The 1,153,433-nt window shown below is 44.2% G+C and overlaps 6 protein-coding genes across 20 annotated transcripts in view; 2 read left to right on the top strand and 4 right to left on the bottom strand.

Annotated features, from left to right (window-relative positions):
- tp73 (tumor protein p73) overlaps positions 1–202,773 on the bottom strand; it is a 248,278-nt gene extending 45,505 nt beyond the window's left edge. For 2 of the 4 annotated variants that reach the window (XM_078557907.1, XM_078557908.1), the window contains exons 1-4: positions 202,595–202,773; positions 101,694–101,789; positions 96,058–96,187; positions 32,372–32,617 (exon numbers count right to left, since the gene is read on the bottom strand). In XM_078557907.1, the coding sequence (XP_078414033.1) occupies positions 32,372–32,617; positions 96,058–96,187; positions 101,694–101,752 (435 nt within the window). In that variant the 5' untranslated portion in view covers positions 101,753–101,789; positions 202,595–202,773. Of the gene's footprint in view, positions 1–32,371; positions 32,618–96,057; positions 96,188–101,693; positions 101,790–106,497; positions 106,538–202,594 lie in introns of those variants that run through there. The other 2 variants (XM_078557905.1, XM_078557906.1) reach the window with 2 other exon arrangements.
- Positions 202,774–204,826: 2,053 nt separating this feature from the next.
- Positions 204,827–241,008, top strand: wrap73 (WD repeat containing, antisense to TP73). Its single transcript, XM_078557909.1, has 12 exons — positions 204,827–205,119; positions 207,339–207,491; positions 213,602–213,718; positions 228,124–228,196; positions 231,041–231,144; positions 232,855–232,941; positions 233,847–233,981; positions 236,277–236,354; positions 237,134–237,239; positions 238,217–238,342; positions 239,405–239,596; positions 239,747–241,008. Exons 1-12 carry the CDS (start codon positions 205,051–205,053, stop codon positions 239,854–239,856), a joined length of 1,350 nt encoding a protein of 449 aa, XP_078414035.1. The 5' UTR covers positions 204,827–205,050; the 3' UTR covers positions 239,857–241,008.
- Positions 241,009–244,435: 3,427 nt separating this feature from the next.
- Positions 244,436–256,463, bottom strand: tprg1l (tumor protein p63 regulated 1-like). Its single transcript, XM_078557910.1, has 5 exons — positions 256,156–256,463; positions 252,684–252,775; positions 250,487–250,663; positions 248,758–248,911; positions 244,436–248,088 (listed from the first exon to the last, which is right to left on the bottom strand). Exons 1-5 carry the CDS (start codon positions 256,408–256,410, stop codon positions 247,894–247,896), a joined length of 873 nt encoding a protein of 290 aa, XP_078414036.1. The 5' UTR covers positions 256,411–256,463; the 3' UTR covers positions 244,436–247,893.
- A 10,517-nt stretch (positions 256,464–266,980) lies between these two features.
- On the top strand, positions 266,981–804,144 carry LOC144690414 (uncharacterized). Of its 2 annotated transcripts, XM_078557903.1 has the most exons (38): positions 266,981–267,597; positions 274,764–274,898; positions 278,543–278,652; positions 315,287–315,391; positions 455,344–455,466; positions 557,475–557,597; positions 661,393–661,518; positions 671,664–671,786; positions 673,843–673,965; positions 683,217–683,354; positions 686,471–686,593; positions 696,440–696,562; positions 703,257–703,424; positions 706,150–706,281; positions 714,812–714,940; positions 715,737–715,865; positions 723,565–723,699; positions 724,883–725,017; positions 752,735–752,860; positions 754,087–754,218; positions 759,899–760,027; positions 770,576–770,707; positions 773,997–774,125; positions 774,392–774,520; positions 775,901–776,029; positions 776,862–776,990; positions 777,431–777,559; positions 779,140–779,268; positions 781,012–781,140; positions 783,843–783,974; positions 784,937–785,065; positions 785,473–785,601; positions 786,269–786,397; positions 787,810–787,938; positions 790,527–790,652; positions 791,270–791,398; positions 793,930–794,058; positions 798,779–804,144. In XM_078557903.1, the coding sequence occupies exons 1-38, from the start codon at positions 267,515–267,517 to the stop codon at positions 798,808–798,810; spliced, it is 4,749 nt and encodes a 1,582-aa protein (XP_078414029.1). In that variant the 5' UTR covers positions 266,981–267,514; the 3' UTR covers positions 798,811–804,144. The 2 variants fall into 2 exon arrangements, with proteins under 2 accessions (XP_078414029.1, XP_078414030.1); XM_078557904.1 differs by lacking the exons at positions 266,981–267,597; positions 274,764–274,898; positions 278,543–278,652; positions 315,287–315,391; positions 455,344–455,466 and adding an exon at positions 520,268–520,681.
- Positions 804,145–807,269: 3,125 nt separating this feature from the next.
- arhgef16 (Rho guanine nucleotide exchange factor (GEF) 16) lies at positions 807,270–851,233 on the bottom strand. 2 transcript variants are annotated; one of them, XM_078557939.1, is made up of 15 exons: positions 851,031–851,233; positions 834,548–835,244; positions 833,932–833,983; positions 832,034–832,200; positions 831,588–831,644; positions 830,506–830,666; positions 819,153–819,305; positions 818,862–818,991; positions 816,961–817,035; positions 814,448–814,540; positions 813,969–814,123; positions 813,001–813,213; positions 811,331–811,395; positions 809,641–809,742; positions 807,270–807,804 (listed from the first exon to the last, which is right to left on the bottom strand). In XM_078557939.1, exons 2-15 carry the CDS (start codon positions 835,112–835,114, stop codon positions 807,665–807,667), a joined length of 2,130 nt encoding a protein of 709 aa, XP_078414065.1. In that variant the 5' UTR covers positions 835,115–835,244; positions 851,031–851,233; the 3' UTR covers positions 807,270–807,664. The 2 variants fall into 2 exon arrangements, with proteins under 2 accessions (XP_078414065.1, XP_078414067.1); XM_078557941.1 differs by lacking the exon at positions 851,031–851,233 and adding an exon at positions 850,686–850,793.
- Positions 851,234–869,456: 18,223 nt separating this feature from the next.
- The window catches only part of prdm16 (PR domain containing 16), a 798,908-nt gene continuing 514,931 nt past the window's right edge, over positions 869,457–1,153,433 (bottom strand). Inside the window, exons 3-18 of one of the 10 annotated variants that reach the window (XM_078557892.1) lie at positions 997,945–998,079; positions 954,498–954,600; positions 952,286–952,484; positions 950,315–950,474; positions 946,206–946,359; positions 940,043–940,078; positions 937,531–938,911; positions 933,673–933,696; positions 933,468–933,552; positions 915,147–915,316; positions 913,289–913,366; positions 907,632–907,801; positions 906,868–907,042; positions 882,555–882,797; positions 879,770–879,950; positions 869,457–875,412 (exon numbers count right to left, since the gene is read on the bottom strand). In XM_078557892.1, the coding sequence (XP_078414018.1) occupies positions 875,278–875,412; positions 879,770–879,950; positions 882,555–882,797; positions 906,868–907,042; positions 907,632–907,801; positions 913,289–913,366; positions 915,147–915,316; positions 933,468–933,552; positions 933,673–933,696; positions 937,531–938,911; positions 940,043–940,078; positions 946,206–946,359; positions 950,315–950,474; positions 952,286–952,484; positions 954,498–954,600; positions 997,945–998,079 (3,429 nt within the window). In that variant the 3' untranslated portion in view covers positions 869,457–875,277. Of the gene's footprint in view, positions 875,413–879,769; positions 879,951–882,554; positions 882,798–906,867; positions 907,043–907,631; positions 907,802–913,288; positions 913,367–915,146; positions 915,317–933,467; positions 933,556–933,672; positions 933,697–937,530; positions 938,912–940,042; positions 940,079–946,205; positions 946,360–950,314; positions 950,475–952,285; positions 952,485–954,497; positions 954,601–997,944; positions 998,080–1,153,433 lie in introns of all 10 variants that reach the window. The other 9 variants (XM_078557894.1, XM_078557902.1, XM_078557895.1 and 6 more) reach the window with 9 other exon arrangements.

The raw sequence follows: 1,153,433 nt of genomic DNA, 5'->3' as shown, positions 1-1,153,433 counted from the left end.
AAACAGGAAACTATAGGCCAGTTAGCTTGATGTCCGTCGCGGGGAAGGTGTTAGAATCGATCATTAAGGAGGTTATAGCTGGGCACTTAGAGAAACTTAAAGTAATTGGGAAGAGTCAGCATGGTTTTGTGAAAGGGAAATCATGTTTAGCCAATTTATTGGAGTTATTTGAAGGAGTAACATGCACTCTGGATAAAGGAGAGCCTGTAGATGTACTTGTACTTGAATTTCCAGAAGGCATTTGACATGGTGCCACATCTAAGGTTATTGGGGGAAATAAAAACTCATGGTGTAGGGGATAACATATTAGCATGGAAAGAAGATTGGTTGGCTGGCAGAAAACAGAGATAATGCATAAATGGGTCTTTTTCTGATTGGCAGGATGTGACAAGTGGAATCCCTCAGAGGTCTGTGTTGGGGCCTCAACTTTTACAATTTATATCAGTGACTTAGATGAGGGGAGTGAAGGCATGTTAGCTAAATTTGCAGATAACATAAAGATTAGGTAGGAAAGTATGTTGTGAAGAGGACATAAGGAGGTTGTAGATGGATATAGATAGGTTGAGTGAGTGGGCAAAAAATCTGGAAGATGGAGCGTAATCTAGGAAAACGTGAAGTTGGCAGGAAGAATAAAAAAGCAGAGTATTTTTTAAATGGAGAATGGCTGCAGAATTCCGAGGTACAGAGGATCTAGGTGTGCTAGTGCATGAGTCACAAAAAGTTAGTATGCAGAAACGGCAAATAATTAAGAAGGCTAATGGAATGCTCTCCTTTATAATATGTAATATAATGGGAATAGAGGGATACGGACCCTGGAAGTGCAAAATGTTATAGTTGACAGGCAATATGATCGGCGCAGGCTTGGAGAGCCGAAGGACCTGTTCCTGTGCTGTACTTTTCTTTGTTCTTTGTTCTATAACAAGAGGAATTGAACATAAATGTAAGGATGTTGTACTTCAGTTATACAGGACATTGGTGAGACCGCATCTCGAATATTGTGTGCAGCTTTGGCCTCCTTATTTCAAGATGTAAATGTGTTGGAGGCGGCTCACAGGAGGTTTACTAGATTGATACCTAGAATGAGCAGGTCGTCTTATGAGGAAATGTTAGACAGATTGGGCTTGTTTCCACTCAAGTTTAGAAGAGTTAGGAGTGACTTGATTGAAGTATATAAGATACTGCATGGTATTGACAAGGTGGATGTGGAAAGGATGTTTCCTATTGTGGGTGAGTCCAGAACTAGGGGACACTGTTATAAAATTAGGGGTCACCCTTTTAGGGCAGAGATGAGGAGAAATTTATTTTCTCAGAGGGTTGTGCGACATTGGAACTCTCTGCCTCAGAAGGCGGTGGAGGCGGGATCATTGAATATTTTTAAGCCAGGGGTGAATAAGTTCTTGTTAAGCAAGGGAATCAAAGGTTATCAGAGGTAGAAGGGAATGTGGAATTCGAAACTCAAACTGATCAGCCATGATCTTATTGAATGGCAGAGCAGGCTCAAAGGGCCAAATGGCCTACTTCTGCTCCTTTTTCATATGTGCATACATTGTTTTAAATTCCAAACCCCGAGATTTTAGGTAATATCTACTGGACCCAGGTTGAGGGACCGTTCGGGATGGCTGGCTCCCCGATATGGTCCCGAAGCCAGCCAAGTTTCCCAGTGGTGGGAACAGCAGAAATTAGAAGTCCAATTAAGGTTGATTTTTCTGGCTCAACGGCATTACTCTGATGGGGAAGAGGCCAACGGCTGCAAAAGAGTTTGCTACCCTTCGACTTCCCAGTTACAGGGAGGGTCATTAGAGCCAGACACTCCACGGTCCAAGGAGGGACTCGCCAGCAGCAAATGCTGCGCTCCCAGCCCTAATTCCCCTAATGGAGAGGTTCCCCATCTAATTGCTGGTTCTGTCTGTCTGCCTTATTCCGGCAAGAAAACCAAATCTTTGCCTCAACAGCAGCCACCTCTCTCAATGGTGCTGCAGAGCTGCCAGCCTGCAGTGTGGAAGATCATCCACCTCCCCAGCCTGTGGGTTCTTGCATTGCCTTGTCCTGGCAATATCACAGGTGAAGTACAGCCTTCCACCTGAGTGCGCTGGCCACCCGATAAAGTCCCCGCCATTGGAACACCCCTCACTTTTCCATGATGATCCTGCACTTTGTGTGTACAAGTGCTGCAGAAATGCAGTCTTTTAACCCTTCTAGACCTTCAACAGGCTCATGGCAACACTGATGGTACACTGCACAGAAAAAATGAAAAAGCAGATCTCTACTTGAGCACCAGTCTCCTGATAGCAGCAAAATGGCATCTAGTTGGTTCCTATAGACTGGGCTAATGCTTACAATGCTAGCCTGTGATTTGGGCTATCACCTTTTGTCAAATCCAAGGCTGGATGAGGGAAGAGCTAGTATAAGGGGTAACAGGAGGGAATGTGGAAGGGTGGACTTAGACAACTGCTTGTCTCCTGATGAGAACCCTTTGAAAAGCTTCAATAAATAAATCAGTGAGGGAGTTGGGGTGGGGGTACGGGAGCAGTAGAAAACTAGTTGTGTGATGATAGTAACAAGTACATTTGTTAGTTGAAGCTCCTCTGCCTTATTTTAAGGAGTCCCCATGTTTGTTTTCATAGCATAATTTCAACCCCAAAAAGTGGAAAAATGGAGTTTGTTTCTAAATTACATTGAATTTACAGCACAGAAAAACACTATTAGGTCCATTGGATTATGCCAATGTTAATGCTCCACACAAGTCTTCTCCCACCTTACTTCATCTCACCCTATCAACATATCCTTTTATTCTTTGCTTCTTCATCTGCTTATCTAGCTTCCCTTTAATTGCATCTATCCTATGTGCCTCAACTACTCCCTGTGGTGACAAGTTCAGACAAAGCATCAGACTTCTATGTGAAAATTTTACAAGATTTCACTCATGTTCAATAAATCGGGAATTTTGTGTATTGAATCTGTTGACCTCTGTGAAAATGGATTCTCTTGTATCAGGTTTGCATATTTGAAATCTGTGCACTGTCAGATTAAAATGCCAGAGTGCCCTTGCTCAGAGTCAGACCAATTGTGCCTCAGACTGTCAGGAAGCCAGCTGTCCACTCAACTTCAGACAAGCTCTTCACATTGTCTGCCTGCTTCCTGAACGGTTCTCAACATGTCTTTCTAACCTTCAGTGGGGGAGTAGAGGGTGGCAGAATTACACATAGCTTGCGGGCATAAATTTTGCAGTGAATCCATGCTATAACATGGATAAACTCAAGATAAAAGGAAACTGAATCCCTGTGAGGTACATATTATATTATACAGTTACAAGTCACAACAAGGTAAAATTTTTAAATACAGACTCTTTAAACTTTTAATAAGCTGTATAGGGATAATGTAACACTGAAATTACTTTTTTTTTCTCCACTACTTAATTAAACAAATATCCTATGGGATCCAGAGTTAGTTAAATGTTTTAAGCTCCTTTGTCACGACTTTTCTGACTTGCCTGTTTGAATTGTACAGTGGAAAGTAGATCCATGGTTATTTTTAAAGATATTAAGATTCCACCCAAATGTCAGTCTAGCTTACATGCTAAAGTTTTGAAGTGGCATTTCCCACAACCTTTTGGCTCAGATTTGAGAATGCAACCGACTGAGCCAATTTGACGAACTATAAGCAGTGCATGCTGAGGACACCAAAACTGGATTGAAAATTGACCAGTTCATTTCATTTGGGACCCTTACAGCAAAGAAAGAAAATGTTCGTCTCACCGGTATAAGCTAGAATTGATCCAAGGTTGCCAGATAATGTAGTAATCTACTTGACCATCCAGGACATCTACTGCAAGACAGGTGATTCTAAAGTAACATCTTAGGGCAACATGTGTGCCATGCACTTAGTTTGGATCATGTGGGGAGACTGCCAGTGGAGGAACGCAGGCAATTCCACAGAGAGGGAAAGAAAATCCGAAAATGAGGCACTCCATGCTGCCGTTACATTATGTTGGCAGAGCTCTAGAATTGGTGTGTTACATTGGAACAGCTTAAAGATGGGCTGCGGGTCCATTGCCGAATAAAAGAATAAAGAATTATTAGTTTGTTTTAAACAGGAAGTTATTCACATTCTCCTTTTCTGCTTTTCTGGTCAATTATCAAATGGACAGGTGAATTATTAAGAAAATGTGCTGCAAATTCCTTCAGCAATAATATATCAAATACTATCTCCATTTACTCAACAGGGACAACAGAGCCTGGATTATGGAGACCAAATGGAATGGTTGCCTGCATTATTGAAAAATGTTAAAGAAAAAAGTGCTTTTGCTCATTCCCAGCTAACACTGACCAGGAACTGAAAATTAACCAAGTAGTGCATTCCTTATGGAAATTAATTCTGGGACTTGTAGTTAATTCAATAATAGAGTTTAAATGAAGTGATTCACTTGCATGTTGTCCTGTTTTATAAAATTGAAAAGTTGTTCTTATAAAATTCCAGTGGATTATACCCTTCCCACTCAGTCCACTGAAATCCAATGGACCAAAACCTTTCCATTACCTACTACTCTACAGAAATTCCAACTAGACCAAATCCCTCTCCACTCATTCCCACTGTACAGAATTACAATGAGCCAACCCATTTTCCATTCATTCCCATTAAAAAGCATTCCAATGAATCAATTCCCTTTCCATTAATTCCCACTGTACATTTTTATGTAGTGCAGACAGTTATGCTGTTATTTCACTTCTGGAGCCTCTGTTGGAATCTATCTTCGGGAGTCTCCTCCCTCTTATGGCAATAAGTGGCATGGAAGAAGTTTAATACAGTCCCAGTACACTTCTTATTGAGTCTGCAGCAGAACCTAACCTATACTTCATTACTAATTTAACACAAGCTTATTAGTTTCACTTGGATCACAAGAACACCAAATATGGTAATGTTACATTGATACTATAATGGGTGTTCTTCTAAGGTTGGTATTAAGGTACTTTGGAGCAGAGAGTGCAATGAGGTCTCAGTAATTCAGGGGAGGAAGACAATAAGTCAAACTGGGTACATGAGCTGCTTTGATCTGGCCTGTGAAATTCTTGTCTTTTTTGCCTTTTCACACTATCAACATACTCGAGGTTACCATTGACCAGAAGCTGAACTGGACCAGCCATATAAATACTGTGGCTACAAGAGCAGGTCAGAGGCTGGGAATTCTGCAGACAGTATCTCACCTCTTGACATCTCAAAGTCTGTCCACCATCTACAAGGCACATATTAGGAGTGTGATGGAATACTCTCCACTTGCCTGGAAGAGTGCACCGCCAACAATAATCAAGAAGCTCAACACCATCCAGGACAAAGCAGCCTGCTTGATCAGTACCCCATCCAAAATATTAAACATTCATTCCCTCCACCACAGTGGCAGCAGTGTGTACCATCGACACAGAATGCAGCAATGCAGCGACTCACCAAGGCTCCTTCGACAGCACCTTCCAAACCCACATCCTCTACCACTAGATAGACAAAGGCAGTGGATGCATGGGAAGACCATCACCTGCGAGGATCCTCCAAATCACATACCATCCTGACTTGGAACTATATCGCTATTCCTCCACCGTCATTGGATCAAAATCCTGGAGCTCCCTTCCTAACAACACTGTGGGTGTTCCTACAACACATGGATTGCAGAGGTTCAAGAAGGCAGCTCACCACCACCTCCTCAGGGGCAATTAGGGATGGGCAATAAATGTAGGACTGGCCAGCAACACCCACATCCCACGAACTAATATAAAAAAAAGCACAAATTCAACTGCAGCATGTGTGGACTTCAGCTTTTCAAAACAGCAGCCCCCCCACCCTCAAAAATCCACCAATTGGAAAGCAGCACACTGGTTCACCAGGTCTGGAAACTTTTAAGTGCTGAAGTTTCCATGTTTTCAGACTTTAAGGGCAGAATTTTATGGCCTCATTTCGGCAGGGGCGGGGCCATAAAATGCAGCGAGTCGTTCAAAAGTTCATTGACTTCGGCGGGACCATAAAATCCCACTGGCATAAAATTCCGCTCTAAGAGGAGGAGGAGGATAGAATGAAAATTGGAAATTGGAGAGCCATACTATTTTTGTCTATGTGGGAGTGTCACTTTGTGTATGCCACTGGGGGTCAGAAGATAGACAGAAGTATAATATTACAATGCATTATTCTGCTGCCAGAAGGTCCAGTATTCAATCAGCTTTGTCTTGTTAAGACCACAAAGATTAACTTTGAGGTAAATTAGAGGCTTTTTGCTTACATAACTACAATCTTGCTTTGCACAAATTTGCTGTTTGCCTGCATAACAACGATTATATTGCTAAAGCAATTAATTTGTTGTAAAACTCTTTGGGATGTTTTGAGGAAATGATAAGGAACTAAATAAATACCTTTAGCTTTAATAGCTATTATCGAGGGATATTTGTTGCTAGATTAGAGTGCTTGTAAATCTTAGCTCCTTCTCTTTGGGAGAGGCCAATGGATCCAATGAGATCTTGCAGATACAATATAATCTACAGGGCTTCTTTCAAGTCTCCTGACTGCAAACAGTGAATCTTGCTAAGTATGAACCTGGGTTGGGCTAGATTATGATAGTCCTAATTGCCAAGGTCAGAAGAAACCAGTGGGAAATTATTTTCTTTCTTTTTGGTCTTTCTTTCTAATTTTGTTTTAAGATTCTTAGTTACTCGTTGATTTGTTAGTTGTTTTTTTTATGAATATAACATTTTTGCAAGTCAATACTCCACATGTGACAATTTCAAACATGATAGTCACGTAAATTGTAACACATTTGTATCTATCTATAAGGGGTCATTTCAGGATGCTCCACAAAATCTTGCAATCAATAACTATAGGCAGAAGAATTGGGGCTAGTGGTGTACCCCGATCTCCAAACTGTGTTTGCATCTATTGAGGCTCTGTGTCTGCAGCTCAATCTCAAAAAATTATCCTTACAGATGTTATTTCAATTTGTCAGGTTTCACTGCAGTTGATTGTAAATATTACATAATTAGGTTGTATTTAACGTGACATTAGATCTATATCCATTGAGTACTATACTGCAGGTTTGATTGTCACTTTAAATACTATTCTGGAGATATAGGCCTGAATTTTTGTTGCCGAGAATCGGGACAATTCCCAGTTCCACAAACCCGACCTTGGAGAAAGTGCTCCCGAACGTTGGAATTTTGGTCTGGGAAGGTGAATGTAAATTGGAGTCACGGCGGGCAACTCCAGAAACAGCGTAGCGGCTACCTGGTGTGGAGGCATGCTGGCAGAAGGCCTGCCTCGGTGCATCAGCACTTTGTCCAAGATTTTTAAAAAAGCAATAAAACAAAAAACAGCCCTCCAGCCCTCACCCTTCACACTCTCGCACACTCCTCATGCTTCATCCATGCCAACCAATGCCACCTCATGCCCTCTACTCACCCCATGCATCCTCATACCCTCAATGCCAACCTATGCCCCTCTACCCACCCCCATGGCCCTTGTAACCCATATGCCAAGTGCCAACTCATGCCAACCCATGCCCCCACCTACAACCCTTTGTCCTTACACTCTCCATGCCAACTCATCCAGTATCCACAGACCTCAGGACCCATGCTGAGATTAAATAAAATAACTTTCTAAGTGTCTATTGTAGATTATACTTTTTAAAAAACACTCTCATTCATAAAAACTCATTCACTACATTTACATTCGTTCAACCACATAATCCATTATAAAAACAAACATTTCATTCAAGTGCTTAATTCCTTATAGAATCAAACATTGGAATTCATATTCCCACTTCAAAGAATCTATAACCATTTGTAGCTCTCAATCAAACTGTGAAATGGCAGGCACCCCACTGTGATAATGGAAGGTTATGAAATCAATCATGCAGCACTAATCCAGTAAGGATACCCTCAGGATTGTCAACAGACAGAGTGAAATAGGAAGCAATAATTTTTTAAAAAACACTCCATACAGCGGGCGGAATTTTCCATTCTGGAGATTAAGTCCAGTGGCGGGCGGGAAAGTCAGTGTGATGTCTGCTGAGCGGTGGGTTGGCTGAACATATGCGATCTTCCACTGGTCAGTTCAATAACTATGCACCCACAAGGAGCTCGGTGAATCTCATGACAAGGCAGGCAGGAAGTCACCCGCCCCATCATTACATCATGGGGTAAAAGGTCCTGGCACCACGGCACCCGGACAGACATTAAGTCAATGCAGGCCAGATGCTCCGCATTATTCCTCCAGAGTCCTTGTGGCCACAGCTCATATCGGAGAAGCTGGCAGATGTGAGCAACCACATCCCGGGACATACAAGGGTACCTGCAGCATTGGCTTTCACTCATCTCTAGATAAGAGTGCTGCTGGCGATGCACCCATGGTCGGGCCAATGGTCGCTGTTGCAGTGGTTCATGTTGGCCAGCACCTTGACTTTATAGAGGCCCTGCTGCCTTTTGCTGCTCAGGCCCTTGATCCTCCCGGCCCTGTGCCAACCGGTGCCAGGCCGTCCTTCTCCTCATCTGGATGAGAGTCATTACCAAGGCAGGGTTTTCTGAAGCCTGCATCCCTGATGCCTTAGTGGATGTCTGAATGAATTGAAGTGATACACTTAGTGAGCATGTCTTTTACAGGTTTCCCTCCACCTCAAAGCCAGCAGGCCAGTTTTAAGCCCTTTGCCTGTTCTCCGTCTAAACATGGCATCCCATCTCACCCCTTCCAAGTAAAGGACATCCTGGAGGACCAGAAATGGATGCTCCTCCCTTTCATACATGACTGAGCATGGAGACATTGCTCTTTGGCCAGGGTGATGAGAGCCATGTGCAAGAAGCCTCCCTATTCCACTTGTCTCAACTACCTTTGAGACTCTATAGAGAGACCATTGCCATGGCAGCATAGAAAGACTAACCTTATGAGCCCTTGTTAGCCAAGACCATTCACTCGAGAGGATGGAGGTTTGGAGTCTTGATTTGGCTGCCATTCCACCACCCGTGCCCCTTGGAGGCATCCACCGCCCTCCTTCCCTCCCTTCCTCCCTGCCTCTGACTGCACAGAATGAATGGCAGCTCCAGTCTTTCCTAGGATCTCAATGTTATGAGACTCATGAATCAGGAACAAACCTGCTGTAATGCAAGCTTCACCATTTAGAGAACACAACTGAGCATGGTTGACATCCAGTTGCCTCAAAATTATGAGTTTCCCTTTAGTCGGCCACTTGTGCTGACATTGATCTCCACCTGCCTGAAAAGACCCTCCTCCCACTTCGAGGGATCTCACTGACTGACTAACTGCATAGTCAAGGTCAGATTGGAGAAATGGTGCATGTCACCTTTCAAACTCGCTCAACCACATTCTACCCTCCCCAGTCCCACCAACTTCCCCCCATCACCCTTGACCCACCCAATATCCACCATTCCTCTCCCTTCTGTCACCCTTAAACCTCCCGTTACCCTGAACCCTATCATGATCCACTTCCAAATGCCTTCCCTCAAACTCACCCTGATCCTGCCCCTTCCGAATATCTAAGCCACCTGTCTAGTCCCCCTCCATGACCCAATCCCGCCCCCCCCCCCCCCCCCCCCGGTGAGACCTTCACCTGCGAGACTCTCACCCTGATCCTGCCACCCTACCACATTCCACTCCCCACCTTTTGACTGTGACTGTTCCCTCCTATCACCGGTACCCTGAACTCAAACCCTAGGACATCACCATTGAATCTGCCTGCTAAGACACTCTCCCTGCCTCCCTGGCCAGCCTTCACTCCTCCCTTCCATGCTACCCCACCCCCCTTTCCAGCCTTCACCTGCCTCTCATGTCCAGCCTTGGCGCAGTGTTTGCTACCAGCACTCAAGTAAAGTTATGAGAGGCTCCCATAAAGGTGAAAGCAACATCACCAGGTGCACATCATTTGGATAATCGTAAAACTGAACATTCTAAATTCTCATTGGTGGGGAACTTAATTTGGAGGACGAACTTAATTCTGGCGAGGTGGCCTTTTAATTAGCATACATGAGATGCTAATGAATGCAAATGGGGTTCCCAACATTGTTTGTCAGGAAACATGACCTGCCTTTAATCTGCATTGAAAGTGGGGAGAACAAAATTTGTATAGTTTAGCACACTGTGGAGAAACAGATTTTTTTGCCTCCTGCCACGATTCCCACCGCTGGCGGGAGTGGAAAATTCCACTCAATTTTTGTCAAAGATTTAAAGGGAAGGAATTTTTAATGCCTTGACAGCTTCTTTTGACAGCTCTCCTGACAATTCCAATGAGTTTATGCACTTTTAACGCATATTCATGTCCACTTTTAACAATCCCAAAGGGCACCTTACCTCTCCCAAAGGGCGCCTGAGCACCACTCCCACAAAAGGTGTCCTGTGACCATCCAAAGGGGTATCCTACCTCTCCAATGGATTTTGCAAAGTTTACACCTGCTCCTACTAAGTCCAATCCACACTCATTGTGTTTCCCACTCCTGGCTAATGAAATCAGACATGGCTGGAGGCAGCTGTTGTTTCGCAAGGGCAGCTGCCTCCGTGAAATGCGCGTGTGCAAATCATGACCCGGCCCCATTCCCCCCCTGCCCCCAAAAATGGTAGGTGCCGTGTTCAGGGGAGGGAATTCTGGATTTCAGCCTCCTTCGCCATTTTTGCAACAGTCGAGAGGCTCTTCGACATTGTGAAAATCTTGGCCATAATGTTTTACTTTCTTATCTCACTATTTAGAAGACTCAAAATTATGATTCATTTGTTCTTAATCCTGGTAGCTCACCTATGGAATTAAACCATTTGCGTTCTGAACTTTTGTATCTATGTTTCTCTTGTAAAGTCCATTCCTTAAGCAGATCCTTAAATAAGATCATTTTGTGAAACTCCAATGTTTCACTGTGGAATTTCAACTGGGGAGGTTGGAATGCCTGGGGTGCTCGCCTGCTCCCTGCTGATGCAAATGGAAGTTGTATAGTGAGTAAAGGATTTGTCAAAGTACAATGGAAATCTGGACCGAAGTCAAAACCCAAAGGAGGACTTCACTTAGGTCAGTGCGAGGTCTAGCAGTATGGGACATTTAGAGAAGTAGAGATCATGGGAGCTATTTGGTCCACCTTGGCTTATCCATTCAAAAAAACTGTACAGTGCTCGGATTAATTCATCTGTGTCTTGAAAAAATATAAAATTTTCACCTCATCAAAGACCAATTGTTGACTACTCTTTACATGTCTTGATGACATTTGTCCTAAATTGGCCTTCACCAGTTTTAGACTCTGCCTCCTTGCTCCATTGTCTTGCCTTCAAGTATTGCTCTGGATTAACCTTGTATACTTCTATAACATGCCCTTTGAGTTGCCTCCTTTAAAGGATGAAGGATCCTTGTTTCCCCAGCCTTTTTCATGCTGCTGCAGTGGCAGAGTCTATGTGTGCTATCCCTACAATGCTGGTGAACATACGAACAAGGAGTAGGCCATTCAGCCCTTTGAGCCTGCTATGCCATTTAATAAGATCATGGCTGATCTGATAGTAACCTGAAATTTGCATCCCACCTACCACCGGTGGTGGGCGAGGAAGGTGCTCGCATTCAATATGTAGAGGCATATTCGTCACATAAGTAAGTTATGCATTTTCTCAGCTCAAATCTATGGTGGTCAGGATGAACTGGGTTCATGTACTCCCCACAAAACACAAATATTCTGAAATTCTGAATCCTGAATCTCTAAAGCCAAGCGCCAGCGAAAGTCATTTTTTGTTTATTTTTTCCATAATTTCTTCATCCTTTTTCTCATCTCTATTCACACTTGTGATTGCCTAAGTGTGAAGGGGAAATGTCGGAATTATAACTTTTGAATAAATTTTACTACTTACATTCCTGATGCAATACTGCGTGCAATAAGAATGCATATTGGGAATTTGGGTGTAGAGGTCCAAAGCAGATGGCAAATTATACAGGCCATAAAACAGACATGAAATGACGCAATCATGTGGCCACCATAACTGCATGAAAATGTTGTACAGAAGGAAACCATTTAGGTCATCAAATGTGTGCAGACTCTGTGATTCACTTAGTCTAATTCCACTTTCCAGCTCACGCCCATACCCTTTATTATTTGTACCGACATCATTCATTGGATTAACACACAGGAGTTGCTGAGTCTGATGTCTCTAATGAGTTTTAGAAACAGGAAAGGTCATAAAAACAATCTAATCTCTTTTTCACTGCATCAGATTCAATCATACCCCCCCTCCCATTCTACAACATTGTTCCTTAAACCCATTTGTATTGTCTGCTTCAATGGACCCTTCCCTGGGAATTTATGCCAGAACGCTAATACCCTTTTGGTGAAAAAGATCCCCTTCACCTCTTTTCTTACAATAAATAGGCTTATTTTCAATTCATATTCCCTAATATTCAAACACTTCAAAGAAGGAAGAAAGTCATGCCTTTATATGTGCTTTTCATAATCCCAGCACATCCCAAAGTGCTTCACAACCAATGAAGTACTTTTGAAGTATAGTCATTGTTGTAATATAGAAAATACATTTGCACACAGAAAGGTCCCATAAGCAGCAACGTGACAATGCCCAGATAATCTGATTATTTTTAACTGATGGTTGTTGAGGAATAAATATCGGCCAAGACAGTGAACAATTTGTCTGGATCACTTTTGTTAGTTCAGCTTTGGGCAAATGCCTCAGCCTCTCTCCATTGTCTGTGGCTGCAGGTATGGTTTTTGTCACTGTTGAATCTTATATTTGATATGTAGCAGGAAGAGTAAACAAACAACTGAACTAAGACCAACTGCCAACAGACTACCTCCTCTCTCACAAAGGAACTATATTCAGACTGCAGATAAGACCATAAGACATAGGAGCAGAAATTAGGCCATTCGGCCCATCAAGTCTGCTCCGCCATTCAATCATGGCTGATAAGTTTCTCAACCCCATTCTCCCGCCTTCTCCCCATAACCTTTGATCCCCTTACCAATTAAGAACCTATCTATCTCGGTCTTAAGTACACTCAATGACCTGGCCTCCACAGCCTTCTGTGGCAATGAATTCCATAGATTCACCACTCTCTGGCTAAAGAAGTTTCTCCTCATCTCTGTTCGAAAAGGTCTTCCCTTTATTCTGAGGCTGTGCCCTCGGGTCCTAGTCTCTCCTACTAATGGAAACATCTTCCCCACGTCCACGTTCCTTTCAGTATTCTGTAAGTTTCAATCAGATACCCCCTCATCCTTCTAAACTCCATCGAATATAGACCCAGAGTCCTCAAACATTCCTCATATGTCAAGCCTTTCATTCCTGGGATCGTTCTCGTGAACCTCCTCTGGACCCTCTCCAGGGCCAGCACATCCTTCCTGAGATACGGGGCCCAAAATTGCTCACAATATTCTAAATGTGGTCTGACCAGAGCCTTATAAAGCCTCAGCAGCACATCCCTGCTTTTATATTCTAGTCCTCTCGAAATAAATGCCAACATTGCATTTGCCTTCCTAACTACCGACTCAACCTGCAAGTTAACCTTAAGAGAATCCTGGACTAGGACTCCCAAGTCCCTTTGCACTCCAGATTTCTGAATTCTTTCCCCATTTAGAAAATAGTCTGTGCCTCTATTCTTCCTACCAAAGTGCATGACCTCACACTTCCCCACGTTGTATTCCATCTACCACTTCTTTGCCCATTCTCCTAACCTGTCCAAATCCTTCTGCAGCCTCCCTGCCTCCTCAATACTACCTGTCCCTCCACCTATATTTGTATCATCTGCAAACTTAGCCAGGATGCCCTCAGTTCCTTCATCTAGATCATTAATGTATAAAGTGAAAAGTTGTGGTCCCAACACTGACCCCTGCGGAACTCCACTAGTCACCTAGATGCTGTCATTTCCAGGCTTAAAGTTCCTAAGGTAGAATTTCCATATTATTTTTAAACTGATCAGTTCAATTCTTCAATGCACTCTTTCAATGAAATTAGTAATTTACTTAAAATTGGTACATAGGAGCAAGAGGAAGTCTTTTGGTCCATTGATCTGGTTCCAACTTTTGATAGCTGAGGCAGCTCTTTTTAAATTGTGCCTTCTGCCCTTTGTCCAGATCTCTTAAAATTCTTACAGCTTAAGTAGTACCGAAACCTTGATTGATTCTGCATCCACAAGTTCTTGGGCTCTCCACATTCATAGGGCTTTTGTATGAACAGAAAATAAATTTTTTCTGGATTTACTACTAGCTGGCCTTGTTTGAATTTTCAGATTATGTTGATTTGTCCTGGATTCCCCTGGTGGAGAGGTAGTGTCGTTCCCCAAATATCTCTAGCAGGTCACTCTATAACCTCAAGGAAATATAACACAAGTTTACTAAGTCTCTCAACATGTATCAGTTCCTTTGTTATTGCCATCATCCTAGTGAATCTTTGTACTTTTCCAAAGCCAATATAATTCCCAAAGTGGTAATCCCCAAAACAAAACAATAAGAATGACTGGATTAAGAATGGCCAACTTTAATGGGGCTGTATGCCGGTGAGAACTTTGAAGCTTTTCATGTACAAGGAGAATAAATACAATTTAAGTAGATACTGTCCCTATTTAGAAGTGCTTTGGAGTCTTTTTCTGAACATTGTGAAAGGAAGACTTGATATATGTCAAAATATATTATTGCATAATTAATGCCATCACATTGTTTGCAGGCAACTTGATTGGGGTCAGTCAGCAACTGCAGAAAGTTGTACCATTGACTCCAAACACTCGAGTTGCTGTTATCAGACATTTGTCACTTTCCAGTATGTGTTTTCTGTGAATCTCCAAAAGGTAACTTGATTCTAAGAGGAGTAGTTGGTTGAAGAATACTTTTACTTAGCACAATTTATCCAAAACTTGCTTGAGGAGTGGTGTAGTGGATGTCCTGCATTTGTGCTGTAAAGTCATCACTTAGATGTGAAAAGTAAATTTTTTCCCATACCATTAATAATTTTGTTTGAACACTAGTCTCCAATGAAACTTAAGTGCAGCTGTCTCTTCGGAAGAGTTCAGACTTGTCCTTTGGGGATTATATCCATCAACTTCTTTGTTTTTAGATAAAGTAAAGGATCTATCCAATGAATGCTTTGTGCCTCCTGTCTCCTGCATTCCTTACTGCGCTCAAGAGCATGCATGAGACGTGCCCGGGACAGACACTCAACGGTTCCTAATAAACCGCTAGTTCTACTGGCCAAGAGGAGATGGCAGCCGCAGGCAGGTCTGAGCCAAACAGCTGCCGACTCACATCTCAACGGCATGTTGGGACAGGCTCTCGTAGTGAGAGTGGTAATGATCTATATCCCCTGTCACTAGGCAAGTACCATCTTGCAAACCATAGATACCGTTAACTGCCTTGCCCCTCCGCTGCTTCAATTTTCAAAGATGTGCCTTTGTGGGGAATATAAAATAAAGCAATAAAATATATATTAACCGTTTCAACTCTTCAGCAGCTCTTTTAAATATTTCAGATAACTAGTAGGGGTAGACTTTCCCTTACTTGCACCTGAGGAGTTGGCCACAGTACATACAGAAAAACTGGACTGAGAAAATTGTGCGTAGGTGAAGGATCCTATCCAATGCTTTGTCCAATTAGGACATGCAATCCTCCCCCCCACCACTTCCCTCTATGTGCTTCGTTCAGGCATAGACGCAAGAACAGGAAGATCTGTCCTATAAGGGTCAAAGCTCATAGCTTGTATCACTGAAGTTGTGAAGTCAGGCAGGTTAAATTGAGAAGCAGTACATACGAACATATGTATTGGGAGCAGGAATAGGCCATTCAGCTCCTCGATACTGCTCCGCTATTTGATAACATTGCCTACATTATACCAGTGACTACAATTCAAAAGTACTTAATTGGCTATAAAGTGATCTGGGACATCATGAAAGGCACTGTATAAATGTAGGTTTTGTCTTTCTTTCATTACGCCTGCATGCAGTAAGCAGAGTGACCAAAGCAATGGTGAAATTGGAGGCCCAAAACTGAGTGTCGAAGGACAATTAACCACAGAGCAATCAACTGATGCTAAGAAGGTTGTTACAAAGAAATCATTACATTTACAAAACAATTCAACTCTGCAGCTAACACAACCTTACCATTCAGATTTCTCTAGCATCAACCCACTAACATACAATTGTGTTGCACACTCTGAATTTACAGCCTATCTACAGGTTCCATACAATGCATTACATTTGCACTAAATAAACGTGAAAATAGTATTTTTTAAAAAATAATATTTGTTGTTTGAGGTATGAGAGAAACAGGCAAATTAAGTGGAAAAATGTAATTAATAAATAAGAAACTCCAACAGCATAAAAGAACGTGACAGTAAAATCCTGACAGAAATCATTTCTAGAAGCACTTAAGTCATAAGATTGGGTTTCTATAATGACACTTTATGGTAAAAGCCCTTTGTGCTGTTTCTCTGGGACTTCAATGGATTTTTTTTTTGCCAAAGTCACAATGGATAATCAGAAATCCTCATCCCCACAGAAATCTTAGTCCCACAGTGTGATCACTTTCTGTTAGATTTTAAACAGGTTGGTGCAAGGTGAGGTGAACCTAGGATGGAGCAGAGATTTTTAAAACCTTTCTTTAACCAATCTCTTAGTGACAAATAGGGATTTCATTCCCAGACTTTGCAAGAGTAATAAAACAGGCAAAAGTGAGTCAACACTCTATTTTGCATCACTCCTGGATTTTACCTTCATACATTTATTTTGCTGAGGCCCAAGATTCTCAGGTCATCAATACAGCATGTAATCAGAATTGTGTCTACTTTAGGACATAATAAGAATTTAGACTGCTATTTATATGCTGGTTTAAATTCAAAAGAGAATTTTGAGAAGTGTACAGTATTTAATTTTGCGGTGCTAAACTTTAAAAGTGACCCCCCCCACCCTCAACCGCCCAACCTCCCCCACAACCATCCCCCACCCCCCTCTCCAACCTCATCCCCAACCACACTCCCCATTCCCAATCCTCCCAACCACACCCACCAGTAATTACATAATAGCGTAAAACCACAAGAACAAGAACACAAGAAATAGGAGCAGGAGACCACATGGCCCATTGAACCTGCTCTGCCATTCAATATGATCATGGCTGATCTTGGGTTTCAACTTCATTTTCCTGCTTGCTCCCCACAACCCGTAATTCCCTGAGAACACCAAAAATCTGTCTATCCCAGCCTTAAATGTATTCAACAATGAGGCATACCCCTCTGGGTTAGAGAATTGCAAAGATTTGCAACACTTTGAGTGAAATACTTTCTCTTCACCTCAGTCCTAAATGGTTGGCCCCTTATCCTGAGACTGTGCCCCCATTTTTTAGACTCCCTGACCAGTGTAAACAATCCATTGGCATCCACCCTATCAAGTTCCTTCAAAGTTTTATAGGTTTCAATGAGATTGCCTCTCATTCTTCTAAACTTCAGAAAACAAAAGCACAATTTACTCAGCCTCTCATCATAGGACAACCCCCTCATCCCAGGGACCAATTTAGTGAACCTTCACAGTACCACCTCTGATACAAATGTATCCTTTCTTAAATGTGGAGACCAAAACTGCACACAGTAAGTACTCCAGATGTGGTCTCACCAAAACCTTGCACAACTGTAGCAAGACTTCTTTATTCTTATACTCTAATTCGCTTGCAATAAAGGCCATCATGCCACTTGCCTTCCCAACTGCTTGCTGCACCTGCATGCTAACTTTCTGCATGTTGTGGTTGTTGGAGGTCAATCATCTCAGTTCCAGGACATCATTGCAGGAGTTCCTCAGGGTAGTGTCCTCTGCCCAACCATCTTCAGCTGCTTCACCAATGACCTTCCTCCCATCGCAAGGTCAGAAGTGGGGATGTTCGCTGATGATTGCACAATAATCAGCACCATTTGCGACTCCTCAGATACTAAGGATGTCCAAATGCAGCAATACCTATATGATATCCAGGCTTGGGCTGACAAGTGACAAGTAACATTCGTGCCACACATGTGCCAGGCAATGACCATCTCAAACAAGAGAGAATCTAATTATCACCCCTTGACATTCAATGGCATTACCATCATTGAATTCCCCACTAGCAACATCCTGGGAGTTACCATTGATCAGAAACTGAACTGGACTAGCTATATAAATACTGTGGCTACAAGAGTAAGTCAGGGGCTAGGAATTCTGCGGTGAGTAACTCATTTCCTGACTCCCCAAAGCTTGTTCACCATCTACAAGTCACAAGTCAGGAGTGTGATGAAATACTCTCCACTTGCCTGGATGAGTGCAGCTCCAACAACACTTAAGATGCTGAACACTATCCAGAACAAAGCAGCCTGCTTGATTGGCACCCCATCCACAAACATTCACTCCCACCACCACCGACGCACAGTGGCAGCAGTGTGCATCATCTACAAGATACACTGCAGGAACTCACCAAGACATTTCAGGCAGCACCTTCCAAACCCATGACCATCTAGAAGAACAAGGGCAGCAGGTGCATGAGAAACACCACCACCTGGAAGTTCCCCTCCAAGCCACATACCACCCTGACTTGGAAGTATATCGCCGTTCCTTCACTGTTGCTGGGTCAAAATCCTTGAACTCCCTCCTTAACAGCATTGTTGGTGTACCTACACCACATGGACTGCAGTAGTCCAAGAAGGCAGCTCACCACCACTTTCTCAAGGGCAATTAGGGAGGGCAATAAATGCTGGCCTTGCCAGCGATGCCCACATCCCATGAATAAATAAAAAAAACATGCACACCCAAGTCTCTTTGTACTTGGACAGTTAAAAGTTTCTCACCTTTTAAAAAATATTCTACTTTATTATTTTTACGATCAAAGTGAATAACTTCACACTTCCCTATATTATACTCCATCTGCCATCTTGTTACCCACTCATGTAGCCTATCTATATCTCTTTGCAGCCTGTCAGAAAGGTGAGACGGGGAGAGGTAATGACTGCCACAGGTTTGAGGTCCAGTGAAAGAATGAGTTGGAGCACAACGTTATCAGGTGAGTCTATTATAAAATTGCACTGGGGTGAAAACCAAATGAGTACACAGGATGTGCCCCCAACAAATTGTTGCCCTAACAGTGTCTCTGATGCCAGTACTGTACATACATTATTTAGTACAACATTGGACAGCTATAAATTTCTAAAAGCTGATCTTACATGGTATTGCTTATAGATGGTCTGGGGTCAGGAACAATGGTTTGGGTGGGGCGGGTGGCGTCTAGCTGCTAAAATGGAGTTCATTTAATTCTAAAGGGCACCCGCTTGGGTTTTTCTCTTTGTAGAAGTGGCCAAATTAGACACAATTTCCATCAATAGAAGGGTAATTGCCAGGGGCCATGTTATCAAGATCAGACAAAACAACAGGAAATAATTAGTTTCCTTCTCTTTTATGCATCTGTCACTTTGAACTGTAACATTCTATACATACACACAGACATAGGTATATATGCATACACACATGAACATATACACACACATCCCAAGCTCCCTGGGAATGTGTTGCTGAAAAGGATCTATTCCTAATACTGTACTATAGTACTGACTGCATGATGTTTATGCTATTTTCAAGAGCTCCATACTGGTCAGTTTTTTTTTAAACAACTCAATTTTTCCAAGAGGATGTTTTTTCTAGGTAGGTTTTCCACATTTCTTTGCAATTTTAATTTTTTTTTTCTCTCTCTCTTTATCTCTCTGGCCTGATAATTTGCAGATAAGAACTAGAGCGCACAGCCACTGCCAACAATGCCCTATAATCGGCCTGGGTGTGGATGCAATTTGATTCCCTTCCTCCCTGGTCAATACAGGGCAAAACAGGGAGTGAGTGGAGGTTGTAACCTGCAATCTTCCCTGCTCAGCAGCACTGAGCATTAGCAAGTTAGAAAACAGTGGCAATATTGCTTCCTATCTGTTTCATTAACCTTTCATCTCTGTTACACAATGGCTTCTGCTTTTAACAGTCTACTATAAAACAGGGAGAAAGGTAGAAATTAAACTCAAAGGGGCACTAATCTTGTCACTAGTTAGAGAATTGCTGCATGGTGACACATTGGGGAGGATCTTACGGGGGTATGGATTCCCCACCCCCCAACCAAAAATTCCATTGGCAACATGCTGACCAGAAGCCTGGCTGCCTCGCAGCAATAATATGCTGGGGTAGCCTTAATTGGATTAGATTGGGGCTTCTGCCCCCATCTGGGAGGAAGTCTTGTCTTGAAGAGCTGCTGCCCAATCATCCCAGCAGAGCCAGAATCGAGCAGTGGCCACAGGTGGGACTACAGGCAGCCCACGAAGATGAAGAAGTGGTGGACCCCAGATTTCAGGTAAATCAGGAATTTTGATCGGCCCTGCCTGGGGGAAAGGGGGTGGGGAAAGAGAGTTTTATAAGCTGGTGGGAGGCAGAGATAAAGGGGAGTACAATCTTGGGGGGAAGTGGCGCACAAGGGGCCCACTCAACTGCCATTAATTGGCCACCTACGGGCCTCAATAGGCCCAAGGGCAAGTGGGCTGCCTTACATGTTGTCTACCCACCGTAATGTGGGAGACAGGCCAGTGGTAGGCAGGAAGGCAGTGGGCAAGTCACCGGTTTTATTTTACGTGCCACCTCTCGTCTTCAAATATGCTGGTGGGGGAACTATAAAATTCACCCTATTATGTTTATCCTGACAGCCAACGTCTCAAAATTGATTTTAGTTATATAACAAAATATTATAATGTGCATTGCAAGAACTTATTTAAAAGATTTCCTTCTGAGACAAAAGCTGAGGCATATATATTCTGTACAACAATAGTGAGATTCTATATAATTTATATAAATTGTCATTCAACATGACACAGCAAGTAATTCCAACAGAAATATTTGACTCAACTATAATTTTGGAGCCTTGAAGGTTCCAACTTGATCCCACTTTTTCCACCTTTTAGCTCCTCTCTGCTAAGGCACTGAAATGCCAGCACATGATTGCACTAGCAACCCTCAATTATATCCAAGTGTCATTCTTCATGTTTGTTCCTGTTCAGCAAGTGTCCACTGGCTGCCCAACTCAGTGAGGCATCACCACTTAGATGAACAATATCTTCAGCAGACTGTATTTTTCCCAGCAAGGAATTATTGATAGTAATTGGGAGTGAGAGGGCTGACTGAATTTCCCCTTCCCTAACCCAAGTGTGCTAAGGTCACTTGTATTGACCTGAATGCCATCCCAGTTGAGATTAACAAATTCAGAAAAGACCAGGGTCTTCCTGTTAAGACCTTCCTGTTATGTATGACTTGGCACCTCATCAGGCAGTGCTTGTCTAATGAGCTGTTTAGGCAAAGTTCAATTGCTTTCAACCTTTACATGATATTGACACAGGAAAACCTTCTGCGGAACAACAACTGGAGCTGACTTTGCTCCTATCTAGCTGATAGATCACTAATACTGGGCAAACCCTATAACTATAGAGGAAAAATCCCCTACAGTGCTGTAAATTACAGCTGTGGATCACTAAATGACCTTTTTGTGACAAACATATTGAACAGGGCACTACTGAATTGCTGCAGTGACCTCAGCACCAAGGACAGAGGCAAGAGTCTGACTGATGGTCAACTCTGCTGAGTTAACTCTGTAGGGTCAAGTCATTCAGGTTAACTCTCTCTCAGGTCACTCTCTGTGGGGGAGGGGGGGCGGAGTTAACTTTTTATATGGTCAACTTGCCATAGGATTATCTCTCTGTAGGGTCAACGATCAGTAGAGTCAATTCTTTAGGGTTAACTATCTGTCAGATCAATTGCATTTATACTGACTCCAGCAACTGCAATATTGGTTACACTGGTAATACTGTATTCATGTAGCCTGCATCCAATTGTGCATTTTCCCAGCCAACGTACAAAGATATGCTGCGTTCCTGCCCCAAACATTAAATATAAATGTTTTTAGAGCGCAGATTGGCATTGCAGGACTCTCTAAGGATTTAAATTAACTCTAGATAAATTTAGAAGGGCTCAGGAAGTCCAGTCCAGTTTGATGCCTATATTGGAAGGCAACTGTTTGGAAACCGTTTTGCTGTGATATTAGTATAAATTTACCATCAGATTTAACACAACTAAAGATCCACTGCACACACCTGGGTGTACCTAACACAAAATAGCAGAAACCAAAACAAATGCATAGCACAAGCTACATCTAGAAAGGCTCCTTCAGTACCTCTGTTGCATGTTTCACAGGATGCAAGAGAAAGGTTTCTGCTTTGTAAGCAACCCCTATTTCGTCTTTAGTCTTCAGCCTCTTTGTTTTACTAACATAATCACCGCTTTGCTTTTTAAATTTTTTCCTCACTGTTTTCTTATCCCCACTCCCTTGTGCCCTGATATATGGTTTCATTGGCACTGGGTACCAGTCTTTATGGATGAACCAAGGTGGTGGTTGTTCTCAACAGCTGAAGTCCCAAGGTTTGTGCCAGGATCACTAATTTGCAAATTACACCACCATACCCCACCTACTTCATCAATTTTCAAATCCCTCAGATTTCGGAAATAATTCTGTGTTGGATGCCAAGTTTCAGGTTAAATTGGAAATTTTGTTCAGCAAATATCCATACCTTAGAAAGTCTCAGGGTGAAATATTGCCCAACCACTGGAAACAAAGGAATGTTGGATTTTGTAGATTGAAGTAGTACATTTTAGTCCTTTTTGCAATTATCAGTTGTAGAACATTAATTAAAATGCCTATTTGTCTCAATTATATCTAGTCTACATAAAGATATTTTGATTAATGAGAGTAGGGGGGGCAGATCTGTTAATCACAGATTTGGTTAAATTAACAGGACTACTCCCTGTGCCCTGTGCTGACAACGCAGTCTTGTTTTTATAAAATCCCTTCAGGCAGCTAAGCAAGAATCAAAGCACTACAAAAGTGGAGAATGCTGCCGAATCATTAGCACAACAATGTTGAACAACACGGAAATATTTGCCAAGTGATGATTTATTTTATTTTCTTGAGGAACCCATGTGAAGGCCCAAGGCCTTACTGCAGTTTGAGAAGAGAAAGAGAGGATAAGAGGTTCATCAAGAGTATTATTGAGTGGGTGACACAAAGCTTGACCCTAAATTTATGTTACAAATATTGCATTTGCATGCACTCCTGTTAACTTTTGCCATTATAAATTCCTTATATACATTCACTGGCAGGAGGTTGTAATTACAGGATGGAAAGTTTACATTAGCAGTTTCCATTATAAATGAGTGCAGAAGAATTTATATTGACAATACAAACATAAGGCAAAATATACAACTTGAAATTGAAGACTGAATTATGTTTGTGTGCCCTGGTCCAATCAGCCTCCAGCCTAATTCAACTTTACTTGATGACTATAAACAGTGATTAATTTGAACCCTGTTTAATAGCATATTAGCAATGATTCAGCTGATGAAGTATATTTCCTAGCACAAAGGAAGATGGTTGTGGTTGTTGGAGGTCAATCATCTCAGTGTCAGGATATCTGCAGGAGTTCTTCAGGGTAGTGCCCTAGGCCCAAACATCTTCAGCTGTTTCAACAATGACCTTCCTTACATCATAAGGTCAGAAGGGGGGATGTTCGCTGATGATTGCATAATGTTCAGCACCATTCGCAACTCCTCAGATACTGAAGCAGTCCACATCCAAATGCAGCAAGATCTGGACAATATCCAGACTTGGGCTAACAAGTGGCAAGTACCATTTGCGCCATACAAGTGCCAGGCAATGCCCATCTCCAAAAAAGAGAGAATCTAACCATCACCCCTCGACATTCAAAGGTATCCCCATCGCTGAATCCCCCACTATCAACTTCCTGGGGGTTACCATCGACCAGAAACTGAACAGGACTAGCCATACAAATACTGTGGCTACAAGATCAGGTCAGAAGCTAGGAATCATGCAATGAGTAACTCACTTCCTGACTACCTAAAGCTTGTCCACCATCTACAAGGCACAAGTCAGGAATGTGATGGAACACTCTCCACTTGCCTGGATGAGTGCAGCTTCAACACTATTCTAGGAGCTTGACACAATCTAGGACAAAGCAGTCCACTGGATTGGCATCCCATCCACAAACATTCACTCCCTCCACCACCGATGCACAGTGGCAACAGTGTACACTCTCTACAAGATGCACTGAAGGGACCCACCAAGGCTCCTTAGACAGCACCTTCCAAACCCACAACCACAACCATCTAGAATTCTGGACAAGGGCAGCAGACACATGGGACACCACCACCTGGAAGTTCCTCTCCAAGTCACTCACCATCCTGACATGGAAATATATCACCGTTTCTTCACTGTCGCTGGGTCAAAATCCTGGAACTCCCTTCCTAACAACACTGTGGATGTACCTACACCACTTGGACTGCAGTGGTTCAAGAAGGCAGCTCACCACCACCTTCTCAAAGACAATTAGGGATAGGCAATAAATGCTGGCCTAGCCTGTGACGCCCACATCCCATCAATGAATAAAAAAAAATGTCTGTCTCTCACAGGGTAGAGGATAGTATATTTAATAAGTGCTAGGATGGCCTTATCAATGTTTATCTTCAATAATATTATTCAAACTCTAGAAATATGCATGTTAGACTGCATAGATTGAGGTAACACAAAGCAACCATGATATTAAACAAAGGAGTACCAAGGATATAGCAGAAAAATGATGGCTGATATTAGTAGTTGGGGGCTAAGTGTACTGGAGGGGAAGGTCATTTTGATGCATTATCCTGAGGTGTTGCTTTCCTTCACTAAAACAAGCCACATCAGCAAAAATAAATAGTCAATTTGCATTTTCATCCAAACTGTTGTCCACAATGCTCATTGAAGGGTTGAAGCCTGTCTCTGCACTTAATTGTACAGGTTAATGAATTTTCGGAAGGCCACACTCTGAAATTCTTTGGCACTTTTCCCCTCCTCTCCTGAAGGTGTTGACTCTTGCTGGGGTACAGTTCTAAGGTGCCAGCAGCCTTAAACAAGCAGACAATCTGCATGTGGCCATCTGGGCAGAGAGTGTCCGCAGGCAATTTTACCATGGGAATGTCAAAGCTGAATTTTATCCTGTTCTCACCAAACAATCACTTGTATGTGCCCTTTGTAAACAGCTGGCATCACTGGGTAGCAATCAGGAGCATTGGCCCCAGTTGATTTCCCTCTCCATTGTAGCTTAGTGGAGTGGAGACCAATTGAAGTATCCTCCCAGTGCCATGCATGAGACCAGCTAACCCAGGACAGACTGGAAACCAATCAAAACCTGCCTTGGTTGTATGGTTCAGTGTCACATCTGATGACACATTCATCCTCTGTGCAATTTGGAGGAAGCTCCATTTCTTAAATTAAAAGAAGTGTCTTGCTGGAACACACAAAATAAGCGGTGATAGTATTTTAAACCTTGAGGTGCTGAATAAACAGGAACACAATGGCATCACATATTAGTGTCTTAAAGGTCAAAAATGTGCAAACTCTGGAATTAATTTATCTTATTAAGTGTATGTCCAAGCTACTGTACGTGTAAAACAGCACAGAAAAGCTATCTTTTTGGTTGTTTTCTTCTGCCAAACCCCCTGCCACCACATCCATTCTACACTACAGTAGGCATTTTTTTTAAAGTGCAAGTGTTGGAAATCTGAAATAAGCCTGGAAATACACAGCAGGTCTGTCAGCATCTGTAAAGAGTAAAGTAGGTCAATGCTTTAAATTGGTCTCCTTTGTCAGAGCAGTTTATAGAATTACACACCAAAGGAGGTCGCCATTTGGCCCAGCACGCTTGGGCCAGCTCTTTGAAAGAACTCTCCAATTAATCCCACTCTCCTGCCTTTTCCCATAGCTCTTCAAATTTTGCCTCTTCAAGTATATAGCTAATTCCCCTTTAAAAGTTACCATTGCATTCCAGATTATAACAAACTGTGTAATAAAAAATTATTTTCATCTCCTCAGTGGTTCTTTTACCAATGATCTTTAATCTGTGTCCTCTGGTTACTTATCCCCCTGCCAGTGAAAACAGTTTCTTCTATTTATTCTATCAAAATCCTTCATAATTTCAAACACTTTTATTAGATCTCCACTTTCTCTGCTGTTAGGAGAACAATCCCAGCTTCTCTAGTCTCTTCATACAACTGAAGTCCCTCATCACTGGTATCATTCTAGCAAATATCCTCTGCACCCTCTCCAATACCTCCAGTTCAATGGGTGGTCGCCATATGAAATACCCTTTTTTTCTCCCATAATCTTTCATGGGATGTTGGTGTTGCTGGCAAGGCCAGCATTTGTCAACCACATTGCTATGGGTCTGGAGTCACACACAAGCCAGACCACTTAAGGTCAGCAGATTTCCTTCCCTAAAGGGCAATATAAAGCAGATGCACTTTTACAACAAATAATGATAGCTGTCATTGCCACCATTACTGAGGCTAGCTTCATATTCCAGATTTATTAACTGAATTCAAATTCCACCAGCAGCCATGGTAGGATTTGAACCCATATCCCCAGAGCATTAGCCTGGGCCTCCGGATTACTAATCGAGAAAAAATACCATTACGCCACTGACTCCCCTTTCTCTTTACAAATGCAGACAGACCCACTGCCTATTTCCAAACATTGTGTTTTGAAAGCTGCTCCATCTTCTCTGGATGGACACAGCCATCTAATGGTTGCTGTTATTAATTTGCTCAGAGCCAGGGGTAAGCAGTGTACGAGAACCTTGTCTTTTTATTCTTCATTCTCTCCAAGATGTCATGAGATTGATGAAGGTGTCTATGTGTGTGTCTGTGTGCGTGTCTGTGTGCGTGTCTGTGTGCGTGTCCTTTTTTTTAAGGAATATTGCCTCTCTTCCTTTGTATTTTTAAATCCCTTCTTCCTTGTCCTCCAGGATTGACAACTCTGCAACCAAACAAGATGGTGAACCTTTGTAGCTAAATGCCATTTACAGCCAGCAACTTCCCAGGTATGATTCACTCTTCAAATTTTCTTACTATGCTGGTGGTGTTTCTATCTCTGCTTGGCATTGCCCACAGGGCAGCCTGAGCACTAAGCAGAGCAGGATTTGAACCTGCCTTTGTTCTTGGGCTGAGACCAGGGTGGGGTAGGTGGAGAAAACAAAGTAGTTGGTGGAGGCTGAGGAGGGTAAATTGGATAGCCCTAAAAACGGCTGTGGGGATTATGATGTGCAAACTTGTGCCCATTGATTGCAAAGCAGGTAGCATGCCAACTTCATGCTGCCTGCTCACTTGAATGATTTTTGCTTGAAGCGAACATTAACCATGCTGATGACCGGCTGGATGCAAAATTGTAACTTCTAGCGCCAGTTGATGCTAATCTTCACTGCTTTAAGCTAGGTTACAACTATTAAAAGGGAGGAGCACTGTAGACGGGACAAGTGTTGGCAGTCGTGCAGGAAATAAGTCTGAATTGGGAAACAGTGATGAATGACACAATATGTGATCATCTAGAATTTTCTGATGCTGCACTGGAGGAGGTGGAAAGTAGTGTCCTGTACATGCAGGGGAAGGAGGCCTTCCAGAGACAGGCTCAAAAAGCAGTGGGAGCAGATAGCCATGGAGGGCTTGGATAGTCAAGCTCCCAAGGTAGATCAAGCTGAATGCAATGATGTAAGAGGTTCAATGGCCTCACAAGAGCAGTCAAGATAGTGAGTGCATCTTCAAATGCCATATCTCACCCATTGAACCACTAGCTTCAGAAACTGCTCAGTTCACTACACCCGCATCGCTCACTGACCAACAATCTCTATCAATCAGGGCTCATTCATACCTTTCACCTTATTCTCATAAACTCAGCACTGCTGCAAGCCTCACACCTACATGTCTCAGCTTGCACACACCAACAGCTACCCAATTATGACTACCACATCACCCAGATTAGACAAAACTCAGTTTAGACAGACTTCTCTCTTAAAAGACAAGATGCCGCATAACCTGAGGCAGCAAGAGCTACCCCTAAGAAAGGCGTGTCCATGGAGAAGATGGTTCTGACCATTATTGGAACATTTGTTGTTGAGGACATGGTCAGAGGCGGGGCTGAAATTATTGAAGATGACAGCTTCTCATGCCTAACCCTCTTCTCATACCCCACTTCCTCATCGTCCCACAATATCTATGGATTTACAATCTGCAGATGGTGTAAGTATGCACCTCTTACCTTCCACTTATTCCCTCACTTCAAACTTACCCTTGTGCCTTTTGTCTTCCTTAGACTCAATCCGGCCAGGCAGTAAAGATGAAAGTGAAGATGAAGATGAAGATGCACTGTAACTCAATTTCATTTACAGGCACCAGTTCAGATACTGACAGTGTGCATAATTTGGACGATAGCATTGAGGTGGGAGGCACACCTAAGAAGACACCGGGCACAGATAGCCTGCAGCCGGGGCAGGGGCAAAGGGAAGTGTGGATGGCCAACACCCCAGAGAGTGAGGACACATGCTTCTTCCATTACAAATGACTCAGATGGGAACTTCAATGGGAATATAGAAGAAGGCTGATGTGTATGCACAATAAAATGTTTGGTGCATCGGCAGGACGAAAGCCTGCATTGAATGTCAAGGTGCATGGAGGAGTTCAGCACCAACTTGGCACAGAGCTTGGAGCCCATCTTTTCCAGCCAAGTGGTGGAATGGTGGCCAACTCTGTTCACACACTTGATGCAGCCTCTGATGGTCAATGCCACAGCTTCCATTACAGGACAAGTAGCAGCCACTCAATGTCTGAGTACTGCACTGGAACTTCTGACTCTGTCGCACAAGGTCAGCTTGCTGCCATGGAAGCTCAGAATGCTGCCATCATGGCAGTGGATTATTATATGATAAGGGGTTTGAAAAGTGTTACAGCAATCCAAAAATCTGCCCTCCATAGGATTGTTGAGGCTTTGCCCTGGGTGAGTGGCAATGTTTCATGGAACATAAACTTGCTATCTCCTCTCAGGAAGACAACTCTTGTGCTTCCACACTGTCACTGTACCCTTGTTGTTGCCTGTCAGCCAGTCAGCCTAGACCGCAGCTGCGCATACCAAGGTGGTGCAGGCCACAGCTGGGCCTCCTGGACTTAGAGCTGCTCGAGGTCATTCTCCAAAGTTACATGCAGTATCCTTCACTGAAATTCAGCAGCTTTCTGCTACCCATTTTGCAACCTCTTTGGTAGCAACTGCATTGGAGCGCTAAGATAGGCTAAGGCACACAGGAGACAGACATGTACAAGGTGAATTGTTAGATTTTTCATGCAACAAGGCATGATTTAATTTATAAATTTGGTTTGGAATGTTTATTTTGAGGTGTTTTTTATTTTGTATTGTGGCTAAGTTTTCACTGTGATGGTCAGTGACAGTGGTAAGAGGTGTGGAAGTGTTGGTGAGTCAGGAATTGGGGTTGCATTTACTGGTCTCACACATGAATGAGGCCTTCACAGACAGCCCAGGCAGAAAGGGACTGCCTAGGTTGCCCCCACCTTTCTCTTCCACCTTTTCCTCCTCCTGTATAGCTGGTGGCTGTGCCCTCATGATGGCAAGGTTGTGCAGTATGCAGCAGACCATCACAAATCTTGACAGCCACTCTGCAGAGTACTGCAGGGCTCTACCAGAGTGGTCCAGGCAGTAGAAGCATTGTTTCAGCATGCTGTGGTCTGCCTATCACATTTCATCTGACAGCATGGCTTTCACTATGTGCATGTTATGCATGTGTGTGGGTTGTGCACTGGAGTTATGAGCCATGTCTTCAGTAGATAGCCCTTGTCAACCAATAGCTACCCTTTGGTGTCTCATGCTGGCTCAAATGCGCTTGGCACAGCAGATTGCCTCAGAATGAAGGCAGCATTATTGCTGCCAGGATGCCAGGCACTGACCTGTATGATTCATTGTCTATGGTCGGACACCGTCTTGACATTGAGGGAATGGAATCCCTTTCAGTTCCAGCATAGGACAAAGTTAACATGTGGAACCCACAAAGCAATGTACATGCAAATTAAATGTAGTGTCTCTCTTTGAATCCTCATTGACTTCCTTACACAAGCAGATGACAAACTGCAAGGTGTTGCAAATAACTCTAGCTCCAGCCTGGATGGAGCCAGACAAATAAATATTGATTGCCATGCTCACCTTGACAGTCACTGGCAATGTGGTCCTTGTCCCACAATGAGGCTGCCAGCTGTGGCTGCAGCAGGTGACAAATTTCAGCGAGGATATCCTTATTGAAGTAGAGACGTATCACCCATCGTTCCTCGCTGAGGAACCATTCTGACTTAGAAATATATCTTCCTTCACTGTCGCTGGGACTGGAACTCCCTTCCTAACAGCACTGGGGGTGCACCTACGCCACATGGACTGTAGTGGTTCAAGAAGGCAGCTCACCACCACCTTCTCAAGGGCAACTAGGGATGGGCAATAAATGCTGGCACATCCCGTGAATGAATAAAAAAGAGATAGGAGAATTGCTCCCTGAACACTGTGCGAATGTGGCTTCCTGTCGAGAGCCCTTCACCCCCTCCTCCTTCTTCCTCTTCCAGTAGCTTGCCCTACCCAGTATGCCCTCTGCTCATTTTTCTAACCATGCTGTATTTCCAAGGGGAATATCTACTAATGCATCCATGCCTGGAAGAAAGTGAGATCAAAATTGTACTGCTAGCGCAAAATCAGTGTTGTGCATGACGACATTATCCGTCTGCTCCGCATATTTCTGGTAGACGTTCACTGCATGTGTGTTAAAGCTTGCACCAATATCATATCCGGTACAAGTTGCCCCACAAATGTGCACTCACAACACAGACATCATTTACAGACATAATTTTGAAGCTCAATGGGCACTCATAGCACCCAAAAAAAAAATCATTTTTTAATCACATGTGTAAATGCTACGTAATGATTTCATCAGTCAGTATTAAAGATCTGGTATGAAGTTGGATGTGGTGGTGTAAAGTCGATGTGATTCACCTCTAGGGTTCATGAAAATGGTCACTTAGATCCGACTCTCTTAGGAGTCTTGTACCCTTGTTGGACTGGTCCCTAGAGTAGTTCTTTTTTCCAGGGTAACAGCAACTTTGTAAAGTGTCGGTGTTGCCTTTGGAGGTGCCAGATAAGGTCTAAAGAAGTGGGTATCAGCAACTAATAGAGACACTGCATTTGACAGCACCAAACAACTATTTTTCTGGAGCCAGTTGATGGCAGGGGAGGCTGAGTTCTCAGTTCACCAGAATGGATCTTCCCTACCGATATCCTGTGTGGAACCTTCCCTGACCAGGAAGTAAGGTCCAATAGCCAGAAATTGTTCAAGCAACATCTTGCATCCTGTTCTTTTCACGTTGTGCTGTTGCTGTGAGAGTCACAGTACATAACAGGGAAAAGCTGTATAGCAACCAGAGCCCCAGTATGGTACAGAACCGACCCTTGACACTACGCTACCACAGAGGACGTTACTGCAATTGTAGCCTCAATTTGTGCATGAATCCAGGGCAAATGCAATAGGCCAGAACTGAAACAGTTAAACTATGGATGTCATTCTAAATTTAATGAAAAGTCAGCGTCGCTAATTTCAGCCAGAGTTAACCGCTGCCAATCGCAGCAGCCCAATCAACAACCTGACTGTACGCCCTTCACATCGTGGCGAGTCTTTGCACAGACAAGGATGAGCAGCACATTTGAAATTGCACTTGAGAAAAACACTAATTATCCCATCAGTTACCAGCAGACAGGGAGCCGCGCTTCTTCTACTGTTGGACAGGATGCTTGCTTGTCTGCAGCAAGTCTGAACATCTCCCTCCAGGAGATAGCACAAGCAGCATCCAACATGTGCTTGGATTGCGAGCATGTTCAGTCATGTCTTGCTGCAAGACATAATCTTTAAGATGTATAAGAGACAGGATAAAAAAAACACGTTTTCAGCAGACTACTGACTTGTGTTAAAACCAATTTTCACAATTAAAAATATTTTGGCTTCTCTCATTGGAGAAAGTGCAGATGTTACAGCTGGAGAAGTTTGAGCATCTTGCATTCTGGTTCATTTTCTGGCCAGACCGCAGTTAAAATTATATTTCTGTTGCAAAGGCAGGTATTTACTGTCTGGCATGCAGTGGGATGCACAGGGTACACATTGAAATCAATACAGTCATTTCAACAAAACACCAAGTTTCAAAGTTGCCTTAAGTTAATCTCCAATAAAACTTTAACATAAGTTGCACATCACATTTAGATAATACAATCTCCGTGTGGAGAAGAGAAAGTAAAGAGAAGAAGAACAAAGAAAATATTACAAGGGACCGAGGCTGAAAACACCCCTTTTTTGCTGATGAATTAAGAAGGATCACATTATTTTCATATAAATAATTTACTTTCTTTACAATAATATCTCAATCAAAAATACGAAAGAGCAGACTCACGGTCCAGGTAGCTGACTTAGCAGTACTTGATTGCTGAAAAGTGACTTCGAATAAATGTGGTCCTGGATAGTCTGTGTTGGAAGGGATTGCTGGAGCAGGCGACATAGTATCAAACGTGGAGCTTGGCTGTGAGTAGGGAGACGGTGTTGGGACATTCGAGGCGTGCTCCGAGTTGTAAGGGCTGGCGGAGGATGCACGGTTGGTGATACTCTGATCCATGCTGCTGTTTAGCAAATTAAACTGGGACTAGAAAGGCAAAGGGGTGGGGATAAGAAGTGAAACAGCCAGGTAAGGACTTGCAACATCCACTTATTTCAGACTATTAAGAAAACACACACATCAGACAGCTGTCACTACATTTCAGCTCCTGGAATCCTTTTTATTCCTGTTGCCCCATGTAAGGACTTGTCAAATAATTAATCGTAAATATATCATTCAGGCAAATATGAAGGAAAAAAAATGTCAGTTTGAAGCTTGTTGCTTCCTCTTGCTCTTTTCTCTGACCACTGATCCTTGAAGGTTTCTTTTATATATTGAATACTGTTTAGGGCCATCAGTTTACTTATAACTTTAATGATTGTGGCAGAAATCCGGGCTGAATTGTTCAAGCTGTATTTTGTGTTTCATTCATATAATTCCAAGGAAGGAAGGAGCCCTGTACAAATGAATGAACAAAAAATCATTCAAAAAGCATTTTCCTTTTGGAGCTAGGTATCAGTCTGGGATCACGTCGGAGCTAAAATCTACTCGACTGAAAAGTCCAGAGGAGCAGTTAATTGAAAAATAATCCAAGTCATCAAATAAATTTATTAAGAGATTGTTGAGAAAGGAAAATCACCTAAAGGGTTAAATTATAAAGGGAAGCAAGAACAGAAAAAGAAGAAGAACAAGCCTTGACACGTGAAATGACCTGGGATCAAAGGTTAGGCAAAGAGTAGATAAAAAGGATATAGGACATGATAAACACAAACAGATGCTGTAACATGGAATGAATAGTACATTGTTAAAAGAGATAAGGGGTGATCAAGAAACTGTGTGGGTAAGCAAAATCAAATAGCTAACCTAGATATAATTATAAGAGAATAAAGAAGGGCAAGTTAATAAGATCACTGTGTAAATATGCTGGAGTCATGTAATTGTACTGTATAAATACTGCTTGTTGAACACTGTAACGTCGAGCAGATCTAGGTGATCTCTCCCAATGGCCATTGCACGGTTTAGCGCTTGAATAAAAGTACTCTTTCTCGATGTAACCTGTGGTTGTTGGTATTTTTCCTTGACACTGGCTATGAAGAAGCCCCTGCCATTTTGATGCCCCAATCTCATTTAAATTGAGCAGGCAGGGTGCAGGGTTCTAAATTGGCATTCTGATTCAGCCTGCTGAATTTTGGCTTCAAGATTAGGCAGTGGAGTCTTTAAGGAGCGCTAGTGCAGCTGCTCAGTGCTAGCCACCTATTTCGACGGCTGCTAATTTCACATCAGAGGGGCCTCATGCAAGAAGACATCAGTAATCATCTTGCTACTACTCCATTGACTCTGAAAGATAGGATTGTTATGAGACAAATATTGTTCCCACCCACTATGATACCAATCTTGACCAATTAACATAAACAGGCAAGGATCATGGGCCTCGGTATCCACCCACACGTGGAAGAAAGGCTAGCATATTTAATGTCGATAGGGACCAGGTAGCAGATGCCTAACCTTCTGTCCCTGTCAGGTGGGGATAATGAACCAGAAGACCTGAGATAGGATAGAAAATACTAAAGTCAAGAACAAAGAGTCAGGTGCAGTGCCTTTGTGGTATGGTGTACCAGACAACATTTCACCAGGGCATAGTAACCCAACGTCAATGTATTTCCATTCATGACAACTTTTTATGTTTTGATTTTTAAAAAGCTATATTATGGCTAAAAGACTGCATTGTAAAAGGTCTGTTCCAACACAGTGTCTTCAGCCCTGACAACTAACATGGTGATCTCTCAGGGTGGGGTGTTACCAGCTGATCCAGGAGGCAGGTCAAAGTCCCCTTCAGAGAATTTGATATATACTTAAAGAAAAAAGATTCTTTCAGCGAAAGAGCATGGGAGTGGAGCTAATTGGATACTCTTTCAAAGAATCAGCAGAGGCATAATGAGCCAAATGGTCCCCATTTGAACTGCATTATTCTATTACTGAATTCAGCAAGTGTGCATGCTCTCTTGGATTCCACATCACATGGTACCTACACAATTTGTACAAGTAGCGTATTTTAAGATCAAAAGTTTTTTGCAATATTTGTGTTGAGCTAGCCCTGCAGAAAAAGTCTTAGTGTGAAACTGATTAAGTTGTTTTCTAAGTTTGAGAAGCCTCAGCGGTTGGCTACACATATTGGGGAAATGGCAGGCAGCAGGACCCTAAAGCTGATGCTTGTAACTTTACGTGTGTCTTAACTGCAAGTTCAGTTCCCGCAATCCCTGGTATATCACTTAATCCTTTTAAACGATATGTTCTTTCACCGGCCACCTGTGCATGTTTAAATTACACAGAGTTTGCAGCATAGAAACAGGCCATATGAACCAACCATAAGCTAGTGTTCATGCTTCTCATGAGCCTTCTTCCACTATTTACTTAATCTCACCCGATCCTCCTCATCTAACTATCCACAAACATTCACTCCCTCCACCACCAACGCACAGTGGCAGCAGTGTGTACCATTTACAAGATGCACTGCAGGGACTCACCAAGGCTCCTTAGACAGTACCTTTTAAACCCACGACCATGACCATCTAGAAGAACAATGGCAGCAGACACATGGGAATATCACTACCTGAAAGTTTCCTTCCACGCCACTCCCCATCCTGACTTGGAAATATATCGCTGTTCCTTCACTGTTGCTGGGTCACCATATGGGTTGCAGCAGTTCAAGAAGGCAGCTCACCACCACCTTCTCAAGGGCAATTAAGGATGGACAATAAAGGCTGGCCTAGCCAGTTTGAAAGAATAAAAAAAAGCATAACCCTCTATTCCCTTCTCCCTCATGCTTTTCCAGCTCCCTTCAATGTATCCATGCATTTGCCACAACCACTTCTATGTGGCAGAGAGTTTTACGTTCTCACCATTCTCTGAGTTAAAGATCTTTCTCCTGAATTCTTTATTGGATTTATTAGTGACTATATTACACCTACGATTCCTAATTTTGGTCTCCCTCACAAGTGGAAATATCTTCCCTACATCCTCTCCTTCTTCATTATAAAGACCTCAACAGGTCTTAATCTTCTCTATTCCAGCGACAACAGCCCCAGCCTGTTCAGTCTTGCATCATAGTTGTACTCTCAGGTTTGGCTTTATTCTTGTAAACCTCCTTTGCACTTTCTTTAATGTTTCTATATCCCTTTTTGTGATATGGAGACCAGAACCGTGCAAAGTACTCTAGTAGTGAAGCTACTCAAATGATATGTTCAGCTGATGTTACAGTCAACTCACTCTCAGTTCTACACAACGTCATGATTTAAAATTAGAGTTGAATGAAAGCGCTGATGAGTGTTGATGGTAAAATGTAAGGTAGTCATTTCCTGGTGAAAGCTCAGCTAACTGAAGTTGAATGAAAGGCAATGACGACGCTTGCTTTCATCCTATTGAATACACTCTGGGGTAGGGGTTTGATTTTAGTTCTCCCATTGCATGCCAGGATTGAAAATCAGGAATTGGGAACGCAGCCAATCAGGACACAAGTGATCTTCCACCCATTAAAATTCCAGCTCGGCATTGAAACGGAGGTAAAATTGAAAAAAGCATTGGCTGTAACAGGAGTGCAGGTTTGAAGCAAAATTCTATGTTTTCAGGAGGTTTAAATGATTAGCTGTAGTAGAAGTGGAAAAATAAAGTTGCATAATTAGTGCAAAATATAAGTTGTATGAATATCATAGTTTTACATCAGCTCGACTAAGTTGGCAACGCTTATTTCTGAGTCAGAAGATCAAGGGTTTAAGCACCACTCCAGATGTGAACACATCATCTAGATTGATCCTCTAAGGGAGTGCCACCTTGTCAGAGGTGACATCTTTTCAATGAGACATTAAACTGGGTCCCATCTGTCCTCTCAGATGGCCATCAGGGGTGTTCTCCCTGGTGTCCTGACCATATTTATCCCTCAAACATAAAAATGATTATCTAGACATCGTCTCATTGCTATTTGGGGGTCCTTGCTGTGCACAAATTCGCTGCTGGGTTTGCCTAACAAATGATTACACTTCAAAAGTACTTCACTGGCTCAGAAGTGCTTTGGATGCCCTAAGGTTGTAAAAGACACTATCTGAATTCAAGTTTTATCTTCTTTCTTACATCACATTAACTGTTTGAAAATGTACAAAGATCTCTTCTTTCCCTCCCTGCTCCACCATAAAAAAACATTTACAATGGGAAAGTGTGTGTGCTAATATCTTCTTTTTAATATAATACACTGTTCGGACTTGTCCATCTGAATCCAAAAGTCAGTCAACAGAGATAACGCTTGTTTTTCCAATAGTAGACAAATAATAGTGGGGATGGGTGGTGTTTGTGGTGGGTGCCTGAGTTCTTACTCAGATGGGACAATTTTTTTCTTTTTTATTTATCCCTTCATGGCTTCTTCTTGGCTGGGCTGGCATTGAGCTGATGTTATTAAAGGACTAGTCCAGGTTAAAACAACAGACAAAAAAAAAGCCAGGACTAATTAGCTGCATAACTTCCCCTCAGACAACAACACAGGCGCAGGTATGTACATGCAGAAGAAACAGCCGGGGAGGTGATGAGCGTTCATACACAATGGCTGGTTGTCCCATTACATGCTATAAAATTCAGGAGTTAGCAATGATCCATGCTCACTGCTTTTTGAGTGTGGGATGAAGTGATCCCATGTATGGGTAGTACTCCAACCCCTGCCCTTTGTATTGAATACACATGGGGAGATGGTCATGTAATGGATGGTGATGTAGTGGCAATATCTCTGGACTTGTAGTTCTGAGGCCCAAGCTAATGCTCTGGGGACATGGGTTCAAGTCCCACCACAACAGCTGGAGGAGTGTAAATCCAATGAATAAACCTGGGATATAAAACTACACCCAGTAATGGTGACCATGATAACTATCATCTTTACATGTGACTCCAGACCAATAGCATTGTCCTAGCAAGTCACTCAGTTAAGGGCAATTATGGATGGGAACAAATGCTGGCCTTGCCAGTGACTCCCACAAAAGAATACAGAAGAAAATATACTACAATTGTCCTCTCTCATTCATTGGAACAGGGTTTAAGAACAGAATTCACCAGCTATTTGGTGTAGTACTGGATGAAAAGTTCTCACTTCATCAAATCAAGAACCAGGGGCAAGAGCAAGGGACAAATGTCGAACTTGAAGATTTTTTACCCTGCTGCTGGCTTCCTTCTGATCTCTGAACGTGAATGAAGTTATGATTGAAATTTTTACATGATTATATGACTGCAGGGAACATCTAAATGAGTTAGAATCAATAGTGGTCAAGGAGGAAAGCAACCTGACAAGAAAGCTTCTGGACTCTTCTCAAAAAGAGTCATATTTAACTCGAAGCATTAACTCTACTTCTGCCTCCACAGATGCTGCTAGGCTGGCTGAGTATTTTTATTTTTTAAAAAAATACTTAATTTGCTATAAAGCGCTTTGGGTCATTGTGAGGTCATGAAAGGTCTGTATGAATGCAAGTCTCTTTTCTTGCTTTGAGGCACATTCCTCTTTTCCACCCCCCCCTTTGTTTTAAACCTTACACAATGATCTTTGCCCTCAGTGGTTAGGTGGTTCGGCCCACCTTCCATGGTATTTATTATCTGATTACCAATGAATTCACCCTCAATGCCCTGCTTTCTTGCCGTTGTGATTGCAAATTGCATGACATGTCTTTTCTGTCAATTGTAGCAAAGTGCTGTCATTGACTAATCTGGTAAGAATAGAAGTGATGTTCAAAAATTTGCACGTCACAAAAAGAGTCAGGTTTAGGGGTTGAAGTTGGTGTGCTTGCACCAGCTTTATGAGTGTAAAACAGTTGCAGCGCTAACAAATTTAACGATGGTTGGATACCCTACATGTGCTAAATTAACTTAGCCCATATTTTAGACCTCTTGGTGGCTACCTTAGGTCCCTTAGATAGTTAAATTATAATGCCTGAAGGCTCCCTCAGGAAAACTTGTTCCTGATGAGGACAAAGTGGCAGGTCTGCCCCACACAGTTCTTCAGCAGCTATCAACGAAAGCTAAGTTTTCCTCAAACAACAGTTAAAAAAAGGCTTTCTTGTGGAGTTTGGAGGAGCAGGAGTTCTCTTCTGAATGTAGAATTGGCATGATTTTTTTAATTCACTCATGGGATGTGGGCATTGCTGGCTGGGCCAGCATTTATTGCCCACCCCAAATTGCCCTCGAGAAGGTGGTGGTGAGCTGCCTTCTTGAACCACTGCAGTCCATGTGGTGTAGGTACACCCACAGTGCTGTTAGGAAGGAAGTTCCAGGATTTTGATCCAGCAACAGTGAAGGAACAATGATATAGTTTCAAGTCAGGTTGGTGAGTGGCTTGGGGGGGAACTTCCAGGTGGAGGTGTTCCCATCTGTCTGCTGCCCTTGTCCTTCTAGCAGTCATGGATTTGGAATGTGAATGGGAGCCTTGGTGAATTCCTGCAGTGCACCTTGTAGATGGTACACACTGCTCTTATGGTGCATTGGTGGTGGAGGAGTGAATGTTCGTGGATGGGATGCCAATCAAATGGGCTGCTTTGTCTTGGATGGTGTCAAGCTTCTTCCCTCCTATCCCTTACCAACTCTCTGCTTGGAGATACCTCTGGGCTCCTGGCGGCAAGGTAAGCCAGCCAACCTTTGTAATCTGCCACTTGCGAACTGCCTCTGGAAGCACAACAGTGCAGAAAATGGTCTTTTTTTAATTTGTTCATGGGATGTGGGTGTTGAAGGATAGGCCAGCATTTTTTGTTCATTCCTAATTGCCCTTGAGAAAATGGTGGTGAGCTGCCTTCTTGAACCGCTGTCCACGTGGTGTAGCAACACCTACAGTGCTGTTAGGAAGGGAGTTCCAGGATTTTGATCTAGCAACAGTGAAGGAACGGCGATATAATGCCAAGTCAGGATGGTGAGTGGTTTGGAGGGAACTTGCAGGTGCTGGTATTCCCGTGCGTCTGCTGCCTTTGTCCTTCAAGGTGGTTGAGGTCGCAAGTTTGGAAGATGCTGTTGAAGAAGCCTTGTAAGTTGCTGCCACTGTGCATCAGTGGTGGAGAGAATAAATGTTTAAGGTGGTGGATGGGGTGGCATCAAGCAGGCTGCTTTGTCCTGGATGGTGTCAAGCTTTTTGAGTGTTGTAGTAGCTGCGCCCATCCAGGCAAGTGGAGAGTATTCCTTCACACGCCTGACTTGTGCCTTGTAGATGGTCGACATGTATTGGGGAGTCAGGAGGTGAGTTACTTGCCACAGAATTCCTAGCCTCTGATCTGCTCTTGTAGCCACAGCATTTATATGGCTGATCCAGTTAAGTTTCTGGTCCATGGTAACCTCCAGGATGTTGATAGTGAGTGATTCAGCAATGGTAATGCCATTACATGTCAAGGAGAGGTGGTCATTGCCTGATACTTGGGTGGCATGAATATTACTTGTCCCTTATCAGCCCAAGCTTGGATATTGTCCAGATCTTGCTGCACGGACTGCTTCAGTATCTCAGGAGTCATGAATGGTGCTGAACATTGCACAGTCATTAGCCACGTCTGACCTTATGATGGAGGGAAGGTCAATGATGAAGCAGCTGAAGATGGTGGGATGCCTAGGACACTACCCTAAGGAACTCCTACAGTAACGTCCTGGGACTGAGATGATTGACCTCCAATCACAATCATTTTCCTTTGTGCTAGATATGATTCCAATCAGTGGACTCCCCCTGACTCCAGTTTTGCTAGAGCTCCTTTATCTCCCACTCGGTCAAATGCTGCATTGATGTCAAGGCCAGACACTCTCACCTCTGGAGTTCAGCTCTTTTGTCCATTTTAGATCAAAGCTATAATGAGTTTGTGAGCCGAATGGCCCTGGCAGAACCCAAACTAAGTGTCATGGAGCTGGTTATTGCTGAGCAAGTGCCGGTTGATAGCACTGTTGATGACCTCTTCCAGTACTTTGTTGATGATCGAGAGTAGACTGCTGGGGGATAATTGGCTGAGTGGGTTTGACCTGCTTTTTGTGGACAGGCCATACCTGGGCAATTTTCCACATTGCCAGTAGATGCCAATGTTGTAGCTGTACTGGAAAAGCTTGGCTCAGGACACAGCTAGCTCTGGAGCACAAGTTTTCAGTACTATTGCCAGAATGTTGTCAGGGCCCATAGCCTTTCCAGTATCCAGTGCCTTCAGCCTTTTCTTGATATCACTTGGAGTGAATCAAATTGGCTGTAGACTGCTGGGGAACTCAGAAGGAGGCCAGGATGGATCATCCACTCGGCACTTCTGGCTGAAGATGGTTGCAAATGCTTCAGCTTGTCTTTTGCACTGATGTGCTATGCACCCCCATCATTGAGAATGGGGATTCATATTCATGCCACACAAGTACCAGGCAATGACCACCTCCCCTTGACACACAATGGCATTACCATTGCTGAAACCCCCACTACCAACATCCTGGGGGTTACCATGGGCAAGAAACTGAACTGGACCAGCCCAATGGGGATACTTGTGAAGCCTCCTCATCCCATTAGTTGCTTAATTGTCCACCACCATTCACGACTAGATATAACAGGGCTGCAGAGTTAGATCTGATTCACTGGTTGTGGAATTGCTTAGCTCTGCCTATTGCTTACTGCTTCCACCATTTGGCATGCAAGTAATCCTGTGTTGTAGTTTCAGATTGACACCTGATTTTTAAGTATGCCTGGTGCTCCTCCTGGCATGCCCTTCTGCACTCTTCATTGAACCACAGTTGATCCCCCAGCTTGATGGTAATGGTAGTGTGGGGGATATGCCAGGCCATGAGGTTACAGATTATGGTTGAATTCAGTTCTGCTGCTGATGATGGAGCACAGCAACTCATGGATGCCCAGTTTAAAGTTGCTAGATCTGATTGAAATCATTTAGCACTGTGATAGTGCCATATAACACAATATTTTCAATGTGAAGATGGGGCTTAGTCTCTCCAAGGGCAGTGCAGTGGTCACTCTCCTACTCTCATACTATCATGGACAGAAGCAACTGTGACAGGTAGATTGGTGAGGACAAGGTGAAGTAGGTTTTTCCCTCTTGTTGGTTTCCTCACCACCTGCTGAAGACACAGTCTAGTTGTTATGTCTTTTTAGGACTCAGCCAGCTCAGTCAGTAGTGGTGCCACCGAGCCACTCTCGGTGATGGGCATTGAGGTCCCTCATCCAGAGTACATTCTGTGCTCTTGCCACCCTCAGTGCTTCTTCCAAGTGGTGTTCAAAATAGAGGAGTACTCATTGGAGGTGGGGGTGTGGAGTGCAGTAGTTGGTATTTAGCAGGAAGCTTCCTTGCCCATGTTTGACTTGATGCCGTGTGACCTCATTGGGTCCGAAGTCGATGTTGAGGACTCCCAGGGCAAAGCCCTCCCGACTGTATACCACTGTTCCACCACCTATGGTGAGTCTGCTCTGCCAGTGGGACAGAACAAACCCAGGGATGTTGATGGTGGTGTCGGGGAAATTGTCTGCAAGGCATGATCCTGTGAGTGTGACCACAGGCTATTGCTTGACTAGTCTCCCAGTTTTGGCACAAGCTCCCAGATGTTAGTAAGGAGGACTTTGCGAGATTGGCAGGGCTGGGTTTGCCGTTATTGTTTCCAGTACTTAGGTCAATGCTGGTTGGTCCACTGGTTTCATTCCTTTTTGTAGGCTTTGAAACAACTGAGTGGTTTGCTAGGCCATTTCAGAGAGGATTTAAGAGTCAACCACATTGCTGTGGACCTGGAGTCACATGTCGGCCAGACAGATAAGGATGAAGGATTTCCTTCCCTAACGGGCATTAGTGAGCCAGATGGGTTCTTACAGATGTATTCCAGGTGTATTAATGGAATTTAAATTCAACCAGCTGTTGTAGATTTGATGTCATGTCCCCAGAGCATTAGCCTGGGCCTCGTGGATTACTAGTCCAGTGACATTACCGCTACACTACCACCTCCCCTTAAATGAGGGTCAATCCCCAATTCTGAGCTGATCTCAGGCCTCCAGGCTGGGAGCATGCACAATGTATTTTTCAAGCTGCTGATATTTGCATAGTAAAAGTGGAATAGAGGCTCACCTTTTACAGGCTGTATCCTGTTAACATTTTCTAATCTAATTTTGATAAGGTAAATAAGGAGAAACTACCTGAAAAGGTTGGTGGATGCAGATTCAATATTAACTTTTAAAAGGGAACTGGATTTATATGTGAACAGGAAAGAATTGCAGGGCTTATAGGGAAAGATCGTGGGAGTTGAACTAATGAGATAGCTCTTTCAAAGAGCTGTCATAGGCATGATGGGCTGAATAGCTTTCTTCTGTGCTGTATGATTCTATGATCATTGCAGGGTCATCTTTGGTGTGCATGCATGTTTCAAAAACTTAAATACAATTGTTTTATATATTTTAAATAAAAACACAGCACACCTGCCATTACTTGAAAATTGAAAAGACAGATTAGTGTTTTGATTTAGCCCTTTCATCAGAGCTCTTTAAGATTCATACCTGAAGAATGAACACTTCTTTTCCCCTCACGGACACAGTGGGATCTGTTATGTAATTGCAGCATTTTACGATTTTTAGTTGAGAATTCCAATGACTAGGGCTTTATGTTTTTTATCTTAGGTTATATCAATTCAGCTATAATAGAGATTTAGCAAAAAGCTAGAAATAGATAAACGATACATTGCAACCAGGATTGAATATAATGCACATATATTTTGGCAATTCTCCCCCTTTCCCCACCATCAACCTACCCCACCTCGTTAATTGCCCCATCCCCTGTTTCACCTCCCCAAAAAATATTCAGTCACTGGTGCATATAGTTTCCAGCCAGCCTTCACGGGCTATATGCCTGGAAATCTGGTTGGAAAAGATCAAAGAGCGCACTCTGCTGGTCAGCAGTGAAAATGACAGTTTGTGCATCTATTCCAAGGGTGAATTCATCAATGGGGCTGCTTGTGTCAGAAGCCAAAGGTGTTTCATGAGGTTGACCGCTGGGGAAATAGAAACAAAGGAATAGGAGTAGGCACTCAGACCATGCATCATCTGTGCCTCACCTTCCAAACTCACGACCACTATCATCTAGAAGGACAAACGCAGCAGACACATGGGAATAGCGCCACCTGGTCCTCTCCAAGCCACTCACCATCCTGACTTGGAAATGTATCTCCGTTCCTTCATTGGCGCGAGGTCAAAATCCTGGAATTCCCTCCCTAACAACACATTGGTGTACCTACACCACATGGACTGCAACGGTTCAAGAAGGCAGCTCACCACCACCTGGTTAAGGGAAATTTGGGATGGGCAATAAATGCTGGGCAAGCCGGCGATGCCCACATCTCATGAACGAATAAAAAAAAAATCCATTTACTTGTCGTTGTTCCATAACCCTTGATAACCTTATCCAAAAATAATCTATCAATCTCAGTCTTGAAAATTTCAATTGACACACAGGGTGGGATTTTCCAGCCTCGCCCGCCACCGGGATCGTCCGGTCCCGCTGAAAGTCAATGGACTTTTGGCTGGGCTGTCAAATTTCCCATGGAAAATCCTGGCCACAACGTTTTGGAGGAGTGCGTTCCAAATTTCCACCATGTTTATGTGGAAAGGTGTTTCCCAACTTCTCTCCTAAAGGAGGAATTTTAAGGTTAGAACACTTCTGGATTTTACCACCAGAGGAAATAGTTTTTCTATACCTATCCAACTGAATCACTTATTAATTTTAGCTATCTCAAGCAGGTTACTTTTTAATCTTTCAAAATCAAGAGAATATAAGCTATGTGATCAATTTAAAACTAGTTAAGATGGCAAATTAAACAATATTGTTAAATTGTTGATTACAAAATAGCGAATGTAACTCCTCTATTCAAGATGGTAGGGAGACAGAAAACAGGGAACTACAGACCAGTTAGTTTAACATCTGTCACAGGGAAAAAGCTGGAATCTTTATTAAGGTGGTTACAGAAGGGCACTCTTAGTTCAATCAGGCAGAGTCAACGTGGCTTTGTGAAAGGGAACAAAAACAGAAAATACTGGGAACATCTGTGGAGATAGAAACAGAGTCGATGTTTCAAGTTCATTTGACTCTTCTCTGTTTCTCTCTCCACAGATGCTGTCGGACCTGCTGAGTTTTTCCAGCATTTTCTGTTTTTGTTTCAGATTTCCAGCATCTATAGTATTTTGCTTTTATCTTCGTGAAAGGGAAATTGTGTTTGTCTAATTCATTAGAGTTCTTTGAGGAAGTAACAAGCAACACGGATAAAGAGGGCTCTGTGAATGTGGTGTACTTAGATTTCCAGAAGGTATTTGACAAGGGTGCCACATCAAAAGTTGCTATACAAAGTACGAGCTCATAGTGTAGTGGGTAACATATTAGGATTGATAGAGGATTGTTTAGCTAACAGGAAACAGGGTAGGCATAAATGGGTCATTTTTGGGTTGGCAAGTTGCACCAAGTGAAGTGCCACAGGGATCAGTGCTGGGGCCTCAATTATTTACAACCTATATTAATGATTTGGATGCTGGGATTGAATGTATAGTTGCTAAATTTGCTGATGACACAAAGATAAGTAGGAAAGTATGTTGTGAAGAGGACATGAGGAGTCTGAAAAGGGATATAGAAAGGTTAAATGAGTAGGCAAAAATTTACCAGATGAAGTATAATGTAGGAAAATGTGAACTTGTCCATTTTGGCAGCAGGAATAAAAAAAGTCAGTATAGTATTTAAATGAGGAGACATTGCAGAACTCTGAGGTACAGTGGGATGTGTGTGTCTTGGTACATGAATCACAAAAATGTTAGTATGCAGGTAAAGCAAGTGATTAGGAAGGCAAATGGAATGTTGTCGTTTATTGCAAGGCAAATGGAATATAAAAGTAGGTATTTTTTGCTACATTTGTATAGAGTATTGGTGAGACCACATCTAGAGTACTGTGTACAGTTTGGTCTCCTTAATTAAGAAAGGACATAGTTGCATTAGAAGCAATTCAGAGAAGGTTCACTTGACTGATTCCTGGAATGAGAGGTTTATCCAGTGAGGAAAGGTTGGGCAGGTTGGGCCTGTATCCATTGGAGTTTAGAAGATTGAGAGGCTATCTTATTGAAACGTATAATATCTTGAGGGGACTTGACAGGATGGATGCTGAAAGAAAAACAAAAAATGCTGGAAAAACTCAGCAGGTCTGACAGCGTCTTTGGATGCTGAGTTTTTCCATCATTTTTTGTTTTTCTTTCAGATTTCCAGCATCTGTAGCATTTTGTCTATATCTGGATGCTGAAAGGATGTTTCCCATTGTGAGAGAGGTTAGAACTAGGGGACATAGTTTAAAACTAAGGAGTCTCCCATTTAAGATGGAGATGACAAGAAATGTTTCTCTCAGAGAATCATAAGTCTGTGGAACTCTCTTTTCAGAGACTGGAGGAGGCAGGGTCATTGAATATTTTTAAGGCTGAATTAGATAGAATCTTGATTGACAAGGGATTCAAGTCAATTACTAATGTGCCGCTTATAACATGTTAAGCATGCCAAAGGACCAGTAGCAGTGTATCTAATGGTGGAGGTCATGCCTGACAAATCTGTTAGAATTCTTTGAGGAGGTAATGAGTAGGTTAGACAAAGGAGAGCCAATGGATGTTATCTACATGGACTTCCAGAAGGCCTTTGACAAGGTGCCGCACAGGAGGCTGCTCAGTAAGATAAGAGCCCATGGTGTTAGAGGCAAGGTACTAGCATGGATAGAAGATTGGCTGTCTGGCAGGAGGCAGAGAGTGGGGATAAGGGGGTCCTTCTCAGGATGGCGGCCGGTGACAAGTGGAGTTCTGCAGGGGTCAGTGTTGGGACCACAACTTTTCACTTTATACATTAATGATCTAGATGAAGGAACTGAGGGCATCCTGGCTAAGTTTGCAGATGATACAAAGATAGGTGGAGGGACAGGTAGTATTGAGGAGGCGGGGAGGCTGCAGAAGGATTTGGACAGGTTAGGAGAATGGGCAAAGAAGTGGCAGATGGAATATAACGTGGGGAAGTGTGAGGTCATGCACTTTGGTAGGAAGAATAGAGGCATAGACTATTTTCTAAATGGGGAGAGAATTCAGAAATCTGGAGTGCAAAGGGACTTGGGAGTCCTCGTCCAGGGTTCTCTTAAGGTTAACTTGCAGGTTGAGTCAGTAGTTAGGAAGGCAAATGCGGCCCGCTTCTACCTCCTACCCAAAATCCACAAACAGAACTGTCATGGCAGACCGATCGTGTCAGCCTGTTCCTGCCCCGCGGAACTCATTTCTCGCTATCTTGACTCCCTTCTCTCTCCCCTTGTCCAGTCTCTTCCCACCTACATCCGTGATTCCTCTGACACCTTACGTCACATCAACAATTTCCAGTTCCCTGGCCCCAACCGCTTCCTCTTCACCATGGATGTCCAATCCCTCTACACCTCCATCACCCACCAGGATGGTCTGAGGGCCCTTAGCTTCTTCCTTGAACAGAGGCCCGAACAATCCCCATCCACCACTACTCTCCTCCGTCTGGCTGAACTTGTTCTCACACTGAACAATTTCTCCTTTAACTCCTCTCACTTCCTCCAAATAAAAGGTGTGGCTATGGGTACCCGCATGGGCCCCAGCTATGCCTGTCTCTTTATGGGGTATGTGGAACATTCCTTGTTCCAGTCCTACTCTGGCCCCCTCCCACAACTCTCTCTCCGGTTCATCGATGATTACTTCGGTGCTGCTTCATGCTCTCGTCTGGACCTGGAAAAATTTATTAATTTTGCTTCCAATCTCCACCCCTCCATCATTTTCACATGGTCCATCTCTGACACTTCTCTTCCCTTCCTTGACCTCTCTGTCTCAATTTCTGATGATAGACTGTCCACCAATATCCATTACAAGCCTACCGACTCCTACAGCTACCTCGACTACAGCTCCTCACACCCCACTTCCTGTAAGGACTCCATCCCATTCTCTCAGTTCCTTTGCCTCCGTCGCATCTGTTCTGATGACGCTACCTTCAAAAACAGCTCCTCTGACATGTCCTCCTTCTTCCTTAACCGAGGTTTTCCACCCACGGTCGTTGACAGGGCCCTCAACCGTGTCCGGCCCAAATCCCGCGCATCCGCCCTCACGCCTTCTCCTCCTTCCCAGAAACATGATAGGGTCCCCCTTGTCCTCACTTATCACCCCACCACCCTCCGCATTCAAAGGATCATCCTCCGCCATTTCCGCCAACTCCAGCTTGATGCCACCACCAAACACATCTTCCCTTCACCCCACCTGACGGCATTCCATAGGGATCGTTCCCTCCGGGACACCCTGCTCCACTCCTCCATCACCCCCTACTCCTCAACCCCCACCTATGGCACCTCCCCATGCCCACGCAGAAGATGCAACACCTGCCCCTTCACTTCCTCTCTCCTCACCGTCCAAGGGCCCAAACACTCCTTTCAAGTGAAGTAGCATTTCACTTGCATTTCCCCTAACTTAGTCTACTGCATTCGTTGCTCCCAATGCAGTCTCCTCTACATTGGAGAGACCAAACGCAAACTGGGCGACCGCTTTGCAGAACACCTGCGGTCTGTCCGCAAGAAAGACCCAAACCTCCCTGTCGCTTGCCATTTTAACACTCCACCCTGTTCTCTTGCCCACATGTCTGTCCTTGGCTTGCTGCATTGTTCCAGTGAAGCCCAACGCAAACTGGAGGAACAGCACCTCATCTTCCGACTAGGCACTTTACAGCCTTCCGGGCTGAATATTGAATTCAACAACTTTAGATCTTAAACTCCCCCTCCCCCCATCCCCACCCCGTTTCTCCCCCCTCCCTTTTTTTCAATAATTTATATAGATTCTTCTTTTCCCACCTATTTCCATTATTTTTAAATCTAAAACTAAAACTTTGTTAGTCTTTCTACCCCACCCCCACTAGAGCTGTACCTTGAGTATCCTGCCTTCCATTCTTAATTAGCACTTTTCTTAGACAATATCACCACCTTCAACACCTCTTTGATCCTTTTGTCTGTGACATCTTTTGATTATCTGCTCCTATCACTGCTTGCTTATCTCCACAATCATCCCACCCTCAACTTCTCTCTCCCCCCGCCCCCCACCTTAGACCAGCTTATATTTCACCTTTCTCCTAACTATACTCAGTTCTGCCGAAGGGTCATGAAGACTCGAAACGTTAACTGATTTCTTCTCCACCGATGCTGCCAGACCTGCTGAGTTTTTCCAGGTAATTCTGTTTTTGTTGAGGCAAATGCAATGTTGGCATTTATTTCGAGAGGACTAGAGTATAAAAGCAGGGATGTGCTGCTGAGGCTTTATAAGGCTCTGGTCAGACCACATTTAGAATATTGTGAGCAATTTTGGGCCCCGTATCTCAGGAAGGATGTGCTGACCCTGGAGAGGGTCCAGAGGAGGTTCACGAGAACGATCCCAGGAATGAAAGGCTTAACATATGAGGAATGTTTGAGGACTCTGGGTCTATACTCGATGGAGTTTAGAAGGATGAGGGGGGATCTGATTGAAACTTACAGAATACTGAAAGGCCTGGATAGAATGGACGTGGAGAAGATGTTTCCATTAGTAGGAGAGACTAGGACCCGAGGGCACAGCCTCAGAGTAAAGGGAAGACCTTTTAGAACAGAGATGAGGAGAAACTTCTTTAGCCAGAGAGTGGTGAATCTATGGAATTCATTGCCACAGAAGGCTGTGGAGGCCAGGTCATTGAGCGTATTTAAGACTGAGATAGATAGGTTCTTGATTGGTAAGGGGATCAAAGGTTATGGGGAGAAGGCGGGAGAATGGGGTTGAAAAACTTATCAGCCATGATTGAATGGCGGAGCAGACTCGATGGGCCGAATGGCCTAATTTCTGCTCCTATGTCTTATGGTCTTATGGTCTAAAAACTGTTGATATTTGACTTCATGGTCAGTCAAGATATGGGAGATAGAAACAAAATACTGCAGATGCTGGAAATCTGAAATAAAAACAGAAAATGCAAGAAAAACTCAGCAGGTTTTACCACCATTAGATACACTGCTGCTGGTCCTTTGGCATGCTTAACATGTTATAAGCGGCACATTAGTAATTGACTTCAATGCTTATGGCAAAAGTTTGCATCATTTGCCGATTTCAACAGTTGCCCCTGATAAGCATGGATACTGTAAATGGTAGGGCCTGTGCATCATAATGTCACTGAAACATCAGAGCACTTCTTACAATGATTTAATTTTTGAAGTGTAATGACTGTTAGGTTGCTAAACATGACAGCCAACCTGCACTCAGCAAGGTTCCACAAATAGCAATGTGATGAATAACCAGTTAATCCAATTTTGGTGGCTGAGGGTGGAATGTTGGCCAAAACACAGATCTTTGTGCTTCTCTTCTAGTGGTGTCAAAGGATCTTTAGCCTTCACCTGAACAGGCAGACAGGACCTTAGTTTAATCCCTCATCCAAAGAACAGCAACTTCTTAACATTACACTGGGTTATGAGATCAAATCTTAGTGTAAGGATTGAATAAAGTAGTACAGCCCAGAGTCAAAAGTGCTATCCACTAAACCAAATGGAAAACAACTGGCCTTGAGTGGCAACATGATTTAATGAAGAACAAATGAAGGTGCATCACTTGAAGTGTGGCAGCAATAATCATTGTTTTTAGAGGAACCTATTTAAAAATACAAAAAAACACTCAAATTTGGAGGAATAACTGGTACTTTGGCATTCCCATATACAAGCTGCATGTAACAGATTCTTATAATTGAGAAGTCCAGGTGAGAACAAGGGCCTCCAGTGCACAGCATGCTAGGTTGAAAAGCATAGGAAAGAAGGTGAAGCAAATAAGAAATAATGGCTGCCTGACACCAAACTGTAGTATATAGGAAGAAGGGAGGTAGGAAGTAGAAGTAAGGAATTCCTTAGTTTCCTCCCTGGCAAACTATATTTTAATGTCAGTTTACACTTGATTTGAGGACAGTCACTTAAGTGTTTACCTTATTTCTGTATACCAAAGCCTCAGCTCCCAAGAGTATGTTGCAATGAGAGTGGAATGTCAGGGCGAAGGTTCCAAATTATAATGAAGTGATTTAACTTGCCTGTGATGTAATGCTGCAATGTAGCTCTGACGGCTCAGTTGGCCAAGACTGAATCTCAAAAGCCAGAGGGTCCTAAGCCCAATAGTTGGTGTGCATTGAATTAGTTAATGTGAGCATCAGGGGTTGGGGGTGTGGGGGCGGTGGTGGAGATCAATCTGGGTTTTTGCTTCTTTTTACTATCCAGCGATTCCTATTGTAAAACTGTGTACGTGCTTGTCAGGTGAGCACAGGGTTAGGCTGTAATAAAATAGCCGATGCCCACTGTGCCCATGGATTCATGCTGCTACCCCTTCCAGAGAGGAGGGAAGAAAACTGAAGGAGAAAATGAGAAGCAAGAAAAGGCTGATACCTGTAATTTGTGAAATCCCATATGCAAAACAAATTGAATTTTTCCAGGAATTTGTCAAAAATTACACTACACATTAACCTTGAGCCATGTAGAACTGCCTAATTTTGAAGGACACAATCTGAAGCTTTGGGTATGTGAGAGTACAGGTTGTTCAAACTTGTCGGTGATCTACTTGGAAAGTAGAGATGAAGCTGATCAGCCATACTAATTTACTGCCTCTTGAGGTGTCAGATTAACTCATCATTTCACACTGGCTTTAGTGCTTTTAGAGTTACAATGGCCACCTCTCATAACTTTGGTAGCAGCATGATAAAATAAGGTTCGTATTGCTGCAGCACATCACTGTTGATGTATCAGCCGTGGCTCAACGGGTAGCACTCCCAGCTTCTGAATCAGAAGGTTGTAGGTTCAAGTCCCATTCCAGGACTTGAGTGCAAAAATCAAAGCTGTGCAGTACTGAGGAAATGCAGCACTGCTAGTGGTACTGTCTTTTGGATGATTATATTAAACCATGACTGTTTGTGGGAGATCACTGTGCACAAACTGTCTGCTGTGTTTCCTACATTACAACAGTGACTACACTTCAAAAGTAGTTCATTGGCTGTAAAAACATTTTGAGACATCCTATGGTCATGGAAGGTGCTATATAAATACAATTAGTTCTTTCTTTAAATGATGTATCAATCTTATGTTATTCTTGCTAATCCAGTATCAAATCTTGAAGGAGAAGCAACACAATTTATTATATTTCAAAACAACTTCAGTCACGTTAGCTTACAAATGCCATCTTACAAACTGATCCAGTCTGGATCTAACTTGCAGATTAATTGCAACACTGATAAGAGCTAATGATGTCCTTTAATCAAACTATAGGGAAATGTAACATGAATACTTTGGCTCCATGGAGTTTCATCTCAATGCCATGATTTAAGATGTGGAGGCAAGAGAACTAAAGAGATTGAAAGGCTGTAGTAAATGCACCTTATTCTGCCTGGAATTTCCTGGCAGGACATTGGTGTAACCCTCCCACATCCCCTTCCCCTGAATAACAGCATAAATGCCCAAACATGGCTGTTGATATCTTTTCTCAGGGTTCCTCTTGATCATCCATTGAAGATAGAGGAAGATTGGAAGGATTCCCCTAAAAATTCAGGGCCATCAGTTCAAAAGCATGCCTTTCTCAATGAGCAAATGTCTTACGGGAAATCACAAATCCTTTCTCAACAGATCAACTATTTCTATCATCCAGGTAAATGGCAACCAGAAAAACAAAGGCAATTGGAAATGCCCGGAGCATGCACCTGAGTCACATATATGTGTTTTTGGATTGGCATATATTGTTGAATTCTGAAATAAAAAGCAGAAAGTGTTAGAAATGAACAATGGGTTTTTGGGCAATGAAAGACCTAGGGCTAGGTTTCAGGGAGATTTCAAGACTATTTCTCTGCCTTCCCTCCACATGCCAATAGTTCTGCTGTTTGTTTCCAGCATTTCTCATTTTTAATTTCCAATTTCCAGAATTTGCTCTTTTGACCCTATGTAATTTGGAAACAGAAGCTGTGATTGTTTGACGGGATCTAAAACAGGCTTTCATGGGCCCAGTTGCTGGGAGTAGAGAGCGATGGGTATCCGCAGAGAGTGAGACTGCACATGGAGTATTTTGGTAGGCCTGGTTTTGGATTGGAGCTAAGTTTAGCTCAGCAAATGATAGGTTGCTGTAACTGGTGGCTTTGGGCTGAAAGCAATTAGTTTTCATCCTGTCCTCATTTTCATGGGTATCAATCAGAGTTTGCATCTCATCCCATTGCAGGAGATGTTTGTGGGGCTCACTGGTGCTATACTTTTGATTAATATAAATCATTAGTGCCTATTTAAAACATTGAGAAGTTCTAAACATGTGTCAGGCACCAAAAATCCAGACTATTTTATTCCCCACATCAAATTTCCATGTTTTGTGGTTTGGTGTTAGTCAATACTGAATAGTAATACTGAAGTTAATTACTAGTTAACTTCATCATTAAGGTTTTTCAACAGATTTTTTATCACAACCACAAGCGACGATGAGGGCAAGTGAACTTGGGAAAAAATTAATAATACCAGCAACATCTATAATATGATGGTATGTTTCAAAATTAAATCTTTTCTTGCTGCTCGTGCTGTGAGCTGAAACCAGGCCAAGGAACATCAGGTTTCTGATCCTGATTCCAGTGAGCCTTGCTGGAAAGTACACCTGTGCATAATTTGGGTACAGACAGGACACGCTGGTGGCAAATAGCTTAGGCTCACACATTAACAATGGCCATGTAAAGAGCTGCTGACACTTAGAAAACTATAACTCAGAACCAAAACCTTTTAAGGAAGAGAGGGAAAAACAATGAAATTCAATTATTTCTTGCTAATTTTTTTTTTTTGTTCATATAATTCAGTATTCCAACTGCCTTTGACCTACCTTTAGATGTTTGCTTTTGTACAAAGATTCAATTCATATCATGTAGGGCAGGCAAGGGAATTGGGAGTTTGGGGAATATGAATTGGACCTGGATGATCTATATAAACAAAGAACCAGGTTCAAAATCAGCAAATTAGGAACCAGGGAGCAGAGTGGCAAGAATAATATAGGTGGCTTGGCACTCCGAGCTGATCCTGCAGGGATACAGGTTGGAGAATCAACAGTGCCATCAAAATATTTCTGACTTGCAACCCCAAAACAGTAGCTTCACTGTTGTCTGTGTGGGATCAATGAATCGTCCTTAATGCCTAGTGACAGTAACATATATCAGGAACCAACAGTAAGGTTTGAAACAGTCAAAATAAAAAAATACAGTTTTTTAAACATTATTAGAAAGCAATCAGGAACTTTCCGCAAGTATTTATTGAGAATGTAATGCAATTTATGACATAACATGTCTGCAAAATGTTACTGTGACATAAACTTGGAGCATCTCCCCAGTCCATTTTATCTTTTTACTTTTCTCTCATTCTTCCAAAGTTTCTTGAAAACATTTAACCAAGTTTTCAGCTCCTCCCTTCCCTTAATTTTCCTCTCCTCCACAGGTCCAGTTGTTAGTCTGCTCAACATTGTCCTTGTAAAACAGTTGGAAATAGTGCACATGAGAGTCACTATATAAATGCAATTTGTTTTTAATCATGTCCAAGAGTAATTAGAACATGGGAGTCTTCAGTACATAAGCTATTGGGTGAAGAGACTATAAACATAATGTAAAAATAAATTTGATAAGTACTTGGAAAGGAAGAATATAAAAGGATATGTGGAAAAGGCAAGAAAATGGAGGTAGAGAGGGTAGCTCCAGCTGAAGAGTTAGCACTGACAAGCATTGTAGGTTAATCAGCCTCCTCTGTGATTTCTATGATTCCATGCAATTGTGCCATCAATTCAGAGTGGCTCCTATTGTGTTACTTGCATGTGATGTAGAATAAAGCTCTTCCGTTAAATGGGAATGACACCCCTTTGATGACCATTATGGAGCCAGTAAGCAATGCAATGAGCTTTATCAAGCCAAACCTAGCAAAATATACATGTTGTCCAATACACCGGGACCTCAAGTTATGATGTAATAAAACTGGAAAAAACTTTGTGAAGTTCATTATAGTTAAAGGAGCCTCTCAGGCATGACCTCTGACCTTGTCTTATAGACGTATTGTTTTGATTCATATTGGGTGATTCGAGACAGATTAGAAAAATAAAGGAACTAGCTAAAATGACCAAAATAATGATCTGTCTTTTCTCTTTTCAGGACTAGCTAGCTATTTTCAGCATTTTCTATCTTTATATAAATTTACAGCATTTGTACTTTTAGGTCCAGTGCCAAATAAACATACTGACCCAAAACTTCCCAATCTGAGCACAAATCTAGAAATTGGCTCCTTATTATTCATCTGAACACTTCATGCACCACTAGGTATGAAACCTGTTTGTAGAGAATTCACTTGAATAAGGATAACTAACAGATCTGAAGATGCACAATCCACTTTGTAGAAGCTGATACCACATTCATTGCACAATCATTTCAAATATTGAAGTGTGTTCTTGAGCATCAACACCCTGTCCAGAAGAGATGATAGTAGGCCCTATCCACCCCAATCACTGGATTTTGTAGGATAACTTGGAACCTGTGGGTGCTAGAAAGAAGGGAAGGTGAGGAGTGCCACAGTTTTGGGGGTCAAGCAAAAGGGTGAATTAAGTTTGGAGGCGATGTCATGGGTCCTGATTTCAATGCAGTCTGATGCAAGGAGGAATGCAGTGTTCGAGTGGAATTGGCAGCTTGGGGGGAACAAGAGAGAAAATTCAGAGCAGTGATGATCAACAGCAACAGTGATAAAACAGAGAGGGAGAAGAAAGGTTGGAACAGAGAGAAATTAAATGACAGAAGAACTACCCAGCACTGATATTTCTCAATTAAAAGGAACTTGTATCAATTATAGGGTTTCTATTACAGACACATCAGAGTTATCCAGCATTATACAAGATGAATTGGAATGTGCTAAATATTCCATGTACCTAAAATCCTCATGAGCCAATGGACTCTTATGGGAATCCAATAGGATTCTTTAGTAAGGGGCACAGCAGCACTTAAAGGTAACACTGACCTGGAACAGCACCACTACAAACCCCTTCCTGTGATCAGAGTGGTATTAGGTCAGCACAGCAGTAAATAATATTAATCTTAGTCATGGTGTTGTCTAATTACCTAGCAACAAGCTGAAGGAAATGAGAGCAGCATCAAACTTATTCCCCCACAAATCAGCAACAGGTACAGTTCTTGACAAAAATATAAAATTCAAATTTTTAATGTATATATAAGAGGTAAATTTGTAGCCACCTACCGTGGTGCAGTGCTGGGCTGCGTCACTTATGTAAAGCATTTTAGTATTCCCGAAATGTGGGTGCAGCTGGGATTATTCCCACCTCAGGTGTCATCGGAGAGAGGAGGGATGTTTTTCTCCCCGTCTTAAACAAACATGGTTCAGGGCATACGACAGATCTTACTAGCATCCAGTGGCCAAGACTTGGGGGCTATGAAACAGGTAAACACGGTGGGACAGCCTTTGTCGCTTTTCCATCTCTTCTATCTCTCTTTCTCTCTCCCTCTCTTTCTCTCAATCCTCTCTCCAGACTGCATCTAACAACAAAACTTGGACCTCCCCTCTATTCCTCATGACTATTCAATTAACCATAAGGCAGGTTCAGACTTGCCCAATGATGTTTGGGACTCTACCATTTCAGATCTGTGGTGACAGAGGGACTTCATTAATTAAAAAGGCATTATTTTACCTCGTGCAGGGCTTATTAACCTTTTTCTTTATAACATGCGATATTATCCAATGCCAGATTCCCAAACTTGTTAATAGAGTTTAAAATTTAAGTTGTGTTTTAGTTCCAAAGAACAATGGAAGACCAAAATCATTGTCTTTTGCCCCTGTTACAACCTCCATTCTCTAGACATCAATTTTATCCCCCTCCCTGGTCACTGAATAAGACTGAACCAAATTGTTCGCAACCTCGCCGTCCTATTTGACCCCAAGCTAAGCTTCCAACTACATATCCTTTCCATTACCAATACCTCCTATTTCCATCTCAGTAATATCGTCCATCTCCATCCCTGCCTCAGCCCATCTGCTGCTCAAAACCTTATGTTTCTAGATGCGACTATTCCAACACTCTCCTGGCCAGCTTTCCCTCTTCCACCCTCCATAAGCTTAAGCTCATCCAAACCCTGCTGCCCATATCCTAACTCATCACCTCTGTGCTTACTGACCTACACTGGCTTCCAATCCGCCAGCACCTCAATTTTAAAATTCACATCCTCATTTTCATATCTTTCCATGGCCTCATCCCTCGCTATCTTTGTAAGCTTCTCCAGCCCTGGAACTCTCTGAAATCTCTGCATTTCTTCAATACTGGCCTCCTGTCCATCACCCACCATTAACGCAATGCCTTTAGGCAGCTAAGCCCCAAGTTCTGAACTCCCTCTGTAAATCTCTGCCTCTGATTCCTACTTTAAGATGCTCTTTAACACTTACCTCTTTGACCAAGCTTTTGGGTCACCTGTTCTAATGTCTCCTTCTTTGGCTCAGTTTAAATCTTTGTATAATCACACTCTTGTGAAGCTTCCCGAGACATTTTAATATGTTAAAGTTGCTATATAAATGCAAGACATTGTTGTTGCTGAGATGAAAACTTCAGTTCTCCACAGCAACTAATTAAGGTTGATGTGGGTATATGTACCTCATCATTTCTTTTACACAAATGTTTACCTGACAGACCACATTAATCTTACAGTACAGTTAATTTAGTTAACCAAAGATAAGAAAAGTAAATACTTCTCATATGGGACTTCCAACTGTAAACCCCTATTGCTGTTTTTGCTCTGATGTTTTTTGTAAACTGTTTTAATCTATTACCCACAATACATTACCCACACATAGGGTACAGATTCTGCATGCATTACACTTACTTCCTGTCATTCTTAAGGCATCACACTTCAGATTTTGGCACATCATTTAACTCATTGGCACATGTCCGTCACAGACCAGATCTCACACTTCAAACTGTTAAACTTTGGGAGAGATGTAAAACAATCTTTAAGAGAAGGAAAAATAAAGCTGAGCAGTTCAGGGGGGTTCTTCTGAAACAGAAAATGCTGTAAGTACTCAACAGGTCTGGCAGCATCTGTGGAGCAAGAAACAGAGTTAACGATACAGGTCAATGATCCTTGTGCAGTTCTGACAAAAGGTCATCGGCCTGAAATGTTGGGTTGTATTTTCATCCTACAGGCGGGTAGCAGAAGTCGGAAAAATTACCAGCTCAGCCTGCCCTCTCAGGAGAAAGAGCCTGTGAGGTCAGGAATGTCATTGTGGGGGTGGGGCGGGAGAAGGTGCGGGGTGCAAACTGCAGGTGGGTCAGCTGATTCAGGAAAAGTTCGGAGGCAGCCACAGGTGATGCTGGGTGCAGAGGCGGCCTGTCTAAAGCGCCCGCCTCGGTGCTATGGGTTTTCGTCCCAGTTATAATAAAAGCAGGAAGGCCCTCCAGCCCTCACACCCCAAACCCCTCCCTCTTCCTTTTGGCCCCTCATCCCCCATGCCAAGATATGACCCCCATCCACCCCTTCTGGCCCCTCATGCCCTCCATGCCAAGGTATGCCCTCCAAACAACCCCTATGGCCCCTCATGTCCCTTGCCAAGGTATGCCCTCAGACAACTCAGGTGTTTTAGTACTCTAATGGATTTCTGAGCTTTCAGCCAAGAATACATAATGAGGCTTGGCTGAGAGCCCAGAAATCTATTAGCCAGTTGAAACGCCCAAGCCCCAGGGAAAACATTGCTTGATTGATAGCTCTGGCTTTCTGATGTATGCTGCCAATTTCACAATGTCTACGTACAGAAGATAAAGATATTTCAGGTGCTTCCAGTTTCAGGTATTGATACTTTAAAGGGTCTGGATGATTGACACCTTTAGTGGCCCGTAGTAAAAAGGATTTTTTTTTAAAGTGGAAAGTTATCAATGAATGACAGTTTTTTATATTATATTTTTATTACACACCCTACTGTCACTTTAGGGTTCGTTGGTTCTATATAGTGTAATGGAGGACATGAAGGGCCATAGGAAGTGGGTAGGGTGCATATCTTGGCATAGGGGCATGGGGGGCCATAGAGGCTAGGTGGGGCTACAGCTTGGCATGGGGTCATGATGAGTCATAGGGGGAGGCAGGGACATACCTTGGTATGGGGACATGAGGAGAACCATTTGAACTTACTTTTGAAAAAGGTTCACTTATGCAGACTATGGTTCACAACACCTCTGAGGTACCGTGAACCACAACTTTTTGAAAAGCTGGCCTGACTCCATGAAAATTGCAGAAGATGAGAACATGCCAACCTGCAATGGAGCCCACCAGGTCAGAGGGTATGGTCTCACAGCCGAACCAGATTGCACCCTTAAAAGACGCTTCTGAAAATCAGAAACCTCATTGGAGTGGGGTTGGGAATCCTGGAATGAGGACCTGCCTGGCATTTTTAAAGGGCTCCTGAGTCTTCCTGACTCAGTGAATATCCAGCCTGTTAACTTTGTTTCTCTCTTCACAGATGCTGCCAGACCTAGTGAGTATTTCCAGCATTTTCTGTTCCTTTATCAGATTTCTATCATCCGCTGTGTTTTCTCTTGGGTTTTTCTGACTTGGAACCAGAACTTTGAACATTTATAATTCCCATGATTGAGCGCAGGAGTTCCTAGGCTGCAACAATTACCTTGATTTATTTACTTAAGCAACTTTTCCACACTGAGTACGTTAGTACTGCCCATAAAAGGACAAGGTGGATTAGCAAACTGAACCAAGGTAAAGACTTCAGATTACTTGTGAGCCAGTGTTAAAAATAAAACAAAAACTGCGAACAAAGGAAATTTGAATTTGAAACAGAGAAATGACAGAAAGAAAGAACTGGCCTTTATATTGCACCTTATAAACTCTCATGGAGTCCCAAAGCGTATTCAACCAATGAATTACTTTGAAGCGTAGTCATAGTTTTAAATAGGCAAATGCAACAGTCAGTTTAGACAAAGCAAGGTGTCAGAAACAGCAACTGAACAAAACTCAGCAGGTCTGACAGCATCTGTGGGGAGAGAAACAGAGTTGACGTTAAGTCAACAAACAAACAGTTAACCTGTTTTTGGTGACATTGGTTAAGGAAAGAATTTTGGCAAGGAAATTGGGAGAAATACCTGCTCTTCTTTGAAAATGTGAGAGGATCTTTAGTGTAGATTTCAGTAGACAGATGGGCCCACATTTTAATATCTTATCCGAACACTCGTACCTCTTACAATGCAGCATTCTCTGAGCATTGCACTGACATGTCAGTTTAAATTATATGCTCAAGTCAGCGGAGGGGTTCAGTCCCACAAACATGTGACTCAGAGGAGCACCAGTGTTGCCAGCTAGGTAAAGATGAAATTCATAACAGGTTCCATAGAGGTTCCACCACCACAATAGTCACTACTCCAGTTACAGTCACAGCCACAACTATTCTACAAAAGCAAAATATATTCAAGCTATCCAAATCAAAGAGTCCTATCCAGTGTGGAAGTATACAGCCAAGCCCTGAGTTGAATTCCCAATCTTTGCTGAGGTAACTGATTTCTGCAAGTGCAGGTCTAAGAGAAGGCCTTAGTGCCCTGACCTGGCAAGGAGCAAAAAGAAATCTCAAAATTCCTGTTTGAGTGTTTTCTTGGGAACAAGTGTGGACATTAGAGAATGAATTCATTCAACCTGCACTCCAAACAACCAGCTGTGCTTGAAGGAAGTGAATGGTAGAGAAATAGCACTGAAGCATAGTAGCTCTATTTCCAACCCATGTTCTGTTCAAGCCCAACTTCCCTCCATAAATGCAATATCATGAATTTACCCTCAGGATCAAGTTCAACGGTACTGGCTCTCCAAGGTCAAATAATCTGCTGACATTCATCTTCTTGGCCCACATACTGAAAAGGTTACTTGGATATGTACAACCCTGGAACTCTACCCAGCAGGAGTTATGGTCTTCAGGAGAGGAGATTACAAAAATGACGCAAACAAAACTCTTTCACATTCTGGCCAGTACTGATTACAGTGAAACTGCAGAATATACCCATGTAGGATTTCATACCAACAAACTATCTACAAATACTCTTGGGGAGAATTTTCTCCCTGCTGGGGGTGGGCGCTGAGCGGGAGCGGGTGTCGGAGCTGCCTCAGGGAGATTACTTTGATTATGAAGAGTTGAAATAAAGAAAAAAAAAATTCAGACATGTCCCCTCATGTGACAGTGTCACATGAGCTGGGACATGTCAATGAATTTAAATAAAATTTTTTATTTAATTTATAAAGCCTTCATGAAACCTCATCCAGCCCGCGGATGAGGTTTCATGATAAATGTGAAGGCTGCCTGGGCTCTTTGCCTGCCCGGCAACCTTAAGGTTGGATGGGCAGCCCTGTTAATTGTTTCAATTGGTTATTCAATTGGCCTTAATAGGTCTTTGACAGTTCAGCAGGCGCGCAGCAGACTCTGGTGCGTGTCCGCCGAAATGAAGATCGGAATGATGCGCGGTGACGTCGGGATGCAGCGAGCGGGGCCTGCCCCTGCACGCCAACCAGAAGATTCAGGCCCTTGTAAAGTCTGTATCTGTTGTTATCATCCCAGCTGATGTTACAACTGGACAAGCCCGATCCCAGGGTGGAACCTGACTTGATAGATCCTAGCTTTTGTTTGTTTGTTTAGATATATGGAGAGTGGCTACTGAACAGAATCACCAGAGTCAGCTAATGAACTTTTAACAAAAGAATAAAACATTTATTTAACAAGAAAAGATGAACTATATTACAATACTCCTTCACCCAAACCATACCTTTACAGATATATCCAGATTTGTAAGGATAACACAAGTTACAAAAGCAATCTTATACTCTAATGTTCACAGTAAGTACAGTCCACGTAAACCAATTGGCAACCTGTGGTCAGACACACCACACTCTGAAACCAAGTGACAGATGCCACCCAACACAGATGCTATGGATCTCTCCTCAACTCCCCCCAGACGCTTGCCAACTGGTTTCAATCTGCTCCGTCTTTCACATGAGGGTTTCCGATCTCTAATCTCCAAGAACTTGCCTTCGAACCTTCTCCAAGCTGACGCTTTCTCTCAGGTGCCCTCGCGAGGGTTCACCTCCAGGGTTTCTAACTCTCCTTCTGATGTTCCTCTCCCCTGGGTTAGCACATGCGTTCAAGCTTTCTTTCATGCACTCTCTCATTGATTCAGCTGTCAACAGCACACCACTACTTCATATGCCCATAGCAAAGAGTTACAGATCTTCAGTTGTCTCCTTGGACCTTCTGGCTTCTCACAAGCCTTTATCTCTTTAAGCTTGAAGCTGGAAGCCTTTCTCTGCTCCTCACTCTTAACTCCCTGTAACAGGACCTTTTCCAGCTTCCTGTCCTTCCTTTGACTAGGAGGGTTTTTTGTGATTTTCTCCTGTTCCACTCCACTGAATTTGGGTACTTTCTTCTTTAACTTGGGGCTTGTTATCTGTTCCTTTGCTCCAGTCTCTCACTGGCAGCTACATTCAACCAACTTTAGCTTGGGACTGGCTATCTGCCCCTTCTAGGTTGCTCTGCCTGGCAGCTGCTCCCAACTGAACTCCAGTGTTTCTTTAGTTTGTGTGTGAGTGTGTGCATGGGGCCTGCCTCTCTGGACCCCTGTTGCTAGACAACAGCACAGTTTCTTTCCACTCTTGTATTTGCTTTCTTCTCTTAGAGTCGTAAAACTCATTCGAAATGCAGGGAGGTTATAAAGTGAAACTAAAACTCAACTTGACCTTTTCTTAACAATACAGAAATACAAATCAAACTTAAACTTTAAAACTAAAACTCATTCCGAACACCCACATTTACAAATTACTTAAACTATCTCTACTTCCTACCACCTTTCCCTTTGGCGGAAAGAAAACTTCACAACAGTGAAGGTTTCTTTACAATGGCCTTACATCCGCCTCACACAAACTTATCATAAACCTCTAACAATAACTTACTACATACAATGCAAATAAATTTTCTATTTTGTTTCACAACTACACATCATATTGTACAATTACAAAGATTTAAGCAAAACAAAGTCAATAAATGTAACAAGGTTAGCAGAATTTGCACTTCATAGCTTTATCATAACTCAACCCTTATGTTTCTTTTTCTTCTCATTCCCAGTCTTTAACTCAGAAAAAAATGTTTCATTTAAGTCTACAGCCCAATTGTCCTTTTTGTTTGCTGTAGGCGTAATTCCATCCTCAAGCTCATTTTCCGAACTCAAATGTGGTAAATTCTCATTTTGACTTAGCAAACTTTAAACTTTATATGATATCATTTCTCCCGATCCCATTTTGAACAGGTCTTTTCCATTCCTATTTGAGCAATGTCAATTATTCTCTCCCTGTGGATTTTCATAGTTCGTTCCAACCCTTCAACTCTTTTACATTACCCACGAACTATATCATTCTGCTCCTTTATAGGTTTTGGATGGTCTTTTGCAACCTGTCCACTTGCCCGCATTCTAACTGCTGTGTTTTGTATATTAGCACCGGCAATCACTTGTAAATCAGTGTCTCTGGTCATTGACCTTGAAGGGTCATTTTGCGACTTCAGTCCTTTTTGCTGACAATTCTTGATTTCCAATTCTGAAGGCACTTTAGTTGTTTTCATATTGTCCATTACTGAGGTTCATACCAAGTAATTTCACTTGGATCAGTTCTTTGCTCTCTTGCACCACAATTGGCAAGAAGTTTTTATTCACAGGAACAACTTTGGAACTGTGACACTTTATACCATACATCTTCCCCTCATCTTCTCCAGTTTGCATTGAAGTTCGAGGATCTCATTTCTCTTTTCATGACAAAGTTCCAACAGTTTATTAGTCTTGGTTTTTAATTCTGCATTCAACCAATTATTCCAATTTACCAACAATTCCATTTCCTTTTCAAGGCATTTTCTCTGATATTTCACAGAGGCTACTGATACTTGAACTTCATCAAGTTTTAACTGAAGATTGACCTTTGTTAAGTTTGCTTCTACAAGTTTATCATTTAGACATTTCAAGTCCTCAGTCAAGTGTTCTACTTTCTGTGACTGATTCTCAATTGTTCTTACCAATTCTCTTCTTTCATTAGCAAACTCCTTTTTCTTACCTGAAAGTTGATTTTCTACGTTAATCAGTTTTCCTTCAATTGCTCATTATCAGCAATAAGTGTTTCATTTTTGACACAGTAGTTTGCTGAGGTTTGTTAAGATCAGCATGATCAACTACCTGCTGCAATATAGTTGTTGCCACATAACTGTCTCCATTAGCCAAATCCTTACCCAGGATAAAATCCACTCTTTCAATAGGTGATTTAGGAATAATTCCCAACGCAACAATTCCATTTACAAGTTGATTTTACATAAAGAAACAGGTTCATAAATTCCATTAATACTTCTTATTAATGCTTTTTCATTCATAAAACTATCTGGAACACAAATTGTATCATCTGCCACCATCAATGATTGAGCTACCGCTGTATCTCTCAAAATTTTAATCTGTTTACTTATTTTGTTGGAGGATAAGGGAACACTTCTCCCTTTGAGACAAAACATCTAGAACCTCTGTTAGCCTGATATCCTTCACCGGTAATCAATGAACAATTCTCTGGATGACCTTCAATCATATCCCCCTTTCCTGTATGTTCTGAGGGAACACCTTTCATCTGTACTACTGCTACAGTTTTAACAACCATTTCCTTTTCTGATGCGAACTTTCTTGAGGATTCGTTAGGCATTCCTCCTATTGCAATAGGACTACCATTTAATTTCCAGCAATTTGCCCTAACATGTCCTACCTTGATACAATGGAAACACTTAAGGCTTCCAACTGTCACTTCTATCCTCAGCACTTTCTTTTCTGGTCTCAGGAGAGATTTCCCAACCATCTCTTCTATTCCCTGGCTACTTGTTTTGTTTTCATCTTCCCATCTTCTGTCCTTCTTGAGTTTATGGGATGACGGAAAAAGGGTTTAGATTTATGGACCAGTTCATAACCGTCTGCCATCTCTGCTGCCTCTCTGGCTGTTTTAACGTCTGATCTTCAACATGGGTTCTTACTACAGGAGGAAGTGAATCTTTAAATTCTTCCAAGAGAATTACTTCCCTAAGAGCTTCATACATCATCTCTACCTTTAATGTCCATATCCAATGGTCAAAATGACTTTGCTTTACCCTCTCAAACTCAATATAGGTCTGCCCAGGCTATTTCCTTATGTTACGAAATTTCTGCCTGTATGCCTCAGGGACCAACTCATATGCACTCAGAATAGCCTTTTTCACTGCACTTTAATCCACTGATATCTCTTCTGAAAGTGAAGCATAAACCTCATGAGCTCTACCTACCAACCTACTCTGTAAAAGTAATGTCCAGATTTCCTTTGGCCACTTCAGTTACATAGCCACCTTTTCAAACTAAATAAAGAATGCCTCTACATTCCTTTCCTCAAACTTTGGAAGAGCTTGCACAAACTTAGACATCTCCCCACTTGGTTTTAGGTTGAAGGTTTCTTCGTCATCAGAACTTTCCTCAGCATCTGAGATCTCTTTTTTAACTGCCAGCCTTCTAAGCTGGTATTCCCTTTCTCGTTCCTCCTCCCTTGCCTGAAATTCCAGTCCCAGCTTCCTTTCTCTCTCCTGTCTTTCCGTTTGCTCCCTTTGAAGTGCCCTCTCTTTCTATTTTTCTGCCCTTTCTTTTTCTTCTCTTTCTTTTTCCTTTTCCTCACTTTCTCTTTCCTTTTCCTTTTCTTTTGCCTCTAATTCAAGTTTTTAAAATTCTCTTTCATGTTCAAGTTGCTTCATTCACAACTTGACCTTAGCTAACTCAATTGACTCACTACCTGGAGAACGTGGTCTCTCTGTTATCCCTTCCAGTTTCAAATGCTGTGCGATCATCTCAATTATATCTACCTTCCTCGCCCTTTCGAATAATTCTATTTCCAGCTTATCCGCCAATACCGTTAGTTTACTCTTGGTTAATTTCTGTAAACCAGTCAGGGTTACATTTTCCATCCGGAAAAAAGTCTTAGCAGCCTCCGAAGCTATTTCGAGTTCCAACCTGTACAATATACCTCACAGCAACTCCAACTCCTATGTCCAGTACCTCGTACCTCCACGTATTCTTTAAAAAGGATTTACAGATCCCACCAATGTCAAGGATTTCCCACCTTATAAACAATAATCCTGGACCAACTAATATTCTGCATTCAATCACCCGCTACTGAACAGAATCACCGGAGTCAGCTAATGAACTTATAACAAAAGAATAAAACATTTATTTAACAAGAAAAGATGAACTATATTACAATACACCTTAACCCACAACTATACCTTTACAGATATATCCAGATTTGTAAGGATAACACAAGTTACAAAAGCAATCTTATACTCTAATGTTCACAGTAAGTACACAGTCCACGTAAACCAATAGGCAACCTGTGGTCAGACACACCACACTCTGAAACCAAGTGACAGATGCCACTCAACACTGATGCAATGGATCTCTCCTCAACACCCCCCGCCCACCACCAGGCGCTTGTCACATTGTGAACCAAATGGTCTCAATCACTCCATATTTCACATGAGGGTTTCCGATCTCTTCTCTCCAAGAACTTGCCTTGGAACCTTCTCCCAAGCTGATGCTTTTTCTCAGACGCTTCTGCGAGGGTTCATCTCCAGGGTTTCTAACTCTCCTTCTGATGTTCCTCTCCCCTGGGTTACCACATACGTTCAAGCTTTCCTCCATGCGCCTCTCTCACTGACTCAGCTGTCAACAGTACACCACTACTTCATATGCCCATAGCAAAGAGTTACAGACCTTCAGTTGTCTCCCTTGGACCTTCTGGCTTCTCACAAACCTTTAACTCTTTAAGCTGGAAGCCTTTCTCTGCTCCTCACTCTTAACTTCCTCTAACAGGACCTTTATCAGGTTCCTGTCCTTCCTTTGACTAGAAGGTCTTCTTGGGACTTTCTTTGTTCCTCTCCCCTGGATTTGGGGACTTTCTTCTTTAGCTTGGGACTGGCTATCTGCCACTTTTAGGTTGCTTCTGCCTGGCAGCTGCTCCCAATGAACTCAAAACTGCTGTTTCTTTAGTTTTTCTGTGTCTGTGTGTGGGGGGAGGGTGGTCCGCCTCGCCGGACCCCTGTTGCTAGGCAACAACACAATTTTTTTTTTTACTCATGTTTGCTTTCTTCTCTTAGAGTTGTAAAACTCATTAGAAATGCAGGCAGCTTTTAAAGTGAAACTAAAACTCAACTTGATCTTTTAACACGCAATTACAGAAATACAAATCAAACTTAAGCTTTGAAGCTAAAACTCATTCCTAACACCCACAAATACAAATATAACTTACTCCAATTATCTCTATTTCCTAACACTGTTGAGATTGATAATCACATCTTCTGTGTTGTACAGGTAAAAGATATTAGATATCTTGCACACCCCTTTCCAATCTCCCTTCCACCAGCCTCGCACTAATTGCTGAAATACAAACCATATGATTTCAGCTCTGAGGCTATCCCCTGCTGGCAGTATGGTCACACAGGCCTGGAAGGGGTTGCATCTGAAAGTCAAGGCAGTTTACGGAGTTAGATTTTGCTGCACTGCCAGTTAGCCAGTTTAAACTTTAAATTAATATTTTAGACCCTGAAGAACAGTTGGCCAATCTCTTCAACATAGAGTTATAGGGGGGGAAAAGTAATGATTTTATCCATACCGTGAGACCATTATTTCCATAAAATAAACTCTCCGCCTCTTAAAATAATTCTGAGTTGATGTTATAGATAGCTTGCGGATTGTTTGCGGTAATTTGACCTCAAAGTAAACTGCACTAAGATCTAACGATATCTACGGCTTGGTTTTCTCCTTTCCTGATGACAGTTTGATTCTAGCACCCAGTCAAAAGGATGACTTGGTTTGCAGCAGCAGTGATGTCCACAAAAAAGGTGAAGAGCCCATCACATGGACGGGATCTTATGGTCCCACCAAAGTCATTGGACTTTTGAACGGCTTGTCACATTTTACACCCCCGCCCCCATCGCGACGGGGCCTTAAAATTCTGCCCTGATATATTCACATACAGCAAACTGAGAATTTAAAAGCACTGAATATTGGTAATTTAAATTTTCGGATAGAGAAATAAATGATTATGATTGGAAGTTAAAATAAAGGTTAGACAAAAGAAACAAAATTAAAAAGTGTGTTACTTTTTATCAGTATGGAGAAATCTGACACTCTACAATTATAAAATTAGCTTTCCGGGCCAATAAGGGTGTTTAGAAATAATTATGTACGCCATCAAAAACTAGTTACACCTCATTCAACAAAGTGTAACTTTGTCAAGGAGTTTTACAGTGAGGCTTAAGCTTGAGGTTTTTTGTCAATTCAATTCAATCGATTTCCATTGATTACAGTCTGGGGTGTAGTGGGGGGGGTGTAGTGGGGAGGGAGGGGGCGGTGTCTCAACAGCGCATCCTCTGGAGAAGCACTGGATTACTGACAGGATCTTCTGGCTTTTCCCGTTATTCTGCATTTATGTGGACTCCAGAACTTGCTGTTGCTTTTAGTGGAGCAAAGATAGTGAACGCTGACAGTTTCACCACCATTTCCATTGCAAGTCAAATACTTTGCATCACAAAAAGAAAAAGAAAATTACTGTCAAAAAAAGAAGGAACTTGCATTTATTTAGACTCATAGAATGGTTACAGGACATTCAGCCCATCTAGCTTGTCCAGGCTCTCTGCAAGAGCAATTTAGCTAGTCCCAACTCCTCTTAGCCCTGCAACTTTCTCCCTTCGGGTGCTTATCGAATTCCTTTTTGAAAGCCACAATGAATGTGCTCCCGCCATACTCTCAGGCAGTGCATGACATTAGTTTTTCATACCTCCAACACATGCTGCTTAAGTAGACTTGCCCCCACAGGAGACTAAATTTATTTGGTATGTTTGATGGCCATCATAAGAGAACATATCAGGCTGACCATAGCTGTGCATTCCATATAAGCATGAATTAGGCAGGGCTAGATAGCAGAGAGTTGTGGTGGTGAGATTAGACAGTGGTGGGATTGGGCACTGGAGAGCAAAGGTTTGGGGAACTGGAATATTAAGAGTCTGGGGAGGCTGGAACTTGACATGCATGGGCAAAGTGTATAGGAAGACATAGGGTGTCCAACCTGGATGCACCAAAGAAACATTTAGACAAATTAACATCCTTTGTTTGGGATGAGGTGGATTGACCCAATAGTCTGGACAAAGTGCGCCCCTTACAAGTGGAGGTCACTGTACAATATGGGGCTGTGCTGCCTAACCCTGTAGTATGTTAAACTGCAGTACAGCAATTTCCCTTTAATAGTGGGTGTCTATAGAATTTGATAACTAAAAACTAACAAAGGTCTGCTTTTCAATTTTATGTATGTGCCAGCAAGCCAGGTTCACATCCATGCTGTGAGAGTGGCCCTGATTTGTGCATTTACACATTGTTGTTTTAATACAGAAAGCTCCCTGTGTAAACTCTGCTCCTTGTACAGCCCATGTCTGACTTTGAACTTAGGGTGGCTCTGACTTTGGACTCAGTAGTCCTGCGAGCTCTGCTCTGCAGTGACAATTGATATATGGCCCAGCCCAGTCTGTCTTCATCAGATGCTATGCATTCCTTTCCAGGGCAGTTACCCAACAGGACAACCAAATATACCAATTGTTCTTCAGTTTTCCCTACATCTAAAAAGATGTTAGGAGAACCTGAACATCCTTGAAATAAGAGAAATAACGGACTGCAATAAATAATGATGGATCAAGATGCGGATGTCTGGTTTATAATGATGATTAAGTCCACTTCTGTTTTTCTTACCGAGATTTTCATGGCATCTGATGATCATCACATAATTCATAATGTTTTACTGCATTAATCTGTACGATTAGTTCTGAAGTTTGAGGCAGTTTGTTGGGAAGTGACTGATGTGAAATTACACTCAATGGAGCCCTCTAGTGATATCATAGGAAAATATAATAGGAGCAACCAATTAGGCCAAAGGGGGAGCTTACATTGATTCCACTTGTAAGATTAACATTGTCAAGAGAAATGTTTACTTTTTTTTCCCTGAAAACCTCCAATCTACTATGCCCTGGCCAAGTGAGTACCATTGTTTTCTGATTTCCCCTCCCTATGAGATAGAACAGATTTTTGCACTGTGCCTGTTTCTGACAGCGTAGGCGGGACTGGGACCTTGATACATGATTGGGAACCCGTGCCCTGCCTTTGTGCATATTCATGTAGCATCCTGTAATTTTCCAAAACACAGGGGAAGCAATGCATTAATATGGTGAAGCCTCTGCAGAAAAGCACCTATTTATAGGGCTGACTGCCCATAGGGACTTCAACAACTTACATTTATACAATGCCTTTAATGAAGAAAATGTCCTAGCCATTTCACAGAGGAGAAATGAACACTGAATAGTAGTGGAAGAGTTAGGGGAGGTGACCAAAAGTACAGTCAAATAGAAGGTGCTTTTAAAAGGTGGGGCAGAGATATCCAGATGAAAGAATTCTGGCAGGAAATGTCAGAAATTAGGGCTAAGACAGCTGAAGGCTTTGCAACTGAAGGTGGAACAGAAAGATGAGGGGATACACAGGAGGCAAGATTTGGAGGACATACGAGCATACAATTTAGAAGCAGGTGTAGGCTTTTTGGCCCCTCAAGCCTGCTCCGCCATTCAATAAGATCATGGCTGATCTGATTGTGGCCTCAACCCTACATCCCAGCTACCCTGGATAACCTTTGTCTCCCTTGTTAGTCAGAAATCTATCTACCTCTGCCTTAAAAATATTCAACCTCCATCACTCTCCGGGGAAGAGAATTCCAAAGACTCATGACCCTCAGAGAAAAGTTTCTTCTCATCTCCGTCTTAAATAGGAGACCCCTTATTTTTAAACTATGTCCCCAAGTTCTCATCAGTCTTCCATAAGGGGAAACATCCTTTCAGCATCCACCCTGTCAAGTCCCCTCAAGATCTTATATGTTTCAATAAGATCACCTCTTAATCTTCTAAACACTAATGGATACAGGCCAAGCCCGTCCTCAAATGATAAAACCCCCATCCAAGGTATCAGTCGAATGAACCTTCTCTGAACTGCTTCTAACACATTTGTATCCTTTCTTAAATAAGGAAATCAAAACTGTACACAGTACTCTAGATGCGGTCTCACCAACACCCTGTACAACTGTAGCACCTTCGGTCTGTCCGCAAGCATGACCCAGACCTCCCTGTCGCTTGCCATTTCAACACACCACCCTGCTCTCATGCCTACATGTCCATCATTGGCCTGCTGCAATGTTCCAGTGAAGCTCAACGCAAACTGGAGGAACAGCATCTCACCTTCCAACTAGGTATTTTACAGCCTGCCGGGCTTAATAATGAGTTCAACAACTTCAGATCATGAACTCTCTCCTCCATCCCCACCCCCTTTCCGATCCCCCCTTTTCTAATTATTTATATTTTTTAAATATATTTTTCTTTTCCCATCTATTTCCATTATTTTTAAATGTATTCCCATCCATTGTTTCATCTCCACCTTTTAGCCTATTTTGATCCCTTCCCCCCACCCCACCCCCACTAGGGCTATCTGTCACTTGCTCATCCTGCTTTCTACCCTTGATGTCACCATTAGCACATTTCTTAGCTAATATCACCACCATCAACACCCCTTTGTCCTTTTGTCTATGACATCTTTGGCAATCTCTTCTTTGCCTCCATCTGACCTTCTATCCAGCTCTACCTGTCCCACCCCCCTCAACCAGCTTATATTTCACCTCATTTCTATTTTTCCTCAGTTTTGAAGAAGAGTCATACGGACTTGAAACGTTAACTGTATTCCTCTCCGCGGATGCTGTCAGACCTGCTGAGTTTTTCCAGCTCTTTTTATTTTTGTAGCAAAACATCCCTACTTTTATATTCCATTCCCTTTGCAATAAATGACAACATTCCATTTGCCTTTCCAATCACTTGCTATACCTGCATACTAACTTTTTGTCTTAAATGTACCAGACCACCCAAATCCCTCTGTACCACAGAGTTCTGCAATCTCTCTCCATTTAAATAATATTTTGCTTTTATATTCTTTCTACCAAAGTAGACAAGTTCACATTTTCCCACATATTACTCCATCTGCCAAATTTTTGCCCACTCACTTAACCTATGTCCCTCTGCAGACTTCTTATATCCTTATAATGATACTCCTTGTATCAGCAGCAAATTTAGCAACCATACATTTGATGCCTTCATCCAACTCATTGATATAAATTGTAAATAGTTGAGGCCCCAGCACTGATCCCTGTGGCACTCCACTCATCACATCTTGCCAACCCGAAAATATGCCTACTCTCTGTGATCTGTTAGCTAACCAACCTTCAATCTATGCTAATATGTTACCTTCTACACCATGAGCTATTATTTTGCATTGTAATCTATGATATGACACCTTGTCAAATGCCTTCTGGAAATCTAAATATAGCATGTCCACAGGTTCCCCTTTATCCAGCTTGTTATTTCCTCAAAGAATTCCAATAAATTAGTCAAACAGGATTCTCCTTTCATAAAACCAGATTGACTCTGCCTGCTTGCATTGCGATTCTCTAACTGCCCTGCTATAAACTCTTTACTACTAGATTCCAGAAATTTCCCCATTACAGATGTTAAGCTAACTGGCCTGTAGTTTCCTGCTTTCTGTCTCCCTCTTTTCTTGAATAGAGGAGTCACAGTCACTATTTTCCAATCTGATGGGACCTTTCCAAAAATCAGGGAATTTTGGAAATTTGAAACCAATGCATCTATTATCTTAGCAGCCACTTCTTTTAAGACCCTAGGATGAAGTCCATCTGGACCTGGATATTTGTCAACTTTTAGTTCTAATAATTCTCTCAGCACCCTTTCCCTGGTGATTGTAATTGTTTTAAGTTTCTCCCTCCTTTTCACCTCCATTCAGAATTATTTCTGGGATGTTATTTGTATCCTCTACAGTGAAGCCAGATGCAAAACATCTGTTCAATTCATCTGCCATTCCCTTATTTTCCATTATGAATTCCCCATTCTCAATTCATCTGCCATTCCCTTATTTTCCATTATGAATTCCCCATTCTCACTCTCCAATGCTCACTTTACTTACTCCTTTCCTTTTTAAATAACTGTAGAAACTCTTAGGGCAGAATTTTGCGACAGCGGGATTTTACTTTCCTGCTGTCATCAATGGGATTTATAATGGCCCGCCACATTTTACGGCCCCGTCCCCACAGAAAAGGGGCCATAAAATTCGGCCCTTATATCTGTTTTTATATTTCTAGCTAGCTTTTTCTTGTACTCTCATTTCTCCCTCCTTATTAATCTTTTAGTCATTCTTTGCTGTTCTTTGTATTCTATCCAATCTTCTGACCTGTCACTCATCTTTCTGGAATTACATGGTTTTTCTTTCAATTTGATACCATCTTTAACTTCCTTAGTTAGCCATGGATGGTGGTTCCTTCCCTTTAAGAGTCTTTCTTTTCTCACTGGAATGTATATTTTCTGAGTATTCTGAAATATCTCCTTCAATATCTGCCACTGCATCTCTACTGGCTGATCCTTTAACCTAATTTCCCAATTCACTTTAACCAGCTTTGTCTTCATGCCCTCATAATTGCCCTTATTTAAGTTTAAAACACTAGTCTTAGATCCACTCCTCTCTCCCTCAAACTGAATGTGAAATTCAATAATATTATGATCACTGCTACCTAGGGATACCTTCACTATGAGGTAATTAATTAATCCTCACTCATTGCACATTACTAGATCTAGTATCGCCTGCACTCTGGGTGGTGCTAGAATGTGCTGCTCTCAGAAACTGTTCTGAAAACACTCTTATGAACTCATCATCCAGGCTACCTTTGTCAATCTGATTCGTCCAATCTATATGTAGATTAAAATCACCGATGATTATCGTCATACCTTTCTCACAAGCCCCCATTATATCTTCCCGTATACCCCGTTCTACAATGTGGTTACTGTTAGGGGGCCTATAAACTACTCCCACAAGTAGCTACTTACCTTTACTATTTTTCATCTCTACCCAAACTGATTTTGCGTCTTGATCTCCAGAACTAATGTCATCTCTCTCTATTGTACCAATGTCATCCTTAATTAACAGAGCTGCCTTTCCACCTTTTCCTAACTTCCTGTCCTTTCTAAATGTCATGTACCCTTGAATATTCAGCTCCCAGTCTTTATCATCCTGCAACCATGGCCCCTCAATCTTCAGCTTGGTGAGCAGGGGCGGGCCCGCATGCCGAGGCGTAAAATGATGCAGGGTAACGTCAGGCGTGCGTCCCAACGTCACCGCGCGTCATTTAGATTTTCAGTTCGGCGGGCGCACAGTCAACTCAGCTCGGCTGTGCGCCCGCCGAACTGTCAAAGGCCTATTAAAGCCATTTAAAAAGGCAATTAAGCAATTACCTGAGCTGCCCGTCCAACCTTAAGGTTGGCGGGCAGGTGAAGAGCCCAGGCAGCCTTCACATTTTTCATGGAACCTCATCCATGGGCAGAGGTTTTTCACACAAACTTTTATTAAAATTAATGCACATGTCCCAGCTCATGTGGCAGTTTCACATGAGGGGACATATCATAAAAATTATTTCTCCACTTTATTAACCTTTTAAAACTTATCTCCCTGAGGCACCTCTGTGCCTCAGGAAGATTTCTGCACTCTGTCATGCACATGCATTCCCAACTCAGGGGACCCTCCCACCCCACCGGCCCGCACAGCACTTCCTTAATTGGCCCACCCCCGCACAACCTCCCCCAGACAGGGGCAAAATTCTACCCCATGTCTCTGCAATGGCTATCAGATCATATTTATTTCTATTTGTGTTGTCAATTCATCTGTTTTGTTAAGAATGCTACATACATTCAGATGCACAGGGCGGAATCATCCCAGGTTCGCACTAAGTGTGGTAGCAGGTGGGTAAAACGATGTTTTACCCGCTGGCCACAATGGCGGGTTTTCATGCTGTATCTCCCAAACCCGCCACATTATTTACATATTCCCAGGAAACACGCCCTTTCCATGGTGGGCTGGCTCTCATTTGCCCACTGCACCATCACCCCGCCACTTCATCATGCCAGACCCCACATTTAAAGTACAGTCGCGCTCAGTGCTTCCAGCCCAGGACTGCAGCAAAGAAGACAAGGCCCCAAAAGGCAAGAAGACTGCAGCCCTCAAGTGCCTTTCTGATGCCATGGAGGCCCGCTGTGATGTCCTCTACTCCCACTCTGGCCACAGGAGAGGTAGCTACATTACCACTCTGGAATGGCAGCAGTGTTTAGTGCCAATGCTGCACAGAAGAGGTTGGCCATCCAATGTAGCTAGAGGATGAATGATCTCATCCATGCAGCCAGGGTGTGGCAACTATCTCATCACTCCAACTCACACATTCAAGCCTATCACATATTCACTGGCATCTCACTCACTGCCAGCTCAAGGGACATCACCACCCATTCTCACACGCATACCCAGATATGTCCATCTGGCCTCACCTCCTCTGGAGACTGCATCTTTAGCCCTTACTGTTTTGAGGCCACTTGCACAGATCAACAAGTGCCCCCTCCCCATGCACCCTGGGATACCCTCCTTCCCCAGTACAGCTCTTGTCCTGCATCCTCTTCCCTTGCCTGAGGCCACTTCTCCCCCTTCCCCAAGCAAGACCTTGCCCTGCAGCCATTGAAAAGCTAACCACATACGGCCGGGCCGATCTGGTAGGCAAGAGAGCTAGGTGATCCCCCCTAAAAGTGATGTGGTGCTGTCTGTGAAGCCTGGCGCTGATGATTGAGAGTGCTGACCGAAGCAAGGTAAGCAAACAAACCTTGAAGTCCCAAACGAAGTGCAGCCCGCCAGGTGCACCTTGCTTATGTGCTTTTGTAAAACACGCCTGCTGGATGATCCAGTGTGTGGAGATGAGTCCGGCAGGCTGGCCTTATAATATGCTGATGTATTATAATGAGGTTCCCGAACGTCTGATGGTGGGAAATGCGGCCCGCCATCGGCGGGCTGAGTGGATGATCGCAAACTGGTTTCACACCGTCATTAAACCGATTGCGCCATATTGTCCACTCACGCCACCTTACACACCCGACACCTGCGGGCACAGAAAATCCCGGCTACAGACTTTAGTTCTGTCTTTTTACTATTTATGTAACCTCTATCCTCATCGGCTGGTGCACTCTTAGATTTGTACACTCTGTCACTTCCTGCCACGCTCTAATCATCACCTTCCTTATTCTCATCTTGCTCTTTTGCCTTGTATTCTCTACTTAATTAATCACATCTTCCCAAATTTGATCCCTCGACTCCACTATTTAGTTTAAAGCCCTCTCTACTGCCCTATTTATACGACTCACCAGAACACTTGTCCCAGTACATTTTAGGTGAAGACTATCCCAATGGTACAGCTCCCACTTTCCCCAGTACCGCTGCCAGTGCCCCATGAATCGAAACACATTTCTCCCACATCAATCTTTGAGCAATGCATTTAACTCTCTAATATGATTTACCCTATGGCAATGCTACCTGTATCACCTGCCCTGCCACCTGTATTGCGTTAATTAATTTATTTTTCTTAATTAATTTATAATTAATGAAAATGGCTACTCCCAATAACATTTACTACTGCGAGCATATTACTAGAGGAGCAAAGTGTAAACAATGGGATGTTAGGCAAGAAAATATTGCAAAGGTAGGGCAGAACGAGAATTTAGAATTTAATGTACAGTTCGCCAATAGAGGTTGGTGAAGACTAGGATGAAAGGCTAGAAGAGCTTAGTGCAACAGGATGCAGGCAGCAGAGCTTTGGAAAGTTTGTGAAGAGTGCAGCTCAGGAGACCAGGAAAGAGGGTGGTGATGAAGTTGAATCTGGAGATAATGAAAGCAGAGATAAGGATTTCAGCAATAGTGTAGAAAAGAGGCAGGTTGGGGATAAGGGTAGTCAATGCAATGGATTGGATATGGGTTTGAAGTTCAAATTTGGTTCAAACAGGTTAAACATTGGTTATGGGCCATCCACCTACACGGACCACCTATTGGAATAAATATACTAATTAATACATGCCACCCAACTTTGGAAGCCATGGGATATATTTTCAACTTGCTGCCCATTATAAAAATAACAGTCATATGATCCGCAACACCAGTTGTATGCCTGTTTGTAGATTGCTGGTGTTTTCTTCCCTGGACCAGGGTTATGTTCCTCCCAACTGTAGAGCTCTTACTGCTGCATCAGGGAAAAATGGTTCCTTGTTTATGGCCCTCAGATTGTATACACCCCAACTAACTAAAAGCAAAGGGACAAATTCAGTCTCAGAAGTGAAAAAGTGATTTTTATAGTGCACTTTTTTATTATTTTTAAAGGATGACAAAGTCTGTGGCCATGAGTAGCTGAGAGCAGTTTAACCCCCTGCTTAATAATAATAGAGCCTATTCAATGCTTGGCTGCTTGGGCTGGTGCTGCAGATGGTGTAACAGAGCTTCTAGCTGACAGGCTTGGCTTGGTATATAATTAATGTGTCAAAGGGTGCTTTGACTGTGCCTCATTCCATTGATCCCAGGCCGAGGCTATTAGACACAAACAGCTTCCCTCCATTAAGAGAGGTTTTGGTGGGAATAAGACATTTGAGGAGGGAAAAGTTCACATTTAGGCGAGAATCACAGTTCAGTTGAAAGGGATTAAATGCTTATGTTGTGTGCAACACTGTATATTGTATTCCTGTTCAGTAACTTGTCTTGCAAAAAATAAAAGACCATCATCAATGAAAAGATGATTGGCCAGCAGCACTTTTGTCTATCGGAAAAAGCCTGGGGGAAAGATTCAGCACATGACTTAATAAACTAAAGCTATTCTTTTGTGAAAATTTATGTGGCAGAGGAGCCCTTATAAGGGTAAACAAAATAATTAACAGGATAGAAAGTAAAAATCTAGAACAACAGTTTCACATATACACTAACCTAAAAATCTCAGACACAATTGCAAGTAACAGTCAACAATTCAAATATTGTATAGCCCTGAATATAGCATATCAATGCCACTGCTTTAAAGGTGACTAAATAAGTTGTTTTATTGCCTGCAGAACTGTAGGATTTTACCATCAGTTTTTTGGGGGTGTTACATGTCACAATTCAGCACATTTTCTTTGAAAGCCAAAAGCCAGAGTGCTGCATATGATAATGAAAACATGTAAACCTAGAAATTCGAGCACACCAATTTTTGAGGGACTGAGCATGCCCCTGAATAGTGAGACCTGCGATATCCCCTGTATTAGGCCTCATTTCCATGGAGTTGGAAAGCTGTGCAAAGCTTCCAGCCGAGTATAATTGAAGATTGGGCCACTACTGGTGGCACAGAGACCCTCAGGTGATAAAGAGTGGGTATTTTGGCTTCGGACCAAGAAGGGTGGGCGTTCGGTGCTCAGGCCAGAAAGGATGGTCAGTGGGGGATGGGGTGGTGGAGGGGAAGAGTGGTCCATATTCTTGTAATAAAAACAAAAATAGCTGGAAAAACTCAGCAGGTCTGACAGCTTCTGCGGCGAGGAACACAGTTAATGTTTCGAGTCCGTATGACTCTTCATCAGAACTCATACGGGCTCGAAACATTAACTGTATTCCTCTCCACAGATGCTGTCAGACCTGCTGAGTTTTTCCAGCTATTTTTGTTTTTGTTTCAGATTTCCGGCATCCATAGTATTTTGGGTATATTCATGTAATGTTGAATTAGGACCAGCAGTCCTGTCCCTTTCAGCTCCACATTCAGTTAAGTATAGGTGCCTTTCTACCAGTTAGTGTCACAATGTCTTGTGCAAATTCAGCACGTGGTGATTGAAGTACTGGGACATTCTGAAATCAAAGACTATTTGGCGTGCAGGCCTGGGATACTGTGAGATCCTGCTCGTGGATGAGGTTTCCTAAAAAACGGAAAGGCCACTTGGCCTTTTCGCCTGTCCGCGCCAACTGTTAGGTTGGACAGGCAGTGTAAATTTCAAGTTAATTAGGTCCTTAATGGCCTTAATAGGCCTTTCAATTATTGGCAGATGTGCAGCCAACTCCGGCACGCACCCATCAAACGAAATATCGCGCGAGTGCGCGATGACGTAGGGACGCACGCCTGATGTCATCGTGCGTCATATTATGTTCCAGCATGTCGGGTGTGCGCCCGCACACCGAAGGTAAAATTCAGACCTTGGAGTCGGAGGGGGAGGATCCACTTGTCATGGTCCACGTGGCAACCAATGACATGGATAAAACCAGGAATATTGTTCTGCTAAGAGAATTTAAGGAGTTCGGCTCCAAATGTCCTGCTAAGAGAATTTAAGGAGTTAGGGTCCAAATTAAATGCAGAACATCAAAGTTAATCATCTCTGGATTGTTATTTGAGCCATGTGCCAACAGATTTGGGTCAATCAGATTAGGGAATTAAATGCATGGCTCAAAGAGTGGTGTGGGATGAAGGGGTTTCAATTTATGAGGCACTGGTATCAGTACTCAGGGAAGATTAAGCTATCCTGCTGGGATGGACTCTATTTGAACCAGGCTGGGACCAGTGCCCTGGCCAATCATATGACTAACATAGACAAGGCTTTAAGCTGACAGAATTGTAGGGGGGAGCAGGGGGTGAGGGAAGGGGAGAGTGAAGGGAGATTTAGAAATCCAAAGAGAAGGGTCGAGGCATTGGAACAGTATAGCAATTTGGGTAAAGCCAAGCAGAGGGGAGATGGTGGTGTAGTGGTAATGTTGCTGGACTAATTATCCAGAGGTCAAAGCTAATTAATGCTCAGGAGATACTGGTTCAAATCCCACTATGGTAGCTCGTGGGATTTAAATTCAATTAATAAATATGGAATTGAAAACTAGTCTCAGTAACCCTGACCATGAAACTATCATCAATTGTCATAAAAATCCATTTGGTTCACCAATGTTCTTGAGGGAAGCAAATCTGCCAATCTTACCTGGTCTAGCCTACATGTGACTCCAGACCTACAGCAATGTGGTTGACTCTTAAATGCCTTCAGAAATGGCCTAGCAAGCCACTCCACTCAAGGGCAATTAGGGATGGGTAACAAATGCAGGCCTTGCCAATGGCACCCACATCCAATGAAAGAATAAATTTTAAAAAGCAGAGTGAGACAGGAAGGGACAGAAAGTTTAACAAAAATTGTACATTGGCAAATAAGGTCATTGCAGAGAATAGAAGTAAAAAAATTAAATTAAAGTTTCTTTATCTGAATGGTCAAAGCATCTGCAATAAGATAGATGATCTAATGATACAAATAGAGGTAAATGATTTAGATCTAATCGCCATTACAGAAACATGGGCCGGGACTTTCCGCTCCTGTTTGTGGCGGGCATCATGGCGGGCGGGAGCAGAAAATATCAGGAGATCACAAAAATCAGTTTCGCGTCATTGTAAAACCAGTTTGCGATCGTCCACTCCACCCGTCAATGGCGGGTCGTGTTTCCCGCTGCTGCACGTCAGGAACCTAATTTCAATACTTTAGCATTTCATTATAAGCCTTGCTTGCCAGAATCATTTCCCCATGCAGGATCATGAGCAATGGTACATAAGCAACGTGCACCTGGAAACCTGCACTTCACTTGGGACTTCGAGGTTCTTTTCTCACCTTGCTTTGGGCAGCACTCTCAGTCGTCAGTGCCAGGCTTCCCAGGCAGCACCATATCCCTCTTAGTGGGGCTCACGGGCAGGTCTCTACCTAACAGAACAGCAGTAGGTCTGGGTTGGCTTTTCAATGGCTGCAGGGCTCGGGCTTGCTTGGGGAAGGGGGGTATCCCAGGGTGTCTGTGGGGACACATGTTGATCTGTGCAAGTGGCCTCAAGATGGTGAGGGCTGAGGAGGCAGTCTCCAGAAGAGATGAGGCCAGATGCAGATGTGAAGGTGTCATAGAGTCATAGAGGTCTACAGCACAGAAAAAGGCCCTTCAGCCCATCGAGTCTGCACCGGTCAAACAAATACCTAACTATTCTAAATCCCATTTTCCAGCACCAGGCTCGCAATGCCATGGTATACAAGGCTACAAGTGCACATCCAAATACTTCATAAATGTTATGAGGGTTTCCGCCTCTACCACCCTTTCAGGCAGTGAGTTCCACTGTGTGTGAGAGATTGAGTGGTGATGTCCTTTGAGCTGGCAGTGAGTGAGATGCCAGTGAATGTGTGATGGCCTTGTGAGCATTTTTTTATTCATTCATGGGATATGGGCATTACTGGCTAGACCAGCATTTATTACCCAACCTTAATTGCCCTCGAGAAGGTGGTGGTGAGCTGCGCTCTTGAACCGCTGCAGGCCATGTAGAGTAAGTACACTGTCATTGCTGTAGGGAGGGAGTTCCAGGAGTTTGACTGAGCGACAGTGAAAGAACAGCGATATATTTCCAAGTCAGGATGGGTATGTGGCTTGCGGGGGAACTTCCAGGAGGTGGTGTTCCATCTATCTGCTGCTCTGGTCCTTTTAGATGATAGTGGTCGTGGGTTTGGAAGGTGCTGCATAGGGAGACTTGGTGAGTTTCTGCAGTGCATCTTGTCGATGGTACACACTGCTCCTACTGTGTGTTGGTGGTAGAACAAGTGAATGTTTGTGGATGGGGTGCCAATCAAACAGGCTTTGCCCTGGATGGTGTCAAGCTTCTTGAGTGTTGTTGTAGCTGCACTCATGCAGGCAAGGGGAGAGTATTCCATCACACTCCTGACTTGTGCCTTGTAGATTGTGGACAGGCTTTGGGGAGTCAGGAGGCGAGTTACTCATTTCAGGATTCCTAGCTTCTGACATGTTCTTGTAGCCACAGTACTTATATGGCTAGTCCAGTTCAGCTTCTGGTCAATAGCAGCCCCCTGGAAATTGATAGTGCGGTATTCACTTATGATAATGTAATTGAATGTCATGGGGCAATGGTTAGATTCACCCTTGTTGGAGATGGTCATTGCCTAGCACTTGTGTGGCACAAATGTTACTTGCCACTTGTCAGTCCAAGCCTGAATGTTGTCCAGGTCATGCGGCATTTAGAAAAGGACTGCTTCAGTATCTGAGGAGTCACGAGTGGTGCTGAACATTGTGCAATCATCAGCGAACATCCCACTTCTGACCTTATGATGGAGGGAAAGTCATTGATGAAGCAGCTGAAGATGGTTGGGCCTAGGACACTACTCTGAGGAACTCCTGCAGTGATGTCCTGGAGCTGAGATGATTGGCCCCCAACAACCACAGCCATGTTCCTTTGTGCTAGGTATGCCTCCAACCTGCAGAGAGCTTTCCCCCCGATTCCCATTGACTCCAGTTTTCCAGGGCTCCTTGATGCCACACTCGGTCAAATGCTGCCTTGATGTCAAGGGCAGTCACTCTCATCTCACCTCTGAAGCTCAGCTGTTTTACCCATGTTTGAACCAAGGCTTTAATGAGGTGAGGAGCTGAGTGACCCTGGTGGAACCCAAACTGAGTGTCAGTGAGCAGGCTATTGCTAAGCAAATGCCACTTGATAGCATTGTTGATCGCCCCTTCCATCACTTTCCCAAGTGTGTGAGTTTAGAGTGATGAGATGGTTGCCTTACCCTGGTGGCATGGACGAGATCATTCATCCTCTTTCAGCACTTGATGGGCAACCTCTTCTGTGCAGCATTGGCATAGGCCACCGCTGCCACCGCCTCCCAAGCCAGTGTGGTGAGATAGCTGGACCTCCTGAGACCAGGGTGGGGGTAGAGGACATCACGGCAAGCCTCCAAAAGGCATTTCAGGATGGGTCACTGAACTCTTGGCTTTCGGGGCCATGTCTTCAGTCCTGTGCTGCAAGAATTGAGAACTGTGTGCGCTGTTGCAGTTTAGATATGGCAGCTGGAGTGTGGAAACGGTGAGGGTAATGGCATGGTGGACGATTCAGAGGCCGCCTCCCAGCGAAATGGCATGTTTCCTGTGGCTGCATAATTAACGAGGTGGGAAGCGGATGATATGGTGCAAAAATCTGTCCTTGCGGTCGGTGGGAAAAATGTCTTTTTTCACTCCCACCACCACACTTAGTGCAATTCAGGGAAATTTCCACCTATGGTTACAAGGTAATCAAGGTTGGGAAATAAATATTCCCTGGTACACAATATTTCAGAAAGACAGACAGAATGGCAAAGGAGGAGGGGTAGCCCTTATAGTAAAGGATGACATAAGGACATTAGTGAGAAAGGATCTGGCCTCAGAAGATCATGAAGTAGAATCAGTATATGTGGAAATCAGGAATAGCAAGAAACAGGAAACGCCAGTGGGAGTAGTTTATAGGCCCTCTAACAGCAGTTATACCACTGGGTAGACCATAAAACAAGAAATTATTGTGGCCAGTAACAAGGGGAATGTCATAATTGTGAGGGACTTTAATCTTCATATAGACTGGGACAATGAAATCGACAAGATGAGATTGTAGAATGTTTTTGTGACAGTTTCTTGGAGCAATACATTGTGGAACTGACTAGGGATAAAGCTATCTTGGACCTTGTATTGTGTAATGAAGCAGGGTTAATTAGTAATGTCGTAGTAAAAGATCCACTAGGATTTTGTGATCATACTGCCATTGAATTTCATATTAAGCTTAAACTTCAACTAAGCCAATTACATAGGTATGAGGGGAGAACTGGCTAAGGTTAATTCGGTAAATAGACTAAAAGATATGGAGGTAAATGAACAATGGGAAACATTTAAAAGGAACAATTCAAAATATTCCACAAAAATACACTCCAAAAACAAAAGCTTTGGAAGAAAGACCCATCCATGACTCACTCAGGAAGTTAAGGATAGTATTAGATTAAAATAAATGACTTACAATGTTGGATAAAACAGTAGCAAGTCTGAAGATTGGGAGTGTTTTAGGAACCAGCAGTGGGCCACCAAAAAGTTGATAAAAAGGGAAAAAATAGAACACGAGAGTGAATCAGCCAAAATATAAAAACAGGTCGTAAGACATACTTGTCCAACCTTTTTGCGTGAGGGGCCACATTTCAAATTTTTCTCACTCAAGGGGCCAACGAGCAAATTTCAGAATGGTAAGGTTTGGCACAACATTAAACATGAATTTAAAAAAAAAAGGTTTCTATTATTCATTCAAGGGATGTGGGCTTCGCTGGCTGGGCCAGCATTTATTGCCCATCCCTAATTGCCCTTGAGAAGGTGGTGGTGAGCTGCCTTCTTGAACCGCTGCAGGCCATGTGGTGTAGGTACATGGTCAATGCTGTTAGGGAGGGAGTTCCAGGATTTTGTCCCAGTAACAGTGAAGGAACAGCGATATATTTCCAAGTCAGGATGGTATGTGGCTTGATGGGGAACTTCCAGTTTCGGTATTCCCATATGTCTGCTGCCCTTGTCTTTCTAGGTGGTAGTGGTCACGGGTTTGGAAGGTGCTGCCTAGGGAGAAACTTAGTGAGTTTCTGCAGTGTATCTTGTAGATGGTACACACTACTGCTACTGTGCATTGGTGGTGGAGCGAGTGAGTGTTTGTGGATGGGGTGCCAATCAAGCAGGCTGCTTTGTCCTGGATGGTGTCAAGCTTTTTGAATGTTGTTGGGGCTGCACTCATCCAGGCAAGGGGAGAGTATTCCACCACACTCCTAATTTGTGCCTTGTAGATTGTGGATAGGCTTTGGGGAGTCAGGAGGTGAATTACTCGCCACAAGATTCCTAGCCTCTGACCTGCTCTTGTAGCTACAGTATTTAATTGGCTAGTTCAGTTCAGTTTCTGGTCCATGGCAACCCCCAGGATATTGATAGTGGAGGATTCACTGATGGTAAAACCATTGAATGTCAAGGGGCAATGTTAAATTCTCCCTTGTTGGAGATGGTCATTGCCTGGCACTTGTGTGACGCAAATGTTACTTGCCACTTGTCAGCCCAAGCCTGGGTGTTGTCCAGGTCTTGCTGCATTTGGACATGGACTGCTTCAGTATCTGGGGAGTCGCAAGTGGTGCTGAACATTGTGCAATCATCAGCGAACATCCTCACCTTTGACCTTATGATGGAGGAAAGGTCATTGATGAAGCAGCTGAAGATGGTTGGGCCTAGGGCGCTACCTTGAGGAACTCCTGCAGTGATGTCTTGGAGCCAAGATGATTGGCCTCCAACAATCACAACCATCTTCCTTTGTGCTAGGTATGACTCCAGCCAGTGGAGAGCTTTCCCCCTGATTCCCACTGACTCCAGTTTTGCTAAGGCTCCCTGATGCCAACATCAGTCAAATGCTTGTCAAGGGCAGTCACTCTCACCTATAGTATGAATTATGAGGTACGAAGAAAAGAAACAACTTGCTGAGCAAAAATCAAAACAATGTCAAAGCAATAAGTTGATAATTTTTAAAAATGAATAATTAATAAAGATGGCCATTACAGGGTGAGTGTGCGTGTGTCCGGCTTACTCTCAGTCTCAGGTGCTCACACACTCTCGCCGATTGTGTCTGTAGGTGTGAGTATGAGTGAGAATTAGGAGACTGGGAGTGAGCCAGATACACAAACTTTCTCTCTCTCTCTCTCTCTCTCTCCACACTCTCTCACACTCACAGGAGATGGTGGCATATTGGTAATGTCGCTGGACTAGTAACCCAGAGACCCAGGGTAATGCTGGTGGAATTTGAACTCAGTTAATAAATATGGAATATAAAGCTAGTCTCAGTAATGGTGACCATGAAACTATCATTGATTGTTGTAAAAACTGATTTGGGAAGGAAATTTGCCACATTTACCTGGTCTGGCCTACATGTGACTCCAGACCCACAGCAATGTGGTTGGCTCCGAGATGACCTAACAAGGTCAGTTCAAAGGCAATTAGGGGTGGGTAACAAATGCTGGCCCACATCCCATGATAGAATGAAGAAAGAAAACACACAGGGCGGAATTTTCCGTGCTTGCTGGCGCAGGGCGTGCTTGGCTGTTTGAGCAGACAATATGGCAAGGAGGCCAGAAATCAGTTTCACGACATTGTGAAACTAGTTTGTGATTGTCCGCGCAGCCCATCAATGGCGGGCTGCGTTTCCCACCATCAGGCATTGGGAACCTCATTGTAAAACAACTGCATATCATTATAAGGCCAGCCCGCTGGAATCATCATCCGCAGAACATGTAAGGCGTACAAAACAAAAACAGAATTACCTGGAAAAACTCAGCAGGTCTGGCAGCATCGGCGGAGAAGAAAAGAGTTGACGTTTCGAGTCCTCATGACCCTTCAACAGAAGTTCTGTTGAAGGGCCATGAGGACTCGAAACGTCAACTCTTTTCTTCTCCGCCGATGCTGCCAGACCTGCTGAGTTTTTCCAGGTAATTCTGTTTTTGTTTTGGATTTCCAGCATCCGCAGTTTTTTGTTTTTATCTCTATGTAAGGCGTGCACTTCGCGGGCTGCACTTTGAGGGCTACTCGGAGGTGAGTGCACAGTAACGTTGCACAGCGCTCGCCCGGGTTGCCTGTTGGACTTCAAGGTTGAGGCACATTGGGAGTGGGGGCAAGGGCTGCCCTGCGGTTGAAGACAATGTGGTGTGTAGAGGGGAAGCAAGCGGCCACACATTAGGGAAACCTTGTATAAATTGATCACTCCTCCACAGCTGAGACAGTTTAGACACAGTCACATTGACATGGATGGTCGGGCCTCCAGCTTATCTGCCCACTTAAGCAACGCAGGGGCATGAAAGTGCCACCAAGTGCTCCAGAGCTTTTCACCCCTCGGGCACAGACTGCAGGCTAATGAGCATTTTGGTAGGCTGCAGAACAGTTGGGAAGACTGGGCAGGTTGTACAATCTTCTTGTTAAAGCTGGCCGTGGAGCAGTCACTGGTGGAGGCGCTCACAGCCCCTTACAGCCCCTTACAAGGTCACCATCCCAGTTTGGACCAGTCTCCCCCATGGTTCAAACTAACAGTGCAACCTCGCAGTGAGAGTCATGAGAACGCCTGCGCCTGAGCTGACAGCACAGCATGCAGTCCAGTGGGCAAGGCTGCTGTGGAGTGGAGTGGATGTGGGTGGGGTTTTGGGCAGCCATGCAGCGCACTAAACCCTGGCCATCCGTGTGGTGGCCAGCACTCTCTGGGATGCATGAAAACTTAACAAAGAGAGGTTCTTAGTATACCCAAGCTAACCCACGTGTCTCTCTCTTTCGTCTTGCAAGAGGAGTGCATCAGGAGTATGGAGCCTAGTGAACTAGCTGTATGCTTCGTGGTGTACAGAGAGCAGAGACGACGGAGAAGAGAGCGACGGAGGTGCCTGGCTGTGCAGAGGGAGGAACAGCACCCTCAGGAAGAAGGGGGCGGCTGGGGCTCCCGCACACATTACTGAAGAGCCACAGCGAGCCGTCAGCACCTAGCTAGACCCAGGGTCCACAGACTTTTATTCCTACAGATGACTGACAACCAGTGTCGCCGAAGACTGCACATGTCTAGGGGGAACTGGTTGGTCACATCTGCCAGCTACTGCAGGATTTGGCTGCACGGGAACATGGAGGGCATCCACTGCCAGTGGCCGTGAAAGTGACTGCAGCACTCAATTTTTATGCCAGTGGCTCCTTTCAGGGCTCCACAGGTGACCTGTGTGGGATATAAGAAGCCTCCACCCATAAATGCATCCACGAGGTCATGGATGCCATCTTTGGGAGAGCATACAACTTTGTGCATTTCGCCTTGGACCAAGAGAGCCAGGATGCAAGAGCGATTGGATTTGCCCAGATCTTGGGTTTCCCACAGGTGCAGGGTGCGATTGACTGCACTCACCTGGCACTCCATTGCAACAAGGGGTCAACTATGTCAACCACAAGGGCTTCCACTCACTGTTAGTGCAGCTGGGGTGCGACCACCACAAACACATCCTGCAGGTCTGTGCACGGTTTCCAGGGAGTGTCCACAACTCCTACATTCTCAGTCGGTCACAGACCCTTGACGTCTTCCAGGTACACAGAAGCTGGAGGGTTGGCTCCTAGGGGGCAAGGGCTACTCACAGAGGACGTGGCTGATGATACCCATGTGGCAGCCTCAGGCTGCAGCACAGTGAAGGTATAACGAGGTTCATGCTGCAACTCACAACTTGGTGGAGCAAACCATCAGGATGCTGAAAATGAGGTTCTGGTGCCTGGACCAGTCTGGTGAAGCCTTGCAATATAGCCTACAGAGGGTGTCATGCATCACTGTCACCTATTGCACCCTTTACAAGCTTGAGCTGCAACAGGGAGAGAAGCTGGCTGAGGAGGAGATGCAGGAGCTGGAAATCTCCTCTGATGAGGAGAATGTCAATGATGATGAGGGTGAGGAGTTCCTTAAAGGTGTCGATGATGCCAATGAGGTCCTCGCAGGCACACTTGGGAGTCCCTCCCAGCTGCTTGATTTGTGGAGGATGATGATGACATGCAGCGAGGAGACACCATGGATCCTCACATTGCAGCTGTGAGCATTTTGGCTTATGGCAGCACACATACCCTCTGTAAAAATGCTCCTGTCATTGAAAGGCAGTGGGGGCCCCGATGGTTGCTCAACTGCAGGAGGATGATGAGGGCATGCAGTGAGGACACTCCATAGATCTTCACATAGCCTCTGTGAATGTCTGACTCCTGTCTGGCCGAGGGCAGCTCGCTTGCTCTCTTTGATCAGGGTCATATCACAGACATACAACCATGAAATTTTAAAAGCGCCTGATCCTTTGTCCACCTTCAGCACCTGATCCCTTCAGGAACACAGTATCACTGATCACAGATGCTGAAGAGATCGGGGCCAGCCCCACTTTAAAGTTGCTGAGAGAGCACAGAACTCTGACGCCTGCCCACGACATTCTGGCAGCAATGACAAGCACCGTTGAGGTGCAGGCATCACTAATATGTCCAAGGAATGAGAGTTCGGACTGTCACTTTGGTCTGAAGGCTGCACAATGCACAGGGAAGAGGCCCTGGACTGAGACACGTGCCTTTATCTTGGTCTGCATGTCCACTGGTCCCTTAAGGTAGCAGGACAGGTAGATAAGGTGGTTAAGAAGGCATATGGGAGACTTGCCTTTATTAGCTGAGGCATAGAATATAAGAGCAGGGAGGTTGTGCTGGATAACCAGCTGTATAAAGCACTGGTTAGGCCACAGCTAGAGTATTGCGTGCAGTTCTGGAATCTGCATTACAGAAAAGATGTGATTGCACTGGAGAGAGTGCAGAGGAGATTTACCAGGATGTTGCTTGGGCTGGAGAGTTTTAGTTATGAGGAGAGATTGGATAGACTGGGGTTATTTTCCATGGAGCAGAGGAGATTGAGGGGGGACATGATTGAGGTGTATAAAATTATGAGGGACATAGATAGGGTAGACAGGAAGGAACTTTTCCCCTTGGTGGAGGGATCAATAACCAGGGGGCATAGATTTAAGGTAAGGGGCAGGAGGTTTAGAGGGGATGTGAGGAAGAATTTTTTCACCCAGAGGGAATCTGAAATTCATTGCCTGAAAGAGTGGTATAGAGGCAGAAACCCTCATAACATTTAAGAAGTATTTGGGTGTGCACTTCCAAGCCATGGCATACAAGGTCTAGTGCTGGAAAATGGGATTAGAATAATTAGGTACTTGTTTGATCGGCGTAGACTTGATGGGCTGAAGGGCCTCTTACTGTACTGTAGACCTGTATGACTCTATGACTCTTATGCAGAAAGGTTTCACATCTGAGTGACATGCACACTGCTCATCTGAACAAGAAGCCATTCTTGGGAGTTTATTTACAATAGTGAACATTATGTACAAGTGATTAATGCCCGTGCCCAGGCTGTGCAACTACATCTTCTCAACTTGCTCATTTAGTTTATTGTTTTGACTCAAAAGAGTTACATCTTCTCAACTTTCCTATCCCTGCTGCTTGGTGCTCCCCCAACATCCACAGTGGAAGTGGAGGCAGCCTACTGACTGCTGCGCTGTGATGACCTTGGCTAGAGGGCCCTGGCCTGCTTTCAGGGTCTTGCTGTGTGGCATTGGCACCCTCCTCAGCCTGTGGAGCTGGAGCTGCTGAGGTCACAGGAAGAAGGTATTTGGATGGGCCGGACACTCGCAGAGTCACCTGGCTGGATGGGCCTGGGGATACACCTGCTGATCCTCCTCACTATGGGTTCCTGATAGCCCCTGGCTGACTCCTTGAGGAGGAGGGGAAGCTGGAATGAGATCGGGCTGCCCTGCACCCCTCTCAGGTACACATTGTTAGAAGCCAACTATGGCGTTAGCGATGGAATTCAGCCCACACAGCAGTGCAGGAGCAACATCCTGGACCAAGGTCTCCATGGCGGCCGCCATCCTACCAGTGTTGACCTTGGCACATTAGCATGCTGCCACTATCACCTCAGCCTGAAGGCAAACAGATTCCTCCACTGTGCCTTGCAATCTGAGGAATGCAGCAGACATCCCTTCCTGATGTTCCTGAGCTTGCTTTGCAGCACCAGCAAATGTGATATGACCGAGTCCAGAGGCTCGTCATCCGACTCGGACTCAGAAGATTTCTGGCCTCCAGCAGTCCTCCGAGTGCCGAGAATCTGCAATTGTTTCACGCTCACTGAGCCTCTTCTCTTTGATGACATAATGTTGTAGATTGATGAGATCTGCAGTTTTGCCACTAAAGTCTTGGGCACAGAGGCAGTCCAGAACTAAACAGATCCTTTTCTTCATCCTCCGTACAAGCTTGCTGGATTCAGAAAGTGTGATGTGCTCACCAGATTGTGATCCTGAGGCTACTCTAAAGCTAGGTGCCACTGAGGTGTGTGTCTCTGTGCTGGTGGAGGGTTTGGGTGAGCACTGTGATGGGACTTCATGAAGGGTGCCTTCAGATTCTTCTTCAGAGGTTTCTTCGGGGCTTGACTGGAGGCCCTGGGTCATGGAGTCCGTTGGCTGTTTGGCAAATGTGCCTGCGAAAGCAAGGAAGGATAATTAGTGCATGGCTGTGGCCTGTGAAACAGGACCCATCATTCACAACATTGTTGTCTGATGGATGTTGCACTGCTGAATCCTCACTTGTTAGAGCACCATTGACCTCACCGTCACCACAGGATCATCCAGATCCTCGCTGGCCAGCTGGATGGCTCTGTTTTAAAAGTCCATGAGGACCTTGATTATAGGCATTCCTCCACCGGCCTGGAACCTCTCCCTCTTGTTGTGTGCCAGCTTGTCCTGCATGAATAGAGATGGAGAGAGTGTAAGCTGGACACCTGCCAGGGCAGATGATAAATATGCCTGGCATGTGTGGGTGGTGAGTGCTCCCAAGGATGGGACGAGGACAATGAAAGTGTGAGTGACAGAGTGAATGGTGATGTCCCTTGAACTGGCAGTGAGTGAGGACCCTGGGGATGTGTGATGGGTTTGTGAATGTCTGAGATGAGAGTGATGAGAAGAGTGACTCACCCTGGCGGAATGAAGGAGATCATTCATCCTCTTGCGGCACTGGGTGGCTGTCCTCTTTTCCAGGGCGTTGGCGCTGACCACCGCTGCCACCGCCTCCCAAGCCGGATTGGTGATGTTGCTGCCCATCCGGAGGTCAGAGTGGGGGTAGACGACATCAAGGTGGGCTTCCATGTCGTCCAAAAGGCGCTCGAGGGTGCATCATTGAACCTGGGGGCTGCAGTGTTTTTTTGCCTTTTGGGGCCATATCTTCCATGCAGCAGTCCTAGGCTGGAAACACAGAGGTGTGCTTGTGGCTGCACTTTAAATATGGTGTCTGGCATGATGAAGCGGCGAAGTGATGGCGTGCCAGGTGAATGAGAGCCCACCCGCCATGGAAACGGTGTATTTCCCAGAAATGCATAATTAATGCAGCAGGTTTGGGACAATACAGCTTGAGAAACTGCCATTGCGGCCGGCGGGTAAACATCGTTTTACCTGCCCGCTACCGCACTTAGTGCAAATCTGGAACAATTCTGTCCAGCCCCTCTCACACTCACAGCCCCTCTCACACTCACAGCCCCTCTCACACTCACAGCCCCTCTCACACTCACAGCCCCTCTCACACTCACAGCCCCTCTCACACTCACAGCCCCTCTCACACTCACAGCCCCTCTCACACTCACAGCCCCTCTCACACTCACAGCCCCTCTCACACTCACAGCCCCTCTCACACTCACAGCCCCTCTCACACTCACAGCCCCTCTCACACTCACAGCCCCTCTCACACCTGCCTGCTGGGTGGTTTGGAGGCTGAAACAGTGAAGTGAGGTTCAGCACGGACCTCTTATTACCCTTCATGGTGTAACGCTCCAGCTGTCCCGGGTCCCACTGTTGCTGCAACAGCCCACTATTCCTCCATCCTGACTCAAGTAGGGGGCCTCATCTGTCACATTCAACCCCCGGCAGCCAGTTTCTCTCTCCCCCACTTCCCCACGGTAGCCAGTTTCCCCCTCTTTCCCCACCACCATCCCAGTCAGCCAGTTTCTCTCTCTCTGCCACCACCCTTGGTAGCCAGTTTCTTCTCTCTCCTCCACCACCCCCCACCCCCCAGCAGCCAGTTTCTCTCTCTCTCTCTCTCTTTCCATCCCCCCACTCATCGCAGATAAGTTATATTTTTGAAAATTTTTCTATTGAACAATGTCTGAAACTATCTGAAAGCAGAGAGAGTCAGTCCAGAGACCCGCTATCAGCACCAGTGGCAGTGAATCCGGGTGGAGACTGGGTGGCGACTATGCACAATGACCACGGAGTTAATGCTGGGGCAAAGAAGCACTGGAAGCAGGAACGTTGCCAGTTCTCGGTGGGAACTGCGCACAGCAACTGAGGAGTTAAAGGGTGGACATAGCAACGTCTGTGATTGTCCTCAAATGTAAATATCAGTCACCTCTCTTTCAGTAACATAATTTGAATCTTCGCTTTGATCCTTAAATACCACCCAGCTTTTATAGTTAGGTAGACTCCAGCACAGATCACATCAGCCCTCTCATTTACCCTAAGTTTAAAAATATAACCACAAACTATAACCCTCTTACAAAACAAAAGGTATAGTCCTAAAACATCATAATCATACAAACTTCACCATTTTAATAATTGAGGAATGAGCTTGGCATCAAGTGTACCGAATGCATTTTCCAGCATTTTATAGTTACTGTAATTCTAACTTTGAAAGAAAGAACTTGCATTTAGGTGGCACCTTATCGTATTCTCGGGATGTCCCTATGGATTAATTTTTGAAGTGAAGGGACGAATGTTGGTCAGGACATGAGGAAAACTCCTTGCTGGTTTTTAGATTATGCCAAATGGGATCTTTTATGCCCACCTGAGCAGATAAACGTCCCATCTGAATGATGACGCCTTCAATAATGTTGTGCTTCATCAGTACTGCACTGAAATCTCAGCCTAGATTATGCATTCATGTCCTTAGAGGAGTTTGAATCCACGACCTGATTCAGAGTCAAAAATACTAACAACCAGCCAAGAAACCAGAAATTATTTGTGTATCACGAGTCTAGCCTGCAACGTGACTTTAATGCCATTGAACAAAGATGGAATAATCCGAAGTTCCCTTTGCTATTTCCGAGTGAGTCCTGAAGAGCTGTTTTCAGGCTCAAGTTGGCAGCTATCTCGACCTCTCGTTACTGATGTGAAGGGTCAATGCGGGTAGATAATTCCTGTACCTTCCAATCTATACCTTTCAGATTCCCTTCTTGAGCTGTGCAATGCCTCAGAAGGCAGGCAGTTGGTACCTGATGATATACTCCAAAACAAAGTCCATGTCCAAATGCAGCAAGACCTGGACAACATCCAGGCTTGGGCTGGCAAGTGGCAAGTAACATTTGCAGCACACAAGTGCCAGGCAATGACCATCTCCAACAAGACAGAATCTAACCATTGCCCCTTGACATTCAATGGCATTACCATTACTGAATCCCCCCACTATCAACACCCTGGGGGTTACCATGGACCAGAAACTGAACTGGATTAGCCATATAAATAATGTGGCTACAAGAGCAGGTCAGAGGCTAGGAATCCTGTGACAAGTAACTCACCTCCTGACTCCCAAAAGCCTGACAACCATCTACAGGCACAAGTCAGGAGTGGGATGGAATACTCCCCACTTGCCTGAATGAATGCAGCTCCCACAACACTCAAGAAGCTTGACACCATCCAGGACAAAGCAGCCCGCTTGATTTGCACCACATCCACAAACATTCATTTCCGCCACCACCAACACACAGTAGCAGCAGCTGCGTACCACGTGTACTATCTAGCACTTTCCAAACCCATGACCAATACCATCTAGAAGGACAAGGGTAGCAGATAGGTGGGAACACCACCACCTGGAAGTTCCCCTCCTAGTCACTCACCGTCCTGACTTTGAAATATATCACCGTTCCTTCACTGTCGCTGGGTCAAAATCCTGGAACTTCTGTCCTAACAGCACTGTGGGTGTACGTACACCACGTGGACTGCAGCGGTTCAAGAAGGCAGCTCACCACCACCTTCTCAAAGGCAATTAGGGATGGGCAATAAATGCTGGCCCAGCCAGCGAATCCCACATCCCATGAATGAATTTTTTAAAAATGGATCTGAAGGCTGTTTGCCTGCAGCAAATCATGGCTAGTTGATGTGTGGGTGTCACTTCTGATGTTATATATTTTACATCACTCTTTTCTCTATATTTTTGTAGAAAGAAATATCTTGCATTTATATATCATCTTTCACATCCTCAGAATGTCTTAGTGCTTTATAGTCACTTATGTTTTGTAGGCAAATACAGCAGCCAATTTGTCACACAGCAAAATCCCATGAACAGCAAGTGAATGGGTGATCAAATAGTTTGTTTTTGGTTGATTTAAGCTGTTCAGAAACTTTGAGATGTAAAAGATGTAGGTCTGAATTTTCACCAGGGAAGCAGGAGACAGGAGCTGGCTTTGTTTTCAGGTCAGAAACACACCTCTGTGGAGAAACTGATTGAAGTTAAGATTTTCACATGGGTAAGTCCTTAATTGGCATGGAGATGGGTTCCATGTTGAATTAAGGGTGGTGTACAGGCTCTCAAAGTTTGAGGGCTAATTTAAGGCCTTCCAGCTTCAGGGAAGCACCTAGTTGCAGTACAAGGTAACTAGAGGGCACTTCAACAAGGAAGTGCCCTCTCAGCCACCAAGAACACAAAAGAAGCAGCCAGGTCACTGTTGTGTGAGTATGGGGGGTGTAGGGGGTCTCCTCTACAGGGTATTTGTTGGCTATCCCCCCCACCCAGGCAGGCAGGGAGGACCTTTAGGCCTACCTGGACTGATAGCATCCCACTCTGTTATATGTCCCAGTAGACCTCCTAACCTTAACTTTAACAAGGCTCTTAATGAGCCTAATTGCTTGCTCACCTTGAGAGGGCATACAGCCTTCCTGCGCCCCGAACTTTCCTCCCCCCAGAGTGACCAGTGTCAGAAATGGCATCCTGATATTGACACGTCGGCCAGCACTGGAACTTTTGTCACCCGCCCCTCTCCCTGCCTCTATTCCTGACTTCGGTGGGTTGGGAGGTGGGGTGTCAAAATTTTGCTTCTAGTATCTGCAGCAGCACAAACATTTAACATCTCATGGTAAATATGGTTGCGTCCAACAAAATTGACAGAGCATCCTAAGTGTTGAACTTGGAAATAAATTACCCAATATGATAACCCTGCTCTTTTGGGAAATGTATATGCTATCATATGTGTGCTTCTGGTTCAGTTTGTCTGTTGGTGCATGTACATGCATCTGTATGTTTGAGCAAAATATGCATGATATGTGAGTGTTAAGGGCAAAGAACCTTTTAGATCTTCGGGTTTCCAATGCCTCAGTTAGTAAACTTGATACCTATGAAGGAGCTGAGCCATAAAGGCTAGAAAGATTCCAGATTTAACTGGAATTTGTGCTGAGTTAGATCATCTCAAGTCAGGATTGCAGTTGAAAGTCTACAAATGTCACTCCTCATTACTTTCATTGACTCTTAGTACAAAGCATGTGGGTATCAAGCAAAGACAAGATTGCATGCACCCACTCCCACTGCACAATGTTACAGTGACTACTTGGGTGAAGTATTGGAGGGTATCAGTCTATGTGTGATCATTTTCAGCAAGAGCCAGTGCCTTTGGAGAGGTGGTGAAAATTGGAGCAGGAGAAAGGAAAAAAAAATCTTTGAGCAATGTCTCAATTTTGGTGCCTGCATCACTTATCCAAACCTAAAATTGTTTATTCTTCCTGGGATCCATCACAACATTTTCTGACAAATAACACTTAGTAATTAACTATGACAGATCTAAAAAAAAGTTATTCTTGTGCTTTAAAAATGGTCAAAACATAGAAAAATTAGAATTTAGAATTGTCATGTCCCACACTTTCAATTATCAGACTGTCACTCCATAATCTAACATTTTTAAATCATATTTCCATTACTATTCCAAACAACATGAACCAAAGGAAGAAGGTTTGACCACACTCACCATCACAGATTCGTTCATATCCCTCATATGAAACACGTCCATGCAAACCTCGGTTCGATTCTGTGGCACAGCCTCATTGCTGCCGGAAAGGTTGGTTTGTGGGATATCAAAGTAAGTACTGTCTGGTTCTCTGAAAAAACAAATGCCATAGTTCACCAAATACGATTGGATGAAACTCATCCCAGGCTCAGACTTGCCAACCTTATTCATTATTACTTGGTGGATGCAACTGGAGAATTATTTAATTGACTTAGGATGGAAGATATTTAACAAAAAACTTTTATGATGTATTTTTTGCTCATCAAATAGAGGCACATGATTACTGGGAAATGCAACCCCTTCAATTTCAGGCACCCAGTGTAAGGATTGTTGTAAAGTGTTGGGTACAGTTTGGTAGTTCTGAAAAAGTCTTTGCAGTCATGTGTAAATTAACTGTAAGTCTTTATTGACTCTTAGAACTATTTACAAATATACAGTAAAAAGTACAAGCTAGGAGCTGTGTCCATGATTGCTGGTACACATTGTTGTGGCCAACTAGGCTGACCCTGGGTACAGGTCATGCGCCTCTTACATCACTGTGTGGGCAGTACTGTACTCAGTCCCACATTAACCCTATATGTGCCAGACCCTTGTACTACACCTCCACCCAAGTCTTTATTCAATGTATTTTAAGTGATTACACTTTACCTTGTGTCTTACATTGTTAATACTATCATACATTTACTACATTAGCACTACTCCATCTTGCCCCTTCAAGTCCTTGAATTCAAAGGTTCAGGCAGTCTGGAGGCCTTACAACCCTTTCATATCTCATTCGCACTACTGTCGGAGGAGTGGTAGGCTCTGTTTCTGTTGGTTCTTCCTGTAGGTTTGGAGGTTGAGCTGGCATCTGCGTATGTTTTCATCCTTTTCTTCCATTGTTTTGAATTGAACCACTTTTGGTCGGTCCAGCTATTGCGTTGATCAGTGGTTGCTTGCAGGGTGGGCGAACATTGTGGTCATCTCCTTGTTGCTTTTTTTGCTTCTTCCGTCATCATGTGGTTGTTGCGACGTATGTAGACGTTAACCCTAACCCTAAAATGGAACACACGTTCCCACTTGTTTCACAATTTTACCCAAATTTTTGAGTACTTTATTTTTTTCCAGTTGTTTTTCAGGCTTATGAATCTTTTCATTCAGCTCATCAACTACTCTTGTAAGTTGAGTTGTCTTTGTTTCAGAGTTATCTGCGGAACTCTTATATAAGTTTGACAACTTCACCTTGGCATTCAGCTCTGTTCAGAATCTTTCTTCCATAGTCACTGACTGCTTCTTGGATTCTTTCAATTCACTAGTTTGATTGACAATTTATTTTGTAAAATTTCTCTTATTTGCTTTCAAAGTCTGGATTTGCTCTTCCACATTGCATATCTCAACCTTCATGTTGTTCAGTTTGGACTGAAGTTCATCAGTTGTGGTTGTTACTTCTGCTTTCAAGCAACTGTTCTGATGCAACAGCAATTCTTTCTCCTGTTCCAGGCATTTTGCACAATGCTTACTAGAGACGACTGATACTTGAAGTTCATCAAGTTTTAATTGGAGATCTTTGTTGAATTTGTTTCTACAAGCTCATCATTTAAGTGTTTCACGTCTTCCTTTGTATGTGAAAGTTGGTTCTCTACACAGATCAGTTTTTCCTTGGTAGAGCATAATTCCTCTGCACAATCTTTAAAGCTCACATTCTGTAACTGCACTTCTGCCAATTGTTTCTAGAATTCTTCATGCTTACTTTGAATTTGATCTTGAAGGACAATTAACTGTTCTTTCAATTGTTTACTTTCTTGTTCAGTCCTTGCATTCTCACTCTGTACTTCAGTGCATTGCTTTGTCACTACTGATAGTTCCCACATCGCTTTTTCTGAAGTAGCATTTAACATCTTTTTAAACAGCTCATGTTTTTCCTGGGGCACAGATTGGTTCCTCAAAAGAGTCCTTCAAGACTGCAACTTCCTTGAGTGCCTTTTCTGCCTGTTGTTGTGCCTAGCTGTACTTCTAGTTAAGTTTTCCCAACTCCTGCTTTAATTTGCCAACAATGGGAATTCAGTTTTGTTACTTCCTCCTCATGCTTTTGACACTCTTCAGAAATTTGTTCAGATCACAAACAGTTTGGTTCATTAAAGACTTAAGTTTATCATGCGTTCTCAAAGGTATGTACTTAGTTTGAATTTGTGTTTCAAATCTTCTAAATCAACTTTGATATGAACATTTTCCAACCTTATTTAATTTCCCTTCAGCAGGGTTTGTGCATTTGGACTTCATCAGATAGCTTTCCTTCATTCACAGTTAGCTGCACCGCCATCTGCTGTTGTAGTTTGGGTAACATGTCGGGGTTTCCAAAAATATATATTTTTGGGACTTGCAGGAAGTTCTTTGCCTCTCTGGCACCCTTGTGTAGTTTGCTCAAGTAATGTCTTTCTCTTTCGCAGCTTTACTGGGGATTTTATCAATTCTTTTTAAGCTCTGTGCGTTCCACAACTCGGAGGTTAAAGAATTGGTCAAAGGCTCTTAATATTTCATCAAAGCTTGTTGAAGACTCATCAATGCACTGCATCAGGATTACTTCATCAGCAAGTTCATCAAATCAGTATAAAGATATTAATCTGAACTTTTTCTGACTTACTACTTAGACCTGAAGAACTCCAATAGTTTAGAAATTCTCTTCCCCAGGACACCCAATTTTTAATTACCGTTAGCCCTTGCATAAGTTCAAACTGTTCTGGAAGAATGAGCCATGGTTAAAAAATTAAAAATGTAGGTTCTGCATTAAGAGCTTTCTGAATTTCAGGATGATGTCATGGTTCACTTGGAGACAAAGGGATTTCCTGCGCTTGTCAATTTTGGCAGGCTCTGCTACAAGGGCGATCGCGCTCGGCTTGAAAAAGGTTTTTCTTTGTATCCATGGGACGCGGGCATCGCTGACTAAGCCAGCATTTATTGCCCATCCTCAATTACCCTTGATAAGGTGGTGATGAGCTATCTTCTTGAACCACTGCAGTCCATGTGGTGTACGCCCACATTGCTGTTAAGGAGGGAGTTCCAGGAGTTTGACCCAGCAACAGTGAAAGAACAATGATACATTTCCAAGTCAGGATGGTGAGTGGCTTGGTGGAAAATGTCCAGGTGGTGGTGTTCCCAGGCACCTGCAGCCCTTGTCCTTCTAGATGATAGCGGTCGTGGGTTTGGAGGGTGCTGTCTGAGGAGCCCGGATGAGTGGCTGCAGTGCATCTTGTAGATGGTACACACTGCTGCCATTGTGTGTGGTGGAGGGAGTGAATGTTTGTGGATGGGGTGCTAATCAAGTGGGCTGCTTTGTCCTGGAGGATGTCGAGCTTATTAAATGATGTTGGACTGCAATCATCCAGGCAAGTGGAGAGTATTCCATCACACTCCTGACTTTTGCCTTGCAGATTGTGGACAGGCTTTGGGGAGTCAGGAGGTGAGTTGCTCACCACAGGGTTCCTAGCCACTGACCTGCTCTTGTAGCCACAGTATTTATATGGCTAGTCCAGTTCAGTTTCTGGCCAATGGTAATGCCCAGGATGTTGATAGTGGGGAACGTAGTAATGGTAAAGCCATTGAATGTCACGGGGCAATGGTTAGATCATTGAACCAAGGTAATGAGGTCAGGAGCTGAGTGGCCCTGGCAGAGCCCAAACTGAGCATCAGTGAGCAGGATATTTCCCACCAAATGCCACATGATAACATTGTTGATGACTCCTTCCATCACCTTACTGATGATTGAGAGTAGACTGATGGGGTGGTAATTGGCCTGGTTGGATTTGTCCTGCTTTTTGTGTACAGGACATAACTTGGCAATTTTCCACATTGCCAGGTAAATACCAGTGCTGTAGCTGTACTAGAACAACTTGGTTAAGGGTGCGGCAAGTTCTGGAGCACAAGTCTTCAGTACTATTTCAACGATGGCTGCCTGGATCAGCTGTCTGTAGAGTTCTCTTGCTCAGCATTTTACTTCAAACTCACGAGTTTGTCGAATCCTAGTTTTTGCTTGCTCTCAACCGAGTTTAGAAGTTGTGATTCTCCCAGATAAGTTAACTAATTATTTTTTCTGTTTCAGAGCGAGCTCAGTTTTAGTGATGGTTTTTTTTCAAACTGCATCTGACTCTGAGTCATTTAAAGATTTCTCAGGACTTGCTATAGTCTGGAGTTTTAAAAGATTTAGCACACCCCTGCTAGGTGTCTGGGGTTAGATGCTGGGATTCCAAAACAGATTCAATGGAGTATTCTGCCTCCAGCTTCCAAGCCATTCTTTGGAGCTTTTTCCTGGTGAATTTTCATCTGCACCTCTGCTTTTGGGGCTTCTTTTCAGGTCAGACTGCTTTGCTAAATTTTTTCTCAATCTTCCAGCATTTTAATTTTTTCTGCAAGGTTTTGGGTTTCCACAAGCTACCACCATGTTTCAAGGTGTTGGTTACAGTTCAGTAGGTCTGAAGAAGTCTTCATAATCATATGTCTTTATTGACCCTGGGAACTATTTACAAATATACAGTAAAGAGTACAAGCTAGGAGTTGTCTCCATGCTTGCTTGTACATACAGCTCTGTCCAACAATAGACCCTGGGTGCAGGTCATGTGCTCTCTTACACTGTGTGGATGGTACTGTATTCAGTCCCACATTAACCCTGTATGTGACAGACCCTTACACTACAAGGATCAAGCACTCCCAGGTCAAGGATAGGATGAGTCATGCTGGTCTTCTTATGTGGCAGCTCTGCTGAAGGCTCAGCTGGTTAAAATAGTAAACAGCTGAACAATTCAACGAAGCTCACAGGGCAATGAAGAGGACTGGGAACTGCGGCTGATTTTTGAAGTTTATTATATCGGCACTACCAGTGGATCAAATTATCACCTTTCTGATCTTTATCGTACAAAAATTCATAATCTTAATCAGCTGAGCCATCGGAGAGCTAGAACTCACGCTGGAATATTTTCTAGTGTGTTGTCCCTCAGAAGTAGAGCATCATCCCTCAAAGAAATGCCCAATTTTAAGTGCTTGCTTCTCATCAAAAGCATCTTCAATGGCTAGAGATTATTTGCAGCAAATAGGTACTAATATTCTGCAGGAGGAAAATTGGGAACTGCAATGGAGCTAGGGGGAAGTTTTAAAAGAGGGATATTTTAACTTACCTGATGCTTTCTGGGGCGGGGAAGAGTGTCACCTCAGGGGGTATTAGAGGCCAGGGCTAGGGTTGTGGGGGGGAGGTGGTGTTGAGGGAGAGAACATAAGTATAGTTGCTTTGGAGAGGCAGGCATGCTGGATCCAGAAAGTAAATAGAAAGGCAATTATATCTGGATCCAGCACTCCTTGCCTGGGTTTAACAGGCGGAAATGTCCATCTTTAAATTTCAAATGGGGAACAACAATTATTATATTCAAATAGCCAACCTGCTTCCTTTAGTGCCCATCCCCCAAGCCGCCTCTGTTAAAACAGGGAGGGGGTGAGTTGGGTTTGGGATTCAAAATTTTAACACTTTAACCCTCCCGACCTGATCTAAACCTTCCTGATTTTTGGGGTTAGCTGAACACCCACCACCACAAAAAAGTCTTATTTAGGAGAAAAAAACACAATTGCAGACTTACAAACTACTCCAGAGGTGTTCAAACGTAGGGCCTTCATCTGCTGGCGAGGATTGGGCCATCTTGGCTCTGGGGTGGTCCAGTGATGGGTAAAGTACTCTATGATCAAAGTAAACAAACAATTATAAACACACGTTGAATTATGGAGTGATAGATATACTTCTGATTATTTTGATACTTCTTATATTCAGCTACTCAAACTAAACTTAACAGTTGTTATAATCCAGTTGGTGTGCCTGCTCATGGCACTTCAATTTTAAGGGCAGAATTTTTGGATCAGTTGGCGGCCACGATTGGCGGGCCCAGGAGTGGCCGGGGATCGGACCGCCGACCACTATTTCATGCTGGCTGGCCAATTAGCAGCCAGCCAGCGTGAAAGGCGCGCTGAAAGGCTCAGCGCTGCCAGGGTGGGGGCGGGAGGAGGGTATGCGCTGAAGTCAGTGCGGACGCGGGAGAGCGCTGAAGAAAAGCTCCCTGAAGGCAGAGAGCTGCCTTAGGGAGCTGACAAATTTAAAATCAATAAAAATAGAATTTAAAATCGGGAGAAAATGTCCACGCGTCAGAATGAGACACTTCAACATATGGATGATGAAAACTTTTTCAAAACATTTAAATCTTTTTTAAAATTAATCACAGAAACCTCATCCCACCCTTGGATGAGGTTTCCTCAAAAATACAAAGGCCACCTGCCTGATTCGCCCACCCGCCAACAGTAACATTGGCTGGGCAGCAAAAAATCGTCATCAATTGTTACTTTAATGGCCTTAATAGGCCTCTTAATTGTCAGCGGGCGCGCTGCCAACTCTCATGCGCACCCACCAACCGAAATATTGTGCAAGCATGCGATGACATCGGGACACTTGCCCGACGTCATTGCGAGCTATTTCATGCTCAAGTGTGTCGGGCACGTGCCCGCACGCTGAGTAGAAAATTCTACCCTAAGATTCTCATTCCGGTCCCCTCCATGATCCTGTTCAATTTTACCTAAGCAATTTTCTCCAGCCATATGTTAGAGTCCCTTAAGGCAATCTAGAAGAAGTGGCTGACCAAATTGGCGATTATACATATAGAGATTACAATTAATTACAAGAAATTAGATATATATTTTTAGCCAGTACAGTGTTATAAAAGATCCTTAGTATCAATGCAAAAAAAATGTCTTGGCATTTCAACCTATTTGAAAGATGCCCTTTTTGAATAGAAAGATTGACCATTGGCCCTGTTTGCAGTGAAAATATTTTAAACATATTAGTAAAATGAAGACATCACTTTCCAAACCCATCAATATCCACTGGGTGAACAATTTTTAAAACAATAATCATTAAGGTTTAACACTAATTGGTATGTCAAATCTACCTGATGTCTGATTATGATTCTTTGAAAAAGGCAGATGGTAGCAGGAGAACTGATCTTTGCTACAGAGGTGCAATGAAAATTTCCTATGTTTTGGTTTAATTATTTGAGGGCTGAGCTTAGTAATGATTGTTTTGTTCCCGCCACACCGAAGTTTGTGTTGTAATTAATATTGCTATTGCTCTTGTTAGTATGTTGTTCATTTGTTTTAATGTTGACTTCTTTCATTTGATAAAAATTGTTCAAATGATAAAATAATCTAGATTGTTCAATTCGTAATTGCAAATGCATGATGTGAAATTGAGTCTTAAGATCAGGAGATGTCCTGGTCTCTGCTGAGTTAGCTGATCTCAGCTGCATTGACATTGCAATTGGTCTTGACACTCCTTGGTTAGTTGGAGAAAGTTGGCCAATTTTTCTGCTCCTGATTGCTGACCAGAGTGTTGATACTTTCATGTCAGGTATGAACAGAATCAGACTTGGCTGTGATGCCTCAAATAGTCTAATAACCTGTTAACACTCATTGTCTAGACTCATGAACAATAAATGTCCATTTGGACAGGGTGTCAGATAGCAGGTAGCACCTCTGTGATTCCACGGGCCTGGTTGGAAGATGAATTTATATGATACATGAGTTGAACAATCAGATCTATAGTGTTATAACTCTTCCCCAACATGCAGTTCCTGCAAAGGCACTTTCCTTGCTGGAAGCACAGGATTGTGGAATCAGCCCTCATATCTCGTCATGAGTCAAAGCTTTCAGGATGTGAAGGAAGAAAATTGGATGTGTTGCATTATATATAAAAATAGCTTCAGTTCTCCCATTATAAAAATAGAGGAAATTTCTTGCTCGTCCAGTACTGGATGTTGGATAAGCAGTTGGATAATTTAGCAACAGCAGAGTTATCGTGAGAGGTCGTGGCAAGGTAGCACTGGGTGTGCTTTCCAGGAGAAGTCCAAGGATAGATCCCTGGGGGACACCAGATGCGGGAGCAGAAGAGAAGTCATTACAAATGATACTCTGGCTATGATTACACAGATAAGAATGGAAGCAGATGAGAGTAGTCCCATTCAGCTGGATGACAGTGGAGATACATTAGAGGAAGATGCTGTGGTCAACCATGTCAAAGGCTGCAGATAGGTCAAGAGGGACAAGGAAGGGTACTTCACCTTTGTCACAGTCACAAAGGATGGGTTTTGTGATTTTGATGAAAGATGTTTCTGTGCTTTGGGCAGAAACCTAACTGGAGGGACTCAAACATGAAGTTCTGGGAAAGGTGGGCACGGATTTGGAGGGAACAACACATTCAAAGACTTTGGAAGGAAAGGGAGATTGGAGATGGGGCAAAGTTTGCAAGGATGGTGGGGTCAAGCTTTTTTTTGAGAGGGGAGATAACAGCAGATTTAAATGAGATAGGGTCAACACTTGAAGAGAGAGGATTGCTAACAATGTAGGAACCTGGGGACCAGGAGGGGAACAAAAACAAAAGTAGCTGGAAAAGCTCAGCAGGTCTGACAGCATCTGCGGAGAGGAACACAGTTAACGTTTCGAGTCCGTATGACTCTTCATCAGAACAAGGAGGGGAAGTTGGGTGGTCAACATTTAGTGGGAATAGGAAATCCCTGATATGGCTCAATTCTATAGGATCTTGGTTGTGGAGCTCTTTCTGTTACAATTCCTTTTTGTTGATCCCATAGCTGCACACTCTCCTCGGGCTGTAGCACTTTCAAGTCCCGTGCCCTGTGTCTTGAGTTTAAATTACGAGCTTGGCTATCTCTCAGTTGCGCCTCATGCTTCCTAAATCTCTCATGATCATCTGAGGCATTGTTAGGGTTGTAGTTTTTGTTGCAAAGCTGAATGTTGTGTTTGCAGCCATCTTCCCATCAATAGTTCTAATGGCGAGAACCTGTTTTTTAATGGTGAGGTTCTGTGGTTAAGAAGAGCTAAGTTAATATAACCGTTCTTTCTCATTGATGCAATCGTACTTTATTCACCACGCTTTGTGCTTTTACATAGATGCACTGAAAACCCAATTTAGGCCTTATTGCATTCCCTGTTACTCTGACCACATCTAATACTTTACTATTTCTTACTCTAGTGTTATCTGTCTCTCCCAATTCTTCGTGCATCTTGTTTTTCCTCTCTCATTATACAGCCTGATTCCTAGCCCCCCCCCCTCCAAGTTAGTTTAAATCCTCCCCAATGGCACTAGCAAAGCATCCCACAAGGATATTGGTCCTGGCCCAGTTGCGGTACAACGCATCCAACATGTATATGTCCAACCTCCCCCAAAAACAGTCCCAATGTGCCAGGAATGTAAAGTCTTCCCTCCTGCACCATCTCTCCAGCCATGCATTCACCTGCTCTCTCCTCCTATTTCTATACTTACTTGCATAATGAGGAGCTTCCTAAAGAGTTGGCTGCTCGGGGCCATCTTGCATCCCAAATGTCAAATGTGAAATGTGAACATTGTTTTTTAAAGTGCAGTGACTGTTATTACGTAGGCAAATGTAGCTTACAGCCAGATTCTACAAATAACAATGCAATGAATGACCCGTTAAACAACATTGCTAAAAAATATTAACAGAGGAATGCCTGCTAGGGAAATGGGAGATGGTCATTGCCTGACCATCCACCTGTTCCCTTTTGAATAGTAGCATGGAATCTTTAGCATCCACCTGATCAAGCAAATGAGGTTCAATGCCTTATCCAAAGAAAGGTTACTCTGACAATGCAGCATTCTGTTAACAGTGCGCTGGGGAAGTCAGCCCAGTATGTGCTAAAGCCCAGAAGTGGATCTTGAACCTACAACCTTCAGAGTAAAAATGCTACCAGCTGTATCAAACTGACATTACATTGTTGCACTACTGCAGGCAGTAGTTCTCAATTTCATAATCTGCCCCGAGAAGTCCACTATCACTTGCTTATGATTTGATGTGAACCTACATGTGTCTATGACAACTTGTGGGCAGTCTGTGCAAACCACATGCATTTGTCTTCGCCATGCTATTTCATTGAATATTTGTATTTCCATTGGACCTCTAGAGGGCCTCAGTCTGCGACTATCAGGTTGTTCAGGGAGTACTGGGGAAATTAATCTTTGCCAAAATGGACATGCCCAAACCTGCCCAGAAGGTTCGTATCACCCTTGATCTGTTACCTTATCCATCTGTTCATGTCAGCCTCCAGGGACCAAGATGAATGAAACATTACTACACACCTGAGCCCAAACCAACCTCGATTGGAAACATATGAGTAAAACTAGTCAGCCTGTCCAAAATTCTCTTTACAAACTCCTATCACAATGATCTAATTGTTCTTTACATCTCTGACCCATTCCAAGCTATGGAGCCAATGCTATTTAACCCTTTAAAGGTTAACCTTTAACCCTTAGATTGCAAAAGTATCAAATGTATCACCAACTCTCCTACTTTCATTGTAAAAGAGGCTTACCCAAACTCTGCATTTTCTCAAGGCTGAAGAGTGTCACAAGATGTTGCTCACTGTTGATCAGTGTAATGCACATAGTGATATTGTATCACCTCTTAATTTTAAGAAACTGTAAAAAAGCTGATTGTACTTGTTACAACCTATCCTGATGCAGCAAGTTCCCTATAGGTTCAAAATCTCCAATCGCTGTGCTACCACAACTGGTAGCACTCTTGTACTGAGTCATAAGATCGTGGTTTCAATCCCCATTTCAGACTCTGAGCAAATAACCTAGGTTGACACTTCAGTACAGTATTGAGGGGGTTCTGTATTGTTAGAGGTACATTCCTTCAGACATGTCTGCCTTTTAAACAGAAAATAGCACTTTCAAAGAAGAGCACATCCTGTCCAATATTTCACCGCAATAAAATACAGGTTAACTTGTAATTCATCTCATTTGCTGTTTCTGAGGTCTTGCTGTGAAAATTGGAGTAACTGAGCCAACTCATAAAAACAATCTGATCTAATGACAAACTTTTAAAATAAATCAGCAATTATTTTTAAGTTGTAGCCAGTTCCACCTATCTCCGATGTGGTCATCCTAAGTCTCCCATATCACGCACAGGTGGACTCAAACCTGACCTGTGTGGTGCCTATTTTTATTTTGTAGAAACCTACTTAAAAGAGGCAACACTGTAAGCAGTTTTGATGGAAACATAACAATACAAAGAGATATTGATAGATTAATGAATGGGCAAAACTGTGGCAAATGGATTTCAATGTAGACAAATGTGGGGTCATCCACTTGGACCTAAAAAGGATAGAACTGGGTATTTTCTAATTAGAGAAAAGCTAGAAACAGTGGAGGTCCAATGAGACTTGGGGTCCAAGTACATAAATCATTAAAATGTCATTAACTGGTACAGAAAATAATCAAAAAGGCCATTGGTTGCTGGCCTTTACATCTAGGAGGGCTAGAATACAAGGGGGTAGAAGTTATGCTTCAGCTACATAAAGCCCTGGATACACCTACACCTGAGAGAAGTTCAGGAACAATATATTGGCCTTGGAGAGAGTGCAGCGTAGGTTTACCAGAATAATACCTGGACTTAAATGGTCACATTACAAGGAGAAATTATACAAACTAGAGTTGTTATCCCTGGAATTTAGATGGTTTAAGGGGTGATTTGACTGAAGCTTTCAAGATATATGGGGGAACAAATATGGTAGAAAGAAAGAAACTATTTCTGCTAGTTGGGGAGTCTAGGACTATGGGGCATAGTCCAAAGATGAGAATCAAACCTTTCAGGAGTAAATTTAGAAATGCCTTTCTACATAGAAAGGGTGGTAGAGTTTGGAACCCTCTTCTGCAAATAGCAACTGATGATCGATTAATTGTTGATATTAATTCTGAGATTGATAGACTTTTGCTAACCAAGGGATATAGGGATAATAATTAAGGGACATGGGGCAAAGGCAGGTATACAGAGTTATGCCTTAGCCACGGTCTCATTGAATGGGGGAAATATGCTCCAGGGGATGAAATGACCCTGTTCCTACGTTCATAAACTTTGCTAAAGAAATGATAGCCAGCACCTTCTCCTTGCACCACTGGGGAGGCCATGCCTGCTGCCAGAAGGACATGATCATGAAGAGACCGGGGGGGGGGGGGGGGGGGTTCGTGGGATCAGCAACAAGGACAGGGTGATGGTTCTCAGCGGGCCCTCCTCTCCTCCTGATGTATAGCCCCTCAATCAAGCAGAGTGCCTTTGATCAAGGGACACCCCACCCTCAGAGGTGACAATCAGCCTGCACAGGTTTACCTGTTCTACACACTGAATGGCAACAGGCCTGCCTGAAGCCAAGTTAACACCAGTGGTGGTGGGATGAGGCCCTAAAGTGGTCATTAATTCGCCATTTAATGGCATCAATTGGCGGTGAGTGGGAAGGTCTCCAAATGTTAACTCTATTTCTCACTCCACCTATCCTGCCCAACTTGAGATTTTCCAGCACTTTGTGTTTTGATTTCAGATCTCCAGCACCTGCAGTATTTTGCTTTTATATAAATAAAAACTGTTGCTGATCAGCGATTCTTCCCTCACTTTTGGCCTCCAATCTCTTCTCTTTTATAAGTTTTCTTGATTCTTTCTATTTTGCCTCTACTATTAGGTTCGGTCCTCCTCTGAACTTTCCCATCATGCTCCTAAACTCTAAAAATGCCACCCTAAACTGTGTCCTTCTCTCTACATACTCACTGTATTGAAATTGCTTCATCACATCAAGTCCTACTCTACCCCATTTTTTGTGATGAAGTATACAACTCCTTACCTCCCTTCCTCTGACAATTTATAGATGTTGAAACCTAAGCTTGAAGCCACCTTAACACTACTTCCTGATTCAGCTCATCTTCTCTTGTATGCTTCTTGACTTTGGTGCAGTCCCGCAGTAAACGCTTTCAATAAGTCAAGTTAGACTCTAAAGGGAGAATTTTAATTATTTTTGCTTAATTTTTTTTTTAAACATAGGATATACAGCACAGAACCAACATTTGGCCCCACTGGTCCATGCTGGCATTTATGTTCCAATCGAGCCTTCTCCCACCTTTCCTCATCTAAATCTAAAAGCAAACTCTCTATTCCTTTCTCCCTCATATGCTTGCCTACCTTCCTCTTAAATGCATCTATATCATAATCACTTCAAACAACTCCCTGTGGTAGCAATTTCCACATTCTCACCACTCTTTAGGTAAAGAAGTTTCTTCTGAATTCTCTAATGGATTTCTTGGTGACTATCTTATATTGATGGCCTCTAGTTATGCTCCACTCCACAAGTGGAAACATTCTCTCTGTATCCACTCTATCAAAATCTTTCATAATTTTAAAACCTGTTAGGTCACCCCTCAACCTTTTAATAGATTTAAAAGCACAATGTGTACAGGCTGGAAAAAAAAACACAATTGGTGCAACAGCACAGCAAAAAAAAAAATTAAGGTGCCAAACTTTCAATCCCCTTGAAAGAGGGGTCCTCCTCAGTAACCTCCAAGATCTCTGCACCCCTTAAACTCTGGCTTCTTGCATGCTTCTGATTTTAATCACTCTACCATTGGCAGCTGTACCTTCAGCTGCTGAGGCTCTAAGCTCCAGAATTCCCTCCCTAAATGGAGCAAATACATCTCTACGGCTATATGTCTCTCTATTTCTGTCTCCTCCTTTAAGATGCTCCTTAAAATCTACCTCTCTAACAAAGCTTTTGGTCATCTGACCCAATATCTCATGTGGCTGGTTTCAATTTTTGTGAAGTGCCTTGGGATGCTTTGCTACATTAAAAGGGCTATATAAATGCCAGTTGTTGTCCTGAGAGCTCAATCTTCTACTATGGACAAGATAGTTCTTTGGGCAAAATGACAGAAGTCCCATTTTCCTGTCCATTAAGGATAATATCATTATTTGAGGAAGAGCATAAGAACATAAGAAATAGGAACAGGAGTAGACCATTTGGCCCCTCGAGCCTGCTCTGCTATTCAATAAGATCCTAGCTGATCCTCTTGTGTTTCAATTTCCAAATTGCCATCTAACCCCGATAACCTTTGATTCCCTTACCTAAGAAGAATCTATCTACCTTTGCCTTAAAAATATTCAATGACCCCTCCTCCGCCACCTTCTGAGGCAGAGAATTCCAAAGTCGCACAACCCTCCAAGAGAAAAAAATTTCTCCTCATCTCTGTCCTAGAAGGGCGACCTCTAATTTTCAAACAGTGCCCCCTAGTTCTGGGCTCACCCACAAGAGGAAACATCCTTTCAACAGCCACCTTATCAAGGCTGTTCAGGATCTAGTATACTTCAATTAAATCACCCCTCATTCTTCTAAACTCCAGTGGAAACAAGCCCAGTCTGTCCAACCTTTCCTCATAAGACAACCCATTCATTCCAGGTATCGATCTAGTAAACCTGCTTTGAAACCCCTCCAATGCATTTACATCCTTCCTTAAATAAGGAGACCAAAACTGCACACAGTATTCAAGGTGCGGTCTCACCAATGCCCTGTGTAACAAGAAGCATAACATCCTTACTTTTATGTTCAATCCCTCTTGTAATAAAGGATAGCATTCCATTAGCCTTCTTAATTACTTGCTGTACCTACATACTAACTTTTAGTGACTTATGCACTAGAACAACTAGATCCCTCTTCACATTTTCCCACATTAAACTCCATTTACCAGATCTTCTTCCACTCACTCAACCTGTCTATATTGGTCTGCAATCTCATGTCCTCTTCACAACATACTTTCCTACCTAGTTTTGTGTCATCTGCAAATTTAGCTATCACGTCTTCACTCTCTTCATCTAAGTCATTGATGTAAATCGTAAAAAGTTGAGGACCCAGTACAGACTCCTGTGGGACGCCACTCGTTACATCCTGCCAATCAGAAAAAGACCCATTTATGCATACTCTCTGCTTTATGCCAGCCAATCTTCTGTCCATGCTAATATGATACCCACTACACCATGTGCTTTTATTTTCCATAATAATCTTTGATGTGGGACTTTATCAAATGCCTTCTGGAAATCCAAGTACAGTACGTCTACAGGTTCCCCTTTATCCACTGTGCATATTACTCCTTCAAAAAACTCCAGTAAATTGGTTGAACATGATTTTCCTTTCACAAAACTATGCTGACTCTTCCCAATTGCCTTGAGTTCTTCTAAGTGCCCAGCTATAACCTCCTTAATGATCGATTCTAATAACTTCCCACGACGGACTTCAAGCTAACTGGCCTACAGTTTCCTATTTTCTGCCTCCCTCCCTTCTTGAACAGAGAGGTTATATTTGCTACTTTCCAATCTGAAGGAGCCTTTCCAGAATCTAGTGAATTTTAGAAAATTAACACCAACGCATTGACTACCTCATTAGCCACCTCTTTTAAGGCCCTAGGATGTAGTCCATCGGGATCTGAAGACTTGCCAGCCTGCAACTCCACAATTTGCTCAGTACCATTTCCCTAGTGATTTCAATTTAACCAAGTTCCTTTCTCCCGTTCATCTCCTGATTTGCAGCTATTACCGGAATGTTTTTTGTATGCTCTGTAGTGAACACAGAAGCAAAATATTTGTCCATTTCTTCCACCGTTTCCTTATTATCTACTATTAACTCCCCATTGTCACTCTCTAGAGGGCTAACACTTACTTTACTTATTCTTTTCCTTTTTAAGTACCTGTAGAAACTCTTGCTATCCATTTTTACATTTCTAGCTAGCTTCCTCTCATACTTTAACTTCTTTCTCCTGATTAACCTTTTAGTCATTCTCTGCCATTCTTTATATTCTGTCCTGTCACTCATCTTTGCAGAGTTGTAGCTTTTTCCTTAAGTTTGATGCTTTCCTTAACATCTATAGTTAAGCATGGATGGTGGGTCCTCCCCTTAGAATTTTTCTTTATAGTAGGAATGTCCTTATTCTGAATACTCTGAAATATCCTCTTAAATGTCTGCCACTGCTTCTCTATTGATCTATTCTTTAGCCTAGTTTCCCAGCTCACTTCAGCTAGCTCAGCTTTCATCCCCACATAGTTGCCCTTATTTAAGTTTAAGATACTAGTCTTAGATCAACTCTTCTCCCTTTCAAACTGGATGTAAAATTCAATCATATTGCGGTCGCTGCTACCTAAGGTGCCTTTACTCGAGGTCATTAATTAATCCTGTAACATTACACAATATCAAGTCTAAAATAACGTGCTCCCTAGTTGGTTCCAGAACATGCTGCTCTAAGAAACTACCTCGAAAGCATTCCAAGAACTCCTCATCCAGGCTACTACTGCCAATCTGATTTTTCCAGTTTGTGTGTAGATTAAAATCACCCATGATTATTGTCGTCCCTTTATCACAAGCACACAATATTTTCTCTTGAATACTTTGTCCTACACTGTGGCTACAGTTAGGGGGCCTGTAGACCACTCCCACTAATGACTCCCCCCACCCCCCTCACTATTCCTCATCTCCACCCAAACTGATCCTACATCCTGATCTCCTGAAGCAAGTTCATCTCTAACTATTGCACCAATGCCCTCTTTGATTAACAGTGCTACCCCTCCACCTTTACCTAGCTTTTGAATATCACGTGCCCTTCAATATTAAGGACCCAATCTTTGTTATCCTGCAGCCACTTCTCCGTAATTGCTATCAGATCATATTTATTTACTTCAATGTGGGCCATCAATTCATTTACTCTGTTATGAATGCTACATTCATTCAGATAGAGAGCCTTCACTTCTGTCTTTTTGTTACCTTCATAACATCTAGTCTTGACTGTTGATGTATTCTCAGGTTTTTTTCTCTCTGTCCCTTCCTGCCATTCTCTGACCCTCATTTCTCACATTATTATTTTGCTCTTGACTCTACACCTTGAATTGCTACCTCTACACAAGCTCGATCCCTCACCCCTCTTGTTTAGCTTAAAGCCCTCTTTACTTCCCTAGTTATGCAATTTGCAGGTGTCCTCCTGGTGTCAACATTGATCCCATAAGCAATATCTCCAAACAAGATTGGCAGATCATTTATGTGAATGTATGTGATACATTTGTGAAAATTGCCTGCATAACAGTCAGCAGGATTCAAAAGTATTTTAATACTTTGAGGTTCCATAGCCGATTAAGTACTTTAGAAATGTAATCATTGTGTAATATAGGGAAATGCTGCAGCTAAACTGTACCCAAGATTATGCAGACTGCAATAAGATAAGAACCAGGTACCTGTTTTGGTGATGCTATTTGAGGGATAAATATTGACCAGGATACCCTCAGTATGAATGAGGGATCAAATCTCAGATCTTCTTAGAACTAACTCAACCTAACTGATGCATATTTTGCATTCTGCCAGGGCCACTGAGCTCCTGACCTCATTCCAGCCTTGGTCCAAGCATGGACAAAACAGCCGACGTCAAAAGGTATGATGAGAGTGACTGCCCTTGACATAAGGCAGTATTCAACCAAGTGTGGCATCAAGGAGCAAAACTGAAGTCAAAGAGAATCAGGGGGAAAACTCTCCAATGGTTTGAGCACAAAGGAACATGGTTGTGGTTGTTGGAGGTCAATCACATCAGTCCCAGGACATCGCTTCAGGAGTTCCTCAGCGTAGTGTCTTAGGCCCAGTTATTTTCAGCTGTTTCATCAATGACCCTCCTACCACAAGGTCAGAAATGGGGATGTTCACTGATGACTGCAGCACAATGTTCAATACTATCTGCAACTCCTCAAATACAGAAGAAGTCCATGTCCATATGCAGAAAGACCTGTGCGACATTCAGGCTTGGGCTGATAAGTGACAAGTAACATTTGCACCACACAATGGCCAGGCAATGACCATCTCCAACAAGAAAGAATCTAACCATCTCCCCTGACATTCAATGGCAGTACTGTTGCTAAATCCCCCACTATCAACATCCAGGAGTTACCATTGACCAGAAACTGAACTGAGTCGACCATATAAATACTGTGGCTACAAGAGCAGGTCAGAGACTAGGAATTCTGAGGCGAGTAACTGACCTCCTGACTCCCCAAAGTGTGTCCACCATCTACAAGGCACAAGTCAGGAGTCTGATGGAATACTCTCCACTTGCCTGGATATATGCAGTTCCAACAATGCTCAAGAAGCTCAACACCATGTGGGATAAAACAGTCCGCTTGATCGGCACCCTTTCCACCAACTTTAACATTCACTTCCTCCACCACCGATGCACAGTGGCAGAACATGTATTGTATAAAAGAAGCGTTGCAGCAATTCACCAAGGCACCTTCGATAGCACCTTCCAAATCTGTAACCTCTACCATCGAGAAGGACAAGGGCAGCTGGCACATGGGAACACTGCCACCTGCAAGTTCTGCTCCAAGTTACACACCATCTCTACTTGGAACAATGTCACCATTTCTTCAATGTCACTGGATCAAAATCCTGGAACTCCCTTCCGAACAGCATAGTGGGTGTACCCGCACCAGATGGACTGCAGCGGTTCAAGAAGGCAGCACACCACCAAGTTCTCAATGGCAATTAGGGCAACAAATGCTGGCCTTGCCTGCAATGCTTTCATCCCATGAAAGAATAAAAAATAAGCACTGACTAGGAAACAAGCCTTGGATCCTTCTTGTTTGCGATGTTTATCAGTTTGCATGACCTCAAATGTCACACAGAAGAAATCCGTGTCCATAAGCAGAAAGATCTGTGCAACATTCAGGCTTGGGCTGATAAGTGACAAGTAACATCTGTGCCACACAAGTGCCAGGCAATGACCATCTTTCTTGTTGGAGAATCTAACCATCTCTCCTGACATTCAATGGCGTTACCATTGCTGAATCCACCACTGTCAACATCTGGGAGTTACCATGTGACCAGAAACTGAACTGGACCAGCCATATAAATGCTATGGCTACAAGAGCAGGTCAGAGACTAGGAATTCTGAGGTATGCATGACATTTATCTATATTAAGTTGAAGTTGAAAATTACCTGCCTCATTCATTGCAAGATCTCTCTGCATGACATTTTTCTCCTTTCCTTCCTGCATAACTTGAGTATTATTTGCAAACTAATGAACAATGGAAAGGTTTTTACATCATTCCAATGCCTTCTGCTCTTTCATTTGCCCCCCACCCCCAAATAAGCTGCCATGCTCAGTACAGGCTTGTGATATTTTGAACGTTCACTCAATACTTTTAAAAATTGGACTCAAGCAAGCTGTTAAGATGGCTGCTGCAAATCATGTGACTTTTGCAACAGTATCAAGTCTCCGGCGAATATCTAATTAAATATAGACAGGTGAGGGTACATCACAGCCATTTGTGGAATTCACACATCTCATTATTTAAGGATTGACCAACACCTATGATGTCATGATGTCTGTCTCCATGTTTCATGCTGGACAAAAGGGAAGATTGAAACACAATGGTCATTATCAACTTTCCATGTGTCACGATGGCCTTCCCCATCCAAACTAGTCTGGGTAAGCCTCAGAAGTGTTAATCCAACGGTCATGTGATCCCCAGGTTGGTTTCAGAGACTGCATCCTTATCACCCCAGGATCCAGCAGATTCATTAGAGCCATTAGTCGTCAGCCAGCCTGAGAACAAGATTCTGAAACTAGCTGCAAGCAGCCAAATTTCTTAACCAATTCGAGTTTCAAAGTTCACCTGAGAACCAGCCTCCTAGATATTCAACTACAAGCAACCTCGCAACCTGCTGTGAACCCTTTGCTTTACAAGACTCTCACTTAACTTTAAATCACCAAATCCATTCAAGAAACTACAGGCCTGCCATGTGGGAAACCAAAATCATAAATCAGAGACTGAATGAACTGTAATCTATAAAAGTGCATATCTGTATCCAATCTTTGTGTATGTGTATATATGTATATATGTGTGTGTGAGTGCATGTGAGAGAGAAACCAAGTGTGTGGCCTTGCATTAATTCGGAGTAAGTGTGTGAGAATAAATGACCTTCTTTATTTTAAATTCACGGAAGAATTATTCAATTGGAATATACATTCCAAAGTTAAGAAAAGACAGACCTCTTTCCATATACTGATTACAGGCAGCAAGACAGCACATATTCTGTCCATGACAATGTGGAATAACAATGCTGGGTATGCTGGAAACATGCTTTCCCTCCTAAAATCGTACCCATTTCAATCCTATTTGCTATAGTTTCAACAGGATACATGGATCTGGGTTGAGTCTCAAGCCATCTTTGAACCCACCATTTTTTCAAAAAATATTTGGTCCAAACGTGAGTTGGGAAGACCAAAAAGTATTGATGAGGGAAAGCTCATCAGAGAGATCTAGATTTCACGTCACTGCATTTAACTTCTTGAATGTCTCCAGAGGTTTTGCCTCCAGGGCTCTACTCAGATGATCAGGGTATTGCCCACTCTTTCTCAGAAAGCATTTCTTCATACATTGGATCTCAACTTGCCTGATGATAATCAGTTTGTACCCAGGGAATATAATCACAGAATTGTTATGGTGCAGAAGGAGGCCATTCAGCCCATCATGTCTGCAGCGGCTCTGAGCATTTTAACTTAGTGCCTTTTTCCTGTAACCCTGCACGTTGTTTCTATTTAAATAATCATCCAATGCCCTCTTGAATGCTTCAATCGAATCTGCCTCCACCACACTTCCTGTGCATTCCAAGCCCTAACTACTCGCTGTGTGAAAAAGTTTTTTCTCACCTCGCATTTGCTTCTTTTGCAAAACACTTTAAAACTGTGCCTTCTGGTTCTCGATCCGTTTAGGAGGGGGAACAGTTTCTCCCTATCTACTCTGTCCAGACCCCTCATGATTTTGAGAACTTCTATCAAGTCTCGTCTTAGCCTTCTCCTCTCCAAGGAAAACAGATCTATCTTTCCGATGTTCTTTCCCATCCTTGCAGAAGACATAAACATTTGCTTGGGTATGGTTCCATAAGTATTCCTGAGATCGCCTTGTAAAGGTAACCATTTTTCATGTGTAAACCCAGAACGTATTTATTTGGCATTGAAGCGGGTTCACAACCAAACTTAATCCTGATGCACATAATACAAAGGAATCATCAAGTGAACATCCTGGATGCTTTTTGCTGAGCTAATGGCGTTGAGAACTATAGTAGTCTGATAGCTAACTCTGTTCCGGAGAGTGAACCCGGGACCTTCCAGTCTCTAGGGCTCAATCTTGCATTCTGTGGTGGCTTTACTCCTTGAGCCATTAGCAAGTTCTGGGAATGCACTCATTGCTTTAATACTGGGCACTCAGGAAACCAACATACTCTCAGAAGTGTGCTAGCCCTACTGCATGACTCAGCACTTCTAAAAGCAATACTATGACACTGCTGAATTCATTGCTCCAAACTCAAAAATCTCCAATTTCCCATTCATCAAATTCCCCCCAATCTTCCAGGTCAAGCCATAGTCTAGCACTTGCATGAATGAAAAACAATTCCAGATATGATTGAACTTGTCCTGGCTCAGGTCAGGTCACATTTACAGCAGCACAATAGATAAGGTCAAAAAGCACATTAATGCAAAAAGCATAACAACGCTAAGTTTACAAAACAGTTTGTTCACAGCAATAAATCTACTAATTACTGGTTAATATTTATTTGAAAAATATGAATAATGCAAGTAACTCTGCGGGATTATTCTTCGTTTTAAAACTCAATGCATCACATGCAAGACCACTGTGCTCTTACCACCAAGAACTGAATGGAACAGTCCATGGGGGCTGGTTTCTTTGAGAACTAATTGGTTTTAACATTGGGGTTCACAGTGAAAGTGGCTCCAGAGGGGAATCCAAAGAAGTCGAAGAGGTCATCCAATTTCTAACTGGGTCCAGAAATGCCATGTGCTATATTATCTTAAGAATTTTGTATTCTATCTTTCTTTCTGTATTTGTTGACATACTAACATTAAATTCTGATGCCAAAATTCTGCAATGAGAAGCACTGTTTTCTTTTGTTCAGCTGATTCTTGCCCAATCTCTTAGAAAGTAAGTCTGTTAATGTATGCAGAGGTCAGTGTACAAGGCCCTTACTCTGGCAGGTGAGAACCTCATGGAAATACAAAGGTAGGGGTCTGATTGTGTAACTTAGAGTGAATTGAAGTTTTAAATCACAATTGTGTGTGTTTGATCTCAAGTGCCATCTTTGATGGAGAAACCTGCCACCAGTGAAGAGGAGGCCCTGTACTAGACCCAGAAGAGGATCGAGAAGGTAAGAAAAAAAAAATCTGCCTGTGGGCCAACAGAATCAGGATTACTCCTCCTAGCCCCACAAGGAAGACTTGTGCCTCTCCTGCCCTGAGCTTCCCCCACCCCCAGCCGTGAGCACACCCCCGCCACCATCCTGTTGTAGAAATGAAAGCTATTGTAATTGTTCCTTGCTTTTCCTCTTTCTCGCTGAGTAAACTTGGAATATAAGACTAAAGTATCTCCTGCAGAGAAAACTGTAACTCAAGGATACACCACAAAGACCAGAGTACAATCTCCATTCAATCTTCGTATTAGCTCTTTCGTAATTACCAACCAAATTATGTAGCCCAAGGTTTATGACTATTTTATCAATAGCAAAATGATTTAGACAGAGTGATGTTCTGCTGTATGATGGAAGGGGGCAGCAGTAAGAATTTTAAAAAAGAGACCAGACATCTCTGCTTGGGAATTAGCAACTGTATGCTTGGTGATTTAGCTGCAGGCACCTTTAGCAGCATGGGAACAAGCAAATGGGATAACTAAATGGGAGTCTTCACCTCCCCTTTCGCATGTCACCAGTTATTGATCATATGTGGCGTTGGCAGCTTGGGGAAAGTTATCTGCACAGCCTCTCAACCACTGCAAAATGCATGGCTGGAAGGACCTTTGAGGAAAAGACTTGTCCTTATGAGGACGAGTATCATAAACAAACAATCTAGAACTTTCTAATGGCTGGTTATCACTGTTGTAGGGCTTGGTTGCAGTTTGGTAGGTCTGGAGAATTCTTCGTAATTATACGTAAGTTAATTGTGAGTCTTTATTGACTCAGAGCTATTTACAAATATACAGTAAAGGGTACAAGCTAGGAGCTGTCTACTTGCTGGTACACACAGCTCTGCCCAACACTCAACTGACTTTGGGTGTGGATCATGTGCTCTCTTATATCACAGTGTGGACAGTACTGCACCCAGTCCCACATTCACCCTATATGTGCAGACCCCTATACTACACCTCCCCCAAGACTTAATCCAATGTATTTTAAGTGACTATGGTTTAACTTATGTCTTACAATGTTATTACTTTCATTGTCTTTACTACATTATCACTACCCCATTTCACCCCTTCAAATCCTTGAATTCATAGGTTCAGGCGGTCTGGAGGCATTATTACCCTTCCATGTCTCATTCACACTACTGTCAGAGGAGTTGTAGGCTCTGTCGCTGCTGGTTTTCTGTAGGTTTGGACACTGTTCTGGCATCTGGACATGTTTTCATCTTTTTCTTCCATTCCTTCGTGTTGAACTGTGCTTGCTCGGTTCAGCTGTTGTGTTAGTCGGTGGTTACTACCCTAACTTGTTTCTTGCGGGGTGGACAAACATTGTATCTGTTTCCTTGTTGTTTCTTTCACTTCTTCAGTTGGCGTGTGGGTCATTACAATGTCTGCAGAGGCGGCGGATGAGCATTCCTGTGACGAGAATGAGGTTTAGTGGTACGCTCACCTCTGCATTTCACTGTTGGCAATGGATGGCTGCTCTGTATTTGCAACCTTCTGCCATCCTGTACAGATCATTGATGAATGAATCAACGGTTTCTCCTGGCTGCTGGACTTGCTTGTTAAAGTTAGCTCTTTCAAGTATCTTATTGCTTCTCAGATTGAAATAAACATTGAAAGATTTTAGTATTTCTTCAAATGTAGCAGATGATTCATTGATTCCCTATCTTGCAATAATGTCTGTCCGCAATTGGACTACTGAGTAAAACAGTGTCTTAACCTGTTCTACTTCTGACTTTTTGTCTAAACCTGAAGCAATCCTGTACCTTAGCAATCTTTTCCTCCAAAGTCCCCAATTATGTGATTGATTTGGGCCTTGGATTAGTCCAAATTAATTTGGAAGTGTGGAATTCTAATCCTTGATTAAATTTTTAAAAGCTTAGGTTTTGCTTTAAGAGCTTTGAGTTTCAAGATGGTGTCGCCATTCATTTAGCGACAAAGGGATTTCCGACGCTTGCTGGTTTTGGTGGGCTGCGCTACAATGGCGATTGCCCTCAGCTTGAAAATAAAATTCTCAACAATGGCTGGAACTTGCCTGTAGAGTTCTCTTGCTCAGAGTTTATGTTTAAAGTCACAAATTTGTCAAATTCTGGCTTTTGCTTCCCTTTAGCTGGATTTAAAAAGTCGCGATTCTCCCGGAATATTCAATTAGTTATTTACAAAAATTTTTTGGAGGGAGCACGGACACCATGTGGTAAGGCACCAACTTGGGGAATTGAGTTTTTAGCGACAACTTTATTCGAACTACACTCTTGACTCTGAAGTTTTTAAAGATTTCTCAAGTCTTGCAGTAGCCTGGAATTTTAAAAGATTTAGCTCACCCTTGCTAGTTCTGTTGACTCTGTGCTCTGGGATGTGCAGCTGGACTTCCAAAGAAGATTCAATGGAGTCTTCTGCTGCAGTAAGGAATTTTGAATTTCTGCCTTCAGCTTCCAAGCCTTTCTTTGGAGCTTTTTCCCGGCGATTTTCCCTCTGCGCCTCTGCTTCTGGAGCTTCTTTTCAGGTCAGAATACTTTGTTAATTTTTTTCTCAGCCTTCCGGTGTTTTAGCTTTTTTCTGCATTTTCTGAGAGGTTTTGCACAAGCTGCCACCACATTGCAGGGTGTTGGTTACAGTTCGGTGGATCTGAAGAAGTCTTCATAGTCATACGTAGGTTAACTGTTAAGTCTTTATTGACTGTTAGAACTATTTACAAATATGCAATAAAGGGTACAAGCTAGGAGCTGTCTCCATGCTTACTGGTACACACGGTTCTACCCAACACTCAAATAACCCTGGGTGCAGGTCATGTGCTCTCTTACACTGTGTGAGTGGTATTGTACACAGTCCCACATTAACCCTATATGTGCTAGACCCTTATATTACAATCGCCAAACTATAACACTGTCTCGCATGCATTCTCTTCTACAACACTTATTATTTAACAACAACTTGCATTTATATAGCATGCTTTATGGAATAAATTATCTCAAAATGCATCACTGGAGCTTTATCAAACAAAATTTGACATGGTGCTGCACAAGGAGATATAAACGGAAATAGGAGAAAACTAGAGAAAGATAGTTCAGGGCATTTGGAGTCCAGGGAAAGCTTTGAAGAAAGGTTGAAATGGTGAGCTAAAGCAAAGCAGCTAAATGGATAGCCCCAAGTTTAGTGACAAAGAATTCCATGAGTTCTTTGTAATTGTTGGAGGCGAGGTTGGAAGGGGCAGAGAAAAGGAGGGCAAGAAGATGGTCTGCACTGGAATTTTAAAAACATAAAACTTTCTGAAGGTAATTTATTAAATGGAAATAAAAATTGACAGAGATGTATAATGGGCTGCTGAATCAATATTGCCCATTTTACACTATCATCCAAAGTCAAAATTACTCCTTCTCTCCACAGCTGTCAATATAAGACAAGAGTCTGATCTGACGCTGCAGTATACTTCTTATATAGAGCTGAAGCTAGTATTATAGAGAGGGCTCCTATTATATGCTGATCCTTGGCTAAAATTCTGCTGAGGTTAGGTGCTGACTGCAACAAGATGGAGTGGCTGCCTCTGTAATAACATACTGTTCATTGAATAAGCTGAAAGAAGTACAGGCTTCATAAGTGTACTTAACTTCTGCGTTACACTGTACAATAATCTCATCCCACCCCAGAGGCCAGCTGGCTATTAACTTAGTCTCTCCTCACTGCATAGCAGAATGGATTAACACACAGATGTGACTATGTAATACAAAGTCCTGGAGCTAGTTTTCAGACTATAAGCCTCACATTCCTTCTCCATTTACAACTTGTATTGGGAGCCTCTGCTGAACACAAAATTAATACTTTCAATACTTCTCAAAAAGGTCTTAAACTGTCACACTCATGCAGTAGGCCCAGCCTCTGACAGTCCCTGCAACAAAAATGAATGCACAAAGAGACAAGTGCAGAATACTCAAGGCTCTGTTTACAATGTGGTATCAGAGACTTGTGTTTTTGATTCTTAACATCTAGTGACATGTTTATACAATGGAAATAATTCTGTTGTTATAGTGACTAAGAATACTTATACATTAAAATGTCTCTTAGCATAATGAGTAACTTTTGAAATGCATGAATGTTGTTATGATGATATGTTTAATTCACACTGTTTGCATTACAGAAAGACAGATTTGTGTAAGGACACATGTTCAAGCAATGCATTACATATTGAGATGTCTGAACCCGATCTTTCCTGGCTGTTGGTGTGTAAGATCTGTGCAGTCCACCAATCAAAAAAAAAATAACAATGCTGGCCTGTGCTGTCAAGCGGAGAACTCAATCCACCCATGGCAAAAAATATATGGTGATTGTGGTATCCAAGGAAACAGCCATATTCCATCAAATCCACTCCATCCAGTTGCCCAATTCCAACCTGCACAGATGTGTATTCACTCCAATTTATCTCCTGAGGTTGTCAACACTTAGGATTGTTGAAGTGAGTTCTGATTCAGCCTTCAAGCAGGGGTCCGGTAGTGGTGTCTAACAGAAATCAAGGACAACTCCTAAAAGTGTACCAAGAGAAATTATGTTTGTGAATCCTGATTACAACATTCCCTGGTGTAACATTTGGTGTCAACTGCAGAGGAAGGGGGAAAAGTATACAGGAGGCCTTGAACTTTCTCACAGGAAGGAAAGGGGAAATTGGAAAGCGGCAGAGCGTTCTACTTGTGTTCAATACCAAGGTCAGCTTCCATAAGCAAGCTTGATTCTCTATGGTGAAAAAATAGAATTTGGCCGGGATCTATAATGAAAGAGAATATGGGTGTTGGGGTCTACTGCTGGCTTTCAAAATAACCAGGATTTGCCTCCTCATGTTTCCCGCTGGACTGCCACTGGATGTTCCTTTACTGCAAAGGACAGGCTCCTGCTTGATTTCCCTTTTATCCATCAGTTATTGCCACTTATGGTCCATGGGAAATGTGATTGTAGGCCTTGGGAAGTAGAAGTTTGATGCCAAGTACCTTAGGGAGGCCTCAGCTCTCCCCAATCATTTACCTTCTGTGTTGGCTTCGGTCATTGTCTACCAGTATACTGATCTCAAGATCTTTGGGCTTCTCTGTCCCTTAACTGTCCATCTACCCCGCTGGGGGTCCCACTCCAGAACTGGTGGGATTTTGAAGTCGGGTAATGTTAAGAACTTTTCTGGGAGCCTGCGATGCACAAAAGATGAGCCCAAATTATGTAGCTACTGTAGGTATTGAGGTCAGGCGATGTTGCCCATTTGGCTGGCAACCTTCAAAATTTTAGGGCTTGATTTTAACTTTGTGGAGGCAGTTAAGTTTGAAATGGGTTAGAAATGGGCCCTTAAAGTTCAGATTTTAAAATATACGGTTGAAGCATTTGCAGCAATCTTTAGCCAGAAGTGCCAAGTGGATGATCCATCTCGGCCTCCTCCGGAGGTCCCCCGCATCACAGATGCCAGTCTTCAGCCAATTCAATTCACTCCACATGATATCAAGAAACAGTTGAAGGCACTGGATAGTGCAAAGGCTATGGGCCCTGACAATATTCCGGCAATAGTGCTGAAGAATTGGGCTCCACAACTTGCCGTGCCCCTAGCCAAACTGTTAGAACAATGGCATCTACCCGGCAATGTGGAAAATTGCCCAGGTATGCCCTGTACACCAAAAGCAGGACAAATCCAGCTCAGCCAATAACTGCCTCATCTATCTACTCTCAATCATCAGTAAAGTGATGGGACCGGTCATCAAGAGTGTCACAAAGCGGCACTTGCTTAGCAATAACCTGCACACTGAGGCTCAGTTTGGGTTCCGCCAGGGCCAATTAGCTCCTGACCTCATTTCAGCCTTGGTTCAAGCATGGACAAAAGAGCTGAACTCCAGAGGTGAGGTGAGAGTGACTGCCCTTGCCATCAAGGCTGCATTTGGCCAAGTGTATCATCAAAGAGCCTGAGCAAAACTGGAGTCAATGGGAATCAGGGGGGAAATTCTCTGCTGGTTGGAGTCATGCCTAGCACAAAGGAAGATGGTTGTGGTTGTTGGAGGTCAATCATTTCAGTTCCAGGACATCACTGCAGGTCCATCTTCAGCAGCTTCATCTTCCTTCCGTCATAAGGTCAGAAATGGGGATGTTCACTCATGATTGTACAATGTTCAGCACCATTCACGACTCCTCAGATACTGAACAATCCATGTCCAAATGCATCAAGGCCTGGACAATATCTCAGGCTTGTGCTGACAAGAGGCAAGTAACATTCATGTCACACAAGTACCAGGCAATGACCATCTCCAACAAGAGAGAATCTAACCATCACCCCTGACAATCAATGGCATTACCATAGCTGAATCCCCCAATATCAACATCCTGGGCGTTACCATATAAAAACTGTGGCTACAAGAGTAGGTCAGAGGCTCAGAATCCTGTGGCAAGTAACTCGCCTCTTGATTCCCCAAAGCCTTTCCGCCATCTACAAGGCACAAGTCAGGATGATGCAATACTTTCCACTTGCCTGGATGAGTGCAGCTCCAACAACACTCAAGAAGCTTGACACAATCCAGGACAAAGCAACCTGCTTGACTGACACCCCATCCACAAACATTCACTACCTCCAACACTGGCGAACAGTGGCAGCAGTGTGTACCATTAACAAGATGCAGTGCAGGAACTCACCAAGCCTCCTTAGACAGCATCTCCCAAACCCACAATCCTACCATCTAGAAGGACAAGGGCAGCAGACACATGGGACACCACTACCTGCAAGTTCCCCTCCAAGCCACTCACCATCCTAACTTGAAAATATATCACTGTTCCTTCACTGTTGCCGGGTCAACATCCTGGAACTCCCTTCGTAACAGCACCGTAGGTGTACTTACATCACATGGACTGCAGCAGTCCAAGGGCAATTAGGAATAGACAACAAATGCTGGCCTAGCCAGCGATGCCCACATCCCATAAATTAACAAAACTTGGTGTCACTACTCATTGCTTGACTGATTTACCTTGCCCTCCTTCCGGGAGTTATTAAAACCGTATTAAATAACAGGCGTGGTCCTTTAACAAGGAAAAGTTTGTTGAATACTGTCCAGTAAAGTTGGTGCCCATTTAAGAGAGTGTTTTACACACACTGAGTGACAGCTTGGCAAAATTATTCAAATTCCTTCCTTTACCTGCCTGGCATTCTGTGAGTAAGTGTTTGTAAAACGATGAGATTGCAATACAGCAAATCTTCAGTTTTGTTTTTAAACACAAACTTCGAAGCAATTTTAAAACACTCAGAACGTGTGTCAATGTATTCCACGATCTTACAATGATCTAAAATAAGTACTGGAAACAATTTTTTCTCTTGCATTTGGACAGTTTGTTTGTAATTTGAGTGGTATGTCAACTATCAGTCGGCTTTTCAATTCTCAGTGTTTATTTTTGCCAATTGTCAATGTTTGGTTTAGCCATATTTTGTTTTTCAGTTTTCCTTCCATCAAAAAAAGTAAAAATTGGATTAAAATTGTTCAACTCTCACTTCATTTGACCAGCTGTGGTCAGTCCAAATACACATCAATTAGGAACCATTAAGTCTATCAGAAACAATACCATCCAATAATATGTTCTTTCTGTCATTTTAGTACAGACTCTTAACCTTGAGGCCCCAGACCCTAGAAGGCCCACAAAGGAAATCAGATATCTTTCCATCTATCATTATTTGTAGTCATCCCTAGGACAGCTGCAATATTTTAAGGTGGTTTGTCGCAAGGCAAAGTTTGAGAATCAGTGCTTTGGAGGAAGTTCTGAATTCTGATCAGACACGAGTAAAATATTTTCAGACAAATTATAATGAAATAATTACATTTAAAGAAGATATTTTGGGTTATTATTTAGTGTTAAATAAATAAATGCTGATTATGTAAGTTAGCAATTGACAAATAGTGTGGGAAGGATTTTTAGTTGAACCTTGAGGATTTTGGCTTAAACTTTGTGCATTCAGAAATATCTTGGATCAGTCAAGTTTCAATCATTATGATGTAGTAAGCACCATTTCAGAAATAAGATAATATTGTAAAATTGAGAAATCAGGTGCGGGGAATGGAACACAGCAGAGACAACAACACAATAAACAGGCTTTTTGTCTGTTCCTGAACTTTTCTCCTTTCTTTTCTGGAAGGCGCTCACTCTCACTGACATACGGTTCTAAAAGCCTCCAGTACCTGAACGAGTGCCCATCCTTCATACATTAGACTAAAAAGCCAGGAGGGCTATTCCTTCATGTGGGGCATCATAGTCTATTCTCAGCTGCCTGTCTACACTTTCAACCACGAGTCACTGGAGTAGGATCCTGGATAAGTTTTCTATCCTTAGCCCAGGAGTGCTGAGACCAACTGCATTATCCATACTGCTGCACAAACTGTGATTAACTAACGCAACATAGACTAGATATTGCATCCAAGATGACCATCTTGGTACGCATGACTCAATTCCACATTAGGGAGCACACTTAACAACTGTGCCATCTGGAAAGCACAAGAAGAATTGCAAATAGCATTGCTTCAGACGTATCTGATATGTACAGTGCCTGTTCACAAAGGGTTAAGCTTCCTTTCAGAATTCTATACACTGAACACAAAGCCTTGAGTGAAGTACAACAACATATCAACCCAGCTCCAAAATTACTGAAAAACCTTCTCCGTGAAAGCTCTCTCTTTTCTCCTCAGATCATGAAAAAGAAACACCAACTCCTCAACATTTAAAAAGAGCGTCACTTGCTTATTACTGTACCTGAAGTGTTTTTTTTAACTCCACAGGGATCTGGTGAGCAGGAGTGGCCTGCTATTGTGAAACCACATTATTTACTGCAGCTCAGCATGTAGCGTCCCTGTCTCCATGGCGACGGCATCTGGTGCCGGGGAGAAGATTAGGTGGAAGTGTGGCAGAGGCTTTTCCGGGCATGGAGGCTGGACTTTGGGTGGAGACTCAGCAAACTTGAAATGCATTCACACACAAATCAGTTCAGCCAGTAGCAGACAAAGTCTGATTAAAAGGGAATGGGTCAATGACAAAGTGCTTGGTAGATCCGCCAACCGTGGTATGGGCAGACGGTGGGGCATCAGTATCATCTGCAACTCACTGATGTCACTCATGACCACACAGAAAAATAATTGAAAGCTGCACCACAGCTTCCACCCAATCTGAGTTATTTGAGGGATTGAGTATTTGAGCTATACAGGTTAGGAGTGTCCCAGTTTGATTTCTTGTACTAAGTTAGCTGGTCCCAGCCAGAGTGTTACAGTCAGCCTTAGTTCCCTTGAGTAATTAAAGGGGGCGAAATTTATAAAGATTCCAATCTGTATGATTTCTATCCAGCTGGACACACTAGAAATACAAACGTATGGACATTAGGTGAGGGCAAGCCCTGGTTCAGGAATTCCTACATATAAAAAAAATCAAAGTCCTCCTAGTTCATCTCTTACCATCCTGTTGTCGCAACAATAATGAGTCATTGACTAATCATAGCAATCAATCTCTATTAATTGCTCTATAACAGTGCGACACATTGGCAAGGAAAATTTTTTAAGCCATCTTTTCCTCTCAAACATGCTATATCTACTCAAATTACTAGTATATAGTGTCCCAAAATATAATTTTTCTGAAGAAAATCTATCTAATTTGCATTTGAATCACTCAATACTATCTGCTTCCACTGTATCCTTGGAGAGCTTGTTCCACAGATTTATCTCAGCTGTGACATCGTATGTGATTGAATGACCTGGCAACACTCATTCTCAGACTCGTACCTGAATGTTCATTGTTCATGAAACTGCACCACACAAATGAATCAATGCCATAAGGAATGTAGAAATGGAGGGAACATAAATGAGAAAAAAGGGAAAATCTGCACAACAAATATTAAGTGCAATATCCAGGACAGATAACTAACTCACTTCAATATAGCAGCTGTTTCAGAAGTGGAACTTGCAAGAACATTTTCCATATCGATGACAGTGCATCCAAGGCTGGGGTAGGGAGTAGAATAAGAATTAATATAGAGTAGGCATGGTTCTGGTTGGGGAAGAGAGGCGATTAGACTTGACTCTGCCCAGAGGAACAAGCAAAACAGTTGGTTCAGGGGTTCAAGGCTAGAGGAGTGACAGTTATAATAAAGTCCTTGGGCTTCTTGCTTCCTCTTCATCTCTGGCTCTTAGCAAACCTGCTGCTCCATGCATTTCTGGATCTCCGCCTATGGCTTGCCTGGCTGTGGTATGTTTCCAGAGCTGGAATTTAGGTTGTTTCCACTCACTGGCCAGCAGAAGGAGACAAAGCCGATAAATTCCAATAGAGCATAGAAATATCAGTAACAGGAATAGGCCAATCAGACCATCAGACTTGCTCTGCCATTCAATTAGATCATGGCTAACCTGTACCTTAACTCCTTTGATCATATCCCTTGATATCCTTACCTAACAAAAATCTACCAACATCAATTTTCAAAGCTCAATTCCCACAGCATACTGGGAGAGGGAATCCCAAATTTTTGCTACCCTTTTCTGCAGCTTGACTTTGCTCCTGAAGGATCTAGCTCTGATTTTAAGATTATGACCTCTTGTTCTCGATTCTTCCACCAGGGGAAATTGTTTCTACATGTTTAGCCTATCAAATAATTTTAATATCTTAAGCACTTTGATCATATCATCCTCAACCTTCTATACTCAAGAGGATACAAACAAAGTTTCTGAGATTTGCCTTCATAAGTTAGCCAGCGGGGCCATAGTACAACAGCAACTTGAGTGAAACAAAGGTTAAGAAGTTCCCACAGCTGACTGTCCCACCAACTTATATCACAAAAATAACTAACTTTTGGAAACCAGTGTGCAGAAATTTCCAAATGCATTTCTTGGCCAAATTACAATGCAATAACTGCAGCATAACTCAAGGATGCTGCTCCACATTCCCCCATGCAAGTACTGCTCTCAAACTATCTAAAATTACACAGCATAGAAACAGAGCATTTGACCCAATAGGCCAATGTTTATGCTCCACACAAGCCTCCTCCCATCCAACTTCAACTCACCACCAACATATCCTTCTATATTTTTGCCCCTCGTACTTACTTAACATCCCCTTAAATACATCAGTGCCAATCGCCTTAACCACTCCTTGTACAATGTTCCACATTCTCCTGAACTCTTTATTGGACTAATTATTGACTATCTCACATTAGCTTCTAATTTGGTATTTGTGGTGCAATCATACCCTTAACTAATAGACAATGAAGTGGCACAATACCTGATGATGTTGCAGCTTGTTATTGTGGAATGAGATATGGATTCAAGCAGCCTATATGCCTTTCACATTTATCAGCATCCTGGGCCACTCGCATTGTGTTACATAAAAAATTAAAAACTACACACTAATGAAGCCCCCATGAAGTGTTTGTTAGAGTAATTAATTACCTTATTTAAATTAACATGACCTTTGCATGTAATCCCACAAGTTGCATTATAGTGCAGTCCCTTGGCCCTGAGCTGAGCTTCAATTGTCAAGTCTCTGCAAGGTGTCACCCCTGCAACATGACACTCAAGAAAAAATATTTTGCAGTGGAAGATTTGTTAATTCTCAGCTTTGATAAGCTGTTGAGAGGCTGCTCATTGATTTTAACTCCTAATGCAGGCACATGTTATGCCAGCCCTTCAAAATGAACACCTGACAGTCATAGTCTATTGGTCTGGGATACTCCATGTGACCAACTTTTCTTTTCCCTTCCTCAATTTCCTCCTATTCTCTCTTGAAATGCTGGCTCTTGCTGGTCTACAGTTCCACAAACAACAGGGACCCTCTGTTGTCTGACTCGGGTAAACATCATTTCAGGAATGATGTCCTAATTCAATACCTACCCTCTTTTACCTGGGCCAAGTGACCATCATTTCAGGAATAACCCAACGTCCGCACATACATTTTACAGCATGGGTTAATAAGAGTGGGAACCCTAGCTGATATTGCCCTAGCCTACACACAGTGAAGTCATTGTAACTCCCCTACCATTTTCTGGATAAGATTAGCTAACCAAGCACAGATGTTCACCCAACAGGATAAATAAACTCGAATCTGACCAATAGCAGAGAGCATTGTTGGTTGCCAGTAGTTATCTGGGAGGTATTTGAGACTGAACATTATTGCAGGGCACAACACTAAGCATCTAAATTCAGCAAATTAATCAGGTAATTAACCATTCAACTATTAACTAGCTAACAGCATAAGATAACCAGTAACTGGTTCTCTTGATTTCTGCAGCTACCTGGTACATCAAGGGCTCTTCCAAGAAAAACAAGTGCAGGACTACGAAGTACATGCTAAAACTGCCAGTATTCCCATTGACATGAACAGGATGGCTCAGCTTAACATTTTCAGGTTTTACCAGCCAAGGATGGTCTAGTGATCAAGAAGATTAATTTAACATTTTCCCCATTTCTGTTTAGGAGCCATTAAAGCAGTGGGAATGGGCCACCTTCCACTCTCAGCATCCAGTGACAGTGTCAAATACTCCCATAGCATAGTTACAGCTGGAGAAAATCTCTCACTCTGCTCCAATATTCCTAGCTCCTATCCACAAGAGTTTGACATTTTCCATTTCCCACACATTTCCATTCCTATGGTGATCCTGAGCGTAGCTGCCGAACAAGGGCCATTTTGTGCTATGGACAGACATTCACCAAGAAACTGGGTTAAAATTGCCCATTTTTTTTGAAACAGGACCCTTATAACCAATAAATAAGGAGATACCCTCTTAATAGGCAGAGTCTTCTGCTCTCACTGGTGGTGAGCTTGGAGGTGGGAAGGGTATATAATTAGGTGGGGTGACAGCATACCAGAACCCTGCCACCTTCCTGTATCTGCGAGAATTAAGTTCTGGATGAGAAAGCCCATGGTCAACCTTCCCACCCCGCCACATATTGAGCTCCTTAAGTGACCAATTAATGACCACTTAAGGGCCTCAGCCCGCCACTGCTGGTATTAACCCAGCTGCAAATGGGCCTGCCATCATGTGGCATGCACCGCAGTGGTCAGCTTGTCAACTCTAGGAGGAGGGGTGGAGGGGTTTCCCTCAAACAAAGGCACTCAATGCCTGATCGAGGGACTCGACATCCAGAAGTGGGGGGGCGCTGCTGAGACCCACCCCATGCCCTTACTGCCCTACACCCCATCTTCCTACAACCCGCACCCAGTGAAGTGCCACACCCTCCCCCCAACATTACTTACTTGCGGCCTGGATTGATCCGCGATCCTGGGACTTCAGTAGGTGTTTTTCCTGCTGCAGCCACTGTCTTCTCAATAGCGCTGCTAAGCACAAGAGCTGCTGGTCTTGGAATTGCACCACACAAGCACCAGGCAATGGCCATTTCCATTAAAAAATCTAATGAACTATCTCCCCTTAATATTTAACGGCATTACCATCATTGAATCCCCTACCATCAACATCCTGGTGGTTACTAGGAACCAGAAACTTAACTGGACCAACCATGTAAATACTGTGGCTACAAGAGCAGGTCAGAGGTTAGGAATTCTGCAGAGTAACTCACCTCCTGACTCCCCAAAGCTTGTCCACCATCTACAAAGCTCAAGTCAGGAGTGTGCTGAAATACTCTTCACTTGTCTGAATGAGTGTGCCTCCGACACTCAAACTTGAAAATATCCCACTTGATTAGCGCCCCATCCAACCCTTTCAACATTCACTTCCTCCACCACTGACGTACAGTAACAGCAATGTGTACCATCTACAAGGTACACTGCAGCAACTCAACAAGGGCAGGATTTTGAGGTCGTTGGGCAGGTGCGATGGGCAGGGCCGGGAGCGGCTGGGAAACAAAGACGAAGGTAAGAGTGTAGTGCACAGAGGTGAGTGTTTCGGATTGTGCAATCATTCTAATGTAGTCTCTTCACTGATTTGAGCCTCAAACCTGGAGTCCCCATTGATCATTGAAAGATGATGACACCGTGATGCAGATCTCCATTGCATGCCAGGTACCCTGGTAAGACAGTGATAGTGTGATGATTTTAACTAATGACATGTCCTTGTTCTCTCTTTTAGGTTCGCCTGCAGATGTTTGCTCTGCGGGCCCCATAGGGCCACCCCTGATACCAGGAGGATCGTTGAGCCTCTATTGCACCTGCGTCACACTCCCTCCGAAGCGGGCACCAGCCCAGATACCAGCACCTCGGTGGGCATTAGTTTGGCGGCTAGTATCTCGGTGCACATTGGTGAGGGCACTTCACACACGCTTGAGGTGCAGACAGGGGCAGAGAGTGCCCAGTCGGAGGACTGATGGGGACCAGGATGATGATGAGCCTCTAGTTTCGTCCATTAGGTGGCAAATGTGCGAGAGGATCTGGCGGAGATACATGAGAGTATGCATGCCATAATCTCCATTATGGAGGAGTCCATGCTGAGCATCAGCACTGCTTTGACCCTCATGGCTGAACGCACTGCCTCTTCCTTTGACAGAGTGGCAACTCTCATGGAGAGGCAGCTCCAGGGACAGAATGAGGGGTTCCTTGGGTTGCGCTCGGACCTGCAAACAGGTGGTCAGTGCCAGTGTGGGAAATGGATGAGACAACCAGTATCCCAGCTAGGTGCCCGTCCATCAATGGTGAGCAGGGAGGTTCAGAGCGACCTCACGTTGGCGCATAAGCTGCTTGTCTTCTCTGTGGGCTCCTCTCAGGGCACTCTGGATGATGACAGCAGCTCCTCCGCCCCTTTGCCAGTGATCGTGGCATCTGATGATGCTGCGATGACTGGCAAGATGCCAGCCATGGCACTGGCCACACCCTCCCAGGCGGGGCCAGCACAGGTTCCAATGACCAGAGGACAACTGCCAAGGTCATCAAGGCCAACAGGACACCAGAGTCCGCAGGCTGTCTCCAATGCCGCTGCCAACAAGGGGGCAGCACCAAGACGCAGCATTCGCAAGCATAAGTTAAAGGCACCATGAGCACAAGAGGGGCAGGTCATGGGTGATTTTACGTTCATTTATGTTTACTTTATCTATGCTGGTCTGAGAGTGAAGGCCAGAGAAGTTTATGTAAATAGTTTGGCATTGTCAAAATGAGATAAATTTTGTTTTTGTCGTCATTGGCTGAGTATGTTTCAGCTTTTTATTTTATTGGTGCAGGGTACACCAGTATGTAATGCTGGATGTAAGCGGTTCTGAACTTTATTGCACAGACACTGAGTGTTTTTTGCGTTCAAATGAAAGGGTCCTTTCAGACATTCCGGATGGAGGTGGCAGCCCTGGCATGCGGTTGAAGCTGATCTTTGGCAGCCTAGCTGAAGGAGCGTTGGATCAATGCATCCCTGGTGTCCCTGCCTCTCTGGGAGGTTACCGAGGTCTGGCCCCATGCCCTCAGTGTTCTCCTCACCATGCTCCTCTTCTAACTTACTACTGGATTCATCATCTGTGGCCTGTGGAGCTACATCAAGATGCTCTTCCTCCAGTGGGTCCCCCCATTGCCAGTGCCAGGTTGTGGAGAGCTCAGCGTGCAACCACTATCAGTGACACCCACTCTGGGGGTTATTGTGGTGCTCCCCCTGAACGGTCCGGGCATCGGAAGCGCATCTTGAGAAGATCTATGGTCCTCTCTACCACCGCCCTTGTGGAGGCATGACTCATATTGTAACACTTCTCTGCCTCTGTTCTTGGGTGGCGGAGAGGTGTCATGAGCCACCACTTCAATGGATAGCCCTTGTCACCCAGCAGCCATCCATCCAGTCAGGCTGGAGCACTGAAGAGCCTCAGCACCTGGGAGTGTCTGAGGATGTATGCGTCATGGGAGCTGCCAGGGATACCTTGCACACACTTACAGAATCTGCATCCTGTGATTACACACTATCATGGAGTGGAATCCCTTCCTGTTGGCAAAGGCACCCGGCTGACCCGCTCGCATCTTGATAGCCATATGTGTGCAGCTGATGGCACCCTGGACACAGGGGAACCCAGCAATCGCTGCAAAACCTCTGGCTCGCTCAACCTTGCTGGCCCCGTCCATGCGGTAAAGAATAAAGGTCAGTACCTGCCTGAACAGAGCTTCTGTCACCAGCATGATGCAACTATTGGACAGCTGATTCGGAGATCCCACACAAATACCCCACTGAGCCCTGGAAAGAGCTGGAGGCTTGGAGATGAGGGCCTCTGTGACCTTCAGAGCCACTAGCATGGGGTGCCCACCCACACAGTTGGAGCTGATCTCAGGCCCAATCATCTGACAAATGGAGGTCATGGTCTCTCTTGAGAGATGGAGCCTCCTTTAGCATTGCACCTTGGACATATTGAGGTAATTACATCGGCGCCTGTAAACCCTGGCAGCAGGATAGTGGCCTCCTCTGCAGCCCCTTCTACCTTGGACTTCCTGCTGGCCCTGCGCCCCTTGTGTCTGCGCCTCTCCTCCCACAGGTCCCTCTCCTGGAAGCTGCATTGGGACACCTGGCCTCCCCTCCCTTCTCAGAATCACACATTCGTCTTCACCCAAGAGAATGAGGATGAAGGTATGGAACTCGGGGAGAGGGACTGCGAAGTTCTTGAGCAAATTGATATCGGGAGTGACAAGGTATTGGAGGTGTTGGCAGGCTTAAAAGTGGACAAATCTCCAGGTCCGGATGATTTGTGTCCCAGACTGCTGAGGGAGGCAAGGGAGGAGATTGCAGGGGCTCTGACCCAAATTTTTAATTCCTCTCTGGCCACGGGGGAGGTGCCAGAGGACTGGAGAACAGCTAATGTGGTTCCGCTATTTAAGAAGGGTTGTAGAGATAAGCCAGGGAACTACAGGCCAGTGAGTCTTACGTCAGTGGTAGGGGAACTATTGGAGAAAATTCTGAAGGAAAGAATCTATCTCCATTTGGAGAGGCAAGGTTTGATCAGGGATAGTCAGCATGGCTTTGTCAGAGGGAGGTCATACTTAACAAATTTGATTGAATATTTTGAGGAGGTGACCAGGTGTGTAAAAGAGGGTAGTGCAGTTGAAGGAATTTAATATGGATTTCAGCAAAGCCTTTGACAAGGTCCCAATTGGGAGACTTATAAATAAGGCAAATGCACGTGGGATACAGGATAATTTGATAAAAGTGGATTCAAAATTGGCTTAGTTGTAGGAGACAGAGGGTGATGACAGAAGGATGCTTTAGTGACTGGAAGTCAGTGTCCAGTGGCGTACCACAGGGATCTGTGCTTGGTCCCCTATTATTTGTCATTTATATAAACGACATAGATGACTATGTGGGGTGTAGGATTAGTAAGTTTGTGGATGACACAAAGATTGACCAGGTGAGATTAACAGTGAGATTGAGTGTCTTGGGCTACAGGAAGATATAGACGGGATGGTCAAATGGGCAGATAAGTGACAGATGGAATTTAGCCTGAAAAGTGTGAGGTGATACACTTTGGAAGGAGTAATTTGACAAGGAAGTATTCAATGAACAGCATGACACTAGGAAGTTCTGAGGAACAAAGGGACCTTGGCGTGTGTGTCCATAGATCTCTGAAGGTGGAGGGGCATGTTAGTGGGGTGGTAAAAAAGGCATATGGGACACTTGCCTTTATCAATCGAGGCATAGATTACGAAAGTAGGGAGGTCATGTTGGAGTTGTATAGAACCTTGGTGAGGCCACAGCTGGAGTACTGTGCGCAGTTCTGGTCGCCACATTATAGGAAGGATGTGATTGCACTGGAGGGGGTGCAGGGAAATTCACCAGAATGTTGCCTGGGATGAAACATTTAAGTTATGCAGAGAGGTTGGATAGACTTGGGTTGTTTTCGTTGGAGCAGAGAAGATTGAGGGGCGACCTGATCGGCGACCTGATCGAGGTGTACAAGATTATGAGGGGGCATGGACAGGGTGGACAGGGAGCAGCTGTTCCCCTTAGTTAAAGGGTCAGTCACGAGGGGACACAAGTTCAAGGTGAGGGGTAGGAGGTTTAGGGGGGATGTGAGGAACCCAGAGGGTGGTGACGGTCTGGAATGCGCTGCCTGGAGGGTGGTGGAGGCGGGTTGCCTCACATCCTTTAAAAAGTACCTGGATGAGCACTCTCTTCTTCCTCAGAGGTGCTACTAGTGGACACCATAATCCCCATTACCACCGTAAGGGAAGGTTGTTTGATACACACAGTCTGAATCCTCCAGGGGCCTTGAAGGCATCAAGGAGTCCTGAATTGAAGCCTGGAAATGCTAAGAATGAAGCCCCAAACAGAGATGAAGCTGTCAAGTACCAATAAGTCACCAGCAGCGAACTATTTACCAAACTCCTCATTACTCGCACTGGCAATGCTGCTGACCCTTTTTATCCTGCCCTTGGATGAGGCTTTTAAAAATGTCAGCTGGCCGCCTGTCCATCTTACCCATGCGATGAGCGCGAAATCACACGGGTAACGAAAAGTCACTGTCAATTGGTCCGTTAATGGCCTTAAATAGTCTGTTAATTAATGGTAGACATGGCTCCGACACCTGCTCGTGCTCGCCGTGCTAAATATCACGCGAGTGCGCGATGACCTCGGGATGCTCACACGCTATGTTACGCCTGATTGGGTCAGGTGTGTGCCCGCCCACGGGATGTAAAATTCTGCCCCAAGACTCCTTTGACAGCACCTTCCAAACCCATGACTTCTGTTACCTTGAAGGATATGTGCAGCAGGTGCATGGGAACACCACCACCTGCTAGTTCCCCTCCCAAGCCACACACCATCCTGACTTGGAACTATATCGCCGTTCCTTCCCTGATACTGGGTCAAAATCCTGGAACTTCCTTCCTAACCGCACTGTGGGTATACCTGCATCACATGGACTGCAGTGGTTCAAGAAGGTGGCTCACCACCACCTTCTCAAGGGCAATTAGAGATTGGCAATAAATGCTGGTCTAGCTACTGATGCCACATCCCTTGAATGAATAAACTTTAAAGTAATCAGCTGATTACTTTCTTTTGCCACAAGACTGAGACCCAGAGGAGATTCTCCCACTATCTTCAAACTGGGCAATCTTCAAGTTTCTGTTCCCTCACAAAATTCAAACTGAGATTAAGCCTCACCCACTTCCAAGCGGTGAATGGTGAAGTTAGTTTTTTGCTCTGCTTACAATGCAGGCCATCTAACTATCGTTTACTTCGGCTATCTCTTGGTGAGCTGCAAACTGCACACAGCAGTTCCAAGCTGAAACCAACTTTTCCAGCAAACACCCAGCTAAACTGAAACCAAAGAACCTCCCTAAGCTCCACTCACCTCCAAAATGACACCTGTTCTGGGATGTCCTCAAACTGGCCTTTAGATTAATTACCCCTCATTTACAATTTCTTCTTTGATCTGATGAAGTAAATGGGTTTTGCAAACTTTTAGGGTACATTGAATACTTTTGAACTAATTTAGCTCCATCTCCCAAAACAAAAAAATTGTCCAAAATGCTCTTGTTCTTGCAAGCATTGCAAACATCACATCTCCAGTTGCTTAACTAAGTAAGACCACCTGCTGTTTTATGGTTTTTCTCTCTCTTCTATTGACTTTATTAAACAAACATGACACAACAACCTTTTGAACTGCCATTTCTTGAGATGTTCTTGCAATCTCCAAAGCCCAGCATTTTAATTACCTTCCTTTTACAAATAATATTAACATGACACATGAACTAGATATTTGCAAAAGCACAACCTTGGTGTAAAAATGGCCTTAGATTACCCACCGCACACCTGCTGCTGTTGGTGTGTGCAACATGGTGAAATTGGTGGACTTTGCTTTATTTTTATTAGCAACACCTTGCACAAAATTAACAACTTCAATCTCAGCTGTTTGCTATGTTTATCCTGAGGCATTTTGCAATTGTTGGAATACTCTGATTACTAGCTAGCACAAGTTGCATAGTTGCCTCGGACACAGTCAACAGCAAGTACAATTAAGGGGGCAGCTGAACTTTTACTTCTGCATTGGACTGAATCCAGTTCAGGGTTGAACCTCCTCCCTCTGATGAATGGAGGGACCCTGGTGAAATCAGTTTGAGCAGTATTAAAACAGTTCATAGTAGACATCCACGATCGAGTTGCTCGACAGAGAGCAGGCATTGAGCCAAGGGCCGAATGGCCTCCCTCTGTTTCATAATTACGATATGACATAAAAGTATGCATAATTTGATAATATTTGGGAATAAACAGATAAATCAAACTATAAAAGCAATGTAAACAAAATACTGGAGAAAATGCAAAAGAAAATCACACTGGCATAGCAAAGGTCCTCATCTGAGATAGAGTTTAAGGCGCATACACTGAGTAGGAACTGAAGAGGGACAGGTAACAAGCCAACACTGAGCAACCACTCCTCAAGCACTCAATAGATAGTGAGTAGCTGTTGAGCAGATGATGAGTAGACAATGAGCAAATGCCGACAGTGACCAGGGGCCGAGCAGACAGTGACCAGGCAGGCATTGAACAGAAAGTGAGCTGAAAGAGTTTTTTTTGTTAAATTCTTTCATGGGTGTGCGCACCGTTGGCTAGGTCAGCATTTATTGCTCATCCCTAATTGCCCTTGAGAAGGTGGTGATGAGACACCTTCTTGAACTGCTGCAGTCCATTTGGTGCAGGTACATATACAGTGCTGTTAGAGTGGGAGGTCCCGGATTTTGATCCAGCTACATTGAAGGAAGAGTAATATAGTTCCAAGTCAGGATGGTGTGTGGCTTGGAGGGGATCTTGCAGGTTGTGGTGTTCCCATGCGTCTGCTGCCCTTTTCCTTCCAGGTGGTAGACTTCGTGGGTTTGGAAGGTGCTGTCAAAGGAGGCTTGGCGAGCTGCTACAATGCATCTTGTACAGGGTACACACAGCTGCCACTGAAAGTCAGTGGTGAAGGAAGTGAATATTTAAGGTGGAGGATGGGGTTCCGATCAAGCGGGCTGCTTTGTCCTGGTTGGTGTAGAGCTTCTTGAGCTCTTAAGTATTGTTGGGAGTGCACTCATCCAGACAACTGGAGCGTATTCCATCACATTCCTTACAGATGGTGGACAGACTTTGGGAGCCAGGAGGTGAGTTATTTGCCGCAGAATTCCCAGCCTCTGATGTAATCTTATAGCCATAGTATTAGTATGGCTGGTATAGCTCAGTTTCTAGCCAATGGTAACCCCAGGATGTTGATAATGGGCGATTCAGTGATGATAATGCCATTGAATGTCAATGGGAGATGGTGAGATTCACTCCTGTTGGAGACAATCATTGCCTGGCTCTAATGTTACTTGCCACTTATCTGCCCAAGCCTGAATATTGTCTCCGTCTTACTGCATATGGACACAGACTGCTTCAGTATCTGAGGAGTTGTGAATGGCATTGAACATTGTCCAATCATCAGAGAACATCCCCACTTTTAACCTTATGATGAAGAGGAGGTCATTGATGAAGCAGCTGAAGATGGTTGGGCAAAGGACATTATCTTGAGGAACTCCTGCAGTGATGCCCTGAGAATGGGATGATTGGACTCCAACAACCACAGCCATCTTTCTTTGTGCTAGATATGACTTCAACCAGAGGAGAGTTGCACCGCCCCCAATTCCCACCGACTTCAAGATAAAAACAAAATACTGCAGATGCTGGAAATCTGAAACAAAAACAGAAAATGCTGTAAAAACTCAGCAGGTCTAACAACATCAGTGGAGAGAAAGACAGAGTTAACGTTCCGAGCCCGTATGACTCTTAAGTCATACGGACTTGAAACATTAACTCTGTCTTTCTCTCCACAGATGCTGTTAGACCTGCTGAATTTTTACAGCATTTTCTGTTTTTGTCCCACTGACTTCGGTTTTGCTAGGGCTCCTTGGTGCCACACTTGGTTAAATGCTGCCTTGATGTCAAAGGCATCAAGAGCTTGCTCTTACCTCGCCCAAGCTGGCCTGAGCAGGTTTTGAGAAGACAGTGAATAGATACTCAATGGACATCGAGCACACTGAACAGAAAATCAGAAACTATGTAGCAGACAATGACTAATCATTGGGTATGTAGTGAGCAGACACTGAGTAGGTGCTGAGCAGGCATTTTAAGCAGAACATTTATCATTTACATGGCTATCTCTGATACACTGCCAAGGTGGTCACTCTTCAATGTGTGAGCCTGGACAGCAGTTGTTATTCATCCATGAATGACATCACAACCGAGCTCAATCTATTCTCAATTGATGCTTGTCTACATGCGTGGTTCAAACTATCTGACAAAAATATTCTCAAAATTGGCTGGAATGCATGCCTGAGCCTTTAATGGAGTATGAGTGCACTTTGTAACATGGGCCTGGACAGCAGTTTATCTCCAGACTTGTTTCACAATTACAAAAATACCCCCACTCAATAGTTCCAGAGACCAGGATGTCAACAATGTATGAGAGTCCCGTACAACACAGAGTCAGCTCTGATACAGAGCTTCACAAACCCATGAAAATCCTTCAGCATCACAAGTACACGTGTACCAAAAACTGCCTAAAGTAACAAGAGGCAACGTCACTAAAGGATACCGTTGCAGCACTAGGAGTTACTGAAAAAGTATTATTAAAGATTGTAAAAATTAGTTGTCTGGGGGTGGAGGTGCAGAGAGCGGGAATATTCAACAAAAATGTATTCATCCCAGTATTGTAAATTTCCATTCACACAGTACCACTGCCTTTTTGGGAACGAGTGTGAGATTTCTATTATGCTTTGCGTGAAAGGCTGTTTTTGGTGGTGCTTGTTGAGAGACCAATGTTAGCTAGGACAACTTCTTGTCATTCCTCAAATAATACCCTGGGATCTTTAACGTTCACCTGAACCGCTTATCCATGGTTGCACTGTACTGACAGGCTACATCATTTGTTCAAGTCCTGGAGCGGAACTTGAATCCAAAGCCTTCTGGCTTAGAGACTGGAACACCTTCAACTGAACCAAGCTGATACAGCTGACCTTGTGTACTGTTAGGGCAAGTGATCTGTTGCAGAGCAGCATCCTCCAACTGTGGGCAGTTTCACATGGAAAAAAGTCCTAGAGGCAGTGAGAATGATAGTTTCTGAGCAATAACAGTTTACTTGCCCGACTTACTGTTAAAGACAGAGCAAACTCCTACTTCATACAAAAAACATTTTTACTGTTGAGCACAATGGACAAAGAAATAAAGAAGTCCTTTCCAACATTCCTCTGTCAACCAACACCATTAAAAACATGGAATGATTTTGTCATTCATTCATTTACTGTTTGTTAGACATTTCTATGTGCAACCAGGCTGCTGTACTTGTCTGTAAAAGTAGCACATTGATTGTGGTGCTTTGAGATGGCCTGCTGATGCTATACAAATGCAAGCTGAGGGTTTAAAATCTTTCCCCATTGTTATAATAGCCCATCCAAGGAAGTTGCAGGTAGCTGCTATATATGTCCAAATTGTTTCACATAAGGGTATTGTTAAACCAAATGTAGTGAGTAAATTTCTGAGAGTAAAGCATAGAAGTCATAACGATATCTTAAAACTATTACAACAGACTAGGCCTGCTTACTAGCAGCTGCAAGGGATTGTTTACCTACTCTTATTTATAGATTGGCCTGACTATACAAAAGTAGCACTCTGTCAAGGTAATTTGACTTTTCATTCAATTAGGCTTTGTAATAACATACATTGTGGTGTAGTTTTTGCTTTTTTCCACAGAAGTCCATGACAAGTAATGCATATGGTCCCCATCTTTTCAGCTGCTTCGACTGGTAGAAAATGTAGCAAACTCCTTCCCTGCTACGAGTGCGTTCAATAGTCTTAGAAGTTGTACAGGATCTGGGAAAGTGATGATTATTAAGGCAACAGCACTCCTGGCTTATGCCCTACTGTGTGCGAATCACAGCATGTGGTATCAATGCATTCAAGCCACAAGCCCAGGAAGAACAAGCTGGCACAGTTGAATCATATCCACCATAGCCCTCTGTGCCATCCAGGCAGGTACTAATCCAGGTGCACACCCTTTGCAGGCACTTGTGAGTTTGAGGAGCTAACACAGTGACTTATTACAGTATAAGGAAGGGGCAGTCGTAGTGTGTGAAAAGGGGTTCGCTGTTACTGTGCAGAGCACAAACACAGACCCTGTTGTGTTGCTCTGTGATCCTAACATAAAAGGTTGGGCATTTGACTTGTCTCATTCCACAAGAAGATATAAAGTGGTTTGGTTAGAGCAGGGGAATTCTATCCTCCAAAAGGTCAAAGTTGTGTAGCAAGAGCTGTGTCTCTGAATTGTAATGAAGCAACGCACATCAGTAGCAGCTACAGGAGAACTTAAAGACATGCAGGTGGTGAGCATACGTGGAGCATCTCTCAAGGATGCTACTGTTGATGATGTTAGATTATTGAGGTCCAGAGTGCAAAACATGTCCTAGATCAGTTTTTTCTTGAGTTTAGAAATAGCCCAGGGCCATGGTTGAACTGTCACTGTTCAATATAAGAATTGAAACAAAACATTCAGGATCAATGGAACCCAGAAGAACAGAGCAACAATGCAATGGATCGTCTCTTCCTCATTATGCTTCAAATATAGATCACACAAACTGGTAAAGACAAGTATTAAAATAAAGCAGTACGAGTTTAAGTACATTAGTAATTAGGAAAAACGTTTTTCCTGAAAAGATTACCAGAACCTTCTTTGTACACAGAATGAGTCTTCATCGGATGTTGTTTACTTATAATTCAGTTTTAATTTGCATGCTGCACAAATTGGTGAAAACTTTCACAAGTCGTCTGGCATTTCCTCTTCCCAATTTAAGTATAATTAGTTGAGAACTATCAATAACCTGGAATTTTAGAGAAAGAGAGGATGCCTGTTGAGGCTTGCCTAGGTCTGAAAGTGATAGGTGAAAGCTCTAATTACCAGGGACTGTGCGCAGTCAGGGGACAATATGGATATGAAGAAGTGAAAATGAAAAGCAGTAAGTGACACTGGTTCTAATACTTTTACGCTATCACTATCTATAGTGCCAATAGCCTGTCAGTATTACTGAATGTTGCTCATTCCTTTTACAAATTTAATTAGTATCTGGAGCTAACAACTGAGACTCAAATTGCTTCCAAATTTCTGCTTGTGTTTCCTAAATGCAATCTTGCTGGGTGTTATTCGTAAAATTTCTTATAACCAAAAGTGACCACCCACAGATCTCTGTAATACAGGCCTGAGTGCAAAATCCCTGGAAATTAGAGGAAATTGGAGCACTACAATCAGTGTAGGGCTCCCAAGACCAACAGGTTCACTGTACGAAGGAAAGAAAGATTTATGTTAATCTAGCGTCTTTCATGACCTCAGGACGTCCTGAAATTCTTTACAGCCAATGAAGTACTTTTGAAGGTAGTCACTGTTGTTAGTCAACCTAACCAAAAATCAATCCAGTAGTCTGTAATGGAAAGTGTATCTGCATGGATGTTGGGCGAGAAAGGAACAGGTATTGCTGTGAGGTTCTCTGGTTGAATCATCTGCCTACACAGTGTCTGCACAAGCGCACAAAAAGGTGATTTGGGAAGATTATTTTGTGTTTACAGCTCAACAAATACGTCTGTCTATTTCAAAACCAACAACAATGCCTCAAGGTTCTCATTTAATTAACTACTCAATGTTCCCTTATGAGAAACGTGTACATTAGACTAGTTCATTGATCAATCTACCAGACCTGCAAGTATGTCTGCTGAACCTCAGAAATGTCAGTTTGCTGACTCAGTGGCTTTAGTCTAATGGAAATGTACAGTTTCATCTATTAAGCCTATGACGTTTTAGCCTACTCGGTTTGAACTGGTGGAGCTTGATTCTATTTGGATCTGAGATTTTAATCCACTAGGCCCATGGGATTTCAGTCTTCAGGGCTTGTGGGGTTTCAATGAATAGGGCCAGTTGGGTTTCAGTCTATTGGGCCTTTGGGATTTCAGTCTTCTTTGCCAGTGTATACTCCAAATTCCTTTGCATTGCAGGTCAAGTATCCTCTAAATGTAAATATGGAAATCAAATACATCCAAAAACTGCACTTTTTTTGAACCTCATCAACCTTTAGCGCAGGAAATGTCTGACCCGAACCGACACGACCCTCACTGACCACACCCAACTTTTACCGTGGGAAGTCTGGTTGTTTGTCTGCACTGTTTACCTTGGGAACCCTCTCCAACAAGCAGAATCACTAGCGCCATGGGTAGGAATTTTTTTTTAAACAGGTATTTATTTATGATTTATGTGTTTATTATTCAGTGGTGCATCTTACTTTTCCAGCCATTTTATTTACTTTAGACTATAGCTAGCCTAGACTTCAGCATTGTAATGTAATTAGGCCTAGGCCTCTATGTCGTATCTGAAAACCGAAAATATCTGAAATCCGAAACGCAATTGGCCCCAAGGGTTCCGGATAAAGGATACCCAACCGATATTTTTTTAAAAATCTTAATATTTTCCTATACATCCCAAATGTTACTTCCATTGACAGGCTCCCTCCTTCAGCTGGGACAATGAGGCTATCTGAGAGAACCTCTTTCATGATAATTATAAATGCAGATTGATGACCAACAAACAGGCAAGCAAGTCATTCTTTTGTGGGACAGAGCACTCTGCTGCATGTCCAAATGATATGTCCTACATACAACTGGAAACCATGATCCTGATATAAACTCAGAGACACACTGGGAGCAGGGAGGTCCCTTTTCACATGGGAAATCCAGAAGTAGTGTCCTCGCATCTGCCTGTGGCTTTTTAATGCAGTAATCTCATTATCATATTACTTCCAGATTTGATTGTATGTCGGCAGGTGTGCTGAGAACATGCATGATGTGATCTTAACTCCAACACCGGCCAACCCAAAGATGAAAGCTGCAGGAGCTGGGTGTTGAAAACAACAGAGGCCGGAATTTTCTGTTCCTATTTGTGGCGGGGGTCATGGTGGGTGGGAGGGGAAAATATCACATGAAGGCCAAAAATTGGCTTTACATTGTCGTAAAACCAGTTCACAATTGTGTGTCCAACTGTCAATGGCGGGCCACGTTTCCCGCCACAGCACATCAGGAATGTCATTTCAATATATTTGCATCTCATTATAAGGGCTCCTCGCCCCCACACCAGATCATCAGGGCACATCGGTGTGCCATTAGAATGACATGTTTCACAAAGGTATATAAGCAACATGCACTTGGTGACTTGCACTCTGCACGTGATTTCAAGGTTCATTTGCCTACCTTGCATTATGTAGCGCTCGCAGGCAGCACTACGTCACTTTCAGAGGCAAAGTCTCTATCTACCAGGCCAGCGGCAAGGTGGGGGTGACTTTTAATAGGCTGCAGGGTTAGGGCTACGCTGGGGAAGTGGGGAAACTGACCTCAGGCATGGGAAGGGGCTGCAAGGCTAAGGCTGTACTAGGGGGTACAAGTGGGGAATGTTGCACTCAGACACATGACTGGGGGAGGGGGGTGGAGGGGGGGGTCGTCAGTGGTTAGCATCCTCAGTGCCAGGATGGGGAGCAGTATAGTACAGAATGACATAAGCCACTTAGGGCCAGAATGGGAGGAGCACTGAGTGAAGAAGCGCTTCAGTTTACATTGTTGAGCGTGCAAAGACTGTCCTTGTCCTAGGCCAGAGAGGGGGAGGGCATGTCAGTCCAGTCTCAGTCATGCCCAGAATGTTGTGCACAGGGCGTGGTCGTAACATCATGCACCTCGGTCTGTGGGGCTTCTGGCATTATACTGGGCTGCAGATGGCAAACAGTCAGGAGAGGCATCTGCAGCCTACAGATGAGGAAAATGCATTGTGGGGGGGGGGTTATGTTTAACTGTGCAAGTGGCCTTAAGATGGGGAGGGGTGAGGTCCAGAACAAGCATTGGCACATCCACCACAAAATGTTCAGGGGCTGACAAACACGATCGGATCAAGGAACACAGGGGGAAGATTGAGGGTCTGTGAGGATCTGACCATTAAGCTTCTTCGAGATGATGGGAGGGTCCAAGCTGGTCTGGCAGTGAGAGCTCAGCACCACCATCTTCCAACCTGCAGCGATGACACAGTACAAAATTAAAATGAGGAGAAGCTCTGCTGGTGAGGACTCTGTGGACGGATTGGAGGGCAGGTGCATGCACTGAGGCGGAGGCTGATTAAAAGGGGCGCCTAGCTGAATTGTGCATTCTCAAATGAGGAGAGAGGCACAGCTGAGACATATTAGGAGCCTTCCAATGACAATACAGGGAATCAGGAAAGTGAAGCAATGATGCGCATTAATGTGAGACTAATCCCGCAAAGTGGCATTGATTAATGAACCATTGTTCATAGCATGGAAATCTCCCAGAGTGATAATGAACTCCAGAGCAATTGGGCGACTGGACAAGCTTCTGAAGTGTGTTAGAATCATGACGCTGGCTGGGTAACAGAAGAGAGGGTCTCATGAATCATCGTGGCTTGTTGTGCACTGCACAACCTGGTGCTGCAAAGGTGGGGGCGGACTTGCCAGATGGTGACATAAAGGAACTGCACATCTCCTCTGATGAGGACGACATTGAAGGGGATGAGGGCGTTGAGTTGGAGGAAGCCGAGGCTGCAGGCGAAGAGGCCGTAGCATGGGCCAGACGAAGCAGGAGTGTTTGTCAGGCCCTCATTGCCACCAGATTCCAAGAGGAGGATGACAAGTTGCGGTGAGTACCCTCTTGGACAAGTGCCTTTCATCATGGGCCAACATGAATACTAGTGTTGCTATTACTTTCATTTCAGCTATGCACTTCAATATGAGAGTGAATAGTTACACATCAGGCTTGCATTGTCCTGATTCTTTGAAAGATGATGGAGCCTCGTGAGCATGTGTCCTTGCTGAGATGAGGTGCTAACTGGAGGTGGGAGTCCCAGCAACAGACGCCAGAAGGTGCTGCTCTTCAAGCATATCTCTGTATCCCAGTTGCAACAGCAGCCAAGAGCCAGGAGCTGTTCCACTATCCTCAGTAGGCTCATAGCTATGTCTTCAATGTGGCAAAGCTCCTCAAGGAGATCCATCTCTTGCAATGGGACAATGCATTCTGTGTAACGTCGATGGTGAAACTGATAGGTAACACTTGGGCTAAGGCAGCCGAGGACATTCCACAGGTGTGCATCTATTCTGAGATGACTCAATCCTCTGTCACCTTTTTAATCGATCACATTAACATCTGGCACTCTCAGTTAGGGATGCTGGCCTGCTTTTATCATCACCTTTCTATGCATGTGGATCACCTGAGGTTGACAATGTCCAACCGCTTGTGTACCAGACATTAAAATGCCTCCTCTTTAAGACACGTATTGTGCCCTCATGGCCAGCCCTGGCCCTTGCGAACTCAAAAATTCTCAGGCATCATGAAGCCTTCAAGGTCACGTGTCCTTGCTAATAAAGAGTAGACTCAGCTTCGGTACAGCCTCACTCCTATCCCATTGCTCTCCTCAACATTGTCTAAAGCTACAATGTGCACTTCCTGAGCATGCTCAAAGGCTCTATTGACCGTCAAATATGAGCATTTGCAATTAGCATCACTCGTCTCAGCGAGTGTTTAGGTGATGGGATGCACAGCATCCCAACATTGCGATGAGAGCCTTGTGGCCGCAATCCAGATAATAACAGGTTGAGAAATACTCAAGGTTGTAGGTTCAAATGCCAGGGCAATGATGTGGCTGAGATGGGCAGAGCTTTGGCAAGGTCCTCTCACTAATTGGTCACCTTAGCAGATGTCCCTCTGGTCCCTCTCCCCACTTATCACAGATGTAGCTATCATGGGCCTCTCATCTATGTGGTGTGCTTTTGTACCAGCACGGTGTGTGGCCCTTTTCCAGATCGTTCTCAACATCAGTGATGCCTCGGCCTTAATGTTAAGTGTGTTTGTGGAACGACACTCATTTGCATGCTTTGCAGGGTCATGTCATGTTTATTCTTGGCTGTGTAAGATTGAGGCATAGATGTTCTCCTATCTCTTCTGCCCACCTCACCGTCAGAACAGGCATGGTCCATATCTTCTCCAGCCAGCGCGACAGCTCAATTCTCGTAGGGAGTGAGGACCTTGATTTCGGCCACTCCACCATTGGCCTGAGACCTCTCCCTTCGATTGTGTGCAAGCTTGTCCTACATAAAGACAGATGGGTATTGTGAGCAGGATGCATACCAGAGCAGATGATAAGGACGCCTGCCTCATGTGGGTGGTGAGCACAGCCATGGATAGGAGGAGGACGCGAACTGCAGAGGATATGAGGCCAGATGGATATGTGAAGCTGTGTGTGAGTGTGAGTGGTGATGTCCCTTGAGCTGGCACCGTGTGAGATGCCAGTGAATGTGAGTTGAGAGTGATGAGATGGTTGATTTACTCTGGGATTATTCATGAGCTTATTCATCCTCTTTCTGTACTGGGTGGCTCACTTCTTCTGTGCTGCGTTGGCACTGACCACTGCTGCCACTGCCAGCTAAGCGAGAGTGGTGAGGTTGGTGGACCCCTTCCAGCCATCATGGAGGTAGAGGACATTGCGCAGGCCTCAACTGCGTCCAGCAGGAGTTCCAGTAAGGCACCACCGAATTTTGGAGCAGCATGCTTTTCCCTCTGGGAGCCATATCTTCTGTGCAGCATTCCTGGGCTGCAGGCAATAAAAAATCTGTCCACTGGTGCTGTTTAAATATAGCGCCCAGAGTGAAGAAGTGATGAGCTCACAGCGGGACAGGCAAATCAGAGGTCACCCATCTGCAATCCAGCGTGTTTCCCGTGCATGCATAATTAATGTGGCGGGAAGTAGACAATACGGAGTGGAAACCCGCTATTGCGGCTGGCAGGTAGAACGCTGTTTTTCACGCTTGCAGCCATACTTAGTGCAATGAGCGAAAAATCCTGGCCAGAGTACTCACACTATGGAATCAGAATGCTTAAAAGCTGGAAACCATCATAATGATGTCCTGCTTGAAGTGATGAGACGGAGAGACAGATAAATTTCCTCAGCAATGAGAGAAAGAAATCTACTGCTGTCACAAAGATGATGTGGTTGGATGTGATCCAGGAAGTCAGCAGAATAGCTGTACCACCCTCCTGAATTCAGTGCAGGAAGTGCTTTAATACCCTAATCAGGTCAGGAAAGGTGAGTACAGTCATGCATTCAACTGCACCTTGTTGTCCAGATCACCCTCTACTCTTGTCTTGTCAAGCCTATTCCATCACTTCACTGTTGTGATAACACTTTAAGAGAATATGCAAATAATGTATGTGTCATTGAGGAATCAGGTGTAAAGCAGCATGTGACCAGCAGTCAGGAATGAGTTGTAGCTTTTGCTGTGAGTAATAGTGTCTGCTGAATCCCTAGACCTGTTTTTTGAGCTATCTTATTTATATATGTTTGTGTGTATAATATGCATATATATTAGTTGTAGTCTTTAAATAAATTGAACCTACATAGTTTACCAATCCTGAATGTGTGATAGGTGAATTTGCGTAAAGATGCCAGAAACGCAACATGGTGGCAGCATTATGAGTTTGAAAACCAAGGGAGTGGCCAGACAAGATTTGCTGAAATACAGAGGGTGCATGCGCACTGATGGGAGGCAGAGTCCCTCTAGAGATAATACTTTACAGAACAGGGAATACCTGATTTGTGGGACTGCTGGATTGGTGGTGAATGGGAGCAACAAGTTGTTTCAGACGCACCGTGCAATAGGTTTCGAATTGAATTGCAGTTTTGAACTGCATTCTTGCACAAAATGGGAAAACAATGGTCACTGGGATGTATGTGGCAAAACCTGAACTACAGCCAGAAAAAGAGGAAAGAGGATAAAAAAAACAGCATTGTTAAATCTCTCCAAAGAGTAGAGAGGTTAAAAATCCCCTATAAGTCAAGAGCATCTGTAAAAGACAGGGAAGATGACGACCAAATTCCCCTTTGAAAAAAAGAATAGAATTATGCTTTTTAGATTTATGTGTCACAGAACCAGATAAACAAATGGTGAAAATAAAGACAGCCATTGGAAAGGAGTGGTTGCATACTGTTAACACTTTGGGCCTGTCTGAAGAGGATTAGAAGGACCCTGTTATTCTTTGAAACATGCTGGAGGATCAGCTTTTGTATAAAGGTAAATTTCAGAATACATCGATTGGAGCTGATGACTTACAAACAACAGCCACCAGAATCAATTGATTAGTTTGACAGCAGGTGCCGTGAAAAGGACAAGGGCTATGATTTTTCAGAAGCTGAGCAGTCTGAATGCATAATGGAGCTAGTTATAGCTTCAATGCCAATCAAAGCCTTCCAAAAAGACACTTGGAGAAAAAGAAAAGGTCTGCTAAAAGATGGTAGAAAATGTGAAGCCATTGTGGTTGGTCAACAACACCTGCAAGTATTGGGTACAGCTATCAGTAAAGGCATGATAGCCAGGAATCAAAAAGCAATTTAGTCATGTGGGAAGTACGGTCTCCTGCACCTACTGCAAAGCAGTCCTGCGTTCCAGGACCTTTGCAAGGTATTCAGTGCAAGAAGACACTGTGCTCCCCAATGTAGGAAATTTGAGAGTTGCCACTAGGGGTTACAATAAGATTGAACCAAATGCTACGGACAGGAAGGGATTTAATTTAAACAGCCATAATTTCTCCTCTCACCACCCATCCGTAAACTGAAAAGCGTTTTGGTTTGCTTCCCCCTTTATAAGCAGTGACATATTTCCCAACCCCTCAGTTTTGGTGTGATCCAATTTCCATTAATAACCCACAGCAAACTTGGGATAGGATGAACTCAATAGGTTAATTTATTTGCGGACACTCAAAAGCAGGAGGAGGGTCACAGCTTGGCCTGCTGTGCACTCATACATTAAAAGAGGGATAGAGAAAAAGGAAGATTTACAGGGAAAAGACAGAGTAAAGAATTATTGTTTCATGTGGGTCCAGAGTCCAGAATCAAAATCAAATGAGGTATTCCTTCATGGAGGTAGACAAGCTGACAACCGATGCTATACAATTTACTTTTCCAGTGGAGTTGACTTCGCCCTATAACATAGGCACTCAAGAGATGAATCAGTCTTTTTGGCAATGGTACCGAAGTTCCAGTAGAAACTGTGTAGATGGGGCCAGGTATTCAAATCTGGGCAATGCCCCTTCTCTGTGCTGCTGCTAGTTAGATGGTAAAATGACAGACTGAGCTTTGCAGTTCCACAAGGCAATATTACTGGTTCCGCAAGCTTGGTCTGTTTCACATGACTCCCGCCTCTCCACATTGTCTTTGACAAGGGTCGTGTATCTCTTGTCTGGGATCCCCCGAGGTAGTTAATTGTCTCATCCATTAAGGATTGAAAGGAAGGTTGCGGGGTCCTTTGTCCTAGCAGACCAGCCCTAGGTTCTGAAATGCAGATGGCCTTTGTATAGTTCCCCTTGAATTTGGTCTCTGCAGCCCGCAGGAGATAACAAGGTGTAAGTGTCTTCAAAACTGCCAGATAGGTCCTTTTGTTCAGGGGTCACCAACAGACAAAGATTCAGCCATTTTAAAAGGTCTTTGTCCAGTTTTAAAAATTTTAGAAATAGCTATGAGGGCATCTATATCAATTTTATTTTTAAAAAAATTATACAGAATGAAGACTTAGCCCCCTCACACAAACAAAAAGTATGTTAAGTATACCGGCAGCAACACTAGAGTGCACTAGAGACCAACATAAATGTAAGCACATATGCAAGATTCATGGTAAGACAGGCCATGGTGAAGATTCACAGAGTGGAGAAATCTTCAACCAGAAAGTGAACAGGCATTACCGCATCATGAATGTGACATGGTCTGTGGATGAAGTAAAATAGTTAGAGGCTTTTGCTACTATCAGTATCATATGCCCAAAGAAAAGCGGCAAACACACACTCACTGCCAAAGTCAACACAGGGTGAGCGCGAATATCTTACCAGTCAGAATCCTGAAGGATATATATCTGGACCCTTGGGAGTCAATGATGCAACCTACGACAGTCTAACTAATTGCATACAACAGGTCACCCATTCATTGCATTGGTACATTTGACATTGAAATGTAGCATTGACAAGTCTGCATTCAAACCACAAGTATCCTGGTGGACATGAGCGGACCAGCAGTAGCAGGGTTACTGGTGTGTATGGAACTCAACGTTGTGACCATACACAAGATCACCAATCATGGCAGATGAGGCCAAAAATAATCGCACTGAGTCAATCCATGACCTACAACAGATATACCCAGCCAGATTCGACGCTATTGGAAATTTCAGAGGGTGATGCTGTACTACACCTCAAAAAAGATGCAATCCTATTGAACAACCCTGCTAGAACATGTAGTGTGCACATACAGGAGAAGCTTAAGAGTAAGTTGGACAATATGGAATGTAACGGCATTACCCAATGTGTGGATCAGCACACCAACTGGTGCAGGTGCTTGTACCTGAAGCTCTCTTCACCAGAACATATTGTTACAGTTACACCAGGGGCATATGGGCATAGAGTGAATGAGGTGTGGTGGCCTCGACAAATAGGGAACCCACTTAATACTAAAAGGGTTAATGGAGAAATTGAATTAAATGCACAGGCCTAAGAGAAAAATACTGCAACCTTGAAGAACAATACCATCTTATCTGACCACTGTGTAGGATGAGCCCTGAGACATTCCATGTCTCTCTCTCTCGGGCTGAATGTAATCAAAGTTGTGATAAGCAAGTGCGTAGGCACTGCACCTGTTGTGTAGGAATGGAAATGAACTAAAACATGGATTGGTCAGTTAACGTATGCAAATAAGTGGATTGAGATGTGCAAAATTTACTGATTGGTTGTAAAATGCTTTTAAGTAAGTGTTTGTGTATTCTGCTTTGAGACGGTACAATAACTCTCGCTGTATCGTTCTCCCTCGTGCACAAGTAATAAATGGGGTTTCTGTGATGCCTTGGTGTGATTAATCTCCGACAGATTCTGGAGGTTCCACCGAGATGACTAACCCCTGGGGTTGAGTCACGGAGCGCCAGCGTTAGGACCTCACGGTTCAAGGACTCCTCAGTCCGTGGCAGCACCATTTGGGCTTCTGGGGTTCATTGACCTGCGATCTGCCTTCGCCTGCCTTTGGCTGACTCTCAGGGTAAGTCATCTATTTAAATATTTAGGAGATTCATTTGGCCAGTAATTTAGTGAAAAGTAGTAGTAGTATTCTCAGGGGTTCGAGTCCCCTGGAGGTGAAAAAGTAGTAGTAGTATTCCCAGGGTTACAAGTCCCCTAGAGGTAAAAAAAGTAGTAGTATTCCCAGGGGTTCGAGTCCCCTGGAGGTAAAAAAAATAGTAGTAGTATTCCAGGGTTACAAGTCCCCTGGAGGTAAAAAAAGTAGTAGTAGTATTACAAGGGGTTCAAGTCCCCTGGAGGTGAAAAAGTAGTAGTAGTATTACAAGGGGTTCGAGTCCCCTGGAGGTGAAAAAGTAGTAGTAGTATTCCCAGGGGTTCGAGTCCCCTGGAGATGAAAAAGTAGTAGTAGTATTCCCAGGGGTTCAAGTCCCCTGGAGGTGAAAAAGTAGTAGTAGTATTCCCAGGGGTTTGAGTCCCCTGGAGGTGAGAAAGTAGTATTCCCAGGGGTTCGAGTCCCCTGGAGATGAAAAGTAAGTAATTTCTGTGTTTTTTCTGTATATTATTAAGTAAAAATGGGAAATATGGCATCAAAGAAACCCCAGGTTCCCACATGAAGGGAATCCCAAATGCTTATATGTATGTCCATTACAGTCCTGAAATTGTCCAATATGTTTCTGATTGGGTTAAATGGACTCAAGGTAAAGGAGAGAGCTTCCCGCCAGCTGGAACTTTTAAACGGGGCAGAATTGAGCGCATATAATATGTTTTAAGGGAAGTAGATAGTCCACTACTGAATTTTCTGTAACTTAAAAAAATTGAATTGATCTAAGTTACAAAAGCTGCTTGTGCTGAAGAGAGAGAGAGAGAGAGAGGGTACCCCTAGGGAGTTAATGAGCAATTGACAAGCAGCAGCAGAGAAAATCTGAGCTTTCGTCAGTTTGAAGGTCCCTATAGGTGCAGCCTTCAAGATCCCTTTATTCCCTCACTGCTACTTGAAGCTTCGTTTAGAGTTAAGTTCAATATTATAGGAGCATACCTTTATCTATATGTTTGTTTGTGTGCAATGAAGCATTTGTATGTGAGCTTTAATGTGTTTTCTTCCCTGAATTGTCTTTTGTGTGTGTAGTTAAGCACTTTAGAGTCAAAAGCCCCATATTAGATTAAAGGAAAAGTTTATTCAAATATTCCAAAGTTTTGAGTATAAGGTTTGAGTTGAGATTTCTGGCAAAAATCATAATTTGAAGCTAGTGTAAAGATAAAACAGGGCTTGCCTTTGTTTGAGATGAACCAACCCTTGTACCACCCCCTTGCAGACTAGTAGGAAATAATCCTCATCATCAGTTTCCAAACTGATTGGGATTAATACATACGAGCTCTTTTTCTAAAATTCTGAAAATACTTGAAATTCAGAAAGATTCTAGGAAAACCAAAAGACATAAACACAAGGTCTAGATGGTTCCAATGGATAAAAAGGGGTTTCTTATGAAGAGATGAATTAACTATTAAAGGAAATCTGCTTTCCAAAAGCACTGGAATTTGAATTTGGGACAATCTTGAGATGTAAAGTGCAGTGTAATTTAACAGGTTACTTTTGAATCACTAGGATGCTATCTAAGATAAAGAATGTGTCGATAAACATACGGAAATTATAACTTGGATACAAATTGTTACACATGAAAAAGAGGTTGTTTAATTTTGATAGTGTAAATTACAGTCCTTAGAAAATTTAAAAATTTGAGGTTTGGTTCTTGATAAAGTTCTCAAAAGGGAATTTTCATTTTAAAAAGGTTTGACAACAATTGGCACTAATTCAAATGCTGCAAGCTTTTGTATTTGTAAGTCTGTTCCCAAAATATGAAGCTAAGCTCAAGGCCTTGACAAAGTTTGGCAGAAATCCAATTTTTGGCCGAGTTAATGAATCTGGGATAATTCTAAAAGAAAAGGGTCAGACAAAATTTAGTGGATTGCTTTTGAGAAGAAGTTAACGAAGCAAAACATGTCAATACCTGATTTCTGTTTTTAAAATTGTTGTGAGAATATTTTATTTATTTTGAAGTCTCTCCAGGCAACCTGAACAAGATTAACTGGTAGCTGTTGCATGTGTAAAATGGTATGAGGCAAGTAGGAGAATGAGTTAGGGAAAGAGGACATAATGTACAAACTGTTTTAAGGGAAATGAACTTGATAATCTGGCCATCAACTGAGGCATTGGAACTGCACAGGAGGAGATAAGCAAAGATCTAGAGACAGAGATCCCCGTTGAAATGGAATAGTTAATATGGCCTAAAGAGTAAGGAAACATTTTAAACAATCAAGACAATAGAGAAACTGAACTCAAGAGAATCTTAGGATGATCATGGTCAGGGAAAAAACTTAGAGGTAAAACTATGTGGAATCTGTAGTTCAGGAATTGAAATATAAGGAGAAATAATACTTAACAACAATTTACCACAAGATGGATACAGGTAAAGGGAAAGCTGGAAAAAGGCTAAATAGGTGTATTACTGACTATATTAATGTGCCTGCAAGCTACAAAGAGTAAAACCACAGGATTAACACCTTGATGACAGGCAGAGTTAAGCGGTTTCCAGAGAGAACCATCACTGGAAGTGAAGATACTGAGCCATTGAAAGATAGGATAAGAAGGTGCATTGTAGAGTTGTTTAAGGAATTGAGGTCTGACATGAGACAGCAGCAGGAGAGAGTAAACTGGAAGGAGTGGGGGGGTGCCTACCCAGATGGATTCAGAACAGGGAACTCATTTCACAGGGAGAGTCATTAAAGAAGTGTGTAATCTTATGGAGATTAAACAGAAATTCCATATTCCTTACCACCCCCAGAGTCCAGGGCTGGTGGAAAGGATGAACTGAACTTTAAAAAAACATCAATCAAGAGACAGGGAACAGCCCAATATTCTAATACGCCGTGGGCTACCACAAGCAGGACCGCTGGGTTCACCCCATTTCAAATGATGACAGGAAGGGCCATGCAATTACCTGAACGCATTATAGTAGGAGGTCTAGGGCCACTGAAAGGAAAAATACAGGACAATGTAAGGGAATTAAGTAGGCAATTACATGAGTTGAGAGAGGAAGTTAGAGACTGACAGATAATTAAGGATATGGAAACAGGCAAATCCAAAGAGCAACAACAGTCCCCCCAAGTGGGGAATAAGGTGATGGTCAGGGTGAGCTCGGAGCGAACAGGCATGGACCATACCAGGTAATTATGACAGGTGATACATGCGCACTTGTAGATATGAGAACGAGAGCCGATGTTAACGTCTCCACAGATCTACGATCCTGGTCATGGCTGTATCAGTACTGGCAACAAGGTCGGGAATCATCGCTGCTCATCCTGCACCGCAGGAGGAACTTTGGTACAGCACGGACAGTGCCGAATGCAACACGCAACGGGGAATGATAAATGTAACAGTAGGAGAACAAGTGCTTTCAAATTGTAGTAAGGGTTTGCTTCAGATCGGGCATGGGAGGTCCGCTACTACCCAGCCACCTCCCACCTCTACTTTCACAGTCCGAGTAGAGATAATTGAAACCCCAAACCACACCGACTGACCCATCTTGTCCGACTATGCATCCAGGACCGACAAATGGTTTGGTACTGGTTAATCAGAAGTTTTGTATGATAATGTACACCATGAGCTGGTACCAGTAGTCTTGAACATATCCGGTGTCGTCCTGCCCCAGTGGTGCTCAACCTATACCCAAGCACTCTATACAGCTCTGACGTGCCAATTGATGACTGAAGCAGTTCAGTTCAATGGCGAGATGCGATCAGGCTTGGGAGGGAACCGCGTTAAGCGCAGCCTGATAAATGATGCCACTACGATATTCAATATAGGGACATCATTGGTTAATCCAAAGCCTGGCTACTGTGCTCGAAAGTCATGTGGGGGCTATCAATAAATTAATGGAAATAGGGAAAAATATTTCAGACGAATTGAGCAGAAATGATGTATGCAGCACCTATGGAACTTGGGCACTGGAACAAGCCCGAGAAAATTTAAGACAGATTAAAGAAGGGGTAGTACCTTTATGGGTAACTAATGAGCATTTATTGAATCTCTCATGACACAAGAATCATGACTTGACCGGTTGCCAGCTCAGAGGTTTAACACGTGTATATAGAATGAATGTTGAATGTACACTGAATAGTAATATGCTAATAGGCATTGTATTAGTAATACCTGTCATACCTATGTCAATGACATAACCCAGGCAAGACGCCCACAGTGACTGCTGGTACGGGACCCCAGCCATGGGGCCCGTTTGTACACCTACAAATAGACTTTATACAAATGCCTAAATGTAAGGGATATAATTATGTTTTAGTTATAGTATGTTTGTTCTCGTGATGGGTGGAGGCGTATCCCACCCGACGGAATGATGCTATTATTGTTGTAAAATTGTTGTTGCGTGAATACATACCCAGATTTGGATACCAGAGATTTGGGATACCAGAGATTTTATCCATTGATAATGGACCTCATTTTACCGCTAAAGTGATAAAGGAACCTTTGAGGGCCTTACAATGCAACCATCACCTTTCCTGCCCATACCACCCCCTACTGGGGCGTTGGAAAGACAAAATGGTATTCTGAAAAACAAACTAGCTAAATTATGTGAAGAAACCGGTTTGAAATGGCCTGAAGTTCTACCCTTTGGCGCTCATGACTATGCGCTCTCACCCTAACCGTACCACCTCTCTTTCCCCTCATGAAGTTGTAATGGGACATCCTATGCGCCTCCCAGTGGCCCCACCTTTGTCTGCTAGGGAAATGGACATCCATGCTATGGATGTGGGAATGATTACATACTGTATAGCGCTCACTAATTCTCTCAAGAGCTTGCATATACAGGTAGTAGAACCATTGAAGATTGCCATCAATACCAGCCCAGGGACCTAGTCCTGGTAAAGACCTTCAGGAGAAAAGAACTGTTTGGAACCTCGATGGGAGGGGCCTTTCCAAGTCCTGCTCTCTACACATACGGCCATGAAGGTTGAAGGACGACCCTTGTGGATCCACGCATTGCACGTCAAGCGGACGCTGACCTCGGATGGAAGTGTTTGTGCAGGAACTTTAACTGAGCCATCAGAATGCTGACTCTGATTTGGATTCTGTCCTGCGTGGTCCTTGCGGGGGCATGGATAACCAATTCTGCGGTTCAACGAATGCAGGCCATAGCCTCGCAAGTTAATCGGACTAAATGTTGGATTTGTACTCATTTTCCTGTTAACCCCTCCTCCTCTGAGATGCGTTTTCTGGCTTTCCCCTCAGATTCCGCATGATCCCTAGGTAATACAGGGGCCCTCATTCAGCAAACGCCCATTTGGAGACGGGAGCTCACCTTTATGGTTGTTAAGGGGGAGGCCTGGCTATGCGTCAGGAGAAATTATACCAAGGGTAGCACTCGGGTGGGTGAGTTGCCATTGGGTTCCTGTGCCTACCTTGCTGGTGGCAAGCCAGTTATCTATTCCCTCCCTCTCCACAGGAATCAGGAGTCCACTGAGGATGAAGCCTGGCAGCTAGGATACATAGAACTTGGCTAAGGGTGGTGGATTGTCCTTGTAGGACAAAAGGGGGGCGGGGAAGTGTGGTGGCCTAGACAAATAGGGAACCCACTTGGTACTAACAGGGCTAATGGAGAAATTGAATTAGATGCCCAGGCCTAAGAGAAAAATACTGCAACCTTGAAGAACAATACCATCTTGTCTGACCACTATGTAGGATGAGCCCTGAGACATTCCATATCTCTCTCTCTTGGGCCGAATGTAATCAAAGTTGTGATAACCAAGTGCGTAGGCACTGCACCTGTTGTGTAGAAGTGGAAATTAACTAAAACATGGATTGGTCAGTTAACGTATGCAAATAAGTGGATTGAGATGTGCTGATTAGTTGTAAAATGCTTTTAAGTAAGTGTTTGTGTATTCTGCTCTGAGACGGTACAAATAACTCTCGCTGTATTGTTCTCCCTTGTGCACAAGTAATAAATGGGGTTTCTGTGACGCCTTGGTGTGGTTAATCTCCGACAGAGGCACCTGGCAAGGGAAAGTGTGTATTGGCCAGGGATCAACAAGGATAGTGAGAAGGTAGTGAGGGTGTGCGAAGCATGTCAGAGAGAGCAACCACAACAACACAAAGAACCACTGTACCCTCACAAGGTTCCATCTCACCCTTGGTCCAAAATTGCAACAGATTTATTCACTATCCATGGTGACGATTTTCTCCTAGTTACTTTTCCATGTTACTAATCATCTGACGATTGAAGGATACCTCGAGAGTCTCTGTGGCAGACACAATGAGTGCAATATTTTGTTTGTTTGGTACACCTGAAGAGATTATATCAAATGGGCCACAATATACTGGGAGACCTGTTAGGGTCTTGTGTGCTAAATGGGGCATAAACCACATGACAGCTTTGTCACACTATCCCAAATTCAACAGTCTTGCCGAGTGAATAATCTGCACTGTTAAGCCATTAATTGTGAAGGGCAGGGGAATGAAACAAGGTCTCTGTATTGCCATGTTATACTTGAGGGCAGCACCTTTAGACGTAGGCTTCCATCACCAGCGGAAATCATGCATGGGAGATAGGTTAGGACAACCTTCCCAAGCCATCACCTGTCCAAATTCTCAGGAATACAGGAGAAATTTCGTGAAAAACAAGGGCAAATGAAAATGACACACAGCCGACATGGAGGTGTAGAGCTGCCTAGTCTGCGTGTAGGACAAAAGGTTCTGGTCATACACCCACCCAGGGAATCTAGTTACCCATGCAAGTATCTAAAGTGTGCAGTGAGCCTGGATTCTGAGGTCACAACACTGAATTGGACAACACTAAGGAGAAACAGAAACCAGCTAAGGGAATTGTCCAACTTTATAACACTCAGCACTCCAGCTGCATTCAGAACACATCCCAAGATAAAATCAAAGATGAAATTGTGGAAAATCACCATGAGAATAATTAGTACTCCAATAATACACAGGATGACAATACACCTACAAGTCAAGAACACCAAAGTGATAAGTCTAGATCTCAGGAGGGTTATACCTTCACAAGATTCAGGAAGGATTAGTAAGCCACCTATACGCTATACTCTTGATTGATGAACAGAGATCTTTTGTGTAAATAGTTTTCACAACCACCCCGAGTATGTATATTCACTCCCAATGTATGTAATGTTATGATGGTAAAAAAAAAGGAGGATGTTGCGAAAGAATAGGTGAATGATGGACACATGTCATCAAGGAACCAGGATGTAAAGCAGCATGTGACCAGCAGTTAGTAGTGTGAGTTGCAGCTGTTGTTATGAGTAATAGTGGTTGCCAAACCCCTAGAGTAGACCTGTCTGTTGAGCTATCTTGTAAGGCGTATGCATATTAGTTGTAGTCTTCAAATCAATCAAACCTTCTTATAGTTTAGCAATTCTGTGTGTGATTGGTGAGTTTATGTAAAGAAGTCAAATCATTCACTCCTCACACCCACTTACCTTGAATGTGCACCTACCTTTTTCTTTCAGTGCACTTCTTCACAACCTCATTTATTCATTCATTACTGGCACTCATCCTCATCCTTACACAACTTCATACCTTTCCCTTATAGTCAGCTCAAATCACCAAATGCACTGCATCCATCAAGTGATCACATACCATTACATCACTCAAAGGTCTGTTCTTACCCTATTACAGGAGAAGAGAGTATTGAACACATGGAAGAGGTAGAGAAGTAAGCCTCCTTGGATCTTGCAGCTCAGAATAGAGCAGGAAGGACCGCAGATCAGTGACATTTTGGCACTCTGGCATTTGGAGATGGGGAGACAGTGATCTCTCATCTACCTGGTGACAATTAAATATCAGTGACACATACATATCATACAGCACTGAGTCATGTTGACTTGATGTCAGCAGTGAGTGAAATATAGCCATCTTCATGATAAGACACAGCATTCATACCTTGCCAGTACTAATTCCTATCTTATATCTCCATCAGGGCTTTCATGCAGCAGCAGTCAGTGGACCTCGTGGATGACGAATCCTCAGAGGAACTGATTCCTTCTGAAGCTGCATCATCACAGAAATCATGCATCAACTCAGGCATTTGCACTAGTGGGACCATAATAGAGACAGCAGTGTTTTCACCCGCTGACTCATTTTACAAGTGAGCATGGTGGCAGAGAAAGCAGCAGGGGGTCTTGCAGAGGGTGTAGCCCCCTCCATGCTGTGTTCTGCTGGACACAGATGATGTACTCTGGAGAGCATTGAGCAGCAGCAGCAGAAAGTGTGCTTCCAAGCACACTGACCACAACTGCAGAGAGAATGGAGGGGGTCTGCCTCAAGCATGAGTGTGTTGATATTGTAGTACATTGCAATGATACCTTCTTACCAGGATTGAGAAGCCAACTTTGTGGAATATCAAATGCAGCAATCAAATGAGTCCATGCATGCCTTGACTGTGGCCATGCAGACTGCTGTCTTAACATTAGCCTTACAGTGGCCGCACTGATCTGCACCCAAGTGCTCTCCAGTAGAATGATCATGAAGAAGTGCAACTGGGCCACAAGAGAGATAATGGTGAAAGGGGATTTGGAAGTGGGAACTCCACTCAAAGCACTTCCACTTCTCACCCATTATCACAAACCCCACCCCACTTTGGTCAGTATCCAACATGCTACCTTGTATCCCAATGGCTGAGTCTATCCCTACAAAGGTGCAGAATGATGTCAGTGCAAGGATGCAGGGATCTCCTCTACATCTGCTGAAGCTACAGGGTTTGTATCACGTAGGAATGGTTGGTAAAAGGAGTGTAAAGGTGTGTAATTGTACAAGGGTATACACATCAGTGTATGAGAAAAATATTATGTTGTGAAGTTTCTGTTCTTTAGTTCAATCACAAATTTTATTCTTTTGCACCACTTTCTCATCTTGTCTATTCTTGTTTTTTGGGTGGCAATTTGCCTTTTAACTTTTGTGTTGAATGGAAAGACATGAATTGACAGGAAGCTTTGTGAGCAATGCCTAGCAGGTGCTTGGTTGTTTGCAGAAATTATTGTATCAGTAGCATTGAGGCAGAAGGGGAAAGAATGGCTATTGCATGTGGTTCTGACATCAGGCCACTGTTGCAACCTTGGCCTTAATAAGAATATCCCTGGCAAAGGTGTGAGCATTTGGTGTTGCATTGCCCTGATCACCTTCCCGCTTTTCCATGGAATCATCAGAAGATTTACACTCCACCTTTTTCATTCTGCAGGGCTGAACATTGCTGCTGTGCAATATTATGCAGAGCACACCAAACCACGACCATTCTGGTCACCCTGGCTAGTACTAAGTGAAGGGCATCTTCAGAGATGTCTGCACACCCAAATAATATCTTCAGCATGCCAATGGCTTTTCAAACATGCATCTGGTGGTCATATGGCATTCGCTGTAGGGCTATATTGGTCAGGTTTTTGGTGGGTGTCATTAGCCATATAAGATTATTAGGCTACGAACTGGAATACTAATTGTTAAAATCTAACCCTATTATTAGGAACATATAACTTTATTAGATATCTTTCTTTGTAGAATAGTAGACTGGGAAAACTTAGAAATATGGCACAATATAGAAAAGATGCCAAGGTAGTGGCACCATGGGAGAATTATGTCAAGTTTTAAAAAGCTTATTTGCAGCAAAAGCTGAGACCTTGAAGCTGATAACTGTTTGTGTAAGATTAAGCCAAGAATGTAACATCAATCTCTCTCTCCATGAGACCACAGGATGTAAAAGCCTCGAGGTATGGTAAATTGGGCAAGGACCTGGATAAAAGAGGGCTTCCCCATCAGATTTGTGCAGTAGAGAAAACTAGAAACAAGAAAACAAGACAAGAGATAAAAAGAGAGAGAGAAACAGAGAAAAAAAAGAGCCCGAAGACCAAAAGCTGCAAGATGAGATGTTATTGTGCACTCCCCCCATCTAGTCAGCAGACAGGAAGTATATAGCCCATGTTAGACTGTAAATCACTGCCTGAGTTTATTGCTTTTGTTTACCTGAAAACTTAATAAACATGTTCTGACTTTTATTTCATTCAGTCTCATGACTGAACTGTTTGTTAGTCCATTCCCATAAAAATTAGGGGTTCAAAACTCCTAAAAACCAACAGCCAAATTTGAAGTAGTTATCTCTTGTCTCCAATCAGTCACCTCTTAAGTGTGCTTCCAGGTCCAAATATGTCAGGGACCTTAAACTATCGAAAGACGGAAGGATCATGGCAGTGCCCTGGGGATTTTATGCACACCTGCAGAAATATCGTTTTGTAGTTGCACAAACCAGCTGCACATTGATGGAGTGAAAGGCCTTGTAGTCTATTTGATCTGCTGGATGCCTGGATTACCAGCTATGTGCAGTCAGCAACACCCTGACGGTGTGGGAAACTAGCCAGAGATGCAAACCTGAGTGCTTACTTATTTTGATTGGCATCATAAGAAAGCAAAATTCATATAATTGCCGGCCTTGGCAAACAACCCATTAGTCATCTGCCTTCTGCATTAATGGGTTGCCAACTAGGAGATCCTGTGTATGTCTCCAGCAGAACCAAAGGATCCTGTGGCAAAAAAGTTGAGGGCGGTGGCGACTTTGACAGCCACTGGTAACATGTGGCACAGGTCCAACAGGCAGTAGGTGGTCTGTCCGGCACCACCTCAGTTAACCCGAGCCTTCTGAAACACTGCTGTTTCGACATGTCACAGAAACTCAGCGTCTACCTGTAGACCATGTGTCGAGGGTGGTGCCTCCTACAAGCTGCAACCCTCTGCTGCTCACCTCTTGTTATCTGGCTGTAGGACTCAAAACAGCAATTTGTTACTGCTGCTGGTCCCCTCTCTGATGTCCAGCTACTGCTCTTTTACTAGCAGTCTGCTGTTGATGCTGCTGCTGGTGAACACAAGAACAAGGCGCAAGAGTAGACCATATGGCCCGTCAAACATGCTCCACCATTCAATACGATCATGGCTTATCTTGGGCTTCAACCTCATTTCCCTGCCTGTTCCTCATATCCCTTGATTCCCTGAGAGATAAAATATCTTAAATGTATTCAATGATGGAGCACCCACAACCCTCTGGGGCAGAGAATTCCAGAGAATCACAACCCTTTGAGTGAAGTAATTTCCCCTCATCTCAGTCCTAAATGATCGGTCCCTTATCGTGAGGCTGTGCCCCCGCATTTCTGTTTCCATTGGTTGGAGAATCTCTCTCTCATCGTTTACCCTATCAAGTCCCTTCAGAATCTTGTATGTTTCAATGAGATCACCTTTCATTCTTCTAAACTCCAGAAAAAATAGAGCTAATTTATAGGCCTCTCAATATAGGATAAACCCCTCATCCCAGGGGCCAATTTAATTAACCTTCACTCTACCGCCTCCAATGCAAGTATATCTCTTCTCAAATGTGGAGTCCAAAATCACACACACTGCTCCAGATGTGGTCTCAACAAAACCCTGTATAACTCTAGCAAGACTTCTTTATTCCTATACTCCAATCCCCTTGCAATAAAGGCCAACATGCCATTTGCCTTCCTAAGTGCTTGCTGTACCTGTATGTTAACTTTTTGTATTCCTTGTGTGAACACATCCAAGTCTCTTTGAACATCAATACCTGCAAGTTTCTCACCTTTTAAAAAATATTCTGCTCTTCTATTCTTTCGACCAAAGTGAATAACTTCACATTTCTCTACATTATAATCCATCTGCCATCTTGTTACCCACTCACTTAACCTGTCTATATCCCTTTGCAGCCTCTGTCTCCATGCCCCCCCCAAACAGTTTACCTTTCAACCTAGCTTTGTATCATCCACAAACTTAGATACATTACTCTCTGAATCTTCATTTAAGTCATTAATCTAGGCGCTAGTCATCTTGCTCTTTGTCCGAAGTCCAAGGCAGCCAAAGTGTCATCTATCCTGATGTGATCCAGAAAACTTCCAATGTGTTGAAAGTAAACTCTCAGCAAATGTACTGTGAGCAAATCCTTTTATACTAGTAAGTAATAATGCAGCTGTGAGTACTGAGCATTTATTGTAGTATTTCATTGAGGTTGAATCAGTCCCTTCAATTGTCATTGTCACAGGAGTGTATCTGGAAGCCCAGGAAACTTGTGGATGTACCATTACATGTGAAAGTCAGCTGAAATATCACTCAAATGAGTGATTAGCTTTTAAGGCATTTAAAACATTTAAAGGCAACCTGGCTCCCTTGAGGAGGTTGCACACAGGGGGTCTAACACAGTCCAGTTAAATACAGAAGTCAGCAGGTCAGAATTGGCTTCCCAGCACACTTGCATTTTCCCCAGTTGTCATTCCTCACCTGCAACCAAACCTCAGGTGTTTCTTGAGGGTAAAATTACCCCTCCTCTCACCATGTCGAATTGCCATCAGTCACTTTAAAGGTCAGGAGAGAATTACTTTTGGATATCATAAGACAGAAGTGTTAACTTGGCTAAGCTAGTAACACTCTAGAATTTCAACATATAATTCAGGCTGATGCATCAGTGCAGTTTTGAGGGAGTGCTGCATTGTCAGAGGTGCTGTCCTTCAAATGGAATATCAAATGGTGATCCTAACTATTCAGGTAAATGTTAAAAGATCCCCTGGTGCTATTCAAAGAATGTATCCTCTCCAACTTATGCATTTAGCTGCAAGAAACACACTTCACCCTGTACTACCCTCCAGCCTGTACATTATTGCATATGTAACTCTTCAACTCATTCCTTATCCCATGTGTAACTCTCTCCAGCCTGAACACTGCCCATATGTAACTCTTTCCAGCCTGTTCACTGTCTTAAGGAAAGAAAAGTTCAGAGAGCTACTTGATGCCAATCATCTATATATCTTACTATCAGATATGAAGTGGGTTAACAGGACTAGGGAAGGAGATGACAGCTTGACTCTTTGATAGAAGTGGGAGAACAATACAGGGGCTGGGAAGGGGAACGTTATCTGTGGAAGAAAATTCTAGGAAACATCAGTGGGCTTGGCAAATAATAAATAATGCTCTTGAAATACTGAATTATAGTATAATGTGACAATTTTTGATGTATAGAGGAAGGCAAAGAAGAGGCTTATTATAATGGCCTTAATAGCCTATATTGATGTTCAGTAATAAAAACAGAAAATGCTGGAAATACTCAGCAGGTCAGAGAGCAACTGTGATGAGAAACAGAGTTAGCATTTCAGGTCATGAAAGGTCATTAACATCCTGGGGGTTACCATTGACCAGAAATGGAACTGGACTAGCCGTATAAATGCTGTGGCTACAAGAGCAGGTCAGAGGCTAGGAATCATGCAACGGGTAAGTCACTTCCTGACTCCCCAAAGCCTCCATCTACAAGACACAAGTCAGGAGTGTGATGGAATACTCCCCACTTGCCTGGATGAGTGCAACTCCCACAACACTCAAGAAGCTCAACACCGTCCAGGACAAAGCACTGGCACCACAACCACAAACATTCACTCCCACCATCTACAAACGCACAGTAGCAGCAGTGTGTATCATCTACAAAATGCACTGCAAGAATTCACTAAGGCTCCTTCAACAGTACCTTCCAAACTTAGGACCACTACCATTTAGAAGGGCAAGGACAGCAGATGGATGAGAACACCACCACCTGGAAGTTCCCCTCCAAGTTGCTCACTATCCTCACTTGGAAATATATGGCTGTTCCTTCACTGTCGCTGGATCAAAATCCTGGAACTCTCTTCCTAACAGTACTGTAGTTGTACCTACACCACATGGACTGCAGCGTTTCAAGAAGGCAACTCACCACCACCTTTATGGGCAACTGGGGATGGGCAATAAATGCTGGCCCAGCCAGCAAAGCCCACATCCCGTGAATGAATTAAAAAAAAAACCTGCAGAGTACTTCTAGCAGTTTGTTTTTAATTCAGATTTCCAGCATCTGCAGTATATTGCTTTTGTGTTGCTACTTGGTACACTGACTCACACACGCACACACATCATGGACGTAAAAGCAACCACTTCCAACATTAATTTGCAGCTAGCTGTGATTACGTTCCACACACCTGCCCAATTACACCATCACATTCCCCAAGTAATTGCCCTCCGGAGAGACACAGGCTAGGCACAGCAACATGACAATTAAATAACAGCGATTCCTGTAGGTGATGAGAGCAATTGAATTTCCATTTGGACCTAAACTGAGAAACATGTTGTTCCAGAATTCAGCGTGTGTTGTGACCTCACATGCTGGCTGTTGATTCATTTAACTCTTTGCATGCAGCAATACACTGGAATTCTCATTCTGGTAATTTTAGTCAAATTTTCAAAAATATTTTTTTTTATTCAAATGAATTTTCCTTCCCCACTCCCCTGAAGCAAGTATGGATGACAAAGACCATTCAATCCATGTTAACTGTCATCCACCCCATTACAGGATCTCTCAAAAGCTCTATAAATGTTGGCCTCCTCTACCCTTCTGCAACTTTGGTGATGGGCCAGTTCAAAGATTGCATTAAGTCCTCTGATGGCTCAGGCAAGGGGTTATTCTTTGTATGCAAGTCTATAGAGTAAATGGGTGTTGGTTATTTTACTATAAAAAGTGGCATAGTTGAGCCCTATCTTGGCCTCACTCAAAATTCACAGATAAGGAGACAATTTGGATGGGAACCATGATGAATTTTTAAATCGCTTCTTAACCTAGTGGCACTGAGTCAAATGTAGCGTCCCAACTCCTATTTCAATTGAGGCCAGTTAACTCAGCTCAATCAAGATTTAACTTGTGACCTTCTGCTCTATGTTGTTGGCTTTCACCCACCTTTGATCAGTAGGTAATTAGAAAGGTCTTTTGGTAAGAATTTATATCCCTAAGTGGGCAGTCTGATCATTCATGAGTGCTAAAGTTACATGTTAGTTATGGTTAGCAACTTGAATGAAACTTAGGTTGTAGCACACTGGTCTGTTTTTTTGTAATTAGAAAGTTAGATGAAAGACCAAGATCCATGGTGCAGGACACACTAAAATTGAAAAGCCATAAGATGAGATAAATCAAAATTAGTGGTTTGGTGATGACAAGTTTGGTATTTAAAAATTTGTAGGTTGTAGGACGGAGAGAAGACATTCCAGTTTTGAAATCCTATGAAAGAGGGTATTACCTCTGACTTTCACACAGAGAGGATACATAGGGCAGGAAGAGCTTGTAGATTCTATACTATATTTTTGCTACCTGTTAGGCAATTAAATTGATGAATTAGGTATAACTATTAAATTCAAATCCAAATGGAACTGGTGCAGGTAATGCAAGTCAGTGCCACAGATTTTGTTTTTTCTCGTCCACGTGTCTGATTCACAACTGTGATGCCAAGTCCAAGTTCTGGTCCTTTATCAGTGCTGTTTCATTACCTGACTTTAGGGAGTGAGCAGCAGCAACCCAATTCTCACTGCATGTATTGAACATCCATGGTTAGGGGACAATGGAGACATGTATGCTAAAAGGGAGGAAGTAATGAGAACATTGAAAACCAGAATAATATATGTATTTAAAATAAATTCTACATGTAAATAATCATAGAACAGTTACAGCACAGAAGAAGGAGGGCCATCATGTCCATTCCTGCTCTCTGCAACAGCAACTCAGCAAGTCCTTTCCCTGGAGCCCTGCAAATTTTTTCCAGGTCCTTATTGAATTCCTTTAAAGATCATGATTGAATCTTCCAACTCAGTCTCAAGGTACACATTCCAGATCTTAACCATGTATTGATGATGTTGAGGACAGATCTTTCTTCTAATCCATCAGAACAAGCAGTTGAAATGTGCTGTATGTAAGCAACACGAGGAAGTAGCGACCATAGGATTTTCTACTCATGCCTCTGACTTGGGACTTGAGCCCACAACGCATAATGGGGTGTTGCACTTTTCCTATTTATTTGTTTGCTGACTGCACAAATCAGACTTAGGAGTACATTACCAATCAGGAAACCCAGTTATAACAGACATCAGACTTTTCAGTTCTGCATATTGTGTATTATGTAGTACAACCCCCCCCAACCCTCACCAGATAGAAACTAAGTCCATATCCCCATTAATTTGCATATATATCAAGTTGCTTTGTGAACAGATCTTGTTTTTATATTCATGGGCCAGCATTTATTGCCCTTCCCTAATTACCATTGAGAGAAAGCAATGGCAAGTCACCTGCATGAAATGCTGCAGTTTATCTGGTGTAGGTACACATGGTGCTGTTAAGCAGGCAGTTCCAGGATTTTGACCCAGCAACAGTGAAAGAGTGGCGATATAGTCCCAAGTCAGGATGGTGTATGTCTTGGAGGAGAACTTACAGTGGTAGTATTCCCATGTGTCTGCTGCTCTTGTTCTTCTAGGTGATAGAGGTTGCGGGGTTGGAATGTGCTGTCGAAGCAGTCTTGTTGAGTTGCTGCAGTGCATCACATAGATGGCACACATTGCTGCCACTGTATGCCAGTGGTGAAGAAAGTGACTGCTTTATACTGGATAGTGTTGAACTTCTGGAGTGTTTTTGGAACTTCACTTATTCAGGCAAGTGGAGAATATTGCATTACACTCCTGACTTGTGCCAGCTAGACGGTGGAAAGACTTTGGGGAGTCAGGAGGTGAGTTACTTGCCATAGAAAACCCAGCCTCTAACTTGCTTTTTACAGCCACAGTATTTACATGGCTTGTCCAGTTCAGTTTTTAGTCAATGATAACTCCCAGGATGTTGATAGTGGGGGATTCAGCAATGGCAATGCCATTGACCATCATGGGGAGATGGTTAGATTCTCCCTTATTGGAGATGGTCATTCCCTGGCGCTTGTGTGGCGCGAATGTTACTTGCTACTTATCAGCCCACACCTGAATATTATCCAGCTCTTGCTGCACTTGTTATGGACTGCTTCTATATGTGAGGCATTGCGAAGCATACTGAACACTGCAACAACAGCCATCCCACTTCTGACCTTATGCTGGAGGGAAGGTCACTGATGAAGCATCTGGAGATTGTTGGGCCTAGGATGCCATCCTTGGGAACTCCAAATGTTGGGGGTCTGAGATGATTGGTCTTCAACAACCACAACCATCTTCCTTTGTGCTAGGTATGATTCAAACCAGGAAGGTTATCTCGTCAATTCCTATCGACTTCAATTCTGCAAGGGCTCCATCATGTCACACTTGCCTTGATGTCAAGAGCAGTCACCCTCACCCCACCTCAGATTCAGCTTTTGTCCATGTTTGCATCAAGGCTGTAATGACATCTTCCTGGTGGAACCCAAAGTGAGCATCGATGAACAGGTTATTGCCAAATAAGTATCAACATCCTTCCATCACTTTGCTGGTGATTGCGAGTAGACTGATGGGGTAGTGATTGGCCAGATTGGAATTGTTCTGCTTTTTCTGGACAGGACATACTCGGACAATTTTCCACATTGTTGGAGTAGATAGCTGGGTCGGGGGCATGGTTAGTTTTGAAGTACAAGTCTTCATCACTACAGCCAGAATGTTGTCAGGGCCCATAGCCTTTGCTGTAACCAGTGTGTTCAGCCCTTTTTTAAATATCACGTGGAGCGAATCAAACCTGTAATGCCAGGGACATCAGGAGGAGACCAAGATGGATCATCCACCTAGCACTTTTGATGACTGCAAACGCTTAAGCCTCATCTTTTGTACTGATGTGCTGCGGTCTGCCATCATTGAAGAGGGGGATGTTATTGTAGTCTCCTCCTCCAGTTAGTTGTTTAACTGTCTAGTGTAGAGTATAGGGTAAATGGTTATGTTAATTAGATAATTATGTTAATGAGGAGGTAAACAAGACATCAGGGTCAGATGACCGAGACGCTCAAAGGGAGCAAGACACAGAGCACTCTGGTGTCCAGTGTATAATGTACTTACTATTAGGTCTTAGATGCAAATAGTTCTAAAAGAAACTTGATACTGACTATCTCCAAGTCACTCACCGAGTAAGTGAAATGTCATCGAACCAGAAGACAACACAAGTGAAGGACAACAAACCAAACCATGATGGCAATGCTGGAGGCCACAGATTGGTAATTCAGGGATGAAGACCCAGGAACAGCTCGACTTCACAAAGAAGAACAACAAAAATAAGTTGTATTTTGGTGGGGCCAATGAGCAAGCCACTCATGATGTTTACAGCCATTGAACAGCCACTATTCCTTCCAACACATCAAGAGTCCGCAGCAAGGACAACGATGGGAGCTCCGACACTGACAGTTTGAAAGGTACCCAACAGCTTCAGGCTTACGAGAGAGGGCACAAAAACACCATGTCAGTACTCTTTTATATGCGGTTGGACCATAGCGAATGATATCCTGGCAAGACAAGGAGTCAAGAGACCTTGGCATCCTACATACCTGAGGGTCTTTGATAATTTCTTCAGCCCTAAAAAGAATCTGGTCACTGAAAGGGCAAGATTCAACCAAAGGCTGGGTGAATTCATAGGCTCATTTCTTAATGCCTTGTATAGACTGGCCAGTAGTTCGGCTACAGAGCTTTAAAATATGAATTAATCCATGACCACATTCTAGTCAACGTGCTTGATGAGGCACTGTCAGACTTCTTGCAAACCAAGGAGGATTTAATGCTAGAGAAGGCCAAACAGTTTGCAAAGCAGAGGGAGCTGCGTAAACAGAATCAGGGTGCACTTCAGGGAGACGTCGAGGCTGGGGATGGGTTAATCCAGTGTGTAGGCCTAAGTCAGGAGACCCACCCATGAACAGGTCTGCCAAAACTGCTGAAGGGGTGGCAAGAACCCTTCCAACTATTTTGAAATGATCCAGATACAATGCCAAAAAGAAGCATCACCACAAAGAATGCCCAGCAGGGGAACTGAATGCTTTCTCTGTGGCAAGACCAGACATTTTAAACAATTTTGCAGGTCTAAAGTACAATTTAAAGGAAGAAAGCTGGAACACGCTTCCAACCATTTTGAAGTCCTGGAAATTAGAAATACAGCCTTTCAATCTGATGATTTCCTAGGAGAATTCAAAAATCCCAATAAGCAGCTCTGGTCTGTACAGCTGGAAGTCCAAGGATACAAAACAGAATTTAAACTGGACATCTGGGCTGAGGTCACAGTCTTATCAGACAAATTGGACTGGCTTCATGAAGTAGACATCCAGCAATCTAAAATAAAGCTACAGGAGGCCAGGGGCCACAGGCCAAAGTGAAGGGTCAGTTCACTCCAACTCTTAGACACAAAGATAAAGAAATTAACAAAACTCTTTATATATTACAGAACCAGCAAATTTCTCTACTCAGCAGGGCAGTGTGTTCAGGACTTGGTCTTCTACAAAAGTCAATGAGTAATAATAGATGACAGCAGAGCAATATACAGGAATGAATTTCCAAAGCTGTTCCAAGGACCGGAAAAGCTGAAAACTGCAGTAGAAATTGAAGTCAACTCATTATGCAGTGAGCCATTCTTTATTGAATAACGATCACCAGGGCCAGGGAGAGAAATCATAGGCCCTGGTGCTTCTCGTGTTTCTGGGGCCCCCTATTTCCCCCTCCCCACTTTAACCCTACACCCCAATCGTGCATGATATTTTTCCCCTTTCAAGATTCACCAAACAAACAAACACAAAGGTCCTTTGAGTCCATTATGCACTCCTGTTCTAGCAATTTCACCTCACAAAGCCTGCTCACAGTAAACTTTCATTAGCAACAAAATAAAACAGAATTCCAGCCATGATTCCACCCACTGTTCGCAAGATAATTATGGATGGCAAAGGCCATGTAGCCTAGCTCGTCTCATCCATCCAGAATGGCATACAAACATTCATATTAGGAGCAGGAGTAGGCCATTCATTCAGCCCCTCAAGCCTGCTCTGCCATTTGATAACATTGCCTACATTATATACGAGTGACTACAACTCAAAATTACTTAATTGGCTGTAAAGCGATTTGGAACATCATGAAAGGTACTGTATAAACGTAGGTTTCATCTTTCTTTCATTACACCCACATGTAGTAGGCAGAGTGACTGTAGCAATGGTGAAATTGGAGGCTTAATGCGGAGTCTAAGGATAGTTAACCACAAAGCAATCAACTGATGCTAAGAAAGTGGCTACAAAGAAATCACTACATTTACAAAACAATTCAACTCTGTAGCTAACACAACTTCACCATCATGATTTCTGGCAACTACCCACTAACATACAATTGTGCTGTACACTGTATTTACAGCCTTTCCACAGGTTCCACATGATATTGCATTACATTTGTACTAAGGAAATGTGAATATAGTATTTTTTTAAAATTGTGTGGGGAACTGTCCCAGATTTGCACCAAGTGCAGTAGCGGGCAGGAAAAATGATGTTTTACTCGCCAGCTGCAATGGCAGTTTTTCATGCCTTTTTATCCCAATCCCACCTCATTAATCATGCATTCTCAGGAAACACAGTGTTTCAATGGTAGGTGGGCTCTCAATTGCACGCCACGCCATCACTTTGCTGCTTCATCACACCGTGTGCCATAATAAAGTGCAGCCATGCAAACACCTCTCAGTGCTTCCAGCCCAGGACTGCTGCAAACAAAACATGGCCCCAGAAGGCAAGAAGACTGCAGTCCCCCAGTTTAATGATGCATCCCTCGAGTGCCTTTTGTACGTATTGGAAGCCCGCCGTGATATCCTCTATCACCACTTTGGCCATAGGAGGGGCAGCAACATCACCAATCCAGCATGGGAGGCACTGGCAGCAGTGGTCAGCACCAATGCCCTGCAAAAGAGGACAGCCACCCAATGCCAAGAAAGGATGAATGATCTCCTTTGTTCCACTAGGATAAGTCACCCTTCTCATCACACTCAGCTCACACAATCAAAAACCCATCACACATTTAGTGATCTCTCACTGCCAGTTCAAGGGACATCACCATTCACTCTCACACACACCTTCATTGCCCTCAGCCTGTCCATGGCACCCCTCACCACCCACACATGCCAGACATACTTATCATCTGGCCTGGCAGGCGTCTGGTTTACACTCTCCATCTGTATACATGCAGGAGAAGCTGGCACACAGTAAAAGGAAGAGGTCACAGACTGGTGGAGGAATGCCTAAAATCAAAGTCCCCTCTGACTTTGAAAATAGATCCATCCAGCTGGCCAGCGAGGATCTGGACCGTTCCTGTGCTGACGGTGAGGTCAGCAGTGCTCTACCAAGTGAGGATCCAGCAGTGAACCATCTATCAGACAACAATGCTGTGAGCGATGGGTCCTGTTCCACAGTCCCCTGCCATGCACTAATTATCTCTCCTTGCTTTTGCAGGCACATCTGGGAAGTAGCCAACGGAGTCCACAACCCAGGGCCTCCAATCAAGCCCTGAAGAAACCTCTGAAGGGGAATCTGAAGGCACCTTCATTGAAGACCCGTCAAAGCACTCACCCACACCAGTGCAGAGGCACACACCTCGGCAGGACCTAGCTTTAGAGTCACAATCTGGTGACCACATTGCATTGTCTGATCTACAGCAGGTGGCAACAGGGACTGCCCAGGTCTCCGGCACTCAGAGGACTGCTGGAGGCCAGAAATCTGAGTCCGAGTCAGGTGACGAGTTTCTGGACTCGGTCATGTCACAGTTGCTGGGGCTGCAAAGGCAAGCTCAGGAACATCAGTAAGGGATGCCCGCTGCACTCCTCAGATTGCAAGGTACGATGGAGGAGTCCATGGGCCTTCAGGCTGAGGTGATAGTGCCAGCATGCCAACACACTGAGGTCAACACTAGCAGGATGGCGGCCGCCATGGAAACCTTGGTCCAGGACATCGATCCTGCACTGCTGCATTCATTGCTGATGCCCTAGTTGGCCTCCAACAGTGTTTATGAGAGAGGGGTGCAGGGCAGTGGGATCTCACTTCAGCTACCCCTTCTCCTCAAGGCATCAGCCAGGGGCCCTCAGGCACCCATAGGGAGGAGAATCAGCAGGTACACAACCCAAGGCCATCCATCCAAGGTATTCCAGGAGTGTCTGGCCCATCCGAATCCCCTCTTCCTGTGGCCCCAGCAGCTCCAGCTCCACAGGCCGAGAAGGGTGCCACTGCTACACAGCAGACATGGCCCTCCAGGTCTCGGCCCTCCAGAGGACACCCACCAAGGTCATCGCAGACAGGGCGTAGCAGTCAGCAGGCCGTCTCCACCTCTGCTGTGGATGTCGGGGAGCACCAAGATGTAGCAGCAGGATTAGGAAGGTCAGGAAGATGTAACTCTTCTGTTACAAACAAATAAACTAAATTAACAAAATCCAGGGACAAAGTAAAAAGGCAGCCCCTTAAAAGGGAAACTGCAAAAACAAAAAAGAAAAAGAAAAAAATCAAAAGGAAGCTTACAAACATTAAATCAAAATGAGACTGAAGATGTCTATAAAGCACCCCAGTCCCCGCGCTGCCCACTGAGCATGGAAGGCCTCGGAAGTGCTGATGGACACCACATGCTCCCTCTCCAGCGACACCTGGCTGCGAAAGTAGCCATAGAAGAGGGGCAGACAGCTGGGCCAGACGACCCCCCCAGATCGTCCGCTGCCTGGGCCTGTTGATGGCAAACTTGGCCAGGCCCAGGAGCAGGTGCACAAGGAGGTCCTCCTCCATCCCTGCCCCCCTCTGCACTGGGTGCCCCTAGATCAGGGGCGTGGGGCTGAAGTGCGAACAAAACAACAGTCAAAGGTTTTCAAATAACTGAAAAGGGGAGTGCAGCCTATAATTGCTTAGCCTGGGCACGGGTGTTAATCACTTGTACATAATGTTCACTATAAATAAACTCCCAAGAATGTCTCCCTGCCTATGGCTCCTAGTTCTGATGAGCAGTGTTTGTGTCACTGATGTGAAATCTTGGTTCCTGCAGGTTTCTCAATCCAGGGCCTATTCCCTGTGCTTTGTGCAACCTTCAGACCAAAGTGATGGTCTGACCTCACTGGACACATTAATGGTGCCTGCACCTTGATGGTGCTTGTCATTGTTGCCAGAATGTCGTGGGCAGGTGTCAGAGTTTCGTCATTCTCTTGGTGTGCTCTCAGCACCTTGAAAGGTGGGGCTGGCCCCCCATCCAGTCAGCATCTGCGACCGATGATGCTGTGTTCTTGAAGGGGTCACGTGGTGAAGGCTGACAAAGGATCAGGTGCATTTGAAGTTCCAAGACTACGTCTCCATGATATGACCCTGATCGTAGAGCACGAATGAGCTGCGCTCAGCCAGACAGGAGTCAGACATTCACAGAGGCTATGTGAAGATCTATGGTGTCACCTCACTGCATGTCATCATCTTACTCCACAAATCTAGCACCTGAGAGCCTCCCAAGCACACCTACCTCGTCTGGACAGTTCAATGGACTCACCGCCAGCATAAGTTCGCGACCTTCTCACCGTCATCCCCGTTGACGTCCTCCTCATCAGAGGAGATGTCCAGCTCCTCCATCTCCTCCTCAGCCAGCTCCTCTCCCCATTGCAGCGCCAGGTTGTAAAGGGCACACCACCTGACAACGATGCGTGACACCCTCTGTGGACTATATTGCAGTGCTCTACCAGACTGGTCCAGGCACCGAAACTCATTTTCAGCATCCTGATGGTTTGCTCCACCAAGGTGCGTGTAGCAGCACGACATTCATTATACCTTTGCTCTGCTGCAGTCTGAGGCTGCTGCACGGGTATCATCAGCCACGTCCTCTGCAGGTAGCCCTTGCCCCAAGGGGCCATCCCTGATGCCTCTGTGGACCCTGGATGATGTCAGGGAGCTGAGACTGGGATTTCAATGTTTTTTTTTTGCCAAAGTCACAATGGATAATCAGAAATCCTCACCACCAGAGAAATTTTAGTCCCACAATATGACCACCTTCTGCTAGAGTGTAAACAGGGTGGTACAGGGTGAGGTGACCCTAGGATGAAGTAGAGATTTGTAAAACCTTTATTTAACCAATCTCTTAGGGACAAATATGGATTTCATTCCCAGACTTTTCAAGGGTAATAAAATGGTAATAGGTGAGTCAACACCCTGTTTTGCATTACTGCTGGTTTTTAGTTTCTTACATTTATTTTGATGAGGCACAAGATTCACAAGTCATCAGCAGGTCATCAGAATTGTGTCTACTTTAGGATATAATAGAAATTTAGACTACCATGTATATGCTGGTTTAAACTCAAAAGAGAATTTTGAGGGTACAGTACTTCATGTGGTACTAAACCTTAAAAAATGACCCCCCCAACATCAGCACCCCCTCCACAATCTCCCTCCACCATCCAATCCCCCATAACCACAAACCCCCACCCCACACAGTCCCCCACCACCCCCCCCAACACATCCCCCAGCCCCAAAGGCTCCCACGACCCCCAACCCACAAGCTCCAGAACCAGATGCCCCTCAACCAGATGCAACCACCCACCAACCACACACCCTACATGCCCCCACACCCAACCACAACCCCACCCCCATCCCCACAGACCCCAGGTTCCCCACCCCCAAACCGCACACCCCCACCACATCCACCCACCCCGACAACCCCAAAACACACCCCACACAACCCCAGCCCCCCAACCACACACCTTCCCCCATGCCATACGCCAGCCATCTCCACCTCCCCCATGCTCCACACCCCCCAAACCCAGGCTCACCCCAACCACACAGCCGCTACCCCCCCCCCCACTCCCCACCCACTCCCCCAACCGCACACCCACCCCATCCCCAGCTTATTGCTGCGTAGTAAGAGGTGCATGAGGAGACAGGAGACTACGGCTGAGCGAAATGGAGACCAACTGAGTAGCAAATTATGTTCACGTGGGAATTTTGTGCATGGGGGAAAAGAGGTGCTTTACGTAAGGTTTATTGCAACTCAAAATGTGTGAACTATTAGATTTAATCAGTACTAATAAGGTTTATCAATGGTTGTAAGCTTTATTAAGTTAAGGCCAAGTAAAATTAAGTTAATATAAATTAACCAAAGTAAAATAAAGTTAACATTAGTGAAGTAAAGTTAAGACATAGAAGGGCAGCTCAGTCATGTGGAATGCGTGCCCTGTAATATGTGGGAAGTCATGGACGTTGCCAAGTGACCTAGATGACCACATGCACAGGAAGTGTCACCAGCTGCAGAAACTTGAACTCTGGATTTCGGAGCTGGAGCTACTGTGGCACATTGGCAAGGCTGAGAGCTATGTGGATAGTATGTTCAGAAAAGTGGTCACAGCACAGGCTCGGAGAATAGATGGCAGAGAGGAAATGGATGACCGCCAGGCAGTTGGAGAACCATGCAAGTGGTGTAGGAGTCCTGAGGTCCCGCTCACTAATTGGTTTTTCGTTTTGGATGCTGGTGAGGGCGTTGGATCCTCAGAAGAATGCAGTCAGAGCCAGGTTTGTGGCACCATGGGCAGCTCAGCTGTACAGAGGGGGATGAAGAAGGGAAGAGCAGTAGTGACAGGGGATTTGTTAGTTAGAGGAACAGACAGGTGTTTCTGTGGCCGGAGACATGACTACAGGATGGTGTGTTGCCTCCTTGGTGCCAGGGTCAAGGATGTCACAGAGCGGCCGTAGAACATTCTTCTGGGGGAGCCAGAAGTCATGGCCCATGTCAGTACCAATGATTTAGGTAGGAAGGGGTCCTGAAAGCAGATTTTCATGAAGCTAGGAAGAAGATTAAAAAACAATACCTCTAAAGCAGTAAATTCAAGATTACTTCCAGTCCCACGTGCTAGTGAGGATAGAAAAAGGAAAATTGAGTGATTGAACATGTGGCTGGAGAACTAGTGTAGGAGGGAGGGCATCAGGTTTCTGAGGCATTGGGGCCAGTTCTGGGGCAGGTGGGACTTGTACAAGATAGATGGGCTGCATCATAGCATCACCAGGACTAACATCCTCACAGGGAGATTTCACTAGTGCTGTTGGGTAGGGTTTAAACTAGATCAGTAGGGGGGGGGGAACCTGAGACAGATGAAGCATAGGCAAGCATCAAATAGGATCAGAATAGAGATTAAAGTTAAAAAAGCAGTATTAAAGGCACTATCTGAATGCACAAATTGAGGTAAATGGGTATGATTTAATTGCCTACATGTAGATGTAGCCACAGGGTGACCAAGATTGGAAACTAAATATTCAAGGATATTCAGCATTCAGGAGGGATAGAAAAGGAGGTGGGTAGTACTATTAATAAGGAATGATCTTAGATCAAAGGATCAAGATGTAGAATCAATTTGGGTGGTGCTAAGGAACAGCAAGTTTCAGCAAACATTGGTGGGAGTGGTTTATAGGCCACCATACAGAAGTGGTAATGTTGGGCACAGTATAAATCAGGAAATTAGAGGTGCATATAATGTGGGTAATACAGTAATAATAATGGGCGACTTCAATTTACACAGACCGGGTTAACCAAAATCAGCACTAATGCTCTGGAGGAGGAATTCCTGGAGTGTGTATGAGATGTGTTTCTGGAACAATACGTTGAGGAGCCAACAAGGGATTGGGCTATATTGAATTTAGTGTTGTTGTGTAATGAGAAAGGGCTAATGAATAATCTTGCTGTAAAGGAACCTTTAGGAAATAGTGATCATCGCATTTTTGCATTAAGTTTGAATGCAATATAGTTCATTCTGAAACTCGGGTCTTAAATCTGAAGAAAGAAAATTATGAAGCCATGAGGGGCAAGTTGGCTATGGTGGATTGGGAAAATACACTAAAAGATTTGACAGTAGACAGGCAATGGCTAGTATTTAAAGAAATATTACACAGTCTACAACAGTTATATTTTCCTCTAAGGCACAAACACCCAGAGGGAAAGGTAAATCAACCACGAATAACAAAAGTTAAAGATTGCATTACTTAAAGGAAATAGCTTCTCAGGATGCCAGGAAAAGTGGTAACACTGAGGATTGGGAGCAATTTAGAACCCAGCAGAGGCCAAGAAACTGATAAAGGAAAATAGGATATGAGTGCAAATTAGCAAGGAACATAAAGCGGACTATAAAAACTTCTTTAGGTACAAGAAAAAGATTAGCTAGGCAAATGTGGGCCCATTACAGGTGGGCACAGAAATATTTATAGTGGAGAACAGGGAAATGGCAAAGAAACTAAGCAATTACTTTGCGTCTGTCTTCACAGGAGAAGATACAGAAAATCTCCTAAAAATGCTAGGCAACCAAGGGAATTGTGAAGTTGAGGAGCTAAAGAAATTAGTATTAGTAAAGAGGTAGTACTTAAAAAGTTAACTGCATTGAAGGTTGATAAATCCCCTGGACAAGATGAGCTTCATCCCAGTGTTGAAGGAGGTGGCTACAGAGATAGTGAATGCATTGGTGATCATCTTTCAAAATTTAGATTCTGGAAAGGAGTAAATGTAACCCCACTATTTAAGAGGAAGAAGAAGAGGGAGAATGGAAGGCCTGTTAGTTTGATGTCAGTAGTAGGGAAAATGTTAGAATCTATTATTAAGGATGTGATAACTGGACATTTAGAAAGGAATGGTAAAATTGGGCAGAGTCAACATGCATTTATGAAAGGGAAATCATGCCTGACAAACTTGGGAGATTTTTGTGGATATTACTTGTAGCATTGATAAAGGAGAACCAGTAGATGTGGTGCATTTGGATTTTCAGATTGCTTTTGATAAGGTCCAACACAGGAGGTTAGTAAATAAAATTAGAGCACATGGGATTGGGGGAAAACATGCTAATATGCATTGAGAATTGGTTATCAGACAGAAAACCAAGATTAGGAATAAACAGGTTAATCTCAGGTTAACAGGCTGGAGCTAGTGAGGTACCACAAGGATCCATGCTAGATCCATAGCTGTTCACAATCTAAATGATTTGTATGTGGGGACTAAGTGTAATATTTCCAGATTTGCTGATTACACCAAACTGGCTGAGGACATGAGTTGTGAGGAGGATGCAAGGAGGCTTCCAAGAGGACTTGGACAGGCTAAGTGAATGGGCTAGAACATGGCAGATGGAATATATTGTGAATAAGTGTAAATTCAATTAACTTTGGTAGAAAAAAACAAAAGGGCAGAGTTTCAAGAGAATGAAGCCCCCACAGAGGCAGAAGATCTGTTGGAAGAAGAGGTCCTAGGCCTTACTACATTCTTTGATTGCACTGCCAATGATCATGAAGTCTTTGTTGTCTCTTTTGAGCAGAATCACCCTCTTGTTGAAGGAGGTAATAAAGAGGTGAACTTGTCTACTTATTCACAGAAAATCAGTGAAGAGGCCCTTCGGCCCATCGAGTCTGAATCGACATGTGAGAAACACCTGACCTACCTACCTAATCCCATTTACCAGCACTTGGCCCACAGCCTTGAATGTTATGACGTGCCAAGTGCTCATCCAGGTACTTTTTAAAGGATGTGAGGCAACCCGCCTCCACCACCCTCCCAGGCAGTGCATTCCAGACCGTCACCACCCTCTGGGTAAAAAAGCTTTTCCTCACATTCCCCCTAAACTTCCTGCCCCTCACCTTGAACTTATGTCCCCTTGTGACTGACCCTTCAACTAAGGGGAACAACTGCTCTCTATCCACCCTGAACATGCCCCTCATAATCTTGTACACCTCGAAAAGGTCACCCCTCAGTCTTCTCTGCTCCAATGAAAACAACCCAACTCTATCCAACCTCTCTTCATAACTTAAATGTTTCATCCCAGGCAACATCCTGGCGAATCTCCTCTGCACCCCCTCCAGTGCAATCACATCCTTCCGATGAAATCCATATAAACTATATCAACTGCACTACCCTCATCTACACACCTGGTCACCTCCTCAAAAAATTCAATCAAATTTGTTAGGCATGACCTCCCTCTGACAAAGCCACGCTGACTATCCCTGATCAAACCTTGCCTCTTCAAATGGAGATAGATTCTCTCCTTCAGAATTTTTTCCAATAGTTTCCCTACTACTGATGTGAGGCTCACTGGCCTGTAGTTCCCTGGCTTATCTCTACAAGCCTTCTTAAATAGCGGAACCACACTAGCTGTTCTCCAGTCCTCTGGCACCTCCCCTGTGGCCAGAGAGGAATTAAAAATTTGGGTCAGAGCCCCTGCGATCTCCTCCCTTGCCTCCCTCAGCAATCTGGGATACAAATCATTCGGACCTAGAGATTTGTCCACTTTTAAGCCTGCCAACACCTCCAATACCTTGTCACTCCCTATATAAATTTGCTTAATATGATAAACCCTGTTGTGCTAGAGTGCCCATCTGGAAGATTGGCATGTGAAGCATCGCTAAAAATGACCAACCTCATCTTCTGGATCACCCAAGGCTGGAAACTTGAGCACACATCTCTCAAAATTTAATTTATTTTTTTTTAAAGCATTTTATTTGCTCTCAGAACTTGCTCAACTATAGCATGTTTCATCATAGCACTCAGCTCCAACACATCATAACTAGCGTCAGGCCTAGTCTGAGTGCACAACCATATTAACTGCCCAATCAAGCTTCTCAACTATCCTGTTTCTTCCTTGGTAGCAGTGAGGATCTACCATGAGTTATTGGGATATGATTAACGTTTTCTAGGTAAGATTGTTGATTCAATGTCACTCCTAACTTGCTCTGCTTAATGTCTAAACCTATGTATTTAAAGGCCCCGGAAGCCTGACTTCCGACCTGGAATTCCTTCTTTATCTTCGATTACCCATTGTTCAAATTCTACAGAGCCTCCCCACAGGAAATCATCAACATGCATGATAAAGATTCCAGCTAGTTTCTCCTTATTGTACCAGGAGAAAATTACAGGGTCTGCCTTTAACTGACTGCAACCTGCTTTTAACAGGTCAGACCTCACGGAAAAATACCACTCTTGATGCAGAATTCAACCCATTGAACACTTGTTCAATTTCCATAGATTTCCTTCTACATCCCCAGCTTCTTTAGGTGGCCTAAAAAAAACTTCCCTTGAAACTTCTCCCCCTGTAAAAACGCAGCCTTCATATCAATTGATTTGCACTCCTAGGAATAGGATGCTAAAATAGCTAAAAAAAATCTTCAAACTCACTTTCTCTGCAGTAGGTAAGTCCACTCTGACATCTGATCTCCTAGTCTCTCTTCAAAGCTTCGGGCTGCTAATCTCACTTTGGCCTTATATGTGACATCTGGGAGTACCTTTTCTGTACAGATCCATCTGAGAGATAAAGCTGGCTGTCCTGTGTCAGATATTTCAGAATATAACCCAAATTCCTTCCAACTCTAACTCTTTCCATTTGGCTTGCTTCATCAGCTTACTTTCCAATTTATTAGCAGCTACTAGAATATCTCAGACATAAGGACTTCTACTTCTATTGAGATTGCTAGCTTGCTCTCTAGACCTCCTTGCTAAGCTATGGCCTCTACTCACATTCCTCTCCCTTTCTGGGCTGCTACTATATAAGATCATTCTCCCATGCAAACAGAACTGATATTTTTCTAGGGTCACTACCACTTTCTGGTCCACTGTCAAAACTCATACTGCGCTTTCTGGGTTTCCACATCTTTACCTCGGTTTGCCAATTGATAGGTCTTGTCTCCTGTCCTTAATCCTACACATTTAGCCAATGTTTGTATTTACCAGTGGCCTTTCCTGCTCTCCCTATGATAGTGGCATCCCTCCATACACTGGAGGGATGCCACTATCATCCTGTGGCATGTTTGTTACCTTTGTTCCTACTTTGAGTAGTTGCCCTTTTGGACAAATAGCATTGTCCTGTACCTCTGTATTACTTTATTCAGTCAGTCAACCCTGTATCTGCTGTCGTCTGCTCCTCATAACTACAGTGTGTATGTGTGGGGTGCATGGTGCCTCCTCGCGTTCTATGTCCTGTTCAGAACCCATAAAAGTATAGTCAGTACCAATTAACCATGAAGAATGTACCCTAAGAGTTTGATTGCCGTGTTGCACAATTACTATTTTCCCATCACTCCCTATTAACTTGCCAGGTCCTTTCCACTCTTTCTGGCCTTCCCTTTCATAATATACCATGTCTCCTTGTCTAAACTGCATTCCCGGTGGTCTTTTGCGGTGCCATAGGGCCCGCCGAATTTTCTCCGAAGCCTTGGCTTTAATGAAAGCTTTTCTGCCTGCATGCAAAGCATTCAGATGAGCAGAAAAGGTGGAGCTAATGTGAGTCCCTTCTAGGGCAGGAGGAGGATCTGACAATACCGAAGGCAACTTAGGATTTCTTCTGTACACCAAATGGTACAGACTGTACCCCAACTGGTACAGACTGTACCCCCTAACCATTTGCAGCGAGTCCTTTGCATGCACCGCCCATGCTAGCACCGTTCGCAATTTACATTGCCCATGCTAGCGCCGTTTGCAATTTACAATCTGGTTGATCAGCTAATATTTTATGTAACATGTCATCTATTACCACATGGTTTCTTTCCCAAAGACCATTACTAAACAGGCTCTCAGCTGCAGTGTGCTTAACTATGATGTTTAAATTTTCGCACATATCTCCAAATTCCTCATTGGCAAATTCCCCACCATTATCTATGAGGAACTTCATTGGTGTTCCTAATCCTGTTCCTATCCATTTCTCCATGACCTTATCGACAATGGTCCTTTTGTCTTTACTATGTATCACAATGCATAGGCTAAATCTGGTTGCCACATCTATAAAGTGCAGTAAAAACCCCTCTCCTTGTCCCAAACTTTCAAGTCCATTGCCACTGCATCGTTAAACTCCCTGGCTAGTGGCAAGCTCACAACAGGACGCGGCGGTGTCTTGCGATATTTAAGGCAAATTTCACACTGAGCAGTGATTCATTCAATAAGGTCATCATATCCTTTATCGACCATTCCCGCATCTCCAAGTAGAGTCTTCTGTTTCTGCAGCACCAGATGTGCAAACTGTCTACGTAATTTCTAAATTATCATCTTTTTGTCCACCAAATTCTTATTCTCAGCAGTTAACAAAACTTCATGAACTTTTTGATGAGAAATCTCTGGCATCATTAGTGGCAAGCAGTAATGGTCTGACTGAGTAAAATGTAGATCCACATTTTTTCCAAACATGACTGCTCGATCATTCTTCATAGCTAGCATCATCTGAGCCTTCTTCATCGTAGATCGACTCAACAATAGTGGTATCTCACTAGAAACCACATCAGTACTGATAAACAGATTGATCCCTGCTATCTTACAAAGGAGGGCCACTCATTTGGAGGATGTTAATATATTGAAGCAGGTAGAGCTTTCATATTCCTCAACCTTCCGCCAGTCTGCCTCATCGAGAGGCTCCAGATAGCAGTCAAGCAGTCCATGCTGCACACTGTAGAAGTGCGACCACTGTCCAGAACTGCACAGTTGAAGGAATCTACCATCAAGTTACTCACCACCAGGTTCAAACTTTCAGTGATCAATACAATTCCATCAAGGCAGTCACCATCATCATTTTCAGTTTCAGATGAATCCATCTCATGGGTTACTTCAAAAACACAATTCCTTCGCTGTGGGCAGTTCATCATGTAATGATACTAGGAATCACATTGAAAACGCAGATTAACCATTCCCCATGCATTTTTTTGGGTTTAAACACCTATGGTCACCATCCCAGACACGCTTTTTGTCCCGACTCTCAAAATGGCTAGGGGTACAACCATTTTCAGACTGCTTGTCATTAACCCCAACTTTGTATTGGAATCTTCATCTAATATTTGGTTGGCCTCAAAATACAGCCACCATTGAATTCTCTATCCTTTGTTTTACAGCATTGCTGTTCGCGTTTGCTAAAAAAGTAGCAGTGAACGACTGTTTCTCTAGAAATTTTTTTAGGGCAGCAGCCATTTGATCCAAGAGAGATTCTCTCCCCTGGAACTGAACCCCTGTTAGCATTAAAAGACTATCCACATGGGAAATGCGAGCACAGCCCAGTAATTTAAGTGACAATACCAATTCTGGAATTTCAAGTTCAAATCTCTGTAATCTCCTATACCATTCATCAAAATCAATGATATATTCTTCCATGGACTGATCATCTGATTTCCTAAACCTATCAAATCTCATGCAAGCTTCATACGCTTCCAATAACTCATCCTTTTTGTAAAACTTATCCAAAAATTGAAACAGGAGTTTTAATCCCTTTTATGATCCAAATCATCCACTTTCCACTCTGAAAATACCTTACACCTTATCTTACTTTTGGCTGGTAATGAAAACACCAAAACCATACCTTGCTTCTTCCAGGGCATAGAAATAACCTGGGTCCACGCTTCAACTTCAGCCTTCCATTGCTGATAAGGTTCAGAGTCAGAAAAAAATTGGTGGATAGTCAAAGCTTGCAATTTTGCACCATCCTTCCACCATTCCATAACTTAAATTGTCAGCAACAGTGCACTTCTTTTCCCTCAGAGGATTGAGACAGAAATCTTCATATACAGCAATCAATCAGCAAAGCTCAAAGTTCATCCTCTGCTACCATGTTAATCACAATAAGAGGTTGTGGTGGAAGAATTAATCCTGGCTGGTCTTTTGGTTCAAGCTGGTTTATTTTCAAGACAACTCCTCAGTACTACTGACTTACAAGTAGTTTTCCACAAAGCGTTCTAGCTGTATGTTTTTATTCTATTTAGATGGATAATCAATGCCTATCACCAGTTTAACTAGCAATTGTCTTTAACAAGGTGATTGCCATATTAACACAGATCAACAATCTGAAATAGTATTAACACTAGCTGCCTTTCCTATTACTATGGAGACTCTTGTAGTAACAAACCCCAACGCTGATGTTGAACATTCAAGCAAGTCTGCAGACCAAGATACTGTGCAGGAACTTCCCAAAGATCCCAATCTCTGTTGATGATGGTGCAATCCTACTTTCTCCTGTTAACACTGAGATCCTATTGACTGCAGTGGAGCAGCCTCATGCTGAAGCAAGTGTGGTAATGATACCACTGTCTACAGAAAATGAAATCCCTACCCTCGGAGTGGTAGGGAAGATCTCCTTTCCTGGTATCCAGCAGTGTCTTCGGGATATTCTTCGTTCTTCTTTTCGTCTACTAGATTCATTCATGACTCAGTATACAATGCAGAAGTTAACAGAGAGAATTTCAACTTGTTGTCTTCCTTTTCCAGAGATTGTGATCGTTCGAGTCATGCAGGGTTCTCTCTTGAATCAGGTTTTCCTTGATTGGTTTTCAGCGCCTTAACATTCAGGTCATTGTAAGAGTCACAGCACAGAAGCCAGCTGTTATGAGAAACTGCTATCCCACTCTAATTTGTATGCCTCCCAAGGGGAATATAAGGGAACACGTACGTCCTACACATTCTCCAGAGAGCCGAGAACACTGAGCGATTGATGCCTTTGGCGAAACTGATTAAAGGAGGTGGGGTGGATGGCCGGGGGGGGGGGGGGGTGGAGGAGAGGTAGGAGTTGGATGTAAACATGGGGGTTAAAAGACAGTGGAATGTAATATAAGTAGTTTAACAAAATAATTTAAGAGTTTTGAGTTTAAACTTGGGGGATGCGTAAAGAGTTAATGGTTACATTAATTAGACAATGATGTTAATGATGATGAAAGCATGACATCAGCGTCAGGTCAGATGATCAAAAGACTCCAACGGAACAAGACACAGAACACTTACCATGTGGTCTTGGATTTAAATAATTCTAAATAAATAGTTTCAAGAAAAACTTAATACATTCTATCTTCAAGTCACTCAGAGTAAGTGAAGCCTCATTGAGCCATAAGACAACACAAATAGAGGGCAACAAGGCAAACCAACCAACATTCACGACTTGATGTGGCAGGACTGCAGAGCTTTGACATGATCTGTTTGTCATGGGATTGCTTAGCTCTGTCTAAAACATGCTGTTCTTGCTATTTAGCCAACATGGAGCCCTGTGTTGTAGTTTCACCAGGGTGGTACCTCTCATTTTTAGGTATCCCTGCTGGTGCTCCTGGCATGCTTTCCTACACTCCTCACTGAACCAGGTTTGACCCCTGTGTTGATGGTAATAGTAAGGTGAGGGATATGCCAGTCCATGAGGTTACACATTGTGGCTGAATATAATTCTGCTCTGCTGCTGCTGATGGCACTCAGCACCTCCTGGATGCCTAGTTTTGAGCTGCTAGATCTGTTCTGATTCAATCCCATTTGGCACAGTATAAGTGGTGCCTCACAACATGATGAAGGGTGCCCTTAGTGTGAAGAAGGGACTTTGACTCCACAAAGACTATGCAGTGGTGATTCCCACCAGTACTGTCATGGACTGATGCATCTGCAACAGGTAGATTGGCAAGGGCAAGATCAAATAGGCTTTTCCCTCTTTTAGTTCTCTAATCACCTACTGCAGGCCCAGTCTGGCAGATATGTCTTTCAGAACTTGGCCAGTTCGGTCAGTTGCGATGTTACCAAGCCACTGTTTGTGATGGACTTTGAAGTTCCCCACCCAGAGTACATGAATACCTTGCTACCCTCAGGATTTATCCACCAGTGAGGTATCTGTCCATTCCAAACATCCAGACCCACAAGATTCATTTAGGACTGACTGTTGAACCCAGTGAATAACTGAGCTGTCTGAGCTTCGAGTTCCAGATTGCCAGGGCTGGGGGCAGCAGATTGGACACCTCTGACTTATAGAACACTAAAATGTTTATGACTTCCTAGTTTTCTTAGAATAAAATGGTGCAGGATTACCACCCTTTCTTGGCTATGACACAATCTGCACATATTTCTTATAGGAAACAATCTTTGCATAAAATGAGCTGTAGCTAGTTTCTCAGCTAATTTTTAATTGCAAAATAATGCAGATTATAAATGAAAATGAATTCATAGAATGTTTTTGTACAATTTTCACTTAAAACATTCCGTTCAGAACACATGGGTTTCAGAGATTTACAGTGTAAAATACTATGCATTATATGCAAAAATAATGCTAAGTCCCAGTGCAAGAAATGTTACTGTTGCTGTCAAAAAGTTTAATTACTTTCAGTATTGTTAATGCATTTTTTTTTAAAAAGGCATTTTTTTCTAAAAAGGCTGCATGGTAACATCCTCACTGTGTCCCAATTTTCTGCCACTTGGCACTTTACAATCAGTAAGACTAAAGGAGCAGAAGTTATATTTTAGCTAACCTCTCTAACCAGGGCTGTTACGCTTTTAGCTTGGGTTCACCTGCTCCCCTCCTAGTTAGTTACACATATCTCCTTGGTAACATCCATAGTAACATAACACAACTCTGTCTAGTTGGGTCACCTACACAATCTCAGAAGATCAACGTTGAAATTTCAAGATCATTTATGCAAAGGAAAAACACTGAAATAATCTGCACGTATCGCCACTCAACCAAAGTTCCTGTAACATTGTGATTCCTCTTGACCTCGTTTCCTTTTCACAACACTGCATGCCAACAACATTACATTTGAAGGGCATGTGTCTTAGTAGCAAATATGTAAAGAGAGTAAATTACTGATTTCTGCACTTCTGGTGGAGCATCTCGCCAACTGAGAGCCCGTAAGTGAAAAGAGGCACATGCCGAAACATGATTTTCTTTTGACTTGGACATCAATCCCAGGCCTCTGCTGAGTCAGCTCTGGGAGCACACGCAGGGAGATGCTTAAATTCAATGGATGTGCCATTCTGATTTTGCCTCCGAAAAGGCTGGGTTTGGGTTTCAGGGAGCATGAAGTCACATCCCACCACTCTGCAATGCATCCTATTATTGTCCCAGTGCCATGCTCTTCCATTTTAAATGAATGTTTTAAACCAGACAGAAAAGAAACATTGACTGCAGTTGGTGGGGTACAGTATGCTATTGACCCTTGATGTGCAGAAGCGATTCAAATTGGTGGAAAGGCTGAAAGAATTGGACTTGTTCATCTTTGGGCTGTTCAAAAGATTAACTGGGGGTATGACCCATGTCAATAAAGCTGTATTTATAGTGCAAGCACTGCATCAGTGCAGGGCAGTTTTACTTTCTACCAATCCTAAATTAAGGGGTTATTTTGTAACATTCTTCTCCTACTATGGATCCAAGGTAGTGTGTGAATCAAAGATAAAGTTATAATTCCAAAAAGGAAGATTCTGCGACATGAGCTCCAGTCTAGCAGGTGAGCCTCACAAAATTATCTCTATGATGTAAATCCAGAGTCAGGGGCTGACCTAACTCCAGAGGGAAGCGGTGTGACACTGGTGAGACACTCCCAGGTCAGGTGATAAAGGGTTAATTTTGCAAATCTCTTCTCCCAACATATAGCCTAATTAGATGGGGTGTCAGGTTGTAGAATCTGCTATATAAAGTTATAGTTTCATCTCCAATCTGTGGCTCCTTTTAGCAAAACTCCACACAGGCCGCAGCCTCACAATAATCCCCTCTTTAGAACTTCTTAGCATTGGTGCAAAGTGAAACTGCCTGGCACCAATGCTATCATCGTATTGCAAATGCAACCCTAAAGATCGAAGGAGCTGTATGTTAGCAGAATAGTTAACACAAACAGCAATCATTAAATTAGCAAGCCTCAGGTGAGAGAATTTTGTTTCCCTCAGGATTGTACATATATGGAACAGTTCTCATTGAAAATAATTAAAGAGGAATGTGTAGGGGAGTTCTTTTCTAAATATTACACTGAATTTTGGTGAAAAGAAGGTTAAAATACTAATAGCTTCTGGTGCTGTTTTCATGCCCACATGAACTTGTCACATCAGGTCATGTTGCTTGGCTGGTCAACTGTGGGAGCATTAACAATCATGGGAAATCTGATGGATGAAAATTCTTTCAGTCCTCAATCCTGATCAGAAGGCATTTGAGACAGGAAAATCTAGACTATAGAGCTTTTTCAGAGAGGCAACACAGACATGATGGACCAAATGGCCTTCTTCCTGACAATTAAATGCTACAATTCTAAAGAAGGCATTCTCCTTCGCATTTTCCTTCCAAGAGAGGTCATTTGGATCCTTGAAAAATGAGTTGGAGTAATATCTAATTGTCAACAAAAATAATGGTCACAAGGGAGACATTAGATAAAGAGCATCAAACATCCTGGGGTCAATTGGGTTCTGGATCTGCTAGAACTTCAGGAATGCTACTGGTAGATTATATTTGGTCAGGGTTGAATAATGTGCCTGTAAAGTTCAACTGACATCCAGGCTTTTTTGCTCAGTTATCAGTTTTATCTTCTTGACAGATTCCCATAAAGCAGAATTTCTCCAGGAGTTTCAAGTTGGGAACAGCCTATAAAAATACAAATTGCACTGGATAGAGGAAAGAGCCGGTTTTGACTGGCCGAATGTAGGTTTCTTGTTGCATGATTTCTCATGTTTTACTGTTTTCAGGTTTCAAAACACACCCTACTACTGAAGTAGCCTTTACCATGTCCTCGGTGCAGCCTACAACTACTTCTTAAATGCTTCCAGGATTTTGGCCTCCATTGTTTTAACAAGAAGCCAATTTCCTTCTTCAGAAATTTTTGAATTACTGGTGAGGAGCTGTCTTAAATCAAGCCTAGATAAATGAGATGATGCAAGTGTGACCAATCCTAGCATATGGGGTTTAACACATGCGTATAGAATCATGATTGGATGATGCTTATAAGCCACCTCTCTCAATTGTCATAGAGCAATGGGGTTGCCTAAACAGTGAGTAAGAGACAGACAGTAATGGAGATAAACGTGCTAGGAAGTACATCAGTGTGTTAATTAACGCTCACTTATTTTTGTTCTATATGCCCAAACCTGATTACAGAAGCCCAAAACACCACACCTTTGATTGAAATGGCCTTTGATCCCTAGGGAAGGTCTAGGCTCAAGATACGACATTAGTGCTAAACATGACCTTATACTCTTTTGACCAGAGAAACCAAATGAGTAGATTTGACATTCTGTAAAAAAAAACAATTTCCAGTATAGTATTTCAATAACAACAACAACTTGCACTTATATTGTGCCTTTAATGTAAAAAAACAAACATTCTCAGGCACTTCAGACAGGTGTAAATAGGCAAAAAATGGATCAAAGGAGGAGATATTAACAGAGATGAACAAAGTTTGGTAGAGGTGGATTTTAAAGAGAGTCTTAACGGGAAAGAGGATGGTAGAATGGCAGAGGAAATTAGGGAGGAAATTTCAGAGCATAGGGCCTAGAAGGCTGAAGGTGCTAGTGAATGGACAAAAGCACAAAATGCCAGAGTCAGAGGAATAGAGAGTTTATAAGAGTGGGGGTTGTAGGGCTGGAGGAGGTAAAGGGATAGGAAGGCAAGCCCATGATGAGACTTAAACAATGATGAGAATTTTAAATTGCGGGCCATAGAGAACCGAGAGCCAATGTAGGTCATTGGATGATAGCGAGAAGGACCTGATGTGGGTTAGTATATGAGATTGGATGAACTTATGTTTGCAGAAAGCGGAGAACAGACGAGCATTGGAATAGTGATGTCTGGGGGTGACAAAGGAATGGATAAGGGTTTCAAGGGGTTCAGACAGGAGTAAAGGCAGTGGATATTAAGGAGAATGAAGTTGGTAGGTTTTTTGATGGAGAGTAAATGGGGTTAGAAGATTAGATCAAGGTCAAACAAGATGCCAAGATTGCAAACAGGCTGGTTCAGACAGAGACATTGGCTCAAGGGGGGTGTTGAATTACCGCAAGGGTACAGAGTTTGTGACAGGTGGCTTCAGTCTTACCAATGTTTGACTGGAAGAAATTATAGTTATCTACAGCTGGATATCAGGCAAGCAGTCTGACAATAAGAGGCAATGGAAGGGTCGAGAGAAGTGGCGAGGACATAAATCTGCTGTCATCAGCCTAAATGGGGAAGCTGACTCCATGCCTCTGGATGATTTCACCAGATGTAGATGCAGATGAGGAAGAATTAGGGAGCGAGGAGAGGTCCTTGGGAGGTAATTATGTTGGGGTAAAAAGAGAAACCATTGCTGTAGATACTCAGGCTACAATCAGATAGGCAAGTGTGAAACTGATCAAGGGTAATCCCAGTGAGCTGGACAATGGAGGAAAGGCTTTGAAGGATGGTGGTGTGTCAAAGAGTGCAGAGAAGATGAGAAACCACAGAAATAGTCTTAAGGAGCACAATTTCTGACTTTGGCTAGACAGGTTTTGGTGTAATGGTAGGAAAGGACACCGATTGGAGCGTTTCAAAGACAATACACTTTGTGGCAAAAAGACAAAGCCAATGGTAATGACAAAAGGGGATGGACTCCCAAAAACTCCCCTTACAGTGAGTAATATGGAAATAGAGCAATAGATAAAATTGTTATTGGGGTGGTGTAGTAATGTCTGCATGCTGAAGCAACAAAGAAACTAGTGATTACAAAAAGAGATATTTAACATGAAGCAGCTTCTGTTCAACTGCAAAGCCACACTGGTGATAAGTAAGAATAAGTCGTACATGTGGGCAACAGGACTGTGCAAAGGAAAATACTGAAGCTTAACACCAACGTTTATATGAATGGAAATGTGTAGGAAGATTTTTTTTTCTTGGCACAGTCCGTGCACCTCATGGGGCCTTGGGGGGCACATAACAGGAAATTGGGTATCCTAGTCAATGATCTTCCATTTGTTTCAATTAATACAGCAGGAAATCTTTCCTATGACTTAATTTCTCCTAACTCTTCCAGTGCAACAGACCTGCTTTTACATCAAAAATATCTGGTGCCTATTTTTATTTAGTTAGATAACTGGTTTAACACACCTTCCCTGATCCTAGCACCAACAACCAGTAAGCTGATCTCAACTTTCTTGCCTGATTAACAGGCCAAGTCTGCCATTACCCATAGATCACTTAAATGACAAATTTCAATTACAATTAATGTTTGTGGAGCATTTAATTTTTTTGCAATTACATAATAAAGTTATCTGCAACATTTCAAAAGTGCTGCACCTTTCCTAGTACAAGGAAGTTATGTACTATTATGTGAGGCCTGTCCCTGTACAGGTACTGCATGTGCTCTACCTTTCCTTATTCAGGTCAAACAATGTATACAATGTGTTAGACCTGTCTAATACAGGTACAGTGTATACTGTATGATTATTACCTGTGCTTTGTCCTATCTTCTCACTGCGGTTTCTGATGACACTAATAGGTGAAGGGATGGAAAATCAGATTTGATCTAGTAAAGTTATGTTAGTTCATAAACCATTGCATTTATTTGCAATTCCAAACAAAAATGTGATTCTATCTCTCCTGCAATAAAATTAGTTTTTCTAAGGAGGCCAGAATTTCAATATATGTCTTCAATGGGATTTGTGCTTGAATTTTCCTTAGGCAACAAATCTTCCCTTAGTTCTGATAAAAGGTCACAACCTGAACCATTAATTCTGTTTTCTCTCCACAGATACTGCCAAACCTGCTCAGCGTTTCCAGCATTTTTTGTTTTTAAAACTTCTCCTGGCGTTTCTTGAAGAGTTAGGTGGGGACAGAGAACATGTGAAGTTTCCATCATTGTTGAGGTCTGCCTCCTGATTCGTTGACTATGGAGAGGATTTATAGCATCTGGGGAAATGTCTATAGGCTTCAACCATTCAATAGTGTGATTGTAAAGGATTAACTTTGGAATCATCATATCTCCTTAGGAGCTTAAAAGTCCGGAAATTTATAATTCATCAGAGGAACAAGCTATTCTTCTTTGGTATTCTTCTTAAGAAACAGATTGAACGAATCAAAAAATCAGGCAGAAAAGATCAACCTAACCCTTTCAAAGTGTGATGGCACATAACATGTGATGAGTTACCTGTTTGATTTTCATTCTGAATTAGGAACTGTTTCATTTAAGCCTTTACTTTAAAGATACTTTTCACATAGAACAATTATTGGCTTCTAGAGATCTCTTTTCCCCCAAATGGTGTTCGATTTTATCCTCCCGTTACCCTCCTGATGGTCTAGCCAAGCCACATATCATCCACAATCAAGATCATAGGACCTGGAATTATAGAATTTTACAGCACAAGAGGGGCAATTGTGGAGGTTGGTTACCTCAGTTGGCTAGATGACTAGAGTGTGATGCAGAATAATGCCAACAGCATGGGTTCAATCTCTGTACCAGCTGTGGTAGTCCATGGAGATCTGCTTCCTCACCTTGCTTTGCACTTGTGAAGTGCTGCCCCTCAAGCTATGCATAACCAATTGTTTCTCTCTAATGGAGAGAGATGCCTTTGCTCCTTTGTGGACTATGGCTAATTACCAAAATTACAGGAGGCAATTCCACCCCTTGCAATGAGAAACAGCTTGTCACTCAAGCCCTTTTGCCATACGGTTTTAAATTTTCTTTTTCAAATATTTAACCACTGTCCTTTAAAAGCTTTTATGGGTTTTGCTTCTACAACCAAATCTACCTGTCCAAATCTGTGACTTAATAATTGATTTGCATAGGTTTAGCATTACCTCTGCTTTTACCCCTGTACTTATGCCTCTGCTTATGCCTGGAGTTTCCTGATTATAACCTGCAGCCCATATGTGACCCATGAACAATGGCAATCCTGCCTATTTACCCAGGCAATCCAATTCTATTACCCCGACTCACTGTTTTGTCCTGCAAATGTCATGGGTCTGGAGGTTTGGAAATGGCTTGTTGGTGGATTAATCTTAAAACAGAACATCCAGATTTGCCAATAACTAGACCTTGAGATCAAAATTATTGGGAATGAGTGTAAATTTTACAGCCCTGATTTTCTGAAAATGGCAAAATAAAGACTGACTCTTCAAATTCGGTGCATGTATGCTGGCAGCTGCGAGGCCACACTGGACCAAAGTTTCTAATGGGAGTCCCTCCTCTCAAGGCTATTGGCGTTTGAAAAGCTTTCCCACAGAACTTGCTTTTAGCACACATGGTTTAGGAGTGCAAAATCCATCAAGGCAGCAGCTCTCAAAGGGATGCAGCTATCTAATAAAGGGATGTCACGGCAGCAAAAGTAGACTAGTTATTTCCAATGGCACATGAGAGCAACACTGCTTCTTTTGATGCTGAAGAGTTGGATGTCTTGCTGCAGGAGGTGCATCAAAGAAAGGTGGCGTTATCTGGGGCTGAAGACAAACTTCCAGCTGAATATAACCACCTTTGTACTGTAGGCAAATACAGCAGGAAAAATACATACAGCAAGGTCCCACAAACACCAGTGAGATAAATGAGCAGTTAACCTATTTGATATAGCCGGCTGGGGGGCAGGGTGGCTAAATTTTGGCCAGGTCACCAGGAATTCCCTGCTCTTCTTTGAGTAGTGCAATGGGACCTCTTTCCTCCGTCCATGAGGACAGATGTGACCTCGGTTTAATGTCTAATTTAAAACATAACACTCTGGCTGTGAAGCACTCCCTTAGTACTGCAGTGGAGTGGCAGCACTGTGGGTATACCTACACCACATAGACTGCAGTAGTTCAAGAAACTGGCTCACCAGAACCTTCTCAAGGGCAATTAGGGATGGGCAATAAATGCTGGCCTAGCTAACGATGTCCACATCCCGTGCAAGAATTTTTTAAAAGCCTAGGATATGTCTTCAACTCTTTGGACTCAGAGTGGGAGAGCGCTACCACAAGCTATGGCTTACCTTATAAGAATAGCCATCTGGCCTATGTACTGAAAGACTCCTGGCTCCATTGAAAGCCTTCATATTTTTTTCTTTCTTTACTTGCCCCATTACCATCTCCTTTTGCCTTGCACCATCATCCCTCTTGTCATTTAATCTCTTCTGCCTTCCATTTCATCACAGACCTTTGCTTTCGTCCTTTCACCCTCTCCCTCTGTATTTGCCTGTTAAACTTCTAACTTTTTCTAGCTCTGATGGTCATCAACCTGAAATGTCAACTGTTTCTCTATCCACAGATGCTGCCTGCCGTGCTGTGTATTTCCAACAGTTTCTATTTTTTAGTTCTGATTTCCAGCATCTGCAGTATTTTGCTTTAGCATTTAATTCATTGACACATTTCTTCCAGGAATGCCCACCTTAATGAAGTTCTGCTCTTCTCGCTGACCGAAGTTTTGTTTGTCTCTTACCTTATTCATCTTCATTGCTTTCCGTTTCTGTTCTTGTGTTTGGTCAGGGATTTACCAAAACCCACTTTCATATCCATAACTCTTTCCTCAGCAATCTCAGACTTATTCCACATGGATTAGAACTGAAATTCCCCCTTCATGTTTCAGATCCAACAATGATTACAGGTATCTCTAAAACGCTCATCATTCCTTGAACTACTGCTCTCATCACATCCTGAGATCCATGCTCAATGCCTTGCGCCACTATATCCATGCTCTCAACTTCTCTCTTCAGCAGCACTGACTCAAAGCTCTCCTGGTCCACAGTTCCAATTCATCCTTCACCTCATCTGAACTTTAACAAAATCTTTCTTTCTTTGTTCCTTTAAAGTATCAAGGATCACAAACTCCAAAAACTCTTGGATACCAATGAACCTCCAGATCCTCCTTGCCCTTCATTTTCCTGGAGCCCTATCCTTTCTTCCAATTTCACACCTTGCTGTATTTTCATTATCCCCTCTGACCTTCTCCTCTGTTCTCAGCAGTTCTCAGCAAAGGCTTCAGCTTCATTCCCTTACTTCAATGAATTTTGAGCTCACGGCATGACACTGAAAGTTGTTCCATCACCTTCACCTCTATGCCCACTTCTTTAGCCAGGAGTCTTGCACCTGCACTTTAGACTCTTTCTCATGGCTTCAGAATTCTTGTTTCACCTGGATACCTCTCTTTGGCCTTAAGCCCACTATGGATCTTTTGATTGAGAACTGCTGGTGTGTCAATGGCTGTATCAATTTTTCCACCCATTCATTCACTCATACTAAACTATCTCCCTCAGAACTTTCAGTATTCCATTCTCTCAGGTCCAACCCAGACAATGCCATTAAACCCACTGACAAGGGTGGTGCTGTTGTTGTTTTGTGAACCAACCTCTACCTAGTGGAGATGAAAAGCCAACTCTCTAGCACCTCTTCCTGCCTCCCCTGGGATCATGACCCCAGCACTGAACATCAGGCCATTGTTTTCAGGAATGTTACTGATCTCATCTCCTCTGCAGATCTTCCCTCCACAGTTGTCAGCCTTGGACCCCCAATCCTGCACAGTCCGCTCCTACTTCCTTCTCAAGATTCACAGACAGGATTGCTTTGGCAGACCGATGGTTTCAACCTACTCTTGCCCCAAGGAACTGATTTCATCTTAGCACGATTCTATTTTTTTCTCCTCTTGTCCAGTCTCTACCCACCTACATTCAAGACTCTTCTGAAGGCCCCTGCCATTTTAGTGGTTTCCAGTTTCATAGCCATAACTGTCTGCTTTTCTCCACTGATGTACAATCCCATTAAAACTCCATTACCCTCCACGTCAACCTGAGGGATCTCCATTTCTTCCTTGGACAGGGCCTGAACCTGTTCCCATCGCCACCATCGTCTTTCCCTAGGCTGAACTATTTCCACATCGAACAACTTTTGTTTTGAGTCCACTCACTTCCTCCAAGTAAACGTTGTTGCTCTGGGAACCCATACGGATCCTAGTTATACCTGCCTCTTTGTGGGATAAGCAGAACATTATTTGTCCAAGTCCTATTCATATCCCCACCTTCACTTCTTTTTCAGTACATTGTTCCCATTTCTGGCTCTCACTCCAAACTGGAAAATTTCATCAACTTTGCTTCCAATTTCCACTCTTTGCTTGCTTTTACATGGTCCATCTCTAACTCATCCCTTCAAGTCCTTGACTTCTTTCTCTTAATTTCTGGGGATAGGCTATTGATCACTATCTAATGTAAGCTCATTGGCTCCCAGCTACCTTGACTACACTTCTTCCCACCCCACTTCCTGTAAAGACCCTATTCCATTCTCCAAGTTTCTCTGTTTCATCTGTTCTATTGATGCCACCTTCCACACCAGTGCTTCCAATATGCCTCCCATTTTCCTCAACTGAGAAATCCCCATTGCAATAGTTGATAGGGCCCTTCACCATATCAGTTCCAAATCCCACAGTTTAGCTCCCATCACTTCCCCTCCCTCCAAGAACCACAATAGGGGTCCTCAAGTCCTCACCTTCCAACCCACCAGCCTCCACAGTCAATGGTTCATCCTCTGCCATTTCTGCCACCTCCAACGTGATGCCACCATTAAACACATCTTTCCCTCCCCTCCCCACTGAGCATTTCAAAAAGAGTGCTCCCTCTGTGACATTCTCAGCCATTCCTCAATCACCCATCCCCTTCCAACACAAGTGCAGGAGATGCAAAACTTGCCCTTTTACCTCCTCCTTTACTACCGTCCAATGCCCTGAACATTCCTTTGGAGGTAAAACAGTAACTCACTTGTACTCCTTTCAATTTAGTATACTGCATTCACTGCTCATGATGCAGACTTCTCTACACTGAGAAGAACAAATGCAGAATAAGTGACCACTTTGTGTAACACCTCCATTGATCCACAAGCATGACCACTAGCTTCCAGTTGCCTGTCATTTTAATTTTCCATCCCACTTCCACTCTGACCTCTCTGTCTTTGACTTCCTACACTATTCAATGAAGCTTAATGTAAGCCCAAGGAACGATGCCTCATAGCCTTCTGGACTCAACACTGAGTTCAATAATTTGAGATCTTAACTCCTGCCTCCCTTTTTTTACAGCAGCTATTAGTGATGATTCTACTTTTTCCATTTACACCTTCTCTAGACTCATCTTTTGTTTCTTTACTATTCCCATTACTATCTCCTTTTGCCTTGAACCATCATCCCTTTAGTCATTTAACATTTCCTCCCTTTCACCCTATCAAAGACCTTCCCTTTTGTTCTTCCCCTCTCCCCCTTTCCCTATCTCTGTACTTGCTTAAGACCTATTACATCTCTAACCTTTTCCACTTCTGAAAAATGGTCACTGACCTGAAATGTTAATTCTGTTTCTCCCACTACAGATGCTCCCTGACCTGCTAAATATTTCCAGCATTTTCTGTTTTTTAGTTTTGTATTTCCAGCATCCACAGTATTTTGTTTCTGATGTTGGAATTAAATGTATAGTGGGGTAAGAGGCCACCAAAGGCAAATTTAGGATTAGTATTAGGAAACGCTTCCTCTCAGAGAAAGTGATTAACAGATATAATGGAATCCCAGATACAGCAGTGGAAGAGAAAACCATGGAATTATCTAAAGACCAATTGGGTTTGCAATGGAGAGCCTTTTGAATCGTAATAGAAAGACAAAATAGAATAGGCCAAATGGTCTTCATCATTAATAATTATCTTGTAAATAGCTGATCTACCTGAGTCCATTTCATCTATTGATAAAACTTTACTTTCACTTTAAGGTGTCAGCCTTGGCTCATTTAGTAGCATGCTCACCTCTGAGTCAGGAGGTTGTGGGTTCAAATACTCTCCAGAGACTTTGAGTAAATGATCCAAGCTGACAGTGTAGTACTGAGATTGTATTGTATTGTATTTTGAAGGAGACATTAAACTGATGCTCTATCTGCTGTCCTCTCGGGTGGACATAAAATATAACATGATACTATTTGAAGAAGAGCGGAGCTCCCCAGGGTCCTTGCCAGTATTTACTCCTTAATCAACATCAAAACAGATTATTTGATCTTTTATTGCATTGCTTTTTGTGGGCACTGCTGTGTGCAATTTGGCTGCTGCCTTGCCCTACATTAAACCAAGGAAGTGCTGTTCCTATTGTAAAGTGCTATGGGACCTCCCAAGGTAGTGATAGATGCTACATTGTAAGTTAATTCTTTCTTCCTCACTCACAAACAAACTTTCCTGCTCACAGACTCGCCTCCTTCTCAAACACTACCGACTGCCTGAAACACAAAAAAAATCCTAGCTCTGGCAATCTTACAAGTGCAAATTGAAAACGATAAAGAGGAAGTTTACAGCAGCATTAGTAGAAAGTGAAATTGTTTATTGCCTGTGACAGTTGAAGCCTCCTGCAGACAGCCCTTTTAGTGACTGCACCTTTAAAGGGAAACCATCTTCATGGAAAAAAGCATTTGCAAACCTATTTTCCATTGTTGGGAAGCTGAGGCAAAGTCTGCCATTGTGCCATTTTTACTATGTTGATGTCATGTTGAAGTGAGGAGGTGTTTTGGCACAGTTTATGTCATCGTGCTAAAGTGTTTGCAAACAAATTTTGAAAAAGGGCTTCTCAGATACTTTTTCATGAAAACAGTGCATCTTTAAAAAGATTGAAGGCACAGTCTGCAATAACTGGAGGAAGTTATTCATTGGCTAGAAGGAATAGCCATTGCAATTCAGATGCCATTCTCATTTTTTAGCAGTAATATACATTTCATGCTACCACTGACACTGTCTCAGTACTCTCATACAATGTATTAATTGTCCGTTAGCCCCCATTACATAAAGTAAGGAATCCCATTCTCATGGAAAAGGAACAGGGAAACCAATATAAAAACAGAAAATGCTGGATCTCTGAAGAGTCCTACAGACTCGAACGTTAACTCTGTTTCTCTCTCCACAGATGCTGCCAGACCTGCTGAGTTTTTCCAGCATTTTCTGCTTTTATTTCAGATTTCCAGCATCTGCAGTATTTTGCTTTTAGCACAGAGAAACTAATGTTCTATGATGTACAATACTGGCATCCAATAACTGGAATAACATTCCAATAGGATTCATCTTCTCTTGACTTAAGAAAAGGAATAAATTGTTCTCCAGTATCCTGTTTAAATTAAGTCATTTTTGCAACAATGATAGATCTTACAGTATTTCTGACATACATCTATGCAAAATGCATAATATCCATGACGGCATTGTATGGTTGGTTATATAAGCTAGATATGAAAGACTCTATTTTAAATTCGCAGGGCACACCTTCAATTAACTGAGATTCTTGAGGGGAAATTTAGCGTTCAACGCACTCAAGATTTTAAACCATAATTTGTAAACGAAAGATTAAATATATTAAAGAATTATCAACTGAAGTTCGTACTTAGACATTACGGCTTATTTAGAATGCTAGTAAATATTCAGCAATTAATAACCAATGTGCAACGATTATTTAATTAGATAAATATCCTTTGCGGTTAAAGCAAAGTAAGCGAAAGACACCGCGTTATTCTGCAATCGAATAAAAGCTAAAATTATGCCTAAACTCTCGTATGGGTTGAAATTGAGCACAATACGTAGCCGACAAGGAAATAAAACACTTTTTTCCAGGCGCCATATAGCATTATGAATATACACACAAGCCATTCCATATCGGAGGAAATAATTTAAATATAGAGTAACTCTGTATCAAAATACCGAATGTTATTAAGTAGCCTGAACAGTTACAGAGAATCGCAAGGGAAAATACAATATTAATAATAACATTTTAATAAAGACCAAGCCGACTTTCAAAGTTTAAAAATACCACAGGCAGCTTCAATGCTACGCATGAAAAACAGTAAAAGAAAAGTGGATCATTTCACCCCGTATCTACCGATATCTAGTGCAGAAACCGGGTGCCAAAATCCCCTTTCCTCACCTGGAGTGAGACGACTTGCTGCGGTCGCCTTGCGAATGAAAATTCAAGACACTGTCTGACTCCCTGCTGGTCACAGACGGACTGTATGTTGCCGGGAGTTCAATTCATCAACATTGTCCGATTGCAAACGTTTCGGGGAACTCAGAGCAGACTTCTCTGTCGCTTCAGCAACCGGAGAGTGCATTTGAGATGGGTTAGTGTTACCTGGGCTGGAGAAGGAGACGATAGAGACTGACAGCTCCGCCTGGCTGGGGGCCAGAGGGAGAGTCTCTGGCTGTTTATATATATACTGTATATAAAGGCTGATTCATTCAGAGACAAGAGAGAGAGAGTGGGTGAGTCCCGTCTGCCAAAGGAACAGCCGCCACTCGGGCTTATACAGGCGGGAAGAAAATACAATCAACAGGAGGAGCGAAAAGGCGCAGTAAAGAACAAAGAAACGACAAAAAACACTTTCAATAGTGATTCTAGAAAAAAAGATTAAATCTAAAGACAAAATAATGTGGAAAAGAAACAAAGCAGACCCAAAAAGTGATTTGCAGAACCAAATATGATGTGAAATATTAATCTTTCGGAACTCTTGGCTGGTCTTTGAAAGCCTCAAGGGAAGTTTGCAAAATAGAAGCAAACAAGCAATATTTGCATTTACAAAGCACCTTATTACATCATCTAAAATGTCTGCATGTGTTTCACAAAGTGAATCTCTTTTCAAGTTCAGTGATTGTCCTAATATAGACAAATGGTGGTGGAGGGATGGGGTGGCAATCATGATGTGTCAGCAACACTGAAAGCGGAAATCAGATAAATAACCAATTAATCTATTTAATTTCAGTTCTGATGGTTGAGGGAATGAATGCTGGCCAGGGCAATCCTTCCTCTTCCAATAATGCAAAAAGATCTTTAGTTTCCATAAAACAGGCAAACATAACCTCAGTTTAACAATGGTTTATCTGAAGGATTGGTACCTCGACAGTTTAGCATTCTCTCATATTGCAACAGTCGGCGTCGGTTATAGACAAATCCTGGATAGCAACTGAGCAAAGCAAAAACAATTTTACAGACCTGAAGTACCAAGAGAGCAACACAAAACTGTGCAGAATAATGTAGAGAAAACATAAGATAAGAATCAGGAAAATAAATAACTGCATTTAAGACCTGCGCAAAGTGCATATGATCAACATAAATGTCAACGTTTAGGTTGGATAATATATTTTACTTTGCTGGAGCTGTCTTTATAATGTCACAAAGTATTTTTTTGTCAAATTTCTATACTTTTTGGTTGCTATCTTTACCTGGTCTCCTATCTTAGCACACGCAGGGAATTCCTAGGGGATGACAGTTCTTTTCTGTTAAGAAAGGCCTGCTGTCTCCTACACTTTCTCTTGTGTGGGCAACGCTTCGTTTATTGCCCAACCGCAGATGTCCTGAGAAAATGGTGGTGTGCCATCTCTTTGAACAACTGCAGTTCTTGTTGTAATGGAATTATGGAATTCCCCAAGATTTTGGTCGTGATGACAAATGATATTCATCCAAGTCAGGATGGTGGATGACTTGAAAGGAAACTCGAGAGGGATGACGTTTCTATGATATTAATGCTCTTGTCCCGTCAGTGAGAGAACTCCAAGGGCTGTCGAACTAAGCTCGGCGACTTACTGCAATGCATCCTGTGGATACAATTTGCAGCGTCAAGTCATTCCTACAAATGTTTAAATAATAATATAATTTCTTTAAAATATTGGGCATTGTACCTTAAGATGTACTGCATTTCATACTCTGGGGATTTAGAATTTTCTTTAAAGAAGTGACATTTTCATCTTGTATGGTAACATTATTATAGTTTGCATGAATCTGGTTAAAAACAACATACTGAACAAATGTTAAGGACATATGCTTTTGCAAATATTGAGGATAATTTGTTGTAAAGCGATAGTTGTGTATAAAGCCATGGCATTAGTTAAATCTGATCATATAAAATAACGCATTTGGGCAAGTTACTAGGAAAAAAGTAACGTGCTGTCAGATGATCTTCTATTCGATCAATTTGCTATGACTGATTCCCCTCATACTTTACTTTGCTGGAGGAATCTCATTTCCAAATGCGAAATCCCGCTTGGAAAACCATTGGTTCCTCACCGCCCACCGATCGTTAGAAACTACAACTCCCAGAATGCAGCGACAGCAGCTTCCGCTATCTCCCTAATTTCATTGGCGGATATCGTTGTCAATCAGAGCAGAAAGTCTGACTCTTCCGGCAGACTCGCCGTGTTCAAATGGCGGTTTAAAACGGTTTTCGGAAACTTGAATCGCGATAGAATCAGACCGTGTTGTTGGGGATTCAGTTCAGTCAAAGTGCGGACAGTGGGAGAGACCCGGTGCTGATAGACCGGAGCGAAGCTGATACCGAAAGGCCGGGGAAAGGGTGAGGGGCCCGGCGTGAACAGGCCGGGCCAGTCGCAATGAATTTCTCTGAAGTGTTCAAACAGTCGAATCAGCTTTGCAGACTGTCTCCTGACGGGAGGTATTCGGTAAGTATTTGGATCGCCGCACGGTCAGAGACTGGCTGTGGACAGTCGGCCACTTTGCATCCCCTTTAAATATCATTAACAAACTCGCCTCCCTCATTCACAGGTGGGCTTGTTCAGTACTGTGTGGTTGGTGCCCCAGTGTAGTGCTTCGTGTATGAAATTCTCACATTGTCCACTAAAAAAACATCCGATTGCAGAATTTTGGTCCTTCCAAACGCTGCCAAAAACAGACACTTGATTATTCATCTCAGTTTGAGAGACCTTGCTATGATGGCACCTTTGCCTACAGAACGTTGAGTGTACTTTGATACTGAGAAGCATAGAGAAGTGCATGTCCACAAGATCACTGGCTGGACAGTTAGATAAGGTCAAAAACAAAAATACCTGGAAAAACTCAGTAGGTCTGACAGCATCTGCAGAGAGGAATACAGTTAACGTTTCGAGTCCGAATGACTCTTCATCAGAATTTTTTTTTGCTTTTATTTCAGTTGGATAAGGTGGTCAGGAAGGTATATGGAATATTTGCCTTTATTAGCCAAGTTTATAGAATATAAGAGCAGAGAGATTATGCTTGAACTGTATAAAATGCTAAGGCACAGCTTGAGTATTGTGCGCAGTTCTGGTCACCACATTGTAAGAAAGAAGTGATTGCACTAGAGAGGGTACAGAAGAGATTTATGAGGATGTTGCTTGAACTGGAGAATTTTAGTTATGAGGAAAAATTGGAATGGCTAGGGTTGTTTTCTTTAGAACAGTGGAGGCTGGATGGGGACCTAACTGAAATGTATAACATTGAGAGGTCTAGATAGATAGGAAGGCCCTATTCCCTTTAGTTGAGAGGTCAATAACCTGGGAGGCATAGGTTTAAGGTAGGAGATTTAGAGGGGTTTTTTTCTCCCCCAGAGGGTGGTGGAGATCTGGAACTCAGTGCCTGAATGGGTGGTAGAAGCAGAAACCCTCATAACATTTAAGAAGTATTTATATATGCATTTGAAGTTCTGTAACCTACAAGGCTGGGACTGAGAGCTAGAAAGTGGGATTAGGCTGGATGGCTATTTGTTGGCCTGTGGGAACACGGTGGACTGAATGGCCTTCTGTGCTGTAAATTTCTGCGATTCTTTGAAAGAAATTAATTAGCTATGAAGTGTTGTGGAATTCAAGGGTGGTTAATGTGCTGCTATTCAAGAAAGGGGAGAGGGTTGACCCAGGAAACTACAGGCCAGTCAACCTAACATTGGTGGAGGGGAGTTTTTTGGAAACCATTATAAGAAACAAAAACTTCTATTTGGAATGGTATGGATTAATCAATAAGAACCAGCATGGATTTGTTAAGTCGAATTGTGACTGACGAACTTGATTACATTCTTAGAATTAACTGAAGATTGATCAAGATTGATACATCTGCTGTACTATGGACCTTTGGTAGGCATTTGACAAAGGGCCACATAGGTTTATTAAGAGGTTGGAAGCTGGCTTTTGTAGGAACTCTGTGCTGTGATATGCTATGAGCACTTGATTTTACATAACGAGGCTTATGTTATTCAGGAAATTGAGTAGGTATTCCTTCATTCAGTTCCCCTTTTTGTTGTTCGTTTGCTGTTTGCCAAATTAAATTGATAGTTGCAGACTCACTGCTAGATGCCACCACCACCCCCCACTTCCCCACAATACCCCCAGCTAATCTAGAGAGACTGCCAGGTTTAAAGCATGAGGATGTCTGCAGGGGCCACAGATTTAATAGATTTCTGCATTTGCTGACGCAGTAGCATATTGTTATATATCAATAAAATCTTTTTACAATGGGAGTACTGTTTTCCATTTGAGATGCTGACAAACTTCTGAACATCAGGACAACTGGCTGGAATCGTCAATATCTGCAGATAGTTGCCTGGAGGCAAGTTTGAAACTTTGCAGGTTTGTAAACCTTAAGGATCATAACTGAAGCATTCTGGCCCTTTTTAACTTGGAGAAGGTAGGAATTTGCGCCACTGCCTCTAGGCAAGACTTATGTATAGGTCAGTTATGTGAAAGTACGATGTACTCCCACAGGATCTCATCTTGAGAGTGGAGGTAATACCCGCTATTCTGGAGGCAACAAGACTGAATAACCACTCAGTAATGTGTGAAATTTTTGTGAGGGAGAATAAAAATCTAACTATAAATTATTTTCATCTCTGCTAAACATAATTATTTTTAATGTATTTGATCTTTTTGTGCAGGCTGTTTGTGTCCAATACCGATTGATAATCCGTGATGCACACACCTTGCAGGTCCTGCACCTGTACACATGTCTAGACCAGATTCAATATGTCGAATGGTCTGCAGACTCTCTTTTCATCTTGTGTGCCATGTACAAGCGTGGACTCGTACAGGTAAAATGGCTCTATGTGTGATTATTTTTCTTTGTTTAGAACCCCTTTCGCTTTCATGCATTCATCCTTCAACAGAAAACTTAGTATTGTTTGCTATATAGTTTTGTAAGATGTCTGCTCCAGTATATGCCTTTAGTTAACTAAAGGTAGGTCTGCTACTGAAAATGATGAAATCAGAAAAGACCATTTAGCCCGTCCTGGCTCCTGTGCATGACCCAGTCTGAATATTTTTTCATTTGTTTCTGACTCTGTGGTGTTTCGTGAACTAGTAGAATGTGACTATTTTAGGCATTGCATAGTGGATTAGTTTAAACCAAGATTTGAGCAGTAGATTTAAATGACTTGGAAACATTTTATTGTTAACATATATAAAAGCAAGTTTTGGTTGAGTATTGCCCATTTTTTTTGTGATCAGCTTTTCAGTCTGAAAAAGGATTAGCCAGGGCAATTGGTTAATCTGATGTAAATTAGTAAGGATTGTTGTCAGTAGAATATTTGTAGCACGGGCTTAAATCTGTTGGAGTTTTTTCTTGATGCTAAGAACCATTGAAATCAGTTTAGGATCTAATGAGGAATTATTGAGGAGCCCATTTTAATTTCTGCCCATCGTTTTATGGTGTCAGCCTTGATTTAGTGGCAGCACTCTAGCCTTGAGGCAGAAGGTTGTGTTGTTCAAGTTGCCCTCCAGATAAATCCATAATCTATGCTGACTTTAAGCAGCTGCTGCACTGTTGGATGTATCATCTTTTTAATAAGATGTTAGACTGACTAATAACACTATCAGATGGATGTAAAAGATCCCATTGAAGAAGAGTAGGGAAGTTGTCCGTGGTGTCCTGGCCCATATTTATCCCTCAACCAACATCATAAAAACAAATGATCTAGTTATCACCTCATTGCTGTTTGTGGGACCTTGCTGTTTGAAAATTGGTTGCCACATTTCCTACATTACAATGACGACGACACTTCAAAAAGTACTTCATTTGCTGCAAGCACTTTGAGACTTTCTGAGGTTGTGAAGGATACTGTATAAATTGATTTATCCATTTTATTCATCCGATAATCCAACTCACGAGTCATTTATTGCTTCAACCAGGTAATGCTCACCTTGCACAACCAGGATATTCAGCCTTCTCTAAAATATCTCTAGCCATTTTGCATGTCAGCATGTGCATTTCTTCTATGTGTCTGTATATATCTTCAAAGTGTCCTTTGAAGGACACTTCTGCCTGATGTCTTTGGTGAGCATTGCTTCGCGTATGCACATTAAAGCTACATTGGAGCTCGCTGTTTAGCTCTTCAGGAGTTTGGATCAATGCCATTATAGATGGGTACAATGCGACTTGTGATGTACATTCGATTCTGCAGAATTGTTGTGTTGCAATCTCCTTGGAGGATATGAGGGTATTCAGAGTTAGAATTATACCATGGGCATATCATGGATATGTGGGCTAGATGGACTGATGCTCTTCTACATGTGAATTAATATGCAATGGGCATCATCTTTGCTCTCTTGCGTTCAAGGGACACAAACTTGAATATCAGTGGCAGACAACTAGCTTAGCCTTCGATGGGGGATCTGGCTGGACCACATATCGGGTCCTGCCCTCCTCTAACAAACTACTTTACATTGCAGGATTATCCTGGAATAGAAAGGTAACCCCCTAGCTTTTTTCTCTATTGCAAGCGTTTTTTTAAAAAAACCCTTCTCCCATGCCTCCTCCCTAATTTCAAATGATGTTTGAGGATCTCATGGGCTTCTTTGTCATGAAAATCGTGACCATCTATTCATCTGCCTCTGTGACTTCCTGTCCTTTCCCCTGCCCAACGGGACAAATTTGCTCTAAGGTTCCCTGCCCTACCCCAGCCTTCAACTTGAACCTTTTTCTAGCTTCTCTCCTATCTCCCCTCCATGCCCTCTTTAGCTCCTGTTGTCAATGAGACTTACCTTCTGCTCTCTCAGCCTTATTCCCAGTAAACTGATCACCGAACTTCCCCTCCTGTGCCCCCCCCTCCCCCCCAATTAACTGATATTGTTAATGGTCCTTCAAATCTGCTGTCATTGCTTCTCTTCTCAGAAACAATAATATTTGGTCCCTCAATCATAGCAAACCATTCCCACCAGTTCCAATCTCCCTTCGGTCTCAAGTCCTTGCATGCGCTGTCACCTCTTAAATCAGTGCTCACCTTTGCCTGTACTCCATGTTTAAATCCTTCCAATCAGGTTTCTGCCCCTGCCATAAATGGCTCTTAACAGCCAAAAATGACACCCTATATGACTGTGGCAGAGATAAACTAGCCCTCCTTGTTCTTAAGCTGTCTGCCACCTTTGACACTATTGTTGACACTGTTGATCACACCATCCTCCTTCAATACCTCCCCACTCTTGTACAGCTGGGTGGAACTGTGCTCACCTGGTTCCATTCTTACCTGTTAGATTGTAGCCAGAGAATCGCCAGGAATGGCTTTGCTCCCACTTCTTTACCATTACCTCTAGAATTCCCCAAGGATTTATCCTTGGCCCCCTCCTATTTTCATCCACCTGCTGTGCTTCAATGCAATCATCCAAAAACACAGCGTCAGTTTTCACACAACGCTGAAAACACCCTGCTCTACCTCTCTTAACACCTTCACCCTCTAAAGTATCAGACTACTTGTCTGCCATCCAGTACTGGCTAAGTTGAAATTTCTTCTAACTAAATACTGGGAGCACTGAAGCCATTTCTTCAGCGCCTACTGCAAATTCTGTTTCCAAGCATCTGAGCCCATCCCCACACATCTATGCCCTCATAAAGATCACCTATTTTCACCTCTGTAACATTGCCTTACTTTGCTTTTGCCTTAGCTCATGCATGTACACTTATGTCTTTGTTCTTTCTCGGCTTGACTATTGCAACACACTCCTGGCTGACCTCCTATCTACCCATCCTCCATAAACCTAAAAGCTGAAATCATCCAAAATTCTGCTGCCTGTTTCCTAACTTGCACAAGTTTCATTCGTTCATCACCACTCTGCTCACTGGCTTATTGGCTCCCGGTTACGTAATGCTTTTAAAAAAAAAAATCCCATTTTTGTTTTCAGATTCCTCCATTGCCTTGTCCTGCCCTGTCTTTGTAACCTACTCTAGCCCTACAGCCCTCCAAGATACGTGTTTCTCAAATTCTAGACTCTTGAACAGCCCCAATTTTAATTGCTGCCATGTCTTGAACTGTTGAGGCCCTAAACTCTGGAATTCCCTCCCTCAACTCTGTCTCTTTCCCAGAGCAAAATACTGTGGATGCTGGAAATTTGAAATAAAAATGGAAAATGCTGCAAACACTCAGCAGGTCTGGCAGTATCTTTGGAGAGAGAAACAGAATTAATGTTTCAGGTCTTGACTGGATCACTTGAAAGGTCACAACCTGAAACATTAACTTTTGTACACCTTGAGGGAGTTAATAACTTTGGGTGGGAAGAGTAGAAAACTGGTAGGGAGTTGCTTTAAAACCAAGGTTAAAATCAGCAGCATGTTCATACTCCTGATGTATAGACCCAGAAAGTAATAGGACATAAATTTTCACCAATTATGCCAAGTTCCTAAACACTTGACTGTGCTATCAAGGAGAGGTTTTTTAAAACCATGGAATGGAATGGAAAATGTCTAGGTGGGCCTGCTAAATGCATCTCGAATGCCAAAAATGGACTGGAACAAATTTGCGCTCCCGTATCTCCGGAATTTACTAACAAAATGTTTATATTGCAGTAAGATGAGGAAGGGACCACCTGCTTTTGAGTTCGCCAGACTCCCATTTTGTGTCTCCCTGATGTCCATCCACATTAATGACATAATGGATAGAGCTTAATCTTCAGTCCACTGACTACAAATGAGCTGAAAACTAGTGCTGTAGTGTCATATGGGAAAAATCAAGGTTGCATTCTTGATAATATTTTGATGTGATATTAATATGCTTTGCTACTGCTTCACTTAAAATCCGATCTGAAGATACACATCCAAGAAGGCAATGGTAGTTTTAAGATGTTGCAGTTATTTGATACTCATAATAAAACCTATGTGTCATGTCAATATTTTAATATACAACAATGTGTTAGATTGATCTGTTTACACACCTTGTGACAAACATGTAATCAATTTGGCAATGTTCAGATATGAGCACCTCTGCAGTTGTGCAGAATTAAAAGTATTTCAGAACAGAGATGATATGAGAAATTTTTAAATATAAATGTACATTGGCCCATACTTCCAAGCTCACCAGCGTCGGATTTAGGGGGGTACCCAAAGATGTGCTGGGGAATCCCTCTGGGAAGTTCCCAAGTAAGGGTTTGCACAACAGTTGCCCAGAAGTGCACTCTTCCTCTGGACAATTGCACTGCACTGGGAACCATCTGAAAATGTGGTTTAAATTGCAGACTTTGATGGTTCCACCAGGATTATACCAGTGGTTACTCAGAAAGAAGTAGAAGAATTAAAACCTCTTCTAACTTCTGAGTAACTATTGTAAAGGCTCAGTCCAACCCCACGGTCGCCCCCCAACCTCTGATACCCCCTCCCCACAGACTTTCAACCGCCACCCCCGATCTTCGCCTGACCTCTGCCCCAATCTTGGACACAACCCCCCCCACTCCCCACGGATCTCCGACCCACCCCCCCACCAGACCACTCTCGGACACCCTCGCCCCCCAAAACCTACCCACTTAACTTAGACACTTATTTTCCCCCTGGCCCTTTAAACTTACCTATTTCACGGTAGCAAGTGTTATTTTTTTTTTAAAAAGGGGATCGTGGCTTCCTTGAATCCACCGGAGCTAGATTTCGCTGGGGCCTGTGAGGAGCCTTTCAATGCAGGCCCCAAGCAGCTCCGGCGGACGGAAGTGACAATGCAATTTTTAAGACCAGGTAAGTGTGCATTTATTTCTTCTAACTCCTGTGGGTCAGCACTTTCCAAGACTAGCCGGAAGTTACGGCCCCATTGTATTAAAGTGCAAATTTAAGGGAAAATTGCAGCTTCAAGCAAATCCAAAAAATAGTACATAATTTGTACATAATTTCATGGAAAATTGTAGAATGACCCTTCTAATGGGAGTGTAACTTTAAAAAATGTTTTTTGTTGTGTGTCATTTGCCTTTTTCAAAGTGTTAGTCAATCATTTAAGACCGTGACCTGTATTCCACAATTCCCCGGGTACTCAATACCCTCTACTGCCTCACCTCATGTGTGAGGTTTGACAGTAGTTGTCAACAGAATATCCAACTAACTCAGTAAAGATAAGTGACCTAACCTGGGGCCTTTGTAGTCATTATGCCACAGTTCTATATCAGATGGTATATTTTTATACACTTGGCAGCTCAGTTGCTTTCACTTGTTATCGTTTTCTTGAAATGGTTGCTGTGATACTTAATATTGAATATTATAAGATACAGTAAGAGAGATGCAAACATTGCAGGATTTTAATGTTTTTAATAAGTTGCAAATGTATGATTTTGTTAGACTTGACTTTTGGAACAGAAATGCTATCACCAGACTGTCCTTGGCAGGTTACTAATGTTCTTTGGAACAGCTGCCCTAATGTGGGTTTTACACTTTATATTGCTAATGCACTCCAGGAGTTGCAGCTTCTGCCTAAAAAATATTTGCTACACAATGGGCAAAAAACAAATTGACTGCTCATGCTGATTGGCTTTGTATTCTGCAGCTATCTTGTACATGCAAAATGTGCATTTCAAGCTACATTGTGGATATTAATTAAGTTTTTAAAAAGTTTAGACAATTGATACATCATCTACACATGATTCACCATTGAATGCAGACTCCTCTCAAGTCTGTCATCTGCTAGCCAAAGTGAACAAAACTCAGAATTAATGTACCAACATTCTATTGCAAATCATGATATGATGAAAGGCATTGCAGGTAAGGACACCATTACCTTTGCAGTAGCATCCAGCGCCAATCTTTCATGATCCAGCTTATTGTCTTCTAAAATTCTCTATGGTTTGCAATGTTGGTTGAGTAGCTGTTCTCGTTCTCTCTCGCTCGCTCTCACACACACACACACATTCTCATTGTTTATGTAGTCTGTGATCATATTTAGATTATGGCTTTTTTAAAAAACAGGTCTGGTCTTTGGAGCAGCCTGATTGGCACTGCAAGATTGACGAGGGATCAGCTGGATTAGTGGCTTCTCGCTGGAGTCCAGATGGACGTCACGTTCTCAACACTACAGAGTTCCATGTAAGTGAGGTTAACGCCCCCACAGTACAGAATCAACTGTTGCTGTCTGTAGTTTTATGCTGAAATAGTAACTAGACAGCTGCTTGCCACTTGTTCTGCTTACGTTATGCAATATTCTATGGTTATGAGGGAGTTAAAAGACTTCTGTATGGTGATGGAATTCAGATACCACAATAAACTAATAATACAGCTTGAACTGTCTATGTGTCCTGGATCTTAATCATAGAGTTATACAGCACAGAAAAAGGCTCTTTGGCCCATCGTGTCTGTGCTGGCCATCAAGCACCTATCTATTCAAATCCCATTTTCCAGCACTTGGCCCATTACCCTGTATGTTATGTCATTTCAAGTGTTCATCTAAATACTTCTTAAATGTTGAGGATTCCTGCCTCTATCACCATCTCCCCACCCAGGCAGTGTGTTCCAGATTCCAACCACCTCCTGGGTGAAAATTTTTTTTCCTCAAATCCCCTCTAAACCTCCTGCCCCTTAGCTTAAATCGATGCCCTCTGGTTATTGACACCTCTGCCAAGGGGAAAAGTTTCTTCCTTTCTATGCCCCTCATAATTTTGTATACCTCTATCAGGTTCCCCCTCAGCCTTCTCTATTCTAAGGAAAACAACCCTAGCCTATCCAGCCTCTCTTCATAGCTGAAACGCTCCAGCCCAGGCAACATCCTGGTGAATCTCCTCTGCACCCTCTCCAGTGCAATCACACCCTTCCTATGGTGTGGCGACCATAACTTAAAATGTGACTTTTTAAAGTAAGTTGCATTCTCAATGATACCATAAGCTTTAGAAAAGTACATAAAGTATAACGACAGGTGTCTTTTGCAACATGTATAGTTTTAAAATATTCTGGTTTTTTTCTAATTTTGTTGAAATTTGGTCCCTTACTGAAGTGCAAGGAATGTGGTGTAATACCACAATTTGTTTGAAGCCTGGTACAGATGAGGGTATCTGCTGTTGGGGAGCTTCAGTGTTATTTTCATTACCACATCAAGTGTTACTTCTATATATAATAAGGAATAATAAAATAAGCATTTCCAATGCTGTCCTGGTGAACCTTCCATTCTCCAGCATTGGTAAATGTCAGCCTATCCAGAACTCTGCTGCCTGTATCCTATCCTGAACCATGTTCCATTAACTCAAAATACCTGTCCTCCCTGATCTACATTGTCTCCTAATCCCCAAATGTCTCAGATTTAAAATTCTCAAACTTATAAAAAGATACAAAGGGCTTTAAAACAAAACTTCCTCCAGCCTATAAACACAGCCTCCCTCAAACTCCATTCCTGTGTCTCACTTCTTATTTTGGATGCTCCCTGGAATTCCTTTCCTAAACACATCCTCATCTTTTTTCTCCTTTTTTTTAAGACTGTTGATAAAATCCACTTCTTTGACTGAGTTTTTGATCATCCACCCAATATCCTCTTCTTTGGTTTGACTCCCAAATTTCTCTTGTGACTTTGACGTGCCTTGGGATGTTTTTTCCTATGTCAAATGTGCAAAATAAGTGTGGAAAACTGTTGTAGTTTGGGTAAACTAAACATCGAGAAATTCAGACATTTTAAACAAGAGCAAAGGTAGATTGGAGGTACAGTTCTAACTGAATGTACACACATATGTAAACTTTTCAAGTTCGTTTACTGGGTACCCAAGTGGATCGAGGACCCTGTTGATTATTCAATCCCATAGTCCAGCCTCATTGAAGCTAATAGCACTTGCATCTTGACTGAAGTCAGTTAATTTGGCACAGATCAGATTCTGCACCATCCTGGATGGTGCAATTGTCTATGTGCAATTGGAGCCTGCAGTTGCAGTATTTATGGAGATCGACACCATTTCATTCTCTTTGATTTACTGTGGAAAGGAAAATTGAAAAGTGCATTTCCCTGTGATGGCTACATTATATCCAGTTCCTGTGGTTTTGAAAACATGCAGTACACAGTGTGGGGTTGGATTTGTCAGTTACGTAGGTCTATTCCTTCAATCTATGTACTGTGTCTAGGTTGAAAAGGACCAAGTGCACAGTACTTTGCCAGTTAAGTTCCACTAATCTATCTTTGTTCCCTTCTACTTTGTTAAATGAAAGAAGAGGGTTGTGGGTTGAAGTATTAATTTTTATGTTTTGATTTTAAAAATGCTAGGGAACTCGCAACTTTTGTTTACGGGTGTTCTGCTTCAAATGACAATAGCCCACTTGAACATTTCAACTCATCTGCTATTCATAACTTAAAATAAGCACAGGTTTTCAGATTGTTTCTGCTTGATATTGTAGCTATCCCTCATTTAACACTCGTAATGTGTTGCTAAAAATGACGTGCTAAATGAAAATCACCTTTCCGATAAGAAAACACGTAATAAGGATGGGTTACGTTCCTGACCTAAATCTTCACATTAAAATCCTGTTGGCTTCCTTCAACCTAACTGGCCCAAAAGTCCTTGCTAACTCTTAATAACTTGCTAACTCTTTTGATTCACCTCATGCTCGCTGCTTCCCACCTGCAGCTTGCCACTTTCCTACCTGACCCTCCTGCTTGTCACCCCTCTAGCTCACTGCTGTACTCCCCAACCTTACCACTTGCTATCTCTTTGCCTCCTTCTACCACTCTTGCTTGCTGCCACCTCCTGCCAAACCCTTGCTGTGCACAAAGGCCCAGGAGAAGGATGGCAAGAGGGAGGAAGTGAGTGAGAGGAGCTGTGAGTGGTGGGTGGGGGGTGGTTGGAGGTGGCAAACAGGAGGGCCTGGGAGGGAGTCGGCGAAGCAGCAGATTGTTTTTGAAAAAGACTGACCTTGCTCAGTAATTGCACTAAAACAAAAATAGTGGCAGCACTGTTCAGGGCAGATTCCTAATTTCCCGAAAGTGCTATTAGAACGCACTTTAAATGGGGGTACCTGTACATTATTTGTTTTCTCTTTCAGGCAGTTGAGCAGGTAGACGGCTTGGTGCCTTTTCAGGCAAACAAAGTTTTGTATGATAAATTGGGGCAAGGAAGTGGGTCTTAACTTTTCGGATTACCATCCACTTGTGAAAGAAGAATGTGGCTATCAGTCTGTGCAAGTTTCCCATGCAAGTAATCTTCCCTGTAAAAGCAGAGGCTACGTAAGATTAAAATGTTCCCAGAGCATCAGCTTTGGAAAGATAATATACAATGTTTGATGTCATATTTGCCTAATAAATGATTTTGTTCTGCCACTGACCTCTTATCTGGCTGGGTACTACTGATTCCTGACTCCAGCATTGGGGCATGGGCACACAAACCTAAAGTGCATTGATTATTACTAGAGAAACATCATTTCATGATGGTGCATTTGGTCTAGTGCTTTCAGGGCATCTGATTCATGATGTCTTTGTAGAGTATTCAATTGTCGGTGCAGACTCTTTGGGCCAAAGGGCCTCTTCTGCACTGTGATTCTGTGAATTGGAGATTTAATCAGACCCCTGAATAGGTATGTAATGCATGTTACTCTTTAAATTGTATTGACTTCAGTCATGCGATGCTTAGAATCCCATGAACAAGCTGATAAACTGCCCAAAGATTGAGATTATCATAGTTCACAAATGTTGACAACTGAGAGGAACTGCTGATCCTAATTGGTTCGAAATGCTTTGAATGAAGTGTGTAGGAAACTTTTCTATCCTCATAATTTGTTGGTGATGCAGCGTATCTTTGGGCGCATACTAGCAAATTTTGAACAATGTTTTATTATGTGTAGTTCTTTTGTTACTATGTAAGGAATCAGATTCTGTCCATCCCTGAAGCGTAACACAGATCTTTGCTCCAGTGAGACTATTCAATGGATTTGGGCAGGGTGCCAGGGAAGTTGTATATCTTATGACCTAGAGTAGGCTGAACTACAAACAGGTGCTCTTAGAAAGTTTTTAATGTAGCTGTTTTTTGAAAACGTGGGCCACAGCATCCTGACACATGTGCTGTGAAACTCTTATAGCTGGTAGGGTTTGGAGGCAGTGTGTCTGCTGCAGTCTGAACTTGCCTTGACCTCTCAAATCTAGACACACCAAAGTGGCATTGGCATCTGTCAGAAAGTCATCATGTGCTTATTTTACTAGCCTTTTGCTCTGTTTGGTTTACAGACAGTACTGGGACCCTAGTGTTAATTCAAACAGCCCCAGCTTTATTTTCTCCCCACCTCCTCCCCATTTCAGTGTTACTGGAAACTTTCCTGCTAAACCTGTGCTCAGGTTTGTGTAAGGTCCCTAATGTGCCTTGCAGAATTTAGTACAAAAGTATTACCTGAGCACTATGATTGGCTTCAATAAGCAATTAAACTGGACTTTCTTCAAAATATAAATTGACCTGAAAATTATGGCTAATGGTGTGCCCTTTGAATTCACACGTGTATTCCTGTTATGTGGGCAAGGGGGTAACTAAGCTCTAAAACTTTCGGTGGTTTCAAACAGATCTGTTTTTTTATGCTCATTTTTTCACACCTTTATTTTGCAGGGTAAAAGAAAGAACAGTAGTTAGGAACTTTCATTTCAGATCTTTTTAAAAATGCATTAATTGAATAATCTGCATAATGCTAGATTAACTAGGAAATGCTCTGGTATTCAGGGGAGTAGGGTGGGAAGTGGTGGAAATGGAGCTGTTAATGAGTAAACTGTTGGTCCTACAGTGCTCACTTACGATGGTGTCAAGGTAACAGTCATTACCTGGTCATTCCTGCGCTATTCACAAATGCAATTTCAGATAGCATTGAAAATGAGATGAGCGCTTTGAGGAGAAAGGAGCTGGAAAAGGTGGGGACAAGTGGAAGAAGTCTCAACTGCAGTGCAGAGACTTTGCTTTCTCTGGCCTCACTCTCATCTACGCTCTTGCAAGTACAATAAACTTTGTGTGGGTACAGGCTGACTTTGGAATGTATTCACTGTCCTTTTGGATTGGTCACCCACACTGTTGCTGGTCCTTTGGAGGTCTCTGTCTCTCTTTCTCTCACCTTGTATTCTGATCTGTTTCAAAAATTCCAAATGAAGTTCTGTTATATTGTGTGTTAGAGAATCTCAAAGACAAACCAATGATTTACCTTTTTTTCAAAAGAAAAGAATGATTGAATAGAATGGAGTTATTTTCTTTCGGACAGAGGAGGGTGAGGGGAATTTTAATTGAGATGTATGAAAACGAGGGATCTAGTTGGAATTGCTCAAAGAATTATTTCCCTTAGCAGAGAGGTCAATGACTGGATTGCGTAGAATAAGAGGGGAGTTGAAAAATTATTTCACCCAGAGGGTGGTAGGGTCTGAAACTCACTATCTGAGGCAGAAACCCTTGTCATTTTTAAAAAGTACTTTGGTATGCACTTGAAGCGCCATAGCCTAGAAGGCTAAGAACCAAGAGCTAGAAAGTGGTTTAGGCTGGATAGCTCCACTCTCAGCTGGCAAAGACACAATGAGCTGAATGATCTCCTATGCCATAGGTTTCTGAGTTAATTCTTTAATCCTCAGATTGCATAATTCTGGGTGTATTACATTTGCAGCTTGTATTTTAGTTGTAGTAGAGAGGTATCCTGTTTAGAATGATGCAACTAAAAATGGCGATTCATGTCTGAAAATCTGCAGACTGTCCCCACTCTGCACTGTATCCTAAAACAAGCATCACACAGATGGTATTCCAAAAACCTAGTTAGAGCTGACTGGTCTTTGAGTATTGGTTTATTTTAGTCAACTGCCTAATAATTATGTGAACTGCTTTGTAGTACGTATGTGATTTGTCTGATGGAGAAATATGCATTGCCTTACTAAACCCCTTCAAGATTTCATGGGCAGAATTTTACGCTCGACGTGCCTGACACGCCAGAGCGTAAAATGACGCGCAATGACATCGGGCGTGCATCCCAAAGTCATTGTGCACTCACGTGATATTACATTCGGTGGCCGCGTGCTGGAGTTGGCTGCGTGCCCGCCGATAATTAAAAGGCATATTAAGGCCATTAACAACCCCATTAACTTGAAATTTACACTGCCCATCCAACCTAATGGTTGGCGGGCAGGTGAAAAGGCCAAGTGGCCTTTACGTTTTTTAGGAAACCTCATCCATGAGCAGGATGAGGTTTCCTAAAGCTAATACACATTAAATAAAAATATTATCTTGGAATTAAAAACATGTCCCATCTCATGTGACAGAGTCACGTGGGGATATGTTTTATTAAGTTTTTACTGTCTTTATTGTTTTAAAAAACACTTCAATCTCCCTGACGCAGCTCTGTGCCTCAGGGAGATTGAAACGATCTTTCGCACGCATGCATGAACTGCATGCCAGGCCTGCTCTCCCTCCTCCCCCCTGCCTGCACAGGCAGCGTTGCTGCTCGCGGTCCACGCAGGACGGGCCTTAATCGGCCTGCCACCGTAAAATTGCGTTGCAGAGCCAATTGCGGGCGGCGGTTGGCTTCCCGACGGCCCCGTCGAGCACCCCCGCCAAGGGCAAAATCCTGCCCCATCAATACATTACAGTAAGAACTGTGTGTATAAATCACTGTTCTGAGTTCTCTATTGTCTATCTGCTCCCCTGTATTTGAAAAGCATGCATGAGGAGTTGAAATGCAGTGATATTGTAAACCTGGGCAGTGAAGCCAGAATTGTTTTCATTTGATGATATTTCACTCAATAGAGGTTTTGACATCCTCAGATGATTCTTGAACAGTGTACAAATAATTGCAAAATGTGAAATGCAGCTCTTGAGTGGATATAAAACATCCTGCGCCAGTACTTGAAGAAGAGCAGAGGAATTCTTCTGCTGTCCTGGCCAACATGCTACCCCTCAATCAATATCTAAAACAGACCTAGTCAGTTATTTAATTTGTTGGTTGGACCTTGATGTGTGCAAGTTGGCTGCCACTTTTTCTACATTACAACACTGACTACAATCCAAAAAGTGTTTCATTTTCAGAACCAGTAATTTTGTCTCACTGATGTAGTCAGTAATGTACCCTCAAATTTCGTTCAGAATTAATGTATTGGGATCTCTCTCCCTGCAGTCAAACTGTATAGCTTCAGCAGCTGTTGGAGATGGTTAGTGCCTGGCACTTGTGTGGCACGAATGTTACTTGCCACTTGTCAGCCCAAGCCTGGATATTGTCCAGGTCTTGCTGCATATGGACTGCATCAGTATCTTGATGAGTCGCAAATGGTGCTGAACATTGTGCAATCATCAGTGAGGAGGGTGAAAGAAGTTAACAATGAGTTGACTTGATAGAATTTTAAAAATTTGTTAATTCAGCTGATATCATTTTACCCAGAGGCTCATTAAACAGTTAGCGAGAGAAGACCGTTGGGTTTTAATACCCACTGGATGCTGGTGAAAGAGGATTAATAGCCACTGAAAAGATGGGGTTCAACTCAGACAAAGAGGCACCATAACTACTACTAATTTAAAATATAGGAAATTTTGGGGTTATTGCCAAACTTGGATGTTTATTGATTTACTCCCCCAGCATAGGGACACTGATATCAGCTAACATGGTACAAATCTGGGATGGAGTTATGTATAGCTGGGTGCCAAAATATGCAGTGCATTGTACCCAGTGAGCCTTTATTCTTTTTTGGAAGAGGAGAAAATCAGTTGGCTATATCCTGCTATCTCTCAGTATTTTAGTTATCATAACTCTTAGCTCTCATTGCCCAGGTAATTAGTGAAGAGATTACAGAAGAGTTTGAGGGTAAATTTATTGTGATGAAGGAGGGAGAACTGAAAAGCTAGTCACCCTCGGCTGTCTTGACTTCTCTCCCAGGAACTGGCTTCAGATGTGCAAGGGTGTGGGAAAATATTTCTTGCTGCCTATTTGGCCAATTTCCAGTGGCAAAAGAAAGGCTACAAAGCAATTTTTTAATGTTCTCCTTATTTGGATGGCTGTGCTCTATATGAAGTGAGAGATTAAAGTGGTCAATATTAAATATCTTTTGAAATATAGGCCCTCACCATTTTATTAACTTGTGTTTGTACTATTCCTGTTGGAATGCCCACATTTCCATTGAGGTATGACTCCAGTGGTGCCCAGCACACTAGTATTTTACGCCAATTGATAATGTTCATCTTTGGACCTTGGCAGGGGCACAACCATGAGCTTTGGCTAGCACAGCCAGGCTTGATCCTGTCCTCATCTTGCATGTGTACTTTTTTCATGTTCCAGCAAGTGCCTCTACTGTCATCTTGGCTGAGATCTAATTCAGCAAAGGCTAAGGATTGAACCTTCCAACTTTTATGAACGTACAAAGTTGAGAAGCAGGAAAAAACCAGCTGATTCATCAAACCTGCTCCAAACACAAGAACACAATAATTCAGAACGGGACTAGGCCATTTGGCCCCTTGAACCTGCTCTGCCATTCAGTAAGATCATGGCTGACCTGATTGCGACCTCAACTCCACTTTCTGTCTGCCTCCCATAATCCTTGACTCCATTGATCAAAATTCTAACTCACTCAGCCCTTGACCCAGCCTCCATTACTCTCTGGGGAAGAGCATTCCACAGACTAACAACTCACTAAATCTCAGTCTTCAATGGGAGACCCCTGATTTTTAAACTGTCTCCGGTTCTACGCTCCCCCATAAGGGGAGACATCCTCTCGGCTTCCACACTGTCAATTTCCCTCAGTACCTTGTGTTTCAATAAGATCGCCTCTCATTTTTCTAAAAAGCTCTAATGGGTATAGTCCCAACCTGTTCAACCTTTCCTCATAAAATAACCCTTCATCTTAGGATTCAATCAAGGGAGCCTTCTCCGAACACCAAAATAGCTGGAGAATCATGACAAACATCTTCTTCCTGCCGCAGCCATGCAATAATCTCTATACAATCTGTGTTGGCCTAGTTACATACTGAGTTACATACCGACTGAGCCATCAGAGAAGTCTAACATTTAGTATTGCACAATTAGAAAATTACTTTGTGTATTGCAGCAGAACAAAATTAACTTACAGAATACTTTTATCATGCTCTTAGGATCTTTCAAAATTAAAACAAAATTGGAGTTGAAATGATGTTGGCTGTGGATATGATTCTATCTTTGTTAAAATGCTTTGTACTGTGGAATGTGTAATCAATAATCCTGCAAAATCCCTTGCTGACAGACATGGCTATGCAAAGAGCCCCTCTGACCGAGCTGAGTATGGTTTACAAAATGAAGGCTATTTGAGCTGCCATTTTTTTTTATTGTTTTGTATAGTGATGGTTATCAACATTGCACCTGTTGGAATATTTCAGCAACAGTGGTTGGTGCCAACCAGCCCTGGAGTATGACTAGCCATCTGATGTTATTTACATATGGTACAAAACCAGACTTCTGTGTAAAGAGTTTTTAAAAGATACAAACTCAAAATGGTCCAGATTTTGTGGTAGTAATGATGGCAAAATTATCAACATCCACTGTCATTACTCCATTGAAACTGAAAGCAGCTTCTGGAATCCACACATGCGCAGAGTTACGTGGAAATCCAGAAGCTTTTTTTTTCTTTCTACAGGATATGGGTGTCCTTGGCTAGGTTACCATTTGTAGTCCATTCCTAATTGGCCTTGAGAAAGCGGTGGTGAGCCCCATCTTGAACCGCTACAGTCCATGTGGTGCACGTACACCCATAGTGCTGTTCGGAAGGAAATTCCAGGAGGTGATGGTGATCCCATGCATCTGCTGCCCTTGGCCTTCAAGGTGGTAGAGGTCGCGGGTTTGGAAGGTGCTGTTGAAGGAGCCTTTGTGAGTTGCTGCAGTGTATCTTGTGTGGCATATACTGCAGAGTGGTGGAGGGAGTGAATGTTTAAGGTGGTTGATGTGGCACCATTCAAGTGGGCTGCTTTGTTCTGGGTGGTGTCAAGCATCTTGAATAGTGTTGGAATTGCATTCATCCAGGCAAGTGGAGTATTCCATCACACTCCTGATTTGTTCCTCTAGACAGTGGACAGGCTTTGGGGAGTCAGGAAGTGAGTTACTTATTGCAGAATTCTCAGCCTCTGACCTGCTCTTCTAGCCACAGTATTTATTTGGCTGATCCAGATCAGTTTCTGTTCAATGGAAACCCCCCAAGATTTGATATTGGGGGGTTCAGTGATGGTAATGACATTGGCAAGGTGAGATAGTTAGATTCTCTTGTTGGAGATGTCCAATGCCTGGCACTTGTGTGGCACATATATCACTTGCCACTTGTCAGCCCAAGCCTGAATGTTTTCCAGGTCTTGTTGCATATGGACATGGACTGCTTCAGTATCTGAGGAGTCATGAATGATACTGCACAGTGTGCAAACATTCCTACTTTTGACCTGATGGAGGTAGGGAAGATCATTGAAGCAGCAGAAGATAACCGGGCCTAGGACACTACCCTGAGTGATGTCCTGTGACTGCGACAATTGACCTCTAACAACCACAACTTTCATCCTCTGTGCTAGGTATGATTACAGCCAGTGGAAAGTTTTCCGCCTGATTCCCATTGACTCCAGTTTTGCTAGGGCACGTTGATGCTGCACTTGGTCAAATTCTGCCCTGATGGCAAGGGCAGTCACTTTTGCCTCATCTCTGGAATTCAGCTTTTTTTGGCCATGTTTGGACCAAGACTGCAATGAGGTAAAGAGCTGAGTGGTACTGGTGGAACCCAATCTGAGCATCAGTGAGCAGGTTATTGCTTTGCAAGTGCCGCTTGGTAGCACATCAACAACTTCCATAATTTTGATGATGAAGAGTAGGCTGACAGTGTGGTAATTGGCTGGGTTGGATTTATCCTGCTTTTTGTGGACAGGAATACCTGGGCAATTTTCCATGTTGTCGGGTAGATGCCAGTGCTGTAGCTGTACTTGGAACAGCTTTGCTAGGGGCGCGACTAGTTCTGGAGCACAAGTCTTCAGTACTGTTGCCAGAATGTTGTCAGGGTTTGTAGCCTTTGCAGTGCCAGGTGCCTTCAGCCATTTTTTGATATCACATGGAGCAAATTGAAACCTGGTGAGTCATGGAACAAGGTTTTTAAACCTTCTGCAAAGATTAGTGGTTGCATATACTGTACTTGAAAGGTCTTTATTGATTTAATTTTTAGAGTAGTGTTTCTGTTTATTGGAACTTGTATACAAAGATGACCAGACCAGACCATACAATAGGCATATGCACACAATAATGATGCAGTGATTGCAATAGTGACTTGGCATGTTTCAGTACCAGGGCAGTGCAAGCAACACAAAGGAGCAGGGATTTAAAAATAAGCATCTAAATGGTGCCTCCCCAGGTGCCTCCCCATATGATGTCGCCCCTCACCAACAACCTTCCCTTTCCTCCCCAGCAGGTAAATACAACCTACAAGTGGCAGTGAATCAAAACAGACCACATATCCCAGAGTTGATTGTCAACAAGTGTCAAGCTGGCCAAACTCCACTAGATTTGCAACAAATGGTCTTGGCACATTGTGTTAGGGGGACACACCAAGAACACAGTTCCTGGTCCAGCATTCTCCTGCTGCAAATAAATGTGAAATGTATTAGATGAAGATGAAGCCATGACTAGCCCTCGTGCTCAGTGCCCATGATCACCTTTGACGAATGGCAATTTAGCCAAGATTTCATTCTTTGACTTCTGTCCATGGACCCGCATGAGAGATGGGCAAAAGGGGAAAAAATTGGAGATAATAATGGAGTTTGCTAGCAAAGCATCTCAAATGAGGAAAAAAAATTAAAACCATACCTAACATATAAAAGCTAATTTTTAAGATCTCAAGACACCCTGACCCCAGAGATATTTGTGTTTTCTTTTTAATGTAAAAACCTGAGCACTTTAATTCCAGCTGGAGAAGAGGCATCTCAGCTGTTGTTTTCCAAAAGAAAATGATCCTGAAATCTGCCACTATATGGCTGCTTCTAAAATAGAATACAAAGTTGCTGAGACTCTCCAAGCAGGGTAACTTGATAAGGGAAGACTGGCACAGTTTGAGGGATACTAAACCCAGACTGTTACAACTAAGGAGATATTAAGCCTCAATTTTGATTGAATTCAGTGATTAAAGTCATTGGTTTCCTATTTTCATAGATAAATAAAGGGAATCAGAGAATGCAATCCCAAAATCACCAGTAGAAGTCTGGAATCCCAACTGTTTGAATGAAATTGAACTTATTCAGTCATCATAAACCAGTGACCCTATTAAAAATAAAATGACCATGAAAAAAAAAAGATTTTTCATGTTAAAGGGATGCTGTCCTTTCTGGCCTGCCACTGTTGCTGCAGATTGGGAAACCCACATAAAATCCACTGCAGTTGTTGCTCATATCCCCAAACACAGCTGATATTGCTCCATATGCCAAATTGAGTGGTTTCGCCTGCACCAAGAAGCAAAAGTAACAATGCAGCCATTTTTTTAAAAAAAAGGAATGAGTCTCTCAGAGGCAGTACAAATTGTAACTTCTGATCTCAAGCTGGCTTTCCCACCACTTGCAATGAAATGGACACGGCCTGTAAATGTCATTTATGTGAGATATCTTGGAAGTTGACTGTCTCAGATTTACCAGTCCTAATGTGTCCCAACAATAAAGATTCTCTTTAGTTAATGTCTTCATGACACTTGTCCCTGTATAGCTCCATTAAGTTCAATAAGGGCCGTATGCAGATTGCCAATGTGATATACACAGTGCAACATACTTTGCCCTGGATCAACAAGATCAATGCTGGCACAGACAGAACACAAATCTAAATTCTCCCTATTTTGCCAAATCAAAAACTCTTAAGTCTGACTTGCTCCAAAACATCATGAGAGAGATTTTGCAATAGAGCTTGCGGCTGACCTTGAAAGAAAGATGCCCACAAAGATCTCTGTGGCACAGACTTACCCTTTTCCCAACAAGTTTAAACCTGACATCAAGTCAAGAGGATCTCCAGGCATGTAGCAGCAGTGATATCAACAAGCAAGGTAAGCAGCTAACCACAGTATTCTCAGACAGCAAACCAGGAAGTTAAAAGCATTTTTTGTTAAATTTAAATTTTGAGAGCAAAATAAATGATCTGATTTAGATAGAAGCTAAACTATCAATATAAACAAACTATAAAAATACTTTTCTTAAAAAACATGAAATTTATCATAATGTAGAGGTTTGACATTCCTCAAATATAAAATTAACTTCTCAGGACCAATGAGGGTGCAAAGCAGCCAACTTGATTGGCACCCCATCCACCACCTGAAATATTCAGTCCTCCCACCAGCAATGCAGAATGGCAGCAGTGTGTACCATCTACAAGATACACTGCAGCAATTCATCAAAGTTCCTTTGACAGCATTTTCCAAACTTAGAAGGTCAAGGGCAGCAGATGCACGGGAGCATCACGACTGAAAGTTCCCCTGCAAGCTACATACCCACCTGACTTGGAACTATATCATTGTTCTTTCACTGTCACTGGCTCAAAATCCAGTAACTCCCTTCCTAACTGCAACATGGGTGCACCTAAACCAGATGGACTGCAGTGGTTCAAGAAGGCAGCTCACCCTCACCTTCTCAATGGCAATTGGGATAGGAAATAAATGCTGGCCTAGCCAGTGGCGCCCACATCCTGTGAAAGAATTTTAAAAAAATTACAGGATCTAGCATTGTTTGGTAGAAGTTTTTACACCTTCATCTAGCATTATTTGTGTTCTGCTCCTTTATATCTGAATTCACTGATGTGCAGTATTTGGACACTCCACTGGCATTTCATTTGAGTGGCCATTTTTCAGGGATGTGTGTCAACTGTGGAAGGGCATCACAAGTCTGATGCTGTGTCCATCTGACGCCCACTGATATACATTTTTCAATCGGGCCATTGGGTAATTATTGAGCAGAAGCCCCAGCCACTTCCTCTGCTTTTCTTTCCATTTCCCTATTCCCTTACTTGGTCAATTATAGCACCCTTTCTGCTGCTCCAGCTAACTTGTCATGAGGTGTACCTGGTATTCTTTGTTTGGCTCAGAACTATACCTTTATCCACTGAATATGGGGGAAGCTTCCTTCCAATATAAACTTATTAGTTTACCGCAATCCATCCAATTTCAAATCCAGTATGATTTTGTCATCAAACTTATTACAATGATGAGTTTCTATGACCTGTAACTAACTTCAGAAAGGGACTTAAAGTTGGACTGTTCAGAGAAATGGTGGTCATTATAAAAAGCCCTGACTGAGATAGACATGACTGGTATTTGTCTTTTCTTTAAAAATATGTTGAATTTTTGATCAAATTGTACATTTAAGGCTAATAGTTTAATGGGCTGGGTGCTGTAAATTACATTCTTGCATACAGTTCTTGTAATTTCAGCTGCTGAGAAGAGATTTGTTCAGTGTGAAAGTGTAGCCTGCAGGCTTGCACAGATTAATATCTGAGGTCAGGTTTGGGTCGGAGTTCCGGCGTTCTATGCTTGCTGCCGCGACAAAATAAATAAACATTTATCTCTCTCTCAACAGCTGAGAATCACCATCTGGTCGTTGTGCACCAAATCAGTATCTTATATAAAGTATCCCAAGTCCTGTCAGCATGGTAAGTGGATGAGCAATCTTGTTTTGAAGGATAATATAAGAATGAATTAAGTGAAATTGAGAAGGATTTGTTGTAAACTGTTTAGTGATTCTGATTATATCCACAGTCCTTGGTGCCTTCATTAGATAGTTAGTTTTGCTACCATTTGCAAAATAGTTTCTCAACCCATTTTATTTTGTGGGGGTTACCAAAGATCATTGTTCAATGAGATCTGTAGAAAAAGAATAAAATTTGAAAGGAACCATCCCAGAAGGATACCCTGAATCCTGATGGTGAGATCATAAAACAACAGGATACTTTTGTCTGCCTGCACTTTTTTTTTCTTGTGACTTTGCTGATCTTAATCAGGCTGCTTTTTGAGAAGAAGGGTTTCCCATAAGAAAGAGAGATTGAGTGCATGTCTGTTCAGGCTGTTCTGTGCTTCTCCCAGAGATTGGCTACATAGTAGAATTGGCAGGGATGAGGGAGAGAGTGAGAAGTGTTGGTTTTGGAAGATACGATGAGCAGAACTTGGTCGTGAACAACTATATGCAATGTCTACATCACTGAAACAAACCATTTGGCCCAGCTGGTGTTTGCCAGTACAAAAACAGAAATACCTGGAAAAACTCAGCAGGTCTGGCAACATTGGCGGAGAAGAACAAAGTTGACGTTTCGAGTCCTCATGACCCTTCAACAGAACTTCAACTCCACCGATGCTGCTAGACCTGCTGAGTTTTTCCAGGTATTTCTGTTTTTGTTTTGGATTTCCAGCATCCGCAGTTTTTTGTTTTTATATTTTGGTCTTTGCCAGTGTTTATGCTCCGTACATGTCTTCTCTTGCTCCCTCTTCATCTAACAGTATCAGCATATTCTTCTATTCCCCCTTCCTTCAATTGCTTAGCTAGCTTCCCCTTAAATACTATTTGCCTCAAAAACATTATAGAATTGGCTTTACCACTTTATAGGTAAAGAAGTTTCTTCTGAATTCCATAGTGACTATCTTACAATTAATGTCCTGTAGTTTTGGACTGCCCACAAGTGGATACATGGTATCAACCTCTACCCTATCAAAATCTTTCATTGTCTTAAAGATCTCCATCAGATCACCTCAGGGCTTTCTCTACTCTGGCGAAGAGAGCTGCAACCTGTTTAGCCTTTCCTGATAAGTATTATAGTCTCAGTTCGGTATCACCCTTGTGAATTGGCTTTGCACCTTTGCTATCCTGCTAACCATTTTGTAGTAAGGAGAGCAGAACTATGCACATCATTCTGTGTATGGTCTAACCAAAGTTCTACAGAAGTTTAATATAACATCTCTGCTTTACCATTCCAGACCTATTAAAAATGAACCTTAGTGCTTGGTTTGCTTTTTTTCTAATGTTTATCCTAGTTATCTGGTACAACAGAGTGGCTTGCTAGACCACCTCAGAGGGCATTAGTTTGCGACTGGAATCCCAGATTGGATAAAATGGGATTTGAACCCACGGTCTCTGGATTAGTAGTTCAGCAGTATATATATTTGAGGAGCACTGCAACATTTTGTTTTGACGTGCTATCTTTTATTCTTAATTCATTCACGGGATGTGGGCTTTGCTGGCTGGGCCAGCATTTATTGCCCATCCCTAGTTGCCTTTGAGAAGGTGGTGGTGAGCTATCATTGAAACAAAATGTTGCAGTTTCTAAGAAATGATAATATTTCTGCAGATTGTCTGGTTCTCAGCAGCACTCATGAATCACCTCACCTAGGTCTACCTTAGATTTCCAGAAATTTAGGTTAAGATTCCTGAGCAAGCACCACCAGTTGCAGAGTTGATTGTGTTGAACTGAGTTATTCTAAATATAAATGTTCACAAACAGGGTTCCAGACTGAGATTGGGTCACTTTGAAGAATTGATCAGCTCTTCAGGAAAGCAAATTGATGTGCTGGTTCTGAACAAAGCATTTTTATCACCACCTCAAGAGAATAAATAGTATCAGTGTTAACATCCAGTGATTCTGCCAATTGTATCTTAAACAGTACTTTTTTTTTTGTTTGAGTCTTGATTTGAGCAGGCTACATAGGGCATAGTTTTTTTTTCTAAATGTTTTTGGATGCTATACTTTGAAACTCCAGCAGACAAAGTGGTAATTAAATCAACACATTTTTTGAATACATTCTGAAAAGAAAAATGAAATCCTCATGTTTGAGCGGCTCTGGGTTGGGGGGGTGGTGGGGGGTGTGTGTGTGCTATTAGCTCATTTGAGCCAGAGTTGCTGTTGAGACAGGGTTACAGTTGGCATACCGTAATTGGCTTCAGTGCCTCTGAGTGAAGGAAAGGGGTAATCAGGCAGGATCCTTGGTGATCTCTGGCTAAAAAATGAGGGAGGACATAAGTGGGCTTGGTTGTGATGTCCTCCATTGTTCAATAGATTGCTGACACTTTGTAATTTTAACCTAATCTGCCTGACACAATCCTGTTAGTTGACTATCAGCCACCTGCTTTATACTTACATTGTAAAACGAGCAGCCAATCCATCAGTTCCTTTGCTGTGGATAAGGCTAAAATTACCCCCTCAATGCCGAGACTTATACATTCAGAGAAATCAATTGAGTGAGATTTCAGGGCTGTCGATGTCCGTGGAAGCGTACCTCAGTGCCGCCAGGAATGGAATAAGATTGGGGAAGATACAAATAATTATTTGAAAGTTTCTTTTCTATATGGTTTTATTAGAAATTTTACCCCTCAAATAGCTTTAGTTTAACCATTTCAACTGTAGATGATTGTGTGGAGGATGGATTTCCCTGTGTGACTTCTTTAAAATCCTGTAGGCTTTGACAATCTAATAAAATAGCACCAACTAAATATTTCGTTGTGGCCTTAGGGATGGATTTCACCAAGGATGGGCACTACATGGCGCTGGCAGAGAGACGGGATTGCAAGGATCACATCAGTATCTTTGTCTGCAGTGAGTGGCAGCTACTGCGGGTAATTAACTTTACGTTAAAAAAAACAGCTCTTCATTGAGAGCGGTGTGACCCAGTATTGACTCTTATGGTGTGTGGTGTTCCAGAAACTTACCATTGAAATCATGCTTTATTTCAGGAACTTCAAAAAGTGCACAATGCCCATGGAATACTATTATTACACGCACTACATTGCTGGTCTACCAGGAATGAGATTATTTAATATACTCAAGAGGTGAAGGGTTTCCAGTGTTAGGGAATGTAAGTTTTCAACACCTCCAAACCAGGTGCTTGTGTCAAGTAGTTTGAATCACATACAGAATGGGTTAGGTGGAGGGTAAAGCTGCTTTTCATATTGCTCCAAATTAATCAACTTCCTATTGCACCAATGGGAAATCTATAATTCCTTCCCCAGCCATCTGAGCAGGACTGTGAATTAATGTCGGCTGTGGATCTGTACATTCCAGGAACTTAGCTTAGATTGTAGCCAGTATAGAGATTTCTATAAAAAAACTACTGCGGATGCTGGAAATCCAAAACAAAAACAGAATTACCTGGAAAAACTCAGCAGGTCTGGCAGCATCGGCGGAGAAGAAAAGAGTTGACGTTTCGAGTCCTCATGACCCTTCGGCAGAACTGAGTAAAGTTAGGAGAGGGGTGAAATATAAGCTGGTTTAAGGTTGTGGGTGGTGGGGTGGGGGGAGAGAAGTTGGGGGGCGGGGGTGGTTGTAGGGACAAGCAAGCAGTGATAGGCAAACACCAGGAGAGAAATGGAAAGCAATGAAGGTGAACAAGGCAGAAGAGACAGGCGGAAATCCTGTCGGAGAACAGAGCAATACTTCTTCAAGCCAGACCTGCTGAGTTTTTCCAGGTAATTCTGTTTTTGTTTTGGATTTCCAGCATCCGCAGTAGTTTTTTGTTTTTATCTCTGTGTTTAATTGACCGCCACTCCTCTTCAAGAAATGCCTACCTTGAAGAAGTATTGCTCTGTTCTCCGACAGGATTTCCGCCTGTCTCTTCTGCCTTGTTCACCTTCATTGCTTTCCATTTCTCTCCTGGTGTTTGCCTATCACTGCTTGCTTGTCCCTACAACCACACCCCCCACCCCCCATCTAACCCCCCAACCTTAAACCAGCTGATATTTCACCCCTCCCCTAACTTTACTCAGTTCTGCCGAAGGGTCATGAGGACTCAAAACGTCAACTCTTTTCTTCTCCGCCAATGCTGCCAGACCTGCTGAGTTTTTCCAGGTAATTCTGTTTTTGTGTTAGAGATTTCTATGCTATTCATTTGAACTGGATTTGAACCTGTCCCAGAAGAGTGAGATTACTGTAAGCCATCATGCAGCCTGCACATTGTGCCTCCCAGTTCTAGTCTCTCCCACAAGTTGAAACATCCTCCTGTATCTACCCTGTCAAGTCCCCTCAGGATCTTATATGTTTCAATAATATCACCTCTGATTCTTCTAAACTCCAATGGGTGTGGGCCCAACCTGTTCTTTTGTACAATGCAGCATTTTATTTGCATTCCTACAATGCACCTCCCAGCATCTGTGCTGCAATGCCCAAAATCCTTGGGTCTGTAATGTAGCGAATATTTATCGTCATCTATTACATTATAGTATTCCTTTTAGTGGTCTGAAATAAGTTGTTTACAGTCAAATGTCAGGCTTTTCTAAATTGATTTGGTAGCTGTCTTTTATTCATGATCCTCTTGTATACAATTTGTTCAGCATTTTGAGACCGAGACCCAGGATCTGGCTGGTATCGAGTGGTCACCCAACAGCTGTGTGCTGGCAGTCTGGGATTCTTGTTTGGAGGTGAGTGGCAGCTCTAAGAAGGGATATTGCAACTTGAAAGTTTGTCTTTAAAATGTTAATTTTTTTAAAGCAACTTTGGAGTCCAAGGTCTACTGATTGACAAGATGCAGGGTTTTGATTGTAGTACTGTATGGTGAGTTCTTGGCCTTTTGTTACAGCTGAGAATTTTAAGAAGTTAGAATGAAGTCTGTTTGTGAGCAGTTGATATGTGGAAGTGTGCCTAAAAGTACACTTCGGTCTCTTCAAATGTTAGCATTCATTCAGTGCAGTGCCACTTGATGAAAGGGTTGTGAATTCAGGCTCTCAATCCAGAAATTGAACCATGGCTGACAAATCAGTGCAGTACTGAGGGAGTACAGCTCTTTCAAAAGTGCCATCTTTCATGAAACATTTGAACTGAGCTCCACCTGGCCTCATTAATGGATGTTACAATGCAACCGCATGATTTGAACAGGGTGGGGGGTGGGCTTCTCTTGGCTGACATTTATCCCTCCACCAACATCATTTAATTACCAAAATTTGTGTTATGTTGCTGCTGCTTGTAGGACCCCACTGTGTGCAAATTCGCTGCCATGTTTCCTAAATTACATCAGTAACTATCTTGGCTGTGAAATGCTTTGGATGTCCTGAAGATGTGAATGATGCTACATAAATGCAAGATTTATTTTTCTTTCAGCATTAACTGTGGGTGAGGGGCAAGGATTAGCAGCACAAGCATACAGATTTCCCAAAAGCAATCTCTCTAGAGGAAAGTTAGAGCTGATCTTGTACAGCTCTCAGTTCTACATGGAATGCCTCTTATTTCTGCACCTTCTTTAAAAATAAAAGTATGAATTTGTTTTCTGGAATTGTCTTTTTCCCTTTCTCTTCCTTGGTACTGAGTAAGCTTTTTTTGTTCCTTCTAGTATAAAGTCCTCATGTATTCATTGGATGGGCGCCTGTTATCCACGTACAGCGCGTACGAGTGGTCTCTTGGTGTGAAGTCTGTTGCATGGAGTCCAAGCAGCCAGTTTCTAGCCATTGGGAGTTACGATGAAAAGGTAAGAGATGAAACGCAGGTCTCTGAATAAAATAATCGACCGGCAGACTTAGGCTGGAATCGGTTAAAACTGATGAAAGCAAAGTTTAGGACATCTTTCACTACACGTAACTATTGATATTTGTATAGCAATACTGATGTAGAAAAATGTTCCAAGGTGCTTCACATTAGCAGACAAAAGTTATCATTGAGTCAAAAAAGGGGATACTAAGAGAGGTGACAAAAAGGTGGGTTTTAACCAGTGTGTGAAGGAGGGAGGTGGAGAGGCAAAAAGGTTTGGGGATGGAATTCTAGAGCTTGGGCCCGAGATAGCTCATGGTGGAGAGGCATAAAATTATTCAAATCATCTATCCACCAAGATTGCTTAGAATCTGATTGAGCTAAGTAGGTTTCTTCACATTACAATACTGGCACTTGCAGGATCTTCTAAAGCCCTAATACTTTGATTTTGGCTTATATCTGAAATTCTGCTGGCTAAAATTTGTTCTAAAACAACATTTTGCACCTATATGTAGCTTTTATGGCATATTTTTAAAAAGTCCCTAGATCAATCTGTAAACTGGATTTCAGTCAGGCAGTATATAAAGATAAACTTAACGGAATTTTAGAAACCATATCCAGAAGACTTTATATTTAAAAACAAAGGTCGTTCCGATTGGCACTGGCCCTTCTGGGTCAATCATTGCACTATTTTGGTAACATAAGAATGGGAGTAGGCCATTTAGTCCCTTAAGCGTGTTTTCACTCTTCGGTGAGCTATGGATTTCTATATGGTTACATTGTGACAGCCATTATGTAATGATGGGGACAAACGTTTATTTTGTCCCTAGTGAAGTCATGATGCAGTGTTATGCTAGTGCTTTGAACCTGCTACACGTACTTACATCATGCATGCACAGACTGGCCATGTATTAGGTCAGATTAGAGGAAGCCTGATTGCATCACCCTACATGAGAGAGAGGCACAGTCTCAAGACCCAGATTGCACTATAAAACTGGTATGATTTTAATCTGTAGTTTTCTAGTGTCCTTAGCTTCAAACTAAAGATACAGACTGCTTTGCCAATTATCAATGCACAGTAATGGTTAATAGTTTGATTTCTTCCTCTCCCACATTACTGCTTACTTGTATGAGTTCTGGATAAGTCATTGCAAAAAAAAAATGTTTTATTCCTTTACACATTTATACTAATTAAATGGACACCTGATTTAATGCTCTCCCCTGTATTAGCTTTCATCAAAATTTTTCTTTACAAGACTTTCGTCTATCTAAGCACAAGACTGTTCCTATGTTTTGGTTGCACCAAAGTCTTTAAGATGAGAAAGCCAATTCTTCCCATCTATCCCAAATTATACTAAAGTCCTCCTTCTGGCCATTACAACATTCAGTTGGCTCTTCATTTATTCCATGACTCTGTATCTATGTCAGGATGAATATTCTTCAGTCCTAAAGTTATCTTTAACCAGTTTGACAGTGGCAGTTTTGACTCACTTGATGGCACCCTTGGTCGCACTTTCAGAAGATTGTTGGTTCAAGTCCCACTCCATGACCTGAGCACAAAAATCAATGCCGATACTTCAGTGCAGTACTGAGAGAGTGCTGCACTCTGAGGTGCCATCTTTAGGTTGAGATGTTAAACTAATGTCTAACCCCTCAGGAGACATAAAAGACCCCAGTGCACCATTTCAAAGAAGAGCAGGTAAGTTATCCCCAGTGCCCACCTGTATTTGACTGGTTGGGAAAATTCACTGTAGAATGCAAACATGATTATTAAGTTATAAGTACAAGTGGAACAAAACTACTAGCAAGGATTCAGGCAAGTGCGTATTTGCATGAACAAATTGGCACTATGTGGGAACCATTGCTGCTGGAACAGCCGGTGGGTTTTTAAGTAATGCATCCTTTTAATGTTTAAAATGCAAGCAGATTTGATCAGTATCTAAACAGGAAAGATAAATTAACTGCAGTTCTGAGTGGTCACACTGAAACCATCGCATTTCTCTTTCAGGTACTCGCTGACTTTTTCTGTTTTTAATTCAAGTTTACTGTTCTCTTCTAAGTAAAGAGCCCTAAAGTCTATCATGCACTGTTTAACAAGTTGTCTCCTAACTATCTATAGCACCTGGGATGCTGCTCTGGCAGCTTGACTTGCATTATTGTTAAATTTTGCTCTGGATCCACCTTTTTTCCAAAGAGATGAGCTCCTCTTTTGAGAAGTTTTGACACTAATTATTTTAGGTGAAGGTTTCTTTTTGTTGGAGTAAATTTTAATTGAAATGATCTAACCACCAACTAGGTAAGAATCATAAACCATGTGACCTGGAGGAAGCTTGTGGAATTGGAACATCTCCCAACCATCAGAAACCTGAAAAGTGTAAGTTGGAGTAATTCTTTTGAGAGAGAGAGAGAGCGAATTGTTTGAAATGAGAGGGTAACATACCTCCCTTTGGGTTCAAAAGTTTGAGCTCCAGATGAAGGTTTGAGTACGCATTCTATTGTCTTCTACAATAGATGGGATTTATTTTGTGGTCCATACATTTGTGAAATATCCGTGGCACAATCCAAAGAGCAGAAATGTCTCCTGTTATTTTGACTAAGATTCATTCCATAACCAATACCACCAAGAAATTACATTTAACCTTGTTGCTGTTCATAATGTTGATAGTGTAAAATGGTAACATTTTGGCTACACAAGTTGGTGAACTAAAAATAATTATTTATATGGAGTAATTGCACTTGTGAGCTAGAGTTATATTTCTGTTGTGTTGTAAGGTTTATCCTCTAGAACTAGAATCCATTTTCTCTAATATAGTCCAGGATGAGTGGATGAGGCAAAGTTGGTAATTAAATCACAATGGCTGCAAAGTAGAACATGCTGTGTGCTGCAGGACAATTTGCTCCCTAAGTCTAAGAACAGACCAGTTAGAATCTTGGGAAGTAACTGTCTCAGCACCCAAAATCCCACATGCCTAAACAAATAGGTATGAACAGCCTTTGCTGTTCATGGCCTCCCCAGTTGCTGTGATAGCCTCCACGTGCGCTTATATTTTATCTTGCTTATATTTAGCTTCATGCAGTGGCTGGCTAAAGAAAGCCATCATAAGAAATGTACAAATGTGACAGAACCACTAACCGTTCCCTTTCTGCCTACAGGTTATCTATAAGGAGGTAGAAAGCTGCCCACGGCTGGGTGGTGATGGCCTGTCCTTTCTTCCAATTCCAACTGAAAAATGTTCCTTATTCAGCTCAGAGAGTAAATGTAAGTAATGTGGGGAAGGGATGTAGTAATCTGTTTATGCTCTTCATTGGCCTAGCTTAGAGGAAGAACGAGCCTGCGATATCCATTAAACATTTGTTGGCTTCTTTTTCGCAACATTTGAGATAGTGTAGTTTACGTTGACTTTTTAGAGCATTTTGAGGTTTTCTTCCCCACATCCAAAAAAAGCTGCACTCCCACAGCTACCAGCTGCCCTAGGATATCTGAAAAAAGTGATTGTTCGTATAAGCTTAGACAGCAAAGGTTGTTGACATATTTCACCATTGCAGTTGAGCTTAATCAGTTTTCACCCAGAATTCACACTTTGTTCGCAGCGGATTGTCATCAGCAACAGAAATCCACTCTGACCTTTCTATTCCCCAACACCTACTTCAGGGTGCTGAGCAAAAGGATTGCGCTCATAGAAGTGCAGCTGAATTAGACTATGAGCCACTTGCATGCCATTACTCTGCACTGTTGCCTGGTCACATCATTAAGCAGAAACCCCATGAATTAGCACCCTTTGAGAGCCCGCTTCCTGTTTTAGTATCTGAGCTTGTAGCTGAAGAAAATGAACACTTAAAAGCTTCCTGCTTTATCATCCTAAATAATCTCCTTCTGCTCTGCGATTTCAGCTGAATGGTCACACATTCATTTCCAGGTAAAACCAAAGTGCAAGTGACTTAAAGGGCTACGGGCTGAATGACTGGTTACTATATCGTACATTCTAAACTTCATTGTTTTTGGTGGGGTTGCTGTTGAGTTCTGACTTAATTTCTTCTTGGCTGAAGAACAATAATAATTTAAATTTTAAATGTGCACATTCAGCAATCTCTTTTTAATGACTGAAGTACTAAAGGAATTTTACCATTTCTTTTAAAGATCAGAGCATAAATCATGGGATTTCAAGTACAGTCTTTGCAGGGGCCACTGTAATTAGTGTTCTGTCTTTACTTTACTGAGTTTTCTTTCTGTTTCAGATGAGATTTGCCAGCCTCCAGTTGAGGTACCTGTAGTGAAGCCCGATCCAGATCGAGCAAATCCCAAATTGGGCGTCGGGATGTTGGCTTTCAGTCCAGATAACCGTTTCTTAGCAACCAGAAATGGTATGTTAATAAAACCCATGCGGTGGATTAAAGGTGGGCTGGTAGCTCATTGATTATGGACCTCAATCCACAATTCAAGCTGTCAAGTTTGAGCAGGTGTGTTAGACCCTTTCACAGATGGGGTTTGGAACTACTGCTGATCTTGCACACCACCAGTACATGGAATGGCAGTGTGGTGGAAAAAGTTTAAGATTCAGCAGCGTCACTGTGAAGAATCCAGGTAGAGACATGACACCACCTACATGGAAGGAGGGGAAGATTGAAGCAGAATCATTCTTGGGCTGTTCTATGCCTTATCATTTCAGTTTGTTTCTGTACTGGAGCTTCATGTATAGAGTTTTTGCAGTCTGCAACTTTTTTTATAAGATCAAAGTAGTTAATTTTCAGTATATTTTTGGACCAATGACTTGTCTCCCTGCTGCTGTCCTCCTCGTCTGGTAGTTATAAACTTGGAGCACTTCTTGTGAACAAAAAACATCATACTAAACATTGCAATTCACACTATCTCTTCTCTTCACCCTTTATCTTCACACCATATCTACAATGCTTTCGTCTGCACTAAAATAACTTCATTTGGTTTCTCAACATTTTATGAACTGCTGATACCCTCAGTTCTATTAAATGCAGTAATTTTCAACATTTTGCTGCTCCTTTTCATGTTGACCTCAACTACATCAATGCAATGTCTTACTGATGTAAAAAATTGTTCTTTTAGGTCACAGAACTTTAGTAGAACATCCATTTACAAAATTTAGGCTATTCCTATTTTTATTTAAGGGGAAAGTAATTAAATAAATGCAAGTAACCATTACCATGGTGCTTATCATGAGCCCCTCCCACTACTGTCATTTATGAACATTTAATAGTTTCACCTTGTGCACAACCATTTGGTGATTTGTATATTGGATATTTTTGGTGCTTACTTTGTTACAGGGCTCTGTGCTAATTAAATCCTAAGAATGGGAATGATTTCAATGATCCTGTTCCACAGAATTGCCTTCCTCATTTATCTTAGTAAATAAAACGCATATTCATTTATAATTTTTTTTTCTCCTCTTCCAGATAACATGCCAAACACTCTCTGGATATGGGATGCCCAGAAGCTGAAGCAGTATGTGGTTTTAGAGCAATTGTCTGCTGTCAAATGCTTCCAGTGGGACCCATGCAGAGCCCGCCTGGCCATCTGTACTGGCAGCAACAAGGTGTATCTTTGGTCTCCTGCAGGGTGCCTGTCAGTGCAAGTTCCAGCTGAAGGTAAAGGGAGGGAAACTGAGGGCTGAAGACTTGGGGACTGCATTTCAAATTTTCTTAACTAATGGCAGAAATGATACAGACCTCTGAAGAACATGTATTGCAATTCTATTCTTGTCTTCTAACATCTGAATTCTGTTGTCCTTTCTGCAGGTAGTTTCCAGGTTTTATCATTGCACTGGCATCCCAGTGGAGATTCTATAATGCTGCTGAGTAAAGATCAAATGTGTGTGTGCTACTTAGAAACCACAGATGAAAGTTAAACATTTTAACGTTGGAGCTAGAGGATGCAAGTGAACCATAGTGTCTGGCTGCAGTTGTTTGCCATATTGCAGTGTGTTCCTGTTGAGAGCAAATGAGCATTGTAGGCTGACTGCAACATTGCCGAATACTAATGCTATTATAATGGAAATTTGTTGTTCAAAACAAATGTGAAAAATTTGCTTTTACAACCATTAGGTGGAGAGATTGAATAGCAAAGTAATTTTTAAAAATGCATTTGGAGTTTGTATTCTATAGGATCTCATTTCTTTATTGAGGTCCTTTTTCTTGTTGGGAATTGCATTTTTTTTTATCCTTGTTCTGTCTGCTCAATCCCTTGTATTGCATCACTTCCTACAACTGAGACAGAGCTGCTAGGTTATCCTTGGAAGGATGTCCATGTAATCATTGACGAGCTGGAGGGATAGAACCAGAGGCTGTTGACCAAAACATCATCTCAAGTTGTAATTTTGTCTATGGACTTGGCATCAACCTGAACACTCAACAAAATGAAGATTTGGGATCATTGCCTTTAAAAGTCAATGAACATAACTTCAAAAGTACTTAATTGGCTGCAGAGTACTTTACTTTAGGAACATCTCAAGGATCTGAAAGGTACTATATAAAATGCAACTTTGTTTTTTAAGATGACGTATCACACACAGTTTCTCAAAGATTCACACTTCCTTGTTTGAAGTTCTGGGAGACTCCATCTAATGCAAACGACAGGTCATTTGTTGATGTTTGTGGTACCTACTCGTAATTGTACAGCACTAGCTTTAACGCTGTGATGGGGCATTCTAATAATGAAACAACATTGGACCCAGACATTGCAAGAGATTTATTGATGTTACAAGTCTTTTATTCCATAATGTATGTTGCACAATTAACATTGTATATTACTGCACAAAATACTGTGTGTGGATCATGCATTTCTTAACTGATTCATAGGTAATATTTAAGATTAAGCCCTTAATGCATACTTTTGTAATAATAAAAACCTTTGCACCAAGCACAGAAAATATTTTCTTCTTTTACATGGGCAGAACAGTATATTGCTGAAACATGACATCACTGAATATTAGTTGAAATATTTGTAGCACTGGCTTTATAATTATTTATGGTATGTTTTTCTAATAAAATTTGCACCAAAATCTGTTTGTATATTCACTTTGTATGCTGTATGTAAATTATATTGTAGTGTTAAGAGATCCAAACTTACCTTGTCGTCAGGCGGAGGTTGGGTACTCCAAGTCCTGACAGGGCTTGAGTTTCCATGCATGCACAGAATGGGAGGACAAGAGCCCAGTGTGGATGTGTGAAAGAAGAAAATGGTGTGAAAACCCTGGATCATATGACACAGCAGATGAGTCCCGGGCAGGGACAAGTCCCAGAGAGGGAACGGGGAGAAGTGTTCCAAAGTAAGAGAACCAGGGAAGGAACCACTGTGGAGAGGAGCAAAGACAGAGGCACCAAACAGTATAAGTGCTGTAGTTGGAAGGCTTTAAGTTAGTAAGGGCTCAGGCAAAGCCTTGGAAATCTGAGAAGACAGCAGAAGTTTGGTGATTCCGTAATGCAGGCCGAATGTGGTTGGAAGAGCTGAAGTTGTGCTTAAGTTGGTGCTGGTATGCAGACTCAGGAATCCCAGGGGAACAGAATTTTGGGGTATGAGATTGAAACCCTGCGAGCTGTTGAGGCAGTCAGAGTCGGAGTGACTTTGAGTGATTTCCAAGGCTAGATTTTTGTAGGTGAAGACTGGAATCCTTTGTGAAAGAGACATTACTGACGTCTCTGTGGGTTGCTGAGAAATCCATGGGATCTGTCTTGATTGCATTTGCCATTTATTGGGCAGTGTAGTGTATTTGACCAGTTTGCCAGTTAATTCACATGTATCTCATATTAACCATGAATGTTAGAGTATAAGATAAAGATAGATTTTGTAAATTGTTTTCTGACCTTCCAAAGTAAAGTTTATTCAATTAAAAACTCTAGAATCTTCTGGCTTTATTGTCTTAGCAAATGTCTTGAATTTCAAACTTTGTCTAACTGGATTGTACCAAGAACTTTGGAGTCTGGTCCAGGATCATAACAGTTGTATAAGCTGAGATGTTAGCTGAGGTTTGGAATTAAGGGCTATTTTGTTGTCTAGTGTGTAAACAAAAGGGAGAAGAGGTTAAAAAGTAAGCTTTATGTAGCAAGGTGAATTGTGTGTCAAAATAAATCCAAAAAGCATTCCATCTGCATAGAGGAGTTGATGGTGCTCATTCTATGCAGGATGTAGAATGAAGCTGCTTTCCTTCCCTAGGCTTGATCATCCTGGAGGGAAGCAACTTCCAAGCACCTTCACATAGCAAGGACAACTGAAGTAATTTTTCACAACACTGTGTGTGCTCTGTCTTTGCAACAGTTGTATGCCAGCTTGTTTCTGTTGAATGTTGACTTGGCTCCCACTCATCACCCAATTCATTTAAGATTGCCATACCTTTTCACTTGGTTGTTTGAATCCACATTTCCTCCGAGGAGCTTAAATATGAAAGAAAAAAGGCCCTTCTGGCTACCAATAAGGTTGAAAAGAGTAGAATAGAAAATTAGGTATGCTGAATTTGGGATTTATAAGCTGAGTAGAAAGGACCATATTGCAATACAAAGTTGAGTACAAGTTTGACAGGAAGTTTTTCAACCTCAAGGCTGAAAGCAAAGACCAGAGTCTCATGCATGACCATAACAGACCTCCAGTATACAGATGACATATCCTGGCGCGTGCATGCACACATGACCTATGCACTACCCTCAACCTGTTCAAAGAAACTTATCAAGCCCTAGGGCTACATCTGAATGCCAGTAAGACAAAGGTTGTCCTCCAGCCAAAACCTGGGCTCACAACAAATTCCCCACATCACAGCTGTAGGTCGCCTCCTGGAGACAGCAGAAAGTCAACTGTCTAGGTATCCACATGTTCCAGTTAACAACCATTGACATGGCCATTCTGCACAGGATCCAGTGTGCCAGTTCCTCCTTTGGGAAGCTGCTCAGACAAATCATCTTTAATCATCACCTGCAGATGGACACAGAAGTTGCAGTATACAATGCAATTGTCCTCTTGACTCAAAGCTGGATGATGTATCACTGACACCTGAGAGAGCTCAAGACATACCATCGTATGGAAGATCCTACATGTTATCCGGATGGATCACTATGAAAATGGCATCCTCTAGTAAGATGTCCTGAGTATAGAAATGACCATTCTTACTCGGCAACTGTACTGGACGGGCCACTGCAGAACGCTGAACACACCTTCCAAAGTGTGTGCTCCCTACTCCCAGCTGGTGATTGATCAAAGATCACAGGGTGGCCAACAGAAACATTTCAAAGATGCCATGAAAGCTTACTTGAAGAATATTGGCTTTGACCTCAATAGCTGGGAAGAGCATGCACTACACCACCCACAATGGCAAGCATTGCTTCAAAGCGTAGCTGATTTTGAAGCAGGGCTGATGACGTAGTACAAAGACACAAGGGCAAGAAGAAAGCTCAAGAAGGTGCATATCTCCTCATCACCCACAGACTGACTGCTGATGTGAGATGTGAATTTTTAAAAACTGTTTCTCCCTTAGCCTTTTACTTCCCCACCTTTACATTGCACTGACCTCACCTATCTCTTACAGCCTTTCTCACCTCTCTCTCACTTTATTCTAGGACTCTGTGGCAAGCGTCCTCCTCACTCTGGTGGACTGCCATGAGGTTAGTTGTGTTGAGCACAAAATGTTATAAACTCAAGGGTTTGCATCAAATATTAATTGTTTCCTGTTTAATTTTCCATCTTTGATTAGAAATTATAATTGAGCTTATTAAATAGGAAAGTCATATTGGGTGAATAGCTGGAAGCAAGATGAAGAAAAACTGTCTGCAGTAGACTGGGTCACCTGTCCCCATCAATGACAGCTGACCTATAACCCTCAGCTCAATCGGAAATCATTGAAAGAACCTGATCTGAATGCACCGTCGTAATTATGGATTTGTTTTGGGTGTTGGATTACAAGTCTGAACAAGTTTCACGAACATTTGTACAGGTTAATGGCCAATTCCAAAGTATGGTTTTAATCACCCAACCTTAAAGACATGGATGGATTAGAAAAGGTTCAAAGAGTGGATTAGAATGTTCTGTACCTCAAGGCTACATTATGAAAAGATGAAATAGTTCTTCAAAACAATGAAAGGTATAGATAAAGTTGAATTAAATAATCCTGGGCAATGAGAATAGGAGAGAACACAAGTAGAAAATTCATGAGCTTTGAATAGGGTTGGAGCTAAAATTTCTCCATAGACCAGTGGACTGGGGTGGGGGAGAAGGAAGAAAGAGTTCTAGAAAAGGGAATTGAGTTGAGATCAATTAGTACTTAAAAAAGGATCAACAGCTGTCAAAGAATGGAAGGTTATAGAGATATTTAATCTCCACCCATGGGCCATTGGAAATGAAATGTGATCCTGACCACAAGGGGATTAGTAAACTTTGGGTTTCCTGGCTTCTTAAATTTGATTCTCACATGCCACTAAGTCTTGGAAAATGACTACACACAATAATTTTGCATATTTAATGATCAGTTTTATTAGCAATTGTGATGGCTTTAAATAAAACACAAAAATGCTTACAAAAGACTGGATTATAGTTATCACTATACTTTAACACAGTCTAAGCATCTTTTGCCAATTATTCCCAGTTTCTGGATTTAATGAGCACGCTTCATTAATCTCTCATTTTTAAATTGACTGATGTCATTGTACATAGCTGAGTATTCAACTATTGACACCAGAGCTACCTGTGAACGTGTTTGCAAGTATGTCAAGACTCTCTAAAATGTGTTGAATTCTTATTGTGATGTAGCCTGCCCGCACGTGTCTCCACCCCCTCCCCTCACAGCAGTGGACTTTACTCCCTTGCTGCTTACTTAAATTATTACTGAGGGAGCAGAGTTTCAGTAAAGGTAAGGTTAAGAAAAAGCACAAATTTTCATTTCTGACTCACTCCTTAGTCTTTAAATGAGTTACTTTTTACAGAACATACGGAGGAAGAGGGGAATTATTTAGAGAATAAAACACTGTTAGGAGCTACTAGGAACATAGGAGCAGGAGTAGGCCATTCGGCCCCTGAAGCCTGCTCTGCCATTTAATCATGGCTGATCTTCTACCTCAGTGCCATCTTCCTGTACTATTCCCGTATCCCTTGATGTCACTGGTCACAAATCTATCGATCTCTGCTTTGAACATACTAATGACTGAGCCTCCACAGCCCTCTTGGGTAGAGAATTCCAAAGATTCACCACCCTCTGAAGAAATTCCTCCTCATCTTGGTCCTAAAGCAGATACATTTAATTGCTTAATTGAACTTGTGAAGGTTGGATTGATTTGGTCAGATAGGGCCAATGAGTGACTGTGGCAGATACAAAGGGGCACTGAATACTTGCACCAGTGTGACACTATTTGCTGTTTTAAATGTTTGAAAGATTTTGTTGCTTTGCTAGTCAGTCTGAAGGGGTGTAAGTTTGTTTAATAGTGATTGCCTGCAACTGCATGGCTTGCTGGACCACTTTAGAGTAAATTAAACATCAACCATATAGTCTAGGACAGGGCTTCTCCAACTGTGGGTCCTGAGATTTTGGGGTCGTGAGCTCCAAGGCAGCAATGGCTGCTACGGAACTTGGACTGAGTGCTAACAGCTGCAAGGCCTCTTCAAATCCCAGCATTTCTTTTTCCACTGGAGGGCATGGCCTAGCTGACTTTTCTTTGAGGCCTGTTTACTGCTCCTAGAAGCTAGTGAAAAGGTAGGTGATTTAACACACTCTGCAGTCATAGCAATTTTGAAGCCTCAAAACGGGGTCACAGTGGGAAAAGGTTTGGGAAACACTGGGAGCAGAGGCCAGATTGGGTAAGGCGGTCAGGCTTCCCTGAAGGGTGGTAGTGAACCTCATGGGTTTTTTTAAACAGCAGCTTTTGTGGTCACATTATTACTGTGCCACTCAACCACTTAATTTCATAACTTCTTGTGGTCGAATTGGATCTTCTGGTGTCATAAGTTGCTAGTCCAGTACCATAATCACTACACCACTGTACCCCTATTTATCACTATTGCTCAGTATTTAGAATGAGAGAAAACTCTAGCCCTTGTATGATAATCAGGGTACTACTAACAACTGTAACACCCTGTTATGTAATGGAAATAGCTTCTTTATAATGAATTACACATTATTTCTGGATTACAACCGAGATACTGACACATCAACCATGTTTTGTTGTGGTTATTTTATCTTAGTGAGGCACCATTATAAATTAAAATTGCTCACAAATAACAATAAGTGACTCCAGTACTGTTATACCTTGTGTTCAGCAGGTGATTATAACTGTCTGAATTATATTTCAAATCTCAAAAGGATGGAATATTCAGAACCCAAGATTTCTGAAAATTTGTAACAAGATACTCACACTTGAAAGGGTTTTCAGTATTTGCACAAGACTTATTAAAATAGTACTTCAATCTGCCAATTTGAATATACATAACAGATCAAAGCAGAGGTTTTCAATTATAGAAACAAATATGACTACTTAAAGGCACACCTGAGCTAATCAATACTGGGGCCTGTTAAACTAGGCTAGACATTTAAATTGAGCTTTCAGCCATTTACAATGGCAGCCATATTTGGTTACAGTTTTAACTGCTTGTTTTTTTCACAATTAATTTTCTGCTGTTCCCAATTCAGAGAAAAAAAAACTGTTTTAAGAATGGAAAACTGTGTAAAACAATGTATTCTTTTAAAATGTCAAAGCCTAATTGCTGCTAAATAAACACAGAGGTCAATAAAGAGGCTGCAATCATTCTGCCTCTGGTGTTTTGTATTCCATCGTTTGCTTTTTTGATGTGACACTTGAGGAAATGCATTTCAGTAAGATATATAGAGATGGAAAGTATTCAGTCATCTGTGTTTGATTTTATGTCTAATAAAAGTGCTGCCTCAGAACCAATCTGGAAACTCTTATTCAACAGAAGGCACTGGGAAAATGATCGAGAGGTCAAACCACTGTAGATTGGGGGTGTGCTGGTTGTATTGCAACATTCTAGCTTAGAGATACATGGCTGTTGTTTTTAGGCTGACAATGCTGCTTACAACCTATGCTGGTTTTCTTTATAGCATCGCAACAATTCTCATTCAACAAGTGTGAAATCATCTGCAACTCTGAACATTACTGATCTTAACCGCCCCATCCACAAACGTGCTGTCGTAGCACAGCACCTGGCCATCATTTCAGACCCATGACAAAACTGGAGTAGTGCAGCTTCAGTAATTGCATTCCCTTGGAAACACTGACAATCAGTTCTTTATCTGTTTTATAGCTGCTGCATAGTGAACTGTGACTGTTCAAACTTCCCTCATTATGACAACTATCAGAAAAGATATTCCCACGATCTAGATTGTATCTGAATCCTGACATCCACCTTCTCTCAGAGAGAGAATCTATTATTGGTCTATATTTGAAGGTGAAAGGGTAATGTAACTCACTACATTATGCACTTTCTCTTCATAAAAGCACAGACTTTCATTTCCCTCAGGCTCCTAGTGGACATAATAGCATTCCACCCCTCCAACATGTCCTGTTTCCATTAGGTTTCAAAAGCACAAATGCTTAAGTACAGTAAGCAGATCATCAAAAACGATAACAGACCCACAATACAAGCAGGGCACACTGCTCATCATTTTCCAGATTGCAATGCTATATTTTCCTGTGAATAATATGCAATAATTCTGAAGCAATTTGTTTTTAAAAATGACACTGTACCACATGCTGCAGTATATATAATGTGCTCTCAGGATAGAATACAAACTGGCCTGATGTATCCAACTCCTTTACAATATGCATCCAAAACTGCCCAGTTCCTGACTGAAGGTTGGATTAATAGAAATTGAAAAGGTGCAGAAGAGGCAATGTAAAATACCATATAGGTGGAAGATCCTACCAACTGGGCACAGCAAAGCTTAAAACCCTTTGGTTTAAAATCCAATTGTCCCCCTTGACATCGAATAGCCCAGTTTGGCTTCATTGTTAATGAAGGACATTAGACCAATATAGGTCTGGATGAGAAGGGGTCGCTCCAGGATCAGCACTCCATTAGCCCGGCCTGGCAGTGGTGCCTCTTTGTGAGCCTTCTTCACAGCTTGGATTAATTGGGTCTTAAAATTCTCGAGCTGGAATTTAATAAAGAGAGTGTCACAGTATTGGAAAACCAACAAAAGTCAACTTGTTTCAAAACTGGTCACTGACTAGATAGTGTGCATTGGAAATTAAAAGCAATTTGGCAACTTATTAAAATTCAACAACTGGAGCTTGTGAACTAAAGATTTATCTTGTGCTAGAAGAGGAAGTACCCCTATGATTACTCTTACAATTACATAATGACACACTATACACTAATTAAGCCAAAGACAACTCTACAGTGCACATACAGGTGTTCTATGATCAATGTACAATTTTGTTCAATCTGATCCCACTTGGATTCGTTTGGTTGTGAAGCAGATAGCATTGGCAAGAGGAAGCCAATGCATTTAAGGGAAAGCCAGATAAGCACAAGAGGGTGAAAGGACCAGAAGGATATACTGATAGGGTTAGGTGAAGAGGGGTGGAGGAGCCTCATGTGAAGTATATTTACCAACATGGACCAGTTGGGCCAAAAGACTTATTGTAATGCTTCTCTATGAAATTCTATTAAGCTCTGATTAGTTAGTCAGCTAAGCTTAGAAACTAGCTTGTAGGACCTTAATGCCAATTTACAATCCATACTGTGTGCCAAGTGTAGAAAGTAACACTGTGCGGCAGAAGAAGCCATGAAACATCAAATCACTTGGCTTATTTATTACCTGACAGAGGGATGCAATCTTCTCATCTGCATTTGCCATGGGGTGTTCAGTGAAGGTGGCATATGGCATGTCAGTGGACCATGGATTCCAGCGGTTAATAAAGGAAGGTCTATCCCGCTTGTCCCATTGAACGCGAATCCCATGTCCCTCTCTCCTGTGGAAACAAACAAGGCAAATGACGCCACCACTTAAAGCAGTACAATACGCCTCTTGGAAGCAATGTTTATGGCTTAATACAAAAGAGTAAAAATAGGCTTATATTCAACAACAAAAGGGGTTGAATGGTTCAGACACTGCTAAACATGCCAGTGGGTACAGGCAGAAAAATACCAGAAATAAACAGTGTGAGAAAGACACAGCAAGTCAGCGGGCATCTACAAATAGGAAAGAGGTTAACTTTCCAAATTCTGTCCTTTCCTCGGAATTAGCTAATTTCACATTTGAAAAGTAAATCAGTCTTTTATTACAGGCAGTAATGGACTATATCATATTTGATCTCAAGAAGTGGGTACAGTTGGCAAGGCTGCATATTTATTGCCCATATCAGAGGTGGAGTTTGGGGACTTGGATCAGGCAATCAAATATAACCCAGTTGCCATTAAGGGTCAACCACATGGTGTGGAACTGGAGTCATATGTTAAAGAAAGACTTGCATTTATACAGACCATCAAATATGTCTCAGTGCTTTACAGCCAATGACGTACTTTTGAAATGCAGTCACTGTTGTAGGAAACGTAGCCCATTAGTACACAGCAAGCTTCTACAATCAGCAATATGTGATAATAACCAGATAATCTGTTTTTAACAATGGTGGTTGAGGAATAAATATTGGCTAGGGCACCAGGGATAACTCCCCTGCTCTTCTACAAAATAATATCTTGGGATCTTTTAGATCCATCTGAGGGGACAGATGGAGCCTTGGTTTAATGTCCCATCAAAAAGACGGTGCAGCACTCCCTCAGTACTGCACCAGAGCATCAGCCTTGATTTTGTGCTCAAGTCCCAGAGTGGGACTTGAACCCAGGTTGTGATTCAAAGTTGTATCAATGAGCCATGGCTGTTGTTGATAGGTGGCAAACTCTAGTTGATTTTATAACTATCTGGTAGCTTTTATGGTTAATTTGCCAATTGACAAATTACCAGACTTATTGAGTGAGGCATTGTGGAATTTGAACTCATCTCTCTAGGTTGCTGATCCAGTTCCATCATCAATAAACTACCGCGCACATTCTTTGGACTTCTTGTGCACTTCAAGCATTTTTTGATTTTATTAAAGATATACAGGTTTTTTTTGCGTTGATGATGGGGTCCTGATGCTCCAGGACTCTGAAATACGTAGCAAATTTATGTACAAACTTTTGTGTACAATTTACAGCATTGAAACAGGCCATTCTGCCCAATAAGCCTCCTCCCACCCTATTTCATCTCAACCTATCAGCGTATCCTTCTATTCCTTTCTTCCTCATCTACTTACCAAGGTTCTGCTTAAATTCACCTATGCTATTTGCCTTAACCACTCCACATGGTAGCTAGTTCCACATGCTCACCACTCTCCAGAAAAAGATGCTTCTCCTGCATTCCTTATTGGATTTTTTAGTGACTATTTTTTAATTATGGCCTCCAGCTTTATTAGAGCTTTCACTATATTAGTCCAGAATCTGGTGTGGGACTCACCACAGGATTCATTCAAAAACACTGGATAAGACAAAGATTTCACTACAGTACTCACTTATTCAGAGACTTTGGAGGAAACAGAAACTCTCCAATTGAAATGGTATCCACTGCGTTGAGTGAAATTCGAATAACCTGTCGGCAGATGAGGTTGATGAAGTCATATTTACAGAGGAGCAGGGATCGCTCAGTGATCAGTACCAGACGTTCCTTCTCATTGTTCCAATGGTCAATTCTGCAACACAATGGAAAAAATTCATGTTTAAAAAAATGTACAAATAAATGATCCAAAATATTTTTCACACCATAGAAATCAGTTCGTTCTTTCCTCTTTTGAAGACACCAAGTCCTGTTGGAACATAGCTTCCCCCTAGCACCTCACCAATACTAAGTATAAGTGTAGAAACTGAGCATTGGCAGGATTTGTGACTGTGGAGGGCATCGCAATGGAACCAGACCCCGTCTGTGCCTGATGTGTACACATCATTATATGCAGCCATGTGTATGCACACTTATCCAAGCTATGCTACCATGCCAGTGGATTAGGCTGGCTAATATCTTATGACTATAAACTAGTGAGAAGCCACACAACAAAATGATGGAGGTGGTATTTTATCTGTTTCAGCACAGTATTGTTTCTTGTTCATTCATAATTAACAAACAAAACTTTATTAAGTGCAACACCACCAACATCTTATACACCTTTAATGTAATATAACATCCCAAGGATCTTTACAGGAGCCTTATCAAACAAAATATGACATCAAGCTACATTAGGGGATATTAGTGCAGATGACCAAGAGCTTCGTCAAAGGAGCATCTTAAAAGGGGAAAGAAAGGTAGAGAGGTTGCAAACAGTCTGATTCAGCTTCAGACAGTTGCCAAAGAGAGGGATGGAGGGGATGGCTAGGGAACAGAGTTTGTGGCAAGGATTTAAGGCAACCACCATGTGCTGATTCACAAACACGCTGAAACTGACAAGTGTGGGGTAATAAATGCTGACCTTGCCAGCAATGCCTACACATTAATAATGTTTTTTTAAAATCAGCAACGTCCCACAAATAGCAATAAGGTGAACCAGTTAACCTGGGTTTTCCTGGGAGTTCCAGCTGAAATCTGAACCTTAGGAAAAACCCTCTGATCAAATATTATCAGGGATTTTACATCATCCTGAAACACTGGAACAGACAGGCAGGGCCTTGGGTCATCGTTTATATAAAGTTATAGTTAGGCCTCATCTGGAGTACTGTGTCCAGTTCTGGGTGCCATGCTTGAGGAAGGATGCAAAGGCATTGGAGTGAGTACAGAGGAGATTCACAAGAATGATTCCAGGGATAAAGAACTGTAGCTATGAGGATAGATTGGAGAGGTTGGGACTGTTTTCCTTGGAGAAAGAAGCCGGAGAGGAGACTTGATAGAGATATTCAAGATCCTGAGGGGTATGGACCAGGTAAATAGTGGGAAACAGTTCCCACTCAAGAGAGCATCAAGAACTATAGGGCATAGATTCAAAATAATTGGCAAAAGGAGTAATAGTGATGTGAGGAAAAATTTTTTCACCCAGAGTGTGGGTGGAGTCTGGAACGAACTTCCTGAGAGGGTGGTGGAGGCAGGCTGAAAAGAATGAATGTGCAAGGTTATGGGGATAAGGCAGGGGAGTGGGACTAGGTAGAATGCTCTTTCAGAGAGCCAGTGCAGACTTGATGGGCCAAATGGCCTCCTTCTACACTGTAAAGATTCTGTGATTCATCTTAACTGAGGAATGGCAATAATGTGGAGCTCACAACAGAGCTTTGCTTACTTGACAAGGCGTTCCTTCATCCACTGAACATGCTGACACCTGGCATTAAGTCACTGCGTTGCAACTCCTTGTGAAATCCACCAAAGCAACATTAGGTCTAACTGAATGAGCAAATATACAATGGTCATTGGATATCCCATTTTAATACTATGGAAATAAATCAAATTAGACAGTGTGTGTATATATTTGAAAATAGTGCTGATGTTTTTCCACTAGATGGTGCCACTTCACTTGCTGGATCCTGGGTCTCACTCTAAAACTCTGCAAGATACATCACGTAATAGCTTTTTCAACACTTTGACTCTTCAAATCTAATGTTAAGTTCCTGACAAACTAGAAGTGGAAGTTGGAATGAACTGTTTAATGTTACAATACTGGTAACAGTACTACCTAGCAACCATATACAGCAGTATACAATACCACTTGTGAAAAGGCCACAAGTCTCATCACTTACTCAGTTAGCAGCCACACACTCTGCACACCTCCATCCTCTGTTGGCATGGCGATGGATCGAATATCAGAAACAGCCCGTTCAATGGTCCCTGGCTAGGAGGAAGAATGATTATAGTGAAAAACTGTGCCAAGAAGAAATTTTAACAAGAGGTTAAATGTTGGTTTATAACACCACAATGTCAAGATCAGCCTACAACTATTCACTCAAAAACTTTTATCAAGGTCTTTACAACCTGTCCACCAGCAACTTCTGCTGGGCATGAAAAGGACAGCATCGAATCCCAGCCCAGTAGCCTGTGAATGAAGCCAATGAGACACAAGGAGCAAGCATATCAGCCAAGGGCCTGAGAAGAAGAGGTGACCATCAGTCTGTGTAATACACGAGTGCGGTTTGTGGGGCTGGTCTTATTCCACTTGCTTCAATTAGACTTCACCCAAACCTAACTGGTGATTTTGCTTTCTGCCTCCTTGTTAACTCATTGCTATGGTTCCATGGGTAACCACCCACAGATGCCATTCAATTTGTCTAAAATGAGTGCCAGCAAGCTAGCTGACTGGATGGGAAAGTTGTTGGATATCAAAGCCAAGGCCAATCCAGTCCCCAGTTAATGAAGTTGAAGTTTGCCATTTTTTTGCCCATTCCACCATTTTATCAATATAACTTTGCAGCTTTCTTTGATCCTCAGAATATTTACTATGTTTCCAATTTGAGCATCATCTGCAAATTTAGACACTCATCTCTCTGGCCCGACATGTAAATCATTGAAATCATCTGAACAGGAATATTCTGACATCTGAATCCTGCATGACATCATTACCCACTTCCAATCACTCTAAGGAACCACTTCTTAACTCCTGCTCATTTCCTCTCAGAGTAGTTTTTAAACCAATTTGCTACCATTCCACTAATTCAATACCCCTCAATCCGCTCTGATAGTCATTTCTGAGGTACCTTGACATAGGCTTTCTCAAAGCCGATCGGCATCATATTCACTACATTTCCCCCCATCCACTAGAACAGTCATTTCCTCAAGGAACTATCAGTTTATCAATGTATGTAGTTTGGTTCCATTCCTTTGCTTAACTTACATTCTGTGCAATTGAATGACAAATTCTCAGAGGCTTTTTATCTTAACGTCAGTGAAAACATCCAAAACTTAGGCCTCTTTCCAGCTTGGCAGTGAGGTGATCAAAGTCACCAAGACTTCTTCTATCAAGCCTGTGACATCCACCATCTAGTAGGACAAGGGCAGCAGCTGCGTGGGAACATTACTGCCTACAAGTTCCCCTCCAAGGCACACATCATTCTGACTTGGATATTTATTGACGTTCCTTCATCGGCACTGGATCAAAATTCTGGAGCTCCCTATCTAACAGCACCGTGGGAACACCTTCACCACACGAATTGCAGCAGTTCAAGGCACCACCACCTCCTCAAGGACAACGAAGGATGAGCAATAAATGCTGGTCTTACCAACAACAGCCATATCCAGTGAATGAATAAATTAAAAAATAACACTGATTTACGATTAAAATCAAATTTAAACTCATCTTTTATTGTAATATAGCATTTTCACCACTGCTTTCATGACTGCAGTTTTCTTGCAGGGTTGAATTATGAGAACAGGTTACATAAACTTGGCTTGCATTCCCTTGAGTGCAGAAGAGCAAGGGATGATCATGCTGTTTAAAAATATCTAACAGATCCAACACGGTAGAAACAGAGAAACTATCTCCTCTGGTGTTATAATCAAAAATATGGGGATACATGCATAGAGCTAGGCCATTCAGAACACATTTTTTCACGAAAAAGATTAGTAGAAATCCAGAACTCTCTCCCCTAAAAGACTGAGACAACTGGAACTTTCATGAGTGAGACTGATAGATTTTTGATAGATAAGTCTATCAAGGGATATGGAGCAAAGGCAGGTAAATGGGAGTTGAGGTTCAGATCAACCACGATTTAACTAAATGACAGAGTAGGCCCAAGGGGTTCTTTAGAAAAGACAGGCTGGGTTTGCAGCCAACCGTCACAAACATGTTAGAGACCCCAAATTACCCATGGGTAGCTGGTGTGTATATTTTCTTAAAAGCCAGTATTCACATCCCCTAATCTTTTTGTTAGGCTGTGACTAAGAGTCACTATCTGAAATTAAATACTGTGGTTAGGAGAAAAGTGAGAAGGTGATCACACTGTGACAATCTCTTAAACACATCAATTAATAATTCAAAGAGCATTTAGCATCATCTTTCCTTTGAGTTATCACAACACTTTGCTCAATCCAACATCGATTCCTTGTCAGAAGCCTGGGCTACAATCTCTTTGTTTAAAAATTCTTCAGAGTAGCTGCCAGAACAGGAATAAAAAGACATAAAATAATAGGCCATCTTATTTCAAATCCACGGCTGGCAAACATTGAACAGGGCATCATAGATACTAGATGATAAAGAGTCTCTCCTGGACAATAAAGTGAGCAGCCCTTTCTCTGCCCAGAATTTGGGGTCTGGTTTACATTTTAGAAATTGTGTGTATTATCAGTGATAGATATAGATCAAGTAAAATTCTAGAAATATAAATTAGATAGATAAATTAAGATAGATTTGAATAAATATAATCAGATGTTTACAGATAAAGAAACACAGGTTTTGATGCTGACAGTAATTAGTTATTTAAATAGATTTAGAAGACTGCATGGTTATTAAGATGGTTGCAATGGGCTATGTTACTGGACTAGTAATCCAGAGTCCTGGGTTAATAATTCAGCGCAACTCCAAGTCCCATCAGTTTGAGAAATCAGTTTAAAAAGAATCTGGAAATAAAAAAACAGTAAAAGTGACCATGAAGTTGTCAGGTTGGCAAAACCCAAAAGGAAGAAAACTTTCCTTTACCCAATCTGACACTCCAGGCCCACACAAAAAAATGGTTGATCTCTGAAAGTAGCCAAACAAGCCCCTCGAGTTCTATTATGCCATGTGGAGACCCCCCACCATAACTTCCTTAGGAGCAACAACAATAGACAATAAATGCCAATTTTGCAGTGAGTAAAATAAAGATATAAACAAACATGTACCTTATGCGTACGTGTATAGATATAAATAGAATTAGACGTACGTAATGTTTCACAAGTATAAATATAGGTAAATCGATGTAGGCATGGAGATGTTGGTATTAAATAACGATGTAGGTATATATAATATACAAACAGTTAAAGCAAACACGTTTATGTAGTTTATTTATAACGCGATATATAATTTAAATCAAGGACTCGGACAGATCCAAATACAGATATAGATGAACAGGGGGAAACAAAGATTTAGATATGGAGCCATAAAAATGTTAATATGACTACGGCTGATCTATATAAATTTAGATGCAGCTATATATAAATATGCAAATACACAGCAACGTATACAAATGATTAGTTAGATATAAATACAGGCGGATCGGGATAGCGGCCGGCTCCACCCCTTACCCTGAACACGAAGTAATCCTTGATCTTGGCCTGCAGAGTGGGATCCTTCACACTGAACGGTGTCAGGGTCTCGGCCCCATGGGCTGCGGGAACTGCGCTCTCCGAACTGCTGACGGCGGCCGCCGCAGGCTGAGAGAGAGGCAGCTCAGTTCGTGCGGCGGCGGCGGCGGCTCCCCCCGGGAAGCCCGGGCCCGCGATGCCCTCGGTGGGGAGCACAGCCGCCTCCGGCTCCACCGAATCATCCATCTGCAGCATGGCCGTCTTAGCAGAGCGGGGACCCGGGAGAAGGAGGGAAGGAGGAGGAGCCTGGGAGACAACAGCTGGCCAGGGCCAGGCCTGGGGAGAGGGGGAGGGGCCTGACAACAGCGGCGGGGACGAGGCGGAGGCGGAGCCAGAGCCAGGGGGGGCGGGGCAGGGTGTCTGACAGGGGCGGGGGTAGGGGGTGGGGGCGGGGCAAGGTCAGGGGCGGGGCCTGTGGCGAGATCAGGACAATGAGGGCGGGGCCAGGAGTGGAGAGACTATACCGGGCAAAGCAAAGAGGGTTTGGGGGTGGGTTGCTAAGGGGATTGCGGCCTAGAGCTGGGGTTTGGGAAAGAGATGAGATGAGATCAGATCAGATTGATCGGTTTGGGACTGAGACAGAGCCTGGATATTAAGTTAGTGCCTGCACTATGGGACAGGGCAAGCTTGGGATTGTACTGAGATTGGAGAGGGCCTGGAGTGAGGGCAGGGATTGTAGAAGGTTTGGAGTGGGCACAGTGATTGAGAGAGATCAGGGTGAGGATTGATGGTAGGCCTGCGACCAAGACAGGGCTTGGGTACCAAGGGAGTGAGTGCTTGTACTGTGGGAGGGACTGGTGATTGGTGGTGGAACTTGGAAAAGAACAAGGTGGGGTGGGGTGCTAAATTAAAGTCAGAACAGTGCCATTGGATATGCTAAGGCAGGAGCTTGGGGATGGGATGGGATGGGGTGGGATTCATTTTCAGGATTCCAAAAAGCAAATCTGGGACAGAAAATGTCTATTTCTTTACACCACAGCTGAAAAAGATTGGGAGGAATTGAGATTGAGTCCACATTTGGACAGAATGGAATTGGTCTCCTGGGAGAATGAGATCAAATTGATCAAGGGTTTTTCCTTCATTCAAACCTATCTTCACAGGTTTAGTGCCAGCAACACAGCTGAGGCCAATCCTGTCCTTTACATGATGCCCACACAAATTTCACTTGAGCCACTCAGGAGTGGGAACCTATGACAATTTTACTTTCTAGACTGAAGGTGCTGAGGCTAACTGACATCCCCTGCTGCTGCTTCAGGTGAAATCAGGTAATTTGACACAGATGAGGATTGAATTTGGGATCTTGTAGATTTGAATGGCTGAGTGTTGTGCTGGGCAATGCAGTTATTCACTGAAGCCTCAAGGGTGCACTATTCTGACATTTTATGGGGAAGATATTCTGGCAGTGAAATCCTGGTGTAAATAATGTATTACTATCACCTCTACTCATTGATGCACATTGACTTCTGGTCCAGAAACATTTTGATTCTAAAATTCTCCTCATTGGTTTTAAATATCTCCATGGCCTCACTCCTCCATATTTCTGTAATCTTCCTTAACCTAACAACCCTCCGAGATCTCTGCAGTTCTGGCATCTTGCACACCCCTGATTTTCATCGCTGTACCATTAGTGGGACCTGGGCCTTCAGTTGCCAAAGCCCTAAACTCTGGAATTCCCTCCCTAAGCAATTGCACTTTTCTACCTCTGCTCTTATAGGATGCTCCTTAGAAACTACCTTTTTGACTAGGCTTTTTATTGCCTGCGCACATTTCCTTGTGTGGCTCAATGACAAATTTTGTATGATAACGCTCCCCTGAAACTTATTGAGATGCTTTACAATGTTAAAATGTTATGAAAATATAATAATTTTCATAATGTTATTGGGAATTACTGTAAAGTAGGAACAGTGGGGCCTGGATAGTGTGTGTGTGGGGGAGGGTTGAGGGGGGACTTAATTGAATTAAAAACAGTTGGTCTGAAGACTTTGATGTATCAGAAGAGAAGCTAGGTTTGAAATGCTAACTAAGTAAACATGGCTGAAGTTTTAGAATGTGAGGTGGAAAGGAAAATTTGCATTTTTAGATAAACCAGAGTAGATTGAATTTCAAAAGAGAGGATGAAATGTTACACTTAGCCAGAAGAAGCCAAACAGTGTGTTTATTTTTCCCAGGGCTTACTGATAAAATTGATACTATGAAAGATTTTTATTATTAGAAAGGTAAAGTCCAAAGAATATTGAAACAATAGAATTTGCATTCAAAGGGGAAAATATGTATAAAGGAGAGAAGGCTATGTGTAAGAAGAAGACATTCTAAGATCTAATAAGTGTGAAAAGCCTCCAGCCTCTATGTACCAAGCTGCTGCCTATTGGAACCTAAACTAAGATAATTCATTGTAAATATCCCTGTCCAGGGTATCGTGTGCTTTGCCTGGGTCTGTTAAAATCTATTTTGTTCTTACTGTTGCTTTAACAGGGGTGTAACTGGGAGTTAGATTAATTAGGGGACCTAGGAGTTATCAAAGTAATAATTTGTAGACCTATGTATGTGCTTAAAATTATTTCTTTTTTATTAATAAATGTTTAATTTAGTTTTGTAAAAAAGCTTCTAAGATTCAATGGACTTATTACTACTGAATTCAAGGCATGTATCTCAAAATTAAAATACAAATTGCAGAACAGCTGAGAGTTGTTTCAAGTTTCCCTCTGGGATTTGAGCAGCTTTGCATTTACCATCCGCTATGCCATAACATAAAGGTTCTGCATCGAGGCAATTGTAATTTATTGTAGCTAATGATCTCTGAATAACTAAGTGAGAACTTCCTTCGTTGCTGTCCCTCTGATGAATTGGCATCATGTGTATTCTTAGTGATTTGTATGTAATCTTGTGCTAGCTCACATGGTGTGCAACAGTGCTGAGGTAAGCAATCATTTTCTTAATTTTGCAACCTATCTTCACATCAAGTAAGGTACAGATGGTGCTCACAGTTCCACATATTAACCCACGGACCTCGCTCAGGTCAGGGTAACCAAAGGTCAGGCAGACCAAAAAGCTCCCTTGACCTGACTCAGCCAGCATTCTGAAGACACAGCTATCACTGATCAGTCAGAAAGCAGAGGTCCCCATGTATTATACAGAAAATGCTAGAAAAGCTCAGCAGGTCTGGCAGCATCTGTGGAGAGAGAAACAGAATTAATGCTTTGAATCCATATAACTCCTCTTCAGAGCTCTGGGCAGGGTCCTTGGGCAAGGTCAGTTGGAACATGATCTCCACAGGTATTAACCCCAGTAAGATAGCTCAGATCAAGATGACAGAGTTTCCTTTATTAATCTATTTAACAAACTTGGGTCAAGCAGAATTGACTGTAATTCTCTTAAATTATTGAATTATTACAAACTCACCCTTCTCTCTTGATGGTGTAGCCTCCTTGCAAGCATACAGTTTCATTCACACCAGTTATTTGTATTTCATCAAATTGCATTTCCTCCTATATCACCCTAGATCTAATTACCTGGGTCAGTGGCTGGTATCACAGCCAAATCCACTAATGTTCTCACCTTATGCCCACCTATGCCCATTTTCCACAAGATTCAAAGACAGCAGTCAGTAGGAGATGTAAGTGAGGTTTGTCCGCCCACAATTCTGGGCGGACAAAACGAATTGCAGGACCCCTACTGTTGCCCTTGGTAAGGACAGCAAACTCAGTGCAGAATCAACTATCGAGTTTGGTACCTTGCTGACCTCATATAGCTCAGTTTTGTTCTGGACAATTTGTTTTATTCTTTCATTTCTCTACAATTGATGCGGTCAAACATGGTCAGATAAATGTACTGTGTGTTCACCACACAATGAACATGCACATGCCACACACCTGGAGAATAGCCACCATTCCACTGCGTGCCTCGAGATTGAACACCATGATGTATATATACTTTCTATGCTAACGTTAGTATTGTTGGTAACATCAGTCACAGCTGTTTGTATGTGAATTAATCAGCAGTAGCTCAGTTGATAGCCCTCTTGCTCTAAGTCAGAAGGTTATGGGTTCAAGTCCCCACTCTACAGGCATCAGCACAAAACCTAACCTGACCATCTTTCACAATCATAGGATGCCCCAAAGCACTTTGCAGCAAATGAAGTATATTTTTTCTGAAGTGTAACCTCTGTAATATTGGAAAATCTGCAGCCAATTTACACACAGCAGGATCCCACAAGCAGCGATGTGATAATGACCTAGATTTAGTGATGTTGGTTGAGGGACAAATATTGACCAAGACACCAGGGAAATTTCACTTTTCTTCAAAGTAGTGGCACAGGATCTTTTCTTGAGAGGGCCGACGTCTCATCAGAAAGATTGCCTCTGACAGTGGAGAACCCCAGATCAAGAATTCAATATATGGTCAAGTCAAGGACAGTAACTCCTACCCCATTCCACCAAAAAGAATAACTTAAACAATAAGAAGTTAAGAATAAGAAGGGAAGTTCAGTGCAATGTTTTTCACTTAAAAATTACTAGGGAAGGATATTGAAACAGAAGGATATTCAAACAGACATTCAAAGGAAGGATATTCAAACAGACATTGGATATATTTTTGGACAGAGAACAAATTGCAGAGTATGGTGAGAAAGTGGTCAGTGAGGTTGAAAAGCACTTAATTTTTTTTATTCATTCATGGGATGTGGGTGTTGCTGGCTAGGCTAGCACTTACTGCCCATCCCTAATTGCCCTTGTTGAGAGGGCATTTAAGAGTCAACCACATTATTGAGGGTCTGGAGTCACATATAGGCCAGACCAGGTAAAGACAGATTAGTGAACCAGATGGGTTGGTGACAATCAGCAATGGTTTTGTGATCATCATCAGATTTTTATTGAATTCAAATTTCACTGTCTCCCGTGGTGGGATTCAAACCCAGGTCCCCAGAGCATTACCCTAGGTCTCTGGAATACTGGTCCAGTGACAATACCACTATGACACCACCACCCTTTCATATTCTAAACATTAATCTTCTTGAGTTAAAGGCCCTGGTATACCCTAATACAGTGAAAAGTTTTTCAACAGTTAGTGGCACCAGCCTGTGCTGACACTAGGGGGCAGTAAATCCTGAGCAAAAATAAATCTACTTGAACAACAAAGAACTTTGAAAGAACAGAAGACTCACAATAATCTGCTTCCTTCATTACACAGACTCTTGCTGGTGGTACAGTTCTTGCTGGATAAGGAAAATAGGTGTATATTGAGGTAAGCGAGGGAAGTTGTCAAATTCACACGTGCTTGTAAATTCCTGGTCTAGATCAGAAGAAACCAGCATGAAATAACCGCCCTTCTTATTTTTTAAAAAACATATTTTGAAACTTAAAGTGTAATGTCTGAAGTATGAGTTTTACTAGATGCAAGTTTTTTATATTTGAAACAAGGAATGTATATATTTATGAAGAATGATATGCGCTAATAGTACCTTACCATTATTTCTTAGTCCTGCAATGTCAAATTGGAGCAAGTTCACATGCAAGTTGTGTCAATATTTCCTAGTACTGCATTTCTTAGCCAGTTGAGCCAGGCCTGGTTCCAATTCCAGGTTTTATTTCGGAAACTGGATTTCAATGTTTTTAATGTAAATCTTTCTTGTTGAAAACTGCGATAGTAAGCATGGTGTTAAACCAGATCATTTTTTGGAGGCAGTTTCTTTTATTAACATTTCTGTCAATTCAGATTAAAGTGAACACATTCCTTGGTGATGGTGTGCATTTGCCATAAATATTTCATTGTATGAGAAGACATTTTGGATCAGAAGGAATGGAAAGAGAAAGAAAGACAGTTGCATTTATACTGTGCTTTATTCTGTCTCTTATGCTTCTCACACAATAGGATGGATTTTAACCAACTATGTCCAACAGTAATGTGGCAAGTGGAAGGTTAAATTCAAGTTGGAGTACTTGCTGCCATGTCCCTGATGTACTCCCTCTCACCGATATCTTAACTGTACAGTTTCCTGAGTCAGTCAAGGTAACAGTCAGAGGGGCTTCATGTGTATAAGTGAATTTGGGTCCTATAATGCAATTTGGACCCCTAATTAGGACTGTTGTAATATGGGAAATGAGGCAGCCAATATTCTGCCAGCAAGCTCCCACGATTTCCCATGTGTCCCGGGCATAATTAACTGTACACACATTACCATCAGGGCACCACTCCTTTAATGCCCAGCTAGATCACAGAAACAGCATTACACAAGTTTATGTACAGTGCCCAGGCAATAGCCATGACACATTTATCCTACAACAGTTGGCTATCCCTCCCAATATTTGACCCTTACAGAAATGTGGCAGTGTGGCTGCTGGGGCACAAGTGCTATCCCACACACACATGGCTTCTTGCACTCCTGAGCAACTCAGGTATGATCAAAGCTAGGGGACCATCAGGAACATTATTGAGCACACCATGGGTGTGCTGAAGCAGAGGCTTAACTATCTTGAAAATTTGGGAGCTCCTTTTGATATGCGCCACAAAGGCTCTTCCTCATCAGGGTAGGGTGGTGGACTGTATCCTGCACAACCCCACCACAGGCCTGCATTTGAAGGAGACAGAACAGCAGATGCAGCAGCCCTCATTGGACAGTGAGACCAGAGGGAAGGCAAGGAACCACCAGGAGGAAGAGGAGAGCCATCTTAATGCGGGGTAGCAAGAGAAATGAGGGAAGAGTTAATTGTCAATTGATTCCAGTGACCTGCTCATTCCCCTGTCCTGAAAACACATGCAAACCCTCTCTACATTACCAGTCTTTGTTACATCCCTTATCACTCCAATAATCCAACATTAAAGAACATTGAAACCATTCACCCAGCTTCTGTATCAATGACATTCTGACACCGCAGACTCAGAGGCTGCGATTAAACCACACTGCTGACCAAATGTGCTAACGGTGATGAATATAATTCTCAAAACAACAATTGCTTTCTATTCATTTCTCACCCAAATGTCAACACACACTGCCTTTCTTATGGGAAGGTTTCATAACACTCTACCCTATGAGATGTTTCCTAAGTGCCATCAGGAGTATAATCATGAACATGTTAAAATGCATGTCCTTGTGTCTTCATTAGAAGCACTGACCAAAAGAAATCATCAGAAAGGCACTTGCAGCATCACTGCACACAAGGACTGGGCATTGTTGTCAGTGATTTCCAGAAAAAAGTTCATGATGTCAAGTAGGGGGAGACCGCTCAATTCTTCAAGTCTCTTGTATGCTGTTATTGCTCATTGCAGCACAGTGCTATTACCCAGGCTTAAAAGGAACCTTGAACTTACGTGATCAACCTCGATATTCTTCCCCTCAATATTCTGTGTGGACATACAGTTCAGTGCCAACTATCTTTCTGTTTTATATATTTAAAAAGAAAATAACCCCCCCCCCCCCCCCCCCCCCACCATACCACCTCCCACTTCTTAATTTGCTCTCCTGCTGTCCTGTGAGATACTGACTCTTGCTGGGTGACAGGTGCAAGGGTGCTGGACAGCCATTTGGCTATTTTTCATGTGTGTGATTTGTTATAGAGTATTGGCAGTTTATTCACCACTGAACCCATCTCCTGTTCACAACAGGCATATTGGCTGATCATTCTACCTCTACCTTGCTCTCTCTTGCACCCCGAGCTTCCTAACCAGTTATAATTCCAGACTGCTATCCCAGCTGAGCTCAGTTAACTTGGCTCAGAAAGGGAATGAACCATGGGACTTTCCTGGCCTGGTTAGCCGGTTTCATGGGCAGTGCATTTACCAATTGAGGGAAGGGAAAGCTTAAATGAATTATGGTGGTATTGAAACTAATACTAACAAAGTTAATTGATGAGCAACTGTTCCTTTTAAATATTCAATTTCACTGATCTTTTATGGGGTTGGCAGTTAACCTTCATAACATCGCCCAACTTCGCCGCTGTCTCAGCTCCACTGCTGCAGAAACCCTCATTCATACATTTGTTATCTCTGGACTCAACTATTTCAACGCACTCCTGGTTGGTTTTCTACATCCAATGTCCGCAAACTTGAGCTTATTCAAAACTCTGCTGTCTGTGTCCTAACTTTCACCAAGTCCCATTCCCCTATCACCCCTGTGCTCACTGATCTACATTGGCTCCCGGTCAAGCAATATTAAAGTTTTAAAACTTTTATCCTAGTTTTCAAATCCCTCCAGGGCCTTATCTCTTCCTACGTTTGTAATCTCTTTTAGCCCCAGAACCCTTTGAAATATTTATGCTTCTCTAATTCTGGCCTCTTGTGCATCCCTAATTTTAATCATTCCAACATTGATAGCTGTGCCTTCAGTTGCCTTGGTCCAAAGCCCTAAAATTCCCTCACTACACCTCTCCACTTCTCTACTTCGCTTTTCTCCTTTAAGGCACTCCTTAAAACTTCCTCTTTGACCAAGCTTTAAGGTATCTGACCTAATATCTCCTTATGTGGCTGTCATATTTTGTTTTACAACACATGTGAAGCACCTTGGGATATTTTATTATCTTAAAGGTGCTATATAAATAGAAGTAGTTGTTGTAGGTGTTGACTCTGACTGAGTTACGCTTCCACAGGGCATGGAAGCCTTTGTTATCTCACCCTAATGGTAAGCCGAGATGGTGAGTGTTAACAGGTATTCACCTCTGGAGAGCATCATAGCAAAACCTAATTCTACAATGCAACTGTGACTACACTTCAAATTAAATATAATTAATTGGCTACAAAACACTTTGGGATACAGTGTCCTGAGGTAATAAAAGTCACTATGTGAATGCTAGTCTGACTGTTTTTAATTGTTGTACTATATCCAAGAAGGTTTGCTTACTGATCTGTGCAATAAATGCATGTAGATACTAGGTGAAGACAGGATCAAACTTGCAATGTTGCTCCTCCTGCGGTTGAAAAGCTCCCTATTTTCCTTGCAAATGAGGAATGGCCACTTAGGTGGAGCACCAGAGTGTGGCTGTCTCCTTGTGGAACCAGGCCTCAGAATGAACCAGTGTCTGCAGGAGTCTAGAGGTGGCTGGGATCTCCCATTGTTCTGTCCAGAGCAGAAAGTTTGGTGATGTGACCCAGGCATTCTGCTAGAGTTTTGGAAGAGAAGACACTTTCCATATTTTGGACCTTTCTTCATACCGCCTTCCCTGTTGACAACAGCAGTGAACCTCCTCTTGCAGTACCAAGAGGCAAAGTCTGAATTAGTTGCAGATTAATGATATATCTGTGTACACGTATACCCTAGCAGATAGCCTGTTCCTCTATTGGTCATTGGTTAGTTACCGATTTTTCTTTTTAACCTACAAGCTAAAAAATGCCCAACCACAATGAAACAAGTGCAAAATACTGCAGATGATGGATAAAAGCAGAAAGTGAGGGACTTCAATTACAAGGATTCATTGGAGAAGCTGGGGTTGTTTTCCTTAGAGAAGGAAAGGTTGAAAGAAGATTTGCTAGAGGTGCTTGAAATCATGAGGGGTCTAGATAGAATGGATAGGGAGAAACTGTTCCAAATGGCAGAAGGGTTGAGAACCAGAGGAAACTAAGGTGATTGGCAAAAGAACAAACTGCGACATGAGGAAAATGTTTAATGCAGCAAGTGGTTAGGTTCTGGAATGCACTGTCTGAGAGAGTGGTTGAGGCAGCAACTCACCAAGGCTCCTTCGACAGTACCTTCCAAACCTGCAACCTCTACTATCTAGAAGGACAAGGTCAGCAGATGCATGGGAACACCACCACCTGCAAGTTTCCCTCCAAGCCACACTTGGAACTATATCACTGTTCCTTTACCGTTGCTGGGTCAAAATCCTGGAACTTCCTAACGCCACTGTGGATGTACCTACACCACATGGACTGCAGCGGTTCAAGGAGGCAGCTCACCACCACCTTCTCATGGGCAACTAGGGATGGGCAATAAATGCTGGCCTAGCCAGCTATGCCCACATCCCATTTAAAAAAAAAAGATTCAGTCTTGCCTTTCAAAAGGGAATTGAATAATCCAGTGAAGGGAAAAACATTACAGGGATACGGGGAAAGGATAGGGGAATGGGAAAAGCTGAATTGTTCTTGCAGGGAGCCGGCATGGGCTCAAGGGGCCAGATGGCCTCCTTCTGTCCTGTAGCCATTCTATAAAAATGCTGTAAACACTCAGCAGGTCAGGCCGCACTTCTGGAGGGAGAACAGGGCTAACGTTTCAGGTTGATCTTTCATCAGAACTGAAAGATGTTAAAGGTGAACCATTTTTAAGCAAGTACACAGACAGGGGAAAGGGGGTGGGGGGAGGGTTGGAGGGCACAGGGAAAGAACAAAAAGAGAGGATCTTGTGATTAAATGACAAAGATAATAATGCAAGGCAAAAGGTTGTGATAACGGGACAAATATAGACAAAATATGTTTTCAGAGGATACCTACCACAATTATATTTTCCCGCTGATTTTACTTGTGTTATGTTTTAACTTCCAGTCCCCTCCCCATCCATGATCCCTGACCACACAAGCCAGTCAGTCTTGATAAAAACAAAAAACTGAGAATGCTGGAAATCCAAAACAAAAACAGGATGAACCTGGATTTCATTCTAACGCTGTGTAGGTACACAAACCGATTTAAAGGCACCTGTATTGGGCTGAATCGTCCCTCCCCCCTCTCTGTTCCAGTGAAGCATGATTGGGTTCAGGTCTGGAGGGAGGGTGGAATTCGCCGTGTGGATGAGGGGGTGTGTCTGATACGAAACTCCTCCTCCAGGGTGGATGCTAGTCGGATGGGCTTTAGGACTGGGTGCACTTTAGCAGTGAAGTGACTGCTCGTGCAGCCCCGCACTATTAGGCACAACTGTGTGTGTGTGTGTGTGTGTGTGAGAGAATATTGCTGTCCTTAACACCTTTTCCATATGAGCTGTTGCGAAGTCATAGGAACGATCGAAGCTGAGTCCTCCTTAATCATCACAAGGCATTTCTAGATTAAATGTCCATCCTACCAATAACTTGAGAGGGAACCTGTGAAATTGTCAACTTAGGCTATTCATTCATTTTGTTGTAACTGGGAGAGATTTTTAATGAAAGGAAAACAAGAAGAGAGACACTGAATGTTAGCATTCCAGAGAGTCTGAGAAATATTTGAATTCCCCTGAAAAGATGCCTGTGCGATCTGGCGGGGACTTCACACTGAACAGCAACTGAACCTGTTTTTTTCCGTCTTTTGGGAAAGTTTTGCAATTTTGAAAGTTCACAAGCGGAAGAAATCAGGATTTTTAAACACTCTTTTAAGAATTAAGATACAAGTACCACAAACTCTACGCCATAAAATGGACCAAGTGTCAGCAAGTGTCTGTATGTTGCTCCTCGGTGTGACCTCTGCTGTTAACTCGGGAATACTCCAGAGTCACATGTAAGTATTGATTTTTAAATATGACAATAGTTAAAAATTCCTAGTGAATTTAAACGCTGTTAGGATTCCTGAATTTTTTAATTTTTTTTTGATTTAATTTGGATATTGAAATGTTCTTTCCAACTGTGCAACTCGTACAGTTTTTTTAAACAGTAGCGCTGGTTTGCTTGCCCATTGGATCAGAAAACATTTCGGAGTCTGTCAGACATGATCGGAACATGACGTAGAGCCGAGGGGGGAGGCGATGGGTTCGATGCTGGTGAATTTCACTTATAACTCCTTAGCTTTTTAGGCAACGGTTTGATAACTTTATACAATGATACCGCACAGAAGGGAGACCATTCGACCCTTTGTGCATGTTGCCGGATCTTTGAAAGAACTATCCAATTAGTCCCACCACCCCTACCCCACTTTCTCCATTACCCTGCTGATGTTACTTTAAAGTTACTAAACTTCTAGAGAAGTTTCTTAGTAGCTGCTAATTTGTTACATTTTCCCCATATGTTGTGGCGTTTCCTATGAGAGTAATACAGATGTTTTAAAAGGCATATCACTAATTCCTTGTTGCTTTTTTAAAAAATAAATCTACCTTGACTCCAATTTTCTGCCCTGTTCCTCAGAATGTGCTGCTCCTCACTCGAACCTTCAGAATGCTCCCTTGTACTTTGCCCAAATGACCATTCTCGATATGTCAATCGTGAGTGAGGGTAGGATGTTTTGAGTGTGGAGGGTTCATCAGAGCCAAACCGCAAACATCTGCATCTACAGGACAGCGATCAGGAGCAGTAAACCTGGCAGTAAACAGGATTGTACAAACTTCTGTGATGTCCGGGCACCAAGCAGATCAAGCGAAAGGATCACTTACTCAGTGACAATAGATGATACCTAATCATTCGGTCAACTTTTTAAATATATTACATGTTGCAAACATGTCCTTTTAACAATCTGATTTGATACCAGATTTGGTCGGTAGTATCATTGTTTAGTAAAATATAGCGTCCTCAAAACGAACCTTTTCACAAGAGCAAACGCGCGTTTGCCGGTAGCGTTTGGGGACTGCAGAGAGCACCTGGCGATTGAGCTAAAGGGACGATAATGTTAACTGAAATCTTCCCAGGTCGTTTAAAAGATTTCATGGTTATTTCGAAGAAGAACAGGAGAGATGTTCCCCATTGTCTTGGCCAATATATAACCCTCAACCAGTACCTGAAAACAGACGATCTGGTCATTTATTATCACATGACGATTGTGGAACCTTGCTGTGCGCAATTTGGCAGAAATATGTAACTGGACTGCGATATAAGGGATCAGCAGCAGGCTGGTTTACCTACCTGAGCTCCCATGTAAGGGATTTGAAATAGCCTGGATCTCAGGAGTTCAAACTAATGTTCTGCTATTTTGTGCAGCGAAAAAAAAATTGCATCCATCAGGCACGTAGCTTAATACAACACACGCATCATGTATATATGGAGACTTGGCAACCAACATATTCAATTGTCACAGTCAACTGGGACTGTAATATAAATCTCGTGAGAATCATTGCTACTTGATTACCAAATGAATCCAAAGATTTTCCTCCTAACAATTGTCTGGTGCAAAGTATTTTAAAAATATTTTCTTGCCCCAGCTCAATGTACATGCATGCACCTTCACATCATCCTTCATGAAACAAAATCCGTGTAAAACTCCATGTGCAGATAGAGTCGGTTGAGGGAGAGAATTATGCCAAATGGGGTTCCTCCCATGATGGAATATCTTGCCACATTGAATGACAGAATGGCCGCTTGTTGAGGCTAGAACCTGGGGAATAATTAAGAGTCAGCACCTGCAGGAGTGGAGGGGATTAAATTGCTAAGAGAGAGATGAGGAATCATGATAGTTCAAGAGGGGAGGGGGTGAGTCTGACATTACATTTTTAATCCGAAACAGGAAAATTTTCTCTGACCCACTAGCAAAATTGCTTTGTTAGTTGGGAATTAACTGAAATGTTATTGTCCCCATTGTTTTTGTTAAAAGAGGAATGTTATGCCCTTGCTGCTCCATGGAATGCACCTGCAGCAGGATTACACTGTGCAACATCAGCATGTAAACATGTTTGAGTGAAATTCCTCTGTCTGTTATTTCAATGGTAAAGTTAATCAGTCTATTTTGCATTTATTTGGTACCTTTAACATAGAAAACATACCAAGGTAAAGGGTTGAAAGAGGTAATGGAGAGTTAGAGCTTGTTGTGTGATTGGCACACATTTGGAAACTGATCCCATATCTATGGATGATGTTACCAAGGGGCAACGTGTTGAATAGGATGAAGAGGGGCCAAAGGAATATCCCTGGGTTACTCCTGAGATGACAGCGTTTGAGATAGAGAGAGTAGCCATTGCTGAAGATGCCCTTCCCTTTTCTATTTTCATTGGTGGTGGTGTGTCGCAGATCACTTGGAGTCTGAGTTGCTGTGGCAATATACAGTTTTACGTGCTTTTTGTAACCTGGAGCCATGGATATTGATGGTAGAGGCTCCAGCTTTACTTTGATCACATGGCTGACCAGGAATCTCTCCTGCTCTTACTGCCTGCCATTGGCATGCATTGAAAGGATTTGCAGGTTGATAATCAACCTTTTTGGCTACATTATGAACATACCTTCCTTAGCCATCAAGTCCAAGGGTGGGACTCAAGCCCAGCGCTTCTGGCTCAGAGCCAGGGAAGCTACCCACTGTGCCACAAGACCTCTTATTTTTGCTAGGCACGACCTTTAAGGGATATGGAACCAAGGCGAGTAGATAGAGTTAAAATATTGATTAATAATGATCCAATTGAATGGCAGATTAGGCCTGAGGGGCTGAATAGCCCACTCATGTTCCTACATTTGATAAGATAGGCAAGTGTGCAGCCAAACAAAAGCTGGGCTACAGAGGAGAGGCATTGGAGGAGCATGGTGTGGTCAGCTAGGCCGAAGGCTGCAGGGAAGTCAAGAAGGATGAGAAGGGGCAATACACAATAATCACAGTCATTAATAATGACAATGTCATTGTGGGAAGGGGGTGGTGATTGGAAGGATTATAACAGGGAGTTGTTGGGCAGTTAGACATGTATCTGAGTGACAACATGTTCAGACGCTTTGGAGAGGAATAGTGGTGGGAGATGGGATAGGAGCTCATGAGAACAGAAGGATTGAGTGCAGATTTTTTGGAGGGGGGTGACAATAGTGGTTTTGAAATGGAGGGGGTCAGTGCTTGAGGAGAGGAAGCCATTTACAATTACAAATAGTAAAACCTAGTTAGATTTGTGAGTGAGAAGCAATTTGGTATATTCTGTGTTTCAAATCACTCAAAGGCACACTTTGTGTAGTACCTGTGAAAATCGTTTAATCACGTGAACAATGAGTGAGAAATTTAATGGCCCAATAACCTCTACCCAAGAATAATTCTTTGGGTTTTTGTATTTCACTTTTGTAACTCTTTAGAAAATATATAATGTTCAGTGTCACAAACTTAGATGATGGAAAGGTGGCATTGCATGCCCTTAATGTCTCACACAATGAGTTGCCGACCCAACTGTGCTGTGAGGCCAAGTGCTTCCCTGCCATGCCAGGGAAGAGAAAAACTTGCTCCCACCAGCTCTCACTCACTCAGATTGTAGAGGGCCAATGGTAGAGGTCTCAGAGGAACTTAGTCTTTTAGCCTAGGTTGGTTTTGGAGGTGAGAGATGAATGGAAAATAGAAGAAATAAGTGTGTAGGCCATTAAAGATGCTCAATAATCAAAAGGGTTAATCAACCCTCCCAGGGGGTTCCTATTGCAAATCTGTTGACCAGGTGCATATTAGTGTAACATGTTACACTGCTACATTTCTCCTGGTTCTGCCCCCGATCCTCCCATCTATGATATCTTGTTCAGTTCAGACTTGAAGCTTGAAGGTGGGGAGCCACCAGGAAGCTTTCCTTAGTCATTCAGAGTAGCTGAAGCAGCCTGTCAAAACTGGAAACAAAGCCTGAAGATGAAAGTGTTGAGACTGGGATGTGACGTCAGGCTTCCTACTCACGACTCTGATGCTCTAGGCCCTTATCGGATTGTCTGAGATTCCTGTTATTTTTGAGAGGGAGGGTTGGAGAGAATGTTGGTGTTAGTGGTTAACACTTTTTACTTAGAAAGTGCAGCACAGGCCCAATTGCCCCATGCCAGTTTATGCTGCAAACAAGTTTCCTCCCAACCCTCTTATCTGACCTTATCAGCATATTCAAAAACCTCAATTCCTTATCTAGTTGCCTCTTAACTCTATCATTGCTTTTCGCTTCAAAAACTTTGTGTGGTAGGAAGTTCCACGCTCTAACTTCTCATTAGGTAAAGAAATTTCTCCTGAATTCCCTATTGGATTTATGTGTAACTATCTTAAATTGATGGTTCTAGTTTTAATGACCGATGCTACACATCACAGAGATATTTACTTCTGAATGAAACACAAAGGATGTGATCCTGATGCAGGTTTGCTCCTAAGTCAGTTAAATCCTGACCAAAGTAAACATTGTTCTAACTTTCTCAGCGTAGAGATAGACAAATTCCAGATGCTCCGTCTACTTTCTAATCAATGTTGGGAAGGCCCATAGCCTGCAGGTAAGGATCTGCATTTCAGGAATTCCTTCTTGAACTCTAATTATATAGACTGGCGTCTTGAGGTGAACCTACTGTAGAACTGCCTGGCATGAGATCACAAGGCTCTGAAAGTGAGCTGAGCTTGATACAGTGATTTTTAAAAATTTGTTCCTCTAATTTTCTCCCTTGCTCATTTGAAGGGACTGAGTTTACCGATTCCATGTCCAATGCTCATACTTTCAGTTCCTCAGCCAAGTGGGTATTTTTCATTTGTGAGTGTCACCGGGCTATTTGACTGTGAAGAGGCATGCCGCCTGTTGTCCAAAATTCACATGTGAACCTTTCAGCAGGAATTTCTGGATAATGGAGGCAATGTCACTAGTCTTGTAATCCAGAGGCCCGGGCTATGCTCTGGGGACATGTGTTAAAATCCTCAATTCCTCATCTAGTCACTGGTGGAATTTAAATTTAATTAATAAATCTGGAATTGAAAACTAGTCTTAGTAATGGTGACCATGAAACTATCGTCAATTATTGTAAAAACCCAGCTGGTTCACTAATGTCCTTTAGGGAAGAAAATCTGCCGTCCTTGCCTCATTTGGCCTACATGTGACTCCAGACCCACAGAAATGTGCTTGACTCTTGACTGCCTTCTGAAATGGCCTAACAAGCCACTCGGTTCAAGGGCAATTCAGGATGGGCAACAAATGCTGGCCTTGCCTGTGACGCCCACATCCCATGACAGAATAAAGGGAAAAAAAGTAATGACAACAAGACAACAGTCTTGACTTTGTGCAGTCGTGTAAAATGGGTGATAGCTAGTCATCAACCTGTTTTAAATCATACCCCACTCAAGTCAACAGGGATAAAAATCAGGAGTGATGTAAAACTGATTCATCATCGTTTACTTTACATTATCACACAGTCAAGATCTATCTCCAGGAGAAGAGAGTTTGGGCTGAATTCCTCTCCGTTCCCATAGCTCAGAAGAAATGAGGCTGTTTTGAGAGCCCATTTTTAATTGCAACTGAGTTTGACTACCTTGGCTTTAGCAAAGCCAGTAACCCATACTTTGAATTGCCAGCATTGTTCCTGAATATCTGCTACATCTATGATCAATCTGGTTTAATACTTGGTTGATACAAGATATAAGTTGAAGGACCACCACCTTTGACCAAGGCAATGACAAATGTGATGATGGATGGTCCGGGGACCAGACTTGCTAACAGAAGTTCTTACACAAATTGCAGGGAGGTATATTATTATACCTATGCTGATAAGGGGCAGGAGTTATTCATCTGCTAGCCCTCTGCTTCTTGATGACCTGAATATAATTTTAAGGTCACGGTAGTTTATAACCTCAGGAGCCATTCAAATCTGTGAATATATTAGTGCAAGACAGCACGTGAAAAATGACTAACCATTCTCTGACTTACAGTAAAATCAGACAAACTGCTCAAAAAACAGATGGGTGGCAAAAATGTGAGACCCAAGTTTTAGTTTATACATCCCTTTGGTTACCAAGGAGATGAAACCTCTAGCTTAGGATGCCATCAAGCTTGAAAAGGGTAGGAGAAGAGGTGAGGTTAAATCAAACAGTAGTTGTTAGGTGACACAAAACCTGTGTTTTAAGTCCTGTAGAGTGCAGGGAGAAGGAAAGACCAAGGGAGGTGAGCATGGACAGTTTTGACAGACTCAGAGAAGGAGACAGTATGAAATGTGTTGATTTTGACGCGATAAAGGATAGAAAGTGGAGGAAAAGTGTATAGAATGGCCTTTTTGGACCTAGGAGGGAACCTTTCTCACTGACCTTGATGGAAGATAATTCATGTACCCATCTGAGGACTTACCTGAATTATTGCCTGCAAAAGGAAAGGATAACTCTGGTGCATGTTGCTAGTGTGGAAAAATTGGGATTGGTGTTATTCTCCAGGTGGGAAAATCCCTGAGAGATGTGGCTTGTTCGTTTGCAGAGATCAGAGTGGCCTGCTCCACCTGCAGTAGTGAAATTGCTTTTTCCTAAATTGACTGCCCATCCTGTGGGGTGAAACTTGCTTCATTGTTTGAGAGGGAAATATTTGGATCCAGCTAGTCTGTAACCAAGAAGGATTTAGGTCTGCTGTGAGGACCACTGGGAAAGGAGCTGAAACAACCTGAGAGTGGTGAGCCTCTGGAATGCGTTGCTGGTTGGTGTGCTGGATGCTGAGCCTCTGCATTGTCTTCAAGAGGCAGTTGGACTGGCTTTTAGGGCAGAGATCGCACCATGTTGAAGGTAAGTATCCTTGAAGATTATACTTAATCCATGTATTCTCCTGGACTAGTTTTAATTGCTTGAGGGAGTCAGAGAGGAGTTTTCCAACCTTCCCCACCCCCATTATTGGCCCTGGGTTTTTCTGTGTTTTAGCCTCTATATACAAAGGTTAAGATGTGCCTCATCACAATTCACTTGACCATCATGTGCTATGCAGCGGGCTTGATGGGCCAGCTGATGTATTCCTACCCGTCATTGTCGTATATTTGTTTGATAGTATGTACGAGGAATTGCCTATAATTAATCCTTATTTAATCCTTATTGTTTAGGCCCAATGTTTGTGCAGAGAGGGAGGTGATGATGATTGGCCACAGGCAACCGTGTGTCCAGGCCTTCACTCGGATGGCTAAAGTGTGGAAGCAAGGGTGTGGAGGACAGAAGTGGTGCATGGGACATGAGAGGAGGTATGTTACCGCAGCAACATCATTCAAATCACAAGAACGCAAGAATTAGGAACAGGAGTAGGCCATTCAGCCTCCAGCGTCTGCTTCACAGATCATAGCTGATCTGATTGTGGCCTCAACTCCACTTCCCTGTCAGCTTCCCCCCACCTCCCCACCCCACATAAGCTTTGACTTGCTTGTCGATCAAAAACCTGTCTAACTCAGCCTTGAGTAGATTCAATGACCCAGCTGCCACAGACTGACAACCCTCTTAAGAGAAAAAAATTCTCCTCATCTCAATCTTAAATGGGAGACCACTGATTTTTAAACAATGTCTTCTAGTTCTAGACTCCACACAAGGAGAAACATCCTGTCAGCAGAATCTTATATGTTTCAATAAGTTCATCTCTTATTCTTTTAAATTCCAATGGGTATAGAAACAACTTGCTCAACCTTTCCTCATAAGATTACACCTTCAACCCAGGAACCAGTTGAGCAAACCTTCTCTGAACTCTGAAATCAACAGCCAGACGTGAATAGTTTACTGAAATGAACAGAAATTAAAAATCCAATTCCATTTTCTGCCCATACCTGTTGACTGAGTCACATTGGTTGTAAATCCTTGGATAGTTATGGAAGTTTCTTTTCATAATTTTTCCTGAATGTAGTGACTCGTGCTGAGGTACAGATCCTCATCCCCATGTAGATATAGACTACCACTCCCTCTCTCCCCCCACTGAACTGTTTCTCACCTAAATGGGCTTTGCTTGCATGGGACCTGTAACAGTTAGGTGCTAGCAAAATTTTCAACTGTGTAGAGCATTATAATCAAGATGCTGATTCTGCCAGCATCACACATACTTCCAGCAGGGGTCACTGGCAATGTTCCCTCTAAGCTGCGGAGCGAGTCAGCAACTCAAGAGTCCCTGTGCAGGCTGCATGTAAATTGACCACTTTAAATTACTGGGTGTGCACAACTGCACAAAAAAAAAATTGAAGGACCATACATTTAAACGAATAAGCTGTACAGTGCAAAAAATGTGAAGGGATGCTGAAGGTGAAAATATTACACCTAGCTGAGACCTGCTCACTCCATTAAGGGTGCTCACTCACTCTAGAGCATGGTAGCATAGTGGTCCTCGACTCGGCTGGCAATCTAGAGGCCCTTCGATAACAATTGAGAGACATTAGTTCAAATGTCACCATAACAGCTGGGGAACTTAAGTTCAATTAATTGAATAAATTTAGAATAAAAAGGCCAGTATCAGAGTTTGTGACCATGAAAATACATTGGGCAGGGGAAGCTGGAAAGTTCCCTTTGATGTTGAGTGCTACAATTGTTCTTTGCTTCTGTTTGAGTCGTGTGCCCATTGACTCCGATCAAATTCATTGTTAAAGAGAGGAACCAATGTTTTCACTGCCTCCAGCAATTTTAATGGATGGCAATCCAATGTGCATCCAAATGTAGAAATTCATAGATTTATTAGATGATGCCATATTGCACCAAATCACTTACCGTACTCATAACTCACTCAGTGGTTCTCCCTGGTACCCCAATTTAGAGCATTTTAAAAGTCATTTAGCTTAACTGGTCTATGCCGATGTTTATGCTCCACATGAGCCTCTACCCATCCCTCTTCATCCCACTCTCACTGCTTTTGCAGAGAGCCAGCATGGACACAGCAAGCTGAATGGCCTCCTTCTGTGCTATAACCATTCTATGATCCTGTAACCTTCTAGAAAGGCATTATTCTCCACTACAGTCCAGATTTAATAAATATTAGTTCCATGACCTTCCTTTGGAGTAAACATGCGGTTTGTAAATGTTTAGATTTTTTCAGTTCTTCATTATCTGCTCTTGTTTATTCAGCAGGATAAGGGTTAACAATCAGCCCTGTATCCACTTATGGCAGTTCATTGGGCAATATGATGTACATCTGTTCCTGTTGCTATGTGTGTCGTGTGTACAGAAACAGTCCCTGTTTCTGTACACATTGTCACAACAAAGCAGTAAGAAATCTTTATATAAAGGGTGGGACAGTGAAAGTACACAGGTCTGGTTAGAGAATTCGGGGGGCAGAGACACTCATTAACCTTTATTGTGCCTCTTTTAGGGAGGAGAAAATTGGTTTTGGTTTCTGCCGCCACTGCAATCCACTGACCACTGTAGATCCGTATGGATGCCGGATGAAAACAGGGTTCAGCTCCATGCAAAAGATACTTGCTGAATCAGCTCGGCTCAGTTAGTAGCACTCTCACCTCTGCAGGCAGAAGTTGTGGTTTCAAACCCCACTTTAGGAGCACAGAATCTAGAGCCGCTCTGAGGCAGTGGGAAATGAGACTTTAAAGTGCTCGCCTACTCCTGTACTTCAGGTAGATGATACTGATTTAGTGGCACTACTCAAAGCAGAGCAGAATGTTCTCCTGGCCAACATTCCTGCCTCAGCAAAAACCATCTAAAAATATGCAGTCATTATCATTGATGCTGTGGAACCTAAGTGTGTACAAAATAGCTGCTATTGTGCTGCTGTGTTTGCCTACAATTTATTTTATTCATTTTGAGAGTGTGGGCCTCACTGGCATCTATTGCCATCCCTAATTGCCCATAAAAGGTGACAAATCTTGAATCTGCAGTGTTGTGGTTTGATACATATTAATGACCTACTAGACCACTTTAGAGGACAGGTAAGAATCGACTGGAGACACATGTGGGCCAGACTAGGTAGGGACAGTAGTTTTTCTTCCCTAAAGAACATTAGTGAACCAGTTGGTCACTGTACTTTCAGTAATTGTTTATTTAGAATCATAGAATCAAACTGCACAGAAGATGGCCATCTGGCTCATTGTTCCTATGTCAGCTCTCTGTAAGAGCTACCAATTAGTCTGACTCCCCTGCTCTTTCCACACAGCCCTGTAAACTTTTCATTTTTATTCAATTCTCTTTTGTGTATGCTAAGAATTACGTTGACAACCAATATAAGATTGTCAGTCGGGCTCACAGCGTGATGTATTTCTGTGTAGCAGAAGCTACACATATTAATACACAGGGCCCTGTTCTTTCCAGACAGAAAGAACATGTACACGCATTGTGCCTGTTTCAGCTAAACAAAATAAGTAACAGCCATTCGCTGACTCATTCTTCAGGGCAATGCCGTGACCAATTAGTGTCAGGCTGCCTGGTTTAAATTTCAAACAATGCTTGGCAGTTAACTGTCAGTCACCATCACTGGTGCATTCGCTGTAGCAACACCTCTACCAATCAGAGTCCACTAACCAATCAAGCAGCACTCTGTTCTCATACAGTATAAATCATTGTTTTCCCCTTGTATTGGTATTCTTGCACAGTGTTCTGATGAGGGCAAGACGAAAGGTTTTGACATGTCTCTTTTTTTCAGCAATACTCAAGTTGTACTACCAAACAACAATTCCCATTTGAAAATTAGGATTGAATCTGTTTCCACCACCTTTCTGGCAATGCTTTCCAGCTCACAACTTGCCGAGCAAAAAAAATGTGAAGCACTTTGAGATAATTGAGAGATACAATAAGGTGCTATATAAATGCACATCTTTCTAATCCAAACCTTTCTTTCTATAGCAGCATGGTTATGGGGTAAGGAGACAGGGTATCTGAGTATGACTATAAATGACTTTGGTTTTCTTTACAGAACTGCATACTACACAGCGTACAGACAGGTTTACAGTATGGACTTTCAGGTTGTCTACAAGTGTTGTCCTGGGTGGATACAGCTTAACAATGAATCTGGATGCCTGTACCGTAAGTTGTCTTTTGGGAATTAAATAGCAGCACTGGACCGTTCCTGCCAAAAGGCCGTTCAGTGCTTTGTCTTGAGCTTCATTAACAAGATCCTTAGCATTGTTCCACTGGCACAATGATGGCCTTTAGCATGGCAGCTGGGAGCCTAAAGATTGTCATGGTTGTAGACGGGTATCGTTATGTCTCCATGGCAACAAACGTTGACATTTAACTAGGGGGTTAATTCCTGTGGTATGGATTGGTTAATGCCTTTGCATAAAATTACTTTGTGTTGTGTTAAAATAAGTGCAGAGAGGAAATCGCTGTGAATGTTCCACAGGTATTTCACCCGAGGAAATGAAATGCCTCACATACTATACCAGCAATGGGTTGATGTTCCAATTGGACAGCCTAGCTAACTCAGACAATTAGGGGAAAAAACAATTGCTGCAGTTTGGTACTGTAACGCTAGGTGTCATTAGCACTATTCGTAGAAACCCTGCTACATATTTCCAAAGAACATTTAACCCATCTAGAGGCAAAATGTCCATACTGAACCCTCTTAGCTGTAAGCTGTGGCTCAGTCAGTAGCACTCTTGCCTCTGAGCAGATGGTTGTGGGTTCAAGTTCCACTCTAGAGACCTGAGCACCAAATCCAGGCTGATGGTTCAGTGTAACTCTGAGGAAGTGCTGCATTGGTGGAGGTGTCACCATTTGTTAAACTGAGGCCCCATCAGCCCCTTTAGATTGAGTAGTGCAATGGAATTTTTTACTCTAAGAAGACCAGAAGTCCTGACCAATATTTATCCTCCAACCAACACCTAAAATCAGACTATCTGGTCATTAACACAGTACTATTTGTAGGAGCACAAATTGGTTCCTTGGAAGGGTGAAAGTGGCAACTGGGACTCAATTCCTGGATTCCCGACCCTGTTCCTGGGGTTTCTGATTTTTAGGAGTGCCTTTTAAGGGTGTGGGTTGGTTTGGGTCGTGAGCCCGCACCCTGCACGCTTGACCTGGCTGGCTCCATTGCAGGGATAGCCATATCCTAGTGCTCTGCAACTTACATGGAGTTGGGCCAGCTTTTCCAGGAGTCATGGTTCACGATACCTCACAGGTGTCGGGAATCAATCATAGTCTGCATGAGGGAACCTTTTGAAAGTAAGTCCAAAAAGTCCTCCTCATGTACCCCCATGCCAAGGTATGCTCCCCACCCACCTTCTATGACCCCTCATGCGGCCTATTCCAAGGTATGTCCATTCGCCCACTATACACTGTCTAGAACCAATGAACCCTATAGTGACAACAAGGTTCGTATAAAAAAAGTTTTTTAAAAAATCATTCGCTGATAACTCCCCACTTTCTTAAAAAAAAACTCCTTTTTACTACAGCCCACTATAAGTGTCAATCATCCAGACCATTTATAGTATCAATAGCTGAAACTGCAGCTCTTGAAACCTCTTTATCCTGTCTAAATAAACATTGTGCAATTGACAGAAGTGATCAGAGAACCAGAGCTGTCAATCAAGCAATGTTTTCCCTGTGGCTCAGGTGTTTCAGTACTCTTGTGGTTGTCTGAGCTCTCAGCCAAGAGCACGTAATGAGGCGTGGCATGAGATGCCACAGGGGTGGTTGGGGGGGTGTCATGAAGTGACATGGGTGGTGCATGGGAGATGTGAGGGTTGAGGGCTAGAGGGCCTTAACCTTTTTCATTATAACTGGGATGAAATCCCGCAGCACTGGGGCGGGCCTTTTAAATAGCCCGCCTCCACACCTGGCAGCCCCTGTGGCTGCTTCCAAACTCTTTCCTGGTTCAGCTAGCCCAACTGCAGCCTGCACCAATTCTGTTGATGACGTATGTAATGCTGTATCTGGGGCTATGATCAAGTTCATAGTTACTAGCCTGTATTTATTACAATTTTGACCTTTCTTTCCCACAAAGTTACACAATGGTATTTTTCCAAAGTCAGATAAAATATACTAAAATCACAGCAAATAAGATTCTTTTTACATAGGAAATGACTTTCCTGTCTGTAATGCAGAAAATTCAGAACATTTTGCCCTTGGCAGCCTCTGTGTCTGTGTTACTGAACAGAGAGGTTTATTTGCAATGTCAGAGTGCATAGCAGTACTGGCCCGTGCACCATGCACTGATATGTAAACTAATAAGTTAATTGTGCAACTTTAGGAGCATTTTAGGATGGATAGGGTGGATGCGAAAGGAAAGTTATATAGAACCTGTCATGATTTCAGGACATCTTAAACCTTTCAAGCTAATGAAATTCTTTTTTAATGAGGTCACTGTTATAATGTGGGGAAATATGGCAACTAAATATGTGCACAGCAAGGTGCCACTTACAGTACTGAGATAAATGATCACATTGGCTGTTCTTATTGGTTCTGGTTGAGTGATAAAATTTGGTCAGGACAACTGGAGAACTCCCTGCTTGTCTTTGAATAGTAACGTGAGATCTTATACGTCAGCCTGAACTGGCAGATGGGCTAAACATCTCATCTGAAAGACAGCACCTCCAACAGTGTAACATTATCTCAGTATTGCACTTGAATGTCAGTCTAGATTAATTTCTTAAATGTCTGGAGTGGATCTTGAATCCACAACCTTCTGACTCAGAGGTGAGGATGCAACCCACTGAGGAACAAGGCTGGAGGGTGGGTCGGTCAGTCAACCTGTCCTTGTTTCATTTAGCAAGACCTGATATATGAGGTCTATTGCAAGTAATGAGACACAACTTGTACTTCTTGTTTCTATTCCATATATTTGCTTCACTTGACATTGATGGAATATGCTGGGTGAAATGGAGGGTGGATAGGTCTATTACCCACTCTGTAAGGGGGAGAACCAATAAGGAAAGAGGAATGGGAAGAAAACTCTTCAAGCGTACAGGACAATTAGATATGACAGTTCCACTGTACAAATTTGGAAGAAGTCCTGTGGTTTTTGCTCTGGCCAATGTAAAGGTCTTTCGCATCCCGAAGCTCTTCTCTCCTCGTTGCTGAGAGTTGCATCAGAGACAGTGATGGAAATGAGACCCAAACATTATGGAGCTCGAGCAAGACCAATGTGTCAGCCGTGGCTCAGTAATGGCACTTTTACCTCTGAGTCAGGATGTTATGGTTTCATGTTCCACTCCAGGGACTTGAAAGCATAATCTAGGCTGACACTCCAGTGTAGTACAGAGGGAGCACTGTACTGTTGAAGATGTCGTCTTTCATTAAACTAGGCCCCATGTGCCCTTTCAGTGGAGCTAAAAGATACTATGGCACTACTTTGAATAAGAGCAGGGAGTCTTGGCCAATATATGTTCTTAAACTAACATCACTAAAACAAAACCGATTATTTGGTCACTATTGCTGTTTGTAGGAGCTTGCTATGTGCAGATAGGCTACTGTGTTTACTAAATTACAACAGTGATTACTCTTCAAAAAGTACTTCACTTGTTGTAAAATGCTTTTGGAGATCCTGAAAGGTGCTATATAAGTGCTCCTAATGGAGAGAGGTTGCATATTGTAAGCTACAACAAGCAGAGTGGTGCTTGTATTTTGTGGGCTTCTGCTTGTGCAGTGCTCGTCTGGTGCCCGAATCAACAGCGTAAAACTAGTTTACCCCTTGCGCTGGCTCTGGAGGAAGTGGCCCAGACACCCTGTGTAAACTCAACCCGATCCTCATACTTCTGCTTAACACCAGGGATACAGTCAGGGAGGCAGCCGACCAAATATTTTAACTGGAACTGTTACTGTGACCGGCTGCAATCGACCTCACTATAATTAGATTACTTTAATCGCCTTGGCTGTACTTTTTTGTGGAGTGTGCTTTTCTTCATTCAGACCGCTGTAATTAACTGTCTTTCATTTTCCCAGGCTTAACTTTCCTCACAGATGCCATTAAGAAAATGAATCACTGGCAAAAAAAAAAATCAGAGGAAAAGAATTTAAATTTGTGTTGATGTTTTGACTGTTTTATTTGCTGATTTTTCTTTTTGTGGTTACATTTTGTGGTTTGATTGAGGTCTCATGTCTGGAGATAGGGCTTGTAATTGTCATCAGGCTTCCTCATTGGCACTTAATTGAACTTTGGGAGGGCCATATCCATGCACCAGCTCTCTCTGTGACTAAAATTGGTTCCCTTTTCCTAATGGCCCAGTCGGCGTTGTGAAGACCAGGCCTTGAATAGGTGCTGTTCCCTTGCAGTAGAAACAAAATGCGCATCAGCATGAGAATGACAGCATTATCTACTTATGTTATGTTAAAACTCTTATTTCTGTATGCACTTTCTATATAAATTTGTATGCCCATATTTATATGGAAATAATCTGTGTAAAGCTCATCACATTGTAATTATGCCTTTGACCCCCACAAGTGGAGGAACTTCAGTGCTACCACCTGGTGGGAGGATGTAACCAAAGTATGATGAGTTTATGTAGTCAGGGAATATTGGCCACACCCCACACCATTGAAATCAACGGGTCACCCTGTCATGCCCCACTCCATTGAAATCAGTGTGTCGCTCTGTAACTATAGCACTTGCTCCAGGTGATTGTTTCATTGTTTGCATTGCATTGTGATTGCATTGTTTCAATGACTTCAATAGAAAATAAAATCCAGTGTAGGGTAGTAGCCACAAAATCCAGTGGCCAACCAGAGCCTGCCTGTTTCCCGTCCAGTGGGTTAGGTTAATATGATCTCCATGGTCTTTCAGTGACAGTTTCCAATGGCTGAAGACTTCCATGAACAGGTTACATCTTGTGCCATGTTTCTGCAGTGAGCTACATGGCTATTGTGACGTGCAGGATGTGCTGTGTATTTCACAATGAAAAAGCTCAGAGAACCGATATTCCTCTTATAAATCTACTGTCCAGGGGCCAGGATGGAATCTGGGCTCTGCTGAGTTAGCTGATCTCTGTTGATGCAGGTGGCATAATTGAATTCTGTGCCCTTGGGCTGAGAAAGGGAAAATTCGACAGAGGTTCCTTGCTGATTGCTATCCAGCAACATCCTGCTGAGAGGTTTATACGTTTGGATGGTGGGTGGGTGAGGATGTGTATAGATGCTATGTGGGCAAGAGTGTATATTTGTGCATTCATTGAATACAAGTTCAGATTTCACTCAAGTAGCTTCCTGATTATCACTGGGTCAAACATGAAGAATGACTGAGGTACCAGAGGCATACAGTATGTATGCCTTGGAAGGATTAGTGCATCCTAGAGTGGAAGGGTGATTGTTTCCAAAAGTTCTATTTTTTTTCTTTAAATCCAGAGACTACTTCATCCCTTTCAGGTCATGGCTTATTCTTGATGCGATTCTGTGTCCGAATGGTGAAATACACCATCAAAGAGCTTATCACTGGGGACACAGACTGTGATTGCTTTTATCAGAACAAGAAAAGGCCCCATTTCACATAGCAGACATATTTCTGTCCCGTGCACAGGAACCTCTTAAGGTTTTTCAAAGAACCTGTGCAAAAACGTCAATTTGGTGGATTCCCATCTTCCGCTGTGCTGTGAATGAGCTGTTTTATCTACTTTGAGCTGCGGGTTATTAGCGAATGATGTTACACTGTGCAAGAAAGATTAAATCCTCAGATAGGATGGAGGGTTTCAAAATTCTGTATTTCAACAAGGTCTCATTAGGAGAGGCATTCAAGATTGAATGCTGCTATTGTGTAGTTGACTTCCGTGGCCAAGTTGGGCCCCGGCCTTTCAAAGACTTGCTAGCCTTTTTTGCATTCAGTAGGGGAGACTCCTGAAATCCTGTCTGCGGTCCTAGTCCCTCAAGTGTGAAGTGATACCCCTTAAGGGTCAGTCCAACACTTTTTGCTTCAGTTACTGTAACAGTACTGCATGTATGATGAATCTGTCAGTGTACCTGTTTCTCTTGTCTGTTATTTTCCCCTTTTGAAGCTGCGGCTTCTCTATAGTCATTTGGGTGGGAATTGCAGGGCAGTGGTGGGAGGGGGGACATCAACACATTAATTTTTGTTTTATTCCTTCATCCAATTGTCTCAGTTCATCTCCTGAGCTCACTGACTCTTGGGATACAGGTTCCTGCCCTTTTATATCTTACATGAGTCTAGAGAGAGTGTCAGTGTTGAGAACATCACAATGAATCCCGACTCTTGTCCTCATCCAGTGTTCACACATACAAAGCACGCCATCCAACATTGAATAGTGATTGTGCCTGGGAGCCCTGGTGGACTGTAGCAAATTTGGTGCTGCCATTGCTCACTTTGCTATTGAGGCCTGTCAGAACGAGCATGAAAGTGCAGTTAGACTTGATTAAGAAAGGAACACGGTGAGGAGAATGGCTTGTTCCTGTTCTGGAACATTCTATGATTCTATTGCTGAACTTCTCTTTGAGGACTGAAAGACTCTTGAATGCCTTGTTCATCCCTGCCTGTAACTGATGCTGACACTGGTTAAAGCATATTCTCTATATAAATCCATGCTGTAATTGTGGTAGTAACAGCAGTGCCTACACTCAAATGCAGTTCAGTAGCTATGAAATGTTCTGGGATGTGCTGAGGATGTGATATGGTGCTATATAAATGCAAGTCCTATCTAACTGGGTGCAAAGTATCCACTACTTTAGATTAAACTTGTATCTCATTTAAAGTATGAACAGGACATCATAACCATAGGTAAATGCAAAAAAAATCGACTCTCCCATTGCCCTCTGATAGATAATTCAGCAGAATTGACCTGAATCTAATCTTCCTGAGGTTTGAGACTTAACCCAATTCATCATAATAACAACAACAACAACAACAAAAATAGCTGGAAAAACTCAGCAGGTTTGACAGCATCTGTGGAGAGGAACACAGTTAACGTTTCCAGTCCGTATGACTCTTCATCAGAACTGAGGGAATATAGCAATGAGGTGAAATATAAGCTGGTTGAGGGGGGTGGGACAGGCAGAGCTGGATAGAGGGCCTGTGATAGGTGGAGGCAAAGAAGAGATTGCCAAAGATGTCATAGACAAAAGGACAAAGGGGTGTTGACAGTGGTGATATTAGCTAAGGAATGTGCTAATGGTGACATTAAGGGCAGAAAGCAGGACGAGCAAGTGACAGATAGCCCTAGTGGGGGTGGGGTGGGGGGAAGGGATCAGAATGCTAAAAGGTAGAGATAAAACAATGGATAGAAATACATTTAAAAATAATAGAAATGGATGGGAAAATAAAAATATATTTTTAAAAATTATAAATTATTGGAAAAAGGGGGATTGGAAAGGGGGTGGGGATGGAGGAGAGAGTTCATGATCTGAAGTTGTTGAACTCAATGTTAAGTCTGGAAGGCTGTAAAGTACCTAGTCGGAAGATGAGGTGGTGTTCCTCCAGTTTGCGCTGAGCTTCACTGGAACATTGCAGCAGGCCAAGGACGGACATGTGGGCATGAGAGCAGGGTGGTGTGTTGAAATGGCAAGTGATGGGGAGGTCTGGATCATGCTTGCGGACAGATCAAAGGTGTTCCGCAAAGCGGTCACCCAGTCTGTGTTTGGTCTCTCCAATGCAGAGGAGACTGCATTGGGAACAGTGAATGCAGTAGACTAAATTGAGGGAAGTGCAAGTGAAATGCTGCTTCACTTGAAAGGAATGTTTGAGCCCTTGGACGGTGAGGAGGGGGGAAGTAAAGGGGCAGGTGTTGCACCTTCTGCGGTTGCATGGGAAGGTGCCGTGGGAGGGGGTTGAGGTGTAGGGGGTGATGGAAGAGTGGACCAGGGTGTCCTGGAAGGAACAGTCCCTACGGAATGCCGACAGGGGGATGTGTTTGGTGGTGGCATCATGCTGGAGTTGGCAGAAATGGCGGAGGATGATCCTTTGAATGCGGAGGCTGGTGGGGTGATAAGTGAGGACAAGGGGTACCCTATCACGATTCTGGGAGGGAGAGGAAGGTGTGAGGGCGGATGCGCGGGAGATGGGCTGGACACGGTTGAGGGCCCTGTCAACCACCGTGGGCGGAAAACCTCAGTTAAGGAAGAAGGAAGACGTACTAATTCATAATAACATGTAATATACACTTTAATACAGTATTGAGCACTTCAATAGTGTACTAACACTTTAATACTGTAATGAATACTGTGAAACAATGCTGGGTACTATATACTTTACTCAACACTAATGATCTACCAAACAAGATAATGGCGCCAAGCATTTTAAGAAAACTTTGAACTTTTCAACTGTGTGCTGAATGATATAATAATCCATTGAATATTTTATGATCTCACCAAACATCATAATACCATAGAGAGCACCAACACTGTCCTGAACGCTTTCTTGCTGTATTAAAACTATATTACTGTATTGTATTGAACTCTATTATATGGTTAAAAAACACAATGGGCGGAATTTTCTGTGCCCGCTGGCAGCGGGCGTGATAGGTGGCGGGCGCAGGCAATGTGGCGCGATCTGGTTCACGACGACGGGAAGGCAGTTCCGCTCAGACTGCCAATGGTGGGCCGTGTTTCCTGCCAATGTTCGGCGGGGAGCTCACTGCAATACATCAGCATCTCATTAAAAGGCCATCCCACCAGGCTCTGGGCCCCCGCCGGATGGTCCATCCACGTCAGCAGGAAAGTATGTCGATGTGCTTCACAACGTCGCACAGGTGATGTGCACTTGGTGGCCTTCACTTTTGGGGAACTGTGGTGAGTGAACAGCATCGTTTTCCACAACTCGCCAGGGTCACCTGTTGCTCTGCAAGCTTCAGGGGCCCTGGGGGGCTGGGATGAAGTGCTGCCCAGGCCCGGAGGTGATTGTACTCGGGGTGGGGGGAGTGGTGTTCAAGGGCAACTGCTGCCTGGCCCCGGAGGCGACTGTACTCGGGTTGGGGTGTCCGGGGGCAACTGCAGCCCTGGCGTTGGATCCTGCGCACAAGCAATTGAGGTGGGGGGGGCGCAGGGTATGTGGCCACGCATGTATAAACTGACCATCCCTCTGCAACTGAGACAGTTCAGTGATATGATTGGGGTCAGGCTCCTAGCCTGCCCACCCACGCAAGCAATGCAGAGGCACCAATGTGCCACCAAGCACTCCAGACCTTAGCCCCCACCACCCCGGCACAGACTGCGAGTCTACGACCACTTTACTGGACTGCGCAGCCGTTGGACTGCATACATTGTACAATCTCCTCACCAACGCTGGCCATGTAGCAGTCAATGCTGGAGGTGCTCACAGCCCCTTGCAATCTCAGCATCCTGGTTTGGACCAGTGTCCCCATGTCACAGGCTGACAGGGGTGGCCAGCACTTCCTGGGAAGCGTTAAGGGGTGGTCACACAGGTCCAGGAAAGGATGCTAAGTACACCCATGCTAATCACATCTCTCTCTCTCTTTCATGCTGCAGGAGGACCACGTCAGGATCATGGATCCTGGTGACCTAGCTGTATGCCTGATGATCTACAGAGAGCGAAGAAGATGGAGGAGAGAGCGACTGAGGCTCCTGGCCATGCAAAGGCAGGAGCAGCAACCTCAGGAAGAAGGGGTTGCTGGGGCTCCTGCACACACTGCCCAGGAGAGACAGTGAGCTGTGGCTGATCGGCACTTAGCGACACCCAGGGTCTATAGACACCTCCTTTCACTCCTGCAGATGACTGAGAACCAGTGTCGTTGACGACTGTGCATGTCTAGGGACCTGGTTGCTCATACCTGCCACTTACTGCAGGACTTGGTGCCAAGGGGACACGGAGGGCATCCACTACCAGTAGCTGTGAAAGTGACTGCAGCGCTCAATTTCTATGCTAGTGGCTTCTTTCAGGGCTCCACAGGTGACCTCTGTAGGATCGTACAAGCCGCCACCCACAAATGCATCCATGAGGTGACGGATGCCATCTTCTTGAGGGCACACAACTTTGTGCACTTCACCCTGGACCGGGACAGCCAGGATGCAAGGGCCATTGGATTCCCCCTGATCTCGGGATTCCCACAGGTGCAGGGTGCGATCGATTGCACCCATGTGGCGCTCAGGTCTCCGTCGCTACACAAGGCAAACTACATTAACCGCAATGTCTTCCACTCACTGAACGTGCAGCTGGTATGTGACCACCAGAAATACATCCTGCAGGTGTGCACACAGTTTCCAGGGAGTGTGCACGAAGCCTACATCCTCAATCACTCGCAGATCCCTGACGTATTCCAGGGTTCACAGAAGCAGCAGGATGGCTCCTTAGGGACAAGGGCTGCCTGCCGAGGCCGTGGTTGATGCCACCCATGCGGCGGCCTCAGACTGCAGCAGAGCAACGGTATAATGAAGCTCATGCTGCAGCTCACAACTTGGTGGAGCAGACCATCGAGATACTGAAGATGCGGTTCCGGTGCCTGGACTGGTTTGGCGGTGCCCTGCAATATAGTCCACAGAGGGTGTCTCATATCATCGTCGAAGTCTGCTGCACTCTTTACAACCTGGCACTCCAACAGGGAGACGAGCTGGCTGAGGAGTAGATGGAGGAGCTGGAGATCCCCTTGGATGAGGAGGACGGCAGCGGGGGTGAGGGTGAGGAGGTCCTTGGTAGTGATGATGATGGGGATGAGGCTCTCGCACTGGCTAGACGAGGCAGACACTCTTGGGAGGCCCTCATAGCTGCCAGAATTGTGGATGATGATGATGACATGCAGTGACGTGTCCCCATAGATCCTCGCATCGCAGTTGTGAATGTTTGACTCCAGTCTGGGGTTATGGCAGCGCCAAAAGCCTCTGAGAATGCTCCTGTCATGGAGACGCAGTGGGGGCCTTAATAGTCGCTCAGTCACAAGAGGATGATGACAACATGCAGTGAGGATACTCTATGAATCTTCAAATGGCCTCTGTGAATGTCTGACTCCTGTCTGGCTGAGGGCAGCTCGCTTGTGCTCCATGATCAGGACCATCTCATAGAGAAGCAGCCATGAAACGTTAGACGCATCCGATGCTGGGTCCGCCTTTACCACCTGAGCCCTTCAGGAGCTGGTGCACAGCATCAATGGTCGCAGACGCTGGTGCAGTGGGGACCAGCCCCACCTTAAATTTCCTGACAGCACACAGAGAGAATGTGAGAACTATGTGGCACGTGCCCACTACATTCTAGCAGCAATGACCAGCACCGCCGAGAAGCAGGCATCAGTAATGTTTCCAGGGAGTGTGAGGCCGGATCATCACTGTGGCCTGAAGGCTGCACAGAATACAGGGAAGAGGCCCTGGACTGAGACACCTGCCTTTTATCTTGTGCAGAAAGGTTTCACATCCAAGTGACAAGAACACTGCTCATCAGAACAAGGAGCCACAGGCAGGGAGACATTCTTAGGAGTTCATTGACAATAGTGAACAATATGTACAAGTGACCAACACCCGTGCCCAGGCTGTGCAACTACTTTTCCTTAACTGCCCTAACCCTGCCGCTACGTCTTGGTGCTCCCCGGACATCCACAGTGGAGGTGGAGGCAGCCTACTGACTGTGAAGCCCTGTCTGTGATGACTTTGGTGGGCGTCCTCTGGAGGGCCGAGTCTTGGAGAGTCCCGGCCCGTTTTCGGGCTCGTCCTGTGTGACAGTGGCACCCTCTTCGGCCTGTGAAGCTGGAGCTGCAGAGGTCACAGAAGGAGGGGATATGGATGGGCCGGACACTTCTGAAGTCACCTGGGTGGATGACCCTGGGGTGTGCGCATGCTGATCTTCCTCCCTATGGGTGCCCAAGGGCCCCTGGCTGACTCCATGAGAGGAAGGGGTAGCTGGAGTGAGATCGAGCTGCCCGGCACCCCTCTTGCGTACACACTGTTGGAGGCCAACTATGGCATCAGCAATGGAGTTAAGCCCGCGCAGCAGTGCAGGAGTGACATCCTGGACCAATTCTGCCAGTGTTGAGCTCGGTGCATTGCAATGCCGGCGCTATCACTTCAGCCTGAAGATGGACGGACTCCTCCATCGTGCCTTACAATCTGAGGAGTGCAGCGGACATCCCTTCCTGATGTTCCCCAGCTTGCAGCTCTAGCAAGTGTGACACAACCGAGTCCAGAGCTTGTCATCTGACTCGGACTCAACAGGTTCCTGGCCTCCAGCAGCCCTCCGAATGCTGGGGACCTGGGAAGTCCCTGCCTGCCGCCTGCTGTGGATCAGACTGTGCACTGTGCTCACCAGTATGTGATCATGTGCCTTTTCTAGAGCTAGGTCCCATCAAGGCACGTGTCCCTGCATTGGTGGAGGCTGCGGGTGAGCACTGTGACGGAACTTGTAGGGTGGTGCATTCCAGTTCCCCTTTGGATGTCCCTTCCGAACTGGCTTGGAGGCCTTGGTCATGGCCCCCATCGGCTTTTGCAGTGATGGGCCTGCGGAAGTAAGGGGAGATAATTAGTGCATGGCAGTGGCCCGTGGCACGGAACACGTTACTCACAGCATGGTTGTCTGATGCATGTTGCACTGCTGGATCCTCACATGGTAGAGCAGTGCCGACCTCACCGGCAGCACAGGACCGGTCCCAATCACTGCCGGCCAGTTGGATGGCTCCGTTCTCAAACTCTGTAAGGACCTTGAATTCTGGCATTCCTCCACTGCTCTGCAACATTTCCCTCCTGTTGTGTGCCAGTTTGTCCTGCATGAAAGAGCTATCCAATTAATCCCACTCCCTACTCTTTCTCTCAAACCCAACAAATGATTCTTTTCAGGTGGTTATCCAATTTTCTTTAAAAAATCTTCTTGAATCTACTTCCTGCACTCTTTATGGTAGTGTATTCTAGATCATAACTCTTAGGGTGAACTTATTTTGGTTGGAGAAAAGATTGAGAGGCACGTGGTCAATGATCCCCCCCTAATTTTTGTCCGTTGTGCACAGCCTGTTTGTTGTGCAGTCCTTTTAATATGCTGCATGGCTATACTTGTGCACGTTAAAAAGAATGATAGTTGTGCACAGCCCATTTGTTTCACAGCATAGTACATTGTGGATTTCAGCACTATTAGGTGAGTTAGAGGGAACATTCTACATGATCCAGATTTTTAAAATGCAGCTGATGTAGGCTAAAACAGGCTGGTTGAATTGGATTCAAAACACAAAATGTGGGCAAAGGTTTAGCATTAAAAAGGCTGGTGTATAGATTATTTTTCTTTCCTTAAAACAGTAAACATGCTAAGTAAAAAAAAGAAATTACATTTATGTAGCACCTTTCACAACCTCAGATTCCAAAGTGCTTTACAGCCATTGAGGCTTGGTCACTGTTGTCATTTGGGAAACATGGCAGCCCATTTGCCCACAGCAAGCTCCCACAAACTGCAGTGAATTGTCCTTATCGGACACCTTCAAATCCACAACAACGTATCAATGTCCTTTTGCTCTCAAACACAGAAGAATCCACCTCATTGCCTGTGGCTTTCTGAAGTGAGATAGATGACCAGATACCCTGTCTTTTGGTAGTGTTTGTTGAGGGAGAAATATTGGAAACAAAATTACAAAAGCAGTAAACCCCCACCCCTTATTTAATGGTTTAAATTTTTAGCTCTGTAATTTTGAGGGGTCTTAACCAGTCCCCCATGTAAATCCTGCAATGGGTAGAACGCATTGGGTAACAGCACCAACAGGCATTTTCAACCCATTTCTCCAGGAGTTCTTCCAGGAGAATGGTAGTCTCATGGTGAAATATCAGGAGCTTGAATGTTAATCTATCCACAATGTTATGAGCAAGTATAATTTTGATGGAAAAGTGGAGGGAATTGTGGTATGATTCTCAAAAGATTGGTTTAAAAACACCTTCTCATGTAATAAACCATTGTTCAATTACTGTAACCAGTGGCCGCAGCCATCGGCCATCCAATCTGCTTGATCAACACTTGTGCTTTGATTACTAATGACCATTCAGATTAGTTTTGCTATTTCGATAAACAAATAAGAACTAGTAGATTACTTAATTGCAAAAATCTGATTGGCATCCAGGCAGGGATTAATTGCTGTTAAATTCTACATTCCCATTGCATTGTTCGAGTTTTAAAGGAAGTGCAGTAGGCTGTTAAAGTGACTGGTGGGAGTAGGAGGACTGGATGGCACTGTGGATTAGTGCACAATCTCTTTCTAATCAATCTAACCCAAATTGATGGAGTCAAGGGAACGATTGCACTCTCTTGGCGAGCACCAGAGGTTGTAGGGAGCATATTTGGGAAGTCAACAGATGCAGGACTTTGATACCTTTTTGGGTGTACGCTCATGATTCAGAGCAGGGGAGTGGGGCTAATTGGATAACACTTTCAAAGAGCCGGTACTTGATGGGCTGAATTTCTCCCTCTGTACTGTGTTATTCCATGATTCATTCTCAGCCCTAATCATTCTACCACCTTAAGCTTCATCATAACTGTGCTTTGGTTGTCAGTTCTGGAAATCAAATGTATGGGCAGAATTTCACCCATGTCGGCGGGGGCAGGCAGGGGCGGTCAGGCAGCTGACCACCTCCCGTGATCGGCACTGGATAGCGATTTCACACGCATGAAATGCAAGTGGCAGCACTGAGCACTGCCTGTGCGGGTGGGGGTGGGGGTGGGGGTGCGAGCTGGGCGAGTGCCATTTGCAAATCTCCCTGAGGCAGCTCTGAGATGAAATGTGATATATAAAAAAAATAAAGGAAATAAAAATGTAATGAATCAGGTCCCCTCATGTGATTCTGTCACATGAGCAGGGACATGTTATCAATGAAAAATTAAAGTTTTCATTTTATTTTTATTTGCTTTTGGAAACCTCATCCCGCCCATGGATAAGGTTTCCAAAAAAGTGCAAAGGCCGCTTGGACTTTTCACCTGCCTGCCAACCGTAAGGTTGGATGGGTAGGGAACAATTTCTTTTAATTAACTTTTTAATAGCCTTAATAGGCCTTCTAATTGTCGGTGGGTGTGCTGCCGACTCTGGCACGCGTCCACCGACCGAAACAATGCAGGAGTGCGCGATGACATTGGGACGCTCGCCTGATGTCATTGCCTGTCATTTTACGCTCAGGCGGGTCAGGCGCGCACCTGTTCGCTAAATATTTTACCCCACGTGTGTTTCTAATTCATTCTTGGGATGTCAGTGTTGCTGGCGAGGCTGGCATTTATTGCCCATCCCTAATTGCCCCTGAAGGTTATAGTGGGCCACATGTTTATTAATTGCTAGTAGCTTTGATGCTACATCAATTGTCTCTTTACTTAGTAATCTTCAGTTAATCTGAACTCAGTCGTCCAGATTTAATTGTGGATACTGCAATATAGAAGAACAAAGAGGGCCCTTTACTCCAAATTTTATTATTTAAGAAGGGGTTCTGTGAAGACACGAGTGTCCTGGGCAATATTTATCCCTCAATTAATACCTAAAAATGGATTTTCTGGCCATTATTCCTTTGCTGTTTTGTGACCTTTGAATGCAAATTGGCTGTCATGTCTTTTGCATTACAACAGTGACCACACTTCAAAATGTACTTAATTACCTGTAAAGTGTTTTCTTTCTGAGGTCCTGAATGGTGCTATAGAAATGCAAGTTATTTCCTTCTTTCTTTGATTGGGAACAAACAGAAATAAGGGGCCTGTAATGAGATCACAATGGTGTACTGGAAATACCATGGGTTTAGGTTTCCCATTATTGTGCATTAGCAGCTATTAAAGAATTGCTGGCTATTTTTCAAGTGCCACCAGTTTTTCTGAAGCCTTGCCCTGGACCCTACCAGGGAAGGACCACCAAGGAGTAAAGTTTTTAGTGACATCCCCTCAAGTGTCAAATGGAAACTGGGGTCCTGTGCCTTGAGCTTTCCCATATTTGAAGCAAAATAAGCAGTTTGGCGAGCCCTTCAGGCAGTTTGCAGATTCTTAGCATGTTGGACACTTCCCAACCGCATTTCCTTATGCTTATCTGATCAGGCACGGAATAGGCCTCACGCTTCCACACTCGTTTGTGTGGGTTCCTGTTGTCCGATGCTTTGATTGCAGCATATCTTGCTTCTTTCACCTCCTTTCAAAAGCCTGGATGATTGGTAGAACAACAGCTTGCATTTATATGGTGCCTACAATGTAGCAAAATATCCCAAGGCTCCTCCCAGGTGCAGTCACCAAACAAAATTTGAAACCGAGGACATGAAGATATACTAGGACAGGTCAACAAACGCTTGGTCAAAGAGAAAGGTTTTAAAGGAAAAGAGAAGCAGAACTTTTGAGAGGAAATTCCAGAATTTAGGATATAAGAAGGCATGTCTGCCAGTGGTGAAACAATGAAAATTCTTAATGCGCAAGAAGCCAGATTCTGAGAAATTAGAAAGATATTAGAACAGCAAGGATTAAATAAACAAACCAAACCACACCAGGGACTGTCTCATTCTATTGATTTAGTGGATTGACAGATTGCCGTCAAAGCATCATGGTTTGCATGCATTTGTGTTGATTGATGCATTGGCATTCTTGGGAGCTAGGGATTGGTCTGTGCTCCTGCACACCCTCAACTGTAGATAAATTTGGGGAGGGGAATGGAGAGGGATTTCTGCCTGTGTTGTTTGTTCAAGCTGGACAGAGTCATTACAGGGTTAATCCAACACTGGTTTATAGCAAATTAACACAGGTCACTCCAGGCACTTGTAATGGGCGTCTGCTTTCGAGGGAGCTCAGTCCAATGTATCACATTGTTTGAGTGTTTGTCAGCTCAGGGCTTGGCTTCCAGTCAAAACTCTGTCCAAAGGATCAGAACCTGTCACTTGCTGCTGTCCTTTGCTTCCGGCCACTGAGGTTCCTCATTGTGAAAAAAAGTTAGAAGGAAGTGGCCTTGGAAGGATGTCAGTTTGTGAACATGGTTCAGCTTGAATATTATATAACCCTGTCATACAACATAGAACTGTGCCAGTAATATCTTTACCAGATGGCCTACTGTTAAACCTTGAGACTAACTGCTGTCATTTAGAGCAGATCTGTCTATTAAAGACTTGAGTCTTGTCATGAGGATGGGAAACAAAACAACCGCAATGAACTATGAGTAGCTTTAACATTTCTTATGATTTTTTTTCCCTTTCTTGGGGATGAATCCCTCCGAGGCCTCACTTATATCCATCTCTGTAACCTCCTCCTTTCCAACAATCCTTCGATTCTAGCATCCTGAGTATTCCCGATTTTAATTGCTCCACATTTTTTGGCCATGCCTTCAACTGTGTAGGCCCTAAGCTCTGAAATCTTAAATCTCCTCACCACTCTACCTCACTCCCCTCCTTTAAATTGCTACTTAAAACCTACCTCTTTGATAAAGTTTTGGCCATCTGCCCTAATGGGTTAGATTTTATGGTCAGCAACGAAGCAAATGGCCTTCACGGCTGAATGCAAAAAAAGGTGTCCACAGCAGTTTTAACGATTCCTGAGATGCAGATTTCCCCTTTCCCAGCAGCTATTTAAATCTGATGCCAAATCAAGGAGATCTCCAGGCAAGCAACAGCAGTTATCAGGAAGCAGAGTAAGCAGCCAATCACATTGAAGCATTCTCACAGACAACAAGCCAGTTTGTTAAAAGCAATTTATCCATCACGTTTAATTTAAAATTTCAGATAGTGAAATAAATTATTATAATTGGATTAAGATAGAAGCTAAAATAAAGAAGTCGTTTATGTCCAGTTGTGAAACATGTTGGCACGTGCTCGGATGATCCAGCATGGGGGGGATGATTCCGGCGAGCTGGGGTAATAATGATATGCAGATGTATTACAATGAAGTTCCTGACATCCGACAGCAGGAAATGCGGCCTGCCATTGACAGGCTGTGTGGACAATTGCAAACTGGGTTCACAATGTCTTGGCCTTCTCGCCATATTATCCGCTCATGCCACCAAACATGCCTACCGCCAACAGACACGGAAAGTTCCGCCCAAAGTATAACTGATAGAGTATGTTAAGCATTTCTCTGTAGAAAATTTACTCCTGTATAGCGACATTGTGTGCGCATCAATAGAATCACAATGTTGCTACATGCAGTAATTAGTCCTTTTTGTCTAATCCTGTTTACGTAGCTGTTATGAGTGTAGAATACTGATTATATCACTGGGGTAAACTGAGTGCTGAGAAACAAGTCAGTATTTTTAACTATTTTTTCCCAATTTAAATTTCTTTCCTAGTGACAGGTTTTGGGTTCCATGGAGAATGGCTTCCTCCACTATTTCGATCCAGAGATCTTCACGTGTGAACCTGGAGTTGCAAATATGAGCAGGCTTTGTGGCCAGGATGGGCATCACAATCAGAACTAGTGCTGTCCTCACTTGGTGTCCAAACATCAATGTGTTTTCCCACAGAGTCTCACTGGATAGAGATCAAGAGAAGAGGGGCACTGGACAGGGACCGGGAAGGGAGGGGCACTGGACAGGGACCGGGAAGGGAGGGGCACTGGACAGGGACCGGGAAGGGAGGGGCACTGGACAGGGACCGGGAAGGGAGGGGCACTGGACAGGGACCGGGAAGGGAGGGGCACTGGACAGGGACCGGGAAGGGAGGGGCACTGGACAGGGACCGGGAAGGGAGGGGCACTGGACAGGGACCGGGAAGGGAGGGGCACTGGACAGGGACCGGGAAGGGAGGGGCACTGGACAGGGACCGGGAAGGGAGGGGCACTGGACAGGGACCGGGAAGGGAGGGGCACTGGACAGGGACCGGGAAGGGAGGGGCACTGGACAGGGACCGGGAAGGGAGGTGCACTGGACAGGGACCGGTAAGGGAGGGGCACTGGACAGGGACCGGTAAGGGAGGGGCACTGGACAGGGACCGGTAAGGGAGGGGCACTGGACAGGGACCGGTAAGGGAGGGGCACTGGACAGGGACCGGTAAGGGAGGGGCACTGGACAGGGACCGGGAAGGGAGGGGCACTGGACAGGGACCGGGAAGGGAGGGGCACTGGACAGGGACCGGTAAGGGAGGGGCACTGGACAGGGACCGGTAAGGGAGGGGCACTGGACAGGGACCGGTAAGGGAGGGGCACTGGACAGGGACCGGGACGGGAGGGGCACTGGACAGGGACCGGGACGGGAGGGGCACTGGACAGGGACCGGGACGGGAGGGGCACTGGACAGGGACCGGGACGGGAGGGGCACTGGACAGGGACCGGGACGGGAGGGGCACTGGACAGGGACCGGGACGGGAGGGGCACTGGACAGGGACCGGGACGGGAGGGGCACTGGACAGGGACCGGGACGGGAGGGGCACTGGACAGGGACCGGGACGGGAGGGGCACTGGACAGGGACCGGGACGGGAGGGGCACTGGACAGGGACCGGGACGCGAGGGGCACTGGACAGGGACCGGGACGCGAGGGGCACTGGACAGGGACCGGGACGCGAGGGGCACTGGACAGGGACCGGGACGCGAGGGGCACTGGACAGGGACCGGGACGCGAGGGGCACTGGACAGGGACCGGGACGCGAGGGGCACTGGACAGGGACCGGGACGCGAGGGGCACTGGACAGGGACCGGGACGCGAGGGGCACTGGACAGGGACCGGGACGCGAGGGGCACTGGACAGGGACCGGGACGCGAGGGGCACTGGACAGGGTCCGGGAAGGGAGGGGCACTGGACAGGGACCGGGAAGGGAGGGGCACTGGACAGGGACCGGGAAGGGAGGGGCACTGGACAGGGTCCGGGAAGGGAGGGGCACTGGACAGGGTCCAGGAAGAGAGGGGCACTGGACAGGGTCCAGGAAGAGAGGGGCACTGGACAGGGTCCAGGAAGAGAGGGGCACTGGACAGGGTCCAGGAAGAGAGGGGCACTGGACAGGGTCCAGGAAGAGAGGGGCACTGGACAGGGTCCAGGAAGAGAGGGGCACTGGACTGGGTCCAGGAAGAGAGGGGCACTGGACAGGGTCCAGGAAGAGAGGGGCACTGGACAGGGTCCTGGAAGAGAGGGGCACTGGACAGGGTCCTGGAAGAGAGGGGCACTGGACAGGGTCCAGGAAGAGAGGGGCACTGGACAGGGTCCAGGAAGAGAGGGGCACTGGACAGGGTCCAGGAAGAGAGGGACACTGGACAGGGTCCAGGAAGAGAGGGACACTGGACAGACCAGGATATGAGACCTGCTGGACAGGAAGCAGGAGCAAGGGCAGTTGATTTTTCTTCTCTTTGCTCTGTGGTGCTGAAGCACTTTAATAATTGCTATCTGAGACTACCCAACTAACCTGACACTTCCCTGGGCTGTATGACTCAGTTTCATATTGAGCAGTACCTTACCAAATGAATCATCAAAGGAGTCGAGGGTTGTGGGGACAGGCAGGAAAGTGGAGTTAAGGCCACAATCAGATCAGCCATGATCTTATTGGATGATGGAGCAGGCTCAATCGGCCGAATGTCCTACTTCTGATCCTATTTCTTATGATCCTGTGATCAAAGAGCCCTGGAGAGATCTCATTTAGAGGCAAAGTTACATATTCTATGTGACTTATTTTAAGCAGAGATAAAGCCAAAACTTTACATGGGTGTGGTAATGAAGGCATTAAAGTTGAGTAATTTATTTTTCTTAATGTCAACAGTTGAAGTGTCACTGTGGCTGAGCACCTCCGGTTAGTGATTGCGTCCCAAATGAAATTAATTCCAAACCTTTGCACTGTGTTTATATGAGATGTTAAACTAAGGCCTGCCTGCCTGTTGAGGTGAATGTAAAAGGTCGAGAAAGCATGGGAATTCTCTCAGTGTCTTAGCCAATATTCCTATATCAAGCAACATCGCAAAATTCATTTAAAAATGTTAGAACTTGAAATTATATAGCTCCTCTCATGACCTCAGAATGTTCTAGAGTGCTTTACAGTTAATGAAGTACTTTTTGAAATGTAACTATTTTAATGTAGAAAACATGACTCTAATTTGTACACAGCAATGCCCCACAAACAGCAATTGACCAGATAATCTGTTTCAGTGATATTAGTTGAGGGGTAAATATGAGCTGGCACACTGGAAAAACACCTTTGTTCTTCTCTGAAATAGTGGTACAGGATCTTTTATATCCATTTGAGTGGGCAGCTGAGGCCTCAGTTTAGTCTCTCATCCAAAATATGGCACATCTGACAGCGTGGCACTCTTTCTGTACTGAACTGGAGTATCAACTTAGATATGTATTCAAGTCTCTAGAGTGAAATTTGAACCCACAACCTTCTGACTCAGAGGCAAGAGTGTTACATAATGGACCACAGAGCAGATAAACCTCACCGCAAAGGTTAATGATTCTCATTCACCCCAATGAGTTAACTCTGTGTTAAATACTGAGAACTGTAAATTATTCATATTATTGACCCCTAAACAAGTAATCTGAGCTTCTGGAAACTGAGGTTGGGTGGTTGGGCGCATTGCACCACAATTCCACTTCTGCACTCTTGTGTCTGAATTCAATGTTTGCTGGGGAAAGTCTTCATTCTCTGACAGCTGTTGAGCTCCTCAGCCCTTTGTGCAAGTTCACAGTGCTGAACTGAGATCTGATACACTTTGGCATAGGTCTGGGAGGGGGAGATTGCTGAGGATGCAGTGATGTAGAATTTAATGCCAGCCATGATATTGTATGAAGGCTTGTGTTGAAGTTTTCTCTATTTTAATTCTGCTATTTTAATGAAGGCGTCAGTTCATTTGGAATGTCTGGAGGGGGTGTGGTGGTGTAGTGAAAGCATAAATGTGTTCAAAAAGAATGGAAATACAGAGCAGAAGATGTTGTTATGAATACATAGCAACACGCAGCAACTGGAGCACATCTTCCCTCCCAAATTTGGCAAACCAACAGGAATGCCAGGTGTGGGAAATGGGAATTGTTTAATTGATGCAGTAAAATAGGGTGGGGTGCTCTACTGAGATTGAAAGGGGTCAATTTTGAGAAAGAATGCATTTAAACCTATGTGGTGCTGCTCATGGTAGTGCCTTAACTGATCTCAGTCTCTGCCATTCTTCACATTGAACATGAAAATTCATTTTTTAGGGAAAAAATAAATGCAAACTCATTCAGGGTCAGTTATCATGCTGTTTAATCTGATTATTAAGTGAGTACTCCACACAGATATCAATGCAGCAATGTACAGCATGTCACTAGGGTGTCGTTATCCTGACAGAGAAGCCAACATCCTTAATTCCATAACCACAGCTCCTGAGTATATTCAATTCATATGTTAACAAACTCATTGTGATGATTTCAACATCTGTCATGTTCCAAGAAGCATCTGCTTCACTTTGTGATATTTCTAAATTGGAGGTTTTTGACAGCAATCTGACAAGGAATGGAGCATTTTTTTAAATTAAGCATTTATCAATGTTCTAGGCAAAAAGAAAGAATGGCACTTATGTGCCTTTATTGGTGGCAGTTGCTTTTTAGGCTGCATCCAAGACAGGGAAACTTGAGCGGTGCAGGTCTTGTGCTTGCTCTGCAACCCAATTTGCCAGAGGGGCCCTAAAACAGGTGTCGAGTGCCTTATCAACATGTGCAAAGGACCAAATGCCCGTTTTAAGTGGGGACCAGGGATGTAATCATTTCTGATAAATTTCTTTCTCACTGAGGCTCTACCTGGTGAAGTCTGAGTGGATTTGAGTTATGGGAGATGAGTGGAATATATACTTTCAGGGCATGGGGTTGGATGGTTTCCTAATTCTTCAACATAATTAACTAATCCTTCCATTAAGCACTCCAAAAAGGGACAACTTTTGGGTTCACGTTGAAGTATTTGGGCAGCGTGCTGTTTAACTTTCAAGAACAGAAGCTGCTGGAAATACACAGCAGGTCTGTCAGTATCTGTAATGAGAAAAGACACATTCATGTTTTGGGTGTAGCCCCTTCATCAGATTCACTATATTTGGAATGAAGAATAACACAGTGCATATTATAGCATACGACACAGTATATCTTGTATGGAAACTAACACGTGGAACAAGAATACATTGTAAAAATAGTTCAGCCCATGCTTTAATACCTCAGAAATTACTGGTGTGATTTTAGTGGGTGAGTGCTTCATGAGACCAATCCTTAGCTCAGTTAGCAGCTCTTACTTCCGAGTCAGAAGATCATAGGTTCAAGCTCCTCTCCAGGACTTCAGCCCATTAAATAGGTTGACACCTTGGTGCAGTGCTGCAAGAGTGCTACATTGTCAGAAGTGCCACCTTTCAGATGAGATGCTATGATCCAAGCTCACTTCAACATATATAAATTCAGTGCAGTGCTGCATTGTTGGAGGCGCTGTCTTTCGGATGAGACACTAAACCAAAGCTTCAATCCGGCTATTCACATTTTTTAAAAAAATCCCTTAGCATTGGTGCCCTGATCAATATTCATCCCTGAACCAAAACTAGATTATCTGTCTCATTGCTGTTTGAGGGATCTTATTGTGTGCAGCTGGGCTGACACCTTTACCTTTACAACAACAATGAAAAGTAATTGATTGGCAGGTGAAGCACCTTGGACCATCCTGAGGCTGTGAAAGCGGCTGAACAAACATGCTCCTTTGTCTCTCTTTCTCAGATTAGCTACAATAACTGTAGAGAAAAACAGGAGAACACAGTGTGTGAAAAAATATCTCAATGGTAGTGGGAAAATCAGCTGAGGAATACAATGAACATTGACTTGTACTCAGCAGTCCTTTTGCTAAAATGAATGAATGCGGGACTTTTATCCATGTTTATTACAGATAGAACAGAAATAATGTTTGTTTCAACGAGAATAGCAACATGATGATACATTTTCCATCAATTTTGTTAGGGTTTTAAAGCTTAGCACATTTGTACCAAACTCCTGCCCCTGCTATTTTTATGCTATTTTTATGTAAGTTCTGTACAAGCCTTGTATATATGTGATGTATTTTAGTAGGATCAGTATATATATTACATGCACAAACAGGCTGAGAAAATTCCCCTGGTTGGGGAATCTAGAACAAGGGGTCAGAGTCTCAGAATAAGGAGTCGGCCATTTAGGACTGCAATGAGGAGAAATTTATTCACTCAAAAGATTGTGAACCTTTGGAATTCTCAACCCTAGAGAGCTGTGGATGCTTAGTTGTTGACTATATTCAAGTAGCAGTTCCCCACAAGAGAGATCATGGCCAGCATCTGCCAAATAGGACCGTGAGCTCCCAACAGCTGTGAGTTTGTTCTGTCACATCACACCAAGCAAGTGAGCCTTACACTGCACTGAGATCACAGCTTGTAAAACCAGAACAGAAAAAGTTACCTTCATGCTTTACATTACCCTTCTTATCTTGTGTGGTATTGAATTTACCTTCTCACAAATTGACGTGGCAATATTAGTAGTGAAAAATTATGAAGTTCCTCTGAAGTTCTAATAAGACCTGAACTACAGACTGAGCTGGTGCATTGGTGCAGACTGAACTACAGTATGAGCTGGTGCATTGAGTCTCAGCTTCAACAATGAGTTTCATCCCTTGTTAAAATATCCAAAAAAAGAATTTCACATGAATGCATTTTAACAACAAGTCTGTTTTGACATTTGCATGGTAATTTTTAATCCTTTTAGACTGTTGGTGCAATCTTGCCTGTAGCAAAGTACCGTGTCCACTGGAGGCACAGGTTAGAAAATTATAAGCTGCATGCCTGTAATATGTCAATCTGCACATCCAGCAGGCCGGGTATCACACTGTGGGCCTCTGTACCTCAATGAGCTAGGTGTATCTCTCTGCAGGCCAAGTATCTTTTAATGGCCCAGGCACCTCTTACTACAGGCCAGGTAACGGTCACTGTAGACCAAGTACCTATCACTCTGGTAATAAAACCAGAAAGTTCTAGAAATACTCAGCAAGTGTGGCACCATTTGTGGAGAGAGAAAAAAAGAGTTAATGTTTCGAGTCAAATATGACTTCTTCAGAAGTGCAAAAACTACCTTCACTTTGTGCCAGGTACCTCTCATTCTGGGCCGGGTACCTCTCACCGTGGGCCGAGTACCTCTCACCGTGGGCCGGGTGCCTCTCACCGTGGGCCGGGTGCCTCTCACCGTGGGCCGGGTGCCTCTCACCGTGGGCCGGGTGCCTCTCACCGTGGGCCGGGTGCCTCTCACCGTGGGCCGGGTGCCTCTCACCGTGGGCCGGGTGCCTCTCACCGTGGGCCGGGTGCCTCTCATTCTGGGCCCGGTACCTCTCACTGCGGGCCCGGTACCTCTCGCTGCAGACCAGGTATCTGTCACTGCAGACCAAGTACATTTCACAGTGGACCACGTATTTCGCAATGGGTGGGCACGCAAAAAATCTGCCCCTTTATTTTAAAATTACATTTATCTGTACTAAACACAGTGATACTTCACCTTTCCCACCACCCCTAGCCCACCTCCCACCTGGCTTCCCGCATTCTATCCTCAAGTCAGTGACCTATGTTGGGAAAAAGTTCTCTGAGGGCGGGCAGACCTTCAGTATGCACTGCAGTGGTGCAAACTGCTGTTCAACCTCTGAAAACCCGGAGCTCAAGCTCCTCCAGCTGATAATTGCCTCACCTGTCATAGCCCAGGACACAGGAAGAATCCTGTTGTTTCCACATGACACAGGATGTGCATTCAATGGGACTGATATGCCCTGTTGTGCCTCTATTAGACTACTAACTAAACTTACCAGAAATAAATTTAAGACTTAATCACTTGTTCTGATTAAATATTTACCTGTAATATACCCCTGCCATCCCTCCTTGTGATGTGACACCCTCCACCTCTGCGTTTACTCTGTCATTTTCTCAAATTTCCTCGGTATTTACTTACTCCGGTCTGCTGATTCAGTTGCCATCGTTCTGAACTGAGGTCCCTCCTGTGCTGCTCTGAGGTCTTGCCACAACTCACCACTTGGTCCACATTTGGATTATTTGTAGGGAATGTTTGGCACTCATGTTTCACAATTGATTGGTCTATCAGCAAAGGTTCAGGAAAGGACAGTGAGGATGACCATCAACGTTTCAGTGATGAGGAGAAGGTTGTTTTTGAACATGAGCTGGTGTGGGGATCCAACCCATAACTGCGAGTTTATTGCATTGTGGATTTTTTTTCCGGGTCTAGTCCATTCCATCCCTCACCCAGCAGAGCTATATTTCAGTCCTAACCCATTACATTGCTGACCCAGCAGAGCTCTACTCCTGTTCTAACCCATTCCATCACTGATTCAGCAATCCTTGATGTTGAAACTGACTATTAAAAGCGAATAGGGAAGTGTTCTATTTCCCAGCACTGACACACGCCACCTTGGAGAACATAATGTTCATCCAAAAACCACTTTACAAACGCAGAAAAAATACCACTGTAGGACACAAGGCCCCCTCACATTCCAGGCTTTGTGCCTTACCGATTAGCATTCACTACAGCACCAGGGCTCATCACAGCACTGCAGTAATAACAATGGAAAATGTCACTTTATTAGTGAGCAAAGCAACCTATAGACAGTCTGTAATTCATTAACATTGTAGCAGAAAGAGTTTGTAGGAACATGCCTCAGAGAGGTCTCAGGGCACAAAATGTGGAGGTGTAGAATTTTAAGCATCCCCGTGACTCCTTTTGTGTATTTCAGTGTCCTTAGCAGATTTCCAAGCACATATGTTTCCTGTCACTCTACATCTGGGAAACTGATTTCCCAAACATTTCTATCATTAAAATTGCAGAATGGATTTGAACAAATGCAAAGAAACCAAAGCAAATTCCTTAATTCGCAGCTGTCGTTGCATGAACTTTTAAAAGCATATATTTTAAATGTTTTATTTGGTGCTGAAAAGTTAATGTGGGACTCAAATGCCAAAAGAAAAATGAATCCACGATGGAGAAAGAGCAAATTCCTTTCATCCCTCTCAAACTGTAACCCCGAAAGGGATGGGTTAATCTAGCTGCTACATGTGCTGAGGTGCGGACACATGCGCAGCGTGTAATTACACAGATGTCACCGTGGAGGCCAAGAGCAAATTGCTGGGTTTCCCCCTTCCCACTGCCACCTTCTGTAAGGCCTTCTGTAACTCAGGGCAGAATTTTGCCCTTGATGGGTGGGCGGGCCCCACTGGCTCGGCGGCGGGCGGGCAGCCGATCGCCGCCGCCACCGAAACAGGCCCTGCCGCCATTTTAAGTGGGCGGGCCAATTAAGGTTATGCACTTCCTGTGCGGGGCGGGGGGGGGTGGTTGAGGGATTCCCCAACTATCAGAGTGCGCTCTTTCGCACATGCGCACGAAAAAGCGCACTGCTCTCTGAGACTAAGTTCTGCCTCAGGGAGAGTGCTGACAGTGTTTGAAACTTTAAAAATAGAAAAATAAAAAAATTATTAACATGTCCCCCCTCATGTGACAATGTCACAGGAGATGGGATATGTTAATAAATATCAGAAAAACTTTATTAAACATTTTTAAAACATACATGAAATCTCATCCCGCTGGTGGATGAGGTTTCATGTTTTTTCAGAAGCCCGCCGGGGCTCCTGGCCTGCCCGCCAGCCTTAAGGTTGGACGGGCAGGGCCTTTAATTGGTTTAACTACCCTGCCAATGGCCTCAACTGGCCATTGACAGGTCGGCAGGCGTTCAGCTGATCTCGCTGTTCCCCCACCCCCCCTACCTTCCTGAATATTTAAATGGGGCGGGATGACGTCGGGGGTTTCCCCCGATGTCATCCCGTGTCAGCGATCAGGCCCCGCCCCCAGCTCGCCGACGGAAAAATTCTGCCCTCAGTGTATAAATGCACTCATGAACCACACAGACCAAAACTATGCCAGACCTCAGCCTGTGCTGATCTATTCGAGGCCAAGACAGAATTGGCTGTTACAGTGCCCTTAGGCTAGGGTAACCACATAAACCTGCAGAGTTCCTGCCCCAGACCGCCATGTAATGGCCACTGCTGGAAAGTGCATGTTGACAAGTGAGGGCAGCAGTGTTGTTGTACTCATCATAGCAACAGAAGCCTAGTGGTTGTCGAACTGGAAGAGTGCCCTAGAGTGAGTATAAATATCATCATGGCAAGTTATGAAATTGGTGATTTGCAGACTATAAGTAGGACTGGGTGCATGAGGTTCAGGTGCTGGATGATATTGCTGCACTAGTCAGGACCTTGTGGAGAAGGTAGGGTGGGATGCAGAAGAAAAACAGAATAAAGATAGTGTGAAAAGGAAACCAATTAAATGAATTGAAAGACAGCTCTTGTCAAATTTCTCTGTTAAATAAGCAACAAAAAAGTGGTAATAATCAAATGCTGGTATAGTCCAGAACTCTTCACTGCTTTGAGCCTAAGCTGCACTCGATGCCACATTGCATTAAACCCACTGCAGTAAATCTGTCCAGCTGTATTGAACCCAAGGGTACAATTCATTAAACTAGCCATAAATCCAATTGACTACAGTCACATACCTCAGCACGCACATGCCCCATGGCCCTGCTGAGTGACATCCTCTGACAATAAAGGTACCCCTGTTCCTGCATAGTTTGCACTCCGGACAAACACTCCTGACATTCTGTGCTGCAGCCAAGCAAGTGGGAAAATAAATTTTAAATGGCGGATTAATCCTAATCATGTATAAGGGGAGATCGGGGCAGATCTCTTAGACCGTTGTCTCTAGCCTAGACCTTGCCCTCCCTCTATCTGTTATCACTTTTCTCTGGAGGTAAGGGCCTCACTAATCCATCTTTATCCTGTCTCCTCAGGTAAGTCTAGCTCTGTCATTGGAGGCATGTGCTGCCGATGATTTCCTGATAACACCACTGAAACCAGTGTGAGGTCAACTCTCAACATTCCCAAATCATTCACCCTGGGGTATGTTTAAGGGGCAAACTGCCCTTCACAGAAATTTTGCCTCTGTCAGCTGTGGCTCCGTTGGTAGCACTATCACATTTCTGAGTCAGAAGATCAAGGGTCCAAGAACTGCTCCAGAATCTTAAGCATGTAATCCAGCTCACTCAGTGCAGTACTGAGGGAGTGCTGCATTATTGGAGGAATCGTCTTTTGGATGAAATGTTAAATCGAGGCCCATCTGCCCACTCAGGTAAATGTAAAAGATTCTATGGAACTATTTTGAGGAAGAGCAGGGGTGTCTTCCTCACTGTTCTGGCAGTTATTTATCCCTCAACCAACATTACAGATTATTTGGTCATTTGGACTTTTGAGGTGTAGTCCCTGTTATAGTGTAAGAAATGTGAGAATCATTTTGCACACAATAAGCTCCCACAATCAGCAACAAGATGACGACTGGATAATCTGTTTATAGTTAGTTGATTTTAGAGATAAGTATTGACCAGGACTTGGGGAGGACTCCCCTGCCCTTCCTTGAGTAGTGCTGCAGATGTTTTATGGGACCTGTGAGGGCAGACAAAATATCAGATTAAGATCTCACCTGAAAGATGGCACCTTCAACAATCCCTCAATACCAGATCCACTTGTGTGCTCAAGCCTGTGGAGTGGGACTTCAACCCACAACCTTCTAACTCGAAGAGAGTGCTCCCATGGAGCTGAAATGTGGAGAGTTTACTGTGTTCCTTTAGATTGCTAAAGTTTTGGTTGTTATCCTTAAGGACTTCAATGGTAGGTTATATGCATGGACCTCAGATGCTAATGGTGTTGTTTCCTAAACCAGGTTGCAGTGACCTTTAACCCACAGCCAGTGTTTGATACAAACAATAGTTAGCTCCAGTGTTGAAGATGCTGAGTGGATATCTGTTTGTTGTGTGATTGATGAGATTTCCCCTGTTTGTTTAATGTTAGATAAGCAAACACCAAAAGGAGGAAATTTAAATTTGTATATTAAATAATGTACCATTCCTTCATGTTTCTCTTGTTTGGTGCAGGAAGTGTTTCAGTTTGGATTTTGCTAACATGTCTTTCATTTTCATTTTGCCAGGTGGGCAGCAGGTCCTCTGTGGCAGGGGAAGGGCAGTGAAAAGGGCAGGCAGGGTTAGAGATAGTGGGAGAAAGGTTCTATCACTATTCTGTATATTCAGACATAGCACGAGAGACATTGTCGCTTGTTTAGAATAGACACTGATCTGCGAGCTTTCTATTTTACAATTGGGTAGAGCAGCACAAGCAGTAACATTGGGTTTTAACAGCTGTGTGGGTAGCAGAGCCCTGTTGGTGCTTTCAGAGGTCTTGAAGAGCAGGAAAAAAAATCAAAAAAGAATGCTGGAAATGTTTAGCGGGTCAGTCAGCAGTGGAGAAAGAAAAACAGAGGAGTTAACAGCCAGAGTTTTCGGCTCGGTGAGCGGGGGCGGGGCCTGCTTGCCAAAGGCGTAAAATGATGTGGGGTGATGTCAGGCGTGGGTCCTGACGTCACCGCACGTCATTTAGATTTTAGTTCGGCGGGTGCGCAGCCGAGTTGGCTGCGCCCCCCACCCCGAACTGTCAAAGGCCTATTAAGGCCATTTAAAAACTAATTAAACCGATAAACTGAGTTGCCTGTCCAACGTTAAGGTTGGCGGGGGGCAGGCGAAGACCCCAGGCAGCCTTCGCATTTTTCATAGAACCCCACCCACGGGCAGGATGAGGTTTCATGAAGTGTTTATAAATTGAACTAAAATTTTTATAAAAATTCATTGATATGTCCCAGCTCATGTGACAGTCACATGAGGGGTCATGTCTTAAATTTTTTTCATTTCTTTATTTAGCTTTTTAAAACTTAAACTAATGCCTCAGGGAGATTTCTGCGTTCTTTTGTGTGCATGCGCGAAAGAGCGCAGGCCCCGACTCAGGGAAACCCCCCCCCCCCCCCCCCGCCCGCACAGGGAGCGCCCAGCGCTTCCGGGCGCACGTCACGCTGGGCCCACCCACATAAAATGGCAGCGCGGACCTGATTGGGGGTGCCAATCGGCCCCCCACTGACGGGGGAAAAATTCTCCTCAGCATTTCAGGTCTGGACACTTTGTTACAATAAGATAAAAGCAAAATACTGCAGATGCCAGAAACCTGAAACAAAAACAAAAATAGCTGGAAAAACTCAGCAGGTCTGACGGCATCTGTGGAGAGGAAGACAAAGTTAACGTTTCGAGTCCGTATGACTCTTCATCAGAACTTTGGTTGAAGTGCTAACTTATCTGTTTTTTCCATAGAATCTATCTGACCAGTTGAGCATCTCCAAAATTTTCTGTTTTCGTTTCAGGCATCTGCCATATTTTGCTTCTTGAAGAGCAGGGATGGGGAACACTAACCCATGTCAAAACGCTTTTGGTTAGACACATTCCCTCCCTTGTGTTGCGCCAATGATGAGGCCCAATTTAATTTTCCAAAATGTTTTATTCAGATCTGTGGCCCAGTCAGCTTGAGCTTGGCTGGGGTCCTTTATGTCAGGGCCCCTTTGGGACTGTGGGATTCACAGCTATAAGAAACATAGGAACATTAGAAACAGGAGGAGCCTATTCAGCCCCTCAAACCTGAACCACCATTCAATTAGATTGTGGCTAATCTGCATCTCAGCTCCATTTACACCTTTTTGCTCCATATCCCTGGATGCCTCGACCAACAAAATGCTTTCCATCCCAGTCTTGAAAACTCTGATTTTTCCAGCATTCACACCCTTTTGAGTGAAAGAATGCCAGACTTTCACTACCCTTTGAATGAAAATAGTGTTTCCTGACTTTGCTCCTGAATGGCATAGCTCTGATTTTGAGATTGCATTCCCTTGTTCTTGAAGCACTTCTGAGAAGAAATAGTTTTTTTCTACTTCCCAATGGAATTCTTTCAACATTTTAAACCCCTCAATACTCTATACTCAAAGGAATACAAGTCAAATTTATGCAATTTACTTTTAAATTTAAAACAGTTTAAGCACTGTTTGGCTGTGCATGTCTGAGCAAGACTATATTTGTGCATGTGCATGCATGCACATATATATATATATACAGGTCTACATTTGTGTGTGTGCACGTATTTGTATGATTGTGTGTCTATTTATGTGTATGGTTATATCCCACCATCGTACAAGGCTTATGGTGACCCTATGGAATATACCTATCCAGTTGAAATGTGCAGGGCAAATGAGCAACCTTAATGTGTAGTAGAAAAATGGATTTATTTCTATTTGGAGGCTCAGTTGCCACATGAAGATGGTATCTGACTGATTACCATCTGCTTCAGATTCAACACTTAACAGCGTGACTGCCATCTCATGCAGGAATGTGTCTTGTGCATTGAGATGCCTTTGAAATTTGGGCCAAATCTGTACAGCAGGACAATGATTGATTACGAGCTGCATGCTCCCTGTCTTGATGGGAAGATTGAGCATCTCACTAGTTATACCAACATTTTAACATGATTTGGGATAACTTTCCGACTCTGTGCTGCCAGAAGGGGCCTCACCTGCCTAGAGCTCAAAGTCATAAAATTATCCCTTGCCTTTGTTGGAGGGCAGGTTAAAAATACCAATGAAAATGCAACAGGTTGCTGTGAAGTTTAGAAGCCTTATTGATCTAGTACCGGTACAGACCGGGAACACCTTGGCTTTGATCCCTGGTCTGAGTTAGATGATCTCAGTTAGGGCAGGAGTAGGGATACTACAGTTGGGACCAGAATGGGATCGTGCAAAGGGAGCTTTACTCTGTACCTGACTCATACTCTATTTGAACTGGGCTATTTCATGGGACAGTGTAGTGGGAGCTTTATTCTGTTCAACACATGCTGGAACTCTGTAGGAAGTGTTTTATGGGACAATATAGAGCAAACTTAAGTCTGTATCTAACCTGTGCTATACACCTGCACTGGGAGAGTTTGATGGGACAATGTGGTGGAAGCTTTGTTCTGTATGTAACCTGCGCTGTAGTTGTCCTGAAAGTGATTGTTGGGACAGTGATGTTCCTTTGGTCCAGAGGTACAGTCATCACCCTCAAGTAAAATCAACTGTCATTTCAAAGTGGAGTTAATTTTCTGTTCTGTTTGTAGAAATACTGTCTTGGTCGTAATGTTTTCTAAGCCAGAGATTTGGAGTAGCCTTTGACAGTGTACAATTTCAGTCTGCCTTGCTATGTGCTGCTATTTCAATGGAAATTGTATGTTTTATTGGAAAGCAAGTCTCCTCCAGAAACTGAACCAAACACAGTCAAAGGATTGATATTGTAATATGGAGACAGAGAAGGTCAGCAGTTAAAAAAAGCAAAAGTTCCATCAAATGATTTACTGACAGTGATTCAATCAGGTGAATACAGTGAGGGCACAAGAATTCTGAAGTGAGAAAAATATGAGCAGTCTTTGATATGGGGAGAGATGTTTCGGCCAGAACAGATTGGATTGTAATTGGAAACATACTGTTTCAAAATGATTTATTTTTCCCGAAAATGGCAGGTAGGCAGAAGGCTGGTGGTGCTGTTCCTGAGGAATATTTTCTGAAGCTACTCTTGTACTTCTGGGTAAATGTAAGACTAAGGTTATTGTCTGATAGGTGATCCCTCTCTTGCACCTTCAGCCTCCAACATTATGGTAGCCAACCTAACTTTCCCTCTTGTTCATCCCAGGTTGTAACTCCACCTGTTCTACCCATAGATATAGACAGCACAGGAGGACGCCATTTAGCCCATTGTGCCAGTGCCAGCAATTTAAAAGAGCTCTCAAGTTAGTCCCATTCCATTGCTCTTTCCCCATAGCCCTGCAATAATTTTCCTTTTCCAGTTATATATCCAGTTACCATTTGAAAGTTACTATCGATTCTCCTTCCACCAACCTTTCGGGCAGTGCATTCCAGATCCTACCAACTTGGTACATAAAAAAACATTCGCATTTTCTTCCCCGCTGGTCTCTGGTCATTGATGCCCCTACCAGTGTAAACTGTTTCTCCTCCTCACTACATCCTTGCTGTGTTAAAATCAAGACTCACCCCCACTCAAACAAATTCTTTCCCAGGGACTCGAGATTTCTGAGCTCCTCATCCATGTCGTTCTTCCTTTTTGCATCTACAGTCTGTTAGCTTTTGAAAGCCAAGCTTGGTGCAGCCAACTGGTACATGAGAACATGAAGAACATTGCCAACTCCTTTCATGTTTGCGCTATGTCTAAGACTGTTAGAGAATGGATGTTGTTTTTTATGAGTTTATGTTATTCCACAAGATAATAAGATTCAAAGGCATTTATTGACTTTCATAGGAATTAGCCTGATAACTGTTGTTACCAATAGCTACACATATACAATGACAACAAATAATAATTGCTCATATACTTGAGATACAGTAAAACAAATTAGCAGAGCATTCACTGCAGTACACGTTTCAAGCTCAATGGGGTTAGCTGGCCCAAGTCTTGTCGTATCCTGAAGAACCTATTATAACACAATTCCCTTTATGCTTTTACTTTACTCTGGCAATGTAAGAATCCACCATATGTTTCAAAGTATTCCCTCATTCAATTAGCTGGACTTCATTTTAACAAGAATAACTCCCATTAATTATGCTTTTTCAAGGCTGAGTTTGGTGGCCTGTTCTTATCAGAGTTGTTGTTTTGGAAAACCTAAAGTTAAGATAAAGGGTTAACCATTTCCTTACAAGATGTTATTACCTCCTGCACTGTCGTCCCCAACTGCTAGCAATGCAGATTTCTGGGGGAGACAAAAAAGGAGATAAAAAACCGTGTGACCAATTTCAGGAAAAACTCTAGGAAACTCCTCCCCAATTCACTATAGTAATCAAGCAAATCCCAGAAGATTCATAGTTAGCCATGATGATTCACTGGGAAAATATAACCAACTGATAAACACCTCTAATCCCCTCTTTCCTCAGGAACTTCTCAACTTTTCATAAAAACCTGCTTTGTAATTTAGTTTATCGCTTCTATTATTTCCAACCTTGGTGATGTCCTAAAATGTGGGTCTTGATCCTTCACCCTGGTGTTGGACTGTGGGTTTTAAGCCATTAGCCCTGGTGGTGCATTGCAGGCCTTGACCTTTCTCACTTGAGACACACTAGATTTAGACCCATTACACTTGAGGGGTATTGTGTATTTTTGCTCCCTCACCCAAGTTACTCAGTAAGTAAAAGTCTATTGAAGAAAAGACTGAAGTAAAAACTGTAATTTGTCTGGTTTTGCAGTGTTTTATTTTGTTAGGAAATAGAGATAGTTTAAGTTATATTTGTATTTGTGGGTGTTAGGAATACATTTTAGCCTTAATGTTTAAGTTTGAATTTGTATTTCTGTATCTGTGTGTTAAGAAGAGGTCAAGTTAAATTTTAGTTTCACTTTAAAAGGTGCCTGCATTTCTAATGAGAGTTTTACGGCTGTTACAGCTAAGGTAAAAAAACAAGATCCGGGAAACTGAGCTGTTGCCTAGTAACAGGGCTCCTCCAGAGAGGCAGGCCCCCCCACAGACACACACACAGAAGAAACTAGAAACAGCAGTTTGATTTGGAAGCTATTTGAAATTCAGTTGGTTTTGAAGACAGCTGCCAGGCCAAAGCAGCCTAGAAGGCTCAGATAGCCAGTTCCAAGCTAAAATTGGTTGAAAGTAGCTGCCAGAGAAAGACTGGAGCAAAGTGGACAGATAGCAAATCCCAAGCTAAAGAAGAAAGTCCCCAATTCCAGGGGAGTGGAATAGGAGAAAGTCCCAAGCAGACCTTCTAATCAAAGGAAGGACAGAAACCTGGAAACGGTCTTGTTAAGTGAAGTTAAGAGTGAGGGGCAGAGAAAGGCTTCAAGCTTAAAGAGATAAAGGCTTGTGAGAGGCCAGAAGGTCCAAAGAGACAACTGAAGGTCGTAACTCTTTGCTTTGGGCATATGAGGCAGTGGTGTACTGTTGACAGCTGAGTCAGTGAGAGAGAGTGCATGGAGGAAAGCTTGAATGTATTTGGTGACCCAGGGGAGAGGAACATCAGGAGGAGAGTTCAAAAACCTGGAGCTAAACCCTTGTGGGAGGCGTCTAAGAGAAAGTGTCAGTTTGGGAGAAGATTCTAAGGCGAGTTCTTGGAAAGTGGAGATTGGAAACCCTCATGTGAAAGGCAGAGTTCAGTAAGACGGGTTGGCTCACAGTGTGATAAGCATCTAGGGGAAGTTGAGGAGAGATCCATAGCATCTGTCTGGGTGACATCTGTCACTTGGTTTCAGAGTGTGGTGTGTCTGACCAGGTCGCCTATTGGTTTACGTGGACGGTATACTTACTGTTAAAATTAGAATATAATTTTTGTAACTTGTGCTATCCTTACAAATCTGTAAAGGTATAGTTGTGGGTGAAGGAGTATTGTAATATAGTTCATCTTTTCTTGTTGAATAAATGTTTTATGCTTTTGTTAAAAGTTCATTAGTTGACTCTGTTCAGTAGCTACTCTACACTTATCTAAATAAACAAATAAAAGTTAGGATCTGTCAAGCCGGGTTCCACCCTGGGATCAGGCTTGTCCAGTTGTAACATCAGCTGGAATCATAACAATTTACAAGGAGTTATATGTAGCAATAGTCATTTACTGGCAAATGTTTGTTAACTGCATATCTGGTGTAGGATTGAAAGGGGGAAAACTGGGCAGCGTGTTAATAGGAATGGGACAAGAAAGGAAATTAACAGAAGTCACGACAAGAGGTAAGAGGAAATGAGAGTTCTGTCAGGTGGGAAGACAGACACACCAGGGACAATTAGGAACACAGCTGGGAAGGAGCAAAAGGGGAGATGAAGCAGGGTGACAATTGAGTGTGATACAGCACTGCGGAGTGAAACTGATCGTGAATTTGTGATCCAAGTGTGGAAATTGTAACTGAAATGTACAAGTAATTGACAGAAACCAAGTTGCTTTGGTCAAGTCTATGCGAAGTGGGTGTTGTTCACATTTGCTGTTTTTGTCTAATTGGAGGTCCCTCTGTGTTTTACAGCTGTTTGCAGTTATGCAGTATGCTTTAATGGCGGCAAGTGCATTGAGGGAATGTCGCAGCTGTGTCACTGCCCACAGGGATTCCAAGGACCTCGTTGCCAATACGGTCAGTAGTGCCTGTTCCATTTCACATGTACTTCTGTTGTAACAGTTTTATATTGCCAGGCCTCAGGGAGTAAGAGGAAGGGGGAGAATTTACAGAAGACTGCAACTCAGAATTTTGAACTAAGGTGAAAACTTTGAACCAGTCCCGGCCCACTGTAAGAGATGGATAATATTCCACACAATTACTTGATTGTTTCAATCAACTCAATAATCTTCATCCCTAGGCTGTGAGCTATTAGTCATTGGAATATAAAATTGGGAACATAACTCAGCCATTTAGCCTCTCTAGCCTGTTCCATTGTTAAATTAGATCATAGCTGACCTGTATCTTAACTCCATTTACCTGCCTTGGTTTTGTAAAGCAAAAATCTTTAAATTTTAGTTAGTTTGAAAAATTTCAGTTGACCCCCAGCCTCAACAGCTCTTTGAAGGAGAGAGTTCCAAATTTCCAGTTCAGTTTGGTGGCAGCGGGGGCGGGTGGGGAACTGTGAAGAAGTGTTTCCTGACATCACCCGGAACGGCAGAGCTCTGATTTTAAGGTAATGCCCCCATGTTTTAGATGCCCCTGTTCATCCATGGATTGCTTCTGAATAGCTTATAATTTTGTCTCATGTATAGCTTATAATTTTCTTGCCGGGGAAGGGAGAGGTAATATTCATTCTCCCTCCGTTTTCTCATGGACAGGGCTATTTGAACAAAGCACTTATGATTCCTTTGCAGTTGGTCTTTCCAGAATGCTGTATGCAGATTCAGTTTGAGGGCCTTTCAGCCTCTATGCAGGCATTTGCCCTCTATTTTAGATACTCTAGGACTGAAGTAGGCTGAAAGCCCAGTGGCATGAGAATCGGAAGCGATAGGGGGTCAGAATTGCCTGGATGTGCTGTGAGTGGAACATCACCTGCGATGAGGGAGGGAATGAAATTTTGGAGGTGCAGTATGACCTTTGATAATTCATACTTCATGGCTTCCATTAACTCAAGGTTGATGTTACCTGGCTGGCTTTTCAAAGGGCCACGGAGGTGGGACCCTGTGCAGGTGGGAATTCAGAATCGCGGTCCCAGAGATCATCTCGGGATCTCAACATCTCTGGAACAGTTTTGAATTTTTAAAGGGCTGGCAGGGGGATGAAGTGGGAAACACAATTGCTGCCAATTAATGGCCCCTTAAGCTCCTTAAAGAGCTTGCTAAGGGGCCTATCCGTTCAGCACTGCAACTATCTATGTTTTTCAGGCGAGCTGGAACAGCTGTCAGATTCCCTGGGGGGCCCAAGTAAGTTTCTTTGTAGTTGATATTTATTGAAATGGGGCCAACTGGTGCCGGCAAGGGCGCATCTCCTAACCATGTCCTCCTTGGCCATTTTCTGCCACGTTCGACTTTCTGGCGACCTGATGAACTACCTACTCTCATCAGCAAGGCAGAGGCAGCTCCCAACATGGCTGTCACCTGCCCTTGTCACTGGTGCCAGGTAGGCAGCTCCCGCTTCCTGGAGGCGCATTGCACCACTAATTGAGTGCTGAGCGCGCCTACTGGTCAATTAGAATATTTGCATTTAAAAATTGCATCACCCTTGCCAGGCAGCTGAAGCGCAGAGTTGGGATCCGGAATTCATCCAGGTGTCAGGTTCCTGATCCTGCTTTGAAAATCCAGCCAGAGCAGAGAGGGTAAAAGTTCGATCCATGGCCTCTGCTGAGCCTGAACATCAATGGGACACAAAATTATCTGCAGTGCCCCTGAGCTAATCTGTCTATTCTTTGCCAATAGACTTTCTAGTCATGACCACTGCCCTATCATCCATATTCATTTCAAAGAGCCTATCTAACTGGCCTGTATTCAGTCCCTCCATCAGTTAAAAACTTTACCTATGTCCCTGCCAAGTGCAGCATCATCTGAGCTAGTCCAGCCCAGCCCCGGAGATGGTATGTCCGCCTACAGTGAGTCACCCACTCTGTTGCCATGGCAGTGCCTGTCCTGGGAAATGAAGTAGCCCCAGTATAACATTAACATCACTGCCCCCTAAGCAGAAACAATTTCCTATAGACAGTGAAACAAAAGAGGAGTGATTAGCACTGCCTCCTTCTCCTGAGGACTGCAGCCATTTCCTGAGAATTAAACCCTAACCGTGCAGCAGAAATCAAAAAGAACTCAGATCAGTCTTTCCTGGAGAATTAACAAAGGATTTGGTGCAACAGTAAAGCTAATGTCAGTACAAGGTACACTAAATCAACCAGTAACATAAGACATACTATAACTAAACTGACTGGTAATATAAGGCACTATATCTAAATTGGCCAGTAACATAAGGCACACTATAACTAAGCGGATCAGTAATGTAAAGCACATTATAACTTACATATCTGGAGTGTGCTGTCAGATGACTGACTTGACTCCACGACTGCAACTATAATTGGCCCCCTATTAAATCAATAACATTATCTCCATATTATCCTAAAAGGTCTTCCTCGTGTGACTTACCCTGGAATTTGCAGCTTAGTAACCTGGTTGAAACCTGTTATTTTTAGGAGCGGTAATAACGCATAGAGGAGTGATCTCCTTGACTAATTGTGTAATGGTTTTGAGTGCTGACTGCTGTTTGGAGAGCATTTGGCAAGGCTCCTGCATTAACAGTCAAAATATGCCCCTCTTAGTCTCTTTTCTGACCCTGCTAAATATGAGCAGCACAAGGGATGTGATCTTCCCCAGAAGTGGGAGCTGTTTATTGCTTTTTATTCGTTCTTGGAATGTGGATGTTGCTGGCAAAGCTGGCACTTATTGCCCATTCCTCGTTGCCCTGAAGTGGTGAAACCAAATGAGAGTTTGATACAACTGATTGGCTTGCTAGACCACTTCAGAGGGCAGTTAAAAGTTACCGAGTTGGTGTCTGGGACTGGGGCCATATATAAACCAGATATGTAGGTTTCCTTCCCTAAAGGACATTGGTGAACCAGTTGGGATTATTATGGCAACCTGATAGCTTCATGGTCACATTTACTGATTTTTATTCCAGATTTATTTTGTAAACTTACATAGAATTACATAGAATATACAGCAAAGAAACAGGCCATACCACCCAACCAGTCCATGCTGGTGTTTATGCTCCATTTGAGTCTCCTCTCTTGATTCTCTTCTCCATTAAATGCTTGTCTAGCCTCAGTTTAAATGCATCTCCACTATTTGTCTCAGCCACTCCCTATGGTAGCCAGTTCCCCATTCTCACCATGTGTAAAGAAGTTTCTTCTGCATTCCCTATTTGATTTCTAGGTGACTGTCTTACATTTGTGTTCTCTAACTTTGCTTATCCCCACAGTGGAAAAACTTGTTCTGTGTCTACGCTGTTAAAAGCTTTCATCATTTTAAAGACCTTTATGAGGTCATCCCCCTGTCTTCTTTTTCCAGCAGAAAGGTGAACCAGCTATTCATCCTCTCCTGATAGTTATAATCTCATATTCCTGGTATTATCCTTGTAAATCTTTCTTCCATTCTCTCCAGTGCTTCTGTATCCTTTTTATAATATGGCAGCTAGAATTGTACCACAGTACCAAGTGTGGCCGACCCAAGGTTTGATACAAGTTTAATATAACTTCTCTACTGTATTGAACTGAATTCAAATTCTCAAATCATCCTGGTGAGATTTGAACTCCGCTGTCTTGATTATTATTTCCATTAACATAACCCCTACACTACTGTGTGAGTACACCAGCAAAGTAGTAAACCTGAACTTCATACTCGGGATTTGTCATTTCTTTATTTCTAATTCAGACATCAATCCCTAGCCAAGGGATCAAGCATTTGCTCCAGTTAGAGGCATCTCACAAGAAAAGAAGGAGTGAGATTTCCTTCTCCTAAAAATGCAAAGTGAATTTACCCCTTAATATCAAAATTATTGACCAATCTGAAAATCCCACGGTCCTACTCTTTGAACTTGTTGCCTTTTGCTTCAGGCTATTGTGCATGTTGAAGCACATGTTTAGGGGGGACAATCATGCTGCAAATGATCAGGTTAGTGCTCAAGAGGCTAAGTAAGAGTTTGCTTCAATAGTTCCAAATGAAAGGGCTTGACTATGGATTTGTAAACCTTTATATTGTGTTCCTCACAAGAGGAGTGCCCCAAAGCCCAGTGTGATGTGATTAAACTTTGATTTCTCCAGTGTAAATACTCAAGTTCAAAGGCTAATAGTCCTCCCTGTCTTTCTCTGGGTTCTCTTCTTCCCTCCTCCATTGCTCACTTTTCTCAGATAGGAGAGTCAATGATGGATGCCTGCTCCCAAAGTAACAAATACTTTTCCAATGTTTGTCTAGCTGGCCTCCCACATTCCACCCTACATAACCTTGACTCATCCGAAACTATCATCCATGGGTTCAAATCCCCCCAAGGTAAGGTGGGTAAGGGAAGATTGAGGAAGGTTAGGAGTTCCACAGCTTAAAGACCATTGACAAAGAATGAGTCAAAGTAGGAAATTAATCTTTGGGGGTAATTTTAACCTAACCAACCTGGCAGGAAATGGATGGAATGGGGTCAGACACTAGTTTTATACCCCATTCGATTTTACTCTTGCCCCATTTCATTCTGTCACTTCAGTAGAAAATAAAATCGGGAGCTGTGTAAAACCAGCATTTGACCCAATCCCATGCAAAGCAAAACACTGCGGATGCTGGAAATCTGAAATAAAACCAGAAAATGCTGGAAAAACTCAGCAGGCTTGGCAGCATCTGTGGAGAGAGAAACAGAGTTAACATTTCGAGTCTGTATGACTCTTCTTCTGAGCTAAAGAGAAGAAGAAATGTGATGGATTTTATACTGTTAAAGGGGGGTAGAGCAGGTGGGACAACATAGAAGGTCAGGGAGAGGGGACAGCTAAGGAGAGATTGACAAAGATGTCATGGACACAAGATGAGGGGAGTGTTAATGGTATCGGTAAAGAGTAAAGAAGGTGCTGATAGTGGCATAAAGGTAAGATAGCAGAAGGTGTTAATAGCAGAACAAGGGTCAGCACTCTGTGAAAACAAAACATAAAAACAAGTGACAGATGCCCTGTTGAGTGGTTGAGGGGTGGGGGGGGGGTGTGGTTTGGGTAAAAAGGATTTTAAAAAATGAACAATTTATTTACCGCATCTCACCATAAAATCCATCACATTTCTCCTTCTATTTAGCTCTGAAGAAGTCATATGGACTCGATATGTTAACTCTCCACAGATGCTGCCAGAACTGCTGAGCTTTTCCCATGCATCTCCCACTGGGATGGTTAGGTTAAAATTACCCCCTTAATTTTACCACATCAAGGATACAGGAAGGTGAATGTATTTTGCTATTTTTGACTTTTGGAAACGGATTCTTTACAGGCCACTGCACCAGTAATCAGACATTATTTCAACATTTTCCATGAAAAGAAACGATAGGGTGAAATAAATCTTGTTTAAGATAATTGCCAAAGGAACTGCAGGGGGGATTCTTATAGGCAGGATTTTCCCTTCGTTGGGCAGGCGCAGCAGGCGGGCTAGGGAGCAGCCGCAAAACAAATCGCCGCCTGTGATCGGGCCTGACTGCAATTTCACACTGGCGGGCCACTTAAGGCCCGCCCAGCATGAAAAGTGGCTCCAAACTGGCCGGGAAGGGCCGTGTGGGGCTGGGGGCTTGTGGGCCGCCGGGTCCAATGGCGACCTGGCGGCTGGTTTAAAATCAGACCAGGCAGCCCTTAAGGACGTTCCCTGAGCCGGCACGATTGACCCAAGTGCAGCTACACAGCGGGAGGGAAGGTCGGGTGGGCACTCGGCCCCCTGCTTCTCTGATGAGTGCCTTGTCGTCCTCCTGGAGGAGGTGGCTGCCAGGAGGGACACTCTTGTCCCAGGGATGGGTGGAGGAGGCCACCGCACCTCACCAAGAGGGTATGGGAGGAGGCGGCAGTGCTGGTCAGCAGCCGTGACGTGGTGCGGCACTCCTGGGTGCAGTGCTGGAAGCGCTTCAGTGACCTGTTGCGCTCAGAAAGGGTAGGTACCATGTTGGCATGGGTCAGTGTGCAGATGTGTTAAGGTCTGGCCGTCTCTCCGTGGACCTCAGGGGTGCTAGAGTCTGAGTGCAAACTGTCAATCACACCAGAGATGGCCAAGGGAGTGAGCCCTGGCTGCTTGGAATGAATGCCTTGTGGCTCAAGGGCCGTGACTCAGAAGTGTCCTGCCAGGTGCTCATCAGCTGGAGTTGGCCAGGCTGCAATGGCACTGCAGGTACAGGGTGGACTAATCAATGTTCCTCTGTTGTTTCAGGAGAATAATGCCCACAACAATATAGAAAGGTCGTGGACCGATGAAGAGTGGTGACTCTCATGGAGCGGGAGCTCCAGGGACAGAATGAGGGGTTCCTGGGGTTGCTCTTGGACTTGTAAACCCTCACACAGGCAAGACCTCAGGTGGTCAGTGTCCTGTGGGAGATGGATGAGGCACCTAGTATCCCAGCAAGGTGCCTGTCCAACAATGGTGCGCAGGGAGGCCCACGGCGACCTCACGTTGGCACACGAGCTGCCTGTTGTCGCTGTGGGCTCCTCTTGGGGTGCTCTGGATGACTGCAGCAGCTCCTCCACCCCTCTGTCAGAAACCGTTTCATCTGATGAGGCTGCTGCGACTGGGGAGATGCCAGCTGTGGTACTGGCCGCTCCCTCCCAGGCGGGGCCAGCACAGGCTCCACTGGCCAGAGGACGACCGCCAAGGTCATCAAGGCCAACAAGACTGCAGAGTCAGCAGGCTGTCTCCAATGCTGGTGCCTGCGAGGGGGGAACACCTAGACGTAGCACTTGCAAACTTAAGTTAAAGGCACCATGAGCACAAGAGGGACAGGTGACGGGTTATTTTATGTTTGTTTTTATTAACTTTATGTATGCTGGTCCGATGTTGAATACCAGAAACATTTCTGTTAAGATTATTGAATTGTCAGAATGACATAAATTGTGTTTTTGTCTTCATGGCCTGAGTATGGAACTCCAGTATGTAATGCTGGATGTAGGTGGCTCTGAACTTTATTGCACAGGCACTGAGTGTTCTTTGGGTTCAAATGAAAGGCTCCTTTCAGACATCCGGGATGGAGGTGGCAGCCCTGGCATGCGTTTGAAGCTGATCTTTGGTAGCCTAGCTGAAGGAGCATTGGATCAAGGCATCCCTGGTGTCCTTGCCTCCCTGCAGGATACCGACGTCTGACTCCACGCCCTCAGCATTCTCCTCATCGTGCTCATCTTCGGACTCACTACTGGACTCATCATCTGTGTCCTGTGCAGCTGTCTCAAGGTCCTGTTCCTCCAGTGGGGACCCCCTTGCCAGTGCCAGATTGTGGAGAGCGCAGCATGCAACCACGATCAGTGACACCCACTCTACGGGGTATTGTAGTGCTCCTCCTGAACGGTCCAGGCATCGGAAGTGCATCTTGAGAAGATCTATGGTCCTTTCTATCACCACCCTTGTGGACGCATGACTCATATTGTAATGCTTCTCTGCCTCTATTCTCGGGTGGCGGAGAGGCATCATAAGCCACCTCTTCAAGGATAACTCTTGTCACCCAGCAGCCATCCATCCAGTCGGGCTGGAGCACTGAAGAGTCTCTGCACCTGGAAGTGTCTGAGGATGTATGCGTCATGGGAGCTGCCAGGGTACCTTGCACAGACTTACAGAATCTGCATCCTGTGGTCAAACACTATCTGCACGTTCATGGAGTGGGATCCCTTCCTGTAGACGAAGGCACTCGGCTGACCTGCTGGTGCCTTGGTGGCCACATGTGTGCAGTCAATGGCACCCTTGACACTGGGGAACCTAGCAATTGCTGCAAACCCTCTGGCTCTCTCAGCCTGGCTGGCCTTGTCCGTACGGTAAAGAATAAATGTCAGTACCCGCCTAAACAGAGCTTCTGTCATCAGCTTGATGCAGCTGTGGACAGCTGATTGGGAGACTCCACACAGATCCCCCACTGAGCCCTGGAAAGAACTGGAGGCACAGGAGTTGAGGGCCACTGTGACCTTTGGAGTCACTGACATGGGGTAACCACCCACACAGTTGGAGCTGATCTCAGGCCCAATCATCTGGCAAATGGAGATCACGCTCTCGCTTGAGAGGCGGAGCCTCCTTCGGCATTGCACCTTGGACATATTGAGGTAGCTGCATTGCCGCCTGTAAACTTGGCAGCAGGATAGTGGCGTCTTCTGTGGCTCCTTCCACCTTGGACTACCTACTGGCCCTGAGCCCCTTGTGCCTGTGCCTCTCCTCCCACAGGTCCCTCCCCTGGAAGCTGCACAGGGACACATGACCTCTCCCTTCTGCCCCTCTCTTCCTCCTCAGAGGAGGTGCCTCAGAGGCGGAGACCACAATCCCCATTATCAGGTTAAGAGAAGGTTGCCTGATGCCTGGAAGGGTCCACATGGTCTGAATCCTCAGGGGGCCTGGCAGACAGCAATGAGTCCTGAAATGAAGCCTGGAAATGCTAAGAATGAAGCCACGAACAGAGATGAAGCTGCCAATAAGCAACCAGCTGCAACCTATCTCCAGAATTCCTCACTACTCACACTGGCAAAGCTGTTGACCCTTTTTATCCCGCTCTTGGATGAGGTTTGTGAAAATGTTGGCTGTCCGCCTGCCCGTTTTGCCCGTGCGACGAGCAGAAAATTGCACTGGCAAGGAAAAATCACAGTCAATTGGATTGTTGAGGGCCTTAAGTGGCCGCTTAATTAATGGCGGGCACCGCTCTGGCACCCACACGCGCCTGCTGAGCGAAATATTGCAGACTATTTTACTCCCGTTTGGGTCGGGCTTGCACCCGCCTGCGGGACAAAAAATCCTGCCCTATATCTGTCTGCGATGGGCAATCTGAACCAACATTAATCAATTCACACTAAATTTATGGAACCTTTAATTAGCCTCAAACCATGAACTCAATCACTTGTGCTCACATGCACGGATTGGTGAGACCGCAGCAATGACCTCTGTGCAGTGACATCATTGCAGTCCGTCAACAATTAAACAGAATTGGGAAACAACAAGGGAAAAAATTCTGAATTGGGTTCTCAGAATTCAGGAACACTTAGCATTTGTACACATGCAGTTTACTCTATTCAGCCATGGTTTTGCATCTTCACTTACATCTGGAATGTGTGAGAAATTTGAACCGCTCTGTTTTCTGATTGCTGGTGTGACTACGGCATTATATCAAGAAAGCTCAGACCCGTGCTTTGGAGTCCCCTTTCTTAAAGCTCTGCTTGAAGCCCCCTGCTCCCTGTGGCTATATAATTAACTTACAGGCAGGCCTCAACAGCTATGTCCTGAACTCTGGTATATCCAGCTGTCTTTCATTATCTCCATCAACAGACGTTGGAGAGCCCCAGCACCCTCCATTGTATAGAATCACTGACTTAAACTCAAAGCCAAGGGTCTGTCATCCCTTCAGGCCATTTCTCATGAGGCATCTGTTCAAGAATGATACAGCACAGAAGGAGACCATTCGGCCCTTTTTGCCCGTGTCGGTTCTTTGAAAGGGCTATCCAATTAGTCCTACTCCCTGCTCTTTCCTGCAAACGCCTATAATTTTTTTCTTTTCAAGTATATATTCAAAACCCTTTTGAAAGTTATTATTTAATCTGCTTCCATTGCCCTTTTAGGTAGTGCATTCCAGATCATACCAACTCACAGCATAAAAAAAAAATCTCCTCATCTCCTCCAGGTTCTTTTGTCAAATATCTTAAATCTGGGTATTCTTGTTACCGGCTCTCCGGCTAATGGAAACAGTTTCTCTTCCTCACTACATTCTCGCAATGTTGAAATCCAATCTCATCCTACAATCCCCCACTCAAACACGTTCTTTTCTGGAGACTCTAAACTTTGAAGCTCTTCACTTGTGTCATTCTTCCTTTTTAATTGATTCTACACTCTTCTGGCTTTTGAAAGCCAAGCTTGGTGCTACCCACTGATATATGAGAACAGACACATGAGGGCACACTGCCAGCTTCCTTCATGTTTATACTAGCTCTGAAGTGTTGCCATCTCCTGCATTGCCTTCAACAGTAACAACAACTTGCACTTATATAGTTTCTTTAAAGTAGAAACCTTCCAAAGCACCTCGCAGTAGCATTATCAAATGGAATTTGACATTGAGCCGCATAAGAAGACATTAGAGGAGATAAACAAAAGCTTGGTCAAAGAGGCAGGTTTTAAGAAGCATCTTAAAGGAGGAAACAGAGGTAGCGAGGCAGAGAGGTGGAATTCCAGAACTTAGGTACAGCTGCCATTGGTGGGGCATTGAAAATCAAGGATATGCAAAAGGATGGAATTCGAGGAGCACAGACATCTCAGAAGATTGTGGGGCTGGAGGAGATTACAGAGATAGAGAGGGGCGAGGCCATGTAGAGATTTAAAAACAAGGATGAGAATTTTAAAATCAAGGCATTGTTTAACTGGGAGCCAATGTAGGTCAGCAAGCGCAGGGGTGATCGGTGAACAGTGGTTTGAGTTAGGATATAACTATAGTATCATTTTATGGACAAAAACGTGTGTGAGCCATGTCTCAGGCAGGCTGACCCTCGTCCCGTGCATTCTTGTCCTGTGAAGCTCTCTTGCCAAGAGCAGTAACCCATAAATTTAGCTCCTAGTTCAACATATCTGTTGTCTAACATTCTGGGACTAAAATGAATTCCTACAGAGCGATCAGGAGTGTGGTTTCTGGCTGGTTTTTCCACCTCCCTAACTCAGTGGTGCTGAGGCCAAATGTAACATGTTCTGCAATTGGCTAATTCGGCACAGATTGGAGATTGAACCTGTGCATTCTGCTCTGTATTTCTCTGTAGAACATCAACTACCCACTAAGAAGAACTAACAAGACATGCCTTGAAAGTTTGCTGGCATTAGGGCAAAGCAGAGTACCATGTGGCAATACACCCAGTCTCCAGGTGTAATTGTGCCACATAGTGAGTGAAGAACAATCAAGGAAAGTCCTTGGTTTGATTCCTGGCCTTTGCCGAATTAGCAATTTAAACTGGTCAATATTGTCAGTGCAGCTTGGCAATGCCGACCCACCTGGTGCTGCTCAAAGGAGAATTCCCAATTCGGCTGGGTGTAGGTTGCTAGAAGGGAAGATGCAAAACAGCTAATCGCTGCTCCATTGTAACTTCCTGATCTTCTCAGATTCTTTAAATGGTCTGACTAGCCCTTATTGTGTAACTGAACATCCTGCATGACTTTATCATTATACTCTGAAGTATAATTCCTCACAAGCCACAGCCTTTCCATTTAAAACCGATAGATCTTTTTCGGGAAATACTTTGTTTCTTTTCCTCATGGTTGAGTTCATTGTACAGCGTCCTTTCATTCATCACAAGAAATAGGGCAGGCTTGGCATACTGGCTAAACGCCAGATACTGCACAGACGTACAGACACACGTACATACATACAGGCATAGGCATGAATACACACACTCTTTACAGACACAGACTCCAATGCGCGTGCACAAATACACGCACAAACAAACAAACACCAAGGGCAGAATTTTAGGTTCCCCTGCCGGCGGGTTTGTAGGCGGGGTGAGACTGTAAAATTTCTGGGCTGGCCTTCCCACCAGGCTCCCATTTGTCCCAACCTCTCCGCAATTTTACGCTTGGACTGGTTGGCCAGCCCACCCAACCTTGCCCCAATTGAGGCTCTTAAGTGGCCGATTATTGACCACTTAAGGGCCGTTTCCCACCCAGCCTCAATTGCAAGGCTGGTGGGTGGAGTTCAGGGGCAAAAGGGAAGCCAGAAAATGAACCATGTTCAAGCCCCAGGTGGGAAGGAGGGGTGCCACCCTCAGCAGCCTCCTTTTAACATCAGGCATTCCCCGACCCCCAGAAGGCCTAGCCCCTGCAAGTCCTCCCTCCCCCACTTTCCTCTCCACCAATCCCCTCACCTCCCCTGCCTGCCCTGAGACCTCCACACTTACCTGGTCCTGGACTCCTGGGACTTAGGCTCCAGGAATTGCTTCCAGTCCCAATCCTGCACACTGCAGCTTCTGGCACAGCAGCCACTAGGGTGCTGCCACTAATCAGATTGGCCAGCAGCTCTCTGCGGTGGGAATTCTTCCTGAGTGAGAGGTGGAAGTCTCACCTGAAGCCAATTAACACTTGTTGGGAGGTTAAATGGCTGCGGGCAGGCAGTATCAGTGGGGATGTGTTCGCCACCGACTCTTTGGATGGCAGGGAGGGAAACCCCACCGTCCTAAAAATCCTGGCCCAATATATAAACATGCAGACAGATACCAATACACACATATGCACACTTACATACAAATACCAATACACGCGCACACACTTAGACACCCAGACTCAGAGACCAATACACACACACGGGGGGAATTTTATGAAGCCCGCAAAAGTGGGAAACGTGGCGTGTGGGATGACTTAATTAGGTGGGCTGTGAAATCTTGATTTCCTGCCTTCGACAAGGTCCCACATAGGAGGTTAGTTCAGAAGGTTCAGACACTTGGTATCCATGGAGAGGTTGTAAACTGGATTCGAAATTGGCTGTGTGGGAGAAGACAGAGAGTGGTAGTGGATGATTGCTTCTCAGACTGGAGGTCTGTGACTAGTGGTGTGCCTCAGGGATCTGTGCTGGGACCATTGTTGTTTGTTGTCTATATCAATGATTTGGATGATAATGTGGTGAATTGGATCAGCAAGTTTGCTGATGACACTAAAATTGGAGGCTTTGTGGACAGCGAGGAAGGCTTTCAAAGCTTGCAGAGAGATCTGGACCAACTGGGAAAATGGGCCAGAAAGTGGCAGATGGAATTTAATGCGGAAAAGTGTGAGGTGTTACATTTTGGAAGGTCAAACCAAGGTAGGACATACACAGTAAAATGGTAGGGCACTGAGGAGTGTGGAGGAACAAAGGGATCTGGGAGTTCAGATACATAATTCCCTGAAAGTGGCGTCACAGGTAGACAAGGTCGTAAAGAAAGCTTTTGGCATACTGGCCTTCATAAATCAAAGTATTGAGTATAGGAGTTGGGATGTTATGGTGAGGTTGTATAAGACATTAGTGAGGCCAACTTTGGAGTATTGTGTGCAGTTCTGGTCGCCTAACTACAGGAAGGATATCAGTAAGATTGAGAGAATGCAGAGAAGATTTACTAGGATGTTGCCGGGTCTTAAGGAGTTAAGTTACAGGGAAAGATTAAACAGGTTAGGACTTTATTCCTTGGAGTGTAGAAGAATGAGGGGAGATATGATAGAAGTTTACAAAATTATGAGGGGTATAGACAGAGTAAATGCGAGTAGGCTCTTTCCACTTAGATTAAGAGAAATAAACACGAGAGGACATGGCTTTAGGGTGAAAGGGGAAAGGTTTAGGGGGAACATTAGGGGGAACTTCTTCACTCAGAGAGTGGTAAGCGTGTGGAACGAGCTACCATCTGACGTGGTAAATGCGGGCTCACTCTTAAGTTTTAAGAATAAATTAAATAGATACATGGATGGGAGAGGTCCAGAGGGTTATGGACTAGGTGCAGGTCAATGGGATTAGCGGAATAATATTTCGGCACAGACTAGAAGGGCCGAATGGCCTGTTTTCTGTGCTGTAGTGTTCTATGGTTCTATGATGGCGGGTTGAGATGCAGAGATAAAGTAGTGTTTGCGACATGTCGAGCCTCATGCCATCCTGTGGCAAGTTCGTACTTGTAATACATTTGCATGCCATAAATACTCATTAGCGTAAAACTTTTTCTAATCATGCCTTACCTTCAAGATAAAGTCAAGACTGCAGAAGAATCTCATTGCAGCCAACACAGAGATCTGGAGGGAAGCATAAGTACAACTTTGTATAGAGTTACTGAGATGTACATAGATTTATAAATAAATAAATAAGAATGGCTTTAATGAATAATAGTCTACGGTAGCATTCTTAGGGTAACAGGTAAACCCTAAAGAAGTCCCATCTGGACCCTGAACACAAGACAAAACATGGTGGCAGCGGTTCACATTTGTTTAAAGGTGGTATGCACCAGTCGGCTTTGTGCAGTTGCGTGTAAGGTCACTGATTTCCTTGTTTAACTCTATGGCACATGGGAGGGGAGTAGGAGAATGGCAGCTTGCGTGGAGGCTCGGGACCAGCAAGGGTGAGTCATTAGTGAGGGGGCATGTGGAGTGGGGTCGGGGACATGGAAGAACAGAAGAAGGATCCATGGAGGACAGAGGATGGGGTCAGGGGATTGGAGGAGTGAAGTGGGAAGGGCTGGTGACCTGGGTGTGGTGGGGGGGTGGGGTGGTGGCAGAAACAGTCAGTCAAGGTAAGGAAATGAGGGGTCTAAAGGACAGTACTGTCCAAATGTGTGCCCATCTCAGGGTGTTGGCTGGCAGAATCTTTACAGGGTTTTGAGTTCACGTACAACTTTTTAATTATCCCCGCTGAGAGTGATCTTGGACAGTGTCCTTTACAATGCATAGAAGAGAGGGCTAGCTGAGCCTGCAAGTTCAGCCATATCCCATATAGATTGGCGAGTACAACACTGGACACTAACATGAACATTCAATAAAGAGTGAATTTTTATTAAATTTTGCACATTCGATCATTACATTTTTTGAACACTGAAGTACATATCGAATGGCTGGAAGACTTCATCGTACGAGCTTGAAGTGTCATCAACTCCCTGTCTCGCTATTATGTCATCTGCAATAGCCCCTTCTGCATAGCATAATCTACTGCTTCAGTAGATAGGCTTGCTGATTGTGATCTATGCCCACTGCTGTCTGGACCCCAGGTCTGTGTGTCAGCTTACATTTGCAGCACTCACAATGCTCTGTTCTCAGATGAGTCTTCAATCTTTTTCCTTTTTGCCCTTTTTCCAAGGATTTGTAGGTCTTTCAAGTCTACAGTTTTCACTTGGAGTTTTTCAGGGCCTTTTACGCTCTGTCCGCTGCCACCATGTTTCACCTTGAGTTCAGGGTCTAGGTGGGGTTTCTTTAGGGTTTGCCTGTTACTGTAAGAATGCTACTGTAGACTGTTATTTGTAAAAACCATTCTTGTTTGTTTACCAATCTACGTACAAATCAGCAACTCTACACGAGGTTGTACTTCTGCTTCCCTCCAGATCTTAGTTACTTAACCATGTGACATTCCATCATAGTTATATCAGTATCAGGTGCTCCTGATGTTAACCCTTCACTCTACACTGTGCTATCTATGTGCTCTCAAGTCTTATGTTAACAGGAATAGAGTTGGGCAGAAAAGTTTTGGCTTTTATGGAGAGCCTCCCTGTTTGACCAGGAGGCTCTTTTATAGCCCACACCTAACTGCAGCATTGTCAGCTGATGATGGGTTTTCATCACCGAAAACCTTTCCCTGCCACTGAATCACATCTGTCTCTTGCACTTGCCACCAGCACTTTAAATTTTAATTGTAATATGTGTGAAACAGGGAAAAACCAAGAGAACAGAAGTGACGCACACTTCCGGTTACACCATCGGGAACAACACACTGTTGACAAAATTCCCCCCTCAGTTCATAAATATACCAATACACATATGTACTGACATCAATACACATGCACAGCTAGACAAAAAGACCACAGTCAATATGCACTGACATACATACAAAGACCAAATGACACAACATACAGATAGACACAAATACACACACACACATTTAGATATAAAGATACAGACAGAGTCCAATACACACATAAATTCTTCAGTTCTCTGCATAAAGGCAGGCCTGACCCACAGCGCCATGATCTCCACCACGGGTAGGGCAAGACGGTAGGTCCCAAATCCACCCCAACAGGAACGGGGATTGAACCCTGCACTGTTGGCACCAATCTGATCCACACCAGCCACCCAGCCAGCTGCCCCCACAAGGAGTCTGAGTTGCTGTGGCAACGTGCACATTTACATGCATGTTGTAGCCTGGAGCTATGAATAGTGATGGTAGAGGCTCCAATTTTCTTTCCATCACATGATTGACCAGGAATCTCTCATGCTCTTACCGCCTGCCATTGTGTATGTTGGAAGGATTTGCAGATTGATACTCAACCTGTTTGGCTGTGTTATCAACATAGCTTCCTTGGCCATCAAGTCCTCAAGTGGGACTTGAATCTGGACCTTCTGGCACAGAGATAGAGACGCTACCCATTGACCTCCTTTAACAAGCACTAAAACACACATATACAGACACAGACAGACACCAATGCGCACGCGTGCACAGAAACACATGCACACACACAAGTACAGTCACAGACATAGTCCAATAGTCACAAATACAGACCCACACTTGCAGTATTTAATGAAGGTGACAACCTGGCACATTTGCTGGAGGCACTTAACAGAGCAGCTAAATGTGCAGCAGTGGGCCTTGACACTGGGGACAGAAATCCCTCCTCCTGAGAGCTGCTGGTCAATTAGAAGCTGGCAGCTGTGCATTGCCTGGCAGTGCCACTGCTGGACTGGTGGCTGCTGATGGTAAGGCCCAGGATCACTAAGAGACCCAGGCCACAGGTGAGTAATCGCAGAATGGAGATCGCAGGGGGAAGGGGTCAGCACCAGGGGCACAGGGATGTCTCTCAGTGGGATCCCCCTTCCAGATGCTGCGTCCCTCGATCAGGCACTGAGTGCCTTTGAATGAGGGACCCTCCCCCCTGAAGGCCGCAAGAAGCCCCAACAGAATTTGTTTTTTGGACTTACAGATGGCAAGCCCCCTGCCCGCCACTGGCTCGATACTGGTGGTGGGATGAAGCCCTTAAGTGGGCATTAATTGCCCACTTAAAGGCCCCAGTTAGCAGCGGCATGGGAAGGCTGCCCATGTGGTCTCCTGCCCCGGAATTAACCAAGGCAGAGTCAGGAAGGCAGCAGGATCCCATCCTCTTCCCCTGCCACCAAGCGCGCCTCGGGGAGAGCATTAAATTCGATCCCACATACTGACACAAATAGACACTAACGCACACACATATTGACAGACACCAATATACACTTATTCTAACATGCACAGACACCATTACATACGCAGAGACAAACACATGTACAGATGGAGTAAAAGAAGAAAATGCTGGAAACACTCAGCAGGTCAGGCAGCATCTATAGAGAGATAACCAGAGCTAATATTTCAGGTCCATGACCTTTCATCAGAATGTGCACAGATGGATGTTTACACATATACCCGCAAAAGCAGATTATAAAGTCACAGCGCAGAAGGAGACCATTTAACCAATCGTACCTGTGATGGCTCTTTAAAAGAGATTTACAGGCAAGAACTACCATAACTATGTACAGTCAGGCAGACGCTAAAAGTGAGGAACAGTAATACAAAGACTAATGCAGACATTAACACTCATACAGCGCGATGGGGAGAAAATAATATGAACAAAAAATGATCATCACACATGCCCAAGAGAAATTAATGAGTACTTACTGGCAGACAGACACAGCTGAACAAATTTATTTTTGAAAATACTGTCTGACCCATGGAAGTGTGCAATTGCTTACAAACATGTACGCACTCATGTATACTAATACCACGCATAGATGAAGTTTTGCATTTAAAAACTGCTTATCTGTTACTTAAGAGCACTGTGGGTATACCTACACCACATGGACTGCAACAGTTCAAGGAAGTGGCTCACCACCACCTTCTTGAGGTCAACCTGGGATGGGCAGTAAATGTTGGCTTGCCCATGATGCTCACATCCCATGAATTTAAAAAAAAGCGCAGAATGAGCCTTTAGCTTAACAGTAGCATTCCCATTTTTGTCAGAAGGTGACGGATTTGAGTTCCACTTCAGACAACCTGGGCCAGCAGAGATCAGAGCGACAGACCTGCACACTAAAATAGCATCCATAAGGCGTTCTTGTATTCAATGGGTGTGAGTGCCCTCCTTCCCCCCTCCCACCACCATTGTAAGGGGTAGCTGGGGTTTTTTAGCCTTGGCTGCGATCCACCTAAGAGAAGGTACTCTGAGATTAAAATCTGTGTATCAATGGGAAACCATCTCAGCAACGCTCCATAGTTGGTGGCTCAAGGATCATGTATGCGTGTGTGTGTGTGTGTGTGTGTGTCTTGACTTAGGACACAACACCTTTCCAAGACAAATGGACAAATTTTTCATGACTTCCTCATTCTTCCACCATTGAATGTTAAATTGGTGTCATTGGCCTTGGGGAGACCCTGAATTGCAGATGGCTGTAGCACAGATCTTTTAAATGATGTAGCCAGCCTCCAGGCCATGGGTTGCCTACACAACACTTGAAAGGTGGAGCAACAGGTTCCTTTACTTCTGCACCTCCTTTGGGTGATTTTCCACCTTTGGCCAAGGAAACCTTTGGTCTTTACATGACTTTTACGCAACTTTTGCTGTTCAGAAGGTGCAGGCAACCACTTTATAGAAAGGACAGACCCGCCTGAAAGATAACATTCCATCAAAGATGATGACAGCAAAGACTCCAAGAATCTAAGGCGATTAATGTTAGACTTCTAATGATGACAGGAATGTATTAGTAATCGCAGAAGGGAAATATTTTCATGGGGTTATTTGTGTCTTGGTTGGAGGAGGATGGGGGTGAGCTGTAATTCATGTAATCTAAAGGGACACAGCTGTCGTATAGGGATTGAAATGTTGAATTGACTGAAACAAGAATGTGTGGAACGTAAAGCGTTCTCACTGTTTCCCACTGCCTCAGTGTCCTTATTTTCATACTTGAGTGTGAGAACTAAACTCCCAAACTTAACCCTTCAAAGTAAACACAGAACAATATTTTCAGCTGTGCCATGGTAGAAAATTATGAGTGGACAGGATCAGGGATGTAAAGAATGAAGATAGGAAGTGTTTCTTTTACACAGTGGTAGTCATTAGTCATTTAGGTGAGGTCACTTTAGTGAACCTGGCATTGTCAGGGCGAGTTGCTGTGAGTGGTGTTTATAACACACATTGCATTGAACACATTCAAGGTTGGATGTTATTAAACAGACCAATGTACAAGGACTTCACAAATAAAACACCACAAAATGATGTTTAATATAAAAAGAACAGATTCAATAAATCTTGTCACTAGATTTATTGGAATGTCAGCATGAGTATCACGTACAGCTGATACCAGTGATACCAGCTGCCAGGAAGGGCGGATAAACTCATTTAAAAAGCAGTGAGATGTTGTAATAGGAAAGGATGTGGTGCTGGAAGAGCTTTATCATTCCAACCCATCTGTGACGTGTGGGCGAATCTTACGGATCGTCCCACTGGTGTATTTGAAGATAGGCACGTAAAATAAAGTGGGTGGCCAGCCCAACGCCTTCTCACCCAGCCTCGACCTGTCCCCCATATTATGGTGGGCGGGTCAGGTGTCAGGCAGCCCACTTGCCTTTAGGCCTATTGAGGCCTTAAGTGTCCAATTAAGGCCATTTAAGGACCTCATCCCGCCTCCACCACAATAACGCATATGGCTGGGGAAGGAGGAAGGAAAGCAGCCAGCCCGGCAGGTTTCACTGCACGGGTAAAGGCAGGAAGGAAGGGGAGCAGGTGCCGCCTTTGAGGGATCCCTGTGTTCATCAGGGGCACCCATCCCCAAGTTGGGACCCTCCCTTTATACCTCAGCCGGCCTCCAAAACTCAAACCCCGCCCCCGATCACACCCCAACCAAAACCTGAGTCCTGGAGACTTCTTCCTCCTTCTCAGCAGTGGCTGCTACTTGTTTCTGAAGCTGCTGTTACTAAAGAGTTGATGACCAATCATATTGGCTGGCAGCTCTCGGGCGCTAGACTTCCTGTCGCTGAGGGGCAGAAGTCCCACTCTCAGGTAGTTAAGGTTGCCCCCAGCTGAGGGACAGCCAGATTTAAAGTTGGCAAGGTGCCAACTGACTTTTTGACTGGGGGTAGGGGTGGGGTGGGGTCAAGGCATACACCCCCTGACCCCTGTAAAATTCAGCCCATGGTGTCAACATAGGTGAAATAGCAGCATGGGCGTTTTATGGTCTAATGGACCAAAACCAATCACAATCTTATTTCAAGTTAGGTAGCCGTGTTTCTTTTGGGAGTCAATCATAAATAAATTACATTTTAAATTAAAATTAGTGGGTCTCCCTCCAAATGAGGGTTTTTTTTATCTACACCGGTTGCCACCTCTCTGTGATTGCCCTGGAGTCTCTAGATCATTGCTCCAAGCAAACGTAAAAGAAAAATCATAGAGTAATTTAAAAAAATACACATATTTCAATTTATTTTAATGATTTTATTAAATAGTTATTTAAAAAATGGAGATGGGGGTAAAAGGCTGTTTTACAGTCAAAAATCATTGAATAGGTCAACAGGGAGCCTGCTCTCTTTCCAAATCGCGTGGAAACAGGGGCTTCGCAAGGATGCATGTGTCAAGCGATCAATGGCCGGAGCCTTGAGGGCAGGATGATAGAAGATCATGTAATAAAATTTCCTGGAATATGGCCAATCGTTGACAACCCTACTTCACAGGGACCATTGGTGGCCCCACAGGACTAAGCTGAAGTCACCATACACCAAAGAGTTTCAATAGCTGCAATTACTAACAAGAAACCAGCAGAGCTCCCCTCAGTGTCCCAGTGATGCAAACATTTGGTATCTTACTGGGCCATCCAGGCCTGGAAGGTCCCAGAGTTGATTCCCAACCTGGTAACCATGTTAATGGATCTCAGTCAGCGGGGTCTGATGATCATCTCTATTGTGTAGCCAATTGCCTGGACGTTGGAATAGGATTTACTTGACTGTGATTCCCTCAGTAAAAACCTGCCACCACTTCCTTTCTTCCATTAAGACCCTAATTCAATCCCAATTCTTAACAGCCAAACTTTTGGTCACCCTTCCAAGATCTCTTCATTTGGCTCAGGAATCTTTTTTTCCCTTTACGTCATATGAAATATCAGTTAGGCTGAATGGCGGTTTCACTGTAAATTTTGTCCTGTTTTCAAAGAAATACATCCAAACATTTACTTGAGCTTAGATTATACACCATTCCTCAATTTGGCACAGACTTTGAAATGTGGAGAGGTTTGACAGGAGTGGGGGTTGGGGGAAAGGTTACAGCCTGTTATGTGCACAATGCAGACCTCTTCCCAGGCATTATTGGAGAGTGACCCAAGTGCCCTTTCACACTTTCTATTTTGAGATAAATGCCATTCATTTTGTTCACGTTGAATATTCAAATAGTTTAAAAGCCAGTTTAAAATCTATCACATCAAACAATTTTTACAACACATTTCACAGCATCTTTGCTACCTAATCACCTCATTCAGCTCCTTGGAAGGTTAAAAGGGCTAGCCTTTGACCTCTGACCCCCATGGGAAGGGGGCCAGTCTAATAAAATGAGACTGAGAAAGGCCTAGAGAGGATTGATGTCAATGTGGAGCTCTTTCACTGGCCTGCCTGTCAAATCTAATAACTAAAAGTCAGCAGAGCCCTGGAAAGGTGGAATTGATCAGGTCAGATGGCCGAAAACAAAGACCAAGCAAGCAAGATACTTGAAGCCAGAGAAGCGAGGCTGTTCCAGTACTGACATAGACCTAACCAGATGAGATTTAATGACAGCGTGGTAATGTGTAAAACCACCTCAGGTTGCCAACAATCCAGGATTACCTATGGATTCTTCAGGAATTGAAGCTTAATCTCCAGGACACTAGTGGGTGTAAAAACCCAGGACAAAATGCATAGGGGCATTAAAAAATAGTTTTTTCAAAATTTTATCTGTTAGTTTTAAGAAAAAATCATTAAAACAGATAACAAAGAATCTATTCCCTTTCCAATGGCTGGGTAGGCAATGTGTTGTGAAGATAGATAAGTTGGGCAACCAGTAGTGTGGGGGTGGGGAAGTTGAAGGGAGAGGTCATGTGATGAAACTTCTAGGAATGCATTCAGCCAGAGTTGGCAACCCCAAACACCCCTGAAGAGTGTGCTCCCTCAGGACACAGTATTGCTGCACAGTCATGATGGATCTCGGCCTCCAGTCTCTAAAGATGGAGTTGCCGATTCACAGCTTCAAAACTATAGCCTAGAAACCACTGTTGCTGATATTGTGCAAAGGCTTGATGAGTTTGTGAACCACCTCATTTTAAAACTCTGACTCTCATCACCACCTTCTCAGGATAATTAGGCGGTGGCCAATAAAGGGTCTTGGCAGCGATGGCCATATCCCAAGAACAAATATATTAAAAATTCCTCTGACTCTTTTGATAAATGTGTCAGGATGTTTAAACTAAACGGCTCAGCTTGTTAACTGGTTGACATGGAAGTCCCTCACAGACCTGGGAGATGTTGGCAGGATAATGTCATCAGTGGTAATTTCGAAACTAGTGTCAACAAACACTCAATTGTAGATCAAAGTATTGTAAGCACCGTCAATGGTTTCTGTGCCAGTGAAGATATCACCCCTAAAGTGAAGCAGAAATATCCTGGGGCTTTACAAAACAACGAAGAACAACACTAAAAGACTTTCACTAGGTTTAATAGGTTTCTCAAACACTTGGTTAATGTGAACTAAGTAAGCCTTCTTTATTATTAAGGATGAGGTCAATTTTTTCCCTTTATTGATGATGCACTGAACCTCAGGAGAACAACATTTAGGTTTTTGTTTCATCTATGCCTAGGGTAAGAGTTCATTCTACAGAGTGGAAAGGAAGAGCTTCTTCCATACTACTTTTCCCAGAATGGCATCTTACAATTCAATTTCTCCACTGGGATAGGAGCCTGTGGGATATGAGTGTGCTGTGGTGTCATTGCCTAAACCATAGCTGTTGGAAGATAATTTGTTAAAGCCCAGTTGCCTGGAGGTTGACACCATGCGAATTCAAATTGCAGCCTTGACTGGTGTTATGGATCAGCACTCGCCCCTCTGAGTCAAAAGGTCAGAGCACTGTCAAAGGTGTCATCTGTTGGATGAAACATTAAACCAAAGTCCTGTCTGCCCTCTTAGTGAACGTTAAAGATCCCACAGCACGATTGGAGACAAGCAGGTGAGTTCTCCCCAGTACCTAGCCGATATTTATCCTTTAATCAACATCACTATAAACTAGAAAAACTAAAAACTAAAATTATTCATATATCATTGCTGTTTGGGGGACCTTGCTATGCGTAAATTGGCTGCCGAGTTTCCCAACATTACAACAGTGACTACACTTCAAAAGTACTTCATTAGATGTAAAGCACTTTGGGACGTTCTGAGGTTGTGAAAGTTGCTATAGAAATTGCATGTCTTTCTATCTTAAAGCCTCACAGCTTTTAGGCAACATTCAAAATTTATTTAGCCCCTTTCACTCTATAGTCACAGGAGAGTCTGTCAGAATTTCCTAGAGCAGAGCAACAGAAGAGAGATGAGAGCAAGTCAACCACTTGTTTTTTTAATGGAAGCAAATAATGAATTCATCAGAATCGGTTAAGTTTTTAAATAGGGAGTCAGGTGGCTGGGCACTTGGGTTAGAGTGAACAGTTGAATCAGATTGAAGAGAGGGGATATCCCTCCTCGTCCTCGTTGACCTGTCTGTAGTCTTTGTTATGGTTGGCTACACCATTCTCCTCCAATGCCTCTTACTGGTTCCAAGTTATTGTTGTTGTTGACTGCAATTGGGTTCAAGCAAAACATTACGCAGAGCACTTGTATTTGAAGTGAATTCAGTCAGAAGGTGTGACTGTGCTACAGTAGCCTGATGAATGTAATATGATGTGCCGCGAGTTATTGGACTTCCACCTAACTGTTGCACTTTCTAAACTGGTTTAATTCCTCGGGGAGAAAAATAAAAATTCCCTTTTTTGATTATGTGAGACTAAAGTTGACTGGTATCTTCTCTTAAACTGATTGGATTTTCTTCTTTAATTTGCTTCCAACAAAATAGGAAAGTAATTAAACAAAAAGCAGGAGAATCTTACCTGTCAGCCTACTCCAGTGCAATTCCACTTTGTGAGCGTAGGGATCAAAACAGACTCCGAAATCTGAACTGAGGACCTTCAGCAGCAGACCCATATACCTTACAGAATCATCTGTGCAGCTAACAAGGAAAATAGACAAGAAAAAGAATATTGAAGATGTACAAACAGTTTCAGATGCGTTATCTAATTGGATAGCTCTTTTAAAGAGCTGGCATAGACACGATGGGACTAATGACCTCCTTCCGTGCTGTAAGATTTTATTCTACAAGGTGAAATTGGGTGATGTAAATATCAGTCTATCATTCATTGAGCTAACATTCAGTGAACCCAACTTCAATTCAATCCTTTGTCCATTTGTGAGCCTCACTCAGTGGGAATGCAGTTAGGTCTCCTGACATTCTGCGACACATCTTGCAAGCACTCTCATTAAAGAGCTTTGTGAACTGAGGTTTGTAAATTCAACAATAGCACATACTTGCCTTTATATAGTGCTTTCAATGCAGTAAAAAGCCACCGAGCTAAAGTAGGAGACATTTGGACGGATGGAAGGTAAGTTTTATGTAGCACCTTAAAGGAGGAGAGAGAGATGGGGAGGATTTGGGAGGAAATTCTAGAGCTAGGATCTAGATAACTGAAGACAAGGCCAGTAATGGTGGGGCAAGGGAAGTCAGAAATGCTCAACAGGCTAGAGTTAGAAGAATGCTGAGGCCTCAGAGAGTTGTAGGGCTGGAGGAGATTACAGAGATAAAGACAGAGCTTTGGCTTCATAGTAAGGGTGGTTTCTGCATCCTATATCCTTGGGAGAATTCAACAGTTCAACATACTAACCCTGATTGTTGTTAGTTATATCTACTCTGAACAGAACATTTGTCCACCAGTCAACATGAGGTGTCGCAGCATCCTTGAACTCCCACTTTCCTTCTGACTCATAAAGCTATCCAGATTCCAACAATAAAATTCACAGGATGAAGTTAGGGTATGCTGACTTTTTTCCACACGGAATATGAGTTTGAAGAGATTGATGTATTTCAGCAGAGTCTGATACTTGCTGGAAATTTCAGAGAGGTTGGATCGCTGTTGGACTTCTGACCAATGGCAAAATGTATGTCACAGAGCAAAAACAATTCTTAGAGATTGAGGCTAATGCTGAATTAAGACATAAGTACATCAACAACTGTCACAGCTGCGTCCAATAGGAATAGTCATGAAGGAAGTAAATCGCAGCCTATTTGCTGGTAGCATAGTGGTAATATCAGTGGAACAATATCCAGAGGCCTGGACCAATGCTCTGGAGACATGAGTTCAAATTCCACCACAGCAGCTGGAGGAATTTAAATTCAATTAATTAGCATATCTGGAATGAAAAGGATAGTCTCATTATCATACATAATGTCCTTCAGGGGAGGAAATCTGCCATTCTTACTAGGCCTGACTTACATCTGACTCCAGACCCAATGTGGTTGACTCTTAGCTACCCCCTGAAATGGGCTAGCTGACCACTCAGCTGTAGTGGCTCAAGGGCAATAAAGGATGGGCTATAAATGCTGATATTGCCAATGACACTCACATCCCAAGAATGAATTTTTAAAAAACATTGGACGTTGTTCTTCATGTACAGAAAGCTGTTGCAATGGGAGGAGGAGAAAAACTAGTGGAATCCAAATAGGTGGGAACTAACAAATTGAATTGGGACAAGTTGAAGGTATAACTGAAGAGGAAGGTTTGAAGAGCTCTTTAAGACAAAGGTGATGAAATGGTGGATCTGGGAAGGCAGTATTAGATGCTTGACACAAGAGTGACTGAAAGAGCTACCAGTAATGTAATAGCAGAGGATGTGAGTTGAAATGTGATGGGGAGCTTCCTCTTAAAATATGGGTTTTATATCCAGTGGTGTAATGGGAAATTTTGAGGTGCAGGAGCTCTAAGAAAATGTGTTGCCATATAATTTCTAAATCTACTATTACGTTGTTTTCCTATGTATTAATCATTTGAGTCCCCAAAAATCAGTAAAGTGTAGTTTTTAAGTGAAAAATGTTAATGCCGGTAGGTGGTAGGCATTTTATTTTGAACTGTGTGGTATTTTGAATCATTAGTCTTTAGAGTAGCTAGAATTTCATTATGCAATATTTTACAGGTCAAGTATCTGTTATCCAAAATCCTTGGGGCCGATCGCGTTTTGGATTTCAGATCATTTCGGTTTTCGGATACGGCATATAGGACTAGGCCTACTTATATTGCAATTGCCTAAGCCTAGGCTAGCTATAATCTAAAGTCAATAAAATAGCTAGAAAAGTAAGATGTATTGCTGAATAATAAATGCATTGTGCCTGTAATAAGTTGCAACCTGTGGCACTATCTGTGATTCTGCATGTAGGAGAGGGTTCAGACTTCAGCATATTGATATACTCTGCTAAGAGGCATTCTTGAATAGTTCTTTCAGGGGGCGAGTAAACAGTGAAAACATTTTTATTCACCAAGAACTTGGCAGGGGGATGTGCTTAACAATTGTCCAGAAGCAGCATGATTTTACAGCTTTCTTCAAGTCCAGCTACCCGACAATGCACATGTGCCTCTGGTACAAAGTGGTTGTGAAACCAATCAGAAAGCATGTCCCTGGTTACCCAGGCTCTCTTATTAGTATAATAGTGAACAGGTAATGTCCGAATCCCTTGAAGCTCTTAGGGCATTTGCTCTTCTCAACTACAACCAATTTATATTTGTGTGTGCTAGCCGCATTAGCACAACCAAGGACAGTCAACCTATCCTTAGCATCCTTAACACCTGTTGGGGCACTCTCCTCAGCATTTTCCTAGCGGCGTATTGCCAGAACAGACTCGTTTCATCAGCATAGTAAATTTTTTCAGGCAAAAGGTAGAAACTAGCATACCAAACTCATCAATGGATTTTCCAGTGCGTCATGGTTTGCAGGGGCTTTATCACCACAAACTTTCAAAAGCTTGATACCATGACGCTTCTTGATTTTCTGCAGCCAACGCTCCACAATAATTTCCACAATAGGTCCGGTTCCACACTTGTACTAGAGGGAGAGGCTGGTCTTGTCCTTGAGTCCTCTTCTGATCAGTGACACAGCAGCCAGGTTGTGACGTATGGGACGGAATCATCCCAGAATTGCACTAAGTGCGGTAGCAGGCAGGTAGAACAACATTTTACCTGCCGGCTGCAATGGTGACTTTTCACTTTGTATTGTCCCAAACCTGCCGCATTAATTATGCATTCCAGGGAAACACGCCATTTCCATGGTGGGTGGGCTCTCATTTGTCCGCCGCGCCATCAACTCGCCGCTTCGTCACGCTGGGCGCCATATCTAAAGTCCAGCCGTGTGCACACCTCTCAGTGCTTCCAGCTCACGACTGCGGCACAGGAGACAGGATGGCCCCGAAAGGCAAAATACTGCAGCCTCTAGGTTTAGTGACGTGTCCCTTGAGTGCCTTTTGGACACCGTGGAGGCCTGCCATGATGTCCTTTAACCCCACTCTGGCCACAGGAGGGGCAGCAGCATCACCAATCCAGCATGGGAGATGGTGGCAGCGGTGGTCAGTGCCAGTACCCTGCAAAAGAGGGCAGCCACCCAGTGCCGCTACAGGATGAATGATCTCATCCGTTTCGCCAAGGTAACTCACTCTTCTCATCACTCTCAACTCACACACTCACAAACCCATCACACATCCACAGGGATCTCACACCTCAAGGGACAACATCACTAACTCTCACACGCACCCTCACATCTCTATCAGGGTCATTTCCTCTCGAGCTCATCACCTTATTCCGTCCATGACTCCGCTCACCACACAAACATTCCATGCAGTGCCATGCATCCTGCTCACACTCTCTCCATCTGTTTTCATGCAGGAGAAGCCTGCTCACATCAGCAGGGAGAGGTCCCTAACCGGGGGTGGAGTGGCCCACATTAGGCCCCTCATTCACTTTGAGGAGCGTGCTATTGTGCTGACTGGTGAGGACCTGGACCGTGCCTGCGGTGACGGTGAGTTCGGTAGCGAACACCCACCTGAGAATCCTGCACAGCCTCATCCCTCTCTAAATGCAAGTGTGAGTGCTCTCTCTCCTGCTTTTGACTCTGCTGCCATGCACTAGTTATCTCTTCTTCAGTTCACTGGTTGCCCTGCCAACCAACTGACACCCTCAGCCAGCCAATGCCTCAGCTCCACTCACATTCTCATCTTTAGCCAAGAGGACTCCTCCTCCATTGAAGAGCTGGAAATAAGCAGCCTGGAAGACCCGTCACAACGCTTACCCACACCTTGCACCAGCGCAGAGATACACACCTCGGTGGGACCTGGATCTAGAGCAGGCTTGGGTTCACAATCTGGTGGTCACCGCACGGACACATGACCGCAGCAGGAGGAGGAAGGTTTGGCCAAGCTCCCCAGCACTAGGAGGATTGATGGGGATCAGGCATCTGTGAGGTCCGAGTCAGATAACAAGCCTCTGGATTTGGCCTTCCAGCTCATCCTGCAGACTCAGCAGAAGGTGTGGGAACATCATACAGAGCTGTTGGAAGCCCTCAGCAGAGTGGCACGCGAGTCAGAGGAGTGTGTACGCCTGCTCCCTGGTGAAGTGGTGCCCACATGTGCGCGTATGGAGGTTTCCATGGGGAGGATGGCAGACACCATGAAGACCCTGTCCAGCAGAGCACGGAGATGTGTGCAGACCTGCAACTCATTGCGGGAGCCATGAGTGAGTTTCTGCAGTGGCAACGTAAGAGGGAAACGGGGCACCTCAACATCCCTCCAGGTGCTCCTTCCACTCAAGGAGTCAGGCCGGGGCCCCCAGTCATCCGATGGAAGGAAGAGCAGCAGCTAGATGCCTCTGGGTCACCCACTCAGGAATCTCAGAGGCTCTCCTCTCCCTCTGAGTCCCCTTTGCCTGTGAGCCCCTCAACCTTGTCCTCTCTCAGCGCAGAGGGAGCAGCCGACCAACGAGTGATTCTAGAGGGAGAAGTGTGTGTGTGGCAGGGTTTATCGGAGCCTCGTGCAAGCATTCTCCCACGCATGCGGATCCTTTACGTATCACGCTCACCTCAATGTCCTGAGCATTTCGAATGCTGCCTGTTGGGGTTCGCTTTCAGTTGTCCATCTGAGCTGACCTGCAGCACCTGATCTCGCCCACCACTACTGTCTTTTCACTTTTGATTTAGACAGCATGATCTGGATTCGCTTGTTCGGAAGCTACCCCGCCTTTTCCCCTCCCCCAGTCATTCATTTCCTTTCCCCCATCATGACCTCCCCTGGCATCACCTTCCACCTCCCCTTCATGACCTACCAGCCACAACCTTTTCGTTCGGGGATGTTCAGGTGAATATGCATGTTCCCTTCCTTCCTGAAAATCCTATCTCCATCCACATTCATCTCCCCGACCTCCTCCTTCCCATCCCTAGAGTCCATGTCTACCCACCAATCACCCTCTCTGTCCCTTCTACTGCTACCATCGAATCCTCACCCTCCCACCATACTGCCTCATTCTGCTCTCAGTCATTCTCACCATTCCCTCGTACCACGCCCACCCTCAGTTCGCTCTCCAGGAGACAGTCATGGATCCATCAGACCCCTCCCTTGCACGTTCACCCTTCCTTCGCCCCCTGGAATCCCTTCCCCCCCTTGGAACCCCTTCCCCTCGGAGTACCTTCCCCCCACTGGAAACCCTTACCCCCAGAATCCCTCCCCCCCTTAGTCCTCCCACCTCCCCCGGACACCCACACTCCTTAGTCCCTCCTCCTTCCTGACTCCCTCAGACATCCTTACTTCTTCTGCCACCCTTAGTCCTTCCCCCTCCTGACTCCTTCCTCCAGCCTTACCTCTTCCTCCAGCCTCTTCTTCCTCCAGCCTTACTCCTTTAGCCTTAGTGACTCCCTCAGACACCCTCACTTCTTTCTCCAGCTTTACTCCTTCCCACTTCCTGACTCCTTCCTCCACCCTTACTTCTTCCTCCGCCCTTACTCCCTTCCCTCCCCTCTCCCCATTCCTTCCTCCGCTACCCGGATTCCCTCCCCTCTCTGCACTCTTTTTCCCGCTGGATTCCTTGCGCTCTCTGCACTCCTTCCTCCTCCAAGCTCCTTTCCTTACACCTTCCATTCCCTCTTACATCTACTGCCCAGTTGCCATCTACCCCCCCATTACTCCCTCCTCCCCCAGTACTCCCTTCCCACAACCTCATCCCCCCCTCCCAACCTGACGCCCTCGATACCTTCATTCCCCCCTTCCCAACCTCACCCCCCAAAAACTCTTCCTCTCCCAGTCGATCCTAGACCTTCCTCCCACACCCCCTCGACCATCATCCACTGTGAGCATCAACGGTGACTTTCCAACTTCTGTGAGCTGCTTCGCAGCAGAGCCACATCCATGAGAATCCACCCAGCATGCCATGGAGATTCCTCCAATGTGCCGTTGCTGTCGGGCTCCAGCATCTTCTGCTCCTGGGAGGTCTCCGATGTGAGCAAGGCCCTGATGGTAAGTCCTGATTTCTGCACGTTACAGCTGTCAAGATGTGTTCTGCACTGGTGTGTTCTCCAGCGAGGGCCAGCAGTCTGGCCTTATAATAATATGCAGCTGTATTACAATGAGGTTCCTGATGTCCAATGGCAGGGAACGTGGCCCATCATTGATGGGCTGAGCAGACAATCACAAACTGGTTTCATGACGTTGTGAAACCGATTTTCAGCCTTCTCGCCATATTGTCCGCTCACGCTAGCAACCACGCCCAACGCCAGTGGGCGTGGACAATTCTACCCATGGTGTTGGATCTCAATGTGTCAGGAGGGGTGGTCTGTGCGGTCTGACAAATATGAGTGCTGATACCCAGCTTATGAGAATTCTTGAGCATGTTGGAGTTATATTCTGTCGTGCTACTTGGAATTACTCGTGTACAATTTATTAATGGTTGTAAATCCTGGGGAATGTGTTGTCCAGCTTCCTTTGCATGATCTCTGAATGCATTGATTACAGAAGTAGATGGCAACTTAAACCGCTTGCAGGGAGAAGCTATTTTCAATTCTCCATAACCTGGCGGCATTTCAGCTGGCCAATAGTCTTTGTCAAGAACGCATAACTGGTCAATCAGAGATGCATAACTTGGTTGGAAATTGCAGATAGTTGATGCTGGTAGTCTTACTGTTGCTCCCTAACGAGACCGTTCAAAATTTTCCTTGTCTGACTGCACCTTTGGCCTCAAGAGTTTTTGTGCCAGCTCACTCTTTCGGTCCACGCAAAAAGCATATGCTGCAATGGATCAGTTTGTCTGCATACACAAACGTTGTAGTGCATTTCTGCAAACACTCTGAGAGTGTGCTGAGTTCTTGCAATGTGTCATATGTCAGAGCTAAGTCTAAGAGAAACTGTTTTGAGGAAATTCCCTTTAACAGATCTTCATAGGTTTTCCTTCAGATGTAGACCTTGTTTCATCTTCCATTGCCAGTTCAAAATGAGTACAAAATGCTTCATAATTGCACCACACAGCTGAAACTGTTCGAAATGAACTTGCTACCCATCTGCTGCTTAAAATGCAGCCTATTTTGGAAATTTGTTGCTCTAATTCAGCAGCGCCTTCTGCCATTGCCTCTGATTGAGAGGTGATCTGTTATACACAGGTATAATTTGCTCATAAAGAAATGGAAATAATTCACTACACTAACTTCTATCACCGAATCACCAACTGCAAGTTCTAACCTATGGTTCAGGCGATGACAAATAATATCTGGGTATTGCTCCAAATGTCTGTGAGCTACACCTAATTTGGTGCCCAGCATAACACTCACTGCATCACTAGCAAATGCGACAAGATGCTGCTTCAGGTAGGAGTCATCAAAACCATGTTTCTCAAGATATTCAAGAAGACACTTAACTATTGTATCAGCTTTTTGATCTGGAAGTTCAATCAGATCTAAAAACATGAAGTGTGGATCATCCTTCTTATCACTTTCACGTTTCAAGTAAATGACTAGAGCAGTTTTGTTACTTAGGCTTGTAGATTCATCGCTAAGAATCGAAATTTTACCCTTGATTACTTTGATATGCTGGCAAATTTTCTTCCTCATCTGGGTAGCTACGTGGTCAATAATTTCTGCAGCACTCTAGCAGGAATACAACCCAATTCCTCTGTCAGCACCATTTTCACAATGAAGCTCCAGCAAGCCAAAGTGGTCAGAATAAGGTTTGTTGTTTTGAGCCAGGTTGTATGCAGAGTAGAAAACTGCACAAATCACCTTTAGATGAGATACTTTGAGGTTGTCACAAATTTTCCAAGAGTGTCTTCGTCTGCTTTCTCAGCAACTTGCTGCTCCGTGATGTGAGCTTTCGACAGTTTGTGTTTTACAGTTTTTTTTTCTGAGAGATTTTAAACGTGCACTCCAGCTGGATCTATTGTATGTCACTTGGTATAAACACCATCCATTTGAAAGTCTCAATTGCTTGGACATGAACAGTGGTAAGCCACCAATATTTGCACACACTTTGCACCCAAGTTTTTCATCCTAATAGTCTAACCAAGGATATATCTCTTTTTTCCTCTTCCGTATTTCCTCTGTCCACACATCCAGTTCCTAGCCAGCTTCAACAAGAGAGTATCCAACCATCGCCCCTTGATGTTCAATGGCATTACCATCACTGAAACCCCACTATCAACATCCTGGGGGTCATCATTGATCAGAAACTGAACTGGACTAGCCATATAAATACTGTGGCTACAAGAGCAGGTCGAGGCTAGGAATCGTGTGACAAGTGACTCACCTCCTGACTCCCCAGAGCCTGTCCACCATCTACAAGGCACAAGTCAGGAGTATGATCGAATACTGCCCGCTTGCCTCGATGAGTGCAGCTCCCACAACACTCAAGAAGCTTGACGCCATCCAGGACAAAGCAGCCTGCTTGATTGGCACCACATCCAAAAACATTCACTCCCTCCACCACTGACGCACAGTAGCAGCAGTGTGTACCATCTACAAGATGTACTGAAGGAATTCACCAAGGCTCCTTTGACAGCACCTTCTAAACCCACGACTGCTACCATCTAGAAGGACAAGGGCAGCAGATAGATGGGAACACCACCACCTGCAAATTCCCCTCCAAGACGCTCACCATCCTGACTTGGAAATATATTGCTGTTCCTTCACTGTCGGCTGGTCAAAATCCTGGAACTCCCTCCCTAACAGCACTGTGGGTGTACCTACACCACATGGACTGCAGCAGTTCAAGAAGGCAGCTCATCACCACCTTCTTAAGGGTGACTAGGGATGGGCAATAAATGCTGGCCTAGCCAGCGAAGCCCACATCCCTAGACTGTACATTAAGGATATGCGAAAACGACGTCAGAAAGGCTGCAGCCTGCTAGGAACTGCAGCGACAGCGGTGACAAATTGCACCGGCTCGTTGGGAGTCGGGGTTGCGTGGGGGGGAGTCGAGGGACCTGGGGCTGTTTGTTTCATTGCAATATTACCACTATGCCAATGCCTCCCCTCCTAATTATTGGCAAAAGATCCAGAGCCAAGATGGAATTTTTTTTACAACGAGTTACAATGCTCTGGAGTGGACTGGGAGGCGGGAACAGATTCAACAGTCATTTTCAAAAGGAGATTGGGGATATACTTGAAAAGGAAAACATTTACAGGGCTATGGGGAAGAGGAAAGGAGTGGGGCTAATCGGATAGCTCTTTTCAAAGAGCCAGCAGAGGCTGGAAGGGCTGAATGGCCTCCTGTGCTCTATGATTCTAAGATGCTGGAAACACTCTGCAAGGGCGGGGTGGTGGTTGGGGGGCACTGGTGGAGGCGATCTGGGAAGTTCGGGGCAGGGACTGGGAGCCAAACTTCGGGAGGACTCAGACGCGGGGCTGTTTCAGTGGGGAATCGCGTCTCACGGGGCTCTGCTGGGGGAGTTGCGGACACCCGGGGCTGCCAAGAGAAGGTGCCGGAGTGCCTCTCCGGTGCGCCCCGATAGCACTACACCACTGTTTATATCTCTAGTTGTACTACAGAGCCTCCATTGAAGCAAAGCAGGTTTGTCATTGTTTCAGTGCAAACCGTACAGTGTAATATGGGTATGAAGTCAGCCAAGCACATTGAAGGACAGCCCATTGAGACTAGTTCAATCTGTCGGTAGCTGGAATCCACTACCACTCAGTTTAGAAACACAATTATTCATAGACTTTTCAAATGAAAAAGGAAATAAGTAACAGCAAATTGTTCTCCTTTAAGCAAAGAGGATTAAGGGAAGATTTGATAGAGATGTTCAAAATTACAAGGGGTTTTGATAGAGTAAATATAGAGAAACTGTATCCACTGATAGAAGTGTCAGTAACCAGAGGACTTAATTTTTAAAAAATTTATTCTTTCATGGAATGTGAGCATCGCTGACAAGGCCAGCATTTGCTGCCCATCCCTATTTCCCTTGAACTAAGTAGCCTGCTAGGCCATTCCAGTGGGCAGTTAAGAATGTGGGTTGTGTGGATCAGAGTCATATGTAGGCCAGACCAGGTAAGGATGGCAGATTTCCTTCCCTAAAGGACATTAGTGAACCTGATGGGTTTTTACAACAATCGACAATGGTTTCATGGTCCGTATTACTGAGACTAGCTTTTAATTCCAGGTTTTACTAATTAAATTTAAACTCCACCAGCTGCTATGGTGGGATTTGAACCTATGTCCCCAGAGCATTAGGCTAGGCCTCTGGATTACCAGTTCAGTGACATTACCACTACGTCAATGTCTCCCCCTAATTATTGGCAAAAGATCCAGAGCTGAAATGGAATTTTTTTTTGCCCTGAGTTATAATGATCTGGAGTGGACTGGGAGGCGGGAACAGATTCAATAGTAACTTTCAAAAGGGGGTTGGGTATATACTTGAAAAGGAAAATATTTACAGGGCTATGGGGAAGAGGAGGGGAGTGGGACTAATTGAATAGCTCTTTTCAAAGTGCCAGCAGAGGCTGGAAGGGCTGAATGGTCTCCTGTGCTCTATGATTCTAAGATGCTGGAAATACTCTGCAGGTTGGCCACCATCTGTGGAGAGAACAGACAAATTAATGTTTTGACATTAATCCTTGCTTAGAACCTTCAGGGCTTCAATTTTGTTGTTTATGTTTAAATATTTGCCAGCTAATAAATGAGTTTTCCAACATTCAGTGTTTGATGCTGGAGATGAGAGCTCTAAGTACGAGGGGTGGGAGCTGCAAATTTGCAGAGTTCAGTCAGCCTGTGAGGACAACAGGGACTGCATGCCCCGTGTCACTCCCTGCAGGCGCCAGCCTTAGACCAACAGTGGAAAGGCATCATACAATGCAAAGTATGTTACTTTCATAGACAGGCAAAGCAAATCTGTCAGTGCAAGAGGACTGAGCTAGTCTTAATCAGGGGGCTAAAAATAGAAAAGAGTTTAGTTCCAGAGAGAACTTGAAACATGGAGACAAATTGCAGACCCTGCGCTTCTCACTGTATCTTACACTGTGGAATGTACCAGCACAATTAATGAGGCTCACTTGATCTTCAAAGCTTGCAGCATCTACAGGAACCATGGTTCAAGTTTAATTTATTTTTAATTCAGATTCCATTCTAACTCTAGAAAATGAGTGTAACATGTATAGAAAACATGTCAATGCAGCCCAGACAGAATATAAACACTAAGTGAAGTCTTGGCATGATTTTGTGGGGTTGGGTACAACTAATTGGAGTTCGGTGCACACAACAACAACATTTAAGTTACGTCTTTAGCATAGTAAAAAATACATTCCAAGGCACTTCACAGGAGCATCATCAAACCAAATTTGACACTGAACTACATAAGGAGATACTCCCAATTTTCATAACTGCCTTCAGCTGCCTAGGCACCAGCACTGGAATTCCTTCCCTTAAAACTTTCCATTTCTCTGCCACTCTCTTCTCCCTTAAAACATTGCTTCAAACCTACCCCTTTCACCAAGATTTTGGTCGCTTGTCCTAATACCTGCTTCTTGTTCAGCAGTTAAGGCTTCCAGCTAAAGAAAGACAGAAAGAATTGCATTTATATAGTGCTTTTCATGATTACCTGATGTCTCAAAGTGCTTCACAGCCAATGAAATACTGTTTGAAGCGTAGTGGTAATTGTAAAGTAGGAAATTCAGCAGCCAATATGTGCACAACAAACTCCCACAAACAGCAATGTGCTAATAGTCATAATCTGGTTTTTTTGTGATGTCTTGATTGAGGGATAAATATTCATCAGGACACCGGGAAACCTCCCCTCCTCTTCTTCGCAGTAGTGCCATAGGATCTTTTATGTCCACCTAAGCAGGCAGATGGGGCCTTGGTTTAACGTCTCATCCGAAAGATGGCACCTCCGACAGTGCAGTGCTGCTTTGGTACCACACTGGAGTGCCAGCTTTGATTTTTGTACTCAAGCCCTGGAGTGGGACTTGACCCCCTACTAGATAATGGATATGCCTTGGAACATTTTACTAAGTCCAAAGGCACTATATAAATGCAAGTTGTTGCTCAAAAATCTACTTACTCTATCGCTCATGATGTTGATATGAAGGCCATAGTTACACTACAGGGTTACTGACTGGATAGATTTATAAGTTACAGACTCTAACTTACATGTGGTTGTGTTCTTTCATTTCACATTACAGCTGTTCACGCAAACCTTCAAGGCATAAGGGAATAGTCATTAGAGGGACTGAATGCTCTTGAGAGAAAGTAGAGGTTAACAGAAAAATATGAGGGTCATGAAAAGATTTAATGAAAAAAAAACTGTGACGAATCTGAATAGATTAACTGAGTACATTACATGGAAAGGCTCCATTGAATGAAAGGATTTAAGGCTCTCGTCTTTGGCATCTGACTCGGTTGACATGGGGGAGTCCAAATGTTTTGTGTTATTTTTGATCCAAAGACCAGCTTTGGACACCAGAAACAATCAAGAAAACCTAAACTGAAACTGGAATTTGGCTCTGGACCATCCAAATTCTCTGGAAGCCAATACCAGTATTCAGGCCAGATTCAACGCTCATCCATTCCATGGAATTCTTTCTATTTCCCTGAATTTTCCTCACCTTTTCACCCTTCCTCTCCCAAAGGCCCTAATTCAGGAATATTAAAGGTGATAAGAAAAGACTATAAGGCCTGTGAAGCCACCCCACCCCGCTTCCCCGCCAACCCCCAACCCATCCAATGTACATCATGGCCTCACACAGTGGTTTTCATGGGACCGTTATACATTTGTGATCCCAGACAAGAGGGTCAGTAGGTTACTCAAGTATGAGAGGTCATGACGTTTGAACTCAATCTTGTCTTCGCCTAATGCCAACACAAGCATATGTTCCAGCGGAGGAGTCAATAGACAGCAGTCAGGAGCAGGAACCCTCCCAAGGGGTTACCTTCGCTCTCCCTGCCCAAGTCCCTGTGAAGCAATCAGCCAATGCAGCACAGATCATCGATTGAATATGTGACTATCCCGTTCTCCACTCTACGCTACATTTAAACACTTTGGAAATACTATGGACAGGAGAAAAGATCCACTTTCTGAATCCTCATTTATTGTAGCAGCAAGCATATGATCTCACGCAGCAGTGATAGGACTTATTTAATTCAGTGAAAGTAGCTGTTTAGCTCCTAAAAGCTAAAATAATTGTTGAGATAAGAAAGAAGGGCTTGTATTTATTTAGGCTCAATTGTACAAGTTAGTGTTGCCATGAAGAGGTTTCTGCAACAGAAACATGTCATAGGAATGTGGGTGAAAGGGATCAACATGTCTGATTTGTAGTCTGTGCAATTTTCAATCTCTTGAAAAATGGATGTCAATTGTAAGAGTTGTAACTTGGGTTGCATTGACCTTCATGCCCAATTTGAAGAGATGCCGCTGCCAGTGCAGTGCTTCCTGCAATGGGAGTGTCTCATAAATTCTTCCGATTTGGTTTTGGGGCTGCTAAGTCTTTAACTTAGAGCCTTATTGCAACTCTCAGCAGCCTCTCTAAGCACTTACATTGTACAATGAATTTCTTCAAAATGTAGCTGTTTGATGAAGGAGCAGCCAGGCTGATTTTCCGAATGCATGTTCTCATTGGGGAGCTTTGCCTGCTGGGATTGCGCATCAGGAAGTTGTGCAATTTTCCATCCATCATCAGCTCATTAAAGTTTTCAATCTTACTTTTCTTTCCATACTGACTTACCCCTGGGGCTTGACTGATTTACAGAAAGAGAGAGAGGGCTTCTAAGTGAAAGGTGTTTCCTGCAAATGTGAGAAAAAGCTTCCCATGTGAAAGGCAGCCCTGAGATACGCTGGCTGGGCTGATGGGATTAAGCGCTTTGATGTTAGCAGAGGTGTGGGGTCACTAAAATGTTCACAAAAGCTCTGCCCCATGATTCTAGTTTGAGATGCAGGGTTATTTATTGGGTTGCAGGTGGCTTGGCATATGCCACTGCCTTTCATTTTGTGCTGTCTCTCTTGTTGAAACCTTGGTGTTCTTTCTAGTGCTGGCTAGAAGCTACCACGTGAAAAGGAATTATCAGGGCAAAGAAACACTCGAGGAAAAGTTATCAGGATAGGCAAAGGACATTAAGGCTTGCTGAGCAGACAGAGCATGTGAATGGCTGTTGGGAGTGTGAAGAATTTCAGAAAAGAGAGGTCTTACATTTACATAACATCTTTTATCTCCTCAGGATGTCCCAAAATGCTTTACAGCCATTAAAGTACTTTTGAAGTGTAGCCACTGTTGTAATGTAGGAAATGCGGCAGCTAATTTGCACACATCTAGGATCCACAAATAGCAATTAAATAAATGACTGGATCAGGCATTATAGGTGGTGGTAGTTAAATGTTGGCTAGGAGACTGGGAAGAACTCTCCTACACTTTTTCAAATAGTATCAAGGGATCTTTTACCTCCACCAAAAATGGAGTGGTTTAGTGTCTCATCCAAAAGACAGTACCTTGGGAGTTATAACTTCAGGGGCTGAATTTTCCCCCCGTCGGGGGAGGGGGGGAGTTGTGCAGGGGCGGGCGGGAGCGGACGCGAATCCAATCAGTGCCCCTGATCGGGTCCACGCCGCCATTTTACATGGGTGGGCCAATTAAGGCCCGCCCAGCGTGACGCTCGCCCAGAAGCGCTGAGCGCTCCCTGTGCAGGCGGGGGGCATTCCCTGAGTTGGGGCCTGCACTCTTTCGCACAAAAGAGCACAGAAATCTCCCTGAGGCACAGAGTTGCCCCAGGGAGATCAGTTTAAGGTTTTAAAATTTAAGTAAAGGAAGAAAAAAGTTTTAAAACATGTCGCCTCATGTGACAGTGTCAAATAAGCAGGGACATGTCAATGAATCTTTTTAATAACTTTTATTGAATTTTAAAACACTTCATGAAACCTCTTCCCGCCTGTGAATGAGGTTTCATGAAAAATGCAAAGGCCACCTGGCCTATTCACCTGCCCGCCAACCTTAATGTTGGACGGGTAGCTCATTTAACTGTTTTAATTAGTTTTTAACAGGCCTTAATAGACCTTTGACAGTTCGGCGGGTGCACAGCTAACTTGGCTGCACACCTGCTGAACTGAAAATCTAAATGACGTGCGGTGACGTCGAGTCACCCGTCCGACGTCACCACACATCATTTTACACGTCGGTGTGTGGGCCCCGCCGCTACTCGCCGACTGGAAAATTCTTCCCAGGTGAATGAGAGTATGTTTCAGGACTTGGATGCAGAACCATTTAATGGAAAAAATACGTGTGGGCCATATTTCAAGCAGAATGACCTTTGCATCTGAATTCTCAACCACGTGAAGTCCTGTTGCTGAGGGCAGTAACTTCTAAATCTAGTCCTGAAAGACACCACCTCCAACAGTGCGGCACTCACTCAGCACTGCACTGGTAGTGCCAGCCAAGATTTAACACTCAAGTCCAGAATGGGGTTTGAAAACACAACCGTCTGAGTCAGAGGTGAGAGTGTTACCCACTGAACTACACTTGACATCTGGGTGAGAAACCTCTGGACAGTGGAGTGCCTCTCCTTCTTGCAGATGTCTGTCACCTTGTAGCAGATGGTAAAAATCATTAGGCAAGCATTCCAGTTTTTCCAGCATCAGAGAAGGAAACGAATCTCAGAAAACCTTGAAGAATCAAAGTTACTTTACATTCTCTGAAAGGGAAGTCACTTCAAAAAGAAAAGAAGGCTCGTTAGGTATTGGAGAGCTGCATGTGCACGACAACTCAAAAATGTAACATCTCTGCACTGATGAATTAGGGATACCTAATTTTCCGCTTCCCAAAAAGCTATTGAGCTTCAAGGCTGAGAGTGATAGTTATTTTGTTGGAATAGCTATCAGGGATATGGAATTAAGGCAAGTAAATGAATTTGAAGCATAGATCAGCTATGTTCTAATTGAACGTTGGAAAACGCTTGAGAGGCTGAATGGCCTGTTCCTATATCCATACGAATGCTGGTAAAAGAAGCAGGTTTGGATTTAGGGGCCACTTGAGCAGCATTAAGCCCAGTGATCACTGAACAGTTCATGTTTAATTAAGGAAGGACATAAGAAGTAAAAGCTAAAAGCAAAACACTGCGGATGCTGGAAATCCAAAACAGCAAAAATACCTGGAAAAATTCAGCAGGTCTGGCAGCATCTGCGGAGAGGAACACAGTTAACGTTTCGAGTCCGAATGACCCTTCAACAGAATTAAGTAAAAAAAGAAGGGAGGTGAAATATAAGCTAGTTTAAGTGGGGGTGGGACAAGTAGAGCTGGATAGAGGGCCAGTGATAGGTGGAGATAATCAAAAGATGTCACAGACAAAAGGACAAAGAGGTGTTGAAGGTGGTGATATTATCTGAGGAATGTGCTAATTAAGGGTAGAAAGCAGGACAAGCAAGGTACAGATAGCCCTAGTGGGGGTGGGGTGGGGTGAAGGAATCAAAAAAGGCTAAAAGGTAGAGATAAAACAATGGATGGAAATACATTTAAAAATAATGGAAGTAGGTGGGAAAAGAAAAATCTATATAAATTATTGGGAAAAAAAAGTGTGGGGAATCGGAACAGCGGTGGGGATGGAGCAGAGAATTCATGATCTAAAATTGTTGAACTCAATATTCAGTCCGGAAGGCTGTAAAGTGCCTTGTCGGAAGATGAGGTGCTATTCCTCCAGTTTGCGTTGAGCTTCACTGGAACAATGCAGCAAGCCAAGGACGGACATGTGGGCATGAGAGCAGGCTGGAGTGTTGAAATGGCAAGTGACAGGGAGGTCTGGGTAATGCTTGCAGACAGACCGAAGGTGTTCTGCAAAACGGTCACCCAGTCTGCTTTTGGTCTCTCCAATGTAGAGGAAACCGCATTGGGAGCAACGAATGCAGTAGACTAAATTGAGGGGAGTGCAAGTGAAATGCTGCTTCACTTGAAAGGAGTGTTTGGGCCCTTGGACGGTGAGGAGAGGGGAAGTAAAGGGGCAGGTGTTGCACCTTCTGCGGTTGCATGGGAAGGTGCCGTGGGAGGGGTTTGAGGTGTAGGGAGTGATGGAGGAGTGAACCAGGGTGTCCCGAAGAGAACGATCCCTGCGGAATGCCACCAGGGGGGTGAAGGGAAGATGTATTTGGTGGTGGCATCATGCTGGAGTAGGCAGAAATGGCGGAGGATGATCCTTTGAATGCAGAGGCTGGTGGGGTGATAAGTGAGGACAAGGGGGACCCTATCATGTTTCTGGGAGGGAGAAGAAGATGTGAGGGCGGATGCGCGGGAGATGGGCCGGACACGGTTAAGGGCCCTGTCAACCACCGTGGGTGGAAAACCTCAGTTAAGGAAGAAGGAGGACATGTCAGAGGAACTGTTTTTGAAAGTGGCATCATCAGAACAGATGCGACGGAGGCGAAGGAACTGAGAGAATGGGATGGAGTCCTTACAGGAAGCGGGGTGTGAGGAGCTGTAGTCGAGGTAGCTGTGGGAGTCGGTAGGCTTGTAATGGATATTGGTGGACAGTCTATCACCAGAAATTGAGACAGAGAGGTCAAGGAAGGGAAGGGAAGTGTCAGAGATGGACCATGTGAAAATGATGGAGGGGTGGAAATTGGAAGCAAAATTAATAAATTTTTCCAGGTCCAGACGAGAGCATGAAGCAGCACCAAAGTAATCATCGATGTACCGGAGAAAGAGTTGTGGGAGGGAGCCGGAGTAGGACTGGAACAAGGAATGTTCCACATACCCCATAAAGAGACGGGCATAGCTGGGGCCCATGCGGGTACCCATAGCCACACCTTTTATTTGGAGGAAGTGAGAGGAGTTTAAGGAGAAATTGTTCAATGTGAGAACAAGTTCAGACAGACGGAGGAGAGTAGTGGTGGATGGGGATTGTTCGGGCCTCTGTTCAAGGAAGAAGCGGAGAGCCATCAGACCATCCCGGTGGGGGATGGAGGTGTAGAGGGATTGGACGTCCATGGTGAAGAGGAGGTGGTTGGGGCCAGGGAACTGGAAATTGTTGATATGATGTAGGGTGTCAGAGGAATCACGGATGTAGGTGGGAAGGGTCTGGACAAGGGGAGAGAAAATGGAGTCAAGATGGCAAGAAATGAGTTCCGTGGGGCAGGAACAGGCTGACAGTCCTGTTTGTGGATTTTGGGTAGGAGGTAGAAGCGGGCCGTCCGAGGTTGGGAGACTATCAATTGGAAGTAAAAGCTGTTTCACTCAATACCTCCTCCCCCAGACAATGACAGTGGGTGAGAATGGAAACATGATACCAACTGCAGCACAATTGGAATAGGAGAAATAAACGAGGGAATAAATATTTTTAAAGGCTGAGACAAGTGGCTCGGAATGTTATTGCTTCACTCTGAGTAAAGCTTTGAAATTGAGAGTGTGTGTAGGTTGGAGTAGGAAGATTCAATCTTCCTAATGGAGCCATCAACACTCAGGAACTGTTTGTTGTGGTTTGCAAAGGAACTGAAGAATTTGTTACATCCAGCTGCAGTTTAACGTTGTTCGCAAAAATCCTGGAATTCCATGACAACTCCCCACCTCCTTAAAGAATTGTCCCACCTTTTAAAACAAGCATTGGATTGTAATCTTCATGCTTCAAATATTGTAACTTAAGGAAATGAACAAATGTCTCTGCCATTTTCACTGTTAAAAATCTCCAAAATTACCAACATCAAAGGGAAATTGTGATCAGAAATTCTGTGGTTTTCAAAACAGAAACTTTCAAAATAGACCAGCTGCCAACTTAGTGGCATTTGGCAGTAGATGTGTGTGTTTCGATCAGAGTGAGATTCAGACGGTTTGGTGCTCTGTACAAAAGCTATGCTTACTGGAAGGATTACTGCAGATTTGCTCCCTCCTAGTTGGGTTCGCCTGTCATCAAAGAATTAATCGGAAGGTTTAGGGATAAAGTTCCAGAGTTTAGGGCCAAGACAACTGAAGGCACAGCCATCAGAGATGGGGTGATGGAAATCAGGAATACACAAGGCACTTAGCCCTAATTGATGGATCTCAAATCCACCTACCTCTCTGCTCAACATAACCCATCTGTATCTCTCCAGAACTGCATTCAAGTCTCTTAAATCCACAAAAGTGTATAATTTATTAATAATTGTAAGGTTTTATTGGCAGTATTAATGTCTGCTAACAGCAATAAAGGTTATTGGGAGTGGTGGTTTATTAATTATAAACTAATTAAGGAAATTAATTAATTAATTAACCAACACATTGTAAAAATGGTAGGGCAAGTGATGTGTTGAGATCGTGGAATGTGGGTGCTCCTGGACACCAGTGTGATCCAGAGCAAACACATCTGCAGTAAGTGTCTGCTGCTTGAGGAGTTTCAGCTCAGAGTTATTGAGCTGGAGGCAGAGCTGCGGACACTGCGATGCATCAGAGAGGGGGAAAGTTACCTGAACATTTTATTCCAGGTAGCAGTCACACCCCTTCGGGTAAGCAGAATTTTAGAGTTTGTCAATGGCCAGGGATAGGAAGGTGTGACTGAAGATCAGGCGGATATGGGAGCGTGTAGTGATGGAGGAGCCTCAGACCCTGACTTTGTCCAACAGGTACGAGGTGCTTACTACCTGTGTGGATGAGAAGGACAGCAAGGTGAATAAGTGGAGCACCATGGTGAAGGATGCCATTCAGGTGGGTGGAGCAAAGAGGAATGTGGTAGTGATAGGAGACAGTATAGTCAGGGAGATAGATACTGTTTTCTACAACCACGACAGGAAGCTCTGAAGGTTGTGTTGCTTGCCTGGTGCCAGGGCATCTCCTTGTGGCTGGAGAGAAACTTAGAGTGGGACGGGAAGGATTCAGTTGTCGTGGTCTACATGGGAACCAAAGACATAGGTAGAACCAGGAACAATGTTCTGCTAAGAGAATTTGAGGTGTTAGGGTCCAATTTAAAATGCAGAACATCAAAGGCTATTCCGGGATTGTTGCCTGAGTCACGTGCCAATTGGTTTAGGGTTAAACAGATTAGTGAATTAAATGTGTGGTTCAAAGAGTGGTGTGGGAAGAAGTTGTTTTGATTCATGGGGCACTAGTATCAGCAATCAGGGAAGAGTGAGCTATTCCATTGGGATGGGCTGGGTTGCGACCAGTGTCCTCGCCAATCGTATAACTAGGGCTGTGGACATGATTTTAAACTAAAGGAGGAGGTGAGAGTTTGAGTGAAGGGAGATTTTGAAATCCAAAGAGAAAAGTACAGTGACGTGGGTAAAGACAAGCAGAGTGGGACAGGAAGGGACAGAGAGTTTAACAAAAAATGTACATTGGCGAATAAGGTCATTGCAGGGAATAGAAGTAAAAAATGAAACTAAAGATTCTTTATCTGAATGAACGAATCGTCTGCAACTAGATAAATTAATGGCACAAATACAGGTAAATGATTTAGATCTAATAGCCATGACAGAAATATGGGCCTGAATCTTCTGGTCGACCTGTGGGGGCGGGCCCCGCTTGCCGACATGTAAAATGACATGTGGTGACGTCAGGCGTGTGTCCCAACGTCACTGCGTGTTATTCCGATCTTCAGTTCGGCAAGCTCACAGCCAATTCCGGTGTGTGCCTGCCGAACTGTCAAAGGCCCATTAAGCCCATTAATCCCCTCATTAAAGTTATTGACAGGGCTGCCTGTCCAACCTTAAGGTTGGTGGGCAGGCGAAGAGCCCAGGCGGCCTTTGCATTTTTCATGTAACCTCATCCGCGGGCGGGATAAGGTTTTATGGAGGGTTTATAAGTTTAACAAAAATTTTTATTACTGTCACATGAGGGGACATGTCTGAATAATTTTTTTTTCTTTATTTCAATTTTTCATAATCATGCATGCGCGTAAGAGTGCAGGCCCCAACTCACCCTCCTCCCCCTGCCCGCACAGGGAGCGCTGAGCGCTTCCAGGTGCGCGTCACGCTGGGTGGGACTTAATTGGCCCGTCCATGTCCACGCCTGCTCCCGCCCAGCCCGCATGATGGGGAGAAAATTCTCTCCATGGTTACAAGATGATAAAGGTTGGGAAATAAATATTCCAGGGTACACAAAATTTCAGAAAGACAGAATGGAAAAGGAGGTGGGGTAGCCCTTATAGTAAAAGATGACATCAGGCCATTAGTGAGAAAGGATCTGGCCTCTGAAGATCATGAACTAGAATCAGTATGGGTGGAAGTTAGGAATAGCAAGAGTCAGAAAACACTGGTGGGAGTAGTTTATAGGCCCCTTAACAGTAGTTATACTGTTGGGCAGAGAATTAAACAAGAAATTATTAGAGCCTGTAACAAAGGAAATGTAATAGTTATGGGGGACTTTAACCTTGATATAGACTGGGACCATCAAATTGGCAAAAATGGTCTAGAAGATGAGTTCGTAGAATGTTTTTATGACAGTTTATTAGAGCAGTACATAGTGGAACTGACTGGACATAAAATTATCTTAGATCTAGTATTGTGCAATGAAGCAGGGTTAGTTAGTAATATCATAGTAAAAGATCCACTGGGAAATAGTGACCATAATACCATTCAATTCCATGTTAAGTTTGAAAGTGACATAGTCCAATTGCAAAGAAAAAGCTTAAACTTAAACAAAGCCATTTACATAGGTATGAGAGCAGAACTGGCTGAGGTTAATTGGATAAACAGACTAAAAGTTATGGAGGTAAATGAATAGTGGGAAACATTTAAAGAAGCAACCCAAAATGTTCTACAAAATACATTCCATTGAAGAACAAAAACTCAACAAGAAAGACCCATCTTAAAGATAGTATTAGATTAAAAGAGGAGGCTTACAATGTTGCAAAAAAACAGTAGCAAGTCTGAGGTTTGGGAGTGTTTTAGAAACCAGCAAAGGGCTTCTAAAAAGTTGATTCAAAGGGAAAAAATAGAATACGAGAGTAATCTAGCCGAAAGTATAGAAACAGATTGTAAGATCTTTTATAAGTATATCAAAAGGTAGAGAGTAGCTGAAGTAAATGTTGGTCCCTTAGAAGCAGGGCAGGAGAAATTATCATGGGGAACGAGGAAATGATGAAGGCATTGAACAAATATTTTGTGTCTGTCTTTGCAGTAGAAGAATTAAATTCCATACCAGAAATAAACGATTAAGCAGGGGTTAAAAAGTGAGGAAATTAAGGAAATTAATATCGGCAGAGAAACAGTATTGGAGAAACTTAAGGGACTAAAATCCAACAAATTCCCAGGACCTGATGGCCTACACCCTAGGGTTCTAAAAGAGATAGCTGCAGAGATAGTGGATGTGCTAGCTATGATTTTCCAAGATTCCTTAGATTCAGGAATGGCCCCACTAGATTGGAAGTTGGCAAATGTTACAACACTTTTCAAGAAAGGAGAGAGAGAGGGAAAGCAATGGACTGCAGGCCAGTTAACCTAACATCAGTTCTGGAATCTATTATTAAGGAAGTCTTAGCAAAGCATAGTATGATTAGAAAAAATCAAAATGGTTTTACTATAGGGAAATCCTGTTTGACAGATTTATTAGAATTTTTTGAGGATGTAACTAGAAGGGTAGTTAAAGAGGAACCAGTGGATGTTGTTACGACCGGGATGGGAGGAGTGTACGAATTATCAAGCTCCACTACTCCACAGGCCTTACCATTAATTTAAATGTTTATTTTTCTCATCAAAATGGCCAGTTGTGTACCTATACCTCTAGTACCCAGAAGAAAAGAGACTTTGACCAGGCTTCTTTCAAAAACTCAGAATGATTACTTTATTTTAAAACAAAACTTCTTTTAACAAGTTGCAAGTACTGGTAAACATAACTATATATCTCTTCCTAAAGAATTCCCCCAGCACACACCCACAAACAAAGGATGAACAGATAGAGTCTGTTTGATGGGCTTTGGAGGATGGACGTTATAAAATAAAGGATAAAGTCCACAGGGTCTTGAAGCTGTTGACCTGGAGTCCTCTTGTGTCTCAGCGTCTCGCTGGTCCCGATGGATCTCACCAATTCTCAGCTTTGCAAGTCCAAATGCAGACTAGTTGCACTCAGAAGAGGGTTTTCTGGCAACAGGTTGATAGCCACACACAATTTTAGACAAGGTAGAGAGAGGGGGAGCCAGTTAAGATAGCCTTCTTTCTTCAGCTAATTCCCCAACAAAGACTGCCTTCCAAACAAGCAGGTTCACAACTTAAGATTTTTCCTCTGCCATGTGTTTGCCTTTTTGTCTCCCAGCTTTTCATCAATTAAAGTTCTTCACAGTCCAACACAAACAAACAACTCCTTCTCAAGTACCATATAGATCAGGTGATTTCTTGGAAGAGGCCTGCTTGTTGACAGTTCCAAGGGGAACTTATGACCTTTTTAAAAAAATCCCAGGTTAGCATCCACATGTCCAGATCATGCGGAATCCTTCCATTTTGTGAAAGAAAACTTCAGCCTTGAGAGATATTATTCTAACAATGTAGTATACCTGGAATTCTAAAAGGCATTGATAAGGTTCTGCACAAAGGTTAATAGGCAAAATGAGGGTTCATGGGGTTGGGGGAATAGATAGAGGATTGGTTAACAGATAGAAAACAGAGAGTGGATAAACGGGGCTTTTTCAAGTTGGCAGCCAGTGAATAGTGGAGTGAGTGCTGGGGCCTCAGCTATTTACAACCTATATTAATGACTTAGATGAAGAGACAGAAAGTTTACTGATGATACCAAACTGGGCGGAAAGGTAAGCTGTGAGAAGGACACAGAGGGACTGTAAAGTGATATAGACAGGTTAGGTGAATGGGCAACAAGATAGCAAATAGAATATTATACAATGGAGTATAATGTGTCGTTATTCACTTTGGTCATAGGAATAAAAAAAGCAGAATATTTTTAAAAGGTGAGAAACTTGTAAGTATTGTTGTTCAAAGAGACTTGGGTGTGCTGTTACAAGGAACTCAGAAAGTTAGCATGCAGGTGCAGCAAGCAATTAGGAAGACAAATGGCATGTTGGTCTTTATTACAAGGGGATTGGACTACAAGAATAAAAAGTCTTGCTACAGTTGTATAGGGTTTTGGTGAGACTGCATCTGGAGTACTGTATGCAGTTTTGGTCTCCACATTTAAGGAAGGATATACTTGCAGGCAGTACAGCGAAGGTTCACTAAATTGGTCTCTGGGATGAAGGGGTTGTCCTATGATGAAAGGCTGAGTAAATTGGGCTTATATTCTCTGGAGTTTAGAAGAATGAGAAGCAATCTCATTGAAACCTACAAAATTCTGAAGGGGCTTAACAGATTGGATGTTGAGAGATTGTTTCCATTGATCAGGGAATCTTAAACACAGGGACATAGTCTCAGGATAAGGGGCTGATCATTTAGGACTGAGATGAGGAGAAACTTCTTCACTCAAAGGGTTGTGAGTGTTTGGAATTCTCTACCCCAGAGGGTTGTGAATGCTCCATCGTTGAATACGTTTAAGACTGGCTTTGCCAAATTTTTGGTCTCTCAGGGAATTATGGAATATGGGGAGCTGGGGAGAAAATGGAGTTGTAGCCCAAGATCAGCCATGATTGTATTGAATGGCAGAATAGGCGCGATGGGGCGTGTGGTCTACTCCTGCACCTATTTCTTATGTCCGTATGTTCTAATTACCTTATCTGTGTCAGTGTTCTTCCATAGTGACCGATTCCACAATCTGTTGGGTGAAAAGGTTCCTCCTGACAAGGCAGTTATACTAAACCTTCAAATGTAATGATATTTATCATATGAGGGTAAAGGGAATCTTTTATTGTGATCTCTGAACTCCTTCCCTTAGAGCAACATTCCATTTCAAGCTGGAACAGGAATCCATCCAGCTTGTTTTAAAGCTTTGACTGAAAAAAATCCTTTAAGAATATATTTTTATAAAGAAAGAGTTTCTGGATTTTGAACACCAGCGATGAACAAAACGTTATTGTCCCTGCTGCATCTGTAAAAATAGGTTTGCAAGCCAAAAATACTCTCTGGATGGTCTGTTCGATACTGTTGAAGGAGTCAGTGCCACGTGGCCTGAATGTAGAGTTCAACCTGGAAACCTTTCTTTGGTAATAAATCTGTAGGCAAAGCTCCAGAGGCCTGTGCCAATAGGCCAGCTTAGCGAACTGGAACCGGTTAATGGCAGAATCAAATCTGATCTATGGCCATTAATATTTCAACCTAAATATGTAACGAGCCATACAAAGTATGAAAGAATTTGCATTTGTACAGTATCTTTCAGAACCTCAGGGTGCCCCAAAGATCTTTACAGCACTTAACTTCTGAAGTGTAGTCACTGTTGTAGCTTCCCCAAACAACAGAGATAAATGTTTTAATGATGTTGGTTGAGGGATAAATATATTTGGCAGGGCACTGGGGAGAACGTTCTTCTCTTCTTCAAATATAGTGCCATGGGATCTTTTAAGTCCACTTGAGAGGGCAGATGGGGCCTCGGTTTAACGTATCATCTAAAAGTCAGCACCCCTAACAGTGCAGCACCCCCTCAGCGCAGCAATAGGATGTTGGTCTAGATTATGCACCCAAATGTTTGGCATGAGTTTGACTCCATACCCTTCTGAGAGACAAGACTGCTAGCCACTGAGCCAATGTACCAGCAGGATGCATTGCAAGTCCATGAAGGGAAGAACTGGTATAAAAAAGGAGAACTGTTAGGGAGAGTATTCCTCAGAGTTAATAACATCTTCAGAGGTCATTGAGATTACAAGAAAAATAGCATCATAAAATGAAGGAAAGCCAGACTTTCCCCAGGTGGGGGTGGGTTGGGGGTGGTGATGGGGAGTGGGGGCTGTTGTGGTTTATGTGCAGGAGAAAGGAGTTAGATCTGATCATTGATGTTCTCATACAGTTTATACCCTGTGATGTGAACCTTGTACTGGGGTCTATTCAGATGTTGAGCAACTTATGAGCCTTCACAGTCAGGGAAATATGCTTTTTCTAATATATGGCTTGTGCCATATCTGTGTGGGTCTCAGCCCTTTATGTGTCTTTGAGCTGTTTTATTAATGGTACACTAACAGTTCATTAACCTGTATGCCAGCTTGGTTTAGTTGGTGCCATTTCGTCTCTTGAGTCAGTAGATTGTGGGTTCAAGCCCAACTGACTTGATTGTCCAGTGGAATACTGAGGAGTGCTGCATTGCTGAAGGTGCCTTTCCCTGGCTGTAGACGATGGTTTAATTTGCAGAAAAGTAGGCATCCTGTTCAATATTTCTCCCTCAGCGAAAAGCAGGTGAAAGGGTCTTTCATCTAATTATTGATGGGGGCTCTTTGCTGTGAGGAAAATAGCTGTCGCGTTTGCCTGGTTAACAACAGCCACTGCGCCTCAAAGTGGTTCATTGTATATGAGAGGCTTTGAGACGTCACTGAGAAACGTGATAAAGCATTTTATAAATGTAAATACAAACATACAAACAATGACGGAACCACTGGTCCATCCAGCCTGTCACACACAACTGTGATGGTTTATGGATCACAACGTATACACTCTAAACTCGCCCCCCAAAAGCCAATTGTTCTGGGAGAGGAGAAAAACCAGATGAAAACACAGGCCGCTTAGAGTTAAGAATCAGGAAAAATTCCTCTCTGGCCTCCTTAGAAAGGAAGAAAGAATTTCCATTTATATAAAGCTTTTCACTGCCACAGGATGCCCCAAGGCGCTTTACTTCCAATGAAATATGTACGCAATCAAAATTAGCCCAGGAGAGAAACCTTCCTTAACATGCATTTCTAGTGACAAAAGAGGGATTTGGAGAAATGTTACAGTGCAGGAAATATTTCCTAATCCCCATTATGTTTTTCAAGTAATGTAAAACTCCATAATCCTGTTACATTTTCATTATGCTTGTGATACTTTATACACCGTACATCAGCAGTAAATTGAGTAAAATCCCTGGTTGATGGGCCTTTTCAGTAAGCCTTGGATCAAGACCCTTCTTGCTCTGGTCTCTGTCTGCGAGTCTATATTGTGACTGGAAATCTGTGACTGTTTGATATGGATCCAAGGTTACCCACTTCAGGTGCCTGAAGCAACAAAATAGTGACAGAAGGAATGGTTTAACAGGCTTGTGCTTCTTTTTATAACATCTATTTAGAATTTAATTAGTGTAGAATAATGCTGGAAGAGCACAAAGTGCCTTTCAAAGAGTTGGCAAGAGCAATGCTCCTTTCTATGCTTTGAGTAAACTTTCAAGAAGTCAAACCGGTTCTGTCTTAAAAATCAAAAAAAATACTGAATGATTTTTGTTTTGTCACCTGCCAGATGGGACTACATTGAACTCTCCAGCTTTCTTCTCTCCCCTGTTCTCCAGTTGGTGCCCTTTGCCAGGATATAGTTTCTCAGGCACCATCTGCCCTCTGGTAACTCGCCCAAATGGCCATTCTTGATATGCACGGAGAGATGGTGAATATCGGCAGGATATTTGACTCTCACAGTTCATCGCAGCCAAGCCCTGTCCAGTCCAATGCCATCGGCTGCATATGGCACATGCAAGAGTTAAAAGAAAGTTCAACGCAAGAGATTTGAGCACATAATCCAGGATAACACTCCTACTGACGCAGTGCTACACTCTTGAAGGGGGTCATCTTTCATATGAGATATTAAAGAGCCTGTCCTTTCAGGTGGGCATAAAAAATCCCATGTGACTATTTCAGAGCAGAGCAACAGAGATCTCCCTGGTGCATTGGCCAATAAGCAAACACAAATAGTGAGAAATAATGATAATCAGTGTGGACTGGGTAGATTTTTCTACATTACAATAATGACCACTGTTTCCTTTAAAATTTAGTTGCTGTGCAGTCCATTTTTTTTAATATGCGCCTGCGCAGTTTCTTTAAACCTTTTTGGTTGATCATGCACACACATTGCTTATCCCAGAACAAGGCCCAGTTGGTATCTTTTAGGCTGCTGCATGGCTGCGCACCCATGCAGCTTAGCGGAAACATTGGCGTTTATTATGACACAGCTGGTGGTAAAGGCGGAGTTGTTCAAATCCCAGAGGGAACTTGAAACAACTGTCATTACCCATTTTTGCAATTTGTATGTTTCGAGATGCAGGCTTTGAATTCAGCAGTAATAAGACCACCAAGTCTCAAGAGGTTTTTTATAGAACTAAATTAAACATTTATTAATACAAGAAAGATTGTAAACACAGACATATGTCTACAAAATTACTACTATAATAACTACAAAAATCCCCTAATTAATCTGATTCTCAATTACACCCCCGGTAAGGCAACGGTGAAACTTATAGATTTAATAGACCTCTGGCAAAGCACACCCTGGACAGTCACATTCAAAATGAGTTTCTTTCAACTCTGGGTCCTTGCAGACAGACTTGAGCTTACAGGCTGGAGACTTCTCACACTTGTTGGATCTTAAAATGCCTCTACCTTACACATAATCTCCTTTCTCCTTTATACATATCCTTCTCTTTGAATGTAAATTTTACATTGTATTACTAAGCTTCTAACTTTACCTCTCCTAACAATAACATCCTTTCATCCCACCAATTTTATTAGTAAGCTGAAAAAATAAGCACATTGCTTGGCATCTTCTAGCTAGGTGTAAGATTTTGCCTGCAGTCTTGAATGGTTTCTTTTAACAAATGCAAATTTACACTTTACCTTCTACCCTCCTTACGTTTATCTAATTAACATCTCAAAACTACTATACAAAGCATTAGCCTTAATCCAATTAAGACACACACATTTAGACACAGACCCCACTAGAACTCTATTTTAAAAAATCATTTCCAATAACATTATAGACATTAATATCCCTTCATGACACGCTACAAAAGTACTTCATTGGCTGTAAAGTGCTTTGCGGCATTCTGAGGTCATGAACCGCACTATATAAATGGAACTTCTTTCTGTAGCTTCTCATTTGCTGCCCCAGTTCAACTCTGCTAATGTGATATAGCTGGAGATTAAAGCTGAGGAGATTCCCATTCTGTGTGCATTTCACTAATTGTCACTATTTCCCATTACTTGAGCTTGAGTTTTGGACCCAGTCCAGACCCTTTGGGCAGAATTTTGCCCTCATCGGGCGGGCTCGGCAGGGGTGGGTGGGTGTGGCCGGAAAGCTGACTGCCACCCATGATTGGGGTAGGACCATGATTCCATGCTGGCGGGCCAATTAAGGCCTGCACAGCGTGAATCGCATGTTTCAGTGCTCAGCGCTGCCTGTGGCGTGGAGTGGGGGGGTGGGAGGGCAAGTGCACAAAAGCTCCCTGAGGCACAGAACTTCCTCAGGGAGATGAAGATATGAACAATCAAAAATAAGGACTTTTAAATTGTTATTAGTCCCCTCATGTGACTCTGTCACATGAGCAGGGAATGTTAGAAATTAGTATGAAAATTTTAAAATTTGTTTTTAATGACGGATTGAAACCTCATCCTGCCCATGTATGAGGTTTCGCAAAAAATGCAAAGGCCGCTTGGCCTTTTTGCCTACCTGCCAAATGTATGGTTGAACGGGCAGCGAAAAATTTTAATCAATTAGGTTGTTAATGACCTTAATAGGCCTTTTGATTGTCAGTGGGCACGCTGCCAACTCCCGCATGTGCCCACTGACCGAAATATTGCGCGAGTGCGCGATGACATCGGGACGCTCGCCCGACATCATCGCGTGTCTTTTTACGCTCATTCAGGTCGGGCGCTCACCTGCCCGACAAGCGAAAAATTCTGCCCTTTGTCTCATCTCGAACTTGATTTGAGCTGAAGAGCTTTTCATCTCCCCTACCTCTAATAAATATAACCTCCCTACGCAATGTCTCATTTCTATAACATTGCAGAGTTTTGAAATGAGGCAAAGTAGAAGCCTAGCGCATGGCAAGTGGTTATAAGACAAAACAAAAATCTAATAGTGGGAAACTCTTTATGGCACCAAGGGGACAGTGTAATGGAATCTGTGCCCTTTCCGAGTGGGGAAGGATTGAGCAGCAAGCTCTTTCATCTTGACATTTCCTCTGAGTTTTTTGTTTGAAATTCTGACATTCAGCCAAGTTTAAAGTCCATGTGAATCCCGTTCACCTTTCACTTCTTTTTCCTGTATGACGACAATCAAACATTTGCAGTCCTCACTTATCTGGCCAAAAGCTGCAATGCAAAACTTCCATAAAAGGCTCTAATAATACAGGAAATAATTTCGTACAGGATTACGTATCTCTATCTATATCTATCTATCTATCTACCTATCTGCCTCTATTTCTATCTATCCATCTATTATTTATTTGTCTGAATTTCTGTCTCCCTACTTGTCCACTTACTTACCTTCCTGCCCCTCTCTGTCCCTCTGAATATATCTCCTGATCTTGTTCCCATCACTCAATTTCTCTATCCCCTTCTTTCTCTCCCTTTTGTGTTCTGTCACCCCTTCTCTTCATCTCCCTGTCTTCCTGTCTAGCTATCTCCCTGTCTGCTTCATGCAAAGACCTTTTGCTCTTTGCACAACATACAGCCCTTTGAACCTATTTCCCACACTTTAATATTTAATTCCAAATTGTTAAACCCATTAGCTACTTCTTTGTGAAGTCAGTGAACACATTTGAACTGGGACTCCAGCACTAGTCCCTTTCTCTTGTTTCTCTCAGTTGTTTGAAAAATGCCTTCTCCAGCCTGACTGTACTTCCTGAGGGACACTTCCTGCACATAACATCATGCATGTCATGATGATGAGAGGTGAAAGTGCCTTGTCCATTTCAAGGAAGTATCTCCGAAGACTAGCGGAAGCTCTTCTAGCAGGCAGAGTGAATCAAGAGAATGGTTTAAGTAAAGAAGACGCATGAGTGTTTAGAGAGGTTGCCCTTTGCCGAAGTGAATCTTTGGTGCCCAAGCAGTGTGAGAGAAAAACTGGGACAGCTAAGGGAATGTGAAACTGTATGAGTGATAGAGCATTGACTTAGTTTGGTCATCCTTGTGAGGTCATTGAACAAATGCTGACCTTGACAGCGACACCCACATTCCATGAAAGAATTAAGAAACACCGTGTTGCAGTATTTGGATTGGAGGGGGTTGCACTGACTGCATTTGCCACTTCACACAGCCCGCACGCTCTCGTAGGTCATCCTGCCCTCAGTACCCATCAGATGGTCCCTCTCGGCCCTCAAGCCTGTCAGCAACACCGCATACTCATTAAAAAATGTAGGGGGCTCTTCCCACTCCTGACACCCTTGACCATACATGTTCGTTCTACATTTTGCCGAGAAGAGATGTTGCCCTCCGGCTATAGCCTTTTAATTTCTACACCAGAATTATATTTCCCTCCCTTCCAGTGGAGGTAAACTAATGAAGGGTGATTTTCCAGCTTACAGACGGCCCTGCAAAGCTAAAGAAGGTTCTGGGAGGAAATTCCACTATAAACCCACCAACGGGAGGAGAATTCTGACTAAGGGGTCCAACTTGGATAGATTTTCATTCTAAGAAAAATCAATATCGACTGCAGTATTTTGCCACTTGGAAGTCCCGTTGGCCTGCACCCAGGAGTAATTACACATCACCTATAATGTAGGAAAACGTCCCAAGCACTTAACAGGAACCTAATCAGACAAAAATTGATACTAAGCCAAAGAAGGAAATATATAAGCAAGGTAATGTCAAGCTTTTTTAAAGAGGTTGATTTAACAGAAGTGTTTAAAGGAGGTGGAGAGGTTTAGAGAGAGAATGTCTCAAGCTTAGGGCCCTGGATGGCTGAAGGCACAGCTGGTCAAATGGTGGAGCAAAGGAAGAGGGGAATGTATGTGAGGTCAGAGTTGGAGGAACAGAGGCAGCGAGCTTATCCAGCCCACAAAGTGTAATAATGATGGGAAACAGTCTAGAGAGATATGTAGTTGTTTCATCATGACTTTAATCTTTTGGCAAGATCATGTCCCCATTGACCATTTGACTGCTCAGATAAGGAGTTTTCTTTTATTGCTTCCAATACGAGTGATTTTTCTGTTTTTTAAAAAAGTAACTCCTTTTATTTCAGCTAAGAGCTCTAAATCAAAGCAATATAAAAGGCAGAGGAGAGAAATTCACCTCCCACAGTTACTCATCAGCTCCTTGTAATTAGCTGAATGCAACATCTAACAACCTGTTCTCCCTGCATGTGGCAAATTCATCATCTTATGGGGGGGTTGGTGGGTAAGAATAAGAGGTTGGCAAGTGTGTCAGAGGGAAATGTGGGGGGAGGGAATGGAAACAAGGCAATGGAGACCGAGGGGAGGTGGGACAGAGAGGGGATGAAGTCAAACTGGGGGCAGGAGCAGTAGGGAGAACGGGGTGAGGGTAGAGGCAGAGGAACAATGGGAGCCGATGGCGATGGGATTGAGGTGATGGGGACAAAGGGAAACAGGGACAACTGTAGACAGAAGGGGATGGGGTGGAAGCTGATGGGACAGGCAGGAGGCAGAGGGAGTACTATTTTGGGATGAGACAGAAGGGCAGTGGGATAGCTGCAGGAGGAAGATGGGGATAGAATGTAGAGACAATGGGGTTTGGATGGATCAGAAAGACAACGGGGCAGAGGAGGGGTTTGAGCAAAAAGCAATAGGGCAGAGTAGCAAATGGTGGCAGGGGAATTAATTGAAGGGACTGAATTGGATAAGAAGGAGTTCAATAACAGTAAAGAAAAGGTGAATAAGCAGAAGACAAAAGGGAAATTATGAAGTCACAAGATCGACACAAGGTTGAAAGAGTTTAAAAACTGAATGAAGTAAAGAGAGAAATATCTAATGAATGGAAACTGCAAGGCACAGGGGAACAACTAGATGAAATAAGTAAGAAATATGAGAAGATAAGCCAGAAAAATTGAACGAGAGGAAGAAAATGAATAGCTTCATATCACTGGGCCTGGCTGCGAGCAAATGCGTAGAATTTAATTGGGGTTTTGGATACAAAAGGGATTGAAAAAAAGAAAATTAATGGAGAAAGGCTTTTGGATTTTGCTAAATTAGAGACTATGTATCATTACAGGCTAGTCCAGTAGCCAACAAAATACAGTTTACAAATCAAGCAGTTTGTTAAAAGGAGGAAGGGGTGCGTGTGCCTGCCCCACATGGAATAACAGTTATTTTATAGGTAATGGTTTTTGCAACCAGTGCTAACTGAGGGTCTGGATTGTGAGATGGCAGGAAATGGGATCATGCCTGTGATCCACTGTGCCATGAGTTGCGCATCCTGTCACTGGTGAGAGGCATGAAGAGGACATCAGAGCTGAAGGACTTCTGCCATTTGGCAGAAGCTCTCAGGGAGGCTCAATGGTGCCCCATCTCCTGCCCTAGCTGAGACCCACTCTGCACAGAGCCGGATCAAACCTGGGATCCTCCTGCTCCATATAGTTGAGGATCGCACTGGGTGGTGTGTTTGCCAACTGAAATTTATTTGGTGAGAGACATGCACTGTGTTCATTAAAGGCTGTAGTTGCAGGAATATACATTCCCTAGTTTAATGTTGGCTTGTTTAAGTACGTTTGGTTCGTACTGTGATTTTCATGGTCAGAATTTTTCTCTTGTCGGGCGGGTGTGCGCCCGACCCAAACGAGCGTAAAATGACACGCGATATTTCGGTCGGCAGGCGCGTGCCAGAGTCGGCAGAGCGCCCGCCGACAATTAACAGGCCTATTAAGGTCATAAAAGTCCCAATTGAATTAAATTTTTTGCTGCCCATCCAACCTTACAGTTGGCGGGCTGGCGAAAAGGCCAAGTGGCCTATGGATTTTTTAGGAAACCTCATTTACGGGTGGGATGAGGTTTCCAACAGCTATTAAAAATTAATTAAAAATTTTAACATTTCATTAATAACATGTCCCTGCTTATGTGGCAGAGTCACATGAGGGGACTTGCTTTTTAACATTTTAAAATTCTTTATTTTTATTTTTTTTTTAATTCTTCAGCTCCCTGAGGCAGCTCTGTGCCTAAGGGAGCTTGTCCTGCGTGAACGCATGAAGTGTGCACTCGGCCTCCTCCCCACCCCCCACACAGGCAGCACCGAACAATGCAGCACGCGTTTTATGCTGGGCGGGTCTTAATTGGCCTGGCAACATGAAATCATGGTCGGGCCCCGATCGCGGGCGGCGGTCAGCTTCCCAACCGCTCCTGCTCGCCTTCACTGACCCCGCCCGACGAGGGCAAAATCCTGGCCCATAAGTGCGAGATCTCTGCAGCAGATTGTCCTGAATCTCTGCTGACTTTCTCTGATATTTTACAAGGTGTGGCCTCGAGCCCAAGTGAGGGCTCATGACTACATCTCTGTCATGCTGCTGTTCGGGCCCTATCTGTTCTCTAGTTCTCCATATGGCCCTAAATTTAGCTTGTCCAAGCTTTTTGCAATGGTGGGGGGGGGTCACATTTCAATTTTTTTCTCACTCAAGGGGCCAATGAGAAAATTTCAGAAAGATGAGGTTTGGCACAACATTAAACATGAATTTCAGAAACAAAAGCTGACATATGAAAAGAAACAAAAATAAAAACAAAAAACTACTGCAGATGCTGGAAATCCAAAACAAAAACAGAATTACCTGGAAAAACTCAGCAGGTCTGGCAGCATCGGTGGAGAAGAAAAGAGTTGACGTTTCGAGTCCACATGACCCTTCAACAGAACTGAGTGTAGTTAGGAGAGGGGTGAAATATAAGCTGGTTTAAGGTGGGGGGGCGGGGGGAGAGAAGTTGAGGGTGGAGTGGTTGTAGGGATAAGCAAGCAGTGATAGGAGCAGATAATCAAAAGATGTCACAGACAAAAGGATCAAAGAGGTGTTGAAGATGGTGATATTATCTAAGAAAAGTGCTAATTAAGAATGGAAGGCAGGATACTCAAGGTACAGCTCTAGTGGGGGTGGGGTGGAAAGACTGACAAGCTATTAGTTGTAGATTTAAAAATAATAGAAATAGGTGGGAAAAGAAAAATCTATATAAATTATTGAAAAAAACAAAAGGGAGGGGGAAGAAACGGGGTGGGGATGGGGGGAGGGAGTTTAAGATCTAAAGTTGTTGAATTCAATATTCAGCCCGGAAGGCTGTAAAGTGCCTAGTCGGAAGATGAGGTGCTGTTCCTCCAGTTTGCGTTGGGCTTCACTGGAACAATGCAGCAAGCCAAGGACAGACATGTGGACAAGAGAGCAGGGTGGAGTGTTAAAATGGCAAGCGACAGGGAGGTTTGGGTCTTTCTTGCGGACAGACTGCAGGTGTTCTGCAAAGCGGTCGCCCAGTTTGCGTTTCCAATCCACAAATAGAACTGTCCTGGCAGACCGATCGTGTCAGCCTGTTCCTGCCCCACGGAACTCATTTCTCGTTATCTTGACTCCCTTCTCTCTCCCCTTGTCCAGTCCCTTCCCACCTACATCCGTGATTCCTCTGACACCTTACGTCACATCAACAATTTCCAGTTCCCTGGCCCCAACCGCCTCCTCTTCACCATGGATGTCCAATCCCTCTACACCTTCATCCCCCACCAGGATGGTCTGAGGGCCCTTAGCTTCTTCCTTGAACAGAGGCCCGAACAATCCCCACCCACTACTACTCTCCTCCGTCTGGCTGAACTTGTTCTCACACTGAACAATTTCTCCTTTAACTCCTCTCACTTCCTCCAAATAAAAGGTGTGGCTATGGGTACCCGCATGGGCCCCAGCTATGCCTGTCTCTTTATGGGGTATGTGGAACATTCCTTGTTCCAGTCCTACTCCGGCCCCCTCCCACAACTCTTTCTCCGGTACATCGATGATTACTTTGGTGCTGCTTCATGCTCTCGTCGGGACCTGGAAAAATTTATTAATTTTGCTTCCAATCTCCACCTCTCCATCATTTTCACATGGTCCATCTCTGACACTTCCCTTCCCTTCCTTGACCTCTCAGTCTCAATTTCTGGTGATAGACTGTCCACCAATATCCATTACAAGCCTACCGACTCCCACAGCTACCTCGACTACAGCTCCTCACACCCCGCTTCCTGTAAGGACTCCATCCCATTCTCTCAGTTCCTTCGCCTCAGTCGCATCTGTTCTGATGACGCTACCTTCAAAAACAGTTCCTCTGACATGTCCTCCTTCTTCTTTAACCGAGGTTTTCCACCCACAGTCGTTGACAGGGCCCTCAACCGTGTCCGGCCCATCTCCCGCGCATCCGCCCTCACGCCTTCTCCTCCCTCCCAGAAATATGATAGGGTCCCCCTTGTCTTCACTTATCACCCCACCAGCCTCCGCATTCAAAGGATCATCCTCCACCATTTCCGCCAACTCCAGCATGATGCCACCACCAAACACATCTTCCCTTCACCGCCCCGGCGGCATTCCGTAGGGATCGTTCCCTCCGGGACACCCTGGTCCACTCCTCCATCACCCCCTACTCCTCAACCCCCACCTATGGCACCTCCCCATGTCCACGCAGAAGATGCAACACCTGCCCCTTCACTTCCCCTCTCCTCACCGTCCAAGGGCCCAAACACTCCTTTCAAGTGAAGCAGCATTTCACTTGCATTTCCCCTAACTTAGTCTACTGCATTCGTTGCTCCCAATGCGGTCTCCTCTACATTGGAGAGACCAAACGCAAACTGGGCGACCGCTTTGCAGAACACCTGCGGTCTGTCCGCAAGAAAGACCCAAACCTCCCTGTCGGTTGCCATTTTAACACTCCACCCTGCTCTCTTGCCCACATGAAAAGAAACAACTTGCTGAGCAAAAAAATGTCAAGACTATAAATTGATAATTTTTTAAAAATGAGTAATAAATAAAGATGAACTTTAGCGTGTGAAATGGTGAGAAAATGTGTGTGTCCAGCTCACTCCCAGTATCGGGTGTTCACTCATTCACCTTCACCCACTGTGAGAGTGGGTGAGAGTGCATGATGGTGTGTAGACGTGAGGGTGAATGAAAACCCTGAAACTGAGAGTGATGTGGATACACTCTCTCCTCTCTCTCTCACCCCTCACACACACACACACACACACACACACACACCCACCTCCTTTACTCACCACCCACCCACCGTTACTCACTCACTTACCCTCACTCAATAAATCAGTGCGGGACGGGGTGCGATGAAAGGAGAAGAGAGACCTGGAGGAAGATCTGAGGCCTACTGGTATCTGAACACAGGCACCCTGAAGGCTTTGGGAAAGCAATGGGAACTGGGGGAATGTGGTGAGAGCTGGGGGAAAGTGGTGAGAGCCCAGGGGAACCAGAGCGAGAGCTGGGGGCGGAGGTGACGAGAGCCAGGGTGAGTCTTGAGAACCTGAGGGAAGCGTGGAGAGAGCTGGGTGGAAGCGGGGTGAGAACCAGAGCTGGGGGAAGTGACAAGAGCTAAGGAAAAGTGGCAGGATCCCGGGGGGAAGTGGGGAGAGAGCTAGGGGAAACAACAGCCCTGAGAACCCCATAGTCTCCCTCTCCCCCTCTCTCTCTCTCCCTCCACATATTCGCAGCTGCTGATGTTCGCTGCTCCTCCAATCACAGCCTGCTTCTCTTCCATGTTTGTTGCTGATATGCTCAGTGAGGATGTGATTGGAGGAACAGCCCAATGCAGAAATCTTCCATTTCACTGACTGGGTCTTAACAACACTTTGGTCTGTGGCTCTGGGGGCCACAATGCAGCCTGCGAGCCACTGGTTGGGCAAGAGTCCCCTAAATCAAGGGCATAGAGACCTGGAAGAGACAGGAGTGAGAGGGGCTGAGAAAGGAAAAAGGAGAACAGTGACAGGTAAAGGATGGGACAGAAGGGCAGAAAGATGGGAGAAATGGAGAGAGGGCAGGGAGTAGGGGGAGATGAAAAGTGATGGGAGAGGGACCGAGATACTAGATGGGGAAGAGAGAGAAAGATAGAAGAAAGGGGCAGGGATGGTAGAGGGAACAGGGCGAAGGGAATGACGTGAGAGTGAGGAACAGGCAAGGTAGCAGAGGGACAGGAGAGGGAACAGAGGGAGATGCAGTTGGATTGGCAGTTTATACTGCTGTGTTTGATTTGTCACAAGTAGTTTGGTTTGCTTTGCTTGTTTTCTGATCCATTTTCAGTTATCACATCTGCTTTTTGCAAAAGTGAACAAACTGTGAAATGCAGACCATACATCTGAAATCTTGATGCTCAGAAAAACCATTGTAGTCAATAATAATCCCTTCTAAGTACTGACAGTGCAGACTAATCCTGAATTACTATCTGATGGAGATCTCTGATGGGACCAGTGCCAATGTTTACATTTGTCTGGACATCAGGCAGGACCTTAGACAAACTCTCGGAGTGGGATTAAAGTCACAGACAATATACCTGCGGTATCAACCCACCCTGTAACTATTAGCACAGCTAAAAGTGTTAAGTTTTACTAAGCATTACTGCATTGCTTCTTCTCTTATGTTTTCTTTCTTCCTTGCTCTCTTTATTCTCCCTTTCTTTCAGTTTTCCCTGCTGTAATCTTTCTCCTTTTGCACCTTTCTCTCTCCTCAATGAGTGAAATAAACTCATTGGTAGTGGGACTGTTCTAGCATTCACAAAGGTAGTGACATAAATATGCAGAAATATTTGAAAAGTCAAAGCTGTCTTTATTACAACCGAGGAGATTTAATAGAGATATTTAAAATTATGGAAGAATGAGACAGTTTAGATAAAAGTAGACTGCTTCCATTGAATGGGGGGCGGTGGGGACATAAACATAGCATGAGACCCATTTTTATACAGAGGGTTGTGAGTCTGGATTGCATGACCAGAGTTAGAGAGTGAAGCAGAGGCCAGGTCAACATTGAAGATGATTATATAGGTATTTCCATTTGGCCCCTTGAGGGGCCAAATGGTCTCCTGTTCCTATTTCTTATGTTCTTTGTTCTTATGTTTGAAGGAAAGGAAGATATAGAAAAGAGAGTGGGCACATAGGATTAGGACTACAGCATGTGTGAAGGATAAACAATAATATAGACTTGTTGGGTTGAATGGCCTCTCTCCATGTTGTAATTTCACTAACTCTGTAGCCCTAATAGAGGGCTTTCATAATCGCTATGGATGCTAGGTAATCCCACTTCCATTGTACTCTTTTGCTTTCTCTAAATTTTCAATGAGGGAAAGTAGGAGAAATGCAGCAGCGACAGGTTTGTGGCATTTGTAGAAATTAGCCCCTGCAGCATCTTTTTCTATATGCTGAAAATGAGTAATTCTGCCCCGACAACAACAATTTGCTTTTATATAGTGCCATTTGATGTAGTAAAACGTCCGAAGGCACTTCACAGAAGGATTATATGTACAGCATCAAGGAGCCAAATTAAGTAACTGTGTCACCCAGTAGAGAAGATGATCTCTTCTTGGTCACGTGGAGTCCCTTATCACATCTCTCAAACATCTCAAAGTGCTTCACATGAATTCTTTACCATTGCTATTGATAGATAGGCAGCCATTTTGCAAACAACAAGACCTAACCAGGCACTATTGATGAGAGAGAGCAAGCGGGGGTTAAGGCTATCAGTGAAAGATTTCCCATCTGACAGATATATCTTGTATTCTCTAATGGATCATTTTTAAAATGTTCATCACTGCTCTTTACTGTTCTGACGTGCAAATGCCTGTCTTTCACCAGTGCTTTGAATCGGCCTCATTATGGCTCCTTATTGTACCTGGTTTTCCTGGTGCCCAGCTCGTTTTCACCTTAGCCGGCTGAGAACTTCTTTAATCACATGCTGTTTCTTTTGACCCACAACTCCTGACCCCCCACTCATGCCACCTCCTCACCTATTACTTGTTCCTTCCTCTCTGATTGTGGGGACTTTTTTTGTTTCCTTTCATTCTTGACTTTGTTTCATGTTAAGAGCTGATTCCTCCCATTCCCCCCGCCACCTCTCCACTATATAGTACCCCCACCATACTTGCTTGTGGCTCCATTCAGCTGAGATCTAATAATTATAGTACATTGACCCAGAAACACCTGGTTTAATAGTTGAAGGAATATTCTCCAACTCTGTCCCAAGAAGAAACAGACATCAGTACAGGACCTACATAGCCAACCACAGTTAGAGAACCTCTTATACTATCCAGTTGCAATATTCCAAATAGCCTACTAGTGTGAAGGTCCAAATCCCATTCATAATGATAAGCCCCCTTCTCAGTGTTATTAAAAAACTCACTAACCTTATGCTGTGGGGTAGATTCATAACTCCTCTGGTAAGATTTATTCAAGATCTCCGAATGTGACTGCCTTGGCTCCTGATCAGGCTTGGACTCAGTAGTTCAAATGAGAGCCTTCACTGACACCAATGGGCAAGGTTCACTTGTCGACGTCATTTGAAACTCAACTCCCCATCAGTAGAATAAATGAGGTGCCATCTTTCGGATGAGGTATTAAACTGAGGTCCTGTCTGCCTTTTCAAGTGAACGTAAATGATCCATGCCACTATTTCAAAGAAAAGCATGGGAGTTCTCCTGGTGTCCTATTATCCCTCAACCAACATCATTAAAAACAGATGATCTGGTCATTATCTGTTGGTGGGACCTTGTGCTGTGTGAATTGGGTGTATCGTTTTCCTTCATTACAACAGTAACTATAATTCCACAAGTACTTCATTGGCTGTAAACTGTTTCTCGACATCCTGAGTTCACGAAAAGCTCTATATATAAATGCAGTTCTTTCTTTCCAATTTGGCAACTTTTCTAACCATGTTTCTGCATTGTAGCCCACCAATTATCGGCTTTATTGAATTCATTTTTACAATTTGTGCAAAATGATGAGTGAACTCATACAATGTGGATTATTCGCCCAATGCCATTGTGCCTGATACTGGGGCAGAGACAAGGACATTGAGTTTGACCATGATGCTCACTGCAGCCTGCTAGCTCACTGATTAAATGAAAGTCAGTAGCCTGGGGTTGCTGGCACATCAGTGTAAACTAAACCCAGCCAAGAGCTTCTGGAGGGCAGACGAAGAGATTGTGAAAGAACTTTACCTTAGAGGTTGCCATCTTCCCCTGTTGCCGCCCCTGTAGTTTTCCATCACAGGACCAGATATATAGGACTTGACAGTAATAGATTGGGGAAGTGTAGCTGAAAATAAGTGTTTGATTTCCTAACAACTGACTGAAAAATAATCATTTTACTTTCTCCAAGAAATAACATTATGTGTATTTTTATAATGACAGCCTCTCTGATAATCAGGGTGGATTTTACTCATTAGTTAAGGTTTCATTCATCACAAAGTGGAACTTGAGTAAAATCACTGTTATACTTTTAGCGATGGGCAGCACATTTCACTTCAAGCCCACTGTATTTGCACACATCTATAATTAACTCCTTGCGGTCCCAACTCTAAATGAGTCCCTACTGTTTGCTTGTAAGTGTTGAGATCCACTTTACCTTGTAATGGGTAATAATTTAACAAGCCCAGGATAAATGTTTAATCACACCATTTTACTTTCCTAACAATGAGCCTTAGATTTATGTTAAACATTTGTTTCATATCTGAGATACCTGTGCTCCTTCAATTCCAGCCTCTTGTGCGCCCCCAATTTTAAATGCTCCACTATTAGCTGCAGTGCTTTCTGCTGAAGGCCCTACGCTCTAGAATTTACTCCCCAAACTTCCTCACCTCTCTACCTCCCTTTCCTCTAAAACAGTTTTAAAACCTAGCTCTGGGATCAAGCTTTTGGTCATCTGCCCTAATATTTGATTATGTGATTCGGTGCCAACTTTTGTTTGATAATGCTCTTGTGAAGCATCTTGGAACTTTTTACTATGCGAAAGATGCTGTATAAAAGGTGTTGAATTTCACTAACTTTTTTTTTTAGCTCCTTTGCTTTGGATTTGGAAATGAGTGACGTTATACACAATGTCAGATGCAACCTTTAGAATGCACCAGAATCAGGGCTATGCATTCTCACATACAGTCCCTTAAGATTCCTTGCCTCTGTTTCGAAGAAGAACAGGGAAGTTTTTCCCAGTGTCTTAGGCTAGGATTCATCCCTCAACCAACATCACAAAAACAGGTTATCTGGTCATTAACCAAATTGCTGTTTGTGGAACCTGTTGAATGTTCAGTAGGTCTCACAAAGAACTTCTAAGTCTTGCGTGGTTGAACATTAACTGTTTATTGATAACACAAAACTATGTACATATGTACAGGTTTTAGCCCAAGCTATGAACTAACTCCATGCTTGTTTCTACACAGGTCTCTGTCCAGTCCACAACTGATTCTAGTCTCAGGTTATGTGTCTCTTTACATCATAATGTGGACAGTACTGTTTCCTAGTCCCACATTAACCCTTGCTATGCCAGACACCCTTATACTACAGAACCTTGCTGTGTACAAATTGACTGCTGTGTTTCCAATACTTTAGAAGTACTCCATTGGCTGTAAAGCATTTAGAGACATCCAAAATTTCTGAAAGGTGCCAAATGAATGAAAGTTCTCCCTTTCACAATTGGTGCCGTGCCTTCAGAACCCAACAGCCTCCAAGGACAAGAATATGCAGGGAGATGCTCCACCAGTCAGAATTTCAGCTAACACAGGGCTAATGGGCTGGATGATTGGGTGCCTTATATCCCTTCAAACACACAGTAAGGATTATTACTGTGGTCCACTCTACAATGGACCATTTATTTTAACAACAGATACTGAAAATAACAGATTCCTTTTCGGAATACAGACACGAGAGCACTAGGATGAATCAGTGTTGCTAAACAGGCGACACAGGGGCTTTGAGATGGGATCAGTGTTGTTGTAGACACTGACAGCTGAATGAAAGGAACCATGTGGCGGCTGCAACCAGACAGCCCGGATCAACCGCACTTGCTGAGGTGGCTACTTTCCAATTCATTGCGACAGGTCATCTGAGCACACGTCGTGACCCCTTACTCTTTGACTGCCCCCTATTTCCTCCTGTTAAAGATTTAATTGGTGTTCCTGTTGTAGACCCCAATTAAAGTATAGAAAATGTAATTTAAATTCCCTGTCCCACTATCTCGATATCACCCAGCCTGATATTGAGCCACATTGGGCCGTTGGGGGCTAGGGAAGGGTTGGAGGGAGATCTTTCCGGCATTGCACACATCCTAACAAATAAGGGAAAGGATCAGGCTAAGATCAGAGCCCATCCTCACTCTGTGCAGACCAGGCACTAGTGCAATATAGGATGCTGCTGTTGTTCTGTGCCCCTGAGCTGCCTGAGATTCATTGTTGGGACAGCATGAGAGGGACCTTTATACAGCATCTAACTATGCAATGCCTGAGCTGGGTGCATGGATACAATGGAGTCACTATGTAAATATAGGGGAGTGGGTCTGTTTTTGTGTCAAAAAACTACTTCAGGCTGAATAAAACAGGGAGGCGGATGACTTGCCCACCCAGAAGTAAAGTTGCCATGGAGCCAACACACTCCACAGCCATAAACACACTGCACATTAGTACCAATAATTGTATATTATGGAAGAACAAGCCCAAAGCTAGTCTTTTACCACATGGAGGTTTATTATCATCAAGGAAACTCAACAGTATGACTGACTCTCCCAATTCCTTCCACACCCCAGTGTTACAGCTATACCCATTTATACTCTGAGCATAATTAATCAACCAATTAAAAAGGGACAAATTAACAAAAGAGCAGATGAACAAATAAAAGGGCAGCCCCTTAAAGAGAAACTGCGACAAAAGAGAAAACTATAAAGGAAACTTGCAACCATCAAAATAAAATGCAATTATCAGGGTCAATGAAGCACCCCAGCCCCTGCACTGTCCAATAGGTACAGAAGGCCTCAATTGTACCAGCAGACACCATGAGCTCCCTTTCCAATAACAGCCAGCCATAAGCACAGCCACAGAAGAGAGGCAGACAGTCAGACCGGAAGACCCCCTCAATCATCCATGCCTGGACCTGTTAATGGCCAATTTGGCCAAGCCCAGGAGTAGGCCCACAAGGAGTCCCTCCTCCCTCCGCCCTCCTCCCCACGCCCTCCTCCCTCCGCCCTCCTCCCCACACTCGCTGCCCAAAGATTAGAAGCAAGGGGCTAAAGTGCAACCAAAACTTAAGTAATAAACTTTTAAGAAAACTAAAAAGGAAGTGCAAACAACTACAACCTATATACACATGGTCCACAGACTCCACAAAACTGCAAAAAAAACACAGGCATCTTGGGAGACTGTGAACCAACACATCCTACAGTTAAATGAGACTGCTACATGCAGCATCCTCCTCCCCAGGGTCCACAATGGTAAGGGGAATGTATTCATTTATCTTTTGAACAAACTGTTAAACTAAACTAACAAATCAAGGGACAAATTAAAAGGCAGCCCCTTAAAGGGATACTGCAAAAAGAAAGACAGAGGGTAGAATTTTCTGCCTGTCGGGCGGGCGGGCCCGACCCAATCTCCGGCGGGCGGGGAGCCAATCCCCGCTGGAGAACCGGGCCCCACCGTCATTTTACGTGGGCGGGCCAATTAAGGCCTGCCCAGCGTGACGCCCGGCGGGAAGTGCTATGCACTTCCTGTCCGGGCGGGGGGGTTTCCTCAAATGCGAGAGTGTGCTCTTTCGCGCATGTACACGAAAGAGCGCACATCTCCCTGAGGCTAGGTGCTGCCTCAGGTAGATCGCTGAAAGTTGCACAAACATTAAAAATAGAAAAGTAAAAAAATCCTTAACATGTCCCCCTCATGTGACAATGTCACATGAGATGGGACATGTTAATAAATTTCACTAAAACTTTATTAAAGTTTTTTTAAACCCTACTTGAAACCTCATCCCGCCGATGGATGAGGTTTCATGTTTTTTCTATTCCCCACCGGGGCTCCTGGCCTGCCCGCCAACCTTAAGGTTGGACGGGCAGGTCCTTTAATTGTTTTAATCATCCTGTCAATGGCCTCAATTGGCCATTGACAGGTCAGCAGGCGCACAGCTGATTTCGCTGTGCCCCAGCCTTCCTGAAGATTTAAATGGGGCAGGATGATGTCGAGGGATCCCCCCAATGTCATCCCACATTATTTTGCGCGTCGGTGAGTGGGCCCCGCCCCCTGCTCACCTACAGCAAAATTCAGCCCAGAACCTTAAAGGAGACTTGCAAAACTCAAATCAAGACATGATTAAAGGGATCAATGAAACACCCCAGCATCCACAGAGCCTACCGGACACAGGAGGCCTCAATCATGCCAGCAGACTCCACGTACTCCCTTTCCAGGGACACCCAGGAGCAAATTCACAAGGAGGCCCTTCTTCTTCCTCACCCTCTCTGCACCGGGTACCGAAAGATCAGGAGTGTGGGACTGAAGTGCAAACCAAACTGAAGCAGAATGTTTTTTAAAAAACTAAAAAGGGGGTGCAGCCTACAACGGCTATATATGCATTGTTCACAGCCTCCACAAAGCCATAAAACACACAGGCATCTTGGGAACCCATGAACCAACACATTCTACAACTGTATGAGACTGCTGCATGCAACACCCTTCACCCTAGGTCCTCAGCAGTAAGGGGTTGTGCCCATTTATTTTGATGAAACCAAATAAACTAAATTAACAAATCAAGGGACAAATTAAAAGGCAGCCCCTTAAAGGGATACTGCAAAAAGAAAGACAAAATCTTAAAGGAGACTTACAAAACTCAAATAAAACATGATTAAAGGGGTCAATAAAGCACCTCAGTCCCTGCAATGCCCATCAGGCATGGAAGGCCTTGACTGTGCTGGCAGACACTGCATGCCCCTTCTCCAGGGACATCAGACCGTGAACGTAGCCGCAGAAGAGGGGAAGACAGTCAGGCCAGACGACCCCTCGATCATCAACTGCCTAGACCGCTTGATGGCTAACTTGGCCAGGCCCAGGAGCAGGTTCACAAGGAGGTCCTCCTCCTTTCCCGCCCTCTCTGCACCAGGTGTGCAAAGATCATGAGCATGGGGCTAAAGTTCAAACAAAACTCACATAAGCGTGGTCCACAGACTCCACAAGTCTGCAAAACGCACAGGCATCTTGGGAGCCCATGAACCAACACATCCCACAATTGTATGGGACTGCTGCATGCAACACCCTTCACCCCAGTTCCCTAATGGTAAGGGTGATGTACCCATTTGTACTATTTTGATGACACTTTTTGTTAAACCAAATAAACTAAATTAACAAAATGAGGGACAAATTAAAAGACAGCTCCTTGAAGGGATACTACAAAAAGAGAAGCAAAATCTTAAAGCAAACTTATAAACATCAAATTAAAACGTGATTTAAGGAGTTGATAAAACACCCAAGTCCCTGCGGTGCCCACTGGGCACGAGCACCTCCTTATTCAGCATCATCTCCATCTGCCTCCAGTTCCTTATCCTATCGTATTTCCTGCTCCTTCTCCCCTGATGAGCTGTCCCCTTCCAGGGCCTCACTGTCCTCAAGGGCCACACCTCTCTGGAGAGTTGTTAAAAGTCCATCTCTAGAAACCCTGGGAGTGACTGACGTTCAGCAGCTGTCTGCCTCAGCCCAGCTGAAGGCAGGCGACGACCATGCCATGTGCGAGGAGAGTACAGCAGACCACCACAATGACCGAAACCCTTGCAGGAGGGTATTGCTTGTCACCACCCAACTGGTCCAGGCATCAGATCCAATACCTGCGGTACCCAATCAGTTGTGAATTTGATGTGTTGTCCAGCCTACATGAAGAGATCATCTGTCACATGGGTGACACAGTGGTGTGCAGCCGTGTGTGAGATACTGCAGAGTCTGCACTGATGAGGGCATAGATGTCTACTTTGGCACTGGTTCTCAGGCATGACTAGATATCATCACCTCTGCTGTAGATTCTGTCTCATCTTTGTGTCTCCTTCTACTTCTTCTTCATGTCCCTTTTCGCTCTCCCTTTGCCTCCTGATGCCAGGTGCTCTGCCCTTCCTGAACAGGCTGCTGCTCCTCATCTCTAATGGCCTTGATTTCTGAGGGTGTAGCACCCATTTCCAGATGCACCCTTCCTGGTGCTCAGGTGGAGTCCAAACAACCTTGTCCAGTCCTCCAGTGCCCATGTGATGCCTGGGGAGGATGACGATCCTCTGAAATGGCCAAGTTCTTAATGCTGGCTCCTCCCTTGACCTGTGATGGGCTGCTACAACTTTAACTTCAAAGGTTTTATCCATGATAAGCATGAATCCTTACCTTCTGAAACTTTTCCGGCCTCCATGACTCGCACGTGACATGGTCGTCACCTGCCTTCAGCTGGGCTGAGGCAGACAGCTGCTGAATGTCAGTCACCCCAGGATGATCCAAAACCTTTCTATAAATGAGCTTTTAACAAACTATTAACTACTTTAATGGCCTGTTTAGGAGCACAGGAGAGTTCCCCCACCCACCCCATGATTATCACTGACACCAGAAACGGAGGCAGGATGTCCAGCTGCACAATGTCACCGCCAGCTAGTTGACTATCCACCTCTCTTCCAGCCTGAACTGGGCCACAAAAATTCACAGAAGGTATTTCAATAGATACAGGAATAAATGAAGAAAATGCCGGAGAAACTCAGCAGGTCTGGCAGCATCTGTGGAGAGAGAAACAGAGTTAATGTTTTGACTCTTCTTGAAGAGTCATACGGACTCAAAATGATAATTCTATTTCTTTCTCCACAGATGCTGCCAGTCCTGCTGAGTTCTTCCAGCATTTTCTGATTTTTATTTCAGATTTCTAGCATTTGCAGTATTTTGCTTTTATAACAATAGATACATGGATTGGGTCAGTTGATACAGGGGCTGGTTCAATAGGGGAGATGGTGGTATAGTGGTAATGTTACTAGACTAATAGTCCAGAGGCCCAGACTAATGCTCTGGGGATATGGGTTTGAATTCCATGGTGGCTGGTGGGATTTGAATTCAGTTAATAAAACCTGGAATCTAGTCTTGGTAATAGTGACCATGAAACCATTGTTGATTGTCATAAAAACCCAGGTTCACTCGTGCGTTTTAGGGAAGGAAATCTTTCATCCTTACCTGGTCTGGCCTACATGTGACTCTAAATCCACAGTTGACTCTTAACTGCCCTCTGAAAAGGCCTGGCAAACCACTCAGGTCAAGGGCATTTATGGATTGCCTTGCCAGCAACACCCACATGCTATGACAGAATAAATAGAAATTGAGATGGAGTTCAGTGGAGACAGGAGGTTATTTAAATAGGTATAGGCCTAATGCATACTGTAATATGCCATGGGCAATCCACATCGGTTGGAGCCAGGTGAGATTTTATGTGGTAGGTGGTGATGTGTGTATTCCTGTATATGTGCTGTGTATGAAGATCTCCCTAATATATTTTATAAATTAATGCAATAATTCCAAGGTCACTCAGAGTGCTGGATTTCATTGTGAGCTTTTTGTGGAAAAACTCATTCTGAACTGTACAAAGTGTCCCCTCGAGAATTAATATCGCAGGCTGAATGCAGCCCATAAAGAGGTTATTGCTTCACCCAGTCACAAATATTCAGTCCCTTTCGTGAAAACAATTATACATTTAACATCTGTCCAATCAGCAACCACCTTTTAGCAGGTGTGTTTATTATAAACACTTTTAAAATTCAATTATATTTTATCAGAAGCAGATTGTTCTGTAAGTGTGAGACTACTTGTGAATATGCGCTCTTGTTAGAAGTGTTTGACACTGGTCTTGAGCATGGGAGTGTAGCCTATAGAAAGTATCATGTCACTGGTGCATGGAAATAATGTTAGTGGGGTGACTTCAAAGGTTGGAATGGAGGTGAGCTGTGAATGATTGAACATTTCTGTACTTCATCGGATTCCGTTGATTGTAACAAAGGTACCACAAGAGAATCCCCTGCCCCACAAAGCTTCAGTTGGTAAAGTCATCAATGAATGTTTGAATGGCCCAGGAAAGTTGTGTGGTGGATTTCTATGTTGAGTTAGCCAATTTCAGTCAGGGTGGCAGTAAGGGGAAAGGTGACTCTCCACTCTGCTTCTGGACAGGGGAAAGAAAACATTGGTCAGGTACCCAATAGCAGGTACGTTTGACCATGGGTACATTTGGATACAAATGATCATGCTAAAACAGTGTGGCCATTTATAGCGAGAGAGTGTGTGAGAAACAGCGTGGTCATTTACAGCGAGAGAGTGCGAGAGAAACAGCATGGCCATTTACAGCGAGAGGGTGTGAGAGAAACAGCATGGTCATTTACAGCGAGAGAGTGCGAGAAAAACAGCATTGTCATTTACAGTGAGAGGGTGTGGGAGAAACAGCATGGTCATTTACAGCGAGAGAGTGTGGGAGAAACAGCATGGTCATTTACAGTGAGAGAGTGCGAGAGAAACAGTGTGGTCATTTACAGTGAGAGGGTGTGGGAGAAACAGCATCGTCATTTACAGCGAGAGAGTGCGAGAGAAACAGTGTGGTCATTTACAGCGAGAGGGTGTCAGAGAAACAGCGTGGTCATTTACAGCAAGAGAGTGTGAGAGAAACAGTGTGGTCATTTACAGCGAGAGGGTGTCAGAGAAACAGTGTGGTCATTTACAGGGAGTGAGTGCTAGAGGAGCGGGGCCTTTAACAGTGAGAGAGTGAGAGAAGAGTCTGAGACCATTAAAGAGCGTGAGAGGGAAAAGAGCGCGGAGAGCAGCTGATTGGTGAGTAGGATTGGTGAGTATTTCTAGTCTTTAAAGTAAAGTAAGGTCTTTAGTTTGTATTTAGATCTCTAGTCTTTTTTTTCTCTTTTTCTTAAAGATAGCTTGTTAAATATAAGAGTAATACTGGTATGTATAAAAAATAATTATAATAAAGTCTAAAGTGTGGGGATACTAGTGTAGTTACTTAATAAATCAAATAAATTATGATAGCGATGGCAGGGAGGGTGATATGTTGCTGCTGCAGCATATGGGGGCTGCTGGACACCAAGGTGATCCAGAGCGAACACGTCTGTACCAAGTGTTTGCAGCTCGAGGAACTTCGGATCCGAGTTAAGGAGCTGGAGTCCAAGCTGAAGACATTGCGCTACATCAGGGAGAGGAAAAGTTACCTGGACACTTTGCTCCAGGAGCCGCTCAGATTAGGTAATTCAAATTTGGTCAGTGATCAGGGACAGGATGGTGTGACTGCAGGTGAAGCAGGTTTGGGAACCCAGGGGGTAGCATTCGAGGAGCCTCAGCCCCTGCAACTGTCCAACAGTTACAAGGTTCTTGCAAGCTGTGTGGATGAGAGCAGGGAGTGCAGGAAGGATGAGCGAACAAGCCACGGAACCGTGGTACAGTGACCCATTCAAGTGGGGGGAGGAAATGGGAACATAGTAGTGGTAGGGGACAGTATAATTAGGGGGGAATAGATACTGTTCTCTGCAACCATGAGTGTGAGTCCTGAAGGCTGTGTTGCCTGCCTGGTGCCAGGGTTAAAGACAACTCCTCAGGGCTGGAGAGGAACTTGGAGTGGGAGGGGAGGGATCCAGTTGTCATCATCCATGTTGGTACCAATGACATTGATAGGACTAGAAAGGGGGTTCTGCTGAAAGAATTTGAACAGTTAGGAGCTAAATTAAAAAGCAGAACCTCCAAGGTAATAATCTTGGGATTGCTACCTGAGCCATGGGCAAACTGGCATAGGGTAAATAAAGTCAAGGAGTTAAGTGCGTGACTTGGAGATTGGTGTGAGAGGAATGGGCTTCAGTTCATGAGGCACTGGCACAAGTATTGGGGTAGAAGGGAGCTATTCCAGCGGGACGGGCTTCACTTGAACCGTGCTGGGACCAGTGTCCTGGCGAACCGAAAAATTAGGGCTGTAGAGAGGGCTTTAAACTAAATTGAGGGGGTTAGGGTTCTGGAACGGTGATATGTAGGCTTACAAAGCAAAAGGACCTGGCAGCCTTGCAGGGCAGCTATTTAGGTAATGATACCCAGAGTGTGACAGGAAGGGAGAGAGTGTACAAACATAAAAAAACAGCAACAAATAGGGTCAAAAGGGAAAAAAATGGTAAAAAGGCAAAATTAATGGCTCTTTACTTAAATGCATGTAGTATTCGGAACAAATTAAATGAATTGACGGCACAAATAGAGGTTAATGGGTATGATCTATTACGGAGATGTGGTTACAAGGAGATCAAAGCTGGGAACTAAATTTTCAGGGGTATGTGACTTTTCGAAAGTTCAGGCAGGAAGGAAAGAGTGGTGGGTTAGCTTTGTTAGTATAAGATGGAATAAGTACAATAGCAAGAAAGGATCTTGGATTGGAAGATGTAGAATCCATATAGGTGGAGGTAAGAAATAACAAGGGGAAGAAGACACTGGTGGGAGTACTCTATAGGCCCCCTGACAGTAGCCATACTGTAGGACAGAGAATAAATTAGGAGATAATGAGGGCATGTAAAAAAGGCAGTACATTAACCTTGGGTGACTTTAATCTTCATGATTAAATTGGTAGAGCTAGACATGAACAAGAATTCATACAGTGTATTCAGGACAGTTTCTTAGAACAATATGTTGTGAATCCAACCAGGGACCAGGCTATTTTGGATCTGGTAATGTGTAATGAGGCAGATTTAATAAATGATCTCAGAGTAAAGGATCCCCTAGGAAACAGTGACCATATTACGGTAGAATTTAGCATTCAGTTTGAGAGTGAGAAACTTGGGTCAGAAACAACTGTGCTAAACTTAAATAAGGGTAATTATAATGGAATGAGGGCAGAGTTGGCTGGAGTGGACTGGAAAAGCAGTTTAGCAGAAAAGATGGTTGATGAACAATGGCAGATGTTTAAGAAAATAGTTCATGACTCTCAACAAAGATATATCCCAGTGAGGAAGAAGAATTCAAGGGGATAAACCAACCATGGTTAACCAAGGAAGTTAAGGACAGTGTCAAATTGAAAGAAAATACATACAATGTAGCAAAGATTAGTGGTAAGCCAGAGGATTGGGAAAGTTTTAAAAATCAATGATAGATGACCAAAAAAAGATAAAGAGGGAGAAAATAAACATTGAGGATGAACAAGCAAGTAATATAAAAATTGACAGTAAGAGCTTCTTTAAATATATAAAAGGGAAGAGGGAGGCCAAAGTGAACATAGAGCATTAAGAGAATGAAGCTGGGGAAATAATAATGGGGAATCAGGAAATGACACAGGAGTTGAATAAATACTTTGCTTCTGTCTTCATGTTAGAAGATGCTAATAGCATTCCAAAATACTAAATAATCAAGGGACAAAAGAGGGGGAGGAAATAAATACAATAACTACCACTAGAGAAAAAGTACTAGGGAAACTAATGGGGCTAAAAGCCGATAAGTCCCCTGGACCTGATGGGTTGTGTCCTAGGATATTAAAGGAAGTAGCTGTAGAGATAGTGGATGCACTGGTAGTAACCTTTCAAGAAACCTTAGATTCTGGAAAAGTCCCAAAGGATTGGAGAACGGCCAATGTAACACCCTTATTCAAAAAGGGAGGGAGATAAAAACTATAACTATAGACCATTTAGCTTAACATCTGTCATTGGGAAAATGTTGGAATCTATTATAAAGGATATAATAGCAGAGCATTTAGAAATACATAATCTAATCAAGCAGAGTCAGCATGGCTTCATGAAGGGGAAATCATGCCTAACAAATTTATTAGAATTCTTTGAGGAGGTAACAAGCAGGTTAGATAAAGGGGAGCCAGTAGACGTAATATATTTGGATTTCCAAAAGACATAAGGCTACTTAATAAGATAAGAGCCCGTGGTGTTGGCAGTAGTATATTAGCATGGATAGAGAATTGGCTAACTAATAGAAGGCAGAGAGTTGGGATAAGGGGGGCATTTTCAGGATGGCAACCTGTAACTAATGGAGTGCCACAGGGATCAGTGCTGGGGCCTCAACAATTTACAAATATATTAATGACTAAGTGAGGGAAGTGAATGTACTATTGCCAAGTTTGTGGATGACACAAAAGTAGGTGGGAAGGCAAGTGGTGTGGATGACACAAGGAGTCTACAGAGGGGTATAGACAGGTTAAGTGAGTGGGCAAAAACTTGGCAGATGGAATATAATGTGGGAAAATATGAGGTTATGCACTTTGGCAGGAAGAATAGAGGAGCTGAAGATTATTTAATTGGAGAAAGACTGCAGAAAGATGCAGCACAGAGAGACTTGGGAGCCTTTGTGCATGAACCCCAAAACGTTAATATACAAGTTCAACAGTTAATAGGGAAGGCAAATGGAATATTGGCCTTTATTTCAAAGAGAATGGAGTATAAAAATAGGGAAGTCTTTCTAAAACTATACAAGGCACTAGTTAGACCACACCTAGAATACTATGAACAATTTTGGTCCCCTTATCTAAGGAAAGATATACTGGCATTGGATGCAGTCCAGAGAAGGTTCACTAGGTTGATCCCGGGTATGGAGGGATTTTCTTGTGAGGAGAGGTTGAGTAGGTTGGGCCTGTACTCATTGGAATTTAGAAGAATGGGAGGCAAGCTTATTAAGACATATAAGATTCCTAGGGGGCTTGACAGGGTAGGTGCTGAGAGGTTGCTTCCGCTTGTAGGAGAGTCTAGGACCAGAGGGCATAATCTCAGAGTAAGGGAGCGCCCATTTCAAACAGAGATGAGGAGGAATTTCTTCTCTCGAGGGTAGTCAATCTGTGGAATTCTTTACCGCAGAGGTCTGTAGAGGCTGGGTCGTTAAGTATGTGTGTGTGTGTATTGGAGTCAGAGGAATGGGGTGTTTGGGGGATGTATATCTGGTTGTGGAGATGGGTTGAGGCGGAGACATACAGGGATTTAAAGACGAGTTTAAAATTTAAATGTCTGGTTTGCGAGATGGGCAACCGGAATTAGGTCAGTGAGGACAAGTAGTTTATTTGTATAAAAAGATAAATATATTAAGACACCAAGTTTAATGGTGACTCTCATCGGATAAAGCAGTGATCAGCTTTTTGGGCACGTTTATCATGCAGTGATCAGGAGCTCCCAGCTTTAATACTGTCTGAAGTGGCCAAAGTACCTATTTACAAAATACCAACTTGTCAAGGATGATTGCTTTACATTCCTGGATTTACACAGAGTTCAGCGAGGTGGCTGATTGTTTAATTTATTTTCTTCATTTCCCCCAGTTCCTGTTGCCAAACCCAAACCCAGATAGGGAAATGGACAGAGACTGGGATTATGGCCCTTAATTGGTGCCAATAACTGATCCTTTGAAAAATCTTAATAAATAACTTAATTAGTAACTGACTTAATTTGTAACTGACTTAACTACTAACTGTCTTAATTAATAATTGATACCACAGCATCACAAAGCACAGGAGTTTGTGGAGAGGAGGAAGGAGGGCAGATTTCAGTCAATTAAACCGGTCTTCTGCTGTTCTGAGTACATTTTAAGAATCCCCAGATAGCCAATTAGAAATCAGAATTGCCTGGTCCATGGACATTTTGGCTGGCAGTGATTCACCAAGTCATTTCTGTTCTACTTGAACGATCTGAACCCAAAGGCCAGAGCCAGGCCTCGTAGTAGTTCAAGGAATGATCTCACGGGGCTGACAGATGTGCATAAAAATTCTGACATCATTATACAGAAATATAGACACAGCTGTTTCTCAACCACTTGGGGCCTTCAAACTACCAGGAACCTTTCGTTTGTAAAACTGAAAATTGGTTGTAAGACCGTTGAGGGATGCTGCTGTCAAATGCGTGTTGGATTTTGGTTGTGGTTCCACAGAGGTGGATGGGCCCAATTAGAATTAACTTGGTTTTTTGACTCTGTTCTTTCCAATACACCTCCTGGGCCTATAATACCATACATAACATAACATTGTAAGAGATAATAAACATTGTATGATTCCCTTTATTCCTGGATATTTATGTCCACACACATAAAGAATGGAACAATTTACCATTTAAGTCATTGAGCACTCTCTGCTCTGTTTTAACATCACTAAATTCTGAATATTACTTTGAGTTAAGTTGTGAGAGAAGGAGAGGACATACTACCAAATGCAAGTCAGTAAAAGGGAAATTTTTGATCAGTATCAGGAAGCTCTTCACACAATAAATGATTGACACATGGAATGGATGCCTGGATGGAGTAGTGGAAGTGGTCTATTTTTTCTGTCAGTTCTTTGTAAGAGCTATCCAATTAGCCCACACTCCTGCTCTTTCCCCATAGCCCACAAATGTTTCCTTTTCAAGTATTTATTGAATTCCCTTTTGAAAGTATATTAATTCAGCTTCCACCTCCCTTTCAGACAGTGCAATCAAGATCATTACAATTTGCTGCATAAAACATTTTCCTCATTTCCCCCCCTCCGATTTTCTGTTGCCGATTATCTTAAATCCTTTGGTTACTGACTCTCTTGCTAGTGGGAACAGATTTTTTCTTATTTACTCTGTCACAACCCTTCGTAATTTTGAACTCCTCTATCAAATTTTCCCTTGATCTTCTCTGCTCTAATGAGAACAACACCACCATCCCTAGTCTCTCTACATAAGTGAAGTTCCTCAACCTTGATACCATTCTAGTAAATTTCCTCAGCATCCTCTCCAAGGCCGTGACATCCTTCTTAAAGTGTGGTGCCCAGGATTAAATGCAATGCTAAATCGGACAGTTCCATTCTATATCCTGTTAGATACTGAAGCTTAGATTTTCCAATCTCCAGTGGTTTAATACCGATGGTAAGATAGCATTGATCAGAAAATCTAGCCTTTGGGAACTGAACTGTGGGAAAGTGGAATCTGGACTGTGAATTGACGCAAATTGGCTGGGATACTCTTTGAACTGAACCTGGATACCAAGATAGTGAAAAAACTTGGAGACACACATATGTAAAAGAAAATATTATTCAAATAAACTTACAGTAATCAGCTAATGTCTGGTTATTTTTACTGCTTCCCACAGGGCGTCTTAATTTTTTATATATTAGAATCTGACACTTGATCCAAAAATAGCATGAAGCTAATGAACAAATTAACTGGCCCTAGGATGCAGTTGTGTGAACTGAGACCAAATGACCACTACCTACCTCTGAGTTTCTGTACCCTGAGAAATTTCTCTTTAATGACGAACACTGTAGTTACAGCTCAGCTTTTGGAAATACCTCCTTGCTAAGCGTGCTTCTGGAAGATGCATGCTATCAGGTTCTTTGATACAGAGAACAAGAGGCAATCTTTCACCTATTGTCAGAGGGGAATTTCAAACCCCCCTCCCTCCCATTGTTTCTCAACAGAGTGGTTGGACGTTATAGTTCCACATTTGACAGTTTTCTTTCTGGCAAATGTGTGATCCTCGTGCAGTCAGGAACGTACACCACTCAACTTTACCTTGGCTTTGTAATGGGTCCTGTGAGGTGTCACCAAACCCAGGAGGGAGTTGCTGTCTTTCTCAGTAAAGATTCCATGCCACTATTTCGAAGAAGAGCAGGGGAGTTATCCCCAGTGACCTATTTAATATTTGTCCCTCAATCAACATCATTGAAACAGATTCTTGATCATTATCTCATTTGCTGTTTGTGGGATCTTGCTGTGTGCATTTCCTACACTACAAGAGTGACTACACTTCATAAGTACCTATTGGCCGTAAAGCGCTTTGGGATGTCCTGAGCTTGTGTGGGTGTTATATAAATACATGTTCTTTGTTTAATGTTGGATTGAGAATTAAGTTTGTGGGAATGTTAAACAGGGAAGAGCATGGATGGAAGAGGAGGGTGCAGTATAGCACCAGTCTTCCTAATAGCTAAGTTAGTAGGTGTGTCGTGGGGTATGTTATTAAGCTATAAAACCCTTGAGGTTCCATAGACCCTGAGTTAGCTGAGTTCAGCCAGTGACAATAACAGTGCTACAATTGGCTTTAATTCAGGCCTAAGGCATGTGGGGCACAGGATCATCTAGTGAAAATGTTAACACTTCCCATAGCATCCATCTTTGAGGTTGGCAGCCTTATGTTGAGAGCTTGCACCCATTAGAAACTGGGTTAAGACTTGTTTCGTACAAACTCTCACAGCCAGCAATCAAGAAAGTTGGCTTGGTCAGAATTTGAGGTAAAATACCAATTGTCAAATCCACTGCACTACGTTGTTCACTGAAGGACACGCTCACACTAGCAACTAATATTTATATAGCATTTTAATGTAGTAAAATATCCCCAGGTGCTTTATAGAAGAGTAATCAAACAAAAATTGACACTGAGCCACATAAGGAGATACTAGGAAAGATGGCCAAATGTTTGCTCAAAGACATAAGTTTTAAGGAGTATTTTAAAGGAGGAGAAAGGAGAAGAGATTTAAGGAGAGAATTCCAAAGCTTAGGGCCTAGGCAACTGAAGAAAGGACAGCCACCAGTGGCAGAGTGATGAAAATCAGGGATGCTCAAGAGGCCTGAATTGGAGGAAGGCAGATATCTCGAAGGGTTGTGGGGCTCAAGGAGGCGTGAAGCCATGGAGGAATTTGAAAACAAAGATAAACATTTTAAAATTATTGTTTGAGTTTTCCTCCTTTGTGTTTCCATTGGACTCTACCTCCCTCTCTGTAATGTGCAAGCTGGGTGTGTTCCAAGGAGCTGGCCATAGAGGCATAGAGGTCTACAGCACAGAGAAAGGGCCTTTGGCCCATCGAATCTGCGCAGGTCAAACAAGTACCTAACTATTCTAATCCCATTTTCCAGCACTAGGCCCATAGCCTTGTATGCCATGGCATCGCAAGTGCACACCCAAATACTTCTTAAATGTTATCGGGGTTTCTGCCTCTACCACCCTTTCAGGCAGTGAGTTCCAGATTCCCACCACCCTCTCGGTGAAAAAATTCTTCCTCACATCCCCTCTAAACCTCCTGCCCCTTACCTTAAATCTATGACCTCTGGTTATTGATCTCTCCACCAAGGGGAAAAGTTCCTTCCTGTCTACCCTATCTATGCCCCTCATAATTTTATACATCTCAATCATGTCCCCCCCTCAATCTCCTCTGCTCCAGGGAAAATTATCCCAATTATCCAATCTCTCCTCATAACTAAAACTCTCCAGCCCAGGCAACATCCTGGTAAATCTCCCCTGTACTCTCTCTAGTGCAATCACATCCTTCCTATAATGCGGATTCCAGAACTGCATGCAATACTCTAGCTGTGGCCTAATCAGCGTTTTATAGAGTTCCAGCATAACCTCCCTGCTCTTATATTCTATGCCTTGGCTAATAAAGGCAAGCATCCCATATGCCTTCTTAACCACCTTATCTACCCGTCCCACTATCTTAAGGGACCGGTGGACATGCACACCAAGGTCCCGCTGATCATCAGTACTTCCCAGGGTCCTACCATTCATCCTGTATTCCCGTGCCTTGTTTGTCCTGCCCAACTGACCAGCCCATCTGTATCCTCCTGTAATCTAAGGCTATCCTCCTCACTGTTTACCACCCCACTAATTTTCATGTCACCTGCGAACTTACTGATCAACCCTTCTACATTCAAGTCTAAATCATTTATTTAAACCGCAAACAGCAAGGGACCCAACACTGATCCCTGTGGAACCCCACTGGACACAGGCATCCAGTCACAAAAACACCCCTTGACCATCACCTTCTGCTTCCTGCCACTCAGCCAATTCTGGATCCATTTTGCCAAATTGCCTTGGATCCCATGGGCTCTTACCTTCGTTATCAGTCTCCCATGCGGGACCTTATCAAAAGCCTTGCTGAAGTCCAAGTAGACTACGTCAAATGCATTGCCCTCATCTACACACCTGGTCACCTCTTCGAAAAATTCAATCAAATAGGTCAGACATGACCTCCCCTTAACAAAACCATGCTGACTGTCCTTGATTAATCCCTGCCTCTCCAAGTGTAGATTAATTCTGTCTCTCAGAATTGCTTCCAATAGTTTTCCCACCACTGAGGTTAGACTGACTGGCCTGTAGTTCCCTGGTTTATCCCTTCCTCCCTTCTTGAATAACGGTATCACATTGGCCGTCCTCCAGTCCTCTGGCACCTCTCCTGTGGCCAGAGAGGTGTTGAAAATTATTGCCAGCGCCCCTGCTATTTCGTCCCTTGCATCATTCAACAGCCTGGGGTGCATTTCATGCGGGCCTGGAGATTTATGTACTTTTCAGCTTGCCAGACCACTTAGAACCTGTTACCTTTCTATGCTAATTTCTTTAATTATATCACAGTCCTTCTGCCTGATTTCCATACCCACGTCGTCCCTCTCACTTGTGAACACCGACACAAAGTATTCATTTAGAACCCTACCTATGTCTTCTGGCTCCACACACAAATTACCACTATGGTCCTTAATGGTAATTAATGCTGTCTCTTTGGCCTCTGGGAGGGGCAGGTCCTAAATATTTACACTGAAAAGGACAATATTCAGCAAACTCCCACTGAGAAAGGAAATGGCCAAGTCTGTGGTTGGGGGTGGGGAGATGGGTGATGTCAGAGCAGCATCAGTGAACCAAAGATCCGAGACAAATAAAAGGAAAACATCAAAGCTCCTAGGGTCACTTGTTTGGCTGGTAGGCTGTCTAGAAAGAAAGAAAGAACTTGCATTTACATAGCAACTTTTATGACCTCAGGACATCCCAAAATGCTTTATACCCAATTAATGTGGTATTGTAAGGAACACAACAAGATCCCACAAACAGAAGTGTGCTGTTAACTAGATAATCTCTTTTTTGGCGATGTTGGTCAAGGGATAAATATTGACCCCGGACACTAGGGAGAACTCCTCTGCCCTTCTTTGAAATGGTGCCTTGCTGTAATGTTTCATCAGAAAGATTGCACTTCCGACATTGCAGCACTCTCCTCATTAGCACACAAGCTTGACTCACTAATGTCCTTTAGGGAAGGAAATCTTCCGTCCTTACCTGGTCTGGCCTACATGTGATTCCAGACCCACAGCAATGCGGTTGACTTTTAAATGCCCTCTGAAATGGCCTAGCAAGCCACTCAGTTCTCAAGGGCAATAAGGAATGGGCAATAAATGCTGGCCCAGTCAGCGACGCCCACATACCATGAACGAATGAAAAAAAAAGCATGTCAACTTAGAATTTGTGCTCAAATCCCCAGAGTGAGACTTGAACCCATTATCTGCTGATGAGTCTCTGCCTGAGTCATGCCTGACACACTGCTGAATGGACCTAGGTCTAATCCTGAAATAAAAACAGAAAGTACTGGAAGTACTCAGCAAATCCAGCAGCATTTGTGAGGAGAGAAACAGAGTTAACATTTCAAGGGGAAAATGACACTTCTTCAGGATGAGTATTTCCAGCACTTTCTGTTTTTATTTTAGATTTCCAACATCCGCAGTATTTTGCTTTTATTTTAGGCCTAATCCTCAGTTCGTGTTGAATTAATTGGGCCCATCGTGGATGCTAAGTTTTGGCCTCAGCCTTCCTGAGATTTGAAGAGAAGAACTCAGCCGGAGTTACCACTTTTGAGTACTCTCCAATTTCTCTTGTTGGAAAGTGCTTGGACATCAGATGATGGACCTGGACTGTGAGGTCTCCTGAGATAAAATAATCTGCTAAAACCCAGTGCCTAGGCTTACAAGTAAAGAGAGATAATTCTGGTGAACTAGTGAGGCCCATAGAATATGAAGCTTCCTAGCATAGAGTCAAATCTTCACAACAGGAGGGGAAGGCATTAGAAAAGAAGAGAGTATAACTGATAGGAAAACTCATTCCTGTTGCAGGGCAGGAACAGATTGACCACAATCAATGCTGCCGGTTTGGGGTGCTGTACTCAATCACAGTATTCATACAGCGTAGGGGTGTACCAGTGATGCCAGTTTGGGAGTGCCCAGCTCAGTACCAATTCTTATCATATTTACTGGGCCTATTGATTCTTGCAGAAATAATGCTGAGATAAATTCCCACGGAACAACAAAACCAAAGCGCTGGGAAGTAGCCAGTAGCACAATCCTATCCCTTTCCTACAGTGTAGTTGGCATAAGGGCCCACTGTTTACTCTCAAGCCATCATTCAGTGATTTAGTCAGAGGAGGCCTCTTCTGGCTCAGTATGGCCAATGAGTGGAACAATGCGTTAAAATGGATTTGTAGCCTGACTGGCATCCAGCTCTCTGTTACTTGGCACTGTTTTAATTTGCTACTGTAAATTGGATATTTGCACTGATCTTTTATGTTGGAAGCTTTGCTTGGTGATCTGACTTAATCCTATTTTAGGATCAGTAAGAAATTCTGGAATGTTGTAGCCCCTGAAGCAATTAGACAAACTTTTTGAAACTTCAGATTGGAGCCAAACATTTATATCAATAACAAGAGTTACTGTCCTGAACCTGATTGGTGAAATGTACTTAATTGGAGTAATAATTCATCATTACATTACAACAATGACACACTTTGTCCATGAAGTGCTTTGCTAGGTCCTGAGGTTGTGGAAGGCTTTCTGCCTGTTTGTCTTTCTTGTGTTCTCTCTTTATCTGTCTCTTTTTATTGAAGTGGATCTGGATAGATAGTGTTTGGCCAGAGTGGTACTCTGTGTTCCCTCTCTAAACTTCTCCATCGTTCTACCTTTCTCTTCTCCCTTAAGACACTCTTTCTTTCAAACCTATCTGTTTGACTAACCTTTTTGGTCATCTGTCCTAATATCTCCTTATCTGGTTTGATGCCAAATTTTATTTGATAATGCTGCTGTGAAGTATCTTCAGACATTACTACAATTAAAGGCACTATTTAAATGCTGCTGGATGAACAATATTTAGCCAGAGTGATACAGGATGACCAGTGTTTGGCCAGAGTGGTACTGATTGGTCAGCATTTGGGCAGAGGTACTGGGTGAATAAGGTTGGTTGGAGGTACGTTGATTGGATATGTGCCTCTCTGGTTATGCGTTTGATTGGAGAATGTGACCTGAGAATATGAAGTGAGAAAATCTGATACTTTCCTAAAAAATATTTTAATTCTATTGCAAAACAAAGATACCTCACATATTCTAGCTAAGTGCTTGATTTCCTGACCATGAATCAACAAGGGAAGGACTTTGTAGGTTGAGCCTTCTGACAGCTTTCAGAACTTTAAGAAGCTGGAATTTAGCCTGAGACAAATGTCTGTGTTTCAATCTAATCTAATGGAGAAGAAGGACAGAGACTGAGGTCTCTCCTTTTCATGAAGGCGTCTGATGGCCTTCCAGAAAATCTGCTTTGAGTTCCCGTTAGACATAGGTTCACATTGGACTGATTCCTGGAATTTAGCACTTACTGCTCATGTTGATTGGATTGGTCCTAAGGGAGAGACAACAGGAATTTATAATGTCAAGCCTATGGGTCAGATGGGTGGGAAGGGTATTGTGCAGAGGCCGGGGTTGAAGAGTGTTGTTGGCAACATCAAAAAGCCTGGCAGATCATTGGCTGTGGCTGCTGCTATGTGGGAAGTGGATATTGTGTCCCTTGACCCTTCAAAAAAACAAAAAAATTATGGAAAATGCAGCTGAATAACAAATATTTATACACATTTATTTTTTTAACTCATGCTCTCCCTCCAGTCTTTTCCTCTTTCTGGTTAGAAGGCATACACTAACACCTGGGTACTGTCCACACAAATGGCAGCTTACCTCCAGTATCTGACCCTCGTGGCCATTCTTCATCTGTGAGCCCAGGCAGTGGTTGGGATTACAGTCAAAACCAATCCTGTTCTCACCCAACCTTCATGCAGGTGCACTTCTTAGAAGGGATCACTGAACAGAGTGGGAACTCTGGCTGATAGTTTCTCTTCACTAGGCCAGGGATACTGCAGCCATATATAGCACCCCTATTGCCATGCCAGCTAACTCACCTCAGACCAGGCTTTGAGGAACCTCAGATTTTCCTGGTGCTGAGGGCAGTGCTTTTTATCCCCAGTAGACTATCGGAGGAACAGCAACCAGAACCATTTCAGGAGAATCTGAGGCTGAGACAGGGAGATTCTTCTGATGCAAAGATGGAGGATTGATGGATTTTTTTTAACATAAAATTTACATTTCGTTAACAGGCCATTTGGTTAAGGTCCATGAACCTCCTCCAACGCTACATCATCTCACCCTATCAATATATCATTCTATTCCTTTCTTCCTTATGTACTTATCTAACTTCCCTTCAAATGCACCTATGCTATCCTCCTCAATCACTCTTTCTGATAGTGAGTTCCACATTCCTACTACTCGCTGGGTAAAGAAGTTTCTCCAGAATTACTTAATGAATTTGTTGGTGATTATTTTATGACCTTTATTTATGGCCTCTTCTACAGGTGGTAATATCTGCTGTACATCTACCCTATCAAACTAATTTATAATTTTACAGATCTTTATTTGATCATTTTATTGCTCAGGTATGCTGTTTAGCTGGTTGGGGTTACATATGAGCATACGAATTAGAAGCAAGGGGAGAATTTTCTCCCCGTCAAGGGGGTTGGGTGGGAACGCGTGAAAGAGCACAGAAGTCTTCCTGAGGCACAGGGAGTTGAAGTTCTGAAAATTTTAATAAAGAAAAAAACATTTAAGACATGGCCCCTCATATGAAAGTGTCACATGAACTGGGACATGTCTATGAATGTTATTAAAAATGTTTATAAAACTTTAAATATCTTCATGAAACCTCATCTCACCCATGGGTGAGGTTCCATGATAAATGCGAAGGTTGCCTGGGCACTTCGCCTGCCCGCCAACTTTAAGGTTGCATGGGCAGCTCAGTTTATTGTTTTAATTGATATTTAAATGGTCTTAAAAGGCCTTTGACAGTTCGGCAAGTGCACAGCTGACTTGGGTATGCGCCCGCCAAACTGAAAATCTGAATGACGCGCGGTGACGTTGGGACACACACCCGACATCACCGCGCGACATTTTACGCGTTGGCGAGAGGCCCAGACCCTGCTCGCTGACCCAAAAGTTCTGTCCCAGGAGTAGGCCACTCGGTCCTTCAAGCCTGCTCTGCCATTCCATAAGATCATAGCTGATCTGATTTTAGCCTCAACTCCACATTTCTGCTTACCCTCGATAATCTTTCACCCCCTTGCTTAACAAGAATTTATCTACTACTGCCTTAAAGACCTTTTGAGGAAGAGAATTCTAAAGTCTCTCAACCCTCAGAGAGAAAAAAAAAATTCCTCATCTCTGTCTTTTTTTTAAACAGTGACCCCTAGTTCTAGATTCTCCCACAAGAGGAAACATTCTTTCCACATCCACCCTGTCAAGTTCCCTCAGGTTCTTATATGTTTCAATTAAGTCACTTTTTACTCTCCTAAACTCCAGTGGATACAAGCCTAGCCTGTCCAACCTTTCCTCATATGACAACCCACATAGGTGCATTTAAAGGGGTTAGATAAGTACATGAGGAAGAAGGGAATAGGATGATAAGGAGACCAATACTATACACAGTGCTCCAGATGTGGCTTCACCAATGCCCTGTATAACTGAAGCATAACTTCCCTACTCATTATTCAATTCCCTTGCAATAAACGATAACATTCTACTAGCTTTGCTAATTACTTGCTGTACCTGCATACTAACCTTTTGTGATTCATGCACAAGGACACCCAGATCCCTCTGCATCTCAGAGTTCTGCAATCTCTCACCATTTAGATAATGTTTCTTTTTTTATTCGTCCTTCCAAAAGGGACAACCTCACGTTTTCCCACATTATGCTCCATTTGCCAGATCTTTGCCCACTCACTTAACCTATCTATATCCTTTTGTAGTCTCCTTACGTCCTCTTCACAACTTACTTTCCTACATATCCAGCAAATTTAGCAACATACCATCGGTCCCTTCATCCAAATTATTTATATAAATTGTAAAGAGCTGAGACCCCAGCACTGATCCCTGTGGCACACCAGTTGTCGCATCCTGCCAACCAGAAAATGACCCATTTATGGCTACTTTCTGTTTCTTGTTAGCTAGCCAATCTTCTATCCATGCCAATGTTACACCCTACGCCATGAGCTTTTATTTTCTGCAATAACCTTTGATGTGGCACCCGATGCCTTCTAAAAATCAAAGTACAGTACACCCACCAGTTTCCCTTTATCCATAGCACATGTTACTTCTTCAAAGAAGTCCAATAAATTGGTTAAACATGATTTCTCTTTCACAAAATCATGTTAACTCTGCCTGATTACCTTGAATTTATCTGAGTGCCCTACTATAATGTCTTTAATAATAGCTTCTAACATTTTCTCTATGGCAGCTGTTAAGCTAACTGACCTATAGTTTCCTGTTTTCTGTCTCCCTTCCTTTTTGAATAAAGGAGTTACATTAGCTACTTTCCAATCTAACCTTCCCTGAATCCAGTGAATTTTAGAAAATTGAAACCAATGCATCAACTACCTCACTAGCCACTTCTTTTAAGTGCCTTGCATAAAATCCATCAGGACCCGGGGACTTGTCAACCTGCAGTTCCAACAATTTGCTAAGTACCACTTCCCTGGTGGTTGTAATTTTCTTGAGTTCCTCCCTCCCTTCCAATTCCTGATTACAGCTATTTCTGGGATGTTACTTGTACCCTCTATAGTGAAGACCAATGCAAAATACTGGTTCAGTTCATCTGCCATCTCCTTATTTTCCATTATTAATTCCCCAGACTCACTTTCTATAGGACCAATGCTCACTTTGTTAACTCTTTTCTTTTTTAAATATAGAAACTCTTACTATTTGTCTTTATAACTCTAGCTAGCTTTCTCTCATACTTACTTTTTCCCTCCTTATTGATCTTTTAGTCATTCTTTGCTGTTTTCTATATTCTGTCCAATTTTCTGACCTGCCATGCATCTTTGTGCAATTATATGCTTTTTCTTTTAAGTTTGATACTGTCCTTAACTTTTTTAGTTAACCACGGATGGTGGGTCCTCCCTTGGAATTTTTCTTTCTTGTTGGAATGTATCTATTCTGTGTATTCTGAAATATCCCCTTAAATGTCTGCCATTGCATCTCTATTGACCTATCCCTTAACCTAAATTGCCAGTCCACTTTCGCTAGCTCTGCTTTCATGCTCTCATAATTGCCCTATTTAAGTTTAAAATACTAGTCTTAGACCCACTTCTCTTTCCCTCAAACTGAATGTAAAATTCAATCATATTATGATCATTGCTACATAGGCGCACCTTCACTCAGAGGTCATTAATTAATCCTATCTCATTACACAATACCAGGTCTAGTATAGCCTGCTCCCTGGTTGGCTCCAGAACATGCTGTTCTAAGAAATTATCCTGAAAACATTCTATGAATTTGTCATCTAAGCTACCTTTGCTCATCTGATTTTTCCAGTCTCTATGTAGATTAAAATCCCCCATGATAATCGCCGTACCTTTCTTACAAGCTCTCACTATTTCTTCTTGGATACCCTGTCCTACCATGAGATTACTGTTAGGGGGCCTGTACACCACTCCCACAAGTAAATTCTTGCCTTTTTCATTCCTCACCCTTACCCAAACCACTTCTATATTCTGATTCCCTGAACTTAGCTCACGCCTCTCTATTGTGCTAATGTTGTCTTTAGTTAACAGAGCCACCCCTCCACTTTTTCCTAACTTCTCATTCTTCCTAAATGTCACATACCCTCCAATATTCGGGTCCCAATCTATGCCATCCTGCAACCATGCCTCTATAATGGCTATCAGATTGTACTTATTTATTTCTATTTGCACTATCTGTTCATCTGTTTTGTTTTGAATGCTATGTGCATTCAGATACAGAGCTTTAAGTTTTGTCCTTTTATTATTTTTGTAACCTCTAGCCTTCTGTTGATTTGGTCTTAGATTTGTACTCTCTGTCCCTTCCTGTCACAGTCTGCTTATCATTTCCCATATTAATGCCTTCCTCTCTTACCTTGTGTCTACTCTTTGATATACCACATCTTCCTACATTTGAACCTTTCCCCCCACTATTTAGTTTAAAACCCACTGTACTTGCCAAGTTACGTGGTTCGTAAGAACACTGGTCCCAGCATGGTTCAGGTGTCGACTGTCTCAACGGTATAGTCCCCACTTTATCCAGTACAGGTGCCAGTGCCCCTTGAACTGGAACCCACTTCTGCCATAGCAGTTTTTGAACCACAAATTCTTTCTAATCTTATTTGCCCTATGCCAATTTACACGCAGCTCAGGTAATAATCCAGAGATTATTACTTTTGAGATTCTACTTCTTAATTTGATACCTAGTTCCTCATACTGACTATGCAGAACCTCTTTCCTTGTCCTGCCTATGTCGTTAGTACCTACATGGACCATGACTACTGGATCCTCCCCCTCCCACTGTTAGTTCCTCTCCTGCCCTGAGCAGATATCCCGAACCCTGACACCAGGAAGACAACACAGTCTTCTAGACTCTTGCTGTTTGCTGCAGAGAACAGTGTCAATGCCCTTCACAATACTGTCCCCAACTACCACTGCATTCACTTTTTCTCCCCTTGTTTCCCTATACCATAGTGCCATGGCCAGCCTGCTCAACCACCCTGCAGACCTTGCTTTCATCCACACAGGCTGCAAGCACCTCAAACCTGTTTGACAATTGCAAAGTCTGAGTCTCCTCCACTCCTGTCTGCTCGATCCCTTTACTTGTGTCACTCCAGATCGATAATCCTGACCCAGAATTCATTTAGCTGCTTACACTTTCTGAAGAAGTGTTTATCCTGGATCACCTTGGTGTCCAAAAGTACCCACATTCCACAGCTGCAACGTAACACCTGTCCTGCCATTATCACTTGTGTTATTTAGTTCATTTAATTAGTTTCTGAATTAGCTTGGAATAATTCCTATGTATATTACAATTTACTGTGCTTATTAAATGTTAGTACCAATTACTACTAAAAGTTATACCATAGAACCATAGAACCATAGAAAAGTTACAGCACAGAAGGAGGCCATTCGGCCCATCTTGTCCATGCCAGCCCGAGGACACCCTGATGCCCTTTCTAATCCCACCTTCCTGCACCCAGCCCATAGCCCTGCAGCGTACAGCACTTAAAGTGCAGATCCAGGTACTTTTTAAAAGAGTTCAGAGTTTCTGCCTCTACCACCAACTTGGGCAGCGAATTCCAGACAGCCACTACCCTCTGCGTAAAAAAGTTCTTTCTCATGTCCCCCCTACACCTTCTGCCACTTATCTTGAATCTATGTCCCCTGGTTCTAGAATTCTACACCAAGGGAAACAATTTTATCCTGTCCACTCTATCTATTCCCCTCATAATTTTGTATACCTCAATCAAGTCACCTCTCAGCCTTCTTTGTTCTAAGGAAAATAACCCCAACCTATCCAATCTCTCCTCATAGCTACACTTTTCTAACCCTGGCAACATTCTTGTAAACCTCCTCTGCACTCTCTCCAGAGCTATTACGTCCTTCCTGTAATGTGATGACCAGAACTGCACACAATACTCCAGTTGTGGCCTCACTAGTGTTTTATACGTTTCTTAATTACACAGGCATGTGTTTTAAGTATTTATTTTAATTATATTTTTTATATATTATATTTTTATGGTATAATATTTTAAAGTTTTAGTTCTTTTTATATATATATATCTACCTTAACTCTGCTGTCCTAAGCTGGCTATTAATACATTGTCCTTTACCACAAGCATTTAGCGGTCAGTCAATTGATTAGTTTCCTATGATGTCACAGCTGTTTTTCACTTAAGTTTCTTCAGCAGCTGAAATGACCACACTCCCGGCTCCCTCTTCGCTGATTTTAAACAGTGAAACTCCCGGCTCCCTCTTCACTGATTTTAAACAGTGAAACTCCCGGCTCCCTCTTTGCTGATTTTAAACAGTGAAGCTGTTGGAGCAGCGTCAGTGAAGACTTGGAGTAGGTTACTATACTATTGCTGCCAATGTAGAACTTCACCCACCGACACCAGATTTTGAGGTTACTCATGTCCACTCTGCAATTTTCCAACCAGTAATCCTACTGGATGGAAAATCAGAAGCTGTGAGGGTGCAGTTTCCTGATCTATACTGCCCCCAGTGTGAGGCCTCATATTTGAGAGTATGCGAGAGGTAAATTGACTCTTGCATTTTTTTCATCAGAGCTGGGTGCATAGAAAGGGGTGCAAGAGTATTGCGAACAGGTACAAAAATACTCTCAATTTCTACCTACTACATTCAATGAAAATGCGCTCACTCTAAACTGCAAGTCACTGCCAATCAAAGGGATCTAGCCATGCTCTAACTGTTTTTATTGACATCCTATATAAATTGAAAGCCGTCAGCAGTTTAGGAAGGAAGTGACCATGTTGCCAGGAGAGCATTTAAGTGGAATTTGAATTGCTTGCCCTTGCACTGCGGATGCCAGCCACAATTAACATATCTAGCCAGTACGAGGTGCTAAAGAATAGGACAAAGCCCCTTGTGTTCTGTTGAAGGGTCGTGAGGACTCGAAACGTCGACTCTTTTCTTCTCCACCGATGCTGCCAGACCTGCTGAGTTTTTCCAGGTAGTTCTGTTTTTGTTTTGGATTTCCAGCATCCGCAGTAGTTTTTTGTTTTTAACCCTTGTGTTGTGACCTGGCTACATTTCTATCACTGCTGCCACCAATGCACGTGTTTCACTCCAAACTTGATGAATTTACCAGAGATTGCCACTGGCTGTGTGAAAATCATAGCTCAGTTTCAGGTTATGGGTTCAAGACCCGTCCATGACCTGGGCACCTAATTCAAATGTGACTTTTCAGTGCAGCACTGCTGGAGTTGACACCATTTGAATGTGACATTAACCCGAGGTTTGGTTGAACAGTTAAGAATACCATGGAGCTATCTGAAGAAGAATCAGGGATTTCAGCTGGTGGCCTGGTCAGCTTTCCTCCTTCAAGCAGAACCATGCAAAAAATACCAGCTTGACTTGCAATTCAGCATGTAGCTCTTTTTGGATCTTGCTGTTTGCAAAATGGTAGCTATGTTGCTCACATAAATACAGCCACTGCTCTTTAAACATTGCACTTGAAGTTCTTTAAGATATTTCTGAGAGATGATGTAAATAAGAGCCCTTTTGTGTACAGATATTACATCAGAAGTCTGCACTCTTGACTCAGGGGCAACTCAGTAGTCACATAACAGGGTCCTGGTCTGGAATTTCTTGGAAGTCTTCCCGCTTCATAATGGTAACCTTGCCAGAGGAGCAGCAGAATTCCCAACATTTCCTATGACGTTACAATGGCAGAGCAGGACCAGACTCTTGGAAATTCATTTCCCTCCCCACCCCCATGGTAGAGGGTTGCCAACTCTGCTTGGGTATATTGCTGGAGATTTCATCACATGACCTCCCTTCAATGGCCCCGCTTGGTCAAACAGCCTTCTTTTCCCCACCTCCAACATTTTTGAAACTAATGAACGAAAGTGGTCAAGGAAGTTTAAAAAAAACTTTTTGTTAATCATTTCTGTCCTGGATTCCTCGCAGCAGTGCCCTGGAGATTGATTGTAAATTCCTGGTGACCCCAGGACAATCCTGGAGAGTTAGACAGCTGCAACCTTACATGGATTGAGGAGAGGGTTGAACAGTCAGTTTAAAAAATGCATTACTTTTTGACAGGGTTTGATTAAAATCCTGTCCTGGAGTTGTTTGGGATGTGTTTGTCAGTTCTAGCTAGCATATTGTTCTTAGATTCCTTGGCTGGTGTTACGTGGCGTAGATACACAATCACGCTGCTGCACTGAGCAATAGCATAAGCCAGCTATTCAGTCCTAGGATGGACCATGAATTAAATAACAAAACCAAAGGGCATTTAATACAGATGAGGGGGATCTCGCCCGTCGGCTGGAGAGCCATCAAGAGCCGCGCATCACCTCCTCTGGGGAAGGCCTGCCATTATTAATTGCCTCTCAGGCACATAAGTGACCGGTGCTGGGTCTTCCCCAGGATCAAGAATACCAGGGCCAGAAATCCTGCCCCCTGAGAGTTGCCAGCCAATCAGTGGCCACCAGCTGTCCACTGCAGGCAGTGCCAGCAGGAGCAGTGGCAGCTGCTGGCAGTATAACCAGGGAGAGGCCAAGGATTGCTGAGGGGTCCCAGGCCACAGGTGAGTGAGAGCCGGATTGGAGTCGCGGAATAGGGGTCACAGGAGGCAGGAGGAGAAGAGGGGCTCACCTGCAAGGACAGGGTGTTGGCTCTCAGTGGGCTTCCCCTTCCCGATGCTGGGTCCCTTGATCAGGCACTGAGCACCTTTGAACGAGGGACCTCTCCCCTGGAGCCCACAAGCAATCACAACAAGGTTTGCAGCCTTCCCACGTGCCAACTGCCCCGCCTGCCACTGGTTGAATACCAATGGTGGTAGGATGAGACCTTTATGTGGGCATTAATTGTCCACCTAGGGGCTTCAATTGGCAGCAGGGCAGGAAGGCTATCCACAAGCCTTCCTGTCCCGGGCAGTGAGAAGGCAATGGGATCTCACCCGGTACCCTTCCAATGAAGTAAATGCTCTCCTGCCTGCAAACCTGCCTCAGGGGAGCGCATTAAATTCCTTCCAAAGTATCAAGCGATTCTCTTAAGGCCGCCGGAGTTTTGATGAGTTCCAGTGGTGTTCTACCTAAGACTTCAGGTGAGTGGGGACACAAATTCCATTACATTTCCCTCTGATATAATATTGAACCTTTACCATTGATATTTGCTCATGTTCTATGGGGCATTTGTGTCAGAGAGGTGTGAATCCCTGTCCTAACCCCTTCTCCATTAAATCAGGGGCCTGCTCGGCAGCATTATTCAATGTGGACTTCTGTAGTTAAAACCTAAGGTGCATTTACAGCTTCCATTCTCTTCAGTTCTATGCAGTATAAAATCAATTGTTTTACAGGCTTCCACAAGGGGCAAAGCTTACTAGTTGTGAGCTACATTTACAACCTGTAACTTATAGATGGAAGTATTGCCCACTAGCCAAGTTAATACACTTGTCACTGTGGCTGTGGTGGTGGAGGGGGTGGGGTGGGTGTTAGTGGAAGGGAAATATTTATGGTAATATAATGGATGATCTTGGATAAAACCAGTCTGGACAGCTGAAGGCTAACAGCAATACTAACTAAATGTTGGGTCTATTATAATTACATAGGAGCGATGAAATGGTCCCCATCTCTAACCACACGCACAGATAACCGGTTAATCTGATAAATCCTGTTATGCCCACTTGGAGCACACATGGGTATGTTGCATGCCCCCAGCCTATGAAACTCTGCCCGTTACCATGAATGATGTAAACTCAGGGACTGAAAATGTATATTGCGATAAACTCCTGGCCTCCAATGAGAGAATGCAAGGCAGAAATTTTACTCTTTCAAATACAAATTGTTACTGCGCTTAGCTGTGTTTGCAGATGGCTGCCAGTAACTGTGGGAACTGTAACTAAGCATTATTCAGCACATCCAGGAACTGGGAAGTGAAATTAGAGGAAATTTGGCATATGGGAAGGGAAGGAAAGGAATTGGGTGGTGTGGTAAATTAGAAGACTGACCTTTTGGCCTGCATTTCAGCCTGGAGACACCTTCTTGGGGGGGTTGGACAGTTTTGAGGTTGGAAACCCTGGAAGAATGTGTTTCCCAAAAGTCTTGCAGTTTTTGTGTTGGTTTCTCACTGGCAGACAACCTGATTGACAGACTCGAGGCCTGTCAGGTGGGGAAGCCTGCAAGGCCACAGTCGAGGAGAGCTGGTGAGTGTAGTTGAGGTGGGAGTAGTCCTGTTCCTGGAGGCGATGTAGACTGTTGGTCGGGGTCTGATGGTGGGGTGTGAAGCTGATGGTGGTTGCGGGGAAGAAGGTTTGATGCTGTTTAGGATGTCTGATGGTGGTCATTGGGTACGATAGTGAGGGGCGGAGCTGATGTAGTCGGGTAGTGAGTGTCTGATGGTGGTCGGGTTCAATGCACCCTTTAAGCAATCCAGAAGTTCCCGCGCTGGCTGCACACAAGTCTGTCCTTTTTGGTCACTGTGAATATGCAGATCTGGGCAAAAAATATCAAAAGGCTTGCGCACTTAAATGAATACGCTGTACACAACTAAAAATAATGAGAGAGTATGTTGATCAGGACGTCTAATGGTGATAATCTGTTTTCTACAGATGTTTGTGAGAGATAAATATTGTCCAGGACACCGAGGAGAACTCCCCTGTTCTCCTTCAAGATAGTGCCATGGGATCTTTTGCTTGCCACTGAGAGAGAGTAGAAGAGACCTTTATTTAACATTGCATCCGAAAGATGGCACCTCAAACCATGCAGCACTCCCTCAGTACTAACACTGGAGTGTTAGTTTGGATTTTGTGCTCAAGTCTCGAGTGGGACCTGGACCCAGGGGCTGGATTTTCGTCATTGGTTTGGGAATTTCGAGTCGGACCTTTTTCCAACGTTGTGTTCCCAACTTCTAAAAGGTAACCATTTCCACAGAATTTTGGTCTCTGTGAGTCAGGTGTGGGCTGGAGTCGGGCTGCCATCTCCCGAGGCATGACCAAGGAAGTAACAGAAGAGGATGGATGGCAGATGGTGTGTGGCTTGGAGGGGAACTTGCAGGTGGTGGCGTTGTTCCCATGAATCTGCTGCCCTTGTCCTTCTAGATGGTAGCGGTTGTGGGTTTGGAAGGTGCTGTCTGAGATGTCTTGGTGAGTTCCTGCAGTGCATCTTGTAGATGGTACACACTGTTGCCACTGTGTGTCGGTGGCGGAGGGAATGAATGTTTGTGGATAGGGTGCCAATCAAGTGGGCTGCTTTGTCCTGGATGGTATCAAGCTTCTTGAGTGTTGTTGGAGCTGTACTTATCCAGGCAAGGGAAGAGTATTCCATCATACTCCTGACTTGTGACTTGTAGATGGTGGACAGGCTTTGGGGGGGTGAGTTACTCACTGCAGGATTCCTAGCCTCTGACCTGCTCTTGTAGCCACTGTATTTACATGGCTAGTCCAGATCAGTTTCTAGTCAATGGTAACCCCCGGGATGTTGATAGCGGGGGATTCAGCGATGGAAATGCCATTGAATGTCAAGGGGCAATGGATAGATTCTCTCTTGTTGGAGATGGTCATTGCCTGGCACTTGTATGGCATGAATGTTACTTGCCGCTTGTCAGTCCAAGGCTGGATATTGTCCAGGCTTTGCTGCATTTGGACATGGGTTGCTTCAGTATCTGAGGAGTTGCAAATGGTGCTGAACATTGTGCAATCACCAGTGAACATCCCTACTTCATACATCATGACGAAAGGAAGCTCACTGATGAAGCAGCTGAAAATGGTTGGGCCTAGGACATGGTTGTTCTATTCATGGCTGTTAGGTTCTCTAGCCCTCTAACTCTCATGCCTCACCTCCCATCCACCCCCATGCCCCCCATATCTGGCCTTCTGCTAACCCTGCTTTTGTTGATACAGTTGTCAGATGGCCTCATTATGCGTGCTTTCCTGAGCTCCACAAGTCACTAATGGATTCAGCCCTGTAGGAAATTGTTTACAAAGCGGCAGAGGGGACTGCTGGCATTGTTTGATTGACAGTTTTAGGAGCTTATAATATCTTTAATTTTTTTAAGTGTTTTTTCAATGCCTGTTTTTTTATTTGGCTGATATTAGGAGATGTTAAAAGGATTAAAGGATTTTTTTTTTCCAGTGGGGCTTTCACGGGCTGTGTTTTTGTCTGACAGTTTTATGAGGTTATAAGGGGATCAGTTTTTTTAAGGGGTATTTTGAATAGCTGATTTTTAAATATTTCATGAACATTTCAAAGACTTGGCAGTGTTATTATATGGATCATTGGTTCTGTACCTAGTGGATACTGGAAGAGTGCTTCAAAGGCTCAGCAGATGTCAGGACATTAAATCAATGCGGAAATCAAACAATAGGGTCCCCTACATGCATTCATATCTGAATCCCCATATTGTAGAATGCAGATGAGGACTTTATCCATAGGAGAAAATACTCTAATGCATCTGAACCTTTACACAGTGCTGGCCAAATTAATGTGTCTTATCTTTTAAAGACAGAGTCCTATGATGAATCACTGCAGTGATAACATATCTAACTTTTCAAACAGCATTTACTTATGACTGTTGAAGTTGAAAAAAGCATTTAAACTTATATATCAAAAGATTACTGACTCCTCAGTAGGCTTCCCCAAGGTTCATGAACTGACTTACCTGGTGCAATTTCCACTGCCTTCAGAAACCCACCCACCTCCACGAAAATAGCAACCTTGGAGAAAATTGAATTTGGAGCAGGCATTTAAATAGCGAATCCGACATCACTTTAACTGAGTGTCAGGTCGCGACCTGATAAGTTTCCTGACCTAGGAAAAATGGAGGGTGGCGGGTATCAGAGGATAAGTGTGAAATTGGGGCCTCACTCACCTCCCGTTTGATCCTCCTGACAAAGGTTTGTTCAGCGTCAGGAAACGTAAATTCAGCTGATGATCTTTCTGACTGAGAGATGACAGCGCTGACACTGAGCCACAGCAGAGACTGAATTAAGTTAATTGAATAAGGATTACACACTGGGCTAAATAATTGAGCTACAAAAACTGTTTTTGAAAATTTTAAGTAGGCACCTTATGTTATTGAGTTTTATCTGCAGTGGCAATGCTATTTTATTCCCTGCATACTAGGTCTTCTGCCTTTCTAAACAAGCCAAGTTAGCCCTACTTTCGAGTGAGATTTATGCCACCCTCTGGTGCAATGGATATAGACATGAAACCATGTAAGTGATTCATTTGCTTTGCTGCACAAAAAGAATTCTGGCTGGGCAACAAGAAACTTGTGGACTTGACAGTGTACTGAGAAGATGATGAACTGCTGGCTGAGGAGGCTGATGGGTAGCTGATAAACGCACCACTCCTACAGACAACAGCCAATCTGGTGACAGGTTTAAAATGATTGAGGTAACCAGAGAAACAGCACCAAGTTAAATTATTTTTAGCTGGAGACTATCACAGTGAGGGAGGAAGATATTTTTGAATTATTTCAAGGAGGAAAAGAGAATTGCATGGCATTTGCAGCACAGAAACCAGCCATTTGGCTCAACTGGTCAATGCGGTTGTGTTTACACTTCCCATGAGCTCCCTCCTACTCCTCTTCTTCTAATCTTATCAGCATATCCTTCTATTCCTTTCTCCCTCAGTCGGGTCCTGATGATATCATCAGAACGAAGATCTACAGATATAAAAAAGGTCCCCACCGGCTTCCACTGGGCCTCTCTCTCATGCCTGCTCAGAACAGGTTAAGATCTGAACATGGGGGAAGACTGTGGGAAATTAATGGGGAAGCCCCACAGGTGATTCTAAACAGTTAATGAGGCTTAAAATTGCCCCTTTTGTGTGAGGAGCAGGTGGAGGTGAATAATTCTTGACACCATAGTGATGCGATGACAGCAAAGCACACCCTAAGTCATAATATGACATAAATTAGATGCTGCCTCTGGTTGTTCATGTGCTGGGGTTATTGAGTGATCCTGCGAGGGGCAGATGTGCTAAAGTGCTAAGTTGCTTACCTCAGCACTTTTCAAGGAAACAAAAAATGTGATAAACAATCAAGTAGGAGACAACGGTTTGGTGAAACACAAGAAAAGCTTGAAAAGAGATGGTTTGAACATTTATGGGTATGCTGGATCATACCTTTTTGTTATGATGGGCCTTATATTTGTTATTTATTGTGGAACTCTGTCTTGCAATTTGTAATGAAATCATCCCCAACCTTCAATTCTTAAAATACAAACACTTACTTACCTGACTTGGGATCCATTCACACTACAAATTCATTGATTGGGCTTTCAAGAAATAAGATTCAACAACAGCAAGCCTGTATTCATATAGCATCTTCATCTTGGAAGAACAAAATAGATGGGTAAAAATGGACATTCAACATAAGTGGCTGACTTAGGCATTCTGGAATCAATAGGTTTTGAGAATTTATTTAAAAACAGGGAGAAAGAAAGTGAGACAGTGGGAATTGGGAGGGAGTTCCAGAGTCTGGGACTGAGACAACTGAAAGCTTTGCCATTGATAGTAGAGTTGGGGGATCAGGTCATTCACAGGAGGCCAACCCCCTTAACAGTGGTGGTGCGAAGGTGAGCAGGGATGTGCAAGAGGCCAGAATTGGAGGAATGCAGAGATCTCAGAGGGTTGAAGGACTGGAGGAAGTTACAGAGATATGGGCAGAATAACACACAGCGTTATGGACCTGTACCGCACCCGTGCCGAAATATTGTTAGGCACAAAGACGTTGGGTCGTGTTCCCAATGTCATCATGCCTGAACATGATGATACGGTAAGCAGGCAGGCCTAGAAATCGGGAGCCCGCCCACCTTATTTAAATTTAATTTAATTGTTCAGTTAAGCTTGTTAATGTACCAATTAATGGAATAAAACATGCTAGGAGAAACAAAACGTTTAGAGAGTGTGAATCACACTAGCTGGGAATCCTGTATTTTTCATTAAAATATTGTAAGGGCAGGTTAAAAGTCACCAGCTGGATCCTTAGTTTGTCCTCAGCAGTTCAGGCTGCTGTGAGTGCTGCCATTAGTTGCTGTTGAAAGCTGTGTTTCCATGGGATACATTTGCTGCTTTGAGGTGTCATTTATCTTGCAGAAGGTGCATTTAAACCCTCAACTGTACCTCATCCTGTTTGGTAGTAGAAACATGGGGATAGTGGTCTCTGTGGGAGAAACAACCTCCAGTGAGGAGGAGGAGGTTGAGAGGGAGAGGAAGAAGCCCAGATGGTGAGGTTCAGGATGCACTGGTGGTTCATGAGGATGGCAGACCTGCGCTGGAGCAAGTAACTGATGGAAGTATAGTGCTGTAGCAATGGAGGCATAGAAGGACTAGTGCTGCCAATCCCGTATACAGGGAGAGAATTAGCTACCTTCAAATGTCAGAGCCACGGTCCTGGAGGAGAGTCAGACTCCCTAGTACCACAGTGACCTCTCTCTGTGAAATGCTGGCAGGGGTGATAGCTTCCAACTGTGTTGGTGGTCACTCAATGCCAGTGGCCGTAAAGGTGACCGTAGCAGTGCATTTCTTTTGCTGCTGGATCCTCTCAAGCTGCCTGTGGCGACCTCAGTGGCATTACACAACCTGCTGCACACCACTGCATTAAGGCCTTTACAGATGCAGTGTTCCAAAGGGCTGGTCAGCACACTGCATTTTCAATGGACCGCCAGAGTCATCTTGAATGATCCAGAAGCTTTTTGGCAATCACAAGTTTCTCTGGGGTCCAGGGATCAATAGACTTACACCTGCGTCCCCATAAAGGCTCCAGCAAGCCAGCCGTGTGCATTCGTTAACAGGAAAGGCTATCACTCCTCAAATGTCCAGTTGGTCTATGACTACAATCAAATAATTATGCAGGTCTTTTTGCAAGGTACCTTGGCAGCAGCCACAACTCATATATTCTCTGGATCTCCCAGCTACCAGACATATTCAATGGACCTGATGCCCTGGGTGGTTGGCTTCTTGGTGACAAAGGTTACTCTTAAAAGACATGGCACATGACGCCAGTGAGGGCCCCTAGAATAGACAAAGAGAGCAGCATTAACGACAACCACAGAGTCACCAGGGCCATCGATGAGCAGACAATTGGACTGCTAAAGGTGAGGTTCCGATGCCTGGAAAGAACATGAGGAGCATTGCAGTACATGCCATCCAGAGTGTCACTCATGGTTGTAGTGCGCTGTGCTCTGCAAAACCTTGCTATTCAAAGGGGGAATGCCCTGGAGAAAGAGGAGATACAAGATAGCGGGCATTCCTTTGATGATGAGGGTGAAGAGGAGGTGAGGAAAGGAGAGGTGCCAGGCCCTGCATGGGAATGCATGGATGGCTGTGACACAAGGGTGACCTTGATAAGACAGAGGTTCCAGTAGGTAAGGAATTCTTGGCCTCAGAGATACGTGTCCTGTCTGTGTCTCAATGTCATTCCATCTAGACTGTGAGCTCACTGATAAAGTCCTGTCAGCACACCTACAACCCTGAATCCTTAGGCATTGTTGCATCTTGTCAAACATTCACTACTGACAATTAAAAAATCTTTTCCCAATAAAATTCTGAGAGCGCTTACCGATAAACTGAACCTCTGTATAAGGGATCTTTTTTTTAATTCATTCATGGGATGTGGGCTTCGCTGGCTGGGCCAGCATTTATTGTCCACCCCACGTTGCCATTGAGAGAGTAGTGGAGAGCTGCCTTCTTGAACCTCTGCAGTCCATGTGGTGTAGGTACACCCACAGTGCTGTTAGGAAGGGCGTTCCAGGATTTTGACCCAGCGATAGTGAAGGAACGGCAATATGTTTCCAAGTCAGGATGATAAGTTAGTTGGAGGGGAGCCTCCAGGTGGTGGTGTTCCCATCTATCTGCTGCCCTTGTCCTTCTAGATAGTAGTGGTCGTGGGTTTGGAAGGTGCTGTCTAAGGAGCCTTGGTGAATTCCTGCAATGCATCTTGTAGATGGTACACACTGCTGCTACTGTGCATCAGTGGTGGAGGGAGTGAATGTTTGTGGGTGTGGTGCTAATCAAGCAGGCTGCTTTGTCCTGGATGGTGTCAGGCTTCTTGAGTGTTGTGGGAGCTGCATTCTTCCAGGCAAGTGGGGAGTATTCCATCACACACCTGACTTGTGCCTTGTAGATGGTGGACAGGCTTTGGGGAGTCAGGAGGTGAGTTACTCGTCACATGATTCCTAGCCTCTGACCTGCTCTTGTAGCCACAGCATTTATATGGCTAGTCCAGTTCAAGTTCTGGTCAATGGTAACCCCCAGGATGTTGATAGTGATGGTAATGCCATTGAACATAAAGGGGCGATGGTTGGATTCTCTTGTTGGAGATGGGCATAGCCTGACCCTTGTGTGGTGTGAATGTTACTTGCCACTTGTCAGCCCAAGCCTGGATATTGTCCAGGTCTTGCTGCATTTGGACATGGACTGCTTCAATATCTGAGGAGTCGCGAATGGTGCTGAGCATTGTGCAATCACCACTTCTGACCTTATGATGGAAGGAAGGTCATTGATGAAGCAGCTGAAGGTGGTTGGGCCGAGGACACTACCCTGAGGTGAATTGAAGGTTTAACATATTGACTGTGACACATCTGATGATCACATCTACAAAGCGAACCCATGTGACCCACTTTGTGATGAATGTGGAGTATTCTTAATTATTTTCTGTGTGCTCCGGCGCTGTTCTCCCCCCTCGCTTGCTACTGTGGTGAAGAGAGCTTACTGATCTGCTTGTCCCCTTACCCTGGATGACTTTGTCGGCCGTCCTCTGTGCAGCTGAGGCTTTGAGGGCCCCGCCATGTTGGAAGACCTCTACTGAGTTGCAGCAATAGCTTCTGTTGCTGTGGCAATTGAGGAGGGCTATGTCAATGGTGGAGGGGTGAAGGAGAGGCTGCCCCATCATAAGTGCCCTGAGAAGCTCCCCCAGATAGCAGCAGCTGCTGCTCATCCTCTGCCACAAGGATTGAGAGGTCCTCCCTACCTTTCCGTGAGGTCCCAGGAGCTGGCTCAGTGTCTAGTCTCCCAGTCCCCCTGTCACCCTGACTCTGGGCCCTTGAGCTCAGAGCCAGGGTGATGGTGTGTAGGTTAGAGCGCATATCCACAATTGCATCAGCAATATGGTGGGTTTGCCCTTTCAGGACAGTCACTAGTCTGTCCTTGGAGGAAGCTTGGTGCTCTGAATAGTGGGTGATTGGAGCGCACATGGCCTGGATGGACACTTCCACAGCCCGGGCCAGAGCACGCAACCCCTATGGAATATATGCCAAATCTCCAAGCACCTCACGCTGGACATGCAGCATCTGCCGCCCTCATGGACGACCCCAGTGGCTCATCATCTGACTCAGACTCAGTCTCTGGATCACCTTGAACACTCCTCTGACTGTACAAGACCAGCTCCACCACATTCTCTGGCAGCTGCATGTGCGAATGCGAAGTTCCCTCACCAGATTGTGCTTGTCCTCGTCCCAACACGCTAATCCCTGCTGAAGTGGCAGTATCTGAGCTGGTGCTTGGTGCAGGACGAGGATGTGACCCTACACCCTCCGAGATTGCTTCTTCCTCTGTGGAAGCTAGTGTCGGTCCTTCAGGGCTGGCGGGCTCGGCACAAGGAGGTTCACCTGTGCAGGACACACAGAAAAAAGAGGGTTAATTGGCCTTTCAAACCTTCATGGGTTGTGCAAGGTCACAGTGTTCAACGCCATTAGCAACATGTGGATTATGAGATATGACACCTTGTAACCATTACACTACACTTGTAGCAAACTCACAATGTTTCTACCAGGAAGCTTCCCTGCCTTTGAACACATAAGCCATACATGTACAATTCATGTAAGCATGCCAGACCTCAGTCACCCTCCCCATAGCCCTCTCCCCCTATGTGTCCCAGATCTGCTTAAAGCCCTTTGCAATCTAACCAGCCTTCCTCCAATGTTGCCTCTGTCAATGGAGCGGGTCCGTTCCATGGAGGGCAGCAGCAGGACCTCCTCCTCCAGCTGCGTAAGGATTGGCAGATCAGACTCTCCACCTCCAGTCCTGATTCTTTCACAGGAATTATGGGCCTACTTATCCTGAAATGAGGTGTCACACTGCAATGATGATTATTCTCAGGTAACTTAGTTTCAGCACGTGCCCATGCTCAGAGAGGAATGCATAATCTGCACAATGGTTGGCAGCCAATATGCTGTGTACGTTCCTCAAGACCAAGGCCTCCCCCCTGCCAATTCCCCCCACCCAACCACAAAGACACCTTCACAGAGGCATTGGGGCCATGAACAGTGACAGTAGTGCATAGTGCTGCCTTGGATCTCAGAGGTACTTACAAGGCTCCAGCATTTTTGAGCCTTCCCTATACCTTCCTTGCACATTAATACACGTAGTGAGGGCTTACTCACCCTTGTGGATCTCAAGAGGTCATTTAGGCTCTTCCTGCATTGTCTCTGGTTTCGAGGCACGACCCCAACGCTTGGTGTCACAGCCAACAATTATGGTCACTGGACAACCCGCACTCCAGCTCAGATTGGGTGAGTGAATGAGAATCCACCGACATCACGGGCTTAAAAACCGCGCTGCAGCCATTAATTGGCTTATTGTCAATTTATGCAGTGTTTAGCGACGGCGGGGGTGGGAGTCAGCATCCACCCATTCCTGGGTGCGAGTCCCACCCACTGAAATGCACTGTAGTATTCACCCCATGAAGTGTAATAGTGCTGTGGAGCAACCGGCACACTCTGTTAAACAACCAGTTTTGTTCAGGAGTGAATTGAATCAGGCATCACCAAGGATCTGGAACAAAAATAAAAATGCCTGGAAAAACTCAGCAGGTCTGGCAGCATCTGCAGAGAGGAACACAGTTAACGTTTCGAGTCCGTATGACTCTCTTCAACAGAACTAAGTAAAAATAGAAGAGGGATGAAGTATAAACTGGTTTAAGGGGGGGTGGGACAAGTAGAGCTGGATAGAGGGCCAGTGATAGGTGGAGATAGGCAAAAGATGTCATAGACAAAAGGACAAAGAGGTGTCGAAGGTGGTGATATTATCTAAGGAATGTGCTAATTAAGGGTAGAAAGCAGGACAAGCAAGGTACAGATAGCCCTAGTGGGGGTGGGGTGGGGTGAAGGAATCGAAATAGGCTAAAAGGTAGAGATAAAACAATGGATGGAAATACATTTAAAAATAATGGAAATAGGTGGGAAAAGAAAAATTTGCTTCCAATTTCCACCCCTCCATTATTTTCACATGGTCCATCTCTGACACTTCCCTTCCCTTCCTTGACCTCTCTGTCTCAATTTCTGGTGATAGACTGTCCACCAATATCCATTACAAGCCTACCGACTCCTACAGCTACCTCGACTACAGCTCCTCACACCCTGCTTCCTGTAAGGACTCCATCCCATTCTCTCAGATCCTTCGCCTCCGTCGCATCTGTTCTGATGATGCCACTTTCAAAAACAGTTCCTCTGACATGTCTTCCTTCTTCCTTAACCGAGGTTTTCCACCCATGGTGGTTGACAGGGCCCTCAACCGTGTCCGGCCCATCTCCCGCGCATCCGCCCTCACACCTTCCTCTCCCTCCCAGAACCATGATAGGGCCCCCCTTGTCCTTACTTATCACCCCACCAGCCTCCACATTCAAAGGATCATCCTCCGCCATTTCCGCCAACTCCAGCATAATGCCACCACCAAACACATCTTCCCTTCACCTCCCCTGGCGGCATTCCACAGGGATCGTTCCCTCCTGGACACCCTGGTCCACTCCTCCATCACTCCCTACACGTCAACTCCCTCCCATGGCACCTTCCCATGCAACTGCAGAAGGTGCAACACCTGCCCCTTTCCTTCCCCTCTCCTCACCGTCCAAGGGCCCAAACACTCCTTTCAAGTGAAGCAGTGCTTCACTTGCACTTCCCTCAATTTAGTCTACTGCATTGGTTGCTCCCAATGCGGTTTCCTCTACATTGGAGAGACCAAACGCAGACTGGGTGACTGCTTTGCAGAACACCTTCGGTCTGTCTGCAAGCATTACCCAGACCTCCTTGTCGCTTGCCATGTCAACACTCCACCCTGCTCTCATGCCCACATGTCCGTCCTTGGCCAGCTGCATTGTTCCAGTGAAGCTCAACGCAAACTGGAGGAACAGCACCTCATCTTCCGACTACGCACTTTACAGCCTTCCAGACTGAATATTGAGTTCAATAATTTCAGATCATGAACTCTCTCCTCCATCCCCACCCCCTTTCTGATCCCCCCCCTTTTTATCCCAATAATTTATATAGATTTTTCTTTTCCCACCTATTTCCATTATTTTTAAATGTATTTCCATCCATTGTTTTATCTTTACCTTTTAGCCTATTTCGATTCCTTCACCCCACCCCATCCCCACTAGGGCTATCTGTACCCTGCTTGTCCTGCTTTCTACCCTTAATTAGCACATTCCTTAGATAATATCACCACCTTCAACACCTCTTTGTCCTTTTGTCTATGACAGCTTTTGGCTATCTCCACCTATCACTGGCCCTCTATCCAGCTCTACCTGTCTCACCCCCCCTCCCCCCCAAACCAGCTTATATTTCACCTCTTTTCTATTTTTACTTAGTTCTGTTGAAGGGTCATTCGGACTCGAAATGTTAACTGTGTTCCTCTCCGCAGATGCTGCCAGACCTGCTGAGTTTTTCCAAGTATTTTTATTTTTGTTTTGGATTTCCAGCATCCGCAGTCTTTTGTTTATACCAAGGATCTGGAACTTGATTTAAGAGACAGGAATTGGGCTTGCTGGAATTTCATTAATACATCTGCCATGTTTTCATAGGCCTCTGTTTGTTTATAAGCCTTGTCTGACGGGTGAACCAAGAAGCACCTATTGTGTCTCACACAGAGCCTCTGGCACTGGTAGAACCCTGACATACACAGTTTCAGAGCCAGACAATCATGCACAGCAGGTATACAAATTAAGGATTCCCCCAAACAATGGAGAGATATTTTGGCATTCAGGCCAGTTCTTTGAATATAAAAACAAAAAGCTAAAAGCTACTGCGGATGCAGGATATTCAAAGAACTGAATAAAAACAGAATTACCTGGAAAAACTCAGCAAGTCTGGCAGCATCGGCGGAGAAGAAATCAGTCAACGTTTCGAGCCCTCATGGCCCTTCAGCAGAACTGAAGCATAGTTTCAACAAGGGAGAAATATAAATTGGTTTAAGGTGGGTGGGGGGGAAGAGACACATTGAGGGTGTGGTGTGAGCAGATAATCAAAAGATGTCAGAGACAAAAGGGTCAAAGAGGTGTTGAAGGTGGTGGTCTTTGTCTGAGAAAAGTGCTAATTAAGAATGCAAGACAGGATATTCAAAGTACAGCTCTAGTGGGGGTGGGGTGGAAAGACTAAAGGTTTTAGTTTTAGATTTAAAAATAATGGAAATAGGTGGGGAAAGAAGAATCTATATAAATTATTGAAAAAAAAGGCGGGTGGGGGGGGGAAAAGAAACGGGGTGGGGATGGGGGGAGGGGGGTTTAAGATCTAAAGTTGTTGAATTCAATATTCAGCCCAGAAGGCTGTAAAGTGCCTAGTCGGAAGATGAGGTGCTGTTCCTCCAGTTTGCGTTGGGCTTCACTGGAACAATGCAGCAAGCCAAGGACAGACATGTGGGCAAGAGAACAGGGTGGAGTGTTAAAATGGCAAGCGACAGGGAGGTTTGGGTCTTTCTTGCGGACAGACCGCAGGTGTTCCGCAAAACGGTCGCCCAGTTTGCGTTTGGTCTCTCCAATGTAGAGGAGACCGCATTGGGAGCAACGAATGCAGTAGACTAAGTTAGGGGAAATGCAAGTGAAATGCTGCTTCACTTGAAAGGAGTGTTTGGGCCCTTGGACGGTGAGGAGAGAGGAAGTGAAGGGGCAGGTGTTGCATCTTCTGCGTGGGCATGGGGAGGTGCCATAAGTGGGGGTTGAGGAGTAGGGGGTGATGGAGGAGTGGACCAGGGTGTCCCGGAGGGAACGATCCCTACGGAATGCCGTCAAGGGGGGTGAAGGGAAGATGTGTTTGGTGGTGGCATCATGCTGGAGTTGGCGGAAATGGCGGAGGATGATCCTTTGAATGCGGAGGCTGGTGGGGTGATAAGTGAGGACAAGGGGGACCCTATCATGTTTCTGGGAAGGAGGAGAAGGCGTGAGGGAGGATGCGCGGGATATGGGCCGGACACGGTTGAGGGCCCTGTCAACGACCGTGGATGGAAAACCTCGGTTAAGGAAGAAGGAGGACATGTCAGAGGAGCTGTTTTTGAAGGTAGCGTCATCAGAACAGATGCGACGGAGGCGAAGGAACTGAGAGAATGGGATGGAGTCTTTACAGGAAGCGGGGTGTGAGGAGCTGTAGTCGAGGTAGCTGTGGGAGTCGGTAGGCTTGTAATGGATATTGGTGGACAGTCTATCATCAGAAATTGAGACAGAGAGGTCAAGGAAGGGAAGAGAAGTGTCAGAGATGGACCATGTGAAGATGATGGAGGGGTGGAGATTGGAAGCAAAATTAATAAATTTTTCCAGGTCCCGACGAGAGCATGAAGCAGCACCGAAGTAATCATCGATGTACCGGAGAAAGAGTTGTGGGAGGGGGCCGGAGTAGGACTGGAACAAGGAATGTTCCACATACCCCATAAAGAGACAGGCATAGCTGGGGCCCATGCGGGTACCCATAGCCACACCTTTTATTTGGAGGAAGTGAGAGGAGTTAAAGGAGAAATTGTTCAGTGTGAGAACAAGTTCAGCCAAACGGAGGAGAGTAGTGGTGGATGGGGATTGTTGGGGCCTCTGTTCAAGGAAGAAGCTAAGGGCCCTCAGACCATCCTGGTGGGGGATGGAGGTGTAGAGGGATTGGACATCCATGGTGAAGAGGAAGCGGTTGGGGCCAGGGAACTGGAAATTGTTGATGTGACGTAAGGTGTCAGAGGAATCACGGATGTAGGTGGGAAGGGACTGGACAAGGGGAGAGAGAAGGGAGTCAAGATAACGAGAAATGAGTTCCGTGGGGCAGGAACAGGCTGACACGATCGGTCTGCCAGGACAGTTCTGTTTGTGGATTTTGGGTAGGAGGTAGAAGCGGGCCGTCCGAGGTTGGGCGACTATCAAGTTGGAAGCTGTGGGAGGAAGATCTCCAGAGGAGATGAGGTCAGTGACAGTCCTGGAAACAATGGCTTGATGTTCTGTGGTGGGGTCATGGTCCAGGGAGAGGTAGGAGGAAACGTCTGCGAGTTGACGCTCAGCCTCCGCGAGGTAGAGGTCAATGCGCCAGACAACAACAGTACCACCCTTGTCAGCGGGTTTGATGACAATGTTGGGGTTGGACCTGAGAGAACGGAGTGCAGTGAGTTCAGAGAGAGACAGATTAGAATGGGTGAGAGGAGCAGAGAAATTGAGACGGCTAATGTCACGCCGACAGTTCTCAATGAAAAGATCAAGAGAAGGTAAGAATCCAGAGGGAGGGGTCCAAGTGGAGGGAGAATATTGGAGGTGGGTAAAAGGATCCGTTGAACGGGGAGAGGACTCCTGCCCAAAGAAGTGAGCACGGAGACGAAGACGGCGGAAGAAGAGTTCAGCATCATGCCGAGCCCGAAATTCATTGAGATGAGGGCGTAAGGGTATGAAACTAAGTCCTTTGCTGAGCACTGAACGTTCAGCATCGGAGAGGGGAAGGTCAGGGGGTATAGTGAATACGCGGCTGGGGCTGGGATTGGAAGATGGGGTGAGGACGGAGGGACAAGCAGGGGTGGAGAGTCCCCGATGGGTGTTGGAGTCGATGAGTTGTTGGAGCTTGCGTTCCTTAGCACTTGAGAGAAAGAGAAAAAGTTTCTTGTTGAGGCGACGGATGAGGCGAAGAATAAAATGAAACTGGGGGCACGCGCAGCTTTGAAAAAGGGTGCGGCGGTGCTGCTGGAGGGAGAGGTCGAGTGTGTTCATATGGCGGCGCATGGCACTGAGTGAATTTCGGGCTCGGCATGATGCTGAACTCTTCTTCCGCCGTCTTCGTCTCCGTGCTCACTTCTTTGGGCAGGAGTCCTCTCCCCGTTCAACGGATCCTTTTACCCACCTCCAATATTCTCCCTCCACTTGGACCCCTCCCTCTGGATTCTTACCTTCTCTTGATCTTTTCATTGAGAACTGTCGGCGTGACATTAGCCGTCTCAATTTCTCTGCTCCTCTCACCCATTCTAATCTGTCTCTCTCTGAACTCACTGCACTCCGTTCTCTCAGGTCCAACTCCAACATTGTCATCAAACCCGCTGACAAGGGTGGTACTGTTGTTGTCTGGCGCATTGACCTCTACCTCGCGGAGGCTGAGCGTCAACTCGCAGACGTTTCCTCCTACCTCTCCCTGGACCATGACCCCACCACAGAACATCAAGCCATTGTTTCCAGGACTGTCACTGACCTCATCTCCTCTGGAGATCTTCCTCCCACAGCTTCCAACTTGATAGTCGCCCAACCTCGGACGGCCCGCTTCTACCTCCTACCCAAAATCCACAAACAGAACTGTCCTGGCAGACCGATCGTGTCAGCCTGTTCCTGCCCCACGGAACTCATTTCTCGTTATCTTGACTCCCTTCTCTCTCCCCTTGTCCAGTCCCTTCCCACCTACATCCGTGATTCCTCTGACACCTTACGTCACATCAACAATTTCCAGTTCCCTGGCCCCAACTGCTTCCTCTTCACCATGGATGTCCAATCCCTCTACACCTCCATCCCCCACCAGGATGGTCTGAGGGCCCTTAGCTTCTTCCTTGAACAGAGGCCCCAACAATCCCCATCCACCACTACTCTCCTCCGTTTGGCTGAACTTGTTCTCACACTGAACAATTTCTCCTTTAACTCCTCTCACTTCCTCCAAATAAAAGGTGTGGCTATGGGTACCCGCATGGGCCCCAGCTATGCCTGTCTCTTTATGGGGTATGTGGAACATTCCTTGTTCCAGTCCTACTCCGGCCCCCTCCCACAACTCTTTCTCCGGTACATCGATGATTACTTCGGTGCTGCTTCATGCTCTCGTCGGGACCTGGAAAAATTTATTAATTTTGCTTCCAATCTCCACCCCTCCATCATCTTCACATGGTCCATCTCTGACACTTCTCTTCCCTTCCTTGACCTCTCTGTCTCAATTTCTGATGATAGACTGTCCACCAATATCCATTACAAGCCTACCGACTCCCACAGCTACCTCGACTACAGCTCCTCACACCCCGCTTCCTGTAAAGACTCCATCCCATTCTCTCAGTTCCTTCGCCTCCGTCGCATCTGTTCTGATGACGCTACCTTCAAAAACAGCTCCTCTGACATGTCCTCCTTCTTCCTTAACCGAGGTTTTCCATCCACGGTCGTTGACAGGGCCCTCAACCGTGTCCGGCCCATATCCCGCGCATCCTCCCTCACGCCTTCTCCTCCTTCCCAGAAACATGATAGGGTCCCCCTTGTCCTCACTTATCACCCCACCAGCCTCCGCATTCAAAGGATCATCCTCCGCCATTTCCGCCAACTCCAGCATGATGCCACCACCAAACACATCTTCCCTTCACCCCCCTTGACGGCATTCCGTAGGGATCGTTCCCTCCGGGACACCCTGGTCCACTCCTCCATCACCCCCTACTCCTCAACCCCCACTTATGGCACCTCCCCATGCCCACGCAGAAGATGCAACACCTGCCCCTTCACTTCCTCTCTCCTCACCGTCCAAGGGCCCAAACACTCCTTTCAAGTGAAGCAGCATTTCACTTGCATTTCCCCTAACTTAGTCTACTGCATTCGTTGCTCCCAATGCGGTCTCCTCTACATTGGAGAGACCAAACGCAAACTGGGCGACCGTTTTGCGGAACACCTGCGGTCTGTCCGCAAGAAAGACCCAAACCTCCCTGTCGCTTGCCATTTTAACACTCCACCCTGTTCTCTTGCCCACATGTCTGTCCTTGGCTTGCTGCATTGTTCCAGTGAAGCCCAACGCAAACTGGAGGAACAGCACCTCATCTTCCGATTAGGCACTTTACAGCCTTCTGGGCTGAATATTGAATTCAACAACTTTAGATCTTAAACCCCCCCTCCCCCCATCCCCACCCCGTTTCTTTTCCCCCCCCACCCGCCTTTTTTTTCAATAATTTATATAGATTCTTCTTTCCCCACCTATTTCCATTATTTTTAAATCTAAAACTAAAACCTTTAGTCTTTCCACCCCACCCCCACTAGAGCTGTACTTTGAATATCCTGTCTTGCATTCTTAATTAGCACTTTTCTCAGACAAATATCACCACCTTCAACACCTCTTTGACCCTTTTGTCTCTGACATCTTTTGATTATCTGCTCACACCACACCCTCAATGTGTCTCTTCCCCCCCACCCACCTTAAACCAATTTATATTTCTCCCTTGTTGAAACTATGCTTCAGTTCTGCTGAAGGGCCATGAGGGCTCGAAACGTTGACTGATTTCTTCTCCGCCGATGCTGCCAGACTTGCTGAGTTTTTCCAGGTAATTCTGTTTTTATTCAGTTCTTTGAATATCCTGCATCTGTTTTCACAGTAAGGAGGGTCCTCGTATGTGTGTGTGGGAAATGTTTTCCAGTTTTCTCTTCCTTGCCTGGAAAGCACTGACTGTCGCTGAGTTATGGCCACTGATTTTAACTTGTGGCAGGTGGGCAACCCTCCATCCTCTGAGGCTGCCAGTGTGAATCCTGGGCAATTTTAACTTTCAGACCTTATTTGCATGTCAGTACCTCTGCCCCTCTCCCCCCCCCCCCCCCCCCCCCCCCCCCCCTGCCAAATTAGGGAGTACAGGATAATGAATGTCAGCCCAGAATTCAAAGCTAGAACTCCAGGTCTCCACTTGCTGGGACTTAAGGTTGGACATATTCCTGGAGGTTCTATCATATGACTTCAGCCTTCTCCACCTCTGTTCTCTGCCATTGGTTGCCAAGTATGACCAACATTGTGGCGCCCCGCCTTCCTTTGGCCAATCAGAGTGTGAGTAGACTCTAGATTATCCGATTGATTGATCCTTCATTGTCAATTAAAAGCCTTTTTCCACATATCTTTATATATTATAAACAAAAGTATTCAAAGAAATTATTGCGAATGCCCCCTATGATTTTTGTCCTGGGTTGCTCACAGCAGTATCCAGGAGATTAACCTTCAATTCCTGGAGATTTGGCAACCTAACTGGGACTGTTAGGAGCAGAGCTTAGAAAGCTGCACCTTCTGATGTAGAGGCAGGAATGCTACCACTGGACAAAAGGCTTACTCACTGCCTGCCTGTATCGGCTAACTTCCCAAATACTGGGGTAAAGGCCCGTGTGTGGCTCAGTACAATAATAACCTTCTTATCAAATAGCAGATCATTTTTAGACATAAAATGACACAGTGTTACATGGCCAAATATCTGGAAGTGTAAAAGTGTTGTGGGGTTTACAGAGTTTAACTTGATCATAGATAATGCTTAGCCACAAAGCTTTCTCTTTTCACATACTTCCGTTGCTGTTGGGGATTTACTTTAGCTAAGTGAATCCAGATGTTTTGTTGGACGGGAGGGAATCGTGACTTTGTTACTGCCAGCAAGCAGCTGGTTTTACCCGCAATGATTTGGTAAATTTCTGACATACTTGAAGATATTCTTCTTCTGAAATCATGTGATCATTTTTAATAGCACAACATTTTGGTTGAGATTTGAGATGATGTATTTATTGGAAAAGTAAATTTGTTAAGAAGCCATCAAGGGTCAAAATAAAGGCCTTGGGGATATCTGACCATTGTTGAAGGAGCTATACAAATGCAGTAGTAGCAATAATGTTTCAAAGGGGGTTTATTTATTCATTGATCTCTGGTGGCTTTCACAGGTGAGTTATGGTCAAGTGCACCCCTCTGGAGAAGTGGGGTTAGCGGGCAGGAGATAACAGAATCAGGGCACATGGGTGTAAGTAGGTCCACCCAGACCACTCCTGAACCCCAGTCACCTCTTTATCTTCCTGTGGGCCACTGCAGTCTTCAAACGAGCTTTGCTGGTTGATCTGCCTCTTGCTCTCCACAGGTCCATCGTAATGAGGCCCGAAGCCAAGTATTAGGAGAACTTCAGGTCTCATCATTCCGGCACAGAGATTGTACCCTGCATTGCCCCGTGCATCCAGAAATGACGTGCTCAAGTTTCTAGGCTATATATGGTGCCCTTAAATCTTTATTCTTGTTATAAATTCCAATGTCTACATTTATAGTTGAAGCTACCTCTGTAAATTTAAATGACACTAATTTGTAAATTCTGTCCCTCAGTCTGGAATTTACAGATACAATGTGCAATTAATGTGAAACAGGCTCCCTGAGCATGACTGTAAAAAAGAATTGGAGTCATTTTGACTACATGCATTAGCTTTAGACTGGTAGTAGCAAATTGGGAGCCCATTTTACATCCCTCATTAACTCCAACAGAAATAAAAGTCAGGTGAGGCGTAAAAGAGGCAGCAGATTCACTATTGCCCATTTTTCACTATCTGCACCAAGTTAAAATTACCTCCATTACTGGCAGAAGGTTGAAACTGACCTTGTGTTGAGTTCACAGCCTAATTGGATAGGTGAGTTTTGGTGACGCAACTATATTTCAGCAATATTATCATTTTAACAGGCATTTGTCAGGATAAGTATTTTTAGTGGATTTTTCAGAGTATGAAATTCCTTATTTCATGAAAATGGGAGAATGCTTCATTTACTCCATAATTAGTGAGTTGTTAATGGAAAGAGCCTTGTTTTTTTTTAAATGTGACATTCTAAATATATGACTTCACTAAAGAGCATGGCCCTACATAATTACAGCTTAGGAGAAACATAAGGATGTTTGAAGAAGCAATGGCTGTGTAATATCAAGGAAATCGCGGAATGCTTGCTGATCAGTCACAATCTTATTGAAACCAGAATAGGCTTAAGGAGTTGAATGTCTTACTCCTGTTCCTATGATTGTAGAGAGATAAATGGAGACTAAAGACATCAGGGGGATAAGAAATGTCTTTTCAGATCCCTTCCAATGTGAGAACTAAACTGACCTGGCTCACCGTGCACCTTGGGGATATGTCACCTATTAGTGAGGCTCGTGCGATGTAGCTTTGACATTCCCCATCGGGGGGTTTGCTGATGGGTTTTGTGCAGCAGAGCTTAAAGGGTGAAGCTCTTGATTAAGATCAAGTATTTAGTTTATTGAACCAGACAAGGAACGGTCTTAAGAATGCTTCATATTAACAGCTGCCAAGGTCCAGAAGTGAGATCATAGAACAAAGCAGACCATGTTTCTTGGCTTCCTCCCAAAGTCCACTTTAGACCTGTGCCACCCCCCTCCCACCACCACATTCGCAACCCAGTTCTTCGAAATTTTAATCAAAATTTAGTTGCTTTCCTCCACTACGAGTGGTTCATTGCAAACATGAGAAGTCCAGTTAAAGAGCGACTGCAGACTGTGATTGAATGTGAAATCCTCAGAATGTCAGTTTGAAAAGGATACTGCACCTTGAGAGTTAACCTTTTCCAAAGCTTCTGATCCATTATTTAAGCAACAAACACCATGTGATTTATATGGTTTGTCAAAGGGGACAGAGAGGAAATTGCAAACTCATCAAATTGAGAGATGTTAATGTTGTAAAATTGAATTTTTTTGCACCTTTAAAGGCCTAATGGCATCAATGCATTACTTACTGACGGAGTGTTCCGTTCAGAGGTGCTGTCTTCAGATGAGACGTCAAACTGAGGCTCCATCTGGCTTCTCATGTAAATGCAACAAATCTCTTTAATTTGAAGAAGAGCTGGTCAATTTTTATCCCTCAACCAATATCACTAAAACAATTATGTGGTCATTACCTCATTGCTATTTGTGGGGCCTTGTGTGTAAATTGGCCACCACATTTCCTACATTAAAGCAGTAACTAATCTTCTAAAATACTTCATTGGTTGTACAGGGTTTCAGGATGATTTGAGGTGCTTTATAAAGGCAAGTTCTTTCTTTAATTATCATAAATAAGTCATTTCTGAGATTGAGTTGTTTCATATAAGGGTGGTGCGGTAGATTCAATGAAGATATCTTCCTCAGCAACAGTTGAGATCTTCACTGTCACTGGATCCCTGACATCAAAGCTGGGCGGACCCTGTAATTGTGTTGCTGGGCAACCCATACTTGTTTTCTGTGGTCCTTAATTAAAATGCAGACCAGTGAGATCTCAACTTTTTCAATGGAAGACAGAGAAGATTGAATAGAGTTCTTTCAAAATAAAACACGATTATCTCTCTTGAGTGAGAAGCTACTTCTTTTTTCCCTTTCCTGTGATGATGTTTTAAATCAAGAGATGCAGGCAGATGGGCTAAAGCCTGAATGTGCAGAACTCTGCCAAGGTGAAATAGGTAAGAAGGTGAGGCAAATTAAAAATCATGGTTTGAGAATCATTAGGTTTGGGTTTTTAAAGCCTGAAGATTGTGAACAGAGGAGGGAAGATTAGGGGAAGTAAGAGTGAGTTGGAGCAGGAGGTGGTGGGCCTCGATTTCAATCAGTGTCTTGATGCAATCCCAGCAGATTCTAGCACATAGGACATTGTTCATTGTATTCACTTCTTTTTTTATTGATCACTGTGTCTATGTATGGCACTTACATGAGCGGGGTTTATCAGGGCTTGAAGAGTTAAGATTATGAGGAGAGACTATATAAAAGAGGATTGCATTCTCTCATACATGGAATGTTAATGAATGATTGGATTGAAGTTTTTAGGACTCTGAAAGGAATTGATAGGGTAGATAGGGAGAAACTTATCTGTTGGTGAGGAGTCTAGGACAAGGGGATGGGAAACATGTAAAATCAAAGCCAGGCCATTCAGAACAGAAATTAGGAAACACTTCCTCATGCGAGGGATGGTGGCAGTGTGGAACTTTCTCCCACAAAAAGCAGTAGATGCTAACTGTATTGATAATCTTAAATTTGAGATTGATAGATTTTTGCTGGCCAAGCATTTAAAAGGATATGGAGCCAAAGCATAGTTGGAAGTATCGACATGGCATTATCAGTGTGGATTCAATACAGAGAGTCAATGTTTAAGTGACTTGCACCCATGAATAGATCGATGAATGTGTGACAGCAACTGAAGGGCCAATTCCTACCAGACATGGACCTAAAATACAAACTGCCTCAAATTTGGCACAGGTTGGTAAAGTTTAGGAATGGCTCATGTGGGAATTGGAAAATGCAAGGCTTTTGCAGTAAGGGATTTTAAAAATATTCATTCATGTGATGATTGGTGTCGCTGGCTAGGCCAGCTTTTATTGTCCATCGCTATTTGCCCTTGAGAAGGATGCGGTGCACTGCTGCCTTGAACCTCTGCAGTCCATGTGGTGTAGGGTACACCCACAGTGCAAGTGCAGTTGAGGAGGGAGTTCCAGAATTTTGACCCAGCGACAGTGAAGGAACGATGATATATTTCCAAGTCAGGATGCTGAGTGGCCTGGAGGGGAACTTCCAGGTGGTGGTGTTCCCATGTGTCTGTTGCCCTTGTCCTTCTACATGGTAGTAGTCCTGGGTTTGGAAGGTGACTTGGTGAATTCCTGCAGTGCATCTTGTAGTTGGTACACACTGCTGCTACTGTGTGTTGGTAGTGGCGGGAGTGAATGTTTGTGGAAGGGGTGCCAATCAAATGGGCTGCTTTGTCCTGGATGGTGTCAAGCTCCTTGAGTGTTGTTGGAGCTGCACTCTTCCAGGAAAGTGGGGAGTATTCCATCACACGCCTTCAGGGGGAAGCAGTATCGTAGTGGTATTGTCACTGGACTGGTAATCCAGGGACCCACGGTAATGTTTCGGGGTCCTGGGTTTGAATCTCACCATGGCAGATGGTGGAATTTGAACTCAATAAATATCTGGAATTAAAAGTTTAATGATGACCATGAAACCATTGTCGATTGTCATAAAAACCCCTCTGGTTCACTGTCTGGCCTACATGCGACTCCAGACCCACAGCAATGTAATAAAAACAAAAAACTACTGCGGATGCTGGAAATCCAAAACAAAAACAGAATTACCTGGAAAAACTCAGCAGGTCTGGCAGCATCGGCGGAGAAGAAAAGAGTTGACGTTTCGAGTTCTCATGACCCTTCAGCAGAACTGAGTGAAGTTAGGAGAGGGGTGAAATATAAGCTGGTTTAAGGGGTGGGGGGGGGGGGCGGGGGGGGAGAAGTTGGGGCAATGTAGTTGACGACTCTTAAAAATGCCCTCTGAACAAGGGCAGTTAGGGATGGGCAATAAATGCTGGCCTAGCCAGTGATGCCCACATCCCATGAATGAATAAAAAAAACTCCTGACTTGTGCCTTGTAGATGGTGGACAGGCTTTGGGGAGTCGGGAGGTGAGTTACTCGTCACAGGATTCCTAGCCTCCACCTGCTCTTGTAGCCACAGTATTTATATGGCTGGTTCAGTTCAGTTTCTGGTCAATAGTAACCCACCGGATGTTGATAGTGGGGGATTCAGTGCTGGTAATGCCATTGAATGTCAACGGGTGATGGTTTGATACTATCTGGTTGGAGATGGTCATTGCCTGATACTTGTGTGGCGCACATGTTACTTGCCACTTGTCAGCCCAAGCCTGGATATTGTCCTGGTCTTGCTGTATTTGGACATGGACTGCTGCAGTATCTGAGGAGTCGCAAATAGTGCTGAACATCCGAGGTTGAGAAAAGTATAGTTGTTTTATCTTACATCCAGCTAGCTGAATGGGTTGAACCAAGTGATTTTGAGGCTAAGATTCCTTAATTTGATGAGCAGAAAAAGAATAGAAAAATAAAGCTCTAAGTTGTTTAATGTGACATTGCTCATGATAAATCACATAATATGCCCTTTTATAAAAATTGGAGCATTACATCATGTAAAACACATCATTCTGCTGCTGAGGTGGCGCTGTGTTTAATGTGGCTGTGTCTTCAATTAGAACTTAATTGTTGGAGAGTGAGGTCTGCAGCTTCCCAGGTGTTAGTAAATTCCTGGCTCTGGGTCAGTTTGTAAATTTCCCTCAGGAAAAACAATTAAGCTCTAACTGACCTCAGCATGAAATAACTGGCCTTCTGTTGGCATGTTGAAATGTGATGCTTCATATTTGATGGACACACTAGACATTGTTGTTTTCCATTTGCTTACTGACATTAAACAGAAACTAAAAAGTAGCTCATTATTTCTTCAGCAACTACTACCAGCAGAAACTCTTTCAGATGGACATGAAAAGTGGATTCAGTTTGAATTAAAGAATAAATATGTTGGTCCTGCTGGAGCTTGGCCAAGATGTATATACAGTAACACTCAATTTCTTTATAATTGGAAACAGTTCCTCACTACACTGGGTGTTGCCATTGTTTCTCTCAATGAATGTCCTATAAATTGATTTTGATCCAGAAGGGACTTGGGGATGTTGATTACAGGCCAGTTTCACGCTATTAATATACTTGTACTTTCATTCTATCACTGTGTCTCTTGCAGAAGGTTCCTCATTTGGACCTGGGTTGGTGTGTACTAACACTGTTTCGGTATGGGCTCACACTTTATTGAACGTACACCATCCATTGTGAACATACATCAATACAGTGTGAGAGCACACCGACCAATGTGAATGCAGCAACACAGTATGTGAACTAATAAGTGTGAAAACATACCAGCAGAACCTAGTAATTCAGTGGGAGCATACACACTATCCAACTACATATAGTTTGAGGACGCACCAACTGGCGTGAACACACACTAACCAGTGTGAAAACACACCAACATAGTGTCAGAATGCAGTAATCCAGTGTGGGCACACACTGATCAATGTGAAAACACCAACAGAGCACGAGAACATACCAATCAGAGTGAACACATACGAACCAGTGTAAAGACACACCAACACACTGTCAAGACACAATAATATAGTGTGAATGGACACAAAAACAACGTGAGTGTACATTGGGGTTCAGTACCACAGATCTCTATAGCGTTTCAGTACCTTATCCAATGGACGGTTGCTTTGTGTGAGTACAGGCAGCGACTATCAGCCATTTGAGCTCAATCTTGTATATCAGATACATGAACTCACACATCTAAAAGCCTTCCCAAAACCCAACTCTTAAGTCAATCTATCACTCATCCCTCTTAATCGCTCCTTCCTGGCTTGTCAACTATTTTCTTTGAGCCTATTTGGGAAACACAGTGGGATATTTCTTTACATTAATTGCACAGTAATTGTTGCTGTTGTCCGTATTTTGGGCAGGGTAAGTGAAGAAAGCAAGCCCCTTGCCTGTCCCAATGATTATTATTCCTTGCATTTGCATTTCCTTTAGTACATTAATAAAGTAATACCATTTACATTGTTCCATGTAATTTATATCTCTCTTCCTGTGATCAAAGCTTGAGATTCTTCACATTGTTTCCAGTTACAATAAACAGGACCTTTAATCCCATAAGAAAGGAGATTCAACTTGATGCTTTGACCACAAAACTAACCCTTCAGACATGCAGAGATAATCTTTAATATTTAATCACTCATTAGCCAGATTCTTTGCATCCTTATCATATTAAGATTTTGTACCTCATTAATACAGGCACCCCTGACTTGTGGCACAACAACAAGAGTTCAGGGGAGGTGGGGGTGGAGTGTGGGGTTGTGGTTGCTGGGATGTGTGGAGGGCACTTTGAGCTCATTCTGTCTCCTACTCTCACACTCCTCTAGACTCAACTCTTCTGCATTAGAATTTATAGACAGCTGCCCCTCCCTATCAGTGTCACTCCCTACCAGCGTCACTGTCTAGATGCGCCACTCCCTACCCATATCCCTCCCACCCCACGTAGCCCCTGGACCTGCACTCCTCCCTAATATGCAGCTCTCCCTATTGCCCAATTCTCCCTACCCACACCCCTTTCTAAATCACAACCTTTTTCACCCTCCCTTCCCAACATCCTTCCATATCTCACACCCCTCCCTACCCACGTACACTATTTCAAAAGTGCAAATAGTTGTTTGGTCTTATGGAACTTGAGTTTTGCTGAAAAAAGACACATGCTGTCGAAGCTTTTCATTTTGCACTCATCAGGACAATTCGCAAGAATATCAAATGTAAAGAGAACAACAATTTATACTGCATGAGAAGAGAGTGCTGATTGGTTGGCAAGTGAACTCTGACTGGTAGAAGTGTTGCCTTGGAGAATGCACCAGTTAACTGTCAAGCTTTGTTTAAATTCAAACCAAGCAGGTTGACTCTGATTGGTCAATGAATTGCCCTGGAGAATGAACCAGCGAATGGCTGTCGCCTATTTTGTTTAGTTGAAAAAGGCACAACGTGTGTGCATGTTCTTTCTGTCTGCAAAGGACAGAGGCCTGTGTATTAATATATGTAGCTTATAGCACACGTAAGTGAGCCACGCTGCAAGCCCAACTGATAATCTTAAAATGGTTGTCAGTGTAATTTTCAACACACTCAGGATTGTTTAGCAATTGTTGTCCAATCGCAGAATCACACATGGTGTTGGACACTATGATTTGAATGTTACAAGCACGGGCTGGTTGGGTACGGTCAATACTTTGCCTGTTGAGAACAGCCGAACGGACATGCTGTTTGGTGCGATCTGCCAGCCTTTAGGACATATGGCCTACTAGCATCACACCAGCACTGAAATCCATATAACACATTACTCATTTGTGTGATAGGCAGAACGTCTTTATGGCTTGACGGCAGCATCCTGGTAGCAGCAAACACCACTCATGTTGCTAATGCATAATAGCAGTGTGAAACGGCTAGCTTCACCTGTTGCTCAAATTTTTGAGATACCTTACCTTTCCAGGGTATTCTGAGGTACAATGGGCATTTTTTGGGACCAAAAGTGGCAGCCTTAGGGCAGAATTTCACCCTTTTCGGGTGGGCTCAGTGGGGGTGGGCAGGGGCGGTTGGGAAGCTGACTGCCACACTTAATCGGGGATGGACTGCGATTTCACGCTGGTGGGCAAATTAAGGCCTGCCCAGCGTGAAACGCGACCTTCAGCGCTCAGCGCTGCCTGTGCTGGGGGGCGGGGGAAGTGCGAGCAGGGCGAGTACGAACTTCGCCCGTGTATGTGAGTGCATGCGTATAAATCTCCCTGAGCCACAGAGCTGCCTCAGGGAGATGAACAGATTTTTTAAAAAATAATATAGATTTTGTAAATGTTATAAAACATGTCCCCTCATGTGACTCTGTCACATGAGCAGGGACAAATTATTAATTACATTTTAAAAACTTATTTTATTTGTATTTGCTTTTAGAAACCTCATCCCACCCGTGGATGAGGTTTCCAAAAGTGTGCAAAGGCTGCTTGGCCTTTTCGCCTGCCTGCCAACCGTAAGGTTGGATGGGCAGCGAAAAATTTCTTTTAATTAACTTTTTAATGGCCTTAATACGCCTTTTGATTATCAGCGGGCACGCTGCTGACTCTGGCACACGCCCGCCGACCGAAATATCGTGCCAGTGCGTGATGACGTCAGGACACTCGCCCGACGTCATCGTGCATCATTTTACGCTCAGTCGGGTTGGGTGCACGCCCGCCTGCCAAGCTAAAAATTTTGGCCTTAGGCCTATTCATGAGTTTGCGCGATATACAGCGAGCAATGATCTGATTAGGGTAGCCATTATGTCACAGAATGGCTTTGATATGCCCTATTTCAGCATTCAGTATTCCCTTTATTCTTGTGAATTGTCCTGATGAGTGCAGGATGAAAAACTTTGACGACATTGTAATTTTTTTTTCAACAATACACAATTTCAAAAGCAGTTCATTTGTTGTAAAGTGCTTGTGACCGATTCAGATACCAATGCTCCCAGCTACTTTCCTAGGATTTGAATAAGCGTATTCAGTTCCTATCGTTGTTTAGGACGCCCACAGGTGATAGGGTAGAACAGGTGAGAACTGGCTGTGGCACACAGCAGTACTGCCTGAAGTTTAAATATGATTTTAAGTTAATTTTTTTTCAGCCAATGTGTTACCTGGTACAACTGATCACACACGGTAATGCTGCCCTGCTAATTTGTAAATTCCTCATGGCAGTTTAACAGCCTCGGATGCAAAGAACACAGAGCATTGTGCCCAAGGTGGAAATGACACAAGAACTTATTCCCATTATCTGTGCTATTTTGGGTGGATGAATCTTGTGCCCAGTATTACACTCAGAGGGAAATTGTGGTAGCAGAACCAGAAGAATAGGTCCCCAAATGGTATCTTTGTTGCCCAACTCATGTTTACCTAGAGTTGGTCAAAATAAATGTTTCTGCCCTCTTGTTCCAATTTCAAGCCTGTGCTGACCTCTCGTGGCCGCTGGATGCAAGTGTTAGAATCAGAACTGAAAAGCTATCATTTCTCACATGGGTTAGTATCACAACCAAGATAAACAGGATTTGGGAAGTTGTAGTATGGGTTGTAGTATTGCAGTATTGATTTTCTCCCTGGCCTGGCCAACAGGCTCGAATTCCTGGCTTTGTTATGCTTGCTTCGTGTCAGTGAATATATTCATTGGAAGAGTTGGGAAAACGAGTTCCACTAAACCATAGTCAGTCAATCTCCTGTCCTCCTCAAATGATTGCTCATTCAGAATAACATAATACTTAACTCAGGATGCATGAAGTGATGTCACGGGACCCCCAGATGATACTTGTCCCAGGGTCATGGGCCCTTGGGTGGTGATTGTCCTAGCACCCTCGAGTGATGATGGTTCTAAGATGATGGTGTACCTGGGTCATGGAAGCCCTCTCCCACCAGCCCCGGGTGAGAAGCGTGTTGGGTCATAGACCCCTGGGTGATGAATGTATCTGGGTTGTGGGCACCCCCCTCCCCAGCCAGTGACTGACACGCTCAGGACTCTCAGTTTTTGTCTGGCTTATTATCAGTGAAACGTGAATCTGTGGATTCACCACTTCAAAGTTTCGGCTGACTTCACACAATTATAAATGTTTATATGAATATGAAACCATTAATGACAAAGCATCGAAGCTGAAATACTCCTGAAATGATCTGATAAGTAGTAAAGCATTTTATCTAAAGAATACCCAATAGCTACACATGTTAATCTGTCATTTTTACAGATTTTAAGGATTTTTGATTTATAGGCTATTTAAGGATATTTGATTTATATCCTAGGTCTGGAATGTAAGCTGGGAGCTGACTGAAAAGAACAGTGATATGTTTGAAATGATTTGCTGTTATGTTTTATGCCTCCCTGTGGTTCTTTTCAAGTAGATTTATGTGTGGGGAGGGATGGTAGGGATTTTGTGTTCTGCCCACCCTGTATCCTCAGGGTGCATTTGGTTCATTCACCCAAAACACATTCAAAGCCGCATTCTACTACCCAGCAGTAGGCTCCTCTGGAAGAGTTGATGGATCTACCAGTTGCTGACCCACAAAGGTTTCTGAGGAATTATCCAAGAAGATGTTGTCTGCAGGGGGAGGTGGTGGCGTAGTGGTATTGCCATTGCATTGGTAATCCAGAAACCAAGGGTGATGCTCTGGGGACCGGGGTTTGAATCCCACCATGGTGGAATTTGAATTCAATAAAATATCTGGAATTAAAAGTCTAATGATGACCATGAAACCCTTGTTGATTGTCGTAAAAACCCACCTGGTCCACTAATGCCCTTCAGGGAAGGAAATCTGCCTTCTTACCTGGCCTGGCCTACATGTGACTCCAGACCCACAGCAATGTGGTTGACTCTTAAATGCCCTCTGAAATGGCCTAGCAAGCCACTCAGTTCTCAAGGACAATCAGGGACAGGCAATAAATGCTGGCCTAGCCAGCGACACCCACATCCTACGAACGAATAAAAAAAATTGGCTCCCAGTATAATTTGCTGAGCAAAAGGGTGGAACAAAGGCAATAGTAAGCAATTGGAAAGCATTCTGCACAGTACAAGTAAAATGGGACATAATACACAGTATGGTGCAGGTCATTTACACGTGTACCTCACATGCTTGCTGAATATAGCAGATGTATTCCAATGTGTTTCTGGCTGACCTTTCTAAACTTCAGCCCATCTAAAACTCTGCTGCCTGTATCCTAGCTTGCAAAAAGTCCCATTCAACGATCATCCCCGTGTTCACTGATCTACATTGGATCCTGATCAGGCAATGGCTCGAATTTAAAATTCTCATCCTTATGTTCAGTTTCCTCCGTGGCATTGCCTCTCCCTATCTTTTTAACCTCCTCCAACTCCACAAGGCTCAGGTTTCTGGACTTCCCCAATTCTGGGCTCTTACACATCCTGATTTTCTTCATTCCACCATTGGCGGCTGCGCTTTCAGCTGCATAAGCCCTAAGCCCTGGAATTCCCTCCCTGAAACTCTCCGCTTTTATATCTCTCTCCTCCTCTAATGCCCATTAAAACCTACCTCTTTGACCCAACTTTTGGTTACCTGCCTTAATATCTCTTTATGTAACTTTGTGTCAAAGTTTGTTTGATAACACTTCCATGAATCGCTGAATTGTTACAGTGCACAAGGAGGCCAATTGGCCCACTGTGTCCGCATGGGCTCTCCGCATGAGTAATTCACCAGGTGCCATTCCCCGTAACCCTGCAAATTCTTCCTTTTCAGGTAACAGTCTAATTCGCTCTTGAACGCCTCAATTGAACCTGCCTCCACCACATTCTCAGGCAGCGTGTTCCAGACCTTAACCACTCGCTGTGTGAAAAAGTTTTTCCTCAAGTCACTATTGCTTTTTTGGCCAATTACCTTAAACCTGTGCCCTCTTGTTTTGAATACCACTATCAAATCTCCTCTTCTCTAAGGAAAACAGTTCCAACTTCTCCAATTTATCTTCATAACTGAAGTTCCTCATCCATGGAACCATTCTTTTAAATCTTTTCTGCACTGTCTCAAATGCCATCACATCCTTCTTAAAGTGTGGTGCCCAGAACTGGATGAAGTACTCCAGCTGAGGCCAAACTAGTGTCTTATACAAGTCCAACATAACCTTGGGGTGTTTCACCGGTTGGAGAACCGTGAAACCCCTCTTTGAGTCCCTGACACACTGGTGGGAAGTGATCAAGGGAAGCATCAAGAGGTTTTTCATCCTCAAAGGCACCCAGAAAGCTAGAAAGGAACAGAGGGAAATGTCCCGACTCCAGAAAAAGATGCAGAACCTGCTCCGGCTGCAGTCGATGGGGGTCGATGTCAAGGAGGAGCTCCAAGAGGTGAAGGGCCAGCAAGCCTCGCACTTTGCCTCGGAGGCCTCCAAGATCATCTTCCGTTCCAGAGTCCGCTCCGTGGAGCAGGATGAGACGTGCTCACGTTTCTTCTTCCAAAAGGTACACAGAGAGCGCTCTGTGATCAGCAGCCTGAAGGAAGAAGACGGCTCAGTAAAGTCATCACGGTCCGACATTCTGAGGATCAGCAAATCCTTTTATGCCGGATTGTATGACGTGAAGCCCACGGACAGCACGGCCTCCCAGTCCTTCCTGTCCTCTATCACGGAGGTCTTAGACGACAGTACGCGGGAGAGCCTGGACAAACCGCTAACTCCTGATGAACTGACTAAGGCCCTTGAGTCCTTCGAGAAGAGTAAAACTCCCGGAAGCGACGGCTTGCCGGCGGAGTTGTATTCGGCTCTGTGGGACTTGATCGGCCCAGACCTGCTAGGAGTGTACGAGAGTATGCTCCTGGCCAGTAGTATGTCAGAATCCATGAGGAAAGGCATCATCACCCTCATCTACAAGCACAAGGGGGAAAGGGAGGAAATTAGAAATTGGCGACCCATTTCACTGTTGAATGTGGACTATAAGATTCTGTCCAAGGTCATCGCCAATCGGGTCAAATCCGCTCTGGAATTGGTGATTCACCCTGACCAGACCTGCTCTGTGCCAGGCAGGAAGATCTCTGACAGCCTCGCGCTGCTCAGGGATACGATTGCCTATGTACAGGACAGGGGTGTGGATACCTGCCTCATCAGCTTGGATCAGGAGAAGGCCTTTGACAGAATATCACACACCTACATGGGGGATGTGCTCTCCAAAATGGGGTTTGGGGAGGGAATTCGAAATTGGATCCAACTGCTCTACACTAACATCAGTAGCGCAGTCTCAATCAATGGGTGGGAAACAGATAGCTTTCCGATTAAATCTGGAGTCAGGCAGGGCTGTCCTCTCTCGCCTGTCCTTTTTGTGTGTTGCATAGAACCCTTTGCCGAGTCCATCAGGAAGGATCCGGGCATAAGAGGAGTGACGATCCCAGGCAGTGGAGGCACTCAGGTAAAAGCCTCCCTGTACATGGACGACGTCGCCGTCTTCTGCTCGGATCCGCTGTCGGTGCGCAGACTGATGCACATCTGCGACCAGTTCGAACTGGCCTCGGGAGCCAAGGTAAATCGTGGGAAGAGCGAGGCCATGTTCTTTGGGAACTGGGCTGACCGATCCTTTGTCCCCTTCACTGTCAGGGCTGACGGCCTGAAGGTGCTGGGGATATGGTTCGGAGGGACCGGGGCATGCGTTAGAAACTGGAAGGAGCGAGTGGCTATGGTGAAAAGGAAACTGGGCATGTGGGAGCGACGCTCCCTCTCCATTGCGGGTAAGAACCTGGTCATGAGGTGTGAGGCACTCTCCCTGTTGCTGTACGTGGCGCAGGTCTGGCCCATTCCAGACTCCTGCGCGATGGCGATCACTCGAGCCATCTTCCGCTTTATCTGGAGGTCGAAAATGGATCGTGTCCGCAGGGACGCGATGTACAAGCCTCTAGATAAAGGGGGAAAAAACGTGCCCAACATCGCCCTCATACTGATGGCCACCTTTGTGTGTGGCTGCATCAAGCGGTGCGTAGACCCTCAGTACGCAAACACCAAGTGTCACTACGTGCTGAGGTTCTACCTGTCCCCGGTGTTGCGAAGGATGGGTCTGGCCACGCTGCCGCGGAACGCTCCAAGTAGTTGGACCGTGCCGTACCACCTGTCCCTGGTGGAAAAATTTATGCAGAAAAACACCTTTGACCACAAGTCCATCAGGCAGTGGTCAGCACGTAACGTCCTAGAGGCCCTGAGGGAAAAGGAGAGGGTGGACCCTGTGGGATGGTTCCCCGAGCAGACTGTCAAAGTCATTTGGCAGAATGCCTCATCGCCAGAACTTTCCAACAAGCACCAAGACGTAGCTTGGCTGGTGGTGAGAAAGGCCCTCCCCGTCAGATCCTTCCTACACGCCAGGAGTCTCACCCCCTCTGCACGTTGCCCTCGAGGTGGCTGTGGTGGGGAAGAGACCGTTGTTCACCTCCTTGTGGATTGTGCCTTTGCAAAGAAAGTCTGGAGAGAGATGCAGTGGTTGCTGTCGAGGTTCATCCCGAGCAGTTCTGTGACACAGGACTCTGTGCTCTACGGGCTGTTCCCAGGGACACACACCGAGACAAACATCAACTGCAGCTGGAGGATCATCAACTCGGTGAAAGACGCGCTTTGGTCTGCCCGAAACTTGTTGGTCTTCCAGCACAAAGAGTTGTCCCCGACCGATTGTTGCGGACTGGCACAATCCAAAGTCCAGAACTACGTGCTGAGGGACGCACTAAAGCTTGGGGCAGCTGCCGCAAAGGCGCAATGGGGAAGGGTCGCTGTCTAAGACCTTTCTGCCACAGCGCACCGAGAGACTGGGAACTGTTTAGAGCCCCTCGGGCTGTACAGCTCAAAATGAAAGGCTGTAAATGATTGTAATATTGTTTGTACTGATGCACCTGGTGATACATTTTGTAAAAGTTTAACCTGGATTGTACCCTTGTAATGGTGTTTTTGAAATGGTTTGGAATGTGATTGAAGATATTTTATGAATAAAGTATATTTTTGCAAAAAAAAAAAAAAAAAGTTTTACTCATTAAAGGGTCGAGTTGTTCAGCCGCCGAATCCATAGAGAGTGCGGCCCTGGCGTTTCAGACTGTACACCACATCCATGGCAGTGACCGTCTTGCGCTTAGCGTGTTCAGTGTAGGTGACTGCATCCCTGATCACATTCTCCAGGAAAACCTTCAGCACCCCGCGAGTCTCCTCATAGATCAAACCCGAGATCTGCTTGACACCGCCACGGTGAACCAGGCGGTGGATTGCTGGTTTGGTGATGCCCTGGATATTATCACGAAGCACTTTGCGGTGCCGCTTTGCTCCACCTTTACCCAGTCCTTTGCCTCCTTTCCCTCTGCCAGACATGATGATTCTTCACCCTCTGCTGAATATTGGGTGTTATATAAATGCAAGTTACTGTGTTGATTTGCAGACCTTTTTAATACCTGTGAAATTGTATGTGCACATTAGATCTCGCAAGCCTTAGGTCCTGCTCTATGTCAAGCATTCCCACCTTATAATTGAGCAAAACCTTTTAATCTGCCTCTCCAATCCCACAGTTGTCTTGCAATGGCACTGTGGAACAATTCAGCTTTTGTTTGCTGCAAGCCCACTTGCAACCCTCCCTTTGCTAATTTAATGAAGTGTGTTAATCCATTTATTTTAAACTAGCTTACATGTCCCTTAAATAGCAAAGAGTGGTGTTTTATATTAATAGCAAGCTTTTGTACATTCCTGTCCCACAGTGTTAGTTGAAAGACTGTGAGTTTCTGGTGTTTTTAAACTGTAATGGTTGACATCTCCCACCAGGGGCCAGCAAGCCATGTGAATTTCATGCCATGTTTATATTCACCAAAAACAATGGGAACTAAATCTATTCAGGAGATGTTGGATTTAGTTGTTGTTCCTTTGCCCCATGTCCTTCAGTGCTGAAGGGTGATGTGCCAACACTGCGCTGCCGTTTTTGTTTGAACCTGTCTGGTTTTGATGTTCTCAGTTGTATCGGGTGAGGATTTGTCTGTCTTTGTTCTTCTGCCTTCTCCATATCCCTCTTACTGTCTTTATCTCTGTCTTCTTCTCTCCCTAGTGATTTTATGTTGTACGCTGTCTCCCCGCCTGTCTCCTTCTCACTGTCTTTTTGTCAATTTATCTTCCATACACTTTCTTTACTTACTCTCTTTTTGTCCTCTGTATTTCTGTGGTGTGCTCTCTTGCTCCTGGTAATTTTTATTTCTCTCTATCTCTCTCAGTGTACCCACTCTCACTTGTTCTCTCACTTTCATTTCACTTTTTATTTTTGCCTCTTTTTCTCTATGTCACTCACATTTACCCTCTGTCCCTTGTGATTCTCTTTTTTCTCTTCTGTCTCATTGCATCTTTTTCTATAGCATTCTCTCTTAAAAAAAAAATCCCTGATCCTGGTCCAGAATTGGGAGTGAAATTAACTGGAAATGACCCCGACCTGCTTCACTCCTGGTCTGTGGGGTAGGAAATGGACTTTGTATAACTTATAGTAAATAAGTTCAACTGAGTTCAACTGGGGCCACCTTCATTGCTCATTAGTTCATTTGCAGACAGAGGGAGTAGGCCTGGGCATTGGCACTCTCCCACCCATGTTTTAACAGAGCATCATTTTCAAGAATAAGTGAAACATGCAATGCAGTGGTGTAACTCCCAGGGCTGCACTGTTTCACCACATGCACCCCCTACTTCTCCACCTGCACAAAAATACTTTGTAGGATGGCTTTCTCTTGAAACACAATCACTCAGCTCATTGCTGGACTCTGATTATTCCGCATACTGTGACATAAAAATTCGATTACATTCCCCCATCCTCCTCCTCACTCTCCTTCCTCTTTCGCTTTTACCCTCTTTCTTCTTCCTATTGTCTTTCTACTTCACACTCTTTGTCCTCTTTATCCTTTCCCGTTTTTCTTTTCTTTTTTCCGTCCGGTCTTTCTCCTTCCCTCTTTCCCTCCTCTCTCCTTCCCTCTCTTTCCCCCCCACTCTCCCCTCTCTCCTTCCTCCTCTTTCTTGTTCCTCCTCTCTCACTTTCCCTCTTTCTACTTCTCCCTTTCCTTCCCTCATTTTCTCCTTCCTCTCTCTCCTTCACTATTTTTCTCCTTTCCACCTCTCTCTTCTTTCCCCATCTCTCAAATCCCCCCCCACCTCTTTCCCATCTCAACCATCACAGCATCACAGGGACTGAAACCTTAGTCCATCACAAGTAAATGCAGCTGAGGCCTGTCTTGTCCCAGGAAATGTAACAGATGACATCCACCTCACTGTGCAATTGAGAAATAGAGCAGTGGAGTCAGGCATATTCTGGTTACAACCCTCACCTGCCCTATTATAATCGGGACGTCCCATAATGAAACAGAAGAATTGAGGAAAACTGCAATGTTTAGTCAGCCTCCAGAAACCTTGAGCTCCTGCCCTGGGCACAGGCCTGAATTGCAGCCTTTCAACATAGGGCAGACTGACAGGTCTGGGTTCACAATGACGCTATTTAGATATCAGCACTTCCATTAGAAACCCTTTCAAGAGCATTTGCAAGAATAATACAACATTTTTTTAGTAGGAGCGTTAAGAAGAAATCTGAACCATTTCTTCTTCTGATAAGAACTTCAGATCCCGGTATGATGCCAGCACTCACAGCGCGAGTAAAGCCTAGACTCAATTCCATGCTCCAATCTGACTTAATTGGTCTTTGCAGGCATGGAATTACAGTTGGTCTCCCCTGTTTGGGCTGAAGGGAGGTGGGTGGGGGGGTGGGGGGAGTGGGAGATGATAAGAAAACCAGCCATTTATGCAGTCATTGCTGCTATTCATTCTCGGGATGTGGGTGTCTCTGGCAAGGCCGGCATTTATTGTCCATCCCAGATTGGCCTGACAACTAGGTGGCTTCCTTGGCCATTTCAAAGAGCAGTTCAAAGTCATCCATGTTTGTGTAGGGGCTGGAATCACAGATAGGCCAGAGCGAGTAAGGACAGCAGGTTTCCTTCTCCAAAGGGACTTCAGTGAATCAGCTGGATTTTTACGACAGTCGAATAGCTTCATGGTCACTTTTACTGACACCAGCTTTTTTTATTTCCAGATAACTTTTAAAAACTGAATTTGTCAAGGCAGGATTTGGACTCATGTTCCATGGATTAATTAGTTCAGTAACATAACCCTTGCACTACAGTGCTCATATATTGGTTGAGGATGATGTCAGGCTCAGCTGTGATGCCTTCCATGCTTGAACAGCCTGGTGTCTGAGCTCAGAGCCGATGCTACTACGTGCTGGGCAGCACCCTTTCCCTGGAGTCACCTTCAAGGCAGAGGGTAGATCAAAGGAAAGAAAGAAGATGTGCATTTATATATCACCGCTCACCACCTACAGATCTCCCAAAGCGCTTCACAGCCAATAAAATACTTTGAATTGTTTTGTCACTACTGTAGGAAATGTGGCAGTACAGTAAGATCACACAAACAGCAGTGAGATAATTTACCAGATAAGCTGTATTTTTTAGTGATGGTTGAGGGATAAATATTAGGCAGAACTTCAGGGAGAACTCCCCTGCCTTCTTCAGCAAAGAATCCCTTATGACCATCATTTTTAAAAATTTATATTTTCATGGGATGTAGTGTAAATGGCGCGGCCAGCATTTGTTGCCCATCACTAATTGGCCCTTGAAATGAGTGGCTTGCTAGGCCATTTCAGGGGGCATTTAAGAGTCAACCACATTACTGTAGATCTGGAGTCACATGTAGGCCAGACCAGGTAAGGATAGCAGATTTCCTTTCCTAAAGGACATTAGTGGACCAGATGGGCTTTTACAACAATCGGTGATAGTTTCATGGTCACCATTACTGAGTCTAGCTTTCAATTACAGATTTTTTTATTTATTAATAGAAATTAAATTCCACCAGCATCTCCCCAAACAGGAAGCCAGACCTCTATTTAACATCTCATCCTAAAGAAATCACCTTGGACAGTGCAGCACTCCCTCAGTCCTGCAATGGAAATGTCAGCTAGAGCAGGTCTTGATGTTACAACCTTCTGACTCAGAAGCATGAGCACTACCCACTGAGCCAGGGCTGTCAGGATTTGTGTAGAAGGTAGCTTGGCAAGCAGCAGCTTCAAATTATCCACTGCTCCCAATTCTCCACAAACAATCTTTGATACAGCCTGCCAGCTATCAGCTTATTAATATCATTTTTCACGTAGTAATTATGGGCCATGTTACACATTCCAAACCCTCGCACCAGTGATCTATAACAGAGCTTTTTCAGTGACAAGCAGGAAGCAGGCAGGCTGTCTTAATAACTGACAGATGTGCTGCCTTGCTTTGCATCTAATCCAGCAAGTTTCCTCCTCCTGCCCTTTTCTAGTCCCTGGGTTCATTCATCCTCTGCGGATAGCAGTTTGACACTCTCAGCTGCCCCACTGTAATTAGACCCCCTGCAGCAATCATCCATCTTATGCCAAGCTCTGTGTGGGGAGGTCTCCCCCTCCAGCCCCTAACCCCTTCCCATTGACCATGGAGTTTCTATTCTCCAGGATATTGTCTCCTTGTGTGATTATTGAGACGAGGAGACACTATCCCTTTTGTTTCTGCTAGAGAAATAGAATATAAATGAGTCTTGTGTGAGGCACTGGAGTCGGACTCCAGACTATTCTGTTTGGTTTGATCATTTCTGGCGCCATCGAGGTCCTTGCCATATGAAAAACATTTCCCCACTTGGGAAAAGTGTTGCTGCCATGTAGTACTCACAGATGTTTGAAATTCCTCCTCCTTCCTTCCCAGAATTATCTCCCCATTTCCTGAAGTTGCTGGGTGCAGTTCCCTGCAACCCCACCCCACCCTCCCCAGTATCTCATTCATGTGCCCAATTTTCACATGTGAGCCTAGGTAGTCGATATTGCCAGGCTGTTCCTCCGTGGGGGTCATCATAGCACCCCATCCCAATCAATGTTGTCTTCACCCTGAATTCAATGATGCCGTTTTACAACTTTCTGCTCCCAACTACTTACTACGTCTTCTAACTTAATGTCACAAAAAAAATGTGGATCTATGGCTCTCTATTCCTTCATTCAAGTCATTGATAAATCTAGTGCAAAGCTGAGGCTCCAGTACAGATCCCTGGTGAACAGCTTTTAGCTTTTTGTTTTTACCACTAGTCACATCCTGCCAATTGGAGTATATATTCATTATCCCTGCTCTCTGTCTCCTATCTCCTAACCAATTCCCGATCTATGCCAATAGTTTGCAGTCAGTTCCACGGGCTTTCATTTTTGCCAACCGTCTCCTGCATGGAAATATATTAAAGATCGACTGGAAATCCATGTAAACAATGTCCTTAGACAATTGTAGAACTCATATTGCTACTCCAGTTGGCACCTGATATCTTAGTAGCGGCAAAGGACGGGGCCTAGGTCCAGCTGCATGTTGAACATCATCTCCTTTTAGCCTATTTTAATCCCTTCCCCCAACCCCACCCCCATTTGGGCCATCTGTCACTTGCTCGTCCTGCTTTCTACTCTTAATGTCACCATTAGCACATTCCTTAGCTAATATCACCACTGTCAACACCCCTTTGTCCTTTTGTCTATGACATCTTTGGCAATCTCTTCTTTGCCTCCACCTATCACTGGCCCTCTATCCAGTTCTACCTGTCCCACTCCCCTTCTACCAGCTTATATTCACCTCATTTTTATATTTCCTTAGCTCTGATGAAAAGTCATACGGACTCGAAACGCTAACTATATTTCTCTCCGCAGATGCCGTCAGACCTGCTTAGTTTTTCCAGCTATTTTTGTTTTTGTTATCATCTTCTCTCATCTGTTTCGGGCGTCTGTGTGTGCAGGCCTTACTGCCTATGAAGGTCATTGCTACAAATAAAACACTATACACACTAAGCCACCTATGTAGGAACTATTAGATGAAAATCAACCAAATTCCTTTGTCCTCTGCCATCCTGGTAGTCGCAGGATACAACAATAATGGAGTTGTTGACTAATCACTCCAGTCAAGCTCTATCAGTCAGTCTACAGCAGATCCAGGTGTGAGGTTAATAAAGCCCCAGTGGTGGAAAACTTTGGGAATCCGTAGGTTCAAGGTCACCTGTTTATCCCAAGTATGTTACACTTACCACTGCCATGTCTCAAATTATTCATATATTGTATCTTAAATTTGTCTAATTTTAATTTGAACAAATCAATACTAATTGTTTCTGCCATCTCTATAGGTAGCCTGTACGAGCAGTGCTGGACATTTAATTCTTCTATAACAACATGTATCAAACATTAAAAGCATTTATAATATTGAAAACTTCTACAGCAAACTGCTTGAGGAATGAAGCCAGTGGCAGTTTTCAGCACTAACCTCTATCTTGTGTGCAGTATGTTATAGAGTACACTTTGTACTTGTTTAAGTTTACTTTCTCAGTAATGCTCTGAAGTGTCAGGTAGGAATCTGAGATTAAGTCCTAGAGTGGCATTAGGTCATTAGACCCAACCCCTGTACAAAAGCAAAATACTGCGGGTGCTAGAAATCTGAAATAAAAACAGAAAATGCTGGAACTATTCTGCAGGCCATGCAGCATCTGTGGAGAGAGAAACAGAGTTAATCTTTCAGGTCGATAATCTTTCAGTCCCAATGAAAAGCTTGGTTTTTTATTTAGAATGTGCCTCCCCATCCACTTGCTCACCATATCGCCCAATCCTTTCCCTCTCTAGAAAAACATCCAGTGGCTTCTTGATCTTGAACTCAATTGTATTGGCATCTCCTTTCCTTCTTCATTTTCTGATTTCATAGCTCGATCACCCTTTGGGATGAAAAGGTTCTGTCTAACTTCCCTTCTTCCTCCTATTTCTGCCAGTCTTGAAGCTACTACCTTTGAGCGTGTTTTTCTGATATCCTTTCTTGGGTGACTTTATAAAAGGTTTGATCTGCTTACTTTGAATCAGTTAATGTCATTTCTTAAGTAGTGGAGAGAAGAATTATATTAAGCACCAACATCCCACTACATAGCCAGGCCTCGGCTGTTTCTCCTTGTATTTCACCCTCCAACACAGTGAATGATTTGACAGGATTGTTTTTGTCTCTTGCAACCTCTGTGTCTGTAACCTCTCTTCCTTTAAGACACTTCTTAAAACTCACTTCTTTGACCATGATTTTATAGTCTGTTCTAATTCTCCTTATATGGCTCCATGTCAAATTTTGTTTGATAATCACTGCTGTGAAGCACCTAGGAACATTTTACTATGTTAAAGACACAATATAAATGTACGGTGTTGTTCCCTTTACAATGGCTTATGAATATACGATTGATCCAACAGTTGAGGTGCAGGCCTACAGGTGAAGGCTTGGTTTGATCTTCCTTTTCTAGCTGATTATTCAAGCTTATATAAAACTCTTGAAAAAGTTTGGGACAGTCTGGGTTGCAATAGTGTCATGTTTGATCAGAAGGTCCGGTCACTTCACTCTGAATCTATATAGGATCAGGTCTGTGTTAGCACCCTGTCCCTTTAGGTGGGACAGTCTGCTGCTGTGCTTGTACCACATAGCTGGAAGAGATATCCTAAGTCTGAAAGAAAGGAAGAGCTCCTTTCTATAAAGCTCCTTTCAGGAAATCCCACAGCACTTTACAGCCAATAAAATAATTTTGAAAGAATAGTTATTATTGTAATATAAGAAGCCCATCAGCCAATTCGCACACAGCGAGGTCCCACAAACAACAAAGACTAATGACCAGATAATGTTTTGAGTATTGCCAAAAAAGAGACATGTCAAAGCTTGTACCGCTTAAGGAAACTACAGATATTTGCGCTGCAGCTCTGTATCATGGCAATCTAGACCTGCCACCATTGCGTGAATCAGTATTCATTGAACTTATGAACTCGGCAACTCGCGCAGTTGAGTTCAGTTTCAATGACACCATGTTATGCCCAAGTGGATGGTGTTTGCCATGGGATCCCCTCTTGGCCCAGCTTTCGCTGTTCTTTGTTGGGTTCCATGAGAAATGTGTCTTTGATGGGATGACACCTAACCTCCTACCCCTTGCATATTTCTGATATTTGGATGATACATTCACTATATTTAAATCCGCAGCTGCATGTAATAATTTCCTTACATGTTTTAATGGGCTCATTCCTGCGCTCAAATTCACCTTTGAAATGAAGCAGTCAAATGAATTCCCCTTCCTTGATGTATTAGTTGAGAAATCTGCCAGGGGTTCCCTACCATGGTAGCAAGCCTACCTTCACTGGTCAATATATGCTATGGGATTCTTACAGCTCCACGCACTATAAGATTGTCTTATCAGCAACCTTGCATCCTGCAGGATAATGGCTACCCTGATCAGATCATCCTGCGCTGTATATCACGCAAACTGATGAACAGGCTTAAGGCCGTCACTTTCGGTGAAAAGTGCCCAGTCTACCTCAGATTACCCTGAAAGAACAAGGTATCTCAAAAATTTCAGCAACAGGTCACGCTGCTACTATGCAGCAGCAACACGAGTGGTATTTGCCACTAACAGGATGCTGTTGTCAAGCCAATGAGTAATGTGGCATATGAATTTTAGCGCCAGTGTGATGCTAGGTATGTAGACCGTACATCCCAAAGACTGGCAGATCGTATCAAACAGCGTGTCCTAGCCACTGTTTGCAATGGGCAAGGAACAGACTGTACCCAATCAGCTCGTGCTTGCAAACTCAAAACTCAGTGTTCAACATTAGACATGATTCCACAGTTGGAGAACATTTGCTAAATAATCCTCAGTGTGCAAAGAATTACGCCGACAACCAATTTGTGATCGTCAGTTGGGCTTGCAGTGTGACACATTTACGTGTACTGGCAGCTACATATATTAATACACGGGGCACTGTTCTTTGCAAACAGAAAGAACATGTACATGCTTTGCACTTGTTTCAACTAAACAAAATAAGTGATAGCCATTCGCTAACTCATTTCTCAGGGCAATGCCTTGACCAATTAGGGTCAAGCTGCCTGGTTTAAATTTCAAACAATGCTTGGCAGTTAACTGTCAGTCACCATCACTGGTTCATTATCCATGGCAACACTTCTACCAATCAGAGCCTACTTGCCAACTAATCAGCAACACCTTCTCATACAATATAAAATTATATTGGTTTCTTGTGGTGTCCTGATGAGTGCAAGATGAAAAGCTTCGACATGTCTCTTTTATCTGCAATACTCGAGTTCTGTACTACCAAACGACTATTTATAGACAATGTTTTATGCTGATGTTGGTAGTGGGATAAGTATTGAGCAAAACAGTGGGGAAGATTCTCCTGCCCTGCTGTGTGCTCTTTTACGTCCACCTGAGAAGACAGATGGGGCCTTGATTTAATGTCTGAAAGAAGGCACCTTCGACACTGCAGCACACCCACAACTTTCTGAGAGGACTACCATTGAGTTAAGGTTAACACCTCTTCGTCTTTAACCATGTGAGTCAGGTTTTCAGGGACCTGTTTTCATTCATCACCACCTAGCCCCTTTGCCCAATAAAATGGATTAGATATTTGATTCAAGGGCAGTGAGATTAACTCAGCTCTAGCAAAGAGTCTGGGAAGGACACAATGCACTGAATGGCCTCATTCTAAGTCCTACTTAAGACACTAAATGGGCAAAAAACTTACACTGTGTGCCTGCTTTGTTTTACAGATGTGAATGAATGTGAAAAGGACAATGGCGGATGTGAAGGTCAATGCTGTAACACTATTGGCAACTTCTACTGCAAATGCCATGAGGGCTTGAGGCTGAAGGCTGATGGGAAAACCTGCGAAGGTAGGGGTGTGGAACATTGGTCATCCGAGCGTTTGCGTAATGTGATGTGAACTGTCTGAAACTTGTTATGAGAATCAAATTTGGAATTGAACTATTGTGGTCTGAAATAGATTTACTGGATAGTCAGAATCACATCCTTCCCTGGACTAATCCAATTTCATGACTGGGATTGTTTTGAGCTCCTGTTGATCACAATTTGTATGGCAAATGTCATCAATCTGTGTTGTGGGGCAGAATTTGCAAGAACCTGCTTCCAGGGTTGATGGTTGCATCAACTGAAAATGGCATTGGAGGTCAATGCACTTAAAACACACAACCATTAGTTGTTACATATGAGAGAGAGAGAAAGAGAGAAATGGGAGCCGGAGATTAGAACATGGAGAAAGAAGGGTTTTGGAGGTTAGAATATGAAGGGGAATGGGTGCTGGAGATTAGAACATGGGTGGGAGTTGGATGCTAAAGATTAGAATGTGGGAGTGAGATGGGTGCTGGATTTATGACAATAGAAGTCTTGCATTCACCTGTCGTGCCGGTCTGTACTGTTTGACTGTAGTATTGGTGTGTAGTAATCGACTGTGGCATTGGTGTGTAATGACTGAGTGTAATACCGGTATGTAATGTTTGACTGTAGTATCGGTGTGTAATCTTTGACTGTAGTATCGGTGTGTAATCTTTGACTATAGTGCTGGTGTGTAATGTTTGACAGTAGTGCTGGTGTGTAATGTTTGACTGTAGTGCTGGTGTGTAATGTTTGACTGTAGTGTTGGTGTGTAATGTTTGACAGTAGTGCTGGTGTGTAATGTTTGACAGTAGTGCTGGTGTGTAATGTTTGACAGTAGTGCTGGTGTGTAATGTTTGACTGTGGTGTCGGTGTGTAATGTTTGACTGTGATGTCGGTGTGTAATGATCAGTGTAGCATCAGAGTGTAATGTTTGATTATGGTGTGCAGTTTAACAGCTCTCACTTAATTTGTAACTGTTCATGGGTGCCTCCCAGGACAAGTATGTCATTGGATCTGATTCAGGGAATGCCAGTGGAGAATTCCAGAAAGTCTGGACCAGGTTATTAATGTTTATGGAATTTATGAATAATACTTTATGACATTTCAATTGCAGTCTCTGATAGGGTGCTCCACAGCTGCTTGTTTCAGCTATTTATATTTTCTCTGTAAATACTGGCAGTGATTTATTTTTGTTTCTAGCACTTATCATGCTGGAGGGATTGCTATTTTCCTTTGCATTTATCTATCACTATTTGCGATCAATAAGTTTCCACACAGGTTTGGTCAGAAGTTCATGCCAAACAACTTTCTGGAGGAATAGATTTTATACATTCTATTCTTGTGCCCTATTACTTGTAACATGCATTGTATTCACAAATAGTTGTCATTCTTGATATTTCAGCCCTGTGATTGTTATCATGTTTTCTGTGGATTTTCAAGGTATATTTGTTTTCCATATCTGATCTAAAACATTGTAAGGTTTCCTCTGTTTCTTCTTTTTACTTTTCTTTTATCATTTTGTTGATGAGAGGCTTCTGGTTTCTGTTTTGGTTCTTGTCTGTCTAGCTCTTTACACTTTGTTGTAATTAATTTTTTTACACCAGTATTGATCTTATACTTAACAAGCTATTTTTAAGAAAAAGAGAGCAAGAAAAGACTAGAGACCTAAACACAAACTAAAGACCTTACTTTTACTTTAATGACTAGAAATATTCACCAATCCTACTCACCAATCAGCTGCTTTCCCTGCACTCGCATCATGTTTTGGTTCGTGACGTCACTCTGCTGCTGGTCTCACTGCAGGTAGGCCTCTCAATCTGCACCTTTTATCCTCTCTCACTCACCTCTCACTCAAATTATACTATTTTGAGCCTTGGGAATAGAATAAACCTTAATCACTTACCAGATACTCACCAATTAACCAGCTTCTTCTCCTGTAGCAGAGCAAGAATCGATTCCTGGAGGCTGAAAATGTTTAGACAAAAGTAACCAAACACCTCTTTCCCTTCCTCCTCTTAACTCCCTGAAGCACTGAACTCCTGCACTCTATTGTAAGTCGCACTCAACAACTCCAGCAAACTTAGATTGTCTGACCATTCATTCATCTCCTGTTTGTAGGATCTTTCTGTGTGTAAATTTCCTGCACAGCATGGTTTATCGAGCAGCAGTGATCCCTGTGATCCTGTATGCTTTGGAAACTTGGACAACCTACAGCAAGCACCTCAAATCACTAGTAGAAGTACCATCAGCAGTGCCTTGGCAAGACCTTCCAAATCCGGTGGCATGAAAGGTGATCCATCAGCAACATCCTCTCCCTAGCCAACATGCCCAGCAGCAGAGGTGGTAATCACTCAAAACCACCCCCACTGGCGGAACATGTTGTTCGTATGCCTGACACCAGACTCCCAAAGCAACAGCTCTGCTCGGAACTTGGTTGCGGTAGGAGACTCCCAGCAGGATGGTAGAAACACTTCAGCGATGTCCTCAAAGCATACCTGGAGAGATCAAACAACCTGCCAACCCATGAGAGTCCCTGGCCTGTGACCAACTGAAATAGAGGGGTTTATTCAGGAAGGCACTGAACACATTGAGAGACTTCTTTGGGAACTGGCAGAGGCAAAGTCGAGGAGTTGGAGAGAGTACATAAACTTCCAAACAACTCATCTACCCATCCCTCCAAGTGCCACCAATCTCGCATGTGGCAGAGACTGCAGATCATCCATTGGACTTATCTGCCATCTCAGAACCAATAAAAATGGAGTGGAAATAAGTCATCCTCAATCTTGAGGGACTGCCTAAGTAGAAGGAGGAATATTGCCCTTCAACAGCAGCCCATTGGCCATAAAGCACTTTGGGATGTTTTATTAAGGCACTATATAAATGGAGGTTGTTGTTGTCCTGAAGACATGATAAGATAATATGCAAATACAAGTTTTCTGTTTCTTTCTTGGAGATATCAAGGCATCAACATTAACAACCCCATGATGGCAGGAGTAGGGGTTAAGAATTAAATATTGTGAAACATGACCCCAAACTGCTACATACGCATCTGCCATTTTTATGACAGTGGATTGCATGTTGTGTCTGCATCCTGCTCTTGAAAAGCAGCAAACTCCATTATAACATTTAAATCAGGCTCCCACAGTGAAGTCAGGAGCCTGATTTAAATTAATGCTGGCTGGCCAAATTTCCCAGGGCTTGGGAAACCTGGCAGTTATATGGAAACGGGAGCAAGTGGGGGTAGGTGGTTTTTATAGCACTGCTTATGAAACAGGAGGCACAGGAGCTCTCCTTCTGGCCCTTAGTATTGATAAAACAGAGATAAGTCACAGTGGAGAGAGTCGGTGGGGGGCAGTGGTGCAGGACCCCTTCCACTAAAGCTTATTCTTGAGTCCTGTGCAGAAGAGAGGGGTTAAAAGAGTTTCATCAGATATGTGGGTCTGAATTCAGGTCTTGCACGGACATGGATTCCCAAAAGTTAAGAAATGTCAAACAGAACAGAAATGTTTGGCACAAAAGGTAGAACTGAACTTATTGGAGGCAGATTTAGCTCTGGAAAGATGTGGGAGTTCCACTCTGAAGACAGAGGATATAGTGAGGCCAAGAATGTTAATAGATGAAGCTAGATTTGGAAGATAATTCAATAAGAATGACATGTATTTGGGTAACTTGCTTCTTATAATAATGATTGTTTATTGCGTATGACATTCATTACTAAAAGACAAATAAAAATCCATCTAATTGTAGCATACTGTATTGATATAAAAGGTTATAGATAAAATAAAATGTAATTAAGTTGACAGTTATCTAGTGGGTAATTATTACTTGCAGTTTCTCATATTTATTTCAACACAGAGGCTCCCGTTTAAAGATTGAAAATGTTGTGTGTGTCTTTCCCTCTGAGGGACCTGTGCAGATTAACAGCCATGATCTGTCAGGGAATTTAAAATGGTGGCTGTGTTCCCATGACAACCAATTCCAGGGGCCTACAAATTGCAATCCTAAGGCCACATGCAGGCCTTGAACTCTGGTATTCAGGCCTTGAACTCTGGTATTCCTGCTCTCCAAGCACAGGCAGACTCAGTTTGGTTGTGTTTATGTTTCTCACTTTGCTTTGTCTGATTTCAATCCTGTGGCCCTGGAGGTTTTTGGTGCTTCTTTGATGTTTAAATCCTAAATGAGAACACCAGGATTTGTCAACAATTTAAGGTATATGCAGATTACTTGAATACAAAATTTAGGCTGATACTGCTAGCGCAGTACTGCTAGAGTGCTAGTGTGGTAGAAGATTGGCTGGCTGGCAGAAAACAGAGAGTATGCATAACTGGGTCTTTTTCTGATTTGTAGGATGTGACAAGTGGAGTCCTGCAGGGGTCTGTGCTGGCACCTCAGCTTTTTACAATTTATATCAATGGTTTAGATGAGGGGTGCGAAGGTATGGTAGCTAAACTTGCAGATGACACAAAGATAGGTAAATATGTTGTGAAGAGGACATAAGGAGGTTGCAGACAGCTATAGATAGGTTGAACTGATGGGCAAAAATCTGGCAGATGGAGTATAACATGGGAAAATGTGAAGTTGTTCACTTTGGCAAGAGGAATAAAAAAGCAGGGTATCACTTAAATAGAGAATGGCTACAGAATTCCAAGGTGCAGAGGGATCTGGATTTTCTAGTGCATGAGTCACAAAAAGTTACTATGCAGGTACAGCAAGTAATTAAGAAGGCTAGTGGAACGCTATCCTTTATTACGAGAGAAATTGAACATAAAAGTATGGATGTTATGCTTCAGTTATACAGAGCATTGGTGAGACCACATCCAAGGTTGGACAGACTGCTTGGGCTTGTTTCCACTGGAGTTTAGAAGAGTGAGGAGTGACTTGATTGAAGTATATAAGATTCTGAACAGTCTTGGCAAAGATGTTCCCTGTTCTGGTGAGTCCAGAACTGGAGGCACTGTTTTAAAATTAGGGTTCACCCTTTTAGGACAGAGATGAGGAGAATTTTTCTCTCTCAGAGGATCGTGCGACTTTGGAACTCTCTACCTCAGAAGGAAGTAGAGGCGGGGTCATTGAATATTTTTAAGGCGGAGGTAGATAGATTCTTGTTGGACAAGGGAATCAAAGGTTATCAGGGTAGATGGAATGTGGAATTCAAAACACAAACAAATCCAACCATGATCTTGTTGAATGGCGGAGCAGGCTCGAAGGGCCGAACAACCTACTTCTGCTCCTATTTCGTATTTTTCATATGTTCGTATGCACTGTCAGAGGTGCAGTCTTTCTGATAACAGGTTAGCCAAAGCCTGCCTGCCCTCTCTTGTGGATGTGAAAGATCCAATGGCATTACTTAAAAAATAAGTAGGGGAGTTCTTCCGGGTGTCCTGGCCAATATTTACCCCTCAACAAAAATCACTAAAAACAGATTATCTAGTCATTCGCTCCATTGCTGTTTGTGCTGTGTGCATATTGCCTGCCATGTTTCTTATATTACAACATGATACTTTGCCAGCGTGGGCATTATGTTGGCTGTAATTCATGTGTCTTTGTCAGCGAGATTTCTGACTACTGGAGATTTTCATGAGAAGCCCTTTTCCTGCTTAAAGCTCCCCTTTCCAGGGGCTAGGCCTGTAGTTTTTGATGTGGAACATGTGTACCTCTGCCACAGGGACTGCAGCAATTCAAGAAGGTGGCTTACCACTACTTCTCAAGGGTAATTAGGGATGGGAAATAGATGTTGGCCTTGCCAGCAAAACCCACATCCCATGAGCATAGCAAAAAGGTTAAGGGATATGGGCAAAAAACCACATATCAACCATGATCTAGTTGAATGGCAGAACAGGCTAGAGGAGCTAATAGCCTATTCCTATGTTGGGGAGATCACATTCTTCAGCCTACCCAGTGGCAGATACTATTTTTCCGTTTTTGTTAGGGGTGACATTTGAATGCATGTTACAGGAATCTGTCCTACATGCCATACCCACCCCCACCCCCTTACACCATTCCCCTATGTGTTTGGGATGGGGAAGGAGGACAGAAGGCCATCCCTTGTCCACTTTGACCGCCGGTAAAATATCCTGGACAAATGGGGTGGAACTGTGTCAAAGCCAAGATCTGACCCATGTTCTGTGCACCATCTCCTTTATACATGTGACTTACACTCTCTCCAATTCTAGGGCTTTTGTTAGGCAAGGTATCAAAGGAGATGAAGCCAAGGCAAATAAATGGATTGAAGTACAAATCCACAATCGTTGAATTAAATGGCAGAACAGGTTCGAGGGGCTTAGTGCCCAGGACTTAGAACATGCCTTATGAGAGCAAGTTGCATAGACCTGGCTGTAATCCCTTGAGTTTAGAATATTAAGGGATGATCTAATTTAGGTGTTTAAAATGTTAAAAGGATTTGATAGGGTAAGAAGAGAAAAGCTGTTTCTTCTTATGGGGGAATCAAGAATGAGGGGCACATAATCTTAAAATTAGATCCAAGCTATTTAGGAGGGAAATCAGGAAGCACCTTTTCACATGAAGGATAGTAGAAATCTGGAATTCTCTTCCCCAGAACTCTGTGGATGTTGGAAAACAATTGGAGCTTTCAAAGCCGAGATAGATAGAATCTTGTTACGTAAGAGTATCAAAGGATATGGAGCAAAGACTGGTAAATGGAGTAGGCAGATCTCTAATTGAATGGCAGAGCAGGCTCAAGGAATTAAATGGCCTCCTCCTGTCCCTCTGGCAATCCTAGGGATTTTGAGGCCACTGCATGCAATGACCTTGGAATGAAGGCATCTTTAGCTAAGCAGGATGCCCAACAGGACCTGAACAAAGTAACCTACTCCCCTGATCGTCTTCATCTGCCTCTCCCAATGCAATGCTTCAACCTGAAATATAGCTCGTTGTGAAACATTAATGATTTTGCAACAAAGTGAACATGAGGGAAATGTAAAGAGATTTTTATCTCTTGAATTCCTCTGAAATATGTAAGGAAACAAAACACAAATGTCTGTGCCCTGGACAATCAGAGCCTGAAGAAAGTAGTCCCTATAGTACAGAGATCAAGGGTTGCTCTGGGATTTAATGGATAATCTGCGCTGATGTATGGGAGCCGGGAGACTCGGATTAATTTCATGCTGGTTTGATTAACAAGGTAAAATAAGTCGCTGGCAAGGAGCCAGGAAATGAAAGACAATGAAATGTGGGCTTTTTCCACCTCAGACTGCATTTGCGTTTTATGAACTGAGCGGGTGTCAGTCTGGTGTTAGCTATTAATTTTGCTTCACTGGACCAAAGATTAAAAACACAATGTTCCTGTTGTATGAGTGGGCTTGCTAACTGCTCCAGCCAAGAGATCGCCCTGAAGAAGTATCAGTCTGCACTCTCGTCAAAATAACTTTGTGCACGTGTTGACTGTCAGGTTTGTGCCCTGTTTGTACCACACAGGTTGGGCTATTATTTCCAGCAGACTATTTGTCAAATTAAGACTCATTTGTGACCCTTGAGATTGTATAATGCATGATATAGCCCGCATATGACACAATAAAAATACTGTTTTAATACTTCACCCCCAGTAGAATCAATGTAATGAAGGGATATGCTCCTATCCCCTTCCGTCCTTGGTCTCTGTCTGTTTCTTTGTATCTCTCCCTCTGCCTGAGTTAATTGTTCTGTTTGCCTGTCTGCTTTCTGTTTCTTTCTCTTGGTTGAACCTTTTCCTTTCTCTATCTCTGATGCCTCAATCTGTCTCTCAATCTCAGTTTCTCTGAGGTGTTAGTCTCGTCTCAGTGGGTAGGGAAGGCAGAGGCATAGTGGTAATGTCACTGGACTAGTAAACCAGAGGCCCAAGCTAATGCCCTGGGTGCATGGGTTCAAATCCTACCGTGGCAGCTGGTGCAATTTAAATTCAATTAATAAAATAATGCCATAAAACGATTGTCATTAAAAAAATATCTGGTTCACTGATACCCTTTGGGGAGGGAAATCTGCAGCCCTTACCTGCTCTGACCTAAATGTGACTGCCCTCTGAAATTGCCTAGCAAGCCACTCAGTTATACCCAAACGTGACAGAAAAGTCAAAAAGGAATAAAACGGGGCAGACCAACTGGCACTGACTTAGGCGTGGGAAACAACAATGGCACACCCCTCCCTGCGGATCCTGCAAAGTCCTCCTTACTAACATCAGGGAACTCATGTCAAAATTGGGGAGCTGTCCCACAGTCTTGTCAAGCAACAGCCTGACTACTCACCAAATCATACCCTATAGTCAATGTCCCAGACACCACCATCACCATCCCTGGGTATGTTCTGTCCCACTGGCAGGACAGACCCAGCAGAGGTGGCAACACAGTGGTATACAGTCAGGAGGGAGCTGCCTGGGGGAGTCCTCAAGTTTCATGGCATCAAGTCAAACATGGGCAAGGAAACCTCCTGCTGATTACCATGTCCTGCCCCTACCGCCCATCAGCATATGAATCAGTGCTCCTCCATGTTGAACACCACTTGTAGAAAGCACTGAGGGTGGCCAGGGCACAGAATGTACACTGGATGGGGGACTTCAATGTCCATCACCAAGAGCGGCTTGGTAGCACCACTACAGACCGAGCTGGCCGAGTCCTAAATGACATAGCTGCTAGACTGGGTTTGTGGCAGGTGGTGAGGGAACTAACAAGAGGGAAAAACATATTTGACCGTATCTTCACCAACCTGCCTGCTGCAGATGTATCTGTCTATGACTGCATTGGTAGGAGTGGTAGGCATAGTCTTTGTGGAGACGATGTCCCGTCTTCACATTGATAATACCCTCGATCATGTTTTGTGGCACTACCACCGTGCTAAATGGGATAGATTTTGAACAGATCTATCAGCTCAAGACAGGGCATCCATGAGGCATTGTGGGCCTCAGCAGTGGCAGAATAGTACAATCTGTAATCTCATTGCCCAGCATATCCCCCACTCTACCATTACCACCAAGCTAGGGGATCAACCTTGGTTCAATGAAGAGTGCAGGAGGGCATGCCAGGAGCAGCACCAGGCATACCTAAAAATGAGGCGTCAATCTGTGAAGTTACAACACAGGACAGCTTGCATGCCAAACAGCATAAGCAGCAAGCGGTAGACAGAGCTAAGTGATTCCACAACCAAAGGATCAGGTCTGCCTCTGCAGTCCTGTCACATCCAGTCGTGAATGGTGGTGGACAATAAAACAATTCACTGGAGGAGGAGGCTCCCAAAAATATCCCCATCCTCAATGATGGAGGAGTCCAGCACATCGGTGCAAAAGAAAAAGCTGAAGCATTTGCTACAATCTTCAGCTAGAAGTGCCGAATGGATGATCCATCTCGGCCTCCTCTAGAAGTCCCCAGCATCACAGATACCAGCCTCCAGCCAATTCAATTCATTCCACGTGATATCAAGAAACAGCTGAAGGCACTGAACACTGCAAAAGATAAGGGGCCTGACAATGTTCCGACAATAGTACTGAAGACTTGTGCTCCAGAACTTGCCAGGCCCTTAGGCAAGCTGTTCCAGTACAGTTAAAGCACTTGCTTCTACCAAGCAATATGGAAAATTGCCCAGGTATGCCCTGTCCACAAAAAGCAGGCCAAATCCAACCTGGCCAATTACCGCCCCCACATCAGTCTACTCTTGATGATTGGTAAAGTGATGGAAGGGGTCATCAACAGTGCTATCAGGTGGCACTTGCTTAGCAATAACCTGCTCATTGATGCTCAGTTTGGGTTCCACCAGGATCACTCAGCTCCTGACTTCGTTACAGGGGGAAATCAGGGGGAAAACTCTCCCCTGGTTAGAGTCATACCTAGCACAAAGGAAGGTGGTTGTGGTTATTGGATGTCAATCATCTCAGTTCCAGGACATCACTGTAGGAGTCTTCAGGGTAGTGTCCTAGACTGAACCATCTTCAGCTGCTTCATCAATGACCTTCCTTCCATCATAAGTCGACCTGGCGTATAAGATGACCCCATTTTCCTGGCCCCAAAAATTGTGTTTTTGCATATACTTGGCTATAAGTTGACCCTGCCTATTCAGCCATGGCATGCTATACCCACATTAGTAGTCAGCCTCAGTTTTCCACCCCATAAATGCATGCTTTACTTACATTATAACTGGGCGCAAGGAATTGAGCAGGCAGTATGGGCTGTGTTGTGAAGATGCATGGGAGTTTAAGATACGTCCACAGAGCAGACTCCATGGGCAGAATTTTCCCCCCCGTTTGGGGGGAGATTTAGGAGCAGGTGTGTGGAGGTGCACCTCCGATCGGCGCCCCTGATTGGGGGCGCGCCGCCATTTTATGTGGGTGGGCCAATTAAGGCCCGTCAGCGTGACGTCCGTCAGGAAGCGCTATGCACTCCCTGTGCGGGCACGGGGGGAATTCCCTAAGCCAACAGTGCGCTGTTTCGCACATGCGCACGAAAGAGTGCACTCATCTCCCTGAGGCTAAGTGCTGCCTCAGGGAGATCGGCTTCACACTAAAAAATCTTAAAAATAAAAAAAAAAAATTCCCTGACGTCCCCTCATGTGACACTGGGGGGACAACGGGGGGGAAAATTCTGCCCATGGAGTCTGCTCTGTGGACGTATCTTAAACTCCCATGCATCTTCACAACACAGCCCATACTGCCTGCTCAATTCCTTGCGCCCAGTTATAATGTAAATAAAGCATGCATTTATGGGGTGGAAAACTGAGGCTGACTACTAATGTGGGTATAGCATGCCATGGCTGAATAGGCAGGGTCAACTTATAGCCAAGTATATGCAAAAACACAATTTTTGGGGCCAGGAAAATGGGGTCATCTTATACGCCAGGTTGACTTATGATGGAAGGAAGGTCATTGATGGAAGCAGCTGACATGTCCATCACTTTCAAAGACACTTTTATTACATTTTTAAAAACCTACATGAAACCTCATCCCGCCCGTGGATGAGGTTTCATGCTTTTTCTAATGCCTGCCAGGGCTCCTGGCCTGCCCGCCAACCTTAAGGCTTGACGGGCAGGTCCACTAATTACTTTAATGAGTTTGCCAATGGCCTCAATTGGCCATTGACAGGTTGGCGGGCGCACAGCTGATTCCGCTGAGCCCCCACCTACCTGAAAATTGAAATGGGGCGGGGTGATGTTGGGAGTTCTGCCCGATGTTATCTCGTGTCATTTTACGCGTCGGCGAGCGGGCCCCGCCCCCCGCTTGCCGACCGGGAAATCCTGGCCCACGTAGTGAACGACAAAGAGAAAAAAATCTTCCATGAAGTATGAAGCTGGTTTCAAGCTAAAAGTCATAACATTTGCTAACTAATCAAATAACTGTACTGCAGTGAGGGAATTTGATGTTATTGAAAAACTGGTGTGAGAATGGAAGAAGAGGGAATCCGCTCTGAAGGAGAAGCCAAAGACCAAATGTGCCATGAGAACAGGAGCCAGTCACTGGCCTGATCTTGAGAAGCATGTAGCAAAAATCATCAGAATCATTTCATCATCACCAGAAATGTAATGCATATAAACGCACTTAAGTGGGCCAAATCAAACCCAAAGTCCAGCAAAGATTTGAGATCGACAGCTAGTTGACATAGCTGCTTTGTGGAATGAAAATGTCAAATGCTGTGGCTGAAGACCAAGGCCCCTCAGAGACCATCAAAAGACCTCAATGCCAAAATTACCAGTTTCCATTGATTCATCATCAGACAGCGGCAAAAATACGATTGCCCATTATGCCACATTGGCAACTTGGATGAAATGCCCATGAATTTCTATCCGCCCAGCAACCGAACTGTGGATTAGAAAGTTCTAGTGAAAGTTGCAGGACATGCTAAGAGATGATTCAAGGTAGTACTAGCCTCCATGGCTAATGGAACAAAATTAAAGCCTATGGTAATTTTCAAACATAGAACTATGCCAAAAATTAAGTTCTCTGCAGGTGGTTTTGTGCATGTCAATGACAGTGATTGGATGGATGAGGATGGAGTGAAGTTATGGATCAATAATGTGTGGAATAGGTGTTTCATTGACCGATGTAAAGAATATAGTTTATTAGTGTGGAACACGTTCAGATCCCATATAACTGGTGATCGAGAGGTTTCTGCAAAGAAGTAACACCCAAACTGCAGTTATACCAGGTGGTCTAACATCTGTGGTTCAACCTTTGGATGTGTGCCTCAACAAACCATTGAAGGATCATGTTAGCACCGAATGGAATAGGTGGATGGTTGACGAAAAAAAAACCTTCGGGGAGGAAATATATGCACTGCCCTGCTCGATGTTTTGTGTGGTTTTGTCATCAAATCGTGGGATGCTGTTAGTGCACAAACTGTCAACAGATCATTCAAAAAATGCTGAATATCCAATTCAATGGAAGAAAAGGAAGATGATTTGTTTAGGGATAATTCTGAAACTGAAAGCACCACACTTAATCCAAAGGGAGATCTTTATGATAATGTCATAACCAAAGCGACTCAGAATGAATTTGATTAGTTCTTTCTGCTGGACGCTGAAGACAATGAATTTGACAGATTTTAAAACCCTTTTATTGTGGTTAAAGGCATCTTTGTACAATTAATTTATTCAATAAACTGTGCCACATTATGTTGCTTTTCTATATTTCAAAATGGTGACCACCCATACCGGTGGTTCATATTTTATACTTGGCTTTTAAGTTGACCCCTTATTTTGGAACAATATTTGGAGGCTTCAGAGGTCGACTTATACGTTGACATCTACAGCATGTGCACAACTCATTGAAGGTGGCAGCTAGGCAGGTTCAGAAAGCGGTTGATAAGGCATACGGGATCCTGAGTTTTATAAATGGAGGCAGAGAGTCCAAAAGCAAGGAAGTTACAACGAACAGACAAGCAGAATTTCATTACGGCTCAGTACCGCCAAACTGGATTGTCAGATCAAATCCTAGAGCCTGTGGGAGATTGTGGGGGGGTGCATCTAATAACTGTTAATCCAGAGAGTGTCAGCAACTGAGCCTTAATTGGATTATTGCATCCAATTCTGAACATCACACTTTACAAAGCATGTGAAGGCATTAGAGGTGGTGCAGAAAAGATTTACGAGAATGGTTCCAGGATTTCCGTAATGTGGGGAGATTGGAAAAGATGCACTTGTTTTCCTTGGAGAAGAGAAAGTTGAGAGGAGATTTGGTAGAGTTGTTTAAAATCATGAGGGGCCTGGAGAGAAACTGTTCCCACTGGTGGAACGATCGAGAATCAGAGGACATCAATTTAAGGTGAATGGCAGAAGGACCAAAGGTGGCATAAGGAAGAACCTTTTTACGCAGCGGGTGTTTGGGATCTGGAATGCACTGCCTGAGAGTGTGGTGGATTGGGCAGATTCATTTGTCTTTCAAAAGAGAGTTGGATATTATTTGGAGAGAAAAACTTGCTGGGCTGCAGGAAAAAAGTGGGGAGTGGGACTAGCTAAAACACTCTTGTAGAGAGCTGGCACCGATACAATGGACCGAATGGCCTCTGTCTGTTCTATAATCATTCTATGATTCTATGATTTTAATACACAGATATTGACTGCTAATTATGACTTTCAGTGCCATAAAGGTCAGTTAGGAATTTTGATATGGAAAACTAGAGAATTCAACCATCAAAAGAGAAAAGATAGACTCATGTTAATATAGAAACTCATCATGTTTCTCCGACATCTCAAAGTGTGTCTATGTAAAATAAATTATAAAAAATGCACTGACTGTCACTATGCAAACCAACATGGCAGCCATTATTTCATAGTAATTTAACAGTTTTTAATTATGTTGTTAGAGGGAGGAATGTTGGCCAGGACACCAGTGGAACTCTATGCTCCTTTTTGAGCGAGCAGGGTCTTTAATATTCACCTGAACAGACACACATGACCTTATTATTGCTCAGGACTGTCAACTGGATTATCAACTCAAATCCTAAAGCATGGTGGGGGGATTGCTGGGGGAGGTGGGCGGTGGGGGGAAACTTAACAACCACTAACCCAGCGACTATCACCAACTGAGCCAAATGTATGGAATGCAAGTGGAGTTGATGAGCAGGCTGTGAACAAAAATGTAGAACAAACCATGAATTAGGCACTTACTACAGACAGTTCTTCCCAGTGCATCGTCAAGAGTTAATTACAAGGCAGTGTTGCCCATAGGCAGCCTACTAAAAGCATTGCAACAGGCTTTAGCCACATCAAAGCAGCCTGTAAACTGAGAGAATGGGCTGGAGCCAGACTAAGTAGTGTAAGTTCTACTGCTGCTGCATTCACGCATCTCTAACTGGCTGCTGCTTTTACCTCTCTGCACTTCTCCCATTTCCCTCATCATAGTGTCTTGTCATCATGCAACGTTGTGTCATCGGGTAATGACATCAGGGACAGGGAACTTTGAACACAGTTCATGTTATCCTTACCCACAGCCCCCGCCACCACCACCCCCTCCCTCAACTGCCACTTCCACCCCAGCCTTCAACATATGTCCGTACGTCCGTGTTCACACTTAAGGTAACCTCAGCTTAATGTACAAATCAATGTAAATTATTTGCAACCTCCATTCCACACTTGGGTATGGTTCTACAGGACATTGGCTGCCCTCCAAGTGGCCATTATCCATGTATGTGTCTAGACAATTCCTGTCTAGATTGGTTGCTTGATCTTAATGCAGCCAAGCAGTTCCAGCCTTCACCTGAAACTCAGGAGTCACAAGGCATGCCCAGTACATTCTGGCATGGAATTTGGGACCTGCTCGGCTGTTTTGTGCAGTACAGCACCAAAAGGTGCTAACCCACTTCATCAGGGGTTGTTGGTCACAATGACACACACACGCACATACACATGCACGCACACATAGACACACCCACACACACACATGTAGAAAGGAGGGGTGAGTTAATATATGTCTTTAAAGATAATGAAAGGATGGACAGGTTAGATGTAGAGAAGATGGTTCCATTTGTGGGGAGACCAAAACTAAGGGTCACAAATGTAAGATTGTCACTAATAAACCTGATAATTCAGGAGAAGTGGCTTCACCCAGAGAGTGGTTAAAATGTGGAACTTGCTACCACATTGAATGATTGAAGTGAATTACAATTAAGGGGAAGTTAAATTAACAAATGAGGAGGAAAGGAATAGGATATGCTGAAAGATTTAGATGAAATAGAATGTTTGGCTGTACAGGAACAGCTTGGCTGGGAGCACAGCTGGTTCTGGAGCACATGTCTTCAGCTGTATAGCTGGGATGTTATCAGTGGCCCAAAGCCTTTGATTTATCCAGTGTGCTCAGCCATTTCTTAATACCACATGGAATGAATTGAATTGGCTGAAGACAGGCACCTGTGATTCTGGGGACCTCAAGAGGAGGCTCAAGTGGATCAGCACTTTTGGCTGAAGGTGTTTGCAAACGCTTCAGTCTAGTCTTTTACAGTGAGATGCTGGGATTCACCATCTTTCAGGATAGGGACTTTCATGGAGCTTCCTCCTCTTGTTAATTCTTTAATTGTCTATCTGCATTCATGACTGGCTGTGACAGTACTTCAGAGCGTTCTTCTGATCTGCTGGTTGTGTGATTGCTTAACTCTGCATGGCCACTTCCATGTGGGTATGTGGAACATTCCTTGTTCCAGTCCTACTCCGGCCCCCTCCCACAACTCTTTCTCCGGTACATCGATGATTACTTTGGTGCTGCTTCATGCTCTCGTCGGGACCTGGAAAAATTTATTAATTTTGCTTCCAATCTCCATCCCTCCATCATTTTCACATGGTCCATCTCTGACACTTCTCTTCCCTTCCTTGACCTCTCTGTCTCAATTTCTGGTGATAGACTGTCCATCAATATCCATTACAAGCCTACCGACTCCCACAGCTACCTCGACTACAGCTCCTCACACCCCGCTTCCTGTAAGGACTCCATCCCATTCTCTCAGTTCCTTCGCCTCCGTCGCATCTGTTCTGGTGATGCTACCTTCAAAAACAGTTCCTCTGACATGTCCTCCTTCTTCCTTAACCGAGGTTTTCCACCCACGGTGGTTGACAGTGCTCTCAACCGTGTCCGGCCCATCTCCCGCGCATCCGCCCTCACGCCTTCTCCTCCCTCCCAGAAACATGATAGGGTCCCCCTTGTCCTCACTTATCACCCCACCAGCCTCTGCATTCAAAGGATCATCCTCCGCCATTTCCGCCAACTCCAGCATGATGCCACCACCAAACACATCTTCCCTTCACCCCCCCGGCGGCATTCCATAGGGATCGTTCCCTCCGGGACACCCTGGTCCACTCCTCCATCACCCCCTACTCCTCAACCCCCACCTACGGCACCTCCCCATGCATACGCAAAAGATGCAACACCTGCCCCTTCACTTCCTCTCTCCTCACCGCCCAAGGGCCCAAACACTCTTTTCAAGTGAAGCAGCATTTCACTTGCATTTCCCCCAACTTAGTCTATTGCATTCGTTGCTCCCAATGCGGTCTCCTCTACATTGGAGAGACCAAATGCAAACTGGGTGACCGCTTTGCAGAACACCTGCGGTCTGTCCGCAAGAATGACCCAAACCTCCCTGTCGCTTGCCATTTTAACACTCCACCCTGCTCTCTTGCCCACATGTCTGTCCTTGGCTTGCTGCATTGTTCCAGTGAAGCTCAACGCAAACTGGAGGAACAGCACCTCATCTTCCGACTAGGCACTTTACAGCCTTCTGGACTGAATATTGAATTCAACAACTTTAGATCTTAAACTCCCTCCCCCATCCCCTCCCCTCCCCCCCCTTTCCGTTTCTTCACCCTCCCTTTTGTTTTTTCCAATAATTTATATAGATTTTTCTTTTCCCACCTATTTCCATTATTTTTAAATTTATACCTTTTATGCCCTGTTAGTCTTATTTCACCCCACCCCCACTACAGCTGTACCTTGTGTGTCCTGCCATCCATTCTTAATTAGCACATTCTCTTAGATAATATCACCACCTTCAATACCTCTTTGTTCTTTTGTCTGTGACATCTTTTGATTATCTGCTCCTATCACTGCTTGCTTGTCCCTACAACCACACCTCCCCCACCAACCACTTCTCTCCCCCCCACCCCCTCACCTTAAACCAGCTTATATTTCACCCCTCTCCTAATTTTACTCAGTTCTGTTGAAGGGTCATGAGGACTCGAAACATCAACTTTATTCTTCTCCGCCGATGCTGCCAGACCTGCTAAGTTTTTCCAGGTAATTCTGTTTTTGTTTTGGCCACTTCCATTGTTTAGTATGTTTGTAGTCCTGTGTTGCAGCTTCACCAGGTTGATATCTCATTTTTAAGTATGCCTTTTGCTACTCTTGGCATGCTTTCCTACACTCCTTATTGAATAATGGTTGATCCCCTAGCTTGATGCTGGACCATGAAGTTACAGTTTGTGGTCAAGTAACAATTCTGCTACTGCTGATGGCCATGGTGCCTCATGGATGCCTAGTTTTGAATTGCTAGATCTGATCTGATTCTATCATTTTAAACACCTCAGAACGCCCCTCAACTATCTAAACTCAAATGAGTAGAAGCTTAAAGGTTTGGGAGGGAATGTTGTGTGTACAGTAATTATAAAGCCAATAACTCAAAGATCAGACAAAATATCCCCTTCTATTTACTTTATTCTAAGGTTTAGCAGGTCAGCTGTAGGCTAAGATAGCAGAATGAGCTGGAGACAAGTTAGCTTCAGTAATAATTATTTCAGAGGCAATTATTTTGATAGCTCAGCTCTGTAACAAAATTAAGCATCTTCATAAATTGTTTTGGCTCAATTTGGAATGAAGTATACTCCATACATTTCTCAATAGTTCTTTGATGTGTTTGCTTTGAATAATTGGTATGCAGTAAAAACTAACATGCCATAATGCGTAGGGGTCACCAGGCTTCTAGAGTTGCACTGAGCTTTTTAAAGACTGAATTTTTGAAAGGAGATTTCTCAAGAGCAGAAGGAAAAATAAGTTTAATAGCTGTAATAGCCTCTGGAGGGATGCAGTATAGAACAGAATATTACTAACAAGACAGCAGCAAGAATAAGAACATCACTAATTCATTCATGGCTTCAGCGTGCCACTTAGTTTATTCATATATAACTGAAACAGAGTCATTTATGACTTTGTCAGCATATATTTCCACCCTTTCCATTGAAGACTGGTGGACTTGTCAGCCTTATGTTTATTGCTTTGAGTGTGGGAATTGATGGCTCCAGAGCGCTGGCATTGGCTCCACTTTGTGTTTGGATGATTTTCATTGGGCTCATTCAACTGATGGATTGAAGACACTTCTTTTGTCATTTTTCCTGCTTTCAGTGATTGGGAAATGTAAAGCTGGAATTATTTGAAGTGAACCACAATTACAGTAATCTGATTTTCTCCTGTTAATGCCGCTATAATGTGCTTCACAAATTTGCTGGAAGGAAGATGGCTGCGATACTTCCAATATTAACCATTGTGGTTTACAACATAGGGAAAGGCCAGGTCTTTGCTAAAACAATCCAAATCTAATCCCACTGGTCTGCTTTCATCCTCCATAACCTTGTATCTCCCTCTGTTTCAAAAGTGTTTTACTCCTCCTTTCAACTTGCTGCCCCTCTGTAGCAAAGCAGTCCAACATTTATGCATCAAGTGATTTCTCCTACCCTTTTTCTTCACTCTCTTAGTGAAAGTTTTCAACTCTTTATCACTGATCCCAACCAGAAGAGGTGGGGGAAATGTTAACCCTGCCTGGTGGAAACTGGGTGGGTGAACAGTTAAAATGCCCCCAGTTACTTACTTGCCCTGGAGCTGCCAGGATTCCACTGATCATTTTAACCTGCTCTCTGAAGTCAGGGACACCTGCCCAAAGCCAATTGGGATTCTTCTTTACATATGCATTTTAAGTCCTGATGACACTTTGCCAGAACCCTTCATAATTTTTAAAGCCTCTATTACATTTCCCCTGCCCCAGTATAAATAATTCCACTTTCACAACTCGTTCTCCAGATAACTGCAGCTTCTCATCCCCAGCATCAGATAAATTAAATTATGTGTTAAACATTTCTTTCACAAAAAGGAAAATGTACCCAGAGGAAAATATATTCCAGAGTAAAGTTAGTGACCGCTAAGGTTTAACTTGTTATTAGCATTAAAGATTGCCTTAAATTGATTACGGTTTATGCAGAGGAGTGCGTTTTTCATGGGGGAGATGTGAGGATTCATTTGGTCCATCCAAGTTTCAATGGGCTGAATCCATGGAGTTGGGTGCATATACAGCACGAGAGAGCATGAATTTAGGTGGATAAACTTTGCTAAGGCTGTAGGATATCAATTGCTTCACTGCTACCGGATCATGCAGGTATACAGGCTACTGCAGAAAATGCACAAATGTCTTCTTAAATCACCAGACAAAAGGAAGATCTATTCCTTGAACCATCATTCAAAATATACATATGACAAGAAGATTAGAATAGATAAAGGTCACATAGTTAAAGACTGCTTCAGAATATTGCCAATAATTTTTAGATCGCTTCAGAAAATAGGCAATAAACAGTAGGCACACATCAAAAATGGACTGTAAGTGCTAGGCCAATGTCTCTCAAACTGATGATCACAGAACAGAACGCGGCCAGCACATGTACAGCGCAGAGTGGGCTAGCTGTCTTACCTCAGAGGGAAGAGCACATAGAGGAATGCTGAGAGCAACAGGAAGGCCGCCAGGTAGACCCACAGTTACCAAGGCTTGTGGTGAATGCCAGGTGAGTTTGGCCTAGTTTAAGAGAGGGGAGTTTTAAAAAATATTTAAGTGCTTCTTACTCAAACTCAATGAAAGGGCACCGAAATACAAGGTATGGTGAGTGTCTGAAATTATTAATCCATTTGAAAGGGGTCCTTCAGCCAAAATGTTTGAGAACCACTGCACTAGACAACCATAGAAATGGGCTGTAACCACTAGATCAGCTCATAAAATGGGCAGTAACCACTGGAACACCTTGGAAATGGGCAAAAACCACTTGACAACTGCAGTAAATGAGACAAAACCACTAGTCTACCTCAAAAATGGACGTTTAGCCAAAAATACATCAAATGTGAACATTGTGGTTAGGGACCAAATGGAAAGTAATCTATTGAAGTTGTGGAATTTCTTTAAAACTAAATAAAATGTCACTTCAGCTGCCTGTCATCCTCTACAAGGCTTATCAGAGGACATACTTTGTTAAATGCATGCTCGGAAGTGTGCAACTGAAAATAATTAACTGTAAGGAATAGAATGATGAATTGGAAGCAGATAAAGGCAGATTCCTGGTGTCAGTTGCAATATTTATGGTTGAAGGAATCTCAGCTGACATTAGTCTGGATGAATGCCAATGCCTCATTAGGCCATCCAGCTCCTAGAGCATCACTAAAACTCTATGTGATGGCTTAATGTACAGGTTGAAAATGAAGGCAGAAAACACTTGCGTTTCTACAGCGTTTTTTACACCTCAGTGCTTCATGATCAAGGAAGTACTTTTTGAAACGTGGTCACAGTTGTAGTGTAGGAAATGCAGCAACAAATTTGCACATAGTAAGATCCCACAAACAGGAATATAGTAATGACTTGATGATCTGTTTTAGTGATGTTGCTTAAGGGATAAATATTGCCCAGGACACAGAGGAGAAACCCCTGCACTTCCTTGCAGTATTACAATGGGATCTTTTACATCCAGCTCAGAGCATATACAGAGCCTTATTTTAGTGTCTCATTCAAAAGGCAGCTGGATTCCTAGGAATTTAGAAGAATGAGAGGTGATCTAATTGAAACATATAAAATTCTTAAGGGGCTTGAAGGATAAATGTCAGGAGGATGTTTCCCCTGGCTGGGGAGTCTAGAACTAGGGGTATCTCAATCAGAAAAAAACATGCGCAGAACCAATCCATAACAACTTAAGAAATAGGAGCAGGAATAGTTATTTGGCCCTTCAAGCCTGCACTGTCATTCAATAAGATTATGGATGATCATGTACCTCAACTTCACCTTCTCTGAATAAGGGGCTGCTACTTAAGAGTAAGATGAGAAAAATTCCTTCAATCAAATTGTTGTGAACCTTTGGAATTCTCTACCTCAGAGAGCTGTGGATTTATTCAAGAGAAGAAGTGATAATATTTTGTGTACTAAGGGAATTAGGGGATATGGGATAGTGTGGGAAGGTGGAGTTGAGGCACATGATCATCCATAATCTTATTGAATGACAGTGCAGGCTCGAAGGTCCAAACAACTATTCCTGCTTCTATTTCTTATGTTCTTATGGATTGGTTCTATGCATGTTTATTCTGATTGAGATACACACAAAGCTCATTAATGAGATGAACCATTCTATTGGTTGGTTCTCCCTGTAATACTGCATCTCTAGGCTTCCTATTTATACCAGGCGTTAAAGTGAGAACAAACAGTTTGCTACACTGCACATTTCTGAACTAGTACTTAAAGCTGGAAAAAAAAAATGCTGAGAATCTAATAAACTAGAGCGTTATGTAAAATAAAAACAAAATACTGCAGATGCTGGAAATCTGAAATAAAAACAGAAAAGGCTGGAAAAACCCAGCAGGTCTGGCAGCATCTGTGGAGGGAGAAATGGAGTTAACATTTCGAGTTCATATGACTTCTTCAGAGCTAAAGAGAAGAAGAAATGTGATGGATTTTATACAGTTTAAGAGGGGGTGGAGCAGGTGGAGCAAAATAGAAGGTTAGGTATAGATGGGAGCTCAGGAGGATTGACAAGGATGTCATGGACTCATGACAGAGGGAGTGTTAATGGTAGTGTTAAAGACTAAAGAAGGTACTGATAGTTGCATAAAGGTAAGATAGAAGAATGTGTTAATAGCAGAACAAGGGTCAATACTCTGTGAAAGCACAACATAGACAGAAGTGACAGATGGCTCTATTTGGGGCTGGGTGGTGGTTGGGGAAAAAGGATTAAAAAATTAAAAAATAACATTAAAAAAATAAATAAATAAAAACAAAAAATAAATAAATAAAGACAAACAAATAAAAATTTAAAAATGGATTTAAAAAGGGGTAAAGAGAGTGGAGAAAGTTTATGGCGTGGAGTTGTTGAACTTAATGTTAAATCCGGAAGGTTGTAAAGTGCCTAATCGGAAGATGAGGTGCTGTTCCTTCGGTTTGCGCTGGGTTTCACTGGAGCATTACAGTGGGCCAAGGACGGACATGTGGGCAAGAGAGCAAGATGGCGAGTTGAAATGGCAAGCAACAGGAAGGTCTGGGTCATACTTGTGGACTGAGTGAAGGTGTTCTGCAAAGTAGTCAACCAGTCTGCGTTTAGTCTCCCCAAAGTAGAGGAGACTGCATTGGGAGCAGTGGTAGAGTGTTATGTACTTTCAGTGAGTCAGAGATTGCAGGTTCAAGCTTCCCTCCAGAATGTGAGCACACAGTCTGAGCCGATTATTCAGTGCAACACCAAGGGAGTGGTGCATTGCCAGAGGTGCCATCATCTAGGTGAAACATTAGATCGAGACTCTATCTGCCTCTTTTCATTTAGACACAGGAGATCCTGTGGCATTATTTGAAGAAGAGGGTGTTGCTCCAGTGTCTTTGCCAACATTCTTGCCTCAACCATCACCCCAACACAGATTATACCTGGCTATTCATTCAATTTGCTGCCAATGGGATCTTGCTGTGCACAAACTGGCTACTGTCCAGCAACAGTGACTGCACTTCAAAAGCAACTTTTGGCAGTGAGGTACTTGAAGATTCCCAGAGGTATGGAATGTATATAAGCACAAATTCTTTCTTTCTTGCAAGATCTTGGTGTACACAAATTGACTGCTGTGTTTGCCTATGTAACAATAATGCCTGCGTTTTGAGTATTGTGTTGGATTGCAGAAGTTCTTTGTTTTGGGCTGGATGCTGCTTTGAGCTTATTTGACTAAAGAAGCATGATTCTTGAACAAATGTACTCAGCACTTGACCAGTGATGCTAGTCAAGCCTGTGCCTGCCCACCTTTCAAACTTAACACGTAGTTAGTCAATGAAAATACATTCCCACCATCCTTAACAAAAACAGAAATACCTGGAAAAACTCAGCAGGTCTGGCCATTGGCGGAGAAGAACAAAGTTGACGTTTCGAGTCCTCATGACCCTTTATTCCCACCATCCTTATTGTGTCAAAATCCAGAATCATTGGGGTCACTTTCAACCTGGTGGAGGCGATTATGTGTCTGTTGATGAAGAAGAAAGAAAGAACTAACATCATTTATATAGCGCTTTTCTTGACCACATCCCAGGAGCTTTACCACCAATTAAGCATTTTACATAAAAAATGTAGTTACCGTTGTGCACAGGAAGTTCCCACATATTTTCTACTTGAGTTCTCTGCCTGAAGGCAGGTCTGACCCACAGCGCCATGACCTCCACCACAGGTAGGGCAAGGAGGCAGGTCCCAAATCTACCCCGATATGAACAGGGATTGAACCCTGTGCTGTTGGCACAAATCTGATCCACACTGGACTAACTGAGCCAACCAGCCCCCCTGGGGACTCTGTTTTACTGTGGCAACATACACTTTTACATGCATGTTGTAGTCTGGAGTTATGGATAGTGATGATAGAGGCTCCAGTTGTATGGCTGACCAGGAATCCATCTGACTCTTACCACCTGCCATTGGCATATGTTGGAAGGATTTACAAGTTGATATCTGTTTGCTGTGTTACAAATGCACCTTCCTTGGTCATCAAGTCCTGAAGCAGGAAGAACCTGGAGCTTCTGGCTCAGAGGCAGGGACACTACCACTGTGCCACAAGGCCTCCTTTCCACATATAGGACAGCATATTACAGGGGTGGGGCATATGACAGCTCGCCCTCCTGGAAGCAAATTTGGCACGGAGCCAACTTGCTCCACACCAGCCTACCCAGCAGTCATAATGCGGTGCAGGTGGGCTAAATTGGTGCAGTGTGGGACTTGAGCCTCTCACTGGGGAGGATGTCTTGCCCTCAGGAGCTGTCAGCCAGTCCAATTGGCCAGCAGCTCCAGCAATCCCAGCATCTCCAAGAGTGCATTAGTAGGCACTGTTGGGACTGCAAGCAAGCCCAAGAAGGAGGCCTATGGATCCTGGAGCAAGTCCAGGGTATTGGGTGGGGAGGGCACTTTAGGGAGGGAGGGGCAGATGGGGGGGCGGGGGCGGTGTGTTTTACAGAGCAGGCAGGTAGGAAGAAAGGAGACGTTCTATCTAAGGGGGGGCTACCTCCCACACCAAACCCCCCCCCCACCCCGATGTGTGCAAAGGGTATCCCCCGACGATAATACACTCCTTCCCCTGCCCTTTTAAAAATTCTTTCAAAAAATGCCTGCCCACGTTCACCCTTTTGCCCATGCCAACCGTATTATGGTGTGGGCAGCATATTATCGGGGTCATTTGGCTTGTTAAGAAGCTCAATTGACCCTTGATTATTTATTTAAATATGGCAGACGGGCGCTGATTTCGGTACCCCACCCAGCCCCCCATATTATGGGGCTGAGCATGGGGGTGGCCTAGAAGAAAAAAACAGTTCGGACCAGTATTCTTATTTCCCAGTTTTTACTGTTTTTTGCTTTGGGGGGTGCAGGGGGGGTGGTGGGAAGGTGGTGTGGTTGGCACCTTCCCTATTTTACATGCCTACCCCAATGAAAATAGGCCCAGCTGGGGCATGTAAAATCCAGCCCATATTAATGTCATAATAAGCAGGGGTGGGGGTTTGAGGGGGTGGGGGGGGTGGGGGGAAGGAAATCAGCATGGTGAAAATTGTTTGAACTGTGGTTTTTTAAAAAAAAACACCCATCTTTTCACAGCAACAACAATCAGGCCTCAAAGATCTGTTCATTAGGCCATCAGTAGAAAAAAGGGTAAGGATTTAAAGAGGCCTGGTAGCTGTTAGTGCTCAGTCCAAGCTCCACAGCAGCTATTGCTGCCCCGCAGCTCACTACCCCAAAGTCTCGTTTCACAACCCCACTGTGGGATGCATCCCACAGTTTGGAAGCCCTGCTCTAGGCTTCTTATTCAGACCAGCATTAAAGATGAGAACAAAGAATTTGCTGCACCGCACATTCCTAAACAAATATTAAACCCAAAAGCAAAATGTTGAGAGTTCAGAAACAAGTTTACTTTGATTGAGTCAGAGTGCTCCATTTCAGAATGTGAGCACAGTCTGGGCTGATTATTTAGTGTAACACCAAGGGAGTGGCACATTGCCAAAGGTAGCATCTTCTAGATGAAATATTAGATCAAGACCCTGTCATCCCTTGTTCATTTAGACATACAAGATCCTGTGATATTATACAAAGAAGAGGGCGTTGTTCCAATATCCTGTCCAACATTTCTTCCTCAACCAGTACTCCAAAACAGAACTTCCCGCTCTTCTTTGAAATAGCATCATGGAATTGTGAGAGATTAGATGGGTCTTTGGTTTAACATCTCATCAAAGAGATAGCACCTGCAACAGTGCATCACTCCCTCAACCCTGGCACTGGAGTGCCAGTCTAGCTTTTTGCACTCAATTCTGTGGAGCGGGATTTGAACCCACACCTGCTGATTCAGAAGTGAGTTACACTGAACACAGCTAGAACAGCTGATGGAACACAGAAATTGGGTGGGTCCTATGAAGGATGGGCAACCTGAACCCTCAAATTGCTGTCCAGATGGCAAAGTTGAAAATGACTCCATTATAACATCTCTCACTTTAACCTATTCTCTCCAAGAACCTCAAATCTTGGAACTCGTCACCTTATTCAGTCTGGCTTTTCTCCATTGGGCTTTAAATAACTAGGCTTGATGTTACCATCCACAGCTCCTCACTTTACCTCATCTTCGAACCTGCCCTTGTAAGCATTGGTGTTGTTCAGCTCTGTGAGACTCATCTCTTCACCTTGTTTTCTCAGGTGTGATGATGGTCTTAAGATTCTTTGTAATCTGAGGTTTGAATAAAAAGGATTGACCTTCCATTAATGATTAAATTAACACTATCCAACAGTTCTTAACATTGATCCTCAACAGCAACAACTTGTATTTATATAGAGTTTTTAATATAATAAAATGTCCCACGGTGTTTTATAGTGGAGTTATAAAACAAAACTTGATAATGAGTTACACAGGGAGATATTCTGGCAGATGACTAAAGGCTTGGCCAAAGAGATAGCTTTTAAGGAGCGTCTTAAATGAGGAAATCGAGGTAGAGAGATGGAAATGTGTGGGTAGGGATTTTCTGAGCTTAGAACCCAGGCAGCTGGCCATCGTGGTAGAGGGGGTTAAAGTGGGGATGCTCAGGAGGCCAGTTTGACAGAGGCCGGAATTTTTAGCTCGGCAGGCGGGGCGCGATCGGTGGACCCGGGATCGGCCAGGAAATGGACCGCGGACCACGATCAGCCCCCGACTGTGATTTCACGCTGACTGGCCAATTAACAGCCAGCCAGCATGAAGCGCGCGCTGAAAAGCTCAGCGCTGCTGGGGTGGGAGTGGGAGGAGGGTGGGCGATGACGTCAACGCGGGCACGGGCGACGCTGCCAGGAAGCTCCCTGAAGGCAGAGAGCTGCCTCAGGGAGCTGCCGACCCGAAAATGTTCCAATAAAGTTTTAAAAAGCAGAAAAAAAAAGTCCGAGCATCACAATCAGGCACCTGAAAATATAGATGATAGAAATGCTGCCCACAGATTTTTATTTTTACTTTATTCCATAACGGAAACCTCATCCCGTCTGGACGATCCGCCCATCCGCCAACCGTAAGGTTGGATGAGCAACAAAAAAATAGCAGACAATTACTCCGGTAATGGGCTTGGTTGCCTTCTTAATTGTCGGTGGGCGCGCTTCCGACTTTCACGCGTGTCCGCCGAGCAAAATATCATGCGAGTGCTCGATGATGTTGGCACGCGCACCCGACATCATTTCGCGTGATTTCACACCCGATCGGTTCGGGCGTGCGTCCACCCGATCAATGTCAAATTCAGCCCATAGACTGACAAGCCAGGTTAATATTTCAAGTTTACACCTGTGCTTTTGCAGGCACTGAACCACCTAGTGTGTATTTCCAGCATTGTCCCTGTGGTTATATTTCAACTTCCCAGAATTTGCCGTTTTTTTTCATCGATACATGCCAGATACTGATTCTCAAGGGAATATCCCTAAATCAGCTCCATAACCCTGGTTGCTTCCTTGGGCTGAATAATACCTGGAAATTGTCAACCATTATGGCGCAGCTGATGGTAAATGTGACAGGTCTGCTTTTGAACTGCGATGGCCTATCATGCCATGATCTGCGTGATTCTCCCTCTCATCACCTCCTTCATGAATATGGGGCCTAATCTTCCTTCAAATAAGGGCAAGGGTGACCTGTCTTTTTCTTACAATTCTCTCCAATTTGCCTGTGGAGCAGCTACCTCCTACAACAGCCTTATAAATGTTATAGATACAGTAGTGTAGTGGCCTTGTTACTGAACTAATAAAACACAGACACTACCTGACCTGCTGAGGGTTTTGAACATTTTCTGTTTTTATAATATATTAGTAATCCAGAGGCCAGAAAAATAATCTAGAGAATGTGAGTTCAAATCCCACCAGGACAGTTTGACAATCTGAATTCAGTTTTGAAAAAAAAATGATCAGGAATTAAAAAGCTGGAATCAGTAAAAGTGACTGTGAAGCTGTGGGATTGTGGTAAAAACCCAACCAGTTCACTTATGCCTTTATGGGATGTCCTTACCCAGTCTGGCCTATATGTGACTCCAGACCCACCGTAAGATTTGGTCTGGGAGTCACAGATTACCCAAAAGAGGGGGGTCAAGCTCATAAGCGATTTTAAAACAATTCATTAATGCCGGGATTTCCTGGCCCCACTGTAGCGGGACCGCCGCAGGGGGATGCTGCAGCCCAGCCAAAAGCCTATTGACTTTCGGTGGGACCAGATGATTCTGGCAGCAGGTGGGGCTGCAAAACCGCACCCTAAGAAGTAACATGTAAATATGACGCATAAACTAAATATACGGAAAAGATATACGATCCATGACAGCTGAGAACAGTTTATCGGCCCTGGAGGATGAATGGATGGATGACACCAAGTGAGTGCTGATCTCCTTAGCTGTCCTCTTCTGCTCAGTCTTCTAAAGTGTTCTGCAGCTCTCCTCTGGTCTTCTTCGCTCTGAAGAAGACTGAAAACTCTCCTCCCCGCCCCACCGCCCCCAAGCCTCTGTTTCTATACCTTAGGTGGATGATCCCATATCAATCACTTGTCCGGTCTCATTTATCCAATCACCAAAGGACAGAAGCTCGAGGCAAACCCCTCCACTGCCCTCCACTCTGACTTGTGTGGCTTATTGCTTGCTAGACATCTGTTTAATCTTTACTGAGACAGTTAGTTTACATATGGGTCATGAGATCTACATCTTGTCAGGCTTTAGGAATGTCTTGTTTCAGAGCCTGTGTGGGAGAGACGTGTCCTTGGTAGAAACAACAGGCCTATGGTGTCCTGTGTTTGCCAGCCCAGCAGGCTGCTAAAGGAGCTGTCTTTATAAGAGAATGGGAACTAACCTTATAATATTCAATAAACCCCTTTAGATTTTGTAATGTATTTACAAGGTGGTCTCTTACGCCACACTGACATGTTTGACTCTTAACTGCCCTCTGAACAAGAGTTGTCAACTCTGGTTGGACATATTTCTAGGGTTTTTATCACTTAACATCACACCTCCAACCACCCTGCCAAATCAAACAGTTTTCTTTTTCCAACTTCAATATTTTAGAACTCATAAACGAAAGTGTGCAAAAAAGGAGAAAAACTTTCAAATTTATACAACATCCCTATGATTTTATCCCATGTTTTCTTGTAGCAGTGTCCGGGACAATCCCCAAGGGATGGCAAACTTTTCTCTAAAGTGTTTTAGTCACCTACTCAGTCGCATTAAACAGTGGGTTAAGAGGCCCATGACCACTCTCTGAGGGTAACTATGAAGGGGCGATAAATGCTGACCTAATATCATTGATAAATTTAAAATAAAACATAGAACTTGTCCTGGTATCAGCAGGCTTGTGCAATGACTCGGGCAGAGTTTTGAGCATGCTATGACCTGGGACCAGGCACACCGTCGAATTACCTGGCCTTGCTGCCGTGGTGCTAGGCTACAGGCCCACTTCCAGATCGACACAGGGAATAAAACAATGCAACTATACAAATATAGGTGACCAGTGCACAGAGGCAATCTCCTGAAAACGTGACCAAAACAAAAACAAGGCAGAGGAAAATTGCCTATAGCATGTATGTGTGAGGTATGAGTTGCTTGGTTCCTGCCCTCCCCCTGCACAACTTCCCATAGAGAGAGAAAAGGACGAGATATTGGACAATCCAGCCTGGACCAGGCCATCAGATACTGGGTCGCTCGAGGACAGTCTCTGCTTATCCTCATCAGATGGGGCAGAATTTTCTGGCTGGCGGGCGCGGGAGGGCACGGATCAAATAGCCGCCCGCAATCGGGTCCGCACCGCCATTTTACGCAGGCGGGCCAATTAAGACCCGCCCAGCATGAATCGCGACTCACAAGGATAGTGGGAGCAGGCGGGTGGCAGCGGGACTGCAATGACTGCCGGGTCCAATAGCGACCCGGCGGCCTGTTTTAAAAAGCTGCTGCTGCCTTTCAAAGGCTGACAAACATGGCTACTGGAAGGGCTCTCCAGAGCACTGCTGGTGAGCAGGCCAGGCAGGAGGGTAAGGCAGGGGGCCACTGTGCACCTCGTTTTTCAGACGATTGCTTTGCTGCCCTCCTCGAGGAGGTGGCAGCACAACGGGAGGTGCTCGTGCCCCAGGACGGGAGGAGGAGACCCCCCCCACATGACCAAACGTGCCTGGGAGGAGGTGGCAGAGCTGGTGAGCTCCCGCGACATGGTCGGGTGCACCTGGATCCAGTGCCACAAGCGCTTCAACGACCTCTTGCGCTCAGGAAGGGTGAGTATCATGTTGGCATTGGTCACATTACCCAGCAGGTAGGTTTTCCCCGCTGGCACCCACCCCTCCTCCCAAGTCTGAGTGTAGTGACTGCATTGAATCAATGACAGCATGAGTCCTTCACTGGGTGACTGCCCTGGCAGATATTGCCCGTGCCGAGGTCACCCTGAGAGGGTGGTGATGAGGTGGGTTCTGCACCCGCAGCATGTGGTACACTGAGACCCACATTACTGTTTTGCGGGCAACCTGGAGGAGCTGCATCTAGGCGCAGTGCTGGAACTTCAGGACATGTAAAAGGGTGATGACATGCTGGGAGGGGAGCTTCAAGGTGACGTGGCACCAATCGATCTGCTGCCCTTTGCGCTCAACATGCTTGCGCCTCCTTGCTATGGAAGGTTAGACCGTGTGGTGCCAAATGTGATGTAGGCAGCATTTGGCCAAGGGAGGACAGGCCTGGCATCTTTTTGTGAGTGGCCAGCAGCAGCGGGGTGAGGAGGCACTGGAGCCCTGCAATGTACCACTCTGGTTGGGGTGGGCCGGCCGCAAAGAGAATCCAGGTAAAATTAGCACTAATCAATGCTCCTCTCTCCTTTTCAGGAAAACAATGCACATAATGCTGCTGAGCGGGTGAGGACTGACGGAGGGCCGGCCCAGGTGGCGATGCTTAGCTGGTTTGAGCAGGAGGCTTTAGATCTGGAGAGACGCCATGCGCCCAGGTCCACCAGTGTCGGTGAGGCTGGGGTGCCACGGTCAGGTATGTTTGCCCAGCACTGAGGTCACCATTAGTGTCCCAGCAGCCATGGCAGTGCTGAATGTTCAGTGATTGAAGTTTGCAACACGGCTTGACCATTGCTTATGGAAGGATGAGCGCATAATGATCCGGGGGACAGGGATGCACTTTGACATTGTCTCCATGTAACTAATCAAATGCCCTTGTTCTTCCTTTCAGCATCAGTGGAGCAGGGATGGGAGAAGGAGCAGCAGGGACCCCCTGTCACACCTGAGGGCTCTGAAGCCTCGGACTCACCAGCGTCACACCATCCCTGCCAGTGCAGATACTAGCACCTTGGTGGGAATTAGATCATCGGCTAGTGTCCCGGGGCACAGCGGTGAGGGCACTTCACAGTCACTGGAAGAACTGGTGGAGACAGAGAATGCCCATGGTGCCAGCAGTTGGAGGGCTGCAAGGGACCAGGGACACGCTCAGTCGGTGGCTGATGATGTGCCTTTGGAGTCGTCCGAGAAGCAGCAAACACAGGAAATGTGGCAGGGTATGCGGGAGCATCTGGTGGAGATACATAAGGCTATGCTTGGCTTGGTCTCCGTGGTGGAGGAGTCCACGCGGACCATTGCCGATGCAATGACCTCATGGCCGAGCGCCATGCGTCCTCCATGGAGAAAGTGGTGACTCTCGTGGAGAGGCTCCTCCAGGAGACCAATCAGGGCTTCCTGGGGATGTGCTCTGACCAGCAAGCCCTCACATTGGCATTCACCTCAGCAGGTCAGTGCCAGTGTGGGAGATGGTCTGGGCACCAAGTATCCCAGCTCAGTGTCCATCCATCCACGGTGAGCAGGGAGATCCAAACCGACCTCAGATTGGCGCAGCAGCTGCCTGTCGTCTCTGCGGGCTCCTCTCAGTGCGCTTCGGATGAGGACGACAGCTCCTCCGCCCCTCTGCCAGTGACCGTTGCATCCAATGAGGCTGCGATGTCTGGGAAGATGCCAGCTGTGGAACTGGCAGCTCGCTCCCAGGTGGGGCCATGGGCCAGAGGACGGCCGCCAAGGCCATCGAGGACAATGGGACATCAGAGTCAGCAGACTGTCTCAGATGCCACTCCCAGCGATAGGGCAACACCAAGACGTAGCACCCGAAAATGTAAACATAAGGCACCTTAGGCATACCACGGGTTTATCACTGGTGCTTTTGTGTTGGCCTGAGATGAGGTCTTTGAGTTGGTGTGATGTTGAACACCTTTGTCATTTTGTTCTCTTAAATTCCTTTTGTTATACCATTAAATTCAGACATGTCACCATGGCTGATGGATGGTTACCAATACTGTTTTAAGTGATTTGTGGGACATTCAGCTTTATTGATAAGGCCCTTAGTTAATGTTCCTTTCCAAGCAGATTTTGCACTCTGGTATCGAATATGGAGCCTGCTGCCCAGGCTTGTCCTGGAGGTTCATATGTGGTGTGCTAGCTGAAGGTTCGTTGGATAAAGGCTCCTGGGTGTCCCTGCTTCCCTGGAGTATGCCTGGGTCAGCATCGACCCCCTCAGCATTTCCCTGTGTGTGCTCAATCTAGGACTCACTGCTGGACTCATCGTGTGCAGCCGCGGCCACTCCGTCTACATCTTCTTCGTCCACAGCATCCCCCCTTTCCAGCGCAAGATAGTGCAGAGTGCAGCATGCAACCACTATCAGCGACATACGATCTGGGGGGCTACTGGAGTGCGGCCCCTGAATGGTCCAGGCACTGGAAGTGCATTTTGAGAAGACCGATGGCTCTCTCCGCCACAGCCCTTGAGGAGGCGTGGCTCCTATTGTACCGTTGCTCAACTTCTGTTCTTAGATGACGGAGAGGCGTCACGAACCACCATCTGAGCGGATAGCCCTTGTCACCCAGCAGCCATCCATCCAGTCGGGCTGGAACTCTGAAGAGCCCTGGCTCCTGAGAGTGTCTGAGGATGTAATCGTCATGGGAGCTGCCTGGGTACCTTGCACAGACTTGTAAAATCAGCAGCTTGTGATCACACACTATCTGCACGTTCATGGAATGGAATCCCTTCCTGTTGACGAAGGCACCAGGCTCACCTACTGGCGCCTTGATGGCCACATGTGTGCAGTCGATTGCACCCTGGATGTGGGGGAAGCCAGCAATGGCCGCGAAGCCTCTGGCTCGCTGTGTCTGGCTTGCCTGGTCCTAATGGTAGTGGATGAAGGTCAATGCACACCTGAACACAAGTGTGGACAGCTGATTGGGAGACACCGCAAAGATCACCCACCAAGTCCTGGAAGGAGCCAGAGGCATAGAAGTTGAGGGCAGCTGTGATCTTTCGAGCCACTGGTGTTGGGTGTCCACCCACACAGTTAAGGGAGATCTCAGGCCCAATCATCTGACAGATATAGTTGACTGTCTCCCTTGAGAGACAGAGCCTCCTTCGGCACTGCACCTCAGACATATTGAGGTAGCTGCTTCGCCGCCTGTATACCCTGGCCGCAGGATAGTGGTGTCTTCTGTGGCCCCTTCCGCCTTGGACAACCTCTTGGCCCTGCGCCCCTTGTGGCTGCCGCCTCTCCTCCCAAAGATGGCTTCCCTGGAGGCTGAATGTGCACTCCTGGCCTCCTCCCTCTTCTATCTCTTCCTTCCTCCTCAGATGAGGTGTCTCCAGTGGAGAGTTCAACCCTCATTCCCAGGCTAATGGAAGGCTTCCTGAAACCTGCAGGCCCCAAAACGATTCTTCACTGCAGAGTGCTGACCTGAAGGTTGTGAGTCCAGCCCAAGTAGCTGGTATGCGTTTTGAAATATTGCAGTTCACACAGGCAAGTATCAGTAACTTTGCAAATTAAATATTTGACAGAACACACTTGCGACCCCACTGAGCCCTCTTATCCCACCCGTGGATGAGGTTTATACAAATATCTCCTACCTGCCTGCCCGTTGCACCCGTGCTCCGACCCGAAGATCGCATGGGCGCCTCAAGGGCCTTAAGCGGCCCGTTAATTAATGGCGGACGCGCATCGGATATCATCGCGCGCCCGCCCAAAGAAATATCGTGATGGCGCGCGGTGATGTCAGGCTGCTCGCCCAACGTCACTGCGTCATTTTATGCGTCGGCATGCGGGTCCCGCCCCCTGCACGCCAACGGGAAAATTCTGCCCATGGGGCAGAATTTTTTTGTACTGCGGGTGGGCGTGCACTCGACCTGAACGAGAGTGAAATAGTGCGCGATGATATTGGACGAGTGTCCCAGCATCATCGTGCACTCTCGCAATCTTTCAGCTGGCGGGCACGTGCGAGAGGCACACACGCCCACTGACAACTAAGAGACCTATTAAGGCTTTTAAGCGATTAATTAATTTGTATCTTTCGCTGCCCGCTCAATCGTTCGTTTGGCGGGCAGGCAAATAGGCCAGGCAGTCTTTGCATTTTTTACGAAACTTCATCCACGGGCGGGTGAGGTTTCCAATGGTTGCTAAAACAAAATAAAAATTTTTTAACATCAGTTTTTAACATGTCCCTCTTCATGTCACTGAGGCAGATGTGGGGACATGTTTATATCATTTGTAAAACTTTTGTCTTTGTATTTAAAATTCTTCAGCTCCCTGAGGCAGCTCTCAATGTGCGCTCTCCCGCGCCTGCGCAGACTTCAGCACTTGCGTTCCTCCCGCCCACACCCCGGCAGCGCTGAACATTTCAGCGAGCCTTTCACGTCGGCTGGCCATTAATTAACCAGTCACCATGAAACCGCGGTCAGGGCCCGATCGCGGACGGCGGTCTGTTTCACGTCCGCTCCCGGGCCTGCCCGCCGCATGGCCCAATGAGGGGAAAATCCTGCCCATGTTGTTGCCCAAAGTCAAACTTCTCTTCCTGATATTTTTTTAAGTGATACATTCTCAGTTGATTTCTCACACATCTGCTTGGAATACGCTGCTAAGGCTGCGTGTGCTTGGGTGGTCAGCTCACTGATCTTAGTAAGAAGTGTGGGTTTCAAATTTTTAATGTGAAAATAATATAAGTATGTTTAGCACTGTTGGAGCCTCTCATCACCGCAAAAAATTCAGACACTCCTGGGGGCCACCTGTAAATAGTGACACACACCCAGGGGTTCCTAAAAATATTGGCATACTCCTGGCACCCAGCTGTCAACAATAATACTCCTGAGGACCTCCTGTAAATACTGAAACTCTCAGGGACCCACTGCAAATACTCATACTCCTGGGATCCCCTGTAAAAACTGACACTCCTGAGATCCTCTGTAAAGAATGTCCCTTCTGCGGACCCCTGTAATTACCGTCACTCCTGGAGACCCCTGTAAATACTGACACTCCCAGGGACCCCCTTTGTATACTGACACACCTCCATAGAGGCCACCTGTAAATATTAACAAACTCCCAGGGAACCCCAGGAAATACAGGCACCTGCAGGGACAGAAGCAGCACTAAGATATCATGCCCTCATCTCATATATGGAGGATTCTTCCAAACCATTGATCCATCAGTCTGGATTTCAAAATAGGCTCAGAGATGAAAGGGTGGTGACTACAGCTGGTGACTAATTGATGAGGATGTTTTTCTGAAACACAACTTGCGGGTATAGCACGACAACAGTGGCAGTGATTCAGCGAGGGTGGGAACAGGATTTAGCCAGTGTAGGAACTATGCAATTGTAATCTGCTTATGTCCGAGGAAGGAAATGAACATTGAGATCCTCACGTAATCTGCAGACCCTTCCTGTTTTGATGATGCAGATTTGAACATTCTTGCTGTCACAGGCCAATAGGGCATTGGATCTCAATGCAGCAGCAGGCCTCACCTTTAGTGGAACCCTGTGAACAAGTCATTTTTGGAAAGGCCATTGACCAGGGGCAGTACCTAGTCAGGAATCGGGTCAACTGTCATGTCAGAGGAATGGATACAATTAAGACTTGGGGTGGAATTATCAGTCTGAAAAGCTTCCTTCTCTGGACAGACAGAATGGGACTTGGGGCCCAGAGGAGGGAGTTGGTGGAGGGAGTGGATTTGTGCCCCGAGATAAGGTCCTTGTGACAATATAAATTTAAATAGAATTCCTATCCTTTCAAAATAGCTTCTGCAGAGCACATGCCACCTACTCATCTACTCCCTGTGTCCCAGTTTTGGGTCATGCTTTTCTGTCAGCACTGATACTTCAGTGAATGATTTCTCTGTTGCTCTACCACTTTCTTGCAGAGAAAGCAGAGGAAGTTTCCCTTAACCCATTTTAAAGTTTCAACACACGTAACAATCACAGGAATTCTGCCTTGTCAGTATACTGTCCCCCCAAACAGTTCCTGTTGCAAATAATTTTGTACATAGAAACAGAAAATGATTTTTTAGGACTCTGGGGCAGGGTAGACATGGAGCAATAAGCAGGATCACAGTGATTCAAGACATGTAAGAATGCCACAACTGATTGCAGGCATGTGCCTTCAGCCATGTTCAGACACAGCAGTTGGTAAAGGTTGAGTTGTTTAAATCCCAGAGGGAAACTTTAAACATCTGTCATAACCTATATTTTCAATTGATATGTTTGAGATGCAGCTCTGAATTCAGGAATAAGACCACCGAGCCTCAAGAGGTTTTTTTTATCTAAAACTGAATTAAACATTTATTAATTTACAACAAATTAAACACATACATATGTCTACAAATTACTACCATAATAGCTTTTAAACAAATCTCCAAATGAATCACTCCCAGGTAAATCTCCACCAAGACAACAGTAACCCATAGGCCAGGATTTTTCAGTCAGCTTCGGGGTACTGGCCCAACAGGCCAGCGCGTAAAATGACGCGCGATGATATCGGGCATACGTCCTGATGTCACCGCACTGTCTCGCGATGTTTCATTCAGCAGGCGCACGCTGGAGCCGGCTGCGCGCCTGCCGATATTTGATAGGCCTATTAAGGAATTAACAAAATAATTCATGTCAAGTTTACGCTGCCTGTCCAACCTTATGGTTGGCGGGCAAGCGAAAAGGCCAAGCGGCCTTTACCTTTTTTAGGAAACCTTATCCATGAGCGGGATGAGGTTTCCTAAAACTTTTATAAATTAAATAAAAACTTTTAATGAAAAATAAAAACATGTCCCAACTCATGTGACACAGTCACAGTCACATGAGGGGACATGTTTCATTAAATTTTTATTGATTTTATTTATTGCTTTCAAAAGCGCTTCAATCTCCCTGAGGCAGCTCTGTGCCTCAGGGAGATTGAAGTGCTATTGCACGCACATGCGCAAAAGAGCGCTGGCCCCAACTCTCCCTTCTCCCCCCCTGCCTGCACAGGTAGCGCTGAATGCTACCGCTCACGTATTACGCTGGGCGGGCCTTAATTGGCCCGCCCAGCGTAAAATGGCGGTGTGGAGCCGATCACAGGCGGCGGTCAGCTCCGCGACCACTCCCGCTGAGCCCGCCTGACACGGGAAAAATTCAGGCCATAGACTTTAAACAGACACCAGGCAAAGCACATTTGACCTTATGAATTCAAAATGAGGTTCCTTGCAATTTGGTTCCTTTGCATACACAGTTGTAGGCTTACAGGCTGGTTAGATCTTAAATGCCTCTGCCTTGGACACACAAACTCCTTTCTGTTTATACCTAGCTTTTCCTTTGAATGTAAATTTTCTATTGTATCACCAGGCTTTTAATGTTACATCTCCTAACAACAATATCCTTTCATTCCACCAATTTTATTAGTAATATAAACACATTGCTTGGCGTCTCCCAGCTAGGTGCAAGATTTTACTCCCACTCTTGAATGCTTTATTCAACAAATGCAAATTTACAGTTTACTTTCTATACTCCTTACATTTATCTAATTAACATCTCAAAACTACTATACGTGAAAGCACCCAAACATTACAAGTATTAATATCTCTTCATGACAAACCACCTAGACCTGAAGCTCTAGAATTCCCCTCCTAAACCTCACTTCCTCACTAGCTCTCTTTCCCTCTTTAAAATACTCCTCAAAAACTACCTCTTTGACCAAGCTTTTGGTTATTAGTCCAGTATTTTCTTGTATGACTCATTGTCAAATTTATGCAAAGGGAATTCTAGAGCTTCAGGCCTAGATAGCTGAAGGCATAGCCACCAATGGTGGATCAATTAAAATTGGGGATGCGCAAGAGGTCAGGATTGGAGGAGTGCAGAGTTCAGAGTGTTGTGAGGCTGGGGCAGATTACAGAGATAGGGAAGGATGAGGCTATGTAGCGATTAGAAAACAAAGAAGTGAATTTTTAAAATGGGACATTGCCAGAAGGTGAGGAAAGAAGAATTTGTTTAAGAAGAAGCTTCTTTGTCCTTCCATAATGTCAGAGATTTAATGCTACTGCCAGGTATTCATGCATATTCTAGCTGCATGAATTAAGCTTGGGGCATTTCTTTGAGCAGCTGTTGGTGGATTTAGAATTTTTCGAGCAACAGCAGCACAGAGTATGGCTGCAAACTATAGAGGCCAATTAGAAAGTACTCCCCTCCTGTTCTGTGAGCAGAAAACACTGGAAAGATCAGCCCTCAATTCTGGGTGGCCAATCTGAGAGGGATAACAACCCTAATTTCTGTTGTGTCCTCCACATGTGATTTCCCTTCACTCCCTAACCAACCCTTCTCACCGCCCCCATGCCCACTATCTTAGTTCTAACTACCAGGTTGGACAAAATTCGGAAATCTTGTTGGAGATACTCAACTTCAGAATGATATCAATGGTTTGGTTGAGTGGGCGGGGAAGTGGCAAATGGAATTCAATCTGGAAAAATGTGAGGTAATGCATTTGGGGAGAGCAAACAAAGAAAGGGAATACTCAATAAATGGGAAGTTATTGAGAGGGATTAAGGAAGTGAGAGACCTTGAAGTACATGTCCACAGGTCCTTGAAGGTGGCAGGACAGGTGGTCAAGAAAGCATATCGAATGCTTTCCTTTATAGGGTGAGATATTGAATACAAAAGAAGGGATGTAATGATGGAACTGCATGAAACATTGGTTAGGCCACAGCAGGAATTTTGTGTACAGTTCTGATCACCACATTACAGGATGCACATAATTGATCTGGAGAGAGTGCAGAGGAGATTTACAAGAAAGTTGCCAGGGTTTGAAAATTGCAGCTATGAGGAGAGATTGGATAGGCTAGGGTTGGTTTCCTTAGAACAGAGGAGGCTAAGGGATGACCTAATTAAGGTGTTCAAAATTGAGGGGCCTAGATAAGGTAGACAGGAAAGACTTGTTTCCCCTGGCTAACTGGTCAATTACCAGGGGGCATAGATTTAAGGTGATTGGTAGAAGGATTAGAGGGGACATGAGGAAACACTTTTTCACCCAGAGGGTGGTGGGTGTCTGGAATTCACTGCCTAAGTTGGTGGTTGAGGCTGAAACGCTCAACTCATTTAAAAGGTACCTGGATCTACATCTGAAGTGCTGTAACCTGCAAGGCTACGCACCAGGTGCTAGACAGTGGGTTTAATTGAGCGGCTAGCTTTTTTCTCTTTTTGGCTGGCGCAGACATGATGGACTGAATGGCCTCTTTCTGCACTGTAACTTTTCTATGGTTCTATGGTTTTATACAATTGTAAAGGATGTTGAAAAAGACATAAGTACAATGTTTATTTTGCCTCGGGGTTTATAATAGATAGTCTGGTATTCATTATGTAGGCACAGGCGCCATCTCTACTCCTCCCTCAGGAACTCTTTACCTCCCTCATTCTTTACCTTTCATTGGTAACCTGAAGCTTACTGTCACCGAACCTTCTTAGATTTATCTTGTCTTTTTTAATCTTTGCGGTGACTTTTGCAATTTTTATTTAAAGCACAGCCAAAAGACATGAAAATGGAGTTCTGAACCGGTAAAAGGCAAAGTCAAGACCGACACAGGAAGTACCTCTTCACACAAAGAGTGGTCAGTACCTGGAATGGTCCCTATTAGAGGGTGACATCAAAACTACTGGAGCTGTCCAGGAGATAGTTACATGTTGTGATGTTAGTGATTGGAGTTTTATGGAAGGATGAGTTAGATGGGCTGAATGATCATCTTAAACTCCTCTATCTTTCTCATCTTTATGCTGGGTCTTGAGCTTTCATCCAGCTATCCCAATAACAATAAAGCACTATTGGCCCCTGATTTTTCTCAGAAGGATTCTTCTGCTTGTCATATTGAAGGATGTCAGTGTTGAGGAAGGTAAAACCCTTCCACTGTCAGTACTGGATAAGGTCTAGCAGTTGGTGTGATGTGGAGTAAAGCTGTTCCAAAAGTGAACCTTAAGCCACTTTAAGTCTAAGTTCAGTCTGCTATGCCCACCCCAACTGCCTGTGTAACCACTGAGTAAGGTTGCCAACTAAAAGCTAGTTTATGCAGCTTTTCACAGTAAACTCATACCAACTCAGAACTGGGTTCTGACTGACCAAACCCACTTCGGAACTTTCACCCACCAGCAAGATTTTTACCCCATTCAATCTTGGCTGCATTCAGAGTCCTTGCATTTAAATGAGGCATAACCTCAACTCTACTCCTGGAGCACCACAACTCGACTCCTGGAAAGCGTGAACTCCACATATGAACAACCTCAACCTCATTCATGGAATACCTCGAGGGATAGCTCACTCTGCTCACGGAAGGAGAAGTCTTCAGTGGGACTTACTGAGAAGATCAGTTCAACTACACTCTCATGGTGGGATTGGAGGACAGATCACCAGCGATAGGTGAAACACCACAAGTTCAATGATGTTCTACCACTGATGACCTGGCTGGGACCAGGAATCTGGCCCAGAAAGGGTCAATGTGACACTGGTGGCATGAGTAGGCCACATCATTGTGTCCCACACACGCATACAGGCACATGCCCAAACATCAGCCAGCTGTCTGACTGAAGCCTAAGCTGAGTTCTAAATCCATGGGCCTTCAATGGGGCACCATTTATTTTCTTGTTTACAGGCCTCATTCACACATGATTAGAAATAAAGAATAGTGTTTGGGTTGGGTGGTGGAGGTGGGGAGAGGGTGTGTGGTTGTGCAATAATTGAGTAACTATAAAAGAGGTAATGTGGAAATTTGACAGACACGGTGCTCCTAAGAGGGTTGAAGGGAATGAGAAGACCTGACTTGTGGCTGAGGGGCCCACTGCTCCATTTGATGTTCCATGCCTGGAAAGCTACCTGCCGGGACCAGGGCTCTTCATGGGAGAAAGGCTGAACAACTAAACATGTTAATGCTGCGTGGATGAGCTGTCTTCATGGTGTAGTTGGTGACTGGTTTTACACTCAGCAGCTGCCAGGGCTGCGGGCCCTCACCATGCTCTGTGCGTTATTTAAAGATAAGAACACTGACAGTTTATTCGAGGTTGGTATTCAGTTTAAAGTTGCCAACCTTCCAGGATTATCTCCAGGAATTAAAGATTAATCTCTGGGACACTTCTACTATGAGCAAAGCCCGGGAGGAAAATCAGATGTCCCAGATTTGCACAAAGTGCGGTAGCGGGCGGGTAAAATGACGTTTTACCTGTCGGCCGCAATGGTGGCTTTTAACGCCATGTCATCCCAAACCCGCTGCATTAATTATGCATTCCCAGGAAACACGCCGTTTCCATGGCGGGCAGGCTCTCATTCGCCCACCACACAATCACCTTGCTGCTTCATCGCACCAGGCGCCATATTTAAAGTCTAGCCGCGCGTACATATCTCAGTGCTTTCAGCCCATGACTGCTGTGAGGAAGACATGGCCCTGAAAGGCAAAAAGACTCCAGACCCAAGGTTCAATGACATGTCCCTCGAGTGCCTTTTGGACGCAGTGGAGTCTCGCCGTGATGTCCTCTACCCCCGCTCTGGCTGCAGGTCGGGCAGCAACCTCACTAATCTGGCTTGGGAGACAGTGGCAGCCATGGTCAGCGCCAATCCCCACATGGACTGCAGAGGTCCAAGAAGGCAGCTCACCACCAACTTCTCAATGCCAACTAGGGATGGGCAATAAATGGCCAAGCTAGCGAAGCTCACATCCCCTGAATGAATTTAAAAGAAGAGGACAACCACCCAGTGCCGCTACAGGATGAATGGTCTCATCCGTTTCGCCAAGGTAATTCATTCTTCTCATCACTCTCAACTCACACACTCTCAAACCCATCACACATCCACAGGGATCTCACACCTCGAGGGACAACACCACTAACTCTCATCCATGCCCTTACATCTCCATCAGGCTCATGTCCTCTTGAGCTCGCGTCCACAACCTGTCCATGGCTCCGCTCACCACACAAACATTCCACACAGTGCCATGTGTCCTGCCCACACTCTCTCCATCTGTTTTCATGCAGGAGAAGCCTGTTCACACCAGCAGGAAGAGGTCCCAGACCTGGGGGGGTGGAGTGGCCCACATTAGGCTGCTCACTCACTTTGAGGAGTGTGCCATTGCACTGATCAGTGAGGACATGGACCGTGCCTGCGGTGACAGTGAGGTCAGCGGTGAACAACATCGTAAGGATCCTGCACCACATCATCCCTTTCCCAATGGAAATGTGATGCTCTCTCTCCTGCTTTTGACTTTGCTGCCATACACTACTTATCTCTGCTTTGGTTCGCAGGCAGCTCTGCCAAGTAACCAACACCCTCAGCTAGCTCCACCTACATGCTCGCCTCCTCCATTGAAGGAAATAAGCAGCCTGGACGACCCGTCACAGCACTTACCCACACCTTGGTGGGACCTGGATCTAGAGCAGGCTCGGGTTCACAATCTGGTGGTCACCTTATGGACACAAATCCACAGTGGGAAGAGGCAGGTTTGTGCGAGCTCCTGGCACTCGGAGGACTGCTGGGATCAGGCATCTTTGAGGTCTGAGTCAGATGATGAGCCTCTAGATTTGGCCTTCCAATTCATCCTGGACAGCCAGTAGAAGGCGTGGGAACATCACGCAGAGCTGTTGGAAGCCCTCAGCAGAGTGGCACACGAGTCGGAGGAGTGTGTACGCCTGCTCTGTGGTGAAGTGGTGCCCACATGTGCGCGTATGGAGGTCTCCATGGGGAGGATGGCGGATGCTATGGAGACCCTGGTCCAGCAGAATGTGGAGGTGTGTGCAGACCTGCACCCCATCGCGGGAGCCATGGGTGAGTTCCTGCAGTGGCAATGCGGGAGGGAAACGGGGCACCTCAACGTCCCTCCAGGTGCTCCTTCCACTCAAGGAATCTGGCCAGGGCCCCCGGGCACCTGAACAGAGGAGAAGCAGAAGCTGGACACCCCTGGGTCACCCACTCAGGAATCTCCCTCTGAGTCCCCTTTGCCTGTGAGTCCCTCAACCTTGTCCTCTGTCAGCACAGAGGGAGCAGCTGGCCAACCGGTGATTCTGGAGGGAGGAGTGTGAGTGTGGCAGGGCCTTTCGGAGCTTGTGCAAGTCTCTCCCACGCAAGCGGATCCTTCACGTATCACACTCACCTCAATGTCCTGAGCGTTTTCAATGCTGTTTGCTGAGGTTCGCTTTCAGTTGTCCATCTGAGCTGACCTGCATCTCCATCCACCCACTGATCACACTCCCAAGGCAGCACCTGATCTCGCCCACTATGGCTGTCGTTTCACTTTCCATTTGGACAGCATGGTCTGGATTCAGTTTTTCATGCGCTCCTCCATCTTTTCCCCTCTCCCAGTCACCCATTTCCTTTCTTCCATCACAGTTAACCCCCCCGGCATCGCCTTCCACCTCCCCTCCATGACCTATCAGCTACAACCCTTTCCTTCAGCAATGTCCAACAGAACGTGCACGTTCCCTTCCTCCTCCAAAACTCCACCCCCATCCACATTCACCTCCCTGACCTCCTCCTTTGCACCCCCAAGGTCCGTGCCTGCCTCTGAGTCCCCGCCAACCACACTCACTGTCCCTTCTACCGCTGCCATCGAATCCTCACCCTCCCACTCTACCGCCTCACTGTGCCCTCGGTCATTCTTACCATTCCCTCATACTGCGCCCACCCTCAGTTTGCTCCCCAAGAGGCAGTCATGGACCCCTCAGACCCTCCCTTGCAAGTTCACCTGGACATCCCCCCTCCGGACCCCTTTCCCCCACCCCCCGCACAACCCCTTCCCCTCCTGGAATCTCTTGCCCCCTGGAATCTCTTGCCCCCCCGGAACCCCTTCCCCCAGGAACCCTACCCCCCAGGAATCCCTTCCCCCCGCTGGACCCCTTTCCCCTGGAACCTCTTCCCCCCCTCTGGACCCTTCTCCCCGCCCCGGAACCTCTCCCTGTCTCCAGACTCCTTCCCTCCTGGAATCCCTTCTCCCCTCCGGACCCCTTCCCCCGGCAGAACCCTTCCCCTCTTAGTCCTTCCCACCTGCCAGCCCCACGCCACCCCACCTCCCCTGACTCCCCCTCCCGACCTAGCCCCTTCCCTGTCCTGACTCCCTCAGACACCCTTACTTCTTCCGCCACCCTTAATCCTTCCCCCCCTCTGACTCCTTCCTCCAGCCTTACTCCTTCCCCTTCCTGATCCCCTTAGCCACCCTCACTTCTTCCTCCACCCTTACTCCCTCCTTCTCCACACACCTTTCTCCATCCGGACTCCCTCCCCTCTCCTCACTCCTTCCTCCCCCTAGACTCCTTCCCCTCTCTGAACTCCACCCTCCTTGTACCTAGCTCCCCAGTTACCATCTTCTTCCCCATTATCCCCTTCTCTCCGTACTCCCTCCCCCTCCCAACCTCACCCCCCCAACACCGTTCTCCTCCCTCCCACCCTCACACCCAGACACCGTCATTCCCCTCCCACCCACCCTCACACCCCAACACCTTCATTCCCCCGCTCCCAACCTCAACCCTCCACCGACACCTCTTCCTCTCCCAGTCAATCCTAGACCTTTCTCTCCCACCCCTTCAACCATCATCTGTTGAGAGCTGCTTTGCAGCAGAGCCATGTCCATGAGAATCCACCCAGGATGCCATGGACGCTCCTCCAGGATCCTGTTGCTGTTGGGCTCCAGCATCTTCTGCTCCTGGGATGTCTGCGATGCGAGCAAATCCCTGGAGGGTAAGTCCCGACTTATGCACGTCACAATTGTCAAGACGTATTCTGCACCAGCATATTTTCCTGCCAACGTGGGCGGGCAATCCAGCAGTGAGGGGGTTGAGTCTGGCGGTCTGGCCTTATAACAATGTGCTGATGTATTACAATGAGGTTCCCGACATCCAATGGTGGAGAATGCGGCCCACCATCGACGGGCTGATTGGACGATTGCAAACTGGTTTCACGACATCGTGAAACCGATTTTTGGCCTTCTCGCCATATTGTCCACTTACGCCACCGATGTCAGCGGGCATGGAAAATCCCGGCAGTTGGGTCTGTGTTTAAAACAAAAACATTTTTTTCATTTGGCGTCAGCATTTAAAATGGTCCTGATATTATTTATACAGTTTAAAATGATCGTAGTGTTCCATTTTATGGATTAACCTATCAATGAGGCAACAGCATTACAAACACAAACAGCCCTTTCCAAGTTTCTTAATCCACAGGCTTCAAATAAGGCAACAGCCAATAAGAAATATGGGAGCAAATAGGTTTGACTTTCCTGGGTTTCAAGGACCAGATTGCCAAATCTCACACCCAAACCTGGTGACTGTTAGGAGCATCAGGAGCAAGGGGAGAATAGTCAACTTCTTGGGCCTGCTTTGCCATTCAATTAGATCATGATTGATCTGCGTCTCAGCACCATTTATCTAGCTTTGTTCCATATCCCTTGATATCCTTACCTAACAAACGTCTATTGAACTAAGTCTTGAAAGCTCTATTTGTTTCTCAGCGTTTTGGGAGAGAGAATTCAATAATTCCACCACTCTCGTGTGAGAAAGTGAGAAAGCTTCTTACACTCCAGATCCCATGACCTCAGGGGACGTCCTGCGTATGTGACCAAAGATCTGCAGGTCGAAAATTGGCCAACTTAGTCACATGAAGACCCAAAGCAGAAACTTGCGACCCTGAGCAGACGTCATTATCAAATTGAGGGACAGCCAACGGCTTCTTGATTTTGTCCCTGAATGGCCTAACTCTATATGTTCTTGATTCCCTCATCAGAGGAAATAGTTTCTCCATCTCTACTGATCCCTTTTAACATTTTAAACACCTTGATCAGATCACCCCTCAATCTTCTACATTCAAGGGAATACAGGTTAATATAACCTCTCCTCATAAATTAACCCCTAAGCCCCTTTAAGTTTCTTCTCCTGGACTTGGTTTAAGAATTCATTGTCGTTCAGCATTAAATTGAATTGAAAATAACTGTTATCATTTGAAACCACTTTATATACAGAAGCTTAACCACTACTTACAAATTCCTTCTAGCAGACTCCTGGCTAATGCAGTCTGAGTCTAACTGATTGTCTAATTGATACATTGTCAGACACGGATTCTTTGGAGAATGACTCTAAATTACATGCTCAAACTGATTATGAAATGTTAACACTTAAGCCAGGAAACGCCTTTAAATGTTCTTACTGTATTATTACAGCAAACACACTGCACAAAGGTCTTCCACATTTCCTATCAGACATCCCCTTCTATGACTCAGGTTCACACTAAGCACACAACAACTTGCATTTATACTGTGGCTTTAACGTAGTACAATGTCCACGGGCATTTGACAGAAGCATTATCAAACAAGCCTTGATACCGAGCCCCAGAAGGACATCTTGGAGATAAAATCAGAAAATGCCGGAAACACTGACCAGGTCATTTTTAAAATTTGTTCATGGGATGTAGGTGTCACTGGTTAGGTCAGCATTTATTACCCACTTCTAATTGCCCTAGTTCAGAGGGTATTTAAGAGTCAACCACATTGATGTGGGTCTGGAGTCATATGTGGGCCAAACCAGGTAAGTACAACAGATTTCCTTCCCTAAAGGGCATTAGCGAACCAGATGGGTTTTTATGACAATCAGCAATGGTTTCATGTTTATTCACCGTTGTGTTGCAATTTCATCATTAGACTTTTATTTCCAGATTTTTGTTGAATTCAAATATCTGTCATGGTGAGATTTGAATCTGGGTCCCCAGAGCATTACCCTGGGCCTCTAGATTACCAGTCCAGTGACAATACCACTATGCCATCACCTCCCCTCAAGCAGCAACTCCTTCACTGCGAAAATGGTGAAAGAGGCTGAAAATCAGAAGTCCCACACCCGAACACGACACCTACCATTTTCACAGTCAAGCTCATTGGAGCTCTCAAAATGAACTGTCAAAGGCAACTGTCAAAAGTGTCAGAATGAATTGCCAAAGGTAACGTTTGAAAGTGTCCAGAAGAGCTGTCAAAGACAACTGTCAAGGCATTAAAAACTCTGGCCCCTTAAATCTTTTAATTAAAATGTCTGCAGTGTTAAAAAAAAATCATTGCTTGCTGCTTCACTCTGTTCAAATAAGTCTCAGGTCTACCAATACTGGATTAGTGTTGCATCACTGATTTCCCAACCTTCCATTATCACAGTAGGGTGCCTGCCATTTCGCAATTTGATTGACAACTCCAAGTGATTATAGACTCTTTGAATTGGGAGTATGAATTCCAATGCTTGTTTTTAGGCACTTGAATTAAACGTTTGTTCTTATAAGAGATTATGTAGTTGAAGGAATGTAAATATAGTTAATGGGGAGAATTTTTAGCTCATCGGGCAGGTGCACGCCCAACCTGACCAAGCGTAAAATTACGCGCGATGACTTCGGACGAGCGGTCTGCCGACAATTAAAAGGTCTATTAAGGCCATAAAAAAAGTAATTGAAAGAAATTGTTCACTGCCTGCCCAACCTTATGGTTGGTGGGTAGGCAAAAAGGCCAAGCGGCCTTTGTATTTTTTAGGAAACCTAATCCACATGATGTTTCAAACAGCAAATAAAAATGAAATATAATTTTTTAAATTTCATTTATAACATATCCCTGCTCATGTGTCAGAGTCACAAAATAAAAAAATAAAGATTCCTACAATGTTATAAAACAGAGTCACATGAGGGGACATGTTTTATAACATTTTAGAAATCTCTATTTTTTATTTTGAAAAATGTTCATCTCCCTGAGGCAGCTCTGTGCCTCAAGGACCTTTCCCAGTGTGCAAAGTTCACACTCGTCCTGCTCCCCCCGCTGCCACTTGCGTTTCACGCTGGGCAGGCCTGAATTGGCCCACCAGCGTGAAATCGCGGACCGGCCCTGATCGCGGGAGGCGGCCGGCTTCCCGACCACGCCCGCCGAGCCTGCCCAACGAGGGAAAAATCCTCCCCAGTGTTTTTTTTTATGAACGAGATTTTGTTAAAAATAAAGTCTGCAATAGCCACTTAGGCCAGAATTTTTCCGTCGGTGAGTTGGGGACGGGACCCGCTCGCCGAGGTGAAAATGACACGGGATGACGTCGGGAGGAATCCCCAACGTCATCCCGCCCCATTTAAATATTCAGGAAGGCGGGTGGACAGCGAAATCAGCTGTCCACCCGCTGACCTGTCAATGGCCAATTGAGGCCATTGACAGGATAATTAACCCAATTAAAGGCCCTGCCTGTCCAACCTTAAGGCTGGGGGGCAGGCCAGGAGCCCCGGTGGGCAGTAGAAAAAACATGAAACCTCATCCACTGGCAGGATGAGGTTTCATGTCCGTTTTAAAAATCTTTAATAAACTTTATGTCATATTTATTAACATGTCCCATCTCGTGTGACATTGTCACATGAGGGGGACATGTTAATAATTTTTTTATTGTTCTATTTTTGATGTTTTTTAAACTGTCACCAATCTCCCTGAGACAGCGCTTAGTCTCAGGGAGCTGTGCACTCATTCGCGCGCATGTGTGAAAAAGCGCACTCTGACAGTTGGGGAATCCCTCCCCCCCTGCACAGGAAACACATAGCGCTTCCCGTCGGGCAGCCCGCTGGGCGGACCTTAATTGGCCCGCCTACTCAAAATGGTGGCGGGGCCTGTTTCGGCAGCGGAGTTCGGCTGCCTGCCCGCCCATTGAGGGCTAAATTCTACCCTATATGTTTTCATCTCAGCATGGCTCCTGAGGTCTGCTCGTGGTGGATACTGTGTGAGTTGGCTTGGTAGGTGTAAGGGGAAGGCATGGTGGGTAGGGAACATGGGGTTGGTATGAGTTGACACAAGGTTAGCATAGGGACTGTAAAGGGTCATGGGTGGGCAGAGGGGCATGAGGTGGCATGAAGGTTATGAGGTGCCATGGGGGTGGGTGGGAGCATGAGGTGGCATGAAGCGTATGAGGGGCCATGGGGGTGTGTGAGGGACATGGGTTGGCATGGATGGGGCATGTGGAGTATGTAGGGAAGTGAGGGGCAGTGAGGACTGGAGGGATGTTTTATTGTTTTTTTTTAAACTTCAACACAGTAGTGGTGCACCGAGGCAGGCCTTTTACCCAGCCTACCTTTACCCAGCCTACCTTTCATCTGAACTGGTGAAAGGTCATCATGTGAAACGTTAACTCTGTTTCTCTCTCTACATATGCCACCTGACCTGCTGAGTGTTATCAGCATTTTTTGCTTTTATTTCAGATTTCTGCTGTATTTTGCTTTGTGAGGAAAAGAGGAAAGAGAGGTGGAAAGACTTATGGAGCGCTTTCTGGAGCTTAGGCCCTGGGCTTTTGAAGGCACAGCTGCAAGTGGTGGAGGGCTGAAAAATGAGGATGCACTAGAGACCAGAATTTGAGGAGCACAGATATCTTGGAGGGTTATAGGGCTGAGTAATTCACTTGGGCCCAATACTGTATTTTGTTTCACAGAATCACAGAATTGTTATGGCACAGGAGGCCATTTGGCCCATCGTGTCTGCAGCAGCTTTCAGAATGATCAACTCGCCTAGTGCCATTCCCCCGTCTTCTCCCTGTAACCCTGCACATCCTTCCTTTTCAGATAAAAGTCTAATTCCTTCCTGAATGCCTCGATTGAACTTGCCTGCACCGTACTCTCAGGCAGTGTATTCCACATCTTAACCACTCGCTGCGTGAAAAAGTTTTTCCTCATGTCGCTATTGCTTCTTTTGCCAATTACCTTAAATCTGTGACCTCTCGTTCTTGATCCTTTCACACATGGGAGCAGTTTCTCCCTGTTTACTCTGTCCAAACCCCTCATGATTTTGAATACCTCTGTCAAATCTCCTCTCAACCTTCTTTTCTCTAAGGAACACAGTCCTAACTTCTCCATTCTATCTTCATAGCTGAAGTTCCTCATCCCTGGAACCATTCTCATGAATCTTTTCTGCCCCTTCTCTGGTGCATTCACATCCTTCCTAAAGTGCAGTGCCCAGAACTAGATGCAATACTCTAGCTGAGACCAAACTAGTGATTTATACAAATTCAACATAACCTCCTTGCTCTTGTACTCTATGTCCCTATTAATAAAGCCCAGGATACTGTATGCTTTATTAACTGCTCTCTCAACCTGTCCTGCCACCTTTAATGATTTATGCACATATAAATCCAGATGTCTCTGCTCCTGCACCCCTTCCCTTCCTACAAAAATGTATCACTTCACATTTTTCTGCATTAAACCTCATCTGCCACCTGTCCACCCATTTCACCAACTTGTCTATGTTCCTTTGAAGTTCTACAGTGCCCTCCTCAAAGTTCACAATACTTCCAAGTTTTGTATCATCTACAAAGTTTGCAATTGTGCCCTGTACACCAGATCTAGGCCACTAATACATATCAGGAAAAGCAAGGGTCCCAACACTGACCCCCTCGGGAACTGCACTACAAATCTTCCTCCAGCATGAAAAACATTCATTAACCATTAGTCTCTGTTTCCTGTTGCTCAGCCAATTTCATATCCATGTTGCTACTGTACCTTTTATTCCATGAATTATAACTTTGCTAACAAGTCTGTTGTGCAGCACTGTAAACCATGTACACCACATCAACAGCATTCCCCTCATCAATCCACTCTGTTACGTCTTCAAAAAACTCAAGCAAGTTAGGTAAACATGATTTTCCCTTAAGAAATCCATGCTGGCTTTCCTTAAATGACCCGCATGTGTCCATGTGACTATTAATTTTGTCCTGAATTATTGCTTCTACAAGTTTCCCCTTGTTCAGCTTCATTTACAATGTGAGAATAATCAGGTGTGATACTTGCCAGCAAAGAAGGGAAGGTTCCCCACCACCGAAGTTAAATTGACTGGCCTGTTAGTTGCTGGCCTTATCTTTGCACCCTTTTTTGAACAAGGGTGTAATGTTTGCAATGTTGTTACCATTTATATATGTACAGTATACTTGGTTGGCAGTGATTCACTCCTTTGCTGGCAAGTATCACAACTTATTATTCTTGCATTGTAAGTGAAGCCAAACGAGCCTTGGCCCTATCTCTCCTCTACCACATGCCCTCTATCTGTCCCATATCAGTTCCATTGATCCAAACGCCTGAAGTAAAATTTTTAGCTCTGTGGGCAGGCACGTGCCTGACCCGACTGAGTGTAAACTGATGCGCGATGACGTCAGGCGAGCGTCCCTACGTCATCGCGCACTCACGTGATATTTCGGTCGGCGGGCGCGCACCGGAGTTGGCAGCGCGCCCGCCTACAATTAAAAGGCCATTAAAAAGTTAATTAAAAGAAATTTTTCGCTGCCCATCCAACCTTACAGTTGGCAGGCAGGCGAAAAGGCCAAGCGGCCTTTGCACTTTTTTGGAAACCTCATCCACAGGCGGGATGCGGTTTCCAAAAGCAAATAAAAATAAAATAAAAACTTTATTTTTTCATTAATAACATGTCCCTGCTCATGTGACAGAGTCACATGAGGAGACATGTTTTATAACATTTATAAAATCTTGAATCTTTTTTTGAAATCTGTTCATCTCCCTGAGGCAGCTCTGTGCTCCCCAACCCCAACTGCCCCCACCCACCCACGCCGTGTCCACCCGACATGGGTGAAATTCTGCCCCTAGAATCACAGTGTTGCCAAGTTCTATGGAAATTTACAGCACAGAAGAAGGCCATTCAGCCCATCAAACCTGTGTCAACTCTCTGACAGAGCTATCCACTTAGTCCCACTCCCCTTTCCATGCTTTTCAAGTCCACTTCTTTTTCAAAAGCTGTTATGGATTCTGCTTCTACCACTGCATCTGGTGGGACATTCCGTGCCTCAGCTGTGGCTCAGTGGGTAATACTTTCCCTCCAATCAGAAGGTTGTGGGTTCAAGAGACTCAACCACAGCATCTCGGATGACACTCAAGTGCAGAACTGGGGGAGCTCTGACTGTCGGCAGTGTGATGTCATTGGGATGCCCTGAGGTTGTGAAAAGCATTGCACAAGCTTCTTTCTTCGTAAAAAAAAATTCTCCTAATCCTTCTTTTGGCATCAGTGGAAATAACTTTTAATGATTTACCTGATCAAAAGCCATTGTTATTTTCAACACCTTCATCGGATCTTTTAGCCTTATTTGTTCTAATGAAAAGAGCCCACGTTTCTCTTTGACGCTCCATTTAACTAAAGCCTCTTGTTCCTGGCACCATTTTAGTGAACCTCTTCTGTACCCCCTGTGGCCATGCCAGCCATCCTAAAGTGTGACCCCAGAAACTGAACACAATAGCCTAACTACAGCCTTTTAGAACCATGCTTTGTAAGTGAGATCCACTTTACACAATGCTTTTATTTCTGTACATGGTCTGGGTCTGGTGCTAAATGGAAAGTAAGTTCAGCTTAACCCTGCTGATGCTATTACAACCCTGGTTTACTGTGAACTAATCCTTAACATATCCAGCAATGAGCTACATGGATGGAGTTATCTAATGTTACGACCAGTCCTTGGGCAAGGTCCCCTAATTTGTTTTGATCCCAGACGAGATACCCCTAATTGTTAACTTCCCGAATGGGACCCCAATTTTGTTATGCTCCTGGATGAGGAGGATTGAGTTGGCTCCCCTTCTTTATTCAAACCCCTCGGTTGCTTGCAACAAGGTTAATTTAAAAGGGATCCCTTCTCTCGTGGATACCTTTTCCCAGTGGCTTGCTGTGGCTACGAGAGCAGGTCAGAGGCGAGGGATCCTGCAGCGAGTAACTCACCTCCTGACTCACCAGAGCCTGTCCACCATCTACAGGGCACAAGTCAGGAGTGTGATGGAATACTCCCCACAACAGCTCCCACAACACTCAACAAGCTTGACACCATCTAGGACAAAGCAGCCTACTTGATTGGTACCATACCCACAAACATTCACTCCTTCCGCCACCGACGCACAGTAGCAGTAGTGTGTACCATCTACAAGATGCACTGCAGGAATTCACCAAGGCTCCTTATACAGCACCTTCCAAACCCACGACCACTACCATCTAGAAGGATAAGGGCAGCAGATAGATGGGAATACCACCACCTAGAAGCTCCCCTCCAAGTTACTCACCATCCTGACTTGGTAATATATCGCCGCTCCTTCACTGTCACTGGGTCAAAATCCTAGAATTCCCTTCCTAACAACACTGTGGGTGTACCTACACCTAATGGGCTGCAGCGGTTTAAGGCAGCAGCTCACTACCACCTTCTCAAGGGCAATAAAAAAAAGTACAAATGTATTTATGTTTTAGAAGGAGTCAATTTAACCAGGTTTTCTTGAGTCAAAGAAAGAGTAAGTTTATTAGTCACTAAACGCCCGAGAAAAAAATAAAAAATCGCAACACACATACACACAGATCAGAAATGAGAAGTTGAGCCCAAAAATACAAGTTAAAAAATATATACGAATCAGTCTTTGGCTTATCTGTGAGGCTTAGATGGTGAAATGCTGCAGAGATTAGGTTAGGTGATTCTGGTAGAGCTGACTTTGACAGTTTAGCAGTTGGTTTGGAGGCACTTGGTTCTGCAGGTTAGCTGAATAAGCTGTCCTATTTCCTTTTTTTGATTGTGGCTTTGCTATCTAGCCCACAGCAACAAAAGAGAGGATAGAGAGTCTTTGCCTACAAGCTGCAAAGGGGTGCCTAGTCAACCTTCTCCTGCTGTGACTCTCACTAGCACACACTAGGACACCAGAACTAGAACACAGATCAGGTCTGTAGCAGCCTTTTAACCCATTTCATTGTGTATTCCTGAAAAGGAAAAAAAACAAACATGTCTTTTACCTAGAGTCTGTTTTCTTTCAACTCAGATCATTTCCACATTCTGAGTTTTAACTCAAGAGGAGATGGTTTCTGCTGAGATGTGGTAATCAGTCTCCATTGCCTTCACAGCCACAGGAGATTAAAGTTCAGTCTTTTGCATTTCATCTCTTCCTTTCAAGTGTCTTTGTCTGAAGTAGGCTTTGACACCTTTTTAGGTGCGACATTCTGTGGTCTCTCTAGACTAGTTAGTGAAGTATAATCCACAGAGGAATTTTCCAGAAAGTGGTTACTTTACATTCTCAGCCAGCTTTTGCTTGTATGTCTTTTTTAAAAAACACATGTCTTCCTTAAAAATGTGATATGCCCATAAGTAATTTGGGGCTGTAATCCACTGTCGTGACACTGGCTTCTTGTTCAATCTTTCCTCCCTTCATTAGCAGGGTTATTGGTCTGAAATATTAGATTAGCCAGTTCCTTCTGAGCCCAGCCTAAAAATAGGGCAGATACCAGCACACAGCTTTTGAAGATTGCATCCTTAAGGCTTTGGGTAAACCCTTTTTGGCAGGGTAGGGTTGGAGTTCACAGCCATTACAGAACTTCCTTTTGTTCAGAGCCATTACCTCTCATTCCTACTGCGCAAATAATTGACCACTAACCTGTATTTATTTAGAGTTCATTTTGAGAAACAGTGTCCTGCTTTTCTCAGCGTCTGTTCACTCCTCCGATTACAGTCACACAATGATTGTGTGAATCTGTTCAGTTTCAGGCACTGCACCTCAGGAATGTTAGATGTGATGTGTAGCTTGACTAAACTCATACCAGGGCTTAAAGGGTTAAATTAAATGGGAAGGTTGCATAAATTTGGCTTGTGTCCTTTCACTTTAGAAGGTTGAGGGGTGATCCAGTTGAGGTGTTTAAATTAATAACAAGTTTCAATAGTATAGATGGAGATTTCATCAACAACACACCTTTAACATCATAAGACCTCCCAAGGTGCCTCAGAGGAGTACTGTCAAACAAAATTTGACACTGAACTACACAGGTGATATTAGGTCAGATGACCAAAACCTAGGAGAAAGAGGTAGGATTTACGGAGCATTTTAAAGAAGGAGAGAGAGGCACAGACGAGGAGAGGTTTAGATGGAGCCAGATATAACACCAAGGACAGAATTTTTCGCTTGGCATGCGGGCATGTGCCCGACCTGCTCAAGCGTGAAATAGCGTGTGATGACGCAGGGTGAGGCTGCCAACATCATCATGCACTCACGTGATATTTTGGTCGGCAGGCGCATGCGAGAGTTGGAAGCACGCCGACTGACAATTAAGAGGCCTATTAAGGCCATTGAAGTTGTAATTAACGGAGATTTTTCGTTGCCGTCCAACATTACAGTTGGCAGGCGGGCAAAGAGGCCAGGCGGCCTTTACATTTTTCAAGAAACCTCATCCACAGGCAGGGTTAGGTTTTCGTTATTTGATTAAAAAAATAAAACGTATGGACAGAATTTTCATCATGTATATGTTCAGGTGACTGATTCTGATGTGTGGCCATTTTTTCCAGATTTCATATTCTGCTTTTATTGCATTTAAATTCTTCAGCTCCCTGAGGCAGCTCTCTGCCTTCAGGGAGCTTTCATTCTGCACTCCCCTGCGACGTGCTGACTTCAGCACCGCCCTCCTCCTGCCCCCACCCCGGCAGCCCTGAGCCTTTCAGGCGCGTTTCACGCTGGCTGGCTGTTAACTGGCCAGCCAGCGTGAAATCGCGGTCGGGGGCCCATTGCGGCCGGGGGCCTGTTCCCTGGCTACTCCCGGGCCCGCAGATCGTGTGCACCCGCCGAACTAAAAATCCTGCCCCAAGGCTGTGAGTGGCCCAATCCAGCCTCAGAGAGTTGCCAGGAAGAGAGATAGAATTGGTGACTAGGGAACGAAGTTTGTGACAGAGAGCAAAAACAGTTGGAGGAAATTTCTGCTCAGCCAGTACTGGATGTTAGACAAGCAATGTGACAAATCAGACACTGGAGTTGTCGAGAGAGGTGGTAAGCTTGAGCTGGGTGTTGGGGACATTTTACGACATTAAACTATGTTAACTACATTTTATATAAATTCAAGTTGTCATTGTTGGGGCATTTAATATTTAAATTAGAGCTAAGCTGTTCAGGAGTGAAATCAGGAAGCACTTGTTCACCTATCTGGAACATTTCCCCCCAAATGTCTGTGCATTCTGGGGATCAGTTGAAATTTTCTAGGTCAAGACTTATTAAGTAACGGTATAAAGGGATATGGATAAAAGAGGGGTAAATGGAGTTAAGGTACAGATCAACCATGAACGAATTAAATGGCAGAACAAGCTCGAGGGTTGACTGGCCTGCTCTGTTCCTATGATCATGTACTTTATTTTAATGCCTTACTTATGAATTGGAAAGCCATGCTGTGAATGAATGCAGTGTGATGGGCACAGTGTGAATTGCTCCCAGTTTCTTGGATCCCCGTTGTATATTGTAGTCACTGAGATGAACACTGCTGCCTCAAAGGTTCTCTGTGTAACTCCATGTGGCGTGGTACTGAGCTACACACACTGGAGGGGCCCCAAGTTCAATCCCCAAGACTGCACTGAGTTAGTGCAGCAGCAGGAGTGCTGAACCTGCCTTAGCACCTGGGCAAGGGAATGGAAAATCCATCCCTACAGTGGCACCTCAAGTGGTACACTGAGTGGCACCCCGAGTGGCACCCAGGCTGAGAGAAGCTAATTCAGCACAAAGACAGGACTTTTTTGGTCTGCAACATTTCAGTGAGGTTATCAGGCAGAGGAAAGATTGTGAGTTGGAATTTCTAGCTTTGCAAGCAATAGATCCCAGTGTGCAAAGGGAGAATTGAAGGGGATGTCGCAGGGAAACTGGCTGCAGCTGGACATCTCCTCTGTAATTTGACAACAATTACGTTTCAAAAGTCAAAGCAACCACATCAAAGGGCTGATCCTACAAATGGACTAAAGTCAACCTGGTCCTTAATCCTTGTCTGTTTGACACTTTGAAGCTAGTAATTGTTTCCCTGATGAGGCCTGTGTGATGCAACAAACCTGTTACCCCACCCGGTCATTGCATCCAGGCTTAACAAAACAACAATGGCCCACTAGTGTTTTTCCACTTTGGGAAGGTGGGAGGAGAGGGGCGAAGGTGTGGGAGACTCTTTTGGGTGACACAGAACCATGTGAACCCTCAATGGCAGATCAGTAACTCTATGTTTGAGCTAGGCAAGTGGCAGTGCTCATGGGTAAAGCCAATGCCCCAGTGGGTAGGGTAAATCCTGTGAAACCGTGAATAAATATAGCTACAAACATCAGTTTGGCTGGATGGGTAGCTGTCTCACCAAGTTGTGTATTTGTTGTTACATTTAAGCAATAATCTAGGCTGACAATTCAGTGTAATGCTGAGCAACTGCGTAAGATGCCTACCATGGTGGATATGGTAGCCTAGTGGTTATGGTACAGCTAGGAGTTCAAATTCCACCGTGGCAAATTCTGCATTTGAACTCATAAAAAAGTGTTAATTTGTGGCTTAGCTGCAGAAAATAACCATGAAAAATGCCAGATTGTCGTGCAAACCACCATGGCTCAACAAGCAGTGGGAATCTACCAGTTGATTAAACTCCAGCAGTACCCCTGTATGTATTCGGTAGGGTCCAATTCCTTGGCTCAACTGACCAACGCCTCAGCTCTCTGGCCTTAGGCAAGTGCAGTGTGTCTGTCAGGGAAGAGCGTGTGCGCTCCATACAGGATACGCAAGCTCTCGCCCACTGTGGATTTCCCAGTAGTTTGGTTGGAAGATACCGTATAGCAAAGGGATCCCACTTGTGTCGGGCACCTACCTGACAACTCCTCCATTCCTCCACCCGAAAATAATTATTATGAACAGAGGCAATCTCTTCCAATTGGGAAGTACACCATCCAGGGTGTTTCTGAGTCATGCAGTGCAGGGGGTCCACGGTTAAATCAGCTTTTTGCTTCTTTGAAAACCTGGAACACAACCATTTTAACATGAATAAACCTAACTAATTTGATTCAGTCAAAGCTGCACCTTCCAACCAACGAAAGAGTACAGTTGGTAATATTTTCAGGTTGATCAAATTAAGTGAACACTTATCTTCTGCTGGACTGACTCAATGGTGCAAACACCTGGGTGTAATTAAGCCCAATATTTATCCATTACTACATAGCAGGAGGGAAATCAGAGCCAACTGCAGGTGTGGAATGCACTTTCCTTGTCTGTAACAAACTTCTGCGTGAATGAAACTCTCCTCTCCATAGACATTCATGTGACAGCTGACTTCTGGGTCCCACACAGCAGCTCTGAGCTGGTGTAACATTGAGCCCACCCGCGCTGATTTAATTGTTGAATGACAGAATGTGTTGCTTGATCCGCAGTCTGCCCCACAGACAAGGGTCACCACTTTGTCCTGGACAGGGGGATTAATTGAGCAACACACGGACAAATAAAATGCTCAGCTTTAAGAATTCCGTTGTAAGGCTGTAACATTTTCAGTTTAACAGGTCCCTTTAAGGCTGTAAAATATTCATAGATTGAGAAGTCCCTTTAAGGCTGATTTTTGCTTTCCTGGTTACGGTTCCTGAGTGTTTTGGAATGTGTAATAGCACTGCAGTGTTTACGGTGGGATTTTATCACAGACAGTTATGGTATTAATTCATGTTAAATGAATATAACTGCACGTGTATGGGTATATTTGCTTTTTTCAGAAAAAAAGAATAGAATGTTCCTCTAATTTTTTTGTTATTCATTTTAGTACAAGGGCTCCTTGAATTCTTTTGCACAGCCATGCACACACAGTAACTTAAAGGAACTGACATGTGCTGAGCCTGCTACCAGGTTACTGTGCAGCCATGTGGCTGAAAGGGGCATTGATAGAGAGTGACAGAGGCAGAGAAAATACTGCTAGAAACAACCAGACAGAGATTGGAGAGACAGTAAAAGAAAAGAATGAGAGAGGGGGAGAGAGACTGAGAACTACCAGATTCACAGAGAGGGTGAGATTGCAAGAGACAATTGGGGCAGGGGGTATGGAATTAAGGAAGCCATCTTAGAGAGAAAAACAATAGAGACTGAGAGAAACTGTGAGATACAAGCAAAGAAAGTGATTCAAAAGCAAATTGTAAATTAGTTGAACGAGGCAACCAGAGAGAGGTGGGGTGACAGAGCTGGGGTGGGGGGAGAAGAGAGAGAGGGGGCAATAAGTGAGGGAGAGAAAAAGAAAGAGAGGGACAGCCTAACAACAAGAGAGCATAAAATACACAGAGAACAACTGATAGCAAGACATAGAGATAAAAACAAAAAGCTGAATTCAAGAACTTTAGATCTTAAACTTCCCTCCCCCCATCCCCACCCCATTTCTCCCCCCTCCCCCTTTTTATTTCCAATAATTTATATAGATTCTTCTTTTCCCACCTATTTCCATTATTTTTAAATCTAAAACTAAAACTTTGTTAGTCTTTCCACCCCACCCCCACTAGAGCTGTACCCTGAGTGTCCTGCCTTCCATTCTTAATTAGCACTTTTCTTAGATAATATCACCACCTTCAACACCTCTTTGATCCTTTTGTCTGTGACATATTTTGATTATCTGCTCCTATCACTGCTTGCTTATCCCCACAATCACCCCACCCTCAACTTCTCTCTCCCCCCGCCCCCCACCTTAGACCAGCTTATATTTCACCTCTCTCCTAACTATACTCAGTTCTGCCGAAGGGTCGTGAGGACTCGAAACGTTAACTGATTTCTTCTCCACCGGTGCTGCCAGACCAGCTGAGTTTTTCCAGGTAATTCTGTTTTTGTTGATAGCAAGACATTGTCATTAACAAGTTGTATGATCTCCACATGAGTAGAAGCAGGTATCACCAAACTTTGACACATGGGGCTCACAGCCTGTGGGTTAATGAGGTACAAAAGATGGGATTCCTTTGCATTTTAGCAAAATATTCAATCTATGTTATTGTTTCTAGACTTTTATTTTGACTCTGGTGCACATAGGGGAAATAATATTTGGCAGATATTATGCTGGAGTTCTTAGACACATTACGAAGATGGAGCTCTTACAGCATGAGTTAGGTGCAGAGTTCCCTCTAAACAAGACAAAATTCCACATTCCCCCAATCCTGGCAGGGAGTCCAGCTAGCGGCTGCAGTGATGTAACCTGATCTCAAGCACAGCTTCTCTTTGCTATGAGAACATGATATTTACCTCACTATTGCCAATGAGGGACAATCTGAGAGCAATAGAGCACAAGATACACAGAGAACAAGTGAACATTGACAACAGCGTCTTCTACTTGCTAACAGGTTGTATGATCTCCAGCCAGAGAGAGAGATCGTGTGATAGAGACAGAGAGTAAGGCTGTGAGAGACAACCAGAGACAGAGATACTGCAAGAAATAACCAGAGAGAAACAGAGGCAAAGGGCAGATTCGTCTCAGATTGCGTCCCAGTTGCAATGGTGGCTTTTCGTGCAGTATCATCCCTTTCCCACCTCATTAATTATGCAGCCACAGGAAACATGCTGTCTCACTGGCAGGCAGCCTCCGAATTGCCTGTCACGTCGTTACCTCGCCACTTCCTCATGCAGGACACCATATTTAAACTACAGCCGCGCGCACTTCTCAGAGCCTGCAGCCCAGGACTGCTCCGGTGAAAACATGGCCTCAAAAGCCAAGAAGAGTGCAGCCACCCCGATTCAGTGACGCATCCCTGGATGCTGTGGAGGCCCGCTGCAATGTCCTCTACCCCTTCTCTGACCACAGGAGGCCCATCAGTCTCACCATTCTGGCTTGGGAGGCAGTGGCAGAGTTGGTCAGTGCCAATGCTGCACACAAGAGGTCAGCCATCCAGTGCAGAAAACGAATGAATAATCTCATCCGTGCCACCTGGGTAAGGCAACCATCTCACCATTCTAAACTCTCACACTCACAAGGCCATCACATATTCACTGGCATCTCACTCAGTGCCAGTTCAAGGGACACCACCACTTACTCTCTCATACATACCCTCACATCTCCATCTGGCCTCATCTCCTCTGGAGTCTGCCTCCTCAGCCCTCACCATCTTGAGGCCACTTGCACAGATCAACATGTGCCCCCACACACACCCTGGGATACCCCCCTTCCCCAGTACAGCCTTCGCCCTGAGGCCACTTCCCCCCATTTCCCAAGCAAGCCCTAGCCCTGCCTACGGCTGGCCTGGTAAGTAACAACCAGCCTGTGAGCCCATCTAAAAGTGATGTGGTGCTACCTGCGAAGCCTGGCGCTGATGACCACAAGTTCTGCCTGAAGCAAGGTAGGAAAACAAACCTCGAAATTCTGAGTGAAGTGCAGCTCGCCAGGCGTATGTCGCTTATGTACAGTTGTGAAACATGTGCAATCACGACAACGTGTCTGGATGATCCAGCGTGGGGAATGAATAGGGCTTATAATGAGATCCTAAGTATTGAAATTAGGTCCCCGATGTGTGGTGGCACCATTGATATGTGGAGCTTACAGTCACAAACTGGTTTCATAATGGCGTGAATCTGATTTTTGGCCTTCTCACCATATTGTCCCCGCCGCCCGCCATGATGCCCGATGCCAACGGGGCGGGAAAATTCCAGCCATAGAGAATGTCAGAACAAAATTCTGTGAGAGACAACCATTCAAAGATAGAAAGAGAAAAACTGCATCTTTGAGATCAGCTATGGCTCAGTTTGCCTCTTAACCAGGAGGTTGTGCGTTCAAGCCCCATTCTAGAAATCTAGGCTGACTCTCCAGAGGGACTGCTGCTGTGTCAGGTACCATCTTTCAGAGGAGATCTTAAACTGAGGCCCCTCTGTACTCTCAGATGGGCATAAAAGATCCCATGGCTCTGATTTGAAGAAGATCAGGGGAGTTCTACTGGGTGGCTTGGCCAATATTGATCCAATAAATGAGTAGAAAGAAAGAAATTACACTTGCATACTGCCTTTCATGATCTCAGGGTGTCCCCAAGCACTTTTGAAGTGTAGCCACTGTTATAATATATAAACATATCCAAAAACAAGAGAATATTGAAAAATGGATGGTGCAATGTGATTGAAACTGACCTTTGATCTCTGAGATTGGGGGGTCACATGAAGGAGGGGGTGTGGGAGGATTTTTCTGCAGCCTCTACAGATGCTATGTCAAATTATTTGGTCCGTCTCCACAAAGAAAGCACTAAACACCATGATATGAGGAGGCCTTGTGGTTCATTAGGTAGCGCCCCACCTCTGAGCCAGAAACCCCAGGTTCAAGTCCCACTTCAGGATTTGCTGGCCAGGGAAGGAGCACTCATGATGCTGTTCAACAGACTGACAATCAGCCTGCAACCCTTTCGACACTTCACCCACTATACCCCAAAGGGCAAAAAAGTGTGCATGAAGATACAAAACAAACAAACACCATGATGTTCACTTATAGTTGGTGCTCAGCCTTGGAAATGGAATGTGCCAGCATGGGCCACTGTTTTGAGGTTGGGGCAGGTTTTGCACGTGCCTGTGACCTGGACGTTGTTGCTGAAAGTTGCAGGGAGTGGGCTGGGGGTGGGTGATTCTTTTCTTTGGCTTGGAGTTTCGGTTGGGCAGGATTCCTATGTGCTCCCCTGGATCCACTTTAGGTCCTCCCTGACCCATTTACCTGGGTTGAGGCTCATTCAATGCACACAGAGGGTTTCCAACACTTGAGAGGGAGCCCATTGGCACCACTGCAGAAATACTGGCAGAAATAGCTTGACAAGGGAGGTTAAAGGGGCAGGAGCCCCAACAAGGCTGGATTCTGGGCATTCCCCGAGGGCCTCAGCTAATACTGGAACATTCGTTGCTTGAGTCGCTGTTAACTGGTGGAAAGAGGAGGCCTCACCCTTCACCGAGGGAACTTAGAGGTGCTTTCATTGTCACCAGCCCCAAGGAGTGGGGGTAAGTTGGGGATCGGGAGGAAAATCTACTTTGGCTTGGCCCTGCCCTGCCATGTGCCATGCGGTCCCTGGGGAAGGGGTGATTAGCAGTGGTCTAACTGGGGGAGTTGGGGGAGGGGAATTCCAGCAAGTGATTGGTCTCACTGCACACATTTTTCAAGTGTGTAAAGTGTGATGCAGGTGTTCCATTCCCCAGCACTGATGTTCTTCATTTTACTAAGTTATTACCAGAGAATTTGTGGGCTGCCCCATTCGATTCTAATTTTTTTTAAGGTCTTTAGAATGTTCTCCCTTTTGTTTCCCGAAGGTGGTGACTACCTAGGGTATAATTCCATAGGTGCCAGCAGCACTCATCACCTCACCCAAGTGGTAGTCTCCATGTGCGAGACAGTGAGTGGCAGTGGGCTTGCCAACTGTGGTAGGCATCACATGCATACCCAATCTTATTCTCACCTGTCTGTTTTTCAACTCAGCCGTGGTAATCACTGGATTATGAAACTCTGGCTGCTTTATTTCTTGTGCCCCCCCTCCCAACCCACTCTCTAGTCTTGGGATTCATGTTGTTGCCCTGAGTGAGTGAACTCAGCACAGATTGGTGATGTGTTCCTCATGATGTGTTAGGCTTTGTACAGCATCTGATTAAGCCATTCAGGAGAGAGACTTAATAACTTTTTTGCTAAATACCTTATACAAATATCTGTCCAAGAATCTCACACCCCCTCTGGTTCTGTGATTCCTGAAGGAGATTGAGGTGCACCGAGTGATTCCTGTTACTGATTGTCCCTTGTGTTCTCTGCCACGGTATTTGTGTAAAGCCCTGTGTAAATCTCACCATTGAAATTCCTATTTATTTTTGCCCAGCTTTCAAAACTGATTAATTTTCTTTTCCTCTTTATTGAGCCTGTCTGTAACTTTAACAGATTTACAGAAAATAAAACAACATATATATAGAAACAAAACACAGTTGCGTAAGTGAGTTCTCGTTGACTCCGACCTGTCGACCCCAACAGTCAGTGTTGAATACTGTCCTGAGACCTCAGTAAACACAGCATGCTGGCACAGATTTAGCTGAGTGAAATGCCTTTTGGCCTGTTGCCAGTCACTAAAGGAACTCTGAGGATGTTTGATGAGGCCAGTGGTGTTAATGGAGACAGTGCATGCACTTCTATTGCCAGGCTTGTCTCTCTCTCTCTCTCTCTTTCTCTCTTTTCCTCAATCTCTCTCTCCCTGTCTCTGCTTCCCTTTCTGTCTATCTGTCTCTCACTCTGTCTCTGCCTCTCTCTCTCTATGTCCCTACCTCTCTCGTTCTCTTCTCTCTGCCTGTCTTTCTTTCTGGTTCTGTTTCTTTCTAACTCTTTTTTCTCTCTTTCCATCTCTCTCTCTCTTTCTCTCTCTCTATCCCTCACTCTCTTTTGTCTCTTGGACTCTGTCTCTCCATCTTCATCTCTCCAGTACTGTCTTTTTCTCTCTGCCATTCTGTCTCTCTCTCTCTTTCGCTGTTTCTCACTCGTTGTCTTAACCCTCTTTCTCTCTGCCTTAACCTTCTCTCTCTGTTTCTCACTCTTTGCTTTAACCTCTCTCTCTCTCTCACTCTCTGCCTTAATCCCCCCTCTCTCTGTCCCTCTTTCTCTCTCCCTTTATCCAGAGACCATCCCGCTTAGTTGAATGATTCGTGGATTCGGTAACCAAAAAAAAAATAGCTGAGCATCTGTTTTCTATTTAACGGTTTTGAATGTAAAAAAAGTGCTGGGTCCTTTTAACACGAAAACCAGCGACAACCATTGCTGTGGGTTATTGTGGAACATGCCAACATTGCACAGAGCAGCAGAAAAAAAAATTTAGAAATTAAAAAAAGAAATCCTTGGGGCAGGCTTGAGTGGGAATCCTCTCTGGGTTGCGGAGTTAGTGAGCTGTATGGTTTGGGATTTTTTTTTGCATAACAGCCCAGGCTGAGATCCCAGATCAGCTTCGACCAAATGGCCTGTGGCTTGAGAGGCATCAGACAGGAATTTTCCTTTATTGTTTTAATGTTTAAGGAATGTGATTTGTTTTTCTGCGAGTGGTTTTATTTTTGTTCAGCTGTGGACTGCTAACAGAAATAGGGGGCGGATCCTTACCTGGGGAGGCCTGCCCGAAGCTGAGACACTGTTAAAGCAGGAGGAGGATCTTCCAACAGTTCACTTAGGTTCTACTGAGGACAGCAGCAGGAAAAGACAGAAAGTCGTTTTGCCGGCTTGAGTACTACAGGCACCAGCTGCTTCTCAGCTGCTCCTTGTGCTGCTCTTGACCTTCTGTTCCCCTCTTGACATCTCTCTCTCTCTGCAGTCTCTGCAGAAAGTGGGGAGGGGGGTGCATTGGAGTGGATCAAGCTGCTTAGTGTCAGAGAAACTCACCGCTTGTTTCAGCTCTCTCTGTCTGGAAGGTGGACATGAGGCTTGCCCAGAGGCTGTGGGTCACACTGTGCTTGTTGCTTTGCGCCTTGGCCATAGTATCTGGGTCAGGATCTGGCATCCGTTACCGCTACCACAGGAAGAACTGCTACTCGTGTTTTGTATCCTACAGCAACCACCGCGTGCAGCAGGCTCCAGGTAAGTAGGCATCGAAACCTGCTTCCCATTCCTTCATATAAAGAAACAACTTGCACTTATGTGTGTCTTTCAGCATCTGGGGACGCCCCAAAGTGCTTTAGCCCACAATGTACTTTTTGAAGCTCTTGTAATGTAGGTAAATGTAGCAGCCAGTTTGTGCACAGCAAGATCTCACAAGCAGCAGTGTGATCATTTTTTTTTTAGCAATGTTGGTTGAGGGATAAATATTGGCCCCAGGACACCTGTGGAGAACTCCCCTGCTTTTCTTTGAATTAGTGCCGCAGGACCCTGGTTTAACATCTCATTGGAAAGATGATACCTCTGACAGTGCAGCACTCCTTGAGTACAGCACTGGGAATGTTGGCCTAGATTTAGTACACAAGTCTCCATAGTGGGTCTTGTGCTCACAACCTTCTGACTCAGAGGTGAGAATGCTACCCACTGAACCACAGTTGACACCTAATCAGTCCATGCAATGCTGATCAATGTTGGTACGTGTGGTTTCCTGGACTGGTTTTGAATGTTTGAGGGGTCGGAGAAGAAATTTCCAGTATTTTATTTTCCCTTACTTGCCTTGGCCTGTTCTTTCCTGTTTTGCTTCTCAAAGGCTACGAAGGTGATGGAGTGAAGTGTTTAGTCACGATGCTCCAACTAATGTGGAGTGTGAGGCAAGCTTAATAGCCTTTTCCCTATATTCATATAATACCTACAGGAAAACTCTTTGAATGGTGCAGGGGCAACATCACTGTCATTGTTTAAAGGTCTGAGCATTTCCCTTCAAGGGGAAGGAAATTATTAGGAGGAATATTTTCAACATAACTATATCCACCTGGTTAAGAATTCAGAACACTTGTGTAAAAAGGTTCCAATATTTATAATTTAATCTCATTCTCCTGAGTCCAAGCACTTCAGTAGTTCAATATGTAAATGCATCACTGGCGTGGTACTGATCAATACAAGACTGGTGGGCCTTGGGTTCAACCCTGGTCTCTGATTGGTTAGCTGAGCTTAACTACAGGGCACTGGAATTGGCCTCAGTGCCCATAGAGCTAGGGAGAGATTTGCCCACTCCACCATCCAATAATTCCTGATGGAAAATGTGTTTGTGCAGTATTCAAAGAGGTTACTGCACAGGAGGGGCTACCCATCATGCCACTGCTCAAAACCACTCTTTCTACCCACTTGCCTCCATTCTTTTCCTGTAGCACATTAAAGAGCAGGATCAGACATCACTGGGGTGCAGTCAATTCTGTGAAATGGCCCAGGTTCATGCATAACTAATGTGAAGGGAGCCAATGCCTCTGAGACTCTACTCCAGGGAGGAGTAGGCCTCTTCGTGGGAGAAGGGCATCCAACTCGAGGAGAAAAGTTGGGGCGAGACAATGTAAATTTCCCTGAGACCCTGCTATCCAGGTTTCCAGATGCATCACAAACCAATTCACCAAGAATCAGCCATTACGCCATCAGCCAACGTGATCTTTCCTGGTTTAAGACTAGGGTTATCAGTTAGTACATCTGACCCCCATACACTGCTGTCACTGGGAGACTCAAAGTACAGCAGTTATGGCAATGGAGTAGCACTCCTAAGGTCGTGAGTTCAAATCCCATTGTGACAATCTGGAAAATTGAATTAATTAATTCTGCTGATTTGTGGGCTGGCACCAGATAAAATAGCTGCATTCTCGTAAAAACCCACTGGCTCACTAATGTCTTTCAGGAACCCTGTCAGCCTTCCATGTCTGGCCTACATATGACTCCAGTTCCATACGATGTGGTCAACTATTAATACCCTTAAAGTAACAAAAGATGGACAATGAATGTGGCCTTGCCAGCGTTGCCCACATCACAAGAATAAAAATATGTTAAAAAAGAGACTTCTTGTATTTGCAAGCTGCGATTGTTAAAGATGCTGAAGGAAAGTTGGATTCATTTGAATGGCTCACAAGCTGACTCTGGGTGGGGAAGAGGGACTTCTTGGTTTGTGGAATCCTGCTGTGCTCAAATTAGCTGGGTGCTTCCTACATAACAACAGTGACCGCACTCTTAAAAAGCACGTCATTGGCTATAAAATGCTTTGGGGCCTCTGAGGCCTTGCAAGACGCTGTATAAATTGAAGTCTTTCTTTTTTAAGGTAGCACTTGTCTTTAATTGGTGGGAATCTCATAGTGATGTTGCAGTGATGCCGGAGTGATGTCATTATGTCTCCTGCTCTTTTAACTAGACGGTGTCCCATTTTCTAATCAGCTCCATTTATGATGGGTATCTGGTATTGCTACGCACACTAGAAATTCATTTAAAGGGCAAAACAAGAAGGTTAGAGGAGAGATAATGCACTTTGGAAATTCAAACTCCCTACCCATGATAGCCAATCCATCAGTTTTAGGCTTTCATGAGATTTTTGGAGCAATTTGCTTCACTGTTTATTGGTGCCAATGTGGTTCCCAACCCCCTCACAACTTTCAGTTTTAATCAAACAGTCAGACCAGGTTCCCTGTTCTGCTGTACTTTTTGGCTTTGGTTTGTATTTTAAAAATTCTGTGACATGAATGCTTCTCACACATGACGAAACACCAAAGGCCCTTGTCAGCCAGGGAATTGTATGTTGCCCTTCTATCGTGTATGTAGTGTTTATAGTGCATACCAGACACCGCCCCCTGCCCCCTGCCCCTTGCCCCCTGCAATCAGTACAGTTATTGGCAGCTGTGTTCCTAAGGACACATACCACATGTGCCAGTAGCAAACCCCTCTGATCTTCAACATGGTCATATTCACTTTTTTGTTTTAACCTCTCAGGGTGATTCAGCACTCCTAGGGGTCACCAACCCTCCATCCTGGATTTTCTAGGAAATTAAAGGTTAATCTCCAGGACACTGCTATAAGCGACCCAGGTGAAAAATCATTGGCACTTTAAGATAAATTGTGTAATTTATTTGGACACTTCCGCTTATTGGTTATAGAAAATTTCAGTGGCAAAAATAGGATATTTGACTGACTGTAGGAATCATCCATTCGGAAAACTTGAGGAGAGTTGGCAACCCTAGCTCTGCTGCTCCCATCTCCTGCTTCCCCACCTCCCGCTCTATACCTTTCTGGATGTTGCGGAGACACTGTCAGTATGAGTTCTGACTGAGCTGAGGTTTTACACGGTCTCATTCTGCTTGTGGCTGTATCTTGTAAATGTTCTGTGCGTAAAGAATGCCAGTACATAGACAGTGAATTTTAATTCAGAAGTAGGGGGTGGGGGTTGGTTGGAGAGGAATAGCAACAAAATACACGTTGTCGGCAGTGTTACTTTGTGTTCCTCTTGACATGTAGATCTCCTAACTCCGGAGCAGGTTTGGCAAGTGGAACTAAACATTTGAAAGCTTGTTTTTCTTCTGTGTTCTAAATGGCTGTTGGCAGTTGACACTTTTTTTTAAAAACAACAATTTCTGTGTTGCTCAAAGAACACAACAAGAACAGCAGAGAAAAGGCTAACCCAAGGGAGGGAAATCTTGGAAGTCCTTTTCACTATTTAAATGAGGAATGTGGAGAGAAAGGTCTGGATGGGAAGTCCTGAGTATAGATGTGATATTGATAGGTTAGGATGCAAATTAAGTTAATATTTTCTTAAGTCTTGAGCTGTTTATTTCTCACAATAAAAACCTGCTCTCGAGCCTGTTGATTTGGCAGTCGTCATGTGACAGATTTGGTGGAGTTGTTTTTAACCACTCTGATATTTAGAGAAAGTGAGAAAGAGAGGGAGAGAATGAGAGATCAAGAGAGCTTGAGAGAGAAAGTCAATAAGAGAGAGAAGCAGAGAGAGAGAGAGAAAGACAGAGGGAAAGAGAGAGGGATAGAGACACAGTCCAGGAGGGAAAGGTAAGACTATTAATGCAGAGCACTTAAGAACCAGCCGGACCTGTGAAGAAAATCAAGTTTTCCCACCCAAGATGTGACACAAAACCTTTTGTTACCAAATTCAGGTGGAAGGATTAACATTGTTGGGGTACAAGAGCTGCAGGTGAGGAAAGGACAGGAGTTCATTTGGGATTTGCTCTCACCTCTACAGTCAGTTAGTCAGCTGACACTCAATGCCCAGGTTCACACATGGAGGACGGGCAGTCGTGTTAGAAAGGAAGGTGAGTGCCAGCCTTGGCATTGCATCCCAAAAAAGTCAGCACTGCAGGAAAGAGGAAAGGGCGGAGAGGAATGTTGGAAATGGGTTCATTAAAACACATCAATAGACAGTTAATTATCACTAAGGCCAAGCTACGTGCTCAACAGGAGATCAGTGTGATTGCTGCACTATGGTGGAAGCTGTTCCAACAGGACACACCATCTAGTCTATTTCAGCAGGCTCTACTCTATACAATAATGTGAAGCAACTTGAATCAAGTAAACATGTCCACTGACAGGCATTATCTTTTGTTATAGAAGCAACACTTTGTTAAACCATGGCAATAACATTCACCCTCCTGCCTTGAAATAGTACACACCCTCCAGAGATCGAGAGCAAGAGCAGGAGAAAGTACCTTTCTACTGCCTGTCCACTGTAACTATCTTCCCTAAAAAGATGGTCCTGGAAGTTGCCAATTAGACGTTCCTCTCCAAAGGTGATTTTCTTCCATGAGTGGTCTTCTAAAGTCCATCACCATGTTAACAATGAGGAAGTAAAAGTAGGAGATTCCAAATATTCCTTCAACATATTGCTACCAATATTGTTATGACCGATCCCCAGGAAAGGTCCCCCAATTTGTTATGATCCCAGGTGGGGTATCCCAAATGGTTATGCTTACGGGTGAGGAGGGATGAACTGGCTCCCTTTCTTGATTCAATCCCCTCGGTTGGTCGCAACAAGGTTAATTTGAAAAGGGTCCCTTCCCTTGTGGATACTTTTTCCCAGCCCAAATGCATTTATGTTTTAAAAAGAGCCAATTTAACCAGGCTGCCTTGAGTCAAAGAAAGAGTGAGTTTATTAGATACTAAACACGAGAAAATAATAATTAAAACGCAACACACATACACACCAATTAGAAATGAGAAATTGACTCCAAAAATAAAAGTTAAAAAGATGTACGAATCAATCCTTTGGCATGTCTGTGAAGAGTAGATGGTGAAGCTTTACGGTAGTTAAGTTGGGGTGATTCCGGTAAGTGCTGATTTTGGCAGTTGAGCAGTTGGTTTGGCAATTCTTGGTTCTGCAGGTTAGCTGAAAGGAGTTGTCCTGTTTCCTTTTTGAATGTGGATTTGCTGACTTGTGACTTGCTTCCAACAGTCAGAGAGAAAGAGTTTTTTTACCTGCAAGCACAGGGATGCACAATTGGTGTTCTTCAGCTGTGACCTTCACAGCACACACACACCAGAACAGAACACCAAATTATCACAAAGAACCAGGGTCGTAGTTGGCTTTTTAAAACCCCTTTCCTTGTGTATTCCTGGAAGGGAAAAAACAAACATGTCTTTCACCCAGATCTGTTTTCTTTTCAATTCAGCTCATGTTCACAGTCTGGGATATAACTCAACAGGAGGTGGTTTTGGCTACGATGGTAATCATTTTCCATTATCTCCACAGCCACAGGAGATTACAGTTTAGTTTGCATTGTCTCTTTTCGTTTTGAGTGCCTCTGTCTGAAGTAGGCCATGCCACACTTTTTAGGTGTAACATTCCGTTCTCTCTGAACTAGTTGGTCAAGTAATCCACATAGGAATTTTCCAGCAAGTGGTTACCTTACAGTCTTAGCCAGCTTTTGCTTATATGTCCTTTTTTCAGGGCTCCTTGATGCCACGCTTGGTCAAATGCGGCCTTGATGTCAAGGGCAGGCACTCTCACCTCACCTCTGGAGTTCAGCTCATTTGTCCATGTTTGAACCAAGGCTGTGATGAAGTCTGGTGCTGAGTGGCCCTGGCAGAACCTAAACTGAGCTTCAGTACCAGGTTATTGCTGAGCAAGTGCTGTTTGATAGCAGTGAGACATGAGACTTTATGTGGTCCAGAGTTGATGTTGAGGGTTCCCAGTGCAACCCCCTCCCACCAGTATACCACAGCTACTTCTTCTGGGTCTGTCCTGCTGGTGGGGCAAGAAATACCCACGGATGGTGATGGTGGTGTCTGGGATATTACCTATCAGGCATGATTCCATGACTATGACCATGTCAGGCTGTTGCTTCACTAGTTAGTGAGACATTCTCCCAATTTTGGCATAATCTCCCATATGTTAGTAAGGAGGACTTTGCAGGGTCGACAAGGCTGAGTTTGCCATTTTCATTTCTGGTGCCTAGTTGGATACCGGGTGGTCCGTCCGGTTTCATTCATTTTTATTGGCTTTTTAGCAGTTTGATACAACTGAGAGGGCAGCATTTCAGAGGGCAGCATTTCAGAGGGCAGCATTTAGGAGTCAATCACATTCGTGAATCAGATGGGCTTTTACAACAATTGACAATGGTTTAATGGTCATCATTAGATTTTTTATTCCTGATTTTCATTGAATTCAAATTCCACCATCTGCCGTGGTGGGGTTCAAACCCAGGTACATGGAGCATTACCCTGGTTCTCTGGATTATCAGGGCTGTCCAGTCCAGTGGCAATACCACTATACCTCTGTCTCCCCCCAAATACAAGCTAAGTTTATGCAGTCTGTCCTCAATTAACCCTTTTAGCCCCAGTATCGTTCTGGCGAATGTGCACGACACTCTCTCCAAGACAAGTATATCCTCCTTGAGGTGCAGAGCTCAAAATTGAACAAATATTCCAGATAAGGTCTAATCAAGGGTCTGCACAACTGAAACAGAACTTCCTATACTTTGTAATCTAGTACCCTTGAGCTCAATGCTAACTTTACATTAGCTGTTTTGATTACTTTTTGTGACTTTGCACTAGTTTCTAGTGAGTTGTATACCTGGGCACCCAAATTCCTTTGCTCACCCACAATTTCTAATCTCTTGCTCTTCAGAAAATGTTCCTATTTGTCTTTCTTGGATCCAAAATGGATGATCTCACACTTCATCCATTGAACTCCATCTGCCATAGTTTTGCCCACTTGCTTAATCCTTCTGTCTTTTTGTAACTTCCTGTTCCCATCTACAGAAATGGGCACAATGTTGACAAATTAGCCTTCCAGATGTTTCTCCGTGTGAGCAAATCTGTTTAGTTGTGCTATTGTGTATAATTTTCTGCCACATCCGAAAGCTTTCCCTAATTCCCGTGTTCATAAAAGGGGATTTTGAGGGAATTAATCCCAATCCTAACAACTGTTTTGAAGAGATTCCAAGATCTGAAAAGGATAATTGTTCAGATTTAATTCTCTCATTCTCTTCATTTCCTCTAGCTTTAGTTGGAGTTGTGTATACTTGGGGCCATCGAGGTGCAGTTGGCTGCACTTATATCGAATGCATATATAATGGCCAACCCACTACACAACTGATGCTGACAATGAATGTTAGTGCCTGCTTAATGGGGCAGTGAGCCTCAGATGTAGGTGATTGATTTGGTTTGAGCATTACGTGGGATCCACTGCAGAAAAGGTAGTATCTTGATAGATTCAGGTGTGATATCTTTTGGAAAAACATGCTCCCATTGACCAGACTGCTTGTTAAATTGTACCTTTTAACAAATGGAAATGTAACCTGCAGAGCTGCACCAGTTGGGTATCAGATGCAGCATGCAGTCAAAGGGGCTGAAGCATCATGCTTCAGTTTCTTCTAGGTTTGTTTCAGTACCCAGCAGTACCTGCTTTAGAGGTGAATGCATTCAAACAAATGTGCATACACACATACTCTCACTCATATTCAAGCGTATAAACAAACACACATAAAACAACAGACAGAAAATTACACTACTGGAAGCTGTGCCTTCAGCTGTGCTGGAATTCCTTCCCTAACCCTCTCCACCTCTCAACCTCTTTTTCCTCCTTTAAGACACTCCTTAAAATCCATCTTTTTGGCCAAGCTTTTGGTCATCTGTCTAAATAACTGATCCCAGCCACTTGGAGGATCTAATAATGCTGTTTTGGTGTTAACCTCGGCTGTGGGGAATGGTCATAGGAATATAGGAACAGAGGTGGGCCATTTAGCCCCTTGAGCCTGTTCCACCTTCCGGTTAGTCATCGCTGATCTATTTCGAAACTCCACCAACCTGTTTTGGTTCCTTAGCCTTTAACACCCTTGCCAAACAAAAATCAAGTGATGTCAGTTTTTAAATCTTCAATTGACTTCCAGCCTCAACAGCGCTTTTGGGGAGTGTCCTGGATTTCCATTACCCTTTCTGTAAAGAAGTACTTCCTGACATCAACCTCTGAATGGCCTAGCTCTGACTTTAAGGTTGCACCGGCTTGTTCTGGACTTCCTCACCAGAGGAAATAGTTTCTCTCTATCCACCTGATCAAATCCTTTATTAATCTTAAACACCTCAATTATTCTTACCATCTTATTCTTCTATATGCAAGGTATACAAGCCCCCTCTATGCAACCTGTCCTCGTTAATTTAACACTTCTAGCTCCAGGATAATTCTGGTGAACCTGCATTAGACCCCCTCCAACAACAATATATCCTTCCTAGGATCCAATGCCCAGAATTGGACACAGCACATTAGCTGGGTTCTAGCCAGAGTTTTATACAACTATAACATAACTTTCTATTAACCTTTGACAATAACTCTATACATCTCAGCTCCAGCAACTTCGGTGTTGGCAATGGCTTTACCAGAACAGCATAAAGTACAAGTTTATTTTCTTTCAATCTCTCCTCTATGCACATCTTGCTTTGGTTACAGTCTGTTCAGCCGTTCAGCCTGTTAGCAACGAGTGTTGTTATTCCAGGAGTTTAGTTCATGGTGAGCCTGTTAACCTTTGGTGAGCCTGCAGTTTGCTTGCGGCTTATCCCGCTGTTGCTTTTGCCGAAACCGTCCTTGCAGACAGATAAACAGGACCCACAGGTAGGGTTGACAAGTCACTTTTGCACCTTAACCTTGTGTTTAAGGGACTCAGCCTTTTTGCCGAACATTTCTGTCTTTATTCTCCAGGAAGGAAGGCAAAGGGATGAAATGCTCTTTTAATGATGCTGCACAAAAATGCAGTTCAACACAATCTTGTGCGCAGCTTGTCTTCAAACAGACCTTGAATAAAAGTTTGCCAACTTTTGCTTGATTGGTTGGGGCTGTATTTTCCTCCCAACAAGTTTTTCAATAGCTCTATCTTTCAGAGGCCTCAATCATGTCCTCAATGTGCCTACCCCATAGAATTGGTGCCTTGTAATTCCCTTTCTTTTACTGCCATCCCCTTGACTAATATTAACCTCTGACCCTAACTCCACATAGCCCAGCTCCTGAATTACTCTTTCAGCCTGGTCCATAGAATTTGCGATTACGAACCAAATACTTAGGGATAAGTGATTAAGTTTAAGGCATTGCCTTGGTTTGTGAGTCTAATGAGCAGTGAACAGTGGCATTCTGACTGACAGTACAAGTAATCAACTCTGATTATTGCAGTCAAAGGAGTGTTCAATCCCCAAAGAACCAACAGAAAATGTACTGAAGGCTGTGTGAGTTTGTTCAGCAAGGTTGGCTGATGCTTGCTCAGGTCAGCCACAGTCTGTGCATCCTTTGTGACCTGTAAGCTTTCCTGGATTGACCACCAGGCCTGTACACATCTAGGTGAACAAAGTGGTTGTATTGGTCAGCTGTGACTCATTGGGTAGCACCCTTGGCTCTAGTTCAAAAGGTTGTGGGTTCAAATGCGACTGTAGAGACTTGAGCACATACCCTATGATGACACTCTGTTACAGTACTTTCCAATGCTGACGGTGTGTTTTTTTGAATGACACATTTAACCAAGGCCTCTCTGCCTTTTCAAAAGGATGTAAAAGATCCAATGGCACTATTTTCAATAAAAGCAGGGGAGTTTTCCACAGTCTCTGGCTAATATTTATCCCTCACCCAATATCAGTAATCAACAAATTATAAATCCACATCTGGTGATTTATCTCATTGTTGTTCCTGGAATGTTGCTGTGTGTAAATTGGTTGCCGCATTCTCTAGACTTCAGAAGTACTTGGTTGACTGTAAAATGCTTTGGGATATCCTGAGGTTGTGAATGGCACCTTATGAGCAATGAGATAATAACCAGATGATTTGTTTCAGCAATGTTGGGTTAGGCATAACTATTGGCCAGGACAAATATCATTGGGCTGGATTTTACAGGGAGTCATATTCCCTGCCTCCCTGACTAAAAAATCAGTAGGGTGCTTGTTCCCCTCCCACCTCCCCCCAAAGCCTAAAAGCTGGCTGCTCTGTAGCCAATTTACACTGGAATCAGAGTTAATTGTCTAAAGTCAAGACTACCACCCTCATCTGGAAGGAGGTCCTACCTTAGAGAGCTGCCAGCCAAACTGATTGGCCGGCAGCTCTGTAGTCCCAGCAACGTCAGGTTCAAGCAGCGGCTGAACAAGTGGAGATTATGGAGCTGGACTTCAAGGTAAGTCTGGGTGTCGGCGGGCCCTGGCTAACAGACCCCAGTGAGTGGGGTGAGGAGGGCTGGGGGAAGATTAAAAGCAGCGTATGACCTTGTGGGAAGGGTGCCCACGATTGGCCCCACCTTGCCCGGCACCAGCCCGCAACTGCCTGACACCTGCCATGCCAAGCATAAAATGGGAGACAGATCGGAGGTGATGGGAAGGCCATTACCTTATACCTCTGTCCTCTGGTTATTGACCCTTCAACCTTTGGAAACAATTTATCTTTATTCACTATCTGAACCATTCATGATTTTAAACACTTCTATCAAACCTCCTCTCCTCTGTTCTCTGGAGAAACAACCCCAGTTTCTCCAGTCTAATCATGTAATTGTGATCCCTCTCTCTGGTGTGTTCTAATAAATCTCTTCTGTATCCTCTCCAAAGTTTCATGTTCTTCCAAATGTGTGATGTCCAGAATGGGGCACAGTACTCCATAATGGAGAACTCACCTGCTCTTCTTCAGAATAGTGCCTTAGAGATGTTTAATACCCACCTGAAACAGCTGACAGAACCTCAGGTTAATGGCACATCTGAACAACAGCAGCTTGAACAGTGCAGCACTTGGGATGTCAGTCTGCATTATGTGTTTAAGTCTCTGGAAGGGGGGCTTGAACGCATGACTTAGCTTCAGATAGCTTCAGCTCTCTAATCAGAGAGCTATCCATTGAGCGGCAGGGGAGTCCTCAACTTCTGCTCTTAATCATCTTGTGGTGACTGGCTCTAGAGCAGCAGTGGCAAGAGGCTCTTGAGCTGTTCTCCAAGTTGGGATAGATGTGAGGAGGTGGGGGCAAAATGAATAATCTGCTGACCCCACACAGTAAAATGAAGAGGTTCAGAGTTGAGAAGTATTGTTTTCTACTATTTTAGTTAGAATTGTCGGTTGACTCAGTGAGGACATCTAAGGTCAGTGAGGACTCATGGCACCAGCTAGGATGAGAGATGTGGCAATATATTGGGAACATTGACACTAGCTGGAATCCAATGGTCTCCCTACCCAACAAACTAATCCTAAAATTGTGGTTTCCTTGGCCTGATCACAATGAAGTAATCTCCTTCCTTGAAATCACAACTGCTGTGTGACACATGTGTGGGCTCCCGCTGATGGTCTTGAAGTTTTTCCATTGGTGATTGGCCTGTTGGCCAGGTGGTGGGCTGATTAATGTCGACATAAATGACAACTGAAAGAGTTGATGATGGCTTTCTTGGTGAAACCATCGTGCAATTTACTTGGGTAGATTACTGAAATCTCTATTCGTTATCCTCTGTGTTGGAGGAGGTGGTGGAGGGGTAGGTCCTAGCAACCAAGCTCTTGCACAAACCTTGTACTTACATGGTTCAGACTGTGTTACACAGAATTTGATTACCCCAGGAGCCAATTTGCCTTAAAACTATTAAAGTAATTACAGAGTAAATAAGGAACAGATTTCCCTCTCCCTCTTCTTTAATTCAGATGCAGCTGGTCTTCATTCTTTGTTTCCTTGTGAATTATTACTGTTGAGCAAAGCAAATTCTTGTGATATTGTAGGGTATGTACATTAACTGTTCAGGCTCTGAGCTATTTCCTTGTTCATCCAATTGCTTCCCTCTTTACCCCTGACTCATGCTGGGGTCAGTTTCACAGGTTTTGGATCCCCAGAATACTTTGTCTAAGTGACCGTTCTTCACTTATAGGAACAGGAGGAGGCCATTCAGCCCATTCTGTAGAAAAGAGAAGGTTCAGGGGTGACCGAACAGATGCCTTTAAAATTATGAAGGGTTTGATAGGATAGATGTAAAGAAGATACTTCTACTTGGAGGGGAGACCAGAACTAGGAGCCATAAATATAAGACGGTTGCTAATAAATTCCAATAAAGCGGTGAGAATGTGTAAGTTGTTATCACAATGAGTGGTTGAGGCAATAGCATAGATGGATCTAAGGGGAAGTTACATTAACACCTGAGCAAGAAAGGAATTGGAGGATATGTTGATCGTGTGAGCATAAGCTCTGACATAGGCCTGCTGGGTTGAATGGCCTGTTTCTGTGTTGTACATTCTATGTAATCCCATGTTACGGCACTGTTAACCACAATTCCAGCAAGTTAAAATTGATCCTTCTATAACATGCACTGGAACTTTGCTACTAGAAACTGGAGGATCAGGACTGGTTTGATCCCAGGACTGCTTCCCGAGGTTTACTCTGCTGTCTGTAACAGAGCTTCCACTGGGTTTGGGGGCGGAATTGAGCTTGAGGTGATAAGACATTTGGAATAAAAGTCTGTCCCTATTGGTAACGGCATTGTGTTTCAGGGACAGCCTGATGCACCTGAATGCTACACTGTCCTTCCTGGCCAAGCCTTGGATTGAGATCAATGTATTCTACCTGCTGTCACCTGTCTGATATTTATTGAGTTGAGTTAGAGCCTGTTGAATGACACATTTCCCAAGGGTTATTTGCTCTCACAGTACATAACCCTGTTCCGGAGTTATCCAACATTTGATTCTACATTGCTAAAGCCAGTGAAGATTGTGCTGTTAATTAACCAGGCATGCTCAGTTACCATTCAGACAGCTTCCTGTAGTTGCACAGAAAGAACTGAACAGGCCTGAGGTCATGTTCCGAAATATACAAAGGCTTTTTTGTTTTGGTTCAAATTTTCTTTGTTCCTTTAAGACAGTGGTTAGATGAAGTGAAGTGGGAGGAAACTTGTGTGGAGCATAAAGGCTGGCATTGACAGTTGGGCTGAATGGCCTGTTCCTGTGCTATAGCTTTTCTAAAATTCATTTTACAGGATGTGGGCTTCACTGGCTGGGCCAGCATTTATTGCCTATCCCTAGTTGCTCTTGAGAAGGTGGTGGTGGGCTGCTTTCTTGAACCATTGCAGTCCAGATGATGTAGGTACACCCATAGTGCTGTTAGGAAGGGAGTTCCAGGATTTTGACCCAGCGACAGTGAAGGACCGGCGATATATTTCCAAGTTAGGATGGTAAGTGACTTGGAGGGGAATTTCCAGGTGGTGGTGTTCCCATCTATCTGCTGCCCTTGTCCTTCTGGATGGTAGAGGTCATGGGTTTGAAAGGTGCTGTCAAAGGAGCCTTGGTGAATTCCTGCAGTGCATCTTGTAGATGGTGCATACAGTTGCAACTGTGCGGTTGGTGGTGGAGGGCGTGAATGTTTATGGACGTGGTGCCAATCAAGCGGACTGTTTTGTCCTGGACAGAGTCAAGCTCCTTGAGTGTTGTGGGAGCTGCACTCATCCAGGCAAGTGGGGAGTATTCCATCACACTCCTGACTTGTACCTTGTAGATGGTGGACAGGCTTTGGAGAGACAGGAGGTGAGTTACTTGTCACATGATTCCTAGGTTCTGACCTGCTCTTGTAGCCACAGTATTTACATGGCTAGACCAGTTCAGTTTCTGGTCAATGGTAACCCCCAGGATGTTGATCCAGGGGATTCAGTCATGGTAAGGCTATTGGACATCAAGGGGCGATGGTTGGATTCTCTCTTGTTGGAGATGGCCATTGCCTGACACTTGTGTGGCACGAATGTTACTTGCCACTTTTCAGCCCAAACCTGGATATTGTCCAAGCCTTGATGCATTTGGACATCAACTGCTTCAGTATCTGAGAAGTTGCGAATTGTGCTAAACATTGTGCAATCATCAGCAAACATCCCCGCTTCTGACCTTATGATGGAAGGAAGGTCATTGATGAAGCAGCCGAAGATGGTTGGGCTGAGGGAAATACCTTGAGGAACTCCTGCAGTGATGTCCTGGAGCTGAGATGATTGAATCACAGAATCACAGAGTGCAGAAGAGGCCCTTCAGCTCATCAAGTCTGCACCAACACTTGAGAAACACCTGACCTCATCCCAATTACCAGCACTTGTCCCATAGCCTTGAATGTTATGATGTGCCAAGTGCTCATCCAGGTACTTTTTAAAGGATGTGCAGCCTGCCTCCACCACCCTCCCAGGCAGTGCATTCCAGACCGCCACCACCCTCTGGGTAAAAAAGTTTTTCCTCACATCCCCCCTAAACCTCCTGCCCCTCACTTTGAACTTATGTCCCCTTGTGACTGACCCTTCAACTAAGGGGAACAGCTGCTCCCTATCCACCCTGTCCATGCCCATCATAATCTTGTACACCTCGATCAGGTCACCCCTCAGTCTTCTCTGCTCCAACGAAAACAACCCAAGTCTATCCAACCTCTCTTCATAACTTAAATGTTTCATCCCAGGCAACATCTTGGTGAATCTCCTCTGCATCCCCTCCAGCGCAATCACATCCTTCCTATAATGTGGCGACCAGAACTGCACACAGTACTCCATCTGTGGCCTCACCAAGGTTCTATACAACTACAACATGACCTCCCTACTTTTGTAATCTGTGCCTTGATTGATAAAGGCAAGTGTCGCATATGCCTTTTTCATCACCCCACTAACATGCCCCTCCGCCTTCAGAGATCTATGGACACACACGCCAAGGTCCCTTTGTTCCTCAGAACTTCCTAGTGTCATGCTGTTCATTGAATACTTCCTTGTCAAATTACTCCTTCCAAAGTGTATCACCTCACACTTTTCAGGGTTAAATTCCATCTGCCACTTATCTGCCCATTTGACCATCCCGTCTATATCTTCCTGTAGCCCAAGACACTCAACCTCACTGTTAACCACCTGGCCAATCTTTGTGTCATCCGCAAACTTACTAATCCTACCCCCCACATAGTCATCTATGTCGTTTATATAAATGACAAATAATAGGGGACCCAGCACAGATCTCTGTGGTACGCCACTGGACACTGGCTTCCAGTCACTAAAGCATCTTCTGTCATCACCCCCTGTCTCCTACAACTAAGCCAATTTTGAATCCACCTTATCAAATTATCCTGTATCCCATGTGCATTTGCCTTCTTTTTAAGTCTCCCAATTGGGACCTTGTCAAAGGCTTTGCTGAAACCCATATAAACTACATCAACTGCACTACCCTCATCTACACACCTGGTCACCTCCTCAAAAAATTCAATCAAATTTGTGAGGCATGACCTCCCTCTGACAAAGCCATGCTGACTATCCCTGATCAAACCTTGCCTCTCCAAATGGAGATAGATTCTTTCCTTCAGAATTTTCTCCAATAGTTTCCCTACCACTGACATGAGACTCACTGGCCTGTAGTTCCCTGGCTTATCTCTACAACCCTCTTAAATAGCGGAACCACATTAGCCGTTCTCCAGTCCTCTGGCACCTCCTCCGTGGCCAGAGAGGAATTAAAAATTTGGCTCAGAGCCCCTGTGATCTCCTCCTTTGCCTCCCTCAGCAATCTGGGACACAAATCATCCGGACTTGGAGATTAGTCCACTTTTAAGCCTGCCAACACCTCCAATACCTTGTCACTCCCTATATCAATTTGCTTAAGAACCTCATAGTCTCTCTCATCCTCATTCTCTTGGTTGAAGATGAATATGAAGTGTTCATTCAACACTTTAGCAATGTCATCTGGCTTCACCTATAGATTGCCCCCTTGGTCCCTTATGGGCCCTACTCTTTCCCTGGTTATCCTCTTGCCATTGATATACTTATAGAATACCTTGGTATTTTCCCTACTTTTACCAGCCAGAGCTTTCTCATATCCCCTCTTTGCTCTCCTAATTGCTTTCTTAAGCTCCACCCTGCACTTTCTGTACTCCACTGACGCCTCCGCTGATTTGCTTCCCATGTACCTGCTAAAAGCCTCTCTTTTCCTTCTCATCGTAACCTGAATATATCTGGTCATCCATGATTCTCTGGGCTTGTAACTCCTTCCTATCACCCTAGAGGGAACACGTTGAGCCCGTACCCTCCCCATTTCCTTTTTGAACGCCCTCCACTGCTCCTCTGTAGATTTCCCCACAAGTCGCTGCTCCCAGTCTTCCTTGGCCAGATCCTGCCTTATTTTACTAAAATCCACTCTCTCCCAATCCAAAACAATTTTTTACAACTTGTCTATTTCTTTGTCCATCAAGACTGACCTCCAACAACCACAACAATCTTCCTTTGTGCTAGGCATGACTCTAACCAGCGGCCTTCAGCCATTTCTTGATATCACATGAAGTGATTTGAATTGGCTGAAGGCTGGCATCTGTGATGCTGGGGTCCTCCGGAGGAGGTCGAGATGGATCATCCATCGGCACTTCTGGCTGAAGATTGTAGCAAATGCTTATCTTTTGCACTAATGTGCTGGGCTCCTTCATCATTGAGGATGTGGATATTTGTGGAACCTTCTCCTCCCAGAGACTAATGAGCCTGTGGAATTCGTTACCACAGAAAGTAGTTGAGTCCAAAACATTGTATGTTTTCAAGAAGGAGTATAGCTCTTGGGGTGAAAGTGATCAAAGGGTATGGAGAGAAAGCATGAGCAGGCTATTGAGTTGGATGATCAGCCATGATCATAATGAATGGCGGAGCTGGCTCGAAGGGCCGAATGGCCTACCCCTGCTCCTAGTTTCTATGTTTCTCCAGTGAATTGTTTAGTTATCCACCACCATTCACGACTGGATGTGGCAGGACTGCAGAGCTTAGATCTGATCCGTTGGTTGTGGAATCGCTTAGCCCTGTCTATTATGTGCTGCTGATGCTGTTTGGCACTCAAGTAGTCATTTTTAGGTATGCCTGGTGCTGCTCCTGGCATGCCCTCCAGCACTCTTCATTGAACCAAGGTTGATCCCCTGGCTAGATGGTATTGTGTTCGAGTACAGTTCTGCTGCTGCTGTTGACCCACAGCGCCTCACAGATAACCGGTCTTGATTTGCTAGATCTGTTTGAAATCTATCCCATTTGGCACGGTGGTAGTGCCACACAACACGATGGAGGGTATCCTCAATGTGAAGTAATCACTCTTACCGATACTGTCATGGACAAATACATTTGTGGCAGGCAGGTTGGTGAGGATGAGGTCAAGTATGTTTTTTCCTCTTGTTGGTTCCCTCACCACCTGCCACAGACCCAGTCTAGCAGCTATGTCCTTTAGGGCTCAGCCAGCTTGGTCAGTTGTGGTGCTACCGAGTCACTCGTGGTGATGGACATTGAAGTCCCCCACCCAGAGTACATTCTGCACCCTTGCCACTCTCAGTGCTTCCTCCAAGTGGTGTTCAACATGGAGGAGCACTGATTCATCAGCTGAGGGAGAGTGGTACGAGGCAATCGACAGGAGGTTTCCTTGCCAATATTTGACCTGATGCTATGAGACTTCATGGGGTCAGGAGTCAATGTTGAGGACTCCCAGGGCAAATCCCTCCCGACTGTAAACTACTGTGCCGCCACCTATGCTGGGTCTGTCCTGGCGATGGGATAGGACATACCCAGGGATGGTGATGGTGGTGTCTGGAACATTATCTGTAAGGTTTGATTCCATGAGGATGACTATTTCAGGCGGTTGCTTGACTAGCCTTTGAGACAGTTCTCCCAATTTTGGCACTCGTCCCCAGATGTTAGTAAGGAGGACTTTGCAGGGTCGACAGGGCTGAGATTGCCATTGTCGTTTCTGGTGCCTAGTTCGATGCCGGGTGGTCCATCCAGTTTCATTCCCTTTTTGTGACCTTGTAGCAGTTTGCTATAACTGAGTGGCTTACCAGGCCATTTCAGAGGGCACAGCAACAATAATACTATGCCATTGCCTCCCTGCGTCTTTACATAACTCTCAGTAACTGTGGCTGGGGTTTTCCATTTCTGTTCCCTTCAGCTTGTCATAAACAGAATGTATATTGCTTGTTATCAGTATGTTTTGTATGGAAAGAGGTGTATCTTTTCTCCCCCTTGGAGAGTGTATTCCAATTAAGCAATTAAGCAACAAGCTTTCATGAGTTTACAATAAAGAAGGTTATTTATTCTCACACACTTACCCCAAATTAAAGCACAGTCAGTCACACTCACACACACACACACACATTACACACACACGCTACACACACACACACACAAATTGGATACAGATAAAAATGGTGCACTTTTATACATTACAATTAATTCAGTCTGATTTATGATTTCTGGTCTCCCATTTGGCGGGCTTGTGGTTTCTTGAACAGGTTTGATGATTTAAAGTTCAAGTGAGGATCTTGTAAAGCAAAGGTTTCACAGCAGATTGTGAGGTTTCTTGTAATTTAATGTCTCAGGTGTACTTTGAAACTGTAACAGGAAACTTACTTTGGCTGCTTGATCACTTGCAGCTAGTTTCAGGGTCTGATTTTCAGACTGGCTGATGACTGATGGTTCTAATGGATCTGCTGGGTCCTAGGGTAGGGTGCAGTCCATGAAACTAGCTTTGATCACATGACTGCTGGGTTAACATTTCTGAGGCGCACACAGTCAAGTTTGGATGACGGAGGCCATTGTGTTATAATGAGAAGTTGATAGTAGCCATTGACTTCCCTTTTGTCCGGTATGAAACATGGAGACAAGCATTCTGGAAACTCTGTAGTCTTTAGGTGTTGGTCCATCCTTAAACAATGAGATGTGTGAATTTCACAAATGGCAATGAGGTACCCTCACCTGTGTCCATATTTAATTAGGTATTCACCAGAGACTTGATACGGTCTGCAGTCCAAGTGCCAAAAGTCACATGATTTTTAGCAGCCATCTTAACAGCTTGTTTGTGTCCAAATTTTAAAATTGATGACTGAAGGTTCATAATATGGACATGCCTGTACTGGGCATGACAAGCTCATGACTTTCTTGTCCATTAAAATGAATGGGGAGGTGGGGGTGGAGGGAGAATTATGGGAGTGGTGCTTGAGTGCACAAGTCAAAAAACCCAACCTGTCTCTGGTGCTGAGGTACAGTTCCCCACGAATCAACCCAAGAGATCCATGGAGAAATCTGGATGAGTGTTGACTGCGCTGCATTTGAACCTGAGTCAGTACTTATCTGATAATTAGACATACACACCTTCCAGCAGATGGCAACAAATAGCAATCCAGACCTGGAGCCGCTGCTAAAGGACACTGAGGCTAATTGTGGGCCTCCGCCACAGTCCCTATCTACTTGGGCCAGTTCAGATGTTATCTAGTGGAATGGCAGAACCGGCTGGAGGGGCTGACTGCTGTTGCTATGTATGCCAAGGAATCGATTGAACTTGGCAATCTTCTTGATCGGTATGGCTGAACATAGCACTGTTATTGTGCCTTTACCCATTAAGCCATGGGCTGAGCCAATGCTTTGCAATATGTCAAATGTTGAGTGAAGAAACCAAAGCCCGGTGGCCTTTGTTTTACTAGTACATAGTCTTGTCCTGCTGGAGTGGAGGACTCCAACTGCTCGCCAATCCTTCAGTGTGTCCTTGGGCAGAATCTACTGAAGTTCCTGGGAGCAGGGAGTGAGGTGGGTGGGGGCTCTTAGTTGTGCAGGAGGCAAAATGTCAGCTTCATGATGACGGGATGAAAGTTGGGAAGTAAGTTGGCAGTGGATTAAAGACAGATTGTGATTCCCCATGGCAAGAGGCAGGAACCTATTTTAATGCATTATTAGCATGTCATGCATACTCATTAAAACACATGGTCATCAGATTAAACAGCACCTTTGCAATTAAATTGGGATTAGAAACTAAGCAGAGCATTCTGATCCGAAGTTCTGTAGACATAGAATAAATTGCAGGGAATCCAGTACTGATACAGCGGGCTAAATGACCTTCTTCCGTTCCATAATCTCCTATGGTTCAATGCAACAGGAACAATTTAACATGTTTTTGGAGAAGATCGAAAAAGGTACGTAGGTGGGTGGATGGTGTGCAATTTATTAAAAACAGTGGGGTTTGTTGGACTTAATAGTATTTTCCTTCTTAAAGAGTCTTCCACATTTCCTCTTCAAATGTGTAATTTATTTCAATTAATGGTGAATGTTTCAAGATTTGAGTACTTGTGGCCACAGGCTGTCGTGATATGCGTTCTATTGTGGTGTCCACATTATTAAGACATGCCAGCACACCTCAGTACAATAGATGAGGTACACAAATACTTACCTGAAAGATGTGAAGCTATTGTTCGAACAAATTCAGGGAAAATCAGCTGGCAGCATGCCCAGAGCAGGGCCTCACCTGATGTGGAGGATCAGATGTAAAGGACAACAAGCAACTGATTTCCCACTAATCAAAATCCAGCTATCGAAAACCTTTAGGCCAAGAATGATGCACGCTGATCTCCAGTTCCATGTCTCTGACCCATTCTCCTACTGTATGTAATGGAGAGTATGCTGCAGTATGGAGTTTGGAATAATAGATTTTTTTTACAGTGACAACACTTAGTGATACAATCTTGTGATGAATGTCCACGATGAGCTATGTAACTAATAGCTTTGCAGTAATGCTGGATACAATTGCAAACTTAGAATAAACCAAATAAACCATTATGGCCATTTCCCACTAGCGGGTCTGACCTCAACGCAATTGCTGAATTTAGCATGTCTTTCTCAATAGTTTATTTTGTTTCCTGAACCACTTGGGGAGGACAAGTGGTTTCTTCACAGATTCCAACAGTGGTGTGAATCAGCATGTTAACCTGCTCTTCATCGAGTCATGATAAGGTGAATTGCTATGTCCCTTGACTGCAAACTATGCATAGTTGTTGGCAATCCTCAACACTAATTGGCTGCTGTGGTTTTCATTCACATTTTTAAATGTTATTACCCAGTTTTCTCCTCTTGTGAATGCCCTCTCTGAGCTGGGGCTTTCTCCTCCAGGCCCTGACTCCTACTGAGGTGCAGTTCCTTGGGTACTGGAAGCCTCCTGGCACCTCACTGTCTTCTCACACATGAAAAATGGCCACTTGGATGAGGAATCAAGGAACAGCACTTTCAGAATAAAATCTTTATGATGTTACACAAATCCTCAATGCCAAATGCTGTGAGCAATGTATAACAAGGGTGTTTTGTTTGCACTCAGTTACTGGGTTAGTGACTAATTTTATGTAGCACTATCTGTGCGTACACTCTTGTGCCAGCTTCCCTGTGGGGAGTGGGAATGTACAGATGTCTCAGGGAAATACATAAGAAATTGGTTGTGTCTAATTTATGTGTTGTTGAATGTTTGTTTAAATGGTATGTTAGCTCAGGGGCTCTTTCAATTTCTTGAACGGCACTGATTTAAAGAGATGGCTCCATGGCAATGATGGTGTTGCTGTTCCTTTAAGATTTATAGTTGGATGTAGATTCAGAAGCATCTCAGGTGATTGGAAGCACTTTGAGCAACAGCACTCTGTGGACTTCCATTAACATGCAGTAGTGGGGAGGCGGTGACATAGTGGTATTGTCACTGGACTAGTAATCCAGAGACACAGGGTAATGCTCTGGCGGGGGTCACTTGTTTGAATCCGTCCACGGCAGATGGTGGAATTTGAATTCAATAAACATCTGGAATTAAAAATCTAATGATGACCATGAAACCATTGTTGATTGTCATAAAAACCCATCTGGTTCACTAATGCCCTTTAAGGAAGGAAATCTACCATCCTTACCTGGGCTGGCCCACATGTGACTCCAGGTCCATAGCAATGTGGTTGACTCTTAAATGCTCTCTGAAATGGCCTAGCAAGCCACTCAGTTTGATCAAACTACTGCAGAAAATTGAATAAGGAATGAAACCAGGCAGACCACTCGGCATCAGTCTAGGCACCAGAAATGGCAATGGCAAACTCAGCCCTGTGGATCCTGCAAAGCCCTCAATAACATCTGGGGGCTTGTGCCAAAACCGAGATAGCTGTCTGACAGAGTAGTCAAGCACAGGGAGACATAGTCATCCTCATGGAATCATACCCGACAGATAATGTCCCAGACACCACCATCACCACCCCTTGGTTATGTCCTGTCCCACCGGCAGGACAGACCCAGCTGAGTTGGCGGCACAGTGGTAAACAGTCGGGAGAGAGTTGTGGCAAGGGTGCAGAATGTACTCTAGGTGGGGGACTTCAATGTCCATCACCAAGAGTGGCACAATAGCACCACTATAGATTGAGTCTTAAGGACATAGCTGCTAGACTGGGCCTGCAGCAGCTGGTGAGGGAACCAACAAAAACAAAACACATACTTGACCTCATCCTCACCAATACCTGCCGCTGCAGATGCATCTGCCCGTGACAGTATCAGTAGGAGTGACCAGCACACGGTCCTCATGGAGATGATGTCCCATCCATCGTGTCATGTGGCACTACCACCCTGCTAATATAGATTTTGAACAGATCTAGCAACTCAAGACTGGGAATCCATGAGATTCTGTGGACCATCAGCAGCAACAGAATTATACCCAACCGCAATCTGTAACCTCATGGCACAGCATAGCCCCACCCTACCATTACCACCAAGCTGTGGAATCAACTCTGGTTCAATGAAGAGTGGAAACAGGCATGTCTAAAAATGAGATGTCAACCTGGTGAGGCTACAACACAGGGCTACTTGCATGCCAAACAGCATAAGCAGCAAGAGATAGACAGAGCTAAGCAATTCCACAACCAATGGATCAGGTCTAAGGACTGCAGTCCTGCCACATCCAGTCATGAATGATGGTGGACAAAAAGACAACTCAACAGAGGAGGAGGCTCCACAAATACCCCCATCCTCAATGATGGGAGAGCCCAGCATATCAGTGCAAAAGATAAGGCTGAAACATTTGCAACAATCTTCAGCCAGAAGTGCCGAGTGGATGATCCATTTCGGCCTCCTCCAGAGGTCCCCAGCAGCACAAAAGCCAGTCTTCAGCCAAATCTAAATCACATGGATTCACTCCACGTGATACAAGAAACGGCTGAAGGCACTGGATACTGCAAAGGCTATGGGCCCTGACAATATTTCGGCAATAGTACTGAAGACTTGTGGTCCAGAATTTGCTGCGTCCCTAGCCAAGCTGTTCCAGTACAGCTCCAACACTGGCAATGTGGAAAATTGCCCAGGTATGTCCTGTCCACAAAAAGCAGGACAAGTCCAACCCGGCCAATTACCACTCCTTCGGTCTATTCGCAATCATCAGCAAAGTAATGGAAGGGGTCATCAACAGTGGTATCAAACAGCACTTGCTTAGCAATAACCTGCTCACTGATGCCCAGTTTGGGTTCCCCCAGGGTCACTTAGCTTCTTACCTCATTATAGCCTTAGTTCAAACATGGACAAAGGAGCTGAATTCCAGAGGTGAGGTGAGAGTGAATGCCCTTAACATCAAGGCAGCATTTGACCAAGTGTGGCATTAAGGAGCCCGAGCAAAACTGAAGTAAATGGGAATTAGGGGAAAACTCTCCACTGGTTGGATTCATACCTAACACAAAGAGAGATGGTTGGGGTTGTTGGAGGTGACTCATCTCAGTTCCAGGACATCACCACAGGAGTTCCTTAGGGTAGTGTCCTAGGCCCAACCATCTTCAGCTGTTTCATCAATGACTTTCCTTCCATCATAAGGTCAGAAGTGGGGATATTCGCTGATGATTGCACAATTTCAGCACCTTTCTCGATTCTTCAGATACAGAGCAGGGAATACTTGAGATGTCCTGGCCAACATTACTCCCTCAAACAAAATTGATTCACTGGTGATTGTCTCATTTGCTGTTTGTGCAACATTGCTGTGGCATGTTTGTCTACAAAACAACACTGAACACATTTCTAGAGTAATTCAGCAGCTGTGAAGTGATTTGAATGCATTGAGAAAATAAAATTTCTTATTTTTTTCTATAACCTGCTGAAGGTGCGAGGTAATTGACTCAGTCCTCCTGAATACAATGACCTAACTGTATGCATTCTGCTATGAACCTCTGTTCAAAAAATTGCTTATTATTTATTGTTCTGAAATGTGGGTTGCTGGTAAGGTTGGTGTTTATTGTCCATCCCTAGTTACTTTTGAGAAGGTGATGGTTGGCAATCCACAAGTTCCCACCCAAGTTGAGCATAGGTCAGCCCCTTTAAGTTACCGTGTATGTGGGGCTGTGCAAAACATGTAAAGGTCCTGCACAATTAAATGAATAGGTCGTGCTCAACAAAAGGAAATTAGAGGGTCATTGGTTGTGGGGCTGGAGGAGATTACAGAAATAGAGAGGAGCGAGCTCATAGGAGGGTTTTATTTACTATTGCAAGGGATATGAGTATTACTGATTGGCTTGCTAGGCAACCAAATGCTTTGGGTCTGGAGCCACATTTGGTCAGACCAGAGACTAGCTTTCAATTCCCAAATTTTATTAATTGAATTTAAATTCCACTAGCTGCTGTAGTGGGACTTGAACCCATTTCCCCCAAAGCATTAGCCTGAGCTTCTGGAATACTAGCCCAGTGACATTACCACTATGCCACTGTCTTCCCCCGAGACCATCTTACTTTGTATTGCAAGCAAACTCGGATTCATCCTCTGTCCCCTCATCTAAGTAATTGATATACATTGTAAATAACTGAGGTCCAAGCACAGACCCTTGTGGTACCTCACCAGTCACTGCCTGTCAATTTGAAAATGGTCCATTTATTCCCACTCTGCCTTCTCACCATTAACCAATCCTCAATCAATGTTAACATAATATTCTCAATCCCATGAGCTCTAATTTTGTGTAATATCCTCTTGTGTGTTTGATTGAATGATTTTTGAAAATGCGAATGCCCTACATCCACTAGTTTCCCATTATCTGCCCTGCCAGTTGCAATCTCGAAAACTAACAGATTGATTAAACATGATCTCTCTTTTATAATTTGACGTTGACTCTGCTCAGTCATGATTTTCTAAGTGCCCTGTTACCACTTCATTAATAACATGCTCCAACATAGGTGAGAATCCAATGAGGCTCCCCACGCCCCCATCCCAGGAAACTTACCCTGAGGGAGAGGGTTTAAAAAAAATGAAGAAAAATACATTTTGGATAATATATACATGTAACAGTTGTATAGTTGTATAATGTGCCAAATGCTTTTGGAACGTTATGACCTACAGCTTATCCATCAAATATATAATTCACTGCTTTGGATCAGTTCTGTCAGAGTCAGGGTCAAAATTTAATTGGTGGTTCCACTGATTTTCTGCTGTAAGTCCGATGGGGGAACCCATTGGCAAAAGGCAGAACAGCTGGTTGCGCCGCCATGTCAGATTCCATATTTACACTGACAATATCCATTTCTACCTCACCATCACCTTTCTCAAACTTTCCATTGCTCCTTATTTGTTATGTTTGCTTGTCTGACATCCAGTATTAGATCGACAGAAATTTCCTCCAACTAAACACTGGGAAGATCCGGTGGTCCCTGGCACAAACTTCATTTCCTTGCTAACAATTCCATCCCTCTCCCTGGTCACTGTCTCAGGCTGAACCAGAGGATTCACACCCTCGGCATCCTATTTGATCCTGAGCTGAGCCCAACACCCCATCACCATGACTGCTTATTTCCTTCTTCATAACATTGCCCTCTACCCTGCCTTATCCCATCTGCCGCTGTAAATCTCATCCATGTACTTGTCACCTCCAGACTCAATTATTCCAAAGCTCCCCTGGCTACTCTCTCCCAGAAGGAAAAACCAGCTCAAAATTTTCAAATCCCAGTAAAAATCAGTAATACTGGCACGATTAGTATTGAGTTCCATTTTAAGGTATACAAGACCAGTTCGGACATGTTTTACTGGTACCAGGGCCAAGGAGAGAAATCATGGGCCCTGGTGCTTCACCTGTTTTCGGGCCCCTTGTTCCCCCCACTCCCCCTTTAATCCTCCACCCCAATCATGTATGATATTTTTTCCCCTTTTAAGATTCACCAATCAATTTACCAAACAATCACAGAAAGATTCTAGTAAAATGATAGTGCCCACTGTTGGCATCTGGTTACAAATATCATCCGATTATATATGCAGCATGGGTCATTCATGTTAAGAGCAGCAATGGTATAATACAGTGTTAGCTTATGTGTGCCCTATAGGTGATCCCACTGTGACTATTAAACAAACCAGAGAGTACAAATTTTACTTTACCAGCATCGTGCAATATTGTTAATTTGGTAGGAAAATATCCCATTAGTTATTTATAACACTGAGCAGATGATAACACATGATAACCATGACTGCCTCAACCCTCATTAACATGTTCTGCCTATTGCATCACATGGACACGGTGACAGTAAATTCATATTTGGGGGAAAAGTTCAATACTTGCAACCCAGATAAACCGCACAAGATCTTTTCCATTCTGTAGAAGTAGGAGACTTTGCGCTGCCTGGTTGTGTAATATTATTCAATATAATTATTCCATACAAGGGGTGTAATTGGATTCATTTTTATCAGTAATCTCACAGGGTAGAAAGATCAAATGACTCCTGAGCAACAAAGTGGAATGATTGAACAACATAGATCTTCACTGTCAGTCAGAAGCATTGGAGCCCGCTGTGTCTCTGCGTGACACAACTTTTAAGAGACCAGAGGACAAAGACTGAATGGTTCACAATTGTATCTGTGTTTTCCTGATCAGCAAGTCTGAAGACTCTGCTGATTGCTGCTTCTCACTACAATATATTTTCAGTATCTACTTTGTAACACAATTTTATCACAATATTTCAATACCTCAAAAAAACTTATAAAAAGCACCAAGATAGAGTGGGATAATAGGTAAGTAGACAAAAGGGAAAGATTGAAGTCAATGGAAAAGACTCTCGAGAATCATGTGCAGTTTAAAACAGGTTACAGATTCACTATGAGCCCATTACGCACTCCTGTCCTGGTAATTTCACCCCACAAAGCCTGTTCAAAGTAAACTTTCATTAGCAACAAAATAAACAGAACTCCAGCCATGATTCCATGGTTCGCAAGATAATTATAGATGGCAAAGGCCATCTAGCCCAGCTCGTCTCATCCATCCAGAATGACATTGAACATTTGTATTAGGAGCAGGAAAGTATCTCGAGCCTGCTCCGCCTTTTGATAACATCGCCTACATTATACCAGCGACTACAACTCAAAAGTACTTGATTGGCTGTAAATTGATTGGGGCATTTTGGAAGGTGCTATATAAATGTAGGATTTATCTTTTTTTCATTACACCTGCATGTAATAAGCAGAGTGACTGTAGCAATGGTGAAATTGGAGGCTCAATGATGATTCTCTAAGGACAATTAATCACAGAGCAATCAACTGATGTTAGAAAAGTGGCTACAAGGCATTCACTACATTTACAAAACAATGCAACTCTGTAGCTAATACAGCCTTACCATTTTGACTTCTCTGGCGCCAACCCACGATATACCATAAATGGCATCTGCTCCATTTATGCTAATGACACTATCCCGTGGATTTGTCAACCAGCAGCTCAGGAAAAGTGTAGATTGAATTGTTGTTCTGAATTTTTCAGAGAGGAATGATACATGGTACATAAGTTTAGTATGGCCTTAACTCAAGAACTGGATTGCTTCCCCTTCCCTCAGAAACTGTCATAAAAATTGTGTTGTACACTTTGAATTTACAGACTATCTTGGGTGAACCTAGGATGGAGAAGAGATTTGTAAAATCTTTCTTTAAGCAATCTCCTAGTGAAAAATAGGGATTCCATTCCCCAACTTTGCAAGAGTAATAAATTGGGTGAAAGTGAGTCAACACCCTGTTTTGCATCACTCTCGGTTTTTATTTTCTGACATTTATTTTGATGAGGCCAAAGATTCTCAAGCCCTTGGTACATCAACACAGCATGTCAGCAGAATTGGCCTACTTTAGGGCATAATGAAAATTTATACTGCTATTTATATGCTGGTTTAAATTCAGAAGAGAATTTTGAGAAGTGTATAGTATTTAATTTTGTGGTAGTAAACCTTAAAAGTGATCCTCCCAACCCCCCACTTCATCCTAATCCCCCCAACGACCATCCACCACACCCCCACACCACCCCCCACCTTACCGCCCTCACCTCATCCACCAACCCCAGCTCCCCATTTGTCACCCACCTCCTGCCCCTTCCACCTGCCCACCCCTAACCCTTCCTCCCAACCCACCAACCAACCCCCCCATCCCACCCACCACAGCCCCACCCACCATGCCTCCCCACACCCTAACCCTATCCCACAACCCCCACACCCCAAACCTCCCATCGCAGCACCCTGCCCCAATTCCAACCCCCTCCCCAACCCCCACCCTACAAACCATCCAACTAGCTCTAAAGTGATTACAGGGACATACCATTTTTCCAGCAGATATTCAACTGAGAGCACACCCCTGATGTAGCTGTGAATAGGAGCTGCTGCTGACCTTGAGGTAGATTTTTATATTTTTTGGCAGGCCTTTCAAAAATATTGGAACCCCAAAGGTCTTAAGCAGCAGCAGTTCCTATTTGCAGCTACAGTCAGTGAAACTGACCTGAAAGACTGGCTTAAAAAAAGTCAGAACTGTCAGGCTGACTGTTCCGATTCCTTTTAAAGGCTGGTCTTTCAGGTCTGCAGCTCAGTGTCTGGCTGCTATTTTTAAACACCGAGCCCGGGCCCTGGAGTTTGGCACCGTCTGTACCCTCCCTCTCCCAGGCCCTGACTGGTACCCTTCATTTTCAAGTTTTACTGGTTTTCCCCTTCACCTTCCATCTTTTGTAAACTTAAGCTCGTCCAAAGCTCAGTTACTCATATCGTACCTATGTCCTATTTCACCATCATCCCTGTGCTCGCTGACCTACTTTGGCCCCCGGTCCGGCAATGTCTTGATCTTAAATTTCAGACACGGGCTAGCTTTACCAAACAGGGGAGCTGAGTCAGAATGTGTAGGCATGATCAACCTAAATACACTGAGAAGGAACAAGAGAAACAAAATGTTGTCAAGAGAAAGTGGCTGAAAAATATAATAGTCAGGTATGTTTACATTACATGGTAGAATACTTTTGCACTGTTGTATGATAGAATAAAGCACTGGATTATTAAGCCTGTCACAATCACATACAATATTTTGAAAAACTATTAAACCTATCCGTTATCTGTACTGACCATTGGTCTCTCAAACAAAACCAAAAACTGCAATAAACTTTGAACGTGGGGCCCATGTTTGTCATGCACAATATCAGTTTGATAGACACAGGTACACCTTGGGGTTGCAAGGAGAAATCAAAAAGCATTGTTCCCCTATTAAATGCTGAAACTGTTTTAAAAGTTTTTTTTTTAATGGTTTACAAATTCAATAGCTCTGAGAATTGTTAATTTGTGTAAAATGCTGACTGTTGCAAAATTCCACGCACGCACGCCTACTTCACCTCCCAGAGAAACAGTTTAAGAGGAAGTAATGCAGAATTACCCTCACACATTGGCAGCAGCCAACACTTAAGGATTAAAAGGAAGAAATGAGTGAAAGCCAGCACTGCATTGTAGACAGCCCATTCGGGAGCATTAGGAAAACTGGCTATGAATCCATTGCGGAGCTGGGCTGGAAATCTCGGAGTCAGTGTGGGCCAGGCTGGGGATTAACAAACGTTGATTTAACTTGTGGCCTTTAAGGTCTTTCAAAGAGAAAGCTGGTGTGTAAGTGTTGTTTTTATATTGTCAGCATGGCAGCACCTGGGAAATGCATTCAGTTAGTGAAACCATTTTACAACACAGGCTACACTTTCCAAACAGACAAAATATGTTCTGACAATTGATGAAACCAGATGTCAGAGTTTGAAGAACATAAATTGTGAGATGTATTCCTCATAAATTCAGTAAATTGGATTATTCCATTATTGCTTTTGTAATTTGCATTAAGATGATGCCATTGCTGGAGCATAGAACCATTTCTATTTTAGAAAAGGGGAAGTGCTGGCATAGTGGCATTGTAATGGGACTAGTAATTCAAGAAACCCAGGGTAATGCTCTGGGGACCCAGGTTTGAATCTCACCATAGCAGACAGTGGAATTTTAATTCAATTAAAAAGAATTGGAATTAAAAGCCTAATGATGACCATGAAACTATTGTTGATTGTTGTAAAAACCCACCTGGTTCACTAATGTCCTTTAGGGAAGGATATCTGCTGTCCTTACCCCTGTCTGGCCTACCACTGCAATGTGGTTGACTCTTAACTGCCCTCTGAGCAAGGGCAATTAGGGATGGGCAATAAATGCTGGCCTAGCCAGCAGCACCCACTTCCCATGAACAAAATTTTAAAAACAGTGAAAGAATAGCACAAGCTTTAGAGTAAAGTTTCCTTTATACTGTCCCATTAACCATTCCCTAGCAGATACAGTACAGGCTAGATACAAAGTAAAACTCCACTTTTCACTGTTCCATTAACCACTCCCAGGGCAGGCACAGCACAGGTTAGATACAGAGTAAAGCTCCCTCCACACCAACCTATCAAACACTTCGAAGACAGGTACAGTCCAAATCAGGATAGTATATTAATAGTGAGTGACTTGAAACTAATGGAGTTCCTATAACATTGCTGCTTCTTGGTGGCAGAAGTTGCAGGGGAGGAGGGAAGAGGATTGGGTTGCTAGCCGTCAAATTGCTAGCTGAAGTTGGGCATTAGAAATTCACAAGAGCAGCTGAAGGGTGATGCTCTCTTTGCTCCCTATAACCCTCTGGGCTTCCACTCAGCACCCCTGTAAACCATCATGGCTGAGTTTGCCTACTCTTCATAAAGTGGGAGGGGTGGGTATCAAAAATGAACAAAAACTTATCCTCTTCTAATGTTCAGTCAATCTGTCTGGGTCTTAGCATATGTTTTGACAGGGTCTTGGGGACAAACAACAGAGAAAAGTAACTAAAAACCCACTCTTCAGACAAACTCACCATCGCCTGAATTTCACACTCCCCCATCGGTGGATTTTTAGGCAGGGCAGAGCGTGAAATAGGACGAATGGGCTCCCTGCTGGGTTCCCGCATTGTCCGATCTCTCAATGATTTTATGCTGGGGCGGACAAGGCCTCGGACAGGCCACCCATCCTTGCCCCAATTGAGGCCCTTAAGTGGCCAACTGTTGGCCACTTAAAGGCCGTTTCCTGCCCAGCCTCAATTTTTTGGCTGACAGGAGGATTTCCCGGGTGTGGGGGAGGCCTGAAAATGATTTGGCTTAGGCCTTGGGCAGGAAGGGGGTGGTGTGGGAGGCCTCCATCAGAAGCCGCCTTCTAACTTTAGGCGCCCCCCACCCCTTAAGGTCCAGTGGTTGCTGGGTCCCCTCGGCCTCTTTCCCCCACCACCCCCAACCTCTCCCCCGACACCCAATCATCCACTATCCCCCCCGCTCCGCCCAGGCCTTCCTTACCCTCCCCACCCTGAGACCCCAAAAACTTATCTTTCCATTCAGTCCCAGCACTTAGGCTCCAACATCTTCATGTTCTTCTGTCCACTGCAGCTTCTGTCACTGCAGGGACTAGAGAGCTACTGGCCAATCAGATTGACCGACAGGTCCCTAAGGCAGGACTTCCTCCTGAGTCAGGGGCAAAAGTCCTGCCTGTAGCCAGTTGATGTTCATTCGAGTGTAATCCAAAATATTCTGGCCCATGTTCCCTGATTTTGCAAGTGCCCTCCTGGCAAATGTAAAGCAAATCAGTTATCAAATAAATACCCTAGTTGCCATGTGCTTGGTTATTTTTGAGATGTTAGCACATCTTGTATCTCGAGGATCCTCGAAGGAAGACTGTCACTTTAATTCTTCCCCCTCTGGAGCACTTATTTTGGAATGAACACATTGGAACACTTTGAGCTAATTGCTGCTGAATTTGCAGTTTACAATCCGATACCTTAGCTTGCATCTGCCCAAGGCAAGTAAGTTGAAGCCTCTGGAGACAGCTGGCACATCACTTCAAGAATATTAAACAGGGATTCAGCTATGAAGAGTGAGAGCATAAAGGGTTCGTTGGATAAAGGGGAAGTGTAAACTTAACACTGGTGCTGGGTCACCCAGGGATGAAATCAGAAAGCAGTTTTTCACATGAAAACTAGTGCAATCTGTAAATTTTTCCCCAAAAAGATGTGAAATCTCAGGGTCAGTTAAAACTTTAATGACTGAGATCAATAGATTTTCGTTGGGTGAGGGTTTCAGAAGATATGGTTCAAAAGCAGGCAAATGGAGTTGAAGTACAGATTAAATTGAGTGACGGAGCAGACCTGAAGAGCTGAATGGCCTCTTTCCATTCCCTCACAAGGAGAAGTAGTTCTCTGAATCTAGCCGATTAAATCCTTTAAATATTTTAAGCTCGAATTGATCACTCTTCAATCTTCTATATGCAAGAGAATACCAGCCAAGTTTATGCATCATCATAATTTAACCATTTAATTCCAGTACTGTACCATTCTAACCCTAAAAATAAGTTTCTTATGCACTAACCATTAACTCCTTGCTAGAGTAGACTGGTGGTGTGGGGGTGGAGAGCATGAATGACAGATGATGGCTGGATCCAACTCAGCTATGGTGCCCACTCCCCTCCCCACCACAATTGCTAGATTTATGAGTGAAGATTGGGCAACTGGGCAAGTTGTCGGACAGTAATAAGTTCTTGGGAGCCTTAACTCTTTTAATGCCATCAAGACAGGAAAAAAGGAGACTGAAGGGGAGTGGGTCAAAAGTCAAGAGCCAATCTTACAATTTGGCACTCTCTATGAGGAACTTGGCACAAGAGGAGAGTTTATCCGGCACTGAGAATGCCTTGCCCAATCTGTGGCCCTCATGAGTTTTCCAGCTCAGAAAATTGGCACCTTACAATTTCGCATTTCTGCCACTGTCCTCGCAGGTGGGCATAGAAGATCCAAGAACACTATTTCGAAGTGTAGGGCTGTTCTCCCCTTAGCCAATATTGATCCCTTGAGCAACATCACTGAAAATAGATTATCTGGTGATTAACACATTGCTGTTTGTGGGATCTTGCTGTGTGCCAATTGGCTGTCACATTTCCTACTTTACAACAGTGACTACACTTCAAATGTACTTGAATGGTTGTAAAGCAATTGCGATGTCTTGAGCTCGTCCTAATCGCCATAGAAAAGTAGGTCTTTCGTTATTTGCTTCTTTCCTTTTTTCCCTCCTAAGACAAATGCTTTGGTTTGATTTAAATGAGCGGAAAAATTGGGAAAACATTTCACCACGACAAAGTGTAAACCACAACATGTCTGGAGCTTATGGTTCCTGTTCATAAACCCTCCTGTGGAGGTGATGGAAGTTGTTGCCTTTTATAATTGAGAATTTTTTTTTGTATGCAGCATGAAAGGATAGTGGAAGCAGAATTAATAATAATTTCCAAAAGAGAATTAGCTAAATACTTGAAGGAGGAGAATTTGTGGGGTTATGTGGAAAGAGCAGTGGAGTGGAACTAATCAGATAGCTCTTTTAAAATGCTGGCACAGGTACAGTGGACCGCAGAGCCTCCTGTTGTGCTGTATCATTTTATAATGTTTGAATTGTCACCCGTGACTGTTAGTGATGACTGAATTGAAAATGAATCTTTTAGGTAATTACAGGAAGTTAATTTTCTTATTGAACTGTTTAAAAGTTGCTGCTAAACCCTAGTAATAGCTCTAATGCTGGGTGGAATCGTCCTGCAGCCTCTGTGGACCCTGGAAGATGTCAGGGATCTGAGACCTACTGAGGGTGTAGGAGTCATGGACGCTCCCCTGGAACTGTGCACAGACCTGTAGGATGCATTTGTGGTGGTCACAGACCTTGTGGTTGACATACTGGACTGCTTATTGCCATGGAGATCTAAGTGCCAAGTGAGTGTAGTCGATGGCACCTTGCATCTGTGGAAAACCAGAGATCACCCAAATCCCAGCACTCTTGCTTCCTGGCTTGCCTGATCCTGGTCGAAATGCACAAAGTTCTGTGCCTTCGCGAAGATGACGTCCGTGACCTCCTGGATGCACTTGTGGGTGGAGGCTTACAAAATCCCGCACAGATCACCTGTGGAGCCTGGAAGGATCCACTGGCATAAAAATTGAGCACCGCGGTCACTTTCATGGCCAATGGCAGTGGATGCCCTTCAAGACCCTGGGTCTAGCAAGGTGCCTATGAGTGACGGCTTGCTGTGGACCTTCAGCTGAGTGTGCAGGAGGCCCTGCTGCACCTTCGTCTTGAGGGTAATGCTCCTCCCATTGATGAACCAGGCACCTCCATTGTATTTTTCTCCTTCTCTGCTCCCTGTAAGCCATGAGGTGTACCACTAGATCACCAGTATTCATGATCCTGATGTTCTCCTCCCACAAGATCACTGAGAGAGACACATGGGTTAGCATTTGTGTCCTAACGAACTCTCTTGGTTAAGTCTCTGGCTCCAGCTGCCTCTCAAGGCCCCTTCACGCATGCTGGAGAATGCTGCCCTTGGATTGCCATGTGTAGTGCGCTTCATGGCTGTCTGAAACACCATCCACTTCCACCCCACTCCACTTGACCAATTGGTGGCAGCTTCGGCCACTGGACTGCATGCTGTGCCCTCAGCTTAGGCACAGGCGTTCTCCTAACCTGCACTGTAAGGCTGCGCTGTTAGCTCTCCTAACCTGCACTGTAAGGCTGCGCTGTTAGCTCTCCTAACCTGCACTGTAAGGCTGCACTGTTAGCTCTCCTAACCTGCACTGTAAGGCTGCACTGTTAGCTCTCCTAACCTGCACTGTAAGGCTGCGCTGTTAGCTCTCCTAACCTGCACTGTAAGGCTGCGCTGTTAGCTCTCCTAACCTGCACTGTAAGGCTGCGCTGTTAGCTCTCCTAACCTGCACTGTAAGGCTGCGCTGTTAGCTCTCCTAACCTGCACTGTAAGGCTGCGCTGTTAGCTCTCCTAACCTGCACTATAAGGCTGCGCTGTTAGCTCTCCTAACCTGCACTATAAGGCTGCGCTGTTAGCTCTGCTAACCTGCACTGTAAGGCTGCGCTGTTAGCTCTCCTAACCTGCACTATAAGGCTGCGCTGATAGCTTGAATCACGAGGGTTACTGGCCCAAACCTGAATTAAGACATTGCAAGGGGCCTCCACCAGTGACTGTGCCATGGCCACCTTTTGCAAGGAGATTGTACAACTTGCTCAGTCATCCAATTGCTCTGCAGCCCCCTAAAATGCATATTAACTTGCTGTCCACACCTGAGGGGTGAAATGTTTTGGAGCATTTGGTGGCACATTCATGCTTTTGTGTTGTTTGAGTGAGCAGAATTGCTTCAGAGGCCCGACTCCAAGCATGTCAATGGGAGCTACTGCTGAATGGTCTCAGCTGCAGAAGAATACTCACTTTTGACAAGCTTTCCCAAGTGCGCGGCCATTTCCTTCACCCTCCCCGCCAACAACCCACCTCCACTCCCGGCATGTGCTGGTGTAAATCCGTCAGTCTGTGCTGCTCTGTCCCCCCACAACCCCCGGCCCCACCAGCACTGGAGCCCTGCTCCGGCACCGCACTAAAAGCCAGATGGGAGAAAGCGACTTGCTTGTGCCCCCTGCATCGAATGCACGCCGCCTCTTCCTTGATGTCCTATGGGCAATCCTCATGCGTAAGGTTGTGTGCACTCGCCTTTGATTTCCCCTCAAAGCTCAGCTCGCCAGTCGTAAACCACACCGTTCTGAAGTCACACCGACGTGGGAGGTAAATTTGACGTGGGGGGATGATTACGGCGTGTGGGCACAATAATGAGATGCAAATGCATTAAAATTAAATTCCTGACGTTGGATGGCGGGAAACGCAGCCTGCCATTGACGGGAAGGGCAGACGATTGCAAACTGGTTTCACAACAGCATAAAACTGATTTTTGGCCTTCTCGCCATATTGTCTGCCAGCACAGTCAAACACCCCCCTGCCAATGGGAGCAGAAAATTCCAGTTTAACCTGAGGGTCACCACACCTCAGGTGAGGGGCAAAGTTGAGAAAGTGGGGCCTTCACAGATGACCTCAGCTGGTATGGGAATTGAACCCTCACTGTTGATGTTACTTTGCATCACAAACCAGCTGTCCAGCCAACCCCCAAGTTTTGGTACTGGGAAAGGTCTGACACATGTACTGGCCAGCACTTACACAAGCCTAGGACTGATACAGGTCTATCATTTGTACAGGTTTGGCACTGGGTGTAAGTTTGTCACTGGTACAGCTCAGGCACTGGTACTGGACAGCCACTGGTACTTGTCCGGTATTCATACAGATCTAGGACTGGACTGGAACTGATTTAGCACTGGTACACATTTGTCATTGGTACAGGTTTGTCACTGTTATTGGTCCAGCACTGATACAAGTTTTCTATTGGTACAGATCTGGTATTGTTGCAGGTTTGCTACTGGTATAGGTGCAGATCTGTGACTAGTACAGATGTAAGACTGGGACTGACTTAGCACTGTACACGTCTGGCAATGGTACATGCTCCTAGCAATGTGGCTCTGTCCAGTTTTAAAGGCATTCTATATTGCACACAATGACTAGCCCTTGTTCTAATAACTTATGATTAATTTTCTCCTCCTTCTAATCTCTGCAGATGTGGATGAATGCCAAGTCCATAATGGAGGTTGTCAGCACAAGTGCATAAATACCCAGGAATCGCATTACTGCGAGTGTAAATCAGGCTTCCGACTTCACACTGATGGGCGTACCTGTATTGGTAAGTATTGCAGATCTGCAGATTCTCGCAATCTGTCAGGGTTAGTGCTGCCCACTCCTGTCCACAAGCAGACCTTTCAGTGCCAGCATCCCTACACACCTCAGGAATCCCTCCATTCCTTTGCACTCCATTATCAAGATCACCTTTGAAATATTACCATCTCCGTCCCACCCTTCCTCTACTGACGTCACGATGTTACTCTGTTCCTCATGCTGTCCTAACAGGTTTCCCCTACTTCCATTCTCCATACTCTATAAATTTCCCCCTATCTGCATTCTTACCCACTCACCACCCCCATTGTCTTGGTTCTCACTGGTCTGCTGACTGTCCTTATCAATCTCTAAATGCCTGTCCTTACCATGGAATGCTTACAACATCTATTTCCACAGTACCCCTTCAGTCCACTGTTGACCTTCACTCAGGTGCTGATCTCCTCTTGTCTCCTGTTCTCAGTCCTCCACCATTAGTGTCTGCTCTGCCAGCCACATTGATGCTGCCCTGGGCAGGTCCCTCTGTCTCACGTCCTCCATTTCTGTTTTTGAAAGCTTTCTGAAAGACCTTTTAAAGTTATTTTGGCCCCACCCTCTGTTTCTGTCTCTCCTTTTCTCCCTTCCATCCTGCTTAATGTCTGTTTTCTTTTTCTCACAAGGTAAGTTATTCTGACATGAGGAACCCTATAATAACTGGTTGTAAAGATTGTCCAGTTCCCTCATCCTACAGCCTAACTCTGTTCCCGTATTGTAGGTCTCATAATTTCCAAAACGTAGGTGCCTCGCTGTTTCGTCCTTCTGTAGACCAGTGTTCTTGTGGTGTAGGCCTCTCATGATCCAGTGCTGTAGGCCTCCCACTGGCCTTCCTGTTGTATGCTTTAGTACACTTTTCAAGGCCCCCTTACTTTCAGTGACCTGTACCATTTTTAATGAATATTTACAGGGTTTGATCTACACCCGCATCAGGTAGTGGGAGTCATAAGTAGGTAGGTAAGGTGTAGCCCTGATTTCTCCAACTCACAATCCCTATGAGTGTGGCTCCCATTTGGGAAAATGGGATTGTGGAATTTGCTCATAAAGGAGTAAAAGGATCTGCTGATAGGGTGAAATGAAATAAAGTCAGTGGCTGCTCTTATGGAACATAAACCTGTTGGGCTGAATGGCCTGTTTCTGTGCTGTAAAATTTTATGTATTTCTTTTTGTCTGCTCACATTTGTAATGACTGGCCATGTTTAAATTATTTTGTTATTTTTAGTTCAGTAGTTAAAATTGTGACATTGATTCCGAACATGTAGTTTGAATTATTACAGAGTAAACACAATCCTTACATACCCTTTGCAAGAGTGATTGAGCGAGGGTGATGGTTGTTAAGTTACCCCCATGTATCACTGCTCACTATGAGAGGAGCTGTGCTGAATACAATTGTACCCACTAGAAAGAAAGATTTTCCCAAACCTGATCACATTCTCCTGTCACTTAGAGAGCCAACTCCTGGTGGGTTGGCAGACATAATATTGACCTCTTGCCTCTGGTATTGAGTGCAATTATGTAAGTGATAGAAATGGCTGTGATTGAGGAGGAATGTTTGGAAGATACAATGGAGACTGAATAAAAACACAAGGTTTTAATATAGCAACAATATAACTGGAATGAGCCCAGCGAGCTTTGAATGTGGGCCAAAGCTAACTTTGGATTCTAATCATGCTTCTGCCCAGTTTCAGACGATGCTGTCATTAGTGATGACTGAATTACACTCGGCTTAGATTTTTATGATTACTTGCTTTCCAAAATGCTGAGCTAAAATCTAATTGCAAATGCACAGGTACAGTGTGGGTCAGCTCCACCTAAAATTCTACCAAGATCCAAAACCAGTCACAAGGTTGAGCCAAACTCTATTGTTGAGTTGATCTCAGCTCTATTGTCCATTTGTAATCCTGGCTCCTAAGTTTTTTGAAAAATTAGAAATTGGAACCAAACCCATTGGGATGGCTTGTCTCAGTCACATATTTGTCAAGTCTCCTTGGCCTAACTTTGAGTTTGATATTGTCCTCACTCATATTTGAAACCACAAATTTAAACAAAAAAGCTTGTATCTTAATTGGAAATAAAGACTTGTAGAACATGAAGTTCCTTTGCATTGCCCTGGGATTACTGAAAAACATTTTGACTAAGGTGTCAGCTGTGACTTAGCAGGGAGAACTCTCATCCTCGGGGTTAGGTTTTGGGTTCAAGCCCCATTCTAGAGAGCACAAAGTCTAGACAGGCACTCAGTGCTGCATTTTCAGATGTACCATCTTTTACATGAGACATTTATATGAGGTCTATCCTCTCAGGTGGACATAAAAGATCCCATGACATATTTTCAAAGAAGAGCAGGGGAATTCTCACCAGTGTCCTGGTCAATACTTATCCCAACATCACCCTGACAGATTATCTGGTCGTTGTCACATTGTAGTCTGTAGGACTTTACATTACAATTGGGGCTACATCTCACATAGTTCTCCATTGGTTACATAATGTTCTGAGACATCCTGAGATCAAGAAGGAGCTATAGAAATTCTTTCTTTTAAATTGATTGATCTCAATGAAAGTAATTGAAAGTGATATAAAAGAGGCAGCTGACTCTCTGTCACACGTTTAATACAATCACACCAACGTAACATCTACTTTATTGAATGAAGAATTTAAGACATTTTAACATAGAGTAGACTTATGGCTTCACCCGTGGGTGAATCTGGTGCAGCAGATTGCAACATCTAATAGAACCCACCTGACACACTGAAACCAAAAAAAAATAGGTAACTTCTGTACAGAGTCGACATTCCATTCCCTCAACCCAGGTACTGAGGATCAAAATCTACTGCATGATATGATGCCAGTGATGATAGGTTTAGAAATATTACACCCTAATAGGGGAGTGCACTATTTTTCTGACTGATTAAGGCTGGAAAGTGCAATCACTGCTAAGTAAACACTGGTTGATATCATTCAGATCTCATGTAAGAGACTGTGGACAGTCTGGCCCCTTTGATGTTTCTGGAGTGTTTCTTTACTTCCTTTGAAACATGATGCGGAATGTTCGGTGACACTTGTCCGATGTACCATATTTATAATATGAAAGGTTTAAATAAATGATTCTGATCTGTATTTCGTGGATTTGACAAGTTTTAACTGAGACCAATAGCACTGCTTTCCATGCTTTATTTCCTACAGGGGGTAATATTAATCTGTCTCCCCACCCCCCGGGAAACTGACAGAATCAGGTTGGCTGCCCCTTTTACACCCCACCTGATTTTCATTGAAGTCAGCAGTAAGTAAAATCAGGCAGGGTATAATATAGCTGCCTGTCTTAATCCTGGCTGTTTCCTGCTGGGCATCTTAGATTAAAATTAGCCCCAGTGTGGCAGAGTGCCATTGGAACTTTTACATCCATCTGAGAGGGCAAGTGAGGCCTTGGTTTGGCACCTCACCCAGAAGATGGCACCTCTGACTGTTGGGCCTCTAGAAGACTGATAGGATGGAGAGGGACCTGGATGGGGGATGGGTGGCGGGATGGAGAGAGATCTTGGGTGGTGGAGGGGTAGGGGTGAAGTGGGGTGATAGAATGAAGGGTGACTTGGAGGTGGCAGAATGGAGAGAGATTGGGGACTGGCGGAATGGAGAGAGACTTTGGGGGGAGTGTGGCAGCATGGACGGAGACCTTCGGTGGGGGTGGTGATGGAATGGAGAGAGAGCTGAGATGTGACGGAGTATAGAGAGAGCTGGGGGGTGGCAGAATGGTAGTTCTTTGGACTATCTCCGATAGATCTTTTTTGAAGCTTTATGAAATGTTCTGAGATGCCTCTTGGGTGCATGGATTTAGTCTCCTTTACCTGCAGAATTGCCACCCATGAATTTGGCAGTTTATAAAAATAAAATGCCAGCACACCAAGGTGGGAGTGTTCATTTCTATGCTCACTAACCATCAACACAAAAAGCTCTGAGACCAAAAATTCTTATTTTCCCCTTCCCGTAACCCCTGGAACAATGGTTACCTTTTAAAAATGTGTTAACATTCATTGCTACTAACACACTTACAGGCTACAGGGAGAGGTGACTGACAATGCTCCCTGTGTGTATAGATCCCAGTGCGAAGCTGGTCTGTGTGCTGATCCGGGTATGAAGCTTGTGTGTGTGTATTGATCCAGGTATGAAGCTTGTGTGTGTGTATTGATCCGGGTGTGAAGCTTGTGTGTGTGTATTGATCCAGGTATGAAGTTTGTGTGTGTGTATTGATCCAGGTATGAAGCTTGTGTGTGTGTATTGATCCAGGTATGAAGCTTGTGTGCGTGTATTGATCCAGGTATGAAGCTTGTGTGTGTGTATTGATCCGGGTATGAAGCTTGTGTGTGCGTATTGATCCAGGTATGAAGCTTGTGTGTGTGTATTGATTCAGGTATGAAGTTTGTGTGTGTGTATTGATCCAGGTATGAAGCTTGTGTGTGTGTATTGATCCAGGTATGAAGCTTGTGTGTGTGTGTTGATCCAGGTATGAAGCTTGTGTGTGTGTATTGATCCAGGTATGAAGCTTGTGAGTGTGTGTTGATCTGGGTAAGAAGCTTGTGTGTGTGTGTATTGATCCAGGTATGAAGCTTGTGTGTGTGTATTGATCCAGGTATGAAGCTTGTGTGTGTGTGTATTGATCCGGGTATGAAGCTTGTGTGTGTGCATTGATCCAGGTATGAAGCTTGTGTGTGTGTATTGATCCAGGTATGAAGCTTGTGTGTGTGTATTGATCCAGGTATGAAGCTTGTGAGTGTGTGTTGATCTGGGTAAGAAGCTTGTGTGTGTGTGTATTGATCCAGGTATGAAGCTTGTGTGTGTGTATTGATCCAGGTATGAAGCTTATGTGTGTGTGTATTGATCCGGGTATGAAGCTTGTGTGTGAGCATTGATCCAGGTATGAAGCTTGTGTGTGTGTATTGATCCAGGTATGAAGCTTGTGTGTGTGTATTGATCCAGGTATGAAGCTTGTGTGTGTGTATTGATCCAGGTATGAAGCTTGTGAGTGTGTGTTGATCTGGGTAAGAAGCTTGTGTGTGTGTATTGATCCGGGTGTGAAGCTTGTGAGTGTGTATTGATCCAGGTATGAAGCTTGTGTGTGTGTATTGATCCGGGTGCGAAGCTTGTGTGTGTATTGATCCAGGTATGAAGCTTGTGTGTGTGTATTGATCCAGGTATGAAGCTTGTGTGTGTGTATTGATCCAGGTATGAAGCTTGTGTGTGTGTATTGATCCGGGTAAGAAGCTTGTGTGTGTGTATTGATCCGGGTATGAAGCTTGTGTGTGTGTATTGATCCGGGTATGAAGCTTGTGTGTGTGTATTGATCCAGGTATGAAGCTTGTGTGTGTGTATTGATCCAGGTATGAAGCTTGTGTGTGTGTATTGATCCGGGTATGAAGCTTGTGTGTGTGTATTGATTCAGGTATGAAGTTTGTGTGTGTGTATTGATCCAGGTATGAAGCTTGTGTGTGTGTATTGATTCAGGTATGAAGCTTGTGTGTGTGTATTCATCCAGGTATGAAGCTTGTGTGTGTGTATTGATCCGGGTGTGAAGCTTGTGAGTGTGTATTGATCCGGGTGTGAAGCTTGTGAGTGAGTATTGATCCGGGTGTGAAGCTTGTGAGTGTGTATTGATCCGGGTGTGAAGCTTGTGAGTGAGTATTGATCCGGGTGTGAAGCTTGTGAGTGTGTATTGATCCAGGTATGAAGCTTGTGTGTGTGTATTGATCCGGGTGTGAAGCTTGTGTGTGTGTATTGATCCGGGTGTGAAGCTTGTGAGTGTGTATTGATCCAGGTATGAAGCTTGTGTGTGTGTATTGATCCGGGTGCGAAGCTTGTGTGTGTATTGATCCAGGTATGAAGCTTGTGTGTGTGTATTGATCCAGGTATGAAGCTTGTGTGTGTGTATTGATCCAGGTATGAAGCTTGTGTGTGTGTATTGATCCGGGTAAGAAGCTTGTGTGTGTGTATTGATCCGGGTATGAAGCTTGTGTGTGTGTATTGATCCGGGTATGAAGCTTGTGTGTGTGTATTGATCCAGGTATGAAGCTTGTGTGTGTGTATTGATCCAGGTATGAAGCTTGTGTGTGTGTATTGATCCGGGTATGAAGCTTGTGTGTGTGTATTGATTCAGGTATGAAGTTTGTGTGTGTGTATTGATCCAGGTATGAAGCTTGTGTGTGTGTATTGATTCAGGTATGAAGCTTGTGTGTGTGTATTGATCCAGGTATGAAGCTTGTGTGTGTGTATTGATCCGGGTGTGAAGCTTGTGAGTGTGTATTGATCCGGGTGTGAAGCTTGTGAGTGAGTATTGATCCGGGTGTGAAGCTTGTGAGTGTGTATTGATCCGGGTGTGAAGCTTGTGAGTGAGTATTGATCCGGGTGTGAAGCTTGTGAGTGTGTATTGATCCAGGTATGAAGCTTGTGTGTGTGTATTGATCCGGGTGTGAAGCTTGTGTGTGTGTATTGATCCAGGTATGAAGCTTGTGTGTGTGTATTGATCCTGGTACGAAGCTTGTGTGTGTGTATTGATCCGCGTATGAAGCTTGTGTGTGTGTATTGATCCAGGTATGAAGCTTGTGTGTGTGTATTGATCCGGGTATGTAGCTTGTGAGTGCGTATTGATCCAGGTATGAAGCTTGTGTGTGTGTGTATTGATCCAGGTATGAAGCTTGTGTGTGTGTATTGATCCAGGTATGAAGCTTATGTGTGTGTGTATTGATCCGGGTATGAAGCTTGTGTGTGTGTATTGATCCAGGTATGAAGCTTGTGTGTGTGTATTGATCCGGGTATGAAGCTTGTGTGTGTGTATTGATCCAGGTATGAAGCTTGTGTGTGTGTATTGATCCGGTATGAAGCTTGTGAGTGTGTATTGATCTGGGTAAGAAGCTTGTGTGTGTGTATTGATCCAGGTATGAAGCTTATGTGTGTGTGTTGATCTGGGTAAGAAGCTTGTGTGTGTGTATTGATCCGGGTATGAAGCTTGCGTGTGTGTATTGATTCAGGTATGAAGCTTGTGTGTGTGTATTGATCCGGGTGTGAAGCTTGTGAGTGTGTATTGATCCAGGTATGAAGCTTGTGTGTGTGTATTGATCCGGGTGTGAAGCTTGTGTGTGTGTATTGATCCAGGTATGAAGCTTGTGTGTGTGTATTGATTCGGGTATGAAGCTTGTGTGTGTGTATTGATCCAGGTATGAAGTTTGTGTGTGCGTATTGATCCAGCTATGAAGCTTGTGTGTGTGTATTGATCCGGGTATGAAGCTTGTGTGTGTGTATTGATCCGGGTATGAAGCTTGTGTGTGTGTATTGATCCAGGTATGAAGCTTGTGTGTGTGTATTGATCCAGGTATGAAACTTGTGTGTGTGTATTGATCCAGGTATGAAGCTTGTGTGTGTGTATTGATCCGGGTATGAAGCTTGTGTGTGTGTATTGATCCAGGTATGAAGCTTGTGTGTGTGTATTGATCCGGGTGTGAAGCTTGTGTGTGTGTATTGATCCAGGTATGAAGCTTGTGTGTGTGTATTGATCCGGGTATGAAGCTTGTGTGTGTGTATTGATCCAGGTATGAAGCTTATGTGTGTGTGTATTGACCCGGGTATGAAGCTTGTGTGTGTGTATTGATCCAGGTATGAAGCTTGTGTGTGTGTATTGATCCAGGTATGAACCTTGTGTGTGTATTCATCCAGGTATGAAGCTTGTGTGTGTGTATTGATCCGGTATGAAGCTTGTGAGTGTGTGTTGATCTGGGTAAGAAGCTTGTGTGTGTGTATTGATCCGGGTATGAAGCTTGTGTGTGTGTATTGATTCAGGTATGAAGATTGTGTGTGTGTATTGATCCGGGTGCGAAGCTTGTGTCTGTGTATTGATCCGGGTATGAAGCTTGTGTGTGTGTATTGATCCGGGTATGAAGCTTGTGTGTGTGTATTGATCCGGGTATGAAGCTTGTGTGTGTGTATTGATCCGGGTATGAAGCTTGTGTGTGTGTATTGATCCGGGTATGAAGCTTGTGTGTGTGTATTGATCCAGGTATGAAGCTTGTGTGTGTGTATTGATCCAGGTATGAAGCTTGTGTGTGTGTATTGATCCGGGTATGAAGCTTGTGTGTGTGTATTGATTCAGGTATGAAGCTTGTGTGTGTGTATTGATCCGGGTGTGAAGCTTGTGAGTGTGTATTGATCCAGGTATGAAGCTTGTGTGTGTGTATTGATCCGGGTGTGAAGCTTGTGTGTGTGTATTGATCCGGTATGAATCTTGTGAGTGTGTATTGATCCAGGTATGAAGCTTGTGTGTGTGTATTGATCCGGGTATGAAGCTTGTGTGTGTGTATTGATCCAGGTATGAAGTTTGTGTGTGCGTATTGATCCAGCTATGAAGCTTGTGTGTGTGTATTGATCCGGGTATGAAGCTTGTGTGTGTGTATTGATCCGGGTATGAAGCTTGTGTGTGTGTATTGATCCAGGTATGAAGCTTGTGTGTGTGTATTGATCCAGGTATGAAACTTGTGTGTGTGTATTGATCCAGGTATGAAGCTTGTGTGTGTGTATTGATCCGGGTATGAAGCTTGTGTGTGTGTATTGATCCAGGTATGAAGCTTGTGTGTGTGTATTGATCCGGGTGTGAAGCTTGTGTGTGTGTATTGATCCAGGTATGAAGCTTGTGTGTGTGTATTGATCCGGGTATGAAGCTTGTGTGTGTGTATTGATCCAGGTATGAAGCTTATGTGTGTGTGTATTGACCCGGGTATGAAGCTTGTGTGTGTGTATTGATCCAGGTATGAAGCTTGTGTGTGTGTATTGATCCAGGTATGAACCTTGTGTGTGTATTCATCCAGGTATGAAGCTTGTGTGTGTGTATTGATCCGGTATGAAGCTTGTGAGTGTGTGTTGATCTGGGTAAGAAGCTTGTGTGTGTGTATTGATCCGGGTATGAAGCTTGTGTGTGTGTATTGATTCAGGTATGAAGATTGTGTGTGTGTATTGATCCGGGTGCGAAGCTTGTGTCTGTGTATTGATCCGGGTATGAAGCTTGTGTGTGTGTATTGATCCGGGTATGAAGCTTGTGTGTGTGTATTGATCCGGGTATGAAGCTTGTGTGTGTGTATTGATCCGGGTATGAAGCTTGTGTGTGTGTATTGATCCGGGTATGAAGCTTGTGTGTGTGTATTGATCCCGGTATGAAGCTTGTGTGTGTGTATTGATCCAGGTATGAAGCTTGTGTGTGTGTATTGATCCGGGTATGAAGCTTGTGTGTGTGTATTGATTCAGGTATGAAGCTTGTGTGTGTGTATTGATCCGGGTGTGAAGCTTGTGAGTGTGTATTGATCCAGGTATGAAGCTTGTGTGTGTGTATTGATCCGGGTGTGAAGCTTGTGTGTGTGTATTGATCCGGTATGAATCTTGTGAGTGTGTATTGATCCAGGTATGAAGCTTGTGTGTGTGTATTGATCCGGGTATGAAGCTTGTGTGTGTGTATTGATCCAGGTATGAAGTTTGTGTGTGCGTATTGATCCAGCTATGAAGCTTGTGTGTGTGTATTGATCCGGGTATGAAGCTTGTGTGTGTGTATTGATCCGGGTATGAAGCTTGTGTGTGTGTATTGATCCAGGTATGAAGCTTGTGTGTGTGTATTGATCCAGGTATGAAACTTGTGTGTGTGTATTGATCCAGGTATGAAGCTTGTGTGTGTGTATTGATCCGGGTATGAAGCTTGTGTGTGTGTATTGATCCAGGTATGAAGCTTGTGTGTGTGTATTGATCCGGGTGTGAAGCTTGTGTGTGTGTATTGATCCAGGTATGAAGCTTGTGTGTGTGTATTGATCCGGGTATGAAGCTTGTGTGTGTGTATTGATCCAGGTATGAAGCTTATGTGTGTGTGTATTGACCCGGGTATGAAGCTTGTGTGTGTGTATTGATCCGGGTATGAAGCTTGTGTGTGTGTATTGATCCAGGTATGAAGTTTGTGTGTGCGTATTGATCCAGCTATGAAGCTTGTGTGTGTGTATTGATCCAGGTATGAAACTTGTGTGTGTGTATTGATCCGGGTATGAAGCTTGTGTGTGTGTATTGATCCGGGTATGAAGCTTGTGTGTGTGTATTGATCCAGGTATGAAGTTTGTGTGTGCGTATTGATCCAGCTATGAAGCTTGTGTGTGTGTATTGATCCGGGTATGAAGCTTGTGTGTGTGTATTGATCCGGGTATGAAGCTTGTGTGTGTGTATTGATCCAGGTATGAAGCTTGTGTGTGTGTATTGATCCAGGTATGAAACTTGTGTGTGTGTATTGATCCAGGTATGAAGCTTGTGTGTGTGTATTGATCCGGGTATGAAGCTTGTGTGTGTGTATTGATCCAGGTATGAAGCTTGTGTGTGTGTATTGATCCGGGTGTGAAGCTTGTGAGTGTGTATTGATCCAGGTATGAAGCTTGTGTGTGTGTATTGATCCGGGTATGAAGCTTGTGTGTGTGTATTGATCCGGGTATGAAGCTTGTGTGTGTGTATTGATCCAGGTATGAAGCTTGTGTGTGTGTATTGATCCAGGTATGAAGCTTGTGTGTGTGTATTGATCCGGGTATGAAGCTTGTGTGTGTATATTGATTCAGGTATGAAGTTTGTGTGTGTGTATTGATCCAGGTATGAAGCTTGTGTGTGTGTATTGATTCAGGTATGAAGCTTGTGTGTGTGTATTGATCCAGGTATGAAGCTTGTGTGTGTGTATTGATCCGGGTGTGAAGCTTGTGAGTGTGTATTGATCCGGGTGTGAAGCTTGTGAGTGAGTATTGATCCGGGTGTGAAGCTTGTGAGTGTGTATTGATCCGGGTGTGAAGCTTGTGAGTGAGTATTGATCCGGGTGTGAAGCTTGTGAGTGTGTATTGATCCAGGTATGAAGCTTGTGTGTGTGTATTGATCCGGGTGTGAAGCTTGTGTGTGTGTATTGATCCAGGTATGAAGCTTGTGTGTGTGTATTGATCCTGGTACGAAGCTTGTGTGTGTGTATTGATCCGGGTATGAAGCTTGTGTGTGTGTATTGATCCAGGTATGAAGCATGTGTGTGTGTATTGATCCGGGTATGTAGCTTGTGAGTGCGTATTGATCCAGGTATGAAGCTTGTGTGTGTGTGTATTGATCCAGGTATGAAGCTTGTGTGTGTGTATTGATCCAGGTATGAAGCTTATGTGTGTGTGTATTGATCCGGGTATGAAGCTTGTGTGTGTGTATTGATCCAGGTATGAAGCTTGTGTGTGTGTATTGATCCGGGTATGAAGCTTGTGTGTGTGTATTGATCCAGGTATGAAGCTTGTGTGTGTGTATTGATCCGGTATGAAGCTTGTGAGTGTGTATTGATCTGGGTAAGAAGCTTGTGTGTGTGTATTGATCCAGGTATGAAGCTTATGTGTGTGTGTATTGACCCGGGTATGAAGCTTGTGTGTGTGTATTGATCCAGGTATGAAGCTTGTGTGTGTGTATTGATCCAGGTATGAACCTTGTGTGTGTATTCATCCAGGTATGAAGCTTGTGTGTGTGTATTGATCCGGTATGAAGCTTGTGAGTGTGTGTTGATCTGGGTAAGAAGCTTGTGTGTGTGTATTGATCCGGGTATGAAGCTTGTGTGTGTGTATTGATTCAGGTATGAAGCTTGTGTGTGTGTATTGATCCGGGTGTGAAGCTTGTGTCTGTGTGTTGATCCGGGTATGAAGCTTGTGTGTGTGTATTGATCCGGGTATGAAGCTTGTGTGTGTGTATTGATCCAGGTATGAAGCTTGTGTGTGTGTATTGATCCAGGTATGAAGCTTGTGTGTGTGTATTGATCCAGGTATGAAGCTTGTGTGTGTGTATTGATCCAGGTATGAAGCTTGTGTGTGTGTATTGATCCAGGTATGAAGCTTGTGTGTGTGTATTGATCCAGGTATGAAGCTTGTGTGTGTGTATTGATCCGGGTATGAAGCTTGTGAGTGTGTATTGATCCGGGTGTGAAGCTTGTGAGTGAGTATTGATCCGGGTGTGAAGCTTGTGAGTGTGTATTGATCCAGGTATGAAGCTTGTGTGTGTGTATTGATCCGGGTGTGAAGCTTGTGTGTGTGTATTGATCCGGGTATGAAGCTTGTGTGTGTGTATTGATCCAGGTATGAAGCTTGTGTGTGTGTATTGATCCGGGTATGAAGCTTGTGTGTGTGTATTGATCCAGGTATGAAGTTTGTGTGTGTGTATTGATCCAGGTATGTAGCTTGTGTGTGTGTATTGATCCGGGTATGAAGCTTGTGTGTGTGTATTGATCCGGGTATGAAGCTTGTGTGTGTGTATTGATCCAGGTATGAAGCTTGTGTGTGTGTATTGATCCAGGTATGAAACTTGTGTGTGTGTATTGATCCAGGTATGAAGCTTGTGTGTGTGTATTGATCCGGGTATGAAGCTTGTGTGTGTGTATTGATCCAGGTATGAAGCTTGTGTGTGTGTATTGATCCGGGTGTGAAGCTTGTGAGTGTGTATTGATCCAGGTATGAAGCTTGTGTGTGTGTATTGATCCGGGTATGAAGCTTGTGTGTGTGTATTGATCCGGGTATGAAGCTTGTGTGTGTGTATTGATCCAGGTATGAAGCTTGTGTGTGTGTATTGATCCAGGTATGAAGCTTGTGTGTGTGTATTGATCCGGGTATGAAGCTTGTGTGTGTATATTGATTCAGGTATGAAGTTTGTGTGTGTGTATTGATCCAGGTATGAAGCTTGTGTGTGTGTATTGATTCAGGTATGAAGCTTGTGTGTGTGTATTGATCCAGGTATGAAGCTTGTGTGTGTGTATTGATCCGGGTGTGAAGCTTGTGAGTGTGTATTGATCCGGGTGTGAAGCTTGTGAGTGAGTATTGATCCGGGTGTGAAGCTTGTGAGTGTGTATTGATCCGGGTGTGAAGCTTGTGAGTGAGTATTGATCCGGGTGTGAAGCTTGTGAGTGTGTATTGATCCAGGTATGAAGCTTGTGTGTGTGTATTGATCCGGGTGTGAAGCTTGTGTGTGTGTATTGATCCAGGTATGAAGCTTGTGTGTGTGTATTGATCCTGGTACGAAGCTTGTGTGTGTGTATTGATCCGGGTATGAAGCTTGTGTGTGTGTATTGATCCAGGTATGAAGCATGTGTGTGTGTATTGATCCGGGTATGTAGCTTGTGAGTGCGTATTGATCCAGGTATGAAGCTTGTGTGTGTGTGTATTGATCCAGGTATGAAGCTTGTGTGTGTGTATTGATCCAGGTATGAAGCTTATGTGTGTGTGTATTGATCCGGGTATGAAGCTTGTGTGTGTGTATTGATCCAGGTATGAAGCTTGTGTGTGTGTATTGATCCGGGTATGAAGCTTGTGTGTGTGTATTGATCCAGGTATGAAGCTTGTGTGTGTGTATTGATCCGGTATGAAGCTTGTGAGTGTGTATTGATCTGGGTAAGAAGCTTGTGTGTGTGTATTGATCCAGGTATGAAGCTTATGTGTGTGTGTATTGACCCGGGTATGAAGCTTGTGTGTGTGTATTGATCCAGGTATGAAGCTTGTGTGTGTGTATTGATCCAGGTATGAACCTTGTGTGTGTATTCATCCAGGTATGAAGCTTGTGTGTGTGTATTGATCCGGTATGAAGCTTGTGAGTGTGTGTTGATCTGGGTAAGAAGCTTGTGTGTGTGTATTGATCCGGGTATGAAGCTTGTGTGTGTGTATTGATTCAGGTATGAAGCTTGTGTGTGTGTATTGATTCAGGTATGAAGCTTGTGTGTGTGTATTGATCCGGGTGTGAAGCTTGTGTCTGTGTGTTGATCCGGGTATGAAGCTTGTGTGTGTGTATTGATCCGGGTATGAAGCTTGTGTGTGTGTATTGATCCAGGTATGAAGCTTGTGTGTGTGTATTGATCCAGGTATGAAGCTTGTGTGTGTGTATTGATCCAGGTATGAAGCTTGTGTGTGTGTATTGATCCAGGTATGAAGCTTGTGTGTGTGTATTGATCCAGGTATGAAGCTTGTGTGTGTGTATTGATCCAGGTATGAAGCTTGTGTGTGTGTATTGATCCGGGTATGAAGCTTGTGAGTGTGTATTGATCCGGGTGTGAAGCTTGTGAGTGAGTATTGATCCGGGTGTGAAGCTTGTGAGTGTGTATTGATCCAGGTATGAAGCTTGTGTGTGTGTATTGATCCGGGTGTGAAGCTTGTGTGTGTGTATTGATCCGGGTATGAAGCTTGTGTGTGTGTATTGATCCAGGTATGAAGCTTGTGTGTGTGTATTGATCCGGGTATGAAGCTTGTGTGTGTGTATTGATCCGGGTATGAAGCTTGTGTGTGTGTATTGATCCTGGTACGAAGCTTGTGTGTGTGTATTGATCCGGGTATGAAGCTTGTGTGTGTGTATTGATCCAGGTACGAAGCTTGTGTGTGTGTATTGATCCAGGTATGTAGCTTGTGAGTGTGTATTGATCCAGGTATGAAGCTTGTGTGTGTGTGTGTATTGATCCAGGTATGAAGCTTATGTGTGTGTGTATTGATCCGGGTATGAAGCTTGTGTGTGTGTATTGATCCAGGTATGAAGCTTGTGTGTGTGTATTGATCCGGGTATGAAGCTTGTGTGTCTGTATTGATCCAGGTATGAAGCTTGTGTGTGTGTATTGATCCGGTATGAAGCTTGTGAGTGTGTGTTGATCTGGGTAAGAAGCTTGTGTGTGTGTATTGATCCAGGTATGAAGCTTGTGTGTGTGTATTGATTCAGGTATGAAGCTTGTGTTTGTGTATTGATCCGGGTGTGAAACTTGTGAGTGTGTATTGATCCAGGTATGAAGCTTGTGTGTGTGTATTGATCCGGGTATGAAGCTTGTGTGTGTGTATTGATCCGGGTATGAAGCTTGTGTGTGTGTATTGATCCGGGTATGAAGCTTGTGTGTGTGTATTGATCCAGGTATGAAGCTTGTGTGTGTGTATTGATCCGGGTATGAAGCTTGTGTGTGTGTATTGATCCAGGTATGAAGCTTGTGTGTGTGTATTGATCCGGTATGAAGCTTGTGAGTGTGTGTTGATCTGGGTAAGAAGCTTGTGTGTGTATTGATCCGGGTATGAAGCTTGTGTGTGTGTATTGATTCAGGTATGAAGCTTGTGTGTGTGTATTGATCCGGGTGTGAAGCTTGTGAGTGTGTATTGATCCAGGTATGAAGCTTGTGTGTGTGTATTGATCCAGGTATGAAGCTTGTGTGTGTGTATTGATCCGGGTATGAAGCTTGTGTGTGTGTATTGATCCAGGTATGAAGTTTGTGTGTGTGTATTGATCCAGGTATGAAGCTTGTGTGTGTGTATTGATCCGGGTATGAAGCTTGTGTGTGTGTATTGATCCGGGTATGAAGCTTGTGTGTGTGTATTGATCCAGGTATGAAGCTTGTGTGTGTGTATTGATCCAGGTATGAAGCTTGTGTGTGTGTATTGATCCGGGTATGAAGCTTGTGTGTGTGTATTGATCCAGGTATGAAGCTTGTGTGTGTTTATTGATCCAGCTATGAAGCTTGTGTGTGTGTGTTGATCCGGGTATGAAGCTTGTGTGTGTGTATTGATTCAGGTATGAAGCTTGTGTGTGTGTATTGATCCGGGTGTGAAGCTTGTGAGTGTGTATTGATCCAGGTATGAAGCTTGTGTGTGTGTATTGATCCGGGTGTGAAGCTTGTGTGTGTGTATTGATCCGGTATGAAGCTTGTGAGTGTGTGTTGATCTGGGTAAGAAGCTTGTGTGTGTGTATTGATCCGGGTATGAAGCTTGCGTGCGTGTATTGATTCAGGTATGAAGCTTGTGTGTGTGTATTGATCCGGGTGTGAAGCTTGTGAGTGTGTATTGATCCAGGTATGAAGCTTGTGTGTGTGTATTGATCCGGGTGTGAAGCTTGTGTGTGTGTATTGATCCAGGTATGAAGCTTGTGTGTGTGTATTGATCCGGGTATGAAGCTTGTGTGTGTGTATTGATCCAGGTATGAAGTTTGTGTGTGCGTATTGATCCAGCTATGAAGCTTGTGTGTGTGTATTGATCCGGGTATGAAGCTTGTGTGTGTGTATTGATCCGGGTATGAAGCTTGTGTGTGTGTATTGATCCAGGTATGAAGCTTGTGTGTGTGTATTGATCCAGGTATGAAACTTGTGTGTGTGTATTGATCCAGGTATGAAGCTTGTGTGTGTGTATTGATCCGGGTATGAAGCTTGTGTGTGTGTATTGATCCAGGTATGAAGCTTGTGTGTGTGTATTGATCCGGGTGTGAAGCTTGTGTGTGTGTATTGATCCAGGTATGAAGCTTGTGTGTGTGTATTGATCCGGGTATGAAGCTTGTGTGTGTGTATTGATCCAGGTATGAAGCTTATGTGTGTGTGTATTGACCCGGGTATGAAGCTTGTGTGTGTGTATTGATCCAGGTATGAAGCTTGTGTGTGTGTATTGATCCAGGTATGAACCTTGTGTGTGTATTCATCCAGGTATGAAGCTTGTGTGTGTGTATTGATCCGGTATGAAGCTTGTGAGTGTGTGTTGATCTGGGTAAGAAGCTTGTGTGTGTGTATTGATCCGGGTATGAAGCTTGTGTGTGTGTATTGATTCAGGTATGAAGATTGTGTGTGTGTATTGATCCGGGTGCGAAGCTTGTGTCTGTGTATTGATCCGGGTATGAAGCTTGTGTGTGTGTATTGATCCGGGTATGAAGCTTGTGTGTGTGTATTGATCCGGGTATGAAGCTTGTGTGTGTGTATTGATCCGGGTATGAAGCTTGTGTGTGTGTATTGATCCGGGTATGAAGCTTGTGTGCGTGTATTGATCCAGGTATGAAGCTTGTGTGTGTGTATTGATCCAGGTATGAAGCTTGTGTGTGTGTATTGATCCAGCTATGAAGCTTGTGTGTGTGTATTGATCCGGGTATGAAGCTTGTGTGTGTGTATTGATTCAGGTATGAAGCTTGTGTGTGTGTATTGATCCGGGTGTGAAGCTTGTGAGTGTGTATTGATCCAGGTATGAAGCTTGTGTGTGTGTATTGATCCGGGTGTGAAGCTTGTGTGTGTGTATTGATCCGGTATGAATCTTGTGAGTGTGTGTTGATCTGGGTAAGAAGCTTGTGTGAGTGTATTGATCCGGGTATGAAGCTTGTGTGTGTGTATTGATTCAGGTATGAAGCTTGTGTGTGTGTATTGATCCGGGTGTGAAGCTTGTGAGTGTGTATTGATCCAGGTATGAAGCTTGTGTGTGTGTATTGATCCGGGTGTGAAGCTTGTGTGTGTGTATTGATCCGGGTATGAAGCTTGTGTGTGTGTATTGATCCGGGTATGAAGCTTGTGTGTGTGTATTGATCCGGGTATGAAGCTTGTGTGTGTGTATTGATCCGGGTATGAAGCTTGTGTGTGTGTATTGATCCGGGTATGAAGCTTGTGTGTGTGTATTGATCCGGGTATGAAGCTTGTGTGTGTGTATTGATCCGGGTATGAAGCTTGTGTGTGTGTATTGATTTTGGTACGAAGCTTGTGTGTGTGTATTGATCCGGGTATGAAGCTTGTGTGTGTGTATTGATCCAGGTACGAAGCTTGTGTGTGTGTATTGATCCAGGTATGTAGCTTGTGAGTGTGTATTGATCCAGGTATGAAGCTTGTGTGTGTGTGTGTATTGATCCAGGTATGAAGCTTATGTGTGTGTGTATTGATCCGGGTATGAAGCTTGTGTGTGTGTATTGATCCAGGTATGAAGCTTGTGTGTGTGTATTGATCCGGGTATGAAGCTTGTGTGTCTGTATTGATCCAGGCATGAAGCTTGTGTGTGTGTATTGATCCGGTATGAAGCTTGTGAGTGTGTGTTGATCTGGGTAAGAAGCTTGTGTGTGTGTATTGATCCAGGTATGAAGCTTGTGTGTGTGTATTGATTCAGGTATGAAGCTTGTGTGTGTGTATTGATCCGGGTGTGAAGCTTGTGAGTGTGTATTGATCCAGGTATGAAGCTTGTGTGTGTGTATTGATCCGGGTATGAAGCTTGTGTGTGTGTATTGATCCGGGTATGAAGCTTGTGTGTGTGTATTGATCCGGGTATGAAGCTTGTGTGTGTGTATTGATCCAGGCATGAAGCTTGTGTGTGTGTATTGATCCGGGTATGAAGCTTGTGTGTGTGTATTGATCCAGGTATGAAGCTTGTGTGTGTGTATTGATTCCGTATGAAGCTTGTGAGTGTGTGTTGATCTGGGTAAGAAGCTTGTGTGTGTATTGATCCGGGTATGAAGCTTGTGTGTGTGTATTGATTCAGGTATGAAGCTTGTGTGTGCGTATTGATCCGGGTGTGAAGCTTGTGAGTGTGTATTGATCCAGGTATGAAGCTTGTGTGTGTGTATTGATCCAGGTATGAAGCTTGTGTGTGTGTATTGATCCGGGTATGAAGCTTGTGTGTGTGTATTGATCCAGGTATGAAGTTTGTGTGTGTGTATTGATCCAGGTATGAAGCTTGTGTGTGTGTATTGATCCGGGTATGAAGCTTGTGTGTGTGTATTGATCCGGGTATGAAGCTTGTGAGTGTGTATTGATCCAGGTATGAAGCTTGTGTGTGTGTATTGATCCAGGTATGAAGCTTGTGTGTGTGTATTGATCCGGGTATGAAGCTTGTGTGTGTGTATTGATCCAGGTATGAAGCTTGTGTGTGTGTATTGATCCAGCTATGAAGCTTGTGTGTGTGTATTGATCCGGGTATGAAGCTTGTGTGTGTGTATTGATTCAGGTATGAAGCTTGTGTGTGTGTATTGATCCGGGTATGAAGCTTGTGAGTGTGTATTGATCCAGGTATGAAGCTTGTGTGTGTGTATTGATCCGGGTGTGAAGCTTGTGTGTGTGTATTGATCCGGTATGAAGCTTGTGAGTGTGTGTTGATCTGGGTAAGAAGCTTGTGTGTGTGTATTGATCCGGGTATGAAGCTTGCGTGCGTGTATTGATTCAGGTATGAAGCTTGTGTGTGTGTATTGATCCGGGTGTGAAGCTTGTGAGGGTGTATTGATCCAGGTATGAAGCTTGTGTGTGTGTATTGATCCGGGTGTGAAGCTTGTGTGTGTGTATTGATCCAGGTATGAAGCTTGTGTGTGTGTATTGATCCGGGTATGAAGCTTGTGTGTGTGTATTGATCCAGGTATGAAGTTTGTGTGTGCGTATTGATCCAGCTATGAAGCTTGTGTGTGTGTATTGATCCGGGTATGAAGCTTGTGTGTGTGTATTGATCCGGGTATGAAGCTTGTGTGTGTGTATTGATCCAGGTATGAAGCTTGTGTGTGTGTATTGATCCAGGTATGAAACTTGTGTGTGTGTATTGATCCAGGTATGAAGCTTGTGTGTGTGTATTGATCCGGGTATGAAGCTTGTGTGTGTGTATTGATCCAGGTATGAAGCTTGTGTGTGTGTATTGATCCGGGTGTGAAGCTTGTGAGTGTGTATTGATCCAGGTATGAAGCTTGTGTGTGTGTATTGATCCGGGTATGAAGCTTGTGTGTGTGTATTGATCCGGGTATGAAGCTTGTGTGTGTGTATTGATCCAGGTATGAAGCTTGTGTGTGTGTATTGATCCAGGTATGAAGCTTGTGTGTGTGTATTGATCCGGGTATGAAGCTTGTGTGTGTGTATTGATTCAGGTATGAAGTTTGTGTGTGTGTATTGATCCAGGTATGAAGCTTGTGTGTGTGTATTGATTCAGGTATGAAGCTTGTGTGTGTGTATTGATCCAGGTATGAAGCTTGTGTGTGTGTATTGATCCGGGTGTGAAGCTTGTGAGTGTGTATTGATCCGGGTGTGAAGCTTGTGAGTGAGTATTGATCCGGGTGTGAAGCTTGTGAGTGTGTATTGATCCGGGTGTGAAGCTTGTGAGTGAGTATTGATCCGGGTGTGAAGCTTGTGAGTGTGTATTGATCCAGGTATGAAGCTTGTGTGTGTGTATTGATCCGGGTGTGAAGCTTGTGTGTGTGTATTGATCCAGGTATGAAGCTTGTGTGTGTGTATTGATCCTGGTACGAAGCTTGTGTGTGTGTATTGATCCGGGTATGAAGCTTGTGTGTGTGTATTGATCCAGGTATGAAGCATGTGTGTGTGTATTGATCCGGGTATGTAGCTTGTGAGTGCGTATTGATCCAGGTATGAAGCTTGTGTGTGTGTGTATTGATCCAGGTATGAAGCTTGTGTGTGTGTATTGATCCAGGTATGAAGCTTATGTGTGTGTGTATTGATCCGGGTATGAAGCTTGTGTGTGTGTATTGATCCAGGTATGAAGCTTGTGTGTGTGTATTGATCCGGGTATGAAGCTTGTGTGTGTGTATTGATCCAGGTATGAAGCTTGTGTGTGTGTATTGATCCGGTATGAAGCTTGTGAGTGTGTATTGATCTGGGTAAGAAGCTTGTGTGTGTGTATTGACCCGGGTATGAAGCTTGTGTGTGTGTATTGATCCAGGTATGAAGCTTGTGTGTGTGTATTGATCCAGGTATGAACCTTGTGTGTGTATTCATCCAGGTATGAAGCTTGTGTGTGTGTATTGATCCGGTATGAAGCTTGTGAGTGTGTGTTGATCTGGGTAAGAAGCTTGTGTGTGTGTATTGATCCTGGTATGAAGCTTGTGTGTGTGTATTGATTCAGGTATGAAGCTTGTGTGTGTGTATTGATCCGGGTATGAAGCTTGTGTGTGTGTATTGATCCAGGTATGAAGCTTGTGTGTGTGTATTGATCCAGCTATGAAGCTTGTGTGTGTGTATTGATCCGGGTATGAAGCTTGTGTGTGTGTATTGATTCAGGTATGAAGCTTGTGTGTGTGTATTGATCCGGGTATGAAGCTTGTGAGTGTGTATTGATCCAGGTATGAAGCTTGTGTGTGTGTATTGATCCGGGTGTGAAGCTTGTGTGTGTGTATTGATCCGGTATGAAGCTTGTGAGTGTGTGTTGATCTGGGTAAGAAGCTTGTGTGTGTGTATTGATCCGGGTATGAAGCTTGCGTGCGTGTATTGATTCAGGTATGAAGCTTGTGTGTGTGTATTGATCCGGGTGTGAAGCTTGTGAGGGTGTATTGATCCAGGTATGAAGCTTGTGTGTGTGTATTGATCCGGGTGTGAAGCTTGTGTGTGTGTATTGATCCAGGTATGAAGCTTGTGTGTGTGTATTGATCCGGGTATGAAGCTTGTGTGTGTGTATTGATCCAGGTATGAAGTTTGTGTGTGCGTATTGATCCAGCTATGAAGCTTGTGTGTGTGTATTGATCCGGGTGTGAAGCTTGTGAGTGTGTATTGATCCGGGTGTGAAGCTTGTGAGTGAGTATTGATCCGGGTGTGAAGCTTGTGAGTGTGTATTGATCCAGGTATGAAGCTTGTGTGTGTGTATTGATCCGGGTGTGAAGCTTGTGTGTGTGTATTGATCCAGGTATGAAGCTTGTGTGTGTGTATTGATCTTGGTACGAAGCTTGTGTGTGTGTATTGATCCGGGTATGAAGCTTGTGTGTGTGTATTGATCCAGGTATGAAGCTTGTGTGTGTGTATTGATCCGGGTATGTAGCTTGTGAGTGCGTATTGATCCAGGTATGAAGCTTGTGTGTGTGTGTATTGATCCAGGTATGAAGCTTGTGTGTGTGTATTGATCCAGGTATGAAGCTTATGTGTATGTGTATTGATCCGGGTATGAAGCTTGTGTGTGTGTATTGATCCAGGTATGAAGCTTGTGTGTGTGTATTGATCCGGGTATGAAGCTTGTGTGTGTGTATTGATCCAGGTATGAAGCTTGTGTGTGTGTATTGATCCAGTATGAAGCTTGTGAGTGTGTGTTGATCTGGGTAAGAAGCTTGTGTGTGTGTATTGATCCAGGTATGAAGCTTATGTGTGTGTGTATTGACCCGGGTATGAAGCTTGTGTGTGTGTATTGATCCAGGTATGAAGCTTGTGTGCGTGTATTGATCCAGGTATGAACCTTGTGTGTGTATTCATCCAGGTATGAAGCTTGTGTGTGTGTATTGATCCGGTATGAAGCTTGTGAGTGTGTGTTGATCTGGGTAAGAAGCTTGTGTGTGTGTATTGATCCGGGTATGAAGCTTGTGTGTGTGTATTGATTCAGGTATGAAGATTGTGTGTGTGTATTGATCCGGGTGCGAAGCTTGTGTCTGTGTATTGATCCGGGTATGAAGCTTGTGTGTGTGTATTGATCCGGGTATGAAGCTTGTGTGTGTGTATTGATCCGGGTATGAAGCTTGTGTGTGTGTATTGATCCGGGTATGAAGCTTGTGTGTGTGTATTGATCCGGGTATGAAGCTTGTGTGTGTGTATTGATCCAGGTATGAAGCTTGTGTGTGTGTATTGATCCAGGTATGATGCTTGTGTGTGTGTATTGATCCAGCTATGAAGCTTGTGTGTGTGTATTGATCCGGGTATGAAGCTTGTGTGTGTGTATTTATTCAGGTATGAAGCTTGTGTGTGTGTATTGATCCGTGTGTGAAGCTTGTGAGTGTGTATTGATCCAGGTATGAAGCTTGTGTGTGTGTATTGATCCGGGTGTGAAGCTTGTGTGTGTGTATTGATCCGGTATGAATCTTGTGAGTGTGTGTTGATCTGGGTAAGAAGCTTGTGTGTGTGTTTTGATCCGGGTATGAAGCTTGTGTGTGTGTATTGATTCAGGTATGAAGCTTGTGTGTGTGTATTGATCCGGGTGTGAAGCTTGTGAGTGTGTATTGATCCAGGTATGAAGCTTGTGTGTGTGTATTGATCCGGGTGTGAAGCTTGTGTGTGTGTATTGATCCAGGTATGAAGCTTGTGTGTGTGTATTGATCCGGGTATCAAACTTGTGTGTGTGTATTGATCCGGGTATGAAGCTTGTGTGTGTGTATTGATCCGGGTATGAAGCTTGTGTGTGTATATTGATCCGGGTATGAAGCTTGTGTGTGTGTATTGATCCGGGTATGAAGCTTGTGTGTGTGTATTGATCCGGGTATGAAGCTTGTGTGTGTGTATTGATCCTGGTACGAAGCTTGTGTGTGTGTATTGATCCGGGTATGAAGCTTGTGTGTGTGTATTGATCCAGGTACGAAGCTTGTGTGTGTGTATTGATCCAGGTATGTAGCTTGTGAGTGTGTATTGATCCAGGTATGAAGCTTGTGTGTGTGTGTGTATTGATCCAGGTATGAAGCTTATGTGTTTGTGTATTGATCCGGGTATGAAGCTTGTGTGTGTGTATTGATCCAGGTATGAAGCTTGTGTGTGTGTATTGATCCGGGTATGAAGCTTGTGTGTCTGTGTTGATCCAGGTATGAAGCTTGTGTGTGTGTATTGATCCGGTATGAAGCTTGTGAGTGTGTGTTGATCTGGGTAAGAAGCTTGTGTGTGTGTATTGATCCAGGTATGAAGCTTGTGTGTGTGTATTGATTCAGGTATGAAGCTTGTGTGTGTGTATTGATCCGGGTGTGAAGCTTGTGAGTGTGTATTGATCCAGGTATGAAGCTTGTGTGTCTGTATTGATCCGGGTATGAAGCTTGTGTGTGTGTATTGATCCGGGTATGAAGCTTGTGTGTGTGTATTGATCCGGGTATGAAGCTTGTGTGTGTGTATTGATCCAGGTATGAAGCTTGTGTGTGTGTATTGATCCGGGTATGAAGCTTGTGTGTGTGTATTGATCCAGGTATGAAGCTTGTGTGTGTGTATTGATCCGGTATGAAGCTTGTGAGTGTGTGTTGATCTGGGTAAGAAGCTTGTGTGTGTATTTATCCGGGTATCAAGCTTGTGTGTGTGTATTGATTCAGGTATGAAGCTTGTATGTGTGTATTGATCCGGGTGTGAAGCTTGTGAGTGTGTATTGATCCAGGTATGAAGCTTGTGTGTGTGTATTGATCCAGGTATGAAGCTTGTGTGTGTGTATTGATCCGGGTATGAAGCTTGTGTGTGTGTATTGATCCAGGTATGAAGTTTGTGTGTGTGTATTGATCCAGGTATGAAGCTTGTGTGTGTGTATTGATCCGGGTATGAAGCTTGTGTGTGTGTATTGATCCGGGTATGAAGCTTGTGAGTGTGTATTGATCCAGGTATGAAGCTTGTGTGTGTGTATTGATCCAGGTATGAAGCTTGTGTGTGTGTATTGATCCGGGTATGAAGCTTGTGTGTGTGTATTGATCCAGGTATGAAGCTTGTGTGTGTGTATTGATCCAGCTATGAAGCTTGTGTGTGTGTATTGATCCGGGTATGAAGCTTGTGTGTGTGTATTGATTCAGGTATGAAGCTTGTGTGTGTGTATTGATCCGGGTGTGAAGCTTGTGAGTGTGTATTGATCCAGGTATGAAGCTTGTGTGTGTGTATTGATCCGGGTGTGAAGCTTGTGTGTGTGTATTGATCCGGTATGAAGCTTGTGAGTGTATGTTGATCTGGGTAAGAAGCTTGTGTGTGTGTATTGATCCGGGTATGAAGCTTGCGTGTGTGTATTGATTCAGGTATGAAGCTTGTGTGTGTGTATTGATCCGGGTGTGAAGCTTGTGAGTGTGTATTGATCCAGGTATGAAGCTTGTGTGTGTGTATTGATCCGGGTGTGAAGCTTGTGTGTGTGTATTGATCCAGGTATGAAGCTTGTGTGTGTGTATTGATCCGGGTATGAAGCTTGTGTGTGTGTATTGATCCAGGTATGAAGTTTGTGTGTGCGTATTGATCGAGCTATGAAGCTTGTGTGTGTGTATTGATCCGGGTATGAAGCTTGTGTGTGTGTATTGATCCGGGTATGAAGCTTGTGTGTGTGTATTGATCCAGGTATGAAGCTTGTGTGTGTGTATTGATCCAGGTATGAAACTTGTGTGTGTGTATTGATCCAGGTATGAAGCTTGTGTGTGTGTATTGATCCGGGTATGAAGCTTGTGTGTGTGTATTGATCCAGGTATGAAGCTTGTGTGTGTGTATTGATCCGGGTGTGAAGCTTGTGTGTGTGTATTGATCCAGGTATGAAGCTTGTGTGTGTGTATTGATCCGGGTATGAAGCTTGTGTGTGTGTATTGATCCAGATATGAAGCTTATGTGTGTGTGTATTGACCCGGGTATGAAGCTTGTGTGTGTGTATTGATCCAGGTATGAAGCTTGTGTGTGTGTATTGATCCAGGTATGAACCTTGTGTGTGTATTCATCCAGGTATGAAGCTTGTGTGTGTGTATTGATCCGGTATGAAGCTTGTGAGTGTGTGTTGATCTGGGTAAGAAGCTTGTGTGTGTGTATTGATCCGGGTATGAAGCTTGTGTGTGTGTATTGATTCAGGTATGAAGATTGTGTGTGTGTATTGATCCGGGTGCGAAGCTTGTGTCTGTGTATTGATCCGGGTATGAAGCTTGTGTGTGTGTATTGATCCGGGTATGAAGCTTGTGTGTGTTTATTGATCCGGGTATGAAGCTTGTGTGTGTGTATTGATCCGGGTATGAAGCTTGTGTGTGTGTATTGATCCGGGTATGAAGCTTGTGTGTGTGTATTGATCCGGGTATGAAGCTTGTGTGTGTGTATTGATCCAGGTATGAAGCTTGTGTGTGTGTATTGATCCAGCTATGAAGCTTGTGTGTGTGTATTGATCCGGGTATGAAGCTTGTGTGTGTGTATTGATTCAGGTATGAAGCTTGTGTGTGTGTATTGATCCGGGTGTGAAGCTTGTGAGTGTGTATTGATCCAGGTATGAAGCTTGTGTGTGTGTATTGATCCGGGTGTGAAGCTTGTGTGTGTGTATTGATCCGGTATGAATCTTGTGAGTGTGTGTTGATCTGGGTAAGAAGCTTGTGTGTGTGTATTGATCCGGGTATGAAGCTTGTGTGTGTGTATTGATTCAGGTATGAAGCTTGTGTGTGTGTATTGATCCGGGTGTGAAGCTTGTGAGTGTGTATTGATCCAGGTATGAAGCTTGTGTGTGTGTATTGATCCGGGTGTGAAGCTTGTGTGTGTGTATTGATCCAGGTATGAAGCTTGTGTGTGTGTATTGATCCGGGTATGAAGCTTGTGTGTGTGTATTGATCCGGGTATGAAGCTTGTGTGTGTGTATTGATCCGGGTATGAAGCTTGTGTGTGTGTATTGATCCGGGTATGAAGCTTGTGTGTGTGTATTGATCCGGGTATGAAGCTTGTGTGTGTGTATTGATCCGGGTATGAAGCTTGTGTGTGTGTATTGATCCTGGTACGAAGCTTGTGTGTGTGTATTGATCCGGGTATGAAGCTTGTGTGTGTGTATTGATCCAGGTACGAAGCTTGTGTGTGTGTATTGATCCAGGTATGTAGCTTGTGAGTGTGTATTGATCCAGGTATGAAGCTTGTGTGTGTGTGTGTATTGATCCAGGTATGAAGCTTATGTGTGTGTGTATTGATCCGGGTATGAAGCTTGTGTGTGTGTATTGATCCAGGTATGAAGCTTGTGTGTGTGTATTGATCCGGGTATGAAGCTTGTGTGTCTGTATTGATCCAGGCATGAAGCTTGTGTGTGTGTATTGATCCGGTATGAAGCTTGTGAGTGTGTGTTGATCTGGGTAAGAAGCTTGTGTGTGTGTATTGATCCAGGCCTGAAGCTTGTGTGTGTGTATTGATTCAGGTATGAAGCTTGTGTGTGTGTATTGATCCGGGTGTGAAGCTTGTGAGTGTGTATTGATCCAGGTATGAAGCTTGTGTGTGTGTATTGATCCGGGTATGAAGCTTGTGTGTGTGTATTGATCCGGGTATGAAGCTTGTGTGTGTGTATTGATCCGGGTATGAAGCTTGTGTGTGTGTATTGATCCAGGTATGAAGCTTGTGTGTGTGTATTGATCCGGGTATGAAGCTTGTGTGTGTGTATTGATCCAGGTATGAAGCTTGTGTGTGTGTATTGATCCGGTATGAAGCTTGTGAGTGTGTGTTGATCTGGGTAAGAAGCTTGTGTGTGTATTGATCCGGGTATGAAGCTTGTGTGTGTGTATTGATTCAGGTATGAAGCTTGTGTGTGTGTATTGATCCGGGTGTGAAGCTTGTGAGTGTGTATTGATCCAGGTATGAAGCTTGTGTGTGTGTATTGATCCAGGTATGAAGCTTGTGTGTGTGTATTGATCCGGGTATGAAGCTTGTGTGTGTGTATTGATCCAGGTATGAAGTTTGTGTGTGTGTATTGATCCAGGTATGAAGCTTGTGTGTGTGTATTGATCCGGGTATGAAGCTTGTGTGTGTGTATTGATCCGGGTATGAAGCTTGTGAGTGTGTATTGATCCAGGTATGAAGCTTGTGTGTGTGTATTGATCCAGGTATGAAGCTTGTGTGTGTGTATTGATCCGGGTATGAAGCTTGTGTGTGTGTATTGATCCAGGTATGAAGCTTGTGTGTGTGTATTGATCCAGCTATGAAGCTTGTGTGTGTGTATTGATCCGGGTATGAAGCTTGTGTGTGTGTATTGATTCAGGTATGAAGCTTGTGTGTGTGTATTGATCCGGGTGTGAAGCTTGTGAGTGTGTATTGATCCAGGTATGAAGCTTGTGTGTGTGTATTGATCCGGGTGTGAAGCTTGTGTGTGTGTATTGATCCGGTATGAAGCTTGTGAGTGTGTGTTGATCTGGGTAAGAAGCTTGTGTGTGTGTATTGATCCGGGTATGAAGCTTGCGTGCGTGTATTGATTCAGGTATGAAGCTTGTGTGTGTGTATTGATCCGGGTGTGAAGCTTGTGAGTGTGTATTGATCCAGGTATGAAGCTTGTGTGTGTGTATTGATCCGGGTGTGAAGCTTGTGTGTGTGTATTGATCCAGGTATGAAGCTTGTGTGTGTGTATTGATCCGGGTATGAAGCTTGTGTGTGTGTATTGATCCAGGTATGAAGTTTGTGTGTGCGTATTGATCCAGCTATGAAGCTTGTGTGTGTGTATTGATCCGGGTATGAAGCTTGTGTGTGTGTATTGATCCGGGTATGAAGCTTGTGTGTGTGTATTGATCCAGGTATGAAGCTTGTGTGTGTGTATTGATCCTGGTATGAAACTTGTGTGTGTGTATTGATCCAGGTATGAAGCTTGTGTGTGTGTATTGATCCGGGTATGAAGCTTGTGTGTGTGTATTGATCCAGGTATGAAGCTTGTGTGTGTGTATTGATCCAGGTATGAAGCTTGTGTGTGTGTATTGATCCGGGTATGAAGCTTGTGTGTGTGTATTGATCCAGGTATGAAGTTTGTGTGTGCGTATTGATCCAGCTATGAAGCTTGTGTGTGTGTATTGATCCAGGTATGAAGCTTGTGTGTGTGTATTGATCCGGGTGTGAAGCTTGTGTGTGTGTATTGATCCGGTATGAATCTTGTGAGTGTGTGTTGATCTGGGTAAGAAGCTTGTGTGAGTGTATTGATCCGGGTATGAAGCTTGTGTGTGTGTATTGATTCAGGTATGAAGCTTGTGTGTGTGTATTGATCCGGGTGTGAAGCTTGTGAGTGTGTATTGATCCAGGTATGAAGCTTGTGTGTGTGTATTGATCCGGGTGTGAAGCTTGTGTGTGTGTATTGATCCGGGTATGAAGCTTGTGTGTGTGTATTGATCCGGGTATGAAGCTTGTGTGTGTGTATTGATCCGGGTATGAAGCTTGTGTGTGTGTATTGATCCGGGTATGAAGCTTGTGTGTGTGTATTGATCCGGGTATGAAGCTTGTGTGTGTGTATTGATCCGGGTATGAAGCTTGTGTGTGTGTATTGATCCGGGTATGAAGCTTGTGTGTGTGTATTGATTTTGGTACGAAGCTTGTGTGTGTGTATTGATCCGGGTATGAAGCTTGTGTGTGTGTATTGATCCAGGTACGAAGCTTGTGTGTGTGTATTGATCCAGGTATGTAGCTTGTGAGTGTGTATTGATCCAGGTATGAAGCTTGTGTGTGTGTGTGTATTGATCCAGGTATGAAGCTTATGTGTGTGTGTATTGATCCGGGTATGAAGCTTGTGTGTGTGTATTGATCCAGGTATGAAGCTTGTGTGTGTGTATTGATCCGGGTATGAAGCTTGTGTGTCTGTATTGATCCAGGCATGAAGCTTGTGTGTGTGTATTGATCCGGTATGAAGCTTGTGAGTGTGTGTTGATCTGGGTAAGAAGCTTGTGTGTGTGTATTGATCCAGGTATGAAGCTTGTGTGTGTGTATTGATTCAGGTATGAAGCTTGTGTGTGTGTATTGATCCGGGTGTGAAGCTTGTGAGTGTGTATTGATCCAGGTATGAAGCTTGTGTGTGTGTATTGATCCGGGTATGAAGCTTGTGTGTGTGTATTGATCCGGGTATGAAGCTTGTGTGTGTGTATTGATCCGGGTATGAAGCTTGTGTGTGTGTATTGATCCAGGCATGAAGCTTGTGTGTGTGTATTGATCCGGGTATGAAGCTTGTGTGTGTGTATTGATCCAGGTATGAAGCTTGTGTGTGTGTATTGATTCCGTATGAAGCTTGTGAGTGTGTGTTGATCTGGGTAAGAAGCTTGTGTGTGTATTGATCCGGGTATGAAGCTTGTGTGTGTGTATTGATTCAGGTATGAAGCTTGTGTGTGCGTATTGATCCGGGTGTGAAGCTTGTGAGTGTGTATTGATCCAGGTATGAAGCTTGTGTGTGTGTATTGATCCAGGTATGAAGCTTGTGTGTGTGTATTGATCCGGGTATGAAGCTTGTGTGTGTGTATTGATCCAGGTATGAAGTTTGTGTGTGTGTATTGATCCAGGTATGAAGCTTGTGTGTGTGTATTGATCCGGGTATGAAGCTTGTGTGTGTGTATTGATCCGGGTATGAAGCTTGTGAGTGTGTATTGATCCAGGTATGAAGCTTGTGTGTGTGTATTGATCCAGGTATGAAGCTTGTGTGTGTGTATTGATCCGGGTATGAAGCTTGTGTGTGTGTATTGATCCAGGTATGAAGCTTGTGTGTGTGTATTGATCCAGCTATGAAGCTTGTGTGTGTGTATTGATCCGGGTATGAAGCTTGTGTGTGTGTATTGATTCAGGTATGAAGCTTGTGTGTGTGTATTGATCCGGGTATGAAGCTTGTGAGTGTGTATTGATCCAGGTATGAAGCTTGTGTGTGTGTATTGATCCGGGTGTGAAGCTTGTGTGTGTGTATTGATCCGGTATGAAGCTTGTGAGTGTGTGTTGATCTGGGTAAGAAGCTTGTGTGTGTGTATTGATCCGGGTATGAAGCTTGCGTGCGTGTATTGATTCAGGTATGAAGCTTGTGTGTGTGTATTGATCCGGGTGTGAAGCTTGTGAGGGTGTATTGATCCAGGTATGAAGCTTGTGTGTGTGTATTGATCCGGGTGTGAAGCTTGTGTGTGTGTATTGATCCAGGTATGAAGCTTGTGTGTGTGTATTGATCCGGGTATGAAGCTTGTGTGTGTGTATTGATCCAGGTATGAAGTTTGTGTGTGCGTATTGATCCAGCTATGAAGCTTGTGTGTGTGTATTGATCCGGGTATGAAGCTTGTGTGTGTGTATTGATCCGGGTATGAAGCTTGTGTGTGTGTATTGATCCAGGTATGAAGCTTGTGTGTGTGTATTGATCCAGGTATGAAACTTGTGTGTGTGTATTGATCCAGGTATGAAGCTTGTGTGTGTGTATTGATCCGGGTATGAAGCTTGTGTGTGTGTATTGATCCAGGTATGAAGCTTGTGTGTGTGTATTGATCCGGGTGTGAAGCTTGTGAGTGTGTATTGATCCAGGTATGAAGCTTGTGTGTGTGTATTGATCCGGGTATGAAGCTTGTGTGTGTGTATTGATCCGGGTATGAAGCTTGTGTGTGTGTATTGATCCAGGTATGAAGCTTGTGTGTGTGTATTGATCCAGGTATGAAGCTTGTGTGTGTGTATTGATCCGGGTATGAAGCTTGTGTGTGTGTATTGATTCAGGTATGAAGTTTGTGTGTGTGTATTGATCCAGGTATGAAGCTTGTGTGTGTGTATTGATTCAGGTATGAAGCTTGTGTGTGTGTATTGATCCAGGTATGAAGCTTGTGTGTGTGTATTGATCCGGGTGTGAAGCTTGTGAGTGTGTATTGATCCGGGTGTGAAGCTTGTGAGTGAGTATTGATCCGGGTGTGAAGCTTGTGAGTGTGTATTGATCCGGGTGTGAAGCTTGTGAGTGAGTATTGATCCGGGTGTGAAGCTTGTGAGTGTGTATTGATCCAGGTATGAAGCTTGTGTGTGTGTATTGATCCGGGTGTGAAGCTTGTGTGTGTGTATTGATCCAGGTATGAAGCTTGTGTGTGTGTATTGATCCTGGTACGAAGCTTGTGTGTGTGTATTGATCCGGGTATGAAGCTTGTGTGTGTGTATTGATCCAGGTATGAAGCATGTGTGTGTGTATTGATCCGGGTATGTAGCTTGTGAGTGCGTATTGATCCAGGTATGAAGCTTGTGTGTGTGTGTATTGATCCAGGTATGAAGCTTGTGTGTGTGTATTGATCCAGGTATGAAGCTTATGTGTGTGTGTATTGATCCGGGTATGAAGCTTGTGTGTGTGTATTGATCCAGGTATGAAGCTTGTGTGTGTGTATTGATCCGGGTATGAAGCTTGTGTGTGTGTATTGATCGAGGTATGAAGCTTGTGTGTGTGTATTGATCCGGTATGAAGCTTGTGAGTGTGTATTGATCTGGGTAAGAAGCTTGTGTGTGTGTATTGACCCGGGTATGAAGCTTGTGTGTGTGTATTGATCCAGGTATGAAGCTTGTGTGTGTGTATTGATCCAGGTATGAACCTTGTGTGTGTATTCATCCAGGTATGAAGCTTGTGTGTGTGTATTGATCCGGTATGAAGCTTGTGAGTGTGTGTTGATCTGGGTAAGAAGCTTGTGTGTGTGTATTGATCCTGGTATGAAGCTTGTGTGTGTGTATTGATTCAGGTATGAAGCTTGTGTGTGTGTATTGATCCGGGTATGAAGCTTGTGTGTGTGTATTGATCCAGGTATGAAGCTTGTGTGTGTGTATTGATCCAGCTATGAAGCTTGTGTGTGTGTATTGATCCGGGTATGAAGCTTGTGTGTGTGTATTGATTCAGGTATGAAGCTTGTGTGTGTGTATTGATCCGGGTATGAAGCTTGTGAGTGTGTATTGATCCAGGTATGAAGCTTGTGTGTGTGTATTGATCCGGGTGTGAAGCTTGTGTGTGTGTATTGATCCGGTATGAAGCTTGTGAGTGTGTGTTGATCTGGGTAAGAAGCTTGTGTGTGTGTATTGATCCGGGTATGAAGCTTGCGTGCGTGTATTGATTCAGGTATGAAGCTTGTGTGTGTGTATTGATCCGGGTGTGAAGCTTGTGAGGGTGTATTGATCCAGGTATGAAGCTTGTGTGTGTGTATTGATCCGGGTGTGAAGCTTGTGTGTGTGTATTGATCCAGGTATGAAGCTTGTGTGTGTGTATTGATCCGGGTATGAAGCTTGTGTGTGTGTATTGATCCAGGTATGAAGTTTGTGTGTGCGTATTGATCCAGCTATGAAGCTTGTGTGTGTGTATTGATCCGGGTGTGAAGCTTGTGAGTGTGTATTGATCCGGGTGTGAAGCTTGTGAGTGAGTATTGATCCGGGTGTGAAGCTTGTGAGTGTGTATTGATCCAGGTATGAAGCTTGTGTGTGTGTATTGATCCGGGTGTGAAGCTTGTGTGTGTGTATTGATCCAGGTATGAAGCTTGTGTGTGTGTATTGATCTTGGTACGAAGCTTGTGTGTGTGTATTGATCCGGGTATGAAGCTTGTGTGTGTGTATTGATCCAGGTATGAAGCTTGTGTGTGTGTATTGATCCGGGTATGTAGCTTGTGAGTGCGTATTGATCCAGGTATGAAGCTTGTGTGTGTGTGTATTGATCCAGGTATGAAGCTTGTGTGTGTGTATTGATCCAGGTATGAAGCTTATGTGTATGTGTATTGATCCGGGTATGAAGCTTGTGTGTGTGTATTGATCCAGGTATGAAGCTTGTGTGTGTGTATTGATCCGGGTATGAAGCTTGTGTGTGTGTATTGATCCAGGTATGAAGCTTGTGTGTGTGTATTGATCCAGTATGAAGCTTGTGAGTGTGTGTTGATCTGGGTAAGAAGCTTGTGTGTGTGTATTGATCCAGGTATGAAGCTTATGTGTGTGTGTATTGACCCGGGTATGAAGCTTGTGTGTGTGTATTGATCCAGGTATGAAGCTTGTGTGCGTGTATTGATCCAGGTATGAACCTTGTGTGTGTATTCATCCAGGTATGAAGCTTGTGTGTGTGTATTGATCCGGTATGAAGCTTGTGAGTGTGTGTTGATCTGGGTAAGAAGCTTGTGTGTGTGTATTGATCCGGGTATGAAGCTTGTGTGTGTGTATTGATTCAGGTATGAAGATTGTGTGTGTGTATTGATCCGGGTGCGAAGCTTGTGTCTGTGTATTGATCCGGGTATGAAGCTTGTGTGTGTGTATTGATCCGGGTATGAAGCTTGTGTGTGTGTATTGATCCGGGTATGAAGCTTGTGTGTGTGTATTGATCCGGGTATGAAGCTTGTGTGTGTGTATTGATCCGGGTATGAAGCTTGTGTGTGTGTATTGATCCAGGTATGAAGCTTGTGTGTGTGTATTGATCCAGGTATGATGCTTGTGTGTGTGTATTGATCCAGCTATGAAGCTTGTGTGTGTGTATTGATCCGGGTATGAAGCTTGTGTGTGTGTATTTATTCAGGTATGAAGCTTGTGTGTGTGTATTGATCCGTGTGTGAAGCTTGTGAGTGTGTATTGATCCAGGTATGAAGCTTGTGTGTGTGTATTGATCCGGGTGTGAAGCTTGTGTGTGTGTATTGATCCGGTATGAATCTTGTGAGTGTGTGTTGATCTGGGTAAGAAGCTTGTGTGTGTGTTTTGATCCGGGTATGAAGCTTGTGTGTGTGTATTGATTCAGGTATGAAGCTTGTGTGTGTGTATTGATCCGGGTGTGAAGCTTGTGAGTGTGTATTGATCCAGGTATGAAGCTTGTGTGTGTGTATTGATCCGGGTGTGAAGCTTGTGTGTGTGTATTGATCCAGGTATGAAGCTTGTGTGTGTGTATTGATCCGGGTATCAAACTTGTGTGTGTGTATTGATCCGGGTATGAAGCTTGTGTGTGTGTATTGATCCGGGTATGAAGCTTGTGTGTGTATATTGATCCGGGTATGAAGCTTGTGTGTGTGTATTGATCCGGGTATGAAGCTTGTGTGTGTGTATTGATCCGGGTATGAAGCTTGTGTGTGTGTATTGATCCTGGTACGAAGCTTGTGTGTGTGTATTGATCCGGGTATGAAGCTTGTGTGTGTGTATTGATCCAGGTACGAAGCTTGTGTGTGTGTATTGATCCAGGTATGTAGCTTGTGAGTGTGTATTGATCCAGGTATGAAGCTTGTGTGTGTGTGTGTATTGATCCAGGTATGAAGCTTATGTGTTTGTGTATTGATCCGGGTATGAAGCTTGTGTGTGTGTATTGATCCAGGTATGAAGCTTGTGTGTGTGTATTGATCCGGGTATGAAGCTTGTGTGTCTGTGTTGATCCAGGTATGAAGCTTGTGTGTGTGTATTGATCCGGTATGAAGCTTGTGAGTGTGTGTTGATCTGGGTAAGAAGCTTGTGTGTGTGTATTGATCCAGGTATGAAGCTTGTGTGTGTGTATTGATTCAGGTATGAAGCTTGTGTGTGTGTATTGATCCGGGTGTGAAGCTTGTGAGTGTGTATTGATCCAGGTATGAAGCTTGTGTGTCTGTATTGATCCGGGTATGAAGCTTGTGTGTGTGTATTGATCCGGGTATGAAGCTTGTGTGTGTGTATTGATCCGGGTATGAAGCTTGTGTGTGTGTATTGATCCAGGTATGAAGCTTGTGTGTGTGTATTGATCCGGGTATGAAGCTTGTGTGTGTGTATTGATCCAGGTATGAAGCTTGTGTGTGTGTATTGATCCGGTATGAAGCTTGTGAGTGTGTGTTGATCTGGGTAAGAAGCTTGTGTGTGTATTTATCCGGGTATCAAGCTTGTGTGTGTGTATTGATTCAGGTATGAAGCTTGTATGTGTGTATTGATCCGGGTGTGAAGCTTGTGAGTGTGTATTGATCCAGGTATGAAGCTTGTGTGTGTGTATTGATCCAGGTATGAAGCTTGTGTGTGTGTATTGATCCGGGTATGAAGCTTGTGTGTGTGTATTGATCCAGGTATGAAGTTTGTGTGTGTGTATTGATCCAGGTATGAAGCTTGTGTGTGTGTATTGATCCGGGTATGAAGCTTGTGTGTGTGTATTGATCCGGGTATGAAGCTTGTGAGTGTGTATTGATCCAGGTATGAAGCTTGTGTGTGTGTATTGATCCAGGTATGAAGCTTGTGTGTGTGTATTGATCCGGGTATGAAGCTTGTGTGTGTGTATTGATCCAGGTATGAAGCTTGTGTGTGTGTATTGATCCAGCTATGAAGCTTGTGTGTGTGTATTGATCCGGGTATGAAGCTTGTGTGTGTGTATTGATTCAGGTATGAAGCTTGTGTGTGTGTATTGATCCGGGTGTGAAGCTTGTGAGTGTGTATTGATCCAGGTATGAAGCTTGTGTGTGTGTATTGATCCGGGTGTGAAGCTTGTGTGTGTGTATTGATCCGGTATGAAGCTTGTGAGTGTATGTTGATCTGGGTAAGAAGCTTGTGTGTGTGTATTGATCCGGGTATGAAGCTTGCGTGTGTGTATTGATTCAGGTATGAAGCTTGTGTGTGTGTATTGATCCGGGTGTGAAGCTTGTGAGTGTGTATTGATCCAGGTATGAAGCTTGTGTGTGTGTATTGATCCGGGTGTGAAGCTTGTGTGTGTGTATTGATCCAGGTATGAAGCTTGTGTGTGTGTATTGATCCGGGTATGAAGCTTGTGTGTGTGTATTGATCCAGGTATGAAGTTTGTGTGTGCGTATTGATCGAGCTATGAAGCTTGTGTGTGTGTATTGATCCGGGTATGAAGCTTGTGTGTGTGTATTGATCCGGGTATGAAGCTTGTGTGTGTGTATTGATCCAGGTATGAAGCTTGTGTGTGTGTATTGATCCAGGTATGAAACTTGTGTGTGTGTATTGATCCAGGTATGAAGCTTGTGTGTGTGTATTGATCCGGGTATGAAGCTTGTGTGTGTGTATTGATCCAGGTATGAAGCTTGTGTGTGTGTATTGATCCGGGTGTGAAGCTTGTGTGTGTGTATTGATCCAGGTATGAAGCTTGTGTGTGTGTATTGATCCGGGTATGAAGCTTGTGTGTGTGTATTGATCCAGATATGAAGCTTATGTGTGTGTGTATTGACCCGGGTATGAAGCTTGTGTGTGTGTATTGATCCAGGTATGAAGCTTGTGTGTGTGTATTGATCCAGGTATGAACCTTGTGTGTGTATTCATCCAGGTATGAAGCTTGTGTGTGTGTATTGATCCGGTATGAAGCTTGTGAGTGTGTGTTGATCTGGGTAAGAAGCTTGTGTGTGTGTATTGATCCGGGTATGAAGCTTGTGTGTGTGTATTGATTCAGGTATGAAGATTGTGTGTGTGTATTGATCCGGGTGCGAAGCTTGTGTCTGTGTATTGATCCGGGTATGAAGCTTGTGTGTGTGTATTGATCCGGGTATGAAGCTTGTGTGTGTTTATTGATCCGGGTATGAAGCTTGTGTGTGTGTATTGATCCGGGTATGAAGCTTGTGTGTGTGTATTGATCCGGGTATGAAGCTTGTGTGTGTGTATTGATCCGGGTATGAAGCTTGTGTGTGTGTATTGATCCAGGTATGAAGCTTGTGTGTGTGTATTGATCCAGCTATGAAGCTTGTGTGTGTGTATTGATCCGGGTATGAAGCTTGTGTGTGTGTATTGATTCAGGTATGAAGCTTGTGTGTGTGTATTGATCCGGGTGTGAAGCTTGTGAGTGTGTATTGATCCAGGTATGAAGCTTGTGTGTGTGTATTGATCCGGGTGTGAAGCTTGTGTGTGTGTATTGATCCGGTATGAATCTTGTGAGTGTGTGTTGATCTGGGTAAGAAGCTTGTGTGTGTGTATTGATCCGGGTATGAAGCTTGTGTGTGTGTATTGATTCAGGTATGAAGCTTGTGTGTGTGTATTGATCCGGGTGTGAAGCTTGTGAGTGTGTATTGATCCAGGTATGAAGCTTGTGTGTGTGTATTGATCCGGGTGTGAAGCTTGTGTGTGTGTATTGATCCAGGTATGAAGCTTGTGTGTGTGTATTGATCCGGGTATGAAGCTTGTGTGTGTGTATTGATCCGGGTATGAAGCTTGTGTGTGTGTATTGATCCGGGTATGAAGCTTGTGTGTGTGTATTGATCCGGGTATGAAGCTTGTGTGTGTGTATTGATCCGGGTATGAAGCTTGTGTGTGTGTATTGATCCGGGTATGAAGCTTGTGTGTGTGTATTGATCCTGGTACGAAGCTTGTGTGTGTGTATTGATCCGGGTATGAAGCTTGTGTGTGTGTATTGATCCAGGTACGAAGCTTGTGTGTGTGTATTGATCCAGGTATGTAGCTTGTGAGTGTGTATTGATCCAGGTATGAAGCTTGTGTGTGTGTGTGTATTGATCCAGGTATGAAGCTTATGTGTGTGTGTATTGATCCGGGTATGAAGCTTGTGTGTGTGTATTGATCCAGGTATGAAGCTTGTGTGTGTGTATTGATCCGGGTATGAAGCTTGTGTGTCTGTATTGATCCAGGCATGAAGCTTGTGTGTGTGTATTGATCCGGTATGAAGCTTGTGAGTGTGTGTTGATCTGGGTAAGAAGCTTGTGTGTGTGTATTGATCCAGGCCTGAAGCTTGTGTGTGTGTATTGATTCAGGTATGAAGCTTGTGTGTGTGTATTGATCCGGGTGTGAAGCTTGTGAGTGTGTATTGATCCAGGTATGAAGCTTGTGTGTGTGTATTGATCCGGGTATGAAGCTTGTGTGTGTGTATTGATCCGGGTATGAAGCTTGTGTGTGTGTATTGATCCGGGTATGAAGCTTGTGTGTGTGTATTGATCCAGGTATGAAGCTTGTGTGTGTGTATTGATCCGGGTATGAAGCTTGTGTGTGTGTATTGATCCAGGTATGAAGCTTGTGTGTGTGTATTGATCCGGTATGAAGCTTGTGAGTGTGTGTTGATCTGGGTAAGAAGCTTGTGTGTGTATTGATCCGGGTATGAAGCTTGTGTGTGTGTATTGATTCAGGTATGAAGCTTGTGTGTGTGTATTGATCCGGGTGTGAAGCTTGTGAGTGTGTATTGATCCAGGTATGAAGCTTGTGTGTGTGTATTGATCCAGGTATGAAGCTTGTGTGTGTGTATTGATCCGGGTATGAAGCTTGTGTGTGTGTATTGATCCAGGTATGAAGTTTGTGTGTGTGTATTGATCCAGGTATGAAGCTTGTGTGTGTGTATTGATCCGGGTATGAAGCTTGTGTGTGTGTATTGATCCGGGTATGAAGCTTGTGAGTGTGTATTGATCCAGGTATGAAGCTTGTGTGTGTGTATTGATCCAGGTATGAAGCTTGTGTGTGTGTATTGATCCGGGTATGAAGCTTGTGTGTGTGTATTGATCCAGGTATGAAGCTTGTGTGTGTGTATTGATCCAGCTATGAAGCTTGTGTGTGTGTATTGATCCGGGTATGAAGCTTGTGTGTGTGTATTGATTCAGGTATGAAGCTTGTGTGTGTGTATTGATCCGGGTGTGAAGCTTGTGAGTGTGTATTGATCCAGGTATGAAGCTTGTGTGTGTGTATTGATCCGGGTGTGAAGCTTGTGTGTGTGTATTGATCCGGTATGAAGCTTGTGAGTGTGTGTTGATCTGGGTAAGAAGCTTGTGTGTGTGTATTGATCCGGGTATGAAGCTTGCGTGCGTGTATTGATTCAGGTATGAAGCTTGTGTGTGTGTATTGATCCGGGTGTGAAGCTTGTGAGTGTGTATTGATCCAGGTATGAAGCTTGTGTGTGTGTATTGATCCGGGTGTGAAGCTTGTGTGTGTGTATTGATCCAGGTATGAAGCTTGTGTGTGTGTATTGATCCGGGTATGAAGCTTGTGTGTGTGTATTGATCCAGGTATGAAGTTTGTGTGTGCGTATTGATCCAGCTATGAAGCTTGTGTGTGTGTATTGATCCGGGTATGAAGCTTGTGTGTGTGTATTGATCCGGGTATGAAGCTTGTGTGTGTGTATTGATCCAGGTATGAAGCTTGTGTGTGTGTATTGATCCTGGTATGAAACTTGTGTGTGTGTATTGATCCAGGTATGAAGCTTGTGTGTGTGTATTGATCCGGGTATGAAGCTTGTGTGTGTGTATTGATCCAGGTATGAAGCTTGTGTGTGTGTATTGATCCGGGTGTGAAGCTTGTGTGTGTGTATTGATCCAGGTATGAAGCTTGTGTGTGTGTATTGATCCGGGTATGAAGCTTGTGTGTGTGTATTGATTCAGGTATGAAGTTTGTGTGTGTGTATTGATCCAGGTATGAAGCTTGTGTGTGTGTATTGATCCTGGTATGAAGCTTGTGTGTGTGTATTGATCCGGGTATGAAGCTTGTGTGTGTGTGTATTGATCCGGGTATGAAGCTTGTGTGTGTGTATTGATCCCGGTATGAAGCTTGTGTGTGTGTATTGATCCAGCTATGAAGCTTGTGTGTGTGTATTCATCCGGGTATGAAGCTTGTGTGTGTGTATTGATTCAGGTATGAAGCTTGTGTGTGTGTATTGATCCGGGTGTGAAGCTTGTGAGTGTGTATTGATCCAGGTATGAAGCTTGTGTGTGTGTATTGATCCGGGTGTGAAGCTTGTGTTTGTGTATTGATCCGGTATGAAGCTTGTGAGTGTGTGTTGATCTGGGTAAGAAGCTTGAGTGTGTGTATTGATCCGGGTATGAAGCTTGTGTGTGTGTATTGATTCAGGTATGAAGCTTGTATGTGTGTATTGATCCCGGTGTGAAGCTTGTGAGTGTGTATTGATCCAGGTATGAAGCTTGTGTGTGTGTATTGATCCGGGTGTGAAGCTCGTGTGTGTGTATTGATCCAGGTATGAAGCTTGTGTGTGTGTATTGATCCGGGTATGAAGCTTGTGTGTGTGTATTGATCCAGGTATGAAGTTTGTGTGTGTGTATTGATCCAGGTATGAAGCTTGTGTGTGTGTATTGATCCGTGTTTGAAGCTTGTGTGTGTGTATTGATCCGGGTATGAAGCTTGTGTGTGTGTATTGATTCTGGTATGAAGCTTGTGAGTGTGTGTTGATCTGGGTAAGAAGCTTGTGTGTGTGTATTGATCCGGGTATGAAGCTTGCGTGCGTGTATTGATTCAGGTATGAAGCTTGTGTGTGTGTATTGATCCGGGTGTGAAGCTTGTGAGTGTGTATTGATCCAGGTATGAAGCTTGTGTGTGTGTATTGATCCGGGTGTGAAGCTTGTGTGTGTGTATTGATCCAGGTATGAAGCTTGTGTGTGTGTATTGATCCGGGTGTGAAGCTCGTGTGTGTGTATTGATCCAGGTATGAAGCTTGTGTGTGTGTATTGATCCGGGTATGAAGCTTGTGTGTGTGTATTGATCCAGGTATGAAGTTTGTGTGTGTGTATTGATCCAGGTATGAAGCTTGTGTGTGTGTATTGATCCGTGTATGAAGCTTGTGTGTGTGTATTGATCCGGGTATGAAGCTTGTGTGTGTGTATTGATCCTGGTATGAAGCTTGTGTGTGTGTATTGATCCTGGTATGAAGCTTGTGTGTGTGTATTGATCCGGGTATGAAGCTTATGTGTGTGTATTGATTCAGGTATGAAACTTGTGTGTGTGTATTGATCCGGGTATGAAGCTTGTGTGTGTGTATTGATCCGGGTATGAAGCTTGTGTGTGTGTATTGATCCAGGTATGAAGCTTGTGTGTGTGTATTGATCCGGGTATGAAGCTTGTGTGTGTGTGTATTGATCCGGGTATGAAGCTTGTGTGTGTGTATTGATCCCGGTATGAAGCTTGTGTGTGTGTATTGATCCAGCTATGAAGCTTGTGTGTGTGTATTGATCCGGGTATGAAGCTTGTGTGTGTGTATTGATTCAGGTATGAAGCTTGTGTGTGTGTATTGATCCGGGTGTGAAGCTTGTGAGTGTGTATTGATCCAGGTATGAAGCTTGTGTGTGTGTATTGATCCGGGTGTGAAGCTTGTGTGTGTGTATTGATCCGGTATGAAGCTTGTGAGTGTGTGTTGATCTGGGTAAGAAGCTTGTGTGTGTGTATTGATCCGGGTATGAAGCTTGTGTGTGTGTATTGATTCAGGTATGAAGCTTGTATGTGTGTATTGATCCCGGTGTGAAGCTTGTGAGTGTGTATTGATCCAGGTATGAAGCTTGTGTGTGTGTATTGATCCGGGTGTGAAGCTCGTGTGTGTGTATTGATCCAGGTATGAAGCTTGTGTGTGTGTATTGATCCGGGTATGAAGCTTGTGTGTGTGTATTGATCCAGGTATGAAGTTTGTGTGTGTGTATTGATCCAGGTATGAAGCTTGTGTGTGTGTATTGATCCGGGTATGAAGCTTGTGTGTGTGTATTGATCCTGGTATGAAGCTTGTGTGTGTGTATTGATCCAGGTATGAAGCTTGTGTGTGTGTATTGATCTGGGTATGAAGCTTATGTGTGTGTATTGATTCAGGTATGAAACTTGTGTGTGTGTATTGATCCGGGTATGAAGCTTGTGTGTGTGTATTGATCCGGGTATGAAGCTTGTGTGTGTGTATTGATCCAGGTATGAAGCTTGTGTGTGTGTATTGATCCGGGTATGAAGCTTGTGTATGTGTATTGATCCAGGTATGAAGCTTGTGTGTGTGTATTGATCCAGGTATGAAGCTTGTGTGTGTGTATTGATCCAGGTATGAAGCTTGTGCGTGTGTATTGATCCAGGTATGAAGCTTGTGTGTGTGCATTGATCCAGGTATGAAGCTTGTGTGTGTGTATTGATCCAGGTATGAAGCTTGTGTGTGTGTATTGATCCTGGTATGAAGCTTGTGTGTGTGTATTGATCCGGGTATGAAGCTTGTGTGTGTGTATTGATCCAGGTATGAAGCTTGTGTGTGTGTATTGATCCAGCTATGAAGCTTGTGTGTGTGTATTGATCCGGGTATGAAGCTTGTGTGTGTGTATTGATTCAGGTATGAAGCTTGTGTGTGTGTATTGATCCGGGTGTGAAGCTTGTGAGTGTGTATTGATCCAGGTATGAAGCTTGTGTGTGTGTATTGATCCGGGTGTGAAGCTTGTGTGTGTGTATTGATCCGGTATGAAGCTTGTGAGTGTGTGTTGATCTGGGTAAGAAGCTTGTGTGTGTGTATTGATCCGGGTATGAAGCTTGTGTGTGTGTATTGATTCAGGTATGAAGCTTGTATGTGTGTATTGATCCCGGTGTGAAGCTTGTGAGTGTGTATTGATCCAGGTATGAAGCTTGTGTGTGTGTATTGATCCGGGTGTGAAGCTCGTGTGTGTGTATTGATCCAGGTATGAAGCTTGTGTGTGTGTATTGATCCGGGTATGAAGCTTGTGTGTGTGTATTGATCCAGGTATGAAGTTTGTGTGTGTGTATTGATCCAGGTATGAAGCTTGTGTGTGTGTATTGATCCGGGTATGAAGCTTGTGTGTGTGTATTGATCCTGGTATGAAGCTTGTGTGTGTGTATTGATCCAGGTATGAAGCTTGTGTGTGTGTATTGATCTGGGTATGAAGCTTATGTGTGTGTATTGATTCAGGTATGAAACTTGTGTGTGTGTATTGATCCGGGTATGAAGCTTGTGTGTGTGTATTGATCCGGGTATGAAGCTTGTGTGTGTGTATTGATCCAGGTATGAAGCTTGTGTGTGTGTATTGATCCGGGTATGAAGCTTGTGTATGTGTATTGATCCAGGTATGAAGCTTGTGTGTGTGTATTGATCCAGGTATGAAGCTTGTGTGTGTGTATTGATCCAGGTATGAAGCTTGTGCGTGTGTATTGATCCAGGTATGAAGCTTGTGTGTGTGCATTGATCCAGGTATGAAGCTTGTGTGTGTGTATTGATCCAGGTATGAAGCTTGTGTGTGTGTATTGATCCTGGTATGAAGCTTGTGTGTGTGTATTGATCCGGGTATGAAGCTTGTGTGTGTGTATTGATCCAGGTATGAAGCTTGTGTGTGTGTATTGATCCAGCTATGAAGCTTGTGTGTGTGCATTGATCCAGGTATGAAGCTTGTGTGTGTGTATTGATTCAGGTATGAAGCTTGTGTGTGTGTATTGATCCGGGTGTGAAGCTTGTGAGTGTGTATTGATCCAGGTATGAAGCTTGTGTGTGTGTATTGATCCGGGTGTGAAGCTTGTGTGTGTGTATTGATCCGGTATGAATCTTGTGAGTGTGTGTTGATCTGGGTAAGAAGCTTGTGTGTGTGTATTGATCCGGGTATGAAGCTTGTGTGTGTGTATTGATCCGGGTATGAAGCTTGTGTGTGTGTATTGATCCAGGTATGAAGCTTGTGTGTGTGTATGGATCCGGGTATGAAGCTTGTATGTCTGTATTGATTCAGGTATGAAGCTTGTGTCTGTGTATTGATCCGGGTGTGAAGCTTGTGAGTGTGTATTGATCCAGGTATGAAGCTTGTGTGTGTGTATTGATCCAGGTATGAAGCTTGTGTGTGTGTATTGATCCGGGTATGAAGCTTGTGTGTGTGTATTGATCCGGGTATGAAGCTTGTGTGTGTGTATTGATCCAGTTATAAAGTTTGTGTGTGTGTATTGATCCAGGTATGAAGCTTGTGTGTGTGTATTGATCCGGGTATGAAGCTTGTGTGTGTGTATTGATCCAGTTATATAGTTTGTGTGTGTGTATTGATCCAGGTATGAAGCTTGTGAGTGTGTATTGATCCAGGTATGAAACTTGTGTGTGTGTATTGATCCGCGTGTGAAGCTTGTGTGTGTGTATTGATCCGGTATAAAGCTTGTGAGTGTGTGTTGATCTGGGTAAGAAGCTTGTGTGTGTGTATTGATCCAGGTATGAAGCTTGCGTGTGTGTATTTATTCAGGTATGAAGCTTGTGTGTGTGTATTGATCCGGGTGTGAAGCTTGTGAGTGTGTATTGATCCAGGTATGAAGCTTGTGTGTGTGTATTGATCCGGGTGTGAAGCTTGTGTGTGTGTATTGATCCAGGTATGAAGCTTGTGTGTGTGTATTGATCCGGGTATGAAGCTTGTGTGTGTGTATTGATCCAGGTATGAAGTTTGTGTGTGCGTATTGATCCAGCTATGAAGCTTGTGTGTGTGTATTGATCCGGGTATGAAGCTTGTGTGTGTGTATTGATCCGGGTATGAAGCTTGTGTGTGTGTATTGATCCAGGTATGAAGCTTGTGTGTGTGTATTGATCCAGGTATGAAACTTGTGTGTGTGTATTGATCCAGGTATGAAGCTTGTGTGTGTGTATTGATCCTGGTATGAAGCTTGTGTGTGTGTATTGATCCAGCTATGAAGCTTGTGTGTGTGTATTTATCCAGGTATGAAGCTTGTGTGTGTGTATTGATCCAGGTATGAAGCTTGTGTGTGTGTATTGATCCGGGTATGAAGCTTGTGTGTGTGTATTGATTCAGGTATGAAGTTTGTGTGTGTGTATTGATCCAGGTATGAAGCTTGTGTGTGTGTATTGATCCTGGTATGAAGCTTGTGTGTGTCTATTGATCCGGGTATGAAGCTTGTGTGTGTGTGTATTGATCCGGGTATGAAGCTTGTGTGTGTGTATTGATCCCGGTATGAAGCTTGTGTGTGTGTATTGATCCAGGTATGAAGCTTGTGTGCGTGTATTGATCCTGGTACGAAGCTTGTGTGTGTGTATTGATCCGGGTATGAAGCTTGTGTGTGTGTATTGATCCAGGTATGAAGCTTGTGTGTGTGTATTGATCCAGGTATGTAGCTTGTGAGTGTGTATTGATCCAGGTATGAAGCTTGTGTGTGTGTGTGTATTGATCCAGGTATGAAGCTTTTGTGTGTGTATTGATCCAGGTATGAAGCTTATGTGTGTGTGTATTGATCCGGGTATGAAGCTTGTGTGTGTGTATTGATCCAGGTATGAAGCTTGTGTGTGTGTATTGATCCAGGTATGAAGCTTGTGTGTGTGTATTGATCCGGTATGAAACTTGTGAGTGTGTGTTGATCTGGGTAAGAAGCTTGTGTGTGTGTATTGATCCAGGTATGAAGCTTGTGTGTGTGTATTGATTCAGGTATGAAGCTTGTGTGTGTGTATTGATCCGGGTGTGAAGCTTGTGAGTGTGTATTGATCCAGGTATGAAGCTTGTGTGTGTGTATTGATCCAGGTATGAAGCTTGTGTGTGTGTAATGATCAGGGTATGAAGCTTGTGTGTGTGTATTGATCCAGGTATGAAGTTTGTGCGTGTGTATTGATCCAGGTATGAAGCTTGTGTGTGTGTATTGATCCGGGTATGAAGCTTGTGTGTGTGTATTGATCCAGCTATGAAGCTTGTGTGTGTGTATTGATCCGGGTATGAAGCTTGTGTGTGTGTATTGATTCAGGTATGAAGCTTGTGTGTGTGTATTGATCCGCGTGTGAAGCTTGTGTGTGTGTATTGATCCGGTATGAAGCTTGTGAGTGTGTGTTGATCTGGGTAAGCAGCTTGTGTGTGTGTATTGATCCAGGTATGAAGCTTGTGTGTGTGTATTGATCCAGGTATGAAGCTTGTGTGTGTGTATTGATCCGGGTATGAAGCTTGTGTGTGTGTATTGATTCAGGTATGAAACTTGTGTGTGTGTATTGATCCCGGTATGAAGCTTGTGTGTGTGTATTGATCCAGGTATGAAGCTTGTGTGTGTGTATTGATCCAGGTATGAAGCTTGTGTGTGTGTATTGATCCAGGTATGAAGCTTGTGCGTGTGTATTGATCCAGGTATGAAGCTTGTGTGTGTGCATTGATCCAGGTATGAAGCTTGTGTGTGTGTATTGATCCAGGTATGAAGCTTGTGTGTGTGTATTGATCCGGGTATGAAGCTTGTGTGTGTGTATTGATCCGGGTATCAAGCTTGTGTGTGTGTATTGATCCAGGTATGATGTTTGTGTGTGTGTATTGATCCAGGTATGAAGCTTGTGTGTGTGTATTGATCCGGGTATGAAGCTTGTGTGTGTGTATTGATCCGGGTATGAAGCTTGTGAGTGTGTATTGATCCAGGTATGAAGCTTGTGTGTGTGTATTGATCCAGGTATGAAGCTTGTGTGTGTGTATTGATCCAGGTATGAAGCTTGTGTGTGTGTATTGATCCAGGTATGAAACTTGTGTGTGTGTATTGATCCAGCTATGAAGCTTGTGTGTGTGTATTGATCCGGGTATGAAGCTTGTGTGTGTGTATTGATTCAGGTATGAAGCTTGTGTGTGTGTATTGATCCGGGTGTGAAGCTTGTGAGTGTGTATTGATCCAGGTATGAAGCTTGTGTGTGTGTATTGATCCGGGTGTGAAGCTTGTGTGTGTGTATTGATCCGGTATAAAGCTTGTGAGTGTGTGTTGATCTGGGTAAGAAGCTTGTGTGTGTGTATTGATCCAGGTATGAAGCTTGCGTGTGTGTATTGATTCAGGTATGAAGCTTGTGTGTGTGTATTGATCCGGGTGTGACGCTTGTGAGTGTGTATTGATCCAGGTATGAAGCTTGTGTGTGTGTATTGATCCGGGTGTGAAGCTTGTGTGTGTGTATTGATCCATGTATGAAGCTTGTGTGTGTGTATTGATCCAGGTATGAAGCTTGTGTGTGTGTATTGATCCAGCTTGAAGCTTGTGTGTGTGTATTTATCCAGGTATGAAGCTTGTGTGTGTGTATTGATCCAGGTATGAAGCTTGTGTGTGTGTATTGATCCGGGTATGAAGCTTGTGTGTGTCTATTGATCCGGGTATGAAGCTTGTGTGTGTGTGTATTGATCCGGGTATGAAGCTTGTGTGTGTGTATTGATCCCGGTATGAAGCTTGTGTGTGTGTATTGATCCAGGTATGAAGCTTGTGTGCGTGTATTGATCCTGGTACGAAGCTTGTGTGTGTGTATTGATCCGGGTATGAAGCTTGTGTGTGTGTATTGATCCAGGTATGAAGCTTGTGTGTGTGTATTGATCCAGGTATGTAGCTTGTGAGTGTGTATTGATCCAGGTATGAAGCTTGTGTGTGTGTGTGTATTGATCCAGGTATGAAGCTTTTGTGTGTGTATTGATCCAGGTATGAAGCTTATGTGTGTGTGTATTGATTCAGGTATGAAGCTTGTGTGTGTGTATTGATCCGGGTGTGAAGCTTGTGAGTGTGTATTGATCCAGATATGAAGCTTGTGTGTGTGTATTGATCCAGGTATGAAGCTTGTGTGTGTGTAATGATCAGGGTATGAAGCTTGTGTGTGTGTATTGATCCAGGTATGAAGTTTGTGTGTGTGTATTGATCCAGGTATGAAGCTTGTGTGTGTGTATTGATCCGGGTATGAAGCTTGTGTGTGTGTATTGATCCGGGTATGAAGCTTGTGTGTCTGTATTGATCCAGGTATGAAGCTTGTGTGTGTGTATTGATCCAGGTATGAAGCTTGTGTGTGTGTATTGATCCAGGTATGAAGCTTGTGTGTCTGTATTGATCCAGGTATGAAGCTTGTGTGTGTGTATTGATCCAGCTATGAAGCTTGTGTGTGTGTATTGATCCGGGTATGAAGCTTGTGTGTGTGTATTGATTCAGGTATGAAGCTTGTGTGTGTGTATTGATCCGGGTGTGAAGCTTGTGTGTGTGTATTGATCCGGTATGAAGCTTGTGAGTGTGTGTTGATCTGGGTAAGCAGCTTGTGTGTGTGTATTGATCCAGGTATGAAGCTTGTGTTTGTGTATTGATCCAGGTATGAAGCTTGTGTGTGTGTATTGATCCGGGTATGAAGCTTGTGTGTGTGTATTGATTCAGGTATGAAACTTGTGTGCGTGTATTGATCCGGGTATGAAGCTTGTGTGCGTGTATTGATCCGGGTGTGAAGCTCGTGTGTGTGTATTGATCCAGGTATGAAGCTTGTGTGTGTGTATTGATCCGGGTATGAAGCTTGTGTGTGTGTATTGATCCAGGTATGAAGTTTGTGTGTGTGTATTGATCCAGGTATGAAGCTTATGTGTGTGTGTATTGATCCGGGTATGAAGCTTGTGTGTGTGTATTGATCCAGGTATGAAGCTTGTGTGTGTGTATTGATCCAGGTATGAAGCTTGTGTGTGTGTATTGATCCGGTATGAAACTTGTGTTTGTGTGTTGATCTGGGTAAGAAGCTTGTGTGTGTGTATTGATCCGGGTATGAAGCTTGTGTGTGTGTATTGATTCAGGTATGAAGCTTGTGTGTGTGTATTGATCCGGGTGTGAAGCTTGTGAGTGTGTATTGATCCAGGTATGAAGCTTGTGTGTGTGTATTGATCCAGGTATGAAGCTTGTGTGTGTGTAATGATCAGGGTATGAAGCTTGTGTGTGTGTATTGATCCAGGTATGAAGTTTGTGCGTGTGTATTGATCCAGGTATGAAGCTTGTGTGTGTGTATTGATCCGGGTATGAAGCTTGTGTGTGTGTATTGATCCGGGTATGAAGCTTGTGTGTCTGTATTGATCCAGGTATGAAGCTTGTGTGTGTGTATTGATCCAGGTATGAAGCTTGTGTGTGTGTATTGATCCAGGTATGAAGCTTGTGTGTGTGTATTGATCCAGGTATGAAGCTTGTGTGTGTGTATTGATCCAGCTATGAAGCTTGTGTGTGTGTATTGATCCGGGTATGAAGCTTGTGTGTGTGTATTGATTCAGGTATGAAGCTTGTGTGTGTGTATTGATCCGCGTGTGAAGCTTGTGTGTGTGTATTGATCCGGTATGAAGCTTGTGAGTGTGTGTTGATCTGGGTAAGCAGCTTGTGTGTGTGTATTGATCCAGGTATGAAGCTTGTGTGTGTGTATTGATCCAGGTATGAAGCTTGTGTGTGTGTATTGATCCGGGTATGAAGCTTGTGTGTGTGTATTGATTCAGGTATGAAACTTGTGTGTGTGTATTGATCCCGGTATGAAGCTTGTGTGTGTGTATTGATCCAGGTATGAAGCTTGTGTGTGTGTATTGATCCAGGTATGAAGCTTGTGTGTGTGTATTGATCCAGGTATGAAGCTTGTGCGTGTGTATTGATCCAGGTATGAAGCTTGTGTGTGTGCATTGATCCAGGTATGAAGCTTGTGTGTGTGTATTGATCCAGGTATGAAGCTTGTGTGTGTGTATTGATCCGGGTATGAAGCTTGTGTGTGTGTATTGATCCGGGTATCAAGCTTGTGTGTGTGTATTGATCCAGTTATGATGTTTGTGTGTGTGTATTGATCCAGGTATGAAGCTTGTGTGTGTGTATTGATCCGGGTATGAAGCTTGTGTGTGTGTATTGATCCGGGTATGAAGCTTGTGAGTGTGTATTGATCCAGGTATGAAGCTTGTGTGTGTGTATTGATCCAGGTATGAAGCTTGTGTGTGTGTATTGATCCAGGTATGAAGCTTGTGTGTGTGTATTGATCCAGGTATGAAACTTGTGTGTGTGTATTGATCCAGCTATGAAGCTTGTGTGTGTGTATTGATCCGGGTATGAAGCTTGTGTGTGTGTATTGATTCAGGTATGAAGCTTGTGTGTGTGTATTGATCCGGGTGTGAAGCTTGTGAGTGTGTATTGATCCAGGTATGAAGCTTGTGTTTGTGTATTGATCCGGGTGTGAAGCTTGTGTGTGTGTATTGATCCGGTATAAAGCTTGTGAGTGTGTGTTGATCTGGGTAAGAAGCTTGTGTGTGTGTATTGATCCAGGTATGAAGCTTGCGTGTGTGTATTGATTCAGGTATGAAGCTTGTGTGTGTGTATTGATCCGGGTGTGACGCTTGTGAGTGTGTATTGATCCAGGTATGAAGCTTGTGTGTGTGTATTGATCCGGGTGTGAAGCTTGTGTGTGTGTATTGATCCATGTATGAAGCTTGTGTGTGTGTATTGATCCAGGTATGAAGCTTGTGTGTGTGTATTGATCCAGCTATGAAGCTTGTGTGTGTGTATTTATCCAGGTATGAAGCTTGTGTGTGTGTATTGATCCGGGTATGAAGCTTGTGTGTGTGTATTGATCCGGGTATGAAGCTTGTGTGTGTGTATTGATTCAGGTATGAAGTTTGTGTGTGTGTATTGATCCAGGTATGAAGCTTGTGTGTGTGTATTGATCCTGGTATGAAGCTTGTGTGTGTCTATTGATCCGGGTATGAAGCTTGTGTGTGTGTGTATTGATCCGGGTATGAAGCTTGTGTGTGTGTATTGATCCCGGTATGAAGCTTGTGTGTGTGTATTGATCCAGGTATGAAGCTTGTGTGCGTGTATTGATCCTGGTACGAAGCTTGTGTGTGTGTATTGATCCGGGTATGAAGCTTGTGTGTGTGTATTGATCCAGGTATGAAGCTTGTGTGTGTGTATTGATCCAGGTATGTAGCTTGTGAGTGTGTATTGATCCAGGTATGAAGCTTGTGTGTGTGTGTGTATTGATCCAGGTATGAAGCTTTTGTGTGTGTATTGATCCAGGTATGAAGCTTATGTGTGTGTGTATTGATTCAGGTATGAAGCTTGTGTGTGTGTATTGATCCGGGTGTGAAGCTTGTGAGTGTGTATTGATCCAGATATGAAGCTTGTGTGTGTGTATTGATCCAGGTATGAAGCTTGTGTGTGTGTAATGATCAGGGTATGAAGCTTGTGTGTGTGTATTGATCCAGGTATGAAGTTTGTGTGTGTGTATTGATCCAGGTATGAAGCTTGTGTGTGTGTATTGATCCGGGTATGAAGCTTGTGTGTGTGTATTGATCCGGGTATGAAGCTTGTGTGTCTGTATTGATCCAGGTATGAAGCTTGTGTGTGTGTATTGATCCAGGTATGAAGCTTGTGTGTGTGTATTGATCCAGGTATGAAGCTTGTGTGTCTGTATTGATCCAGGTATGAAGCTTGTGTGTGTGTATTGATCCAGCTATGAAGCTTGTGTGTGTGTATTGATCCGGGTATGAAGCTTGTGTGTGTGTATTGATTCAGGTATGAAGCTTGTGTGTGTGTATTGATCCGGGTGTGAAGATTGTGTGTGTGTATTGATCCGGTATGAAGCTTGTGAGTGTGTGTTGATCTGGGTAAGCAGCTTGTGTGTGTGTATTGATCCAGGTATGAAGCTTGTGTGTGTGTATTGATCCAGGTATGAAGCTTGTGTGTGTGTATTGATCCGGGTATGAAGCTTGTGTGTGTGTATTGATTCAGGTATGAAACTTGTGTGCGTGTATTGATCCGGGTATGAAGCTTGTGTGCGTGTATTGATCCGGGTATGAAGCTTGTGTGCGTGTATTGATCCAGGTATGAAGCTTGTGTGTGTGTATTGATCCGGGTATGAAGCTTGTGTGTGTGTATTGATCCAGGTATGAAGCTTGTGTGTGTGTATTGATCCAGGTATGAAGCTTGTGTGTGTGTATTGATCCAGGTATGATGCTTGTGCGTGTGTATTGATCCAGGTATGAAGCTTGTGTGTGTGCATTGATCCAGGTATGAAGCTTGTGTGTGTGTATTGATCCAGGTATGAAGCTTGTGTGTGTGTATTGATCCAGGTATGAAGCTTGTGTGTGTGTATTGATCCTGGTATGAACCTTGTGTGTGTGTATTGATCCAGGTATGAAGCTTGTGTGTGTGTATTGATCCGGGAATGAAGCTTGTGTGTGCGTATTGATCCAGGTATGAAGCTTGTGTGTGTGTATTGATCCATTTATGAAGCTTGTGTGTGTGTATTGATCCAGGTATGAAGCTTGTGTGTGTGTTTTGATCCAGGTATGAAGCTTGTGTGTGTGTATTGATCCGGGTATGAAGCTTGTGTGTGTGTATTGATCCGGGTATGAAGCTTGTGTGTGCGTATTGATCCAGGTATGAAGCTTGTGTGTGTGTATTGATCCAGGTATGAAGCTTGTGTGTGTGTATTGATCCAGGTATGAAGCTTGTGTGTGTGTATTGATCCAGTTATGAAGCTTGTGTGTGTGTATTGATCCGGGTATGAAGCTTGTGTGTGTATATTGATCCGGGTATGAAGCTTGTGTGTGTGTATTGATCCTGGTATGAAGCTTGTGTGTGTGTATTAATTCAGGTATGAAGCTTGTGTGTGTGTATTGATCCAGGTATGAAGCTTGTGTGTGTGTATTGATCCGGGTATGAACCTTGTGTGTGTGTATTGATCCAGGTATGAAGCTTGTGTGTGTGTATTGATCCGGGAATGAAGCTTGTGTGTGTGTATTGATCCTGGTATGAAGCTTGTGAGTGTGTGTTGATCTGGGTCTGAAGCTAGTGTGGGTGTATTGATCCAGGTATGAAGCTTGTGTGTGTGTATTGATCCGGGTATGAACCTTGTGTGTGTGTATTGATCCAGGTATGAAGCTTGTGTGTGTGTATTGATCCGGGAATGAAGCTTGTGTGTGTGTATTGATCCGGGTATGAAGCTTGTGAGTGTGTGTTGATCTGTGTCTGAAGCTAGTGTGGGTGTAGCTGGTGTTTGTATTGATCTTGGTCTGAAGCTGATGTGTGTATTGACCCTGGTATGAAGCCGTAGTAATCCAGGTGTGTAGCTGGTGTGTGTACTGATCCTGGTGTGTGTGTGTGTGTGTGTGTGTACTGATCCTGGTCTGATGCTGGTGTGTGTGTGTGTATAGATCCTGCTCTGAAGCTGGGTGTGTGTGCATTGATCCTGTTTTGAATCTGGTGTGTGTTTGTATTGATCCTGGTCTGAAGCTGGTGTGTGTGTATAGATCCTGCTCTGAAAGTGGGTGTGTGTGTATTGATCCTAGTCTGAAGCTGGTGTGTGTATTGATCCTGGTCTGAACCTGGTGTGTGTATTGATCCTGGTCTAAAGCTGGGTGTGTGTGTATTGATCCTGGTCTGAAGCTGGTGTGTGTGTATTGATCCTGGTCTGAAGCTGTGTGTGTGTGTATTGATCCTGGTCTGAAGCTGGTGTGTGTGTATTGATCCTGGTCTGAAGCTGATTTGTGCATTGATCCTGGTCTGAAGCTGGTATATGTATATTGATCCTGGTCTGAAGCTGGTATATGTATATTAATCCTGGTCTGAAGCTGGTATAAGTATGTTGATCCTAGTCTGAAGCTGGTGTGTGTATATTGATTCTGGTCTGAAGCTGGTGTGTGTATATTGATTCTGGTCTGAAGCTGGTGTGTGTATTGATCCTGGTCTGAAGCTGATGTGTGTATTGATCCTGGTCTGAAGCTGGTGTGTGTGTATTGATTCTGGTCTGAAGCTGGTGTGTGTATTGATCCTGGTCTGAAGCTGATGTGTGTATTGATCCTGGTCTGAAGCTGGGTGTGTGTATTGATCCTGGTCTGAAGCTGGAATGTGTGTATTGATCCTGGTCTGAAGCTGGTGTGTATATTGATCCTGGTCTGAAGCTGGTGTGTATTAATCCTGTTCTGAAGCTGGTATGTGTATTGATCCTGGTCTGAAGCTGATGTGTGTATTAATCCTGGCCTGAAGCTGGTATGTGTATTGATCCTGGCCTGAAGCTGGTATGTGTATTGATCCTGGCCTGAAGCTGGTGTGTGTGTATTGATCCTGGTCTGAAGCTGGTGTGTGTGTATTGATCCTGGTCTGAAGCTGGTATGTGTGTATTAATCCTGGCCTGAAGCTGGTATGTGTATTGATCCTGGCCTGAAGCTGGTGTGTGTATTGATCCTGGTCTGAAGCTGAAGTGAGTATTGATCCTGCTCTGAAGCTGGTATGTGTATTGATCCTGGCCTGAAGCTGGTGTGTGTATATTGATCAGGTCTGAAGCTGGTATATGTATATTGATCCTGGTCTGAAGTTGGTGTGTGTATATTGATCAGGTCTGAAGCTGGTATATGTATATTGATAAAAACAAAAAGCTAAAAGCTACTGCGGATGCCGGAAATCCAAAACAAAAACAGAATTACCTGGAAAAACTCAGCAGGTCTGGCAGCATCGGCGGAGAAGAAATCAGTTTCGAGCCTTCATGGCCCTTTGGCAGAACTGAAGCATAGTTAGAAGAAGGGAGAAATATAAACTGGTTTAAGGTGGGGTGGGGGGGTCAGGGGAGAGACATTGAGGGTGTGGTGATTGTGGAGATGAGCAGATAATCAAAAGATGTCACAGACAAAAGGGTCAAAGAGGTGTTGAAGGTGGTGATATTTGTCTAAGAAAAGTGCTAATTAAGAATGGAAGACAGGATATTCAAAGTACAGCTCTAGTGGGGGTGGGGTGGAAAGACTAACAAAGTTTTAGTTTTAGATTTAAAAATAATGGAAATAGGTGGGGAAAGAAGAATCTATATAAATTATTGAAAAAAAAGCGGGGAGGGGAGAAACGGGGTGGGGATGGGGGGAGGGGGAGTTTAAGATCTAAAGTTGTTGAATTCAATATTCAGCCCGGAAGGCTGTAAAGTGCCTAGTCGGAAGATGAGGTGCTGTTCCTCCAGTTTGCGTTGGGCTTCACTGGAACAATGCAGCAAGCCAAGGACAGACATGTGGGCAAGAGAACAGGGTGGAGTGTTAAAATGGCAAGCGACAGGGAGGTTTGGGTCTTTCTTGCGGACAGACCGCAGGTGTTCCGCAAAACGGTCGCCCAGTTTGCGTTTGGTCTCTCCAATGTAGAGGAGACCGCATTGGGAGCAACGAATGCAGTAGACTAAGTTAGGGGAAATGCAAGTGAAATGCTGCTTCACTTGAAAGGAGTGTTTGGGCCCTTGGATGGTGAGGAGAGGGGAAGTGAAGGGGCAGGTGTTGCATCTTCTGCGTGGGCATGGGGAGGTGCCATAAGTGGGGGTTGAGGAGTAGGGGGTGATGGAGGAGTGGACCAGGGTGTCCCGGAGGGAACGATCCCTACGGAATGCCGTCAGGGGGGGTGAAGGGAAGATGTGTTTGGTGGTGGCATCATGCTGGAGTTGGCGGAAATGGCGGAGGATGATCCTTTGAATGCGGAGGCTGGTGGGGTGATAAGTGAGGACAAGGGGGACCCTATCATGTTTCTGGGAAGGAGGAGAAGGCGTGAGGGAGGATGTGCGGGATATGGGCCGGACACGGTTGAGGGCCCTGTCAACGACCGTGGATGGAAAACCTGTATATTGATCCTGGTCTGAAGCTGGTATGTGTATATTGATCCTGGTCTGAAGCTGGTATATGTATTGATCCTGGCCGAAGCTGGTATATGTGTATTGATCCTGGTCTGAAGCTGGTATATGTATATTGATCAGTTTTGAAGCTGGTGTGTGTATATTGATCCTGGTCTGAAGCTGGTATGTGTATTGATCCTGCTCTGAAGCAGGTGTGTGTGTATTGATCAGGTCTGAAGCTGGTGTTTGTGTACAGATCCTGATCTGAAGCTGGTGTGTGTATATTGATCCTGGTCTGAAGCTGGTGTGTGTATATTGATCCTGGTCTGAAGCTGGTGTGTGTGTGTATAGATCCTGGTCTGAAGCTGGTGTGCGTGTGATGGCTCTGGTCATCCCCTCACACAGCCAACCCAGCTGAAAAGTATTTGTATCGCAGTATTGAGGGAATTAGTTATTGAAGCAGGCATGCAGTTTGCCAAGTTGGCCCAGAGCTTGCGCTGTGGTTAGCTTCAGTTACTCTTAATAGTCCATTTGGATGCGATGCAATCTCACCAATGGGGGTTAGTGCGTGGGGGGAGTCTGTCTGCATCTAATGATATTTCTCAAGAAAGAAAAATAATCACGGTGTAATGAAACTTAAAGACTTCATTTGTAGATGCTTATTTAAGCAGAAACAGGGGCCGAAGGGTTTAGGCACTGAAATAATAAACCTGCCTCAAGACTAATTGTATCTTTTCAAGGAAGGACCACTGTGATTCCTGTGAGCTTTCAAATGTCATTTGCTGATGGGCCACAGCAATGCAGCATAGCCTTTCTGCCTTTGCTTAGATTTAAAGGTATAGCTTATTCTCCATGTCTAGTCCTCATCACCTTTGATTTTATAATTTGTTTCCTCCTCCATGTTTCAGTCCTTCCTGACTCTGTAACCTTCTTCAGCCCTAAAACTCCCCAATATATCTGTGCTCCACTGATTCCGGTCTTATGTACCATTGCCAGTTTCCTTCACTTCTCCACTGCTGGCCATACTTTTAGCTGTCAACGCTCTAAGCTCTGGAATTCCCTCCCCAAACCTCTCCACCTCTCTTTCGTCCTTTCAGAAGTTCCGTAAAACCTATTTCATTGACCAAACTTTTGACCACCTGTCCTGATATCACCTTATGTAACTCAATGTCAAATTTTGTCTGATAATTGCCCCTTTAGAGTGTTGAAAGTGCTATATAAGTACAAGTTGTTGTTGTAGCTAACAGATGGCTCAGTTGCTGGCACTCTCGCCTCTGAGTCAGAAGGTCGCGTGTTAAAGTTTCTGCTCCAGAGACTTGAGCACAAATTCCAGACTGACATTCATAGTGCAGCTACCGAGAGTGTGCTGCTGGTTTCAATTCAGAGGACACTGGTTCTCGGTTAGGAGAATGGCCTAACCTCAGAAAGTGATGGGTTGCACCCCGCTTGGCAAGAGGCCTTTTGTGCAAGGTTGATGCCAGGATGGAGAGATGGGACTGGATTTTACGCGCCCCCAGGCATGTTTTTGGTGGAGGGGCCACGTAAAATAGGGCGGGTGCCAACCTCACCACCTTCCGACCCACCCACGAGCTGGCCCCCATAATACGGGGGATGGGCAGGTGCTGAAATCGGCAGCCCACCCATCATATTTAAATAAGTAATCAAGGATCAATTGAGCTTGTTAACAAGCCAATTGGCCCCAATAATATTCTGCTCAAGCCATTACATGGTTGACATTGGTAGTCGGTTGGGAGTGGGCAGGCAGGAAACAAAGCGGGGGTACTACCTTCAGGATGTGCGCTTTGCACATCAGGGGGCAGCCCGCCTAACATAGTTCCTCACACTTTCTTTCTACCTGCCTGCTCTATAAAACACACCACCCTAACCTCCTTTGACCCTGTCCCCCGCTCCCTAAACTGTCCAAATCCTCCTCGACAAGACCCTGGACTTACTCGACTCTGAGATCGATTGGCCTTCTTCTTGGTTCTGCTTGCAGTTCCAGCAGTGCCCACGAAGTGTTCTTTGTGCGGATTGACTGGCAGCTCCCAAGGGAGGGTGGAAGTCCCACTGGCTGCCTATTTAGCCCGCTCACAGTAAGTTATGGCAGTGGGGCGGGCTGGCATAGTCGGCTCCACGCCAACTTTGGCTCTGGGGTGGGTGGGGTGAGCCGTAATATGCTGCCCCATGCCCGAGGAGCACTGGCTGGCTGAACGGATAATTGACAGACAGTTACAGCAGGAGCCAGAGGGGCAAAGTCTTGTGGAATCTTCCAATCAGCCTCATAACTGAGTGGTTGACTGACTGCTCCTGACTATTGAGTATACTCGCCTACTCTCAGTGCAGGAGTAATTGGTGGACAAATCCGCTTGCTCCTGCCACCCCCGGCATCTGGTCTCAGTAAATATTTGGATTGGGAAGAGGTGAAGCATGAAATTAGCTGATCCCTGTAATTGAGGAGCTTCAGGAGATGAACATTCTGGATGCGTTTGACTGATGAAAAGATGCCTTCAATGCTACAGATGGGCACCAGACCACAGCCTGCAGCAGATCAGCACATTCTTGGCCTCACACTCAAACCCTCGGGCGCCTTAAAATTGTAAAGAAATTCATGGTCCATAGGACCTGCATTTGGAATGGGAGTTGAATAGCTGCTGACAGGCTGCCTGCGAGAGTGCAAGAGTAGTGGCAAAAAACAGAGACCTGCAGTTTAGCAAACTCATTACATCTTCCCTCTTCTAAAGGTGTTAACTGCTCCTGGGTTATGGTGTGGGGCGCTGGTGGTCAATGTTATTGTTTTGTACAAAGGTCTGTGCACCAAGCATATTGTTGGGGTTTCTGGCACAGGGGTCCTCACACCTGATTCACGGCATGCAGTGTCCCATATAGAGAGTGTGAGTGTTGGCTGGCTGTTTGGCCATGAAGGCCATCACTGCCAGGGTCAGTCCCATTCTCGCCTGAGATGCAGAAGTGCCCGGTTTCCAACAGGAATCATAGGATGACTGTCAGGAGTAGGAACTTTACATTCTTTTCCTCTCCTGAACCTGAGACCATTGTTACATTTCAAATTGGTGCACTCTGTGAGGTAAACTAACTTAGTACAGGCCAGGGACCAGATCTGAGACCTCCCATCATACTTAATACCAGACTATTTACTCACTACGCCACTGGCAAAAAATTTGACAAAATTATTAGTAAGGAAAATCTACCCTATTGGCCCCCTTCTGTTCCTGTAATTTTCTGTTGTTTCACTTTTATTCAGCATTGCAGACTAACATTAGGCTGCAGAGAACTGGATACAGAGGGTGTATATACTCTATAGGATCGATTTGCTGCAGTGCGGCAGTGATTTCCTGATCTGCTCTCACAGTGCGCCAAGTGGCATGCCATGGGCAAGGACAATGAAATCAAACTCCTGTCATGGCCCAGAGTGAATCATTATTAAATTCTTTTCCTGGTACCTCAGGGTTCTGGCTTTTGCCTTTTTTTGTCTGTGGATCCCTGTGGTTTAAATAGTTGACAGTACAGATTATTACACTCTCCCAGGTTTCTGTTCCATTCTATGGCCCCGGCTCCGCTGTGACAGGGCTGTAAAATTCCGCCCGAGGTAGCAACTCTGCCTTTCAATCACACAAACAGGCAGTTCCACTCAGACACTGGTGGTGAGAAGCGTCATCGGTCATTACTGTGCTGTACAGCTTCATAAGTGTAAGAGACTTCCATTGAATTGTTTCCAATCTGATATGACTAGATGTTAACCAAGGTTGGCCTCCAATTTGGAGCAGTTCCATGTGCCTTCCAATTTTCAGTGCCCTGTTTATAGAAACTCTGTCCCTGAAGCAGGTGACGTGGCCAAAGGGAGCCCTGGCGGTGTCAATTAGCGACGACTTCAATCTTCCCAAGTCCGACTCTCATTGTCACATTTGTGTGGAATAGTCCAATTCCCAGCACTCGCCTCTGACAGTGCGTAAGAAATGCTTCCGGTTTCTTGATGCCTTACTTGGTGCCTCTCAATCCCAGAGAGTTATTTTTGACTCTCCCTTTGTCCTTTTCTTCCCTCATGCCACCGTGCATCCTTTAGCTGACCAACAGCTCCAAGGTGCCATGGCTAGTGGTGTGACTGCAGATACTTTCGATTCACACAGTGTGAATGCAGCCACCTCCATACGATTCCACCTTCCTGACTCCCCATGGCCATCCTCATACTGAGCATTTGCTATTTGACCATGGTGACCGTCATTATCAAACCACAATCTGTATCCATATGGTACACGTGTGCTTCCACCAAGGCTTACTCAATGGTGACCAGAAGCAGGCCCTTCATCCTCGTCTCTCCACCTTGACTGACATCAACCAAATTGGCACTAGTTGTCAATGGAACCTGAAACTTCTCTGATTTAAAGGACCAAACAACACCTTGCCATTCTCTGTGATGATAATGATGATGTTTTGTCCATCTTCGATGATGACTGCCTGTAATTCATCATCAATTTAATACAGTATGTCCTTATGATCTTAAAGTCTGATTTCCACGAGGAATGTTTTTCCATACATAGGACATCAGATGTCAGGTTGATCCAAGGGCTGATATTTCATTGATTTCCTTTGGGTTCTTTTTGTTCAGCTAACGCAAAAGGACTTGCTTCAAGCTTTCTTGCACAGTTGTGAATCATCTTTTGCCACATTTTCCTGTTGCAAACATTGTGCTCCCATATGTCAGTTGAGATGCCATATTTTATCTTTTAGATTAGTCTTTAGGCAAACCTTATATTCTCAGTTTGTCATCAGCAAAAACAATTTCAGAAAATTATTTTCAGCTTTAAGACTGATTTCTTTGCTCCATTGTTTGAAGATGTTGTGTCGCTGAATGAGCTATGTTCAGTTGCCATTGTGCTGGATTCCAGACACACTGCAATGATTGACTTACATATTTTACAAGTGGTTTCTGGCTGAGTTCCCATGAATACTAATTGTACCGGATCGGAATGTCCTGCGGTTATTGGAGCTTGTGAAGTCTTAGTATTCTGAGTTTGTGCATCCCAGTGACACCCCTCAGAGAGGTTATTGCTCCCTTTGCAAGGGTCCAGGGGAGGAGGTGTGGAGTTGGCCATGTTGAAATGCTGGCCGTGAATATCTGAAAGGGCTGGGATGGGGTCTCTACTGCACATCTGCCGTTTTGTGCCTCTGCCAAAGTTGTCATGGATGAATGCGTGGAGGGCCTGTAGGAATTCATCCCAATCAACCTTTTCCCTCAGGGTTTGAATCCAGCAGAAACCAAGTGAGTGGGGCAATGCTTTTGTTGTTACTGTCATTGCCAATTTTGGCAAGTCCCCCTTGAGACCTGAGCATATAATCTAGGCTGACACATCCAGTATAGAACGGAGGGAGTGTTGTACTGTCAGAGGTGCCGTCCTTCAGGTGAGGCATTAAACCAAGGCCCCATTTGCCCTCTCCGGTGGACATAAAAGACTGACATTACTGGAAGAAGAGCATGGAGCATCCTGGCCAATAGTTAACTCTTGATCAACATCACTAAAAATCAGATTATCTGTCAGTATCATATTGCTGTTTGTGAGATCTTATTGTGCTCATATTGGCTGTCTCATTTTCTACATTACAAAGTCAGCCTACTTCAAAGGTACTTTATTATCTGTAAAGCATTTTGGGATGTCCCGTGGTTGTGAAAGAGGCAATATAAATGCAAGATAAAAGCAAAATACTGCCGATGCTGGAAATCTGAAATAAAAACAGAAAATGCTGGAACAACTCAGCAGGTCTGACAGCATCTGTGGAGAAAGAAACAGAGTTAATGTTTCGAGTCCATAAGACTCTTCCTCAGAGCTCTGAAGAAGATTCATATGGACTGAAAATGTTAACTCTGTTTCTCTCTCCACAGACGCTGTCAGACCTGCTGAGTTTTTCCAGCATTTTCTGTTTTTATTTAATATAAATGCAAGTCTTTCTTTCAGTATGCGTCCTTTCTCATCTGCCTCGAATCTTTTTAGCAAGGATTATGTCCTCTCTTCTCTCCAATCCCGATCACTCCAAATCCAGGAATTACCCCGATACCCCTCACCCGAGCTTTTTCTAACCTGGGACCTCGCATAATTTACCCTGATCTAGTTCTGTTGGGGATTATGTGTTTGAGCACTGCTCCTTTGTAGTGATGGATCTCAGTTCAGGCATAGCCCAGATGCCAGAGGGGAGTGCAGTCCTCCTCTGCTGAGGATTTCTAGATTGAAATTATGCTGTGTTATTATCAACAAACGAGTTGGTGGTTTTGTATAACATTCCTCTACCTGTTAGTTTATTGAAGGTGCCAATCTTCTGGTTTAACCCTTCCATTAAAATAATGCTCAGAGGTACAGTGGTGCATTTATTATGGTTCTAGATCTGCAACATAGAGGTCGTGAGTTCAAATCTCCCCATTCCAGGCCTGTAACGAGTGAAATTTTAATTAAAATCTTCTCATTTGTGGGCTGGCAACAGTTAACTTCCCAAGAAAAGTTCTTGATTGTTGTAAAAACCAATGATGTCCTTCAGGGAAAGGAACCCTGTCCTGTCTGACCTACTTACGCCTCATTAAATGCCTTCGGAAGAGGCCTGGCAAATAATTGCTAGAAAAATTATCAACAGCTTCCCAAGGCAACTCAGGATGGGCAATAAATGTGGTCCTCAGAGCCTCAACCATATCCTGAGAACAAATTTAAAATTTCAATTTCAAACAAGTGTATTAACACATTTATTACTGATAGCGGACAACATGATTTAGGAACATAGAAACAGGAGCCTGCTCTGCCAATCAATCAGAACATGGCTGATCTGCACCTCAACTCTACATACCTGTCTTTGCTCCATACTCCTTGATACCCTTTACCTTAATTTGTTGCTCTCAGCCTTGAAAGCTCCAATAATTTTTCAGCATCTACAGCCATTTGCAAGAGAGAATTTCAGATTTCTGTTTCTCTTTGTATAAAAAAATGCTTCCTGATTTCGTTCCTGAATGATCTAGTTCTAATTTAAAGTTTATGTTCCTTCATTCTTGTTTTGCCCACTAGAGGAAATAGTTTCTCTCTATCTACCTTGTTAAGTCATGTTAACATTTTAAGCACTTTGATCTTCTATACTCAAGGAAATACAAACCGCGTTTATGCAACCTGTTCTCTTAACTTAACCCCTTTTAGCCTCAGTATCATTCTGTTGAATCTGTGCGACACCCTCTTCAAGAGCAGTATATACATCCTGAGGTCGGGACCCAGAACAGAACAAAGTACTCCAGATGGGGTCTGACTGGGACTCTGTACATTGGAAGCATAACTTTGAAACAAAAACAGAAAATGCTGGAAAAACTCAGCGGCCAGAATTTTGACGTCGGTGTGTGGGGGCGGGCCCGACAAGCTGATACATAAAATGACGCACGATGACGTTGGGGGTGTGTCCCGATGTCACCGCGCGCCATCACGATATTAAGGTGGCGGGTGCGCTATGAGCTCCAATGCGCACCCGTCATTAATTAACGGGCCACTTAAGGTCCTTGAGCCATTAATACACCGAGATTTTTCAGTGCCTGTGCAATTTTCAGCGCGTCGCACGGGCACAACAGGCAGGCAGGTAGGCCATATTTTTAAAAACCCCATCCACGGGCGGGATGAGAGGGGTGAGTGGGCTTGCGAATGCTATTTGTTAGTCACTCACTTTTTAAACTTACTGCTACTTGCTTGTGTGAACAGGAGAACTTCAAATATATTCAGAGCTGCTTGTACAGGAATAACAGGTTTCAAGTCAGGACTCTGGAGTAAACATCATTCTTGGGGCCTTGCCGGTTTCAGGCAGCCTTCCCTTACCCTGGGAATGGGGGCACCGCCTCTGAGGAGGAAGAGAGGGCCAGAAGGAGGAGAATGCCAGGAGTCCATATTCAGCCTCAAAGGGAGCCACCTTTGGGAGGACAGGTGCAGGCACAAGGGGCGCAGGGCCAAAAGTCAGAAGGGGCCGCAGAAGATGCCACCATCCTGTTGCCAGGGTTTACAGGCGGTGAAGGAGCTACCACAATATGTCTGAGGTTTTGTGGTTTATAGTTTGTATATTCTATGTAACAAAGATCAGGAAAGAAGGGCCCTAGAGTAATTGATTTAAAAGGTTTAATTTAAAGGGATAAGTTATGGCAGGAGAGCTCAAAGCCGTGGTGTGCTACTTGTGCTCCATGTGGGAAGCTGGGGACATTTTTAGTGCCCGGGACTGGCATGTGTGCAGGAAGTGTGTCCAGCTGCAGCTCCTGGAAGATTGGGTTTCAGAGCTGGAACGGCGGCTGGGGACACTGTGGAGCATCCGCGAGTCTGAGAGCATCGTGGATAGCACATTTAGAGAGGTAGTCACACCACAGCTGAAGAGACTTGAGGAAGGAAGGCAATGGGTGACCACCAAGCAGTCCAAGAGAAACAGGCAGGTAGTTCAGGAGTCCCCTGGGGTCCCACTCGCAAATCGGTATTCCATTTTGGAGGCTGATGAGGGCACTGGTTCCTCCAGGGAGTGCAGACAGAGCCAAGCTTCTGGCACCAAAAACTGCCTGTCTGTACAGGAGGGAAGGAAGAGCAATAGTAATAGGGGATTCTATAGTCAGGGGAACAAATGGGCGCTACTGTGGCCGTCAACGTGACGGGATGTCACTGAATGGCTGCAGGGCATCCTGAAGGGGGAGGGTGACGAGGCAGAGGTCATGGTACATGTTGGTACCAATGACATAGGTAGAAAGAGGGATGAGGTCTTGCATCAAGAATTCAGTGAGTTAGGCAGTAGTCTAAAAAGCAAGACCCCTTGGGTTGTAATCTCTGGATTACTCCCGGTGCCACGTGCTAGCGAGCTCAGGAATAGGAGAATAGCGCAGATGAATATGTGGTTTAAGGGTTGGTGCAGGAGGGAGGGTTTTAGATTCCTGGATCACTGGGACCGTTTCTGGGGAAGGTGGGACCTGGATAAGCGGGATGGTCTACATCTGAACCAGAGCGGGACTAACATCCTTGCGGGCGGGTTTGCTAGTGCTGTTGGGAGGAGTTTAAACTAATTCGGCAGGGGGAGGGGACACAGAATGTTAGCAGAATAGGGACACATCATAATACAGTAAAACAATCAAGTCAGAGGCAGTACAGCTGCATCAACTTTCAAGGGAGTAAGGCAAGGCTGGATGGCCTCTACTTTAATGCCAGGACTTTTACAGGTAAAATGGATGAGTTAAGGGTGAGGATTGACATGTGGAATTGTGATATAGTAGCCATCACTGAGACATGGTTGAGGGAGGGGCAGGATTGGCAGCTCAACATTCCGGGATATAGAATCTTCAGGTGAGACAGGGGAGGGGGTAAAAGAGGAGGAGGCATTGCATTATTAGTTAAGGAGTCAGTTACTGCAGTAAGGAGAGATGATATCTTGGAGGGGGCATCGAATGAAGCTTTGTGGATAGAGCTTAGGAATAAAAAAGGGGCAGCCACATTGTTAGGTGTTTATTATAGAGCCCCAGATAGTCAGCGGGAAATTGAGGAGCAAATATGTGCACAATTTGCGGAGGTGTGTAAAAACAATAACAATAGGGTAATTATATTAGGTGATTTCAACTTTCCCAACATTAATTGGGATAGACATAGTGTTAAGGGCTTGGATGGAGGATTTCTTGAAATGTGTACAGGACAACTTTTTAGGTCAATAAGTAGAGGGTCCAACAAGGGATGGCGCAGTGCTGGACCTAATTCTGGGGAATGAAGCCAGACAGGTAGCTGAGGTAGTGGTGGGGGAGCATTTTAGTGATAGCGACCACAACAAGGTACAGCTTAAGTTTGTTATGGACAAAGAAATAGACAAGTTACAAAAAAATGTTTTGGATTGGGGGAGAGTGGATTTTAGGAAAATAAGGCAGGATCTGGCCAAGGTAGACTGGGAACAGCTACTTGTGGGGAAATCTACAGAAGAGCAATGAGGGGCGTTCAAAAAGGAAATGGGGAGGGTACAAGCTCAACATGTTCCCTCTAGGGTGATAAGAAGGAGTAACAAGCCCAGAGAACCATGGATGACCAGAGACATTCAGGTTACGATGAGAAGGAAAAGAGAGGCTTTTAGCAGGTACAAGGGAAGCAAATCAGTGGAGGTATTAGTGGAGTACAGAAAGTGCAGGGTGGAGCTTAAGAAAGCAACTAGGAGAGCAAAGGGGGGATATAAGAAAGCTCTGGCTGGTAAAAGTAGGGAAAATCCCAAGATATTCTATAAGTATATCAATGGCAAGAGGATAACCAGGGAAAGAGCAGGGCCCATAAGGGACCAAGGGGCCAATCTATGGGTGGAGCCAGATGACATCGCTAGAGTGTTGACCGAATACTTCATATCCATCTTCACCCAAGAGAATGAGGATGAAGGTATCGAACTCGGGGAGAGAGACTGCGAGGTTCTTAAGCAACTTGATATAGGGAATGACAAGGTATTGGAAGTGTTGGCAAGCTTAAAAGTGGACAAATCTCCAGGTCCGGATGATTTGTGTCCCAGACTGCTGAGGGAAGCAAGGGAGGAGATCGCAGGGGCTCTGACCCAAATTTTTAATTCCTCTCTGGCCACAGGGGAGGTGCCAGAGGACTGGAGAACAGCTAATGTGGTTCCACTCTTTAAGAAGGGTTGTAGAGATAAGCCAGGGAACTACAGGCCAGTGAGTCTCATGTCAGTGGTGGGGAAACTATTGAAGAAAATTCTGAAGGAGAGAATCTATCTCCACTTGGAGAGGCAAGGTTTGATCAGGGATAGTCAGCATGGCTTTGTCAGAGGGAGGTCATGCTTAACAAATTTGATTGAATTTTTTGAGGAGGTGACCAGGTGTGTAGATGAGGGTAGTGTAGTTGATGTAGTTTATATGGGTTTCAGCAAGCCTTTGACACAGTCCCACATGGGAGACTTATAAAGAAGGCAAATGCACATGGGATACAGGGTAATTTGATAAGGTGGATTCAAAATTGGCTTAGTTGTAGGAGACAGAGGGTGATGGCAGAAGGATGCTTTAGTGACTGGAAGCCAGTGTCCAGTGGCGTACCACAGGGATCTGTGCTGGGTCCCTTATTATTCGTCATTTATATAAACGGCATAGATGACTATGTGGGGTGTAGGATTAGTAAGTTTGCGGATGACACAAAGATTGGCCAGGTGCTTAATAGTGAGGTTGAGTGTCTTGGGCTACAGGAAGATATGGATGGGATGGTCAAATGGGCAGATAAGTGGCAGATGGAATTTAACCCTGAAAAGTGTGAGGTGATATACTTTGGAAGGAATAATTTGACAAGTAAGTATTCAATGAACGGCATGACACTAGGAAGTTCTGAGGAACAAAGGGACCTTGGCATGTATGTCCATAGACCTCTGAAGGCAGAGGGGCATGTTAGTGGGGTGATGAAAAAGGCATATGCGACACTTGCCTTTATCAATCGAAGCATAGGTTACAAATGTAGGGAGGTCATGTTGGAGTTGTATAGAACCTTGGTGAGGTCACAGTTGGAGTACTGTGTGCAGTTCTGGTCGCCCCATTACAGGAAGGATGTGATTGCACTGGAGGAGGTGCAGAGGAGATTCACCAGGATGTTGCCTGGGATGAAACATTTAAGTTATGAAGAGAGGTTGAATAGACTTGGGTTGTTTCCATTGGAGCAGAGAAGACTGAGGGGCGACCTGATCGAGGTGTACAAGATTATGAGGGGCATGGACAGGGTGGATAGGGAGCAGCTGTTCCCCTTAGTTGAAGGGTCAGTCACAAGGGGACATAAGTTCAAGGTGAGGGGCAGGATGTGAGGAAAAACTTTTTTACCCAGAGGGTGGTGATGGTCTGGAATGCACTGCCTGGGAGGGTGGTGGAGGCAGGCTGCCTCACATCCTTTAAAAAGTACCTGGATGAGCACTTGGCACATCATAACATTCAAGGCTATGGGCCAAGTGCTGGTAATTGGGATTAGGTAGGTAGGTCAGGTGTTTCTCATGTGTTGGTGCAGACTCGATGGGCCGAAAAGCCTCTTCTGCACTGTTTGATTCTGTGAGGTGCAGTACCGAAGGAGGCTCCATCTCTCAAGGGAGACATTGACCTCCATATGTCAGATGATAGGCCCTGAGATCAGCTCCAACTGTGTTGTTGGACACCCCATGCCAGTGGCGTTGTAGGTCATGGCTGCCCTCAACTTCTATGCCGGCTCTTTTCAGGGGTCAATGGGTGATCTTTGCGGAGTCTCCCAGTCAGGTGTCCACAGTTGTGTCAAGTTGGTGACAGACACTTTGTTCAGCCGTGCATTGACTTTCATTCACTACCGCTTGGACAAGGCCAGCCAGGCGGAGTGAGCCAGACGTTTCGCGGCCATTGCTGGCTTCCCCCGTGTCCAGGGTGCAATTGACTGTACACATGTGGCCATTAAGGCGCCAGCAGGTGAGCCCGGTGCCTTCATCAACAGGAAGGGCTTCCACTCCATGAACGTGCAGATAGCGTGTGATCACAGGATGCTGATTCTACAAGTCTGTGCAAGGTACCAGGCAGCTCCCATGATGCATACATCCTCACACGCTCCCAGGTGCTAGGGCTCTTCAGTGCTCCAGCTCGACTGGATGGATGGCTGCTGGGTGACAAGGGTAATCCCCTGAAAAGATGGCTCATGACGCTTCCCCACCATCCAAGAACAGAGGCTGAGCAGCGGTACAATAGGAGCCATGCTTCCACAAGGACTGTGGAAAAGAGAACCATCGGTCTCCTCAAGATGCACTTTCCGATGCCTGGACCGTTCAGGGGGCGCACTGCAATAACCCCCAGATCGTGTGTCGCTGATAATGGTTGCATGCTGCGCTCTCTACAATCTGGCACTGGAAAGGGGGGACGCAGTGGAAGAAAAAGTTGTAGAAGCAGATGCTCTGGCTGCACACTATGGGTCCAGTAGTGAGTCCGAAGATGAGCACGCTCAGGAGAATGCTGAGGGGATAGACGCTGACCCGGGCAACCTCCAGGGAGGCAGGGACACCTGGGAGGCTTTGATCCAATGATCCTTCAGCTAGCCTACCACAGATGGACCTCCAACACATGCCAGGGCTGCAGGCTCCATACTCCATTCCTGAGAGCAACATCTGCCTGCTTAGGAACATTAACTATGTGCCTTGTCAATAAAGCTCAATGACAAACAAGTCATTCATAACACCTTGGGTTCCCATACACCTGCAGAAGTAATGAAGCACCCTGAGCCTTGTTCAGAACTAAAACATTTAATGACTTCATAAAACAAAACAGAAATGGAAGTTAATTCAGAGATGTTGAGCTGCACATCGACTAATAAGCAACTAATACGGGGGCAACAGAAAACCACCAGTGAAAGCCTGTGGTGTGCCTAAGGTGCCTTACGTTTTCGGGTGCTACGTCTGGGTGCTCCCCCCTCACTGGTACTGGCATTGGAGACAGCCTGCTCACTCTGCTGTCCTATTGGCCTTGATGACCTTGGTGGGCGCCCTGTGGCTCGTGGAGCCTGTGATGACCCCGCCTGGGAGGGAGCAGCCAGTGGCACGGCTGGCACCTCCCCAGTTGCCGCAGCCTCATCAGATGCCACAGTCACTGGCAGAAGGGCGGAGGAGCTGCTGCCTTCATCTGGAGCGCCCTGAGAGTAGCCCGCAGAGGCGACAGGCAGCTCGTGTGCCAATGCGAGGTCACTTCGGACCTCCCTGCTCACCATTGATGGATGGGCACCTAGCTGGGATACTGGGTGCCCAATCCATCTTCCACACTGACACTGACCAGCTGAGGTCAATGCCACTGTGAGGGCTTGCAGGTCTGGACGCATCCCCAGGAAGCCCTGATTGTTCTCCTGGAAGAGCCTCTCCATGAGAATCGGCACTCTCCATGGAGGACGCATTATGCCCGGCCCTAAGGGTTAATGCATTGCTGATGCTTCGCATGGACTCCTCCATCATGGATACCATGGGGTGCATTGCCTCATGTGTCTCCACCAGGTCCTCCTGCAGACCCTGCTGGCCTTCTGCTGCCTCAGGGACAACTCCAGGGGCACATCATTAGCCACTGACTCAGCATGTTTCTGGTTCCCTGCATTCCTGTGACTGCCAGCGCCATGGGCACTCTCTGTCTCCGCCTGTACCTCAAGTGAGTGTGAGGTGCCCTCATCACTGTGCCCTGGGACACTAGTCGACGGTCTTATCCCCACCGAGTGCTGGTATCTGTGCTGGTGCCTGCCTGGCTGAGATGGTGTGACGCTGGTGCATGTATCTCTTCAGGGCGCTCAGGTGTCAGTGGTGTGCCCTCTGCCTCCTGAGTCCAGGCATGCTTCGGTGAGGCTGAGAGGAAGAACAAGGACATTTGATTAGTTGATATTGTAACACTGTTAATGTGCGTGCCTGGCCCCCTGATCAGGATGCCCTCCTCCTTCCATAATCAATGGAAAACCCATGTTGGATGCTGAATTCAATAAACAGTCAACAGTGGAATGGTTGCAAGGACAGACATTGTGACCTCAGTGCACGGCACTCTTACCTCCCACTGGCACCCCAACTTCATCTCTACCGGTTGACCTGGGCGCATTGTGGCACTCCAGCCCGAGTGCCTCCTGCTCGTATCTGGTGAGTATGAGTAGTTGGGCCTGCCCTTCGCCAGTCTACATCCGTTCAGCATTATTGTGTGCGGTCTTCTCCTGAAAGGACAGAGGAGCATTGATTAGTCCACCCTGTACCTGGATTGCCATTGCAGCCCTGCCACCCCCACCTGAGTGAAACATTGCAGGGCTCATGTGATTTGTGACCCTGGAGTCGCCGTACACTCACACCAAGCAGCCAGGGTTGACCCCTTGCCCAAATGCTGCCTCCATCACATTTGCCACTCACGCTGTAAGACCTTCCAAAGCAAGGAAGCACTGCCACGTAGAACGCCAAGGGCAGCAGAAGGATGGGTGCCCCACCACCTGGAAGTTCCCCTCCTAGTCAGTCAGCATCCTGACTTTGAAATGTTTCGGCGTTCCAGCACTGTGCCTAGGTACAGATCCTTGAGGTCACCTCCAAAACAGTACTGTGGGTGTAAGTATACCACATGCAGTGGATACAGAAGACAGCTCAGCACCACCCTCTCAGGGGCAACTAGGCATGGGCAATAAATGCTGGCCCACCCATTGAAGGCCACATGCCATGAATGATTCAATGCAGTAACTACATTCATAGTTGGGAGAGAGGAGGGCCAGGGGGACCAACCTAACTGCTGTGCTAAGTGACCCATGCTAACATGGTACTCACCCTTCCCGATCGTTGAAGCGCTTGCGGCACTGAACCCAGGTGTGTCGCACCACAGCGTGTGCGCTGACCCTTTCAGCCACCTCCTCCCAGGCACATTTCGTCATGTGAGGAGGGGCCTCCTCCTCCTGTCCCTCGGCACGATGATTTCACGCCGTGCTGCCACCTCCTCGAGGAGGGCAGTGAGGCACTCATCTGAGAATCTCAGGGCACAGTGCCCTGCCGACCTGCCCTCCTACCTGGCCTGCTCTCTGAGAGCGCTCTCGGGAACCCTTCTGTGGCACCATCGTTGGCAGCCTTTGGTAGGCTGCCTGCGTGGTTTTTAAACAGGCCGCCGGGTCACCATTGGACCCGGTGGTCATTGGGGTCTCGCCGCTGCCCACCCCCTCCCACTGTCCTTGGGAGCCACGATTCACGCTGGGCGGCCCTTATTTGGCCCGCTCATGTAAAATGGCAGCACGGAGCTGATCGTGGGTGGCGATTGGCTCTGCGCCCGCCCACACCTGCTCCCGCACAGCCCGCCCGACATGCTGAAAATTCTCCCCAGCAGGTCTAACAGCATCTGTGGAGAGAAAAAAAAGGGTTAACGTTTCAAGTCCTTATGACTCTTCTTCAGCATAACTTTGTCTCCTTTGTAATGCAGTTAAATTGAGATAAAGAACTCAGCACATCAGAGCTGTGTCAACCTCTCGCTTCTTATGGTTTAAATCCACACCAAGCAGAGAGGAAGCTTCCCTGTCATGTTTGTCGTTTAGTATCTCAAATAAAATAAGCTTGGATATTGTTGATCCAATTTGTCTCAGCTACACTTTGCCAACGTAATGCTAACCTCACATTTAACACTATTTGGCACTTTTTGAGGTAAAGTTTAACAAATGACAGTTCTACTTATAAAAAAAACAAAACAGGTAAATTCAGCATTCAACAAGGCTACAGATTTCCTATCGTCTTTAAGATTTGGCAGCATCCAGAATGCTCTTTCCAGGACAAATAAATTCCTGTGGCTGTGCTGAAATTGGACCAAATAATCCCGGAAACCACAGGAATGAGTTCAGATAGGGATTATATTTCCATAGGCATGAGGTCACTTAATGAGTGCACAGTGCAATGGGGAAAAAAAAACCCAGTCTGCACAGTATGGCCAGTTGTTCTTGTTTTAAAGTTTGTGTAACTGGAGCAGCTTAAATCAGTGCGGTGATCCCACCCACCTAAGTTATTGCTGACCACAACCAAAGACAGCAGCTGATCACCCTGCTGATCACAACCGGAGACACCAGCTGATCTCCCCGCTGACCACAACTGGAGACACCAGTTGATCTCCCGCTGACCACAACTGGAAGCTAAAATCCTGCTAATGCCTAATGCCCCACTGACCATGATTCTGTCATCAGTGCTGCCTGACACTCAGATGCACCACAACCTGGTTTGTCTGGCATTTCTAAGTGGGTTAATAGGGGTAAGCTAAAGGGTAACCATGGTAACTTGCCACCTAGATCAAAAAAAAGGAGTCACTTGGACCAAGGATTCTGCCATCAGTGGAACTGTCCCAGCATGACTCCAGACCTTTGGAAGAAGAAGCGAGGATCTCAACTATTGTCTCAAGAGAGATGGTCAATGGAGGGCAATAGCATTCTCACAGAGAGAATTGGCACCTTGGCAGCAGCAGCATTCCTGGGGATACGCTCACCAGTTCCAGTAGCGGTGAAGGGCATTTGGGAGAAGATTATTGACCAACCACTTAGCAACCAAAATGGGAGCATGATAATCATGCAAGGAGAAGGAATTATCTTGTGAAGGCAAAAGAGAGTGGAATTTAACATTCCTGGTGTGGATCCTGCCAAACCAGTTGGAGAACCAATGGGAAACCTGCATGGCTTACCTGGGGGAGGCCCAACCAAATTAACAGTCTCTCAGACATTTAACTGGGCAGCTCTCCATTGCTGACAGCACCGCCAGGAGCAGTGGCTGCTGCTGGTAGTGCTCCAGGGACTTCACTGGGGATTATTGCTGAATCCTTGGACTTATGTGAATGAGGGTGGGAAGGGAATCATGGGGAGGGGGTCATGGGAGAGGGGGTCAGGGGAGATAGAGACAAGGTCATGGGGTGGCTTTCAGCATACTCCTCTCCTTCCCAATGCCAGGTCACTCGATCAGGCACTGTGTGCCTGCCAGTGAGGAACCCCTAGTAAGCTGTTGGCAAACCTGACAAGGTTTGCTGGGTGGCCTTCTGGAGGCGTGGAAAATCCATGAGACTCCCATGTAATCGCTGAGCCACTACTAAACTTCATTGGGCTCAGGGATAATTAATGTCATTTGGCTCATTAATGAGCCTAATTGATAACCCATTGCCAGCGGGCGAATTTCCCGTATGGGCCTCTTCCCGCCTCTGACTTAATCACGGGAGGTTTTTTCACTTTCAACAGACTGACGAGCAGCCTCTCCCACAACTAAGTGGGCCCGGCTACCATTTTTCTCACCGTGACGGGCTGGATTAAATTCCGCCCTTTGTTTCGTTCAAAAAAGAAGATTCATAGATATGAGTCAGGATTGAAAATGAGGTGGGGGAGCATTGCCTGTGGACATGTTGCACGCAAGATGTGGCTGAAACTTGATCAGAAAGGGTCTCTTTGTTACATCAGCTCATTTCAAGCCCTTATTTTGTTTTAAAGACACACTAATGATGTACATCTGGGATTTGTAGCCTAGTGGTCAGTGACTCATGGCAACAATGAGTGACTGTGATGTCTACAATCCATTGACTAAGTTGGGAATGGGCAGGCAACTCTTCCCACACCAGTCTGGCTTCATGGAATATTGGAGGTTCTCCAGGATCTCCAGATGCTTGTTCTTTGTGCAAGGTACTGGAATTTCATCTGACTGCCAAGGTGGGATCTGAATAAACTCTGTGGGGTGCAATTGTAACCCAAAGCTTCAGCAACATGAATGGACAATCTATTCTCTCACAGTCGTAGACATGTCCAATTTCCAGAAGAGGATCTGACTATTTCCTGGAAGAGATTTTTTTTGTATTACTGAGTATTGAATTGTTTTGGTTCTTTGCCAACCACATTCCTGTTTGCTTTTGCTTCATCTCAACAAAAATGATGTTGCTTTCCTTTTTACCGTATACTTTAAACAACAACAAAAATAATGACTTGTATTTATATTGTACCTTTAATGTAGTAAAACATCCCAAGATGCTTCACTGGAGCGTTATCAGACAAAATTTGACACATAAGGAGATGTTAGACTAGTCAAAAAGGTTGGGTCTAAAAGAAGTAAAGAGAGGTTGTGCTGGAGAGGTTTAGGGAGAAAATTTCAGAGTTTAATAGCTTGACAGCTGAAGGTGTGGCCACCAACTGTGAAGTGATTAAAATCGGGGCTGCTCAACTGGTTGGATTTGGAGGTGTGCAGATATCTCGGAGGGTTGTATGGCTGAGATTACAGAACGAGGGTGAGTTGAGGGCATGAGAGATTGAAGACAAGAATGACAAGAATAAAATTAAGGCATTGCCTAACTAGGAGCCAGTGTAGTTCAGTGAGCACAGGGGTGATGAGTAAATGGGGCTTGATGCAAATTAGGACACAAGCAGCAGACTTTTGGATGACCTGAAATTTACGGACGATAGAATGTGTGAGGCCAGCTAGAAGTGCGTTGAACTAGTCAAGACTAGAGGTAACAAAGTATGGATGAATATTTCAGCAGCAGATGTACTGAAATGGGGCTGAGTCAGGTGATGTTATGGAGGTGGAAATCGGTAATCTTAGTGCTGGTGCGGGTGTATAGTTTGAAGCTCATCTCGGGGTCAGATGTGACACCAAGGTTGTGAGCAGTCTGGTTCAGTCTCAGACAGTTGCCAGGAAGGAGGAAGGAGTCGATTGCAAGAGATCAGAGCTTGTGGTGGGGATTGAAGACATTGATCAGAATCTTGTGCTTTTGCTGGTGGTGAGTTTGGAGGCAAGAAGGGAATGTAATTTGGTGGGATGGTGGCATACCAGAACCCCGCCATCTTCCTGCCTCCACCAGAATTAAGTTCTGGGCAGAAGGACCATGGTCAACTTTCTCACCCCGCTGTCATTAAGGCCCTTATGTGGCCACATAATGACCACTTAAGGTGGGGGGGCCTTATCCCACCACCCCTGTGGTGTATTAGCCCCTGTGGCGAAGGGGCATCTGTCACCATGTGGCGTGCACGGCAGCTAAAACCATGTGGCCAGCTTGTCACCTTGGGGTGGGGTGGAGGGGAGGGTGGGGGGAGCAGGGTCCATCAATAAAATGTAATCAGTGCCTGATTGAGGGACTGGGAAGTGGGGGGCCTGCTGAGAGCCATGTGCCTGCCCTTGCTGCTGACCCCCCCGCACCCCTCGCCTCCGACCCCCACCTGGCGAAACCCCCAATCCCCCACATTACTTACCTGTGGCCTGGGTTTCTCCGCGAACCTGGGATTTGGGTAGGTGTTTATCCTGCAGCAGCCATGGCCTCTCCAGTGGCACTGCTGAGCAAAAGAGCTGCCGGCCTCTGATTGCCTAGCTCTAGCTAGGCGAGACTTCTGCCCCCCAAGGGGTCTTGATTCCAGGGGAAGGCCTGCCGGCGGCCTTGCCACTACCTATGGTTTGGTGGGCCTTCCCGCAAAGAGGCAGCGTGGTTCACTCACCAGCTCTCCAGCAAGACCCCCAATGCCTCAGCAAGATTCTGCTCAGGGCTTTGGTCTTCCCACTATTTAGTTGAAGGAAATTTCTGCTCATCCAGGATGGGATGTCAGACAAGCAGGACATGCTTCTGCACTTAAACCTGAGCGTCTGGTTGCCCCTCATTTTAATTTTCCATCTTGTTCTTATGCTGACTCTCTGTCCGCGACTTCCTGCAGTGTTCCAATGAAGCTCAATGTAAGTTCAGGGAACAGCATCTCGTGTTATGATTAGGCACTTTACAGCCTTCTGGATTGAACATTGCGTTCAGCAATTTCAGACCTTAATCTCTGCCCATTTTGTTTCCTTTTTCTTTGCAGGTTTCAGTTTTAGTCTCGTTTTCCCCTTGTATTTGCTTTCACATGGAAGCTGTTCATCATTCTGCCAATCACACCTCCTCTAGACACATCTTTTATTTCTCTATTTGTCCCATTCTCTTTATGTCCAGCTCTCTTTGGACCTGCATCACCAATTCTTCTGTCATTTAATCCCTCTTGTCTTTCACCCAGTCACAGACCTGTCCTTTGTTTCTATTTCACCCCCGTCTCCCTTTTCACTTGCTTAAAACCTAACTTTTCCCAATTCTGATGAAAGATCACAGACCTGGAATATTAGCTCTGTTTCTCTCTCCACATATGCTGCATGAGCTGCTGAGTATTTCCAGAAATTTCTGATTTTATTTCAGATTTTCAGTATTTTCAGTATTTTGCTTTCTCTGTTTGCACAGGATTTGAACCCAGGTCCTTATGGTGACAGGACAATGTCCTAAGTCATTGTACCACCTAAGAAAAGAGGATCATTTACTTTCTCTGGATGAATCATCTTACTGGTCCTTGATGTAGTATGTGGTATACAAAGTTATTGAGCTTGTGTCAATTTGAATGAGTGACCATACCAATTGCTTATACACTTCATCCTTTCAGACCTGGTCAGGTTTGAATACAGGCCTTAGAGGTGATTGCACGGTGTTCTAAAACAAGACTAGCCTGATATTTTTAAATAAAAAAGACAAATAAAATAAAAAGCAAAATACTGCAGATGGTGGAAAATGAATCAAATCCTTTGTTATTAGTATTTTTTTTCCCCAAGTGTGTACACAGACACTCTAAACTTACATCAAATATCCTCTAGTGATGCTAATGGTGAGCTGGTCACTCTGTTCAGCAACAATGCAGGTGTTACCAATCAAGTGTGACAGGGATAGTATGACAGGATTTAAATGTAATATATGTAGGAAGTGTGCACGATATGCAAAACTTCTAATGGCTAATAGATTAGAGCAAAAGGTTATACAAATGGCAGTTACTTTGTTTGCCAATTTACCCCAGGTGTTGAGCAAAGATTCGAATGAATAAATCTCAGCAGTTTGAGTCTGACAGCTGAACAAGGATTGTGAGGGAAATTTACTGAACAACTCTTACATTATTGATTGGCCGGTTTGATTCCCCCTCCAGCAACAGTCCAAGGAATGATGAACGTAGGAACACCAATAGACCATCCAGTCCCTCGAGCCCGTTCTATAGGCCCCCGAAGAGTTCCCTCAGTGTGGGACAAAGTATAAATCAAGAAATTATAGATGGGTTAGAAGAACGCCACAATTGTCATGGGTGATTTTAATCTGCATATTGACTGGACAAATCAGGTTGGCAGGGGTAACATGGAAGACGAGTTTGTAGAGTGCATCAGGGATTGTTTCTTAGAGCAATACATTGCAGAACCTACCCGGGAACAGGCTATTTTAGATCTGGTAATGTGTTATGAGGTAGGATTAATAAGAGATCTCGCTGTTAAAGATCCTCTAGAGGGTAGTGATCACAACATGGTAGAATTTCAAATTCAGTTTGAGGGTGAGCAACTCGGGTCTCAAACCTGTGTCTTCAACTTAAATAAGGGCAATTACAGAGGTATGAAGAAAGTGTCGTCTAAAGCGGGCTGAGAAAATAGACTAAGAGGAAGGTCAGTGGGTGAGCAGTGGCAAATATTTAAGCAGATATTTCATAATGCTCAGCAAAAATTCATCCTGGTCAAAAAAAAGGACACGACGAGAAGGATGAACCATCTGTGGTTAACAAAGGCAGTCAAGGAGAGTATCCAATCAAAAACTAAGACATATAAAGTGGCAAAAACTAATGGTAGGCCAGAGGAATGGGGAAAAAAGATAATAACTAAAAAACTAATAAAGAGGGAGAAAATTGATTATGAAAGTAAATTGGCAAGAAATATAAAAACAAACAGCAAGAGCTTCTACAGGTATGTAAAAAGAAAGAGAGTGGCCAAAGTGAGCATGGGACCCTTGGAGGATGAAACTGGAGAATTGATAATGAGCAACAGGGAAATGGCAGATAACTTAAACTAATATTTTGCATGGTCTTCACAGTGGAGAACACTATAAACATCCCAAAGATATCAGATAAGCAAGGAGCTAATGGGAGGAAAGATCTTGTAACAGCCTCAGTCACAAGGGACAAAGTATTTGAGAAACTAATGGGACTAAAGGTAAACAAGTTGCCAGGACCTGATAGCCTGCATCCAAGGGTTTTAAAGGAAGTGGCTGCAGAGATAGTGGAGGCATTGGTTGAAATATTCCAGAACTCTCTGGATTTTGGGAAGCTCCTAGCAGATTGGAAAACCGCTAATGTTCAAGAAGGGACGGAGACAAAAAGCAGGAAACTTTGGCCAGTCAGCCTAACATCTGTCATTGGGAAAATGCTAGAGTCCATTATTAAGGAAGACATAGCACGACATTTAGAAAAGCTGAATGCAATCAAACAGAGTCACCATGGTTTTGTGAAAGGAAAATCATGTTTGACAAATTTGCTTGAGTTCTTTGAGGATATAACAGGCAGAGTTGATAAAGGTGAACCGGTAGATGTAGTGTATTTGGATTTCCAGAAGGCATTCGATAAGGAGCCACATAAAAGGTTATTGCGCAAGATAGAAGCTCATGGTATTGGGGGTAATGTAATAGCATGGATTGAGGCTTGGTTAACACACACAAGACAGAGGGCTAAATTTTCTGGCTGGCGGGGGTGGGGGGAGCAGAGCAAGAGCGGGCATGGGCGGGTGCGGACCCGATTGCAGCCCGAAATCGGATCCGTGCTGTCATTTTATGTGGATGGGCCAATTAAGGCCTGCCCAGCATGAATCGCGGCTCCCGAGGTGGCGGCGGGTCTCCTATGATCACCGGGTCCAGTGGCAACCCGGCGGCCTGTTTTAAAAAGTTGCTGCAGCCTTTCCAAGGCTGCAAATTATGGCCAATGGAAGGGCTTCCCAGAGTGCTATTGGTGAGCAGGGCCGGCAGGAGGGTAGGGCAAGGGGGCCAATGTGCCCCTCGTTTTTTCGACGATTGCCTTGCTGCCCTCCTCGAGGAGGTGGCAGCACAGCAGGAGGTCCTGGTTCCCCAGGACAGGAGGAGGAGGCCCCCCCCAACATGACCAAACGTGCCTGGGAGGAGGTAGCAGAGCTGGTGAGCTCCCGCAACGTGGTACGGTGCACCTGGATCCAGTGTCGCAAGCACTTCAATGACCTGTTGCGCTCAGGAAGGGTGAGTACCATGTTAGCATTGGTCACTTAACCCAGCAGGTAGGCTTTCCCCCCTGGTGCCCCCCACACAAAGTCTGAGTGTAGTGACTGTATTGAATCATTGACGGCATGTGTCCTTTGCTGGGTGGGCCAATAGATATTGTCCATGCCAAAACAAAACAGAAACAGAATTACCTGGAAAAACTTGCCATGCCAAGGTCACCCTGAGAGGGTGGTGAAGAGACAGGTTCTGCACCCGCATGTGGTACACTGAGACCCACATTACTGTTTTGGGGGCAACCTGGAGGAGCTGCATCTAGGCGCAGTGCTGGACCTCCAGGACATGTAAAAGTCAAGGTGATGACATTCTGGGAGGGGAGCTTCAAGGTGACGTGGCACCAATTGATCTGCTGTCCTCTGAACTCCACGTGCTTGCGCCTCCTTGTTATGGAAGGTTAGACCGTGTGGTGCCTGATGTGATATAGGCAGCATTTGGCCAAGGGGGTGGGAGGTGGGGATAGGCCTAGCATCTTTGTGTGAGTGTTCAACAGCAGCGGGGTGAGTAGACACTGGAGCCCTGCAATGTCCCACTCTGGTTGGGGTGGGCCATTCGTGAAGAGAGTCCAGGTACAATTAGCACTAATCAACGCTCTTCTCACCTTTTCAGGAGAAGAATGCACATAATGCCACCGAGCGGGTGAGGACTGGCAGCGGGCCGGCACAGTTAGCGATTCTCAGCTGTTTCAAGCAGGAGGCCCTAGATTTGGAGAAGTGCCATGCACCCAGGCCCACCGGTTTCCGTGAGGCTGGGGTGCCATGGGCAGGTATGTTTGCCCAGCAGTGAGCTCACCGTTGTTCTCCCAGCAGCCATGGCAGTGCTGAATGTTCAGTGATTGAAGTTTGCAACATGGCTTGACCATTGCTTATGGAAGGATGAGCACATAATGATCCGGGGGACAGGGATACACATTGACATTGTGTCCACGTTAACTGATCCAATGTCCTTGTTCTTCCTTTCAACATTAGCGGAGCATGGCCAGGAGGAGGAGCAGCAGAGGCCCCCTCTCACACCTGAGGGCCCTGAAGTCTCACCAGCGTCACACCATCTCTGCCAGGCAGGCACCAGCGCAGATACTAACATTTCGGTGGGAATTAGAACATTGGCTTGTGTCCCGGGGCAGAGCAGTGAGGGCATTTCACAGTTGCTGGAGGAGCTGGCAGAGACAGAGAGTGCCCATGGTGCCAGCAGTCGGAGGACTGAGGTTGATGATGTGCCTCTGGAGTCATCCGCGATGCAGCAAGCACAGGAAATGCGGCCAGGTGTGTGGGAGCATCTAGAGGAGATACACGAGGCTATGCTTGGATTGGTGTCCATGATGGAGGAGTCTACGTGGACAATCGCCGAAGCAATGAGCCTCATGTCCGAGCACCATGCGTCCTCCATGGAAAGAGTGGTGACTCTCGTGGAGAGGCTCCTCCAGGAGACCCATCAGGGCTTCCTGGGGATGTGCTCGGACCAGCAAGCCCTCACATCAGCATTGACCTCAGCTGGTCAGTGTCAGTGTGGGAGATGGTCTGAGCACCAAGTTTCCCAACTCAGTGCCCATCCATCCACGGTGAGCAGGGAGGTCCAAAGCGACCTTATGTCTGTGCAGCAGCTGTCTGTCATCTCTGCAGGCTCCTCTCAGGGCACTCTGGATGAGGCCGGCAGCTCCTCCGCCCCTTTGCCAGTGACTGTTGCATCTGGCCAGGCTGCAACAACTGGGGAGATGCCAGCTGTGGAACTGGCAGCTCCTTCCCAGGCGGGGCCAGCACAGGCCAGAGGACGACCACCAAGGTCATCGAGGCCAGCAGGTCAGCAGACTGTCTCAGATGCCACACCCAGCGAGGGAGCATCTGACATAGCACCCGAAAACGTAAACATAAGGCACCTTAGGCACACCATGGGTTTATTACTGGTGCTTTTGAGTTGGCCTGTAATGAGGTTTTTATGAGTTGGCGTAATTTTTAACACCTTTTTCATTTTGTTTCATTAAGTTTCTTTGATTGCAATAATAAATTCAGACATGTCACCATTGCTGAGGTTGCCTCTTTTGTTCTGCAGGTGGATGGTTTCCAATAATGTAATGAGTGTTTTGTGGGACATTGAACTTTATTCACAAGGACCTTAGTTAATGTTCCTAACCAGGCAGATTTTGCATTTAGGTCTCGAATATGGAGCCTGCAGCCCAGGCTTGTCCTGGAGATTCATATGTGGTGTGCTAGCTGAAGGTTCATTGGATTAAAGCCTCCCGGGTGTCCCTGCCTCCCTGCAGTATGCCCGGGTCAGCATCGACCCCCTCAGCATTTCCCTGTGCGTGCTCATCCTCGGACTCACTGCAGGACTCATCATGTGCACCCACAGCCAATGCGTCTACAACCTCATCGTCCAAAGCGTCGCCCCTTTCCAGTGCAAGATTGTGGAGAGCGCAGCATGCAACCACTATCGGTGACACACGATCTGGGGGGTACTGGATTGCACCCCTTGAGCGGTCCAAGTATCGGAAGCGCATCTTGAGAAGACCGATGGTTCTCTCCACCACAGCCCTTGTGGAGCCCTGGCTCCTATTGTACCGCTGCTCAGCTTCTATTCTTAGATGGCGGAGAGGCGTCATGAGCCATCTTCTGAGGGGATAGCCCTTGTCACCCAGCAGCCATCCATCCAGCCGGGCTGGAGCACTGAAGAGCCCCAGCACCTGGGAGTGTCTGAGGATGTAGGCGTCGTGAGAACTACCTGGGTACCTTGCACAGACTTGCAGAATCAGCATCCTGTGATCACATGTTCATGGAGTGGAAGCCCTTCTCCTGTTGACGAAGGCACCGGGCTCACCTACTGGCGCCTTGATGGCCGCGTGTACAGTCGATTGTACCCTGGACGCGGGGGAAGCCAGCAATGGCCGGGAGGGCCTCTGGCTCGCTGTTTCTGGCTTGCCGGGTCCCAACAGAAGTGGATGAAGGTCAATGCACGCCTGTACAGAGCGTCTGTAACCTGCTTGACACAAGCATGGACAGCTGATTGGGAGACACCGCAAAGATCACCCACCGAGCCCTGGAAGGAGCCAGAGGCATAGACGTTGAGGGCAGCTGTGACCTTTAGAGCCACTGGCATGGGGTGTTCACCTACACAGTTCGTGGAGATCTCAGGCCCAATCATCTGACAGATATAGTTGACTGCCTCCCTTGGGAGATGGAGCCTCTTTCGGAAATACACCTCAGACATATTGAGGTAGCTGCTTCGCCGCCCGTATTACCCTGGCAGTAGGATAGTGGCGTCTTCAGCGGCCCCTTCCGCATAGACTACCTCTTGGCCCTGCGCCCCTTGTGCCTGTGCCTGGCCTCCCAAAGGTGGCTCCCCTGGAGGCTGAATGTGCACTCTGGCCTCCTCTCCCTTCTAGCCCTCCCTTCCTCCTCAGAGGAGGTGCCTCCAGTGGAGAGTTCAGCTCCCATTCCCAGGCTAAGGGAAGGCTTCCTGAAACATGTAGGCCCAAGAAATATTCCTCACTGCAGAGTGCTGACCTGAAGATTGTGAGTCCTGACCAAGCAGCTGGTGTGCGTTTTGAAGTATTGCAGATCTCACAGGCAAGTATCAGTAACTTTGAAACATCGATATTTGACAGAGCGCACTCGTGACCCCACTGAACCCTCATCCTGCCCGGGTTGAGGTTTATATAAATGTGTCCTACCTGCCAGTCCTAGGGCCTCAATTATTTACTATGTATATTAATGACTTGGAGGATGGAGCAGAATGTAATGTATCCAAATTTGCTGATGATACAAATATAGTTGGGAGGGCATGTTGTGATGAGGACATTAGGAATCTGTAAGGGGAAATAGACAGGTTGAGTGAGTGGGCAAAAACTTGGCAGATGGAGTTTAATGTAAGAAAGTGTGAGGTCATGCATTTTGGTAGGAAGAATCAAAAGGCAGACTATTATTTAAATGGAGAGAGACTCCAAAAAGTGTAGCACAGAAGGATCTGTGTGTGCTTGTGCATGAAACACAAAAAGTTAGCATGCAGGTGCAGCAAGTAGTTAAGAAGGCAAATGGAATTTTGGCCTGTATTATTAGGGGGTTGGAGTTTAAAAATAGGGAAGTCTTGTTACAACTGTACAGGGTGTTGATGAGGCCGCACCTCGAGTGCTGTGTACAGTTTTGGTCTCTGTGTTTAAGGAAGGATATAATGGCATTGGAGGCAGTTCAAAGAGATTCAGTAGGCTAATTCCTGGGATGAAGAAGTTGACTTATCAAGAACAGCTAAACAGGTTAGGCCTTTATTCATTAGAGTTTAGAAGAATGAGGGGTGACCTTATTGAAATGTACAAGATTCTGAGGGAGCTTGACAGGGTAGATGTTGAAAAGATGTTTCCACTATTGAGGAATCTAGAACTAGGGGACATAGTTACAGAATAAGGGGGCACTCATTTAAAACTGAGATGCAAAGGAATTTCGTCTCTCAGAGGTTAGTGAATGTCTGGAATTCTCTACCCCAGAAAGTTGTGGAGGCTAGATCATTGAAAGTATTTAAAGAGGAGGTAGATAGATTTTTGAAATATCAGGGAGTTGAGGACTATGAGGAGCTGGCACAAAAGAGGAGTTCAGACCTGGGGCAGCTCAGCCATGAACTTATTGAATGGCGGGGCAGGTTTGAGGGGCTGAATGGCCTACTCCTGCTCCTATTTCTTATGTTCTTATGTTCCAACATTCAGTCTGATCATGGCTGATCTGTATCCCAACTCCATCCACCCACCGTGGTTCCACATCTTTTACATCCATAGCCAATAAAAATCTATCATTTTCAGATTTAAAATTATTAATTGCCCTAGAATCTTTAACATGCTTTTTGAGGGAGAGAGTCCCACACTCCTACCACCCTTTACATGAAGAAGTGTTCCCTAAAATCTTCCTGAATGGCCTGGTTCTGATTTTATGGTTATGGCCACTTGACTCCTCCACCAGTTGAAGAAGTTTCTTTCTATCTGCTCTATTAATTTCTTTCGAAATCCTAAAACCCTAAAACAAACCGCCCCTAACCTTCAACATTGCAGGGAATATAAATCTACTTGATGGAATCTCTCCTTATAATCTATGTCTTGAAGCCCTGGTAACCTTTTGAATCTGTGCTGTCTTCCTTCCACGGCTAGTATAGCCTTCCTAAGATGTGGGGCCAGAACTAAAGACAGAACTCCATCATATGAGAGTAATAATAATGATGCAGCTGAAATGTTGGCCATGTTTGTTGCATTCTGATCTGTATCTCATTTTCTTCAGTTGAAATATTATGGCCTTCATTGTGTTCGGGACATCAAACCAGATTGTTCTCAAATTAAATTTCATATTCCTATTAAATACACGCATTGGATGCAAGATGTTAAACATAGGCTTTGCAACATTCACTGGTTGAGAAGTTGGGTAAGAACAGGTTCTCTGCAGATGCTGATTTTGAGCTGACTGATCTGAGTTACTCTATCTCGGGGATCTCCAATTCGCTTTTGCCAGCTCATACCCCTCCTTTACTGCAGAGGATACTGATCATACATCCCAGGAACCACTCTTGGTCCACCTCTCCTCCACTTCCTGCCCTCTGAAAATTTGTATTTTGGTCAGTTGGGTGGTTATACAGACAAGACCTTCCCCCCATGTGTAAGGGTGGAATTATCTCAGATTTGCACCGAGTGCGGTGGCGGGTGGAAAAGAGAACATTTTACCTGCCGTCTGCAATGGCGGCTCCTCACGCTGTTTTGTCCCAATCCCGCCTCATTAATCATGCATTCCTGGGAAACATTCCATTTCGCTGGCAGGCAGCCTCCAATTCACCCACCACGCTGTCACCTCGCTTGCTTCCTCACATCGGGCACCGTATTTAAAGTGTAGCCGCACACACACTTCTCAGTGCTTCCAGCCCAGGACTGCTGCACAGAAGACTTGGCCCTGAAAGGCAAGTAGACTGCAGCCCCCTGATTCAGTAACGCGTCCCTGGAATGCCTTTGGATGCAGTGGAGGCCCGCCGTAATGTCCTCTATCCCCGCTCTGGCCTCAGGAGGGGCAGCAACATCACTAATTCAGCTTGGGAGGCAATGGCAGCGGTGGTCAGCGCCAACACCCTGCAAAAGAGGACAGCCACCCAGTGCCGAAAAAGGATGAATGATCTCCTCTGTTCCACCAGGGTAAGTCGCCCTTCTCATCACTCGCAACTCACACACTCACAACCCCATCACACATCCACAGGGATCTCACTCACTGCCAGTTCAAGGGACATCACCATTTACTCTCTCACACACATCTTCATCGTCTTCATTCCATCCGTGGCACCACTCACCACCCACACATGCCAGGCATGCTTATCATCTGGCCTGGCAGGCATCCTGCTTACACTGTCTCCATCTGTATTCATGTAGGACAAGCTGGCACATAACAAAAGAGAGAGGTCACAGCCTGGTGGAAGAATGCCCGAGATCAAGGTCGTACCTGTCTTTGAAAATAGAGTCATCCAGCTGGCTGTCGAAGATCTGGAACATTCCTGTGCTGATGGTGAGGTTGGTGATGCTCAACCAAGTGAAGATCCAGCAGTGCAACATCCAGCAGGTAGCCATGCTTTTAGTGATGTGTTCTGTTTCATAGGCCACTATCATGCACTAATTATCCCCCTTTGCTTTTGCAGGCACATCTGAGAAACAGCCAAAGGATCCAGGTCCTCGACTCAAACTCCAAAGACACCTCAGAAGAGGAATCTGCTGATGCCATCATTGAAGACTCATTACAGCGCTCACCCACACCCTCCACCAGTGCAGAGACACACACCTTGGTGGTACCTAGCTCAAGAGTAACCTTGGGGTCACAATCTGGTGAGCACATCGCACTGTTTGAACTACAGCAGGTGGCAGCAGGGACTTCCCAGGTTTCCGGCACTCAGAGTACTGTTCGAGACCAGAAATCTGCTGTGTCTGAGTCAGATGATGAGTCTCTGGACTCAGTCACACCTCAGTTGCTGGAGCTGCAAAGGCAAGCTCAGGAACATCAGGAAGGGATGTCCACTGCACTCCTCAGATTGCAAGGTACGATGGAGAAGTCCACCTGCCTTCAGCCTGAATGATAGCGCCAGCATGCCAACGCATCAAGGTCAACACTGGTAGGATGGTGGCTGCCATGGAGACCTTGGTTCAGGACATTGGACCTGCACAATTGTGTGGCTGAACTCCACCGCTGACGCCATAGTTCGCTTCCAATAGTATCAACATGAGCGGGCTGCCGGGCAGTTCGATCTCACTCCAGCTTCCCCTTCTTCTCAAGAAGTCAGCCACGGGCCCTCGGGCACCCATAGGCAGGAGGATCAGCATGAGGCCATCCACCCAGGGGTTACTCCGGGAATGTCCGACCCATCCAATTCCTCTCTTCCTGTGACCCCAGCAAATCCAGCTCCACAGGTTGAGGAGAGTGCCGCTGCCACATAGCAAGACCCTGAAAGCAGGCCAGGGCCCTCCAGGTATCGGCCCTCCAGAGGACGCCTGTCAACGTCATCACAGACAGGGCTTGGCAGTCAGCAGGCTGCCTTCACCCCCCCCTGCTGTGGATGTCGGGGGAGCAACAAAACGTAGCACAGGGTTAGGAAGGTTAAGAAGATATAGTTGCACAGCCTGGGCATGGGTGTTAATCACTTGTACATAATGTTCACTTTGTTAATAAACTCCCAAGAATGTCTCCTTGCCTATGGCTCCTTGTTCTGATGACAGTGTTCATGTCACTCAGATGTGAAACTTTGGTCCTTGCACAAGATAAAGGCAGGTGTCTCAGTGCAGGGTCTCTTCCCTGTGCTCTGTGCAACCTTCCCAGTACACTGATGGTGTGCCTTCACTGTCCACTGGTCACATCAGTCATGCCTGCACCTCGATGGGGTTTATCATTGCTGCCAGGATGTCCTGGGCTGGCGGCACAGAGTCCCTCATTCTCTCTGTGTGTTCCCAGCACCTTTGAGGTGTGGCTGGCCCTCCCCCCATCTCATCAGCTTCTGTGTCCAGTGACAGTCTGGTCCTGAAGGGTGCAGCTCACGAAGGATGTCTTGGATCATGAGAAGTTAAAGTTTCCCCACTGCATCTCCATGTTATGACCCTGTTCACAGGGCACAAGCGAGATGCCATCAACCAGACAGGAGTTAGATATTCACATAAGCTATGTGAGGATCGATGGAGTGTCCCCACTCCATGTCACCATCATCCTCCACGAAACTAGCAGTTATGAGGACCTCCCAAGCATGCCTGTCTGGTCTAGCCAATGCAATGGCTTCATCACCATCATCCTCGCCTTTAAGAACCTTCTCACCCTCATCCCCGTTGACGCTGTCCTCAACAGAGGAGATGCCCAGCTCCTCCATCTCCTCCTCAGCCAGCTGCTCTTCTCATTGCAGTGCCAGGTTGTGAAGGGCGTAGCAGGCGACGACGATGCATTACATCCTCTGTGGACTGTATTGCAGGGCTCCATCAGACTGGTCCAGGTACCGGAACATCATTTTCAACATTCCAATAGTTTGCTCCACAAGGTGCAAATTGCAGCATGAGCATCATTGTACCTTCTCTCTGCTGCACTCTGAGGAGGCCATACAGGTGTCATCAGTCACGTCCTCTGCGAGTAGCCCTCGTCCCTAAGGAGCCAACCCTGCAGCCTCTGGACCCTGGAAGACGTCAGGGATCTGAGACCTACTGAGAATGGACACTCCCTGGGAACCATGTGCAGACTTGCAGGATGCATTTGTGGTGGTTGCACACCAGCTGAACATTCAACGAGTGGAAGCCCTTGTTGTTGACATAGTTGACCCCTTGTTGCCACTGAGATCTGAGTGCCATGTGACTGCAGTCGATGGTACCCTGCACCTATGGGAAACCTGAGATCTGGGCAAATCCCAACGCTCTTACATCCTGGCTTTCCTGATCCTGGGCGAAATGCACAAAGTTGTGTGTCTTTGTAAAGATGGCTTCTGTGACCTCGTTGATGCATTTGTGCATGGAGGCTTGTGATATCCCACAGATGTCACCTGTGGAGTCCTGAAAGGAGCCACTGATGTAAAAATTGAGCGCCATGGTCACTTTCAAAGTCACTGGCAATGGTTGCCCTCCATGATCCCATGGCACTAAATCCTGCAGCAGCTGGCAGATGTGACCGACAAGTTCCCTGGACATGCGCAATCTTTGACGACCCTGGTTCTCGATCATTTGCGGGAATGAGAAGTACCATCTATAGACCCTGGGTCTAGCTAGGCGCTGACCACCAGTGGCTCGTTGTGGCTCTTCAGCGGCGTGCGTGGGAGTCCCAGCCGGCCCTTCTTCCTGAGGGTGCTGCTCCTCCCTCTGCCCAGCCAGGTGCCTCCATCGCTCTCTTCTCCTTCGTCTCCGCTCTCTGTAAGCCAAGAGGCTAGGTCACCAGGCTCCAGGCTCCTGATGTACTCCACCTGAAAGAGACAGATGTGTGGGTTAGCTTGGATGTATTAAGAACTCTGTTGGTTAAGCCTGAAGGTTCAATAACGCATCCCAGAGAGGCTGGCCTCCAGTCGGATGGCCAGAGTTTAGAGTGCTGCATGGCTGCCCGAAACCCCACCCGCCTCTGCCCCACTCCACCTGATCAATTGGCGGCAGCTTTGCCGACTGGACTGCATGCTGTGCTCTCAGCTCAGGTGCAGGTATTCTCCTAACCTGCATTGCAAGGCTGCACTGTTAGCTTGAACCATGGGGGAGATTGGTCCAGACCTGAATGATGACATTGCAAGGGGCTGTGAGCACCTCCACCAGTGACTGCTCCATGGCCAGCTTTCGCACGGAGATTGTACAACATACCCAGCTGTCCAATTGTTCTGCAGTTCACTAAAACGCTCATAAGTTTGCAGTCTTTGCCCGAGGGGTGAAAAGCTCTGGAGCATTTGGTGGCTTCTGCATTGCCTGAGTGGGCAGATAAACTAGACTCCTGAACTGTCTCAGCTGCAGAGGAATGGTCACTTTATACAAGGTGTCCCTAAAGCGTGGCCGTTTCCCTCCCCACATCCACCCCCCCCAACCCTGCACATGCTTGTGCACTACCATCAACCGCAGTGCAGCCCTTGCCACTCCATCCCCCAAAATGCCTCAACCACAGTGCAGCTCTTAAACGACCCCCCAAACTTGCCTCTACTGATGTGCAGCCCTTGCCCCGGCACCATACTGTCAGCCAGCCGGGAAAATGCGAATTGCCTGTGCCCTTGCCTGAATGCACGGCGCCTCAGCCTTGAAGTCCAACAGGCAACCCTCGTGAGTGCTGCGCAACATTACTGTGCACTCACCTCTGAGTTCCCCTCAAAGTGCAGCCCACCAGGTGCACGCCTTATAAATGCTGTTGTGAAACATGTCCCATGCTTGTGGGGTTGATTCCAGCGAGCTTGGCTTATAATGATATGCAGATGTATTACAATGAAGTTCCCAATGTGTGGCGGCGGGACACGCGGCCCGCCATTAATGGCTGGAGCGGATGATTCCAAATCGTGAAACCATATTTTGACCTTCCCGCCACATTGTCTGCTCATGCCCGCCATGACACCCGACACCAGCGGGCATGGAAAATTCTGCCCTAAGAGTCTTCAATCTACGAGGAAGTCTATGCTTGAAGACTTGATGTGTAGACTTGTTTCTGGACCACTATGTTGACTGAATGACAATACATCCTCTTTCCTCTCCTTTCCTTACTCTCCAGTGAAAAATGACCTCAATGATCTCAGTTGAGAGGCTAGGTTATCCCAACTTCCATTTGATGAGTGTAAGGACCCTATAAGTACAGGATTGTTAAATAGATTTAATGGTCTCATGATTATATTTGCACTTCCTGTGGGGAGAGGCCAAAAAATTGTCCACTGGGCAGGAAACATGAGGCACAAACCTATTATTAATTACATCTCGGAGAGTCTTCCCCAGCGACTTACGTTTCTATCATGTACCAAGAATGTGCTTTACAGAGATATGAGGTGCACTGAGCAGGGGACAGGGAAGTTTGAGGGCGGGAGAACTGAAAATACGGCGAACCTTGGCGGGATTTTAATTGGCTTTTGAAAGAAGGGAATGAGATAGTGAAAGAAAGTAGTTTTGGGAGAGGGGCCCCAAAAGAGTGAAAGATCCTCTCTTGAACAAGAAGGGAAAAAATTACCAGGCTATGGGGAAAGAGCAGGGGATTAATTGGAAAGCCACTACCACAGACACAATGGACTGAATGGTCTTCTGTACTGTATCATTTTATGATTTTAAGGTATTGGTTGAGATTGAGAAAATGTGCTTTGAAGCAGAAACAAGAATGTGAAGGTGGTTTGTAAGGATGAATCACAGAATGATACCCATGGCCTTACCAGATTATGTAACACAGTTAAACATGTATTTTGGGAAAGATTGAAAAAAGACTCATCTGTCTGATTCTGAAAAAAATTAACATGAATTCCTTGGTTGTGGATGAGGTGTAGGCCATTTTTACACTTAACAAAGGGCACTGGATACATTTAGTTTGCTCTGTTAGTACTTGCAGGAAGACTTCCCACGGAATTTCTGTCAGCCTTATTTAGGTCCTCCTACACACTGACTTGGATTCAGTCTCAGTCAATGTATACAGATTCAAAGGGAGCCAAGTCTAACTTCAGGGTGTGATCTTTGGCAGTGAACCTGTGTGGTAGAATCTTACAACACAGAAGGACGCTATTCAACCCATCATGCTTATATTATCTTCTTGAAGGAGCGTTCAATTAGTCCCACGCCACTCTGGTCTTTGCCAATAGAATCACAGAATTGTAACAGCACAGAAGAAGGCCGATTGGTCTGTCATGTCTGCACCGGCTCTCTGAATGAACAATTCACCAAGTGTCTTTCCTCTGTCTTTTCCCCATAACCCTGCACATTCTTCATTTTCAGATAGTCTAATTCTCTTTTGAATGCTTCAACTGAACCTGCCTCCATCGCACTCTCAGGCAGTACATTCCGGACCTTAACCACTCACTGCATGAAAATATTTTTCCTCATTGCTTTTGCTTCTTTTGCCCATTATTTTAAATATGTGTCCTCTCCTTCTAGTGTGAGAACCGTTTCTCCTTATCTACTTTGTCCAGACCCTTCATGATTGTGAATACCTTTATCAAATCTCCTCTCTGTCTTCTCCAAGGTAAACAATCCCAGCTTTTCCAATCTATCTTCAAAACTGAAGTTCCTCATCCCTGAAACCACTCTTGTGAATCTTTTCTGCACTCTTTCCAATGCCTTCACATCTTTCCTAAAGTGCAGTGCCCAGAGCTGGTGCCCAGAACCTGTCCTGCCACCTTCAGTGACTTATGCATATATACACCCAAGTTGTGTTGTAGTTTTTTTTCCCCTTTTCAAGTAGAAATCTAATTCCCTTTAAGTACCTGAGTAAAAACTCCAAAATGTTCACAACGCGTTCTCAGTCTTGGCCACAGAACAGAGAATAACTGTTTCTCACTTGGAGAAAGGGCAGGTCTAATGGACATTGGCAGAGAACTAATTACCAGTTGAATTGCCCCCTCTGCCCCCAGCACTTTCCACAAGGAGATGGGAAATGAATGGTGCGAGGTAACTTGCAGAAAGAAAGTAGGGAGAAATATATAGAATAAGTGACTGCTTCCCCACAACAGGGGTAGAAATTACTGTCACCAATGTCTGAACTTGCTAGTAATGAATTCTCTTTGTGCTTTTAGCAGAGGTGTTAACACATTTAAAATGAGTGGATTAAAATAGCAGAGCGAGGGGGGTGGGGTTTGAATTTAAGAAATAAATGTTTGTACAGTAACGTCACCAAAAGTAACCTCCACCCTAAATTGTTGATAGCAAATTGTAGCCCCAGACAGATATTCTAGGGGGGTTATGGTAAACCTTCTTGATGTTGTATTTCCAGTGGAGAGACTCAGAGAGCACAGATGAGAGAGATTAGATTGCGTTGTGGTCCTAACTCTGATTTGGGCTTCATTGAATTACAATTCCCCACCTGGTGCCTAAAATCGGAGAGTTTACTATGATCTTTCTGCAGCTGCTTGGAGACACACATAAACTGTCCAGGGTTGTGACAAAACTGTAAAGCCCAGGGTGGTCATTGATTTTTAATTCCTGTGCCCCAGCAAGAATCAGTGCCTTTAGGAGAGGAGAGAAAACTGGGAACAGATTGAAAAGAAAAATGATTCCCATCTGTCTTTATTCAATGGGAGGCAGTTTCGTTTGTAACTGACACGGATTTCTAACACAAATGGCAGATGCTTGGCAAGATTTGAAACAGATCTGGTTAACATCCAATCAAAACTGCGGCAGCTGAGCTGGTCAATAATTGCTTAATGAATTACAGTTTCTGTCTTGAATCCCATCCACACTTCTGGGTTTTGCCTCCACTTATTCCCATTGCAGCATTGCAGTGCTGAGATAGTAATGCTTCTGAGTTGCTGTGTTCTACTGGAATCATCTGCAGTAAATGATCACAAAGAGTAATCCTAGGACAGGATCATTGTACAGCACATGATGCTAGTTCCTGCCTTATAATTCTGTTATTGTGGGTTTATCTCGGGGTTCATTGGCTTCTTACCCCAGAAGGAAAAAACAGTGCAGACCAGTACTCTCATTTCCCAGTTTTTAATGGTGTTCCATTTCAAGGTATGCAAGACAGTTCAGACTAGTATTCTTATTTCCTAGTTTTTACTGTTTTTCATTCTGGGACTCTAGAAGGGATCCTGTTGGAGGCCATAGTCTTTTGTTCAAAAACACTAATTTACATACTAACTATTTACAAAGGTTAAATAAGACAAAGACATAGCTGGAACAACTCCCTGAGAGACTTCATACTCATCTCCTCTCAGTGAGTAATGTCACTGTGACACAACTCCTTATGCACATGCTCAATAGCTATCATTAGAGTTAACCTTTTACTCTCCATCTCCCCCTGAGTCTTTATCTCCATACTATTGCAAGCACATTCTCCTAAACCTCAGTCTCTTGCACCAGTGGTGTCAATCCCCAGCTGTGTTCTCGGCTCTCTTTGAGAACGTTTAGGATATCGACTCTCCAAAATCTTCTCCTTGGGAGGCACCGAATTCGTCAGACAGAGATTTCTGCTTCTGGACTACAGTAAAAAGGTGATGAACAGAGATTTTCCTTTTCTTCTCCTTTATCTTTCCCTTCTTCTTGGTATTTTGTGGAAAGGTTGGGCTGCTGGCTGCTCTTGCTTGAAAGAATGAAGCTTGTCCAGCTCCTGTGAAGATTTGTACAACTGCAAACTTCAACTGCAACAGCGAATAAAGTATTATATAATGCCTCATCCATGAACAAATCAGATAGACGAAGAGAAGGACAAAGAATATTCCAAAGAAAAAATAATGATTGTCCTGCTAATACTGTAGGAGTTTCTTTTTCTGTAGGCGATGGTTCAGCTTGCCCACTCTCTTCGGTGTGAGTTTACTTCTCAGCAGGCCTGAACATCTCTGGAACTTTATCAGAATGTATTTCAAGTGAAGCAGCATTTCACTTGCACTTCCCTCAACTTAGTCTACTGCATTCGTTGCTCCCAATGGGGTTTCCTCTACATTGGAGAGACCAAACGCAGACTGGGTGACCGCTTTACAGAACACCTTCAGTCTGTCCGCAAGCATTACCCAGAACTCCCTGTCGCTTGCCATTTCAACACTCCACCCTGCTCTCTTGCCCACATGTCCGTCCTTGGCTTGCTGCATTGTTCCAGTGGAGCTCAACGCAAACTGGAGGAACAGCACCTCATCTTCCGACTAGGCACTTTACAGCCTTCCAGACTGAATATTGAGTTCAACAATTTTAGATCATGAACTCTCTCCTCCATCCCCACCCCTTTTCCGATTTTCCCCCTCCTTTTTGTTTTATCCAATAATTTATATAGATTTTTCTTTTCCCACCTATTTCCATTATTTTTAAATGTATTTCCATCCATTGTTTTATCTCTACCTTTTAGCCTTTTTCGATCCCTTCCCTTCACCCCACCCCACCCCAACTAGGGTTATCTGTACCTTGCTCGTCCTGCTTTCTACCCTTAATTAGCACATTCCTTTAGATAATATCACCACCTTCAACACCTCTTTGTCCTTCTGTCTATGACATCTTTTGGTTATCTCCACCTATCACTGGCCCTCTATCCAGCTCTTCTTGTCCCAACCCCCCCCTTTAAACCAGCTTATATTTCACCCCTTTTCTATTTTTCCTTAGTTCTGTTGAAGAGTCATTTGGACTCGAAACGTTAACTGTGTTCCTCTCCGCAGATGCTGCCAGACCCGCTGAGTTTTCCAGGTATTTTTGTTTGTGTTGGGAAGGTGTTGGTTACAGAATAATGTCTCTTAAAGAAGTTTTCGTAGTCTTCAGTAGGTTAACAGCAAGTTTTTATTAACTACTGCAACTATATACATGTATACAGCAAAGGGTACAGGCAAGGAGCTAACACCATGTCTGGGTCTTTACATGTCTCTGTTCAACACCACACTGACCCTATGTCTGGGTCAATGTGCCTTCTGACATGACTGTGTGGGTGGCACTATACTTAGTACCACATTAATCCTGTATGTGCCAGACTCTTATACCACAGTATGCTGTCTTCAAAAAGTAAAGCAAGGTTCAGGATCTCCCCCTGCAACAAGTCATTGATATCAGTGGCATCTTGGTTATCATCCTCTTCCATTCTTTCCTGAAAGAGGAAATTAAGGTCTAAAATGTCATCTTGCGGCTGGTTACCTCCATCCTTGTTGCACCTGTCTCCAACTGCATTTAGTCTCAAAAAGAAATAATAAATCTACAATGTCCTGTGGTTGTAGGGATGGAGTTTTGTCTATGCAGGTTGATTCGTGGCGTTCTGAGTCAAACTGAGTTTCATGAATGGAGGTTCTTTTAACAGATTTTCCTTTCTGCCCTGAAAGAGCAGACCACTTTAAAATGGCCTAACTTGCCACACCCATGGCACTGTACAATTCAGATGGGACATTTTTCCCACGTGTGGACCTTCCTCCCACCACAGTGGGGACATTGGAAAATGGCGGTTCACGCCTTTTCAGGGTGTTTTCCTGGTTGCTATACTTTTGATTTTACAACCCACAATTTGAATGACCTCATTGGGCTGTTCTTGGGAAATTTCCCTTGCATCTCTGACAAAAGCCTTATTCTGCCTCCGCTCTTCGGGCTGACTAGCCAGTTGTACTACAGCTTTGCTTAAATTTAAATCTTCCCAAGATTGAGAGAAGTCAGAGAGATTCTCATCCAAAACACCAAAACATTTTATCTCTGATCATGTCATCTTTTAGTGTTACCTTCTCACAATTTTCAGCTAGGTTGTACAATTCGTTGATGATGACTCAATCTCTTCACCCTGTTTTTGACAGCATTGATTAAATTTTGCCCTCTCTATGTTTATGAAGTCTGAAGTATGAGTCAAAGGTTCCAATAATGCCCTCGTAGGAGGCTGTCTCTTTGTTCACCTCATCTGGCCAACATGTCGTCTACTATGCCCCCAGCAGCGTATATCAAAGTGCTAACTTGACCTTTGTTCTCTTTACTTGCAAGACCAGGGCCTGGATTTTTCCTATGGCGGGAGCGGGCGTGGAGCCGATCGCCGCCTGCGAATTGCTGCGCACTGCCATTTTACATGGCTGCATCAGGGAGATTGAATGGATATGAAAATAATTAAAGAATCGATTTAAAAATTTATTCAAACATGTCCCCTCATTTGACTGTGTCACATGAGTTGGGACATGTTTGTAAAGGTGGGAAAATGTATTTATTTATTTTATAAAAGCTTCAGGAAACCTCATCCCGCCCGTGGATGAGGTTTCCTGAAAAACGTGAAGGCCGCTTGGGCTTTTCGCCTGCCTGTCCACCTTAAGGTTGGACAGGCAGCGTTCTTAAGTACTTTAATTAATTTCTTAATGACCTTAATAGGCCCTTAACATTTCGGCGGCGTGTAGCCGACTCCGGTGCATGCCCTCCGAATGAAATATCGCGATGGCGCACGATGACATTGAGACGCACGCATTGGCGTGTCGGGCCCGCCTCCGCATGCCGATTGGAAGATTCTGCCCCTGAGGCGTTGTGGTACCAGGTAAAATGTCTATGCCAATTTTGCCATTGCTCAGCCTGGCTGGGGCCCTCTGTATTTTGAACCCTGGTTCAAGGTTGTCTTTTCCCGTGCTGCTTTTCTTTTCAGTCACTGGGCTGCCCTTGTTATTTGGTCGTCTCAATTGTGGTTGCTGGGTTGGCCTCAAAGTCCTTCAGCCGCTGAACTGTACTGTTGCTGGATTTCACTTGAGGCTTTTCCTGCTATTTTCTACTGTTCCTCTGCGGGTGTAGTCACTGCTGCCACCATTTGTTATTGTGGGTTTTTCTCAGGATTCGTTGGTTTCTTATTCTCAAAGAGCTCTTGCTGGAAGCAATGGTCTTTTATTCAAAAATATTTATTTACATGCTAACTATTTACAAAAGTTAAATAAAACCAAAACATAGCTGGAGCTACTCTCTGAAATGCATCACACTTATCTCCTCTCAGTGAATGACATCACTGTGTCACAGCTCCTTAAACACATGCTCAGTAGCTATCATTAGAGTTAACCCTTTACACTATAACAATGGCCTTGATTTGTCCTCAACTCCATCCTGTGTTTGTTGTAAGACAGTTAATATTCTTACTCCTTGTCCCTGGGATACTGCAATTTCTCTGCATTCAAATGTCAGATAAAAGGGGCCAGGCACTTGTTTCACTGAGGCTGTACCCCTTTGATGATGCCCTTGGGTTTCTGAGATCTTATATCAGGGTGGGCACTGTGTGGTGCTCAATATCATTGGTTAGAAAGAAGAAATAATTTACATTTATACATATAGCACCTTTTATGACCTCAGGACTTCCCAAAAGCACTTTATAGCCAGTCAAGTACTTTTGAAGTGAAATTACTGCTGTAATCCAGGAAATGCAGCAGCCAATTGCGCACAGTATGGTCCCACAAACAGCAATGAAATAAGCGACCTGATCATCTGTTTTTTAGCGATGCTAGTTGAGGATTAATTTTGCCTGGGACACCTGGGAGAATTCCCCTCGTCTTCTTCAAAATAGTGTTGTGCTATTTTAAATGTCCACCTGAGAGGGCAGGCGGGGCCTCGAAGGTTGTTGGTTCAGGCCAAACTTGAGCGTATAATCTAGGTTAACACATCAGTGCAGTGCTGAGCCAGCTGCTGCCTCTGAAATGAGCAGTGAGACAGACATAACAGTGAGGCTCCGTCTGACTATTGAGGGAGATGGAAACAATCACATGGCATTATCCATAGAGGAATAGGGAGTTCTCCCTGGTGTCCTGGCCAAACAACAGCAGCAAAAATCTGGGATGGCTGCTTTGTACAATAACAGAACAGGCAGGATTTTTACCTTGTCAGGCTGGTCGCGAAGCCGACTGTTGCCCACAATCAGGCCCCGACATCGATTTCACGCTGGTGGGCCAATTAACGGCCAAGTAACGGGGTGGGGGGCGGGAGGAGGGCAAGCGCGGAAATTTGTGCATGTGCGCAGGTGTGCGCCAAGAAAGCTCCCTGAGGCACAAAGCTGCATCAGGGAGCTGAAGATTTTAAACCTCAAAAATAAAAAAAGTTGCCACTGTTAAAAACATGTCCCCTCATATAACTCTGTCACCTGAGGGACATGTTATGAATGAAATTTAGAAATTTTAATTTCATTTTTAATTGCTGGTGGAAACCTTATCCCACCCGTGGATGAGGTTTCCTAAAAAAGCCAAAGGCCGCTTGGCCTTTACACCTGTCCGGCAACCGTAAGGATGGACGGGCAGTGAAAATTTTCATTCAATTGTTACTTTCATGGCCTTAATAGGCCGGTTAACTGTCGGCAGGAGTGCTGCCGACTCCCGCGCGTGCCTGCCGACCGAAATATCGCGCGAGTGCGCGTTGATGTCAGAACGCTCGCCCGACGTCATCACCCATCATTTTACGCTCAAGCGGGTCGGGCACGCGCCCGACTGCTCTGCGAAAAATCCTGCCTAACGTAAAACAGGTGTCAGCTGAATTGGCGGCCAGTTTAATTTCTCTCCTAATTTTTATTTCCACTGAAGTTGGGAAAGATGCAAAACGGGCTGCCGATTCACTGTCAGTTTTATACTTTTGTGCAAAGGTCAACCCCCTGTATGTGAAATACTTTGAGATGTCTCATTTCAATGCCATCCTGCACAAATGCAATCACTGATCTAATCTTAGTCATTGCAGTACTGTATAGTTTTGAAATCACTTGGAGATGTGAAGAATGCTAAGAGGCTGACAGGCACCATGAGGCGAGGGGGCTCTTTTATCAAATGAGATTCCACTTGAGACTGTGTTTATTTTCTTCGGGTATTTTGTTTCTAGGGAAGGAGAAAGCATGTTTTCTGTAGAAAGTATTTGTGGAAATCCCCATGCCTTTTTGTGGAACAGAAGCTGAACAATGAGATGAATGCTGAATCTGTGGTTACACAACTAATTTAGACATCCAGCATTTCGAGACTATGAGCTAGTGGAGGGAGAGCAATTTTCCATGCCCCGTGGAAAATCCCAAATTACACAGGGATGTGATATTGGAAACTTAGAAATGAAAGGTGGCTATTATTAGTTTGAGACAAAGGCCAGGGGAGTTCAGGAATGAATTACTTACATTCATTTAGCACTTTTCACAATATGAGGATGCCCCCAAGCACTTTACAGCCAATGAAGTACTTTTGTAATGTAGTTGCTGCTTATGTAGGAAAGGCAGCAGCCAGTTTGCATACAACATGCTGCCACAAACAAAAATTTGATAATGACTAGATAACCTGTTTATATTAATGCTGGTTGAGAGATAGATATTGCTCTTATTCAAACTTGGTTTGATGTCTCATCTGAAAGATGGCACCTCTGACAGTGCAGTACTCCCTCAATACTGCATTGCAGTGTTGAGGATGAATTTTATGCTCAAGTCCCTGGGGCTTGTGTGATGTACAATTTAAGCATGACGATTATATAATAGGAGTTCTTTATTCCACCGGCACCAAATCTTCATAAGCATCAATAGAAAAGCTTAGGTTAGAGGAACAAACAATTTACAATTGATATTCACAGCCGCTGCTCCAGATCCACCAGGAGACCATTGAAAGTTTGACTCCTGATCTTCAATCAGCAGAGTTCAGTTGTTGGAGATTCTATTGCTAATTTCCCATGATCCCGTGACCCAGATTACCTAGTCTCCCAGAGACAAAAGGAATCTTCCTCTTGGGGCTTCTCAGACTCAGGGGTGCTGCCCATTCAGTCCAATTAGGTCTCCATAGCTGTATGCCTGCTCTAATTCCCTTTTCCATGTCTCTAGCCACCGTCAGAAGTTTCGAGCTGCTCTGTTCTTGGCCTTGGCTCTTACCATGCTGCAACTCACAAGTCCTGGATTTCTGCTCCTTGCTGCTCTCTCCCTTACCTCATGGCATCTAGCTCTGCCCAACCCTCACCCTAGCCTGCCAAAGAAACTGCTCCCTGCAGAGAGGAACCCACAGGGGCTGATCAGTTCCCCTGCTCAGTGCTCTCTTCCACCATCGCCACTCCTGCCAGATGCCCCACTACATTTGTACCCACAAGCTTCTGACACAGAGGTGAGAATGCTACATTCTGAGCTACGACTTACCACTAAGTGATACCACCAAATCTGGCAAGCAAAAAGCAACATATAGATTGCTAAAACTCTGCCCACCTATATCCAAATAGTAAAAGTTTCTACAAGTATTTGAATAGGAAAAAAGTAACCAAAGCTAGTGTTGGTCCTCTAGAGAGTGCATCTGGGTAATTGATAATGGAAAACAAAGAAATGGCGGAGGCGTTGAACAGGTATTTTGTGTCTGTCTTTATGGTAGAGGACTTAGAAAACTTCCCAAAGGTTCTTGAAAATCAAGAGGTGATAAGGAGGGATGAACTCAATACAATCATTGTCACCGGGAAAGGATGCTAGGAAAACTATTAGACCTAAAGGCTGACGAGTCGCCAGGATTGGATGGCCTTCATCCTAGGGTCTTAAAAGAAATGGCGGCACAAATAGCAGGTGCATTGGTTATAATCTTCCAAAATTCCTTAGATTCTGGAATGGTTCCAGCAGATTGAAAAATAGCTAATGCAACATCTTTATTCAAGAAAGGAGGGAGGCAGAATCCTGGAAACTACAGGCCAGTTACCCTAACATCTGTCAAAGGAAAAGTGCTAGAATCCATTATTAAGAAGGTTATAGTAGGATACTTAGATAATCATGATTTGATCAGGCAGAGCCAACATGGCTTTGTGAAAGGGAAATCACCTTTAATCTGTTAGAGTTTTTTGATGCAGTAACATTCAAGGTGGATAAAGGAGAACCAGTAGGTGTGGTGTACTTGGATCTCCAAAAGGCATTTGATAAGGTACCACATCAAAGGTTACTACAGAAGATAAGGGCACATGGTGCAGAGGGTAACATATTAGCATGGATAAATGATTGGTTAGCTAAGAGGAAGCAGAGAGTAGGGATAAATGAGTCTTTTTCGGATTGGCAAGCTGTAACTAGAGGAGTGCCACAGGGATCAGTGCTGGATCCTCAGCTATTTACAATCCATATCAATGACTTGGATGAAGGTAGTGAAAGTATGGTAGCTAAATTTACTGATGACACTAAGATAGATAGAAAAATAAGTTATCAAGAGGAGGTAGAGAGTCTGCAAAGGGATATAGACAGATTAAGTGCAAAAATTTGGCAGATGGAGTATAAGGTGGGTAAATGTGAACTTGTTCACTTTGGCAGGAAGAATAGAAAAGCGGTATACTATTTAAATGGAGAAAGATTGCTGAACTGCTCACGGATGCCTAGTTTGGGTTCTGCCAGGGCCACTCAGCTCCTGATCTCATTACAGCCTTGGTTCAGAAATGGACAAAAGAGCTGAACTCCCAAGGTGAGGTGAGAGTTACTGCCCTTGACATCAAGGCTGTATTTGACCGAGTGTGGCATCAAGGAGCCCTAGCAAAATTGGAGTCAATGGGAATCAGGGGGAAAACTCTCCGCTGGTTGGAGTCATACCTAGCACAAAGGAAGATGGTTGTGGTTGTTGGAGGTCAGTCATCTCAGCTCCAGGACATCACTGCAGGAGTTCCTCAGGGTAGTGTCCTCAGCCCAACCATCTTCAGCTGCTTCACCAACGATCTTCCTTCCATCATAAGGTCAGAAGTGGGGATGTTCGCTGATGATTGCATAATGTTCAGCACCATTCGCGACTCCTCAGATACTGAAGCAGTCCAAATGCATCAAGTCCTGGACAATATCCAGGCTTGGGCTGACAAGTGGCAAGTAACATTCGCACCACACAAGTGTCAGGTAATGTCCATTTCCAACAAGAGAGAATCCAACCATCACTTCTTGATGTTCAATGGCATTACCATCACTGAATCCCCCACTATCAACATCCTGGGGGTTACCATTGACCAGAAACTGAACAGGACTAGCCATATAAACACTGTGCCTACAAGAGTAGGTCAGAGGCTAGGAATCATGCGATGAGTAACTCACCTCCTGACTCCCCAAAGCCTGTCCACCATCTACAAGGCACAGGTCAGGAGTGTGATGGAATACTCCCCAATTGCCTGGATGCATACAGCTCCTACAACACTTAAGAAGATGGATACCATCCAGGATAAAGCAGTCTGCTTGATTGGCACTGCATTAACAAACATTCATTCCCTCCACCACCGACACACAGTAGCAGCAGTATGTACCATCTACAAGATGCACTGCAGGAATTCATCAAGGCTCCTTAGACAGCACCTTCCAAACCCACAACCACTACCACCTATAAGGACAAGGGCAGCAGATAAATGGGAACACCACCACCTGGAAGTTCCCCTCCAAGTCACTCACCGTCCTGACTTTGAAATATATTGCCGATCCTTCACTGTCGCTGGGTCAAAATCCTGGAACTCCCTTCCTAGCAGCACTGTGGGTGTACCTAATGCATGGACTGCAGCGGTTCAAGAAGGCAGCTCACCACCACTTTCTCAAGGGCAACTAGGGATGGGCAATAAATGCTGGCCTAGCCAGTGAAGCCCACATCACGTGGATGAATTTTTAAAAAACCCGGAGGTACAGAAGGATCTGGGTGCCCTGGTACATGAATCACAAAGTTAGTATGCAGGTACAGCAAGTGATTAGGAAGGCAAATGGAATCTTGGCATTTATTGCAAGAGGAATAGAATATAAAAGTAGGGAAGTTTTACTACAGCTGCAGGTCCTTGACGAGGCCACAAGTGGAGCACTGTGTTCAGTATTGGTCTCCTTATTTAAAAAAAGATATGGGACTGAATTTTACACCAGCGGAATTTTATATTCCCGCCAAAGTCAATGGAGTTTAGAATGATTCATCACATTTACGGCCCAGTCCCCACTGCAGTGGGGCCATAAAATTCCAGCCATAATTGCTTTAGAAGCAGTATAGAGAAGATTCACCAGATTCATTCCTGGGATGAAGAGGTTGTTTTATGAAGAAAGGTTGAACAGGTTAGGCCTAAACCCATTGAAGTTTAGAAGGATGAGAGGTGATCTTATTGAAACATATAAGATCCTGAGGGGACTTGATAGGATGGATACCCAGAGGATGTTCCTCTTGTGGGGAGACTAAAATTAGGGGACATAGTTTAAAAATAAGAGGTCTCTCTTTTAAGACAGCGAGAGGAGAAACTTTTTTCTCCCAAAGGGTCATTGGTGTGTGGAATTCTATTCCCCAGAAACTAGTGGAGGCTGGGTCTCTGAATTTATTTAAGGCAGAGTTAGACAGATCGTTGTTAGGCTGGGGAATCAAGGGTTATGGGGGGGCAGACAGGAAAGTGGAGCTGGGACCACAACCAGATCAGCCAGGATCTTATTGAATGGTGGAGCAGGCTTGAAGGCCCAACTGGCCTATTCCTGCTCCTATGTTCCAAATGCCATTTAGACATAATTTTACATAAAAATTACAGCACAGTAACTAGCCCTTTGACCCAATTGATCTGTGCAGATGTTTACACACCACAGGATCACCCACCCTACTTCATGTAACACTATCAGGTTCACTAATGTCGTTCAGGGAAGAAAATCTGCTGTTCTTATTCGATTTGGCCTATATCCAGACCCACGACCGTGTAGGGTGGTATTTAGTGGGGGTCTCACCCACTGACTGGAGAGCTCTCCAAAGCCCTTCTCAATAACATCTGGAGACTTGTGCCAAAATTGGTAGAGCTGTCCCACAGACTTGTCAAATAACATCTTGACATAATCATACTCACCGAATCATACCTTACAGTCAATGTCCCAGACTCCACCATCACCATCGCTGGGTATATCCTGTCCTACTGGCAGGACAGACCCACCAGAGGTGGTGGCACAGTGGTTTACAGATGGGACGGAGTGGCTATGGGAGTTCTTAACATTGACTCCAGATCCCATGAAGTCTCATGGCATCAGATCAAACAAGGGCAAGGAAACCTCCTGCTGATTACCACCCACTGCCCTCCCTCAACTGATGTTGTTATCCTCCATATTGAACACCATTTGGAAGAAGCACACAGGGTGGCAAGGGCACAGGATGACTTCAATGACTATCACCAAGCGTGGATTGGTAGCATCATTACTGACTGAGTAGGCTGAGTCTTGAAGGGCATAACTGCCAGATTAGGCCTGTGGCAGATAGTGAGAGAACCAACTAGAGGGAAAAACCAACTTGACCTCATTCTCACCAATCTACTTGTCGCAAATGGATCTGCCCATAACAGTATTGGTAAGGGTGACCACCGCACATCCCTGTAGAGATGAAATCCCGTCCTCACACTGGGGATAGTGTCCATCACATTGTATGACACTATCGCTGCACTAAATGGGATAGATTCAGAACAGATCTAGAAGATTAAAACTGGGCATCCTTGAGGTGCTGTGGGCCATCAGCTGCAGCAAAATTGTATTCAACCACCTGCTTTCTGATAGGAATCAAGAAATGAAGACAGACAAGTAGACAATGGGAAGAGAAGACCCAAAGGAAGAAAAGGAGAAACAAGAAAGTGGCAGACAAAAAAAGATAGAGCAACACTTAGATAGCGGAGCTGGGTAACTAGGGATCATAGCTGCCGATGTATCGTGTACAACATTAATGTTCCATTGGTGTTCCACGTATTTCTTCAGATAAGTGTATCTGACTGTACCCTTTTCATTTCCTAGGTATCAACTCATGCTCAATTGGTAATGGAGGCTGTGAGCATGATTGTGTTCAACTGTCGATAGCTCACTACCAGTGTAGGTGTCGAAACAACTACCAGCTGAAGGATGATGGAAAGCATTGTGAATGTGAGTACCAGGGCTATGGATAGGAAGGGTGTGGTGAGAGGGAGATGACCATCTGCAATATCCCTCTGTACATGGGCTTGTACCAGAACCTCATGTGATGTGAGGAGGTCTCAATAAGATTGGCACCTACTCCTTGGCCAAGCAGACAGCCATCAGTCTATGATTGGGCAGTCCAGAAATTCCTAAAATGTAAACCAAACACCAGATGTCTGGTTTTCCTTTAATTGCTTCTATTTTGTCATGTGGTGGTATTATTAAGTTACCTATCAGTAGCATAGTTACTGAGGTTTTTAATGAATTTTCATCAGTAGCCAAGCAAACATCAAATTTCAGCCACTGATCCCATCCCATTTTCCTGCTGCTCTCTTGCCCCCTCTGCAGGTTGTTCTTAATCCCAACCTAAAAAGAGGCAGAAAAATGAAAGGAGAATTCAAATTAGAGTCTTGACAAAAAGTAACAGTGCCATTAATCCATTTAAAACATTGTTTGAATGAAGTAGTTGCCAATATGCCAACACTAAATTCTGTTCTTATAGGGCTGGATTTAATGGTGGCGATGGGGTCCTTGGCCGCAGGCTGGAGAGCAGGCAGGAGCCCCGCATTGCTTCTTTTTGAGAAGGCCATCCGAATTAAGTGCCACTCAAGCGCTTGACAGGTCAGTGGCAGGCAGTCCCCAGAATCAAGGACCCCAGGGTTGTTGAGTGGGGGAGGGGGGGGGGGGGGGGTGCGTTATGCAGGGAAGTCCTGCCCACCTAGAGCTGCAGGCCAATTAGAGACTGGCAGCTCTTATGTACTCAGTAATACCATGGATGACGGTGGCTGCTACCAGTACTACACCCAACCAAGGCCTCAGATCGAGGAGAGACCCGGGCACAGGTGAGTGATGATGGGAAGGGGGTTGTGTGATGGGGGTCACAGGGATGGGGGCTGCCAAAGGTGGGGGTGCGGGATAGGGGTTGCCAGAGGCCCCACTTCTTCTGACACAGAGCTGAGAATGCTACATACTGAGCTATGACTTATCACAAAGGTATATTGCCAAATCTGGCAGGCAAAAAGCAACCCATAGATTGCTAAGCAAAGGCAGGGGGCTGGCCCCCACTATCCTGATGCGAGGTCCCTGGATCAGGCACTGAATGCCTTTGAACGAGGGACCCCACCCCACCTCCGGGAGCCCACAATCAAACACATTGCCCCTTGTCCTCTGCTGGGTTAATACAAGTGGCGGTGGGATGAGGGTCTTAAGTGGACTTAATTGGCGTGGAGATGGGAAGGTGGCGGTGTCCCCACCCAACACCTTCCCGCCTCATTAAATGACCCACCGCCACCAAACTCGCCAAGGGGAAGGGCATTAAATTCTGCCCATAGTTTTAATAGAGGGTTTTCTGTGTCACTAGGGATGCTGAGAGAGTTACACCCCCATGGTGTTGTTTGCATTCACTCTGCAGTCAGCAACAGAGAGATTGCACTTGCAAATTCTGCAGCCAAGTAAGGTGTGAAAAAAGAAGGAAGAATTAGAAAGAGAAGGAGAATATACCGTGTGTCACTTTATCATCTGACTGGTAGAACATAGGAACAGGAGCAGGCCATTCAGCCCCTCAAACCTGTCCCACCATTCAATGAGATCATGGCTGATCTGTGTCTTAACTGCATAGAACCATAGAAAAGTTACGACACAGAGGCCATTCAGCCCACCGTGTCTGTACCAGCTGAAAAATCTAGCCACCCATTCTAATCTCACCTTCCAACAATCGGTTTGTAGCCTTGCAGTTTACAGAGCTTCAGGTGCAGATCCAGCTCCTCTAAAATGAGTTCAATTTGCGGTACTGGCGGCTGAGGGGTAACTGCAGTGAATTCCAGGCGCCTACCACTTTCTGGGTGAAAAGGTTTTTTCCTAATATCCCCTCTAATCCTTCTACCAATCACCTTAAATCTGTGCACCCTGGTAATTGACCTTTCTGCTGGGAGAAACAACTCTTTCCTTTATACTCTGTCTAGGCCCCTCATAATTTTATACGCCTCAATCAAGTTACCCCTCAGCCTCCTCTGTTCTAAGGAAAACAACCACAGCTTACCCAATCTTTCCTTATAGCTGCAATTTTTGAGCTCTGGCAACATTCTTGTAAATCTCGTCTGTACTCTCTCCAGAGCAATTATGTCCTTCCTGTAATGTGGTGACTAGAACTGGATACAAAACTCCAGCTGTGGCCTAACCAGCGTTTTACACAGTTTCAGCATTACATCCCTGCTTTTGTATTCTATATCTCACCCAATAAAAGAAAGCATTCCATATGCCATCTTTGGCACCTTATTTACCTGTCCTGCCAGGGACCTGTGGACATGCACTCCAAGGTCTCTCACTTCCTCTGTCCCTCCCAATGTCCTCCCATTTATTGTGTATTCTCTTGCCCTCCCAAAATGCATTACCTCACACTTCCCCGGAATTAATTCCATTTGCCACCTTTCCGCCCATTCAACCAAACCATTAATACAATTCTGGAGTCCACAGCTATCCTCTTTACTATCAACTACATGGCCGATTTATTTATCATCTGCAAATTTCCCAATCATGCCTCCCACATTTAAGTCCAAGTCATTAATATTTACCATAAACAGCAAGGTTCCCAACACAGCCCTGTGGAATGCCACTGGAAACCGCTTTCCATTTGCAAAGACACCGGTCGATCATTACCCTTTGTTTCCTGTCACTGAGCCAATTTTGGATCTAATTCACCACATTCCCCTGTATCCCTTGAGCTTTAACTTTTCTGACCAGTCCGCCATGTGGGACATTGTCAAATACCTTACTAAAATCCATGTAGATCACATCCACTGCCCAATCCTCATCAATCCTCCCTGTTATGTCCTCAAAAAATTCAATTAAGTTAGTAAGACATGACCTTCCCTTAACAAAACCATGCTGATTATCTCTGATTAATCTTTGCCTTTCTGAGTAACGGTTTATCCTGGCTTGCAAAATTGACTAATAATTTGCCCACCACTGAAATCAGACTAACCGGCCTAATATTATGTGTCTATCCCTCGCACCCTTTTTAAACAATGGTCCAATGATCGCAGACCTCCAATCCTCTGGTACCTCGCCTGTATCTAGTGAGGATTGGTAAATGATTCTCAGGGCATCGCTTTTTCCTCCCTGCCTCCCTTTAACAGCTAGGGATACAGTCCATCCGGCCCTGGTGATTTATCCACCTTCAATGACGTCAGTCCCTCCAGTACTTCCTCTCCCATTGGGCAGAATTTTTCCATTGACGCGCGAGACGTCAGGCGAGCATCCCAATGTCACTGCGCGCCATCGCGATATTTCGTTGGGCGGGTGTGCATTGATCTCCGATGCACACCCACCATTAATTAACAGGCCACTTAAGGCCCTTGAGGCGCCAATGGACGGTGATTTTTCAGCGCCCGTGCAATCTTCGGGTCGGCGCACGGGCGCAACAGGCAGGCGGGTAGGACACATTTATATAAATCTCATCCACGGGCGGGATAAGATGGCTCAGTGGGGTCGCAAGTGTGCTCTGTTAAATATCGATATTTCAAATTTACCCATACTTGCCTGTATGATCTGCAATACTTCAAAACACACACCAGCTGCTTGGTCAGGACTCACTACCTTCAGGTCAGCACTCTGCAGTGAGGAATCATTTTTGGGCCTTCATGTTTCAGGAAACCTTCCCTTAGCCTGGGAATGGGAGCTGAACTCTCCACTGGAGGCACCTCCTCTGAGGAGGAAGGGAGGGCTAGAAGGGGGAGGAGGTCAGAGTGCACATTCAGCCTCCAAAGGAGCCACCTTTGGGAGGTCAGGCACAACGGGTGCAGGGCCAAGAAGTAAACCAAGGGGGAAGGGGCCGCTGGATATGCCACTATCCTGCTGCCAGGCTAAACAGGCGACGAAGCAGCTACCTCAATGTGTCTGAGGTTCAGTGCCAAAGGAGGCTCCGTCTCTCAAGGGAGACAGTCAGCAATATCTGTCAGATGATTGGGCCTGAGATCTCCGTGAACTGTGTGGGTGGACACCCCATGCCAATGGTTTTAAAGGTCACAGCTGCCCTCAACTTCTATGCCTCTGGCTCCTTCCAGGGCTCGGTGGGTGATCTTTGCGGTGTCTCCCAATCAGCTGTCCACACTTGTGTCACGCAGGTTACAGACGCTCTGTACAGGCGTGCATTGACCTTCATCCACTTCCGTTGGGACCAGGCAAGCCAGACACAGCGAGCTAAAGGCTTTGCGGCCATTACTGGCTTCCCCCGCATCCAGGGCGCAATAGACTGCACACATGTGGCCATCAAGGTGCCAGCAGGTGAGCCCAATGCCTTTTTCAACAGGAAGGGCTTCCACTCCATGAACGTGCAGATAGTGTGTGATCACAGGATGCTGATTCTACAAGTCTGTGCAAGGTACCCAGGCAGCTCCCACGACGCCTACATCCTCAGACACTCCCAGTAACCGGAGCTCTTCAGTGCTCCAGCCCAGCTGGATGGATGGCTGCTGGGTGACAAGGGCTATCCCCTCAGAAGGTGGCTCATGATGCCTCTCCGCCACCCAAGAACAGAAGCTGAGCAGCGGTACAATAGGAGCAATGCCTCCTCAAGGGCTGTGGTGGAGAGAACCATCGGTCTTCTCAAGATGCGCTTCCATTGCCTGGACTGCTCAGGGGGCGCACTCCAGTACCCCCCAGATCGTGTGTCGCTGATAGTGGTTGCATGCTGCGCTCTCCACAATCTTGCGCTGGAAAGGGGCGACACAGTAGACGATGGAGACGTGGACTCATTGGCTCCGGATGCACATGATGAGTCCAGCAGTGAGTCAGAGGATCAGCACGCACAGGGAAATGCTGAGGGGGTAGACGCTGACCCAGGCATACTCCAGGGAGGCAGGGACTCTAGGGAGGCTTTAACCCAACAAACCTTCAGCTAGCACACCACATATGGAACTGCAGGACAAGCCTGGGCTGTTGGCTCCATATTCAAGACCTAAGTGCAAAATCTGCCTGGTTAGGAACAATAACTAAGGTCCTTGTTAATAAAGCTGAATGTCCCACAAAACACTCATTACATTATTGGAAGCCATCCACCTGCAGAAGGAAAGAGGCACCCTCAGCCATGGTGTCATGTCTGAATTTAATATTGCAACCAAAGAAACTTAATGAAACAAAATGACAAAGGTGTTAAAAATCACACCAACTCATAAAGACGTTATTACAGGCCAACACAAAAGCACCAGTGATAAACCCGTGGTGTGCCTGAGGTGCCTTATGTTTACGTTTCCGGGTGCTACGTCTTGGTGCTGACCCCTCGCTGGGAGTGGCATTTGAGACAGCCTGCTGACTCTGTTGTCCTGTTGGCCTCAATGACCTTGGTGGTCATCCTCTGGCCTCTGGAGCCTGTGCTGGCCCCACCTGGGAGGGAGCTGCCAGTTCCACAGCTGGCATCTCCCCAGTCGTCGCAGCCTCACCAGATGCAACGGTCACTGGCAGAGGGGCGGAGGAGTTGCCATCCTCATCCGGAGCACCCTGAGAGGAGCCCGCAGAGAAGACAGGCAGCTGCTGCGCCGACGTGAGGTCGCTTTGGATCTCCCTGCTCACCGTGGATGGATGGGCACCGAGCTGGGAAACTTGGTGGCCAGACCATCTCCCAAACTGGCACTGACCTGCTGAGGTGAATGCCGATGTGAAGGCTTGCTGGTCCAAGCGCATCCCCAGGAAGTCCTGATGGGTCTCCTGGAGGAGCCTCTCCACTAGAGTGGCCGTTCTCTCCATGGAAGATGTATGGCGCTCGGACATGAGGCTCATTGCTTCGGCGATAGTCCACATAGACTCCTCCACCACAGACACCAAGCCAAGCGTAGCCTCATGTATCTCCCCCAGATGCTCCCACACACCCAGCCGCATTTCATGTGTTTGATGTGTCGCGGACGACTCCAGAGGCACATCATCAGACACCGACTGAGCATGTGCCTGGTCCCCTGCAGTCCTCCGACTGTAGGCGCCATGGGCACCCTCTGTCTCTGCCAGCTCCTCCAGTGGCTGTGAAATGCCCTCACAACTGTACTCCGGGACATTAACCAATGTTCTAATTCCCATCGAGGTGCCCGTATCTGCGCTGGTGCCTGCCTGGCAGAGATGGTGTGACGCTGGTGAGACTTCAGGGCCCTCAGGTGTGAGAGGGGGCCTCTGCTGCTCCTCCTCCTGACCCTGCTCCGCTGATGCTGAAAGGAAGAACAAGGACATTGGATCAGTTAACATGGAGACAATGTCAATGTGTATCCCTGTCCACCGGATCATTATGTGCTCATCCTTCCATAAGCGATGGTCAAGCCATGTTGCAAACTTCAATCACTGAACATTCAGCAGTGCCATGGCTGTTCGGAGAACAATGGTGACCTTGCTGCTGGGCAAATGGTATGTTTGTCTGTGGCCTGTCGCCTGTGGCACTCCAGCCTCACCGACACTAGTGGACCTGGGTGCATGGTGTCTCTCCAAATCTAGGGCCTCCTGCTCGAAGCGGCCGAGAATCGCTGACTGTGCCGGCCCACTGCCAGTCCTCACCCGCTTGGCGGCATTATGCGCATTCTTCTCTTGAAAAGGAGAGAAGAGCATTGATTAGTGCTAATTTTACCTGGATTCTCTTCACGGACAGCCCACCCCAGCCAGAGTGGGACATTGCAGGGCTCCAGTGTCTTCTCACCCCGCTGCTGTCAAACACTCACACAAAGATGCTAGGCCTATCCCCACCACCCCCCTGCCCCCACACCCTTCGCCAAATGCTGCCTACATCACATTTGGCACCACACGGTCTAACCTCCCATAGCAAGGAGGCGCAAGCACGTGGAGCGTAGAGGACAGCAGATCGATTGGTGCCACGCCACCTTGAAGCTCCCCTCCCATGTCATCACCCTGACTTTGACATGTCCTAGAGTTCCAGCACTGTGCTTAGGTGCAGCTCCTCCAGGTTGCCCCCAAAACTGTAATGTGGGTCTCAGTGTACCATATGCTGCGGGTGCAGAACCTGTCTCTTCACCACCCTCTCAGGGTGACCTCGGCATGGACAATATCTATTGGCTTACCCAGCAAAAGACACATGCCGTCAATGATTCAATATAGTCACTACACTCAGACTTGGTGGGGGGGGGGGGGGTGGCAGCACCAGGGTGGAAAGCCTACCTACTGGGTTAAGTGACCAATGCCAACATTGTCCTCACCCTTCCTGAGCGCAACAGGTTGTTGAAGTGCTTGTGACACTGGATCCAGGTGCACCGTACCACGTCGCGGGAGCTCACCAGCTCTGCCACCTCCTCCCAGGCACGTTTGATCATGTGGGGGGGCCTCCTCCTCCCATCCCGGGGAACCAGGACCTCCCACTGTGCTGCCACCTCCTCGAGGAGGGCAGCAAGGCAATCATTGGAAAAACGAGGGGCACAGTGCCCCCCTGCCCTACCCTCCTGCCTGGTCTGCTCATCAGCAGTGCTCTGGGGAGCCCTTCCACTGGCCATAATTTGCAGCCTTTGAAAGGGCTTTTTTAAAACAGGCCGGCAGGTCGCTATTGGACCCGGTGGTCATTGCAGTCCTGCCGCCGCCCGCCCACTCCCACTGTTCTCGGGAGCTGCGATTCACACTGGGCAGGCCTTAATTGGCCCACCCGTATAAAATGGCGGCATGGACCCGATTGCGGGCAGCGATCATGTCCGTGCCTGCTCCCACTCTGCCCCCCCGCCAGCCAGAAAATTCTGCCCATTATGTTTATTGCGTCTAGTTTTTCACACTCCTCGTTAACTAGAATGTCTGCATCATCCCTCTCTTTTGCGAAGACAGGGACAAAGTACTCATTAAGAGCATTGCCCACATTTTCTGCATCAACACATAAGTTACCGTGTACACCCCTGATCGGCCCTACCTGCCTTGGCTGTGTAATCCTTAATATGGCCATAAATCCAAGATAATTGCTAACAAAACCAATAGGGAAATAAGGAAAATAATCTTTAGTAAGAGAGTGGTTAGAACGTGGAACTTGTGACTACAGGAAATGGTTGAGGCAAATAGCTTCGTTGGTTTCAAAAGAAAAATAGACAAATATAGAGAGAAAAAGGGATAGAAAGATATGCTGAAAGGCTGAGATGAGGTAGATGGAATGGGAGGAGATTTGTATGGAATATAAACACCTGCACAGATTCGTTGAGTTGAATTACCTGTTTCTTTGCTGTATATTCTATGTAATACCCTCACCTAACAAAAGTCCAGGAATCAAATTTGTGGCTTTTAACTGGATTGGTGGCTTTGGCGACACTTCAGGTGCAAGAATACGGCTGTCCACAGAACTACAGTGCAGGAGGGAATGGCATTGCCCAGCAATCAGACACTATAGGCTGGAACCCAAATACCCTAGAACATGGGGATTTCTGTTCCCACGCCCTGGTTCCTAAGAAGCTCTCAGTAGCTCACTTCTGGTGCTTGGCCCAGTGTTACAGAGAGGGAAAAAAATGAAAACACTAAAAGGATTTGGGAATTTTAATGGACCTGAGTTTTAGTAAGACAGTGAGTTGTTAACTGGAGGTTAAAGTGGATAAACATTTGAAGCAGAGGAAGATGCAGGGCTACGCTGAGGGAGCTGGGCTGCAAAATTACTTTCGGATTTTTCTAGGAAAAAAAGGCATCTTTCTGTGCTGTAAATTCCATACATTCTATTATTGATACATTGAGTCACCAGAACAAATATAAACTATTCTACATATTAATTGTAATTTCTTAAATTAATAAATACCTGTAGTTGGGTGGGAAAGGGCAAGTGTTTTGATTGGGTAAAGTCATTCAAATCTTATACAATAAACAAATTGAACCATAGTCATAAAAATTACTTTTAAAATTAAAAATATAACGGGGATTTGAACTGAGAAGGGGACAGGTTTTCCCTATAATGCTAGAATTGCCCAGTTTCCAGTAGAATACACTTGGCTCTAGCTCAGTGTGCCTGTGAGGAAATTTTGTATCACCACCAAAAAACAAACTAGGAGGTTAGGAGAAATGTTTTTACACAGGGGTTATGACGTGAAATGCTCACCCAGAAGTATCAGGGGAAGCAGAATTGAAAAAGGAAATAGAGAAATATTTGCATATTTAGAAGAATATGAGAAAAAGTCCCACTCCCCTGCCCTAGGTGGAAGGCTGTTTCAGAGAGCCAGTACAGGCACAGTGGGATGAATGGCCTCCTTCTGTGGTGTAAATGTCTACAGGATAGAACTTGATATGTGTTCCACCCTTTTTCTGGCTGCAAAGCAGACCACTTAGCAGTGGGATGGCCTTCGCCCAATCTGCACAGACATTGGTTCCACTGCTATACTCACAGGGATCCTATTTCAGGCATCCCAGGACCATCCCTCTGAGAATATTTCAGCTGTTCCCATCCCTGCCAACAAAAAGTAAGTTAATTGTTTTTGTTTCCTTAAGAAAAACCCCATCCTGTGCAGCCAGGAGGAGCGCAGATGCTCTCCCATAGTCTGCTTCAATGCCCCTCCCTCCCATGACTTACCTGGGGGGCCACTGGTGGTGAATCAGACAGCCATTACTGATCCCTTGGCTCGGGTATGCTGCCCGTGAAGCCTGAAGACTAATTTACATGGATCCTTCAACCGCTTGGTTCAGTTAAATGCTGATCACTCAGTGTCAAGCCTGAGCCCGAAAAAATCTACCTCTTTGATTCTATGAACTATATTCACTACCACTGAGAGAATACTGTGTTAATAAGGACCCTGGTAATTCAAACTTGCTATTCATTCTCAAATTAAGACATGCTGATCAGGCCAGCACAATGATGGGATTCTACAATTGGCCTCCATTGCTCTGTATTAGCAAGAGGAAAAAATGTCAAATGTTCTCTGTCTCGACAGCTCTCTAGGGACACCTGCTGGAAGAGTTTGGGTGTGGCTGGTTGCTGGGCGAGGAAAAGCTGGGTTTTGGCCTTCAGACAATTTCAGCACAGGGTAATGCATGAAGACTGGCCACTGAGGCAAGGTTACCATGGTGACAACAAAGTTGTAACCTGGCAGAAATAAGCACCTTGCAACCTGGAGGTGCAGAAGGAGCACTATGGATAATATAAAACCTTGGGCCTACTTATGTGTACTCTCTTGCTTCTGCAGTGAAAGATCCGTGTACAAATAAGAATGGCGGCTGTACGCACAAGTGCCACAACCACCGTGGAGTCGCCAAGTGTGAGTGTCACCCAGGATACGGATTGGCTAATGACACCAAAGGTTGCGAAGGTAAAAGTCCTTGTTATCACTTCCACTTACGTCATACAGCATGCTCAATTGGGCTTTCCATGGCAAAGACAGATTTTTGGTCTCTCAGGGAATTAAGGCACATGGGGAGTGGCGGGAAAATGGAATTGAAGCCCAAGATCAGCCATGATCGTATTGAGTGGTGGGGCAAACTTGATGGGCCATTTGGTGTACTTTTGCTTCTATTTTTTGTGTTCTTGTTCTTGCAACCCACACTACAGATAAACATCAAGATCACAATAGGATAAGAGATGGAGGTAACAATCTATACTAGGTCACTCATGTACAGTGCAACCTAGACACTTATCCTGTCCCAACAAACCCAATGCAGACATGTAATTTGGCAACTGGTTCCTCTCCACACCAACCTGATTTGGACATATATCACCATGCCTTCATCATTACTGGGTCCAAATCCTGGAACTCCTTACTTAACAGCAGTGTGAGAGTACCTTCACCACACAGCTGTTCAAGAACAGACATTGGTTCCACTGCTATACTCACAGGGATCCTATTTCAGGCATCCCAGGCCCATCCCTCTGAGAATATTTCAGCTGTTCCCATCCCTGCCAACAAAAAGTAAGTTAATTGTTTTTGTTTCCTTAAGAAAAACCCCATCCTGTGCAGCCAGGAGGAGCACGGATGCTCTCCCATAGTCTGCTTCAATGCCCCTCCCTCCCATGACTTACCTGGGGGGGCCACTGGTGGTGAATCAGACAGCCATTACCGATCCCTTGGCTCGGGGATACACACAGTTGCACACACAGTTCAAGAAGGTGGCTCACCACCACGTTCTCAAGGGCAACTAGGATGGGCAACTGATACCGGCCTTGGAATGAAATTGGGGGAAATCCATGCAGTTTAAAGGTTGCATTTCCCAAAAAAAATCAAAACAATGAATTGATTAGGAAAAAGTGAATTTATTGGTGTCCCCAAGCTTTTGAACCCTTCCTAACAAACAACTAGCCTGGATCAACCTTCTTGAAAATGACCAGTAACTTGGATGTGTGGGTCCGTTAGCAGCTGGGAGTCCTGCCTGCTTCCTGCCCCGATTGGGAAATCATGAATATACTGGAACAACACACTCTTGATTTTCAGATGTGCGGTAGAGTGCACTCATTTCATCAACCCCTCATGATGCCCCATGATGCACTCACTGAACAACAGGAATGTCCTTCCAGTGCTACATTGATCAGTACTACAACTACTTGCATTCATATAGGAGCTTTTGAACATATCCCAAGGGAATTCACAGCTAACAAAGCAAACATGACACCAAGTCAGACAAGGACAAGTTTTTTTCCCTTTATTCTTTCATGGGATATGGGCACTGCTGACAAGTCCAGCATTTGTTACCATCCCTAATTGTCCTTGAACTGAATGGCTTGCTAGGGCAGTTAAGAGCAACATGCAGGCAGATTTCCTTCCCTAAAGGGCATTAGTGACATGGGTTTTTACAACAGTCAACAATAGTTTCATGGCCATCATTATTGAGACTATCTTTTAATTCCAGATTATTAATTGAATCCCATCAGCTGCCACGGTGGGATTTGAACCTATGTTCTCCAGAGTATAGCCTGGGCCTTTGGATCACTAGTTTAATGACATTACCGCTACACCACCATCTCCCCCAAATGACCCCAAATGGTCCGTGGCCGAATGCTTCGTCAAAAAGGCAGGTTTTAAGGAATGTCTTAAAGGGGAACAATGTGGTAGAGAACTGGAGAGGCTTCAGTAAATAGTTCCAGACTTAGGGTATAGATTCTTGAAGGCACAGAAACAAGGGATATGCGAGAGGGCAGAATTGGAGAAGCACAGACAAGGGCTAGATGAGGTTACATAAATGGGTAGGGGTGAGACCATGATATATTTGAACACAAGGATGAGAATATTAAAATCGAGGCATTGCTGGAATGGGAACTAATGTAGGCCAGTGAGCAAAGGGTTGATGGGTGAACTACTGCCATTACTGTACGTTACTGGATCAGTGATTGGTCTCTCTCTCTCTCTCTCTCTCTCTATATCCCCCCCACCCCAGATATTGATGAGTGCATGATTGGATTAGCTGAATGTTCACATGGATGTCTCAACACACGTGGATCCTTTTCCTGTGTCTGTAACGCGGGCTATGAGCTGGGTGCGGATGGGAAGCAGTGCTACCGTAAGTTAACCTGCTGAGTTCTTCATTCTGGTACAGGGTGGGTAGCAGTGAGGAAAATATCTGGATATTTTCAGGATTATCACACCAAGCTCAGTAACAGGCTCCTAACATGGACTTTGGAATTGACTGTAAGACAATAAATATCATCCTGCAAAGCCCCTGTGATATCTCACAGAAGGACAGTCTGTACAGAAGGACAGAAATGGTGAAATATTAGCAGTAACAAGCTCCTTGTATACACAAGGAAGCATTGTAAGTTGGTATTCTATAAATGGAGGGTAGAACCTCATTGCTGTATTTAGGAGTCACTAAGGATTGATACAGTGCACAGTTAAAGCAGCTGTGAGAACCTCAAAAGGCACAATAAATATATTTTATTGAGAACTGGGTAGTCCAGCTTGTGCCATTTTATCTGAAGATGCTGGGATTGAAATCCAGCTCAGGCCAAGGAGTTTAATGTCTCCTTTATTTGTTGGTTGTAATCAGCCTGTGTGAAATAAGTCTGAAAACAGCATAGAGGAAACTTTACCCTGAGTCTAACCCGTACCGTGCCTGACCTGGGAGTCTATTGTGTGGCAGTGTAGTGGGAGTTTACTCTGTGTCTAATCCGTGCTGTACCTGCTTTGGGAGTGTTTGATGGGACAGCGTAGAGCAGGCTTGTCGAACCTTTTTGTGTGGAGGGCCATATTTCAAAAATTTTCTTACTCAATGGTCCAATGAGCAAATTTCAGAAAGGTAAAGTTTGGCCACAACATTAAAAATGAATTTCAAAAAAGAACTGACATATGAAGAGAAACAACTTGCTGAGCAAAAAAAAAATCAAAGCAATAAATTGATTTTAAAAAAGTCATAAATAGAGTATTAGAGTGTGATAGGGAGAGAATGTGTGTGTCCAGTTCACTCCCAGTCTCAGGGTGCTCACACACTCACTCACCCGCACCCTATAAGACATAGGAGCAGAAATTAGGCCATTCGGCCCATCGAGTCTGCTCCGCCATTCAATCATGGCTGATAAGTTTCTCAACCCCATTCTCCTGCGTTCTCCCCGTAACCTTTGATCCCCTTACCAATTAAGAACCTATCTATCTTGGTCTTAAATACAATCAATGACCTGGCCTCCACAGCCTTCTGTGGCAATGAATTCCATAGATTCACCACTCTCTGGCTAAAGAAGTTTCTCCTCATCTCTGTTCTAAAAGGTCTTCCTTTTACTCTGAGGCTGCGCCCTCAAGTCCTAGTCTCTCCTACTAATGGAAACATCTTCCCCACGTCCACTCTATCCAGGCCTTTCAGTATTCTGTAAGTTTCAATCAGATCCCCCCTCATCCTTCTAAACTCCACCGAGTATAGACCCAGAGTCCTCAAACGTTCCTCATATGTTAAGCCTTTCATTCCTGGGATCGTTCTCGTGAACCTCCTCTGGACCCTCTCCAGGGCCAGAACATCCTTCCTGAGATACGGGGCCCAAAATTGCTCACAATATTCTAAATGTGGTCTGACCAGAGCCTTATAAAGCCTCAGCAGCATATCCCTGCTTTTATATTCTAGTCCTCTCGAAATAAATGCCAACATTGCATTTGCCTTCCTAACTACCGACTCAATCTGCAAGTTAACCATAAGAGAATCCTGGACTAGGACTCCCAAGTCCCTTTGCACTCCAGATTTCTGAATTCTCTCCCCATTTAGAAAATAGTCTATGCCTCTATTCTTCCTACCAAAGTGCATGACCTCAAACTTCCCCACGTTGTATTCCATCTGCCACTTCTTTGCCCATTCTCCTAACCTGTCCAAATCCTTCTGCAGCCTCCCCGCCTCCTCAATACTACCTGTCCCTCCACCTATCTTTGTATCATCTGCAAACTTAGCCAGGAAGCCCTCAGTTCCTTCATCTAGATCATTAATGTATAAAGTGAAAAGTTGTGGTCCCAACACTGACCCCTGCAGAACTCCACTAGTCACCGGCTGCCATCCTGAGAAGGACCCCTCATCCCCACTCTCTGCCTCCTGCCAGACAGTAAATCTTCTATCCATGCTAGTACCTTGCCTCGAACACCATGGGCTCTTATCTTACTGAGCAGCCTCCTGTGCGGCACCTTGTCAAAGGCCTTCTGGAAGTCCAAGTAGATAACATCCATTGGCTCTCCTTTGTCTAACCTACTCGTTACCTCCTCAAAGAATTCTAACAGATTTGTCAGGCATGACCTCCCCTTGATGAAACCATGCTGACTTTGCCCTATTTTACCATGCACTTCCAAGTATTCTGAAATCTCATCCTTAATAATGGACTCTAAAATCTTACCAACGACTGAGGTCAGGCTAATCGGCCTGTAATTTCCTGTCTTTTGCCTCACTCCCTTCTTAAACAGGGGTGTTACATTAGCGATTTTCCAGTTCTCTGGGACCCTCCCTGACTCCAGTAATTCCTGAAAGATCACCACCAACGCCTCCACTATCTCTTCAGCTATCTCCTTCAGAACTCTGGGGTGTAATCCATCTGGTCCAGGTGATTTATCCACCTTCAGACCTTTCAGTTTTCCTAGCACCTTCTCCTTGGTAATGGCCACCATACTCACCTCTGCCCACCGACTCTCTTGAACTTTGGGGATGTTACTCGTGTCTTCCACCGTGAAGACTGACGCAAAGTACCTATTCAGTTCCTCCGCCATTTCTTTGTTCCCCACTACCACTTCTCCAGTGTCATTTTCCAGTGGCCCAATGTCCACTTTTTCCTCTCTCTTACCCTTTATATATCTAAAAAAACTCTTGCAATCTTCTTTTATATTACTGGCTAGTTTACCCTCATAGTTAATCTTCTCCCTCCTTATTTCTTTTTTAGTTGTCCTCTGTTGGTCTTTGTAGGCTTCCCAATCCCCTGGTTTCCCACTGCTCTTCGCCGCATTGTATGCTTTCTCTTTAGCTTTTATGCTGTCCCTGACTTCCCTTGTCAGCCATGGTTGCCTCGTCCTCCCTTTAGTATGCTTCTTCTTCCTAGGGATGAATTTTTGCTGTGTCTCCCAAATTACTCCCAGAAACTCCTGCCATTGCTGCCCCACTGTCTTTCCTGCTAGACTCATCTCCCAGTCAATTCTGGCCAGCTCCTCCCTCATGCCTCTGTAGTTGCCTTTATTCAACTGTAATACCATTACATCTGATTCCAGCTTTTTCCTCTCAAATTGCAGGGTAAATTCTATCATATTATGGCCACTTCCTCCTAAGGGTTCCTTCACCTTAAGCTCCCTTATCAAATCTGCCTCATTACACATCACTAAATCTAGAATTGCCTGTTCCCTAGTGGGCTCCACCACAAGCTGCTCCAAAAAGCCTCTGTGAGACTGGGTGGGAGTACATGTTGGTGTGTGGGGGTTAGGGTGAATGAGAATCCTGAGCCTGTGAGTGAGCCAGACTTACAGACACACTCTCCCCCCTCGCACACTCTCCCCCCTCGCACACTCTCCCCCCTCGCACACTTTCCCCCTCGCACACTTTCCCCCCTCGCACACTCTCCCCCTCGTACACTCTCCCCCTCGCACACACTCTCCCCCCCACACACACTCTCCCCCTCGCACACTCTCCCCCCTCGCACACTCTCCCCCCTCGCACACTCTCCCCCCTTGCACACTCTCCCCCACGCACACTCTCCTCCCTCATACACTCTCCTCCCTTACACACTCTCCCCCCTTACACACTCTCCCCCTCGCACACTCTCCCCCCTCGCACACTCTCCCCCACACACACTCTCCCCCCTCGCACACTCTCCCCCCTCGCACACTCTCCCCCCTCACACACTCTCCCCCCTCACACACTCTCCCCCGACACCCTCTCTCCCCCCACACACTCTCCCCCGACACCCTCTCCCCCACACACACGCTCTCTCTCCCTCCGCCCCCCACACACCCTCTCTCTCTCTCTCCGCCCCCGACACACCCTCTCTCTCTCTCTCTCCGCCCCGCACACAGCCTCTCTCTCACTCCCCTCCACACACCCTCTCTCTCTCCCCTCCACACCCTCTCTCTCCCTTCCACACACCCTCTCCCTCTCTCCCCCCTCTGCCAGCCCACCCTCTCCTCCCCCCACACCCTTCCTTTTCTCCCCTCCACACTCTCTCTCTCTCCCCCACACACCCTCTCTCTCTCTCTCTCCCCCCACACACCCTCTCTCTCTCTCTCCCCCACACACCCTCTCTCTCTCTCCCCTCCACACCCTCTCTCTCTCTCCCTTCCACACACCCTCTCCCTCTCTCCCCCCTCTGCCAGCCCTCCCTCTCCTCCCCCCACACCCTTCCTTTCCTCCCGTCCACACTCTCTCTCTCTCCCCCACACACCCTCTCTCTCTCTCTCTCCCCCCACACACCCTCTCTCTCTCTCTCCCCCACACACCCTCTCTCTCTCTCTCTCTGCCCCCAACACACCCTCTCTCTCTCTCCCCCACACACCCTCTCTCCCTCTCTCTCCCCTTCACAAACCCTCTCTCTCTCTCCCCCCTCCACACACCCTCTCTCTCTCCCCTCCACACACCCTCTCTCTCTCCCCCTCCACACACCCTCTCTCTCTCCCCCTCCACACACCCTCTCTCTCTCTCTCCCCTACACACACCCTCTCTCTCTCCCCTCCACACACCCTCTCTCTCTCTCCCCTCCACACAACCTCTCTCTCTCCCCTCCACACAACCTCTCTCTCTCCCTTCCACATACCCTCTCCCTTTCTCCCCCCCACACACCCTCTCTCTCTCCCCGCCACACACCCTCTCTCTCACCGCCACACACCCTCCCTTTCTCCCCTCCACACACCCTCTCCCTCTCTCCCCCCTCTGCATGCCCTCCCTCTCCTCGCCCCCCACACCCTCTCTCTCTCTCCCCGCCACACCCTCCCTCCCCCGCACACCCTCTCTCTCTCCCCCCCACACCCTCTCTCCCCCCCACACCCTCTCCCTCTCCCACCGCACCCTCCCTCTCTCCCCCCTACACCCCCTTCCTCTCTCCCCCCCACACCCTTTCTCTGCTCCCCACCGCGTCCTTTCCCTGCCCCCCACCGCACCCTCTCTCTGCCCCAACCACGCATTCTCTCTCCCCCACCACGCCCTCTCCGCCCTCTCTCTCTTCCCACCACACCCTCTCTCTACCCAACCACGCCCTCTCCGCCCTCTCTCTCCCCCCACCATGCCCTCTCTCTCCCCTCATCATGCCCTCTCTCTCCCTCCCCACGCCCTCTCTCTCCACCCTCCCACCCTCTCTCCCCCACCACGCCCATTCTCTCCCCACCATGCCCTCTCTCCCCTCATCATGCCCTCTCTCTCCCTCCCCACGCCCTCTCTCTCCCTCCCCACGCCCTCTCTCTCCACCCTCCCACCCTCTCTCCCCCACCCCGCCCATTCTCTCCCCACCATGCCCTCTCTCCCCTCATCATGCCCTCTCTCTCCCTCCCCACGCCCTCTCTCTCCCTCCCCACGCCCTCTCTCTCCACCCTCCCACCCTCTCCCCCACCACGCCCTCGCTCTCCCCACCACGCCCTCTCTCTCCCCACCACGCCCTCTCCCCCACCACGCCATCTCTCCCCCCACCACGCCCTCTCTCCCCACCACGCCCTCTCTCCCCACCACGCCCTCTCTCCCCCCCCACCACGCCCTCTCTCCCCCCCACCACGCCCTCTCTCCCCACCACGCCCTCTCTCTCCACCACGCCCTCTCTCCCCACCACGCCCACTCTCTCCACCACGCCCACTCTCTCCCCCCACCACGCCCTCTCTCCCCCCCACCACGCCCTCTCCGCCCTCTCTCTCTTCCCACCACACCCTCTCTCTACCCAACCACGCCCTCTCCGCCCTCTCTCTCCCCCCACCATGCCCTCTCTCTCCCCTCATCATGCCCTCTCTCTCCCTCCCCACGCCCTCTCTCTCCACCCTCCCACCCTCTCTCCCCCACCACGCCCATTCTCTCCCCACCATGCCCTCTCTCCCCTCATCATGCCCTCTCTCTCCCTCCCCACGCCCTCTCTCTCCCTCCCCACGCCCTCTCTCTCCACCCTCCCACCCTCTCTCCCCCACCCCGCCCATTCTCTCCCCACCATGCCCTCTCTCCCCTCATCATGCCCTCTCTCTCCCTCCCCACGCCCTCTCTCTCCCTCCCCACGCCCTCTCTCTCCACCCTCCCACCCTCTCTCCCCCACCACGCCCTCGCTCTCCCCACCACGCCCTCTCTCTCCCCACCACGCCCTCTCCCCCACCACGCCATCTCTCCCCCCACCACGCCCTCTCTCCCCACCACGCCCTCTCTCCCCCCCACCACGCCCTCTCTCCCCCCCACCACGCCCTCTCTCCCCACCACGCCCTCTCTCCCCACCACGCCCACTCTCTCCACCACGCCCACTCTCTCCCCCACCACGCCCTCTCTCTCCCCCACCGCGCCCTCTCTCTCCACCACCGCGCCCTCTCTCTCCCCCACCGCGCCCTCTCTCTCCCCCACCGCGCCCTCTCTCTCCCCCACCGCGCCCTCTCTCTCCCCCACCGCGCCCTCTCTCTCTCCCCCACCGCGCCCTCTCTCTCTCCCCCACCGCGCCCTCTCTCTCCCCCACCGCGCCCTCTCTCTCCCCCACCGCGCCCTCTCTCTCCCCCACCGCGCCCTCTCTCTCCCCCACCGCGCCCTCTCTCTCCCCCACCGCGCCCTCTCTCTCCCCCACCGCGCCCTCTCTCTCCCTCCCCGCGCCCTCTCTCTCTCCCTCCCCGCGCCCTCTCTCTCTCCCACCCCGCGCCCTCTCTCTCTCCCTCCCCGCGCCCTCTCTCTCTCCCTCCCCGCGCCCTCTCTCTCTCCCTCCCCGCGCCCTCTCTCTCGCCCTCCCCGCGCCCTCTCTCTCTCCCTCCCCGCGCCCTCTCTCTCTCCCTCCCCGCGCCCTCTCTCTCCCCCACCGCGCCCTCTCTCTCCCCCACCGCGCCCTCTCTCTCCCCCACCGCGCCCTCTCTCTCCCTCCCCGCGCCCTCTCTCTCTCCCTCCCCGCGCCCTCTCTCTCTCCCACCCCGCGCCCTCTGTCTCTCCCTCCCCGCGCCCTCTCTCTCTCCCTCCCCGCGCCCTCTCTCTCTCCCTCCCCGCGCCCTCTCTCTCTCCCTCCCCGCGCCCTCTCTCTCTCCCTCCCCGCGCCCTCTCTCTCTCCCTCCCCGCGCCCTCTCTCTCTCCCTCCCCGCGCCCTCTCTCTCTCCCTCCCCGCGCCCTCTCTCTCTCCCTCCCCGCGCCCTCTCTCTCTCCCTCCCCGCGCCCTCTCTCTCTCCCTCCCCGCGCCCTCTCTCTCTCCCTCCCCGCGCCCTCTCTCTCTCCCTCCCCGCGCCCTCTCTCTCCCCCTCCCCGCGCCCTCCCTCTCCCCCTCCCCGCGCCCTCCCTCTCCCCCTCCCCGCGCCCTCCCTCTCCCCCTCCCCGCGCCCTCCCTCTCCCCCTCCCCGCGCCCTCCCTCTCCCCCTCCCCGCGCCCTCCCTCTCCCCCTCCCCGCGCCCTCCCTCTCCCCCACCACGCTACCTTTCTTTTTCTCTCACCTCCCCTCACACACTCTGTCTCTTTCCTCCCTACTCTCTCTCTCATCCAATCACAGGCTGGTTTCTTGCTGCATTTGTTGCTGATAGGCTCGCGAATGCAGGGCGGAACCAGCCCGTGATTGGATGAGCAGCCTTACCACAGTTTTCAAATATAATTCGGTTGACTGTCTGACAAGTTTGGTGGGCCGAGTCCAGGGGTCTTGAGGACTGTGAGTTGGACAAACCTGGTACAGAGAGAGATTTACTCTGTACCTAACCTGTACTGTCCCTGCCCTGGGAGTGTTTGATGGCACAGTTCAGAGGGAGCTTTATAATTATCAACGAGACATCTGCACAATACCTGCAGAACAGTTCCCTTTATTTGGCAGCTTGATCTGGTATTTTATCTCATTTCCTGCTGTTGGGACGTTGCTGTGTGCAAACTGACTGTCGATTTTTCTACAGTACAACAGTGATTACACTTAAAGGTAGTTTATTGACCATAAGGCACTTTGGGACATCCTTTTTCTGTATCCAGGAGTTGTTTCTGAAATGATTACAAGGTTTTATATCACTCGAATATGCAGAAAGGGTGGAATTTGGCTCAGCATTTGATTAGTTTTCAGCAGTGCATTGTGTTGGAGGTGTGGTGACCCACTGCTGCTCCTGATGGCGCTTTAATGAAAGAAAGCAAGACAGACCTGCATTCATTTAGCACCTTTCAGCACCTCGGGATATCCCAGAGTGGTTCACAGGCATTGAGGGTCTTTTTGTAATGTGGGGCTGATTTATCGCTCCTGCCAGGGCCAGGTACAGTGATAGACGGGAGCAAAAATTAGCCCCACTGGCTAGTGTGCTGGTTCCCTGCCTCCATCACCCCCTTTAGGCCGTTTTTGCTGCCGTGGGATTGGGGCCATCCGGGCTACCCTCCTGCATGCAGGAAGTAGCCACCATCACTCATTAAAAGCCTGCCAACTAAAGGAGGCCAACTGAGATTTTCCATTCAACCTCCAAGTTTCTGCCAGCAGTGAGGACCAGTTTAGGTGTCTGGAGGCTGCCTCCTGACACCAGGCCAGGGGACCAGCTCTCAAGGCGGGAGTGCAGGAGCAGCCAGCGGCCACCCTGAAGAGGGGCTTCCCCCACTGAAGTGGTGGCCCAGCTGAAAAGGCCATTTGTTAATTTAAGATTTAAATAAGTTGGAAGGAAGGCACCTCCCTCTTGAAGTGGTCTTTTCCCCACTCAACTTCCATTGAAGCCTGCTGCTCCATTCAAGTTGAAAGGCCTCTGATTGGCCCTTCAGCTGGATGGTGAGCCTGTCTCCAGGATAATTTTAATGGCATCCCCCTACACCGTGAAAGTCAGAATGAGTGACTGTTTCCCCCTAGGGGTGGGTTCAGCACCGGAAACGGCCCCAAACTCTGTCTCTTACCCCTTGAGGGAAAACCTTGCCCATAATTATTATTATAATATAGGAAGACATGGCAGACATATTGTGCACAGCAAGGGCCTAGAACAGTAATGACATAATGACCGGATAATCAGTTTTGATGATGTTAATTGAGGGATAAATATTGGCTAGGACATTGGGGAGAAGCCCTGCTCTCTTGTAAATACTGTATTGCTTTCATACAGTGCTCGTTCAGGCAACCTTGACAAATCAACCAGTTTATCCTTGGTGTTGCCAAGTGGGTCACCAGAATAGAAATGATATGAAGGAAGTGCTAAAGAGGTAGTGAAAGTATCTGACTGCTTCATTTACAGGGATTGAGATGGAGATTGTCAACAGTTGTGAATCAAACAATGGAGGATGTTCCCATCACTGTCGCCACACAACCAGCGGTCCACTATGTAGCTGTAATGAAGGCTTTCATTTGGATGCTGATCAGAAGACATGTATAGGTAGGGCTGAACAAAAGTGATTTTTCTTCAGTTGCTGGTAGGTCATGTTCATGTGCATCAGCACTAAGGGTTTAAAAATATACAACAACTCAACTAAATATAAAATAGCACACAATATTTGATTTTTTGAAATTGAGGTGGTATCTTAAGTGCTCTATTACTCCAAAGTCCAAAACTCAAGTTAGACACTAGTCTTCCCCTCTAGGACCTGGGTTTGGGATTCAGTCCTGACTGATTGGATGACTCTCTGTAAGAACCCTATGTGAAACTATTTTGGATAATTTTAGTACAATTACTAATGATCATCAATGCAGTGCATCAACCTAGCCATAATTTGGAAGACACTTTGGCATTGAAACAACGCTTGCCTTTAGAGACATACAGGATGGTTGATGTGGGAAATGTTACTTTGGTGCAATAAGGTGCGCGCTCCTGAAATTGGGGTTAAGATACATTCTTGGGGATAAATGTTTTGCAACAAATCTCCTCCACTCCAGATGTGTAAATGGTTGATACTGAATGAACATAAAATAGAATTATGTGCTGTTTCAAAAATCAACATCAACAATCTCATGGACAAATCACATTTCCTCTTTATGAACTCAGTTATTGCTCACTACTCTGGCCATTCTGTGTTAGCCTTTGAAAGTAGAAATGATAATTTTAATAAACTGTGGTAGATGTTTCACCCTTGGGGCTTCCCAAATATCTTACTTGGTAGGTAGACAGACCAGTGCAGTACTAAACCATCCAGAACAAGAAGGGCCAAGAGTCAATGTCCGGTCTGTGCTGAGTTAACTAACCATGCCAACAAATCATTCTGTGTCCGACAGATTGTCTGTTGCCGGTCTGTGGAGGAAAAATTAGATAGAATGGCCTTTCTTTTTAAAATGTCATTCATGGGTTGTGGCCATTGCTGGTAAGGCTGGCACTTATTGCCCACTCCTCAGTCCTTTGAGAAAAGTGGTGATTTTTTTTTCAATTGAGTGGCTTTCGAGATCACTTTAGGGGCAGTTGAAAAACTGTCACATTGATGGGGGAACTGAAGTCACATATAGGCCAGACTTGGTTAAGGACAGCAATTTTCCTTTCCTAAATTAGTGAACCCATTTTTGTGACAATTGAACATTTTTATTGATGTTAGATTTTTATTCAGGTTGTTTTTTTTTAAAATTGAATTCACTTTCTCAAACTGCCACGATGGGATCGGACTATCATTCTGGCCAGTAACACAATCATGTCATGACCTTGTCATACTCTTGATTACTGTCCGATGACCCGTGCTGGGAAATGCACCAATGGGGACATTGGCTCAGGGGAGGAACAGGCTCAGGTGTGATGCACCCCATGGCCAGTGGTTGACTGTTGGTTACTGTCAAGTTTCACGTGTGAAACACAGCCACATCATTGGACTCTAGTTGGCATGCGCAGGACCCCCAGCCCAGTGAGGGGCCAGCAGCACAGCTGGAAAAGGACTGGGCACGAAGAGATTAACCCTTTCTTTGGAAAACCAAGAAGTTTTGCTCAATGATCAGAACTTAATAACGGGAAGAGTTAAGATGGCCGATTGCTGTTTTTAACTGCATTATTAGCCCAGTGATTAATAACCCTGTTTGCAGTTTATTGCTGCATTCACTGTTATTAGACTGGCAGTTCCCAGAGAGGAATGTTGAGGATGTGATTAGGTTACATGTTCGTGCACTGTCTGAATTTGCAAACCAACATCACCACACATCTACACGTATGTTTCTGATCAACACAAATATTTGTGGCATTATGTAGAATACTGTATAAAATAATCTAAGGTTCACTAAATATGGACCAATCAAAAATAGCTGTGAAAGAAAGCCTGGTTTATTTACGAAATGATATTGACCCCCAGTGTTTCATGGTTCTACAAAAGTGGACTTTAGTTCTTTCCCTTGAGTATACCTATTTCCAGTTTTTCCCATTTTCCTTTCTCTTCTCATTGTAACTGTATTGGAACCAAAGCCTGGTGTACCGATACCAGCACCCATACCTGTACTCCTGCAGATATCAATACTGTACCAATACCAATATCAAATGTAAATGATGCCAAGTGACATCCAAATTCTAAACCCCATTGATACACAGCTTTGTAATCCCCTCACAAACACCTACTACATTTTGTAGTGTGCCTATGTGTGAAATACTTGGGGAATTATGTAATTCTCCTATTGGTTTCAAGTTTTGCCGAAGCTCCAAGTCCAGTTTTCCAGGTAAGTGTTCAGACTGTGAAATGTGCAGAGGATCAATGAGCTGAAAATCAGTGGGGATTAGAAGCTTAGTGATGGCTAACTCCATGCCCAGTCAGAACACCAAGGTAGAAAGTTGCTCGACTTCGTTCCCATTCTACCAGCGTTACTTCATGTAAACCGTGCTTTGCTGCACTCCTCACCACAGGTCACCACAGAACAGGAGCAACTCTGAGGAATTTCCCAGCCTGGGTATTAATTGTGTCCTATGTAGTAGCACTTAGCTGCCGCTTTATACTGAGCTGCCTTGCCTGGCTGGTGTTAATGTTACCAGTGAGTCAGTGAATAAAAGCAATGAACTGCTTTTTAATACATTACAACAGAGACCACACGCCAAAGAAAGTACTTGATTGACTATGTTCCGATGTCATGAAAGGTGCTATATAAATGCATGTTCTTTCTTTGAGTTGTTTACATTCTACAACATTTTTTGAATTCAGATCATAATTTAAAAGCATGTTTTGATTGAGATGTCTCCAAACCTTGAGCAGATATACCCAGAGGATCAACAGCCCCAAGCCTCGGAATTTGTTAAGCGTTGGCTGCTGAAGATGGGTGAAGTGTTGAAGAGTTCAACACAGATATGGGAAGAAAGGAGTCGGGAGTCTGGTTTGACGAAGCCTTGATATGGGGTGAATCAAATGCAGTTACGGGAGGATCGGGGGCATCAGTTAAACATAAATACATGGAATTCTGAATAGATTATTCAGGACTGGAGGCATGAATCATTCTGAACAGGTGCACCATGGGTCAAATTTAAACGTAGGTTCTGGGTGCCAAGTGCGGAGTGATCTCGTTTAGATGGAGGAGCTGATTGTATTTTTTTTTGCTCTCATACAGATGTGGATGAGTGTGACGCCGGTGCTGGCTGCTGTCAACAGGACTGTTTCAACACCCCTGGTGGATACGAGTGCGGTTGTCATGCAGGCTATCGGCTCAGTCTGGATGGCTGCACCTGTGATGGTGAGAATTGACAGTTCAGTTACATATATAATGTGGTTGGATTCAAACTCAGTGCCACCGGTGAAGGTGTCGTGTTTCTAGCCAAATGCAATAAGAAAAAGATTGTCTTTTTATTTGCCTGTGCTTTAGAGTTACCTGTATGTTAATTTTGTTTGAACTTTATACTTCCCTGTGTTTTAGGTTTACCTGTATTATATAGTTCCCAGTGCCTTAGGTTTGCTGTGCAATAGCTTTGCCTGTACGTTAGGCTTGCCTGAATGTTTGCACCAAAGAGAGGAGTTTCACCCATTACATTTTTCATACATTTAGGATTAAATTTCTTCCAGAGCAGAATCAATTAAGCCCAAGTTGCTACTCAACCTAACTGAGCTGGCAAACTAGGACTATGCACACTGCTGAGATCCACCTCCTGTGATTATCGAACTGTTGATGTTGGACAGGATTCAGTGGTTGTGAAGCAACAAAGCAAAACAAAAGTAGAATATTTCAGTTTTAAAAACTAATAACAATTAGCTGTGTGAGCATTTGAGAAATTGTTGATGTGAATGTTAATGAGACAGCAGCTTCCTGCCCCTGCACCAAAATCAGTTCCAAATGGAGGGACTTATGGAGGTAAGGGATTTTCTTGTTCTTGGACTCAGCAATTGGAAATTCTGCACCAAATTTACTTTGAAATGATGCATGTACTTTCCCAAGTCCCAGGGTAATGTGAAAGCTTTTTGTGCTTTAACTTTAGTCAGTTCTGAGACAAACTCTAATTTATTTAACATAAAATTATTTCCTTTTTAACCCTTTAAAGGTTTCGGTAATAATTTTAGAATTTGTTGCTTTTCCTATGAGCAGTCTCCATTACAGATTCTTCCTTATTCAACTAAAGAAGGGGGCTGGTGGAGGTAACTCTTTTGAGTCAACCAATTAAACTAAATCAACAAAATAAGGGATAAAGCAAACACAGCCCCTAAGTCAGGTCAGCTGTAAAACCAAGGAAAAAGTTTAAAGGAAACTTACAAACATTAAACCAAAATGTCGTTAAAGGGGTCGATAAAACACCCCAGTTCCTGCGGTGCCCACCGAGCATGGAAGGCATCGAGGGTGCCGGCAGACACCGCGTGCTCCCTCTCCAGGGACACCCGGCCGCGAACGTAGCCGCGGAAGAGGGACAAACAATTGGGCGGGACGACCCCCTCGATCGCCCGCTGCCTGGACTTGTTAATGGCCAACTTGGCCAGGCCCAGGAGCAGGTTCACGAGGAGGTCCTCCTCCGTTCCCGGCCCCCCTCCGCATCGGGTGTCCATAGATCAGGAGCGTGGGGCTGAAGTGCAAACAAAACATTAATAAAAGGTTTTTCAAGTAACTGAAAAGGGAGTGCAGCCTACCACACCCTATATAAAGATGGTCCACGGACTCCACAAGACCACAAAAAGGGCAGGTGTCCTGGGAGTCCGTGAACCTACACATTCTCCGATTGTAGGGGACTGCTGCATGCAACACCCTCCAACCCAGGTCCCTGATAGAAAGCGGGAGGACACCTCCGTAGAGGGCCTCCCAACAGGGACCTCCGCTGCCGGACTGCAACAAGGCACGCCAGGGCGTGTCCGGGCGGCAGGCGAGGGCGAGAAAATGAAAGGTGTGTAGCAGCAGTCCGTACAGAAAGCTCCTCCGCGCTGTGCCAAATGGCAAGGAGGGCATGTCTCCGAGGCGGCTCATATTGCGGGGCACCGGCACCCGAGGGAGGGCTCGGGGCTTGGGGCCAATGTGGAATTCCGTCCGAACAGGGGAACGTTCAGGCGGAAGACCACCGCACCTGGGCCACCTCGAGACCTAAAATTACGTCGGGTCCAAGCACGACCATCCTTAGGTCTCGGATGGCATCGGCCGCGAGCCGGACACTCACAGACACGCAACGCGTCAACTCCTGCGGGAGCATCCAGCCCACTCCTCCGCCACCCAGCACGTCCCCGATCCTGGTCACCCCGGCAGCCACAGCCCTCCTCTCCGCCAGCCACTGAAAAGGACGGAGGGGCGGATTCCTAAGCAGCGGCTCTCTGACGATAGCCGCTAATCCTGACGGGGGAGAGCTGCGTTGCGAGGCGACCACGTTCCAGACTTTGTTCAGGTCCTGGTAAAAGACGGGCAACGCCTGCAAGGAGCCACCGAGGCCCCTCTGCTCTATAAACAGGAGCTGCACGTCATAATTCAGGCCGTGCACCTGGCCGAAGAAATACGTCACCAGGGCACACCATCTCGGAGGGGGCTCGACGTAAAGGTATCGCTGCAGGGTCTGAAGGCAGAAGGTCACCACCTGTGTGTGTAGGCACACTAGTGCCTGACTGCCCTCCCTAAGCGGGAGACTCAGAACCTCAGCAGCGACCCAGTGCAATCTTTTGTCCCAGAAGAAGTCGACCAGCATTCTCTGGATTTTTGCGACAAAGTCCGGGGGAGGGGTCAAAGCGACCAGCCGATACCACAACATGGCGGCGGCTGGTGGAGGTAACTCTTTTGAGTCAAAACAATTAACTAAGGCTGGTGGAGGTAGTGGTGTGGGGAGAGTGAATATTCCAATTGGCTCTTGGCTGCAAGGGATCTTATACTTAACTCTAATGGGCCTGGCCTTATTAGCCAATGTGAAACAGGTGTTCCTGGAGAGAATGTATTGAATTGTCAACATTTTATGAGAACACTGGTTGTCAAACTTTTTGTGTGGGCCCTGAAGGATTGGCCTGGAGTCTCCAGGAATTGAAGATCAGTCTCCTGGTCCAAGATACTGTTGTGTAAATTCCTGGAGAAAAATCACTGGGGCATTAAAAAAGGTTGTTTTTAAAGAAAAATTTTCTTCGAACATTTCTCTTCACCAGATATAAAAGTATTGAAAATGGGAGAGAAAAGCTTGTTGACTGACAGTTGAGGATCAGCCAATTGGGTAATGAGTCATTTTTCCTTTCCAATTGGCGTAGGAAGGTAGTGCGTCACAAAGATGGATGTGTTGGCTGATGAAGGCTGGAGCATGGAGACAAGTCATGTGGTGAAATCTCCAGGACTACATTTAATCACAGTTGGGCCCACCACCACCCCTCACAACTATAGATATGTTTGGCACGTTCCAAGCAACCTCCTGAAAAGATTGACACCTTCCCAGGAACCCCCCCGGCAAATATTGGCACCTTCCCAGTAACTTCCTCTAAATACTGGCACCTTCCCAGAAACTCTAGCAAATATTGACACGTCCCCAGGAGCACCCTGCATATATTACCACACACGTAGGCTGAGGCTTGGTAAGGGGCCTGTAAGCTGTTTACAATTCAATTAATACAAAAGCAAAATACTTAGGATGCTAGAAATCTGAAATAAAATAGAATGCGCTGGAAATGCACAGCAGGCCAGGCAGCATCAGAAGTAGAGCTCATGGCCGGTATGTTCCATTCCCTCCCGCAGCGGGCGTCATGGCGAGTGGGAGCGGAAAATATCGCGAGAAGCCAAAGATCGGTTTTACATCGTCACAAAACCGGTTTGCGACTGTCCATTCCGGCCTTCAGTGGCGGAATGTCATTTTAATACATTTGTATAACATTATAAGGGCTGCTTGTCGGAACCATCCCCCCACGCTGGATCAACGGGGCACGTCGGCAACGAATTAGACCGACGTGCTTCACAACGGCATAAAAGCGACGTGCACCTGGCGGCCTGCACTTCACTCGTGACTTTGAGGTTCGTTCGCTTTCCTTGCATCGTGTAGTGCTCTAGTCAACTCAGACTCAGCGCCAGGCTTCGCAGTCAGCACCACTTTTCAGGGGTTGTCACAGGCTTGACTTTACCTACCAGACCAGCAGTAAGGTTTGTGGGGGGGGGTAGCTTTTAATGTGATGCAGGGCAAGGCCTCCACTGGGGAAGGGGGGAAACTGGCCAGAGGCAAGTGAAGGTTCTGCAGGGCAAGGCCTCCACGGGGTGGGGTAGGGGAAGAGCGGGGAAGGCTGCACTCAGACACATGACTCGGGGAGGGTGGCGGGTGGTGGTGCAGGTTGGGAAGCATCCTCTGCACCAGGATAGGGAGGGAATATGTTACAGAATGACATAACCGAGTTGGGGCCAGAATGGGAGGAACGCTAATTGAAGAAGCGCTTCAGTTTACGTTGTTGTGCTTGCAAAGACTGTCCTTGCCCCAGCTCAGGGAGGCGGAGGGCATGTCAGTGCAGTCTCAGTCATGCCCAGCACGTTGTGCACAGGGCATGGTCGTAACATCACGTGCATCAGTCCAGAGGGTTTCTGGCATCATACTGGGCCTCAGGTGCCACACTCAGTTAGGGGAGGCTTCTGCAGCCTATAGATGGGGAAAAGGTATTGTGGGGGCATTCAAAGGTGTCAGGGGATGGAGTGGGGCAGTGTATATATTTCACTGTGCAAGTGGCCTTAAGATGGGGAGGGGTGAGGTCCAGACAGGACATAGGCACACCTACCACAAAATATTCAGGGGGTAACAAAGGGGTAAGCACCACAATCACGATGGAATCAAGGAATACGGGGCGATTGGGGGTTTGGGGGGGCGAAATTAAAAGGCCTTGGAGGGAGGGAAACCTGAACATTAAGCTCCTCCAGGATGATGGGGGGGATTTCCACACACTCAGAGATGGTCCAAGCTGCTCTAGCAGTGAGACCTCTGCACCACCATGTTCCAACCTGCAGCGATGGCGCAGTGCAAAATTAAAATGAGGAGATACTCTCCCGGTGAGGGCTCTGAGGGGCGATTGGAGGACACGTGCGCTGTACTGGGGGAGTCCAGCTGAACTGTGCATTTCCAAATGAGGAGAGATGCACAGCTGAGCCATGTTAGGAACCTTTCAATGACAATGCAGGGAATCAGGAAAGTGAAGCAATGATGCGCATTCGTGCGAGACTAATCCTGAAAAGTGGCACTAATTGATCTCCTTTATTAACCTCTTGTTCACATCATGGAAATTCCCCAGAGTGAAAATGATATCCTGAGCAATTGGACGACTGGACAAGCTTCAGATGCGTGTTAGAATCATGGCACTGGCAGGTTCACAGAAGAGAAGCCTCACGATCCCCTCAAATAATCTCAGTCCCCGATTAAACATTTTTCCTCATGTGTATTCCGAAGAGTATAGTATTAGAGTGCAGTGAATGAGGATCCCAGCACCTGTGCTAAAAGCAGCATATCCAAGCTCCTCGCCAAAGCAATCTCATAGCAATTGTTCATGTAAAGGGAGTAGCGGGGAGAGGAAAGAAGCACCTTGAAATGCACCCTGCACTGGCCAGGATTTCAGGGGCGAATAGTTGCCGACTCTGGAACAAAGCCCTTGAACTCACATTCACTGATGAGTCATTGACAGAAATAGGACCTTTGGAGGCAATGCTGATTCATGTCTGTTTCGCATTGATGCGGCAGAGAGGAGACCATCAGGAAGATGGAGCCTGGATTTATTGCTGCCTGAATAATCGCATACAGGCCAGAGAGAAGGTGGAGAAGATTGTGATGGAGGTGCTAGGCTCACCAAAGGGAGCAGCTTCACCCTGATGAGCAAGGGGTAGGAGGGCCCCCTCCATACACAGAGGATGAGGCTCACAGAATGCCATGCATAGGCAGCTCGCAAAACCGAGGGTGTACAGAACACACGTGTCTTTTCTGCAGATGAGCGAGAGATGGTGTCGCCGATGCCTCCACATGTCCAGGGACCTGATGACGCACATCTGCCACATTCTGCAGGAGCTAATGCCACAGGGACTGGGAGGACATCCATTGCCAGTGGCTCTGAAAATCACCGCCGCCCTTAACTTCTACACAAGTGGCCTTTGCAGGGCTCCACTGGGGACCTCTGCAGGATCTCGCAAGCTTCCACGCATAAGTACGTACAGGAGGCATCAGACACCCTTTTTGTCAAGGCCCGCAATTGCGTGAGCTTTGTCAGAGATCAAGCAAGCTAGAACGCCAGAGCACTGGGCTTTGCTGTGATTTCCGGATTCCTACTGGTGCAGAGGATGCCATTGACGGCACTCATGGCTATAAAAGCTCCCTGGCAACAGGCATTCCAATAGATAAACAGGAGAGGCTTCCACTCACTCAATGTCCAGCTGGTCTGCAACCATAACAAACAAATCATGCAGGTTTATGCCAGATACCCAGGAAGTTGCCACAACTCATACATCTTGAGTAGATCGCAGACCTCGAACACCATGGAGGGACCACACAGGATCCAGGGTTGGCTCCTCAGTGACAAAGAGTACCTGCTGTGACACCTGTCAGTGGCCACAGGATGCTGCAGACAGAAGGTACAATGATGCTTGTGCTGGTACCCAAACATTGATGGAGCACACCATAGGCATCTTAAGGATGCGATTCCGATGCTGGAACAGATCTGGCAGAGCACCTCAGGACACTCCCTAGAGGGTTTCATGGATCATCGTGGCTTGCTGTGTGCTTCACAACCAGGCGCTGCAAAGGGGGGAGGACCTGTCAGATGCCAACATGGAGGAGCTGCCTGTCTCCTCCGATGAGGAGGACATTGAAGGGGATGAGGTTGAGGAAGCTCAGGCTGCTGGGGAAGAGGCCATAGAACAGGCTAGATGAGGCAGGCATGCACATGAGGCCCTCATAGTCACCAGATTCTACGAGGAGATTGATGAGTTGCAGTGAGTTTCGTCTTGGACAAGTGCCCTCCATCATGGGCCAACGTGAACACCAGTGTTGCTATTCCGTTCATTTCAACCCTGCACTTCAATATGAGAGTGAATGGTTACACATCAGGCTCACATTGTCCTGATCCTTTGAAGGATGATGAAGCCTCAGAAGCTTGTGTCCTTGCTGAGATGAGATGCCAACTGGAGGAGGATGCCCCGGCATCAGAAGGTGCTACCTCTTTAAGTGTCTCTCCAGAATCCCAGTTGCAACAGCAGCCTACAAGAGCCAGCAGCTGTTCCGCTATCCTCAGTGGGCTCGGAGCTACATGCCTTCAACCTGACAAAGCTCCTGAAGGAGATCCACCCCCTGCAATGGGACAACGCATTCAATATAACCTCGATGGTGAAACTGATAGGTGACATTTGGGCCAAGGCAGCCAAGGACATTCCACAGGTGTCAATCCATTTGGAGACGACTCAGTCCTCTGCATCACCTTCTTCACAATCACATTGACATCCAGCACTCTCAGTTAGGGATGCTGGCCTGCATTTATCCTCACCTTTCTATGGATGTGGACCACCTGAGAATGACGACACTCAAACACTTACCTGCCAGACATTAAAATGCCTCGTCTTTAACACAGACACTGTGCCCCCAAGGCCAGCCCTGGCCCTTGCAAACTCCAAAATGCTCAGACACCATGATGGCCTCAAGGTCACGCATTATTGCTAATAAAGAGCAGACTTCAGCTTTAGTACATCCTCGCTCCCATCCCATTGCTCCCCTCAGCATTGTCTAAAGCTACCATGTGTACTTCCAAAGCATGTTCAACGGCTCCATTGACGGTCAAAAATCACCATTTGGAATTAGCATCAGTGACCTTTGTGAGTGTATAGGTGAGGGGACAAACAGCGCTGCATCCCTATATTGTGATGAGAGCATTGTAGCTGCAATACAGACAATTACAGGGTGAGAAATGTTCGAGGTTGTAGGTATGAGCACTAGGACAATAATGTGACTGAGAGCAGTAGAGCTTCGGCACATTGAGGTGGCAAGGTGCTCCCACTTTTTGGTGAGTTTAGCAGATGTACACTCGGAAAGTCGGAAATGCACTTGGCAGACAGGAGCGCACACGAGCTCTAAGAATGGTCTCATAGCCTGAAAACCCCGCCGGCTGACAGAGAATGCATGGATTTCCAGGATATATGACCTTCTCCATGCACTAAGACATCTCTTCTTCTAAACTACACCATCATATTTCAATAGTGTAGATGAGATGGGAGAACACTCCGCCCCAATCTTACACAGCCAAGAATGAACATGACTTGACACTGCAAAGCATGTGAACAAGGTTCCTTTCACAAGCACACTTAACATCAAGGGCGAGGCATCACTGATGTCGGGAATGATCTGAGAACAGGCACACACTGTGCTGGCGTGGAAGCAGACTACATAGACGAGAGGCCAATGATAGCGGCATCTGTGATAAGTTGGTGGAGGGACCATGGTGTCACACCTGATTGATAGCAACACAGCTCATCATAAAATTGAGGCATACACAAGAGGAGATGTGAAATTGGTGCAATTCTATTTACATTTGTGAACATTATATACATGTGGTGAACACTCGTGGCACAGTTGTGCTCCTAATATTTTTTAACTTTCCTAACCTTACCGCTATCCCTGGGTAAATCCTCAACATCCACAGCAGAGGTGGAGGCAGCCTATTGACTGCTACGCCCTATTGTCAGCGATGACTTTGGCCGGCATTCCCTGGAGGGCCGAGACCTGGAGGGGCCTTGGCCTGCTTTGGGTGCCATTCTGTGGGGCAGGTGAACCCCCCTTGGCCTGTGAAGCTGGAGGTGATGGGGTCACCTGGGTGGATGGCTCTGGGGTGTCCAGCTGCTGGCCTTCTTCTCTTTGGGTGCCCGAGGGCCCCTGGCTGACCTCTTGAGCAAAAGGAGCAGCTGGAGTGAGATCGAGGTTCTTTAGCCCCCTCTGATGTAGCCACCGATGGACCCACCAATGCCTACGGCAATGGAGTGCAGCTCCTAGCACAGTGCAGGACCGATGTGCTGGATCAAGGTCTCCAGTCGGATGCCATTCTACCAGCGTTGACCTCGGTGCGTTGGCATGCCAGCGCTATCACCTCAGACTGAACGTGGACAGACACCGCCATCGTATGTTTACATCTGAGGAAGGCAGCTGACATCCCTTCTTGATGTTCCCGTGATTGTCGCTGTAACTCCAACTGATTTAGGACCGAGTGTGGAAGCTCATCATCTGACTCTGACTTGGCAGATTCCTGGCCTCCAGCAGTCCTCCAAGTGCCGGTGAGCTCGGATGTCCCTGCCTCCGCATGTTGTGGACCAGATTGTGTGCTGTGCTCACCAGGTTGTGAGACAGGAAGCGGACAATATGGCGTGAAAACCTGCCATTGCGGCTGGTGGGTAAAATGCTGATTTTCACGCCCGCCGCTGCACAAAGTGCACGGAGGGGAAATCCCTGCCCGATGTTTCAGGTCAGTGACTTATCATCAAAACAGTTCTGGTAAGGTCATCATCCTGAAACGTTAACTCTGTTTCTCTCTCCACAGATCCTGCTTGATTTATTGAGTATTTCTAGCACATTCTGTTGGTATTAAAAATCATTAGGTCTTGTTCTGAGGTTTTGTAATGAACCTGAACAATCCTTCAATACCACCCATCAGTCTTGCACTGGGAGAAAAAGCAGCTGATATAATTCATGTGGGATTCTTTATCACAATTCGTGGATGAGTATAGAATGTCCCACCAGTGACGGAGGAATTATTTCACAAGTAGGGACACTACTCTGGAACCCACCACTGTGAGTGCAGTGTTTGCTCCATTACAAAGTGTTCTTCCTAGGGTAAAGAACCATGAGCCATGGCCCATTGTGCAGGATGTCAGAAGGGTTGAAAGGTGTAGGGTTGAAGACAAGATTAATCAAAAAGTGCTGATTAATGATACAAAACTTGGATTTTAAAAGCCTGAAGATTTTAGGGATGAGGAAAAACTGATATATCCACTTGATTTGATACAATTCAAGCAGTATAGTTCTGGCTAAGTGCATCAATATTCATTTTCATTGCAGATGTTCCTTTCTAACTTAAGTGAGAGCTTTGAGATTAGTACAGTAATGAATGAAAGCTTTTCTGACGTCTATACTGACGTACCTTTGCATTTTCTTTCCAGATGTTGATGAATGCACTGCGGAAAATGACATCTGTGAGCACACCTGCCAGAACACAGCTGGATCCTTCCAGTGCTTCTGCGACATAGGACACTGGCTGGAGGAGGATCGAAAGAGCTGTGCACGTATGTTACTGCCTTGCATTGATGGTTATACTGAGAGGATTTCACATTTGCAGAACTGCTGACATTCCATTTTGCAAAGCCCAGGTTACCTTGAATTTTGTCTTTGGAATTAATCATAAAGGCGGTGAAGTGGGATATATGCTGACTATTCAATGAGTCAGTGACTTCTATCCAAGCCCAGTGTGGCCATGTGAAAATCAAAAATGGATGTTAAATTATTGTTACAACATTTCCAGCAACAACAACTTCAATTTATATATTGTCTTTAACATAGTGAAACATTTCAAGGTGCTGCACAGAAGCATTATCAAACAAAATGTTGACATCGAGCTGCATAAAGGGATAGTGGGCTAAAGTTCCCTGGCCCCGTGGTGGCAGGCTTGGAGGCGGGATGGAGGGGAATGGGAAAATAGTGGGGAACCGCATCGGGACTGGTCCCTGATGCATTCCCTCTGCCGGGGATCCTTCCTAGGGGTGGCCTGGAAAGAGGATCAAATGCCCACTCCACAGAGGTGGACAGCCAGTTATGATAGTTAGGGCTCTAATTAGGAGCAATAGGAGGGAATTCCAGAGTTTAGGACGTCGGCAGCTGATGGCCACACCAGCATTTTGACTCAAGGGAAATGGTTCCCCCTGCCGTGTGCAGAGGCCACCAGCTCAACAGATGGACTACCTGCAGCAGGTTAGGGGGGGCTTCAGAGGCTCTATCCCCTAATGATAGGATGGTAGGCAGGTAAGGCCCCACCCATGGCCCAAACAATTCCTCTGGAGTGGTTGCCCCTCTGCTCCCAGGGACCAACCAGCTTTGGCCTTCATAATTTTTCGTTTAGATTTATGCTGCCAAGAGTGCCCTTGTGGTCTCGAACCTGCCTCAGCAGCACCCACCTCTCCCAATGGGATTGCCAAGGCTCATAACCTCCATACTCTGGCATGTGAAGTGGCAGCCAATTAGGAGGCCACCTCCCGGAAGATTACGCCTCCAGTCGCACTGCCGGCAACTGTGGGCTCACGCCCATTTGGTTCTGACATTCGGGTCCTGAAGCATGTGGGAAATTCCACCCTTTTAGTACAGGCGTAGGAAGGGTAGATTTTAAAGAGCATCTTAAAAGGGGAAGGGAGGTAAAGAGGATTAGGGAGGGAATTCCAGAGTTTAGTACCTTGGCAGCTAAAGGCACAGCTGTCAATGATGAAGTAATTAAAATCAGGATGTGCAAAAGGCCAAAATTGGAGGCGTGTAGAGATCTCAAACAAGATGCTGAATCTGAATCCAGGTCCTTGTGTTCTTGACTCTGGAGCACAATGCTAATTTGACTTAAATTGTCAAAGTCACTCGAAAAGGCCACAGGAAAGCTGGTGTGGGAAATGGGAAAGCTGCCACATTGTTGCTATAGAGGGAGCTATTCTATGGTACACAGACAAGCGGAGCCTTACTCTGCATCTAACCACACTCTGTACCCCACCAGACAGCAGAAGGCATGGCCACCAGTGGAGCTTGTCATAAATTCCTACCATAATTTCAGCAGGAGATGAGCGAAAAGCCAGGAGAAACAGCATAAACCACTGTTGGCACCTTTTTCTCAAGGGTTTTCTCCGAAATTACAGTGGGTACTTGGGAGAATCCCTTCCTTACTTAGGACTTTTGCATAATCGGCTGCCCCAATTGCTGAAGGTTATGCATTGAATAGCTGAGCCATACAGACTGAGGGGGTTAGCTGATCTGACAGGGCAGCATTACGGTTGTGTATAGACAGACATTGGATGAGGTGAAGAACTGGGTGGATTCTTTGAAGCAAAAGCACTAAAGCTGCCCTGAAGAAATCTAACAGAGCAAGGTCAACAAAATTAGGATAATCTTGGTCCTGTGAGGATGGCTGGCTCATTCGTATCTTGTCAGTAAGATAGGAAAGTTACCTAAGCTGCATTCGTAAATGCCTTTTATTTCGAACAGTGTAGGCTTGCAATAGTAAACTGTGGGTTGTCATTTTATTTATGGCTGTAACCATACCAATCTAAGCATTGGTTTGGCTCACTGGTAGCACTCTCACCTCTGAGTCAGAAGGTTATGGGTTTAAACTCCACTCTAAAGACTGAGTACATAATCTAGGCTGATACTCCCATTGCAGTACTGAGGGGGTGCTGCACTGTCAGAGGTGCCAAATTTTGGATGAGACATTAAACCAGGGTTGTCCAACCTATGGCCCGCAGGCCACAATCCGACCTGTCATGCCTCTCTATGAAGCCCATGGACTCACTGTTCAAAATACAGGTAAGTGGAAGTGACAGATCTTCAAGGAGCTGCTCCTCCAATGACAGTGTCTCTGGTGTTTGCTGTGTCTTTGAGTAGAGGAGCAGTGAGCAGTATGAAGATGGGTGGCCATGGTGCATTCTTTCTCAACCTTTGGCCACGCTCTCTCTTGCCCTCCCGCACCGGTGCCAGCCCCTTAAAGGAGCACAAGATGGTTCAAGATGGTGGCGAAACTGGGGAGACCACAAGGAATAACAGTTGCAGCAACAGTACCCACTTGGCCCCCCTGCCTGGGGCAGCTGGAGTCTTCAACAGGGCAGAGTGAGGAAGCGCACCTTGGCACCTGCACAGTTGTTCCGAATTCCTCCTCAGAGGCAAAATGCCCAAATCTCATTGGCCAGGGTGCAGCGTGAGAGCGTGTGTGTGTGAGCATGCATGAGAGTATGTGTAAGCATGCGCGAGAGCATGTGTGTGAGCATGTGCAAGAGCTTGTGTGTGAGCATGTGCAAGAGCTTGTGTGTGAGCATGCACGAGAGTATGTGTAAGCATGCGCGAGAGCATGTGTGTGAGCATGTGCAAGAGCTTGTGTGTGAGCATGTGCAAGAGCTTGTGTGTGAGCATGTGCAAGAGCGTGTGTGTGAGCATGCGCAAGAGCTTGTGTGTGAGCATGTGCAAGAGCATGTGTGTGAGCATGCGCGAGAGCATGTGTGTGAGCATGTGCAAGAGCGTGTGTGTGAGCATACGCAAGAGCTTGTGTTTGAGCATGTGCAAGAGCGTGTGTGTGAGCATGTGCGAAAGCGCGTGTGAGTGCGAGTCTGACCAAGTCTGTGCGAACATGAGTGTCTGAGAGTGAGAATCCTGATATTGGGAGTGAGTCAGACATACACACACACACAAACACACACCCTTCCCTTCTTCCTCCACCTTACCTAAAAACCTATCCACAAAGCAGGCTAGGAGAAGAGGAAAACGCAAGCTGAAAGTCAACCCGCTTCCAATCTCCACTTTCATATGAATTCTGCCAAGGCTAGCTCAGAGTGTGCGCCACCTGAGGCAAACACCAGTTCAGCGTTAGTTAACCCAATTGCTTAGCTCAGCCCCAGTGCCCACACCTTCCCTGGAGACCAGGACTTGGGGCCTAGCTTGTCTCTCTCTGTCTAGCTCTGCTTCTTAGGCAAAAAGGCAAAAAAATGTTTTATTGGTTAGCTCTGCTGCTTGGCACTTTTAATGGTCATTTTTAAATACTCTTTTATTAAATTATCAACTTATTGCTTTGACATTGTTTTTTTTAAATTCATGTTTAATGCTGTGCCAAACCTTATCTTTCCAAAATTTGCTCATTGGCCCCTTGAGTGATAAAATGGAAATGTGGCCCCTCAAGCGAAAAGGCTGGACAACCCTTCCTTAAACCCTCCTGTGATGACACTTAAAGGAGAACAGGGGATTTTTCCATGTCTTGGTCAATGTTTATCCCTCAACTAAACCAGATTAACTTGTCATTCCTGTGGAGCTGTTTGCCTGATCTCGCTGTGTGTAAATTGGCCACCGTGTTTTCTTGCACACAACAGTGACTACATTTTGAAAAAGTAATTCATTGGCACTTTGGGACACTCTGGGGATACGAAAAATGCTATGTAAATGCAAATTCTTCCTTTCTTACCATCACCTCCAAACCCAGCTCCAGCACTCTCACACCATGCCCTGCTTCCGCGGCAATACTGGTGAAAGGAGCTCACATTTCAACCAAATCTCTTTGCTAAGCAATCTCTTCCTCAATGTAACTTCTATTAAACAAGAACACAGAGTATTATTTCCATATGTAATCCCTGTGGGAGGTTTCTCTTCCTTGTTGCCCGTGGTTCTATTAACCTCCCTGTCCTCATCGGTTTTTAGCCTTGTACCTCTGTTGTATTGGGTATTTTTTTTACCTCTCTCTTGACTTCAGTTGTTTTTGGCCAGAGGTCTTGACTTCAGAGTACATTGCTGTCGCCAGCACAGCTTCGCCTGTTCCACTTTTTACTCTCTGTTCTGTCATTTCAGACCCTGCCTGATATTAATGAAAGCGGGGTTATTTGTTTGACTGAAGCGGCCCATTTCAACTTCAGGCAAAATCTTTGCCAAAGCAAAGCTGTTGAATAAGCAGTATGCACGGAAATAATACTTGGTCCAGCTGCTTCTCTTGTCAGCCCCTCAGCAGTTTGTTGCAATTAGACATTTTGTAGAATTCCAAGAGCGTAGGAAGCTGAAGTCTATTATGATTCAAATATTCAAGGCATGCTTTCAAGGACAATGGAAAGAGAATAACCAGGAATTGGATAACAAAACCTTACTTCCTGGGGATTGTATGGCAAATTATTTGAAGATGTGTTTGTCATTCTGAAGAGCCTGTCTCTGGTTATACATTGTGGACTCTCCAACACATATAATTGACCAAAAATAACCACTGTTCACATGCTTCACATAAACTTTTATTTTTAGGGATTAACACTGGGAGATAGCCAAAGCTCTTATGGGACAGAAGCAGAATTTAAAAAACAATACTGGAGGCATTTTCATATAGAGTGAAACCCCATTTAAAATCAGCTGTGATAAGACTAAATTGTTTGCAATGTAAGAAAGGAATGGCATATTTGAGTCTTGGATCATTTCAGCCTCTCAGAATCAGTGGTACTAAAAGGTTGTGTACATTCATATTTATTGACACTTGGGTCTGGATTTTCCCACTGACTTTGCACAGACATCGGCAGTGCAATCTTCCGGGAGGCGGCCTCCTAATTGGCTGCCTCTGAACTTGCCACCCTATTAAGGACAACAGGCGGGCCCCGATGCTGCAGGCCCAAGCAGAGGACTGGCAACTTTGGAGCCTCGGCAGCCTCTCCAGGAGAGACAGATGATGCTGACGTAAGGTGCAGGCCAAGAGGACGCCTCAGCATGGAAGCACTCTTGCTGGCCAGAACAGAAGGGCTGCACTAAAGAATCCAGAAGCTAGTAGGGACATCAAAGTGGAGGGGAAACCCCTCTGCTGGATTGGATGCAGTCACAATTGCAGCCATTCACCCACATAGTCCTGTCATTGGATCATGGGGTCTCTGACTCCGATAGCCTCCAGGCCAGTTGCAAGGAGGCTGCCTGCAATGAGCTAGCAGTCTCTGCATGCAGTGAGCAGCTGTTCTGCAGGTGAAATGTTCCAGTGATGATGTAAAATCAGCCCTAAATGAGGCCTTAACCAGCCCAATTGACTGCCCACCTTGGTGGAGTAGGCAGCCAATCCTGCAACCAGTCTAACCTGGGAAAGTTCCCTGGTAGTAGAAATGCGTTGGGAAGCCATCCTAGCATGGCTCCCCTCTATTTTCCTGACACACCCACCTACAATCACATCTCAATGGGGTCAGGATAATCCATCCCTTTGTGTCGGTGGAGATGCTTCATTTGCTTAGAAACCCCTCTTAATCTAGCCTGGGTGACATTTTGGTGTATGGCACAGTCATCCTTGATCACAGTCTGCCAAGTAATTGGCAGTAGTGCCTGTCCAATTCGTGACCACCCCTCGCTCTAGTCACTCCCCAACACTTAGCTGCGGAAAGCTCTGGTCTTGGCCAAAACCTTTGAGGGACTTCTCTTATAATTTTTAGGTTGCCTCTGCTCCTTTACGGTGCCTCCATGGACCTTCTGGTCACCCATATTCTCCACCTTTCCACTGGTAGACCCCATCTTGACCATGTCGACGTTGTGAGCCCAAACGTAAAAAAAGGGGTCTGAGCTGGTGCAGGAGGAATCAAGCCTCATCAGAACTCTGTCTCAAAGAGGGGAATCATTCTCTTAAAGTTCTTTCAAGTGGGAAATCTAACTTCAGTGACAAGGGATCTTAATGATAGTAATTTAGTAATATGTTTAACATTAACATAATCACAAACATTACAAGGTGACTTGCATTCAAACTCAGTAGAGGCAAGTTGAACAGGTTTAACTGCCTTATTTCGCAGGTGATGAATATTTGGAAGAGGGAATGTGCTGGAGAACAGATTTGACACAATCAAGAGAGAACAATTTTCATGTTTGACACAGAAAGTGATCCAGAGTAATGCAAATAATGTGTAGGATTTCCTGAATTTTGGGACTGAAATTGACTGCAAGGGTCCCTGCCATGTGTAAAGTATTAATTATTTTTTCATAAATCTTCCAACATTATTTCTATATTTTACCCTCGAGTCTTTTGTTTCTTATTGGAAGTTCTTTGAGGGAGAGATGCATCAATAGTTAGTTGAGAATACTGGAACACTTTTTTTTGGCAACCCTAAGCTGAAATGATTAGGGTTCAGTTAAAGTGAAAATCAAGCCAAGTAAAAGGTTAGATTTCATGCCATCTGGAGATGGGTGGGATGAGTGATTGACAAGATGACTCTGAAATGCATCCCTTTTTGTGTGGTTTGATCCTTTCTTCCTTTTCAGCTCTGGAAGACCCAGTAGAGGCGCTGAACGGCCGGCCTGGTTTTGGAAGACTCATTCCTGAGGTGACATTCTACCATGGCGAAGAGTTAACCCAATTGTTTGATGATGAGAATGAAGAAGGCGGGGAGGAGGAAGCGCGAGGGGAATTCACCCTATCACAAAGCTTTGGTGAGACCATCGTCAGTGCGATGAATTCTTTGTAACCTTCTCAGTTCTACAAGGCATGGGGGTATCAGTGTTTTTTAACTGAAGCAGTAATTCTTGAAGGAACCACTTAAGCACCATTAAGAGCTGTGGGCTGACAAGTCCCCTTGTCCTAGTGGACTTTATCCTAGAGTTTTGAAAGAAGTGGCTTGTGAGATAGCTGATGCGTTGGTTTTAATTTTCCAAAATTCTCTAGATTCGGGGAAGGTTCCATTAGATTGGAAAATAGCAAATATAACTCCTTTATTCAGAAACATAGGGAGACAGAAAGCAGGAAACTACGGGCCAGTTACCTTAACATCTGTCGTAAAATGTTAGAAACTATTATTAAAGACGTTATAGCAGGGCACTTAGAAAAATTCAAGGTAATCAGGCAGAGTCAACATGTTTTTGTGAGAGGGAAATCATGCTTAACCGATTTATTGGAGTTCTTTGAAGAAGTAACATGTGCTGTGGATAAAGGGTAACTGGTGGATATATTGTATTTAGATTTCCAGAAGGCATTTGATAAGGTGCCACATCAAAGGTTATTGTGGAAAATAAAAACTCATGGTGCAGGGGGTAACATATTGACATGAATAGAAGATTGACCAGCTAACAGGAAAAGGAGAGTAGGTATAAATGGGTCATTTTCAGGTTGGCAAGATGTAACAAGTGGTCTGCCACAGGGATCAATGCTGGGGCCTCAACTGTTTACAATTTATATAAATGACTTGGATGAAGGGATGGAAGGTGTGGTTGCCAAATTTGCTGATGATACAAAGATAGGTAGGAAAGTAAGTTGTAAAGAGGACATAAGGAGGCTACAAAGGGATTATAGATAGGTTAAGTTAGTGGGCAAAGATCTGGCAAATGGAGTATAAAGTGGGAAAATGTGAAATTGCCCATTTTGGCAGGAAGAATAGAAAAGAAGCATATTATCTAAATGGTGAGATATTGCAGTGCTCTGAGATGTAGAGGGATCTGGATGTCCTAGCGCATGAATTGCAAAAGGTTAGCATGCAGGTACAGCAAGTAATTAGCAAAGCTAATAGAATGTTATCGTTTTTGCGAGGGAAATTGAAGACAAAAGTAGAGAGGTTATGCTTCAGTTATACAGGACATTGGCGAGACCACATCTGGAGTACTACGTACACTATTGGTCTCCTTATTTAAGGAAGGATGTAAAAGTGTTGGAAGCAGTTCAGAGAAGATTTACTAGACTAATAACTGGAATGGGAGGGTTGCCTTATGAGGAAAGGTTAGGCAGGCTAGGCTTTTATCCGCTAGAGCTTAGAAGAGTAAGAGGCGACTTGATTGAAACATATCAGATCCTGAGGGGTCTTGACAGGATGGATGTGGAAAGGATGTTTCCTCTTGTGGGAGAATCTAGAACAAGGGGTCACTATTTAAAAATAAGGTATCACCCATTTAGCACAGAGATAAGGAGAATTTTTTTCTTTCAGAGGGTTGTGAGTCTTTGAAACTCTCTTCCTCAAAAGCCGGTGGAAGCAGGGTCTTTGAATATTTTTAAGGCAGAGCTAGATATATTCTTGATAAGTGAGGGGGTGAAAGGTTACTGGGGGTAGGTGGGAATGTGGAGTTGAGGTTACAATTAGATCAACCATAATCTTATTGATTGGCGGAGTAGGCTTGAGGGGCTGAGTGGCCTACTCCTGCTCCTAATTCGTATGTTCGTATGCATTACCTGCTCAAGGGCTCGAGTGTGTGATAATATTGTGAAGATTGTGTTGCTATCTATACTTCATTGTGCATGCGCGTGTGTGTGTGTGTGTGTGTGTGTGATTCATCAACTATTAACTCGCTATTGTTTTGATGAAAACAGTCTAAGCTTTTTGATTCACATATTTCAGTGTAGAAGTTCAACCCAAATACACATGGGGATATGGGCTTGAGGTATTTGATTATCTGAAGTGTGCAGGATTTTTGCCTTGAAGCCTTCAGGATAGGATTTAGCACAATTGTAGGTTTGTGACTGAGCTTCTGAGTGTTGCAAGTGTGTTTGTTAGTCTGACATATGGGTGTTGGGTATAAGAACCTGCAACTGAATCAGTGAACTCTTCACAAGGAACACAGATTATATTCTCCTATCGATTAGCAGAAGCAAAGAAATAACTGAATATCAGACTTCACATGGCTTAGCTTTCAGAATTCAAGGAAGGGAAAGTTGATCGTGTTTGACTTTGAAATAACTTTGAAGGGGGTCGGGGATGGTGTTAAAGGCGAAGAGATGCTTGGGAGGTTGGGTTTCAGCTGAGTGAGATGGTAATGGACTGGTTGTGGAGGGATAGGGAAATAGAATTGGAATTGGATTAGATCAGTACTGATTAATGAAGTAATTTTGGAGGGGTTAAGAGATGGCAATTGAGTGGTTTGAGATGGTTTTTGATGGACAGTCAGACAGGATTTTATTTGGAGGGATAGGGACAAGGTCATGCAATGGTTTAGTAAGGACAGGCAGATGGTTCTGGAGTAGTTCTGAAGGGATGAGAAGATGGCTATGATTTTGGAGGGGTAGATGGTCGTTCATGGAGTAGTTTTGGCGAGATTAGTACTTTGGATATAGCAGACTACCATAATATCCTGGTGGAATTCTGTATTGGATCTGGAGGGAGACTGCAATGTTATAATATCCTGCTGGAATTCTATATTAGATCTGTTTGTATAACTATATGGATATTGTTTGCAGTGTGCTGGGACGGTACCTTTGGACATGACTGCAGCTTGACCTGTGAGGACTGTAAGAATGGTGGAATTTGCAATGAGGCTCGAGATGGATGTGTTTGCCCAGAGGGCTGGACCGGGGTCTTGTGCAACCAGAGTAAGTAAACCTTAAACTCTCAAGTGTGGTGTGACATTTGTATTAAAGCATGTTTTTGAGCCATTTGTGGACCTTGTCAGTTCGTAAACATGGGAACTACAAATGAACCTGCTATGTAGTACTATCAGAAAAAGAAAAAGATCCTTGGGACAAATTTAGGGTCAAAGAATTCTCGATAGTGCTTGAGAGTCTCAGCTTGCAATGATATACGACTGTCGGAAGTGAAGTCAGAATTGGAATTTCTCACGTGGTGGAGGAAAGGTGCTTTTCCACAGGGAGAACCAAAGGTTAAGCCAACCCCAGCCACCTTCTGAATCTCCAGGTGGTCAGTTTGGAAGGAGCAACAGAAGCCTAGAAATGGTGAGGTCAAATCATAAAAGGAAATGGAAATAAATGTGTTCTAAAAGTGGTTCTCCCAAATCTTTTCTGCTATCCCCGTCTGAAGTTAGAAACTCTTGTTGGGGTTCTAGCTCTCCTCTAGTATCTTGCCTATGATGTGAACCGTATTAGCTGGATATTCTTCTGTAGAGTGCAGCACAGTCAAAGCCAAGCCAAACCTGTCCTTATCTATACAAGTGTAGTTTCCAATAAATGTCACTGAATTGCAATAGGCATGGGATTCCTGACTGATTTCCCCCCTCCCCTTTCCTACTTAAGGGCTCTCAAACCAATTCGAGCATCCATAATGCTGCCCTGAGTGAGATTAATTAACTCACTCCAAATACTAAGATTGAACCTTGGACCATCCAGATCTGTAAGGCTCAAAATTCTCAGAGTATTGTCAGGGGAGCTCATTCTTTTTTTTATATTTTAAAAATGAAATGCCTGCATTACTTTGAAGAAGTTAAATTCAGCAGCAGGTGGCTTGAGCAGTGGAGGGGAGGAATGCTGTTTACAAGGGACTCAGCAAGCGATCACTTTGGTGTGGAAATGATGGATGTGTGGGAGCATTCACTTCACCACTGACTCACGACAGACACATTCCCTGCAGCTAGAATTCCAGAACTAATTTACTGCACAGTAGATGCTATTCCCGTGAGATAATAAACATATCAACCACGAACATTGGGGTGTGTGAGTCACTTGTGGAGACTGGAAATACCAGCCTGCTACTCTTCATAGGAACGTAGGAATTGTTATACATAAAAAGACCAAGGCCCATCTGGTTTACCTCCTACCATCTTGCTAGTTGCATGTTATGATGATTACGGAATTGTCGATTAATTGTAGCAATTGATCTCTATCAATTAGGCCAGGGGTTGCAAAACTTTCTGAACCTTAGGGCCGCATATGATATTTTTCAGACATTTGAGAGCCGCAAGACATGGACAACTTTTAGAGACACATTTTTATTACTACTGCACACACTTACATGCCCTCCCTCCCCACTCAGGCCCCTACTCTCTCATCCCTTCCTCCTATTCCACCCTTCCCCTACCTGGATTTCTCCACCTTTCCCAGATGTCGGAGAGCTGGAGTGGAGAGAAGTGGCTGTTAGGTCCCAAATTGCAGTCTTCGATTCTCAGCCTCCCCCAGGCCCTGCTCTCAGCCTCTGTCACCACCCCCACTCCTGGTCCCTTCTTGGCCTTCGCTCCACCTTGTTCCTAGCCTCCACCACCTCCCCCCTGCATCCCCCCCCCACCCCCACCCCCGCTAACCCCTGTTCTTGGTCTTCCTCCAATCTGCTCTTACCTCAGTCTGGAGACATCGACTCCCACAGCTGAGACGGCACCAGGCAGACAATCCAGAGTAAGAAGGTGCACAGCAAGCTGAACATGGGAGCAACGCCTACTGGGGGCGTGACCTCTGCACCACTGAATCATAGAAATCGGGCTGGACAGTGCAGTTAGAGTTGGGCTGGTGGATGCGGCTGCTCTGCATGCCCAACCTGCCCGATTCTTCCGAATGATCCAGGTTAATCTCCCCGCCTTATCTACCGCCCCACTTTATCTATCAAAGAGCTGCATGTGGCTAATGAGCCGCGGTTTGACCACCCCTGAATTAGACCAAAGTCAGCTGCACCTCCCAAGCATTCTCCTGAGGTTGCCAACTTTGGTTGGAGGTTTTATCATGTGATATTCAAATTACATGACATTTGACCATTTAGCTGATCATGTGACATTTGGCCACATAGACCACTTGGGCCGACTAGCCTCTATCTGGGCTGTAAAGTTCTATGCAATTCTGACATGTTATTGCATTTACCATCTAAAGATTGGGTTCCGTAAGAGCACAGGAAACAGGAACAGGAGTAGGTCTTTGACCCTGTTCTACCATTTCAATGCGATTACAGCTGACCACTTCAACTCCACCCTCCCGCAGTACCCTCACATTCTTAACCCCCTCAGTATACAAAAATCTATCGATCCCTGTCTTGAACATACTCAACGACTGAGCATCCACAGCCCCTGGAATAGAGAATTCCAAAGATCTATAACTCATTAAATTAAGAAATTTCCCCTCATCACATTCCTAAATGGCCGACTCCTTATTCTGAAACTGTGACCCCTATTTCTAGTGTTCCCAGCCATGGGAAACATCTTTCCAGCATCTACCCTTAAGAATTCTATATAATTTAATGAGATCACCTCTCATTCTTCTAAATTCTAGGGAATATTGGCCTAGTCAACTCAATCTGTCCTCACAGGACAATCCCGTCATTCCAAGATAATCTTGTCATCCCAGGAATTAGTCCAGTGAACATTTATTGCACCCCCTCTAAGCAAGTATATCCTTCTTTAGATAAGGACACCAAAACTGTACACAGCATTTGAATTGTGGTCGCACCAAAACCCTATACAGTTGCAGTACGACCTCTTCACTCTTACACGCCAATACAATTTATTTTGTAATAATTCCTAATTTACCAGCTGCTTTCCAAATTGCTTGCTAACCAGCATGTTTGCTTTCTGTGACTAGTATACAATGACACCCGGGTTCCTATGAAGACTAACATTTCATTGTCTCTCATCATTTAAAGAATATTCTGCTTTTCAATTTTTCCTTCCAAAGTGGATAACTTCATACTTCCCCACATTATATTCCATTTGTCATGTTCTTGCCCACTCATTTGACCTGCCTAAATTCTTTTACAACCTCTTTACATCCTCCTCGCAGCTACTTTCCCATCTAATTTTGCATCATCAGCAAACTTAGATATGTTAGGCTCAGCACCCTCATCTAAGTCCTTGACATAGATTGGAAATAGCTGAGGCCCAAGCACCAATCTTTGCAGTACCCTGCTAGTTACAGCTTGCCACCCAAAAATTACCCACTTATTACTACAGCCTGTTTTCTGTCCGTTGATCGATACGCAATCTATGCTAATACATTACCCCCAATTGATGAGTCCCAATTTTGTGTGATAGCCTCTTGTGTGGCACCTAATTGAATGTTTTTTGAAAATTCAAATATATTACATCTAATGGTTCCTCCTTATCTACCCTGCTAGTTACAACCTCATGAAACCCTAACAGATTTATCGAACATGATTTCTCTTTCATAAATGTGTTGACTCAGTGCAATAATATTCTGATTCTCTAAGTGACCTCTTGCCGCATCCCTAATAATAGATTCTAGCATTTTTCCTACGATTGATGTTGGGCTAACTGGCCTCTAGTTTTTTCTCTCTCTCCTTTCTAGAGTAGTGCGGTTACATTTTCTACATTCTGATCCATGGGAACTGTTCCAGGCTGTTGAGAATTCTGGAAGATTAAATCCAGTGCATCTGCTATCTCAGTCACTTCCTCTTTTAAAACCTTAGGATGAAGGGTTAAGTCCCATTAATTTGTCCAGTAATTTGGAGGATTGTGTACAGTTCTGGGTGCCACATTGTAGGGAGGATGTGAACACATTGGAGAGAGTGCAGAAGAGGTTTACAAGAATGGTTCCAGGGATGAAAAACTTCAGCTATGAAGGATAGATTGGAGAGATTGGGACTGTTCTCCTTGGAGAGAAGAAGAGATATAGACTCCCCATCAGTAGTTATACCTTTGGGCAGAACATTAAACAAGAAATTATTGTAGTTAGTAACAAAGGAAATGTAATAATTGGGAGGGAATTTAGCCTTCATATAGACTGGGACAATCAAATTGGCAAGAATAGTCTGGAAGATTCATTTGTAGAATGTTTTTGTGACAGTTTCTTAGAGCAATATGTTGCGGTACAGGGATAAAGCAATCTTAGATTTAGTATTGTGTAATGAAGCAGGGTTGATTAGTAAAATCATAATAAAAGATCCTCTGGGAGATGTGATCCATTTAATTCCATGTTAAGTTTGAATGCGACATACTCCAATCACAAACAAGAAAATTAAACTTAAACAAGGCCAATTACATAACTATGAGGAGAGCACTGGTTATGGTTAATTGTGGGAATAGGTATGGAGTAAATGAACAGTGGGAAACATTTAAAGGAACAATTCAAAATTCCCAACAAAACAAATTCCGTTGAAAAACAAAAACTCAGCAAGAAAGACCCATCCATGGCTCACTCAGGAAGTTAAGGATAGTATTAGATTAAAAGATGTAACTGGTAGGGTGGATAAAGGAGAACCAGGAGATGTAATATACCTGGATTTCCAAAAGACATTCGATAAGGTGCTGCACAAAAGGTTAATAGGCAAGATATGGGTTCATGGAGTTGGGGATGTTATGTTAGCATAGCTGGAAGATTGGTTAATGGATAGAAAGCGGAGAGTGGGCATAAACGGAGCTTTTTCAAGTTGGCAGGCAGTGAATAATAGAGTGCCATAAGGATCAGTGCTGGGGCCTCAGATATTTACAATCTATATTAATGACTTAAATGAAGAGACAGAGTAATCCATCTAAGTTTGCTGATAATACCAAGCTAGATGGGAAGGTGAGGACACAGAGAGGCTGCAAAGGGGTATGGACAGTGTTAGTGAGTGGCAATAAGATGGCAGATGGTGTACTATGTAGGGAAGTGTGAAGTTATTCTCTGTGGTCGTAAGAGTATTTTTAAAAAGATGTGAAACTTGTGTTGATGTTCAAAGAGACGTGTGTGTTCGTATAAGGAACACAGAAAGTTAGCAGGTGCAGCAAGCAATTAGGAAAGTAAATGGCACGTTGGCCTTTTTTGCAAGGGAATTGGAGTACAGGAATAAATAAGTCTTTTAAGAATTGTACAGGGTTTTGGCGAGACCACATCTGGAATACTGTGTGCAGTTTAGGTCTCCACATTTAAGAGAGAGTATACTTACATTGGAGGCAGTACAGCGAAGGTTCAGTAAATTGTTCTCTAGGATGAGAGGATTGTCCTGTGATGAGAGGCTGAGTAAATTGGGCTTTTATTCCCTGGATCTCAGTGAAACCTACAAAATTCTGAAGGGGCTTGATAGGGTAGACAATGAGAGATTGTTTCCACTGGTCAGGGAATCTAAAACACGGGGGCACATTATCAGGATAAAGGGAAGATCATTTAGGACTGAGATGAGGAGAAACTACTTCACTCAAAGGGTGGTGAATCTTTTGAATTTTCTACCCCTGTGGGTTGTGGATGTTCCATTTTTGAATACACTTAAAACTGGGTTGGACAGATTTTGGTCTCCTGGAATCGAGGGAAATAGGGAGCAGGCAGGAGAGTGAAGTTGAAGCCCAAGATCAGCCATGATCATATTGAATGGCAGAACAGGCTCGATGGGCCATATTGTCTACTCCTGCCCCTATTTCTTAAGTTCTTGTGTTGTCCTGTCTCTGCGTTTAAGGGCTCCACATTCACTTTCACTAATCTTTTCCTATTTACATAATTGTAGAAGCTTTTACAATCTGTTTTTATGACTCTTGCTAGTTTATTCTCGCATTCTCTTTTTCCTGTCTTTATCAATTTCTTGATCATCCTTTGCTGAATTCTAACATCCTCTCAACCCTCAGGCTTTTTGACAATATTATAAACCTCTTCCATTAATCTAATACAACCTTTAACTTCTCTTGTTAGCCACGGTAGGATCTTGTCCCATGGGGTTTTGATTCTTTAAGGAAATGTGCGTTCGTTGCAAATTACGAATTAATCCTTTAAACATTTGTCATTGCTTTCCTATCATCATATTTTTTAGTCTAGTCCCCCAATCTACTTTAGCCAACTCACACCCCATATCTATTGTAGGTTGCTTTGATTAGATATAGGACTGTAGTCTTGGACATAACTAAATCACTCTTAAACACAATATAAATTCTATTATATTATGATCACTATTCCCTAGAGACTCCTTTACCTCAAGGTTATTCATGAAGCCTTTCTCATTACACAATACTAAACCTAAAATAGACTTTCCTAGTTGGTTCCTTGACATGCTGATCTAGAAAAGTTCCCTGAAGCTGAGTATATTTGCGCATGGTTTTACATCACCAGCTATTGTGTGAAAAGTTCCAAGAACCAGATGCCACTCATGAGCAGGTAAAGAAGACTAACTGAGAAAAGGGGAAAATAGAGGTGGGAGGAACTTTGATTCCGCCAGTAACTAATGTTAACCCACTGAAATTGCAGTGATAAATAATAATAATAATGGAAACACTCAGATTCACCTCATAACCAGCGGTAATACAAGAATTCACTGATCATCCATATGCAACTCTTAATAATTAGTGTAAGGCCTGAATATCCTACCTATAACTATTGGTAATCCTGTTACTCACTGATCCAAAACTGTGCTCTTGTGCCTTAGACTAGGTCTTGTTCTCAGCACCATGAAGTTGTAGTGACTGGACACAAGACTGGTACTGGGTGTTTGTGAGTATGGAAACTCCCGTACTAAGGTTATTTGCTGCTCTGTATTATTTCATTACCCTGGAACTGAGGTGGGTCCTGCTGTGATTTGTGCCTCCTCATTAGTTTCAGGTTTATGAATCCAGGATGCATGGGGTTTGGGGGGTTGGGTTGAAGGGGGTTGAAATGCCTCTTTTGTAAATACAGTGAAATGCAACACTTCTTATCAAACAGTAATAACTTACCGTAAGAACTTGAAGGTATTTTATGTCATTGCACCAAGTAGCCAAAAATATGTCACAGATGCAGTTGCGAACCTGGCTTCTATCAGCCCACTTTCCAATGTTACTTGAAATGACAGAGAGAATGATTGAGAGAGAGGGACAATACAAGATATGAAGAGTGAGAATGAGAGAGAGCAAGAGTAAGAAAGCGAGAGAACTTTCATTTAGCCAGAGTTTGCTTTCCACAACACAATGCACTGTATTCTAACACATTGCACATGTCTGTTTTGTTGCTGGAGAGGAAGGCCTTCATCTGATCTATCTGAGCAGGTTTCGAACTCATGTCCGTGAATTAAAGGGAGAGTTTAGCCACTCAAGTTCCATATCAGGAGAAGCACAGCAGTCTCTCCTCCCTGTCTAGGCCACGATTGGGCGCACCTAACAGACTGAAAGGGCAGCAATTGGTCACAGCCCTGCAGCCACTTCCCTGTCAGGGGCAAAAAAACTTTCAATCACTCCGTGTTTGGGTTAGGTAGAAGAACAATATTGCAACACTGCAACATCAAAGAAACTGTTTCGAAAGCATCTCTCTCAGAATCATATGGAATTACTTTGAAGTGTCTGATTGTTGTTATGCAGCAATCTTGGAAGCCATTTTGTGTGCAGCAAGGTCCCATAAACAGCAACAAGATTGGTAAACTGGTTTTGGTGATATTGATTCAGAGAATGATGTTGGCCAGGACATCTAGAGAACTCACTGCTACTTTCCAAATGTCACTGTGGCTCAGTGGGAAGCATTCTCACTTCTGAGTCAGAAACCTCCAGACCCTTGAGCAAATTCAGGCTGACATTCCTAGTGCAGTGCTGAGGGAGTGCTGCACTGGCAGAGGTGCTTTTAGATGAAATGTTAAACTGGGGCCCTGTTTGCCCCCTCAGATAGATCTAAAAGGTCTTACAGTACAACTTCAACAAAGAGCAGAGGAGTTCTGCTTGGTGTCCTGGCGAATATTTATCCCTCTATCAAAATCACTAAAACAGATTATCTGGTAATTATCATTCCTATTTGTGTGCTCTCACAATACTGCCATATTTCTGACATTATAACAGTAACTACACTTTTGAAGTATTTCAGTGGCTGTAAAACACTTCAGGATGTTCTGAGGTTGCGAAAGGCGCTACATAAATGCAAATATTTATTTTTCTGCTTTTACTTTAATGCCTATCGGACTGTAACAGTGTACTACTGATAGTCTCAGTCTAGACCATGTAGTCAAGTCCTGAAGTGGAGCTTCAACCCACAAACTTTTGACTCAGAAACCACAGTGACAGCAACTGAGCCAAGCTGAGTCTACATTGTAAAGTGCCAACCAGATGTAACAGACCCTTTTTAATATGGTGTTGGCACATTTATTATTGTTAGTGATGGGGGCAGTAAAATTCTGGCCTTGCCAGTGACGTACATCCCATAAATGAAAAAAGCATTGTCTCCAGCCCTTTGCATTTATGTTTCTCTCTGCCCAATTATGCAAATTGTGCTCAGTGAATAATTATCTGCTCTTTCTCTTTTCCTTCCTTTTCTCCAGCTTGCCCGGAGGGAACATTTGGCAAAAACTGCAGCTTCCTGTGCAAGTGTAAGAACGGCGCAACGTGTGATCCACTGACTGGGAAATGCCGCTGCCCTCCGGGAGTCAGTGGTGAGATGTGTGAGGATGGTAAGCTGGCTTTTATTTGATGGAACATTGTATAGTGATAAAATTAACCTCCGTTGTTGCACAAAAGTCCATGGTGAGGCCAGTGGTGAAGTGCCATACTGACCTTGTCTGGTGTTTAATCTCCTCGAGGCGTCAACAGAAACACCGAAGTGTTGCCAACTTTGGTTGGGTGCATTTTTTGAGGTCTCATCATAGGCCCTCCTGTCTCAAATCAGCCCGACCCCATACTCCTGCCATTGGTTCATCCGCTGGGGACCCATTTCTCACACCCAATTGGAGAGTGAACAGTCCAAAGCCAATTAGATTACTATTAACTGTCAGTCAAATAGCCACTTGCCCCATTTACAATATTTTTAGAACTGCAGTAATAAACTAAAGCATTCAAAGAAATGAAAAGAAAAAAACACTTTTATTTAATGCCCTTACGATATTCTTCCTGGGTATTTCATAGCAGTACCGAGGAGATTAATCTTCAATTCCTGGAGACTCCAGGACAATTCTGGAGATTTGGAAACCCTACATAAATACTGCTTTTTTCATGTGTGCAGCCTTGTGTATGTGATGTTCATGGTGTGTGTGTGCATGTGTGTGTGTTCGCATGTTTGTAATTCTGTGCTGACTGCTTATACACCCCATTCCCACACTCACCTTGAGCCCAGATGGTCTTTATTCACCACCCCCTCCCATCGTTTCTCACACCTCCCATGTGCGGTTGATCATATGTGTGTTAAAATTTCCCAGATTTGCTTTAAAGTAAAACTGATTGATGCCCAGTACTGACTGCCTTCTCTTTTAGGCTGCCCCAAGGGATTGTATGGGAAAACCTGCAACAAGAAATGCAACTGCGCCAACAATGGACGCTGCCACCGCATCTATGGTGCCTGTCTCTGTGATCCCGGCCTCTATGGGCGCTTCTGCCACCTACGTAAGTTGGGAAGTTTAGCTCCTGCTGTTTATTTGTTAGAAATTGTGGGGTGGCAGGTTGCAGAGGTACCTGCCATTCCCCTAAAGAGTGAGTACCCCCATTATGGCCGACCTTGCCTTCCAACTCGGTGGCGTGAGCATATCTATGCCCACACATTCACAAACACTCACACACTTGCATGCACACATACACACATACGTGCACACAAACACAAACTGAAACACACACTCGCGCAGCCATACACACAAACAAACATGTACAGATGGACAAAAGCATAAATCACTACAGTATATCATCACAGTCCCTATTGCCCGTATACCAGGAATCAAGTGACTATGTTGCAGTTGGGTGTTACTCAACCAGACAGGAACAATACCTTAAATGTTCACCCATGGACCCTTCCTGGTGACGACAAATACAAATCATGTTCCACATCAATGAATTGTGTCTAATAACTGAACTATCTGATGCCCTTTGCCAGATGGCAATGCCAATGCCTAGTGACTAGCAACACACTAAATAAAGGGCAGGGCTGTTGGTGAAAGGTGTTGAGCAGGTATTGGATTCCTCTTGGATTCCTCCTTGCAGATGCTGGAAATCTGAAACAAAAACAGAAAATGCTGGAAAAACTCAGCAGGCCTGACAGCATCTGTGGAGAGAGAAAAACAAAGTTTACGTTTCGAGTCTGTGTGACCCTTCTTCAGGATCAGGGATTCAGGATTCAGGATTCCTCTTTACTGGGTTCCCTTCTGGTGGAGATTTGTGAACCAGCTGTGTTGGGGGCCTTATATCCCAGGAGCACAATATGTTACATGATGCAGGGAACGTGCAGAAAGTTGCCCATGTTTAAATGGTCGAGAAATGTGATTTGGAAAATAACACGCTTGCTCTATCATACTTGAACTTTCTAGTTTGTAAGTCACTTATTATCGGTGGTACCAGCATCTCGTTGTTTACTAGCCACACCAAGTATTCTAGTGACTTCTTCAGGTGAAGGTCAATTTGTTGCCAATTAATGGCTTGTCTGGTTCTGCAGGCTTATACCCACTGGAATCCAAATTCAATTCACAGGCAGATATGCTGGCCTGGACTTTCACTCCCGAGGCGGGCGCGTAGTCGGGAAATTTCCTTGAATGCCTCGAGTAATGGGATCTTCGTTCTGGGCAATGAAGGCCGGTTGCATGCTGGAGTCGGGCACGCCGCCCCAGAAACAGTTCAGAGGCAGCCACAGGGGCTGCCGAGTGCCGAGGCAGGCTAGTTAAAAGACCCACCTTGGTGCTCTGGAACTTTGCCCCAGTTCTGCATCCAGTACTGGATGAGCAGAAATTTCCTCCAATTAAATATTAGGAAGACCAAAGCCATTAGCTCCCTTTTGTTGGTAACTTTCTGAAGCCGAACCAGACTGTGGCTCCCAGTAAAACAACAGCTCACTTTTAAAATTCTGATACTTTTTTTCAGATCCTTCCATGGCCTTGCCCTTCCCTATCTCTGCAATCCCCTTCAGTCCATTTGAAAATTAGGCCCTCTAAATCTCACACCTCACAGCTCCCCACTCACTCCCAATACCCCATCCATTTTATCTCATGCCAACCCATGCCCCCACCCACCTCCAATATCCTCTCTTATCCTCCAAGTCAATTTATGCCCCCCCCATCCACCACTCTTTACCCTTACACCCTCCATGCCAACTCAGCTAGTATCCACCATGGGCAGACCTCAGCAGCCATGCTGAGATGAAATAAAATAAAGTTCTAAGTAGCTATTACAGACTACACTATATAAAAAAACACTCTGACTGATAAGAGCCTGTTCAATGCATTCAAATTCCCTTAAGTACTTAATCTCTTATAAATATTTGTATTGATAGCCCCACATCAAAGACAGGTAATCCGTTAATAACCTCTTGGAGCTGTCAATCAAACTGTGAACTTACAGCCCCCACTGTGATAGTGATAGGTTGTAGAAGCAGTCAAGTGGTAATAATACTATAATGATAGCCCTCAGGCTCATACCAACGGTTATTGAAATTACGAGTATTGATTTTTTTTTCAACTCAGAGACACAACAGGCTGATATTGTTTCCTAATTTAAAGGGGAATGGATCTAAATAACTTGACAGCTTGACAGTTCCACAGACCTTATCCACCTTTTACGAGTATCCATGTCAATCTTAAAAACTGTAACTCACACCATGGGAGAAATGGACCTCACTCCAGCAAAATAGGGTCTAATTGTGCTCAACAATGAGTTCAGATGGCCCCGCTGGGTTTGGACTTCCCCCATGTGTGAGTCACATCACAGCCCCTTTCCCCTACTGACAAAAATAGTATCTGTTGGAAATGGGGGCAGGATTTCTGGATCCGGGATCTGGCGCCATTTTGGATAAGGCATAACGTCTCCATATCTCCATGAAAATCGGGGCCCGTCTCCCTGGGTGGCGACTGTAGCATAAATGGTTAATATTAAGTATGTAAACATATAGCCTACATCGTCAGTGACGTAAAATCACATGACCACAGAGCATGGAGAGAGATAGTTCTATGTAGAGCTTCGTGCTGAGTCTGTATTGTACATTGTTAGTATATGTTCAATAAAAGGTAGAGTTTACCAACAGCCTTGCCTAGAGCAGTAAGTCCAGATCATGAACAACCCCATCTAAGACCTGCAGTGATGATAACAGATGTTGACGACAGAAAACACAATGAATGAAGCAACTACTGAAGAGCCCAGCAACTGGAAGAAGCAGCAAGAGAAACGACTGCAGGACAAGGACAGTGTGAGAAAATCTTCAACCAAACTTCAGAAATGGCTACAGTGAAGGGAAGCCCCATGGAGAAAATTCTACCTTTACCAGAGTGCTTCGGCCATGTGGATCCCGGGATCAAGCTGAGAAGTGGCTGAACTGGCGTTGCAAGTTTCCCAGGTACAGAACGGCTTCAGGACTAGCAGAGAAGACTAGCAAGAGACAGTCAGAACCTTACTCTATGCCATAGGCAGTAATGCAATTGATGTAATGATCAGACAGGGCATAAAAGAAGACACAGCGACATATGAAGAAGTTATCAAAGCCTTTAATACCTACTTTAATTTTCAAGGGAGCACCATTATACAGTTTAATAGGCGCACCCAAAGACCAGGGAAGAGTGTAGATTCCTTCAGTAACAATTTATACTGATTAACTGAGAATTGTGAATATGGAGCCCTGAAAAGTGAATTAATTTGGGATGGCATTTTTGGTCAGTCTTAGAAGAGACTTTGTCAGATTTCCTGTAATCAAGGAAAGATTAGACCCTATCAAAAGCTGTGCAGTTAACGAGGCAGGCAGAAGTCAGAAAGCAAAACCAGATTTTTATTTGAGGTGAGAAAGAAATCTTGTGGAGAAAAACATTTGATACATTGCAGTTTGTAGCACATAGAAGTAACAACGCACCTAAGCCAAAACAGGGAAAGAGTAAAAAGGGTGTGGTAGCTGCCGTTATTCAGTGTTCTCATTGTGGAGGGAAAAGGCTGCATCGGTGCGAAAAATGCCCCACCAAAAATGCAGAGTGCCATTCCTGCAAGAAGAAAGGCAAGAAGTGCCTAACACAAAAATTAAAGGAGGAACAACTAAGATTATGTACCATCCAAGAAGTTGAAGAAGAAAAAGATAATGAAGTGCCATTCTTGGGAGAAATTACAGGATCAAATGGGAATATTAGAGCACAGATATTATGGTCAATGGACAAAAAACAAACTTCAAATTATATACTGGAACAAGAGTTTCAATTCTTTCAGACACAGAACAGTGGTTGAAACCAGACTTTCTCCAGCTATTGACCATATGATTCCATGATCCAGGGTGCATGCAGCTGAAGGTCAAGGAGCTGTTAACTGCCAAACTCCAGTACAAAGGAAGAGAAATCGCAGGGGTCAGAATTTTATGGCCCTGTCGCAGTGGAGACGGGGCCATAAAATGTGGCGAGCCATTCAAAATCCCCATGAACTTCAGCGGGACTGTAAAATCCTGCTGGCAGGAGGAGGTATAAAATTCCATCCAGAAACTTTGTATGTGATCCACAATCAAAAATGTTCACTGTAAGTCAAAACTCTTGCACAGATCTCCAACCCATCGACAAAGTTGATTAATTGGAACGCGTTGCGCAAACCAGGCAGAATATTTCCCAGGAACAGCAGGTGAAAGAACTGGACGAATATGACCAAGACAAACAACAAAGAACAGCAGATGCATTGTCACGCATTCCTGTTAAGAAGCCTGAATAGGAGGACATAGATTTTGTTGAGGATGTAGTCATATATCTCATTGACTACGAAATTCCTACCAGCAACACACAGAGGGTGAATGAAATCCAACAAGCACAAAAAGCAGATGAAGAATGTGCTAAAATTATAGGACACTGCAAACGTGGATGGCCAGAATATGTTCCAAACAATCTGAAACAATACTTTAAGCCATGCAGAATTCAGTGTCGTGGATGACTTGCTAATTTATGACAAGGAGTTGGTCATACCAAGAGTCCTCAGACCCTAATTCTTTAGAGAATACACCAGCAACACCTAAGCATTGCAAAGTGTTCTAGAGCACAAAATTCGGTCTGGTGGCCAAGAATCTCAAAATCACTAGAGGAAATGATTTCGAGCTACATCACCTGTGCATGCCATCGCCAAGAGCAAAAAGAACCATTGATGGTATCCTCATTTCCATCTAGACCGTGAGAACGGCTCGGAATGGGTCTTTTTCAAGCTCAAAGGGAAGACATTTCTCATAGCTGTTGATTATTACTCCAGGTGAGTTGAGATTAAATGTTTTCATGGTATAAACTCAGAAGCAGTCATTAATTCACTAAAATAAGTTTTAGCCGCACATGGCATTCCAGATCACGCCGTTTCAGATAACGATCCAGAGCTTGCGAATGAGTGGTTCAAGAAATTTACAGAAGACTATGGATTTGTGCACACAACTAGTTCACCCACTAGTTCACCCAGGTGCCCAGAAGACAAAGGAGAGGCTAAAAGAGGAGTAAGAATGGTAAAAGCTTTGTTGAAAAAGAATGATGATATCAACTTAGCACTGTTGAGCACTATTGTCCCACACCCCTTCAAAATGGTTTGGCTCCATCAGAACCTCTGATGGGAAGAAGGCTACATACTCAACACAACTTACTGTTCTTCCACATACAGTCTAAAAGCAACTGATATTCAGAAAGTAAGGGAGAAGGAAGATGATATCGTGAAAGTATACCAGAAATTACAACTGATATCATAGAGTGCATGATTTACCAGAACTCCAACCAAGTGAATCAGTCTGGGTTAGAGACCAGAATCGAGAAGGCCAAGTACTAGGAAAGACACGAAGTCTAAGATATTATCTGGTAGAGACTAAAAATGGAATAGTGAGAAGGAACAGAAGTGCACTGATCTCTACAAGAAGAACACCAATGAAATGGACTAATTACCCATATCATCAGGAAGACAACCTGAACAGATAGCCGATAGTCCCTGAGGATTCACATGCTACTCTACAGAGTTCAAGCGAGAACATGGAGAACTTGAATCCTATACAATCTCTGAGAGAGATGAGAACAAGGTCGGGGAGATTGGTGACTCACTTATTTTTGTGAACCAGATATGAAGGCAAAGACTTCAGGGGGAGATGTAAGATCATGTAAGTAATGTATTTATTGGAGTCAGAGGCTTGGGGGAGAGATGTAGCATAAAGGGTTAATATTAAATATGTGGTGCACATCATCAGTGACGTAAGATCGCATGACAACAGAGCATGGATAGTTCTATGTAGAGCATTGTGCTGAGTCTGTATTGTACATAGTTAGTATATATTCAATAAAAGTTGGAGTTTACCAACAGACTTGCCTCCAGCTTTATCTGTAAGTCCAGATCATGAGCATACCCATCTAAGACCCACAACGTTAACAGAGATGTGGACTAAAACAATGTTCTTTCATTGCTGCAATCTGGATTCAGAACTTGCAATTCAGCCTTGTTTCTGAACAATCACTTTGACTTCTTACACCTTATTACTTCATTTTGCATCAAACAAACCCTTCAGTTACTCAACAACAGCTGAAGTCCCGTGGGGCCTAAATTGCCAGTTAGTTTTGGTTGTGTCTAGCTTCTTTGGCACCTGGCGAGTTTCCATTCTTGTAAAGTGTGGCTCGGGTTGGCAGGTCTGTTGCGAAATCGAAACTGGCTGTTGGCTGGGCCTTGAGATCGAAGAATGTAATGTTTATTGGAGTTTACTGAGGGCTGTTTTACTGGGGTGAATATGGTTGCCAGCTGGTTTGGCAATGGTACAGAACATCCCACACCAACAAGGGCCTCTTGTTCAGTCAATGATAAAGCAATTACATTAGACAGTGGTGCCCACTGCAAAAGACAACAGATGAATGGCATCAGAGTAAAAGCCGAGGTTTATTGTAGCATCAAGGTGCTCGAAACAAATAGTGATATTGCTTTTCTCTGGAGCTTTTCATGATCTTAGGACATCCCAATGTGCTTTACAACCAATGAAGTACTTTTGAAACATTATCATTGTGATATAGGAAACGTAGCAGCTAAAGTACACGCAGCAAGCTGCCACAAACAGCGATGTGATAATGACCAGAGAATCTGCTTTTAGTGATGTTGGTTGAGGGATAAATATTGGCTTGGATTTAAATCTGCTGATGGCACAAAGATAGGTAGGAAAGTAAGTTGTGAAGAGGACATAAAGAGGCTACAAAAGGGTATAGATAGGTTAAGTGAGTGGACAAAGTATAATGTAAGAAAATGTGACATTGTTCATTTTGGAAGGAAGAGTAAAAAAAATGCATATTATCTAAGTAGTGAGAGATTGCAGAGCACTGAGATGCAGAGGGATCTGGGTGTCCTAGTGCATGAATCGTAAAAGGTTAGTATGCAGGTGCAGCAAGTAATTAGTAAAGTTAATAGAACGTTATTGTTTATTGAGAGGGGAATTGAACACAAGAGCAGGGAGGTTATGCTCCAATTATATAGGGCAATGGTGAGATCACATCTGAAGTACAGTGTACAGTATTGGTCTCCTTATTTAAGGAAGGATGTAAATACGTTGGGAGTAGTTCAGAGAAGGTTGACTAGCCTAATACTTGGAATGGGCAGGTTGTCTTATGAGGAAAGGCTGGACAGGTTAGGTTTGCATCCGCTGGAGTTCAGAAGAGTCAGATTGAAACATATAAGAACCTGAGGAAACTTGACAGGGTGGATGTGGAGAGGATGTTTCCTGTTGTGGGAGAATCTAGAACTAGGGGTTACTTTAAAAATAAGGGGTCATCCATTTAAAACAGAGATGAGGAGACATTTTTTCTCTCAGAGGGCCTTGAATCTTTGGAACTCTCTTCCTCAAAAGGTGGTGGAAGCAGAGTCTTTGAATATTTTTAAGATAGAGATGGATATATCTTTGATAAGCAAGGGGGTGAAAGGCTATTGGGAGTAGGCAGGAATGTGGAGTTAAAGTTAAAAGCAGATCAACCATGATCTTATTGAATGGTGGAGATGGCTTGAAGGGCCTTGTGGCTTATTCTTGCTCCTAATTCGTATGTTCGTTTGTAATTGAAATTGCTTGTAATGTTTTTACTTGCATGAGCCCTTCATGAAGAACAAAGTGTCTGTTTTAACCACAAGGCACTGCTAACCATTTCTTTGTTCTCCTCCTGCGCTCCACCAGCGTGTCCAAAGTGGACATACGGGCCTGGCTGTTCGAATGAGTGCCGATGTGAACAGCGCAACACGCTGGAATGCAACCGCAAAGATGGAAGCTGCACTTGCAAACCCGGTTATCATGGTGACACTTGCCATAAAGGTGAGTGCCTAATCGTTGAGAAGCTTATTTAAAAGTTTGAAGGTTAGTAAAGATGATCAAACACTCCATGGAACACAATGGTACCTCCGTTTGTAGGAACAAGAAATGTCGTTTGTGGAATGTGACTGCAAATGTGGAAAGATATTCTGGAATTCTTCCTACACATGGACATAACAGGGCAATGGGATTAGTGTTTCATTGCGCCAGCAAAGAGCTGCAGCTGACACAATGGACTGAATGGCCTCCTCCAATGCTATAATTGTCCACAGTTCTAATTACCAGCTTAATATGTGGAGTAATATGGATTGAGTTGAAAATTGAAGACAGTTGATAACATATGACATATCATATTTTCTTGTCCTTTGAAAACTTACTCTATTTCAAAAAATACCGATTAAAAAATCTGAAATTGTTGCTCCAGTGACTGCTATGTGAGAACAATCGATGCCCGTTCCAAAATGGTTGGAGCAGAGCACACGGAAACAGGAAGAGGCCATTCAGCATTTCAAACCTGTTCTCCCATTCAATTAGATAATGGCTATTCTGCACCTCAACTCCATTTACCTGCCTTTGCACATGTCCCTTGAAACCCTTACCTAATAAAAATCTATTGATCACATTCCAGAAAGCTTCAATTGTCTCAGCGTCTACAGCTTTTTGTGAGAGTGAGTTCTAGATTTTTACTATCCTTTGTGTCAAGAAGTTCTTTTTGGTCTTATTTCTGAAAGGCCCAGCTCTAATTTTAAGATTATGCCTTCTTATGGATTCCTCCGCCAAAGGAAATAGTTTCTCCATATCTACCACATTGATTCCCTTAATTGTTTTAAATACTTCAATTAGATCACCCCTCAAACCTCTGAACTCAAGAGAACACAAGCTAAGTTTATGTCCTCAGTAAAATATAGCCAGTAAATTTATCCCCCTGCCCTCCCTCACTTTATTTTTATAATTCTATAAAAAACATTTTCAACAAAACAGAACTTTGTATTAAAGCCTGAAATAATGATAGCTATCCAGCAGCATAGCTAAATCTCTTTTTTTGGGGAATATTTGAGAACAGGTTAGATGTCTGCCTAGATAATGTGGTAAAAGTCATCCAGTCCCCTCAGGAATGGGTGAATGTGTGATATCTTGGAGTTATTAAATTTTCATCCCTTCTTTTCTCCTTTCCTCTTGTCCAAAGCTTGTGATCACGGCTTTTATGGAGTTGGATGCATCGCCAAGTGTAGCTGCTCAGTTGGTGTTTTGTGTGACCATGTGACTGGCGAGTGCGAGATTTTATGTCCTAAGGGATATCACGGAAGGAACTGTAGTCAAGGTATGTTTAATTTTCCACTTTTTTAAAATAAAAAAATGAGAAATATAGATCAAGGTTCGTGACATCACCAAGTTTGAAAGGTGCTTCAAACAGCACAGAAAGAGGCCAGTCGACCCAATGTGCCTGTGGCAGCTCTTTGAAAGAGCATTCCGACAGTTCCACTCTCCTGCCCTCTCCCCTTAGCTATGTAAGTTTTTCTTTTTCAAGTCTATATCCAATTCCCTCTGTAAAAGTTACTTTTGAATATGTTCCACCATCTTTTCAGACAGGGCTTTCCGGATTATAACAACTCATTGCGTAAATAAATTGCTTCTCATCTCCTCCCCATTTCCTCTGCCAGTGGAAGAGAACATGGGATATAGAAAGTAGTGACTGGGTGACACGATGCTTGGGTTTTGAAAGCCAGCAGATTGCAGGCACAAAGGACGTTTCTGAGAGGTTGAAAAAGAATGGGCTAGAGCAGGAGATGGAGCGAGAAGCCTTGATTCCGAGAACAAAGATGAAAAGAGAACAAAGGACAGAGGGATTTGCAACTTAGGAGGAGCAAAGGAGAGTTCAAAGGAGCTATGATTATTATTTTGTAATAGAATCGAAAGAAGCAAGGAAGATATTTGCTGTGAAATCTGCTTGAAAACTCTCATCCTGCTTCCTAGCAGGAATGAGGCAACTCCATAAAACAGTGTTAAATCTGACCTCCCCTACAGAGAGGCTGATGGAGGACACAGTCATGTTGCTATGTCATAGGTCACTTTGAATATGTTCATGCTATCATCCCAAATACTAAATGAAGAAAACCTACCAAAATATATTTAGGTGGCACTACACAGTAAGGGTGATACTGTGTTAAAAGAAGCCTGAAAGAACTTGCATTAATATATATCGCTATTTACAACCTCAGGATGTTCCCAAGTGCTCCACAGCCAATTAACTACTTTTCAAGGATAGTCACTGTTGGAATGTTGGAAACACGGGAGACATTTTGTAGTCAGCGAGCTCCAGTGCACTAACAGCAATGAGGTAATGGCCAAATAACCTGTTTTAGGCAATGGTTAAGAGATAAATGTTAGCCAGGATACTGGGAAAATTCCTCTGCTCTGGGACTTCTTTTATTTACCTGAAAGAGCAGTGAAGGGTTCGGTTTAGCATCTCATCTGAAAGAGGCACCTCTGAGAGTGCAGCGGTCCCTCAGCACTGCACTGAATTATCAACATAGAGATGTGTTCAAGTTTCTGCAGTGGGACTCAAACCTGCAACTTTCTGACTCAGAGGTTCAGCTTGCTAATAATGATCCACGGCTAGCATTGCACCCAGTGGAATAGCCTGTTCGCTTGGTGAACAAGCCAGAGAATCAGGACTCCAGTGCTGTAGCCTTACCTCCGACCTGCACTCCCACCGTGAAATTGGGAATCACCGATTCACCCCAATCCTGACCAGAGGAATTCTTACTACATTGCTGGGAAGCTTTACTCTGCATTAATACAAGGCTATACCTGGCCTTGCTGACAGTGATTGATGCTGACAGTGGGCGTTGATTTCCCAAGTGGCTTTAAGGGCTTGGAGTTTTGCATCAACGCTCACGCAGTGCGGTTTGCAATAAGATTCAAATAATAATAGATAGAGTGTAAACTTGAGCTATAGACTTGTTGTTAGATTCCCCTGGGCTGCACTGTGTACAGATTGGAATGATTTACTATTAGGCAAGTCAGTATACTGACAGCACAGAGAGGTAATATCTCAAGATAAAATTAACAGAATAATTCAAACAGACATGGCCTTCCTGACAGCCACCCCCTTACAGACACCAGTGGAGAGGCACATGAAAAATCAGTGGGCTGAATTTTCTGGCTGGTGGGGAGGGGGGGTGGGGGTGGCGGAATGGGCGCGGGCAGGCGTGGACCTGATTGGCGCCCACGATCGGGTCCGCGCCGCCATTTTTCGCAGGCGGACCAATTAAGGCCCACCCAGCGTAATTCACGACTCCCGTGCATAGCGGGAGTGGGCGGGCGGCGGTGGGCACGCTCAGTCCGCCGGGTCCAATGGCGACCCGGCGGCCTGTATAAAGGAAGGCCTGGCAGCCTTCAAAAGGCTACTCACGATGGCTGGGCAAAGGGCACTGCAGAGGGGCAATGGAGGTGTCGCAAGTCCGGAGGCTATGCCATTGGGGCAAGCCAGGCCAGAGGGTAGAGCAGGGGCCAATGTGCCCCTCATTTTTCTGATGACTGCCTTGCTGCCCTCCTCGAGGAGGTGGCAGCACAGCAGGAGCTGCTGGTTACCCAAGACGGGAGGAGGAAGCCCCCCCCACATGATGAAACGTGCCTGGGAGGAGGTGGTGGAGGTGGTGAGCTCCCGCGACATGGTGCGACGCATCTGGATCCAGTGTCACAAGCGCTTCAACGGCTTGTTGCGCTCTAGAACAGTGAGGACAATGTTGGCATTGGTCATGTAACCCAGTAGGTAGGCTTTTCCTCCTGATGCTGCCCGCCACCCCCACCTACCCCCACCAAGTCTGAGTGTAGTGACTCCATTGAATCATTGACGGCATGTGTCCTTTGCTAGGTGGGTCAGCAGATATTGCCCATGCCAAGGTCAGCCTGAGAGGGTGGTGAACAGATGGGTTCTGTGCCCGCAGCATGTGGTACACTGAGACCCACATGACTGTTTTGGGGGCAACCTGGAGGAGCTGCAACTAGGCGCTGTGCTTGAATTGCAGGACATGTCCAAGTCAGGTTGATGATTTGCTGGGAGGAGAGCTTCAAGGTGGTGTGGTAACGAACCATCTGCTGCCCTCTGTGCTCCACGTGTTTGCGCCTCCTGTGGCCAAGGGGGATGGGGGGGAACAGGCCTAGCACCTTGGTGTGAGTGTTCGGCATCAGCGGGGTGAGGAGGCACTAGAGCCCTGATATGTCCCACTCTGACTGGAGTGGGCCGTGTGCAAAGGGAGTCCATGTACAATTTGCACAAATCAATGCTCTTCTCTCATTTTCAGGAGATGAATGCTCATAACATGGCAGAGCGGGTGAGGACTGGCGACGGCCAGGCGCAGTTAGCCATTCTCAGCCGGTTTGAGCAGGAGGCCCTGGAATTGGAGAAGCGCTATGCACCCAGGTCTACTGGTGTCAGTGAGGCTAGGGTGCCACGTCCAGGTATGTTTGCCCAGCAGTGAGGTCAGCTTTGTTCTCCCAACAGCCATAGCAGTGCTGAATGTTAAGTGATTTAATTTTGCAACATGGCTTGACCATTGCTTATGGAAGGATGAGCGCATAGTGATCTGGGGGACAGGGGTGAACTTTGTCATTGTCTCCATGTTAACTGATCCAATGTCCTTGTTCTTCCTTTCAGCATCAGCGGAGCAGGGCCGGGAGGAGGAGCAGCTGAGGCCCCCTCTCACACCTGAGGGCCCTGAAGTCTCACCAGCATCACACTATCTCTGCCAGGCAGGCACCAGCGCAGATACGGGCACCTTGGTGGGAGTTAGAACATTGGCTAGTGTCCCGGGGCAGAGCGGTGAGGGCACTTCACACTCACTGGAAGAGCTGGCAGAGACAGAGTGTTCCCATGGCGCCAGCAGCCAGAGGACTGCAGGGGACTAGGCACATGCTCAGTCGGTGCCTGATGATGTGCTTCTAGAGTCGTCCACAATGCAGCAGGGGCATGAAATGTGGCCGGGTGTGTGGGAGCATCTGGGGGAGATACATGAGGCAATGCTTGGCTTGGTCTCCATGGTGGAGGAGTTTATGCAGACGATCTCCGAAGCAATGAGCCACATGTTTGAGCACCATGCGTCCTCCATGGAGAGAGTGGTGACTCTCGTGGAGAGGTTCCTCCAGGAGACCCATCAGGGCTTCCTGGGGATGCGCTCGGACCAGCAAGCCCTCACATCGGCATTCACCTCAGCAGGTCAGTGCCGGTGTGGGAGATGGTCTGGGCACCAAGTTTCCCAGCTCGGTGCCCATCCATCCACAGTGAGCAGGGAGGTCCGAAGTGATCTTGTCATCTCTGCGGGCACCTCTCAGGGTGCTCCGGATAAGGGCAGCAGCTCCTCCACCCCTCTGCCAGTGACCATTGCAACGGTGAGGCTGCGACGACTGGGGAGATGCCAGCTGTGGAACTGGCAGCTCCCTCACAAGCGGGGCCAGCACAGGCTCCACGGACCAGAGGACGACCACCAAGGTCATCGAGGCCAACAGGACATCAGGGTCAGCAGACTGTCTCAGATGCCACTCCCAGCGATGGGGCAGCACCAACACGTAGCACCTGGAAATGTAAACATAAGGCACCTTAGGCACACCACGGGTTTATCACTGGTGCTTTTGTGTTGGCCCGAGATGAGGTCTTTATGATTTGCTTTGAATTGGAACACCCTTGTCATTTTTTTGGCATAAGTTTCTTTGCCTGTGATATTAAACTCAGATATGTGACCATGGCTGAGGGTGCCTCTTCTGCATGTGCATGGTTTCCAGAAATGTTATGAGTGCTTTGTGGGACATTCAGCTTTATTAACAAGGCCCTTAGTTACTGTTCCTAACCTGGCAGATTTGGCACTTAGGTATCGAGTATGTAGCCTACTGTCCAGGCTTATCCTGGAGATCCATATGTGGTGTACTAGCTGAAGGTTCATTGGATTAAAGCCTCCTGGGTGTCCCTGTCTCCCTAGAGTATGCCCGGGTCAGCATCGACCCCCTCAGCATTTCCCTGTGCGTTCTTATCCTAAGACTCACTGCTGGACTCATCGTGTGCAGCCGCAGCCACTGCATTAACTTCTTCATTGTCCACTGCGTCCCCTATTTCCAGCGCAAGATTCCGCAGAGTGCAGCATGCAACCACTATCACCGACACACGATCTGGGGGGTACTGGAGTGCACACACACACACACACACACACACCCCCCCCCCCCCCCCCCCCCCCCACCCCCGAGCGGTCCAGGCATCAGAAGCGCATCTTGAGAAGACCGATGGTTCTCTCCACCACAGCCCTTGTGGAGACTTGGCTCCTATTATACCGCTGCTCAACTTTTGTTCTTAGATGGTGGAGAGGTGTCATGAGCCACCTTCTGAGGGGATAGCCCTTGTCACCCAGCAGCAATCCGTCCAGCCGGGCTGGAGCACTGAAGAGCCCTGGGACCTGGAGTGTCTGAGGATGTAGGTGTCATGGGAGCTGCCTGGGTACCTTGCACAGACTTGCAGGATCAGCATCCTGTGATCACACACTATCTGCACGTTCATGGAATGGAAGCCCTTCATGTTGACGAAGGCACCAGGCTCACCTACTGGCGCCTTGATGGCCACATGTGTGCAGTCTATAGCACCCTAGACGCGGGGGAAGACAGCAATGGCCGCGAAGCCTCTGGCTCATTGTGTCTGACTTGCCAGGTCCCAACAGAAGTGGATGAAGGTCAATGCACGCCTGTACAGAGCATTTGTAACCTGCTTGACACAAGTGTGGACAGCTGATTGGGAGACACCACAAAGATCACCCACCGAGCCCTGGAAGGAGCCAGAGGCATAGAAGTTGAGGGCAGCTGTGACCTTTAGAGCCACTGGCATGGGGTGTCTACCCACACAGTTAGTGGAGATCTCAGGCCCAATCATCTGACAGACATAGTTGACGGTCTCCCTTGAGAGACGGAGCCTCCTTCGGCACTGCACCTCAGACATATCGAGGTAGCTGCTTCGTCGCCTGTAAACCCTGGCCGCAGGATAGTGGCATATTCAGTGGCCCCTTCCACCTTGGTCTACCTCTTGGCCCTGTGCCCCTTGTGCCTGCGCCTGTCCTCCCAAAGGTGGCTCCCCTGGAGGCTGAATGTGCACTCCTGGCCTCCTCCCCCGTCTAGCCCTCCAGAGGAGGTGCCTCCAGTGGAGAGCTCAGCTCCCATTCCCAGGCTAAGGGAAGGTTTCCTGAAACCTGCAGGCCCAAAAAAGATTCCTCACTGCAGAGTGCTGACCTGAAGGTTAAGAGTCCAGACAAAGCAGCTGGTGTTCATTTTGAAGTATTGCAGATCACACAGGCAAGTTTCAATAACTTTGAAAAATGAATACTTGTAGAGCACACTCGCGACCCCACTGAGCCCTCTTATCCCGCCCGTGGATGAGGTTTATATAAATGTGTCCTACTCACCTGCCTGTTGCACCTGTGTGCCAACCCGAAGATTGCACGGGCGCCGAAAAATTGGTGTCGTTTGGTGAGTCAAGGGCCTTAAGTGGCAGAGGATATCATCGCGCGCCCACCCAATGAAATATCGCGGTGACGTCGGGACACTCACCCGACAACACCGCGCGTCATTTTACGCGCGGACATGCAGGACCCGCCCCGGCACACCAGCAGGAAAATTCTGCCCAGCGTTTTCAACACCATGACACAATGGCAGATTCACAGGAAATGACATCCTTTGGCTTGAGGAGGCAAACATGGCTAAATCTAAACAGTCTGATTCCAAGGGCAGAATCTGCCGCTCCCGTCAGCAGCAGGAAGCATGGCAGACAGAGGAATTTGGCACAAGGCCAAAAATCAGCTTCCCAATGTCGGGATGAACTATCAGAATTAAGTTCTCAGGAAGGCGGGTTGAAGGTAGATCGAGCTTCCCTGTGAGCAATGTCTGGAAGCCCTTTTACATGTATTAGCAAGTCATGCATGCTCATTAAAAGGCCGCCTTGCCAGAATTAAGTTCCCCTGCCAGTGGGAAATTAGAACAGGCAGTTTTATGGCTGTTTATAAGTGCCATGCCCCCCAGCAAGCTTGATTTCCTCCATGGCTTTGAGGTCAGCAGAGGCTGCTTTCGCCTTCTTGGGTACCGGTAGCACAAGCTGTGCCAAGGCTGGAAGGGGGGTTAGGTTGGAAGGGTGGAGTGGAGACTGGACCTGGGAGGCAGGCTAAGGGGGAAAGGGAGGGAGGCTGTCCAGGTGCCCTTGTAATAATTGTGCCTGGACCTTCAAGCCCATGAGATAACAGCGGGGAAGGCGACTTCCTGCCCGCCCCCGCCACGAGATTCACCATGCTCTGCATGGATGTATAAGTAGTAAGCTCAAGGCGCAAGATAGCGCGTGTCCAGCTGTCCCACTCCCCCCGCCACCACCCCCCCCGCCACCCCACAAACGGGAATCACTCACGCTTCCACACCCACCACCGAACTTAGAATTCAGAGTGGAAGATTCCTCCCCAATATTCTGAAGGACCATTTTGTTGGGCATATTTCTTGTAAAGGGAAAGGGAAATTCAGCTCAATATCTTCAGCCCTGACAGCTAAATATACAAAAGAAAGAAGGAATTTTGATTTTTAGTGCACCGTTTAGAACCACCGGACGTCCTAAAGTCGTCTACAACCAATGAAGCACCAGTATAGTGTAGTCATTGTTGCAATATAGGAAACATGGCAATTAATTTGCACACAGCAAGGTCCCACAAATAGCAATGAGATAATGACTATATAATCTGTTTGTAGTTGGTTGAGTGATAAATATTGGACAGGAGACCAGGTAGAACATCCCTGCTCTTCCTTGAGTTATGCCAGGGATATTTAATGTCCACCTGAGAGAGCAGATGGGGCCTAGGTTTAATATCTCATTCGAAAGATGGCACCCCTGACAGTGCCACTCTTGCTCAGTACTAACTGGAGTGTCAGCCTAGGTGATGTGGTCAAGTCTGGAGTGGGCCTTGAACCCACAACTTTCTGATTCAGAGGTGAGACTGCTATCCACTAAGGCTAGGCTAACACCTTAAAAGCAGAGAGGAAAACTGGAGGCAAAAGAATAAACGAGTAACTGCATTGTTATATGGAGCCTTCACGATACATCTACTTGGGAGAATAAGGGTAAATGGCCTCTGAGTCACCTGCATGTATTCACCAAGCTATGATTTTGTGGCAACACCATTTTTTCCACCTTGTATCTAGGTGCATGAGGGATACTGTATTGTGGATGCTGGACCAATAATCCAAAAGTTCAAATCGCATTATGGTGGATTGAGAATTTTAATTCAGTCTTTTAAAAGAATCTGGAAATGAAAAAGTACCAGTAAAAGTGGCACTGAAGCTGTTGGATTGTTGTAAAAATGCCAACTGGTTCATGCCATCGTTATCTTGTCTGATCTGTATGTGACTCCAGTCCCATAGCTGCATGGTTGACTCATAATCAACCTCTGAAATGGCCTCACAAACCACTCCATTGGAAGCAGAGAACCTAGGGATGAGCAGCAAATGCAACTTTGGCAGTGATGCCCACTTCATGAAAATTAATTTTAAGAACTGTGATATTGCCTTACATCTAGTGCACAATCATCACACTTTAAATCGTCAAAAGTTTAAAAAAAAGATGAAAAGACAACATTTTATTAACTTTTTTTCTGTGTGTGATAACCTGCTCCACCCAGGAATCAGAGATTTAACAATAGTTTCCAATCTACAGGAGCATGCTCCAATAATTCACCCTTTAATTGAATTTCAGAGCATCCCTACTAAGACAAGATGAATTTAATTGGCATTAAAGAGACAGGCCAGGTTTGGTATATCTCCATTTCAGAAGCTGAAGCTTACACCTCACCCAAGAAAATCAGACTTTGTGTGAGCAATGCCATGGGATGTCAGCTTTCCTTTTAAAAATAAACCAGAGCAAAGTCTTTGCATTTCAACCACGGCATAAAGCTACCAAGTCTATGTGTTACCATCTGTGTATTTGCCGAGCTGCTGCTTTCTCTTTGCCATCGGAGAAATATAAGAATATTATGATGCAAAATGTTATAAATCATAATGTTATGGCTTTCAGAAATGATCAAGGAAACTCTGGTGTTGATGAAAACCATTGTCAATGATCATGACAAGAGTAGTAACTTACCGAATTATACTTGTTCTCATTTCGTCATCCTACACATTAGCAACAACTCTTCAGATCCTCATTTTAATATGGGATTACCGGAGTCAACCTTTGATTATGATATGTGGCATTGCAAAGGTCCTTGTGAACTGGAGCAGGCAGATGGGCCAATGCCCGGGAAATCGCACAGGCAACGTAAAATCGCCGACAATTGGGGTGTCAAGGGCCTTAACTGGCTTCTTAATTAATGGCGGGTGCTGCTCCGTCTCCCATGCGCACCTGCCAAGTGAAATATCACGAGAGAGCACATTGATGTCGGGACACTCGCCCACGTCATTTCACGCCCGAGCGGGTTGGGTGCGCACCGGCCCGCCAGCCAAGGTAAAAATTCTGCCGATTGAGTTCAACAATTGTACACTTGGAGTCTCATTAGTCCCGAGCGCCACTGCGATCAAAATCAAACTGATAGATCGAATGCCCCCTTTAGCTACAAAACCAGTTTTGAAGGTTCTCAATCCTGCCGAATATGATTCCACAGCACAAGATAACTCAAAACAGAAAACGCTGGAAACACTAGAAGGTCAGGCAGCACCTGTGGAGAGAGAAACAGAGTTAACATTTCAGGTTGATGACCTTTCATCAGAACTGGGAACAGTTAGAAATGTAATAGGTTTTGAGTAAGGGGTGCATGGGATAAGGACAAAGAAAGATCTATAATAGGGTGGAAGGCAAGAGAGGTTGAATGACAGAAGAGTTAGTCTCACAGGGCCAAAAGGAATGGTGATCAGGCAAGAAAAGAAACAAAAGACTTGCCCTGAGCAGGTGTGCTACTGTCTGAAAGCAAAAATAAGAGAAATACTGAGGAGCGCAAAGAAAATGAGGGGGCAGAGTTTATGGTCTGAAATTGTTGAACTCAATCGGCAGAATTTTCACCTTGGCGGGCGGGTGCGCACCCAACCCGCTCGAGCGTGAAATGACGTGGGCGAGTGTCCCGACATCAATGTGCTCTCTCGCGATATTTCACTCGGCAGGTGCACATGGGAGATGGGGCAGCACCCGCCATTAATTAAGAAGCCAGTTAAGGCCCTTGACACCCCAATTGTCAGCGAGTTTACATTGCCTGTGCGATTTCCCGGCCGTCGCACGGGCAGGCGGGCAGGCCACAATTTGCAAAAGCTCATCCACAGGCAGGATAAGAAGGGTCAGCAGCATCGTCAATGTAAGTAATGAGGAGTTTTGGAGATCATGTACTGCTGGTTGCTTATTTGAATTGAACAGCTTCTCCCGCTTCAGAGCTTCATTCTGAGCATTTCTAGGCTTCATTTCAGGACTCATTGTTGTCTTCCAGGCACCTGGAGGATTCAGACTGTGTGGGCCCTTCCAGGTATCAGATAGCCTCCCATAACCCTGGTAATGGGGATTGTGGTCTCTGCTGGAGGCACCTCCTCTGAGGTGGAAGAGAGGGCCCGAAGAGAGAGGCGGCCAGGTGTCCCAATGCAGCTTCTGGGGGGGGACCTGTAGGAGGAGAGACGCAGGCACAAGGGGCACAGGGACAGCAGGAGGTCCATGGTGGAAGGGGCCACAGAAGACGCCACTATCCTGCCTCTAGGGTTTACAGGCAGCGAAGCAGCCACCTCAATATGTTTGAGGTGAAATGCCGAAGGAGGCTCCGCCTCTCCAGGGAGACCGTTAACTCCATTTGCCAGATGATCGACCCTGGGATCACCTCCAACTGTGTGGGTGGACACCCCATGCCAGTGGCTCTGAAGGTCACAGCGGCCCTCCTGTGCCTCTGGCTCTTTCCAGGGCTCAGTGGGGGATCTGTGTGGAGTCTCCCAATCAGCTGTCCACAGTTGCATCAAACTGGTGACAGAAGCTCTGTTCAGGCGCGCATTGACTTTCATTCATTTCCACATGGACCAGGCCAGCCAGACAGAGCGAGCCAGAGGCTTTGCCGTGATTGCTGGGTTCCCCCGCGTCCAGGGTGCCATCGACTGTACATATGCGGCCAGCGGGTGATCCGGGTGCCTTCGTCAACAGGAAAGGATTCCACTCCATGGACATGCAGATAGTGTGTGATCACAAGGTGCAGATTCTGCAAGTCTGTGCAAGGTACCCTGGCAGCTCCCATGACGCTTACATCCTGAGGCACTCCCAGGCGTCGAGGCTTTTCTGTGCTCCAGCCCGACTGAAAAAGTGGCTCATGTCGCCTCTCTGCCACCCAAGAACAGAGGCCGAGCAGCGGTACAACAGGAGCCATGTCTCCACAAGGATGGTGGTAGAGAGGATCATTGATCTTCTCAAGATGCACTTCCGATGCCTGGACCCCTCAAGGGGCACACTGCAATACCCCCCCAGATTGGGTGTCACTGATAGTGGTTGCATGCTGCACTCTCCACAAACTGGCACTGGCAAGGGGAGACCCAGTGGAGGAAGAGGATGTTGACGCAGCTCCACAGGCAAGAGATGATAAGTCCAGTAGTGAGTCCAAGGACGAACACAGTGAGGAGAATGCTGAGGCCATGAAGGCAGACCTGGGTAACCTCCAGGGAGGCAGGAACACCTGGGATGCATTGATCCAACACTCCTTCAGCTGGGCTAACAAATAAGAACTACCACTTCATGCCAGGGCTGCTGCCTCCATCCTCGCAACAGGTAGGAGCATTTCCTTAGCCACCAAGATACACTCAGTGCCTGTGCAATAAAGTTTCAAGAGACACATGTTCATCATTAAATATTGGCCTACCCTGCACCTACAGAACAAATGAAGCATACGCAGGCCAATAACACAAAATCAAATGTCATTTAATGTTGGAAGTGACAGATTCCTGAACTGAACATTAACTAGTGTTGGTCGTCACACCTTTAAAAAACTAAATGCAAAATAGGGTAAGGTGCTTTAAACTTACATTTATGGGTGCTACATCTGGGCGCTCCCCAGTTGCTGGCACTGGCATTGGAGAAAACCTACTGACTCTGGTGTCTTGTTGGCCTTGATGATCTAGGCAGCCGTCCTCTGGCCAGTGAAGCCTATGGTGACCGCGCCTGGGAGAGAGCGGCCAGTGCCATGGCTGGCGTCTCCCCAGTTGCCGCAGCCTCATCAGATGCCATGGTCACTGACAGACGGCGGAAGAGCTGCTGCCGTCATCCACAGCGCCCTGAGAGGAGCCTGCAGAGACAACAAGCAGCTCGTGTGCCAACGTGAGGTCGCTGTAGACCTCCCTGCTCACCATTGATGAATAGGCACCTGGCTGGGATACTGGGTGCCCCATCCATCTCACACACGAACACTGACCAGCTTAGGTCATTGCCTGTGTGTGGGCTTGCAGGTCCGAGTGTATACCCAGGGACCCCTGAATCTGTCCCTGGAGCTGCCTCTCCATGGGAGTCGCCACTCTCTCCATGGAGGAGGTAATGCGCTCGACTATGATGATCAACGCAATGCTGATGTTCCACATGGACTCCTCCACCACAGAGACCATGGCACACATATCCTCATGGATCCCCGCGAGATCCTCCCCCACATCTCGCTGGACACCCAGCAGCTGCTGCCTAATGGATGACTCCAGAGGCCCATCATCAGCCTTCGATTGAGCATCGTCCTGGCCTCCAGCAGTCCTCCGACTACTGGTGCCCTGGGCACTCTCTGCCTCTGCCTGCACCTCAAGTGAGTGTGAAGTACCCTCACCAATGTGCACAAAGAGACTAGACGGCGATCTAATGCCCACCGAGGTGTGGTATCTGCGCTGGTGCCTGCTTGAGAGAGCGGGTGTGACGTAGATGTGTGGGGAGCATGGTGGTCCTCTGGGGTCAGGGGTGGACCTTCAGGGTCCTGAGTGAGAATGCCTGCTGGTGAACCTAAAAGGGAGAAGAAGAACATGTCATTAGTTAAAGTCATCACACTGTCACTGTGCATGCCAGGCACCCTGGTGAGATCCGCATCATGGTGCCCTCGTCTTTCAATTATCAATGGGGTCTCCAGATTCAAGGCTCACATCAATGAAGAGAGTACACTAATATGGTTGCACAAGCTGAAATTCTCACCTCAGTGCATTGCACTCTTACCTTCGTCTGACACCCCAACCTCACCCTGGCGGGTTGACCGAGGTGCATGCCGCCTCTCAAGCTCCAAAGCCTCCTGCTCATAGCGGGAGAGGATGAGGAGGTGTGGGGCTCCACCCCCAGTCCTCTCAATACTGTTATGGGATGCCTTCTCCTGAAAGGATAGAGGAGCATTGATTAGTCCACTCTCTACCTACAGCGCCATTGCAGCCTGGCCAACCCCAACTGAGGAACACCTTGCAGGGCACATCGAGTTGTGGCCCTCAAGCTGCAAGGCACTCAGTCCAAGCAGCCAGGGCTCAACCCATTGGCCAACTCCAGCATCATTGACAGGTGGCACTTAGGCTCTGGCACCCCTGAGCTCCACGGGGAGGATGGCCAGCCCTTTACACTTCTCCATACTGATCCATGCCAACATGGTACTCACCCTTCCTGAGCACAGCAAATCATTGCAGCACTTCTGGCACTGGAGCCAGGTGCACCGCACCACATCGTGGCTGCTCACCTGGGATGCCACCTCCTCCCATGCCCTCTTGGTGAGGTGCGGTGGCCTCTTCCTCCTGCCTCTGGGGACACAGGTGTCCCTTCTGGCAACCACCTCCTCCAGGAGGGAAGCGAGGCACTCGTCGGAGAAACGTGGGGCCGACTGCCGTGCTGACCTCACCTCCCGCATGGGTTCTCCTTCCTGGGTCACAGTCATGTCGCTGCTGCAACTCCGACACAGGCAGCCTCCCTGGGGCTGCCTGCGCCACTTTTGAATTGGCTGTCGATTCGCCATTGGACTCGGTGGACAACAGGCCCCCGCTCCCGCCTGCCCTTTCTCGGGAGTTCTCCAGCTGGCATTCACGCTGGGCGAGCCTTAATTGGTCCGCCAGTGTGAAATCGTCTTCCGGCACTGATCGCAGGTGCCTCCACCGAGCCCGCCTGCCGAGGTCAAAATCCTGCCCAATGTTGAGTTTGGAAGGCTGTAAAGTACCTAACTGAAAGATGAGGTATTTTTCCTCAAGCTTATGTTGAGCTTCTTGTTACGCTAACTTGTTTCTGTTAAATGGGCCGACCTTAATCAGGTATTTTGGCTGCATGGCTTAGATGTTGTCAAAGGGGTGTTTCACTGGGCAATTGGAGTGTCCCTTTCTTTCAGGTGGTAAGCTCCCTTAAATATACAAATTATGGGTCCTATGACACATATATGAACCTTTAATATTGGACAGCAGGAAAAGACTAGATAGTCCTTCAATCTTGTCCCACAATTTATAATAACCAGAACATCATGACTAGTCACTTTCCACACACAGCCCACCCCCCAACCCCTCACCTCCACACCTCTCAGTCATGTAATCTCCTGACAGAGGCAGAACTCTGGAGATAAAACCTAGGGCCAGGAGAAGCAGGAATGCTCTATAAGAATATTGGTGGCCGCTGCTTCTTCCAGCTCTCTCCCTCTGCTGTCAGCTCCTTCAGGCAAAACCAGATTGGCTTCTGGTTCCCCTGATATTGCCACAGCTTGCAGCCTGTGAGTTGCCGCATGGATGCCTGCAGCACACTGATGGGATGCGGCCCCTCACCAGACGGATCAACGGGCCAATGGGTTCAACCTATTTTACAGCAAATAGTAAAGATTTACATGTTCATATTTGTACAGTAATATTACAAGGGATTTTCATGGTTGTACACCCTGAATAAAGAGAATTTTATTCTGCATATAGTTACCCCATAATTTAGAATGAGGTACCAGTGTTGAGGGGACACTGAATTGACTGAGATTGAGTCTTTTAAATGAGACATTAAACCATAGCTTTGTCTGCCTGTTCAGGTGGATTTGGAGGATCTCAAATGGTACATTTTCAAAGAAGGTAAGTTTTCCTGGTGTCCAGGCACAGCATTGACCTCTCCTGCGTCAACGCTAAGCAGGTTAACTGATTATTGAAAGCCTTTGCTGTGCGCAATTTATCTATCATGTTTGCTCACACAACAACAGTGATTCTATTTCAAAAGTAATTCATTGGCTGCAAAGTGCTTTAGGATGTCCCGAGGTTGTGAAAGGTGCTCTATAAAATGCAAGTTCGTTCTTTCTTTACTTGACCTTGGATGCCAATAACTGTGCTTAATTCCCCAAAGGACGTCTTTAATCGAATGCGCACAAGGCTCTTTTGTTTGCCTAAGTATCTGCTCCATTTTAAGTGAATAGAATTTACAAACCATGTTCCCATTTAATCCATTCAATTAATCTCCATTGAAATCCTTACCAATTAATTATTGCCAGATGATTTTTCAGTTTAGCATAAATCCCTAACCTAGAATTACTTTATTCCCTCTTTCCTGGCCAATCGTTTATGTTGCAACTCTTGAGTAAGGAAAGAACTTGCATTTTTATAGCACCTATCATGATCTCAGGACGTCCCAAATGCTTTATAGTCAATGACGTACTTTTGAAGTGTAGTCACGGTTATAACATTGGAAATATGCCAGCTAATTTGCACACTGCAGGTTCCCACAAATGGCAGTGAGATAATGAGCAGATATTCTGTTTTAGTGATGTTGTTTGAGGGAAAAATATTGGCTAGCACACATTTAGAGAATATAACAATGTAGGGAGCCAGTTATGCTCTTTTTAACACTTATGGTTTCTACATCCATGTATTTGTTGGAGGGATGTAAAGAAAGCTTTACCCCATATTTCATATATGCTATACTTGAATGCTTTCAGGAGCAGTGCTTTGCCTAGTTATGATTTCATGCTGTAAATAACCAAGAAATGTTCAATGGGACAGTGTAATGGGATCTATCCCTTTTTGCATTGAGAAACCTAGATGAAGGACCGTTAGTGGTGCTTAGGTGATAGCTTGAGTTTTGAAAGTTCCTAGGTTATAAGAAAAAGGTGAAATTGGGGGGAAGATGGTGAGTTCCAGTTTTGAGGTCTTGTGAATAGATGCATTGAATGGCTTCTTAACGGAACAGTCTGGAGAATGCATTATTCAACATTTGCTCTGCTCCGTGAGACTTAGATTGGACAATCTAGAGGTGGCTTTATTTTCCATTTAACCCAAGTCCAATTTAACTTGCAATAAGCTTCATTGTGATGCTGGGTTCAAAGTGGAAATCATCTCCCTTGAGCTGTCACCCCTAACTTCAACACAAAGGAAATAAATCTATAACCCATGTGTATGCCAATAGAGTCTAAGGGGTGAAAAGAACCAAGGGATGGTTAGGAATAGGGATTGTTGACTTCCAGACCCTTTAAATTCACACATTTGGATTGTGTTGGCGTTAATAATACACTTTCCATCAACAAAATTGGAAATATTCAATTGGAGAATTTTTTCCAACACGCTCTGATTTCTTTGTTCCGGCTGAGGAACAGGAAATAACAGAAATATTTTGTTGAAACATTTGGCTTGTGGGCCACTGAGAGGGTCTGGAAATGCTTAGAGCCTTGCTAAACAAGCAAAGATAGACATCTGCCATCAATTAGAGAGGAGGAGAGCATAGGAAAGAAGCTATTTAAAAGTGCTGAAAGAAAGAGTGACCTCAAACTGAGTTGTGAAACACGACTGCTCTGTGTGAGAAGCGTGGGGCAAAGACATAGGAGATAGGGGCAGCAGAAGGAGTATGGGGTTAGGCAACAGAAACAGCTGAGAGGTATGGAAGTAACATAAAGAATATAAAATCAGCGAAATATTTTGGAACATAACAGATATGATGCAAATATAACGGACATAGGAATAGAATCAGCATAAGGGATCTATAGCTAAATACATGATATGCATCTAACAAAAGAATATCAGAATTTAACAGATATAATGCCAATATAAGAAACATCGGACTAAAAATGTAAGATTAAGGTACACACTATGGGACAAGGTTAGGAATATGGGAATTGGAGAAGGAAACAAGATTCGGTTTATAGTTATAGGTTATAGGTTACAGGACCCTAATGCATATGAATTCAGCATAAAGAATTCAGGATCAAGATAGGAGTTCGATTGGGATTCACCCCTGGCTCCAATCAGAATTTTGGGCTTACATTTCTTTCCCTTAACTATAAAAAACCCACAACTGAAACACATGGTACTTTATGCCCGGTGATATCCTACCAGTGCAACAACAACTTGTATTTATAAAGCACCTTTAATGTAGGCAAACATTCTGGACTGCAGCACAAGAGCACATGAGAAAAAAGATGAATATCTAGCCATATCACGCTGGGACTGATGTGGCTTTTCAAGGAGAGGGAGAGAGTTTTATTGAGGGAATTCCAGTATGTATGGCCTCAGCAATTGAAAGCAGGAGCAGCAATGGTGATATGAAGGAGGAGGGATGCACAAAAATAATGGAGAATTCACTGGGGAGGGGGGTGGTGCTTGCAGAAGAAACGATAAAGATAGGAAGGGGTCAGGCATGGAGGGATTTAAACAGAAGATTGAAAATTTTGAGATGTTGAGTGAGCAGAAGCCAATGTAGGTCATGATGGATGAGCAGGACTTAGAGTTGGAAAGGATGTAGGAGCAGAGTTTTAATAGAGAAAGAATGGGATGCTGGCTAGGAGGGGATTGAAATAGTTGAGTCTGGGGCTGACAAAGGCATGATAGAGTGTTTTAGTGACAGATGCTGGTGGTGGGGGTTGTGGAAATTTCCACAGGGGTTCCCCGATTTTCTACCACAACTTCAACAGAAGATCGGCAGAGTCCCTGGAGAAATGTGCCATTGGCCAGTTATGCCATTTCTCCAAGATTTCTGAAGATCTCTTATCTATGTACAGAGGGAGCTCAGAAGTATTGCTGTAGAAATTACTGGCAGGACTGAGGTAGGGAGGAAGTGGATGATGTTACTTAGCTGGAAGTAAATGGTCTTTGTGACACTCATTAAAAAAGCTTTGAAGTAAAAGTGTTTCATCTCCCCTGTGAAACATTCAGGAATTGATTTAATTATGCAAGTGTTTTAAACAAAGACAATATATGTATTTATTTATGTTCTCTCGGTGAATAAGGACAACATTATTTACTTCCAGAAACCAATCAAAGAACACTTATTTAACTGCCTCTGCGCTCCGACAAAGTTCATTCCAAATCCTTCAAGTAATAATGTGCAGCCCCTCCCCAAACTCAGCAATATATCGATGTCACAAATCCAGGCATTCAATCTAGAACCTGAAACTTCCAGTCTTTTCTAACTGACCTCATGAACTTACAATTAGCTACAATTATCTGGATTTGCCAATTCAGACCACTTCTCTGTAGGCAATAATTGGCCTTAAAGGGATTGGTCAGAATAAGAACTAAGTGCCACAAGTTGTGTTCCACACTACCATGGGCGGTGCCACAAAAGCTCTGACCGTGGAAACAATATATGGATAAAAATACTTGCACAGACAATGCTAGTTAAGGCCAAAATGTTTGAGATGTGACTAAATAGCTATAATCGACTTTATGGAACCTAGAATGGACCTGAAGGATTGATTTATTCAACACTTGATCTAATTTCCACCATTTCAATTGTTACATACATCTGTTCACAGACCTGTCACATTAGACATGAGATTTACATATGAGATTGTATTCGTTTGTCCTGCCCCCTCCTGTACACATGTCGATACTGTTCTAGAGAATGGGTGAAAATAATTCGATTGTATGCTGAGGTGGTTGAAAGTAAAAGTGTGCATTTATATAGCGCACTTCACAACCTCGACATTCCAAAGCGCTTAACAACCAATTAAGTACTTTTTGAAGTGTGATTGCTGTTCTTATATAGGAAACATGGCAACCAATTTGTGCACAGCAACTTCCTACAAACAACAATGTGATATTGCCCAGATAATCTGTATTGCATGGAAGCATGCAGCTATTGCAGTAATGACACTTCCCATTTAAAACTATAAGGTCTGTAATTTTAATATTAGGCTTTCACTACTCCTGTGAATGCTGTGACAGCACTTTTTCCAATAGCAGTGTAGAGTGAGAAGAAGGAAAGTGAAAGAAAGAAAATTCAAGGGAAAAGATGACGAGAAAAGTGAAATTTCCCCATTTAAAATCAACATTTTAAATTTTAACTATGTCTATGTTTTGGCATCAGGCAGTTCCTTAGTATAAGGTTCATGACTGAAAATCTCACAGATCAGATTTGCTCAATGTTGATTTTGGAAACGCTATTCATCAATGCCTCAAGAGCCTCAATGCTCTAATTAAAAAAAAGCCTTGGAAAATAGAAACTGCTCAGCACTATTCTTGGCAAAATCTAAACACCTGATTTGACACATGCAGCTTTTATGTTCTTACCCCAGATGTTTTTAACCTGAGTATCTGTCTGAATAAATGAACTCCATCATTGTATTTTTGCTTGTCCACACACCCAGATGGTGCTAGGCTGTGAGACATAACATCATCAGATAAATCATACAAAAACTACAGGACCTAATTTTTTGACCAAGCTCTTTTCAAACCATGGACTGCTGAGTTTGCCCTCATTAATGTTGGAAGACGGTGCCAGCGATAGACCCTAATTAGAATCAGTTGTCCTACATTATTTCACTGACTGATACACGACTTGTGTTGTTGGTGATGTTGGAGGAGATAACGACGCATGTCTTTATAACTTCACAGCAATGGGCAGAATAACTTGTGGAACTACTGGAGATTTCCCTTCACTAAAAGTTATCATTGAATTTTAGCCCAGAACTGAGCTAATAGGACTGATTCAGATTTTGAGTTTAAACTTCTTGATGTTCCGGTACAGTGGGTTCCTATTATAGTGCTAACTTTACCCAGTACCCCAAATAATCACTATAAATGTCTGATCAGTATATCAGAAGATAGCAATCTCTAAAGTGTAATACTGATCCCTTGATCCACACTATACGTTAAAAAATCATCAGGAATGTCCTTCTCAGATATTCAGGTAAACACAGAATGACCTTAACCAATACTTGATTATTCAAACTGGATCAGCATCCCTCTGGGCTGCTTCCCTAACCTGATAATGTGGAGGATGTAGGCCCACCAGAACAGCTGAGAGATTAGACAAGTGAAATTGAGGGGATTGACCAGTTGCATTCCTCTAATATCTAACAACACACTAGTGAGAAACATGAAGACCAGCAAACCTCTAGCCAGATACTAACACAATTGGGTCTGGTGTGTATGGAATGGACACATACACTTCTTCCTCTTCTTAGGCAATACGTTGGGATCGAGGATGACTTGCTTCCAGTCCAGCTTGATTGGTTCTGAGATGCCCGATAAGTCCAATGCACGATCCGCTGATGTGGGACAGGTGGTACTTGAAGGATTAGGTAGATGAATTGTTTGGAGGTTTGTGCCCTTTCTCCGACACTTCGGCTTTGCCTCTGCATTTTCCCAATGAAGCCTCTTGATGTGTTTGATGCTTTCCCAAATGAACCCTCTCCATTTTGGTCAGTCACAGGCCAGGGTCTCCCATGAGTCAGCAGGGATGCTTGCCCTCTTCAGGGGTGTTTTGAGGACGTCCCTAAAGCGTTTCCGCCACCCTCCTGGGAGTCTCCTGCGCGACTGAGTTCCGAGTAGAGCAGTTACTTGGAGAATCTAGCTTCAGGCATAAGAATGACATGTCCTGCCTAATGGAGCTTGTTTTGAGTGATTCATGCCTCAATGCTGGGCATGTTGGCTTGGAAGATGATGCTGCTGTTGGACCACCTTCACATGCACCATGGAATGAATGTTCAGCACAAAACATTATTTTCTTGAAGGTTAAATCCATTGAAATTTGGTGCAAATTAGGATCAGAATATTGTGCAGGTTGGGCGGATGCGTGCCTGACCCACTCAAGTGTAAAATGATGGGTGATGACGTCGGGCGAGCGTCCCGACATCAAAGCGATATTTCGGTTGGCGGGCGTGTGCGGAAGTCGGCAGCGCACCTGCCGACAATTAATAGGCCTATTAAGGCCATGAAAGTAACAATTGAATGAAATTTTTCACTGCTCGTCCAACCTTATGGTTGCCGGGTAAGTGTAAAGGCCAAGTGGCCTTTGGATTTTTTTAGGAAACCTCATCCATTGGTGGGATGAATGTTCCAACAGCAATTAAAAATTAAATAAAAATTTCTAAATTTCATTCATAACATGCCCCTGCTCATATCACAGAGTCACATGAGGGGACATGTTTTTTTAACATTTTAAAATTCTTTATTATTTTGTAAATCTTCAGCTCCCTAAGGCAATTCTGTGCCTCAGGGAGTTTTCAATGCGCACATTCGGGTGCATGTGCAAACTTGAGCGCTCGACCTCCTCCTGCTCCGACCCAGGCAGCACTGAGCGCTGCAGCGCACGTTTCACACTCGGGGGGCCTTAACTGGCTCGTCAACGTGAAGTTGCGGTCAGGGTCGCTTTGCAGCCACTCCCGATCACCCCCGTTGAGCTCGCCCACCCGACGAGGGCAAAACCCTGGCCTAGGTTTTTCTTCCCTCCTCCAAAATCACTTGATTGAAACTGGAAATATTTTGTTCCTAAAAATATTTAGGATTGGTTATCGGTCATTGCCTGTGTGCAGTGTGGCTTGCCATAGTCATGTAACCTCTTATGCCACCCTTGGCGTATAAAGGCTTGAGAGCAGAGGCCATTTCATCCACCACTTGGAACATGGTGCCTGGAGTGTGCAGCTACAAGTGAGTGAACTTTGATAGCTGTAGGAGAGCCAGCAGCTGGAAGAACGAGCAGAGAATAATTAAAACTTTAGTCTGCAACTTTGTACAGGACATTTGTCACTGGGTAAGTCAGTATGACTCTAAATATTTCAGTAACTGCTCCTATGGGGATGAAGGGAGATTTGCAAATAAAATGGACATCCTTCCAGTCTCAATGAGAAAACTATGAAATTGCCACAGAGTTAAACAAGAAACCTGAACAAATAAGAGTAGCAACTCTGTTATCAGTGCCGGGAAAGAGTGCTACAAGCAATATTGCATCCTAAACTTTACTGAGGAGCAGAAAGGTCAGTCTTCTGAAATTTTGAAAGCCTTAATGACCCATTTTAATGATTATGAGCTCTGTGTGCTCAGGAAAAGGTGGAGAACATTGATCGGTATGTGACTGCACTGAGGTGCTTAGCTGAATCTTGTGTGTTTGAGCAACTGAAGGATGATCTGATCAGATATAGGATTGTCTTAGAAACAAGAGATCCCGCCGTGAGAGCATGTCTGCTGAGAGAAGAGAAACTTACTCTCAAGAAAGCTATTGACATGTGCGGAAGCTCTGAAGTGGTCAATCATTGACTGCAGAGTGTTGATGGGAAAACTGGTGAGGCTTTGCACTATGCTGAGAGGCAGTTCAGGCCTTCCAAGCACAAGCCAATGGTGATAAGAAAGAACTATTTGCAGAAAAGCCAGCAGAAACATCAAGGCCGGAGTACTGGATGCAAATATTGCGGAGGTCACCACACAAAAGAAAAGGAAGCATGTCGAGCATGGGAAAAGCAGTGTTCTAACTGCAAGAAGCTGAATCACTTTGCACACAAATGTTTTGCTGGAAAGAAGAAAAGCCAGCTTATAAAGATGGTTGCTGGAGAGATGTCAGACGATGAGCCTGATGAATCACTTCACACCCTAGAGCAGGTTCGCACCCTCAAGTCAAATGAATCTGAAGCTGAATAAGAAGAAACTGCAACTGAAGATGACTGAAGGCAAGTACATAGGTTATGTACTGATGGCAAAAGGATTTCGCCCTGATCCTGATAAGGTGAGAACTGTGGCAGAATGCTGCAACCAACAGATGTGAAGGCAGTACAATGATTTGTTGAAGTTGTAAACTACCTAGCAAAGTTCTTGCCCAATTTGTCATCAGAGAGTGAATTCCTACACAGGCTAGCTGCAAAGGATGTTCAATGGTATTGGGGCACAGAACATGAAGCAGCTTTCACTCGCACCAACTAGTGATGACAATGCCAGCGCTGAGGTACTACTATCCTAACAATGAGGCCACCCTGCAGTGTGATGCCAGCGAGACAGGACTTGGAGCAACCCTCATGCAGCAAGGACAGCCAGTTGCGTTTGCATTCAGAGCATTAACGCAAACTGAATGATGCTACGCACAGATTGAGAAAGAATGCCTGGCTATTGTCTTTACGTGTGAGCATTTTAATCAGTATCTGTTTGGAACAAAGTGATGGTAGAGTCTGACCACAAGCCACTTCAAAACAACTTTTTCCAACCACTTCTACCTGTTCCAAAGTGTCTGCAAATGATGTTACTTCACTAACATGCTGTCAAGAGCTACACTCCCTTTTAATAAAGTTGATTATGCTAATACAGAGTGTGAAATCTTCCAGATTCAACAAGAAGCAACAGCACGACATGCTCTGGAAGTCATCAATCTGGCAGAGACATTGAATCTGACAGATAAGCATCTTGCTCAGATCAAGCAAACTACGCAACAAGATGCAACTCTCCAAGTACCGCAGGAAGTACTAATGAAAGGATGGCCTGAGACCATCAAGGACACACCTATTGCTATTAGAGAGTATTGGGCATACAGAGATGAAGTGATTGTACAAGATGCCATCTTGGGCAAAGGAGCTAGAGTCATCATCCCTAAGGAAATGAGAAAAAAGATGCTGAAGTGCATTCACAAATCATCAAGGAATTGAATCTAGTCTGAGGAAGGCAAGAGAGGAGCTCTATTGGCTAAACATGAGCAATAAGATCAAGGACATCAGCAGCCAGTGCAGTGCTTGTAATGAACATCAAGTTAAACAAGCTAAACAACCACTCATGACGCATGACATCCTGGACAGACCATGGATGAAGCTTGGAGTAGACCTCTTCACTCTTTGGAGCTCACTATCTCATCACCGTCAATTACTATTCAGACTACTGGGAGTTAGACAAGCTGACGTCAGTGACCACTAGTGAGATTGTAGAATGCCTGAAAGCACATTGCGGCCATTACGGCATTCCTGATATTGTGATGAATGACAATGGCCCTCAGGTCACGAGTGAAAAATTCAGGCGCTTCATAAGTGATTGCAAAATTCAGCACTGTACATCATCTCCACCTATCCCCAGTCAAATGGAAAGGTTGTGACAGCAGTGAAAATCGTCAAAGGGATCATCAAAAAATCAAGTAGATCCAGCACAGATGTGTATAAGGCAATCCTAGAGTGGAAAAACACACCTACTGAAGGTATGGAAAGTAATACAGTTCAGCGACTAATGTCATGCTGCACCCAAATTGTTCTTTCAATGGCTAAGAATAACTGATGCCAGAAGTAATAACAGAAGCGAGTGACAAAATCAAAGTGCAATGACAGAAAGCCAAATTTTACTTTGATAAAGCTTTCAAATCATTGCTAGAGCTGAGAATTGGAGATCCAGTCAGAGTGCAAACGTGTGGAGAAGTCACCTCGATAATATACAGTGAAAATGAACGACTAGATATAGTGTCATAACCGCAGACATATACGTGCAACTGAAGAAGCTGCTCCTTCACAGCAGACAGCTGATGAGGAAGATGTGAGTTCACCAACCGCACAAGGAACTGAACGACCATCAGTCCCAGAGTTCCCCAACAAAGGCAATGGATCAGCAGTGACAATTACCATAGCAGCAACACTCGCCACGGCAACAACATTGCCCAGAGAGACAAGATCACCCCAGGAATGAGCAGACACCAGGCACACAGCCAATAACAACCTACACACGTACCATTAGGAGACCTGAACGCTTTAAGGATTATGTGTGCAATGCATGTGTAGGGACAGGCAAAAGTGGGTCAGACTAGAATGAACAGTTTTCTGTACATGCATGATGATTTTCATTGTAGACCATGTGTGTGCCTGACTTGCAACTGCAAATGATAGTATACGCAGGTTTCTTTTTCCTTTTATGAAAAGGAGGATGTTTGGAGAAGTGCAAGTGTGCAATGTGGCTTGACATGGGCTTGCCATGGTCATGTAACCTCTGATGTCATCCTTGGTGTATAAAGGCTTGAGAGCAGAGGCTATTTCATCCACTACTTGGAACCGTCTTTACCTTATCAACTGGATAGCAGTGTCAGATAATATTAATAGGCCAACATCCATGTTAGATTATTCCAAAGAGTATGCCGGAATGGGGAAAAATATATTTACAGAAGGTAATTCTTTCGTGTCAGCCTCCTCCATTTGCAAACTATGTGAGGTTTACCTGCTGAACCTCCTGCTCTGGTATCCTCACCCTTCCCTATGTTACAACAGTGACTACTGTACTTGGTTATAAAGTGCCTTTACATTTCCTGAGGCTGTGAAAGGTGCTATATAAATGTAAATCTTTTCTTTTTAATAAAAGATGATAAAAGCCCAAGATCCTGGCAGGAGTCACGCAGATCAAAGGCCATCCCCTGCAAGGTCTTGAAATGCCTTTGTTGGCTCCTTTTTGTGTTTTCCCTTGTTTCCTTATGGTTGCAATGAACCTCCCAGCGGGTTTTTTTTGGACTGGTAATCTCAAACTTATTAAAGCACATTTTGACATGAAATCTATACTGAAGTACTCATTAAAGCCACAAGCACACACCTGTGAATTCATTTACATCAGTGCAGTTAAGTTACCTTTGAAGTTTCTTTGAGGTTTGGGCAAGACCATGGAAGCCCAGTGGTTCACCTGTTGTTTTCCCCTCCACATCTTTATGTCTACTAGGATGTCCACACATCAAGCTGGCAAATGGAACACTTCCCATTCAGGCATCCAGTGTTTGCATCAAACATCCCCAAGCTGCAGTCTGATCAGCATAAAGCCTCTTCTACTTTTTACCTCCTTGGCATCCTCAAGAATCTCCATGCCCCAGACTTTCAGAGGCTGGCACATCGGGGACAGTTTTGTGCTATGGGATCATGCCCACTTGGAACCAGATTTGAGGGTCATTTCAAATGGAACCTTTACACTCAGCCCAGGTACCTAAAGTGATGCTCAGCCAGTCTCCCTGGGATGGAATTAAATTCAGGACCCTTCAGTATATAAATCTTTTGTTTCTTGCCTGTTGTTCATAAGCTTTAGTGCATGATGCCTTAGGACGTAATGCTTTAGTCCAAGGTACTTTAGTATGCTTTCTTACTGTGTATAAAGGTATAGTATATGTTGCGTTTCAGGTTTGAAATTCTTTCAACCTTTAAAGCAGAACTGGAGAGACCAGAAAAGTACAGACTTTCACACCCAATCTTGTATAATGCAAGTTACAGAGTTACAAACTCGACATGCTTTACTGTCTTTCTAGAGCAGTGCTGTCCAATAAAAATAACTGAGGCATACTTTTAGCTATGTGCACTAATTTCAGGATAAAACACTATATACACAATACAGGTAAATGTCTCTGGTGTGCTTTTACAAACATCTACCACCACTCAGTGTGAAATTCTGCAGTCTTTAGCTTTCACCTAAGTTTGGAACCCTGGCATGAATTTATCAGTTGGGAAGATTTTAACTCACTACAACCCATTCACTTGCACAGGGGTAAAATTGGGCCCGACATTGGACTGCAGATTCTAGATCCATTCACAACCCCATTCTCCCTCCAGACCCACCCACACCTCTGCTCCCACTGCAGACCCATCCCTTCTTACACCCCTGCTCTCCCTGCAGACCCGCCCGCACCCCCACTCTCCCTCCAGACCCATCCCCATCCCTGCTCTCCCTCCAGACTCATTCCCATCCCTACATCCACTCTCCCTCCAGACTCATCCCCACCTCCACCCCCGCTGTCCATCTAGATGCACTCCCACCCCCATCTCCCTCCAGACCTACCCCTGCTCTCCAACCAGTCCTATCCCTACATACATCCCACCTCCAGCTTTGCCCTCTCCAGTATGTACCATCTACAAAATGCTTTGCAGCAACTCCCCAAGACCCTTTCAACAGCACCTTCTAAACCCGCAACCTCTACCACCTAGAAGGACGAGGGCAGCAGATGCATGGGAACACCACCACCTGCGATGTTCCCCTCCAAGCCACATCACATCCTGAGTTGGAACTATGTCACCATTCCTTCATTGTCGCTGGTTCAAAACCCTGGGACCCCCTTCCTAACAGCACTGTGGGTATACCTACAGCACATGGCCTGCAGCAGTTCAAGAAGGTGACTCACCTTCACCTTCTCAAGGACAATTAGGGATGGGCAATAAATGCTGGCCTAGCCAGCGATGCCCACATCCCATGAGTGAAAAAATAAAAAACACACCCCCACGCCAGCCAAACCCACCCCCACTCCTGCTCGCCCTCCAAAACCATCCCACCGCCTCCCCACCATGCTCTCCATCTAGGCCGCCCCCTTTTCTCTATCTAGAATTCAGATGGTTGCTCCTCACCCTTTGTGCTGTTGGAGCTGCTTGTACTTGGTTGGACTTTCCATTTCCTGCTGGTTTAGAGGGGTTATGCTGAATGGTCGACTGGATTATATTGTTGCTGGCATGTCCATGGTGTTGAAGTCTGTCCTTTTCATCTCTTATATACAATTATAGCAGATCATCAATAAGCAGGAACTAAGGAAGTAAAGCACACGTGGTTAAAAGCACTCAAATGCTCTGTTATTCCTCTGACCATTTTAGCAATAAATGCACAAAAAGTTAAAATTTACATGCATAGGCCCTGTGAATATGTGTATTAAGGCTACATGACCAACAATGGTCTCCAGTTCTCAATCTTATTTACTAATTAAAAGTGCAATTTAACCACATCCATATTCCCAATTAGCCATATGTGGCTACGGCTGACATATTAGACAACAGCATTTTAATGTAATAGCCATAAACGGATTCTAGACCTTTCCCAATAAGCCAGCTCAACTGAAAAATGCATTGACAGAAATCATTTGCATGGAACTAGGAGACCAAGAACTGATTCCACCCACCTTTCCTGATTGCAGAATGTGCCACCAACAAGTTTGGAGTGAACTGTCTGCAGACATGTAACTGCGGAGGAGCCCCGTGTGACAGTGTAACCGGACAATGCAGCTGCCCAGCTGGAAAAATGGGCCCTGGCTGCAAGAAAGGTGAGAGGGTAAAGGTCATGAGCAGCATTTCATTTCTGTGTTCCTCTCCGTTAACGTAGTCTGAACAGAATTATAGTTAAAAATAAATTTTGAAACAGTTGTAAATACTAGAAATGTTATTCCTTGCACGGACATAGCCCTGAATGGCACTGCCACTGTATAGAATTCCTTCCCCAAGGTTACTTCAGGAAATGTCATGTATACAGACCCCATCACTTACACTGTCCACACTTACAATGGGTAGCCACCTGTTGGGTAAATAGCGCTAACCATGTGTCATCGCCACAGGAGTCATTGGCAGAGGCGCCACTTATAGTGTAATGAGCACACTGGCTATTTTGGCTGTTTTACCCATTTAACAGGCTCTGCTGATTTCAGTTAGTCTCGTCTTTAAGTGGTTTCAGTCAGCTGCTTGCACCTGGTTCATTTCATTTAAAGAGAGCAATAAAGTACCAGCTGACACCAGCTCACCAATGAAGCTAATTTTGTCTCACTTCCCCTTTCTTCTGCATCTGTCATTCGTTCTGGATCGCCTGCAAACTTCTGCCCATACTGCATATTCCACTGCACTTAAATAACTTTTAAACCTTTCCGATCAGCAAAATTTGCCTGTTCTGTCCTGGTTCAGCATCAGCTAACAATTAAGAGAGGTTAAGTGGAGATTTCTTGTTTTTTATAAAATATGTTGGTTCACGTAACCTTTTTGGTTTGACCGCCCACTGAAGTTAATACCAGTGGGGCCACTATAAGCTTTGGGGACTGTAGTGCATCTTTGGTTTTAGTTTTTGAGTGGGTATATGGGTCGTTTGAGCGAACTCTGCACCGAAGTTCATAATCCACACCAACCATCCTGTGGTTGGCAAGGAAAAACCACCCTCACGGCTCACTCTCACTATGGTGAGGTACCAGAGGGTGCCTGGTACTTGTGGACCCAGAGCCCACAGCCTGAGCCAATCTGTCCTGAAGAGAAGAGGGGAAAGTTCAATTGGAAAGGCTCCCCAGTGCAGGCAGAGTCTTCAGACTTTAGGACATTCAAAACTGCTTTTTAGAAGTTATTAGGGCAATTGTTTAGGTTTACAGAATCGAGCTTGGAAATCCCTATTCCAAAAATAAGAATTAAAGTTATTTTTGTATGCATCTCAGTTGGTATTTAAGCGACGTTAACTTTGATCGCATCTTTTCCATTACCTTATGACCATTTGTGTTCTTCTGATTTCTCTATACAGAGTGCCAAGCGGGCCACTGGGGCCTTGCCTGCAAGGGGACCTGCCCCATCTGTGAGAATAATGGGACCTGCAATAAGAAGACTGGGCTGTGTACCTGTCCACCCGGATTCATGGGGAAACTGTGTCAGAACAGTAGGTATTCTGTCACATGTAGCTCGGTGAATCTCAAATATGCCCACCTGATTATCTAACTCTCTTCATCAAAAACTCTGGGTTAAGTGCTCCCCTAACACCCCCAGTGCAAATAAGACCCATTTGCCTCAACAGTCCAGCCTCCAATGCAAGGCAGTTCATTCAAGTTTGTGCTTATATTTCTTACCGTTTTTGTTTAACTCCATTGCCCTGGTTCCATCATCCTCAAAACCTTTGACTAACAAAAATCTATCAATCTCAATTTGAAATATTTAAATAGAAATATAAAAATAAAATATAAAATATGAGTACAAAAATAAAAAATATTTGAACAGAAACAATGTGCAAGGGTAAGGGGAAAAGGCAGGAGGATGGGATTAAGTCACCGTGCTCATTTGGAGAGCTGGTGCTGACACGACGGGCCGAATGGCCTTCTTCTGCGCCTTAACAATTCTATGATTCCGATTCTGTGAAATTTTCAATTGACTTCCAGCCTTTTGAGGGCGTTTCAGATTTCCTGTACCCAAACCTATGGCCTATGTTTGCCTGTGCATTTCTTGCTCCTGAATGTTTGGAAAGGCTTGTTCTTTAGTGCTGTTACCTCCTTGATCGGTAAATCCAACATCTCAACACCAAAAGCTTAGAAACTCTGGGAATTAATTGCCTGGAATTTCTCAAGAGTTCTCTGCTCCACTGCCACTTCACAGTCGACTAGTCAATGGACTCACGGGCGAAGATTGACCACTGAGGTGAGGTAACCATGGAACTGTATCTCAGCAAGATTTCTCACCTTTAGGAATTGGGGTGGGGCGGGGGTTTGCATCTCTGCAAGACCACGGGAAGTGAGGGAAAAGAAGGAACTCTAAAAGTTCTGATGTGACGTGTTAAACTATGGCTGGAATTTTGCGTCCTGTTGGCAGTGGGAGTCATGGCGAGCAGGGAGGGGGGCCGACAATACGGCGGGAAGGCCAAAAATCAGTTTCACGCCAGCGTGAAAGCACAGTGGGATCATCCGATCATGTCCACCATGGTGGAATGCCAATCCCGCTGGAGGCTAGCATGAACCCACCTTGCATCCCACTAATGGGATGCAACGTAAGGCCTGACCGGAATCGTCCTCCCATGTCAGATTTACCGTTACGTTGGCGGGAAAACACTCTGGCCCAGAACATACCTGGACAAGAGTGACGTGCAGAATTCGGGTCTTACAGTTAGAGCCTTGATCAGATCACAACATCTGAGGAGTAGAAGATGCTGGAGCCTTGTAGCTACTGGACCCTGGAAGAACACGTGCGTCACATGCTGGGTGGATTCTCATGGACATGGCTGTGCCCAAAGGTGTTCACAGAAGGTGAGAGGTTTCCATTGATGTCTGGGGTCTGCATCGGCACATCATGCTTTTGGCCATGGGCTACTATGAATGATCGACGAGGGTGGGGAGAGGAAGGTCCAGCTGTGAGTGGGAGAGGAAGATGTACTTGGGGGATGAGATTGGGATGGAGGGAAATGAAGGTGTCGGTGGGTGGTGAGCTTGGGGAATGTGGGGAATGAAGGTGTCAGGGAGGGTGAGGTTGCGGGGGGAATCGGTAAAGTCAGGAGGGGGAAGGAGAGAGTAATGGGGGAGAATGCGGCAACTGAGGATGTAGGTGTAAGAGGGAAGGTTAGTGTAAGGGTAGGAGTTCAGAGGGGGGAGGAAGGACTGGGGAGAGGAAGGAGTCCAGGGGGAGGAAGGAGCTTGGAGGGATGAAGGATTCCGGGGCGAGGGAGGAGTCCAGGGCAAAGAAGGAGTCTAGGGGGAGGAAGGAGCTTGGGGGGAGGAAGAAGTCCAGAGTGGGGAAGGAGTCTCGGGCAAGGAAGGAGTCCAGGGTGAGGAAGGAGCTCAGGGGGAGGAAGGAGTCCGGGGGTGGAGGGGAAGGAGCTCAGGGTGAGGAAGGAGTCCAGAAGGGAGGAAGGAGTCCTGGAGGAGAAAGGGGTCCAGAGTGGAGTCCAGGGGGGAGAAGGAGTCTGGGGGGGAGAAGGATTCTTGCGGGAGGAAGGTGTCTGGAGATAGGAAGGATTAAGCGTGGAGGAGGGAGAAAGGGGGGATTGTCCAGGTGAATGTGCAAGTGAGAGGCCTGTGGAGTCAATGACTGCCTCCTGGGCAGCAAACTGAAGGTGTGCTGTAGTAGGAGGGAATGGTTAGTATGAGAGGGGGCAAAGTGAGCTGGAAGGGTGGGAGGGTGAGGGTGCGTCGGTAGCGGTAGAAAGGATGGCAAGGGTGGTTGGTGGGGAGTTGGACGCAGACACGGACCCTGGGGTTGGGAAAGAGGAGGTTGGGCAGGTCAGTGTGGATGGGGGTGGGATTCTGAGGAAGGTAGGAAACGTGCACGTTCACCTGGACATCCTGGAAACACAAGGGTTCAGAATGGTAGGTGATGGTGGGGAGGTGGAAGGTGATGCTTGGGGGGTCAAAAATGATGGAGGAAATGACATTGGTGACCGTGGGAGGGGAAAGGACAGGAGAGCTGAGCAGAAACTTGACTATGGCCGTGTTTTCAAATGGAAAGTGAGCGGAGCCTCGCGTTAGACAGGCACAGGTGCTGCATGGGAGTGTGTTCAGTGGGTGAGCGGAGATGCAGGTCGGCTCAGATGGACAACTGAAAGAGAACCCCAGCAGACAGCATTTGAAATGCTCAGGACAGTGAGATGAGTGTGATGGAGGAAGCCTCCGCGTGCGTGGGAGAGTGCTTGCAAGAGGCTTCGAAAGGTCCTGCCACATACACACTCCTCCCTCCAGAATCATTCCTGGTCCAGCTATGTACAGCTGAACTGCTAGTTGGGGGTGGGTGGGTTGGGGGGGGGGGGGTGGGGGGTGTGCAGGGGGAGGATTCACAAAGCCTGTAAATGAAGCTGAAAGACAACATTACACATAATTCAGTGAGATTGGATATGTTTTCAGTTTATAAAGTGACAAAATGTGTTCACCTGTGCAACCACTTATGATCAGAAATTTTAACACTCTAGGCCTACCACTTCTAGGTGTTGCCCTGACTTCTGCAAGAGGTGTGGAGACAGCCTGTGGAATGGCTGGACCTGTTGCTTCTAATGACTTTGGCACACAATCTCTGGAAGGCTGAGGCTTGAGGGCCCTGGCTTGCTTTGGCTGTCCTCCTGTGGGCCAGCTGCTCCCTCTGCAGAGACAGAGGACGAGGTTGAGGGAAAGGAGGCAAAAGGAACTCGGAGGGAGAGGGAAGCCTCTGAGATTCCTGAGTGGATGACCCAGGGGTGTCCAGCTGCCGTTCCTCTTCCCTTCGTGTACCCGAGGGCTCCCTTCATGTGCCCGAGGGGAAGGAGCACCTGGAGGGTCGTCGAGGTGTCCCATTTCCCTCTCGCGTTGCCACTGCAGGAACTCGCCCATAGCTACTGCGATGGAGTGCAGGTCTGTGCACACCTCCCCGTTCTGCTGGACCAGGATCTCCATGGCATCCACCATCTTTCCCATGGAGACATCCATGCATGCACATGTGGGCACCACTTGATCAGGGAGTAGGTGGACGCACTCCTCCAACTCATGCGTCACTCTGTTGAGGGCTTCCAACAGCCCTGTGTCATGTTCCCCTGCCTTCTGCTGACTCTCCATAATGAGTTGGAAGGCCAAATCCAGAGACTCATCATCAGACTCAGACCTCACAGATGCCTCTTTCCCAGCAGTCCTCTGAGTGCCAGGGTGCTCAGCTGAACCTGCCTCCTCCTGCTGCGGACTCATATCCATGCGACGACCACCAGATTCTGAACCTGAGTTTGCTCAAGATCTAGGTCCCACCGAGGTGTGTGTCTCTGCGCTGGTAGATGGTATGGGTAAGCGCTGTGACGGGTCTTCCAGGCTGCTTATTTCCAACTCTTCAATGGAGAAGATGTCCTCTTGGCTGGAGGTGGGGACCTGGATGGAGCTGAGGGACTGGCTAGCTGAGGGTGTCAGTTGCTTGGCAGAGCTCCCTGGGAACAAAAGTAGAGATAATTATGCATGGCAACAGAGTCAAAAGCAGGAGAAGGAGCACCTACAGTTGCATTGAGAGAGGGATGATGTGGTGCAGGATCCTCACGTGGGTGTTTGCTGCTGACCTCACCGTCGCCACAGGCACCGTCCACATCCTCACCAGTCAGCGCGATGGCACACTCCTCAAAGTGAGTGAGGGGCCTAATGTAGGCCACTCCACCCCCGGTCAGGGACCTCTCCCTGCTGTTGTGAGCCAGCTCCTCCTGCATGAAAACAGATGGAGAGAGTGTGAGCAAGGATGCATGGCACTGCATGGAATGTTTGTGTGGTGAGTGGAGCCATGGGCAGGATGTGGACACGAGCTCCAGAGGAGCTGATGGAGATGTGAGGGTGTTTGCGAGAGTTAGTGGTGTTGTCCCTTGAGTGTGAGATCCCTGTGGATGTGTGATGGGTATATAAGTGTGTCAGTTGAGAGTGATGAGGTGGTTGACTTACTCTGGCGGAACAGATGAGAGCATTCATCCCTTTCCTGCACTGGATGGCTGACTTTTTCTGTGCTCTGCTGGCACTGACCGCCAATGCCACTGCCTCCCAGGCCGGATTGATGACTCTGGTGGACCAACTGCGGCCAGAGCAGTCGTAGAGGACATCGCAGCAACCTTCCACCGCGCCCAGCAGGCGTCCCAGAGACGGGTCACTAAATTTGGGGACTGCCATCTTCTTTGCTTTCAGGGCCATTGTTGCCTGGAGCAGTCCTGGTCTGAAGACATGAAGTAGGCTTGCGCTCTGGTGCACGTTAAATATGGTGCCTGGAGCATGGAAGTGCTGAGATCACGGCGTGGTGGACAAATCTGAGCCCGCCTGTCAATGATTCGGCGTGCTTCCCCTGAATACTCAATTAATGAGGTGGGACGTGCCAGGAATGGGACAATACAGCGAGAAAAACCGCCTTGTGGCCAGGGGTGTGTGGAGCGCGGGGGTAAAATGTCCTTTTTCCCGCCCGCTACCGTACTTTATGCAAATCTGGGACAATTCCACCCTACCTTTCTGACGCAGATGTTGAATAACCCACCATGTTGCCTGTGTGATCTGTGTTTATTTTGATCTTTGGCATTCATGACATTTTTCCTTTTTATCTTTTCATACCTTGTTACGTTCTCTAATAAAAGCATTGGAATATGATGACGGTACCTGTAAATGCTCATCAGCTATGTTTACTGTGGCACTAGACATGCCTCACCATCTACCCACTACCCAATTCCGCTCCACCGCCATCCCCCAAAGGATGCTCTTTCCACAGCCTCTGGAGCTGTTGATGGTTCTTTCTAGCTGACCAAGTGTTACTGCTTGAGTAACTCAGGAGCAGGTCTTATTCTCATCTCTTCAGTTATCCACCTTATCAATACTTCTCTTTGACTGATCCCACCTGCAAGGTCCCTTCCCCTGACATCTTTTCTCTTCCTCTTCAAAACGCTACCGGAGTCCTCCCCTCAAGGAAGTCAGAACACAAGTGCCAGCCAAGGCTTAGAAAAATCTCAGAAAACCGGGATACTTAATACAAAAAAAAGACAGGTGCTGGATAACATTTGGGTTTGATATAAAAATTTTAAAAAATTAACCTCTGGGATGAATGTGATGTTTTCATTGTGACTTTTTTGAGAAGCCGGAACTGACACCAAATGTGAATTTATTTTTCTTTGCCAGCATGCCCCACAGGCCAATATGGCCCTGGGTGTCAGATGCGATGTGCTTGTGAGAACGAGGGTCAGTGCCATCCAGTGACGGGGCGTTGCACATGTCCTCCAGGATGGACCGGCCATAACTGCAGGAGAGGTAAGAACCATACATAGTCAGCCACCTAGCCCCTAAGCACTGGAATTTTTCCCAAATCCCTCCACCCCCTCTCACACCTTTAATATGCTCCTTAGAGCTCACCTTTTTGACCAATTATTTGTTTGCCTGTCCTTATACCTTCTTCCTTTGGATCGCAGTCAATTTTTGTCTGATTACAGTCTGTGAAGTGTCTTAGGATATTTTACTTTGTTAAAGGTGCTATTTAAATGCAATATGTTGTTACTGTAATACAAAGAGGGGGCTGTTCACAGAATCCACCAAAATATCATGTAATACGCAGCAGTATGTGGGTAGTGGGGGATACCTGTATTAGGAACAACGGCAGGCCATTCAGCCCCTTGAGCTTGCTATGCCATTTAGTTAGATCATGGCTGAACTCTACCACAACTCCACTTATCTGCCTCTGCTCCATGTTCTTTGATATCCTTAACTAACAAAATAAAATCTATATCAGCCTCGAAAGCTCCAAATTGCCCCAGCATCCACAGCCTTCCGGGGGTGAGAATTCCAGATTTCCACTATCCTTTGCGTGAAAACATGTTTCCTGGTTTAACTCCTGAATGGCCTAGCTCTCATTTTACAATTATGTTCCCATTGTAGTTGATTCCCCCACCAAAGGAAATAGATTCTCTGGGTGGAATTTTCCGCACTTGCTAGCAGCGGGCAGGGGCACTAAATTTGGCATGATGGAATAAGTCAATTTCCCGCTGGTGGGAAATTAGTTTGGAATTTTGTTCTCCTGACTTTAAGGGCAGGTTAAAGGCAGGTCGAGATGCCCGCTGATCTGTGTCAGGAACCACTTTTGCATTCATTTGCATCTCATGAATCCCTATTAATAGGTCAACTCACTGGAATTACGTTCCCCCTCCAAGTTAAGCATCTCGCCAACGTTCTTTTTCACGACTGTATATAAGTGGCATGCACCTGGTGAGCTTCAGTTCACCCACGACTTGGAAGTTAGTAGATGCTGCTTTCGCCTTCCTTTAAGAGCGTAACTGTGACATATTGGGTGCCTGTAGCACAAGCTGCACCAAGGATGGGCACGGGAGGCAAGACCAGTTGGGAAGGCTGAGATGGAGACAGGACTGGGGGTTTGGTAGGATGTGGAACATAAAAGGGGAGTGGGGGAGACAGAGGCAGGACCTGGCCAGGGGAAAACTTTAGAGGGGAGGGGAGAGACAGAGGCAGGGACTGGGGGGGCAGGAACATGAGAGGGGGGCGGGAGAGACAGAGGCAAGACTGGGGAAGGAACACAAGAGGGGAGGGGGGAAACAGAGGAAGGACAAGTGTGAGGAAACACGAGGTCGGGTGGAGATGGGATGGTCAAGGAACAGAGTGGAGCTGAGGCCACACTGTTGGGGGCATATTGAAGAAACTGTCCTGGGTCTGTGTGGGCCATTTTAGAGCGCTCTGCATGGCACACATGTCTTGATCCCAGTCTTGGACAGGGGATGGCCTCTCTGGGCAGTTATGGTCATGCACAATATGGTGTGTGGATCTTGGTCAGTCACCTAAGGCATTCGGCCCTGGGGGTTCGAATCATGGTATTGTGAGGCACAGGGAAGGCATCTGGATCCTGTAAGTTGGCAGCTCAAGGGGAAGGGTGCCGAAAAGTAAGGATGCATGTGGCCTCAAGAAAGTTGCGGAGGTGGTGGTCAGGTCAACAAATGACATGGGGACATCAACATTAAAGAGGGCAGAACAGGAATTTCCACATAAACAATGATGTGGTTGAAGGTAACAGGGGGAGGCATAGTGACAAGGAGAATGGGAATTAGGAGGCGGTGAGTATGGGGGAGGTTGGGAGGGACTTGTTGGGTGATAGTTGAGGATGGAAGCTGGTCTCACACACGCTATTTTTGCTTTCACCTAAGAATGATATTTGCAAATTTTGGGCTGATTGAAGGAGCATCCTATAAATTTCCTGCTCAAACCATGGAGAGCATGGCTCAGCTGAGTGCTGGACTGGAGGGCTTTATGCACAATGAACAAGCTTGTCTCCTTTACTAATGTTGCACATTTAGGTGAGAATCCATTAAGTTTAGGTGCTGTGGTGAATATTGTCTTAATTGGAATCTGATCCTTACAGAGATATGTGAGAATGGATGTAGGGTCAAACAGTCAAGGACCACAGCTGCTGCGCAGACGCAGCATGGACCCTACAAGCTTCTATGTCCCCAATGTACTGGTCGTGGCATTCACCATGCTTGCAGTCATGACATAAGTGCAAGGATTGGGTATCAAAGTTGCTGTCAAGGCCACTGGAGCACAACCACCAGAAGCCTGACTGTGGCTCATAGGACATGGGTCTTTTGACCCTAATTAAGACCCTTATTGTGAATGTGCAGTTATGCCTGAGGGGAAATCTCAGCCACCTGTCGTCCCCCAGGATGATCCAATCCTGCAAGGGCTGGCCTTGGTATGCCATGTACAGGCCGAGCGTAAGTCAAGGGCTGGAGGCTGCATTCCTGTCTTGTATACAGAGGGAAACCACTCAATGGGAGCTGCCCTTGATTACTCAATTGTACCTGTTCACAGATACAAGGAGAAGTAGAGAATGCAGGCTGCAAGCAATGCTGCCTTGTTGATAGCTATAATTAGAATGAGGAGAAGGGCCTGTGCGGCAATTGGCACAGCTCAGGGAAGACCATCGCCCTGAGGGTCAAGAGCCAGGAAGTCCCAGATGCTGATGAGGAGGGGCCAAATCCACAGACATTTGGCATGATGAGTGGCTACAGATGGTGGTGCTCATACATGGAGATGAGCAAAAGGCACTGCCACAGGCACTTTCACTTGTCTAAGGATGTGGTAGCTCATATTTGCCACTTTCTCCGTGAGAAACTGCGCCACACAGACTTGGAGGGCATTCAATTCTTGTTGCTCTTAAGGTCACTGCTGTACTGAACTTTTTTGCCAGCAGGTCCATCCAGAGCTCCACTGGGACCACTGTGGAATCTTATAATCAGTGACACATAAATGCATAAGGGAGGTGACAGATGCCCTTTTCAGTAAAACTTGCCATTATGTGCAATTTCTCATGGATGAAGCAAGCCAGACTGTCAGAGCTGTGGGATTCACTGCAATGTCAGGCTTCCTGCAAATGCAGGGTGCCATCGACTGCACACATGTTGTCTTGAGAGCGCCCTGGCAGCAGCCTGTGAGATTCATTAGTAGAAAAGGATTTCAGTCTCTGAACATCCAGCTCATTTGTGATCACAGAAAGCCAATCCAGCATGTTTGTGCTAGGTACCCAGGGAGCTCACACGACTCTTACATCTTGAGTCACTCTCAGGTCCCAGAGATATTTGAGGGACTTCGGCGCTTAGAGGGCTGTCTCCTCGGTGATAAGGAATACCCCCAGAAGACATGGCTAATAACACCCATTCATTGGCCACACAGTGCATCTGAGGAGAGATACAATGCTGTACATTCCGCCACAAGGTCCTTAATAAAGAAAACTATTGGTCTCTAATGATATGTTTCCAATTTTTGGACCAGTCAGAAGGAGCTCTCCATTATTCACCACAGAGAGTGTCCTGCATCATTGTTGTTTGCTGCGCCCTGCACAACCTTGCACTGCAAAGGGGTATGTGTTCCCAGAGGGAAACATTGAGGACCTAGGCGTCTCTTCGGATCAGGAGGACTTGGAAGAGGATGAATTTAAAGAGGGTGAGGATTCAGACAATCCACATGAGGATGCCATTGCATGGGCACGACGCAGCAGACATGCCCCTGACAATTTCATAGCTACAAGATTTCAAGAGGAATAAGGTAAAGACAAGTTTCTACGATCAAAGTTCTCTTAAGGCTTCGATGCAGGGAATACAACAAAACCTTTATTCTCAGCAACATATCAGGAAAGGTCATCAATCTCACAATGATCATGGAAGTAGCATAAATTACCTTCATCCCTAATTATGGGATCATCCTTAGAAGGCGCAGTAACCTAAGGAACATGTGGCCGCTGTGGAATGCGGTTAACATTCTACTAGCGCACCTCCTTAAACAACTACTCATAGTGCAGTCCTTTCAACCATGGTGTCAGCAAGTCAGTGGGCATAGCAGCCTTCAAGAGGCTGAAACCCCATTGCACACATGGGGCAGAAATTTTCGCTTAGTGTGCGGGTGCACATTTGACCCGCTTGAGTGTGAAATAGCGCATGATGTCAGAGGAACATCCCGTCGTCATCGCGCACTCACGTGATATTTTGGTCGCCGGGCATGCATTAGAGTCGGAAGCTCACCTGCTGACATTTAAGAGGCCTATTAAGGCCATTAAAGTAGTAATTAACTGAGATTTTCCGTTGCCCGTCCAGCGTTACAGTTGGCAGGTAGTCGAAATGGCCAGGCGGCCTTTGCATTTTTCAGGAAACCTCATCCGCGGGCGAGATGAGGTTTCTGATATTAATCAAAAAGAAAATAAAAATGTTTGGACAGAATTTACATCATCCATATGCTCCGGTGACTGATTCTGATGCGTGGGCATTTTTCCCTGGTTTTTAAAATCTTTATTTTTTGCATTTAAATTCTTCAGGTCCCTGAGGCAGCTCTCTGCCTTCAGGCAACTTTCATTCTGCGCTCCTCCGTGCCCACGCTGACTTCAGCGCTTGCCCTCCTCCCGCCCCTACCCCGGCATCGCTGAGCCTTTCAGTAAGCCTTTCACGCTGGCTGGCCGTTAATTGGCCAGGGTTCGCGGTCGGGGCTCCATTCCTCAGCCACTCCCCGGCCCAACGATCACCGGCACCCGCCGAACTAAAATTCCTGCCCATGGGTGCACTCATGCCAGTATGACAGAAGCTTAGCAAGGTGGCGCCAACAGGAAAAACATTCGTCAGTGGTCAGTGCTTGGCTGTCTCAAGTGAGAGCAACATCCAGATAGCACCATCTCTCCAAACACCAGCTCTCATAGGCGAATAATGCAGAGGCCTCATCTTGCTACTGAGCCCCAATATGCCTTCAGATATCAGGATGCAGTGACCTGTTACTCAACAGCATGCAACCAAATCTGTGAGCTATGTCCACATTGCCCTCACAGAGAATGGCTCAGCAGGACCATCGTTTGATTATTTGCAAACAATCATGACCCCGCATTCATCAGAAGGCTGCCAAGTCTACGTCCTGCATTGTCTTGGCATTTGGGAGGGATGCGGTCCAGTTGGTATTGACACAGCAGTCAATGACAACTTCCCTTCATAGATCCTGCTGAGAACACAGGAGCTGTGCCAAGGCATCATTTTCATAGCATTACAGGCCTCAACATTATCCAAGTTACAGGCCAATCCTTTCTATTTACCTAAGTCAATGAGTGCACAGTCATGCAATGAATTCCATATCGAGTTGCATACTGTGCTTTTACTGAAGGAGTCCGTAAAGCACTGCTAGGCAGTCGTTCAGGATAAAAGTAAGATCCTCACAGGTAAATGTACAGCTTCATCAGGATAGATCCGTCTGTCATGAAAATATAATAATTTTCATAACATTATTGTGATTTATTGTAAAAGTGGGTTAATGGTGAGATTTGGATTGATTTCTCTGTATGTATGTGTGTGTGGGGGGATCTAATTGAATTGGAGATAGTCAGTTTGGAGGTTTTGAGTTATCAAAGAGGGAGCTAGGTTTGAAATGCTAAATATCTAAACATGGCTGAAGTTTAGAATGTGAGGTGTAAGGAAAACTTACATTTTTAGATAAACCAGAGTAGTTTGAATTTCAAAGAGATGGTAAAATGTTACACCTAAGCAGATGAAGCTAAGCCGAACAGTATGTTTATTTTTCCCAAAGGTTACTAATAAGATTAGTAGTATGAAAGATTTATATTATGAGAAAAGTAAAGTTGCAAAAAGATATGGGAACAATGGAATTTGCTTTAAAAAGGAAGAAATATGTACAAGGGAGATGAAGCTATTTGTCAGAAAGAAGGCATTCTAAGATTTAACAGAAGTGTAAAAAGCCTCCAGCCTATGTGCATCGAGTTGCTGTCTACAGAAACTGAAGCTGAGAAAACTCATTTTGAATGCGATTATCCAGGGTATTGTGTTGCTTTGCCTCGGTCTGTTTAAATCTATTTGTTTTTACTGTTACCTTAGGAGGTTTAACTGAGAGCCAGATTAATTAGGAGTTTTAAGAGCTATTATAATAATAATTTGTAGACTCGTGTATGTGCTTGAAATCTTTCCTTTTGTTAATAAATGTTTAATTTAGTTTTCTAAAAACCTCTGAAGTTGCAACAGTCTTATTACTTCTGAATTCAAGGCACTCATCTCGAAATAAAGTACAAATTGCAAAACAGTTGTGACTGCATGATCACATTTCCCTCATGGATTTGATCTGCCTGGCACACATCATCTGCCACGTCATAACATGTCGTAGTCATTGTCTGGCCGTTGTATACCGCGAATGGACGCTCACTGGCTTGTTGGGGAGGCCAAACTCGCCTTCTGTGCAGGGACAATCTCTATCCCCTCCGGCGAGCTCTGCTGTCTGCTCCTCGTGGGTGGGGAGTGCCCTCAACTCTGGGGTCCCCCCTCCAGTCTTGGCTTCCTCCCTTCTGCTGATAGTGATCTTGTCCTGCATAAAGACAGATGGATTGATTGTGAGCACTATGGATGAAAGAACAGTTCAGAAGCATGTATACCTGTTGTGTGTGCTGAGCTCTACCCAGTGAAGGATTAAAACATCATTTTTGCAAGAATTTAGATGAGATGGTGAGCTTAAAGTGGCTGGCAGACATTTGGTACTTACATCTCATCTGTTGGCAGTGCCGGACTTTCCAGTGGACTCTAACCCTTAGACTGCCTGATGCCCTTATGGGAGTTTGAGTTTGGAGTGAGTAGAAGTTTCATTTACCCTGGTGGAGTGCTTCAGACCATTTATCTTTTCCCTGCACTGCAGGATGGACCTCTTCTGTTGGCCATTGGTGCAGACCTCCCTGGCAACCTCCTTCCGGACTGGTGTGGTCAGGTGGGAGGACATCCTGCTCCCATACCTAGGAAAGAGGACCTCCCACCAGACGTTTAAGAAAATAGTTCATGACTCTCAACAAAGATATATCCCAGTGAGGAAGGAGGATTCAAGGAAGGGGATAAACCAACCATGGTTAACCAAGGAAGTTAAGGACGGTATCAAATTGAAAGAAAAGACATACAATGTGACAAAGATTAGTGGTAAGCCAGAGGATTGGGAAAGTTTTAAAAATCAATAAAAGCTGACCACAAAAATAATAAAGAAGGCGAAAATAAACTTTGAGGGTAAACTAGCAAGTAATATAAAAATAGACAGTAAGAGCATCTTTAAATATATAAAAAGGAAGAGAGAGGCCAAAGTGAACATAGGCCCCTTAAAGAATGAGGCTGTGGAAATAATAATGGGGCACCAGGAAATGGCAGAGGGATTGAATAAATCCTTTGCTTCAGTCTTCATGGTAGAAGATACTAATAGCATTCCAAAAATACTAAATAGTTAAGAGGCAAAAGGGATGAAGGAAATAAATACAATAACTATCACTAGAGAAAAAGTACTAGGGAAACTAATGGGGCTAAAGGCTGATAAGTCCCCTGGCCCTGATGGGTGTCATCCTAGGTTATGAAAGGAAGTAGCTACAGATATAGTGGATGCATTGGTAGTAATCTTCCAAGAATCCTTAGATTCTGGAAAAGTCCCAGAGGATTGGAGAATGGCCAATGTCACACCCTTATTCAAAAAGGGAGGGAGACAAAAAAATCAGGTAACTATAGGCCAGTTAGCTTAACATCTGTCATTGGGAAAATGTTGGAGTCTACTATAAAGGATGCAATAGCAGAGTATTTAGAAATACGTAATCTAATCAAGCAGAGTCAGCATGGCTTCAAGAAGGGGAAATCATACCTAACAAATTTATTAGAATTCTTTGAGGAGGTAACAAGCAGGATAGATAAACAGGAACCAGTAGATGTAATATATTTGGATTTTGAAAAGGCATTCGATAAGGTACCACACATAAGGCTACTTAATAAGATAAGAGCCCATGGTGTTGGGGGTAGTATATTAGAATGGTTAGAGGATTGGCTAACTAATAGAAGACAGGGAGTTGGGATAAGAGGGGCATTTTCATGATGGCAACGTGTAACTAGTGGAGTGCCACAGGGATCAGCTCTGGGGCCTCAGTTATTTACAATATATATTAATGACTTGGATGAAAGAAGTGAATGTACTATCGCCAAGTTTGTAGATGACACAAAAGTAGGTGGGAAGGCAAGCGGTGAGGATGACACAAGGAGTCTACAGAGGGGTATAGACAGGTTAAGTGAGTGGGCAAAAACTTGGCAGATAGAATATAATGTGGGAAAATGTGAGGTTATGCACTTTTGGCAGGAAGAATAGAGGAGCTGAATATTATCTAAATGGATAAAGACTGCAGAAGGCTGCAGCACAGAGGGATTTGGGAGTCCTTGTGCATGAATCCCAAAAAGCTAATATACAAGTTCAACAGGTAAAAGGGAAGGCAAATTGAATGTTGAGCTTTATTTCAAAGAGAATGGAGTATAAAAATAGGGAAGTCTTTCTAAAACTATATAAGGCACTAGTTAGACCACACCTAGAATACTGTGAACAATTTTGGTCCCCTTATCTAAGGAAAGATATACTGGCATTGGAGGCAGTCCAGAGAAGATTCAGTGGATTGATCCCGGGTATGGAGGGATTTTCTTATGAGGAGAGGTTGAGTAGGTTGGGCATGTACTCATTGGAGTTTAAAAAAATGAGAGGTGATCTTATTGAAACATATAAGCTTCTTAGGGTGCTTGACAGGAAAGATGCTGAGAGATTGTTTCCTCTTGTGGGAGAGCCTAAGACTAGAGGACATAATCTCAGAGTAAGGGGGCACCCATTTAAAGCAGAGATGAGGAGGAATTTCTTCTCTCAGAGGGTAGTCAATCTGTGGAATTCTTTACTGCAGAGGGCTGTCGATGCTGGGTCATTAAGTATATTCAAGGCTGAGATAGACAGGTTTTTAATCAGTAAGGTATTCAAGGGTAATGGGGAAAAGGCAGGAAAATGGAGTTGAGGATTATCAGATCAGCCATGATCTCATTGAATGGCGGAGCAGACTTGATGGGCCGAATGGCCTACTTCTGCTCCTACGTCTTATGGTCTTATGGCCTTTCCTGAACGGCCTGGAGGAGAATCCCCAGGGAGGCCTTGCTGAACCGTGAAGTAGAGGGTTTGCTTCATTTGGGCACTGTTAAGAACCAGAACGAAACAACACACCTGGCCTGTAGTGAGTGAATGCCTGCGCGGGTGCCGTTTTAATATGGTGCCAGGACCTTCAACCCCATGAGGTAATGGCGGGGCAGACGAATCCCTGCCTGCCCCGTCACAAGATTCAACGAGCTCCTCACTGATGCATAATTAATGAGCTGAAAAGCGAAAGATCACACAGATTAATCCGACCTGCGGGAATCACCCCAACTTTCCCACCTGCCACTGCACTTAGTCTACAGAATGGAAAATTCTGCCCTCTTATTATATGTTGGCAGAAAGGTGTGACCAATTGAGCTTTACAGAGTATTTAAGGGCTGGCTCCAAGTCAACCTGGCTAATTGACAGATCAAAAGTACTTAAGCTTCACTTGGATTTCCAACCTCTTTCCAGACATCAGCACCCAAACATAACATTCACGTATGCTTCTTATTACTTGCAAACCAAGGTGAAAGGTCAAAGTCTAGAGTGAAGAAGGACATCAAGTTAGAAAAAAGAAAACAAGCTGAGAAACATCTTTGAGTATGTGCATCTTTACAGAGACATGTCAATAGAAACTACACAGAGACTACAGGTTGGGAACAGAGGTCATTTCAACTTCTTACCAATGCGTTGGCTATTTCAACAAAGCATACTATGAAATATCCCTTGGGCCATTTTACTATCATATTTACTGCCAATCCCTAATCGCCCTTCTCCTTGAACTGCTGTAATCTTTGTGGTGATGGTGCTCCCACAATGGTGTAAGGTAGAGAATTCAAGGATTATTACCCAACGATGAAGAAGGAATGGTGGCATATGTCCAAGGGTAGTGTATGGTGATGAGAAGAACTCAAAGTTGATGTGTTTCCATGACATGCAGCTGTTGTTCTTCTTGGAGGTGGGATTGGGGGGTGCTATGGAAGTAGGTCATAACACAGTGTGCTAAAAGTGAAAAGGGTGGAAATTGATTCCAAAAGCAGGGCATCAATCAATCAATCAACCTGCTCTGCCTTGGATGGTGTTGAGCTCCTTGAGCATTGATGTAGCTGCTCCCTATCCAGATGAGTAGTAAGTGTTTCATTATACACCTGAATTTAAGGACTCAGAGGAAAACAGAGTACTCAGCCTCTGCCCTGCTTTTGTACCACAGTATTGCCTTGGTCCAGTTAGTCCAGTTAAGGTTTTGGTGATGACCATCAAAATGCAAAATGTTAAGGGACTTGCAATAGTTAATAAGTAACCAGTAGGTCCTGCCAAGAATCTCCTCAGTGTATTGGCCAGGGCATTAATCCTTGTCTTGTTTCTTTTAAGCCTGTGATGATGGTCAGTGGGGTCCAGACTGTATGAACATCTGTGACTGCAGGAACAGTGATGGGAGCTGCAACAGCATCACAGGACAATGCATCTGTGAGGCAGGTTTTACCGCTCAACGCTGTGATCAGAGTAAGTATCTTTTAGAAGTGCGAGGCTGGAGGTCACTTATGAATATGCCCTCCCAGAAGTGCGCATCACATAACTAGAGCAAATATCAGGAATCCAGGCCCACTCTCTATGATTTTTATTTAACAGATGGACTTTTGATTGGGGGCATGCTCCAGATGGGTGAAGCTGTGTACAGGAGTGCATATTCATGAAGTAACCTTGTTACTGTGCCTAGACACAATCTGCAGAAACTTAACAGGAGCAATTTATCCCTCACCCAACATCACAAAAACAGCCTCAACCTAAAATATAATTTATCTCATTTTTCTTTCTGGGACCTTGCTGTGTGAAAATTGGATTGCCCTAGATTACAACAGTAATTACAGTAATTCATTGGCTGTAAATTACTTTAGGGTGACCTGAGGTCATAAAAGGTGCAATATAGATACAAGTTCTTTCTTTCTTACAGTATTTAAGTATTTGCCTATGTAACAATAGTCACTGAACTTCAAAAGTAATTGACTGAGGTACTTTCAATGATGTGATGAGGTATTAAATTTAAGTCTGTGTTACTGTAACAATACACTACATACAGTAAGCTGAATACATATCAAAAATTGCCATAAATTGAAGGATTATATAAATTTTACAGCATGGAAACAGGCCACTTGTCCCAGCATTTGTGCTCTTAACAGGCCACTCCCCACCTTATCTCATCTCACTGCGTTGGTGTAACCCCCTATCTTTTTCTTCCTCATGAATTTATCTAGCTTCCCCATATAAGCCTCTGCTATTCATCTCAACCACTCTATGTGCTTGCAAGTTCCATATTCTCACCATTCTCTGAGTAAAGAAGTTTCTCCTGAATTTCTAGTTTTGGAATTTCCACAAATGGAAGCCTTCTTTTCTGTGCCTATCCTACCATAATTTTAATGACCTCTATCAGGTTCCTCCCTAGTTTTCTCTTTTATAGAGAAAAGACCTCTCCAGCATGTCCTGCATCAGTATTGGTAATTGTGCTGTAGTTGGAATTGCTGTCACGTGTATGTGGTTGTGCCCTGATTTGGCTAATTTCTGCCCATCTGTAATGTTGGGCAATTTTTCTTATCAAAATCATAGTTCAGGTATAAAATAGTTCACATCTGGGAGAGATTTAATGTGCGCTTGGTCCCATTGAGCTTGTTTGCCTGGCACTGTGGCCCTTAAAGGCACATCATTTGATGCCAAATTCAACAGAAAGCAAGTCAAGTGACAGAGAGGAAAGCTAATGAAAATCTTTGCAACCGAAGCACTTTAAATATTGAACTTCCTCTGCAGCTTTCAAAGTGCTGATAAATATCTCCAAACATCTGCAAAACTGGATTCCAATGATGAGTGCTATAAATAATAATTAATGTTGGTATATCGGGACCTTGTGTGTGCAGAGAAGAGGCCCCTAGGTCAGTTTCCAAGTGAAATAAGGTTGCTTACATAGCACAAATGTTTTTATTTTTAGTCATAAGTGATGACCTTGGGGATGTAATAGGAAAACGAGATACAGTTGTATAGACTCCTGTGCAACTAACAATTAGATTGATGAATGGCATCCATTCAATAATGGTTTGGTCTAAGTTTAATAGCAGATGACCAAGTCAGATCCAAGCTCAGAGGTCTTGTCAGTTTACGAAGAGAGGGGAGGGGAGCTTTTGATGATCAAGCAACATGTAGAGTGCTAACCCAAGAGCAAAGTGCTGCAGATGCTGGACATCTGAAATGAAAACAGAAAATGCTGGATGGAATTACTCAGCGGATCTGACAGCATTTGTGGAAAGAGAAACAGAGTTATCTGAGTTCTGATGGAAGGTTATCACCCTAAAGCTCTGTTTCTTTCCTCACAGATGCTGCCAGACCTGCTGAGTGTTTCCAGTATTTTCAGTTTTCATGATACGGGATACTAGTGCTGAAGCACAAACAAGCCTGGATGAAAACTGAGGCATATTGTACAGGACAGTGCTAAATTGGAATAAAAGAGCTTGCATCTTTATATCTCCTGTTATGACCTCAGGACATCTCAATGAAGTACTTTCAGTCAATGAAGTACTTTTTGAAATGCAGTTACTGTTTTGTAGACAAATATGATAACCAGTTTGTACACAGCAGGCTTCCACAAACATCAGATGAGGTGGATGACCAAATTCTTTTTGGCGTTGACTGAGGGGAAAATGTTGGCCAGGAGATTGGAAGAACGCTCTGCTCTTGTTTCCATAGTGCCATGTTAATCCCTGAATAGCAAAGGAGGATGAGGTTTAATATCTCATCCATAATACAGGGCAGCAGTGTCAGCCTGGATTATGTGCTCACATCTTTGGAGTGGGGCTTCAAGCCACATGCGGTGTTACGCAACTTGGCCAAGGCTGATACTTAATGGAGAAGAGAGAGGTTACAATGTCAGATCCAGCCTCACTTCAGCCACAGGGCCTGGGATCTTTCACCCACTGTCCAATGATACCTGGGCGGACATATTAAAATTAAATTCAAATTTAAAGAAATATGTCATCCAACAACTATACTTTAATGTGAGCTGTGGGAACATTGGACACAAGGAACACAGAGCAATCAACTCTTAAGCTTAAGTGTTTCTCATGCTCATTTAACAAACACTGCATCAGGCTTAATTTCTGTTTCTTCTGCAGTCATCCCCCCACACCCTCTCCAGGGATGTTGTATGGTGGAGACTGCAGATCCCCCACAATTATAACAAGCCTGAAGACAAAAACTCAGTCGGAGTCAGGACCCCACCATGCCATACGTGTACCAATTCCTCGAAATTGAAATATCTTGGCAGGTGCCTCTGTCCCAGAGTAACCCCATTTACACTATCTCAGACCCAATCCTAACCTGATTACAGGGTCTTAGGCCTAACCTTACCCTGGTTACAATGCCTGACACCCAAGGGGTTACAGTGCCTCAGGCCTTGTCTTAACCTGGTTACAGTGCCTCAGGCCTAGTCCTAACTCACTTACTGTGCCTCAGGTCTGATCTTAATCCGGTTACAGTGCCTCAGGCCTAATTTTAACCTGGTTATAATGCCTCAGGACTAATCCTAACCAATGTTCCCGCTAAACTGCGTGAGTGCGTGCCCATGCAGCGGTCTGAAAAGACACCACACAGGCCTTGTTCTGTGAGAAGTACTGCGCGTGCACGGTCATCCAAAAAAATGTAAAGGAACTGTGCACTGAAAAGGTGAGCAGATGCACAGCAAACTTTAAAAGGAACATTGGCCCCAATCCTGTTACAGCACCTCAGGCCTTATTTTTCTCTCTTTGCTCAGAGTGCCCTGAAGGTAATTATGGAGCAGGCTGCCGATACAGGTGTCAGTGTGAGAATGGAGCTCTTTGTGATCATGTCAGTGGAGCCTGTAATTGTACAGCAGGTTGGCTCGGAATGTACTGTGAACGAGGTACGTAGCATTTGTGATAGTTTTTCTGGTATAGTGATTGCAAATGAAAATATATGAAATGCAAAGATATTGGAGGGGTAAAGTAATTAAAAGGGAAAAGCTATTGCATCTCTCCAGGCCTTTTATGAATGGAGCATTAGAAGTACAACCTGTTATCTCTCTCAACCCAATAGACTAGGTTAAAAGGTTCCTTACGTTTCTGTGGACACTGGTGTAATGTAAATGGACTGAGTAAGCATGCTGATCTGCCAATGCTTATTCCCCAGCTTGCCCAGATGGGTTTTATGGCATGGAGTGTCGTCAGATGTGTGATTGCCGCAACGGTGGACACTGTAATCATGTGACAGGATCCTGCTCATGTCTCCCTGGGTGGATTGGACTGAGCTGCAATCAGTGTGAGTTCACAAGACTGCGGTTTCTGCATTTTTATTTCATTCAAAATCTTGCTTAGGGCAAGACACCTGCTGTCCATGAGTCTTGCTTTCTGTTGTCATGATCTTTTGTCACACATACCTTTCCATCAACATCTACCATTATAAATTGCTATGTCAACGTTTCCTGTTTAATTGCGCCATGCTGATTGTCACATATGGTTGAAAGCACTGTGGACCATGTTTCTGAAATTTCTCTCCAGGCTCCATTGTGGTCATCCACTGACAGTGAAGATGCCACGGCAAATTTACTCATTTTATAATAAATTTGTTCCACATCTTCCTTTCCTGTCACAGTTTTTGATTGTTTTGCTGTTGTCCCCTATCCAACAAAGCAAGCCCTCAGCATGCCAATATATCACAGTGTGTTTTGACTACAATGGTATTGGATTGGTCGGCAGACAGGAACTAGTCAGAAATTAGATTATCTGACTGGTTCTGAAGCAACGTCTTTTTCCAGTTTTCTTCTCTCAAGTCTGATTCTCATTATTGTCCAGTTATAGGGATTCTGGAGGCACTCTGATATCCCTCCCAATCTGTCATTCCACAGTTGTGAGCCTAAACAGTGATTTGTTAACAGGGTATTTCAGTATGAGGGCATCACTGACAAGTTGAGTCCTGACCTCGCCCAATGCCCATGCCTGATGTTTTTCCAAACTCATATCTGAATTGGAGACCCCAGTTGCCCTGGAAGGATGGAGAAGCATAAGGACACTTCAAAGGGCAGTTAAGAATCAGCAAATATGGGACTTGATTCACATATAGACCCAGATCGGATGATCAGGCTGACAGGTTTCCTTCTCCAAATGAGATCAGTGAACCACTTGGGGTTTTACAACTACCTGACAAGTTCATGGTCACTTTTACTGACACCACCTTTTTATTTCCAGATTTTTAAAACTTAATTCAAATTATCAAACTGCCATGGTGGCATTCAAACTCAGTCTCTGGATTACTACTGACCCAGCAATATAACCATTGTACCACCTCACGTATAACTCTATTGGGATATATCCAATTTGAATCACTGCAGCATTGGCCATATGCTTCGAGTTGCTGAGGCCCCAAGTGCTGTAGTTCACTCCCTAAAGCTCTACCTCCTCTTTTAAGATGCTCCTTCAAAATACATCTTTGACCAAATCTTTGGTCACTTGTCCTAATATCTCCTTTGTGATTTGGTGTCAAATTTTGTCTGGTAATCAATCCTGGGAAATGCCTTTGGGACATTTTTACTATGTTAATATGTAAATGCAGGTTGAGTTGTTGTTGGGCTAAGCTAAGGTTTTGTGTGCTCAGAGTTGATTTTTATCCTTTGCCCTTCATGCTCTCTTCTGGCTTGTGCAGCGTGCCAGGGGCAATCATTCGGAGAGAACTGCAGCCAGTCTTGTCATTGCGAAAACGGTGCCCGCTGTGATCATGTGACCGGTCAGTGCAGCTGTGCTCCTGGCTGGATGGGAGCCACATGCCAGAGAGGTACGTCCTGCCTTACACAAAATCCGTGTAGCCACCACTTTGTGAAATGGGTCCCAATAAACACAGGAGCAGTGCAGGAAAGTGAGCTTGTGTTTTCCCTACGTTTCTCTGTGGCCTCCTGCACAGGCCGCATGTTATGGAGGGAGGGTTTTACCTAGTCTTGGTGTCAGGATGGTCTGTGTGTGTGTTTGTGTGTGGCAGCTTCTGCAGGCTTCACGGTTCAATGAGAGGTGCTCTGCGACCAGGAGCCACCCTCAGCAGAATCACAATAAAGCTCCACGGCTTCCCAGAGAGACACCCACTCTCTTAAGACCTACATCTCCCCTCCATCTCTCCCCTCCCTTTCCTCTCCCTATCCATTCCCCTCTCTTCCCCACCCCCTTCCTTCTCTTCCCCTCTCCTCCTCCTCTCCTCTGCTTCCCCACTATTACCTTTCCCGCTTCCCCCTCCTCCTCTCCCTCCCCCTAACCCTATCCTGTCACCTGCTTCCTGCTGCCAGCGTGTGTGTGATGAGCCTCGAGGGAAGCATCAACCAGAGTTGACAAGCCTACAGTCAAACCCTGTTGGTCGTATTTAACCCACTGGATGTCAACACAATTCTCAGACACCTCAACTCTCATCTGCATGCGATGGGAGAATTTCATAATTCATGTACACCAATTGTGACCAATTTTGGGGCCTAAATTGTGTACTCTAAAAATCTATTTCCTGAATGTTGTTTGGGGCCCAGTGGTTTGGATTATCTTAAGTTCGCCAGTGTTTAGTTTGATGTGCAGCACCTTTAAGACAAACACAGCATCCAGATCTAAATGCCATTGTTTGAATTTCCCAGCATGTTCGGCTGGTTTCTATGGCGCCGGCTGCTTGCAAAGATGCATCTGTCGAAATGGTGGAACGTGTGATCACGTGACTGGTCACTGCACATGCCTAGAAGGATGGACAGGAGTGGCTTGCGAGCTGGGTAGGTACTGAAAACTAACAAGCGTCGCTGATTTTTTGCTTGCCTGTTCAAAATGTTTTATGAGATCATTGAAGGCTTTGTGTGTATATAAAAAGAAAGACAGATTTGCAGTTTTGTAGTAAGATGTCCCAAAGTGAATTCACAGCCAATCCAATACTAATGAAGTGTAATCTCTATTATAATGTAGCAGCAACTTACAATGAGTAGATGGCCGGATAATCTGTTTATAGCGATGTTGTTTGATCAGGACACTGAGAATAACTCGTTTACACCTTTGAATAGTGCCATGAGATTTTTTGCACTCATAGAATCTTTAATTTGTCTTGACGGGAGTAAATGACATAACTGAATTCAGGGTTAAAGAATTGGGCTGATTTGTGCTTATAGCCATCAGTGGCTGACTAGCTTATCAATATATAAGATGCTCTTGATTTCAACAGAGTGTACCCCAGGAAAGTATGGGCTGGACTGCCAACAGCTGTGTGACTGCCTGAACGGGGGACTGTGCGATCGGCAGAGTGGGCGCTGTACCTGTCGGCCAGGATGGATAGGTGACAAATGTGAAACTTGTGAGTAAAATACACTTCCTTCAACCAGCGAGGGAACTTGTTAGTGCAATTCCATTAGCCAATCATTGTTTCATTCATTCTGAGGCTATGGGCATTGGCTGGCATTCATTGGCCATCCCTACTTTCCTCTAAGAAGGTGATCGTGGGCTTCCTTCTTCTTTGTAACAGTCTGACACAACTGTGAATGGCGTGCTAGACCATTTTAGAGAGTGGTTAAGAGTCAACCACATTGGTGTGTGGAACTGGAGTCACATGTAAGCCAGACTAGGTAAGGATGCCTGGTTTCCTTCCCCTAAAGGAGATTAATGAACCAGTTGGATTTTTACAACATGGTCACTTTTCCTGAATTCAAATTCTCAAACTTCTATGGTGAGATTTGAACTCATATTTCCTGGGTCAGTAGTCTGGTCCTCTGGATTACTAGTCCAATAGTTTTAACCACTACATTATCATTTCATGAACAGGTCTTCTGAATCAATGAAAGGCAAGGTGTCATTTTAAGAATTAATTAAATGAATTACTAATCTTGCCTCTTTTTATCAGTATGCTGTGACTGTAGATGCTCCCAAACTTTCCTCTCTTGTCACTCCTGCACTCTTTCCCTCCTCCCTATATCCCCATTGTGTTGAAATCAAGATTATTGCACCATTTACGACTCTTTACTCAATCTTTACCAGGACCTCCAAACTATGTGGCTTCTCACTTCCCGCAGTCTTTGCTTCTTCTGAGGGCTTTTAAAACTCAAGCTCGGTAACACCCCACCTCTCCCCCTTTACTGACATAGAATTTACATCATAGAAACAGGCCATTCAGTCCATTTGGTTCATGCCAGCGTTCATTCTTCACATGAGCCTTCTTCGATTCTAATGACCTCTTCCCACCTGCCCCTGTATCCCTCTATTCCCTTCTCCCTTGTATATACATCAGGTATCCCCTTGAATACATCAATGCAATCTGCCTCAATCACTCCATATTGCTGCAAATTCCACATTCTCACCATTCTCTGCAGAAAAAAAAAATCCTCCTCAATTCCTTACTATGTCTGTGACTATCTTATTTTTAAACCCCTTGTTCTGGGCTTACCCAGAGTGGAACAGTTTCTCCACATCCACTCTATCGAATCCCTTCATAATTTAAAAAATCTCAATCATGTTTCCCCATAGTCTTTTCTTTCCTAGAAATAAAAGTTAATGGTTGTCCAGCAATCACAATATAGATTATTGAATAGTACATTCCATCGAGTTACATTAAAATTACTGCCCAATTGTTTCATGTCAATCTTTACGCTCAACACAAGCCTCCTCCCACTCTACTTTATCTCACCTATCAGCCTATTCTTCTAATCCTTTCTCCCTCATGTACTTATCTAACTTTCCTAGATATGCTATTTGCCTCAACCGTTCTGTGCGGTAGCATGTTCCACATGGTTAAAGAAGGTTTTCCTGAGTTCCTTATTGAATTATTTAGTGACCATGTTATTTTATGGCCCCTAGTTTTGGGCTTCCCTACAACCTCGGTCTGTCTGTTTATTGTGGTGATTGCTGTCTGACACTAACCCCTATTGGTTTCCTCTGTGACAGCTTGCCCCAAGGGTACCTATGGAGAGCGCTGTGAGGAACATTGCAGCTGTGAGCACGGATCGTCATGTCATCATGCGACAGGAAGCTGCCAATGCACCAAGGGATGGAGAGGGAGACGGTGTGAGAAAGGTCAGTGAAATGGTTGATGTGAGAATCACGTCCCAGAATTTCATAATTCAGCCTCACAGCCTTGATTTTAAAATTCCTTCCTTCATTTCACAAAATAATAATAGATAATTAAGCATGGGTTTGACTAGCCTGCTTGATGACCTTGTGGTAAAAGCCTGGTCAGTATAATGGTGATATGGTGCCAGGGTTAGTGTGGGTTTGAGGAACATTGGAAGAAGGTGGATTGGTTTCTTGGTCTTCATGACTTTTTTCTATTCTGACAATTTCTCATGTTCTATAGAATCAGGAATGTGCCATCCTTACATCTTCCTTGCCCCTCCTCCTCTATTGATGCTTTCCCAGGACCTCATACCTATAAAGCTCCTTACTGTTACAGTTCAGCTACCACCACCGTCATCCCCCTCTCCAACACTTTTGTCTGATGATGTTCCCATTTAGGTGGCAACTTCCAAAATCAGACTGAATCCCCTATAACTCGAAACCTATGTCATTGTTCATTGCAATGCACAAGTTAGGATGCCCCAACTAACAATTCACCCCTAATTGCAGTAAAACACTTACTGGGCAATACCATATCATTCTCCTGTCAGCTCCAAAGGCTGGAAATTAGCTTCCTGCCTGATCAGTGCCAACGGGTTAAAGCTACTGGGTAAAACTTATTTACAGAAGAAATAATACACAGAAGCTAAAGGACCCAGCGAGTTATGGAAGTAGTTTCAGACTTAAGCAACTAACTAGAATCAGTCTACATGAGAGTAATGTATTCTTTTCCCAATCAATGTTTCTTACAGCCTCTTCTTTGCAAACTTTTGAAAATATAGTTTCCAACGGTAACTCACATGGAAACACTTCATCACCCTGCCCCTATTAGTGCCCGTCCCAAAGAGTTCTGTAACTTTGGCCTGGAGTTACAAGTGTGTCGTTTTTAGAGGTAAATGCATCTAAAGATGGTCCACAACAAAGACACTTTACAACAAACCATGGGTGGGATTTTCCACACCCGCCCGCTGCCGGGACCTTCCAGTCCTGCCGCAAATCAGTGGACTTCTGGCTGGGGCACTGCCTCACCCACAGCGGGTCCCACCCGTGACGGGGCCGTAAAATCCCGGCCCTTGTACTAATGGTTCAGGAAACGAGCCCTCGTCTGTGTTCCGCTCACACCTTTCCAACGATGACTCAGCCCTGCCTTGACATCACAAGTGCATTGCAACCAAACCCCATTATACCAAGTAGAGCTCTCTAGCTGTGAGTCACGTGAAGCATAACTACAGTGTGGCCACAGAGCAAAGGGTTATTATTCCAAACTACCCCAGGGACACAGCTAGGATGAGCATTTCTTTTTATTCAGTTACTGTAGCTGTCTGAAATCATGTAAGTTAAAGGCCGAAGTCATTTCTTTTTTCATCTCCCTCAATCTTACTTTACTTGTTTGAGCAATGTCAACCCAAGCCCAGTGTCACCTGCCCATGAGGTTAGTGATTTGTTATTACTGTAATCTGCGAGAAACTGGTTTTGTTCCTGTCTGTGGGGTACACTGTGGTATTTGGGTAATGGACTGTATAGTATAATAAATGTGAATTTCATGGGGCTTGCTGCCAAATCATTTGCCCACCTGATCTTGATTTACCTTGTTTTGGACTTTCACCCAGAAACTGGGTTTCTCCATTCCTCATGTACCCAAACTCCACTAATTACTATTGGGGTTGTTGCTGATTCTAATCCTCATTTAATTTTCTCCTCCAGCTTGCTGGCCTGGTTACTATGGTGACAACTGTGTGCAACGGTGTAACTGTTCCCCCAACACTCCCTGCAACCATGTGACGGGTGAATGCGGCTGCCCTCCAGGGTTTATGGGCAATGGGTGCGAGCAGAGTAAGTACCCCATGACGCTTGCCTTCATCGTGGAGGTAATAAGGAAAACAGCCATTAATAACGTTGCTGGAAAAACTGGATTAAAGCTGATTCATGCCTGGAAGAGAAATACCAGTTATAATTACGTCACAATACAGCTGATTCCATTACAAATGTAAAAGAGAGACTGACATTTATCATATCTCCCAGAAATATCCCAAATCAGTTCAACTCAAATTACTTAGAGGTGCAGTGATTGTTATGTAAGAAGATGATACACACAGCAGGAGCCCACAAACAACAATAACATGAATGAGCATTTAATCTGCTTTTGGTGATGCTGATTAAGGAAACAATGCTGATCAGGACACCAGGAGAACCCTCTGCTCATCTTGAAATAATGCCATGGAGCACAGACAGACTTACCTCTGACAAGGGTGGTGCTGTACTGATGCATCAAAGAACAAAGAAAGAACAAAGAAAAGTACAGCACAGGAACAGGCCTTTCGGCCCTCCAAGCCTGCGCCGATCATATTGCCCGTCAACTAAAACATTTTGCACTTCCAGGGTCCGTATCCCTCTATTCCCGTCCTATTCATGTATTTGTCAAGCTGCATCTTAAACACCACTATCGTACCTGCTTCCGCCACCTCCTCTGGCAGCGAATTCCAGACACTCACTACCCTCTGCGTAAAAAACTTGCCCCGCACATCTCCTCTAAAGTTTTCTCCTCTCACCTTAAATCTATGTCCCCTAGTAATTAACTCTTCCACCCTGGGAAAAAGCTTCTGACTATCTACTCTGTCCATGCCACTCATAATTTTGTAAACTTCTATCAAGTTGCCCCTCAATCTCCGTCGCTCTAGTGAGAACAATCCGAGTTTCTCCAACCTCTCCTCATAGCTACTAACCTCCAGACCAGGCAGCATCCTGGTAAACCTCTTCTGTACCCTCTCCAACGCCAACATATCCTTCTGGTAATGTGGCGACCAGAATTGCACGCAATATTCCAAGTGTGGCCTAACCAAGGTTTATACAGCTGCAGCATGACTTCCCAGCTTTTATACTCAATACCCCTGCCAATGAAGGCAAGCATGCCATATGCCTTCCTGACTACCTTATCCACTTGCTTTGCCACTTTCAGTGACCTGTGGACCTGTACACCCAGATCCCTCTGCCCGTCGATGCACTTAAGGGTTCTGCCATTTACTGTATAATTCCTGCCTATATTAGACCTTCCAAAATGCATTACCTCGCATTTGTCCGGAAACTCCATCTGCCATTTCTCCGCCCAAGTCTCCAACCGATCTATATCCCGTTGTATCCTTTGACAATCCTCTTCACTATCTGCAACTCCTCCAACCTTAGTGTCATCTGCAAACTTACTAATTAGCCCAGTTACATTTTCCTCCAAATCATTTATGTATACTACAAACAGCAAAGGTCCCAGCACTGATCCCTGCGGAACTCCACTAGTCACAGCTCTCCATTCAGAAAAGCACCCTTCCACTGCTACCCTCTGTCTTCTATGACCAAGCCAATTCTGTATCCATCTTGCCAGCTCACCTCTGATCCCATGCGACTTTACCTTCTGTACCAGTCTGCCATGAGGGACCTTGTCAAAGGCCTTACTGAAATCCATGTATATAACATCGTCGATCATCTTTGTCACTTCCTCGAAAAACTCGATCAAGTTAGTGAGACACGACCTCCCCTTCACAAAACCATGCTGCCTCTCACTAATACGCCCATTTGCTTCCAAATGGTAGTAAATCCTGTCACGAAGGATCTTTTCCAAGAATTTCCCTACCACTGACGTAAGGCTCACCGGCCTGTAATTTCCTGGATTATCCCTGCTACCCTTCTTAAACAATGGAACAACATTGGCCATTCTCCAGTCCTCTGGGACCTCACCCGTAGCCAGTGAGGATACAAAGATTTCTGTCAAGGCCCCAGCAATCTTCTCCCTTGCCTCCCTCAGTACTCTGGGCTAGATCCCATCTGGCCCTGGGGACTTATCCACCTTAATATTCTTCAAGATGCCTAACACCTCTTTTTTGATCTCAACCTGATCCAGGCTATCTACACACTCTTCCCTAGACAAATCAACCGCTAAGTCCTTCTCTTTGATGAATACTGATGAGAAGTATTCATTTAGTATCTCTCACATTTCTTCTGGCTCCACACACAGATTCCCACCTCTGTCCCTGAGTGGGCCTACCCTTTCCCTGGCTACCCTCTTGCTTTTTACATTGGGACCTGGAGCAGGGCTTGAACCCATGACTTTCTGACTCAACAACCACAACTTGCATTTATATACTGCTGCCTTTACTGTTAGAAAACATCCCAAGGACCTTCACAGGAATGTAATCAAACAAAGTTTTACACCTGGTTACAGAACGACAAGTGACCAAAAGCTTGGTCAAGAAGGACTTGGGGATGAAAGTGTTGTCTTAAATCCAAAGTTACGTATGGCAGCTGTTACAGCATAAATGTTGGGTTGCAGGAACAGCTAAATGCTTTAGGTTTCTGATTGAAAGTCCAACCGGAATTGTTGGCCTGTCTTTTCCATGTCAGATGCTCACTGTGCGGCAGTGCTGTTCCAGCATTTTCTGTCTTTATTGCAGATTTCCAGCAATTGCAGGTTTTCTTTCTTGTTTTGAATCCTATCGCTTGTCTTGCAGTTAACTTTCCACCTTTTTGTTCCTTGATTCCTTCCTTAGCCTGCCTGCCTGGTACTTATGGACAGAATTGTAACCAGGTGTGCCAGTGTTCTGCTCAGAACCAGCTATGCCACCCAGTCAGTGGAGAATGTGTCTGTGCTCCTGGTTACCACGGAGACAGCTGTAACCTGAGTGAGTTTTGCTCAATTTGATTAAACTGTATGACCTGCAAAGGGCTACTGTATACTCAGCACAAGCCAAGATAAACTATAGAGAGAGAGAGAGAGAGAGACCGACAGCCCCTTGAGTAGGTCAGTGGGTAAATGCACTACCTGATGCGGCACTATATTCAATCTCCTGTCTGTTGATCTCAGCAGCAGTGATAAAGGAAAGGAAAGAACTTTCATTTTTATAGCACCTTACACATCCTCAGGACGTTCCCAGGCTCTTTGCAGCCAATCAAATGCTTTTTTGACATGTAGTCATTGGTTTAATGTAGGGATGGTGGCAGCCAATTTGCATGCAGTAAAGTGCCAAAAAACATGAAAGAGCAGTGGAAGCAGATTCAATAATGACTTTCAAAAGGGAATTGGATAAATATGTGAAAAGGAAAAAAATTACACAGTTATGGAGAATGGGCAGGACGGAGTGGGATGAATTAATAACTCCCTCTAAGAACTCATACAGCTACAATGGACAGAATGGCCTCGTGTGGTGCATCATCCTATGATTCTATGAGGGCAGTGATGTTAAATACTGTTAATAATCTGACTTATTTCTCTGGCTTCGCCAGCTCTCCCCTTGATCAACTCCAGGCTGTCCATTACAGATGGCCTCAGGCCTCTTAAAGTGGCTCCTTCAAATCAGGAGCTGGCCCTTCCTCAGGATTAACCTGGGAGTCAAGGCAGCAGGGTACCTGGGGAAAGGAATTCCTGACCGGAGTATTTTGAGTAGAAAAAACTCCTTTTGTACTTTGCCTCTACTTTAAACTCCCAGAAGAAACAATGCGAAAGCAGAATTGAACTCTTGCGGGTGGAGCCTGGAAAAATTGGGGTGATGGGGGAATTTGTGCGAAGTATAGTATGAATTCCTAGCGGAGGTGGACAGGTATCCAGAGTGCCCCGTGATGCCCTGTTTCTCCTCTAATCCTCCAGAATGTCCAGATGGGAGATATGGATCCAACTGCGTCCGACCATGTCGTTGTTTGAATGGAGGCCAGTGTGAGACAGTGACTGGGACATGTGCCTGTCCACCTGGGTATGTCGGAGCTGACTGTAATCAGAGTAAGTGAACAGCAAAACGAGGGGGACTCAGTTATTGAAGGGAGCTGATCTATACTGGAGGGAGGGGCTCATTTATCATTTTGTACTATGTTCGACCCTCAACTGAACTGAGATCCATAAGATTGTCAATAAGACAAAATCACTCTCCATTCGTCCTGTGTGCGCACTAGCGGAAACAGAATCCACATCAGGTTTTGAATAAGGGGTGGATAAATATTTGAAAAAGCAAAATGTGGAGAAGGGACAGGTGAATGGAACTAAGTAGATATCTCTTGCCGAGAGTGAACATGTGCACAATGGGCTGAATTGTCTCCATTTGTGCCATAAATTTGCTTGATTCTATCTATTCAGGTTATAGAGAAGTTGGGTTTCATCAGGTTAATGCTACATCTGTTTCTTGCCTACAGCCTGTCCCGCTGGTCACTATGGCATGGACTGCGCCGTGCCCTGTTCCTGTGGAGAAGGTGCAAAGTGTGACCACGTGACTGGAAGATGCATCTGCCCACCAGGCAGGACTGGTTTTCAATGCCAGCATGGTGAGTGAATTGTCACCCCAGGGCTGGGTGATGGGACCTTACTATTCGCTCCTTGAGATCTGACAGACTGGATTGGCAGGGCAGGTAATTCCAACGCATGACCGGTTGGGTGACCAACTACCCAGTTTAGTATCAGACTAGTGTCGGGCCATTTTTGGAGTGAAAAACTGCACAGTTTTCACTCCCAAGATTTGAAGCATATTTTTGTACGTGTGTGTACACCATGAGTTCAGACATGTGCGGGCAAGTCCACCCATAGGATCACACGTGTACATTCAGCACCACCAATGGACTCAGGCTGTTTGAGCAGGCCTGCCCCTTGTTTCATTCCTGCATGAAGCCTCCATACTGATGTGCTTTTGGAGGGAGCAGAATATTGGCAGGTCTGTTGTTCAACGAGGAACATAATTTATTAGTGGCCTTACAGCATTGCAGTGTCCAAACATCTCTCACAAGTAGAACAGTAGCAGATGATCGCCAGCCTTTAGAATGTCCAAATGATCCATAGAACAGATCGCAAAGTGACATCAACACTCTGTCTGCCCAGCACCTGACCCTAAAAGGTGAATTGGAGCCTGAATGAGTTCTCAGCTCTAGCCTCAGACTCCTTGTTGCCCAGTGATGTTGGAATTTGTTTGGTAATGTAACCACTATCTTGTCTGTTTAGTGTGCCCTAAAGGCAGGTTTGGTGAGGGATGCCAGTACACCTGCACGTGCAGGAATGGAGGATTGTGCAACCTGGTTAATGGCTCCTGTTCCTGTGGTCTGGGCTGGACAGGGCCCCGGTGTGGACAAGGTGAGTGCATTGTACATTCAAGAGAAGCCTAAAAACACCCAACAGAAGAGCCTAATGTAAATTTGAGGGCAATTCTTGAAGCCTCCGTATGCAAAAAACCTAATTTGAAATGTGTGGTTAAACTTGATCAGAAATCAAATATAAATCGAAAATAAGCATTCTAACATTCAGTGTACAGAATTTCAAGGATGGATTTCCTTCTCACTAGTTTCAGGGTTGCCAACCCTCCAGAATTGTCCTGGAGACTCCAGGAATGATAAATTAAGCACCTGCAAGCAACCCAAGAGAAAAATCGTAGGGGGCTTTAAAGAAATCTTGTACTTTTTTATTTTCTTTGAACACTTTCTAGTTGTTAAAAAAAATGGAGATTGTAAGTATAGGTTGTTTTATTGGGCGGAGCTGTTGGAGGTCATGTGATGAAGCCTCCAGGAATATGACCGGAGTTAGCAAACCTGCTGGGATTTTTTTTTCTGTCAGCTGTTAATTTTCCAGGTCTGTGCTTTTCATTGGTTGTAAATGTGCATTTAAAGTTGGTTTCCAGCACGTAAAGCCTCTTTTAAAAAGAAGTTGCTTTTACCTCCAAAAATGAACACTGAAAGTGGGAGAGGGAGAAAAAAATTCACAGAATAGACAGAACTGTGGGAAAGAACAATTTAAGCATGGGGAACAGAGGTGCAGGAGTATTCGGCGTTTAAAGGCTATCCCACAAAGACAGCACCTCCAACTGCAGCATTCACTGCAACACTGCAGCACCCCCCCAGGACCGTACTGGAGTGCCAGCCTAAATCACGAGCGCAAGTTTCTGGAGTGGGGCTTGAACTCATGAAATTCCGACTCAGGTGAGAAAGCTATTGAGCCATGGCTGCACATCTTAGCTTTATAAGTTATAACAAAACAAAACAGAGAATGAGACGCAGACTGGGAAAGAGACAGGGAAAGATAGACACAGAGCGAAAGACAAAGACAGAGAGAGACAGTAATCAAGTCAGAGATAGAAACAGAAGCAGGGACAATGAGAAAGACAGAGAGAAAACTGGATGAAAAATGTGGCAGCAAGACAAACACATGTAAAGTGTGTTGCTATTTTTATTTTTATTAGTCGTTCTCCAGTGGCATTTCTTGTCAACATTTTCTTTGTTGTAGAGCCCCTTCTCCTGACTCTGTTCTTGCTTACAGACTGTTACATTCCTAACATCTTCCAGTTCTGACTAAAGGCCTCAAACTTCAACTGTTTCTCTCTCTCCACAGATGTTGCCTGACCTGCTGAGTATTTTCGGAAAGTTTCTGTTTTTATTTCAGATTTCCAACATCTGCAGCGTTTTACTTTCTGTTGTATGTATTTCCTGCTTATGGTTTGGATTGAGGTAGAATTCACAGAATCGGCATCCCCGGTTTGGTTTGATCTTTTCCAGAATGCCCCCGTGGGAAATTCGGTGCTAACTGCCAGCTGGACTGTGCCTGCCAAAATAACGGAACCTGCAGCCGTGTGACTGGGTACTGTCAGTGTGCGAGAGGGTATTATGGGCACAACTGTGAGCACGGTAAGTTGACAGGGACCCAGCTCTGAGAGGACACTGGGCATCACAGGTGATAGAGATCCCGAGGGCAAAAATGACTTTTTATTATTCATTCTCGAGCGTGTGGGCGTCGCTGGCAAGACCAGCATTTATTGCTCATCTCTCAGTTGCCGTTGAGAAGTTGGCAGTGGTGGGCATCTTCCTTCTTAAACACTGCAAACTCTTTGTTACACCTGAGTGATTTTCCACCGCCGCTATAGAGCTGTGGGACGGCAGTCACATATCGGCCATACTGCGTATAGACAGCAGGTTTCCTTTTCTAAAGGGACATTAGTGAACCAGTTGAGTTTTCACGACAATCTGACAGCTTCATGGACAATTTTACTGACACCAGCTTTTTATTTTCAGAATTAAAAAAAAACAATTCAAATTCTTAAACTTCCCCAGTGAAATTATTAGCCCAGTAACATGACCACCACGCTACAGCACTGTAACTGTTGAACTTGTCCATCATGGCTAGTTGTGAACACTCCCAGTTGAGGGTCTGATTGGGTTTGAGCTTGGGGAGAACTGTTGGAAGAAATGACCGATTGGAGAAATCCTGAGAGCAGAGCTAAAGAACACTATGCTGAGAGTTGAGGAGAGGAGAGTATATACTGGTCATGTTGTGAAGTATGTTTGGGAGTAGAGTGATAAACGAACACTATATAGTTAGGCTAAGCTAGAATTGGAAGGATGATAAATGGAAAGACTTAACATTCATATTTTCTATGTTCTATATGCAATTGGAGTAAAAGTCGGCTGGAGGAATAGAAGGAAGGGTTGTATTTTGTGACCCCTTTTAGGGGATCAAGAATGGGGCTCACGAAAGGAAGGTGGGTCCAGAATTTAAATAAATTTAAACACCAATGGAAATGGCTGGGGATGTGAATAGTGGGTGGCTGAATAGGAAATGAAGGGATGTAATGGTGGGACTGAAGTCTGAGGATCATCTCAACTTATCCAAACACATCATGAGCCAGCACAGATACAACGGGCTGATTGGCCTCTGGTGCTGTATGATTCTATGGTATGAGGAGCTTGTGGAATGGAACGCCAAGTTAAAGGGGATGATTCCTTATTCTGCGGGGGTTTTTAAGCTGTGCGGTAGAAAACGTTGATTAATAGACAGATTGGATCCTGGACGCAGCCTTGGCCAATGTTCACTGAGGGGTTGTGTGGCCTTACTCTTTGCTACGCCATAATGTCCATCATACAAGGGCACAAAGTTACATTCATTGTACAATATCGCCACCTGCTGCTGGGTTTTGCATCCACTGGAGATTTATTCATTAATTTGCAGTTCAATGATAGCGGTTCACAACTTACATTCGGCATTCCCTGTGTAAACCAAAATGTCCAGAAATTGAACAAAAGGATTTTTAACAAGGCTGCATTTGCTGCTGCTGCAACTGCAGGGGGCGCACTCACCACACATGCAGTCACAGTGCTTGTGACCTCACTAGCAGCAGCGCCCCAGGTGGCTGCCTGCATCAAAGAACAATGTTTTGGATGCTTGACAGTCACTGCCTCGCTTGCCACCCCATTCACCTCCCAGTCGCTGCCGCTGTTGTTGACCCTCTCTCTGTCCTGCTCCCAACCCTTGAGCACCCACTGCCTCACTCACCACCTTAAAGGGGAGCGGCAAGGGGGGTGCAACAAGGAATGTGGTGAGGGGTTGGGAGTGGGGCGGCGACCAGGGCAGCGAGGGGGGAGTGACATCAGCAGCACCAACTTCCTGTTCCATTGTGGTGGCTGGCGATACAGTGATTTAACAATCACTTTTTGTCCAGCAGTGAGCGGTGTGTCCCATATCGATGCTGGGAATCCAGCTTTAACAGTAAGGAATACACATAATTTCCAATGCAGAAACGGAACAGGATAGCAGCGAAATTGCCCTGTGCCCTTCCTCTATTGGTGCCATGGGATCTTTTGCATCCACATGAGAGAGCAAACGGGGCTCAGTTTAATGTCTCTTCCAAAAGGCAGTGCAGCACTCCCTCAGTACTGCACAAGTTGTATCAAGATAGATTTTGTGCCCAAGTCTCTGGAGTGGGGCTTGAACCCAGGTCCTTCTGACTCAAAGACAAGTGTAGTGTGGTGTAAAGGATTAATGTTAATAGCCAGTCTATATCATCAGTGACGTAAGATCACATGACAACAGAGCTTACTGAGGGATGGTCCTATGTGAAGCCTTGTCCTGTATGTATTGAGAAGAATGTTTAATAAAAGGTAAAGTTTACCACAGCCTTGCCTCCAGCAGTCTCTACTGATCCTAATGCAGGACAACCTAAACAACACTCACAATGGTGATAACAGAGGAAGCATGCTACCCCCTGAGCCATGACTAGCACACTTGCAGTCACTGTTTTGGTGCTTTTGACAGTCAAAATTTTACTGAGTGAATCACCTCCGATAGCAGGTCAAGATAGGCAGCCTAGTGCACCATGAGTGATGGAGGGTCGCAGAGACACAGTGTGATGCATTGCTGGCACGACGTTTGTAACACCCTTGAGATGTCTAGTTTTATCTTTTCTCAGCTGATCTGAGTGACAGTTTGTATCTGTTTACAGTCTGCCCGTCTGGTTTTCACGGACCGAACTGTCAGCATCTGTGTGACTGCAGAAATGGAGCATGTGATCCTGTGACTGGGCAGTGCCTGTGTTCAGCTGGTTACCATGGAGACCACTGTGAAAAAGGTAATTGTTCTAACAAAGCATTGTGTGGGTTTATGGCTGCTGTAAAATGCTATTGCGTTGTTAACTGCCCTTCCCCTCCTCAACCGCCCCACCGCCCCCATCCTCCGCTCCCCCAAACAAAGCCAAATGGACCACATTACCTGGCCTTGGAGCTGCTGTCCACATGCAGTCACTGAGCTTTAGCGACCAAGCTTTAGAAATGACGCAACTCTCTCCTAAATTTGATGCTTTTTAATGGACCTGGAGGTTTGGAAAGAGCTGTTCTTAACGCTGTCAGCACATTGGCAAGATAGCCAGTCTCAGCAACCTGAGATACATGGAAAGCAAATTTAAGCTCCAGTCATGCCCTGCGAAACTCTATGATTCATCAATCACAAGAATTGAGATGATGTTGCCTCTGCTAAAGGTAATTGGAGATAGTTGCCTGCCCACATGGGCTATAGAAATGTATTATCTTCCCTGAGGGCATGGGGACTGTTTGTCTGGTATTCTGTGGTTACATGAAGAGCTTTGCCTGCCCTGACATGAATCAGACAGTATAGTTGGCTTCAACAGCCCGCCTACTATTGAGGTATTGAGCCATCTGACTTGTTTTATTTTTCTCCGGGCCACTGTAGAATGCGAGGAGGGACAACACGGGGAGCAGTGCCAGCAGCTGTGTGACTGTGAGGGAGGTGCACCTTGTGACCCTGCAACAGGGCAGTGCCTCTGTCCCCCAGGGAAAACTGGCACTAGGTGCGATGTTGGTGAGTATTATGCATTACTCTGTGCCAAAGCATTCCAGGCTCAGTGCTCTGTACAAAAATCTCTCTTTACTCCCAGTGATCATTTTAAATTGATCATTACTGACTGCCCAATCAGAGGACATAGGCCGGGATTTTCCGTGCCCGCTGGCGTCGGGCATGTTTGGTGGTGTGAGCGGACAATATGGTGAAAAGGCAAAAAAATGGGAGGTGCAGGCAGCCCGCTGACTGCTGCACCCTTTCTGTGATGACCTTGGCGGGCGTCCTGCGGAGGACCGAGACCTGGAGGGGCCCGGCCTGCAGTCGGGGTCCTGCTGTATGGCAGAGGCACCCTCCTCGGCCTGGGGACCTAGAGCTGCTGAGGTCACAGGAAGAGGGGATTTGGAAGGGCCAGACACTCCAGGAGTCACCTAGATGGATGGCCCCAGGGGCCATCCTCCTCCCTATGGGTGCCCAAGGGCCCCAGGCTGACTCCTTGAGGGGAAGGGGTAGCTGGAGTGAGATCAAGCTGCCCCACACCCCTCTCGCATACACATTGTTGGAGGCCAACTATGGCATCAGTGATGGAGTTGAGCCCGCGCAGCAGTGCAGGAGAGACATCCTGGACCAAGGTCTCCATGGCAGCCGCCATCCTATCAGTGTTGACCTCGGTGCGTTGGCATGCTGGCGCTATCACCTCAGCCTGAAGGCGGACGTACTCCTCTATCGTGCCTTGCAATCTGAGGAGTCTAGCAGACATCCCTGTTGAAGAGTCATACGGACACGAAACGTTAACTGTGTTCCTCTCCGCAGATGCTGTCAGACCTGCTGAGTTTTTCCAGGTATTTTTATTTTTGTTTTGGACATCCCTTCCTGATGTTCCCGAGCTTGCCTTTGCAGCTCCAGCAACTGAGGTATGACCAAGTCCAGAGATTTGTCATCTGACTCAGACTCAGCAAATTTCTGGCCTCCAGCAGTTCTCTGACTGCCGGACACCTGGGAAGTCCCTGCCACTGCCTGCTGCAGATCAGGCAGTGCGATATGTTCACCAGATTGTGTTCCCAAGGCTACTGTAAAGCTAGGTCCCACCGAGGTGTGTGTCTCTGCGCTGGTGGAGGGTGTGGGTGAGCGCTGTGACGGGACTTCAGGGAGGGCACCTTCAGATTCCACTTCAGAGGTTTCTTCGGGGCTTGATTGGAGGCCCTGGGTCGTGGACTTCATCGGCTGTTTCTCAGATGTGCCTGTAGAAGCAAGCGGAGATAATTAGTGCGTGGTAGTGGCCTGTGAAACAGGACACATCACTCACAACATGGTTGTCTGATGGTTGTTGCACTGCTGGATCCTCACTTGGTAGAGCAGCATCAATCTCACGGTCAGCACAGGACCAGTCCAGATTATCGCCGGCCAGATGGATGACTCTGTTTTCAAAGTCCATGAGGACCTTGATTTCAGGCATTCCTCCACTGATCTGCAACCTCTCACTCTTGTTGTGTGCCGGCTTGTCCTGCATAAATAGAGATGGAGAGAGTGTAAGCAGAATGCCTGCCAGGCCAGATGATAAGTATGCCTGGCATGTGTGGGTGGTGAGTGGTCCCATGGACAGGATGAGGACAATGAAGGTGTGTGTGAGAGAGTGAATGGTTATGTCCCTTGAACCGGCAGTGAGTGAGATCCCTGTGGATGTGTGATGGGTTTGTGAGTGTGTGAGTTGATAGTGATGAGAAGAGTAACTTACCCTGGCTGAATGGAGGAGATCATTCCTCCTCTTGCGGTACTGGGTGACTGTCCTCTTTTGCTGGGCATTGGCGCTGACCATCGCTGCCACCACTTCCCAAGCCAAATTAGTGAAGTTGCAGCCCATCCTGCGACCAGAGCAGAGGTAGAGGACATCATGGTGAGCCTCCACTGCGTCCAAAAGGCGCTCAAGCAACGGGTCATTGAACCTGGGAGCTGCGGTCTTTTTGCCTTTCAGGGCCAAGTCTTCTTTGCAGCAGTCATGGGCTGGAAGCACTGAGAGATCTCTGTGTGGCTGGACTTTAAATATGGTGCCAAGCGTGCTGAAGCGGTGAGGTGATGGCCTGGCAGGCAAATGAGAGCCTGTCCGCCATGCGAACGGCGTGTATCCCGGGAATGTAGAATTAGTGCGGCGGGTTTGGGATGATACGGCACGAAAAGCCGCCATTGTGCCCTGTGGGTAAAATGTCGTTTTACCCGCCTGCTACTGCACTTAGTGCAAATCTGGGACGATTCCGTCCATAGTTTTTGTTCTACTGAAACTCTTCAAAATTTAAAATAAAAATCTCAATTAGATCCCCTTTCAGCCTTCACTTCTTCAAAGGATACAGCCCTGGTATTTCAAATCTCTCCTCAACAATATGTAAAGATTGCCTGCTCACTGGTTGAAAGTGGGATGCAGATGGGAGACCATCAGGATCCTTAACAAGAGAGAGCTTTACACTGAGCAACATGTGCATGGTCTGTGCATGTTAAAGGCTTGAAGAGGTTGAAACTTCAGCAGAAACTGCAATTAGTGATTGATTTCTTGTCCTCCTCAGATTGCCAAGCCAATCACTATGGCCCCAGCTGCTCCTTGAGCTGCAGATGCTCCAATAACGCTCGCTGTGATTCTCGGAATGGACACTGTACCTGCCTGTATGGTTGGACTGGGCCTACCTGCGATGAAGGTAAAGGTGTTGCCTTTCATTCCAAATTTAAGTCCTTCCCCTCACCAATTACCTGCTGGTTGAGACCATAAGACCATAAGACGTAGGAGCAGAAGTAGGCCATTCGGCCCATCAAGTCTGCTCCGCCATTCAATGAGATCATGGCTGATCTGACAATCCCCAACTCTACTTTCCTGCCTTTTCCCCATAACCTTTGAATCTCTTACTGATTAAAAATCTGTCTATCTCAGCCTTGAATATATTTAACGACCCAGCCTCTACAGCCCTCTGCAGTAAAGAATTCCACAGATTGACTACCCTCTGAGAGAAGAAATTTCTCCTCATCTCTGCTTTAAATGGGTGCCCCCTTACTCTGAGATCATGTCCTCTGGTCCTAGACTCTCCTACAAGGGAAACAACCTCTCAGCATCTACCCTGTCAAGCCCCCTAAGAATCCTAAATGTTTCAATAAGGTCACCTCTCATTCTTCAAAACTCTAATGAATACAGGCCCAACCTACTTGACCTCTCCTCATAAGAAAATCCCTCCATACCTGGTATCAACCTAATAAACCTTCTCTGGACTGCCTCCAATGCCAGTATATCTTTCCCTAGATAAGGGGACTGAAACTGTTCACAGTATTCTAGGTGTGGTCTAAATAGTGCCTTGTATAGTTTTAGCAAGACTTCCCTATTTTAATACTTCATTCCCTTTGAAATAAAAGTCAACATTCCAAATGCCTACCTATCACCTGCTGAACTTGTATGCTGGCTTTTTGGGATTCATGCACGAGGACCCCAAAATCCCTTTGTGCTGCAACTTTTTGCAGTCTTTCTCCATTTAAATAATATTCAGCTCCTCCATTCTTCCTGAATAAGTGCATAACCTCACATTTTCCCACATTATCCCTCTATAGACTCTCTATGTCATCCTCACCGCTTGCCTTCCCATCTATTTTTGTGTCACCCACAAACTTGGCGATAGTACATTCACTTCCTTCGTCCAAGTCATTAATATATATTGTAAATAATTGAGGCCCCAGCACTGATCTCTGTGGCACTTCACTAGCTACGCGTTGCCATCGCAAAAATGCCCCCCTTATCTTAACTCTCTGTCTTCTATTAGTTAGCCAATCCTCTATCCATGCTAATATACTACCCCCCAACACGATAGGCTCTTTTCGTACTAAGTAGCCTTATGTGCGGTACCTTATCGAACGTCTTTTGGAAATCCAAATACATTACATCTACTGGTTCCCCTTTATCAATCCTGCTCGTTACCTCCTCAAAGAATTCTAATAAATTTGTCAGGCATGATTTCCCCTTCATGAAGCCATGCTGACTTTGCTTGATTAGATTTTGCATTTCTAAATCCTCTGTTATTACATCCTTTATAAAGGACTCCAACATTTTCCCAATGACAGATGTTAAGCTAACTGGCCTATAGTTACCTGTTTTTTGTCTCCCTCCCTTTTTGATTAAGTGTGTTACATTGGCCGTTCTCCAATCCTCTGAGACTTTTCCAGAATCTAAGGTTTCTTGGAAGATTACCACCAGTGCATCCACTATCTGTGTAGCTACTACCTTTAATATCCTAGGATGCAACGCATCAGGTCCAGGGGACTTACCGGCTTTTAGCCCCATTAGTTTCCCTAGTACTTTTTCTCTAGTGATAGTTATTGCATTATTTCCTCCCCCTCTTTTGCCCCTTGGTTGTTTAGTATTTTTGGAATGCTGTTAGTGTCTTCTACCATGAAGACTTATGCAAAGTATTTATTCAACTCCTCTGCTATTTCCTGGTTCCCCATTATTACTTCCCCGGCCTCATTCTCTAGGGGGAATATATTTACTTTGGCCTCTCTCTTCCTTTTTATATATTTAAAGAAGCTCTTACTGTCCGTTTTTATATTACTTGCTAGTTTACCCTCAAAGTTTATTTTCTCCCTATTTATTATTTGTTTGGTCATCTTTTGTTGGTTTTTAAAACTTTCCCAATCCTCTGGCTTACCACTAATCTTTGCCACATTGTATGTCATTTCTTTCAATTTGATGCTATCCTTAACTTCCTTGGTTAACCACGGTTGGTTTATCCCCTTCTTGGAATCCTTCTTCCTCACTGGGATATATCTTTGTTGCAAGTCATGAATTATTTTCTTAAACATCTGCCATTGTTCATCAACCATCTTTTCTGCTAAACTGCTTTCCCAGTCCACTCCAGCCAACTCTGCCCTCATTCCATTATAATTACCCTTATTTAAAGTTTGCACAGTTGTTTCTGACCCAAGTTTCTCACTCTCAAATTGAATGCTAAATTCTACCATGTTATGGTCACTGTTTCCTAGAGGATCTTTTAATCTAAGATCATTTGTTAAACCGGCCTCATTACATATTACCAGATCCAAAATAGCCTGATTCTTGGTTGGATCCACAACATATCGTTCTAGGAAACCGTCCTGAATACACCCTATGAATTCTTGCTCGCGGTACCTCTGCCAATTTGATTTTCCCAAGATTAAAATCACCTGCGATTAATGTACTGCCTTTTTTACATGCCCTCATTATCCCCTGATTTATTTTTTGTCCTATAGTATAGCTACTGTCAGGGGGCCTATAGACTACTCCCACCAGTGTCTTCTTCCCCTCGTTATTTCTTACCTCCACCCATATGGATCCTACGTCTTCCAATCCAAGATCACTTCTTGTTATCATACTTATTCCAGCTTGTATGAACAAAGCTACCCCACCACCTTTTCCTTCCTGTTGTCCTTTCGAAAAGTCACATACTCCTGAATATTTAGTTCCTAGCTTTGATCTCCTTGTAACCATGTCTCTGTACCGGTTACAAGATCATTCCCATTAACCTCCAATTGTGCCGTTAATTCATTTATCTTGTTCCAAATACTATGTGCAATTAAGAACCAGTAATTTTGTTGTTTTATAATTTTACCAACCTTTGACCCTATTTGCTGTTTTTTTAAGTTTGTACACTCTGCCCCTTCCTGTCACACTCTGTGAATCGTTACCCAAATAGTTGCACTGCAATGCTGCCTTATCCTTTTGCTTTGTAAGCCTACATATCCCCTCTCCAGAACCCTTCCCAGAGGCAGAGGCAGGAACTAATCTGGGACTTATCAGGATCCTTAACAGCACCTGGAGAGGAATCTTCAATAAGATAAAAGCAAAATACTGCGGATGCCGGAAATCTGAAACAAAAACAGAAAATGCTGGAAAAACTCAGCAGGTCTGACAACATCTGTGGAGAGAGAAACAGAGTAATGTTTCAAGTCCGTATGACTCTTCTTCTGAGCTGTGAAGAAAGGTCATACGGACTTGAAACGTTAACTCTGTTTCTCTCTCCACAGAGGCATCTTCTGGCTGGATTTAGCCCACCTCCCTGCCTGGTGTGGTAACTCACCTCACTAACTCCTCATCCTAAGAATAGGAGAGGTCCATTCAGCCCCTCAAGCTATGTTTAGTCAGATCGTGGCTGATCTTAAGTCCGATGACCCACTTTGGCTCCATAACCTTTAATACCCTTGCCTCACAAAAAACAATCAATTTCAGTTTTGAAATTTTCAATTGAACTACCCCCGTCCCGCAACAGGTTTTTGTGGGAAGAGTTACAGATTTACTCTGCCCTTGTGAAGAAGTGCTTCCCAACTTCACCCCTGAACAGCCCTCGCTCCAAGACAATCGTACTTGAGAGTGCCTGGATTTGAATTCAGTGTTGCACTGAACTCTGTCACCCACTTCGCTATCCCTTGTCTTAGGGTGAAAAAGATAGTTGATTCGCCAGCTGTTGCTCCCAAAATCACTCCAATAAAGATTGCTGATTAAATGATCATTTTTCCTGCTTCAATTAAAAATATATTTATTTTCCCTCTGTCCACTTCCCCCCGCTTACAAAGGTGTTGACTGTTGCTACTGTGCAGATATGCAAGTGCCTAATGTTCCTCAGCCTTCATCTTTGATCCTAAACAGTGAGCAATATCAGATTATTTAATGCTATACATTGTCCAGCAGGATCTCTGGATAGTGATTAAAGTGGGGAACCCTAATCTCACTCCCCCAATACAGGACTGTTCAGTACTGCTTCTGCTACAGTAAGCTAACTAGGTGTTAGCTGTGGTTCAGTACCTTGCCTCTGAATACAAGCGTTATGGGTTCAACTCACACTCCAGGGACCTGAATACAGAATCCAGACTGACATTCCCAGTGTGGTACCAACAGAGTGTTGCACTGTCAGAGGTGCCATCTATCAGGTGGGATATTAAAAGAGGCCTCTCTCAGGTGGATGTAGAAGATCCCAAGGTGCCATTTGAGGAAGAGCAGGAGAATTCTCCCCGATGTCCTGGACAATATTTATCCCTCAAACAGCATCACAAGAATAGACTATCTGCTCACTGATCTCAATCATTGCTGTTTGAGGATTGGCTGTTTGCTTGCTGTGTGCAAATTGGCTGTTGTGGTTCCTGCATTACAACAGTGACTATACTGCAAAAGTACTTCAATGACGTAAAAGACTTTGGGATGTCCTGAGGTTGTGAAAATTGCTATAGAAATGCAAGTCCTTACTTTCTGATTAAGTAGAGGCCAGAGATTAAGCCTGTAACTTTCTGGTTGCCATAGTTTGGTTCAATGGTCAGCGATTAGAAAAGTCCCACACAGATGTTAGATGGGTTGGTCTGTAGATGGTAAGTTGGGCTGGTGTTTGTACCTTACCTTGTACTCTCTGGTTCCAGGAGGGCCTCCCAAGCCGCCGCACCACTTGTGACCTGCACCCTGGGGAAATGTGGCATCGGACACAGCATCATGGTTATAGTCACTTAAGCGAGCATGAAGCCAGCCCTCAGTCTGACCAGTGCCAATGAGACTGCTTCTGCACGTTATACCCCCCTGCCTGTCAAAGCAACCTTTCAGAGACACTGCTGAAAGCAAAACCATGAGAAGGCGAAACCACAAACGAAGATCTGGAGGAATGGAAGTGAGCCTCTGCTGTTATTCTGAACATCAATATTTTATTAAAAAGTGGAAATGCTGACAGATTTTAGGATCCAGCCTCCCACTGGGCTCAAGATCCAGGCAGCGGAAGCAGGATATTCAAACCCATAGCTTTTTCCCCTCGTCAGACAGCGAGGGTCTGAATTCCTGAACAATGAACAAGCTCAAACTCTATGGGTGTTGAAAACGTTTTTGATACCTTAAAGACTGCTCTTTTTCATATATACATATATTTTATTTTTATAAACCAAATCCCAGGAAGGCAAGATTAATAGAGATTGCAGCCCTGAGATCTAGTTTGGCAAGACAGTGAATATTAATCCTGGTACCTAAGCAACAAAATATTTGACCAAGAAAGTTAAACATCAAACCTCCCATCAGGGCATAGTGCAGTGACCAATTTGTGTCTTTTCAACATAAGGGGGCATTTGCAATCTGATACCGAAGGTTCTCGTTCACTACAACATAGCCACAACGCAGGACCTCAGGAGCAGATATTGAGGATTAAGGAGCTCAACGTGCTCCCCACCACAGTGTAAATTATGAGTGTTAGCCTTTGCACAAGATTCACAGGAAGAAGGTTGGCAAGTTAAATGGAATGGGATAGTGTTGAGAGAATGTGCCCTGGACATGGGCTCCCTATTACAGTCTGATTCATCTACCTAGTCAAGGCTGACTCCATCCTCAGTGTTAGTCAGTCTGCCTTGCCTCCCATCACTGTGCATCCTTGCTTACCTTAACCAGAATATGGCAGACTGGGACCTGTTGATCGATCTCTGCCCTGCACAGCTTGTTGGAGATTACATGGTTTGGACAGAACCACAACAGAACGGATTGAATCAAGTCTTGTCAAAAAGACAAGTTTGATAAGCTACCAACTGGTTAAAAATCAAACTTCCTGCCATGTGCATCTTGCATGATTTCCAAAAAGCGTTCGATAAGGTGCCTAAAAAAGTTTGCTACACAAAATAAGGGCTTGTGACATTGGAGATAATATATTAGCATGAATAGAGGATTGGTTAACAGAGAGAAAGCAGAGAGTAGGGATGAACAGGGCATTTTTAAGTTGGCAGTCTATTACTAGTTAGCTGCTGCAAGGATCAGTTCCGGGGCCTCAGCTGTTTACAATCTATATTAATGACTTGGATACATTACTCTTGGCCCCTTCATGTAAGTTTGCTGATGATACTAAGCTAGGTGGGACAGCAAGCCGTGAAGAGGACACAAAGAGGCTGCAAAGAGTTATAAACAAGCTAACTGAATAGCCAAGAAGATGGCAAATGGAGTATAATGTGGGAAGATGTGAGGTTATTCACTGTGATAGGAAGAACAGAAAAATCAGAATTTTTTTTTAAATGGTGAGAAATTTTTCAGTGTTGGCGTTCAGAGGGATTTGGGTGTTTCTTATACAAGAAACACAAAGTTGATGCAAACAAAAAAAATGCAAATGCTGGAAATCTGAAATAAAAACAGAAAATGCTGGAAATGCTCAACAGGTCTGACAGCATCTGTGGAGGGAGAAACAGAGTTAACATTTCAAGTCTGTGGCCTTTCGTCAGGACTATGAAGTTAACACAAAGTTAAAATCCAAGTACATAATAATTAGGAAGGCAAATGACCTGTTGGTTCTTATTGCAATGGAGGGCTGGAGGACAAAAGTACAGAAGTCTTGTTAAAATTATACAAGATTTTGATGAGATTACACCTGGAGTACTGGCTACAGTTTTGGCTTCTGTACTATAGGATGTACTTGTCTTGGAGGTATTGCAGCTAGAATTCACTGGATTGACTCCTGGGTGGAGAGGGCTGTCCTCTATTAAGGTCGAGTAGAATTGACCTATAACTTTCTGGAGGATGGAAGAATGAGAGGTGATCTCATTGGAACATATAAAATTCTGAAGGGGCTTGACAGGATAGATGCTGAGAGGCTGTTTCCCCTGACTGGAAAGTCTGGAACTAGAGACCATAGTCTCAGGATAAGGGCTCAGCTATTTAAGACTGAGATGAGGAATTTATTTGGGTTTTGAGGGTTGTGAATCTTTAGAAGTTTCTACCCCAAATGACTACTCAGTTGTTGAGAATATACAAGGCTGTGATTGATAGATTTCTGGACACGAGGAATATGGGGATTGGGCTGAAATGTGGAGTTGAGGTCAAAGATCAACCATGATCATTGAATGGCAGAGCAGGTTCGAGGGGCCAAATGGCCGCCTCCAGCTCCTATTTATTATGTTCTTAAAGCCTCTAGTTTTTTGTCCTTTGTCTCTTTCTCTCTATGCTTGTTGTGCCTTTGAACATATCTCAATCTCCCTACATGCCGACTTCCACCTTCTTCATCCTCCATGCTGAAACAAAGGTTGGCTCTTCCAGCACCCTCTTTACCAGGAACCTCAACAGTGTGTGTGCCTCAACTCCCTGACACCACAGGCTTTTAAAACCCCAGACTTGCTGCCGCCTCCACCTTCCACATCTTGCTTCAGCTGTTCCATTTCTGCTATGATCAAGCGTGACCAACTCCCATAATATTATGGCTCCCTCAGTCTCCCTACCCACCACACCCTGCTCCCAGCCCCACTAAAAAATACACCAGAACAATTTCAAACATCTGTGAAGTCTTTACGTAAATTGTCCAGCAGACTTCGTCCTTAACAGATATTGGAGGCCTTGCAGCATGGGCTCACCCTCTTTTGATACATGTTTGCAAAGCTCCAGGTTGGGGCAGTCAGCCCAAAGTGACCAACCATCCCGGATTTTCTGGGACAGTCCTGGAATTCAGATTTCCGACCCGCGTTCCAGGCTCTGAGCCTCCCAGGATGCCATTTATTCCCAGATTTCTTTTGTGTCTGCCAACGTGCATGGTGCTGCACCGCAAGTGCAGGCCCAAGCCCATACAGCCATTTGGGAGCAATGGCCGGTGTTCTCGGGGGAGGGGGAGGCGGAGTCATTGGAGTCCCAGCCGGCAGTGGCAATCCTGAGTTTGAGTTTACACCCCCACGCCCCTGGCTCCCTCACCCTGCCTCCACCTCCCCCCTCCTCCCCCCCCCCCCCCCCCACCCCCCACCCGCCACTCAGTTCCTACAGTTCACCCATGGCAAAGTGTCCCTTATTTTCTTCCCCCAGAGTTAGTGATCCTGAATCAGCCATCCCTTGGAGTAGTAAGCACCTGACTTTCAGGAGGCAACAGGAGGCTGCGATGGATGGCAGAGAATATCTGAAAACAATCCCTGAGGACAGCTGAGTCTATGTGAGCCAGCGGACTGGTGGAAGCAAATACACTAACTGATACTTTTTTCTCTGCTGCACAAAGAGAACAATGAAAATAAAACGGAGAGAGAATCAGGGATGGTGCAACACTGACAAATAACCTTAGCTGGCTGTCTCCATGACAACCTGCTTTCATACCACTTGATTTTCAATAATTATGCCTGTAATATAACGTGTTATGGTCAGTTCAGTATTTAAGCAGCTTTGAAGCAGTCAACCATCACGTATTAATCTGACTAGATACCATGGCAACCACAATATTAGATCAAGTAAGTTTTTTTTTTAAAAAATCTTTATTCTGTTTAACTGCAATAGTAGATTTTTAAATCTAAATGCTATATAATTCCACTTACCTCACACCTCAGTATTCAAGATGGCTCCCAGCCAGCACAGGATAACTTTGTGACCTTGCACCTTCCATATCAATTATCTCAGACTTTCAGGCTCTGATTTATGTACGTGAACTTCAAAGAGTGCACCACTGGTGTATACATCAGACTAGGAGAACAGGATAACTTCTGGAGAACGATTGAAGGCGAGCTGGTTGGAGACAGGCCTGTGAGTTGGATCCGGGCACAGGGCACAGTTTGGTATTGGGCCTGGCTTCAAACTCAAGCCAAGTTTTGAACAGACTCAACTGAATTTCTGGAGTGAAAAGTCTGGACACTAAAAGTTAGAATTCCAACTCCAACCAGAATCAGGCAGGATTATGACTGGCAAATGGAGATCTCCTATTTATATTTCCCAGCCACCCCCTCTCCTGCTGTGACCCTTTCCCTGGTCATCACATGCAAATTCTGGCCTGGGAGGGAAAGGACCTGTCCTTTGGTCTGTTTCTCTCCCTTCTGCTCTGATTGCCACCAGGTTTCCCAGGATTGATGGCAGAGACAGTAAGTAGTTAGCCTTACGCTATCAGTGCTCAAGGCCCCAATGGGAGTGAGAGAGGTGCCCACACCAAAGCCCTCCTCTACCTCAATTTCAGCCATAAAAACTCCTAAACTGTATCTGAGATTCTTCAGCGTGGTACTCATGCCCGTTTAACTGCTGTTATCCAGAAGCTGCAATGGTGGACTCCCTTGTGGAGACAGGAATTCCACTGGCAGTTCACCCTACATCACTAATGCTCCAGGGAAATGGGTCAGGGTGTATGTAGTCAGAGGGCTGAGCAGAGATTTCCCCCCTCCCCCCACCCCGCCACATGACTACACTGTCCCAAAGGTCTGGTTTATAAAAGGGAGGTATATTTTACCCCCACCTTATATAAATTTTCACTGAATTTTCACCAACAGTGGAACAAACACTTGAACTTAAGAATGGCTTAGTCCTAGAATAGTTATAAGGTGCCGACCCTGTGCTCCACATGAATTGTATTCAAAGAGAACTCCAGCCTGGCTTACAGCTATTAGTTTGTTTACATGATGGCGGCTTTTTAAAAAATATCAGGCTCATCAATAATATTTGCTGCTTCTTCCAATAATTGCCCAGTGACATAATAGTGAACAGATACATAAAAATATTTTTTTTTTTTCTAAGTTGCTGGTGAGACAAGTTTGTCAGAGGTTCTGAATCAGGGGAATCGGCTTCTTATTGAGTCAATGGGCACTGCAAGAAGGGACAAGTAAAGTGGCAGGATTCTCACAGAATGAGACTAAACAGCTCACAAATAGCAACAATTGATTTTAATAATAATAAATTAAAGGTGCTATTATGAATATATGAGTAAATTATCAGGGCATTTGTGTGTCTTATTCATTTTGATGTGCTGTATACACAAGGTGTTTCTAGTGAAACTTTATATTCCTGTGTACACGGTTACACTATAATAAAAGGATTCTGAACTCAACGGGCTTGATTTTTTTAATCCAGCAATGGAGAAATCCATTTGAATTTTAGCTGTTTAATGATTCAGGGACTCTGATTTCTCCATGGTCCCGATTGTTAATGCGATGGTTATTTCATTTGTTTTAACATTTCTTTTAGGTGTTATTTTAATCTGCAGATTTGAACAAGAATTTGCATTTATATAGCACTTGTGAAACCTTGCTTTATATCAAAAAATGAATTTACTGGCTGGAACCCCCTAATTGATGTTTTTTTCCCCTCAAAACAAAAGACTTTCTAGTGACTTAGGATCATGGTCAAAGATGGCTGCACATTTGCATCACTACCTTCTGCATGCCAAAACTCCTGAAATGGAGACAAACCATTAGACGTGATCACTTGGACAATGGAGTCCTGGCTGAGAGAGGAATTCCCAGCCATGATCTAATCAAAGTAACTCAAATACACTAGCCATGACCATATTGGAGTCACTGGGCAGTTGGCTAGAATAGGTCATGTGACACCCAGTGTGTTTTAAGCATCTGTTTTCTCTATAGAATAACACAAACAACTGAGATGCTGAAGGAACAAGACCCTGAGCGGGTTCCTTCCCACCCCTCTCTCTCTCCATCCAACTTGCAAGTTGAACCCTGGGTGCTGATTTTGACTATCCAGGTGCAGCAGACAGAAATTTTAAAATAACTCAATCCAATATTGCTCTCTTCAGAAGAACAGATTAATCGTCTGCTTAAAGCTTTAAACTGTTTTGATGCCAAAAGTAGCAGGACTATCGAGTGAAAGCAGCAGGACCACAGAGTTCTGCCTGATGCCAGCCAAGAGCTGTATAATCCCTTTAATTTTGTGGGACTCTAAATTACTTAATCTATCCTCCCCTCTCTGTAATCTATTTGTGCACATGTGAACTGTGTGTGTGTGTGTGCACGTGCGCAAGCTTTTTAAAAAATATATTTTACTTAGACCAGGTTAGGTACAATAAAAACTATTGTCTTTTCTTTTTAAAAACTCAAGAAAACCTGTTTGATCGTGTATTTTATGGTCACAGCACATAAACAGTTAAACACTCTCAGAATTGGCAAGTCTATTCACCTTTTAAAACAATCCTGTTGCAGTCAAACAAGCAGAGAGGAGGGGAGACATTCGACCCCCTCCTCACCTGATCAAAAAAGCACCTTTAACATAGTGAAACATCCCAAGGTGCTTCACAAGAGTTTTATCAAGTAAAACCTGACACCAAACCACATATGGAGCTAATTAGATCAGGTGATCAAAAGCTTAGTTGAAGAGGTAGGTTTTAAGCAGTGTCTTAAAGTAGAAGAGAAAGGTATAGAGGTAAGGGAGCGAATTCCAGAGTTTAGGGCATATGCAGCTGAAGGTATTCCACCAATGGTGGAGTGATTAGAATTGGGTATATGCAAGAGGCCAGAATTGGAGATTGAAGTGTATTAGGACTGGAGATTACAGACGTAGGACGGAGGTGAGGCCATGGAGGGATTTGAAAACAAGAATGGGAACTTTTAAATCATGATGTTGCGAGACCAGGAGCCAATGTAGGTCAGTGAGCACAGGGGTGATGGGTGAATGGGAGTTAGGACATGGGCAGCAGAGTTTTGGATGAGCTCAGGTTAATGGAGGGCAAAGATAACGAGGGCAGTAGATAGACACCCTCACAGCCTCGGAAGTCCTATTTCAAGAAAGTTGAAGCCAAAATCTACACAAGTATCATTAAGACCAGATAAAGACAATTTGTCCCAACAGGACCTTTAGATGATGTCAACACAATCAACTCTTCTCCATGTTGCAATTCCTTCTGAGTGAATAGGTAACAGGTTCAAGTCCAACTGCACAGAATTAAAGTTAACAATCCCAGTACAGTACTGAGGGAGTACTGCACTGTTGGGAGTGCCATCTTTCACATGAGGCATTAAAACTGCTCTCTTAGGTGGATGTAAAAGATCTCATGGCAGTTACAAAGAGAGCTGGGGAGTTATTGCTGGTGTCCCAGCCTAATTTTTATCCTTAAACAAACATCACTTAGGACCGATTTTCTGCCCATTATCACATTGCTGTTTGTGACACCTTATGCAAACTGGCTTCTACACTTCCAACATTATAACAGTGATTACACTTTCTGAAGATTGGCCGTAAAGTGCTGTGAGCCAAGATTGTGAATGGTAATATATAATAGTTTTTCTCTTATTTTTATTTCACTGGGCTCTCCCCCGTCCCTTGTCCCTAACACAGAGCAGAAGAAACACTCAGGCATAATTCCAGACAACCACCAACAAAAATCATAAGAAAGATTTATTTGTACATTGTTAAAAACTGTCAATCTTGGGAAAATGTAGCATTTAATTAATTAAATGTTTGGCAAATTCCAGCGTGACCACCAGATGGCAGAAGGTGAGTTACGAGCTGGTAATCTCAACAAAGTGGGGTTTGGCTGGGGGGTGGGAGGTGGGCGTTCAACAGCAGAACAGGTCAATACTCAAGTGGTTTACACCCTTCAGATTCTCAGCCCTGATGGCACTTCTACATTTCTGCCTTTTACTGGTTAGTTTTCTTAAAATATACCGGGAAAGCAAAAAATACCCTTCTCAAAATTAAAGAATCCTTTAGTCCAAACCCCTCTGCCCATAAGGTATACAGAATACAATAGGTCTTGGGCAGCAGTGCCAAACAAGTGATAGTGAAATAGCCACCCATTATACACCTGCTCCATTATGTTTCTCATTGATTTCAGGAAGGGAAAATGGGACGGAAAAAGATGGAAAACCCACTCTCCCTCCCTCTCATAGAAAACATGCACAGAGAACAATTTCAGTTCAAATTCTACCCTTCAGTGTTCAATGTGGATCAGGATCCCAACTTAACTGGAGTGAACAATCAATGGTTTGGTCTGCTGGAACTGAATCATGGCAATAATCCCCACTGGTCACTGATTAACAACCATCTACATCAAGCTTGACAAATTTTAAAAATCACCAATGCTGGAAGTTGAAACTGAATCTACTTTCACAAGGCTGGAATTTCACTCCTGCATAGAGTTAAATTCATACACGGGAAAATCAGTAGCAGTGGTTTCACCACCCCCCTCTCCCTGCCCTCCCCTCCCCTCCCTAACCCTCACAGTGACATGGATCCCACGTTTTAAAATATATAACATTTCAACTTATTTTTCTGAAAGTGCCTTGCCGCTCACACAGGGAGAGACAGGGCGTAATCATCAGGAAAGAGACTGGAGACAGGGAAACCAATCACTTGTGATCACAGCCAAATTCCTTTTTAAAGGATATTACTTAACCGCCCCTTACTAACATATTCAGCCCTCAGGAATCCACGTTGATCATTTCAATTGGTCATTCAGCCCCAGTGCTACAATTACACTGTCCAGTGGCAACAACTAGTGGCAAAAAGCTGGGCACCAGGTCAGCTACCACAGCCTTGGCAGTTTGTTAAAATCGAGACTCCATCAGGCCAGGGCCCCGACATGGGCAGGTGGAACTTTGGTTCTGATGTAAGAACTAGACGTCAGTTTCAATACGCAGCCTCTCCATTCGCTGGACGTTCCGTTGTACCGCGATGCAATTGGTTATCGTCCTGGCGCACGACTCAGGAAACCAGCCTCTCTCCCAATCACGTATCCTCTCTCCCCGGTACCAACCTATTGGGAGGAAGGGGAGATCCTGTCAAAGGGGCACAGAAAGGCAGGGAGCGGTCTCCAGAAAACTCCTACAGATGGGGACGAGGGCATTTGGTCTGGTGGCGGGTACAAGAGACTGACAATGAGGGAACAGGGTATTTTCCCCAAGTGGCAGCCAGTTAATTCATTCATATCAGTGAGGGCACCAGAAACCCCAATACTCTGTCCAAGGAACCTCAACATCACACGGGCTATTTGACTGCAGGGGCATCACAGAAACTGAGCAAACCTGCACTCACCTGACACCTGCACATGTCCACTTTCTAGCCCCCATTCTTATCCTTAACCCTGGAGTGATAAAACCGATTGAATCACTCCAGCAGGGGCCACAGTGCAGAGCCACAGCCCACCAGAGTTTGGTGGGCGAGGGTGGGTTGTGATACACGTCGCAGTCACTTAATGAGGAGACTACACTGGACATGTAAGTAGGAACCTTGGCCAAGGTACCAATGGGCAGCTGGCATCAGTGGAGCTGCCTCCCACCCAGCACAGGTCAACTCTTTACAGGGAGAAAGTTATTAGAAAAAATACCTGGAAGAAAAATATATTGGTCGTGCAGAATGACCCACATGTCCTGGTCGAAATGGAGATGATTGACAGGGCAATTACCCAATCACGCTGGGAGACTGCACTGTCAGATGTGCATGGAATTGATTTTAAGCACATTATTTATATGTAATTATCCTGCACTCTGTGTTTTGCTGGAGATATAACTAAGATTTAAAATTGGAAGACGTAGCTATAGTTTCAGTCACAGGTTCAGAGACTCCTGTAAATTAAAAGCCATAGGTCCCGCCTCCAGCTCACTGAGTGACGCAGTGATGTCAATAATCACTCCGTTAATTAACAAAAACAAAAAATACCTGGAAAAACTCAGCAGGTCTGGCAGCATCTGTGGAGAGGGACACAGTTAACGTTTCGAGTCCGTATGACTCTTCAACAGAACTAAGTAAAAATAGAAAAGAGATGAAATATAAGCTGGTTTAACGGGGTGTGGGGGGGGGGGGTGTGTGTGTGTGTGTGTGTGGAGGGTGGAGCTGGATAGAGGGCCAGTGATAGGTGGAGATAACTAAAATATGTCATAGACAAAAGGGCAAAGAGGTGTTGAAGGTGACTCTGTTTATTAAACGTTATCTGCTCCACTGGTTGGTTTCAGAGGGGAATGAGATCACCCCAAAGATCAAAAGGGTGAAAAGCAAGGAACAGTTAGGTCTTAAAAAAAACTCACAGGGTGTGAAATGTTCGACTAGAAGCAAAATCCACAGTAGCTTTTAGAAAGGGACTGGGTAAATATTTGAAAATGAAAACATTTAAAAGGCAAGAGAAATGGAACTAATTTGATAGCTCTTTCAAAGATCTGGCAGACACAATGGGTTGAAAGGCCTTCCCCTGTGCTCTATAATCCTTTTGATTCTATTCATATTCTCCCACCCTCTGCTGAAAGCTACAGAAGGGAGGAGATGGAGTCCACAGGTATCAGCAACCATCGCCATTGAGTGAGTCTAGACAATGTTCAAGGAGGAGCTCACAGCGGACCCAACACTGTCCTTAAACAATGGCTACATGCATATGCTTCCCAACAGGGTCACGTGGATCGCTGTCTGGAGTGGAAGCCCTTCTCGGTTTATTTTTCCCTCTCCTCCCTTGCCCTGGGAGGCTGAGACCCAATCGTAACAGCGGCATTTCCACAGTCCTCCCCGGTTGGGATCATCAACCTCCGCACAGCTCTGGAAATCTAACTCGAGACTCGCACCAGACAGACTCTGCCTAGGGGCAGACTTTCTGCCTCAGACCTACCATCAACCTTCTGGAAAACGATTACTACGTCCGTCTGCTGGAGCGACAGCTCATCTGGCTGCTTGGCCAGATGTGCTTTGATGATCTCCACCTGTGGGAGGCCTAGGAGAAAAGGAAGGAAACACAGTCATTCCATACAACAACAACAACTTGCATTTATGAAAGCACCTTTAATATAGTAAAATGTCAAGGTGGCACCACAGGAGCAATTATCACTCTAAATATTGACACTAAGCCACAGGTAACCAAAAGCTCAGTGAAAGAGGTAGAGAGAGGCAGGGAAATTTAGGGAGGGAATTTCAGAGCTTAAGGCCTCGGCAGCTGAAGGCACGGCCGCCAATAGCAGAGCAAAGAGTTGGGGGGGTGGTGGGGGAGGGTGGTGCACAAGTCGCCAGAATTAGAGGAGTGCAGAGTTCTGGGAGGATTGTAGGACAGATGGCAGAGTTAGTGAGGGGTGAAGCCAGAGAGGGATAAAAGGATGAGAATCATAAAACATTTTTTTTTAAGCGTTTTGCGGTATAGGAGCCAATGTAAGTTTAGCAAGAACTTGGAAACTAGTGCGCCAGGGATCACTGCAACCTCACTCCAAACTCCATCACTGCAATATAGGTTCACGCCCACATTACATTGCTCTTTTCTTTCTAACAGGGTGTGTAAGTGTTCCAATCCCTTGGTGCTGCCTCTCCACCAGTTGTGAGGGTGGAATTGTCACAGTTGTTGACCTGCTTTTTCTGCCCCTTTCCAGCCAGGCCACTATTTGGGGAAACAGCCACCCCGCCATTCCCACCACTGCCCCCAGCTTTCCCAGCCCACAGAACCAATCTTCAGGCATTAGGCCCAACACGCAACGTGGGTACACAGGACGCTGCAGAATAACCTTGACCAATCATTTTCACCTTCCATATGGTGTGAATTCCAGCCGAAACCTTTACCCTCACAACTCCCCCAATCTCCACTAACTACCATCCTGAAAGTAACTTCACTGTTACCAATGCTTGGGGCCCAACATTCATTGTTGCTGTTCAGCGATTAGCTGACAGGGGGCGCCCACTTGACGGTTTCAGGTAAGGTTGCACCCTTGACCCCATGTAGACAGTGCAAAGCCCTAATCCAGGCCCTAAGTAGGCCGATTCTGAGTGAGGGTTGCACTCTCAGAGAGATGTTCATTCAGCTGAGACGTTAAACCAAAGTCCTAACGATGGATCTAACGACGCTCTTCAAAGAGGAGCAGGGGCTCCTCCTGGTGTCCTGGTGAACCTTCATCCCTCAACCAGCAGCAACAAACTGCGCAATGATCCATTTGCTTTTTACTGGAATCTTCCTGTGAGCAGATTCACCTCCGTTTTGCCTACACACCACCTCAAAGAAATGAGAGATGGAACAAGGCAGTGTGCAAAAGGAACGTCCTCCTTACCTCAGTGACAAAGTGCAACTTAAGGGCACTGTCAGAAATTTGCTCCGTGATCACTAATGATTATTCAAACCCTACCTCTCAATTCTAGAGCCCATCATGACAACCACATCCAGCTTTCAAACTGGTGAAGGTCATGTGGGGCAGGAATTAGAATTAGAGCTTGTGGGGAACGGGATTGTTATTTGTTCTGTCTGACAAAGCCCCAAGTGCAGTCTGGAAGTGTCATGTGAAGCTGTAGCTTCAGTTCCCACCGTGCAGGCGCACTAATGCCCGTACCTTCCTTATTGACAACGTCGTCATGGTTCTCCTGGAGGGCGTTGACCCATCGCGCTCGGTCACTCCTGCCATGAAAAAAAAATAGTAGCAGTGCTCATGTTACCCTGTAACCTGATGGCACCAGCATTATTAATCAACACCTCCCATCCCTACCACTGCCGCCCCCACCCCTCCCCCCCCCCCACACCACTATTGCTTGCCCAAGGACCCTGGCACCTCACCAATGATGGTTACCCAACCAAGAACTGGCACTTTATGCAATGCTTCTGACACCCAGCAGATGGCAGTGTCTGACTAACATCTCCAGCATCTCTAAACCTCCCACAAGTAAAAATTCCATTCAATCCCTTTCCAATTATAATGGAGGACATGTATTTATCTGTCTGAAAAAACAATCATATCTAAGCTTTAGTGCATTGAAGGGCCAGTAATTCCACAAACATTTGCCTCTCCTCCAATAAAGGGGACACAGGTCCAAGATAATCAGGGTTGCTGATTGTTACTAAACTGAGCATTGAAGAGTTTGAAGTAGGATGACAAGAGGAACCCCACTACCCCGAACACGATCCCGTAATCCCTTAGAGCTGGGACCTCTACTGGGAGCTCCAAATATACTCTTATTATTCAATTTTATGACGTTGGATTCTCAACAGTGTTCCGTGGTCCATATTCTCTGATTCTGGCCATTTCGGCTCCAGGCACCACTAAACCAATAGTCACAAAGATAAGATGGGAACAGCAGCCAAATAACAGCCCAATCACCTGGAAGTTGAGAGTTCAAATCTCACTAGGGCAGGTTGCAAATTTAATTTTTTTAATATATAAACTGATGTGTGAGGAGGCTCCGGGGGAAGAAAAGGCCCCCAAAAAATAAAAGGGTGAATTGTCAGAAAAAAATTCCCTTAACAAAAGCAACTGGCCATTCCCAGAGTTGAATTGGGCTGAAGATTTCAATCACTCACAATATGTGGTTGATCCAATGAACTCAGGAAAGGGCACATCCGGGAGCAAATAAACAAATCAGTAATAAATTGGCAAACCAGACAGAAACTTAGCAAGAAGCTGATCAACATTTGGAATAAATTGCTGGGGAAGGTGGACAGAGGAACATGACTTGGGGCTTCAACACAGGAATAACTAAATGCTGCTAAACTGAAGGAATTTGCAGCCATAGCATTCTTATAAAGGAGAGCTGCCCCTGAGGTAATGGTGACACAGACTAATGCCCTTCACCTGCCCTCCAGGGTGGCATTTTTGTGTGGTTAGATTGGAGGAAGGATCTGGTGTTAGTGGCTCGGAGCGACCAGCGCACAGTCGCCTCCCTTTACCAACCACACCAGAACCCACTCTGTGAGTTTGTGATGTGAGGTCAGATGAAGGGCTGAGGACTTGCATTGGCTTCAGCTGTGATGCCCAACATGGATGAATAGCCTGTCAACATATCACCGTTTCAGCTCATAGGTGAGAATTTGGTTAAGTAGAGTATCCCATGGAACTGTATCCACTAAGAGTGACAGCCAACAGGAGTGGAAATTGTGGGGTGGGTGTGTGGGGGAGAGGAGGGAGATGGAGCGGGGAGGTGGGGGGGTAGGACTCCTAGGAAATGCCAGTACGGTTGGCCAGAGGGAACACGAACACTCAAATCCAGGCAGCTGATTAATTGCACTCACTCTGAGTCTGCAGCTAATACAATTTGCTCCAGTTCACCGCCGCTGTTCTTCTTCATGATTATTTTGAGGAGGCAAGTGTTGGAGCCAGAGCGAGGGAGGGTTCCACCACCCGTGACCTTTCCTGGGGGGGAGTGAGGCAACTCGCTGCTCTCCACCGCTTCCACCTCCACCTGATCCAGCTTGGCGTAGTCCTGCACCGTGTAACTCTCCTCACTGCCAGGGAAAGGACAAAATCATCAGCTCCCGGGACAGTCACAGGTAATACCATTGAACCAGACCCAACATCTGACTTTCGACCCCTCCAAATCCTCGAAAAGCTTACAGACGGAACAAGGGAGCAAGTGTCGACGACACATGGAGCCGAGTCCTGCCACAGCAAGTCACGGGAGAAGTTACCTGACCCACTCCCTCCCCCAGTGCATGGGGTCAAGTGGCTCCCCTCACCTCATCCCCCACCCCACCCCCCCCCCCAACCCCCCAACCAGGCGTGTGGAGTATGTGTGTTGGTCAGAAAGAGACAGCCACATACACGCACAGCTAATAGGGTATAATTTCCGAGCCAGCATTGGGAGATCAATGGTTCCCAAACTTTCCTTCACCCCCATGCCACCAACCCCCACCCCCCCCACCCCCGCCCAATGCCATCTCTGGGCAAATGTGCCAGCTGATTCAGTACTGAGGCATATCAGATTCACAAGTAATTCGGGGGCCCAGCTGATCGACAGGAGAGGCACCACTTGTGGGTCCCAGTGGCTGGTGGGCTACAGAGGGAATCATCAGCCAGGGCCAGTTCTGATTGACATCTCGTGACATCCTGCGGGGTGTGAATCAGGACAATGCTTTGGCCACCCCTCAGCAACCACCACCCGCCCCTGCCCCACCCAACTGGTCTTACCCCATGGCCAACACTCGCTCTTGGTCACTACGCAAATACTGCCTATCCGGGACGACCAGCAAGGACGAGGTACCTTTTTTTCCGGGTAAGAATCAACACATCATTGAAGAGGAAGAGGAAGCAACTTTGCTTTCCAAACACTTTGCGGAAGATTCCAGATTCTTCCACAAACACAGTCAACTCTCCACTTTTCAGCAGCCATCTTGAAGTGGAGATGAGAGGGAAACCCTAGAATACAAGAGAGAGTCACAAAAACCATCCATGGGATGGGAAGGGGTGGAGGGAAGGAAAGGCTGGGAGGAGAAAGACTGGAAAAGGAGGGAGTGAGTGTAAAGGAAGCAGCAACAGAGGCACACTAGAGGAGAGACAAAAAGGAAACAAGGCGAGGGGACAGAAATGACCAACGTCGTCAGAGAGTGAGTAATTGTGGAACAGAACGGAAAAAAAAATCAAAGTTCAAGTGAAAGAATGAGGGGATAATAATGAATGACTGAGCGTGAGAGGGGAAACATTCACACAAAATACAGGCAGAGTCTGATCAGAGTACATTACCTTGATTTTCCCAAATTCCAGTTGTGTCTGGATCGTGAACATTTGTTCTGTTCGCTCCATCTTCCGAGCTCCTTCATTGCACATCTTAACCAGCTGGAAAGGAACAGAAAGTGTAGTAATGTGGTGCACAGGACTTTGAGAGTTAATGTGGTGCTGGGGAAACAGTACTGCCCACATTATGATGTTCAGTGTTGTGGTGAGTCGGGTAGAAGTCGGCATGAAGATAGCGCCTCGTCAGGACTGTATCTTGTATAGACGTACATTGTTATGTGTTATTAATAAACTGTTATTGTTCAACCATAAAAGCCTCTAGAACTCTTCATGGGACAACTCACAACCTTACAACAGAAAGCTGCTGGGTTCACAATATTGGGGAACAAAGAGTCAGGCCGTGGGGAAATTGTGTTACCATAGTTATCAATAATACATAGGGCAACAGGACAACCTGGGGGAGTAGCCAAAACTGAGTTCAGGAGGTCATAGGCCCATCAGAGTCTAAGCTGCAGGTATCCCCAACGCCCCAACTCCTGTGTTAGTTGGGGTTGTGGCAAAAACTGAAGGAATCATCCATTATTTCTCGTGGATTAGACCTGGCGATGTCAAGAAGTAAATGTGACTGGTAACTTCTTTCATCATTGTTATTGCTTTAATGGAAACACTGGGGAAGGTTCTCTTTTGCAGTTTCACCCAAAGTGCTCAGAAGGAAATAACAGTAAAAACTGGGAAATAAGAGTACTGGTCCGAACTGTTTTTTCCTTCTGGGTGCGCAGATCATGGGAGACAATGATGGAGAATTTGGGTGTTAAGGCCTACAGCCAACTCACAACCCCACCTTGGGTTTCTGTAGCTCCCTCTTCAGGAAGGGTCTTGTCCCCAGCTCTCCAGCCCATTTACCACTGCTTCACATGGCTGCCACAGGAAGGGAGAAAAATGCCCTTATTGTGACTTACCCTCCTTCCAAAAAGCCCCAGCAAATATTTTCCTGGAAGCCTTGGTCTTAGCCAAGGCCATAGATGGGAAGCCTTGCACCGGCCCCTTCAAGTTCCTCATTGGTTCTGTAAACCGCACACCAGCGCTGGAGTTTTCTGGTTGGCCAGGATTCTCGGGGTGTGGGCGTCGCCTCATAAGTGGCATTTATTGCCTATCCCTAATTGTCTTAGGGAAGATGGCAATAAGCTGCCTTCATCTTTGTAACACTTTAATGCAACTAAGTGATGTGCTAGACCACTTCAGAAAACAGTTAAGAAACAATCAAGTTCGTGTGTGGAGACTGGAGTCACAAATAGGCCCAGGTCTGGGAGGGATGGCAGGTTGCTTTCCCTAAAGCACATTAGTGAGCCAGTTGGGTCTTAACACAACCCAACTGCTGCACAGTCACCTTTACTGACACCAGCTTTTAATTTCCAGGTTTTTTAAAAAAAAAACTGATTTCAAATTCTCAGATCACCCTGGTAGGATTTGGACAAATGTCCTCTGGATTATTCTTCCAGTAACAGAACCACTACACAGCAGGAATTCCACTAGAGGGCAAACCATGCCTAGGTAACCAGTCTCAAACCCAGATAAACGGGGCCAACACTGCATCAATTGGTTGCTTTGTAAGCTGAACATCATATAGTTATCATTTAATGCTTAAACTAATATTGTGAACTGAATAAAACACACTCATACATAAAGGGATTTTCAACTGCTGTCTCCCTCTCCTATTTAGCCAATCATCATCCCCAATGACATAGATGGACATTTCCCTCAGAGCCCTTCCTGCAATGCAGAGACATTGTTCTCCTCTACCCTCCACTCCAATCCTCTTGAGACCTGCCCCCCCACCCTCCCCCCACCCCTCCACCACCATACCCCACTCCAAAAGAAAATACAAGGCAGAGTCAGTGTAGATATGAGGGCCGAGGGGAGAAAACAAAAGAAACACCTGCATTTATATAGCACCTTTCAGTACATTCCAAAGCACTTCACAGCCTATTGATTACTCAAAGTGCAGCCACTTTCGTCATGACAGAAAAGCAGCCAATTTGTGCACAGCAAGTTCCCACTCACAGCAAACAAGCCAATGACTATATAACGTTGGTTGAGGGCTAAACGTTGGGTCAATTCCCTGCACTTCTTTAAAACCCAAGAGGGAGGATGGGACCTTGGCGTAACATCTCTGCAGGAAGACAGCACCTCTAACAGCGTGGCACTCCCTCAGTACTACACTAAAGAGGCACACAGATGCAGAGTAGCACAAATGGGAACATGAGTTGTGTTGCTCATCCAACAACTTGGTCAAGGACTGTAAGTGAGGCATCAGAAGCGTCTGCCTGGTTCAAACAAGGTTCAAACCTCTGGATTGATAGAGGAGGGAGAGCTATTGAGGGGAAAAGAGGCGACTGGCAGAATTTGGGAGGAAGACTGATGAACTGTTGTCCTTTCCTCAATCCACATTGCCTGTACTGAGGAATGACAGATTGACCAACAATTGAACTGTACAGAGGCTGGTAGACAGTATTGGCCTGTACCTTACTGATGGCTTTCAATGCCCTAGTAGCTGCATCGTACTCCACTTGAAAACGGTTTGTTTTCTGACAAATCGTCTGAAAGACAAATGAGAGAGGATTAGTGTGAAAAGACAGTGACATGAAAGGGAAAGGCACGGAAGTCCCATTGTACAGGTAGTGGCCAGGGATTGAGATCCAGGCTACTCCGGGACCTCACATAGCAATAAAACTGGTTCTAGAAAAATCAAGAGTATTACAATTGGATTGATGCACCTCAGAATGGAACATGTATGGAGACGAGTTGAATTTTATGGCACTTCCTATAATTTTCAAGGCAAAATGTTTTGTAATGTACATTTATAAATTTTATGAATAAAGTATATTTTTGAAAGAAAACACATTGGTTCTAGCTTTCTCTTTTGAAAGTGTCAAGTTTCTGTTCTCTCTCTCCCTAAGTACCCAGGAATCGGGTGGGACTCAAGAGTCCAGACCACACTACATCAACTCACACTGCAATCAAAAAGAATGACTGTTTGCAAAGCCCACAGCTTCCCTCTGTGGGGACAGGGAGGAGTGGGGAGGGTGGTTACTGCAGACAGAACAGCCTCAGTCTGACTGAATTGACACCGTTTGGATACATCGTCGATGGCAACGATGGTGGCAGCAGTATCAAGCTGAGAGGCTGGAGATTCTGTTCATGCTTACCCAGTGTGCAATGTTATCCCAACACAATGCAATTGGTTGCTTTGTAAGGTGAACATCACCATCTCATTGGTTATCATTTAATGCTTAAACTAATACTGTGAACTGAATAAAACACACTCATGCATACACAATTAACAAAACAATAAGGCCATTCACATTCTTTTTGTATGGTTAGAATTTTCTGTAAACCATTGCTGGACTAGGGGGTGATTCTCTGCTGCTTTTCACTTCCATTTCTAGCCATGTCTTAACCCAGGTGAATGAAAACAAGGGAGGAACGGATAGAGAAACGGTAACCCAACACCTTCCACACATCCCTCAGGAACATCCCAAAGTGCCCGACATCCACTGCATTACACTGAAGTGCATGGACCCAAATGCAGGTAAATGTGGCAGCCAATCTGTGCAGAGTAAGACCGCACAAACAGCATTGAGACGGATGAGTTTGTGTGTTTTTGGTGCTGTTGGTTGAGGGAGGAATGTTGACTGGGAGGCACTGGGGGAGTCCTTCCACTTTATCAGGTTATGCCCTGGCACCTTAGTGAAGGAACAGGTCCTGTTAAGGAATAAAATGGACATTCTACCCCAGCTTTACAGTGACACAGTGAAACCCACTGGTGTCCCATGTTGCAAATCCCAACACGGCCACACAATCGACCCACTTCGAACAGATAAAGTAACCCTTCCACATTTCAGAGAATGTTTTACATACAGGGAATCTTCTTGCACCTTACTTAGTATTACCGATATGTTGATGGGGTTAGAGGAAGCCGGGTGGGAGGAGGTTCGTGTGGACATAAACACTGACAGAGACTTGTTGGGCTAAATGGCCCATTTCTGTGCTGTAAGTACACCGTATAATTCTACAGTGTAATAGTATTGGGTGCTGAACCTTAGCTTGAAACGGGCCTGATCTCGTTCAGCCCATCAAGCTCTTTCCTCAGCTCATGAGCAATCTGCTCCATCACATACATGACCTCGCTCACTAAACTGCAGAGAGGGAGTTCTGCACTCTTTCCATGCATAACACGTCTCCGTCAGTGGCCTGAACTTATAACAGTCTCGGCTGTTTGGGACCCAGTCTCCATCCCCCCACCTCCCTGGTGAGGGTTACGTGTAGAGCCATCAGCCTTCAGTTGCCATGAAGTTTTATCATCAATAACCCACCAGCCAGCGGTCCCACACAAACCAGGTAAGAGAGATGCCAGGCAACCTACATCCATGAGAAGCGGCAACCGGGTCACCCTCTGCATGGGCAGAATCAGGAAGGAAATGACGGGCAGGCCTCCACATTCCGGTTTGCTCTGAATCCGCTGCAGGGCTTCCTTGAAATGCACGTTTGAATTGCTGCAAGAGGCAAGAGAAGAGCATTAACCAACATCCGGGGGGGTCAGTGACCCACCCACAGCCTCACCTGGTAGGTCCAGGCTTCACTGCCAATCCCAGCACAATACTTGACAACGTTCAGGAGTTTCAGAGTCTCAGACCACTCCAATCACTGGACTTACAGTAACTTCTGGAGTGTTCTCTGCTGGTAAATTTCATTTGAGCAGTAGATGACATAAGCATCAAATCGGTTTGACGTGTGATATTCCACGATGTCACTGATATCCTGAATAACTGGGTTTTGCTTGTGGCGCGTTTCAAGGTCATCAAAAAACCTAAAGAGAAGGACAGGGTAATTTTAATAACAAACAGATATTGTTTCTTGCTGGGCCTTCCTGACCTGCAGCTGGAAATTTACTTCCCAATCTGCAAACTTCCCTCACCAACAGCAAGGAATCAATTATTGACCTCAGGGCCTTCTAGGAACTAAACTCGGCAGACCTGCCCCAGCCAAATCAAACCAAGGGCCACTGGTACCGAGCTTTGCACCAAAAACTTGCATTTATATAGCACCTTTGAACATAGTAAATCATCCCAAGGTGCTTCACGGGAGAGTATTAGCAAACAAAATTTGACACTGAATCATAGAGGCATTAGGACATGTGACCAAAAGCTTGGTCAATGAGCTGGGCTTTAAGAACAGGAGATGGGGCGGTGGAGAGGTTTAGGGAGGGAAATGCAGAGCTTAGGGCTTTGGCAGCTGAAGGCACGGCCGCCAATGATGGGGACACACAAGCTGGAAGTGGGGGAGTGTAGAGCTCTGAGAATTGTTGGGCTGAAGGAGGCTACGTATAAAGGGTAAGGTAAGGCCACCACGGGAGATCTGCTAGTGCATAATAAACAGGCGACATGCAACCAAGAGATGAGAACAAACAAATTCATGGGATTACACCCTGTCTCCAGTTTGGGGAACCTGCCAGTAATAGATAGGACAGGCAAGAACCCCAGGTATATAAACCCAAGAGGCACACTCACTGTCTGTCCAAATAAGCACTAAAGACCAAGCATTCACACTGGCCGGCAATTCATTCATTCGCTTGAAAGCAGTTGATGCTGGACCTGTCGTAGTTAAATCTTATCCACCCATTGCCGTTTTGACACACAGGCTAATTAAATATAAACACAGCAACCATCACAGCAACACTGCACCCACCTCCCCCCACCACCCCCTCCATCCTCCCTCACCTCCCCGCCTCAACCAGTTGTGTAACCAGAATCTTCCTGGTGAATACTCACAGCACTGTGTACACAGAGGCGATTTATTATCAGCACACTAACCCTTTAAAGAGAGGTCTAGGTCAAAGGTCATCCTGACAATGTGCTGTTCAAATCTTGGGCAAAAGCTCATCTGTTCAGATTAAATGGATGATCATTTTATGTGTGTAATGTGGCTCTAATGTAACAAATGGGCATAAAGGAAGTGCTATTCTTAATAATGAGCCAAGGAGCTCAAAATCTCTGCTCATTGTCTTCTTCATCTCATCTGTTTTTCCAGTACTTCTCAGCTACTGAACAGAAGTTTCCAGAAGATGACCTTTGTGCCCAACAACCAAGGAATTGGGTTCTGTTCTCTGCCCTTGTGGACCCAATAGTTAATATTTACTCCACTTGCAGCAATTTGCCTTAACAATCTTGTCTCCGCACCCCACATTCCCAACTATCAAATTCTCTTTGAATTAATGAATGGCACAAAAAACAGAGTTTAATGTCACTCATAACCTTACATACTGACAGCAATGTAAAGCACCAAGTGCCAGCTGTGGCTCAGCAAGCAGCACTCTCACCGCTGAAGTCAGGAGGTTGTTGGTTCAAGGCCCAGTTCAGGGAATTGAGCACAAAATCCAGGCTGATGCTTCGGTGTGGTACTGAGGGAGAGCTGCATTGCCATGCTCTCCTGGCTGGTCTCCCACCCTCCATAAGCTTGAGCTCATCCAAAATTCTGCTGGCTGTATTTTAATTCACTCCCCAAGACCCGTTCACCCACCATCCCTGTGCTCGCATTCCGCTAATGCCTCCATTTTAAAATTCTCATCTTTGGGTTCAAATCCTTCCTTGACCTGGCCCCTGTCTATCTCTGTAACTTCCTCCAGCCCAACAGCTCTGCAAGATCTCTCCATTCCTGCACATCCTTCACTTTAATCAGCCACCACTAGCCATTCCTTCAGTTGCCATGACCCTAAACTCTGGAGTTCCCTCCCTAAACCTCTTTGGATCTCCACCTCTCTATCTCTTCCTTTAAGATGCTGCTTAAAACCTACCTCGTTTGGTCATCTGCCCCAAAATGTCCTGATGAGTCTTGGGGTCTAATTTTGTGCGATAATACTTCAGTGAAGTGCTTTGGGATATTTTGCTACCTTAAAGGTGCTATATAAATGCAAGCTTTTGTTGTTGTTATAAAGGCCCACAAGAATGGGCAGAAGGTGAGGACAGCACTGTGTCTGGCAATGAGGCCCCAAAGGCATGTGAGAACACTACCCATGTAAAGAACTGGAGTTCATTGGTAGAGGATTGGAATATAAAAGCAGGGAGGCAGTGTTAAATTTACATAAACCGTTGGTTAGGCCACACTTGTGCAATATCGGGCACAGTTCTGGTCTCCATAGTACAAAAAGGATATTGAATTACCGGAGAAAGTATAAAAATGACTTACAAGGATGTCATCAGAATTGGGAGGAAAAGAAAAGTTGCATTTACATAGCACCTTTCACATTCTCAGGATACCTCAAAGCATTTTACAGCCAATGCAGTACTTTCTTTTTTGGGAGAATATTTTTTTTTATTCATTGACAGAATGTGGGCTTCTCTGGCTGGACCAGCATTTAATGCCCTTCCTAGTTGCCCTTGAGAAGGCGGTAGCGAGCTGCCTTCTTGAACTGCAGCAGTCCACGCGGTGTAGGTACACCCACAGTGCCGCTAGGGAGGGAGTTCCAGTATTTTGACCCAGCGACAGTGAAGGAACGGCAATATATTTCCAAGTCAGGATGGTGAGTAACTTGGAGGGGAACCTCCAGGTGGTGGCGTTCCCATCTATCTCCTGCCCTTGTCCTTCTGGATGGTAGTGGTTGTGGGTTTTGAAGGTGCTGTCTAAGGAATTGGTGAATTCTTGCAGTGCATCTTGTAGATGATACACACTGCTGCTACTGTGCGTCGCTGGTGGAGGGAGTGAATGTTTGTGAATGTGGTGCCAATCAAGCGGGCTGCTTTGTCCTGAATGGTGTCAAGCTTCCTGAGTATTGTGGGAGCTGCACACATCCAGGCAAGTGGGGAGTATTCCATCTCACTCCTGACTTGTGCCTTGTAGATGGCGGACAGGCTTTGGGGAGTCAGGAGGTGAGCTACTCATCACAGGATTCCTAGCCTCTGACCTGCTCTTGTAGCCACAGTAGTTACATGGCTAGTCCTGTTTAGTTTCTGGTCAACAGTAACCCCCAGGATGTTGGGGGATTCAGTGATGGTAATGCCATTGAATGTCAAGGGGCAATGGTTAGATTCTCTCTTGTTGGAGATAGTCATTGCCTGGCATTTGTGTGGTGTGAATGTTACTTGTCACTTGTCAGCCCAAGCCTGGATATTGTCCAGGTCTTGCTGCATTTGGACATGGACTGCTTCAGTATCTGAGGAGTTGCAAATGGTGCTGAGCATTGTGCAATCATCAGCGAACATCCCCACCTCTGACCTTATGATGGAAGGAAGGTCATTGATGAAGCAGCTGAAGATGGTTGGGCCTAGGACACTACCCTGAGGAACTCCTGTAGCAATGTCCTGGAGCTGAGATGACTGACCTCCAACAACCACAACCATCTTCCTTTGTGCTCGGTATGACTCCAACCAGCGGAGAGTCTTCCCCGATTCCCATTGACTCCAGTTTTGCTAGGGCTCCTCGATGCCATACTCGGTCAAATGCGGCCTTGATGTCAAGGGCAGTCACTCTCACCTCACCTTGGGAGTTCGGCTCTTTTGTCCATGTTTGAACCAAGGCTGTAATGAGGTCAGGAGCTGAGTGGCCCAGGTGGAACCCAAACTGGGCGCCAATGAGCGGGTTATTGCTAAGCAAGTGGCGCTTGATTGCACTGTTGATGACCCCTTCCATTACTTTACTGATGATCAAGAGTAGACTGATGGGGCGGTAATTGGCTGGGTTGGATTGGTCCTGCTTTATGTGTAGGGGACATACCTGGGCAATTTTCCACATAGACGGGTAGAGGCCAGTTGTAGTTATACTGGAGCAGTTTGGCTCGGGGCGCAGCAAGTTCTGAAGCACAAATCTTCAGTACTATTGCCAGAATATTGTCAGGGCCCATAGCCTTTGCAGTATCCAGTGCCTTCAGCCATTTCTTGATACCACATGGAGTGAATTGAATTGGCTGAAGACTGGCATCTGTGATGCTGGGGACCTCCGGAGGAGGCCGAGATGGATCATCCATTCGGCACTTCTGGCTGAAGATTTTTGCAAATGCTTCAGCTTTATCTTTTGCACTGATGTGCTGGGCTCCCCCATCATTGAGGATGTGATATTTGTGGAGCCGCCGTCTCCAGTCAGTTGTTTAATCATCCACCACCATTCACGACTGGATGTGGCAGGACTGCAGAGCTTAGATCTGATCTGTTGGTTGTGGGATCGCTTAGCTCTGTCTATCACTTGATACTTATGCTATTTGGCATGCAAGTAGTCCTGTGTTATAGCTTCACCAGCTTGACACCTCATTTTTAGGTATGCCTGGTGCTGCTCCTGCACTCTTCATTGAACCATGGTTGATCTCCTGGCTTGATGGTAATGGTAGAGTGGGTTATATGCTGGGCCAAGAGGTTACAGATTGTGCTCCAGTACAATTCTGCTGCTGCTGATGGCCCACAGTGCATCATGGATGCCCAATCTCGAGTTGCTCGATCTGTTCAAAACCTATCCCATTTAGCACGACGGTAGTGCCACACAACACGATGGAGGGTATCCTCAATATGAAGGCGGGACTTGTCTCCACAACGACTGTGCGGTGGTCATTCCTACCGATACGGTCATGGACAGATGCATCTGCGACAGGCAGGTTGGTGAGGAGGAGGTCAATTATGTTTTTCCCTCTTGATGGCTCCCTCACCACCTGCCACAGGCCCAGTCTAGCGGCTATGTCATTTAGGACTCGGTCAGTAGTGGTGCCATCCGAGCCACTCTTGGTGATGAACATTGAAGTCCCCCACCCAGAGTACATTCTGCGCCATTGCCACCCTCAGTGCTTCTTCCAAGTGATGTTCAACATGGAGGAGCACTGATTCATCAGCTGAGGGAGGGCGGTACGAGATAATCAGCAGGAGGTTTCCTTGCCCATGTTTGACCTGATGCCATGAGACATCATGGGAGTCTGGAGTCGATGTTGAGGACTCCCAGGGCAACTCCCTCCTGACTGTATACTGATGGTGGTGTCTGGGATGAAAGGTATGATTCTGGGATGATGGTGATGTGAGGCTATTGCTTGACTAGTCTGTGGGACAGCCCTCCCAATTTTGGCACTCGCCCCCAGGTGCTAGTAAGTAAGGAGGATTTTACAGACTTTGCAGGACTCTGAGTTTGCTGTTGCCATTTCCGATGCCAGTTGGTCCGTCTAGTTTCATTCCTTTTTTTGAGGCTTTGTCGTGGTTTGAGTGAGCTAATTACTGTGGGTCTGGAGTCACGTGTAGGCCAGGTAAGGACGGCAAATTTCCAGATGGGTTTTTACAATAATTCCAGATTTTTATTTAATTCAAATTCCGCCATCTGCTGTGGTGGGATTCGAACACCGGGGCATTACTGTGGGTCCCTGGATTACTAGTCCAGCGACAATATCACTACACCATCGTCTTCCCATGGTCACTGTTGCAGCGTAAGATCTAACTACCAGAGAAGATTGAGCAGCCTGGGATCTTTTCTCTTGAAAAGTAAAGATTAAGAAGAAACCTGATTAAGGTCCTTAAAATTATGAAGGATTTGATAGGGTGGATGTGGAGAAATTGTTTCCAATTGTGGGTGAATCCAGAACAAGGTGGCATAAACAGAAAATAATTACTAATAGACCAACTATAGTTTGAGGAGGAATTACTTTACACAGAAAGTAGTGACAATGACGTTCCATCCATCATAACGCAAAAAGTGGGGATGTTCGTTGATAATTGCACAATATTCAGCATCATTCACAACTTCTCAGACACTGAAGCAGTTCACGTCCAAATGCAGCAAGGCCTGGACAACATTTGCGCCACACAAGTGCCAGGCAATGGGCATCTCCATGTCAGGAAGATATAATAATTCTCAGAATATTACTAGAATTTATTATAGAGTAATAATGGGATGTTTCTTTGTGTCTGTATGTGCCTGTGTGTGTGTATAAGACTTAATTGAATTAGTCTGGGTGCTTTGCTCTAAGAGAGGTTGGGTTTGAAATGCTAATTAGATAAACATGGGGAAGTTTAAAAACATAGGTGTCAAGGAAACATTTGTATTTTTTAATAAACTAGACTCGATTGTTTTCAAAGGAGGGGTGAAATGTGTCACCTAGCCAGGTGAAGTTTAGAAACAGTGTGTTTATTTTTCCCAAAGATTACTGGTAAAACTTAGTGCTATGAGAGGTTTTTATAATCAGGGAGGTAAAGTCCAAAGACAAAGTGAAACAATGGGTATTTGCATTCAAAGAGGAAGATATGTATAAAGAAAAGACTGTTATGTAAGGGAAGGCATTTTTAAGATCTTACAAGTGTGAAAAAGCCTTCAGCATCTATGCCTCAAGCTGCTGTCTTCAAAGGACTGAAGTTAAGAAAACTCGCTTAGAATTCGACTTTTGTTCAGGGTATCATTTTCTTTGCCTGGGTCTTTTAAAGTCTTTTGTGTCTTACTGTTGCCTTAACAAAAGTGTAGCTGGGAGTTAGATTAATTAGGGGATTTAGAAGTTATCAGTGTAATAATTTGTAGATCTATGTATGTATTTAAGATCATTTCTCTTATTAATAAATGTTCGATCTAGTTTTATAAAAGCCGATAAGACTTGGTGGTCTTATTACCACTGAATTCAAGGCACGCGTCTCAAAATTTATACAAATTGAAAATTAGTTGTGACAGTTGTTTCCCCCTCTATCAACATCCTGGGAGCTACTATTGACCAGAAACTGAACTGGACCAGCCATATACATACTGGGCAGTATATTATGCTCGGCGTGCAGGCGTGTGCCTGACACGCCCGAGATAAAATGACACGCGATGACGTCGGGCGTGCATCCCGACATCATCGTGCAGTTTCTTGATATTTCGTTCGGCAGTAGCGCGCTGGAGTTCGGCTGTGCGCCCGTCAATAATTAAAAGGCCTATTAAGGCCATTGACAATCTAATTAAATTCAAATTTACCCTGGCCGTCCAACCTAATGATTGGCAGGCAGGCAAAAAGGCCAAGCGGCCTTAACATTTTTTAGGAAACCTCATCCACGAGCGGGATGAGGTTTCCTAAAGCAAATAAACATTAAATAAAAACTTCTAATTAAAAGCATGTCCCCGCTCATGCGACAGAGTCACATGAGACATGTGTTATTCCATTTTTATTCTCTTCATCTTTTTTTGAAAACAGTGCTTCATTTCTGAGGCAGCTCTGTGCCTCAGGGAGATTGAAGCGCACTTTCACGCGCATGCGCAAACTGCACGCTAGGCCCGGCTCTCTCTCCTCCTCCTCCTGCCCCTACAGGCAGCGCTCAGCGCTGCCGCTCGCAATCCACACAGGGTGGGCCTTAATTGGCCCGCCCACGTGAAATTGTGGTGCGGAGGCAAACGCGGGTGGCTGTCGGCTTCCCGCCTGCCCCCGCCAAGGGCAAAATCCTGCCCACTGTAACTACAAGAGCAGGTTAGGGGCTAGGAATTCTGCAGTGAGTAACTCACCTCCTGACTCCCCAAAGCCAGTTCACCATCGACAAGGCACAAGTCAGGAGTGTGATGGAATATTCTTCACTTGCCTGGATGAGCTCAGCTCCAACAACACTCAAGAAACTCAACATCATCCAAGACAAAGTAACCGTCTTGATTGGCATCCCATCCACAAACATTAACTCCCTCCACCACCGATGCACAGTGACAACTGCGTGTACCGTCTACAAGATGCACTGCAGCCACTCATCGAAGCTTCTTTGACAGCATCTTCCAAACCCATGCCCTATACAACCTAGAAGGACAAGGGCAACAGATGCATGGGATGCCACCAACTGCAAGTTTCTCTCCACGGCACACATCATTCTGACTTGGAAATATATATTTTATTCATTTGTGGGATGTGGGTGTCACTGGCTAGGCCAGCATTTATTGTCCATCCCCAATTGCCCTTGTTCAGGGGTCATTTTTTTTTTTTAAAAGAGTCAACCAGATTGCTGTGGGTCTGGAGTCACATGTAGGTCAGACCAGGTGAGGACAGCAGATTTCCTTCCCTAAAGGACATTAGTGAACTCGATGGGCTTTTATGACAATCAACAATAATGATGACAATGAAATCAGACTTTTCATTCCAGATATTTATTGAATTCAAATTCCACGATCTGCCATGGTGGGATTTGAACCTAGACTCCCAGAGCATTACCCTGGGTCTCTGGATTACCAGTTCCAGTGACAATACCATTATACCACCACCTCCCCCCATCACTGTTCTTTCACTGTGGCTGGGTCAAGATCTTGGAATTCCCTTAACAGCATTGTGGGTGTACCTACACCACATGGCCTGCAGTGGTTCATGAAGGTGATTCACCACCACCTTTTCCAAGGGCAATTAGGGATGGGCAACAAATGCTGTCCTGGGCGGTGACACCCATACCTCATGAAAGAATAAAAAAAACGTGGAAGTGCCACAGGGAGTGACTGAGGCAAATAGCATTGATGCATTTAAGGGAGGTTTGATGTGTAGATGAGGGAGAAGGGAATAGAGGGATTTGGAGGCAGTGATTTGAATGGGAAGATGCACGTGCAGAGCATAAACACCAGGATAGACTAGCTGGGCCTGTGCTGCAGATTCTTTGACTCGCACTGTCCAGATTCTCTCACAAAGAAGGACTGATGTGTGAAAGGGAAGCTGTCACTGGTGCACTCCACACCGATGAGGCAGGGGTCGGCCTCTTCAGGAAACGAAAGAACATAGCTCAGCACATTCACAGGCGACACTAGTGCCAAGCGAAACTGCGCCAAACCCAGTTTGTCAGCTTTCCAGAACTCAGTTATTGCTCCAGGCCAACACTGTAATTTGATCCTGGTAAATGTGCTGCTGAGTCCAGGAGCATCCTGTAGGTCAGACTGGCAATGTCCTGAACAAATATAGCAGTCACATAGACTAGTTGCCACATTTCCCCCTCCCCCCCTCCCCCCTGCTCAATCAAGCTTCCTTGCTCATTGTTTCAGTGAAACTCCCGATTTGCCTTTTGGAAGCACTGAGGAAAAGAATACCTTTTCCAGACAAGCAACCTGAGAACATTCAAGCCCTGGCCTGTCTCCAACTATCACTGGAGTTTAATACATGTAAAGCAGCTTGGGTGGTGCTCCTGTTTCAACATGCCTGTTTCAGCTACTACTGGAAAGCACAAAATTGTCCAGCTTTCACCAACATCGCCGCACTGTGTCGCACAAACCAGGCCAACAACAACTACCTGCATTTATATAGCGCTTTTTAACGTAGTGAATTGCCCCAAGCCGCCACTTCACAGAACAAGAACCAAACCAAATTTGGCACCGAGCCACATAAGATCACACTGGAGACGACCGAAAGCTTGGCGAAAGAGATAAGTTTGAAGGAGCGTCTTAAAGAAGGGGAATGAGATTGAATGGATGGAATTCCAGAGCCTAGGAGGCTGGCGGCATGTCCACCAATGGAGAAGTGATTAAAATTGGGAATGCACAAGACGCCAGGATTGGAGGAATGGAGAGATCTTGGAGGGCTGCGGGGCTGGAGGAGATTACAGAGATAGGGAGGGGTGGGGTCATGGATGGATTTGAAAACAAGGGTGTGTATTTTAAAACTGAGGCATTGCCGGATCGGAAGCCAGCGTGCAGAGGGGTGATGGCGAATGGGATTTGGAGAGAGAAGGGATACAGGAAGCAAAGTTTTCGATGAGCTCAAGTTCATGGCAGGTGGAAGGTTGGGCGTTGGTTAGGAGAGTGTTGGAATGGTCAAGTCAAAGACCAACATCAGGACTGACACAAACTGCCATCCAAACAGTGCCATTTCCAGGAGTCCATGATATTTCTTGGGCTGAATATTGGGACTGTTGTGTCAGCCAATGAGTTGAAATCTGGACAGAGATAACATTGAATGTCTGAACACACGACTGAAAAAAACCACAAAATCTCCTGACAAAGCAGGGTTATTGCTCCAGTAAAATGCAATGTATGGAAAATAGTTTACGCGCATAATTTATATATAAACTCAATTCCAATCACTTACAATATGGCTTCCAGGCATGACTGACAGGGGACTTATGCATTCATCTCCACTCTGCGCGAGAATGCAAGGTCACTATATTTAACTGTTCTTTTCATAAGAAGTAACTTCCTTTCTACCAATTGTTGACCTTTGCTGGGGGCAGTTCCACTAATTTTAGCTGCCCAGTGGCACCTTGGTCAAGGACCCTACCTTCATGTACGATGCTGCAGTCCAGACAAGGAGTGATGGTGGGATATTAACAGTGGTAGGCATCACAACCTCACCCAACAATCTCTCCTTGGCTTCACTAGAGTGGTACAACCAATTTAAAATTGCTCCTGGGCTAAGGGTGGGGATGGGAACTGGAAAAATCAGTACCTGAGCATCATCTAGTGAACCCCTGTTGTGAATTGTCCAAGTGTGGCTGTTAGATAAGAGCAGGATTTCTCAATTTCTGTGATGCCCCAGCAGTCAAATGGCTCGCTCACTGTCGAGGTTATTCAGGGGGTTCCTGGTGCCATTGTAACGTACCACAGCACGAGTCAGCAGGTTTGGCAGTGTAGGGTTGGAGAACGAAAGGTCAACTCAATACCCTATGCTGAAATAATCGAGTCACAAATCAGATCTTCCACACCATCTTCTACATTACAACAGTGACAAATCAGTGGCTGGAAAATACTTTGGGACGTCCAGAGATATTAAAGGCGCTATGTAAATGCAAGTTTTCTTTCTACTGAAGCTGCTAATGGACTAACCGAGTTCACACCAGAGGTAATAAACTGGGAGCCTCTCAACCACCATCTGCAGTTTGGGATTCTCTGAAGGGTCATGTGCTTGGAGCTTGTAGTGAGAATGTGCAAACCATACAAGGTCCATCAGAACAGCATAGGAGATACCCTCCCACCCTACCCACCCAATCAGCCTCCCTCACCTTCTTACCCCCTTCACCACCACACTTCCCTCCAGCTCCCCATCCCCTCCATCAATCTTTCCCTCCTACCCTTCCCCTCCCCTACGCCTCTCCCTCATCCACCCCCTGACTTTCTCCTCACTTCCCCCACACACTCTCTCCTACCTCTTACTGGCCTCTTGAATGTCACAGATGTTGGAGAAGAGATGATGGTGTTCGGTGGAGGTCATGGTCATCTGTAGTTCCTTTGAGTTCTTGAACATATCAATTAGGACATTCAGACTGTGCTGATAAGAGTATTCAGATACAATGATTTCAAAGATGGCCTGTAGTAAGGAAAAAAAATAAATAGGGAATACTATTTGCATTCAGTAATTAGCCCACTCCTGTAGGGCACACCTCTGGTGCCCACCAAAAGTGGCCTTTCTTCCTGTGTAGGTCCAGACTGTGAGTACCTGGTGGATATTCAACCCCTGAAACCTCACATGTGAGACCAATCAAGCTTTCACCAAAAATCCACACACTTCCCAGTAAAAGTAGTTACTGGATAGCAATCAGTAGTGGGAAGCCTGGCAGATATTTTAATCTCTGTGACTCTCTGTTTTGGACACTCGGTGAAAGCATCAGATGCTCAGCAAGACTTCTGCCCCAACAATACCCTTTAACTCTAACAGTTTCTAGAGGGATAGAATTGAAAAGTAGAGATGTTAGAATTATATCAAACACTTACAGCACTTTCTATAGATATACAAACAGTGGAGAAGGTGGAAAAAATATTTACAAGGATGGTACCTGATGGATATTACTTAATTTTTGCAAGTCTGAACCAACTGGGATCCTCTGCTCTAGAAGAGAAGCCCGAGGGTTGGCCAGGTCTATAAAATGATGATAAGAGTTTGAGATGGTAGATGTGGCTAATAATTGTGGGGACTTCAAAACTAGGAATGATAAATTTCACAAATCCAATAGGGATTTCAGGGGAACCTTCTTTACCCTGAAAATGGTTGGAATGTGATCACAGCCATGAGGAATAGTTGAGGCAAATAGGAGAGATGCATTTAAGGGGAAACAAGATAAACACATGAAGGATCTGCCGAGCACTGTTGGCTCTTCACTCTGATTTTCCAGCAATAAAACATGATGCGAGGGTCTGGACTTTGGCTCCCTTTACCCTCCAGCCTATTTCCCAGAATGGCCTCCTGAGTTGGAAAGTCCCCGATGTCCCACACACCCCACTGGGTCTGTACCTCTTGCCTCTTGCGTTCCTCGGCACACAGTTTCTGCAGAATCCCTTGCTCTAGTACCTGAAAACAATAAGACGGGACAGGTGACAATAAGCAGGTATCAGTAATTGTACTTGCACCCTCAATAGGTTAAAGGCCTAAAGAAGAAACATGTATTTATATAGTGTCTTTCATGACATCACTATGTCCCAAAGCACTTTGCAGCCAATTAATTACTTATCAAAATCTTTAAAATGGGTAGATAGGCTTTAGGTTTCATGTCAGATCAGAAGGATGGTGCTTCAGGCAATGTCCCACTCCCTCAGCATTGGACTGGGAGTGTTGACCTGTGCGCAGGGTTACAGTTCCCCTTGGAAACGCCCGACTCTAATGGCGTAGCAATGATGAATGTAACTGACAGCCCACGTTGCAACCAGCAAACAGAGACAGTCCCTTGATCTCTCACTCACCTGCGGTAACTGGCTCCACATCATCTGTGCCGGCCGGTAATTCTGAACCACGATCTTCTCATCTGGTTCTGTAGATTCCAAGTGTCCGGTGTCATCCAGCAAATCATCGTCCGATTCAGGAACACTGGTCAGGCCTCTCTCTCGCACCTCTTGGTATAGCCTCGGATCTGAGGACAGGAGTTTACTCAGGAAGGAGCTGAAGGTTTCACACAGGTTGCTCGTCCCTCCCCCACCACCCTGGTTATCACTGGGCTCCTCCAAACCCTGGAACAAGCCTTCCCGCTGCCAGAGCGATAGACGCCGGAAAGCCCCCAGGATGGGATTCTCTGCCGGCTGGCTGGCTTCCATCGCTCCCCGATAGATATCTGATCAAGCCACTAACTTTAACCCTGCACCAGGAGCCTCGATTCCTCACTCTGGTTCTGTCCTGTATTCGGGGCTCTGTGAAGAGGTGACATGCTGATGGGGAATGTGACAGGTTTACTCGAGAAGCTTGCTGAAGTATTCCGAATTACAAATCACCTCATTAACAACCTCTCAATGCATTGGACAAGAGGAAAATCATAAACAAATCCCAGAGCTTCCAGTGAGCTCACCACTCCCCTCATTTGTCCCAAAAACATTCCAGTTTAATATGTTGACCTTCAGTACAGTAATTTGAAGTCCTTTTCTCCTGATGACACTGACTCCCAATCGGGTTCCGATCCCTGCTCTCCTGAAGGTACTGACTCTCAGAGGAAAATAGCATTCCCTCCTACCCGCCCTCCCCACCCCCACACCCCACCCACCCCCCTCTATCCTCAATTTTCTTGTTTCGTGGCCAAACAAAATGTCGAAAATGCCTGAAAATCTATTGCCATATTTAAGGCTCAACTGAGAGACACACACAGATAGGTTTGTGTTTTCTTGATTTGAAAGCGCAGAGTCTCTTTTTAGAGAGACACAGCCCACTTGCCCCGGTCCAGAGAGCCATGGCATTGATCAGCAGATCCAACTGTGAGCAAGGGTACTTCTGGATCTTAACCATCAAAACAAAAAACAGCCAGATTACCGGGGCAAAGCATTAAACAGCCATAGCGACCCTACTCCTTTCTTTTTAACTACATTTTCTGTACTCTTCGAGGTTAAGGATGTCAATGGTGGGGTATGTGTCAGATGGATAATAACACGGCTACAGAGTGAGGCTACCCTTTCCATGGACAACCATGGAGGAGCTCCCTCTACAGGAACTACATGGCACTTGCTCCAATTCCCACACCAGCCAATCCTGTGGCCTCCTCAATCGCAAATTAAAGTCCAATTAAGGACAGTACCATGCTGCAGTGACACAAACACCAGGAGCTCGATTGAGACTCGGGATCATTACTGCCAGAAGGTAAAGCAGGATTTCACCCATAGTTCAAAGACATGCCTGACATCTAGCTCACTGAGCTGTCCAACTCCTCCCATTTCAAAATTAGAGGGTACCCATGCAGCATACTTTAGGATATGAAACCACTTGAAGTTATTTCCCTTTTCTTACTCTCCCGAGGGGGGAGCATATTCTTTCCCGCTCCCTCCTCCCCCATACGCACAATCGAGACATTAAAACAAGGTTCTAAATGTTTGATTATGAGCAAGATCAGTAGGGAGATCTCCCCAGTGTCCTGGCCAACAATCCTCCCTCAACCACCAAAATCAGATGAACCAGTTGTTTGTCTCATTGCTGAGTGAGGCGTGTTTCTGGGGGAGAAACGAATGGTGTATTTGCCAAAAAACCATAACAAGACCCACACCCCGAGAATATCCCCCAAATCACACTTGTGTGCCTAAATCCAACCCGCCCTGTTCAAACTGCTCTCTGAACTAGATTGGCCACTTTCACACACTCTCCATCCTCATGCTCATGCTGTTCTTACCATCTTTAAAGGAGCTCCGATTTCTGGGTCCTTTCTTTCTTCCTAATGTTCGCTATAAAGAAGGAGACCGGTTATTAAAATGATAAACTCAGCAAAGAAAAGGCATCAGTGAGTGTCCCCGTTTCTCCAGGTTATGTGGCAATTCAGTATACAAACCTCCACCTTTAATGGCTGCAATTTTAATCTTGAATAATTCCAATAATTGATCAAATATTCATTAGCGACTGAAATCTACTTTCATCCCAGCCCAAAAAAACCTACTCAAATCAAAACACTCATATTCCCAGAGGCACCGACTCTCCCTGGGGGGAGGTGGGGGGGGGTGGGTGTGGGGGCAGGGAGGGTGGTAAGTCCCACAGGAAACTGATTCTCCCTGGGGGAGGGTGGGGAACAGTCCCACAGGGCTGACTCTCCCCGGGGTGGGGGAACCAGAGCCTGTTGGTGGGGCAGGAGCATTGAATATGGGCCAGTGGCCGGTGAGGGGATTACCGGAGCCTGTGGGCCGGGGGCGTTGTTGAGGGGTGGGGGGAGGTGTGGAAAGCCACTATTTTATACCAGGTTGGAGACAACAATTCCGATATGCACTGTAGCCATGATAGGAATTTCCCTCTCCTACCTTGGACCTGGCGGGACTCCGAGCTGGCTGCACTGTTGCTGTTTCTGGCAGTGGTCGCAGTGTGGGAGGAGATAACAGCCGTTTTTCATCTGCGATGTCGGTGAATCCGTCCGTTGCCACTTTATATGACATGTTGCGGCGATTACGTTGCAGGGTCCCACCTGAGCCGCCTGTGTCCCTCCCATCCTCGTACCGCAAGTCGGTTGGTGGCATGCTCTGAACCTCCCTCCGTCCGCTGTCCCGCCTGCCAGAGGGCGAAGGGCCCTGAGACCTCATTTTAGTCTTGGTGGTCATGGCCAATTTACTGGGGATAATCTGTTGGTGCCCAGCCTTCAATGCAGCTGGACTATCCGTGCTCAAAACCACCTTCGGCATGTCCGAGAGCGATGGCATGGAACTGGCGTTGGCTAATGCCAGGTTGTCTACTCCCACCAGTGAAGATTTACCACGCATGGCAGTCAAACTCTCCGACTCAGAGTTAATCTGGAAGTTGGATCCAAACTTTTGTTCCAACATCAAGGCCTGGGATTTTTCTTCCAGCTTACTGTCCGAATACCGTTGAGACATCGCGCTTGCTGAGTTTTTCAGTGACAGTGACAGAAGAGTCAGAAATCTAGCAAGTTGGACGGACAGCTTTGTCAACTTGTCATCTCCTCACAAGGACTTGTGATTTCCCAATCCCAAACTTCTCATCCTCCTAAACCAAGGAAAATGAGGCATAAGTTCACAACTGGTCCAATCACAGATACCGTCGTGACTAAAGCTCTTTAATTCTCCCCTGAACAAGCAATTCAGAAAGGTTTGCGATTCCCGATGCCCATTTGAAAGGCTTCCCCATTGACGCAGACTTCATGTGAACAGTATTTACCTTGTGCCTCTTCCTAAACCGGAAGGAGCCCTCTCTCACCCCGCTTTCTGTTGTGGGTCAGTGGGTTGCACTCTCATCTGAGTTAGAAGGTTGACGGTTCAAATCGCACTCCAGATTTGAGCACAAAATTTACGCTGACACTCAGTGCAGTACTGAGGGAGTGCTGCCCTGTTAGAACGGCTGCCTTTCAGATGAGCGCTACAACAAGAGACGAGGTACTGGTGTTTGTTACACAGGTGGATTCTGCATTATGACAGGGCTACTTATCTTTGGTTCAGGAATTACAAAACTGACTCACCCTCACTCAAAAGGCTAAAATCTGAAATTCAACACTCATGTTTGTCTGCCCATCAGCCTCTCTATAATTGTCTGTAAAAGTGAATCAAACCCTAGAAAATTCAGGGAGTGCAGGTCAGAGAATCAGGACCCACAGTGTGACCCGACTGCCCATCGAACATGGTTTCCTTGTGGAGAGTTTGGAACTGCGGGATTTTCCCAGTGACCCCTGGTGGAAATTGCCACACCAGACGAGGAATGTGATGCCCTAGTAGTTAAATAGCCTAATGATGCCCACGAGAAAGGCCATTGGATGAGCTACTGAAAAGTGGTTGGGGCCTATTTAGCCAGCACTCTTGGAATGAATCAGCACCTTCAGGAGGAGGGAGAAACAAAGAGCCAGCCTCTATCAGGGAGTCTCTTCATTACACAACCCACAAGCTTATGAATGTAAGCACACATGTGACTCCATAAAGTTTAAAGTCTTAATAAACCTATGGTTGCAAAAAACAGCTTTAATCTTTGAACGAATTACAATTGTGGAAAGGGTCAGGTGATGTTTTCACTGTTTACAGCAGACTAACAAAAGTTTCATGGATCAGGCTCTCCGATGAACTGGGTAAGTTGATTGACCTCCCTGAATGACCGAGAGTGTTTCCCTGGGCTGCAACTATCGCGATGAGGGTGGTTATCAATGAAGCTTTAGCTTTGCTCAAACACAAACTGTGCAGTTTTCAAAAACAAAAAGAGCATTTTGAACCAGCAGACACCCACAGCGTCAAAGGTCACTGCTGACACTCCAGACTTTCTCATCAGTTTGAAAGCTTCAAGCAGAATTATTAATCAGCCAAATAACATTTTGTACTTTAAGAGGAGCTGGGGGTGGGGGCAGGAGGATGTCAGCTGCAGAGGCCTCTCGTCACAGCTGAAGTTAATATCGCACCAACAGGGCACAACTTTTTAATATGTTAGTCACTGGGAGATTGGAGCCTGTCCCCATTCAGAGAGAGTAAAAAGGTTTTGCTTCATCAGCTTGATGTCACCCAACACACATCGTTCTACCCAAGTGAGCACATTGTTCGGTCAGCAATTATTTGGTTACCGTGGGGACACAACCACATATAAAGAAACTCAATCTGTCAGAGGGAGAGAGAGGTCACTTCCAACCTTGGGCTAGAATTTAATCCAGGTCAGAGTTTATGAACTCCCCTGATGTCTCAGTCGGTAAAATGACTGTCAGATGTCGGACTGAGCCACAATGACCAAGATCACCCCAGTTTTGAACGCCTGTCAGTGCCAAGTTAGATGGTCTCCGGCAGGCTGATGCATCATATTTGGCATCAGTACCCATTGTGGAGGAATGAAAAGTGCTGGGCTCCTGCTCTTCAATGGTTCTCAATGGCATTTGCCTGAAAGTGCAGAAAAAGGCAGGATCTGATAGGATGCAGATTTGAGGCTGCTATCAGATCAGCCATGACCTTTTTAAATGGCGGAGCAGGCTCGAGGGGCCGAATAGCCTACTTCTGCTCCTTGCTTGTATGCTGACCTCTCCCTTACACCTCTCCCCCACTCCAGTCCAATAGCTTGCTGTCCAGGTTGACATGAAGAATGGCCACTTGTGGAAGATATCAGATGTTGCCAACCTTCCATGTTTCAAACTGTGGCAGATTTGTGCAGTTCAAAAGGGAACAAAATGGCATTTTTGTTTAGCTATGATCAGGCCTTGACAATATCAGAGATCAGTCCAAAGGTGGTAATCAAATTTGTCAGAAGTTGGGCAACAAGACTAAAGGGAAACCAGAACATCATTTTGTCCCATTATTGGCTGCACATCACCCAATGACAAAAGGTTTAAGATGAGCTCACGGTTTCTGAGAGTTCCAGTTAAAGTTAATATTTGTCCCCATAATTAGGTAAACCTTCAAAATACAACTATTAATAATTTTTCATTCTCCACAAAAGAAACTTTCTGGGACATGACCAGCTGTTGTTTTATGCAAGGATTTATTTTCTGGTCAGATTAGGAGGACCTTCTCCATGGGAACATATTAACTGATTTCACCTGAGTCACCCTATCACTACATTTGCAGAAATGCCAAGGTTTATAAAGTCAGTGGTGGAGAGATAGAGAATTAGAGGGTTAGACTTACAATTATACAATGGCTTCCACAACTTTAGGATGCCTGAAGCACTTTACAATGAATGAAGCACCTTTGAAGTGTAGTCACTGTTGTTATGTAGAAAATGCAGCAGACACTTAGCACACAGCAAGATCCCACAAACAGCAATATAATAATGACCAAATAATCTATTTCAGCTACATTGGTTGAGGGATAAATACTGGCCAGTTCCCCGAAATAGTGCTACATGGTCTTTTATACCCACCTGACAGGACAGGCATGGCCTCAGTTTAACATCTTACCTGAAAGACTGCACCTCAGCTTTGCAGACTCCCTCAGTACTGCATTGGAGTGTCAGTTTAGATATTGTGCTCAAGTCTCTAGAGTGGGATTTGAACCCACAGCCTTTTGACTGAGAGGCAAAAGTGCCAACACTTAGACAATGCCAACACCTTAAAAAAAGTTGTCTAGATTTCAGAAATAGACTCAAAGGCTCTGATGAAGGGTATCTACCTCAAATAGCAGCATCTAAGGGGATAGCATTTAGGGTACAGAGCCTTCATCCATGCCCTGCAAGTCTACCCGATAGGTAAATTGGTCCTTTCTCTCATCTCTGTGGCACTTGCTGGGTCTTTCCAGAATGTTCTGCCTTTACTTCTGATTTCCAGCAGTTGTGGTTTGTGATTTTGAATCTCTAAGTAAGATTCAGCATGTGACTAAATGCCCTGAGTCACATTGGCCATCAATGAGCCCAGGTCCCAGCTCCCTCAACTCTGTATAGTGAGCAGACCTCCACTTGGGGGTAGATGAGGGGTAGTGCAATTGGCTCTAGTGCATTCAGACTAAGGGGGTATAAGGGGCAGAATTCATTTGCAGATACATCACCTGATCATATTTACTGTCGGCAAGTACAGATGCAGACAGGAGACAAGGACAGAATCAGGAGCTTATAGATCCCCTCCCCCATTGACTCATCTCCTGCCTTAATGATGAAAGAAATTTCCACATTGTTGTAAGGGTGGCCGAGTTGTACTGTTGGTACAAGAGCTGAACCGCAGACACTTATTGGGTGGAAACGTTAAAGTTTATCTAAAACATACTTAGCAGCAATTACACGTGTGCTTTTAACTCCAACTCTATCTCTACACTGAGGTAGCCCGTGCTACTCTCCTAATGGTTACTACAGGTCATGTGATCTTTCCAAACAAGCATTATTCTTAAAGGTACATTACACACTAAATAAAACCATAATTACTACACACATTAAACCGTATTACAATGTTATCCGTGACTCAGTGGGTAGCACTCTGATCTGAGTCAAAGCTTGTGGGTTCAAGGCCCACTTGAGAGACTGGAACACAAGACCTAGCTTGACACTCCAGTGCATTACTGGGGTAATGCTGCACTGCCAGAGGTGCCATCTTTTGGATCAGACATTAAAATAAGGTCCCATCTGGCCTCTCAGCAGATATAAGAGACTTGGAGCTCTTGGAAGAACAGTGCCCTGGTCAATATTTATCCTAGAACAACTTACATTTATTTAGCATCTGGCACATAGCAAACTGTTTCAAGATGTTTCAGCGGAGCATCAGAAATGGTGGAATGAGAAGTGGAGGTTTAGGGAGGGAATACTGGTGTTTAGTGCCTCAGCACAGCCATCAATGGTAAAGTGATTAAAATTGGAAATACGCAAGAGGATGAGAATTTTATAAAAAGGGATTGCTTAACCAGGAGCTGACGTAGATCATTGAGCACAGGACTGATGGATGACTGGAACTTGCTGCAGTGCTTTGGATAAACTTAAGTTTTTGGGAGGGGAGATGTGGGAAGCCGGCGGGAGTATATTGGAGTAGTCAAGTCTAGAGTTAACAAAGGCATGAATGAGGGTTTCAACAGCAGATGAGCTGAGGCAGGGGCAGAGTTGAGTGGTATCACAAAGATGGAAAGAGGCTGTATTAGTGATGACGGTTATGTTGGAAACTCATATCAGGATCAACTATGACACCGTGCTTGTGAACAGTCGGATTCAGTCTCAGACAAGTGCTAGAGAGAGGGATGCTAACCTTCAACCAACGTCACTAAAAAATATAAATTACCTAATTATCATATTGCTCTCTGTGGGAACTTGCTGTCCACAAACTGGCTGCTATGATTCCTACATTGCAAGAGTGACTACACATCAAAATTATTTAACTGACTATAAAGCACTTTTGGATGTCCTGAAGTTCTGAGAGGTGCTAAATAAGTGTAAGTCTATTCTTTGACTAAGGGGAAGTTGCATTGCCTCACGGATGTTGAAAATGAAATGTAGGGAAGAGCGGGCTCCTGCTAAATGGCAGTACAACCTGACCCGACATGCAGAATGACTTGTGTTTGCTGCAACTGCCAAGCTCAGCTCCCAATTCCCCCAGTCAACTTATGTCAGCGCAGTAGAGGAAGCAGTGATCACTCCCCCAGGATTCTCCCAATTGCTAATCCTGGATGTACACCAGCTCCAGGGGATAGGGCAAAAAGAAAAAAAGGTCTCGTAACTCTGCAACCCCTTTCACAACCTCAGTACCTCCAACATTACCGCACCCCCTCAGTATAGCATTGGAGTGTTAGTCTAGAGCGCAAGTCTCTGGAGTGGGGCTTGAACCCACAAACCTTCTGACATTGAGGCAAGAGTGTTACCACTAAGCCACAGCTAACTGGTGGGTCAAGAGGTGGTGGTAGAATTAAAAGAACAGTTTGCATGAAGTCAGGAATAGCAGAGCTTAATTTCAGTTTCATTTAAAGAACTATGACTAACCAAACGAAATACAGGCAAGTAACAGCATGTGCAATTATCCTAGCTGCTTTCCCATGGTCTGGGATCTGGAGTATGGCTCTGATATTCAGCTGTTAAACTGGAGCAGTATTTAACCTGGCATGTTCCTTTAGGACTACTTCTCAGGTATTCTCTATGGGTAGAGGCTGAAGGGAGTTCTTGTGTGATTTCTGCCAATTCCCAGCTCCTGCCCCTGGGGAGAGGCCAGGTTACTAAGGACTAGAAGAAAGCATGAGGAAATGACTGGCTTATCTGCTTTTCTTTTAAAATTACTTAGGTTTGGGGCTTGAACCCACAACCTTTTGACTGAAGAGGAGAGAATACTGCCACTTAGCCAAGGTTGAAAAGGCTCTGAAAAGGCTTTACATGACAGACAGTTTCAATTCTACTGAACAAAACAGTAATCCATCTTTTTCTCTTTGTAGATGTTGTGTATATTTAGCATGTTCTGCCTTAATATGCTCCTTTTGAATTTTTATGACTCTGTTACCTAACTTCAGTTTAATCAGTTTGGCTTGGGATTTTTTGAAATAATAAATAGAGCCAAGCTTTGAATCATACCAGTTAGCCATGGCTCGTTTGATAGCACTCTTGCCTGAATCAGAAATTTGCATGTTCAAGTCTCACTCCAGGACTTGAGCTCAAAAATCAACACCGGTGCTGAACTGAGGGAATGCGACACTGATGGAGGTGCTGTCTTTCATGTGACATTAAATCGAGGCTTCATTTGCCCTGCCAGGTGAACATAAAACATCCTAAAGTACTATTTAAAAGAAGAGTGGGGGAGTTATCCCCAGTCTGCTGTTCAATATTTATCCCTCAGTTAAGATCACAAAAAACAGATTATTTGGTTAGTGTCACATTGCTGTTTGTGGGAGCGTGCTGTGCACAAATTGGTTGCTGCATTTCCTACTTTACATTTGACTACACTTCCAAAATATTTCATTGGTTGTAAAGCATCTTGGGAGATCTTGTAGTTGTGAACGGTGCCATAGAAGTGATAGACTGTCTTTCTTTTGTGATATCTCCAGCCAGAATATTGCATCATTGCTCATCTCATCCAAAGTATCATTCTCCACAAGGACATCAATAAACATTTCACTATCACTATACACCCGAGACCAGCTCTTTCAATCACCTTCTTAGATCCTAGCTTGGGCCATCTGCTGGCCAATCCCCACTGCCCGTCCTGTTGACCATCTCCTGGCTAATCCCCCTGCTATGGGCCATCTCCTGGCCAATCCCCACTCCCGGTACTGTGGACCATCTCCTAGCCAATCCCCACTCCCAGTACTGTGGACCATCTCCTGGCCAATCCCCACTCCCCGTACTATGGACCATCTCCTGGCCAATCTTCACTCCCCATTTTTTGGAACTGCTATAGTAGTCCATTTCATCCTCCAAATCTATCTGTATTTTGACAAGCTTTGATATGTTTGCAATTGGCATACATTCAAAACAACACTAGGAGCAAGAAACTGGGCTCATTATTGCCCATTTATTAGGATGCTACAAGTGCCCTTAGAGCTCTAAAATGGCATCTGCAGTGCATTCACATTTGTGGGGTGAATTGCGCAGAAGCCATATTGTTGAGGACACTAGCATGCTTGGTAAGCAACCACTGGAAATATGCAGAGCAGGCAGATCATGATGTCATGCAGTGTATAACACTGATGTGACATCAGTGCTCCGTTTTGGAGCTCAACACTCCAGCCAATGCCCTCTCTTGACCTTGCACAGCTGAACACGCTCCCAACAGCAGGAAGGACCCTTCGCCAGGCCTATTTAAAGGGATTATCAAATGCTTACAGGTTATTTGGCGGTTGATATCTTTGGGCTGCTATGACAATTGTACAAATGTTTGGTGTTTTCTATGGTTGTTTCAAATGGGAAAAGTCTACAGGGAATGGTGTGGCAGGTGCTGAGGAACTTTTTGCTGACTTCTGCACAAACCAGTTTCTCCAAGACTTGACTGCACTAGTAGCATTTCCCTTGGAATACAAGAAGACAGAAAATGAACAGGGCTGCAGAGTAGGACAAGCTCCTGGAGGAGGGAGGAGGAGGAAGAAGAAGGGTTGTTAGCAGGCAGCCATGTCTGCCCAGGGTCTTCAGAGAGAAATTCTACCTCATGAACCTCAGCAAGGAACAATGTGCGATATGTGCACAGCGTGGACATCCTCACCTGCTGCTGACGCCACCTCGGAGCAGGGCAAAGACAGCACTACTCGTGGCTCTGAAGGTGAAATTGGTGATGACCTTTTATGCACCCGGCTCCTTTCAGGCTGGCAGCAGTTATTGATACCTTCATACTGTCACCTGGCAGACCACCACATGTGATCACCACATGGCTCATGACACCTTTGTGCTACCTATGCAGAAAATCAGAGTCACTTTGCCACATAAAATGTGATAGAGCAAACCATCAGCACATTGAAACAACGCTTCCGCTACCTGGACCACTCTGGAGGAGTCTGCAGTGCACGGCAGAGCCGGTGTCAAGATTTGTGGAAGCCCGCTGTATACTGTACAACCTTAACATCATGAGGAATAGCCCTTACCACCAGTTACACAATGACCGACTGAGGAACATCAGCATGAAGAGGAGGAGGAGGATGAAGGGGAAGAAAGGAGGCAACCGAGACAACCCCTTTCTGCCTGGGCTGTTTGTGAAGAACTCATCTGGGTGTGATATCAGTATCTGAAATGAAAATTGCCATTCAGCAACAGTCCCATATTCTTACCTTCCCCTCCGTCACTGACCACCATGCATCCAACTGACCACAATATAAAAGCATTCCAAACCAAATTTATAAATGAACTCATTGCCCAATTCCGTAAATCAATAACTCCCCTTGTGCATTCCCTCAGTGCTCTTGCCTGTCCTGGTGTTCCTATGCAGAGCTACCCCTGTTGCTGCAGCCCAACTGGTGAAAAGTTGCTGATTTTCATTGGTGGAGTCTGCAGATGGTCTTGAAGGGCAAATTCGAGCAGCTCTGGGCCTAGAAGGTCCGGCTGTGGACTGTGTCATCTTGACATGGGCGGCAGTAGTCTAGCTGACTGAGGGGCAAGCGTATTGGTAGAGTAACAGTGTTGGAAGGCTGAATGTTGTCATCATGAAAACACACCAAGCTCATGTTCAGTGGAACCACTGCTACTCTCCCGGGCATAGCCTCAGTAATCCTAGTAATCTGTTAGAGGTCAGATTGCTGCACCGTTGCGATACTCTGCAAGCCCCTTATCACACTGTAATCCACAGTCATGGTGACAACATTCGGAGCTTCCACTGCAGCACTCAGTCTTTGGGTAGGTTTTGCATGGAAGCTGCAACATTGTCCACCAGATCATGCATCATGGTTGGATCCACAAGTGTGCGAATGGAGATGGTCAGCACTTCCACACTGGAAAGAATGGGCTCCAAACTCTGTGCAAAGCCCTGTGCCAAGCTGGTACTGCACTTCTCCATGTTCTTTGACTGCAATGTTTCTAGAAAGCTTCCCAATGCACCTAGCATAACATTGTGTATACCCATCAGTGTCCCAGCGTGTTAATACTGTATTAATTGTCTTATCAATCATAACTCCATTAGATTCAAGGTTGTTGTGGAAAAGGACAAGGATGAGCCAGAAATTAGAATTCTAAATTGGGGGAAGGCCGATTTTAATAAGATCAGATTTGATTTGGCAGCTACTTTTAGGTAAATCTGCGTCAGAGCAGTGGGACTCATTCAAGAAGGAAATAGGGAGAGTACAGGGCCAACATATTCCAGTAAAGATAAAGAGTGGGACCAACAAATCCAGGATGTCGAGGGATATACAGGATTGGATAAAGAGAAAAAAGGAGGCTTATGGCAGATACCAAGGGCTCAAAACAGCAGAAGCCCTGGAAGAGTATAGGATGTGTAGGGCGGAACTTAAAAAGGAAATTAGGAGAGCAAAAATGGGGCATGAAAAAACATTGGCAGGTAAAATAAAGGAAAATCCAAAGTTATTTTACAAGTACATTAAGAGTAAGAGGATAACTAGGGAAAGAGTAGGGCCCATTAAGGACCATAGAGGTAATTTGTGTGTGGAGCCGGAAGACGTAAGTAGGGTTCTAAATGAATACTTTATGTTGGTGTTCACAAGAGAGAGGGATGACATGGGTATGGAAATCAGGCAGAAGGACTGTGAAATAATTCAAGAAATTAGCATAGAAAGGGAGGAGGTCCTAAGTGGTTTGGCAGGCTTAAAAGTAGATAAATCTCCAGGCCCGGATGAAATGTATCCCAGGTTGTTGAGTGAGGCAAGGGAGGAGATAGCAGGGGCGCTGGCAATAATTTTCAATACCTCCCTGGCCACAGGAGAGGTGCCAGAGGACTGGAGGACAGCCAATGTGGTACCATTATTCAAGAAAGGAGGAAGGGATAAACCAGGGAACTACAGGCCAGTCAGTCTAACCTCAGTGATGGGGCAACTATTGGAAGCAATTCTGAGGGACAGAATTAAACTACACTTAGAGAAGCAGGGATTAATCAGGGACAGTCAGCATGGTTTTGTTAAGGGGAGGTCATGTATGACCAATTTGATTGAATTTTTCGAAGAGGTGACCAGGTGTGTAGATGAGGGCAATGCATTTGACGTAGCCTGCTTGGACTTCAGCAAGGTTTTTGATAAGGTCCCGCATGGGAGACTGATAACGAAGGTAAGAGCCCATGGGACCCAAGGCAATTTGGCAAATTGGATCCAGAATTGGCTGAGTGGCAGGAAGCAGAGGGTGATGGTCAAGGGGTGTTTTTGTGACTGGATGCCTATGTCCAGTGGGGTTCCACAGGGATCGGTGTTGAGTGCCTTGCTGTTTGTGGTATATATAAACGATTTAGACTTGAATGTAGAAGGGTTGATCAGTAAGTTTGCGGATGGTAAATAATGAGGAGGATAGCCTTAGATTACAGGAGGGTATAGACGGGCTGGTCAGATGGGCTGATCAGTGGCAAATGGAATTTAATCCGGATAAGTGTGAGGTGATGCACTTGGGCAGGACAAACAAGGCACGGGAATACATGATGAATGGTAGGACCCTGGGAAGTACCGAGGATCAGAAAAACATTGGTGTACATGTCCACTGGTCCCTTAAGGTAGCGGGACAGGTAGATAAGGTAGTTAAGAAGGAATATGGATTCTTGCCTTTATTAGTCGAGGCATAGAATATAAGAGCAGGGAGGTTATGCTGGAACTGTATAAAATGCTGCTTAGGCCACAGTTAGAATATTGCGTGCAGTTCTGGAATCCGCATTATAGGAAGGATGTGATTGCACTAGAGAGAGTGCAGAGGAGATTTACCAGGATGTTACCTGGGCTGGAGAGTTTTAGTTATGAGGAGAGATTGGATAAACTGGGGTTACTTTCCCTGGAGCAGAGGAGATTGAGGGGGGACATGACTGAAGTGTATAAAATTATGAGGGGCATAGATAGGGTAGACAGGAAGGAACATTTCCCCTTGGTGGAGGGATCAGTAACCAGGGGGCATAGATTTAAGGTAAGGGGCAGGAGGTATAGAGGGGATGTGAAGAGGAATTTTTTCACCCAGAGGGTGGTGGGAATCTGGAACTCACTGCCTGAAAGGGTGGTAGAGGCAGAAACCCTCCACATTTAAGAAGTATTTGGATGTGCACTTGCGATGCCATGGCACACAAGGCTATGGGCCTAGTGCTGGAAAATAGGATTAGAATAGTTAGGTACTTGTTTGACCAACACAGACTCGATGGGCCGAAGGGACTTTTTCTGTGCTGTAGACCTCTATGACCCTACGACTCTTTAAAGATACACAGGTGAAGGGCATTGATTGATTCAGTACCTTGAGTACATCTAAAGGAAGATTTACCCATATGGAGAGGTGGTGTGGTATAGTGATAATGTCACTGGGCTATAATCCAGAGACCCAGGCTAATGCTCATGGGTTTAAATCCCAGCATGACAGCTGGTGGAATTTAACTCCTTTAAGGGACCAACTTATTAACTTATTTGATTATTAGTTTATTTTATTTAAAGAAGACTTCTGGGACACTGGGTGTTGATGAGGAAGGAGATGTACCTATGTAACGTTGCATTCTGTAAATAAATTTAGCATTGAGTAAAAGATTGGCATCTTGTTTACTTCTACATCTGGCTTGAGCAGGATTTATCATAGAAAAGTGCTCATTTGAGTCCTCAGCATTGGAAGCAGTGTGCAACCTCATCCTCTGGCAAACTGGCACCTATACTATCCTTGTCATCAGCCCTGGCTGGAAACTGCTTGTGCCTGGTGTCTCACCATACGCAGATCGCACCCAGTCTTCCTCTAAAACATGCACAGTGTCAGCATCTGAGCCGGTGGCTGCAAGCGTGGAATCAAGTAACAATGTTGTGCCTTCATCATCATCGCTCTCTTCATGGTGTCCCTATACTATCTGGTCAGGTTGCACAAGAATAAGGTGGTGGTGCAGGGAGGGAGTAGAAGCAAGAGGTGTACACTTACACTACCTACAGTGTGTAAACTAGAAGATATTGTGGTTAATTAGTAATGTCAAAGTAAAAGATCCACTGGGAAATAGTGACCATAATACCATGCAATTCCATGTTAAGCTTGAAAGTGACATAGTCCAATCGCAAACAAAAATCTTAAAGCCAATTACATAGGTGTGACAGGAGAACTCACTAAGGTAAATTCGGTAAATAGACTAAAACGTATGGAGGTAAACGAACAGCAGGAAACATTTAAAGAAACAATTCAAAGTGTTCAACAAAAATACATTCCACTGAAGAACAAAAGCTCAGCAAAAAGGATCCATCTGTGGCCCAGTCAGGAAGTTAAGGTAATATTAGATACAAAGGGACTTACAATGTTGCAAAAAACAGTAGCAAGGCTGAAAGTTGGGAGTGTTTTCAAAACCTGCAAAGGGCCACCAAAAAAGTTGACAAAAAGGGAAAAAATAGAAATAGAGTAATCTAGCCATAATTATAAAAACAGATTGTAAGAGCTTTTATAGGTATGTAAAAAGGAAGAGTGTAACTAAAGTAAAAATTGGTCCCTTAGAAGCAGAGACAGGAGAAATTATCATGGGGAACGAGGAAATGGCAGAGGCATTGAACAAATATTTTGTGTCTGTCTTCAGAAGACACAAGTTCCATAGCAGAAATAGATGATAATCTCAGGGCTAAGAAGAGTGAGGAAATTAGGGAAATTAGTATCAGCAGAGATAAAGTATTGGAGAAAATTAAGGGACCAAAGTCCGACAAATTCCTGGTATCTGATGGCTTACACCCAAGGGTTCTAAAAGAGATGGCTGCAGAGATAGTGGATATGTTATGACTTTCCAAAATTCCTTAGATTCAGAAATGGTCCCACTAGATTGGAAGTTGACAAATGTTATACTGCTTTTCAAGAACGGAGGGAGGGGGAAAGCAGTGAACGAAAGGCCAGTTAGCCTAATATCAGTTGTTGGGAAAATGCTGGAATCTATTATTAAGGAAGTCTTAAGTCACTTAGAAAAGCATAGTATGATTAGAAAAAGTCAACACAGTTTGAGAAATTCTGTTTTATAATTTTATTAGATTTTTTTGAGGATGTAAGTGGTAGGGTAGATAAAGGGAAAGCAGTAGATGTAGTATATCAGGACTTCCAAAAAACATTTAATAAGGTGCCTCACAAAACATTAATAGGAAAAATAGGGCTCATGGAGTTGGGGGTAAAATATTAGCAAGGATAGAGGAGTGGTTAATGGATAGAAAATAGAGAATGGGCATAAACAAGGCTTTTTCGAGTTGGCAGGCAGTGAATAGTAGAGCGCTGGGGCCTCAGCTATTTACAATCTATATTAATAGACTTAGATGAAGAGACATAGAGTTTGCTGATGATACCAAACTAGGTGGAAAGGTAAGCTGTGGGGAGGACACAGAGGCTGCAAAGAGATATAGACAGGTTAGGTGAGTGGGCAATAAGATGGAGTAGAATATAGAAAAGTGTGAAGTTATTCACTTCGGTCATAAGAATAAAAATGTAGAATACTTTTTTAAAACGCGAGAAACTTGTAAGTATTGATGTTCAAAAGAGAGTTGGATGTGCTGGTACAGGAGTGCAGAAAGATAGCATGCAGGTGCAGCAAGCAATTAGGAAAACAAATGGCATGTTGGCCTGAATATAAAGGGATTGGAGTACAAGAGTAAAGAAGTCTTGCTACAGTTGTACAGGGTTTTGGAGAGACCACATCTGGAGTACTGTGTGCAGTTTTGGTCTCCACATTTAAGAAAGGATATACTTGCATTTGATGTGGTATAGCGAAGGTTCACTAAATTGGTCCCTGGGATGAGGGGGTTGTCCAATGATGAGAGACTGAATAAATTAGGCTTATATTCTCTGGAGTTTAGAAGAATGAGAGGCGATCTCATTGAAACCTAGAAAATTCTGAAGCGGCCTGATAGGGTAGAGGCTGAGAAATTGTTTCCGCTGGTTGAGTCCAAAACATGGGGGCACAGTCTCAGGATGAGGCCGATCACTTAGGACTGAAATAAGGAGACATCTCTTGATTCAAAGTGTTGCGAATCTTTGGAAGATCTACCCCATAGGGATTATGCTCCATTGTTGAATGCATTGAAGGCTGGGATGGACAGATTTTTGGTCTCTCAGGGAATTAAGGGATATGGGGAGCGAGCGGGAAAATGGGGCTGTAGCCCAAGATCAGCTATGATCGTATTGAGTAGGCTCAATGGGCCGTGTGGTCTACTCCTGCTCCTATTTCTTTTCTTATTAGGGGAATGTTGGGTTTGGTTCCCCCATCCAGAAACCATCATCTTCGATGGTTTCAGCCCGAGTGGCCAAGATCTCAGCAATGAGCATTCCAATGGCAGCACTGCCTCCTCCATAGGGGTGAGGATGTGCCAGTGTGCTCCTCAGTGGCCTCGCTAATAATTACTCCTCAACCAACTTCACTAAAAGCAGACTGCCTGGTTATCATCACATGCTCTTTGTGGGATCTTGTGTGCAAATGAGTTGCTGCATTTCCTGTGTGACCACAGCAGTGATTATACTTCAAAAATAATAAAAAACAGAAAAAACAAATTGCTGGAAATATTCAGCAGGTCAGGCAACATCTGTGGAGAGAGAAAAACAGGGTTAATTGTTTCAGGTCGAGATGACCTTTTAGCTTTCCTCAGAACTCACACCAAAGGTCATCTCAACCTGAAACATTAACACTGTTTCTCTCTCTACAGAGGCTGCCTGACCTGCTGAGAATTTCCTGCGTTTTCTGTTTTTATTTCAGATCTCCGGCATCCGCAGTAATTTGCTTTCATGCACTTCAGAAGTATTTCATGGGTTGTAAAATATCCCAAGATGGTGAAAGGCACTACAGAAAAAAAAGGAAGATTTTCTCCTTTAAGACGTCCCTGAAACCCAGTGCTTTGACCAAGTGTTGGGTTCAGCAGTGCTCACATCTCCTCCTTGGCTTCAGTGTCAATTTTTCACTGACGACGCTCACGTGAGGAGCCTTGGGACGTTTGATTATATTGAAGGCTTTATTAGAAATAGATGATGGAATACTCCTCACTTGCCTGAATGAGTGCAGATCCCACAACACTCAAGAAGTTTGACACTGTCCAGGACAAAGCAGCTGCTTGATTGGCACCACATCCACAAATATTCACTCCCTCCACCACCGACGCACAGTAGCAGCAGTATGTACCACCTACAAGATGCACTGCAGGAATTCACCAAGACTCCTTCGACAGCACCTTCCAAACCCACGACCACTACCATCTAGTAGGACAAGGGCAGCAGATAGATAGGAACACCACCACCTGGAAGCTCCCCTCCAAGCCACTCACCATCCTGACTTGGAAATATATCGCCGTTCCTTTGCTGTCGCTGGGTCAAAATCCTGCAACTCCCTCCCTAACAGCACTGTGGGTGTACCTACACCACCTGGACTGCAGCGGTTCAAGAAGGCAGCTCACCACCACCTTCTCAAGGGCAATTAGGTATGGGCAATAAATGCTGGCCCTGCCAGCGAAGCCCACATCCCGTGGATGAATTAAAAAAAAAAGTTGCTGTTACCTGGATTGACCACTCCCGCCCAGAACCGAGGCCAGCAAGACATCACAACAGAGACAAATATCCGAGCAAAATCCATGTCGATCATCAAAACAAAAAAAAAACGACTGGAGGAGCAGGAAATGACACAGTAAAAAATGTTCTGCTCCTCACGCCGCAACCCACCTTGGTTCAGGTAAAGAACTGTCAAACCGCCCCGTCAATATCGCAAAAGAAACATTTATCCTCAAACTTCTGGGAACTTTCCGGAAGCGTTTTGTAACTTCGAACAAATTGTATCAGTGAAATTACACTTCCGCTTGGGATTCATCCCACTGAGCAGAAAAATAAAATGAAAAGTTATTTTACCTTCAACCCATGAAATTGTTTTTTTTTGCCATTTCAATATTAATGAAATGACTGATCCGGTTCCCAATTTCACCGCAGCTGAAACAAGTGACACTTCGGCGCAACCTGAATTCCGCAGATAAACTTCCGCAAACGCTATTCAGCCGGACGTCACGTCAGGTGCATGAAGGTAAAGGTAACCCAGCCTCTGCCTGTAGCAGAAACCAGCAGCACCCAGCCCTGCCTCTCTACCTGTAGCACAGCAGCTCTCAGTACAACCTCTACCTGTAGCACAACAGAAACCAGTAGCTCCAGGCACAGCCTCTACCTGTAGCACAGCAGAAACAGTAGCTCTCAGTCCAACCTCTACCTGTAGCACAGCAGCTCCCAATCCAGGCTCTACCTATAGCACAAGAGAAACCAACAGCTCCCAGCCCAGCCTCTACCTGTAGCACAGCAGCTCCCAGCACAGCCTCTACCTGTAGCACAGCAGAAACCAGCAGCTCCCAATCCAGCCTCTACCTATAGCACAAGAGAAACCAGCAGCTCCCAGCCCAGCCTCTACCTGTAGCACAGCAGCTCCCAGCCCAGCCTCTACCTGTAGCACAGCAGCTCTCAGCACAGCCTCTACCTGTAGCACAGCAGAAACCAGCAGCACCCAGCCCTGCCTCTCTACCTGTAGCACAGCAGCTCCCAGCACAGCCTCTACCTGTAGCACAGCAGAAACCAGTAGCTCCCAATCCAGCCTCTACCTGTAGCACAGTTGAAACAAGCAGAAGGGCAGCAATACATGAGTAAGCGGGGATGGTGTTGGGAGTCAACTTGGAGATGATGACTTTTCCATGCTGCTCTTGTCCTTCCAGGTGTGAAGATTGCATACTCGATGAGTAGCTGCAGTCTATCCTGTGGGCAGTTCATACATACTGCAACCATGGTGTACTGGTGTATTGCACAGATTAAAATGGGCCAAACAGCTCTTTGATTGCATCTAATGCTGGTGCAGGTCTCTGTTTAACTATCACTGAGCCTGTGGTTGGTGCAAAACGGGCCTTTATATTATCAGCAATGTATCAGACTACATAACTTCATTCTATGTACGATCTCTCAGCACCAGGACTCCAAGTCCAGGAATGGGGCTGATGCCAAATACAAGAAACTGTCTAACCAGTTGTTCCCAGCCACACCAGTTAGACTACTCTGTTTTATATGGTAGGCACAGTATCATTCTGCAGGGGCACTCTGTGAGTAAAGGCTAGACCACACCTTTAGTTGGCTCTTCTTCCTAAGAACTTTTTAAATTTAAATTTATAAAGCAACATCCACATACTCAAGACATCCCAAAGTGTTTCACAATCAATGAAGTACTTTCTGAGGTTAACAATATTGTTATGTGGCAACTTGTTTTTGCATAGCAAAGTCTGACAAACAGAAATTAAATTAATGACCAGGTGAATCTATTTTGGCAGGAATGCTGAGCCAAAACATCAGGAAAACTCCCCTGCTCTTCCTCAGAGTGCCCCAGGACCTTTTATGTTCACCTGTGAGGATAAAAAAGAGCTTTGGCTTAACATCTTAACCTAAAGACTTCAGTGCTGCACTCCCTCAGTCCTCCGCTGTCTGCCTAGATCAGGCGCTCAAGGGTCTGGGGTGGGGCAAACATCCTCAATCTTCTGACTCCGAGGCTAGAGAGTTACAACTGAGCCAAAGTTGACACCGTAAGCTGTTGAATAAACAGGAGCTCCATGCAATTACAAAATAAATACAGCATTGATATTTTTAACCCTTATCCTGCTGAATAAAGAGAAACTCAGTAGAGTTGCCTCAAGAAGTACCTGAATGAAGATTTGGGAAATGTGAAAACTTCTTGTAACCTCTCCTTTTCCAAAATTAATCCTTAGGCATGACATGACATAGTTTGGCATAAGGAAGAAGAGTTCATATTTAACAAAAGAATGTTTTTTATAATCTGCTCTGGGAAGACTTTGCACCATTCATGGTTGCTTTTGCATTGTAAACGGTGACTCACATTGATGGTGTGTGTGCACGCGTGCTATAGTGCCCTCTCTTGCTGTAGCAAAGAAAAACAGTTTTGCATGAAATAACTGATTTTGTGATGTTTTATTTAATGTTTTGCCTTACCTTTTCTAGCTGATTTTTCCTCTCTTTTTTGAAGAGTCAGGGCACTGAACACCTCCTGAATTCTCATCATTTTTTGAGTCCAGATTGGGTGTGTCCACTGGCTATTTAACCCTGATGGGCATCATGGATGAATCTAATTTTGGTTTCACCTGATGACTCCACCTGACCACTTGCCGCTGAGGTTGCTGGATAATGACTCAGCATGAATCCGCTACCTGGCACCTTCTTGTCTGTATTGACTCAGTGACTCAATGCCTTAACCAGCTTGGCCAAAGGTGGCTAGATCTTTCTTCTTAGATTAAGAGTCCTAAATGAAGGAGCTAGTGCAGTACAGGATGAAAAGATATAGGGAGAAGATGAAGTAAATCAGGACCTGCTGGTTAGTTGACACCAAGTTTGTAGATTTTAGCAAGCAATTCCATACTTTGGAAGTGTTGGGAAAGAGTAAGTTCGAGTAGAGGACAGTGTGATAAGTCAGTGATGATGCTGTGAGATGAAAACATTGTATAGGATACTTACAACTTAGCAGGCATGAAATAAGGAGGTTCAGAGGGCTTCTGACTATGATATTTACTTTTCCAGGACTGCTTCATCCAATTCAAGGTCATGAGGAGTCAGAGCCTATCCCAACAGGCAATGGGCATGTTACACCCAGGACAGGATGCCAGTCCATCACAGGGCACACACTCTAAGGGGCAAGTTACCCATAGCCAATCCACCTAACCAGCACACCTTTGGACAGTGGGAGGAAACCAGAACACCCGGCAGAAACCCATGCAGACACAGGGAGGGAACATGCAAACTCCACACAAGCAGACACCCAAGGTCAGAATCAAACCCGGGTACCTGGAGCTCTGAGTCAGCAACGCTAACCACGGTGCCACTGTGCTGCCTGACTCTGGTGCTATTGGTAAAATAGAGATAAGAAACATTGCAAGACAGACAGAGAAGGGGAAGACAGAGAGAAAGAGAAAAAGGAAGAATGTTGCACTTGAAAGAAGATCATTTATCACAGGACAAAGTTTTTTTTATCTTGCCTAGGATGTGGAAGATGTTGGATGTGCCTCCCCAGATACAGGAGCTGTGTTCGAGCTCTTGGCATTTAAAGAGTTAAGAGCTGTTCGGGAGATGTTTTTAATATAAAAGATCGTCTTGACAAAGTGGAACACACCTAAGCTTTTGAGAAACTGGAACCTTTAGACAAGAATGGTCTCCAGTGAGAACAGCTGACATGAAAACAGAACCTTTAATGTAAAAATGTCCCAAGGTACTTCAAAGAGGAAGGACAGATTTTAAGATGTAGTGGAGGAATTAGGGGAAGTGGTGGAAAGCAGGGTTGATGAAGTAGGTTCCGAGGTGGGGAGAGGAAGCAAACATAGGGGTTTCAAGAGAGTAGGATGCAGCGTGGTGAATGCTCAAGCACTTTAGTGGGGTGGAGGGAATGAAATTAACTGCAAATACACACCCCGCAGCATTGGCACAGGCCAGCCAACACCTCAGCCTTAAACACAGCTCTCAACTCTGGTTAGATGTATTCCTGGAGGTTTCTTCACATAACCATTCACTTCCAATCACCCCACTTGATCAAACAGCATTTTCTCCTCTCTCCAATATTTTATAACTAATAATCAAAAGTAGTTATAGAAACATTTTTAAACTTTTTTTTAGCCTATGATTTTCCTCCCTTGTAATTATAGCAGTGCCCAGGAGAGTGATCCTGGAGTTTCCACAACCATCCTGGAGGGTTGGCAACCCAAAATGAACTGACAGAAACTTAGCTTAAGCCCGTCAGTTTTTTTTTGTCATTTGGTGATTCAGATTTTTTTGTCAATCGAAATGTTACTTTTGTGTTGGGAAATCTGAACTAAGAAGATGGAAATGCATCAGCTTGGTTTCAGAGTACACAATAATTGAAGCAAAGAAAGTCTCAATGGCAGAAACACATTCTCTCTTAATCATAGAAGTGTTGTGCCTCCTATTATCCACATTCATTGCCACTGCTAATGCATCAACCCTTGTATAATCGGAAACATATTTTAAAAAACCGACACCAAGGAGTGAGGTCAAAGCACCAATATTCACCTTGTCTTCAGAAGACAGTTTGAAACAAGTCACTAGTTGCAGGCTTATGACCTCGCCTGAAGTACTTTGATGAGATTCCTACCTTGCCAGGTCCTTCTGGGCACCCATTGGTCTTTCTGATAATGCTTGGCATTGGCACTTGGAGGTTTAACTCTGCTTCTGGCAATAAACTGACTAGCATGTTTGCATAAATGTTCTTTTGTTAACACAGTCATCAACCTACTTTTTAAACAAAGCCACAGTGTTAAAGTAGTGCACAAAGAAAGTTTATGTTGAACATGCTAACCAGTCCACCACCAGGGGAATTAGACCCATTGTGTCCTTAGAAGAATCTTCCTGGGCAATGCATACTTGCTGAAGAATGAAAACAAGAGCGACAGCTCAAAATAAAAAAAGAAAGATCAAACAGTGATCAAGAAGCATCTGACCAATGAGCCAAGTTACCTTTATTATATACCACAGGAATATCCCAAGGTGGTTCATGATGGAATAAATTGCTTTGTTGTGTAGTCACTGATACATGTGTAAATGCGGCAGTCATTTTTGCACCCCACAAGTAGCAATGAGCTAAATGACAATACATTTTTCTTTGTGGGATGAGCGTTGAGGGAAAATGTATTGGCCTAGACAGTGAGGAGTGCTGCTCTGCTCTTCCTTGAATAGTACCATGAGATATTTTGCATCCACCAGAGAGGGCACCTTGGTTTAACATCTCATCTGAAGGACAGCACCTCTGACAGTACAACACTCCCTCAGTACCACACTGGAGTGTCAGCTTAAATTATGCCCTCAAATCTTTGGAGTACAACTTAAACCAACAACCTCCTATGGCAGATTGCCACTACCAGACACCTATGTGTATGGTTCATTGAATTAATTCAGTGACTAGCAGAACGATACAGATCAAAAAGGTACCAGATTCACATTCTGGTCTATTAGCTGAGGTGTTAGTAGTGACTGAATGGTAGAACTCTTGCCTCTGAGTCTGGAGACTGTGTGTTCAAGTCCCTCCTCAAAGAATACTGCACTGTCAGAGATATGAGGTGCAATTTTTCACACTAAGTGTGGTAGCAGGTGGGTAAAACGACATTTTACTCGTCGGCCACGATGGCGGGTTTTCACGCCTTATCATCCCACACCCGCCTCATTATTTATTGACATTCCCGGGAAACATGCCGTTTCCATGGTGGGTGGGCTCTCATTCGTCCGCCCGCCATCACCCCGCCACCACATCACGCCTGGTGCCATGTTTAAAGTCCAGCTGCAAGCACAGTGCTCATCTCTTCCAGCTCACCACTGCTGCATGGAAGACATGGCCAGAAAAGGAAAAAAGACTGCAGTCCCCCAGTTCAACGACGGGTCTCTCGAGTGACTGCTGGATGCCATGGAGGCCCACTGGGATGTCCTGTACCCCTGCTCTGGCCGCAGGATGGGCAGCAGTGTGACCAATCCAGCTTGGGAGGCAGTGGCAGCGGTGGTCAGTGTCAATGCCCTTCAGAAGAGGACAGCCACCCAGTGCCACAAGAGGATGAATGATCTCTGTTCCGCCAGGGTAAGTCACTTTTTATCACTGTCAACTCACAAACCCATCACACATCCACAGGGATCTCACTCACTGCCAGTTCAAGGGACATCACCATTCACTCTCTCACACACACCTTCATTGTCCTCATCCCATCCATCGGACCACTCACCACCCACACATGCCAGGCATACTTATCATCTGGCCTCGCGGACATCTTGCTTACTCTTTCTCCATCTATAATTATGCAGGAGAAGCTGACATACAACAAGAGAGAGAGGTCGCAGACCAATGGCGGAATGACCGAAATCAAGGTCCTCACAGACTTTGAAAATAGCCATCCAGCTGGCCGGCGATGATCTGGACCAGTCCTGTGCTGACGGTGAGGTCGGCGCTGCTCTACCAAGTGAGGATCCAGCAGTGCAACATCCATCAAACAACCATGCCGTGAGTGATGTGTCCTCTTTCACAGGCCACAGCCATGCACTTGCTTTCGCAGACACATCTGCCAAACAGCGAACAGAGTCCATGACCCAGGGCCTCCAATCAAGCCCCAAAGAAACCTCTGGAAAGGAATCTGGAGACACCCTCCCTGAAGTCCCGTCACAGCGCTCATCCACACCCTCCACCAGCACAGGGACACACATCTTGGTGGGACCTAGCTTTACAGTAGCCCCGGGATCACAATCTGGTGAGCACATTGCACTGTCTGATCCACAGCAGGCAGCGGCAGGGACTTCCCAGCTGTCTGGCACTCGGAGGACTGCTGGAGGCCAGAAATCTGCTGAGTCCGAGTCAGATGATGAGCCTTTGGATTCAGTCATGTCACAGTTGCTGGAGCTGCAAAGGCAAGCTCGGGAACACCTGGAAGGAATGTCCACTGCACTCCTCAGATTGCAAGGCACGATGGAGGAGTCCATTCGCCTTCAGGCTGAGGTGATAGTGCCGGCATGCCAACGCACAGAGGTCAACACTGGTAAGAAGGCAGCATCCATGGAGACCTTGGACCAGGACTTCGCTCCTGCACTGTTGCACGGGCTTAACTCTATCGCTGATGCCATAGTTGGCCTCCAACAGTGTGTTTGTGGGAGGGGTGCCGGCCAACTTGATCTCACTCCAGCTACCCTTACTCCTCAAGGAGTCAGCCTGGGGCCCCCAGGCACCCATAGGGAGGAGGATCAGCAGGTGCACACTCCGGGCCCATCCATCCAGGTGACCCTGAGAGTTTCCGGCACACCGGACTCCCCTCTTCCTGTGACCTTGGCAGCTCCAGTTCCACAAGCCAAGGAGGGTGCCACTGCCACACAGCATGTCCCCGAAAGCAGGCCGGGACCCTCCAAGTCTCGGCCCTTCAGAGGATGCCCACCAAGGTCATCACAGACATGGCGTCACAGTCAGCAAGCTGCCTCCACCTCCGCCGTGGATGTCCAGGGAGCACCAAGACGTAGCGGCAGGGTTAGGAAAGTTAAGGAGAATTGATTGCACAGCCTGGGCATGGGTGTTAATCACTTGTACATGCTGTTCACTATTGTCAATAAGCTCTCAAGAATGTCTCCCTGCCTATGGCACCTTGTTCTGATGAGCAGTGTTTGTGTTATTCAGATGTGAAACCTTTCTGCACAAGATAAAAGGCAGGTGTCTCAATCCAGGGCCTCTTCCCTGTGCTCAGTGCAGCCTTCAGACCACAGTGATGGTCCAGACTCAAAATCCCTGGAAACATTACTGATGCCTGCACCTCGGTGGTGCTTGTCATTGCTGCCAGAATATCATGGGCAGGCGCCACAGAGATCTCTCATTCTCTCGATGTGCTCTCAGCACCTTTAAGGAGGGGCTATCCCCCATCTCTTCAGCATCTGTGACCAGTGACGCTGTGCTCCAGCTCCTGAAGGGCTCAGGTGCTGAAGGCAGACAAAGCACCAGAACTTCTACAGTTTTATGGCTGCATCTCCATGATATGACCCTGATCACAGAGCACAAGCGAGCTGCCCTCGGCCAGACAGGAGTCAGACATTCTCAGAGGCTATGTGAAGATTTATGGAGTGTCCTAATTGCATGTCGTCATCATCCTCCTGCAATCGAGCGACTATTAGGGCCTCCACTGCATCTCCATGACAGGAGCATTCTCACAGAGGGTATTCACGCTGCCTAAGCCAGATTGGAGTCAAATGTTCACAAATGCAATGTGAGGATCTATGGGGTCACCTGTCGCCATCATCCTCCACAAGTCTAGCAGCTATGAGGGCCTCCCCAGCACACCTGCCTCATCTAGCCAATGCGAGGGCCTCATCCCCATCATTGCCGCCTCTGAGGACTTCCTCAACCTCATTCCCATCGGTGTCCTCCTCATTGGAGGAGACGTGCTGCTCTTCCATCTCCTCCTCAGCCAGCTCCTCTCCCTGTTGCAGCGCCAGGTTGTAAAGGGTGCAGCAGATGACGACGATGCGTGACACCCTCTGCGGACTGTATTGAAGGGCTTCACCCGACCAGTCCAGGCACTGGAACTGCATCTTCAGCATCCCGATGGTCTGCTCCACGAAGTTGCGAGCTGCTGCATGAGCTTCATTATACCGTCACTCTGCTGCAGTCTGCGGCCGCTGCATGGGTGTCAATCAGCCACAGCCTCAGTGGGTGGCCCTTGTCCCTGAGGAGCCATCCCTGCAGCCTCTGTGGACCCTGGAAGACTCCAGGGATCTGCGAGCAACTGAGGATGTAGGCGTCGTGCATAGTGCCTGGAAACCATGTGCACACCTGCAGGATGTGATCCTGGTGGTCGCATATCAGCTGCACATTCAGTGAGTGGAATCCCTTGCGGTTGATGTAGTCATTCTTGTGCAGCGATGGAGACCTGAGCACCACATGGGTGCAGTCAATCGCACTCTGCACTTGTGGGAATCCCGAGACCCGGGAGAATCCAATGGCTCTTGTGTCCTGGCTGTCCTGGTCCCGGGCGAAATGCACAAAGTTTTGTGTCCTCGAGAAAATGGCATCCGTGACCTCATGGATGCATGTGTGAGTGGCAGCTTGTGATATCCCACAGAGGTCACCTGTGGAGCCACTGGCATAAGAATTGAGTGCCGTGGTCACTTTCACAGTCACTGGCAGTAGATGCCCTCCATGTCCCCTTGGCGCCAAGTCCTGCAGTAAGTGGAAGATACGAGCAATCAGATCCCTAGACCATGCCCAGTCGTCAGCAATATTGGTTCTCGTTCATCTGCAGGAATGACGGGCGGTGTCTATAGACCCTGGGTGTCGCTAGGCGCCGACCAGCCACGGCTCACTGTCACTCCTGGGCAGTGTATGCGGGAGTCCCAGCAGCCCCTTCTTCCTGAGGTTGCTGCTGCTGCCTTTGCACGGCCAGGAGCCTCAGTCACTCTCTCCTCCGTCGTCTTAGCTCTCTGTAGGCCATCAAGCATATAGCTAGGTCACGAGGCTCTATGCTCCTGATCTGGTCCTCCTGTGGTATGAAAGAGAAACAGAGAGACGTGGTTAGCATGGGTGTATTTAGCACTTTTCCTGGCCTGTGTGACGGTCCCTTAATGCCTCCCGGAGAGCGCTGGCCACCCCTCGGATGGCCAAAGATGAGTGCGCTGTATGGCTGCCCTGTCAGCCTGCGACATGGGGGAGACAGCTCCTAACTGGGTTGCTGAGATTGCAAGGGGCTGTGAGCACCTCCAGCAGTGACTGCTACATGGCCAGTGTTGTTGAGGAGATTGTACAACGTGTGCAGTCTAACTGCTGCGCAGTCCAGTAAGGTGGTCGTGGACTCGCAGTCTGTGCCAGGAGGTGGGTGGTGGGGGGGCGGGTAAGGTCTGCAGTGCTTGGTGGCACTTTGGTGCCTCCACATTGCTTGCGTGGGGGGGCAGTCTAGGAGCCCGACCCTAATTCTATCACTGTGGCTGTGCCTGAACTGTCTCAGTTGCAGAGGAATGGTCAGTTTATACAGGTTTCCCTAATGCGTGGCTACTTCCCTCGCCTACCCTGGACCCACCTCAACTTCTTGTGCACGGGAACCAACACCAGGCCAGCAGTTGCCCCCAGACACCCACCCCCGACAACAGTCACCTCCGAGCCGCGGAGACGACTGTTGTCGTTGGGGGGGGTTGGGGGGAGCGCAACTGCTGTCCTGGTGTTGGATCCCGGACACTTCACCCCAGCCCCCTGGCAACAGGCGACCCTGGTGAGCTCTGCAGAACGAAGCTGGTCACTCACCTCCATTTCCCCCAAGTGCACATCGCCTCTGTGCTGTTGTGAAACACGTCGATGTGCTTTCCCGCCGACGTGGACGGACGATCCGGCTGGGGGTCCAAGAGCCTTTTAATGATATGCTGATGTATTACAATGAGCTCCCCAAAGACCATTGGCTGGCTGAGCGACGATCGTGACCTGCCTTTCTGCCGTCATGAAACCAACCGCGCCATATTGTCCGGGCACATCACCTACCACGCCCGCTACCAGCAGGCTCAGAGAATTCCGCCCATGGTCTTTTGAATGAGTTGTTAACCTGTGGCCCTGTCTTTTCTCTCAGGTGGAACATATAAGTGTCAATGGCACTATTCAAAGTAGAGTTGGGGGAATTGGCCAATAACAATTCCTTAACCAACAACTTAGATTTTTATAGCACCTTTAATGTAATAGAATGTCGCAAGGCACTTACAGGGAGTAACTATAAAACAATGTGTGACACCAAGCCACATAAAAAGATATTTGGTCAAATGACCAAAAGCTTGGTTGAGGTAGATTTTAAAGTGCCACTGTCACTGGGTCAAAATCCTGGAACTCCCTCCCTAACAGCACTGTGGGTGTACCTACACCACATGGGCTGCAGCGGTTCAAGAAGGTAGCTCACCACCACCTTCTCAAGGGCAAATAGGGATGGGCAATAAATGCTGGCCCAGCCAAAGAAGCCCACGTCCCGTGAATGAATAATAAAAAAAGTTGGGACTTTGATAAGAGTGGTTTCAGTCCTGTGGCAGGGGCAGAAATCTGATTGGAGGGATACAAGCATCGAGTTCAGGGAAAGATAGGAACAGATTTAGAAGGCAACAACATATTCAAGAACTTTGAAAGTGGGATGGTAGTTTGCAAAGACGGTGGGATCGAGGGTTGGTTTATTGAGGAGAGGGGGTGATTGCAGCTCAAGTCTCGTTCATCTGACAGGGTTGCTTCAGATCGAGCTATTCAGCTAACGAGGTCCCTTGTTAAAACCCATTGTATTTTGAGCAGGTGGACTGTAGAACCATTAGCACAGCATTGGAGATGGGGAGTCGCAAATAGCTTTGCCTTTGTCCATAGCTGGCTGGTGCAGATGTCTCGTCTGCTATCCTTTGTGTTGGCTTGACTGGAATGTTTATACAATGCAAAGAGTGTTACATTCCAGGGGTTTGACATGTTAGCCTTTGTCCATTTTTAAACTGCTCAGAAACTTCCAGAACTACCATCATGTGGTCAGCAGCGGACATTTTATCACACCAGCCATTTGTCCATTTTTAAAAACAGAATTTAAACAAGAGAATATGGAAGAGAAACAAATTTCTTTTAGATTTTTTTCCTCCTTAGTGCCATCTCAGTGGGACACCAGCCTTAAATGAATTGAGCAATGGGGCATCCACAACCCTTGGGGGTAGAGAATTCCAAAGATTCACAACTCTTTGAGTGAAGAAATTTCTCCTCATCTCAATCCTAAATGATCAGTCCTTTATCCTGGGACTGTGCCCCTGTGTTTTAGATTCCCTGACCATTGGAAATAATCTCTCAGCTTCCACCCTATCAAGCCCCTTCAGAATTTTGTAGATTTCAATTAGATGACCTCTCATTCTTCTAAACTCTAGAGAATATAAGCCCAATTTACTCAGCCTCTCATCATAGGACAACCCCTTCATCCCAGTGACCAATTTAGTGAACTTTTGCTGTTCCACCTCCAATGCAAGTATATCCCTTCTTGAATGTGGAGACCAAAATTGCTTACAGTACTCCAGATGTGGTCTTACCAAAACCCTGTGCAACTGAAGCAGGATTTCTTTATTCTTATACTTCAATCCCCTTGCAATAAAGGCCAACAAACCTTTACAGCCAACAAATTACTTTTGAAGTGTAGACACTATTGTAGGAATGTAGGAAATGTGGCAGCTAATTTGTGCAAGCGAGGTCCTGGAAACAACAAGGAGCTGACCCGATGATCTGTGGATTTAGTGGAGTTGGTTCACCCTCACCTTCAATAGTGAGTGCGAGGAACTCATGGAGTTCTTTGTCACTAAGATTGAGACAATCTGATCAGATGCCACTGCCACATCTCTCCCTGCTACTAGCCCAACTGGCCAAACTTCCTTTAATGCTCCCCCTCGTCCTAGCCCTGAACTCGCATCTTTCTCTAGTTTCTCTCCTGTCTCCCTTCAGGCCCTCTCTGATCTCATCTTGTCCATGAGACTTGCTTCCTCTTCTCTCAATCCTATTCCCACTAAACTGCTGATGAGCCATCATCCCATCCTGGTCCCCATATTAGCCAATACTGTAAATGGTTCTCTCACTTCAGGGTATTGTCCCTCTATCCTTTAAATCTGCAATCACCCCCTCTCCTCAATAAACCAACCCTTGATCCCACCATCTTTGCAAACTACCATCCCACTTTCAAAGTTCTTGAATATGTTGTTGCCTTCTAAATCTGTTCCTATCTTTCCCAAAACTCGATGCTTGTATCCCTCCAATCAGATTTCTGCCCGTGCCACAGGACTGAAACCACTTTTATCAAAATTGCACACAATACTCCAGGTGCAGTCTCACCAAGCCTCTATAAATTGCAGTAAGACATCTTTACTCCTATACACAAATCCTCTTGCAATAAAGGCCAATATGTCATTTGCCTTCTTAATTGTTTGCTGTACCTGCATGTTAACTTTCAGTGACTCATGAACAAGGTGACCCAAGTCCCTTTGAACATGAACACTTTCCAGCCTCCCACTATTTAAGAAATACTCTGTATTTCTGTTTTTCCTACCAAAGTGGACAACTTCACATTTCTCCACACTGTGTTCCATCTGCCAAATTTTTGCCCACTCACTTAGTCTCTCCAAATCCCCTTTGAAGTATCTTTCTATCATCCTCAACCCAGACTTCCACCTAGTTTAGTGTCATCTGCAAACTTGGAAAAATTACATTTAATTCCCACATCCAAATCATTGATATGTATTGTGAATAGCTGAGGCCCAAGCACTGATCCTTGCGGTATCCCACTGGTCACAACCTGCCAACCTGAAAATTACCAATTTATTTCTACTCTGTTTTCTGTCTGTTAACCAGTTCTCAATTCATGCCAGTATATTCCCCCAATTCCATGTGCTCTAATTTTGTTTACTTACCTCTTGTACAAGTCCTTATCAAAAGCTTTCTAAAAATCTAAATATACCACAACCACTGGTTCCCCCTTATCTATTTTGCTAGTTACATCCTCAAAAAACTCCAGCAGGTTTGTTAAACATGATCTCCTTTTCATAAATCCATGTTGACTCTGGCCAATCCTATAATTATTTTCTAAGTGCCCTGTTATCACATCCTTTATTATAGATTATAGCATTTTCCTTATGACTGATGTTAAGCTAACAGGTCTGTAGTCCCCTTGTTTTCTCTCTCACTCCTTACTTAAATAGTGGGGTTACATTTGCCACCTTCCAATCTGCCATTCCAGGGTCTATAGAGTTTTGAAAGATGGCCCAATGCATCTACTATCTCTGCAGCCGCCTTTTTCAACACTCTAGGATGTAGATCCTCAGGTCCAGGGGATTTATCTAATTTAAGTCCCATTAATTTCTCTAGTCCTATTTTTTACTAATATTAATATCTTGCAGAACCTCAATTTCACTAGTCCCTTGATTTTCCATTATTTATGGGATGTTTTTAGTATTTTCCTCCATGAAGACAGACACGAAGTATTTGTTTACTTTCTCTGCCATTTCCTTATTTCCCATTATAAATTCTCCTGACTCCTCTTGTAATGGGCCCATGTTTGTTTTTGCTAATCTTTTTCTTTTTACATAACTATAGAAGCTTTGATAGTCCATTTTTATGTTTTTTGATAGCTTACTCTCATATTTTATTTTCCCTTTCTTAATCTTTTTCTTGGTCCTCCTTTGCAGAATTCTAAAATGCTCCCAATCGTCAGGCTTACCTTTTTTGGCAACTTTATGTGCCTTTTCCTTTGATCTAATGCAATCTTTGATTTCTTTCATTAGCCACAGTTGGAACTACTATCCTTGCTGGGTTTTTGTGCATTAAAGGAATGTATTTTTGGTTGTAAACTACGTATTAGTTCTTTAAATGTTAGCCACTGTCTGTCCACCATCATACATTTTAAAATTGTTTCCCATCCCAATCTACCATAGCCAATTTCCCCCCTCATACTTTGATAGTTTCCTTTGTTTAGATTTAAGACCCTAGTCTCTGGTTGACTACATCACTTTCAAACTTAATATAAAATTCTATCATATTATGATCACTCTTTCCCTAAAGGCTCCATTACAACAAGATTATCAGTTAGCCCTTTTTCATTGCACAATACTAGATCTAAAATAGCCCATTCCCTCATTGGTTCCTCAATGTACTGGTTTAGAAAACCATCTTGCATATATTCCAAGAATCATCCTCCACAACATTAGTACGAATTAGGTTTACCCAGTCTGTATGTAGATTGAAATCCCCCATGATTACTGCATTACCCTTGTTATACATAGCTCTAATTTCCTGATTTATACTGTGATTTATATTACCACTGCTGTTTGGTGGCCCATAAACAACTCCCACCAATGTTTTCTGCCCCTTGCTGTCTCTCTGTTCCAAACTATTCTACATCTTGATCTTTAGAACTAAGGTAATCTCTCACTACAGTACTAATGCCCTCTTTAATTAACAGAGCTACCTCATCACTTTCTCCTAGCATCCTGTCCTTCCTGTCATGTACTCTTGGATATTCAGGTCCCAGCTTTGGTTTCCTTGTAGCCGCGTCTCTGTAATGACTATCAGGTCATACATATGAATTTCTATTGGAGATCACAATTTGTTTGTTTAATTGCGAATGTTGCAGGCATTCAGGTACAGAACCCTTAATTCAGTTTTTTTATTGTTTTTAGAAACTCTGGCCCTATCTGCTGGCACACTCTTATGTTTGCAATCACTGTCTCTTCCTGCCATACTCCGATTATCATTACCTTTATTGCTACCTTAATCTATTGCCTAGTCATTTTCCATTAATTTACTCAGTCTTCCCCTGCATGATCTCTTCCCTCCTCTAGTTAGTTTAAAACCCTCTCTATTTCCCTAGTTATAAGACTTGCTAGAACACTGGCCCCAGCATGGCTCAAGTGTAGACCATCCCAATGGTACAGCTCCCACTTTCCCCAGTTCTGGTGCCAGTGCTCCATGAATCGAAACCCATTTCTCCCAAACCAATCTTTCAGCCATGCATTAATCTCGCTAATCTTATTTACCCTATGTCAATTCGCATGTGGCTCGGGTAATAATCCAGAGAATACCACCTTTGAAGTTCTGCTTTTCAAATTCGTGCCTAGCTCCTCATACTATACATGCAGAACCTCTTTCCTAGTCTTACCTATGTTGTTGGTACCTACATGGACCGCAACCACTGGAACTTCCCTGTCCCACTTCAAGTTCCTCTCCAGCCCTGAGCAGATATCCCGAACACTGGCACCAGGCAGACAAAACAGCCGTCAGGACTCTCACTCTCGATTGCAGAGAATAGTGCCTATCCCTTGACCATACTGTCTCCTGCCCCTACCACTTTCCACTTCACCCCAATGGCATCCTTCACCATAATGCAATGGTCAGTCCACTCATCTACTTTGCAGTCATTCTCCTCATTCACACAGATAGCAAGCACCTTGTACCTATTGAACAAAATCAGGGGTTGTGTCTCCTCTATCACTAGATTCTGGTTCCTCTTACCTGCCTGACTCAAGGCACATCCTCCTGTTCCTAACCATTAAAGTTCTGCCTAACCTAAGGGGAGTGACTTCCCCCTGAAACAAAGTGTCCAGGTAACTCTCCCCCTCCCTGATGCCCTGCAATGTCTGCAACTCAGGCTCCAGCGCAGTGACTTGGAGCTGAAGTTGCCTAAGCTGCAGACACTTTCTGCAGATATGGTTATCCAGGATTGCGGTGCATTCACGGCTGCAGTCACGGCACACCACCAGCCCTGCCATTTCTGTCCATTAGTCAATTAATTAGTCAATTAGTTAATAATTTACATAGCGAAAATAATAGCAAGTTGCACTCACCTACCTTGGAGACAAGGACTTAGATAAATTCAAGGTAATCACGCTGAGTCAACATGGTTTTGTGAAAGGGAAATCCTGTTTAATCAATTTATTGGAGTTCTTTGTGCTGTGGTTAAAGGGGAACAGGTGGATGTACTGTACTTAATTTTCAGAAGGTATTTGATAAGGTACCACATCAAAGGGTATTGTGGAAAATAAAAACTCATGGTGTAGGAGGCAATATATTGGCATGGATAGAAGATTAGCTAGCCAACAGGAAACAGAGAGTAGGCATAAATGGGTCATTTTCTGGTTGGCAGGATGTGATGAGTGGTGTGCCACAGGGATCAGTGCTGGGGTCTCAACTCTTTACAATTTATATAAATGATTTGGATGATGGGACTGGTGGTATGGTTGCTAAATTTTCTGATGACACAAAGATAGGTAGGAATGTAAGTTGTGAAGAGGAAATAAGGAGGCTACAAAGGGATAAAGATAGACTAGCTGAGTGGGCAAAGATCTGGCAAATGGAGTAATGTGGGAAAATGCGAGGTTGTCCATTTTGGCAGGATGAATAAAAAAGAAGTATATTATCTAAATAGTAAGACATTGCAGAACTCTGAGATGGAGAGGGATCTGGGTGTCCTCGTGCATGAATCACAAAAGGTTAGTATGTAGGTGCAGCAAGTAATTAGCAAAGCTAATACAATGTTATCGTTTATTGCAAGGGGAATTGAATACAAGAGTAGGGAGGTTATGCCTTAGTTATACAGTGCATTGGTGAGGCTGGAGTACTGAGTACAGTATAGATCTCCTTATTTAAGGAAAGATGTAACTACATTGGAAGCAGTTCAGAGAAGGTTTACTAAATTAATGGGCAGATTGTCTTATGAGGAAAGGCTGGACAGGCTAGGCTTGTATCTGCTGGACTTTAGAAAAGTAAGAGGCAACTTGATTTAAACATATAAGATCCTGAGGGAACTTGACAGGATGGATGTGGAAAGGATGTTTCCTCTTGTGGGATAATCTAGAACTTGGGGTCACTGTTTAAGAACAAGGGGTTGCCCATTTAAGACAGGGATGAGGAAAAAAATCTTTCTCTCAGAGGGTTGAAAGATTTTGGAATTCTCATCATCAAAAGGTGGTTGGGGCAGGGTCATTGAATCTCTTTAAGGCAGAGGTAGATAGATTCTTATTAAGCAAGAGGGTGAAAGATTATCAGGGGTAGTTAGGAATGTGGAGTTGAGGTTTAAATTAGATCAGCCATGATTTTATTGAATGGTGAAGCAGTTTCAAGGGGCCAAGTGGCCTACTCCTGCTCCTAATTTGCATGTTCATATGTAACAACCACTGAAGGCTGAAAAAAGTAGAAAAAAGAGCACCTTTTTCCCCCATGAACCAAATTCCCACCTGAACCAAATTCCCAACTCCTCACTCAATCTACGTCTCACTCAGGCATAGTTTGGTTTCCATCGTCCCTTTCTCCATGTGGTGTACTCCTGCTCCTACTTATGTTCTTATTTTGGGATGTTGTGAAGGAAGCTATATAAATGCAATTCTTTCTTTCTAATGTTGGCATCAGTGCCTATACATGATGTGGTGGGGGGGGGGTTTGGGGTGGTGGAGGGGATTGCTAGTGGAGTTTGGGGAGGCCTGTCCTGGGCCTAATTGCTATAGCTGCCAAGTGCAATCCTTAACAACAACAACAATTTATTTTTATGCAGCAGTTTTAATGTAATGAAATATCCCATGGAGTTCCACTGGAGTATTGTCAAACAAAATTTGACACCATGCCACATATTGTGATATTGGGATGAGTGACTAAAAGTTTGGTCAAAGCGAGCTGAAGAGGCAGAGATGTTTCAGTAGGAAATTTCAGAGCCTAGGACCTAGGCAGCTGAAGGCACAATGATGGAGCGATTAAAACAGGGATGCATAAGAGGCACAGAGATTTTGAAAGCTTGTAGTGTTGGAGGCGCCTACAGAGATAGGAAGGGGCAAGGTCATGGAGCGATTTGTAAACAAGGATGAGAATTTTAAACTGGACCAGGAGCCAATGTAGGTAATTGAGCACAGGGTAATTGTTGAACAGGACTTGGTGCTTATTGGGATATTGACAGCAGAGTTTGGAACAAATTCAAGTTTATGTAGGGTGGAAGATGGAAGGTTGGCCATGAAAACATTGAAATAGTCAAGTGTGGAAGTAACAAAGACAAAGTGAAGATCATACGTTGAGAACTTGCTGCTTTGTACTGCTGAAGTCTACAAAGCTCAGTGAACCTAAGATTGAATCGCTGCAAGTGATGTCGCAGCTCTTAACGAGGGGCGAAGGAATGGAAATTGAAATCTATATTAGGATTATGTGCCTGGTATATAATTTTAGCAACTATTCAGCTGCTTCAGACAACCCAAACCCTAACAGCCACGAAAAACACACTGGAGCCCTTTAATATAAAAAGCACACAGGTTTATTGCATATCAATCTTGTGTATAAATTCATTGTAGCATTTTGAAAGATTACATTTGGTATACATTCCTACTCTACATCATAAACATAGGAATCAGGTTGGATTTTCTTTTTTCATTTCTCCAGGTAATAACTGTATCACAAGCATCAAAATGAACAGATTTATTTTCTTTGTGAATCACTCACTTTCATTTTCCTATACTCTTTTGTCTCTCCCACAAGCAAAGATCTGTGTGTGTGTATATATGTGTGTGTGCGTGTGTATATATGTGTGTGTGTGTGTGTGTGTGTGTGTATATGTGTGTGTGTGTGTTTATTTTATTTTGTGTGTTAAACTATTCAGCTTATTAACAAAGCGCCCTTCTGTGTCTGGGCAGTTAAAGACTCCTAACTTTGGACAATGCCTAACCACATATACAAGTAAGTGCATCCCTACAGTATTTTCATCACAAGAAACACACCAACAGCTAAACACAAGCCATGCACAGCCATTTTTTTCTATTTTTTGTTGAAGACGATTTTTTTTAAACATATTGTAAGCAATATACAACCCAAACAGAAAGGAAACAAGCACCATCATTGTAATCTTTAAACATTTTCTGGTTAATGAAATCTAACCACTTACAATGACTATTTTATAAACACTACACAGTTTAAAATGTATAGAAATCAAGAAAAAAAACACAAAATGATTTGTTGGGATACGTAAGGACAAACCTAGAACATTGTTAGAGATCGAGGCATACCTGGGGACGGATGAGTAGGGGTGGGGATAAGACAGTTTAGCTTTTTGTTTCCTTCACATTGAACCTACCAGGGTTCAAGTGACCAAATGTGAAAAAATAGTATAATGGTAAATCACGTGACCTAGCAGTGTACAGCATAACATGTGTCTGCTTCTCATGCTCAGAGGACTGCTTTCCAATTTCAACCCTGAAATAGGACAGTAATACATATCTTATTTTAGTCCAATTACAGGTAAGGCCACCTTTTTTCCCTCTCCCTTCCCATCTCACAACCACCAAGATTACATTGCAAAGTAGAGAAAGAACTCAAGGTCCCATCTCACTTTGCCTATCCGTTACCAGGGATCTTTCATGCAAGAGAAGATTTCCTTAGTGCACCAGGTGTAGTGAAAACCTAATCACATTCTTTATGAATGCATTTATGATTCCTCCAGACCCTGTGCTTATAAGAACTCTTCCTAAATGGATAGCAAAGGTCCACTTGATGCATGAGTAGAGGAATACCTGGAACTCTGTACTTCCAGGGCAATAGTCTGCCTATTGTACCACTGGGCACCTTCTAATGCTGCCTTCAGTGCAAGAAATTTGCAAGTGCATCGCGCTATGGTTGACACATGCCTGACTCTACGAGCAGTGAAATTTTCATGGAAAGTTGTCCAATCTTTCCTTAGTGCATCTGTGCCAAATGTCCTTCATGGGGTTAACATTAGGAACTATTTTTTAAAAAATAACCTTTTAAGCAACACATTAAGAATCAAAACTAGAATGGTTCCAACATGAGATCACATCATCGTTAAAAACTTGCGAGACTAACAAAGGCCAAGCTGCCTGTAATCAATGGGACTCCTTTTAGTCACCAGGCTGGATGCATCCATTGACTAACACTTACTTACAAGTCAAAATAAACTCAAAGTGCTATATACACACACTGTCTGCTAGCAGCAGACCTTGCAGGTAGGGCAATTAACTTCTAGGGTCCACAGTCCAGATTTAAGGACACCAATGTTAACGTAAGAGCTAAAGAGGCCAGCCTGTGACTGGGAGATAGAAGCTAACTGTGAGATTATCTTGGAATATACAAGGCACCCTACCTGCAAGTGCAAAAAAACTGACGAGAGTGAAATTGGACTTTGGCAATGGAAATGAAAATTGGGTGCAGTGTACAATGTGCTGTCAATTTGCTATCACCTTTATCAAATTTTCACCAAAGACCAAGTGCACCCTCAATAAATCAAAATGTAACTGGTACTGTGAATCACTAAAATCTTTTCAAGTGTGGCTATTATTGCTGGTGTGTCTCTCTATTTTATCAAACACCAACATATTAGATTGAGCACTCACTGCGTTTGTGGGATTTTGGCCTTTCTTCTTTAAGGCTACTTATCGCTGGTCACCCTCTTTCAAGTGGGAGAATAGAACATTCTTCCTTGTGCTAAGAGGGAGCTCAGTCTTCCTTGGGATGCGAGGTCCAGGGCTGATTTCCCACTGAAACTTTAGCATTGTTGCGAAGCAAATATTTCTTTGCTTGACAGCAAACAAACATGCCCCTTAAATATCTCTACTAACATGCACAATGGAAGACACATCACAGAATCCTTAAATTATGTCTTCCCTTTGTTCCCTGACCCCAGTGTAAGAAAAGAATCAGCCTGAGGTATCACGGGAATGATTTGTTTATGAGGTAAGCTGCAGTGGAACGTCGGGCCTGTGCATGTTTTCTGGTTTATGCTGACTCACATTCTAAGTGCTAGTTGCCTTCCACAAGACGTAATAAATGGGGTAGATGGTGAGATAAGTGTAAAACCCCAACTGGCTGACCAGCAGCCTCCAATTCTCAATGGTTAAAAGCAACTCATTTACTGAAAACAGATTTCACAATGGTTTGATCTGAAACAGTTCTCAATGATTGTAGTGAGCAAGTGGTAGTTACTATTCTGTATTCTGGAACATTGTATTTTGATCAGATAAAAGCACTTCATTCAGGTAATTATGTGCCAAAGATTAGAAGAAACCAGCTTGGGAAAGATAATGGTGAATATGAGGAATGAAGGTGAAGAGTGATGGATAGATATCGGATTGAGGAATGGCAGTTGGGATGAGGAAAGAAGGTGAAGAGTGAGCAATGGAGGCTGGAATAAGGAATGCAGATTGGGATGAAGAAGGAAGGTGAAGATGAGGAATGGAAATTAATATGAGGAAGAAGGGTGAAAATGAGAAATGGATGTGAAAATGAGCAGTAAAGCTGGGAGTGAGCTGAAAGTGGAATACAGTGGAAGAAGTGGACATGGCCTGTGGAAACTTGACAACTCATGTACTCAAGGTAATGCACAGAGTACACTGAGATCATGAATCTCAGGGTTTCTGGAAAATCGGATCGTTTTACCAGGGGCAGTTTGCACTTTGTATTTAAATGATAAAGGTGCTCTTAAAAATGTCGGTGAATTTCCATAGGGGAGCTTTCCCATTTGCTCAACCTAACTTCAGAGGAAGAGCCATGGAAATCCAGAAAAACAGTATTTAGTGCCATTACAGCACTAAGTGGGAGAACGTCATGGAAATTCATCCCTCTATGCTTAACGGATCTTAGAACAATGATGGCGGGCGAAGGGTACTAAAATTAGTCACAGTATTCCTGGGTTTGTGAGGGGGGAAAACACTGACCAAGATACCCCATCTGATTGCCGCTCAATGACCTTTGCTTAAAAGTGCTTGTGTATATATGTGACATGAATAAGGCGGAATCAGGGCCAACTACGCTCTTCTCCTTGAAGGCATTCATCATCTAGGCTTGGATGTGAAGAATGGCCATTTGGGAGAAATAGCAGTGGGCAAACAATACCCATGGAATAGTAGTCTAGTAAGAGTCAGTGCCTTCAAGATCTGGTGCTTGGGCAGAGTGATCTTCACAAATCTGGAATCTGAAATAAATTAAGAATGTGGGGCACAGGATTACTCTGAAGTTGAACAAGGTGACGCTGCTATTTTGCCCCATGTACCTCAAGCGTTGATGAGGACAATTCTACCATTAGTTTATCTAATTCTAGTCAGTGGCACAGTTACAATTCAATGATTGTCTATTCTCAGCACATAGTTGAAGAGCTGTGTAAGACAGTCACCGTATTCTGCTAAATGGCTCTCGGGGGAAGGGGGTTGGATATTTCATAGCCAAGGGAAGCTGAAAATTGAATTATATTTAAGCAGTCATAATTAACATACTTGCAATGTAGCAAGGGAAAGTCTGTAGGATGAGACTGTAGTGGTGTAAAATTGCCTCCTTATTATAGAACACGTGAAGCTATGCTAATATCTTTTAATCAAATTTTTTTCCAACAAGAGCAAGAAATGGACTTGTGATAAAATGGATCAAATTTGTACCTCACCTCAAGCTGGGATTGCCTAACATGAAAGAGTGCCAACTCTCGCATGAGAGCACCGTCAAACTGCTTGGAAAACTATTGGGAAGCAAGATTGACTCCAGAAGTCAGGCTGCAAGATCCAGTTGGCCCTTTGCAGGTTGTTGCTCAATCACTAAGGAAAGGCAGAGTGTGTGTGAGACAGTGTAGGGAGAAAGAAAGAATGGCAACACTAAAAAAAGATATGGAATGTCACAGCCACAAAGGGCTAAAATTTCTCTAATTAATCAGCTGTTCCAAAGAGCAAGAAAACACTTTTTAAAAATACATTTACACTGCTGGCTTGGTTCATTACAAAATAAAAGGAGAAACTAAGGGACATGCCGACAATCGTGCAAAGTAATAATTGCATGGAGCCTGTGTCCTTCTTGATTACCTGATTCCACAGTTGCTGAGAGGAATCAGTGAAATCATTCAGCACCAACTTGAATCACTTCAGGGGATAAAATAAATTGCCGGCTTTTACACAAGTATTTACAGGAGCTTTTTCAAAGCGAAGGTTTCTTTATTCTTTTAATTTTTCTTTATAATTATTTACCACGGAAACCAAAACTGCTGAAGCCTATTCTCCTCTTGTTCTTCTTATTTATTTCCTTGTAAAGAATCAAATCTAACAAAAGGATTTGCTTTTTAAATAAAATACTGAGTTCAAAAAATCGACCCCCACCAAACTCCCATCTCAAAGGTTTGGCACTTCCACAATGCATGCCACAAAAAAATGTTTACGTTAAAAAAAAAGAGAAAAAAATTCACATTTTTGGACTATTTTTTGTTTGAAGTGGGGCGTCTGCAAGGAAATCGTCTAAGGAATAAATAGTGAGGACATAAACACTAATGGACAGGAAGAAATTCAATAATATCTACGACTAAATAAAATAAACAAAAAGAAACAAATTTGATTGTCTGGGAATCTGCAGCTAGAAGGACAACCTAGGTTATTTGGCACAAGCGACTCTCCCTATTTGACAGTTATTGTACAACATCATTACACAACATTTGGTCCTTCTCTAGATAATTATATTAATATTTTTAAATCACTCTCATGACAGCTAAGAGTTCAAGACACAATACTGTTTGTTATAGAAGGGAAATAATGCCTAGAAGAGAGATATTTTAGATGGTGGGGGAGGGAGAGTGAGAGAATGCAGGTTATTATTTACAGGTTCATTATTGCAGAATTGAATCCCCTGCTTATTTCTACAAATAATTTAAATTATAATAGAATACAATGATGTAAAGTAAGATGGGATATAGATGATCAAGCAAGTATACCTTTTTCAAGGGACATACATCCTTCTTCCCATAGCTTGACTGGCCCCTGTGTAATCATATTTTTATTTCCTTTTTTTAAGCTGCAGCCCCAACTATATATTTGTGCAAAAAAACTATATAACAGGAATAAATATCTTGCGGAATTTAAGGTCGGCAACATAATTCAGTTTCGACCAAAGGAATGAAAGTGTTGTAAGGCCTCTTTAGCTCGACAGATGGAGGAGGTGGGGATGGGGGAGGGGGAGATGGGGGTATCAGTTTTCAGCAGCCATGCCCTTGGTGCCAGCATCCAGCGCCCCTACCCCACCACACCCCCACCTTTCCCAACTACGTCAGGCCCACATCTTGCTTTGATGATGCTCTCTCTCTCATACGTGGTTGATTGGATGAAAGGTCCCTGACTCCGGTGTAGCTCCTGCTATGTTCAGCCAAGCATCCAGAGAGTTCTGGGATGATGGATGGAGGGAAGCGTTCTCAGAGAATGAAAGCATCATGGCATAAGTCTGCAGATTTCCATTTGAAGGAGGGTGGGACGGAAGAAGGAAAATAAAAACAAAATGACATTAATACACATTTTCTAAATGAAAACATTAATACAAGTAATTTTAAACTCAGAGAACTGGCACAGGCATGACGGGCTTAATGGCTTTGTTCTGTGCTGTATCATTCTATGATTCAATAAATTTCTACGGGAATTGTCCTGATCACCCTTTGTGACTTCAGTAGAAGATCCATGGAAACGCCAGACAAAGGACGGAAACACCAAGTTACTGCAGCAGTTTCACATTAGCGCTTCATGCTTCCTTCACTCTGTCAATAACTAAAATGTTGGATGTTATTCCAGGTTCAGAGGAGAATGAAAATGCTGTTCTGTTAAGGCTGTATGTGGCTGATAATTGAAGGCTCCCTCTGCTTTGCCCATCATTCTTCCCAATTTTCTTCACTCCTCACTGTTGGTGCACAATTCTGTGTGTGCAGGTTGCCCTTCAGTACTTTGCCCACGTGACCAATCTTCATGATTGAGCCAAGATTGTGAACATTGGGGTGGGAGAGGTAATGGCAGATGACCCCAATCATGTCCTTTGCTAACTTTAGGGCAGTGGGTCACTGGATGGGGGTCAGCCAAGAACAGGAACCACAGCTAATTTTGTCCCTCCACTTTACTTACTATCATGGGTGAAATTAATTAATTCAGTGCAGTCCAGAGTTGAAACCTTGGATCTTCCTGCTTAGTATCACACCAGGTGATGCAACTATTCACTTAACCATTAAACTGAAAATTATAGACTTAAACATCATCACTTAGATTCAAGGGGCCTGATTTGAACACTGTGGGGGTGAGTCAGTTAAAATCTCACCCAACTTCTATATGGATACGAGGAGGAAGAGAAGTTCTAATCTCTCTTGGTCCTCAAATATTCGAATATTCTGACTGGATGGCCACAAATGGAGGGACAACTGAATGTTTGTCAATGGCTTTCTGTATCCTGTAAAACCAAAACCCATCTCAATCAAAACAGAACAGCTAGGACTTGTGGTACTCAATATCACAAACATTTGTTCCAAACCAGTTTCATAGATGGAGCAACATTGGGGACAAACCAACAAAAAGATAGTTTCATACAGCATTTTTTTTTAAAGAAGCATTGAGTCACAAATAGACATTCTCAGTAACAGTAAGATCAGGAGCTATATTAGTGAAACACAGTTAGTAAGAAGCAGGCAAAAGTTGAGGCATGCCCTTATCTCATCTGTTACCCAAAGATGTCATGGTCTAACTCTGAATCCATGCCAGTGACAAGGAACCTTATGGACCATCAGCATATATGCTGTCTTGCTCCAACGTTTGTGGGCAATGGCTAAAGTTCCTTACGTCAGCACATTTTCAGAACATGATATTCCTTGAATTAATCGCTAAAAGACAAGCTTGCATTCTTTTTTGCAAGTTTAGTTAAAAGATTTTACCACTAAAAACAATGAAATCCGAGAATCTAATGGAGTAAAATATCATTATTAACAATTATGCATACAACTACTTTCCAGTGGAGGTCAAAGTTAAGCAAGGTCATCTGGAGTACATTAAACATTTTTAACATCTATCGATGTACATTACACCCTTTTCAACAAATATTTTAAATATAACAGTAAAATAAAATCCTTAGCAAGCATCTTCCATTAGCGAAAGGACCGTCACAGTGTACATCTTACTGCTCTGTCCTTGTGAACGTTGTACTTCTCTGCAAGTTTACATCATACTTTACATCATCCAGTATATTGTATAATTTCATCACAGTGTACGTCATATTGCTCCATCAAAGTGTATGTTGTACTCTGTCACGGTGTACATTGCACTGTTCCATCACAGTGTATGCTGTATTTCTCTGTCACAGTGTACAATATATTGGTAGTACAAGAGTTCTGTATTCCACCTGTAACTGTCAGCCCCATTTTTTACAGCACCTTTTACTCTAAAAGGAGTCCAGATTAAACTGCATAGCTCTGCTGTAGATACTTTCATCTGACTAGCACAGACCTTGGAGTCAGGAACTACCAAGCTGGGATAACTTTAATCTGTAAGAGATCAACTGCATGTTATATATCTCCCCTGACTTTAATCTCAATTGAAGCCATGGGAAATTAAAATCATGAGAGATTCATAATGGACAGGAAACTATCACCCATGTTAGTCCAACACCCAAAGTCAAAATGATCCCCAGTGACTCCAGAGTTTGATTTTGATGCTGGCCACAGAATCTAAAATCACGTTAATGAAATCAAACTTTTAATCAGCACTGATTCATGTCCAAGTCAGGAAAAAAGCAAAATACTGGAGATGCTGGAAATCTGAAATAAAAACAGAAAATGCTGGAAAAAATCAGCAGATCTGGCAGCATTTGTGGAGAGAGAAACAAGTTAGTGTTTTGACCATATGACTCTTCTTCAGATCGAAAGAGGAGTAGAAATGTGATGGACTTTATACAGTTTAAGAGGGGATGGAGCAGGTGAAGCAAAATAGGTCAGGGGTAGGTTGGAGCTTAGGGGAGATTGACAAAGATGTCATGGACACAAGGCAAATGGAGTGTTAATGGTAATGTTAAAGACTAAAGAAGGTAAGAAAGCAGAATGTGTTAATAGCAGAATAAGGGTCTCAATTCCTCCAAATAAAAGGTATGTTCCAGTGTTCCTTGTTCCAGTTCTACTCAGGCCCCCTCCCACAACTCTTTTTCGGTACATCGGTGACTGTATCAGTGCAGCTTCATGCTCTCTTCTGGACCTGGAAAAATTTATCGATTTTGCTTCCAATTTCTACCCCTCTCTCACCTTCACATGGTCCATCTCCGACCCTTCCCTTCCTTGACCTTTCTGTCTCCATCTCTGGTGATAGACAGCCTACAAGTATTCATTACAAGCCTACTGACTCCCACAGCTTCCTTGACTACAGCTCCTCACACCCTGCTCCATGCAAGGACTCCATCCCATTCTCCCGGTCCCTCTGCCTCCATCGCATCTGTTCACCTTCCAAAACAGTGCTTCTTACATGTCATCCTTTCTCCCCCCCACTGTGATTGACAGTGCCCTCAACCATGTCTGACCCATTTCCTGCACTTCTGTCCTCACCCCTTCCCCTCCCTCCCAGAGCCATGATAGGGCTCCCCTTGTCCTCACTATTCACCCCACCAGCCTCTGCATTCAAAGGAACATCCTCTGCCATTTCCACCAACTCTTTCATGATGCCACCACAAAACATATCTTTCCCTCACCCACCCCCACCCCGTCAGCATTTTGTAGGGACCGTTCCCTCCATGACACACTGGTCCACTCCGCCATCACCTCCAACTCCTCATCCCTTTCTTACGGCACCTTCCCATGCAATCGCAGAAGGTATAACACCTGCCCCTTTATCCCCGCCCTCCTCACCGTCCAAGGCCCCAGACATTCAGTACAGGTGAAGCAGTGCTTCACTTGCACTCCCTCCAATTTGGTCTACTCTATTTGCTGCTCCCAATGTGGTCTCCTCCACAGTGGGGAGACTAAACACAGACTGGGTGACTGCTTTGTGGAACATCTTCGCTTAGTCCGCAAGCATGACCCAGACCTTCCTGTTGCTTGCCATTTCAATATACCATCTTGCTCTCATGCCCACATGTCCATCCTTGGCCTGCTGTTATGTTCCAATGAAGCCCAACGCAAACTGGAGGAACAGAACCTCATCTTCTGATTAGGCAATTTACAGCCTTCCATCAACAACTTCAGACTGTGAATTCTCTCCTCCATCTTATACCCCTTTTTTTAATCCAATATGTTTTTAACTTATTTATTCATTTTTTAATTCTTTTTCCCCAACTTCCCCTCCCCACCCCCACAGGGCCATCTGTCGCTTGTTTCTATGTTGTGCTTTCACAGAACGTTGACCCTTGTTCTGCTATCAACACATTCTGCTCTCTTACCTTTATGCCACTAATAGCACCTTCTTTAGTCTTTAACACTACCATTAACACTCCCTTTGTCTTGTGTCCATGACATCTTTGTCAATCTCTCCTGAGCTCCCACCTAACCCTGACCTTCTATTTTGCTCCACTGCTTCACCCCCTCTTAAACAGTATAAAACCCATTACATTTCTACTTCTCTTTAGCTTTGAAGAAGAGTCATATGGACTCGAAATGTTAACTCTGTTTCTCTCTCCACAGATGGTGCCAGACATGCTGAGTTTTTTCCAGTATTTTTCTCCTGAAATAAAAACAGAAAGTTTGTCTGTGTGCGCGCGCGCACTCTACTGTGAAGAATAGGGCTTGTGCAATAAACATAGTAAAAAATGTTACTTATCACTAAGAGTGTGCTTCTGCTGTAGAGTACCATACCTGAGTTTTAGCCTGCCTGTACAGTGTCTCTTTTATTGCTTCGGAGTCTAAGGAGGAATTAAAGACTGCGGCCTCTTTCACCTCGTACTGCTCCTCTGCTGCCTTACGCAAGTCCAGCCCTTTTGTGAAATTCGCTATCTGGTCCAAGGCCAGCAGCCCAGCTTCATCCTCAGCAATACACCTGTGCCAATGATCAGGGGGAGGGGGAAAGGTGACCCCATGTTAGCCCTTCTGACCTTACACAACTCAGCTAATCAGAGTCAGCATTGCTGGCTCAATCTTTGCATGCACATGCAAGGGTTGCACAGCACAAACCACACACACGGCAGTGACGACAGAGGTGGGTGCAGTGAATGGTGTTACCCAAGCATGATGAGATGGGGGTGTTTGTAGCGTGATGACACACACAGGTGAACAAAACACCAAAAGGAGCGTCTTTACTGTTGCTGGTTCATTTTAAATAGTTCAGAGTTCATCCTGGCAAATCCCATGGAGATTATACAAAATGTTATATCTATGATTCAGAATGGATTGTGACTTTTATAGAATTTCTATCACTTCTTTAGTTAGCCGCTATCTTACAATCAGGAGGGTGTGTAAGGAGTCTTTGTTTTCATGATGTGAGTGATGCTAGCAATTTTCACCTTTGGCTACCATTTTAATATGTCTGTAAAATAAAAGTATATGAGAAGTAATTTGGTTAAGTAGGTTTCTACAGATTTGGACTTCTCTATTCTGGGTTTGACTGGGCCCATTGGGTTTCTTGTTAATTGGGGTAATCGCACTGTGATCAGCTGCACGTGTAGTTTGAGTGACTGAAAGTTTCTTTTTTATATAATATGAGTAACTGCATCAATTTGCTTTTCATATTATGGGAGTGATTGTGATTTGATCAGGTATCCATGAAATAAGTGTCTGGTGAGGGCTTGGGCTCATTGGGATTCAGGACAGAATTTCATGTTTGCATTGGGGGGAGCCTCTCCCACCAGCTGGAGAACTAGCGGAAACCTCATATCACCCCTGTTGGTGAAGGCTCGCCAGTATTAAGTGGCATCATTCAGCATTGGACCTTCCCTTCAATTAAGGAACCCAGGGGTGGAAACTCCACCCCCTGAGAGCTGCCATCCAATCAGAGGCTCGCAACTCTCCATTGCCGTAATGCCATCAAGAGTGGTGGCAGCTGCCAGTAATGCACCCACCAGAAGCCTAGGATCAATGTGGGACCTCAGGCCAAAGTTGAATGAGGGTAAGATTGGGGACAGGGGTGAGGGTCGTGGGAGAGGGAGGGAGCTGGCTTTCACTGGGCCCCCCGCCTTCCCAAAGCTGGGTCCCTCGATAAGGCACTAAATGCATTTGAACAAGGGAGTCCCCCGGAGCCTTGCAAGCAAACTTGACAGGCTGTGCTTTTTGGACTTCCTGTGTGGCAACTCCCCACAGGTGGTGGAGCAATGAGGCCCCTAAGTAGGCATCAATTGTTGACTTAAGGGCCTCAATTAACGTCTGGGCAGGAAGGTCATCCACGAGCCTTCCCATCTCAGACCTAATTGAGTGGAGGCAAGAAGGTGGGAAAGTACCCATCCTGCAACCTCTTGCCCGATTAGATGCTGCCCCATCCCAATTTGCCACTGGAATGGCATTAAATTCCGCTCTCTATATTTGGGACTGAAATATGCTGTAAAATGTATGTTAGGCTGGATCTTTCACTCCAATCTCTGATAATGCTATTACAGTGAATGGCAGCTCACATACTGAACAGTGGCTGTGTGATTCAGATATAACATGGCAATATGCCAAAAACAAGGTTTATATCTCTTATACAGCAGAAAGCAGATCAAAATTGTTTGGTTAAATTGGATTTCGAGTAGACAATTATCTGAATGAAATACTGCAAAATTCAATGCCTAGTTTCAGCAAAATTGGGAACAAATTGCAAAGGCAATTGTGATTGCATCAGTCTCCCATCACCCCTAGAGTACAGAATCCCCATGATGCCACTCTTGGTACTTAATCTTTAAGACAAAGTTGTGACAGGCCAATTTAAATCTGTAGGTTTGATGGCATAAAATGGAGTCCACAGAGGATACAGTCTGTAGATCCAATTTAACTATATATATGTCACCGTTTTGATGTGCTTGGCATGAAACCTCCTGCAATAACTTCTGATGCACAGAATACCTCAGTTTGAGAGAATGGTGCCGCTTTTTCGCGTGTGCATGTGAAGACTGAAGGAAATTTAAGATAAGATTACATCAGTGCTGGGAATTGGAACATTCTTTTCAATTTTGTCATCCTGTATCAGCAGCAAGTACTCCCAAGTTAGGACAGTACAGGCCAAAAGCACACTGAAGGTCCTCTACTCTATGACCACTACCACACCATCCAGCCTAAAATGTGCTTCAATTTGAAGAGCTCAAGGCAGAAAAAAAGGGGGATTGGGATTTGACTGGATTTACATTTGGATGTGGTAACACTCTGACTTTGACTTAGTCACAAGTGTAGTGCATTACCTCATTGGGTTAACCGCAGTACGAATGGGCTAAAAGCAGTGAGTACCATTTCAAGAGGTTTACAATACAAATGGTACAATTAAATTGGCTAGTTAATTTAATATTTAGGCGCTTTTCTTCTTAAGAAATCAGAACCAGCATCGTATGAGATCACTCCATCACCTTGTGGACCTCTCAACCCATACCTGTTAAACCAACCATTCTTGGGGTAGGTAGCATGCTTTCAATATGAAGATATGAAGAAGAATATATGAAGAACATATATGAATTTCACAAACCTGTGGGCCTGCTCATAGCCCAGGGTGAGCGGGGCAGGCCGCTCCTCTTCATTTTCTCTGAATTGGGCTCTGGCATCAGTCTTCGGTGAAATTGGGTCGTCCTGGGATTTTTCCGTCATGCTCTCGTCCTCCTCTTCATCTTCTTCCTCTAGTTCCTCCTCTTCATCCTCATCATCTGCCTCTTCTGCTTTCTGATTGGTCAGTGGGTGATCTGGCTCCTGGTGGCCACTTTGCGCCTCATGCCTAAAATAGGGATACAGTGAATAAAAAATGGTTCGAGGCATTGGACAGGAGTAGATGGAATTATCCTATTCCACCATTTACTTTCTGTTCAGTGTACAGCAGCATCACTACACTGTAGTGAAATCTGGAAAAGTCAACAAAATTTGTTTCTTTATGGTTCAGGGAAGAATCGGGTCATTTAATAGGTTAACATGCTAGCCTTTTGCTTCTGAAATCTGCATTCTAATGCAGCCCAGGCTGATAGGATGAAGATTGTCTCCCTCTGCTGGTTACAAGAGTCCTATCTCAAATGTGTGTTAGATGTCTCAGCTTCTAGGAGGCATAATGCAACACTCAAGACAGCAGCTGCTAGTAATGGTTCTGCTGCTGCCATTTACAGTTCCTTTTGTTTCTTTAATTGTCTTATTACCTTGCTTTGCACCATCATCACTTTTATCATTTAATCTCTCCTGCCTTCTATCCAATCACAAACCTTGCTATTGGTTCTTTCTTCCTCTCCCTCTTTCCCTGCCTCTGTACTTGCTTAAAACTGGGACATTGTTAACCTTTTCCAACTCTTATTAAAGATCATTAACCTGAAATGTTAACCCTGATTCTTTTTTCACAGCTGCTGCCTGACCTGCTGAGTATTTTCAGCATTCTCCTTTTTATTTCAGGTTTCCAACCTCCAAAATATTTTGCTTTGTATAACACAATGCTTTTTAGCACTAAATTGTCAGTATCAGTTAGAGAGGCCACCAGGGTGGTTAGTGTGGAAAATTTATATATTGGTGTGGTGAAGGATACTCCTTTGATGTTGGTTCCAAGGCACAGTATTGATTCAGGGTTCAGGACTTTGATCTCCTGATTACTATGTGTTATGGGCTTGATTTTCCAGGCAGGTTTCTCATTAGAAACATTGAACTTTATTTACAGGCTGCAGCAGCAGTTACATGCTTCCATCAAGCTCCACAGCTAGAAAAATAATTCCTACTCTAAGATCCCCTACGTTTAAAGCTGATTTATTCACACTCTCACGTGATACTATACAACACAATAAATCTTAAAGCTACAGTCACTACATTTTTTAAAGCTACAATTATTACATTCCTCCTTTAAATTTTTTGTACAGTTTGTATTTACAAGAACATTCATGACATTACAAATGTATACACGGGTCATGGAATTATAAATTCAATCTCTCAGGTGGAATGTCTTAGCTCCACAACTTTCGAATCTCTTACAGGATCCACATTATCTGGAACCACAGCAAGATCAGGTACCTGTTTAGCATAGGCAGTTCAGTGTTATCTACTCTGATTTTCTGGACGATTGTACAGGTTTTTATTCCTTTTTTTACTAACTCCACAGATGTTGGACATCCTGCACCTCGGGAGACCCAGTGCCTCGTGGCCTGATCGGGGCTGTTTTTTCCTTTAAATTTAAAACTGCAGCATGGCTTTCTGTTTTGATTGCCCTTTTTTTTTAAGCTTACAAGCTGTCAACTCTGCAACAAGCTTTTAAAAAAACTTTTAACTCTGTAATCTTTTTTTTTTACTGTGCACTGCAGGTTGTTTTTAAACCTTTCTTTACTTGCAGCTGTGTGCCAGCTTCTCTAACCTACTGAACCTGCGGGGCTGCCGCCTATTTTATAATATAAGTGCAGATTCTCTTTTTTTTTCTTTTTCTTTTTGCCTCTGCAGGTCCTGTTTTTTGCTATTTGGATTGGAGCCCTTTTTTTAAACTTAAAATGACAGCGCTTCTGTTTCCTCTGTTTGAACTCTGCAGCATGGCTGGTGAGTATATTTTCTTTCCTTCTGTTTAAACAAGGTACTCACAGGTGCTGGGTAAGGGACAATGCTGGACCCAATATATCCTCGTTGTCAGTTTGTTATGGACTTGATTTTCCAGACAGATTTCTCATTAGAAACATCAAACTTTATTTATAGGCTGCAGCAGCAGTTACATGCTTCCATCAAGCTCCACAACCAGAAGAAGAATTCCTACTCTAAGGTTCCCCACGTTTAGAGCTGATTTGTTCACACTGTCACATGATACTATACAACACAATAAGTCTTAAAGCTACAGTCACTACATTCCTTAAGGCTACAATTACTGCACTACGCTATACCTGACACAGGAATATCTTGACTCTCTAAATTAGCATTTTTTTCCCCCAACACAAACTTCCCTCCTCCAGACAAGCACAAAATTCACCAAAGAAAATAAGTCCAGCACTGTGGGGTTTCCCAACATAAGGGATCATCAGCCTAAATGCCACTCTCTTTCCTTTGCCCCCAGTTTTCCTCCTCCTAGTCTGAAGGTGTTTCCTGACATTGGATGCTAGCAGCTTTCTAGTATCTCACCCAAGTGGCCACCTTCTTATGTGGGCCAGGATAGCTACTGGTAGGCTAATCAACCATGGATTGGCATCACCATCAAGTCTTATCTAATCCGCATCTGATGTCTGATTGAGCCCAATTTTCACTGGAGGTTATTGGGTAATAATCAGAAGTGGGAACCCTGGATTATGTTCCAGTTTCTTAATCCAGGGAATGCTGAGGGCAATTGAAATATTACCAGTTTCTCACAGATCAGGACTAATGCCTATTCCCAGTCAATATAGCTTATATTGCACTGACAAAGCATTTACCAACAGAATCATGCTACCTCTCCACCATCTATAAAGCACAAGTCAAAAGTGTGATGGAATACTCTCCACTAGCCTGGATGAGTGCAGTTGCAATACTCAATACTCAACACAATCCAGGAGAAAGTAATCCGGCTTGATTGGCAGCCCATCCACCACTTTAAACATCTGCTCCCCCTACCACTGGTACACTATGGCTGCATTGTGTACTATCTTCAGAATTCACTGCAGCAACTTGCCAAGGCTTCTTTGGCAGCACCTCCCAAACCCACAATCTCTACCACCTAGGAGGACAAGGGCAGCAGGTGCATGGGAACACTATCACCTCCAGATTCCCCTACAAGTCACACATCATCCCAATTTGGGCATATATTGTTGTTTTTCATTGTAGCTCTGTCAACATCCTGGAACCTCCTAACCAATAGCATTGTGGGAGCACCTTCCCTACAAGGACTGCAGTGGATCAAGAGAAGGCCCACTGCCACCTTCTCTGGAGCAACTAGGATGGGCAATAAATGCTGACCTTATCAGTGACACACATTCATGAGGATGAATGAATAGAAAAGTCAATCTTGATTGATTGAACTATAGTTGGGGTAGAGAAGGGAGCAATAAACAGATGGAACAGATTGATGATTGAACTATTGTTGAGGTGGGCTAATGGTTGAACTTTTGTTGAGATGCAGAGGGAAGCAGTGAACAAGCAGAATAGACCGATTTTTAACTATCAGTGGATTAGAGGAGGGGACTGGAAGGCAGGCAGTAGAAGCAGTATTCATGCTGATTTTTTTCACTCGCCTAATTCATTGGGATGTGATTGGATCTCTGTCTAACCCTGCTGAGCAAACAAAGAAAAAAATCAGTCAAACCACAAATAACTTGTGCTTGGAGTGCTAACTGGGTATCTTTCACTTGGGTGATATTTTAAATGATTGAGCCCAGTCTAAGGAGCAGGGTTGTATCCCAGATGCTAGGGCAGCAAGACTATGTGCAGAGAAAAAAAGGTATATTATAGTTAGAAGTGACAGCAGCTTAATACATATTCCAGATGAGCGGTTAGACAAGGCAGGAGTTTCTTTATTTGGACTATATCGACTGGCAAAAGCCACTCAAACATTTTGACTCATTGCTCTTTCCTACTACTCCCCCAAATCCCTGTAGAATTCAGGGATTTATGAGTAGGCCTTTATTCACACTTGGCGCTTTTATACCTAGTTTAAAAATGCCTCGACTGCAAAAGGAAAAGCTATCTCGGCAAGCTTGAGAGTGGCAGACGACCACCTAATCCGATACGGGCATAGCCCTTCCAACTTCACTGGTGTCCTTTCCTCTGTAGCGAACACCCAAGGGTTAAAGTACCTTTTGGGGTCTTGCTTCGAGTTGTTCAATGTATATTCATACTACAGAGCAACATTTACAGTGGATTCAATTACTGCTCAAAAAAAATTCTATATCTGTACAAGTAATTGAGGCAAATCTGAATCTTGTCAATTTACCAAACCTCCCCATCTGGAGCAGACCTCAGCATTTGAGCCAGCATGAGCCAGAAAGAAGTTATAACTGGAATGCAAGGCCCCAGCTGAAATGTCATAAAGCACTAGTTCCGGAACAAAGCTTACCGGGTAAAAATTCAACGGCACCAAGTTTCAGAACGTTAAACGCTGGATCCAGGCCTTCCCCACCCTAATCAGATAGTCTGAAATTGGTTTCTCATGTAAATAACATAGGTGGGCTATTTCGCCTTACAAGCAGCTTGGCCTCCTATAGAATTGAATTTTAGATCTCATGAGTAAGTGCCCTAGGTGAGATGTGGAGGGAGAAAAGCTGCTGGGACCAGCTCTAATTAGGAATGCTGCAGAGTCAAAAGGCATCTGGTGTCCTCCTGACTCCACATCAAATTTTTTTTTAAATGTTACTTTTTTGGTGGTGGCAGCTTGCTCAGCCATATGCATGGCAGCAGAATTTGAGCACAGCAGTTCAATTTCCCAGAGAGCTTTTAAAGCAGGTGTTAGGCCCATCATTAACAAATAGAAGCTCCTGCCTAATACATGTTTTAGGTGGCTACCCTGACAGCTGAAAAATGGCTGATTCACTGTTGCGTTGAATGATCTAGGTGTCGTGGGGGGTAGAATTATGGTTCCTAAGTTGCCATGCCTGGATTTCTCAAAGCATACAATGCTCCATGGAAATAGCAGCATTTCTGTTTGATCAGTCTATAGGCCAATTAAATTGTCACAGGCCACTTACACCTTACGAAAACTCTCTCCAGTTTTTGTGTAACGTGATTTGCAATTTTATTTAAAAAGTACAAGTAGCGAATGTGCCTGTTTCTGAATGGATGGGCATGTGTAATGCCTGCTTACCACCATATTCCCATTGAACCACAGCCACTGCATCTCAGGGGCTGCTTGGTGTGCCAAAATGTTTCCAAAATGGAAGTGCTTCACAAAATGGAATTGCAAGCATGACAAAGGCAGTGGTGCAATGAAGTAGTGTGATTCTAAAACCAATGATTAATAAAGCAACCCCCAGCTGCAGTTGAAGCTCGTGTCACACAAGGTTCACCTTATGCATGTCTCCACAGGGATGTACGGCTAAAACAAAGATGTGCATTTATTTAGATCTTAGCCTCTCTGAATCCACAACAGCACCTGGCTTTTACTTTCTGCCACCACAAACATTCGCTTTCTAACATCTTGGGTAAAAACACTTCTTTATTCATTGCTGCTCAATATTATTCCTCTGCACATGCTTTATTGGGTATTGCAGGAAAGGACTGAAGAAGGAGAAATCTCTCTTCTGCCTAAGGAGCCCACCAAAAGTGATGTGCTGCCAGAGAACAGAGCTCCATTTACAACACACGTGCTACACATTCAGTTTTTTTTGTACAAATAAACTTGATCCCAAGACAGGTCCAGAGAAAAAAAAATCAAAACTTTCTCCAAAGACAGGAATGCAGTTTGTGACCACTCGATTCTATTTCAATCCAGATTAAATAAATCCTGAGCCAAATAGCATTTAATTAAAATATATGTAAAGCTCGACCCAGATTGATACTACATTTCGAGACTCCATGTCGATTTGTCTCCACACATCAACTAAGTGTTTGCATTAAGTCGTTTAATCATTTTTTTTCTGTGGAGATGTATGTACTGGGTTACTTCCCTGTGGGGTCAATCATACAAGGCCTCTGAAGCACTCAGTTTTATAGAAACTAGGTCCCAATTAGAATTTCTCTTATATCCTTGAGGAAATGCGATCATAATTGTATTTTATTCCACAAAGAAAATACCCGATTGTCCTAGTTTGTCCCTCTAGTTAGCAAAGACCTCTCAGACAAAGTGACAGATCCGCTGATATTCCTTCTCTCCTTTTCTTTTTTACAGCCTCCCGAAGGGTTGTTAAATGCTTGGAGGTAGAGTGAGAGTGACGTTTAATCACAATGCTGACAGAGAGCTGGTCTGCTTTGGGCCCTAAGAAAAGCAAACAGTGGATAATGCTGGTCGGTCCTGATTTCAGATAGAACAACATTCTCCTTCATTTTCTTTTTTTTAAGAAGCTCTGTTCTTTCATCTGTTGAGTTAGCGGCCTGGGCGTCAGGGGACCTGCGTCTGGTCCAGCCAGGCTACCTTGTCTTGTAGCAGGAAAAGGGTCATTTGCTCTGTCGTCTGGGGACAAAGGGGGAAGCGCTGAGGGGAGGAGGGAGGGGGGCACACTGGGTAATTAGCACAGACCTGATCCAGCTGCCTCCAAACAGAAACAGCTCTTAACTCCTAAAGTGAATTCCCTCAGCTGAGCAATTTAACAGTAAACTTCTTAAATTCTGCAAACCAATTGCTCACTTACTAAGTAAACTTTTAACACTTAAGAAACTGGAAAACTTCTCAGCCACGTGCTACAGCATGAATCAAGAAATTTGTCTAAAATTATATGTTTTAAATTGTGCTCCACCAAATTGCGACAGCACAGAAATTCCTTGTGACATGTTAGCTATTTAAAATTCATCTTTCGGATGTGGGCAAAACTGTCCATTTTATTATTGTCATTCTAATTTTATACAACTGTGTGGTTTGCTAGGTCACTTAAGGGGGCAGTTAAGAGTCAACCACATTGGTGTAGGACTGAGTCACATAAAGACCAAATTTGGTAACACAGCAGATTTCCTGTCCTCAAGAACTTCAGTGAACCAGTTGGTTTTTCATGACCATCCGACAGCTTCGTGGTCACCTTATTGATGCTATTTTTTATTTGCAGATTTTAAAAACTGTGTTAAAATTTGCAACCTGCCATTCATGTAGGTTATTAGTCCAGGGCTCTGGAATACTAGTCAAGCAACATAATTATTATGCTACAGTATTATACAATACTAATTGTATGTTGCATGAACTGGACAGAAATGGGTCATTCAGAAAGTGCAAGATGGGGAATTGATCACATATGTGGAAGATGCAATTGTCTTCTTTAACATGCATGGACTATCATGCCGTGTGTGTGTGTGTCTGTGTGTGTAAAACATTTCGGTGCCCAGTTTTCAATTCCCACAATTCTAGGAAATTCTGTCCCAAAAGTAGGTGGCCAGTTTAAAACTGACAGGTCCAGTTGCTGAAGGATTCTACAACAGCTGAATGAGTGGAAGTCTTTCTGAGCATATAACATTTAAGTGTTGGCCTGACTCAGAGGGTTGTGAGTCCAATTCCTATTTCAGAGATGTGAGACTGGCAGCTAACATCAAAGGAAGTCCAAAAGTCTATTTTCTATGCATGCGCCCATAGAAGCTGATGAAAGGGGGAGTGGGGTCGATTAGGGACCAAAAAGGAGACTTATGCATGGATGCAGGGGGTATGGCTGAGATATTAAATGAGTACTTTGCATCTGTCTTTACCAAGAAAGAAGATGCTGCTTAAGCCATAGTGAAAGAGGAGATTGCTGAGACACTGGATGTGCTAAAAATTGATAAAGATGTGTAGAATCTGCTGGGAGTGCTTAAAATTGATAAGTCACCAGGGCTGAATGAGATGCATCCAAGGATACTGAGGGAAGTAAGGGTGGAAATTGCAGAGGAAATTGCCATAATCTTTCAATCTTCTTTAGACATGTGGGGGGTGCCAGAGGAATGGAAAATTTCAAATTTAACACCTTTGTTCAAAACAGGGTGTAAGGAGAAGCCCAGCAGCCTCAGGACAGTCACTCTAACCTCAGTGGTTGAAAAGCTATTAGAAACAATAATTCTGTACAAAATAAACAGTTGCTTGGCTAAATGTAGATTAATAAGAAGAGTCATCTCAGATTTGTTAAGGTAATATCATGTTTAACTAATTTGCTTGGACAAGATTTTCCCTTCATTGGGCGGGTGCGATGGATGGACCCTGGAGAGGCTGTGAAATGGACAACTGCCAGCGATTGGGCCCCGACTGCCAATTCACGCTGTTGGGCCAATTAAGGCCCACCCAGCGTGAAACGCGGCTCTACACTGGCCAGGAAGGGCCAAGCGGAGGTGAGGGGCTGTCGGCTGCAAGGTCCAATGGCGACATGGCAGCCGGTTTAAAAGCGGCCCAGGCAGCCGCTGGAAGGTTGCCACGGAGGACGTTCCCTGAGCCGACACTCTGGACCCAAGTGCAGCTGGACACGGCAGGCTGGAGGGCAAGCCAGGTGGGCACTCGGCCACCCCCACTTCTCTGATAAGTGGAGGAGGTGACTGCCAGGAGGGACACCCTTTTCCCCAGGGATGGGAGGAGGAGGCCACCACACCTCACCAAGAGGGTATGGGAGGAGGTGGCAGCGCTGGTCAGCAGCCGTGACTGGTGCGACGCTCCTGGGTGCAGTGCTGGAAGCGTTTCAATGACCTGCTGTGCTCAGGAAGGGTGAGTACCATGTTGGCATGGGTCAGTGTGCAGATGTGTTAAGGTCTGGCCATGCCCCCAAGGACCTCAGGAGTGCTAGAGTCTGAGTGCCAACTGTCAATCATGCCAGAGCTGGCCAAGGGGGTGAGCCATGGCTGCTTGGACTGAGTGCCTTCTGGCTCGAGGGCCATGACTTGGATGTGCCCTGCCAGGTGCTCCTCAGCTGGGGTTGACCAGGCTGCAGTGGCACTGCAGGTAGAGTGGACTAATCAATGCTCCTCTGTTGTTTCAGAAGAAGATGGCCCACAACAATATAGAAAGGTCGCAGACCAGCGGAGCTAGCCTCCTAATCCTCTCGAGATATGAATAAGATGCCCTGGCACTCGAAAGCTGGCACGCCCCACGTGCAACTGGGCATGGAAAAGTGGGGTGCACAGAGGTGAGAATTTCAGCTTATACAACCATTCTAGTGTAGTCTCTTCATTGATGTGAGCCTCAAACCAGGAATCCCCATTGATCATTGGAAGACGAGGGCACCACGATGCAGACCTCCGTTGTCTCACCAGGGTGCCTGGCATATACAGTGACAGTGTAATGTCTTTAACTAATGACATGTCCGCTTCTCCCTTTTGGGTTTGCCAGCAGGCGTTCGCTCTCCGGACCCTGAAGAGCCACCACTGACACCGGAGGATCATTGGGTGTCATTTGCACCTGCGTCACATCCGCTCTCTGAAGCAGGTATCAGCGCAGATCCCAGCACCTCGGTGGGCATTAGAGCGGTGGTTAGTATCTCGGTGCACATTGTTGAGGGCACTTCACAATCGCTTGAGATGCAGGTGGAGGCAGGAAGTGCCCAGGACACTGGCACTCGGAGGTCTGCTGGGGACCAGGATGATACTCAGTCGAAGGCTGATGATGAGCCTCTGGCATCGTCCATTAGACGGCAGGTGCTGGATGTCCAGCGAAATGTGCAGGAGGATCTGGTAGAGATCCATGAGGGTCTGCATGCCATGGTCTCAGTTATGGAGGAGTCCATGCAGAGCATGAGCGCTGTGTTGACCATCATGGCCGAGCGCACTGACTCCTCCATTGAGAGAGTGGCAACTCTCATGGAGAGGCAGCTCTAGGGACAGAATGAGGGGTTCCTTGGGTTGTGCTTGGACCTGCAAGCCCTCACACAGGCACTGACCTCCGGTGGTCAGTGTCAATGTGGGAGATGGATGAGGCACCCAGTATCCCAGCTAGGTGCTTGTCCATCAATGGTGTGCAGGGAGGTCCAGAGCGACCTCACGTTGGCGCGTGAGCTGCCTGTCGTCTCTGCGGGCTTGTCTCAGGATGCTCCGGATGGCGGCAGCAGCTCCTCTGCCCCTCCACCAGTGTCCGTGGCATCTGATGAGGTTGCGGCGACTGAGGAGATGTCAGCTGTGGCACTAGCTGCTCCCTCCCAGGTGGGGCCAGCACAAGCTCCACTGGCCAGAGGACGACTGCCAAGGTCATCAAGGCCAACAAGACAGCAGAGTCAGCAGGCTGTCTCCAATGCCGGTGTCAGCGAGGGGGAAGACTTAGCACTCGCAAACGTAAGTTAAAGGCATCATGAGCACAAGAGGGACAGAGCACGGGTGATTTTATGTTAATTTTTGTTTACTTTGTATATACTGGTCTGATGTTGAATGCCAGAAACGTTTCTGTTAAAATTGTTGAACTGTCAGAATGACGTAAATTGTGTTTTTGTCGTCATGGCCTGAGTATCCTTCACCTTTTGATTTCATTGGTGCGGGGAACACCAGTATGTAATGCTGGACATAGATAGCTCTGAACTTAATTGCACATGCACTGTGCACCCATTCTTTGGGTTAAAATGACATCTGGGATGAGGCGGCAGCCCTGGCATGCGTATGAAGCTGATCTTTGGTAGACTAGCTCAAGGAGCATTGAATTTCTTTTTTATTCATTCATGGAATGTGGGCTTTGCTGGCTGGGACAGCATTTATTGCCCATCCCTAGTTGCCCTTGAGAAGGTAGTGGTGAGCTGCCTTCTTGAACTGCTGCAGCCCATGTGGTGTAGGTACACCCACAGTGCTGTTAGGAAGGGAGTTCCAGGATTTTGACCCAGCAACAGTGAAGGAACGGAGAACTTCCATTTGGTGGTATTCCCATATATCTGCTGCCCTTGTCCTTCTAGATGGTAGTGGTCGTGGGTTTGGGAGGTGCTGTTGAAGGAATCTTGGTGAATTCCTGCAGTGCATCTTGTAGATGGTACACCCTGCTGCTACTGTGCGTTGGTGGTGGAGGGAATGAACCTTTGTGGATGTGGTGCCAATCAAGCGGGCTGCTTTGTCCTGGACGGTGTCAAACTTCTTGAGTGTTGTGGGAGCTGCACTCATCCAGGCATTGGGGAGTATTCCATCACACTCCTGACTTGTGCCTTGTAGATGGTGGACAGGCTTTGAGTAGTCAGGAGCTAAATTACTCATTGCAGGATTCCTAGCCTCTGACCTGCTCTTGTAGCCATAGTATTTATATGGCTAGTCCAGCTAAGTTTCTGGTCAATGGTAACCCCCAGGATGTTGATAGTGGGGGATTCAGTGATGATAATGCTATTGAACATCAGGGGGCAATGATTGGGTTCTCTCTTGTTGGAGATGGTCATTGCCTGACACTTGAGTGGCACGAATGCTACTTGCCACTTGTCAGCCCAAGCCTGGATATTGTCTTGCTGCATTTGGACATGGACTGCTTCAGTATCTGACGGTTCGTGAATGGTACTGAACATTGTGCAATCAGTGAACATCCCCACTTCTGACCTTATGATGGAAGGAAGGTCATTGATGAAGCAGCTGAAGATGGTTGGGCCAAGGACACTACCCTGAGGAACTCCTGCAGTGATGTTTTGGAGCTGAGATGACTGATCGCCAACAACCACAACCATCTTCCTTTGTGCTAGGTATGACTCCAACCAGCAAAGAATTTTGCCGCTGATTCCCATTGACTCCGGTTTTGATAGGGCTCCTTGATGCCACATTCAGTCAAGGACAGTCACTCTCACCTCACCTTGGGAGTTCAGCTCTTTTGTCCATGTTTAAGCCAAGGCTGTAATGAGGTCAGGAGCAGAGTAGCCCTGGCGGAACCCAAACTGTGCGTCAGTGAGCAGATTATTGCTAAGCAAGTGCCATTTGTTGGCACTGTTGATGACCCCTTCCATTACTTTACTGATGATGGAGAGTAGACTGATGGGCGGTAATTGGTTGGGTTCGATTTGTCCTGCTTTTTGTGTACAAGACTTCCCTGGGCAATTTTCCACATTGCTGGGTAGATGCCAGTGTTGTAGCCATACTGGAACAACTTGGCTAGGGCGTGGCAAGTTCTGGAGCACAAATCTTCAGTACTATTGCCAGAATTTTGTCAGGACCCATAGCCTTTGCAGTATCCAGTGCCTTCAGCTGTTTCTTGATATCATGTGGAGTGAACTGAATTGGCTGAAGACTGGCATCTGTGATGCTGGGGACCTCCGGAGGAGACCGAGATGGATCATCCACTTGGCACTTCTGGCTGAAGATTGTTGCAAATGCTTCAGCCTTTTCTTTTCATTGATGTGGGTATTTGTGGAACCTCTTCCTCCAGTGAGTTGTTTAATTGTCCACCATCATTCACGACTGGATGTGGCAGGACGACAGAGCTTAGATCTGATCCGTTGGTTGTGGGATCGCTTAGCTCTATCATTTGCTGCTTATGCTGTTTGGCATGCAAGTAGTCCCATGTTGTAGCTTCACCAGGTTGACACCTCATTTTTAGGTATGCCTGGTGCTGTTCCTGGCGTGCCCTCCTGCACTCTTCATTGAACCAAGGTTGATCCCCTGGCTTGACGGTAATGGTAGAGTGTGGGACATGCTGGGCCATGAGGTTACAGATTGTGTTCGAGTACAATTTTGCTGCTGCTGATGGCCCACAGCACCTCATGGATGCCCAGTCTTAATTTGCTAGGTCTGTTCGAAATCTATCCCATTTAGCACGGTGGTAATGCCACACAACATGATGGACGGTATCCTCAATGTGAAGATGGGACTTCGTCTCCACAATGACCGTGCGGTGGTCACTCCTACCGATACTATCATGGACAGATGCATCTGCAGGAGGCAGATTGGTGAGGATGAGGTCAAGTATGTTTTTTCCTCTTGTTGGTTCCCTCACCACCTGCTGCAGACCCAGTCTAGCAGCTATGTCATTTAGGACTCGGCCAGCTCAGTCACTGGTGCTACCAAGCCGCTCACTGTGGAGACGAAGCCCCGCCTTCACATTGAGGATACCCTCCATCAAGTTAGATTGGAGACCCCAGTGAAGGGTCAGAAATAGGTGGGGAGGTCGGGTTTTAGAAGCTAGGTGGGGGAGGCACAAAGGGGTACCATCTTGGAGGGTGCCTCCGATGTGTACAGGGGGCTCCTCAAAGGAGGTATCCCAACCCTGCTCTTCCTGCCTGCCTTTAGCGCATGCAATGAAACCTGCCAGGCTGGTTGTCTTCCTTCCACCTTCTCCAGCTGCACATATTATTGTAGCGGAGACAGAATGAGATCTTTAAGTGGCCTTAATTGGCCACTTAAGGGCCTCAATAAGCCTAAGAGTGGGCAGGATACCTTACCTGCCACCCGTCATCTGGGGGACAGGTTGGGGGTGGGTGGGAAGGCAGTGGGTTGGCTACCTGTTTTATTTAACGTTGGCAGGGGGGCGTAAAATTCACCCCTATGACTCTGTGAGGTTACAATGACGGTTGACGAAGGTCATGCGGTTGATATGGTGTTCATGGGCTTCCAAAGGGCATTTGATAAAGTACCACATAACAGGCATGTCAGCAAAGTTGAAACCCATGGAATAAAAAGGACAATGGCAGCATGGATATGAAGTTGGCTGAGTGACAGCAAATGAGAGCAGTGGTGAACAGAACTGGAGGAAGATATATAATGGGGTTTCCCAGGGGTTAGCCTTAGGATCACTGTTTTTCTTAATCTATATTAATGAGCTAGCCTTTGATGTACAGAGTACAATTTCAAAATTTGCAGATGACACAATACTTGAAAGTATAGAGAGACCGAGTGATAGAGAGACTGAGGGAGCGAGAGAGACCGAATGAGTGAGAGAGAGACCGAGTGAGAGAGAAACCGAGAGATAGAGACCGAGAGGGAGAGAGAGAGACCGAGAGAGAGTGAGACCGAGAGAGAGAGAGATCGAGTGAGAGAGAGACCAAGTGAGAGTGATAGACCGAGAGAGAGACCGAGAGAGAGAGAGACCAAGAGTGAGAGAGAATTGTGAACTGTGAGGAGGATAGTGATAACCTTCAAGAGGACTTAAACAGGCTGGTGGAATGGGAAGAAGTAGCAAATGTGACATATAAAATTTAATGCAGAGAAGAGTGAATTGATTCATTTTGGTAGGAAGAATGAGGAAAGGCAACATAAAATAAAGGGTGCAATTCTAAAGGGGGTGCAGGAGCAGAGGGACCTGGGAGTAATCATTGAAGGTGGCAAAGCAAGTGGTTAATAAAGTGGTTGAGAAAGTGGTTAATAAAGCACATAGGATCCTGGGCTTTATAAATAGGGGCATAGAGTATTTAAAAAAATTATTATTCTTCCATGGGATGGGAGCATTGCTGGCAAGACCAGCATTTGTTGCTCAAACCTAATTGTTCTTGAGAAGGGGCTGGTAAGCCACCTTCTTGATCCATTGCAGATCATCTGGAGTAGTTACCCTTACAGCTGTTAGAAAGGGAAGGAAGTTATGATAAACCTGAATAAAGCACTGGTTCAGCCTCAACTGGAGTATTTTGTCCAATTCTGGGCCTCAACACTTTAGGAAGGATGTGAAGGCATTAGATAAATTGTAGAAAAGATTCACGAGAATGGTTCCTGGGATGAGGAACTTCAGCTACAGGGATATATTGGAGAAACTGGAGCTATTCTCTGGAGAGAAGAGAAGATTAAGGGGATATTTGATAGAGGTTTTCAAAATTATGAGTGGTCTGGACAGGGTAAATAGGGAGAAACTGTTCCTATTGGCAGAAGGATCAAGAGCCAGAGGACACTGATTTAAGGCGATTGGCAAAAGAAGCAATGGTGACACAAGGAAAAACGTTTTTATGCAGCGCGGTTAGGATCTGGAATGCACTGTCTGAGAGTGTGGTGGAGGTAGATTCAACAGGCCTTCAACAGGGAACTGGATAATTATCTAAAGAGGAAAGATTTGCAAGGCAATGGGGGAAAAGTGGGAGAGTGGGATTGGTGAGTGCTTCTTCAAGAGAACCAGCACAGACATTATGGGCTGAATGGCCTCCTTCTGTTCTGTAACCATCCTATGATTCCCTGATAATCTAGGCTGATACTCCAATGTACTTCTGAGGAGTGCTGCATTGTCGGAGGTGCTGCCTTTCTGAAGAAACATTCAACCGAGGCCCGCCTGCCCTCACACATGGATGTAAAAAGTCCTATGGCATAACCAAAGAAGAGCAAAGAAGTTTTCCCCAGTGTCCAGGCCAACATTTACCCCTTAATCAATGCCATTAAAACAGACTAACCGGTTGCTTATACCACTGTTGTTTGAGAAACCTTGATCTGCATATAGATTGACTACTGCATTTGCGACTCAGATTCTCAAGTAATTAGTTGGCTGTAAAACGCTTATGGAATCATAAGTCATTACATAAATGCAAATTCTTTCTTTCATATGTGAACTGGGTTGGCTATGGTTTATTTGCATTTCTGTGGTGATATATTTTATTTTTCAAACCTAGGACTAGGAGGAGTATTAACTGGGCCATACCACAACCACAGACCCAATAAAAGAAAATACAGTTTATAAACTGTAACACAGGATCAGTGCCCTTACAGGAGCAAGCCTGGTACCTCTGACACATGGGGCTTAACATATTCTCAGAGTATACAAATAGTCATTTGGTAGTACAAAGTTTGAGTATTTCTGAAAAAAGAGATTTTTTGTTGAAGCTTTTCATCTTGCACTCATCAGGACATTCACAAGAAAATAGCAATGTCAGGACTTGTGTCAGAGCAATGAGCTGCCGCATGATATATATGACAGGGTTTGTCCTCGTGGCTCGTTGCGTCCGTGTCTGTATGGACTGCCCAAGATGCACAAAAGTGATGTCCCTTTACACTCTATCTTATCTATGATCAGTTCTGCACAACATGAATTGGCCAAATGGTTGGGCGAATTGTTACAACTGGTTTTGAGCAAGTTTTCCAGATACCTGGAACATTTGTGAAGACCAGACAGGACTTGCAGATCAATAGCAATGCTATATCCACGTGCTCATTTGACATTGCTAGCCTATTCACCAATGTTCTACTTAAGGAACATATGAACTAGGTGCAGGAGGAGGCCACTCGGTCCTGCAAGCCTGCTCCACTATTAAATAAGACCATAGCTGATCTGATTGTAAACCCCCATCTGCCCCTGATAACCTTTCACCTCCTTGTTAATCAAGAGTCTATCTAGCACTGCTTAAAAAATATTCAAAGACCCTGCTTCCACTGCCTTTTGAGGAAGAGAGTTATAAAGACTCACAACCCTCCGAGAGAAACAATTTCTCCTCACCTCTGTCATAAATGAGCGGCCCCTTATTTTTAAATCACGACCCCTAGTTCTAGGTTCACCGACAAGAAAAAACATCCTCTCCACATCCATTCTGCCAAGACCCCTCAGGTTTTGATCAAGTCACCTCTTACTCTTCTAAATTCCAGTGGATACAAGCCTAATCTGCCCAACCTTTCCTCATAAGGAAAGCTGCTCATTCCTGGTATTAGTCTAGTAAACCTTCTCTGAACTGCTTCTAGCGCATTTACACCTTTCCTTAAATAAGGAGGCCAATACAGTACCCCAAATGTGGTCTCACCGGTGCCCTGTACAACTGAAGCATAACCTCCCTACTTTTGTATTCAATTCCCCTCGCAATAAACAATAACATTCTATTAGCTTTCCTAATTACTTGCTGTATCTGCATACTAGCCTTTTGTGATTCATGCACTAGGACACCCAGATCCCTCTGAATCTCAGAGTTCTGCAATCTCTCACCATTTAGGTAATGTGTTTCTTTTTTATTCTTCCTGCCAAAATGGACAATTTCTCATTTGCCCACATTATACCCCATTTGCCATGTCTTTGCCCACTCATTTAATCTATCTATGTAACTTTGTAGCCTCCTTATGTCCTTTTCACAACTTACTTCCTACCTATCTTTGTGTCGTCAGCAAATTTAGCAACCATACCATCTGTCCCTTCATCCAACATTTATATAAATTGTAAAAAGTTGAGACCCCAGCACTGATTCCTGTGGCATACCACCCGTTACATCCAAACCATTTGTGGCTACTCTCTGTTTCCTGTTTGCTAGCCAATCTTCTATCCATGCCAATATATTATCCCCTACATCATGAGCTTTTATTTTCTGCAATAACCTTTGATGTGGCACCTTATCAAATGCCTTCTGGAAATCTAAATACAGTACATCCACCGGTTCCCCTTTTTCTACAGCACATGTGACTCTTTCAAAGTACTCCAATTAATTGGTTAAACATGATTTCCCTTTCACAAAACCATGTTGACTCTGTCTGATTGCCTTAAACTTTTCTAAGTGTCCTGCTATAACATCTTTAATAGTACCTTCTAACATTTTCCCTATGGCAGATGTTAAGCTAACAAGCCTGTAGTTTCCTGCTTTCCGTCTCCCTCCTTTTTTGAATAAAGGAGTTACATTTTCTATTTTCCAGTCTAATGGAACCTTCCCAAAATCTAGGGAATTTGGGAAAATTAAAACCAATGCATCAACTATTTTGCTAGCCACTTCTTTCAAGACCCTAGGATGAAGTCCATCAGGACCTGGGGATTTGTAAGCCATAGATATTTGCACTGCAGCACTATATCATGGTGATCTTGACCTGCCACCATTGCATGAATCAGTATTCATTGAGCTTATGAACTCGGCAACTCGTGCAATTGAGTTCAGCTTTAATGACACCATGTATGCTCAAAGAGATGGTGTTGCCATGGGACCCCCTCTTGGCCCGCTCTCGCAAGCATCTTTATTGGGTTCCATGAGAAACTTGTCTTTGATGGAATTACACCTAACCTCCTATCCCTTGCATATTTCTGATATGTGGATGATATGTTTGCTCTATTTAAATTCGCAACTGTATGTAATAATTTCCTTGCATGCCTTAATGGGTTCCATCCTGCACTCTAATTTACCTTTGAAACGGAACAATCAAATGAACTCCCTTTCCTTGACGTATTAGTTGAGAAATCTGACAAAGGGTTCTCAACCACGGTCTTCCACAAGCCTACCTTCACTGGTAAATTCACGCATTGGGATTGTTACAGTTCCATGCGCTGTAAGATTTGCCTTGTAAGCAATCTCATAAATAGGGTCCTAAGCTTGATGCTGAAATAGGGTGCATAAAAGACATCCTGCAGGGTAATGGCTAGCCTGATCAGATAATTTCATGCTGTATATCATACAAACTCATGAATGGGCCCAAGGCCATCACTTTAGGCCCTAAAAAAGTGTCTAGTCTACCTCAGGTTACCCTGGAAGAGCAAGGTATGTCAAAAATTTGAGCAACAGGTGAGGCCAGCTGTTTCTACTATGTAGTAGTAACATGTGTGGTATTAGCCACTAACAGGATGCTGCCATCAAGCCAAAAAGACATTTTGCCTATCACACAAATGAGTAATGTGCGATATGAATTTCAGGGCAGTGTGATGCTAGGTATGTAGGCCATACATCCCAAAGACTGGCAGATCGTCCCTTCTGCTGTTCACAATGGGCAAGGTACAGACCATACCCAACCAGCCCATGCTTGCAAAACTCAAAACACTGTATCCAACATTAGATATGATTCCGCGATTGGACAACATTTGCTAAATAATCCTCAGTGTGCTAAGAATTACCCTGACAACCAATTTAAGATTGTCAGTCAGGCTCGCAGTGTGGTGCATTTTCGTGTACTGGAAGCTACATATATTAATACACAGGGCCCTGTTCTTTGCAGACAGAAAGAACATGTACACACATAATGCCTGTTTCAGCTAAACAAAATAAGTGACAAACATTTGCTGGTTCATTTCCCTGGGCAATGCCTTGACCAATCAGAGTCAAACTGTCTGGTTTACATTTCAAACAATGCTTGGCAGTTAACTGTCAGTCACCATTAACTGGTGCATTCTCCATGACAACATTTCTACCAATCAGAGTCCATTTGCCAACCAACCAGCACTCTCTTCTCTTACAGTATAAGTATGTTGTTTCCCCGACATTGGTATTTCCTTGCGAATTGTCCTGATGAGCGCAAGACAAAAAGCTTCGAAAAGAAATGTCTCTTATGTCAGTAATACTCGAATTCACAGAGATTGTGCTTATTAAAATTTGAACCCTTTTATGTGCCTGTAATGATGCTTGGGCTGCGACTAAGGAAAAAGAAGGGGGAGATTCGTAATTAATACCTCATAGTTGAACTCTGCTTTATTTATTGAGCTCCTTATATAAAGATGTTTATTCAAAAAATTTAATTTAGCTAACTTCTTAGCACGTTTCTTGATAACATCTCATAGCACATCACAAACAATGAAGCTCTTTGAAGTATAAACAGTAAATGCTGGAAATACTCAGCAGGTCAGGCAGGATCTATGAAGAGAATAACAAAACAAACGTTTCAGGTTGATGGCCTTTCATCAGATCCTAATGTGATGCTTGAACCTTTAACTTTCAGCAGCATCTTTAAGCTATCTGGAGGAGCAAATTGGAACAGGTGAAGATTTTTATACAAGGATAGTGACCTAGTTGCACTTCCAGATGATTAACTTAACTGAGATCAAGTCCATCATAGCAGAGGGAAAAAACTTCTCTGCGCCTTAAAAGTAGCATGGAAGGACGTTAATAGTCTCAATAAATAGTATGTTTACTTCATTAAAATTCAGCAACAAATGCAAGAGTGAAGCAGTCATGGACAGAATGCACATCATAATGGGCTGAGGTCACGTGGGATGAGGAGGGAAGCTATTAATGCACATAAAATCATGTTAGGAGTATGCCCAGAGATAAAAACAAAAAACTGCAGATGCTGGAAATCCAAAACAAAACCAGAAATACCTGGAAAAACTCAGTAGGTCTGGCAGCATCGGCGGAGAAGAGCAAAATTGACGTTTCGCGTCCTCATGACCCTTAGTTCTGTTGAAGGGTCATGAGGACTCAAAACGTCAACTTTGCTCTTCTCCGCCGATGCTGCCAGACCTGCTGAGTTTTTCCAGGTATTTCTGTTTTTGTTCAGGAGTATGCCCTTTGTGCCTAGATTCCTAGTATGCTCTCCTGGTGCATATAATTCCATGCCATAAGCACCAATTCATTAAATCTAATCTCTAGATAGTTACACAGTTATAGAAGAAAAATACCACATCAAAATTAATGTCAACTCAAATACTGGTTATAAATTTATAATTCTCTTTCAATATTTTATACAGTAATAAGACAACACTTGTCAAAATAGTATGCTTGCCTGTTACCATGCATGGGATGGCTTGGTACTGTTGCAGTACTGATTTTCAGACACTAGAGGTCAGCAGAAGTAGCTAATTGAGGTTGAATTCCGAATAGTACTTCCACTGCTGAAAACTGCATTAGCTTAGTGACATTATAAATAGGAATTTGCTTTTTTCTAGAACTTATTCTCCCTCTACTTTTTCTCCCTTCTCTCCAGTAGGTGATGACTCATTTTGGGGTATGGTTTCTAGGAAGGCCTTCTGGCCTCATGTTCTCCATGTGTGAAGCGCAATGGTATTTTTTCAAATGCAAGTTACCGAAGGAAGTGTTAGGACCCATTGAAGAGTGGTGTTCAGCCTGGGGCCTAGAGCCACATGTGGCTTATGTAGGCTTCAGGTAAGGACAGGATCAGGCTCAGATCTGATGTCCTTCTCAGTGTTACTTGGGTGAGGAACCAGAGGGTGGTCATCACCAGTGCAACCTACTCCAGTAGGAGGAAGACAATAAGGGCAAATGTGGTGGCGTGGGAGGAAATTATATACAAAAGCATGCAACATTGATACTTGACTGATTCCAGTGGATTGATTGGGAATTCCCAAACCTCACGTGGTAGTTCTTTACAACTTCCCAAAAAAATTTCATATGAGGATATCCTCACATCGCTTATACTTTACTCAATGAGGCAACATGGACATCGTCAGCCTCCACTACACAGAGCCTGATAAAACCATTACAGTCGAAGGCTTGCACTAACAGAAAGAAAACAAGGTGTGAGGGGAATGGGGACAGTGTTGGAGGGAACAGTTACTGTCGCGCAAAAGTGTGATTAAGATGGTTTGACCTAGGGATACCCAAGGCAGCATTGTTTAGCTGTTAGCAATGGCTTAGTGGTAGAACTCTTGCCTGAGTTATAAGGACATGGATTCAAGCACCACTCCACACACTTCAGCCCATAATATAGGCTGCCACATCTAGCATAGTAATAATGGAGTACGATAGGGAAGCTATGGCGTAGTGGTATTGTCGCTGGACTCCAGGGTAATACTCTGGGTACCCAGGTTTGAATCACAGCATGGGAGATGGTGGAATTTGAATTCAATAAATATCTGGAATTAAAAGTCTAATGAAACCATTGCCAATTGTTGTAAAAACCCACCTAGTTCATTAATGCCCTTTAGGGAAGGAAATCTGCCATCCTTACCTGGTCTGGCCTACATGTGATCATCCAGACCCACAGCAATATGGTTGACTCTTAAATGCCCTCTGAACAAGGGCAATTAGGGATGAGCAATAAATGCTGGCCTAGCCAGCAATGCCTACATTCAATGAATGAATATAAAAGAAAATTTGGAGGTACTGTCTTTTGAATAAGATGTTAAACCAAGGACCCCTGTGCTCTCTCAGGTGGATGTATAAGTCTCCACAGCACTATTCAAATAACAGCAGGGAAGTTCTCCCCAGTGTGCTGACCAATATTTATCCCTTAACCAACCAAAACAAATGATCTGGTCATTATTACAATACTGTTTGTGGGATCTTGCTGTGTACAAATGGCAGCTACATTTCCTACATTACAACAGTAACCATACTTCAAAGTATTTCTTTGGGCTGTGAAGCATTTTGGAACTCCTGAGGTTATGAGAGGTGTTATACAAATGCAAGTTTTTTCTTCTTTCTATATAACTCAATGCAAGCCTATATCTATTTTGGGAATCATAAAAGTTGGAGAAAGAAGTACTCAATAATGCAGTGCATACGAAATAAAGCCAAAAGGAGGGTGCTCGTCTGTGAGTTGTATTGTGGATAAGAATATGAGAAGTGACAGTAATTGATTCGATGATGAAGTAATTTGTTGTCATTATGAAGGTCTGGCAAGATTGGAATTCAGCAAAACAAAAACTGACAGAAAGCAAAATAAATAACGCTAATGCACAGTCGGGCTCCTGATGCTGTGTCTCTCTGTCTGCATTTCTTCTCCATGAATCGGTTTAATGGGTGGCATTCTGCACTGATGTATACACTCAGTTCATGTTAGCTAACAGGACCTGGTTCTAATAAAAGGCTGTTCGCCTATTGGAGAATACATACTTAACAGAAGTCCACCATCAAATGTCTATTTGTAGGAAAGAGTCCAGGATTACGTTGTAAGTGAATTGACAAGTAATTTACAAGAGGGAAATGGTTTTCATGCTCCCACTTTTGAATGACTGTATCAGTGAAGTCTCAAAAAAATAAAAAGATCGTGTGGCGATATCAGGCAGAGCAACTTCAGAGTTGAGCTCAAAGGCTATTCAAGTACAGCACAGTTTATAGCTCTACAGGTATATAAGGCAACATATAGGCTGCCCCATCCACACCTATAAATCCTGAATCTAGCATGTGTTGGTCACAACTCAAAGTTTCAAAACTAAATAAAAGAAAGAAAACTTTGTGCCGGTTTCTTCTGACCTGGACAGTTTACAAACACCTCCTTTACCACCAAGAATAAGACAAAAACTGGTTCCAGAATGTGTTTACTTATTGCAATTAGACTTTGCAACCTTAAATGGTTCAGGCCGTTAAAGTACAGCTCCAACTTAACACATTTCATGCAGTACATGGTCATTATAAGATTTCCTATCATTTGTTTTGCTTTGAGCACTACTACAGGATACCTGCAAGTTTCATCCTGAATCTTTATGATGAAGGTTTAAAAGGAGATATCTGTACACTTACTGGTGTATCTTCTTATTATCTACCAGGGCAAACCTGGTGGCCTCCCAGTGGCCTTGCAGGGGTACCCTCCTATATGGGCACTCTTTGATTTTTAGAGGGACCCCCTGCCACAGTGGCAATGGCCACCCTGTTTCAATGGCGCTGCCTGCCTTCAGCAACCCCCTGACCCCTCTTTGCTGGGCCTGCATGCCTGACTGCCCTTGGTACCTCACTTACCTACTTGGAAGGTTGCCATCCTTCCATGGCAACCTCTCCTTCCAGATGCAGCCCCAGCTGCGGCCACTGCTTCTGGTGGTGCTACTGAGACTGCAGGGCTGCTGGCTATCTGATTGGCCAGCAGTTCCTGGGGGGGCTGGTGACCACCCTTAAAAGGGCTGGCTACCCTGGTAGCAACCAATTTATTATATGCTGTCAATAAAATGTGACCCAGGTCCTGCCCCTCCCAACCGCACACTTCAGGCCCATCAGCGGGATTCCACCTGTAAGAACAAATTCCAGCCATGAAGTAGAGTAGAACCTGATGACAGTAGAGGAGCAGGAGGAAGAATGCTACATAAAATGGCCCAGTGTTGCTTCAACCACCTCTCAAGTCAAAAGTGGGGTAACAAGAAGTGATTAGAGTCAGCAGTAAATGTACAGCTACAGTAGATAATGGATTAGGGAGTTATTCTGTAGAGTGCATTTAAACTTTCTAAGCATAAAATACCAGATGGCAGACTTGCACATCATATGGGAATGCTAATGTGTTATACCCTTGTGATACCAGCTCCAACCACCTGAGGTCCCAAACTCAGTTGTTGGATGATGGGGGGAGATTGTGCAGAGGCTGGGCCTCCCTCATGGTGGGTATGGAAGGTCAGTTAAATGGGGCATCCCCAACCTGTCTTTGTGTAAATTTAATTGTGTCATTGATTGATTCGCATTCACCTATACATGAGGTAAAATATGCTGCGGGATTGAATGCTCGTGTCTTTATACAGTGAAAGCCTTAAATCCTATACCAGACTGGTCCAAATCCATCCCCTGTGAAACCTTCAACCTCTGCGACTGGCTCTTGTTTGCTTCTTCTTTGCCTCTTATTTTTGCAACAAGTTGTCAGAGCATTTTATTTGGGAGCGGGAATCTCAAGTTTATTAAAGTACAATTTAATGTAAAATCTGCCTTTCCTGACTGGCCTCTATATGCAGTTGGTTTGTGATGGGAGTGTGGGAGGGGATTGAAGGAGAATCAGCAAGTGGCAAGGAAACAAAACAAACATGTTGGCCCTCAGCACATGTCTATGTAATTTTGAAAAACTGCCTCTGCTTTTCACAAATACTCTGAGAGCCCTATTTCAGGGAAGACCACGGTTACCTTTTGTCAGCTGAACTGGACGCCTGGCTGAGATCGTTGTTTCCAATGAAATTCCGTATTTCAGAAAAGTACGACTCCTCCTTTTCCTCCAAAAGTGCAGTATTGTCTAGCTCAGAGTTTGGGGAAGATGCACTGGTGCCCAGGTGATTGGATGAAACCCCAGAATGCTGGCTCACTGAAAAGGGAGGAAGAGATCAGATGGCTGTCGACAGGAAATAGGAATCATTTTGTGCAAATCATTAAAATTCTCTGTCTGCTTTCTACCCTTTATTTGGGAATAACGAGCCCCATGCAGATTATTATCGTTTGGTAAGCCTCTTGCACTTATACTAATTCACATCGCTACTAGGAATGTGGCAATGAATCAAGAACTCAGTTACAAAGAATTGATGGTGAGTGTTGCTTTACTGTACACCTTCAAGAGAGCACTACCTGGAGTGGAGACCGAATCATACAACAAGTAGGTACCAAATAATATGACATGACGAGTGGTCTCCTGGACTTGTTTCAATCACCTAGAGAGAGACTGGAGAGGAATTTTCCAGATTTTACCTCCTAATTGGCTTTGGGTTTTTGATTTGGATCTTGGCCTCTACCAGGAAGTACACAGCATTGAGGGTGTTAATGCATGCTTAAGGCTTCACAACTGTATGGGACTTGCTAGTTGGACCAGCGAATAAACAGAAAGTGCTGGAAATATCCAGCAAGTCAGGCAGCATTTGTGGAGAGAAAAACACAGAGTTAATGTTTCAGGTCTGATTTACCTGGAATACTCTCGTTCTCATGTTTCTTGAGGTGGCGGTCGAGGTTGGTTTGCTGCCCAAAGCAGCGGTTGCATAAGTGACATTTGAATGGCTTCTCTTTGTTGTGGATGTTGCGCACATGCCTTTGTAGGTTTGAGGAGATGCTGAATGACCTGTCACAGTATTTACACCTGGAAGGACAAGAATAATTGGCTGTAAAAAAGTTATCACCAAAATTTAATGGCCAATTGAGAATTGCAATGAAACCTCCTCAAACTTGGAGGCCGCTCAATAGCCTATTAAATGCAGCCAGTCGGTTTATTTACAATACAGGAAACATTAGGCCCTAGAAAAATGACACATACACCCATGTACTTTAGTGTTGGCTGATACAATTCCTGTGTGATGATATTAATTTCTCTAGAAAAGAGAAGACTGAGGGGTTGATCTTTAAGCATATGAAGGTGCTTGATATGGTAGATGTAGAAAAGATACTTCCACATATGGGGGAGTCCAAAACACAAGGTTATAAACATAAGATAGGCACAATTAAACCCAATAAGGATTTCAGAAGAAACTACTTTAACCAAAAAAGTGGTGAGAATGTACAACTTGCCTTCACATGGAATAGTTCAGGAGAATAGCACAGATGCATTTAAGGGAAGCCGAATAGGGAATAAGGAAAGGAATAGGATATGCTGGTAAAGTAAGATGTAGGAGTGAAAGAAGGCTTGCGTGAAGTCTAAACACCAGTATAGACCAGTTGGGCAGAATGGTCTTTTTCTGTACTCTAAATTCTATGTAACTAACTTGTCACCAAAGACTTAAAACAAAAAGCCAGTAAACGAGTGAGGAAATAATCTTATTTGATTTATATTGTTGGTTGAGGGGAAAATGTTTTTGGTCTCCACTACAAACTTCATTCCCTAGCTACCAACTCCATCCCTCTCCCTGGCAACTGTCTGAGGCTGAATCAGACTATTCGCAATCTTGGTATCATATTTGACCCTGAGATGAGCTTCTGCCCATGTATTTGTGCCATCATTAGGACTACTTATTTGCACCTCTGAACATTGTCCAACTCTGCCTCTGCCTCAGTTCATCTCCTGCTGAAACCCTCATCCATGCCTTTGTTACTTCTAGACTTGATCATTCCAACACACTTCTGGTCTGTCTCCCACATTCTTTTCTCTGTAAACTCATGCAAAACTTACTGCCCATGTCCTTACTTGCACCATCTCCTGTTCACCCATCAGCCATATGCTTTATAGCCTACTCTGGCCCCCAGTTAAGCAACACCTTGATGTTAAAATTCTCATGCTTGTTTTCAAATCTTCCATGGCCTCACACTTCCCGATTTTGGTATCTTCCCCAGTCCCACAATTCTCTGAGATATCTGCATCCCTCTAGTTTTGGCCCCCTGAACATCTGTGATTTTAATAGTTCCACCATTGGTGGCTGCCCCTTCAGTTGCCTGGGCTGTAAGCTCTGGAATTCCCCTCCTAAACCTCTCTGCCTCGTTACATCTTAATCTCTCTTTCACCTTTAATATGATCCTTAAAATTGACTTATTTGACCAAGCTTTTGGTCATCTACCCTAATGTCACTCAGCGTCAAATTTTGCTCATAACGCTCCTGTTCCTTGGGACACTTTATTAAATTAAAGGTGCTATATAAATACAAATTGTTGGTGTTGTTGGTCGGGGCAGAGGAAAACTCCAATAGTCCACACCTGATCATTTGCATGTTTATTTAATGTGCTAAAAGACTGAATTATCTAATAATTTAGATTAAGCAATGTAAATAACATGCAAAGTATGGATTTAGAGCTTAAAAAATCAAATAATTTGAATCAAGGCTACAGTGGCTTTGGATCTTTAACTTTCAGTTAACTCAAGGGAACAGGCAGATGTCTCATCTGACAATGCAGCAATCTCTCTGTACTGATTAAATGGCTACATTATGTAGCTCCAGCTCTTGGTGTGGGATTTGAACTCACAACCTTATGACTTGGAGGCAAAAGTATCACCAACTGAAAGCTGGGGGTGGGCGTGGGTGGAGAGGGGGCGGGGGGGGGGGGGGTGGGGTGGGGGGGTGGACAGTGGGGGGCGGTGTAGGGTGGAGGGAGAAAAAAACCCACAAATCTCATTTCCAATCATTTGTTAGCCACTGCAGCCAATGAGGGTTATGTGGCTGGGTTCTGCTGCGATGCTCCCAAATTCAAATAGCCTGATGTTGTCTGGGCTTGCATTCGGAGATTGGCAATTATGGGTAAAGTACTGGAGGTACAGCCTGTGGAACTGCCAATCTCCTCCTCAACCCAGTAACCAACGAACCAATGAGATGTCAGGAGAATTAGAGGAAAAGGAAACAAGAAAAGGGCTGTGAAGAGTTAACACATGGTGAATAGAACACACAGCACCAGTCTGTGAGCTGTTCCCAGGGGTTTATTGATAGAATTGATATACCACAATTTTACCTCGCTGTACAAACAGCAGAGTTCCACTTGCATGGCTAATTGTGCTGGGAAAATTGCTGGGCATCAAAAGTTTTAATCAGATGAATCCTTTTATGTTCTGCCTAAAAATGCCTGATGCTAATTTAAGACCCTGGTGCAGCATGGGTCAAAGGCAATTGTCAGATGGCGAGAAAGCCAAGTGTTTTGTTTAGTGCACCAGGGACCGAGAGTTACTTCATCTGGGCCGGCTGGTCATCAGCGCAGTGTCCGGATCATTTGCTCTTAAACTGGGGTTTTCAAGCGGTCACTGTTCATCAGACAATCTCCTTGCGCAATCTGATAATCACTGTGCGAGTGAAGTGCTCTGCACTGTGAACCGTGAAGGGTTTTAAAACAAAGCCCCGGTTTGCTATCCAATGTGCTGCATATTTACCTCCAAGTCAACTTGAAAAGTTGCAGGGAAAATGATCCCAGTCATTTGTTAGGGTAAATTGTTTCTAAATTACCTAATCATAGAGAAAGAGAAAGAGAACAAAAAAAAAGCTGACAAAGTTAAAACATCATCCTTAGGGGATTTTCAATCTGTAACATAGACGCCAAACAGGGAGCGAGAAAGTGATGTCTACAATCAGCAAAGATTTAAACAGAATCAATCTTCTTTCTGTGCATTTTTAAAATTCCTTCATCTGCCAGTTGCAGCTTCTCAGGACTGATCCAGTAGATTTGGAATGGGAGAAAAGGTCTATTACACTTGCCCTCATGCATTCCTCCTGACTGGCACAGTTAAAGGGGGAAGGAACCTGACTATTCATTTTTATTAATTTTTTTCCATCTGGGAGATTGGAGTGAGAGGGTTTGGTGAATGGGGATGAGGGGGGAGGGTGAAGATGCTGCCAGCTCCAGTTATTCCTTAACCCAAAGATTTCTAAGTTACTCAGTCATTGATCCTCTCGTAATTGGGATGGTCTGGCCAGCCAGCAGATCTAAATAATCTGCACCACCCAGTTATCTTCTTGCTCTGTGCAATTCCAGCTATCTGCCATCTCAGGTGGACATAAAAGATCCTGCGTCACTATTCAAAGAAGAGCATAGGAGTCCTCCTGGTGTTCAGGCCAATATCTATCCATCAACCATCGCTAAAACTAAACACTAAAACTAGTCACTCATTTCATTGCCATATGTGGGACTTGCTGTGTGTACACTGATTGTCAGCATTTCCCCCATATTACAGCAGATCAGTAAAGTTGGTTGAAGAGTGGAAAAAATCCCAGTAGCAATGCAACTCCGATATATACAACTGTTGTGCCACTGGACACCAAGCAGTCTTTTCTGTGGTCCTGCTGCAGACAGAGAGAGCTCCATCATATCAACAAAGAGGAGAGATGAAATGAGGCCCTCCTTTTCCATTTAAGGGTAGCGTAGTGAGGGGGTCTCCACATTTTTGGTATTTCTGGCTGGGAAGATTTGAATTATGCTGAGTTCCAATTTGTTTTTATAATCAAATAAATGAGAGCTCTCTGCATTAGTTTAAATGAATAGCAAGTGTGAGTTGTGCCTGATTTGCTTGTCCCCACTGGCTCCTTAAACTGCTGTGAGCACATTCCCCTGTACCCTGGGAAATAAACAAAGTGACATCTGGTTAGCATGAGTGCCATGACCAGCATGGTAAAGGTTAATGTAGTTATACCCTCAGGTCTTAATCATACCCTAGAGAGAAAAATTTCCTCTGCTTTTGTTACACAATTTTTTCTTTTCACTGCTTGGTCTTGAGTGTCCTTAAAGAGAGGGGAGCCCTCAGCACCTTTTATCATACCAACAATACCACAAATCACACCAGAACTTTCACTTATGGAATTAGCCTTACACTATCAGCCATGGTAAGTGGGTTGCATTCTTGTCTCTCAGTCAGTAGGTTGTGGGCTCAAGCCCCATTCTAGAACCTTGAGCCCTAAATCTAAGCTGACACTGCAGTCCGTAGTTGTACTATATTGAGGGAGTGCTGCACTGTCACAGTGTTTTGGATGAGAAGTTAACCATTGTCTCGTCTGTTCTCTTAGGTGAGTGTAAAATATCCCATAGTGCTATTTGAAAAAGAGCAGTAAATTCTTCCATATCCTGGCCAATTTTAATCCCTTAACCAACATCAGTAAAACAGATTATCTGGTCATTGTTGCGTTGCCATTTGTGGCACATTGCTGTGTGCCACTTGGTTGCTAGTTTCCTACAATATAGCAGTGACTACATTTCAAAAAGCATTTCATTGGCTGTGAAGCAATTTGGGATGCTCAATAGTTGTGAAAAATGCTGTAGAAATGTTCTTTTATGGATACTGAACCCCTCGCAAAGCTTTAGAAAGATGTTCAATTGTATAAGGCCCTTCGCAACTGTTTCAATGTTAACGTACTTAAACACTGTAGGTAATGTTTCATAGTCCATCTTTCAACTACTGTTTCCTGAAGCTGCTCTCGGCCCCATTGCTAGTGAGTCCCCATCCCATTCTTACTCAGTGCCCACACATGCGTATTTTCCAAAAAAGGCCATGGGATAGCATCTCAGAACCAGAACACTGTATTCCACTCCTTCATAATCCAGTGGTACTGAGGCCAATTGTGTCCATTCACTATCCAAAGCTGAGATTTGCAAACTCACCACCTCCCAGGGGCTAAACCTGGAAAATTCTTCGTCCAAATGGCTCATTTTCACATTGGATAATGCATTTGATTATACAGCCATCAAGAGTTCACTTCTACTTCTTAAGCCAATCTTTCATGGCATTGCTAGTGGTTGCGATGTTTAGCTGTTAACCTGGAACAGTACTTAACTCACGTCTGCCTCTTTAAATATATTGCTCAAATGTTCATCTTTAGGGAAGTAGTCTAAAGAGATAAATTCAGGGAACTGTGGCTGTATGCTACAACTGAAGGCAATTTTAACTTATTTTAAATTTCTGGCTGCAGTTTAGAAAAGCTCCGCATGAAATGGCTGGCCTTCTTTCTCTTTATGACACAGCACTTTCTAAAAGTGTGGCACCTTCAAGTGTGATGTGCATACTATACACAAGACTATTATACATATAAAAATATAAGATTTTCTGAATTTGTTATATTATTAAAAGGACACAATCAGTTCATTGTGAGTTAGAGATACAGAAGAGACACAGCAGGGAGATGTGTATCAGAAAACAGGCCTAATTAGCACTGTGAAGGTTCTGCATTCTTACCTATACGGCTGCTCCCCTGTGTGTGTTCTGAGATGCCGAGTAAGGTTCGCTGATCTCGGAAAGATCTTCCCACAGTACCTGAAGGGGAGGAAATGCAATTTACCAGCATCACTGGTCAAGCAATTCTAGACGTTTCTGTATAATTTGTGAACCCAAAGGCACCAGTGGCTGACTTATTCCATGTGTTGGATACACCTGTGATGCTGTGAATCAAACAATCTGCTTGAAATGATTGATGTCAGTAATTAGAGTTAAGGTTAGAATAAGGGCCTTATTGCAAGTTTACCATCTCTTTCTGGTTTGGTAAGGTTTATTGGTAGCTTCAGCTTTTTTAAAAGCTTAGGAGGCATATGGAGTATGCGGTGGGGCTATGTACTTTGTGGCAGGGGCCAAAGGCTTTAGAGTTCTCACTTTTAACTGGAGGAATTTGTGGTTCATTCACGACTGGATGAGTTTGCCAATACAGTCGCAGTGGAACAGTCAAGAGAGGTGGTAAAGAGGTGGAGCTGGATGTTGTCAGTGTACAAATGGAACCTGACTGCATGTCGCCAAGAGGCATTATGTCAATGAGGAAGCAGAGGAGGCCACAAGCAGATATTTAGGGGAATCCCAGAGGTATAGGTGCTGGAGCTGGAAGAAAAACCATTGCTGGAAATGCTTTGGCTATGACTGAATAGGTAAGAATAAAATCAAGCTGAAAAATGGAGGAGTGGTGTTAGAGGAGATGGATGGAGGAAGAGGATGGTCAACGGTAGCAGAGATGTCAAAAAATATGAGGAGGGATAGTGCACCTTTGTCACAGTCACAGAGTATGTCATTGTGGCTTTGAGTAAGGCCATTTCAGTGCTGTGACAGGGCAAAAACCTGACTGGAGATACTCAACAAGATCCGTTGGTAGCAGCAACTTGCCATAAATGCATCACTGGAGACAATGGGGAATTTCACATGCAACCTCAAGGATCCGTGGTACAGATCTAAAACACCCATGCAGACTACAGCTTGGACACCACAGCTTTATTGAAGAGCTGTTTGATTGAGATCATTTTGTGATATTATTAATCACATGTTCACATGAAATGCATTTGACTGTGATTTTAATAGAAGTATTCACTGGTTTAAAACAGGTGATCTCACAGTTTTGTTTAAAGGGTGGACAATGGAATAAATCACATTTACATTCATGACTAATATCACATGGCGTTATTTCAATCTATGCATGCCTTTAAAATTAGCAGCAGATCTCCTTAAAAAGCAGATTTCATGTGATGTTGCTTACAGTTGAGTCAAAGGATGTGCTAGAGTATGCTATCCAAAATGTGACAGGAAGTGAGCATAACAATTTAATTGCTCCTGATTGGGTTCCTTAGTATTATGAAAGGATTTGATAGGGTATAAGTAGGGAAGATGTTTCCATTTGTAGGGGAGACTAAAACTAGTGACTATAAGTAGAAGGTGGTCACCAATAAACTCAACAGGGAATTCAGGAGAAACTTCTTTACCCAGGAAGTGGTTAAAATGTGGAACCCACTAGCACATGGAGTAATTAAAGCAAATAGCAAGGATGCATTTAAGGGGGAACAAGATAATCACATGAAGGGGAAAGGAATAGAAGGTTATGTCAATAGGGTGCAGTCAAGTGAGTTGAGAGGCAGCCCATGTGGAGCATAAATGCCGGCATGGACTTGTTGGGCCAAATAGTCTGTTTCTGTGCTGTACATTATATGTAATTCTATATAATATGTTAAATAAGATGTCAAGGATAAATACTGTAGTGTGCAGATAAATATTGTGCAGCTTGCTTATTTACTATTGGAGGGTTAACCACAGGATGTAACTGTGGCTGCAGCTTGTTTCTAACCTGCACGTGTAACGCTCCTTTCCTTTTCGGAGGATGGCATCAGACAGCGTGGATGGTGGTGATCGGAAGTTGAAGGAGTGATGAGGAGGGGGTTGCAGAGTGCCCATAGTGTCCAGTTTCAGTGTGCCAAAACTCTCTAGCTTTTCTGTCATGGTCTCCATAGCAGCCATCTGTAAAAAAATCACAACCTAAACTCTAGGCTTCATACTTAAAAGAAGGACAAGAGAAAGCACAGTCTAGTGGCTGTCCTTGCTAGGTACAGCAGCACAAGGAAATTTCAATTTAGGTCATTCAATCATTGGAATAGGAGTAAACCATACAACCCCTCGAACTTGCTCCACCATTCAATGAGATTGTGGCTAATCCGTTTACCCACTTTTTCTCTATACCCCATGATACCCTTACCGGACAAAAATCTATTGATCTGTTCTGAAATTTTCAGTTGACCCCCAGCATTCACAGCCTTTGGTGGAAAGTATCCCAGGTTTCTATTACTCATTGGGCAGAATTTTACACCAGCGGGATTTTGCAGTCCCACCAAAGTCAATGGACTTCTGAATAGCTCACCGCATTATACAACCGCCCCCTCCTGCTGCGATGGAACCATAAAATTCCGCCCATTGTGTGAAAAGAACACTGAAAGACATCACCTAGTAGATCTAGATCCTCGAGTGGAAGTCACTGGAACTGTACAGATGAGCCAAACATTCTCCACTACTTGTAAACATTGCCCCATTAATAGTCATTCTGAGATTTGATGCTTTAAGTGCTAAGGGTTATGGTAGAATGAGATGAGGCAGATTTGGTTTCTGTCAATGAAGTCTAAAAAGTAATTTTTTGTGTAAAATGCTTCAAGATCTAAGATGCCATATTCTCATTACACTTTTATTTATATACAAAACATGGGAATAGAAATAGGCCATTTAGCTCTATCTATCTCTGCCATGTTTTCAGCAATGGTATCTGTATCATTTTAACCCTACTTCCCTTTGCCCATAGTCTTTGCTACCCTTAAATAAAGAAAGATTTGCACTTATATATTGCTTTTCATGACCACAGGCCAGCTCAAAGCGCTTTACAGCCAATTAAGTATTTTTTGAAATGTATTCACTGTTGTAATGTAGAAACACAACAACTAATTTGCGTTCAGCAGATTTCCACAAACAGCAATGTGATAATGACCAGGTAATCTGTTTCATGCGATGTTGATTGAGGGATAAATATTGGCCATGATACTGGGAATAATTCCTCTGCTTTTCTTCGAAATAGTGCCATTGAATCTTATACATGCATCCGAGCAGGCAAATAGGGCTTCGGTTTAATTTCTTATCCAAAAGTTGGCACTTCTGACAGTGCAGTGCTCCCTCAGTACTGCACTGGAGTGTCAGCCTTGATTTTTGTGCTCAAGCCCTGCCTCTGGAGGAAATAAGATTCTCCTCTCTAAATTAAGTTTGCTTCTTTACAGCACATTCGAGAATAAGGTTGATTTTTTGCTGTCCAATTCACTCAATGCCCCTTTTGACATAAATGAAACCTAACGGACAGCTACTTTCTAAATAGAACTGCCTCGGAGTGTAGGGTATTGGACGACATGAGCATTTTGTTATATTGTGCTCTCTGCTGCCCTCTCTGTTGGGTAGGTATAAATATTGTTAGTTCAATAATGACTGCCTGCAGCTGAGCATGTGTTCATCTTACTCAGTGCAATACACAATAGAAAGATAGTGACAAGGCCGGGGTGGAATTTTCTCTTACGTTTCATCAGAGAAATTAAGGACTGAAGAACATTCTGACACATTTTTGGAACTCTTAAATTTGATTTTGAGGAAGTTGGAGCAATTTAAAAGTTTGCTCCGTGTGCATGTTGTTTTCAGGTACACAGTGAGTCCGCATGGTACGTAATTGATAAAAATAGCACTGAAGACATATTTGGGGATAATTGGGGGAATTCAATCCTAACAAAAAAGACTGAGGTAATTATGAATGAAAGTTACGCATTTGGCTGAAAGCGAATAAAATAGGAGGTGAGGATAGGGACAGATGCTTTTGAGATAGTGTCAAACCAGTGTTGCCCACCAGATCCCCAGTACTACGGAATATGCAATGAGGCCACAGCCATGGAAATGGCAGAAGGAGATAGTTGCAAATTGCAAGGGGGTTCTTTTCCTGAGCCAGCAGGGGAGGTCCACTGGATTTCAGCGAGATCCAGACAGCAGCAGCCAAGCTTCCAGTCTCAGAGTCAGAAAGTTAGATGCTACCATTGCCATGGTTGCCACCAATTATTTAAATGCCGCATTTCCAGTCAAAGTGCTATGCCAATGGGAAAGTCAGTCATGTTCAGACAGCATGCAGGAGTAGAGGAAACAGTAATGATTCAGGTCATGGTGAAAGCTCCAGGTCACAACCGTGTGCCAGGTCGAGGTTATGGTCGACCCAAAGCTAGGTCAGGAATCTGGAAATTCTCGAATGCACGTATGATGGATATGGAAACAGAAGTTGATGTATCGAGCAGGAAAATCAAGAGTTGTACTCAGTCAAAAAGCGAGAAAGACAGCACATAGAAGATGAGAGTAAAAGGGCTCAAGATGTCAAATGGATCCAAAATCAGATGGTGAAGTATGAAACTAGACACAAATCCTTTTCTTGATAATAGGTTTATTTAGAGAATGCAGCATTGCATATGTCTGTCTACTACCCCAGAGTCCCAGCTGTCCCTCTTTATATTCTTTTGAGTATACCTGTAAACTAATTTGGCAAATTAAAAGGCAAACAGATCAAATTAAGTAAACAGTTGAAATCAAATTAAAGTGATATCCCCTTACAGTGGAACTATAACAATGGAGACATTTTTTAAAGGAACGTTAGTGAGTCAATTTAAATTCTGTTTTGGGAGCTGAGGAAGCACTCCAGCACTCCAGCACCCCCTCCCCGGGTGCCCACCGGTCATGGAATGTCCCTCTTTATAAGTGCTCTAGGTACTTAATTAACCAATTCCCTTCACCTGTGTATCTTAACAATATAATTAACATACCATTAACAGAAGATATAATTCTAGTGTCCACAGTAAAAATGCAAGTTGAAGATTCACAACCTTCTTTCATCATTGATACAACTGCAACAGTGTTTGCATTCTTGGAAGGAGATAACAAGAAATCCCTAAGTCACATTCCCTTACGCAAAACTGGTGTGAAACTGACTAGTTATTCCAATAACAGTATTCCAGTGTGCGGTGAAGTTAGTGTAAGAGTGAATATGATGATACGTCCTATTACTTGCCATTGGTAGTAGTAAGAGGGAACAACGACTCCCTGATGGAAAGGAATTGCCTTATGAAAATACGGTTAAACTGGGCTGAGTTATTTACAGTAGGGATTGGCAAGAGTACGTCAGACATTGAGAAAGTGCCAAGAGAAAACAAAGTGGTCTTTGAACAAGGAGGACCAAATGATAAAATTAGGCATCACAATGCCAAAGTCAAGGTAAAGGTCAATGTACAGCTGACATTTTGCAAGGCTAGGCCAGTGCCTTATGCACAGTTAGAAGCAGGAAGTAAAGAACTGGATAGATTAGAAAAAACAGAGGTAATTCAAAAGGTGTCGTTCAGTGAATAAGCCTCACCCATTCTGGTAGTTCAAAAAGCAAACAGATCCTTTTGCATTTGCGGCAATTATAAGCAAGGAATAGATAAGGTGATTGAAAATGATACTTATCCACTGCCTACCAGTCAAGATTCATTTTCTAATTTAGCCAGTGGAAAGGTGTTCAGTAAAACAGATTTGTCAAATGCTTGTTTAAAACTAGAATTAATTGACAAGAGCAAGGAACTGCTTACCATTCATACACACAAAGGGTTGTACCAATACAGAGGATTACCATTTGGGGTGTCCACTGATGCTGTGTGTTTCAGAGCATCATTGATCAGGTACTAAGTGGAATGAAAGGTGTGTACTGCTTCTTAGAAGACATTTTAATTACTAGTAAGACAGAGAAAGAGCATATTGTAAAGTTGAACAAAGAACTAGGTTATCTTCAACAGTATGGTATCAAAGATAAAAAGCATAAGTCTTGCTTCTTGGAGTCAATTGTAATATGCCTGGGTCACCACCAAATAGATGATTAAGGTATACAGCCAATACAGGAACAGGCTGAGGGGATTTTGAAAGCAAGAGACCAGAGAATAAAGAAGAACTCAGAACATTCATTGGGATTGTTTTTATTTTTCTAAGTTCATCCCTGCCTGACTAAGCTAATACATTCGTACCACTTTATCAAAGATGGGATATATTGGGAGTGACCTGTGCTGTGTCAGAAAGCATTTGAAGAAGAGCAGAAAGTACTGACGCTGATGCCGTTCTGATCCACTAGGATCCCAAGAAAAACTTTGGTTTTAGTGAGCGATATCTCACCACAGGGGTTAGGTGTGGTGTTATCTCACATGATGGAAGACAGTGCAGAGAAGCCTGTAGCATATGCTTCATGTACTTTGATGAAGTCAGAGCAAAATTACCCACAAATTGAGAAAGAGGCATTAGTGAAAATATATGGCATTACTAAGCTCCACAAATACTTGTATGGTAGGGAGTTCACTTTGTTAACTGACTACTAAACTCTTACGATCATATTTGGTACAAAAAGGGAGGACCATCCATCACAGCAGCACAGTTTCAGAGATGGGTGTTGATTTTGATGGCCCATCAATATGATATTAAATGTTGTAAGTCAGGTGATCATACAAATGCAGACATTCTTTCAAGATTTCCCATGGAAATTGATTCATTTCTAGCCATTGAATTACATGTGAATTACTTTACATACACAAATGACATGCTGGTGTCTATTGGAGAAATGAATGAAGAAACTTGTAAGGATCTGGTGCTCAGTAAAGTGCTCAATTATGTCATGAATGGCTGGCAGAAAGAGTGTGATGTTGAGAAACTGCAGCAATATTTCACATGTAGAAATTGACTGAGTGTAGATCAAGTCTGTCCTGTATGGGGTTGAAAAGTCATTATTCTACCAAGATTTAAAGGAAGATTGTTGAGGAACTTCATCAAGAGCACTCATGGATAGTCCATATGAAAGGGTAGGAAGAAGCTATTTTTGGTACCTAAAGGTAGATAAAGATATTGAAGGGTTGATGGAACGTTGTGGTGCATCGCGGAATGAGAAATGATCTAAACTAGGCTTCTTTTCATTTTGTGGCCAAACACAAGAAAACCATGGAATAAATACATGTTGATTTGTTTGAAGTGGAAGGGAAAGGATGACCTTGTTTTGGTCGATAACTATAGCAAATCGATAAATGTTGAGTCTATGTCCAATACCGCACAAGTGCCAAAACTATTGAGGTTTTGAGAAGTTGGTTTGCAATTTATGGGTTGCCAGAGGTGTTGGCCGATAATGGTCCACAGTTTATGCCCAATGTTCCTATGCAGGGTAGTACAGCTAAGCTCAATCTTGTTCATGCCTGGTGTCCATACACATGTTCATCCATCAAAAAAATGAAAGAACATCCATTTTGTCAAAGCTTTTAACATTACTGGGTCATCCCAAAATACTTCATAGCCAGTTAATTTACTTGCTATTTTGAAGTTGTAATGTAGACAAACATGGCAGCGGCCCATTGTTAGTAATGAGATGAATGAACAACTAATCTTTGTTGATAGCGTTAGGTAACAGATGAATGACAATCAGGACAACTCCTCTGGCATTCTTCGAATAGTCCAGTGGATCTCATGTGTCCATCAAACAGACACATCTCACTTTGAGCACCTCACATGAAAGATAGCCCCTCTGAAAATGCAGCATCTCCTCAGAAATACAGTCGAGATTGTATGCTCAAGTCTCTCAATTGGACTTAAACCCAGACACTTTACTCAGAGGAAAGCCGAGTTACTGGATAGAGAACAGGAGTGGGATGCTTTGCTGAATTTCCCCCCTCCCAATCACAGGCAAGCTGAGAAAAATATTATGTTCTGACTGCTACCTCAAATGAGGCAAACTAATTTGATTTCATTTTAGAAACACATTGGGGGTGACTCCATCTTTGCCTGAGCAGTAACAACAAAAGCAAATGAATTCAAGGCTGTTACAGCGAACACTTAAAAGTCACATGCTTCCCCTGTCAGGAGCCCTGTTTCGTTCTGATTACTCACTTCAGTTGTTTATAATCTAAGGCGGGCACAGACGCATCCATCATCAAATAGAGGGCTGCAACAAGCAGTTACTTCTTGACTTTCTTCCAAAATAAAGCAAGTGGAAATTAAGATAACAATGTACAAGCTGAGTGGAGAGAGCCACATTTTATTGTAAAGGCTGTTTTTTAAAATAAATAGGATTAGCGTGAAGATAAGGATATTAAAAACAAACGGAAAGTAACGGAATGGATTCTCAGGTGGACTCAGCCTATAACCCTGCCATGCCACTGCTCAAACTGTCAGGCCACATTTTGAGCTCAGTCTAGTCACCAAGACCACAAGGGAGATGTTCAAGCTCTGGAGGATGTGCAGAGAACAGCCACAAGGCTCATCTCTGGGTATGAAAGAAACATTAGAAAATTTGGGCTCTTCAGCCTTGAGAGGAGATGTCTGAGATGTTGAAGAAATGCAAAGAATTGTAAATGCTATGGAAAAGGTAAATTCACAAAATCAACTTAAACAATGAGGGTAGAATAAGGGATGATGGCTTAAATTAGTAAAAGTCAGATTTAGGGCTGGTATCAGGAAGTTCTCCTTTACATAGTAAGCAATCAATGTGCGGAATAAACTTCCAGATACAGCAATGAAGGCAAAAACATTGGAATCATTGATGAACCAATTGGATGCTGTTATGGTATGACATTTAGGTCAGTCTGGGTGGATGAACAAAGATGGAACATTCACTTATCAAAATTATTTGACAATTTGTATTTACCTTAGGCCTTTAACATAGTATAAAGCTCTTGTGGGTTCCACAAGGGAATCAAAAGCCAAGCAAGAATTGGAAGAAGATTTAAGAGAGGTGACCATTGAAGAGATTGGTTTTTAATAAGTTTTTGAAGCTGATGAAAGGTGTTGCAAAGGTACTGCAATAGTCATGAATTATTTTAATCTTTACAGTGATTGGACAAATCAAATTGGCAAAGTTAGCCTGGAGGATGAGGTCATAGAGTGTATTCAGGATAATTTCTTAGAACAGTATGTTCTGGAACCTACCATGGGTCAGGCTATTTTGGACTTGGTAATGTGTAATGAGACAGGATTAATTAAAGACCTCATAGTAAAGGATCCTTTAGGCAAGAATGATCATAAAATGATAGAATTTCACATTCAGTTTGAGAGTGAAAAATGTGGGTCTATAACTAGTGTCATAAACTTAATTAAAGGCAATTACAAGGGTATGATGACAGAGTTGGTTAAAGTATACTGGGTAAATAGGTTAAAAGGTAAGATGGTAGAGAAGCAGTGGTAGACATTTAAGCAGATATTTCATAACTCTCAACAAAGGTATATTCCATTGAGGAAGACAGACTCTACCATAAGGGTGCACCATCTATAACTAAGGAAGTTAAGGATGATATCAAATTGAAAGAAAAGACATACAATGCTCCGAAGATTAGCGGTAAGCCAGAAGGTTGGGAATTTTTTAGAAACCAGCAAACAATGACTAAGAAAAAAGAGGGAGAATTTGGAGTGTGAGAGACAACTCACAAGAAATATAAAAACAGACAGTAAAGTACAAGTATATGAAAAGGAAAATAGTAACTTAAATGAGCAATGGTCCTTTGAGGATGAGACTGGGGAATAAATAATGGGAAAAGACGAAATGGCAGGGACTTTGAACATATTCTGTATCTGTCTTCACAGTAGAAGACACAAAAAGCATCCCAAGAATAGTAGAAAATCATGAGGCAAAAGAGAGGGAGGATCTTAAAAAGTAATCACTATCACGAAAGAAAAAGTAATGGGAATACTAATGGCACTTAAGACTGACAAGTTCCCTGGACCAGATGGCCTGCATCCTAGGGTCTTAAAAGAAGTAGCTGCAGAGATAATGAATGAATTAGAATTAAATTCATAGATTCTGGAAATGTCGCAGCGGATTGGAAAACCGTATATGTAACACCTCTGTTCAAAAAAGGAGGAAGACAGAAAGCAGGAAACTATAGGCCAGTTACTTAACACCTATCATTGGGAAAATGCTAGAATTAAAGTAGCCAGACATTTAGAAAATCGTAATACAATCAGGAGGAGTCAACGTGGTTTTTGTGAAAGGGAATTGTGTTTGATAAAATTATTAAAGCTCTTTGAGAATGTAACAATCAGGGTGGATAAAGGCAAACCAGTAGATGTAGTGTATTTGGATTTCAAAAATGCATTTGATAAGGTGCCACATAAAAGATTACTACACAAGAACTTCTTGTGTTAGGGTGATATATTGACATGGATAGAGGACTGGCTAACTAATCGGAAACAGAGAGTCAGGGTAAATGGGTAATTTTCAAGATGGCAAACTGTAATTAGTGGAGTGCCATAGGGATCAGTGCTGGGCCCTCAGCTATTTACGATCTGTATTAATGACTTGAATGAAGGGGCCAACTGTATTGTAACTGAATTTGCTGGTGGTACAAAGATAGGTATTAAAGCAAGTTGTGAGGAGGATCCAAAGAATCTGCGAAAGGATACAAATAGGTTAAATGCGCGGGCAAAAATCTGCAGATGGAGTATAATGTGGGAAAATATGAGGTTGTCCTCTTTGGCAGGAAGAATAGAAAAGCAGAATATTATTTCAATGGAGGGAGACTACAGAATGCTACAGCACAAAGGGATCTGGATGTCCGTGTACATGAATCACAAAAAGTCAGCATGCAGATGGTGAGTAATTAGGAAAGCAAATGGAATTTTGGCATTCATTGTAAGGAGGATGGAGTATAAAAGTAGGGAAGTCTTGCTACAACTGTGCAAGGCATTGGTGAGACCACACCCAGAGTACTGTGTACAGTTTTGGTCACCTTACTCAAGGAGGGTCATAGTTACAGTGGAAGCAGTTCAGAGAAGGTTCACTAAGCTGATTCCTGGGATGAGGGTTTGTCTTATGAGGAAGGGTTGAGCAGGTTGGGCATATACTCATTGGAGTTTAGAAGAATGAAAGATGATCTTATTGAAACAGAAAAGATTCTGTGGGGTCTTCTCAGGGCAAATACGAGGGAATGTTTCCCTTGTGAGGGAATCTAGAACTAGGGGGCACAGTTTCAAAACAAGTGGTTTCCCATTTATGACGGAAATGAGGAGGAATTTCTTCTCTCAGGGGGTTGTTCGTGTTTGAAATTCTCTTCTCCAGCAAGCAGTGGAGGCTGGGTCATTGAATATATTCAAGGCTGAGTTGGACAGATTATTGATTGATAAGGGAGTCAAGGTTTATGGGGGGCAGACTGGAAAGTGGAGTTAAGGCCACAGTCAGATCAGCCATAATCTTATTGAATGACAGAGCAGGCTCAATGGGCTGAATGGCTTATTCCTATTTCTTATGCTGTCAATCTGGAGGTGGAGTCAGGGGGCTGGCGGGGGTGGAGTGAGGTTTACTAGGGGGTGGGAAAATAATAGGTAAAGCAATTGGCTTGCTAAGTGTCGCCAGCTTTTATTGCTATCTCATTCAAAATGTTCCAAATATTTTTTATTTCTTTTAAATTACATCATGTTTTATGTCTCAATGTGCAACCTTTGAGGTAGAGTCGAACTTCCTTGTTTTCAAAGGTTGATAAAGTTCAGCAAATTCTGTTCAGATGCTTCATGATGAAACAGTTTCTGTCTGCCTGTTCTGGATCTGAAGTTACAGATCCAGCGGCTCTATTTGAAGAAAAGCAGGGAGTTTTCCCATTGTCCTGGCCAGCATTCTTTCCTCAACCAACACCAACAAAGCAGAGCAGTCACACCTGTTTGGTTAACATGCTGACAGAGGCCCTTTTGTTTTTAAGGACATCAGCCTCTCTTTCTCTTTCAGATGGTGATGGGCCTGCATTGTATTTTTCCAGAATTTGTGTTTCTATTTCAGATTTTGAACAATAATAGTTCACTAACAAAGCCAGAAAACAATCTATCTAACCCTCTAATACCATAACCTCCAATACTTATGATGAAGTGTCATGGATTGTGCATTGGTTAACAGCTCCATCTACCTGTCAACAAGTTCTACAACAGAGGTTCCATAAGACCATAAGACATGGGAGCAGAAATTAGGCCAATCGGCCCATCGAGTCTGCTCCGCCATTCAATCATGGCTGATAAGTTTCTCAACCCCATTCTCCCGCCTTCTCCCCGTAACCTTTGATCCCCTTACCAATCAAGAACCTATCTATCTCGGTCTTAAATACACTCAATGACCTGGCCTCCACAGCCTTCTGTGGTTCATTTGCTTGTTTCTGTTCTTGAGGCTAAAGGTCCACTGCTACTATCTGAAGAAAAGGTATCCAGCATTCATTCTTGAACCAATATCACCAACAATAGATTAATAGGTTATTAATTTCACTGCTGTATGTGAGAATTTGGTGTAAGCATAATGGATGTTGTGGTGATCTATGTAACAACAGTTTAATTAATTGTTTCTGAAGCAGTTTGGGATGTTTAAAAGATGTGATTAGGTGCCACATAAATACAAATTATTTCTTTCTTTCTTATCCAAGTTTATCCATGCAGTAAAACCTGCAGTCTCCATCACATTTCTTTGATGAGCATTAACAGCTGCAAAAACATTCAAGAAGGTCAACACCATCCAGGACAAAGCAATCCACTTGATCGGCAGCCCATCCACCACCTTAAACATCTACTCCCTCAATCACTAATGCACTTTGGCTGCAGTTTGTTTTATCTACAGTGTGTGCTGCAGCAACTTGCCAAGATTTCTTTAGCAACATCTCCCAAACCCATGACCTCTGCCACCTAGAAGGACAAAGAAACATATATGGGAACATCATCATCTTGAAGTTCTGCTTCAAGTCACACACCATCTAGACTTGGACAAATATTGTTGATCCTCCTACCTGCAATCCCTTCCCATTCCCGCAGTAATCTCTTGGATGAGACAAAAGGAAAAAAGAAACCCAGGGCTAAAATAGGGGAAAAGAATCTGGAAAATTCTTTTCAGACTCACTCCAACATCTGGCCAAACTGGCATTGCACAGTTAATATTCAGAAGATGAAGAATCATGCAACTCAGCTAATTTGCCTAGCATGTGTTTGGCCATCTGAACAAGTAAGGTTCCCCAGGTTCAATCTCCCTGCTGAGTCAGCTGTTTGCAGCTCACGTACTAGCGATGGGAACTATAATTGTCTTCTGCGCCCTTGTAGAGGCAGATGACTGGAATGGGTTCCTGGTCCTAATTGATCCCGTGTTGGAGACGCATATATTTGGACATTGAGCAGGGACGGGATACAGCTTGGTTGTGACTTGCCTGTAGTCAAATAATCTCACGGAAGCTGTGTTCGTGGCATGGCCAAACAGGTTGATTGTCAACCCATACACAAATCCTTCTGATGCACCTGGCAGGTGGTAAGAGCAGGAGAGATTCCTGGTTAGCCAGAACCATGTGATAGCTGCAGTGCCACAGCCTCTCCCACATTAAAATAATCCACGTGCAAGCTCTTGCCACGGGTTCCATGGCAAGCATTCGCCTTGTTTCAAGGGACTGCTAGTGAGAGAATCAAATAATCTGCCTGGAATTAATGATGCTACTTTCAAAAACAGTTCCTCTGACATGTCCTCCTTCTTCCTTAACCGAGATTTTCCACCCACGGTAGTTGACAGGGCCTTAACCGTGTCCGGCCCATCTCCCGCACATCCGCCCTCACGCCTTCTCCTCCCTCCCAGAAACATGATAGGGTCCCCCTTGTCCTCACTTATCACCCCACCAGCCTCCGCATTCAAAGGATCATCCTCCGCCATTTCCACCAACTCCAGCATGATGCCACCACCAAACACATCTTCCCTTCACCCCCCCTGGCGGCATTCCGTAGGGATCGTTCCCTCCATGACACCCTGGTCCACTCCTCCATCACCCCCTACTCCTCCTCCCACGGCACCTCCCCATGCAAACGCAGAAGATGCAACACCTGCCCCTTCACTTCCTCTCTCCTCACCGTCCAAGGGCCCAAACACTCCTTTCAAGTGAAGCAGCATTTCACTTGTACTTCCCTCAACTTAGTCTACTGCATTCGTTGCTCCCAATGCGGTTTCCTCTACACTGGAGAGACCAAACGCAGACTGGGTGACCGCTTTGCAGAACACCTTCGGTCTGTCTGCAAGCATGACCCAGACCTCCCTGTCGCTTGCTATTTCAACACTCCATCCTGCTCTCTTGCCCACATGTCTGTCCTTGACTTGCTGCATTGTTCCAGTGAAGCTCAACGCAAACTGGAGGAACAGCACCTCATCTTCCGACTAGGCACTTTACAGCCTTCCGGACTGAATATTGAGTTCAACAATTTTAGATCTTGAACTCTTTCCTCCATCCCCACCCCCTTCCCGTTTCTTCCCCCTCCTTTTTGATTTTTCCAATAATTTATATAGATTTTTTCTTTTCCCACCTATTTCCATTATTTTTAAATGTATTTCCACCATTGTTTATTTCTACCTTTTAGTATTCCCCCACCCCCACTAGAGCTATCTGTACTTTATCTGTCCTGTCCTATGCTCTTAATTAGCACATTCCTTTAGATAATATGACCGCCTTCAACACCTCTTTGTTCTTTTGTCTGTGACAGCTTTTGGTTATCTCCACCTATCACTGGCTGCTTGTCCCAACAAACCACCCCCCCCACCACCCCCCCTTAAACCAGCTTATATTTCACCCCTTTCCTAATTTTACTTAGTTCTGTCGAAGGGTCATGAGGACTCGAAACATCAACTGTACTCTTCTCCGTCGATGCTGCTAGACTTGCTGAGTTTTACCAGGTATTTTTGTTTCTGTTTTTGATCTGCCTGGAATGATTGTTCAGGCTAACAAGTGAAGAATGCATGAGGTCAAGGAAAGTAACCAACATCTGTAGAATTGTACCCCAGTAAGGATATAGATCCCAATGTAAAGATGTAGAACCCTACACCAACTAAAAATGAAGAAATGTACCCAGGGAAAGTTGAAGACATGCATCCGAAGCAAAGACTCAAATACAGGAGAACAGGAAGGAAATAGAAGAGAGAAAGTTGGGGGAAAAGAGAAAGAATAAACTAGGAACTAAGATTTAAATTAAAGACAGAATGATTTATTTCAACAGTTGCACCCACCAACTAAGTAGTTACTAATAAAATATGATTGTATCACAATCTCTGATAAAATTGGAAGGGAAATGGTGGGGGTGGGGGGGGTGCAGGCATACAGGGAGAAACAACTCCAAAGAACTGGGAAATTAATGCCCCCATTTGAGAACTGAATTGTTCTGAGTGTGGGTCAGACTCTAAGTGTGCTACCTTTTGAATTCAATAGCTTCCTTAGAATGCACAATAGCCGAGAGGCTAAACACTTCCCTTATAGATCTGTGCATGACATCATCTCCAAACAGCAGGAAAGCTGTAGGAAGCCATATATCAGCTACTATATTTTCTACAGTACAAATATGAGTAACCTCCCTCAGACCTTTTGCATGCTGTACAGCTATTAAACGGGCTCTGGGGAATACAGCGCTACAAAATTGTTTAAAAGTTTTTATTCCATCAACACGCAGTGCGATGAAGTAGCGTTCATGAAAACATAAACTCTTCTTTGATATTTCCTTTGTTTTATTATTTTTTCCAGCAAAATATTTGAAACACAAAAAAAAAAGGCTTAATACACTTTGCCGCTCAAAAAAACAAATACTCTAATTCTGGTGTTCGCTTTCAGCGGAGGCCACAGCCAGAAACCATGAATTGTAAAAACAACTTACTCTTTATTTCATTTTAAACTGGGAGTTGTGAATAAATCAAATAAAGAATGGACTACACAGGGAAAATTGATCATCTATAAAAGATAATTCCACCAATAAGTTGATTTGGCCATTGCTCTTTGCAGAGTTGGCTGTTCTCAGTTTGTTTATCTCTTGAATGATTCTATAGTTTTCTCTCAGTACTCTCTTGGTCTCTAGGATTATGAAGGGGAAAATAAGCTAGGGTTTCATGAGATGCTATCTGCAGAGTAGGAAGCCATTTGGTTAATCCTGCCTGTGCCAGTTCTCTGCTAAAACAATTCAAAAACTAATCCTTCAAGCCTTCTCCCCATACGCTTGCATCTTCCACTGTTTCAGGTATTTACCCAATTTTCTCATAAAAGATGCAATGGTGTCTGCCTCAATTGGTTTTTTTGCCAAAGCATTTCATGCTCCAACAATTCTTTGCCAAAATAAATTTCTTCTAACTTTCCTCACCCCCTTCTCATGGTCTTTGTGACATTTTTTGTCCTTGTTCCAGATCCAGTAATTTATTTTCACACCCCCACCCCCACCACTGAAAAATGCAAATGTTCGGTGAGGAACAGGATGAGGATTGAACTTGGCTCTGATGTTCCCCGCTCCCTGCTTTGATCAAATTGTTTCCAACACTCTAAGCTTACATGTGAAGCATGGCAACACAAGTATCAGGTGATGTCCAGGACCCAGCATGAGTTAGGAGAAGAAGAAGAAAACACTTTTTAAAAAAGATTAGTGCAGGGAAAACAGCTGAGAGTGCACACTCAACAGCAAAGCTGACACCTGGACAAATAGAGGGGCAGGCCTTCCATTTATCAATGTTTGCTTGGTCAACATGCATTCCCTCCTGGTGTGACTACAGTGTGTACTCTACAGGATGCACTGTACCATGGCTTCTTTGGCAGTCCATCCAAACTTGCAACCTCTAGAAATACAAGGGCAACAGGTGCATGGAAACATGGTGCATGGAAACATGGTGCATGGAAGTTCCATTCCTTCAGCGTCACTGAGCCAAAATCCAAAACTCCCTAACTTACAGCACTGTGGGAGTACCTACCTTCACCATACTGACCACAGTGACTAAAGAAGAAGGCTCATCACCACTCCCTTCTCAAGGGAAACTAGAGATGGTTTAGAGTCAGCTGTGGCTCAGCTGGTAGCACTCTTGCCTGAGTCAGAAGATTGTGGGTTCAAGTCCCACTCCTGGACTAGAGCAACACAATCTAGGCTGACAATCCACTGCAGTATGGTGTGCTGTCTTTCAGATGAGATGTTAAACTGAGGCCCTGTCTGTCCTCTCAAGGAAGATATAAAAGATTCTATGGCACTATTTCGAAGAAGAGCAGGGGGTTGTCAATATTTAGCCCTCAAGCAACATCACAAAAAAAACACTACATAAATGCATGTCTCTTTTTCTTTTTATGGTTGCCCTATTAATTAATAAATGCCAGCCCATGAGTAATGCCCATTTTCCAAGAACGAATAAAATAAAACCTGCCCAGAGGTCTATTTTGAGAGTTGATCAACCTTTGTATGAGGAAATCTGTGAACATCAGCCCTCAACTTGCCTTTCACCAGCTTGAAGTTGTCCTAATTTGTCAGTTTGTCGATCTACCTTTCCTATACAGTTTACTATCTTAAATATCTTGGTGTATTCCCCTCTCAGCTGTCGCCTTGAAAGGCTCCTTATAACTTAGTTTTCTTTATGCCAGGATCTGCCTTATGAGTCTTCTCTGCATCATCTCCACAGTTTTAATGTCTCTCTGTGTCTGCACGACCAAGATAATTAAAAAAAGATCATGGATAGGAACCCAACAGGATATTTTCCCCTCTCTAGTTCAGGAGTGTTCCAAATAATTGCAGTGCCTCCATTGCTGAGGTCAGCTAACTCAGCACCAACCAGGATGCCTTGCAGGTTTATACGGCTCAAAGTTATGTTATGGTATGTTCACCATCAATGTTATCTTTAATCTGCAACCTGAAAGATCCCGTGCAGGCCACACAGTCGGCTCCTTTAAGTTACTGCATGTGCATGGCCACATAAAAAAAATTAAAAGGCCCACACACTTATAATGAATCAGCCATGCAAAACAAAAAAAAGTTAGAGACTACATTGTTAACCTTGTACAAAGCATAGCATCACAACAACTTGCATTTAAATTGCATTTCTGACATAGTATAACATCCGAAGGTGCTTCATGGGACCATTGTTAGTCAAAATTTGACACCAAGCAATATAAGGAAATATTAGATCTGATGACCAAAAGCTTGGTCAAAGAGGTAGGTTTTAAGGAGCATCTTAAAGGAGGAGAGAGAGAGAGAGAGAGAGAGAGAGAGATGGAATGGGGAAAATTCTAGAGCTCAGGACCTAGGTAGCTGAAAGCTTGATTGCCTCTGGTGGAGTGAAGAAATTCGGGCACATGTAAGAGGCCAGAATTGGAGGATTCCAGAGATCCTGGGGTTTTGTAGGGCTAGAAGAGGTTACAGGTGTAAGGTAGGCACGGCGGTAGGGAGATTTGAAAACCTAGGATGAACATTATAAAAATTAGGGCAAAAGTGCTTTACTACCAACTGCATGTTTGAATGCTGTGCTCATCCAGTTTGTGTGGCAGACCACATATCCTAATGCTAGCAGCTTGCACAAAACTGACATCCCAGGGCCAGCATGCAAGAGAGATAACAAGCAGGAGAGCGTGGAGAGGGAGAGAAAACTGTGCTCTACGCTTTTCCACATCTATTTCACTCCTGTCAGACTCGGATCACAATGGAGGCGGCCCGCAGCTGTTTACCTCTTTCCCGGCTGCTCCTTTCTCACAATTGCCACAGGCCTTGCCTCTCTTGCCTGTATCCATATCTGATCACTCCCTGTGTGTACTCCATTCTAAGTCACACAAACACAGGATATTCCTGCCAGACAGGCCACCTCTGTCAGCCGGGCCCTCCACTAAAATCGGGGGAAGTTATTAAAGCGACAGGCTGGGAGGCAGAACAATGAGCAGACTAAGTTTAGCTGTGAAACCTGGTCACTTGCTCCCTCTTTATAAAAAGCTCCTCCGTGTTATTTATTGGAGCTGGGAAAAAACATATATATATGCTGCCTGTTAAAATGAAAGAGGCCATTGAAAGTGGCAGCTGAGATCAGGAGGTCTCATTGAAAGATGATCATTTCCTCAGTGTACGAAAACAGAGAGCAAATGGCACACAAATAGGACTAGACTTAAAGCTGTAGACTCCTCACTTTGGTTGCATTGCCCAGACTTTCCTACATATACAAGAGTTCAAAATCTAAATGAGTTAAAAGAAAATTAAAATTCTCCAAACAATTCCACAGATGGGAAATTACAGTTCTACAAGGAGAGACTTGGGAGTCTCAGAATATTTTCAATGGGGCAGAGATTTAGCGGGGGGTTTTAAAGGGTTTTGAATAGGGAAAGACTATTTCATCTGCTTAGGGAGTCAGTGATGAGAGATCATCAATTAAAAATGGTCACTGAGAGAGTGTGAAGTTAGAAAAAATCACTTCATGCAGCCAGTTGCCGGAGCATGGAATGGCTTGCCACAGGGAGTCATTGAGGTAAAGATCAATTACATCTTTTAAGTGAAAAATAGATATACGTTCCAAGCAAAGGAAAATAAAGGGCCCTGGGTAGAGAGTAAGGCATATTTATGGCCTCCTCCTCCATTTAAAGTGTTTTTCAATGCTACATTCCTAATGAAGATACTGAAATTGCTATTGGAGAATTCCTTTGAATTTTAGTAAGGTGATGCTCAAGGAGCTCACTGTTTCTTGCTGAGTTACTGTTTAGGAAGAGTAAGGGAATGTGATGACTCCCTCTGGTATCCCACCTGAATGTCCATTCTTCCTGATGTAAACATGGACAGTGAGTATTAGAAGGCTATTTGTCAGTAGCTGACATCACAGTTAAGCTCTCACCCAATGTTATCCATAACATACATTTTCCATCTAGATCACCATTGGGAGCAGGGACTTGGGTTACTTTTCTGTTCCCTGTCTCACAGATGCTGAGGAGTGTTGAGATGAGGCAACTCATCATAATCTGCAATAATCAATTGCAATGTTATGCTGGGTATTTTCATAAAAATCTAACATACTTTAAGAAATCTAAGCTTTCACCAGGGAAAGCCTGTTGAATGGTTTTGCCATTATGAAACATAACGATGAACATGAAATGTAATGCCAAGGGCAATGCAAAGTGTTGTGGCCATGGGACAATACATTTTCATACCTGTTTCTGACTTAAAGTTAACAAAAGAAATCTTTTTTTCCATACAGAACCTCTCCAATTATTGTAACTACACTGATCCACTCCAGAAAATGTGAATGTGCCAATGAAGATTGGAGCTTTAGCTAAATTTCTCAACTAAAAACATAGATGATGTCTCAACATACCTGAGGGTGGAATAGAAGTGGGTTTGGGCGCAGGTACTTTTCCTTCAGTGAGTTCAGGGGATCCATCATTTTCCTTTTCTCCACCCTGCTGGACCGAGAAGTAAAGAGTTAAATCGGCGCCCAGCATTTCCCAAACCAAAGTCCTACCTCTCATACTCAGGACCACTTTGGAACAATGTTGTCTTAAGGAAAGATGCACACTTACGCTGTGTAATGCAGGTGGTTCCAGCTGAAAGAGAAAAGCAAAGGTTGGGATGAAATCCTGGCTGTGGACTCTTCGGGTGTAACTTGTAGGGAAGAGGGCTGTCTCCCTCCCCCTTTTTCCTTACAGCTTTCACCTGAAGGAGGTCAACCAACTTAACCTTTTGGCCTATTACTCATTCCCATGGGTTGCAAGCACTCGCAATCACCATGTGAACACAGAGCATGCCATGTTTTGGGCAGGGAGCCTATACTTTTTAGATTATTTGTTCCTGGGATGTGGGGAAACTAGAAAGGCCATGTCTGCTGCCCATCCCTATTTGCCATGAGGTCATCAAGAGTCAAGGCCATTACATGAGATGGAGTCATGTGTAAGCCGGACCAGGTAATGAACCAGTTGGCTTCATTTAACAACACTCAACTTCTGTGGTCATTATTATCTAGTATCAGCTCACACCTGACCAGATTTATTTAATTCAGTTTCATAACTAGCCAGGGTGAGATTCAAACTCATGACCTCTAGGATCCTAGTACACTACTGCAGCCACCACACTATCCTACCCACATCTTCCACAATAACATCAGAAAAGAATGCAAGGAGAGGGTTCCGATAGAGCACTACAATTCTTTATAGGCTTACAGAGGAAAGGATATCCTAACCTTCCCTCTCCATCATGATCCCTTCCACTGAGGGCACTGGCACAGGCTTGTTTACATCTCCTTCCTCAGCCCTCTGGTACATGCCCAGATAGCCATTTTTCATATTTGTAGCCTGATGTTGTGCAGAAGATTGGGTAACTTGACAATGGATGACACAGTCAAGTGTGACCAAACACTTACTTCCCATTATGGATGACTGCATAGTGCTCAGGAGCTGGAACTCTGGTTGATTTCTTTCCCCTCCCTATCGCAGGCATGTTGATGTTGATTTCAGTGACCCAGCTCTCAGCCCTGATTGAGATCAACTAACTCGGCACAGACCAGGGATTGAATTAGAAGCTTTTGTGGCTGTGTGGCTCAGCAGAGGAAAGAATTATTAACTAATTGAAATATTCAACTGTTCCACTTAAACTTGGAGGAGTAGACCCCTACATTGTTCTCCTGTTCAATTATTGGGATATTTTGGATGTCATCTAACTTATAACTGCTTCCAGAAGTGAAATCAGTTTTATCGTAATTCAGTAATAATGTTTTCCAGTCCAACAATTATATCAACTCAGTTAATCAATCTATAGTTAACGTGCCTCAAATACCCTGCCTTAAACAGATTTGCTGCACAAGCTGGCAAGGCATAGGATCCAGTCCTGGTGCCTGTGTAAACTCAATTATTTTCTTCTTTTCTTCAACAAGCTATGTTTCACAAAATGATCATGGTCGTACATTTCTGTTACCTAGAATGATCTCATGAGAATAGATGCTGGGAATCCTCCTGTACTTTTATTCAAATGATGTGAACAATGAGTGTTGGCAGGTTATTGGTTGTTGAAGGGCAATCAGAGCCTGATGTAGAGACATGTACACATACTGACTATGCACACACATAGACTGCACAAATACACACAAAACACAGATAAAAATACACATAGTCACAGACTACCTAATATCCACATACACCAGGATGTCTTGTGGTGCAGTGGGTAACATCCCTACCTCTGAGCCAGGAGCTCTGGATTTGATCCCACCCTAGGACTTAATGTCCGTGAAAGGTGCGCTTGTGGCATGTCCAAGCAGGTTGATTGTCAACCTGTAAATCCTTTCAATACAGCTATGGTAGGTAGTAAGAGCAGGAGAGTTTCCTGGTCAGCTCGAACCATCTGGTAGCTGCAGTACAACAGCTTCTCCCCATGTTAAAAGACTCCATGTGCAAGCTCATGCCACAGGCTTCGTGGCAAGCACCCTCCTTAATATGAGGGACTGCTAGAGAGATACACATACATATACATACTAACACGCAAGTATACACATACACTATCACGCACAAAAATACATACACGAACACATGCACATACTAACATGCATGCACAAACACATACACACAGAAACACATGCATGCAAATACACACATATACATGTTTCTTTTAGCCATCCAAATCTCTCATTCCTTGCTCTTGAAGCTCCCCTAACATCTTTGACTCCATTACCTCCCTTGGTTGATTATCTTTATCACACTTTGTTAAGAAATTAAAAACATCATTTCTCACTGAGTTAATTTTTTGACCTCTAGCCCTGATGGTCTAATCAATCTGGAAGTAATATTTTGAGTTCATCATTTGCCATTTATTACTTTATTTACTTCGCTTTGTCCCCTTCCCCAATCTTTTCTCATAGCTCATTTACACTAATGAAGAAGATCAGAGACTCTATGAACAATTGCTCTTTGATGCACCTAATTAAGGGAAGTACAACTTCATAACTCAATGTCCCCAGTTTTGAACAGCCACAATGCAGTGCCAAAGGTATGATTCAGTGAAGAAGCAAACAAAATTTGTAGTGTGCTGTTTGTGTATTATTAGTCACTGATCTAACACAATGTCCCATTTGACATTAAACTGAGAGAATAAAGCTGGATATTTCATTCCTGCCCTCCAAAGTCTAAGATTGTTGAATTTGCCTGCAATCAGGTGGCTCTGCTTTTGTATTATTTGTGGCACTGCTTGTAGTAAGTTGAAGGATGCGGACGGTTATAAGGACAGGAACATTATGCCTTGTAATGTACGATGCCGTAATCTACTGCTGAACTGTACCTGTGCCCTTTTAAGGCCACAAGGCCACTGTGCATTGGTCCTGAGGTCAAGTGACTATTTCTTTTGAGATTATAAACTGGTAGTCAGATACTGGACCTGATCTGGAGGTCAGAAAAATGCATCATGAAATGTCTGGATTTCTCTTTTTGTTTAGAAGACAGTTTCTAATCTGTAACAAAGTCTGCTGTCTGGAGTGCACACATTTTCTAAATATCTCATTTATTCTCTGTAACACCTTCCCTATCACACTTTGTTGACAACCCCTATTGTGAAAAAAAGCATATTCTCTGACTCCACACACACACACACATATGCACACACACAAATGTGTAATGGGTAACTGTGTTTGTAAATATAAAGCATGCATTCTGCATGACTGGAAGTCAGTAAATTTGTTACCATGCAGAATGATGAAGACTTGGTGGATCTTGGGTTTTTTGTTGGTGTGTTTTGCAAAGAAGACTACCATTGACTCCCCTCAGAAAATGACCCTATCCTTGCACAGTGTCTGATCATGAACCAAATGTGATGCTTCACGCAGGCCTGTGCTGTATCACGCAAAGGTCCTGAGCTGTATCATGCAGTTTATGCAGCACCTGACATCCAAGCAAGAAATCATGACTTTGCACATACATTTTGAAATTTCTCTCCGGTTTTCTCCCTCCCTTCTTGTTCTGAAGGCACGTGTGTGACTCAGGTGCAGTTCCTGCAGGCAGGGGAGGACCCTCCAATACTTTGCCCAAGTGACTGTTCCTAACATTAAGCAATTGCAGTGAGTGGAAACAGGCTGTCTAACTGTGAAAGATATTACTACCACATATGATGCTGTCCTCCTTGCCACCCTACAAACATATACACATCCCGGCTAAGCTCATACCTCAGCAGGAGGTTCTGGAGAGCGGTGGAGAGTGGTTTTTTTGGGCAGGGGGCAGTGAACAGCAGGTGAACTCTATCCCAGCTTCAGAAGAGGAAGGGAGAAAACTGAAGGCTGCAACATGCCTTAAAAAATGTAGAACTAAAGAAAAATCTGTACAAACATTTCATGAGATATTCAAGATGACACAATGCTGATGTCTTCTGAAGGAACGGTTAATGTTTACTGTAGGATCTACGAATACCTGTAGATGGGATCCATGAAAAAAGGTGACGGCTTTGCATAATGAAAGGGTTGCTGGTGCGACATCTTCGGCAGCTCATCATCGATCATCACCTTGCGGTCACCAAACACGTGGTTCTTCCTGGGCTCTCCTGGGCCATTCTGACTGACCCTGCTGCGGCTGCTTATGCTCAGGTCCAGTGGCTGCTCCTCTCCAGAAAGCGTAGATGCCATGAGCTTGGATGTTTGGAGGGGCTTTGCTTCTTTCCTTTTCGTGGTGAGGTCGAAGGGTGACTCAGAGCCTGCGCTCCCACTTTTTGGATGCTCCCTGGGTGACTTTGGCTCATTTTTCACTAACATATTGGGATTGAGGTTTCGGTCCGTGAAAGGGTATATGGAATGTGGGATGTTTGGGAGGAGCTGGAATGGAAACATTGCATGGTATGGAAGTGACCCCAGTTTCTTCTCTTGCATTCCCATGAACCCAGTGCCAAAGTACTTCTCCGCGATTGAAGCAATCGCTTTAATGGAATCATTAGCAGCATTTGTTGGAAGGTTCTGCTCATCTGGAGGAGGAAAGAACGAATGTTGGGATGGAAGATATGTTCGCTCATTAATTTCATTGGTAGAATTTGTGGAGACTGAAGTGACTTTGTTGGTTGCTTTGGCCGTTAGATTGGTCTTTTCCTTCTTTTTATCGCGATCACTTTCCACATCACTGTCTAAATCAGACCCAGTGCCTGTGGTTGTGTCTAGGTCAGTCCCACTTGTTGTGTTAATGTCTTCAAAGTCGCTACCTTCTGATAAGTCACTGTTTTTTACTTTGTTTTTCTCGGTGTAGCAATTTTCAGATCGATTGTTGGATTTTTCTTCTAAAGAGCCAACCCTGTCATTGAAGGTCGACAGCAGGGAAGATGCTTGTGACACAGAAGGAGTCCCCATTGGGCCTTGGACAGTTCCGTCAATATCATGATTTAAGCAGCCTTTCAACAATGCATTGCTTGGTAATAGAGGGGGCCTGGGATACAAGGAATGGGGGAAAAGACCGGGGAAACCTGGAGCAAGAGATGGAAATGTGGCTGTCGGTGAGAAGGGCAATCCCGTTGGGTGCGGGCGTGAAGGAAAGTAATCATTGAACCCCAGGGAAGTATGGTTAAGGGTGGATGTAGGTTTTGATTTGTCCAGCATGGCACTGGGAGTGAGTGGCAGGCCTTGAGGGAACATAGAACTGGGATTGTAATGGTTCTTGCCTTCACAGAATCTGCGGTGCTTGTTCAATGAGGAAGTTGTGCTGAACATCTGGCCACAGTCTTTGCACTTTATTTGTGTCCGGCAATCAGCATGCATCCGTTTATGTCGACAAAGATTGGAGAACTGGGTGTACGATTTGTGACAGACCTCACCTGGAATTGAATACAAAGGAGATGTAGCATAAATGCTTTTTACACTATCCCAGCAACATGAGCCATATGAGCATACAGGAAGACTTGGGGATTGCCTCTGTTGTGATATTAACCGCCACCTACCCAAACACAAATCTGGGTAGGTTCTTAGACAGATTACACCCTTAACTAGTTCTGATAATTGCTGTTGAACTCCTCAAAGGAAATGCCCACCATAATTGGAGATAAGCTGAAAGGTCACTCATCATTACAGATCACTTCAACTGAGCAAAGAACACCAGTGCTGGTCTTAATTTTGATTTTTAATAGTGCATTTTAATTCATGTACTCATGCAGGAACATGAACATTTGTAAAGTGATTAGAAGAAAATGAAATATCATACTTATTGCACTGTTCTCAATAAAAGGGAAAAGGAAAAATGGAACGCACAGCAATGTCCTGGGCATGGTTAGGTAACACAATAAAACTCAACTGGATCACCCCAAAGGAAAGTAAGAGATAAACGGTAAGACTCGGCTAACTGAAAAGAATCTCCACCATAATAGTATAGACAGATCTCAGGACAACTCCACAGAGCAAAGAACAAAACTAATAGAATCCTAATATGCTTGACATGTTGCTTTATAGATTTACATTCACATCACCTTTCAGTTACCAAGTGTAAAATGAATTCTATTGGATTTTATTTCTCCTGTGTGCTATGTATAAAGCGTTGGCCAATGTGTTCGTGTAAATTTCTGTCTGCTCTATTTTATTCAACTCTATAATGGAGATTGGAGGGAAGGGAGTGCTTTTCATGTGTACCTGCCTCTCCCTGGTATCAAATGCATAAAATAGGGCACAAAGGAATCCAACAAGCTAAAATAGTGATTAAATGCAATCTTTCTGTAACCAGACAAACAAAAATGTAAAGGGAAGAGCAGGGCAGTTTCACATTCCCAAATAAATTGTTGGATTTTGTTTGGTGAGGGCAATTAAAAAATGGCCAGCTTCCATAATAAGGAAACAGAAAAAGGGATATGACCAGGGCTTAAAAATGGAGTAAGCAGGGAGATACTTAGTGGTAACACTGGTTATGGGTGACAATACACTCCTGCGCTTCAACAGCTATACAAAAAAAGGTTTCTTACCATCACTCTGTGTCCATGCTTGTCCCTGCCTCCTATCTGTCAATATCATACAGATAAATACAATTACAATATAATCAAACCAATTCTAAATCCTCTCATACTAACTTACACTAAGCACTGTCACAGTGAGATACAGCAGGCTGTTAGCACTTGCAGCAATAGGGACACAGTGCATTGTATGTACTTTGGAATCTACTCCCTCCCCAATCAATTACCACTACCATTGCCCATCAGCCAAGAGACTGTACCACTCCAGGCTGTGGATTCTTGTGAGTTTGGTATCGATGGAGATAATGAACTGACTGAGTACAGGATATTCCTCTGCGTGGTGGTGGGACTGCTTGCAGTTTGACTTTTCCTCCCTTCTTCTCACCCCTCCTTTCCTAAGATAGTGATCTCAATCCTGTGAAACACAGCCATTAGAGTGCTGCCAAGTTCATTCAATAATTGAATTTGAGATTTAAACTACTGTACTTTTAATGGGAATTCAAAGTTCCACTACTAGAGCTACCAAGCCACAATATTTAAAAACAGCAACAAGTTCTTATCTAATGTGAAGAGATGCTTGTGTGAATTTGCATCCCCAGTGTGGAGTGTTACTAACTGAAGAAAAATAGTAAGAAGTGTACATGGAAATTCTTATGAATGGTTCCAAGCCAGGATCAACAATTTGTAAAATGACTCCTTAAAAGTATAAAGGGTTGGTTTTCATAATCTACTTCTTCCATTTTTCTTTAGTATAGGATATTCCAGAATTCTAATCCAATTTTAACAGTATCAATTCCAATTTCTCCCTGATTATGTGGATATTTCAATGATATTCTTTAATGATGGCCAACCATGATTTGCTATTGTATACTGGGCATCTGCACCACGTTTCTCGCATGCCTCACCAAGATTGACTAGTTTTATTTGAATTGATCATTAATCTCATTGTTATGCATAACCTGGAATGTCACTTGTCACAGAAGCAATTCAAAGTTTGAGAAGAATGGGGTAAGAGGTTAAATCCATAGAGTGCCGAAACAAGATGTGGTCATCATGTATTCAATATATTATTAAAAATTTTACACTTGTATGCACTTCCTGTCTACTTGACTTACTTTGGTCACACTTTTTGTGTCAGCATTTTTCCCCACTATAAATTTGTAAGTCCACTTTTGTAACACAAACTCTGACACTCCGATTGCACAATCTGGCTACCAGACTCCCACAAATATCTCAGAATGTTTTGTGAAAATTTTTTCATTCACTACTTTTTCCCTTTGGAACTAAAATTTCTACTACGGTCAGTTGTCTGTGTTTGTTTAAAATGCACACATAGTTTGTCTGTTTAAAAAGTATGTTCGATGCCAATTATACATGATTAAAGATTTTTAATTTTTCCCACTAGCTTTCCTTCAAATAAATTTGAAAAAAAAATTGAGCAGAAGCTGCTAGAAGTTAAACAAAAATATTCTTAGTACTCAGAGTGAACAGTACTGATACATCTTGTGAAATTAGATACACTGCTTTTGTCGTGACTCTACAAACCAAATGTAGTTCATAGTCACAGCTCTGTACAAAAGTATCAAGTCCGAGGTCAGGCTTTTGGGGAAGGTTGAGGCCTTCAAGAAAAAGCTTTTATGATGGCATTAGACACACAAAAGACAATTCACCAGATAATTTTAATTGTATACCTGTGAAATAATCTTTTGAATTTTTTATTTTGTATAAAACTTTATTCTGGACAATATTGAGGGAAAGAAATGGAGTCTGTAAAAATGTTTCAGGAAGCATTTAGAACTACTTGTGAGATTACAGAATCAGGGTAACGAGCTTACATCAGAAAAAAAGGGAAAAAAATTGACACAAAAATATGAGAACTAGAAGTCAAGTTGTGCAGATAAGAAGTACATGCATTTGTTAAGAATTTTAATAACACAGAATTAACTCAATAAACATATAAAATTCAATAAAATAGATGTAGCTTGATGGATGGACATTGAGATGGATTCCCCAATGACACTTGTATATCTCAGGATCAAACACCTGCTTTACCCACAAGTTGACTCCCACTATTGTTTGCACAAGACAGCATGCACTAGAAGTCAAGATCCTCACCTCGTGATCCACTTCTAGTCAGTGAGGAGTGAAAATAACCTTATGTAGTAATGCAAAATAGGCAACATTCTCCTTTATGTCCTTGTCCATTGATTTCAGTTAGATGCAGCGTAAAACAGACTACCAATGCCATATTGCTCATTTTGCGTTACTGCAGAAAATGATTTTCACCCCTAATATGTCCTTTATTATATGCCGAATGCTGAAAAGATCACAAACCTAAACTATACACTTACAGCTTTACTATTTTCTTATTGATAATATTCACTGGACAATCCCATAGATTTGTGAGGAGCTCAATAAACTTTCTAGCTATGACACCGAATTCATTCATAGACAGCAGGGTTAGCAAAAGTAACAACAAAACCAAAAGTATCTCACATCTTTGAAAGGCATACTTCTAATAAAGGAACTGACACTTTTTGGAGCTTAAAAGTTTTCATTTGGCAACTCAGGATGAATAGATGTTTTACGGCTGGAACTAGTGCAATTCCTCACACATGCACACTTATCCCAGACACAATTACCAACGGTTCTGTTCAAAACTATAGCTTAATGACAGCACCTTCGTCTTCCAGATGCCTTTCAAAGTGTCAGATCCATTTTTAACATTCCCACTTGGCTTAATTAAACACAAGACGGTGAAGCCAACCAGATGAGTGACCTCTCAGCTTATCAATAGTTATTAAAGTGACTTATTAAAACTTTAGGCCCATTAGGCCTCATCCTCCTAATTATTTGTCACGAATCATATCAACATGATCAAATAAAATAATATGACTAATAGCACTACAGTATCTGGGGAACACATTTTACAAACAAGACAGGAAAAGAGCATTTATTTGCAGTGTGTTTCATGTTTAATAATGTTCCTGAAATTCAATGACAATTTGTAGACTGCAGTGTTCTGCAAATCCTTCACGCTGTGTCAAATATTTAACATGCAGCTGGGTCATCAAATATCACTGTAAAAGTCAAGCATGCTGAGCTTGGAGGGTGGTGAAGGAACATTTTAGGGTCGAAGCAGATGCCACATAATTCTTTACCCGACTTATGGCATTCTGATCTGGGGATGTTCAACGATCGCCAAAATTATTAAATGTCTCATCTCTCCAATGCTAACAATGCTCACTTGGGTGAGTGTAATGTTAACCCTACCTGGAAGTAGGTCATATATCTGTCCTCTTGGCTGCAATAGTGTCAGCCAGGCAGACAGGGAACAAGCTAAAGTTACAGAAAAAAGAGACCCACCCCAAAAGAAAAAAAAAATCCCATACATATATATTCTGTCCAATTTAACCTTACTTGATTTAAAATGCTAAAAATGAAATGGAACAGTTATTTTCCATGAAAATGAAATATGCAAAAGTATAGGATTTCAAATTGAAACATCTGTAAGGGGGCCCATGAGGTCATCTGATCTCTGCCCTCTCATCACCAGACTGCTAAATTTCTCTGTACTTGTTAGTATGTGGTAATATAAAGATAGTTTCTGCAATGAGAGCAAAGTTTCCTTTGAGTAGCTGACATTTTCTTTTCAAAGAAAGGGCAGGGCATCTTTGGGAGTGTGCCGATATATGTAAGGGGTCCAGAGGAGATATGGATTTTTTGGCATAGTGTCAATATTGTCAACAATATAGAGTGCATCGATATTTCAAACCTTCATGTTAAAGACTAGTTTACATAGAAAAATGCTCAACTTTTAGGTATCTGTACTTACATATGGCTATGCCACTCAGAAAGAAAGAAAATATATTTTAAAAAAGAGCAAAGACACACTGTGAACAAGAGCATTATGATGCAACTGACCTTTGCTACGTATGATGCTGTATTAATGAATTGACTAAGCTTTCTGAAGCAAGAAGGGTGCAACCCAAATTAATCCATAGTTAATAAGGAACTATTAAGGCATTTATAGTCAATAGCATCTATCAGGATGGACCAGATGTCATATTTTGCTAGATCAGGCAATCTGATTTTCCAATTCATCTGGCAGCTACTGGTCTTACACCAGCCTATAAAGTGGCAAGCAGCTCTGCTGGTCACGCACCTGTATCTTAGGTGGGCACAGCTGGTCATGTTTTATAGTATTAGTTGCCTAGCAAGGAACAGATTACATAATAGACTCCCAGTTGATCCAGCAGTTCTAGTGGCAATGAGAAAAATCTTTAACTAAATTGAAATGTCAATCTCAGCCAAGTTTGTAAAATTCACCGGCCAATGGTGGGCTTTGGTGGCTTTGAGGCTATTGTACTTCACAGTAGCGGGGACCAGTGCCAACAGCTCTACCCAGATAAGCCCATCAACTATTTGCTATCCCCAAGTGAACATGATGGAGGATTAGATGGTTTTTACCATCTACCACTGTGGGTGAAGGAGAAGGTGGTGCATCAGTTGAAAGTGTGGCACTGAACATCAGGCCAAAGGCAGAACCAAAAATAAATATAAAGTCTAGAGAAAAAGGAAGAGTTCCAATTGACTGCTGCATTTCAACTACAGAAATAGTCAACATTCTTCTTTATTCCCTACTTGACTTTGAACATGGGATGAAACACAGTTTCGCCAACACACCAAGCTGTGTGTGGGTGAAACGAAAAGTGACAACTTCAATATATTCAGTTCAATTCTGCAGAGCAGCTCTGGATCCCAAAGGTCAGTCTCCCAGGAGGGTGTGACTAATACAAATACACATATCACAGTTCGCAAATTCTTCATAAAGCATTCAGTCTGTCCCTACATTTCAGCCTATCACTGCAAATTATCACTTTGAGCACTGAAATTAATCAGCAATTTATCAATGACCCGATGAGTAACAAGTTGGCACTGCTGAAAATATGTGGCAAAATCTTATGAAAACTTTTTCACAGAATCTTATCTCTAAGCACTAATGGGTTCGAGATGGCAGGCAGGCCAGTTATCAAAAAATGCATTCAATTTCCAATTTGTAACGGCTAATGCAGAAATCTGAGGAGATATGAGTATGTAAGGTCAACTCTCTGTAAATAAGGGGATTGGTGTAATGACTGTCTGGCATTAGTCAGAGGTATTTCTGCAGATCAAAGTTCTGTTAGTCCACATTGGGCAGCCATTTTGGTTTCCAGAATGGAACTTAACCACTCAAATTTCAAAGAACGACTTTGTCCAGTCAACGTGGCAGTATGTGAAAGAATGTTAGTTATAAATTTGAGTTGGCTGTGGTAAATAAAGACGTGGTAAGCGCAAAAGTGGGGAATCTGGCCTAACTGTATGGGCTCATAGGTGAAGGAAGGTCACCGGGTGAAGATGTCCAATTTCAGTGAAACCCCAACATGAGTCTATCCCTTTTTAAGGGAGAAATGAGAGGGGGAAAAGGAACTGAGGGGGCGGTGGTTGAAAAATATTTTACAGGCAGGATGCACACCATTGGATTATTTTGAAACTGTCCAAATAGAAAAGAGCACCCAGATAAAACATTTTGGTGATGAAAGGAAGCAAGATCAAAATCCAGGGGGCACAGATTTAAGGTAAGGGGCAGGAGGTTTAGAGGAGATGTGAGGAAGAATTTTTTCACCCAGAGGGTGGTGGGTATTTGGAACTCACTGCCTGAAAGGGTGGTAGAGGCAGAAACCCTCATAACATTTAAGAAGTATTGGATGTGCACTTGCGATGCCATGGCATACAAGGCTATGGGCCTAGTGCTGGAAAATGGGATTAGAATAGTTAGGTACTTGTTTGACCGGCGCAGATTCGAGGGGCCGAAGGGCCTTTTTCTGTGCTGTAGACCTCTGACTCTTTTTTTGCAAGTTAGCTGAACTCAAAATCTGAACAGACTTAAAGAGGCAACAAGAGGGAAAGGCAGCATGCAAGGGGATCTCTGAAACAGCAGAATTAATGAGAAAATATGGACCTGGCATGAGTGTTAACAGAGAAAAAAAAATGACCTTTAAAAAGGAGAGAGCTGACAGGACTGCATTGTGTACTTGGACTTAGTCAATCATAAGACTGGGAAAAGCGATTAGACGTCAGAAAACACAGGACACCTGCAAGCACACATGAAGATAAGATAGACGTGATAACTCACAGGTGAAAGGCTTAATGCTGCTGTGTATGTGCTTGTGTTGTTTTAGTCCAGACGAGGTGGCAAAGGTTTTTCCACAGTCGGGGCAAGCGTGTGCCCGGGCTCCCACATGCTGAGACCTGATGTGTCGCTGCAGATTGCTTGGATCGGTGAAAACCTGATGTACAGGAAGGAGAAAAAGCAATAAAATAGGAAGTCATTGTAAACTTGCACAAATGCCTATTCAAGGGGACTGCCCTGGTCATGTATCAGAGATTTCTTTTAATTAATCATTATTGCAGTAGAACCTCAATATTGGAGGGGGAAATATGCAGGAGTATGGGGAAAAAGCAAGGAAATGGGACTAATTGGATAGTTTTTTCAACAAGCAGACACAGGCAAGATGGGATGAATGGCCTCCTGTGTTGTATGATTCTATCTTCACTTCCATTTTCTCAATTAATTGCACAATGATTTGCAAGAATCAGGATCTCATTTTGCTTAAACTAGCTATAATGTAATTAAATATTTTACAGTGATACATCACAGGCTTTGGACCCTTGATCCAGTAGAATAGGTGGCTGTTCTGTATCTACCCCACTGACTGGTAAAATTTACTACCTGTGCAACTCTGGTATATAGATCTGTGCTAAAAGCAAAATACTGCGGATGCTGGAAATTTAGAACAAAAACAAAAATACATGGAAAAACTCAGCAGGTCTGACAGCATCTGCGGAGAGGAATACAGTTAACGTTTCGAGTCTGAATGACTCGAAACGTGTTCTGATGAAGAGTCATTCGGACTCGAAAGGTTAACTGTATTCCTGTCAGCAAATGCTGTCAGACCTGCTGAGTTTTTCCAGGTATTTTTGTTTTTGTTGTATATAGATCTGTGCCTGCTAGACCAGCAGAAGTCAGGCTACCAGCAATTTTTCCAGAATGTCTCATTTTTAAAAAAAGAATGGAACAAAGCATCTTAAATCTTTACATGCTGGGAATTTTATTACATAATCTAAATAGGCCAATCAAAGCTGGAATCTGGACTCCTGAGTATCAATGAGATTGGGGTTGTCCATTATGGAGGCTTCACTGCCAATGATTGGTGCTTCATTTCCCTTATAATCAGGCAGTAATTAAACACTTAATTATCACACTTGGCTTCTGTTAGTGAAGATGCATTGCAAAGCTAAGGTTTGAAGCACAAAGGACAATTCCAGGGGTAGCAGAAGTCCCCAAACTCCAATTGTGAAATAATCTATAAATTACACAGAATGTATACTCAATCTCAGAACAATAACAATTTACATTTATACAGAACTTTTAACAAATCATTCATGAAATGTCCCAAGGTGCTTAACAAGAGCGTTATCAATAAAAACATGAGGTGTCAGCTATGGCTCAGTTCATAGCACCCTCGCCTTTGAATCAGAGGGTTGTGGGTTCATGTCCCACTCCCGGAAACCAAGAACTGTGATTGTACTCAAAAGAGTTGCAATCTGTGACTGTTGATAACTCGAAAGAGTATCAATAAAAATATTTTTGACACTGAGTCACAGAGGAGATATTTGGAAAGATGACCAAAAGTTCAGTCAAAGAGGTTTGTTTTAAGGAGCAATTTGAAGGAGGAGTGAGAGGCAGAAAGGTTTAGGCTGGGAATTCCAGAGCACAGCATCTGAAAGCACGGTTGGCAATGATGAAGTAATTAAAATTAGGGATGTGCAGGAGGCTGGAATTAGTGGAGTGGAGAGGTTTGTAGGGTTGGACACCAAGACTGAAAATGGTCTGACTGAGCTTCAAACAGTTGCCAAGAATGGAAATAGTGATTATAGAATGGAATTTGTGGAAGGGACCAAAGCCAATGGCTTTCGTCTCCTATTTAGTTAGGGGAAATATCTGTTCATCTAATATTGGATGTTGGACACAACAAGGGTGACAAAGCAGAAATAGTGGAGGGGTCAAGAGGGGTGGTGGGGATAGAGTTGACTTGCCAGCGTATAAATGCGGAATCTGATGTTGTGTTTTAAGATGATATCACTGAGGGGCAGTATGTAAATAAGAAATAGAAGAGGGTGAAAGATAGATTCTTGGAGGACTGCAGAGGTAATGGTGTGGAACTGGGAAGAAAAGCCACTTCAGGTGATTCTCTGGCTATGATTTGATAGTTTAAGAATGGAACCAGGCAAGGTTTACATAAGCCAGTGCAGCACTGAACCTTCAGCAACCACACAGCCACAAATAAAATTAATTGAAAAATATTGTAAAAACTAATACATTGCCTACAAAATTGTTTATGGTTGTTGATGAAAATAAGATGGTGACTGAGTTGGGAGACTTCAGATACTCACTCCACAAAGTCACTTAGTGGAGAGAGCCTGTAACTACATTTGCAACGGTTGACACAGTTGACACGGTTGACAATATTACATTGAATGTATAATATTGATAGTAATTTACAATGGGAAATGTTGACAGGAAAGGGTGACCAAAAATTGTGGCAACACGAAGTGGAGTATGTGGACAGGAAGTGCATGCCCTATGTAATTTCAATATATGACTAGACAATGAATTTGTGTATGTAAAAGTTATGCCTCAAGCATCCCTATAGCTTTGAAAAGTTTCTCTATTTTATAAATATACAATTCTTGTCTTTAATATGCATTTGACCTGGAAATTTATTCGTTTCTGTGGACTAATCGCCAACAATGTATCACAAAGAGAAAAGGAAATAGAATTCAAGGGTAAGAATTAGAGCACCATAACGTTGATTTGGGCTTAAAAACAGTACAAGCCAATTTCAGTTTACCTTGAAATAGTATAGGAGCTCTGCTGTTGCTGAACCTCCACAATAACCAGGGGTTACAGCCCTGTTGCTGCTTTTGTGTTCGAACAGTGAATTACACTTCAAAAGTAATTCATTTTCTGTGAAATGCTTGAGACGTCCTGATTTTGTGAAAGGTGCTGTAGAAATGCAAGTCCTGGTCTGTCTTTCTTTGTGTGTGAAGCAAGTAGCACTGCATTGGGACACTTCACTGAGCAGTGCAAGGTTAAATGACATTTGAACTCGTGACTGTGAGCAGTCCCACCTGAGGTAACAAAGAGCTTCTTTTCCCTCCCTTTTACTCAACAGAAAGATGACACAATCTCACACTCTGCTCACATCACCACCTGATAAGAACACACTTTTATTTGAGTCAGTAGAAACTCAAACAGCAGAAAGAAAGTGCTTTGCTTTTTTAAATTCCAAGACTGGTTTTCGATCTTTTGTTTGCCCTTCTATTCTTTCCTTTCTCATTCACCTTGGCAGCACACCATTCTCCACCTCCCAACCCCACCTGACACACAAGGATTTTTAACCTGCTATCTAAGTTTAATTGTTTAGTAACTATATATTTGAATTGTGGTCAAGGCTGCACAGGGTAAAATGGGGATTGAAATCAACCCCATTAATTTGAAATTGGATGACATCAGCACAGGTTTCACTTATAGTCCTGATACAAAAGAGTTCCAGGTAATGTTGCAGTTTGAAAATTGCTACGTCATGATTTTACACAGCGACCCAATCAACCCTGCTACAGGCACCAGCCACAATGCCATAGTTGGTTCTGATGCAGACGCAGCCTATAATAGCACAGTCTATTCAATTTCTCTTACTGCCAGCACCAATACAGGCTTGGGCCGCAATATCGCAGTTAGTCCCATTGCAGATACCTGCAATAAATTAGTTGCTTTCTGGACATTTTGCAACACTTTGTCCTGTTACATCTCCTTATCCAGTGGTGCCAGTTATGGTGTAAATGAATTTCACCAGAATTTTATTGCACATTTTTCCAAAGTTAAGAGTGATGTGGTACAACTGAAGCCTAGTTTATTGAAATGTCTAAGCAGAGAGACGAGTCAGATTCTGTCCATTAAACAAATCCCACCAGTGTGCCTTTCAATACACTTTCTGGAAAAATAAGGGGTCACTTTCCAAATAATCCAAACCCCAATTAACCAGTACCTTATTGAGCTGAACCCCATTAGTCAGAATTCCTGCAAACCAGCTTCCTTTGTACCATTTTAACTCACAGTGTCTATGCAAGAACTAATAACAATATAAACAATGAGACAATGAAAGATTTGGCTCTTCTTACCTTCAACCTTACCTTATCACAATTTTCACATTCAAAGCGTTTGCCGCTATCATGTGACATTTGATGGCGAATCAGATTGGATTTCCAGTTGAAGGCCTTCGGACATTGATCACACTTATATTCACGTTCCTCACTGTGAATTATCATGTGTTGCTCCAAGCTGCACCAACAGGAGAGAGGGGACAGAGAACCCTTAACTTATTACCATGTGTCCGCATGATGTAGGGCAATTTTTATATATCCTTAAAAAACAAAATACACTTCAGCTCTCCTGCTATCCCAAAGGGTAATTGCACCACCCTTTGGGGTGCCAGAGATCCCCAAGTTCAATTCTTAGTCTTTGTTGCATATGTTGCTTTCAGCTAGGGTAGTAGTTAGAGTACTACAGTTAGTCTCAGTGCCCCAGAATATAAATCCTCCAGAGTGCCAGCTGGAAAGTGTATATGTGTGTGTGGCTGCTGGAATAAGCATAGGATTGGGCCCTCATGGTTGACTAGCCCACTGATGCTTTCTGTTTGGGGCTCACACAAGAAGAGCCACCACCTGCAATGAAGGTACCATGAGAGAGTTGTGATGCCATACACAGTTGAGTATCCCACTGATACTCACTCTTTTGGGGGCTTATAGATGAGTTGGGGGAAAAAATAGTGGGAATAAAACTATGTAAGCCAGAGTCTAACACTAGAAGAAAAAAATCATGAAGTGCACAGAACAAAAGAGCAGGTTTTAACGGTTAGGATCAAATATTTACCAAATAAGGAGGGGTTTTACTGACCCAGCACTAAGATAAGCAGTTAACAGACCAGGATTTCCAATCTGGGAGCCATCCATTTGCGAGTGAGCTGCAAGCTGCATTTACGAACGGCAAAATCATTCACTTCAATAATATATTCTCATTATTACCTACTTTAGCTAAACAGGCTTCCAGGAAATGACTGTAAGGACATTGTAGCTTCTACAAACATTACCCATTTACAAATGACTTCCCTCCCTTTTCCCCTCCCCAAGTCCACTTGAAAGAGAATGAGAAACAAAGCTTTATCTTGCTAAATTACTGGAAGTTGCAACAGCAAGGGACTAAATCTTTCCAAATTAATCCCAACAGCACAGTTAAACCATAGTTAACACACATTTAGTCGAACACAACTCAATTAGTGAATGAATAATTGTACTTAAATTATACTAAGTGATAAGAACTTAGTGTACATCACAAATCTGAAAATACTACATTGCACAAAGCTATTCTTAAGTGCAAATATAAGGACAGAGGACAGAAATTGTGATTAGTTCTGTTGTCACCAGAATGAGAAATTTAGGATTAAGATCTGCACTAAAATAGCATAGAGAGGAATTGGGCACAAGAGCTTTAAATGGATACACAAGAGCAGGATTGTGGTGGCAAGAACCCCTGAATCCTTTATGAAGCATTTGGATACTCTCAATGAGGAGATGGCAAAGTCTACATGGGTGAGCTACAAACAGCCCAGCTCATCCATATCCATGAGGTTGCTGTGAGTAGCAACATCTCACAGCAACATCACACATGTTGCACCTGTAAACCATCTCTAAACAAGGGAGTAATGTACAAGCTTACCTCCTTCACTATGGCCACTACTGTTTAAAAAAAATGTGCAGCACATTAGATTCCTTAAACAGCAATATCATATTCTATGTGAAAAAAGAAAGAAAATTGGAATGGCATGAAACTGGTTCAAAAGAGAAATTATGAATATTGCCAATCTGAAGCCAGAAAAGAATTGCTGCCCTAAATTCACCTGTCCTTCACTGGAGCTACTGTGCGGATCCAGAACTTTCAATATTTTGCACAGATACAGCTGTGATTTGTGAGCAGCGTCAGCACACTGTAGTGAGCATCCATAGGTAACATCGTCAGTGACACCAGCAGCAAAGTGGTTAAACTGTCATCTTCTCTGGCCCCTGTCTTTGGCCCTAGCCCACAGACAAGCGTACCTGTACTCATTGGGAAATATCCTATCGCAGTCCTTGCACTCGTGGAGCTGCTCGTCACTCAGCTGGCTCTGCTTGAATTCCTCGTTGATGGTAGTGAAGATGGCGTTAACGTTGTTGCAGGCATATGCCTGGTGCCGCCGCAGCGCCACTTTTGAGCGGAACAGCTCGTCGCAGTCTCCACATCGGTACCTCTGCTCCTCTGCGGAGGCCAGCGGTTGAAGGAAACCGACACACGTATGAGAAGAAAAATAAAAAATAAAAAAAAGTTGAAGAGCTTAACAGGGAGCCGGTTAAAATCACGCAGAAAACTTCGGGCCGAATGCTGCGAGGGCCTGTACTGTATAATCATAAATTATTGCAGTGCAAGTTCAAACAAATTAAAGAAAGGGAGCAGCTATTATTGAGTTTACGAGGCAGCATCCTGATCCCTGTGCCAAGTCAAACAATCCACTAGATGCTGTAAATTTTCCAACATAACAACTGGTGTGAAGGGGTCAGGTCTGCCCGGGCTCTGCCCCCACACCTCTCACTTCAACAGGAGTCAACCCAGACACTCTTGCTGACACCCCCACCCATCTCTCCCCAACCTTGCCCTCAGTGTCTCTGTGTATCTCCGCTCTCATCAACAGTGTGTGGGACAAAAGAGGAATGCAAGACAAATAATAAATCGGGCCCTCATGGATTTCAAAAAAATAATAAAGAGCCAAAGAGAGCAGAGTTATGTGCCCTCTGCATACTAATCCATGAGGCCAGCTCCTCTGGAGACAGGACACTGAGCAGCTCATAGAAACTTCATTCACAGGTTGTACACAGGTCAAGTTTTACTCTTACTGTGCTACACCATAGGCTCTGCTCCTGCCGGAGTTCTTATACCTCCTGGTCCAGAAGGTGCTGACTGCTGTCTCTGTCAGAGGTTTGCTACACACCCATTGAGAGCCTCATGCACAAGGCTTTACAGATGAGTGGGTGACATTGCAGCCAAGGTCAAGATAAGGTCAAGGCCATCCCTGGCCCAATATTCAGCTGTATGCACTTTCTATGTGGATTTATTGAATAGCTCTTGGGTGCAGGAATTCCTCTCTGATTTCCCCCCTTCTCCCTAACTCAGAGGCGCTGAGGCCTCTCACTTGCCCTGGTTAAGATTTATTAACTCAGCACAGACCAAAATTGGGACATAGGACCTTCCTCGTTCCTGTGACTCAGTAACACACCAGGAGGTGCATTTACCTATTGAGACAGTGGGGTTAAACTCCTCTCTAAATAAAAAAGGACTCTGAAACTTGCTAATGCTCAGCTAAATATAAAGCACAACTTTTAGAAAATCAGGCACCAAACCCCAAATGATAAGGAAACTGGCTAATGCAATTCTCTAAATTACAACAATGATTTTACTTCAAAGAGTACTTCATTAGCTGTAAAGTGCTTTGGGATGACTTGAGGTTGTGAAAGGCACTGTACAAATACAAGTTCTTTCGTTCTTCTTTCCCTACCCTGAAGGGCTTTGATGCCTCACCACCCAGTTAAAATTATGAGGTTGAGGAGGAGGAAACTGGGAGGAATACAAAAAAAAGCAAAAAAATAACCAGGGGTGGATTTCTTTGCAATGAGTAAACTAAAGTTGGGTTTTTAATGCAAACAATGTCCAGTTGGGAGAACTCCACTTGCCACTTGCTGGACCACTGTTACTGCATCGCAGAGAGTGGTGGAAACAGATGGGTGAAAGCTGGGATGGCAGGTCATTGATTGTCCCTCCTCCTTGACGGGAATAGGAGATGGGGGCTTTTTACAAAGGGAAAGACCTTCTCTTAGCACCTTCTCAGAAGACTGCTGAGTCACTGTTTGAGTACACAGGGGTACATCTACCACATTGTGTACTTCAGTTATGTTCTTGTCTTAGAGATTTGCGATCAGTTGAAGAGGTGCTCCATTGTCTCACTGTGATAAGATGGAGAGGCACCGCATTGTCTTACCGTGGTCAGTTAGAGAGGCACCGCTTTGTCTCACCACGATCAGATGGAGAGGCACTGTATTGTTTTACTGCAACCAGATGGAGAGGGACCGTATTGTCTCACCATGATCAGTTAGAGGCACCGTATTGTCTCACCGCAATCAATTAGAGAGGCACCATATTGTCTCACCGTAATCAGACAAAGGTAAACACTGACTAACTTATATTTAACAAGATGAGTGTGGATTTATCAACAAGCCTTACCATCAATGTTTGGTGGCATTGTCCCATCAGGATAGACACCGTCCTTCATAAAAACGAGCAGCTCGTCACCCGATTTAACCTCTTTAATTACTTTATAGTAAATCTGGAAATAAGATTAAATATGGAATTAATCCAGGCTGCTGAATAAAGAGGGAGTTTGTAGGTTTATACAGCAAGTACAGCGAGTACTGATTTAGTCCTTACCCTACTGAATAAATTGGGATTCTGTAGATTTACAGCAACTAATACCAATAGTTCCTTCACTGCAACTCCTGTTCACAGGGCTAGAATATAAACCTCAGCCCTGAACAACATTCTGTCTCACTTATCCACAACTGCATTCCAACCTAAAGTGAAAAGTTCTCTTGCTTCACGTCACACTCTTCATACAGAAAAACTTTAAATGGAATTTGCAATCCAGCCATACAATTCTCCACAGCCAAAGTGGAAGAGACTGGGATAGTGGATTTTCAAAACCTTAAGAACAAGTATTGAGATATCAGTAAATGTCAGTTGGCTCACTGCTTAAGGCTGACCTTGTAGCTGTTGCTTTGAAACCCACTGGTTCTCAAGCTGGCAACAGTCACTAGGATATCTGGTTTATGAACCAGCTCAGTAAAATAAGCCTTAGCCACAACTTCAAATGGCAGCTCTGACTAACAAAGAGCCACTAAAGGACTGAACATGGCAATGGTGGCTATCAGAGACGGATGCCTGAAGCCTCTGTTCAATCAGCAGCCACTTCCTGCACCTTGGTGTTGCAGATCCTATCTGCAATGGGGAAGATTCAATGGCAGTTCATGGTGTTTTGAACAATCTACGCTTCAAGCAACTGGGGCTTGGGCTCTTGATCAACAGGACAATGACAAGAAAGAAAAGCTCTGAGGTCAAACCCTCAAGAGTGAGGAGTGAGCCAAAGGTGGAAAGTTAGGGCAGCTGACGAAAGATTGGCACCAAAGACACTTTTAATTCCATAATAGATGTTAATGGCAGACCACCTTAGAGAGGGATGTTTCCTACTAAGGGTGTTGACTCTGGATTGAGGATGGCATCTCATGAAAGAAAAGAACCCAGGTTTTCCATTATACTATTTAGCTCTTTGTGCTGACAGTTGTCATGTTTCGATTCATCAAGTTACTTAAAGCCTTAAATTGAGCAGAGCACATCAATTTGTTTTCTTTGTGATGGGGGTTTCTTACGAACACTGACATGCACCTAGCACTCCTCAATTCAACATCCAAATGGACAGTGGCAGTTACCTGAAGAAAAAGCATTATTGTTGCAAAATTTGTTTTGGTATTAGAGTATAGCAACAGAAATGATGTGAAAATAATTCAACAAATACAGAAATCTGATAGGACAAGAACTGAAACCTGGTGACCTCTTGAATGCTCTATGATCTCCCCTCCACCTACTGACACCCTGGGGTCAGGACCCCAGTTTGAAAACTTATAGTCTAGTGGCAAGAAGGGAATTAAAAAGGATGTAGGCAGAAGAAAATGAGAAGCAGCTCAGGGCAGAACAATTACATTAGATGCTAAATGTTACCAGAACCTATTTTTGCCTTTGGGATTTGTGTTGAGCATTTTGTAAGGGGAAATAACTAGAACAGTGCTTTATTATAACCTGAGCGTCACAAGAGGAATGAGCAATTCGCACAACAGACAAAAAAAATCATGCACGCACAAAAACACATACATGGTGAAAATTGGTCTTGGGTAAAAGCACAAATCAGACGTTGGTGAATTGTTGGCCCCTTTTACTCTCTAAACCTAATTTTCTTTTCCACATTGGTAAAGAAAATTGGGAAGACAGGATGCAAAAGGAGCTGCCGCATTGTTATTGCTCATTTGTACTACTGCCCAAGCCCTATTTCATCACACACACACACACACACACACACACAGTTGAGACACACATCCACCAAACACAAACAACACACGCCTATACAAACATACACACAAAAAACAATCACATACAAACACAAAACACATACAAGTTGCAGCTGGAGTTGGCTTCATAAGGCTGAGCCCAGGGCCAAATGCTCTGTGTCTAGGGGGAGAGTGGGGCAGGCAAATCTCCAACATGTTCAACAGAGCCCAGAATGTCAACAAACATCTTTTGGATTACTAGAGAGAAAGAGAATCATACTTGTAAATAAAGATATAAAAATAAAAATAAAGTAATATGGTGGGTGGGGGGTGTGTGGGGGGTGTAAGCTGGACATGTGAAGAAAGCCATATGGCAAATGGATGCCAGAAAGCCGTATGGCAAATGGATGTGTCTTTTAATTATTTGCTCCTGGGCTGTGGGTGACACAGACAAGGTCATATTTACTGCTCATCCTTAATTTGCTCTGAGAGCAGTAAGAGTCAACCATATGTTGCGGAACCATAGTCAAATGTAGGCCATGTAGAGAAACCAGCTGGGCGTTGCACTCCTGAAAACTGTTCGGTGACATGGGGTGAGGAATGGAGTGGACACGGCTGTAAAGGTTGAGCAACCTGCCCAGTCTTGGTGTCTGGGTTGACGCACAAAGAAAAGCACATGGGGGAGATACCAGAGGGTGACTGGCATTCGTGGAATCTCACCCATTAAGAAACAATCACTGCAGGAGAGAAATGGGAAAACATAGGACAAGAGATTAATGCTTCAATCTCATAATCTGTGGCGTCAGCTCAGGTCACAGGATTCAAAGCTGCCACTGCCTTGCTTCCTTTACTTTAACCCCCTTGCTGGAAAACAACAATAAAACATATTGTAAGGAGTAAGGAGAGATTTGGTCTATGGTACCTTAGTGGTTATGGAATTAAACGAGAAACTAGTGAGCTCAAAACACACTTGAATTTAATACGCTTGGTCAATTGTCAAAAGGCACTAGCTAAGGTGACCATGAAAGCACCTGGATTGTTGTAAAAACCCAAAAGGGAAAGGCCGTCACTCCTTCCCATTCTGGCTTATTCCAGAACTCTCAACTAGTTAAGTAGTGACTGAAATGTTCATTCCATTTCCTGTGAAATGCTGCAAATTCAGGCAGCTTTCCCCTATGCAAAATTCAAGGAGCTTTTCAAAGAATCAAAGTCTCCCAATTGCCCTTGGTTAATTCAGCCTACGGTGCACAAGATTCAGCCCTTGTCCAACTGGGGTCTTTGCTTTCTGTGTAGGATTTAAGTGATTACCCCTTAGCTGCAATTAATAGCTATTGCCACTAGGAGGCGCCCTTGCCTAGCGAAGTGGACATTGTTCTTTGTATCCCATTTGCAATACTTGTTCAGAACTATGAGCTTGCTCAGTTCTTCAGTAAATTCAGCACTTTCATAACATCTCAAGAGAAAGGAAAACAAAGATCGTTTCTCTTCACAATACAAAACTGAGTTCTGGCTCCGTGGAACATTCCTGTTGATTTGTTTTTTAATACAATTTGTTAAAATTTAATAAACAAATAATTCTTTCCCCTCAATATTTACTTCAACCAGTTTACAACACAAAAAAACCATTCTGTAATGACATTAAATTCAAGATAATAAATTATGGGGGCTATAGAAATATATTCAGATAATTGTCAACAGCTAATGAAAACTTGTGAACGTGACTTGAGTCCCCACACACCCCACCACTCCCAACCATTGGGGAGTGTCATAATACTGTCCTAATTGGGAGCTGAAGCATGACAAAACTTTTGGCCTTTCTCTTTATGATTCGGTGCAAAGGTGTAGATTCCCCAGTATTCTGATATGAGGATAAACACCATTAACTGTCCCACTTACCATTTCACATGTATTTCCACAGTCTGAAACAATTATCCCTCTTCCCACCTTACCTCCAAGCCTTTGAGATCCCCAATTACACTATGGAATCAGAGCATGACCTAACTGCGATGTTGCCACACAGCACACCATCCCTATGTTACACCTGCCATGGATCATCACCCCACCATCACCTTCCTTTAACTGGTATCACCACCTTCTCTGAAATTTGAGGGCTCAGACCTTCAGGAAAGAGACACTCGTTTCAGGGACATAAAAGCAGGTTCAATGACCAGTTTTAAATTTTTGGGTGCAGCATAGATTCCCCAAAAAATAAGGTCCTGACCGGGGTTGAAGTGACCCCTACTGACCATCTGAGCATTCACAGCAATTTTCCCCTTTTTAGGTTACACTATGTGCATATGGTGCATCTCCATTAATCATCTTTCCATTTCTAATGATGGTTAACCACAATTAAAAGATAATATAAAATCACAGTGCATCACAATAATGAAAAGTGCCTTAATAGTATGGATCTATATGTGCATATATTCAAAAACTTATTTTAGTTCTGAAACTCCACTGCAGAACAAAAGGGGAGCTCATTGGGTCTGTTTGTGACTGAGCATTCTGGGCAAAACAGGACGATCAAAAGCTATCAAGAAAAAAAGCAATAAACGATAAAGCAAAATTCATTCATTAAGGAGTTAAGGGGCTTCTAACACCATTAACTCCCAGCATTCTGAATTGCAACACCAGAAGAGAACCACCTCTCTGCCTCTTGTTTGGTTTTGACACTGCACTTTATAATAGAAAGTGAAATGAAAACACAAAAATATTGCTTAAAATGACATGCAGGCTACACTAGATTCTTCCTCAAATAACACTCAGAATAAAATCAGAAATTGCTGACCTGTGTTTGTATTTAAAGATGTGGAACTCTGCTACTGTGGGCCTCAAAGTGCTGGACTTGTTTGCATGCTCTCCAGATAGATAAGTTTCAAACTATTGGAAAGCTCAGAGAACTCCAGTGGACACAGAGCTGTATCAGGCCCCTGTTCAGCAACAGAGGCAGAGCGTTCAGCCCTCTTGACCAGCTCTTCAACCCTTTCTTTCCCTGTGCTGGTGAAGTTATATCTCTCTGACTCTCTCTCTCTCTCTCGGAGATCTGCTGAGTTGTTTGAAAGCACATTCTGTCACTCCCACTAATCACATCAGCCAGGCTTGACCTCTGAACCTTCCCCACATTGCGTCTCTATTACTAAGAGATTGCGACACCAAGACCATTCATAAAAGCAGCAAGTTAAAATGGGTGCATCAGTCCTGGCAGAGTGGAATTAAAAGACTTCCCTATGTCTTTTTACAGGTATGGTTTGCAACAAAAATAAGTTAGAATTTAAACAAAAGTTGAAGAGCACTGGTAGTCTACTGATTTCATTCTAAAACCATAACCCATCCCACAATCAAAAGAAAACAATGAAAAAACTGATGTTACTCAGCTGATCACTTGAACTGTTCACAAGAGACAAATGAAGAAAGCCAACAGTCAAAATAATCAGCAAGAAACCAGACAGTGAGACCCGATGAATTCGCTCGCAGCTAATCTTACCAATCCAGCCATATATAAAGCATGGAATAACCAATATGTATTAAATCCCTAATCTCCCTGACACACCTGTAAGCATACAATACTGAGGCACTGACATAAAAATACACAGAGATTCCATAGCACAGCTAGCTTACTTGCTGAGAAGATTCTGTCTTGAGGTGACAGGATACTGGACAGGACTGCAGCCACTGCAATGTTAGCTGCATGCTTCTTTTCACCTCAGTCATGTATGGAATCAATGTTCTGATTCCTGCAAATTCCAGCCCAAACCCTCCCCACAGTTTAGTGAGATTTTGGGTAGCACTGCAGCCACACTTTTGTGGATAGCCAAATCCAAACATTGAAAGCAAAAAAGAGAACGTTTTTCTGCTATTCTACCATGAGAGCCAACCATCAGGGAATGACAGACAGGTAGAACAAGAAGGAAGTAGGGGGAATAAAAACAGAAAATGCTGGAAAAACTCAGTTAACGTTTTGAGTACGCATGACTCTTCTTCAAATGCTGCCAGACCTATTGAGTTTTTCCTGCATTTTCTGTTTTTATTTCAGATTTCCAGCACCCACACTATTTTGTTTTTATATAAGGAAATAGGAGGAGATTGGCAGTCTACTCCCACATCTGCTAAAACTTCAGTCCAGAGGCTGCAGGAAAATGCCCTGAGGCAGTCGCCTTTGCCAGTTCGCCAAAGCGTAGTAACTGCCCAGCACAATCAAGGGTGGGAAGCAACAACAACTTTTTGATTTGTCAGTAATATCAGCATCTTTGCAACCTATTTTCATTCTCTCGTCGAAATCAAGGGAAGGACTCCTCGTCTGTACACAAAAAGATCAATTTCATGCCCTTTTCTAAGGAACCCATTCCTCCATTTTAAGTTCAGGCAGCATTCCTCTGCAAGTCAAAAATTAGACAAATAACAAAAAAAATTGCTGAGAAAAATGCAATTACTGGAAATCAGAAATAAAAGAAAAACTGCTGAAAAGCAGGTCTCTCAGTGTGAAAAAGAAGGACAGATTAACTTTTCATCTGGAAATCTTTCTCAGAACACACAAAGTGTCGACAAAAATTGTTAACCTGTCTTTTCTCTTTTATATTAGTAAATTGGCCGCCATCAGATACTGGGCAGAATTTTCTGCCTGCCAGGTGGGCGGGCCCGACCCAATCTCTGGTGGGCGGGGAGCAGATCCCCGCCGGAGAAGCAGGCCCCGCCGCCATTTTACGTGGGCAGGCCAATTAAGGCCCGCCCAGCGTGACGTCCGGCAGGAAGCGCTGTGTGCTTCCTGTGCGGGCAGGGGGGGATTCCCCAAAAGCAAGAGTGCGCTCTTTCGCACATGCGCACGAAAGAGTGCACATCTCCCTGAGGCTAAGTGCTGCCTCAGGGAGATCGCTTACACTCTGGAAAATGTTAAAAATAGAAGAAAAAAAATTCCCTAATATGTCCCCCTCATGAGATGGGACATGTTCATAATATACATACTAACTTTATTAAAATGTTTAAAACCCTGCATGAAACCTCATCCCGCCGCTGGATGAGGTTTCATGTTTTTTCTAATTGCCGCCGGGGCTCCTGGCCTGCCCACCAACCTTAAGGTTGGATGGACAGGTCCTTTAATTGTTTTAATGATCCTGTCAATGGTCTCAATTGGCCATTGACAGGTCGGTGGGCGCACTGCTGATTTGGCTGTGCCCCCGCCTTCCTGAAAATTTAAATGGGGCGGCATGACGTCGGGGGATCCCTCTGAAGTCATCCCGCATCATTTTACGTGTTGGCAAGCAGGCCCCGCCCCCTGCTCGCCGACAGCAAAATTCAGCCCACTGAGTTTTACTCTGCAAGATAGTGCCATTAGGAGAGAGACTTCAGAATCTTGCTCTGCATAGCCACTTAGTAACCAGAACCTGCAACTACAAAAAGTATACAAAAATGTCAAAAATAACATATCCTGGTAAATGGAAAAGATACAAAGAAAAGCAAAGGGTGACAAGATAGATAGTAAGAGCTTCAAAAAGGGAGGATGAAAAGAAACTTGCCAGGGATATCAACATCAACACAAAATAAATTACAATTATATTAAGAAAAAGAGGGTAGTCACGAGCAATGCCTTCAAAACTGATAATTGTCAATAAAAATAGGGAAATGGCAGATGGTGGACATGCTGAATAATTATTTTGTGTCAGTATTTATAGTAGCGAAAGAAGTCAGCATGCCAGACATCCCAAGAAAACTAATACTTAATTGGGGCAGGACTCACCAAAATTAATGTAAGCAAAATAGCAGTAATGAAGAAAATAATGGCACTAAAGAGTGACAAATCCCCAGGACCAGATTGTTTCAATCCCAGGGTTTTAAAGGAAGTGAGTGAGAACATTGCAGATGCCCTAATTATAATCTTCCAAAGTCCTCTCTATTTGGGAATCATCCCTTTAGATTGAAAAATTGTCACTCCACTATTTAAGAAAGGTGACAGTGAATCCAGGGAGTTATAGGCCAGTTAGCCTAACATTTGTTATTGGGAAATTGAAAGAGTCTATAATTAGTGATAGGGTGACTGAACACCTTGAACATTTTCAGCTGATCAGAGATAGCAGCATGCATTTGTAAAGGGAAGTTCATATCTGACAAACCTGATAGAATTTTTTGAAGAGATGACTAAAATAGTGGAGGGGGAGCGACTATGGATGCTACTTATATGGATCTCTAGAAGGCGTTTGATGAAGTCCCTCATCAGAGGCTGTTAGCTAAAGCTGAAGTCCATGGAATTGAAGGCCAATTATTAACACGGCTAGGAAATTGGCTGAGTGGCTGGAAAAAGAGAGTAGGGTAATGGGTGAGTACTTTAATTGACAGGATGTGGCCACTGGTTTTACCAAGAATCTGTGTTAGGGCCTCAACTATTCAATAACAACTTAGATAATGGGATAGAAAGATACATACACAAAATTGCCGATGATACAAAGATAGAAGGTAATGTAAGCAATGTAGATGGAAGCATAAAATTACAAAGAAATATTGCTAGATTAAGCGAATGGGAAAAACTGTGGCAAATGGATTTCAATGTAGGCAAATGTGAGATAAGCCATTTTGGAACTAAAAAGGATAGAACTGGATACTTGTTAAATGATGAAAAGCTAGAAACAGTGGAGGTCCAAAGAGACATGGAGTTTCAGGTACATAGATCATTAAAATGTCATGAACGGGTGCAGAAAATAAACAAATAATGGATGCTGGCCTTTATACCTAAAGGCTGAGAATAAAAGGGAGCTGAAGTCATGCTTCAGCTATACAAAGCCCTGGTTAGACCACACCTGGAGTACTGTGAGATCTGAGCACCACACCTTAGGAAGGATATACTGGCCTTGGAAGGAGTGCAGCGATGATTTGCCAGGGTGACACCTGGACACCAATGGTTACATTTCAAGGAGAGATTACACAAACTAGGCTTGTATTAGCCAGAATTTAGAAGGTTAAGGGATGATTTGATTGATGTTTTCCGATATTAAGGCGAACAGATAGGGTAGATAAAGAGAAACTATTTCCACTGGTTGGAGAGTCAGGACTCAGAAGCATAGTCCAAACATTAGAGCCAGACCTTCAAGGAGTGAAATTAGGAAACATTTCTACACACAAAGGGTGTAGAAGTTTGGAACTCACTTCTGCAAATGGCAATTGATGCTAGATCAATTGTTAATTTTTCTGGTATTGATAAGCTTTTACTAATCAAAGGTGTTAAGAGATAAGGGAGAAAGTGGAAATATGGAGTTAGGTGACCGTGATGTAAGCTATGATTTCATTGAATGGTAGAAACAGGCTTGAGGGGCAACATGACCTAATCCTGTTCCTATGCTCCTATGTTCCTACATGGTTATAGGAAACTGTTGACATTGAGGATTTCCATTTGAAATATTTACAAAGGCAATTAAATGCTGAACAGGAAATGCACATACACACAAAACTTTTCCATAGATGCTGGCTGGCCTGCTGTGCATTGCCAATATTTCATTTTTTAAAGAAATAGAATTGGCCATGGAATGAATGACTTTGACAAATATTTGGAGGGACCAACCAAGCTTGGAATCTTTAAAATCCTTCACACCTGCAAGACAGGTCTGAGAAATATTCCTGTGCATACACGAACTGTGGTAGTTAGACGAGGCCCCGTGTACATCATCAACAAATTAACTGGAACACAGTTTATGTTTGAACGGTAGCCACAATCTTAAATCTGATAATGGTTGCTTGGTATTTGTGTGGTTTTGGAGAAAGAGAAGGGAAAGGCTGTGGGGGAGAGGGGGTTGCTGTGTCACAGATAAATGGAGACGCGAGACAGCTGGCAATAGATGCAACAATATATTAAAGAAAAGGATAATAATAGCAATATTTAGAACTTTACCTTAAACTACCCAAAGGGACTTTTATTAGTTAGAACTTTGACATTACTCTGTGGGAGCCAGTGGATGAATACTTAACACATTTAAATGAAACTCCTCTCTCCGTCAGTTTAGCCACTAGTTTTAAGTGTACAATGTAATTTCAGGGTTTTTAAAAATTAATTCATGGAATGTGGGCGTTGCTGGCTAGGCCAGCATTTATCGCCCATCCCTAGTTGCCCTTGAGAAGGTGGTGGTGAGTTGCCTTCTTGAACCGCTGAAGTCCACGTGGTGTACGTACACCCACAGTGCTGTTAGGGAGGGAGTTCCAGAATTTTGACCCAGCAACAGTGAAGGAACTGCAATATATTTCCAAGTCATGATGGTGAGTGGCTTGGAGAGAAACTGCCAGGCGGTGATGTTCCTATATTTTACTGCCCTTGTCCTTTGAGCTGGTAGCGGTCGTGGGTTTGGAAGGTGCTGTCTAAAGAGCCTTGGTGAGTTCTTGCAGTGCGTCTTGTAGATGGTATACACTGCTGTCACTGTGCGTTGGTGGTGGAAAGAGTGAATGTTTGTAGATGGGATGCCTGTCAAGCAGGCTGCTTTGTCCTTGATGGTGTCAAGCTTCTTGAATGCTGTTGGAGCTGCACTCATCCAGGCAAGTGGAGAGTATTCCATCACACTCCTGACTTGTGCCTCGTAGATGGTGGAGAGGCTTTGGGGAGTCAGGAGGTAAGTTAATCATCACAGGATTCCCAGTCTCTGACCTGCTCTTGTAGCCATAGTATTTATCTGGCTAGCCCAGTTCAGTTTCTGGTCAATGGTAACCCCCAGGATGTTGATAGTGGGGAATTCAGAGATGGTAATGCCTTTGAATGTCAAGTGTGATAACCATGGAGATGGTCATTGCCTGGCACTTGTGTGGCATGAATGTTACTTGCCACGTCAGCCCAAGCCTGGATATTGTCCAGGTCTTGCTGCATTTGAACTTGGACTGCTTCAGTATCTGAGGAGTTGTGAATGGTGCTGAGCATTGTGAAATCATCAGCGAACATCCCCACTTCTGACTTCATGATAGAAGGAAGGTCATTGGTGAAGCAGCTGAAGATGTTTGGGCCCAGAATACTACCCTGATGAACGCCTGCAGTGTTGTCCTGGAACTGCAATGATTGACCTCCGACAACCACAACCATCTTCCTTTTTGCTAGGAATGACTCCAACCTGTGGAGAGTTTTCCCGCCAATTCCCATTGACTCCAGTTTTGGGCTCCTTGATGCCACACTCGGTCAAATGCTACCTTGATGTCAAGGCCAGTCACTCTCACCTCACCTCTGGAGTTCAGATCTTTTGTCCATGTTTGAACCAAGGCTATAATGAGATCATGAGTTGAGATCAGAACCTAAACTGAATGTCAGTGAGCATGTTATTGCTAAGCATGTGCTGCTTGATGACCCCTTCCATCACTTTACTGATGACCGAGAGTAGATTGATGGGGCGGTAATTGGATGGATTGGATTTGTCCTGCTTTTTGTGTACAGGACATACCAGGGCAATATTCCTCATTGCTGAGTGGATGCCAGTGTTATAGTTGTACTGGTACAGCTTGGCTAGGGGCGCAGTAAATTCTGGAGCACAAGTCTTTAGTACTATTGCTGGAATATTGTCAGGGCCCATAGCCTTTGCAGTATCCAGTGCCTTAAGCAGTTTCTTGATATGACATGGAGTGAATCGAATTGGTTGAAGACTGGCATTTGTGATGCTCGGGATCTCCGGAGGAGGCCGAAATGGATGATCCACTTGGCATTCTGGCTGAAGATTGTTGCAAATGATTCAGCCTTATCTTTTGCACTGAGGTGCTGGGCGCCCCCATCATTGAGGATGGGGATATTTGTGGACCCTCCTTCTCCAGTGAGTTGTTTAATTGTCCACCACCATTCATAACTGGATGTGGCAGGACTGCAGAGTTTAGATTTGATCTGTTGGTTGTGGAACCATTTAGCTCTGTATATCAGTTGGTGCTTATGCTGTCTGTCACACAAGTAGTCCTGTGTTGTAGCTTCACCAGGTTGACATCTCATTTTTATGTATGCCTGGTGCTGCTCCTGCCATGCCCTCCTGCACTCTTCATTGAACCAGGGTTTATCCCCTGGCTCGATGGTAATTGTAGAGTGGGGGATATGCTAGGCCATGAGGTTACAGATTGTGTTTGAGTACAATTCTGCTGCTGCTAATGGCCCACAGTGCCTCATGGTTGCCCAGTTTTGAGTTGCTAGAAATTTTCGAAATCTATTCCTATTTAAGTATGGTGGTTGTGCCACACAATATGATGGAGAGTATCATCAATATGAAGATGAGACTACGTCTCCACAAGGACTGTGCAGTGATCACTCCTACCGATACTGTCACAGATAGATGCAGCTGCGGCAGGCAGGTTGGTGAGGTTGAGGTCAAGTATGTTTTTCCCTCTTGTTGGTTCCCTCACCACCTGCCACAGACCAGTCTAGCAGCTATGTCTTTTAGGACTCTGCCAGCTTGGTCTGTAATGGTGCTACCGGGCCACTCTTGGTGATGGACATTGAAGTCCCCCACCCAGAGTACATTCTGCACCCTTGCCACTCTCAGTGCTTCTACCAAGTGGTGTTCAACTTGGAGGAGTACTAATTTATCAGCTGAGGGAGGGTGGTATGTGGAAATCAGCAGGAGGTTTCCTTGCCCATGTTTGACCTGATGCTATGAGACTTCATGGGGTCCGGAGTCGATAATGAGGACTCGCAGAGCAACACCCTCACGACTGTATACCACCATGCCACCACCTCTGCTGAGTCTGTCCTGCCGGTGGGACAGATGGTGATAATGATGTCTGGAACATTATCTGTACGTATGATTCCATGAGTATGTCAGGCTGTTGCGTGACTAGCCTTTGAGACAGCTCTCTCAATTTTGGCACTAGCTCCCAGACATTAGTAAGGACGGCTTTGTCAACAGGGCTGAATTTGCCGTTGTTGTTTACGGTGCCTCGGTCAATGCCAGGTGGTCCGTTCGGTTTCATTCCTTATTGACTTTCTAGCAGTTTGATACAACTGAAAGGCTTGCTAGGCCATTTCAGAGGGCATTTATGAGTCAACCACATTGCTGTGAGGTCTGGAGTCACATGTAGGCCAGACCAGGTAGGTACGACAGATTTCCTTCCCTAAAGGGTATTAGTGAATCAGGTGGGTTTTTACAACAATCAACAATGGTTCATGGTCATCATTAGACTTTCAAATTCAAATCAATTTCAAATTGCACCATCTGCCATGGTGGCATTCGAACCCGCATCTTCAGACACTTACCCTGGGTCTCTGGATTACTGGTCCAATGACAATACCACCACGCCACCACCTCCCCAGGGTCTGTGTAATGTGAGGAGTGGGTCTTAAATACAGTTAAATACAGACCTCCAATATCTACATCCCCGATTACACAGAATTACACAGAATTTACAGCATAGAAATATGTCATTCAGCTCAACTGGTCTATGCCGGTGTTTATGCACCACACAAGCCTCCTCCCACCCCTATTAATCTAACTATATTAGCATATCCTTTTATTCCTTTCCCTCTCATGTCTCATTATCTAGCTTCTGCTTAAATGCATCCATGCTATTCGCTTTAATTATTTCAAGTGATAGCAAGTTTCACACTCTAACTAGTATCTGGATAAAGAAGTTCTTTCTAAATTCTTTATTGAATTTATTTGTGTCTACCTTATATTTATGGCCCTTAGGCCGGGATTTTTCGTGCCCGCTGGTGTTGGGCGTGATCGGTGGTGTGAGCTGGATGGATATGGCGAGAAGACCAAAAATCGGTTTCACAACATCCTGAAACCAGTTTGTGATCATTTGTTCCGCCCACCGATGGCGGGCCGTGTTCCTCGCCCTCAGACATCAGGAACTTCATTGTAATACATCAGCATATCATTATAAGAACAGTCTGCAGGACTCATCCACCCCCTTGCTGGATCATCTGCCCACCCTCATCAACGTGTTTCATAAAAGCATATGTAAGGTGTGCACTTGGCGGACTGCACTTTGCTTGGGATTTAAAGTTTGTTTGCTTACCTTGCTTCGGTCAGCACTCGCAGTCATCAGCACCAGGCTTCACAGACAGCACCACATCATTTTTAGGGGGGCTTACAGGTAGGTCCCTTCCTACCAGATCAGCCATATGTGGGTGGCTTTTCAACGGCTGCAGGGCAAGGTCTTGCTTGGGGGAAGGGGAGAAGTGGCCTCAGGCAAGGGAAGAGGCTGCAGGATGAGAGCTGTACTGGGGAAGGACAGTATTCCAGGGTGTGACTGGGGGCATATGTTGATCTGTGCAAGTGGGCTCAAGATGGTGAGAATGGAGAAGGTAGTTTCCAGAGGAGATAGGCCAGATGGATATGTGAGGGTAGATGTGTGAGAATGGGCAGTGATGTCCCTTGAGCTGGCAGTGAGTGAGATGCCAGTGAATGTGTGATGGGCTTGAGTGTGAGAATTTAGAGTGATGAGATGGTTGCCATACCCTGGCTGCATGGATGAGATCATTCATCCTCTATCTACATTGGATGGCCAACCTCTTCTGTCCAACAATGGCACTGATCACCATTGCCATCGCCTACCAAGCCAGAGTGGTAATGTAGCTACCCCTCCTGCATCCAGAGCAGGGGTAGAGGACATCACAATGGGACGCACAGCGTCCAAAATGCATTTGAGGGTTGCAGTCTTCTTGCCTTTTGGAGCCATGTCTTCTTTGTTGCAGTCCTGGGCTGGAAGCACTGAGTGCAGCTGGACTTTAAATATGGCGCCCGGCATGATAAAGCGGCGAGGTGATGGCATGGTGGACGAATGAGAGTCCGCCCGCCATGGAAACGGTGTGTTTCCTGGGAATGCATAAGTAATACAGTGGGTTTGGGATGATCCAGTGTCAAAACATGCCGTTGCGGCTGGCAGGTAAAATGTTGTTTTACCTGCCCTCTGCAGCACTTAGTGCAATTCTGGGGTGATTCCACCCTTAGTTTTGGATTCCCCCACAAGTGAAAACATTGGGCTGGATTTTGCACTCCTCTGACGGTGGCTTTGAAGGTGGGGAAGGATGTAAAATCCAGCAGGTGCTCTCCCCGCCGCCTACCCACCAGCCCAACCTGTCATAGATTTTACAGGAGGCAGGGAAGGTGCCGGGCAGCCTGCCAACTAATGGCCACTTAAGGGTCTCATCTCACCACTGCCAGTATTTTACCCGCAGCTTTAGCTGTGCGCTCTGGTACCAGGGAAGGTGAGGGAACTGGGCCCATTGGAGGCACCCTCCCCATCAAGGTCTTCCCCTCTTTAACCCTTTCCCTGGCCACTGATCCCACCCTTTCTGGGACTCTCGGCACTGGATTTCCCAAACTTGTACTTACTTGGGCTCCTCAGCATGCCTGTAGTCCCAGCAGTGGCTACCACTCCTGGTGCCTGCTGCTGGGACTATAGAACTGTTTGCCATCTAATTGGCTGGCACCTATCTAAGGCAGGACTTCCTCCTGAGTTGGGGCAAATGTCTTGCTTTAAAGCAATTAATGCTGCTCCCAGCTTGAATTGGTATGTGGCAGCTATCAGGATCGTGGGCAGGCTCCCACCCTCTAACTCTTTAGCCGGAGGTTGGGACTGAGGTGCCCCATAAAATCAAGCCCATCGTCTCTATGCCTACCCTATTGAATTCCTCCATAATTTTAAAGATCTCTATTAGATAACATTTCAGTCTTTTCAGGAACAGATGAAAAAGCTCCAGCCTGTTCAGTCTTTCCTGATAGTTACAATTTGAGCACAAAAATCTAGGCTGGCACCCCAGTACAGTACTGAGGAAATTCAGCATTGTTGGAGGCGATACCTTTCAGGTAAGATGTAAAATCGAGGCCCTGTCTGCTCTCTAAGGTGGGCATAGGAGATCTGATGGCACTATTTCAAATAAGAGCAAGGGAATTATTCTTGGTGTCCTGGTCAACATTTTCCCTTAATAAACATCACAAAAAAAAACAGATCATCACATAACTGTGTGACCTTGTTGAGCACAAATTTTTCCTACATTACAACAGTGAATACACTTCAAAAGTACTTCATTAGCTGTAAAGCTCTTTGGGGCATCCTGAGGTCATGAATGGTGCTATATAAATGTAAGTCTATCTTTCTTTCTTTATAACTGCTCAGAATTTTACTTAAGGCCTAACTTCAAACATCCCCTCCTTACACAACCTCTTTGATTACCGATGTTTCACTTCCCTTGCTTGGTGAATAAAACCATATAGCATTTCTCTCATTGTTTGCATTATACTTGTATTTATTCCTATCCTAAGGTTATTGTTGCACCATTCATGTTAGCCAAAATCATGGGAATCTCAATTATCTACCTATTTCCATTACCTACCAAGGATGTAGGAGAGTCTCCTCCATAATGAGAGAGAATGGAAGCTGCACAGTAACCATTGGTGATTAAACACATTCTTTCAAGGTTTTATCCCCAATTCCTGCAAACTTTATCAAATAGTTCCTTTAATTTCACAAAATGAGGACCTAATCTAAGTAGTACAAAAGTGCACGCATGAACAGAATTCCTGGATGGAAAAGGAAACCCAGCAAGACCACAGTTTACAGAGGATACTTTGTGGTTAGAGAGTGGGGGCAGGGTTACTGCCAGGTTTAATGCTCAATCCCACATCCCCTCTCATGAGGTGCAGCTGTATTAAGAATCGGAGGGTGGGAGGGACATCAGGAGCTTTTCTGGGATTTGGGCTTTTCTGAGATTTGGACGAGGGTCATAACCCATAATCAAAATATAGATAGCAGGATTATGTTTCCTTTACCATTATGCCACTGACATCCCCCAACACCAGCTCCTCAGTAGCTGTTCTTTGCCTTCATGGACATACCACAATAAGATTAAGGGAAATTTGTTAGTTTTGTTTTATCCTCAGATATTGAAGCAGTCCATGTCTGCATGGAGCAAAATCTGGACAACATTCAGGCCTGGGCTGATGAAATGGCAAGTAGCATTTCTATTGCATAAGTGCCAGGCAATGACCATTTGAAACATGAGAGAGTCTAACCTTCCCCTCTTGACATTCAATGGCATTACTATTGCTGTATACCCCACCATCAACATCCTGAGATAAAAACAGAAAGTGCTGGAAAAACTCAGCAAGTCTAGAGCATCCGTGGAGAGAGAAACAGATTTAAGGTTTTGAGTCCAATATGACTTCTTTGTTCTGGTAGAAGTGTCATATCAAACTTGAAATGTTAACTCTGTTTTTCTTTCCACAGATGCTGAGTTTCTCCAGCACTTTCTCTTTTCATTTCAATTCGCCAGCATCCACAGCTTCCCCCCCACCCCCCGCTTTTTTTTCAATAATTTATATAGATTCTTCTTTCCCCACCTATTTCCATTATTTTTAAATCTAAAACTAAAACCTTGTTAGCCTTTCCACCCCACCCCCACTAGAGCTGTACTTTGAATATCCTGTCCTCCATTCTTAATTAGCACTTTTCTCAGACAAAACACCTCTTTGACCCTTTTGTCTGTGACATCTTTTGATTATCTGCTCATCTCCACAATCACCACACCCTCAATGTCTCTCTCTCCCCCCACCACCCCCCCCCCGCCCCCAACCTTAAACCAATTTATATTTCTCCCTTCTTCTAACTATGCTTCAGTTCTGCCGAAGGGCCATGAAGGCTCGAAACGTTAACTGATTTCTTCTCCGCCGATGCTGCCAGACCTGCTGAGTTTTTCCAGGTAATTCTGTTTTTGTTTTGGATTTCCAGCATCCGCAGTAGCTTTTAGCTTTTTGTTTTTATCCACAGTATTTTGCTTTTACTTATCAACATCCTGAAGGTTACCATTGACAAGAAACTGAACTGGATCAGCCATATAAATAGTGTGACTACAAGAGCAGATCAGAGACTGGGAATTCTGTGGTGAGTAACTCACCTTCTAACTCCCCAAAGCCTGTTCATCATCTACAAGGCATAAGTCAGGAGTGTGATGAAATACTCTCCACTTGCCTAGATGAGTGCAGCTCCAACAATACTCAATAAGCTCAACATCATCCAGGACAAAGCAGCCTGCTTGATCTGCACCCCATCCACCACCTTAACATTCACTCCCTCTGCCACTGACACACGGGTCAGAATTTTATAGCCCTGTCACGGTGGGGACGGGGCCGTAAAATGTGGCAAGCTATTCAAAACTCCATTGGCTTTAGGGGGCCGTAAAATCCCGTTGGCGGGAGAGGCCATAAAATTCCGCCCACAGTGACAGCACTGTGTATCATCTAGAAGATGTACTGCAACAACTCGACAAGCTACTTTTACAGCATCTTCCAAACCTGTGACCTCTACCACCTAGAAGAACAATGGTAACAGATGCACAGGAACACCACCATCTGCAAGTTCCCCTCCAAATCACACAACATCCTGACTTGGAACCATATCACCGTTCCTTCACTGTCACTGGGTCAAAATCCTGGAACTCCCTTCCTAAAAGTATTGTGGGTGTATCTACACCACGTGGACTTCATGGATTCAAGAAGGCTGCGTACTATCACCTTCTCACGTGCAATTAGGGATGAGCAATAAATGCTGGACTAACCAGCGATGCTCACACCCATGAACATGTAAAGAAAAGAAATTCAGTTAACTATATAGCATGGACTTGAAGGTCTCTCCAGAAGTAATACTTGATTTTGGACTAGTTTCATTTATTTATCCTGCAGCTCTGCCTCAAACACACCCCACTTCATAATCTTTCATCTGTCCAAAGCATTTAAAAATAGCAACAAGAGATTCAGAATAACTGCACTTCGTAATTAAACATGGGGAATTGAAATACCTGCTTCACCCCACTCTCACTTCCAAATATTTCCCTAAACTTTCATATAGTTACCTTATAAACTAACTCAGATCATCTATTCACAGCATCAAACCAAGTTAGATTCAAGCTTCAACTGGCTTTTACTCAAACTATAGAATTATAAATATAAAACCAAACTCTGCCTTTAATGCAGAAAATCTGATCATCCTCACCCTTTTACTCTGAGGGACTCTGGTGTTAATTCATCTCCAACCAGTGAAAGATTCACTGCCCTTGATATCAACCCATTCATTCCTTGCCCACGTGTGGAATCGTCCCAGATTTGCTAAGTGTGGTAGTAGGTGTGTAAAACGACATTTTACCTGCTGGCTGTGATGACGGGTTTTCATGCCATATCATCCTAATCCTGCCACATTATTTATACATTCCTGGGAAACGTGCTGTTTTGATGGCGGGTGGGCTCTCATTCGCCTGCCCGCCATCACCTCACTGCTTCATCATGCTTGGCATCATATTTAAAGTCCAGACGCGTGCACACATCTCAATGCTTCCAGGCCATGACTACTGCAGGGAAGATGTCCACAAAAGGCAAAAAGAATGCAGCCCCCAGGTTTAATGATGTGTCATTGGAACGCGTTTTGGATGTTGTGGAGGCCCGCCACAATGTCCTCTACCCCCACTCTGGCTGCAGGATGGGCAGCGGTGTTACCAATTAGGCTTGGGATGTGGTGGTCAGCGCCAATGCCCTACAAAAGAGGACAGCCACCTAGTGCCACTACAGGATGAATGGCTTCATCCGTTCCGCCAAGTTATCTCACTCTTCTCATCACTCTCAACTCACATTCACAAACCCATCATACATCCACAGGGATCTCACGCCTCAAGGGGCAACACCACTAACACTCACACACACCCTCACATCTTCATCAGGCTCATATCCTCTCAAACTCACATCCTCATTCTTGTTCATGGCTCCATTCACCACACAAACATTCCATGCGGTGTCATGCGTCACGCTCACACTCTCTCCATATTTTCATGCCGGAGAAGCCTGCTCACATCAGCAGGGAGAGGTCCCAGACCGGAGGTGGAGTATCCTACATTAGGCCCCTCACTCACTTTGAGGAACATGCCATTGTGCCAACTGGTGAGGATGTGAACCCTGCCTGCGGTGACGGTGAGGTCAGTGGCGAACACCCACCTGAGGATCCTGCACAACCTCATCCCTCCCTCAATGCAACTGTGAGTGCTCTATCTCCTGCTTTTGACTCTGCTGACATGCACTACTTATCTCTACTTTGATTCACAGGGAGCTCTCCCAAGGGACCAATTGCCAGTCTCTCAGCTCCATCCACCTCCTCATCTGCAGCCAAGAGGACTCCTCCTCCAGTGAAGAAGTTGAAATAAGCAGCCCAGAAGACCCATCACTGCAGAGGGAGCAGCCGGCCCATGGGTGATTCTGGAGGGAAAAGTGTGTGTGGCAGGGCCTTTCGGAGCCTTGTGCAAGCACTCTCACACGCATGTGGATCCTTCACATTTCACATTCATCTCAATGTCCTGAGCATTTTGAATGTTGCCTGCTGGGGTTCGCTTTCAGTTGTCCATTTGAGCTGACTTGCATCTCCGCCCACCCAATAATCACACCCCCATGCAGCACCTGATCTTGCCCACCACGACTGTCATTTCACTTTTGGTTTGGACAGCATGGTCTGGATTCAGTTCTTTGTGCAATCCCCCTCCCCCAATCCTTTCCTTTCCCCCATCACTGTTCACCACACCCTCCCCCTGGCATCACCTTCCACCTCCCCTCTGTTACCTCCAGCCACAACCCTTTTCCTTCAGAGATGTCCTGGTGAACGTGCATGTTCTCTTCCTTCCTGAAAATCCCACACCCATCCACATTCACCTCCATGACCTCCTCCTTCCAACCTCCGGGTCCCCACCAACCACCCTTGCCGTCCCTTCAATTGCTACCATCGAACCCTCACCCTCCCACCCTACTGCCTCACTCTGCCCTTGGTCATTCTCACCCTTTCTCAATATCACGCCCATCCTTAGTTTGCTCCCCATGAGGCAGACATGGACCTATCCGACCCCTCCTGTGCACGTTCACCTGCATATCGCCCCCTCTGCACCCCTTTCGCCCTAGACACCCCTCCCCTCTCCGCAGTTTTCCCTTGCACCTTCCACCCCCCCTTACACCTACCTCCCCAGTTACAGTCTTCTCCCCCTTTACCATCTCCTCCCCCTGTTCTCCCTCCACCCACAACCTCCCCCCTAACACCTTCATTCTCCTCTTCCCAACCTCCCCCCATCCTGACACCTTCATTCTCCCCTCCCAACCTCCCCACACGTGACATCTTCATTCCCCCCTCCCAACCTCCCCACATGTGACACCTTCGTTCTCCCCTTCCCAACCTCCCCCCATCCTGACACCTTCATTCTCCCCTCCCAACCTCCCCACACGTGACACCTTCATTCCCCCCTCCCAACCTCCCCACACGTGACACCTTCATTCCCCCCTCCCAACCTCCCCCCATCTTGACACCTTCATTCCCCCCTCCCAACCTCCCCACAAGTGACACCTTCATTCCCCCTTCCCAACTTCCCCCATCCTGACACTTTCATTGCCCCTCTCCCTACCTCCCCCCATCCTGACACCTTCATTTCCTCCTTCCCGACCTCACCCCCCTGGACACCTCTTCCTCTCCCAGCCGATCCTAGCCCTTCCTCTCCCAACCCCTCGACCATCACCCGTTGTGAGCATCAATGGTAACTATCCAACTTCTGTGAGCTGCTTTGCAGCAGAGCCATGTCCATGAGAATCAACCCAGCATCCATGGACATTCCTCCAGTGTGCCATTGGTATCGGGCTCCAGCATCTTGTCCATTATGTGAGCAAAGCCCTGCTGGGTAATTCCCGACTTCTGCATGTCACACTTGTCAAGGCGTGTTCTACACCAGCATGCTTTCCCGCTGAAGTGGGTGGATGATCCACCGGTGGGGTGAGGGCAGGGGGAGGCAATTCAGGCAGGCCTAGTAATGATATGCTGATGTATTACAATGAGGTTCCTGACGTCCGATGGCGGGAAATGCAGCCCGCCATCGACAGGTTGAGCTGACAATCACGAACTGGTTTCATGCCGTCGTGAAACCAGTCGCGCCATATTGTCCACTCATGCCACCGAACACGCCCAACGCCAGCGGGCAGGGAAAATCCCAGCCCCATGTCAACCTGAGGGACTCACTGCACCTGCTAACAACCCATCCCTGCCCTGTCTACCTGAGGGACTCACTGCACTGGTATCAACTCATCCCCACCATATCAACCTACGGGACTTAGTGCACCGGTATCAAACCAACCTTATCTACTTCAGTGATTAAACAATTGGTATCTGGTCACTTACAGTTCAAGCATGCAGGGTGTCAGCACCAATTTATCAGTAATTTTTTTAATGTTTGCTCAACTGCACTATTTATTTTTTCCCATTGTACCCAGCTTGCCACATGCAAGTGGAGCTGCTCTGGTTTTGTTTAAGTTTAGTTTTGCTTACACTATTATTAATCATGCCCTTCCTGATCTTACCCACAGGACCTCGTTGCTAAATAGCTGTTTACAGTAGAGTCACCTCGCCCAGTGTAGAGACATTAAATAAACAGAAAAAGAGAAATACACACACCATCAAAAATTATTCTGCCCTTTATGAAATGGTTCATAATTTTTAAAGAAAGAACACATTTGCAATTATATTGTGCCTTTCATGTATACAACCATTACAAAATACTTCATATTTTATGAATTGCTTTTGAAGCACAGTCACTGTTGCTATGTAGGCAAACATGGCAGCTGATTAGTGCACAGAAAGATCCCATAAGCAGAAATGAGATAAATGACTAGTGAATCTGTTTTTGTGTGTGTTAGTCGGTTGGGGGAAGAAGGCAAGAAAGGTGGACGTTGGACACTGAATGAGCTCTTCCTTGAATATTGTCACTGATATGAATATTGAGTATTACTTTCATCTGAACGGGCAAATCTCATCTGAAAGTGGCACCTGCGCCAATGCAGCATGCCCCTAGGATTGCAATGAAATTATATCCAAGAGTGCACTGCGATACGAGTGTGACTAATGGAACCGAAGCAGCCCCTTTTAGATGAGTTACCCTTTCTGCCTCATAACAGATTGGGAGTTTCTGTCTCAAATTGGCTGTTATCAATGGCTGATGTGTTTTGTGCTCTAGGTAACAGCAATAAACTGTGTCTTTAATCTGCTTCAGGTCTGTATCCCAATGCAAAACATTTACCAAATAGTCAATAAATACAGCGAACAATTGAAAGGACAAAGGGAAAGTTGCACAAACATAGAGAGACAGGGACACATGTACACACACAGGCCTGAATTTTTCGCTCGTCAGGCGCACGCAATCGGCAGGTCAGGGAGCAGACGGGAAACAGGCCCCTGACTGCAATTGGCCCCCAACTGTGATTTCATGCTGGCTAGCCAATTAATGGCCAGCCAGTGTGAAATGTGCGCTGAGAAAGGCTCAGCACTGCCGGTGGGGGCGGGAAGAGGGCGGGCGCCAATGTCACCTTGGATGCTGGTGAGTGCTTCCATGAGCTCCCTGAAGGCAAACAGATGCCTCAGGGAGCTGCAGACCTCCACAGAATAAATGAAACAACAAAAGTGCTGCAAAATATGTCCATGCAGCACAATCAAGCATCTGAAAGCATACCTCATAAAAAACAGGCCCCAGATATCTCTTTTTATTTTATTTCCCCACGGAGATTTCATCCCACCCAAAACTCCAGTTTTGCTAGGGCTCCTTGATGCCACACTCAGTCAAATGCTGCCTCGATGTCAATGGCAGTCACTCTCACCTTACCTCTGGAGTTCAGCTCTTTGGACCATGTTCGAAACAAGGAACCTAGAGCTGGTCAGGAGCTGAGTGGCCATGGCAGAACCCAAACTGGGTGTCAGAGGTCATTGCTAAGCAAGTGCCACTGAAAGCACTGTTGGTGACCCCTTCCATCACTTTACTGATGATCGAGAATAGATTGATGGGGTGGTAATTGGCCAGGTTGGATTTTTCCTACTTTTTGTGTACATACCTGAGCAATTTCCCACATTGCTGGGTAGATGCTAGTGTTGTAGCTGTGCTGGAACAGCTTGGCTAGGGGCGTGGTTTACCAAGATGGGGAGGAACGAGGCCACAGAGAGATTTGAAAACAATTTTAAAATTGAGGCATTGTTAACCAGGAGCCAATTTAGGTTAATGAACGCAAGGGCAATTGGTAAAAGGGACCTGATGTGAGTTAAGACATGCACAGTAGAGTTTTGGATGGCCTCAAGTTTCCAGGTAACCTGTAAAAGATGGGAAGCTGGCCAGGAGTGAAATGGAATGGCTGAGTCTAGAGGTAACAAAGGCACGGATGAGGGTTTCAGAAACAGATCAACTAAGATAAGGGTGGAAAGCTGACACAGGGAAGGAGAGATTCAGAGGGCGATACACAAAAGGGCAGCAAGCCAGAGGTACAAGATGGGTCAGAAAGCTAGAGGAAGATACAGAGTGACAGAAAGTCAGACAAAGGTACACAGCAGGATAGAGAGTCTGAAGAAAGTACCCAGAGGGATAGAGAGCCAGAGGGAGGTATACAGAAGGACAGGGGACCAGAGGGAGGTACACAGAGGGACAAAGAGAGCCAGAGGAGTAAACTGTGAAGTAAACTGAAATGCTGGGGTGAGCCATGCTATTGAGGAAACTCGCTGAGGGTGTCCAATGGGATGAACATGGTACAGTGGCATTCCAGTACCAAATGGACTGTGGTGAAACCCCTCAAGGTTTGATTGTGGTGAGATCCTCAGGTCACATGTGAGTCCACCAGTAAATTAAGTTCCAACTCTGGGTTTTAATTGTTGACAGGCTTTGACGATGCCACTTACATAATCAAAAATCTCAGCTTCAAATACCAAACTCAACAGAAAGTGAAGAAATGGTCTCCATTAAGTAAAATGACAGAATAAATTCATTAGAAAAACTTGCAATTCATTTGGAGCATCAGAATCAATTTGTTGGTCTTGGCAATTTCAGTCATTAATTAAAAATAGAAAACAAGCTAACAAGATGTTGGAAAAACTACATTTTGATATAAGGCTGAGGCCAGAACTATGACTGAAATATTGCTGTAAGATTTTTCTGTATTTTTTAAGAAAGTTAAGTGATCCTAATTGTGTTAATTGCTCCGAATAGCTCTGAGCTTTTCCATGGCACGTGGGGTGTGATCATTATCTCTGAGAAAAGGAGACTCTAGGCAGTTAGGTTTCAATCTGGGTGACTAGCTCATAATCAACAGCAGCTGTCTAGCATGCATATGATTTGGTTTAGAGCTACACTGGTATATGGATTTGAACACATGTTTAAAGTGGTGAGCTTTAGACAGATGAATGTAAAACATATACATGCAATCTGTTAAAGTCTTTTGGGTCAGTTGGAAGCACCCATACCATTGGATCAGAAGGCTGTGGGTTCAAGCTCCACTTCAAGACTTCAGCACCTTTCCCTAGGTTGACAATCCAGTGCAGCACTGAACTGTCAGGCATGGAGACCTTTGGAATGGAGGCTAAACAAAGGCCCTATCTCTTTGTTGATTCAGGCAGATATAAAAGATCACACTGTATTGTTTGAAGAACAGGAAGTTCTCCTGTTGTCCTGATCAATACTCTTCATCCAACCAACACCATCAATATCAGATCGACTGGCCATTCATCTTACTTGCTATTGTGGAACCTTGCTCCTATGCTCATCTACAATAACAAGTGTACTTCAATTAATAGTTCACCATAACAATTCTATGATTCACTGGTTGTGAAATAACTTGGGACACTTCTGAACAGTATAACATACTACAAAAATACAAATCTTTCTTTCTCTTGTGACAAGATATTTTCCACCAGAACATAATGGTGAACTAAAGATATAACCATGAACAATTATACCTTATAATACCTTAGCCAGGTAGCAAAGGCTTGAGGCACAAATGTTTCCCGATTGACTGAGAATTGGAGCCGGAGTTGTGGGGTGGCATGGGGTGCGTGGTGGATGGTGTGGGGGTGGAGGTGGAAGATTGAAATTCTACCCCATTCATCTGATAATATATATGAATATAAGCCATCCATCTAATTGTATATTTTGATGCTAACATTGAGAAATACTCCAAGGTCAGTGCTAAGATGTTATAGTTTGCACAAGATGTTTAAACAGAGAAAGGTATCTGAAGGACCAAGCTGCATTCACCATTAAAGCTGAAAAGAATGGGAGGGGAGCTAAAGTAAGTCAAGAAGCAATGGTTAGGCAACACCAAATTTGGATTTTACAACATAAGACCATAGGAAAGCCTGAACAAAAACGGACAATTTGGTCCATTAAGCTCACTCAAACCAGAATCCACCACCATCTGTTAATCCCCTATTTTAGGATAGAACACTAGTTCTTTCCCTTACCTCCCATGAAAAACACGTCAATAATAGTCATACCAGCAAGAGAACAAATTGTCCCTTTTGATTTTCTTCCTAATAGTTTACAGGTATTTCACAGGTAAGTACACAGGAGCACACCACTTTTTCCAATCAAGGCCCACTTCTTTGCCAATGCAGAAGTGGCATCCTGAAAATTAGATGCAATTGCACAGGTGTAAAAGTCCGTTAAGGAATTGAAAGGTGCAGTATGCAAATGGAATTTTTCCTTCCAGGCTTTTCTCGGAGGTGATTGTATGATTATGTATATCATCTTGGTAAAAAAAATACAGAACTAATGTTTTCTTCATGTTTAGATGATTGGGCAAATTCAGTGATCTTTTGACTCCAGCAGAGAACCATGCTTAAAGGAGGCATGAGTCAAGATCCAACTCTGCAGTGTCAGTTCTCCATCTCATGGTCCACATGAGCCCAAATCGCTGCTGGGAATGCAGGATTGATGAATCTCCCCTATTTTCTATTAGCTAAGTGCTAGCATATGTAATTGGTACGGTTTACTTGTTTTTGCTTATTTAGAATGCAAAAATGTAATTACATCCTGCAATAATGAGTCAGTGTACTTTTGTGTGTTTTATAAAATCCAATAAATAATTCAGATGTCAATCTGTTCAGGCAGAGAGTCCACAAAAACCGGCATCAGACAGCAAAACCTGCAAGCCAGAACTTTAAACAGTTAGTTGAGAAGCAAACATGCTTTGTGAGTAACAATGTACACTATGGATAGCACTAGGGAGGAGCGGAGTTGAAGGAAACATTCAACTCGCAAAGACCCAAGATACTTGTCTGTATTAGGAAAATCTCAATGCAACATGAAGAAGAAAAAAAGCCTCTGCTGTGCCGTGTCCAGGAACTTAAATGTTGGAAGGGAGAGGCTGTTTTGTATAAAGTGGCACTTCCTCGGTCAAATGCCTAAATTATGCAATACTTCAAGTTGGTACAGCTTGAGGGATAGTATGATTAATAGTCATTATATTATTGCTATTTATGTTACCTTACTGTACACAAACTGGCTGCTGATTTTCTTTTTTTTACCTTATCACAGCATGTGGGCATTAAAGGCAAGGCCAGCATTTAATGCCCTTGAAAAGCTGGTAGTGAGCCACTTTCTGAAATCACTGCTGTCCGTGGATAAGCTACTCCTACAGTGCTGTTAGGTAGGGAGTTCCAGGATTTTGACCCAGTGACGATGAAGGAATGGCAGTATATTTCTAAGTTAAGGTGGTGCGTTCCCATGCATTTGCTGCCTTTGTCTTTCTAGATGCAGAGGTTGGGAGTTTGGAAGGTGCTGTCGAAGAAGCCTGGACCACTTGTTGCATGTATCTTGTAGATGATACACACTGCAATGTTGATGTGTTGGTGGTGGAGGGAGAGAATGTTTAATTTGGTTGATGTGGTGCCAATTAAGCGGGCTGCTTTGTCTTGATGGTGTTCAGCTTCTTGAGTGTTGTTGGAGCTACGCAGCTCATCCAAACAAGTAGACAGTATTCCATCACAGTTCTGACTTCAGTCTTGTAGATGGTATAAAGGGTTTCCAGAGTCAGGAGGTGAGTTACTCACTACAGAATTTCTAGCCTCTAACCTCCTCTTGTAGCCACAGTATTTATGTGGACAGTCCAGTTAAGTCTCTCCTCAGTATTGCCCCCCCAAAAATGTTGATGGTTGGGGATTCAACAATGGTAATGTCATTGAATGTCATGGGGAGATGGTTAGGTTCTCTCTTTTTGGAAATGATCATTACCTGGGTACTTGTGTGGCACAAATGTTACTTGCCACTTATCAGCCCAAACCAAAATACTGTCTAGCTCTTAGTACATATGGGCACCAACTGCTTCATTGTCTGAGGAATTGCGAATGTAATTGAACACTGTGCAATCATCAGCGAGCATTTCCACTTCTGATCTTGTGGAAGGCCATTGATGAAGCAACTGAAAATGGTTGGGCCCAGAACACTGCTCTGAGGAACACCTGCAGCAATGTCCTGAGGCTGAACTGATCAGCCTCCAACAACCACAACCTTCTTCCTTTGTGCTAGGTATGACTCCAGCTAGTGGAGTTTTTCTCCCTGACTTCCATTGACTTCTGTTTTACAAGGGGCCCTTGTTGCCACAATCAGTCAAATGCTGCCTTGATTTCAAGGGCAGTTGCTTTCACCTCACTTCTGGAATTCAGCTCTTCTGTCAATTTTTGGACCATAGTTGTAATAAGGAGTGAAGCCTAATAGTCCTGGCGGAACCCAAACTGATTATCAGTAAACAGTTGATTGGTGAGTAAATTCCACTTGATATAAGACCATAAGACCATAAGACGTAGGAGCAGAAATTAGGCCATTCGGCCCATCGAGTCTGCTATGCCATTCAATCATGGCTGATAAGTTTCTCAACCCCATTCTCCCACCTTCTCCCCGTAATTGTTGACAACACCTTCCATCACTTTGCTGAAGAATGAGAGTAGACCGATGGGGTGGCAATTGGTTGGATTTGACCTGTCCTGTTTTTTGTGGAAAGGACATACTTGGACAATTTTCCCTTTGTTGGGTAGATGCCTCTGTTGTAGCTGTACTGGAATAGCTTGAGTGGAGGTGCAGCTCCTGAGCACAAGTCTTCAGCACTACAGCTTGGGACCAATAGCCTTTGCTGTGTGATTAACCAATTCTTTATATCCTGTAGAGTGAAGCAAATAATAAACTGTACAGTCACCTTTTAATACTGGGGACTTCAGGAAGTGCCTGAAGTGGATTATGCATTTGGCATTTCTGTCTGAAGTTGGTTGAAAATACTTCATCCTTGTCTTTTGTACTCGCATACTGGGCTCCACCATTATTCAGGATGGGAATGTCCATGGGACCTCCTCCACCTGGTAGCTGTTTAATTCTCCATCGCCATTCATGGCTGGATGTGGCAGGGCTGCAGAGCTTTGATCTGATTCGTTGGTTATGGGATCACTTAACTGTCCATAGCATGTTGCTTCCATGGTTTAGCATGCATGTTGTCCGGTGTTGTAGATTCACCAGGCTGGCACCTTAGTTTTAGATTCCTAGCATACTTTTCTACATTCATTTCACTGTAACAGGATTGGTCTTCTGGCTTGATGGTAATGGTAGAATGAAAGATATGCCAAGCCTGAGGTTATTGATCATGATGCAATACAATTCTGCTGCTGCTGTTGGCCCACAGTGCCTCATGGATGCCCTGGTTTGAGCTGTCAAATCTGTTCTGAATCTATCTCATTTAGCATGGTGGTATTGCCATACAACACATTATAACACAATAGTGTCCTACATTACAATAGTGACTTCATTGATTGTGAAATGCTTTGGTATGTCCTGAGGTCGTGAAAGACACTATTTAAAGATAGTCTTTCTTTTCTTTATTTCTGTGAGAATTTAGAATTGTATAAGAAACTGGAGGAGTGCTGTGAGCATTTCAGCATGAAGTGATACTATGAATTCAAACACCTTTTTTAGTTCTAAATTTCTTCAGTCCTAATTTCAATAATGCTCTATGATTTGCAAACTGTCGCAAGTTTAAGAGGGTTCAAACACTTCCAGATGTGTTGGTTAGAAGGTGCTAAGAGAAAGCCTAGAAAAAGCTGGGAATAGAAATAAAAAGAGAGGCTCCAAAGCGCAGCAGTGCTTGAATATGTAACAGAGGAACAGATGAACCTGCCCCCTAGGTCCAGATCTTTTGTCAAAACTCAGTTCTGATGAAGGGACTACATCTGTAATATTTCCCCACATTTTCTCTTCGGATAGACCTTCTGTGAATTTCTAGCATTTCTGTTTGGTTCTAAAACTATTCTGATCGAACATGAAAAGAAAGAAGGAATTAGTCTTTCATGTCCTCAGGATATTCCAAAGTGCTTTGTGCCCAATAAATTACTTTTGAAGTGTGATCACTGTGGGGAAATAGAGCAAAATAAATTTCCTCCATCGGTAATGAATGACTGGTTAATCTGCTTTTGGGAGTGCTGGCTGGGTATGGAATGGAGTCCAGCGTTGGTCAAAAGAATAAGCATCTATTTCCCTTCAAATAATGCCATGGAGATACTTTCCATCTGCATAAACAGGCAGACAAAGGTCTCATTTTAATGTCTCATCTGAAGGATGACACTTCTGACAACGCAGCACTTCCTCAATACTGCATTGGAATGTCTGCCTAGACCATGTACTCAAGACCTGGAATGACATTTGAACTCATAACCTTCTGATTCAGTGATAACAGTGTGATGAACTGGGTCAAGCTGAGTCAGACAATGATAGACAAAAGAGAAAGTCTCACATTTTCTTTTCCCGAGGTAGAAATTTAAAAGATCCAAAGCTAAGTTCAATACACAAACAAGTCAAGGTAACTGCAGGTAAGGCTTCAGAGGTTTTTATGGCTATAAACAAAGTTTTTAAAATCGAAATGAGTAGTTTTGTACTGCCTGGACACTAAATCAATTGGTTTTGGCAAGAAAGTGGTTGCAGCTATTAACGTGGCTGCCTTAAGTCCTCAGCCACAAACTGCAAAAAACCACAGACAAATAATAAACTCCTTATTCTCAGAAATATCTTCAAAACCTTTTAAGCATCTTGTTTAGAATGTGTTATTTTAAAAAGTTTTTTATACGCGAACCAATAAAGATTTTTAATTATTGATTGCACAGTACGTTTGAGAATTAAACAGTGCAACTTCCTCATCTACCATAATGCAGGCTCCCTAATTGGGGAATAGTGAAGCAGCCTTATAATTTGCAGCAATAGACTCAGTATAGGAAGGAAGGCAAGGACAACAAAATAACATAAATTGATTTTCATATTTCTTGGGCTTAATTGATTTGTGTCAGAAGAACAAGATGGTGTTAGAGGGCTGTGCCATGGCAAGGAAGTTGCACTCCAAATGAAGATAATTTTGTTCTTTGTTTTATAGTATTGCTGAAATGTTCTGCATTTCTGTAAAGGTGACATTATATTGGTGCTACCAGCTTTAATACAGACATTCCTGTCAACAGTCTGAGATTATTTTGCATGATGTATCAAAGCTGCACACAGGTGTGTAAGCCCACTTTTGCAGTAATGAGCTATGTGAAAAGTCTTATGAAGCTGCAAACTTCCTGTCAGATTTTATCCAGTGAGTAGCTGAGCTGTGCATACCTGGAAGGTTCTAAGTTTGGTTCCCAGTCTGCGGTGAGTTTGACTATTTTAGCTAGCATGAAGGTCAGGGTGCAGCAATTGTCCTCAGGACATAAGAAATAGGAGCTTCAGTAGGGCCATATGGCCTCTCAAGCCTGCTCCACCATTTAATAGGATCAAGGTTGATCCTGGACCTTAAGTGTACATTCCCACCTGATCCCCATTTCCTTTGATTCCCTTACAGTACAAAAATCTACTGATCTCAGTGTTGAATATATTCAGTGACTGAGCATCCACAGCCCTCTGAGGTACAGAATTCCAAAGATTCACAATCCTCTGAGTGAAGACATTTCTCCTCATCTCAGTTAGGATCTCTAGTTCTAGACTGTCCAACAGGGGAAACAACTTTTCAGCATCTACCCTGTCAAGGCTTCAGAATCTTAAATGTTTCAATGAGATTACCTCTCATTCTTCTAAACTACAAACAGTACAGGCCCATTCGACTTTATCACTCTTCATAGGACAACACTCTCATCCCATGAAAAATCTAGTGAACCTCTGTTGCACCCTTGTCAGGCAAATATATTATTCTTTAAGTACGGAGACCAAAACTGTACACAATGCTTCAGGTGTGGTCTCACCAAACCTATGCACATTTGCAGCAAGCCTTCCTTACTCTTGTATCCAACTCTTTAGCCATTTGCCTTCCTAATTATTTGTTGTACCTGCATTTAACTTTCTTCATTTCTTGCACAAAGACACCTTAATCCTTCTAAATATCAACAGTTAATAGTTTCTCACTATTTAAAAAATATTGTTTTTCCATTCTTAATACCAAAATGAATAACCTCAGATTTTCCACATTATACTCCTTTTGCCACCTTCTTGCCCACTCACTTAACCTATCTATACTCCTTTGCAGAGTCTTTTTTACAGCTTAATTTCCTACCTAGCATTGTATCATTACCAAACTTGGCTACATTACTTTCAACCCTTTCATTTAAGTCATTAACATATTTGTAAATAACTGAGGCCCCGGCACTGATCCTTGCAGTAACAGCCTGCCAAGCCAAAAATGACTCATTTATTCCTACTCCTGTTTTTCTGTCCTTTAACCAATTGTCTATCCTTGCTAATATATTATCCTCAATGTCATGAGCCCTGACCTTGTGCAACTTGTGATCAGGAAGGGCAAATTGGCCAAGCCTTCCACTCCTGATCACAATCACTGATCACTAATCCTTTATGGAAGAGCTTGTGTACATCTATTGGATGATATCTGGGGTAGGTTTGGATTTGGTGCCTCCCATGGTTGAATGGCTCATCAACATTCACTGTAAAGCCTCACTGATGAATGACTTGGGTGAAATAACAAGGATCATCAGTGTTTGTGGATTTGCACCTCATTAAGGACCCAACATCTTCAGGAGAAAGAAGGGAGAGGGGAGAAATTGTGGGTTGAAATGAATGGCTATACAAATTTTGCTTCACCTTTGAAAGCTTATCCATGCTTAGTCAAAATCCATCCACTTACACAGAGTCAAAATCAAGCCCTGAATTTCAGAGTTGCAAGCCACAAATCAATGAAGCTGAAGCTAATGTCATCACCTCAAACCCCTGTGCTTTGGAGAAATCTTGATAACAGTACAATTAAGTGTTGAGATTATGGCTAGTTTAGTTATCAATAAGAATGCCAGCAACTCATTCATTCTCTGCTTTCTGATTCATTGAACCCTTATCCGAATATGGAGGCTCATTTTCTGAGTAACACGCATGTTAAATGTAGAAAATAAATAAATTCACTGCTTCAACATCCAGAAGCCTTAATAAATAAGCAATGGCTTTAAAACGATTAGGTACATCACAAAGAAATCACTTGGAAGTACAAGCACAAACCGTTTATGTGATCTTTCAAGAAACAAACCAACTGGCAACCCAGTCCTGAGGAAATCTTCAAAACGATTCATTGAGAAACAATGAGCTACAGTGCTGGGCATTAATGCTGTTTTTTTGCATCTAATCCCCACATTGTGATCATATTGTATGCTACTGAGGGATTGCTTCATTGTACTAATAACAGCCAGCACCGAAAAGAAAGACTTAGTCACAGAGCTGAAACAGTTTTTTTATGCAGAGCTTACTGTTAATGAGGAAGGAAAAGAAAGCAGGCACTAGGTTGCGATTTGCGCTTAATTTGGGTGAATTTGAGATTTGACCTGTGCTTTTTGCTCTTTAAAATGTTGCACTTTTATTTGGTCCATTCTGTGTTAGCTAGAAGTGACAGTAGGGGGTGGCAACTGTCCCTCTTTTAACCAACACCATCAAAAGGATTGACTGGTCATTCATCTCATTTTCTGTTGTGTGGGGCCTTGCTGCAATTAAAATGGCTACTGCATTTTCCCCACATTACCATACTTCAAAAAATAACTCATTGGCTGTGGCTTTGGGTATCCTGAGGATACGGTAAGGTGGTGTCATATTCTGTTGTTTCTCACAATTTGGTTGGTGCCCCTAGGGTGGGTGGAACTGAAAGTACAATTCCACTCACTGTGATATGGTGGAACCATCTCCCAGTTTATGGTTGTGATTTGAAATGGGGTGGGTTGGCCAGGGGGAGGGATATGTTTTATTTATAACATGACTTCCCAAACTGTGGGTTGCGATCCCCAGTGGGGTCATGAGATGAGATTTGGGATTGTGAGCTCCAAGGCAGCAATGGTTGCTGTGGAGTTTGGACTGATTTCTGCGAGGTCCCTTTAAATCCTTGTATTTTTTTTCTAACGGTGGGCATGGTCTAACAGACAGATCTTTGAGGTTTGATGCCTGCTGTAAAAAAGGCTGTGAAAAGGTAGGTGTTTAAAAAAAACCCTGCAGTTTAAACACTTCCCACTATGCGCAACCTCACTCCCCACACTGCTCAGCAGTTGAAGACCACTTTTCCCACTCAGCAGCTAAAAGTCACCACCCTGTCCTGCTCAACAACTCTCGTATCCCCACATTTTTACTCTGGGGTCACATGAAGTATGGGGCATTAAAATGGGGTCACACCAAGAAAAAGTTTGGGAAGCACTATTTTAGAAGCTTCTTTTCATATCATTCTTTTGTTACATGGTGATGAGGGAGAGGGAGATTTTCAGCTTTGTTTGTTTATAAAGGATATACGTTTTCAATATGGATCCACAAACCTCAGACAATGTATAAGAAGTCTTTTTTTTATATTTGTTGATTTATAAGAGTATTATTCCTGTTGCTGTATGATAATAGAATTTTCTTTATGTATTCTTTATGTAACGATAACACTGTTTTCTTTTAGATGGTTAATATTGTTTGTCAGAAGTTGGGATGAAGGCTCCCTGGGAGTCTGTCACTAATTGTAAGTGGATTGCCTTCCCTTGACACAGGAAATTTTCAAAAGAGCTTAGGGTTAACATTGGTTTTGGAGCATCAATGATGGGATGTAGGGTTAGACCACAACTTTGCTGAAGTATCAAACCTTGACCTGCTGCTAGAGAACGTAAGGGAAAATGAGAGAGAGAGAGAGAGAGAGAGAGAGGTTAACGGACCATATTCTCACACCCCTCAAGAGGCATGGCCTCAGATCGATCAGTCCCACTTGTGTTCTCGGCTGCAGGGGGGAATGGGATTCAGGAAGTCAAAGGGAGGCAAAAGAACTGCAAAACGCACTACCCATAACAAATACAAGAAACTCCATTGGGTGCCAACTAGTTGAACAGTCTCAACTATTGACAAACCTGAGGATTTGTTTAGTACTGAATTGGGTCGGACAGTTGCCAGGAAAGTGCCACAGCGAGTATTGTAGAACAGTTGAATATTACTGTCACCGGTGTCTCCAGTCACACAATGTTGCACAAGACAGATATTCTCAAGTGACTCCAAAAGGGAGGAATACTTTGAATGAACAAAGATCATTTTGCACAGATATTTAATTGAATATTTATCTCAGACAGGACTAAGTAAAGCATCAGCACTGTTTTTTCACCTATAAGTTTGAATCCAGCTCTGACTGATGAGTGAGTCTACTCTTCTCTCTTTGGCAGCTGGTAGAGTCTCGACTGAAATGAGCTTTGGGTGGACTCAATCCAGCTTGTACTGGCATAGGCCCAGAAGAGAAGAGTCGCAATAACTGGTTACTAATTGGCCCTCTCAGTCCATAAGGGCAGGAGAACAGAGCTTATGTGGGAAATGGCAATGTTACAGTGAGGAAATAAATGATTTTTTCAACTCAAGTTTAAGGCAGACTGATGGAATAAAGTGGGTGGAGTCACCTTATTGTCTACAATATTAAGAAAAGGTGCAATCCATCTCATTGTCCAATAATGTCGTGCCTCACATTATAACAAAGTGCTTTGGGACAGTTTATTTTGTTTAAGACAGTTTATAAATCCAAGTTATAGGATTTTAACATTGGGGTCTGCAAGGGATTCCCATGTGACCCCCAAGATCATCTGATTTCTCTCTGAATCTGGCTCGGAATTAGGCACATCACGAGCACATATTGAGAATTTGGCGATTTTTTTTTCTCTCTACATTTGTTGTCTTATCTTTCCCTACGAGCAGTTGACATTGTTTTCAGTAGTTTGAACAGAGAATGCCTAAAAGCATGTCAATGTTTACTTGGGGTCTCTAGAAGTTAAGATTTGCAAAGTGTCCCTAGGAGTCTGTCAGTATTTGTTGGGGTCTCTGACAGTGTCATTATTTACACATGGTCTCCAGAAGAGTGCCAATATTTTCACAGCATCCATAGAAATGAGTTGATATTTGACAAGGCCCTTCGGAGTGTATCAATATTTGCACTGAGTTCCAAGGGACGTGCCAATGTTTGCATATAGTCCCTATGGCATACCACTATTTGCTGGGGGGTCCTCAGGATTGTGACGTTATTTGCAGAGGATTCAGCATACAGGAAAGTTTAAACACCATTGTATAATCTCAACATTTTCCATAAGTTAAAAACTGAAAAAAGTAAAAAAATATATAGATACATTCTGTAATAAATAACCTCTTTTTAATATATTGCTTATAATGTGGTTATCTCCTTTGATTGGAATGTCTTTCACACATGGTTATTCCTTATAGGTACAGGTAGTGTGTGACATTTCAAAGTAAGCTGATAATCAATGCATTGTGGTTCTTGGGATGTTCTTTTTACATGTTCTAATATCTGCATTTCAGCCTCGATACATCAAAACTGGTATCCGTCTAGTCCCTGGTCCAGCAACATATGAACCAGTGTATTTACTTATTGTACCATCAAGGAGCTAACAAAGAATATATGCTACTTCATGTGTGAAAAAAATACACATGAAATCACACTCTGCTCCATTAAGACAGTACTTATGAAGGGGATTATTCCAAGAGTAATGGCATTGTTAGTCATAATATGATATAGAAAAGCCTTTGCACTGCTATGTTTAGAAATTCATCTGCTGACCTGACTTGCTGCTTCGCCTTTGGAAACCAACTCAACTGAGCCAGATTTGACCATTGCAGTCGTTTCTAAGGGCAGAATTTAATGCCATCCCCTGAGAGTTTGGTGACAGGCAGGCATTTAATCGGGCAGGTGGGTGGTAAGTGGGCAACCCACTGCCTTCCTGCCTTTGCCCCAATTAAGTCCGTCGCAGAAAGGCTCGTGGACAGTCTTCCCTCCCTACCGCCCATTGAGGCACTTAGGTGGGCAATTAATGCTCACTTAAGGGCCTCATCCCACCGCCACTAGTATGCAGCCTGCCAGAGTCACTTCCAGGCTTCCAGGGGGGTTCCCTTGTTGGAAGGCACTCAGTGCCAGATTGAGGGACCTAGCATCAGGAAAGGAGGGGCCTGCTGAGAGTCACCCACTGCTCTTGTTGCCAGCACCCTGATCCCCATGTCACAATTCCTCTGCCACCACCACTCACCTGCAGCCTGGGTCCCTCAGCGATCCTGAGCCTTTGGTGGGTGCATTACCTGCAGCAACCACAACCTCCCTAGTGGTACTACTGAGCAGTGAAGAGCAGCTGACCTCTAGCTGGCAGGCAGTGCTCAAAGTATGGGTCCACGCCCTGGGGTGCATGATCCTGGCGAAGGCCCACCACTGCCCAGTTGGCATTTAATGTGGCAGGCCTTCCTGAAAAGAGGCTGCTCGATGCTCTCGGCAGCTCTCCAGCTGATGGGTGAGACCTCACTTGTCCACATTAAATTCTGCCACAGGTGTTCATTTTAAAGTCTTCAAGATTATTAAGTTAGATGTGACTTCACCCTGCTGCATTCAAAACTCCAATGCCCACTTTCTGAGCTTATTTTTGCCCTTTTCCTGATCATCTCTATTGGCTCCCATCCCCCAGTGCACTGAATTCAGAATTAGTGTCCTTATTTGTGATTTTATCCATGCGTCAACTCACTCCACCTCAGTAAACCAGCCCAGAACCCATTGGGCTTCTGACTCTGGCCTGATTTGCTTTTCTGCACCCTCAGTCCACAAAAAGTGGCAGAATTTTAAGCAATATTGGCCCTACTCTAAAACGTGCTTGCTATGGTTCATTTGGAAACACTCTTGTCTTTGAATCAGAAGGTTGTGGGTTCAAGCTCCACTCCAGAAACTTGAGCACAAAAATCTAGGCTGACTCTCATGCCATTTTGAGAGAGCCAGATTGCCAGAGGTGCAGTCTTTTAGATTAAACATTAAACCGCTTTGTCAGGTGGGCAATCTGGTCATTACTATTTCTGTGCAGGCATTGGCTGCCCCATTTCCTACATTACAACAGTGACTACACTTCAAAAAAAGTACTATATTGATCATAAAATGCTTTAGGAAATCATGAAGTTGTGAAAGGCGCTACATAAATGCATGTTTTTCTTTCTTGATGAACAGTGTTTGTATTGGAAAAGAAACCATTCAACAGCATGATGTATTTATATAGTGCCTTTAACATAGTGAACACCCCAAGGAAGAAGCTAGCCAGTAATTTGGGAATTAAAGGATAACTTCAACAGTTTTCAAATCTTTCTCTGTGGGAAAGCCCCCATAGATATGCACATACTCCTCTTGTACCTCCTTCAAATACTGGCAGACACTTGGAATTCCCTGCAAATACTAGCACACACTGAGAATTCCCTGCAAATACTGGCACTTACTGGGAATTCCTTGTAAATACTGGCACTCACTGGGAATTCCTTGCAAATACTGGCATGCACTGGAAATTCCCTGTAAGTACTGGCGCATACTGGAAATTCCTGACAAATAGTGACACTCTTGGGACTCCCTTTCTTATCCCCAAAATTACAACCTCAGCTATCTAAAGGAAAACAGTGTTGTTACTGCTGAAAATATAAGGCAACAGAACTAACATGTTAATAAATCAACAACCACAAAAAATCTGATGACCTGGTTGATTCTCTGAAGTCCCATTGGCATATGGGTTGCGAACTCTAATTTGATAATATAAGGATTATACGTATCCAAATGCAGGTACTTTTTGGTGCATTGGTTTGTTATAATTCCATCTTCATCTCAGACCTTATTGTTAGGTTAATCATAATCAATAATTTCATTGTTTAATTTAATTATGTTTATCAACAACAACAATTTGCATTTATATAGCACCTTTAACAAACAAAAAATGTCCCAAGGTGCTTCACAGGATTACAATCCAAAAAAGGTTGACACTGAGCCAAAGGAGACATTAAACAAGTGACCAAAATTTTGGTCAAAGTAGCATCTTAAAGGGGGAAAGAAAGTTAGAGAGATTGGGTGGTTTAGGAAGGGAATTTCAGACCTTAGAGTCTAGATAGCTGAAGGTATCTTCAATAATGGAGTGAAGGAAGTTGGGGACACACAAAATGTCAAAACTGAAGGGATGCAGAGTTCTCAGTGTGTAGGGCTGGAGGAGGTTACGGAGGTAAGGAGGGGTGAGGCCATGAAGGGATTTGGTCACATATGATAATTTTTAATTTGAGGAGTTGATAACTTTTCAAAATTAATAAAGAGGACAGATAATAAAACATGTCAGTTTTCTAAAACAGCTTCGGGATTAAAAGTGCAAAATACAAGTCACTTGGGACACAAGTTAGGCGAGGAAGCTCAGTGGCTGTTTTCTGGCAAAAGAATTATTTTAGCTCTTTACACAATTTAAACCCAAGCCGGTAATTCAAGTCTAAAGATTTTTGTTTGGCACAAGTCTGCTTCCTATCATTGAGGGGACACTTTAAAAAACTGAGTGGATATGAAAGTATGATGTCATGGTCTCAGGCGCTCTAGATGTCCAGTGTGAAGAGGAAGGCTCTGATCTTCACTTTATAGTACTGGGTTATCAATCATTCGGAGCTGACAGCTACCTCGCACACAGACCCATTCATAGCTACCAGCTGGCTGGCCTTCGAGAACCCCTCACTTCTGAAGAGTACCCAGGTCCTCTGCAACTTTCCAGCAGATGTTACATTCATCATTCTCACTGGATTACACCGACTCCTTGTCGTCTGGCCGAGAGATATAATGTCACGATCAACTTCCACTTGCAAGTGCATTTGTTCATCCTTTATTATTATATGGGGGCAACAATTATTATTGTTTTAGTAACAGATTTAGTCGGCTGCAGCATTGCAGCTAAAATGATATCAAAAATAAATTCAGACAGGTACAAACCTATTGATGTCAAATTAACCCGTTGAAGACTGAAATTATGTCGGTGATTCCTAATGCATTTGTAACCGAACCATCTCTCTCCGCCACTTTAACAAAGCTGTTAACCCGTTTAAAATATAAACAGGTTTAAGACCTCGCTAAATTACTGATGAAAATAATGACAATTTGATACGAAGGCGTTAAGTTTTTGTAAGATACAGCACCAAAAAATCAGTTTCCAAGTTTATTCTCAACCACTCCCACAAAACTCGCCAGCCAAGAAAGGTCACCTTTATCCCAACGGGTATCTAGTCCACTCCCTCATCAACCTGCAGGAGGTGCGACGGAAGCAGGGATACTCTAACTGCTAGTCAATCGCCCACACTTGTGGAGCTCGTTATTCTGGTAAAGACGCCTGCCCTGCCCTTGTTGTAGACTTGATGAACAGAAGCGGTCAATCAACATCAAGAGCTGCGCCCCAGCAATCTCACAGTGAGTGTAGCTCTGGGACTCAAACACTGCACAACTTTCAGTCGCTTCACTGAGTTCCCTTGTTGCCGAGCTTTTTTGGCTGCACCTTCCAGCGTGAAATCAGGTTTCCTTTCCCCTAATTCATACATAAATAATAAAAATCCCAATGATGAGGATTTAATGGATTTGAATCCTTAGGGGTGCTTCTGTATGAATTTTCATTTTCCTAAATGGTGAATTTCTTTAAAAATAGCGCTTTTTTTGCAAATTGCCGATACATATCCAATAAATAATGGAGTTTAGAAGTCACAAAAAATGTTTTGTATGTTCGCAGAGAACTGCTCCCCCCCCCATAAGTGGGGGCTCCACGAACAACAGTATGCCTTTATGTGACGCCTTTAACATGGACGAACATCACGGAGTGCTTCACGGAGGCATTAGGAAAAATGGTCGCCTAAACTGGAAAAGAAGATATTAGAACTGGTACATAACACAACAGGGGGATGTTAAAAGGGAGGGGGTTGTGGGGCTCAGGAAGGTAATTTCAGACCGTAAGGATCTCGGTTGCTGAAGGCATAACCGCAGATCGTGGGACGGTCACTGCATCGTAGGGTGGAGTCAAAACAAGTGTTTTAAGTGTGAGATATAGGACAGGAAGAAGTTACAGAGATATGCGGGGAAGGGTTTTAAGTGGAAGTACAAGACAAAAGTATGTGCTATATAAATGTTAAACGAAGCACTGCAGAGCATTGCAGTGCATATACGCAAGGTGTGACAAGGGCAAGTTCAAGGCGTCAAGGCAGGATTTTGCAATATATATGTGGGTGTTATGCTGAGGTCAAATCATTTCAGTGCTGCGAAAAGGTTCAGCAGCAGGTGACCCTCAGGCCACATGTCACTGACCTGCTATCTCTGTCCCTATTTTCCTTGCCACTCAGGTACAGCTTCCTTCCAGGCATGGACTTTCTAACTCGCTCCGACATTGCTTTCACACCAGCCCAGTAACAGCTACTCATCTCTGAAAAAGGGTCATACGGACTCGAAATGTCTGTCTCTCTCTCTCGCTCCACGGATGCTGCTAGACCTACTGAGTTTTTCCAGCACTTTCTGTATTTGTGCTCATCTCCCAGGCTGCCTAGCCAAAGCAGCAGTTGGCAACGAGTCCTGAAGGTTTTTCATGAGATGTTGTATCACTGTTAATCACGAGTTATGATAAGAGATGCAGCTTATTAGAGCAATTTATAGTAAAAAAAAATCTCCAGCTTTATACCTGGCCTTTCATTGGTAGGGCAATACTACTCTCCATCTACACCTGTGTTTTACAAACTTCTGTGTGCACTACCCGAGAAAGTTGACACAGAAATTTAATGTCAACCAGAGAGAAACCTGATGCTCATGTGGACCCCCTGCAAACCAAGTGCACACTCCATAGTGTACACATCTGTATGAACACAAGATATTTTAAGCTAATTTTTGCAGGAAACTCACTGGTTTTACACCCTGCCCAATATTGCTCTCTGTTGACTTTAATGGGAAGTAAATTCAGGAGGTGTAAAATTAGCATTGCACCTGATCTAGTCTGTTTAAGCTTTTTATCTTCTGCAGGGATACATATCAAGGAGACTGGAGTTTAAATGTATGGTACCTAATAAGCTGTATGTACATCAACTTACTGATATTGACAAATTTTGTTACTGTGATGTAGGATTTAGCCACCAGTGAGGCAACAGTGCTAAGAATGGTCCTTTCCAAACCTACAGGTTCTGGTATCTTGGTTTTACCTGGCTACAGTAAACTTCCAGGCCCACCATACTTAGTTGCCTGGACTTTGTGGACCAAGTGCCAGGGCTTAGAGGCTGCAAGTGGTTATTGGGTAACAGTTTGAACACCTGTGTTTTACATTAACCAACCAAGAAACTTTGCTTGGTTATTTGTGGTTATTTAGATCAGGTTGAAGACAGATTGATGGTGCAAGGCCTGAAGGAGTCTTAGGGCATTTTAGTTCAAAGTTTTAACAAGTTGGTATATGCATATGAGTGCAAAGAAAGAGGCATCTCATAAACTGATAAGGACTTTTTAAAATGGAAAATAAAACTACTTTAAGAATTGCTTTAGTTTAGGATTAAGGCCACATAAATGGGGAGGGTTACTGGCAGGGAGGGCATATGGCTGTAAATCTACCCGCAAAATCTAAAAATAAAATGGGTAACATGGGAAAAGCTAAAAGAGAAAGGAAGGCTTTTGTTTAGAATTAAGACTGCACAGGTAATTTTTTTCCTATACTAAAATAGCTCTGTCTGTTTACAGTCAGTAGTATGTTAGTAATGCAACAACAAGGAACATAATTTTTAAAATGAGTACTGATTATTTCCCAGGGCCTCATGATTTTCAAACCAATGTATAGGAACATTGGGGCAGGGTTGGCCCCTTGAGCCTGCTCTGTCATTTAACGAGATCATGGCTGATCTTCTACCTTAATGCCATCTTCTCACACTGTTCCCGTATCCCATGATATCAACGGTATCTAGAAATCTATCGCCTCTACTTTGAACATCCTCAATGACTGAGCCTCCACAGCCCTCTGGTGTAGAGAATTCCAAAGGCTCACCAACCTCTGACTGATTAAATTCCTCCTCATCTCAGTCCTAAATGGCGTATCTCCTGTTCTGAGACTGTGTCCCTGGTTCTAGACCCCCCCCCAAAACCAGGGGAAACATCCTGCATCTACCCTGTCGAGCCATGTGAGAATTTTGTACACTTCAATGAGATCACCTCTCATTCTTCTAAATAGGTTTGCAGATTAATTAAAAATATACTTTTACAAGACATGCCAGTTAGGGGCATTTATTTTGCAGCAGTGTTTCTGCCTAGGGGCAGCTAACACACACAATGTAGAACAGGAGGAAGATTAGTTATAACACACATGAACTGAATACAGTCTTTACTACTGCGAACTCCCAGCTCAATGCTACCATTGCAACATTTAATCTTTGCTTTAAAATTTGTGACACTGGATGCTGGTTAGTATTCATGTTGCTGGATTATATACGTGCAGTTACATTTAGTCTCATACCTGGCATTCTATCAGTAGGAATTGCCCCAAAACAGGATTCTGGATTTGGTTCCATGAAGATAACTCACCTGATCATTAATCTGACATGCTACTAAATTTTGCTGGTTGTAGGAGTGTGCCGAACGGATGTACTTAAGCCAGTTCCCACTTCCAGCCTGGCTTGCATCAATGCAGAATTTTACATTCCCCAGCTCGTCAACAATCTGCAAAAAAATAAAATGCAAAATTTGTACAATCTAAATAACCCAGTCAACAGACAAGCTGTTTCATGGTTCTGTAAAAAGAAACTGCAGATTACAACAATCTGAAATAAAATGCAAAAAATGCTGAAAATACACTATAGGCCCCTCAGCACCTTTGGATGAAGTTGATGGACCTGCTCTGTATTTCCAGTATTTTCTGTTTCTGTTGAAACTCAAAAAGAATGAAATATTAAGTAATCTCAAAGTTTTCTTTATTTAAATAAGCAAGAGCTTCACTCTGCAGGTGTTTGAACTAATGACTCGGCATTTATGAAAAGGGATCATCCTTGGGAATGCAAACTGTGGAATGATCACCAACATTAAAGCACTGATGGATGGCATTCAGCCTGTTGTGCTATTGGTACCAGCTTGTCAATGGGAGTGACCCACTCCAATCCTATTTCCTTGGTATAGTTTGTGGTTTATTTGCATTGTGGGCTTCCCTCAAGAATTCTAATCTACAAGCAGAGTCTGACTTGTGGGTCTGCCAGTCGTAATATTATTGAAAGATTTCCCCTCTTCCTACCCCATAGACTTTTTTTACAATCTCTCACAGCAGCAACAATCTGAAGTCCTATAAAAAGTAAGTGTTCATGCTAATCTGACAGTTGCCTGGCTGCTTATTGTTTTTGCTTGCTAACTTTCTCTCCTCCCTCTTCTCTTGAAGGTTCCATGGGTATCAACAATCCAAATGGGCAATCCTTGTGTACAAGATGAAAGAGCGATTGTTGTCAGACTGTTCAACACCGGGGGTCATCACAGTCATATGCTGACACAGGTGCACTTCTAACAAGAGTTGCTGTACAGCAGTCAAGAGCAGGGATCTGAGGTGATTTTATTTCCCTACCCTAGCCCAGGGAGTGTTCTTACTCTAACCCTGGATGAGCTTGGCAAACACAGAGCAAATCAAGGATAAAACCTTGGGGCTTCCTTGTCTGTATGGCTGGCTTATAAACTGGAAACTCTCACTGACCTTGGGGTGTGGAGAGGATTGTTGGAGTTGGTGGGGGAAGGGGTGGCATTGCTGTGAACATTTATCCATCTAGATACTCTGTGTCTTGGAAACAAGAAGAGTCTTGCCCATGGCTAGTCCTCAGTAAAATTGGCACATGCAACTCAGGAGAATGCTCTTAATAAACAATTTTCATTCAAATGTAAAATTGATGCTACAAGAGATGTTTTAAGGCAGCCAGAGTCTTCAGGGTTAAATCCCCACATGTGGCTTTAAGAGAAGAAACCCAATAAGGCAGAATTAAAGCAGTGTAACTAAATTCCTTCACCCTTTTGAATATGAATAGTAAAAGCAAGCACAAGTTTTTTTTTTCAAAAAGTTTCCATCTGCTTATCATATGATCACCTTAAAGCCAACATTTCACTACCATAGGCCTTCGGATGGCTGTTAATGGGCGTATTAAATAGAAAGTGCTAAAAGAACCCATTCTCTCCCATGAATAACTTTGATTAATACGCAGACTTTTTGCTTAGTCCATTTGCACGGATCTGATGGATAGATTTTTGTTTTCGCCTAACTAACCGTTTCAGTATGCACCTCCAACACATTTCATTCTCTGTACCATAGGCAAATACAATGTTAATCTGTTAGTTACTAGCAGTAGTGAAAGCCAATTTAAAGAAAGACTTCATTTTGGCATCTTCAATCAAAAACCGAAGAATGCTCCTTCAGTTTTTACCACACACTTACAACCATCGTTTTAGAACATCACATTTCCCTGATAATGTTTTGCTCCCAATCCAAGATGGTCTGTGTCTGAGCACTGCCCAGTTTATTGGGCCCTGGGCCTGCCTGCTATTAAAATCTGTCTGTTTAATTTCTCAGCCAAGCTGCTCAAATGCACTTTGCCAGAGGTCATCAACTTCACCTCGGGGAAGGGGGACTGAAGGCCAGGAGACAAAAGCACAACACAAGGGTCAGACACAGCCAAAATGTGTGTCCTGTTGGCCAATCTAGCCACAAAAAACAGTGGTCATGGAGTAGTTTGTAATTAGGGTGTGTTGTGGCAAGTGACCAACAAGTAGAGGAAAAATGCTCCTTTGGTCAGCAACTGGAAAACACTGTGGAGTTCTTTGACTGAAACCAACAAGCCAAATTATTGTTACAATCTAGCTTAAGGGCTGGAATCCCCGACTGTGCACAAAGTGATTAGTCATCAACCTTAAGCATTGACTCCTTGCACTGGGGAATTCAACAATTTCCAGCTCCTCACTTAGCAAATAAAATCAGAATGATTTATAGTGGAGAGTTCTTTTAAAAAAACAACCTGCCTACAAATCGTTTCCAAGAAATAGTTGCCTTGCTGCCTTAATCGTGCAACTTGCTGGTTGATTTGAAGGCGGGTGCATGAGGGTGGTTTGGAAGAAAGATAAATGTACTGAACCACACATTCTCCAGAGAACAGCAAACTGACAGTGAACATAGAAGTACCCTAATTGATTGAGAAACAATGATAATATTGATTTTTAAAATATAAATAGCTTGATCAGTTGTCTCAATTTTTATTTTGATCGGTATGGTTAATAAAAGAAGGATTTTCTAAACGAATGGGTGCTATTAGCTACATTTTCTGAGCTGAATTTTTTTGTGTTCTACAATACTCATATAGCTAAATGCATGCTGACCCATGTTTGAGATTGGCTGCAGCTTTAAATAAATGGAGGTCATACAACAAGCAGACTTGAGACAATTTCACTGTTAATAGGTTTCACCCTTTCTTTTAGAGACATTTGTCTTTCTCTCCCCTCTAGCCTCCCTGGCTGGGTGTGGTACCACAAATGCTCAAGAAGACAGGTAGCTGACCTTCTCCCAGTCCTTCATCATTAGGGGCAGGATTTTTAGTTTGGTGGGCGCCCATGATTAGCGGGCCCTGGAGCGGCCAGGGAACGGACCCCAAGCCGACTGCAATTTCACGCTGGCTGGCCAATTAACAGCCAGCCAGCGTGAAAGGCGCACTGAAAGGCTCAGTGCTGTCGGGATGGGGGCAGGAGGAGGGCAAGCGCTGAAGTTAGTGCGGGGGCAGGAGGAGGGTGAGTGCTGAAGTCAGCGTGGGCACGGGGGAGCGCTCACACAAAGCTCCCTGAAGGAGAGCGCTGCCTCAGGGAGCTGAAGAATTTAAATGCCAAAAATAAAGATTGGAAAAACTGCGAAAAAATGCCCATGCATCAGAATCAGTCACCAGGAACATATACCAGATGAAAATTCTGTGCAAACATTTTCATTTCTTTTAAAATTAATATTAGAAACCTCATCCCGCCCTTGGATGAGGTTTCCCCAAAAAGGCAAAGGCCGCCTGGCCGATTTACCTGCCTGCCAATGTTGGACGGGCCAGCGAAAAATCATGTTTGATTAATACGTTAATGGCCTTAATAGGCCTCTTAACTGTCAGTGGCCACCCTGCCAACCCTCATGTGCGCCTGCCGACTGAAATATCAAGCGAGTGCGTGATGACGTTGGGATGCTTGCATGACGTCATCACGCGCTATTTCACACTCGAGCATGTCGGACGCGCGCCTGTACGCCAACAAAAAATTCTGCCCTAGGTATCAGACTTGGTTCAGTGGCTAACCGTCTTCCCTCTGAGTCAGAAAATCATGGACTCGTGTCACTCTAGGGCCTTGAGTACACAATTCTAGGGCGGTACTTCAGTGCAGCATTCAGAGACTGTTGCACTGTCAGAGGTGCTGTCATCTGTCATTAAACTGAGGCCCCATCTGCACTCTCAGATGGGTATAAAAGATCCCATGACACTATTCAAAGCCGAGAATAGGAGTTCTCCTGGTATCCTGGCCAGCATTTAGGTCGCAAACGACACCTGAAATAGAATATCTGGTCATTATCACATTGCTGTTTGTAGGACATTGTGCACAAACTGGCTGCCATTTTTCCCACATTACGACAGTGACTACATTTCAAATGTACTTCATTGGCTATAAAGTTCTTTTGGACATCTGGAGATTGTGATAGGTGTAATATAAAAGCATTTCTTTCATCAATGTTGCTCTGAATCATTCCAAGCGAATGTGACTGGAGTTTTCTTTTCCCTACATCATGGATGGAGGTGACTCAGCTTTATCTCTTGTTAGGAACTGCAGAAATATGTGGGAAACTGAACCATGGTCTTGGAACCTCATTGGTCCACATTCTGTTGGGTCAAAGTCAAAATATAGTGCTATAGCACCAAGTACTAGTAAAATAAATTTCCATTTGAAGGATCATGGACTAATGTAAAATCCCAGTCAAAATGAGACATCTCCATTTCTTCTGTCAACAATGGAATTGGGAAGCTGTGCAATCTGGAAGATTCTGGCTTTTCATTTTGTTTCATGCTTCCCCCTCCCTTCTCTGATTTAATTTTTGTGGGAGGTAAAGAACATTCTTATCAAAGCAAAAGTTGTCAGTACTAGGGAAAGGAACATTTGGCCAATTTTGCCACAAGTTTGCATCAAGTGCAGCCAGGTGCAAAGTAACACACCTTATCCCCAGCATTAGAAAGGGTTTTGCACACTATGGAATAATGTAATAGTTGTCATTTTCCACACCAGGCATTCCCGTGTCTTAAATGAGATATGACGATATGACGTTCTGCCATGGCCAGTCGGAGCTTCATTGAAAGTGATTACATTAGGATCCCAAGAAGTCAGCAGAGAGTGGAACTGTTTGTCTATTTGTTCTGCAGTGGATTAAATCCAAGTCCTACTGTGCTAACCAACTGCACCAACCAGTCCTACCAGCATTCAGTGCTAATGATGTTGTTTTTATCTATCTACCTACCCTTCCTCAAAGACCCTTAGATGGAAAGGGCCACCTGCCTAAAGAATCAGACAAGCATCAGAATCTAAGACCCTAATGCAGATGTGCAGGCAGGAAACCCATGTACTTTTTACAACACCACAACTTCCATTCCTGATACAGGTTTTTAAATAGAAATTAAACCTTGTGAAACTTATTAACAACCACATCCTGTCAACTTACTACTTCAAAGAGAAGGGTAAATACACCTTCAATTGACAGGCACTAAGTCTAGCAAAATAAAAGTCTTGCACAGTGATTCAAAGCAAATCACACAGTCCTGTTCCCATACTTTTCATACAGATCTCATCAAGAAAGAAAGTAAATTATTTATAAAGCACCTTTCATGACCTAAGGATGTCCCAAAGTGCTTTACAGCCAATGAATTACTTTTGAATTGTCAACAATAAATGTGCACATGGCAAAGTCCCACAAACAGCAGGGAAATTAATGACCATACAATTTTTTTTTTGGTATTTAGGTTGAGGATAATGATAACTAGGACAGCAGGGAAATCCCTACTCTTCTTTGAATGGTCATGGTATCTTTTACACTCACCCAAATGGGCACATGGGGCCTTGCTCGGGTTAATTCTCATCCAAAAGATGGCAGCTCCAAAAATGTCTCATACAAAATACAGAACCAATAACAGTATCCCATTCCTTCTGTACTGCATTGGTGTCAGCCATGATTGCTCAAATCTCTGGAGTTAAACTTGAACCCACAACCTTCAGACTCAACAATGAGGTAGCTACCTATTGATCCACGGCTGCTTTGTAATTCTGACTTGAACCTGTCTTGAAATTACCATTACATGCTTGCTGTGTTACATTTCTTTCTGAGGAACTTACTTTTCCATTTGTATCACCTTTGACTCTTTGGACAGAAATAACCTGCCACATAAGGGGTTAGGTGTGGTGTCAGGGGGTGGTGTGGTTCTGTGACATTTTCACTGACAACAGCAACACTCTGCCCCAAATTGAACACTATTCTTGTTCAGTTGATAAGGTAATGCATTGCACTATACCTTGAAACAAAAACACATCAGAGGTGCGAACGTATTTTGGCCTTGCTTTATCTCTTCTTTCCAAAAGGTCACTTAATCTTCATCTTTATAATCATCAGTACAGAAGGATGCCATTTGGCTCATCACACTTGTGCTGTTTGAATGAGCTATCCAATTAGTCCATGTTCTTTCCCCACAACCTTAGAATTTTTTCCTTTGCAAATTTTTATCCAATTCCCTTTTGAAAGTTACCAGTGAATCTACTCCCATCATGCATTCCAGATCATAACAACTTGCTGCTAAAAACATTCCCCTCATCTTCTCCTTTGATACTTTTGTGTCTGGTTTATGACCCTTCTGCTAGTGGAAACAATTTCTCCCTGTATAACCTATCAAAACCCTTTCACTAGTCTCACTTGAAAAAAAATTGATATAAGCATTTCCTAATTATTTCAAAATCTTGCTGTTTCAGGATGATGTACTGAGTGCACCAAAAATATGAATTGGCAGTGAAACTTACAATACAATGTCCATACAACATGATCCAAGTGGTACAAAAATGATACAATACTTGTGCCATCTGAATACAAAGGATTTTTTTGTACATATCTTTTGTTTTAAGAATTTATAGCGACTGGGGTTTGACAACGTTGAATGTTTTTAAAGGGTGCTTAAGCCCTAGTTTCCATTCAAATTAGGATGGTCAGATAAAATATTTGGCTGCTGCATGCTGGTGTTAAATTCTCAGCTAGCTTTAAAACTGGTTTCAAACTTCTATAATTGCCATTTTGTTAAACAAACTCTGAATGCAATATCTTGGCAGCAAACACCCTGAGTGAAACATTATGCTTTTAGAATTCTGAGCTGGAATTATGAGGCCTTTTCCGCGTGTCAAAATAGTATACTTATTGAGTGTAGAATTGGAAAATTTCACATGCTGACTAGATTGGGGAAAATTTAATCTCCAGCTACAGCAAAATAACAATCAGAGAAACAACCTGACAGTCTTAGGTTTAGAATTTGGTTACATAACAACAGTCACTGCACTCCAAAAGTAATTTAAAGATATGAATCACTTTGCAATGCTTTTGTGATATTATTAGACATCGTATATAATGCAAAGATAAAAACAAAAAGCTAAAAGCTACTGCGGATGCTGGAAATCCAAAACAAAAACAGAATTACCTGGAAAAACTCAGCAGGTCTGGCAGCATCGGCGGAGAAGAAATCAGTTAACGTTTCGAGCCTTCATGGCCCTTCGGCAGAACTGAAGCATAGTTAGAAGAAGGGAGAAATATAAATTGGTTTAAGGTGGGTGGGGGGGTGGGGGGGGGGGAGACACACATTGAGGGTGTGGTGATTGTGGAGATGAGCAGGTAATCAAAAGATGTCACAGACAAAAGGGTCAAAGAGGTGTCGAAGGTGGTGACATTTGTCTGAGAAAAGTGCTAATTAAGAATGGAAGACAGGATATTCAAAGTACAGCTCTAGTGGGGGTGGGGTGGAAAGACTAACAAGGTTTTAGTTTAGATTTAAAAATAATGGAAATAGGTGGGGAAAGAAGAATCTATATAAATTATTGAAAAAAAAAGGTGGGGGGGGGGGGGAAGAAACGGGGTGGGGATGGGGGGAGGGGGAGTTTAAGATCTAAAGTTGTTGAATTCAATATTCAGCCCAGAAGGCTGTAAAGTGCCTAGTCGGAAGATGAGGTGCTGTTCCTCCAGTTTGCGTTGGGCTTCACTGGAACAATGCAGCAAGCCAAGGACAGACATGTGGGCAAGAGAACAGGGTGGAGTGTTAAAATGGCAAGCGACAGGGAGGTTTGGGTCTTTCTTGCGGACAGACCGCAGGTGTTCCGCAAAACGGTCGCCCAGTTTGCGTTTGGTCTCTCCAATGTAGAGGAGACCGCATTGGGAGCAACGAATACAGTAGACTAAGTTAGGGGAAATGCAAGTGAAATGCTGCTTCACTTGAAAGGAGTGTTTGGGCCCTTGGACGGTGAGGAGAGAGGAAGTGAAGGGGCAGGTGTTGCATCTTCTGCGTGGGCATGGGGAGGTGCCATAAGTGGGGGTTGAGGAGTAGGGGGTGATGGAGGAGTGAACCAGGGTGTCCCGGAGGGAACGATCCCTACGGAATGCCGTCAGGGGGGGTGAAGGGAAGATGTGTTTGGTGGTGGCATCATGCTGGAGTTGGCGGAAATGGCGGAGGATGATCCTTTGAATGCGGAGGCTGGTGGGGTGATAAGTGAGGACAAGGGGGACCCTATCATGTTTCTGGGAAGGAGGAGAAGGCGTGAGGGAGGATGCGCGGGATATGGGCCGGACACGGTTGAGGGCCCTGTCAACGACCGTGGATGGAAAACCTCGGTTAAGGAAGAAGGAGGACATGTCAGAGGAGCTGTTTTTGAAGGTAGCGTCATCAGAACAGATGCGACGGAGGCGAAGGAACTGAGAGAATGGGATGGAGTCTTTACAAGAAGCGGGGTGTGAGGAGCTGTAGTCGAGGTAGCTGTGGGAGTCGGTAGGCTTGTAATGGATATTGGTGGACAGTCTATCATCAGAAATTGAGACAGAGAGGTCAAGGAAGGGAAGAGAAGTGTCAGAGATGGACCATGTGAAGATGATGGAGGGGTGGAGATTGGAAGCAAAATTAATAAATTTTTCCAGGTCCCGACGAGAGCATGAAGCAGCACCGAAGTAATCATCGATGTACCGGAGAAAGAGTTGTGGGAGGGGGCCGGAGTAGGACTGGAACAAGGAATGTTCCACATACCCCATAAAGAGACAGGCAAAGCTGGGGCCCATGCGGGTACCCATAGCCACACCTTTTATTTGGAGGAAGTGAGAGGAGTTAAAGGAGAAATTGTTCAGTGTGAGAACAAGTTCAGCCAGACGGAGGAGAGTAGTGGTGGATGGGGATTTTTGGGGCCTCTGTCCAAGGAAGAAGCTAAGGGCCCTCAGACCATCCTGGTGGGGGATGGAGGTGTAGAGAGATTGGACATCCATGGTGAAGAGGAAGCGGTTGGGGCCAGGGAACTGGAAATTGTTGATGTGACGTAAGGTGTCAGAGGAATCACGGATGTAGGTGGGAAGGGACTGGACAAGGGGAGAGAGAAGGGAGTCAAGATAACGAGAAATGAGTTCCGTGGGGCAGGAACAGGCTGACACGATCGGTCTGCCAGGACAGTTCTGTTTGTGGATTTTGGGTAGGAGGTAGAAGCGGGCCGTCCGAGGTTGGGTCGCTACCTATTTCCATTATTTTTAAATCTAAACTAAAACCTTGTTAGTCTTTCCACCCCACCCCCACTAGAGCTGTACTTTGAATATCCTGTCTTCCATTCTTAATTAGCACTTTTCTCAGACAAATGTCACCACCTTCGACACCTCTTTGACCCTTTTGTCTGTGACATCTTTTGATTATCTGCTCATCTCCACAATCACCACACCCTCAATGTGTGTCTCCCCGCCCCCCGCCCCCCCACCCACCTTAAACCAATTTATATTTCTCCCTTCTTCTAACTATGCTTCAGTTCTGCCGAAGGGCCATGAAGGCTCGAAACGTTAACTGATTTCTTCTCCGCCGATGCTGCCAGACCTGCTGAGTTTTTCCAGGTAATTCTGTTTTTGTATATAATGCAAACACCATTAAGGCTACTGTTTTATGGCTATCTAAAATGCCAGATGTAATTTTTAATTAGAGTCAGGATCTTTGCTAGATCTTCACATGATTCAGCTTATTTTCCAGTGAAACTATAAATCAGTGGTCTTGACACATTTATCTCTCCATTTCCAGTGCCTCTTTCTCTACTTTATTTCTGCTCTTTCCCTCCTTTGGTGACAAGCCTCTGATTTATGCAGGGTGGTATTCAATTCCTTTTCAGGACCTATTTCAACAAGTTAAAATTTAAGTAAACATTTCATTAAATGAATGGTTAATTTTGGATGAGTTCAAAGCTCATCATTGCACATTGAGTGTTAAAGGGCATGTTTTTAAAATGGTTTTTAATGTTTTTAAACTGGATAAATAATTTTAGAATTTATTCAATACAACACATGAGTTGACAGTTTTAAAGCTACAATATATTAAGCATTCTGCTTTAAAATTAGTTAATAATCATATCATGTAGCACACAGCATCCTTACAAACCCATCTGTCTGTTTTGACAACTCAAAAAACACTCACTCATGGACATTCTTATATGGGTGAATTACAAAGTTGGATGTAAGTTAATGGTTTCATTAATTCAAATGGTTATAGGGAAATCAACGAAAAAGTCAGAAGCTGAATAATGACAAATACAAATAAACCTACCTGGTATTTGTTCATGATTCATACTGAAAGATGTTTTGTTCCCTCTTCGTTGTGGTGCCCTACAACATACTCCCTCCCTGGTTGATTGGCAATTCTGCTCCGATAGCAGCTCTTAGGTGGTGTAAAGGAGTAACCCAGGACTTCTAATCTATCAGAGAATCACACGGCTTTTGACTGATACCTCCCCATTGAGATGCAATGAAACTGAGTTTCTCAAGTGTGGGTAATTGTGGTTACCAATTTACATTCTTGCAGTCCATATGCAATATGCTGAGCTATCAATGTGCAACATTACTGAACCTCCAAGATGCAGGACTATGTATAGAAGGGTACAGATTCCGAGATCAATGGACAGAAGTGTGATTACAACTAACAATGATGACAATCTAATCGTAATGGAGACATACCAATTAAAATATATTATCAACTCCTCCAAAAGCTCAGTGAGTTTATTCATGTATATTCACCTAAGATATACAGGATAGCAATGTCATAGATTCTATCCCTGATCCATGTCCAATTAGAGAATTTTGGCCAGGAAAACAGTAGAATCCATACTGCAAAGTGCACTGTTTCATGACAAATGAAGACGGAATCTGGCTTGATTCTGATCCTGGCTATAGTTGAATAGCCTGCTAAGACCCATGGTCAAAGTTCCCATGCAATTACTGGGCACTTGAGTGTTAGTAGATGATGATCAGTATTAGTGGAACAGTATCTCGTTGAGGCAGTCAAAAACTTCAGGAAAGACAATAACAGAAGAAAATCAGTCAGGAAATTTACTTGGATATTCTTTCTTAGACACTGATCAAATAATGCTAGTCTTCTCTAACAGTGAGCATACAATGCTAATCTAATGTAACACTGACCATACGATGTTGATCTCCTCAACAGTGACCATATAATATCTCAACAGGGACCATACAATACTGATCTTAACAGTGATCATACAATACTGATGTCTTCCAACAGTGATCATACAATGTTGATCTTCTCATTTTTGACAATACAATGCTGATCTCCTCAGAGTGATCATACAATGTTGGTCTCCTCCAACAGTGACTATAAAATGCTAATCTCTTCCAACAGTGATCATACGATGTTGATCTCCTCCAACGATGATAATACAATGTGGATCTCTTCCAACAATGACCATACAATACTGATCTCCTCCAACAGTGACCATACAATGCTGATCTCTTCCAACAGTTACAATAAAATGCTGACCTCCTCCAAAAGTGTCCATGCAACACTGATCTCCTCCTCTTCTCAGTTTTGACAATACAATGCTGATCTCCTCAAACAGTGATCATACAATGTTGGTCTCCTCCAAAAGTGACTATAAAATGCTGATCTCTTCCAACAGTGATCACACAATGTTGATCTCTCCAACAGTGATCTTACAATGCGGATCTCTCCCAACAGTGACCATATAATCCTGACCTCCTTCATCAGTGACTGTGCAGTGCTGATCTCCTCCATCACTTATACAAGGCTGATCACCTGCATCAGTGACAAGTAAACACTGTGATCAAGAATAAATAGGATTTCTCTAACTGATAGTTAAATGTAAAGAACTGATCTGCTATTAAAAGTGTTTTACACACAATTTAAAACAGAATGATAACTAAAGGAAGGTTGGATTTTTTTAGATTCCTACAGGCTTGCAAATCTTTGCAAAGTGACAGAAGAAAGAACTAACCTAATATTATTTTAGCTTGTGTATGAAAAGTTGGCTTTGTCTGATTTGGTCGACATTCAATTGCAATAGACCACTATGCAATTGCAATAGGCCACTAACACTACCTTTAAAACATGGAACAAATCCTCTGCTTGAATTCAATCCATACATTTTCCTCTGTACATTTCTATTTACAGAGGGTAAAAGTGCAGGAGCACAGTTGTCTTTTCTTCTTGAATTAAGTTCTTGCCTTATGGCCGCCAGCTCAAAAGAAGCTGAGAAACCAAGACACCATTGATCGATTAGCACAACATACCTTCTAATTACTCCTGGATCTGAGGTACTGTAATTCTCTGCTGCCTGTTTCCTCAGAGATGTGCCTGTTTGTAAACAGTTCAATAGAATAGATTTTCTCACTTCTTGGGGTGGATGGGTGCCGGGGGTTAAGGGAGATGCTGATTTTTTTCTCTTGTTGAGGCACTGACATTTAAATTTTCTGACTTGGAAAAAGGAAAAGAATGCTGTGTAACCTTATTTTCTCCTGTGTCCAGTATACTGCCCACTAATCTGAATATGGTCATTTATTGTCCTGTATATTGGGGTTTTTAAAACTTCCTGTGCAGTCACACTTTTGAATAATAAGATAACACTATCATTTCTTGTGCTAATGCTGAATATGAAACTTCATTCAACCATCTATGTCATTTAAATAAACAAAGAGATTAATCTTATTTGCATTTCAGGTCATTTAGGTAATGAAAATTCATATTTTTCTTCTGATAATTTTCAGACTCAGTAAAAGGTAACTTTAAAAAACTATAAAAATGTCATTACAGCCAAACTATTTACAGATGTAAACTGACATAATCACAGATAATCCTGCTGTAAGTGACAGTGCAAATTTGCATAACAGTACAAATTCACTTACATAGGGTCAGGGAACTTTAAACACATGAAAAAACTTTACCACGTGTTTGTGATCTATTGTAATTACAGCTTTTGGAAATAAAAGTACTTTTTGGATTAAAAATTATAGCATGGAGCTGATTTGCAATTTGTAAATAGAGCTAGATTTGAAATATTAATTTACAGTTGTCTGTAAGTAGCAACAGGATGATTTTTCCCATCAAATGTACTTAGTTTATTGCCCCCCTCTTTTCTGGGACACAGATTTAATTGTTGCTGAAAAGAGAAACATGTTGCCAAAGCTTTTCATCTTATACTCATCAGGATAAATGCAAGAATGTCAAATTTCAAACGATCACAACAATTTATAGTACAGGAGAAAAGGGTGCTGATTGACTGGCAAGTCAACTCTGATTGGCAAAAGCATTGCCATGGAGAAAGCAATTGGGAATTATAGGCTCCCCAAGCTCCCTGCTAATTCAAAAAAAATGCAAGGCTTGAACATATTCCTTTAGTTTGCAGAGAATGAGTCCACACATATGAATGTATGTTGCTTCTAGCAAGTGTAAATGAGTTACATAATGAGTTGACTCATTATCTTAAATTGGCTGTTAGTGTAGCTTTTAGCACATTCAGGATTGTTCAGTAAGTTCTACCCTATCGCAGAATCACATCTAATGGTAAACATTTTGTCTTGGGTTTTGCGATTGCAGGTTGGTTGAGTATGGTTTGTATAGTTGTTTGGCGGGGTATGGACCGTACTCAATCAGCCCGTGCTTGCAAAGCCCAAAACAAAACGTCTACTGTTAGATGTGATTCCGCGATTGGGCAGCACTTGCTTAAGAACTATGAATGTGCTAATACCTACACTAACAACCAATTCAAGATAATCAGTTGAACTCATAACGTGGTTCATTTCTGCTTACTAGAAGTGACATACATTCATATGCAGGGATTTGTTCTCTGCAAACAAAAGGAATATGCTCAAGCCTTGTGTCTTTTCTGAATTACCTGGGAGCTTGCGAGCCTATAGTTTCCCATTGCTTTCTCCATAACAATGCCTCAGCCAATCAGAGTCAACTTGCCAACCAATCAGCATCCTTTTCTCCCGTACTATAAATTGTTGTGATCGTTTGAAATTTGGCATTCTTGCGTCTGTCCTGATGAGGGCAAGATGAAAAGCTTCAGCAACATGTCTCTCTTTTCAGCAATACTCGAGTTCTCTACAGCCAAGCAACTGTTTAATTTTTCTAGATCTTAAATAAAATGTGTGTCGTTGCATTATTGAATTGAATGATGTAGTTAGGAATTTTTGTTGTTGCTTTTCTTACTGCAACTTTGGTGAAGCATGCAAAAGTAGAAAAGTTATCAAAACCACAGACTGGCCTCTCAAAATGAAACACAAAAGCCACCATTTTCCACCTCATTAACATAAACTCTACATCCCATTCTGCAACTGTCACAACTTAACAAACACACAGAGGCGAGATAGAAAAAGTGACAGGACAGAGAGAGAGAGAGGGAGGGGGAAATGAAAGAGAGATGAGAAGAGGGGGCTGACGGACAGCAAGAAAAGCAATATATGTATGAGAGATAGAAGTGTGGAGAGAGAGAAGGCCTGTGTGGGAGCAGGAAAGAAAGCTGGAGAGTGAATGAAAGAGGAATAAAGAGAGAAGAAAGAAAAGAAAGAAAGGGACAGAGAAGGGATAGGGAAAAAGAGATTGGCAGAATGCAAAACTGGAGGGCTAAAGAAATGGGGCAAAGAGAATTTTTGGTCAGACAGGCATCTGGCATGCATGGAAACTGTCATCATGGTTAACAATCTCCAAACCAAGCTACTGAAAACATCTAAACCTGCAGAAATGCTATTTTCTTGAAATGAAGATCCCTTAGGAGAAAACAATAAACTTATCTAAATCTAGAGAACATTGGCATTTACTGGCAGCGCTAAGGTATAGGCAGTCCTGAGTATGCACAGCAGCAATGCTAACATGTAACCATTTGCCAACAGACGGTATTTGTCGCCTTCTACTGATGTCACCTCTTCAGCTTTTTTAAGGTGACAGCCAATGTTTCAATCCACGTGTCAACTTGTCAATATTTCACTCGAGGACTGAGGTTGTTAGTATCAACCTGTCAATTTGCTTGTATGCTGAAACTGAAAGCTGGCTGAAGGTGTGTGTTGGAAAAGATTTCAGTTCAGAAATTAACATGGCAAACCTGGGATTTACTGGAGTTTGTAAATGCTTCATTTTCACATATCAGATAATCCCTCTAAGTAAAAATTAGCTTTGGCTTGAAAGGCAGAGCACAGGAGCCTACAAGGTGCTGCAAAACGCAACAAATTAACTCATCAAAATTTAACATTTCTAGGAATCACCCCAGATCCTTTTAGAAACTCAATGCTCAGTTCTAAATCCATCGCTGCTGCAAACTACATCCTTACACTCTTTCAGTTTATTCTCTTGGAACACCTCTGAGAACTCGGTGTCCCTCCATTTCTGGCCTTTTGTACATCCTTGAGTTCCTTTGCCCCACTATTGATAGCCATGACTTCAATCATCCAGGCACTAAGCTCTGGGCCAGGATTTTACGGCCCTACCATAGTATGGTGTCACCCCCCCACCCCGGGCGAAAGTAGTGAGCCATTTAGATCTCTATGCAGTTTGGCGGGACATAATATCCCGCTGGACGGGAGGGGCTGTAAAATCCTGGCCCTGGAATTCCTTCCCTAAACCCATCACAAGCTTAACCACTCTACCTTCAACTGAACACTTGTCTTTGTGTGTCAGAAGGCCCATATTTAATTAAGCTCAGTTGGTGTTAGGCTGTGCAAAAATAAGGACATGGCTTCAAACAACATATAAATACTTGAGTTCATAGCTGAAACTGACACTTCAGCAGTCCCTGTCAACAATGCTATCTTTCAGTCCAAATATTGAACAAAGAAGGGGGACAGTGTGGGAGGAGGAGATGGAGTAGAAAGGGCAGAAACAGAGGTAGAGAGAAAGGGGAAGATAAACTCATGATTCCTCATGAGTCTTAGAGTCTACAAATTCCTATACTTTGCAAATAAGTTTTAAATCTTGCAAAGCTTCTAATGTTGAATCCCGACTGAATCACAAATGTAACATCACTGTTTAAGAAAGGAGGGAGACAGAAAGTAGGAAACTGTAGACCAGTTAGCCTAACATCTGTTATTGGGAAAATTCCAGAATCTATTATTAAAGAGGTGGTGGTAGGACATTTAGAAAATCATAATACTATCAGGCAGAATCAACATGGTTTTGTGAAAGGGAACTTGTGTATGACAAATTTATTAGAGTTCTTTGAGGATGTAAAAACAGGGTGGAAAAGGGAGAACCAGTAGGTGTCATGTATTTGGATTTCCAAAAGGCACTCAGTAAGGTGCCATATAAAAGGTGACTACACAAGATAAGAACTTCCCGTGTTGGGGGCGATATATTAGCATGTATAGAGGACTGGCTAACAAAAAGGAAACAGAGAGTTAGGATAAATTGGTCATTTTTAGGATGGCAAACTGTAACTAGTAGAGTGCCACAGGGATCAGTGCTGGAATCTCAACTATTTATGATCTATATTAATGAGTTGGATGAAGGAACTGACTGTAATGTAGCCAAATTTGCTGACAATACAAAGATAGTTACGAGAGCAAGTTGTGAGGAGGATACAAGGTGTCTTTTTTTTATATTCGTTCATGGTTTGTGGGCGTGGCTGGCTAGGCCAGCGTTTATTGCCCATCCCTAATTGCCCTTGAGAAGGTGGTGGTGTTTGCCTTCTTAAACCGCTGCAGTCATGTGGTGTAGGTACACCCACAGTGCTGTTTGGGGGGGGGTAGTTCCAGGATTTTGACCCAGCGATCGAGAAGGGACATCAATATATTTCCAAGTCAGGATGGTGAGTGGCTTGCAGGTGGTGGTGTTCCCATGTACCTGCTGCCCTGTGCATCGTTGGTGGAGAGAGTGAATATTTGTGGGTGGGGTGTCAATCAAGTGGGCTGCTTTGTCCTGGATAGTGTCAAGCTTCTTGAGTGTTTTTGGAGCTGCACTCATCCAGTTGAGAGTATTCCATTACAGTCTTGACTTGGTGGTAGGACCAAGTCTACAAGGCAGATGGTGTACAGGCTTTTGGGCGGGGTGGGAGGGGGGTGGTGGTCAGGAGGTGAGTTGCTCACTGCAGGATTCTGAGCCTCTGACCTGCTCTTGTAGCCACAGTATTTACGTGGCTAGTCCAGTTCAGTTTTGGTGAATAGTAACCCCCTGTTATGTTGATAGTGGGGGATTCAGTGATGGCAATGCCATTGAATGTCAAGGGATGATGGTTAGACTCTCTCTTGTTGGAGATGGCCATTGCCTGGCACTTGTGTGGCATGAGTGTTACTTGCCACTTGTCAGCCCAAGCCTGGATATTGTCCAGGTCTTTCTGCACTTGGACATGGATTGCTTTAGTATCTGAAGGGTCGTGAATGGTGCTGAACATTGTGCAAATATCAGTGAACATCCCCACTTCTGACCTTATGATTGAAGGAAGGTCATTGATGAAGCAGCTGAAGATGGTTGGGCTAGGACACTACCCTGAGGAACTCCTGCAGCGATGTCCTGGAACTGAGCTGATTAACCACCAACAACCATGACCATCTTTTTTGTGCTAGGTATGACTCCAACCAACGGAGAGGTTTCTCCCTGATACCCATTGACTCCAGTTTTGCAAAGGCTCCTTGATGCCATACTGGGTCAAATGCTGCCTTGATGTCTAAGGCGGTCACTCTCACCTCACCTGTCTGTAAAGGGATATAGATAGTATTGCTGAGAAAAAGAGACATTTTGTTAAAGCTTTTCATCTTGCACTCATTAGGACAATCACAAGAATACCAATGTTAAATTGCAGAATCACATCTAATGTTGGACACTGTATTTTGAGTTTTGCAAACACGGGCTGGTTGAGTCTGGTCTGTACCTTGCCCGTTGTGAAAAGCAGAAGGGCATATTGTTTGATACAATCCGCCAGTCTTTGGGATGTATGGCCTACATACCTAGCATCTGAAATTCATATACCACATTACTTTTTTGTGAGTTAGGCAGAATGTATCTTTGGTTTGATGGCGGCATCCTGTTAGTGGTGAATACCACTCATGTTCCTACTGGATAGTAGCAACATGAAACAGCTAGCTTTACCTGTTGCTCAAATTTTTGAGATATCTTGCCCTTCCAGGGTAATCTGACGTATACTGGGCATTTTTCAGGACTGAAAGTGACAGTCTTAGGCCTGTTCATGAGTTTGCGTGATATACAGATGGAAATGATTTGATCAAGAAGGATGTCATTGATGCGCCCTATTTCAGCATCAAGCTTGCATGGTGAGCAAATGGCTCGGGCCCTGTTTACGAAGTTGCGGATAAGGTTAATCTTATAGTGTGTGGAACTATAAGAATCCCAGCGTGTTTATTGACCAGTGAAGGTAGGCTTGTGGTAGACCGTGGTAGAGAATCCCTTGGCAGATTTCTCAACTAGTACGTCAAGGAATGGGAGTTCATTTGACTGCTCCATTTCAAAGGTGAATTTGAGCACAAGATGGAACCCATTAAGACATGCAAGAAAATTAGTACCTGCTACTGTGGACTTATATGTAGCAAACGTATCATCCACATATCAGAAATATGCAAGTGGTAGGAGGTTAGGTGTCATTCCATTGAAGACATGTTTCTCATGGAACCAACAAAGATGTTTGTGAGAACTGGGCCTAAAGGGGATCCCATGACAATATTATCTATTGGGGCATACATGGTGTTGTTGAAGTTTAACTCAACTGCATGAGTTGCTGAGTTCATAAGCTCAATGAATACTGATTCATGAAATGGTGGCGAGTCTAAATCGCCATGATATAGTGCTGCAGTGGAAATATCTATGGCTTCCATGAAGTGGAACATTGGTGAATAGGCTAGCAATGTCAAATGAGCACATGGGCATAGCATTGCTATCGATCTGCAAGTTCTGTATGGTTTTCGCAAATGTGAAGAAATCCTTCGCCATGTATCTGGAAAACTTGTTCAAAACTCTTTGTAATAACTTGCCTAACCATTTGGCCAATTCGTGCTATGCAGAACCGGTCATAGATAAGATAAGGCATAAAGGGACATCACTTTTGCGTGTCTTGGGCAGCGCATACATACGCGGATGCAGCGAGCCATGAGGACGAACCATGTCATATATATCATGCAGCAGCTCATCGCTCTTACACAAGTCCAGCAAGCGTTTCTTCAGCTTACTTTTGAGCAAGGCTGTCCGGTCATATTGAGTGGCAGGCCCAGTGAATCCGAATTTGGACCCGTCATTAAGAATGGCATGCATTTTGTTGATACAGTCACACTTGTTAAGGGTAACTATTCCTGTCCCTTTGTCAGGTTTACTGATATGTACATCTGGGTTGGCCTTAAGACCTCAAAATGCTGTAACTCATTTGGAATGCATGTGAGAATCAGACAGGTTGTTTGGAATCCCGCAATATGCTTGCGCTAGTTCAGCTAGGCGTGCTTTCAAGGATTCCGCATCTTCAGTGGATGCTGGTTTGTGGCGGGAAGAGGTATTTGCTGAGTTCGAACTCTTTTACTCCTAACTATCCCACAGGATCATGGCTACCCTGTTCTGATCATTTCGCATTGTATATTGTGTAAACTCATGAATGGGTCTAAGGCCGCCAGATGAGTAATGTGCTATATGAATTTCATTGCCAGTTTGATGCTAGGTATGTAAGCCGTACGTCCAAAAGACTGGCAGATTGTATCAAACAACATGCCCCTTCCGTTGTTCGCAATGGGCAAGGTACAGACCGTACTCAACTAGGCCATGCTTGCAAAACTCTAAACACAATGACCAACGTTAGGTGTGATGCTGCAATTGGACAACATTTGCTAAATAATCCTCAAAGTGCTAAAAATTATACTGACAACCGGTTTAAGATTGTCAGTCATGCTCGCGGTGTGATGCATTTGTGTGTACTGGAATCTACATATATTAATACACAGGGCCCTGTTCTTTGCAGGCAGAAAGAACATGAACACACATTGTACCTGTTTCAGCTAAACAAAATAAGTAATAGCCATTCACTGGTTCATTCCTCAGGGTAATGTCTTGACCAATCAGAGTCAAGCTGCCTGGTTTAAATTTCACACAATGCTTGGCAGTTAGCTGTCATCATTAACTGGTGCATTCTCCATGGCAACATCTCTACCAATCAGAATCCACTTGCCAACAATCAGCACTCTCTTCTCATACAGTATAAAGTTGTTGCTTCTCCTGACATTGGTATTCTTGTGATTGTCCTGATGAGTGCAAGGCAAAGAGCTTTGACAAAATGTCTCTTTTTTTCAGCAATACTCAAGTTCTGTATTACCAAACGACTATGGATATAGGTTAAGTGGGTGAGAAAAAATTTGTCAGATGGAATATAAAGTGGGAAAACGTGATGTTGTCCACTTTAGCAGGAAGAACAGAAAGGCAGAATATTATTTAAACAGAGAGAGACTACAGAATGCTGCAGTATGGAGGGATCTGGGAATCCTTGTACATTAATCACAAAAAGTCAACATGCAGGTACAGCAAGTAATTAGGAAAACAAATGGAATGTTGGTTACTGCAATCGAGATGGAGTATAAAAGTAGGGAAGTCTTGCTACAACTGTACAGGACATTGGTGAAACCACACCTAGAATACTGTGTACAGTTTTGATCACTTTACTTAAGGAGGGACATACTTGCATTGGAAGCACTTCAGAGAAGGTTCACTAAGCTGATTCCTGGCATGAGGTCTTATGAGGAAAGACCATAAGACCATAAGACATAGGAACAGAAATTAGGCCATTCAGCCCATCTAGTCTGCTCTGCCATTCAATCATGGCTGATAAGTTTCTCAACCCCATTCTCCCACCTTCTCCCCGTAACCTTTGATCCCCTTACCAATCATGAACCTATCTATCTCGGTCTTATATACACTCAATGACCTGGCCTCCACAGCCTTCTGTGGCAATGAATTCCATAGATTCACCACTCTCTGGCTAAAAAAGTTTCTCCTCATCTCTATTCTAAAAGGTCTTCCCTTTACTCTGAGGCTGTGCCCTTGGGTCCTAGTCTCCCCTACTAATGGAAACATCTTCCCCACGTCCACTCTATCCAGGCCTTTCAGTATTCTGTAAGTTTCAATCAGATCCCCCCTCATCCTTCTAAACTCCATTGAGTATAGACCCAGGGTCCTCAAACGTTCCTCATATGTTAAGCCTTTCATTCCTGGGATCATTCTCGTGAAAGGTTCAGCAGATTGGGCCTATACTTCTTGGAGTTTGGAAGAATGAGAGGTGATCTTATTGAAACATCATAAATTCTGAGGGGGGTTGACAGGTTAGATTTGTTAGAGGATGTTTCCTATCGTAGGGGAATCTAGAACCGGGCGCACAGTTTCAAAATAAGAGCTTTCTCATTTAAGACAGAAATGAGGAAGAATTTCTTCTCTCAGAAAGTTGTTAGTGTTTGGAATTCCCTTCTCCAGCAAGCAGTGGAGATTGGGTCATTGAATATATTCAAGGCGGAGTTGGACAGATTTTTGATTCACAAGGGAATCCAGGATTATTGGGGCGGGCAGGAAAGTAGAGTAAAGGCTACAATCAGATTAGCCATGATCTTTTTGAATGGTGGAGCAGGCTTGAGGGACTGAGTGACCTACTCCTGCTCATATTTCTTATATTTGTATGTTTTTATGTTCCTATGAATATCAGTATAATGTTTAGAAGTTAGAGACAGTATCTAAAGCTGTTGAACTGTTTTCAACAGTTCTCTTACTTAAGAGGGTCTCTCCTCCCGCATTATTAAAACTTTTGTCACTTAAAGTGCTGACAGGTTTCCCATCCGTACTATCACTCAATTTGTGGGGGCTGACTGACACCTCCCTTTACTACCCATAGGAGCACACAATCTTCAAGGACGTGCATCAAGAAGAAGACCTTAATGCTGCTCTCCCCATGAAGGGAGACTCCCTACTAGAAACAGAAAGTCACTGAACAAGACCTACAGAGAAAATAATGAAGGTGATTAGAAAAAAATCTGGCTGAGGGATTCAGATAACAGCAGGAACCACAAGAAAAAGCCTTAAAATGAGGTTGTAATTTTAAAATCACTTTTTAAAATACACAGTAAATACATGCAGCGTATACATTCAATTTTGGACCTCTTCTGCCAAAGAGTGTGAACATAAGTGGTCAGCCTATCCTAATGCAGTTAGTGAGGTCTACGATGAAGGATTAGTTATTATGACCTAATCTGTCTGTTGATTTAGTTGATGTCTAGGCAGAATAATGGCTAGATGAGATTTATGAAAACGGAGTAATCTTAAAGACCAGTTTATACATGTGGTTTATGTTCGTCTGAATATGAAGAGATGATTTTTTTGAAACCACTCAGTACAACTAGTAGGCCTTCCTTGCTGTTATTCATGATTGACGAGTGAGACTTTCAGTCCAGGAGGCATGGGTGCAGAGTTCAGTTAGATGGAGAGTTGGGAGACTGAATGTTGGGTTGATTGCCAGCTGTGGCCAGATGATCCGTAGACTCATCAATAACAAAACTAAATCATCAGCAGGCAAGACTGGGATTCAGATCTTCATAGCCTCTTTTCTTCACTCTGGCATTTGTTTGGTCCTGACTAAGAGTGTAACAATTAACACACCATGGTTAGCATGGACCAATCAGAAAGCTAGGAGGAAATCTGCAATGATAGTTACGCAGCCACAAACACAAATAAGTTATGTGCTGTGAAGTTTATTTAATTACTTTCCATTCTTTTTTCGATTCGCAATTTTAAATATTTTATTATGAGGATTCTACTGTGTTACTGACCCATTTCTCATTTTGGCCCTTCTTTTGGCCAACTGCCTATGTCATTTTTCTGACGGCTAGAATATTGCATGTTATTGATTTGTGATGATATCCAGGCTGAACAACTAATGATAGTGAAGTAACCACAGCAGCTTATCAAGTGTTAATCAAAAGTTGACTGCCAGGAAATAATGCAGACTGTATGCACTAAGTGGACTGCAATACATTATGTATGTATTTTTTTATTTTGGAGGCAAAACCATTAATACATAGAAGAGAGTTAAAGGTTATAATCCAATCTTATAAATTTACTCGACTATCAAACTCAATTACAGTTTGGTAGTCACTTCCAGATTTTTCTCTTGGTCTTCCTAAGTTGCATATACACATCTTACATCCTCTTCTGCCTCCTTATATTGTCCACGATCTCTGATTTAAAAAAAACAGTAATTATTATTGTGCCCTATATGAATTTTCCTCAATTATTGTAGTAGGGACCTTGACCTTTCATCTTGAATGTTCAATGATGAAAAATAGTTATGAATGAACAACATCACCAAGCAACAGAACTGAGAAGTCACAAAGCAGACACTATTTCGAGGGTATGTTAGTATAGAGAATAAATGATGCCTAGGGGATTTATAAGGCTGTAACATATTCAAGGGTTTTGAATGATTTCATCAACCACAACAGTGATCATGTTACATTGCCATGTGATCTCCAAGCGTGTGTTACAAATTTGAATGGCCTCTCCGATATAATGTGTTTGTTTAAAATCTCCAACTTTAATTTTGTCACTTCAGTGGATTCCCTGTTGAAAATTCACTACTTAAATACAGGAAGATGTTTAGACTTTAGTCACCTTAGTCACAGTCAGTGCTGTTACAATACATTAAGACCATACCACTGTTATGTTACATTGTCACATACAAAGAGATTACAATTTGGAAACAGATCTTCAACTACTTAGGGCAGAATTTTCCATGCCTGGCGTGAGCAGACAATATGGCGGGAAGGCCAAAAATCGGTTTCACGATCAGTTTGCAATCGTCCACTCTGCCCTTCAATGGCGGGCCACATTTCCTGCTGCCGCACATCAGGAACTTCACTGTAATATATCTGCATATCATTATAAGCCCAGCTCGCCGGAATCATCTCCCTACACTGGATCACCTGAGCACATCGGTGTGATTGCACCCCAACATGTTTCACAACTGAACATAAGTGACATGCACTTGGCGAGCTGCACTTCAAACAGGACTTGATGAGGCTTGTTTGCCTACCTTGCTTCAGGCAGCACTTGTGGCCATCAGTGCCAGGCTTCGCAGGCAGCACATCTTTTAGGGGGGCTCATGGGCAGGTCTCTTCTTAAGAGACCAACCGTAAGACGAGGGGTGGTTTTTCAATGGCTGCAGGGCTGTGGCTTGCTTGGAGAAGTGGCCTCAGACAAGGGAAGAGGCTGCAGGGCTAGGGGCATTATTGTGGAAGGGGGGTATCCCAGGGTGTGTGTGGTGGTACATATTGATCTGTGCTAGTGGCCTCAAAGAGGGTGAGGGCTGAGGAGGCAGTCTCCAGAGGAGGTGAGTCCAGATGGAGATGTGAGGGTGTGTGTGAGAGAGTGAGTGGTTATGTTCCTTGAGCTGGCAGTTAGTGAGATGAATATGTGATGGCCTTGTGAGTGTGTGAATTTATAATGATGCCTTACCCTGGCAGCACGGATGAGATCATTCATCCCCTTTCTGCACTGGATGGCGAACCTCTTCTGGGGTAGGGGACATCGCGGCTGGCTCCAACAGTGTCCAGAGGTCTTCCCAGGGATGCGTCACTGATTCGGGAGGGCTGCAGTCTTCTTGCCTTTCGGGGCCAGGCCTTCTGTGCAGCAGTCTTGAGCTGGGAGCACTGAGAGGTGTGTGAGCAACTGCACTTTAAATATGTTGCCCGGTGAGAAGAAGTGGCAAGGTGATGGCGCGGCGGGCGAATGAGAGCCTGCCTGCTAACGAAACGGCGTGTTACCCGGGAATGCATGATTAATGAGGCGGGATTGGGATGATACATTGTGGCCTGCGGGTAAAATGTTCTTTTTCCCGCCCTCTATCACACTTAGTGCAAATCTGAGACGATTCCATAGACGATAGTGTTGGCGTTCACCTTTTACATGATCAAATAGTCCTAATTGTATTTGCCCACCCTGTTCCATATCCTTTCATTCACTTTTCCTTCATCCACGTATCCAATCTAATCTTCAATGTTGATATGGAGGAAAAATTTGTTTGTGTAGTACTACTAGTCAGACATATGTCGATTCCCCGAGGGCAGGTAATGTCATGGGTTGACACCTCTGCAGTCCATGTGTTGTTGATCGATGGTATCAAAACTGCGCTGGCCATGCAGTTAGGGTCCCGCAGGCTGCATGCCCCTGGGAACCGATGTATGATTGTGTAGTGCTGCCAGAAGCTAGAAGCGGTGCTACACGAACAAATTTCTCCCCCATAGTTTCTGCCTCAACTACTAACCTTGAAGTGTATTCCACAGTTTCACAACTTTCTTGAAAGAAGTTTTTCTTTCTCCACGTTCTAAATCCCTTATATTTAATCTTGTCTCTATGCCCCTCTCTCTAGATCCCTTAACAACTGAAAACAGTCTGTTTCTCTCAACATTTGTTTTTTAAAAACTCTTCTTGAAACCTGGGTGTTGCTGGCAAGTTCAGCATTTATTGCCCATCCCTTGTCGCCCTGAGAAAGTGGTGGTAGGCCGCCTACTTAAACCTCCGGTAGAGGTTTCATATGACTGGGTGGCTTGCTAGATCATTTTAGAGGCTGATTTAAGAGTCACCTATGTTACTTTCATAATTTTAAACACTTCTATCATATTACTTCATCATCTATATGTTCTAATAAAAAAGTCTCCCCAGTAATTTAAAAAGCTTATCCAGTACAGCAAGTAACTCACCTATACAGAACAAGAGAGAGGTTCGATCCCTGCTCTGTGCTGAATTAACTGATCTGTCAGGATGGCAGTTGGGGCACCACAATTGGCTTCAAATGCTCTTGAGTTAGTTAGAAGAAAGATTGCCACTTCTGATTTCCACCCAGAATACCTTGCAAGGTGTGTGTGTGTTTGAGAGAGATCAACCATTGGTTGATGACAATGATGCACCTTGTGGTTGAATAACCTGATGACACTCCAGACACTCTCCAGATTCTCACATGAAGAATGGCCACTTGAGTTAGGCAGTGAAGCATGATTGGCCTCCAAGAAATTGAAACCCAACAGAAGTCGGGAGGGAAGAAAATTGCTGCTGCAAGAACAAACAAGTCAGCTGGAAAGTTACTCATTTTACAAGGGCTTTATCGTGTTTCTTACTGAAGTCCTTGACTGACAAAACACAGTGGCCAAAACCAGTCACTGCGCTGCTGCAAAAATGCTAACAAGCGGAACATTCAGAAATAGTTATTTCTATTTTTATATAGTTTGAGCAGCGAGTTACATGCTTACACCCTTTTCTCTGACAAACTGTAGCACTTTTCTTCTTACAAGGAAACATGTTCTCTAATCATTCCTGATTGTTTTCATTATTTAGGCAGTTTATGTGTCTGATTTATGACACAACTCAGTCTCCAAAATGAATCCTTCCCTTTGTAAGGCAAGGTTTACAGCCCTCTGCCCTGAAGGCTCCAACAGGGCTAAGTGGTAGGAAAGCTCCCAGGACCCAGAGGCCCATTGAGGAAAAGGGGTTGGGGAACTTGCCAACTTTAAGCATGCCGCAGCTACCAAGCACCGAAGACTAATTTCTCCTTAATGAGCCATCAGCTGATTGGGACCTGCCATATACCCGGGCAATGTACGATTTATAGTTTCAGCAAGTAACAGAAACAGAAAATCATTCTTGTAACAAGGCCCATCCGGAAACCACCTGCAAGCATGTGAATGTCAAACCTTGCAGACATTGAAGCCTGACATGCTCGTAAATTCAACTTTATCTGAATAATTACATAGCTATCCTGACGGTGTGCTGGTGAGTTAATGAGGAAAGCGTCAGCTGAAAACAATCATCGCTGTGAAGTGGGGGGTGAGGTTGGGCAGGATCAACATGAGTCATGGACAACTGCAACTCACCAAGGTAACATTTAGATGTGGTCTGCGAGCTGCAGAGGTTGAGGTTTATGTGAAGAGAAGCATTAAAATTGTATTCTCCAATGGCCTAAATAGTTTCTATCTTGGATAATAGATACATTTTTAATTCAGTAAAAAGTTTGTGTATGTCAGTAAGTAGGTAGCACTCTCGACTCTGAATCAGATTATTATTAGTTCAAGTCCCACTCCAGAGGCTTGAGCACATAGTCCAGGTTGACATTCCATTGCAGAGGGAGTGGTGTACTGTTTGTGATGCCATCTTTCTAATGAGACAATAACAGGCTTCATCTGCTCTCACATGTGCATGTAAAAGATCCCATGGAACAATTCAAACAAGAGCAGTAGAGTTCTCCCTTGGGAAGAATTTTCCCCCCATCGGGGGGGAAGTGCAGGAGCGGGCGCATGCAGGCGCGCCTCCGATTGGCGCCCCCAATTGGGGACGTGCCGCCATTTTGCGTGGGCAGGCCAATTAAGGCCCGCCCAGTGCGATGTTCGCCAGGAAGTGCTATGTGCTCCCTGTGCTGCCAGCGGGGGATTCCCTAAGCTGGGAGTGTGTTCTTTCGCGCATGCGTCTCCCTGAGGCTAAGTGCTGCCTCAAGGAGATCAGCGCCAAATTCAAAAATGGTCAATGCACAAAAATAAAATTTCCCTGACATGCCCCCTCATGTGACACTGTCACATGAGTTGGGACATGTCCATCACTTTTATCCAAACTTTTATTAATTTTTAAAAACCTTCATGAAACCTCATCCCGCCCATGGATGAGGTTTCATGCATTTTCTGAAGCCCACGAGGGCTCCCGGCCTGCCCGCCAACCTTAAGGTTGGACGGGCAGGTCCATTAACTATTCTACTTTTCACATTGAATTCAAACTATTATGTACCATAGCGGGATTCGAAGAACATTACCCTGGGTCTCTGAATTATTAACCCAATTACAATACCACTGGGCCACTGTTAGGAGCTTAAGGTCCATTACCTAGTTGAATTAGTTTTTAAATGGCCTCAATTGGCCGTTGACAGGTCGGCGGGCGCACAGCTGATTTGGCTGCGCCCTCACTGACCTGAAAATTGAAATGACGCGGGGTGACGTCGGGAGTTCTGCCTGATGTCATCCCGCGTCAGCGAGTGGGCCCCGGCCCCCACTCGCCGACCTCAATATCTTGCCCCTTATGTTTGGGCTAATATTTATCCCTCAAACAACATAATTGAAACAGTTTAATTGGTTATTATCTCATTGCTGTTTGTAGGATCTTGCTCTGCATATATTGGTTGCCACATTTCATATATTACAACAGTAATTACATTTCAAAAAGTACTTCGTTGGCTATATAGCATTCTTTCAGATGTCCTCAAGTCGTGAAAGATGCTGTAAAAATGCAAGTGCTTTCTCCATAAGAAGTTGAGGGAATGGATGTTTTTTCCCCATACCTCAAATTTTCTGACCTCCTCCTGTTTTGAAGCTTAATTCTAGCTGGGGTACAGTTCCCCTGATGCCCACCAGCGCCTTGCAAAGTAACCCTTTTTCATGGTTGTGCCTAAATAGGGGGAATATAGGATTAGCCCATTCAGCCCAACGAGCCTGCTCCACCATTCAATACCATCATCCACTTCAATGCCTTTTCCTCACACTATCCCCATATCCCTTTATGTCATTGGTGTTTAGAAATCGGTCAATCTCTGCTTTAAAAATACTCAATGACTGAGCTTCTACAACCCTCTGGGATAGAGAATTCTAAAGATTCACAACCCTCTGAAGAAAAAAAATTCTCCTCATCTCAGTCCTAAGTGGCTTCCCCTTTATTTTGAAATTGCTTCCTCTGGTTCTAGACTCCCCAACCAGGGGAATCATCCTACCTGCATCTACCCTGTCTATCCCTTCAAGTATTTTGTGGGTCTCAATGAGATCACTTCTTATTCTTCGAAACTCTAAAAAATACAGGCCCAGTATCCCTAATCTCTCTTCATAGGAAAGTCCCACCATCCTGGGAACAAGTCTGGTGAAACTTCGCTGCACTCCCCCTATAGCAAATAATATCCTTTCTAAGGGGACCAAAACTGCACACAGTACTCTAGGTACTGTCTAACAAAGATTCTAAACAATTGAAGCAAGACTTTGCTACTCCTGTACTCAAATCCTCTTGTGTTAAAGGCTAACATACCATTAGCCTTCCTAATTGCTTGCTGCATCTGCTTGTTAACTTTCAGTGACTTATTGACAAGGACACCCAGGTCCCTTTGTACATCTACACTTTCTAATCTCTCACCATTTAAAAAATTCTCTGCATATCTGTTCCTCCTACCAAAGTGGGTAACCTCATATTTTTCCACAGTATATTCCATCTACCATGTTCTTGCCCACTTACTAAATCTGTCCAAATCCCCTTGAAGCTGCTTTGCAACTTCCTCACAATACACATTCCCACCTAGCTTTGTGTCATAAGCAAACTTGGAAATATTACATTTGGTCCCATATCCAAATCATTGATATATATTATGAATAGCTGGGGCCCAAGTACTGATCCTTGCAGTACCCCACTAGTCACAGCCTGTCAACATGACCTATTTATTCCTACTTTCTGGTTTCTGCCTGTTAACCAATCCTTAATCTATGCCAGTATATTACCTCCTATCCCACGTGCTTTAATTTTGCAAACCTATCTCCTGTGGGGGACCCTATCAAAAGCTTTCTGAAAATTCATGTACACTACGTCCATTGACTGCCCTTTATCAATTATATTAGTAACATCCTCAAAAAACTCCAACAGGTTCATCAATCATGATTTTTTAAATTCATTTATGGGATGTGGACATTGCTGGCTAGGCTAGCATTGCTGGCTAGGCCATCCCTAATTGCCCTTGAGAAGGTGGTGGTGAGCTACCTTCTTGAACCGCTGCAGTCCCTGAGGTGTAGTCAGATCTACAGTCCTGTTAAGGAGGGAGTTCCAGGATTTTGACCCAGTAACAATGAAGGAATGGGGATATAGTTCCAAGTCAGGATGGCGAGTGGCTTGGAGGGGAACTTCCAGGTGGTGGTGTTTCCATGTGTCTGCTGCCCTTGCCCTTCTAGATGGTAGTGATTGTGGGTTTGGAAGGTGCTGCCTAAGGCGTCTTAGTGAATTGCTACGGTGCATCTTGTAGATGGTACACACTGCTGCCACTGTTCGTCGGTGGAGAGAATGAGTGTTTGTGGCAGGGGTGCCAGTCAATTGGGCTGCTTTGTCCTGGATGGTGTTGAGCTTCTTGAGTGTTGTTGGAGCTGCACTCATCCAGGCAAGAGAGCATTCTATCACACTCCTGACTTACAAATGGTGGACAGGCTTTGGGGAGTCAGGAGGTGAGTTACTTGCCATGTTGACTATCCCCAGTCAGATCATTATCTAAGTGTCTATTTTATCATACCCTTTATAACGGATTCCAGCAATTTCCCTGCTCCTGATGTAAGGCTCACAGGTCTGTAGTTCCCCATTTTCTCTCTCCTTCCCTTCTTAAATTGTGGGGTGCTATTTGCTACCTTCCAATCTGCAGGAACCATTCCAGAATCTATAGAATTTTGGCAGATGATTATCAATGCATCAACTATCTCCATAGCTACCTCTTTTAACACTCTGGGATCTAGAATATCAGGTCCGGAGGATTTATCAACCTTCAGTCCCATTAATTTTTCCAGTAAAACCTTCTTACTAATACTAATCTCCTTCACTTCCACATTCTCCCTAGTCCCTTGGATCTCTAATTCTGGGAGATTTCTTGTATCTTCCTCGGTGAAGACAGACACAAAGTAATCATTTAGCTTCACTGCCATTTTTCTATTCCCCATTATAAATTCTCCTGACTTGTAATGGACCCACATTTGTCTTAGCTAAACATTTCCTTTTTACATACCTATAGAATCCTTTACAGTCTGTTTTTATATCTTTTGCTAGTTTATATTCATATTTTATTTTCCCTTTCTTTATTAGTTTCTTGGTCCTCCTTTGCATGTTCTAAAATGTTCCCAATCCTCAGGATTACTACTATTTTTGGTAACTTTAGAGGCCTTTTCTTGTAATCGTATACAATCTTTAACTTCCTTTGTTAGCCACAGTTAACTGACTTTCTATTTGGGTTTTTGTGCCTTGAAGGAATGTATAATTGCTGCAAGCTATGTAATAATTCTTTAAAGACTATCCATTGCCTATGTACCGTCATACCTTTTAATGTTTTTCCCAATCCACCTCAGCCAATTTCTTTTTTATTATTCATTCATGGGATGTGGGCGTTGTTGGCTAGGCCAGTATTTAGTGCCCATCCCTAATTGCCCTTAAGAAGGTGGTGGTGAGCTGCTTTCTTGAACCGCTGCAGTCCATGTGGTGTAGGTACATTCACAGTGCTGCCCCTCATACCTTCATAATTTCCTTTGTTCAAATTTAACTCCCTGGCTTCAGATTGAACTACCTCACTTTCAAACAAAATGTCAAATTCTATCATATTATGCTCACTCATCCCTAAAAGTTCTTTTACAACAACATTATTAATTAACCCTTTTTCATTACATAAAACTAGATCTAAAATAGCCCGTTCTCTAGTTTCTCAACATACTGCTCTAGAAAAACATCCCTAACACACTCCAGAAACTTGTCCTCCACAGCATGTGCTCATTAGATTTACCCAGCCTATATGCAGATTGAAGTCACCCATGATTACTCTATTACCCATGCTACATGCTTCCCTAATCTCCTGAGTAATACCATGCCCCGCACTACCACTACTGTTTGGTGGCCTATAAACAACTCCTACCAATATTTGCTGCCCTTTGCTGTTTCTTAGCTCCACCCAAATAGATTTCACATTTTGTTCTTCTGATCTGAGATCCTCCCTTACTAATGTACTGATCCCATCCCTTATCATCAATGCAACACCACCTCCTTTTCCTTTTTGCCTGTCCTTCCTAAATGTTGAATATCCTTGAATATTCTGCTCCCAGTATTGGTCACCCTGTAACCATGTTTCTGTAATGGCAATTAGATCATACCCATTTACTTCTGTTTGTGCCTTTAAATCATCTATCTTAGGTGTCAGCAGAATGATCATGCATGGCAGGCATCACAGTCGAGTGTGCTCACATGCACTTTATAGCAAAGGGCTGCTAGGTAGCAAGTAGGAACAGGCAACCCGGGCAGTTTTGCCTTCTCCTTCCCTGGGGCACTGAGGCCAATAGCAATTCTCTTACTGCAGTCCTGGCTGAAATAAAGTAACTCAGCACAGCCCAGGAATGGATAAATAAAAAAATAATTGAAAGAGAAAAAATAATTGCACGGATATGGGAAAACCTCACATCTTTTGGTATGTAATGTGTAGTACTGCACCAGCTGGCGCATTTATCCACTTGAAGAGCACAGGCAACTCCTGTTAAAGGAGCATTCTTATTTGAGTAAACTGACTTGTAAAACATTGAACAACGTCAGTCATATGATTGTGACACCTGAACTGTTTATGGTTTATAAAATGTACAGCTGGTGCAAACACAATTAAGGTAAGATCTGTAACTGTACCAGATTGTAGTGCTCATTTTATTTTCTCTTGGCAGTCTTTGAAGTGGCTTTCACTGCACGGGTTGATGTATAGAGCCTGCCAACAGTACTCAACCAGTCTGATGATAGTGCCCTGCAAATGATATAGAGCCTTTGTATCACAGATGCTGACTTAGGTGGGCCGGTGCTCTGTGTTAATGTTGGAGATGTAATGCAACCCCTAACCTTCTAGCTTCTTCTTTTGAAGTGGAAACACTATCAATGGATCTGGCTATTTTTTTTAGTAAGTCACAAGGTTGACCTCTTTGAATTTATTAGGATTGACATCAAAATGGAGATTATCACGTGCTGTAAAATGCTAAGCTGAACCTGTTAATATAGTTAATGAGAAATCTAGATGAAAGGCTAAGATGCACTGTGCAACACATCAACAAGGTTGGAAAAAGAATAAGAATGAAAATAAAGCAAATCACAATGTAGTAATTAGGTAACAGTACACTTGGGCTTGATTGTAGGAGGAAGGGAGGATTAAAGGGTTCCACAAGTTGGTGGTCCTGGAAAAAGAATTAGTGTAGCAGATAGTGCAGTGGATCTTGATTTAAATCATGAAGCAATGCAGGAAGAAGGCAAAGTATGTAGGGCAATGTGTTTGCATGATTGTCTTTAGTGTTCATTCCCTATGATACTTACTTGGTTTCATCTTGAATTTCTGAATTCCTCATTTTGGCCAGGCTGCATCACAATTCTGTTTTGACTCTTCTTCAAGATAAGAAGTCCATTGATAGCTACCACTCACATACATTGTCTACATGTCATGACAGAACAGAATTTTATTTCTAAGCAGCTGATCAAGGTCGGCAAATAGTAGTATGGATGTGTTAGAAGGTAGTAACACTATAGAGGGATTTAGATTGCATTATAAAGCACGAAAGTTTTATATGCATTTAAATAATTGAATACAAAGTGTAAAGGCTTGTACCACTCCACCCAGGTAATTTTTTTGTATGAGGTCGTTCAATTAGATTCTAATTGCTGTGGCCAGAGTTAGATATTTGGCTGATTTCTGTCTGTTTTTAAAACATTGGGTTAATCTGTTCAGTGCATCACTGTAAGTGTTGACCTGTGGTTGAGGTTTTATTTTTACTTTACTTGTTGATTGTGATTTCTCCGCTGAGGTTAGTTGATATTTTTAGGGAACCTGAGAATTCTTTTAAAGACATGGAGCTTATGAAGAATCCTTGTGCAAAAGAAGAAAAGCATTACAGAAAGCTGAGTGTTGCAAACATTATTATTTTCTTTGTCAGTATGTTGCAAGATACAGCCTCTGCCATGTACATATGATACAAGGAAGAAGAGTTGGTGGTCATGGGTGAAAAACTAAGATGCATGCTCCCTTTATCGGTTTAGCATTGGTTTATAAATGAGCAGTGCACGTAGAAATAAGTGAATTTCACAGTTAACCTTCATAAACCATTCTTGGCCAGCCACTATTAATCCAGATTGATCATAACAAGCCAAAACAGCTTTGTTAACTGAAACCAAAGTAAATAGGATCAATTGTTGTTCTTTTTCTTGTATTAAATAACAGAGAAAGGAAGTAGCACTGGTGGTCTGTAGGAGGCTTGTGGTACAATTATATACCAAAAGGTCACGTTCCCCTGCTAACCTGACTGTAACTTCACACATTCCGGTCAGAATGGAGAACGTCAGTTATAGAAATACATTCTTGTAATGTGCACGTTCTGCAAAACTCAGCTTAAATATTTTGACACAGGAAGATACTGACAAAGGCATGGCAAGATGGCAGGGGCCAATACAATAGAAAAGTCTCCTTCTCGGCCCTCTAACTTAAATGAATCAAGCAGCTGCAAGACTATTCCCAGGTCAAAGAAGGTGTGAAGTAAAATATCAGTTTGCGGCCTTGACTAACAATGATGGAACAGGATTTCCCCCCAAACAGCACAACACACAAAAACAGGAACACGAATGGCACTATTAAATACAAAAAGGAACTTATTTCCACCCTCTGGTTGTTCTTTTGAAGAACAATTGAGAGAGAATGTGAATTACTAACACCTTAAGGAGTATTCTACTTATGTGTCTAATGCTTTATAATCATACAAAAATATAATGGGTAGGAGTTTAGATTAAGGATAAGCATTAGGAAATTATCATCTCCTGATCATTGAAACTACCTCTCTTCCCCTGACTGTATGATTTTCACATAAGATCAATTCATTAAACATTGCAGCCTAGTACTTAGATTGAAAATTCACACTGTTTATGCTACCTCAATGTGTTATGTTGCAATATGGGTGGTTTCGCACAAATAATCTCATACACACATGAAATGCTCAAGTTTCACCAGTGAATACATAGACAGGAACTGCATACTGAGGTTAAGAGTTCAACTATTTTAATACTGAATCTATCTTTGTAAAATTGTGTTTTTCTTTGTCCATCACTTTCACCCTCAGTTTTAACAAAACTTTTGTTTCTCTCAGCAATTTTAAGTGGTATTTTGGAAGTTGATGTTACTGAGGTCTTTTAATGGCTTGGTGACAGAGACGTCCTTTGAGCATACAGTTCTGGCTTTGATCCCCTGTCTTTGCTGAGTTAGCTGTCCAGGGTAGCAGTAAGAGAAGTACTGTAACTACATTGATTTCAGCCACCCCCTTGGATGGCCAGGGTTCCCACACTTCACAGCTATCCAGCAGCTCTGGTGTGAGTGTGCATATCATCTGGGGACAAGAAAAAGCCCCAGCTTGCTTCCCACCCCATGGTTAAATAGTCTGCTGACACTTTTTCTCATGGTTCACAAGTAAATAATGGCCACTTGGATTATACTGGAGGACAATCATTGCTTGTAGTCCAATACCCAAGCAAAGAGCCATCATCTTCAGGAGGGAAGCTGAGAAAAATAATGTTTTTAAAGTTCCTAAAACTGATTTCAGATATCAATAGAGCAGAAGGTCCTCAGAACGATAGTTTGCAAAGCGGCACACTAACTAATCAATGAGGACCACTACATAGAATCACAGAATGCTTGTGTACTGAAATCTTTTGGGCAGAAAAACATGTGAAGCAGTTGTGTGGATTAAAGAACAAACATGCATTTATATAGCATCTTTCATATCCTCAAGCTCAACTTAGACTTTGCCACGAGCTTGGTTTTGAGATAGTTCAAGGCTGATTCATTCCTAGACCTGCCTTTGCTCCATATTCATGGTACACTTACCTAATAAAAACCTATGACTCTCAGTCTTCAAAATTTCAGTTGTCCCAACATCCACAGTTTTGTCGGGGGAGAGGTTTAAATTTTCACTATCCTATAGAATCATGGAATGGTTGCAGCACAGAAGGAGGCCATTCAGCCTGTTGTATCCAGGCCAGCTCTCTGAAAGAGCAATTCAGCTCATCTCATTCCCTGCCCTTTTCCTGTAGCCTTGCAATTTTTCCTCTTCAGTGTTTATTCAATTCCTTTTTGAAAGCCACGATTGAATCTGCCTCTACGAGACTCTGAGTACGTTAAAAGGCTTTTCCTCATGTCGCATGTTAACTCTTTTAGCATTCACCTTGAAACAGTGTCCTCTGGTTCTCAACCCTTTCACCAGTACGAACAGTTTTTCTCTATCCGCTCTGTCTAAACCCCAAATAATATTGAACACCTCCATCAAAACTCCTTTCACCCTTCTCATTTCTAAGGAGAACAACCCCAACTTCTCTAATTTATCCATGTAATTTAAGTCCCTCATCCCTGGAATCATACTCATAAATCTTTTCTGCACCCTCTCTAAAGCCTTCACATCCTCCTTAAGGACATTGGACACAATACTCCAGTTGAGGCCAAACCACTGATTTATGAAGGTTCATCATAACTTCCTTGCTTTTGTACTCTATGTTTCTATTTGTAAAGCCTAGGATCCTGTGTCTTGTTACCTTCAAAAATTTGTCCATATGCACTCCAGGGATAGAATTTAGCCCTTGTCGGGCGGGCTTGGCAGGGGCGGCCGGGAGGCCAACTGCCACCCTCAATCAAGGCTGCACCGCAATTTCACGCTGGTGGGTCAATTAAGGCCTGCCTGGCATGAAATGCGAGTGGCAATGCTCAATGCTGCCTGTGCAGACGAGTGGGAGAGTGCGAGTGCAAACTTCACGCAGGTGCGTGAGTGCGTGTTTGAGAATCTCCTTGAGACACAGAGCTCCCTCAGAGAGATGATGAGTTTTCAGAAAAATAAATAAAGGCACATAAAATGTTATAAAACATGTCTCCTCATGTGACTCTGTCACATGAGCAGGGACATGTTATTAATTAAATTTAAACATTTTTATTTTATTTTTATTTGCTTTTGGAAACGGTTTCCTAAAAAGTACAAAGGCCGCTTGGCCTTTTTGCCTGCCTACCAACTGTAAGGTTGGATGGGCAGCAAATAATGTAAGTTAATTACAACTTTAATGGCCTTAACAGGCCTTTTAATTGTTGGCGGGTGCACTGCCACTTCCCGCATGTGCCCACCAACCAAAATATCGCATGACTGCATGTTGACGTCAGAACGCTTCCCGAGGTCAACGTGCGTCATTTTACGCTCCAGCGGGTCAGGCGCCCACCCACTGAGGTAAAAATTTTGCCCCAGGACTCTCTGTTTTTACACCCTCTTTAGAATTGTACCCTTTGGTTTATATTGCCTCTGCCTCTTCTCACCAAAATGTATCACTTCACACTCTCTGCATTAAAGTTAATCTGCTGCATGTTCACCTATTCTATCTTGTCTCTGTTCTCTTGAGATCTATCATTACCCTCCTCCAAGTTCACAATACTTCCGAGTTTTGTGTCATCTTCAAATTTTGAAATTGTGCCCTTTACAGCTAAGACTAGGTCATTAATATATATCATGAAAAACAATGATCCTAGTATCAACCCCTGGGAACCTGACTACATGTTTTTCTGCAGTCTGAAAAACAACTTTTCACCACCAGTCTCTGTTTCCTGTCACTCAAAGGCAGCCCATTGCTCCGCCTGTTAATTTTTTATCAATTGTGTTTAATTATATCCAGTTGAAGGGCATTAATTGAGGTTTCACTTGAGCACATATAAGGAGACACTTACTGAAACGGTGTGTGGTTGAGTGAGAAGATATGTGCTTCACTCTGTAAATAAATGAGTAAAGATTGGCTCCAGTACTATCCTTCACCAACTGGCGTTCCAGAATAGAACATCCTACTGTTTTGCCCGTCAATCTTTGATTCCAATTTATCTAGCACAGATCCTTTCTCACCCCACTGAAATTGGCCCTCCTCCAATTAAATATTTTTACTCTAGATTACTGCTTGTTCTTTTCCATAACTAACCTATACCTTATGATCACTGTTTCCTAAATGCTCCCCCACTGACATTTAATCCACTAGATTCTTCACCTTCCTTTCTTTCTCCGTCTTTCCTGAATACTTGTATCCAGGAATATTTAGTACCTAGTTCTGCCATTTTTTGAGCCAGGTCTCTTGTTATTGCCACAACATCATATTTCCATGTGACTAACTGCACATGCAGCTAGCATACCTTATTTACAATTCTTCATGCATTTACGTATATGCACTGTAAACCTAATTTAGACTTCATTGCATTTCCTGTTAGTCTGATCCCACCTTATAACTTACTATTTCTTACTCTAGTGCTATCTGCCTCTCCCAATCCATTGTGCACCTTGTTTCTCCTTTCTTAAGCTATATTCTGCTTCCCACTCTTCTGCCAAGTCAGCTTAAACCCTTCCCAACAGCATTAGCAAACCAGCCTGTCAGGGTATTGGTCATGGCTCTACAGAGGTGCAACCTGTCTGGTTGGCATAGGTCCCACCTACCCAAGAATCAGCTCTGGCTGATGGGTCTCCTGCACCACCTGCCTGGGTCTTCCTTGACTGCCTGGCAGTCATCCATTCCCTCTCTTCTTGATCACTCTTAAGCTTCATGGTGACCACCTCTAGAAACTTGCTATCCATGTAACTCTCAGCCTTATGGATGCACCGCAATGACACCAGCTGCTACTCAAGCTCCAAAACCCAGTGCTTGAGCTCCTCCAACTGATAAACACTTCTTGCACATGTGGTTGGCCACGACTTGAGTAGGAGTTCTCACATGATGTGCATTCCATTTATTAGACTGTTAAGCAAATTAAAAGGAATAAACAATAACCAGCTAGGCACCAGTAATCTCCTTCCCTTGTGCTCATGCCACATTATTTTATAGGTGGTGGTGTTATAGATCACTCAAGGGGCAGGATTTTGCCCTTGGCACGGGTACTCAGCGGGGCCAGATAGGAAACTGCCCATCACCCGCTATCAGCTCCGCACTGCGATTTCATGCTGATGGGCCAATTAAGGCTCGCCCAGCGTGGAACGCGAGCGGCAGCACTCAGCGCTGCCTGTGCGGGCAGGGTGAAGAGGGCAGGTGGGCGGGCCTAGCTTTATCTTTGCATGTGCACGCAAAAGAGCGCTTCAATCTCCCTGAGACACGGAGCTGCCTCAGGGAGATAAAGCGCTGTTTAAAAAAAATAAATAAAGGAAATAAAATTGTCATAAAACGTGTCCCCTCATGTGACTCTGTCACATGAGCTGGGACATGTTTTAATTCAAAAATAATATTTCTATTTGACGTTTATTTGCTTTAGGAAACCTCATCCCAACTCCATGCACCCGTCGAATGAAATATTGTGAGACTGTGCGATGACATTGGGACGCTATCCCGACGTCATCGTGCGCTCGGGAACGATGGGCACACGACCTCATGCCGAGCGTAATATTTGGCCCAAGGAGGCCAAGTTATCCTGGCAATGTGCACTTTTACATATATGTTGTAGTCTGAACCTATGGATGTTGATGGTAGAGGCTCCAACTTTCTTTCCATAATCTCTCCCGCTCTTACTGCCAGCCATTGGCATTGACATGTGTTGGAAGGATTTGCAAGTTGATATTCCACCTGTTTATGAACACCTTCCTTGGCCATCAAGTCCTGGTGTGGGACTTGAACCCAGAGCTTCAGGCCTAGAGGCAGTGACATTACCCACTGTGCTATAAGACCTCCTCATTTTATAAGAAGGTTAACTTATATGTTTTACTTAATGCTTATTATTTATATGTCACAAACGTTAATTTACTGAAAAAATTGCAATCCTTTAACGTTACCAATCCTTCTTTGTTTAATTTTAACTTTATTCCCTTAGATCTGATTAATTAAATACTGATCATAATTGTGATACATTATACTTTTAGTTTTTGTACTAATTCATTGATCTAGATTATTGTATAGGCTGATTAAATTAAATGCTTACCTTTAGACTTAGCTCTGCTTTGTATGTATGAGTGCATCCTAATTTCACTCTTGAATGAACAAACTCTAATTTTAAGATTATGATCCTTTGTTGTGGAATCTCCCATGACGTATAACCATATTGCCCTATATAGATTGTGTGTGCACTATGCTGTCAGTCAATAGTTACCCACTCCCAATTTGTTCCTATCATCTCTCCAAGGTCTAACATAGCAACACAACACACATTTCTTTCAGCTTTATCATAAATAGTAAGGATTTTTCTGGGGGTGGGGAAAGGGCATTGGGAACACATATAACAGCACTTTCACATCTTGTGGCATCTAAAACAGGTTTTATGTTGGCAAAAAATTTGAAAAATCGGAGCCCTATGTGGTAATTGTTGTGGTTTACACTATAGTGTACTTGAACCGATAACATAGCGATTGACCTTTTCACCCATAGAGTTTAACCACATAACCATACAACCACGGTTGTACATCACGCCTACTATAAATAGTGTCATTGCACTAATGCTATAACCCTATGAGATCTGTATCTTACTCATGATAAACAAGTTGCACCACATTTCAAAGCTGCCTCCAGTTATTTCATTCCTAAAATTGCATTTTTGCCACTTTTGATAGTTTCCACTATCCCTTATAACATTACTCTGCTGCAACAACATTTGCTCCAAGTTTCAGGTGAATCCCTTTTTTAAGCAAGAAAAAGCCAGAGCTTTGATGCTGTGCCTACAACTTTCTTAATTCAAAATTGACCAAATGTTATCCCTGCAATTGGTGTATATTTTACCCTCCATTTCTCCCCGCTTCTCCTGAAGCTGGTTGTATGGTTCCATGGGCACCAGCAACTCTCCAGCACCTTAACAACCACTTTATCAAATATGAGCTTAGGAAGTGAACACTCATAAATTAGTCCACTGTGCAAATATCACTGTAAAGAGCACAAGAGCACAAAATACCACAGTATTTTCATCCTTTGGCCCTTGAGAGATCATAGAATACAATTACTGAGCAGAAAGATACTGCATATCCTATTTGTGCCGTGCTAACTCCTCAAATGGAGCAGTCTACTCTAATATAAGTTTCTATTCCTTTTCTCGTATCCATTCATTATTTTCCTTTTCAAACATTTATCCAATTTCCTTTTACATTCTATAATACTTGCTGCCTAAACAGCGGTAGTGAAGCATTCCGGGGGAGAATTTTTGGCTCGGCGAGCGAGGGCAGAACCCGCTCACCAAGACGTAAAATGACACGAGGTGACCTTGGGTGTGCGTCCCGACATCACCACGCGTCATTTAGTTTTTCAGTTCAGCGGGCGTGCAGCCAAGTTGGCTTTGCGCCCTCCGAACTGTCAAAGGCCTGTTAAGGCCATTAATTAACTAATTAAAGCTATTGAGAAAGCTGCCCGTCCAACCTTAAGGTTGGCGGGCAGGCAGAGCCCAGGTGGCCTTCGCATTTTTCATGGAACCTCATCCATGGGATGAGGTTTCACGAAGGATTTATAAATTAAATACATTTTCTCATTTAAGTTAATTGACATGTCGCAGCTCATGTGACACTGTCACATGAGGGGACACGTCTTAAATTATTTTTTTAATTAAAATTTTAAAAACTTAAAACTTATCTCCCTGAGGCACAGATGTGCTTCAGGGAGATTTCTGCGGTCTTTCGCACTCATGCGCGAAAGAGCGCACTCCCGACTCACGGAACCCCTCCCGTCAACACAGGGAGCGCCTCAATTGGCCCGCCCACGTAAAATGTTAGTGCGGATCCGATCGGGGGCACAGATCAGGTACGTGCCCACCCGCACACAACCCCCCCCCAAGGGGAGAAAATTCTCTCCCATGCTCCAAAATCTCTTCAAGTGTACTTCTAACTTCTAAACTCGGTAGGCATCTGTGCGTCACCATTCCATTGTGCCATGTGTGCATGGCCAACTGTGCCACCAGCTGTCACCAATTTCCATGCAAGTTTTCTTTTACTCCACATCTCTCCTGAAGACACTGCCCTGTTTCTGAAGTAGGATTCCACAGAAGTCTCACCCCACTGGCCATTGTTCAAGTGTGAGCCATGAGTGACCGATAACAAGCTATTCTACTATGGTGATGACATAGCCAAACCCAGTACTGCCCTCATTGGCGTTCATGCACAAGCACTTTACAGCAAGGCTTGTTGGACAGTGATCAGGAATTGGAATCCTGCCTGAAACCCCTCTCTAACCAAATGCACCAAGGTTAATGGCAATAATTCTACCACCAGTCCTGCTGAGATCAGGTTACCGACAGACAGGAACCCAATGTGCAATTTTCATGATCTGTATGATCCATCTACTCACTGTCTAAGCCCAATGAGCTACTGAGAGAATGCTCCTGCCTTGCTTTCACTCATGCAAATAAAAAAAAACAACCATGACTTGCAAATGCCCCTAAAATCTGTCCATCTGATTTGTGACCTAGTGCAAAAGATACCTCCAAGGGTTAATGTGCCACATCACATACTATACAGGTCATTTTTCTGGTGGAGTATGTGAAAGCAGAAGTCTGCGCTCATTGAGGAGATGGTTGTTCAGGAAATTCCTGAGCAGCTTCTTTATTCCCCCCTAAATCTGATGTACAAAAAAGCAATGAAGCTGACATATGCTTTTTTACTGTCTGTCAATTTAATGAATGCAGCAGTAAGAGACAGCTCTTAAATTTGGCTTTCATCACTATCCTATTCATGACTAAAACGTTAATCTCATTGACAGCTAAAAAGGAGATTGGCTATATCTGGTCCATAACACATACAATGGTATGATAAGTGGGAGTGCTGATAACTTTCAGTCAGTAGTACTACAGAAACACCATTTCCTCTTTCCCAAAATAAGGTCATTACCCTTTCTCTATATTGCACACCATATATGTATATATTTGTTAGACTAAAATTGGCTGCCAGTTTGTATTGCATTTTGAGATTTAGCTCAAAACGAAGGAAAAAATTGCAAACACCTCACTGAATATTTTTTGCAGCACCCTGTTTGATGAAGCTTCTGTTCAGCCGAGTCAACTTCATCCACTTGCAAAACATTCGGCTCCCTTCTACATTAAAAATTGAAGACATTGAGAGTCACAATTTCACCCACTGCAGCAGATTTATTTAAGTTGATGCACTGCAAACATGTTATATTGCTAGTACACAAACACAGACTGGGCAAGTTCAGCTGCCAGGCCGGTAAGTTTTATCAATTAAGCATGTCAGTGAAAGACAATTCAAGTTGGGCAAACCTTTTTTGCCAAAACATTCAATGTGCTGATTAGTTTGTGACAGAATGGATCACTGTGTAAATCACTTACATCTGACAGTAGTGCATCAGGAAATGACGAGCAACATTCCTGCTCTACTCCAACCCTGTACACTGAAGACAATGCACCTTTAAAAGCTGTTGAGATACTGCTAATCTTTTGCTTTAACTACTTTTAATGGCAATAATTTCGAAAAGTGCGTTTTAAAAATAATTCTATTAAAAAAATTCTTGAGATCTGGGCAACTCTGGCCAAGCTGCATGACCCAACCCTAGTTGCCCTGACATTTGAATGACATGCTGGGCCACTTCGGGAGCGATATTGAGAAAGAAAGAATTTGCATTTACTTAGTGTCTTTCACAACGTTAGGGCATCTCAAAGTGCTTTTGGGGCAATTAAGTACTTTTGAAGTGTAGTAACTATTGTACCATAGGAATTGTGGCAGCCAATTTGTGCACAGCAAGCTTCCACAATCAGCAGTGAGATAATGACTTGATAATATGTTTTACTGATGTTGGTTGAGGGATAAATATTGGCCAGAACACTGGGGTGAACACTTCTGTTTTGTGAATATTGTCATGGGATTTTTACTTCCAACCGAGTGGGCAGATATGCCCTCAGTTTAACATTCCATCTGAAAGACAGCATCTCCAACAGTGCAGCACTCCCTCATTACTGTGCTGAAGATGTTGTGCTCAAGACTTTGTAGTGAAGCTTGAACCAACAACCTTCATGATCTAGGCAAAGGTGCTACCGTTGAACCGTGGCTGACATCGTAGAGCCAACCATGGTGTGGGACTGGAATCACATGTAGGTCAGACTAGATAAAGGCGGCAGGATGGTTTCCCTGAAGGACATTAGTGAAGCAAAAAACTACTGCGGATGCTGGAAATCCAAAACAAAAACAAAAACAGAATTACCTGGAAAAACTCAGCAGATCTGGCAGCATCGGTGGAGAAGAAAAGAGTTGACGTTTCGAGTCCAATGACCCTTCAACAGAACTGAGTGTAGTTAGGAGAGGGGTGAAATATAAGCTGGTTTAAGGTGGGGGGTGGGGTGGGGGAGAGAAGTTGAGGGTGGGGTGGTTGTAGGGACAAGCAAGCAGTGATAGGAGCAGAGAATCAAAAGATGTCACAGACAAAAGGATCAAAGAGGTGTTGAAGGTGGTGATATTATCTAAGAGAATGTGCTAATTAAGAATGGAAGGCAGGACACTCAAGGTACAGCTCTAGTGGGGGTGGGGTGGAAAGATTGACAAGGTATTAGTTGTAGATTTAAAAATAATGGAAATAGGTGGGACAAGAAAAATCTATATAAATTATTGAAAAAAACAAAAGGGAGGGGGAAGAAACGGGTTGGGGATGAGGGGAGGGAGTTTAAGATCTAAAGTTGTTGAATTCAATATTCAGCCCAGAAGGCTGTAAAGTGCCTAGTCGGAAGATGAGGTGCTGTTCCTCCAGTTTGCGTTGGGCTTCACTGGAACAATGCAGCAAGCCAAGGACAGACATGTGGGCAAGAGAACAGGGTGGAATATTAAAATGGCAAGTGACAGGGAGGTTTGGGTCTTTCTTGCGGACAGACCGCAGGTGTTCTGCAAAGCGGTCGCCCAGTTTGCGTTTGGTCTCTCCAATGTAGAGGAGACCGCATTGGGAGCAACGAATGCAGTAGACTAAGTTAGGGGAAATGCAAGTGAAATGCTGCTTCACTTGAAAGGAGTGTTTGGGCCCTTGGACGGTGAGGAGAGAGGAAGTGAAGGGGCAGGTGTTGCATCTTCTGCGTGGGCATGGGGAGGTGCCATAGGTGGGGGTTGAGGAGTAGGGGGTGATGGAGGAGTGGACCAGGGTGTCCCGGAGGGAACGATCCCTACGGAATGCTGCCAGGGGGGGTGAAGGGAAGATGTGTTTGGTGGCGGCATCATGCTGGAGTTGGCGGAAATGGCGGAGGATGATCCTTTGAATGCGGAGGCTGGTGGGGTGATAAGTGAGGACAAGGGGGACCCTATCATGTTTCTGGGAGGGAGGAGAAGGCGTGAGGGCAGATGCGCGGGAGATGGGCCGGACACGGTTGAGGGCCCTGTCAACGACCGTGGGTGGAAAACCTCAGTTAAAGAAGAAGGAGGACATGTCAGAGGAACGTCATCAGAACAGATGCTAGTGAAGCAGTTGGGTTTTTACAACTACTCAACAGCTTTTCTGATCACTTGATTAGTGCCAGCTCAGCAAAGAGCAGACTCAAATTCCACTTGACAACATGTTATGATTGGTTGCTAGTCCCTCATTGAAACCATGACACCACTGTACACTAAATAAATAAACAGCGATGATGGGAATAATTTTGCCAGTCTCTCATACTGACTCAGCCTTGCTAAAGGCAAGAGTGGGTCAGAGCTGGTATACATCACTTTAGCTACAATTTTGCAATTTCTGCTTACCACTAGCATGGATCTGTCCCAGCATCAGAACTCAGCAAAGTTATAAATTGAGTCAGAATGTTGTGAGCTCAAATCCCATACCAAGTCTTTGAGCTCATAATCTAAGTTGACATTTTAGCACAATATGGAAGGAATGCTTTGTCCTTTAAATGAGATGTTAAACTAAAACTCTATCTATCTGTTGTAGTAAAGGTCCTAGCACCATTTGAAGTGGAGCCAGGAATTCCTCCTGTCTTGGACACTCATTATTATTGGTGGAGTGTCATGTTTGTTTGACTACCTAGTCATGTACCATAAAGTAATGAATTATATGTGAAGCACCTTGAGGTGTTTCTGAGAGCTTGATATATAAATGCAAATCTTTCCTTTTCTGAACTTCAGATTTTTCAGGTTTTTGTTTAGTAAGTTTATACTTTTCCTCTTTGTTCTTCTCCTGCTGTCTCTATTTGCTGTATGAGGGTAGGCTGGAGTCCTGCTTCTATACCTCAATGACGTGTCAGGACAGCCTGGAGTGACCCTGCCTGTGTGCACTTGTCTGGCTTCTGTTTGGTACTTATCCCATGACTGCATGCCTGAATCATTAACTCAAAGCATAGAGGAATCGTGCTTAAACCCCAAACCTCAGCACCCTCACAGCTCTCTGCTTTGAAGCCCTGCAGTGCTTTGGCCATGAACCCAGTAAAAATAAAGACCACCGTGTGAAATTAACTGTGTTTGTGCAACGGGCTGTTGACACTTTGTCAAAAATGACCAATTAACTCTCCTCAAGGACTGTGTAGTTGCCTTTTACACCAGACTTGGTGATACTGCTTGCCAAAATTTCCATCCACAGAAAACTGGAAAGGGGCATTTTATTTCTAAAGGGTCACAAATAGAACCTTTCCTTGGAACATACATATGGATGTCTACAAAATAATACTGAAGTAGTCAAATTTCTTTTGTTGATTACATTTCTTTTAAGAGAAAGAAAAGCTTTTTTTCTATAGTGCCTTACTGATTATCAGGTGTAAAAGTGCTTCACAGGCAATCAATTGCTTTGATGCGTAATGCAGCTTTTTTGCGCACAGCAAGGTCCCATTCTTCTTGGAACAAAGGAGATTGAAGGGAGATTTAATAAAGGTGTACAGGATTATGAAAAGCTTGGGTCTTGGTTTTGGGGGGTGGGGGGGGGGGGTGGCGTGGCGTGGGGGGAGGGACGTGAGGAGGAAGTTTTTTATGCAGTGAGTGGGAATGATCTGGAACTCATTGCCCTTGAGAGTGGTGGGAGCAGAGATTTCAAAAGGAAATTGGATGGGTACCTGAAAGAAATAAACTTGTAGGGCTACAGGGATGGAATGGCACAATGGGACTGACTGGATCATCAGCATGGACTCGATGGGCCAAATGGCCCCTTTACCATAAATGACTCTATAAGCATCGATGAGGTGAATGAGCACTCAATCTATTTTTATTTGTGATAGTGAGGGAGGAATGTTAGCCAGGACATTGGGTGAAAAGCCTGCTCCTCCTTGATCTTCATACACAGAACCAGTGAAGCAGCAGATGGTATCTTAGGTTAACCCTTCATTAGAAAGACCCACTTTTTGAAAAGTCACTATAAGTTGCATTGGCTTCAGCTCCCCCAATAGCCCAGTTGGTAATGGTAGACAAACTGAGTCATAAAGTTCAGAAGGGTCTGAGGTTTAAATCTCAGTTAGCTGATCTCAATTGGCTTTAATGCTACATGATTGGTGGGGATGGGGTGGAGGAGAATCATTTAGGGTTCACATTCCTGATTGCTATCCTGTAGCCACTAATACAAAGGATGCATGTGTGCACATCAGATGAGGAAAGGAACATGCTTGGCTATGATGCCTGCTGACATCTCATTGACTCTGTTTTCATCTGGAAAATAAGCACCTGAATGAGATATTAGAATGCACCTGCAGAGTGAACCTGATGAAAGTCAATATCTTTAGGAAAAGGGAAAAATAAAATCCATTTAGGTAAAGCTAATTGCAAACCTTATTTTCTTGCTTAGGAATGAAAACATAATTCTAGGGAGACACTGCGTGCCACAGACATGATTGGATGTACTTTTAGACTAGCTCTGTGCTCTTGTACTAATTTGATTATTTTAAATGATTGCACTAAAAAGGGAAGGACCTTGCATTTATATCACAGTATCCCCACACTATCTTTACAGTGCAGAAGGAGGCCATTTGGCCCATCGAGTCTGAAAGAGCATTCCGCCTAGTCCCACTCCCCTGCCTTATCCCCATTACCTTGCACATTCTCTCTTTTCAGGTAGCAATCCAATTCCCTCAATCGAACCTGCCTCCACCACCCTTTCAGGAAGTTTGTTCCAAACTCCCACCACCCTCTGGTGAAAAAGAAATTTCCTCACATCACATTTACTCCTAAAAAGGAAAAGAGTTAGTAAAGTGAGTGTTGGTCTTCTAGAGAGTGACAGTGGATAATAAGGAAATGGCAGAAGAAGTGAACAAATATTTTGTTTCTGTGTTCACTATAGAGGATACAAAAATCATTCCATTAATAGCTGCAAATCAGGTGGTGAACGGGAGAAAGAATCTTGGTGAAATTGAAATCACTAGGGAAATGATACTGAGCAAATTGATGGAGCTGCGGGTTGGCAAGTCTCCGGGTCCCGATGGACTACATCCTAGGGGCTAATGAGGTAGTCAATGCGCTGTTGGTAATTTTCCAAAATTCGCTGGATTCTGGAAAGGATACATCAGATTGGAAGGCAGCAAATATAACCCCTCTATTCAAGAAAGGAGGTAGGCAGAAAACAGGAAACTTTAGGCCAGCTAGCTTGACGTCTGTCATGGGGAAGCTATTAGAATTGATCATTAAGGAGGTTATAGCTGGGCACTTGGAAGAGCTCAAGGCAACTGGGAAGAGTCAGCATGGTTTTGTGAAAGGAAAATTATGTTTAACCAATTTATTGGAATTTTTTGAAGAAGTAACCTGTGCAGTAGATAAAGGGGAGCCTGTAGACGTACAGTACTTGGATTTCCAGAAGGCATTTGATAAGATGCCACATCAAAGATTATTACGGAAAATAAAAGCACATCATGTAGGTGGTAACATATTAGCATGGATAGAAGATTGGTTGGCTGGCAGAAAGCAGAGATTATGCATAAATAGGTCTTTTTCTGATTGGCAGGATGTGACGAGTGGCGTCCCACAGGGGTCTGTACTGGGGCCTCAACTTTTTATGATTTACATCAATGACTTAGATGAGGGGATTGAAGACATGGTAGCTAAATTTGCAGTTGACACAAAGATAGGTAGGAAAGCATGTTGTGAAGAGGACATGAGGAGGCTGCAGATGGATATAGATAGGTTGAGTGAGTGGGCAAAGATCTGGCAAATGAAGTTTAATATAGGAAAATGTGAAGTTGTTCACCTTGGCTGGAAGAATGAAAAGGCAGAGCATTACTTAAGTGGAGAATGGCTGCATAATTCTGAGGTGTAGAGGGATCTAGGTGTTCTAGTACATGAGTCACAAAAAGTTAGTATGCAGGTACAGCAAGTAATTAAGAAGGCTAATGGAATGTGATCCTTTATTATGAGAGGGATTGAGCATAAAAATAAGGATGTTATGCTTCAGTTATACAGGGCATTGGTGAAACTGCGTCTCAAATACTGTGTGCAGTTCTGGCTTCCTTATTTAAGGAAGGATGCATTGGAGGCAATTCAAAGGAGGCTTACTAGATTGATGCCTGGAATGAGTGAGTTGTCTTATGAGGAAAGGTTGGACAGACTGGGCTTGTTTCCACTGGAGTTTAGAAGAGTGAGGGGTGATTTGATTGAACTATACAAGATCCTGAACGGCCTCGACAAGGTAGATGTTGAAAGGATGTTTCCTCTTGTGGGTGAGTCCAGAACTAGGGGGCACTGTTTTAAAATTAGGGGTCGCCCTTTTAGGACAGAGATGAGGAGAATTTTTTTCTCTCAGAGGGTTGTGCGACTTTGAAACTCTCTGCCTCAGGAGGTGGTGGAGGCGGGATCATTGGACATTTTTAAGGCAGAGGTAGATAGATTCTTGTTAGGCAAGGGAATCAAAGATTATCAGGGTTAGATGGGAATGTGGAAATCGAAACACAAGAAGATCAGCCGTGATTGTATTGAATGGCAGATCAGGCTCAAGGGGCCAAATGGTCTACTCCTGTTCCTAGTTCTTATGTTCTTTTGCCAATTATTTTGAATCTGTGCCCTGTAGTTCTTGATGTTCTCTTGAGTGAGAACAGTTTCTCACTATTTACCCTGTCCATAACCCTCAAGTCTCCTCTCAGCCTTCTGTTCTCCAAGGAAAATAGTCCCAACCACTCCAATCTATCCTCATAGCCACAGTTCTTCATCCCAGGAATCATTCTTGTGAATCTCCTCTGTACTCTCTCCAATGTCTTCACGTCCTTCCTCAAGTATGGTGCCTGGAACTGGACACAGTACTCCAGATGAGGCCTAACTAGTGCCTATAGCACCTTTCACTTCTTCAGACCATCCAAAGCACTTCAAAGCCAGTGAAATGTCACTGTTGTTTTGTAGGCAAATGATTACACAGAACGAGACCAAGATAAAGTATGAGCATGTAACCATTCATTCAGGAACAGCACTTGCTGGATAATATATTCAATGTTTTCTAATGATTACTTCATTGTGCCATTCATTTTCAAACCAAAACAAGGATTTAACAGTTACTTTTTAAGGCAAATGCTGCCCCTTTAAGAATAAGAAAAATTTGGCAAAGCAAATGACATTTTCATAAGAGTATACATAAACAAGTGGCTAATTGGTTTTAGAATTTTTAACCAGAATGTAGTAACGGGTAAATGAATACTGTAAGGTCCTTACCAGCAGCTCTCAAACCTTTCTGTGTAGAGACCACTACAAATATTGACACATCCCCAGAAAACCCTTGAAAACACTTACATACTCCAAGAGAACCCCTGAAACATACCACACTCCCAAGGCCACCTACAAACACTGACATACAGAAGAGAATGCCTGCAATGGTCCACACATTCTTGGGTACTCCCGCAACACTGGCAAACTTCAAGAGAACCCCTGCAGAGATTGACATAAGCCTGATGAACCGCTTCACACACTGACACACTCCTGGGAAATCCCTACAACACTGACACACTACTGGGGAATCCCTACAAACACTGACTCACTGGGAAATCCCTACAACACTGACACACGTCTGTGGAACCCCTACAACAGGGACACACTCATGGGCAATGCTGCGACACAGACACACTTGTGGGAAATCCCTACAGCCTTGCCACGCTTGAGTAATGTTCCCTGGAGCTGCATACCCACACAGCAACCAGAAGGGACCATGCAAGTTGGTCATAATCTGTCCCCTTTAAGATACCATGCATGCGTGGCTGCACAAAAATATTTAAAGATACTGTGCATTCAAATGAACCGGCTGTGCGCAATTTTAAAAAACTAGAGAGAAAATTGCTCCTGGGAAACTTCAACCTTTACAGACACTGGCCTGAATTTCATGCCTGTCAGGCATGCATGTTCATCGAGCCCGGAAGCGGATGTGGAATCCGCTCCCAAGCGAAATCACATTAGGAACACGATTTCACACTGGCGGGCCAATTAAGGCCCGTCCAGCGTAAAATGTGTCTTTTGAGAGGGCTGCTGGTCGAGGCGGGGGCAGGAGCTTGTCAGGCTCCAGGTCCAGTGGGGACACGGTGGGGGTTTTAAAAAGTCAGCAGCTCCCTGAAGGCTGCCAGGAGTTGGGGAGGAGCTGTCCAGAAGAAATTTAATTAGTTATAACTATTCTGTTGTAATAGCCTCAGCACTCGGTGAGCACGGCAGGTGGGGGGGCAAGTCCAGTGGGCACTCTGCCCCCCCACCCATTTCTCTGATAAGTGCCTGGGCATGCTGGTGGAGGAAGTAAGTGCCAGGCGGTACGTTTTGATGCCACAGGATGGCAAGAGGAGGCCACCGCACCTCACCAAGAAGGCCTGGGCAGAGGTGGCAGCTCAGGTGAGCAGGCATGATGTGATGCACTTCACATGCATCCAGTGCCACAAAAGGTTTAACGATCTTCCGTGCTTGGCAAGGGTGAGTACTGAGTTGGCATGGTACTGTGTGGAATTGTGTTGACGAATGGCCGTTCATCGTAGCGCTCGGGGGAGTAAGAGTGTATTTGCCAATTGGCACTGAACATGTGATGACCAAGGCTGGGAGGTCTGCCCACCTGTCCTGAGTGCATTGAAGGGTGAAGTGTGTAACTCTGATGCGCCCCGAAGCCTGTTTCTCAGGCTGGAATGATGCTGCAGGGAGAGGGAGTAGTAATGAATTCTCTTCTGCCCTTTCAGGTGAAGAGAAGCTATAACTCCATTGAGCGAACAGGAATGGGCGGTGGGGTGCCCAAGATACTCATCCTTACAAGGCACGAGATGGATGCCCTGGAGCTGGAATGCACCGTGGATCTCGGTTCACTGGTCATGAAGAGGCAGGGGTCTCAGAGGAAGATAAGAGTGCAGTGGACAGATGTGTGAATGGCGGAGAGTGCAAACAATGTAGGGTCCTCTCATCTGAAAAGATAAGTTCAAAGCAAGATTGCCCATTGATCCTCCAATCAGAATGGCACCATGATGCAGCTCTCCATTGTCTCACCAGCCCTCCTAGCATGCACATTAACTATGTGATGATTGATACTACTGACATGTTGTCTTCCTCCTTCAGATGCGCCATCCTCCAAAGGCTTCGAGAACCCTGAGGACCCTCCTTTGACATCCAAGAAGAAGCAACAGATAGATGCACTTATGTCACACTCTCTCAAAACCAGGCACCAATGCAGATACAAGCACATCGGTGGGCATTAGTTCATTGACTCTGATGGCAGTGCAAAGTGAGGAGGGCATGGCATACTCTCATGAGGACCTGGTGGAGGCAGAGAGTGCCCAGCGCACCAGCAGTTGAAGGACCGCTGGAGACTTGGACCATGCTGAGTCTGAGGCAGATGATGAGCCTCTGGAGTCATCAATCAGGCCGCAGATGCTGGATGTCCTATGAGATGTGTGGGAAAATCTGGCGGAGATCCCTGAGGGTCTGCGTGCCATGGTATCTGCCATGGGGGAGTCCATGCGGAGCATGAGCACCGCGTTGACCCGGACCTCCGAGCACACAGCCTTCTCCATTGAGAGAAACATAGAAAACAGGAGCAGGAGTACGCCATTCGGCCTTTCGAGCCTGCTCCGCCATTCAATATGATCATGGCTAATCCTCTATCTTAACGCCGTACTCTTGCGCTCTCCCCATAACCCTCGAGGCCTTTAGAGCCCAGAAATCTATCTATTTGCTTCTTAAATATATTCAGTGACTTGGTCTTCACAGCCTTCTTTGGTAGAGAATTCCATAGGTTCACCACCCTCATCTCAATCCATAGAGCAGCAACTCTCATGGAGAGGCAGCTCCAGATGCAAAATCAAGGGTTCCTGGCCTTAGGAGGTCACTGCCACTATGAGAGATGGATGAGGAACCTAGTCTCTCTGTTAGGTGCCTCTCCATCATTGGCAAGCAGGGAGGTCCAAACTGACCTGACGCTGGCGGATGAGCTTCCTGTCATCTCTGTAGACTCCTTTCAGGGCACCCTGGATGGTGGCAGCAGCTCCTCTGTCCCCCTGCCAGTGACTGTGGCGTCTGATGAGGCCGCGATGACTGAGGAGTGCCCAGCCATGGCACTGGATGCACCTTTCCAGGCAGCGACCACAGGCTCCACCAGCCAGAGGACTACCAAGGTCATCAGGGCCAAAAGGACAGCAGAGTCAGCAGGCTGCACCAATGTCGCTGCTAGCAAGGTGGTGGTCACCAAGAAGCAGCACCGTGAGCACAAGAGGTGGTTTTCACAGGTGAGATTATTTAATTTTGTCAGTATTATGTATTTTGCTGATGCAAATGTTAAGACCACATTATGTTATTTTCCTTTTTGGTGACCGTGGAGAAGAGATAAATATTGATTTTGTTTTAATGGCCTGAGAATGCTTGATGTCTTTCATAGGTGCAGGGCACGGCAGTGGCTTATGGTAGACGGCAGGGGCTGGGATCTTTATTACTGAGGTTATGAATCAACTTTGGGGTCATAGGTTTGGCTCATCACAAATGCGTGGTAAGGAGGCAGCACCCTTGGAAAGGGCTAGAAGCAGTGCCTTGGCAGCCTAGCTGAACATGCGTAGAATCAAGGCCTCCCTGGTGCCCCTGCCTCCCTAAAGGTTCCTCAAGTCTGCCTCCACGTCCTCACCCTGTGCGCACCCCCCCCACCCACCACAACCGGGCTCCTCGTCAGAGCCATCGCCTGAGTCATCCTCTGTGGCCTGTGGTGCTGCCTCGCTATCCTCATCCTCCAGTGGATCCCCCCTTGCCAGAGCTAAATTGTGCCGAGTGCAGCATGCATTGACTATAAGCTACATGTGCTCTGGAGGTCATCGCAGTGCTCCCCCTGATTGGTCCAGGTATCTGAACGTCATCTTCAGCAACCCAATGGTCATCTCAATAACCACCTTTGTGGAGGCATGACTCCTATTGTATCTCTCCTCCATTTCTGTCCTTGAGTACAGAGTGGCGTCATGAGCCACCTTTTCAAGGAATAGCTTTCATCACCGAGGAGCCAGCCATCCAACTGAGCTGGAGTGACGAACAGCCTTGGCACCTGGGAGTATCACAGGATATATACATCATGGGAAGTGCCGGGGTACCTGCACAGACTTGCAGAATGTGTGTCTTGTCATTGCAGACTATCTCCACGTTCATGGAGTCGAAGCCCTTTCTGTTCACGAAGGCACCTGGCTCACCTGCTGGTGCCTTGATAGCCACATGGGTACAGTCAATGGCACCCTGGATGTGGTGGGACCCAGCAATCGCCGCGAAGCCTCTGGCTTGCTCAGCCTGGCTAGCTTCGTCCATCAGAGAAGGAATGAATGTCATGGCCTGCATGTAGAGAGCGTCAGTGGCCAGCTTGATGCAACTGTGGGCAGCAGATTGGGGCACAGCACACAGATCCCCCACTGACCCCTGGAAAGAACCGGAGGCGAAAAAGTTGAAGGCTACTTTAACCTTTAGAACCACTGGCATATGGTGCCCTCCCACACAGTTGGAGGTGATCTCCTGCCCAATCATCTGGCATATGGAGGTGACAGTCTCCCTTGAGAGGCGGGGCCTCTTTCGGCACTGGACCTCAGACATGTTGAGGTAGCTGGAGCACTGCCTGTAGACTCTGGCTGGAGGGTAGTGGCGTCTTCTGTGAACCCTTTCGCATTGCACTCCCTGCTGCCCCTACACCCCCTGTGCCTGTAGCTCTCCTCCCATAGGTCACTCCTTGGGACGCTGCCTGTGGACACCTGGCCTCCTCTCCCTTCTGGCCCTCACTTCCTCTTCTGAGGAGGTCCCACCAGCGGATTATGCAATCCCCATTGGCAGAGATGCAGAAGGCACTGCCTCGTGCACTGAAGGGTGCACTCAGCAGAAATCCTCCAAGAAAGCTGGAAAAACAAATGAATCCTCAAGAAAAAGCTACCAATGCAAAGAATGCAGCAAAAATCACAGAGAAAGTTATCAAATCTCAGAAACAAACAAACAGCAAATTCTCACCTAAACTCCTAACTACTCACACTGCCAATGCTTCGGAACCATTTTATCCTGCCCTTGAATAAGAAATGCTTCAAAATGGAATGGCTGCCTGCCCATGTTGCCCATGCATTGACTGCGAAATTGCACGGGCAATGTAAAATTCTACACAATTGCCTTTTTAATAGGTTTAATGACCCTTTAATTGTCAGCAAATGTGCCTCCAACTCCTGCGTGCGCCCATCAACCGTAATATTGCTCAAGTGCACAATGTTGGAAGGACACATCTGATGTCTTCTCGCACGATTTCATGCAAGTTGGGGTCAGGCGCATGTCCGCAGTAACAATGTAAAATTCTGGCCACTGGTGCAACCCCCTGAAAACACTGACACACTCCTGGGGAGCCCCTGCAAACACTGACATACTCCCAGGGAACCCCTGTAGCAATGTTCCCTGTAAGATGCACATGCATGTGTGGCCACGCAACAATCTGGAATGCACGACACACTGAATTTAAAAGACCGCTCACAACAACATGCTCAAGTTGAGAACGGGGCTGAGCATCAAACCTTAACCACATAAATGTGAGTGACTAGAGAGAGGGAGCAGGAAATAGTGCATGGATCTCGAGCAGGGGGATGGGTTGCGTGTCTGGAATTAGGTGTGTGATAGTGCATTTGTTCGTATGTTAAATATAATCATTTAAATATATGTTTATATTAATATGTATGTCATCAAGGGAAGTGAGGCATTATCACATGATTCAGTTCTCTTACACAATCAGTTAACACCTATAAGAAGAAGCAACAAGTCTCCATTAAAGGTCTGTGTTCAACCTCTATGACTGCCCTTCAGCTTCATTGGTGTTAATCTAGAAAGTACAACATTGGGCAGCATATGTGGTGAAATGGGAGAGAGGCAAGGTGTGAGACAAGGCCGCAGAGCCCAGAGAGACTGAGCTTCGGAAATTACATGAGAATTCTCTGAATTCGTCAGTCAAGGATTATGGGCGGTGGAAAAACTTGGAAAAATTCCCCATAGGTGGTCGAGCTGTGTGTGGAGCGACTGAACCTGATGAAAGTGTTAGGATTTTGGAGAATCTGGCTGCTAGTTTTGGATTAAATGGAGATTCAAGTGTGTTTTCCACTGAGCATCTCTCAATGGCCCGTTATGGCCAGACATACACAAGGCCTGGGGTGAAGTTAATCAATGGATTGGTCTCAATGAACACCTAATGTTTTAAGACAGGCAGCTTTATAATGCAGATTGTGTTATTGATCATATATATGGAGCATGGCCAATGAACATCTAATTTCAACATTGACTGAGCCACACACCAGCCTGGAAACTGCAAGTTAATTCAAGCTTTCTAAGTGAATGGCTAATGCATGACAAAGCAGATTATGTGAGGTTTATATCACTGTTGGCAAGATGAATGGATCTTTAAGGTTGTTTATGATCTAAGCTCAGACTTTCAAGCTTGTGCATTCACCTTCTTTCACATTTCATCCACTCTCCTGAAAGTGTGAGCTCTTGTATCAGGAATGTGGAGGCACCAGTCCAATTGTGGGATGTGGAGGAGAGGTAGAATGGAACAGAAGTACTGAGGAGTAGAATGGGATGTTTGGGGAGAGGGGGAATGCAACCAGTGAATGGGACATATGAAAGTAGAGATAGGATGGGACACATGAGAAGAAATAGAATGGGACATGTGAGGACCAGGAGTATAAGACCTGTAAGGAATGGTAGAGTGGGCATGGGAATGGAGATAGAATGGAACCAGTGAAGAGAGGTGGATTGATGGGTGTCAGAATAGAAATACAGGTTGGAATTTTACCAACAAGCAATGGGTCCTGCCACTGGGACCAAATGAGGGTCCTGAGCCCGCAAGGATGAATGATGAGATTGTGGATTGGATTTTACCAATGGCCAATTAAGAGGTTGTCGATGAGACCACCATCCAACTAAGGGTAGTGGCATCCCTCTCCGAGCTGCTAGCCCAATCAAGTAGAGGTGGCCGCTGCTGAGGACACATGGAGAAGGAGAGAGCGCCTGAATGTTCCCTCCTTAAAGAACTGGTAATCGATTTTATTAATGTGCTAGGACTAGGCTGGCAAACCACCATGATTGGAGGGGTGAAACCTCCAGCAGTGGTGTCGGAGCTGCAGGCATTGCTGACAGGGGCCCTTCAATGGAACATGGACCCTCTGAGAAGGTAGGCTCCGCCTGCCCCAGGAGGCCACCTTGATGCACCTGCCAATTTCCCCACATGGCGGGGCCATTCCACAGCGGCAAAATCCCTTTGTCGTGGTAAAATAGCCATTAATTGACCACCTACCTTGGATTGGCTGCTGCCGTTCCTGCCTTTGGAAATATCCTGTCGTGGTGAGAAAAGGTTGGGTTTCCCCTCTGACGCCTGCTGTTACCATTTTACAACCCCTCCTGCCTCCCAGATGACCTCAAATGAGCTGGTAAAGACTCAACCACAATGTGACCTGTTAGAGGAGAGGTGGATTGGGATCAAGGAAAGCTGGAGGCGGAATGCCATCTATGAGGAGAAGGCATGCGTGGCAAGGCAGCAGTCTGAAATTTACCACACATTGAAATAAAGATACCCCTCTCAACTTCATTGAAGTACAGGGACTTTTAAAATGTAAGCTTCCCTTGGATATGAAATAATGCCGTTAATTGGCCAGCCAGTGCGGAATTGCGGTCGGCGGTCCGTTCCCCAGCCGATCCCACACCCGCCGATTGCGCCTGCCCGCCAACTTAAATATTCTGCCCCAGGGAACCCCTACAGACACCAACACCCTCCTGGGGAACTCTTACAGACATAGACACACTCCCGGGGAACCCCTACACTGACACACTCCTGGGGAGTCCCTGCACACACTGACACACTCCTGGGGAGTCCCTGCACACACTGACACACTCCTGGGGAACCCTTACACACACTGACATACTCCTGGGGAATCCCTACACACACTGACAAACTCCTGGGGAACCTCTACACTGACACACTCCTGGGGAACCTGTACACACACTTACACACTCCTGGGGAACCTGTACACACACTTACACACTCCTGGGGAACCTGTACCATTATTAACGTTCTCATGGAACTTCTGCCAATACTGACACATTCACAGAACTCTCCACCCACCCCCTGAGAAGCCTTGTCAACTACCAAAAGTGCTAATATTGCATTTGAGTCCAACAACAGAAATGATGTGCCAGAAAATCAGAAAATACAATTATATGTTGACAGATGGGCGGAAATCCGATGACCTTTAGGGTCCCAGGATAAGGGTTTACAAACTAGACGTTATAGCATAATTCTGGTCCACTGCTGTGTCTGAGTCAGACAGAAAGAGACAGAGGGGATTGACTTCTACCTAGTAGTGCCCAGACTTGCACAGCTGCACACTCTGCCGCTGTCAGCACTGTGTCAAGGTGAAGATCATTAGTGGTTTAATTTCTTCAGGCAAACAGGGCTCTCCCTGCACTCCCACACAACTTGGCCTGGTCTGTTTCCCATTTACTCACATACACACACAAACCGCCCCAACACTCAGCCCTCCTAAAGCTGGCCTGGAGTAACAGAATCCTTTTTGCATTTTATTAAAGGCTTTTGTCATTTTGGCAGCAGCATGTATTTTTTCGGGAGGGTTGATGTGTAACCTCCAGCACAGCTCAAGCTGTTTCCAGTAGCAAAATGTCTTAAATAACACTGCCTGTAAGAGTGAGATCTGCACACTTATTTCATTGTGTCACCTACATAATGTCAGTGTTTCCTTGTTTGTGAAGGTTACCATATTGGATTTGAAAGGCATGAAGGACAGCAAGGATGCCGCTGTATGGTTGTGTGCAATATCATACAGCATACAGGGAGGCCAATCAGCCCATTGTGCCTGCGCCTGGCTTGAAAGAGCTATCCAATTATTCTTACTGCTCTGCACTTTCCCATTGCCCTGTGATTGTTCCTTTTCATGTATGTATCCAATTATTTTAAGAAGTTACTATTAAATTTGCTTCCACCACTCTCTCGGGCTGTCCTTTCTAGTCTTAAGAACGCACTATGTAAAATTTAAAAAATCTCATCTCCCACCTGGCTCTTTTGCCAATCATCTTAAATTTTAATCATTGGAATGTATATATTTTGGAACTAAGTTTTTGGGGTGGTTTTTGTCCATTTTCACCCCGGCTTACTGAATTTTCTCAGCCCACTTCCTTTTTACAACCAACCTGTTCACCTTGTAACCTGTTAGAATGTTCATAAGAATGGCCTGAGGGCTCTGGTTATGGCAGTGAGTAATTAAGCTGTATAGATCAGGAAGATTCCAGATTCAATTTCTTACCCCATGATGAGAAACCTGATCCCAGCTGTGGCATGACAACTGGGGCTGGACTTTCTGTTTAGGCTTGGAACCTCAATGTTGTGGTCAAATGCAGGTCCTGACCCTGTGTCAGGAATTGTCACCTGGGAATGACTTTTGCACAATTGACCAATTAATGGCCAAGGGGCAGCTGGTTGTCCAACTAAGAATGGCAGGGGAGCTCCTTGGTTGGAATAAACAATAGGAAGCCCTCCAGCAATGACACATTGGCAGCCCCATCGCTGAGATGAGAGCTGCAGATTCCTACAAAGAGAGAGAGAGGGTTCCTCAAGACAGAGACGCCCTCTGAAGACCAGGTAATAAAATTTAAATTACAAAAAGCCACAGCTGCCTGGTCACGACCCATCCACTGGATGGCCAACAGCCGCATGTGTGGCCCGATGGCCATGATGAGTGCTGGGGTTGGGTTGGAGCCTAGAAGGTGAAGTACAAATCCTTCACTGGGAAGCCACATTATTTAACTGACTGTGTTTCGGCCACAGTATGGAGCCTGCCTGCCATCCAGAAAATTTCAGTCAAGGAGAAAAGGGGCCTATTAATTGGCCTAATTGGCTATCTCATGCTTGAGGGCAGGTAGTCATTTCACCCCAAACCTGCCCCTTTTCAAATTGGCTCCAGATTGGAATCATGCATGCTGGTGGGTAGCGGAAAGTTCCAGGCCATGCTTGCCTACGATCTTGCCCCCAACCAGCCTCAAAAATCGGTCCCTTGGACTTAGTGATCCAAGGCAACAGAGGGAAAAAAGTTTCCACTTCTTATCACATTCTGTGACCCATTTTAGAAGTTGTGCATTTGTGGGCACCAGGTGAGGACAGCAAAGATCTGGACTAATAACCTGTCAACACTCGCACAAAAATGCAGGATAGCCACGTGGGTAAGATTTAAAGTGAGGCTGGCTCCTGTGTAGAAATATAGCTGAGGAAGGAGTTAACATCTTCAGGAGAGGGGAAAGAAATGGCCAAAAGAGAAAGAAGAAATTCCAGCATAGTCCAATTCTACTGTGATCAGGAACTTGTGGGGAATTGAAGATGCAACCCACCCTTGGAGTAGGGCATTGAATTGATCCAAGTCTTTAATGCTAAACAAAAAAGCACACTGTTCATGATATTGGAAGTTTGAAGCATTTGAGCAACAGATGTCACCAAATATAGTGACAATTTGCTTAAATGAATCTGACAGAGGTGATTTTGGCCTAGAACCACCTGTTAGTAGTGAAAAAGCAATGCATTTTTCTTTGTCACCTCTCCCTGCCACACTCAAGATTCTCTCTGATTTTGCAAGGCATGCTGCTGTTCTATTCCAATGTTAACACCTCCTATGCAGCCGCCGTGAAGGTCTGACCAAAGTTATTTATTTCTATATTTGCCATGCAAATCTCTTATTAATCTGCTCCGCAGGGGTTTTGAAAAGGGGAGATAAAGATAAGGAGATCTTGCTAAAACCCCAGTTGGATTCAGTCTTGTGGTGCAGTGGGCTGAGTGCCTTTCAGTTTGAAGTTGACACCTACCACACCCAAAGACCAATTTGATTCATGTGCTGACAGAGAGTAGGAGAAACTTCTTCAGATAAAGAGTTGTGACGGAGCCACTGACTAGTTTTTGAGACAGAAACTATGTCAACTTAAAAGAAATACAGAAGGAACTTACATTTAAATGGTCGCTGACAAACTCAGAACACTCCAAAGTTTTCACAGCTAATGAAGTACTTTTGAAGTATAGTCACTGTTGTAATGTAAAATAAACGGCAGCAAATTTGCACACATCAAGGTCCGACAACAGTAATGTTATGGTGACCAGATAATCTGTTTTCATGATGTTGGTCAAGGGATAAATATTGCCCAGGAAATTAGGGAGAACACCCCTTTTTTTAATTTTACATCCTCCTGAGAAGGCAGAAAGGGCCACAATTAAGCATCTCCTCCAAAATATGAAACCTCCAACAATGCAGGACTCCCTCAGTACTACACTAAATGTCAGCCTGGTTTAAGTGCTCAACTTTCTGAAATGGGACTTGAACCCAAAATCTCAGCATCAAGATTAATTTGGATAGGTGGATGGAATGAGGTTTGAAGGAATATGGGAATCAATTGGGATAAATGTTCAATATCAGATTTAGGGCAAGGAACCAAGGCAATTGCCTGGCAGTCCACCACATGGCAGGGTGGGAGTGCCACTTGGCTAAGGAGCAATGGGAGTCGTGCATCATGTGAATTGAAGGAGAAAGGGAAAATGCCCAAGGTTCGCCTTGGCCTGGGACTGGCCCAAGTCTAAAACCAAAGCTTTAAAAGTAGAACTATATGCCCGTGTAGAGGAAACATTGAATTGATCGGGCCAAACAACCTGTTCTATGTACTTGTAGTTTTATTTGTTCTTTATATGCAATATATAGATAACATAAATTTTAAGAAATATAATGAGTACAAATTCTGACCTATGCTGCTCTTAATAGAATGCTGAAAGCTGTGGGCTTTTTAACATGTCCGGTTGCCTGAAATAGGCAGAAAGTATAGACATAATTATTGGTTAAAACTTCATCTGACTATCACTCCAAGTATTGCCACCAAATTCACAGCCCAGTTGTGATCTCAGTATACTGTTATGACCTCTATATCAATAAAAGATCTGTCGATGTCTTCACCCCTTTCACGGTATTCAACACGTGTGGAAGAGCTCAAGAGTATCCTAGCCAATCCACACAGAACAGTTTCTGCTTTCCCTAGGGGGAGTGCTTACTTTTTCATTACATCTTTCTCTCAAGCTGCATGGTCAGAATCGTTGTCACATTGCATACATAACAACAGTCACTGCTCTTCGGAAATGTACAAGAAGCACTTTGAAATGTTTCTAAGAAACATAATAAGGAATATGTATGATTCATTTAAATCCAGAGTGTTTTTGGCAAAGAATGGCAAAGGACAAGGCTTACTAACATCCCCTGCCACTCCCATGTGTGCAGTTTAAATATGCAGTTTACCAGTATGGAACACTGGGAAGCTGTCTGCTGCTTGTCTAGTTAGGATCATACTACCAATTAATGCAATGACTAATCCTGTAAAGCTGCATTAGTGGTCCAAAGCACCTGGGACTATCACCAGGTGATGATACAAACTTTTATGTAGGAGAAAAATAGTTCAGTTGTATGACTTCTGGTAATCAAGCCAACCCCAGTTGTCATGCTAAGATGCTCCTGAATCTAAAACAATCTCCATCACAGTTAACAATGGAGTAACTGACAAGAAAATGTGGGTAGGTGCTTTTAAAGAGGTTTCTTTGGTATTATTTTTATTGGGAACCTTAATGCTTTTATTCCCCCATGGATATATTTGACCTGCTCTTAGGACTTACCTCAGCCCTGCTCTGAACCAACTTCCGTGGGACATGAAACAAAAACAGAAAATGCTGGAAAAACTCAGCGGGTCTGGCAGCATCTGTGGAGAGGGAAGCAGAATTAACGTTTTGAGTCCGTATGACCTTTCTTCAGAGCTAAACAGAGGTAGAAATGTGACATGGGACATGTGAAATGGGATATGAAACTGGGCTATGAAACACTCCCTTTGATTTTTGTCCTTGTCCCCTGATGGCAGTGAGATCACAAACTCTTGGGGGGACCAGACATGAAGTCCACCTTTACCACTGCACAGCAAACTGGTGCTCATACTCATGCTAAGCAAAGAAAAGTACAGAAAGGAAGATTTGCATTTTTATAGTCACTTATCATGCCCCAGGAGACAGTTGCTTTCAATGAAGTTTACAATGCAATTCATCAGTGTTGATGTACCACATGCTTACCAGATTATACTATCTATAAGATGTGGCAAATCCAAAATGGCAAACAGCTCCCAAATCAATTCTGTGATACTTGGGGAAGCATACATAATCTTGAGGTGGACTGATAAGTTATATACTTAAGAAGACTGCATTGTGTTACTCATGGCATTCTGTGGCTCATGTTATCACAACTATTTGGTAATAAAGAGCCACATCCAATGAAGATAAATGCATCATTAAGACTAACAGAGAGTGTAGGCTGGAGATAGAACAGATGTAGATTAGTGCAATGATATACGTACTCACAAATGCAGTGATAGATAGTGCAGGGAGACAGAGATAAATAAACGGAAAGTAAACACACAGACAAATTGATATAATACAGAGATGAAATAGAGGCTGACAAAGGCAGAGACCTATAGATAAATACTTAGATTTTTCCATTCTTTTTAGATAAACTATTTTCTGTTCTCAGTGTTTAACTATAATCTCCAGAAGGTCCCTCTTCAGCACTGAGAATGCCCTCACTTGATAGATGAATTCCTGCAAAGTAAAGCAAGTACTTCTTTCACACAGAATCATATAACTACTTGTTTTCTTTAAATTCCAGAGGACAGCTTTTGTCTGTTAGAAAGATTACCACAAAAAAATGATGCCATCAATCACACTTTATTAACTTCACAAAATCCTGCTAGCACAGAGCTGGTCCACGAGGGGATCCTTAAGTCTTGACTGATCTATCTTTTCCCAGAGGAGACCATGGGATATGAAGTGCTGTCGGAGCCTATTTTACAGCCTCCCCTCCTAATTTTTTTCCTTTGCAAAGTGAGCAGCTCTATTCGTCTGTCTGGAATCCAATCCATCGCCCAACACTTAGTCACTGAAAAGCCACATTTCTGACACTGATTAAAATTAATCTTCCATTTTCATGCTAAGTCATTGACATTTCAAACTTGCTCGCAAATGCTACAGAAGCTAACTGCTACCAATATAATGTAATGTTGTAAGGGAATCTGTCTTTGTTGTGTTACACCAGCCTTGTCTGGTTTTTGCTTTGTGGTCTCTCACCTAATGTCATTTTTCTTTTTTGGCCTGTGGTGCCTGTTAAATGGTAAATGAAGCACCAATGGAGAAGCAGGACGATGTGGCTGTAGCCCGTATAAGCAGGAAATTGTCTCTATCATGTTTGCCTTTGTTTCTTCCTTCCAAATTTCTCCCCTGCTTTCCATACTGCGTAAGTGCTAACAGTGTCAACTGTGGCTAAATGGTAGCACTTTTGTTTCTGAATTAGAAAGTTGTGGGTTCAAATCCCACCCCAGTGACTTGAGCACATAATCTAGGCTGACACTCTCATACTGTTGAGGAAGTTCTGCACTGTTGGAGGTGCTGTCTTTCAGATGAGACATTAATGCTAGGCATGTCTGCCCTCTCAGGTGAATGTAAAGATTCTATGGCACTATTTGAAGAATAACAGGGATGTTTTCTCAGACTCCTGGCCAATTTTATTTCTCGACCAATTATCATTTGCTTTTAAAGGGACCTTGATGTGTGCAAATTGACTGCTACGTTTCCTAAATTACAAATGACTACACTTCATAGGCATAATAATTATAGGTTTGGGAAATGTAGCGTTAAAAATAATCATGTGTTATAAAATCACATGATCTGTGTAAACCAATGTGTTAACAGAGCGGGGAACCTCTACAGACAGATTTCTTCTTTAGTTATGGAGTTTGATGCACATGCGTAGTTACTGCTGCTCTCATGCAAATAAAGTTAAATGTTTCCACTAAGAAAAGTTGTCTAAAGATCAACTCTATAACAAACTGGCGACGAAGATAAATCAGATTCAGAGCTGTACCTCTCCCAGCGATTGTGAGTATCTAAGTTTGTTAAAAATAAAAGAAGATATACTCATCCGAAACATCACAGTTTGGCAGAATCAATCGCTTTGAGCCAGCCACAGACGATTGATCTCAATATATAGAACATCTTGTGTTCTACTTTCAAGCCAACGAAATCACGGGGGAGGAAAAGAGGAGAGTGATCCTCCTGATTATTTGTGGGAGCAAGACCTACAGTTTAATTCAAAGCCTGAAGGCCCCCAGGGCCTCAGGTTTGAAGACTTTCAGTGAATTAATAGACCCTGTTAAGGGACATTTTCAACCCAAGCCCTCAGTCAAAATGCAGAAGTTCAGGTTCAATTCACGGAATAGAGCCCCAGGAGAGACAATTGCTACCTACCTGGCGAAATTAAAACAACTAACAGAATATTGTGATTTCGGTGAAACCCTGAATGACATGCTCAGAAATCATTTAGTATGTGGCATGCAGGAGGATACTATTCAGCGAAGATTGCTGGCTGAAGTGAATCTTGATTTTAAGAAGGTGTTAGAAATAGCGCTGGCAATGGAAAATGCTGTAAGTAATTCACAAGCAATTCAGAGGCATAAAATGGCGCCATTCTCCTAGTCGGGCAGGAACAGTCAACTGAAAGTGGCGCGAAAAGCCAGAACCCTGCCGTGAGGTTGGAAACAGCCCCTGCTAACTGAAAAATGAGAGGAAACAGCTTAGCAACTAAATCAAAAAATAATTTTCATCGAATTGGGAACAATCAGTCTTCTAGCGATTGGCAATTTTAAAAAGTAGAGTGTTATTTTTGTCACAGAAGTGGACACATAATGAGACAGTGCAAAGTGAGATTTAAATAGGCCTCCAAACAACAAAGTCCAATGAATTCTATAGTGTAGAAGAGCCAGAATCAACCAATTATGTCATTTATTCATTATTTAACATGAAAGTTGGGAAGACAGAGCCAATATTTGTTACAGTGCAAGTGAATGGTAAACACTTTAAAATGGAAGTAGACATGGGGGCTTCTACCACTGTAACAGGAGAACATACTTTCAGATATTTAAATAAAGGTGATCAACAGTTAAAATTGGAACAAACATCTGCCAAGTTGAAAATGTACACAGGTGAAGAAATCCAAGTAAAAGGTATCACCAGAGCAACTGTTCATTATAGGCACCAATCAGCACTTCTACCAGTGTTGGTATGAGAAGGGAGAAGATCAAGCTTTCTAGGTCGAAATTGATTGAGGGAAACTAACCTTGATTGGCCAGTGAGATTTCAAAAGGAAGCTGGAACAGTTCCTGTCTTGAAAAAGGAACAAGGCAAGGTACTTCAGGAAGAGCCTGGTGAGTCCAACTACTGCAACAAGATAAAAAAGGAGCATGTAAGGATTCAACAACCTGAAGAAATGAAGACTGCCTTAAACAATGACATGGCAGAACAGCAGAAGAAACTCAAGGAGACTCTGCTGAATGACAGAGTCCAAGATGAAGTGAGTGAGCTTCGCAAGGAAAAGGAAAACCTGTTGAAGACCTTCATGCACTACAAGATTCCCTCAGGTCAAATTTGAGCCTCTGAAAAAGTACCAAGAGAAACAGGAAGAATTTAACACCTCTCTGAACAAACTGAAGGACCAGTTGGCAGAGAAGACACAGAAATGTTCAAATTTCCAGGAGGAAGCCAACAGATATAAGAAGGAAATAGAAGAGCTGAAGAATCAGCTAAATGAAGCTAAAGAGGCTTCGAAAGCAAAAGTTAAAGAGCTTTCCAAGATGTGAGTCTTGGAAAGTTATGGGTAGCTCAACTACTGAACCAAGACAAGTTGAGATTGCATCTGAGAGAAGTCTGGCCGACAGTGAAGTCAAAAAGAAGGCCAAGACTAAATTCTGTGGTAAAAATAAGACACATAGAAAGAGGGTGCAGAATTACTGATGAGGCGCCGTATTCGTACAAGGCTGAGCCTAACACTTCCCAATTTGGAGGGGAAGGTGGAGAAAAGTCAAGGGAACCAAAAATTGACTCATGATTTGCATAGTCGTGAGCGACAATTTACTGTTGGAGAAACAGTATGTGTAAAGAATTTCAGTGGAGGACTGAAATGGTTACCTGGTAAAGTGAGTTCTGTGACCGGACCATTGTTGTACTACGTGGAAGTAGAGGGCTAGATCATCCGTAAGCATGTGGATCATTTAAGAATAAGAGATGCCTCAGCAAAAAGATGTTTCACCTGTAACCATTACTGAACCAGTGTTTCCTGTTGAAGTTGCTCAACCAATGACAGACATGCGCGATGTCTCTGTCGGAGTGGAAGACACTGAACTGCATGTGCCTAATGAGGTACCTGATGTTAATACGGTTCCAGGGAATGTGTTTCCTATTAAAGAATCTGAAGTTGTGGAGCTGCAATGTTCTACATGAATCGGAACCATCTGAAAGACTGAACTTGTAATTTCATGACCTATGTAAATATTGTAATGTCATGAGATAAATATCCTTGTAAATACAAAATGTACAGAAAAGTTAAAGAGTGGAGGAACGTAGTAATTATAGTTTTGGGAAATGTAGGACTGTAGCTTTAAGAATAAGCCGGTGTTGTAAGATCACATGATCTGTGTAAACCAACATGTTAGCAGCACATGGAATCTCTGCAGAGATTTCTTCTTTAGTTCTGGAGTTTGATGCACACACGTAGTTACTGCTACTGTCTTGTAAATAAAGTTAAATGTTTCCAATAAGAATAGTCGTCTGAAGATCACCTCTATAATAGGCTGTGAAGCAGAAAAGGCAGTGTGATCCACCCAAAGATAAACAAAGCTATCATCACAGACTTTAAAATTATTGAATTATAAAGAGTTTAAATTCATATTTTTTTCATCCATTGACCATAATTATTGCCATGGGGGCATGTAAGAGTTGGAATAATTTAGCCAATAATTCAGTTGGATCAAGAAGGAGGGGGCTGCCACCTACTAGTAGTCATGTGATCACTGTATTCACCTCCAAGTCCCTGGGTCCCTCTCTGCACTCACCCCTGGAGGAAATGGGTAGGGGAGAGGGGTGTTCTTGGTATTTGTTTTGTGTAAGGCTCCTTGATATTTCTGCAGAATTTTATTAGTTTACAGCAACAAAATAGCCTTTTAGTCAGTGACCAAATACAAAAATTTTATAACATGCAAACAAAAATTAACCAGCCTTGTGAACTCCCTGGGATCCTCTCACAATCATCCTTGGGTCGAAGGACCCCAGTTTTGAAAACTTATGCCTTAGATGAGAGACACTAGTTCCAATGATGCAGTGTAATGTAAACTTTACTACTTTAGCAGCATTTATTTTGTTTATTCTTGGCTCTGAACTTTCTTTTCCTCCTCTTTATCTCAAACCTGCTTCCAACTTGTAGTTAAGAAGTAGATTCTCTGTTCTAGGTACATATTCCATGAATTTTTTGAGGTTGGTTTTTAAGACACAGCTGACAAGTGATAGATGGTTCCACTGATGGTAAAGTTCAGGGGCCATAAATATACATTAATATACATACGCTATTAAATCCAATAAGGAATTCAGGAGAAACTTCTTTATTCAGAGGGTGGAATCGTCCCAGATTTGTACTAAGTGTGGTAGTGGGCGGGTAAAATGATGTTTTACCCTCCGGCCATAATGGCAGCTTTTCACGCTGTATCGTCCCAAACTTGCCACATTAATTATGCATTCCAGGGAAACATGAAACACGCCGTTTCCATGATGGGCGGGTTCTCATTCACCCGCCACGCCATCACCTCATTTCATCACGCCGGGCGCCAGCCGTGTGCACACCTCTCAGTGCTTCCAGCCCACGACTGCTGCAAAGAAGATAGGATGGCCTTGAAAAGCAAAAAAGACTGCAACCCCCAGGTTCAATTTCATGTCCCTCTAGCACCTTTTGGACACAGTGGAGGCTCGCCGTGATGTCCTCTACCCTTGCTCTGGTTGCAGGATGAGCAACAACTTCACTAATCCAGCTTGGGAGGCAGTGGTCAGCGCCAAAACCCTGCAAAAGCGGAAAGCCACCCAATGTCAATACAAGATGAATAGTCTCACTCGTTCCGCCAAGGTAACTCACTCTTCTCATCATTCTCAACTCACACACTCACAAACCCATCACACATCCACAGAGGTGTCACACTTCAAGGGACAACACCGCTAACTCTCTCTCACACCCTCACATCTCCATCAGACTCATACCCTCTCGAGCTCACGTCCTCATCCTGTCCATGGCTCTGCTCACCACACAAAAATTGCATGCAGTGCCATGTGTACTGCTCACACACTCTCCACGTGTTTTCAGTCAGGAGAAGCCTGCTCACATCAGCAGGGAGAGGTCACAGATTAGGGGCGGAGTAGCCCACATTAAGCCCCTCACTCACTTTGAGGAGTGTGCCAGTGTACTGACTGGTGAGGACATGGACTGTGCCTGCAGTGACGGTGAGGTCGGTGGCAAACATCCTCGTAAGAATCCTGCACCACATCATCCCTCTCTCAACGCAAGTGCTCTCTCTCCTGATTTTGACTCTGCTGCCATGCACTACTGATTTCTACTTTGGTTCACTGGGAGCTCTGCCAAGTGACTAACACCCTCAGCCAGCCAGTCCCTTAGCTCCATCCACATCCTCACCTCCAGCCAAGAGGACACTTCCTTCATTGAAGAGCTGGAAATAAGCAGCCTGGAAGACCCGTCACAGTGCTTACCCACACCCTGCACCAATGCAGACACACATCTTGGTGGGACCTAGATCTTGAGCAGGCTTGGTTTCACAATCTGGTGGTCACTGCATGGACACATGTCGGCAGCAGCAGGAGGCAGGTTTGTGTGAGCTCCTCAGCATTCGGAGGACTGCTGGGCATCAGGCATCTGTGAGGTCCAAGTCAGATGATGAACCTCTAGATTTGGCTTTCCAACTCATCCTGGAGTCAGCAGAAGGCGTGGGAACATCATACCGAGCTGTTGGAAGCCCTCAGCAAAGTGGCATGTGAGTCAGAGGAGTGCGGCCACCTGTTCTCTGATGAAGTGGTGCCCACATGTGCTTGTATAGAGGTCTCCATGGAGAGGGTGGTGAATGCAATGGAGGCCCTGGTCCAGCAGAATGTGGAGATGTGTGCAGACCTGTACTCCATCGTGGGAGCCATGGGTGAGTTCCTGCAGTGGCAATGCGGGAGGGAAACAGGGCACCTCAATGTCCCTCCAAGTGATCCTTCCCCTCAAGGAGTCAGGCTGGGGCCCCTGAGCACCCAAAGAGAGGAGAAGCGGCAGCTGGGCAGCCCTGGGTTATCTGCTCAGGAATCTGAGGCTGTCCTCTCCCTCTGAGATCCCTTTGCCTGTGAGCCCCTCAACCTCGTCCTCTGTCACCACAGAGGGAGCAGCTAGCCAATGAGTGATTCTGGAGGGAGAAATGTGTGTGTGGCAGGGCCTTTCAGAGCCTCACACAAGCACTCTCCCACGCACGCGGATTCTTCACTTATCACACTCACCTCAAAGTCCTGAGCATTTTGAATGCTGCCTGCTGAGGTTCGCTTTCAGTTGCCCATCTGAGCTGATCTGCATCTCCGCCCACCCAGTGATCACACTACCATGCAGCACCTGATCTTGCACACCACGACTATTATTTCATTTTCGATTTGGACAGCATGGTCTGGATTCGGTTTTTTGTGCGCCCCCAACCCCCATCTTTTCCCCTCCCCCAGTCACCCATTTCCTTTCCCCCATCACCTTCCACCTGCCCTCCATGACCTACCAGCCACAACCCTTTTCCTTTGGGGATGTCCAGGTGAATGTGCTCGTTCCCTTCCTTCCCCGAAAATCCCAGCCCAATCCACATTCATCTCCCTGACCTCCTCCTTCCCAACCCCAGGTTCTGTGTCTATCTCCGAGTCCCCACCAAACACCCTTGCCGTCCCTTCTACCACTACCGTCGAACCATCACCCTCCCACCCTTCCGCCTCACTCAGCCCTCGCCATTCTCACCATTCCCTCTTACCAGGCCCACTCTCAGTTCGCTCCCCAGAAGGCAGTCATGGACCCATCAGACCCCTCCCTCGCACGTTCACCTGGACATACTACCCTCTGGACGCCCCTCCGGAACCCCTTCACCTGCCGTAACCCCTTCCCCAACTGAATGCTCTCCCCCCAGGAGCCATTCTCCCCCCCTTAGTCTTCCCAACCCCTAAACTCCCCTCTCACCTCCGCTCAGACCCTCCCCCTTCCTGACTCCCTCACTCTTACTTCTTCTGCCGGCCTTAATCCTTCCCCTCACCCAACTCCTTCCTCCCCCTGCACTCCTTCCCTTCTCCGCACTCCTTCCTCCTCCGAACTCCTTCCCTTACACCTTCCAGCCCCCTTACACCTACCACCCCAGTCGCTATATTCTCCCCCACTACCCCCTCCTCCCCCCATACTCCTCCCCCCTCCCAACCTCACCCCTCTGACACCTTCATTCCCCCTCTCCCCCCCTCACCCCCAACACCTTTATTTCCTCCTCAACTCACCCCCCTGACACCTTCACTCCACCCCTCCCAATCTCACCCCCCCGACACCTTCATTTCCCCCTCCAAATCTCATGCCTCCGACACCTCTTCTTCTCTCAGTTGATCCTAGACCTTCCTCTCCCACCCCTTCAACCATCATCCGTTGTGAGCATCAATGGTGAATTTCCAACTTCCGTGAGCTGCTTCGCAGCATAGCCATGTCCATGAGAATCTACCCAGCATGCCATGGACGTTCCCCCTGGATCCCGTTGCTGTCGGGCTCTTCTGCTCCTTGGATGTCTGTGATGCGAGCAAGGTCCTGGTGGTAATTCCTGACTTTTGCACGTCACAGTTGTCAAGTCGTGTTCTGCACTGGTGTGTTTACCTGCCAATGTGGGCGGACGATCCAGCGGGGGTGGGGGTGGGGGTGGGGGCTTAGTCTGACAGGTTAGCCTAATAATGATATGCTGATATATTATAATGAGGTTCCCGACATCTGATGGCCATCGTCAGGCCGAGTGGATGATCGCAAACTGGTTTCACGACATTGTGAAACTGATTTTTGGCCTTCTCACCATATTGTCTGCACATGCCACAGAACACGTCCGACACCCGCGGGCGCAGAAAATCCCTGCCAGAGAGTGGTGGGACCGTGGAGCTGATTATCACATGGAATGGTTAAGGTGAATAGCATAGATGCATTTAAGGAGAAACTAGCTACATACAGAAGGGAGAAACGAATATGAGGATATGTTGATAGGGTGAGGTAAGGTAGAAGGAGGCTTGTGTGGAGCATTAGCATTGGCCCTATTTTGCCATGTGGCCAATTTCTAAGATATTAAATTATATGTAATAATTCTATATAACTTAATTCCAGCAGAGAGCTCAAGTGAAAGCAGTCACAGCATCTGCAGTGTTGCACCAATGTCTGCAACATGGCTGGTGGAAAGCTGCTGACTTTCAGTGGAGGAGACTGCAGATGGCCTTTCAGAATGACCTCGAGCTGCTATGGTCCCAGAAGGTATGGCTTCGGATGCACCATCTTAGCATGGGCGGCAGCAGTCTGGCTGGCTATCTGACAGGCAACAGCAGGGCACTGGTGGATTGGTAGTGGTGGTAAGCTGAATGCTGTCATCCTGAGAGAGCACAGCGGGTCTGTGCTCCATAGAGCTACCGCCACTCCCCCAAAGCAGTGCCTCAGCAATTCTAGCTATCTCTTCTGAGACCCTGCAAGCCCCTTTGCACATTGGTATCCACAGTCATGATTGCAGTAGTCTGAGGTTGTGTGGCAATACACTGAGGTTGCATTACTCGGTCTGAGCTTCCACTGCAGCACCTGAATGTTGGGAGGCTTCTGCTGGTATTTCAATGCAAGCTGAGACATCAGCCACTAGACACTGCATCATGGTTGGATCTGCAAGCATGCTAATGGAGTTGGCCACCACTACCACGCTGGGAAAGATGAGCTCCAAGCTCTGTGTAAAACCCTGTGCCAAGTTGATGCTTTTTTTCTCCAGGCTCAGTGCAAGCATTTCTTTGTGCATACCTGTCAGCATCTTTTTGTAGCCCACCCCATTAAAGTGTTCATCTGAGTTCTTTACATTAGAACTTGCATGCAACAGACTCTCACACTGTGGGTGAGCTGTAACCTGTCCTGGTTGCAAGCCACTGGGCTCAGTGTCTCATCATATGCAGCTCCCACCTCTATGCTATCCTCTAAATTACACGCAATGCTGGTGTGTAAGAACGAGTGACAGTATTTCATCTTCATCAATATCTTCCTGCTCTTATACCTCTTGCTCTTCAATAATTGTCTGACCAGGTTGCAGTTCTTAGGTATCTGAAAGAGGAAAGACACAAGGAGTATGTAGTGTTATAGTGAGGGAAAGGAGTGATGGGGGGAAGAAAGAAGTGGGTACTTACACAATTTGCAACTTGTATGTTGGAAGAGATTGTGGGATGAGGGGCAAGTAGAATGTATGAAGGACGATTAGATATGAGGATAATATCATCATCCATGGATTTAGCTCCACCACTGGCCATGGCCTTAGCGATGGCTGCTATATTGATGGCAACCACTGTCTCCTCAATCAGGATAATGATATGCAATCGTACCTGCCCCTGCCAGTTAGCTTCTGTTGCCTCTGTTTATGTGCCAACTTATCCTGCAAGGGGGAGGAATGTGTGTCAGTGACTGTGATGCAATCTTTTTGGATGATGTGCCTATTATGGCTAAACAGTTTGCAGTGTGTGCGGGCTTCAAGATGCGGGTGTGAAGCTTGTAGCAGTGCTAAGTGTGTGAAGGTGAGGTGAAGCTGTAAATACAAAGTATGAATCACGATTGATTTGGAATCATGGTAGGTGAGTGATGGGATGTGGTACACTAAGCAGTGTTGGAGGCTGGTGGTGCAATTGGTGGGATATGGCATTTGAAGATTAATTCACTGACCTTGACTATTCTTGCAGCATTGCATCCATGCCCTAAGGGCTTGACCGTTGGCATTGGCCACCGAGGTACCTGCTCCTTTTGTGTTTGCACAATTTGTTTGGAGACTCTCCTGGGTCTCAGTCGTTCGACAACCTTTCTCCTTTTTGTTTTATTCATTCATGGGATATGGACATTGCTGGTTAGGCCAGCATTTATTTACCATCTCTAATTGCTCTTGAGAAGGTGGTGGTGAGCTGCCTTCTTGAACTGCTGCAGTCCATATGGTGTAGGTACACCCACAGTGCTGTTAGGGAGGGAGTTCCAGGATTTTGACCCAACGACAGTGAAGGAACGGCAATATATTTGCAAGTCAGGATGGTGTGTGGCTTGGAGGTGAACTTCCAGGTGGTCGTGTTCCCATGTGTCTGCTGCACTTGTCCTTCTGGATGGTAGCAGTCATGGGTCTTAAGAGGCTTGGTGAGTTCCTACAGTGCATCTTGTAGATGGTACACACTGCTGCCATTGTGCATCAGTGCCAATCAAGCGGGCTGCTTTGTCCTGGAGTGTCGAGCTTCTTGAGTATTGTTGGAGTTGCACGCATCCAGACAAATGAAGAGTATTCCATCACACTCCTGACTTGTGCCTTATAGATGGTGGGAAGGCTTTGGGGAGTCAGGAAATGAGTTACTTACCGCAGGATTCTTAGCCTCTGACCTACTCTTGTAGCTACAGTATTTATCTGGCTAGCCCAGTTACCAATGGTAACCCTCATTATGTTGATAGTGGAGGATTCAGTGATGGTAATGCCATTGAATGTCAAGGGGCATTGGTTAGATTCTCTCTTGTTGGAGGTGGTCATTGCCTGGCACTTGTGTGGTGCAAATGTTACTTGCTACTTGTCAGCCCACGCCTGGATATTGTCCAGGTCTTGCTGCATTTGAACATGGACTGCTTCAACACTTGAGGAGTCGCGAATAGTTCTGAAAATTGTGAAACCATCAGTGAACATCCCCTGACCTTATGATAGAAGGAAGGTCATCGATGAAGCAGCTGAAGATGGTTGGGCCTAGGACTCTACCCAGAGGAACTGCTGCAGTGATGTCCTAGAACTGAGATGATTGACCTCTAACAACCACAACCATCTTCCTTTGTGCTAGGTATGACTCCAACCAGTGGAGAGTTTTCTCCCCCTTTCCCCTTGACTCCAGTTTTGCTAGGACTCCTTGATGCCGCACTCAGTCAAATGCTGCCTTGATGTCAAATGCAGTCACTCTCACCTCACATTCTCTCATCTCCTCCATCAAGGCATCCAGTATAGTTCTCTCCCCACTGTTGCGCTTTAATTAACTCTTCTTCCTGCTTAAAATCTTTTCCACAAACAGTTCCAGCACCTGCTCCAGCCCTTTAAGAAGTAGAGGTTGCTTTAAGTAATGCAGGCTATAGGTGGTGATAGCTTTGCACAAACTTTTGCCCAACTGCTGAGGGATACAGCCACTCAGCAGTGCATTTGGTGCTGGCTCCACACAGCAATCATGCAAATTAGCATGCACAATGAAGTTGGAATGCTGCCTGCATTGGAAGCAATGGACCAGGTCAATACTCTATAATTTCAAGGTATTATGTGAGAATAAGAAATTGTAAATTTGGGACTGAATTATTTTCACATGTCCCAATTATCCCCTGCCCTCCAACACCCCTTCACTTCGGGACTACACTTGGTCTTCACTCCAGGTGTGCAACACCGCAAGGGATGGAATAGTAATGCATTAAAAATCTCGCAAATACTGTACACTTCCAGTAAAGGTCACACTTCTGCCACACTGTTCATGCCCCTATTGTTATAAAGTACAGTAACAGTTGACTCCCCGTGAGTGACATTATGAGAGGTTTGCTTGTTCTGTAGATAAATGTATTAATTCCCTTTCCTCCAGTTTCAACAAGGGCAACAAATCCAATCTAAAAGCATATTGTCTTCAACCAGGCAGAGATGTCTGTGCCAATATTGACTGAGTCAGTCAGTAACAAGTGGGGATTTAGCAGAGATTTGATTACAGCTTCACAATCTCACCCAAAAGTGGTTTGGAGCATATACTCTCTGGGTGTTGATTAGTTTACGACATTTAATCTCAGTTCAAAAATATATTAAGGAAAACTACCTCAGCCACATTTGGACAAGGCACACGGCTGCTATTTATTTTCTCAACTTGAAGGATTTGTGAAAATAATTTATATAGTGAGAAAAGTACACAGTAGGTGGAGCTCCAGAAAGGAGAACAAGGAGCTAATGCAGCTGTTCTAATGTACAGGAAGTTTCTGTACCGCTCTGCTACCCAAATAATGAAACAATTACTTCTGATTTATTACTGGTAGTTACTAGGACCGTGATTGCAGTCATCCTGTGGTCTGCATCCTCGTTAATGACTGCCCTGGAACAAAAGTTTATAGCAGAAGTTTATGGTATGTATTTAGGAGCAGTTAGTGGAGAGATATACTCACATTCTCTGCATCAAAACAGGTGCATTCTAATCTGCAGAGTTTTAAAAGTATGCAACTCACTTAATTTTCAAGCACAGAGCTACTAAAATTGCAACATCCGGACTGTAGCGTCTTTTATCATTATTTGAATCCTTGCTGCAATTAGCCAGAACTAAGACTGAAATGAGTTGTTCAGATAGGTTTTTTTCTTTGGAAAACTGTTTTGTTTTGAAGTTTAATTGAAGTCTCAGTGGGGCCCACCAAATAATAATGCAGCTTCAAGCAACTGTCATCATACAGCTTCTATGGATTCTACTAAAGGTTGAGGGGGAGGGAGGTGGGAGGCGGGGGTTAGTAACCCGCCGTAGGCTTTTTGGCTTGCAAGCCAAAGTCTCTAGGTCTCTGTGGCTTAAGCTGCCATCAAACTCTGACAGCTGTCCTTAAAGCAACAAGTCTGCAGTATTATAAAGCTCCAGACTGAAATACATGCCCACTTTTTGTCTTGTGATTGCCCTGGTGAATTTTTATTACTCAAGCAACATCACCAAAATAGATGATCTGATCATTTATTTCTTTGATCGTGGGACTTTACTGTGTACAGATTGGCTGCCATGCTTCTTACAGTACAACAGGAACTACACTTCAAAAGCCCTTTCATTGCCTGTAAAGAAATCCTGAGATCCAAAAAGATGCTAAATAAATGCAAGGTCTTTTTTCTTCTTACTTTCAAATGCTGTATGCCAGTATTGTGCAGTGGCTGACCAAATACAGACTTCAAATACATTCCCTTCATATTTCCAATCGTCCAAACCTAGTTTAGGGGTCTTATTTTTATACTTCCCGTTTACGCACTTTTTGGCAATCTCATGCCCCAATATTGTACAGGCCAGGATACCATGCTGCAATTAAAAAGCAGGTCCCAGTGCACCATAATAACTTTAAATGACCCTGAACCTGATATTCGCAAGACTTTCATATTTTAATAAGTCCAGTCAAAATTTATTTTCACATCTTAATGCTAGTTAATACTCTTAATCTTTGAAATTAGTATGTAAATATTAGCATTTGCACACTTGACATGTTTTTGTCAAATTCCTTTGTCTCTTTTATAGGAATGTGATTCTATTTTTAATTAAAATTTAAGATTAAAAGTTAAGACAAAGTAATTTAATTTAAACTTGTCAAACATTTGCATATCAATATTCTTATAGTGCCAGTTCAAGGCTTAAATTATTGTCTACAGTAAACCTTTTGTAAAAGCCTAATAATAATTCCAAAATTGGAATGTGTCTTTTTCTACTCCCCAGCACACTTCTAAAATGCTGTAATAAAGAAAAACCCAATAGTTTTATAATCTTGGCATTCAACATTAGAGCAGCAATCTCCAATGTTGTTTGTGTCCTATGATTTAATACACGTGTGTAGCATGGATGTTTGAAAGACTCAGTGAGTTAAAGCAGGAGAATATTTCTGCATTTTTTGTTCTTTTTCATCCTCTCACTTTTCTCCAAGGGTCCCACATATTTTGCTGGGGTAGGAGGGGGATTATATGGGGGGAAGGTTCAACACAGATAGGGGCGACAGAAGTAATGAAAATACAAGGATAAACACCGATGACAGGTGGAGGTGAAATCTGAGCCCAAAGTAACGACAAATAAAGATTTGGTGCAGATGTTCCTGTCAGGGCCCAATGCATTAACCAGGATTTGGGCTGTTCTCAAATGAAAATATTGGGGAGGATATAATATCACACAGGCAGATACTTAATGCTCTGGACTCATATCCATAAAATTGTGGTACAGAAATTAATAAACTAATGCCTTATTAACAAAAAGTAATTTGTTACAGAGAATAAGATAAGGGAATAAGTTTGTGCAACACTTAAATTTGCTGGTGACGTCTTGCCAAGTTTACTTGTTTAAGTACAAATTTTGTCATGAGTTCCTGTGTTTTTTTGCAAAGTTATGGGGAGGGTGTTCCCAGGTATGATGCAGCATTAGAATCCCACATATGATGCAGCTTTACACTCACAAATATACTGAAGCATTTGAAAATACATATAATGCAGCACTGAACTCTCAGATATAGTGCAGTATTAGAATCCCACATATAATGCAGCATTAAACTCAGATATCGTACAACATTAAGACTCCCAGATATAGTGCCCCGATATAGTGCAAAATTAAGCTCCCTGATATATTGCAGCATAGTTTATGACCTTCTCTGCATTCTGTATCTTCTTTCTCTCCACCTAGGTGGCAGCGCATTTAAGTATCTGCCCTATACTGTGGAACTCCTTCCCGAAACTCATCCATGTCTCTTCCCCTTTTAAAAGTCTTCTAAGGACACAACTCCTTAACCAAATCTATAGTTACCTTTCCTAACTTTCCCACATAAGCTTGGTGTTCTTCTCTTCCTCTATGATGCACTTTGATACATTTATTCTACATTAAAGGTGCCATCTAAATGTAAGTTATTGTAATGACTTTAGCAAGATGCAGTTAGCTAAGCAGCTGGTTCTCTCTTTAGCTGATAACAATACAAGTCTGCCACCGCAACCTTTCCTTCATACAGTTCAATGCTGTTACCAGCCAGGCCTCTTTAAAGTCTCAGTAATTTTATTGATGCAGCTTCATCATAGATGATGTACCACTGCTATTATATGGGGATTCTTTTAGTGATACATGACCTCTGTTTAACTTCAACCTGTGTTTAGAGTTTTATACCCAGATAACTGGCAGTGAACTAAAATGGTACAGCAAGTGCTGCAATTTGGTCCTGTTTGCTGCACTTTCAATTTGTGGAGTGTTTTAGCACATGTGTTGTAACTTTATCCATGCAGTCATTATTTTCTTACTATTAAGCATGTAGTAAGATTTTGTCCCATGTACCAGCAAGGGCAGCAGTCACATGGAAACACCACCACCTTCAAGTTCCCCTCCAAGCCACACATAATCCTATCTGGGAAATGTATTGCAGTTCCTTCACTGTTACTGGTTCAAAAGCCTGGAACTCCCTCCTTAACAGCGCTGTGGGTATCCCTACACCAGATGGATGCAACAGTTCAAGAAGGGAGCTCACCACCACTTTCTCAAGGGCAATTAGGGATGGCAACAAATGCTGGCCTTGTCAGGGTCACTCACATCCCTTGAAAGAATATAAAAAAAACTAAAATAGTCAAACAAAATGCATTTACTGTAGATGTGATGTATGTTGCTGTACTTTCTGGCAACACTAATACACCTAATCATTGGAGCCGTTTAGGGGCAATCAGAGATTGCTTAAAAACCCTAAAGCCACACAACAAGTTGACATGAATCAAATTATATGTGGTAGATTTTATGTGTATTGATTTTTTTTCTGAAGTGCACCCAAATGAAATGGAAAAATAATTACAGGAAAGGGTTAATTCACAAAGACTTTTCACATTGCCTTACAATAAGCCCCATAACTATTAGTTAATATTTTACATATTTTATGAAAATTCATTATGGCGGTGATTGATTTGTTGGGAGTAACGCAAATTTATTGTAGGCAATGTTGAATGACCACTAAAACAAATTCTAAATATACAGCAATGAGCTAATTTCTAGAAAGGTGGTCATTTGTTTAGATATTCAGAAGATGCATTCATTCTGCAAGTTTAGCATTGCTAGAGACAAGATGAGTAATTATACCACAGAGCATGCAAACGGATCAGCTGATATCTACATGAATGCAAAGTCTCTCTGACACAAATGGTTAATGATAAACTTCCATCAAGGACAGTGTTAACATTGGTAACTATCTCTACTGTGCTGAATTCGTTCCCACAATATTCTGCCTCTCTGAAACCTCTATGTCCAAATTTTCAATGAAAGCAAAGACTTTCTTGGAATATATATTTTGTTTCCTGCAGAATGTAACTCACTTCCAATTCCATGAATCTATTTATAATCTCTTCTTCAGTGGTTTTCCCTGGTAATTTATTCCACAAATCTTATTACCCTTTGAGTGAAAAACTTCTGCTTGACCCCCTTCCTAATAATTATCTTCTATCTCTCAGTATTTAAGCCCTTTTCTACATTGAACACTTAATCTGAACAATTTTGTCAATTTTTTTTCTCTATCAATTCATCTCAAAGTTTCCTCCTATCCTAAGAGCACTGGGTACATTAGATATTGAGCTACTGTCTAACCACCTTAATTTCTGAATCTTCTCCCAAACCTTCATCATAGACAGCCAATTCGATATTGCCCATTTTGCACCTTCACCGAATGTCAAAATCACTCTCAATGCCGTTCACAGACAGATTCTATTGGCTGTTAGTAAGAGACCTGAGTATTTTAAAATTAGCACATTAGCTTGTATAACAGCTGAGGTGGCGAAAGAAAGCTTCTGATGGGTTTTTCAGTGGCTGCACAAAGCCATTTCAAAATGACCAGCTGCTGGGATAACATAAAACATCGTTTCCCAAGAAAGCTTGCTTTGCTGGAACATTACAGTGTCAAATTACCAGCTAGTAAAGGCATCTTGCAGAGATTACATGTTTATTTTATTTGTCCCTGGGATAAAGGATCTCTTTCCCCCCAGCCTGCACATAACAACACAGACCACAAGTGTTCTAAGCTGAGACCTGAGCTCCATGCTGTTTTGATGCTCTGCCCACCACCACCTTTCCCAAACCCAATAGTCCCCACTATCTGACCTGACCTGAAGTTGCTGACTGGTGCTGAAATGTGGCAGGCCTCCCCTCTCCATACCTCACCCAAGTGGTCATTCTTTAAACATGATCTTGGATAAAAAGTGTGGGCTGTTGAACTTTGTGGAGTACTAGCATTATCCACATGTGCACTCTTCAGAAGGAATGACTGGCTAGTGATAAGGTTGAGATCTGTGGCTGATTTTCCCATCTACATGTTACATAAGGTATTGGATGTTACGCCTACTTCAACCAATGTTTCTTTTTGTTAGATGAGGGAACACCCACAGTGGCTTCCTCTTTGGACATGGTGCACAGCAAAATTATATTGGAAACACTCTCAGTACTGGAAATAATTGTATCCATTGAGAGGCATTCAACAGAATGACAGAGTGTTGTCCCAACCCCCCTTAAACCAGCTTATATTTCACCTCTCTTCTATTTTACTTAGTTCTGTTGAAGGGTCATTCGGACTCGAAACGTTAACTGTGTTCCTCTCCATAGATGCTGCCAGACCTGCTGAGTTTTTCCAGGTATTCTTGTTTTTGTTTTGTGACAGAGTCTTAATGTCTTTCTAGAGTAAAAGCTTGAAAGGTGTAGTCATGCGTTTCCACCTCTAGAACTATTTTCTACTGGATATGTTAGCTGTTCTTTAACCATGTAAGGCAATTTTATGTCCTTTTCATTATCAGACCTTTAAATGCTTCTGTGTCTAAAATCATTCTGGTCAACATGCCTCACCCAACCAACACCAGCAAACCAGATTAACTAGTCATTTATCTAATTTTTATGTTCGTGAGATCTTGCTGTGTACAAATTGGCTGCAGCATTTGCAGATAAAAACAGTGACAACTCTTCAAAGTGAGAAGTAATTCATTGGCCGTGAAGCAGTTTAGAATATTCCTAAGGAGTGAAAGATACTATATAAATATAGGTTCCTTCTTAGAAAGTCCAAATTTGCTTAAAATTATACTCTTTACATTTGAAGGAGAATCTAAAATGGAAACACCTTACTCATCATTAACTGTACTATCAAGGCATACTGTTTGACAGGAATGGCATGACATAACTAGAGAGAATCAATGACTTCTGGTTTCTAACTCAACATACATCCTCTTTCATTAGTCAATATAATATGCAGCCAGGTATTCAATCTTTCATATAAAGGACTTCAGTTACACATGGTGTCCCTTGCTGCCTTGCCTTGTGTGTGTATTTGTGTGCGTGTGAGTGCACTTGTGAAAACACAACCTTGAAGCCAAGTTAGACCTTTTGCACATGCATCTTCTCTATCAATTTGTTTATATTTGATTCAAAAGGTGAAATTCGATGTACACCTGAGAAAAAAGGTTCAAAGAATTTCTTCGACCATGTGCAGAAATTGGTGGTTTTTCTGTTATATTGTAATATTCTAAAAATTATCCTTAACTGACTTATGCTGTATAACCTTATTTAGGCCCCAAAATATGAAGTGGCCTGTTTGTGACAGTAATGATTAATATACAGCATTAAGTGATTACAGTGAAAGTATTCAGGAGCAAGCTGTGCTGTTTGGTTCTCATCAAAAGGTAAAGCCTCCAGGCCTATTAAAAACAGCAGGAGAGTTGTGTGCATAATGATAGGGGCTGGACCCATGTTGAGAGAAAGAAAAAGACAAAAAGTGAGAAAGACATCAGGAGAAAAAATGAGAAAGAAAGTGAAGGGAAACAAAAAAGGGGAAAAAATAAAATGAAGGGGAAGAGTGGAATGAAATAAGGCATGAAAAGAGGAAAAAGACTGAATAAACACAGGAATGTTACCAGAAACACATTACGATTATTATGTAAATATTCTGTGAACTTGCAATATCTAAAGGCAGTTTTGATGTTGGCGATGTATGTGTGGTGCTTCTCCACTGCTGCCATCAGTCAAAAATATAAGCAGGCAAATCTTGCACCTTGTGTAACATCCCGAACCTTACTTTCATGGTTTTCAAGTATCAAATGCAAACTTTCACATTTGTGTGAGCCTTTCAATGAGCTCAATAAAAACTAGAGGGATTTGTGCTTATGGGTCCCTGGGACTCCATGAGTTCATAAAATATTCTTAGGACATTGGCCTCGCAAGGCTTACAGCATTTATTGTTCATCCCCAGGTGCCCTGAGAAGATGGCAATTGGCCTTCTTCTTGAACCGCTGCAGGTTTTTGTACAACTGAGTGGTTTGCTAGACCCCTTCAGTTACAAGTCAAACCTCATTGGAGTGGGAGTCACAGATAGGCCTGACCAGGTAAGAACGGCAGATATCTTTCCTTAAAGGACATTAGTGAAATAGTATGACAATTTGATAGCTTCGTGATCAATTTTACTGATACCAACTTTTTATTTCCAAACTTTTAAAACTCAATTCAAATTCTCAAACTTCCACGGTGAGATGTGAATTTATGCCCTCACAATTATCAGTCCAGTAACATACCCACTACACTACCATACTCTACAACTAGACTGCCTTATATAAGAAAGGCTTAATTCAGATGATCAAACTCCACAAGATTTTATCAGTTGATTCAAGCTTCATTTACTTTTCTCTCTTCTGTGAGGGAGGAAGAGACATCAAGTACTGCAATAATCAGCACAAGATACACAGAGTGTACTTTTGTGATATGGATCACAGTTTAATGACGCTCTAAACAAAATGTGTTGGAAGGAACTTTAAACAGAGATTTAATGATAAGAACCATCACAGCCTGCAGGGATTGAAGCTGAAATGTTTGATGATGTCTTATCAATCATTTGACAATGGCTGTAACAACAGCACATAATGGAGGCTGCAATCTTGGCCTACAGTATAATTAAAAAACATTCAGACCACATCTTCACGTTTATAAAGCTCTTCATTTATTCATGTCCCTCAGAGACAGTATAAGATGAACACATCTACTGCAGAAATGAGATCTGACTGACTAGTGTTGAAGATGTGGTACATTTCTGGAACTGTTTCATGGAGATCATTCTGGGTGTCTTTTTTTACGTGTTTCTAATTTCAGGAGGGTGACAGTAAACTAGCTTCCTGGCACTATTCACCCCACATCCCCCCACCTTGCCCACCACCTCACTCCCCACTCCACCCATTACATTTCCAACTGTCACTGTTCTCCATCAGACTTTGGATAAAAGTGGAACTGGTGAATCCAACTTCAGTTCATAAGACTAACAAGTGTCTATGTGGGTGTTGTTACACAGCCATTGTCAAGTGATAGCCTTATATACTTCCAGCTGCAGCTAAAAGTCACAGAACTTCACCCATCCCCATTAGCTGCAATTTTATAACATACATTAAAAAATGTCTTTGAAGAAATGGCATCTTCCTGAGTTCAGTTGAAGTAGGTGTTCCTAGCCATTAAGATGGACTATCGGTGGAGATGTTTCCTCCTGTCCAAATGGAAGTAGGACAATGAAATTGACTTGATTGGAATGTAGCTTCGATTAATGTACATGCCTGGCCTTCACGCAAGCGAGAAGTGGGTGAACTGTACGGGGTTTGTGGACCGAGAATTCTCCCAACTCTGCGCAACATACTTGCAGATGAAAAACCAGACTTGTGATTTTTGTTATTCTGGCCAGCATGGAGGCGCAGCAGACCACCTGGAGGCTGTTATTCAAGCCTGTCCTGGCTTTAGGCCCTTGAAGCCAGTAAGTAGGTAGGCATTGGTGCTGCTATGGGCTTAACTGACACCCAAATTCCCTCCCCGTAACTTGGGGTACAGTTCACCATATCGGATATCAGGTTTTTGGTCCAAGGGGTATGGGTGGGGGTGGGTTATATTAGAAGTTGGGGCGAGCGACCCCGGACGTACTGAGGGGGCCGCTGGGTGCGAAGGTGGTCTGGGCAGAAGGGCTGCCCCAGGACTCCAGCACTGCATCTAAAATTTTAAGAAAAGAATAAAACATAAAACATCCCTCCAGCTCTCACCCCTCATACCCCCCACACACTCCCCGTGCCACATCCATGCTAACCTATGCCACCTCATGCCCTATACCAACCCCTCATGGCCCTTCATACCCTTCATGCCAACCTATGCCCCTGTACACCCCACCCTTTTGCAACTCATATGCTCCATGCCAACCTTTTCCCTGTATCCACCTCTATGGCTTTCTATAGCCTCTATGCCAACCAATGCCCCTATACCACCCCCATAGCCCCTCATATCTCAGGCAATGCACTCCAAATTTTCACAACCTTTGAGTAAAAAACGTTTTCTCTGAATTTGCTTCTAACCAGTTCAGAACCAATTTTAAAATCATGAACATGTTCTGGAATCCGACAAAACAATATTTTAATCACCTCAATTAGATCACTCTTCAAACTAAAGAATGCCAACCCTGGCATTTCCTCTTGCTTTCTTTTTAGATAGCCCGACCGAGACATACTGAAACTGACTGTGAATATAATTATTTACCTTGAAGGTATTCCCAAGTGATCCGAATGGTACTTGGTACAGAGTAAACCAGACAGAATGATTACCTCGGCTTTTCACTTTTTACAAACATACAAATTAGGAGCAGGTGTAGGCCACTCGACCCCTCGAGCCTGTTCTGCCATTCAATAAAATCATGGCTGATCTGATTGCAACCTCCCACCTACCCCAATAACCTTTTACCCCCTTTTAATGCCAGGCGAAAGCTCATTTATGATGTGATTAACTAGTTGATCTTACAGCTTTAAGAACTTGGAGCATTCAAAGGGTAGTCTGAAGTCCATTTGATTTGCTGAGGTTGGAGCCCATTGAACATGTCACCCACCCACCACAAAACATATATTTAATACTGTTAATGCCCTGCTGCATTTAGGAGGACTTATAAAATAATGTTTGTTATATGTAAAGGAGGCTTAGAAACAAACATTTCTATAGTTCAAAGCTCTCATTTAAGCTACTGAAATTAGTGTTTGGCTGTGGGACACATCCAGTATTTTTGAAAGTTCTTTCACTTCCAGTCTTTCCCAATTAAGATGCTGAAAATCTGAATAAGGTTCACTTTGTTCTAACAAAATATCCACTTCCTGTTTTATCGCTCATTATCAACCATTATTGCATTCGAGCCATGATTATATTGCAAATGGGTGCATGATCTGAAAGTGGGGCAAAGGTTTTCTGCCAGTTTGCCCCTGCAGAAGGTGTTGATTTCCACTTGGGATCTGGTTCCACAGTGGTCACCCTATGTTACCTAACTCAGGTGCTGATTTTTTTTTTTGGGGTGTGCGCCTTGAAAGACTCTTTGACTTGTAGGCTATCACAGCTGAGTTCAATCCATTCTTTACCTGACATCCTCACACACTTCCCAGAAGGAGGTTTACACAAGAGTGAATGGGAGGAGGAATATTGCTGATTTCCCCCTCCCTTGTTCAGGAGTGCTGAGTCCCATTGTGGTGGCATCGCTCAGATTAGTAAACTCAGCAAAGATCAGCAATTCAAAATTTATAACCCCAGTTAACAGTGGCAATTTTTTTCAACCAGCTGCATCATTGGGAAGAAGGCAGACCACATTTCCTGCTCTGTCTTTATTGCACTATTTGCAAAAACATGTGGCATTCATACATCTTGCAAGCTCACTTTAAGTTGTCACTTCTTAAACATCACAGTGTATGTGGGCAACTCACCATAACATTGCATTTACTGATGTCATTACCTTGAGGCATATTGTAAAAATAGTTTACTATGTGATACCTGAGCCTCGGTTCGGTCGTGCTTAAAAAATAAAATATAATTTGAAATAAAGTGTAACGTCATATGTTCATAAGCATGGGTGAAAGTTTAAGCTTGACTTTCTGAGCTTACATTGCCATAGGGAACCTTGCCCACCCATTGTGTCCATCAGGAATCCATAGGCCATGGCCTGAATCTGAATGCTTTATAGTTTGAACTTTGCTTGTTTAAAGATATTACTAGTTAATAAATGCTTGAAGCATTACTAGATGCCTGGCATTTTTTACTAGAATGGAACAGACAGTGGACTCGAATTTGGGTTTAATTTACCAGACAGGTTAATGGGGAGGAGGTAGGGATAAATGTCTGACTAGTGATGCCCTCAGTCCTTCAAAAGCTACTCAGTTCATTTAATCTCCCTCTGTGCATTATTTTTAGTGCAACTGTTAACATTTTTGCATTCTAAAATTAGTGCATAGAGGGAACTTAACCCATTTAAGTTTGGTCATTTTTCCATTCTTATAGTCCAGCAATTGCGAAGCTTAAGGTAACTTTCTGTTTTCAGTTTCCACCAATTGAAGCATGGATACGTTGTGCCAACAGGGAGGATTTTATACAAACACACGCGCGCGCACACGCACACACGCGCGCGCACACACACACACACACTCACATATATTACATACTTTTTCACTATAGGCTAATGTCTAATTACATTGGATAATTATTTCTCTTAAGGGTCACTGACAGCAACAACTTGTATTTATATAGTGCCTTAAGTAACATAATATCCCAAGGCACTTTACAGGATTGTCATATAAGCAAAATTTGACACTGAGACACACAGGGCAAAAGTAGAGCAAAGAGTGGATTTTGGTCAAAGAAGTAAGTTTTAAGAGGTGTCTTAAAGGGGTAAAGAGAGGTGGAGAGGTTTTGGAAGGGAATTTCAGAACTTAAAGGCCTCGGTGCTGAAGGCCTAGTCACTATGGTAGAGCAATTAAAATTGGAGGTGCTCACAAAGCCAGAATTAGATGAGCAAAGATATCTAAGAGGGTTGTGGGGCTGGAGGAGATTACAGAGATAGGGAGGGGCGAGGCTGAGGGACTTGAAAATAAGGATGCAAGTTTAAAAATAGCCAGAGAAATATTGTGGCTACAAGAGCAAGTCAGAGGCTAAGAATCCTGTGATGAGTAACTCACCTCTTGACCCCCCGCAAAGCCTGTCCACCATCTACAAGGTAGAGTCAGGAGTTTGATGGAACAGTCTCCACTGACCTCTATGAGTGAAGCTCCAAAAACACTCAAGAAGCTTGACAACATCCAGGACAAAGCAGCCCGCTTGATTTGCTCCCCATCCACAAACATTCATTGCCCCCAACACCAACGCACAGTGGCAGCAGTGTGTACCATCTGCAAGGTGCACTGCAGCAACTCACCAAGCCTGCTTACACAGCACCTTCCAAACCCACGCCCACTACCATCTAGAAGGACAAGGGCAGCAGACACATGGGAACGCCACCACCTGGAAGTTCCCCTCCAAGCCACACACCATCCTGACTTGGAACTATATCACCATTCCTTCGCTGTCACTGGGTCAAAATCCTGGAACTCCCTCCCGAACAGCACTGTGGGTGTACCTACACCACATGGACTGCAGCAGTTCAAGAAGGCAGCTCACTACCACCTTCTCAAGGGCAATTAGGAATGGGCAATAAATGCTGGCCTAGACAGCGACGCCACATCTCATGAACGAATAAAAAAAACAAGTGTGGCATCAAGGATCCCTGGCAAAATTGGAGTCAATGGGAATCGGGGGAAAACTCTCTGCTGGTCCGAGTCCTACCTAGCACAAAGGAGGGTGGTTGTGGTTTTTGGAGGTCTATCATCTCAGTCCTAGGACATCACTGCAGGAGTTCCTCAGGATAGTGTCCTAAGCCCAACGTACTTTAGCTGCTTCATTACTGACCTTCCCTCCATCATAAGGTCGGAAGTGGGGAAGTTCTCTGATGATTGCACAATGTTCAGTACCATTCATGATTCCTTAGGTACTAAAGCAGTCCATGCCCATATGCAGCAAGACCTGGAGAACATTCAGGCTTGAGCTGATAAGTGGCAAGTTACATTCTCGCCACTTAAGTGCCAAGCAATGACCATTACCAACAAGAGAGAATCTAACCATCACCCTTTGACATTCAATGGCATTACCATCACCGAATGCCCCTCTGTCAACCTTATGATGAGCAATAAATGCTGGTCTAACCACCAAATCCCACATCCCCTGAAAGGATAAAAAAAAGTTGGGCCCGGATTTGTTGGATGGCGGGACTTCCCACCCTGCCACCCGAAGAGTCGGTGAGAAATGCATCCCCACTGATGGCGGCTACCCCAGAGCCATTTAACACTCTGAGGAGCATTCATTGGCTAAAGGCAGGACTTCCGCCCCTCACTTGGAAGGAAATTCTGGCTCAGAGAGCTGTTGGCTCTCTGTAGTCATGGCAGGTCTACTGGGAGTGGTGGCCTCTGCTGGGACTACAAGCAGTCCCACTAGTCTAAGTGCCAGAGCCCCACAGGACCTTGGGTGTGGGGTCTCGTGGCAAGGACAGGATGGGAGGCTCCAGGGGGACAAGGGGACAGGGGATTACGTTCGTGATGGCAAGTCCAGGTGGGAGGGAGCACCCATGGATGGGTATGGGTGCAGACCTTGGCCCAATCTGGAAAAGGGGCCAGTGGTGGAGGCGCCCCTCCTTTCCCACCCAAGGCCCTAGCAGGTTGATCCATTGGGCTTCCCCCTGCCCCTGAACTCCTCCAACGGGCCAAAAAATTGCAGTCAGGTGGGAAACAGCTCTTAAGTGGCCAATAATTGGTTGGCAGGAAGGCCACCTGGGAATTTTTTAAGGGCTGTCCCCGCCTGCAAACCCATCGGCAGGGGGCCATAAAATTCTGTTCCTACATGCAGTGTTCCCTTAATCTGTAGGATTACATTAGCAACAGTGGTGAAGACCTCTTTGCCTGGACTGGATGTGAACCCCTCTGGCTGCGCTTGAAACCCCTGAACCCTTCCGGCTATACTTGAAACCCCCAAACCCCAGAAGCTCAACAGAGGATCCAAGGATAGGTCTGGGAGGCTGTTGCCAAGATGACAGAGGGAAAACACTGGCCTGAATTTTATGCTCCCCTGCCAGTGGGTTTTTGGGGTGGGGTGGAGCATGAAACTGAAGGAACCAGGTTCCCTCCGGTTCCCACCCGCCCCGACCAGGCAGCGATTTTACACTGGGCGGGCAAGGCCTTGGACGGGAAGCCCAGCCTTGCCCCAATTGAGGCCCTTAAGTGGCGAATTATTGGCTACTTAAGGGCCATTTCCCACCCAGTCTCAACTTTTAGGCTGGTGGGAGGATTCATCTTGTGTGGGGGAAGCCTGAAAATCAACGGACTTAGATCTTGGGTGGGAAGTGGGATGGGACGAAGATCAAAATGATCAAAAGCCCCCTTCTGAAGTCAGGCACCCCCCGCACTTAAGGTCCAGTGGCTTCCAGATCTCCCTCCCACCCCCCACCCCCAGCCTCTCCCCTGAGATCCCAATTGCCCCCTTCGCGTCCCCAGGCCTTACCTACTCTTCCCATCCTGGGACCCTTTAAACGTACCTGGGCCTCCGGTGCCCGGACTTAGTCTCAGGTGTCCTCATGCACTTCCTCCTCTGTCCGCTGCAGCTCCTGTCACTGCATGGACTGGAGAGCTGCTAGCCAATCAGATTGGCTGGCAGCTCTCTAAGGCGGGGCTTCCTCCCGAGTGAGGGGCATAAGTCCCACCTGCAGCTATATAACGTTCATTCGAGCGTGAAATGGCTGCCGTGCACTTGGATTAGGCAGGAATGTATTCCCTGCCGATTCTATGGATGGCGGGAAGCGAGACCTTGGGCGGAATTTTCCATGCTTACTGGCATCGGGTTTCATGGAGGGCATGAGTGGACAATATGGCGTTAAGGCCAAAAATCGGTTTCATGTCATTGTGAAACCAGTTTGCAATCGCCCACTCCACCCGTCAATGGCAGGCCATGTTTCCCACTTCATTGCAACTTCATTGTAATACATCAGCATATCATTATAAGCCCAGCTCACCAGAACAATACCCCCACACTGTCTCATTTGGGCATGTCGGCATGATTCTATCGTCCCAATCCTGGCTCATTAATCATTCATTCCCAGGAAACATGCCGTTTTGATAGCGGGCAGCCTCTGATTCACCCACCATGCCATCACCTCGCCGCTTCCGGACGCTGGGACGATACAGCTTGAAAACCCGCCATTGTGGCCAGTGTAAAATGTCCTTTTTCCCATCCGCTACCACACTGAGTGCAAATCTGGGATGATCCTGCCCTGCGTCACCCAAAAACTTCAGACCATTGTGTGGCCCCATGGTTTAGCAATGCTTCCCTACAGGTTCTATCTAGGCTGAAAGGTTAGAGTTGCTTTTCCCAAGAGTGTTCCATGTAGCTAGAGGGATGCAGAGTTTTCCAGTCCAGCCAAAGGAAGCTTCACCACTGTTGCTGAGGCGATCTTACAGAAGGTGCACTCCTGCCTGAGCAAGGAAGCCTGGATGGAGATAGCAGCAGAGGCCAGTAGCCATGGGGTCCATCCTTGATCCTGGGTGCAGAGCCTCACATGGCACACTGGCCTTCTCTGCTCTGCCAGTGTCAGTCTTACTTACTGGTCTCCTTGTTGAGGCTTACACTTGACACCACAGGATGGATTGCCACATGGGGAGGGGATGACCAGCTGGGCAGTGGCATGGAGAGAACCAGCAATAGCTGCCTGATGATGCATCACCGCATTTGGATAACAGGTATCTGTCTATCTTTGCCATCTCCCTCTACAAGCTGTGAGAGTTGACATACGGAGGAAGCATCGAGGAGGAGCCCCAATCATGGGCCATATGGATGCTAGCAGATTATGTGTTATGCAAATCTTTGTGTGGAGACCCACAGTGTTCCTCTTTCTGCCAGCAAGAGAAACAGACCCACAACAGCAAGGAGAGAGAGTGATGTCAAGAACCCTTTGCTGCTCTATCCCACCTATTCATGCAGCTGCCAAGTAGGGTTGCCAACCCTCCAGGATTGGTCTGGAGTCTCCAGGAATTGAAGATCAATCTCCAGGACACTGCTGTGTGAAATCCTGGAGAAATATCATATAGACATTAAGAAATATAGGTGTTTTTTACATTTTCTTTGAACATTTCTCTTTACCAGATATAAAAATATTTTTTAAAATGGGGGAAGAAAAGCTGTTTGGCTGACAGTCAAGCATCATCCAATTGGGTAATGAGTCTTTTTGCTTTCCGATTGGCATAGGAAGGCAGTATGTCACAAGGATGAATGTGTTGGCCGACTAACAACAAGAGCGTAGGGCAAGTCATGTGATGAAACCTCCAGGAATACATTTAATCACAGTTGGCAACCCTACTTCCAAGTAATAAGTGACATCACTATTCTTTCTACCAAAATGTACTTCTTCATATTTATCTGTGTTGAACTTCATTTGCCAATTATTTGCCCTGCAAGTTTATTAGTGTCGTACTGTAATTTGTTAGTTTTCTTCAGTATTCACTATTCCTTGGCAGAGTCCTCTCTGCCTAGCTGTCAGGGTCAGTCAGGTAGTGCACAAGGCCTCCATCCCTCTTAAACATGGCATTTGTGACCTCTTTAATGCAACGATAAACTGCTACCTGGGAGACCCCGTACATGTCCCTTGTGGATCCCTGGAAGGAGCTGGATGCATAGAAATTTAATACAACAGGTATCTTCAGGGCCATGGGCATTGGGTGTCCACGGAGTCCCAAGGGTCTCAGTTCATTCTGCCTCCTTTGACAGCCTCAGTCTTTGTTGGCACCGGTGCTCCAACATCTAAAGGTGGTTAGGGGAGTCCTGACGACACTGGGCACGATTTCCTGCTGCAGGTCCACACAGTGCCCTTCTGCGGCTTGCTTAGTCGATGCTGGCCCTCTTTCTGTTGTTGCTGATGCTGCAGTGGTGCCTCCAGCAGCTGGTTTCCTTCCCTCTGTGCCACTCCTCCTCCACACTCGGGCCCAGGAGGACTTGGGAGATGATTCTTATGTCTGTTGGTCTCTGCCTATATCCTTCCCTAGGAGGAAACATGCCCTGCGACCCTGGTCTTGTCACTCCTCTTGGACTCAGTAGCAAGGACCTCCTCCATGCCCATGGCCAAGACCATAATTTGCTCTCTCAGCTCCACTGAGTGTAACCACAAGCTCTGCCCCCTAGCTGAAAAGTCAAGGGAAACCTACCTCTGTTTGGCTGGGTTGCCCCATATCAATGTAATGGTCATCAGGCTGCTAATTGGCTCAGGGCATGATTTCCGCACCAATCTGGGAGGAAGTCCTGTCTCCAACATTTGCCAGTCAATCAAATGGCTCTCCAATCCCAGCAGCACCACCAGGAGTGGTGGCCACCGCTGGTACTACAGGCAGTCATCAAAGAAGAGATGTTATGGACCCGTACTTAAAGATAAATTTGAGGTTTCGCCAAGGCCAGGCTGGCAGGAATGCGAGAAATACGGCCGGGGGGTTGGGATTTCCCGGGGAGGGCCTCGGTTGGGCACAGGATGCCCGAACAAAAGGCACCAGACCCACCCACCCAACTGACAACTAGACTGTTTGGTATTAATTGGCAGTCTGGACACAGCCCTGGAACCTGCAGCTGTGGGTAAAACCTCAGTGATGGCAGGAGAAGGCCCTTAAGTGGCCATTAATTGCCACCCGTGCCTCCCCTGCAGCAGGTTAAAATCCCAGCGAAAGCGGTTAGGTGATGGCAATAGTACTGCCGCCATGGCACCCAATTTTACGGCCCTGCCATCTGCCAACCTGCTCAGGGTGAAGTAGGGAGTGGGGACATAAAATTCTGGCCTATGTGTGGGAATGTTAGTAAAACATAAAATTCTGGCCTATGTGTGGGAATGTTAGTAAAAGGTACTAATTAGGTCCACTGTCTAAAAACTAGCATTGTATGCAATAAACACAATTCTGCTAGCCACATTGACTGCTCTTGACTACTGATTGGCAAATGCATTGCCAGGCAGCTTGTGGGTTCTATGACTTTGAGTTTTTTTGCAAAGTATTTAACCTAATAGCAATTCCTTTATATAAATAGGCCGGAAATTCCTCCTAGGCCACATAGTCAAAAAATTCAAAATGTGACCTAAACTTTTGACTTAGCTATAGGATATTGCCAACTGACTCACAAGAATATCCTATTTAGGAACACATTTTTAAAAAATCACCCATGCATGACTCTCAGCTCTGCCCAAAGTGACAACCCCTGCCAAGTACAGTATTTTGTTTTGGATTCATACAGATATAAAGTTATAAATGCCAGAAAACACGGTGCTTTTGTGGAAAAAATACTCATAATTAATTAATCTCAATGGGATTAACAAAAGCATAGACTGTACTACTTTCAAATGTATTTAGAATTCAAAAAACATTTCCCATTCTTCTCCCCTTCACAACCCCTGGTTCCCTCCACTCAGATCCCCAAATACAAACTCTGTACAAGTCTACACACATATCCTTTTGTGCAGTTTAACTGTTCTATTTCATTGACTTGCGCTGTTCTGGCTATTCATTTTATAAAAAGGATCATTGTATTCTGCTGACCATTATGAAGTACAGTTCCCTCGTGATGAGTAACATTTAGTTAATAATTTAACACCTGCAGAATTTTGGTAACTAAAACGAACAATCAATGAAGGGAGGGAGGAAAACAATTGTTTTGTATCCTGAAGACACATGGTGTTAACCAGATTGCAGCCATATTGCAAATGAGATTATGGATGTAGCCTAGGACCATTATTTTAGTTTATTACAGAGATCTGCAAGGGTGTACTGAACTGTAAACTAAGCTCTGGCAATAGGATGGGGCTGTATTCACTAAAGGCATTTGTAGCTTCATTACAGCTATATGTAAACTAAAAGATAAAAGAGAAATTCAGAAAATATGCTTTTTAAAAATGGAATTACATGCTCAAAATGTTTAATTTCACTGATTGCTATTATTTTGTTGCTGTATGCTGGAAAATAGAGTGAAAGATGCAAATACGACATTTACTGAATCGGCACAAACAGCGGGTACAAGTTCAATAAATGCAATACCCATACTGAATAGAGGTTCAAGAAGTGAAGAGGGCACTTAGTAGAATGCCTACCTCCACCACACTGTGTTAACTCAACACAATTAGAATTACGCAGCACTTCCTAGGTTTTTCCCTGCCTGTTTGATGCTCTGTAACTACAAAGCTGAAAAAAATAAATATTTTTATTCAGAGCTTTCATCTTACTGAGGAGGCTTCAGGCCAATTCACATCCAACAATCTGCTCTGAAAACTCTGCTCACATTTTGACAGTCGTGACAAATTTCACCACAGTACCTGAGACAATCCACAACATTCTAAAAAAAAAGTCAATTTGCCCCACCTCCCAATGTTAACAGATCCTTAAAAATATTCCAGGATCCCCATCTTCACCAAAAACTAATCAGTTCTTCCTTGGACCATACCCTAATTGTGTACCAAATTTCATTGAAATCCGTCCATTAATTTTTGAGATATACTGTTTACAAACAAGTGGACTAATGGGGTGAAAACATTACCTCCACTCATGTTCCAATAATAAATGTGATACCCACACTTAATACAGGTGCAAAAAATGCGAAAACAACACCAAATACAGATTCATATTTGTAGTTAAAAGAATAAGAAATCACTGTATTCATACATAGGGCTTTATTGTGTGGTAAAGTGATCACAAAGCATTTCACACAATGTTATGTGGCAGCCAGACTGCAGCAACAATGAGATGAATAACCAATTAAACTGCATAAACCAGTGCCAGATGTAGAGAACTGGCATGTTCAGAACCAGATGTAATTTTGAAACAAAAACCACGAGCAGGATTTTCTGTTTTAGTTGGGACCCCGACATCAAGGTCAAATGTGGGTCCTGACCCCACACCTTGTTGGGAGCAGTCACCCGACATTGGAATGGCCAATTAGTGGGCAGAGGGCACACTTGCCGTCCAATTAAGAACAGTGAGTACGCTCTCAAAGCTGGAGGATTAATAGGTGACACTCCAGCACAGAAGGAACTGCAGTCTACCATTGCAGGTAAAGGATATGAACTAAAAAATGACCACAGCTTCCAGATAACCATTGTGAAGGACAAACCCTGCCACTGGGTTGCCTGCAGCCGCAGTTATAGAAGTGTGTCTGCAAAATCCTCCAAATCCGGTAGCAAGAAAGGCTGTCCAACAGCAGCATCCTCTCCCAAGCCAACATGCCAGCATTGAGGTGCTAATCACTCAAAACCTGCTCTGCTGGGCAGGACGTGTTTTTCATATGCCTGAGACTAGACTCCCGAAGCAACTGCTCCACTCGGAACTCAGTTATGGCAAGAGACTCCCAACAGGACAGTGGAAATGCTTTGGGGATGTCCTCATCCCTGAAGTGGTCAAAAATCCCTGCTTCAAGGGAGTCCCTGGCTTGTGACTGACCAAAATGGAGAAGGCTCATTCGGGAAGACACCAAACACATTGAGAGACTTTGTCAGGAAGTCGAAGCTGAGACGTCAGAGGGAGCACACAAACCTCCCTACGACTTATCTACCGAACCCTCCAAGCACCACCTGTTCCGCCAGTGGCAGAGTCTGCAGATCGTACATTGGACTTATCAGCTTTCTCAGAACCCATTAAACCAGAAGTGAGTCATCCGCGATCCTGAGGGACTGCCTAAGAAGAAGAGGAGAGTAGAGGGAGGGCCTCTGAGTTATCCTGGAATGCTGGCACCCTGGTCTGCCACTGGGTGTTGCCTTCTGACAGCTACCTGCTCATGACGCCAAAGAATTTCCAGTCCACCTCTGATCATTGGCCTTAAATGACCTATTAATTACCTTAACAAGCTAACTGCCACTTGTGGGCAGGTAGCCAATCCACTCTGATCCAGTCTCAGGAAAATGATTTGGAGGTGGGATGGTGCTTTGAAACCGGCACACCTGCCTCAGTTCCACCCCATATTGGGCCAAAACCATGCCCCACAACTCTAGCTTAAGTCACACTGCATACAAACTGACATTTGCTTGAGAATTCTGACTGAATGCAGACAATGTATCATCTGTAAATAGTGCTGAGCTACTTATCTCAGCTCAGCAAAACATCTCACCTCACGTCATGGGATATGCACTGGGCTGTGAAACAGAAGTTTCACATCAGCCTGGTGAAAACACATGATATGAATCCCCATTGTGTTGTCTTCTGCTAAGTAAAATCTGCTACCACAATCCAATCTACATACTGTTCACAAGCACTTAGTGCTTTCGTTGTTCTGGGACTACTTTACAATAGTTGAATTTTTTTCTCCTTTCTCCGCTTCTTGTGAGTTCAACTCTTCTCTCCAAAAGGCATTGACTCTGCTCGGCTATGATTCCATGGGCTCTGCAGCACCTCCTCCATATGGCCACTGCTGATGAGCATGAGCCTAGACAGCAGGTGACTGCAGACTGCTTGAGGGATACACCACAGCCAGGCCTGCCTCACTAACAAAGAAACTTATGGTCTGTATGCCTCAGCTACTCACTGAATAAATTAATCAGACCATCCGGGAAGCTGCTACACAATAACTGATACATACTTTCTATCTCAAATTTTCAGGCATTTATTAAGTCATTGGACATTTTGTTTGCACATTGCTTACACAGTGGCATGTTAGAGTTTTTGCCAATTGGTATCCATATACTGGAAACAATGAGTGTTAAAATGTTGAAGCAGTTTGTCTGGATTTCGATCTTTGGTTGGCCCTCACATTCTTACCTCTGAGATAGAAGGTCATGAGTTCACATCCCACTACTAGGTGCAAGCACATAATCTGGATTTCAGGACTGAGGGAGTACTGAATTGTTGGAGATTTTAAACCAGCCTACCTCTTCAGATGCATGTCCTTGGCACTATTTGAAAAGGGCAGGGAGCTCTCCAGGCATGGACTCTTGGCCAATATTCCTTTCTCAACCAAAATCCGAATCATTCATCATTGATCTCATTTGCTTTTTTGTGGGAACTTACTGTGAGTAAATTGGCTTCTGTGTAGCATACACAGCAACACTGCGCTTCAAAAGTAATACATTAGAAATGAATGGAATATTCTGAGGAAGCAATAAGCTTGACCTTTCTTACGTCATTGGACTTTGGAGGGAACCAACTGGGTGCAGGGGTGGGGAAGTGGAGAGGAGCCCTGCTTGTACTACCCTTTGGTGCAGGTCGCCCAGGCTGTCATCTTATTTGACATTCTTGTTGGTGCTTTGCATAATTATTCTGTCCTTTGAAATGGGGAAGGGTGATTTTTGGGAGGGGTGAATAGAATGTATTGAGCGAGCTTCTAGAAAGGGGATTGGTTGGATAACCTGTCTTGCAGTCAGGGAACCAACTGATATTTCCCCAGTTATATATTGTAAAATGTATTGCTCCTATAACACATTACTAAAGATATTTTCAGCCATTCTGTTGCTGTCTCTATAACTCAGCTGCTCAGATCTCTGTAGAGGACTCACAGACATGATATTTTAAAAAAGGCATCATAAATGTTGTATTGCTCCCTGATGATCTAATGGGCAAAATATTACCCTCTGTAGTACTGATCTCAGCACCAAATCCAAGTCTTTGCTGAGTCAGTTCACTTCAGCCGGCACACTAGTTTTAATGCTACATGTCCCTTCAGCACCCCTGGGCTATGGGGGTGGAAATTGAGCTCAGGTTCACTATCCAGTGGTTTTGATTTAAAAGTGCTTGTGTGTGAACATTGGGTGAGAACAGAATTGGAGGTTGGCTGTTATAGCCTGTCGTGGCTAAATAGTCTGCCAACACACACTGAGGAGTGTCACTTGGGCAAGGTACCAGAAGGCTTCTGGTACCTGTGTCATCTTACTACAGCACAAACCAACAACATCAAGTGATGGCGGTAGGTGGCAGGGAGAAGAAGGAAAGCACACAACAACAGTTTAATAGCCATGAAGTTATTCAGTGCTTTCAGAGTTAATGGCCTTACTGGGCACTAATAAGAGACACATGGTATCAGCAGTGGCCCTGGAACGTTACGGTTTGAACAATGGGGTGCGTGAGTACAATCAATGCCTTTTTGTCACTTCCCTGAAAGTGATACGCATCCCTTAGAGAGAAAGACGGAGGATGCAGCCTCTTGCCCTTAGTGTCTCCTCACCCCTTAGTTGAATACTGTTTGAATTGTACTTGATTATGGCAAGGAGAACTGATACCCATCAACCCTAGACAGCTTTGCTGCCTGACAGAATAGCCTGTCTGGGGCACTGTGTGTGGCATTCACTATGCACTGTTGAATGCAGCCTGATAAATAGACAACACGTTTTTGTTTCCTCTCTCTCTCTCTCTACAACCCCCCCACCCCACTTCCCCCAGCCCCCAAACCCCCCACAACAAATTTCATCATGATGCACAACACAGGTACACCTTCTAGTTGTTGTGTTGTTCAACTGGTTACCTACACTCCTGACACACGGTTACAGTCCCATGAGACAGACCCAAACAAAGTAGAAACCAAGGTTCACAAATTATTCTTTGTTTCAGATAGGAAAACCATGAAGGCTAAAAATGTACATTGAAAGCAGAAAATACCAGGAAAGCACTGCAGGTTTAAAGAATAGAGGCTGGGTAAGAGGCAGCTGCAACGGGCAAGGTACAGACTGTACCCAAGCAGCCCGTGCTTACAAAACTCAAAACACAGTGTCCACATTAGATATGGTTCCGCGATTGGACAACATTTGTTAAATAATTCTCAGTGTGCTAAGAATTATGCTGACAATCAATTTAAGATTGTCAGTCGGGCTCGCAGTGTGACACATTTGAGTGTACTGGGCGCTACATATATTAATACACTGGGCCCTGTTCTTTGCAGACAGAAAGAGCATGTACACACATTGCGCCTGTTTCAGCTGAACAAAATAAATGACAGCAATTCGCTGCTTCATTCCTCAGGGCAATGCCCTGACCAATCAGAGTCAAGCTGCCTGGTTTAAATTCCAAACAATGATTGGCAGTTAACTGTCAGTCACCATCAACTGGTGTATTTCCATGACAACGCCTCTGCCAATCAGAGTCCACTTGCCAACCAATCAGCTCTCTCTTCTCATACAGTATAAATTGTTAAAAGCAAAACACTGCAGACGCTGGAAATCTGAAACAAAAACAAAAATAACTGGATAAACTTAGCAGGTCTGACGTTTCAAGTCTGTGAAGAGTCATACGGACTCGAAATGTTAACTCTGTCTTCCTCTCCACAGATGCTGTCAGACCTGCTGAGTTTTTCCAGCTATTTTTGTTTTTGTTTCAGTATAAATTGTTGTTCCCTTTACATTTAGTATTCTTGTGAATTGTCCTGTTGAGTGCAAAATGAAAAGGTTTGGGCAGAATCATCCCAGATTTGCACGAAGTTTGGTAGCAGGTGGGAAAAAGAACATTTTTCTCGCCGGCTGCAATGGCGGCTTTTCACGTTGTATTGCTCCAATCCTGCCCCATTAATCATGCATTCCCAGGAAGCAAGCCTTTTCGATGGCGGGCAGGCTCTCATTCACCCACCGCGCCATCACCTTGCCACTTCCTCATGCCAGGTGCCATATTTAAAGCGCTGCCACTGGCACACTTCTCAGTGCTTCCAGCCCAGAACTGCTGCAAAAAAAGACATGGTCCTGAAAAGCAAGAACACTGCAGCCCGCTCCCACCCCACCGCCCCCACCCCACCCCCAGGTTTAATGATGCATCACGTAAGCGCCTTTTGGGTGCCTTGGAGGCCCGCCGTGGTGTTCCCTACCCCCACTCTGGGTGAAGACCTGCAAGCAAGGCCACCAATCCAGCATATGGGAGGCAGTGGCAGCTGTGGTCAGCGCCAACACCCTGAAAAAAAGGACAGCCACTCAATGTTACAATAGGATGAATGGTCTTATCCATTCTGCCAGGGAATGTCACTGTTCTCATCACTCTCAACTCACACATTCACAAACCCATCACACATCCACAGGAATCTCGCACCTCAAGGGACAACACCACTAACTCTCATACACACCATCACATCTCCATCTGGCTCATATCCTCCTGAGCTTGTGTCCTTATCCTGTCCATGGGTCCGCTCACCACACAAACATTCCATGCAATGTCATGTATCCTGTTCACACTCTCTCCACCTGTTTACATGCAGGAGAAGCTGGCTCAAAGCAACAGGGAGAGGTTGCAGACTGGGAGTAGAGTGGCCACATTTGGCCCGTCAATCACTTTGAAGAGCATGCTATCACGCTGACTGGTAAGGACATGGATCGTGCCTCGGCGACAGTGAGGTTGGCGGCGAGCACCCACGTGAGGATCCTGCAACACATCATCTCTCTCCCAATGCAAATGTGAGTGTTGTTTCTCCTGCTTTTGACTCTGCTGCCATGCACTAATTATCTATACTTTGGTTCACAGGGAACCCTGTCAAGCAACCGACACCCTCAACCAGCTAGTCGCTCAGCTCCAACCAGGTCCTCATCTTCAGCCAAGAGGACTCCTCCTCCATTGAAGAGCTGGAAATAAGCAGCCTGGAAGACCTGTCACAGCGCTTACCCACACCCTCCACCAGCGCAGAGACACACACCTCGGTGGGACCTAGATTTTGAGCAGGCTCTGATTCACAATCTGGTGGTCACCACAAGGACAAGTGTCCGCAGCAAGGCCTCGGCTCTCCAGAGGACCCACGCAAAGTCATCAGAGGCAACAGGGCCAATAATTGCACAGGCTGTCTCCACTCCTGCTGCAGATGTCAGGGCAGCACCTAGAAGTCTAAGGCGTAGAAAAGTTAAGAAATTCTGATCACTGCTGGTTGCACGGGTGAACACATTTTGTCACTTTACAATCTGAAAATATATTCACTTTGGAAAAACTCAGCAGGTCTGGCAGCATCTGAGGAGAGGAGCAAAGTTAACAGTTTTTCCAGGTATTTTTGTTTTTTTTTTTGGATTTCCAGCATCCACAGTTTTTTGCTTTTAATATATTCACTTTCACTGAACAATGTGTAATGGTGTGTTTCAGCTTCATTTACAGGCTTCGCAAGTCAGCCCCCTGCAACCCCGCCCCTCCCACTAGCAGTTCAGCTGCACACGGCTGGCCCACAAGTTATTCTGTAGGGAGCAGTTGTGTGTGGCAGGGCATTTTGGAGCCTCGTGCAAGCACTAGCCCATGCACGTGGATCCTTCACCCATCACACTTATCTCAATATCCTGAGCAATTTCAATGCTGCCTGCTAGGGTTCGCTTTCAGCTGTCCATCTGAGCTGGCCTGCATCTCTACCCATCCACTAATCAGATTCCCATGCAGCACCTTTTCTCACCTACCACGAGTCTTGTTTCACTTTTGATTTAACAAGCATGGTAGTGGTACAGTTTTTCTTGAGGTCCCCCATCCTTTCCCCTCCCCCAGTCACCCATTTCCTTACCCCCATCACTGTTGCAACCCCTCTGGCATCACCTTCCACCTCCCCATTGTCACCTACCAGTCACAACCCTTTTCCTTCGGGGATGTCCAGGTGAACGTGCACATTCACTACCTTCCTGAAAATCCCACACCCATTCACATTAACCTTCCTGAACTCCTCCTTACCACCCCCAGGATCCATGTCTGCCTCCGAGTCCCCACTACCACCCTCGCCTTCCCTCCTACTGATACCGTTGCACCCTCACCCTTCCACCGTACCACCTGACTCTACCCTCAGTCATTTTCACCATTCCCTCCTACCATACCCATCATCAGTTCATCCTCAGGAGGCAGTCATCACCTCCACAGTCCCCTCCTTTGCACGTTCACCTGGACATCCCCCCCTTCTGGACTTCTTCCCCCCTTGGAACTCCTTCGCCTCTTGGAACTCCCCTCCCTGGTCTCCTTCCCCGCCCTGGATTCCTACCACCCCCCACCCCCTAGTCTTTCCCCCTTCCTGACTCCTTCCTCCACTCTTACTTCTTCCTCCACCCTTACTTACTCTTACCCCTCTCCAGTATCCTTCTCCCAGCCATACTTCTTCGTACAGCCTTACTCCTTCCCCCTTCCTGACTCCTTCCTCCACCCTTGCTTCTTCCTCCAGCCATACTCCTTCCTCTCTCCAGACTCCTTTCTGCCCCCACCCCCGGACTCATTCCTCCCCCCGGACTCCTTCCCCTCTCCAGACTCCGTCCCATCTTCGGACTCCTTCCTTCCCGCGGAGTCCTTCCTCCCTCTGGACTCCTTTCCCTCTCTTGACTCCTCCCCTTACACCTTCCTTCCCCCTTACATCTACCTCCCCAGTTGCCGTATACTCCCCCGTTACCTCCTCCTCCCCTCGTACTCCCTACCCCCAACCTCACTCTCCAACACCTTTGCTCCCCACAACTTCACCCCACCCTGACACCTTCGAACCCCCCCGCCAACCTCACCCCCATTGAGACACCTTCCTCTCCCAGTCGAACCAAGACCTTCCTCTCCCATCCCCGGTACATCTTTCTCTCCCAAACACAGCTGGCCCTTCCTCTCCCCTCAATGATAATCTGTTGCAGACCTTAGCCAAAACACTGAGCAGACCCTGAACAGTGACTTTCCACCTTCCGTGAGCTACTTTGTGGCAGAATCACATCCATCAGAATCCGCCCAATATGCGATGGATGTTCCTCTAGGGTCCCGTTGCTGTCAGACTTCAGCATTTCCTGTTCCTCAGATGTCCATGATGTGAGCAAGGCCCTGACATAAGTCCTGACTTCTGCGCGTCACACTTGTCAAGATGTGCTCTGCACCGGCATGTTTTCCCACCCGTGTGCTCGAATGATCCAACATGGGGGTATGAGTCCAGCGAGCTGGGCTTATAATGATATGCAAATGTATTACAATGAAGTTCCTGACGTCCGACAGTGGTAAACGTGGCCCACCATTGATGGACAGAACAGACTGATTTTTAGCCTTCTCGCCATATTGTCCAAACATGCCCAATGCCAGCGGGCATGGAAAATTCCAGCCTTTGGCAAAAAAACCTCTTGTTTCTGCAATACTCAAGTTCTGTACTACTAAACAACTATTTGTTTTCCAGAATGTTGCACTTGTTGACATATTGGCCTGCTTATACATTGTGCGGAATGCACAGGAGTATCTTCTTCTTAGGCAGCCCCTTGGAACTGAGGATGACTTTCTTCCACTCAATGGTTGTGGGTCCTGAGGTGACTAAAAACTTCAAAGCTGGATCCGCACACTCTACCACAGGTGGGGCAGGTAGTGTTTGTTGAGGCAACTAGGTGGCATGCTTGGATTTTGGAATGCTCCTCCCGCTTGGCCTCCACCTGGGCCTGTTGGAGACGTTCGAAATGGTTGGCACTTCCATGGATGCTTCTCCTCCTGTTTGGGCAGTCCTGAGCAATCCCACTTATCAGTAGGGATGTTGCATTTTTTCGGGGAGGCTTTGAGGATGTCCCTGTAAACATTTCCTCTGCCCTCCTGGTAACTGTAATGAGAGCTTGTTTTGGGAGTCTTGTGTCAGGCATGCGGATGATGTTCATCCAAATGAGCAGGAATATTTGAGTCCATTGGGTGCTTTTTTTTTATTCATTGGATGCGGGCATCATCCCTAATTGCCCTTGTTCAGAGGGCATTTAAGAGTCAACCACATTGGTGTGGATCTGGAGTCACCTGTAGGCCAGGCCAGGTAAAAGACAGCAGATTTCCTTCCCTTAGTGAGCTAGATGGGTTTTTACAACAATTGGCAATGAAAGCCATAGTCATTAGCAGACTTCTAATTCAAATTTCACCATCTGCCATGGTGAGATTTGAACCCAGGTCCCCAGAGCATTATCCTGAGTCTCTGGAAAACAAGTCCAATGACACTGCCGCTATGCCACCACCTCCACATATTGATATATAGGATCAGGAGGTGTGGAAGTGATAATCCAGGCAGGGCTGTCCTCCTTCCGTGGGCGTGCTGTAATAGAATGGAAGGCCCAAAGTGCCCCTCTGGTGAATCATTAAATTACAGATCCTCAGATGTTTTATTACCTCTGCCTTTGCCAAAAAACCTAAAAAACACAGACTAGTGCAACTAGAAATCTGAACATTAATAAGGTAAATTCTGACTGAGGAGGCATGGAGCTGAGATGGAACATTTGTTACTTTGGCCTATTTTGTGCCCTTCTCCCTTGAAGGTACTAACTCTACCACAAGCAGCCTCCTATTAGCTCCTCTAAGTGGTGATGAGTGCCAGTCTGCAGACAATTGCGGATGACACTCAAGTACCACCCTGTACTCAAATGACGTGCACCTTTTTCATCAACATAAACAGGAATTCTGGCTGATTTTCATCCCCTTCCTAACTCAGACTCAACTGATCTTGTGGTTGGTATGGCTGCACTGGATAGTGCCTTTATCCAGTAAAGGAAGAAAGTACTTGCATTTAAATAGCAACTTTCACACCCTCATTTTCCCCAAAGTGCTTTACAGCCAATTAAATACTTTTGAATTACAGTCACCATTATAACGCAGTCATTGTTATAATGTAGGCAAACATAGCCTGACAAACAGTGATGAAGGATGCAATGAGTAGATGAGAACTCCTCTATTGTTCCAAATATCGCCATGGGATCTTTTATGTTCACCTGAGAGGAAAGATGTGTTTCACATGGGAAAGAAAGCACATCCAACACTGCAATGCTCCCTTGGTACTGAAATAGGCCACCAGGAGAGTCAAGAGGCATCTCCTTGCAGAGCTTAGTAAAGTACCCAAACAAGTAACAATGCAACATTGAATGGCAGCTGAAGATTTCAAATTGGTTCAATGCCCTTTTCTGCAAACATTTAATTTTCTCAGAAATTGAATTTCATTGAAAAGAAAGAAACATTGCCGAAGCTTTTCATCTTGCATTCACCAGGGAACTATTGGTTCCCCAAGCTCCCGGTAATTCAAAAAAGGTGCAAGGCTTAAACATATACTTTTTGTTTGCAGAGAATGGGTTCCAGCATTTGAATGTATGTCACTTCTAGCAAGTGAAGTAACATGCTGTTTGATTCAATCAGCCAATTGTTAGGACGTAAGGCCTACACACCTGGCATCAACCATCCCCAGGAGCTGGGAAGCCTATAGTTCCCTGTTGATTTCTCCATGGCAACACCTCGGCCAATCAGAGTCGACTTGCCAACCAATCAACATCCTTTTCTCCTGTACTATAAATGGTTGTGATCATTTGAAATTTGGCATTCTTGCATTTGTCCTGATGAGTGCAAGACACAAAGCTTTGGCAACATGTCTCTCTTTTCAGCAATATTGAAGCTCTGTTCATTCTATTTCTGTTCATTCTCAGAAATATTTTTCCTGTTTCGTGTTTAATTTTCAGCCCTGAAGGCACCTGTGCAAATCTTTGAATAAAATTGAACAATTTTTTAAAAAATGCCACATTCATACCTTCAATACTTCTATCTAATAACTAGCAAAATGACCTCAGATACGTTTGTTCTTGTGTGACTAACCAATCACAAAGCTTTTTTGTAGGTAGCACAGATAATATCTTTACTTAGATGAGTGTTTCAAAACTTCAAGGGTCTCTTTTTTGAGTTGGACAGTGTTAACCATACTAGTTATAACCTTCAACACCTGGATGAATAATGGCCTCAGTTGCTCTGTCACTTGTCTGCACTGAAAAATACCTTTGCAGAGGACTTTTTAACATGGTGATGAGTTACCATTTGCAATATGAAAGACAGAGCTGTAGATTCTGAAAAACATTTATGAAAATTCTGGTTTTTGCATGCCTCCTCTGTCCCCATTCTGGCTCAGTGGGTAAGTGCACTACCTGGTGTGATACTGAGGCATATGGTATCAGATTTGTTACACAGTCATTGATCAGTTTGCTGATCTCAGCCAGGGTGTGATGGTAGAGATGCTACAATTCAGATTGTACTCAAGAGATTGGGAAATTAGTCAGAATTCAGGCTTCCAATTGGTACACATTGGGTCTGATATAAATTGTGTGGACATCAGGGGAGAACAGAATCAGTGCCTTGTCTCTTACTTGAAGAACATTTATCTGCTGAGGTACAGAAGAATTGGCAGCACTGACAGAACAGTGCTCCATCATGAGTGGGTGACTTTAGGAGAAGATGGGGGAGTGGGGGTGATGGGTGTGGTTGTGGCAGTTGGGGAGAAGGGGAAAGCTATAAATAAGGATCAGTCTTATTAGTGAAGCTATACAACCTTGGATTAGTTTCTGCTTATTCTACCTGAAAGCTCTCATCATGAAGACAATTAGCTCAGTAACAGAATAATGTAAAAGATCACAGCTAACATTGACATAATTTGTGATTGAATGATTACCAATTGGGTTTGTAACTGACAAGTTGTCTCTAGATATGGCCACTTACACCAAGGCGATGTTCCTCTGTTCCCTTTAATTCTGAGTTTCTTTATGCGGGGTCATAAGAATGTACAAGACTGAAAAAGATCACTGTAGTCCAGCTGGTCTGTGCGATAGATCTGATATCCTTCTATCAATGTTTTTTTTTATCAGGAGAAACAAAACCCACTCCACTTGGTATTCGCAGGCAGCAGTACGAGCCAGTATCGGCCGTGCATAGCTCAGAGAATGTGTTTATTGCGTAATGAGCTCCAGGAGGGTCACATTGTGTGATGCACTATGCTGTAGACAGATATGCCATGGGACCAGTTTCTGCATCTTTTGCATATGGATCTGGCTTTGACGCTACAGTAGCCATGTCCATCTCTTAGTCATCTGTTGAGTAGCTGCAGAAAACAGGCAGTGGACAGAAAAAAACAGATGCAATGATATAAATCCTGATGGACAACCTGCTGCCGAGTCATTCATCTAATAGGCCACTGGCACCTTTTTTTATTTATAAGGGGAAATATCTGAAAAAATGTTAACTGTACTTCAAATAAATTAAACATTTAAAAGCTCGGTACAAATAAAGCAGTTGTGGTGCAAGAGGTTTAAGAAGTTGCTTAAAGGTGTTTTAAGCATGTGTGTGAATTGAAGATGGTATGTGGTGAAGCGGGGAGCTAGCTGATTAGGAATGTTCTGTGTTTTTTCACGAGGTGTTAAGCTGAGGAAAATTTGGGCCCTGATAGGGGCTCTGTAACAATGAATTGTGCATCAATTCTCTGATCAAGTTTAGAAAAAGAAATAAAAACAAAAAACTACTGCGGATGCTGGAAATCCAAAACAAAAACAGAATTACCTGGAAAAACTCAGCAGGTCTGGCAGCATTGGTTCTGTTGAAGAGTCATGTGGACTCGAAACGTCAACTCTTTTCTTCTCCACTGATGCTGCCAGACCTGCTGAGTTTTTCCAGGTAATTCTGTTTTTGTTTTAAAAAAAGAAACGTAGCCTTTAAAAATAAATCACATGAGCAGGATATCCCAGCTCCCTGACCAGCCCACTGGATAAAAGCACTGTCTGGTGTGGAACTGAGCCATGGAGACCAGAAGACATGAGTTTTGCTCATTGACCTGTGAAAAATTAGCAGATCTGGGGCAGTACAATTGTCTTAAGAGCCCTTGGGCTTGGGAGAGGATGACTGTCATGATTCCCACAGCTGACCTGATCGCTGTCCAATAATTTATCTTTAAAAGTGTGCATGTGGCGGTTGAAGATATAGTTGTGATGACCTGTACAGTCAAATAGCCTGCTAATATACACTGTCCAGGGTCTGAATTAAGAATGGCTACTTGGCTGAGGTACTGGAGGACTATACCTCAATAACACGTCATCAGGAGGTGGGAGGCAGACAGGCCCTTCATTTTCCAAACCTGTCTGTTTTGTGAAGTGCTATTTGGTTCTCGGGAGGTCCCTTGCTTCTCAATTGCTGCTCAGGCAGATTTTCCAGTCTCCTGTCCAGCCAGAAATGGAGCCACCATTGTTAGAATTACAACTAAGCACAGCAGACTAAACAATTGCATATTTTAATCTGCTCTTCAGCATCAGCAGCAGAAAATAATACACAATATAGTCAGTAGGTCAATTTATGATTGGTGGAAACCCAAATCCTGCCTGACAGAAAATGCAGCTCCCAATCTTAAAAAAAAAGCCATGTTACCTTCTCCTTTGCTTGGTGTGTTTTCCATGGGGCGAAAGGTCAACAATCTCTGGGATTGTGTTGGAATTTGCAGTGAGTCTCTGTGAATGTGTCAGTACAGCAATGGGTCCCTGGGAGTGGGTCAATTTTGTGTGTTCCTGGGAGTCCTAATGTTGCATCGGGTCTCTGGAAGCGTATCAATATTGTAGCAAGTACCTAGGAGTATATCAATATTGCATTCTCCAAATAGACTAGTTCACAAAGCATTGTATAAATTTGCTGTAGAACTGCACTGACCTTGAATATTAACCATTTGAGACAGCTTGGCTGCAAAATTAGCTAAAAAAGATTGCGATTAATACAGGCCTGTTCCTTCCTATGCAGGCCACACGCACACTTCTCATGTACCTGTTCATTACCATGACTATAACATGCAGCCAGTGCTAAGCACTCTGGTGAGTGGCTGTGTGCCTGAGCAGGAGGCACTGCCTCTTAAAGGGAAGGTGCATTTTTGACTGTAACAGGTGCTAGAAGAGTGTCCACTGGAAGAACGCTGGAAAATATGCAACAGGGCAGAGAGCGGCTCCAAAGTTCTCTAACATAGCACTGAAGGTTTCAATCCAGAAGGTAGACAGACATGCTCTATACACAGTGGGACCAGGAGGCCCTCTAGGCAGACAGTGCCAAAGCAGTGGGAGCAAGTAGCTGTCGCTGCCAATTCCAGCAATGTAGCCCTGAGGACCTGGATGCATTGCTACAGAAGTTCAATCACCTCATATGAGTGGTCAAAATCAGTAAGTCTATTTCAACTGCCATACTGTTACAAATGAACCAATAGCCTCACAGACTGCTCAATCAACCACCACCCTTCACAACACCTACCAACAATTTCCAGCAACCATGACTCAGACCTCACATTCATAACTTTAGCTCAACCTCACACAATTAGCACTGCTGCAAGCCTCATCCACATTTGCAGGTTGCACACACTGTCCAGCCTTCCAACCGTGACAGTCACACCACACTTACTGACATACTTCCCTCTCTCTTGCAGGACAAGGTGGTGCACAATCACAGGCAGAAGCACCTAACTGGGAGCAGACAGGTATGGCTGCAGGTCCTCAGCTTAAGGAAAGTGCCAGTGCTTGATGATACTGATATTGGAGCAGTCATGACTGAGGCTGTGCCCAGCGGTGAGGTTGAAAGGATTGAAGATGATGGTATCTTCATACTTAATCCTCCTCCTCACATCCCACTTCTTCCTCATCCCACAATTTCTTCTGATTTACAAGCTGCAAAGCTTGCATCTCTTGCATTTCCACCTGCTCCCCTCACTGCAAAACTTCCCTTTTGCCTTTTTCCTCTCAGAAACCAAAAACCTGCAACCTGGCCCGGCAGTGGTGCAGAAGAAAGAAATAGAAGAGGGAGAAGAGACTGATGAACAAGAAATACTATTACTTGCTCTCACACTTTCAGCCACCAGCTCAGGTTTTGACATTGTGCCCAATTTAGAGGACAGCATAGAGGTGTAATCTGCTTGTGGTGAGGGACCGGACATAAGTGGCCTGCAACCAGGGCAGAGGAACATAGGAAATAACAGCAGGAGTAGGCCATTTGGCCCCTCGAGCCTGCTCCACTATTCAACTAGATTATGGCTGATCTTCTACCTCTATGCCATTTTCCCGCACAATCCATGTACCCTCTGATATCTTTAATTTCTAGTTTTCAAATTTTTATTTAATTAAATTTAAATCCCCTAGCTACTACAGCTGGAGTTGAACTCATACATTTAAACTAACAGTCTAAAACTCAGGATTACTAGTCCAGTAAGATAACCACTATACTGTAAGAGCCCTTGATTGGAGAAAAAGCATAATGCAGATACCAGTTTGCTGGAGAATGAAGTCGCGCACAAGTTACGCTGCAGAAGACTCCGTTAAGGATTTTGATGGGGTGGCCTGATGGATATGTCCAATGAAATGCTTGGTGCATTGAGAAGCCTGTCAGAAAGCTTGCAGTCACTGTCGAGGAGAATGGAGGAGTCAAGCACCAACTTGGCACAAGACTTAGCACAGACCTTGCAGCCTCTCATTTCTAGTGTGGAAGTGGTGGCCTAACACACTGGTGGCCCCAATTATGATGCAGCAACTAATGGCTGATGTCTCAGTTTCCATTGCAACACAACAGCAGAAGCCACTCAATGTCTGGATGCTGCAGTGAAAGCTCAGACTGAAGTCACGCAAATTCAGCTTAATGCCACGCACACTCAGACTGCTCCACCGTGACTGCAGATACCAGTGTACAAAAAGGAGGCTTGCAGGGTCTCACAGCAGTCCAACAATCTGTCCTCCAACACATTGCTAGGATTGCTGAGATGCCACTCCTTGGGAGCAGCAGTTACTCCATGCAGCATGAATCTGCTGTCCTCTATTAGGATGACAGTATTTATACTCCCATAACTGCTACTCTGCTAGTGCCTTTGCAGTTGCCTGTCAGCCAGCAATCCTGCCCAGACCACTGCTGCTCATGCTGAGGTAGTGCAGTCTGAAGCCGGGCCCTGTGGATCCACAGCTGCTTGATATCATCTTGCAAGGCCATCATTGAAGGTTGACAGCCTTTCTCCAGCTAAGCTGCAGCCACTGGGGTAGCAATGCATAGCAACACTAGGACAGGCAGAAGCACACAGGAAAAAGACACTAAGGGAAAGCACAAGGGTGATTAGTTGACTTTTGAATGGAATATTGGATATTTGATTGATAAAGTTGGTTTGGAATGTTTGTTTTGTGGTGGCTTTTATCTCACCATTGTGACCAAGAGGATGTTGTGATAATGGATGCTGCAACGGTTACTGGAGGAAATATAAGGTGTGAGACTGTTGCTGAATGGGGATTTGAAGCTGTATTTACTTTTACTGCTGTTGGATGAACTGTTTACAGACAACCCAACTGGAAAGGAGATGTGTTGGGTGTCTCTTCCCTTCCTCCTCTTCCTTCTCCTCCTCCTCCTCAGCTGTTTGCTATACCTAGTGACAAGGGCTATGTCCTCATGATGGCGAGGTTGTGCAGGAATTGTGACATGTGCTCTGGAGGGCTCCTCCAGAGCAGTCCAGGCAGCAGAAGCACTGCTTGAGGATAACAATGGTCTCTTTAATTATATCTCCAGTGGCAGCATGGCTTTTGCCATATGCATGTGCACAGTGAGGACAGCATTGCCAGGCCTATAAAGTGTCCTTGGCTGTTAACTTCTTGTGCACGGATTGTGTATCGGAGTCATGAGCCAGATGGTTAGCCCAGTGGCTACCCTCTGGTTTCTGATGGTGGCTCAAACGCAGATGGATACAGAATAAAGGCATCATGAATGCTGCCAGGATATGGAGCATTGACCTGCACGATGTGCTAAATATGATCACACAGTTGGACATTGAGGGAGTGGAAGCATTTGCAGTTGTGGTGCATCTCTGAATTTATATAAATGGAATCTTGCACCCTAGGGAAGTGTGTTACCCTGGCGAAGACCCAAGCTCGCTCTGCCTGTTTCTCTCTGGAAAGACAGAATGCAATGCATTGCCATCTCTGTGCTACATAGCATCAGTCACCTCCCATATACAACAGTGGGTGACAAACTGCAAGATGTTGGAGGTGTCACCTGCTTCAGCCTGGAAGGATTCCAACGCAAAGAAGTTAACAGCCAAGGACACTTTATAGGCCTGGCAATGCTGTCCTCACTGTGCTCTGAGGCTGCAGGTCTGCCTGCAGCAAGTGGAAGATTTCAATTAACACCACCTTAGTGAAATGGAGACAGCACACAAACTGCTCCTTGCTGGGGTTGAAATAGAAGAATTGCTCCCTGAAGACACGTAGTGGATATGGACATCTATGAGTCCACTTCTCCTTCTCCCTTTTTGAGCTGCTTGTCCTTCTCTGTGCCATCTCTGCACATTCTTCCTGTAATGCTTCAGGACAAAGGATATAGAAACTACTGAACCCATGACGAAGAGTGCCACAGCACTCCCTATGGACTTCACCAACTTTAAGTAGCAGTACAAACCTTCAAACATTCCTATTAACTCAGCAACAGCTCTTAGAAATCAATCAATGGCTAACCTATAAGTAGTTGTCGATCTCTTTTAATAGTGCTGGTGGGGGATCCTTCTTGCTGACGAACACATGTTCAGCTGTGCGAGGTGAAGAGAGGCATTAGCTGGAGCATTATGGATGAAACGGCACAGCATTACACTTCATGATCTGCCTGCTCTGTATACTTCCAGTGCATACTTCCAGTTCCATGCTAATGACCTACCCAAACTGATGTCTGGTGCGGCCTGCACCATATTTGTGTGCTCATGGTGTAGATGCTATTTTGGACCCAAACAAGCATCCATAGCAACGTAAAACTGAATTTTGCGGTTCCTGCATTTTGGACAATCACTGCATGATTGTGTCTAATTACACCGAGACATGTCAGACGTCTATGTGTAACATCCAAATAGATAAGTTATTACTGAAGGGGTGTGCTTCTTGTTCCACTTCAACCCTGAAAGAGGGTCTTGGTCTTAAAATTTACATGTGTACATACATATATACACACGTGCATATATATATCCAGATAAATATAAATACATACACGTACTTGGGCTTCCAAAGTAACTGATTTCTTTTACTCTGTTTGTGAGACAACCCGCCCTGTTACTATTAAGTTTTACGGCATGATGTTATCAGATGCTGCAGGAATAGAATTTCATTGTGCAGACTCTTGCTAGTCTCTTGTGTTCAGCTTTGCTACATGCTAGTTGAATGCCAAGCTCTTCCTCGCAAAAGAAAATGGTGCTTTATTTTGCTAGCCCTTGACCTCAAGTCATAGAAAGCTATATTGGGTTCAATTTCCAGCTTCCCATACAGGTGACAGAGCTCTCTTTCCTACCAGACATCTCCCCTTCCTCCTCCCCCTCTCCATTCCAGCTGTGACAAAGCCCTTTTACCCGCCAATTGCAAAGAGTAAAAAGGAAGACTGGGTGGTCAGTGTAATTTGAAAACTATTTGCCAACCTCCTGCGCTGATAATTCAGCCTCTTGTTGTCTGTGGAACCCTCACATCATCACCTTGCTGATAGAAATCAAACCAAGGGAGTCATGGGATGGGGCTGCAAGAGGGGAAAAGAAGTGAGAGCCCATCTGTTAAAAAAAAACTACCATTTTTTATCTATACCTCTGCAATTGAACCCACACAGTGTATGAACTGTGCACAAAGATACCCTCTGTTTTATCACTGCTGCAAAAAGGATATCCAAACAAATCTAAAACACTTTATTTTAATTTTGCAGTTGAACTCCTCACTTAGTCTTTCAGTACGAGTCCACAGTCACCCAACTGAACTAAAGTACAGACTGGGTTTTGAAAACCAAAAAGATAAAGGACAATCTTTACAGCAAGTTACTGTCACATCAACATTTCTTTTGGCTTATTTTCAAAGTAGAGGAATGTTAATAGTGTTGTGAATATATATCACATATAATCTGCGTTTTCTAAAGTATTTAGCCCATCAATTCTCTGCTGGTATTTTTCTTCACATGAGCCACCTTCCCACTCCCCATACCGCCCAACCCCCACTCTCTGCCACCATCACCTTTAATTCCCTTTTAAAAGATTTTTGGATTCAGCTTCAACGATGCTTGACAGGATTCTACAATCTATACCACCTTGTTTTTTCTAATCTCCCCTTTAATTCTTTTTGGGATTATTTTAGTTTCGGTGACTTATCATTTCCCTCTCACCAACCAGTGAAAACAATATTCCAACATCTGTCCTTTATAATCTTGAGGAGTGCTACCAGACCACTCCAGGTGTTCTCCGTTCCAATGAAACACCCATCGAATACTCAAGTCTTTCTTCATGGAACAGTTTATTTCCTACCCTTTCCAAATTTGGAACATTTTGGTTATTTTCACTGAAATAACTTCACACTTTGCACTTCCATTTATGCACCTTAAGCATAGAAAATGTTCATAGATAGCAATAAGGAATGAACATTGACTGAACAGAAAAGAGTGAAATTAGAAAATTGGGCTTGGCTGAAGAGATCGGTATTAAGAAGACTTTTAATGATGGCAAAAGAGGTTAAGAGCCCTAGGGAGCAGGACTGATATGAGCTCCACTGCCAATAGTTGAAAAGAGGGACATGGATAGATAGGGAATTGGAGCATCTGGGAGGTGCTGTAGGGCTGGAAGACTTTGTAGGATGGAGCTCTAGATAGATTTACAGACACCAAGGGTATCAAGACACCAATCATCATAAATACCAATCTCATAAATTGTGATATTCCATTGCTAGAGTTCCTTCCTTAGTAATATAATTTCTTAGAGAAGAAAGCATAAACTTACATTTATATCATGCTTTTCATGACTTCACGGCATTCCAAAGCACTTTACAGACAATGAAGTCACATATAATGTTGTAATGTGAGGAAATATGGCAGCAGGTATGTGCACAGCAAACTCCTACAAACTGCACTGAGATTAATGAGCAGACAATCTTTTTGTAGAGATTTTGGTTGAGGTATAAATATTGGCCAGGACACTGAGAGAACTGGTACTAAAGAAAAATACTCCAGATGCTAAAAATCTGAAATCAAAATGGAAAATGCTCAGGAATCGCCATCTACCTACCCCTGGACCAGAATGCCATCACTGATCATCAAATTATCACTTCCCAGACTGTCAGTCACTTCATCCCCTTTGGAGATCATCCCCATAACTTCCAACCACATAGACCCTAAACCTTGCACAGCCAGCCTGCTTCTACTTCCTTCCCAAGATTCACAAACAAGAATGCCAGGGTTGACCCATCATTTCAGCCTTCCTTGCCCCAAGGAATTGGTTTCTTTCCACATCAGCCCTATTTCACTCCCTTTCTCCAGTCCCTTCCCACTTACATCTGCAATTCTGCCAACTCCTCCTGCCACTTTAAAGGTTTCCAATTTCCTGGCCCTACCACTCTATCCAGGTGAAACAGCGCTTTTACTTGTGTTTCTTTCAGTTTAGTATGCTGCTATATATATTGCTCACGGTGCAGTCTTCTCTACATTTGGGGAACTAATGTAGATTAGGTGACAGCTGTGCAGAAGACCTTCTTCAGTCTGCAAGCATGGCCCTGAGCTTCCAGTAATCTGTCATTTTAATTCTCTGCCCCAATCCCACACTGACCTCTTTGTCTCCTTGGCAAACTACACTGTTCCAATGAAGATCAGTGGAAGCTTGAGGAATGGTACCTCATCTTTTGATTAGGCGCTTTATGGCCTTCTGGAGTTTAACAATTTCAGATCATAACCACCAACTCCATTTGTCCAGACAGCAGCTGTTGGTAATGATTACTTGTCCAATATACACCTCATCTAGTCCGATCTTTAGTTTTTTTATACTTGTCCCATTACCTTTCCATTTTGCCTGGCATCATCATCTCTTTTGTCATTTAATGTTTTCTGCCTTCCATCTTATGATAGATCTTCCCTTTTGTTCCTCCCCTTCCCCCTTTCCCTGCCGCTGTACTTGCTGAAAACCTGTAGCATGTCTAGCTTTTTCCAGTTCTGAAGAAATGTCATTGACCTGAAACATTAACTTTATTTCTCTCCTCACAGATGCTGCTTGACCTGCAGAGTACTTCCAGCATTTTCTGTTTTCCTTATCACTGAAATGACTCTTCTTCAAAGAGTGCCTAGGAATCTCTTGAATCTACCTGAGAGGGCAAACAGGACCTCAACGCGTTCAAACAGAATTATCTTCAAACCACTGATATTTAAGAGACTGTCAGGTTTAGAGTTCCTTGCCAAGTTGGAAATACAATCAAACAATTGTTTGGTCATAGCATGGGCTACTAACATGTGCTAATGTCCTTCAGGGAAGAGAACCTGACCTCCCAATATAGTCTGGTCAACACATCACTCCAGCCCCACATTATGTCGTTGATTCTAATACCCTCAGGCCAAAAGGATTGGCAATAAATAAATACTTCCTTATCAGTGTCACCGATATCCCAGGAATAAATTTTTAAAAGCCCTTGCCACTCTGTCCAGGCCCCTTTAATGTATTATTTCCCTTCTTCTTGCAATATGAAGTATGATGGAAGTGCCATTAAAGTAAATACACTTGTTACATCGCCAATTGTTTCAAGAAGACACACTGGGTACAGTCTGGCTTGTTCCGAATTGCGATGACATCTAAATGCCCTACAGCTTAGCATTTGCAACTGCCATTTTGTACATTGTTGGCTTTGGCGTTTTTGATTCCTACATTACCCGTTTTACAAGATGAACAGACTGGTTCATTGTGGAACTTAAGAACTTGCACAAACTTACCCTTATTTTTTTTTTAAAAGAAAAGAATAAACAACAAAAATAACTTCAAACCAAACTCCTTTTGTAATAAAGAGCAATTCATCCCATGCTAGGAGGATCAGACACACATTTCTTTCAGTTTATAATGCAAAATTCTGTCTAACCTTCAAATAACTATCAACCTTGATGTAATACAGTAATGGAAACTGCACTGTGCAATACTACTGTCGAATGCTTAACACTTTTGGATCAAATCCCTCTGGCCACTGCTTTAAGCACTGGCCCACTGGCTATCATCTGCCGTAAAATGTCAGGCAGAGGAGCTTGGCACAAACTGCAGTGTATAACTCGCAGTGCCAGTTTCAGACTCAATTCATTTAAAAAAAGTAAGTGCTGGTTTAACCATATCATAAATAATTTGAAATTCCAATTCTAGATTGATACAAATCTCAGTTTTAATCAAATAAAGTAAATTGAAATCCAAGAAATATGCCCCTTTTATCCAGTTTTCCTAATTAAGTAGCCATGATGAAAGGGAAGGGGATGAACTGCTGTCCAACAACATTTTCCTTTTGAACTCAAAATATCAACTGATTTGAGAGGATGATATGGGGCAGAACACATCACCAGTGGGAACTCTGTATTAACCGTTAATATGTTTAAGGTAATTTTTACCGACTTCCTCCTCTCCTCCCATGAAGGTACTGACTCCCATGGGGAAGGCAGGAGGAAGGCATCTTTGCTACATCAGCACCAGCAGCCCTCAATTACTTTAACCAAGTAGCCATCCACCATCTCCAGCGAATATTGGTCATCTATTTTACTGTAATAAACATGGTGGCAGAGCGTAGATTATGCCCAGTTCCGCTATACACTCGTACTTTCCAGCAGAGATCACTGGATAATGATTAGGAGTTAGAACCTTGATTTGTTTTCTTCTCCCCTCCTGACCCAGGAGCACTGAGGTCAACTGTAGTATAAAAACCGTTGCCCCAACTGCAAACAGTTAATTCACCATAGCCATAAAACCTATGTTTTTTGTAAAGATATAAAGCACAACCCAAACACAAGATCGAAGAAAATGCAAGCTGCTTTCATATTGATGCAGCTTTAACTGGAATTCCAGGAGATGGTTAGTCAGATTCATACTGCTAAATTGAGTAGCTCTAACTTGCCATGAATCATGCCAGTCTGCCTCTCAGATAAAGGAGCTTGATTTTTAGATCTGTAAAAGCCTCCGTCTATTGAATCTGAATTAAAAATTCTATATATAAAACAAATTCTTATAGATTATAATAATGACTCATCTATTTAGGAAACATTTCAGACTGTTATACAAATGGGCTGCAAGAAAAAGTCAAGCAAAACAGATTGGAATGAACTCCACAGTGCTTAAAGTGGATCTTGTCCTGAACCAAATATTTTACTGAGGAAAGCTGTCTGTGGTTCAATAGGGCCAGCTGGCCCTTCAAAGTAACAAATACCCTTATTGCTACCTCCTTGTGCTCTTCATAGCCCATTCTATTCTGTTGGAATGTAGCCCAGATGTAGGGGATTGATATCGGAAACCAAATCAAACTGAGGTTGGGGGAAGGGTAGACATATAACATCTTGCCATTGTAAACATAATTACTGTGTAATAGCTATATGATTCTTTCTCCAAATTTCAGGAATAACTGAGTAGTGATCTCCCACATTCTATCCCCTCCTCCCCACCCTACTCAATCCATGTGGCTGTTAACAGGCAGAAGACCTGCACAGTGGGCTTTCCCTATATTTAGTTGGGTGCCTGGGAGTTGAAAGAAGGATGATTCTTGTCAGCTGCTATTTTCTCACAGAGACAGAGGACACATTGTGCCCCGGTCAGTGAGTGTGGCCTTGCCTGCCGCTAAACACCCACCTTACTGAGACAAAACAGAGTATGGTGCTGTCAACTCTATCTCGAGGTGCTGAAAGAAGTAGTATAGCCCCAGTAATACCAGTGCAGTGATTACTGTCAGAAGGACTGACAGTCTCCTTACAGGAGGAACTCAAATGCTGTCAAAACTACAACACGCAAGAGAATGGATGTTGGCAAGTTACACTCCAAATCAGCCTCATAACATTCAACCCTGCATGCCTACAGAAACTTTGTTTAAAATAGGTTAAAAGAAAGGAGGAGAGGAGAAACTGAGAGACGAGGGACCTTGTGTTTTTCCCAGAAATGCTGGGTCTCCTCAGTCTAAACCTTGTTGGTTCTACATCTTAAACCTCTGTATTGAAGTCCAAATTCTCATATTGTCATCACTAGCAATAGACAATGGTGTATAATGGCATTATAAGCTTAAATTCAGCTGTTACTCTTGTGACACTTCTTATTGCCAATTAGCCTTTTGTAACATTTCCCAAAGATAGTGAAGGATTCGGAGCATGTCAGCTAGGCATTGATTAGTGAACATCAGGGTTGAGGGCAGTATTGCAGGAACAAAATGCACAGGAAACAAGGAAGATAAATTTGCCACTAGAAGGTTGGGACTTCAGATTTACATATTTCCACTGCCACACTTGGCCCATATATTAGCTGGTACTCAAAATTTCTGAGGTGACATCTCATACCAGTGCATCACCATAACTATCGTGACTCCATTGGGATTTTGGATTTACAGTTCAATTGGTCATACTGGAATAATTGGAAAGCAAATAGAAGCCTGACAGTGACACAGAGATGAGGGTTAAATTGACTTAGCCTTTATCCTGTTGCACCATCAACATACTTCCCGCCTAATTCAGCTCCACAGTCTGTTATTATAGTCATAGATCTCTGTCTATCATGTGTACAGATTGAAACATATACAAAAAAAATACAGATGTCAAAAACAGTATAAAATCTGCCTACATCTTACAAATTTTAGGATAACCTCTTGGGTTTTTTAAAATAATCTTTTATGGGATATGGGTGATGCTGGCTAGGCCAACATTTATTGCCCATCCCTAATTGTCCTTGAGAAAGTGGTACTAAGCCGTTTTCTTGAACTACTGCAGTCCATCCGGTGTAGGGACACCCACAGTGCTGTCTGGAAGGGAGTTCCAGGATTGAGCCAGTGACAGTGAACTAACAGCGATATAGCTCCAAGTCAGGGTGGTATGGGGCTTGGAGGGGAATTTGCAGATGCTGGTGCTCCAATGCATCTGCTGCCCTTGTGCTTCTTGGTGGTAGAGGTTGCAGGTTTGGAAGGTGCTGTTCAAGGAGCTTTAGTGAGCTGCTGCAGTGCAATTTGTAGATGGTACACACTGTTAACACTGTGTGTTGGTGGTGGAGAGAGTGAATGTTGAAGGTGGCAGATATGGTGCCAGTTAAGTGGGCTGCTTTGTCCTGGGTGGTGTCGAGCTTCTTGAGTGTTGTTGGAGCTGCACTTATCCAGGCAAGTGGAGAGCATTCCATCACACTCCTGATTTGTGCCTTGTAGATGGTGGACAAGCTCTAGGGAGTCAGGAGGTGAGTTACTTGCCGCAGAATTCCCCGCTTCCGACCGGCTCTTGTTGCCACAATATTTCTATGGTTGGTCCAGTTCAACTTATGGTCAATGGTAACCCCCAGGGTGTTGATAGTGGGGGATTCAGCAATGGTAATGCCATTGAATGTCATGGGGAGATGGCTGGATTCTCTTTTGTTGGAGATGGTCATTGCCTGGCACCTGTGTGACATAAATGTAACTTGCCACTTATCAGCCCAAGCTTGAATGTTGTCCAGGTCTTGCTGCATATGGGCATGATCTACTTCAAAACCTGAGGAGTCGTAAACTGTGCTGAACATTGTGCAATCATCAGCGAACTTCCCCACTTTTGACTTTAAGATGGAGGGAAGGTCACTGATGAAGCAGCTGAAGTTGGTTGGGCCTAGGACACAATCCTGAAGAACTCCTGCAGTGATGTCCTGGGACTGAGGTGATTGACCTCCAACAACCATGACCATCTTCCTTTGTGCTAGGTATGACTTGAACCAGTGGAGGGATTTCCCCCTGATTCCCACTGACTTCAGTTTTGCTTGGGCTCCTTGAAGCCACACTCAGTCAAAAGTTGCCTTGATGTCAAGGGCAGTCACTCTCACCTGCATAGTTTTGATCTGATCGGTTGTTTGTGGGATCGCTTAGCTCTGTCTATTGCATGCTGTTTACGGGGTTTGGCATGCAAGTAGTCCTGTGTTGTAGCTTCACCAGGTTGACACCTGATTTTAGATATGCCTGGTGCTGCTCCTGACATGTCCTCCTGCACTCTTCATTGAACCAGGTTTGATCCCCCAGCTTGATGCTAAATGGTGGAGTTGGGCCATCAGATTATGGATTGTACACAGTTGTATACAGTTCTGCTGCTGCTGATGGCCCACACTGCCTCATGGATGCCCAGTGTTGAGTTGTGAGATCTCTTCAAAATCTATCCCATTTAGCACAGTGGTAGTCACACAAAACAACCCTCAATGTGAAGATGGGACTTTGTCTCCACGAGGACTGTGTGGTGGTCACTCCTACCAATACTGTCATGGACAGATGCACCTGTGACAAGTAGGTTAGTGAGGATGAGGTCATGGACGTTTTTCCCTCTTGCTAGTTCCCTCACCACCTGCCGCAGATCCAGTCTAGGAGCTATGTCCTTTAGGACTCGTCCAGCACGGTTTATAATGCACCGTTTGGTGTGTTACTTAGCCAGACTGACAAAAAGTTGCCTGATCTGGTTCTCAATACTGCGCAGAGGCAATCACAATCTCATCTAGTATTTTTATTATCACTGTATTATTGGCATTAAATTGCCAAACATCTCAAAGTTGGCAAGGAAATTGGAAATGTCACAATGGTGTGGTGGAGGATGCTGCTTTGAGATTTCTAGTTGGAAGCAGGCTGTGAGAAGCATAAAAACATAGAAAATTTACAGCACAGAAGGAAACCATTCTACCCATTGTGTCTGTTCCAGCCACAAAAGAGTTGTCCAGTCTAATCCCACTTTCTAGATCTTGCTCTATATCCCTTTAGGATAGAGCACTCAAGTACATTTTCAATTATTTTTTAAATGTGATGAGGTTTTCTGCCTCTACCACCCTCTCAGGCAGTGAGTTCCAGACCCTCACCACCTCTGTGTGAAAAACGTACTCCTCAACTCCCTTCTAATCCTTCTGCCATTAATTTTAAGTCTACGCCCCCTGGTTATTGACCTTTCTGCTAAGGGAAGTAAGTCCTTTATACAATCTATCTAGGCCTCTCATAATTTTGCAAACATCAATTAAATCTCCCCTCAATTTCTTCTTCTGTTCCAAAGAAAATAACCTCAGCCTGTCCAATATTTCCTTATTCTCCATTCCTGGCAACATCCTCTTAAATATCGACTGTACCCTCTCTATTCTGATCAAATGTTTCCTGTAAGGCATTGACCAGATTTTTATGCAGTACACTAGCTGTGGCTTAACTAATATTTTTTACACAGTTCCAGCATAATCTATCTACTCTTATATTCTGTCTCAGCCATTAAAGGAGAATATCCTGTGTGTCTTCTTAACCATCCTATCTACCTGTCCTACTACCATCAGAGATCTGTGAATATGCACTCCAAGGTCCCTTTGTCCTTTTACACATCTCAGTATTCTACCATTTATTTTGTATTCTATTGCCTTGTTTGCCCTACCCAAATGCATTACCTTACATTTCTCTGGATTAAATTCCATTTGACATTTTTCTAACCACCTGACCAGTTCATTTATATCTTCCTGCTGTATACAACTTTCTTCCTCACTTCAAACCACACAATTTTTGTACAATCTGCAAACTTCTTAATTATGTCCCCTTATGTTTAAATCTAAATAATTGATATGTACCACAAAAAGCAAGGGGCTTAGTACTAAGCCCTGCGGAACTCCACGAGGAACTGCCTTCCAGTCACAAAAACACCCATAGACCCTTTGCTTCCTGTCACTGAACCAATTTTAGATCCACTTGCCCTTGGATCCCATGAGCTTTTTTCTGACGAGTCTGCCATGTGTGACCTTGTCAAATGCCTTGCTAAAATCCATGTAGACTATGTAGTAGTAGGGTCAGATACATACAGGGTTAATGTGGGACTGAGTACAGTACCGCCCACACAGTGATGTAAAAAGGCACATGACCCAGAGCCAGGATCAGTCTAGAGATGGACAGAGATGTGTAAAGACCAAGGATGCAGTCAGCTAGATACCTGCAATCTCTACTGTATATAGGTATATAGTTATGAGTTGTTATAAGCTGTTAATTTACTCAAGACTATGAAGCCAACTTCATGGTGTCTGAAGTAGGATTTTTCATGGTGGCAGTGTCTGGATCAAAAACACATATCCTCACAAGAATGCAGAAAAACTAAGGAAAAGGACACCTTCAGCAGATTCTAAACTGAAACAAACTCCCAACTGAAGCTACAGACACAGAGAAAATTCACCAGAAAGAAAAAGCTCCAGACAAAGAAGAGCCTGGAAGCAAAAAGGTAAAAGTTTTACTCCAGCATAAGACTCCATTGAATCTCCCTTGAAAGTCCAGCTCCAGTAAACAGAGCTCACTGCCTGCAAAAGCGTGATAACTTTTTTAAAATTCAAGGCCAACCAGTCCTGAGAAACCCCTTTTCATTCAGTCAGAAGCACCGTTTGAAAGAAACCCATCGCTAGTCCCTACCCCCGACTCCGAGTTTCAACACATGGTTCCCAAGTTTGGAAAGAAAAAAAAATTAATAACTAATTTTGTCTACTTCAGGTACCTCACGACCATCTGATTTCCTAAACAATAAGCCTGTGGTTCTTTTCTACGCGTCCCAACTTGTAACGCTATATCACTGTTTAAATTAAATCGGCAGCCAGCTGACCCACGCAGCTATTGTAGACCTTACTTCTTAAAACAGAAATGCACTGTTGCCATTTTTGAAAGCCTGCCAAAAACCGGCAAGCGCAGGAAGGTCCATTGTTCAGCAGTGAACGGTGATGCCATCTTGGAAGCCTGTAGTTTCATAAAGCTGTACCCACACTTTTAAAAATCTACAAAATGGATCACAATTCCACACTTACAGCTCCACTGGGATTCACCCAAAGCCTAGACCAGTCACAGAATTGGAGCCTTTGGAGGAAAAGATTTTTAAGATACAGCTTTGCTACAGGTCTAAATAAAAACTAAGAAGCAGAACAAGTTAGTACACTTCTTTCTTTGATTGGGCCAATTGCAGATGACATCATTGCATGACAAGCTATCGATGAGTCATCTGCCAAATTTGAGGATGTTTTAAAATCCTTTGACATTTATTTCAACCTGAGATCCAGTACAATATTGGAGAGAGTCAAATTTAGTAAGAGAGTCCAACTGTCTAGGGAACATATTGATTCCTTCATGAACAATTAAACAGGTTGGCAGAAGGATGTGAATATGGCAATTTAAAGTCTGAGCTCATCTGCGACAGAATTGTGGTGGGCGTTTCAGATGATTCACTCTTTGGCCTCCTACAAGCTAAAGATTATCTTACCCTAGACAAGGCAATCCAGCTAGTTAGACTGTCTGAGCTATGTGAACAGCACATGACCATCTTAAGGAGAAAGAACACAACTTGGGGCAGAAACCAACCCTCAGTCCACCATATCAGGTCACAAAAAAAACAGGGAACATCCAAGTCAAGGAAGGCAATTCCTGAACTGCCCAGCAGAGCAACCTTGCTAGCACTGGATAGGCTAGGGTTGTTTTCCTTAGAGCAGAGAAGGCTGAGGGGGGACCTGATAGAGATATACAAAATTATGAGAGGCATAAATAGGGTAGATAGGAAGAAACTTTTCCCCTTAGCAGAGGTGCCAATAACCAGGGGGCAAAGATTTAAGGTAAGGGGCAGGAGGTTTAGAGGGGATTTGAGGAAAGATTTTTTCACCCAGAGGGTGGTTGGAATCTGGAACACACTGCCTCAGGGCATGGTAGAGGCAGGAACTCTCACAACATTTAAGAAGTATTTAGATGAGCACTTGAAACGCTATAGCATGCAGGGCTATGGGCCAAGTGCTTGAAAATGGGAGTAGAATAGACATGTGCTTGATGGCCAGCACAGACACGATGGGCTGAAGGGCCTGTTTCTGTGCTGTATAACTCCATGACGCTATGACACTGAGGTGAGAAGCACCCTCACAGGAAAGATCAGTGTCCTGCGAGCACTGCCCAATGCTTTCTCTACAACAAACAGGGACACTTTGGTAAACTGCAAGTCAACACCCCAGCACCACACAAATATCACAAAGGTAATCCACAAGGTTGAGATTGAAAACCCTGAAGACACACAACCATGCTTCAAAGGTGACATCAGAAAATGTGTCCCTTCGTTTCGGAATGCTGACATCCTGGTAAATGATCATCTTACCAATTTTAAATTAGATTCAGGTGCCAGCATGGCAGTCCAGTCAGACGATGAACTATGGCTCCAAGGCCTTTGGATTCAAACGACGGATACTCCACTTTACGGAGCAGGGGGAGCCTGACTCCCATTAATTGGCATGATCCTTGAACCACTGAGGTTTAGCAACAAACAGATCTTTGAGCTGATGCACGTTGTCCGGAATCAGCCTTTTTCTCTTTTGAGAGGGATGCCTGCATAGCTCTAGATCATCTCCAGACAGCAGATGATGTCAAGACTACCACTGTCATTAGTCAATCAGAACAGCACAGTCCTGAGTCCTCAAACACTAAAGAGTATTCAGAGGGGAGGTGGTGGCTTAAGGGTACTGTCACTGGACTAATATTCCAGAGGCCCAGGGTAATTCTCTGGGTACTAGGGTTCAAATCCCACCAAAACAGATGGTCAAATTTAAATTCAATAAAAATCTGTAATTAAAAGTCTGATGATGACTATGAAACCATTGCCGATTGTCATAAAAACCCATCTGGTTCACTAATATCCTTAGGGAAGGAAATCTGCAGTCCTCACCTGGTCTGGCCTAAATCCATTCCCACAGCAATGTGTTTGACTCTTAAATGCCCTCTGAACAAGAGAAGTTAGGGATGGGCATTAAATGCTGGCCTAGCCAGTGACACCTACATCCTATGAATGAATAATAAAAAAATGATTCTGATTTCACCTGCGATCTCTCTTCTCTTTTTGCGGAGTAGGTTTGTCCATCCTCATTCCTGATCCTGGAAAGTCCCCAATTGTCAAACCAACCTACTACACACAAGATTACCATAGCACCTCTGGTGGAAGTGGTAGCAGGGAAAGACGTGAGGAGCCTCTACCTCCAATTACGATGGTGATACAGTTGATAGACGCACCAACCAATGTACACACACAACAACTTCCAGCCAGTGTGTCAGAACCACAAGGGATGCTGGAACCTCGTAGCAGTCTCGCACATCAACAACGAAAGGCAAAGGTGAGCATGCTACTTAATCTTCTTGTTGCCATAGGAATGCCTTTTCTCAGCCTCAGAGAGCTTCCCAGTGGCCCAAACAGAAAAAGAAGAAAAAAAGGCGCCGCCAAATAGATGAATCCCATTTGCATCCACCCTGCAAGAAACAATCAAGAGTAACAACAGCCATGCACTGCCGAACAAGCCAGACCAACCAGGTGAGGTTTAACATCGAGCAATGGAATAAATGGATGAAATCATACCCAAATGCCAGTCCAAACTCCAAGCTAACAACAAAAACCAGAAACACCAGAGCCTACCATTCTCCCGGCAGAATGGCAACAAGATGTGGAAGGGTTATAAGGCATCCAGACTGCCTGAACGTCTAACTTCAAGGAGTTGAAGCGGGGGAGGTGGGGTAGCAAGAATATTGTAAACGTTAATTCTGTAATAGCAATAGTGTTAGACTAGCTTAATGTTGTAACAATAAGGTAAAGGCGCAAGACTTATAACAACGTAAGATTTGAAGTAAACTAAAGTTACTCCATATCCATGGAATAAGGACTTGGGAGGAGGTGTAGTAGTAGGGTCTGGTACATACAGGGTTAATGTGGGACTGATTACAGTCCCACCCACACAGTGATGTAAGAAGGCACATGACCCAGAGCCAGGGTCAGTATAGAGATGGACCTATAGAGATGTGTGAAGAACTAGGATGGAGTCAGTTCTATACCTGTACCTTCTACTGTATATATGTATATAGTTATGAGTCGTTAATAAAGACTTACTGTTAATATGCTCAAGGCTATGAAGCCTACTTCATGGTGTCCAAAGCAGGATTCTTCAGACTACATCAAACTTGCTATCCTTATCAACCTTCCTTGTTACCTCCTCAAAAAATTAAATCAAGTTAGTGAGACATGACCTTCCCTCAACAAACCCATGCTGACTGTCCATGATTAATCCGTACCTTTCTAAATGATGACTTACACTGTCGCTCAGAATTTTTTCCAATAATTTACCCACCACTGAGGTTAGGCTGAGTGGCCTGTAATTACTCAGTCTATCCCTTCCTCCCATTTTAAACAATGGTCCAACATTAGCAATCTGCCACTCCTCTGTCAGCATACCTGTAGCCAGAGAAGATTGGAAAGTTGTGGTCAGAGCCTCCACCATTTCCTCTCCTGCTTCTCTTAGCAGCTTGGAATATGTTTCATTTGGGCCTGGCAATTTACCCATTTTGAAATAAACTAAACCCTTACTATTTCATCTTTCAATATGTTTACACCATCCAATATCTCACACTCCTACTCCTTAACTACAATGTCTGCACCGTCCCCCTCTTTTGAGAAGACAAATAGAAAGTACTCATTAAGAACCATACCCACGTCTTCCAACTCCACACACTAGTCACCTTTTGGTTTTTAATTGGCCCTACTCTTTCCGTAACTATCCTCTTGCTCTTTATGTATTATTAAAACAACTTTGTATTTTCCTTGATTTTACTTGCTGATATTTTTTAATGTTCTCTCTTTGTTTTCCTAATTTCTTTTTAAATTTCACTCTTGCATTTTCTATACTCCTCTAGGCTTTCTGCTGTATTGGGCTCTCTATATCTGACAGAGGCTTCCTCATTTTGCTGTGTCCTACTCTGCATACTCTTTGACATCTGGGCTGTAGGTGGTGCGGGGCTGGACAGGAGTGGGGTGGGGGGGGGGCGCGGATGGGGAGGGGTGGCGGTGAGGTGGGGGAGAGGGGATCTACATTTGGGACCCTCATCATTTTTCTTTCTGGAAACCTATTGTTCTGAACCCTCTTTATCTCCTCCTTGAACATCTCCCACTGTTCTGACACTGATTTACTTCAAGTAACTGTTTCCAGTCCACTTTTGTCAAAACACATATCAGCTTAGTAAAATAGCCTTTCCCCAATTTAAAGCTTTGTTGGGGTTGAGCAGAGAGAATGAGCATCAACCTCATGCTAAATGCATGAGTTGCCTCCCACCCATTGGATAAAAGTGCCTTCCATAGAGGAAATTCAGGAAGTAAAAATTCCTCTGTGCTACTCTTGGCTTGAGGCGAGGAAGTACATCACAAAATATGCTGCAGTGTCACATCCATTTTGAGTGTGGACATCTGTGATCTGTGCTCCCAGGATGCCCCAAGAAAGGTACAGCATGGTTTTCACCCACAGGTGACGAAAAAAAGAAAATAAATTGGAATTTCACAAAATCTGAAATTTCCCCAATTGTAGACAAGACATACCACAATTGGGATCAGCTATCCTGTCTCTTTAATTCATCTTTCAAAGGCTGTCCATATTTTTATTGACCGAGTTCTGGGAGGAAAAGGTTCCTCCCCACTCCTGAAAAAGAACTCTATGAAATAAGCTTTGTTAGTCTTTTAAAAATGAGCCTTTAACTTGCCTGTGGGCAGACACTGATTTAAACCTAAATGGCCCAATATATGTGCAGTAATATCTGAGGTTCTGGTAAATATAAAACGTATTGTAACAAATTTGGTGGCTTGGCTGTCTTGCTGGCTCCCCAAGTATCCAATCTAATAGGAAACAAGTGCTTGGGCTGAGGTGAATGGCTGCTTTATTTTCTCAGGGGTGGATGAATCCTGGAGCTGTATAGAGCGACTGATTGTTTTTAACTTCTGTTTTTACAAGGAGTGCTAGATTTATAGGCTCTTCAAGGGAAGGCAATGATGTAACATGAGTAAATCAACAGACTATTTCTTTCTTGGCCTCCTTCCCTCCCTGTCACTTGAGTTCTGGCACAGCATTTGGATTGTGGTGCTTTATGCAGACATCCTGCAGCACACAGCAGCCAGGAGAGCATGTGCGCATACACACATGCACATACACTTATACTCATACAATTCATACTCATATTAAATACATACTCATATGCACATGGACATAATCACACTCAAACACACTCAGACATTTGCATACAGGCATGCTTAAATACAAGTGCACATAGTTATATGTACACACAGACACATGCACACATACACATGTGCATACATAGACACATGCACATGATTACACATAAACACATAGGCACGATTGTATATTTTAACCAAGGATTAATACCCATGTTAAAATTGCAACAGAGAAATGCATTCAAATGCATTGACATGGCTCATTAATAGGGCTGCACACTACGACTTCAACACAGCTATCTATATAATTCCTGTGCACATCCGTAACATGCCATACATCACAGCCTGCAACTCATAAGCACATTCCAATCTACAATCTTCACCATGTAGCAATTAAACTCTGATTGACCCAAGGCTGTCTTTACTTTTAATAATTAGATTTTGGAGCCTAAAGAAACTCAGATTTATCTTAGTGGCATTTATTGTCATGATAATACCTACCATGAGCAATGCCATAATGGGACTGCTATTGTTTAAGGAAAAAAGCATAATTGAACAACTTTTTAAAAATGTTACTACTTTTTCTCCCCTTTGCCTGGGAGGGCTGACTCTTTGCTGGGGTGCTGACAACTTTCTAGAACCTCGGCAGATCAGCTATATTGAATGTGTGAGCCTAGACAGTGAATGTCAGCATGCTATTTGAACATAGAAAGTATCAAAGCTAAACTCAACCTTCTCTTTTCCTAATATGCACCCTTTGTCAAGCAGGGATCACCAGACTAAAACCCAGGCTGATTTCCCCACCTCCACTCTGCCACAGAGTGTTGGGAATCATTCCAAGAGTGCAGCACCTAGGGTGAGGAATTGGCCTCATTTCTTCAAACTGTTGAAGAAGTTAAAATTACGAGTGAATGGTAGCTTAGCATCAACACAAGATGCTGCAGTGAAGAGGGTGTAGTTGAGTTCCCCCATTTAAGAAATATCCTGCTTCTGGCACTGTTGGTATCTGAAGGTTCATGGAACTTCCTCATGAGGTGTGGATGGGGATTGGTGGATGCAGGCGGTGGTGGGGAAGCTTCAGAGCATATTGTACCTATCAGAGGGTAAATGACCCTTTGAAACATGAAATTAAATAACCCCATTTCCTATTTTTTACTGCACTGGTTAATACATTCATTTAACACAGCCTTAACCCACAATGTGAAATTTTATCAGGACTGGCGTAACACCAAGCAGTAACCAGGTTTTATTTTTTTCAGATGCTTACTGATCTGAATGTTTCATTTCGTAAATTTCCAATACTCTGATTTTGTTTCTTGTTGCTTTTGTTCATCATTCATATCCCTAAAGATGAGTGCACAGTCTCATCCACCACTGCACTACTGTGCCATACAGAGTGGCGTTGGCCACTGGAAATGTAACACAACCTTTAAAACACTTCTCAAAAGACTTCTTCAGTGGCTTATTTGGTAAATGGAGAGTTGAAGACAGCTATCCAGATTAGGAAAATGTGGTTCAACTCTTGGTCTGTCAATGCATCTTTTTGGGGTGTTTAGCTATGGCAGGTGATGGTGAAATCTCTGGGCAGATGTGCATCCTTCACTGGTGGTAAGAATTTCCATGTTTCAGACTGCATGTTCAATGGAAGTGCTAGAACAGGAGCTCCAGGCTACCCTGTTTCTCCTGAATCAGAGGGGTTCACTTGAAATGAGCCTGAATCAAATAGTCCATAATCGTCCTGATGAGCTCTTAAAACCCCAAGCTAGGCCCACCCCATCCCACTGTGCAGCCCGGGCACCTCAGTGTTCTACATCTTACCCCTTCACCACCTTCTCTTCCACATCCTGCTCCTCCTCTACCTCTGATGATCTGTGTCCTTTCAGGGCTACTCTCTCTTCAAAGTCCACACTTCGCTGGAGGGCCATGTTATGGTGAGCACAGCAAAACATTACAATGAGCGAGATGCTTGCAGGAGTGTATGGTAAGGTGCCATCTGACTGGTCCAGGCACTGGAACTGCATCTTCAAAAGCCCGATGGCCTGCTCAATGGATGTCCTAGTGGGCATATGGCTTTGGTTGTATTACCTCTGTGCTCTGTCTTGCGCTCTAATGGAGGGGTGAATAGCCATCACTTCAAGGGATATCCCTCCTTTCCTAGAATCCATCCATGCAATTTTAGGGTGGAGTGAAAAACTGTAGCAGCCTGGACTGGCAGAGGATGAAGGAGTCATAGCAGCTGCCAGGAAAGTGAGCACCCACATGGAGGAAGATCTTGCTGCAGTCACAGACCAGCTGAATGCTGAGGGAGTGAAAGCTCTTCCTGTTGCTGAATCTCATTGGCTGGTGACTGGGTGCCTTGAAGGGCAAGTGGGTGCAATCAGTAATGCCCTGCACCTAGGGGGATCCAGCAGTGGAGGAGAAATCCACCTGCCCTCTGTGCCTGCGAAACTGTATCTGCCCTTAAATGAATGCACTGCCCAGTTCTTGAAAATAGGGCATCAGCGACGAGCAAGATACAGTGATGTGCACCCACTTGCTAGGTGCCAACAAAGTTGCAGTTGATCCTTGGAAGAAGCCAGGATTGAAGAGGTTCAAGGCTACAATGACTTTGGCTGTTACTGGCATGGCATGGTGAGTAGTGCTGTAGGTTGTGATGAGAGCCCAAGTCTCTGTGACCATTTGCCTGGAGAATTGCAGTCTCCTGCAACACTGGTTTTTGGTGATCTCAAGGTAGTTCCTTCTTCGTTGGTGGATCCTATGTTGAGGAAATACCTTCATGTCCTTCCTGCTCCTCATCCTCCTTTCTGCCGTCCCAAGGGTGTCTGACCTCTGCCCTCCCTGTGGAGGGTATTGTTCCTCATTGCCACTGGGCCCAAAATCTAAGAGTCATGTCCCCATTGTCAGCTGCCGGCTTCCTTGTGCTCAAGTGGTCCCCAAAATTATGTTTGGTGTGCTTGTCCCCTGCTCTTATGATTCCGCAATGCCAGCAAGGTGACAACATCTGGACTGCCTGAGTGCTTACTGACCATTCTCCCTGCAACCTGCGTTGAGCCAATGGCACCTGTGTGCCAATGCCTGAGACCCCTCTGCGCCATTCATCCTTTCATGGGGCCCATGGAATTCCCTGGGGCAGCCATGACTTCCTCCTCGTTGTGTGTCTGTCATCATGCATCTGGTTTGCTCCAGACAGTGCATGCAGCTGTGCACTCCTGTTAAAATCAGAACATGCCCCTTAACGAGCTCCCAATGAACTCTTTAACAATCTTAATTTCTGTGTTAATGGATTGGGTGGGATCTAGGGGCCACCCTCCCCCAACTCTGGTGAAACCTGCCAGTGCCAGGAAGGGCATCAGGGAGACCAGCACGTCCCCCACTCACCTCTATTCCCCTCCCCCCCGCCCCCCGCAACCCTGGCAGGTCCTAAAAGTTCAGTCCCATGCTCTAGACTACCGGTGTGAGCCTTTAGTCAACACCTTCAGGAGAGGATGGGGAGAAAAGTGGCATATAAAAGGACACTGATACCGATTTCTTTTTATTAGTAAAAATGTGATGGTTTCACCCAATGGTCCCATTTAAACCTATTCAAGACCACAGTTAAAAAATACCCATGAAAGATAATCCCAGAGTAGATTGCTTTAATGGGGAGAGACTTGTTAATTGAGTAGGATTTAGTGTGCATGTCATTCACTGTTTTATGGGGCTTTTTATCTCCATCTTTATATTTCCGCTCAGTACCTTTAGGTTTCAATTTAGTTGTTTTCACAGCCCAAGAGCTACTCTGGGATATAAATTCGGTGTGACCATAACTGCAGCAATTAAATTCCTGTTAATAAAACAGCTTGGACCGTCTCCTCAAGGGTTAAACATGTCACTGACCTTTTGCTTGATGGCTACCTCACAGCGGTAGAATTGCCAATCAGTCTGCTGAGAGGCCCCATCCTGTGAGAGACTTTCCTTTTCGCCCAGAGATAACTAATTAAGTCAGCTGCTATCAGTAGCTCAGGAGCTGAAGGTCAAGGGTCAGTCTGGCCAGCCAACACAAGGAGACGACTCTCCAGTAACCACTCGTCTGAAAAGACCAGTGGGAGGGTAACAGGAAGCAAGATAGTCCATGATATTGTTTTATAGTATGACAGACCGATGTCTCTTTATTAAGTCAGGGGTATGGTTGCAGAAGTGGAACAAGCTAACATTATTAGTTATCGGGATTTATTCCAGAATGCTCCTGAAGGTCACATCACAGGAGTCCTGATCCAATGTGGCAAGTTTTTATCCTCTGATCTGCCTCATTTAAAAAAATGTTTATTTCTAACCAAGGGTTTCTGGCAGGCAAGGGGAAAAAACTGCATCATAGAAGCTAGCCTGCCTGTTCGGTCAGTATCCAACATGGAGGAGCTCCATGAAGCTGTTATATTTCTGTCAACAATTCTCCTGAACATTCATTCTTGTTAATTTTCATTCCTTTGCCCTGTGCTTTTCTGTTATTTAATTTCAGGGACAGAAGTTGGTGCTGAGATCATAATTATTATATGAATCTAGGCAATGAATGTTGGAAGGCTATTCAACCCTGGAAGGAGGTTTACATCCAAGTACAATCCCATCATCATGAGACGTCCGAACACTCTGAGCAAGAATCCCTCGATAATGATCAGAAGTGGGAACCCTGCCTGATTTTTTTATTGCCTTTGCTTAGCTCTGGGACAATGAGGCCAATTGTTCTGCAATCCTGACTGAGAGCAACTTACGCAACACAGGCCAGGAACTGAACTCTAGGCCTCCCTTTGAGAATTTTTTTAAGGATGCACAGTAATTAAACAATGCTTTAGGGACAATGAAGCAAAGCACAGTGTACCAGTAAACTGACCTGGATAAAGGACAACAGAAAAGATAATGGTCAAATTACAAAAGATACTTGGAACTTTTTCTTACATTATCATTGTTGTTTAATAAACCCTGAAGTGTCCAAAATGGAAATCCCAAAGGGATGCAAACAGCCCCCAAAAAAATGTGAACAGAAGGGGAGCAGTGAGGTACAATTTCATCACACAGCGCGGGGGTGAGGTGGGATGGGCACCTCATGCTGAGAAAGCCAACCAGAGACTGATTATTATTGAAAAGAAAAGTGAAAGCAAACATAAGATGCAACATGACTCGATTGCAAAGTGTTATTGAGGAAATTGAGAAAAAAAATAAAGCCTAGGGTATAATTTCCTTCAATCAGTTTGAGCACACACTGCAATTACAGAAGTCCACACAGAGCTGCTCCCCAACAGTGAGGGGAAGGGAGTCATGTGGTCTTGCTGGGTGGTGATGTTTGTTCCAGTCTTCAGCTGCTCTGAGTGTAGCCAGCCAAGTCAGCGCAAGCAGGAACTGGGAAATCCGCTAATTCTGTCCCAAAATCATAAAACAACAGCAGGAATTTCATTCTGTTTAAGAACTGGTTTCAGTACCAGACTCACACTCCAAAACCTGTTACTGTTTCTTAATCTTGAATTGGCAAGAAACGACCTGTGATTTTCCCCCTCATGTTTGTATGTGCTGTAATGTCTTTATTTGTTGGGAGAACAGTCTAAAAACATGTTTACTTGCTGCCGGTTGTTCTAAAAAGCTCTGCGGAATAATGTGTTGATTTGTAAACTGTTTGTCTTCTCTCTTTGGTCTCCTGGAGGCACTGACTCACGCTGGAGTCAGATTTACTGGTGCTAGTTGTCATCAGGGACCTCATTCAATTGGCTATCCTCTCCATATGAAACTGGACAATGTCAGTCAGCTATTCGTCTGTGCTAGGCATCATGACCGATAACAAAGTCCACACCCAATAGGAATCACTGGTCGCCAATCAGCAGCAGGAAACTCTGGATGACTATTTTCCCATCCCAACCCTAATGGAGACGCTGAGACTGGTCTAGAGGACAATCATCTATCCTTGTTGATATTAGCTTATTCCAGAATTCACTGCTTTACCATTGAAAATTATTACCTATTTAATCAGCTCATGACATGAGGTGCAAAAATCTGCTGGAGTCTGACACAATGTTAAAGGACAATGTCGCAGTATCAGAAACTAATTCCCTCTATGTTTGCCTAAAGATATTGCAATTTTCAGCACAAAAGAAAGCCATTAAGCCCATCACACCAGTGTCCTTGAAAGAACTACCTATATATTCATCTCTCATTTTCCCACACTCTTTGACATTTTTTTTGTTCAATTATTTATCCTCTTCCCTTTTAAAACTATTACGGATTCTGTTTCCACCACTCTTTCTGGTGGGGCAATTCCAGGCGTGCAAGTCTCAAACCACAACCTGCCCATGCTGGTTGTAGTGGAGGTAGGCAGCATGTAAATTTTGTGTTGCCACCTCATTTACATGATTGCAGTGTAGGAATCAGTGTCTCCAACGTTGCTGGCTGCCTCTGCATGCATCAGATGGTCAAGCAGCATTTGCAGAGTAAGTAGCGCAGCCAGCCTTTTGTTCTTAAAAGTAGCCTGTCCCTCTTAAAGGGAAACTGCACTGAATTATAGAAGGCTGCTGCTGAATACTGTTGCTGCAATTATAAACAAAGAAAATGAATCACCAGAGCAGAGAGAGGGCTGCAGAATCATGATGACGTGTAAAAGGCCTTAGTGATGGAGTTGGACAGGAGGAAAGACAGCATGGTTCTGTGGAGGGCCAGGATGTCCTCGAGGACCATCCTCAGAAGTGGGAGCAGATGGCCAGGGAAGTCAATTTGCACTGTCTGAACCCAAGGACCTGGAAACAGTGCCACAAGAGGTCTGATGAGGTCATACGGATGATAAGATCAGTGAATACATTTACTACCCACCACTCCACAGGTCTTTCATGCTGCTCAATTTATCACATCCCCATCACTCAACCATCAGCAGCCCTGGCACTCAGGACTCACGTCTAACATCCTGATACTCCACCTCACCCTCTCAAACTTACGAATGCTGTCAGCCTCACACCCACCTCTCGCTACATAAACATTCAGTTATCCAACTGTAGCAGGCACATCATGCAGAATCAGTGATACATAATCACTTGCATTCTTCCCTCTCAAACAATAGAGTAGAACAAAATAGAACCAGTGAGGAACAAGCTATATCTCAACTTATGGAGCTGCCTGCTACCATACCTGCCACCGTATCCGGCATCACTGAGAACATTCAGGATGATAGTTGTTCCTTCCTTATGCCTCTTCTTAACTAACAGCTCACCTTCATCTTGCTATTTGGCATGATGAGCAAACTGCAGATAGCGTCATCATGGACCTCTTGCTTTCTACTCCACCTCCTTTCCCTCACTCCAACCTTCCTCTCCTGATCTGCACCAAGGAACTGCCACCTGCCCAGACACAGCAGCCCCAGGAGTTGGAGAAGGAGCAGCAGTTCAGCACCGGTGAAAAGACTCCGTCATTTGATCTGACATTTGCAGCCACCAAGGCAGATACTGCCTCTGTACATACTCTTAGAGGGTAATGGGGTCTCCATGTAGTGAATCACCAGGGATGAATGGGCTGCAGCCATGCCAGGGGTAAGACTGGTTTGTGTACAATTCCAAAGCGAAAGGCTGCAGCCAGCTTATGCTGCAGAGGACTTGGATGAGGACCTCGATGGGGCAGCAAACAGGAAAATGCTGATGGATATGCACAGTGTAGCTGGATGAATTGTCTGGCTTTTTTATTATTCTTTCATGAGACGTGGGCATTGCTGGCAATGCCAGTATTTATTGCCCATCCCTAATTGCCCTTGAGAAGGTGAGCCACCTACTTGAACTGTTTCAGTCCATTGGTGCAGGTACACCTACAGTGATGTTAGAGAGGGAGTTTTAGGATTTTGACCCACCAGTAGTGAAAAAACGGCGATATATTTCCAAGTCAGGATGGTGTGTGGCTTGGAGTGGAACTTACAGGTGGTGATGTTCCCATGCATCTGCTGCCCTTGACCTTCTAGGTGGTAGAGGTCAAGGGTTTGGAAGGTGCGGTCAAAGTAGACTTGATGAGTTTCTGCCATGTATTTTGTGGATTGTACACACTGTTGCCGCTGTGCAACCGTGGTGGAGAGAGTGAATATTTAAGCTGTTGGATGGGATGGTGATCAAGTGGGCTGGTTTGTACTGAATGGTGTCAACTTTAGGAGTTTAGTTGGAGCCACAATCATCCAGGCAAGTGGAGAGTATTCCATCACAGTCCTGACAGCCTTCTGTCACTATCAAGGAGCATGGAAGATTTTGACTCCAACTTGGTAGAGAGCACCGCACTTGCCCTCTGCAGCCTCTGCTCCATTTCATGCTGGAGACCCAGGGGTACTGCAACTGTTGCAGTCTTTATGGGGGCAAGTCATCTAAGCATCTACCCTCCCTGTGAGGATGCAACAATATTCCTTGCCAAATCTAGGAACTCACCATAACACCTCCAAAAACACTTAACAATATTTCCAAAGACTTTGCAAAAGCAGGAATTTTTCAAAATCACCTTACCTGGAGGTTAGGTGCCTTTTACTTTAAGTAATGCTACTGCAGCACTCATTTTGCAGCTGAATGCTTGATCTAATGTGAGTGATGTGAGAATTCATTGAATGGACCTGTGTGGTCCAAATTTGGAAAATGGGCATCACATCATTTGGCTGGGCTGTGTAACGTCACCATTTCACACTTTACCTGGTTCTGGCACACATAAGGGACGCCTGCGCGAGTGTCTTTCTCAAAATGATATACCGTGTTGCTTAATATAGGTGGCAGCACAGTGTGCACCCTCAGGAGAGCATTTGGCTTCAGCAGCGTAACCTCCAGACTGATCCAAATTTCACATCTCCATGCCCTAACAACCGTCTGTGTAAAAAAAATTCTCCTAACCTCTTCCATCATCATTCTGATGATGATTTTAAATTTAAATTAAACTAATGCCTTGAGGCTTGGAATTGTGGAAATAGATTTGCCAATTTGCTTGATCATAATTTTGAACACTTTTATCTGATTGCTTCTTAACCTTCTTTGTCCAAATGACAACAGCCCCAGCCTTTCTGGTTTCTCCTCAAAACAGAAGCCTCTCATCTCACATCCATTAAAAAGGACCTGGATGAGCACTTGGAATGCCATAACATTCAAGGCTAAGGGCCAAGTGCTGGTAAATGGGATTAGGTAGGTCAAGTGTTTCTCACATGTCGGTGCAAACTCGATGGGCCAAAGGGCCTCTTCTGCACTGTTTGATTCTGTGATTCTCTGTATCCTCTCAGCACTCTTTCTGTGGTCATTTCACAGGGATTCCCCAATAGGGTGTTCAAGCCCTTTCCAGAAGACATAGAAGAATCTGCATGTTGTAGTTGAATACAGGCAGCTAATGAAACAACGTCTCGTTTGTTTTTTGTAATGCATATTGAATCTGAGAAGAAACCTGATCACTCAAAATAATTCCAATCTCTTCCTAATGGATTACATAAATGTGGAACCACAAAGTATTAAAACAACCTCAAATCTGTGAAAGCCTTTACTGAACTTGCATCCATGTTGTGTATGTTTCCTTTAGCTGCTATGCAGATGTGAAACTGGCATGAAAAAGAGACAGAAAGGCAGATTTGTACGAGAAACCAGTGCCTATGAGGCCCCAAAAGTAGCTGCTTTGAGCATCAGTTCTTGGGGAAAATGAAGCCAATAATTGGAATTTGTGTTTGAATAAGCCATAGTTCATTTTTTCTTCCTTCTTATAGTAAAATGGAAATCTAGGTAAGGGACAGCTTTTCATTTTTGAACTGGAGCTGGAAAGGGGGAAGGGCTGTGATTTGATGGGTGACTGTGTGCATATTCACTTCCTTGTCCCGGAAGCTGCTGTCAATTTGCTCATATCTCTCTTTAGATTTATGTTGGTGCAGAGAATAACTGGGGAGTTCTAGCTTGACAAAAGTTAAGAGTTTAACAAAATGTTGGAAATCCTTTTGGAGACAGAGAACCACCTTTGAGTGCAGGGGGACACAGGGAGAGGGAACATGTCTCAAGGTAATTTGCAATTTCCCAGCATTGTTGATATGGTTCATGCAACATTTTCACAAGTTGCCAATTTTCAGCATTCTACCTGTAACAGAGTTTGTTGCAAACCCAAATCTGCACAGGCAGGATTGTATCACAGCTAATCGGAACCTGAAACAACCACAAAATCTGTAACCAGGGGCCAGGGATTCAAGTTCAGATAATCATGCTGAGAATTACTTTGAAAATAGTGTTTGTGTCTGACTGATAGGACAGGACAGAAGGGAGGATTGAATTGCACCACAAGCTATGTTTGTTGTTAAATATATATATATATAACTTGTGTAAAGTTCTTGCTTATAACTGCCTCCATTGTTTATTCTTTCTCTATTTTGGAACATCCTCTAGCTTTACAACCCCAAACTTTCCATTCCTCTGACTGCAATGTGTTGTGCATTTAACCCTCCATCCCACCAATGGTGGGCATACTTAGAACTGCATAGCTCTCTCTGGAACTCCCTCCCTTCCTCCGCACCTACCTTTCCCCCTTGAAAAGCCTGCTTAAATCCCATCTTTCTGACCAAATACTTGGTCACCTCTCCTTGGGCTAGCTGTTCATTTTTACACAGCCTTCTCTGAAGCACCTTGAGATGTTTTCCTATGTTAAAGGCACCATATAAATGCAGAACGAAATGCCAATGTTTGTGAAGCAAGATACAAAACGGTATCAGAGATAAACAAAAAGTGAAAATGTGAAACACAGTCTTACGGAGAACATTTAGCCGTTTTTATTTTCACTTCAGACACATTGGGTGGAATTTAGCCCAGGCAATGGGAATCTCGACCATTGGCTAGAGAGCAGGTGGGAGCCCCTCATTGCCTCCTTTTGGGAAGGCCCGTCAGATCTGAGAGCCCAGACATCCATTACAATATTAAAACACCTGAACCCCGGGTAAAATATTGCTTAATTGACAACTCTGGCTCTCTTATCTTTTCTGTCAATTGCACAATGTTTATTTGTACAAGATAACGAGGTTTCAAGTGCTTGTAGTTTCGGCTATTGATACTTTAAAGGGTCTGGATGATTGACACTTTTATCAGCCTAAAATAAAAAGGAGTTACTTTTAAGCAGGTGGAAAGTTGGCAACGAATACCTGTTTTTTTAAAGCTGTTTTTACGCATACATTGTCACTATGGGGTTCATTGGTTCTATATAGTGAATAGTGGGTCAATAGGCATGTGAGTGAGCTTGGCATGGGGTCATGAAGGGCCATAGGCGGTTGATAGGGGAATGTACATTGGCATGGGGACCATGAGGGACCATAGGGGGTGGGTGAGGGCATACCTTGGTATGGGCGCATGAGAGACCATGGGGTAGGTGGGGGGGCATGAGGTGGTGTGGATCGGGGAGTGTGTGGGAGGTGAGGGGGTGTGAGGGGTGAAGGCTAGATAGCCTTACTATTTTCATTGTAACTGTGATGAAGTCCCATCAGCACTGAGGCAGCCTTTTAAGCAGCTCACCTTGGCGCCTGGCAGCTGCTGTGGCTGCCTCCAAACTTGAACTCTGAACTTTCCCGGGTCGGCTGGCCCAACTGTAGTCTGCACCTGCTCTCCTACAATGAAAATCCTGTCTTTTCTGGCACTTTTTCCTAGGGCAGGTGGGTTGAGTAGGAATTTTCCTGACTCCCGCTACCCACCTCGGGGATGAAATCCAGCCCAAGGAGTCTGCAAAGGGATATAGATAGGTTAAGTGAGTGGGCAAAAATCTGGGAGATGGAGTTTAATGTGGGAAGATGTGAACTTGACCACTTTGGCAGGAAGAATGGAAAAGGAGTATATTATTTAAATGGAGAGAGATTGCAGAACTCTGTGGTACGAAAGGATCTAGGTGTATTGGTCAATGAATCACAGAAAGTTACTATGAGGGTACAGCAAGTGATTAGGAAGGCCAATGAAATGTTGTCATTTATTGCAAGGAGAATTGAATATAAAAGTAGGGATGTTTTACTGCAGTTGTAGAGCGAGTTGGTGAGACCACATCTGGAGTACTGTTATAGATTTGGGCCAGAATTTTTAGCTCAGCGGGTGGGTGTGCGCCTGACCTGACTGAGCATGAAATGACGCGCGTTGACGTTGGCTGAGCGTGCCGACACCAATGCATAGTCGTGCGATAGATTGGTCAGCGGCGCATGCCGGAGCCGCAGCACGCCTGCTGACAATTAAATAGCCTATTAAGGCCATTAAGCTATCAATTGCCCTGAAGTTTTCACTGCCCCGTTTAACCTAACGGTTCAATATTTTCTTCATCTCCCTGAGGCACGGAGCTGCCTCAGGGAGATTATTCAGCACCCTTTCGCACACATGCGCGAAGTTTGTGCTAGGCTGGTTTGCACTCTTCCTCCCACCCGCAAAATTCCGCCCTTGGTCTCCTTACTTAGGAAAGGATATAATTGTATTAGAAGCAGTTCAGAGAATGTTCACTCGACTGATTCCTGGGATGTAGGGGTTATCTTTTGAGGAAAGGTTGGACAGGTTGGGCCTGTATCCATTTGAGTTTAGAAGAATGAGAGGTGATCTTATTGAAATTTATAAGATCCTGGGGGGACCTGACAAGGTGGACGCTGAGAGGATGTTTCCCCTTATGGGATAGACTAGATCTAGGTGACACAGTTTAAAAACAAGGAGTCTCCCATTTAAGATGGACCTGAGAAGAATTTATTTTCTCTCAGAGGGTTGTTAGTCTGTGGAATTATCTTCCCCAGAGAGCAGTGGAGGCAGGATTATTGAATATTTTTAAGGCTGAATTAGATAGATTCTTGATTGACAAGGGAGTCAAGGGGTATAGGGGTTGACAGCAAAGTAGCTTTGAGGCCACAATCAGATCAACCATGATCTTATTAAATGGTGGAGCAGGCCCGAGGGGTTGAATGGCCTGCTCCTGCTCCTAATTCGTATGTTCATATGTTCGTATATATGCAGAAGTAAATGATATTTTTAAAGAGAAGAAACGGTGAACATTCACGGCACCAGAGCAAGTTCTAATGTGCTGCGAGGAACAAGGTTATTCAGTTTTGGCTCAATTTTAAATCAATTGAGTTCATCATTTATTTATATATATCTCAAACAATCTGACTGTTAGTCCTGAAGCGAAACACACAAAATGGTTTTAGTTTGAACATGTCTCAATTTCTGCCATTTTCCTAATCAGTGTAAGCTGCAAATTGCCCATCCTACATAGTTACCCTCCACGCTGTGCTGAAATCTGGATCCATTCCGCCATCCCACCATCACCTGCACAAGGTCAATCTTTCCAACCGACCTCCAGTTTTCCTTTTATATTACACCTAAAAATGTTTAACAGCCAAGCTTGGAGTCAACCAATCACTGTGTGATTTATCTCATCTTCTCTCTGACTTTTACCCAAACTTGGTAGTCTCCAGTACTATGGGACCCCGCCCTATCACCTCAATAAAAGGCTGTCGTTTCTTGTGCTTGATGAATAGTCTGAAGGGGTCGTGTTAGGTTAACTTGACCATGGGAAACTGGAATTATGGATCAAATGCTAGTTTTACACCCTGTCCCATTTTATTCTTTAATGAAACCAAAGATAGCACCTCTGACAGTACAGTACTGCACTAAATGTCAGTCTAGATTATGGGCTAAATTGGGACTTGAACACAACCTCAGACACAGAGACCAGAGTTCTACTACGGAGTCAAATCTGATACTTCAATAAAAGGAAGATGGAAATCAAAAATTTTTTTTCACAGGATCATGGGGTAGGTTGAGAATGAGGCAGACTCTTTAATCCAGTTGATCCTCATTTTTTTTAGAATACCAAACTCCCATTATCCCATTACAACATGGAACTATTTCCAAAATGGTGAGACCATCCAGCTTTTAACGTAATGCGCCTCTCTCCTAAACTTCATAACCTTGGTCCAGTGCCCTCATCCTGCTGCTTAGTGTTGCTGGAAATACTGTTTTGGATTTACTTTCTATATTCCATTAGAATATTACAAGACCCCCTACAAGCTGAGCCAAATTCTCTGCATTGATCCGCTTAATGTGTTACATTATGGAGCAATTTGTTACAGTACTTATGTCATAGAATTTAAATGCATTTGAGTGACAGTTCAAATGCTAATACTTTGTAGTATATTTGCTATCCTCTTCGCCATGCATGGATGTCTGTTAAATAGAGGGTAATCAGGTCCGTGCTCGGATGGGCTTGCTGTTTGTGATTTGTGTCTGCAATTCTCCTCTATCAGCTGTGAGGCTAGCTTCAGATTAAATGCCATGTTACGTGGGATTTCTAGCCAATGCTGTGAAGTTCTGGGGATTTCAAACATACCACGTTGAAGTTCAATTCTGTACAAATCTTATCTTAAAACTTCATGTGGTAGCAACAATGCTGAACCAGGAATGAGAGCGCCCTGGGCTCTTTCTGCACATGCATCTTTGGCGTCAGCTTACAATTCAAAGCTGGAGAAGAAACACAAGCAGACTTTCCCTGTGTGGTCTAAACTCATTTAGTGGAGGCCAGGATTCCAGTTCTGGTTGAAGTAAAAGCCAGGTTTTGTTCTCTATTTGGTCGACTCAAAGGAATGTGGAATTCTGACTCTGTCCCTTGAGATATCATTTAACAGTGCTCGTCCTCCAGAGTAGAACCATTTTCCTTTATTATCTCAGTATTATCATTTCCCCACCCCTGCTCCCCACCCCCACCCCAACCCCTGAACCCACAGTTTGTTCTAATTTTCTCTCTCATGCTTTGGTCAGTCCGGTGATATTATAAAGGGAAAATGATGGGAGTAGTTTTGTTTGGTGGGGCAGTTGGTAGGCTGGAGTGAATTAGGTAGCTACTGTTTTAATCTAGCCTGTGATTGATAGGGGGCTTGTCCCTTGGGCTGAGATAAAACTCTGTACTTCCTCTGCCATTTATCAGCCTGACTGAACCATCTTCAGTTTAACAGCAAGTTGCCTGAATGGTCAGAGTCCTTGCCGGCTGAATCTTTTCAACTTTCCTTCTAATCCATGTATGCCAGGAGCAGAGCGCCACAGACCAACACTAAGCAGAGCAATTCTGTGGGAGTGGGTTTGATGCTGGAGTCTGGTGCAGCCGTTAACATGCAGGGCGGGGTGTCATTTACAACTTTTCCTCCTAGCAGTAAGCTGGTGGAAGAACTGCCAATCACTGTAGAATCCACTCAATGCCTATCCATTGATTTAGATGTGATGGACATCAGGTTGGATTTTAGAACTGGCGGGTGATATATCCTGCTTGGTTACTGCCAGGGAACAAAGGTGGAAATTACCTGAACAATGTATTTATTCAAATTTTATGGATATATATTTAAAGCAAAAGAATATCCAGGGTTAATGGAGAGAGAGAAAAACAGTGGGATTAGTTTTGGATTGCTGTAACAAAGAATGAGCACAGACACAATGGTCCAAATGGCTTCCTTTCTGTGCTGTAACATTCTATATGGATGGACTTGCATTTATATAGTGGCCTATCATTATATTGAATCAGCTGACTGTTTCACACAATTAGTTATTATGGAATACAATCACTGTTGTTATGGAGATGAGGGCATCAGACATTTTGCAACATTGTCATCCTTTATGCAGCAATGAGATGGATGACCTGTCAATCTGTTTTTTGGTTGAGGGAGGCATGTTGACCAGGACACAGGGAGAAATCCCTGTTCTCATCTTTGAATAATGCCATGGGATTTTTAGTGTCCTCTTAAACATGCAGATGGAATCTTAATTTAACATTTTATGGGAAGGCCAATACCTAGCAGTTTCTCCAGGAGATTTTAAAAATTTATTCTTGGGATGAGAGAGTCACTGGCAAGGCCAGCATTTGTTTCCCTTCCCTAATTGCCCCTGAACAGGTGGTGATGAGTTGCCTTCTTGAACCACTGTAGTCTATGTGGTGTAAGTACACCCACAGTGCTGTTGGGGAGGGAGTTCCAGGACTTTGACCCAGCGACAGTGAAGGAATGGTGATATAGCTCTAAGACAGAATGGTATGGGAACTTGAAGGTGATGGTATTCCCATGCGTCTGCTACCCTTGTCCTTCCAGGTAGTCCGGTTTATGGGTTTGGAAGGTGATCTTGAAGGAGCCTTGGTGAATGGTGCAGTGCATCTTGAAGATGGTGCACACTGCTGCCACTGTGCTCTGGTGGTGGAGGGAATGAATGTTTGAGGTGATGGATGGAATACCAATCAAACAGGCTGCCTTATGCGAACATACAAACACAAAATTAGGAGTAGCAATAGGCCCCTGGAGCCTGCTCCATCATTTGATAAGACCATGGCTGATCTGACTGTGGCCTCCAGTCTACTTTCCCATCCATCCCCTATACCCTTTTATTTCCTTATCAATCAAGAATATATCTAATTCAGCCTTAAAAATATTAAATGACCCTGCTTCCACTGCTCTCTGGGCAAGAGAATTCCACAGACTAACGACCCTCTGGAAGAAAAAGATTTCTCCTCATCTCCATCTAAAATGGGAGATTCCTTACTTTAAATTGTGTCCTTTTGTTCTAGGCTGGGATTGTCCAGCTCCCCCCAGTGTTGGTCCGTTGACTTTGGGCCGGAATTTCTGAAAAATCCCGGCCCTAGTCTCTCCCACAAGGGGAAACATCCTTTCAGTATTCACCCTGTCAAGTCCCCTCAGGATCTTATATGTTTCAATAAGATCACTTCTCATTCTTCTAAACTCCAATGGATACAGGTCCAACCTGTCCAACCTTTCCTCATAAGATAACCCCCTCATCCAAGGAATCAGTTGAGTGGACCTTCTCTGAACTGCTTCCAATGCAATTATATCCTTCCTTAAATAAGGCGACCAAAATTGTGCACAGTACTCCAGATGTGGTTTCACAAACACCCTATACAGCTGTAGCAAAACTTCCTTATTTTCATATTCCATTCCCCTTGCAATAAACAACAACATTCCATTTGCCTTCCCAATCACTTGCTGTATTTCATACTAACTTTTTGTGATTCATGTACCAGAATACCCAGATCCCTCTGTCCTGCAGAATTCTACAATCTTGTTCCGTTTAAATGATATACTGCTTTTCTATTCTTCGTGGACAAGTTCACATTTTCCCACATTATACTTCATCTGCCAAATTTTTACCCACTCATTTAACCTATCTATATTCTTTTGCACAATCCTTTTGTCTTCCTCACAACTTACTCCCCTACCTATTTTTGTGTCACCAGCAAATTAGCAACCATACATTCAGTCCCTTCATCCCAGTCATTTATATGGATTGTAAGTAGTTGAAGCCCTAGCATTGATCCCTATGGCACTCATTACATCTTTCCAACCCAATAATGGTCCATTTATCCCTAGTTTCTGCTTCCTGTTGTCTTGGATGGTGTCGAGCTTCTTGAGTGTCGTTGGTGCTGCAGTCATCCAGGTTGTGGAATTTGGTAAAGATCCCCATAAATCTGCTGCTCTTATCCTAACTTGCATCAGGTCCTGTACGCCCAATACTCCCTGTGCTCAATTACTTACATTGGCTCACAGTTCTAGAATGCCTCGATTTTAAAATTCGCAGCTGCGTGTCTAAATTGGTCCATGGCTTCGCCCTTGCCTATCAATGGCTTATGAGATCTTTGCATGCCTCCAATTCTGGTCTCTTGTGCATCCCGATTTCCTTTGCCCCACCATTACCAGCCATGGTTTAACTATCTAGGCGCTAAGCTCTGCAATTCCCTCTCTAAACATCACTGTCTGTCTACTTCTCTCTTTTCCTTTAAGATGTTTCTTAAAGCATTCTTAAGTCTCTTTGACCAGGCTTTTGACCACCTGCTGTAATATCTCCTTCTTTGGCTTGGTGTCAATGCTTTTGTTTGATAACACTCCTGTGAAGTGCCTTGGGACACTTTGTTACAGGTGCTAATAAATGCAAGTTGTTATTGTTGATAACAGTGACCTAAATGCCACAAGTGGGCGATGGAAAGCGAAGGACACTCCAAGGTTTGACATTTACCAGAAAGCTACCTAACAAACGCAGTAACCTCGACATCAAAGCAACACGGCCTTGAGGTGAAATTTAACTGAAACCCAGGACCTGCAGCAAAGTAGTTCAAAAATCTGAACATGAATCTTACTGCGGAAATCCATAAAAGTCTGTAAATTTTACCTGAGAAACTCGGTAAAACATTAACCTCATAAAATGATTTGTGTGGCGTTGAGTCCCAAGATCCAGTGGGGGAATGCTCTGTTTAGTCACAAAGAAGGTCATCAGGTTCAAATCCTGGCCCATGTTTGTTAATTTCAACTCTGGCAGCAGTCAAGCTGCAACAGTTAACTTCAGTGCCACTTGGTTAAGAAGGAAAAAGATCGGACAAAATTTCTGCTACGGATCTCTGTGCAGTTACTCCTTCTAAAGTGCAGTCAGTAATAAAAGGATCAGGCTCTACTATGGTGCTTCCCATAGTGAGAAAGCCTGCTGAGGCTCACTGAGAAAGCCCACACAATACTAAAGACCAGGTTGGTGAGGTAATGGAAGAGTCTAAATCCTATCCCAATATGATCCATAGAGATGAAAAATAATCATTATCCATTCTAAATAGCTATGTGTCAAATGCATAAATAATTCCATGTGTATGTATGTCTGGGTGTTTAGAAACCGTCTGCTGTATAAGTGTGATTCCAAACAGCAATATTCCACCTGACAATTTTGCAACTATTGGCATTTTGGTAACAGATCTGTATCTCACCCCCAGAGCAGTCAGCCTCACTTGAAAGAGCAGTAAAATCTATTTTTACTTTTGAAATATGTATTCCTTCCCCTCCCTTCATTTTCTGTCCTTCCTTCTCAAAAGTCCTCAGTCTTTACCAGTGTAGTTTTTCCAACAGGTTTTAGCAGCCCTCCAAGACTTTACATGATTGAGTCTAAGTAATCAGTATTGGCAGGCTCAGTAGTAAGTATTTGAAGTTGTTCTATAGGCAAACATTACAATTAATTTGTACACAGGAAGATCCTATTCACAGCAATTAAATGACAATCAATTAATCTGTTTTGGTGAATGTTGGTCAGAAGATCGAGAGGGCTGCCCTGCTCTTCTTCAAAAGGAGTATGTGGCATCTTTTGTGTCCAAGTTGGGGCCTATGTTTGCTGTGGCTTGAACCCACAACATTTTGATTCAAGAGGTGAACGTGCTTCCAATGTCCCAAATCTGGGGTGAATTTCAAGGGAATTCTGCTTGTCTGCGGTCATGGGGTCAAGCGGAAAAACTCCTGTGCAAATTCGACGCCAAGAGTTTGGTGGAAATCACTGGCTGCCAATCAGGACCACAACAATCTGGTTTACCCCTTCCACAATCCAGGGGTACAGAATGTAATTATAGTCCTCCCACCCCCTCCTCCAACCTAGTTGATATTAGCTCATTCAGCACGGACTTGGAATTAACCTGCGACCTGGATTTGTATGGCTCAGTACTACATTAGTCAGTGCATTTACTTAGCTGCTCATCTGAAGTGCACTGCAAGTGGTTGCTCCAGGTTCTAAGTGATAGAAAAGGCATTTGCAATGAACTGATCATGCATCACACTCTGTAAATGGTTCTCAAATATTTCTGTGTGGAAAGGAGCAGGGGGCAAAACCCCCACCCACGGCTCATAGGGACTGCCCTGCCAACCTAACTGCCTTGAGGGCCCACTTTACAAAAGGAAACAGTGCCCTTAATTTTATTAGTGCACAGTAACAGAAATGTTGTGTTAAAATATCAACAAATAAGGAAAAATACAGAAATGTGATGACTGCAGTGGTTCCTTGGGATCTGCAAGGAAATCTAAGTTGAAAAACCTATGGATTAAAGTGTGCTGTGTGTAGAACTGCTGCACACTGCAGCATGCCACATTCACCCACTGATGCATTGCAGGCTACTTAAGCCACTTTGAGTTTACTTTCTAATGATTCATAAACCCATAATTATGCTCTGACGCACATGCAGTGTAAACTGCTCGTAATAAAGTCACTGTAGCCGGAGGTATTACTTTATGGGGCTTATAATGTGCTACTGTTTGGGCCTGCTTTGTGAACGAGCTGACCTCGCCCACTAACTCAATGCCAGCCTACTGAGAACATGTTACTGGTACTTTGGGAGTGTAACTCGTGATGTAATGGGTATGCTGTAATGGGTATGCTGGAAATTCGGGCGCCAGCAGGCAATTGGCCCATTTAGTGCCTACTCCTAGCAGTTGCTATACACCAGGGCTGCATTATGGGGAGGGCCCTGTTTATATGGAGACTCCCACTGTCCTACACACTAGCCAGTCAAATTAGGCCTAGCACACAGGCATCAGACCTCTGTTCCTGATAATATGAAAAGTATCATATTATTATACAGCTAACCATTCCATCATCAGTCTTGATTAGCCTGTTGTTCTATCTTCATCCTATTTTCATTATTTGACAGGACTTTGCTTGTTCCTCTATTATGGTGAACTGGGACACTTTACCATTTTATGTCCCCAGTGTTGAGCACAATTGGAATCTGGAGAAATTACAGAATTGCTCTGAATTCTTCAGAATTCTACTTAGTTGTTACTTTGATAATAATTATTTCTAATAAGAATAATATTTGCAATTGTACGGCATATGGGTAGCACTGGAATATCTCAGGACACACCAAACAATAAATTACTTCAAAGTGAGTCAATGCAGCCTTTCAACTTGTCAATGACTTACAAGCAATGAGATAAATGACCAGTTATTCTGTTCTTTGTGGTTGAGGGAAGAATGTTGGCCAAGATAGTGAGAAAACCACCTGCTATGAGATCTTAGTGTCCTCCTAAACCACAGGAATAAGTAGATAGGGCCTTGGCAAAACCCCCTCACCATTTAACTAATTTTATAGCGTATGGACTGCAGTTTTCAAATTAAAAATTAAACTTCGCCTCAAACCCTGACTTACTGGTTTTAGAGAGCTTGCCAATAATGTCCTGTGTGTTAGTAAGCCCCAGTAAATGTAAGTTGATCACTGGCAGGTTGTTGATTAGTACCAAAGACTCTGATTTTGTTTTTCAAAATTCCCCAAGGCTTTGTTGATATTCAGAACTGGATATTAACTCAGAGATGGGAAGACAGTGAGGTGGCTGCTTTGAGGTCAGGAAGTTGTAAACACAGATCGGAGGCCAGATGCAGGATCAGAACTGGAGCGGGGGGAGATCAGAGGCTACGGTAATGAGAGATTGGAGGCCAAGGGGAAGATTGAAGGCTGGGCTCGGTGCAGAGATCAGAGGCCATATGGAGGAGATTGGAAGGGTTTGGAACGGATCAGAGGAATCGGGCGAGATCAGCAGGGTCAAGGGAGGTGTCAGATTTCAGAGAGTTAAAGAAGCCGGTAAAATGGATCCCCACCCAAATGAAATATGCCTGTATTTTGGGGTAAAACCTCACTCCATGGTCTCCAATATTATCTCTAAATGGCCTAAAATTGAAATGATTTATGATGTAAATTTGCACGTGATACACTGCCTTCACATTTCTGTGCTTTTGTCCACAAAAACCTGGACAAATTCCCAACCCGACCAATTACTGCCCCATCAGTCTACGCTCGATCATCATCAAAGTGATGGAAGACGTTATTGACAGTGCTGTCAAGCACTTACTGAGCAATAACCTCCTCACTGATGCTCAGTTTGGTTCTGCCGGGGCTACTCCGAGTGATATCTTTTGACACCAAGGCAGCATTTGACCATGTGTAATACCAAGGCACCCTAGCAAAAATAAAGTCAATGAGTATCAACAGAAAACACTCCACTGGTTGGAGTCATACCTAGTACAAAGGAAAATAGTTCTGGTTGTTGGAGGTCAGTCAACTCAGTCTCAGGACATCGCTGCAAGAATTCCTCAGGCCCAAACATCTTCCATCATAAGGTCAGAAGTGGGGATGTTGAAGTGGGGATGTTTGCTGATGATTGCACAATATTCTACACCATTCATGACTCTTCAGATACTGAAGCAGTCTGTGTCCATATGCAGCAAGACCAGGACAACATTCAGGCTTGGGCAAATAAGTAGCAATTAACACTTGTGCCAGACAAATACCAGGCAATGACCATTTCCAACAAGAGAGAATCTAACCTTCTCCCCTTGACATGCAATGGCATTACCATTGCTGAATCCCCCACTATCAACATCCTGGAGGTTATCATTGACCAGAAACTGAACTGGACCAGCCATATAAATACTGAGCTATAACAGCAGGTCAGAAGCTGGGAATTCTGCAGCAAGCAACTCACCTCCTGACTCCCCAAAGCCTGTTCACCATCTACAAAGCACAAGTCAGGTGTGTGAGGGAGTACTCTTCACTTGCCTGGATGAGTGCAGCTCCAACAACACTCAAGAAGCTCAACACCATCCAGGAAAATTAAAGCAGCCTGCTTGATTGGCACCCCAACCACCACCTAAACATTCACTCCCTCCACCACCAATGCACAGTGGCAGCAGTGTGTCCCATCTACAAGATGCAGCAACTCACAAAGTCTCCTTTGACAGCACCTTCTAAACCCATGATTTTTGCAACCTATAAGGACAAGGCCATCAGATGCATGGGAACACCACCACCTGCCAGTTCCCCTCCAAGCCACTCACCATACTGATTTGGAACTAGATTGCCATTCCTTTACTGTCACTGGGTCAACATTTAGGAACTTTCTTCGAGCAGCACTGTGAGTGTACCTACACCACATGGACTGCAGCAGCTTAAGAAGGTGGGTCACCACCATTTTCTCAATGGCAATTAGGGATGGGCAATAAATAACTGGCCTAGCTGGTGATGCTCACATTCTGTGAAAGGATAAATTAAAAAATGCTTTATTTGAGGCAAAAGTCAGCAAGTGCTAGTGTCATGCCCAATAAAGGCATGTCATATTGTTAACTTTAAGTCAATACTTTTAAAAATTGGACACAAACAAGCTGTTAAAATGTGACTTTTGGCATTTGGACTATAGATAGTATCAAGTCTCTGGCGAATACCTAATTAAATATGTACGTAGATGAGGGTACCTCTTAGCTATTTGTGGAATTCACACATCTCATTGTTTAAGGATGGCCCAACATCTAAAGACTATGGATATTGATTGAAACATATAAAATCCTGAGAGGTCTCGACAGGGTGGATGTGGAGAGGATGTTTCCTCTTGTAGGAGAATCTAGAACCAGGGGTCGCTGTTTAAAAACAAGGGGTTGCCCATTTAAAACAGAGTTGAGGCAAAATCTTTTCTCTCAGAGGGTTGTGAGTCTTTGGAACTCTCTTCCTGAAAAGGCGGTGAAAGCAGAGTCTTTGAATATTTTTAAGGCAGAGCTGATAGATTCCTGGTAAGCAAGGGGGTGATAGGTTCTTGGGGGTAGGTGGGATGCAAATTTGAGGTTACTATCAGATCAGCCATGATCTTATTAAATGGTGGAGCAGGCTCAAGGGGCCGAATGGCCTACTTCTGCTCTTTGTTTGTATGTTTGTTCTACACTGCTGCCTCTGGATAAAAGGGAAGATCAAAACTCAATGGCCGGTATCAGCTACCCATTGTATCACAATGGCCTCCCCCATCAAAACCTGAGTACGTAGGCTTCAGAAGTGTTAACCTAGCTGTCATGTGATTGAAGCTGGTTTCAGGAACTGCACCCTTATTACCCCAGGACCCAGCAGATCCACCAGAATCATCAGTCATCAGCCAGTCTAAGAACCAGACTCTAAAATTAGCTGCAAGTCATCAAGGAGCCAAAGTACTCGATCTGTCCCAATTTCAAATTTACCTGAGAATCAACTTCCTAGATATTCAAATACAAGAAACCTTACAACCTGCTGCGACCCCGCAGCAACCCCCCCACCCCCGCTCCCTCACTTTACAGAACCCTGAATTCAACTTTAAATCATCGAATTCATTGAAGGAACCACAGGCCTGCCACATGGGAGACTGGAAATCATAAACCAGAGACGGGATTAACTAATCTATAGAAAGTGCACTATCTTTATTTATATCCAATCTGAGTGTGTGTGTGTGTGTGTGTGTGTGTGTGTGTAAGTGTGTAACCGAGTGCGTGATGTTGCATTAATTCAGGGTAGGTGTGTGAGGATAAATAACCTTCTTTATTTAGCTTCATGAAAGCTTGCTGCTGAATTTTTTAATCAGAATACAAACTGAAGAAAAGACATAACTCCTTCCATACAAAGTATACTGATTATGGGAAGTAATAGAAAAGTTATATTCTGTCTGTGACAGCTAATAAAATTTGATTTACTTCAGGGGTGTGTGCGTTGAATAAGTGTAAATGACAAGCTCAACTGATAACTCTGGGCAGAATTTTGCCCTTGTCATGTGGGCTCAGTGGGGCCAGGCAGGGGCAGTCGGGAAGCCGCCCGCCACCCGCAATCGAGGCCAAAAGGTGATTTCACGCTGGCGGGCCAATTAAGACCTGCCCAGCATGAAACACGAGCGGCAGCGCTCAACGCTGCCTGTATGGACGGGGGAGGAGGGTGAGCGAGGCAAGCGCGAACTTCGCGTATGCGTATGAGTATGAGTGCGCGCTTCATAATCTGAAGAGTTCTGAATGATGAGGAGTTTTTAAAAAAAATAAAGAAATTAAAAATGTTATAAAACATGTCCCCGCATGTGGCTTTGTCACATCAGAAGGGACATGTTATTAATTACATTTTAAAATTTTAATGTTATTTTTATTTGCTTTTGGAATCCTCATCCCGCCCATGGATGAGGTTTCCTAAAAAGTGCAAAGGCCACATGGCCTTTTTGCCTGCCTGCCAACCGTAAAGTTGAACGGGCAGCGAAAAATTTAGTTTAATTACCTTTTTAATGGCTTTTATTGTTGGGGAGCTTGCCGCTGACTCTGGCACACGCCTGCTGACCAAAATATTGCGCGATTGCGTGTTGACGTCGGGACGCTCACCCGACGTCAATGTGCATCATTTTATGCTCGAGCAGGTCAGACGTGCACCCACCTGTCAAGATAAAAATTTTGCCCTCTGCGCTTGAAGGGGGACTCCCAGTTGAGGTAGTGAGCCAAACAGAACAGCAGGGTCTCTAATTCAATCCTCTTTCTGTGCTAATTCAGCTGATCTCAACTGATGTAGCAACTAGAGTAACTACAAGTGGTCTTAGTCTGGGTTAGGGGAGGAAGTTAACTCTGCTAGGCTTCTGCTCTGGATCGCTACCCAATGCTCTTGCTGGAAGATGCATGTATGTTGATGTCTGGTGAGGGCAGGACCAGGCTTGTCTGTAGTGCCCTCATAGTTGAATTGCCCAGCTCACAGCTGAAGAGTAGGCACTTGGAAGAGATAGTAAAAGGTTGCTTATGCCTATGAAGCTGCACTAAAAAATTAGCAGATGTGTGTGGGGATACTGGTGGAGGAATATGATGCCCCCTCAATTCTAATAGTTTACTGACACTGACTGTCAAGTTTCACACATTAATACTGGCCACTCACTTGCTTGAGGTGTTAGAGAGCCCACGTCCAGGAAACCAGATCCCAGCCAGAGTGGTAATGAACAAATGAAGGTGGTTGGGGCCCGGTGGGGTGCTTGGAGGTGGTGTATGGTGGGGAGGAGAGGGGGCTGGGGGGCAGAAGTTTGGAGGAAGTGTGAATGGTACTAAAGGAATTAAAGTCTGGATGCCTGGACTATCGTTGGCAAACCTGCCTATAGACATTAAACCAAGCGTACATTTTTGTGCTTTTTGATTTAAATTCCACCTCACTCCTCCCTGTATCATAACCGAATCCATAAATGTTTATATTCCAGATTGTACCATTTCTTCCCTGCTCTCCTGATGTATTTCCCTTTTTTTAAGTAATTTATCCTAAAAAGGTAAGACACATCCCAACTACCAAATGACAGAGGGTAACAGTGGAATTATTGTTGCAGGCTTCGTCTGGTTTTCATTAGGGGATGTAATAGGTAATAGGTCCTATTTCTGAGCTAGGCTGCTTAGTCAAGTCTCCC

This window comes from Cetorhinus maximus, chromosome 15 (assembly GCF_964194155.1).
Source record: "Cetorhinus maximus chromosome 15, sCetMax3.hap1.1, whole genome shotgun sequence".
In the NCBI taxonomy this organism is placed as follows: Eukaryota; Metazoa; Chordata; class Chondrichthyes; order Lamniformes; family Cetorhinidae; genus Cetorhinus; species Cetorhinus maximus.
This window is presented reverse-complemented; position numbering and strand designations above follow the sequence as displayed.

Excerpts from the sequence above, each read along its gene's own strand:
- wrap73 (XM_078557909.1), top strand. The coding sequence starts at position 205,051 with ATGAATTTCTCTGAAGTGTTCAAACAGTCGAATCAGCTTTGCAGACTG. Across the intron at positions 233,982-236,276 it reads TTGGGAGTTACGATGAAAAG|GTAAGAATCATAAACCATGT; the intron begins GTAAGAGATGAA and ends ACCACCAACTAG. Across the intron at positions 237,240-238,216 it reads ATTCAGCTCAGAGAGTAAAT|ATGAGATTTGCCAGCCTCCA; the intron begins GTAAGTAATGTG and ends TTTCTGTTTCAG.
- tprg1l (XM_078557910.1), bottom strand. The coding sequence starts at position 256,410 with ATGCTGCAGATGGATGATTCGGTGGAGCCGGAGGCGGCTGTGCTCCCC. Across the intron at positions 250,664-252,683 it reads AGTGTGTGGCTGCTAACTGA|AATTGACCATTGGAACAATG; the intron begins GTAAGTGATGAG and ends ATTGTGTTGCAG. Across the intron at positions 248,912-250,486 it reads CCTCCAAAGTCTCTGAATAA|GAGAGAGGGACATGGGATTC; the intron begins GTGAGTACTGTA and ends TTGTTTCCACAG.
- LOC144690414 (XM_078557903.1), top strand. The coding sequence starts at position 267,515 with ATGGACCAAGTGTCAGCAAGTGTCTGTATGTTGCTCCTCGGTGTGACC. Across the intron at positions 661,519-671,663 it reads TGATGGAAAGCATTGTGAAT|TGAAAGATCCGTGTACAAAT; the intron begins GTGAGTACCAGG and ends TTGCTTCTGCAG. Across the intron at positions 774,126-774,391 it reads CGGAATGTACTGTGAACGAG|CTTGCCCAGATGGGTTTTAT; the intron begins GTACGTAGCATT and ends CTTATTCCCCAG.
- arhgef16 (XM_078557939.1), bottom strand. The coding sequence starts at position 835,114 with ATGTCTCAACGGTATTCGGACAGTAAGCTGGAAGAAAAATCCCAGGCC. Across the intron at positions 809,743-811,330 it reads CGACGTTGTCAATAAGGAAG|GCCTCCCACAGGTGGAGATC; the intron begins GTACGGGCATTA and ends CTTTTCTCCTAG. Across the intron at positions 807,805-809,640 it reads CGTTTTCCAGAAGGTTGATG|GTTGGTACCGGGGAGAGAGG; the intron begins GTAGGTCTGAGG and ends TCCTCCCAATAG.